This window comes from Schistocerca gregaria, chromosome X, assembly GCF_023897955.1.
Source record: "Schistocerca gregaria isolate iqSchGreg1 chromosome X, iqSchGreg1.2, whole genome shotgun sequence".
Lineage (NCBI taxonomy): Eukaryota > Metazoa > Arthropoda > Insecta > Orthoptera > Acrididae > Schistocerca > Schistocerca gregaria.
Window position 1 is genome coordinate 562,432,403 of NC_064931.1, and position 941,224 is coordinate 563,373,626.

At 43.1% G+C, this 941,224-nt stretch overlaps 2 protein-coding genes, 2 non-coding genes and 2 pseudogenes across 7 annotated transcripts; 5 read left to right on the forward strand and 1 right to left on the reverse strand.

Moving 5' to 3' along the window:
- The first annotated feature begins 49,747 nt into the window (after window positions 1-49,747).
- On the forward strand, window positions 49,748-49,864 carry LOC126299910 (5S ribosomal RNA; annotated as a pseudogene).
- A 112,724-nt stretch (window positions 49,865-162,588) lies between these two features.
- Window positions 162,589-202,886, forward strand: LOC126298979 (ADP-ribosylation factor 2). The gene is made up of 5 exons (XM_049990602.1): window positions 162,589-162,841; window positions 175,806-175,886; window positions 187,145-187,326; window positions 201,939-202,064; window positions 202,452-202,886. Exons 1-5 carry the CDS (start codon window positions 162,775-162,777, stop codon window positions 202,536-202,538), a joined length of 543 nt encoding a protein of 180 aa, XP_049846559.1. The 5' UTR covers window positions 162,589-162,774; the 3' UTR covers window positions 202,539-202,886.
- A 26,608-nt stretch (window positions 202,887-229,494) lies between these two features.
- Window positions 229,495-843,189, reverse strand: LOC126298970 (calcium uptake protein 3, mitochondrial). 4 transcript variants are annotated; one of them, XM_049990588.1, is made up of 12 exons: window positions 842,769-843,067; window positions 373,240-373,384; window positions 344,838-344,948; window positions 293,678-293,725; window positions 292,320-292,402; window positions 276,687-276,749; window positions 263,527-263,628; window positions 257,883-258,085; window positions 255,687-255,815; window positions 255,409-255,566; window positions 229,946-230,103; window positions 229,495-229,721 (listed from the first exon to the last, which is right to left on the reverse strand). In XM_049990588.1, the coding sequence occupies exons 1-12, from the start codon at window positions 842,976-842,978 to the stop codon at window positions 229,650-229,652; spliced, it is 1,482 nt and encodes a 493-aa protein (XP_049846545.1). In that variant the 5' UTR covers window positions 842,979-843,067; the 3' UTR covers window positions 229,495-229,649. The 4 variants fall into 4 exon arrangements, with proteins under 4 accessions (XP_049846545.1, XP_049846548.1, XP_049846546.1 ...); XM_049990591.1 differs by lacking the exon at window positions 842,769-843,067 and adding an exon at window positions 555,353-555,517; XM_049990589.1 differs by lacking the exon at window positions 276,687-276,749 and having other exon boundaries at window positions 842,769-843,065.
- On the forward strand, window positions 351,630-351,704 carry Trnas-cga (transfer RNA serine (anticodon CGA)). The gene has a single exon. It is a non-coding gene; the product is annotated as a tRNA-Ser (tRNA).
- Window positions 535,618-535,690, forward strand: Trnaa-cgc (transfer RNA alanine (anticodon CGC)). Its single transcript has one exon. It is a non-coding gene; the product is annotated as a tRNA-Ala (tRNA).
- On the forward strand, window positions 590,218-590,334 carry LOC126299980 (5S ribosomal RNA; annotated as a pseudogene).
- Window positions 843,190-941,224: the final 98,035 nt, after the last annotated feature.

Here is a 941,224-nt window from a genome sequence, read left to right on the forward strand (position 1 = left end):
CACACACACACACACACACACACACACACACACACACACACACACCTGAGGGGGACTCGAACCTCCAGCGGGAGTGACCACGCTATCCATGACATGGCACTGTATTGAACCAAGCTTGATTTGTGTTATGTAGCTTTGCTCATGTTGGACAGTTTTTGATACATCAAATAAAACTGGAAACATCAGTTGTATACCTCTGATAGTTCATAAATTTTTACCATATCGATATCAGTGACAGATAGCTAACTATCTTTGAATGCTTTATGGAGATCTTATATATATATATATATAATGTTGTTGTGGTCTTCAGTCCTGAGACTGGTTTGATGCAGCTCTCCATGCTACTCTATCCTGTGCAATCTTCTTCATCTCCCAGTGCCTACTGCAGCCTACATCCTTCAGAATCTGCTTAGTGTATTCATCTCTTAGTCTCCCTCTACGATTTTTACCCTCCACGCTGCACTCCAATACTAAATTTGTGATCCCTTGATATCTCAGAACATGTCCTACCAACCGATCCCTTCTTCTGGTCAAGTTGTGCCACAAGCTCCTCTTCTCCCCAATTCTGTTCAATACCTCCTCATTAGTTACGTGATCAACTCATCTAATCTTCAGCATTCTTCTGTAGCACCACATTTCAAAAGCTTCTATTCTCTTCTTGTCTAAGCTATTTATCGTCCACGTTTCACTTCCATACATGGCTACACTCTATACAAATACTTTCAGAAAAGACTTCCCGACACTTAAATCTATACTCGATGTTAACAAATTTCTCTTCTTCAGAAACATTTTCCTTGCCGTTGCCAGTCTACATTTTATATCCTCTCTACTTCGACCATCATCAGTTATTTTGCCCCCCAAAGAGCAAAACTCCTTTACTACTCTAAGTGTCTAATTTCCTAATCTAATTCCCTCAGCATCATCCGACTTAATTCGACTACATTCCATTATCCTCGTTTTGCTTTTGTTAATGTTCATCTTATACTCACCTTTCAAGACACTGTCCATTCCGTTCAAGTACTCTTTCAAGTCCTTTGCTGTCTCTGACAGAATTACAATGTCATCGGCGAACCTCAAAGTTTTTATTTCTTCTCCATGGATTTTAATACCTACTCCAAACTTTTGTTTTGTTTCCTTTATTGCTTGCTCAATATACAGATTGAATAACATCGGGGATAGGCTACAACCCTGTCTCACTCCCTTCCCAACCACTGCTTCCCTTTCATACCCCTCAACTCTTATAACTGCCATCTGCTTTCTTTACAAATTGTAAATAGCCTTTTGCTCTCTGTATTTTACCCCTGCCACCTTCAGAATTTGAAAGAGAGTATTCCAATCAACATTGTCAAATGCAAGAAACATAGGTTTGCCTTTCCTTAATCTTTCTTCTAAGATAAGTCGTAGGGTCAGTATTGCCTCACGTGTTCCAACATTTCTACGGAATCCAAACTGATCTTCCCCGAGGTCGGCTTCTATCAGTTTTTCCATTCGTCTGTAAAGAATCCGCGTTAGTATTTTGCAGCTGTGACTTATTAAACTGATAGTTCGGTAATTTTCACATCTGTCAACACCTGCTTTCTTTGGGATTGGGATTATTATATTCTTCTTGAAGTCTGAGGGCATTTCGCCTGTCTCATACATCTTACTCACCAGATGGTAGAGTTTTGTCAGGACTGGCTCTTCCAAGGTTGTCAGTAGTTCTAATGGAATGTTGTCTACTCCGGGGGCCTTGTTTCGAGTCAGGTCTTTCAGTGCTCTGTCAAACTCTTCACGCAGTATCGTATCTCCCATTTCATCTTCATCTACATCATCTTCCATTTCCATAATATAGCCCTCGAGTACATCACCCCTATAAAGACGCTCTATATACACCTTCCACCTTTCTGCTTTCCCTTCTTTGCTTAGAACTGGGTTTCCATCTGAACTCTTGATGTTCATACAAGTGGTTCTCTTATCTCCAAAGGTATCTTTAATTTTCCTGTAGGCAGTATCTACCTTACCCCAAGTGATATAAGCCTCTACATCCTTACATTTGTCCTCTAGAAATCCCTGCTTAGCCATTTTGCACTTCCTGTCGATCTCATTTTTGAGACATCTGTATTCCTTTTTGCCTGCCTCATTTACTGCATTTTTATATTTTCTCCTTTCATCAATTAAATTCAATATTTCTTCTGTTACCCAAGGATTTCTAGCAGCCCTCGTCTTTTTACCTAATTGATCCTCTGCTGCTTTCTCTATTTCATCCCTCAAAGCTACCCATTCTTCTTCTACTGTATTTCTTTTCCCCATTCCTGTCAATAGTTCCCTTATGCTCTCCCTAAAACTCTGTAGAATCTCTGGTTTAGTCAGTTTATCCAGGTCCAATCTCCTTAAATTCCCACCTTTTTGCAGTTTCTTCAGTTTTAATCTACAGTTCATAACAAATAGATTGTGGTCAGAGTCCACATCTGCCCCTGGAAATGTCTTACAATTTAAAACCTGGTTCCTAAATCTCTGACTTACCATTATATAATCTATCTGATACCTTTTAGTATCTCCAGGGTTCTTACCGAGCGGGGTGGCGCAGTGGTTAGTCACTGGACTCGCATTCGGGAGGACGACAGTTCAAACCCACGTCCGGCCATCCTGATTTAGGTTTTCTGTGATTTCCCTAAATCACTCCAGGAAAATGCCGGGATGGTTCCTCTGAAAGGGCACGGCCGACTTCCTTCCGCATCCTTCCCGAGACCAATGACCACGCTGTCTGGTCTCCTTCCCCAAACCAACCAATCCAGGGTTCTTCCATGTATACAACCTTCTTTCATGATTCTTAAACCAAGTATTAGCTATGATTAAGTAATGCTCTGCTCAAAATTCTACCAGACGGCTTCCTCTTTCATTTCTTAGCCCCAATGCATAATTACCTACTGTGTTTCCTTCTCTCCCTTTTCTCCTGACGAATTCCAGTCACCCATGACTATTAAATTTTCGTCTCCCTTCACTACCTGAATAATTTCTTTTATCTCATCATACATTTCATCAATTTCTTCGTCACCTGCAGAGCTAGTTGGCATATAAACTTGTACTACTGTAGTAGGCGTGGCCTTCGTGTCTATCTTGGCCACAATAATGCATTCACTATGCTGTTTGTAGTAGCTTACCTGTACACCTATTTTTTTTTATTTATTATTAAACCTACTCCTGCATTACCCTTATTTGATTTTGAATTTATAACCCTGTATTCACCTGACCAGAAGTCTTGTTCCTCGTGCCACCGAACTTCACTAATTCCCACTATATCTAACTTTAACCTATCCATTTCTCTTTTTAAATTTTCTAACCTACCTACCCGATTAAGGGATCTGACATTCCACGCTCCGATCCGTAGAACGCCAGTTTTCTTTCTCCTGATAACAACGTTGTCCTGAGTAGTCCCCGCCCGGAGATCCGAATGGGGGACTATTTTACCTCCAGAATATTTTACCCAAGAGGATGCCATCATCATTTAATCGTACAGTAAAGCTGTATGCCCTCGGGAAAAATTACGGCTGTAGTTTCCCCTTGCTTTCAGCCTTTTGCAGTACCAGAACAGCAATGCCATTTTTGTTTGTTTTTCAAGGCCATATCAGTCAATCATCCAGACTGTATATATATGAAAGAATGTAATGTGCCTCTTTTGTGTTGTACAAGAACCCACACAAATTTCAGATAATCTTGATTGTAGTTCTGTTTACTCTATAACTCTCTTTTCTCATGAGAAGTGAACGGTGTGTGCTGGGCTGGTTTCTTCAAATACATGCCACCATCATGATGCTTTTTGCACTTTTGCACACAGAACCACAGCTGGTGGCAAAATCTTGTGAATAGTGTAGTTGGTATGGACTACCAAGCCTATAACTTTAGTGAACAGCAAGAATTTCAATTGTTAGTGAATTTCATAGCCCTAGTCCATTCTCAATTGAATGTTCTGGATGGTAAACTTGTTAGGTTTTAGTCCATTAAATTTTGGGCATGCAGCCACACAAATAGAATTTCCTCCACTGATATTTCAGCCACGTTCCGTTCGGCCATCCTCAGAGTGAGTCACAAGACTAACAACAGGATGCCAAGTGCGACCTTATATGCTCCACCGTGGCGGCACTGCACATGCGGGTCACAGATGCTGGTCACCAGCAAAGAAATACTCTTATATATGCGCCGCCTGTGGCTAAGGCATACAGACATTCAATTCGCTTATTGACGTATATCAGCGGTGGTGGCACCATGACGACTTCTCTACAGTTTAATTACCCCAAGAGCTGGATTCCATGCTTTGTCCAAATTAAAAGCAGTATCTCTGTTTATTAAATTATTAGCTAATCTAATCTCTATAGCTTCTTTGAAGACAGATTCCCAAAAGGAAGAGGTGGATGTTAAAATCTTCACATCACTGTAATTCACGGAATGCCCTGTATCAATACAATGTTCGACCACAGCTGACTTGTCTGGCTGTGATAAGTGAGTGTATCTTCGATGCTCCACACATCTCTCATGAATGGTGCATGTTGTTTGACCAATGTACGACTTCTCACAATTTCCGCAAGGAACCTGATACACACTCACTTTATGAAGCTGTAAATTGTCCTTCACAGAGCTGAGTAAAGCTGCAATCTTCGTGGGGGGTCATAAGATCACCTTAACACCATGTTTCTAAAGAATATGTCCTATCTTTGAGGAAAGAGCACCCACAAAGCGAAAAAACACACTAGATCTGAAGGAATTATTATTTTCTTTGCCGTCACATACCTGAATTCTAGGCTTTGCATTGAATGCTCTACAAGTTTGTTGCAGAGAAAATCCATTTGCTTTAAAAATGGTCTTGAGGTATGTGAGCTCTTCCTGCAAAATAATCTTTATTGGGTATACAGTACACCCTGTGCACTAAGGTCCTGTCATAAATTTGACGGGTAAGGATCTGGACGAAGCTGCGTTATCTGTCTTAAGGAAAGGGCTAAATTTTGCTCCAAAGACTTTGCCGATATCATTTTTCATCAGTGCCATTGAAGAAGCTATACAACCACTATTAGAGGATTCTGCTAAAGAAATCAGATTAGGAACCTGTCAAGCAATTACGAAACATCATCCACAAAGAAGGAATGCTCCAAGGATGAAAGATGTGCGATACGAAAGCTGCGTGAGGATACTGGCACAACCATCCTGCGTGCTGATAAAGGTAATGCTACCGTCCTTTTGCCTCAGAAAGTCTACAAGGAGAGGTGACTCACTCTGAGGATGGCCGGACAACACGTGGCCAAAATATCAGTGAAAGAAGTTTTATTTGCACGGCTACATGCCCGAAATTTAATGGCCTATTCATTACGCCACGAGAAGTTGAAAATGCACATTGCTAGATTTTGTCACATTCTGTAAACAACATAACAATAAGATCTCTGTGCTTGACCTGTGATAAGTTTGTGAATGATTCTCCATCACAATTTGCCTTCCATCCTGTGTCCACTTCTTAAAGCTGGCAATCAGAGCTGTCTTCTGTCACCGTAGTACCACATTCCAGCCTACTTTTAAAGGTGCAGGTCTGAGTTGTTGTTGTTGCGTTATTTTATTTTAGAACCTAATTAGGAAGCCACTGCATATATGACACTGCCAGAACTAACAGGGAGATTATTTGACGAGTAAAACTTTTCTTCATAAATTTGTATATGAAACTCGGATAATAGACAGTGAAAATTAATATGTTCCTGAAATATTGAAATGGCAGTAAAAATGTAAATGCATTGTGAAATACTGATACAAGAACAACACCTTACATGCCAATCACCCTGGGAGGGGAAAGGGGGGGGGGGGTTACATTTTAAATGAGAATGGGAACAGCACGGCTGTAGAAGTGGATACAGTACAGCTGACCATTTGCAACTTGTGAATGAAATTATAATATGGAATACTGAACATGAATTACACCTTTTTCTAACATTATTGGAATTTGAAAAATCCATTGACTAAGTTCTAACAAAATCTGTACTGAATTGCCTTTGAGAAACAGAACATTGATTAAACTTATGTTAATATACTAAAGAAAAATGTGGCTCATTGTCTCAGTAGGTTGCATCAGATTATTGATCCAAAGGCCCAAAGCTCACACCCCATGTGTCACTAGGATGTTTTCTGTCACTTATTATTTCTTTCACCTTTGCTAATGCCAGGTTGCATCGTGATTTGTGTCCACATTAAATTGTAGGTCCCTGATTAACTTGCTGGCTTAAGTCAGTTCGAAGGCTGGAGGAAGGTCCTGATGGAATCCAAATTTGGTTTTGCAAAGAGTATTCTGTGGCATTGACTCCTAACTTAGCTTCTGTTTATCATGAATCTCTTGGCCAAAGCAAAGTCCCAAGTGACTGGAAAAAAGCCCAGGTGACTCCTGTATATAAGATGGGTAAAATAACACACCCACAAAATTACACACCAACATTCCTAACATCGGTTTGCTGCAGAGTTCTTCAACGCATTCTCACAAGGAAAGTATCTGCATTTGAATGAACGTATCTGTATGAGATTTTGGTTACGGTACTGTTACACACCCCTCAATGTGGTGGTGAGTGTCATTTTTCTCCAAGACTCTGCAAACATGTTTTAGATGCCATTGTAGCTATCATTGTAGAAGCCAAATGCAGTGCAGATATCTTCACTATAAATTCTATTGAGAACTTTCAATAAAATGCTCAAAGTAATTTGAATGACTACAAAATTTACAGTGGAAAAAAAGAAGAAAAAAAAAGTTGATCAGTGTCATAACTGCTTATTCCACGATATCAGTGCTGAACACCACTTCAATGACACTTTTGAATTTGTCCAGAGGTTCAGGAATATTGTACCCATGTGTATTGGAGCATTGGTCTATATACTTCCACAGATAAGTGATTTTAAATGACAAAATACTTTGTCATGATAAAGAATCTGTCGTGTAGTTTTAGCTGCATGTACTTGGAACATAGTGTAATGCTTTTGCCACTATAGGCATAAATGTATGATATATGCCTGGCACATAGAACAGCCAGATGGCTATGGGTGTTCATACAACTGTGGCAGGTAGGAACACCTGACGGATAAAGAGCATTCATGTACACCTGGGTGTGGGAGCAGCTAAATGTGCACAGTAGAATGGTGACTTGCTGTTGTTCGCATTTCACCATTCCTATCAATGCTGTAATTATCTGCTCTTCTGAATAATGTTGGAAAATGATACAGCTTTCACATGCACCTGGTTCCTTTCTTCTTAAGAGTCAATCTGTTAGATAAAATTTGATTTCCTAACCTACACAAGAGAAATGACACAAATATATATAAACTGAAGGGCATGAATTATCCTAATGAACTGGCATCAGCTACTACAAAAGGAGAACAGTGCAACAGGTAAGTGCAATTTCTCAGCAACACTCGTATCTGCGCGGAACAGGAAATGCCATGCATGTCCAGGTAAATGTAATCTGATTTACTAGTACAAAGTACACCTACACCTACACCTACATCTACGTGGATACTCTGCAAATCACACTTAAGTGCCTGGCAGAGGGTTCATCGAGCCATCTTCACAGTAATTCTATATTATGCCAATCTAAAGCAGCGCATGGAAAAACCAAACACCTGTACCTTTCCCTGTGAGCTCTGACTTCCCTTATTTTATTATGATGATTATTTCTCCCTATGTAAGTCGATGGCAACAAAATATTTTTGCATTCAGAGGAAAAGTTGGTGATTCAAATTTCATGAGAAGATTCCGCTGCAACGAAAAATACTTTGTTTTAATGATGTCCACACCAAACATCATGTCACTGACACTCTCTCCCCTGTTTTGCGATAATACAAAAAATGCTGCTCTTCTTTGAACTTTCTCAATGTACACCATTAATTCTATCTGGTAAGGATCCCAGACTGCACAGCTGTACTCAAAAAGAGGATGGACAAGCATAGTATAGGCAGTCTCTTTAGTAAATCTGTTACACTTTTTTAGTGTTTTGCCAATAAAATGCTGTCTTTGGTTTGTCTTCCCCACAATATTTTCTGTGTGTTCTTTCCAATTTAAGTTGTTTGTGGTTGTAATTCCTAGGTATTTAGTTGAATTTACAGGCTTTACATTTGATTGATTTAGTGTGTAACCAAAGTTTAACAGATTCCCTTTAGCACTCATGTGGATGACCTCCACTTTTCATTATTTAGAGTGAGCTGTCAATTTTTGCACCATACAGATATCTTTTCTATATCATTTTGCAATTTGTTTTGATCTTCTGATGTCTTTACCAGACGATAAACGACAGCATCAGCTACAAACAACCTAAGTTGGCTGCCCAGATTGTCTTCTAAATTGTTCATGGAGATAACAAACAGTAAATGGCCTATAACACTACCTTATGGAATGCCATAAATCACTTATCTTTTACTCGATGACTTTCCATCAATTACTATGAATTGTGACCCCTGTGACAGAACACATAAGGTCACATAAGGGAGACAATACTCCATAAGCACACAATTGCACTACAAGCCGCTTGAATGCCACAGTATCAAAAGCCTTCTCTAAATCTAGAGATACGGAATCAATTTGAAATCCCTACAAGCCGCTTGAATGCCACAGTATCAAAAGCCTTCTCTAAATCTAGAGATACGGAATCAATTTGAAATCCCTTGTCAATAGCACTCAACACTTTATGTGAGTAAAGAGCTTGTTGTGTTTCACAAGAAGAAACTTTTCTAAATCTATGCCGACTGTGTCAATAGATTGTTTTCTCTGAGGTAATTCACAATGTTCAAACACAATATATGTTCCAAAATCCTGCTGAATATCAATGTTAATGATGTGGGCGTGTAATGTAGTGGATTATTTGTACCACCTTTCTTGAATATTGGTGTGGCCTGTGCAACTTATAGTTTTTGGGTATGGAACTTTTGTTGAATGAGTGGTTATATATGACTGTTAAATATGAAGCTATTGCAGCAGCATACTCTGAAAGGAACCTAACTGATAAACATTCTGGACTGGAAGACTTACTTTTATTAACTGATATAAGTTGCATCACTAATTCAAGGATATCTACTTCTAAGTAACTCATGTTGGCAGCTGTTCTTGATTCAAATTCTGCAATATTTTATTTGTCTTCTTTGGTGAAGGAATTTCAGAAGGCAGTATTTAGTAACTCTGCTTTGGCAGCACTGTCGTCAATAATATTTTCATTGCTATTGCGCAAAGAAGGCATTCACTGTGTTTTACCGCCCACATACTTTACATACGACCAAGATCTTTTTGGATTTTCTGCCAGGATTTGAGAGAGAATTTCACTGTGGAAACTATTATAAGCATCTTGCATTGAAATCCATGCTAAGTTTCGAGCTTCTGTAAAAGATAGCCAGTCTTGTAGATTTTGCATTGTTTAAATTTTGCATGCTTTCTTCATTGTTTCTGGAACACAATTGTGACCCAATATGTGTATCAAGGGGAATCAGCTCTGTCATTTGTTAATTTATTTGGTATAAATCTCTCAATTACTGTTGATACTATTTCTCTGAATTCAAGCCACACCTGGTTCACTCTTACCTTGTTAATTTGGAAGAAGTGGAGATTGCCTCCCAGGAAGGCATCAAGTGAATTTTTATCTGCTTTTTTCGAGTAGGTATACTTTCATTGATTTCTGGAGAATTTGGGGGTTACAATATTCAGTCTTACTATGGAAACCCTGCATTCACTAATCCCTGTATCTGTTTTGATGTATGATATTAGCTCAGGATTGTTGCTTAGGGGTCAAGTGTGTTTTCACAACCATTTATTATTTGCGTGGGTTCATGAACTAACTGCTCGAAATGATGTTCAGAGACTGCATTTAGCACAGTTTTGGATGATGTTTTATGAGTACCTCTGGATTTAAACACTTATTTTTGCCAACATATCGAAGGTAAATTAAAGTCACCATAAACTATAATTGTATGCGTTGGGTATGTGTTTGAAATTAGCCTTTCGGCAATTGCATCATCTGAGTTTGGAGGTCAGTAAAACTATCCAATTATTATTTTATTCTGGTTGCCAAGAATGACCTCTTCCCATATCAACTCACAAGAACTATCTATTTCAATTTTGCTACAGGATAAACTACTTCTAACAGCAGCTAACACATCACCGCCAACTGTGTTTAGCCTATTATTTTTGTAGACCGTTAGCGTATTTGCAAATATTTTTGGCTGAAATTATCTCCAGCTTTAGCCAGCTTTCAGTGCCTATACCAATTTGAGTATCTGTGCTTTCTATTAGCGCTTGGAGCTCTGGTACTATCCCAACACAGCTATGCTAATTTACAACTGGTATACCGATGGATCCTGGATGTATGTTCCTCCTGTGTTCAACCTGCAGCCTTCGAGACTGAAGTCCTTTCTGTGTTTCCCTGAGACCCTATAACCTAAAAAACCACCCAGTCCACACAACACAGTGCCTGATACCAGTGTAGCCATATCCTGCATGTAGTGGACTCCTGACCTATTCAGCGGAACCCGAAACCCAATCATCCTATGGTGCAAGTCAAGGAATCGACAGCCTACATGGTTGCAGAACAGTCTGAGCCTGTGATTCAAACCCTCCACTCAGCTGTGTACCAGAGTTCCGCAATCGGTCCTGTCAACTATGCTGCAAATGGTAAGCTCTACTTTCATCTTCTAAGCAAGATTGGCAGTCTTACCATTTCTGTTAGCTGCTCAAAACCAGACGGAATCTCTTCTGATCCAACATGAGACACACCATTGATGCTGGTGTGAGCCACCACCTGCAGTTGGCTGCACCCTGTGCTCTTAATTTGATTTTTAATATGTTGTAGGCACATATATTGGTAGGGTAAATCTCATGTTACCGAATTTTCCAATTGCAAACAAAAAAGTTCTTTCCTTTTTGTAACTTTAAAAAAATACTCCATTTTGCCAACAAAGGCACAATACTTGACCTTCTTGAAGAAATTGAAATATTTATCTACACAAATACAGCACCTGACTACCTACTCATTGATCAAATTGAACTGAGAAACAATTTTTCCCTTCAGAACTTTGAAGATCTGCTAGTTCAAAACAAGTAATCACACAGCAAACCCTACACCGGCTCCCCCCCCCCCCCCCCCCCCCCCGCCCCCCACAACGACCTCCCCCCTCCCTCTCCTTACATCCTAACTACACTGGTGTCAATGTAATATCCTGTACTATATTTCTAAATGTTAAAGCCCTATACTGCTAACATAAATCAGTACTTTTATACATATTAATTCTAGCTGGAACAAACAGAAGCTACCTTTACCAATATTCCAGATCCCTCTAGTGTAAGAATAAAAATAAGTCAACAGTTAATGAACTTTTGTTCATGATGTTTTAAATATAAAGCATACGGCCATACAAACAGCTTTAGTCGATTACAATCACTATAACTTTAATACATATACCTTTAGCTAAAATATACAGAATCTACTCTTGATAATACCTGTTGTTAACTAACAACAGAAATAAGTCAAGAGTTCATTTGAAGATTTGTTATTAATTTAAATATAAAGGTCCTAGTCATACAGACAGCTGCATCTCACTACAGGTACAATAACTCGGTATTATTGATTCCTGGGTATTCATATTAATGCCAATCAAAATAAAAATAAAAATAGTGCTATAAACTGCCCGTAATATACAAATAGAAATGAGATATCAGATCATCTGAAGTTTGTTCTTGTAGTAATTTATTTATTTATTTTATCTTATGCTCTCACATTATCACTATTGTGATTAAAATACTTGCCTTTATATTGACTTTAATACATGAAAAGAACAACAAATTACATCTCTGTACAAAGTAGGATTATGCCATATCTTTCTGTGAAGAACTTTGTTACAAGCAACAGTTGTAATGCGCAGGATGGATGCTGGAAAAGTCTCACTGTCAGAGTGTAAATTAATTTAGTTTGTGTGGAAGTGTGTGTACTGATATAACTACTGGATATCAAAATGGAGGCAGACAGATGGACACTAATCAAAAAAAAGCCGCCTATATTGTCGCAGTAAGAAAAAAACTAAATTTAGATCCATATCGACAGATAAGCTATAGTCATGGCGATACATTAAAGTGTGAGCCATCTTTTTGTCATAGAGCCAGCACCCAGCATCATGCTAGCAGTAATGATGTAACTTCCTGAAACCATTTGAAGATGAACCTGAAAAGGTTTGGCCACAGTTCAACTTGGCAAGTAGGCACTGTGGGAATGCACCTTGGCAACTTAGTTGAAAGACATTTTAAAAAACCAGTATAAAATATTATTAACTCCAAAATATATACTGACTGATACATAACTGAGTAAAATAGTGAAAAAGATAAATTTGCCAAATTCTAAGGGGGGGGGGGGACAAAAAAATCAACGAAAGAAGAAGAAGACCTGCAGACCCCGTACATTGAGATAAACTCTGGGAAAGACTGGTGAAACCCACTGTGTACTGGAAGCATCTCTTTGTAACACCCTGATGTGAGGGTAGCCCATCTATGAAGTAATTGCATTTTCCTACTTAAGGGATGCATATTCTAGAACACAACACTACAATGAAGTTCACACAAAAACACTCCAAAGTTTCCTTATCATTGTACTTTTGTTACATTTAACTCAAAATTTTCATTATCTTTTTAAAAGAATATACAGAAGTAATATAAAACAATAAAGAGCTGTTTATACAAAAATAAATAATGAAGATGGAACGAAAATTGTGTACAAAAAAGTATTCATACAGATTTTCCTTCGCTTCTAATTTTTTGCATGGTGTCTTTTGGCTCATCTCAGGACCTATAATCTTCCAGGCAAGGGAGCTACAAGATCAGTTGCTGTTACTTCAGGACCTATTTCTTCCTGAGCCGTTTTCAGGTTCTTGATTAAGTAATTTCACGTAATCACTTCTTTTTCCTGACTTTGTATCTGTATGGACCACGTTTTGCTGTTGGGATGATATATGATGGCAGGAAGAGTTTGTAACTCATAAGATGCATTGTGAAGCAATCATTACTGTGTGTAGCAATTTTTATGCCTGGGGGTCATGATGTTGATTAAACAAAAGTTTCCTCTCTGTTCCAGGAGTATACAAACTTTACAATAAATTATTTTGTGATTTTTTCATATAAGAGTTTGCATTTAAATCCTTGCATTAACAGCTTAGTCTCTTACGCTTGCATGACTCACACAGCCTCAAACCACGAGAGTCCTTTCCATGATAGTCGTTTCCACGATAGTCTTTCCCATATATTTCGTTTTGCGTGTGATATTTTTAGGTTCCTGTACATTGTTTGGCTTTTTCCACACCAACCGGTCCACTTTAGAACCCAATTTAATATTTTTGTCATCTGTGAAGAGCACATGTTTCAAAAATTTGATTGATTTGATTTTGTAGATTAAGGCAAATTCCAATTGGAACGTTCCATTGTTTTCATTAGTGAGTGACTTTTTCTCGGTTCTGGACTTATATCCAGCTTCATGTGACATATTCATGGTGTAAGCGAAAACCCAGAAACTGAAACAAGCTCTTCGGGTATAATATGACCACTCGACTGGGCCTTTGTTCAGTTTTGTTCATGATTCAGCCATAGGCGTCTGCAAGGGAGAGGCAAAAGGTGGTACTTACCCAATTTCAATCTGGAGCACAAAGTTTTTGTTCACATATATTAAGTTGATAACTACCTGCTCTGAGATATAATAAGTTTTGTGTGACACTTATTAATATAGAATTAACCTCTTAATAATGTACAATATTGTTAGCATGGGAGAACTTTGTTAACTCCAGGCCATGTGTAGGAGGTGTTGGAGGGAATTCGGTTGTAGTGTGTGTAATATTGTTTAAACACTTTATACAATGTATAGAATATTATTTAATTATTTATGGCAGTGTATGGAACATAGTTTATTTATTTAGTTAAAGAATTTGTCTGGAAATCGAATGCTGTGTATGGAATACGTGGAAATCAGTGGAGAGGAAGGATCTCATAACAGGATTTCTCTTGCTCATCATTCTCTGCTGTTTGGAAACATGTCGGTCTTGTAAGAAGTAATTACATGGGGCAAACATGTTGCATAACCTAATGTTCAGCACTGTACTCTGGGTGTCTTAACCTTATGTTCGGGCCTATGTCGGCAAATAACCTATAGTTCTATTAAGTGGTCTTCCACAACACCCCTATTTCCTTAAACTATTGTACCACATTTGATACCAAATTAAGTAATTAGTTATGTCCTCCCACCATTTTCCACTACTCTTTTCGAATTTCACATGCTTTTGAACGTCATTTCTGGAGTATTCTTCTTTGTCACCCACCCCCTTTAAACTATTGTATTGCGTTTTACATAATGCAAATTAACCTAGTGTTCTGCACTTAACATGCTGTTCTGCTCCATGTCACCCACTCACGCACACCCTCTCCTTAACTGTTGTACCACCAACATCACTTTGATATAAAAAATGTATGCAAATTAATTAATTCAATATTCTTCACATATCAGGGTAGTTTCTTTTTAATTTGCAGTATCCTGTTGGTCGGTGAAATCAATGGTATATAGTTTAAACAGTGAATAAAAAACACATCCTGCCACTCTACACCTGACACAGACACTGCCGACTCCGCACAGGTGTCAGTGCAGGTCCCGCAAGCATGAAGTGATGACATCTCTTTCATGCATGACACCTGAGAAATTCCTGTCGAAATACATGTTCACCTAGGCAACATTGCTGGCATGATGATGCATAGCTGCGATGCGGATCCAGCCCTGAATTTACCCATCAAACTGCTGCTGCTGTGGGAGCACCGTCTGCTGTTGTTTTCTGCAGATGATACTTTCGGTGGCAAAAAACTATTTTGTACACATCACCATATTTCACTGGCAGTCAAACCGTGCAGAAGTTGTCTACAGATCATCAAATACATACAAGACACACAATAATAATGGGAACCACAAACATATTTTCCAATGTAACTACAATTAAATATAACAATTGCTGCTGCACACTGACACCAATCGCTTTAAATGTAATGTCTCCTATGGTTCTGGAACGAATCTCAATATCTATAATACAGATAATTTTCCATGTAAAAATCTCTCTCATACTCTCACAGTTATCATTGCGGTGAATCTATACGTCCCTCACGATAGGACACACGCACATTTTTTATGGTCATGCCACAACATAAGCCAGAGTAACATTACACTGTAATATATACACATTTTACACAAACAGTGCAGTTATTTTTTATATCTGTACAGCGTCTGAAAAAGTTATGGTATACCTACACTCACACCAGCTATATGTCTCGATTCTCCTCAGCCCTAGGAAATTATCTGACAAAGTCTTCGAATCAGCGCTTCTGGAAGGTGCTGCATCCTGCCAAGATTCTCTCAAACAAGTGTTATGAAGGATAACGAATACCGCACTGGCAGATGCAATGCTTGGAAACACATCACCGACGTAGGTTAGTATACTGTTATTCATTTTATTTATTTATTTATCTCTTGTTCCAGTGATCCATGTTGTGACACTATCACAGGATATGGAACGTGTCAATTTTACAAGCTTTTGGCCAGAATTTATGGTAATACATAAAACAAAACAAAAACAGTAAACAATAACTTAGGTCCCACTACAAAAAAATACATTTTAGAAATAGATAGAGATTACGAAGCAAAAACAGTAAACAGTAACTTAGGTCCCACTACAAAAATACATTTTAAAGATAGATAAAGATTGCAAAATAATAAGTGTAACAGAGAAATAAATATTGCAAAATATATGTTTACAATAAAAATATTCGGTATTACAAATACAAATTTGGGCATACATTCACAATTTACAATACAAGAAATGTTAAACACTGTAGTTCAGGAACTCTTCTAATGTATAAAATGATCCTTGCAATAGGAGCTGCCTTAAGGTTTTTTTAAACAGGAGATCATCATCTGCCAAACACTTAATTCTTGAAGGGAGGGCATTAAAAATCTTACAGCCACTGAAATGGACTCCTTTCTGCACCATACTTATAGATTTGGCTGTTAATAGTGGATATCATGTTTCCTTCTAGTATCGAGATTGTGATATGCACTATTCAGCTTAAAGATGAATTTTTCTTTCCTTATGAAGCACACCAACGAGCATATATATTGCGCAGTGGATGTAAGTATTTCAAACTTCTTAAAAAGATTCCTGCATGTGGCTCTAGGATGGAATCCACACATGATCCTTATGGCTCTCTTCTGTACACACAGTACTTTTTTAGCCAGTGGCTGATTTCCCCAAAATATAATTCCAAATGCCATAATTGCATGAAAGTAACCATAATACGCTGACTTCATGGTTTCCATATTTCTATAAGAAGAAACAATGCACAATGCGTATGTTGCTGAACTTAGTCTTTTGCACAGATCCACGATGTAGTTTGACCAATTCAGTTTGATATCAATATGGAAGCCTACGTATTTTGAGGAATCTACCCTGGTTATTGTCTGCTCGCCTATCTTTACAAATATTTCCTCATCTTTGGATGTTTTGTGGAACTGAATGTAGTTTGTTTTACAGATATTTAAAATAAGACCATTAATGTTGAACCAGTTCACCGTTTCATTTAAAACCTTATTTGCCGTTACCTCAAGTTTATCTGCTGAATTATCAATAAGTAGTGTAGTGTCATCCGCGAAAATGGTGAATCTACAATATTCCGTACAGAGAGGAAGATCATTTATAAATATAATAAAAAGAACTGAGCCCTGCGGCACTCCACATGTGATGGTACCCCATTCTGAAGATACCAGGACACCATCTTGACTATCTACTACAACTTTTTGTTTCCTGTTTGACAGATATGAGTTGAGCCATTTCCCTGCTGCACCACTTATACCGAGATGTGCAGCTTTTTGTAAAAGAATTTGGTTATTTACACAGTCAAATGCTTTTGTTAGGTCACAAAATATGCTTATCACTTTCAGTTTTTTGTTGATAGATTCCAAGAGTTTGCCAGTAAATGCAAATATTGCATCTTCCATTGACAAACCTTTCTGAAATCCAAACTGACTATTGCTGAAGCTATTGTGTTCACTGAGATGCTTAACTATCCTGGCATGCATTAGTTTCTCTAAAACCTTTGAAAAGCTTGCCAGTAGTGACATTGGCCGATAATATCCGTCTTATCCCCCTTCTTATACAGCGGTTTTACAGCTGCATACATAAGCCTCTCAGGAACTATTCCTTGCTTAAGTGACGCATCAAAAATGCGGCAAAGGACTTTACTTACATGGTTGGAGCAGTATTTTAATAATTTGTTAGAAATGTTGTCAATTCCAGCAAAGTTTTTACTTTTCAGGGATTTAATAACTCTTTCAATTTCTTGAACAGTGACTGTTTTTACCTTCATGTGTTGTGGTGAACCAGGTACTCTAGCTTTCAAAAGATTGATAGCTTGCTTCATGGACCCTTGTAAACCTATTTTTTCTGTTACTGTTAAAATATTGTTGTTGAATATGTCTGTAACTGCTTTTGGATCGCTAACAACATTACCCTCACTTATTCAGAACTTTATTGTAGATTTTATAGTGTGTAATCCTACTGTTATCGTTTGAACTCCTGGCTGCAGCATAAAGTTCTCTTCTTGGTTTACAAGTGATTTTGATGCCTTTAGTAATCCAAGGCTTTTTTCCAGATTTGAACAGCTTTTCTCTCACAGAATTTTTTGGAAATGCTTCTTCAAAAAGGGTTGTAACTTCATTGACAAATATATTAAATTTTGAATTAACATCAATTGTAGCATATACAGGAGACCAGTCCACAAGCCGTAATTGCTGATTAAAGGTTTCAGTGGTGTGTCTGTTTATAATCGTAAATGTTTTCCAAATGATATTTTCTTTTCTTTGTACATTCATTTGGTTTAGAGCGAGGAATTGCCCTTCATGATCAGAGAGACCATTTATAATATTGTTCATGGTTAAATTATTGCAAATATTCTTAGCTACAAATACATTATCTATTAAAGTGCTAGAGCTAGCAGTTACTCTTGTTGGAGTGTCCACCACTGGTACTAAATTGTAACAGTACATTAAATGTTCAAAATCTGTCTTGTTTCTATTGTCTGTTAAAAGGTCCAGATTGAAGTCACCCATAACAATGATAGATTTAGTTTTCCTACATAGCTGGGCCAGAAGTGATTCAGTTTGTCTTTGAAATACATTTAGATTTCCGGCAGGTGCCCTGTAAACAGCCAGAACAATAACAGTTGCACTGTCTGCTGTTAACTCAATGCCACACACCTCAAAATGTTGTTCATCACAGTATTTGCTTAAATCTAGGGACTTACACACTAATTATTTTTTATAAGTATTGCAACACCACCTTTTTCCATAACAGATCTACAGTAATGAGTAGCTAAACTAAAGTTCTCAATCTGTATCATGTGGATCCCACTCATAACGTGATGTTCTGAGAAACACAGTATATCAGGCTCTTTCACACTCGTCTTTTAAATTTATTAGCAACTGGTCTATTTTATTGTTGAGGCTGCATATATTTTGGTGGAATAAAGACAAAGTTTGATTTTTTCTCACCTCTGCATTTGCGTGATGTTTGCTAGGAGTGGCTTTTTTTCAGTACATTAGTTGATAGTATTGGTTGAGGTGTGGAAAACTCATATTGAACACACGAGAGAGATGCTTCACACAACTTTAAATCCTCATATCTCATGTTACTCACCATAAAAAACGCTGAGTTTGTTTTCTGTTGCATGTAGGACAGGCAATAGTTACCGCTGAATATGTTGGTTTAGCTATTGGTTCCACCACTGACGATTCTGCTGCTTTTGAGGATGCTTCTTTTTCTTTTGCTGAGACTGGTCCCACACCGGCAAATGGAATTTTTCTGTTTGCTCTCTTTCTGTTCGTAATCAACGTCACTATTGATAAAACAACAAGGAAAATGTGAGGGTACGATTAGGGGTCCCGATGAGGGGACTTATTGTTACAGCCCTATTGCCCATCCTGTTTGTACACTATAGCAGGTCCAATCGAACACTTGCTTTGCTATATTGTGCATCTGTTTACAAAATGAATCTATCACCACTTACGTTCAGATATACTTCTCAGTACATTGAAATCACAATTCAACATGTCTAATCTATCCTTCTATTATGACTAGACATATGTAATTGTTTTTTGTTTTTACTTGAATAGTAGTTTGATTACTTCCCACAAACGTATGTCGGAACATAAGCCACAGTACCTTTACGTTCAAGCAGCAGCATGTGCACCGGCAATTAAACCTTGCAAAGTGGCCTACAGATCGTCAAATATGGAAAGACTATTACTCAATTGCACTGCTCTGCCCTGAGGACAGAAGCTTGAATATTAGAGCGTGAAACCGATCTCCGACCCAGCAATATATAACTGCGTGCCATGTCAATATAGTAAACATGTAATTCGTATCCTGCGCCATACAAAAATCGCTCCATTTACATCATTTGTATAGCTATCAACCACCAGACACTCGTACATATACCGTGAATACAGACAGCGTCATACATACTCCTCACAGCACTAGATATTTTCCCACAGCCGACGTTCACAAGTCATCCACTCTCAATGCGTGACCAGGGTGCTGTCAGTGGACCGAAGTCACTCTCAGAACTATTCCACAAATTCGGGCTCATTTCCCCTCAGCACGAACGTGTTACTGTTCCTGGTCCGGACCTGCTTGCTTGCTTTTCTACACACATCTCCAGACCCTGGGATTACAAGAACACATGCATTTTTGCATGGTTTGCCGTAATATATACCATTTTACGGTACTTCTCGATATCAAGCACACAGCAGTATCCTACCGATTGCTCGTACACCAGAATTCTGAAGAGATAGACTGGAAATTATTTCTCTACAAACCCGAAACTTTAGTGAGGTGGAGAGTGCTGTAAACCACTGAGTAACTAGAGACTTATCCTGTCTGCGAAGACCTTTATATCAGAACTCAAAAAAATAGAGGAAACTGATATTTCCACTCGTGAATACCGATGTCAATAATGTAACAAATTTCAAATCATCCCTATAATTTATAAAGTCAACCAAGGTGTTTCTCTTGCCTAGAGAACCAGCAAACGTTCACTGTTCGTGCAGATGGTTGTTGTCTTGCAAACGTCCCCATCTGTTGACTCAGGGATCGAGACGTGGCTGCACGATCTGTTAAAGCCATGCTGATAAGATGCCTGTCATCTCGACTGCTAGTGATACGAGGTCGTTGGGATCCAGCACGGCATTCCACCGATTCCATATTCTGCTAACAGTCGTTGGATCTCGACCAATGCGAGCAGCAATATCGCGATACGACAAACCGCAATCGTGATAGGCTACAATCCAGCCTTTATCAAAGTCGGAAACGTGATGGTAAGCATTTCTCCTCCTTACACGGGGCATCACAACAACGTTTCACCAGGCAACGTCGGTCAAATGCTGTTTGTGTATGAGAAATCGGTTGGAAACTTTCCCCATGTCAGCACGTTGTAGGTGTCGCCACCGTCGCCAGCCTTGTGTGAATGCACTGAAAAGCTAACCATTTGCATATCACAGCATCTTCTTCCTGTCAGTTAAATTTCGCGGCTGTAGCATGTCATCTTCGTGGTGTAGCAATTGGAATGGCCAGTAGTGTATTTCCTTTGCACATGTTAGAACACAAACACATACTTTATAAGCCTGATGCTCAAGGCAAACCTATCACGCACCCCCTGCTACTAAGTATAATACTTCTTAAATAACTGACTTCTGGCGATCCGAAATAATACTGACTGAAAATCAACGATGGGTGGACATGTCTCATAAGTTTTTCTTGCGAGTGCTACCACTGTGTCTTAGAAGGAGAGACGTAATCGTCTTACAAACCGCTATATGTTAACAAAAACACAATCATATTACCATCACATGTGGTCTTGGTTTTACAGGTGCACACAAGTGTCCATGTTAAAAGCTATGCCGGATTTATAAATCCATGTATGGCATTTTACGTATGAATGACGTGTTTTTCCAGACAAATACCATCACACTGAGTATAGACGGTAATCGCTGGAGTGTATATTATCAGACCAGCAGTATGGTTACGCATCAGTGACTGTGCACCCTCATAACAAAATTACCGTGTTGTGAAAGTGATTCGGCTAAGGAGCATGGTATGAAATCAATATTTGTAACTCCCTCACGCCGGCACTACGAGATATTTCTCCAGTATTTGTAATGCATTCTGTCTCGATGCCATGTCAGAGGTTCTGCGCTATATCCACTGAGTTATAGGCGATGACTGAGAAGAATCACAAACAGTTGTAGATGTGCTGACTGAGGTCGTAAGAAATGTACTCTAGCTTTTCATATCTCTAGTGCTACAATTTTGGTAGAAATGATGTCTATGATTTGGAATCAAGTCTTTCAATTCAACCACGTACCTGCGTTGGATCCTATGGAGAAGTCCTTTAATGATTACAGCCACTAGTGAAACATATTTGTTGCACTCTCATATCTCGAAACGAGCCACCTTTCTCGAGCCTATCTGCTACAGTAATACTCCGACATAGTTTTAGGTAGCCCCTATGGACCTTCCAACAACCCCTCGGACTCTACGCTACCATCCCTGTATCTTTTTGCATGTGACTGTTCCAATGTAAGTCGGAACTGAGTAGAAGTCGGAGATATACATATATACAGAAAACAGAGCAGACACTCTCCAAATGTGGAGGCGACTGGATACAATCGAGTACAGTGTTGTAACTACGACTCCTGATCAGTGTATTTGGGTTAGGTGTGGGGAGATGTGCTACATTTACAGGCAATTTTAGAAGACAGAATGAGAGGTTATGTCATGATCCCATGGATAGATCTGACATAAAATCGATAGAATTGCAAAAAAGGCCGGGGGAATAGGTATAAATTCACCGAATATACACCGAAATGTGCGGGAAATGAGGAAGTACCTGCGTATCTCCCTGTTTGCGCAGAACAATTTGTACATGGGAACAAGTATGCGGCAGCAAGAGGAATCTGAGGAAACTTCGGCATGGAAGCGAAGGGAATCAGGGAAGTAGTTAATGTTTCTCCGTCGAGGCAGCATTATACTGTATGTCTATTGAGGTACCACTGATGCATGCGAGTTGGCTTCTGTATTTGGCGCTTTTCAGGAAGACAGTGAACCATCAGCCTCTAAACTTACATGCTTCTGTGTTAGAGGATAACAGAGAGTGGATGAGGTGATCGACTGAAATGGAGCTGTAACGAGATACGATTTAATGGTGGACTGATGATGTATTCTAGAGAGGGAGAAGTTGCTGCAGGTCAATTTTTCCACTGTTCTGTCAGGATGCATCAGTCGCGTTGTACTCATATACAGCCACGTGTTCTGTATGTGGTTTAAAACACTGTCTACTTGCGATCGTTAACGGTAAACCTACCGGTCATCTGTGGATTTCCATATTATGTGTGATGAAACGTGAAACGTTCTTCTAAACGAACTATGATTTATGCGAAGTACTCCATCCCCCTGTCGTATCTTGGGTGCAAAAATCAATACTTCAGCTTCATAACTAAGTTAGCGATAGGTGCTTGTGAGGCACTGCAATCCCCGTGTATGCATTTACCTGACAGATGTGGTGTTTACAGTGTTAGTGGCGGAATGATCTGTAATTTTCACAAGTCGGACGCTGCTGCTATGTGTTTATCTATTTCCTTGTAAGAGGTATTCCCTGTTACTAACGATCATTTTCTATACGGCTTAAGCAGGCATAGTATAATTTCTGAACTGTGATCGGATGTGAACAGTGGACGCTATACATCTCCAGAAAGATATATTGTGCTCGTATCGCAAGGAGCCGATGTTTTAAGGCAGTAGTTTTTTCGTTTTACGGCTCGGTAACATAGTTTATCGTAGAAAAATCAGGAAGAAGGATGTATGTCTTGCGCTTGAAATATATTTCTTACACTGGAATATTAACAGCGCTACATTCCATACGACTGATAGGTCGGAAACCCAAGCAATCTAACATTATAGCCCGTTTTAAGTGCAGAACGTCGTAGCCTTAGGAGTGCATGTGTTTATGTTCTCTCTTACCAATACCTTCCAGGTACTGATCCTAGACTCTGGAATAGTACTTTAAAATGGATAGCTTGGTTGATTTACGTAAAAATGCGTCGTACTCCATCCGCCTGGAGCTTCATCGCGAATAAAAATCATCTGTTTCTTGTTCTACTTAACCGTCAGCTTTTACGTCACGACACTTTCAAATCTGTCACTATACATCGATAAGGAGTACTAACCTCCTCGACATGGGCGAATCTCGAGAAATGTTGTGCACTTGGATGGGTGAGGACTCGGTAAGTTCCATTCATTCACGAGACGTGGAATTTAGTGGACTACTTCTGGTCGGTTGCAGATTAAATTGGTGACGGTGCTGCAGGGCGGTTGGTCAATGACAGTGTGAGGGGAGTCTTTTAGTCTCTAATTTTACCCTAAGACTGTGAGAATGCTCTGTGACTCCCATCAGCATAGAGATAGATCGTAAATTAAGCACTATGGTTGAAGTGTTAGAAACATATAGAGTGTTGCTGATATACTTTGATGATGCATGTGTTCGAGAATTAACAATGAATGAAGGTACTGCATAGTCATCTATCCACATTCGTAATGATACTCGCAAAGTGGAGAAGGGGCGGTTTAGCTATGATACTGAAACTGGGAAACACGATGTCACATCACTGGTCAGTGTTGAAATTAGTGTAAAAGTGCTAAAATTGTTCAGAGTATCAACTGTGATGCTTATTATTTCAGTACATTGGCAGTGTCTTTTCCATCTCATCTCTCCAGTGGCACACTGGCACGCTTGTTTGAGTTGGAGGAGATTTTTGGCGGGATGACACCTTGTGGGGATGGATAGCACTGAAATAGTGATCGCATACATGACTGCAATGTGGGGAATTAGTCGAAATGGAAAGCAGAGCCATCAGCTATTTGGTCAATGTGACAGATGAGTTTAAATGCAGTTTGGAAACGCACGCCAACGCCGTAAAATACGTTCAGTTTCCTTATGTTGTAAATGACTCTTACTTAAAATCATCCAGTGTGTGTGGTGTGTTATAGCAACAGTGGTAACAATATGATTTATACAGTGCGACGTCTAGGGGTAGCCCAATTGACCTATCTTCCCTCCAATAATCAAACTTCCCGCCAGATGGGCTTGGCAGGGGGATGTGCCACTTTCCAGCCACCTTAGGTAACGATACTTGTGTCATCAGCTGACGTCACGGCAGCCATCTTGAATTACGTCAATTGCGTCACAGTGTGACGTCATGGACAACTGTAGTTTGGGGTGATGTTCTTGTCTGCGAGAGGTAGTGGATCAGAATGTCTTAAAGTCAGTTTAGAACCTGACACAGACCTCGAGGTAATGGCATAAATATAAAATGTTTGGCAGTGGACAATGTGTGTTAGAGCATTCCGACTTGCAGTATAGTTCGCAGGATATGATCATCCTCCTGGAGTACAGTGGATGGAACTTTAAACTGGTCAGTGCAGTTGATCAATACCTGTATATTTAATAGGATTGTCACATGTGCTCTATTCCTGCATGATTGCGGCATTTGTTTTCTATATATACGAGGAGGGAGATGAAGTAAAAATATTATCTAGTTCTCTATCAGATGAAGTTAGTTGAGCTTTTATAGTTTGTAATTTTTCTCTGATGGATGGTACAAAATAACGAAGATAGCATTTTCGGGAGATAGATGTGAATGGACGTGGATCTATAGTACTTGTATGTAGTTTGGGGGTTCACCTCAGTGAAGTAGCAGAAACCCTCGTCCTTATCTCAGTTCCCGTTTCTATGGAATGGTCAAAACACAGTCCTGTCGCAGCTTATCCTGTTTCCTGTTTCTACGTGGGTTGCAGAAGGTTGTAGATATAGCTTTCTCCGTCTTCTACTCAGTTCCGACTTACATTGGAACAATCACATGCACAAAGCTATTGGGACGGTAGTGTATTCTGAGGGGTTGTTACAAGATGCATAGGGGCTATCTAAAACCATGTTGGAGTATTACTGGAGCAGACAGGTTCGAGAAAGGTGGCTCGTTTCGAAATTTGAGAGTACCAGAAATATGATTCACTAGTGACTGAATCACTAGAGGACTTCTCCATAGGATCGAACGCAGGTACGTGGTTGAATGGAAAGACTTGATTCCAAATCATATATATCATTTCTAGCAGATAGCGTAACACTAGAGATCTGAAAAGCTAGTGTACATTACTTACGACCTCAATCAGCACAACATCTACAACTGTTTGTGATCCTTCTCAGTTATCGCTTATAACTCAGTGAATACAGCGCAGAACCTCTGAAATAGTATCGATACAGAATACGTTACAAATACTGGCGAAATATCTAGTGGCAGCTGCGTAAGGGGGTTGTGAATAGCGGTTTCATACCACGTTCCTTAGCCGAATCACTTTCAAAATTTCAACGATTTTATGACGAGGTTGCATCGTAGGTTATGTGTAACCAAACTACTGGTCTGATAATATACGCTCCTACGATCACCATCTCGGTATTTGTCTGGAAAAACCACATGATTCGTAGGTAATAACATACATGGATTTATAAAACCTGTATAGCTTTTAACATGGATACTTGTGTGCACATGTCGAACCAAGACCGCTTGTGATAGTAACGTACGGTAGTTGTTGGGATAGGGTTTTTTTAAAATCTGGCAGTTTGTAAGCCGATTAAACCTCTTTTTCTAAGACACGGTGGCAGCACTCACAAGAAAGACTTATGAGACATGCCCACCCATCGCTGATTTTCTGTCAGTGTTAATTAGTATCGCCAGCGATCAGTTATTGACGAAGTATTACACGTAGTAGTAGGGGGTGTGTGATAGTTTCGCCTTGAGCATCAGGCTTATAAAGCATGTGTTTGTGTTCCGACATGTGCAAAGGAAATGACTATGTCCATTTGTAAGGAAGGTATCGATTTGAGGTGGGGTATTGTGACAGCAATGGGAAGAGTAGGGCAAGTCATAAGAATGGCACTGATATTTCTATTTGCAGAGCCACAGCCGTCAACAGGTTGTATTTCTGATACTTCGCTCACTGTCGAATGTCTCTCAACTGAGACCGCCAGCATAACATTTAGTTGTAAGTACAGGGATAAAATATATATGTGACCGATTTCTTAAGATGATGATTTTACCTGTGCATGCTCGGCGTGCAGTGCTGGTGACATGCGCGGGGACGGTTCATGTTTCTCATTAACAGGAAGATCTGTCTGAATGAAGAGACCTGTTGGGTCATAGGAATGTAGACGTCTTAACCGCGTTGCCCTCTAGACGACCGAATAGCGAACTAATACTTAATATGTGTTGGATAGCTTTCGTGATCGCGTGGAGATTTGAGAAGATTCAGTATGGATGTGTGTTTACACTGGGCCATTATTCCCAACCATGTAAATTGTTCGGTTGACTGCTTCTTTAGATATCGCGTCTTTATTTAGATGAGAGAACATCGATTTTGGTGTATGCTTCTAACAGGTGGAAGACACTTTTGCTGGTTCTCTAGACATGAGAAACATGTTATTTGACTTTGTAAATTATAGGGGTGATTTGGAATTTCTTATATCACCGACATTGGTATTATCCGAGCCGAAATATCAGTTTTCCATATATTTTTCGAGTTTCCGAGTTAATGTCTTCGCAGACCTGATAAGTTTCTAGTTAGACAGTGGCTTACAGCACTCCCCACCTAGCTAAAGTTTCGGGTTTTCAGAGAAATAATTCCAGTCTATATCTTCGGAATTATATTGCGCGATCGGTAGGATACTGCTCTGTGCTTGATATCGAGAAGTACCGCGAAAATAGTATGATATACTAGCAAGGAATGCGAAATGAGATTTCTGGAGAGCGATTCATTATATAGATGTGATGACGTAGTATTACGTGATCTTAGCGTGAACCAATGGGTGTTGAACATTCTGCGGGGTGGGGGGTTCGGATCATTAGCGATCCTAGTGAAAGCTGAACTAGCCAGATGCTTCCAGTACCTCGAGTAGAACAGAATCTATGATAATTTATCGATTTACAACGAAAGAATTCATACTATGTAATAATTTCCACTCAATATCTTCAGAATTATGTTGCACGAGCGATGGGTAGGATACTGCTGTGTGCTTGATATCAAGAAGTACCGCAAAAATTGTATAATATTATGGCAAACCACGCGAAAATACATGTGTTTTTGTAATCCCAGAGTCTGGAGATGGGTGTAGAAAAGCAATCAAACAAGCAAGCAGGTCCGGACAAAAAAGAGTAACACGTTTGTGCCGAGGAGAAACGAGCCCGAATTTGCAGAACAGTTCTGAGAGTGACTTCGGTCTGCTGAGGGCGCTCTGGTCACACGTCGAGAGTGGATAACTTGTGACTGTCAGCTGCCGGAAAATATCTAGTGCTGCGAAGAGTATATATGGTGCTGTCAGTCTCCGTGGTATATAGATGAGTGTCTGGTGGTCGATAGCTATACGAATGACGTAAAAGGGGCGTTTTTTTAATGGCACAGGATACGAATTGTATGTTTACTACATTGGCACGGTATGCGGTGATATATTGCTGGGTTGGAGATCGGTTCCATGCTCTAATATTCACTCTCCTGTCCTCAGGGGAGAGCAGTGTCATTGAGTAGGAGTCTTTTCGTATTTGATGATCTGTAGGCCACTTTGCAAGGTTTAATTGTCTGTGCACATGTTGCTACTTGAACGTAAAGGTACTGTGGCTTATGTTCCAACATACTTCCGTGGGAAGGAATCAAACTACTAGTCACATAAAAACAAATAACAATTACGTATGCCTAGTCATAATAGAAGGATATATTGGACATGCTGAATCGTGGTTTCAATGCACTGACAAGTACATCCAAACGTAAGTGGTGATAGATTCATTTCAGAAACAGCTGCACAATATACCAACGCAAGTGTTCAATTGGACCTCTAATAGTGTACAAACGGGATGGGAAATATGGCTGTAACAATACGTCCCCTCATCAGTACCCCTAAGGTTACCTCGAATTTTCCTTATTGTTCTATCAGAATGGTTCAAATGGCTCTGAGCACTATGGGACTTAACGTCTGAGGTCAACAGTCCCCTATAACTTAGTACTTTTTAAACCTAACTAACCTAAAAACATCACAGACATCCATGCCCGAGGCAGGATTCGAACCTGCGACCGTAACGGTAGTTCTATCGATAGTGGTGTTGATTACAGTAAACCAACCAGCATCAATGATGTCTTCCCAAGCATTATGTCCGCGGGTGCGGTATTCATTATCAAATAGTGCCGGATGCCTGTCTTTCATAACACTTGTTTGAGAGAATCTTGGCAGGATGCAGCACCTTCCAAAAGCGCTGATTCGATGACTTTGTCAGATAATTTCCTAGGGCTGAGCAGAATCGAGACATATAGCCAGTGTGAGTGCAGGTATACCATAACTTTTTCAGGCGCTCTACAGGTATAAAAGATAACTGCACTGTTTGTGTAAAATGTGTATATATTGCAGTGTAGTGTTACTCTGGCTTTTGTTGTGGCATGACCAGAGAAAATGAGTGTGTGTCCTATCGCGAGGGACATATAGATTCACCGCAATGATAACTGCGAGGGTATGAGAGAGATTTTTACGTGGAAAGTTATGTGTGCAATAGATATGGAGATTCGTTCCAGAGCTATAGCCGTCCATGGGAGACATAACATGTAAGGCAATTGGTGTCAATCTGCAGCAGCAATCGTTATATTTAATTGTAGTTACACTGGTAAATATGTTTGTGGTTCCAGGTATTATTATGAGTCTTGTATGTATTTGATGATCTGTAGACAACTTCTGCACAGTTTAACTGCCAGTGCAATATGGCGATGTGTACAAAACAGTATATTGCCGCTGAAAGCGTCATCTGCAGAAAACAATGGCGGACGGTGCTCCCACACGGGGAGCAGCAGCAGACTGACAAGTAAATTCACTGATGGATGGGCTGTCCCATTAGGATTGCTAGGAAAGGAAGCATTGGAACATCTCTCTTGGTGCTGGACCTGCACCCCAGCTATGTGTCATCGCGCCAGCTACGGTGCCTAGGTGAACACCTATTTTGGCAGGAATTTCTCGGGCGTATGAAAGAGATGTTACGACTTCATGCTTTCGGGACCCGAACGGACAGACTGTGCAGAGTCGGCGGTGTCGGCATTGGGCATCACTACCCCATACATGTGAAGAATATCGAATTAATTAATTTGTATAAATTTTTCATATCAAATTGGTATTAGCGGTACAACAGTTAAGGAGAGGGTGTGTGTGAGTGGGTGACATGGGGCAGAACAGCATGTTAAGTGCAGAACACTAGGTTAATTTGCATAATTTTTGTGTAAAAGGAAGTACAATAGTTTAAGGGGGGTGGGTGACAAACAAGAATGCGTCAGAAATGGAGTTCAAAAGCATGTGAAATTCGAAAAGAGTACCAGAAAATGGTGGGAGGACATAACTAATTTCTTAATTTGGTATCAAATGCAATACAATTGTTTAAGGAAATAGGGGTGACGTGGAAAACCACACCGCGCAGGATTAGCCGAGAGGTCTGAGGCGCTGCAGTCATGGACAGTGCGGCTGGTCCCGACAGAGGTTTGAGTCCTCCCTTGGGCATGTGTGTGTGTGTTTGTCCTTAGGATAATTTAGGTTAAGTAATGTGTAAGCTTAGGGACTGATGACCTTAGCAGTTAAGTCCCATAAGATTTCACACACATTTGAGATTTTTTTTTATTTGGGAAACCACTTAATAGAACTATAGGTTATTTGCTGACAAAGGCCCAAACATTAGGTTAAGACACCCAGAGTACAGTGCCAACATTAGATTATGCAACATGTTTGCCCCATGTAATTACTTCTTACAAGACCGATATGTTTCCAAACAGCAGAGAATGATGGTCAAGAGAAATCCTGTTATGAGCTCCTTCCTCTCCACTGATTTCCTTATATTCCATACACAGCAATCGATTTCCAGATAAATTCTTTGACTGAATAAATAAACTATATTCCATACACTGCCATAAGTAATTAAATAATATTCTATACATTCATAGGCGTACCCAGCGAGGGGCAGGGTGGTGGGCAGCGCCCCGCCCCCCCCCCCCCCCCGAATATATTTGAATTCGTTCATGCAGATCTGGCAGTAATTTTTTCGTCTTCAGCTCATTACTGTCGGCAAATCCTAGAAGATTATTACTGAATTAAAAAGTTGTATTTTTAAACAAGTGCATTCTTATATTTTAAATGTTTAATTGAATGCAGTTTTTCACTAGTTTACTGTTTTATTTAATAAGAAGTGCTGTATGTTGTCTTGAGTCCTTGTTTCCTTAGTCTATCATGACCTGCTCCCCCCCCCCCCCCCCCAGTTCAGATCCTGGGTACGCCCTTGTATACGTTGTCTAAAGTGTTTAAACAATATTCCACACACTGCAACCGAATTTCCTCCAAATGACTGATCAACTGAGTCTTTTTCCTGCCAAATTCTGGGAGGGAGTGTGGGAGAAGAGGGGGGTTTACCAGAGGGGGAGAGATAATTAATTTATCAATTTAATTAGGTAGTAAATCAAATTGATAAGAGTGAGTGGGGCCATCCAATAATTCAGACCTGAAACTGTAGCTGTATCAGTGAGAGCTGAGGTTTCCTGGTGGGTTGGGGGGGGGGGGGCAATAGGTTAAGTGCCTGTCAATCAAAAGGATGAATCCTTTTAGCAGAACAATAGGTTAGGTACCTGTCAATCAAAGGAGAACAACGGGTTAAGTACCTGTCAATCAAAGGAGAACAATAGATTTTCCCCTGAGTGCATACCTGCTCCTGATCTAGGCAACTTGCACTAACAAAATGGACTGACGTTCTTGTTGCCCCACTACTGGGATCATCTTGGTATGGTTCCACTTCCAATGCCTCTGTAACTATGAACAATCTGAAATAACTCAGTTATTTCATCTTTAATTGTAGAACACAGCTGCTGACAATTAAGACCCACTCTCATGCTCATTTAAACTGCAATTGAACTCAGACATGTGTAGTAGTCCCGCAAAAATGGCCCAGTTTTACGTCAATGGTTCTGATTGCGTACAGACGTTACGCGTGTTTGTAAAAGAATCAACAATACATACTCTATGAATACTTCTTTTGTATCGTATTTTCGTTTCCTCTTCATTTTTAGGGTTACGTACCTTAGTCGGTGAAAACAGAGCCCTCATAGGATCACTTTGTTGTATGTTAAGACTTCTGTCTTTCTGTGTGTGTGTGTGTGTGTGTGTGCGTTTGGAGTTTCTCGGTCTCAACAGCGAGATTATCAGCGCTCTTACACGTATTAAAAGAAACAAATGTGGCTATAATGACGATAATTGTTGTCACAATGTGATGAGTAAACCTACAAAAGGGCACTAATTCATTCACTTTCATCACACTCGGCGTCGGCCCACACAATCACTCTACCTCTCTCGCCTTAAGACAACAGAGAATGGTTGAAAGGTGCTATACTTGGGACTAAAACATAAGTAAAACAATAGAAGAGCTAAAAGAAGGGCACAGGGATATGTGACTGGCTGACCACTTACAAAAAACAGATGTGAGCCACATCAAGAAAGTCTCCCGAAAATCTTCGGAAAAAAAGTCGGACAAATTAAAAAAATCTTATAACGCTAACCTCACTTGTCTGAAAATCACTTAAAATGGAGGGCAGATCTGTCGGCAAATACGCCGCTGCCCTTTGGTCTGGAAAGAAATTACAGTCTAATAAAATGTGGTGTGCAGTGATATGTACGCCACAAGCACCATATATTGGAGGGTCCTCTAGCCGCAGCAAGAAGCCATGTGATATAAGGCTGTGGCTTATGCGAATACGACTAAGGAAGACCTCATCCCATCTGTGGGATACGGCCACCCACGCCACACACTTTCATATCCGAGAACTGACTCATAAAAACCTACAGTGTACTTCCGGCTTGACTTAGACTCTTGAAATTCGGCAAGAAACAAGGTTTCACAGTTTAAGTAAAATAAAAAATTCTAAACTTGTTAATTTGTAATTATATCACACTTTTCTGCCGTTTGTTGGCCCTCTGTCGGTCTGTCTGTTTGTCTGTTAAGATCCCTTTTTCTCAGGAGCATATCAAGCTACTATTGATTTCAAACACTGACGTCTACGGTCACTTTGCGCTGTAAGCAGTCTAAGCTTCTGACTTTTTGCAGTCAAAAGGTACTGCCATTTATGTCATATTTTGATACTCACAAACTCACTCATCAAGACCTATAGCTGAGCTGTCTAATTACATACATAATTAAGTTTGTAGGGAACCAACTCTGGTTTTTTGCTGTTAAGTTCCAATACTGATGTTGTTGTTGTGGTCTTCAGTCCTGAGACTGGTTTGATGCAGCTCTCCATGCTACTCTATCCTGTGTAAGCTTCTTCATCTCCCAGTACCTACTGCAACCTACATCCTTCTGAATCTGTTTAGTGTATTCATCTCTTGGTCTCCCTCTACGATTTTTACCCTCCACGCTGCCCTCTAATACTAAATTGGTGATCCCTTGATGCCTCAGAACATGTCCTACCACCCGATCCCTTCTTCTAGTTAAGTTGTGCCACAAACTTCTCTTCTCCCCAATCTTATTCAATACCTCCTCATTAGTTATATGATCTACCCATCTAATCTTCAGCATTCTTCTGTAGCACCACATTTCGAAAGCTTCTATTCTCTTCTTGCTCAAACTAGTTATCGTCCATGTTTCACTTCGATACATGGCTACGCTCCATACAAATACTTTCAGAAACGACTTCCTGACACTTAAATCAATACTCGATGTTAACAAACTTCTCTTCTTCAGAAACGCTTTCCTTGCCATTGCCAATCTACATTTGATATCCTCTCTACTTCGACCATCATCAGTTATTTTGCTCCCCAAATAGCAAAACTCCTTTACTACTTAAAGTGTCTAATTTCCTAATCTAATTTCCTCAGCATCACCCGACTTAATTCGATTACATTCCATTATCCTCGTTTTACTTTTGTTGATGTTCATCTTATACTCACCTTTCAAGACACTGTCCATTCCGTTCAAGTGCTCTTCCAAGTCCTTTGCTGTCTCTGACAGAATTACAATGTCATCGGCGAACTTCAAAGTTTTTATTACTTCTCCATGGATTTTAATTCCTACTCTTTTTTTTTTTGTTTCCTTCACTGTTTGCTTAATATACAGATTGAATAACATCGGGGATGGGCTACAACCCTGTCTCACTCCCATCCCAACCACTGCTTCCCTTTCGTGCCCCTCGACTTTTATAACTGCCATCTGGTTTCTGTACAAATTGTAAATAGCCTTTCGCTCTCTGTATTTTACCCCTGCCACCTTCAGAATTTGAAAGAGAGTATTCCAGTCAACATTGTCAAAAGCTTTCTCTAAGTCTACAAATGCTAGAAACATAGTTTTGCCTTTCCTTAATCTAGCTTCTAAGATAAGTCGTAGGGTCAGTATTGCCTCACGTCTTCCAATATTTCTACGGAATCCAAACTGATCTTCCCCGAGGTCAGCTTCTACCAGTTTTTCCATTCGTCTGTAGAGAATACGCGTTAGTATTTTGCATACGTGACTTATTAAACTGATTGTTCGGTAATTTTCACATCTGTCAGCACCTGCTTTCTTTGGGATCGGAATGATTATATTCTTCTTGAAGTCTGAGGGTATTTCGCCTGTCTCATACATCTTGCTCACCAGATGGTAGAGTTTTGTCAGGACTGGCTCTCCCAAGGCCGTCAGTAGTTCTAATGGAATGTTGTCTACTCTCGGGGCCCTGTTTCGACTCAGGTCTTTTCAGTGCTCTGTCAAACTCTTCACGCAGTATCGTATCTCCCACTTCATCTTCATCTACATCGTCTTCCATTTCTATAATATTGTCCTCAAGTACATTGCCCTTGTAGAGGCCCTCTATATACTCCCTCCACCTTTGTGCTTTTCCTTCTTTGCTTAGAACAATACTGATGATTAAAATTTCGCGGTAAAAACGAAAAAGAAACAATTTCAAGATTAAGAAACAATTTCGAGATGAAATTCGTATCTCGTTTTAAAGAAATAATTACAATTCCGAGTTAAATGTAACGAAAAATAAAAGAATGGCATGAGTGACTGAGTACTTCTTTTGGCCACTGACGCTGGGCTCGGGGTCAACTTTGCTGTTGGGCAGTACAAGGAGGCTCTTCTGCGCTGCCGGCGGGTCACGGGCGTGTCGGTCAGTGGCGCTCCGTTGCGCTGTGCCAGGGCAGTAATGCGCATCGCCTCTGCTTGCATCAACACCTGGCAACGACGGTGGTGTTTGTCTTGGCACTATTTAAGGACAGACGCCATTTGCTCGTTCATTTGGCAAGTTCGTCTGTCGCAGACTGAAGTAGGCGCTGCTATACTTTTGAGTACACTGCCGTATCAGTTGGTACCCTCCGTCCAGGGTGTACTGTGTGTACAACGGCGGGATAGTACCCACATTCGTGGGAAATTGTGATGGCTAGGCTGTGCTACATTCCTCGTACGTATCACACGAAAGCATAGGGCCAAGAGCTCGTATGCTTTTAATTTACCATATCCCTTATTCAGATCTTGTCTATACGGTGCAATCATCCATAATACTGAATTTATGAGCACCACAGCGTGCTTTAATTGAAATTAAACACATATCATCAGGGGCTATTTTACGCGTACGAAGAGATCGAAAACATAATGGTTTATCTACAGAAACAAATGCAGATCCTTCTCCAGAAAGCTTCGGGCAAAATTAACGTCTTGTATGCCAATATATTTCGGGGAAGCACATGTGCCAAAGTATACAAATTATTTATATTGTCTTTGTCAAGACAAACTAAACCAGTGGGAACCCAGTTCTAAACGCCTACGGCTTCTGCATTGCTGGGAGCGTTTTTTGATGTAGTAAATGCATTTCGTGCTGTAGAACGGAATGCTGGATACTTATGGTGGTACGCTAGCAGTTTGGTTTTCATGTTCATGCTAATGTGTAAAATTCGTAATTGGCCGGCCGGAGTGGCCGTGCGGTTCTAGGCGCTACAGTCTGGAACCGAGCGACCGCTACGTCGCAGGTTCGAATCCTGCCTCGGGCATGGATGTGTGTGATGTCCTTGGGTTAGTTAGGTTTAAGTAGTTCTAAGGTCTAGGCGACTGATGACCTCAGCAGTTAAGCCGCATAGTGCTCAGAGCCAATTCGTAATTGTATATACAGGATGTCTAGAAAAGGACTACCTGATTTCAAAATTAAATATCTCGAAAACAAAGATCGATAGAGGAATGCAGTAAACGGTATGTTTATTGTGAAAGCTGTAAGAAGTTTATACAGCAGTTTGAAATAATAGTTACAAAAGCTGCTAACAGATGGTCCTGTAATCGCCATACGTAATGCCTAGTACAAATAGTGATCCGAAGCCCAGAGCGATCAGTTCTACTACTGAAACGTGAAAGGAGGTTAGCGTACCGAAGGAAGAGATTAAAACCATGTACTCCATTTTCTGGTACTAGAGTACCACAGGTTAAAAGGGAGTCCTACGGCAACAAGGCGAAGTATTCAACCACGATTTAATGTTCCAAAAGGACCCGATGCGAAAACCATTCGTACGCTCTTCGCAAAATTTCAACGAACAGGCAGCGTAAATCATGATCTAGTGGGGCATGTTGGCCGCAAGCAAACCGCAGTTACACCTGAAAATATCGCCACAGTTTCTGGAATTATTCAGCGAAATCCAATGTCATCCGTCCGTAGAATTGCTTCTGAGTCTGGTTTGAAGTGTTCCAGCACGCAGAAAATGCTGAGAAAGAGCCTACACATGTTTCCATTCAAAATTAAAACGTACTAGGCCATACCCGTATGAGCTGTGCAACAAAGGGTTGTCTTTGCTAATCAGATGCTCACAATGATTGATAGTGAAGGATTTGATGTTGGCTGCATCTGGTTTACAGATGAAGCCCACTTCCACCTGAATGGATACGTGAATAAGCAGACCTGTCGATTTTGGGGTTCCGAAAAGCCATATTGGTGTGAAGCGAAACCCCTGTATTCTCCTAAAGTTACTGTGTGGGCTGCAGTATGCAGCAGAGGCATTATTGGCCCTTTTTCATTCGAGAAACGGTCACTGGTGCACGTTACGTTGCAATTTTGGAACAATTTGTCGCCACACAGAAGCGTTAGAGGATCGACCAGGTACTGAATGGTTTATACAAGATGGAGCCCGATCACATCGGACCGAACAAGTGTTTCGCTTTCTTGAGGAATACTTCGGGAATCGAGTCATCGCTTTGGAATATCCCAAATTTTCTGGTGCAGGCATGGATTGACCTCCATATTCGCCGGATTCGACACCTTGTGACTTTTTTTTTGTGGGGCACAGTGAAAGACATGGTCTTCTCGAAGCATCCCGCCACGCTGGACGAGCTTGAATCGGCGATCTCTGTGGCATGTGAATCCATTTCGGTTGAGACACTACGAAATGTGATGGCGAATTTCATTCTTGGTTTGCGCCACCTCTGTAGTGCCAATGGTGAACATTTTGAAAACATTGTGATGTGACTGTTTTCAAAGATTGTTTTCATACGATTATTTCACTGATGTACGCTGACTGCTGTATAAACGTCTTACAGCTTTCACAATACACATACCGTTTACTGCATTCCTCTATCGATCTTTGTTTTCGAGATATTTAATTTTGAAATCAGGGAGCCCTTTTCTGGACACCCTGTAAACTGGACGGCGGAAACCGCAGCCACTTTGATGCCTTGCGTGTAGCTATCCTACCCCAGTATTTATACCGCAGAAAGGGTCGTTCCTGGTGAAACTTCACATAATTGATGAGTTAAGTCTAGGTTAAAGGCAAACTGAAATATTCTGTAGTGCGACCGAGATTACATCCCACGTCCTTTTGATTTCCGGATGCACACTTTACCACTAGATCACCAGGCTCGAATGAGCTGCAACATGACCGATTTTCAGGCAATGCTGATGATACCTAAAAGAGATAATACAAGGTGTTTATAAATGAATATCGGTCTTTTAACTGTTTATAATATTTATTATATTAAACCTACAGTTATAAACGAGATGTCAAATGAAAGAGCAACTCAAACAGTTTTACCAAAAACTTTGTAAATGTTCAATGTGAGCACCATTTGTCACACGGCACACATCAAATCTATAACAGAGTTCTTCCTGAACGTTGATAAGCCTGTCTTCAGTGATTATAGCAACAGCGGCTTCAATCCGGTTTCTTAATTCAGTTTACAGTGGAGGAGGAGGCAGACGGCAAATTACATTTCCTCGATGTGCTTGTTTTTAGAAACGAAAATGGTAGTTTGGGCCACTCAGTATTCCGCAAACCCACGCACACAGACCGTTATTTGCACCGGGATTCGAACCACCACCCACAACAGAAGCGGGGTGTTATCAAGACGTTAGCGGACAGAGCTAAAAATATTTGTGAACCTGAGTTGCTCGACGCTGAGATGGAACATCTCCACAATGCATTAATGAAGAACGGATATTCGTCCGCCGAAATAAAACGTGCGTTGAGGCAGTCACGCAGAAACCATACTGACGTACAGGCTACTGCAAAATCTAAGGTATTCCTGCCGTTTGTTAAAAATGTAACGGAAAGAATAGGGAGGATCTCGACGAAGCGGAATATTACCGTAATTTACAAGCCCACCAGGAAGATACAGGAATATCTTAAGCCTGCCAAGGACGCTCGCAAACCTTTGGAAAAAGCTGGAGTGTATAGGATCGCATGCAGCTGTGGTGATGTTTATGTGGGTACAACTAAAAGAACGGTTTCTAAACGTTTGGAAGAGCACAAGGGAAACTGTAGAAGAGGAGAAACGGAACGATCAGCTGTTGCGGAGCATGCTTTCCAGCCAGGGAACCACAATATTCGTTTCGAGGAGACGCAAGTAGTAGCGGCCACAAGCGGATACTACGAGAGGCTCTACAAGGAGGCAATCGAAATCGCTAAACGCCCAAATAATTTCAACCGAAAGGAGGAGGGCGTGAAATTAAACGGTATATGGATGCCGGTGTTACAGAAGATGTGTACCACCCGTCCACTACTGGGTGATGGCAACGGCGATCGACGGCGACGGACAGCGGCCAATTGCACTGACGTTATCAAAACATGTGACGGAATTTAGCGGCAGTCAGTAGCGAGCCAGTGGGTGTGTTGGACCTTCTATCGACCTACGGACCCCCTTGAAGATGTCTCCCGCAGTCGGAGACGAAACGTTGGTAATTGAGACAAAATTCATCAACCGACCACGGCATAACAGCCCGGATAAGTATAATGGACATGATATTTCCGGCCGTGAAAGTCTACATTTTTGTAAGTTTAACGTAATAAATATTATAAAGCGTTAAAACCCCGATATTCATTTATAAACACCCTGTATTACGCAAAAGTTGTCTGTCAGTATTCTACAGTCATTTGATGAGGATACAATAAGTTTTCCACACATGGCATACACAGTAATTATTTATGAATACAAAGATGATTCAAACTGTTATGACAACTGTTCATGGAGAGAACCGACTGCCGTCTGCTGACGTTGCACGTACGTGACGCTGTAATGAAAGTATACAGGGTAAGCAGGTAAGACCGCCACTCCAAATACATCTAGAATTAATTTTCTGAAGTTGCAAGAAATTTTTATCTCTTTTAGTAGTCAAATTAGGACAGCGATTTTGTTTCTCTGTAATGGAATCATTGACTTCTAAAAGAACTTCAGCTTCATAACGTGTATGAGACTTGATCAAATTGTATCAAGACAACAACGTCGCAAACCATTGTTCAGCCGTCAGGAAAAAGAGGTTCCACAAACGTCTGCCCTATTACACTAAATATAAGCAAACAAAGCTCAGGTTCAAAAATGGCTCTGAGCACTATGCGACTTAACTTCTGAGGTCATCAGTCGCCTAGAACTTACAACTAATTAAACCTAACTAACCTAAGGACATCATACACATCCATGCCCGAGGCAGGATTCGAACCTGCGACCGTAGCGGTCGCTCGGTCCCAGACTGTAGCGCCTAGAACCGCACGGCCACTCCGGCTGGCAAAGCTCAGGTACGGTTCTCGCGTTTATCTGTGCGCTTGAAGCTTATCAGTCAGTGTCCTGCTGTTGTATTACACTAAATATAAGCAAATACAAAGCTCAGGTTCAAAAATGGCTCTGAGCACTATGCGCCTTAACTTCTGAGGTCATCAGTCGCCTAGAACTTACAACTAATTAAACCTAATTAACCTAAGGACATCACACACATCCATGCCCGAGGCAGGATTCGAACCTGCGACCGTAGCGGTCGCTCGGTTCCAGACTGTAGCGCCTAGAACCGCACGGCCACTCCGGATGGCAAATCTCAGGTACGGTTCTCGCGTTTATCTGTGCGCTTGAAGCTTATCAGCCAGTGTCCTGCTGTTGTAGCAATCAGATAACTTGCTCATCAAGCTATTAAGATATGCAAAATGTATACGACAGTCAAAAAAAGTGAATATTGTTTATGGTTGATGTCACCAAACTATTAGAGCAACGGTGCAGTTGTATGCTGAAGAGAAACCAGATCGTGCCAAGCACTCACGTTCTGTCTTTGCAAACATTATAAAAAGTCTAGGAAATGAAAGTGCGGAGGATAACATACGCCAACTGATGAAACAAACTAACTAACATTTGAGCAACACACAATGTAAATGTCACTAAGAGGCATCTTAGAAGTACGAGAGTAATCAACCAAACGAGTGGCCTGTGAACACTACATTCCATCACATTTCAATCCTTCACATTTCGCTACACCTACAGCTTCGTGGCAATGACTTACAAAATTGGTTAGAATTCTCCGAATGTCGTCTAAGAAAAGTGCAAAGTGATGCACATATCCATGCAAAATTTTATTTAAGGAAGAACCATCGTTTACAAACCAAGGGCAAGTCAATTTCCGCAATACGCACTGTCAGCTGAAAATCCACGCTGACTCAAAGAAGTAGATAAAAACGCTCTTGGTCTATCTACGTCTGGTGTTTGTTTTTCAAGGTCCGCATCATTGGTCCCTGTTTTATTGATGGGAATCTAAACACGCTCAACTATATCAGGTTCCTAGGATATGCTGCTGTCGCAATTCGTCTACATCTACATCTACAACTATACGGATACTATGCAAATCACATTTAAGTGCCTGGCAGAGAGTTCATCGAACCACCTTCACAATTCTCTATTATTCCAATCACGTATAGCGCGCGGAAAGAACGAGCGCCTATATCTTTCCGTACGAGCTCTGATTTCCCTTATTTTATCGTGGTGATCGTTTGTCCCTATGTAGGTTGGTGTCAACAAAATATTTTCGCATTCGGAGGAGAAAGTTGGTGATTGGAATTTTGTGAGAAGATTCCGTCGCAACTAAAAACGCCTTTCTTTTAGTGATGTCCAGCCCAAATCCTGTATCATGTCTGTGACACTCTCTCCCATATTTCGCGATAATACAAAATGTGCTGCCATTCTTTGAACTCCGTCAGTCCTGTTCGGTAAGGCTCCCACACCGCGCAGCAGTATTGTAAAAGAGGTGGGACAAGCGTATGTAGGCAGTCTCCTTAGTAGATCTGTTACATTTTCTAAGTGTCCTGCCAATGAAACGCAGTCTTTGGTTAGCCTTCCCCACAACATTTTCTATGCGTTCCTTCCAATTTAAGTTGTTCGTAATTGTAATGCCTAGGTATTTAATTTAATTTACGGCTTTTAGATTAGACTGATTTATCGTGTAACAGAAGTTTAACGAATTCCTTTTAGCACTCATGTGGGTGACCTAACACTTCTCGTTATTTAGGGTTAATTGTCCATTTTCGCATCATTCAGATACCTTTTCTAAATCGTTTTGCAATTTGTTTTGATCTTCTAACTTTCTTCGTCTATAAACGACAGCGTCATATGCAAACAACCTAAGAAGGCTGCTCAGATTGTCTTCCAAATCGTTTATATAGATAAGGAAGAGCAGAGGGTCTATAACACTACCTTGGGGAACGCCAGAAATAACTTCTGTTTTACTCGATGATTTTAGGTCAATTACTACGAACTGTGACTTCTCTGCGCTCTGACAGGCAATCACAAATCCAGTCACGTAACTGAGACGATATTTCATAAGCACGCAATTTCACTACAAGCCGCTTGTGTGGTACAGTGTCAAAAGGCTTCCAGAAATACGGAATCGATCTGAAATCCATTATCAGTAGCACTGAACATTTCATGTTTTCTAAACCCATGTTGACTATGTGTCAATAGACAGTTTTCTTCGAGGTAATTCATAATGTTCGAACACAATATATGTTCCAAAATCTTCCTGCATATCGACGTCAACGATATGGACCTGTAATTTAGTGGATTACTCCTACTACCATTCTTGAATATTGGTGTGACCTGTGCAACTTTCCAGTCTTTGGATACGGATCTTTAGTGGAGCGAACGGTTGTATATGATTGTTAAGTATGGAGCTAATGCATCAGCATACTCCAGAAGGAACCTAACTGGTATACAGTCTGGACCAGAAGACCTGCATTTATTAAGTGATTTAAGTTGCTTCAATACTCCGAGGATATTTACTTCTACGTTACTCATGTTGGCAATTTCCAGTTATGGGAAGATACTTCACTGGACATAAAGCAATCACTGTGCTTCCAACATCGTGCCTCCCATACTGCTCATTTAACGACAGCTCCTCTTAAGAGAACATTCGAAGTACGTTGGAATGGTCTTTCGGGAAACGCAAATTGGTTTGTTCACTCACGACGTTTAACATTGCTACACTTTTATCTACAGCGAAAATTAAAACAAGAGGTGTGTCAGGTAACACCGACAACACCCGAAGACATGAAATGCCGTATAACAGGGTGCTATGCTGTCGTCAACTGCAGGTGAAATTCAGCGTGCAGTTTGGTTTATCCATGACCACTTTATAGAGCATAGCAATGCTCAAGATCAACATTTTGAACGCCTTGTATGAGGCTGTGACAATAAAAACACGAATCATACCTGAGTCATGCACTTGCTTACATCTGGTATAATAGGGCAGACGTTTGTGGAACCTCTTTTCTTGGAGGCGGGACAGGGATACTGTTTGATCTAGTCCCATACATGTTATGTTGTCGAAATTCTCTTAGAAACTTCTTTCAGATGCCACAGGAAAAGTTTATAACTTCATAAAGAAATAAAAACAACGTCGTTGTCGTAATTCGGCGGTTATACACGAAAAAAATTACTTACGTACGTCAGGAGATTCGGCATTGGCGACACCCGCACCTCGATATATTGATTCTTTCTGGATATATATGGGGTGTCCTGTCTTAGCAGCCTCACCCTGCTTAAGTAGACACGAGGCGAATGGGGAATCAGTCGAGTGACGATACCAACCGTAAATAGGGAAATACGATGACATAAAAGATGTTTGAAAGTGGCAGATCGCTATGGCGCGGCATATGGCAATGAGCATCTGGGAAACGGCGAACCCTGCCGGCTGTTAGCAGGCTACTGTCGTGAGCATGTATGGAATGTTGTTGAACGACGGTGAAACTACGAGTAGCCAAAGTGTTGGACGTCCACGCCTCATCACAGGGCGTAGTCTTGGCCACTCTGTAAAGGAGTGGATAGGAGGCCATCTGTGGTAGAGTACAGTGCTGGAGCAGGCACAGCTGTGACAAAGCACCAGCACACTTTGTTGAACACGGAGCTCTGCAGCAAGTGATCCGCACGTGTTCCCATGTTGAACCAGTGACATTATCATTTACGACTGCAGTGGACGTGGGATCATCGACTTTGCACCGTGCATCAAAAGTGTCACCTGGCCCTATTTAGTAGAGAAGAAAGTGCAAAATATGCGACTACAAGTAGGCAAGCTCTGATGTAGATAAAGCCGAAAAAATCATTTATTTACTTCAATATTACTGTTAAATTTTCTGTACTTCATGTAAGTGTGTGTGTCTATATACATGCATTTGTGTACATGCATGTTTCCACAAACAGTCATCCACAATATTTATAAAGGAATTATATATCTAACAGTGTAAAACGTTTTTTGGACGTGTAAAGCAATACTGTAATTGGTTGCCTCATATTTCCTGGCTGTTCACAAAATAGAACAAAATAGAGAGAGAGAGCGCTTTCGCCTGTACTGTTTTGTCGACACAGGCATCCTTTGTGAAACTGAAAGTGCCGAGCGGCAGCACACCGACATGGTGTGCACCTCGTATCCTACAGCGGTAACTAAGGGGCACACCACGAAACGCTGCAGTTACCTTTATCAGCAACAGCATGCTTTCTGACTCGCCTGCTCTATACTGTCATATTTTTTGTACAGTGCTTCGCGATATTTTACGAAGGTATCAATTTAATGGCATTGAATATGGATAAGGCACATGGTGGTACTAATCTGATTACAATACACAATCTTGTCTAAAGTGGAAATAGAATGTTTTAATGCAATAAATAATTTTTCGACGTCGGGCTAAAATCCAACAGTTTGCTGTTGTTTCTAGTTCACAGTTCATTATTATTATAATTGTTAATATTATTTATAGCGGCAAACACAGAAAAAAGTTCAATATGCTGGATTTTGTACCTTTTCACTCGTCGGACACATTCTGAGAGTCTAGAACTGCGTGATGTATCAGGTCCCAGTAAAGTGGCTTTTTATAGTTCAAAGTTAGATATTTTTATCTATCCCAATCGTTTTTAAGTGTTTTTGACACTGTTCGCCAAGCACCACTGGAACCAATTTCACTGGTTTACACCACAGTTGCTGTGGTTCAGTTTTCAAGTCTTTTGTACTAGTAATTTTTTCAAGTTGTTTCTCCTCGAAGCTGCTATCACTGAGAATGGCAATAACGATGATCCATGCTTCATTTTTCTCCAAAATTGTGTTGTAGCATTAGATCTGTCTGAAGTCGGAGGATCCTCAATAATTTGGTACATTCGTTTTCGACAACTTTTTCTGGATTTTTGTCCCACCAGTTCTTACCACCCCAAACTGTAATTTTGACATAAGTTCTTGTAGATCATTGGTGCCACATCACTGTGTCTCTATTTGTAATCAATCTGTGTGATCGTTTAGAAATAGTGCAAGACATGGTCAATTATATTGTCAGCTTCTTTGGAGAGTCTGCACTTTGGGTCCACTGCTGATTTCTCTACTCTGGCTATGATGGCGTTAGTTCTGATGGTTTGTTGCCGTGCAGCCGCAAATCAGTCCTTCAGTTTCCTTCTTTATGGTTCCGTTTGTCAGCTGAAACAAGGTCTTTTATTTCTCTATTTTGCCATCATTTATTTTTATCAATAGCGTAGAAATTGCGACAAGAAGTTTTGTGGAGCACTCTCAAGGTCCATACCTAAGACATCTGCCATGAATAGGCTAACAGCAGAAATTAATATCACTCCATTTCTATGTTGCCGAAGGCAACAGCCTTGCAACAGAAGATACACCAATTCCTGTCAGATCGCCGAAGTAAAGTGCTGTTGTGTGTGGCCGGCACTTTGATGGTGACCATCTGGGCCGGCAAGCGGTGTTGCCATTTTGAGGGGTGCACTCAGCCTCGTGATGCCAATTAAGGAGCTACTCGACTGAACAGTAGCGGCTCCCGTCACAGAAAACCATCATAACGACTGGGAGAGCGATGTGCTGACCACACCCCGCTCCTATCCGCATCCTCAACTGAGGATGACATGGCGGTCGGATGGGACACTTGTGGCCTGAATAAGGAGTGCTTTTTTTATGTTGCCGACAGATTTATCGTATCTGTCATCAGAAATGACTCTCATTTCTTTCCCACCAATATATTGTCCAATCTACTATTGGAAAATTACCATGTATTGTTTTTCTTGAGGGATATTTTTTACATTTTATAGGTCAGTTACAAGCAAGAAAATAGATCGCCAGCTACAGAATCTAAGGATTGTGTCCCTTAGCAAAAAAAAAGAAAAGAAAGAAGTAATATGAGCTGGTGCCACACCTAGCAGCCTTATATTAACTAAAGTTTCCACCGCCCCTTTCCCTCCCCCATTAACTAATTAAGTACGCCACATACACAGATCAATAAAGCAATGATTCTGTGTGACATTGATTCGTCAAGTCCTTGGTAGGTCTCTGGATGTATGTACTGTACCATCAGACATCTACTTAAAAGTACCGTAATTACTGAGAGTTACAGGCTGGTAGTGTGTGAACATGAAGCTGGGACCGCATAGCGTACCAGATTTTTTTGTATTGAGCTCAGCTTAGGTGAATTTGGTAACTAAGATATCAATGTGAGTTCACTATCACGCTCTTCAAACAACTGTAGTACAGGGTGGGGCAAATAAAACTGGTCCAGAGAAGAGAGTTTCTAGGTACAAAGAAACGCACCATAGGTAAGAAAATATAATACTAACGTGACTATAGCAGGTACTGAAAGTGACCATCATTCAACTCTTGGCACTTGTAGACCCCAGTCAGCAGGTTGCTGAAGGCGGATTGAAGCTGGACTGCTGGAAATGCTTCAGTCTCATCTGCAATGTTCTTGAAGACTATGAAGGATGTTGTGATACGCCTTAGACTTGAGGGTTCCCACACAAAGTAATCGCACACTGAAGATCAAGTGAGCTGGATGGCCAGCTAGGGCCACGACCAGACTGAACTCTGCTAACAACTCTGTCAGGCGTGAAGATTGTGTAAATGTGCTCCAAGGTACAGCTGTGTGTCTGGGCAGTTGCTCCATCCTGTTCAAACTAACTGTAGGTTATATGCACCCAGAGATTATATGCACATATTCATGACCAATCGTATGCATTGATTCGGGCCATTTTTATTCGCTCCCCTTGTACAGCCCTGGCCTAGTGAAACGGAAGATGCCAGCGCCGTTTGGGAAGACAACAACCATGAAGGCATGCAGGTAGTCTGCAATAATGTTCACCTAATCCACAGCTTTCATGGTGTCTTCAATTACTACCACATGTCCCATAGAAGTCAAGGTGAATGTCCTTCACAGTGTAATACTGCCCACACAGGCCTTCATCTGTGGTGTGAAACATTTTTCGAGCAGTCGTTAGCCTGAAGATGGCCTATCTGGACACGACCATCGACGTGGTATAACAAGAAACTGTCATCCAACCAGGTGATACTTTTCATCCACTGTCCAATCTTGACGATCCTGTGCCCACTGCATCATTAGCTGAAAATCCCATTGGCTCAACATGGGAACACATACGAATCGTCTACTGCAGCATACTGTGTTAAACAATGTACGTTGGACAGTATGATCTGAACCACTTTTGCCTGTACCTGTATAGTCCTCAGCAGAGGGTCAATGAGAGAACTAGATAATCTTGCATCTGGCCAAATTCATGATATTTTCGCTCGTGGAATTTTGACAACATCGCGTCATTGCCCTGTGAAGCCCCCTCCCCCCAATATCAGTGCTCCCTCCCCTCACCACCAGAGACCTTGTACTCCCATGCCCCCACTCATCACAGAAATAATTTGCATGTAGTGCACTTTTACTGCTACTATATTGTAGAGAAGCTGTGAGCTGTTAAAGCATGCAATTGTGACCCCATGAGAAAAACTAGATATGTTGTGATGTTTTTAAAACGCATAACACTGGCGTGATTCTTTGCTGCCTGTATATAAGTCTACATCTCATGTGCTCAATTGATGGGATGCTTGCACTGAGCAAAGAAAATTTTAAAAAGTCTTGTTGTAAACATCTATAAGAGAAATGCACTCACAGCTTTCTGCATCAAGAATAGGAAGACTTCATAATGTAGGAGTGTATGACTGTAGGTATATGGAATATTGTTCAACATATAATGCCAACACAACAGAATGGCGAGAGGCTGCATTATCTGATTGGGTCCACCAACACAAAATTCTGCATATGCTGAAATTGTGTATCCTTTTTAAAATGTCGATCTAGTCTTCCATCACACAAGACGTGGTAGTAACAAAAGAATAGCAGTGTATTACCTGGGTCGAATCTCCCTCCACTTTCAGTACATATGCATCAATCTATAATTAATTATTGTTATGCTTGTATGTTGTTATACTTTGTGTCTTCCACACATCACAGAAGCAACAACAGTCTGCAAGTGTGTGTAGCAATCAGGAGGAATACCGTAAAATTGTTGCTATGTAAATAATTATACCCTACAATTATGTTCTTTCAAGCGAGTCAATCAATAACAGCACACACACTATCAGTTTGTAAGGACTTTATTTGTAAAGGTCTGTTTTTGTCACACAAATTTTACAACTCACTATAACTGGTTTCAGCTACTGCCTTCTTCAGATCATAAAATATTCTGGTGTTGGTATTAAGGCCAAAATCTATACATGTAGGTACATAGTAACAAACCTGTGAAATAAAGATGGACATTTAAAAATAAAGTGCCACAATAATTATGATAATTGAATTGATAAGTTCATAAAAAGCCGACAGTTGATCTGCCTGGAACGTCTTGCTAATGAACACACTAATATAGGATATGTTCACTGATAGATATGACTAATGTTAGACATACAGTGCCATACCTGTGAAGATGTAATAATAATAATAACAGCAACTTTAGATGTGCAGCACCGAGCAGACAGCGTGCACTGTGCACTGTATGAATGCATTGTCTTTGATTCTGAGGTGCTGGGGCAGCAGCTGCAGCTGCGACTTCAGCATGCCATTTCACAGCACACAAAAGCTGCCTAATATACTTTCCTGTCTTACAAAGTATTGTAACCACTCATACAGAGACATGGTTAATTATCTCCAGAGTATCTATGACTATACTGCATAATAGATCAACGACCGCCATCACTTTGCACTTGGGGATGATAATAAGCTTACTCTTTTTGATGGTGATGATGAAATGGGGGTGGAGACCCGTGCATACATTAAGAAAGGTCGCAAATAGCATATATTCACAGTGATCGATAAATAGTTCACACACTTGTGACAGAACTGTCAAAGGATAAAGATGTCGAGACGCATACCTGCCATGAGCCATGATGGTGATGAACAGGAATGTAGGCGAAAAAAACAAATATACTTAAGTAATAATTCATTTCCTTGGAGCCAAGATTAACTCATTGCCAGCAGTAGCAACCTGATGTGGAAATAATGTTGTTCAGTCAAACCTACAGTTTAAATATCAGTGGTTGTAAGCGTGTCAGTGTCGGTACGATATCGAATCACGAGTTTTATCCAGTGGTAGTATTTGAAAACCATCAGTTTAGTGACATTATTGATGAATGTTGTCGATTATGTGATGTGTCAATGCAGATTTTAGGCTTGTTCCATGGATTATCATACAACCTCTGCAGGGAAATTACCTTGAACAGCTAAAATATTTAACAACAGAGAGTGCATCCATCTACAGGAGTAGACTTTTAAGAATTAATGTATACCAACTATGCAATACAGCATCAGCTAGAGTGTTGAATATTGTGGTGGCCATATGTCCACCGATTCTATGAGACATTGTCGACTAATCTGCTGGAGGCAGCTCACCAAACACTCCACCCATCAGAAGAAACATATCCTAAGTGAGTGAGATAAAAGTGCAATCCGTATCCTAAGTCCATGGTTCATGCTGCACGTTGATGGAGGTGCAAAAGCACTAATCTTCTTTGCTAGATATGGACTCAGAACTACGATATTATTTTATTTTGTTTATACAGGGTGTTACGAAAAGATATGGCCAAACTTTCAGGAAACATTCCTCACAAAGAAAGAAAATATGTTATGTGGACATGTGTCCGGAAAGGATTACTTTCCATGTTAGAGCTCATTTTATTACTTCTCTTCAAATCACATTAATCATGGAATGGAAACACACAGCAACAGAACGTACCAGCGTGACTTCAAACACTTTGTTACAGCAAATGTTCAAAATGTCCTCCGTTAGCGAGGATACATGCATCCACCCTCCGTCGCATGGAATCCCTGATGCGCTGATGCAGCCCTGGAGAATGGCGTATTGTATCACAGCCGTCCACAATACGAGCAAGAAGAGTCTCTACATTTGGTACCGGGGTTGCGTAGACAAGAGCTTTCAAATGCCCCCATAAATGAAAGTCAAGAGGGTTGAGGTCAGGAGAGCGTGGAGGCCATGGAATTGGTCCGCCTCTACCAATCCATCGGTCACCGAATCTGTTGTTGAGAAGCGTACGAACACTTCGACTGAAATGTGCAGGAGCTCCATCGTGCATAAACCACATGTTGTGTCGTACTTGTAAATGCACATGTTCTAGCATCACAGTTAGAGTATCCCGTATGAAATCATCTAATGAGCGGAGGTGGAAGAACATGGAGCCCAATCAAGACATCACCAACAATGCCTGCCCAAACGTACAGTATGTAGTACTGTAGAGCAATGAGTCGCATGTCAACACAAGCACCGAAGTCAACATTACCTTCCTTCAATTGGGCGAACTGGCGGTGAATCGAGGAATTACAGTACATACTGACGAAACTAAAATGAGCTCAACATGGAAATTAGGCGTTTCCGGACACATGCCCACATAACATCTTTTCTTTATTTGTGTGTGAGGAATGTTTCCTGAAAGTTTGGCAATACCTTTTTTGTAACACCCTGTATACTCAGGCAACGGCCTTGCCGCAGTGGATACACCGGTTCCCGTGTGATCACCGAAGTTAAGCGCTGTCGGGCGTGGCCGGCACTTTGATGGGTGACCATCCAGCCACCATGCGCTGTTGCCATTTTTCGGGGTGCACTCAGCCTCGTGATGCCAATTGACAAACTACTCGAGTGAATAGTAGCGGCTCCGGTCAAAGAAAACCATCACAACGACTGGGAGAGCGGTGTGCTGACCACACGACCCTCCAATCCGCATCCTCAACTGAGGATGAGACAGCGGTCGGATGGTCCCGATGGGCCACTTGTGGCCTGAAGACGGAGTGCTGTATACTCAGCTATATGTAAGTGTTCATAAATTGAAGAGAAGCTTTAAGAGCTATTCATGAATTATTTACTTCTCTATAAAATCCTCTGTTTTTCACAGTTACAAAACAGTTGCCAACATGAGAATGCCTGGTCCTGCAGTAATATGGGAAACCAGGAGAAGAGGAGTGGTTAACTACTCCCTTATTATACACATGCTTCGATTGCTGGATTACAGGAGGGCTAATCTTATTATAATTTTTATGTATTCTGAGGGGACTGACTTTGAGGATGTATATTGTATATACTTTCAACAACACTATTTCAACCCAAATGTCAACTATTACAGGAAAGTTTGCAGGGCATTGACGGATTAACCTACCAGAATTACAACAAAAGCAGTAATATTCCACCACCTGAGAAAATAAAACCGAAGAGTGTGTTCATATTTGATGATGTAGTGGAAAACCAGTATCTGATAAGAACATATTTTTGTTTTTCAGTCATTATAAGTAAGCTAATGTCTTTTATTTGAGCTAGACATATTCCAGGATTCCAAAGCAGTTGGTAAGAAACGATGTGAACCTTACTATCACATTCAAATACGACAATATAAATTTAAAACATATTTACCAAGTGCATGTAGGAGCTGAGGAGACATTCAATAAATTTGTTAACATATCTTTAAATGCGAACATTTTTAGGTTAGGCTTTACCGTGACTGTTATTGACATTAAATGAAATAACGAGTTTACTGTTACCAGTCACCGTTTTATTTAGATATTATAGGAAATAAATAACACTGCGACTGGTAACAGTAAACTTGTTGTTTCATTTAATTTATTGTTAACATATGTTGGGTCCCCCCCCCCCCCCCCCCTGAACCATGAACCTTGCCGTTGGTGGGGAGGCTTGCGTGCTCAGCGATACAGATAGCCGTACCATAGGTGCAACCACAACGGAGGGGTATCTGTTGAGAGGCCAGACAAACGTGTGGTTCCTGAAGAGGGGCAGCAGCCTTTTCAGTAGTTGCAGGGGCAACAGTCTGGATGATTGACTGATCTGGCCTTGTAACAATAACCAAAACAGCCTTGCTGTGCTGGTACTGCGAACGGCTGAAAGCAAGGGGAAACTACAGCCGTAATTTTTCCCGAGGGCATGCAGCTTTACTGTATGATTAAATGATGGCATCCTCTTGGGTAAAATATTCCGGAGGTAAAATAGTCCCCCATTCGGATCTCCGGGCGGGGACTACTCAAGAGGATGTCATTATCAGGAGACACAAAACTGGCGTTATACGGGTCGGAGTGTGGAATGTCAGATCCCTTAATCGGGCAGGTAGGTTAGAAAGTTTAAAAAGGGAAATGGATAGGTTAAAGTTAGATATAGTGGGAATTAGTGAAGTTCGGTGGCAGGAGGAACAAGACTTCTGGTCACGTGACTACAGGGTTATAAACACAAAATCAAATAGGGGTAATGCAGGAGTAGGTTTAATAATGAATAGGAAAATAGGAATGCGGGTAAGCTACTACAAACAACATAGTGAACGCATTATTGTGGCCAAGATAGATACGAAGCCCACACCTACTACAGTAGTACAAGTTTATATGCCAACTAGCTCTGCAGATGACGAAGAAATTGAAGAAATGTATGATCAAATAAAATAAATTATTCAGATAGTGAAGGGTGACGAAAATTTAATAGTCATGGGTGACTGGAATTCGGTAGTAGGAAAAGGGAGAGAAGGAAACGTAGTAGGTGAATATGGACTGGAGCAAGGAAATGAAAGAGGAAGCCGCCTGGTAGAATTTTGCACAGAGCACAACTTAATCATAGGTAACACTTGGTTCAAGAATCATAAAAGAAGGCTGTATACATGGAAGAAGCCTGGAGATACTGACATGTTTCAGATAGATTATATAATGGTACGACAGAGATTTGGGAACCAGGTTTTAAATTGTAAGACATTTCCAGCGGCAGATGTGGACTCTGACCACAATCTGTTGGTTATGACCTGTAGACTAAAACTGAAGAAACTGCAAAAAGGTGGGAATTTAAGGAGATGGGACCTGGATAAACTAAAAGAACCAGAGGTCGTACGGAGTTTCAAGGAGAGCATAAGGGAGCAATTGACAGGAATGGGGGAAAGAAATACAATAGAAGAAGAATGGGTAGCTTTGAGGGATGAAGTAGTGAAGGCATCTACATCTACATCTACATCTACATCCATACTCGGCAAGCCACCTGACGGTGTGTGGCGGAGGGTACTCTGAGTACCTCTATCGGTTCTCTCCTTCTATTCCAGTCTCGTATTGTACGTGGAAGCAGAGGATCAAGTAGGTAAAAAGACGAGGGCTAGTAGAAATCCTTGGGTAACAGAAGAAATATTGAATTTAATTGATGAAAGGAGAAAATATAAAAATGCAGTAAATGAAGCAGGCAAAAAGGAATACAAACGTCTCAAAAATGACATCGACAGGAAGTGCAAAATGCTAAGCAGGGATGGCTAGAGGACAAATGTAAGGATTTAGAGGCTTATCTCACTAGGGGTAAGATAGATACTGCCTACAGGAAAATTAAAGAGACCTTTGGAGAAAAGAGGACCACTTGTATGAATATTAAGAGCTCAGATGGAAACCCAGTTCTAACCAAAGAAGGGAAAGCAGTAAGGTGGAAGGAGTATATAGAGGGTCTATACAAGGGCGATGTACTTAAGGACAATATTATGGAAATGGAAGAGGATGTAGATGAGGATGAAATGGGAGATACGATACTGCGTGAAGAGTTTGACAGAGCACTGAAAGACCTGAGTCTAAACAAGACCCCTGGAGTACACAACATTCCATTGGAACTACTGACGGCCTTGGGAGAGCCAGTCCTGACAAAACTCTACCATCTGGTGAGCAAGATGTATGAGACAGGCGAAATACCCTCAGACTTCAAGAAGAATATAATAATTCCAATCCCAAAGAAAGCAGGTGTTGACAGATGTGAAAATTACCGAACTATCAGTTTAATAAGTCACAGCTGCAAAATACTAACGCGAGTTCTTTACAGACGAATGGAAAAACTGGTAGAAGCCGACCTCGGGGAAGATCAGTTTGGATTCCGTAGAAATGTTGGAACACGTGAGGCAATACTGACCCTACGACTTATCTTAGAAGAAAGATTAAGGAAAGGCAAACCTATGTTTCTTTCATTTGACAATGTTGATTGGAATACTCTCTTTCAAATTCTGAAGGTGGCAGAGGTAAAATACAGAGAGCGAAAGGCTATTTAGAATTTGTACAGAAACCAGATGGCAGTTATAAGAGTCGAGGGACATGAAAGGTAAGCAGTGGTTGGGAAGGGAGTGACACAGGGCTGTAGTCTATCCCCGATGTTATTCAATCTGTATATTGAACAAGCAGTGAAGGAAACAAAACGAAATTTCGGGGTAGGTATTAAAGTCCATGGAGAAGAAATAAAAACTTTGAGGTTCGCCGATGACATTGTAATTCTGTCAGAGACAGCAAAGGACTTGGAAGGGCACTTGAATGGAATGGACAGTGTCTTGAGAGGAGTATATAAGATGAACATCAACAAAAGCAAAACGAGGATAATGGAATGTAGTCGAATTATGTCGGGTGATGTTGAGGGAATTAGATTAGGAAGTGAGTTACTTAAAGTAGTAAAGGAGTTTCGCTATTTGGGGAGCAAAATAACCGATGATGGTCGAAGTAGAGAGGATATCAAATGTAGACTGGCAATGGCAAGGAAAGCGTTTCTGAAGAAGAGAAGTTTGTTAACATCGGGTATAGATTGAAGTGTCAGGAAGTCATTTCTGAAAGTATTTGTATGGAGTGTAGCCATGTATGGAAGTGAATCATGGACGATAAATAGTTTGGACAAGAAGAGAATAGAAGCTTTCGAAATGTGGTGCTACAGAAGAATGCTGAAGATTAGATGGGTAGCTCACATAATTAATGAGGAGGTATTGAATAGAATTGGGGAGAAGAGGAGTTTGTGGCACAACTTGACTAGAAGAAGAGATCGCTTGGTAGGACATGTTCTGAGGCATCAGGGGATCACCAATTTAGTATTGGAGGGCAGTGTGGAGGGTAAAAATCGTAGAGGGAGACCAAGAGATGACTACACTAAGGAGATTCAGAAGGATGTAGGTTGCAGTAGGTACTGGGAGATGAAGGAGCTTGCACAGGATAGAGTAGCATGGAGAGCTGCATCAAACCAGTTTCAGGACTGAAGTCCACAACAACATGTTGGTTCCTGAAATTACAAGCAGTATGGCTTTTTGGTTATTGATAAAACAAGGAAACTGATTGATGGTAGATACAAGCGAAACTTCCAGGAGTTCCTGCTTTAAAGGTAGTGTACCAGTGTGCAGATGTATCAGTATACTGCAGACCATGGACAAATTTGCATATGTGTAGCACACTCGTTCTGAGGGTTTTAAGAACGCGCATCTATACATTGACTGGAAAATGAAAATGAAACTGGATGCACTTACCTAGGAAGTAGCTAGAAAAGGCGCGATGTTGAATGACAGAATAGAAGAAGTCAACACAGCACTAAAGGACGTACTTAGTTTTATCCAAACAGTATCCAAGGAAGTTGCACCCCATCATAGTAGTCTCAGAGTAAATATAAGTTGCATACCATCACAAAAGTGGCTTAGTATACAATAGCATATCTATAACAAAGTGTACAGTTACTAAAGCCAAGAAGTCTATTCAACAGATATTGCGACTGCTGAATTAGGGCAATTTCAACGAGATCAATCTCTCTCAGAAACATATAAACCAGTAACTGAGAGTCTGAAAAGACTCTCACGCATTACGGATGAATGTAGAAAAGAAGAAAAGCAACAACAAGAAGAGGGGGGATGTGCTATTACCAGTTTCATTGCCAATCACGGTGTTGTTAAGTTAGACAGAACATTCAGGGACAGCAGGAATAAACGATACACGTTAGGTAATCGCTCTGTAGGTTTAACTGAAATGCAGTACAAGTTGGCAATACGGAATTTGAAAGAACACCTAGTTTATTATAGCTAATATTTTAAAAAATTTTAAACGTCAAAAACAAGGAAAAGTGAAAGGCTCAAACAGCTACAAATACAAGAATGTAATTAAATCCACATTAACAGCTGCACATAGCGCAGTCAAAGGCGTTGAAATTCAGCATAAAATACTGAACAGTCTACAACTCAAGTTACTTAATGGGTACGATTATCTAAACGAAGTCATAGAACGATACAGCTATTCACAGCATCAGCTGTCACAGGGAATACAGGTCACATGAACGAAATCACATCAATCTTTCCAGAGCTTTGAGAAAGACATATTATCAAGTAATTATGAAGATGGTTGTTCATGAGCTCCACAGGGCAGCGCACAAAACATTCCCACACAGACATGTCACGATACAGGGACTGGATGATTTATGGCAGACTGATCACGTAAAACGCACGAATATTCATGTCAAGTAAAGATTTCAAGTACATTTTAATGGTCATACATATATATTCAAAATTTGTGTGTTCTCTGCCTGTGGAGGTAAAGACAGAGAAGGAAGTTAAGGAGGATTCTGAACAACTGCTGCAGCCTGGAACGAATCGGTGTCCTGAGAATCTTCAAACCGGCCTTGAAGGCGAATTTTACAATAGACGTTTCCGAGTCGTAACGGAGCGATATGGAATAAACAACTACTCATTATTCTCCCATTTGAAAGCTAGTATTCTTGAATTCTTGAACAGGATGAACAAAAATCAGATTGGATGCAGTTTGATCTTTGAAGATCATACAAATGGCTAGACACTCTACCACAAATTATTGATGACTATAATCAGACTACTCATCATACAATTAAGATGAGATCTATTGATGCCAATGATAAAGGGCTCCTAAATACAGAATATAAACGTATTAAGATGGTGGATTCACACAAGAATAAGTTCAACGTAAGTGATTTTATATGTATTTCGAAATATAAAAGTGTTTTTTAGAATATTACCTACCAAAATGGTCAACGGAGATATTTACACTTTCGGAAGTGCAGCGCACAAACCCGAGAACTTACATCTTAAATGACACGAATGGTGAAGATATTGCAGTGATTTTTTACGCAGAGGAATTACAGTAAAGCTCCAAACATAAAGTGTTCCTCATGGAGAGGGTCACTAGACGTCGAGGAAGTGTGGCATTTATGAAATGGTTCGGATTCCCATCAAAGCACAGCATTGGGTGAATATTCAGGATTTCGTGTGTAATAGGACATGCAGACCTCAAACCACGCACCAGTGTGACGTATGTGCTAGGTTACACATTAGCAGAGAAGGGGGGGCGGTATTCTGAATAGCTACCAGTTGATCTTCAGATCGATGGATAGAACTTCTGTGGACCTCGAGCGAAGCTGAAGAAGCATCTAGGTTGTGGTGATAAGGGAACTAATAAACTAAACGATGCATGCAAGGAGCACAATATTGCTTATCCCAGAGCACAATATTGCTTATCCCACAAATAAAGATCCTCTCATTGCAGACCGAATATTAGTTGATAAAGCCAAACAGATACGTCGAAGAAAGGACATTACTATAGGAAGACATACTGTTGTATTTGCAGCTGGTAAGTCAATGTGGGGCAAACTTAAATTGGATGCAGGAATACATTTCAGGCAAATTACGAATGCAGCCCTCCGTACACTAAAGAAGAAGAAAAAACTACGGGATGTTTAAAAAACTACATCCAATCCGTGACGGTAGCGGCGAATCGGGCCTTGAGACGAAAAGGAGGAAGAAAAAGACATGTTGAAATGCCTAAGGTTCTGCCAATACCTATGGAAACTCAAGGAATAATTCCGTTTCTAATTTCTGCATTTGCCGGGCTGTTGGCTTCTGCTTCGTTAGCAGGAGGAAATACTGCCATATCTCAAGCAGTAAAAAATGCACAAAACGTAGAGAAGCAACTTCAGAAGACCAGAAGACATAATACAACAATGCAGGCCATTTCTATCGCTAACGGATTATATTCAAAACCGCACAGGAGAGGACTTGTTCTGTTCATTAAAAAGAAAGCTCATAGTGATGCTTGTGGACAAACCACTTACAAACATGGATCTGCTTAAACTCATCAAACAGTGATAATACCAGGATATCACAGCGTTTTTATGCGGGCTACATTTCAAAAGACGATGTGGAAATCCAAAGAATGTAGGAGTGTAAACTTAGATGTTGTGCGAGGATAAGGGACTCACTGGGTTGTGTATGTTAAAAAAAAATCGGAATAGGATCTATTGCTTTCATTCATTCGGTGATTTCAAACCATCGGAAGAATCGTGTTATTACTTTACCTACAAAAATCAGGTGGGGAAGGTTTGTGGGGGTTGAAGGGACCAGACTACAAAGGCCATCGGTCACAAAAATCAGGTATTTTTCAATTTTCGTAGCTACCAAGCCTTCAGTTCATATATCTGCAGTCACCCAATGTGATCAGCCAGAACATTATGACCACTTACGTAATAGCTAGTACGCCCATCTTTGGCACAGATAACAGCAGCGACGTGACACATCATGACATGGAAGCAATGAGGCCTTTGTAGTTCGCTGGCACCACATCTGTACATACAAGTCATCTAATGCTCGTAAATTACAGGGACAGGGGCGATGAGCTCTGGTGCCACATTCAATCACGCCCCAGATGTGTTCGATTGGATTCAGATCAGGTGAGCTGGGGGGCCAGCACATCAATTCGAATTCGCCACTGTGTTCTTCGAATCACTCCATCACACTCCTGGCCTTGTGACATGGCACAATATATTGTTTATAAACAAGATTGTTGTGAAGATGTGTCGTGGTCTGCAAGCAGTGTATGTTATTCCTTGACTAACACGGTGCCTTGCACGAGCTCTACTAGACTCACAGATGCCCGTGTGAATGTTCCCCATAAAATAATGGAGTGGCCGCCAGCTTGTCTTCATCCCGCAGTAAAGGAACTGTTGCCCTGGAAGATAAAGGATTCATGCACTCCCATCAGCATGATGAAGAACGTATTGGGATTCAGCAGCTCATGCAACAGTGTGCCACTGCGCCAACGTTCAGTACCGATTGTGGTGTACCCATTTCAGTCGTAGTTGCCAATGTTCTGGTGTTAACACTGGCACATATATGGGTCATCGGCTCAGGAGGCACATCGTAAGGAGTGTTCGGTGCACTGTGTGTTCAGAAACACTTGTATTCGCCCCAGAATTAAAGTCTGATGTTAGTTCCACCACAGTTAGTTGCCTGTCCTGTTTACCAGTCTGCCCAGCCTAAGACATCTGTAATGAGGGGTGGCTGCCCAACCCCTACGATGATTGGATGTGGTTTCACCTTGGTTTTTCCACGTGCTGAAGACACTCACCACAGCACTCATCGAACACCCAACAAGTTGAGCAGTTTCCGAAACGCTCATGTCAAGCCTCTGGACTATCACAATCTGCCCTCGGTCAAACTCAGATAAATCGCATGCCTTCCCTAGTCTACACATGGACAGCATGCTCTCTGATACTACAGGGTGATTCAAAAAGAATACCACAACTTTAAAAATGTGTATTTAATGAAAGAAACATAATACAACCTTCTGTTATACATCATTACAAAGAGTATTTAAAAAGGATTTTTTTCACTCAAAAACAAGTTCAGAGATGTTCAATATGGCCCCCTCCAGACACTCGAGCAATATCAACCCGATACTCCAACTCGTTCCACACTCTCTGTAGCATATCAGGCGTAACAGTTTGGATAGCTGCTGTTATTTCTCGTTTCAAATCATCAATGGTGGCTGGGAGAGGTGGCCGAAACACCATATCCTTAACATACCCCCATAAGAAAAAATCGCAGGGGGTAAAATCAGGGCTTCTTGGAGGCCAGTGATTAAGTGCTCTGTCACGGGCTGCCTGGCGGCCGATCCATCGCCTCGGGTAGTTGACGTTCAGGTAGTTACGGACAGATAAGTGCCAATGTGGTGGCGCTTCATCCTGCTGAAATATGAATTGTTGTTCTTCTTGTTCGAGCTGAGGGAGCAGCCAATTCTCTAACATCTCCAGATACTGTAGTCCAGTTACAGTAGCACCTTCGAAGAAAAAGGGACCAAAAACTTTATTGGCTGAAATGGCACAGAAAACGTTCACCTTAGGCGAGTCACGTTCATACTGAGTTGTTTCCCGCGGATTCTCAGTGCCCCATATACAGACATTGTGACAGTAACCTTCCCGTTAGTGTGGAAAGTTGCTTCATCACTAAACACAATCTTTGAAATGAAAGATTCATCTGTTTCCATTTGAGCAAGGATAAAATCACAGAAATCGATTGTTTTAATCTTATCAGCTGCAGACAGTGCTTGAACCAATTTCAGACGATAAGGTTTCATAACTAACCTTTTTCGTAGGACTCTCCATACAGTTGATTGTGGAATTTGCAGCTCTCTGCTAGCTCTGCGAGTCGATTTTCCTGGGCTGCGAACAAATGCTTGCTGGATGCGTGCTACATTTTCATCACTCGTTCTCGGCCGTCCAGAACTTTTCGCTTTGCACAAACACCCATTCTCTGTAAACTGTTTATACCAACGTTTAATACACCACCTATCAGGAGGTTTAACACCATACTTCGTTCGAAATGTATGAACAACTGTCGTCGATTCACTTCTGCCGTACTCAATAACACAAAAAGCTTTCTGTTGAGCGGTCGCCATCTTAGCATCAACTGACGCTGACTCCTAGTCAACAACGCCTCAAGCGAACAAATATACAACTAAATGAAACTTTATAGCTCCCTTAATTCACCGACAGATAGTGCTTAGCTCTGCCTTTTGTCGTTGCAGAGTTTTAAATTCCTAAAGTTGTGGTATTCTTTTTGAATCACCCTGTACATGCACCATGTGTGTGTGTCTGACTAGCAGTCATTCCACGTCAGGTAATGCTGCTATCACCTGGACGGGTTTATATCGATAGCGGGTCAGAGGTCATAATGTTCTGGCTGGTCAGTATGTATCTAATGTTTGTTCTAATGACTGCATAAAAACAATCAGTATACGCTTCACTGCATCAGCTGAAGTTTAGAAGCGATGTCATACACTGTAACTTGTGAAGGACATACGTCTACATTAAAACTAAACTACTTTCCCCCAACAGACCTAAGTAAAGGGGGAGTGGAGTACTGCATTGTATATATATATATATATATATATATATATATATATATATATACTCCTGGAAATGGAAAAAAGAACACATTGACACCGGTGTGTCAGACCCACCATACTTGCTCCGGACACTGCGAGAGGGCTGTACAAGCAATGATCACACGCACGGCACAGCGGACACACCAGGAACCGCGGTGTTGGCCGTCGAATGGCGCTAGCTGCGCAGAATTTGTGCACCGCCGCCGTCAGTGTCAGCCAGTTTGCCGTGGCATACGGAGCTCCATCGCAGTCTTTAACACTGGTAGCATGCCGCGACAGCGTGGACGTGAACCGTATGTGCAGTTGACGGACTTTGAGCGAGGGCGTATAGTGGACATGCGGGAGGCCGGGTGGACGTACCGCCGAATTGCTCAACACGTGGAGCGTGAGGTCTCCACAGTACATCGATGTTGTCGCCAGTGGTCGGCGGAAGGTTCACATCCTGCATGAGAAACACATCCCATGGAGGTCCCTTTGTATATCTATTGTGACGTAGATGCAATGCAGCTCTGTACTGTGTTTCAGAACGATTTGTTGTCATTGCACACATACTGTCCCTTTCCAGACGCATATTCATTGGACATTTTTTGCTCTATTTTCAGTCAGGAATCCATCCCTGCAGTTTGTCGGTTTTATTAACGTTCATCCTGTATAGGTGCAAGAAGCACTTGTCATAGTTGTGTGTATGTGTATGAATGTCTGCACACTCTGTGCTTGCTAGTTGTTTGTTATTATGTGTACTATGTAAATGTTTTCTTACACACTATTTGTGTTTATGCTGTAACTACCAATTTAGTATGTGCACCACTTCATTCTTCGTGCATGAAGTTCTTGCGGCTACTAGAGGCCTCCCGGCCTGCTAATATGACAGCATTTGCTTGCGCAGCCTGCCAGCTGTGCCCCCTGTTGGAACTAATGATTATATAGGCCAAAGGACAAGGCTTAACCGGCCACTAATGTGTTTCTAATTGTATTGTATCTTGCCTTCTATGTGTGTTTGTACCGTTTGAGAAATAAATTACAGTGTTCTTTGGTTAGAATACTTTTTGGCAACGACTACAGTATTCGACTCCAGGTGTTCCACTTCAGTCTTTGGTCCTTTGAGTTTAATTTCCATGGAGGAAGTGTTTAAAGCTCTTCTTGAGCAATAGCAGGCGCTGACAGTTGCTATTTTCTGTGTAACGACTACACTGGCACAACCTGTGGCACCGCCAACAACATATCCTCTGCTGTTCCCTGTGTATGGCCAAGCAGCAAAAGACTAGGGCGCCTACAGAAATCGCTTCCGGAAACATTTCCAGGCGTTTAGGGTAACAGATGTACACTTGAGCTGGCCCTTTTTTTGTTGTGGACTTCACCTTGCATGTATTGGTTGTTGTGTCAGCTTCCCCCCCTCCCCCCCCCCCCCCCCCTTATAAGAACCTTCAAGTCTTTCTTCCAATGAGAAATGTAAGTTACTTTCTACCTATCACTGTAACCCTTCTCATATTATTTCAGCTCGAGTGGAGTTTTACCAGTGCCAAAAGCGGCCAAAACAGTCATACAGGGCATGGACAGCAAGGCTACATGGACTTAGCCGTCATTGTAATTTCGTGACAAATATTTATGAGGAATCCTATGCAGATCAGATGATTCATGAGGCATTACTACATTTTGGTCCTGACAGGGAAGTTTAAGACTGAGCTCTACAATGTCAGAAGTACTGAAGTCAGTCATTTGAAGATTCATGGGCTGCAGGTAGTCAGATAGAAGTCTGGTTTGAAGTTTCAGAAATCATTTCCTCTCACTCCTTCCAGCCTTCACTCAGTTCACGAGGATATGTAGATGCTATTGCAGCAGTCTCAGGTGTCTCAACATTGTATAGATAATTGTTGTTCGGGCCAACAACAGTCCACATCACGACAGCGACACCCTCATGCTCTGTTGCCTTCATGCCCATACTGTTTCATTCAACTTGAACAGACCGCATGTTCCAAGTGCTGGACAACATGAAATAGGTGCCATAAGAAAGGACACATTGCTCCTGTATGTAACTCCTTTCCAAACCTGAGTAAGAATGAAATGAACATGGATAGAACAGTATGTCAGCAGTGACAGTGCCTCAAAGAAAGTTATACAATGAAATGATCGTGTTCAACAAATCACTGAGAATGCAAGTGGACACAGGTGCAGCAGCAACGTTGGTGAATTCTCAGATATACACTCCTGGAAATTGAAATAAGAACACCGTGAATTCATTGTCCCAGGAAGGGGAAACTTTAATGACACATTCCTGGGGTCAGATACATCAAATGATCACACTGACAGAACCACAGGCACATAGAGACAGGCAACAGAGCATGCACAATGTCGGCACTAGTACAGTGTATATCCATCTTTCGCAGCATTGCAGGCTGCTATTCTCCCATGGAGACGATCGTAGAGATGCTGGATGTAGTCCTGTGGAACGGCTTGCCATGCCATTTCCACCTGGCGCCTCAGTTGGACCAGCATTCGTGCTGGACGTGCAGACCGCAGTGAGACGACGCTTCATCCAGTCCCAAACATGCTCAATGGGGGACAGATCCGGAGATCTTGCTGGCCATGGTAGTTGACTTACACCTTCTAGAGCACGTTGGGTGGCACGGGATACATGCGGACGTGCATTGTCCTGTTGGAACAGCAAGTTCCATTGCCGGTCTAGGAATGGTAGAACGATGGGTTCGATGACGGTTTGGATGTACCGTGCACTATTCAGTGTCCCCTCGACGATCACCAGAGGTGTACAGCCAGTGTCGGAGATCGCTCCCCACACCATGATGCCGGGTGTTGGCCCTGTGTGCCTCGGTCATATGCAGTCCTGATTGTGGCGCTCACCTGCACGGCGCCAAACACGCATACGACCATCATTGGCACCAAGGCAGAAGCGACTCTCATCGCTGAAGACGACACGTCTCCATTCGTCCCTCCATTCACGCCTGTCGCGACACCACTGGAGGCGGGCTGCACGATGTTGGGGCGTGAGCGGAAGATGGCCTAACGGTGTGCGGGACCGTAGCCCAGCTTCATGGAGACGGTTGCGAATGGTCCTCGCCGATACCCCAGGAACAACAGTGTCCCTAATTTGCTGGGAAGTGGCGGTGTGGTCCCCTACGGCACTGCGTAGGATCCTACGGTCTTGGCGTGCATCCGTGCGTCGCTGCGGTCCGGTCCCAGGTCGAAGGGCACGTGCACCTTCCGCCGACCACTGGCGACAACATCGATGTACTGTGGAGACCTCACGCCCCACGTGTTGAGCAATTCGGCGGTACGTCCACCCGGCCTCCCGCATGCCCACTATACGCCCTCGCTCAAAGTCCGTCAACTGCACATACGGTTCACGTCCACGCTGTCGCTGCATGCTACCAGTGTTAAAGACTGCGATGGAGCTCCGTATGCCACGGCAAACTGGCTGACACTGACGGCGGCGGTGCACAAATGCTGCGCAGCTAGCGCCATTCGACGGCCAACACCGCGGTTCCTGGTGTGTCCGCTGTGCCGTGCGTGTGATCATTGCTTGTACAGCCCTCTCGCAGTGTCCGGAGCAAGTATGGTGGGTCTGACAGACCGGTGTCAATGTGTTCTTTTTTCTATTTCCAGGAGTGTATGTGAATTAGGGTTATCTCTCTCTGACTCTAGTGTCACAGAGCCTAGTGAGTTGTAACAACCTTCACACACACACTGAATTGGTAGTTACAGCAGTTTGTATATTTATATGTGTGACTATGTGTATGTGTGGTTCTTTCTTCGTCACCTGTGTTTGCTAGTCCTCATATCAAATAAGTTGGATGCTGTTGTGTAAATATCGTATATAAAATCATTCTCCTCCTGTCTTAGTGTGATGTAGCTCTGCATATAAACAATCAGATGTTGCTAGCAATGTATAAAAACGTACTGTTAATGATAATAAACCGTAAGTTATTTGCTATATCAGTGTTATTAATTACAAAAGACCCTGATCCTTTCACCATTAAAGCTATTGTAGCCGGAAACAAAGAACTTATTCGAAGAGCATTTTTTATTTACACTTATGTATACACACATTCATCAATTTTACAGTAATTTCCAAATAATAATGTTTTTCTTTGTGCCTTGAATTCAAACTGAATCATATTCAGGCTTAATGGTACAATTACATACATAGGTATTCCTTTAGTAAATTCAGCCTTCTCAGATTTTATAGTTACAGACTCAACACACATTCTTTGACAGATTGGATACAAGCATTTAAACACTGTTCTAATTGCTTTACATTTACACTGTTTGCACAGAAATACTCTACAAAATCACAGTATGCAGCTCCCATAGATGCATGCCAGTGGCTCAGTCTATCTATAGCAATTGATAACACACAGTATAGATCATAAAAATTCACAAAACGTTTTAGGTATATGTTGGTGTCCCATGAGGTTAATTCAAGCATTGCCTCCCCACAAATACCAACAATGCACAACTTACATCTTAACAATTGAACATCAATTGGAGTGTGTGATAGATTACATTCGGTTGTCATCTTCTTCTTCATATACCTTACCACCCTGCACAGATAGTCCTACTCATGCTATGAACACTGTACCTTAGCACTGACACATTACATATTTTCTACCTCGATAACTATTTTAATGTCATTGTCAGGCACTAGGCCTACATTTACACATTTAGAACCACTAACAGTCATATTGTATGTGTTGTTGAATAACAGTACTCATGGGGACATAGTTGAAACTCAAGTTCTGGTAGCTGCTGTGGCTGTGTTACTGCATAGTCATACAATGTCAGGTTGGGAACACATCCTGTGGACAGTGACAGCTGTTGTTGCTGCTGCTGAGACCCTGGTATGCTGCAGAACACATGAGTCTCCTTGTCCAGCAGTTCAGCGAGCACTGAAGCAGGGGCTCATTGGGATACTAAGGATGTGCTGCTGCATAGCTGAACAATGTTAGATCAAGAAGACAACTTATGGACAGTGACTGCTGTGTTGTGTGTAACATCAGAGTATCCTCATTTTTAAGAATAACAACAAGGTCCTCAGTGTAACAAAATACACACCATAATAATAATAATAAGAGAAGGATGGACAAAGTACTTACCAATACGCCTTCATAGGGAAATGACACAATCATCTCAGGATTCCTGGAGCAATGATGTTATGGCCTCGGTGCACGTGGGTGGATGTGATGGTGTCAGAATTCCAGGTTTGTCGATTTCATGGCCTTTTGAATGTAGCCAGATGTGATGATGTCAGGCTTCCAGGAATGACCTTTAAGTTGGGGTCTAGGTTATCCAGTTCTCTCACTGACCCTCTACTATCCTATTGTCAGATTTATATCTTATGTATTGTAAATTTGTACCACACTACTTGTGTTGGTAGTTTTCAAAGTTTGTGCTCACTGACTGGACATGGAACTTTTCTTTTGCCTTCTGTCATGTTCATGGATATTGAAATTTTTATTTATGCATACTAAAGATATAAAAACAGGCTAGCATATGGATAACGAAAGAAACGTGCATTTTTATGAGCCTAATAATTCAACGCGAGTTTATTTTCGTATGCAAAATGTATGATTTGCAAACCATATACCGCGGAGAAATGCCGCTAGAGGGCATTGTGGTCGCAATTCATGAGGAAGAGCACATTCGGTATGACGCAACAGCGTGCACTAACCATGGTGGAATCCATATCTGGCGTCCTTTACCGTGAGAAAGACGTCCTGTTTGATGACGGGTTTATGCCAGCGGTGGTGTGCCATATGGCTGGTACCAGTTACAGTCTACCGCGTTCTAAAGCTACCATTGCGCTCTTTTAATCAGGTGACAAATATTTTGTTCGATAATCTTAGGGCTACAGATAAAGCGATACTAAATGAAACTCGCTTGACAATCTCAAAAGGCAATTTGTGTAGACAGTGAATCAAAGAGATTCTGGTTACTTGCGAAGACAATTAGTGGCACCAAAGATTGTATATAATCGGTTGTGGATGACAAAGGAACTGGAATTGGGGATAACAAAGTAAAACCAGAAATACTAACCTCCGTTTACAAATGTTCTTATGCACAGGAAGACCCAGGAGTAGTGCCACAGTTTAAATCTTGAACCACTGTAAAGATGACTGGTGCAGATATTAGTGTGAGTGGCGCTGAGAAACAATCGCAATCATTAAAACTGAAGGAGACCCCAGGGCATGGTATCCCTGTGAGATTCTATACAGAAGGTGCAGCTTAGTCTCAATCTTAACCTTAATATACTGTAGAGGCTTCAAACTGTAAACTACGACCAGTAATTGAAAGAAAGCAGAGGTCACACTGGCCTAGTAGCAGATTAATCCACAAAACTGCTAACTAACTTTATTGACAGCCATCTTTTGTAGAATGTTATAACATATTATTAGCTCAAACGTAGAGAGACATCTCGAACGCAAGGACCTCTTCCACGCCAATCAGTATGGAGCCCATAAACACTGATCATGCGAATCCACTCTTCTCTCATGACACCACAAAAGCCATGGAGCAAGGCAATCAGGTGGATGTAGACATATGACTCAGGATCACACCAATGATTTTTAAGGAAATTAGGATCATGTATGGTATCAAACGAAATTTGTTACTAGATTGAAGAGTTCCACAGAATGAGACTGTTAGTTTCCTTTCCTTGATGAAAATGTGACTGATGTAGAAGAACCTCAGATGTGCTCCAGTGAAATGTGTTACTGTCATTGCTGCTCATGTTGTATATCAGTGACATGGTAGACAATATTAATAGTAATCTCAGATTTTCACAATTGTCTGTGATGAAATACTACCTTAAAAAGGTGCACCGAAATTCTGTCAGCACAGGATAAGATTTCGAAGTGGTGCAAAGATTGGAAACTTGCTGTAAAAGTTCAAAACTATTAAACTGTTCGCTTTATAAAATTCCAAATTATATTATCCTATGAGTGCAATATCGATTAGGTACTATTAGAATCTTTGAACTCATACAAATGCACTGCACAAAAGACTAAATTATCTGAAACCGGTCATTGCCCCCTTTGTGACGTAGAAGTGTGAAATTCGGCTGAAAGGTGCCTGTAACCATCCTCTGTAATTGTGCAAAAACGTGGCGCCCTGCGACATCACTCTCGTGCTCCACGACGCTTCAAACAGTAACATGTCGGCACATGCGACACACAGGCCAGAGCTCAGAAGTTATTGGAGGTGTGCGGTGGGTTAATGACGTCATAATGGCACCAAATTTCACCACAATTCTGCCCAACGCCACCGTAGACATGTCACATGTTGGGAAGATCGTCTCATTCACCCACTCTTACTCACATTCTCACCCACTCTCTTGGCGCTTCTGTGATAGAGGTCAGAAGCGCACGCCCAATTTTGAAATCGCGCATCTTTCTTATGGCTGGGTGAAGAAAACATTTCAGGCAACCTTCCACTCAGAACCGATACAGAAAGTCCTTAGGAGGTGGCACAGTAGGGGACGGTGAAACCAGCCCTTCCCCTGGGGCGTTCATTTACACACTTTTGGGGTCGAAAAGGACAGTTTACAGCACAGTGTGCAACAGAACGACAGTCTTGACAATCATTAGCACGATGACACCTCCTGAACGATTCGACCCTTCTCTAAGTACATCAGCGGGCTACAGTCCCATTCAGCGTGTTCTGACCCCTGCGGAATTTAGTTCGATCACATTTTTTGCTTTGGCATACAGTGTGGAACCACTAGGGATCATTCGAAAAATTTCGAACGTGATCCGAAGCAGCAAAGAGTGTTTGTACTTTTTCAGCCCTCATGTTTCGCAGCTTATCACGGGGTGGGGTGGGGGGGTAGGAGGGGGGGGGGAGGGTTGCTGCAATGACTCATTCATGAATAAAATGCACACATCAAAAAAAGTTTTGCATCACCTGGGTTCCGAGAGTTCTGGAACCTGTGCAGAAAATTGTAATAGAGATCAATATAAACATCATTTCCACCTTTTTTATTGCTCATGAAAACCACACATTGCATGTTGTTCCACCATACAGTGAGACCTTCAGAGGCGGTGCTCCAGATTGCTGTACACACCGGTACCTCTAATACCCAGCAGCATGTCCCTTTGCATTGATGCATGCCTGTATTCGTCGTGGCATACTATCCACAAGTTCATCAAGGCCCTGTTGGTCCAGATTGTCCCACTCCTCAGCAGTGATTCGGCGTAGCTCCCTCAGAGTGGTTGGTGGGTCACGTCGTCCATAAACAGCCCTTTTCAACTTATCCCAGGCATGTTTGATAGGGTTTATGTATGGAGAACATGCTGGCCACTTTAGTGGAGCTATGTCGTTATCCTGAAGGAAGTCATTCACAAGATGTGCAGGATGGGGGTGCGAATTGTCGTCCATGAAGACGAATGCCTCGCCAATATGCTGCCGATATGTTTGCACTATCGGTCGGAGGATGGCATTCATGTATCATACAGCGTTACGGCGCCTTCCATGACCACCAGCGGCGTATATCGGCCAGACATAACGGCACCCCGAAACATCAGGGAACCCACACTTTGCTGCACTCGTTGAACAGTGTGTCTAAGGCGTTCAGCCTGATCGGATTGCCTCCAAACACGTCTCCGACGATTGTCCAGTTGAAGGCGTATGTGGCACTAATCGGTGAAGAGAACGTGATGCCAAACCTGAGCGGCCCATTCGGCATGTTGTTGGGCCTATCTGTACCGCGCTGCCTGGTGTCGTGATTGCAAAGGCGGACCTCGCCATGGACGTCGGGAGTGAAGTTGTGCATCATGCAACCTATTGCGCACAGTTTGAGTCGTAACACGACGTCCTGTGGCTGTACGAAAAGCATTATTCAACATGGTAGCGTTGCTGTCAGGGTTCCTCCAAGGCATAATCCCTAGGTAGCGGTCATCCACTGGAGTAGTAGCCCTTAGGCGGCATGAGCGACACATGTCGTCGACAGTTCCTGTCTCTCTGTAGTTCCTCTATGTCCGAACAACAAGCTTTGGTTTACTGCGAGACTCCTGGACACTTCCCTTGTTGAGAGCCCTTCCTGGAACAAAGTAACAATGCGATCGAACCGCGGTATTGACCGTCTAGGCATGATTGAACTACAGACAACACGAGCTGTGTACCTCCTTCGGAATGACTGGAATTGATCGGCTGACGGCTACCCTCCGACTAATAGGCGCTGCTCATGCAAGGTTGTTTACATCTTTGGGCAGGTTTACTGACATCTCTGAACAGTCAAAGGGACTGTGTCTGTGATATAATATCCACAGTCAACGTCTGTCTACAGGAGTTCTGGGAACCAGGGTGATGCAAAACTTTTTTTGATGTGTGAAATAAAGTGTCACTCTAACACAGTTCTGTTCAGCAAGACATTCAGTGCCGTCCACCCACTGTTGTGTACCTCCAAAATGTTCCTGTACAGAAATTAGCCTAGACCGTTTCCTAGACACCTGTCGGCAGGCAACGCCTTTGACATCCATCAGCTGAGTGGGGCTACACTACTACTTCAGTGTCTGCTTTCAGTCATGCTGGATATGAGGGGTGCCAAAGGAATTCCTTGCCTGTAGACACCTACGAAAACGTCAAAGGGAGTGTCTGGACAGCTACATTTTTAAAGTTTTCAACAAGGTTTGTGGATGGCGCCAACGGTGTTGCCGAACTGGGGGAAGGGGGGAGGGGAGGGTTCTTAGTGGTATCCTTCGCCATCTTCTTCAAAATGTGTCAATCTCGCACCCCACCCCCTTCCCTCCCATGATCACGCCACCGGAGCGTGAGAAACGACAGGACTGAAAAAGTATAAACACCCTTTGCTGCTTTGAACCACATTCAAATTTTGTCGAATGATTTCGAAAAATCCCTAGCGGTTCCACCTTGTATACGTAAGCAGAAATTGTGGTCGCACTAAATTCTGTTGGGGTCGGAACTCGTTCAATGGGGTTACAGCCGCATGATGTGCTTAGAGAAGGGTCGAATCATCATATACGTTGTCAATAATGTCGTTCTGTTGCACTCGCACTGCAAACTCCGTCTACGACCACAAGAGGTGCGTAAATGAGAACCCCAATGGAACAGCTGGTTTCACTGACGCCCTTTATGCCACCTCCTAAGGCCATGCCATACTGAGCAGCACTGTCTCTGAAATTTTGCGCTGGACCACCGCGTTATTTTAGTGTTGGGCGTCGCGACTCTGACCTCCATTGCAGAGGCCTCGAAAAAAGGGGTGACGTGTAGTTAAGGGTATTTCTCTGGTTCAAAATGGTTCAAATGGCTCTGAGCACTACGGGACTCAACTTCTGAGGTCATCAGTCTCCTAGAACTTAGAACTACTTAAACCTAACTAACCTAAGGACATCACACACAAACATGCCCGAGGCAGGATTCGAACCTGCGTCCGTAGCGGTCGCGTGGTTCCAGACTGTAGCGCCTAGAACCGCTCGGCCACTCCGGCCGGCAGTTATGTGTGTGCGTGACGACTTTCCCGTCGTGTGACACGTCCACGATGGCGTTGGGTGGAACTGTGGTGAAATGTGGTGCTCATGAGACATCCTTAACCCACCTCACACGAACTTCTGACCTCTGGAACCATGTTGTTTCAAGCGTCACCGATCTCGAGAGCGCCTTCATAGGACGCATTTCTTTGCACCATTACAAACGTTGTTACACCGTTGTAGGCAACTTCGAGCCAAATTTCGAACTTATGTGTCGCAATTTATGTGAATGGTGGGTTTTCAAAAAAGCGACCTATTAATTCTTTTGTGCAGTGTAACTAAGAGTAACAAGTTGTGGAGATATCAAATCGTCGGTAAAGAAGTGCCAGAATTCCGCTCACTGATAAGATACTGGGTAAATGCAATTAGTGAAGAAAGGAGATTGCCTACGTAATACCACTCTAGCATGTGAGACATGATCCAAATAGGATTATCGGGAGGTACTTAACGTATACAAAGAAGAGCAGCACAAATACTTACAGATTTGTTTGACTCACAGGAAAACCGTAAAACATGAAATGGCATATCCTTAAAAATAGATACCAACTTTCCCGCTGAAGGCTGCCGCGAAGTTTTAGCGACCAGTGGGAAATAAAGAAGCTAGAAGTATGTTGAAGCCCCCTACGTGTGGCTCAAGTAGTGAGTACGAAGTCGCGAATATGCGAATCGAACGAAAGAAATCATACATTTGGTAGAATGGTAAGTACCCTCTAACATGCTCTTCACAGTAGCTTGCAGAGTATAGATGTTGATATCGATATAGTTGTAGCTGTACATTTTTAAGATGGCTGTTGATCACAACTGAAATCGGGAATTGTGAAAATATAACCAGCGTGTTAGGGTTTTTTTCAGTACTGCAATATTCTGTGTCATCTCAAGGAATACTAAGCCTGACCTCATTGAGCTAGTTGTTTAGAATTCATTAACTCCTCAACAGGTACAATGGAACAGTATTTCGGAGTTAAATGTCAGCGTTACATTTAACAGGCACAAGCAAAATGGTTCAGACGGCTCTAAGCTCTATGGGACTTAACATCTGAGGTCATCAGTCCCTAGACTGAGAACTACTTAAACCTAACTAACCTAAGGACATCACACACATCCATCCCCGAGGCAGGATTCGAACTGCAACCGTAGCAGCAGCGCTGTTCCGGACTGAAGCGCCTTGTACCGACGTACAAGCAGTTTTGGTTTATTTTCACCTACAGACATGGAAAGAAGGGTTATTTTTACAAGCCGAAAGGCAGGCCGTCCATCACAAGCTTAATAAATTTGTCGAGCGCCATTGGAAAGGGGTAGTAGGTCAGCTGCTGTCCTGCGATTCCGCAGTTCCTCTCGCGCAGTCGCTGGTGGTTGCAGGAAAAGTTTGTGACGTTCCTTTCCAGCGCACCGGACAGCGAAGTCTTCATCATAAGTGCAGATGTTTAGAACGTCTCAAACCTCCATATACGCCATCGCCAAGCGAAAGGTTGTACAGGACAGTTAACGAGAGTGCTTGGCAGCGGCACGGTTCACCTCGTAGCCCCACGATTCCGCCCGTGACGGACGTTATGTTCAGCGTCGCTTTGTTCGCGTTCGGGGAACTCATTGAAACTGCCGACTCACTTCGCGGCTAGTCAGCTGCCACGCGGTGGAGTAGCCGAAGTGGTGGGGGACCTTTTGTTACGACTCACAGGCATTCCCTCCTCTACCGGAGAGGCGAGATTGACGGACACCTAGGGCGCCGAAATTTGGCGGTCGTCAAATCTGAGGCGGAAATCCAGAAAAAAATTAAAAAATAGATCATATGTTCATTCATTTCCTCTAAGCGGTTCCATGTGCTGACCGGTAAAAAATAAAAGCAAGGCTCATGCAACTACACGGACACCAGATTCCCGCGGCCCAGATTAACAATGACACACGGCAGTTAAAAATGCCCGAATAGTGCTTTGTTGTCTGAGTTGCTTCGTCGTTATGACAATGGATATACTTCCGTCCCACCGCCCCCCCCCCCCCCCCATCTGCAATAGAAAAAAAAGTGATAAACCGAATACGGGAAGGGATAGTATTTTGACACTTCCGTTTTGTTCCCTTCATAGCACACCTATGAAAAATTGCGTTCTTGTTGCACTGACAAACGTGAAATATATGCATTTTAGCCAGTGGTTTATCTACAGTTTTGTTAATATCTACGAAGATAAGGCCATATGGCGTGAGCCATGCCGCACGCAATGTAGCATACTGGTTACCATTGGTCGATGACGTGCTGCACGTCGCCAGTTTAAACCCAACCACCAGCTATTATTTGTTATTCAGTATTTATCGTTTTTATAATGTTCTTGAAACACATTATGTTTGTAATGTATGTATAGTCTGGAATATCCGATGTTTGTATAAACACCAGCATTCTGGAATAATTAATTTCTGTGTAAATACACTCCTGGAAATTGAAATAAGAACACCATGAATTCATTGTCCCAGGAAGGGACTTTATTGACACATTCCTGGGGTCAGATACATCACATGATCACACTGACAGAACCACAGGCACATAGAGACAGGCAACAGAGCATGCACAATGTCGGCACTAGTACAGTGTATATCCACCTTTCGCAGCAATGCAGGCTGCTATTCTCCCATGGAGACGATCGTAGAGATGCTGGATGTAGTCCTGTGGAACGGCTTGCCATGCCATTTCCACCTGGCGCCTCACTTGGACCAGCGTTCGTGCTGGACGTGCAGACCGCGTGAGACGATGCTTCATCCAGTCCCAAACATGCTCAATGGGGGACAGATCCGGAGATCTTGCTGGCTAGGGTAGTTCACTTACACCTTCTAGAGCACGTTGGGTGGCACGGGATACATGCGGACGTGCATAGTCCTGTTGGAACAGCAAGTTCCCTTGCCGGTCAAGGAATGGTAGAACGATGGGATCGATGACGGTTTGGATGTACTGTGCACTATTCAATGTCCCCTCGACGATCACCAGAGGTGTACAGCTAGTGTAGGAGATCGCTCCCCACACCATGATGCCGGGTGTTGGCCCTGTGTGCCTCGGTCGTATGCAGTCCTGATTGTGGCGCTCACCTGCACGGCGCCAAACACGCATACGACCATCATTGGCACCAAGGCAGAAGCGACTCTCATCGCTGAAGACGACACGTCTCCATTCGTCCCTCCATTCACGTCTGTCGCGACACCACTGGAGGCGGGCTGCACGATGTTGGGGCGTGAGCGGAAGACGGCCTAACGGTGTGCGGGACCGTAGCCCAGCTTCATGGAGACGGTTGTGAATGGTCCTCGCCGATACCCCAGGAGCAACAGTGTCCCTAATTTGTTGGGAAGTGGCGGTGCGGTCCCCTACGGCACTGCGTAGGATCCTACAGTCTTGGCGTGCATCCGTGCGTCGCTGCGGTCCGGTCCCAGGTCGACGGGCACGTGCACCTTCCGCCGACCACTGGCGACAACATCGATGTACTGTGGAGACCTCACGCCCCACGTGTTGAGCAATTCGGCGGTACGTCCACCCGGCCTCCCGCATGCCCACTATACGCCCTCGCTCAAAGTCCGTCAACTGCACATACGGTTCACGTCCACGCTGTCGCGGCATGCTACCAGTGTTAAAGACTGCGATGGAGCTCCGTATGCCACGGCAAACTGGCTGTCACTGACGGCGGCGGTGCACAAATGCTGCGCAGCTAGCCCCATTCGACGGCCAACACCACGGTTCCTGGTGTGTCCGCTGTGCCGTGCGTGTGATCATTGCTTGTACAGCCCTCTCGCAGTGTCCGGAGCAAGTATGGTGGGTCTGACACACCGGTGTCAATGTGTTCTTTTTTCCATTTCCAGGAGTGTAGTTGCACACTCCATCCCCGAGTTGAATTCTGTTTTAGCTGTATATTGCTCTCACTAATAAACGTGATTTTAGTTTTAAGTGTTGTTCTCCGTTGACGACTTTGCGTCGGAATTGGAATTGACTGTGGTTTCGACGTGACAACATGATTTTCAGTTTCTAAGTGGTATAAGTGAAGTTTTGTGGTGAAACGCATGTAATTGCTTATCTCATTTAGTCAGTCATAAGTCTCAGAATTCAATACCGGTACTGCTAGTTTCGTTTGGTCTATTCAGACTTCACAGGATGCCCATTTAAGTAATTGCATAATACTCCCAGTTATTTTCGAATACTGTAAAACACTTTTGAGTCTGCAGAGTGTCTAGGCCACAGTTTAGAATCACGAAGTAACGCCTGTGTGACCTGAAATGCTGACTTTGGTGCAAAAACTACTTACAATGAAAGTGAAAAATTCCTAATATAATGCAGTTTCTTTTCTTTTTTGGTGTGTAAACGCTTTTAAAAGTAGGTAAAACTGAGTATATTTGTAGGTATTCTGATGTGAACGATAAATTACCAGGAAAACAGTGAATAAATATACATCTTGAATTACATTTTATCTCCAAGGCTCAAACATCAGTCACCTTGGTGTTTGTGCCATTTTTTAAAAAGAAAAGACGAATCTCTGATAGGATGTAAACAAATACTAGCGTACGCACGTCCAGGAGTTTAAATCATATTGTGTTCTTTTTTTTTCTCCAGTCTCAAAAATCCTCTTCATATCATGTGATATAAGGACACATCCTCCAAAGAACCTGAAATGTCTTTATCATACTCTTAACAAAACTTAATCCTCAGCTTGGGGTCTAAATTGTTGCTTATAGTTTAGGCGAGGAATTGATATTGCCTGGAACGATTGTTGTATTTTTATAGTACAGACAAAGGCTAATTATTATTAATATTATTGTTTCTTTGCTAGCAGCCTTGTAACAGTTAATACCAGTCCCAAGCCGCGTTAAAGGAGGGGGTCGGGCATTCAGCTACTAACCCAGTCCCGAGAAAAGATCTTTGTTACGAATCACGAACTTGCCCTAAAAGATACAATAGAAGACGAAAGGTGCTAAGGAAAATGGCCTGTTATTTGAAAATTTTAATTTTGGACATTGGAATTTTGAAAGCCTATAAAGACCAGGAGCTATCCATCCTATGGTCTCAGAAATTAAGTGATATAAACTGGACTTGTAGGCAATACAAGAGACAAGATGGCTGGATGAGGGTACTCATAAAGGAGGTGAATACATAGTATTTATTTTATGTGGGATATGTAGATAAACGTGAATTCTGCACTGTTTTTGTAATACATGACAAAATAGGAGATTCAGTTAAAGAATTCAAAGCTGTTAACAAAAAAATGTCCTACATACTACTCGGAAACCAAGAGGCCCACATCACACATATCCAATGTTCACGCCCCGACACAAGACAAAACAGATGAAGAAAAGGAAGAGTTCTATGACGAACTAGAAATATCAAGATAGTTCCTGGGGATTTTAATGGAAAAGTGGTAAAAGAAGAATTCTATATACTAACTATCGGAAGGCACAATTTCCATAATGAGACCGATGAGAATAGTCATAGGATGCTCAGCTTAGTTATCTCAAAGAACCTGACAGTAAGTTCGACTTACGTCGAAGACAAGAGAATACATAAGAAGACCTTGTGCTCACCGGATGGAAAAACTACCAACCAGATAGCTCACATCTTGGTGGACCAGCGCTATAGCCAGGTAAGGTCGTATAGAGATGCTGGCTGTACATGACACCACGTCCTGGTTGTATGTATACTTAAAATGATGTTTACCTACATACATAAGAAGAAGAAGGAAACACTAGAATGTGCTTCGAATGTTGCAAACTGTGATAAAGTACAATTAAAGAGCAGTATGCTGTAGAAATAAAAAACCGTGTTAGGCGTTTGAAAACCCGAAAGCAAGAGAGAACGTGGAGGAAAAATGGAAGCAAGTAAGTTTCGCAGTATTGTGTAATTGGGAAGAAAGCAGAGGATGAAGAAGAGAACATGGATCAAAGAAACTTGCCAGAAGGCTACAAAAAAGAGAAGGAAGACAAGGAAGAAGTGTCTGGCTGTCCGGGAGAATGAGCAGAAAAGGGAATATCTTCTCATCAGCAGAAGGGAGAAGAACTGAATCCTAAGCACAGAGAAGAGAACATATCTAACCAGTTTATTAGAACAAGTTGAGGCAGAGAGCCACAACAAGACTCCAAGACAGTTTTTCCGATGCTTCAAAACTCGGAAACATGGATTTCAGAGCCCAAACTTTTTCATTAGATATAAGAACGGCAACATGATAAATGACAAGGAAAGAATTATAGAAAAATGGGGAGAATATTTCTCCGAAATCTTGAATCACCCTGACTCAGATGAGATGCTACCTGTTGCATCACCTTCATACCTGCAGGTCCAGTGCCGGCCTAATTGCCAAACGAGATGTTTGCCTAGCGACCCAACCTCGCAGGTGCAGCTAAAAGGTTATCAGTGTTATACTGACGTCTCACGTCTATGTAAGTAACAGCCTTGTGTCCTTCTGAAAGCGCTGTAGAAATATTTTGCAATCCTTTCAGAAACGGTTTATGAAAATGTAACACAGGATGCAGTCTTCCTAGCGATCCTAATGAGACAGCCCGTCCATTACATATCAACCCTTCCCGGAAATCGTAATGTGCTGCAAAAATAGTTAACAGACGCTTTTGTTGTAGGAGCTTTCATGGTGTCTCAGCTGCATGGAAATTTTTGTTCTAACAGGACCAGTTTACGAAAATATCCCAGTATAACACCAAATGCATTCTTCCTGATGGTCCTAATGAGGTATCCAAAAATGGTTCAAATGGCTCTGAGCACTATGGGACTTAACATATGAGGTCATCAGTCCCCTAGAACTTAGAACTACTTAAACCTAAGTAATCTAAGGACATCACACACATCCATGCCCGAGGCAGGATTCGAAACTGCGACTTTATCGGTCTCGCGGTTCCAGACTGAAGCGCCTAGAACCGCTCGGCCACACCGGTCGGCTGAGGTATCACATCCATCATGTGTTACCCTTTCTGGAAATCATAACGTCCTGCTTGCAACATACGTCTCAGAAACGGTAAACACTAGAATCAGGCCATCCCAACCTTTTCAGCTGGCGGACCCCTTCTTCAGTCGAAAATCCATGGCCAACGCCTAGTCAGTCAAAAGCACAGTAAATTTAAATTTGAGAACGAAACCCATGGGAAATGAAAGCTTCTTAATTTAAGTGCCATGTTCCCAATGATCATAACAACACGGCTTTATGAGATTTTCTGCAATGGTATGAGCTTTGCCTGTTTTTGCCACTCGATAACTAACCAAGAAAGAAGCTTTTAATGAATTTTCATTATTTGTTTTTACATGAGTTTTCATGCAATGCTGAGAAGCAGCTATTCAGAACTCATCCTTTTGAAAAAATCGATGTATGTAGCCTGGAAATCCGGGGGAGTACCTTCAAAATGACAGTGCAATTTAACTGGAAACATTGAACTGTTCGGAAGGACTCGCGCACAAATTACACACTGAGCTTTAGCCTCCTTTGTCTCCATAAAGCCCATTTCTATATAGCTATCGTTATATTTACGCTTCTTGGTTATTCCACCTCCACAGGATATTGCAACAAATTGACTACTTGCAGCGTTTTCACAAAATAAATCCTGCTGTGGAGCTTCTTGTGATTGTTCTTCCTTTCGTCGTCCTCCCTCATCATTCATTTCAGCTGGAAACTTCCCTTGTTGTGAAGGCGATGGAGAAACTGTACCCTTCTCAATGATCCCGACTTCAGCCACCGATCCATGTTAGAAGTAATAAACTGGTCAAAAAACGACTTATGAAATAGGTAGTGCACTGAAAAAGCAAGTTTAACATTTAATGATGCCTGGGGCCGCATACGTGCCAGCGAGCACGGTGATTGGTCGACAAAGCTCGCTCGGCGCATGCGTAAGGGGTTTCAGCGCATCTAGCGCCTTGATCCGGCGCACAAACGACCTCCGTACTGTTGCGAAACAATCGATCAGAGAAACCGCATGCTCCGGCACTAAACCGCAAAGGCTGCTTGGGAATACGACCTGAAGTAAAAGTACACATGTTTTTCACACGAAAAAGAATGATGATGAATTTGATTTTCACATTTTTATTCAATAAATTTACTCATTACCTTACACGATTTGGTGAAAGATGGCCGCGGACCCCCTAGAAAGAGCCGGCGGACCCTTAAGGAAGCCCTGCATTAGATCATGTTCTCACTGCTAAAAACCTTCAAGATGTCTGTGCATGCTTGTGAGCAGAACGCTAAATCAGAAAAGCATTCTTGTTGTTTTGTCCGCCATGTTTTTCTGCTGACGAGACTTTCAGTGGCAAAACTATTTTGAACAGATCGCTATATTGCACTCACACTGCAAAAGTGGTTTACAGATCGTCAAATAAGCCTTTCTAAAACTAACACGCAACTGACGGCTTATAATGGACAGTCGGAAAATGTACTTTGCCTGCCATGTATCGTTTGCATACGCGAACTGTGACTTTTACGGTGCTACAGTCACGCGATTGTGAGAATATATTTGGCCTTGATTCGTTTGATTTGCTTGGCTTTAAAATTCAGGACAATGTGTTGTCAGTGACTGCGTTCAATCCAAAAGACAGTGTAGCTTGCTTGTTGAAAGAATTCCCTTACCTCTTTTCTGAAGGTTTAGGCAAGACTAAAAATTTTGTCGCACATATTACTATCAAAGACAATGCTCAGCCGAAATTTTGCCGGGCCAGACCTGTTCCCATTGCATTAGAGGACAAAGTCGCTGCCGAACTTAAAGAATTGCAAGATATCGGAGTTATTGTGGCCATATAAGCTAGTCAGTGGGCAAGTCCAGTGGTTTTGCACCCCAAGCTTTCAGTTCGCATTCGCCTGTGTGTTGACTTTAAGTCTACAGTCAACCCACAAACTGTGATTGATACTTACCCACTGCCACGCCCAGAGGACTTCATGGACAGGTTAGGCGCTGGTCGTTACTTTTCACAAATTGATTTGCGCGACGCGCAACTTCAAATATCACTAGATGGAGAATCTCAAAATGTGTGTTGTGAGTACCCATTTGGGCTTGTTTGAATATTTGCGTTCGCCTTTTGGGAGTGGTTCCGCACCCGCTATTTTCCAACGGTATTTGGAACAGCTGCCTGCTCAGGTACCAAACTGTTCAAACTATTTTGACGATATTGTAGCAGGTCGTACACCTGAAGAACATCTTTCAAATTTGCGTACTTTGTTTTGTGTGTTATCTGATGCAGGACTGAAGTGTAGGCTGGACAAGGGTGATTTTTTTACAAATCTGAGTTGCAGTATCTTGGGCGTATCATAAACAATCGAGGTATAAATCCTCCTCAGTCACATTTGCTAGCCATCCCTGACCTGCCAGTTTCTCGCAATGTCACAGACTTGCAGTTAGTTTTGGGGAAAATGAACTATTATATTCGGTTCATACCGAAAGCTGCACAAATCGCAGCTCCATTCCATCTCTTACATCGCAAGAATGTCCCCTTTTAGAACGAAATTTTCACTTTACAGCGGAGTGTGCGCTGATATGAAACTTCCTAGCAGATTAAAACTGTGTGCCGGACCGAGACTCGAACTCGGGATCTTTGCCTTTCACGGGCATGTGCTCTACCAACTTTTTTTTCCTTTTTTTGCTACCCCTTTTTATTTTTTTTATATTTTTTTCCTTTTTTTGTTAACCCTGTAATAAAATGGAACTAAAAAAAAGAACCAAGTGCCACCGCCACTTTTCATCCTATAATAAAAAAAAATCTGGTCCACTTCAGGCGTTGGCTCCCACCCCAGAGAGCTGCCTATATACGAGGGCAAATATAGGAAATCAAGGTTAGGGCTATCCTTACAAACAAAACAAAATCTTCCTTTTTCTGAATTTTATTTTTATTTTTATTGTTGTTATGGTATTATAATTTTTTTGGTTTTTGTTTAGTTTTGTTGTGTAATTGATCAGAGGCCTACTGCGCCCCGCTGGTAATATGTTGAGTCACGTCTTCTCGAAATTGATGTGTTCTGTTCAATTGTTCAGAAATGTTCATTGGTTCAAACAGGAAACGTTCTTCTCTCTTGGCTTAACACATTCCAGCTGCGAGGCGGGTCGTGGAAAGCACTCCCAAGGAAGTTCGAGAAAAATTGTCTGTATTTTGGGTGACGGACAACGACATAATGACGGTCATCGAGGTATGTCCAAAAATCGAGTACAGAGTCTACAGTTTGTCCAAATAGGTAGTGAATGGCATGTCCGCGAATCCAATTCACAGCATTGGTCTTTGTCCGAGGAAAATATTCACGATCCGGGAATAATAATGAAAGGGGAGTAATCCGATTCGGAATGTCCCGCGTTAGAAAAGCGACAATAAGACGAATCAAGTGCCAAACCTCCGCCGCCAGTCCGCAAACAAACCGATGTTCATCATTGTCTGGTACTCCACACGTGGAACAGAGAGGTGATTGGGAGAGGTGGATACGATGAAGGCGAGATTGATTGATTTGCTTACCATTGACAGTTAGGTACCAGACAGATTGAACATTCGTGTCAAGGCAACGGGTGAAAACCGCGTGCTATACATGACGCCAGTCAACCTGGGGGAAATTTTGTTCAATCGGGTTAGGTGGACGACCTAATTGGAGGACATTGTATACTGCCTTTGTCTTGAGTAAAAGCTGTCTTGGTAAGGTGAGGCGTAGATAACTGAGTTCAAGAAAGAAGTATCGTATATAATGGAACTGGGCCGGAACGTCCGAGGTCATCACTGGGGCTGACAGTGAGACCGGCGTATATGCCGACAGGAGGAGACCAGTGAGGCTCGTTGGGCATCGTGTCCATACCGTCATCTGGGAGCTGACAAATAGGGCGCGAGCTCTATCCGGCACGTGAAACAGACCTATCCCACCTCATCACGGGGAAGAGTAAGGGTTGCATAGTTAACTTTGAACAACAGCCCAGAGCTGACGAAAGATGCCATCGCTGCCAACATGCGACGTGCCACAGTAAGCGGGAAAGGTAGAACTTGTGCTACATGGGGAGCTCGGGAGGCGATATATATATATATATTGACATATCGAGCTCGTTGGAGAATATCTAGGGATCGAAGGCGATGGTCCATAAGACCTGCTCTGATCATTAAAAGGAGGCGTCGGCAGTTGATGGCGGCTGAACGCCGGAGATCAGATGAAAAGTCTATTCCCAAACATCGAATGGTATCAACGGTGGTGAGAGGTGTAACACACTCCACAGGGAGCCCCGTGCCAATGAACATAACTTGTGACTTACGTACGTTTAAAGAGCTACCCGACGCCTCACAATAAGTCGCTACCCACGTCAAAACAGCTCGAACCTCGTCGGCATTACGTAAATAGATGACTACATCGTCAGCATAGGCCGTGCAACAGAATCGGTATCGATCTATGGACAACCCTACCAAACGTTGTCTGAGTCCACATAGCAAGGATTCCAAGGAAAAGGCGTACAAAATCGCCGATAGAGGGCTACCTTGACGTACGGATCGACCTATTTTTATCGGAGGAGTGAGTCTGCCATTGTACATAATCCTGGAAGAGGCACCCCGCAGAAGGCGCATCACTACCGTGATAACGGCAACTGGGAAACCCATATGGTGGAGAACGGCCGTAAGGAACGAGTGGTCAACCCTATCAAAAGCTTGACTAAAGTCCAAAGACGCAAGTGCCCCAGAGAGGCGTTGTGCCTGGGTAACGGCGATCATATCCCTGTAGCGGCATAAAGCCGTGCGGATATTATTATCTCCTTCCAAAGATGCTTGGTCTGGCGACACAACATATCGGGCAACGTTTTTGAGTCGTGCCGCCAAAAGGCGAGTGAAGATTTTCATATCACTGTTAAGGAGGGTGAGGGGCCGATAATCACTGATATTGTTGCCACCATGCGGTTTATGTACAGGAATAATAATTCCTTCCATGAAAGGGTCCGGCACAGGTACTTCCGGAGACATCAGTTCCCGACAAATGGAGGTGAAGGTGGACTCTAACAAATCACGGAAGGTGCGATAAAATTCGAGGGGAAGACCGTCGGGTCCTGGGGAGCGATTGATGGTTCCTGCTCGGATCGCATCGCGGACTTCATCATCAGTCACCTCTGACACCAAGTCAATCGCCGCATCTCCTGGGAGACCACCGAAGTTGAGCTGTGAGACTTCCTCGATCAACTCTGGGGAATGTGGAATTGCGACGTAGAGCTGCTGGTAGTGGGCGTGAAGCACATTCCCTATTGCAGATTGGGTTACGTAGCGACGCCCTTCTTTGTCTGTTAGGACGGGAATAAATTTTCGGCGTCGATGTTGGAGTTCTTGGATGATATGGTACATAGATGGATGTTCATGAGACATGCGATCAGCAGTACGAGATCGTACTATCGCTCCTTCCAAATGCCTTCGCATGAGATTGGAGATTTGGGTATTAGCATGGTTCATCCTTGTAGGGCGCTCAGGGGAGGCTGGCGTCGTGGAGCATTCTCGTAGGATCCTGTAGTAAAAGTGCATAGTGCTCTTCCTCCAGGCGACAAATCTTTGCCATACTGGATCAAAGTTTTTCGAAGAGCAGGTTTTGCACACTGGATACCAGGATATGGTAGACGGATACGTGGGACGGCGTCTATTACATGTGATCCAAGTGTCTTCTATTAGAAGTCGACAGTCAGGTGAATTAAGAAGTGCCGTGTTCAGTTTCCATAAACCACGTCAGTGCCATACTGCCTGTCTTGTGAGAACAACGTCACAGAAGTAAGCCTCATGATCTGAGAAAGCAACAGGCCAGATTTCAGCCTGTCGTGTGTGTTGAATTAGGGATCGCGAGATGTAGATGCGATCCAGTCAGCTAGAGGAGTGCGCAGTGTAGTACGTAAAGCCCAAACGATCACCGTGAACATGTCTCCACGTGTCGACAAATTGTAGCCGCGTCACGACTGTTTCCAGAGCTGCGCATGGTGAGTGACGCGGCAATTGATCCTGAGGTCGCTGGGTGCAGTTGCAGTCTCCACCCATGACCCAGTCATCGTGTGGTCCCATAAAAAGGGGTGTAACTTCATCTGCGAAGAAGGCATTGCGTTCACGACGGTAGCTGGATCCCGACGGCGCATAAATGTTGACGATGCGTACACCAAAGAGAGTAAGGGCCATACCTCTGCCGTTAGGGAGGTATAGGACATATTCGGCAGGAAGACCTTCTCGTAAGATGATGGCAACACCACTACCGGTGTCCGAAGAGGGAGAAAGATGTGCCGTGAAGCCATGTGGTGGTGAAAAATCGGCGACATGCACTTCCTGAAAAAGCGCAATATCAATGTCCGCATCATAAATCATATCGCGGAGCAGCGCTAGTTTGTGGGGCGCACGAATGGTCGCGAGGTTAATCGTTGCGACACGATAATGCTGGTGTTGGAGTCCCACAGGCACAGGTGGGGCTGCTTCTTCAGGAGCGAGAGGTCGTCGATCTTGCCGGTCCGCGGAAGAGGTTGCTATTGTGTAGAGTTTGCGGGCGCGGGCGCAACCGATGGGGGCGCCCCCTCATCAGCACCGTCCACCCCAGTCCCTTCGGTCTCCACGTCGTCTGCCCAGGAGACTGATACTGCGGTAGGGTACCGACTGTGTACATCATCCATGTGGAGAGGAGACGTAGTTTTCGGCTCAGCATATAGACTTTCTTCAACTTTGACTTGTGGGGGTGATCGTTGCCAGTGATCGCCTGTGGCGGGTCGTTCGCATCAGACTTTTGGACATCATAGAGCGGTTTGTCGTCCATCTTCGGTTCTGCATCTCTGGCATCCATCCGTAGAATGGATTCATCACGGGGTGTACGGCTACGCTTCTTTCTCTTTCGTGTCGACCCTTGTTTTCGAACAGGTCGTTCCGAGTCTGATTGCGGGTGGCCTTCGTCTGACTCCGGACCAGTCTGAAGGAAAGCAGAAGTAGGTACCACTCCCGGATCAACGTCCATCTCAGCAGCATTTTCAGTCACAGTGCTGCGATGATGTGGAAGGTCAGGATCTGGCGTCTGTGGCACCTCAGAAGGAATCTCAGTAGCGGTTGCATCTGCCTGATCAGACGACGTCAACAGAGCAGGAAGACCCTGTGTAGAGGTGCTACCTTCCTGGGTAACCTTGGCATATGTGACAGGGATCTGAGTGATCACCGCTGGGGACGCTTCCTCGCCGACCGGCGTCTGGATCAGGCGGCGTCGCATGCAGGCGGATCTGACGTGGCCTTCTTGTCCACAACCCGCTCATGTTCGGGGTTGGCCGTCGTACATGACAATGGCTCGCACACCGCCAATTGTCAGGTATGATGGTATATGTTTTTTCAGTTCAATTTTTACCTGACGCACACCATTAAGGACATGGTAGGTCGTGAAGGTTTGCCATTTTTCCTCTACGTAACCGATGACGTTACCGTATGGTTGTAACGCAGAGACAACTACGTCCTTCAGCACTTCAAATGGTAGTTCAAACACCCTAATCGTGCGTTGACCGTACTCTGCGAGTTCAAGTGTTACTGCTCCGACGTGACCATCAGAGTATTTGAACTTAAGTCCATTGGTATGGCGGCGAATAACTTCTTCACACACCTCGGTGTTTGTCATTTTAATATGAACGACACTACTCGTGATCGAAAAATGGATTCCAATAACGTGGTTAGGATCTAAACGAACGTCTTCACGTAGGACATGTTGTTCACGGTGGACGGACACAAGCCCTAAAGCTACGACGCGGAAGTAAAGAAACCTGCAGCGGAGCACGGAGCCGGCGCGCGGGGCCGTCCGCACGCTGCCACGGCTGAGAGCCGACTGAAATTTAGGAGGTGGCGGGGATCGAACCCGGGACCGAAGACGTTTTGATTATAAATCAAAGACGCTACCCCTAGACCACGGGTACGTGGTTTTTTTTAAACGTAACTAACCTAAGGATATCACACAACACCCAGCCATCACGAGGCAGAGAAAATCCCTGACCCCGCCGGGAATCGAATCCGGGAACCCGGGCGCGTGAAGCGAGAATGCTACCGCACGACCACGAGCTGCGGGCATAAAAGCCTAATGCTCTACCGACTGAGCTATCCGTGCTCACCCATCACAGCCCGTCCTCACAGCTTAACTTGTGCCAGTACCTCGTCTCCTACTTTCCAAACTTTACAGAAGCTCTCCTGCGAAACTTGCAGAACTAACACTCCTGAAAGAAAGGATACTGCGGAGACATGGCTTAGCCACAGCCTGGAGGATGTCTCTAGAATGAAATTTTCGGTCTACAGCGGAGTGTGCGCTTAGTTGGTAGAGCACATGCCCGTGAAAGGCAAAGGTCCCGAGTTCGAGTCTCGGTCCGGCACACAGTTTTAATTTGCCAGGAAGTTTCATATCAGTGCACACTCCGCTGTAGAATGAAAATTTCATTCTAGATACACTGTACTTGGCAGGTGTAGACACCCAAATAATACAGATGACTCACAAACAGATGACTCACAGTACCACGCATGTGTGGAAAGTCAGTCCACACAGCCACAAAAACTCTCTGATTGGCCTATGTCGCAACCACAATGGCAACGTGTGCATATAGACTTTGCGAGATCTGTTTGTAACACTCGCTGGTTGATTGTGGTAGGCTCTTATAGCAAGTTCCTTATGCTGTGCCAACGTCACGTAGAACAATTCACGTGTTGGCCTCTGTCTTTTGCCTCGAAGATTTGCCTGAAGTCATAGTGTTGGACAACGGCACTCAGTTCTTGCCAAATGAATTTGAAACATTCTGTGAACGCAATGGCATACAGCATCTAACTAGTGCACCGTTGCATCCACAGTTAAACGGCGAAGCGGGACGTTTTGTCAGAACCTTCAAGCAGCAGATGGCCAAACTTCGCACCGCACACACCATGCATCAAGCACTGCAACTGTTTCTCGTCTCATATCGTTCGCATCATCGAGATTAACCATCGCCGGCGGAATTGCTTCACGGCCGCCATCGGACGCTGTTCCACCCTCCTCAGCATCCGGCACTGAGGGAAAGCCACAAGTATCGCTTCGCACCGCATGATGTCGTGTTTTTTAGGGTTTTTAGCGGCAGCAGACGATGGGCATGAGCCGAGATTCTTCGTCACTTGGTGTATGCATGTGTTTCATTTCAGGCCCAGACGGATGGTAGCGCCGACATCACAATCAAAGTCGCCACTGTCATGTGCACAGTGATCCATCTGTATCTGTTCCCCCATGTTCACGGATCCCAAAGACTTTCTGGCCACAGCAGACGCCAGGGGGTGTCATCACGACACCGCAGGACGACCCCACGGAGACGGAACCTTCACCTCTTCCGCTTCTTCTCGTCCTAATGATGGAGCTAGGCCCGCCCACGCCGCAGCAGCCGACACCTTCTGCTTCTTGCTATGGGTTGGGGTTGGGTTGTTTGGGGAAGGAGACCAGACAGCGAGGTCATCGGTCTCATCGGATTAGGGAAGGAAGTCGGCCGTGCCCTTTCAGAGGAACCATCCCGGCATTTGCCTGGAGCGATGTAGGGAAATCACGGAAAACCTAAATCAGGATGGCCGGACGCGGGTTTGATTGCTATGGGCCTCAGGTGGCCGTGTACCCTTCTGGTCGTTTTCCAGGGAATGTTTCCTCCAGAGCGATGGGCGTATGGTGGGGTACCACTGGAAGCCTGACGTCCCCTTCCAGTCCCTCAGAGCATCCACACTCCTGCCTCACCCGCCGTTGGTTCAAAATGGCTCTGAGCACTATGGGACTTAACTTCTGAGGTCACCAGTCCCCTCGAACTTACAACTACTTAAACCTAACTAACCTAAGGACATCACACACATCCATGCCCGAGGCAGGATTCGAACCTGCGACCGTAGCGGTCACGCGGTTCCAGACTGTAGCGCCTAGAACCGCTCGGCCACCCCGGCCGGCTCACCTGCCGTTGTCAAGTTCCCTGTACGACGACGGTCCGTCACTTTGGGGAGGAGGAATATTACGGCACGCCAGTTGCAAATGAAAGAGCAGAGAGGGCTGTGAAGAAGACATCAGCCAATTGCACGCTGACCAGTCCCTCCCCAGGACAACGTGTCTGTGCGAAGAGAATATAAGCGCCGCACCGACTGGTCGCGGCCGACTTCTACAACAAAATCGAATTAGGCACTTCAAGACCAGCGACCGAGGAATTGGATATATTGAAGAACATTGTTTATTTTGCATGTCGTCCTTTGCTTGCAGAGTATCTGTATCTCTCAAAGTTAAGTATTGTCATTTATTTTCTGCCATAAAAATCGTTAATACGATTTGCTTGAATTGTTGTCTATCGATCCAAGAAAGCAGGTTTCCTAGAAATCCTATAATTGACGAGAAGGCAGGATACAACACTACTGCTGGTGTGGGAGCACTGTCCGCCAATTTCTGCGGATGAAACTTTCAGCGAAAAAACTATTTTGCACAGATTGGCATATTGCACTGACAGTTAAACCTTGCAAAAGTTGTCTATAGACCATGAAATATGGAAAGGCACTTCCTCAATTTCCTCAATTACACTGCTCTGCTTCTGTCGAGGAGATCTTAAATATTTCAGCGTGAAACCTATCTCCAACCCAGCTATATCACCACACACATCATATCGATGCAGTAAACACACAATTCATATCCTGCACCATACAAATACACCACTTCTGCATTCTGCATATAGCTATCGACTACCACACACTCGTACATATACCATGAAGACAGATAGCATAAGCACATGCCAGCCGATCGGTTATAGGCGCTACAGTCTGGAACCGAGTGACAGCTACGATCGCAGGTTCGAATCCTGCCTCAGGCATGGATGTGTGCGATGTCCTTAGGTTAGTTAGGTTTAAGTAGTTCTAAGTTCTAGGGGATTGATGGCCTCAGAAGTTAGGTCCCATAGTGCTCAGAGCCATTTGAACCATAAGCACATGCACCGTATATACTCCTCCCAGCACTAGATATATCCCGTGAGGTCAGGTGGTCATCCACCGCAGCTGATGGTCGCAAGTTATCTGCCCTCGCACACACACTGGCCCGTCGCATGACGAGAGTACCCTCAGCAGACTGAGATCACTCTCCAAACTGTTGTACAAAGACTTAGTCGATTCCCCATGGCGCAAAGGCGTCTTTTGGTTGGCGCAGAATAATTTTTGTACGTGGGAACGAGTATGTGACAGCAAGAGAAAAAAAGGAGAAAACGTTGGCGTGAAAGCACCGGGATCCTGGGAAACAGTTTCTTTTTTTTTTTTTTTTTCGTCGAGGCAGTATTCTACTCTTGTCTATTGAGGTAATGGTGATACACATGAGTTGACTGCTGTCTCTGACGCTTTCCTGGAAAAACAGAGAACCATCTGCCTCCGTTTTTCTGTCAGGGTGCATCAGTTTGTGACATAGCTTGTGTTCGACTCCTACACAACCGCGCGTTCTGTATGCGACTTGGACCACTGTCTACTTGCGATCGTTAACTTCCATTTCATATGTGATGAAACGTGACCATCCTGTTTAGACACGTTCCTCTAAACGAACGAAGATTTATGCGACGTACTCCTTTCCCCTGTGGCATCTTGGGTATAAAATCGAGGCTTCAGTTTTATAAATAAGGTGATTCTAAGTTAGCTGCAGGTGTTTGTGAGGCGCTGTAATCCCATATATACATCTGCTTGACATGTGTCCTGTTTACAGAGTTAGTGGCGGTATGACTTGTAATTTCACATGTGAGAAGCCGCTTCTATGCGTTTATCTGTTTCCTTGTAAGAGGTGTTATCCCTTACCAAGGATCATTTTCTATAAAGCCGATGTGAGCATAGTATAATTTCTGAACCTTGATTGGATAAGAACAGTGGACGCTATACACTTCTGGGAAGCTATATTGTGCATCTATCACACAGAATCAATGCTTTAAGGAAGTAGTTTTCTTCATTTTACTGTTTGTCACCATAATGTATCGTAGAGAAACCTGCAAGAAGGATATATGTCTGGAAACATATTTTACATTGGAGTATTAACAGCGTTACATCCCATATGACTAATAGGTCGGAAACTGCAATGATCTTACATTATAGCCTGTTTTAAGCGCAGAACCGTGTAGCCTCAGTAGTGCCTGTGTTTACATTCTCTCTTACCAATACCTTCTTGGTACTGATCTCAGACACTACAATACTTTAGAATTGATAGCGTAGTTGGTTTACATAAAATGCTTCGAACTCCGTCCATCTGAAGCTCCATTACGCATAAAAACCACCCTTTCTTATTCTTCTTAACCGTTTGCTATTACATCAGAACACTTTCATATCTACTACTATACCTCGATAAGGGATGCTAACCTCCTCAACAGGCGCGCATCTAGAGAAATCTTGTGCACTTGGATGGGTGCGGAACAGCAGTTATGGACTTGGAACGCTCCATTCCTTCATGAGACATCGAATGTAGCGGTGTACTTCTGGCAGATTAAATCGCTGATAGTGCTGCGGGCAGGTTTGTCAAAGAAAATGCGAGGAGATCTTTAAACCTCTAACTTGATGCTAAGAATGCGAGAATGCTTTGTAACTCCCATCCGCATACATAAAAGATCATAAATTACGCACTACGCTCGAAGTGCTAGAAATATGTACATCGCTGTCTGGTATACTTTGATATATATGTTCGAGAATTAACATTGAATGGATGTACTGCACAGTCATCTATCTACATTCGCAATGGTACTCGCAAAGTAGAGGAGGGGCGGTTTAGCGATGACACTGAAGTTGGGAAGCATGCTGTCGCATCGTTGGTTGGTGTTGAAATTATGGTAAAATTGATAAAATTGTCCACACTGTCAACTGCGATGCTTATTATTACAGTACATAGATGGTGTCTTTTCCATCCCATCTGTCCCCTGGTACACTGTTGACTACCACATAATGACTGACTGGCATCGCTTGTTTGAGATGGAGAAAGAGTCTTGGTGGAGGGGCAACCCCAACTGGGGATGGACAGCACTGTAACAGTGATCATGTGTATGACTGCAATATGAGGAATCAGTGGAAACGGAACACTGAGCTACTAGCTATCTCGTCATTGTGACAGGTGAGTTTAAATGTAGAGGCTGTCACTCACCTTTGGACAGCAGTTTGGAATTGCTCCACAACGCCGCAAAAGCTCTTTCAGTTTCATTATGTTGTGACTGTCTTTTATGTCAATCATCCAGTGTGTGTGTGTGTGTGTGTGTGTGTGTGTGTGTGTGTGTGTGTGTGTGTGTTGTGGTAGCAGCAGCACCAACATGATTTAGATCGTGCGACGACCAATGGATCGAAATGTGTTAATGTCAATTTAGAATCTGACACAGACCTCGAAGTCGTGGCAGAAAAAACAAAATGTATGGCAGTGCAAAAAGCTTGTTACAGCATAAAAAAACAATGTTTCAAACGACAACACAGGATGACAGGGAGCTTCTCTTGTGACTGACAGTGTGTGGTATATGGTCCTCCTCCTCCTACAGTACAGGCGTTGACACTTTACACTGGTCTGTACAAGCGACTTCGATCATTGGCCACCTGCTCCAGTGGATCAGTACCTGCATATTTAATAGGATCGTCGCATATTCTCGATGCTGGCACGCATACGGTATTTGTTTCCGATATATTGGAAGAGATAGTTGCGGTAAAAATCTTATAAAGACCTCTATCAGATGAAGTTAGCGGTGCTTTTATAGTTCGTAATTTTTCTCTGTTGGATTGTACAGAATAACGATGATAGAACGTTGCGGTGACAGACGTGAAAAGAACCTGAGGGACGCAGATCTGCAGTACCTGTTGATGCTGAGTCTCCCTAACTGTCCCGATAAGAAGCACCACTGTAACTGTTTGTACTGCCTTTTATACAACCTCATGTTGCTGGAGCAGGCTTCGTTTGGCGCTGACCTAAACATCGTACACGGTTGGCGGAACTATGGCACCAAAGGATCAAAACACAGTCCTGTCACACTAACTCGGCTTAGCCCATTTCTACATGGTTTGTAGGAATGTGGTAGATGTAGCTCTCTGCGACTTCTGCTAAGTTCCGACTCAAATTGGAACGATCACATGCGAAAAGCGGAGGGAAGGCACGGTAGAGTCTGGGGAGCAGTTGAAAGATGCATAGGTACTATCTAAAACCACATTGGAATTTTATTGTAGTAGATAGGTCCGAAAACTGTGACTCGTTTCGAGATATGAAAGTGCCGCGAATATGATTCTCTAATTACTGCAATCGTTAAAATATTTCTCCATAGGGTCCAATGCAGGTATGTGGTTGAATGGAAAGACTTTATTCCAAATTGCAGACAGCATTTTTGCCATAAATCATAACACTAGAGATCTGAAAAACTTATGTACATTTCTTATGACCTCAATCAGCACACCATCTACTGTATGTGATCATTCTCTATCAACCATCGCCTATAACCCAGTGGATATATCGCTAGGAACAATGCAACCTGTGCTATGCTGGGAAGAATTGGAACATCTCTCTCAGTGCTGGACCATACCACAGCTATGCGTCATCGCCTGAGCGCACCTTGTAGTTCTGTGACGGTAATATAACACTCGAAGAATTCTAACTGTATACTCGAAAATAGACCCAGCTTTCATCTGCAGCGGTGTGTGAGAGCGATGGCTCGTACTGGCTTGCCTCAGGCAGGGGCTTGTGGCGGCGGCCGCGGCGGGAAAATTCTGGAGGAGATAACTAACTACTTAATTTCGTATCAAAGACGGTACAATAGTTTAAGTGCAGTGACATGGAAAACCATTGAACAGAACAATAGGTTAAATGCCGACAAAGGGCCAAACATTAGGTTAAGACACCCAGTGTACATGTCCAAACATTAGGTTATGCAACATGTTTGCCCCATGTAATTGCTTCTTGCAATACCTAAATGTATTCAAAAAGCAAAGAATGATGAGCAAGAGAAATCCAACCCCGATAAACTGATTTTTTATGTAAATAAACAATATACCCTTTCCATATATTCCATACATTGTCTAAATTGTTTAAACAATGTTCCATTCAGAGCAATCGAATACCCTCCAAATGATCGATCAACTTAGTCTTTCTCCTGCCATTTCCTAGGAAGAGGATGACTTAGGTTAGTAGAGGTGCTCTTTTTTCCCGCCATTTTTTAGGTTGGTAGAGGTTGCATTGTCCTGACGGAATTTGAACTTCATGCCGGGGGGGAGGGGGAGTGTGACAGGGGGCTGTGGCACTTTCCCACTAGAGAGGTTAATTAATTGATCAATTTAATTAAGTAGTGAATGTGCCTATCTTCCCGCAATTTTCTTAGCTTGGTAGAGGTTGCATTGTCGTGCTGGAATTTGAACTTCCCACCTGGGAGTGGGGCGTGGCACTTTCTTACCAAAATTCAAACTTCCCACCAGGGCTGTGTGACAGGGTGTGAAGCACTTGCGTCATCAGTGACATCACGGATGCCATCTTGGACGATGTCATATGCTGTGCACGTTAGTACACGTTAGTAGACGTTAGTACACATTAGTGCATGCAAGTGCATGTTAATGCACGTTAGAACATGTTAGTCCACATTAGTACACATTAGCCTGCCAACATGGGTTGGTAGGGGGACTGGCGGTCGGTTGAGGATCGTGGTGGAGACTAACTATTTCCTTCCAACTCCAAGTGGGCGTGGCACTCACGAAAATTGATTCCTAGTCCAGGTGGACGTGGCACTCTTGAAAATCTGACAAAATTTGTATTTCCCACCAGGTGGGCATGGCAAGGAGGTGTGGCACTTTCCCACCATAGAGGTTAACTAGTCGATCAGTTTAATTAAGTAGTCAATCAAATAGATAAGAGTGAGAGGTGGGGCCTATTCCAATAACTCAGACCTGAAAGTGTACCTGTAGCAGCAATTGGAGTGAGGGTTGGGGGGGGGGGGGAAGGAGTGGGGGGGGACAATAGGTTAAGTGCAGTGACATGAAAAAGCACTTAGCAGAACAACAGGTTAAGTACTTATCAGTCAAAGGAGAACAATACAATTTCCTCTGAGTGCATACCTGCCCCTGATATAGGCAACCTGTGCTAACAAAGTGCACCAGCATCCTCTTCTTGAGGGTGGAGGGGACAGGGTGGGGGGGGGGGGGAATAGGTAAGTGCAGTGACATGGAAAAGCACTTAGCAGAACAATAGGTTAAGTACCTGTCAATCAAAGGTGAACAATAGGTCTGCCCCTGAGTGTATACCTGCCCCTGATGTAGGCAACCCACACTAACAAAATGTGCCAGCATCCCTGAAGCCCCCCTGCTGAAGTTATCACATTTATTATAATGAGCATGAAGTCGAATGCTGAAAAAATATTAATGAAATGGTGGCTCTATCATTATTGTAGTCAACTGTTGATGGGTGATTAATATTTCAACACAGGATTGATATTTTATGAAAGTTGTGGCATAAGTTTGTTGATTAAAAATAGGATAAACAATACATGTCACACATGATAACAAAGAAAAAATGAACTGCTGACTACACAAATAGACGCAACAAATAGTTAACACTCCACGGGGGGCTCAAAACATGGATAACCCAATCTGAAATTAGTTAACACTGAATAGACTCTTATGGATTTATTCTACCCAGAAGTTATACTACTTTGGTGCAGCTGAGAACAAGTGGCGAGACTGTGATTCTGTTTGCTTAACAAGCCGGAGCAGCAATATTATACCCCTTTCTCGAAGTGTAGCGCTGTCTCAGGTGACGGTCGTGGTTCAAGCATCTCCAGAGCAGCGATATGGGAGCCCCATAATTTGTTCTCGAATTATGCAAAGTCGCGGCTGGTGATCTGTAAGACTGACCCCAATTACTCTAATGGAGCCCTGAAATCTCGGCAGATTCCAGCGTGTGGCACTCCCGTTTGCTGGTGGTACCATAGACCAATTTGAATCAGTTATATGGCAGTGCAGACAAGGAGATCAAACGTTAGAAGACCGAATTTCTCCTCTCTCACTTTCCATCAAAACTCAGTAAAGTCCATCAAAGCACTCTCTCAACCACCCCTATAAAGTTTTCTTGGCAATCACAAGACTCTACCAGCCCCATGTACCCCTCTAACCCATCTGCTCTACCCATTGGCCAGTCCCAATCAAAGTTAACAATATTATTCTCTTTTCTGGAGAAACAGCCATTCCTGACTCGCAAATTCCTGCATAGAGAGGAGAAGACATTGTGCTCCCAACTTGTATTTTCCTCACTGCCGCTTTAGGCAGCGTGTTTGGAGTTTCCATTTAGCTTTAAAGTGAAAAACACATTTATCACAAAGATCATTATCTGAACGGACTGAAAATTATAGTGCGTCCAACCAGGGGTCTCAGTTAAACTAAGAGAAGTACTTTTTTGTCCCAGCATACACAATTTCAGAGCCACCATAAATGTAGCACTCACTCGAAAATTGTTTCATAGACCTGAAGCTCCCTAACCACTCTGCAGGCAGAAGGATGACACCACCTGACGTCTGCCTCGACAGCATCTGGTCCACGGTGAACATGGAAACTGGCGAATTTTTATGGCCGCAATCCCTGTTCACAAAGGACATTTACGACACTGCCGTAACGCTCTGGCCAGGTGACGTAGGTTTCTCTCGCGCCTCTGCCTCTGCCATGGCTAGAGGCGCCTAACAGATAGCTCCAGGTAGGCAGTTTTTCTGCGTCTTCGGCCGAAAACATTGTCTGCACACCAGTGTGAGAAATACTTGGGACCAGCGTTCTATCCTTGGTAAGTGCTTTAAGATGTTCCTTTGCCTAATAGCTGCATGTGGCTTCCAAGGCCCAAACGTCCACTGCAAGATTTACTGTTGAATGACCAAACTGCTTGCTTGTTCTCTACTCCAGAAAAATGCTGTTTAAAGGGGAGGCGCTATAAAGATCCTGCATGCATTAACAATGTACATCCTCCTGTCAATGCCTGCTCATGCTAATAACTTTCTGCTGAGTCACAAAAATGATGTCATTAAAAGTAGCCTTGAACATGTAAAATAGTGAGAGAGTGTCTCGTCCTCTCTCAACTGGTATGAAAGAATAAAGCTTCAGTTACTTGGTCAGGAATTTGCTTAGTAGCTAATGACCAATCTTTGAAAGATAACAGCCCCCACTCTTGGAGCAGCTCTGAATTGTGCATTGAGATGGGAGGTTGTTGCACCATTGTAAATAATGCAATGGACAGTGTATCGGAAGCTCTGTAATACTGTTAGACTCGTTTTATGTAGGTATGTTCCACTTGAAAAATGTGATGTATTTCTCATTATGCACTGTGCTGGCAATAAAAATTCTGACCCTATTATGCCCTTGTATTTCTAATACAGTGATCACAAGAATATGATAAACAAGGCTAGGACATGTGCATAGTCATATCTATAGGCAATTATTGGATATCGATGAAGAGGAGATCTTATGTATCAAATTATCTTGGTGCAGGCCACGTATACTAAAGGCACAGTAGTAAGGCTTCCTTGGCCATTATGGAAGCTATATCTGGCTTAGCGATCATAGAGGAGGTTAGGATATGTACAGAGGTACATAGACAATCATTTTTACTCGATTATTTCGTGCTTGAGTGGAACAGGAACTAAGAAATCGATGATACCGTTATGACATAGCCAGACTGTGCAGAGGCTTGCGGAATATGTGCCTGTATTTAGATATGGATTCCTGTCTTTAGAAACCAGTAGGCTATAGCGATTTCCATAGGATTGACGATTGGTGGGAGTTGTTGTTGAATGTAGATAAATGTAATCACTGAATCTAAAATAGCCGAAGAGACCAGCAGTAGTAGGACACTGCAGGATCTGGCCAAAATGCTGACTCTCAGCTCTTTTCTTATCAGTGATGTCATATTACAACTGAGACAACTGTTTGTTGATGTCAGCAGTTCCTTGCCTCCTAGGACATTCCAGTAATGATGTCATCCTGCCACTGACTGAAGTCAAGGAGGGGATGGCCTCCATAATTCTGCATGAAGCGTCCTGTGACTGCAGTTCACATGTGTGCCATGATGTTCCAGGGGTCATGACATCATCATTAGATCGTATACATGTTGTCTTTCGCATTTCTTTCTTACCATTCCAGGACATAGACACAGCGCGCCTGCCGCCCCCTCCACCCCTCCCTTCTGTCTACTGCCCAGCGCCTCGTCGGCTGTCAACATCATTGATGGCGTAGCTCCCAACTCCTTTCAGGCAATATGTTCAGTGCTCAGTTACATATAGTACCCATAGTAGTCAGTCACTCAGTCTCTAATCATAAATATTAGACATGTGTATGTCGTTCTTTTAGTTATTATCTCGTTTGTTGTTTCTATCCTTGGCACAGGCGCAAAGCAGCAGCCACAGTTCCCAGGGTGCCCAGCGTTGTTAGACTCTGCTGCAGCACCAGCAGAGCGGCTGCAACGAGCACTTGATCAAGTGCTGAAAGGGTACGCCCAGTTGCAGCTCACAGGATATCTTCCCGACCTTTCGGAACTGGTGTTGTCTGACTGTGTCATAGTGCAGCCTGTACCTGAGTTCATCAATACATACAGTTTAACTGGCACTGGGTATGAACATGCAAATATAGGCCAAGCAGCAGACAACGACTTTGAAGTAGTTATAGAGATAGACAATGCACAAAATGTTGGGGCTAGAGTGCAGTATTCATTGGGTGAGTGGCACTATCTATGCACCAAGATGGAATATATAGATAAGAAAATGACAGACAAATATCATCCATCTCATACTCCAACACACCGGCCGCTGTGGACAAGCAGTTCTAGGCTTGAATCCTGCCTCAGGCATGGATGTGTGTGATGTCCTTTAGGTTAGTTAGGTTTAAGTAGTTCTAAGTCTAGGGGACTGATGCTTACAGCCATTTGAACCATACTCCTACAGATGTTGCAATGATGGACTTCTATAGACTTCTATAGACTTTCTAATAGTTGATACACAACGCGAGGCAGTGCTTGAATTAATGTCAAGGGACGCACACATTTACATAAAACATATGCATGTTCTGAATATATATGATCTGTAAAGAGCACTAACGTTTGCGTTAGATGGAATAACAAAGTGGGGTGCATATGTAACAGGGGTGTACTATAAATTCATCGACTTTTCGTCCAACAACAGTGTAAATGTAGGCCAACTGGATTAATGCGTCAGTAACTGTATTTCTCTTGTACCAAAGCGTGTAAATGACGAGCCCCTCAAGTCTGCAGAGGCTGAGGCTACGAACGGTATCCCAATGTATGTGTTAACACCTATTGTACTCGATGTAATACAGACTGAATTTAAGGCTGGTAGAAGACTGTTGTTTGCAAAATACTGTGTTACAACGCAATGATTGTGAATGAACAATTATTGTTATTTCCTTCCGCCCAGGCCGGCCGCGGTGGTCTCGCGGTTCTAGGCGCACAGTCCGGAACCGTGCGACTGCTACAGTCGCAGGTTCGAATCCTGCCTCAGGCATGGATGTGTGTGATGTCCTTAGGTTAGTTAGGTTTAAGTAGTTCTAAGTTCTAGGGGACTAATGACCATAGCAGTTGCGTCCCATAGTGCTCGGAGCCATTTGAACCTTCCGCCCAGCTGTGGAATAATAGAATAAATATTTCGTATTTATGCTGTTTGCCGTTCTCAACACTGGCTCTCTAACTACAATATTGGCAACCAGAAAGTGATTAGCAAAACGTGAAGCCTGTAATTAGAATTCCTAGTGTCCACTTCATCTGAGAAATGCATTTATAGCTACAGCTTATAGCTCTGAGGAATTAGGAGATTGTCTGGGACTCATAATCAAAAACCATTCTCTCTAAAATGTTCACTACATTCTAAAACTCACAGACCAAAAGGAATCCACACAATCCAACTACCAGAGCAGTTCAGAGTCTAATGCGCTGATGCTACTATAACTGTTCAAATTAAATGTTTAACTGAATGCTCGCCATAATTTGATGATAATGTTCATCAAACGCCACGCTAATAATGGTAGAATGTCTGTCCTGCGGCGGCACGTGAAAATACGACATACGCAAACTAAAGATAGATCATTAACATCATCCCAAAATTAACACTTCACTCGAAAACGATTTCATGGTTACGCGTATCCCGAGTAACTTATTACTACATCCGAGGCTGTTTATATCAATGATACCGACGCGACGCGACTCCCGGCACAGGTGGTGCGCTAATCAGCGTCTGGAGAGAACTGGGGCCTTCCTTTCTTTCGCGCAGCGTTCTTACATATAAAGCCGCGGTGCAGACGGCTGAGGGAACGCCCAATCAAATCTGCTCTCCCGACTAGCCGCTGGGCTAGTAATGCACCACTTTAAGTTATCGAATAAATCATTGCTTCCTTTGCTGATGGCCGATGAAGCTTTCAATTTAATTGTGCAATCAGCACACAAGTAAGTAATCATAATAAAAGTCTGACGTAGCTAAGTCGAATATTTTGGGCGAGAGAATTAACTTAATTACACTACACGCAGTAGATGAGCTCTGGACTTGCTCTTTGGAAATACGCTATAGCTATATTTTTTTAGTTATTCAGTTGAAACTTCTCACATTTTTATGATTATAGCGGATCTCCCTTCTTCTTAAATTTAAACATCCTAGTTTTATTTATTCGCCTGCTTAATCTATCTTTCTTCCTTAGTTTCTAAGACAAAAACAAGAAAATCATGAATTTCAACTAAAATTTTAATTTGTGAGATCCAAAATACTGTTTCTACTAAATTATTATGCAAAAGGAATCTAAATATAAATTTTTAAGTTTCTAGCTCTTTTCTGTCGCGCCAATGATTTTTACAGAAAAACGTCCAAATTTCGAAAATGGTTAAAGTTGTTGAACTGATATTCAACACATATTGATTTTATATTACTCCTGACATACTAGAAACGTTTCAGGTTATTTACTTCATTTTAAAGTATTGCTCAATATTTATGACGTCAGAGCTAGTATACAGCGGACTAGAGTGGCACACAATGGAAAGACTGATGTGAATTTTTTAAGGCGGGAGTATGCTGCTTCCCTACATCACCCTCTACTTAATTTTTTTGAATGTAAATGAAAAAAAATTAATTTCAAAAAGGGAAACAAGACTACAGCTTAACTCCCTATGAAAATTAAAATTGAAATGTAAACATATAGAAATATTAAACGAAAACTTATTACCTACTTCAATTATTTAAATTGCTGGCATGTTCACTGCCTCTTAAGCAACATTATCACTCAAAATTTAAGCAAAATCAATGAAACACTTTGGCATACATATTGCCTTATACACAGACAAACAGATAAAAATATGTAAAATTATGAAAATCTTAAATCCATTAAATTGTCTGTAAATATTTTTACATACACAAATTCAAAGAAAATAACACAGTTATTCATGATAAATAAAGAGATAATTATATCTTAGCAGTCTTTTCTAAACCTGAAAGAAAATTTCACAAATCATGGCAATTTCATTTTTGCACACGTGGTTGTAGCCGCTTTGGCTGGCGTTCTACACTGCCGTTCACAAGGGTAGAGGAGAGAAAGTTGCTATGGTGTGCGTCCTTCACGTTCACTCTAAATTACATAAGGAAAGGGGAGGAGTCAGTGTGAGTTGTGTCCAAGTCACTCCACGTTTTCACGCAGCTACCAGGCTGCCATTACCTGGTTTGTCCTGTAGAACAAACAAAAAGAGTGCCTCAGACTCTGTTCACTTAATATCTAAGGGTGGATCACAATGAAATGGGGATATATACATTTTATCTTTCAATATGTTACTGGAACAAATTTAACAGAACTTTTTCAATTTTACTCTCGCAGTTACTTAACTGTCATAAAATCGGTAAATAAATGGCTCAAAACGCCGTTAGTCACGTACTAGAGAAAATTTATGCTCAAGGCATAAATCATAAATCCTATTTAATCTCAATTTATTATTTCTGGCCCGGAACACTGAACCAGTGCTCGGTACATTCCTGACAAATCTGTATTTTATTTACTTAACTGACTCACCTTCGATTACCTTATTCTTAGAGATAGTATGAGTATATTTGATTAGCAGTTGTCTTCTCAGCCTCTTTGTACATGTGAGTAACTTGTGGTAATAGTACAGTTCTGAGTGTTCAAAACACACTACATTTAGTTGACTACTGAATCCACTTATTGGTCCTCTGCTGCTGTGTCAGTTCCACATCTGCAATTATGCACTTACTTCATCGAAGTGTATTTATGCTGAGCTATAAATAATGTTTCACGTCTGCCATTGTGTTACTCAATTATATTGCTAGCGTATCTACTTATTTAACACTTACTCTATTAACCTTTAACACATAGGATAGCACATTTATTTCATATCTATAGTGTATTGCAGCTGATCAGTTTGCTCACGTTGCAATCCATTTCCACTTGATTGGATGCTGAAACCACAGGTAGTCTCTCTCGACCTACCACTAAAGTGCATTAAGTAATTATGGCCAAGCGTAATGCTACGTAACGTTGTTGCATTAATTTGAGGTGTAAGCGGTGCTGCTATTCTTGACCATAAGAGCGGTTTAAAAGCTGTGAGCTCTCTGAGGAAGTTAACCTTGCATTACTGAGCAACTGTTTCACCAGGTACCCAATCTAGCTTAGCAAATTCCCAGCCAGACTAACATTAATTATAATCTTTTAATAGTCATACGAAAACTGGCGATATATATATATATATATATATATATATATATATATATATATATATATATATATAAAAGAGAATTTAAATAAAAAGAAATAAATCAGTTTATATTTGAAAATTTATTTTAACATTGATCATAGAAATTTCAGCATATTAAACTTGAGTCATAACTAAACTGGTGCCTTATTTAGGATTGTGAAAATGTGAGTTTGTAATCTTACGGAACACATCAAATATGGAGCCAAGATTGGGAGACTGCATTCATAAAATAACACACGAAGAACGTTGAAACATATGCAAGAGGAAATTAACCACGACCAACCGATTCAATTTTCACCAAAAGAAGGTACGTTCGTAGCGCAATCCTGTCCGTCATGTAATTACCACATACTGGTATACTAAGTTCATACTTCCCGAAAAGAATAGCTGAGGGCTACTTTGATGATTACACCACATGCTTCACGTGGTCAACTTGGTTTACACAAAGAGTGTAACTCCACAATAATTTTGATAATTAAAATAAATTAGATCGAAAAGCAATTTACAAAAGAAAAACCTCGAACTGGTTACTATCGTCTTACTATTAACCTGATGGGTCAAACAATTGTATAAGCACGTGGTACTGGTCTCCCAAAGTACACCCCACGTGGGCTGAACATAAAGAAAAGTTGCTATATTGAAAAATATTGTTAAGGCGAGACGTTATAATCTCACGCACATTCGCATTTAAGATTGATGATCTTAGTTAGATTTACTGATCAACACGTGGTTCCACTTTACTCACAAAGTAGTGACAAAGCAACTACTGGAAAATATTCTGAAGTTCACACTCGAAATACACTGCGTTGCAATTTAAGTTAACATTAGATATTTTAGAGCTAAACCTGAAATAAAGGTGATTAAATTTTCAGTTAGGCTGAACTTAAGAAATCCATTGTCCTGCGGACTTAGCAGACACGCGCTTAGCCGGAGATCTTACCACTTCAGACGCTCGCCGCGGACAGACTGACCTGCTGGGCTCTTACTAAGGGCGCTTCCGTATACAAAACGGAAGTGACCAGAGAGGCAGCTTCCTATACTAACATGACAAGGGACGGACAGGACAATACTAAGGATAGAAACCTCTTTGCTTTTAGAAAGCGTAGCTACCTGTTCCGACGTTGGTCCTACTGTTCTCTAGCAGACAGGCTTGTCTGCTACCATCCAGCATGCAACTAGAAATACATTTGCTCATTCATCCTCTCACACAGAAGGGAAGGGGGATGACAGTATCTTATCATATACAGTACATAAAAGAAAGCGGATGTAGGTTCCGTATGAGACTGTGTGACATGAATTACATATAAACTGTGTTTTAAAGTGTAGAAGTGTGACAGATCGTTCTTGTTTATGTGTAAAAGTAACACGTTCCACTGCTCAGTCTCCTCCCAGATAGTCAGAAACACCACAGTAAATTTAGAAGAGGAATTTATGCCGTAAATGGCAACAGATTTAAGAAAGTAACATGAAAGGAATCCAACAGAGACCTTTCAGCTAAATTCCTTAAACCTATAGGACACCATGAGCTGCTCTGTCTCATCTAACATAAGGGTACCTATGGTCGCATTCACGCCTCCAACTCATAACCTCAATACGTGTAGGTGTGTCCTGTCACACACTACACCAAATAACGGCCAGCTCCAACCTTATAAATATTTCAAGGACGTGTCCTTCACGTCTCAACCACAAACACTGTTCAATTCTATTACACTGTCATTCCTTGCTACACAAGGTGAATTCATTCTTACAACTTATCTGCATATTTTTCATAACACTAAGCAATCTCTTTTACTATTAATTAATTAGCTCTACAGCATACAACAGGTTTCACTGCCATTTCAGATCCTGCTTGTAGACGAATTTGTATATCTTTTTAAATTACTGTTGGTGGACCATTTCCAATAAAACAACAACTTTGTACTTATAATATTACCAGGGTTCTACACATACTTGTTACTCAAATACCTTTGTATCTTTATTACATCATACTTCTCTGTTGTTCATGTCACTGTTAGGTTTGTCACATTAGGGTTTTTTTTTCACTAATCGGTGGATAGAATGGGTACAGAACTGATGGCTTGATAGCCATGACGGAAAATTTTTGTATTGCAAAGGAGTCGAAACTTTGGAGGATAGGAAATATGAAGAATGAGTGAGACCTGAAAAGGAAAGAAGATCTCACACAGCTGGGACTGCACAGCTGCCACACTGTGTAGAGGTTACAGAACAACCTCCTCCCTACAGAATTCATTCTCTATTTATGAACTTCTTTAGGTCGATCTCGTTCCTGAGACCGAATAGCTTTTGACTCTTAGAGTACTCTAGCCTGTATGCATTGGCATGTCGTTTTCCTATGATCCTGAAAGGTCCTTGGTATACTAACATGAATTTCTTTGTTTTTGCATTTATTTTCTTTAATTTTTCCTTGATTTTGACAAGGACTAACTGACCTATTTCAAAACTAGTGGGTACAGCTTTTGCGTCATGACGCTTCTTTCTTTCTAATGTTCTTTTCCTTATATTTGCCCTAGCCCTTAACTTCTTTTAGTCTGTGGATATTTGCGTTAGAATATGGAATTCTATCATATCTGCAATCACATTGTGTGGTTCTTGGCCAAACATCAATTCGCAAGGCGCAAAACCAGTTGCATCATGCCTTAAGTTGTTAATTACATTCTCAAAATACTTCATGTGCTCTGCCCAACTTGAGTGTTTCCGAGCACAATAGGTCCTGCAAAGCCTATTCAATTCTCTCATAATGCGTTCACTCATATTTCCTTGGGGGAAATACGCAGATATTTTCAGATGTTTCACTCCGGCCTTATCCAGACATTCTTTAAATCTATCAGAAGTAAATTGAGGCCCATTGTCTGACAGCGAATTCTTCGGAACGCCAACGCTCACGAAGAAATCTTTTTCCAACTTTTCTACCAACGTTTCTGCATTTGCGCTCTTAATTGGGTATAGCTTAACATATTTACTAAATCCATCCACAACAACAAAAACATGGGTGCACCCACCTCTCGAAGCAGGAAGAGGGCCAAACAAATCACAAGCCAGTAATTCTAGGGTTTCAGTTGGCTCTACTGAATGCATATCCCCTTGTATTCTGGTGTTAGCAGCACTGACTTTCTGGCACACTACACAAGATGCTAGACGCTTGGCAACACAGCGGTACATGTTGTCAAACACAACCTTCTCTTTTAATTTGGCAATGCACTTCTTTGCACCGTAGTGCCCATACCTCAGGTGTACATAGTCGATTAGTAAGTCTACATGTTGCGAGGGAAAGCACAGCTTCCACTCTGAAACTCCTACATTTTTCCTTCTAAACAGAATACCTTTATGCAGACAATAGTATTGCGAAACCTTAGGATAGTTCGCATTTCCTAAATAGCTCTTCACTAACTTCAGCTGGTTATCTGCATTCTGCTCACGTCTCAAGTTCTTAATCACCCTCTTTAATGCACTTTCTTCCTTTACTTCGTGCAACGCAAACATTCGTACTTCACTTAGGCCAGTTGCCGTAATTCCCGCGTCATCACAGAGCTCCGCACTTCTAGATAACCCATCAGCTACCAAATTATCTTTCCCTTGAATATATCTAACCTCAAGGTCAAACTGCTGGAGATACAATGACCATCTTACCAAACGAGCATTCCTCAACTTACAGGTCTTTAAAAAGGTCGACGCCTTATGTTCACTGTAAACAATTATCTTGTGACCTAATAGATACTGTTCAAATTTCTGTACCCCAAATACAATTGCCAATGCTTCCAGTTCTGAGATGCCATAATTTCTCTCTGATGCCTGCAAAGATCGACTTGCGAAAGCTATAGTCTTGTGCACTTCTTGTTCGTTCTCTATTTCTACTTGGAATATTTCCACAGCTATACCATAGCTACTAGCATCAACAGACATACAGAATAGTTTTTCAAAATAAGGATGATGTAAAATAGGACTATTAATTAAAGATTGTTTAAGCAACTCGAACGCCTGTTGGCATTCTGCTATCCAAACCCAAGGGGTATTCTTTTTCAGCAGGAGGTGAAGACAGGGTGCATTAAAAGCCTGATCACTAACAAAACGCCTATAGAAGTCGAAAAGACCGAACATCGATCTCAACTGCTTCTTGTTTCTGGGAGCCTCAAATTTTTCAATGACTGCTAGCTTGCCTGGGTCAGGCACAATACCTTTTCCACTTATCATATATTCCAAGAAACCTATTTCCTCTTTCACGCACTCTGTCTTTTCAATCTTTAGTTTCAAGCCACCTCTCTCAATAGCCTTTAACACTTCCTCTAATGAAACTATGTGTTCTTCCCAGGTAGGAGTTGCTATTAACACATCATCTACGTAGACTGTTATTTTATTACTTAAGGCTGGTCCTAAAACATGGCACATCACAAATACGAAGGCACAAACAGAGATATTAAGTCCGAAAGGTACCACACGGTATTGGTAACAAACTCCTTCGTACAAGAAAGCTGTGTACTTCCTTGAACATTCCGCCAGTGGCAAATTCCAATATCCACACGTGATGTCCATAGAGGTTAAGAATTTTACACCCCGGAATTTTTGCAATAACTCGTCTATGTTCTGCGGTCTATCACTTTCCCTAACCACTATTTCATTCAACCAACGAGTGTCCAAGACCAATCTGACACTCCCGTCTCTTTTTGGTACAACAACAAGAGGATTATTGTACAGACTGACCGCTTTTTCAATCACACCCCACTCTAGCATTCTCTGTATCTCCTTTCGAACCTCCTCCTTCCTAGCTACATGTATTTGGTATGGCTTCCTGAAAAACACTGGGCCAGGTTTCACCTTTAATTGACATTCATAACCTTTGACCATCGATTTGAAAATACCTTATGATGCCTTTTTAAAACCTGTCTCAGTTCTTCCTTCTGATTAGCTGAAATTTTATCGATTTCCTGCAATTTAGCTTCTGTTGTTGTTGTTGTTGTGGTCTTCAGTCCTGAGACTGGTTTGATGCAGCTCTCCATGCTACTCTATCCTGTGCAAGCTTCTTCATCTCCCAGTACCTACTGCAACTTACATCCTTCTGAATCTGCTTAGTGTATTCATCTCTTGGTCTCCCTCTACGATTTTTACCCTCCACACTGCCCTCCAACACTAAATTGGTGATCCCTTGATGCCTCAGAACATGTCCTACCAACCGATCCCTTCTCCTGGTCAAGTTGTGCCACAAACTTCTCTTCTCCCCAATCATATTCAATACTTCCTCATTAGTTATGTGATCTACCCATCTAATCTTCAACATTCTTCTGTAGCACCACATTTCGAAAGCTTCTATTCTCTTCTTGTCTAAACTATTTATCGTCCATGTTTCACTTCCATACATGGCTACACTCTATACAAATACTTTCAGAAATGACTTCCTGACATTTAAATCTATACTCGATGTTAACAAATTTCTCTTCTTCAGAAACGCTTTCCCTGCCATTGACAGTCTACCATTTATATCCTCTCTACTTCGACCATCATCAGTTATTTTGCTCCCCAAATAGCAACACTCATTTACTACTTTAAGTGTCTCATTTCCTAATTTAATTCCCTCAGCATCACCCGACTTAATTCGACTACATTCCATTATCCTCGTTTTGCTTTTGTTGATGTTCATCTTATATCCTCCTTTCAAGACACTGTCCATTCCATTCAACTGCTCTTCCAAGTCCTTTGCTGTCTCTGACAGAATTACAATTTCATTGACGAACCTCAAAGTTTGTATTTCTTCTCCATGGATTTTAATACCTACTCCGAATTTTTCTTTTGTTTCCTTTACTGCTTGTTCAATATACAGATTGAATAACATTGGGGAGAGGCTACAACCCTGTCTTACTCCCTTCCCAACCACTGCTTCTCTTTCATGTCCCTCGACTCTTATAATTGCCATCTGGTTTCTGTACAAATTGTAAATAGCCTTTCGCTCTCTGTATTTTGCCCCTGCCACCTTTAGAATTTGAAAGAGAGTATTCCAGTCAACATTGTCGAAAACTTTTTCTAGCTCTACAAATGCTAGAAACGTAGGTTTGCCTTTCCTTAGTCATTCTTCTAAGATAAGTCGTAAGGTCAGTATTGCCTCACGTGTTCCAGTATTTCTAGGGAATCCAAAATGATCTTCCCCGAGGTCGGCTTTACTAGTTTTTCCATTCGTCTGTAAAGAATTCGTGTTAGTATTTTGCCGCTGTGGCTTATTAAACTGATAGTTCGGTAATTTTCACATCTGTCAACACCTGCTTTCTTTGCGATTGGAATTATTATATTCTTCTTCAAGTCTGAGGGTATTTCACCTGTCTCATACATCTTGCTCACCAGATGGTAGAGTTTTGTCAGGACTGGCTCTCCCAAGGCCGTCAAAAGTTCTAATGGAATGTTGTCTTCTCCCGGGGCCTTGTTTCGACTCAGGTCTTTCAGTGCTCTGTCAAACTCTTCACGCAGTATCGTATCTCCCATTTCATCCTCATCTACATCCTCTTCCATTTCCATAATATTGTCCTCAAGAACATTGCCCCGGTATAGACCCACTATATACTCCTTCCACCTTTCTGCTTTCCCTTCTTTGGTTATAACTGGGTTTCCATCTGAGCTCTTGATATTCATCTCTCTTTTAAAGCTGCATGCCCTCGGGAAAAATTACGGTCGTAATTTCCCCTTGCTTTCAGCCGTTCGCAGTACCAACACAGCAAGGCCGTTTTGGTATTTAGCTTCTATCTTGTCCAAAATAATTGCTTCTTCTTCTTCTGTGTTTAGCTTACTTTTACTGAGATTAACACCTTCGTCCCAGTATCTCCTATTTTTCAGAACTCGTATAGGCATCTCCCAAGTTTCATCATTACTTACTACATGTTTATCAATAAAAGGTACTGTAATTACTTCGGTTATCGGCAAGACCATTTTTAACTGGCTTCTTTCAAAGTCAACAACACTCTGATATTTTGACATGAAATCTATGCCAATTAAAACCTCAATACTGAGATTATTTACAATTAAGCATGAATGATCAATTAAATTACCATTAATATTAAAGGGCAGCAAAGCTTCTTGTTTTACCGTTTTTGACACCTTGCCAGTAGCACCAATTATTCTTAGTCCTGATACCCTCATTACGGTAAGCTTGTCTTTACTAGGTAATGCATCAAAGAAGGACTGAGATATTGCACTCACCTCACTTCCACTGTCTAAGAGACAACGTACATTGATACCCAACATAATCACTATTATTATAGGGTGGTTTATTCTAGGTTGTACAGGTGGTTCCACAAGCTCATCCAATAGTTCCTTTTGGATTTGTCTCCAACTAAAGTGATCGACATCTGTCTTCATTACATTTAGGTCAAAGTGTGTAGGGGTTTCCTGAACTACATTTTCAGCTGCCTTTTCCAGTCGGCCAATTAATTTCAAATCGAAACACCGCACGACTTCATTACATTTAGTTTGCTGAACATGACCCAAATTACTGCAGTCTGAGCGATTCTTCTCCTCCAGACCTGGTATAACACTAGTTACAGCTAAACCACTTTCACTATTATCGTCGGGTTCCTTCTCACGTGACAACTGGTCACAGCTACTGGGTTCATCGACACCCAACAGGCTATCCTCTACATTCTCAGTTACCTGCTGTCCTAAATCTATTAGTACAGTATCAACATCCTGCACAGGCACTTTAGATAAGAGCACATCATCCTCATCGTAAATATAAGCATGAATTTCTTCTGCTTCTTCACCTGACAATTCAGTATTTTGTGGCTCTTCCCTACCGTTACACTGCTGCGCCTTCTCTTTCTCTTCCCACTTAGAAAACGTCTCTAACATGGTATCTATCAAATACTGTGAGTGGTTTAATATTTCTGCAGTATCATTGGACGCTACCGACCTATCATCCGAATCCTCAGTTTGAGTATTCTGATCTGTCATACTAATTACTGTAATTACTGGCTTAGGAAAAGCAACCGCCTGGTGAGCGCCAGAATCCTCATAGACGGGAACTAGTTTTCCAGCCTCTGCCTACTACTGTTACCTTTATTTGCATTATAGTTAACTGGCACAGCATTGCTTTCAACACTGTTGTTTACTTGCACATTTTTCTTAGGAACAAAATTACTATCATTTGGATGCCATTGTTGGTTCTGGTAATTATTTCTCCAATTCCTACCTTTCTTAGGATGACGAACACCTACTGTTCTGATGTTAACATTGCCATTCTGCTCGTTCTTAAAATTACTACTAGTGTTATTAGCATTTCTGTTATTACGTGCTTGCTCCTCATTGGCAGCCACACGCTCTACACGTTCCAAATATTCAATGAAACGATCCAGATTGTCTCTAGAGGAAAAATTTAATTCTAGTTTGCCAATACCATGGCAGTTTGGCTTCAAGACCTAGTATTATCATTTCAGGTTTTAGCTTTTCGGCCAAATGTGACAAACGTGAGATCCATGGCCTGGCAAACTCTTTAATATATTCCTTGCCTGTAATGAAGCGTTTTCCACTCCAAAATTCCCTCAACACTTCATTTTGCTTATTGCTAGAACAATGCTCATTAATGTAAACTGGTTTAAATTCCGCTAATGTTTTACACTTCAACATAACATCAGCTGACCAACGTATGGCGTCACCCGCTAAATGGCTTCTAATAAGTGAGATTCTCTCTCGTTCAGACCAAGTTGGTGGAATCACATTTTCAAAATCGTTCCAGAAATCTAGCGGGTGGATATTTTTATCTGGATCGAACCGCAAGAACTGCCGACACCCGATAAAAGTGGGGTTTGCAGCTACAACTTGTTGCATACTACCATTACCAGAAGTTACTGAAGCTACTTTACTCTCACTGTTAGCAATGTTAGTACTAATATTTTCTACTCTCATTTCAACATTATCTACTCTTTGCACAATATGAGTAGTATAAGTTTTGATTGCGTCTACTTCTGCTTGACATATGTTTACATTTATTTTAACATCTTTAAACCTATCTGAGCAAAGTTCAGATTCTGCCTCGATCTTTCCTGTTAACTTGTGCTCCAGCTTCGCATCTTCCATTTGGAAGTCTTTGCGAACCTCAGCAACTTCGGATTTTACTGTTTTATACATCTCAGATAACTGTTGAGCAACCTTTTTCTTAATAACCTCATGGTTGTAATCAATTTTATAATTTAAACTGTCCAGATCCTGTTTCAACTTATTGCAACCAGCCTTGAAGGTATTGTCCGTTACCTCCAATCGTTTATTAAAATTAGTTTGGCTGGCCACAATCTCATACTTTAATTCAGCATTACTGCTTTTGACCTCAGTTATTTCAGACTTTAATTCAGCTGTCATTTTAGCATTACTGGTAGCTATTGCTTGTAATATAACATTTAAATCAATAGCCCCAGTATCTTTGGGTTGCTCACTAGCTGGTTTTTTTATCACACTCAGGTGACGAAAAACTAGCTCCAATACCAGAATCATCAAAACGAAATAAAACATCTGATTGATCAGTCATATCTAACTTATCCTTTTTTAAATCTACCACCTCTGATGACTGTTTCGTTTTTAACTCATCAGATAAACTATCATCCAATAAATTAACAATTTCTGATTTCTGCTTTACTACAGGGGTCTCTATTATTGTATCATTGCCCCTTTTCACACTACTGTCAGGAGACAATACTTCATATTTCACTTTAACATTACTATTTTCATGCACATTTACACTTGAACCGTTGTCTGGATTTACAGTTCCCTCAACAGACATAGGTTCTGATTTAAATTTAACCTCAGCTTCTTCTGGCGGTTCCATCGGCGACAGTCCTTTAGTGCAGGTTAGTAAAAATTTTAACAGCTTTTCACTTCACTTAGTTCCTTCTGCACGACGTATGGCGTTGCCGGCGCGGCCTACCAGAATCACTCACTGATAAGACGCGGCGCGTTGAACTGCGGACGGCATTTCGACGGCTGCTGTGTGTTTGCGTGGGCCGCAACTGCAGGCGCGGCTCCGGTTGCTGCGGTGAGGCGAAACTGGCTTCTCGCGATGCCGGCAGCGCCGCTAGACTCAGTGCCAGCTAAGTCAATCCAGATGCGTTGTTAATCCGATTGCGTCGTCCACATGCACACGTAACACTATCAGTGTTCTATTACTCAGTTGCCTGTCGCATTTCACTCCCGTATCCGAATATTTAAAAATCACTTTCACTTTTACTCAGTTTCTTTCCCGGCCGATTGGCGCCAATAATTGTCAAATGCTCCTATTATTTATTTAATGCTGTTGTTTGCCGTCCTCAACACTGACTGTCTAACTACAATATTGGCAACCAGAAAGTGATTAGCAAAACGTGAAGCCTGTAATTAGAATTCCTAGTGCCCACTTCATCTGAGAAATACATTTATAGCTACAGCTTATAGCTCTGAGGAATTAGGAGATTGTCTGGGATTCATAGTTAAAAACCATTCTCTCTAAAATGTTCACTATATTCTGAAAGTCACAGACCAAAAAAAAATCCACACAATCCAACTACCAGAGCAGTTCAGAGTCTAATGCGCTGATGCTACTATAACTGTTCAAATTAAATGTTTAACTGAATGCTCGCCATAATTTGATGATAATGTTCATCAAACGCCACGCTAATAATGGTAGAATGTCTGTCCTGCGGCGGCACGTGAAAATACGACATACGCAAACTAAAGATAGATCATTAACATCATCCCAAAATTAACACTTCACTCGAAAACGATTTCATGGTTACGCGTATCCCGAGTAACTTATTACTGCATCCCAGGCTGTTTATATCAATGATACCGACGCGACGCGACTCCCGGCACAGGTGGTGCGCTAATCAGCGTCTGGAGAGAACTGGGGCCTTCCTTTCTTTCGCGCAGCGTTCTTACATATAAAGCCGCGGTGCAGACGGCTAAGGGAACGCCCAATCAAATCTGCTCTCCCGACTAGCCGCTGGGCTAGTAATGCACCACTTTAAGTTATCGAATAAATCATTGCTTCCTTTGCTGATGGCCGATGAAGCTTTCAATTTAATTGTGCAATCAGCACACAAGTAAGTAATCATAATAAAAGTCTGGCGTAGCTAAGTCAAATATTTGGGCGAGAGAATTAATTTAATTACACTACACGCAGTAGACGAGCTCTGGACTTGCTCTTTGGAGATACGCTATAGCTATAGTTTTATAGTTATTCTGTTGAAACTTCTCACATTTTTATAATTATAGCGGATCTCCCTTCTACTTCAATTTAAACATCTTAGCTTTATTTATTCGCCTGCTTAATCTATCTTGCTTCCTTAGTTTCTAAGACAAAAACTAGAAAATCACGAATTTCAACTAAAATTTTAATTTGTGAGATCCAAAATACTGTTTCTACTAAATTATTATGCAAAAGGAATGTAAATATAAATTTTTAAGTTTCTAGCTCTTTTCTGAGGCGCCAGTGATTTTTACAGAAAAAGTCCAAATTTCGAAAATGGTTAAAGTTATTGAACTGATATTCAACACATATTGATTTTATATTCCTCTTGACATGCTAGAAACGTTTCAGGTTATTTACTTCATTTTAAAGTATTGCTCAATATTTATGACGTCAGAGCTAGTATACAGCGGACTAGACTGGCACACAATAGAAAGACTGAAGTGAATTTTATAAGGCGTGAGTATGCTGCTTCCCTACACTGAATCTACAACATTTGGAAAAGTGACGAGAGAAGTGACTCGGTATTCACTGAGTTTTTCATAGAGGACAGCTAAAACTCAGTTTAAAGAGAAAAATGAAATAAAAACATGAGTGTGAAAAGATATCTGTTACACTGTCATGTAGTAACTCCTTCAAACAGCGCAAAGTTTCTAATACACGCTCTACTACCTGTAGAAACATGACACGCAAGTAAAGTCAGTTATGTGCATAGAAGATAATACTAGACACAAATTTATGCAATGAACTCAGTAAGATCTTCAGTGCAGGTGGCAGGACTCTGGGCCATTACCTGTTTGCTATAGTGTTAGGATATTTGTAAAAGCAACAGTTGACACATATTCAGGGTTTTCGTTTTTGGAACCAATAATTCATGTAACAGTCTGCTGCACACAATGAACAATTTACACTTTGTAATAGGAAAGTCTACCCTCATACAATACATGACAGTATGAAACAAATGACGTTAGACCATAGCCTAAAAAGAAAATGTTAGTTGAGTGGCACCTACATCTGGAAATTGGTAGGAAGTCATTTGGTTATATCACAATTATGTCTGCTTTAGGTACTTCGAACAATATGTCTCCATTCTAGCTCAGAACTCGGATATTCATTAAACAACAATAACTTAATATTATTTTGCCCATAAAAATATACCTGAACGCTCCGAAGACGTTTTACACAAACTGGTGGAACATCACATCAACGTCTATTAGGAATTTAACGCACAAAAATATATGTAGTATTTATCAACCATTCGAGGCCTCCTTGCTACAGTAAGATGGTTTAAATGGCTCTAAGCACTATGGGACTTAACATCTGAGGTCATCAGTCCCTTTGACTTAGAACTACTTAAACCTAACTAACCTAAAGACATCACACTCACCCATGCTCGAGGCAGGATTCGAACCTGAGACCGTAGCAGCAGCACGGTTCCAGACTGAAGCGCCTAGAACCGCTTGGCCACATCGGCTGGGGCTACAGTAAGAAACAGAGGAAGACCCTCTGACAGTATAGAAATAACGACGTCATGTGGGCAAGAAACGAGCTCCAAAACACTGCCTCAGAATCACATAAAAAAGAGCCCTTTCTCATAACCAGTAGTTTAGATGTTTCACTCAGGCAAGAATCGCATGTCTATGACGTATCTGGAACGTGACCTACAGTACTGGCCATTAAAATTGCTACACCAAGATGAAATGCAGATGATAAATTGGGTATTCATTGGACAAATATATTATACTAGAACTGACATGTGATTACATTTTCACACAATTTGGGTGCATAGGTCCTGAGAAGTCAGTACCCAGAACAACCACCTCTGGCCGTAATAACGGCCTTGATAAGCCTGGGCATTGAGTCAAACAGAGCTTGGATGGCATGTACAGGTACAGTTGCCCCTGCAGCTTCAACACGATACCACAGTTCATCAAGAGTAGTGACTGGCGTATTGTGACGAGCCAGTTGCTCGGCCACCATTGATCAGACATTTTCAGTTGGTGAGAAATCTGGAGAATGTGCTGGTCAGGGCAGCAGACGAACATTTTCTGTATCCAGAAAGGCCCGTACAGGACCTGCAACATGCGGTCGTGCCTTATCCTGCTGAAATGTAGGGTTTCGTAGGGATCGAATGAAGGGTAGAGCCACGGGTCGTAACACATCTCAAATGTAGCATCCACTGTTCAAAGTGCCGTCAATGCGAACAAGAGGTGACAGAGATGTGTAACCAATGGCACCCTATACCATCACGCCAGGTGATACGCCAGTATGGCGATGACGAATACACGCTTCCAATGTGCGTTCACCGCGATGTCGCCAAACAGGATGCGACCATCATGATGCTGTAAACAGAACCTGGATTCATCCGAAAAATGACGTCCTACCGTTCGTGCACCCAGGTTCGTCGTTGAGTACATCATCGCAAGCGCTCCTGTCTGTGATGCAGCGTCAAGGGTAACCGCAGCCACGGTCTACGAGCTGATAGTCCATGCTGCTGGAAACGTCGTCGAACTGTTCGTGCAGATGGTTGTCGTCTTGCAAACGTCCCCATCTGTTGACTCAGGGATCGAGACGTGGCTGCACGATCCGTTACATCCATTCGGATAAGATGCCTGTCATCTCGACTGCTAGTGATACGAGGCCGTTGAGATCCACCACGGCGTTCCATATTACCCTCCTGAAAGCACCGATTCCATATTCTGCTGACAGTGATTGGATCCTGACCAACGCGAGCAGCAATGTATCGATACGATAAACCGCAATCGCGATAGGCTACAATCCGACCTGTATCAAAGTCGGGAACGTGATGGTTCGCATATCTCCTCCTTACATGAGGCATCACAACAACGTTTCACCAAGCAACGCCGATCAACTGCTGTTTGTGTAAGAGAAATCGGTTGGAAACTTCCCTCATGTCAGCATGTTGTAGATGTCACCACCGGCGCCAATATTGCGTGAATGCTCTGAAAAGCTAATCTTTTGCATATCACAGCATCTTCTTCGTGTCGGTTAAATTTCGCGTCTGTAGCACGTCATCTTCTTGGTGTAGCAATTTTAATGATGGCCAGTAGTGTATGTTGCAACATGCATGTTCCTATACGAACACGATCAGATCTCCACGTCGAGCCTGCTATACGCCATAGAATCGGCAGTCCATGGAAATTCTAAGCGTGGGGGAGAGAGAGAGAGAGAGAGAGAGAGAGAGAGATCGTCAGCTTCTGGCGGTTAATGCAGAGCAAATTGTAATGTATAATCCGTAACGATAGAGAAACGTTGCAATAAGTTCCAGAAAAAGGCACCTGGTCTAAAGCCGTGTCCTACGTAAGCGTCAGAAGCGACCGACAGCGAGCGACGTCTGGATACGCGGCATTCCAGCAACAAGCAGGAGCATCGGGCGAAAACCTCGGCTGTCGTGCGTGCGTGCGACCTTCTCGCGCTACGAGATGGCAACTTACTTGTCAGAGTCGACCAGCAATGTCTATAAAACGGCGCCCCTAAACTGTAGAATACTGTAGCTGGAGAGTAAGACTACAAAGTTAGCTTTACTTAGGAAAATAAAGCGAAAAGGAACGCTGTGCATGAAATTTACAAAGGGAGGAATATTCATGGAGAATTTCATAATTTATATCATTAACTACGAATATTACCAGACAAATTCTTCGAATACACGTGAACGAGAAGAGGAGCATTCAAGTGCCTCATCAATAAATTAAAAATGAATGTTTTTTGCTTGATCAACAACTTTTAACAGCCGATAAGTGCGGAAGAATGATTGACTACGTTAAATATAAGGAATGTGCACAGCAAACAAGGGCTAGCTGTGGTGTAACTGCGGTGTTCCCTGTTTGTGATTACGGCTACAAAAAGGTCCTGGTTTCGATCTCAGCAACATTCTATATTTTAACAGACTCTTCTAAAATTCTTTACAATAAGTTCTATGTATACTGTTTACACTGCATCGCTAAGTATATTTTTAAGGTCCTGTCAAAGTACTTGATCTTTACATGTACACACACCTATCTCAGTATATCACACGCATTAAATTCCTAATAAATTACAACGAACAACCATGAAATTTTACAAATATTTGATTTTGCGAACGTAATTCATCAGCAGTCAGTGTTAAGTCCAAGCGTTTCAGGTAATCTAAATAATCTGAAAAGTAAAGCATAGAAAATTTTTGAAAAGAAAGTCAAACGTTTTGTGGAATGATTTGTTTAAAACACGATATAAAAAGTATTAGGGAAACGTTTGATGCATCTCATTTTCTGTTCACAGCTTCGAGCATCATTTAAAGGCATGTAGAACGTTTCTCTGATCTATTTGTTTCTGTTATACAAATCATTTCACAAAGTATTTGACTGAGTCCTTTCATTTTTTTATTTCCAAGTTTTATTTAGAAAGCATGATCTTACTGACTTCTCGTTTGCCTTCCTAACGTCTTCTGTTCTCGAAAATCCTAACCTTGGTAGTTGATTCGAAGGAAGCCTTTTTGACGTTTAAATACCGCACCAATGTAAATTTTTATGTGAAGAATATCTAGGCCTTGCACAGATGAACTTTTTGACACTTCATTTGGGTAGTTTGGCAGCAGCTTTTCACGTATTTCAGATTTTTCTCAACTCATTAATTAAGTTTTCCTCAATTACCCTGATTACTTTCAAGCAGTTAAATATTTTCATGCAAAACTTGACCTCACACTGATCACTTTGATGCCCCGTTTGCCCGTGTCTCTCTGTTGGGCTATGGAAATTCGGACTAAACGTCATGGTGTAATTTATAGGGAGTCTTGTTTTCACTCTGCTCATGAGTTTACAAAAGCGTATCGAGTGTTAATCATATGATAAAATAGTCCTTTCTGTGTGCTGTCATTTCCAAAAATACGTCATTTCGATATCTTGAACTGTTTATGAGATACGACTATTTTTACCCCCACTTGATTCCCGAAGCTCAGGAAATGATATAACAACCAACATATCTCAAGAATGAAAATAAATATTATTCCGGTCTCAACTTTAAACAAAATTTAGGTATATTGGTTACATACCCAGTAATGTATGGCATTAAATGAACTACATGGAAAGTCTACGCATTGTGGCTCAAAATGACTCTGAGCACTATGCGATTTAACTTCTCAGGTCATGAGTCGCCTAGAACTTAGAACTAATTAAACCTAATTAGCCTAAGGACATCACACACATCCATGCCCGAGGCATGATTCGAACCTGCGACTTTTACCTCTGCAAATTCTTAACAATTTCGTGCAGCCATGTACTCAGTTTCATGCAGCATAGTAACCTTTATCTAGCAAAGGCATCACGCTGTAAGCGTCAAATTCTTTCACCGAATATTTTTCTTAAAATCGGATGATAAGTACTTTATACAGGGTGTTTCAAAAATGACCGGTATATTTGAAACGGCAATAAAAACTAAACGAGCAGCGATAGAAATACACTGTTTGTTGCAATATGCTTGGGACAACAGTACATATTCAGGCGGACAAACTTTCGAAATTACAGTAGTTACAATTTTCAACAACAGATGGCGCTGCAAGTGATGTGAAAGATATAGAAGACAACGCAGTCTGTGGGTGCGCCATTCTATACGTCGTCTTTCTGCTGTAAGCGAGTGCTATTCACAACGTGCAAGTGTGCTGTGGACAACATAGTTTATTCCTTAGAACAGAGGATTTTTCTGGTGTTGGAATTCCACCGCCTAGAACACAGTATTGTTGCAACAAGACGAAGTTTTCAACGGAGGTTTAATGTAACCAAAGGACCGAAAAGCGATACAATAAAGGATCTGTTTGAAAAATTTCAACGGACTGGGAACGTGACGGATGAACGTGCTGGAAAGGTAGGGCGACCGCGTACGGCAACCACAGAGGGCAACGCGCACCTAGTGCAGCAGGTGATCCAACAGCGGCCTCGGGTTTCCGTTCGCCGTGTTGCAGCTGCGGTCCAAATGACGCCAACGTCCACGTATCGTCTCATGCGCCAGAGTTTACACCTCTATCCATACAAAATTCAAACGCGGCAACCACTCAGCGCCGCTACCATTGCTGCACGAGAGACATTCGCTAACGATATAGTGCACTGGATTGATGACGGCGATATGCATGTGGGCAGCATTCGGTTTACTGACGAAGCTTATTTTTACCTGGACGGCTTCGTCAATAAACAGAACTGGCGCATATCGGGAACCGAAAACCCCCTGTTGCAGTCCCATCGTCCCTGCATCCTCAAAAAGTACTGGTCTGGGCCGCCATTTCTTCGAAAGGAATCATTGGCCCATTTTCCAGATCCGAAACGATTACTGCATCACGCTATCTGAACATTCTTCGTGAATTTGTACAAACTGCCTTAGACGACACTGCGAACACCTCGTGGTTTATGCAAGATGGTGCCCGGCCACATCGCACGGCCGACGTCTTTAATTTCCTGAATGAATATTTCGATAATCGTGTGATTGCTTTGGGCTGTCCTAAACATACAGGAGGCGGCGTGGATTGGCCTCCCTATTCGCCAGACATGAACCCCTGTGACTTCTTTCTGTGGGGACACTTGAAAGACCAGGTGTACCGCCAGAATCCAGAAACAATTGAACAGCTGAAGCAGTACATCTCATCCGCATGTGAAGCCATTCCGCCAGACACGTTGTCAAAGGTTTCGGGTAATTTCATTCAGAGACTACGCCATATTATTGCTACGCATGGTGGATATGTGGAAAATTCGTACTATAGGGTTTCCCAGACCGCAGCGCCATCTGTTGTTGACAATTATAACTACTGTAATTTCGAAAGTATGTCTGCCTGAAAATGTACTGTTGTCCCAAGCATGTTGCAACAAACGGTGTATTTCTATCGCTGCTCGTTTAGTTTGTATTGCCGTTTCAAATATACCGGTCATTTTTGAAACACTCTGTAGCTGCCGTCGTGTCCGCTTCACTGCTTTGCCGAGAAGACGCGTGGCTGTCGCTCTCACTGTCGCGCATGCTGCAGAGCCAAGATCCAAACACGTTCAAACTAGAGATGGGGCGTGCGCGAACTAACGGGTCCAAAGGAACGGTTCATCAAGATAAACGGAACGAGCGATGAACGAACTCTAAGGAACGGTCTTCATAGTTCACTTCTACTCATAGTTCCCGGGGACAGGAAACGGTCGGTCTCGTTCCCGCAACGGCACGTCGGCCGGTCTCGTTCCAGCCTCGGCCCCGTTCCCATCTGCCTCGGTCTCGCTCGTCCGGACTCGTCCTTCTTCGCATGGCCACTCGCAGTTCCACTGCCAACTGGTCATAGTTAGTTCAGTGTAGAGTTGCACGTTTCGTTCGCTGCGCACGCCTATTCTAGATCTGTTTCAAGCCTTTTTTGAACTCTGAACTTCTGGTTCTTTTCGTATCCTATTCAGCGTCCATGACCGGTAATTAAAATGTATTTTACTATTACTTAAATTATATAAAATTACGTGATATGTAATTTTCAGGTAACTTAACGGCATATCAGCTTACCTCACTATTGTGATAAACAGAAGAAAAAATACTTGTAAAAGGGAAAGATTTTTTGTTATTACAAATGCAAAGCAACTCGACACGGCACACACGAGTCTTTTTTTGATCCAAGGTAAAAGAGCATGTTCATTGTTATCTAATTCAGACCGACTTACAACCGAATGAAGTCCGCGTTACATAATCGAGTGTCTGCTGTAACATTTCGTAAACAGAATATGATAACTTCTATAATATTATTTCAGTGGTACAGGGTGGCACACGAAGAATCTGCCCCGAGTACTAGACTGCTTATAGTCGCCTACCAATTGTCATTTATTGTTTCGTAGTTGTTGTTTGCATTAGCTTATTTGTTATTTCTTCACTGCCTAATTATAACATGTTTATCTATTGTGCTCGTGCGTTCAACAAATCCTGCGTAATTGGCGAGCAGTCTGACTCGGGGCGGGTTTTTCGTGCGACACCTCATATTATTTTAACGCGATCAGTCACATAACGCTACAGTTGGCTAAACGAGAGGTTTTGCAGAATCACGAAAATTACAAATGTGTGAGAATTCTGTTATGAATAAAAAGTGCCCCCTCTTGGCGTCTTCCATCTTCCGTCACCTACACTATTAATTTTCAATTTTTCATAAGAACCGTATACCAACCACAAATGATCGGTGAACGAGTAAAACTGAACGGTTCCCAAAAAAAAAAGCGATAACCAGTGAACTAGTTCCCAAGGACGAAAGAGTTTGCCCATCTCTAGTTCAAACGTCCCTAGTAGCCGGGAACAGGCAGCATCGCGGACGTCGCCCACGTAGGACACTTCCGTAACCATACCTGCGGTGGTGTTTCGTCGTCTGAAGCTACCGCGCGCTATCGGTCGCTTATGTAGGACGTGGCCTGATAGTGAGTGCCATACTGAAATCAAGAGGAGACCTCCATCCCGCCACCTCCCTACACAACTTACATTCTGTATATGGCTTATTAAATGCTCCAGAAACACAATGAGGCTCCAGGTAAAATATTATCGCACACTTTGCAAGTACAAGTCACGTCACAGCTAACGCGTGACGCCTGACGTCCATGCAAGACGCAAGACGCATGACACAAGCCGCCGGCCGTCCTGACAGCGCGATTTGCGGTTTCACCACGCCTCATGGTACGGTGTGAGGTGTGTTCGAAAATGGCAGGACGTTATCAGCAGCGTAACGTAGCCGGGGTCGAGGTCTCGAGAACCGACCGACTCAGCACTGTGCTTGCTGAGACGTGCTAGTCTAGGTCTGCTGGCGCAGTGTTCTGCCTATCAACCACAGCTGTGCCGTGTCTGTTGGACCACGCGCAGAAGCAGGTTCAAAAAATGGCTCAGAGCACTATGGGACTTAACATCTGAGGTCATCAGTCCCGTAGAACTTAGAACTACTTAAACCTAACTAACCTAAGGACATCACACATATACATGCCCGAGGCAGTATTCGAACCTGCGACCGTAGCAGCAGCACAGTCTCGGACTGAAGCGCCTAGAACCGCTCGGCCACAGCGGCCGGCGCAGAAGCAGGTATAATGCACACGCTCACACCACGTGCATTTTTTCTCTCGCGGTAAGCACATCGTATAAGGCCGCCGTTATAATCAGTTTTACAACAGACGGAACTGTGTCGAAAAGTATAGGGTGTTTATAAATGAACATCGGGGTTTCAACGCTTTATAATATCTATTACATTAAACTTACAGTTATGAATGATATGTCAAATGAAAGAGCAACTCAAACTCAAGCGAATGGCAAAACGTCATTTTTTCGGATGAATGCAGGTTCTGTTTACAGCATCACGATGGTCGTATCCGTGTGAACGCACACTGGAAGCGTGTATTCGTCATCGCCATAGTGGCGCATCACTCGGCGTGATGGTATGGGGTGCCATTGGTTACACATCTCTGTCACCTCTTGCTCGCATTGACGGCACTTTGAACAGTGGACGTTACATTTCAGATGTGTTACGACCCGTGGCTCTACCCTTCATTCGATCCCTGCGAAACCCTACATTTCAGCAGGATAATGCACGACCGCTTGTTGCAGGTCCTGTACGGACATTTCTGGATACAGAAAATGTTCGTCTGCTGCCCTGACCAGCACATTCTCCAGATCTCTCACCAATTGAAAACGTCTGATCAATAGTGGCCGAGCAACTGGCTCGTCACAATACGCCAGTCACTACTCTTGATGAACTGTGGTATCGTGTTGAAGCTGCATGGGCAGCTGTACCTGTACACGCCATCCAAGCTCCAAGCTCTGTTTGACTCAATGCCCAGGCGTATCAAGGCCGTTATTACGGCCAGAGGTGGTTGTTCTGGGTACTGATTTCTCAGGATCTATGCACCAAAATTGCGTGAAAATGTAATCACGTGTCAGTCCTAGGCACCCTGTATAATTCTCCTGCTGGTTTAACATAACACTGACATAGAGGCACAGGCTTTCGAGTAGACGCTATTGGCCCTGCGTGCTGTGATTGATCGCTGGGGTTAAAAAAAAGAAAGAAGAAAACAAAATGGCTGGTTGGTTTCGGCTGACGACTTAGCACAATGCATGGCAGCTGTTCTCTATTACACTTACACAGTCTTGGACAGGTGAAACACATAGTCTATTCTGTTCCCAGCTATAAAATTCCATCGGATAGACAACGATTTTTTTTGTTCTACACTGTTACTTCTATACGTTGTGATTTTGGGAGAATAGCAGCTTGCTGTTTGTTATTCCCAATACATATGCGAGACATATTCATCTTTTGAATCTGCAGCTCTTGTCCTTCCATTCCACATTTGCAGTTAAATTATAGGATATGGGTTCCGCTTTTTTGCAAACACTCTGTCTTTTTCTTTTTCCCGAAACATGCTTCAGCGCCTCTATGCCATCATCAGTGGGTTTTTTATTGAAATTTGTAAGAAGTGAAAGTATTTTAGGTTATAATTAATTTAACAAAACGAAACCTAAAGAAAGTTTTTGTTCGTTTTGCTTCTTACCGTAATTTTACATTATACGGGTTTCCAGGACCAACTGTCTGGTGTCCTGGACTGATAGCTTGTCATCTGCAAACCAAGCGATGTAAATGTAAATTTCATTGGCGACTTAACATATCTTTAGAATTTTGAAAAAAAAAACCTGACTTTGGTGTGTCAGAACGTTTAGCATGTATAATTGTTACTACTCACGTTTTATTGTGACTGATTCATCTTCTTTTAGGTTCCAAGGACACAGCGCAACCATATTAATATACTCTGAATAGTTTCTTTCTTTATAAACGCCTTTTTACTTCGGTAATTGCGGTGAGCACGATGTTCTTGTTTCCAAACCCCATTGGCATTCATTCGTTCCCAGAGAGTTTGGCACCGAATTTAAATGTTGTATGCTTCTCTCTCTCTCTCTCTCTCTCTCTCTCTCTCTCTCTGTGTGTGTGTGTGTGTGTGTGTGTGTGTGTGTGTGTGTGTGTGTGTGTGTGTGTGTGTGTGTAACCTCCTTTAGCTGTTTGCATTGCCTTTCCTGTGAAGTTCCTTTAGTCTATTAAATAATGCGCCTTTACAGAGTGTAGTGTTTTCATTTAGAACTTGTTTACCTTCTGCTATTGCCTTCTGTATGTGGAAGTTCTCTTCTATTGTCAGTTTGTGGTCTAGGCTGTGGCTGGATTTCAGTATTTTTAAATCTGTTGCTATTGTAGCTGGGTGGTGGTTCTGCGCTATTAAGCAGTCAGAAAATGTGCTATTGCTACTGTTACTTTTTAGTGCTCTGAGGTGTTTTCTTCAGAGCACTAAAAAGTAACAGCACCCATAGCACATTTGCTGACCGCCTAATAGCCCAAAACATAGTGCTCACCGTGTTTAGCGAAGTAAAAAGGCGTTTATAAAGAAAGAAACTACACAGAGTACATTAATATGGGTATGCAGTGTCCTTGGAACCTAAAAGAAGGAGAATCAGTCACAACAAAACGTGAGTAATTACAATTATATATGCTAAACATTTGGACACGCGAAAGTCACGTTTTTAAAAATCAAGAGATTTGTTAACTCGCCGATGAAATTTGCATTGACATCGTTTGATTTGCAGATGACAAGCTATCAGTACAGGACACCACACAGTTGGTCCTGCGAAACCATATAATGTAAAATTACGCTGAGAAACAAAACTTTCTTTAGGCCTCGTTTTGTTACATCAGTTATAACCTAACATACTTTCACTTCTTACAAATTTCAATAAAAAAAACCTCTTAAAATGGCACAGAGGTGCTGGAACATGTTTCAGCCTGAAACCTTCAACGATCGCTGTAGAAGAATATTGTCTAAGGATCTTTCAGAATACCCAAAGAAATTCTGGTCGAATGTAAAGGCTGTTAGTGATACCAACGTTAGTGTCCAGAAACACATGGACGAGACAGGGACTGAAATTGAAGGCAGAAAAGCAGAAGCAGAAACGCTGAACTCGGTTTTCAGATGTTCCTTTTGCAGTTGAAAATCCAGGTGTATTGTTCCAGTTTAATTCTTGCACCACTACCAAGAAAATTGATACAGATATTAGTGCCAGTGGTGTTGATCAACAACTGAAATGGCGAAAAATTAAACAAAGCTCCAGGACTCGATGGACCCTCTCTCTTTGATTCTGTATCAAATTTGCGGTTGAGATAGCTCCTCTTTTAATTTTAATTTAGCGCAGAACTCTTAAACAGAAGAATCCGTGCCCAGTAGTTGGAGCAAAGCACAGTTCACACCCATCTAGATCCACTAAAGCAGCATTTAATAACCTTGACATCCTTTTGTTGTCGTAGAATCTTATAACATATTCTCAGGTCGGGTGTGCCACAGGGAGTGTGTTGCGAACCCCAGCTGTTCATGCTGTGTATTAATAACATTGCAAAATATAAGTGGTAACCAAAGACTTTCCACAGATGATGCAGTTGTCTACAGTGAAGTACCGTCTGAAAGAAGCTGCGCAAATATTCAACCAATCAGCTCTTGCTAAGATTTCAAAGCGGTGCCAATATTGACAGCTTGCTTCAAATGTTTAAAAAAAAGTAAAATTGTGCACTTAACAAAAAGAAAAAAATGTAACATCCTATAACTACAGAGTCAGCAGGTCACAACTGAAATCGGTCAGTTATACAAATACCTAAGTGTAACACCTTGTAGGGACAAGAAATGGAATGATCATGTGGGCCTTGACATAGATACAGCAAGTTTTCATTGGTAGAATACTAGGGAACCGGAATGAGTCTACAAAGAATGCTATGTGCAAACCACTCGTGTGAACCATCCTAGAATATTGCTTTAAATGTTTTTAAAAAAGTAAAATTGTGCTCTTAACAAAAAGAAAAAATGTAGAATCCTATAACTACAGAGTCAACAGGTCACAACTCAAATCGGTCAGTTATACAAATACCTAAGTGTAACAACTTGTAGGGACAAGAAATGGAATGATCATGTGGGCCTTGACATAGATACAGCAAGTTTTCATTGGTAGAGTTCACGCTTCCCACGCCCGGGTTCCCGGGTTCGATTCCCGGCGGGGTCAGGGATTTTCTCTGCCTCGTGATGGCTGGGTGTTGTGTGATGTCCTTAGGTTAGTTAGGTTTAAGTAGTTCTAAGTTCTAGGGGACTGATGACCATAGATGTTAAGTCCCATAGTGCTCAGGGCCGTTTGAACCATTTCATTGGTAGAATACTAGGGAACCAGAATTAGTCTACAAAGGATGCTGTGTGCAAACCACTCGTGTGAGCCATCCTAGAATATTGCTCAAGTGTGTGGGACTCGTACCAAATAGGACTAACAAGGTATGTTGAACGTATGTAGAGAAATGCTGCATGAATGGTAACAGGTAAGTTTGATCTGAGGGAGAGAGTCATAGAGATACTGACGAAACTGAAGTGGCATACACTTGAAGATAGACGCAAACTATCGGGTGATTTTGTTTGTGTAATTTCTTATAGTTGCGAGAGCTATTATTTTATTTGTTGTGTGTTTTATTACGCTGTACAATGTGAAAAACAGTTTCGTCAAATGTTATAAGTAGAGACCTTCAACTTGGTTCAAAAAAATGGTTCTAATCGCTCTGAGCACTATGGGACTTAATATCCATGGTCATCAGTCCCCTAGAACTTAGAACTACTTAAACCTAACTAACCTAAGGACATCACACAACACCCAGTCATCACGAGGCAGAGAAAATCCCAACTTGGTTTAGCTGATCATGGGGATCGTGCGCGGTTAGTGGAGATAAATGATTAATGTGTACATGTCTACTCCGAGAAAAAATATATACTACTTGTCTGGAAACAGCTTTGAATATAAACAAAATCACTATTGTAAAGATTGTCAACTAAATTTACGACGAACAAGATTTTAGAAGATAAAAACACTGTAGGTAAAAAATCGTGCGGAAAAGATAGATTTATTTGCTGAGGGTGCAATACAGCATGTTTATTATTATGTAGTATGAAGAATATGAGCTATTCAGCAAATTATTGCTCGCCGTTAAGGAAGCAAGTCTTTCTCCAGATAGCCCGCACAGCGCTATTTACAGTTCTGTGGGAACTGGACTCTCACTACGGCCATTTCTCTAGACGGGGGCTCTTGATGACGAGAGGAAGTACAACAGTTTGACTGAACGTTATAGCCAGATAATTATGAAACCAGCGGTATGTTTCTAGTAATGGGAGAGCGCTTTCCTCCTTGTGCTTGAAATGGTGGAGCATTATGCATCATATTTAACTCAAAATATCCCGTTTCGACTTAACGAAATTGAGGTGCCGTCGTCAGGAAAATGACTCTTATAATTCGACATTGCCGTGAATATAATTAACAATGAAGCCATAGTGTAACTCTTCTAGGACACATTGGTGCCAGTTCATCTCTGTACTAATAATTGTTCGTGAGCTCGAGGGAGATGAATGAAATGTAAGATAAGCGCGTGTTCAGTGCAGGACGCGGCAACTTTCGCCCGTACCTGCACCTGCGCCTACTGAAGTGTTGATTCTAAAGTAAATCTGAACATTTGTGTGATTCTGGGGCTGATCTTTAGACAGATTACACAAGACCCTGAACTAGATCTTTATAGCTTGTTGAGAAGTATGAGATTCCGTGATTTGAGAATATTACATAATTTGTGAAGAACAATTACTTTAGTTTTTCCTGAAAGAAGGCATTTTTCCTGCATGCAACTGTTTTTAATATAAGATAAACACTTCATTTTATTTTATTCTCAAGTATCTACTTTTGCCCCATTGAACATTATCAAGCAACGCCTCATAAAACAATAACGCTATGTGGAACTTCCTGGCAGATTAAAGCTGTGTGCCAGACCGAGACTCAAACTCGGGACCTCTACCTTCGCGAGCGAGTGCTCTACCAACTGAGCTACCCAGGCACGACTCACGCTCCGTCCTCACAGCTTTACTTGTGCCAGTACCTCGTCTCCTACCTTCCAAACTTTACAGAAGCTCTCCTGCAACCTTCCACATAGCACTCCTGAAAGAAAGGATATTGCGGAGACATGGCTTAGCCACAGCCTGGGGGATGTTTCCAGAATGAGATTTTCGCTCTCCAGCGGAGTGTGCGCTGATATGAAACTTCATGGCAGATTAAAACTGTGTGCCTAACCGAGACTCGAGCTCAGGACCTTTGCCTTTCGCGGGCAAGTGCTCTGCCAACTGAGTTACCCAAGCACGACTCACGCCCCGTCCTCTCAGCTTTACTTCTGCCAGTACCTTGTCTCCTGCCTTCCAAATTTTACAGAAGCTCTCCTGCAACCTTGCAGAACTAGCACTCCAGAAAGAAGGGTACTGCAGAGATATGGCTTAGTCACAGCCTGAGGGATGTTTCCAGAATGAGATTTTCACTGTGCACCGGAGTGTGCGCTGATATGAAACTTCCTGGCAGATTAAAACTTTGTGCCAGACCGAAACTCGAACTCGGGAGTTCGCACACTCGGCTGCAGAGTGAAAATCTCATTCTGGAAACATCCCCCAAGCTGTGGCTCAGCCATGTCTCCGCAATATCGTTTCTTTCAGGAGTGCTAGTTCTGCAAGGTTGCAGGAGAGCTTCTGTAAAGTTTGGAAGGTAGGAGACGAGGTACTGCCAGAAGTAAAGCTGTGAGGACGGGGCGTGAGTCGTGCTTGGGTAACTCAGTTGGCAGAGCACTTGCCCGCGAAAGGCAAAGGTCCCGAGTTCGAGTCTCGGTTCGGCACACAGTTTTAATCTGCCAGGAAGTTTCATATCAGCGCACACTCCGCTGCTGAGTGAAAATCTCATTCTGGAATTACGCTCTGTGCTTATAGTATATCATGACCAGCAGAGCAGTGTGGAACGAACAACACGTAATGACGTCTCCCTGACAATACAAAATTGTGACTCCATTCTGCGGCTTTCTAGCAAAGAACAAACAGTATTCCATAGGTCTGCTTTTTCAGGACCGATAGTGTGTGAGAGTTACCTGCTAGTGCGTGTGTATGCATGTGGTGACTTGACACTATGCCGAGTGTACCGCCAGCTGGCTCGCCTCACGACACTTTTAAAGCAGAGAAACGGTATTGCGTAAATCGTAATGTCACAGGGCTGAGTTACATGTAAGTCTTTTATTATTATTAATAATGGGAACATATTGCAACAATTCTTACAGCCATGGTGTAAGCCGGTTAATCTGTATTGAGCGCATTCAGTTGAGAGTTACAGCTATGGGAAGCGTTTCCGAAGACTCCCGATCCTGCTTGTCTCACGTTAATTGGATGGTCGATATACTAATCTGTTAGGAATATATCGACAATTATCAGCCATTCCTCACCGGTATCACAGTTGTATTCGCATTAATTCATCCGTATTTCACTGCATTATGACGTCGAAATCATCGTCTCTCTCTGTGCAAACCGGTAATGTCATGACACCACACACTCATTGCGAATCTACAACTTTTTTTCCTTTTTGGTTAAGCTTTGCTTCTCACAGAGGAGGCTGTCTCGTATTGTTTGGGTTAATAGTTTAATATTACAGTGCACTCACAGGCGTTTAAACATATCGTTCTTAGTTGAAAGCAGCATCAAATATGAATCATACGACAGATTGCGCCATAATTCAAGTTTCAGTGCTTCAGCGCCATGTTTTCCCGTCGTGAACATTTTCATCACAAGTGGGTGTATAATTCCAACTAGCCATGCAATTCCTTGCTTCTGGAGCTCCCTTCGTGATGTTGATGCTGACAGTTCGAGATTCAGCTCTGCAGTGACTTTTGCAGCTGTCGTCGTCCTGTTCTTCGTCAAAATCCTCTTCAACGATCTTCTGTCACGACTACTAAATACACGTTCGTCCGCGTTGTGTCTTAGAAAATGATGTTTTTTTCTCAGTTTTCCCTGTGTGCGGGATAAATTTTCGACATGGTGGTCCTTGAAGCACTAAACATTTCGGCTACTTTGGTTACGAAGCTCACCGACCGTACGGGCGCCAATAATTTGACCAGGTTCAATTGCACTGTGCTCTGACAAATGCACTGTAAAGACCGCCACTAACACATGGACATTGTACAAGGATTGTTCGTGGTTCGTGGTCAAATACAACAGCACAACCTGTATTTATATTCAAAGATTCGACTTTCTCGTTGGGTTTTCTACGTGTTTTTGTCAAACCTCTGTACATCGGTTTGCCGGGCGTTGTGGCCAAGCGGTTCTAGGAGCTACAGCCTGGAACCGCGCGACCACTACGGTCGCAGGTTCGAATCCTGCCTCGGGCATGGATGTTTGCGATGTCGTCAGGTTAGTTAGGTTTAAGTAGTTCTAAGTTCTAGGGGACTGATGACCTCAGATGTTAAGTCCCATAGTGCTCAGAACCAACTGAACCAATTACATCGGTTGAACAATAAAATTTCAACAGAATATTGAAACCACAGAGTATTGTCACAGAATGTGTTGTACTAATAGCTTCGAGGAGAAGTATCTTACATTAACGTTCTTCAGTTTCTACACTGATCTGCAGTTCGTTGTCTGTGACAAAACGTTGACTTCACAGCCAGCGGTTCATGTCAGCAGAGATGAAAATCAGAGGGAGCAAAGTCCGGGCTGTATGGAGACGCGGTCAAATATTTCCCATCGAAAACGCTGCAAGGGCGTCCTCATTGACCCTGCAGACTGCGGACAGGAACTGTCATGGAGAAGGAAATACATGACAGTTATGTTGTGTGGGCTGGATCAAATAAAGCGAAATCTCTCACGGGCACTCATACTTGGCGGGAGACAGTTTTCTAGGCATCTTTACGTGCTCACTGCGCGCTCAGAACTGAAAAGACAGTCGTGACGCGATCAACGGGCATACTAGAGACACTACGCAAAGCTTTATCCGATTTTCACTGCGGTTTCCATTCCGCTACCGATCGGACCTTACTTCCGGAATAAGCCTCGTATTACGTCCATAAGCTTTCGTTTAGCGTTCAGTATGGGATTTTGTTTGCAGGTGGTAACAGCCTTACTAATCTCCCATATACTTTCTCGACTATCTACGATTCGTTTTTTCACCACGATAAACAAACACAAAATCTTTTTTTGTTGTGTTACAAATAAGCAGGTGGGTCAGAAAAAGTTAGTGCTAGGTTAATTATAATCTAGCTATCCCTTTCTCGTAACGGAATCATACAGGTGGCCCATTAATTCATGACGCGCGTGCGAACTTTTGTGCGTCATATTTAACTGAATTTATCTCGTGTTAAAAAACTCTAACAAAGTTCCAGTTTGCAGAGATGGAAATTTGATGTCTTCCTGAAATTATATTCACCAAACTCCAATAACACAAAAGTTTCCCGCATGTCGAAAATTCGGTAACATCGTCAGAAAAAAAACTGTTCGTATATAATTTGTTGTCACACATAAAACTAAAATAAAACTATAGTGCAGCTCTTCCAGAACACATTGATGCATTTTCTACATAATAAAGTGTATAGTTGACAGTTCCACGTGTTACTACCTAACAGTCAATCCTTAAGTAATTTTGAACAGACTTCAAGCACATTCACACAGCGTGTCGTGCCCGGCGCGCTACATACATGTTTGACAGAGAAGCACTATAGTAAAGCTCTTTGGCAGTGATAGCTGAACCCATTTCCAACTCTGCAGTTTGACAGTTTACATTGTAGTAAGTGCGTTCTAAGGTAACTTCACTCGTAATCAGCTTGCTTTCCTTGGTGGAGTGTTATGTTCACTTGGAGGTTACTAACGTGGATGACTTCCAGTTGTAGTCCACAAACTATATAGGATATTTATACATGTAAGTCACAAGCATAAGAGTGAGCGAAGTTATTGATAGGTACGTATTTACCTCTGTGTTAGAACATATAAGTGTTTTAAACGCTAATAAACGATGTTTTACAGCGTCCTACCATGTGTCGGCTAGCAGATCCCTTACAGAACTGCTGAAGTCTGAAAAAAATGGTTCAAAGGGCTCTGAGCACTATGGGATTTAACTTCTAAGGTAATCGCTCCCCTAGAACTTAGAACTACTTAAACCTAACTAACCTAAGGACATCACACACAACTATGCCCGAGGCAGATTCGAACCTGTGACTGTAGCGGTCACGCGGTTCCAGACTGTAGCGCCTAGAACTGCTCGGCCACTCCGGCCGGCTGCTGAAGTCTGGTGTACCACAACGCTCTGCAATTTGTCTACTCGTGCACAGGTAAACCACCGCTCCAAGCAATGTTATTATGAACTATGCCTTGTCTGTATGCATCTTTCATAAACTACGCTGACTCCGACAAATACGACACAGGAGTGTTACATTAAAACAAGAGAAACATATCAAATGTAGGGTTGGTACCCACAAGCAGTGTTATTCCGGCGGTGCTGCCTTTCCCATTAACATATTTTCATATTTCGCCGTCTCGACAAGTCTTAACAAGTTGAGGATTAGGCAGCTCACAGTCAGCGGCGTGTTCCTCAGGACAGGCTGGGACTAGCAAAAAATTTACCACACATCCAGTCGCATGTGTTTAATGCTTACGAAATTAATAGAAGACAGAAGCTGACTTTGGTGCTGTATAGGGCGGGAGGGGGGGCTCAATGTTACATAATTCGATTACTACAATCACAGTAGAAGCTACGATTCCTAACTATGTCTGCCGACAAAGATATCGAACAATTTGTGGCTTCCTGGTACATAAGGGAGTATCATCTCACCACGAGGAAATTTCTGCATTTCTTTATGATCTTCTAACGACCATATGTCCTGTAAGCACAATCTGACTGAGATGGTGATCCTATCTTGCAAATCGATTATGTAGTCTGTATTGACCCTCTTAACCACAATCTCGACTAATAACGAAAATGTGAGGATAAGAAGTATTTGCGGTGATGTACGTAGGCTCATTTGCTGCTAAACTACTAGTGCTTCAGTTATGTGTCCTTGAGGGAGGGGTGGACACCCAATGTTACTTTCGTTTCTCCTATAAATTACATAAAATTATCACTAGTGCCCGTTTTGATGGCAGCCTTCATCGGAACAAATGAGAAGTAATAATTCTACCAGAAATACTGTACTGCGTTGTGTAGAGCAAAACGAAGATATAGCATATTTACGATCTCGATATCTCCTGCGCAAGGCTGTCCGTGTTCTTGCAGAATTGCCTTGGAGTAGTTTACAGAAGCTAATTTTCCATTCGTTTTAAAACTCTATAAAAATGCTTTTTAATTGTTCTTGTTCAGAAAATAACAGCTCTTTCTGGCCGTGCTTTATCCCAGGAACATTTCAGAGCCGCGCCACTGATTGATAAATGCTACAGGTACTTTCGACCATTATATTGCTCGTGGATGTTATGCTGGTGTGTGACATCGTTCGTTCCTTTGGGGTCAACAATAATTTGCTATTACAAAAACCTGAGCACTTAGAATTATGTATGTAACTCTAACGTGACGAATATATGGCGTCGTCGTTCGGTATTTTAAATTAATTTGTCTTTGTGCCAAACACCCAAGCACTGAACACATTGCTCGAAAGCAGTCTGGGAGCTCCGCAATTGACGGTGTCGACAGCTGGCAATGCGCGAGGGGTGGGGGGCGCTTTGTCTTTGTTCCCGGAATGATACGAAAGCGCTGATGCGGAATACACTTCTGGAAATGGAAAAAAGAACACATTGACACCGGTGTGTCAGACCCACCATACTTGCTCCGGACACTGCGAGAGGGCTGTATAAGCAATGATCACACGCACGGCACAGCGGACACACCAGGAACCGCGGTGTTGGCCGTCGAATGGCGCTAGCTGCGCAGCATTTGTGGCATACGGAGCTCCATCGCAGTCTTTAACACTGGTAGCATGCCGCGACAGCGTGGATGTGAACCGTATGTGCAGTTGACGGACTTTGAGCGAGGGCGTATAGTGGGCATGCGGGAGGCCGGGTGGACGTACCGCCGAATTTCTCAACACGTGGGGCGTGAGGTCTCCACAGTACATCGATGTTGTCGCCAGTGGTCGGCGGAAGGTGCACGTGCCCGTCGACCTGGGACCGGACCGCAGCGACGCACGGATGCACGCCAAGACCGTAGGGTCCTACGCAGTGCCCTAGGGGACCGCACCGCCACTTCCCAGCAAATTAGGGACACTGTTGCTCCTGTTGTACGGGGAGGACCATTCGCAACCGTCTCCATGAAGCTGGACTACGGTTCCGCACACCGTTAGGCCGTCTTCCGCTCACGCCCCAACATCGTGCAGCCCGCCTCCAGTGGTTTCGCGACAGGCGTGAATGGAGGGACGAATGGAGACGTGTCGTCTTCAGCGATGAGAGTCGCTTCTGCCTTGGTGCCAATGATGGTCGTATGCGTGTTTGGCGCCGTGCAGGTGAGCGCCACAATCAGGACTGCATACGACCGAGGCACACAGGGCCAACACCCGCCATCATGGTGTGGGGAGCGATCTCCTACACTGGCCGTACACCTCTGGTGATCGTCGAAGGGACACTGAATAGTGCACGGTACATCCAAACCGTAATCGAACCCATCGTTCTACCATTCCTAGACCGGCAAGGGAACTTGCTGTTCCAACAGGACAATGCACGTCCGCATGTATCCTGTTGCACCCAACGTGCTCTAGAAGGTGTAAGTCAACTACCCTGGCCAGCAAGATCTCCGGATCTGTCCCCCATTGAGCATGTTTGGGACTGGATGAAACGTCGTCTCACGCGGTCTGCACGTCCAGCACGAACGCTGGTCCAACTGAGGCACCAGGTGGAAATGACATCGCAAGCCGTTCCACAGGACTACATCCAGCATCTCTACGATCGTCTCCATGGGCGAATAGCAGCCTGCATTGCTGCGAAAGGTGGATATACACTGTACTAGTGCCGACATTGTGCATGCTCTGTTGCCTGTGTCTCTGTGCCTGTGGTTCTGTCAGTGTGATCATGTGATGTATCTGACCCCAGGAATGTGTCAATAAAGTTTCCCCTTTCTGGGACAATGAATTCACGGTGTTCTTATTTCAATTTCCAGGAGTGTATAACACATGGCGGAGTCTGATACGAAAGCATCCACTAAATATAGCACGAGCGTGCAAGAGGTGTGAGAGTGGCGAGGGAGGGGGAAGAAGTCGTTCAGCATGCAAGTTACTAAAGTGTAGGCAGTGAGGGTTCTGATGTCACAGAAATATGACATGCACGCGATCGATCTATAGTCGAGACTCGCTACAACGAATGCAGACCAGGGAGTGCTACAGATGGAGGAGAGAGTTCTTCATGCAAAATTTGCAGCGGTGCACGGTGGTAGCTAGGCCCTCCCTCCTTGACGTCGGCACTTGCCTGGATGTCATGACTCCTGGAATGATCTTGGAGATTTGGAAGTGCTGATGCTGATATCAGCAAAATATGAGATGTGCAGTTGTCTCGGCTGTAATACGATCGCATCTGCATGGTTGTGAGTTTCTTCCTGTACCTTAGTGTGCAATTTTTTCTAGTTGTGATGGCTATCTGCATCGCCAGTGACGGGTAGAGGTGTAGTCAGCTTTCTAACTAACGGAAAAGTGCTATCGCAACGTGTCACAACGAGAGCATTTGCAGGGCTGACTTGGCTGACGACGCCTAAAGCCAACCTTATTCTTCAAAGTCAGGTAGATGCAAATGCCATTTATAGAAGACTAAAAGATTCGTGACTGGCGAGAATGTGGGGTGTAAGTGATACTTTGACAAAAGGGAGGATGAGGAGTTATCTCTTTACTGCTTTACTAATTGCTGTGAATAAATAAACTGAAGAGCCAAAGAAACCGGTATACCTGTCTAGTACCGTGTAGGGCCTCCGCGAGCACGCAGAAGTGCCGCAACACGACGTGGCTTGGACTCGACTAATGTCTCAAGTAGTGCTGGAGACAGTTGACACCATGAATCCTCCAGGTCTGTCCATAAACCCGTAAGAGTACAAGGAGGTGGAGATCTGTCCTGAACGGCGAGTTACAAGGCATCCCGGATATGCTCAATAATGTTCATGTCTGTGGAGTGTGGTGGCCAGCGGAAGTGTTTACACTCAGAAGAGTGTTCCTGGAGCCACTCTGTAGCAATTATGGACGTGTGAGGTATCTCATTGTTCTGCTGGAATTGCCCAAGTCCGTCGGAATGCATGATGGACATGAATGAATGAAGGGATCAGATAGGATGCTTTCGTACATGTCACCTGTCAAAGTCGTATCTGTACGTATCAGAGGTCCCATATCACTCCAGCTCCACACACTCCACACCATTACAGAGCCTCCACCAGTTTGAACAGTCCCCTGCTGACACGCAGGGTCCATGGATTCGTGAGGTTGTCTCCGTGCGCGTACACGTCCATTCGCTCGATACAACTTGAAACGAGACTCATCCAACCAGGCAATATGTTTCCAGTCATCAACAGTCCAATATCGGTGTTGACGGTACCAGGCGAGGCGTAAAGCTTTTTGTAGTGCAGTCATCAAGGGTTCATGAGTGGGCCTTCGGTTCCGAAAGCCCATATCGATTTTCGTTGAATGGTTCATATCTTGCCATTTGTTGATGGCCAAGCATTGGGATCTGCGGCAATTGGCGGAAGGGTTGCACTTCTGTCACGTTGAACGATTTTCTTTATTTGTCGTTGGTCCCGCACTTGCAGGATCTTTTTCTGGCCGCAGCGATGTCGGAGATCTGATGTTTAAACGAATTCCTCAAATTTATGGTACACTCATGAAATAGTCCTACGGCAAAATTCCCACTTCATCGCTACCTCGGAAATACCGTGTCTCATCGCTCGTGCAGCAACTATGACACTACGTTCAAACTCACTTAAATCGTGATAACCTTCCATTATAGCAGCAGTAACCGATCTAACAACTGCGCCAGTCACTTGTTGACTTATGCAGGCGTTGCCGATCTCAGCGCCGTATCCTGCCTGTTTACATATCTCTGTATTGGAATACGCATGACTATACTAGTTTATTTGGCCCTTCAATGTATATTACTCCGTCCCATATACATCTTGCGAAGTGACTACGCCGGCCGGAGTGGCGGAGCGGTTCTGGGCGCTGCCGTCTGGAACCGCGCGACCGCTACGGTCGCAGGTTCGAATCCTGCCTCGTGCATGGATGTGTGTGATGTCCTTAGGTTAGTTAGGTTTAAGTAGTTCTACGTTCTATGGGACTGATGACCTCAGCAGTTGAGTCCCATAGTGCTCAGAGCCATTTGAAGTGACTACAGTGAGAAACTGATCTACACCGACATCTACATCCATACTCCGCAAGCCACCTGACAGTGTGTGGCGGAGGGTACCTTGAGTACTTCTATCGGTTCTCCCTTCTATTCCAGTCTCGTATTGTTCGTGGAAAGAAGGATTGTCGGTATGCCTCTGTGTGGGCTATAATTTCTCTGATTTTATCTTCATGGTCTCTTCGCGAGATATATGTAGGAGGGAGCAATATACTGCTTGACTCTTCGGTGAAGGTATGTTCACGAAACTTCAACAAAAGCCCGTACCGAGCTACTGAGCGTCTCTCCTGCAGAGTCTTCCACTGGAATTTATCTATCATCTCCGTAACGCTTTCGCGATTAATAAATGATCCTGTAATGAAGCGCACTACTCTCCGTTGGATCTTCTCTATCCTTCTATCAACCCTATCTGGTACGGATCCCACACTGCTGAGCAGTATTCAAGCAGCGGGCGGACAAGCATACTGTAACCTACTTCCTTTGTTTTCGGATTGCATTTCCTTATGTTTCTTCCAATGAATCTCAGTCTGGCATCTGCTTTACCGACGATCAACTTTATATGATCATTCCATTTTAAATCACTCCTAATGCGTACTCCCAGATAATTTATGGCATTAACTGCTTCCAGTTGCTGACCTGCTATATTGTAACTAAATGATAAGGGATCTTTCTTTCTATGTATTCGCAGCACATTACACTTGTCTACATTGAGATTCAATTGCCATTCCCTGCACCATGCGTCAATTCGCTGCAGATTCTCCAGCATTTCAGTACAATTTTCCATTGTTACAACCTTTAGTTATACCACAGCATCATCCTCAAAAAGCCTCAGTGAACTTCCGATGTCATCCACAAAGTCATTAATGTATAATGTGAATAGCAACGGTCCTATGACACTCCCCTGCGACACACCTGAAATCACTCTTACTTCGGAACACTTCTCTCCATTGAGAATGACATGCTGCGTTCTGTTATCTAGGAACTCTTCAATCCAATCACACAATTGGTCTCATAGGCCATATGCTCTTACTTTGTTCATTGAACGACTGTGGGGAGCTGTATCGAACGTCTTTCGGAAGTCAAGAAACACGGCATCTACCTGGGAACCCGTGTCTATGACCCTCTGAGTCTCGTGGACGAATAGCGCGAGCTGGGTTTCACACGACCGTCTCTTTCAAAACCCATGCTGATTCCTACAGAGTAGATTTCTAGTCTCCAGAAAAGTCATCATACTCGAATATAATACGTGTTCCAAAATTCTACAACTGATCGACGTTAGAGATATAGGTCTATAGTTCTGCACATCTGTTCAACGTCCCTTCTTGAAAACGGGGATGACCTGTTCCCTTTTACAATCCTTTGGAACACTACGCTCTTCCAGAGACCTACGGTACACCGCTGCAAGAAGGGGGCAAGTTCCTTCGCGTACTCTGTGTAAAATCGAACTGGTAGCCCATCAGGTCCAGCAGCCTCTCCTCTTTTGAGCGATTTTAAGTGTTTCTCTATCCCTCTGTCGTCTATTTCGATATCTATCATTTTGTCATCTGTGCGACAATCTAGAGAAGGAAGTACAGTGCAGTCTTGCTCTGTGAAACAGCTTTGGAAAAATACATTTAGTATTTCGGCCTTTGGTCTGTCATCCTCTGTTACAATACCATTTTGGTCACAGAGTGTCTGGACATTTTGTTTTGATCCACTTTCTGCTTTGACATCATGATGATGATGAGGTCCCATACTCCGAGGAGCGTAGGGGACGATGCGAGAGACCCACACCGCTGACTAGGCAAGATCCTAGCGTAGGTGGTTTGCCATTGTCTTCCCCCGACCGTAATGGGGATGAATGATGATGGTGAAGACGACCGCTTTGACATAAGACCAAAATTTCTTCGGATTTTCTGCCAAGACAGTACATATAACATTACTTTCGAATTCATTGAACGCCTCTCGCATAGCCCTCCTCACACTAAATTTCGCTTAGCGTAATTTTACATTTACATAACATTACTTTCGAATTCATTGAACGCCTCTCTCATAGTCCTCCTCACACTAAATTTCGCTTCGCGTAATTTTACATTTACATAACATTACTTCTTACAATCTTACTTGGCACATACTCATCTAACGCATATTGTACGATGGTTTTGAACTTTGTCTACTGATCCTCAACACTATCTGTACTTGAGAAAAACTTTTGTGTTGAGCCGTCAGGTACTCGGAAATCTGAATTTTGTCACTTTTACTATACAGAAAAATTTTCCTACCTTTTTTAATATTTCTATTTACGGTTGAAATCATCGATGCAGTAACCTCTTTATGATCGCGGATTCCCGGTTCTGCGTTAGCTGTTTCAAACTGTTCGGGTCTGTTTGTCACCAGAAGGTCTAATATGTTATCGCCACGAGTCGGTTCTCTGTTTAACTGCTCAAGGTAGTTTTCAGATAAAGCACTTAAAAAAATTTCCCTGGATTCTTTGTCCCTGACACCCGTTACGAACGTTTGAGTCTCTCAGTCTATATTCGGCAAATTAAAACCTCCACCCAGAACTATAACATGGTGGGGAAATCTACTCGAAATATTTTCCAAATTATCCTTCAGGTGCTCAGCCACAACAGCTGCTGAGCCAGGGGGCCTTTAGAGACATCCAATTACCATGTCTGAGCGTGCTTTAACCGTGACCTTCACCCAACTGACCGAGGAAGTACAAAAATATTCACGGAAAGATAGGAGTAGGGGTATATAAATACCTCAGGAATGAAATAAATAGCAAGCGCAGGGCAGCCAAGCCGAAATGACTGCAGGAAAAAAAATCTAAAGAAATCTTTAAAAAAGAAATGATCGTCAGAAGGACTGACTCAGCTTACAGAAGAGTCAAAACAACCTTCGATGAAATTAAAAGAAAGGTGGTAACATTAAGACTGCAGTGAGAATCCTACTGTTAAACTCAGAGGAGAGAGCGAATAGGTGGAAAGAGTACATTGAAGGACTGTTGAGGGGGGGAAAACTTGTCTGATGACATGACAAATGAAGATACTGGAGTCGATAAGGAACACATAGGGGCTTAAGTATTAGAGTCAGAATATCAGAGGCCTCTGGAAGACTTGGGATCTGTATAAAGTGGAAGGGATGGATTACAGCCCATCAGAATTTCTAAAATCATTAGGTAGGACCAAACCACTGTTCAGGCTGGTGTCTAAAATCAATGACACTGGCGGCGTACCTTCAGACTTTCGGAAAAATATCATCCACACAATTACGAAAATAGAAAGGGCAAACAGATGTGAAAACTATCGCACAATCAGCTCAACACCTCATGCATCCAAACAGCTGACAAGATTAATATACAGAAGAATAGAAAAGGAAATTAATATCTGCTGCGACATGATTTTGATAACGTAGGACAAATAACGTTTACATTTAAGCACGTGCAGATATATGGCACAGAAATGCGGAATTATTGGGGCTAGGCTGGTTCCACCCCAAAGTACCTTTATCCAAGATGGCAGCGATGACGCCACTCAAGATGGCGGTTTGCGGTTGGAATGTGCCATGCCCCCCTCGCCCAGAAAAAATGGCGCGAAGTTCAAATTCCAACATGATATTGTGTCACACCCCGGCTATCTCTACTACGCAATGAGGATGGCAGGAAAAAAGGACTTATCTTTATTATTTAACCAATTTCAAACAGGTGTGTTCTCCACTGGGTCTGGACTCCTACTGGCTTAATTCATATCGGTGCCACCAGATGGCACTCTCCTGATGTCATGTGATGACGCAAGTACCGTCATTCAAGATCGCTGCACCCGATGTATCCACCATGAGCTCCAGAGCCCAACTGGATTAGTTCTAATCGGTGCCATTAGAGGACGCCATGGCGACGTTGGGTGATGGCGCAATAGCGGAAATACTAGTATTCTAGATGGCCATATACAGTGTGTTCACCACGAGCTCCAGAGCCCAATTGGCTTTGTTCATATTGTGGCCACCAGAGGACGCTACCGTGACGTTAGTTGATGGCACAAGATCATCTGCTCTCTCTCGCATCGCACCACCAGTCCGTGGGCGTCCAACCGCTTACGTCAAAGTGGCCGGAGTGGCCGCGCGGTTCGAGGTGCCATGCCACGGCTTGCGCGGCCCTCCCGCCGGAGGTTCGAGTCCTCCCTCAGGTATGGGTGTGTGTGTTGTTCTTAGCACAAGTTAGTTTAAGGAGTGAGTACGTCTAAGGACCGATGACCTCAGCAGTTTGGTCCCTTAGGAATTCACACACATTTGAACATTAAAAAAAAAAAAAAATGTGCTGTAGTATGATCTCTGTCAGTTCTGGCAACAAACTTAAAGTTTACACTGGAGACTCATTCTTTTGTTTCTACCTTTGTTTTATTTTATAGTCCCCCACTGTCATCAACAACTTACGTCCTAATGTTGATTCTATTTGGCATTCGTATTCATTTCTTTGTCGCAATTCTTATGTCACTACAAGATGCCATTTGATGCTACTTAACTATTGTGTCTTGAATATTTAAAGTTCTACATCTACATCTGCATTTATACTCCGCAAGCCACCCAACGGTGTGTGGCGGAGGGCACTTTACGTGCCACTGTCATTACCTCCCTTTCCTGTTCCAGTCGCGTATGGTTCGTGGGAAGAACGACTGCTCGAAAGCCTCCGTGCGCACTCGAATCTCTCTAATTTTACATTAGTGATCTCCTCGGGAGGTATAAGTAGGGGGAAGTAATATATTCGATATCTCATCCAGAAACACACCATCTCGAAACCTGGACAGCTACACCGCGATGCAGAGCGCCTCTCTTCCAGAGTCTGCCACTTGAGTTTCCTAAACATCTCCGTAACATCTCCGCCGCTCTTCTTTGGATCTTCTCTATCTTCTCTGTCAACCCGACCTGGTATGGATCCCACACTGATGAGCAATACTCAAGTATAGGTCGAACGAGTGTTTTGTAAGCCACCTCCTTTGTTGATGGATTACATTTTCTAAGGACTCTCCCAATGAATCTCAACCTGGCACCCGCCTTACCAACAATTAATTTTATATGATCATTCCGCTTCAAATCGTTCTGTACGCATACTCCCAGATATTTTATAGAAGTAACTGCTACCAATGTTTGTTCCGCTATCATATAATCATACAATAAAGGATCCTTCTTTCTATGTATTCGCAATACATTACATTTATCTGTGTTAAGGGTCAGTTGCCACTCCCTGTACCAAGTGCCTATCCGCTGCAGATTTTCGTGCATTTCGATGCAATTTTCAAATGCTGCAACTTATCTGTATACTACAGCATCATCCGTGAAAAGCCGCATGGAACTTCCGATACTATCTACTAGGTCGTTTATATACACTCCTGGAAATTGAAATAAGAACACCGTGAATTCATTGTCCCAGGAAGGGGAAACTTTATTGACACATTCCTGGGGTCAGATACATCACATGATCACACTGACAGAACCACAGACACATAGACACAGGCAACAGAGCATGCACAATGTCGGCACTAGTACAGTGTATATCCACCTTTCGCAGCAATGCAGGCTGCTATTCTCCCATGGAGACGATCGTAGAGATGCTGGATGTAGTCCTGTGGAACGGCTTGCCATGCCATTTCCACCTGGCGCCTCAGTTGGACCAGCGTTCGTGCTGGACGTGCAGACCGCGTGAGACGACGCTTCATCCAGTCCCAAACATGCTCAATGGGGGACAGATCCGGAGATCTTGCTGGCCAGGGTAGTTGACTTACACCTTCTAGAGCACGTTGGGTGGCACGGGATACGTGCGGACGTGCATTGTCCTGTTGGAACAGCAAGTTCCCTTGCCGGTCTAGGAATGGTAGAACGATGGGTTCGATTACGGTTTGGATGTACCGTGCACTATTCAGTGTCCCCTCGACGATCACCAGAGGTGCACGGCCAGTGTAGAATATCGCTCCCCACACCATGATGCCGGGTGTTGGCCCTGTGTGCCTCGGTCGTATGCAGTCCTGATTGTGGCGCTCACCTGCACGGCGCCAAACACGCATACGACCATCATTGGCACCAAGGCAGAAGCGACTCTCATCGCTGAAGACGACACGTCTCCATTCGTCCCTCCATTCACGCCTGTCGCGACACCACTGGAGGCGGGCTGCACGATGTTGGGGCGTGAGCGGAAGACGGCCTAACGGTGTGCGGGACCGTAGCCCAGCTTCATGGAGACGATTGCGAATGGTCCTCGCCGATACCCCAGGAGCAACAGTGTCCCTAATTTGCTGGGAAGTGGCGGTGCGGTCCCCTACGGCACTGCGTAGGATCCTACGGTCTTGGCGTGCATCCGTACGTCGCTGCGGTCCGTTCCCAGGTCGACGGGCACGTGCACCTTCCGCCGACCACTGGCGACAACATCGATGTACTGTGGAGACCTCACGCCCCACGTGTTGAGCAATTCGGCGGTACGTCCACCCGGCCTCCCGCATGCCCACTATACGCCCTCGCTAAAAGTCCGTCAACTGCACATACGTTTCACGTCCACGCTGTCGCGGCATGCTACCAGTGTTAAAGACTGCGATGGAGCTCCGTATGCCACGGCAAACTGGCTGACACTGACGGCGGCGGTGCACAAATGCTGCGCAGCTAGCGCCATTCGACGGCCAACACCGCGGTTCCTGGTGTGTCCGCTGTGCCGTGCATGTGATCATTGCTTGTACAGCCCTTTCGCAGTGTCCGGAGCAAGTATGGTGGGGTCTGACACACCGGTGTCAATGTGTTCTTTTTTCCATTTCCAGGAGTGTATATATCGTGAAAATCAATGGTCCCACAACACTCCCCTGCGGCACGCTAGAGGTTACTTTAACGTCTGTAGACGTCTCTCCATTGGGAACAACATGCTGTATTCTGTTTGCTAAAAACTCTTCAATCCAGCCACACAGCTGGTCTGATATTCCGTAGGCTCTTACTTTGTTTATCAGGCGACGGTGCGGAACCGTATCCAACGCCTTCTGGAAGTGAAGGAAAATAAATCTACCTGGGAGCCTGTATCTAATATTTTCTGGGTCATCATCATCATCATCATCATCGTCATTTAAGACTGATTATGCCTTTCAGCGTTCAATCTGAAGCATAGTCCCCTTTATAAAATTCCTCCATGATCCCCTATTCCGTGCTAACATTGGTGCCTCTTCTGATGTTGAGCCTATTACTTCAAAATCATTCTTAACCGTATCCAGGTACCTTCTCCTTGGTCTGCCCCGACTCCTCCTACTCTCTACTGCTGAATCCATGAGTCTCTTGGGTAACCTTGCTTCTCCCATGCGTGTAACATGACCCCTCCATCTAAGCCTGTTCGCCCTGACTGCTACATCTATAGAGTTCATTCCCAGTTTTTCTTTGATTTCCTCATTGTGGAACCCTCCTGCCATTGTTCCCATCTACTAATACCTGCAATCATCCTAGCTACTTTCATATCCGTAACCGCAACCTTATTGATAAGGTAGCCTGAATCCACCCAGCTTTCGCTCCCATACAACAAAGTTGGTCGAAAGAGTGAACGGTGCACAGATAACTTAGTCTTGGTACTGACTTCCTTATTGCAGAAGAGAGTAGATCGTAGCTGAGCACTCACTACATTAGCTTTGCTACACCTCGCTTCCAGTTCTTTCACCATGTTGCCATCCTGTGAGAATATGTATCCTAAGCACTTGAAACTGTACACCTGTTCTAACTTTCTTCTTCCTATTTGGAACTCAATCCGTTTATATTTCTTTCCCACTGACATTACTTTCGTTTCGGAGATGATAGTTTTCATACCATAGTCCTTACATTTCTGATCTTGCTCTGAAATATTACTTTGCAAACTTTCAATCGAATCTGCCATCACAACTAAGTCATCCGCATATGCAAGACTGCTTATTTTGTGTTCACACATCTTAATCTCACCCAGCCAGTCTATTGTTTTAAACATATGATCCATACATAATATGAACAACAGTGGAGACAGGTTTCAGCCTTGTCTTACCGCTGAAACTACTCTGAACCATGAACTCAATTTACCGTCAACTCTAACTGCTGCCTGACTATCCATGTAAAGACCTTTAATTGCTTGCAAAAGTTTGCCTCCTATTCCATAATCTCGCAGAGCAGACAATAACTTCCTCCTAGGAACCCGGTCATATGCCTTTTCTAGATCTATAAAGCATAGATACAATTCCCTGTTCCATTCATAACACTTCTCCATTATTTGCCGTAAGCTAAAGATCTGGTCCTGACAACCTCTAAGAGGCCTAAACCCACACTGATTTTCCTCCAATTGGTCCTCAACTAATAATCGCACTTTCCTTTCAATAATACCCGAGACGATTTTACCCACAACGCTGATTAAAGAGATACCTCTTTAGTTGTTACAATCTTTTTCTGTTTCCATGATTAAAGATAGGTGTGATTACTGCTTTTGTCCAGTCTGATGGAACCTGTCCCGACTCCCAGGACATTTCAATTACCCTGTGTAGCCATTTAAGACCTGACATGCCACTGTATTTGATGAGTTCCGACTTAATTTCATCCACCACAGGTGCTTTATTGCACTGCAATCTATTGACCATTTTCTCCACTTCCTCAAATGTTATCCTATTTCCATCATCATTCCTATCCTATTCTACCTCGAAATCTGAAACATTACTGATCGTATTTTCACCTACATTGAGCAACTCTTCAAAATATTCCCTCCATCGGCCCAAGGCATCCACAGGTTTCACCAGCAGTTTTCCTGACCTGTCCAAAATACTTGTCATTTCCTTCTTACCTCCCTTTCGAAGACTGCTAATTACACTCCAGAATGGTTTTCCAGCAGCTTGACCCAAAGTCTCCAACCTGTTTCCAAAGTCTTCCCAAGATTTCTTTTTAGATGCTGCAATTATCTGTTTGGCTTTGTTTCTTTCTTCAACATAACTTTCTCTGTATACCTGAGTTCTAGTATGTAGCCATTTTTGATATGCCTTCTTTTTCCTTTTACAGGCTGCCTTGACTGTGTCATTCCACCAAGCTGTTTGCTTCATCCTACTTTTACACACTACTGTTCCAAGACATTCCTTAGCCACTTCTAGTACTGTGTCCCTGTACCTCGTCCATTCCTTTTCCAATGACTCTAATTGACTACCTTCAACTAACTGGTACCTTTCTGAGATCGCTGTTATGTACTTGTGCCTGATTTCCTTATCCTGAAGTTTCTTCACTCTTATCCTCCTACATATGGACCTGACCTCCTGCACTTTCAGCCTCACAATACCAATTTCGCTGCAGATTAAATAATGATCAGTGTCATCAAAGAATCTCCTGAATACACGTGTGTCCCTCACAGCCTTCCTGAATTCCTGATCTGTTATTATATAGTCAATGACAGATCTGGTTCCCCTGCCTTCCCAAGTATACCGGTGAATGTTCTTATGTTTAAAAACGAAGTTTGTGATTACTAAGCCCATACTGGCACAGAAATCCAAGAGTTGTTTCCCGTTCCTGTTGGCCTCCATATGCTCTCCAAATTTACCCATAACCTTTTCATACCCTTCTGTTCGATTTCCAATCCTGGCATAAAAATCACCCATGAGCAGAACACTGTCCTTGTCTTTTACTCTAACAACTACATCACTGAGTGCATCATAAAAACTATCCATCTTATCTTGATCTGACCCTTCACAATGCGAATATACTGACACAATCCTAATTTTCTTGTTGACACTGTCAAACCTACACACATCAGTCGTTCGTTTACATACCTTATTGCAACTACGCTGGGTTCCATTTCTTTCCTGATGTAAAGCCCTACACCCCATTGTACTATTCCTGCTTTGACTCCTGACAGGTAGACCTTGTATTGTCCCATTTCCTCTTCTTTCTCACCCCTTACCCAAATGTCACTAACAGCTAAAACATCCAGCCCCATCTTACTTGCAGTCTCTGCCAGCTCTTCCTTTTTCTCAGAGTAGCCCCCATTGATATTAATAGCTCCCCATCTCATTACCATTTGTTTGCCAAGTCGTATCTTAGGAGTCCCTTGTTTGTCAGTTAGAGGTGGGACTCCGTCACCTCCAAAGGTCTAAGGCATTTTCCTCTGATTGTTGCCACCATCATATTTAAAGTGTCAGGGAAGTAGGTTGCTAGCCTTACTTGCCCCGAGTCCCGTTGAGTTTTACCCCTAACGGTTGACGGACTAACCGGTGGATTTGGTAGTCTTTGCCGTATGAGCACAAAGGTGACCACAACTTAGAATATGTCAGAGATACCCAGCCTTATTCCAAAGTAACTAGTATCCCGACTGTCGGGACCACTTACTTGGCCACTCATACGTTGCCCGTGGTTCATGAACTAGGACATGACTACAGGAATCCACACTCATGAACAAATAAAGCGAGTTGGATCTCACACGATCGCTGTTTCCGGAATCCATGTTGATTTCTACAGAGTAGATGCTGGGTTACCGGAAACAACATGATACGCGAGCAAATAACATGTTATAAAATTCTACAACAGATCGACGTCGGAGATATAGGTCTATAGTTTTGCGCATCTGCTCGGCGACCCTTCTTGATGACTGGGACTACCTGTGCTCTTTTCCAATCATTTGGAACCTTCTGTTCCTCTAGAGACTTGCGGTACACGGCTGTTAGAAGGGGGGCAAGTTCTTTCGCGTACTCTGTGTAGAATCGAATTGGTATCCTGTCAGGTCCAGAGTACTTTCCTCTGTTGAGTGATTTCAGTTGCTTTTCTATTCCTTGGACACTTATTTCAATGTCAGCCATTTTTTCGTTTGTGCGAGGATCTAGAGAAGGAACTGCAGTGCGGTCTTCCTCTGTGAAACAGCTTTGGAAAAAGGTGTTAAGTATTTCAGCTTTACGCGTGTCATCCTCTGTTTCAATGCCATCGTCATCCTGGAGTGTCTGGATATGCTGTTTCAAGGCAATCACTGATTTAACGTAAGACCAGAACTTCCTAGTATTTTCTGTCAAGTCCTCACATATAATTTTACTTTCGAATTCATTGAACGCTTCACGCATAGCCCTCCTTACACTAACTTTGACATCGTTTAGCTTCTGCTTGTCTGAGAGGTTTTGGCTGCGTTTAAACTTGCAGTGAAGCTCTCTTTCCTTTCGGAGTAGTTTCCTAACTTTGTTGTTGATCCACGGTGGGTTTTTCCCGTCCCTCACAGTTTTACTCGGCACGTATCTGTCGTTATCAGGAGAAAGAAAACTGGCGTTCTACGGATCGGAGCGTGGAATGTCAGATCCCTTAATCAGGCAGGTAGGATAGAAAATTTAAAAAGGGAAATGGATAGGTTAAAGTTAGATATAGTGGGAATTAGTGAAGTTCGGTGGCAGGAGGAACAAGACTTCTGGTCAGGTGACTACAGGGTTATAAACACAAAATCAAATAGGGGTAATGCAGGAGTAGGTTTAATAATGAATAGGAAAATAAGAATGCGGGTAAGCTACTACAAACAACATAGTGAACGCATTATTGTGGCCAAGATAGATACGAAGCCCACACCTACGACAGTAGTACAAGTTTATATGCCAACTAGCTCTGCAGATGACGAAGAAATTGAAGAAATGTATGATCAAATAAAAGAAATTATTCAGATAGTGAAGGATGACGAAAATTTAATAGTCATGGGTGACTGGAATTCGAGTGTAGGAAAAGGGAGAGAAGGGAACGTAGTAGGTAAATATGGATTGGGGCTAAGAAATGAACGAGGAAGCCGCCTGGTAGAATTTTGCACAGAGCATAACTTAATCATAGCTAACACTTGGTTCAAGAATCATAAAAGAAGGTTATATACATGGAAGAACCATGGAGATACTAAAAGGTATCAGATAGATTATATAATGGTAAGTCAGAGATTTAGGAACCAGGTTTTAAATTGTAAGACATTTCCAGGGGCAGGTGTGGACTCTGACCACAGTCTATTGGTTATGACCTGTAGATTAAAACTGAAGAAACTGCAAAAAGTTGGGAATGTAAGGAGATGGGACCTGGACAAACTGAAAGAACCAGAGATTGTACAGAGTTTCAGGGAGAGCATAAGGGAACAATTGACAGGAATGGGGGAGAGAAATATAGTAGAAGAAGAATGGGTAGCTTTGAGGGATGAAGTAGTGAAGGCAGCAGAGGATCAAGTAGATAAAAAGACGAGGGCTAGTAGAAATCCTTGGGTAACAGAAGAAATATTGAATTTAATTGATGAAAGGAGAAAATATAAAAATGCAGTAAATGAAGCAGGGAAAAAGGAATACAAATGTCTAAAAAATGAGATCGACAGGAAGTGCAAAATGGCTAAGCAGGGATGGCTAGAGGACAAATGTAAGGATGTAGAGGCTTAACTCAATAGGGGTAAGATAGATACTGCCTACAGGAAAATTAAAGAGACCTTTGGAGATAAGAGAAACGCTTGTATGAACATCAAGAGTTCAGATGGAAACCCAGTTATAACCAAAGAAGGGAAAGCAGAAAGGTGGAAGGAGTATATAGAGGGTCTATACAAGGGCGATGTACTTGAGGACAATATCATGGAAATGGAAGAGGATGTAGAGGAAGATGAAATGGGAGATACGATACTGCGTGAAGAGTTTGACAGAGCACTGAAAGACCTGAATCGAAACAAAGCCCCCGGTGTAGACAACATTCCATTGGAACTACTGACGGCCTTGGGAGAGCCAGTCCTGACAAAACTCTACCATCTGGTGAGCAAGATGTATGAAACAGGCGAAATAACCTCAGACTTCAAGAAGAATATAATAATTCCAATACCAAAGAAAGCTGGTGTTGACAGATGTGAAAATTGCCGAACAATCAGTTTAATAAGCCACAGCTGCAAAATACTAACACGAATTCTTTACAGATGAATGGAAAAACTAGTAGAAGCCGACCTCGGGGAAGATCAGTTTGGATTCCATAGAAATACTGGAACACGTGAGGCAATACTGACTTTACGACTTATCTTAGAAGAAAGATTAAGGAAAGGCAAGCGTATGTTTCTAGCATTTGTAGAGTTAGAGAAAGCTTTTGACAATGTTGACTGGAATACTCTCTTTCAAATTCTAAAGGTGACAGGGGTAAAATACAGGGAGCGAAAGGCTATTTACAATTTGTACAGAGACCAGATGGCAGTTATAAGAGTCGAGGGACATGAAAGGGAAGCAGTGGTTGGGAAGGGAGTAAGACAGGGTTGTAGCCTCTCCCCAATGTTATTCAATCTGTATATTGAGCAAGCAGTAAAGGAAACAAAAGAAAAATTCGGAGTAGGTATTAAAATCCATGGAGAAGAAATAAAAACTTTGAGGTTCGTCAATGAAATTGTAATTCTGTCAGAGACAGCAAAGGACTTGGAAGAGCAGTTGAATGGAATGGACAGTGTCTTGAAAGGAGGATATAAGATGAACATCAACAAAGGCAAAACGAGGATAATGGAATGTAGTCGAATTAAGTCGGGTGATGCTGAGGGAATTAGATTAGGAAATGAGACACTTAAAGTATTAAAGGAGTTTTGCTATTTGGGGAGCAAAATAACTGATGATGGTCGAAGTAGAGAGGATATAAAATGTAGACTAGTGTAGGAAAGCGTTTCTGAAGAAGAGAAATTTGTTAACATCGAGTAGAGATTTAAATGTCAGGCAGTCGTTTCTGAAAGTATTTGTATGGAGTGTAGCCATGTATGGAAGTGAAATATGGACGGTAAATAGTTTGGACAAGAAGAAAATAGAAGCTTTCGAAATGTGGTGCTACAGAAGAGTGCTGAAGATTAGATGGGTAGCTCACATAACTAATCAGGAAGTATTGAATAGGATTGGGGAGAAGAGAAGTTTGTGGTAGAACTTGACCAGAAGAAGGGATCGGTTGGTAGGACATGTTCTGAGGCATCAAGGGATCACAAATTTAGTATTGGAGGGTAGCGTGGAGGGTAAAAATCGTAGAGGGAGACCAAGAGATGAATACACTAAGCAGATTCAGAAGGATGTAGGTTGCAGTAGGTATTAGGAGATGAAGAAACTAGCACAGGATAGAGTAGCATGGAGAGCTGCATCAAACCAGTCTCAGGATTGAAGACTACAACAACAACAACACCTGTCTAAAACGCATTTTATGATTGCCTTGAACTTTTTCCTTAAACACTCAACATTGTCAGTGTCGGCACAGAAATTTTCGTTTTGATCTGTTAGGTAGTCAGAAATCTGCCTTCTATTACTCTTGCTGAACAGATAAACCTTCCTCCTTTTTTTATATTCCTATTTACTTCCATATTCAGGAATGCTGCAACGGCCTTATGATCACTGATTCCCTGTTCTGTGCTTACAGGGCCGAAAAGTTCGTGTCTGTTTGTTATCAGTAGGTCCAAGATGTTATCTCCACGAGTGGGTTCTCTGTTTAATTGATCGAGGTAATTTTCGGATAGTGCATTCGGTATAGTGTCACTCTTTGCTCTGTCCCTACCACCCGTCCTAAACATCTGAGTGTCCCAGTCTATATCTGGTAAATTGAAATCTCCACCTAAGACTATAACATGCTGAGAAAATTTATGTGAAATGTATTCCAGATTTTCTCTCAGTTGTTCTGCCACTAATGCTGCTGAGTTGGGAGGTCCGTAAAAGGACCCAGTTATTAACCTATTGTCTGTAAGCAAAAAATGGTAGAAGTAGTTGTGTTTCTGAGCTGCATATTACCACTTCTTACAATGTAGAGAACACAGAAAAATGCCCCATGGCATGAAGCCATTGCTGGAATTCCCTTAGTTTTAAGAAAACCTTTTTTAAGTCTATAATAATCAAAATACATAATACTACTCACAATACTTACACCGTTACCACTGAAGATTGTCTGATGAAGTGAATCACATCTGTTGACTGACTTTTTGTGTTAAAAGTGAGTTTGGACATTCTGGATGACTGGTGCAGAAGGAGTGTGAACTGCAAGCAACCAAGAGCTGCCATTATGACTGCATTATGTAGGAAAGTGGAACATCTAAAACCAATAGAGAGAAAGCGGAGGGAAGAAATGCTGTTTGAAGTTGAGGATATATTTTTCCCATTGGGTACCTTGCCAACAACACTCGTGAATCAACACAAAAACCAACAGGGGACAAAGCACTTGTGAATCAGAAACCATATTGCATGCCTATGTATTCGCAGCTGATTATGGAAGATTTTATTAATCAGCAGTTGGCTGATGAAATAATAGAAGAGAACAGTATTCCATACTGTGCAGGAATCATGGTTCTAACAAAAAAAATATAGGCACGGTTCTACTGTAATTACCGTCACCTGCACAGGAAAACCATAATGGGTGCATACCCCATCCCTAACACTACTGCGACCATTGGTAACTTGGGAAACTATTGGCACTTTTTGACAATGGATTTGAGGAGTGGTTACCATCAACTGGAAATTGTTCCAAAAGACTGGCGGAAGACAGCATTTTCGATACCGTGGGGGCACTATCAGTTCAAGAGAGTGCTGTTTGGAGTGAAAAAATCAACCTCAAACATTTCAGAGGTTACTGGATAGCGCGTTGAGAGGTCTCAAACCGTGCCAGTGTACAGTTTACTTAGACAGTATCATTGCATTCTCAATAGGCGTGGAACAGCAGTGACAATGTATGAAGGAAGTGCTTAAGAGATTGAGGGCTGCACCTCGGACATTGAGCACAGAGAAGTGTCTTTTGCATTAGAAAAGGGCTACATAGTTAGTAAAGATGGAGTAAGAAGAGTGCAAGGTGTGTGAGAGTTCCCAGTGCCTATGTCGAGTAAAGACTTGCAATCTTTTTTGGGATCTCAAAGTACTACAGAAAATTCGTGAAAGGATTTCCTAACATAACATAACCACTCAAGCGGTTGCTAAGGATAGGTTTCAGTTCATATGGACAGAAGAGTGTCAGGTGTGTTTGAAGAATTAAACAGAGTTTTGACATCCAGCATAGTTTTAGTATTGCCAGGCTTTCAAAAGGAGTTTATCCTTTCGTGTGACACATCTAATCACACTTTGCGATGTGTTTTAAGCCAGGAGATTAACGGCGAAAAGCATCCTGTAGTTTACACGTCGAGACAGTTGAATGCAGCATAGAACTAGTCAATAACAGAGAGAGAGACGCTGAGCCTCATTTACTGTGCCACGTGTTTTAGGTCTTATCTTTACAGAGAAGTACGAGGGCTATCCACAAAGTACACTACGTTTTCGTTTGTGTCCGTTAGGGACGGGGCTAGCGTGGCCATCTTGGTGTCATGGCATTCCGCTGCTCAGTCGGCATCCTGCTGTGCTAGTGGGAGGTTCGTGCTGTACTCCGTTGAGTTACTGTGACAGTTTGAAATTTTTCAGCGTTAACTGAAAATGCCGTGAAGTGTGAAGGGTGTGCTGTAATAAGGTTTCTGACTGCAAAAACCTGTACACTGTTAGAAATCTATCGGCAGCTTTGTGAAGTGTATGGGGACAACATAATCACTGAAGTTGGAGTGCGTCAATGGGTCATAAGATTTAAAAATGGCCGAACTAACGTTCACGACGAAGAGCGACGTGGAAGACCCAGTAAAGTGACTGCCGAACTTGTCGAAAAAGTCGATGCCGCGGTCCGTGTAAACCGCAATTTCACAATAACGGAACTCTCTATGAGTTTTCCACAAATTTCACGAAGTTTGTTGCACCAAATCATTCCCGGAAAGCTTGGTTACCACAAGTTTTGTGCAAGATGGATACCAAAAATCTTCACATAGATTCACAAAACTCAGCGAATGGCTGCAGAGTTAACGTTTTTGGAAGTTTACGAGAAATATGGCGACTCATTACTTTATCGCATCGTTACTGGTGACGAAACATGGGTTAAGCATGTGAACTGCGAGATATAATTGCAGTCAATGCAGTGGGGGCACACAAATTCCCCCCAAAAACCCAAGAAATGCATGCAGACAATGTCGGCAAGGAAGGTGATGCCGACTGTCTTTTGGGACAGAAAAGGTGTGATTTTTGTGGATTTCCTGGAAAGAGGCACTAAAACAAACTCTCAAAGGTATTGCCAAACTCTGCACAGCCTCAGAAGAGCAATACAAAACAAGCGCACGGGAAAGTTGGGCTCAAAGGTCTTGCTGATTCACGACGTCGCCCGGGCCCACACGGCAAATGCCACTCGTGAAGTTCTGGAATCTTTTATTTTATTATATTTATTTATTTATTTAACCTGGCAAGATTAGGGCCATCAGGCCCTCTCATACATCTAACCAGGCATTCTACTTATTTTACATTCATATGTTTTAGTAGGCATGTTAAACTACATCTAATACAAATAGTGAGATAAACAATTAAAAAGGTACACCTGGAAAAATACATTATTGAAGAGAAAGATTTTAGATAGGAGTGCTGGCAGCAGGGAGTATGAGGGAGACTCATGGTGAAGGGAGGAGAAGAATAGAGAGACATAATAAAACATAATTAAGGAGATATAAAGGAAAAGAAGACTGCGTGGCTAATAGAGATAGATGAAGAGGAAGGCATCTCAGGAGCAAGATAGGAGACGCTAGCTTTGCTATTTGACAGATGAGAAGATTGGCCTTGCACATTAATTTTGTGGAGAATTTTATGAGGATGATAGTAGGAAATGCTTCAACTTCTTCTTAAAAGCAACAGGAGATTGAATTTTCCTGAAGGTAAGGGGCAGTTTGTTCCAGAGGCGGACAGCGGCAACTGAGAAGGAGTTTGCAAAAGTTTTTGTTTTGTGAGTGGGCACAGTTAGGATACCAGATAAGAGTGACCTCGTGTTTCGATTATGATGGCATGACAGGTTTTTAATCTCTGAAGCTAGGTACTGGGGTGCTTGCGCGACGAGGAGTCGCTGAAGTAGACATAGAGTGTGGTAGTCACGCAGTTTGTCCGGCCGCAGCCACCCTAGCTCGGAGTATGAAGCACTAACATGATCATATCAGCGAATGTTGCAGGTGTAATGCACACAGGCATTAATGGTTAGCTCTAGCCGTCTTTTGTTTTCACTACTCATGCCTTGTGGAATCACATCACAATAGTGGAGGTTCGGTTGAACGAATGCTTGCACGAGCTGGCGTTTCAAGTCCTGTGGAAATATGTTCCGAAACTTTTTGAGAGCATAGAGACAAGTAGACGTCGTTCGGCACACTGCGACTGTATTCTCCGCCCAGTTGAGATGCTCGTCCAAAGTTACACCCAAGTTCTTCACTGTTTTCTGATATGATATTGGAGTACCGTCGAGCAGAATAGGAGGTAGCCGTTCGCGGAAATCTGAACTTATTAATTTCTGATGGGCTATTAAGATTACTTGCGTCTTATTTGCATTTAATTTAAGCCCCAGGTGTTTCGCCCATGTCACTACTGAAGACAGATCATCATTCATCAGAGCGATTGCAGTGTTTACATCTTCAGGTCTGACGCTTAGGTAGAGCTGGAGGTCGTCGGCATAGAAATGATGTTTACAGGAGGACAAAACCGACGAAATATCGTTGACATATGATGAAAACAAAAGTGGGTCTAAGACTGATCCTTGTGGCACTCCCGAAGAAACGTGTTTCCAGGAAGATTTTTCATTTGCGCAGACAACACATTGCTGTCTGTCTTTTAAGTAGCTTTCAAACCATCTCATTGCACTATCAGACAAATTAAGCTGTTGCATTTTTCTGAGTAATATGTCAAAGTTTACAGTGTCAAAAGCTTCGCTGATGTCCAGTAGCGTCAATATTGTTGCCTTTCGATTGTCGATGGCATATTTCAGGTCATCAGTTACTTTAATTAGAGCAGTGTTTGTGCTGTGATGTTTACGGAAACCAGATTGAAATTTGTCATATAGACTGAATTCATGCAAGTGTTCAGTGATTTGGTCATGAACAATATATTCAAGTGCTTTGGAAACAGCAGGCAGTATGCTAATTGGTCGGTAATCACCAGGCAGTTGCAGGTTTTCGATCTTAGGGATGGGTCTAATTATGCTTCTTTTCCATGCAGTGGGGTATATTCCGTTCACGAGGGAAAAATTAAATATGTCAGTTAAGACAGGTACTAAGATATCGGCAACATTCTTAATCATGGTTATACCGATACTGTCGTTGCCTATTGCATCAGAAGAGATTCTCATTATTGCTTCTCTTGCCGTATTTGTTGTTACATGTTTTAGATGGAAGGTATCGTTGTTAATTATCCTGTTTGGGGATTCTTGTGGACGGTAATTATCAGCCGTGCTGGTATTCAGAGGTGCAGAGAAGAATTCATTTAATTCGTTAGCTGACACATGAAAAGTAGTTTCCGATTTTGCCTTTCCGACCCCCAAGCTACGGAGATTCTTCCATAGAGTCGTGGGTGTCAGATCGCTGCATACAAGGGAGCGAGTGTGCCTGATTTTGGCATTGCAAATGCATTGTTTCACTCTGTTCCGTAGCTTTCTATATTCTTCGAAACGCTCGGGTTTCGGATCTGCCTTGAAACGCCTGTGGGCAGCATCCCTATTAGTCATCATTTGACGTAATTCAGCTGTCAGCCATGGAGCAGGAGATTTTCTTACACGGACTGTGTGCACAGGTGCATGTTTGTCATAGAGGGCAGTGAGTTTATCACCAAGTTCATTAATTTTGCCGTCGATTGTAGGTTCTCTGATTATTTGATGCCATGAGATTTCTGAGCAATCGGCTGTTAGAGCGTCAAGGTCAATACGTTTCATGTTCCTACAAGTTATGTAACGCGATTTGATCCTTGGGGGCTGCACAGAGTAGGCCAGGAATATTACATCATGTGCTGAGAGGCCAGGGGCCGATGATTGACCAACATCTCTTACTTTGTCAGTCTGTTTCGTTGCGATCACGTCTATAAGAGTATGACTGTGCGCTGTATGGTGTGTAGGTTGTAATGGAAGAATATTCATGCTATTGCAACTAAACAATCTTCTTAGATTTATTGCGGAGGGAGTGTCTCTTAGCAGGTCTATGTTCAAGTCACCCATTACGATGACATGTTCGTATTGACACTGAAGTGAGTGTAATTCCGACTGGAAGGAACTCATTGAGCTTATTTTTGGCGGCTTGTACTCGACGCCAGTCAAGAATTTCTGACTTTGTATATTTATTTCAATGAACATGAATTCAACCTCTTTTTCTTCAGCAGGATTTGACGTACATAAGACTTTCGCTTTGAGATCTGTTCGTATATACGCGCCGACCCCGCCACCTCGATTTTTTGACCTGTCTGCCCTAAGAAATGTGTACCCTGGCAGATGAATAGATGCACAGGATATGTGTGGTTTCAACCACGTTTCGGATAAGAGGATTACGTGGTAGTTTAGTTGGTTGAAGAGGAGGCTAAGTTCTTCGTAATGCGCAGGTAAAGACTGAATGTTGCAGTGAACTGCTAAAAGCTCTGACGCATTCCGCTGAGCAGCCTGGAGTAGGGTGGCAGACTGGTTTGTCCCTTTGTTAGGCACTACCTGCCGCGAGGGGCACTGGCCGGTGTTTCCGCCAAGTGACATAATACAGGGGTGTCCGAGATTTTGCGCGCCCTGTTTGTGACTCTGCGAGTGCCGAAAGAAAGGCGACTGCAAGAGATTTCCTGAGGTTGCGGGAGTATAGAAAATGGATTAGTGGTATTCGGTGCAAGGAGAATATGACCAAAATGGTGACTGCTGTGTGTCACTGAGTATCCTATGTCGTAAGAGGAGAAATGTAATTAGCGTATTTGAAACAGCTTAGGGTGGAAATAAGGGGAAGGGGAGTGATTTAAGAGGCCGATGCTGCCAGCAGAGAGAAGTAAGCTTAATATTTAATAGATTGTTGTAGGAAGCTAGAATTAAATTGAAATTTACTAGAGTGATACTGGTAGTGATTATCGTAGGAAGCTGCAATTAGATTTAAATTTGCTAAAGTGATACTGATAGTGATTTTTGTTATGAACAATTTAAACCGAAGAGATGGTTGACTAATGAACTAAAGGAGAGACTAATAATTGCAATAGAACTATTACAGAATGGAAGAGAATAAACTGAGGAAATGAAAAAAGTATTAGCAGTAACTAAAATTAAGCAATGGCTACAGCTACAGACACAAAGAAATAGTAAAAAGTTAATACAGTTACAAAAACAATTAGTTGAAGGTACAAATAATTAAAAAGTTAATACAATTACAAGACTATATCTGAGTATAGGACTGTTAAAATTTGCAAATGGTGTTAAGTTTGACTTTTGGCTCGAGTAGCTTCACTTAATACTATTTAGTTCTGTCATGTTTGTGACTGTCTTCTTTCCAGCTGCAGTCTTAATGATAACTCTGCCATCCTGAGTCCACACATTCTGAAGACCGAAATGGGATATGGAACTGTTTAAAATCTTTAGCCGCTCGTGTGTCAGATCTTCCCTTATTGTAAGCCCTGTCCTTGCTAACTTCTTCTTCTGGGTAAAGATCTCAGCCCTTGTTCGGTACGACACAAATTTAATTATTATTGGACGAGGTTTGGTAGCACCTGGTAGTTTTCGTCCCACCCGGTGGCTCCTGTCAATGTCTGCCTTGGTCACTTCAGCGCCTAATTTTTCACACACAACCTGTATAAGCAGGTTGTCCGTGTCTTCTTCTTTATTTTCTGCTACTCCAAACAGTCGTAGACTATTTCGCCTTTGGTACTGTTCTAGCTCGTCTGTTGTGGCAGATAGTTTCACTTCCAACTCTCGTGACTTTTTCTCGTATTCAGACACAGACTTTTTTAGTGCTGTAATTTCGGCAGTATTGGCCTCAACAGTTTGACGCATTTTGGCCAATACTGCTGCCGTTACAGCATCTGATACAGTGCCTGCTATCAGATCGAGATTGTTTTTATCGCGAAGCGCAGCGTTTACGTCAGAGCGGACCAGCTCCGCTATACCGGGAGCCGAGGCCAAGCCTTCCGCCAGGAGCAGGCCCGCCGCACCTGGTGCTTCCCCGCTGCTGGAGGCGCTGCTGTTGACTCTTCTGTTTACCATTTTCTCGAAGATATTGGCGGAGCACAGAAAGAAAAATAGCACTACTGCACAGAACACTGTTGTTTACACGATTTCAACTTGTACTAGACAACACCACCTCCGAGAGCACCTTTGAATTCGACTAAATTTCGCGAGCCGAACTTAACACGTGTTACACTGCGGCCGCCATGACACTCACCTATGTTAAGTGGGAGTTGTTTCCTCATCCGCCGTACAGTCCCGACCTGGCACCGAGCGACTTCCACTTATTCCCAGCAATGAAGAAGTGGTTGGCTATGCAGCGTTTTGATGCCAACGCATAGCTTCAAGAAGAGGTAACCATGTGTTTGAAGGCGCAGGCGGCCGAATTTTACGACGAAGAAATTTCCTAGTTCGTCCATCGCTACGATAAATGCCTTAATTTAAATGGCAACTATGTATAAAAGTAATATTTAAGTGTTGCTTTCATCTGTATATAATTAAAAAATTCCAATACTTTATTTATTTTTAATTCCAAAACGTAATGTACTTTGTGGATAGCCCTCGTATTTCGAGTACTGACCGACTACGCTGCTTTGAAGTGATTGTTGCAACTAAAGGATGCGACTAGCAGGCTAACAAGATGGTCCCCGAGACTTAACGAATTCGCCTACAAAGTACCTCACAAGCCAGGGAAGAAGCACAGGAGTGCAGATGCATTAAGCAGGAAGGTAGTAGGATTGAAAGTTCAAGGTCATGGTCTTGCAGAGTGGCAGGCAGCACAGAGTGCTGATACTGACTGTAACCAGTACATGATGCAATAGCAATTTACCGCATTTGACAAATTGTTGTGCAAGGAAACGAGGTTAGGGCTATGCATACTTATACCAGTAAAGTTTAAAGAGTAGATTCTAAAGGAAGCACATGATCTAATGTTATCTGATCATGGAGGGTACAGAACAACAAATAGGAGAATGGCTGAGAGACCCTGGTCTTTTTTGAGTCATCATTCTGCTAACTGGTTTGATGTGACGCATCACGAATTCCTCTCCTGTGGCATCCTCTTCATCTCAGAGTAGCACTTGCAACCTATGTTCTCAATTATTTGCTGGATGTATTCCAAACTCTGCCTTCCTCTGTAGTTTTTTTGCCCTCTGCAACTCCCTCTAAGTACCATGGAAGTCATTCCCTGCTGTCTTAATAGATGTCGTATCATCCTGTCCCTTCTCCTTGTCAATGTTCTCCATATATTTCTTTTCTCTGCTATTCTGCGTAGTATCTCCTCATCTCGTACCTTGTCAGCCCACATAATTTTTAACACTCCTGTGCAGCACAACATCTCAAATGCTTCGATTCTCTTCTGTTCCGGTTTGCCCACAGTCCATGTCCCACTGCCATACAGTGGTGTGCTCCAAACGTAAATTCTCAGAAATTTCTTCCTCAAATTAAGGCCTATGTTTGATACTAGTAGACTTCTCTTGACCAGGAATGCCCTTTTTGCCAATGCTAGTCTGCTTTTGATGTCCTCCTTGCCCCATCCATCATTGGTTATTTTGCTGCCTAGGTAGCAGAATTCCTTAACTTCATCTACTTTGTGACCATCAATCCTGATGTCAATTTCCTCACTGTTCTCATTTCTGTTACTTCTCATTACTGTCGTATTTCTTCGATTAACCCGCAATCCATATTCTCTATTTATTAGATTGTGCATTCCATTCAGCAAGTCAGGTAATTCTTCCTCACTTTCACTGAGGATAGCAATGTCACCAGTGAATCATATCATTGACATCTTGTCCTCTTAAATTTTAATCCCACTGCTGAACCTGTTTTTTATTTCCATCATTGCTTCTCCGATGTACAGATTAAACAGTCGGGGCGAAAGACTACATGCCTGTCTTACACCCTTTCTAATCCGAGCACTTAGTTCTTGGTCGTCCACTCTTATTATTCTCATTTGGCTCTTCTATGTATTGTATATTACCTATCTCTCCCTATAGCTTACCCTATTTTTCTCAGAATTTCGAACATTTTGTACCATTTTACATTGTTAAATGCTTTTTCAAGGTTGACTAAACCTGTGAACGTGTCATGTTTTTCTTTATTCTTGCTTCCATTATCAACAGCAACATCAGAACTGCCTCTCTGGTGCCTTTACCTTCCCTAAATCCAAACTAATCGTCATCTAACACATCCTCAATTTTCTTTTACATTCTTCTGTATATTATTCTTGTTAGCAACTTGGAAGCATGAGCTGTTAAGCTGATTGTGCCATAACTTTCACACTTGTCAACTCCTGCAGCCTTTGGAATTGGGTGGATGATATTTTTTCAAAAGTCAGATGGTATGTCGCCAGACTCATACATTCTATACACCAACATGAATAGTCGTTTTGTTGCCACTTCCCCCAACGATTTTAGAAATTCTGGTGGAATGTTGTCTATCCATTTTGCCTTATTTTATCTTAAGTCCTCCAAAGGTTTCTTAAATTCTGTTTCTAATTCTCGATCCCCAATCTCTTCCAAATCGTCTCCTGTTCCTTCTTCTATCACATCAAACAAATCTTACCCCTGATAGAGGTCTTTAATGTAACTTTTCCACATGTCCGCACTCTCCTCCGCATTTAACAGTGGAATTCCAACTGCACCCTTAACGTAATCACCCATGTTTCTGATTTCATCGAATTTTGTTTTTACTTTCCAATATGCAGAGTCAGTCCTTCTGACTATCATTTATTTTTCAATTTCTTCACATTATTCCTGCAGCCATTTAATATTAGCTTCCCTGCACTTCCTATTTATTTCATTCCTCAGCGACTTATATTTCTGTATTCCTGAATATACCTGAGTATTTTTGTATCTCTTTCTTTCGTCGATTAACAGAACTATTTCTTCTGTTTCCCATGGCTTCTTTGCAGTTACCTTTTTTGTTCCTATGTTTTCATTGATAGCTACTGTGATTCCTCTTTTTTTATACATGTTCATTCCTCTTCAACTGTACTGCTTACTGGGCTATTCCTTATTGCTGTATCTATAGCCTTAGAGATCTTCCAGCAGATCTCATCGTTCCTTAGTACTTCCATATCAGATTTCTTTGTGCAAACCGTTGATTCTTCCTGAATAATCTCTTAAACTTCAGCCTGCTCTTCATCACCACTGAATTGTAGTCTGAGTCTATATCTGCTGCTGGGTACACCTTACAATCCAGAGAAATTATAGTGAAATCCAGACCTTTAGCTGTGGCATAACAAAAGTGGCGTCTCTTTAAGTTGCTGCACTGGAAACTGCGGGGTCACTCATGCAATTGCAGTATGTCACTAGCTGTGCGACACTTTTGTTGAATGTGTGAACCTAGCTTAGGAGGGATGACAAAGCTCATAGTAGTCTGCAAGTTTGTAAACGATTTACAGAAAAAGTTATACTCACGTAAAAGTATGCTTTGTTATTGTCTTGTCATCATTGCTGGAATGGTTTCATAAACATATTGTCTTGCTTTTAAGGATTGTACAGTAATTACAAATTAAACACTTACCCATCTGATATTATTTCTCTTGCGTTACATTAGTTTGGAATACTAACATAAGAAATGGAAAAGCATTCTGAAAGCGTAAGAATTTACAGCGACGCCACTTAATAGCTGCAAAGGCTCGTGGTGTCAGAAAATTTAAACGTTATTAAATTTTAGTGAAATGGCGAGAAGTGGTATCACTCGAGCAATGACAATGGAATCTGGCTCTAAGTAGTTTCTCTGTCGCCACTTAAGAAGCGCCAATTTAGTTGCACATTGGAAATGTTTCAGTTATTGTGCTGTATCTTTTACTTATAGCCTTTGAGACGGCCAGCACCTTGTGGGTTGGGCAACAAATTTTTCTCAAACAGTGTAAGCTCTTTGAAGCCGATGACGTTAACGACAACAGATTTGTAGTTTCAACTTGACGTGGCACGTGTTTGTTAATTCTTGGCTTTAATGCTGCGCAAGTGTTAAAGAATAAGTACTGTGTAACAGTATTTACGGAATACGAGTTCGATTTTAAAATATCATTACAATCATGGGACTGACAATATCAAGTGTTTTGACAAGACTCTTTGGGAAGAAGCAGATGAGAATTTTGATGGGTAAGGCGATAATGTGATCTTAAAAGTATATTCGCACTCATTGTGATACAGTGGATCTTCATATTTTGATATGCTGACACTCTATTGAAGTTTTTGGTCGTTTGCCGTATCTTACGTGTGTAACAGTAAAACCTCTGTATTACTGTCATGAAATGTAATACGTGACTTGCCAGTGCATTTGCTTTGATTCCTGTGTGTATGGTGGTAATGTTTTCAGCAGTACTCAGGTGCTTTCCAGTGTTCGTCGTAGTTTGCATCCACCGAAATCCCGGCGAGTTAATGCTTGGCTGTTTGAATTTGTATCGTTTGGTATTTGTGATTACGTGTTCCATATCATGTGACTCGTGTTATACTGTTTTTTCCTTTGGTATTTTGTAGCTGTACCACATCCTCAGTCGTCTGATGTCAGTTTGCGGTTCGTTATGATTGTGTTTGACAATGGTTATCCAAGAAAACTTTTTTTACATGCTTCGAATACTGATCAAGGAATGAGGTTGTGGTAAATGCCGGTTTAGAAATGAAAGTTCATTTTACTCACTAAACGTTGTTGTGTGTTTGACATTATGAAACTGATTAGGCCTATTTTAAATTTAAGTCGTGCTTCTACAACAAAATTTGATTAATGTAATTTAGCCATGTACAAACTATCTTCTTGGAAATTCAGCTTTGGGATAGTCTAGGAACTTTCTAAGTAGGCTTTCATGGGATAGTTTGTCTATTCAAACGTATGCCTGTCCAGTCAAGCATCTTCGTGACTCTCTCCCTTGGGTCAAAAAATGTGTGGGAATTTGTGCAGCTCATCTTTGTATCTATTTGGCATCGCCTGTTCTAACCCATGTGATACAGGTCTCACACATCAGTATTGTAAGGTGGGTTGCATTGAATGTTTTGCAATCAATCACCTCTGTAGACTGGCTGCATTATGGCACCTGAGACTATATTATTGTTCTGTTTCTTACCTCTACAGATTGTTACAGTTTGGGTTAACGGATTTGTGTTTAAACTGTGCTGCCAGTCACTGCACCACTTCAGAACCGTACGAATATCTGATTGAATATTTTTGCACCTTTTCTTCAGACAGTATTTAAATGTAGAGAAGTAGGATAAAGAACATTCAGTAGATCATGGCCTTTGATCAGTGACATAGGAACATGGTAAATTGCAGACACAACTGTAACATTTTAGTGGTGACTCTTTCCATACAGGCCAAGCTACAGGACAGTCTGTCACCACATCCAGGTTTTCTGCCCGAATAAGCCAATAACATAAAGTCACTGCTTAAACCTGTCCACAAGTTTCGAATATTCCTCTTGGACTCCTAATTCTGTGTCGCATGAGAAAAGTCTGAGGTTGCTATTAATATTATACTCTGTGACCTAGAACATGTGCTCATATATGCTATATTTTTATTAAAAATTGCTGTATATCCTCATTAATGAATTGGTGTGCTGCCCCCCCCCCACCAGTGGGCTGTTAAGTGCGGGACTAAAAGTTTAGTTGTTTGTGATGACACCTCTGTTTATTTGACTTTTATTGTCAGTTAAGGTGTCACCTTATCACTTAAAATAGGCTTAAATTGTTTGTGTGTGGGGGGATGAGAGCAAAAACTTAGCATTGGGATCTGAACATCACGTTAAACTGTAGTCAGCTTATAACTGGAGTGAGCTGTTTCTCAGGTGGGTAGGAAAGAACATAGCATTCTAACCCTGTTCAGAATGTCATTTGTGCAGGAACTGATTTCAACAGTAAAATATTTGACATTTATTTATAAGGTGTAATGGAGGAGAAACCAGTGTCAGGTTGAAGTTGTCATGTGACTTATTTATACATCTGAAATGAAACACTTTATTTGGGGTCACATTTGATTGACTATTTTGTGGTGTAGTGGTTTGCATACTGGACTGTCGTTCTAGTGGATTGGAGATTAAATGTCTGCCATGTCTAGAGTTTCTCTGAGATAACTAGATCCATTAATGTGACTGTTGAGATAGTAGTTTGGAAAAGCTGTGGCTGATTTCAGACTTGCTCTGTGTCCCGTCAGAGATTGGGCACTGTCTCTGCAACCTCATTGACATGGTGCTATACTTTGACCTTCCTTCTTCCAGTTACAATTTTTCATTTTCCATGTGTTAATTCATAAGTATCACATTAAGTCTTAAAGAGTTCGGTGCTCTGCTGTTGGGCAAGGCTGCAGATGCACAGATTTGTTTCTCACAGGTGGCAAAACAAAAGTTTTCGTAGAACTTGCTGTGTTTTGGTTATTTATGGCATATGTTTACTAGCCCACGTAGATCATATGTTACCATGCAGAGGTGATGAACACAGGTCACAGCAATGTATTGGCTGTCAAATACACCATACAGCTTCTTAATGTTTATTTTGCAAGTCCTTTTGAAGTACACATTTGATAATGACTTTCTGGTGATGCAGATCTGGTCCTTAACCATTCATACATTAGGCCCATTAATATGTTGTTTTTATGTTTAGTGATTTATTACAAAATAGATACATGTTTTAAAGTTTTACTGGCCTTCAAAGTAGTCACAAGCATTGTATATAACCAGTTGCCAGCGATGTGGAAGTCATAGGATACTCTTGTCAGTGCCAGTTGTGTAGACAGTTTGAGTGGCGCTATCTATTGCCCGAGGAATTTGTAGCAGTTCAGAAGCAAATGCCGTGAAGTGTTTCCTTCAGTTTAGAAACAGAGTTGCTTAGTCAGGGGAGTGGAGTAGGTGGTATAGCACTTAGCTGCCTCATCAGTCAAACATTGTACATGCATGAGCATTGTCCGGCAAAATGATGGTCAGATCTTGCAGAAAATGTCATCACTTGTGTCTCGAAGCAGGTCATAGGTTGTATTCCAAAATTGAACAGAATAGAGACAGAAGTGATTACACTTTCTGCAGGACCTGACCATCATTTTGTAGTACGATACTCATGCATGTGCAGTGCAAGCTGTTACTGATTTGTTTGACTGATGGGACTGCTTAAGTGCTATACCACCTACTGCACTCCCCTGACGTAAGCCCTCAATTTCTAAACTGAAGGAAACACTTCACGGCATTGCTTCAGAATTGCTACAAATTTGTCGGGCAATAGACTACTGTCAACACAACTGGCACTGCTAAGAGTCTCCTACGACTTCCACATCGCTGGCAAATGGTTATATACAATGCTGGTGACTACTTGAAGGGTGTGGCCGAGCGGTTCTAGGTGCTTCAGTCTGGAACTGCGCGACCCCTACGGTTGCTGGTTTGAGTCCTGCCTCAGGCATGGATGTGTGTGATGTCCTTAGGTCAGTTAGGTTTAAGTAGTTCTAAGTTCTAGGGGACTGATGACCTCAGATGTTATGTCCCATAGTGCTCAGAGCCCTTTGAACTACTTGAAGGTCAGTAAAACTCTCAAACATGTATCTATTTTGTTCAAGCTGTAAATAAATAGTTGCCACTATTAAAGTTCCAACTCTCGTGTTTGCATATGTTTTTCTTTAATATTATGATTAAAACAAATTTTGCTAAATGTCATTTTATTCATATTGTTGATTACACAGTTGGATATTGTCAGAATACAGTTGTTTTTAACTGCCTAGAATCTCGGGTCAGAGGAAACTTAACATCCCATCATGCAATAAATCTCCCTGACCTGGGATCCTGGGAGTCTTCTTCAAACTCTCCACATTTCCTAAACCTAGCCAGTCCTTTGCCTTCACCCCTCTTCCTTCCCCTTCAGCCCTTCTTCCAGAATAAAAGACAACTGCTCAGAAAGTTCCCAGATTTCTGTATGTTTTTCTCCTGCTGCCACTTTTTGAATAGATTTTTTATCTGTCCAGTTACATCAGATCTCCAAAAATTGATTATTTTTGTTTATATAGATTGATTAAAAGTACTTGATATTTGAGACTTAATGCCACATAACCTAATTCCACCAATCAGAAAGTCTGAATGTCACCTGCCAGTGCTTTGTAACAAGGTATCAGTCAAGTTCACAGTGTCAGGATAGTGTTGTGTACATGTATAATTCATTATCGAGCTCTGCTGGCGGCCCATTTAACTACTGCTGGTCACAATGGCCAAAACTTTGTTCTCCCTCTGTTCACCGCATGCTTTGTCTTGAGATCCTTGACATCGAATGTGTTAACACTGTAGCACCATGTGACAAACAGCAAATAACAAATGGTTATAATCAGGGTTAAGCTATTCGTGATTAACATTTAGAAACTGTTACCTTTACAAATATGTGGCATTAACAATTTGTGGAAATGTGAAATGAGAGGGGTTAAATTGCATGTAAAGCAAATGATGGACTCAGATTTGTTGACAGAATCCTGGAGAGCTATAATTTTTATGTGAAAGAGCCCATTTATAAAACACAAATGGGGAATACTGAAGATTATGGTACCTGGTACCTCTTGTTACGTTTTACCCATGACATCATCAAGACGGTGGATACCTCTATTTAAAGCTTGTACAATGTGGTGACCATGTCACACATTACACATGTGAACATACACAAATACAGCAACAAAATTTCATTACAGAAATAACAAGAAACTAATGGGACAAGTGCAGGGTGCTTTGGGTGTGGAGGTACTAAATATATGACTATCTTAATAATGGAGATAAGTCAAAACAAATACTAATGCAAAAATCAACCAAACAATAATGTTGGCAATCAATGAAACCACAATATGAAGTAACCTAAAGAAAGACACAAAAAAAGAAAAATGGGTATTGGAAATTTCACAGTATCTATATCACTCATACCAAGGCATATACAGGGGAATTCTGGACACCAATGTTCGTTGTGGAGCTTCCATTTGTGGCTAGAGATAATGATGCAGTATTAATGTTGTTAGAGAAGAGAACAGTTGCTTTTGGAAATGTTTATTGTTCTGAGGCTAATTTGCATACCTTCTGAGTTGGAAATTGTCTTTGTAAGTTCCAAAATAAAATGTTGATGCATAAGGCAGATTGTTCATTTAGTTTGAGTAATATGGTACACCTTCAGAAATGTTCATACCTGCGCAATGTAAATTCTTGGCAATAAAATCTGATACAGCACTGCCACATCTGCTAGTGAAGCATCTGGATGAACAGTTACATACGTTGTGCATACTACTAGTGTTGTCTTTGTGTAGCGAAAGCTATGTAGGTATTTGAATCATTTACAAACAATGAGTTTTGAGGATATTAAAAAGAATCATGTGTTTAACTTAATCTTTACCCTATCCTGATTGAACAATAAGCATTTCAAACAGAAATTGTGTAATGTATCACATGAAAATCACTAGTAACTCATCAGCTGCAAATTTGTGCCATTTCATATGCTGGCAGGTGAAACAAACTGGCCAGAAAAGCTCAGTAGACAGGCTGTTCCATCCACATCACCCCTTTATACTTGTGGTTAAATGATTGAAAGGCAGGGAAGGGTTACATACTATTTTAAGCAAAACATACAACTTTATGTTCCCCAGATACCTTTGGGGCAAGCAGAATTTCGTTAATGAAAAGGCCTTTTTCCTTTCAGTGTGACACACAATTTACTGTATGAAGCATTACCCAAACAGCACACAAATTGCAACAAGAATCAATGTGGCCACATTCTCTATAGCATACTTTGTCGTAAATTTACCTTTCACTGCTTCAAACCAAATCAATATTTCAAGTGATGGAGGGATAAGGAATAAAAAAAAGTTGACAATACAGAAATTTCCAGTAATGGTGAAAATATTTGTTTCAGTGTGCACTTTTAAGGGAAAATTGTACATTATAACTTTACAAAAGTTCCAAGTAGAGAACGACACTTGTTTGCACCTTTAGGGAATAGCAGTGGAACTGCAATTCGCCGTGTAATACTGTTGACAGCACAAGATGCTGTAACTTATCTGGTCTCTCAGTACTGGAACATTTATTGAAAAATTTCAGTTAATTCAGTATTTTTGATAAATGGTGGGAGTTCATGAGTATGGTGTATTTAATAAAATTGGAAGTAGGTTTTATGAATTCAGTTTTACCCACAATGTTTATTTACAGACAATCCCAAATAACAATGTGGTATCAGGCTTACATCTCCTGGAGGTGACTAATTTAACTGCTGTAATTGTTGCTGTTTGAGATTTGTAATTTTAAGAGTTGGTCAGATAAAAATCCATTAGTTATGGCAAAGTAATATGTTGTCTAACAATGCACAATATTATCCACAGTTCAAAACAACATAGACGACTGGAGATTAGTAGTTACTTGAGCAGCACTCATGCCAGTCTAAAAGCTTACGGAGTTGACGCTTGAATGGGAAATACATTTATCTCTTGAAAATATTTTTACGTCACCATGAATACAGTTCTTTCAGTTGAAGCCCAGAGAAAAGGTAGCTAACCTCTAGGATCAAAGTTTCTTGTGCCAGGAAATTGTTGCAGAAAACACAGGGACAATAAAAGTACCATCAAAAGTAGATGGCTTGACTTTGGCCGGTGTTGCATAATCCTCCAGCAGACATGAGTTTTCCCAACACAACTGTTAGAGAGATTGCAAAAATCATTGGTTCATATATAAGCAGTAACTTTTTGTCTGTTTTAGCCAAAACAAGTCTACTGGAAACACATACTGACATGATAGCAGTCTCCTTTATGTTCCAGCGAGCTGTGTTTCAAATCTGGAAATAGCAGAGTCCCAGTGTACTATATTATGCTGTGATATTACTGCCACATTAATTACAGAAAAACTACATTTATGACCAAAATTGTCACCCACAAGCATAAGGAGCAGATGAAACAAATCAGTTTCTTGAAGGCAACTGCTACCAAAGTTGTTGTAATTTAACCAAAAAAAACATGCGTCTTTTAAAAACCTGTTTGGACACCAAAAACCCAACTATGTTATGTTATACAAATTTAATCAGCATACAAAATGTTAAGCTTTTTTGCAATATAAGAAGCACAGTTAAATAACCTTTACACTTCCAGAAAACACTCTAACTTTATGTAGACTCATAATGACTGTAAAATACAGTTTACTCCTTGTTGGAGGAATGCAAAAATTTAGAGATCTTTGCCTGTTTCGCGGGTCTTTTCTCTCTCAAATTATTTCTTAATTTTGACCGAACAAGCCATACGTGGAGAAGATTTTCTCAAGGGATACAGTGCTGGCAGGACAAGAAATGGGGCACTAATAAAGTATTCATAAGAATGGGTTAGTGTTTTGAATAAATTAATCATAGAAATTTAAATTGAACTGTTAAATCATAATACAAAAATATTACCGACTGTGTGCTTTTTAAAATATCCAGTTTTTTCTCAACCCTGAATACTACAAACAAATTATGTGCAGTTTAAATTATAAAAAATATGAGCTCTTTTGTAGATGGTATTGGTTATCACAGAAAAAGAAATGATCAGGTAAATTAATTTATTCAAATCATTCACTTCATATGATTATGAATATGGTAGATGTAAATACTGTGCAATGCTTACTATCCTGATTACATGTCTTAGTTTTACTGGTGTAAGATGAATATTACTAGTTTCCTGGACTTTTGAAAACAAATGTTCTACACAATCTGCTAACTAGTAGGCTTACTAGTTAACAGGTAGTTAAGCTCTTGGAATATAAACCCTCAAACAATTCCATAGCAGTTCTAGTAGAAATTTGAAGTCCATCATATATTGGTTTCCACAGCTTCTTGCTGCTGCAATTCAGTGTCTCTCTCAAGTGTACTGTCTTGTCTACCTGTTCCTACAGAAAAATTTTACGTTATTTCTACTTACAATTATTTCATACCACTTATTAACATTATTAATAAATGAAATTGTTAGAACCTATTTTGGAATAAGTCCTGCTAATGCATCATTTGTAAAGTTGAAGCCACATTATGCTTTAACAAGTGTCTAGCCTTTTATGGTATATTTATAATTTTTACTTTTGGACCATCTACCAACAACTGAATGAAACAAAATTTTCGTACCATATGTGTTCCGCCTTTATTCTCTGCAAGGCATCTTCAGTGGCCTGGAATATTTACATATTTTTACTATTTAGTTTACATTTTGAGGCAATGTATGTAAAGGTTATAAACAGTTCTGGTTGATGGTTATTTTATGATGTAATAATATTTTAAATTCTACTTACAGTTTCAATGTTAGATGGTCCAAAAGTAAAAATTGTCAATATACCATAATATTAAAAGCAACTGAGGAAGACAGGACTACAAAATTTAGAGGAGTTCCTAACCACTGGAACTCCGGTCATTTCAAATTAATCTCTGTAGCTGACAAACTTGGAACCAGTACAGGTACACCCCAACCCTGAAGTCTGACTAAAGTTTCTACATCTCTCAGTGAAACAGTGCTGTGACTCAGTGGTTTTTTTTTTTTTTTTTTTGCTTTTTTTTCCTTCTTCTTCTTCTTCTGTGGTCTCAGACTATGTTTTATGACAACAGACAATTTGTAATATTCTTTAAAATGTAGGGTACACCAGCAGCAAAATACAAATTCTCTGTAGACAGACATCAGTGTTTAATTTTACAATTCACCTGGTTGGGAGTTGAATTATTAATTCTCCACATGCTGACATTGATAGTACCTGTATCACATTAAAAACACTTGACTATTATACCTTCATTATACAAATATTTGATTGCTTTCCACGGGGTGTTCCAAAGTTTATGTGAGCCTTAGGTTTCCCAGTTAAAAAATTTGCCACAACCTGCTTTCATTGCACTGTTAAACCTTATACCACAAAAACTAAAGCACGGCTGGCAAGCTGCAGCTCTGATAGACTGCGTAACTCTTCAATAACAAATTCCATACATCTTTTTAAACCTTTGTCGTATTGAACAAAAGACCCCATGGACACTTCATTCAATGAATTTACACACAGTTTTCGTTGCACATCTTCAGATTGGAACTTCTCACCTGACCACTCAATAATATGCAGAATACCAGGTGCAAACTTGCAGACTTCAGTCCTCCTCAGTGGTCTTGCTGATGGCAGTGAGTAATTGATGCTCCATAGAAATTCACAACACTTTGTACCAACAGTGCATTTCACGTTTAGAGCAAATCTGTTTCATTTGATCATTTAAAAGGATTTTATTCAGAAAATATTTCCAAGTACTTCATTTGGGCTGGGTGCAAAAATGTCTTAAGCTTGCTCTCCATTTCTGCTATCTTCCCTTTCATTTGCTTCGTCTGTGAAGAAAAAAAGAATATTTTATGTAGGCCTACAATCCAAACACACATGGACAATAATTACTGTAACCCATTTCTCATTAGTGGGTTTAATTAATGATGAAAGTGAAATCAATATAAATCTCGTCTCCGCCTCAGACACTTCAGTGGCTGAAAATATAATTATGAAACTCCATTATTTCACAGCTAAAAATGTTCAGTTAAAGACTTGACGTGAAATAGCCTTTCCAGTAGTCATTTTACCAGCATTACACATATGTTGCCTTCAACAATTTGTGTATCAGTAGATCTCAGCTGTTACTGTTGAAGTTACTTCATTTTACCAGTGAAAATTCAGCAACTGGCATGAACTCAGCTGTGAAACCAAGTTTGCTTTTTACAACATTCATAATTACAAAATTGCACTTGCAGCTACAGTACTTGAATAACACTATTGATTGGTCACGTGTGACAATTGCTATCATTCATTTTCTTCTTTATGTGAAATATTTCACTGATTGCATTACAAAGTAGCAAACTCTACAGATCCATGTTGTCAACAGAATACATGCTCTTACTGTCCCAAGAATCAATGGAAACTACAGCAGGCCTACTGCACAGTTGTAAAATTTAACTCGGAGGCACAATTTGCTCACTACTAATTTCATACCCTCATAAACTAGCATTAGTTCAGGCTACACAAATGATGATAACTTATTGTACATTGATAGCCTGAGTTCAACAATCAAAATAATAATTAACAGCTGCATTCTGTCAGAAACATGAATGCATGAAAACTGGAAAACATTGATGTATATCTCACCTTTTTTGAACATTTGCTTTGGTTACTAGCCTTGATTTTGGCTATTTCTGTTTGGTAGAGACAGATTTCTGTGAATTTGGGAAGGAATTTGATTTCATTTGGACAGTCTTCTTCCATCAGCCCTTATCAGCTCAAATTGTGAATCCTCCAAGTGAAGCATGAAGAACTCATAAAACATACATATACTGTGTAGAAAATACATGATAGCTCAGCTGTAATTCATTTAACTTGTTATTTACTTACATCACATAACTTGGTTTCCATTTCTCTCTCCTACAGGCTGTGACCATTTAGCTCTCTAATCTTTGTCTGTAGGAAATCTGAATAACCTGATAACCTTTAGATGAATTTCTGTTACAATTCACTGCAGCAAAGTAACCCATTCCTAACCACAAACACTTTCTAGCAACAAAAACTTTCCAAGTACAGTCTGTTATAGTCACATTATAGGCACAAAATGGCCACAATTGTAAATGATTATAGTAGCATAACTGGGCCCGTCCTATATAGACTTGTGCTCAAATGAGTTTCATTGTACCACAAACCCACACAGTTCTAAGACCCGGTACCATAAATGTTACTTCACGTATATAGCTCAGAAAAACAATTTAGAAACACAAACCTCACATACCAGAGTACGCCACTACTTACTCCAATGCTCCTCCTCCAAAGATGATCCATTTCAGACATTGCACCATGCTATCACACAATATAGTTTCTTCACAGGTTAAATCTGAAAGGTGGTACCACAAACTTTGGCTAACTGAAAAAATGGCTTGTAGTGGAGAGCTGGTAATATCTATGGCATCCATATCAGATTACCCCAACGACAGATCCCAATCTTATGAAAGAAATGGTAATATGCATTGTTACCTTGTGGAAGAGTCTAACAAATATTTAGGAACCTCAACTACCAAATGCAAATGTCTTGTGGGAATTGGTGTACTAAATTCTGAGAACCATATTTCAGTGTAGAATCTACAAATACTCTTTAGCTCTCCACGTATCATTCCCATAGATGAAATTAAACTAATAACAGTTCACAGAGGGACTTAACACAAATGAAATCATTCTTCCCACTGTCTGTCTGTGAAAAGAACAGGAGTAATTTTTTATGTTCTACTTTGAAGTGTGCTCTAACATAGTGATTTGCAAAGAGTAAATGTACATGTTGATTGAGGTACTTATTGCAGCGACTGAGCCACTTCAATTGTACTTGAGAGGAGTAAGTTTTAGACATCTTCTTGGTCATCATGATGGACATTGTCAGTGCTTTCTCAAAATCATTTAAAGTGAATGCAAGAAACATTGCTACATGGGATTTATTCTTTCATTCTGCAACTGATTTAGTCTATTTATAAAGATCTCTCTCCATTTACTGTGACATTCTATCTGTAAAGATGTCTCTTGATTTAGTGTGGCATTAAACTTCCTTTTTAATTCAAGTGGCAGGCTGGTATGACATATGCTTCCAGCATTTGTTCAGGCCGACATGTTCCTGCATGCTGTGAAACACATGGTTGACAGTGTATGTGCACTCATTGAAACCATAATCTTTTGAATATGTAAAATCATTTGGATACAACCTTCAAGAAAATATTATTTCGTTACATGCACACTCCATATTCTGTCGTGGTCTTTGCTCTTTCCTGAAACAATTATGACGGCTCATTTTGAAAGAATATTGTATGGAAGGCTGTTCAAGTGAGTTGGAAATGGATGATTGTGCTTGTGACTGATGCAGCTAAAGATAGTGTGTGTAGCTTTTTCAAGCAGTTTGTTCAAAAGGATAAAGTAATTTTGCACGTGAAAATATGAAATTTGTTGTCAGTCAGTTTCTATTGCTGTGAATTACTTTGAGTCAGTGATCAATAGAATAATCTTTGCATGCTTAAGAATTCGTCACACTTGGATTTAGATTGCAAAATACTTATTCATATCATCCCAAAGTGACTATTCAGATATGGTTGATAGAAAATGGTTGCCTCTAGACTTTGATTGGCATAGGAATGATAGACGGTAGGGTATCATTCCTGTTACCGGATTGTGCGCAAGTGCCCTGTTTCATATTGTAACCACTTTATATTGCATTGTGTAATGAGCATGTAAGCCTTTGTTAGTGATGTTTGCAGATTGAGAGTAATATTGCATGTACTAGCAGCAGGTTTCACTCCTATTCGCAACACCAATACACACACACAAACTGTACATTTTCTCATTGTAGTATAATCTACATTTACTTATTACATTTGGCTATACAGAAACTTTTTCACATTCACGATTCACAAAGGAAAGCTGGCAATACTTCTCAAGGAAGGAAACTGTTTCGATTAAATGGCTGAGCCTTTCCTCAGCATTTTCTACACATCTTTATTTTTAGATTTCAAGAGTGACCAATGCTTCAGCTAAACATGGCAAATGAAAAATGAAATTGTTTTTATATGAAGACCGAGGTCCCAATAAAATGGCAGCTGTCAGTTGTTAAAGTTACCTTTTACTGGAAAGAGAAATGATTAGAATAATTGTATGATACAATATGTAGAAGTTTGTAGCACTTATGAAGAAAAAAAGTCAAATGTACCCAAAAGTCTACTTAGATACTGTTAGTTGTAAATATTTAGTCTCATCAAGTTTTTAATACAAGTGTTCATGGTGCAAACAAAATCTTGGTTTGACTCATTTAAACAGTAACTGAACCGGAAGATAGATTGCTATTGAATTGCAGACAGGCACAACGAAAATACTTGTACACATTTAGCTTTCGACCAAAGCCTTCTTCAGAAAAGGAAACACTGAACAGAAAAGTAATTAGCAGACTATGATATGTGAAAGGTGATTGTTATACAGACACACAGCCAGTTTATTAATTAAAAATTTTCTTGTAAACAGAAGTGTATCTGCTTGTATTTCACCTGATATATTGTATAGTCACATGTGACTGACGATTTCAGCTCATTGGTTTAATTATTGTGTTACAGTCGGACTTGATGCCGCAGGAAAAACAACGATATTGTACAAGTTAAAGCTTGGTGAAATCGTTACTACCATTCCAACTATTGGTACGTAATACTTGTTCCTTGCAACAATGTATTTTCTTGCAATATATGAAAACATGCCTTAGTTATCAGTAGCATTCAAATAAATTAGTTTTTAAGAGACACCTCTTGTTATCAGGGACATTATTTTCACATGAGTACACTGTTCACTTTTAAACAAAACTTGTAAAAATCCTAGTATTATCAACAACAAAAATTACTGCTATGTGGTGAACTAAGCACTTGACTTCAACATGTTTCTGAGAGCTTAATCATAACCATATTGTGATTCATCAGACCTACTGTCTTGTTATTTTATTTGTATAACAGATTCATTTTGATTTGTATTGGAATGGAAACACTTAACAGGCATTAAATTTAACGATACTTAACACTATTTTAAATTGTGTTGCTACTCAGTGTTGCACTACTGATACGGACACACTTACTGGCAATGTTAGTACATCAGAAATAGTGCTCATGTGGAATTAAGGCCAAGTTACACTACTGGCCACTAAAATTGCTACTCCAAGAAGAAAGGCAGATGATAAATGGGTATTCAATGGACAAATATATTATACTAGAACTGACATGTGATTACATTTTCACGCAATTTGGGTTCATAGATCCTGAGAAAACAGTACCCAGAACAACCACATCTGGCCGTAATAACGGCCTTGATACGCCTGGGCATTGAGTCACACAGCTTGGATGGCGTGTACAGGTAGAGCTGCCCATGCAGCTTCAACACGATTCCACAGTTCATCAAGAGTAGTGACAGGCGCATTGTGACGAGCCAGTTGCTTGGCCACCTTTGACCAGACATTTTCAATTTGTGAGAGATCTGGAGAATGTGCTGGCCAGGGCAGCATTTGAACATTTTCTGTATCCAGAAAGGCCCATACAGGACCTGCAACATGCAGTTGTGCATTATCCTGCTGAAATGTATGGTTTCGCAGGGATCGAATGAAGGGTAAAGCTACGGGTCGTAACACATCTGAAATGTAGCGTCCACTGTTCAAAGTGCTGTCAATGCGAACAAGAGTTGACAGAGACGTGTAACCAATGGCACCCCATACCATCACACCGGGTGATACACCAGCATGGCAATGATGAATACACACTTCCAATGTTCGTTCACCGTGATGTAGCCAAATGTGGATGCGGCCATCATGATGATGCTGTAAATAGAACCTTGATTCATCCGAAAAAATAAAGTTTTACCATTCGTGCACCCAGGTTCGTCGTTGAGTACACCATTGCAGGCACTCCTGCCTGTGACGCAGCATCAAGGGTAACCACAGCCATGGTCTCAAAGCTGATAGTCCATGCTGCTGCAAATGTCGTCGAACTGTTTGTGCAGATGGTTGTTGTCTTGCAAATGTCCCCATCTGTTGACTCAGGGATCTAGACGTGGCTGCATGATCCCTTACAGCCATGCAGATAAGATGCCTGTCATCTGGACTGCTAGTGATATGAGGCTGTTGGGATCCAGCACGGTGTTCCGTATTACCCTCCTGAAACCACCGATTCCATATTCTGCTACCAGTCATTGGATCTCGACCAACGCAAGCAGCAATGTCGTGATATGAAAAACCGCAATCACGATAGGCTACAATCTGACCTTTATCAAAGTCGGAAAAGTGATGGTACGCATTTCTCCCCCTTACACGAGGCATCACGACGATGTTTCACCAGGAAACCCCGGTCAACTGCTGCTTGTGTATGAGAAATCGGTTGGAAACTTTCCTCATGTCAGCATATTGCAGGTGTTGCCATCAGCGCCAACCTTGTGCGAATGCCCTGAAAAGCTAATCATTTGCATATCACAGCATCTTCTTCCTGTTGGTTAAATTTCGTGTCTGTAGCATATCATCTTCGTGGTGTAGCAATTTTAATGGCCAGTAGTGTACATTACTGCATACCTAACCACACAGTACATATTTAACATCCTTACTTTTAATGTGTAAGTAGTGTACTCCTGAAAGGAATGGTTTTAAAATTCCATCAACATTTATTTAGTGACTATGGCTGTCCTTTTCACTTTCGACAAAAATCATCTAAGATCTGCAACCACATTGGCAGTAAATTGTAAAACACCTCAATTGACAAAATAATGTTATTTATAATCACGTGATGCATTTTGGGAGAACACCATCATCAGATCTGTGACGTGAAACATACATGACGGGGGGAAAATAAAGTTGGCCTGCAAAATATTTACAGCTAAAGTGAGTGAGGTGGCACAGTGGTTAGCACACTGGACTCGCATTCAAGAGGACGATGGTTGAAACCTGCAACCGACCATCTTGATTTAGGTTCTCCATGATATCCCTAAATTGCTTCAAACAAATGTCGAGATGGTTCCTTTAAAAGGGCATGACCGCCTTCCTTCCCTATACTTCCCTGGAATGCCAATGCAGCACTGTGCTTTATTTATCCAACTTCAAGACACCTGTAGCAGCCCTGCCTGAGGGATATCAGCAGTAGTTTTTCAGTGTTCTGCTATAGCCCTTCCAGTGTGTGAGGATTATTTGGGTCCATCTGACCTTTGTTTGCCCCAAAGGTAAAAATCACAGGGGGAGATATCAGATAAAAATGGCCAGGAGATTACAGTGTCTGCTGATTGTCCGTTTCCTCCACATGTGGATTAAGCAGTTTGTGGACATACCCGTTAGAATTCAGTTTGGTGAAAGTTATTTTTTTATGTTGACACCAGACATTGTGTACCCAACACCAATCTTGAGATTTTGTTATGGCTCTTGAGAGTACTGATGGGATTTTCTTATGTATACTGGTGCATGTTCTGCAAGTTCACAATACACTGACAGGGTGAACCTGGTCCCATCAGAATAAATGGAAAAACTGAAGGTCCAAAAGTCCCAATTCCACTTCACTCAGAAACCACTGGCAGAATTCAACATGCCAAAGTTCATCTGGGGGCCTTAACTCATGCACGACAGTACATTTTTAAGGATACAAATGCAGGTCCCTTTGAATGATGATTTGACATGATCTATAAATTCCTACTTGCACAGATGAACAATGTTGAAATCTCGATTTAACTTGTTCCAGGCTTTCCTTCACTTTGAATAATGTTTTCTGATGTTAGAAAACTTTTGGATATCTCTGGCTTTTATTAGCTTCAGAAACTTTACTTTTTCCTTTTTGCCACTAAGTTTTGCATTGCAGAACTTGACACAGGTTTTGCCAAAACCAGTGAAACTATTATGCTAACAGTTCCATAAATGTTTTCACAAATTGACTTTGTATAACAGTCAATAATGATGCGTGGTATTTCATCGTGAGCACCATATTGTGTTACATTCAGCTGATCACTAAACATGTGTTCTCCTCTCACTTAAATGCAATTTTTTATTTTGCCCACCCTGTGCAGTATAAGACAATATATTAAAAGGAATACATTGCAAGAACTTGGTGAAGCTGCGAAACATATCTATTAGACTCTGTGCAGAGTATCTTGCCACTTTCTACTCCTTTCTGTAACACCATCAGCGCCCAGTCGACATTGGCAGTTCAATGCAGTACAAAGTAAAAAAAAAATTTCAGTCGGTGACATTGAGGAAAGTAAGGCTTATGACATCAGTCATAACAAAGGAATCAAATTACACTGTCACTATAGCTAAAACATTCCAAACCTGTTAGAATTTTACCCTAGAAAGTGAGAAAAATTGGAATAACTCAGAACAAAAATGTCTTTCAAAGTGTTAAAAGCAGTATAAGAATGGCATAGTGATATTAAAATTGTAAGGAACCACTACCATATATAGCCTAATAGCAGGTGGTGCTTGTAACATTGAGACCACTTATTACAATTACACCACAGAAAATACACTCACTGCAGTTTCAAATTTCTACCAAGAAGGCTTCAGGCTGCTGAATTTGAACATAGGAATGTGGTGTGTATGGGAAAATTCAGCATGCAAATTTAAAACAATAGTCATGTCAGTCATTATTTCAACCAACCTGTTTGAATACAAGCAGTGCAAAATGCAGGATGATATAATGACAATATTATGAAAAGGATAGATTACTACTCACCACATACTGGAGATGCTGTGTCGCACATCAGCACAACAAAGAGACTGCCAGACAAGCTAAATTTTGGCCAAAGAGGTCTTCATTGAAATTATACCCCACTCCCCCCACTCGCGCGCGTGTGCGCGCACACACGAGACTGCAGTCTGTGGCTACTGTGGCCAGACTGACCTCAGCAGCCAGAGACTGTGTGTGTGTGTGTGTGTGTGTGTGTGTGTGTGTGTGCGTGCGTGCGTGCGTGCGTGCGTGCCCCCGTGCGTGCGTGCGTGCGTGCGTGCGTGCGTGCGTGCGCTCGTCTAATTCCTATGGAGGCTTTTTTGGCCAAAAGCTAATTTGTTCTACAGCCTTTTTGTTGCGACTATCTGTGACTCAGTATCTTCGACATGTGGTGAGTAGTAATCAGTCCTTTTCATTGTTTGGAAACAAGAGTACACGAGTCAAAACAATAAAAGTTAAAAAATAAAACTTTAAAGGAAGGGAGTAAGGAAATCTATTATGATTAAAAGGAGTCACCGACAACTATAGCTTAGTAGCAAGTTACCTTTTTAATGTTGTAGTAATCAGCCACACCACCATTGGTATGCTATACCCGACACCAAAGAAAACAAGAGCACCACATTTGTGACAGTTGCAGATCACAGTGCACAGAGACAAGTAACAAAAAAATGTTTAAATAGCTTCTAAGGAAGTTAAATATTATTTTTTACTATTTGAAATGAGATGAGTGAGGTGTAAAACATAATTTGAATCTATAACATCAAATAAAATGTTAAAAATACAGGTATTGATGAAGACTTCTCGGGTCTTCAGCTGGGTGGTAGCGTTGATATCTCGCGACGTTTCGGGAAGTGTCATGCTACCCGTCTTCTGGCCAGAAGATGGGTAGTATGACACTTCTGGCCAGAAGATGGGTAGTATGACACTTCCCAAAACGTCGCGAGATATCAATGCTACTACCCGGCTGGAGACCCGAGAAACCTTCATCAATAGTTTGTCGGGAAACACTACAGTCACAAATAAAGGTATTGCTTATAACTTAGACTTAAAACAATAAGTAAAATGTGACAGTGGCAACAAGTGTTTCCACAAAGAATACTCCAATACAGTGCTGTTCAGTCCACTTACAGATGACCAGAGTTAGGCCAGATAGTCGTCAAACAGGGGGGCAGAAAAAGAAACATTTCTATGGTGTGAAAAGGTCTCTGTTATATGACATAAAGTATGGTGCACTTCAGTGCCAAATGTAAAATTTCTGTACTTCTATCAGTGGACCTTAATAAACGTGGTACCTTAATGCAATCCAGTGGTTCTTTTTCTCCAGACTTCAATGCAGGCATAAACACAATATTTTCCTAGTGCAGAAACATATCGTCACATTAGTATTTCTAAATGCATTTGTAATCTTATTATGAAATAAGTTGTCTTATGTGAATAATACATTTTTTCACCAAAGATGGTTTTTGTGTGCTGAAAGAATAGAATGGAACAATCTACATATATTTCTTGCTTCATATCCATTGTCCCGACAAAATTAGATAATAAAATTGAGTTCGCAAGGTGACCAAGGTGTAATTTTGCTAGCCTACTAGTGTAGTACGAAAATAATTACTTAGACAGTAAAGGGTGGCGGGAATCGTGGCTGATGATAACATCAGTGCAGATTTGTTTGTCATAAAAATCCACAACTGCTAATTTGTTATCTGTCTTCTTAACAGAAAGGTATAGATGATTGAGTAGTCAATTTTTTTCAGTCACAGTGTTGAACTTTTATACATGGGTGCAAAGCATTCAATATGTAAGGCTGTTCCCTATGATGAAGGCGTAAAGTATTTAAAAGAATGGGAAAAGTGGATCAATTTGATGAATTCTGCTACTGCCCCAACTCAGCTTTTTGAAACTTTTCCATTTTATTCTTTTGGCAAGAACAAAACCAAAACCACATGTGGTTCAGAGAGAGAGAGAGAGAGAGAGAGAGAGAGAGAGAGAGAGAGAGAGAGAGAGAGAGATAGAGATACTGCACCCTATTCCATGATTAGGTTACAAATGCATTCAAAAAGGCCAATATGAGGATAGGTTTCCCCATTAGGAAAAGTTGCGTGCTTGTCTCTTTCGCAGTCTGATAAAAATACTAATAAATGTAATAGAGCTGGTATTTGCAAATTGAAATGCAGACCTAGCCAAGACTACTATACACCGAGGTGGCAAAAGTCATGGGATACCTCCTAATATCGTGTTGGACTACCTGTTGCTCATCATAGTGCAGAAATACTGAGCTTTGCTGTCTCTATAGCTATCACATAATTGTGAAAGTGTTATTGGTGCAGGATTTTGTGCACAAACTGAGCTCTCAATTGTGTCCCATAAATGTTCGATGGGATTCGTGCTGGGCAATCTGGGTGGTCAGATCATTTGCTTGAATTTTCCAGAATATTCTTCAGACCAGTTAAGAAAAATTGTGGCTCAGTGGCAGGACATTTTGTTCAGGAACATTAAGTCCATGAATGCCAGCAATTGGTATCCAAGTAGCTGAAAATAACCATTTCCAGTCAATGATCAGTTCAGTTGGACCAGAGGACCCAGTCCATTCCAAGTAAACACAACTCTCACTATTAGGGAGCTGCCACCCAGCTTGGACATTGCCTCATTGACAGCTTGGGTCCAAAGCTTCATGGGGTCTGTGCCACACTGGAACTCTTATCATAAGCTCTTACCAACTGAAATGTAGACGCCTCTGACCAAGCCATGTGTCCCAGTCATGTTGGGTCCAACCAATATGGCCACGAGCTCAGGAGAGGCACTAAAGGTGAAGATGTGCTGTTAGCAAAGACACTCGCTTCAGTCATCTGCTGCCATAATCAATTAATGCCAAATGTTGCTGCACTGTCCTAAGGGATATGTTCATCATACATCTCACATTGATTTCTGTGGTTATTTCATTCAGTGTTGCTTGTCCATTAACACTGACAACTGAATGCGAACTCCACTGCTCTCAGTTGTTAAGTGAAGACTGTCGGTCACAGTACTGTCTGTGGTCAGAGGTAATGCCTGAAATTTGGTGTTCTCAGTACACTCTTGACACTGTGAGTCTGGGGATATTGAATTACCTAATGATTCCTGAAATGGAATGTCCCATGCATGTAGCTCCAACTACCATTCCACATTCGAAGTCTGTTAATTCCCGTCATGCCACCATAATCATGTCAGAAGCCTTTTCACATGAATCAACTGAGTATACACAGGTGAGCGTAAACATTATGATCACATGATTCAAAGTGTGTGGGTTCATCTCTGGAATGCAGTTCAGCAGTTATTCTTTGTGCCATCAGTTCAATAACTACTTGGTAGGTTTCCAGATGTTTGTGCAACCAGGTGCTTATGCTCAGGTCATACTTACCATAGTTTATGAGTGGTGTGTGATAGTGTCCCAGGTGGATTTCATCGGATTCAGATAAGCCAAATTGATGGACAAGACATCAACCTAAGTTAACTATCATGTTCCTCAAACTGTTGCAGCATGATTCTGGCCTTGTTTCATGGACAGTTATCCTGATGAAAGATACCATCGCTATTGGGGAAGACACCAAGCATAAAGGATTACAGGTGGTCCCTAATAGTATTCACATACTCTACAGCTGCCGTGGTGGTGCCTTCGATTACTGTTGCAGGTTTCGTGGTGGAAGCCCAGGTGAATGTCTCCGTAACGTAATAGTGCTTGCACCGTCACGCACCTGTGGCGAACTGCACCCAGGTGACAGTGTATCTGCACACAACCATCGGCATGGTTTAACAATAAATGGGACTCATCTGACCAGGTGATAGGATTCCATTGATCTGTGGTCCAGTCACAATGATCCTTTGCCCACTGAAATCATAATCAACCGTGTTGTTTGGTGAGCATGGGACCTCATAGGGGTCCTCTGCTCCAGAACACAATGTTAAATACTGTACACTGAACAGTGAGCTCGAAAACACTTTTGCCTTCTCCAGCACTGTACTCTTTCATCATACCTGCCACAGATCACCGCCTATCCTGATTTAGAGAGCGGGTAAACCTCAGATCCATGTGTTCTGTGATGAGGTATGGACATCCAATTTCTAGTTGCCTATTTGTGGTTTCAGCCTTCTTCAACCACTTTCCATAGATGCCCAAGACAATAGCACGAGGACAGCTGACCAGCTTAACTATTTCCAAGATGCTCACTCCCAGTCACCGGGCCACAACAATCTCTTTTGTCAAAGTCACTTAAGTCAGCAGATTTGCACATTCGTGTCACTTATCATCGCTGAAATGATTCTCCATTCATCTCTGCTCCATTTGTATACTTCTCTACATGCTCTGAGCCTCCAGGCAGCATACCTTGCAGTGGGCAGTGGTCATAATGTTTTGGCTCATCAGTGTAAATGACAGCTCCGCCAATGTGCTGCTATTTTATACTCTGTGTAAGCCTGCCACCATCTGTTTATGTGCATATCGCTACCCCATGACTTTGTGCTGCATTGTATTGAGCAAACAATATGTGATATCAAAACGTGTTTCAGGGATCACACTCAAATCAGTACTTAGTGTGTTAGGATGTCACCTTAGAAACAATACACACACATCACAGCCTATTGATGGAAGTACGAAAATTTTCCATGTGGCACTAAAGGGCACTACACACGATGTCTCGAAGAAATATAGATGTTTTCACACCACTAAAAAGCAGATGATCAGCTTACAAATGAAAATAAAAAAATAAAATTTCAGCACATATTAGGTTTCTCCGGAAGAGCATTTGGATTAACTATGATCGTTTGTAGGTTAATTAAATTACAACGTACTGGTTATCATCTTGTTTTTACTTGTTGCTAATGACACATTTTACTTACCTTTTCAAGTCTCATTAAGTTATAAACAATATCTGCATTTTAAAAACTTCAATTCATGTTATGTTACGGATACAGTGTGTATTTTGTTCCTTACCTGTCCCATTTAAAATTGTAAAAAATATTTGTAATTTTTTTAGAAGCAGTTTACATATCAATACATTTCATTTCGTGTTTGGCCGTGTGTGCTGTGATCCACAAAAGTGATGGATGTGGCACTTTTGTTTCTATTGGGGTCGGATGTGGCATCCCATTGGTGTCATTAATGAAATTGTAGTGACTGATGGATTTTTGGTGGTGTAATTCAACTTGCAACTAAGCTAAAATCATCAGTTTTCCTTTTAATTATAATAAACATAATGCTCCCATCTTTCCACATCTTCAAGTTTTTATACATTGACAGAAAAAAATTGAAACATCAAATAATAAATAATGTAGTGTAATAAAGTTTCATTAACATTATAAGATCACAAGTTAATATAATTGCGATGTCAGCCATTGCAAATGTGAAATCCTGGTATATTAATAACAGGTGTAACTGCCAGAATGTTGAATGCAAGCATGCTATCGTGCAGGCATTGTGTTGTACATGTCACCAGATGTCAGCTTGTGGGATGGTGTTCCATGTCTGTTGCACTTGGTCCATCAATACAGGGATGTTTGTGGATGTGTTTAGTGGATGACGCTGGAGTTCTCATTTGATGATGTCCAATGTTTGCTCAGTTGGAGACTTCAGGAGGCCGAGGCGACCTGTCTACATTCTGTAGAGCATGTTTGGCTACAACAGCTGTATGTGGGTGAGCATTATCCTTTCGGAACACACCCCATGGAATGCTGTTCGTGAATGGCAGCACAACAGGTTGAATCACCAGTTTGATGTACAAATTTGCAGTGAGGGTGTATGGTATAACCGCAAGAGTGCTCCTGCTCAGGAAACTGCTCTCCAGACTGTAACTCCAGGTGTAGGTTCAATGTGTGTAGCACACTGACAGGTTAGTTGCAGACCCTCAACTGGCCTCCTCCTAACCAACACACGGCCATCACTGACACTCAGGCAGAACCAGCTTCCACCAGAAAACACTACACATCTCCATTCTGCAGTCCAGCGAGCCTCACTTGACACAGCTAAAATCACAAATGACAGTGGTTTGGGGTACGTGGAATGCATGCTACAGGGTGTCTGGCTTGGTGTGCCCTTGAAGTAAGCAATTTGTAACAGTTCGTTGTCACTGTGGTGCAAGCTGCTACTCAAAGTGCTGCTACAGGTGCAGTAAAATGTGCCAGACTCGTGCGCTGAACACGATGGTCTTCCCTTGTAGTAACGTCACGTGGCTGTCTGGAGCCTAGTCATCTTGCGACTGTACATTCTCATGACCATCACTGCCAGTAAACATGTGCAGTGGTTACATTCCTGTCAATCTTTCCACAATATTGCAGAAAGAATATCCAGCTTCTCGTAGTCCTATTACACGACCTCATTCGTACTCAGTGAGGTGCTGATAATGGCATGTTTTTCGCATTAAATGCACTGTTGACTGACATCAACTCTTGGTGTAGAATCTCAAAGGTACCGAACACTCATGACTGTTAAAGTGTGTTGAAAGCAAACCCGATATTCACTCTCATAGTGGCATAATTATTGATGTAGTTGTAATCTTAGAGTTTCTCAGGTAATATTGCTTTAAACGTTTTGGTTGAAATTTATTTCCTTGGCTAGTTCAAATTGTGTCGCTCCCAATGTTCAAATTCCAGCAGCTATTAGAATGGCGCAACTACAGCCTTGTTAGTACAGTTTGATTCCTTTGTTGGCACTTTGCATGCATATAGCTAAATAATACATTTACTTTAAAAAGAAATAGTGACATAACATTCATGACTGACACAATTTACGAATAAAGGAGACCACTCACCGAATAGAAGTGTTGATTCATCGGCAGGTGCGCACGATTGAGAATGAATACTTGCTACTTATTACTGATGTCATAGGCATTACTGTCATTGCTGCTACCTATTTCCAAAATTGTTTACCTTGCACTATGTTTAACTGCCTTAGTCAGTTAGGCATTGATTCTTTTATGGAATGGAGTAGGAAGTGACGAGGTACTTTGTATTGATCCTAATGCATACGTTTCTCAGGTCGAGCATGTTGTTGCAATGTTTAATATATTGTATGTTTCATGCCACTGATCTGGTGATGGGTTTATACCAACACATGTCATGAGTTGATGATAAAATTGTTATTGTTTTCTTAAGACAAATGTTTTGCCGTTTAGAATTATTCTTTTCAAGTTGATAACATAATCTTGTTACCTATGTGTATAAGTCAGGTGATATTAATTTATTATCTTATTTTCCAGGTTTCAATGTAGAAACGGTGGAATACAAGAACATATGCTTCACTGTGTGGGATGTAGGTGGTCAAGATAAGATAAGACCACTGTGGCGCCATTATTTCCAAAATACTCAGGGCTTAATTTTTGTCGTTGACTCCAATGACAGAGAAAGAATTGGTGAAGCAGAAAAGGAACTACAGAATATGGTAAAATAGTACACACACTTAAGATTGTGTAATTGTTACATTTATGTGATACTTTTGAGGTAACTGTCATCTAATGGGAATCATTGAAGTGAGACTTGAATATTTCAAATCCAATAATCATGAGGGTATAAGTTAATACAGTTACATAAAAAAGAATCATGAACTAAAGTATGATGAATAGTCACATTTGTTAAAATAGTGTGTGCCAGGCCACCACCTTTCATGTTATGACTTTTCAGGAGATAGTAGTTCGATAGATAAGTACATACACTCCTAACATAATGTCTCACATTTAAAATTCCGTTCCACCATAATTTGATGATGGTGAGTGATAGTATATCTGTCTTGGACTGTACACTTTAAGATGCACAAACTAAGTGAAAGTAACTTAATGAAATCCTTGGCCGAGGTGCCAGTCAGAAGGATGCACGGATTGCAAAATGTTTCTTAAGAACAGCTGACGGGGTTTGAATATCTCTGCATTTCATATTATCCAGTCATTATTAACTACTTGGAGTTGTAGTGCACTGGCCTACCCAAATTTCAAAAATTCAGTAACTGGAGTATCTGTGTGTATTGGGATAATAGTGCGCAAAGCATTTGGTACCTGTATCTTGGAATCTTGGAAAATGAGATAAACCTAGTAAAATAAGCTATTTGAGAAAAGAAGTCTGTCTGATCAAAACAGGATCATTTACCATTCCATTTTTAGTGCATATCAGTGCTCAGTACTTTCGTATTTAAGCAATGAGGAGCAGAACCTTCAGTCATTAATGGTTTTGAATACTTCGTCAGTAAACAGTTTCATTTGAGCAAACGCGAACATGGCAGTTTGTCATATTTTGTTTGCAGTTCAGAGTACTTCCATCGTAAGTCAGAACCTACTCTTAGCAAATATCTGGATGTGGTTTTAAAGTCTATGAAGATTTTTTTAATGAATCCTGTGTTGCTTCTGTCTGAGATTCTTTCACTCTTCATCCATACTAAGCAAAGAGTTCAAAATGTTTCACTTCTTTCAGTGCTCAAGTTCCATATTTACCTTGCATTTGATTTTCTGTAGTTATTGTGAATCAATTCATGTAAATGTTGAGATGATTATTTCAGGAAGGCTATGGTTGATTTCTTGTCTCCATTTGTATCCAACTGAACTAGTGTCAATGCCATGAGTCGTGGCCTCATTGTCATGTTGTTGTGGTCTTCAATCTGAAGAATGATTTGCTGCAGTTCTCCATCCTACTCCATTCTGTGCAAGCCTCATCACCTCCAAATAACTGCTGCAACCCATATCCTTCCAAACCTGCTTGCAGTAGTCCTCTTAGTCTCCTCCTAAAACTTTTATCCCCTACACTTTCCTCCAAAACTAAATTGTCAATACCTTTCTGTCTCCAACCCCCCCCCCCCCCCCCCCCCCCTCCACGGGCCCGGGGTTAGAGTAGGCCCGTGGTATTCCTGCCTGTTGTAACGGACAACTAAAAGGAGTCTCACACCTTTCAGCCATTATAGGCTTTGACCTCCATTGTTCAACATTTTCACGAGGAGTGATCTGTAGCATACTTTCTCGTTAGTGGCATTGCAGTCCTGCTCATCCTCCATCTCTTGAGTGAGGACACCTTCCTGGGTGCGTTTTCCTCCCCCCACTATGCAGTGTTGTTTTCTGTGCCAACTAGGCCCTTGCAATTCTGTGCACCTCATATCCAGCATGGTAGCCTGTCTGTTGTGGTGGGGCTGCTATGTACCCTGTTGTTTGTAGCCTCCTGACAACACAGGGATTGCGCTGCTGATGCCTGTGCCATTAACTCCCCACATATGCCAAGGAGTAGATGCCCATCACCCTGGGGCATCGGGTTTCCCGGCAATGGCCATTATGACAGGTGGTCTTTGCTGCGGCTGGATGGCGCCCATGGGTAGGGACCCTGGTCGGAGTGGGTAGCATCAGGGCAGATGACACATGATGAAGCGTAGTGCATCATCTCATGCTGGTGATCAAACACCAGCAGTCTCTAAGCCTTACAAGTCTCAGTACAATGCAAGGAAGTATGATCCTAAATCGTGCCCCTCCCTGGCCACACCATGGGAGGAATGCCAGGCGAAGGATGGCAGCAAACCTTATTCACCCTGGTAGGTACGAGGGCTGATGGGGACTTCTTTGTGTCGATGAAGCCTCAGTTTTTTGTAGGGCATTTAGAGAACAAGTTTGGGAGTTTGGGGAGGTGGAGGGCTTGTCGAAAATGTGGTCAGGGTCAGTCATGATAAAAACAGCATCCTCTGCCCAGTCATGGGCATTACTCACTTGTGACAAGCTAGGGGATGTTTCTGTTCCCATCACGCCTCATACGAGCTTAAATATGGTCCAGGGTACTACATTCCACAGGGACCTCCTTTTGCAGTCTGACGACAAGCTGCACGCCAACTTAGTGACGAGAAGTTCATTTCATCCGGCACGTCCATCAGGGTCCGAGGGATAATCAGGTTGCAACCGGTGCAACCGGTGCCTTCATCTTGGCCTTAGAGGGTGACAAATTACCCGAGAAGGTCTAGGTGACTGTCTACCACTGTGGTGTCAAGCCATATATCTCTCCCCCAATGCATTGCTTTAAGTGCTGGAAGTTCGGGCATATGTCTTCCCGCTGTACTTCCAACATCACATGTCGAGATTGTGGACGTCTATCCCATCGCAATACCCCATGTGCTGTGCCTCCCATCTGTGTCAACTGCAGACACCATCATTTCCCTTGCTCATCAGACTGCAAGACTTTACAGTGAGAAAGGAAAGTCATGGAATACAAGACCCTGGACAGACTGAGCTTCACTGTGGTCAAGAGGTAATTTGAGCACCTACATCCTGCAGTTGTGACCTCATCTTACGCCGCTGCTATGAGAACATTTGTAGCCCCATCAGTTCTGCAGTTTCCAGTCAGTTCTGAGAGCTGGAAGACAACTGCTCCCTTGATGGTGGGGGTGCTCTTGCACCACCTACTCAGTGAAGTCCTCCCAGCCAGGGAAACCCAAGGAGCAGCAAGAGAAATCCAAAAAGAAGGTCCCCAAGACCAAGGGAATTGTGGTGGCACCCACACCACTGCTACCTCCTAGCTCTGCGTCTGTCGATGAGGTGGAGATTCTGCTGTCTGCTGAGGACCTAGATTTTGCCGGACCCTCAGACAAAATGGATATAAACTGTTCAGGCAAAAAGTCGGTGGCAGCAGGTGACCCTGAGGTGTAAAATGCCTCATTGAATCTTCCATGCCTTCCCAGCCTCATGATTATGTCATCTTCCAGTGGAATTGTGGCAGTTTTTTCCACCACCTGGCTGAGCTATGGCAACTGTTAAGCTTTACACCTGCTATCTGCATTGCCCTACAGGAAACCTGCCCTGCCCTCCGTGGCTATAAGGGATATTACCGTAACCGTAGTGACTATAATTGAGTGTCAGGTGGCGTTCATGTCCTAAACTCAGTCTGTAGTGAACGTGTGCCCCTTCAAACACCTCTTGAAGCTGTGGTGTCAGAATGACGACGCAGAAGATAACTGTCTGCAATGTATACACTACTGGCCATTAAAATTGCTACACTATGAAGAAATGCAGATGATAAATGGGTATTCATTGGACAAATATATTATACTAGAACAGACATGTGATTGCATTTTCACGCAATTTGGGTGCATAGATCTTGAGAAATCAGTACCCAGAACAACCACCTCTGGCCGTAATAACGGCCTTGATATGACTGGGCATTGAGTCAAACAGAGCTTGGATGACGTGTACAGTTATAGCTGCCCATGCAGCTTCAACATGATACCACAGTTCTTCAAGAGTAGTGACTGGCGTATTGTGATGAGCCAGTTGCTCGGCCACCATTGGCCAGATGTTTTCAATTGGTGAGAGATCTGGAGAATGTGCTGGCCAGGGCAGCATTTGAACATTTTCTGTATCCAGAAAGGCCCATACAGGACCTGCAACATGAGGTTGTGCATTATCCTTCTGAAATGTTGGGTTTCACAGGGATCAAATGAAGGGTAGAGCTATGGGTCATAACACATCTCTAATGTAACGTCCACTGTTCAAAGTGCTGTCAATGCGAACAAGAGATGACCAAGACGTGTAACTAATGGCACCCCATACCATCAAACCGGGTGATACACCAGCATGGCGATGACGAATACGCTCTTCCAATGTGCGTTCACCCTGATGTCGCCAAACACCGATGCAACCATCATGATGCTGTAAACAGAACCTTGATTCATCAGAAAAAATGACATTTTGTGATTCGTGCATCCAGGTTCATCATTGAGTACACCATTGCAGGTGCTCCTGTCTGTGATGCAGTGTCAAGGGGAACTGCACCCATGGTCTCTGAGGTGATAGTCCATGCTGCTGCAAACGTCGTCGAACTGTTTGTGCAGATGGTTGTTGTCTTCCAAAGGTCCCTATCTGTTGATTCAGGGATCGAGACCAACAGGTGTTCACATAAATGGCATTTTATCTACTGACGCAAACGCGATTGTTGAGCATTATACTCAAACCTCTGCATCGGAGAATTACCCCCCAGCCTTACACATTCTCAAACGGTGGCTGGAAGGGAAAGTCCTCTTATTTACTACACACCACAGTGAAACCTATGATCCCCCATTTACAGAGTGGGAGCTCTTCAGTGCTCTGGCTTATTTCCCCGATACAGCTCTTGGACCAGATCGGATCCACAGTCAGATGATTAAACATATCTCATTTGACTACGAGCAACATCTCCTCGTCATCTTCAACCGGATCTGGTGTGATGGCATTTTTCCATCCCAGTGGTGGAAGAGCACCATCACTCCGGTGCTCAAACCCACTAAAAACCCACTTGATGTGGATAGCTATCAGCCCATCAGCCTCACCAATGTTCTTTGTAAGCTGCTGGGACGTATGGTGTGTTGGCGGTTAGGTTGGGTCCTAGAGTCACATGCCATACTGGCTCGATGTCAGGGAGGCTTCCAACCGGGTCTTCTACCACTGATAATCTTGTGTCCCTAGAGTTTGCCATCCAAACAGCCTTTTCCACACACCAACATTTGGTTGCCTTTTTTTTTTGATTTACGAAAAGCGTGTGACACGACCTGGCTACATCATATCCTTCACACATTATATACGAGCGGGGTCTCCAAGGCCTGCTTCCGATTTGTATCCAAAACTTCCTGTCGCTTCGTACCTTCTGCGTCAAAGTTGGTGCCTCTCATAGTTTGCCCCCATGTCCAGGAGAAAGGGGTCCCGCCGGACTCTGTATTGAGTGTGTCTCTCTGTTTAGTGGCCATTAAAGGTCTAGCAGCAGCTGTAGGGCCGCCCGTCTCACCTCTGTGCTCCACCAATACTGGTGTTGCTAAGCGGCGGTTACCGGGAGCAATCCACAAGGCAGAGTCATGGGCTCTATCCCACAGTTTCCAGTTTTCGCCGCAAAGTCTTGTGTTACACACTTCTGTCGGTGTCATACCATTCATCCAGAACCAGATCTTTACCTTAATGACAATCCACTCACTGTAGTGGAGACATATTGATTCTTAGGACTGGTTTTCTATGCTCGATTGACTTGGCTTCCTCACCTTTCTCAGCTTAAGTGGAAGTGCTGGCAGCACCTTAATGCCCTCCGCTGCCTAAGCAACACCAACTGGGGTGCAGATCGCTCTACGCTGCTGTTGCTCTACGGAGACCTTGTTCAGTCGCGCCTTGGCTATGGAAGTGTGGTTTTTGTTTTGGCGGCGCCCTCAGTGTTGTGTTTACTCGACCCAGTGCACCACTGTGGCGTTCACCTAGTGACAGGAGCTTTAAGGACGAGTCCAGTGACCAGCGTCCTGGTAGTGGACGGAGACCCTCCATTGCAGGTTAGGCCTGCACAACTGCTGACTAGTTATGTTGCACACGTTAGGAGTTCTCCTGCGCATCTGAATCACCGTCTCCTTTTCCCACCCACGGCGGTTCATCTCCCGCATCCGCAGCCTAGTTCACGGCTTCAAAATACAGTTCATGTCCGATCCCTTCTTTCTGAACTGGAGTCCTTGCCTTTACCACCTATACTTGAGATCCATTCATGTACACCTCCATGGTATACAAGTTGGCCGCAGCTTAGCCTGGACGTTTCACATGGCCCTAAGGACTCATTTAACCCCGCGACTCTCTGCTGCCACTTCCTCTCGATTATTGTCAAGTGCCGAGGCCACGAAGTGGTTTACACAGATGGCTGATGCTCATGTCGGCTTTGCGTATGTCCATGGAAGACATACTGAACAGCATTCCTTGCCTGATGGCTGCAGTGTTTTCACTGGCGAGCTGGTGGCTGGTGGCTACATCTCGTGCTCTTGAGCACATCTGTTCATGCCCCGAGGAATCGTTTGTTGTGTGTACTGACTCCCTGACCAGCCTACGAGCTATCGACAAGTGCTACCCTCGCCATCCTTTGGTGGCGTCCATCCAGAAGTCCATCTATGTCCTGGACCAGTCCCATTGTTCAGTGGTGTTTGTGTGGACCCCAGGACACGTGGGAATCCCAGACAATGAACTTTCCAACAGGTTACACAGAAACCGGTTCTTGAAATGGGCATCTCCAAAACTGACCTGTGTTCTGTCTTAAACTGCAAGGTTCTATGGCTTTGGGAGGTGGAATGTCATAACAGAACACACAGCCGACTGTGTCATTAAGGAGACTAAGAATGTGTGGAAGTCTTCCATGTGGGCCTCTTGCAGGGAATCAGTTGTCCTCTACTGGCTCCACATTGGCCATGCTTGGGTGACCCATGGTTGCCTCAGTGCCAGTGCGGTGCTCGGTTGACAGTGGCCCATATTCTGGTGCACTGTCCCACTTTGACTGCCCAGCAACAAAATCTTTGGGTACTGCCTCGTTGCTGCTCATTTTATCTGACAACACCTCATTGGCTGATTTAGTTTTACATTTTATTCGTGAGGGTGGGTTTTATCATTTGATCTCAGTTTTAGCTTGTTTCCTTTGTCCCTCTGTGTCCTCCACCATAGTTCTTTTAGGGTGGAGATTTTAATGTGTTGCAGAGTGGCTGGCTTTTCCTTTTGATTCTCGTGGTTGGCCAGCCACTGTAATCTTCTTTCTTGTTTTAATCTCCTCTGTTTCTAGCGTCTCCGTTTTCTTGTCCTCTTTTGTTCCTTTTAGTGTCCCTTGCCTTTTCTTCATTCTTGTGGTTTTTCCTTTCTTTCCGTTTTGTGTTATATGTCTCGTCTGTTTTATTGTAACACTTGTGGCATTGTTTTATTAGGAACAAGGGACTGATGACCTTGTGGTTTGGTCCCACCCCCCCCCCACCCCTCCCTCCTCCTCTTTTAAACCAACCGACCAACCTTGGAGTAAAACTGCAGTGTGATTTCAGCAGAAGTTGTAAATAATCTTAAGCTCTATGTATTTTAACCATGCTACCTCCAGAATTTCAAAATGTATTCCACTCGGCATGGTCAAATACTATAAAAATAGGTTTGCTTCTGCTTAACGCGCCTTGTAAGACAAGACATAGTGTTAATATTGCCTCACGTGCTCCAACGTTTCTCCAGAAGCGAAACTGATCTTCACTAAAGGCAGCTTCTACCAATTTCTCCAGTCTTCTGTAAATAATTTGTGTTAGTATTTTGCAGCCATGACTTACAAACTGTTAGTTCGGAAATATCTTACATGTAAGCACCTGCTTTATTTGGTATTGGAATTATTAGATTATTTTTGAAGTCTCTAGGTATGCTGCGTGTCTCTTACATCTTGCACCATAGGTGTAATAGTTTCGTCATGTCTTGCTCTCCCTAGAATATCAGAAATTCTGACGGAATGTGTACTCCAGGAGATCTTTCAATGCTCTGTCAAATTCTTCTCACAGTATTATATCTTCCATCTCGTCTTCATGTATGTTCTCTTCCCTTTCTATATTATTTCCCTTGTATAGCCGCTGTGTACTCACTCCACCTTTCCCTTCTTTGCTTAGTCCTGGTTTTCCATATGAGTTCAAAAGGCTTCTTCAATTTTCCTTTAGTTGGTATCAGTCTTTTACCTAGTAAAATAACCTTACATTTGTACTGTAGCCATTTTGCACTTTTTGTCTATCTCAGTTTTTAGACATTAGTATTCCCTATGTGACCCTTTGCTGCCTTCACTATTTCTTTCAAAGCAGCTGATTCAGCTTCCACTGTATCCCTTTCCCCAGTTTGTCAATCACTGTGTAATACTCGCTCTTAAACTCTCAACATCATATGGTTCTTTCAACTTATTCACGTCAGTCTCTTTAATTCCTTACCATCTTGTAATTTCTTCAGTTATAATCTACAGTTTATAACCAATATATAGTGGTTATTCCACATGTTATCCTGGACATGTTTTACAGGAACATTAAATCATTTTGATCTATCCTTAATTCCATCCTTTGTCATTTTGTATATTTCAGATGGATTGCTGTTCAAAGTTTTAACTATGCGCTGCTCCTGCTACAAGATAGTTGAAATTGCAACACTTGGAATCTTTTTGGTGCTTCTCCTTGATTCTGTATATTTTTATGCAAATGCATATCGCTGCAGCTCCTTTCACTTTTAAGTGATAAATGCACCTTCTACACATTTAAAGTTTGCTTCAATGTTGATTTTCTGTTTCAGTCTCTACATTGTACACACTCTGAGATACTGTTCAGGAAACTTGATGTTGTCCATTCCTTGGGTTAAATGATGTTAGTCATTTGTATGTGAGGCATTCATATATGTATATGCTTATGGTTGGTTGCTGTATGTGAATGGGTTAACACTTAAGCATGTGTTTTAATTTATATATGAATCATGCTGTTCAAAAACCACCATTATATAATCTCTCTTCCCAGTTAGCTACATCAAGTACTTTGTAGCAGTATTAATTATTAAAATATATTTGAAATATTGTGATCTTAAGTAGTTCAAGAAATTGCTGCATTACTGAATTAATCAAATGATTATATAACAGGTTTTTCGTAAATATCAAAGTAAGAGAGTTCCAATATTTTTTAGTTTTCTGTGAACATCATGGTGGCATCCTGTTTTTGCCATGACTGTCTGCTTTTACATTTTTTAAACACTGTAGCAGCCTTGCAAGCAATTTAAGTTAGCTACTTAGCAGCATGTAACACCCCCCCCCCCCCCCCCCCCCCCCCCCCGCCCCCTCTATTTTCTTTTCACCCTGATGACAGCAATTGTCATGTGACATTGCAAACACCATCTGTCACTTGTTGAGATTGGTTGGAGATGGGAGCATGAGGTCACAGTGTTTGTATGTATCTTGATGATGTCCCCAATGTTCTTAACAGGACTGAGGTCAGGTTACCAGGAGAACCTACCAGCACTCATTCAGACATGAGTTATGTGGTGTTATATAGTCTTTTGAATGGACAGGTCATCTGTGGTGTGCTACAGACAAAGAAATGCACATGGTTGGGTGATGAGAGACATTTCAGGGCCTCACTTCAACCCATGTGAAAATCTCCAAATTGTGAATATCCCTGGGTCATGTGTTCACAGTACCATGTTCATAAACAGAATACAGTGCCTGTGTGATTTTTTATGCCCTTGTACCATGCCATTGCTGTGCACCATACTTCACCAGTCCAAGAAACCTTTTTCCATGCTCGGAGTCCATTGGTGGTTCTGCATCTGTGTTAATCTTGGTGCTCTGTGATGTGCAGTAAGGAGAGTTGCATTTGACAGACAAAAAGTGGTGGTGGAAAGTCAGTCCAGTGCAACACTGACATGTCAGTTTTCTGTTATGTGGAGAACACAAGGGAGAGAAACTGCTACTTTGGAATATTATGCAAATATGATCCTATATGGACTCAAGACTTGTTTAAAGATGACACGAAAGCTTTTATGCTAATAAAATAAATGTTGTTAACTATAGATGCATTACATAACACTTAACAGAGGAAGTTTTGTTGATTGTCACTATAACTGAGTGATCAATTCATCTGATGTTAACCCTCGCAAATATATATGAGATGGCTCTGGCTTCTGAAAATCTTCTACTACTACTACTACTACTACTACTACTACTATTACTATTAAAACAAACACTATCTGACCAGCCACTGCGTCCTCCTCAGCCCTCAGGTGTCACTGGATGTGGATACAGAGGGGCATGTGGTCAGTACACAGCTCTCCCAGTCGTTACCAGTTTTGATGACCTACTACTACTACTACTACTACTACTACTACTACTAGTAGTAGTAGTAGTAGTAGTAGTAGTAGTACTGTATAGTGTAAGGACAAAGATTGTTAAAAGCTGGTTATTCAGTTTCATAACAGCTGCAACTCACACTGAAGTTTTCTTATGAAAGCTAAAACATTGTGATAGTGGAGAATCCAGTAAGTGTGTGAAAACTGGATGTTAGTCTGAAACACCCATCCATGGTAATGAATTATCAAACACATTATGGTAAAATCAAGTTTTAATTGTAGTGTAACTGAAACATCCTGCTGCATTTCTTGGTAGAATGACAGTTTGCACAAATGTCAGGAGGCTGAACAACAGAGCAAATGTGTGACCATAATGTGGAGACTTCATGGTGATCATTACCTCAATCACAAGTGTCCTGTACTTTGATGAGCAATTATGTACATTCTGTAATGTGATGAACTTCTGTGTAAAATGGTGGGCACTTAAAACATTAGCCACTCATGGGTAAGAGATGTGACCAAAAAGTAATGGGTCTGTGTGTTTTCCATAAAGAATCTTTATTTATTCATAATCATCCACTCTATCCCTGTCAAAGTAATTCCCCTAAGATATAATACACTTGTACCAGCACTTTCTCCAATCTTGGAAGTACTTTTGGAACCTCCTTTTCATTATGGTGTTCAGCTGCTTCAGCAATTCTGTTTTTATCTTGTCTATGGTGGCAAAACAACAGCCTTCGTGGTTCTCTTCAGCCCCGAGAATTGAAAGAAGTCCCAGTGGGTCATGTCTGGCAATTATGGTGGCTGACACAACGTAATGGATTAATTTTTAGCCTAAAAATCGTGAACAAGCATTGAAATGTAAGCATGAGCGTTATCGTGATGCAATTTCCGTGAGTGGTTTTGCACAGTTCTAGCTGTTTTTCTTCAGATTTCTTCCCCAAAACAGCACATACCTGGAAGTTGGTATTCATTATTGACCATACAACAATAAAGTAGGAACTCATGATGCACTATCCCATTCAAATGAAAGAGAACGGTGAGAAAAACCTTCACATGTGATCAAAGTTGTAGAATTTTTTCAGACTTCAATGTTCAGGCAGTTTCCATTGGGACAGTTGCGCATTGGTTTCCGCTTCATACCATATACCCATGTTTATCACCTGTTATAACTTTCTTTAGAGGCTCTGAATTGTTGTTTACTTCATTCAGCAATTCCTGGAATGTGTATGCAATGTTGTTTTTTGGTTGAAATTGAACAGTTTTGGAACAAGCTGTGCTGTTACACATTTCCTGCCCAAAACATTAAAAAAAAGTTTGATATGAGCCAGAGGATATGCCAGCATTGTCGGAAATCTCTTTGATGGTGGTTCAGCGATTTTTCCAGAATAATTTTCTTCACTACTTCCGCAGCGCCGTCAGCAATTGATGTGCTAGGGCACCCAGGGCAGTCGTTATCTTAAATGTCTCCTTGGCCCTCTTTGAAACGTTTATACCACTTGTGAAACCTTGTCTTACTCATGGTAGATTCACCAAAAGCCACAGTCCACATTTCGAATGTGTTGCTGCACTTTATTCCATCTTTTACAGAAGTAAAAGTTTGTAACATGTATAACATTTTCGACTGTCAACAATAAACTACATATTTGAAACAGCCGAAAATGCAAACATATGTCATGAACATGTGTACCAACAAGACAAAAAACATTGAAAACCTGATGTGTAAAGTCCGCAAAATTAAATAATTCCCATTACTTTTTGACCACACCTCGTACATGTATGGGACAGACGCTTACTGGTCTGATTGGGATGGTTGCTCTTACTGTTCTGCATCACCCAAAGTTGACAGTAACCTTTGTCATCAGTATATTGCTGTTGCAACTGACCCATGGGACAGTGGTATTCCCTCTGTACATGATACACACCCTTGATGTAATGGCACTTGAAAATTGCAATGCCTTTACAACCTCGAAGATGAAGTGTCCCATGTGTCAGGCATCTACAATCTGACTGCAGCCGAGGTGTTGATACAAACTTCGCGTATATAGTGCTAGATGGTCATGCTAGTAGTAAGTAGAAGGCCCGATGATGTACTGATCACGACATGCCAAACTGTTCCAGTCCTTAGGGTAACAAGAGTGCTCTCACAGCAACACAGCAGATAAATTTAATCACCTACTGACAGCGGGTGGCAGCTCTGGCAGTGGAGGGTATGTAAAGCACGTCAGCAGGACATTGAAAACAGTGCAGTCATTGTCATGATACATAAACAGAGCTATTGATAACTTCAAGTGCATAATCATTGGCTTTTGGGCCAAAGGTGGAAGCATTTCTAAAACTGCTAAATTGGTCAACGGTTTGCATGCCGCATTGGTTAAAGAAAGGCACTATCCACAAATTGGTGCCAAGACAACTTGTGCACCACGGGTCATACAAACGGGTATCTAACTGCAAACATGTGTACAGATGAATAGATCTGAAACTGTTGAGCAACTCACCACCCAGGTGAACCAAGGGGCTATCAACAGTGTGTCCTCAATGACAGTTCAGCAAATGTTGCTTGGGTATGGTCCTACACAGCAAGTGCCTGGTTCACACACCCATGCTGACTGCTGTTCATTGGTGATGAAGACTAGAATTCTCACTCCAGTACAATGACTGGAGTCTGCTGAGTGGCTACAGGTGGCCTTTTCAGATGACTCACATTTTATGCCCGATTGAACAGATGGCCAAAAACAAGGAGGGACTTTTAGGTATGATCTGGGGAATGTTTTTGTGGCATTCTGTGGATGATGTTGGCATTCTGGGAGGCACAATGAATCAACACAAGTATGCTTCTCTTTGTGGACCATATTCATCCCAACATGCAGTTTGTTTTTGCTTGGCACATTGGCATATACAAGGAGAACAACGTAATGTCACACAGCTTGCAGTGTACATGTGTGGCTTGAAGAGCGCTAGGATGAGTTTACCATGCTCCCCTTGCCACCAAACGCCCTGTATTTAAACCCAATTGAGAATCCGTGGGACCACCTCAGCTAGGCTGGTTGCGCCATGGATCCTCAATTGAGAAACAAAGTGCAGCTGGCCGTGATACTGGGGTTGGCATGGTTCCACATTAGTGTCGATGCCTTAGAGTACCTCATTGACACTCTTCCTGCATGTCTTGCAGCGGTCTGTGCTGCGAATGGTGGTTATTCAGTTGTTTGACAGGTAGTCACATTAATGTGAGTGGGCAGTGTTCATTCAACATTGTAAGAGAGTTTGGATATTTTCATAAGCATCTGTTTACTCTGGAAATAATGCTGTGTGATATCCAGGAAAATACTGCAGTCATGGTTTACTTGGAATATTATCTGAGCATACATGCTCCCTCAGGATTTACATTTATTGGAATATCCATTTATAAGCCACAGATAACTTTAAAATTCTGTATTTTGACAATATATTCATTCTTCACAACTTGCGTTAGCCACTATTACAAACAAATACAGTATTAGGTGAAGAGAGTGTACCAGTCCCCATATGAAAACTGATAGTAGAAGAAAATGTCATCCAGGATTTGCACAATAGTTGCATTTTAGAATCAGCTGGAAGTTCTGGCTTAAAAACTGAACTACATACCTGAACTTCAAATTGTGATTCGTGAGTCTCTAAATCACACGGGCATCAACTGTGTTCTTTCAAGTGAACATCCCCCCCCCCCCCCCCCTTACAAAAACTTGTTCCTTCGGAGAAGAAACTATTGCTGTACACAACGTAACTAAATCGAATATTCTCAAGGGTAATTGGTATTATGACTTGCACCCTGAACTATTCAGACATAAATGCAGATGCATGAATGAATGACAGCCTAAGGCTCTTTAATTACTAGCAGATAACAGGACACATACTAAAACATTTTACCTTTTGTGTTGACTTGTTTACTAAGATACTTCAAAAAAGTTCTCACATTGCTTTCATGTGAAATAGTGACCGATGTGTACCATGTAATGAGGTGACTGGAGAAATACTGAAGCTGGTGAGGATAATGGGAAGGGTAGATGAGGAAGAATAATCCACGGACTGGCAATAGAGCATGAGAAAAGAAAGATTGCAAGTAATGTTGGTGAATAAGTTGTGTTGATGCACAATCTCTCACTTTTTTTATATATAGCATGAATCATGATTATTTTTGTCCCAGTTCCTAATTTTGCCCATAGTTAAATTTACATTTCAAATGCTCATCATCATATAGTTTCATTGACAGTTTTTATCCTCTTGCCATTATTTGCTATGTATCCATGGTAAGATTCATACATTTTATGCAGATATTATTTCCTACATGTGACAGCTGTACTCAGTTTCTCTTTTGCATAGTTTTTTTTCCTACTTAGTCATTCTTTTGTTGCCATTTTCTTTCCCAGTTGCAATGAGATTTATAAGTGCATAAATATAAATTATTGTCCTCTAGCTGCAAGAAGATGAATTACGGGATGCTGTCCTCCTTGTTTTCGCAAACAAACAAGATCTGCCAAATGCTATGAGTGCAGCGGAACTCACTGATAAGCTTGGGCTGAATCAACTTCGAAACAGACATGTAAGTAACTACATTTCCAGATTATCATCAATGATCATAAAGGTTTTCTGGTGTTAGATTTGATTCCATATTATGTTCTTAATTTTTCAAAAGAATTCTATGAATTTGTTGGAATATGTAGGAAACACCCCCCCCCCCCCCCCCACAAACTTGTTGGAATATGTAGGAAACACCCCCCCCCCCCCCCCAAACCACACACACACACACACACACACACACACACACACACACACACACACACACACACACACACACACAAGTGGAACAAATGCAGAATTTCCAGTCTGTTGGTTGAAAATCTAATAAAAATACCAACTATGCTTTAATTTTAACATGAAATGAATTTCTGTAGCTGTTCTGTAATTAAAATGCAATTTTTTGTTTCAGTGGTACATACAAGCTACGTGTGCTACGCAAGGGCAAGGCTTATATGAGGGCTTGGACTGGCTTTCAAATGAACTAGCCAAAAAGTGAAGACTGTGCATTCCGTGTGTGGCAGTGTTGTGGAGTTAAGACTGTGACTCTTCTGAACTATAATTCCTGAGCTGTATTACACTTAATTTATATTTGTCTCTTATTGAAACTTGTTGTTCATTATATCTCTTGCTGTTAAGAAGTTGTAAACTTTGAGTGTTTACTTTCATACCAAAAACAATGTGACAGTATTTCTTTCAAAATTAATCAACATTTTTACAGACAAAAATATTTTAATATAGATTTTGGACATACTACAAAATCAACACAAATTTTCTATTGTTTAGGTAGTAGTATATGTTGTTTGAAAAGCTGTGAAATAAATTTGTCAGTACTGTAGTGTTATAAGTGAAAGAAGTTTTAGTATTTTTGTCCATGCACTACAAATGGGTTGCTCAATGCCCATTTTTTTTTAGCAAATGGGATCATTCAATTTTATTAGAACTGAAGCAGTATTGAGCTGAAATGGTAAGTGCACTACCTGTGTAACAGGTTTTTAAGTTTTAATGGGAGTGATGTAACAAGAGGATTTTGTGTCGTATGTCTGGGAAGATTTATATGAACAGCTAATTCACTTAGGTGTTCTGACAAGAAATATAGGTTAAACTCAGTGCAGCACTGTGTAATTAAAGTTCCATATTTTAAAGGGTTAAGAGATTTTGGAAACACAATATATACTAAAGGTGATATTTCATTCTGCATAATTTGCAATGACCCTTTTTGATCTTACCGAGCGAGGTGGCGCAGTGGTTAGCACACTGGACTCTCATTCGGGAGGACGACGGTTCAATCCCGTCTCCGGCCATCCTGATTTAGGTTTTCCGTGATTTCCCTAAATCGTTTCAGGCAAATGCCGGGATGGTTCCTTTGAAAGGGCACGGCCAATTTCCTCCCCTAACCCGAGCTTGCGCCCCATCTCTAATGACCACGTTGTCGACGGGACGTTAAACACTAACCACCACTACCACCACCTTTTTGATCTTGGCTTATAAGAGCTTTTTATTTGATCGCCTTTTTAAAAAGTGGTCCTGAAAGCTTAGCCATTTTAAAACTTTCATTGAGTTCCCATTTGATGCTTACAAACTTCAATCTTCAACTTCTGGAAATAAACATTAATTATATTGACATGTTATGATAATCTTATTAATTTCTTAGTAGGTAGTGTTCAGTACAGCACAGGGTGCTCAGATATGTGCCTGAAATGTTCCAGTACAAATTTTCATGGACTGTTAGAAATGGATTGAACAAGCCTTTTCTAGTTCTGCAGGATAGTAACATCAAAATTATTTTCAGTGAGATCCAGAACATTTCACATTTCAAGCCAGCATTAATTTCTAACCTCCTGCTACACAGTTCAGCACTTCATGTATGGTTCCTATTTGGTTGGCTGAGCATAGAAAAGTTGTTGCATCTTGTGATTGTCAAACTAATTTGAGCAGCATACATCACACAAATGTTTGATAAAGTTAACAGAGTTACATTATGGGAAATTTTAGGAAAGAACTCTGTACCACAGTGTCTACTAAGTGTAATTCAGAGTACAAAAAGGAGTGAGACAATGATGTCATTGTGACCACCGACCCACTATTGATATAAACCCATGCAGGTGATGGCAGTGTCGCCTGGTGGGGAATGACTGTTCTCTCTCTCTCTCTCTCTCTCTCTCTCTCTCTCTCTCTCTCTCTCTCTCTCTCTCACACACACACACACACACACACACACACACACACACACACACACACACACACACACAGTGGATGTAGTATCAGTGGGGGTGCTGTCTGTGTGTAGAAAGGGGAAGATGTGTTGTCTATCTGAGTCTGATCGAAGGCAGATTGATTGTAATGGCCTGGAGGCTTGGCATGACCATTTTAGAAATGGCACAACTTGTCGGGTGTTCAAAGAATGCTGTGGTGAGTGTCTTAAACATGTGGCGAAACCACATCCAGAGACCATGGGGTTGAGCAGCCATCTCTCATTACAATGTCATAGGCTGGGCAGACTGGTAAAACAGGACAGGTGGTGAACTGTGGCGGATCTAACATGAGACTTTAATGCTGGGCAGAATACAAGAACTCAAGCATGTACCAGTGTTAATACCACGGCATTGGTAACTACTATTGAAAGGGGCATGTGACCATCGACACTGGACTTTGGCGCAGTGGCAGAGCATTCAATGGTCTGATGAACCCCGATACTGTCTTCATCATGCTGAAGGGAGGGACCACAGATCTGCCGTCTTCCAAGGAAACGCTCCTTGACATCTGTGCTGCAGGATGGAGACAAGCTAGTGGTGGCTCCTTTATGCTCTGAGAATATAAATGTGGGCATCCATGGGTTCAGAGGAGGTCGTGCAAGATCCCATGACAGCCAAAGAGTATCGCACACTGATTGCAGACCACGTACAATCATATTTCCAAATGCCTGTGACTTTTTCAGTAAGATAATGCACCCTATCACAAGGCCAGGAGTGTGATGGAGTGGTTCGAGGAACACAGTGGCAAGTTCAAATTGATGTGCTAGCCCCCAGCTCAACAGATCTGAACCTAATTGAACACATTTGTGATGTGATTGAACATGGTATCAAAGCTTATTGCTCCCCTCCCCAGAATTTACGGGATTTAGGGGACTTGTGTGAGCAGGTGTGGTGCTAATTTCCTCCAGCAACCTACCAAGGCCTCACCAAGCAAGGTGGCACAGGGATTAGCACACTGGAATCGCATTTGGGAGGACGGCAGTTCAATCCTACGTCCAGCCTTCCTGATGTAAGTTTTCCACGATTTCTCTAAATCGCTCCAAGCTTCCCCATTCTTCCCTAATCTGATGACCTTGCGGTTTGGCCTCCTCCCACAAATAACCCAAATTCCCCTTCCGCCAACAAGGCCTCATCGCTTCCAAGCCACAGCCCGTCACCACTGGTCTCCATGCCAAATGTGAACATACTGGCAGTTAGGTAGGTGGTCATAATATTCTAGCTGATCAATGTACATAGACAATATCATAAAGACATGGCAGAGTAAAGTAGTGCACCGTAATAAGCTTAAAATTAAAGTTGTAAATATGCCCCTGTTTGCAGATGATCAAATAATCTTAGTGGATTCAGAAGATAAATTACTGAGAGCCATTTGGTTCTTGCACAAGGTAGCAAATGATAATAATTGTACATCAAATTAAAACTAATATAATGGCATTCCATGGAAAGAAGCATTTGAGGAAAAATGACAATTGATAAGCTGCGAGAACAAATACTTTCGAACACAACTTGAGATCTCATGCCAGGTACAATGATCAAGAATGCAAACTGCAAAAATTCAGCAGTTGGTAGGTACTATTAATCACACTCTTCAAGAACGTTTGAAAAAGACATTACTAAAATTTTACAATATGATGGCAGTACCAGTTATAATGTATGGGTCAGAGAGTTGGACTCCAACTGCCAATAATGGGGAGGATTGAGGCAGCAGAGATTAGACTCCTAAAGGCCTCTAGCTGGTATAACTCAAGCGGATAAAAAATTGTGAAATAAGGAATGAATTGGGTGTCAAAACTATGTTTCTGAAAATATAGTACAGAAAGAAATTGCATGAACACCTTCCAAGGATACTAGAAGAATGAATATCTGAAGTAATATACACCTCAAGGAAAAAGGAACAGGCATCCACAGGAAAGATGCAAATATCAGTTGCAATCTACTTGAAATTGGAGAAGGTAAGATGCATAAACAAAAACAGGATATTATGATGATATCCCACATAATATAAAGGATTCAGAGAGAGAATTTATAATTTTCTTATCAAAATTTTGGCCACTATTAAAGACGGTAGATGTTGGACTTAATATTGGAGTGAAGTTCAACTGGATTAAAGTCCAGAGAGATTGATGGTCACAGCATTCATGTGACTGTCACATTCTGGAGATTGTCGACTAAATAATAATAATTATTATTATTATTTGTTCCAGAGGGTGCCAGAACAAAATTTTATAGTCTTCATATACTACAAATCCAAAGGTACAGTGATGTTTCTTCATTTACTTGTTAATGTGAAAAAATCCGTGTTTTGGAGTCTACTTTAACGTGTAGTTCCACCTACAACTGGCTGAGTCAGTTAATTCAGAGGCAAGGTTGCACCACCTCTCATAGGACCATGCACAGTAAAACATTTCAGTGTTCAAACCAGTATAAGGGTTGATGGCATCTACTTTTCAGTTGTCCTCACTGATCCAGTGTAAACTGTGCAAATATGTTACACACAGTCAGTCATGATTACTTTTGCATAGTCGGCCGCACACCCAGTGAGTGTGGCTGGTACCAGGGTGACATCGGTTAACATAAGACAAAAAGCCATGCTGGCCAGTATGACAGTGTGTAGTTCACCTGAGTGTGCACTGTGCCCAAGAAACATGTTTAACAGTGGATTGCCCAGCTAGATGAGTTTGAAAGGGGCTACATCCTGAGGCTGTGGGAGTCTGGGAGATGCTGTCATATTTGTGCACCACCCTACTTGTATGGACACCAACACTGCCCGCTGTTGGTAGCAGGGGATACAGAAAAACTTGCATGCACGATATGTAGTATATGGATGTTGGACATGCCCAACTGGGAGGAAGGACTGATAGTCCGCCACACGCAAACAGATCTAATGGCAGCAATAGGGACCGTTCAGTAGGCTGCCCTGCTTTCTGTGCAAACACCCATAGGTGACATACCATTGACAGGTGGTTGCATGGCAAAGGGCTCACTGCATGCCAACTAAGATGACGACCACTCATCCCCGCAGCATTGCACTTGACTCACCTGATGTCAGCAAAAAATGGACAAGTCTGGCATCAGGTCATTCTTAGTAATGAGTTCTACTTCTGCCTTGGAGGTGCAGTAGAGAGTGCCACAAGGAGCAGTTTGTTGTCATACAGCCCACCTGCCTGGTGTGATAGTGTTGAGAACAATATTCCGTGGTGTTCCTCATGAACTCTTCGGACAGCTGCATGGTAGGTGGAGGTGGTCCTGCAAACAGTGGCTGTGCTCTTAGCTTAAAATGATTGTTCATTTCTCACATAACTGTCTGATGTGACAAATAGCACCAAAATTGGAGAAAAAACATGAAACGGGGAAAGACATAAACCGAATTTGGCCGTAAAATAGTTAAATTTCTTTCTTTTACCTACCTTGACAACACACTTCCTCATATTGCTGCCACCTCTGGAGTGTGCCTTGCAGCTGTAGGTGCTCTGCCATGGCTAGCTGCATAATGTGTGGGGGTCATGGATTGGATCGTCAGGACTTCATCTGTACTGGGAACTGAGCACTCAGGTACAACCAGTGTTGGATGAAGTCTCACAGAATTACATCTGAGACCTGTAAATCATTTCATCTGGACGCTTGTATTCATAAGCGTGGGGCCCGACATCATACCAACATGTATTTTGTGACCATGTAGCACAGTAAGTGTTGGTCATTCAAAGTTGAGAGAGTAACCATTTCATATGTGTGGGACCACGTAACTGCATGCCTGCCGATCGTTACCACAGTATGCCTTGTCCTTCTGAGTGCAGCTCTTTTTATGACAGTCAGTAAATGTAAATGTCATGTGACTAGGGTCTCCTGTCCGGTAGACCGTTCGCTGGGTGCAAGTCTTTTGATTTGACACCACTTCGGCGACTTGCGCATAGATGGAGATGAAATGATGATGATTAGGACGACACAACACTCAGTCCCTAAGCGGAGAAAATCTCCGCCCCAGGCGGGAATCGAATCCGGGCCCTTAGAATTGACATTTTGTCGTGCTGACCACTCATGTACTGGGGGCGGACATGACATTCAGTAAATTCCACTCACAAATGTGAAAATTGTTTCATGTTGCACACTCTTCAGGTATAAAGGCAAAATTTATTTGGCTCGAAACTAAAGTGAGATGAGTGGGATAGGGAAGGGGGAAGTGCCAATTTGGCATATTCCGTTCACTTCCCTTCTAACCAGTCTCTTGGGTGTAAGTGTTGTGTTACTAATGACAGACACCAAATGAAGATAATTACAGTTTTGGATTCTGTGCATTTGGGAGCCTCACTGAACTATGTTGTTGTATACACACTCTGAGTAAGAAGTAATGATTGTTCAGGCTGCTGCTGGTTATTGTTTCATTTTCACACATGAAAATTATACTTTGGGGCACTTAATTAATGGTTTTTCAAGCCCTTAGACGAATTGTAGCGTATCATATTGGTGAAACACTGCACTCCTTTCACTCATGTTAAGGTAGTCTTAAACATAGAACTCTTGCAGAACCAATAAGGAAAAAGAAGACCGATATGCTGGCCACATGCTGACGGGCAGGATTCATTTTTCCTCTTCTGGCTCTAAAACTGAGTGATTCTACTCAAAGATGTCATTAAAATAACCATCTCAGAATACTGAGAGCTTGTATTGACCAGTATATGCACTGCAGATGTGTGAAAACTACACTAAAATAAGCATTAATGAATTATTTCAGGGAAATGATTAAAACAAAGTGTTAGATATAATAAAAATATACATTGATAAGCTTGTTACCACCAGTTAATAACCGTAGTAGTAATTGTCTATCATGCACACAACAGATTAAGTTGAAAATGATTGTCAGATGCTAATATGTAGCTAGTTATGCTGTATACAGTGCATAGCAGAGGATTCCTACAGTGATCTACTCAGTTTTAAGGTTGTGATCTTCATTTGTGAATACTTCTACCCAGTGCTTGATTTGTAAACAAAAAAAGTGTGTGTTTTTTTTTTTAGATTTAAACATCTTAAAAATGCTATTTTAACACATACTGGTATGGCGTATTGGTATGTTCTGTCACAAATCAAGCATTGTTTCTATCTATTCAACAAGACATGTTATGCCAAAAGATTCTGTGAGAAGATTACCATTATGTAAGAGTTCAAAAGTTTGTCCCATTGATGGCAAAGTCATTAGCTTGCACAAGTTCTACAAGCTCACTGAGAATGGGTTCTTGATCACATCAGTGAAGTGTGTCTCCTTCAGAAGGTAATGCTCCCAGAGAATGCCATGAGAAAACATTCCTCATATCATAACTCCAGCTCTCTGTCCTATCACAATAATTTTTGCACCCTGTTCTTGCCAGTTCCTTCCAACATCTTAACTTTCGTCAGTCCTACAAGCAAAGGAGGATATCCTTTGCCAGTTAGCAATCAAGTGTCAGTTCTGTAATATCACTGTTGCAGGGTTTATTGGACTTGGGGTAAATATAACCATCTTTTCTTTTTTTTTATGATGAGCTGTTCCATCATATCATGTCAGTTAACTCAACATACAATCTGTCAGCTTTTGTCTGTAACATAAAGTGAGTGTGTGTGTGTGTGTGTGTGTGTGTGTGTGTGTGTGTGTGAGAGAGAGAGAGAGAGAGAGAGAGAGAGAGAGAGAGAGAGAGAGAGAGAGGGAGAGAGAGGGAGGGGGGGGGGGGGGGCTGTGTACGCTGTTTGATGTGGTTGTTCATAATTATGTCTCCAAGCGACAGACAATACAATTGCTCCTCCAAAGACAATCAAACTGTTCATGAACTTCAGTTTTTCTGAATTACCTCCACTTTCCTTTCCTTTAACAAGGGAATATAACTTGTGCACAAGAGTTGAATGTTGTTGAAAACCTATTTGGCTAGTGGTTATAACAATTGCCATAGTTTTTATTTTTATTTATTTATTTTTAAATTAATGCTCTCGAGACAGGGTAAGTATATGAAAAAATATCAACTTGCAGCTTCACATTACCCAAAGGCTGCTGGGAAGAGGATGTGTGTGCAGGCCAACTGAAGTTTGGGTCCTGGGGCAGGGGGTTAGCTAGAGAGAGGCCAGAAGGATTGAGTGAATGACGTGTTGCAGAGACAACTCCCATCCGCTTAGTTCAGAGAAGCCGATGTTGGTGGAAGGGTCCAAATGACACGAACTGTGAAGCAGACATTGAAATGTAGCATGTTGTGCGCATCTCTGTTCTTGGCCACATGTTGGTAGTGACCATTCTGGTGGACATTTGGTTGGTAGTTATGCGAACATAAAATTTTGTGCAGCAATTGCAGCAGAGCTCGTATACAACTTTCAGTGGTGGTTCTATCTGCGATGGCATAGTGTGTCTGCAACAGGACTGGAGCATTATGTGCCGAGTGTGTGTATTTGACAGGTCTTGCACTTGGTTCTTCCACATGGATATGACCCATGTGACAAGGAGCAGGGAGTAGGTCTGGCATCAGGATGGACCAGGATATTGTGTGGGCAGCAAAATATCACCTTAGAAGTGATGGGAAGGATTGTGGTCTGGGATGGAATTAGGTGATGAGGCGGTTGCTCCTTTGCAGCTAGTTCTTGGGGGTGGTAGGAGGCAATAGTGTTGTGTGAGGATACTGTGCAGGAAGTCTATTTGCAGACAAGATAGTGTGAGTTTCAGCATAATGGGCAAGTGATTTTTTCTCAATACAATTGTGCCATACAGGAATGGCCACACCAGGGTTGCCGCCAGTTCCGGATATCAGGGAATTGCAAATGTATTAGGGATATTTGAAACATGGAAAAATCTCATATTTGTCTCAGTAGCATGAAATTGTTTGTTTACTGAGATGTCATGCTGGTTGGGTGCAGCTGAGTACATACACCGCTTCCCTACTCTCTTTCTTACTGCTTCTTCCCTTCCTACCCCTCCCCTCAGCGTGGAGTCAGTGCTGCCACCACTACTTGCTGTTGGCCTAGCAGCTGCCAATGAAAGGCAGAGGGGCTTGAGGAATGGTTTGTTTGAATATGATTCTCAGAGCTTGTTAACCAAGCAGCCGGAGACAATTGTCATGTTTGCATGAGTTGTGTCTGAGTGATTGTGTGAATTTGTGCGCGCGCTCATTTTCTGACAAAGGCTATGGCCAAAAATTTAGCTAAGAGTGTGATTGTCTTTTCTATCTGCCTGACTGTGGCTCAGTGGTCATCTTTACGGTGAGTTGCTACTTATCCTCATTAGTATTGATTCTCAGAGTGTTTGCGCAAGATATCTGTTGCATGGGTGATCACTGTGGTCTCACTGCAACAACATGGTGTCTGTGACACTGGAATAGCTGGTCACACGAGTGGACTTCCGTGATGGGCCAAAACCGCAGGCCATTTCTATGGTATCTGTAATGGATCGGGCCTGCCAATGTGAATCCAATAGTTTCCCACTAACATGCGGACGCTGCCTGTCAGATCTAGTCTCACCGATCCATGAACCCAAGACTGTGGTGCTCCTTGGCAGAACAGAGGCCACAGGCAATGGATTTCAGGAATTGCGACTGTCTCACTGCAAGTACATTGTACAGTGCAGCATTTTATTGGCATTTAATTTACTCTAGTACAGTTTGACAGTTTCAAAGTAGTTTATATATTTTATTGGCATTTAATTTACTCTAGTACAGTTTGACACTTTCAAAGTAGTTTATATATTAGAAAGTATGGATGATAAAAAGAAAATTGTGGCACTCGCTGGCAGTTTGTATGCTATTTACTTGTGTATTTCTTGAAAGAAAAATCACACTATACCCGTAGAATAGTAGACATAACACAGTGTATAATAACTGATAATAATGGAAATAATAAAACCAACATTTTATTGGCAGTCACCTATAGTGATGGTTTACTCAACTTTTCTCCATCTTATAAATTTCTTCCAAGTTGCCTACCTTTTTCTGAGGTTATTTCAGAAAGCAGTGAAGGTATTTTAAATCTGTTGTAAGACTCCAACAAAATACATATTTTTGTCACCAAGTGTGTTTTCCTTTATTGAAGTAAAATAACATCAGTGGTCTTAATGAAACATATATACCATTTGGCTAGCTTTCTCCACCTTAAAACGTTCATTACAAAAGATGTTGATGTTGGTACTTAAGATTTTCGCTCACACATTTATAAATACAGAATTCCTTACATTTTACTTACCCTTAAGATTTCAAAATTTGTTGGGGAAAAATGTTAAAACTTGTTTAGAAATCAGTGACTTTCATTTGGGGAAACTTGTGGCAACCCTGCAGACCAATAGGAGTGACTGATTGGAGTGTAAGGGATGACAGCTGTCAAAATGCGGTTACCATCATCATTTACAAAGTAACTGCAGGTACCTTTATGGCATGTAATTATAATTGTTGGGCTATTTGATACAGTTGTTGCGTGTGCTGATTTTCAGTTAGTGTCTGGTATCACTGTAGCTGTCTACAAGGCACTCTGTATGCCAAAATAGAACTCAACAACATAAGTCAATCACACTTATGATAGAAAAGGCTCTGGTCTTCCATATCCACTGCCTGTATAAATCTTTCTAGTTGATGCTACTTGGGCAGCATGGGTGTCTTAATTGTAACCAACACAAACAATGTGTAAGTATCCATAGGTGTTACAAGTAATGTAACTTGTTGACACTGCCATAAGATTGCACTGATGTATGCAGATGTCAAAACGCAGAATTTGAATAATGTGAGCATGGCCTGGAATAGCTGATAGCTGTCATGTTTGCTCCTAATTGAGAGCCATAGAATGTGTGTGTGTTTGTTTGTTTTATGACAGTAGGACACTCCTGAATGATGAGTATAAACCTGCATATCAAAATTTATGCGTAATTGTCGAGAGTAGTTCCTTAGAACTTAATTGGTCGAGACCATATGCATTATTATATCTGTACTACAGCCTGTACTTTCAAGAGAGAAACCTTCAAGTGAAACATTCATGTCTCGAAAGAAGTAACACTAATATTCCTCACCTGGGCCTAAACTCACGCAACAGAAATTAGGGCTCTTACAGAGGCATATAGACAGTCATTTTTTCCCACACTCTATTTGTGATTGGAATGGGAAAGGAAATGGCTAGTAGTGGTGCAGAGTACCCTCCGCCAAGCACCATGTGGTGGCTCGCAGAGTATCGATGTAAATGTAGATCTGTCTTGACAGTGTCATGTGACAATAAGATTCACTAAGAACCAGCAAATATCGTGTACAGCCCTAATGCACTTCATGTATTACCTGTTTTGTGTAACAGACATTAAAAGCATACATTTTAAGTTATTCTGCTTAATTGATCCTGGCCTGTCAATTTTTTTTTTTTCTTCTTCCAACAACCTCAATACCCCTCTCTTATATTTTCACGTGATATGTAAGTTAGCAGCTTTATGATGATTATCAAATGAACACTGCCAAATACAACCTTATCTAACTTCCTGTCAGAACTCTGTACTAATCCACAACTTGAATGTGGTCCCTTGCTTGCTGTGGGCAATGTTCTATCTTCAAGATGAGAAGGTGCATTGAGTCATGTCTGGAAAGATCAGTCCACAAAATGCAAGGGTCCAGTGTGAAGTTCCCATATGGCAAAAATATTAATCTGTTAAGAAGAGCCACAATAGTGATCACTGCTGCTGCTGCTGCAGCAGCAGCATTCGAGCTTAGTCTACTTTCTGAGTCTTAAGACATACTTCAGTCTTCGTGTAAATAATTGTGAATTATGTATGTTTGTGGTATGTGCATTCTCTCTGCTTGCGTAATTGCAAAATGGCGATTCAAGATAGATTACTGGCTGAATTTTGACTTAAAGGATGGATGAGCCAGTTTGATTCACATTAAAATATCATACTCATTGGTTTCCACAGAAGTCTTGACAGCACACACCCCCTTCAAACCTTTTCAATACTAATTTCATTGTTGCTTCCAATAAAGATCAGGTTGCTATCAAAGCCAGTTGCTGCATTTTGTCACAATATTGAAGTCAATCGACTAAAATATAGTGCACCAAGATTCTTACACTACAAATTGGCCAGAAGAAGAAGAAGAAGAAGAAGAAGAAGAAGAAGAAGCAGCAGCAGCAGCAATGAGTGACAAATCCTACTGGGAGGAGGTAGAATTGTTAATTTGAGAAAATGTTTGTTGACCATTTACACCAACCTGTAAAAAACTGACTAATATGGAGCAATGTAGTTGGAAACTCCTGGCCTGTGCTGTACATCATCCATAGTCTTTACGACATGTATAAATTAGCTCCCTCAGTAGTTCGACTACTACAGAGAGAGATATTTGCAGACTGGAGTGCAATATGTGCTACTGTAAAGAAAGGTTTGACAATGATTACAGTGCAAGATGTCAAACTATGCAACAACTATGCATACAGGTACCAGCAAATGACTACAGCCAACCTGAGAGATGAAACACATTGCTGTACCTGTGGTTCCAGCCAGATGTCAAAACTAAGTGCAATCTATGGAGTTGAGGCCATTTCAGATTGAATTATGTGAGGGAAATTACATCAACATCACCAACAATGATCAACTTCTCCAGGGTCTAGTCAAATCTGAATACTACTTTCTGTGGAATTGTATGCTTCTAATTGTGAGCTGAAAATTATATTCAAATTTTCAAAGGCCATTGTGGTGGAGGCTGCAAATGGAATATACATCTGTCTGAGAGGTATCTATGACACTTTTTGAAATTGTCAGTTTACCAAAATGCAGCAACAATCATTAGATGAGACTCCTTGTGGATATCACTGGCATTCACAGGCAGTGGGATATTGGAGCTTCAGATTGAAGAAGTTGCTCCAACAAGTTCATACAATAAGGATTGCTCTGGATGACTGTCTACCATTAAAAACAGACTTTTTCTGTCGTTATCAACGAGAGAAGTTCTAATCAAATATAGATGCTCAGCTCTAGTAAAGTGTAAACAGTTACTCAACCTCACAAAAGTAATCTATATGCGAGCAATTATCATAATCATGGGCAAGGAGAGCTTTGGATCTCCATTTGCCATGCAGACAGCTACAACTCACCCCTATGGAAGTGTGAAAATGCACAGTGAAACTAGTCATGAATGGAGAATTATGCTACTCTACCATCATTGACTGCACACAGGAAGCGTACAATATCCATCTGCCAGCAACTCTTGGCTTGACCAACTAACAATGTTGGCCATTCTGCATCAGTTTTTGAGTGCATTCAAATCTGTAGTGGAGACAAGGTAGACTAGACAACTCAAGGTGAATCAGTGCTCATATAAGGCATTGCCCATTGAACAACAAATAATTCAGAAGGAAGTGGGGATGATGATGTGAGAAGATATAGTTTTGGTCCTTCCCTCTGGTCTCTGAAAACACCTCATACTGTATGAAGGGAGTGAAGTACACCAATGCCAACTACTGGCAAATTGTTGATGAGGCAGACTGGGAAGACTGCTTTCATAGCACCTGATGACTTCTATGAGTTCAAAGTTACACTGTTTGAAATGTGCAATGCTCCAGTTGCCTTTGAATGCATGATGGACAACCTGTCTTTGCTGCATGGATGACACTGTTGCTCTCAAAGATGTTTGAAGAATATCTAAGCTGTTTTGATAACTGTGTTGAAGTCTGTCCATGATGACTTCGAAGGGGGGGGGGGGGGGTATCTTTGAACACCTAGTTCATGAACACAAGCCTATCCTGATCCAGAAAAAGTAAGCACTTTAGCAGATTTCCCAACTTCTTGGCACATTCATGATGTGAGAGACAGACACACAAGGAATTGCTTCAGGGAGACACCAATTTTCTTGGAGTGAGTAGCAAGGAAGATTTTCTGTTTCCTTAAGGTGGTGGAGATATCATCAGAAATTTTTGACAAAACTGCCAAGATGGGACTACACATCAATGCAACTGTTTAAAGGATATACACAGTTTTTGTGCAAAGCCAGGAAGGTGCAAAAAAATGTGATTGCTTTACCTCCAGAGTGATCTTCAGGTCTGAAATCAGCAAATTCTGACCCTTTTTATATATGGCAGACCATCCGCTATTCTGACTGTACACCATTCTTTATGCAGGCTGACCACTCAGAAGGATTCATCATGATTGGCCAGATAGGCACTGAAGTTTCTGAAATACATGAATGGCAGTATACAAAAATGATCACGAGCACATGGATGCCTTTTGTAGACTCCATTGGGGAGTAAAATCTGAGTGCTGGGGATATCTCAGCCATTGCTGTCCTGGTGAACTTTGAAGCTGAACAAAGGGAAGATCCTGTATTGCTCAAGACTACAGATGTGTTAGATATGGAAGCAGCTATCAATGATAATTCAAATCAAGAGAGGGAACAATGCATAAAAGGAATTACAACTCACCAAGGTGGAAATGGTTGCTTGTCATCCTACCTCATATATGGCAAGCCATATGATGTATTTTCACAATTTTCTGACATCTGTATTTATATTTGTATTTCTTTATTGGTTCTGTAAATCGTGTTTAGGTACATATTTTTCACAAACGATGTAGGACATCAGGTCATTTGGGATTTGAAGAGACCCTTGACAGAATCAGAAATGGATATAAGTTAGGTCTCTACTGTTCTTACTGACATTATGTAAGCCAATACTGTTTTGCCAGTGACAGAACTATGAGAATCATTTACTTCAGGACATCTGGTACTCATTCTTTCTGCCGTCACTATATTTCATCAGTTTGAATTAACATTTTGGGGAGGCTCATCAATTTAACAAATGGAGATTATGCATAGTAGTGTGCAATGACTGCCTCGCCCAGGCAGCCGTCACCAAGGCTGTACATACTACCAAAGCTCTGGTAATTGGCAGGTTTCTTGTAGAAGACCTAATTTTGAAACATGGAACACCATATGTAATGATCTCTGATTGTGTAAAGATGTTTCAGTCAGGACTGGTGCAGAAAGCAATTTAACAATGGATCTTCATCCACAAAATGAGTAACTGCCACCTATAGACAAATGCTCTCTCAGAACATAAAAGACATGGGCAGATGTGCTCTTGAAGTGCAGTGATGTTGAACAGAGGGACTAGGATATAATACTGCTTGTTGTGACACATGTTTAAAACACAGCAAAGCTAGACTCTACAGGTTTCACACTGCTTTTTTTTCTCTAGTCCACTGTGAAGAGGCTGAAACTACAATGGATAATCTGTTTCTTTTTCAGCCTGACAATACTGACTTGCATTGTACCAAAACAGCTCATTGCCAGAACTGCAAAAGCAAGACACGCATAACTTAGATGTTCAACATAAGGACCATGAATGTTGTAAAGCCAAACACTCACCTGAGAGCCACAACCCTGGCGGCCTAGTTTGGCTTTTTATACTGTGTGAAATATTGCACTATCAGGAGAATTATATTCTAACACTACTTTGGAGCATAGTAAATTCTACATCACTTCTCAAACTTCGGCTATGAAGTTAAGGGTGACGATTCTACACTGAAGATCCAAACTTGTAGAGATGTCCTCTGTGTCTTTTTCATGAAGTCCTACCATAGGACCAAGGTGCAAATTGATTATAGGAGGGTTTCTGATATAAGAAACATGAAAACTTGTCAGTGTTGTGCCTCAACAGAAGTAACTGGACGTTGTAGTGACTATAATGTGGTGTCATGATCAGACTGCAAGGATTCACGAGTATTGCCATAATAAGTACAACTGACCAGTCCTAGGTCCAGAAAGCTTCACTCTACTTCGGAACAATGGATCACTGTTATGTGAGGAGGGGGGGCAATGCCACATGCAGTATGTCGTCCCATGTTGTTGTGCTTAAAATCACTGCTTGGCGATGTTCAAGTCACCATTTTGATTCTCACCTCCAGTAATTATCTATCACTTATTTTTCTCTAAACAGTTCTTGGAGTTACTTATGTATTAAATATTGTAACTGAAGGATTTGCTGCAAAAAGGAGATATCTCTAGTTTTCAACATTTTTGGAAAAAACTTTATTTAAAAAAAAAAGTGATGTTCTTTGAGGTTTTTACATACAGGGTGGCAATTATTGAACTATATGAAAAAAAATTTAAATTAGTTACAAACACACTTTCATGTAAATGTCGCTACAGATATTCAGATTTATGCTATGCTTGTCATCATTGGCGATGATGTGGCGCAGACGATTAGCGAAATTTTGCATGACCCGCTGAAGTTTCAGAACACTGATGCTGTGGATGACCTCCTGAATGGCTGTTTTCAGCTCAGCAATGGTTTTGGGGTTATTGCTGTACACCTTGTCTCTAATATAGCCCCACAAAAAGAGTCACATGTCTTCAGATTTAGAGAATACAGCAGCCAATTGAGGCCCATGCCAGTGGCCTGTGGGTACCCCAGAGTCAGAATGTGGTCCACAAAGTGCTCCTCCAGGACATCAAACACTCTCCTACTTTGAGGGAGTCAAGCTCTGTCTTGCATGGACCACATCTTGTCGAAATCAGGGCCACTTTGGATAATGGGGATGAAATCGTCTTCCAAAACTGTCACATATTGTTCGGTAGTCACTGTGCCGTCAATGAATATCACACCAATTATTCTGTGACTGGACATTGCACATCATACAGTCACCCATTGAGGGTTAGGAGACATCTAAATCGTGAAATTCAGATTCTCAGTTTCCCAAATGTGCCAATTTTGCTTATTGACAAACCCATCCAAATGAAAGTGGGCTTCATCGCCAAACCAAGCCATACTGAACATACTAATTCCCATCATGTCCTGTGGCCAACCATGCAGTTTAAGCATCCTAATGCAAACTGTTCAAATGTTATGAGAATTTTATTTCGTATAATTCAATAATTTCCACCCTGTATTAGGGCAATATTTATGCTCCAAATATATCTTACAGACCTCCTGGCATATGCCTCATATCTGCCTCTTTCTTGTGACAACAGACGTTTTATCTATCTTAGGAAACAGATTTGCATGCAAAAAGAATCAGTCTAAAATCATGACATTTTATTTAATGAAAACTTTAAGCAAAACAGATTTATTTTAGTGCATTGGTTGCCTGTAGTCCAACATAGGACTACTTATTTTGTGTGATGGTGCAAGTGCCATTTCATTACATTAAGAAACCATCCATGTGTTCTTATTCTGTTCTCAATAATAATAATAATAATATTTTTTTCTTTATTTTGCCTTGTTTTCTGGATGACATATACTAATGGTAATCAAGTTGTCTATTTACTTATCCAAGCAGGTGATTTTAAATTCTCATTATTCACTATGTAATTTCTTGATTACTAACGATGACAATCTAATCATCTCATTTAGAAACAACTATCTGAATAAAAATTCAAGAATTAACACTTAGAGAAACCACATAGAGGTCAAATTTGAGATGAGATAGTAAGTACCTCTGAATGTACTGATATACCTCTGTTGAAGGCCCTTTGGTTCCTCCTTTCAGCAAGCAAATATTTCAGTAACCAAATGTTACAAAAGTTATTAGTAATTAATGTTTTCAATGTCTAGACTGTTCCATTGTTAACACTGCTTATTTCCAGGATTTAGTTAGTTAATTTTGTTGCTCTAGTTTCACTGATTATGAAAGTGCCCACTTAGCCAAATTTGGCAGGAACTGGGTATCCCTGCAATAGTATACATTGTATTTATAATATAGTCATACAACTTTGTCAGTTTTCCAGTAATCAAAGATAGATAAAGCAGATTACTACTTGGGTCACTGTGATTCCATAACTACTAATTTTGACCTTTTTCTATTATAAATCAAAATGTATTTTCAAAACTCAACAATTATCCATACACTTCTCCATATATAGGAAGAAAGCACAAAGCTTTCAGTCAGCACTCAGTAATCAATATCTATGTGTAAAATCTGTCTTAGTTATTCATGAAGTTAACATCTCTGTGTAGCTTTTGATTGTTCAGTCTTTAAGAGTCATCACCTAAACACAAAGACCCAGACACCTATGTGTAAATGCTTTAATGAATCTGTGGTTAATATCCATTCTGTTAACACCTTTATGCCAACTGTTTTAGTAAAAGTCCAGAGACTTGCTCTGTAAGCAATTAATAATTGCTGATAATCATTTAAACTGTGGGTTCTGGACAATTACTGTGTGTATAGACAAGGGTGGTAAATTCTGTCTTGAGATTGGTGAGTAAGTACACCATCATCATTTAAATTTGTTAATTGGAGCTGCTAGCCTCTGTTTTGTGAACTGTATACAAAGTCAACACAAGAGACTGATCATTGTAATGTGTTTTGAAAATAATAAATGTGGAAAGGGTCGACTCATATCTCAGCAGTGTTGTGTCAGTTGATTAAGAATCTGATTACTAGACTAAACTCTTTTGGGAATAGTGACACTAAGATTTCAAAGCTACTGACAGATTGCCATTATCACAAGTTAGTCAGCTGACGAAAGGAACCAAGTTTTAACAGAGGTTATGACTGAAACAAATTTTCTGCTTTTCCTGAATAGGAATGCGATTGCAGTTTGCACCATATTTGCTAGAAGTGTTCCTTATGCATTAACATGCTTGTAATAGTCATTAGACTACAGCATCTTTTGAAAAAGCACATACAGCTGTGTTTATTAAAATAAAATACATGACAAGACTGAAAATCACTCTGTTGTACATACAAGTAACAATTATGAAATGTTCCTGTAAATGAACTACATCAGTCATTTGATCCAAATCAGAGGTAACTCCTCTTTCTCTCAACAAACTTAACAAGACAAGACAAGTAGCTCTATCTTTTGAACAACAATCAAAAGGAGATAAATCTTTCTCAGATAGAATGAAATACATTCTCCCCCCTCCCCCTCCTGTGGAGCTACCTTCTTTTTACAGCAAACCTTTCAGTCTGCTGGAACATTCTATGAGGGATGGTCAACAAAGGAAGGCATTTATTCCTGTAGCTGCTGTGATAGTTTCCTATCTGTACTGTGAATGTATAAAAAGAGCAGGTTTTTATTTACAGTGTCCATAGGTGGCAGCACTCTCTATCAGTAGGTTGGTGGTAATGCTCTATTTTGTAGGCTCTCTTTGCATTTCGCATACCAAACAATGGAGGTGACACAAGAGGGGCAGTATGGTGCAATAAAATTCAGCATTCATTTAAACCATACAGCCACTCAAATTCACAGAAATGTGTATGGTGAAGATGCAGTACCTCATGCGGCAGTGTTTAAGTGGATCAAGGACTTCAAAGAAAGCAGACTTGTCTGTGTTAAGCAAAATGGGTCTGGTGTTTCGGCTTCTGCTGTGACTGAACTCAACATCAACACAACTGCTGTGATTGTCCGTGAGCATGTGCAGATGACATTATGTAATCTCAGTGAAGTGTTGAGATTACGCATGATTATGATTATGCATGATCATCTCCATATGACCCGTGTCTGTGTCCATTGGATGCCACCTCTGTTGACTTCAAAACAAAAGGTTGTGTGAATGGACACAAGCCAAAGATGCTACATCTCTTTGCTGATGGAGGGGATGTGTTTCTGGAATCAGTTATCGCAAATCATGTAGTTTCTGGCTCAGTTCAAAACTACCTGTGTATTGCATCCACCTTATAGCCGCAATCTTGCACCCTGTGATTTTATTTTTTCATTCCCATGACTAAAGGCAAAGCTTCAGGGCATTTGATTTCATCTGAGAACTATGAGGCAGTGTTCAAGAAAAGTGCGGGAATTCTCAAGGACCTGGCAAAGAATAGCATGCACCATGTGTTGAAGGACTGGCAAAGGTGCTATAAAAAGTACATTCAAGTATGAGGTGAGTACTTTGAAAAAATCATGTAAACATTGAAATGGAATAATAAACATCTGTGAAAAAAATCAGTCTCAGTCTTTGCTGATCAGTCCTCGTATGTAGGTACATATAAGCAGGAGCACACACTGTTGATGCATGTGTGTGCTCAATAAGCATGCTTTCAGTGTAAAATTTTAGTTCTTTTTAATGACCCTGATATCCTGCCTGGTACTTCATTCTGGATTGCATGTGACAATATTCCTGCCCTGCTTTCAGTAAGGTCAGGTAGTTGAAAGTTGAATGGTTTCTCCTGAACTCAAAAAGAAAGTGGCACATTATCCTCCTAGATTCAATAGTCCATACTGATAAGTATTTTATAATGTTTGTTAATGTCTTCCCAATGCAGATGGAGATAGCCACATTGTATCAGATACCTGTATTTGTGCACTCCTCCTCAGACTTGGTAAGAGGAATGACAACTTCCTCTCTCTCTGTTAGTTGGAGTACTCTCCTTCTGCCCAAATTCTGTTGAAAAGGGTGACAAGAATTTGTTTATGTAGTCCTTATACTCTTCAGCATTTCGTACACCACTTCATCTGTCTCTGGTGCTGGTAAAGTTGTGGCAGTATCTTACATTATTTTGTGAAAGTAGCTTGCTATTGTTTGGTAATTGTGTGTGTTGTGGTTGTGAGAATACCAATATACTGTATATCTATCACTGAGGATACTCTACTACCATTATTCTCCTCACTACCTCACATACTTTCACAGATAGTATGAAACAGTTAATAGAGTTTACAAATTCTTGTCATGATCTTTTGTTCTTGCTTAGACAATGTGACAAGCTCTCTCTTTCTACTGGGAAAGGTTCAAGGTATTTTTTTAATTTTTTTATTTTCAATAGGCAGTGTTGGAATCTTGACAGAGCTGACTGTCTATATCTGATCACTGAATGACACTTATCTTATTGCTAGAATAACACAATTCTGGAATGTTTTCCTGGGTATTTCAGGAATCTTATGGATGAAATGAGTGATGTGATCCCTGTCCCAAGTGTTATATTTCTGTTCAGATAAAGAGAGTTGGTTCTGGTAAGCATTCATTTTGGATTCTTCCTTTTGGGTAATGCTATATATGTGTGGCAAGTTGTCCCAAATGGGGAAATGGTTACTGTAACGTAAGTCATCAGCCGCTTCAGATGGCATTATAATGTTTAATGCTGGAGAATAGAGAGATAGATAAGTGGCTAAGAATGATTATGTTGCTAAGATAAGGTGTGTTGCTTTCTTGTAGCCAGAATGTATGCACAGTAATGCAGAAGCAATCCCTGCAGCAAGTATAAGCAGAGCCCCACTGTACATGAAATTAGAGCCCCACTGTACATGATGTTCATTGAAGTCTCCAAGAAGGAGAAATAGGTGGGGAAGGTGATGAACAAGGCCTTCAAGTGCTGTAACACCAGTAATATTGTATAGCATAATGTACAAGGATCACACAGTGATCTTTGAGGGCATGTCCATTTCTGTAGTACTGCATGAAGGTCTGTGGTTAGCCAGATGTTTGCTCTGTCTCCTTGCAAGCCATACTTCCTGTTTTGTAGACATAAGGATAGTCAAATGAAAATGAGACAGATGGAAAAAAGTAAGTAAATTGGTAATTATTTCATAAGTAACAACATAACTGTCAATTCAATTATTCCACTCTGAGGCAAGATGCTCAGTACCTTCATGGCAAATGTTTGCGGTTACCGACAGAACTGTGATCGTTCCCAGGTGTGCACCTCTTCATATGGTGCAAACTGAAGGCCACAAACATCTATCTTCAGGGCTTCAAAACCACGTAAATCACATGGGAACAGATCAGGACAGTATGAAGGATGTGTAAGTGTTTCCTAGCAAAACTACTTGGCAACACGTGGGTTGGCATTATCACACAAGACAATGATGCCATCTGTCAACATTCCTGGATGTTTGGACCTTATGGCATGCTTAAATTTTTGCAAAGTGTTCACATAATATTGTGCATTAATTGTGACACACTGTTCCAGAAAGTCAATGAGAAGAAGGCCCCTGCAGTAAAGAAAAAGGTCATCGTGATTTTCCCAAAGTTAGCATGCCTGTTATTTCAGCTATTTTGCAGAAGTTTTGCTGACAGGCCCTTACACTGTCTCCAGACAGTCTTGATCTCTGCCCATGCAACTTCCTTATCTTTGAGCCCTTAAAAAACACATCGCGGCTGTTGATTTTCTTCAGACAAAGAGGTGTACACCTGAGTACAGTCATGGTTCTGTTGGAAACTGCAAACATTTTTCCATGAAGGAAATCACTGTCTTGTCTCACAATGGTGTAAATACAGTAACAGCAATTACTTTTGAAATAATAAACAGTTCAGTTACTTTCTTCCATGTGTCTCTTTTTCTTTTGACTGCCCCTTATAATTAGCACAGGGACCTGCATCACAAACTTAACTACTTCAACACAGGTCCTAAAATTGTTCATGCTCCAACTGAGAACCGCATGTGTAACAGAATATCCATCCCATGTGTCTCCCCATGGCTGAAACACTTTTTTATGGGGTGGGAGTGGGAGAGATTTAATATTTGACACTTCACCCCCCTACCCCATGAAACATGGATCTTGCCATTGGCAGGGTGGCTTGCGTGCCTCAGTGACACAGATAATCGTACCGTAGGTGCAAACACAAGTGAGGGGTATCTGTTGAGAGGCCAAGCAAATGTGTGATTACTGAAGAGGGGCACCAGCAGCCATTTCAGTAGTTGCTGTGGCAACAATTTTGATAACTGACTGACCTGGCATTGCAGTATCAACCAAAATGGCTTTGCTGTGCTCGTACTGCAAACAGCTAATATTACAGAGGTAAAATAGTCCCCCCATTCAGATCTTCAGAAAAGGACTACTCAGAAAGATGTCATCATCAGGAGAAACAAAACTAGTGTTCTACAGATCAGAGTGCAGAATGTTAGATACCTTAATCAGGTGGATAGGTTGGAAAAATGTAAAAAAGGGAAATGTAAGGGTTAATGTTAGATATAATGGGAATTAGTGAAGTTTGGTGAGAAGAGGAACAGGACTTCTGGTCAAATGGATACAGCGTTATAAATACAAATCAAATATGGGTAATGCAGGAGTGGGTTTAATAATGAAAAGAAAATAGGAATGCAGGTAAGCTACTATGAACAGCACAGTGAACATATTATAGTAGCCAAGAAAGACAAAGCCCACACCCAACACAGTAGAAGTAGATTATATGCCAATTAGCTCCACAGATGATGAAGAGATTGAAGAAATGTATGCTGAGCTAAAACAAATTATTCATATAGTTATGGGAGATAAAATTTAATTGTGATGAGTGACTGGAATAAGAAAGTAGGAAAAGGAACAGGAGGAAAAGAAGTAGGTGCATAGTGACTGGAGAGAAAGGCATGAAAGAGGAAGCCACCTAGTAGAATTTTGCACAGAGCATAATTTTATCATGGCTGCTGCTTGGTTTAAGAAACATGGGAGAAGGTTGTATGTGTGGAAAAGACATTGCAACACTGGAAAGTATCTGACTGACTATATAACGGTGACACAGAGATTTTGGAACCAGATTTCAAACAGTAACACATTTCCAGTGGTAGATGTGGACTCTGACCACAGTTTATTGATTATGAACTGTAGATTAAACTAAAGAAACTGCAAAAAGATAATAAATTAAGGAAATGGGACCTGGATAAGTTGAAAGAAATAAAGGTTGTTGAGAGTTTCAGAAGGAGCATTACACAATGGTTGACTAGAACAGGGGAAAGCTTTACAGTAGAAGACAAATGGGTAGCAGTGAGCGATGAAATAGTGAAGGCAGCAGATGATCAAATAGGGAAAAGACAAGGCCTGGTGGAAATCCTTGGATAACACAGGAGATATCGAATTTAACTGATGAAAGTAGATAATATAAAAATGCACAAATGAAGCAGGCAAAAGGGGCTACAAACATATAAAAAATGAGATTGACAGGAAGTTCAAAATAGCTAAGCAGGAATGGCTAGAGCACAAATGTTAAGGATTTGGAATCATATTTCACTAGAGGAAAGATAGATACCACCTACAGGAAAACTAAGAGAGACTTTTTGAGAAAAGAGTAGCAACTGTATGAATATGAAGAGCTCAGATGAAAACTAGTTCTAATCAGAGAAGAGAAAGGTGAAGGGTGGAGGTGCTATACAAGGGAGATGAACTTTAAATCAGTATTGCAGAAATGGAAAAAGATGTAGCTGAAGTTGAGATGGGAGATATGATAATGCGAATGAATTTGACAAAGTACTGAAAGACCTAAGTCAAAACAAGGCACTGGGAGTAGAAGACATTCCATCAGAACTATTGATAGCTTTGGGAGAGCCAGCCATGACAACTATTCCATCTGGTGTTCAAGATGTATGAGACAGGTGAAATACCCTCAGACTTAAAGACTATAATAAGTTATACTTGCAAAATAGCAATTCAAATTATTTGCAGAAGAATGGAAAAATTGCTAGAAAATGACTTTGGTGAAAATCAGTTGAGATTCTGGAGAAACATAGGAACACACAAAGCAATACTGGCCCTTCGACATATCTTTGAAGATAGATTAAAGAAAGGCAAGCATACATTTATAGCATCTGTAGGCTTAGAGAAAGCTTTTGACAGTGTTGACTGAAATACTCTCTTTGAAATTCTGAAGGTTGCAGATGTAAAATACAGAGAGCAGAAGACTATTTACAATTTGTACAGAACCAGATGGAGTCAAGGGGTTTGAAAGGGAAGTAGTGGTTGACAAGGGAATGAGAATGCTGTAGCCTATCACCAATGTTATTCAACATTGAGCAAGCAGTAAAGGAAATCAATGAGAAATTTGGAGTAGGAATTAAGTCTCAGGGAGGAGAAATAAAAATTTTGAGGTTTGCTGGTGAAATTGTGATTTTGTCAGAGGCAGCAGAGGACTTGGAAGAGCAGTTGAATGGACAGGCCAGCGTCTTAAGAGGAGGATAAAGCAAAACAAAGGTAATAGAATGTCATCAAATTATATAAGGCAATGCTGAAGGAATTAGGTTAGGAAATGAGGCACTAAAAGTAGTAGATTAGTTTTGCTATTTGGGCAGCAAAATAACTGATCACAACTGAAGTAAAGAGGATATAAAATGTAGGTTGGCAATTTCAAGGAAAGTATTTCTGAAGAAGACAAATTTGTTAACATCAAATATAGGTTTAAGTGTTAGGAAGTCTTTCGTAAAGGTATTTGTATGGAATGTAGATATGTATGGAAGTGAAAACAAGGACGATAAACAATTTAGACAAGAGGTGAATAACTTCTTCTTCTTCTTCTTCTTCTTCTTCTTCTTCTTCTTCACACTCATATACAACTAATTCCAAGTGAGTGTTGGTGTGTTATGAGAACATAGTGGCCATTATCTATGTCGTTGTGGGGTTCCCACCTTCCCTAATCCTACAAATTTGTTAACAGTGTATTCTGAATTCTTATGTCATTTTCAAAATGAACTCAGCAAATAAAATTAAAACAAGAATTTTGTAAGGATCTCACCATGGACTAATGTCATAAAGGTTGGAAAAACCATTTTCATCAAAATCTGGAACAAAAACAAAGACATTGTCTGGAAAGAGGATACGAGTGTCAGAATGTGCACAGATTAAGATGATGTCCAGCAGAAAGGTGTGGTAAGTGTGTAAATGCAAAAGATAGAAATGTTTTGATGGAGTTGACTTGGCTCCTGCCATGTACAGAGCATCTCTTAAAAGGAAGAGAGATTTTATTCTGTGCAATATGTTAAAATGTTTATGTAACTTAATTTTAGAAACATGTGTTTTAAAGTCATTGATATTAGCTTTCTGTCTGAACAGAATACAAGTTAACAATTTTAACACTTGTCTTGGTAGTGACAGAATATTGCTCTCTATTCCTGATCAGTATGACCTGGGCAGGTTAGGTCATGCATGTTCTCATTATATGAGGGTGTGCTGAATAGTGATTCCTCTGATTTTTATATGTGAGAACTCTTAAAGCTTTCTAAATACAAAAAAATGTTAATAACAATCTACAATTTTATTTCTCAACCAAGTCACCCTGGTGCCTAACAAATTTCTCCCAAAAGGAGACCAGTTTGTTGATATCATCAGTGCAGAATGTCTAACTTCATTGTCAGAGCAACAACCCTACCTCTGCTTGCACTGATTCATCACTATCAAACTGAAGTCCTGGAAGGTGTTCTTAAAATTTTGGGAACAGATGAAAATTGCATGAGGCCAAGCCGGGACTGAATGGAGGATGAGGCATGACAGTGAATCCTAGGTGTCCAATTGGTACAGTTGTTACAGCACTTCTGTGTGGTCTGGGATCATCACACTGAAGTTGAGGGTGCTCCATGTGTAGTTTCTGCAGTTAGAAACTCCATTACAGCACACTGTTTCTCATGTTTCGACATAGTTACATTACACACTGCCATGTTACATCCTACAATTCAAAGCCGTCTAGTGACAGATAGTTGCAACTTGCACCAGCAAAGTAGAAAAGTTGACAAAATAATATGTATGACACAGAATACCTCAATGAATACTGGGAACAGAATAAAGATTTGGAGGCAATACTTTTCCACACACCCTTGTACTGTGACCGAGATTCAACTAACTGTCAGGAATGCCTCAAGGAAAACCTGACAAGGCTGGACTGACTCGTCTGGAGCAATCAACAACAAATCAACAAGTGGAAACATAAAAGGAAATGACAAGAACAAGGAAATGGACACATGGCGATGGCACTACAGAGAAACAAAATCCAATGAGTAATCGAGAGAGAGAGAGAGAGAGAGAGAGAGAGAGAGAGAGAGAGAGAGAGAGAGAGAGAGAGAGAGACATAGCATAAGCAGAGACCAAGAATCAATCGTGTGTTATGACGATGAAACAGTAGTAAAGCGAACATGGCACTGAGATGTGTAGCTGCACGACTGATCTCACGGGATGGCCAGATGCTCTATCTGGTTTATGAAATGGTGTGTGGTGCTGTGGCAAAGTGATGGAAGTGCTGACGGTTGTAAAAGCTCTGCCTGGTGCCCAAGATCCAATTCCAGACTCCACATGAGGCTTTCAAAGACATCCAGCTGGGATACCAGATAATGTGTTAAAAACTTTCTTTGTCTGAAGTGCCTCATACAGTTTCTGTCAAACAACTTACATGATGAAACTTCATGCCAATTCAGCAATCAATCAGATTACTTTTGTTAGTCTTTAATGTTCTTGATGTTGCAACATAACTTGATAGCAGTAGAAGTTCTTTGCCAACTGGTAATTTCAACTGAGATTTACAGAAAATTTTTAATGTGGTAGCTGACTTTTGAGAAAAATTAAAAGGATAAAAAATTTGTCACAGTCATTTGTGGTGGAACAATAAGGAATCTACGGATTGTGTTTCTCATCATTTATTTGGCAATATAAAATACAGGAAGAAATAAATATATTTACAAAAGGATGCACAGTTCTGCTGTTCACAAGGTATGGAAGTTTCAGAAAGGAGTAGTCATTTTAGCTGCCATTAATGTAGATTTTGTGATGAAATGATTAAACAGGGGCTTTCATTTCATTCTTCACACAGTTTTTGAATGCCTCCCAGCCTTCATTCTTTGCATATGACTGTAACAGAAACAGATGTCATTAATTTAAAAATATGAATGAGGTAAATACTATCTACTAGTAGTTACTTTGCCATTTACATGCCTTTTCAGTCAGCACCTGACAATAGAAAAGGATGGAAATGTGATTGAAACTATAACAAAGCTTATGAAATATTGTTTTAACTATTAAGAAAAATAATAAGATACCAGAAAACCTATCTGATTCCAACTTCTTTTGCATACCTTGAAACCTCTATGAAGACGATCCTTCATTATAGCAATAAATTCACGGTAACTCAGTTGTCCATCACCATCTTCATCAAATATTTGAAATACTATATGAACTAGATGCCGACTCAAATTTGTTCCAGTGCATATTTTCACTGCCCTGTGGAATTCATCTGAAATTTTAAAGTAAATAATCAAATATATAAATGTTTAATTTGAAAAATGATCATACAAATGTCTTCTATAATTCTGCTGTTATTTCCTTCCTTCAGATATGAGGCTGGAATGAATTTTTTTGTTTGTTTTGAAATAACACGATCTTAAAAACCTTACAGATTTTTCACATTGGTCTTTATGAATGATATAAAACATCAGCTTAAAGTATATCTGCTTATCACATTGATTTTAACAGAAGTGGTTCAAGAAATCCCTTCTGGTATTTCTGAAAGGATTATTCCAACATTTACTTTAACTGATCAAGAAGAATGAAAGCAAGTTAAATAAGGATGTGACCTGATGTACAGTAGAACAGAATTAACCCCCCCCCCACCTTCACTCACTTACTGATTGTCAAGTACATCATCAGATGTGTATGTTCGGTCTTAAATGTAACTATAATGACTAATTCCACAGGCAGAATGATTATTCTGTAATAATTGAAACTTTTCATTTTTATTTTTTTGTTCTCTTACATGGTGTGATGTTTACTTTGTTTTTGGCAATTTGGAATTTACTTTGCACTGTAAGTTTTTAATACCACAATTCACATCAGTATGTCTCATTGTGTAACTTCAGTTCTTGGTACATGAAGTGTCATCACATTCTGATTTATACCCACTGTTAACAAAGCTACACAAATTCCTTCCATTTATAAATCTGGAAAAATAATCTCCTAGGTACCATAGTTTTAGTGGAAATGGATTTGGTCATTCATTGGTTTGAAATTTTGAATTTTGAAATTGTACATCTACATGGTATTGTGAATGAGAAGACATTCCAGGAACTTCAATGATTATTTAATAAAAAAATAATTTTGTAGTGTAGAGAAGTATATACACTGATGAACCCAAAGATTGTGGCCACCTTTGTATCACAATTCAGCAGCCATTCTGCATGACGTGGTTTCACCAAGTCCTTGGTAGGTTTTCGGAGGTATGTAGCACCAGACATTGACACACAGATCACACAATTCTTATAAATTGTGAGTCAGTGGTTTACGGGTATGGAGCTAGTACCCGATAGCATCCCAAATGTATTCCATCATGTTTAGATCAGATGAATTTGGTAGCCAAGATATCAACCTGAGTTCACTATCATGCTTCTCAAACCATCAAACCACAACAGCCTTGTGACATGGACAGTTTTCTTACTGGATGATGCAACTGCTGTCATGAAAACTGTCAAGTGTGGAGGAATGTAGGTTGTCCACAATAATGTTAATGTAGTCCACAGCTGTCCCATGGAACCCCAGGTGAATGTCCTCCATAGCAGTATACTGCACCAATTGCCTGCATCCATGGCATACTCCATGTTTCAAGCAACTATCCACATGAATTGTGGCTCTGAACATGAACAGTGACCTTGTGTAACAAGAAACACGATTAATCTGACCAGACAACACATTTCCATTGATACATGGTTCTATCCCAATAATCCCATGCCAACTGTAATCTTTATTGATGACATCATTCAGTCAATGTGGGAATAGCTTTGGGTCACCTGCTGCGCAGCACCATGTTCAACAATGTGTACTGAACAGTGTGCTTTGAAACACTTGTGCCTGCACCAGCACTGTACTCTGCTGTCACATCTGCCACAGATTGCCAGCCACCTATCCTGCTTTACAGAATAGGCAAGCTTCTGACCTTAACATTCTGTGATGAGGTACCTTTGTCCACTACCTTGTTACCTACTTGTGGTACCCCAACCACTTTTCATAGATGTTCGTGAAAGCAGCACATAAACAGCTGACAAACTCCAGCATTTCCAAGATGTTCATTCCCAGCAGGGACTGAGCTATAACAATATGCTCTTTGTCAAAGTTGCTTATGTCAATGGATTTCCCCATTTGTGGCCTGCATCTTCGCTAGAATGATTCCTTGCTCACCTCTGCTCCACATAAGTATTTTCCTTGCCACATCACATACCCACAACACCACCAGGCTGCATCAGATCTCACTGGAGTTGGGGCAGTGGTAATTAACTTGTGGACACTCATTGTACGTAAATAATGGGGAATATTTCTGTTGTGATAGTGCCACGACATTTAACAGTGCCGCCACAACAGTACCCACAAACGGCGATAGAGGCGCTCCGCAAATTGGCTGAGCGCGGGAGCGCCACCTAGCTACGAATGGCGCCGGCCGCATGTCACGGCACGGCAGTCGAATACGAGAGACTGAGTTGTAATCATGTGATCAGCTATTGTTTCTAAGAGAGAGTGTGAATATCCACGCAATTATTGTGATTAAAGGTTATAACACTTTTTGGCGACGAGGTCGGGATATTTTCCCTGTGTTGTGGATTTGCGTGTTCGTGACGGGGCAGACATGGAACAGCTTATGCAAGCGCTCACTGAACAACAAGCACAGCTGAAGGCAGCGATTCAGGCGTTGTCGACGTCGCTTACTCATCGTCTGTCTTCCTCTTCTCTGCCTCCATTCCCGCCTTATGACGAGGCCGCTGAAGACTGGGAGGATTATGAGAAGCTTTTGCGGCAACACTTCTTGGCTTTCGGTGTTGTCGACGCTCCTATGTGTAAGTCGTTATTTCTATCTTGGATTTCCCCTCGAGTCTATCAGCTGCTATCTCAGTTAGCCCCTCTGCGGGAACCAGCCTCCCTGTCCTTCCAAGAAATGTGTGACTTATTGTCTGCCTATTATCGAAAAAACACCCACGTCGTTGCCGCCCTCGTGGCGTTCTACCGGTGTCGTAAACAGCCCCATCAATCTTACCGGGCTTGGGCGGCGGAACTATACGGTCTGAGTAGGAAATGTCAGTTTGTCACGGACACTCATCATGAGTCTTATGCTGATTCAATGGTTAGGGATGCTATTCTACGTCTTGCTCCTGATAAAGAAGTTCGGCAACTTGCCCTACAACTGCCAAACCCGTCGTTGTCGGAAGTTCTAAGCATCGCTCAATCCTTTGAAGTGTCTCACGCTGCTGGCGCGCAAATAGACGCGTGGTGTGATGTAGGCGCGGTACAGTCAACTCTCGACAAGGACAATTTGCCTGTTGCACAGGAGAACGAAGATGTGGCGGCGGTTCACTCGCGTAAACAACGTCCCGTTGGGCCGCAATGCTCGCAGCGAAACCAGCAACCACAGAAGCCGGTTCGTTCCGTGCTTCCTTCTTGCCCCCGTTGTTTCGTACAGCACGACAGGGCAGCGTGTCCAAAACGTTGGGCCACGTGTAATTCATGTAGGAAAAAAGGCCACATTGCTTCTGTGTGTCAGTCCCATAAAGTTCCTGTCGACGAGGACGAGGCGTCGGACATGGATGTTCACTGTGTGCTTTCTCAAACAAATAAGTTGTTTGTTACTGTTCGTGTTCTGCATAAAGACATCCGCATGCAAGTGGACACTGGCTCTGCAGTAACTCTCATTAATTCTCACACGTATTTGGCGTTGGGCTCCCCTCCTTTGTCTCCAGTTACGCGAACTCTGAGGACTTATAATCAACAGAAAATTCCTATCATGGGCCAGTTTGATGCTTCCACTGCCTACAAGTCTGTTGTTCGGCCCCTCACGTTTTATGTGGTGGATCATGCGGGCACTGAAAACCTGTTCGGTTATGATGCTTTCCAGTTGTTCGGGTTCTCCATTGATGATGATGTGCACCTCATATCTGAGGACATTCCGTATCAACAGCTGGATGGATTGTGTTCTGAATTTTCGTCCGTGTTCCCTGCTGGTCTGGGTTGTGCCAAGGATTTTGCAGCCCACATTACTCTTAAACCTACGGCTCACCCTAAGTTTTTCCGGGCACGCCCTATTCCGGTGGTGTTGCGTGCACCCGTCAAGGCTGAGCTAGACAGGTTAACAGCTTCAGGGATTCTCCTTCCGGTTACCTCCAGCGAATGGGCATCGCCGATCGTGGTGGTTTCTAAACCAAACGGGAGTCTGCGATTGTGTGGTGACTTTAAAGCCACTGTCAAAGCTCAGAGCCTCATTGACACTTATCCTTTTCCTCGTCCTGAGGAGTTGTTTACCAAGCTCACTGGGGGGCAGTTCTTTTCCAAACTTGACTTATCGGAGGCGTACCATCAGTTGCCGTTGGACGCTCCTTCCAAGGAATTTCTCGTTATCAACACTCCTTGTGGGTTGTATCAGTACCAGCGATTACCATTTGGCGTCGCTAGTGCACCGGCCATTTTTCAGCGGTTTTTGGAACAGCTCACGGCTTCCGTTCCCGGCTGCATAAACTATCTGGACGACATTGTTGTCACGGGAGCCTCCACTGCAGAGCACCTTCGTAATTTACGTTCACTGTTTCGGGTTTTGCATTCGGCTGGGTTGAGGTGCAATCTGGACAAGTCACAGTTCTTCCAACCTTCCATTGAGTATCTTGGTTTCCACTTGTCCCGTGAGGGTATACGCCCTCTCCGTCAGCACGTTGCGGCCATTAACGCTCTACCCCAGCCGTCTACGGTCAAAGAACTTCAGGCGTTTCTAGGCAAGATTGCTTATTATCACAAATTCATTCCATCCGCAGCGGCGGTAGCTTATCCTCTGCATCAGCTGTTATGCAAAAACGTCCCCTTCTGTTGGTCCGACGGGTGTGAGCAGGCTTTTGTCCGCCTGAAGGCTCATTTGCAGTCGGCACCTTGTCTTGCCACATTCCGTCCGGGTCAGCACTTGGTTCTGGCGACTGACGCGTCACAGTATGGCCTAGGGGCTGTTCTCGCCCATCGGTATGAGGATGGGTCGGAACGACCCATCGCCTATGCTTCCAAGACCCTCAACGAGGCGCAACGGCGTTACTCTCAAATCGAAAAGGAGGCGCTCGCTATCATTTGTTGTTGTTGTCTTCAGTCTTGACACTGGTTTGATGCAGCTCTCCATGCTACTCTATCCTGTGCAAGCTGCTTCATCTCCCAGTACCTACTGCAACCTACATCCTTCTGAATCTGCTTCGTGTATTCATCTCTTGGTCTCCCTCTACGATTTTTACCCTCCACGCTGCCCTCCAATGCTAAATTTGTGATCCCTTGATGCCTCAAAACATGTCCTACCAACCGATCCCTTCTTCTAGTCAAGTTGTGCCACAAACTTCTCTTCTCCCCAATCCTATTCAATACCTCCTCATTAGTTATGTGATCTACCCACCTAATCTTCAACATTCTTCTGTAGCACCACATTTCGAAAGCTTCTATTCTCTTCTTGTCCAAACTAGTTATCGTCCATGTTTCACTTCCATACATGGCTACACTCCAAACAAATACTTTCATAAACGACTTCCTGATACATAAATCTATATTCGATGTTAACAAATTTCTCTTCTTCAGAAACGCTTTCCTTGCCATTGCCAGTCTACATTTTATATCCTCTCTACTTCGAACATCATCAGTTATTTTACTTCCTAAATAGCAAAACTCCTTTACTACTTTAAGTGTCTCATTTCCTAATCTAATTCCCTCAGCATCACCCAATTTAATGTGACTACATTCCATTATCCTCGTTTTGCTTTTGTTGATGTTCATCTTATATCCTCTTTTCAAGACACTGTCCATTCCGTTCAACTGCTCTTCCAAGTCCTTTGCCGTCTCTGACAGAATTACAATGTCATTGGCGAACCTCAAAGTTTTTACTTCTTCTCCATGAATTTTAATACCTACTCCAAATTTTTCTTTTGTTTCCTTTACTGCTTGCTCAATATACAAATTGAATAACATCGGGGACAGGCTACAACCCTGTCTCACTCCTTTCCCAACCACTGCTTCCCTTTCATGCCCCTCGACTCTTATGACTGCCATCTGGTTTCTGTACAAATTGTAAATAGCCTTTCGCTCCCTGTATTTTATCCCTGCCACCTTCAGAATTTGAAAGAGAGTATTCCAGTCAACATTGTCAAAAGCTTTCTCTAAGTCTACAAATGCTAGAAACGTAGGTTTGCCTTTTCTTAATCTTTCTTCTAAGATAAGTCGTAAGGTCAGTATTGCCTCACGTGTTCCAACATTTCGACGGAATCCAAACTGATCCTCCCCGAGGTCCGCATCTACCAGTTTTTCCATTCGTCTGTAAAGAATTCGCGTTAGTATTTTGCAGCTGTGACTTATTAAACTGATAGTTCGGTAATTTTCGCATCTGTCAACACCTGCTCTCTTTGGGATTGGAATTATTATATTCTTCTTGAAGTCTGAGGGTATTTCACCTGTCTCATACATCTTGCTCACCAGCTGGTAGAGTTTTGTCATGACTGGCTCTCCCAAGGCCATCAGTAGTTCTAACGGAATGTTGTCTACTCCGGGGGCCTTGTTTCGACTCAGGTCTTTCAGTGCTCTGTCAAACTCTTCACGCAGTATCTTACCTCCCATTTCGTCTTCATCTACATCCTCTTCCATTTCCATAATATTGTCCTCAAGTACATCGCCCTTGTATAAACCTTCTATATACTCCTTCCACCTTTCTGCCTTCCCTTCTTTGCTTAGAACTGGATTGCCATCTGAGCTCTTGATATTCATACACGTGGTTCTCTTCTCTCCAAAGGTCTCTTTAATTTACCTGTAGGCAGTATCTATCTTACCCCTAGTGAGATAAGCTTCTACATCCTTACATTTGTCCTCTAGCCATCCCTGCTTAGCCATTTTGCACTTCCTGTCGATCTCATTTTTGAGATGTTTGTATTCCTTATTGCCTGCTTCATTTACTGCATTTTTATATTTTCTCCTTTCATCAATTAAATTCAATATTTCTTCTGTTACCCAAGGATTTCTAGCAACCCTCGTCTTTTTACCTACTTTATCCTCTGCTGCCTTCACTACTTCATCCCTCAGAGCTACCCATTCTTCTTCAACTGTGTTTCTTTCCCCCATTGCTGCAAATTGTTCCCTAATACTCTCCTTGAAACTCTGTACAACCTCTGGTTCTTTCAGCTTATCCAGATCCCATGTCCTTAAATTCCCACCTTTTTGCAGTTTCTTCAGTTTTAACCTACAGGTCATAACCAATAGATTGTGGTTAGAGTCCACATCTGCCCCTGGAAATGTCCTACAATTTAAAACCTGATTCCTAAATCTCTGTCTTACCATTATATAATCTATCTGATACCTTTTCGTATCTCCAGGATTCTTCCATGTATACAACCTTCTTTTATGATTCTTGAACCAAGTGTTAGCTATGATTAAGTTATGCTCTGTGCAAAATTCTACCAGACGGCTTCCTCTTTCATTTCTTAGCCCCAATCCATAATCACCTACTATGTTTCCTTCTCTCCCTTGTCCTACTGACGAATTCCAGTCACCCATGACTATTAAATTTTCATCTCCCTTCACTACCTGAATAATTTCTTTTATCTCATCATACATTTCATCAATTTCTTCATCATCTGCAGAGCTAGTTGGCATATAAACTTGTACTACTGTCGTAGGCATGGGCTTTGTGTCTATCTTGGCCACAATAATGCGTTCACTATGCTGTTTGTAGTAGCTTACCTGCATTCCTATTTTCCTATTCATTATTAAACCTACTCCTGCATTACCCCTATTTGATTTTGTATTTATAACCCTGTATTCACCTGACCAAAAGTCTTGTTCCTCCTGCCACCGAACTTCACTAATTCCCACTATATCTAACTTTAACCTATCCATTTCCCTTTTTAAATTTTCTAACCTACCTGCCCGATTAAGGGACCTGACATTCCACGCTCCGATCTGTAGAATGCCAGTTTTCTTTCTCCTGATAACGACGTCCTCCTGAGTAGTCCCCGCCCGGAGATCCGAATGGGGGACTATTTTACCTCCGGAATATTTTAACCAAGAGGACGTCATCATCATTTAATCATACAGTAAAGCTGCATGTCCTCGGGATAAATTACGGCTGTACTTTCCCCTTGCTTTCAGCCATTCGCAGTACCAGCACAGCTAGGCCGTTTTGGTTAATGTTGCAAGGCTAGATCAGTCAATCATCCAGACTGTTGCCCCTACAACTACTGAAAAGGCTGCTGCCCCTCTTCAGGAACCACATGTTTGTCTGGCCTCTCAACAGATACCCCTCCGTTGTGGTTGCACCTATGGTACGGCCATCTGTATCGCTGAGGCACGCAAGCCTCCCCACCAACGGCAAGGTCCATGGTTCATGGGGGGCGCTTTATGCTCTAAAAAAGTTCAGCGTTTTTTTTTATGGTTCTAAGTTTCACCTCATCACCGACCACAAACCGCTGGTCTCTCTGTTCAGCCCCTCGGCGTCACTTCCGGATAAGGCAGCTCACCGCATGCAACGTTGGGCCTTATACTTGTCTCGTTTTCATTATGAGATTCACTATCGCCCCACGGCCCAGCACGCCAACGCTGATGCATTGTCGCGATTGCCGATGGGCCCCGACCCTGTTTTCGATCGTGATGAACTCCTCTGTTTCCACATTGATGAGGAAGAACGTCGTGCGGTCGAGGGCTTTCCACTTACAGGTTCGCAGGTCGCGTTGGCTACTGCGCAGGACCCGGTCCTGCGTCGGGTGATCGGTTTTGTTCAACGAGGTTGGCCAGACAGGACCAAGGGCCGGGCATCGGATCCCCTTCGCAACTACCATGCCTTGCGCCTTCGTCTGTCTGTTCGTGATGGTGTTGTTCTTCTGGCCACGGATGGTGCATCTCCACGGGTCGTGGTGCCATCCTCTCTTCGCAAAGATGTTCTTAAACTGTTGCACGGAGGCCATTGGGGTATTTCTCGGACTAAGTCCCTGGCCTGCAGGCACGTTTATTGGCCCAGTATTGATTCGGACATCGCCCATATGGTTGCTTCGTGTGGCCAGTGTGCTCAACAACTGGTGGCACCTCGTACAATGCCCTCTCCGTGGCCTGATCCAGCTCAGCCATGGGAATGGGTGCACGCCGACTTTGCTGGCCCCTTCCTCGGTACTTATTGGCTACTGTTGATTGACGCCTTCTCGAAGTTTCCGTTTGTTGTTAGATGTCCATCGCCCACCACTGTGGCGACGATGCTGGCCTTGTCCAAAATCTTTGTGCTAGAAGGTCTTCCATCCACGATCGTCACGGACAATGGCCCTCAGTTCTCTTCGCAGGCCTTCCGTGATTTTTGTACTCGACAAGGGATTCATCATGTTACCGCCCCCCCCCCCCCCCCTTCCATCCGCAATCGAATGGGGAGATCGAGCGCCTTGTCCGCACTTTCAAATGCCAGATGAAAAAATTCCTTAGTGATTTTTCCACAGATGACACCCTGCTGCAATTTCTGAGTTCTTGTCGCTTCACGCCTCTGGGTGATCGCAGCCCTGCTGAACTCTTGCATGGCCGCCAACCGCCCACTCTACTGCACCTGCTTCACCCTGTCAGGCCTTGTACTGTGTCCCCTAGTGCGGGAAAATACTCGGTGGGCGCCGACGTGTGGGCACGAGGGTATGGATCTCGCCCTAAATGGATTCCAGGGGTGGTAAAGGCTCTTCGCGGTCGCCGGCTTTGTGAAATCCGTACGGGCGACGGCACGGTTGTTCGCCATTACGACCAGATGCGCCCACGAGTGGTGGCCACGCCGGTGCCATCGCCCAATCCTTCGCCTCCACCAGCCCGAGACGCCAGTCCTGTCGTTGCTGCCGATCTACCGTCCGTGTTGATGCAGCCACCGTCGCTGCCACTTCAGAGTACTCCAGAACTGGCCCCAGTCGCGACGCCGCCTTCTCCGGGACCCATCTCGCTGGAGCACACTCCCAGGTCAATGACACCTATGGGTGCTGCTCCGGAGTTTTCACCCATCATCTCATCCAGGAGGCACGTTCCACGCACGAGCTTCCGTCCTGGACATTTTCGACCATACTCTCGTGTCTCTGCGCTTGATATAAAGCTACAGATAAATGTAATTTATTGTATTTATAATTTGTTTTTAACTTTGTGATGCAGTCACCTGATTTAAAGAGTATTTAAATAATATTGAGAACTAAATACAGATAAAAAGGCCAATGTATACAAAATTACCACCATATTTGCCAATTTTTTATTATTCAATCAATCAATCCGTTTACATCTTGCAGCTGTTTAATTTCGACTTATGGAAGACAGAACACTGGATTTCACATTGATGTTTCTTTCTTTCTTTTTCTTTTTTTGTTTATGGCAATCAATCTCCACTACAATTTTTGCACTGATTTTGTGAACATACATAGTTATTTTGCAAGCGATAATGAGCTACACTCTGCTATTACGTGTGTGTATATGATGGTGTCCTGAAAAGTAATGCCTCCAAATTCTTAAGTGAAAATTCTTAAAGCTTTTTAAATAAAACACATGTTATTAACATTCCACAACTTTATTCTTTATGTCTACACATTTATTTTGTAACATAGTCACTGTGGCGACAAACACATTTCTCCCAATGACAGACCAATTTGTCGATACCATCACTGTAGAATGTTTAACTTTTTTGATGGAACCACAACCTCATTTCTGCTTGCACTACTTCATCAATACCAAAGTTAAGTTCGAAGCTGTTCTTTAGGTTTTAGAAACAGATGAAAATCAAATGGGGCCAAGATGAGGTTAGCACCACTGTTTCTTTTGTTATGAGCATGAACAATCCAGAGTTGAAACTTCCTGGCAGATTAAAACTGTGTGCCCGACCGAGACTCGAACCCGAGTTCGAGTCTCGGTCGGGCACACAGTTTTAATCTGCCAGGAAGTTTCATGTCAGCGCACACTCCGCTGCAGAGTGAAAATCTCATTCTGAATCGAGAGTTGTACATTACTGTTGTCAAGACAATCATCACTGAACACAGCTTTCATTCTTCTATGGCAGGCTGTTCCAACCGAACTCCAGGGAGACGGAGCGCTCCAGAGCACTCACTGTGGTAGCTGGGAGCCCACGTGGAGGGGGCAAAGCGAACTCACTGCCCCCTGGCCGCATGCAGTCGCAACTGATGCAATAATCCGTGTTCGATGACAGCTATGACTAGGGGCGGGAGCCCTGTACCTCTATTGGAGGATGTTACCTTTCTATTCATTGGGAGGGATGGTCGTCCGCAGTGTCTTGTATGTCATAAAGTATTTAATTCTGGGAAGAGCTACAATATACAATGACATTATACACATCTTCATGCACCGCACAGGTAGAAGGCATTGCACACAGAGAACTGGTAGCCACACTTAAGAACGACGTACCAGGAGACATAAATTTAAAAACGGTTTCGTAATATGGAGGGTACCAAAACATGCAACATAGTTCATGTTCTGTAATGCGTTTATAATTTTCAGGTGAATGAGAGTGGAGAAAACACTACTGAATCTGCAATTGGAGCAAGCTACAGGGTCGCTCACATCATTGGGACGAGTGGCAAGCCGTTTTCGGTGGGACAACTCGTAAAATTGTGCATGGTAGCAGTTGGAGAATGTTTGTTTCCAAGGGAGGTGCAGGCAACTGAAGGGGTTTGCCTGTCGAAGCAAACAATGTCTCGTCGAATCCTGGACATGGCAGCGGATTTAGAGACAGCTCAGGAAAAAGGTGGAGAAGCTTGTTACATTTTCACTAGTGCCTGACGAAAGCACCGACATATCGGACTGTGCTCAGCTTGCAGTCTTTGTGCTTTGTGTCGACATGGAGCTGCAAGTAACTGAAAAACTTTTAGTTGTGGTACCACTCGATTACACTGCAACAGGACGTGACATTTTTTAAGCTGTTTGTAAATCAGTGGCCAATATGAATTTGCAGTGGGATAAGCTCCATTCTGTAGCAACAGACGGTGCACCACAAATGATCGGCGTCACCAAGGTTTTGCTTCTCGTTTGAAAAATAAACTCAGGGATGCATTCGGGAAAGACATTTTGACTCTTCATTGTTTTATTCACCAAGAAGCACTGTGTGCTGAAACAGTAGAGCTAGGTGACGTAATGAAAGGTGTCGTGAAGTGTGTGAATTTTTTGCGGCGTCACGGTATGAATCATTGCCAATTCAAAGGATTCCTGAAAGATATGGAAGCGGAGTATGGGGATATACCTTACCACAGTACAGTTCATTGGTTGAGTCTGGAAAAAGTTCTTGATGTTTTCTTTGCCATTCATGAAGAAATATCCCTTTTTCTCGAAATGAAAGACGAAGAAATGTGTTGTCTGAAAGATATAAAATGGATATCAGACCTGGCGTTCCTAGCTGACATAACTATGCATCTGAATAATATAAATCTGTTGTTTGAGGGCAAAGGGCAGCTAATCGCAGACATGCACGACCAGATCAAGCGTTCATGGAAAAGTTACGTTTATTTGAGAGGCAGATGAGTAATGGACATTTAACGTTCTTCAATTGTCTTGCTTCTTTAAAACTACCTGAGGGTACTACTTTTGGCGCTTACCAAGCAAAGTTAAAGCAGCTCATCGCGTCGTTTGATCACAATTCCGAGACCTCACTAGTTTGAAAATGGAACTTAAGGTGTTCAGCGCTCTTTTTTCAGTTTCCCCTGATGACTTGTCATCGTCACTTCCATTTGAGATTATTGATCTGCCAAATTCAACTTTGTTGAAAGAGAGGTACTACAAAACAATGGTATCATTCATTACAACAAAAAACATTTCCCAAGCTTCACAACAATGCCGCTCAGATCATGTGCGTGTTTGGATCTACATGTTGTTGTGAGCAGCTTTTCTCAGCAATGAAAAGAGTAAAAAGTAAGGAACGATCGTTTCTTCGGGATGCAACAATGAAGGCCTCCTCCACATTAACGCTGGAACACTTTGACGCCTGATATGTCCGATCTTGTAATGAAAAGAAAATTTCAAGCTACAGAGGCAATTTCTTCTACAATAGTTGTTTCTTATTTATTTTCTGAACATCATATTTCCTGGTGTAGCATGTCACCACGTCTTAGCAGCTAAGAGTATGAGGTTGTCGATCTTGTAAGACACAGCTGGCACATCAAAACGCTTGCCTTGCTGCCTGCCTCAGCCAGCCGTGCCACGTGCCGGCGTGCCGGCCCACTTGAATGGTCACAGCGAGCGACACGGCTCCCTGGAGCAGGGAGCACTCCGCAGCTCACAACGAAGCAGACGAGCTGGAACAGCCTGTTCTATGGGTTTTAATTGGAGGCAAATTTTCTGTGGTTAGAAACTTGATTACAGTATGCTGTTCCTCACACACCAACATAATTATGTTACACACCACCATGTTACATGTTACATGTTACATGCAACTTGTGTCAGCAAAATAGAGAAGTTGACATAGCAATATGCATGACATACAATACCTCAATCAATATTGAGAAAAGAATAAAAAATTTGGAGGCATTACTTTTCAGCATGCCCTCATATACTAAAGGCTACCCAAAACATTATAAGATTGAAAGGAAAACCCTAACTGTGAAATCAACAAGCAAGATTCTCAGTTGTGGAGTCACATAGTGAAGTATTCTTGTGCCATTTTTGTTTCTTGTATGTATTAATTTCTCCACTCAGTTCAGATAATTATAACTGTAGGTGACTGAAGTATTGGTTTCAGATCTAAAGAAATATCCTACGCAGATGAAACAACTAAAACACTAGTGATCAACTGCTGCAGCATTTGTAACTATGTGCCAGAGATTGAAATAATTTTAAAAAGCAGTGGAGTTTACATTATACTAGGTACAGAAAGCTGGCGGAAAAACTAAATTGACAGCAGTGCGATTTTTTGAATAAATTAAGTATGTATTAATAACTAATGGGGAAATGGAGAGGGTGTACCTGTTGGAGTAGGAAAGAAATTTAAATATACCAAGACAGAAAGTGAGACTGCATGTGAGATTGTTTGGGCAAGACTCAGTATCAAGAGCAAGCATAAATTTATAATTGGGTCTATCGACCACCGGACTTGCTCCTATATGTAACTGAAAAATTGAGAAAACCTTGACTTACTAGTACTCATATTCCCTAATCATACAATTATCACTGGAGTGTCATCCAACTACTGACTGGGATAATTCCAGTTTTGTAAGTAATGGGTGTGACAAGACTTCCTGCAAAAAAATACTGTCCCAGAAAACTACATAGAACAGATAGTTTGAAAGTGCACTCATGTTGGAAATTAGTGACAAGTAGACCTGATCTCTTTGAAGAAGTCTATATTGAAACTGGTATCAGTGACCATGAGGCCATTGTTGTAACAATTATTAACAAAATACGAATAGCAACTAAAACAAGTAGGAAGATTTAAAAGTTCAGTACACTAGATAAAGGGCAGTTGTGCCATATCTCAAAGGTGAACTCAGAACACTTACCTCAGGGCAGGAGTTCAAATGTAATCAGTTATCTCTAATAGAAATACCTCCTCAATGCCAGCTAGAATAGATTCTGAAAACATTAATCAGGCAAAGTCCAACTCTCATTTTTCTCATGTGACACCCTGAAAGTGATGGATCAGGGCAATCCAGTGAATGCATTATTTTATTGACTTCAAGAAATCATATGACTTGAAACCACAAAACTATGATGTCATGTGGGACAGAAAATGTAAGTGGACTGAGGATATATTGGTAGAGAGTAAGCACCATGTTACCCTGGACAGTGTGTCGACAGATGTAGAAAAACATCAGGTGGTGACCCAGGGAAGCATTTTGATGCCCTTGCTGTTCATTTTGCACACTAACTGAAAAAGCTACAACAACATCCACTCAAACATTGTTAAGATTTCAAATTGGTCCAATCACTGGCAACATGCATTAAATATTCATAAATCTAAAACTGTGCACCTCACAAAATGCAGAAACATTGTACCCCTCGACTACAATATCAATTGTTCACTGATGGAATCAGTCATCGTGTACAATTATCTGGATTTAACAATTTGCATCACAGAGGCTCAGTCGTAGTTAGACCAGGTATTGGACTTTTCTTCATTGGAATGATACTACAAAAATTCCGTCCTTCTACAAAGAATATTGCTTACAAATTGCTTTTTTTTTTATCCCATCTTAGAATTAACTGAAGTGTGTGGGACCCATATCAAATAGGACTAACAGTGGATATTGAATGTATTCAAAGAAGGGTAGTGTGTCACAGGTTTGTTTGACACTCGGGAGAACATAATGGAAATGTTGTAAGACCTAAATTGGCAGATGCAAATTATCCTGTGTGGTCCCATTTTCAAAGTTTCAAGTACAGTTATAAAGTGAACAATCTAGAAACATACTTCAGCTCCTGTGTATCATCCCCACAGGGAAAGTGAAGATAACAGCACACAAATTACAGTGTGCACATAGGCATTTAAGCAGTCATTTCCCCCATCCTCCAAATGCAATTGAAATGGGAAACCCTAATAATTCTAAGTATCCTCTGCCATGCACTTCACAGAGGCTTGCAAAGTATGTATGTAGATTTAAGTGTAAATAGCACAGCTACAAAACTTGAAGTTAGAGTACAATGCTGATGATACGTCCACTATTAGCTGGAGCTGTTTGAAAATTTAGGTGTGTGAAATACTGAGGAGAACTTTGGTCAGATCATAAACATACTTATAATGAAATTTTTGTTAAATTGTAAGCAATCTCAACTAGACATTGAAACATCCACTCATAAATTTTCGGACAGTGAGATGGATGAGCATCATACAAGGTGACCCAAAAGTCTATTAGCACTTGAAAATGTAGGTAGGGAGGTAAAAGATCAATACATGCCTGAAATTATATGGGTTTTTGTTGAAACCAAAAGTGAGTGCAAAAATTGGCCAACATATGGCCCTGGACAGCTTCACGTCAGTGACACAAGAATTGTGTATAAAATGAGCTGCAGTGAGAGAGAGAGAGAGAGAGAGAGAGAGAGAGAGAGAGAGAGAGAGAGAGAGAGAGAGAGAGAGTTGGAGAGGGAGTCAGATCATCCCTAGCATGGCTGCTAAACACCTGATGGAAGGTGCAACTTTTATGCAGGACGGTGCTCCACTCCATACTGATACACATTTGAAAGATCTCTTGTGCACATCATTTGGTGAGGATCATCTGCTGAGCTGCCATGTCCATTGTGCTTGGCTTCTCAGGTCCCCAGACTTCAATTCATGTACTCTGAGAAAAATGGTTCAATCTAGGATTTTTGGTTTTAAAGGGTGTCAGAACAAATGAAGCGTCATGCATGGACAAAAGAACATACTTGCAAAAAGAGCGTACTACATTAAATTTTTTATGAAAAAATGAAGTACAACAATTAAAGTGGCCAGTGGTTTATTTAGTTGAATCATGGATTCATATATATTACACTGTGAATAAATATTGGCAAAGTGCCAGTGTGTGATGAGTATTATCAAACAATAGTGCCTGTCAACATTCCATTGTTGTGAATGTAGAGTTTTGTTTTGTGCTCCCTTCTCTTGTAAGAGTCTAACAGGAGAACTTTTGACTATCATATAGAAATGGATTTAAAAACAATTAAATTATGTAGAAGCAAGGGAAGCCAATATTTTGGCATTAAATGGAGCACCAACCTTCCCCTGTTTATTACATTCACAAAATTCCCCCTCCTAGAGCTGTCACGCCATCCAGATCTAGATCCTACAGAACTGGTTTGAAATCCTGCAAAGAATAAGATACATAACCATGATATGTTAAGTACTTTGCACCCTAACCTTTGCTGCTAATAGGTAAATGTCATGTGTCATCCAGCCTTGTGCAAACATTTCAATGCAACACCATTTAGGGGACTTGCACATCAATTTCACTGCTTTTATATTCAAGCAGCTTTTAATTTGTTGTCTTAGCGCTGTGTGGACTTACTCACAGACCTTTGCCACAGAAAAATTTGAAGTAACCACCAGAAATCAAACATGGGACCTTGGCATCTCTGGCCAAAAATACTAACCCCTAAACCAGGCAGTCAATTTGCTTTTGCTTCTGTCACATTAGAACACCAGAAAGGCTGTAAATAATGCCAAAAAAAGTGTGGGTGTTGACTAGTGCTGAGGGATACTTTGATGGGCAAGTACACCAAGAACATAATAAAATCAGTTGGCATGGATTCAAAGATTCAGCATTATCAACCCCTACTGAAACAGTGGATGACATATCAACAGGTACAGCAGAGGAAAATAGCAACATCACTGGTGAAGGTAGTTTAACGGATTCTGTCTGCAAACCATCTTGAGCAGCCTAGCTGAGGGTATACTGTATGTCTTTTTTCTTAGGTACTTCATTCAATAGTGCTTACAGATGTGTGGCACATGACAGCACTCCAATTTTAAGACTACTCGAGTGTATGGTACTGTTACCTCACCCCCCTGGCCAGGAATTCAATTTGCTTTGCTGAGTAATACAATAACCTCACTGGTCAGGTATTCAATTTGCTTTGCTGGGTAATACAGGAATTCCTATTCTCCTGCAACAAATATACTAGAGATTAATCTACTCTCATTTGCAATATGGGATAGAGGCTTGGGGTGGAGCACCTGCAGCCTACTTGGATATGCTATTCAGGATTCAGAAGAGAGCAGCGAGAATAAATGCCAATATCAGTAAATGTCAATCCTGTGGGGATTATTTCATTAATTATAACCGATCAGCTATGTTATTTTGTAAGCTCTTAAGAAAATCATGTTTGTAAAAGTCGATGTAGGAAACAGTATAACGGACATTCACACTCACCATTACAGTATATGAAACAGATATTATTGCCAAATGATGAGTCATGAAAGACCTACAGATTACAGCTAACTTGAAACTGGAAAATATTTCTTGCACAGGTTACATAACAATACAAAGCAACTCCACAGAAATCTTTTTGAATTCCATTGTCTATAGTACTGATTTTTGCACATATTCAGTTACAGTAGTGGTAACGGTAGTAAGTTTTTATTAAAGAATATCAAATATCTACTTTTTCCTCCCCATGAACCATAGCCCTTGCCATTGGAGGGGGGGGGGGGGGGCAAGGAGGGGGAGGGGGGGGCTGCTTGCATGCTTCAGCGATACAGACAGGTGTAACGTTGGTGCAACCGAAATAGAGGGGTCCTTGTTAAGATGCTAAACAAACGTGTTGTTCCTGAAGTGGGGCAGCAGTATTTTTAGTAGTTGCAGGGGCAACAGTCTGAATGATTGACTAATCTGGTCTTTTAACATCAACCAAAATCGCTTTGCTGTACTGGAACTGCAAATAGTTGAGAGCAATGGAAAACTGCAGCTGTAATTTTTCCCAAGGGCATGCAGCTCTATTGTATGGTTAGAGGATGATGGGTAAAATATTCAGGAGGTAAAATAGACTCCCAAAATTTAAAGAGGAAATGGACATGTTGTGTCAGGGGGTATATGACTTTTGGTCAGAAAATACAGGTTATTAAATACAAAATCAAATAGGGGTGATGCAGGGGTGGTTTTAATAATGAATTAGAAAATAGGAATGCAGGTAAGCTACAATGAACAGCATAGTAAATACATTATTGTAGCCAAGACAGACAAGAAGCCCACACCCACCACAGCAGCACATGTTTATATGCCATCTCTGCAGATGATGAAGAGTTTGAAGAACTGTATGACGACATAAAATAAATTATTCCAATATTTAAGGGAGACAAAAATTTAATTGTGATGGGGGACTGGAATTCGATAATAGGTAAAGGAAAGGGGGGGGGGGGGGGGTAAGTGATAGGTGAAAATGGACTGGGGAAAAGGAATGAAAGAGAAAGCCGCCTAGCAGAATTGTAATCATTGCTAATCCTTGATTTAAGAATCATGGAAGAATGTTGTACAAATGGAAAAGACCTTGGGACACTGGAAGGTATCAGACTTATTATACAATGGCGACAGAGAGATTTTGGAACCAGATTTCAAACTGTAAGACCAGTGGCAGCTGCTGTATAGAAGCACAAGATAACAAGAACACCCTAACTCTTGACACCTTGCAGATTTATTGGTTATTTTTCTTTGGATGATGTTAAATGCAACATAGGTGCTGCAATCTGAAAGATATGACACTCTAATCTTATCACACTACTGCTCCTTTAGACTCCATGAAATTTGCCAAGAGGGTTGTGAGCACACCTTCAGTTGTGCATGTTGTAAGGAGTTTCTGCGCAGACGCAACTCACATGATGTAGTTGTCTTATGCGCCAAATTGTATGGATTTGATTAACAATGTACCTGATTTATGATGTGCACAGCTAGCCCTTGCCACTCAACTAGAAGTTTGCATCATTGCCACGTTGTGGCAGACTTGAATCACCATTCTCTCAGCATAAATCCTACTAGATGATACCACACTCCTCAGATATGCTAATTCACTCACTACATACTGTAGTAAAATCAGATTAGACGTAAGTAATGTTAAAGTTGCACTGACAATAAACCTATTTTGTATGTTTCTGAATGAGTTATAGTATATTACGTTTACGAATTGTATCATGCAGTAATGCATTTGAGGCACTGACAAGGGAAACTCCCCATCTCACCGCACTCAGATTTTGTGGTAAGAGGTCCCAGTGGATAGCTCGTCAAAAACTGAACAAGATCAAGCGCAAAAACAGGAAGAAGATGTATTGAACTGAAAGAAAAAAAAAAAAAAAAAAAAAAAAAAAAAAAAAAAAAAAAAAAAAAAAAAAAAAACAACAACAACAACAACAATGAATGGTCCAAGGAAAAGAAGTGTAATATAAAGAAAGCTGAAAGAAGGAGAGCTGATTCTGCACAACTGCTCTGTCAGAAGCTGAAAGTAAGTGGCTTTCAAATGGGAACACATTTGATGAAAAGGTGACAAGTCAACTGAATCCTCCACCAGGAAACACAACTGGTATGCCGTACAGGGTATTACTGACAGTATGTGAGAGATAGGAACCTCTTCCACGCCTAATTTGTACACGTGGTAAATGAGATAGGCCTCCTTGGCCAATTTAGGTGTTCTTATGAATGTGAATGTGATCACTCGCAAGGAAATGATGAAAACATAATAGTTTGTCACATAAGCTGCAAAACTGAATGCAACAGTTTCACAATCACACAGTTTCTCTGCGCTCTGTCAAAACATGTTATTAAAATTTTTGAAGTTGGGTTCCATTTTGGAAGTTCTGACACTTGTATTCCTTTGCTGTAACATGATCCACACCCATTTATTTGCTGTTTTCATTTCTGCGAGGTATCTCATCTGCTCTCACTATTCATCATGTTTACTTGTGATGGTAATATACTTTTACCACAACTTATATTCTATAACCAATGTATAGTAAGACAACTGCCAAAACTGCAGAAAGAAAACAAACATTTCAATGATTGGCTAGACAGTTCATGAGAGAGTTTTGAACATGTCTCATCCGCTTCACAGTACAAATCTGTGACCATTTAACCATGATGTTACGCCTCTTAATGTGTGCTTAATATTGCACTTGTTAAGTTTGGACTGTTCACTGTTTCTATTTTGCTTTATCTTTTTTACAGATCTGTAAACATTCTTCCTGTTTTCATGCTTGATCTGTGTTCAGTTTTTGATGGGCTATCCACTGGGCCATCTAACCTTTAAATCTGATCAGGGGTGCAATGGGGAGTTTCCCTTGTGAGAACCATAAGGGCCTAAAGCACATCACCATTGATTGTGAGATTCACTTCTGAAATATGTTGATCTAATGGTGAGCCCAGTTTATCTGTGCTGCAGGCCCACATTCCATACATGAAAATTCACAAAAAGCTGTATCACTGGTTTCTCTGACATTCACTTAAATGTGGGATCGATGGTGGTGTGCTTTAGGCTCTTATGGTCTCAGTGTCTCATTTGTGTTCCAATTAAGTGACCATGTTGGCAGACATTACTACCTGAGTTTAATCATTTCCACAAAAAGCGCTTTGTGTTTGGAGTTGGTTGTTTACTGGGTGGGAAATGGCTTTTGCGTGCAGCATAAACATGAAGTCTGCTGAATGTATTTTAAATGCTAACAGAAAGGCAAACCATTGAGAACAGGTCGTTAGTCGTGCTTGGGTAGTTCAGTCAGTAGAGCACCTGACTACGATTGGCAAAGGTCCCAAATTCGAGTCTTGGTCCAGCACACAGCTTTAATTTGCCAGGAAGTTTCATATCGATGCACACTTTGCTGCATAGTGAAAATATCATTTTGGGAACAGAAAAGTAAATTATTAGGAAAAGTTAGCAGCAAAGGAACTATGGCTTCCGAGAACAGGCCCTTTGATTGAGAGAGTGATGAAATCAAATAAGTGTGACTACAAGCAAACACCTACCAAGAAAGTGTAGAGTTAGGGCAAGAAGCTGTTGTGTGGGTGCAGCAAAAGACTATCTGATTCTCAGCCTGGAAGTAAATTCGTGAACTAACACATCTCTTAAGGAACTTGTATATTTGTCTGAAAAAAAAAAAATGGAGAAGCACAAAAACTCCCACTTACACAAAAATGCAAAATGGAGAGTTGTGAAAACTTACACATTATTTCTTTATTGCCCTAAACTATACTTAATTACTTAATTATGTACAAAACAACAAAATTCAAAAAAAAAAAAAAAAAACAATTCTTTCTTTTGTCAGATAAGTTATGTATTTCATCATTATTACTATTATTATTAATGTTGTTATTATTACTGGCAGTAGCTATGATTTTATAAATTTGCTGCCAAGCATAACTATTATACAGCTGATGCTAGAAATTTCACACTCCCAAATTGATGTGAATCTAAAAATTTGTGAACACCAAGAATGTATATCTATGATCTGCCACTGTGTAAGACATGGATTATGATTACTGATTATGAACTGTAGCTAAAAACTGAAGAAACTGCAAAAAGGTAAGAAGGAGCTGGGACCTGGATAAGTTGAAAGAAGCAGAGGTTTTTGAGAGTCCTAGAAGGAGCATTACACAATGTTTGACTAGAACAGGGGAAAGCAATACAGTAGACAATGAATGGGTAGCAATGAGAGATGAAACAGTGAAGACAGCACAGGATCTAATAGGTAAAAAGACAAGGTCTAGTAAAAATACTTGGACAACATAGAAGATACTGAATTTAATTGGTGAAAGGAGAAAATATAAAAATGCAGCAAATGAAGCAGGCAAAAGGGAATACAAACAAATAAAAAATGAGATTGACAGAAGTGCAAAATGACTAAGCAGGAATGGATAGAGGGCAAATGCAAGGATTTAGAAGCATATTTCACAAGGGGAGAGAGATACCGCCTACAGGAAAAGTAAAAGAGGCTATTGTAGAAAAGAGAAGCAAATGTATTAATATGAAGAGCTTAGATGGAAAACTAGTTCTTGGCATGGAAGGGAAAGCTGACAGGTGGGAGGTGGAAGGAGTATATAAAGGATTTATACACTGAAGAGCCAAAGAAACTGATAACCTGCTTAACATCGTGTAGGGCCCCAGTGAGCATGCAAAAGTGCTGCCACAAGACATGGCATGGACTTGACTAATGTCTGAAGTAGTGCTGGGGGGGAACTGAAACCATGAGTCCTGCAGGGCTATCCATAAATCCATAAGAGTATGACGGAGTGGAGATCTCTTCTGAACAGCACATTGCAAGACATCCCAGATATGCTTAATAATGTTCATGTCTGGGGAGTTTGGTAGCCAGTGGACATGTTTTAACTCAGAAGAGTGTTCCCGGAGCCACTCTGTAGTAATTCTGGACATGTGGTGTCTCACATTGTCCTGCTGGAATTATCCAAGTCTGGCAGAATGCACAATAGACATGAATGGATGCAGGTGATCACACAGGATGCTTACATATGTGTCACCTGTCATAGTTGTATCTGGACATATCAGGGGTCCCATATCATTCCAACTGCATATGCCCCACAACTTTACAGAGACTCTACCAGCTTCAACAGTCATCTGCTGACATGCAGGGTCCAAGGATTCGTGAGGTTGTCTCCACACCCATATATGTCCATCAATTTGATAAAATTTGAAACGAGACTCATCCAACCATGCAACATGTTTCCAGTCCTCAACTGTCCAATGTCGGTGTTGATGGGCCCAGGTGAGATGTAAAGCTTTGTGCCATGCAGTCATCAAGGGTACATGAGTGGGCCTTCAGCTCTGAAAGCCCATATCAAAGAGGTTTCACTGAATGGTTCACACTAGTTGATGGTCCAGCATTAAAATCTGCAGCAACTTGTGGAAGGGTTGCACTTCTGTGTTGCTGAATGATTTTCTTAAGTCACTGTTGGTGCTGTTCTTGCAGAATCTTTCTCCAGCCACAGTGATGTTGGAAATTTGATGTTTTACCAGATTTTTGACATTCATGGTACACTCGTGAAATGGCATATGGGAAAATCCTCACTTCATCACTATCTCGTAGATGCTGTGGCCCATTGTTAGTATGCAGACTATAACACCACACTCAAACTCACTTAAATCTCAATAACCTGCCACTGCAACAGCAGTAACTAATCTAACACCTGCGCCAGACACTTGTTGCCTTATGTAGGCGTTGCTGACTGCAGTGCTGTATTCTGCCTGTTTACATTTCTCTGTGTTTGAATATGCATACCTATACCAGTTTCTTTGGTGCTTCAGTGTACAATGGAGATGAACTGAAGGCAATATTACAGAAATAGAAGAGAACACAGATGGAAATGAGATGGGAGATATGATACTGCAAGAAGAATTCAACAGAACACTGAAAGACGTTAGTTGAAATAAGGCCCCAAGAGTAAACGACATATCGTCAGAACCACTGATAGCTTTGGGAGAGTCAGCCATGATTAAACGCTTCCATCTGGCGTGCAAGATGTATGAGACAGGTTAAATACCATCATACTTCCAAAAGAATGCAATAATTCTAATTCCAAAGAAAGCAGGTGCTGACAGGTGTGAATGTTACCGAACTAACAGTTTAGTAAGTCATGGTTGCAAAATACTAACACAAATTCTTTACAGAAGAATAGAAAAATTGGTAGAAGCTGACCTTGGGGAAGATCAGTTTGGATTTCATAGAAATGTAGCTACACATGAGGCAATACTGATCATATGACTCATCTTAGACAATAGGTCAAGAAAGGGAAAACCTACATTTTTAGCATTTCAAGAATTAGAGAAAACTCTTGATAAAGTTGACTGGAATACTTTCTTTGAAATTCTAAAGGTAGTAAGAGGTATGACAGTTGTAAGAGTAGAGTGGCATGAAAGGGAAGCAGTGGTTGAGAAGCGTATGAGACAGGTAATGCTGAGAGAATGAGATTAGGAAATGAGACACTTAAAGTAGTAGATGTGTTTTGTTATTTGGGAAGCAAAATAGCTGATGATGGCCACAGTAGAGAGGATACAAAATGTAGACTGGTAATGGCAATAAAAAGTATTTGTATGGAGTGTAGCCGTGCATGGAAGTGAAACATGAATAATGAACAGTTTAAACAAGAAGAGAACAGAAGCTTTGGAAACATGGTACTAAAGAAGAATGTTGAAGATTAGATGGGTAGATCATGTAACTAATGAGGTGGTGCTGATTGGAATTGGTGATAAAATAATTGTGTGGCCAACCTGACTAGAAGGAGAGACTGGTTGACTAGACACATTCTGAGACATCAAGGAATCATCAAGTTAGTAGTGGAGGGAAGAGTGGGAGGTAAAACTCATGGAGGGAGACCAGGAGATGAATACAATAAGCAGATTCAGAAGTATGCAGGTTGCAGCAGCTATTTTGAGATGAAGATACTTGCACACAATAGGGCAGCATGGAGAGCTGCATCAAACCAGTCTTCCAACTGAAGACCACAAAACAAACAACAGCAGCTAATATCTTATTTTTTTGTACATACCAATTTCATTCTTGGTAGTCTGCAAAAAAGCAGTATAAGACAATGTGGCCTATTTGCACTTGAAATTTTGCTTGTCTCAGGTACACTTAAAAAAAAAAAAAAAAAAAAAGAAGTGTGGCTGAGACAAGAGAAGTTTCAAGTTCATATCCATTTTATTTCTGGCATTATTTTAGTAATATAAATGTACAAAGAATGATTGTGTCCTAAACTGTAAAGTTACTACTTGACATATACAGATTTAAGTATATAGGTTGGTTGGAAAGGATTTCTTTGGGAACGCTATTTCAAAACTTTGGTATTAAATCAGGACATGGAACCTAAATCCACATACAGACTAATCCATTAGCACATGTTAATTTTTAATCTTCAGCTATTGTGCCTTTATAATACGCCTATCTGTGTACACAATTTTACCAAGGTAAAGAAGTTGGTAGTGGGTGAAACCCTAAAGCTGAAGTATAGTGCAGTATCACATTAACCTCATATTAGTTTATAACTAAGTAACTGAGTTTCTTTCTTTATGAACGTTTTATGTAGAAATTTATTTTGGATTTAAGTAATTCTCTATTATTACAATAAATGTTTACCACTAATTAATAACATATTTGTCAAAGTTGTCTTACCTTTTGAAATTGGGTGATCAGCCAATGTATACATTCGCATTGCTATCGTGAAATCTTCTAAATTGTTTAGAAACTGACAAAATGCATGGAATTCTTCAAATGTGATACCCTTCTCCTCTTTGATTCTGGTGAGCAGACGATCCAAGTACATGTCATATCTAATGGGAAAATAGGTAAGTGATTGAAGGGTGAGGGCAGAGAAAGATTTCATTAAGTTTCTGACAAACAAGTGTCACACATATAGTTGTTAAGCTGCCATACAAATTGTAGAAACATACTCATCTGTATCCAAATAAGTGTAGCGCAAAAGTATTTTTGCAAAATCTACTTCAGTAATTGTGTCATGTCCTTTTGAAAATTCATGGAACTCAAGCTCCAGAACTTCCTTTTGAAGATTTTCCATGAACCTAAAAAAAAAGTGTGTTTCATTAAGTATCTTAATAAATAAGAGCATAAAAAAAGGCAGTGTGCAAGTTGAAGTTGCAAACAGATGGATATTAGGGGCATTTCTCAGTAAGCTAAGAATGATAAACAGTTGAGCAACATCTTTAAGGAATTCTTTGTCACCATCAAGTTAATCAATAGAATTAATAAATGAGAAAGTAATTCAAATTGGTGACATCGATGTTGGAAAGCTTATCAAACACTATATAGAATACCATAAATAGCATATAGTTTGAAATAACGCACTTCAACAAGTTTCATGGAAAAAGTTTAAGCAGCTCTAGTACTTCTCATGGAGCACCAGATCAATGATCTACTGAGAAAACCTCCACATGCGTGTAAGTCTACACATGGGCAATATGTAGACAAAAGGAACTGTTCGGTTTGTTATTTTGGTTAAACAGGACACATTCTACCATAATAATCACTTTTTCCAAGCTTAATAATGACACCTGCATGAGGGCTAGAATAAACTCCTCATGAGAACAATTTCAACAATAACAAAGTGTTCCGCTAGCTCCTGAAGGACCTTGTAACAGAGCAGCAGTTCATTTACCTTTTCTATAATGCATTGTTTGAAGATAAAAGACTAAGTTATTGTAAAGAAAACATTGTGATCTTCAACTGCTGAACTAGGAGACTGCTATGCCTTTTTCCTTGGCTTTACTTACCTCTGTGAATAGTAATCTGCACACTACAACTAGTCTGCAGCTTAAAGGCAAGATTTTGACTTTTGAAATAATATTTACAGTCGTTAGAGGAGACAGACACATGTTAGGGACAGTGTGATGAGGTTTTTAAACAATACAGCCACATACACAGATCAGCCAGAACATTATGACTACCTACCTTATAGACGGTATGGCCACTTTTTGCACGGATAACAGCAGTGAAATATCGTGGCATGGAAGCAATGAGGTGTTAGTAGGTTGCTGGAGGGAGTTGGCATCACAACTGCACATACAAATCACCTAATTCCTGTAAATTCCAGAGAGGGGGCCACATTCAATCACATCCCTTGTGTGCTCGATTGGGTTCAGATCTGTCAAGCAGGTGACGCTGATATGCAACTTGGCCATTATGGTGCCTTGCATGAGCTCCATTGGACCCATGAATGTGCACATGAATGTTCCCCAGAGCATAATGGGGCCGCCGCCAGTTTGTCTCCATCCCACAGTACAGGTGTCCTCTGGAAGAGGACAGTTTCGCACCATCCCATCAGCATGATGAAGAAGGTATTGAGATTCATCAGACAGTTCAATGCTCTGCCACTGTGCCAATGTCCAGTGTTGATGGTCACATGCCTGTTTTAGTCATAGTTGCCGATGTCATGATGTTAACATCAGTACATGTATGGGTCATCGGCTGCAGAGGTCCATCATGAGGAGTATTCAGTGCACTGTGTGTCCACACACATTTGTACTCTGCCCAGCATTAAAGTCCAATGTTAGTTCCAGCACATTTCACTGTCTGTCCTGTCTTACCAGTCTGCCAAGCCTACTATGTCCAACATCTGTAATGAAGGGTGGCCACCCAACCCCACAATGTCTGAATGTCGTTTCACCTTGGTTTCACAATGTGTTGAAGACACTCACCACAGCATTCCTCAAACACCCAGCAAGTCAGGCAGTTTCCAGAATGCCTGTGCTGAGTCTCTGGGCCATCAATATCTGCCCTCGGCCAAACTCAGATATATTTCACACCTTCCCCATTCTAAACAAGGACAGCACGCTCACTGATACCAAATGCATTGTGCATGTGTTTGAGTAGCAGTCATCTCTTGCCAGGTGATGTTGCTATTGCCTGGATGGGTTAATATCGATAGTAGGTCAGTGGTCATAATGTTCAAGCTGATCAGTGCACTTTGCAGTTATTTGCGAGGTATAGATCTGACAGGGTATTCACAGTGCACTCTTAGAATGAAGGCATCAATAACAGTGGAAGATTAGAAAACATTTACTATTTGTAAACTGCACAGCATGGAAACACTAACGAAGCAACAAAGTAAATTGTATGGAATATTATATTACTTTTTGAAGCCCTCGTATCTCAATTCATCCTTCCCCTTCTTTCCAAAGAAGTGGATAATGAGTGTTGTATCCACTAGATGTCTTCGCTGCAAACCTTGTTCATCATCCACATAATCCTCATGTATAGGGTGAGGCTTTGGGTCTTCCTTAACATCTGCAATTCCCCGTTTGCCCTTCCATGCATGGCTAAATATCTTCTCCATCTGCAATGGAACACTATGTGTAAGCATAAAATCAAACTCTTTATTTCTCACTATTATTAAAATATGACAGTAACTTGCAAACTGGAAAAAAATCCTTAACATTTACAGACAGATACGCATTTCTAATGCAGAATTGTTTGTTAGTGTGTCACATTTTACAAACATATAGCATAATCACATTCACTGCAATAAACTACCTTTTGTAGAAAGCACAGATTTGCTGTTTAACATAGCAGCACAGTTGGATCAAAACTGTTAGGTACAAATAGATGTGCCAGCTGTAGGAGTAATAGAGTACAGATTCGTTAGAGACTGCTGAAGATGGAGTACCCACTTCTGGAAAAATCAGTGTTCCCATGAAAGAACAAAATAAGCAATATTTGTTAGTAAAAGAGAAAATGGCCACTGGAATATTTATTGCAAAAGACTTTATTAGTTTAGACAATGTATTAGATCTACATATTTATTTGCAAAATTACATACATTAGCACACAGCTAAACATTTCTGTGAAGCCAGATGCCAGAAATTTGAGCAAGATTTACATTAAAAAAGAAACAAAAGGAATGTAACTTACAGTTTTTAAAGATCAACTGGGTAGCCAGAATGAATTACTGTGAAGCGAGAAACTTCTTCATTGTAACAGAAGTCTTTGAAGCTACAAGTTTGTGAAATGGGAGAGGAATGTAATTCTTGGTCATTCTGTTCAAGGAAAAAATAATAATAATAATTTTTGGTTGAGCTATAACATTTAGAGAAAAAAACTGCTATGTGGGACTGAGCAACAAAGCTAAAATCAAGTTTAAGACAAGATTATTACTTAGACAATTCACACTGAACAAGAGGGGAGGCGAGAGTGGGAGAAATAGAGGGGGCAAACATTCTTAGACACATTTACACTTTTACAGTCTATTTCTCCATGTATGCTCTCTTCTCCCACTTTCTTCTTATAATATATTTGTTATGCCTTGTGTCCAGAAACCTCTTGCAGCTTCTATGGTAGATTAAACAACCCCCATCTTCACTAGCAACTTATCTAAATTGCTACAGGTTAATTCCCTCCTCTCCATGACAGGAAAAAATGGAGGGGGAGTGTGGTTTAATATCCTAGCACTGGTGATGTAATTAGAGATGGACACAAGCTCAGATTTGAGATAGAAGAGTATGGAGATCAGTTTATGGTTAATGATTTAGAGAAACCATGGAAAACCTAAAACTGGATAGCCAGACGGAAACTAAACCTCAATCCTTACAAGTAAGAGTCCAGAGCCTAGTCACTACGTTGTTTCACTTAGTCTCTGACAGTTACAATCGCAGCGTTTGTACAACTACTGCGACAACAAAAACACAACCTACTATTTCTTTAGATAAATGAGTACTCAAAAATTTAGAACTTTTTACTGCTTACAGTACTATACCAGTTGGAAGATGCAATGCCAGAGTGAACCAACAACAAATGGCATGTTTTGAGACATTCGTCTAAATCATTTGAGGTACTGAGGGCAGTAAATAGCATTCAACAGACTCCTAACATATATTACATTTTGTTGATAATCAAACAACACACACACTAATAGAGACCTGAAAAGAATATGGTCATTACAAGGAAAAACACTAAAAAGTGAACAACTTTACTGTCTCAATATGGATATTACCTGTACAACAATTTTGTTTCATTCATCGAAACAAAAGGTTATGTACTACTAAGAGACAATGTGTGTATTATTTGAATAGAATTTTGGGGGCTCTCATTCCTCTTCTGACAACACATATCCACTGGAATTTCCAGCTAGCTGTGTAGCAGTTCATAAGTTCTTGTAAAAATCATGGTGAATAGGGGGACTGAACCACAATACTGACTCAATGTCTTTCTTCTTTGGACTCTTTTATTCCACACAGTCATTGTGAGTGTAATTAAACGGTATTACATTAGGCTGCTCTTTGGTTATTCTGATGCATCTTATGTTCATTCAAGCTACAGTTAGTCCATAAACTTATTTTCTTGTTTGTTAAAACTGATGTTAAACTGTGAGATTTCCACCACAATGAACTTTTGTTTCTTGCCTCTGCATGTTTTGACTGTATTTCTTGTGCTGCATCTTAATTACGTCATTGGATTCTTCAGAAGATAAAATTTTGCTTTATATAAACCTACAGCATGGGTGTTCTCCACTTGTATCTTCACAAAACCAGCACAGCACATATAAAAGTTAAGTAAAGTTTATCAACAGATGTATACCATGTGATCAAAACTGTTTGGGCACCCCCAAAAACATATGTTTTTCATATTAGGTGCACTGTGCTGCCACCTACTGTCATGTACTCCATATCAGCAACCTCAGTAGTCATTAGAAATCATGAGAGAGCAGGATGGGGCACTCTGCGGAACTCACGGGCTTCAAATGGGTCAGGAGAATGAGTGTCATTTGTGTCATACATCTGTATGTGAGATTTCCACACTCCTAAAAATACTTGGCTCCACTGTTTCCAATGTGATAGTGAAGTGGAAATGTGAAGGGGCATGTACAGCATGAAAGCGTACAGGCTAACCTCGTCTGTTGACTGACAGAGTGCTGACAGTTGAAGAGGGTCATAATGTGTAATAGGCAGACATCTATCCAGACTGTCACACAGGAATTGCAAACTGCATCAGTATCCACTGCAAGTACTATGACAGTTAGGTGGGAGGTGAGAAAACTTGGATATCATTGTCGAGTGGCTGCTCATAAGCCACACATTACACCAGTAAATGCCAAACAACGCCTTGCTTGGTGTAAGGAGTGTAAAGATTGGATGACTGAACAGTAGAAAAACGTTATGTGGAGTGACAAATCATGGTACACAAGTGGTGATCTGATGACAGGGTGTGGGTATGGCAAATGCCCGGTGAACGTCATCTGTCATTGCATGTAGCGCCAACAGTAAAATTCGGAGGTGGTGGTGGTGTTATGGTGGGGTCATGTTTTTCATGGAGGAGGCTTGCACCCCTTGGTGTTTTGCATGGCACTATCACAGCACAGGCCTACATTGATGTTTTAAGCACGTTGTTGCTTCCCACTGTTGAAGAGCAATTCGGGGATGGCAATTGCATCTTTCAACACAATCAAGCACCTATTCATAATACACATCCTATGGCAGAGTGGCTACACAACAATAAAAACCCTGTAATGGACTGGCCTGCACGGAGTCCTGACCTGAATCCTATAGAACACTTTTGGGATGTTTTGGAACACAGACTTTGTACCAGGTCTCACTGTCTGACATCAGTACCTTTCCTCAGTGCAGCACTCCATGAAGAACTGACTGCCATTCCACAAGAAACATTCCATCACCTAACTGAATGTATGCCTGTGAGAGTGGAAGGTGTGAGCAAGGCTAAGGGTGACCAACACCATATTGAATTCCAGCATTACCGATGGAGGGTACCATGAACTTGTAAGTCATTTTCAGCCAGGTGTCTGGATACTTTTGATCACATAGTGTATCATTCAAAACAATGATCTTTAGTACATTTCATATGCTTAAGTGAACCAACTATGTTCTTCAAATTCACAACATTCAACAGCTATAATAATCAATAAAAAAATATGTCTCTATTGATGATTGTGTGTATTCCATGACATAGTTCACACTTTACTTCCTAGATGGCAGCACAGCACATCCTTATTGGATTAGATTAGAATAGATTCAGTTTTCATTCCATACACCCAAAAATGAGATGATTCTTGTGGGTGTGATACAAGTCTGAAGGTATAACACAAAGAAACATAAAACATGTGAATATAATACTCACTACCCCGATCATTTGTCAAGATATTATCAAAATATGTGGTTCACTTTCACATACTACCATAGACTGATGTACTTTTAAATATAAAATGTACCTTCGCTACTTCATTGACCTGAGAATGGTACATATTCTTCACTGGAACTACACTCAATGTCAACATTGTCATTTGAATCATGTGAACTTTCTTCTGCAAGAGGTCTGGAATCTCATCACTGAACTTAGTTCATTTTTGCATTAGAGATAACTGTAAATCAAGATATGTCAGAACTGACAATGTGAAAAATATCCCTCTCACTACCAAACCATAGTCCTCACCTGTTGTGCCACATTAATGTTTGTGATATTCTACAATGCTTGCCACAGCAAATGCAAAATGTTCAAATCTGTAGTCAGTTCACTCTGTCAGTTCAGTCTTCCAGTTCAAGAAAGTTAATGTAAGCACTGCGAAAAGTGTTTCTAATGAAGTCTAAAATGCAACTTGTCTGTTTTCATTGCCCTGGTAAAACGTTCTTAGTAAAATTTGCCTTTAGTTTATCTAGTAAACTCATTTAAACAGATGTTTGTTGAAGTTCATGTACTATTTATAGGCAGTTTCATGACCACTACAAAAAGGTATAGTCATCAACAACTCAAAGCTTGAGTGGAACATGCTTTATTAAGCATGGACCTATTGGAAATGGTATGCCCTTACTCTCCTTCAACCTCTGAACTAACGTACCCAGCCATCTCTACAAGGACTTTTGCATACTACCATAGACTGATGTAGTTTTAAATATAAAATGGCACACATTCTTCACTGGAATTACATTCAACATAATCACTGCCATTTGACTCATGGACTTGAAACCACTGTGCAACTCAGCATTTTTGCATTAACAAACATTTCCAGCTGTGACAGTGGTAATGAGTCAAAGGTGAAATTCATAGAACCAACGCGAACTTCAACACCACACCTTCAGACTATAGTGTCTCGCTGACCCCCTGAGCCACATGACTATAAGAAAATAAAAATGAAATTAAACCTGACACTAAAACTGCTTATCTTACAAGCAAAATCAAATCTTTTCTAAGATAAAACAAAAAAGTTCTGCGTGATACTGAAGTGTAGGTAATACTGACTTATTTGCTATATCTTTGTTACGGATGACTCATATCCTTAAGTGCTGTAGAAGTACTACAGCATAAAAGGCTGTATGGTTACAGAAATATAGGTGACATTTTCTTCCAAATCTGAGATACATTCAGTGTCCAGTGACATCAACACTTTTAACTACCAGGCAAAGAGTATTAGATGCAGAGGAGAAGACTGGAACTGTGAAACAGTTTTTTAACTACCAGTGCAGACACTATCTGTGAGTTTTCCAGATACTCAAGATAATTTACATTAAACTAAGCTGTGATTCGACAACTTTCAGAAACAGAAAGGAATGGCTTAGATCTTTCTTTTCTCATTCACACATATGGTGCATCTATCTTCAGTGAAAATACCCCTCTCTGTCCAATGTGCATACATACAATAATACAGGAATTATATTTTAGATACAATGTCTATAGTGTGATACTACATACAGAACATGTAGAGCAAACAATGATGGCTGTTAGTGATGCAGAGAGAAGCAACAAGCTGTCACACAACTGAACAATCTAACTTACGATTGTCTGATTTTGTGTAGGTGTGTTTTGTGTTTGCACTGTTGACTGTATCTCTTTCTTAATTTCACGAACTGCCGTTGGTCCAGCCACCAGCTTCATTAACTATGAAAGCAATAAGGTAAATGAAATATTATGTAAATAAAATATATGCTTGGTCCAAGCAAAAAATCTTTGAAGAGTAGTATTTAGGACCTTAAGTCACATGTATATTTCTACTTTAGCTTTAATTAGGGGTATGCTAAATCAAACCTATGGCTTTACCACCAAGAAGACATTGTGATCACAGTTAAAACTTTTTTAACTTAAAAATGTGTTAATCAATCTCAAATTTTTTGTTAGAGGTACTAAGCTACATGAAAATAAATTTCCTTATGCCAATTATGCATTCAGCCCCGACAAATGTCTGCTGATTTCTTTCAGGCTGATAAATAGTGATACCAATTATGGTGATCATTTACATGTCTCCAACAATTTGAGGCTGAAAATTTAGTACTTAATTTGCTTCTCTTTCCAGTGATGTTATTACAAAGGCACCCCCCCCCCCCCCCCAAGCAATTCTGTGTCTGACTTCTGTTCAGCTCATTGGCAGAACAGAATTAGCTGATTTCACCCATGTGTATTGGAATATACTGCTAGCCACAAGCATTTATACTGGTTCTCACTTTCATTTCTTCATTTATGATACTAGATTCTTTCATGAGAATTTGCTTATCACAATATCATATTCATCACCAAGTCAATATTTTGGTCTTCAGAGGAGGATATTTAAAAAAAACTTTGCTGCTCCCTTACAGTCTATGTACTGCAAGTTAAACTATTGCCAGTAAATCCCAGATTTTGAGTTGCTTCAGGAATCTCAAGTACATACTTACGTGTAATCACCTACACAAAATTCACAAAAAAGAAGAAAACTGGAAGTGATATTAAACAAGGTAATAGGCTGGATTAATCCAAAAAAAGAAAGGAAAGAAGATTAAATTTAACACCTCATAAATGGTGAGATCATAAAAAATGGATCACAAGTGCAGATGTGGCTGTGTCTTTCCAGTGAAACCATCCTGACATTTTCTTAGACAATTTAAGGAAATTACAGAAAATCTGAATCTTGATTTGCAGAAGGGGATTGCAATCATTGTCCTCCCAAATATGTGTCCGGCATCTTACCACTGGACCACCTCATTCATTGGGTTTAAACAAAGAGAAAAGTGCCATGAAGAGTTCCTGCCTTTTGACAAACAGGTCATTAGCAAATGGACTCATATTGGGTGAATACTTTCAGACAACATAGACTGCAACTGACTCAAACTCAGCCATGTCTGCTCTTTGCACTATTTCAACTGTGCTTCTGCTATCAACTATAGACAGTGCAAAAGTTATGTGATGCATGTCCTTCCTGTTACAGCAGTGTTGCACCCTATTTTATAAAGGGAGTCATGTCGGGCCTCGAAGGAACTGGAGTTAAGATGATTTATGCTAGAAATCTGAAGAACTTTAAAACATGCATTTTTGTCAAGAATGAAATTTCATTAATGCTGATGGCAGACTGTTGTTCCAAGGACTTAGTGACCATTAGGATGAAACAGTGTGAAGAAAGAAGCATGAGGGAAACTGCGTTCATCTCAGTTTACCTTTCTTATGAAGACAGTACTCCTCATTCCCAGGAAATGAGGAGAGTGGTAGACAGCTGCCTGCAGCTGAATAGCAACCATTGGTTGGTTGGTTGGTTGGTTGGTTGGTTGCAGTGGTAATGCCCACAACCTGGCGTGGGAAAGCAGTGGCACCAACAACAGAGTTAAGCATCTACTCAAATACCTATACAAGAGTAACTTGTAAAGCTTGAATAGGAGCAGGGAACCATCCACCCGGTATAAAAAAGGGAAGTAGTAACTGACATAACTTTTGTGTCCATTCCACTGGGTAATTATGTCAAACAATGGCATGTGGCTTTGGAGCCATCCTTATGTAACCAAATGTACACTCTTGGAAATTGAAATAAGAACACCGTGAATTCATTGTCCCAGGAAGGGGAAACTTTATTGACACATTCCTGGGGTCAGATACATCACATGATCACACTGACAGAACCACAGGCACATAGACACAGGCAACAGAACATGCACAATGTCGGCACTAGTACAGTGTATATCCACCTTTCGCAACAATGCAGGCTGCTATTCTCCCATGGAGACGATCGTAGAGATGCTGGATGTAGTCCTGTGGAACGGCTTGCCATGCCATTTCCACCTGGCGCCTCAGTTGGACCAGCGTTCGTGCTGGACGTGCAGACACCTTCTAGAGCACGTTGGGTGGCACGGGATACATGCGGACGTGCATAGTCCTGTTGGAACAGCAAGTCCCCTTGCCGGTCTAGGAATGGTAGAACGATGGGATCGATGACGGTTTGGATGTACCGTGCACTATTCAGTGTCCCCTCGACGATCACCAGAGGTGTACGGCCAGTGGAGGAGATCGCTCCCCACACTATGATGCCGGGTGTTGGCCCTGTGTGCCTCGGTCGTATGCAGTCCTGATTGTGGCGCTCACCTGCACGGCGCCAAACACGCATACGACCATCATTGGCACCAAGGCAGAAGCGACTCTCATCGCTGAAGATGACACGTCTCCATTCGTCCCTCCATTCACGTCTGTCGCGACACCACTGGAGGCGGGCTGCACGATGTTGGGGCGTGTGCGGAAGACGGTCTAACGGTGTGCGGGACCGTAGCCCACCTTCATGGAGACGGTTGCGAATGGTCCTCGCCGATACCCCAGGAGCAACAGTGTCCCTAATTTGCTGCGAAGTGGCGGTGTGGTCCCCTACGGCACTGCGTAGGATCCTATGGTCTTGGCGTGCATCCGTGCGTCGCTGCGGTCCGGTCCCAGGTCGACGGGCACGTGCACCTTCCGCCGACCACTGGCGACAACTTCGATGTACTGTGGAGACCTCACGCCCCACGTGTTGAGCAATTCGGCGGTACGTCCACCCGGCCTCCTGCATGTCCACTATACGCCCTCGCTCAAAGTCCGTCAACTGCACATACGGTTTACGTCCACGCTGTCGTGGCATGCTACCAGTGTTAAAGACTGCGATGGAGCTCCGTATGCCACGGCAAACTGTCTGACACTGGCGGCGGCGGTGCACAAATGCTGCGCAGCTAGCACCATTCGACGGCCAACACCGCGGTTCCTGGTGTGTCCGCTGTGCCGTGCGTGTGATCATTGCTTGTACAGCCCTCTCGCAGTGTCCGGAGCAAGTATGGTGGTTCTGACACACTGGTGTCAATGTGTTCTTTTTTCCATTTCCAGGAGTGTATATTAAGTTTGAGGTTGAAATGAGTGTTAAACAAACCATGGCCTTAGGAATCCTAAGGAAACAGACAGACTTATATAGGAAAGACCTAAACTAACACTTATCAGAAGTCAGAACTTCGATAAGAAATCCAGCAGTTTACAAGGAAATGGCAAAGACAGCAGCATCTGCCATTATGACCTCATTCGTATTCAGAAAACTGCCCAATTACAAATAAGTGCACAAACAAGTGAAACAAGAGTTTGGAATTTCAAAGGAAGCAATTAAGAAGACTGCTGCAAGAAGGAAATGACAATGGGCAAAATATCAGGAGGCCCTTTACAAATACAACCTCGTGATTAAGCAAGTGAAACTATCAACCTGGAATGTACTGTGTGAGGAGGTGGAAAGTGCAGCTATCAGGGCCAGACTTCACAAAATCTTCACAAGAATACAAACTAATCCAGGAGGTACTTAAAGGAAGGAGAATGGTGGGTATACAAGGACAGCAAGTGAGATGCCGTATGGGCTCCTCAAGATTCACTTCCCTCAGTGCACTCCGGCAGATAACACAGAACAAGATTCTTTGAGAGGTACTGGTTTACAGGTTATCAAAGAGAGAACTGGGAATCTGCCAGAGAATGTGTTTGTTTCAAGAAAATCAAGCGAATGATCATAACATTTCAACTGTTGAAGTCATCAGGCCCATATGGAATCTTTCCAGCTCTAGTGCAACACACAGGAGAGGGCTTAATTGGATTCATATGGAGACTGTTTATGGTCAGCCTAGTAGCACGAATCATTCCTGACACTTTGATGACAGTGAGCCTCTTTTCATTCCAAAAACAGGGAGAACTGATCATACCAAGGAAAAGGGTAGAAACTAATAAGCCTGTCCCTCTTTCATCCAAATACAATAGAAAAACTGGTTAATGTGCACATTAGGGAAAGATGATTAATTGAGATTACTCTGCATGAAATCAAAACACATATCAACGACGTAAATCATATGAGACAGCATTTCACGAATCTGTTGGGAAAGTGGGAAAAGCTCTACACTTATATGTGATTACAGGCTTTCTCAGCATATTTCAGCTATGAAATCTTCACGGGTTATCAGCCAACTGGTATCGTCTTCTAGTCGCAGCATTTCAATGGATTGTGTATCCATCATCTTCAAGCGAAGTGTCAGGATGCTGCTGCTGCTCTCATCTCTTACTTTCCCCTCTTTGGGGAAGTATGAGTGGAGAGTTTGTAGCCTTTTGGCTTTTACTCCCCTGTGAATGTATGTGTGTGATTTTTCTATAGTTTTTTGGTGTCTGTTATTTAGGGAGGAACGGGATTAGGGATTGGGTGTTGCGATTTTCGCTTCGACTTAATCATCGAAGATCGTCATAGGGCGCTTGTGCTTATCACGGGACATGTCATACCGACCTAGGGAGTGGATGAGGGCGTTTCCCGATCTGGAAGAACCTTCATAGAAAGCCCTTGCCAGATCTTGGAAGCACTCTCTCAGGAGTGGGATTTCAGCTGCGGCATGTGCAGACCATCTATACGGAATCCAAGGGGCAAATGCAATGCCCTCCTGAGGGTGCGGTTCTGCAGCCTCTGGAGTTTGTCCAGGTGCTGCTTTGCCGCGCATCCCCAGACAGGGCTTGCATACTCCATGACTCGCCAGATCAGGGCCAGGTACACATTTACTGCTACTAGGCATGGAAGGGAGCTGGTTGAGTTCAGGATAGGGTATAGGATGGACATTCTGGTGCAGACCTTCCTGTGGACCTCATCTATGTGGGGTTTCCACGTGAGATGAGGGTCCAAGGTTACGCCAAGATACTTGGCGGTTCTGCACCAGGGGTGTAGTGTTCCATTTAGGTGAAGATGGAGGGGGGGACGTTGAGGAGGTTTGCACCTTCCGAGCCTGCGGGTAATCAGCATTGCCTGTGTCTTCTCAGAGTTGATGGTGATGCGTCAGCGACGAGCCCAAGTTTCTGTGTCATCTAAAACCTTTTGTAGCCTACGGATGACCAGGTCCTTGTTCGCATTTCTCGTGTAGAAGGCTGTATCGTCAGCATACTGTGCAGTGTGCACCAGGGGGGCCGTTGGAGTGTCCACAGTGTGCAAACTGCACAATATGGGCCCCAGGACCGATCCCTGTGGCACCCCCACAGGAATACGCCTTCTGGTGGAGGTTGTAGTTTCTGCTTTGACGGAGAAAGTCCTATTCGTGAGATAGCTCTTGATCAGCTGAACTATTCTCCCGGGGAACCCTTGTGTGTACAACTTGTAGAGTAGCCCTCTATGCCATACTGAATCAAAGGCTTTGGCTACATCTAGTAGCACTATCCCGCAGTAGCCTCTGTGGTTGAAGCCCTCTGTGGCTGTCTGTCGCGTGCCTTTGTAGCTGCTGGACCGCTATCAGATTCTGGCTACCGACCAATCACATGCCAGTGGAATCGCACCGGGCTCTTGGCGCCGGGCGGGGGAGGGGGGGGGGGGACGTGTGTGCGGACATCGATTCCCAGTGTCTGTTCATATCAGCACTGGCCGCGGTCCCCTTTGTACCGGAGCATTCTTGCTAACTTTTCTTAATAGCAGCATTCTAAGCTGTAATGGGATGGTAACCACTGTCTTGATTAATTAAATTTTCGTGCAGATGAATCACTGCCGCTTCTCTTATCACTGAATCTCAAAATCCGCTGGTGCTGTATATCTGCTTTGTTTCTTCAAATTTGAAAGTATGCTTTTCGTTGATGCTGTGTTCCACCACCGCAGACTTGTCAACCTGTCCAAGATGCACATTTCTTATATGTTCCGTATGGTACTGTGTAATGCAATGTTGTATCTGCCCTATGTATTGCATTCCACATTCACATCCAATTCTATAAACACCCAGTGTCATTAGTCCTAGTGGGTGTTTGGTTGATCCAAGAATATCCTTAATTTTCTTTGCTGTGTGAAAGATGGTCTTCACTTGGTGCTTCTTAACGATGCTTGCAATCTTTGTCATTGGTGGTCCCACATATGGCAGGAACGCACAACCTTTCGTGTCGTCCTCTTCTGGTCTCTCTCCTCTTCTCTTCTTATTGTTCCTCAAAGCTCTTCCAATTAGTTTCTACCTGCAACCGTTTCTTCTGAAGGTTTCCTTTGGATGTTGCAATTCCCTCAGTAAGCTCATCTTGTCGCAAATGGACCTCATCCTGCGTACCGAGGTGTTAAGTACAGAGCTGCGTTGCACTGGATGGTGAAAGCTCCTAGCACTGAGATATAGATCCATATGTTTCCCTCCTATGTACCAAATGTCCCAGCGCACCTCCTGCATTTCTAGCAACCAAGATGTCCACAAAGGGTAGGTTTCCATTTTTCTCTATCTCCATGGTAAACTTGATGTTTTCAGTGGAGCCGTGTCCAATGCTACCTCCTTGAAGTATTCCATGTATAAGTGCTTGGTGCTGAGGGGGAACCCATGGCAACTCCATCTATTTGCTTGTAGAATTTCCCACCCCATTTGAAGAAGGTGGTGGTTAGTACATGCCAAAAGAGTTTGATTGCGGTATGTCTTCATCGAAGTGTCCCTTGAGCAGTGCTAGAGAATCTTCCAGTGGCACCCGTGTGTGCTTCAATGTGACATCATTATTCATACAAGGGTACTAGGGCTGGGGTATACAGGATACAGCCCAGACTAAAGAGAGCAATCTCTCTAGGGAACCTGGCCATAATATTTCAGATGGAAATATCTGCTATCAGAGTGTGCGCAGTGGAGAATTTGTATTGGTGATACATGGATCATAGCATCTACATTTATTTGGACAGTCAAGCAGCTCCCAAATCTCTGTGAGCTGCTGCAATGAGAACAAAGATCATAGCAGAATGCCAAGATGCCCTTGTGAGGGTAAACTTGTTGTGGATCCCTGGTCACTCAGGAATTAATGGCAATGAACAAGTTGATAGGCTCATCAGGATGGGTGTAACAACTCCATTTCTTAGACCAGAAACTGTCCTATGATCACCAAGGCAATTGTAAAATCAAAACTACATAGCTGGATCAGGAGGCAGCACATAGAATATTGGCCTATGATCCAAAAACAAAAACATGGCAATCTAATGATACCAAAACCATATTTCATGAGAAGTTATGATAGGACTATCGACTGGCTGTGGTAACTTTAAGAAACACCTGCACACGATGGGCATAGAGAAAGATGCTCTTAAGTGTAGACTATGGTATGTGGCAAGGGGCATGAAATCACACCACATCTCATTGTCCAATGTGAAGAATATTTGGGTCATTAAATCCTGACAGAAACATGTATAATAAGGAACTAGTAAAGAGTCTCCTACCATTCTTTAAGGGTACTGGTTAGTTTTGCTAGAATCACGGGGAGCGAAACTCCACAATAAACTCAGTTTTGGCGTGGGCAATAGTGGGCTAAGACCACTGTTATTTTGTCTCCCTGCACAAGTCAAATCAATGCAACATTAGCAAGTGTGGCTTTCCAATTGATTTTGAGTTAATAATTTAACATAGATGATGTCAGACATGAGTCAGGCAGAACAGTGTATTGTTAATCAGGTCCCACTAGATGTTAGATCCAAAGATCTGCCAGAATGCCTCAATCAATGTTAAGGCATAAAAGGAAGTGTCTTTCCTGTGTCCAGTAAGTTAATCCATTGAATAATTACTGACTATAAACATTTGGCACAATCAATAAATCAACAAATCAGTTGTTCTGAGATGATGGTTGGATCTTGCTTGTCAAAATGGCAATGTGTAACATTTTGTATGGATTCTTGGAGCAGTATCTGACACCACTGTCTTCTTATGCAGGTCTGTTCATTGTAGCAACAATGGAAAATTGTTTTTGACTGATTCATGCTCTTGTATGTAGCTTAAATGTTCTGAAAGTGACAGAATATTATGGCAAAATAATGAATCTGCTCTCATGGGAAGAATTTTGAAGTGAGGTTTCATGAGCATTCTGGTGAATTTCGAACAGTGAACTGGACACCACATTTACCAATGTGAACCCAACACCTATCTCTTGACTATTGTCTTCTCTAAATACAGATTAAGTTAACTAAAAAAATTTTCTCACCAAGTGGTAGCAGGATAACACACATATAAAGGTATTGAAATCTGCAAGCTGTCAGAGCCAGTGACTCCACCTACCGGCAGGAAGATTGAAGAGGAAGGAAGAGCGATGAAAGAAAAGGACTGATGAGGTTTAGGAAATAGGGAGAGTTGGAAAAAGTCGCCAAGAACTCTAGGTCAGGTGAGGCTTACTGGCTAGAATGAGAAGGGAGAACTGCCCATCCAGTAAGTCTCCCCCTGTGCAAGTCTCCCCTGACCCAGGGTTCTGGATGACTTTTCCAAACTTTCCCAATTTCCTAAAGCTGAACAGTATTTTTCCTACCCCCCTCTTCCTTCCCCTTCACCCTTTCCACCAGAAGAAGGAGTCACTCACTCCAAAAGCTTGCAAATTTCTGTACCTTTATAAGTGTGTCGTCCTGCTGCTGCATGGTGAGTACATTTATCATCTATCCAATTACATTATGTTTTCAAAATTGATTATTTTCATTGACAGATTATGTTAACTATATCAAGCAGCAGATTTAAAGCATGTATGGGGCATGTGAAAAGTCACCACAAGGAGACTGTTTCACTAAGGAAAATGCTGTGCCCATATTTGTTGCCAACTAGGTTCAACTAAGTCCATACCCCTTTTCTGTGCTTTCCATGATATTCTCAGGATGTGTGGTGCAATGGTGCCTCCAGTGAATGTACAGCCTTTCCCATCTTCAGCCATTGTACAAATATGTTATAGCTCAGTTTATTACTATTTTTGCAGATGATGTCACATTAATCCTACCTAAAATAAAATGAAACAGACCCAAATAGCCTGCCTACCCTAAGTTAATAAGTCTTAATTATCAATGCGGTCCTATAAATTAAGATAACCAAATGTTGTATTTGCTATAACATACACTACAAACAATTTAAATCTGAAGAATGTAGTGGAGGAGGATGAGTCTCACAACACTTTTATGTAATCTCTTCATTCTTCTTGCTATAGCATGACAACCAAATTGTTTGATTTTCAGAAACTCTTGTTTAATTGTCTACTGAGGTTCTATATGTGGGTTATCTCAATGAAGGGTCACTAGTAAATACTGGCTGAATTTCATTTTACTAACATTTTACTGCTAAGATGAACACCTCAATGCAGTGTAATTCACAAATATTGAGGAACTGTAACTTCTTTATTTTAAAAAACATGTTCCTGTTAATAGGTTAATGATGAAAATAATAGTTAAATGAAATGTAATTCATATTTACACATGTCAAAGTACACTCATGCTCATAAATTAAGGATAATTGCAGAATGTGGTGCCACGCAACATGCCACTACACAAAACTGGCACTAATAGCATAGGCACAAAGGGAACACACACGACAGATCCGTAAGTCCACGGTATTGGTGATAAGTTGAAAAAACCGTCCCAAAACACATGTGCTACAAAATGCCACTGTTTCCTGCGCATGTATCCTGACATAAATACGGGATATGATCACCATGCACATGTACACAGGCCACACAATGGGTTGGCATACTCTGGATCAGGTGGTCAAGCAGCTGCTGGAGTATAGCCTCCCATTCTTGCACCAGTGCCTGTTAGAGCTCCTGAAGTGTCCTATGGGTTTGAAGACGTGCAGCGATACGTCAACTGAGAGCATCCCAGATGTGCTCGATGGGTTTTAGGTCTGGAGAACAGGCAGGCCACTCCATTCGCCTGATATCTTCTGTTTCGAAGTACTCCTCCATGATGGCAGCTCAGTGCGGTCATGCTTTATCACCCATCAGGAGGAAAATGGGATCCACTGCACCCCTGAAAAGGCAGACATACTGGTGCAAAATGACGTCCCGATACACCTAACCTGTTACAGTTCCTCTGTCAATGACATGCAGGAGTGTATGTGCACCAATCATAATCTCACCTCACACCATCAAACCATGACCTCCATACAGGTCCCTTTCAAGGACATTAAGGGGTTGGTATCTAGTTCCTGGTTCACGCCAGATGAAAACCCGGTGAGAATCACTGTTCTGACTATATCTGGACTCGTCTATGAACATAACCTGAGACCACTGTTCCAATGACCATGTACTGTGTTCTTGACACCAGGCTTTGCGGGTTCTCCTGAGGCCAGAGGTCAGTGGAATGCACCTTGCAGGTCTCTGGGCAATTAAACCATGTCTGTTCAGTCATCTGTAGACTGTTTGTCTGGAGACAACTGTTCCAGTGGCTGCGGTAAGGTCCTGAACAAGACTACCTGCAGTACTCCGTGGCCGTCTGCGGGCACTGATGGTCAGATATTGGTCTTCTTGTGGTGTTGTACGCTGTGGACGTCCCATACTGTAGCGCCTGGACACATTTGCTGTCTGCTGGAATCGTTGCCATAATCTTGAGATCACACATTGTGGCACTTGGAGGGCCCATGCTACGGCCTGCTGTATTTGACCAGCTTCCAGTCTGCCTAGTATTCTACCCCTCATAATGTCATCAATATGTGTTCTTTGAGCCATTTTCGACACACAGTCACCATTAGAATGTCTGAAAATGTCTGCACATGTACTCGCTGCACCGTACTCTGACATGCACTAACACATCTCTGCATATGTGCAACAACTGCAGGTAAAAAAAAATGGTTCAAATGGCTCTGAGCACTATGGGACTCAACATCTTGGGTCATAAGTCCCCTAGAACTTAGAACTACTTAAACCTAACTAACCTAAGGACATCACACACACCCATGCCTGAGGCAGGATTCGAACCTGCGACCGCAGCAGTCCTGCGGTTCCGGACTGCAGCGCCAGAACCGCATGGCCACCGTGGCCGGCAACTGCAGGTCAAATGCACCACATGGTCATACCCCGAGGTGATTTAAACCTGGAAACCGCCCACCAGAGCATTGTTTCACCATGTATCAGCATTATCCTTAATTTATAAGCATGAATGTAGTACCAATTATTGGACGTCTTTTGTTGTACTGTTGGATACTGGTTCCTGAGGTAATCCAATTTAAGAACTCCGTACAAAGTTTCACATATATCATTTATTTAGCATTTCAACTTCCTACTGTGTGCATTTTCATTTCTAATCTCATACACCTTTTCATTAATTTTTATTTGTCTTAAGTGTATTCTTACCTTAAGTGATCAAACTTTTGTCACATAAAAACAAGAAGAAAAACAAATGTTAGCTTTCCTAGTCAGTGTAATGAGAAGATATCTTCCCATTGCACTTACTCTTTAATATGTGAAAAACACAGAAATAAAACCACAATCAAGAAAATATGTACATGTTGGAGATACATAAGTGTGCACAATGTTTAAGAATCTTTGAATGCAAGCCACAAATATTGGTTGTTTAACTCTATTCATACTGACGAAGTGCAATAATCTCCCTCTCTTCATCACTGTAATTGAACTTCACAGACTTAGAGGTTGTATTCCTGAAATAATTTCTTGAGTACCACATAATCAATCGATCATTAAGTGGTCAAATACATGAACTATTTAGTGTTTATAATTTATATTCATAAATCTTTCATTTTGAGAGCTTAATTTTCTACCAACAATTTTTTGATAGACATAACTAAACCAGATAAACAGAACTCTGGATTTAAAACAGGCCATAACAATAGAAATGCATGACAGCATCAAAAGCCGTGAATATTGCTATTTATTCATGGGAAATGATACATTATTAATAGTGTAGTTATTTAAAAACTTCTTTTAACTATTCTGTTTTCTGAATATTTGGGATGTAGCAAATTTATACTAACGACATACCTGTCAATCATCAAGGCTGTCAACTAAGCGTGCTTGTATCATTCACGTTTATATCCGCAGTTACCAATGCCCACTAATGTGGTAACCCTTGACCCAGAAGAAATCCAGGTGACTACAGATTAGTGAGCCAGGCTAAATCCACCACATCTCTACTAATGCAAGAAGTGAGGACATGTAACAATGTCGATGGTATTCCTTTGATTGGATGTGGACACTTAAACTAGTGGATCCTGTTAATGTTATTGGAGAGGAGCAGAAGCTATATGGTGAAACCCAGTTTCAGCCTCTCACTGTCAACAACACCAAAAACAGCACACTACACTCTACATGCAGTTGGCACATGGACCTACACAAAACAGTTACACTAACACACGTCACTCACAATCAATAAGGAAAGACTTTCTAACTACTAATTCAGCTGCTGAATAGTTATAGTACTTCCCAAAAGTGAGTAAATGGCCCCATTTTTCTCATCCTAGAAGCTTACATTGTCACAGTTTTATAGTTTTATGAATGTAAATGTGTGTTCAATATGCTAGTTTACAGAATCAGTACAAAACTTTTTTTTTCAGAGTAAGTACACAGAAATGTAATGCTGAAAACATTTAAAAAACCACCACATGAAAAACTATATAATAGCTATATTTCTATATGTATCAGTACAAACTTGCTGGTTCTGTTAGCAATGTTACAAAATCTCATTTAAACAATGAAACACACAAAATTCCATGCAATGAATTTAGCATATTTGCATGGCACCGTAACTACTCATCACCACCAGTCCTTTCCTGAAAAGGAGAGAATTTTAAATAACTACTCTCGTGGAATATCATGTGTCTAATATTTTTTCTCCTTCAGCACATATAATAATTACAAAGAATAACATCTGAAGCTTTTTTGCATATATACACCTCCTCTACACTACACAGCACTGCATCATGTTAAAGCAGTCATGATTTACATCAGCTCTGCAATTCCAACAAGGTATTAAAACAAAAACAAGCAATAAAACTCACAGTCTGTAGACTGGCATCATTTTCATACTGCTGCTTCATGTTCTTTGCCATAATACGCTGGATCTATTTTTGTATACAATGTAGTGAGTTACATTATCTAAGTCATAGCTGTAAATAAAATCTAAACATAAAATGTAGAAACCAAAGTCACAAATTATACCCATAAAAGTAAAAATGTGTATAGAGAAATGAAGAATGGCAACTGCATTGGAGTGAATGGAATTTCTAGTGTGTGTGTGTGGGGGGGGGGGGGGGGGGGAGGGGGGGAGGGGGGGGGAGGGGGATGGGATATTGGTGGTACTGCATTACATTTTCTGTATAGGAAAGCCACAATGACAAATTTGTATTTATTTTTAAAAAGTTTGTGTACTAATGATTCTGGGCTTGCAGTCTCTAATGATTAGTCACATTATTAATAACAGTTATATCAGTTTAAAAGTTGTAGGAAAGTTCTTGTAGACTATAAATAATTTTGGATTATAGGGCACCACTCACCAAATAGCAGAAGCATTGTGTTATCAATTGGCGCACTGAAAAGAAAGAAAACTTGCTAACTTCCAGAGTCATCCTGCGATGATCTGCTTCAACATGGGGCTGGCTGGAATAGGCCCTTCCCAGAACCTCTCACCTGAGTCCATCTTTCTCCTCACCCAAACAACAGCCTGCACACCCACTGTCTACATGCCCCCCAAAATCGCCAAATCCCAACAATCCTGGACACCCAATTGTACCTGGCTATTGTGTTCCCACTGAAAGAATTTCTGCTCTTGTTGACCAACACTTCCAACCAATTGCCCAAAACCTAGCCTCCCACATCAAAGCTTCTAACCACTTCCTTCACCAACTTTCCATCATCCTTGTCCCTCTATCTCCTGGATCCCTACTCATCACTGTTGATGCCACTTTCCTATACACTAACATCCCTCATGTCCCTGGCCTTACCATTATTTAACACAACCTCCCACAACATTCTTCACACTCTATACTCACCACCTCATTCCTTGTACACCTTACAAACCATATCCTGACCCACTACTTTTCCTTTGAAGGGAAGCTTTACAAACAAATCTGTGGCAGAGCCATGAGCACCCAAAACACCCTTCTGTGCCAACCTGTTTATGGGTCATCTAAATGCAACTTTTTTAGCCTCCAGGAACTCCCAATCACTTGTCTGGTTTAGTTTCAATGATGACATCTTCATAACTGCTGCGTTCGGATGCAGGCTGAGTTGGCATCCCTTCGCTCCCAGCTTCAGGCAGTGTTGGCTTCGGTCACACAGCTTGAGGCTGTTGCCAATGGGCATCACTGTGGGGGTCCGGATGGGGGTTTGTCGGGGACGGTCAGCTCGTCCCATGCATCCCCCAATTGGACTACGACTGTGGCTGCCTGGGATACTGCCCACATTGAGGCTGATCCCTCACCTGTGGTAGAGTGGGAGGTTGTCTAGAGGTGTGACAGGGGGTGAAAGACATTCCGGAGGGCTGAATGGAAGGACTCTCCAGTTTGTCTGACGAACCGGTTTCAGGCAAAGAGATAGAGGGGCTGGCCAGTACTTACCTCAGCTCAGTACAGCCGATAGAAACACAAAAAACAACCGAAAATTTAAGCTCCTAGCTTTCGGAATAAATGTTCCTTCATCATGGAGGAGAGAGGGGAAAGAAAGGGAAGAAGGGAAAGTGGATTTAGTTACTCACAACCCAGGTTATGAAGCAACAGGGAAAGGAAAACAGGGAAGGTAGCAAGGATGGAGGCATGGTTGTCAGAGGGACAACCATGCCTCCATCCTTGCTACCTTCCCTGTTTTCCTTTCCCTGTTGCTTCATAACCTGGGTTGTGAGTAACTAAATCCACTTTCCCTTCTTCCCTTTCTTTCCCCTCTCTCCTCCATGATGAAGGAACATTTATTCCGAAAGCTAGGAGCTTAAATTTTTGGTTGTTTTTTGTGTTTCTATCGGCTGTACTGAGCTGAGGTAAGTACTGGCCAGCCCCTCTATCTCTTTGTTAGTAATTGTTTCACATCTTTATATGAGATTTTCCATTAATTAGTTTGAACCGGTTTCAGGCTCTGTCTCAGGCTGATACTGATCTTCGGCCGGACATGGCTGCTTGTGCTGTTCCAGAGGTTGCTCCTCAGTTTGCAAGATCCGTGCGGTTGCAGAGGGTGGGCTTACTGGTAGTTGGGAGCACCAACGTCAGGCGCGTAATGAAGCCACTTAGGGATATGGCAGCAAGAGAGGGGAAGAAAACCAATGTGCACTCCATGTGCATACCGGGGGGAGTCATTCCAGATGTGGAAAGGGTCCTTCCGGATGCCATGAAGGGTACAGGGTGCACCCATCTGCAGGTGGTCGCTCATGTCGGCACCAATGATGTGTGTTGCTATGGATAGGAGGAAATCCTCTCTGGCTTCTGGCAGCTATCTGATTTGGTGAAGACTGACAGTCTCGCTAGTGAGATGAAAGCAGAGCTCACCATCTGCAGCATCGTCGACAGGACTGACTGCGGACCTTTGGTACAGAGCTGAGTGGAGGGTCTGAATCAGAGGCCGAGACGGTTCTACGACCGTGTGGGCTGCAGATTCCTCGACTTGCGCCATAGGGTGGTGGGGTTTCGGGTTCCGCTGGATAGGTCAGGAGTCCACTACATGAAGCAAGCGGCTACACGGGTAGCAGGGGTTGTGTCGCGATGACTTGGTGTTTTTTAGGTTATATGGCCTCGGGCAAGTACAGAAAATGCAACAGCATCAAAGGGTGCGGGGCAAAGTCAGGACATGCGGGGGCCAAGCAGCAATTGGTATTGTAATTGTAAACTGTCGAAGCGGCATTGGTAAAGTACCGGAACTTCAAGCGGTGATAGAAAGCACCGAAGCTGATATCGTTATAGGTACAGAAAGCTGGATGAAGCCAGAGATAAATTCTGCTGAAATTTTTACAAAGGCACAGACAGTGTTTAGAAAGGATAGATTGCATGCAACTGGTGGTGGCGTGTTTGTTGCTGTTAGTAGTAGTTTGTCCTGTAGTGAAGTAGAAGTGGATAGTCCCTGTGAATTATTATGGGTGGGAGTTACACTCAACAACCGAGCTAGGTTAATAGTTGGCTCCTTTTACCGACCTCCCGACTCAGCAGCATTGGTGGCAGAACAACTGAGAGAAAATTTGGAATCCATTTCACATAAATTTTCTCAGCATGTTGTAGTCTTAGGCGGAGATTTCAATTTACCAGATATAGACTGGGACACTCAGATGTTTAGGACGGGTGGTAGGGACAGAGCATCGAGTGACATTATACTAAGTGCACTATCCGAAAATTACCTCGAGCAATTAAACAGAGAACCGACTCGTGGAGATAACATCTTGGACCTACTGATAACAAACAGACCTGAACTTCTCGACTCTGTAACTGCAGAAACGGGAATCAGTGATCATAAGGGAGAAAGGTTTATCTGTTTAGCAAGAGTAATAGAAGGCAGATTTCAGATTACCTAACAGATCAAAATGATAATTTCTGTTCCGACACTGACAATGTTGAGTGTTTAAGGAAAAAGTTCAAGACAATCGTAAAATGCGTTTTAGACAGGTACGTGCCGAGTAAAACTGTGAGAGATGGGAAAAACCCACCGTGGTTCAACAACAAAGTTAGGAAACTACTGCGAAAGCAAAGAGAGCTTCACTCCAAGTGTAAATGCAGCCAAAACCTCACAGACAAACAGAAGCTAAACGATGTCAAAGTTAGCGTAAGGAGGGCTATGTGTGAAGCGTTCAGTGAATTCGAAAGTAAAATTCTATGTACCGACTTGACAGAAAATCCTAGGAAGTTCTGGTCTTACGTTAAATCAGTAAGTGGCTCGAAACAGCATATCCAGACACTCCGGGATGATGATGGCATTGAAACAGAGGATGACACACTGAAATACTGAACACCTTTTTCCAAAGCTGTTTCATAGAGGAAGACCGCACTGCAGTTCCTTCTCTAAATCCTCGCACAAACGAAAAAATGGCCGACATCGAAATAAGTGTCCAAGGAGTAGAAAAGCAACTGGAATCACTCAACAGAGGAAAGTCCACTGGACCTGACGGGATACCAATTCGTTTCTACACACAGTACGCAAAGAACTTGCCCCCCTTCTGACAGCCGTGTATCACAAGTCTCTAAGGAACGGAAGGTCCCAAATGATTGGAAGAGAGCACAGGTAGTCCCAGTCTTCAAGAAGGGTCGTCGAGCAGATGCGCAAAACTATAGACCTATATCTCTGACGTCGATCTGTTGTAGAATTTTAGAACATGTTTTTTGCTTGAGTATCAGGTCATTTTTGGAAACCCAGAATCTACTCTGTAGGAATCAACATGGATTCTGGAAACAGCAATCGTGTGAGACCCAACCCGCTTTATTTGTTCATGAGACCCAGAAAATATTAGATACAGGCTCCCAGGTAGGTGCCATTTTCCTTGACTTCCGGAAGGCGTTCGATATTGTTCCACACTGTCGCCTGATAAACAAAGTAAGAGCCTACGGAATATCAGACCAGCTGTGTGGCTGGATTGAAGAGTTTTTAGCAAACAGAACATAGCATGTTGTTATCAATGGAGAGACGTCTACAGACATGAAATTAACCTTTGGCGTGCCACGGGGGAGTGTTATGGGACCATTGCTTTTCACAATATATATAAATGACCTAGTAGGTAGCGTCGGAAGTTCCATGCGGCTTTTCGTGGATATGCTGTAGTATACAGAGAAGTTGCAGCATTAGAAAATTGTAGCGAAATGCAGGAAGATCTGCAGTGGATAGGCACTTGGCGCAGGGACTGGCAACTGACCCTTAACATAGACAAATGTAATGTATTGCGAATAAATAGAAAGAAGGATCCTTTATTGTATGATTATATGATAGCGGAACAAACACTGGTAGCAGTTACTTCTGTAAAATATCCGGGAGTAAAATTAATCGTTGGTAAGGCGGGGACCAGGTTGAGATTCATTGGGAGAGTCCTTATAAAATGTAGTCCATCAACAAAGGAGGCGGATTACAAAACACTCGTTCGACCTACACTTGAGTATTGCTCATCAGTGTGGGATCCGTACCAGGTCGGGTTGGCGGAGGAGATAGAGAAGATCCAAAGAAGAGCGGCGCGTTTCATCACAGGGTTATTTGGTAACCGTGATAGCGTTACGGAGATGTTTAGCAAACTCAAGTGGCAGACTCTGCAAGAGAGGCGCTCTGCATCACAGTGTAGCTTGCTCACCAGGTTTTGAGAGGGTGCGTTTCTGGATGAGGTATCGAATATATTGCTTCCCCCTACTTATACCTCCTGAGGATATCACGAATGTAAAATTAGAGAGATTCAAATGCACACGGAGGCTTTCAGAGAGTCATTCTTCCCGCGAACCATACGCGACTGGAAGAGAAAAGGGAGGTAATGACAGTGGCACGTAAAGTGCCCTCTGCCACACACCATTGGGTGGCTTGCAGAGTATAAATGTAGATGTAGATGTAGATGTGGACTCAGGGCCAAAAGACACTATCCATATTAACTCACCTAACCTCAACATCTTTTCTCCCCTTACACTGTATCTGGTTCTCCTCCACCCAACAAGACAACTTCGTGGAAGTTGACCTACACCATTCTGATGGCTCCGTTAACACCTCTGCCCACATTAAACCCACTTAGCACCAACAGTACCTGCATTTCCACATCAAAAAATTCGTCCCACACAGCCCAGCCACCCGTGAATGCTGTATCTTCAATGACAAGATCTCCTTAGTCCAATATGCTGAAGGTCTCACAACGGCCTTTACATACATGCAATACCAACGACCCCCCCCCCCCCCCCTTTCCCTCAAACCCAGTTCACAAACAGATTACTCATGCATATCCTCACATCCCCCAATCACCCACCAACCCCAAGAATCAGCTACAAAGCACTCCCTCATTACCCAGTAACATCCTGGGCTGCAACAACTGATCCCTATCCTCTGCCAGGACTTCGATTCTCTCTCACCCTGTCCTGAAATGAGGGACGTCCTACCCAAGGTCCTTCCCACCACTCCTGAAGTGTCCTTCTCCTCCATCAGTCACATTCCAGTCCATCCCTCTGTCACACCCACTCCCACCCACTTGCCATAGGGATCATATCCTTGTGGCAGACCAAGCTGCAATATCTTCCAAATCTGCCTACCCAGCACCTCTTACTCCAGCCCTGTCACAGGCTTTTCCTACCACATCATAAGCCAGGCCTCTTATGAAAGCAGCCACATATATTCAAATTCTGCTGCAAACACTGAGAAGCAGGATGAATGGCCACTGCTGGACGGCTCTCAAGAGCAAAGTTGAGCACCTGGAGGCACACCAAGCTCAATTTTAATGGCTGCTTCACAACCTGTGCCATGTGGATACTTCCCTCCATTACCTGCTTCTCTGAATTATGCAAATGGGAGTTATCTTTACAACACATAATCTGCTCATGTAATCGTTCTAGCCTCAATCTCAGGTAACCCACTGTCCCTGAACCCTCCACCCAATAGTTTCCCCTTCCTCTTTCCTGTCACTACCTACCAATTTGTGCCCTATTGTCGCCTCCAGTGTGTGATGCTTTCCACCAGCTGCTGCAATAATGCCAGCTCATATGCCTGTGCCCCTCCCCCCCCTGCTGCATTCCTAAGTGGCAAACCAGCTGCTTCCCTCTGGGCCACTAGCCGCCCACCCCTAGCCCTTCTCTCTGCATCCTGTCTCCCTTTCAACTGACACTACCCCCAACACAAGCAATCCACCTGCAGAAAAATAGCACTCGCACTATTAGTCCCTCCAGCACCACATAGGCATGTGCTTGTGTGCATGTGTGCATGTCTGTTTTACTCTAGTTCCTCCAAAAACATCATGTTTCAAAAGTTATTCATAACAAAAATTTTTGTCTTTCAGAATCTTCTATTTTTAACTGGTGATTATTTCCAAAATTTAGTTACCTAGTTTTGTAGGCATAATTTTTTATGATTGCAAAAATGCCCTCTTGTATTACAGAAACATGGGAAATTCACTAATTATTCAATATAGAAAATTACATATTTTTGCCACTTTTTGTGGGAATTGTGAATCCCTGTGGCAGTATACATAGTATTTACAATATAGTCCATATAACTTTCTCAATTTTCCAGTTATCTAAGCCATAGTTAATCAGATTACTCCTTGGCTCACTGTTATTCTGTGGAAATTAATTTTGACCTTCTTCCCATTATAAATCAGATTGTAGCTACAAATTTGAGTTATTATCACTGTACTGAACAATGATTCAGTTAATCCCTGGTCAGCATTCATTTGGTCGACAAATCTGTGACAGTCAGAATGAACACTGTGCAGTTAGTACAGAATTGAAATGTAGTCACTCAGTTCAGGATCAGTTATCAACCTTTGAACATTTTTATAAAACTCTTGGAACTCACTCTGGGAGTGATAAGTAACTGACAAACATCATGTAAATTGTGTTCCGTGAACATCTAATATTTACAGTAGCTTTGTACTATGTCTGATGATGAAATTATACAGTAAATATGCCACCATTGTTATGACTTGTTATGTGTAGCTTCTGGCCTGTGTTATATGAAATTACAATTAAATCACTACAATAAAATGAATACTCTTACATGCATACAGGTGTTCATATACAGGGTGTTACAAAAAGGTATGGTCAAACTTTCAGGAAACATTCCTCACACACAAAGAAAAAAAATGTTATGTGGACATGTGTCCAGAAACGCTTACTTTCCATGTTAGAGCTCATTTTATTACTTCTCTTCAAATCACATTAATCATGGAATGGAAACACACAGGAACAGAACGTACCAGCGTGACTTCAAACACTTTGTTACAGGAAATGTTCAAAATGTCCTCCGTTAGCGAGGATACATGCATCCACCCTCCGTCGCATGGAATCCCTGATGCGTTGCAGCCCTGGAGAATGGCATATCATATCACGGTCGTCCACAATACGAATATGAAGAGTCTCTACATTTGGTACCGGGGTTGCGTACACAAGAGCTTTCAAATGCCCCCATAGATGAAAGTCAAGAGGGTGAGGTCAGGAGAGCGTGGAGGTCATGGAATTGTTCCGCCTCTACCAATCCATCGGTCACTAAATCTGTTGTTGAGAAGCGTACGAACACTTCGACTGAAATGTGCAGGAGCTCCATCGTGCATGAACCACATGTTGTGTCGTACTTGTAAAGGCACATGTTCTAGCAGCACAGGTAGAGTATCCCATATGAAATCATGATAACGTGCTCCATTGAGCGTAGGTGGAAGAACATGGGGCCTAATCAAGACATCACCAACAATGCCTGCCCAAACGTTCACAGAAAATCTGTGTTGATGATGTGATTGCACAATTGCGGATTCTCGTCAGCCCACACGTTTATTGTGGAAATTTACAATTTGATCACGTTGGAATGAAGCCTCATCCGTAAAGAGAACATTTGCACTGAAATGAGGATTGACACACTGTTGGATGAACCATTCGCAGAAGTGTACCCGTGGAGGCCAATCAGCTGCAGATAGTGCCTGCACACACTGTACATGGTACAGAAACAACTGGTTCTCCCGTAGCACTCTCTATACAGCAATGTGGTCAACATTACCTTGTACAGCAGTAACTTCTCTGACGCTGACATTAGGGTTATCATCAACTGCATGAAGAATTGCCTCGTCCTTTGCAGGTGTCCTCATTGTTCTACGTCTTCCCCAGTCGCGAGTCATAGGCTGGAATGTTCCGTGCTCTCTAAGACACCGATCAATTGCTTTGAACATCTTCCTGTCGGGACACCTTCGTTCTGGAAATCTGTCTCGATACAAACATACCGTGCCACGACTATTGCCCCGTGCTAATCCATACATCAAATGGGCATTTGCCAACTCCACATTTGTAAACATTGCACTGACTGCAAAACCACGTTAATGACGAACACTAACCTGTTGATGCTACATACTGATGTGCTTGATGCTAGTACTGTAGAGTAATAAGTCGCATGTCAACACAAGCACCGAAGCCAACATTACCTTCCTTCAATTGGGCCAGCTGGTGATGAATCGAGGAAGTACAGTACATACTGACAAAACTAAAATGAGCTCTAACATGGAAATTAAGCATTTCCGGACACATGTTCACATAACGTCTGTTGTGAGGAATGTTTCCTGAAAGTTTGGCTGTACATTTTTTAAGCACCCTGTATATGTCAAAGGGGACAGTTTAAAATGTGTGCCTTGACTGAGATTCAAACCCGGGATCTCCTGCTTACATGGCAGACACTCTATCCATCTGAGCCATTGAGGACACAGACGATAGTGCAACTGCACGCACTTATCTCTGGCATGCCTCCCGTGAGACTCAAATTCCCAACTTATTGTCCCGCACTATATTGGTAGTGCCCCTGCCCATTACACTCATTACTCGTGGCTTTACCAATTCCCATGAGAATTCAGTCACTGTTTGTGCATTCGCACAGGAAATGCTCAAATGGCCGGTGAACCTCGGTATCTGTTCTTTCAGACATGTCCGAAAGAACAGATACCATCGGTGACTGTGCAGCTCATTAGAATGAAATTACAATTAAATCAATACAATGAAATGAATACCCTTAGCTGCATACAGGCACTAATATATATCAATGGGGACAGTTGAAAATGTATGCCCTGACCAGGATTCGAACACGGGATCTCCTGCTTACATGGCAGACGCTATAGCCATCTGAGCCACTGAGGACACAGAGGATAGTGTCACTGCAAGGACTTATCTCTGGCATGCCTCCCGTGAGACCCACAGTCCCAACTTGTTGTCCTGCACTATATTCGTAGTACCCCTGCCCATTACACTCATTATTCACGGCTTTATACATAGGTTACCAACTGCGTTTTTTAAAATAGGAGCCCCCATTTTTTATTACATATTCGTGTAGTACCTAAAGAAATATGAATGTTTTAGTTGGACCAGTTTTTTTGCTTTGTGATAGATGGCGCTGTAATAGTCACAAACATATGGCTCGCAATTTTAGACGAACAGTTTGTAAGAGGTAGGTTTTTTAAATTAAAATACAGAACATAGGTATGTTTGAACATTTTATTTCGGTTGTTCCAATGTGATACATGTACCTTTGTGAACTTATCATTTCTGAGAACACATGAAGTTACAGTGTGATTACCTGTAAATACCACATTAATGCAATAAATACTCAAAATGATGTCCATCAACCTCAATGCATTTGGCAATACGTGTAACGACATTCCTCTCAACAGCGAGTAGTTCGCCTTCCGTAATGTTGCACATGCATTTACAATGCGCTGACGCATGTTGTCAGGCGTTGTTGGTGGATCACGATAGTAAATATCTTTCAACTTTCCCCACAGAAAAAAATCTGGGGACGTCAGATCCGGTGAATGTGTGCCCCATGGTATGGTGGTTCGATGACCAAACCAACTGTCTTGAAATATGCTATTCAATACTGCTTCAACCACATGCGAGCTGTGTGCCGGACATCCATCATGTTGGAAGTACATTGCCATTCTGTCATGCAGTGAAACATCTTGTAGTAACATTGGTAGAACATTACGTAGGAAATCAGCATACATTGCAACCATAAAATGGGGGCCAACTATCCTTCCTCCCATAATGCCGCACCGTACATTAACTCACCAAGGTCACTGATGTTCCACTTGTTGCAGCCATAGTGGATTTTACATTGCCCAATAGAGCATATTATGCTGGTTTACGCTACAGCTAATGGTGAATGACGCTTCGTCGCTAAATAGAATGCGTGCAAAAAATCTGTCATCATCCCGTAATTTCTCTTGTGCCCAGTGGCAGAACTGTACATGATGTTCAAAGTCGTTGCCATGCAATTACTGGTGCACAGAAATATGGTACAGGTGCAATCGATGTTGATGTAGCATTCTCAACACCAACGTTTTTGAGATTCCCGATTCTCGCGCAATAACACCTACTTGGGCATCATCATTTGTTGCAGGTTGTGGTTGATGTTTCACATGTGACTGAACACTTCCTGTTTCCTTAAATAACATAACTATCTGGGAACGGTCTGGACACTTGGATGATGTTGTCCAGGATACCAAGCAGCATACATAGCACATGCCCGTTGGGCATTTTGATCACAATAGCCACACATCAACATGATATCAACCTTTTCTGCAATTGGTAAACGGTCCAATTTAACACGGGTAATGTATCACAAAGCAGATACTGTCCGCACTGGCGGAATGTTACGTGATACCACGTACTTATACATTTGTGACTATTACAGTGCCATTTATCACAAAGCGAAAAAACTGGTCCAACTAAAACATTCATATTTCTTTACATACTACATGAATATTTAATAAAATATTGGGGTTTCTATTTAAAAGAACACAGTTGATAACAGTTTGACCTATGGCAGCACCTTCTAGCAGGCCAACCATGGCGCCATCTGGTTTCCCCCTTCAAGCTAGACGAGTTTATATATATAAAGATGGTATCTGTTCTTTCGGGTTAAACATTTAATCTTTTTTGTTTGCTGGTACATGTCTGCAGTTCTGCCACACACTGAAATCCCCCTCCTGCTCTTCCTCACAGTACTGTAGTGCACCATTAAAGAGATAAAGCAAAATACCTCGGCCCATTGTTAAAGTGGGGACAGGCTGTGCCATTTTGCAGCGTACGGTTATGTGATCTGGGAATTTCAGTGTCTACTACGACTGCAGACATGTATTCACAAACAAGGAAATAATTACATAACTTTATTTTTCTGACATGAGAATTATGACTTTATGGTTATCCTAAATACCTAAATTTATGGTAATGTCTTTGGAAGTGGTAATCTTTCTTACAGTCTCAAGTTAACTACAGAGTCACTGAAAAATATTTTCTCTGTAGCCTTGATGGCATTTGCTGCAACTATTTGACTTCTTTTTATGGCAAAAATATCACAGTCTTTAAATAAAATATGGCATTTCAGTCTTTGATCGCTGTTTTATTTAATGAACGATCACGGAATTCCCATTGAGAGAATCACAGTCTTTGATGTTTATTTCAGTCTCATAGAACTAACATCACTATGTCATCATATACATTAAATACACGAGCTTTGCCTTTCATTGTTCGTTAACTCTCTCATAGTGAAAATTATTCTTGGATACAAACTCTCCTAGTAAAACTGAAACAATTTCTGTCCATATCTTTGATTCCTGCAGTTACCAACATTGTACAACAATAAATTTTCAGTGTAGTTTGCCGCAATCCAGACTTGATAATACATCAGCTGAACTCCTTTGTAACTATGAGACTGTGTCTTTAATCAATATTTTTACCAGTATTAGCCTAGATTTCCTCCTAGCATATCATAAAATAAATTGCACTCTACTTGGAAGAAAATCCTCTAAGAACCTCAACTTCATCAGCTCAATCTTATACATCCCCTGCAACACATCTCTATTCCAGATATGAGGTATACTGTACATACAGGGTGTTTCAAAAATGACCGGTATATTTGAAACAGCAATAAAAACTAAACGAGCAGCAATAGAAATACACTGTTTGTTGCAATATGCTTGGGACAACAGTACATTTTCAGGCGGACAAACTTTTGAAATTACAGTAGTTACAATTTTCAACAACAGATGGCACTGCAAGTGATGTGAAAGATATAGAAGACAACGCAGTCTGTGGGTGCGCCATTCTGTACGTCGTCTTTCTGCTGTAAGCGTGTGCTGTTCACAACGTGCAAGTGTGCTGTGGACAACATGGTTTATTCCTTAGAACAGAGGATTTTTCTGGTGTTGGAATTCCACCGCCTAGAACACAGTGTTGTTGCAACAAGACGAAGTTTTCAACGGAGGTTTAATGTAACCAAAGGACCGAAAAGCGATACAATAAAGGAGCTGTTTGAAAAATTTCAACGGACTGGGAACGTGACGGATGAACGTGCTGGAAAGGTAGGGCGACCGCGTATGGCAACCACAGAGGGCAACGCACAGCTAGTTCAGCAGGTGGTCCAACAGCGGCCTCGGGTTTCTGTTCGCCGTGTTGTAGCTGCGTCCACGTATCGTCTCATGCGCTAGAGTTTACACCTCTATCCATACAAAATTCAAACGCGGCAACCCCTCAGCGCCGCTACCACTGCTGCACAAGAGACATTCACTAACGATATAGTGCACAGGATTGATGACGGCGATATGCATGTGGGCAGCATTTGGTTTACTGACGAAGCTTATTTTTACCTGGACGGCTTCATCAATAAACAGAACTGGCGCATATGGGGAACCGAAAAGCCCCATGTTGCAGTCCCATCGTCCATGCATCCTCAAAAAGTACTGGTCTGGGCCGCCATTTCTTCCAAAGGAATCATTGGTCCATTTTTCAGATCCGAAACGATTACTGCATCATGCTATCTGGACATTCTTAGTGAATTTGTGGCGGTACAAACTGCCTTACACGACACTGCGAACACCTCGTGGTTTATGCAAGATGGTGCCCGGCCACATCGCACGGGCGACGTCTTTAATTTCCTAAATGAATATTTCGATGATCGTGTGATTGCTTTGGGCTATCCGAAACATACAGGAGGCGGCGTGGATTGGCCTCCCTATTCGCCAGACATGAACCCCTGTGACTTCTTTCTGTGGGGACACTTTAAAGACCAGGTGTACCGCCAGAATCCAGAAACAATTGAACAGCTGAAGCAGTACATCTCATCTGCATGTGAAGCCATTCCGCCAGACACGTTGTGAAAGGTTTCGGGTAATTTCATTCAGAGACTACGCCATATTATTGCTACGCATGGTGGATATGTGGAAAATATCGTACTATAGAGTTTCCCAGACCGCAGCGCCATCTGTTGTTGACAATTGTAACTACTGTAATTTCGAAAGTTTGTCTGCCTGAAAATGTACTGTTGTCCCAAGCATATTGCAACAAACGGTGTATTTCTATCGCTGCTCGTTTCGTTTGTATTGCCATTTCAAATATACCGGTCATTTTTGAAACACCCTGTAAAATCTTCTTACAACCCTTTTAAGCTGCCTTGCTTCATCTGAAACAGGTGAAGTATTTTGTCTGGTCATCATCTTATGATTCATATACATGCAATCTTTCCTAATATAAAAATATTCCTCATTGATCCACTTAGTGTTAAACATATTCATATGCAGGGATGCATTTAACAAATAAATAACAGAAGAAAGACATGTATGTGACATTACATGTGTTGTTCCACATATTATTCAGCATCCTGCATTTAATGACAACTGAAAATACTGAATGATGAAATATGGACTACACAGGAAAACACCTTATACTGCACTGCAATATATACTTTGACAGTGCAGATTCTGGAACTTATTTCGTCATGAGGTCATTTTGTTCCCTCACAGGAATTGATCATCACTTCTAGTTTCTTTCTTTCGTCTGGCACTGAATTACAGTAATTTTTCCTTGTGTTATCATTCCATCTAGTTTTCTTCACTATTCTACATTGTCTTCACAGTACTTCCTTTTCTTCTACATCTTGCACTCACTACCACCAATTTGCTCACACACATTCCCTTCCACTCACCCACTCCTCTCACCCATCTGTCAACACGTTATTTCTACTTACTTGTGTTACTTGAAGCAGCTTGTGTATCCCTCTTTCCTTCCATCAATTTATAAGACCGATATTTGAGCATGGGACTTGCTGCTTTGTATAGTATGTTATCTGCTCTGGGAATTACTTACATTGTGTCATTTTCATTCTGCTTCTGTGCCAAAACTTGTGAGTCTTCCCCCCCCCCCCCTTTCCCCCAGTTCCTTCATTTTAATTAACAAATTCTGAAAGCTTGAAACTTATTATGTCAATAATTGTTCTTCCACAATCATAAACTTTCAATCAGTATAGCTACTTTTACAATTTTTGTACAATCCTAATGACTGTAACTTTGGTGAAAACAGTACTCATTCAGTGGGAAGTATATACAATATAGTTGCAGTACTATTATTAAAATCTACAATACAATGTGAGGGAAAATTATGTTGTCAGTTTCAGAATGTAATTATTGTTGTTGACTGTAACATTTCAGAAAAAAAATGGTAATGGTAGAAATTGAAATGAATGTAAAAAAACTTTGAACACATTATAAATGTTGAATTTGTACAACATGCTTTGCGCGGTATGCACATAGCTGGAGAAACTTGCTCAAGTGCTTTGTTTAATGTTTTTGTCAATTGCTGCGATAGCTGAAGAGATCCATATGCATAGGTTGGCTAGCACTGTTTCAAATGGTGGCACAAGCAGTCTTTACAAAATTCCACAAGAAGAAATTACAAGGACTCAAACTGGGTGAATGTGGTCATTATTTTATCTCCAGGAGCTGCATGGCAAATCCACTGTTGTGATAATATGTAATTCACAAGCTCCTGAATTGTGTAACGAAAATTTGGAGGGGGAGGGGAGCACTATTCAACTCAAACATGATGTAAAATTTGTACTCTTCCACCTATGAAAAGAACCATTGTTCCACAATTGAAAGATATTTAGCACAAAATCATGTGGCTAGAAATTTATGCATTACAATGTAAACAAGGAGCAGCTTATAAATGATAGGAGTTTGAAATCAACATACTTACCACAAGAAATTCAGTCTTATCAACACGCTCATTACCATCAGTATCAAACATGTTGAATGCAATACGAAATCCAGTTTGAGGTTCTGAAACAATAATATCTTTCATACTCTTCCTAAAACAATAAACGATGTTTGGAAATTTGTCTTTAACTTTTTAAAGTAAAAATTATAGTAATTAAGAGGTGCACTTCCTTCACATCAAATATATGAAATCTCTAACTGCAAGCATCAATTATGAAATTTCAGATCCTGTAATTTTCCAGTGCATAATTTATGTTACTCTTTAAACGTACACCCTCCTCATCTATTCCCACATTTCACCCCCTTCCCCCCACATATACAGAGTGTAAACATAATTAAAATGAGGGACAAAGAGAAGTATAAAGCTGTGGGGAAGCGATGGAGTACCAGTCATTAGGAAATTGGGAGATAACAGAGACAGACATAATATGAGAACAAGGCTTCATGGAGGATGGGGACAGGAGAATTCTGGGGGTTGGACAGGCAATTCATTACTGTGCAATTCATAGAAGTTGGAGTGGTTGGAACACAGATGGGATTTGTGGTGTAGCATCCATTATAGTACACAATGTTGTGCATAGTAACATGTTCTTCGATGTGATCAGACTTTCATGTGGCCACAACCCAGCAGTGATAATTCATGCAGTAGTTGCAGGAAGTCTTCTGTTTGGTATAGCAGCTTTCACAATGTTTTTATGGTGTTTAAGGACTGACAAAGGATTCCAAATACATAGCACAACCCACCCCAACTGCTTTGCAGTTTCTACATAAAGACTCCCAGATGAAGTATGATGATCTCAACTTTCATGAGTGGACAATATTCTACTTTTTAACGGCAGTTTTTAAGCAAGGATCATTACCTTCTGAATATCTGGAAACAGACACATTACCAACAGCAGGAAAAGGCTGACTTGAATGATTTGTCAGTTAGGAATCAAGAATTGTATTGTATTTATGGATTTCATTTGTGTAATCTCTAATTGTTAGATCAACTCACAGAGCAGGTTTCTAACACACTACAAGATTGTGTTATAAGCACTGTGGAATAGACTACTGTAATACCGTACTCCTCCATATCATCTCAGTCATTTATCACATTTTTACCTATTTACACAAAGATTAATGATTGTAATACAATATGTCTCCAACTTCTAGGACAAAAATAAGACAAATGACAAACAAATTCAATGCGAACACTTTGAGACAGCAAACCAACACCTAGAAACCAGAAATAGAGATAGCTGCTCTTTTCTAATTTATTTACACTACTCAAGAATTAGTAACTACAAACAAGTGGTGCAGAAAAAATTACTGAACTGTAAAGATAGATGTACGTACTTGTAAGTATTGACAGCAGAAACAGATACTCCGTGTAGGATATTATTCCTGAAAAAGAAAGAGAAATTACTATTCCAAGTAATACTCAAGGGTCTCAAATACTTTTAGCAGTAGCGTTGGATTAAACAATCATGTCCAAAGCACTTAAATTAAGCAAGAAAGAATAAATTTTCTCACTGAATGTTTTGGAAACATATGGAAACTGAACACAAATTTAGAAGACCTAAAAACTGTAGTACAATACACCTAAACATTAAGGTAACTTTGTATCACTGATACAGGGAGTGAAAGGCTATTTATAATTTGTACAGAAACCAGACGGGAGTTATAAAGTCGAGGGACATGATAAGGAAGCAGTGGTTGGGAAGGGAGTGAGACAGGCTTGTAGCCTATCCCCGATGTTATTCAATCTGTATATTGAGCAAGCAGTAAAGGAAACAAAAGAAAAATTCGGAGTACGTATTAAAATCCATGGAGAAGAAATAAAACCTTCAAGGTTCACTGATGACATTGCAATGCAAAGGACTTGGAAGAGCAGTTGAATGGAATGGACAGTGTCTTGAAAGAAGGATATAAGACGAACACCGACAAAAGTAAAATGAGGATAATGGAATGTAGACTAGTTAACTCTGGTGATGCTAAGGGAATTACATTAGGAAATGAGACACTTAAAGTAGTAAAGGAGGTTTGCTATTTGGGGAGCAAAATAACTGATGATGGTCGAAGTAGAGAGGATATAAAATGTAGACTGTCAATGGCAAGGAAAGTGTTTCTGAAGAAGATAAATTTGTTAACATCGAGTATAGATTTAAGTGTCAGTAAGTTGTTTCTGAAAGTATTTGTATGGAGTGTAGCCATTTGTGGAAGTGAAACATGGATGATAAATAGTTTGGACAAGAAGAGAATAGTAGCTTTCGAAATGTTGTGCTACAGAAGAATGCTGAAGATTAGATGGGTAGATCACATAACTAATGAGGAGGTATTGAATAGAATTGGGGAGAAGAGGAGTTTGTGGCACAACTTGACTAGAAGAAGGGATCAGTTGATAGGACATGTTCTGAGGCATCAAGGGATCACCAATTTAGTATTGGAGGGCAGTGTGGAGGGTAAAAATCATAGAGGGAGACCAAGAGATAATACACTAAGCAGATTCAGAAGGATGTAAGCTGCAGTACGTACTGGGGGATGAAGAAGCTTGCAAAGGATAGAGTAGCATGGAGAGCAGCATCAGACCAGTCTCAGGACTGAAGAACACAACAACACCAACAACAACAACCACCAGATTATTACTGAAATATTATCAGTTTAGTGAAACCCATTTGACTTTTATTGTGTGCACACAAATCTATTAACTATCAACAACAGAATAATTTCTATACATAAAAGAAAATCAAATTGTTCACATAAATTGTTAATGTTGTTGTTGTTCTTCTTCTTCTTCTTCTTCTTAAGCAAGAAAGAAGGTAGGCAGGTTTCAGTTTAACATTCTGTTGGTGTTATTTAACTTACGAGAAGTAAGCCATGAGATGGACAAGGGTGGGAAAGAAAACTTATCAGGCTCACATTCTGGCATTTTCCCAAAACCATTTGGACACACCAACAAATTAAATTTGTAGCACTTTGAGCATTCATTCACAATGCAAACCATATTACACTTGCATCTATAAGTTGAGGGATCTTTTAGATCCATAAAAAATGTGCACATCAGAAATGATCTCCGGCAATATAGTGACATGTGACACAGTGATACGGATACTGAGTGTACAGGATAACCTGTTACAGGCAGAAACTGACATACAATAACAACCTTCTATCAGTGGCATATAGGAAGGTCTATGCAGAACATAATGCCTTTTCAAGAAATACAGGATGCATAGTATCTCCCTACACAGTGGAACACACCATTCATCATAACTTGGGATAATGCCTCCCTCCGTTACATGTGTGTGGTGCTGGTGTCCAGCCTGTAATTTATCATCCTACATTGTTTCACACATGTTTAATCAGATATAAGTCTGGAGAGTTAGCTAACCACTCTAGATTCATTAGTTCCTCATGATGTAGCTACTGGTCCACCTGATGTTGCACTTACCTAATTATGCAAAAGTGACAATAGTGTGTGGATTATAAGGATATGCCATCCCTATGGGCCAGAGCCATTACATTATCCTTTAAACAGGTGCGATGGTGTACATGCTCCTAATATTGTATCATTCCAGATGAGAAAACTGGCAGTTCCATATTATCTCTTTCTGCAATAATCAGAGTTGGGTCACAGGCTAGGCCTGGGGATGGATGGGGGAAAAATTATTGTCTGACTGCTTTTCAAAGAAACCATATAGCCTTAAATAAAGGAGTTTAGGTAACAATGGAAAACCTAAATCTAGATGGTCAGACAAGGATTCTGAATCACTGTACTCTCAAATGAAAGTCCAGTGTATTACCACCTTAATCAGTATGGTGAGACAGACACCAGATTGGTTAGACCATATTCTGCTCTGTTTCAGTAACACATTTGGAGAGTTGTTGAGCATACATTGTAAACTCTCTAAGACAACTGTACACAGTCTGACAAGAGACATGAGAAACACAGGATACCAGGAAATCTCTAATGAAGGCTATCTGTAATGACTTGGTGTCTTCAGAAACTTGATACAAAATTGGCAAGTGTATCCACTCTCCTGTAACATACTCTACAGGTATTAAACAATGCTTTGGGTGTCATCTAACTCCCAGATCACCTATTATTGAAAGTTTAACTGTCATGATCCAGTCATGTATGATGTCATCCCTATGCACTTTCTAAGCTATCCCAATCCTCTACATGACACACCATATGTGAAATACACATAGCAGTCAATGAGAACTATACCCAAGACCTCTGTCCACATATACTTGTGACAGTACACTAAACTGTTTTACATTGTCGTCTCACACATTTCTGAGTTGCCCTGCTACAATTCACACCATTTCACAATTAAACGGTGTTTTCTAGTGGATGTCTACAATCTCGCAACTTATGGATTCTTAGAAATTGATCCTGGTATTTGATTAGCATTTTGTAGTTTGAAAATTAACAAACAACGAATGCTGTTTGTAATTGTTTCTTTGTAAATGGGGCAACAGGTAACTTATCTGATGATATTTTTAACCCACAGAAATTCAATATCTGTTTTATAGTTTCAATAATTGGGGAGAATGGGTAGTACCTTGTAAATATCAGTAGGTATCATTTGCAAGAACTGTTTTATACACAGTGTACCATCACTTAAGATATACTAAATGCTCCAAATGCTCCTAAAACCTGTGTCACAAAGAGAATCATGTTTAAAGTGATCAGACCATCAAAACGTATGCAATTTTTAGAAAAAAAAGAAGTTGCTCCAGTAATAAGGTAAGTACTATGTGAGCACAGAAAATATTAGACAGAATAAATGAAACAAGAAAATGAGGAAATTGCTTTCGAGTATACAATGTCTTGACCAAATAATTTAGCCCAAAATTACTCTTTTAATACATTTACTGCAAAGCAGAGTAAAAGATAATTTAAATCTGAGCACTAATAGATGGACTAAGTTTTCAAATAAAAACATTCCAAAACAAGAATGAGATTTTCACTCTGCAGCGGAGTGTGTGCTGATATGAAACTTCCTGGCAGATTAAAACTGTGTGCCGGACCGAGACTCGAACTTGTGACCTTAGCCTTTTGCGGGCAAGTGCTCTACTAACTGACCTACCCAAGCACGACTCACGCCCCGTCCTCACAACTTTACTTCTGCCAGTACCTCATCTCCTACCTTCCAAACTTTACAGAAGCTCACCTGCAGAACTAGCACAGCCCCAGGCTGTGGCTAAGCCATGTCTCCGCAATATCCTTTCTTTCAGGAGTGCTAGTTCTGCAGGGTTTGCGGGTGAACTTCTGTAAAGTTTGGAAGGTAGGAGATGAGGTACTGGCGGAAGTAAAGTTGTGAGGACGGGGCGTGAGTCGCGCTTAGGTAGCTCAGTTGGTAGAGCACTTGCCCGCGAAAGGCTAAGGTCCCGAGTTGGAGTCTCCGTTCGGCACACAGTTTTAATCTGCCAGGAGGTTTCATTCCAAAACAAATTTGATAAAGTTTTATATCCTACATCTCCCAAAGATGTCCCCACCATTACCAACTCTTAAAAATACTTGCTCGAGCAATTATGATGAAATCAGTAGGAAAATAATCACATGTTGCTTAACTGAAGTTTATAAGACAACAAGTTAATTATATAAGGAATCTTTTCATATTGGTATTTTTACAGATAGACACGATTTTGACATCCTACTCTATAAAAATGGAGATAAAATGCACAAAAGGCTTTATAAACAGTGAAGAAAACACTCGAAAGCAAAGAGTTTGGTTTTCAAAACGGACTGTCAGCTAAACAAGCTGTAGTATATTGATATTGATACGTGATACACGAGAATCAATCAAAAATCATTATCACTGGGAATATTTTGTGACTTGGCTAAGGCTCTTGATAGTGGGAACCATGTTATCCTTAAGCGAAAGGTAAATTATCTTATTACAAAATATTTGAGACATGTGATTCACAGTTTCTATCTTATCCATTGACTATAAATTGAGTGTACCACCAGTGTGTCTATCAAATAGCAACAGGCACCAAAGACTTGAAGCAATCACACATGGTGCACAACAGGGGTCTGTTTTAGGTCCTCTGTTTCTGATGCACATACATGATCTTTCACTAGCACTGTAAAAAGAAATTGTGTTCTCTTTTGCAGAAAATGCAACTACAGAAATAAAAAGTGGTATCTGTCATATTAGTACCTAATAACAGCAACGTTCTGGCTAGATATCTATATCTGAGTACAGATACAAACACATTATTATTATTATTATTATTATTATTATTATTATTATTATTATTACTATAGTAGACATTTTGTATATTTTTTGTAATTAAATGTTTCATTGTTCTTATTACTGTTGTAATCATATTCATAAGTGACACTTTAAAAGTGGGGATAATGACAATTTATATTTGAGGATTGTCGAGACCCCTGCCCCAGAAGCGAATCTTTGGTCTGTACCAACTCTGTTGGATTCCATGGATGAGATTAATATAATGTAATGATGTAGTGAAAACTGGAGCAAAGTAATGGATACCTAAATTTCCAAACCATTTGAAATGTATGGAAAGACTGCTCCTTGTGATGCAGACTCTTGAACTGTATGGAAATCGCTCAGTGGGATACAGATTTGCTTGGGATGTCCACCAAGCTGCAAAATCCCCTATGAAGGAGATCTACTGTGGATACGGCAAGATGACAATGACACTTACCAGTGTGCCATACGGATACAGTGATCATCGCAATTACACAGACTACCCTAGCATTCCTTCTGTCAGACCCAAATTCTCAACTTGTTCACTCACTACTGACGTAGTACCTCTTGCCCGTTTCCTCATTAGTCGCGGCGTTTCACCGATTTCCATAGGAGTTCGTGTGTGGTGTGCGTCCGCACTAAAGTGATCACGTCCTAAGGAACAGACACCACATATATAATTAAAGCGAGGACGACTAATGGCCACTTCAGTGTGGATGCACACTACGTTCGAACTCTTAGGGGAATTGGCGAAATGCCGCGAGTAATGAGGATAAACAAACTTTTTGCATTAACATTTTTGTCCTCCTTTTCAATTCATTTTTATATTTTCGAAATTCCTTTTCGTTTCCTGAAATTATGTTCCCATAATGTAATTAAGTGAAGTTTAAGTAGTCCTGGAGGGAACAGGGGGTGTTTTTCTGGAGAAAACCTTCAACTTCTATTTAAATTCTGTGATTTGTACTGCAGCCCTACATTATTGATGAATCCTACTGAAAATGTATGTTGAATTGAGCTGCAAAGATTTTTAAAACATGCTTAATAATTTGCTTATAACGTAAAAAGGAATACCATAACCAGTAACCACTTAACGGACGCTGCAGTTCCTTTTAAAAGTAAGTTCGTATTGTCAATCACTAATCTCCTTAGAGAGTTAATGTAGAGAGAGGTTGGTTAGTATAAGATTACTAAGCTTGTTGAAAAGAGATCTACATGAAACACTTGACCACGTATGTCTCTCATCTGAACAGCTGAAAGGGTGTCAGACGACTAATGCAAATGTTCAGGTTCAATCCCACGTTCGATTACAGGACTTTATATGCTGAATGCCGATTCTTTCACCTCTGACGGTGATTTGTAAACGTGAAAAACGTCGTGCTACACCACCGTTAGTAGCTGTAGCAGTCTCCCCCCTCACATAAATGGTTAAGTTACTGCACAAATCGGAAGGGAAGAGCATACCACCTACAGAAACGCTGTAACTTCGCAAGGCTGTTATAGCCCTGACGACTTGGTTTTGCCGGCCGTAGTGGTCGAGCGGTTCTAGGCGCTTCAGTGAGGAACCGCAGGAGCGCTACTGTCGCAGGTTCGAATCCTGCCTCTGGCATGGATGTGTGTGATGTCCTTAGGTTAGTTAGGTTTAAGTGGTTCTAAGTTCTGGGGGATTGATGACCTCAGATATTGAGTCCCATAGTGCTCAGAGCCATTTGAACCATTTTTTTGAATTTGGTTTTGGGCTTAACATTTCCTTGTGCCTTAATTGAGTTGGCCCAAAATACACTAGTGTTTGGAAGAAGTGGAACACCAAAATCCAGAGATGTGATCACACTGAAATTTATTCCACCGACTTTATTTATTTATCATCATCCCAATGATTACATTTGTGATACAGGATTTGTCAGGATACATTTCAACAACTATATAATATCTTTACAAATTTCTTATGAATTTATATGAATATATCTTATATTTAATACAATATACAACTAATAAGTGTTTTTATAACATAATTTCTTATGTGCTTGGGAGACCTATTCCTTGATGTTATGATTCCATTTGTCACATTTATGATATCATATATTCTTATACATGACACTACACAAATGATTAGCATCACGGACCCGTACAATGCACTGTGACTGTACTGAGTAGCGCCACCACACGCTGTAATCAGTGTCGCTAGACATCGAGCCACGGAATCAAAGATCACCTGAATATGCTGCTAGGGAATACTCTGTGCCAGACTGGCCGAGCGGTTCTAGGCGCTGCAGTCTGGAACCGCGCGACCGCTACGGTCGCAGGTTCGAATCCTGCCTCGGGCATGGATGTCTGTGATGTCCTGAAGTTAGTTAGGTTTAAGTAGTTCTAAGTTCTAGGGGACTGATGACCTCAGATGTTAAGTCCCATAGTGCTCAGAGCCATTTGAACCATTTTTTTGAATACTCTGCCACGCAGTTTGTAGGCACGTCTGCAAAACATCAACTGCAGCCGCAGGAGGACCTGAACGAACGAGCTGCCGACCCACTGTATCCCAGATATATTCGATGGGCGACATGTCACGTGAACGAGATGGCCGGGGGATCAGTGATACCCGTCATTCTTCGAAGAAGGCTTGCACATTCCTCCCCACTTGCATGATGGACGGACGCGGGTTTGAACCGTCGTCCTCCCGAATGTGACTTAGTGTGCTAATCACTGCGCCACCTCGCTCGGTGCTAAACAATACAGTCTGGCCGACTGCGTTCACCACGGCGGCGTCGGACAGGTATAAGCCCATCACTGTACGACTAGTTGATGCGAGAATCGTCCGAAAACACTACGTTTTGCCACTCAGCACGCAAGTGTCGACATTCGCATGTCCATTGCAGTCTGCGGCGATGGTGGTTTCTGGTCAATGGAGGCAGACGCAAAGGCATGAGTGGCACCAGTCCAGCTCGCGGAAGACGGTGTCGAACTGTCGACGCAGTTGCAGTGCTCCAACACTGCGCCTGTTCACATCGTGCCTATGTGCGGAGCTGTGTACAGCCCTCTACTCTTCACAGGTTCCACATAGGTCTCACTGTTACGCAGCATGCTCTGTACTGGCCGCAGTGTCACGGACCGACAGACCCGCCTCCCGGAGACCAATCGTTCTGCCCCGTTCAGAGGTTGTTCAGGGAAATTATCTGAATATTTTAGTGTAAGCTACCCATGATTTCTGGTGGCTCGTTATAGAATTATACTCCAATTACCCTTTTTCTGTGAACACAATTTTGCAACGATGAAAATTTCTGTAATATACGATCATCAAAACGTACTACACGAAACACATGATAATGCAACAATCCCTATACGAAACACGTACATGTACCACAGTGTGTCCAATCTGTTCTTCCAGCGTACAGTACAATAATTAACAAATTTAGAACTGTTCCCTAACACATACTGTTCAACATGTGGAACACTATGATTACAGAGTGTACAGAGACGCGCAGTTAATTGTCTCACACGCTCAAGAATCCCAAGAGATTGGTCTAGTACTTCTGCCTCTGCAATAATCCTATCAACCAGATGCATGCCACGACGGGAATCTCCTATATTAGGCTCCTCACATTCCATCATAAGTAGTAATCCACTGGGGTCATGTCTGGTGAAAGAGTTGGCCACGGAACAGGGTCACCGCGACCAATCCCTTGTTGTCCAAACGGTAAATCAATGTGGTTACGAAGAACGAGTGCAAAGGGTGCCCATCATGTTGAAACCACACAAGCTGACAAATTCCAAACAAGATACACAGCATATATCTTCCACGCGGAATGAAGACAACCAGATACCTTGGGTGGTGATGTCCACAACATTTTCACACAAACTATATTAGTTTACACTTTGACAGTGACACTTTATCAGCATCCAGCATGCAGAATGAGATTTTCACTATGCAGCGGAGTGTGCGCTGGTATGAAACTTCCTGGCAGATTAAAACTGTGTGCCCGACCGAGATCGAACTCGGGACCTTTGCCTTTCGCGGGCAATTGCTCTACCATCTGAGCTACCGAAGCACGACTCACGTCCGGTACTCACAGCTTTACTTCTGCGAGTACCTCGTCTCCTACCTTCCAAACTTTACAGAAGCTCTCCTGCGAAACTTGCAGAACTAACACTCCTGAAAGAAAGGATATTGTGGAGACATGGCTTAGCCACAGCCTGGGGGGTGTTTCCAGAATGAGATTTTCACTCTGCAGCGGAGTGTGTGCTGATATGAAACTTCCTGGCAGATTAAAACTGTGTGCCGGACCGAGACTCGAACTTGTGACCTTAGCCTTTTGCGGGCAAGTGCTCTACTAACTGACCTACCCAAGCACGACTCACGCCCCGTCCTCACAACTTTACTTCTGCCAGTACCTCATCTCCTACCTTCCAAACTTTACAGAAGCTCACCTGCAAACCCTGCAGAACTAGCACAGCCCCAGGCTGTGGCTAAGCCATGTCTCCACAATATCCTTTCTTTCAGGAGTGCAAGTTTCGCAGGAGAGCTTCTGTAAAGTTTGGAAGGTAGGAGACGAGGTACTGGCAGAAGTAAAGCTGTGAGTACCGGACGTGAGTCGTGCTTCGGTAGCTCAGATGGTAGAGCAATTGCCCGCGAAAGGCAAAGGTCCCGAGTTCGAGTCTCTGTCGGGCACACAGTTTTAATCTGCCAGGAAGTTTCATCCAGCATGCACTTTACAACTGTTCTGGACATCAAAATGGAGGCAGACAGATACGAAAGATGAACCTGAAAAGGTTCGAAAACCGGTTCATGTAATAAAGCATTATTATTGGAAAAAGTGACTGGTTGCAGCTGTGTATAACTTATTTACATTTCTTAAAATAATTAGCTGCGGTAATTTTTTATAGCCTTGTGTAGAGAAGTTCCTACTCATATTTTTTTCCGTAGTTATTTGCGAGTCTTGTTGTGACGCCACACACTAACAACACAGGGTTTACTTGTTTAAGTATTGTGTTGTTCCAGGTTAATTTTATTTTACTCTTTTTTATTCCGTCTGAGAGCAGTCTGGCCAAGAATGGAGTCGCTCATGCAATTTCTATAGTATCAAAAAGCAAGATGATTGGTGGGGGTTGAGTCTGATTGGTCCAGAGAGGAGTGGGGTGGGGTGGGGTGGGATGAGATGGGAGTTCTTGACACTTAGCTGTAATGCCACACACATACGTATTTCCGCTGGTGTGGCGAGACCTGTTTGTCTTTATTACCGTGGGCAGGATGTTTACCCACGAGCGCATGCTTCGTACCAGTGTCTTCTCTGCCAGCACCCAGGACGGCCGCAGGTGGCGTGAAGAGGATTGCAAAAGAATTCTTTGTTTGGATAAAATTTATTTCTGTACCAATGCCTGTTCGGGTTAGTTCGGTCGCCTCAGTGGCATAATGGGTTGCATACACTACAGGCATCACGTTCCACTAGTAGCAGCTCCTCTGGCAGTACATATCATATTTGTGAGCGTCTTGAAAATCGGTAGACTTCAGAATTTTGCCAAGACCCTATAAATTTATTGAGATTTCTGCGCAATATTCAGTGACATCATTATTTCTAACATTGTACTCGTTTTAACACAGATTTCATAATATTTGATTTGTTAAGATTATTTGATCCATGATATTGGTAGTTGAGCTCCGTGGTTGTGGATAAAATTACTTGAAGAAATACAATAAACACACACATTTTATATTACTTTATTTATGCCAAAGTTCATTTCGGTATTTCACCCATCTACAACTGGCATAACAGAACTACATCTTCGATATCATATTATGTTTATTTCGGCTGCAGCTGCCTTGTACACAATTACAATTTCTTTAGCTATATAGTTTTCCAAGTCATATATTTACGTCTCATTCGCGGTTACATGAGGTCTTTTTTACGATTGTCCGTTAAAATTTTATCACTATGAAGGCGGCATGCAACCATTTGTCAAATTGGTATCAAATGTACAGCATACTTGGATATGTAAATGATTAGCATTTCTGTGAAACTGCACAAGGCCGGCCGGAGTGGCCGAGCGGTTTTAGGCGCTGCAGTCTGGAACCGCGCGACCGCTACGGTCGCAGGTTCGAATCCTACCTCGGGCATGGATGTGTGTGATGTACTCAGGTAGTTAGGTTTAAGTTGTTCTAAGTTCTAGGGGACTGATGACCTTAGATGATAAGTCCCATAGTGCTCAGAGCCAAACTGCACAAATTATGTACAAGTGCGCCAACTACATTCTGAACATAAGGAAACATAACGCAGCGGGTTTGCTGGTCATAAATCGCTTTTTCTCTCCGAAGATCGTGTTACGCCTCGTGTAAGAAGAATAGACATCAACCAGCACATGTCGGAATTCGACAGTGGTACGACTGTGGCTTATAGAGACTGGTTTATCGTTCCACCGTACCGCTGGTCGGCATCATGGGATTGTCTTGCGAATATGGAATCGATGCGTTCAGAAGAGTCATACTCAATGCTATGCAGGGTCTCGACGACCCCATGCGACTAGCGCCAGAGGACAGACGTATTGTTTGCTCGGCCATGTGGCACTACAGGCACACAGCCACGTTATGTATCTTGAATCACGAAAAGGGTATGCCTGTAGCAAGACAGTTACCCACATAAAGAATGCGACGGTGTCTGGGACACCGCGGACTGCAGCTCTGCGACAATCATTGTGGCCTCCCTTGACTTGGCAACAGGGAGCAGCGTGCCGACAGTTGTGCACAAAACAACACTGGACACAGTAGTGACTCACCACATTGTTCTTTCAGACGTGTCCCAGTTATGTGTACAACATCGCTATGGACGTCAACACGCGTGGAAGCTCCGAGGAGAACGAATGTTGCTGCATTGCATTCGTCTTCGTTATGCAAACCAAGCCCATGTCGTGACAGTATGGGGTCCCACTGGGTACGCAACACGATCACTTCTAGTTTGGATGGCTGGTAATTTGGATAGCAGCCATTCGATTTCTGACGTGTGAAGGTTGGTTGATGTGCACTGTCTACAAGGTCTTTGTGACGTCATATTTCAACAGAATAACGGGAGACCACATTTCCATGGTGTCCAGACCTACTAGTTCTCTCATCCATTCTAAACATATCGCCATGTGTTGCCGAGAGACTAATTACCACCCACTAGCCACTACGATTGATTAACTCTATGCTAGAACTGAAGGATCATGAAATGACCTACCCGTATCTGTTATTCAGCCTCTGTTTGACTTGATGCCCACTTGGGTTAGAGACACTTGCTGCCCGAGGTGGCAGCTCTGCGTACTAAGTTTTGGACACTACATACCCTCGAAAATCACCAACCTATAGTAGCTATAGCACTAACATACTGGATAATAACATAAAAATAACTACATTTGGAATTAACATACACTCCTGGAAATGGAAAAAAGAACACATTGACACCGGTGTGTCAGACCCACCATACTTGCTCCGGACACTGCGAGAGGGCTGTACAAGCAATGATCACACGCACGGCACAGCGGACACACCAGGAACCGCGGTGTTGGCCGTCGAATGGCGCTAGCTGCGCAGAATTTGTGCACCGCCGCCGTCAGTGTCAGCCAGTTTGCCGTGGCATACGGAGCTCCATCGCAGTCTTTAACACTGGTAGCATGCCGCGACAGCGTGGACGTGAACCGTACGTGCAGTTGACGGACTTTGAGCGAGGGCGTATAGTGGGCATGCGGGAGGCCGGGTGGACGTACCGCCGAATTGCTCAACACGTGGGGCGTGAGGTCTCCACAGTACATCGATGTTGTCGCCAGTGGTCGGCGGAAGGTGCACGTGCCCGTCGACCTGGGACCGGACCGCAGCGATGCACGGATGCACGCCAAGACCGTAGGATCCTACGCAGTGCCGTAGGGGACCGCACCGCCACTTCCCAGCAAATTAGGGACACTGTTGCTCCTGGGGTATCGGCGAGGACCATTCGCAACCGTCTCCATGAAGCTGGGCTACGGTCCCGCACACCGTTAGGCCGTCTGTCGCTCACGCCCCAACATCGTGCAGCCCGCCTCCAGTGGTGTCGCGACAGGCGTGAATGGAGGGACGAATGGAGACGTGTCGTCTTCAGAAATGAGAGTCGCTTCTGCCTTGGTGCCAATGATGGTCGTATGCGTGTTTGGCGCCGTGCAGGTGAGCGCCACAATCAGGACTGCATACGACCGAGGCACACAGGGCCAACACCCGGCATCATGGTGTGGGGAGCGATCTCCTACACTGGCCGTACACCTCTGGTGATCGTCGAGGAGACACTGAATAGTGCACGGTACATCCAAACCGTCATCGAACCCATCGTTCTACCATTCCTAGACCGGCAAGGGAACTTGCTGTTCCAACCGGACAATGCACGTCCGCATGTATCCCGTGCCACCCAACGTGCTCTAGAAGGTGTAAGTCAACTACCCTGGCCAGCAAGATCTCCTGATCTGTCCCCCATTGAGCATGTTTGGGACTGGATGAAGCGTCGTCTCACGCGGTCTGCACGTCCAGCACGAACGCTGGTCCAACTGAGGCGCCAGGTGGAAATGGCATGGCAAGTCGTTCCACAGGACTACATCCAGCGTCTCTACGATCGTCTCCATGGGAGAATAGCAGCCTGCATTGCTGCGAAAGGTGGATATACACTGTACTAGTGCCGACATTGTGCATGCTCTGTTGCCTGTGTCTATGTGCCTGTGGTTCTGTCAGTGTGATCATGTGATGTATCTGACCCCAGGAATGTGTCAATAAAGTTTCCCCTTCCTGGGACAATGAATTCACGGTGTTCTTATTTTAATTTCCAGGAGTGTATTTTAAGATAGACTTTAAATAGTTATCTAAGTAGTGAAACAGTGGCTATTTGGCTAGCATTAACAGAATTATAAACCGGCACGAGTGTCACGGAAGTAAAATGGGGTATCTTACAAAGTACGATTTGGCCAGGACGTTTGCTTGTGATTGATGATATGAGTAAATTCAGAAAATTCTTTAGAGACATTTTATTGGGTAACTATTTTGATCGTTTAGTTTGTCATATTAGGGATGTGCACTTGTGGAATAACTTTTTATTTCTTGGAACAAATTCAGTCCCTTGCCTTTGCTGACCAGGTGCAATATATGCAGGTTTTGTGCTCTGCATATCACTTGATATCCATCTTCAGCAATATTCAAAGCAAAGGTAGATTTGTTTAGGATTTTTTAAACAAAGCGTATTCATGTGTTCACGGCACTGTATATTGAATCGGCATCCCATTTAGCCGGGCGTGGTGGCCAAGCGGTTGTAGGCGCTTCAGTCCGGAACCGTGCGACTGCTACAGTAGCAGCCTACTCATGCCGTATAAAATTCATATCAGTCTTTCCAGTCCGCTGTAACTAGCTCTGACGTCATAAATGTTGGGCAAAACTTTAAAAATCAAGTAAATAACCTGAAACGTTGCTAGCATGTCAGGAGTAATACTACATCATTACGTGTTGAATATCAGTTCAATAACTTTAACCACTTTCGAAATTTGTACGTTTTTCTGTAAAAATCATTGGAGCAACAGAAAAGAGCTAGAAACTTAAAAATTTATATTTAGATTCCTTTTGCATAATAATTTAGTAGAAACAGTATTCTGGATCTCACAAATTAAAATTTTAGTTGAAATTCATTATTTTCTGGTTTTTGTCTTAAAAATTAAGGAAGCAAGACAGATTAAGTAGGTGAATAAATAAAGCTAGGATGTTTAAATTTAAGTAGAAGGGCGATACGCTACAATCATAAAGATGTGAAAAGTTTCAACTGAATAACTATAAAACTATAGCGATAGCTTGTCTCCAAAGAGCAAGTTCAGAGCTCGTCTACTGCGTGTAGTGTAATTAAATTAATTCTCTCGCCCAAAATATTTGACTTAGCCACGTCAGACTCTTATTATGTTTACTTGCCTGTGTGCTGATTGCACATTTAAATTGAGAGCTTCATTGGCCATCAGTAAAGGAAGCAATGATTTATTTGATAACAAAGTGGTGAATTACTAGCCCAGCGGCTAGTCGGGACAGCGGAATTAATCTGGCGTTCCCTTAGCCGTCGGCACCGCGGCTTTATATACAAGAACGCTGCGGGAGAAAGAAAGGCCCCAGTTCTCTCCAGACGCTGATCAGTGCACCACCTGTGCCGGAAGTCGCGTCGCGTCGGTATCATTGCTATAAACAGCCTCGGATGCCGTTCGCGATACGCGTAGCCAAGAAATCATTTTCGTGTGAAGTGTTAATTCTGGGATGACTTTGATCTATCTTCAGTTCACCTATGTCGTATTTTCACGTGCCGCCGCGGGACAGACATTCTACCATTATTTAGCGTGGCGTTTGATGAACATTATCATCAAATTACGGCGAGCATTCACTTAAGCATTTAATTTGAACAGCTATAGTTGCATCAGCGCATTAGACTCTGAACTGCTCTGGTAGTTGGATTGTGTGGATTCTTTTTGGTCTGTGACTTTCAGAATATAGTGAACATTTTTGAAAGAATCGTTTTTTGATTATGAATCCCAGACAATCTCCTGATTCCTCAGAGCTATAAGCTGTGGCTGTAAGTGTATTTCTCAGTTAAAGTGGGCACTAGGAATTCTAATTACAGGCTTCACGTTTTGTTAATCACTTTCTGGTTGCCAATATTGTAGTTACAGAGCCAGAGTTGAGAACGGCAAACAACAGCATTAAATAAATCATAGGAACATTTTAATAACAACAAAATTCCACCCGCCGCCGCACATATGGTGCATCGTTGGGAAAGACATATATCATCGTTTATTTTTAATAACAAACATTTCCACCCGCCGCCCCACATATGGTGCATCGTTGGGAAAGACATTCCACATTCATTTTAATAACAATAATTTCCTCCCGCCGTCCCACATATGTTGCTACTCGGTCAGGAAAGGCATCTTTTCTACATTACAAAACATTTCGATACAAATATTTCCACCCGCCGCCCCACACTACGGTCGCAGGTTCGAATCCTGTCTCGGGCATGGATGTGTGTGATGTCCTTAGGTTAGTTACGTTTAAGTAGTTCTAAGTTTTAGTGGACTGATGACCTCAGAGGTTAAGTCCCATAGTGCTCAAAACCATTTGAACCATCCCATTTAATCGATGTACTACTTTGGATATTAATCTCAATTAAGCTGTATATTCATGGTCGATTATCTGGTGCTGTGTTTGGTAATTTATCCATGATATTGGCCGCTGAACATACAGCAAACACCCATTCGTTATATTATGGATCTTGTCGACTGATATACGGAATAACTGTGAAATAATAAAACAGTAAATGACATAAAGGCAGTTTCTTCGGAAGGGCACACCTTTGCTTTCACGAAGATGGTCTTCAGTGTCCTCGTCTTGAAAGACGAACTCACCGCCAAAATGTTGGTTGTAGGGCTAGGTAACAGGTGGTAGGATTCTGTTCCGATACTGCACAGCCCTCAAATCACCCAAGATACCGATGTGAGGCGTCTGACATCCGTACATAATACCGGCCCGAAACATGAGTGACTAAACTTCCCTGCTGAACTCCTGTGATTTCACGCCTGAGATTTGCACTGGTAGATAACACACTCTACAGTACTCTACGACGATGGTCATGTGTCAAATTCTGCGCTCGTCGGTGAAGAGTACCCAAGGCCATTGGTCCAGGTATTCTTTGTCTACATTCTTCGTCCGTTGCGGTGCTAGTACGTTTGTACTGTTATCCGTAATGGGTGCCTTGAAGCCAAACTGATCTTTGGGTCGACACTGCTCTCCCAATTGCTTTCTAAAAGGCAGCGCGCACTGTTGTATGGCATTCTACTTGGGTTCTCTCTCTCTCTCTCTCTCTCTCTCTCTCTCTCTCTCTCTCTCTCTCTCTCTCTATTCGTTTAGTCGGTTCCGACCCTTCGTGACTCCATGAACCAAATCACGCCACTTTTTCCTGTCTTGCACTTTCTCCCGTAGACCTTCCAGGTTGGACCACATTGCTTCCGTGATGCCATCGATCCATCTCATCCTCTGACGTCCTCTTCTTCTAGTTGCTTCAATCTTCCCCAGCATTAATGTTTTTTCCAGCGAGGCACGCCTTCGCATTGTGTGTCCAAAGTAGGTCAGCTTTTGTTTTAACATTAGACCTTCCAGGGAGAAATCTGGTTTTATTTGCTCCAATATTGATCTGTTGGTTCTCTTTGCAGTCCATGGAACTCTAAGAAGTTTCCTCCAACACCACAGTTCGAAGGAGTCAATTCTTCGCCGTTCAGCCTTTCTAATGGTCAAGGTCTCACATCCATACATCACAACTGGAAAGACCATAGCCCTCACAATACGGATCTTTCTTGCTAGTGTTATATCTCTGGACCTTATAACCTTGTCAAGGTTTGACATCGCCTGTCTACCGAGCAACAGGCGTCTACGGATTTCATGGCTGCAGTCGCCATCAGCAGAGATCTGGGAACCGAGATAACTGAATGTGGTCACCACCTCCATGGTTTCTCCTGCTATATCCCACGAATTGGCAGGTGTGGTTGCCATAATTTTCGTTTTCTTCATATTCAGCATAAGACCGGTCTTTTCACTTGGGTTACCTAAGAGCAATAATTTGTAGAAAGCGGCCATCGGCTGGTATTGTTGACTGCAGGTGACCATTAGAAGGCAAATCTTACATGCTTTGTGCCTCACGATGGCGGTGGATGTTCGAATGACGTCACTGTTGTGTAAGCAAATTTGGCGGACAGCTCCATATACTGAAAAACCACCTTGCCATAAAGAGACAACACTTCGAGAAATGTTGACAAACTGAACAGTGTACAGAACCCTTACGGCCCTACTGTCCCATTTACAACTGGAGAGACAGCGCCCTACATTGGAACGCGATGAGATTGCAGGTGATTGTTCGTAGCGATTTTCTCTGGTCAAAAGAAAACACACACACACACACACACACACACACACACACACACACACACACACACAGAGAGAGAGAGAGAGAGAGAGAGAGAGAGAGAGAGAGAGAGAGAGAGAGAGAGAGAGGTATTTCCGAAGAAAAAAATACACGAAGACGAAACTCAAAAGGGCCGTGTGCGTTCCTTTTCAGTAGTTTATACACGTGTCGGATGTCACTGTTAACAAATGTCAGGCGCATTTTCTTGGATGTTTCAGCAGATTTTTCCAATTTAGTTTCTGAAATGTGTAGGCGGAGTCAGCACAAACAAATACTGCTCAACTCGTGTATCAATCAAAACGCAGTGTCCACAGAAGACGTCAATTCGTTTCTCGTTGTAAACAACATGTTTATTTTAAATGGAATTTTATGCTCTCATTCGGTACATCGATCCCAAATTAGTCTAGTGCGATATTCGTTTTAACATTGTCTCCTAGCAACTGTCATATTGGTAAACATTCCTTCACCACGCCATCAATGTCGAGTTGTCCCGTTTCAGTTGTTGGCTCTGGAAACTGTCTTGTTCACTCACTACCGCCATGCAGCAGCGGCACTCAATTGCTGCTAGAGTACTGCTTATTCTTCATGTTTTTCTGTCCCTGTTAATACGCATCTTTAAATCAAACATCGCACTAGAATAAAATGGAACCGCTCTATCTAATACGCACATATTAATCTACTTTAAAAACATGTTAACTGTAATAAAAAATAAACCTAAGCCTTCCGTTGACTAATAACTGCTTGGGCTGTCTCCATCCACACATTGCAAAAACGAAATTGCAACCGTCTGCTGAAACACCAGAGAAAACGCGCCTGATGACTTTTGGAAGAGAGACCTGGTCTATGAGCTCTGGTTCCTGGGAATCCAACAGCTTTTTCTGTTGTCATACGGTCTCCATCTTTCAACTGACAACCCTCCACATGTGTTTCACATACCTTTTTATGTTGCCACTAAGTTTTATGGACGTGATGAACGTGTCAGCTTGTGGATATAAATTTAAGTAACTGCCGTTTAGCGGGCGCAGCGAGATAATTGTATCTACCGTAGGAATCTGAATCTCTTTTTCTTAGCGTCTGGGCCGCACAGGTGCAGCGTCCGTTTGTCTGCTAGCTCCCCCTCACAGACTCCGATGTAACACATTCTTAGTGTTCAACTGCTGCGGCGCGTATTTTCCTTCAACCTCGTAATCTTGGTTCCTTTGGTCGGTGGCTTGGTCCCAAGTGGCTGGAAGAAAGCTCAGGTAACTTCTGTATACAAGAAGGGTAAAAGAACGAACCCGAAAATTACACATTCTTAACATCACTTTACTGCAGAATCTCGAACATATACTCAGTTGGAATACAATAAATTTCCTCGAGACCGAAAATTTTTTGTCCTTGAATCAGTATAGATTTAGAAACTCAACTTGCCCTTTTCTCACATGATATACTACCCACTATTGATGAAGGCCAACATGCAGATCCTAAAATTCTAGATTTCTGAAAAGCATTGGGCACGGTGCCTTACTGTAGATTGTTAACGAAGGTACGACGACGAGTGTTCATCAGAGACAAGGCTATCGTCAGGAGTGCCCCAGGGAAGTGTGATAAAACCGCTATTTTTAAAAAATACATTAATGATATGGCAGACAGAGTGAGCAGCAATCTGCGGTTACCTGATGACGATGCTGTGGTGTACGGGTAGGTATCGACGTTGAGTGACTATAGGAGGATACAGGGTCCTTTAGACAAAATTACTAGTTTTTGTGATTTATGGCAACTAGCTCTAAATGTAGAAAAATGTAAGTTAATGCGGATGAGTAGGAAAAACGAACCCGCAACGTTCGGATAGAGCCTTAGTAGTATCCTGCTTGACAGTCACTTCGTTTGAATATCTGGGCGTAACGTTGCAAAGCGACGTGAAATGGAATGAGCATGTGTGGTTTGTGGTAGTGAAGGCGAATGGTAGACTTTGGTTTACTGCGAGAAATTTGGGAATGTGTGGTTCATCTGCATCGGAGACAGCATACAGGACGCTAGTGAGACCTATTCTTGGATACTGCTCGAGTATTCGGGATCCCTACCAGACCGGATTAAACGAATGCATCGAAGAAATTCAGAGGCGGGCTGCTAAATTTGTTACCACTAGGTTCGAACAGCACGCAAGTATTACGGAGATGCTTTGGGAATTCAACTGGGAATCCCTGGAGGGAAGGCGACGTTCTTTTTAAACATTATTGGAAAAATTTGGAGAATTGGCAGCTGAAGCTGACTACAGAACCATTCTACTGCTGCCAACATACGTTTAGCGTCAGGATCACGAACATAAGATACGAAAAATTAGGCTTCATATGGGAGCATACAGACAGTCACTTTTCCCTCGCTCTATTTGCGAGTGGAACAGGAAAGGAAATGACTAGTAGTGGTACAGGGTACCCTCCGCCACGCACTTTACGATGGCTTGCGGAGTATGTATGTAGATGTAAATCTCTTCCTCACTCCGATAAATGTAATATTTGTTACTGCACGATCTTTCAGCACTTTATAATGCCATTACAATTACACTTTGCGCATCTTTACATGGAAAGTTTACCGTTTGTCCTATTTTGTAATAGGAGTTCAAAGACGTTAATGTGCGAAATCAACGAAATTTACGTACTTTCACGGTACACACCGCTCTTTCACAGCTCCAAGTTAGTTGTAAAGCAGATCGATTGTCACATAATGAATCATCCGATTTGTTTTATTCCTACACGGCTGATGCCTCTGGAGCCAAACGGCTTTAACAAACATGACAGTACTTTTAGACACCCGCAAACGATGTACAGTGGAGACTCTACTAACCGAACTTCAAATATTCAAATGGCTCTGAGCACTATGGGACTTAACAGCTGAGGTCATCAGTCCCCTAGAACTTAGAACTACTTAAACCTAACTAACCTAAGGACATCACACACATCCATGCCCGAGGCAGGATTCGAACCTGAGATCGTAGCGGTCGCGCGGTTCCAGACTGTAGCGCCTAGAATCGCTCGGCCACGCCAGCCGGCCTACTAACCGGACTGATTGTTTTCGTAAGTCATTCGAATAATCGAAAATACGGATAATTGAGATTATCGAGTATAGCGACTTTTGTGTTATTGACTCAAGAAAGACAACCTACGTCGTCTACGGACGGTTATCTTTCAGGTGCGTTGTCATATGGTTGTGTTTCTAGGGTTGAAACATAATGTCACATGTTTATGCAGAACAAGAAAACAAATTAAATTAAATTTATTAAAATTAAAAAAATCAATGAGTGTTAAGAGTTTAGAGACACGTTCTCATACATACGTACATATTTTCTTAAAATTACTAAGCTACTACAACCTTAATCATGATATATCTAACAAAAGTCACGTAGGGCTGTGACTGTAGATTAATTTTGTTTGAAATATTTGATAACTATCGTTTGACGTAAACAATTTTTTCTCTTCACTGATGCTACATAACAAATTCGTTTTATTTATAGTAAACTCACGTTATAACACTGTCTGTTTAACGAACCATTTGAAAGGTGTTTCCAGTGCTTGAAATACTTCCACATAAGAGGGTCCTGCACAATTTTCTGCATCTATGTTTCCTTCTGTTTCATCTTCTTACGTCTCCTGCTGTTCGTTCGCCGCGCGGGGTGCGGGCGGGTAGTGCACGGACCAGACAGAACACAGATATTTGCTTGTGGTTGACAATTCGGACGATCGCGAATCCGCATAACTGAGGCCCGGATAAACGAGTCTCTACTTTATACAGTTTCCCATAAAAGGATTTTATATTTCACTACTTTGACAATTATTACACAGCTGACACTACAATAGTGAAATCGCAGGTGCCTGAATGAAGCAACCTCTATTCTCATTACACCGTGATCCCCAACCTGGGGTAATTAGTACCCTCTGAAGGATAAAATGAAATTTTTTGAGTGGTTTGAAATCAAAATAGTTTGATTGTGTCTCAGTCACGAAACTATTTTTAAAGTTCATTATAATTATCATCCTATTTTTTTAAGATTCTAATACTGATTACGTACCATACCAATAATTACTTTTTTTCAAACACTATCGTTAATGTCTGACACGATGTGATGAAAGTCAGATTTTGAAACTAGAGTACGATCATCATGACTTTCACAAAGTCTATCCGCTACACGCCTACCCTCTGTGAAACGCACTAAGTATCTCATGAAAATTTCTTCTCCGATTCATATTTAATTCCTGAAATGGACCAGAAACAGATAATCGAAGTAACTGACTGTACAACAAAACAGTAACTCCGTGATGGCCAGTACAGTGGTGGTTGGCGGGGGGGGGGGGGGGGGGGGGGAGTACAGGGCGAGGGCGAAGCAAGTATCGCTAGGGAGCGGACTCTTTTGCTTTCTGAGGAGGAGTCAGATGAGACACTGCCATGCACCAGGAATTGCTTCATCATTTATTCTAGTACAGAAACAGCATATGTAACAGAAACGATGCATTTAAGATTTAAATATGGCAAAGTAGATTTATGACTACGACAGCAATGAAACAAGAAAAAGAAAAGGATCTGAATGGACTTGGAGGATGACTTACGGTGTGCACTGACTGCTAAGAAAATATATATGAGGGTGATTCAAATGAAAATCTTAAATTTGTAATAACAAATCGAAATTTCAGGCCGTTATCCTGTAAGTTGGTAAGCGTGCTACAAACAGCGTGCAGAATGGCCTGTAGGTGGCAGCATAGTGCAGATGCACACATACTGTCGCAATATCAGTATAAAGATGGTCGTCCCACTTGTGACTTGCACCTGGGAAGAACAGTGTTCTGTTATTCGGTTTTTGCATAGTGAACGTGTGAAACCTATTGAAATTCATCGACGAATGAAGGTTCAGTGCGGTGATGCAGGTTTGTCACAGTAACAAGTCTACGAATGGAGTAGGAAGTTCGCAAGTGGAAGATGCTCCTCGTCAAGGTCAGGCACGAGTTGTGACTCCACAGAGCATTGCAGCAGTAGAAGACATAGTGAAGGAAAACCGCCGAGTGACACTGAATGACATTGCAGCAGGTTTACAGATTAGTCATGGGTCAGCACACTACATTGTGCAAGATGTGCTCCAGTTTCACAAAGTGTCTGCAAGATGGGTGCCAAGGCAGCTGACTCCTGAAATGAGAGAACGACGTGTTGATGCTTGTGAAGAACTACTTCGGCGCTTTGAACGAGAAGGTGATGGCTTCCTTGCAAGAATCGTTACTGGGGACGAAACAAGGGTTCACTTCCACCAACCGGAAGCGAAGAGAGCGAGCAAGGAATGGAGCCATTCCTCATCAACAAAACCAAAGAAGTTTCGAACAGAACCATCGGCAGGGAAGGTTATGCCGACTCTCTTTTAGGACGAAAAAGGCGTCATGTTGGAGCATTACATACGTGGAGGGAGCACTGTCACCAGTGCATCATACACAGATCTCCTAAAAAATCATCTGCGACCTGCAATCAAATCAAAGCGACGTGTGTAGCTCTCAGCAAGTGTCCTTTTGCAACATGACAATGCAAGGCCCCACACTGCCCGTACAACAGTTGCAACAATCACAGACCTGCATTTTGAGTGTCTTCCTCATCCTCCATACTCACCGGACCTTGCTCAAAATGATTTCCATATGTTTGGACCGCTCAAAGACGCAATGGGAGGATAAAAGTTCCGTTCTGACGAAGAAGTACGCCACGCGCTGCATGAGTGGTTGCGCTGACTTCCAAAATAACTTTTTTCTAAAGGAATTTATGCACTTTGTAAGCACTGGAGGACTTGCATTCAGCGTGCTGGAGATTATGTTCAAAAGTGATACAGCTTGTACCACTTATGCACAAGAAATAATATTTTAAAAAATATTTAAGGTTTTCATTTAACTCATCCTTGTACACACATATATATTCAAAACATCAACTTCTGGCCGTAATAACGGCCTTGATACGCCTGGGCATTGAGTCAAACAGAGCTTGGATGGCGTGTACAGGTACAGGTGCTCATGTAGCTTCAACACAATACCACAGCTCATCAAGAGTACTGACTGGCGTATTGTGACGAGCCAGTTGCTAGGCCACCATTGACCAGACGTTTTCAATTGGTGACAGATGTGTTGAATGTGCTGGCCTGGGCAGCAGTCGAACATTTTCTGTATCCAGAAAGGCCCGTACAGGACATGCAACATGCGGTCGTGCATTATCCTGCTGAAATGTATGGTTTCGCAGGGATCGAATGAAGGGTAGAGCCACGGGTCGTAACACATCTGAAATGTAACGTCCACTGTTCAAAGTGCCGTCAATGCGAACAAGAGGTGACCGAGACGTGTATCCAATGACAACCCATACCATCACGCCGGGTGATACGCCAGTATGGTGATGACGCATACATGTTTCCTATGTGCATTCACCGCGATGTCGCCAAACACGAATGCGACCAACATGATGCTGTAAACAGAACCTGGATTCATCCGAAAAAATGATGTTTTGCCATTCGTGCACCCAGGTTCGTCGTTGAGTACATCATCGCAGGCGCTCCTGTCTGTGATGCAGCGTCAAGGGTAACCGCAGCCATGGTCTCCGAGCTGATAGTCCATGCTGCTGCAAATGTCGTCGAACTGTTCGTGCAGATGGTTGCTGTCTTGCAAACGTCCCCATCTGTTGACTCAAGGATCGAGACGTGGCTGCACGATCCGTTACAGCCATACGGATAAAATGCCTGTCATCTTGACTGCTAGTGATACGAGGCCGTTGGGATCCAGCACGGCGTTCCGTATTACCCTCCTGAAGCCACCGATTCCATATTCTGCTAACAGTCATTGGATATCGACCAACGCGAACAGCAATGTCGCGATACGATAAACCGCAATCGCGATAGGCTACAATCCGACCTTTATCAAAGACGCAAACGAGATGGTACGCATTTCTCCTCCTCACACGAGGCATCACAACAACGCCGGTCAACTGCTGTTTGTGTATGAGAAATCGGTTGGAAACTTTCTTCACGTCAGCACGTTGTAGGTGTCGCCACCGGCGCCAACCTTGTGTGAATGCACTGAAAAGCTCATCATTTGCATATCACAGCATCATCTTCCTGTCTATCAAATTTCGTGTCTGTAGCACGTCATCTTCGTGGTGTAGCAATTTTAGCGACCAGTTTGTTACAAGTTTGCGGTATCGATCCTCTCATTTGTTCCTGGTTTAATGAAACACGTACAAACACAGAGGTTGTATGGGGTGGGGCGGAGGCGTTTATTAGCTAATATCTGATTGTACTCAGGCGTCATGAATTCAGGAAGGAAGTGAACCACTGCATTAGACCGTGTTAGAAACACTGTTTGTTCACATTCCATTTCCTATGTTTTGCCTCAAGACATCCTCTTGTATTTGACCCTCTACATAGTGTTTCCTGGTAGTAAAAGGACACAGTAAAAAAATCAGTGTAAAAGACTGAGTTTCCATGAAATGTTTACACTTCCGAAATTCACTCTTATCTGTGCATGACCTTTCTCTTTATCGAAGAATATGTGAACAGATCACGTCATCTACGAATATGGTGTAATCGCGCCGCTTATACGTATCCTACCTTGAAGAATTTCTGGGTAACTCTCGAAGTTTCGCTTTCTGCGCTTACACGAGCCAAATGGGCCCTACAGAGCACCGTGTCTTCCTCCACCAATGGATTCACTGAACGCGGTGTGGAGGGGCACGTGATCAGCACACCGCTCTCCAGGTCATTGTCGGGGTGCTTGACCTTGGAACCACTACTAACCTGTCGATTAGCTCCTCAGTTGGCCCCAGTAGACTGAGTGCAACCCGTACCCGTCCTCCCAACAAAGGGGAACTCCCTGACAGTGCTGGGGATCGACGCGGATGTTGAGTAAATCTTTAAGGATACCAAACAGCCAAGGTCATTAGTCATTAGTCATTAGTCCCCTATTTAGGCCTGCCCCCCCCCCCCCCCCCCCCACCCAGGACTATAGCATTACTCTGTCTGTCTGCGTATATAGTAAATTCTGTGTGCAAATCTGAGAAAAATGTACTAAATGTTTATTTAGCGCGTATCAGAAGCGGAACATGGGAATCGGCCTGATATTTACCTACTGGCATGTGGGAAACCGCCTAAAAACTGCATCCACACCGGTCGGAACACCGACATCTTGTCGTTAATCCGCCGGATGGACTAGATCCGGGGACGGCGTAGCTTCCCATCCCGAAAGCGGTCGCGGGTAACCTGGCGGCTCGGGAATCGAACTGGGATCCCCCGCATGGCAGCCAGCCGTACTGACCACTCAGCTACGGAGGTGGATGGGGAACTGTCATATGATACATTATTACCTGAATGGCTTTGTCGATCAGTGGGTAAGTGCCACAATAAATCGGAAATTTCGCTGTTGGATCACTGGTTCGTCGTGGATATTTTTTCTGGAATAAAACGTGACTTTCAGCTGCGATAATACTGTCTGTACGAGAAAAGTTTCATGTTGGTACAACTGTCTATGACAGCACTATTGGATTTGCAACAGATCGGTCAACTGACGACTTCCTTACTCTTCCCATTACATGACAATCGTTACGCATACGATAGTGATTGATTGATTGATTGCACCACCAGACCGAACATTACCGCTAAATATCTTATAGGGGTCCACTGTCTTTCCGCTTAAAAACGTTCCTCCTCCAATATACTTCCAGACTCCTTTCCAAATACTCTCGGCGGTACTGCAGTGAGAAGTTATAGCAATATGAGTGGAAAGTTGCAGTGAAAATAAGGTGAACAGAGGCAAAAATGGTAAAATGCATCATTAAGAAAATACAGAAATACAAAGTAAGAAGACCCTAAGAATTTTACTACTGAGCCCAGACGAAAAATAAGGCTCCTCAGCTGTCTCGTTGTTATTGTCATGAGAAGATAATACTTGTTATCCCGAAACTTCAAGGCACATTTATAAAACGTCAAATTTTAAGTCAATTCAGAAGACGTCACTATGTTCTAGGTGAATATTACGCCTAGCGGCTGTTGTTAGTGCATTTTGTGAATCTTCGGTGCACGGGAAAACATTATAATTTGGAGTACTGAAATTCGTCGGACACGAAGAATGGAATCGTCTGTTCTTCTGCAGTATAACTGTTATACCTGTTTATGTTGCCGGTCGACTGTATTTGCTACCCTCCTGCACGTATGCTGTCCTATAGTTAATTAACATTGCATGTAACTTTTTCCTTTAATTTTTACATTTCACTCGACCAACGCGAGCACCTTCATACCTCTGGAAACACAGTGTATAACACAACCATAAAATAAGATAAATTCACAGACTCAACTTAAAATGTTATAACTTTACATTACGTAACCGAGGGTCACACATTACAAAATCGGGCTGTGTATATTTCCGCTGTCATACATAAAATGGAGTAAGATGGTTGTGTATGGTTAATGTAAGCTCTCTGGTCAGGGATTCTAAGATTAAACAGCAAGACCTATCAATTCTTGCTGAGCAAGTCAAAGTCCTATCGATATGCAGTTTGGTTTAAACGATGTCGTGAAGCCTAATGTAAAACAATTTAATACAAAGAACACTTATATCTTTAAACTATAGCAAACTATCAGCCACTTTTTTGGGCGTGCACACATACAAATCCAAAAAACGTATCTGATTATTAAAATCATTTTGAATAGACATAGCATAATTACACATCAGAACTAGAATGTTCACTTTTGTGGGCATAAAGTACATACCAGGTTATTAATAACATTCAAACTAAAATATATTTGCGCAGATTACAAGTATCATTTGGAAATGGTGACCTTATTCCTCTACGTCTCCAACTGTCAGAGTTGGGTGGAGAGGAGCCTCTTGTAGCAGTAGGTGTAGGAAACATGCAGCAGTCCTCAACAGTTAGGGAGCCTGAGTCAGTTGCAAATTCTAGCAGAAAAAAGAAGGTTCCGCTGCTAGGTAGTTCGCATGGCAGAGGTGAGGGCCAGTATTCGCTGGAAGTGTTGGGCAGTAAGAACCAAAAAAATGGTTCAAATTACTCTCAGCACTATGGGACTTAACATCTTAGGTCATCATTCCCCTAGAACTTAGAACTACTTAAACGTAACTAACCTAAGGACATCACACACATCCATGCCCGAGGCAGGATTCGAACCTGCGACCGTAGCAGTCGCGCGGTTCCGGACTGCGCGCCTAGAACCGCGAGACCACCGCGGCCGCCAGTAAGTACCAGATCACCAGGATTGTGAAGCCTCGTCCAGGGTTAGCTCAACTGATTGTTAACATAGGAGAGTTACGTAGGAATTTTATGAAAGAGGATCAAGTTGTGATTGTGGGTGGAGGTGGGAATAGTCTTGATAATGGCGCGGACTATGATGTAGGTGGTGATCTAGTAAGGATCACTCAAAATGGTGGCACTAATGTGCACTTCGTGCAACTGTTTCAGCGTCATGATTAGCCTCATCTAAATGCTGCTGTTAGGCGTGGTAACATGGGACTGGAGAAGGCACTGATGGCGGAGGGCATGGCTCACATTGCAGTGGTGCCAGTTGAGTCTATCAATAGAGTGGGTTTCACCAGGCATGGCCTGCACCTCAATAGGTGTGGAAAGGGGAGGCTGGCAAAGCTTATAGGTGACAGTGTAGCGGGTCGTGGTGGGATCACTCATGGAAAAATTCCTGTAGCAGTAGGTGTTAGAGCTGCACCCTTTTCAGTCTGCAGTCACCTGATAGGTATCCCTGCTTAAATGAAGTCCCTCTAACAAAGGAATCACCTTCAGAGGATGTCAGGTGTCCAAATAGTGAAGGAATTAGCATATTTCATCCAAATATAAGAGGTATTAAGAGTTAAAGTTAGTGAACTGCTTATAGATGTTGACTCTAACATTATTGGTTTATCGGAACACAACTTAAATAATTCGACGATTCAGAGGCTACCTTTACCAGCATAAAGATTACTGAGCTAGTTTTTAAAGGAATTCTTTGCGGAGTGGGAGACTGGCCACGTACGTAAATAACAGTATTCCACTAGAGTCCGTAGATGTATCACGACACTGCACTGAACAGATATCTGAATGTTGTGCACAGGCAGTTGAATTTAGTGACAAACTTCTAATTGTTGTTGTTTATAGGTCCTGTAACTCTGACTTCAAGCTAGAGTGGGTTCTTGGTTCACTTTATAGAAAGTACCAAAAATTAATTATATGTGATGACTTCAATATTACTTTTATATGTGATTGGGCAAGAAAGAGGATGTTGGAAGATCTTCTAAATTACGTGATCCGATGCAGACGGTGTTTTTTCCAACCAGGGTGCAGGGGAACAATAGCACGGCCATTGACAATATTTCTATTCATTCTTCATTTCTAGATGGGCATTCTGTTAGTAAAATGCTCCAAGAAGCATTGAGCGGAAAATACTACGCAAAATCTATGGGTCAATAAGGGAGGAAGAAGGCTGGAGAATACGCTACAATGCCGAATTACAAGAGTTAATACAAGGCAGGAACATAGTAAAATTTGTGAAATCACAGCGAATACGATAGGATTACAAATAAAATGATGAAAGGTATGATCCATTCAGTTAGGCGAAAACGGGACCTAGAAGAAGATGGATCGATGATGTAATAATGGATATCAGCAATATGGGAAGTCCGGGGGTGGAAATAGCAGCAAATAACCGAGAAGTGTGGAGGAAGATTGTTGAAGAAGCCAAGGCTCACCAAGGGCTGTAGAGCTACTGAAGAAGAGAAGAAGAAGATTCTGTTAGTAAAAGGGTGAATGGCCTTTCAGACCATGATGCACAAATTTTAATACTAAAATGCTTTTGTACTCAAACAAATTTTATATGTAATTACAAATTATGTACAAAAGCTATTCTAATGGCAATAGAGAGTTTTTTAAACCTCGTTAAGGAACAAGAATGGCAGGATGTTTATAGTGCCGATAACATAGATAAAAAAATTGCTTTCCTTAACACATTTCTCACGCCCTGTGAAAGTTGCTTTCCATTACAACGTTCTAAAAGGCAGCCTGGGTAGCTGACTAGTGGGACAAGGATATCATGTAGGGCAAAGTGGGAATTATATCAAAATATTAGAAGTAGTCACAATCAAGCTACAGTAGCCCATTACAAACAGCATTGTAAGGTGCTTAAAATGTTATTAGAAAGGCAAAGAGTGACGCAAATAGAATAACTAATTCATAGGATAAAATTAAAACCATATTTTCATTCGTGAAGGAAGTGTCTGGTCAGCAGCACATGGTCGACGATACAAAGTCAGTTTGCAGTAAAAACATTTCTGTTACTGATAAATCAGATATATGTACAGTATTTAGCAATCATTTTCTAAGCATTGATGGTGAATTAACTAAGAATTTAGGTTCTACAGGGAACCATATAATTCTCTTGGCAAATGCCTGTTCCATATTTATGTCTGAAATAGTCCTCTGTGATAGTGACAAGGGGGAGATTGAGTCAATAATTAAATCACCGAAGATTAAGGATTCTCATGGATGGAGTGCCTAGCAGAATATTAAAGTACTGTGCTGCACATGTTAGCCCTGTACTTAGCCATATTTGTAATTTGTCCTTTAAGAATGGGCAGTTTCCTGAGCGATTAAGTAAAGCTGCTTTATAAAAAACTGGAGAAAAGGATAATGTAGATAATTTTAGACCTATTTCTACGCCATAAGTGTTTGCAAAAGTTATTGAAAAGGCTGTGTATGTAAGGATAATAGATCATTTTATTTCACATAATTTACAATTAAATCTACACTTCGGTTTTAGAAGTGGGTTAACAACTGAAAATGCTGTATTCTCTTAGCTCTGTGAGGTACTGGATGGTTCAAACAAATTGTTTCGAACCCTATGCATCTTTTTTGATTTAACTAAGGGTTTTGATTGTGTTGGTCACAAAATATTGCTCCAGAAGTTGGACCTTTTTGGAACACAATTGGTTCATCTCTTACTTTAACGACAGCAAAAAGGTCATTATTTAGAGGGTTGAGAATGGCTGTGATGTGGGGTCTGAATGGGGCACCGCCAAATGGGGGGGGGGGGGGGGGGGGGTGCCCCAGATATTGGTGCTGGGGCCACTACTATTCTTTATTTATATCAATGATATGCCCCCTAGTCTTACAGGTAATTCTACAATATTTCTGTTTGCTGATGACACTAGCTTGGTAGTAAAGAATGTTGTGTGCGAAATTGGTACTGTTTCAAATAGTGCAGATCCGGACGTAAGTTCATGGCTTGTAGAAAATAAACTAACGCTAAATCACAGTAAGACTCAATTTTTATAGTTTCTAACACACAATTCAACAAAACCTCATGTTTTAATTTCACGGAATGGGCATATTATTAGTGAAGCTGAACAGTTCAAATTTCGAAGTGTTCAGATAGATAGTAAACTGTCGTGGAAAGCTCATGTTCAGGATCTTGTTCAAAGACTTAATGCTGTCATTTTTACTATTCGAACGGTACTTGAAGTAAGTGATAGTTCGACACGAAATGTAGTCTACAGGTACTTTGCTTATTTTAACTCGCTTGTGGCATATGGTACTATATTTTGGGGTAACTCTTCCCATTCTCAAAGGATATTTTTGGCTCAGAAGCGGGCGGTTCGGGAAATAAGTGGTGTAAATTCAGGAATCTCTTGTCGACCCCTGTTCATTAGTCTTGGTACTCTGTCATTGGCCTCTCAATATATGTATTCTTTACTGTCGTTTCTTGATAACAATATCATCTTATTCCCAAGAATTGGCAGCTTTCACTCATTTATTAAACTATAAACTAAAACTCCGTCCGAACAGGCCTCGGAAGGCCCAACGATACCGACCGGCTGTCGTGTCATCCTCTCAGCCCAGGGGCCGGATGCTTATACGGAGGGGCATGTGGTCAGCACACCGCTCTCCCAGCTGTTGTCAGTTTTCGTGACCAGAGCCGCTACTTCTCAACTTCTCAGTCAAGTAGCTCCTCAGTTTGACTCACAAGGGCTGAGTGCACCCGGCTTGCCATCAGCGCTCGGAAGACCGGTCACCCATCCAAGTTCAAATGGTTCAAATGGCTCTAAGCACTATGGGACTTAACATCTGAGGTCATCAGTCCCCTAGACTTACAACTACTTAAATCTAACTAACCTAAGGACATCACACACATCCATGCCCCAGGAAGGATTCGAACGCTTAGCAGCAGAGCGGTGCCGTGCTGAAGCGCCTAGAACCGCTCGGCCACAGCGGCCGGCGCCCGACCAAGTGCTAGCCCGACCCGTCAGCGCTTAAATTCGGTGCAAGGCCGTTGGCTGACTCATTTAATACCAGGCAGAAATCTAATATGCATTTGTATCGCACTTCCTTGTCTCTTGTGCAGGAAGGTGGGCAGTATACTGCCGCATCCATTTTCAATAAGCTACCACAAGAATTCAAAAATCTTAGCAGTAATCCACATGCTTTCAACTCGAAACTGAAGAGTTTTCTCGTGCGTCTCTAATTGTATTCTGTCGAGGAGTTTCTTGAAAATTAAGCTAATTCCTGTGTTATATTGCTGACTGCGTTTATATAAACTTATAGCTTGCCTTTTTTTGGCTTCGTAAACATTTTATTTTATCTGTTATTACTTTATGTTGTACTATCATGTACTGACACGTTCCATGACTTTGGAGATTTGCTCCTCATTTTGGTCCTACCGAACTAGACGTGTAAAATAAAATAAATAGAAAACTACACTGACGGAAAAAAACCGCACTACCACGAATGATTTTTTTTTTTTTAAGTCGCGCAACTAAGGTCATTAGCACCCAGTCACAAATATTAGTGCACTAATAGCGTAGAAAAAACGCAAGGGGGCAACACCAGAAAGTATTTACAAACACGCAGAGAAACAAATTAAAAGAGTTAGATCTTTTTGGACAAGTCCGTCAGTGTAATAAAACTAAGGACACGAGCAGCTGCTCGAGCGTCATCAGCTAAAAGTTCCTGTAAGGTAGACGACAGACACAGGACAACACGAGAGTGAATAAAACGAGGACAGGACAATAAAACATGGCGCACCGTCAATGGATGAGCACAGGGGCACTGAGGGGCGGGGTCACCGGACAACAGGTAGCGGTGGCTAAATTGGCAATGCCCAATCCACAACCTGGCCAAAATGACCTCCTCTCGCCGGGAAGGGCGTGAGGAGATCGTCCAAGCCGTCGGGATCGGTTTGATGGCCCTAAGCTTATTTTCCTGGAGAGAGGACCAAGCCTCATGCCACAATGATGAAACACGACGACAAAGAACCCCACTAACATCAGTTGATGGGACACAAAAGGAAGCTCCCCGAGGCAGGAGGACAGCAGCCTTGGCCGCAGCATCAGCAGATTCGTTCCCAGACACACCAACGTGGCCAGGAATCCACAAAAGGACACGAGCGCCGGTACCAGCTAGCGACTAAAGGGACAGTTGCATTCATTGCAAGAGAAGGTGGTCCGAATATGGGTCACAGAGACTCTGAATGGCGCTCAAAGAATCAGAGCAGATGCTATAGGGAGAGTGACGATGGCGGCGGATATACTGAACAGCCTGATAGAGAGCAAAAGGCTCAGCTGTAAAGCTTGAACGTTGGTTGGTTGGTTTTGGGGGATTAAAGGGACTAGACTGCGACGGTCATCGGTCCCTTTTTCCAAAACTAGAACACCCACACAGAATAAAAACGACAATGGAAAGGACGACAGACGACACGATACAAGACAAGAAAGATTTACACAGGGACCAGACAAAACGAATTAAAATCACACAGAGTGTGACAGCGGTTGGCCGACCAGAGAGAAAAAAAAAGGAAAAGCCAACCACCGAGAACACATTACAAATTCAGTCTAAAATCGTAGGCCAAAGGCCAGAATCAAAACAAAAAGGACTTAACAAACATTCAGATTAAATGATAAAAAAAACCTGCCTGAATAAAACGCAAAATTAAGCCTGTCATGGCAGTGTCATCATGTAAAAGGGTAGGGAGCGTATCAGGCAGCGCAAACGTCTGCCTGAGCACAGTTAAAAGGGTACACTCCAAAAGAATGTGGACCACCGTCAAGGCTGCCCCACAACGACAAAGAGGCGGGTCCTCACGACACAGTAAATAACTGCGTCAGCCGGGAGTGGCCAATGCGGAGCTAACAAAGGACAACTGAGTCTCTGCGATTGGCTCGCATGGATGACCGCCACACAGCCGTCGTCACCTTGATGGCATGGAGTTTATTGGGTGCGGTCAGATTGCGCCAATCAGCGTCCCATAGTGCAAAAACTTTGCGGCGTAAGAAGGCTTGCAAATCAGTCTCCGGGAGCCCAACGTCCAGGTATGGTTTACTGGTGGCCACTTTCGCCAGGCGGTCAACATTTTCATTGCTGGGTATCCCAACATGGCCGGGGGTCCACACAAAGACCACAGAGCGGCTGCAATGGGCAAGAGTATGCAGGGACTCCTGGATAGCCATCACCAGACTAGAACGAGGGAAACACTGGTCGAGAGCTCGAAAAACCACTCAGGGAATCGCTAACGATCATGAAGGACTCGCCTGAGCAGGAGCGGATATACTCTAGGGCACGAAAGATGGCAGCCAGCTCAGCAGTGTAAACGCTGCACCCAGCCGGCAATGAACGTTGTTCGGAATGGTCCCCTAGAGTTAGCGCATAACCGACACGACCAGTAACCATCGAACCGTCGGTGTAAAACACGCCAGAGCCCTGATACGTGACTAGTATGGAATAAAAGCGGCGGCGAAAGGCCTCTGCAGGGACTGAGTCCTTCGAGCCCTGTACCAATTCGAGGCGAAGGCAAAGGCGAGGCACACACCATGGTTGTGTATGCAGAGGGGCTTGGAAAGGAGGTGGAACAGGGAAAACCCCAAGCTCGGAGAGAAGCTCTCGGACGCGGACCGCGATCGTACAACCCGACCGGGGCCGACGTTCTGGGAGATGGACGACTGACTGCAGGAACAGGAGACGACAATTTGGATGCCCGGGCAAGCTAAAAACATGTGCGCCATAAGCAGTCAGTAAATGTTGGCGCCGTAACCGCAGTGGAGAGACACCTGCCTCCACAAGTATGCTGTCCACAGGGCTGATCCGGAAGGCACCAGTGGCAAGTTGTATCCCGCTGTGGAGTATTGGGTCCAGCACCCGCAATGCAGATGGGGATGCTGAGCCATAAGCCAGACTCCCATAATCCATTAATGCCTGGTAAAGCCGGAAGAGGGTAGATCGGTCGGCGACCAGCTGGTGTGGCTCAAGCATCGCAGAGCATTTAGATGCCGCCAACACATCTGTTTAAGCTGCTGAATATGAGGCAGCCAAGTCAACTGGGCATCAAAATCAACTCCCAAAAAACCTATGTGTCTCCACCACAGCAAGAAGTTCGCCGGCAAGATAAAGCCGCGGCTCAGGGTGGACTGTTCGTCTCCGGCAGAAATGCATAACGCAGGTCTTGGCAGCCAAAAACTGGAAGCCATGCGCTACAGCCCAAGACCGCGCCTTACGGATAGCACCCTGCAGCTGACGTTCAGCAGTGGCAATGCCAATAGACCTATAGTAAAGGCAGAAGTCGTCAGCATACAAGGACGCTGAGACAGACGTTCCCACCGCCGCAGCGAGCCCGTTAATTGCTATTAAAACAGGCAGACACTTAAAATAGATCCCTGTGGCACCCCATTCTCCTGAACTCGGGAGGAACTAAGAGAGGCCGCGACTTGCACACGGAAGGTAGGATGCGACAGAAAATTTCGGATGAAGACCGGCAGTGGACCCCGAAGACCCCAACCATGAAGCGTAGATAGGATGTGATGGCGCCATGTCGTATCGTATGCCTTCCGCATGTCGAAAAACACAGCGACGAGGTGCTGAAGGCGGGCAAAGGATGTACGGATGGCTGACTCCAGGCTCACCAGATTGTCTATGGCATAGCGGCCTTTACGGAACCCACCCTGAGCTGGAGCCAGAAGGTCCCGCGACTCGAGTACCCAACTCAACCGTCGGCTCACCATCCGTTCTAGAAACTTGCAAAGAACGTTGGTGAGGCTAATGGGGCGGTGGCTGTCCACCTCCAAAGGGTCCTTGCGAGGTTTCAGAATGGGGATAACAATGTTTTCCCGCCATTGCGACGGAAACGCCCCCTCGACCCAAATACAGTTGTAAAGGTCGAGGAGGCGCCGCTGGCACTCCACTGAAAGGTGTTTCAGCATCTGACAGTGGATGCAATCTGGCCCAGGAGCGGTATCAGGACAAGAGGCTAGGGCACTGTGAAATTCCCACTCACTGAATGGAACATTGTGGGATTCAGGATGGTGGGTGCGAAATGAAAGTCTCTGACGTTCCGTCCGCTCTTTAATGGAGCGGAAGGCCAGTGAGTAATAGGCAGAAGCGGAACTCAGAGCAAAATGCTCTGCCAAGCGGTTGGCAATTACGTCGGAATCAGTACAAACTGCTCCATTCAGTGAGAGCACAGGGACGCTGACAGGGGTCCGATAGCCATAGAGGCGTCGAATCTTGGCCCAGACCTGCGATGGAGTGACATGGAGGCCAATGGTGGACACGTACCGCTCCCAGCTCTCCTGCTTGCGTTGGCAGATAAGGCGGCGGGCTCGCGCTCGCAGCCGTTTGAAGGCGATAAGGTGTTCTGTGCAGGGATGTCGCTTGTGACGCTGCAGCGCCTGCCGGCGATCTTTAATCGCTTCAGCGATCTCAGGCGACCACCAAGGCACAGTCCGCCGCCGAGGGGACCCAGAAGAACGGGGAATGGCAGATTCTGCGGAACGATGCTGGTGGCGACCGAGTGAATGTCATCATTGGAGAGAGGCTCAATAGCGGCAATGGAGGAGAACAAGTCCCAGTCAGCCTTATTCATAGCCCACCTGCAAGGGAGCCCAGTAGACTGACGCCGTGGCAGTGACAGAAAGATCGGAAAGTGGTCACTACCACACAGGTCGTCACGCACTCTCCATTTTACAGATGGTAAGAGGCTAGAGCTGCAGATCTAAAGGTCAGCACAGTACGTGCCATGCACCACACTGAAGTGTGTGAAGGCACCATAATTCAAAATAGAAAGATCGAGCTGTGCCAATAAATGCTCAATGGTGGCGCCTCGACCTGTCGCCACTGACCCACCCCACAGAGGGTTATGGGCGTTGAAGTCGCCCAGTACCAAGAAAGGCGGCGGCAATAGGGCTATCAGCGCAGCCAGGACATGCTGCGCGACATCACCATCCGGTGGAAGGTAAAGACTGCAGATGGTGACAGCTTGTGGCGTCCACACCTGAACAGCGACAGCATCTAAAGGTGTTTGTAGAGGGACAAACTCGCTGTGAAGAGAGTGAAGGACATAGATGAAGACGCCACCAGACACCCTTTCATAAGCTGCCCGGTTCTTATAATAATCCCGATAGCCACGGAGGGCGGGGGTTCGCATTGCTCGAAACCAAGTTTCCTGAAGAGCAATGCAGAAGAAAGGCTGAAGGTTGATAAGTTGTCGAAGTTCAGCTGGATGGTGGAAGAAACCGCTGCCGCTCCACTGGAGGACGGTATTATCCATGTCTGAGAAAGGCGTGACGGGACTGGGAAGGCAGATTACGCCGCTGGGTCACCTGCTGCCTCCGATTGAGCACCTGTGCTAGTGCTATCCATGGTGTCTGAGGGACCGGCGAGATCGAGGTCCTCAGCGGACGCCAGAATCTCCACCACATCCTCAGATGCAGAGTTGGAAGGTTGCGGTGCGACAGGTGACACCGCAATGTAGGATGCTTGGGAGCCTTTTTCTTCGACTGCTTTGCACGCTGTGCCTTTTGTGGGTCTGGCTGGGAGGGCCCCACTGGGTCAGCCTGAGGGACGGACGACGACCGTGAGGCCCTATGATCAGCGACCGGTGGTTGCTTCAAAAATTTGCGGGTGTCCGCTTTGGCACTGGGCAAAGCCTGGGATGGGAGGGCCCCAAGGGACCCCTTCCTGGCTAGAGTAGCCGAAGAAGTCTCACGCTTCTCCGGCTGGGAAGGGGGAACTAATTTCCCCGATGGTTGGGGTGGTGTTGCTCCTGAAGTAGATGGAGCAGGAGCAACAGAGGGGGAAGTGCCCCCCACAACCAAGGGGGCCGGCGCATTCTGACATAGCTGAGAGGCAACAGTACGTGACGACACGGGAGAGGATCGTATCGGTGTTGCAGAAGCGGCATAAATTGATGGCATTGGCACATGATGTAGCTGCTCATATTCCCGCCTAGCCTCTGGGTAGGTCAGGCGGTCTAGGGTCTTATATTCCATTAGCTTCCTTTCTTTCTGGAATATCCTACAGTCCAGCGAGCAGGGGGAATGATGTTCTCTGCGGTTAACACAGATAGGAGGTGGGGCACATGGAGTATTGGGATGCGATGGACGTCCACAATCTCGACACATGATGCCGGAAGTACAGCGGGATGACATGTGCCCGAACTTCCAGCATTTAAAACCGCATCGGAGGAGGGCTATATGGCTTCACATCACAACGGTAAACCATCACCTTAACCTTCTCGGGTAAGACATCACCTTCGAAGGCCAAGATGAAGGCACCGGTGGCTACCTGATTATCCCTCGTCGTTCTAGGTTGTCGCGTAGTTCATCGTCGGATTGCAGAAGAAGATCCCTGTGGAATATAATACCCTGGACCATGTTGAGACTCTTATGGGGTGTGATGCTAACTGAAATATCCCCCAACTTGTCACAAGAGAGGAACCTCCGTGACTGGGCAGAGGATGCCGGTTTGATGAGTACTGACCCACAGCACATTTTGGACAAGCCCTCCACCTCCCCAAACTTGTCCTCTAAATGCTCCACAAAAAACTGAGGCTTGGTTGGCATAAAAGATTCACCATCAAGCCGCGTAAAGACAAGGTACCGGGGTGAATAATCTCCACTGCTGTCTTTAGCCATGCGTTCCTCCCATGGAGGGAAATGATCTTGAATTGTATTGCTTGCCGTTGAGGTTAGACCTCGATCGCTTAGAGACTGCTGGTGGAGGCCCACCAGCGAGAGATAATGTACCATGCTTCATTGCGGGTCATCCGCCCTGATGCCACCCACTCCGACCAGGGGTTCTCCCCACGGGCGCCACCCAGCCACAGCAAAGACTATCTGGCAGGATGGCCTTTGCCCCCCGATGCCCCAAAGGGATAGGCATCTACTCCTCAGCATACGTGGGGAGGTACCACCTCAGGCATCAGCAGTGCAATCCCTGTGTGTAGTCAGGGGGCTACCACCAAGAGGGTACATGACGACCCCACCACAACGGACTGGCTACCGTGCTGGTTGTCGGGTGTCAAATATCCATTAATAAAGGGAGCAAAGATGGAAATGCACAATGGAGGGAATGTATGCTACCCGGAAAACACTGCAGTGGATGCGGCCAGAAGCTTGATGTAAGTCCAACTCCATGAAAATATCAGGTGTGCCAGATCTTAGGGCAAGATGGATTTAAGATGCACCCCAAATGGTTACGCCTTAACGGAAAATTTGGAAAGGTAGTGGTCAAACCCCGTAGGGGACCATCACATTAAAGGCCGAAACAGTTGAGACTCCTTTTAGTCGCCTCTTACGACAGGCAGGAATATCGCGGGCCTATTCTAACCCCCGAACCCGCAGGGGGCTTCAACACTGGTCAAGGAGCCGGTATTGAAAGGTATCATCCCCAACGACAAAGGCACATCCGACGCTAGCAGTAGTCTTGGAGCCATCTGTGTAAATAAAGACGATATTAGCGAGCCTCGAACGAAGTTCGACAAACCTCGAGCGGTATACCGAATCCGCGGTCCTCTCCTTTGGGAGCGAGCTGAGTTCAAGGTGAACGCGAACCTGAGCCTGGAGCCAAGGTGGCGTCGGGCTCTTACCCACTCGAAAAGTCGTAGGGAGGGTAAAATCAAGTTGCTGAAGCAGGCGACGAAAGCGAACTCCACGAAGTAACGGGGCAGAGACATACAGCCCGTATTGGCGGTCGAGAGAGTCGTCAAAGAAGGGGAAAATGACGGGTGGGCGGGCATTGACATCAGCCGGCAGGCGCACCGACTAAGCAACATATCGCGCGATAATTCGGTAGCTTCGGCATACAGACTCTCAACAGGGTTGGTGTAGAATGCTCCAGTCGCCAGACGTAACCCCCAATAGTGGATAGAGTTTAGACGACGTAACATGGACGGCCAGGCAGAAGAGTAGACAAAGCTCTCATAATCCAGCTTTGATCAGACAATGGACCGATATAAGCGAAGCAGGACAATTCCATCTGCTCCCCATGACGTACCGTTGAGAACACGGAGGACATTTAGGGAACGGGTACAACGAGCAGCCAAGTAAGACACATGTGGAGACAAGCAAAGTTTCCTGTCACATGTAAGACCTAAAAATTTAGTTTTCTCCACGAATGGGAGAGCAACGGGACCGAGATGTAAGGATGGAAGAAACTGTTTGTAGCGCCAGAAGTTCATACATACCGTTTCCTCACCAGAAAAAACGGAAACCATTAGCGACACTCCAGGAATATAGACGGTCTAGACAATTCTGAAGACAGGGCTCCAGGAGACGTGCTCTCTGAGCGCTGCAGTAGATCGTAAAGTCGTCCACGAAAAGGGAGTCTGAAACGTCAGCTGGAAGGCAATCCATTATTGGATTGATACCTATAGCAAAAAGGGCTACGCTCAAAACGGAGCCCTGGGGCACCCCTTTCTCCTGGCGAAAGGCATCTGACAACACAGAATCCACACGTACCCTGAACATTCGATCCATTAAAAATGCATTAATAAAAAGAGGGAGGCGACTGAGAAGGCCCCAAGTGTGCACGGTGTGGAGAATGCCCGCACTCCAACAGGTGTTGTCAGTCTTCTCCAAATCGAAGAACACAGCGACCGTCTGGCGCTTACGCAAAACGTTGTTCATAATGAAGGTCGACAAGGTAACTAGGTAGTCAACAGCAGAGCGGCGCCTACGAAAGCCACATTGGACTTTGGTAAGGAGGCGGCGCTTACGCAAAAAGTTGTTCATACTGAAGGTCGACAAGGTAACTAGGTGGTCAACAGCAGAGCGGCGCCTACGAAAGCCAAATTGGACTTTGGTAAGGAGGCGTCGAGATTCAAGGAGCCAAACTAATAGAGAATTCACCATGCGCTCCATCACCTTGTAGACGCAGCTGGTAAGGGAGATGGGGCGATAACTGGAAGGAAGGTGTTTGTCCTTTCCTGGTTTGGGTATGGGAACAACAATTGCTTCACGCCAGCGTGTGGTAACAAGACCTTCAGTCCAGTTGCGATTATAGGCGCGAAGAAGAAAGCCTTTATCTGCAGGAGAAAGATTCTTCAGCATCTGAATATGGATAGCATCGGGCCACGGAGCAGAGAATCGGGACTGGGAGAGTGCACTTTCCTGCATGGTGAAGGTGGCATTGTAACTATCACGATTCAAGGACTGGAAGGAAGGTGGACGTGCCTCCTCTGCTTGTTTTCGGGGGAGGAAGGCAGGTGGTAATGGGCAGAGGTCGAAACCTCCGCGAAAAAGCGGCCGAAGGCATTTGAGACATCCTTAGGATCCACAAGGACTTCATTCGCTATAGTCAGGCCAGAAATCGGGGAGTGGATCTTGGTGCCAGATAGCCGGCGAAGGCCACCCCAGACAATCGAAGAAGGAGTAAAACTGTTGAATGAGCTGGTGAAAGCCACCCAGCAAGCCTTTTTGTTTTCTTTGATAACACGACGACATTGTGCACGGAGTCGGTTGTAACTGATACAGTTCGCCATCGTAGGGTGGCGTTGGAAGGTGAGGGGACTGGGACTCGACGTGGAGAAGAGGAAGTACGAGGGATGGAATATTCAGCAGCAGTGAGAATAACGTCCGTGATGTATGCGACCTGACTATCGCACCTGGAGAAGTTTTGATCATGGAAGGTCGCCAGGGAGGTGAAAAGCCCCCAGTCGGCTTTGGAGATGTTCCAGCTAGTGGAACGTGGAGAAGGGGTGTGATGCAGGAGATGGATTACGCTGGGGAAATGGTCACTCGAGTATGTGTCAGACAGAGCATACAACTCGAACCGACTTGCAAGTTGGATAGTGGATATTGAGAGGTCCAAGTGGGAATAGGTATTCGTTGCTTCAGAAAGGAAGGTAGATGCACCGGTATTTAAGCAGACTAGATTGAGGTGGTTGAAAAGGTCTGCCAAGAGGGAGCCTCTCGGGCAGGATGCTGGAGAGGCCCAAAGGGGATGGTGGGCATTAAAGTCTCCAATCAACAAAAATGGTGTAGGAAGCTGATCAATGAGTTGTATCATGTCTGCCCTAGTAAAGGCAGACGATGATGGAGTGTAAACAGTACAAATGGAAAATGTGAAAGTGGGGAGAGTAATTCGGACGGCAACTGCCTGCAGATCTCTGTGCAATGCGATTGGATAGTAGTAGACATCATCCCGAACCAGCAACATGACCCCTCCATGAGCCGGACTATCTGCCGCAGGCGGTAGGTCAAAACGCACGGAGGTATAGTGTGCCAGTTCAATACGATCGCAAGGGCGTAACTTCGTTTCTTGGAGACTTACGACAAGCGGGCAGTGCATTAGAAGGAGCAATTTTAGTTCCTCTCGGTTGGAGCGAATGCCGCGAATATTCCATTGAAGAAGTGCCATATGGAAGACGAAACATGAAAGGGTCACCTCGATGGGCGCTGAGGGCCTGGCTTCGACGGAGCACTGCTGCTGCGCTCGATAGGTGGTGAGTCATGGTCCATCAACTCAACAGTTGCGTCTGCCACCTTCCTGAGCTGGTCAGGAGGGGCAGCTTCCTCCGCCGGTGAAAGGCCAGCTGATCGGCTACCGGCGGTGCGGCCTGGCGAAACTGAAGATGGCCGAGGACGGCAACAGCTGGGTGGCGCTGGAGAAGAAACGCGCCTCGGCGGAGATGGAGAACACTTTTTTGCTATGAGCCTTCTTTGAAGAATTACGTTTTGTCGAAAGAACAGTTGATGGCTGTGAAGTTTGTGTACGCAAGAAATCGTCACGTGTCGGTTCTTGTTTGAAGGTCCGAGCATCTGATTTAGAGGTCCTCGTCTTAGCAGTAGCAGATGATCATGTTTGAGCCTTAGGGTTGGTGGAAGGAAGAGGGCGATCTTAGCACTGGCCGATCTGACGACCGAATCGCTAAATGTTAGATCGCATGTCTGTGTAGCTACCTCCCTGATAGGCCGAGGAGAGGCGAGAACGGAAGCACAGTGGGCTTTCTGCTATTGAATAACTTGCGAGCAGCCGAGGTCGACTCCTTCTCTTTCACTCGAATTTCCTGTATACTTTTCTCATCTTTGTAGACGGGGCAGTCGCGAGAGGAGGCAGCATGGTCGCCCATACAGTTAATGCAACGAGGGGACGGAGGTGGACAGTCACCCTCATGGGTGTCCCTGCCACAGATAACGCATTTAGCCGCACTGGAACAAGACTGCCGTGTATAGTTAAACCGCTGACATTGGTTAACACCTTGTAGGGCTGGGTACATACGGCCGAACAGAAATGATCTCATAACCCGCTTTAATTCGTGAAGGCAGTTGCACATTGTCTAATGTCAGGAATATGGTTCGGGTCGGTATGAGGTCCTTGTCGACCCTTTTCACGACCCGATGGACGGCCGTCACTCCCTGATCAGAGAGGAAAGACAGAATCTCCTCATCAGTTAGTCTGTCGAGTGACCTGGTATACAACACGCCACGCGAGGAATTCAAGGTGTAGTGGGTCTCCACCCGTACAGGTAATGTGTGTAAGAGAGGGGCTCGAAGTAATTTTTGGGCCTGGAACGCGCTCTCTGTCTCCAACAGCAATGTACCGTTGCGCAACCGAGTACAAGATTTCACTGGTCCTGCAGTCGCATCTACGTCCTTCTGAATGACGAAAGGGTTGACTGTTGAGAAATCGTGACCATCAGATCTTGTGACAACAAGAAACTTCGGTGCTGGTGGTAGAATTTTCGGAACAGCAGTTTCATCAAGCTTTCTTTTTTGGGCAGAAGACAGGGAAGAAGAAGAAGAAGAAGAAGAAGAGAAATCCATAGCGGATGAATCCCCCATGACTGCTAGCGTCTCCGATGGCGCTCCGCCCTTGTGGGGGCCCTCTGAGGGCACTCCCGCCTTAGATGATTGTTCACACCTCCCATGAAACGGACGGAGGGACCAATCGGCACGTTCGGAAGGTAACAGCTCAAGCAATCACCCCTCCCTGGGCCTGGCCTTTACCAGGGGGTACGTGTCTGCCTTACTTGTCTACCCAGGGTGGGGAATTACGCTTTACCCCGTCATCGGCTACGCGTGCGAACGCGTAGGTCGGCCTCCAGACACGCACAGGGAGGAAAGAGAGAGAGGGAGAGAGAGAGGTATAGAATAAATAATCTCAAACGTCGAAGTGGAAAAGAAGACAAGGAGAATACGGCAAGGAGAATGAGGCAGGCTTGCCGGTGTGGCCGAGCGGTTCTGGAACCGCGCGTCCGCTACGGTCGCAGGTTCGAATCCTGCCTCGGGCATGGATGTATGTGATGTCCTTAGATTAGTTAGGTTTAAGTAGTTCTTAGTTCTAGGGGCTGCTGACCTCAGATGTTAAGTCCCATAGTGCTCAGAGCCATTTGAACCATTTTTTTTTTTTTTTTTTTTTTTGGAATGAGGCAGAGATAGACGTAAGGGCATGAAATCAAGGAGAAGAGTAAACGTAGGGAAAGACCAATAGAGGAAGAAATCGTGAGCATGGAGAAAAACAAAGGTAACAGGATCCTGGAGTTTTCAAACGTCCGTTTCGGGACGAAGGGTCGATACATTACTCCTGAGAAGAGGGAGTACGAAGGGGAGGTGGGGGGGGGGGGGGGAGGATTGGGGAGGAGGAGGGAGGAGAAGGGGGATCGGGCAGCCCGGAAAGGAAGGAGAAATGCACTAGCTCGGGGCCCCGTGCTCGCCACGCACGTATCCAGAAGAGAGTTGTGGACTCCCTGGGGGGCACGAGTGAATTGTGGGACATAAACGAAAGTAGGTAGGTAGGTAGGTAGGCGTGTTTCCACATATGAACGATAATATCTATTCAAATTTCGCGCCAGTCACATATCAGGTTTGCTCTAAATACACACTGTAGCGGTAGTGAGCGCTAGTTACCTTTGAGATTGGACGTGGTGACCTGCTGTTAGTCAAGAATGTCTTTAAAGCGACAAAGACGCCATTATCAGCAACACTTCACTGAGTTTAAACGATGTCGTGTAATAAAGGCTATGAGAAGCTGGATGTTCCTTCAGTGATACTGCAAGAAACTTGGCAGGAATGTAGCCACTGTATGTGAGTGCTGACAGAGGTGGTCACGAGAAAGTACTATCGATAGGAAAGACTATCGTGTTCGGCGTATGGCTATGGCAAATTGTACTGCACCTGCAGCAGCATGTTGAGCAGCAGTTGACATCACAGTGACACAAAGAACTGTTGCAAATAGGTTACTTCAAGGACAGCTCCGAGCCAGACGCCTTGTAGTGTGCATTCCAGTGACCCAAAACCACTGCCATTTGCGGCTTCAGTGGTGTCAAGTGAGATCTCATTGGAGGACAGGATCGATGTCTGTTGTGTTTTCTGGTGAAAGCCGGTTCTGCTTCAGTACCAGTGATGGCGGTGTATTGCTTAGGAGGAGGCCACTTGAGGAACTGCAACCAACCTGTCTGCATGTTAGACACACTGGACCTACAACTGGAGTTATGGTCTGGGATGCAATTTCGTGTGACAGCAATAGCACTCTCGTGGTTATGCCACGCAACCTGACAGCTTATTTGTACGTCAAACCGGTGCGTCGACTTTTTTTGCTGCCATTCATAAACAGCATTCTGTGGGATGTTTTCCAACAGGATAACGATCGACCACATTCCGCTGTCGTAACCCAACATCCTCTACAGAGTGTCGACATGTTGCCTTGGCCTGCTCGTTCATGAGATCTGTTTCCAATCGAGCACATAAGGAACATTATCGGACGATAACTCCAGCGTCATTCACAACCAGCATTAACCGTCCCTGTACTGACCGACCAAGCGCAACAGACGTGGAATTCCATCGCCCATACTGACATGCAGTACCTGCACAACACTATGCATGCACGTTTGCAAGCATGCAATCAACATTGGCGGTTACACCGGTTATTAGTGCCCCAGCATTTTACATTTTCAATGGCTTACATTAGCCTGTTATCACGCAATGTTAATCACTTAAGTTTGTGTGTTCTCATGGAGGTAACAAATTTCAGATTGAATGGAACTTTCGTATTTACACCAATGGAAATTAGTAAGATAATTCATGATGGCTCTGCTGACGTCATAAAGACGGTGAAGAGTCGCTGCTTTTACAGGGATGGACACATTCTAAGATTCATAACTGGTTAGAAACACCTTTTAAATTAACATTAAACGGAATTAAAATTGCCGTTTCTCCAAACGTTGACTTCCATATGTCGTATTTCTAAAAGCTCATTAAAATTATTTTAAAGCACCTGCAACTAAATGTATATGATTACAGAAGTCGCACATAGCGACATTGGTCGTAGGAAGATTACAGTAGGTTAAAATGGAAAAAAACGTAAGAAATTTAAAATTACGATACCTGAAACTTTCGAATTTAAGCAAGACGGCAATTGACCATTCATGTTGGCAGCGATAACGTCACACAAGTGGTAATGAAACGCCGCTTTTACCGGCGTGAGGACACGTACCTAAGATTAACCACTATTTGGCGTTAATGTGGCAAGCACAAAAGAGTCATGGTAGCACCGACAAGGTCGAAACCGTCATTCTCTTGAATTACTTTCGGATGTGATTCATTCAGTTTACAATGTGATGGCGGTTGCACATACTGGCACCGTTAGCTTCCATTATGGCTCAGTGTAGGACAATGATTATGACCGCGAAATACTGTCAGCGTGTAAACATGTATGACATGCAACACATGGAACGCTTTATCTATTTGCTGCCGGCCGGGGTGGCCGTGCGGTTCTAGGCGCTACAGCCTGGAACCGAGCGACCGCTCCGGTCGCATGTTCGAATCCTGCCTCGGGCATGGATGTGTGTGATTTCCTTATGTTAGTTAGGTTTAATTAGGTCTACGTTCTAGGCGACTGATGACCTCAGAAGTTAAGTCGCATAGTGCTCATAGCCAGAGCCATCGATTAGCTACTCGACTGCAAGTGTCAAGAACATACATGGGGCAGGCAGAGTAACAAGCGTCGCATATCCACTGTATACAACCTGAAAGAAATAATACGAAAGTTCTATGCAACTTGAAATTTGTTACCTACATGAGTAAACGCAAATACGTATATTTTCCAAATATCTACGTCAAAAATAAATATGTACCTTTCCTCCATATATTGCACTTTAATAGCTTTAAGTGTCACTATGTCTCAATTGTACGTTTCATCTACGTTACTACAGATTAGCTGCAAAAGCTTTAATAACCTGTTAAGACATGACATATGTGTATTAACGCCCGTAAAATTGCCCATTATAATTCTGATTTGTAATTTTACTACGAATAACCACGTATGTTTTTTAGACTTGTGTGTGAGGACGCTCGAGAAAGCGGTTAATATTTTGGCACAGTTTAATGATACCAGCGTTTTTGTAACACGTTATTTTATATTAGGCTTCGCCTGGTAGAATTTTGCACAGAGCATAACTTAATCATAGCTAACACGTGGCTTAAGAATCATGAAAGAAAGTTGCATACGTGGAAGAGGCCTGGAGACACTGGAAGATTACAAATAAATTATATAATGGCAAGACAGAGATTTAGGAACCAGGTTTTACATTGTAAGACATTTCCAGGAGCAGATGTGGACTCTGACAACAATTTATTGGTTATGAACTGTAGACTAAAACTGAATAAACTGCAAAAAAGTAGGAATTTAAGGAGATGGGACATGGATAAACTGAAGGAACCTGAGGTTTTAGAGAGTTTCAGACATAGCATTAGGGAACGATTGACAAGAACGGGGGGAAGCAAACACAGTAGACGAAGACTGGGTAGCTTTCAGAGATGAAATAGTGAAGGCAGCAGAGGATCACATAGGTAAAACGACGAGGGCTAGTAGAAATCCTTGCGTAACAGAAGAGATACTGAATTTAATTGATGAAAGGAGAACATATCAAATGCAGTAAATGAAGCACGCAAAAAGGAATACAAACGTCTCAAAAATGAGATCGACAGGAAATGCAAAATGGCTAAGCAGGGATGGCTAGAGGATAAATGTAAGGACGTAGAGGCATATATCACTAGGGGTAAGATAGATACTGCCTACAGGAAAATTAAAGAGACCTTTGGAGAAAAGAGAACCACTTGTATGAATACCAAGAGCTTAGATGGAAAACCAGTACTATGCAAAGAAGGGAAAGCAGAAAGGTGGAAGGAGTATATAGAGGGTCTTTATAGGGGCGATGTACCTCGAGAGGGCTATATTATGGAAATGGAAGATGATGTAGATGAAGATGAAATGGGAGATATGATGCTGCGTGAAGAGTTTGACAGAGCACTGAAAGACCTAAGACGAAACAAGACCCCAGGTGTAAACAATATTCCATTAGAACTACTGATAGCATTGGGAGAGCCAGTCATGACAAAACTTTACCATCTGGTGAGCAAGATGTATGAGACAGGCGAAATACCCTCAGACTTCAAGAAGAATACAATAATTCCAATCCCAAAGAAAGCAGGTGTTGACAGATGTGAAAATTACCGAACTATCAGATTAATAAGTCACGGCTCAAAATACTAACACGAATTCTTTACAGATGACTGGAAAAAACTGGTAGAAGCCGACCTCGGAGAAAATCAGTTCGGATTCCGTAGGAATGTTGGAACACGTCAGGCAATACTGACCCAACGACTTATCTTGGAAGATAGATTAGGAAAAGGCAAACCTACATTTCTGGCATTTGTAGACTTAGAGAAAGCTTTTGACAATCTTGACTGGAATACTCTCAAATTCTGAAGGTGGCAAGGGTCAAATACAGGGAGCGAAAGGCTATTTACAATTTTACAGAAACCAGATGGCAGTTATAAGAATCAAGGGGCATGCAAGGGAAACAGAGGTTGGGAATGGAGTGAGACAGGGTTGTAGCCTATACCGACGTTATTCAATCTCTATATTGAAGAAGCAGTAAAGGAAACAAAACAAAAATTTGGAGTAGGAATTAAAATTCATGGAGAAGAAATAATAACTTTGTAATTCTGTCAGAGACAGCAAAGGACCTGGAAGAGCAGTTGAACGGAATGGACAGTTTCTTGAAAGGAGGATATAAGATGAACATCAATAAAAGCAAAACGAGGATAATGGAATGTAGTCGAATTAAATCAGGTTAAAAATGAGACACTTAAAGTAGCAGATGAGTTTTGCTACTTGGGGAGGAAAATAACTGATGATGGTCGAAGTAGACAGGATATAAACTGTAGACTGGAAATGAAAAGAAAACCGTTTCTGAAGAACAGAACTTTGTTCACATCGAGTATAAATTTAAGTGTCAGGAAGTCTTTTCCGAAAGTATTTGTAGGGATTGTAGCCATGTATGGAAGTGAAACATGGACGATAAATAGTTTAGACAAGAACAGAATAGAAGCTTTTGAAATGTGGTGCTACAAAATAATGCTGAAAAAAATGGTTCAAATGGGTCTGAGCACTATGCGACTTAACATCTGTGGTCATCAGTCGCCTAGAACTTAGAACTAATTAAACATAACTAACCTAAGGACATCACACACATCCATGCCCGAGGCAGGATTCGAACCTGCGACCGTAGCAGTCGCGCGGTTCCGGACTGAGCGCCTAGATCCGCGAGACCACCGCGGCTGTCAAGAATGCTGAAGATTAGATGGGTAGATCACGTAACTAATGAGGAGGTACCAAATAGAATTGGGGATGAGAGGAATTTGTGGCACAAGTCGACTAGAAGAAGGGATCGGTTGATAGGACACGTTTTAAGGCATCAAGGGACACCAGTTTAGTATTGGAGGGCAGAGTGGAGGGTAAAAATCGTAGAGGGAGACCAAGAGATAATACACTAAGCAGATTCAGAAGGAAGTAGGTTGCAATACGTACTTGGAGATGAAGAAGATTGCACAGGATAGAGTAGCATGGAGAGCTGCATCAAAGCAGTCTCTGGACTGAAGGCCACAACAACTGCAACATATTAGGCTTCATGAAATAGTTTAAACCAACGCGCATATCGACAGGGCTTTGACTCGCTCACTCACTCCGTCTCTCAGGCCACCAGTGGCCTACGGGGACCATCCGACCGCCGTGTCATCCTCAGTGGAGGATGCGGATAGGAGGGGTGTGGGTTCAGCACACCGCTCTCCCGGTCGTTATGATGGTATTCTTGCCCGAAGCCACTACTATTCGGTCGAGTAGCTCGCTCAAGAAGAGTTAATACGTCTTGCTGTTTAATCTTAGAATGTAGCTGACCAAAGAGTTTAAGATAACCGTACACAATCAACTTACTCCATTATATGTATGACGGTGACGATATACACGGCCTCATATTTTTACCACGTGGCCCGTGACGACATAATGTAAGTTATCACATTGTAAGTTGCACCAGTGAATTTATCTTGTTGCGTTATTTTGTAGCATATTGAATTTCCAAAGGTCTGAGGACCATCGCGTTGGTGGAGTGAAACATGCAAAAACTAAGGAAAAAATTACCCAACAGTCATAATAATTACACACGTCAATTCTAATCATATTTTTATGGCGCACGGAGTTTGCAGCTGGATCCCATTATGCGATTAAAATCACATTCCATTGCAAGCAGTTAGGTTTAATCCATCGCTAGCTAGTCTCCTGTACATTGGATAGTCGGTTCCCTACTACGGATAAACAGGTTAACTCGTATTGATAAGCAGTTTTATTTTAAATGCTGTCTTCAATTTCGACAATGTCGGCTCGTAATACATCACTGAACACATCAGTTAGAAAATACAAAAAAAGACAAAAAACAGTATCTCTGCGATTACTCTACAAAAGGATTTTTATAAAATGGGTTCAAAAACATATTTAAAACAGCAACATATAATGCACTGCTTATATAGATCACATAGAAACTTTGTGTCTGTTTACATATCTAGATAGGTGAACAAATTGGAAGTTTAAAGACACATTCCACGATTGTCTCGACTCGCAAATAAATACACTAGAGAATATTTTAGGCCAGATATTTGCTGAATGCTTTTATTTTACGCAGTTATTTCCAAGAGATTCTGTAATTTCTGCAACCCGTAGTAAGCAGCAAGTGAAAACTTAAATAAAGTGAATAAGCTATAATCAGTGAATTCTTACCTTTGTCACGCAATGTCCGAAACATCTGAGAAGAACCTTGGCGAAGAGCAGGAGTCTTATCTCGAATGTTCTCCAGGTCTTTATCAGTAAGGATTCTTCGTTTAAGTCGTGCTGTAACGCGAATAAGAGGGAAGTCAGAAAACAGCCAACAGTCACAATAAATACAGATGTCAATTCTAAATATATTTTTATCCTTTGGTTTACTGAGTGCAAAACTAACGTGACAAGCTCAGCAGTTAAGTCCCTTCTCCAGAAACTGTGAAATTATAGGAGGTCATCTGCAAACTTAGATACATGCTGGTGACACATGAAGAGTCAACTTTTGTTAAACAACATTTATTTTTGAGCGGTTGTTTATTAGTTATGGGCTTGAGTGAAGCGCTTTGGTCGTGGTAAGTTACGTCGTTTATCCAACTATTGGTTATAGTTCTCATTGTAGGCCTTCGTTGTACCTTACTTGCTGATGTTTTCATCTGACTTTCTGTATGCTTCATTGACTACAACTTGTTCAAGTGACTACATGTTATGGTCAGCAAGAATTAGTGGAACAGGCGCTTGACACGAAACATCCACACCACAATACCTTTGATGGACTTTAATGACGCTTTCGAGAAACTGGGAATCTCCTAACCTGGTTGGCTGTGGAAATAATGATGTGAGAACAGTAAACTTTCTGGATGGTTGTTGAAGAGGTTTGGTTGTGTACTCTCACTCAGTACGCATTGGTACATGTAATGTAACCGTTTGGAAGATATCGCATTAGTACAGCCTGAAAGTGCACAGCTAAGCGCTAGAACCTCCAAACTCACGTGTCCTATGTAAAGTGTGGCTGGCTGCACGTTGGAAACAGTCATTGCAACCTGTCAATCTTAAAATTATTTTATTGGTTGGTTGCTTTGTTCGATGATTAAAGGGACCAAGCCACTAGGTCATAAGTTCCCTTTTTCTGGAACAGACAGGTCTACGTGACTGGATATCATAGATGACGTACCGCACAAAACCCAGGGAAAGAAAACCCAAGATCAACCAAAGGTCAACGAAGGCGAGATATGGGACATAAAAGAAGAAAGGGAGACATAGGGAAAAAGGCAGGCAAAGTACCCTATCTAGTGAACAGCTGGAAGACCATGAAAGCCAAGTCCAATGAAGGGACACGTATCCCCCACCACTTACCACAGTATTCAAGAAGTAGAGGTCAAGTTGTGCCAGTAAGTTTTCTAGGTGTTTTCCATCACCAGTGATCATGGTTCTACCCCAACAAATGTTTTGGGCGTTGAAATCACTCAAGATTAGGAAAGGTGTGGGGAGATGAGAAACCAATGCAAGCAGTATGTTCTAAGGCACTTCACCATCGGAAGGGAGGTACACATTACAGATGGTAATTTGCTGAAATGCCTTTATCCAAGCAGCCATAGCCTCCAAAGGTTCCAAAAGTATGTTAAGAGGTAGAAATTCGTTATATACAGTGGCCAGAATATACATGCAAACTCCATCTGACACCAGTCACGGAGTGGCCGAGCGGTTCTAGGCGTTACAGTGTGGAACCGCGCGACCGCTACGGTCGCAGGTTCGAATCCTGCCTCGGGCATGGATGTGTGTGGTGTCCTTAGGTTAGTTAGGTTTACGTAGTTCTAAGTTCTATGGACTGATGATCTCAGAAGTTAAGTCCCATAGTGCTCAGAGCCATTTGAACCATTTGAACTCTCAGTCATAGGTAGCATGATTCTTGTAATATCCCCAGTATCAAGGAAGGGCCAGGGTCTGTGTTCTTGGAAACAAAGTTTCCTGAAGGGCAATGCAGAAGGCAGAGGGAGTTCTTAAAAGATGTATTAGCTCAGCCAAGTGGTGGAAAAAAATCGCTACAATTCCACAGGAGAATAATGTTGTACTTTGAAATCATAAAGGGACCAAGGAAGGAGGTTGTGCTCTAGGGTTACCTGCTGCCACTGGTTAAGGGGTTTTTGGCATCAATACACATGGTTTGGAGTTCTATTGTGTGGTGTGAACTGGGGTCTCGAGGGCCGCCAGAATCTCTGCCTTGGCTACAGAAGTCAAACAGGTGGGATCTGGTGGCGTGAGAGAAACCGGAATATCCTCCTTTTTGGAGGACTTTTTCTTGTCTTTCCTCTCCTTAGAGGTTTTGGATGACTCTGAGGCCTTATCTGAGTCATTTTGAGGTAACGACGATGATCGCAAAGCCTTGTGACCAGCAGTCTGTGGCTCCTTCAGCCACTGGGTGGTGTCTAGTTGTAGACCAGCAGAAACCTTGGAAGGAAGTGTCCAGAGGGACACCTTTTTGGCGAGATAAGCTGGAAGAAGGTGATTTGTCTCCAGCTAGGAGGCAGCAACGATCCCAAAGTAGGTGTGGCGCAAACAGCAAGAGAAGAGCTCCCAACCATCAGGAGGGCAGGCACGGTCGAGCAGCCTCGAGGTCCCACTGTAGGAGGTGTAATGGGTGGGAGTACCGTCGCCAAAGTGGGCGACGTTGTCGTAGTTGTAGCATATGACATTGTTATACATGCTGGGAGCAGCCGCTCAACTGCTTCTTGGCCTCTTGTAAGTCAGTTTGTGCAGAGTCTTATATTCTTGTCTTTTATTCACTCTCTGGAAAAAATTGCAATCTGGTGAGCAGGGAGAATGGTGATTTCCACAGCTGACACATAGGGGGGGAAGGTACAAGGAGAATTCACAAACAGTTCTCTCCACTCACAATCTCTACAGTTGGTGCTAGCTAGCATTGCTAAGCGAAGACACGTGCCTGAATTTCAACACCTGAAGCACCGTATACTGGGGGGGGGGGGGGGGGGGGGGGGAAGGAACATATGGTTTCATGTCATGGGAAATGACCCTATTGTCATTTGGCTCCCTATACTGACTAAGTGTAAATCCCATCACTTCAAGTTGGTGTGTATGTCATCATCAGACTGTAAGAGCAGGTCTCGATGGAAAATGATGCCCTGAACCATATTTAGACTATTATGGGGAACAACAGTCACCATTACGTCACCCAGTTCGTTACAGGTGAGAAGCCCTCGCACCTGGACAGGGGATGCTGTTTTGATCAAAATTTACCCACTTTTCATTTCAGAGATGGCTGCCACTTCCCCAAACTTTTCTTCTATGTTCTCCACAAAGAATAAGGGTTTTGTCGCCAAGAATGGATCCCCATCAGCCCTTGCGCAAACGAATATTGGGGAGGAGTATTTCTCGGTTTTCTGGTTAGCCCTACCTTCCTCCCACAGTGTAGCCAGGGAAGGGAACATTTTAGGGTTGTACCTTTCTGCATTAAATGAGGACTTTCATTCCATAGAATGCTGGTGCCATATGACCAGAAGCAGGGGATGACTTCACCTGCTTCCTTTGCGGCTCATCCACCTTGGTGCCGTCCACTGTGAATCCGGTGGAGGGGCTCTCTCCATGGGTGCTACCCAACCTCAGCAATGGTCACCTGGCCAGTAATCCATTGTTCGGAGTCCCTATGCCCCAGTCACGAGGGGCACATATTTACTGACATACATGGGGAGTTTTCAGTTGTGTGGTCAAAAATTGGAAATTTGTGGTAAGGTCTTATGGGACCAATCTGCTGCGGTCACCGGTTCCTAAGCTTACACGCTGCTTAATATAACTTAAACTAACTTACGCTAAGGACGACACACGCCCATGCCCAAGGGAGGACTCAAACCTCCGACGGGGGAAGCCGCACGGACCGTGACAAGATGCCTCAGGCCGCGCGGCTACCCCATGCGGCTCTGTGTGATATGGGGGCAATCATCGTGAGGTACTTGACGACCTCCCACTCCACAACGTGATGGCTACAGTGATAGATTTTGTGTGTATTACCTTATTAAAGAGAAGGGTGCAAAGACAGAAAGGCACAAAGGCGGAACATACATTGCATCGGGCGACCTTCTCTGGACGATCCGCACATATGGAGATTTTTGAAAATTGGTGGGAGGTCAAATCCAACAATGGGGACCACGGTTTGATTTAATGGAAAGGTGTAGAAAACCCTGGAAGTGGAAACTCGAGCACCAAATCTTAAACCAGATCCAAGCAGGGTCTACACCAAGAAAACCATCCGAGGGGGTAAGGCACAGTGGAAGTGGAAGCTTGCAGCATGGAAAGGAAGCAACGCTGCAAATGCTGGGGCCGTGTTGTAGACAAGCGCGTACTCAAGTTGTGAGCCTCCTTGGGGGAGGATTATTTTATTGGAGCTATTACACGTGGCTCTGGAGTGATTCGATGTCTGTAGTAAGTTTGCTTGATAAGGACTTCAAACGCAGGAACATATCCCAGATTAGGCCACACTAGCGTCTTTTATAGTTTCCTTTATAAATGCACAGAAATTTCCCAATATCATACAAATATATCTAAATCTTCCACTAATTTAACGCGTTCGATTCATTTCATACTGGTTCATAATATGACCCTTACTTATTTAAACAACGAGGCAGGTTCCAGAGGTTCTTAATCGACCTTGCAATTGGACTTTATCGGGTCCCTTTTCTTTTTTATGCATTACTATGCATTTAACGCGCACTGGAAGAAAGCTACCATTCAGTGCACCATGGAAATACATCTCCAGTTTCCTTATGATTATCTAGATTTACTTTGCTGGACCCAACATCAGCGAACAGAGTGCTGTTGACCCTACCTTACGAATCGTATCTGTGTACTGAGAAAATTAGTTTTCCGATTCTGCTTCTTTGGGGGCACACCTGATGTTACATTCATTTCTACTGAACATTCGCCATCCAGTGTAACACACCGGATTCTATTGATCGTAAGTTGGGAAATAATTCAATTGCCGTTTGTTGGTTATTATTCGACAGTGTCTAACGCCTTTCAGAAATGTTTAAACTCAGACCGTGCTCTACGATCCTGCAACAGACTGACGTTACCACTGTTACTCTACAATTCTGGACAATCGCTATTTCTCCCCTCCATGAGTGCTCTGAAGACTGCGTGGAAGATTGTCTATTTGCTGATAAGTACCAGTCAGCAAAGGAGCAAATTCCACAGAGTACTCAATATAAAATTTAATGCGAATCCCGTCAGCACCTCGTCTTTATTTCTCTTTTAATAGCTGTAACCTTTTTTGTTCCATACGAGAAAGCTTATTTCAGTATCACTCATTTCCGAGTGTGTGCGGTGGTCAAACAGTACCGTAATAGGAGGGCAGTTTGGTAATATTACTCATATTACTCAAATAGGTGAATGTATTTTTAAATGTGTAATTCAGTATAACGACTTTCTGCCTGTCTTTAGGTTAAACACGACTGATCCTTAGGTGACTGGATGGCACGTTTGGATTCATTCACTGAGTTTCAATAGGGCCCGAATTTTATACTGAAAGATATTCCATCAAGATCTGAGAGTGGAAACTGTTGTAAGCCCCATGTATGATAGGCCTTATGGAGGCACGATTTACAAGTACGTTCTGTATCCGTTTCCCTATTTCTCATTGATGAGTGTAACAATTTTGATTTCCGAATAAATTTCCGAACAATACCACTAAGTAAAGGCGGCTTTTCGATGTTTAATATTGCTTGGTAAGTATGTATCTAAAGCGCAAGTTAGGTTGTGTTTGATGTTTGTACACAACTCTCTCTCGTTTCTCAGACTTGAACTAAGCACACTCACTCGATTTTTAGGAAAGATGTTATTGATTGTTTACGAGTTCCGTCAAACACAAATACACCTTTGCCTTTGTTAGTAGCCACTATAGTCGCTGCTCCCTGTCTCTTTGCTGAAACTATAAAAATGATCGGGTCTGTTCTACTTTTTAAGATACATTGTACTTACTGCCAGTAACGTATGCGAAATTTTCCCAGTTGCTAATACAGGAGTTAAATTATCTCCTACCTCTGTGTATTTTCTTGCTATCTAATAAAGACTCTATGACAATGTGTGTGTAGTGGAGGGAGCATATGACAATTATTCTAAGTTCGCTATCGGCTACTCTGATTTCATTTTGGACTTTGCTAGACGAAATGATTTAATTTTTCATTTGTTCCTTTAAACACGTCACCTCATGAGAAATCTATCTTTCCGGAATAAATTCAGGCAGTGTTGAAAATTTCCCAAATCTCTGTATCGGGTTCCATCAAGTCTTAGATCCTAATATAATGTAAGGGCAACTGAGGTGATTTCTGGGACTTCTCTGCGAACAATTCATATTTTTAATATTCTCACTCTCCATATTTGATGCCTGACATTTTCCTCATTCATCTAACAGAAACTAGGCATTGAAAATGTACTGTGTCACTAAAGCAGTCATTTCCCCGTTTGTCCAGGATAACGTAAGTATTACGATATAGCGGCGATCGAGTAGTCTACAGCCGAGTCCGCCAACTTCAGACCTAAGAGGCACGATCAGTTCTCAGCTCTCAGAAAGTTGCTGCATACCGACAGCTATGCTGATACCTCACTTTTAATGCTGTCTTCACTGTTTCTGCCAAATCTGCGAGACGAGCCGAGATTAGTCTCAGATGCCAAGTAACAAAAATTGCTGGTGCCGACGTGAACTACGATCAGCGTCTGACTGCAAACCGTGCTTTAGTATGCACCCAGCAGGGCATCTTCCACGGCAAGACTCGAATTCGGCAACTTTCAATGTCTACTAGAAGCGTACTGTGAAAGGGTCAGGCTGTGGCTAAGCCGTGTCTCCACAATATACTTTCTTTCAGGAGTGCTAGTTCGGCAAGGTTCGCAGGAGAGCTTCTGTAAAGTTTGGAAGGTAGGAGACGAGGTACTGGCAGATGTAAAGCTGTGAGTACCGGGCGTGAGTCGTGCTTCGGTAGCTCAGTTGGTAGAGCACTTGCCCGCGAAAGGCAAAGGTCCCGAGTTCGAGTCTCGGCCGGGCACACAGTTTCAATCTGCCAGGAAGTTTCATATCAGCGCACACTCCGCTGCAGAGTGAAAATCTCATTCTGGAAAGGGTCAGTTAATCGCACAATCGAACTTGGTAACTTTGTACGCAGGTAGCAGAATGGCCCAACCCAAGGTATGAGTCCATGAGTGTGGCCCTAAACCAAACTCTTCAGTACTGTGGACGACAGCAACTCGCTGACATCTGTGCAGATTCACATACTGTTCCGCTGTGTAGATCGAGTAAGTCATCCAAGGGAAAAATATGGCAGAAACTCACTTTTTGCAAATTACTTTTACTGGTCGTGGTGATATACATTTAACCTGCGACGATTATAAATTCAAATTTTACTGAAGATTTGTAGGAACCGAAAAACGTGGATGGCGATGCTGTGGTAAAAATTCATGGCATTATGTTAAAGTATTCACAGTAGGCAGTGAAAACTTATTTTCGGGTTTGGAAGGCACTCATGACCACTCACCAGATCCAGAACACTTGTTAAACTGGAGAATGTTATCCAGTTCTGTTAAAACAGATGGCGAAGCTTTGGATGAAAGACCATCACAGCTTATTAGCAAAGAAGTAGATGACAATCCGACAGCCCATAACACATAAACGAGGAAGGATGTAATGTATATTCGGAACAATATTACTTACGCTCGTTTGAAGAATATGCCGAAACTGCCAAAATCCACGATGGAAATTCAGGTTGCCTTATATCACATGGAGGTGACAACTAAAAAAGGCCAATAATGATATGGAAAACGGTCATGACTTTTCCACCGACTCCAATCTACGATACCTATGTCAGTAGAAACCTATATTGATGGATGGTACTTTTCAATATGCAACGAAACACTTTCTCCAATTATTCGCGGTCCACACTTACTCTGGAGGTCCTTACATATCTTTAGTGGTCATCCTTATAAAAGATAACAACGAGGAGACATATCTGAAAATCATACAGTGTGTTCAAGATGACTGTAGGAAGAGACAAGTGTCTTTTAATCCGACAGCTGTGGTAATTGTCTTCAAACAGTCCATCCCTGGGAGTATCAAAGTTTGATCAGTCAAGATTACTGACTGTATGTTTCACCTGGTTCATGCTTGGTAAATACAATTATAATTGATATTTTCAGAAAACCGTATTAATGGTGAACGAATAACGGTCATAATGAGTGTAGGGTATAATGTGCCTTTTTCAAAAACACAGAACAACACAGTTATTCCTAAAATTACGTTATTCCTGAAATTAGCTTCAATGTGCGAAGACACTGAAAAAGGTCAGTGGCTGCATTACACCTTTGGGCTAAGTTACTTAAATCCTAAGATATTCCTGATGTTTTTACTGACCTGGTCAGAATACAATCACAAGACAAAAAGCCCGCCAAATTACATGAACGAAAATTATATTGATGACGATGAAGGTGCACTATTTCCTCCTCACGTTTGGGTAGGAGCCTGCGCTTTCTTAAGGAGAACGACGAATGTTTGTGAAAGTTTTCATTCACGTGCGAATCCTCACCCAAACATCCTCAATTTTGTGAAAAGTCGGAAGGATGAACAATGTGATACCTAAGTAAGAATTAACTCTGCAAAAAATGACCACATTATCAAAACTGACTCAAAATCCATGAAGACGCAAGCTTTCCTACCACAAAAGATGAAACTGGCGAATTAGAATTTGTAAAGTGAGTTTCATACAAAGCAGGCACGAGAACAACGTAAGATAAATGAAATGCAGTTTCTTCTTGAAATATTTTTGTTTGTCAAATTTGTAATGAAGTCTTTGTATTTATCTATAATTTGTTTTCTTTCATATCTTGTTCAGTGGTGAAGTATTTACAATATTCTTTAAGAACAGTGTAAACAGAGGCGGAGGTTGTGCAATTGCTCCGTTCTTATTTGGAAGAGTTTGTGTAGGTGGTCTTTTTTTTCATGGTGTGGGTTCCTGTAGTCATGTCCTAGTTCATGAACCACGGGCAACGTATGAGTGGCCAAGTAAGTGGTCCCGACAGTCGGGATACCAGTTACTTTGGAATAAGTCTGGGCATCTCGGTCATCTTCTGAGTCGTGGTTACCCTTGTGCTCATACGGCAAAGACTACCAAATCCACCGGTTAGTCCCTCAACCGTTAGGGGTAAAACTCAATGGGACTCCGGGCAAGTAAGGCTAGCAACCTGCTTCCCCGACACTTTAAATATGATGCTGGCAACAATCAGAGCAAAATACCTCGGACCTTTGGAGGTGACGGAGTCCCACCTCTAACTGACAAACCAGGGACTCCTAAGATACGACTTGGCAAACAAATGGTAATGAGATGGGGAGCTATTAATATCAATGGGGGCTACTCTGGGAAGAAGGTAGAGCTGGCAGAGGCTGCAAGTAAGATGGTACTGGACGTTTTAGCTGTTAGTGACATTCGGGTAAGGGGTGAGAAAGAAGAGAAAGTGGGAGAATACAAGGTCTACCTGTCAGGCGTCAAAGCAGGAATAGCACAATGGGGTGTAGGGATTTACATCAGGAAATAAATGGAACCCAGCGTAGTTGCAGTAAGGTATGTAAACGAACGACTGATGTGGATAGATTTGACAGTGTCTAGCAAGAAAATTAGGATTGTGTCAGTATATTCGCATTGTGAAGGGACAGATCAAGATAAGATGGATAGTTTTTATGAGGCACTCAGTGATGTAGTTGTTAGAGTAAAGGGCAAGGACAGTGTTCTGCTCACAGGTGATTTTAATGCCAGGATTGGAAATCGAACAGAAGGGTATGAAAAGGTTATGGGTAAATTTGGAGATCATATGGAGGCCAACAGGAACGGGAAACAACTCTTGGATTTCTGTGCCAGTATGGGCTTAGTAATCACAAACTTCGTTTTTAAACATAAGAACATTCACCGGTATACTTGGGAAGGCAGGGGAACCAGATCTGTCATTGACTATATAATAACAGATCAGGAATTCAGGAAGGCTGTGAGGGACACACGTGTATTCAGGGGATTCTTTGATGACACTGATCATTATTTAATCTGCAGTGAAATTGCGATTGTGAGGCCAAAAGTGCAGGAGGTCAGGTCTATATGTAGGAGGATAAGAGTGGAGAAACTTCAGGATAAGGAAATCAGGCACAAGTACATAACAGGATCTCAGAAAGGTACCAGTTAGTTGAATGTAGTCAATTACAGTCATTGGAAAAGGAATGGACAAGGTACAGGGACACAGTACTAGAAGTGGCTAAAGAATGTCTTGGAACAGTAGTGTGTAAAAGTAGGATGAAGCAAACAGCTTGGTGGAATGACACAGTCAAGGAAGCCTGTAAAAGGAAAAAGAAGGCGTATCAAAAGTGGCTACATACTAGAACTCAGGTAGACAGAGAAAGTTATGTTGAAGAAAGAAACAAAGCCAAACAGATAATTGCAGCATCCAAGAAGAAATCTTGGGAAGACTTTGGAAACAGGTTGGAGACTGTGGGTCAAGCTGCTGGAAAACCATTCTGGAGTGTAATTAGCAATCTTCGAAAGGGAGGTAAGAAGGAAATGACAAGTATTTTGGACAGGTCAGGAAAACTGCTGCTGAATCCTGTGGATGCCTTGGGCAGATGGAGGGAATATTTTGAAGAGTTGCTCAATGTAGATGAAAATACGATCAGCAATGTTTCAGATTTCGAGGTAGAATGGGATAGGAATGATGATGAAATAGGATCACATTTGAGGAAGTGGAGAAAATGGTCAATAGATTTCAGTGCAATAAAGCAGCTGGGGTGGATGAAATTAAGTCGGAACTCATCAAATACAGTGGAACGTCAGGTCTTAAATGGCTACACAGGATAATTGAAATGGCCTGGGAGTCGGGACAGGTTCCATCAGACTGGACAAAAGCAGTAATCACATCAATCTTTAAACATGAAAACAGAAAAGATTGTAACAACTACAGAGGTATCTCTTCAATCAGCGTTGTGGGTAAAATCTTCTCAGGTATTGTTGAAAGGAAAGTGCGAGTATTAGTTGAGGACCAATTGGAGGAAAATCAGTGTGGGTTTAGGCCTCTTAGAGGTTGTCACGACCAGATCTTTAGCTTACGGCAAATAATGGAGAAGTGTTATGAATGGAACAGGGAATTGTATCGATGCTTTATAGATCTAGAAAAGACATATGACCGGGTTCCTAGGAGGAAGTTATTGTCTGTTCTGCGAGATTATGGAATAGGAGGCAAACTTTTGCAAGCAATTAAAGGTCTTTACATGGATAGTCAGGCAGCAGTTAGAGTTGATGGTAAATTGAGTTCATGGTTAAGAGTAGTTTCAGGGGTAAGACAAGGCTGCAACCTGTCTTCACTGTTGTTCATATTATTTATGGATCATATGTTGAAAACAATAGTCTGGCTGGGTGAGATCAAGATATGTGAACACAAAATAAGCAGTCTTGCATATGCGGACGACTTAGTTGTGATGGCAGATTCGATTGAAAGTTTGTAAAGTAATATTTCAGTGCTAGATCAGAAATGTAAGGACTATGGTATGAAGATTAGTATCTCCAAAACGAAAGTAATGTCAGTGGGAAACAAATATAAACGGATTGAGTGCCAAATAGGAGGAACAAAGTTAGAACAGGTGCACGATTTCAAGTACTTAGGATGCATATTCTCACAGGATGGCAACATAGTGAAAGAATTGGAAGCGAGGTGTAGCAAAGCTAATGTAGTGAGCGCGCAGCTACGATCTACTCTCTTCTGCAAGAATGAAGTCAGTACCAAGGCTAAGTTTTCTGTGCACCGTTCAATCTTTCGACCAACTTTGTTGTATGGGAGCGAAAGCTGGGTGGATTCAGGCTACGGATATGAAAGTAGCTAGGATGATTGCAGGTACTAGTACATGGGAACAATGGTAGGAGGGTGTACACAATGAGGAAATCAAAGAAAAACTGGGAATGAACTCTATAGATGTAGCAGTCAGGATGAACAGGCTTAGATTGTGGGGTCATGTTACACGTATGGGAGAAGCAAGGTTACCCAAGAGACTCATGGGTTCAGCAGTAGAGGGTAGTAGGAGTTGGGGCAGACCAAGGAGAAGGTACCTGGATTCGGTTAAGAATGATTTTGAAGTAATAGGTTTAACATCAGAAGAGGCACCAATGTTAGCACTGAATAGGGGATCATGGAGTAATTTTATAAGGGGGCTATGCTCCGGACTGAACGCTGAAAGGCATAATCAGTCTTAAATGATGATGATGATTCAGGGCGCAAAAATAAATGAGTTCATAAGCGGCCAAAACATAACCTTAGAACACCAATAAGTAAAAGAAGTAAAACGCGACTATACGCGGGGCCCAATCGGCGGAAGGAAAGGAAATTAAAACAAGGCTCACAAAATACGCCTTAGAGACAGCGGAGGTCCCGAACCAAAGATGAAATGTCCTTCGCCGTATTGCTACGAGAGATAAAAAAGAAAACGCGATCGACAGCCCGCGCGTCGTTCGCTAAAACGGCCGATAACTCAGACGGCAAATATACACTGTAAAAAAAGAAGAGGGTTAAAAAGGCCACTGGGTCAAGAAATGGCGACTAGAGGGCCAAGAGGAGGTCGGCCAAGCTGTTGGGAGAGGTTTGATACCCTGTAACTTGTCGCCTGAAGAGAAGACCAGTGGTGATGCCAAAGTGACACCACCTGCCGCCAGATGGTAGCACGGAGATCATCTGAAGGAATGAAAGACCTAGCAGGCCGAGGTAGGAGGATTGTAGCCTTAGCATCATCGTCAGCAGCCTCATTTCCCATCAGACCGACGTGACCAGGAACCCCTCAGGAACATCACGGTATATGTTCCTGGGACAAGGTGGCGAGCAAGTGGAAGCTTTCTTGGATCCGTTGCACTAAGAAATGGACAGTGTACAGAACACAGAGGTTCTGAAGATCACTGAGAGAATCGGAACATATGACAATTAAAAAGCCTGTGTCGCCAGATGTACTGGGTGGCCTGGTAGAGGGCGAAGAGCTCTGCTGCACATATTGAGCAGTGTCTGAAAGTCGATACTGAAAATGGACGGTGCCTATGATGAAGACACACCCGTAACCTTGGTCAGTCTTAGAGATGTCAGTGTACAGGAAGGTACTATCGCTAGGTTGCGTGCTAAGATCGAGAAACTTAAAGCGATAGATCAAATCTGGAGTAGTGTCCCTGGGAAGTGAATGAAGTCCAAGATGAACACGGGCTGCTGTAGGAAGCCAATCTGGGGAAGGGTTCACACCCGTCAGGAACATCACAAATAGCGTGAAGTTAAGCTGCCAGAGCAGTAGCCCAAAGCGAACTCTGGGAGATAAGAGAGAAGAAGGGCATGCCCCATATTGGTGGCCAAGGGAGTCATTGAGAAAGGGGGCATAGGATGGTTGGCCAGACATGGAAGACAAAAGGCATGCATATCCAATGAGGAGGACATCACGTCGGTATGACGGAGGTAGTTCGGCAGCTTCTGCATAGGGACGCTCAACCGCACTAATGTAAATGGCACCAGGGGCCAAACGCATTCCTCAGTCGTGGATTATGTTAAGATGGCGTAAGATGTAAGGACATGCAGATGAATAAACGAAACATCCATGGTCTAGTTTCAAACGGACAAGGAATCGTTACAAACGGAGGAGGGTGGTCCGATCCGCTCCCCAGGAAGTATCACTTACGACACACAATACATTGAAGGACTGGGTACAGTGTGCAGATACGTAAGACCTTTGGGTGGACTAAGAAAGTTTCATATCAAGCATGAGCCCCAGGAGTTTCCTAGTTTCAGCGAACAGACGAACAACAGACCGAAGATGTAAAGATGGTGGAAGAATCTCATTGCGTCGCTAGAAATTCATGCAAACGCTTTTTTCGTTAGGAAAGCGAAAGCCATTGTCAATGCTGCACGAGTAAAGACGATCGACATATCGCTGAAGAAGCCGCTCAAGGAGACAAGTCCGTGGAGAACTTCGATAGATCATACAGTCGTCGAGGAAAAGGGAACCATAGATGTCTGGTGGAGGACTGTCCATAATAGGTTTAATGGCTATAGAAAAGGACAGATTCTTGAGGCACCTCGTTCACCTGGATACAGGTATCCGACCAGGCCGAACCCACACGTACCTTGAAATTCAATCTTTTAAAAACTCCTGAAGAAAATTGGGCAGGCTTCTTAGAAGTCCTATGTATATAGAGTAAAGAGGATACCAGTTCTCCAGCAGGTGTTGTATGTTTTCTAGAATCACATTACCACAGTTTCGTATTTTCGCAGGAAACCGTTCATGACATGGGTTGACAAAGTGATGAGATGGTCAACTGTAGAACGGCGCGCACGAAATCCACATTGTGGAGTAGGTTAGTAGATTGCAAGGCTCAAGCCACCCTACCAGCCAGCCATGAATCATACGTTCCATCACACTGGAAATACAGCTACTGAGGGAAATGGAGCGGTAGCTAGAAAAAAGGTGTTTGTCCTTACTGGGCTTAGGTATGGGTAATGATAGTGGCTCCACGCCAGCGTTTGGAAAACGTGCCATCTGGCCAAATGCAACTGTATGTACAAAGGAGAAAGTGCTTGCCTACAAGAGAACGGTGCTGCAACATCTGAAAGTGGACATCACTCAGCCCTGTGGCATATGATTGGGATGTGAGAACATGGTAAAGTTCCCGCATAGTAAAGGCAGCATTGTAGCATTCACAATTCTGACAGGGGAAAGCTATAACCTGGCCGCTTCCACTCGTTTCCGAAGGAGGAAGGCAGTGTGATAGTGTGTGGAGCTTGAAATCTTCGCAAAAATGCGGCCAGAGGTTCCCGAGAGAGCAATAGGGTCCTCAATGACAACACCTGATACGGTCATGCTGGAAATCGGGGATGAACCTTGGTCACAGAAAGCCGACGGAGGTTGCCCCACATGACAGGAAAGGGAGTCAAATTCTTAAAAGAACTTGTAAAAGAAATCCAACTAGCTAGTTTTCAACATTATATTGTGAGAACATGTCTCGTTGGGCAAATCGCGTTGCAGCGTCAGTCCACCAGGGGACTGGGACACGGTGCACTTAGAAAGAAGTGCGAGGTATGACACATTCTGTGGTGGTAAGGTACTCTACCTGGTCATCACAACTGGGCAAATATTGGTCATCGGAGGTCGCGAGGGAGGGGTAAAGCCTCGGGTCGGCCGTGGAACGCTGCCAATTAAGTATACACGTAGGTGGGACAAGAGACAGGAAAATGGATAACGTATGGGAAATGCTCACTTGAGACGACAGGCAAGCTGGGAGCACAGAACAAGAGGTCCAAATGGGAACAGGTGTATGTGGAGCCTGAAAGAAAGGTGGGTGCTTCAGTGTTAAGACAGATGTGTTGGAGTTGACTGAAGGTCAGCGAAGAGGGAACCTCTCAGACAGGTTCTCAAAGAGCCACAAAGGGCACGGTGGGCATTAAAATCACCAAGCAGAAAAAGCGGTGAGGGAACTGACCAATAAGCTGGAGTAAGGCTGCCCTGGTGAAAGCGAATGACAAAGGGATGTAGACGTTACAAAGAGATAAGGTGAAACAAGGAATGGAAATGTGGACTGCAACAGCTTGCAGCTTGGTGTTCAATGAGATAGTCTGGCTATGGACGTCACCCCAAATGAGCAGCATGACTTCTCCATGAGAGGTAATGCCTTCTTCGGGAACGGGAGTGGGGGGATGGGGCGGGGGAGGTCAATGCAAGCTGGAAGGAAACACGAGAGGTCAAAGCAGTTGTGAGGCTGCAATTTCGTTTATTGGAGGCAGAGAACAACTGGATGCTGTGATTCCAAGAGCAGCCATCATTCCTCCTCCTTGGATCTAATGCCACAAATGTTCCACTGGAGAAGAGTCAAATGAGGAATGGGTAGGAGGGAAGAAACGAAGGGCAGTCACATCGGTGGCTGCCCAGTGCCAGCCTTCAAAGACTCACTCTTACAGGGTACAAAGGCTCTATGAAATCTACGAATGTGTTGGCATTCTCCCTGGGTCTCCCTGTGGACTCCAGGGCAGAGAAATGGTAGGCAGTACTCAACGTCGAAATGGAGGTCAGCCAGATAAGGGCATCATGTGGCTACACTGTCGAAGAGGAACAAGTAACACATTTGGCTATAACATTGACACTAATAGCAAGACATCGGGTTTGGAATGTACAGTCGGACTGTGGATAACTTCATAACCTGCCCTAATCTTAGATGGAAGCACAACTTGATCAAATGTGAGATGAAGAGTGCGTGTAGGCGCTAAGTTTGCATCGACCTTTTTCATTACTCGATGGATGGCAGCGAAGCCCTGATCAGAGATAATGCTGGATTTATCCCTTTGTCAGACCATCAAGAAGCTGAGTGTAAATAACATCACATGAAGAATTCAGAGTACGATGCACCTCTATATGAACAGGATATCCACGGCGAAGAGAAGCAATAAGCAGCTGTTCAGCTTGAAAAATCACAACTGGTCTCCAGAAGCAAAGTCCCATTATATAAGTGGGAGCCAGACTGCAATTGCATCAACACTTTCGAATAGTAAACAGATTAACTGTAGTAAAACACTGATGTGCTTTGGTACATGATACCACAAGGAAGCGAGGTGCATCTGGGAGAGTCGTTGACTCTTTAGCCTTATTCCGTTCCGTTTACATTTAGTAGATGAAGACAGATTATGATGACTGGCTCATTGTGAAAAAATCCTCCATGGTTGCCAGCATCTCCCATGGCGCGCTCCTTCCGAATGGGGGCCTCCTCAGATAGGGGTTCACTCGCCTAAGATGACTGTTCACACTTCAGGCTTCAACTCCCAAACTCCAGATTGAGGGACCAATTGGCAACTGGGAAGGTAACATCTCAGGCAATCACTTCTCTCTGGGACTGGTCTGTATCAGGGGGTATGTGCGAACCCTACCTGTCGACCCAGCACTGGGAATTACCCAAAAAAGTCATACGACAAACGCATGGGCCGGTCTTCAGGAGCGCACAGGGAGGAAGAAGGAACGAAGAGAAAGCTCAAACGCCAAACTTAAAGAAGGGGAAGAGATGGAGAACCAATAATGAAGGAAATGAAACAAAGTATTGTTCCGATGCCAGGCTACAGAAACTTCAGGACGTATTCCCGAAAATACGTATGTTCCCCAAGGGAGGGGAATAAGAATAGCAGGAGGATACGCACGCAGCATGGAAAGGGAAGAGGTACGTGCTGCACAGGCTGGGACCCTGTGGTAGCCAAGCACCAACTCACCATAGAGTGGTGAGTCCCCGGGGGGGGGGGGGGGGGGGGGGGGATGAAGTTGGTCTGTCACGAGCTGGTAGAAGTTTCCGAGTTTGTGCGTGTCACTCGGAAGGCGCTTTGGGAAGAGTTGCCAGATTCGAGCGTTTTGTTTTCCATCGGCAGATAGAAGTCGCAGATTTCGGGCAAGCCGTCTTCCACATGGCGAACAACTGTAAAAAAAACCACATGAGTGACGAACGATAGCTACAAACAGCCTGTTAGCAAGGTCAATGCTGCATGGAAACTGTCTGTTAAGTCTAATTCATTCCACAGACGCTACTCAGGGCTAGTAACTATCAGACTTTCCTGAAGGTGCATTATAATTTTAGGAAATGCTTAAGGACAGACTGCACAACTTTTTAATTATTGAGTGGTGCACTAGATAGACGAGGTCGGAAGAAAAGTGTCAGTGGCACACTATGACTAAAAGTTATGATTTCACAGACCACACACGTTACAGTGTATGTATACAAAACAAATTAATTGACAGAATGTCACATATGCATGCGAGATGAAAAAATATACTGGCAGAAAAAGTAAAACAAAAAAATATGAAAGGCACTGAAGCACTGAAACGGCTCCTGAATGGAGAAATGAGCGATGGTATTGATATGAAGAGATTTTTCAACGTGAGGTAAATTGCCAGTAATGGAAAAATGTCAGTTGTGGCTAGATGTATGTGATTCGAGCTGCAAGCTATTTTAACAATTCTATAATGGAACAGCTCTGATTTTCAGCGTGTTGTACTTACTACATTATCCCTGATCCTGTAACACGAACACCAACACGGACCCAAGCCACCTGACACTGAAGGAGTTAGCCAATAATTCATTGGAATGATATGAGGTTAAAGGGACTGAACTACAGAGTCATCAGACATTACATCCTACATGCGTCAAGCCGGGAACAGTCCTCCGAGAGGGAAAAAACAGAAGACAAATCCTGATGAACCTGGTTATAAGTGAAAATAAATAAAACAAGGAAACAGAAGCAATTAGAGACGAGAGAGGGGTAACAAGGTGAAGATCGACGAGTTGTTATGACCAGAAAGCAGGTAGAGGCCCGCGGACATATTATGCGATAAGAGATGCACCCTCTACATCTAACTGGTGTTTCTTCACCCTCCATTACCACAAAAAAATTAGCAACGCAGACAAACTGATAAAATCTCAGGAAAGAGAACGACGACGAGATATTAAACCAACGTCAGATGTACAAGAATAAGAATGACTAATGTGGGAAGGACAGGAGACAAGCCAGACCAACGAGCAAGGGCAGCCATGGGATCCCTTGGGGCTGTGCAGGTGAGAGGGCAACCCTCAGATATCTCAAGCGGCCCAAGAAGCCAATGTGCCCTAACTTACAGAGAGAAGAAGAAACCACCTTCACAGGTAAAATGTGAAACGAGATCAGATGTCTGCTAGCAACAGAGGCAGCGTATTAGCAAGTTTAAGGTTTCTCAATAAGGTGACAAATTGGGGCAGTCCAGTAGGATGTGGGCCACCATCAGATGGGCCCCACACTGATGGTGGGGTGGAGCCTCATATCATAGGATGTGGTCATGGGTCAGCCAAGTGTGACAAATGTGAAGCTGACTGAACAGCAGATTGCCTGCAAGAAGCACGAAGGGAGTGTGCCACATAGTCGTGGAGCCCTTATTGCTTTCAGTTTTTTGAGAGAAAGCAGGGCACACCACTGTGTGTTTCGTGCTTTCAACAACTGACAGCATAGAGTAGACTGAAGGTCTGGTTCTGGTACCCACACCTCCAAAGTTGGCATCCTGGTAGGCAACTTGGTTAACCAGCACATCTTGTTGGTTCTCTGGGATTCCAACTTGACCTGGGGTCCAGACAAAGATGACAGACTATCCAGCTTGATGGAAGTCTGAAAGGGGATCATGGACAGACAAAAACAATGGGTGTCGAGATAGCATTGGTCAATAGCCCAAAGACTACTCAGGGGGCCACTGCTGATTAAAAACGTCTCGCTGGTGCAACGAACAAGCATGAATCGGGGCTTGAGAGATGGCCCCCAATTCTGCAGTGAATACACAGGAGCCATTCGGCAGGGAACATTATTCATTGCACCTACCATGTGTGCAGGTAAAACCAGTTCATATATTGTCAGTGAGCTGTGGTAAAAATTTCTGATTTGAAGAGCGCGCCAAAGCGCGTAATGCGAAGCAGTCGCCCTCTGTTTCTGGCTGTGGTGCCGCTGTGGCAATCGCAGCTTTCGTGTCTCCCTCTGGTGGGAAATGGGGAAAGGTTGCTGTTCACGTGCATTTAATGGGCGCTATGAGCTCGCCAGTCAGTCAGTCTAGGTCTGTCTCTCGTCTGAATTTGGGAGGCAGTTAGTGTCTGTCTGTCGTCCGGAGTGCTAGTATGTCTTTTGTTCGGATCAATCTTTAAAGCTGGACAAATGAGTGTCTTTCCACTCCGCCAGTAAGAGACTCGGCGAGTGGTCGCCCAGTCGAGGCTTAGTTCCTGCATCTGAGTCTGCGCGTTAGACCGCCAGTCTGCTCGAGTTTGCTCAGGCAATGGTCATTGGCGGTTGGATCAATCGGTTGGTCGGTCGCGCACTGAGCCACAAGATGACTTGTCCGTCTCGAGCGTCGGCGCATGTGAGGTCGCCACCTGAGTCCAGTGGGCCGCGCCGTATAGCGAGGGGTAGTGGCTTCGCGGTCGACACGAGAGCAACAGGAGTCAACCCACGACATCGGTCTGGACGGTGCGAGCTGCGACGCCGTGAGACGGGAGATCGGCGAGCCTTTCTGCGTCCGATGAAGCGGCTGGCAACGGACGGGTCGGGAGAGCGATTTGGGGGTGCTGCACCAGGTCTTCTCGAGAAATCGCAGTTTATTAGAAGTTAAGTGATTGGTGATATGTTGTGTGAATTGCTCTTGTTAAATTCTACTTGTTTTCTTGGTCAGTCTCTCGTCCCCAGCTTGCTCGTCTGTATGTCGTCCGCATTTATTAGGCAGTTAGTGTCTGTCTGTCGTTCGGAGCTGCCTCTGTCATGTTTGTCGGATTTGGTGTGTTAACGAATTTATTGCTTGGAGTGTAATGGCCTAATTCCTGAATATGTTTTGATCTTGCCTATGATCTTGAGAGGCGGTATCTGTGCGCTGTAGATCATCTTAACTTGTTTGGCCAACCTTTTAGAATTTTATATCAGATTGAATTTTATGGACTTTTATTTAAATGATCATTTTAGTAAATAAAGTTGCCACCCTTTCACCGTAAGACTTTTGTCAGAAGTTGAAATCAAGTTACACCTTCGGTGGCAAAGTTAATATTTTAATGTTTAGTGTTTTGTACCATTTCCATCCCTCCTACGGGGGTGCATAGCTTGTGTGCTTGTGTAAATTGTTAAAACCTTTAGTTTAAAGTAATCTGGTGTGTTGCAGATTTGCACCAGTGTAGTCTTTCAGAGGTGGTTGTGAGCGGTTGTAACTACGGCCCTGTCAAAAGGTAGCAGCGAGGTTCTCAGCCTGAATGCTCACACAGTCAAAAATTTGTTTCTTTCTGCTTTTCAATAAATTGTAACTTGATATTTAGAGGGTGCTTTCTGATTATGATTTTAAATGTTTCTTTAAAAAATGCTTTAGGCACCATTAAAGTGAATAAGTTACCGTTTGTTAAAAAGGAATTTGCTTATGATTTCATCGGTTACTCCCTGGCAACTACTTCCACGCTCATATAGTGTGATTAAATGTGTTAATGTTCTTGACGAGTGACTAGTAGGTAGAATAAATTTTCAAGAAAATTCTTTGAAAATAAATCACGGTACAGGCAGCAGAGTCGTCAGTGTATATCACTTCTGAACCTGGAAATGTATCAAGGATGGCCAGGAACAGACCACAAAAAACTGTGAGACCAACAGAGTTTTTTTGGTCCAAACGATAGGTCCAGATATACCTCAGGATGTGGTACACACCACAGCGGCATATGCAATTGCTTCCTGACAATGGGCGACAGTGGGGACAGTTGGAGTTCACAGCACAGACACTGTATGCAAACTCCAGTCCTGGGCAGCTGTTGTGGGAGGTGTATCTCCCTGCCAGGTGAAAGGGCACGGCAGTGCAGATGTGCAGGGGAGCAGTGAATGTGTAGAACATAGTTGACCAGGAGTTTTTGGCACCTGATCTGCAGTGGAAGGATCCCAGCCTCCGTTAGAACGCTGTTCACAGGGCTGCAGGTCTGGTCCAAAAACTGCCTGTCGTAAATCAGATCCCACAATTGTGCATTGGGTACAGAATCCACAATGCTGAAAGTGATGTTGAGCCATATGCCAGACTCCTGTAATAAAGAAAGGAGAAGATTATGTCTTCTTGTAGCTGCCCAAGTGTAAAATGGTGTTACTGTGGCAGCGAAGAATGTTATTGTGTGACCAGCATGTTCGCTTAAGTTTATGAAGGTGGGGAGGCCACGTCAACCATGAAACAAAGACCAGCTCCAGGAAGCGATAAGACTCTGCCTCAAGAACCAGTTGCTCAATGTGGTGGAGATCTGGCTGTGGATGGACAGTACAATGGCGACAGAAGTGCACGATGTATGTCTTGGCACTGAAAACCAGAAGTCATGGATGAGAGCCAGGTCTGCAACTTTCAAATGGAACCTTCCAGTCAGCGTGTGGCAACATCCACAGTGGAGGAGAAAGAGTAAATACAAAAATCGTCGGTGTATTGGGAAGGTGAAACTGTAGAACCCACAGCTAAATCTAGACCATTGATAGCCACCAGAAAAAGGAGACACACTCAATACACAGCCCAGCAATACCCCATTCTCTTGTATATGGGGTGTATTGTGGAAAGTGTGGTGTGACAAGAAGTTCTGGACAAAAATTGGAAGTGGGCCCCGGAGACGCCACTCGTGTAGGGTAACAAGGGTGTGATAATGCCACATGGTGTCATAAGCCTTTTGCTGTCTGAGACGACAGCAATGAGGTGCTGCCGCTGGGCAGAAGCTGATGGGATAGCAGACTCAGGCACATCAAATTGTCAGCAGTAGAATGGCCTTGGGAAAAAATTGCAATGGAATGGAGAAAAAGACCTGAGATTCAAGGTACCAACACAGCCACTGGCTTCACCATACACATGCAGTGAACATTAGTTAGACTAATTGGGTGACAGCTATCCATCTCAGACGTATAATGCTTTCTTGCCACCTAGATGGGAACGTATCCAGCTATAGATACAGTTGAAAATGAAAAGGACATGACACTGGCAGTTCACTGACAGGTGTTTGAGCATTTGGCTGTAGATGAGGTCTAACCCTGGAGCCATGTCAGGGGAAAGTGTTAGGGCATTGACGAATTCCCAATCACTAAACAGAGCATTATATGGCTCCTTGTGATGTGTAGTGACAGTTAAGTGAATTCGCACCACCTGGTGTTTGAGGACAAAAAATGTAGGCTGACGATTCTCAGATGCTGACTCTCAAGCATAATGCAGAACAAAATGAAGTTCTCCCTTGTAGCTTACAGTAATGTGATCTCTAATGGCCACAGCGATTTCTGAAGTTCCTGAGATGCTGTCTTCCGACCGGGTGGGGGGGGGGGGGGAATTCCTGAGAAATAGGGGATTGCTATGTGTGCTGTCAACTGCATAGCTGCAGTTATGCTCTGCACATCGATACCTGTAAGTGATGGTGTGCTAAGAGTGATGGCAGACTCAAAGGCAACCCAGTCAGCTTTGTTAAGAGCCCATCTGGGCAGGTGTCCAGGCAGGTGATCGTGAGGGAGGGACAGGACGATTGGAAAATGATCACTGTCAGACAGGTCATCGTGGAGTGCCAAGTAGATGGAGGGGAGAAGACCAGGGATGCAAATGGGAAGCTCTGTGGCTGAATATGGTCTCTGTAACACAGCGAAGTGTGTAGGTGTAGGGGGCACCAGCATTAAAGAGACAAAGATTCAGCTGTGTAAGCCAAGTTTCAATAGCTTTACTGCAGCTGTTGGTTGTACTTCAACCCCACAAAGGGTTGTGGGCATTGAAGTTGCCCAAAATGGGGAAACATGGTGTGAGAGAGGAATCAATGAAGACAATGTGGTCTGTCCCTTCACTATTGGCACAGAGATACACACTATTGATGATAAAATACAGAAATGCCGCCACACGAACAGCCACAACCTCTGAAGTCATATTGAATCCCTTGTGTTCACTCTAGAGTCCAGAATGCATGTGAAAACTCTACCCAAACGCTCTGTCATAGCTTGATTCTTGAAACAGCCCTGATAGCTGAGGAGGGTAGTGGTTAGCAATGCTGAAATCGAGTTTCCTGGAGGGAAATACAGTAAGCAAGGGAAACGCATAGGAGACATTTTAGCTCAGAAGGCTGTGGAAGAAACTTATACATTTCTACTGGAAGATAGTGCTATAGGTATCCTGTGGGGGTGTGCAGGGACCAAGGAGGCAGGTCACACCCCAGAGTCGCTGGCTGCCACAGGTTGTGAGGACGTGGCGCACACACACACACACACACACACACACACACACACACACACACACACTCACACACACACACACACACTATGTAGCAGCTTGTGTATGGGGCTCTGGTGCCACAGGTTCCACCAGGAATTCTACCTCACGTACAGAGTCGAAACAAGTGGGTTCAGTGACATGGGGACCACTGGAACCTCCTTTGTCGTGGAGATCTTCTTTCAGTCTCACTTCTCCTTGGATGCTTTCCATGTCCACGAAAGCTTGTCTGCTCTTGTGAAGAAACATGAACCCCTACAACCAGCAATGCATGCTACTTCAGCCACTGGCTGAATCCTTGGAGGGAAGCATCTCGAGGGACCCTTTACTGGTGAGAGGCACTGAAAAAGGGTGAAGATTCTCAGGCTGGAGGTTGAAGATTTGTCCCCCTAAGGTGAGAAGTGAATGTTCACAAAGTGGGTGTGGAGGAATCAACAGGATAATCCCCAACCACCAGGGGAGTGGGTGTAGTTCAGCAGCCCCCGAGACCACACATGGAAATATCGAAAAGCGAGGGTACTGTCGCTACAGAAGATGACGATGTATCTGTAGTAAACGTCAGTCATATGAACAGTATGAAAAAGATCATATTTCCTCTTGGCCTTGTGATATATGAGTCAATCCAGTCTTGTATTCTTGGATTTTCTTTTCTGTTTGGAAGACAGTGCAGTCTGGTGAACAGAGAGAATGGAGCTCCCCACAGCTGACACAGATGGGGGGAGGGGGGGGCACAAGGAGGGCCCATATTCAACTGATGTTGACAATCCTTACAGGTGGGGTTGACGTTACAATGGGAAGACATGTGGTGGAATGTCATACATTTGAAGCACCGCATGTGGGCGGGGGGGGGGGGGGGGGGGGGGGACGTACAGTTACACATCGAATCAATACACTATAACCTTGACCTTTCAGGGCAAAGAGTCGTCTTCAAAGGCCAAGATGTAGGCCCCAGTATCAACTCTATTGCCCATTACATGCACTGCATTCACAGTTGCGAATAAGGACAACCTACAGCTGTATAATGGAATGAGGACAATGAAAATTTGTGCCAAACTGACTCGAACCGCAGTTGACCAGCCATAGTCCCACACTCCAGACAGAGGATGGAGTTACATTCATTTTACTTGAAAGTCGCCTGCCTGGTGTTGGCGAATAAGTACGATATTGCAGTGCCAGTGTTATTTCGAATTATGATGCAATGTTCCTTTGGACATTGACCCTCGGCCAGACCCAAACTTATCGTATTTATCTGCCGACATCGAGCAAGCGACTTTAAAGTAAAATATTTCCACCAGACACGAATATACATAATGAATGTACGACTACAGGTTGACGACATATGAAAGTTTGGGTTAGGCTATGATTCATGATCTGATACATAATAGTAAGGCGACCATTCCTGATAAGCGGGATATCCTGGTATAGGTTCCGGTCCAACACAAATTTTCGTTGTCATCATTCCAATATACAGCTGTAGTGTGTCCACATTCGCAACTGCGAATAAATTTCATGTATTTCATAATGGCATGTCCAAATGAACATTGCATCGTAATTCAGAATAACACAGGCATTGCAATATCGTACACTACTGTCCTTTGGTCTCCACTGGACATGACGGACAAAATGCACACGCCATCACTCCAGATTGGCACGTAGTTCATCATTGGTCTGTAAAAGGTCGCGGCGGAAGTCGATACTCTGTACCATGTTGAGACTGTCGTGGGGTGGGTGCGGGGGGTGGGGGTGGGATGGGAGGAGGGGGTGATATAGGAATGTCATCCAGCTTGTTACAGGCGAGAAGTGCTTGTGACTGAGCAGGTGCACCATTTCAATCAGAGTAGAACCACCTCCCATCTTCGAAATTGCTGCCACTTCAGCAAACCTGTCAAGGTTTTGAACAAAGAACAATGAAGTTGTGGCCAAAAATATGTCCCTGTCGTTCCTAGAACAAAGTAAATATTCATGGGAGTATTTATTCCCTTGTTTCTTAGCCCCATGTCCCTCCAACGGCAGTGTCGGCACCACCCGTTGGAAGGGAAGAAGTGCTGCAAGGGCCGATGTCTTGTGTTGGCCAAACACGCACTGACAAAAGAAATATGAGCGCTTGGGGGGGGGGGGGGGGGGGAGGCGGCGCAATAACTGGAGACGCAACAAAATTCTTTTATCAGCAATCTATGACAGCACTAGAAGGAATGAACGAACGAAGAAAGCGAAGAAAGGCAGATTAGGGTCCAACATCTCGTATATGACGAGTTCATTAGAGAAAGAACATAAGCTTGGCTTGGGGAAGAATGGGGAAAGAACTCAGCAGTGCCCTTTCAAAGGTGCCATCCTCGGCATTTGTCATAAGCGATTTAGGGAACTCACGGAAACTTTACATCTGGATCACATACCAGGATTTGAACAGCTGTCTCCCTGAATGTAAGTCCAATGTCATTACTGTGCCTCCTGGTTTGATGATCTCTATGAAATCACTAGTTGTATCAGCATTCCTGTAATGGACTCTGCTGTATTATTGTAGTTGCTTATGTCCCTTCACCAGTTTCCACATATGCTTCTTCACTGAACGTTGGTCCACAAAAACGTAAACTTAACACTGCATTACACTGCACTGGCAATAATCACAGTCATCTTTACACATACAGTTACCAAAGTTAACATTAACACGAAGATAATGGAAGCGACTAACTACCTACACTTGAACCGTGCTCAGCCCATCCATGCGCGATGTGGATGTCTCAATGACTGCAAAAGTTTTTAATAAATGGCTCGACTCTAAATTGTTCATTCAGCTAGGGAAACGATGCTAGCAGCTCTTAGGTACTCCTGGTAAAAGAACAGATCTGACGAAAAAAATCCAAAAAACTTAAGCTGTGAGGTCTGATCACAGGTATAAACGCTCAGATGAGCGATGTATAAATTAAATGATTGACAGTTCCCTGGGACATTAACAAGTTAACGGCGACCATTAATGTGTTTGGTCAATTTTCGTTCTCACGTCTAGGAAAAAGGCAACAGTATACACTATGTGATCAAAAGTATCTGGACACCACCAAAAACGTACGCTTTTCATATTACGTGCATTGTACTGCCAGGTACTCCATATTATCGATCTCAGTAATCATTGAACATTGTGAGAGAGCAGAATCGGGCGCTCCGCGGAACTCACGGACTTCGAACGTGGTCAGCTGATTGGATATCACTTGTGCCATACGTCTGTACGCGAGATTTCCACACTCCTAAACATCCCTAGGTCCACTGTTTCCGATGTGATAGTGAAGTGGAAACGTGAAGGGACACGTACAGCACAAAAGCGTACAGGCCGACCTCGTCTGTTGACTGACAGAGACCGCAGACAATTGAAGGGGGGTCGTAATCTGCAATAAGCAGACATCTATCCAGACCGTAACACAGGAATTCCAAACTGCATCAGGATCCACTGCAAGTACTATGACAGTTAGGCAGGAGGTGAGAAAACTTGGATTTCATGATCGAGCCGCTACTCATAAGCCACACATCACGCCGGTAAATGCCAAACGACGCCTCGCTTGGTGTAAGTAGCGTAAACATTGGACGATTGAACAGTAGACAAACGTTGTGTGGAGTGACGAATCACGGTACACAATGTGGCGAACCGATGGCAGGGTGTGTGTATGGCGAATGCCCGGTGAACGTCATCTGCCAGCGTGTGTAGTGCCAACAGTAAAATTCGGAGGCGGTGGCGCTATGGTGTGGTCGTGCTTTTCATGGGGGGCTTGCACCCCTTGTTGTTTTGCGTGGCACTATCACAGCACAGGCCTATATTGGTGTTTTAAGCAAGTTCTTGCTTCCCACTGTTGAAGAGCAATTCGGGGATGGTGATTGCATCTTTCAGCACAGTCGAGCACCTGTTCATAATGCACGACAATAACATACCTGTAATGGACTGGCCTGCACATACTCCTGACGTTAATCCTATAGAACACCTTTGGAATGTTTTGGAACGCTGACTTCGTGCCAGGCCTCACCGACCGACATCGATACCTCTCTTCAGTGCAGCACTCCGTGAAGAATGGGCTGTCATTCCCCAAGAAACATCCCAGCACCTGATTGAACGTATGCCTGCGAGACCGGAAGCTGTCATCAAGGCTAAGGGTGGGCCAACACCATACTGAACTACAGCATTACCGATGGAGGGTGCCACGAGCTTGTAAATCATTTTCAGCCAGGTGTTCGGATACTTTTGATCACATAATGTTGGCACCAGTCATGATGGCTGGTAACGTTCTCCAGGCATTCGCCAAACACAGACCCTTGCATCGGATTCATCACTTCGAAACACCCTTATCAAACATCCACTGCCCAGTGGCGTCGTTCTTTACATATCCCAGGCGGCGCTTGGCGTTAACTTTAGCAACGCTCTCGAGGAGCTCCTTGACCATAGGACATAGTTTTTTTTCAATTCCCTAAGCACAGTCATTGTGATACTTAGACTGCTGGTAGCAGTACTGGAACTGACTCTGCTAATTTGACGAAATGTTTTACATCCGCTCTCTGCAACGCTCGACGGTCCCTGTCTGTCAGTACATAAAAGTCTGGCTTGTATCGGTTTAGCTGTAGTTTCTCCTTCGCGTTTACACTCCACAATCACTATCAGTCGACTTGTGCATCTAGGGACATTTAGTGGTCAATTCCGCATTACTTGGCTGCGTCTGGATACTATTGAACAGATGGCGTATCTCTGTTGGAAATTATCAAGGTTGGAATCCTATATGACAAAACAATTCAGCAAGCAGGCAGACTTACGACGAGGCTCTTGTTCGACGACAGACTCGAGGAAGTCCTGCGGCGTCATGTACAGTTGTCCATTATACTCGACTGAAGCGAACTTGATGAAGCGCCGCTCGCGGGACGTGGGCTTCACGGCGCGCACCAGGGGCTCCTCTTCTCTCTGCAAATAACAGGCTTATAAGTTCTCGCCAGAATAATTGCTTTCTGTTGCCGTGAGATGCGGCACAACGATCAGATCTTAACTGCTCGCATGTGCGTTATGAAAATGTAGGTTTGCGCCAATGAACTCCATAATAATGGCACCAATTTATGTTTAACGCCTAGTAATTTCTAATATGAGCATTAATTTACAGCGTTTAAAAGTTACATGTAGCGATGAAGCGTAAGCAAAAGTTGAATTAATCTGTAAGATGTATGGTCAGCATAAAACTATTTCGTGGGGAAAGCCGAACACTTCAGGACGCGGCTGACCACCCAACAGAAATTTAAAAACTTCAAATGAACATGGATGCAATTTTCAGAGGGTGTGCGGATGAAGATCCTGAAGCTGACACACAACTGTAACGCTCGATGACGATATGACCAACAGTTACGACTAGAGTGGACTGTCAAAAAAGACTGTAATTTTAAGCCGACTACCAGAGACATCAGATATCTTTTCACATTCTCAATACGCCAACATGCAGTTTGTTTAAGGTTTTGTAATAATGAAATTACTCTTACGGCTCGACAGAGATGGCTAGATGAATTCCTAAATGCAGATTACAGGATTTTTTTCAGTGAACGTCATGGGACAAACACTTACGGTACATATGTTTCCTCTGAGCAATATCAGTTGTTAGAACAAGAATAGCATTTCTTATATTATGCTATCGTGAATTCTTCACGGGCTCCACCTGCCTGATTTTTGTGGGTACATGTGCGTCTTGGGAACGTGCTGTAGCACGCTCATGTAGGTGAGAGGAACATGTTCGTCTTGTGTTACATCTACAGTCTAGGTTCAAACGAGCGCATTTTTTTTTCAAAAAAATGAAGCCTCGCGTGGGCTAGGCAGAGAGAGACTGATAGCCATGAGGAGAATCAAATGCTGACGGAACCCTGCGGGAGGCCAGTGGCAGCAGAGCTTCAGGTCACACAAGGAAGGAAGATTCCGTTGACGACGAGGTCATAGGAGACGGAGCATAAACTCTGTTTATACAAGTACAAGGAAGGGATCGACAATTATTGGAAGCCCCCGCTCCTCCAAAAGTGTAGTGTGCTAATTACTGCGTCCGATTGTTCCCGAAGGACCTACGAGTAATGTTGAGAGAAAAGCTGAAAAGCGTATTCAATTCTGTGGTGCAACCCGAGAGATATAGAATTTAAGGGTAAAAATGTCTGGAATCCAATGAGGAAAGGGATACAGCACCTAGGAGCAGACTTCATCGCCAAGAGTCGAACAGTAAATTCTATCACAGACGAGCGCCTTTCAATTTAAAGCTTCAAAGTGAGACCAAAACATATGCTTTATTAAACTGCCATGCCCTAACTTATAAAGACAATAAAAGAAATCCAGGAAAAGTGGAATGCTTCTAGGAAGCTCGAGAGCACGAAATATCAAATTCCAAGAAGTAGTTCAGAGCACTAGTACTATGGGACGACTTCAATGCGCAAATAAGAGAAGAGAAAAATATATAGCAAAGTACCGCACAAAAGAATGAGTAAGAATGGACAAAAGCTCACAGAACCATCCACAGAATTTAACCTCAAGTTAATGCCCACAAATAAAAAAAAATTAAATGAAACAGAAACATGGAAATCACAGAAATCACCAAATTCACATTTAGGAGCATATGAAATTGACCAAGACGCCATCTCGTTTCAACATCAGAAGGGAATGATGAGTCTACAAGCAAAAAATGGCTCTGAGCCCTATGGGACTTAACTTCTGTGATCATCAGTCCCCTAGAACTTAGAACTACTTAAACCTAACTCACCTAGGGACATCACACACATCCATGCCCGAGGCAGCATTCGAACCTGCGACCGAAGCGGTCACCCGGTTCCAGACTGAAGCGCCTAGAACCGCACGGCCATACCGGCCCTCATACAAGCTAAACAATGTGAAAGTATAGAAACAGACGATTATCTAGCCAATATAAAATTGAAATTTATCTCATAGAACAGAAAAAATTATCAAAACCTGAATTCTTAAGAATAGTACAGAAATCCTGAAAGCTATGAAAAATAGTTTTCAGGAAAAACTTGATATGCAAGTTTATGAAGAGGCCACAGTAAAGAGGATAAAGAACACAGATGGAGGTATTCGAAAACGAACTTGGATGAAATGGCGCTCTTCCAAAAACAAAACAAAAAAAACCCTTACGTTCATGCTGAATTTATAAGACTCTTTTGTCCTTTGCCTATCTGAGACACTTTTTGACCTCCTTCGCCTGTTTGTATATAGAATGTACGCCGTGTTTGCGAAGTATATCGCTGATTCTGGCCGTCACCTTGTGGGTATATTGCATAAATTCCAGTATACACATATCACTTATTCCAGAGGATTTCTTGTCTGTACAGAATCTAAATCAGGTCGAATAGGCTGAAGAAATTAGAAATTTTTAAGAGGAGCTACGTGATATATCACTGATTATTTTGTCTGTACAAGACCATTACACAACTAGTTATTAAACTAAAGTGGGATACGTATCAGGAAAAATGTTGACCTGCACGTGAAAGGCCTTTCTACAAAAAATTTAGGACTCTTTTGCCTGTTTTTGGGGATGTGCAGCTGCTTTTCAAAGCATATATTAAGGGTTCGAGTCCTGCGTCGACCTGTCCTCAGTGTATGCGTATCCTCTATAGTTCTCGATTCAAATGAAAGAAAAGTGCATATAGAAGTATCAGAGGAATAATTCTAAAAAGTAATATGATACTGATGCGCATGATTCAGCACAAAACCAAATTATGAGATCTTACTACAAAAAACAACCTCCCTCCGCAACCGAGGTTGCTAACGCACTCTTGCGCGGTGGCACTCGACTCTGAGGTCCACCCGTTCGAATTCTGGTGGTGGATGAAATTTTCACTACCAGTATGTGGACAGCAAGGTAAGGAGAGGTAGTTGCCTAAAGTCCTGATCACTAGCTCCTGCACCAACGTTCTGGATTAAATTCCAAACCTCTCCGCAGCGTCTTGTGAAGTGAGGGCATATAACACTACCGATGATGATGCGTCCGTCGGATGGAGATGTTGACTTCAGCGGCACTCTTGGTGCTATTCGAGAGGAATAGGCTATGTGCCAGCACCGGATTCCACCCTCTCCCTTCCCTTAATCCATAACACACACTCAGCAATACACTGTACGAGCACTCGTCACAATCATCCACATGACACAGACACACACCTGACACTTCATAACATGTCGGAGGAAGGTAATAGCGAAACATCTACACGAAGACCTTGCCTAAAATGGTGTGTGTGTGTGTGTGTGTGTGTGTGTGTGTGTGTGTGTGTGTGTGTGTGTGGTCATAAGAATAAAAAAAAAAATGAAAACCGACATAGATGTTCTGCAAAAGTAGTTATCACAAGAATACTGAACACTAACCAATAGCTCTAAGAAATTAATTTTCTAAACCATTTTCATGCTTAATAAAAATCTTTAAAGGCGTACCAGGGAAGTGGATGCACAGAGTGCATTTCTCTGATTCAAAATGGTTCAAATGGCTCTGAGCGCTATGGGACTTAACATCTGAGGTGATCAGTCCCCTAGACATATAACTACTTAAACTTGACTAACCTAAGGACAACACACACATCCATGACCGAGGCAGGATTCGAACCTGCGACCGTAGCAGCAGCGCGCTTCCGGACTGAAGCGCCTAGAACCACTCGTCCACAACGGCCGGCTTTTTCTCTGGTCTGACACTCCTTGCATGTCCCAGGAAACTAACTGATGTTACGGTTTTAAGCAAATTGTTAATGAGGCCTAGAATGATAACTTTAGGTAGAATCACATCGAGAAAGCTGCGCGTAGACGATACGGAAAACGGAGAGTTGCTGTAGCCTATTTACGTCTCTTGTGCTAATACCAAGACACAATGTTCATATATATATATATATATATATATATATATATATATATATATATATATATATATTAGTTTATTAAAAAATTGACTTAACCATTACGATATAAAACTGAGGCTGCAAGAATGCAAATTAGGTTACAAATATTTTGGTGATTATTATACGTTACTATATAATGTAGTTTGGGAATATCTTCGCGTCAGGGAATCACTGACAAGCAAGGCTCTTAGATGAACTGCTCCGGACATATACAGCTGAGCCTACTGATTCGAGGATGCATTCGAGATAAAAAGTTTAATTAGTAATTATAAATTACATGCACTTTAAATTTAATTACATATGAACAATTTCTTATATTACGAACTAAATCAGTGATACACTACACTACAACTTATGTAACAACAGAAGCACTGTTCTAAAACTACAGTATATCGTTATTTCTACGGTATATGTAAGTAGTCTTTCATAGCCATTAGGCGGCAAGCAGTACAAATGAAGCCAATTAATAGAAGTAAAGTGTGTCAATAGTCATTTTGTCTCATCATACACTGTGATAATACACTAAAAAGCCAAAGAAACTGGTACACCTGCCTAATATCATGTAGGGGCCCCGCGAGCACGCAAAAGTTCCGCAACACGACGTGGCATGGACTCGACTAATGTCCGAAGAAGTGCCGGAGGGAATTGACACCATGAATCCTGCAGTGCTGTCCATAAATCGGTAAAAATACGAGGAGGGGGAGTGAAGATCTCTTCTGAACAGCACGTTACAAGGCATCCTAAATATGCTCAATAATGTTCATGTCTGAGGAGTTTGGTCGCCAGCAGAAGTGTTTAAACTCAGAACAGTGTTACTGGAGACACTCTGTAGCAATTCTGGAAGAGTGAGGTGTCGCATTGTCGTGCTGGAATTGTCCAAGTCTGTCGGAATGCACAATCGACATCAGGATGCTTACATACGTGTCACTTGTCAGTCGTATCTACAAGTATCGGAGTCCCCTATCACTCCAACTGCACAAGCCACACACCGTTACAGAGCCTCCACCAGCTTGAACAGTCCTCTGCTGACATGTAGGTGCACGGATTCATGACGTTGTCTCCACACCCGTACACGACCATCCGCTCGATAGAATTTGAAACGAGACTCGTCCGACCAGGTAACATGTCCAATGTCGGTGTTGACGGGCCCAGGCGAGGCGTAAAACTTTGTGTCGTGCAGTCATCAAGGGTACACGAGTGGGCCTTCGGCTCCGAAAGTCCATATCGATGATGTTTCGTTGACTGGTTCGCAGGCTGACACTTGTTGATGGCCCAGCATTGAAATCTGCAGCATTTTGCGGAAGGGTTGCACTTCTGTCACGTTGAACGGTTCTCTTCAGTCGTCGTTGGTCCCGTCCTTGCAGGATCTTTTTCCGGCCGCAGTCATATCGGAGATTTGATGTTTTACCAGGTTCCTCATACTCATGGTACACACATGAAATGGTCGTACGGGAAATTCCCCACTTCTTCGCTACCTCGGTGATGCTGTGTCCCATAGCTCGTGCGCCGGCTATAGCACCACGTTCAAACTCACTTAAATCTTAATAATCTGCCATTGTAGCAGCAGTAACCGATCTAACAATTGCGCCAGGCCGCAGCGCCGTATTCTGCCTGTTCCGTATTTGAACACGCATGCCTATACCAGTTCCTTTGGCGCTTCAGTGTAGTATGAATGTTGTCCATAATTTGTCGGTTTTAAGTAACGTACTGTTTCTGAGACCATAAATAGTAATACTGACACCGCCCTCCCCTAACCCACCCACCATCCCACCTGCAATTACATCTCATTGTATGAGAAGTCAGTCTGCTCATCCACACCACTGCTACTTCTTCGTGGTAGCTGGCCGTTAAACATTTAAAGCTTATGCGGTTTAGGAGTGTAAGTCTGACCTTGATCCAATACCGAAGCATCGTGATGAAAGTAACGCTGGGATAAATCCTCTATTTTCTACTTTGCGTAGACAAAGCGACGTCGGGACGATGACAAGTGCGCACTCCGGAAGACAACTGCAGCCGGTATTTGGAGCGACTATTTGTGGCCGGTGCGCACGCGCTCCCACCAGTCTGCATCAACAGCACGTGCAAGTCACGGGGCCCGCGGAGCGGACGTGTCACCCATTCACACTGCACGGCTACAGAGGGTAATGTTCTGCGACTCAAAGCACGTAAATTTATAACACGTAACTCGCGTCACAACTGTCTGCAACACATATATAGTAATTCACATTCTGCCGAAAATAAACTGGCGACCATAGGCAACAAACTGAAATGACCCAAGGCCCTGATTACAAAAGATCATATTATCACGTAATTACGCTGCAGTTCAAAATGATTGTAGGTTTCCTCCATATTCTTAAACCATTATGGAAAACGGACTCCAATCCGATCGAATCCAGTTCGGCGGCTTTTCACTACGATTAACCTAGTGCGACAACACAGATGTAACAGTAACTTGATAATGGTGTCAAAATTGGCATGTTTATCAGCAGATTCGGCGGAAGTTAATTACATTGCATGTGTAGGGCGCACCGAGTAGGCGGAATATGATTGCTGTTACTCAGTTACACTGTGTATTTCAACTCAAACAGTGCGAAAGCTACGAAAGAGATTGCTGACAGAATACTGTTCCAGTGTGTGGGACCCACTTCAAGTGCCAGTATGACAAACAGGGGACATAAAGCATACAGAAAGAAGAAGAGTCAGAATGTTCTCCGGCCCGTTTATCGATAGAGAGAGAAAACAGAGATGCTGAGAGACAGAGATGCTAAAATAGTTCAGGACGGAAGCTGTGAATATTACAAGTATCATCCTCTACCACGTAGTTTATGGTCATTCGCATAATATAAGTGCCATGAAAAGGAGCAAAAAAAAAAAAAAAGTACTAAAAAGTACTTAGAAGCAGGATTATGTGATCCTCGCGTATGAGGCATTTCACCTCCTCAGCAGACGCTACAAAATATGTCTTACATTTTGTGAAACACTATTTATAAAATTCCAAGAAACTGTGACGACATCTGACTGTATACACACACGACGAGAGCATGCTAACTAGTAATGACTCCGACTTTTTAATGTGAAAACTCTTAAAGATTTTTAAATAAAACAAAAGTTATTAACATTCTGTATCGTTATTCTTCATGTCTACATATCTGTAGGCCTCTGCCGCTAGCGGGCTCCAAACTGTACCGTATGTCATGGTAGTGTATAAGGTGACTATGTCGGTGCGTCAGAATCAGAGAGTTTCCAATTAGAAAAGTTCGTCCACACATGGAACACCTTTTCCTGGAGCATGACAATGCCAGACTACACACGAGGGCTGCGACATCTCCAACTATCCGACGCCTTGCGTTCACTACACTCGATCATCCTCCATATAGTCCCAACTTGGTCCCATCTGTTTCCAAAACTTAAGGAAAACCTTGGAGGACTTCAGTTTGATAGTGAAGAAGCGCCGGCCAGAGTGGCCGTGCGGTTCTGGGCGCTACAGTCTGGAGCCGAGCGACCGATATGGTCGCAGGTTCGGATCCTGCCTCGGACATGGATGTGTGTGATGTCCTTAGGTTGGTTAGGTTTAATTATTTCTAAGTTCTAGGCGACTGATGACCTCATAAGTTAAGTCGCATAGTGCTCAGAGCCATTTGAACCATTTTGAACCAGTGAAGAAGCGGTGCAAACGGAGGTGAGGTTGTGGATCCGTCAACAAAGTAAAACATTCTACAGTGATGGTATCAACAGACTGGTCTCGTTAGGAGAAATGTGTTCGTCGCAAGGGTGACTATGTTGGGAAATGAACACGTAGACATGAGCACAGATATAGAATTTTTTTATTTAAAAAGCTTTAAGCTTCGGACGCATTACTTTTCAGCATGGCCTCGTACTTACTACCCACTTATTACAGTCTTTAAAAAAAAGAGAGATTATGATACACGCAGAGGTGCAAAGACGATCAATTTTCCCGAGCGACACTTGTCAATTGAATAAAACGGGTTGTCAGGCTGAGGGCATATGGTACATGCAGCAGATATATTCCGCCATATACTGAATATCGGTTATTGTAAGGAAAAACAACGAATCGATGCGGATGTCCAAGTGCTATCTGTGCTCGGCGTATGCGGGGATGCTGGCAGCGTTTCCAGAAACGTGGCGCCGACCGCGTGCACACATCACGTGTTGCTCATGGACTGCCTCGCTGCCAGCCGGCCGCTTCCCGTCACATGACTGACGCCTCCGTCTCAGCTTATTCCGTACCTACTCCATCACCGTTATTTGTGTAGAAATGCTAAGATCCGCCCTCTTACATACAACGTATCAAGAGCCTCTGCGTGATGCACTAGCATAATACGCGTACACAGAAGAAACGTAAACTTTACCGCCAGGTTCATCCACAATTTCCTTTTTGTCATTAGTCTTCTGACAGGTTTGATGCGGCCCGCCACGAATTCCTCTCCTGTGCCAACTTTTCCATCTCAGAGTAGCGCATACAGCCTACGTCTTCAATTATTTGCTGGATGGATTCCACTATCTGTCTTCCTCTACAGTTTTTATACTCTACATCTTTCTTTAGTAAAATGGAAGTTATTCCCTGATGTCTTAAAGGAAGTGCTATTGCCCTGTCCCTTCTTCTTGTCAGTGTTTTCCATATATTCCTTCCCCCACTGATTCTGCGCAGAACCTCTTCACACCTTACTTTATCAGTCCACTTAATTTTCAACATTTGTCTGTAGCACAACATCTCGAACTCTTCCGATTCTCTTCTGTTCCGGTTTTCCCAGAGCCCATGTTTCACTACCGTCCAATACTGTGCTTCAAACGTTTAGTCTCAGAAGGCCTATGTCAGATACTAGACTTCTCTTTGCCAGGTATGTCCTTTTTGCCAGTGCTAGCCTGCTTTTAATGTCCTTTTTCCTCCTTCCATCACGGGTTATTTTGCTGCCTAGGTAGCAGAATTCCTTGTCACCATCCACTTCGTGATCCCCAATACTGATGTTAAGTTTCTCGCAATTCTCATTTCTGTTACTTCTCATTACTTTCGTCTTTCTTCGGTTTACTCTCAATCCATATTCTGCACTCATTAGACTGTTCATTCCAGTCAACAGATCCTGTAATTCTTCTTCCCTTTCACTGAGGGTAGCAATGTCAGTGAATCTTATTACTGATATCCTTTCACTTTGAATTTTAATCCTAGTCTTGAACATTTCTTTTGTTTTCTTCATTGCTTCTTTGATTTATAGATTGAAAAATAGGGGCGAAAAACTACATCCTTTTCTTAGATCCATTACCACAGCAAAATTAAGACACCAAACTTCCGACTCAAATGAGAAAATATAAGAACTGCGGATAATATTGTCCTGTTATCTGTTGAATATATCACCAAATCATTTCCCTGGAATCTTTTTAAGAAAAGTAAACTGAAGGTGGCAGTCTTGAAAGTGCTACAATCATTTATATAGCACTAAGAGTGAAATACTACATAATCTACTTTGTATCATCTATTGAGTGCGACATGTATCGAAGAATTCTGTCCCGTAACCAGTCAATCCTAAACACTAGATGCTCACTAATGTAGTATTTAGTATGCCTGATGACAGTAAGAGTCCAGACGTTACAATTAATAAGACACTGCAAATTCTGAGGAGATACGCTGATTCATAAACGCTCAATTTCCCCCGAAAACTCACAGAGATTGGACAATGGTACGGCCGTCTCTGTCGATGGCGTCTTAACACAGCTCAGTAAGTGAAACCCGTCTCCTATAGACATGTTATTGACTCGTACGCGTATCAATAAGCATTTGCATATCTCAAAGAACATATACCCACTCTTCCGTCTGCTATAGTAGCTTCATTTTTGTTGTAAACTGCAAAAGCGTGTCTTAAGCTCGCGACTTAAACTATGAGACTAGCAAGCAAATATCTTTTAGTTACCTGTGGAGAATGAGTTAGCCACACCCCGTATGGTTGTTGGACAAAGGGTACACTCTTTGCATCTGACTGCTGCCATGAACATGCAGTGGTTTCCTTGCTGGGATGTGTCCAATCATTTGGTATAGACCCTTGTCTTGTGATTTTGAAACGGGCACATTGAAGAGACGTCGTCCAAGAACATAGTGAGCTTGTTGCTTGCTTGCATGACCTTTGCGTAGTTATACGTTACATGGTTTTTATGATTTATATACACGAGACATTCTGCAATTAGTTTCTCTGCTCGATTTAACAACTTGGTTAGAATTGCAAGACGGCAGGCCCTCTGGCCCCTTCATGCACTTATGAAGAGCCATCAAACCAGCCTATCTTGCATTTTTCAAATCTGAATTTGCATACACGCAAGTTAAAGCCATGTCGCTACCATATTTCACTCTCATGGGAAGTAGGTAACTGGATGCTACATAGCGGTATGTGCATGATCGGGAGTAGGATGCATGCGTATCGCAATTCTTTTCATTTCACACTGGAGACGAATGGGCACTTTTGGGCTGGGAGGATGCCAACCGCTCACAATAGCAGTAAATGGTCAGAAGGAGTGGGTAACATACGGTCACTCGGAATTGCGGACGAAGTCCCGACCCACCCATGGCTGGCGGCTCTTTCTTTTGGCGTCAGGTCTCAGAGGTCAGAGCCATTTTTACAATGACTGGGGCAGTTTTCTGACGAAAGCCGAATATTTTGGGCAGGACCGCGCCACCTGACGGCCACGACTGTATTGTTGTTTGGGACTTCTCGGAGAAATAGTCACCGAGCTCCACGGGGTAGCCGACAGAACACCACAACGCGACACGTAGCACCCCAATTATTATATTCTGTTGACGCCCATCGCAAGACAGCTTCTCGCGCAAAGTCCTGGCGGAGGCTGATCTATTATATCAGCACAACTATTACATCAGCACACGTTTGCAGGTACCGACTGGGATTGGCGGGACGGTACGGTATTGACGCCAAGGTTGACGGAGTACGGTAGTGGGACTCTCGACGAATTTATTGTAAGGCCATAATTGGCGAAAGCTTTATTACCGAGATTAGTCGAGTTCTGGCAAAGCGAAGCAGTCGATCCCCGAGCGCGGGGCGGAAGAGAATTTTGAGGGAGTTGGCTCCTGGCCGCCGCAGGAGTCGGTCGCGTACTTTCAGTTAAGGGTCGCACGATAGCAAACACGTGGCTAATTTCCAGAATACGTGGGATTCAGTATCCATTTTCTATTCATTTATTTGAGTCTGTAAGTAGTTTATCCCACTGCTTTTCCACTCATTAAGGGAGCTGATATGAATAGAGGCTTATTTTTCTGCTTTGGTAACTGTATGGTTATGTTAAGTCACGTGGTCCGTTGAAGGACACACTTACGTAAGAGATGAGAACTTTTAGCCTCTTTCTGCATAACATATCCACGCTTATTCAGTATTCACATAATTTGCGACTTTTACATAGTCATTTTCCACTCCTCTGATCTTTGATTAAATCCTTACACTCGCTCACTTTAGAAACACGTTCGCGATGGAAGTACATTCAGTTTCATTGTTCTTCAAGGTGAAACAGAATGATATACTTTCAGCAAAGAAATTATTTTTAAATGCAGTTTTCAGCTAATAAGGTAAATGTCTGTTACAATAGAACATCAAGTCACGTGACTGCAGTGAAGAAGAGATCGAGATTTAACTACCACTGGAGCTCATTTTCAGTTTATTAGGAGTTTTAGCATATCGTGCAATTGTGCAAGTCCATTTGCACTGAAAGGATTGCTCCCACAGGAAGTGATTCAACAACACAGATAGGAAGAAGGTAGATGATATTTGTTGAGAAGTTTAAGGTTTCAAGTTATCTTTCTTTTGCTTATGTTAAATCCCCCTTTCATTATTCTGTTCCGCCATGAGAAAGTTTCTGGTCATTAAAACATATACGCTGTTATTCATTTATGGGTCACATTTTATTTAGAGAGACTGTGTCGGAGTATTAAAAAAGGGACCATAGTATATTATGAACTACAGATTGCAGTTTAAGGTAGTGACTTGCAAGAACAAACAAACTCTTTCATGTCAGCGAAGCGTTGCTCAGATCAGTCAGAGACAGATTGGGAATGATGTGAGTTGTGCATTATCATGTTGAAGTTACAGGGCGCTTGTGAGTTTCCACAGTCGAACCACCGAACGCAACCACCTCAAAATCTGTACCATGCAAACCACTGCAAAGTTAGTGGCAGAGGGTACTTCCCACAATATCACTAGGGCTGCTTTCGATTCCATCTGCGTATGGACCGCGGGAAGGGTGATTGCTTAAACGCCTCTGTGTGCGCTGTAATTAGTCTAATCATCTCATCGCGGTCCCAACAGGAGCGATACTCAGGGGGGTTTTACTACTCCTATATTCCTAGATTTCCAGCTTAACCCCGGAACACTACAGGGGGGTGGGGGGATGTTACATTGTTACTAAATCATCAAAAATCTTACTGCTTCGTATTTCACTCAAAGGAAGTCTTAATTCACAGTTTATTACAATTACAAGGTCTCCAGTGGCATGTCTCACAAAAACGCACAAAATATACTATTTTACACCCTATTCTGACAACACCAGATTGGAGGAAACCGCGAATTGCTACCAACTGCAAAATTTTACAATGGTTTAGTAATCTAGGGTTAATACTGATTCTTGAAACGTTGTAAGCAGGCTTCCGCGGGACGGTTGGCGTCTATCGGTTTAGGTTTTTGTGCATCCCCATGACGCTCACACACGGGTCAAACAAACCTCCGAAACATTCGTGCTGCCGACCGTTGTATTCGTTCAGTATTCCCTAGTCCTATTTGTTTTGGTCGCACACACGCATTAGCAATATTCTAGGTAGGGTCGCACGAGTGTCTTGTAAGCAATCTCTTTTGTAGACTGGTTGCATTTTCCTAGTATCCTACCAATTAATCCAAGGCTGCCATCTGCATTACCTTCTACTGAGTCTATGCAATCATTTCACATCCCTACAAATGTTTAGACAGGTATTTATATGCGTGTGTGAAGCTCTTGTATGTGGTAAAGTAGGTGTTCCGTAAAAGTCGGATCACTCTGTACACAAAAGTTCATGCACAGCCCTGTTGCGTCAATCAGTCCTTAGATCAAAGATGCCATTCCAAGTTCAACGTAGTGTCGTTTAAACTAATCCTCAGGATGTCGAGTATTTATGTACACACCAGCGTAGCTTAACAAAACAAAAGTTTTAGTTAACGGATTTCACTAGAATAAAACTAATAGGAATCAATACAAAAACGAAAGGAGCTAGTACTTTGCCCTGTGAATGGCAGTCAACATTTGACGACGTTGGCTGAAATAGTGAACGTGTAAGGTTTTAATATGGATCCTCAGAATACAGCAAAATGGATGAGACTCCGACCGCGAAAATAAAACACAGCGTGGCACCGAGGGAAAGAAAGCCCACATGGATGATGAATGCTAACTTGCGGACTCGTGCAAAAATTTATAGGGCCAATAAATCTTCGCTCTTCTGTTCCGCATACGAATACAGACACATTCGTGTCATTTTAATGCTATTTTCATATTACTTTATGGCCACTATAAACACTGTTACATTTTTTCCAAAAGACCGTATTTCAAATACACCATTATCTAGAATGCAGTTCGAAGAATGTCAGGGGTGCGCTGAAAGAAAGAGTGTAAAATCCATATCGTGTATCTCAAGCTGCGTTTTCCAATGCGAGCTTACTGCCGTGGAAGACATTATGATGATATACGTTGTAATAATTTTATTTTCGGCATTCGTGTCCGCCAGCAGTAATGGAGGCTGTAACGCAGTTTCAAGTCAACCATTAAGAAATATTCCACTTTCAGAATTTACCGACTGTACGCTAGCAAATATTGCTGCGACAAAATATGTCCATTATGTAGAGAAACACTCGCAGCTGCTATATAAGTTATTTTGACATTTACAGCTCACCTGGCAGCGACTTTTACCGTGACAGAAACTCCATAATTTATAATTTTATAACAATACTGCTAGCAAATACTTCCCCGCACCGCTACTCTCTGTGAATAAATCAAATCTCTTCTTTGACATTTGTTCAGCTAAAGTATGCAAAAGCAAAACATTGAAAACAAACTGTGCTGTTGCAGAAAAATAAAATACTAATGTTTATCAAATGAGCAAACTACTGAAAAATCTTCACTGTGCAACAGCCACTACACGAACTAACAAGGGCTTCAAAAAACATACAGACCCAATTGAAGAAATACCGGCGATTTATTTCTCCATGACGAGATTTGGGATTTCGCTTATTTACAGGTGACTTGAGGCAGTTACGTCTTTAGCATTCTTCCATCAGCTATATTTCGTTTACTGTGTTGACAACAAATGCTACAATCAACAGCTTTTTCTTCCTGTATGAAGCACATCTTATACATTCTGGTACAAACATCGTTAAATCGTGTACATAGCTACAGTGCAACATTCAGCATGTGATCGACTTGCCCATATCTGATACTATCACAAAGACGAATCATAAAGAAAAGTTCATGCAGTTTTAAGAGAAATTATTTTGAACATCAGAGCAGATACAGAAAACATGTGAAAATAAAATGACCTGCTCGCATTTATGACTCATTTACAACTACATTCCATGACAGCGAATGGGAGAGCTTGGATTGCAAAAGATACGTTGCAGCAAATACCATATACTGTCGATTTTCTGGTAAATACTCACATAACAAAATATCATAACGAGTGCAATTACTACTGACGTCGTAGTTTCAGTATGAGAAGGCTTTTCATGTTATACATTCAATAATCAGCTTCTTAGCAGAAGGAGCTACGAAGGTGACACAACAAAGGCAGCAAATACTTTTCATTATGCAAATGGATAGAAAATTTTATTAATTTTGGCCCACACACACACACACACACACACACACACACACACACACACACACACATACACACCTTTCCGATCTACTTCGTGCTCAACGGAAGTCCAGCAGCGCTCACTAAATGCTAGAATGATTGCAGAACAAAGAAATCGACTGAGATTGTGTGCTAATTAATCAGATATAATAGATCCATTGATCCTTTGAATGGCCCACCCATATGGAAATTATTCGTTGCAAGATTTGGTGAGGATGGGGCTCTTAAGAAACTCAAACTTCAAGTTTAATAGGGTGCGTACGTAGTCTTGTTGCAACATAAAGCCCAGAAAAATTCGCACAGTTTTGATCCGTTTTAAAGCTGATGATACTTTTAAGGTGTTTAAAGTACTATGCAGGGACGATAATGGCCCTTAGCGGCGTCAAGCGCTCCACCATACTGCCTTAGCTCTCTACACCTCTGCCATTGGTAGAGGATCAAGACGTAGTCTGCAGTGACAATTTCAGCGTTACCTACTTGCTCAATGCACCGAAACATTTCTTCACACGCATCAATATGTCACTTTTTACAATCTTTCAAATTGTTTGTAAAATAAGAGTATATATCGTGTGTACTCAGGTGTGCTGAAACATGAGTAAAATATACAGCTGCTGTAGTGTCATCCGTTGTTACTTCACGGGATCCATCAAGATTTTTTTAGGGGGGTGATTTTAGGGCGCAAAACATCTAAGGTCATTAGCGCCCAGTATAGAACCATAGAATGCTGGGACCGCGAGGGTAAAAAAACCGTTTCGAGGCCGAATACAGAAAGAAAGAAAAACAAATCTAAAACGTGAAGACGTTACGGAGGAGTATCTAAAAATCTAAAAGACGTCGACAAGACACCGGAGTCACCAGATAGAAACCAAATCTCTTTTGTCAAGTCGACCAGGCTGTTGCGAGAGGTTTGATTTCTCTGAGTTTGTTCCCATGAAGGGAGCACCAATGGTCCTGCCAACGTGCGTGATACAACGTTAGAGAAAATTACGAATATCTTGCGAGGGAACAGAGTAAAAGGCGGGCCGACCAGATGGACTGCGGCCTTGGCTGCAGCATCAGCAGCGTCATTCCCAGGCACACCAACATAGCCAGGAACCCACATGGGCTCCCCCATCCGGGAACAAATGGAGGCAGCCCTGGATCCGTCGAACGATGGGGTGGACTGCATCTGGATCATCCAGACTCTGAAGGGAACTGAGGGAGTCAGAGCAGATCACACAGCGAGTGAGCTGGTGCCTCCGGACGTAGTGAACAGCCTGATAGAGGGCAAAAAGCTCTGCGGTAAAAACTGTGCACTGGTCGAGAAGCCGGTATTGAAACTTATCATCCCCGACGACAAAAGCACAGCCAACACCGTGGGCGGACTTGGAACTATCAATGTACAAGAATATGCTATCGGCAAGTCGTGAGCGAAGTTAGAGAAATTTGCAGCGATAGGTCAGCTCGGGAGTTGAAACCTTCGGGAACGAGCCGAGGTCAAAATGAACACAAACCTGTGCCTGTGTGATGAAGGGCTCTCACCCATTCGGAAAATGGCAGAAAGTGTGAACTGCGGCTTCTGAAGCAGGTGACGAAAGCGGATGCCGGGAGGCCGCATAGAAGAAACGTACATCTCGTATTGGCGGTCAAGAATGTCATAAAAAAAAGGGTCAAATGTTGGGTGGCCTGGCATGGACGAAAGCCGACACGCATACCTACTGAGTAGGATGTCGCGCCGGTATGACAGTGTTAGTTCCATCAAGATGGCTTCAATAACTGCAGTCTTCTCTGGTACCACAATGGAGGGTCAAAGGACGAGAAACACAGTCGTTGGATGCCAAAGCATTCGCGAATTTTCGGTTCCATTCATAGCCTTGTTTCTGTGACAACCATGCACCGCTATTCTGGACCGTTATTTGTGATGAATTTAAATATATTTTACACTTTCAATATGCACGAGTCAAATATTAGATCACTGTTCGCACCTGGTGTAAGTTATTAGTGGGGCAGCCATCTTAACATTGTTCCCATCTGGCATTTAGGCTACCGATCTGACGAAATATTCCGCAGAGCTTCGTCTTATGTAGTCAGTAAATGGGTATATGCCAGCTATTGCAGTCGGTCAGTGATTATACTGGCAATGAAACGAAAGACTATAGAAGGCTGAAATAATCAATTTTGTCTTCAGCAACTGTTTCACTGCGAAAGATCGTACTGCGGTTCCACCTTGTAATAAGCACCAGAGTGCCGAAAGGGCAGTTACTGGCATAAGTGACTGTAGGGTATAAGCCTACAGACATGGTGAGACATCATTCTAAACTGATCATACAAACTTGCTCGCCTTACAGCAGCAGTTACTTTATGTTTCTGGAGCAACTAAGGTTCGAAGCGAATGGAAAAAGCACAGCTGAATCCCGATTTTCAGAAGGGTCATCGGACAAACACACTTAATAATTAACTGCCGGCCGGTGTGGCCGAGCGGTTCTAGGCGCTTCAGTCTAGAACCCCTCGACCGCTACGATCGCAGGTTCGAATCCAGCCTCGGACATGGATGTGTGTGATGTCCTTAGGTTAGTTAGGTTTAGGTAGTTCTAAGTTCTAGGGGACTGATGACCTCAGATGTTGATCCCATAGTGCTCAGAGCCATTTGAACCAATAATTAACTTACATCATGATGACAATCTGTTGTAGAACCATCGAATAAGTTTTATGCTCCAGTTTGGAACACTAAAACCACTTCTGTAGGCACCAACATGGATTCCGCAAACCGAAATCTTGCGAAAGTAACCTCGCCCAGTAGGTTGGTAAGATTAACGGGTTGACACCCTGTACCTTGACTTCCGGAAGGCATTGTTACAGTCCTACACTGTGTTTTAGTGAACGAAATTGGAATTTACGAAATCTCGGGTCAACTTTCTGACTGTATCCAGAAATTCCTAGCAGATAGAACTCGATACGCCATTCTTGAAGGGACGAAATGAAAAGATGTAAATGTAATATTGAGATTACTTCATGGGTACGTTATAGGATCGTTACTGCTAAGAATACATATAAATATTTAAATGATTACGGTCCGAATCTCCGTGAGGATGTTTGTGGACGATGCTGTTGTCTATTAAAAGCTCGCAACGCCCTAGGACAGTGACAATATGGAGTAAGGCATACAGGGAATCGACAACTGGTGCCGTTAACACTGAACGTAAATAAATGTAACGCATTTCGCATAAACAGGCGAAGCGACCCATTACTGTTCAATTACGCTATTGGCGATAACTCAGTCACAACAGTAACTACCACAAAATACAAATGTGTAAACGTGCAGAGCTACTTTTAAAGTGAAACTACTATAGGCAAGTAGTTGTAGGAAAATCTGATGAAAGTATCGTAACTGTAACCCATCCAAGGAAGAAGTGGGTTACAACACACTCGTTCGACCGATTATTGAGTATCGCTCGTCAGTATGGGAACCTTACCAGGTAGGACTACTAGAGGTGATGCTAAAGAACCTAATAAGACCGGTGCGTTTCGTAAGAGTTTTGTAAGATGCTCATCAAACTTTAGTGGCAGATTCCACAGGTGTGCATGTTCCAAGAAGAATCAGACACGATGATATGTCTTCCTATTAACATCACGCGAAATTGTGATAACGGGAATCTTAGATAAATTTGACTCATAATAACGCTTCCCACGCACCATTCGCAAATAGAACAGGGAAACAATGATAGGGTTTTGTGAGCGCACGACAGGAAGGAACAGGGGAGGGATGGGGGGGCGGGAGAGTGGGGGGGGGGGGGGGAGGGCAATAAAAATGGTAGCAGGAATATTCTCCACAATATACGAGGGTGGCTTTTGGGGTATAAAAGAAACGAAAAACGACAGGAGTCCAACGTTCTGTAGGCCACACGAACGTTAGAGATGCAGCACAAGCTACGAATGGGGTTCAAATGGCTCTGAGCACTATGGGACTCAACTGCTGTGGTCATTAGTCTCCTAGAACTTAGAACTACTTAAACCTAACTAACCTACCGACATCACACACATCCATGCCCGAGGCAGGATTCGAACCTGCGACCGTAGCAGTCGCACGGTTCCGGACTGCGCGCCTAGAACCGCGAGACCACCGCGGCCGGCTACGAATGGGGAAATGTATCGGCTGCAACCTTTTCAAACGAACCAGTCCGGCAATTGCCTTAAGAAATTTAGGTAAGCCGAATGTAAATGTAGATGGCTAGACGGGGAATTTAAACAACGTTCATTTAACAGAAGTTGCAACTTTAATTTGATCGCTAGGAAAGTTCACAGGAACATTCGAACGCTGAAGTATGGATTATACAAATAAGCCCGAACGAAAGTAGCTGTTTTTGTTAACTTCCTAGCTGAGACCCTCAGAGACAGTCAGATCTCACTTAGACGGTGGATCTTGAAACAGGGTGATTCAGTTCTTCACGTAGGCCTAGGAGTTGGATAATTAAAGTTTTGCAAACAGATCTACGGATCTCACAATAAAGGTTGCACTTCCGCTTAACTCAGATCTTAAAAGAGAGGCGAGGAACCTGACAGTTGGCAACGTTCGAGGGCAGCAAATAAACACCAGACGAGGTTGCAGCCACGGCGACGTAGGTTCATGCGCACTGCCCGTCGCTGACAGAACACACACACACACACACACACACACACACACACACACACACACACAGGGAGGGGGGGGGGGGAGAGGGGGAGAGAGGGAGAGAGGGAGAGGGAGAGAGAGAGAGAGAGAGAGAGAGAGAGAGAGAGAGAGAGAGAGAGGGGGGGGGGGGGTAGCTAGCTTTGCTCCTTTGCTGTGCAGAGTGCATGCACCGTTACTGGTGCCCCAATTCGCTTTGCGTCCCGTCGGGCGCCGGCGAGGTGAATGTTCTGGCAGCAGCGGCTGGCCGCGCGCAGACAGTGATGTACAGCGTCGCGCCGCACGGCGAGTCGAACCAGGCTCTCCACCTATTTCAAGACAAGCTGCAAACCTGCAAGATGACTCACTCACATCTCAATCTTAGCGGTCCTCGTTACGTTTCGGCTTTAAAAGGAAAAGTCAGATGCAAAGTACTTCCACTTTCAGTGGCAGCTGCGCAATCTCGCTGGAACGTAGGCCAACGTTGGCCCGCAGCGCAAAAATGTTGTCTGGTGAGGCGTGGTCTGTATATTTATTCCACGAGACGTTTATTTTGCCTCCCGGTAATATATTTATGTAATTAAGAGTAATCACAAGTACATGGCGTAATGAAGACCACAATCAAATTCTCCAAGATTCCAGACTGAGCAAAACCTTTCCATTTCTAATTATATTATCCGATCAGGACGATGCTGTGGTTAAGCTACTGGACTACAGTCAGCCAGCCGGAGTGGACGCGCGGTTCTAGGCGCTACAGTCTGGAACCGCGTGACCGCTACGGTCGCAGGTTCGAATCCTGCCTTGGGCATGGATGTGTGTGATGTCTTTAGGTTAGTTAGGTTTAAGTAGTTCTAAGTTATAGGGGACCGATGAACATAGATGTTAAGTCCCATAGTACTTAGAGCCATTTGAACCATTTTTTTTTTGGACTACAGTCAAATCCTGCCTCCGACATCTAGATTTATTTTTTCCCTAGTTTCCCTAAATCACTATGCAAACGCCACGATAGTTCCACCGAAAAGAACAGGATCATTTTCCTGATTCAGTGTTGTCCAATTCTGGAATGTATTCAATCTTTACTAATTTTGTGTCTCTCTTGTCTCGTCTTTGGTGGAACGCCAAATCACAATCTTTCCTTCTAAATACAGTTATACTGACTGGACGTGCAACGTACAAATCGAGCTTATGCAATCCGTTGGTAATTTTGCCTACGAGCAAGTGTAACAGCATGAAGCAACAAAATCGTTAACTCAAGTTGCTTCCTGCTACTCTACTTCAAACTTTAAATTAACAAACACATTAATGAGTTGCTTCTTGGCAAAAAATTGCGGAGGCGTGGTTTAGCCACAGCCTGAGGTTTAATTTCAGAATGAATTTTCACTCTGCACCGCAGTGAGTTCTGATTTGAACCTTCTGGAAACTATCCCCCAGTCTGTGACTAAGCCAAGTCTTCCCAATGTAAGAGACTCTGGGAAATCAAGGGCGAACTATTACGTTAAAGCTTCACCTAGGGAAGAAAGAGAATTAGACAAGAAAGAAACAGTGGCTGTTGCAGCGAAGAGGGGAACCACTGTTGGTGTAATAATACCGGTTTTTAGGAAGTGTGAGTGTACGCTGACGAAGGAGGACGCTGGGCCATAATTAAGGATATGGCAAGCTGATTAAAACACTGGATCAGGAGTAGCTTCAGGATATATAAGAAGGATGCCTGGACAGTTATTAAAAACCATTATTTTTAATGTGTTGGGATAAATAATGAGTAGAAAGTCCCAATGCACAAAATAAAATCGTCTTTCTTTGCGGTAGAGATCAGAGACGGAGGGAGTATGAATCCAATGTTGAGGTTTGCTTACACTAGAACAGTGGTTCCCAACAGGTGGTCCGCGGACCCCCAGGGGTCCGCGAGCTATTCCAGAGGGGTCCGTAAGATACTATTAGAATAAAAAATATATTAAACATATTTCGTATGATAAAAGATTTTGTTTTGGCCGCTTCCTGCATGAGCAGTTTTAAGATCAATATATTTTCAATAGTGAATATGTCAATGTTTTTTTATAAGTACCAAAAATAGAAAACGTATTAAAAGACTCTTAATTTGGCTTTTTTAGTTACTTGATACTGTGATATGACAAGGTACCAATCATGCTCGATGAGGGAGTCCTCGAGAAAATTTTGTTGGGGACCCCAGCACTAGAACAAGGCGCCGCTGTTAAGTCAGTATTGTACCGGCTTGCTTGCTTCATTCCCACTGTAGTTAGCCGGCCGCTGTGGCCGAGCGGTGCTAGGCGCTTCAGTCCGGAACCGCGCTGATGCTACGGTCGCAGGTTCGAATCCTGCCTCGGGCATGGATGTGTATGATATTCTTGGGTTAGTTAGGTTTAAGTAGTTCTAAGTCTAGGGGATTGATGACCTCAGATGTTTAGTCCCATAGTGCTTAGAGCCATTTGAACCACTGTAGTTCCGTGAATATGACAAGTCTGACCAGGGGAGGTCACGAAGTTGGGATCACGGACTTACTTCAAACTTTGTACACATTGAGTACACCATTAGAACAACATAATGTGCAAGTAGTAAGGTGCACTACGCTGGCACTTCCGAAAAAAATCGCAAGAGAAGTTTTACGTGTCTATTATGTAACTGACGTATCTGTGCATCGGTGCCGAACATTTATAGTTCAAGGTGGACAAGTGGTTAGCTTTGGAGCTTCGTAAGACGAACATGTATGTGGCGACGGTTCGACTCCGCCTGAAACCTTCGTTTTTGTACTCCAAGTATAAATTCTGTGATATTCAAAAAAATTTGCACCTACAATATTCCTTAAAGCTACATTAGCAACGCCTTACAGCTACGCAGGTTAACTGACAAACGGGGCCTGCCCCTGTGTCTGCAGCTCGAAGCGTCGAGGTGCAAAGTAGTTCCGGGTGCCTTACCAAACTGCATGTATAAGGGATTTCGCAAAACACGACAGTCATACATTTTCAGGAAAACTTTATGCGTTTCTTCATTTAATTGTCGATAGTTATAAATGTGTTTGTTCTAATAATTAAATTTCATTAAAAATAGTAAGTATTCAAATATGAAATTCACTAAAACGTCATGCAAATACACGTTTTTTTAATTATATTATGTCTCAAATGTCTCACAAATTAAATATAACCAGTGATGAAAAAAATATAGATTAAAACTTAAGTTTAGCAGGACTCGAATGCTATACGTTCGTCTCACGAAGCTTGAACGCTAAGCACTTTTTTTACTCCTGGGGAGTATAAAAGGGATTAAGAAAGGAAAATTGCCACCGCCATTGTTGCCCTAAATAAAAAATTAAAAAAAAACAGCACTTCAGGCGTTGGCCCCTATCTAATACTACTCCCAGAACACTAATCTAGAGCTATGGGGGTAAAGGAAAAATATGAGGATAAAGGAAAGGAAACCACAGGGGAGAAATGAAAATTGCAAAATTAGTTTTTTGTTTCTTCTTTTAATTTTTATTTATTTTTTACTTTTATTTATTTTTTGAGTTTTTCTGTTTTTATGTTTTATGTACACTACTGGCCATTTAAATTGCTACGCCAAGAAGAATTGCAGATGACAAACGGGTATTCATTGGACAAATATATTGTACTAGAACTGACACGTGGTTACATTCACGCAATTTGGGTGCATAGATCCTGAGAATTTAGTACCCAGAACAACCACCTCTGGCCGTAATAACGGCCTTGATACGCCTGGGCATTGGGTCAAACAGAGCTTGGATGGCGTGTACAGGTACAGCTGCCCATGCAGCTTCAACACGATACCACAGTTCATCAAGAGTAGTCGCTGGCGTATTGTGACGAGCCAGTTGCTCGGCCACCACTGACCAGACGTTTTCAGTTGGTGAGAGATCTGGAGAATTTGCTGGCCAGGGCAGCACTCGAACATTTTCTGTATCCAGAAAGGCCCATACAGGACCTGCAACATGCTGAAATGAAGGGTTTCGCAGGGATCGAATGAAGGGTAGAGCCACGGGTCGTAACACATCTGAAATGTAACGTCCACTGTTCAAAGTGCCGCCAATGCGAACAAGAGGTGACCGAGACGTGTAACCAATGGCACCCATACCATCACGCCGGGTGATACGATGACGAATACACGCTTCCAATGTGCGTTCACCGCGATGTCGCCAAACACGCATGCGACCATCATGAAGCTGTAAACAGAATCGGGATTCATCCGACAAAATTACGTTTTGCCGTTCTTGCACCCAGGTTCGTCGTTGAGTACACTGTCCGTGATGCAGCGTGAAGGGTAACCGCAGCCATGGTCTCCGAGCTGATAGTCCATGCTGCTGCAAACGTCGTCGAACTGTTCGTGCAGATGGTTGTCGTCTTGCAAACGTCCCCATCTGTTGACTCAGGGATCGAGACGTGGCTGCACGATCCGTTACAGCCATGCGGATAAGATGCTTGTCATCTCGACTGATAGTGATACGAGGCCGTTGGGATCCAGCACGGCGTTCCGTATTACCCTCCTGAAGCCACCGATTCCATATTCTGCTAACAGTCATTAGATCTCGACCAACGAGAGCAGCTATGTCGCGATACGATAAACCGCAATCGCGATAGGGTACAATCCGACCTTTATCAAAGTTGGAAACGTTATGCTACGCATTTCTTCTCCTTACACGAGGCATCACAACACCGTTTCACCAGGCAACAGCGGTCACCTGCTGTTTGTGTATGAGAAATCGGTTGGAAACTTTCCTCATGTCAGCACGTTGTAGGTGTCGCCACCGGCGCCAACCTTGTGTGAATGCTCTGGAAAACTAATCATTTGCATCTCACAGCATCTTCTTCCAGTCGGTTAAATTTTGCGTATGTAGCACGTCATCTTCGTGGTGTAGCAATTTTAATGGCCAGTAGTGTATGCGGGCAATGATGCCAGAGAGTGAGTTGGGAGATGATGTACAGCACCGTGACTCTGGTCGGCACGTGTATTAGTCCCACCTCACCAGTAACGGGTCCTGCGTCGGCCAGCACGTCCAAGCGCGTCTTCTCGTTGAGTGGGCGTGGATTTCGTTACCGGTTGTGTTCGGTTCGGCTAGGTTCATATCAGTTTTCAGCTTCTCATGGCTTGGACGTTCCAGCTGCGAGGCGGATCATTAAAGGTGCCCCATAAGAAATTGGAGAAGTATTGTTGATAGTGTGGGTTGCATGTTAGGATGCAGTGTGCTTCGCTGAGATAATTCCAATATCCTAGCATTGACGTAAGGCCAGAATTAAAAGGATAACGGATCGCGTGGCCACAGATCCAGTTCATAGAATGAGTTTTGGTCGTGGGGTAAAAAGTCCCCTCCGGGAATGAAAGTGTGTGGATTTCTATCTGAGCGGTTGTCTGGTGTGTAAGAAACGCCAAAATACGCCTGAAAGTGTCCAGATATCGGACGCTGAACCACAGTGGAACTGGTGGTCGTCTGTGTCGACCACTCCACAGAGGGTGCAGAGCGGCGAGTCGGCTAGATGGTTGCGGTGCAGTGGAAGTCGGTTAACTTGTTTGCCATTCACTGTGATACACCACGCTGATTGGACGTCGGATTCGAGAAATCAGGCGTGAACCGCTTTCCATATGTGATGTCACACATACTGGGGATACTTAATTTCGATGGGGTTGGGCGAGTAGCACTGTTGTAACACTTGGTAAACTGTTTTCGTCTGAAACGAATGTGAAAGTGGTAAAGGCCGGTAGACATAACTAAAGTCCAGGAAAAATCGCCGTATATGATAAAAGGGGGATGGGATGGTCGATACCAAAACTGGGGCGGACAAAGAGACCGGCGCGAGGTCTTGGAATAGGAGTCCAGTGAGGCTTTGCGGGCAATGATGCCAGAGAGTGAGTTGGGAGATGATGTACAGTACAGTGACTCTGGTCGGCATGTGTATTAGTCCCACCTCACCACCCTCCTGTGGGAGTGCAAGGGCGTCATACTGCACTTTGAATAACATCCCTGAGCTGACGAAGGAGCCCAATGCCAATTCCGTCAACAGATGTCGGGCCAGGAGAGTTGGGACTGGTAGTACCTGAGCCACATGTGGTATGTGGGAGGCATGATAGATGTTCACATATTGGGCGCGTTGGATAACGCCGAGGGGTCGTAGCCGGTTATCTGCAAGGCTAGCTCTGATGCTCTGATGGTCTGTAGCAAACGCCTACCGTTAATAGCCGCTGAGCGACGGAGATCGGTTATGAATTCAATGCCGGGGGGGGGGGGGGGGGGGGAGGGGGGGCGACGCTTCTCTCCGGTAGGCCCTCACCAATGAGTAAGACCTTGGATTTGGACACGGTGAGGGAGCTGCCCGATGCTTTAAAGGCACCACGGAGACGTGACGAGCAAATGCTATCAAGTCTCGGTAATGGCAAAGGGCCATACGGATATTGTTGTCGTCTCCTAGGGAAGTCTGGTTGCTGGAGGTGACATAACGTGCAACCTTCTTGCGTCGTGATGCCAGCAGCCATATAAACATTTTCATATTGCTGTTGAATAACGTGAGTGATCGATAATCATGGGTACTCGATCGCCTGTGCGGGTTGTGAATGGGTATAATGATGCCTCGAAGACTGTCATCGGAGACATCAGCTCTTGTGCGATGGTAGTCCATGTGGAAGCCAACAGAGTTAAATCTTTTGTAAAATTCGATGGGGATACCATCGGGCCCTGGTGATCTGTTGTCAGATCCTGCCTTGATAGCACTTCTCGAGTACTTCATCTGTCGTCACATCTTCTTGGAGTTCACGAGCTACCTCCATCGAGAGAATGCTCATAGTAAGTCGTGCGACCTCTGTGATCAGATCCACGGGATGCGGTACAGCTGCATACATTCCGGCGTAGTAATTGTGGACAGCATGGCCGATGGTTTGTTGGGTCTCATGCCGGTGGCCTTCCGCATCAGTGAGGACGTGGATCAGAGCCCTGCATCGTCGTCTTTCCTGGTTCAAAATGGTTCAAATGGCTCTGAGCACTATGGGACTCAACTGCTGTGGTCATCAGTCCCCTAGAACTTAGAACTACCTAAACCTAACTAACCTAAGGACATCACACACACCCATGCCCGAGGCAGGATTCGAACCTGCGACCGTAGCAGCAGCGCGGCTCCTGACTGGAGCGTCTAGAACCGCACGGCCACTGCGGCCGGCGTCTTTCCTGGAGGAGGTGGTTTATCGACGGATGTTCTTGAGGTGTACAATTAGAGGTCCGAGGTCAGACTACAGTGCCTTCAAGGTGATGGACCATGATCAAGGAGATCTGTGCCTTTGTTCGGTGTACCACCGTCTGCCTGGCTGGAGAAAAAGGCATCGTCGCATAGTCATGAAAAATGGAATAATAAAAGTGCAAGTTATTAGTACGCCAAGCCTTAACTTTCTTACCATAGCTCATCAATGTTTCACAGAGGGTCGGCTTAGTACAGGAGAGCCACCATGATTAGCTGGAGTCATAGGCGTTACAACGACGCCAGAATCATACCCATGCATCCTCGACCATACGACGACAGTCTGGGGAGGTCAGGTTGGGGGACATTGAAATATGGCCAGACTTCTACATGGCGGGTGCCATCAGCAAGCAGGCAGGTGAGGTAGATGTGGCCTTGATGAGTGAGTGGCGTAAAATGTGTAACTTGGTTGAGTTCCGTGGAGCCATGTGCATGTATCAATGAGTTGCAGGCGATCGATGATCATCGAGAGAGCAGGTGAATTCCGTGGGAGTGGGTCAGTGGATCATTATGTCGAGCTGAAGTCCCCACCGAGCACCAAATCGTCTTGTGGGCCTGTGAAGAGCAGTGTGACCTCAGCGAAGAATGTATGTCGGTCATGACAGCGACTGGAGCCAGATGGTGTGTAGATGTCAATGATATGCACGCCAAATATGGTGAGAGCCATATCCCGTGCAGTGGGGAGGTATGTGACATCCTCTGCAGGGAGCCAACCGCGTAGGAGGATGGCGACTCCACTACCAGTGTTGGAGGCGTGAAAAACATAGGCGGTATACCCTGCGGGCAGCGACAAACACCTCCTCCTGTAGGAGTGCAATATCAACATCTGCAGAGTAGATGGTGTCTCGAAACATGGCCAGTTTGTGAGGGGCTCGGATGGTGGCAAGATTCATCGTGGCGACACGATATTGTTGTGTACAGTACCTTGCAGATGATGTAGAATGCGTGATGGGAGCATCCTGCAGGTGCAGGCCCACCGGGTATGCCGCTGTGGTCATTATTACTGGCAGGGCGCCGGCTCTGGCGCCTCCGTGGGATGCTCTCGCTCGGACACGCTGGTGATCTGATCCGCTCCTCCTTCAACATCATCGACCCAGGATGCTGACGGCCAAGACATATGACAGTCGTTTACTGGCGGAGTGGGGGAAGCAGGCGCTGCGACAATAGCTGTGGGGGATCTGTCGTCCTCATGTGCTGGTAACATTGAGCGCCTGTTCTGGATTGAGAGAGGATTCTTCACAGGAGGGGCGTCAGTAGTGGTCATACCATGCGACTGGACGCAATATGGAAGGTCACCATGAGACATCCGGTCGTCCTCTCGCGAGGCCATCTGAAGGACGGCGTTGTCGGAGGCTGTTCGTCGGCGCACCTTGCGCTTCCTGGGCGACCGCTGTTTCCTAATGTTCCGAACCAGAATGTGGTCGCCCATCATCCGATACTATACCCGTCTGGATAGAGGCAGCAGTTGGCCCGACATCTAATTCGTCGTCCATGGTTCGAGGAGGGTCGTCCGTCTCGGTCCTGAGATTGGATGGTTCCGGTGCGAGCACTGGGGGTGCCGCCATGCTGGCCTCGTCGGCATGTTTTGGTGAGGTGGGTGGTGTTCATCTACATCTACATCCATATTCCGCAAGCCGCCTGACGGTGTGTGTCGGAGGGTATATTGAGTATCTCTATCGGTTCTCCTTTCTATTCCAGTCTCGTATTGTTCGTGGAAAGAAAGATTGTCGGTATGCCTCTGTGTGGGCTCTAATCTCTCTGATTTTATGCTCATGGTCTCTTCGCGCGATATATGTAGGAGGGAGCAATATACTGCTTGACTCCTCAGTGAAGGTATGTTCTCGAAACTTCAACAAAAGCCCGTACCGAGCTACTGAGCGTCTCTCTTGCAGAGTCTTCCACTGGAGTTTATCTATTATCTCCGTAACGCTCTTGCCATTACTAAATGATTCCGTAACGAAGCGCGCCACTCTCCGTTAGATCCTCTCTATCTCTTCTATCAGCCCTATCCGTATACGGATCCCACACTGCTGAGCAGTATTCAAGCAGTGGGCGAACAAGTGTACTGTAACTTACTTACTTTGTTTTCGGACTGCATTTCCTTAGTATTCTTCCAATGATTCTCAGTCTGGCATCTGCCTTACAGACGATTAATTTTATATGGCCATTCCCGGGTTAGATTACCGGCGGGGTCAGGGATTTTCTCTGCCTCGTGATGACTGGGTGTTATGTAATGCCCTTAGGTTAGTTAGGTTTAAGTAGTTCTACGTTCTAGGGGACTGATGACCATAGATGTTAAATCCCATAGTGCTCAGAGCCATTTGAACCTACTCCCAGATAATTTATGGAATAAACTGCTTCCAGTTGCTGACCTGCTATATTGTAGCTAAATGATAAAGGATCTTTCTTCCTACGTATTCGCAGCACATTGACGAGGCTTCGGGCGTATCCTGAAGTAGCGTGGCAGGGTTCTGTCCTACCGTCACGCGGGTGACGGGTAGGGACGTGAACGTCACTTCACACAGCGGTGTCTGTTTCAAACGTCGGCGTAAACATTCGGACCGGACATGACCTTCCTGGCTACATCCGGAGCACGTTCGGTACATGACGATGACCCGCACACCGCTAATCAGCAGGTACGATGGAACGTGTTTCGTCAGCTCACTTTTGATCTGCCGGACGCCATTTAACACTGGGTCGGTAGTAAATGTTTGCCACTTCTCCGCGAGGTGACCTACGACATTTCCACATCGCTGGAAAGCGACAATGACTGCTTCTTGAGGTACTCTGAACTCCCGTTCGAACACCCGCAAAGTTCGGAGACCGAACGACGCATGGTCCACTGGTACTGCACCTACGCGTCCATCAGAGTGTTTAAATTTTAGAACGGCTCTGTGTCGTTGGACCACTTCAGCGCATAGCGCCTCCTTCGACATCTTGATGTATACAACACTTCCTGTGATGGAAAAATGTGTTCCGATCACATCCAGAGGGGGCTAACGCAGATCCTCTCGTATGAACAGTTCTACTTCAAAGGCTCTTGGTCGGGGATGTTCGGCCTGAAACGTTACTTTGATCGTCGTACGGAGATAAGAGTGCGCCATGAGGGACACAAATGCCGCGACGCGGAAGTAAACAACGACGAGAGCGAAGCGCTGGCCGGCGCGCGGGGCAGTTCCGCACGCTACCATAGCTGAGAGGCGGCTGAGCACTTAACCACACTGACATCTCAGGGCCGGCACCTTTGTACAAATACATTACTTACATAACAGACGCGTAAAACTTCTCTTGCGATTTTCTCTGAATTGCCACAGAAGTGCACCTTACTGCTTGCACATTATTTTGCTTTAATGGCCTACTACAGGTATACAAAGTTTGAAGTAAATCCGTGATCCCAACGTGGCTTACTCTTGTGAGGACGGTGGAGCTGCGGTCGCTTCCTACTCGTCTACTTGCGCTCTCTCACTGAAGCGTGCTGGACTACAGAAGTCGAGTGCACGATCATGCTGCTGTAAAGTATCACTGATAGAACGAAATGATGGATTGTCGGATTCAGATGGCCTCTAACGAAGCTGTGTTTTGAGAGACTGTGGATGCTGTAAGAGCTGGCCGGAGTGGCCGAGCGTTTCTAGGCCCTTCAGTTTGGAACCGCGCGACCGCTACGGTCGCAGGTTCGAATCCTGCCTCGGGCATGGATGTGTGTGCTGTCCTTAGGTTAGTTAGGTTTAAGTAGTTCTAAGTTCTAGGGGACTGATGACCTCAGATGTTGAGTCCCATAGTGTTAAGAGCCTTTTTTTTTTTTTTTTTTTTGATGCTGTAAGACCAAAATTTAAGTGATGCAGTGTATAAAATTGTAACTGTGCTACAGTATAGGAAAAAGTTTGATACTCTAGTTCACAATTCAGACGAAAAACATAGAAAGTTCGTCGAATGCAAACAAAGAAGTTGCAGAAAATGGTTCAAATGGCTCTGAGCTCTATGGGACTTAACTTTTGAGGTCATCAGTGCCCTAGAACTTAGAACTACCTAAACCTAACTAACCTAGGGCATCACACACATCCATGCCCGGGGCAGGATTCGAACCTGCGACCGTAGCGGTCGCGCGGTTCCAGACTATAGAGCCTAGAACCGCTCAGCCACCCCGGCCGGCAAGAAGTTGCATTTTTGTTCAGTCCACATCATCCATGAGAAAACATATTGTTCACAGTTAAACGAAATCTGAACACAAAGTACGTCACAGTTATATCTCTGCAATCAAAAAGCGCGCTATTTGTGTACTCTTTTGGTAATGGAAACCTGAATTTAAGGACTAATAGCAAGTTGTATAGCTTATTATTAATTTCTGTAACTTTTCCGATAACTGCTGTAAATTTATTTTAATGATTAATCATCATTTTGAGGCTATAGTTCGCGGCAACGACGCAAGTTCTCGGATTCACTTGAGAACTCGTGTACTAGCTTTCCTTTCTAAGTTGGTACCCAACAACAGACTCAAGTGACGAGTTTTCAGTTAAATGGACGACGGAGACTCGCGGGGCGAGTCTTCGAGCGTACGGAGACACCGAGGGAGATGACGTTAGAGAATCCGCTGCCGAGTTTAAAGTGAGTAAACGGAGCTCATTTATCATCTCGGTACGCCATAACTAGCTTGAAGCAGCTACGCTTATACTCAAATAGCTACACTTGCGTTCCTCGACTGCGTTGGGAACATATGATCTGTGTTCTTTGCCAAATGTCAACACCACACATGGCACTCAGTTCATATTATTTAGCAGTTTCAAAACCGCCAACTAGAACACGAAACCATTACGGTGAGTTTCGACGTGTTTTTGGACCATCGCTAACGAAACTCTTCGAATTCGTGCTCACATAGTAAAAAATAAAAATTAAAAAAAACACATTGGCCTTAATGCATTCACTTTCGAAACAGGTCTAGAGGTGGGTAACTGACATGTATGCTTGTACTGCAGGAATGAGACTACTGTCTATGGCAGACACCAATTGGCAATGATATCATTGGGGTCAAGGACGTTAACTTCCTAATACTTTAACCGTTGTAACAAACAGTTTTCCACAATGGCGGAATAGCTTAGCCACAGCCTAGGGGATTGTTTCCACTCTGCAGTGGAGTGTGCGATGGTCTTAAAATCCTGACAGATTAAACCTGTGTGTGCACTGGTACTCGAAACTGGAACCTTTGCCTTTCGCGGATAAGTTCTCTGCCGACTGAGACATCAAGTTTCGACCCGCCTTCAAAGCTTAACTTCCGCCAGAACCTCTTTACTACTTTCCAAAATAAATAATAATATTCTTGCAGCTCTCGAAAATTACAACTGCTACGGAGAATGTAATTCTGGCCAAAACTGCAACACACTACTTCAGTATGCAATAACGGTGTCTGCTCTGAGCAAATGGTAATCTAAATTATACTGTCTGAATGTGGTATGAAACGCTGGCTCCTGAAAAATAAATATTCCCCGATGAGAAAAAAAAATAACCACAAACTGAAGTGCCGTAAAAGGCGCTTGGTCGTGCACGTAATTACCGCAAAGAGACAAGCGCGGTGGCAGTGGAAATACGAGGACGCCTCTAGATCGTCAGATGCACAGCGGCAAGAGACGAACTGGGAGGCATACTCGACTAAGGCTCATAATACGGCTGCAGTGCACCGTCGAAGTGCCGCTTAGATTGTCGAGATTGCCGCGGTTTCTTGTGAAATAACTTCTTGATTTAAAAAAACTACGTACTTTTGAAAACACACACACAAAAACCGCTCATCCCTTAGTATAACATAAACCTAATGAAAGCGCCATGACGTGAAGTGGCATCAACGAAAGCAAGTCAGAAATGATGAGTTTGCTATGTAATGAACATTTCGTGGAGACTGAACATTTGTGCCAGACGAGGACTGGGACCCTGATTTCTTGCTTTTCGCGAGGAGTCACCTCAACCATTACGCTATTCGAGCACGCCTTCAGGCCTGCGTGGGAACAGCATCATTGTGAAAGGAAATCGTTGCAGAATCGCGATTTATCCTGATAAGCAGGAATATTCCGACTTCTACTTCCGGACAGTAGAAATTTTCAATTCTCACAATGTTTTCACTAAATGAAATTCTTCCAGACGGCATTGAATTAATTTGTATAATAGAATCTTCATGAGCTTTCAGTCCTGTTGCATAACTAAATTTCCATGAGCTTTCTGCCTCCTAATACTCTGTTATTGTCAAGGGGTAACTAACTGACATATGGTTAATGCCAATGTCGCACTACAAGATGTAACGTTAGTGGTATTCCATCTGCTGCCATAAAAAGTGATTTTCTTTCCCGAAGTTTTAAAACCTAGCGATGCCTTAGCATCGAGGTATATTTCGCTGCAAGCCGTCCTATTCATTGCCTGTACATTTAGATACTTTGATCACAATACTTCTTTTATTACGCAATCGAACTCCTGAATCTGTGTGTTGTAAAATACAGTTGTATGTGGATTCCGAAGTATATTCTTCCATGGCTGTAGTGGCGCAAGTGCCAACACTTCTCGTATTTCAGGACGACATTGTTTTATGGTCATCATTGGAAGAATGTGTTACAAAAAAATCTCCTCCTACATCCATCAACATCATTAACTTATTACGATCTGACTAAAATACACTAGGAGATTCACCTTCGGCTCAATGCGACATCAAGTTACCCACTTTAAGTGATATAAAATGATTTAGTCAGTCTTCGTCAAAAAATTGGTCACTGTTAACATCGTCAACGATAATAATAGTTATTTGATAATATAAATTAAGTAATTGCGTCTTGGAAAAGATGATGTTATGGTCAGCTCTGAAGTGGTTTTATAATTCGGACGCGCCGCAATCAAAATATCTGCTCTCTCATTTCTCTGATAACACGGCTGTTGAACTGTATTTTAACTGATGGACGATGTGTAGCCCGCAAGCCACATATATAGTGAACCTGCACTTCAGATATTATTTATTTAAGCAATTATTTCAACTGTCGGGATTAGGGACTTGGGGCCCTGTCTTCCATCTAAGCAGACTTTTCTTGAATGCAGAATGGTCTTTCGGTAACACGCAGGTTACACGACAATTTAGTCCAAAGTCATTTGGTTGAAACTAAGGATATGGGGAAAAGTTTAGCGTTGTGTAAAGATACGGCCAAGATGCTGGAAGTACTATAGTTATGGGATGATGATAGGTATTTGATATGTGGGGGAGATGCGTTAAGGACAAAAATGACTAGAATCCTACGAAGTAAACAAAGCGCGTGAAAACCACGTCACCTATCCTGTCGCATCCACCCTAACGGAGTAGAGGAAGGATTGTTATGATCAAAAGAACTGACTGTTGCACACTTATCTTACGAAATTGTTCATCGTAGCTCGCACAAGTTTTCGCTATTTGTGTAGCGTTGAACTACATCGCTGTAGTAATTATTTGACAGGACTGAAGAATGGACCGTTTTGTGCTTACTATCAAGTATAATTTTTTTCTACATTTTTGAATTCCGTGTAGTTGGGAGATGGATTTCCTCCATAATGTAACAGTTTACTTCTCAATTTAGATTTTCGACAAAGATTATGTCAAGGTCTTATGCGGTTTTTTGAAACGGCAACTCAATACCATTAAGAAGTATTGGAGGAGCTGTTTAACGTAAATGTCCACTGATCAACTTTCCGCGTGATACGAGGAAGACCTGCGACTCCTTCGGATTGCATTTCGAACCCAGGTTTTGCGCTCACCGTGATACAGAACAAAAATCGTCATTCATACCTGATACGGCAGCAGCAGTATTGTTAGGGCTGCCACTTGGTGCGTAGCTGCTAGTTAACAACAGTGAAGTACAGATGAAATGTCACCGACATACAGCGAGGAAAGCAATGGGCCAAGAACGGAACTCTGGTGGACTCCATAGAGCACATATTTCCACAGATGACTCGATGACATTTGTATCTGAGGAAGCTGTCGAACCACAGCACTGCACTATTTGAAAAAATCAGCTGTTTCATTTCAATAAGCAATATATCAAAATCAACAGTATCAAAAGCTTTGCTGAAATCAAGCTGTTTTGAAGTGGTCGCTTCACATCTGTCTCTGGGATGTTTGATGACCATGGATACTGCTTCCAGAAGGAAAAGTATTTATTATAGCGACATTGATGAAACGTTCAATCCACCAGCATTCATGACCACATAAAGCTCACGATGGGTGTAGATCAAGACGCATCATTTTCTTCCTCTACGTCCTCGTTTGCCAAAAACCCAACTAACCTTCCATCCTTATCTGTTCAGCTTCCCAGAGAAGTACATAAATGCTTACATACGCTGGTTAAAATAATGACTGGAGTGGCCCTATGAAAAATTTAGCAACTCCTTTACTTTTTTGTCAAGTATGGCTAATGTTACCGAGATATCAGCAGTGAACATTAAATCTTTCAGAAGGACCCTCACTCACTCCTTTAACCAACTAGTGTAAACAGTCGCATATTCCTCTGTACATCCAGTTAGGAAGGAGAAGATTGGAGTTTAGCGTGCCGTCGTCGATGAAGTCATTACAAAAGAAGTACAAGCTCGAAGAGGACAAGGAGGGAGAACCACTCCGACAATAGCCTTAGGCGATTTACGTGAACCTGAACCTGGATGGCTGTATGTAGATTTCTATCAGCCTTCCAGCGCACGAGCGTGACTACTAGCTGGTGCTGCCCAGCGTAGACTGACGACGCAGCAGGAGAACGGCCAGCCAGTCACGCGGCCGAAATGCGAGGAAGTGTCTGCGAATGTGCCACACAGAAATACCGGCGTCGAATAAAGGCGTACGACATGACGCGCCGCGTCGTAAAACCCTGGAAATAGCGCCGCAACTAACATGAGCGGAGTACCGCGGGTTACTGAACCTTGCACACTCTCTCAACGGCGCCGCATCCGCACGTGTGCCCTACCTGACACACAGTCCCGCCACTGGTGACTGTCGGTCCGCTGTCGCGTGCTGCCAGACTGGAAGGCAGCGCAGTCTTAACCGACGAGTAACATCAAACACAACCGACGACACAGAATCTAAGCTCTCGGACTGTTGGAAAAATGAAATGAAATGATCGTATGGAATTTATTGGCACGAATATCCCTTTTGGGGTTCATCCGCCGTATTGCAAGTCTTTTTAGGTGATGCCACTTTGGCGACTTGCGTGTTGATGATGATGAAAAAGATGATGGACACACAACACCCAGTCCCCTGCTGGGAATCGAACCCGGGGCCCCCTTGCGTGGTAGGCGGTAACGCTATCGCTGCGCTACGGAGGCGGACAACAGACTGGGAAAAGGACCGAAATAAATCGTCTGACAAGTCTCCAAAAGAAACGCACATGGCACCGATATTTCAGAGAGAGAGAGAGAGAGAGAGAGAGAGCGAGCGCTATCTGTCTTGTCGACAAAGGCCGGCTACTGTCTTTCGTGTAACATTACTGTCTTAACGTAACTGAGAAAGAATAAATAAAGAATATTTCCGAAACAACAAAGGGAGAGTTCTCTCTCGAGAAATTACATCCTTCCACTCAACATCCTCAGGTTTTAACTACCCGATTTAGCAATCATATCCGTCGTAAAGCAAAATGTCACAAGAGTCAGAGTTACCCCAATGAGATACGACAACAGCAAGTTTCTTCGTAATAATAGTAATACAAACTAGATGCATTCCCTGCTTCATCCCGATAACCTTATTCCAAAAAGCAGATCATTACATACCGTTTCCACAGTGACTATGGCCAAATTGCTTTTCAGCTTTTTATAACGACTAAGTACCTGGCGCTGCACGGGTATGTATTTATTCCCTTTTCTATTAGTCCTCCTTTCTCTCTCTGCCCATCCCTTCCTTCCTCCCTCTCCCTTTCCACCTCCTCCTCACCCCTCCCTGTTCATCCCCTCCCCGCTCTCCCTGTCCATCTCCTTGTCTACTTCTCCCTGTACATCTCCTCCTCCCCCTCTCCCTGTTCATCTCCTACTCCCTCTCTCTTTTCTGTTTCCATTTCCTCTTCTTTCTCTGTCCACTTCCCCCTTCCTTCCTCTGTGTGTATCTCCATGCCTTCTATCTGCGTCCTCCTCCTGCTCCCCCCCCCCCCCCCCCTCTGTCTGTCTATCCACTCTACCCTTCTCTTTCCACATTATCACCCCCACCCCCAATAGGAGGCTAATGGTTCTTACGCCTACTGTATTTCTTTCCAGATAGTAACTTATCTGTGTACCAATTTTGACTGAAATCGTTCCTGGGGTTTAGGATGAGCATTTTATCTGTAGCTTTACACACATGTAAAATATATTTACACATAATTAATATATTTCACACTTATTTGTACACACATTTCCACTGTATTACTAACGAATTTCGTCCTGCATATTTCATTTTCAATCAGCTCAATGTTTATAACATCGTATCACCTGCATTTTGTGTCATACAATGACATAAATTTGCAGATACATCGAGTTGTATGTTTGGCTATTTTCTGAGAAATGTGTTGTGAACAGAGTTAGTAGCAAAGAAATACTAAATTAAAACTTCATGCTTCATACGGCGGTTTTACTGCATGAACAGCGGAAATATATTACGCGATAAACTTTTTTCCTTCCATCATTTGGTGGGGGCAATCAGCGAGAAAATGTTTCGAAAATGTTTGAAATTTCGTTTAAAGTTTGTTGCGAGTCACTAACTAACTGCTCTCATTCTCAAATACTGGATGAATGAAGTGTGGGTATTCGCACGTCCTGAGCTACACTGCCCACCATCCCTTTGATAGGTAGGGGAGTTCTTCCCCTCTCCCCCATAGCTATTCTTTCGAGACAGTAAGTGATGTGTGTACCAAGTTTGGTTGAAATTGGTCCATTGGTTTCTTCGTTTAGGAGCAGATGTGGATCATACAAAAACACACACACACACACACACACACACACACACACACACACACACACACACACACACACTTGGAATATAAGTATTGCAGTTTGCGATGGTAGAGAACAGTTTTAAAATAACATAGAGACGATTATGTAAAATGATACGAACAGCTGTGCAATTTTCAGAACGTGCTCGAATGCGCGATCACCAGTTTGAGTGAGCAGCGTGAAAAGGCGTAGCATTTGCTGTCGTCAGTATTCGAAGACTCACGCCACGTACTGAGCTACAACAGCAGAGACAACAATTTTTGGGATGAAGGCATCTTCAGCTTCAATGAATATTTCGTACACTATGCGGATACGCCCTCTGACGAAGCAGTCTAAACAAGTGATGTCGGGCGATTTTGACGGCTGGACCACGAAGCCACCTCGGTCGATCAGCCCGAACATAAACATAATATTCTAATGCATTGAAAAATTCCATAAATAAGTTAAAGGACTTTTTCCTCGCGGGAGAACTGGAACAGAGTGAATTCAGCCTCATGATGCTAATTGAGGTCCTCTTCGAGTAAGAAGTAGCGGCTCCAATGTCTGGGTTGTTTGTAGGCCTATATTGACGTCAGGCTGAGAAATAATTTAAAGAAAATAGAAATGTATGAATCTTGCCGTTAAGCAGTTCAGAGCAGACGACGGGTCTCCCAGGACTCATCTGTGTCGATAGAAACGCCACCTGGATCTCAGTTTTCGTTAATCCTTTCGGCCGAGAGATTCATGAAAGTGAGAAGGCTAAAAACAATGGATACTGCTTGAACCGACAATAATAAAATAAAGTTCGAGTGTCCCTTGGTGCTCAGCATGTGAATGGGGTCCTTCCCGGCCGACCTGTTATTGTCAAGAACCATTATTGTCAAAGCGTTAATTAAAGAGGAGGAACGGCGTTAACTGTTCATCAGTGTGTTGCCCTTAAAACGAGAATAGAGTGCGTAAGAAAAGAAAGAACTAACCGCGCCTAAAAGCAATTAAAACATAATTTTAAAAAAAGAGGTACAAAGAGGGGTGACAGGGTCAGATGGCAAAGAAGGTAGAATCGAGGGTCGCCAGCCATCCCACCCCTGCACCGAAAGTAGTTTAAAACCTTACATCTAAGAATAATACGACTCTCACGGAGTAAACAGACAACTAGCTCAACTCTCTGTGAGTCGTCTGCCAATATTAGAGGCGAAGAGTTGGGAGGACTGTGATTAGCATGCAGAACCAGGAGGGGGGGGGGGGGGGCATTTCACCAGGACGTGAGTTACTGTCTGCAAGGCTCCGCAACTACTACGTCGAGGTGGCTCGTTACATAAAGTTAAAATATGGGTTAATCTTCTATGGCTGATGCGGAGGCGACATATGACAGTGGACTCCTTCCGAAGAAATGAAAGTAGTAGCGCAGAGTTTATTAGAGGGGGCAGTACCCCACCACGTGTTTTTCCATCTCCAATTGAGGAGAGGTCTTATTTGCACCCGCAAATCTGCTTTTGGGATCGGCAAAGTGAATATTGAACGAATAAACGCTTCTCTAGCCAAATGGTTGGCCAGTTTATTCATTGCGGTACCCACGACATGGGACCCAGAGGAAGACAAATGAACAAACTGAACAGGTATGCCAATAATGACAGAAAGTAAGTCATGCATATCAGATATAATAGAGTGACAGGAATAACTTCGATCAGTAGCTCCTCACTGAGTCCCTAGAAATCACAACGGGGCAGAGAGAAGTCTGTTCAATAAAGCATACCGCTCTCTTAATTGCAATCAGATCTGTCGTAAAAACACTACAAATCCCTGGCAACATATGTTGTTCCTGACTGGCAGTATATTTGAAAGTATGCCGTGTGCTATTTGTGGTTTTAGATCTGTGAGTGTAAATTACGTTAGTACCCTGAGACTTATGCATATACATGACTACTCTGCAACTCATACTTAAGTGCCTGGCAGAGGGTTCACCGAGCTACCTTGAGATTATTCCTCTAGTTTCCATTCTCGAACAGAGCGTGCAAAAAATGAACACTTAAAGCTCCCTGTATGAGCTTGATTTGTTTTATTACGATCATCATTTCTCCCTACGTAAGGTGGCGACAGTAAATTATTTTCGCATCTAGAGGAGAAAGTTGATGACTTCCCACTGAGGTGAGATGGTGACGAAATGGTACTTCCCGGAAAGGGGCGGTGAACATTGAAATATCTAAGTAGTAGCAAGGGGAGGGGAGGGGAGGGGAGGGGAGGGGAGGGGAGGGGAGGGTTGGGGTGGGGTGGGGTGATGTGGGGTGAGGTGGGGGGGGGGGTGGGGGTTGGATGAAGGTGGTCATTTAAAGGCGCGTTAGTGCCCTGCCTGAGGAGGGTAACTAAAGATTACAAGTGGTGATGACTGCTGGGGTCGTTTACATTCGCAGTGCTATTGCTTCCAACGTGGTATAGAAGGCAGTCCATTCACAGACGACTTGTGTATGAACCAATGTATAGACACCTCCAGGTGCTCCCTCTAACCCAATACGATTCTAAAAAAATGCGCGGTAACCTCGAAGAGTTGGAGAAGGGTCGTCCTGTTCAATATGGAGGTGGAACAGCATCCAAAGACATCGATTCAGAGTCCGACAGCGTGTGAGTCACCAGAGTAGCCTTCGCTCGAGACTTCTTTGTTTCCTCTTTTACAACGTTTGGTGGTTGAGACTCTTGTGAGACGGGTCCCAAAAGGGAGTCCTGTCACTGCTTCCCTGGCTGCATGCGGGGAGTGGTTCCTGAATATCGTGCCACACAAACCGCAAGACGGGATGGCGTATCGCTCCATGTTCAAGTTTATTTGCGCGACTACCAGAGGTCCACGTCGATGGAGGAAATAAGCAAATGACCTGGCCAAAGTCGGTATCACAGACTGCATACAAAGGGTCATATTTCTTACGAGCTTCAAAATCTGAGAGTTTATCTGAGACCTTCAGCTCCTGGATTTTGTGTTCCTTGATAGAGGTAGCACCTTTTGGGAACTAGGGAGGGTGGTCGTACTTCCGCGTGGTGAATTTTGGTGAACGGACTGGCCACAGCCTCCACAGACTGGATCACATGTATACAGAGGCGGCATATGCTCGAAGCAGGCATTTAAGGCACTGCACCAGGATGGGAAATACGGCTTCACATTGCACCAGTAAACCATGATTTTGACCTATGAAAATGAATCCCTGTTAAAGGCGAGGAGGAATGCGCCGGTGTCAACCTTGTTGGCTGGCGGGCGTCGATGCACATGCTGCACCTCACCTCTGTAAATGTTCAGGTATTTCTTCACTACTGAGGTGCACTAAGCTTGTCCTTCCTCTTCTAGAGTACTGCTGCGCAGTATGGGATCCTGACCAGATAGGAGTGAGATGCAGTACATCGGAAAAGTTCAAAGAAAAGAAACTCGTTTCGTGTGATGATGAAATAGGGGAAGTAATCATTGATATGATACGCGAGTTAGGGTGGCAATAATTAAAACAGAGGCGTTTTTCATTGTGGCTGCATCTTTTCACGAAATTCCAATCACAAATTTTGTTCTCCGAATTCGAAAATATTTTGTTGACGCCCCGTCTACGTATACAGAAATGATCATCGTAATCAGCGCACACTCCGCTGCAGAGTGAAAATCTCATTCTGGATCATCGTAATAAATTACGAGAAATCAGAGCTCGCACGGAGAGATCTAAGTGTTCGCTTTTCCCACGCGCTGCACGGGATAGAAACGGTAGAGAACCTGACGGTGGTTTGATGAACCCTTAGCAAAACAAGTGTGAATTGCAGAGTCGTCATGTACACGTAGATGTAGAACAACTAGGTCGCCAAGAGGTATGACTCGCGCGCAAACTGACGACACCGGAATGGAACGCCCGTGCTGTAGACAGATGAAATGCAGCACATAGCTGTGCTTGCATGGCAGCAACTTACAGAACGCTGGACATCAAAGAAGCCAACGTAAACTGACAGGATAGCTGTCATTCTGCAATTCCTCATCACTGCCTACAACATTTGCCACAGGAATTTCAGTTTGTGCCCTGTCACACACGGGTCACGTGTCGCAGTATGTCACATACTTCCACATCCTTCACTTAGGGCAACAGAGCGTCTTTTTTCACATAAAACTACATCGAAATTTTTGTTGTGGTCTTTATTCAGACGGCTGGTTTGCTGGAGCTCTCCCACGCCCGGGTTCCCGGGTTCGATTCCCTGCGGGGTCAGGGATTTTCTCTGCCTCGTGATGGCTGGGTGTTGTGTGATGTCCTTAGGTTAGTTAGGTTTAAGTAGTTCTACGTTCTAGGGGACTGATGACCTAAGATGTTAAGTCCCATAGTGCTCAGAGCCATTTGAACCATTTTTGCTGGAGCTCGGCTTGTTAGAGTATCTTGTGCAAGCCTCTTCATTCTGTGTAACTACCGCAACCTACATTCGTTTGTACCTGCTTACTTACCTTGCACCCCCTCTAGAATTTTTATTCCTTTTACACTTACCTTCATTACCAAAGTGATGTTTCCTTACTGCCTTAAGATGCGACCTACCAACCGATCCCTTTTATTAGTCAAGTTGTGTCAAATTTGTCGTTCCCCAACCCAGCTCAGTACCTCATTTGTTATTCAATCTATCCATCTAATCTTCAGCATTTTTCTACAGTATCACATTTCAAAAGTTTTTATTCTCTTTCTTGTTTGAACTGTTTATCGACCACGTTTCACTTCTGTATGAGGCTACACTCCAATGATCTCCAAAAAAGACTTCCTAATACTTAAATTTATATCAGATGTTAACAAATTCCTCTTTTTGAGAAATGATTTCCTAGCTACAGCCTCTCTACTTTAGCCATCATCAATTATTTTGCTGCCCAAATAACAAAAGTCATCTATCTTCAGTGTCTCGTTTGCTGATCTAATTTCCTCAGCATCGCCTGGTTTAACTGGACTATATCCCACACGCTTGTTTTTCATTTGTTGATGTTCAACTTATATCCTCCTTTCAAGACACTGTCCATTCCGTTCGGCTGCTCTTCCTAGCTCTTTGCTGTTTATTACAAAATTCTGACGTCACTGGAAAACCTCGAAGTTTTTGTTTCTTCACCTTGAACTTCAGTTTCCTTTACAAACCTTGGTTTGATTTCCTCCACAGCTTGCTCAATGTTCAGTCTGATCATCATCTAGGATAGGCAACAACGATGTCCTCACCCCCCTCTCAAGTACGTCTTCCCTTTCACGTCCTTCGACTCTTACAACTGCAGTCTGATTTCTGTCTAAGTTGTAAACAACGTTCCGCACCCAGTATTTTTCCCCTGCTATAGTCAAAATTTTAGTGTGTATTCCAGTCAACATCAGCAATATCTTTCTCTACTCCTACAAGAGCTACAAACATGGGTTTGCCTTTATTTGATCTCTTTCCAAGGACCAGACGTAGAATCAGTATTGCCTTGTGTGTTCCTGCATTTCTCTGGAACCCAAAATGATCTTCCCTGAGGTCTGTTCCTGCCAGTTTCTCCTATCTTCTGCAACTAATTTGTATAATTATTTTACAACCACAACTTATTAAACTGTGAACTCAGTAGTATTCTCCCCTGTCCGCACCTGTCTTTTTTGGTACTGTGATTATTACATTCTTCCTCGGGTCTCATAGTATTCCACCGTCTCGTATATCTTGCACCGAGGTGGAATAGTATTGCCATGGCTAGCTCTCCCACGGATCTCAACAATTCTCAGGAAATGTCGTTTGTTCCACGAACGTTGTTTCCACTTACATCTTTCAGTGCTCTGAAGTCCTTCTCGTGGTGTCATAGCTCCCATTTCACCTTCACCTACTTCCTCTTTATGTAATATTCTCCTCCAATGTATAAAGCCTCTATATGGTCCTTCCATTTTTCAGCTTTGCCTTCTTTGCTTAGTACTATCTTGTTGCCGGCCGCGGTGGTCTAGCGGTTTAGGTGCTCAGTCCGGAACCGCGCGACTGCTACGGTCGCAGGTTCGAATCATGCCTCGGGCATGGATGTGTGTGATGTCCTTAGGTTAGTTAGGTTTAAGTAGTTCTAAGTTCTAGGGGACTGATGACCACAGATGTTGAGTCCCATAGTGCTCAGAGCCATCGAACCATTTACTATCTTGTTATCTGAGCTCTTGATATTCATACAGCTGCTTCTCTTTTTTCCAAGAATCCGTTTAATTTTCCTACAATTGGCACCTTTCCCCAGTTATGCAAGCTTCTACACGTTTGCAGGTATTCTCTAGCCACTACTGCATAGTTATTTTGCACTTCCTGCCAAATTGAGTCTTTGAACATCTACATTCTCTTTCGCCTGCTTCATTTGATGCATTTTTATATTTTATACTTTCGTCAATTAAATGTATTATTTTCTGCGTTAGCCAGGGAATTCTACTAGGCCTTGCCTTTTTATCTATATGGTCATCCGCTGTCTTCCCTATTTCATGGCTTAAAGCTACCAGTTCGTCTTCTATTGCATTCCTTTCCCTTGTCTAGTTCATCGCTGCCTAACACCACCTCTGAAATTCTCTACAACTTCTGGTTCATTGAGTTTAGCCAGATCACATTTGTTTAATTTCCAGCTGTTCTGCAATTTCTTCAGTTTTAGACTGCAGTCCACAACCAATAAATTGTGTATTAATCCACATCTGCCTCTGGAAACGTCTTACAATTTAAAATCTGGTTTCGAAAATTCTGCCTTCCAATGTCTCCAGGTCTCTTCCTCATACACAACTTTCTTTCACGATTCTAAAAACAAGCTTTAGCGATGATTAAAATATGCTTTGTGTAAAATTCTACCAGGTGCCTTTCTTTGTTTTTCCGATTCCACAGTATCTCACTATTTTTCCTTATCTTCCTCCTCCTTGCACAGAATTCCAGCCATCCATCACAATTAAATTTTCGTTTCCCATAACAATCGAAATATTTCATCTGATCATACATTCTTTAAATCTCTTCATCACCTGCGAAGCTAGTCGGCATGTAAACTCTTACTACTGGGGTGGGTGTTGGCTTAGTTTCTACCTTGTCTACAATTATGCGCTCAGTATGCTATTCATACTAGCTTACCCACATTACTATTTTCTTATCCATTATTAGGCCTGCTCCTGCATGACCCCCATTCGACTTTGTGTTGATAATACTGTACTGAAATGACTAGAAGTTATGTTCTTCCTGCCACTGATCTTTATACTAATTTCCACTGTGTCTAATTTCAATCTATCCATTTCCCTTTTTTTTGATTATTTAAGCTAGCTGCCTACACACCCGATTAAGGGATCTAACTTTCCTCGCCCCGACCCGTAGAATGTGAATTTTGTTTTTTTGTGGTGACATCCTCCTGAGTAGCCCCGCCCAGATATTCGATCGGGAAGCTAGTTTACCTCCGCAATCTTTTACCCGATAGAAGGCCATCATCATTAACACAGTAGAGCCTCACGCCCACGGAAAAAAAATAACGGCTGTAATTTCTTTTGCTTTCGGCCATTCGAAATAACAGTACAACAACGGCATGTCGGCTAGTGTTACAAAGTCAAGTAAATCAGTCATCCAGACTGCTGCCCTCTTCAGGAACCACGCGTTTGTCTTGCCTCTCAATGGAGACCTCTCCGTTGTGGCTGTACCTGCGGCACAGCTATCTCTATCAATGAGGCACACAAGCTACATCCGCTGTGGCACACAAGACCTGCCAAAGATCCACGCTTCAGGGGGTTGGTATCGGAACTATTCTTTTTTTCCATTCGAAGACCACGAACGACTTGTAGGATGACGAACAATTTATTTTTTTTTGTCCAAGAAACTTCGAATACTCTCAAAATCTGTCTTTAGACTGGTGCTGCAAATCTAATGGCAAACATGACAAATGCTCCACGCAGAACTGGAAATGAGAGCTGCTAATGTTGATACAACCTAAACCTGAATATTTATTTAATTTATGAGGAATTTTGATAGAGTTCAGTGCGTTTGACGTAAGCCTGCGTCCTTATCTTTTTCGTCGTCATAACCACGTCATACATTGTCAATACTTGTGCTTTGCAAGACATAAAGAACAATAAGAAGCGCGAAACTTTTTGACAACAAGTGCACTTGATAGTTAAGTAACTTGATTTAAGTAGCGGGTGTTATTTGCACATTTTGCAAAGACGAGAAGACGATGACCTAAGTTCGCATGTTATTCTTTGTTGACGACGCAGTAAACTGGCACATCATCACATACGTCCGTGATGCGTTAGTGTCAACGTGGTTTGGAAAGTACATGCGAGAAAAAGGACCTAGAAGCAAATTAAAAATGCAGTAAAATATTTACTATAAACAAGGAGGGAGCACGTTAAGTATCGCCCGACAAGGACTATTTCGTAAAATGTCGTCTCAACGGGTCCAGCTATTTGAGACTAATGAGTAAATACATTGGCATTTATATAGCAAGTGCATTAAAGGCTATAACAGCACGTAACAAACGAGCAAATGATCCAGCAACAGACGCGGAACGTAAAAACGACCAAAACGCTCGAAAGAAAGCAAATGAATAAAAAGAAGGATGTCGCGAAACACAATTTCCTATGTCTCACGGAATAATATCATGTAGATCAGACGCCATAATAAAATCTTTTACGTGTAATATTGTTGACTGGTCTCAATTCTGGCTTTGCGAAACAATTCTCTGTATTTACTTCTTGATGCGAAATACATCAGTTACTGCTATTGCCAAGTGTGTCCTCCACGTAATATTCCATGTTTAGCTCACAAACAACTTAGCACACATTAAAAATAGTAGAGCGAATACCGGGGTGTTGGCATAATCGTCCTTAACTGGTTTTATTAAGTGTTCATTCATGTTTCAGTAATAAATTTGCATTTAATTTTCATTCAGCACTCCAAGCGAATCACCAACGTCACTGCGCTTTGCTTTTTTGTTTTATTATTTTAAAATACTCTTTAAAGACAGTTACAGCCAAGTCCGTTTCTTATCCTCAATGATACGAAGTTCTGCTGTCAACGCAAAGACTGTAATTAATTCCGCATAACCTGTATGTCGAGGTGTAAATATAGTGGGCAAGGCACTGTTTTGCAAGTTATGACATTTATGTGTGTTGGCAGCCATTTTAAAACACTCAAGGTTCCACTTACGTAATTAACTTGTGCATTCTCTCTTCAGTGTTGAGCCAGACATTCTCTGATGGTATCTGATTTAAGTGCAGTTATGCGTAACTAGTACAGTTGCTATTTACAGACACTATTCTCAACAATTGTTGCATGCTGGTATTTCTGTGACATTCTGCATGTACACAGATAATTATACGGTGCATAGCAGCTGTTAATTTTGAGATTTTTGCGTGTAGACAGCACCAATGTTTACAATGCCAAGACGATATGACCTGCCATGCTTGCCAACGAGGTGGGTCACATGCAAAACCGTGGCACCACTAAGAGGTATGCAGAACAACAATATTTACCATTATCACTCAGAACAGTGTTCACTGACCAGCTGCCGAGTTAACGTCAATAAATCAAAATGTCGAGAAATTATCTTACCGTCATGTAATGGATGTGGCCCTTCTCAGGTTTTCTACGGTTTTCACTAATCGCTCAACTCAGGACACTACACTTATAAAGGGTAAACACGCGCGGAAATTCGGAAATTTTAAGCTCTCCAGTCTCTTCAAAAACGAACACCTCCATTTAACTACAAGAAATTTGAAGCCCAGCCATGAACAACGACTGTTAGCGTGAAGATATCTTTTTATTAATCATTTGATGATTACGATATGTTTCATTATACAGAATGTTCAAAATCTTTAGAATCAACATTATACAGATGTTAAAGGATCCTACACTGAGTTTTGTAAGATAAGGAAGAATAGTAGGAAACGAATATTTAGTTTTTAATTGACGTAAACTAGTCACATCTTACAGCAACGATTTTAGCTCGTAACTATTTGAAGAGACGACTGCCAGCCTCAGCACATGCAGATCATATTACACAGTGAGAGAACAGAACTCAGAGTTCAAAACCTGTTTGAACGCACTGTTATTGATAGGGGTGTAACTACTCCACCAGTATTCCCCACACTACATTATCTGAAATGTGCAATTAATGTCAAAGTTGACGGCCGTGTGACCGAGCGGTTCTAGGCGCTTCAGTCTGGAACCGAGCGGTTGCTATGGTCGCACGTTCGAATCCTGCCTCGGACATGGATGTGTGTGATGTCCTTAGGTTAGTTAGGTTTAAGTAGTTCTAAGTTCTAGGGGACTGATGACCTCAGATGTCAAGTCCCATAGTGCTCAGAGCCATTTAAACCATGCCAAAGTTGACGGATGTGTAGTATGCATCTTCTCCGAAACGATTCAACACACTCTCCTTCATCCCTCCAGTGTTAAGGATTCCTCCTCGAGAACCAAGGCCAGCTTTCTTTGGTGAGCTTGAGCAAACTAATATCTGTTACTTTTTTATCTCCAGAGAGAAATTTCATACAGTTATGGTTAGGTCTGTTGGTGAACTTCTGTTTGTACATTCTTTCGCCTTTTCGGTAACTACAACGTGCTACACCATACGCTTCATGTGTCACAAAGTTTGTATGATTCGTAATGCTCTGTCCGACAACCAATCATGAGCTGTAAAAAGTGGTGACATCCACCATAGACATACCACAGCCTACTACACATTGTTTTTCCAGCAGCACCAGCATTGAAGTAGTGTAGCTAGTCTACTTCTGAGTTGTGTGCATTTTTGCCAGGTTTCCCCTCTGCCCCTATGACGTCCCGCACTGTTCCCAGTTTTCTCCCTCCAGCTCCCCTCTCTGGAAAAGGCCAGTTGGTCTATGGTTAAAATGGCAGGAAATAAAAAAATGGAGGGAAATAAAAAATGGCGGGAAATAAAAAATGGCGGGAAATAAAAAATGGCGGGAAATAAAAAATGGCGGGAAATAAAAAATGGCGGGAAATAAAAAATGGCGGGAAATAAAAAATGGCGGGAAATAAAAAATGGCGGGAAATAAAAAATGGCGGGAAATAAAAAATGGCGGGAAATAAAAAATGGCGGGAAATAAAAAATGGCGGGAAATAAAAAATGGCGGGAAATAAAAAATGGCGGGAAATAAAAAATGGCGGGAAATTAACAAAATAGAGAGAAATTAAAAAATAGCTAATTTTTCTGGTAAACGGAAATGCCGTGTGGCTACGGTCTCAATTTTTCTGGTTATAAAATGACAGTCAAAAATGACAGACATAACGAAGTTTCAACTGGCAGGAAACCCGAGATGGAGAGTTACTGGTTGAAAATCCATAATGGCAGAAGTAGGCTATGTATAACATAGAAGATGGCTGACATGGGAATATTAGCACAGGCGGCATGGTTCCCAAGTCGCTTGTGCTACATGTACAATGGCGTAAAATTCAAAATTCACTTACCCGAATATTAAATTGATGTAAAGTTCACTTTTTGTCAGAACTATGGTGCACTTACTCCAAGTTTAAAACTACACTCCTGGAAATTGAAATAAGAACACTGTGAATTCATTGTCCCAGGAAGGGGAAACTTTATTGACACATTCCTGGGGTCAGATACATCACATGATCACACTGACAGAACCATAGGCACATAGACACAGGCAACAGAGCATGCACAATGTCGGCACTAGTACAGTGTATATCCACCTTTCGCAGCAATGCAGGCTGCTATTCTCCCATGGAGACGATCGTAGAGATGCTGGATGTAGTCCTGTGGAACGGCGTGCCATGCCATTTCCACCTGGCGCCTCAGTTGGACCAGCGTTCGTGCTGGACGTGCAGACCGCGTGAGACGACGCTTCATCCAGTCCCAAACATGCTCAATGGGGGGCAGATCCGGAGATCTTGCTGGCCAGGGTAGTTGACTTACACCTTCTAGAGCACGTTGGGTGGCACGGGATACATGCGGACGTGCATTGTCCTGTTGGAACAGCAAGTTCCCTTGCCGGTCTAGGAATGGTAGAACGATGGGTTCGATGACGGTTTGGATGTACCGTGCACTATTCAGTGTCCCCTCGACGATCACCAGAGGTGTACGGCCAGTGTAGGAGATCGCTCCCCACACCATGATGGTGGGTGTTGGCCCTGTGTGCCTCAGTCGTATGCAATCCTGATTGTGGCGCTCACCTGCACGGCGCCAAACACGCATACGACCATCATTGGCACCAAGGCAGAAGCGACTTTCATCGCTGAAGACGACACGTCTCCATTCGTCCCTCCATTCACGCCTGTCGCGACACCACTGGAGGCGGGCTGCACGATGTTGGGGCGTGAGCGGAAGACGGCCTAACGGTGTGTGGGACCGTAGCCCAGCTTCATGGAGACGGTTGCGAATGGTCCTCGCCGATACCCCAGGAGCAACAGTGTCCCTAATTTGCTGGGAAGTGGCGGTGCGGTCCCCTACGGCACTGCGTAGGATCCTACGGTCTTGGCGTGCATCCGTGCGTCGCTGCGGTCCGGTCCCAGGTCGACGGGCACATGCACCTTCCGCCGACCACTGGCGACAACATCGATGTACTGTGGAGACCTCACGCCCCACGTGTTGAGCAATTCGGCGGTACGTCCACCCGGCCTCCCGCAAGCCCACTATACGCCCTCGCTCAAAGTCCGTCAATTGCACATACGGTTCACGTCCACGCTGTCGCGGCATGCTACCAGTGTTAAAGACTGCGATGGAGCTCCGTATGCCACGGCAAACTGGCTGACACTGACGGCGGCGGTGCACAAATGCTGCGTAGCTAGCGCCATTCGACGGCCAACACCGCGGTTCCTGGTGTGTCCGCTGTGCCGTGCGTGTGATCATTGCTTGTACAGCCCTCTCGCAGTGTCCGGAGCAAGTATGATGGGTCTGACACACGGGTGTCAATGTGTTCTTTTTTCCATTTCCAGGAGTGTATATAGATCACTCGTCCTACCTGCATGCTTGTCACCGTCACACGTAGTAGGACACGACAGAGAGGTATGCACCTTCATCGCACTACCATCAGCTGCTGCATCCATCTGATCTGCGAGCTGTGAATCAAGTGGTAGCAACAGCCTTTCAAGATCCACGAGCACCAAGTGATCTGAGACGGTGGTGTACCCAGCTGATAGGCCAGAGCCTGACGTGTCTACAGCTGCAGTTTGGAATACAGGTAAGCTCCTATTGTTCACTATGGTCTGGGTACTACACCACTGCTGGTTACAAGACTGCACACTTAGCTCTACTCTAATTTTCAGAACTGGGTAATAGTTACGTCATATGGTTCGCGCCCACCAACACTTAGCCAAAGCATCTGCCAACCTCTGCAGTGAATGATGTCCCATACAAATCTTACCGACACGAAGCTATTTATAGCCGTCAGGGGTGTGGTAACATAGAAATGCACTAAAGTCATTCCTCTGTAACGTCTGTAGGAGCTATTTTAGGTCTCTTAGTAGCCTAGAATGCGGCACTATTAACATTCCCATGTAAGAAATGTTTTTAGCACTTGACATGCTTTCACCTAAGAATGCTTTTTTCTGGATAGAGTTCCACACACTTTGATGGTAAACTTTGGGGGTGAAACCCAGTGCTGCAGACGAAGAGAACCACCTGTGTCCAAACGAATAATGTGTTAGATTTCCATAACCATACATACAGCTATGCGGAAAATTTGTAAGGAAATGGGAGAGTAAAATCATCTTAGTTCGAACAGCAGGCGTTACTCGGTGGCGCGCTAGTATCAACAGCTGCCAGCTGGAAAGCATACATATTTCGACACTGTTCTTCGGTCAGGAAGACAGAAACCTCGATACTATTCAGCGAGACGCCGAGCGAGCTCAACAGAATTTCGTTAGATAAGTGCAGGCCAAACAGCCTTCGTAACGCCATGAAAGAGAAACAATGTAGTACGCAACATTACCTAGCAGGAGCTTGACTAAGCAGTAAAACACTGAATCAAATTCGTTAAGCAAATGTACGAGGGTCACTCCAAAAGAAATGCACACTATGTTTTTTAAATCCATCTTTTATTCTAAATGTATGAAAGTTTTACAGTGTGTAGATACATCCTTTAGGAACCACACAATTTCCATCCCTCTCAACTGCCTTACGCCATCTTGGAACCAGCGCCTGTATACCCGCACGGTAAAATTCTGGACCAACCTCTTGGAGCCACTGTTTGGCAGCGTGCACAAGGGAGTCATCATCTTCAAACCTTGTTCCACAAAGAGAGTCTTTCAGTTTCCAAAAGAGATTATAGTCACATGGAGCCAGGTCAGGACTGTAAGGCGGGTGTTTCAGTGTTGTCCATCCGAGTTTTGTGATCGCATCCATGGTTTTTTGGCTGAAATGTGGCCGTGCATTGTCGTGCAAAAGCAAAACATCCTGATTTTGCCGATGTGGTCGAATACGACAAAGTCGAGCTTGACGTTTGTTCAGTGTCGTCACATTTGCATCAGAATTTATGGTGGTTCCATTTGGCATGATGTCCACAAGTAAGAGTCGTTCGGAATCGAAAAACACCGTAGCCATAACTTTTCAAGCAGAAGGTGTGGTTTTGAATATTTTTTTCCTTGGGTGAATTTGCATGATACCACTCCATCGGTTGCCTCTTCGTCTCTGGTGAAAAATGATGGAGCCATGTTTCATCACCTGTCACAATTTCTGCAAGAAATTCATCTCCACCATTCTCGTACTGTTCCAAAAGTTCGCTGCATACCGTTTTTCTTGTTTCTTTGTGAGCCACTGTCAACATCCTGGGAACCAAACAGGCACAAACCTTTTTAACGCCAACACTTTCAGTATTCTGCAAACACTTGCTTCCCCTATCCCAACGTAGCGTGACAATTCGTTCACTGTGATGCGTCTGTCAGCAGTCACCAATTGGTTAACACTCTGCACACTGTCTGGAGTGTGTGCAGTACGAGGCCTGCCGCTGCGAGGACAATCCTCAATTTTGTCGTGCCCGCTTTCATCACGTAACCTGCTTGCCCACCGACTAACTGTGCTGCGATCGACAGCAACATCTCAATACACCTTTTTCAACCTCTTATGAATGTTTCCCACTGTCTCGTTTTCACAGCACAGGAATTCTATGACAACACGTAGCTTCTGACGAACGTCAAGTGTAGCAGCCATCTTGAAGGCATGCTGAGACGGCGCCACTCACGGGAACAGGTTGAATTAAGTTTGACAGCAAGCGGGAAGGCTGTATCTACACACTGTAAAACTTTCACATATGCAGAATGAAAACTGTATTTTTACAAAAATAGTGTGCATTTCTTTTAGAGTGACCCTCGTAGTGGAACTGAAGACCACTATCGACTCGAGAAGAGCAGAACCAATTCGGTCATTACGAATGACGTCGTGGAGCAGGGCATCTCCTCGAGATGACCAGCAGTCCGTAGCCATGGATGTTGAAGTCCAGCATCCACTAATGGAGTCAGCACAGCAGCCATGAGTCTTCGGTAGTCCAATGGTCTACTAACACGGCTCCGGTCCAGAGCAGAAGCTGCTTTAAAATCCAGCGTCGGCCGAGTCTGGCGGCGTACCGTAGGGGCGGGCCGTGTTCAGCATGCCATCACGCCAACCGACATCGTGGTTCGAGTACTCCCAGAAACGGTGTATGGAACAACCACGTAACGGTCACCGCCATCTCCAAGCAGAACTACTTATGGGGCGTGCCTACCTCGCCAGCGGGCGGGAAACCGCCGCATCAGGATAGCATCGACTTCCACTCTAAGCTGATGCAGCGTCCCTGACAGCTTTGAGTCCGATGTTGGATTCAGCGGATTCCCATCCGAATTACACAGCCACCAGCCGTCGCAGAAGACACGGCAACGACTTGTATTCTGAGTAATAACTGGAATAACTTGAATGCTGTTTTATTGGGAGTAACGACGCCACACAGATCCTCGGGCTGCAGCCTGACGGAAAAGTAGGGTTTTCCAACACGGCAGTGGGCGACCGCTACAATTTGCTTGGCGACGCACATCATCTGTTGAAGTACACATTGCAAGGCGGCAACAGTACGTGCGATCTCTCCAGCTACACACCGTACTGATATTACTTGTCGATTCTGCGTGACAAGCTCTTGATATGGTTGCGGAGGTATGCAGCGTCAAATGTTTACAAAATTCAAGTACACTGATGACTTGATAATTCTGTTTGCTAACATCGAAAATACTGGTTCTGAGTTAAAGGTAAGGAACCGTCCTCTAGCAGCACTGAAAACATGAAAGAACTCATTACGCAAACAAGACGCTAATTTAACAGAACCTTACACTTATGGATAGATCTTGTAAAGTAAAATCTACCCGATATTACTAGAAAGATCTGTTGGGGATGCAGATACAGGCGCTGTATAAGTACCAGACTCTTCCTCACAACACAGACGAAGCTACTTGACCGAGAACACACAGTGTACGGAGGCACATAGTCGTTCTCCCAACACTTCATTTGCCAGTGGAATAGGAAAGGGAATGACTATCAGTGATACAAGGTACCCTCCACTGAACAATGTATGAAATATTGTAGAGTATGTGTAGAGATTCCATTTTTAATAGAAACTTGTGGTGACACACCTAGGATAACAGGTGAGAGAACATTAAGGAGACACCTAAGTCAGATGTCCAAATATCAAGAGTAAAGCGGAATTGTTTGTACAGAAATCCGAAAACATACACTCAGTCTACCACATTGAGAAAACAGTACCAATAACGTCTTGCACATCATCATCGTGAATAGACATGTGAAATTGAAAAAAAATGTTGTGAACCCACGTGTGAGGAAAGTGTTGAGCAACTAAATACTTACAGGAGTAGCTTGTTATTAGACGATAATTTCACTTTCTAAAAGGTATCTCGTCTCTCAAGTATACTAGGTTTATGTATTTCGTTTGTAATATACCCCTCGAATCTCTGGAAGACCGTACTTAGTCTATGTTGCTGGTACTGAATAGACTTTACGAACAAGAATAGAACAGACCATTAACTCACTTCGATCTCTCTCTGTCTCACAATAACTGTCGAGAAAGTGGCTAGAGAACTGTGCAGAACCTCACCAATTCTTGTTAGTGACTCAATATCTCTACAGCTATGAAATTGAACGACTCGATTTAGGTCCGAGATGCTTACAAGTATACCAGATGTAACACGAAAATGAACTACTTTCCATTCCCCACAAGTATATTCTTCTAAACGGGGGTGCATGAACCAGGTGTCTGCTATGGAGGCGCGTACCAGCAACGTTCACTGAACTGTTGTTGAGGGACACTGTCGGTTGCCCCTTGGTTCATCTGGTCGGTCAGTCGCTCAACTGTTGCACGTCTATTAGCCTGTACACACCTCCGCTGCCGTCGTTCACCCCTATCACCTAAGGCCCTAGTTAACCACAGATGCCACGGCCGATGTGGTGCGTTTGTAGGCGCTTCAGTCAGGAACCGCGCTGCTGCTACGGTCGCAGGTTCGAATCCTGCCTCGGGCATGGCTGTGTGTGATGTCCCTTAGCCCTAGAACTACTTAAACCTAACTAACCTAAGGACATCACACATACATGCCCGAGGCAGGATTCGAACCTGTGACCGTAGCGGTCGCGCGGTTCCGGACTGAAGCGCTAGGCCACACCGGCCGGCTCCAGTTCAAGTGCTTCGCACCTGAGAGTTAGTCACCACTAATCCCCCACATGATCTACTTCCTTTGTATACAAACTCATTCTTCTGTTTTATTTCTAGTCATTTCACATATAAGAAATAATTTTAAAATTCTTAGGACTAGACAAGCAATCGGACTTCTGTGGTATTGAATCAACACGGATTTCGAGATTGGTGAGAGGTAGTCTGCTCTGTCCAACCTGGGTCCTTATACACTCCTGGAAATTGAAATAAGAACACTGTGAATTCATTGTCCCAGGAAGGGGAAACTTTATTGACACATTCCTGGGGTCAGATACATCACATGATCACACTGACAGAACCACAGGCACATAGACACAGGCAACAGAGCATGCACAATGTCGGCACTAGTACAGTGTATATCCACCTTTCGCAGCAATGCAGGCTGCTATTCTCCCATGGAGACGATCGTAGAGATGCTGGATGTAGTCCTGTGGAACGGCTTGCCATGCCATTTCCACCTGGCGCCTCAGTTGGACCAGCGTTCGTGCTGGACGTGCAGACCGCGTGAGACGACGCTTCATCCAGTCCCAAACATGCTCAATGGGGGACAGATCCGGAGATCTTGCTGGCCAGGGTAGTTGACTTACACCTTCTAGAGCACGTTGGGTGGCACGGGATACATGCGGACGTGCATTGTCCTGTTGGAACAGCAAGTTCCCTTGCCGGTCTAGGAATGGTAGAACGATGGGTTCGATGACGGTTTGGATGTACCGTGCACTATTCAGTGTCCCCTCGACGATCACCAGAGGTGTACGGCCAGTGTAGGAGATCGCTCCCCACACCATGATGGTGGGTGTTGGCCCTGTGTGCCTCGGTCGTATGCAATCCTGATTGTGGCGCTCACCTGCACGGTGCCAAACACGCATACGACCATCATTGGCACCAAGGCAGAAGAGACTCTCCTCGCTGAAGACGACACGTCTCCATTCGTCCCTCCATTCACGCCTGTCGCGACACCACTGGAGGCGGGCTGCACGATGTTGGGGCGTGAGCGGAAGACGGCCTAACGGTGTGTGGGACCGTAGCCCAGCTTCATGGAGACGGTTGCGAATGGTCCTCGCCGATACCCCAGGAGCAACAGTGTCCCTAATTTGCTGGGAAGTGGCGGTGCGGTCCCCTACGGCACTGCGTAGGATCCTACGGTCTTGGCGTGCATCCGTGCGTCGCTGCGGTCCGGTCCAAGGTCGACGGGCACGTGCACCTTCCGCCGACCACTGGCGACAACATCGATGTACTGTGGAGACCTCACGCCCCACGTGTTGAGCAATTCGGCGGTACGTCCACCCGGCCTCCCGCATGTACACTATACGCCCTCGCTCAAAGTCCGTCAACTGCACATACGGTTTACGTCCACGCTGTCGCGGCATGCTACCAGTGTTAAAGACTGCGATGGAGCTCCGTATGCCACGGCAAACTGGCTGACACTGACGGCGGCGGTGCGCAAATGCTGCGTAGCTAGCGCCATTCGACGGCCAACACCGCGGTTCCTGGTTTGTCCGCTGTGCCGTGCGTGTGATCATTGCTTGTACAGCCCTCTCGCAGTGTCCGGAGCAAGTATGGTGGGTCTGACACACCGGTGTCAATGTGTTCTTTTTTCCATTTCCAGGAGTGTATTAAGCATGTGGAAGTAAGGGATGGAGGCTATTGTCGTAGGGGCGCGGAACTGACCGCAGACCGATAACGAATTGGAAGACAGTTGCATTCTGTTGGTCTAGTAGTCTCCTGGGAACTGTTAGATTTACTTATTTATTCCAGGAATTTGAGGAGTCCGAGGAAACTTGCGGGGTTAATAAAGATATCGTTTGTAATGGGCCCTAATTTTCTTTCTTGACATAGCTGTTTAATTAAACATGCCCGATTTTCTTTAGCCGAAAACCTGAAATGTCCAGCCAAGGAGAAGCCGACAGATACAGGACGTGTGTAAAAAATTGTAAGTTCCAAATCCTATTTATAATCGTAGATATTAATGCAACGGGAGGTAAGAAATTGTGATGAACACTTATTATGCAGAACTAAATTCAGTCCCATTTAAATATTCAATGCCGGATACAAGCAAAATAGTTAACTGACCCAAGCGCTAATATACGCATCACTGCAAATATCATATTAAGAGTAAATGAATAATAGTATAAACTATTTCATGAAGCTGTTATTTAAAGTATTTGTTATATATTTCCAGTGTCAAGAGCCCGAGGGAAGAAGCAACTCTTTATGGGCGTCTGTCTCATCGCCTACAGTGTCACTAAATATTGGGAATTATTTTAGCACGACGGCGGAAGGAATCGGCAATGACCTCTTGAAAGAGCAAAGTCGCATTTCACCTGAAACGAAGTAAGAAAACTTCGTAGCTTCAATATTGGAGACATCGAAGCTACTCACCATGTTCATCTCAGCAGCAGACTCCCAGGATCCATGTGGGTCCCCTATGTATTTGTGGTCTCGCTTGCTACTGAAGGAGCGACATCACCTGTTGCGGGATTTGCATGTGAAAATGCAGGAATTTGACGGTAAAGGGACTACAAGTCCCCCTCTTCTCTCTCTCTCTCTCCCCCCCCCCCCCCACCACAATGGGTCACAGTTACAAGGAGGGGAGACTTCATCGTTCGACGAAACACTCTCTGTGGCAGTTCCAGTGTGAATTATGTACTCTTTTAGCATTTTACTCTGATAATCCAGTTCATGAGTAATACGGCAGGCAAGAGACGATATTTGCTAAAGTTCATAGAAATGGTTGATGTCAGTAAACTTTTATACACATCTTCGTGGTAGTTCCAAATTTCTGGCTCACTGCCTTCTTTGTCTCGAGATGACATATTCTATATTTTATAATTCATTGTAAAGTCCGCCCCCGGTAGCTGAGTGATCAGAATGTCAATCCTAAAGGCCCGGGCTCGATTCCCGCCTGGGTCGGAGATTTTCTCCGTTCAGGGACTGGGTGTTGTGTTGTCCTAATCATCATTTCATCCCCATCGACGCGCAAGTCGCCCAAGTGGCGTCAAATCGAAAGACTTGCACCCGGCGAACGGTCTACCCGACGGGAGGCCCTAGGCACACGACATTTTTGTTTCTTGTCATAACACCAAAATTTTACCGTAAACACTCTTTTTATATTAAAGAGAGCTTCTCCGTTATTATCACACTGAACAGAGAACGCGTATCAAGACAAAACCATAAGCCCTCAGAAATGTTGCCAACTGCTGAAGCCGGCCGCTTTGGCCGAGCGGTCCTAGGCGCTTCAGTACGGAACCGCGCTGCTGCTACGGTCGCAGGTTCGAATCCTGCCTCGGGCATGGACGTGTGTGATGTCCTTAGGTTAGTAAGGATTAAACAGTTCTAAGTCTAGGTGACTGATGACCTCAGATGTTAAGTTCCTTAGTGCTTAGAGCCTTTTTATGGGAGAGAGTGTCACTGACATGATACACGATTTGGGGTGGTCATCATTAAAACACAGGCGTCTTTCGTTGCGGTGGAAGCTTATCACGAAATTTCAATCACCATCTTTCTCCTCGGAATGCGACGGTATTTTGTTGACGCCGACCTACATAGGAAGAAACGATCATAATAATAAAGTAAGGGAAATCGAAGCTCGCACGGAAAGACACAGGTGTTCGATTTTTCCGCGCGCTGTTCGAGATTGGAATATCAGAGAAGGTGGTTCGATGAACCCCCTGCCAGGCACTTAAGTGTGATTTTTAGAGTATCCATGTAGATGTAGATGTCATTAAGCATGGGGAACACACACGAAAACAACGCACCAGCATACCACATACAACTCTTTGTCATAGCATGTTCAGTATTCCCTTCGTGGGCATCGATACATGCATCAAGCTGCCGTCGTAGTGAATATCGGATGCGCTGATGTATCTCTAGAGCATTGCATATGGTTTCGCAGCCTTCCATAACACGGGCACAGAGACTCTTCTTCTGGGGTTCCATGCATAAGAGCTTTCAAACGCCCCCACAGTAAAAGTATAGTGAGTTTAGGTTCAAAATGGCTCTGAGCACTATGGGACTCAACTGCTGTGGTCATTAGTCCCCTAGAACTAAGAACTACTTAAACCTAACTAACCTAAGGACATCACACACATCCATGCCCGAGGCAGGATTCGAACCTGCGACCGTAGCAGCCGCACGGCTCCGGACTGCGCGCCTAGAACCGCGAGACCACCGCGGCCGGCAGTGAGTTTAGGTCTGGAGAGTGTGGAGGCCAGGCAATTGGTCCATCTCTACTTATCCATCCGCCTCCGAATCTGTTATTTATAAGCTGATGGACATTAACACTAAAATGAGGAGATGCTCCATTGTGAATGAAGTACATGTTTTGTTGCACAAAAAAATGGTTTAAATGGCTCTGAGCACTATGGGACTCAACTGCTGTGGTCATTAGTCCCCTAGAACTTAGAACTACTTAAACCTAACTAACCTAAGGACATCACACACATCCATGCCAGAGGCAGGATTCGAACCTGCGACGGTAGCAGTCGCACGGTTCCGGACTGCGCGCCTAGAACCGCGAGACCACCGCAGCCGGCACCTTTGTTGCACAGCTAAAGGCATATCTGCTAAACAGATCAGGTAGAACGTTCTCTACGAAATTATGATAAATTTGTCCGTTGAGCCTGGGCATAAGAAAGGAAGTGGGGTCCTACTAAACAGTCACCAACAATGGCGGTCCAAACATTGACAGTCGGCCGTGGTGGCAGAGCGGTTCTAGGCGCTACAGTCTGGAACCGCGCGACCGCTACGGTCGCAGGTTCGAATCCTGCCTCGGGCATGGATGTGTGTGATGTCGTTAGGTTAGTTAGGTTTAAGTAGTTCTAAGTTCTAGGGGATTGATGGCCTCAGACGTTAAGTCCCATAGTGCTCAGAGCCATTTGAACCAGCAAAACATTGACAGAAAATCTTTTTGATGGCTTGCATCAGCAGTTGCTTGAGGATTGACGCCTGCCCATACCTGCCGATTGTGAAAATTTACAATCTGATCTAGTTGAAACGACGCCTCATCCGTGAACAGCACCGTAGCATGCTCCTCATACCACGATTGTACCGTCCTGGCTGTATGACTGGGTGCATTATCGTCCTAAAATATGGCACCATTGTTGGGGAACAACATTTGAATCATGGAGTGCACCTGATTACCTAAAATGTTCACATAATCGTTGTTTGTAACAAGGCTTTTGAGAGTAATGATGGGACCAGCGGAATACCATGATATGGCTGCCCATACCATCACGCTTCCACCTCCATGCTTAACCACTGGAATCAAGCTATCAGGATTGTAGGCTTCTTTTGGCGTTCTCCTGATGTAAACCTGGTCCGATGTTGGAAGTAACGAAAATGTTGACGCGTCGGACCATATGACGTGTTTCCAATGGTCAGCCGTCCAGGATTTACACCGTATTTCGTGTTTCTTTGCGTTGGTTGTCGTCACTAATGGTTTCGATATACCTGCTCGTCCATTAATATTCGCTTTATGAGGTTCTTGGCGGACAGTGTCTATAGATACGGGGTCTCGAAGAAGGCTATTGAGCTCTGCAGCCACTTTAGCCGCCGTAGTTTTGTGTTGTTTTGACACAATTTGTGTTAACGTACGACAGTCTGTCATTTAGTGTTGATCTGCGCCCACTATTACGTTTACACGATGACGTCTTTCCATTTTTTTTTGTGCAGGCTGTCATGACTGTTGAAACAGTTGCTCTTGAAACATTCAATAAGTTGGGTTAGTGATGCTCCAGTTAATCGGGTCCCCACAATTTGCCTTCTTTGGAACTCTGTTAGGTCTTTCATTCCACGTCGACCTCGGCCTCTGAATGCAAATACGAAGTGTGTACTGACCGTAAACAACCTGCACTGGTGTCTAGCCCGTAGTGAACACGCACAGTCCAGCGCGACACGTGCCTTACCTGCGCTGTTGACAGTCAAACACAACCATCCCATCACTACCACTCTTCACGTTATTTTGCCTAACCCCTGTACGTCGCATGGCAACAGTGGTCTGTAAAGAAGAAGATATATTAAAAAAACGAAAAACGCATCTGGGAATCAAACGGAGGTTCTCTGCTTCCCAGCCATTTGCCTTGATCGCTATATCTGTAGCGCTATTCGTCGAAAAGCATTTACCTTACAGGTACAAACGCGGCACTCGAAAAAGTTCATTTCCTCGATTTCTAAGAAAATATGCGTTTGCAGACGCCAGATATGATGAAAAATTCTGTCTTCGGTGATCTATCGATCCCGCCAGTTTTAGTCGAATGTGCATCATGAACTTTAGGGATAGTTCTCTCAAAAACGGGTTTTTGGGCGGAGGGAGGGGGGGGGGGGGAGGGATGAAGCCAAAATATATTAGTCTTTCATTTTAGATTTTACAAAAGTGAGCCAGCCGTTGAGGCCCAGCGGTTCTAGACGCTTCAGTCTGGAACCACGCGACTGCTACGGTCGCAGGTTCGAATCCTGCCTAAGGCATGGATGAATGTAATGTCCTTAGGTTAGTTAGGTTTAAGTAGTTCTAAGTTCTAGGGGACTGATGACCTCAGCTGTTAAGTCCCATAGTGCTCAGAGCCATCTGAATCACTTTTTGCAAAACAGAACACTGGCGGCGCACAACGTAACCAGACGTCACGAAAAGTGTATGTTCCCCATGATTCTTACGTTCTGTGCTTGTGTGTTTCCCATGGTTAATGAGTTGGAGGAAATGAGTTGTAATATGTTCATACGAGATAATTTGTTCGCCTACGTCTGATGAATGTGTCCTGCGATTTGTGTCGTACATTTTTGTTACACCGTGTATATTAGAACATGACCTTTAAGTATGTTCTAGAAACGGCAATAATTCAAATTAATAATTATACTGACTTTCCGTTTTTCAGTAGTGAACCGCGTTCTGAAGTTTACAAAAATGTAAAGATAAAATTAGTAACGTAGACTGTTTTAAATAATTATGTAATATAACATTTGAAGTGTTGAAGTATGACACACGTGTAAGACAATGTATATTTAGCTCTTTCTACAGTGTGAATGTATTTACGAAAAGTTAAGTACGTTTTTGAAGCATAACAGTAATTTTCCATTTAATGAACAAATAAAATTTTTGAACAAATACATTTTATGAACAATTACGTAAATAATATTTTGGAAAATATTTTAAATGTGTGGCATTTTTGGTAACTCCTGTAAAGTGGAATCTACAGAGGAACTAATTCCCTTAGATCATCATTAATTCCCAAAAAAATGTGCAAACATTTTATTCCTCTGTGGACAAATGTGGAAAGATAGAAAGTTTACCAAATACACCAACGTATGTGACTGTTTAAGAAACATGAATTTGTAGATGAAAATCAGATTAAGCGTTACTGAAAAAAGGGTGGTACCGGAAGCGCCAGTTATCCCATTTGTTATACGTGGTCCAGTCACATTAATGTGACGACCGCCTGTGTTCGATGTCAGCCTGCAATAACCACCCACAGACGGCAGATGGCACCACGAGCAGTGGAGGATATATAGTATAAAAGCAGACAGATGGGGGAGGGGGGGGGGACGCGAAAAAAACAGTGCAGTCGTTGTCGTAATGCGGTCGCTACGGTCGCAGGTTCGCATCCTGCCTCGGGCATGGATGTGTGTGATGTCCTTAGGTTAGTTAGGTTTATGTAGTTCTAAGTAAGGGGACTGATGACCTCAGATGTTAAGTCCCATAGTGCTCAGAGCCATCTGAACCATTTGAACTTGAACTGGTAATGTAGCGCCTGCAGCACCGAAATTGGAGAAGACAAAACTGACTACACAGACATGCGTCTGGTTTCGTCCGACCTGTTTCACCAGCAAAGAAAAAAATGCTATTTTTTACTACTCCATGGTTCATAAAGCAAACTGCCACGGGATCATCTTCCACAGAAACAATGTTAGAGTCGTGAGTACTTTAAGGATCGTGATAGAACTTCTCATATTTTCAACATTCGCATGTATAGTACGGTATCGGGGTACGCTATAAAAGTTTACTGTCTTCGACAAAATTTCTACTTGTATAGTTAAAGGCAGTTTGTCTGAAATGGGCACAAATGTCGATCGGCTTATCATGAGTTTTTATCGTGATATTTCGGAAGAACACGCTGAACCACTTGATAGTGTATGAAGAACTGTTTTTAAATCATTCACAGTGTGATGCGCTTTCCTTAGTCAGCACCGTACTTGTTTACTTTAACGTCACCGCGTGTTTCTGATAACGGCCAAGGGAGGCCAACTGCAGTAATATTGTGGTCGGGTAGTACAGCATTAGTTGAGTGCCGCTAAGCTAAGAATAACGTTGCAGAGTAAAATGAAGCTTAACGAATACAAAGTCGTTTGAAGATAGTACGCGGAGAATGCTTCGATTTCTTGTAAGATTTTGAGGGAAATATTTAACATCTTTCAAGAGATCCTTAGTGACCTATTGCTGAATACTGCTTTAGTATTTACGGTGTGAACTCAGACGCGTACTGTGATGGTCACATTTTATCATTCAATACACGGATGCTCCAGGACTAACAATTTGCCTCTAAGCCTGAAGTATATTTTTTCAAGACCGAGGACGCGCAAGTTTGATTGGCAAAAAACACTATCGGTTGACACCAGGTGTAATTTTTCAGATGCTTGTGTCCAAATCCCATTGAAGAATATCGGACAGCACACACACACACACACACACACACACACACACACACACACACACACAGAGACAGAGAGAGAGAGAGAGAGAGAGAGAGAGAGAGAGAGAGTTATTTTAGTTTTAGACTACACGAACTTCTCTGACCTAGGCTTCAGTAAGGCGTTACATCCTCACGCCGAAAGTAGGGAACGTAAGTTTATCCTAAAATTTTCCATTTACTATCGAAAATAGTACATAGGACTGAAAACTACTTACCTACAATGCGAGTCCTCCCCCCCTTTCCCCTTAGGGTCTCTCTCTCTCTCTCTCTCTCTCTCTCTCTCTCTCTCTGACGAATTTTATATTGCAGGCTACTGAGGCGTAATTCTCGACGTGAGATAGAGTGACGTAAGTATCGTATGAAAGGAAGAAAAAGTTCTCGGTCCACTGGGAGTGCTAGGGCCCAAGTACGAACCATCGCTGTACAGACGCGGGACGGAGGACGCCAGAGAAAGCATCCTCAGCAAAAACAAAATCAAATATATGTAAATGGACGCTGATGGCCGGTGGCCATGGATCAAGATGGGAAGCTGGTGGCACACTTTCCTAAACAAGGCTCCGCCTTATGGAGCGCCCAGCAGCGGTGTCTACGCGTGTCGTAAACATGGAACCCGGAAGGAAGCGCCGCGCCGTCACAAAGGGACAAGAAAACACCACTCTCACAGAAATATTGCTCAGCTCCTTGTAACGCCACTGCCTGCCTGCTTATCCCTGGGCACCCAGAGGCGCCACCACAGCTCTCTCTCTCTCTCTCTCTCTCTCTCTCTCTCTCTCTCTCTTTCTCTCTCTCTCTCTCTCTTTCTCTCTCTCTCTCTCTCTCTCTTTCTCTCTCTCTCTCTCTCTTTCTCTCTCTCTGAAAAAAAAGCTTACTGCGACGTTTTTACATCCTGACTAAACGAAGGATCTATACGGCAATGGATAACTGTATCAGTATGGCGTAACCGGGAAACAATAAAGGACATAACGCGAGGCGCATAGGCTCATTACATATATTCACGAGTGGATATAAATCGGCAATACTTTGGTTACCCGTAATTCGCCGAAGCAAACGTGTCTAATTACGTATTCTTACTCTTTTCTCCCGGCCAGCTGATTATACGGTAAAAGCCTTCTGAAATTATGAGAGTAATAATAATAATAATAATAATAATAATTAAACATCGACTGACATTCCTTTCTGATCGTCACTTTTGCACATTTTACACTCCTTTTCATCACAGAGTTCGTATTCTAGAAACCAATTAAGGGAAACCAGACTCGCTCTGTTCCTTTACCAGGGCACTGTAGAATTAATTTGCATTTTTTATTTCAAACATTTGGCACCAGTTACTTCTGTTGCTATACACGTTTGTTTAAGACTTCTGCATTTCGATTTCAGGTTTTATAACCTTTCGAGTTTCTCAAATTTCATAGGTTTACAGTTCACTCTTTCGTGATTAAAATTTATTTTATAGATATTTAAAAAATAAGAAGCCGAAAATTGTGTTCCGTTATGATGAATGATACACGTTCACTACCAAAAAACTTTTAAGTTGACCGACGAAAATCGTTGAGGTGGGGCACATGTGTCCTACAACTCTAACTAGGTCCATGTCGGTAGAGTGATTTCATTAGAATAGCAAACATGGGAAGCAGTATAACAAATCAAAGACTGTTGTGACAGTGAAATATATACAATATCGCACACAAATTTTAACATAAAATTTCAGTATACGTTTGAGGTATCACATACAAATATTTGCTATTTTTATGAAGTTTGCTGAACGTACACATCGGACTCAATACAAGTTATGTACGAACAAGCACAATAACGGAACAGTGCAGTAATGTTTCAAAACAGTCTCAGTTGTGTATAACAGAATACTGTTAGTTACTTCAGATATACATGGAGCGGAGAAGATGGTTATTTCACATGATTTTCGTGAAATAGACACCCTGTGCCCGCTATAAACACACGCCGCCCTATTTGATCGCTAGCGGTCTAGAAACAGTCTGAAAATGCCGCAAGACCGTTGCAGGCTAGGTTGAGCTGAGAAGCAAGTGTTATTTACTATCGAAGTTAGCCAATCAGGCCGTTGCGCGCGCAAATTCAAGCGGCTCGGCAGATACAATTAGTGTCACTTTTTCTCAGAGCGTGTGTCATCGTTTCCCAACCTATGGTTCGCGAACACCCAGTGGGTTCGCAAAATATTCCATGAGGTTCGTCAGCAGTCTATTCCAAATGGCGTGTTTCGAGGTTAGGCCTACTGCTGTTTGCGGTATTGTCATAATTATTATTCTTATTATTATTTTCGATTATTCCCATTTAAAGAGAGCGTTTGAACATGAATTCCTTTATGATGATTGTTCATGTTTTTTTCTGAGCACATATTTTCTTCACGTGTTCACTGTGTTGTTTCTTTCGCTCCGCTGTCCATTTGCATCCTGGTCTCTTCTGTGTTGTGGTGTCAAATTTATGTTCCTGAATTCAGTTCTATTTTCTGCATCGTTTACTGTTATGTGTGCTTGTCTGAGGTCCTCTTCAACTTCTTTTATCCATTTTGCTTTTCCCCTGCCCGAGTTAATGAATTTAAGAATTCGGTTTGAAGTTCTGTTTTCATTCATCCTGTGCATATGTCCGTAGAACTGCATTCTTCTTTTCCTTATTGTATCCGTAATCCTGTCTGTGTATTTATATAATTCTGATGTTGGTCTCTTCTTCCAGATTCCTTGCTCTTGTATCAGTCCAAAAATTTCCCTGAGAGTTTTCCTTTCTTGTATCTCTATTTCTTTGATTTTAGTTTGCCCACCTATTTGTGTTGTTTCAGATGCATGCAGTGCCTCCGGAAGTACTACAGTGTTGTAGTGCCTCAATTTTGCATTAATGGATATGAACTTTTTGTTATAATAGTTCCACGTGAGTTTATATGCTTTCTGTAGTTTTTTTATTCTTTCCTCATTGGCCTTTAGGTTGATCCCTGATGGCTGGATGATTTCTCCCAGGTACTTAAAATGTTGTACTTGTACAATTTTCACATGGGTTGTCACAATAGGCAATTAGTCTTGTGGCACTTTCTATGTACTAGGTTTTCATTATTATTGATAAATATATATAGTAAATTATTATTATTATTATTATTATTATTATTATTATTATTATTATTACTGCTACTACTATTATTAAATTAAATTAACATATGTGTAACGTCGGGAATGTTTCACATTATTTCCACAATAAATTAATATTTAATGCGGATTCCTGATTTACTGTTATGTAACAACGTTAGGAATGCATTTGATTTCGCTACAATGGAAATTTAGTCAGTCAGCTTCTTTGTGTTCTAACAATACTAATAACAGTACCGCAACCCCATTAAGGAATGGTTATATGACGGTCAGGCCTTCGATTTCCAACAATAGCTTACTACTTCTTTCGTTGTGGCAAATGCAGTAGGTTTCAGTTGCGTATCAGAATAGTTTCCGTTCACATTAAAATGGATAACTGGTTGAAAAGTGGAAGTCTAAAAGGGAAACAGAGTTTGGCACGAGCGTAAGTAAATGTTGTGTCAACATATATTTAACTTTCTAGTGACGTGTGTGTCAATCCAACAAAAGTGAACCGTGTGCAAAGAAAAGAAAGTACGATGATAATTACATTAGGTTCAGATTTTCATACATAGGTGACAAGGACTGTCCAAGGCCACAGTACGTTATTTGTGGCTACATTCTTGCTAACCTTAGCCTGAAACCTTATCTACTTAAACGCCATTTAGGAGCTTGTAACCCCACCCACGTAAACAAATCTGTTGGTTTCTTTTTCTACACGAAAAGCTGACGAGTTGAAAAATAATTTAAGTACTTTTGCATCAGCTGCAAACACTGACAATGAGAATGTTCTTGAACTGTGCAGAACATCATTCAATAGCTGAAGATTTCGTGCACCCATGCAAAATAACGTAGGATAGTGCATGCTTCGAGAATCTTTCGCAAAAAAAGTCAGTATGGTATCATTGTCCGACAATACGATCAACCGCCGGATTAAAGAAATGCCAAATTATGTCTGAAATAAAATTCTGGAAGAGTTCGCGCCAGTCTTCCTCTTGCGATTCAACTTAACGAATCGACTGATGTTGGCAATCTAGCCACTTTGTTACTTTTCGTCCGTTGTATTAATGGGGAGTCTGAAAAAGGGGTGCTACTATTCTGCAGACCCCTAAAAGAGAGAACTGCAGAAGGAGATATATTTAAGTTAACAGACGAACACCTTCGCAAAAATTCAATAGAATGGACTAGCTGTGCAGGCATTTGTTCAGATGGTGCGGAATCTATGACTGGGTGTTATGCTGTGTTTGTTGCTAAAGTGAAATCGGTTGTGCCGAACGTTTCTTGGACATACTGTTGCAGTCATAGGCAGGCTCATGTTTCTAAACGCATGCCCGATGGATCGAAATCCGTGCTGGACGATGCAGTGAAAATAATTTTCTTTAAGGCTCGCTCTACAAACTCCCGCATCTCTGTAGTGTTTTGTGATGAAATGGAAAGCATTTATATGTGTTTATCGTCTCACACTGAAGTTAGGCGGCTATCTTGAGGTACAACTATTTCCAGACTATATGAGCTTAAAGATGAAGTTTAGGTTTTTCTCGCCGGCCATCCTTTCACAAAACAAAGTGCATTGAAGATGAAATCTGGCTTCAGACTTTACATTATTTGGCAGAAATTTTCTAAAAGAGTAATAGCTTAAACTTATCTCTCAAAGAGTCAAATATAAAAATTTATATTGTGCAAGACCGTATCGAATTATTCACTAAAAATGTTTCAAGAGGAATTAAACGGAGTGCTTTGATAACATTCACGACTTCTTGGTGGAAAGTCATCCTTCTTTGGACGAAAATGTCAAGAACATGGTTAAAAAATATTGGAAGGGACGTGGGAAAACCTTCAGGGAATATTTCCCTGCTATATCAATAATAATAATTAGATTCGCAATTCCTTCGCAGAGTCAAACGTTTTAGAATCCACATTGAGCATAAATGGAAAAGAGCAGCTTCTTGAAATTTCCACTTATTTTCAGTTACAGAGAAGTTCTAAATCTTTTTCATGCATTGGTTTTTGGTTAACTATAAATGAGTTCGCAGTGTTAGCGAATAAATCCATAATGGCTTTATTACCCTTTTCATCCACATATTTGTACGAAAAGTAATTTTCTCCATATGCCTGTTTAAATAATAAATGCAGAAACAGATTTTGTGCTGAAAGTGGTTTCAGATTTCAACTACTGTGGTTCCTGACTTATAAGTTCTGTGCCATGGAAAGCAGGTCCAACCTTCTCACTGAATTCCAAGGAAGAGGTGAATGATTAAAATTGAAACTTGTATTTATTATTGCAACTAGGCCTACGCGTTGTGTAACTTTTAAGCCATAACTAGATTACCCTTAGGTTTTAACCGTTAAGGGTTAAGGTATTTTAAGGTTATAAAATCTTTTCTTTGGAATTAAAATTTACGCATGTCTACTGTATGTATATTTCAAAGTCAGTGGTTTATCCAACTCAGATCGTTGAAGGGGTTCGCGAGTCGAAAAAGGTTGTGAACCGCTGACATAGATGATAACGCACGAGACTGATCAGCCTTTGGCTCGGATTCGATCCTTATTGCCGTTCCATGTCCAATTTTTGTACCGTTCTCTTTTTCGGTTTTAGGAAACCAGACTAAAAACACGTTTGGCGGCACCGTCTTAGGCGGGCCGCTTGAATTTGTGCGCGCAACGTCCTGAGTGGATAACTTCAACGCTAAGTAACTCGGATCTATATTCGCGTGGCAATATCGGCCAAAACACTGGAGTTGAACGAGATGTTTTCTTTTCTGTGTCAAATTACAAACGTGTCTGAAATGAATTAAATATACTGAAATGAGTGGATTGGTGGGTGTGAAATAAATTAAGATGAAATGGCATGAAGTGATAGTGCAAACCGTTCAGAAATGCTGAACCTGGAATAACATTAATCTATAATGACAATTGAAAATTTCTGTCAGAGCAGGAGCCAAACGGATTTCTTGCTTATCGAAACCAGTCGCTTTAAACATTATGACATCTGGACACGTCTCCAGACCTGACACACACTTTTATAAATGAATAGTATTCGCAGTTGCGAATACGAACAACCATCAGCTGTATAAGGGAATGACTACAATGACAATTTGTGCCAAACCGGGGCTCGAACCCAGATTTCCCGCTTTACGCGAGCGGTCACCTTAACCGCTTTGGCTTCCCGTTCACGACCCTCGGCCAGACTCAGAACTTCCCTATGTCGACACCACCTGTACTGGTCCACACATTATGTAATTCCGTTACAGAGGAGGACATTTTAATTGAAAGTCGCTGCCCGGTATGAAACTTTGTCGCTAATGTTTTCACCTATCATTTCCTAACACTACTACCAGAGAATATATGAAGGGTTATGTAGGAACGGGTAAAATAACACTGGCCCAGAAAATATTTATAGAACTGACGCGGAACTGGTCCTTTTTAATGAACAGGAGAACAGCCAGTCACAGAAAATGCTGGAAGCCGTGATTTTGATGCACAAATCGGTTGCTGTCACATGTCTGCGGGTGCGCAACTCCCTCTCTCTCTGCCCCGAGTGCTTTGCTGTGTCATACGTATAAATGAGTGACGGTTCGGTAACCAGCTGAATGCAACAGCAGCATAATTTCTGGAAAACGCGTCCGAAACTGTTAATGCAGGAGTTTAAAGACGAAGTTCTTTGACAAAACATCCATCAAAGTCTGCTATGCAAAACTTAGTGGCAAAAATGGCGCGCAGCGGGCTGTGTAGCGATGTGATGATCATTAACAAAGGTTAATGGTCTGTCTCACGTCACACTTACTGCCAATATTTTCCGGGACAATTTTGGTTTGCCTACCCAGTGTATCATTTCCCCGAAAAGCCTTAGGTTCCCGGTCATTCACAGTCTTTCAATTGTCACTACGTATTCATTACAAATTTGTTGACTAATGTCAAACATGTTACTCGATGGAGTGGCCTTCAGTCAGAAGACTGGTTAGATGCAGGTCTCCGCGCTATTCTGTACAGTGCAACCTCCTTTTTCTCTACATAACTACTGCAACCTACATCCATCAGTTTCCCTTTACAATTTTTACCTCATAAACTTCCCTCTATAACCAATCAGATGATGCCTTCAAGCCCCAGGATTTGTCCTATTAACCGTTAAGTCAAGTTATGCCACAATTTTGCCCCCAATTCGATTCAGTACTTCCCCACGATACTCTATCTACCCATATAATCACCAGAATTTTCCTGTTGTTTCACATTTCAAAAGTTTTCATCTTGTCTGAACAGTTTATCGTCCACGTTTCACTTCCATACAAGGCTACATTCCAGACAAATACTTTCTGAAAAAGCTTCCGAACGCTTAAATTTGTATTATATGTTAACAAATTCCTCTTTTTCAGAAATATGTTTCGTACTATAGCCAGTCTGCATTTTATACCCTCTCTATTTCTTTCCGAAGTAGAAAGCTATGAAATATTTAACGAGTCTTGGAACGTATGTCGAAAGGACAGGTGGACGAAGAGTGTTCATTGCAGTCAACAAAAATATTGTGTCTATCGAGGTCGAAACTGAGTCTTATTGTAATTATCTGGGCGTGAGTAGCAGGCCTAGGTGAACTCAACCATTCGATGGTTGTACCTGCCACCCAATTCCGCCGTGACCGTTTTAGAGTCATTCATAGAGGGTCTATGATCAGTATCCCGGAAATGCACGGAACATACAAAGTCAGTTGGAAGCGACTTAAACATACCGAATGTAGACTGTGACGTCTATGGACTCATTGCAGGTGGTACGGACAGACTCTCCTTTGAGGTAACTCTGAACATATTTTCCGAAAACTATCTACAGCAGCTACTTAGACAGACCACGCAATGGAAAAATTTTAGACCTTGCAGCTAGAAACAGGCCTGACCTTATCGACAGCATCAGTATAGAGCCAGGGATCAGTGATCATGATATCACAGAGACGATAGTTACTACAGTTAATAAATCCATCTAGAAGGGTAGCAGAGTATTTATGCTGGAGACAGCAGATACGGAGTTGTTAGCATCCCACTTAGACAATGAATGGACATAATTTAGTTCCAATATGATGGACATAGAAGAATTATGGACAAAGTTTGAACTCACTGTAAATCGCGCTCTGGAGAAGTGTGTGCGAGGAAGTGGATTAGGACTGGAAATATCCACGGTGGTTTAGTAACAAAATTCGAAAAATGTTGAGGAAACAGAGACTGGGGCATTCTCAAAAATGGTTCAAATGGTTCTGAGCACTATGCGACTTAACTTCTGAGGTCATCAGTCGCCTAGAACTTAGAACTAATTGAACTTAACTAACCTAAGGACATCACACACACCCATGCCCGAGGCAGGATTCGAACCCGCGACCGTAGCTGTCGCTCGGCTCGGGCATTCTCGGTTCAACAACTTACTAGCAAATGTCAACAGGCAAAAGTAAGTAAAAATTCATGTGTCTACAAAAAGATAATGGGCGAAGTAATAACTACGTCCACCACCATACGTTAGCGAAAGATCTTTCCGAGAAACCGAGAAAATTCTGACCCTACATAAAATCCTAAACGGGTGGAAGGCTCTTATTCAGTCACTTGTCGACCTGTCTGGCGTGGCAATAGAACACACCACAAGGGGGTGTTTAAATACGTTTAAAAAACTCGTTCTGCGGGAGGATTAAACATACATACAATTGTATCACCGTCGCTTTGACTCTTATATGGAGGACACAGATATAGACATCCTTGATGTTGAGAAGCAACTGAAAGAGCTGGAAACAAGTAAGTTGCCAGAAATTCCAGATCGGGTTTACGGAGGGTACGCTTCGGCAGTCGCCTCTTACTTAGCTTCCGTTCATCGCGGCTCTCTCGCCCAGCGTAAAGTCCCAAGGGACTGGACAAAAGCGCAGGACATTACTGTATAATTATTAGAAGGGTAAAACAATGGACCTGTAAAATTACAACCTAATACCCTAACTTCAGCTTACTGTAGAATTACTGAGCATATTCGAAGTCTGAATATAATAAAGTTCTTTGCGGCGGAAAAGCTTTTGTTTACAAATCAGTACCAATTTAGAGGGCACAGCTCGTGCAAAAATCAGGTTGCCCTTTTCGCACGAGATCCTACGAACCACGGATGAAGGTCAGCAGGCAAATCCCATATTCCCACTTTTATGGAGATCGTTTGACATGTTGCACCCTGTAGACTTAAGTAAGATCCAAACATACGGAACAGGTTCCCAGATATCTGAATGGCTCGAAGACTTCTTTAGTAACAGAACATAGAATGTTGTCCTCAAAGGCGAGTGTTCATCAGAGACAAAGGTATCGTCAGGAGTGCCCCACAGTTGAGCAATAGAACTGCTTTTATTCTCTAAGCGAGTATACATAAATGATCTGAAGGACTGGGTGAGCAGCAATCTGCGACTGTTTGCTGATGACGCTCCGGTGTACGAGGTGTCTTTGATGACTGACTGTAGGCCTAGGCAAGATGGCAGACAGAATTTCTGGTTGATGTTATGAATGACAGTATATGTATAAAACTGTAAACTAACGCAGAAGATCAGGAAAATCAATCCTGTAATGTTCGAATATACTATCCGTAGTGTGCTGCTTGCAGTCACGTCGATTACATAGCTATGCCAGATGTTGTAAAGCGATATGAAATGGAACTAGAATGAAATGCTGCAGTACGGAAGGTGAATGGACGACTTCGGTTTATTGGAAGAATTCCACAAAAGTGTAGCTCATCTACAAAGGAGACAGGGTACATAACTTATGTTTGACCGATTCTGCTGTAATACTCGAATGTTTGGGATCCCCGCCAGGTCAAATTAAAGCAAGACATCGAAAAATTCAGGGGCGCGCTGCTAGATTTGTTACTGGTAGTTTCGATCAACACATGAGTATTATGCTGATGATTTTTGAGTAGTGGGGCGCTCAACTGCGCGATTATCAGCGCCCGTACAAATTCCCAACCTTTGCTCAGCCCAATCTCGCATCTCTCATGAACGATGATGAAACGATGAGGACAACAGAAACATCCAGTCACATGAGTATTATGGAGATGCTTCATGAACACTCAGGGGAATCCCTGGAGGCAAGACAACGTTCTTTTCGCGAAACATTACTGGGAAAATTTAGACAACCGGTATTTGCGACAGACTGCAGAACGACTCTACCACAGGCAACACACATCTCGTGTAAGGGCCACCAAGACAACATAAGAGAAATCAGGGTTCCTACAGACGTGTATAGACAGTCATTTATTCCTTGTTTCATTTGTGAGTGAACAGGAAAAGAAATGACTTGCAGTGGTACAAGGTACACGCCGCGATGCGCCGTACGGTGGCTTGGTTCAAATGGCTCTAAGCACTGTGGGACTTAACATCTGAGGTCATCAGTCCCCTAGACTTAGAACTACTTAAACCTAACTAAGCTTAGGCCATGGCACACATCCATGCCCGAGGCAGGATTCGAACCTGCAACCGTAGCAGCATCGCGGTTGCGGACTGAAGCGCCTAGAACCGCTCGGCCACAGCAGCCGGCTACAGGGGCTTGCGGAATATGTAAGTAAGTGTAGGAATCATGTCTAAGGGAAGTGTCCGTTGATAGTTTGCCTAGCTTGAACTGTTCAGTCTGAACAGTCTCCTTGAGCTAACAGAATAGTAACTGCGCTCTTTATCACAACTAGTATGCGCGATCATAAGTTCGGTTAAATGCAAACACTTTCGCACAGACATCGTTTACTGTCCACCATTTTGTGGCCGTACATCCACAAAGTTATATTTCCAGCCTAGGGTTGTTTGGCAAATGTTGCCAGATTCGCTATCCCCTACTCTACTCTGACGTAATCATATCTTTTTTTCTTAACCTGTGCAGAAGTGTATCAGAAGCCTATACAATGAATTGTATTTCGTATTTTTCTTCTGCGAGCTACCAGGTGGTTATAATTAAACTCACGGTGTTCCAAGTGCTGCAGTGCGGGCTGTGTACATCGCAGGCAACTGAAACATCGGACGTATGTTCATTAATTTATGCACTCGCGAAGTATGCTGAAAAAATAATAGTTCCACTTTCTGCCACCAAGTTAAAATATGGAGCTGTAAGCAGGCAGAATGTGCAATGTTTCCTATTTGACGTCAATGTATTGTTTGTCACTTGGCGACAAGTGTTTATTTCTTTTGTGAAGTGACTTGGTGTACAAAGTTAAGAAGGTGGAAGTCTCCCGTACAAAACCGAATGTCTACTGAAAAGAAACCCCATGCACTGCTCGTAAAGTTATTTTATCAGAACGGTGGCAAAAGCAGCGCTGCTTTGTGGGAATATCGCCGGCAGGAACAGCTACGAAGAGACCCAATGTTAATGAATAGACTAAAGTACACGATCAGGAAATGTGAAGAAAAAAAACAGGTGAAATAGGTGCTGCAGAAGGGATAAGGAGGCTGCCCAAGCCCATGTGAGTTATTGATGAAGTTGCTGTAGCTATAGCCGATCGTGCAGCACATGCCACAAATTCTGCATCCATTGCTCGAGCCATGTCACAGGAATGTCTCTCCCCTGGCCAACAGTTTAAAAGATTTTGCAGCGCATTTTACACTGATATCCCTACAAGATTCAGAACGAACACTAAATGAAGCCCAAGACAGACTACAAAGCCATGACTTTCCCTTCGTTCTTTGGCACGCATGGAAATGGATGACGTCTGGCCGGGGAATATTCTTTGGACGGACGAGGCACATCTTACTCTGCACGGTCCCGTGCATGCACAGAACTGTCGCATATAGGGTTCCACTGCGGCACAACACTCAGCTGCGACTGTGTGGTGTGGTTCACACGTTCCTTCATTCTCGGTGCGATTTTCTACGAGGAGATGACACCTCGTGGGCCTGTGAGGTGTGCAGTGACATCTGCACGTTATTAGGGCCTCATTGTGCAACCCATGATTCCACCTTTGCGAGAACGCATCTGTTCCCACACCTCTATTTTCATGCAAGATGGGGCAACACCACGTGTCATTTGCCATGTGACAGATTTGCTTCAATAACCCTTCGGTAACGACCACATGATCCCTTGGCAATTTTAAAATGTGTGGTCTTCCAGATCCCCCGACCTAAATCCATGTGACTTTTGGTTGCGGGTATATCTGAAAGACCGTGTCTATTTGGGATACATTCGGACCCTTCCTGAATTGAAGACTGCCTTACAATAACGTAGTGTATTACACCGGATATGCTGTGAGCAACTGTCGACCATGCCGTGTTATGGATGCAGCATGTTGCAGACTCTGGAGATCACATTTAACCCATGTTGTAACTTGTGACCATATCCTAATAAGCGTGCCAGAACCACCGATATCATTTGAACCTTCCTGCACCCACACCACATTCTGACTGCTTACAGCGTCATATTTTCACTTGGGGGCAGAAAGTGGAACTACTATTTTTTTCAGCATACTTCGCGAGTGCATATATTAATGGACATACGTTCGAAGTTTCAGCATCCTGAGATGTGTAGAGCACGCACCACAGCAGTCGGTATACCGTCAGTTTAATAGTAACTACCCGGTAGTTACTTGAATTGTTCTGTTTTCTCATTAAAAAAAAGATGCAAGAAAATGTTTCTATATTTCAGCGGCAGACCCGGAGTGTCAAAACGCACATATCAAAGTTCGACGTCACCGGCAGCCTAGAACTTAACCATGGAAAATAAAGAGCCTTCAGTTTCATCAGACCTACCTCACGTTATTAGGGCGCAGTCTTAGACATAAACCATGTGCTAATGTGAGTTCCGGGAGAAAAATAGTGATTCAGCACAGTACTAAGAATGTGTAACCTTTCATCTCTCGTCGACAGCCAATTTATATCCAGAATGAAATCACGATGGGAGAATAAGTATAAACGGACAACAGAAAAAAAAAAAACACCGAGGAGTTAAAGACATGACAAAGACGATTAAAATAGTTGCATCAATGGTATTCACGTGACATTGTTACCAAGGAAGGAATATTAGCGTTCAATCTCCCATCGATGACGTCTTTCGAGACGGAGCACGAGATTCAATCGGACGGGAATTCCGAGTTGTTGTAGTCGAGTACTTTTCAAAGCACCCACCTTAACATTCGCTTTAATGAAGAGGGGAAGGCATGGAAAACCTTAACCAGGATGTTCAAATGGTTCAAATGGCTCTGAGCACTATGCGACTTAACTTCTGAGGTCATCAGTCACCTAGAACTTAGAACTAATTAAACCTAACTAACCTAAGAACATCACACACATCCATGCCCGACTCAGGATTCGAACCTGTGACTAACCAGGATGTGTCTGTTCGCCCATCACGACCAGGGGACATCGGTTAGTAAGTACTTTTCTATGTCAATAAACTTCACCAACAGCGGTATACTTTAAGATATTTTATTTCATTCTGAAAGCAAACCAGTTTCCGCAATTGCCATCTTCAGGCCCCATGCGATTTTATCCAAATAAAGGAACTTATCGTATTTATGGAATCTTCCGTCGCTTCTTGATAGAACAATTCCATATTGAGGGTTTAGTAACACTTAGGGGGGGGGGGGGGGGGTTGTTCTACTGAGTTTTGTTTGTATGAACTAGGACATCTTCAGCTAACTAGTGGCTATTGTTTACAAGGGGCTTGTGTTCTTACGAACCACACATTCTGGACTAAGATACAACGCACTTACATAGGATCTTTAGTTGTGGTATTGTCTTTGGAATTGTCAAACGGGTCTTTTGACGTTTTGTTCTGTAAAACTGTTCTTTAACTTAATAAATTACATTTTATGGTTTGTCAGTACTATGTATACAACAATTAGAATTATTTAGAATACACATTATTACAAAATTACAATTTTTTTGTTTTTGTTGTGAGCAGTTACACTGGGCACTAATTGTTGATTGTACAATAGCGATGTTTTCTTTGGGGGTTACATTTTGTTATTAGAAAACTGGTGCATTAATATATACCAAATATTACATTGTTACAGTTAGGAATGTAAACAGATAAGGGATACTACATTATATTGTGATTTATTACGTTAAAGAACAGTTTTACAGAACAAACAGTCAAAAGACCCGTTTGACCATTCAAAAGGCAACACACCAACTAAAGATCATATGTAAGTGCGTTGTATCTTGGTCCAGAATGTTTAGTTCGTAAGAAACAAGCTCCTTGTAGACAATAGCCAGTAGTTATCTGAAGATGGCCTAATAAGCCGAAAACTAGTTCATACAAATAAAAAACAGCTGAACAAAAAACCGCCTAAGCGTTATTAAACCCTCAAAAGGAACTTATCGTACAGCGCCATAAAACACTGGCTATCGTGAATTCCAATCTTTATACAAATGCTTTATACGAAGATGTGACAGAAACTCAATGTCACCAGAGGTGACAGCCACTTACTGTCACGTCTTCGTATGAAGAATTTGTATAACGATTGTAATTCACCATATTCAGTGTTTTATGGCGCTATACGATAAGTTGATTTAATTGGATAAAGGCGCATGGGGCCTGAGGATGGCAAACTGAATTGCGGAAACTAGTTGCTTTCAGAATAAAATAAAATATCTTAAATTATATGGCTGTTGGTGAAGTTTATTGACATCGAAAAATCAACCAGGATGGTCGGGCGAGATTTAATCCCAATTGTCGAAAACGAATCTGGGGACTTGACCAATTGCGCTACCTAAATTTTTTGTTTCGTGACCAACAGCTATGGTGCTTAAGCGTCCAAGATGATATAATGTGATCCATACACGAATACATCACAAACAGCTTTTCTTGAAGGAAAAATAAATTTTTATTTTTCGTTAAGTTTTTAACGGTTTTATCTCGAAAGTCGTTAGATGGGAGAGAGAATGAAAACCACTACCGGTTCATTTCTTTGCTCCAGTGTTTTCAAATGTTTTCGAGAAAGCATTGTATAAGAGCGTTTTGGCACATCTCAGCGCACATTCCTTGCTGTCGGAGTCTCAGTTTGACGTCAGGAAAATGTCCACGGAAAACGCGAATTATGTTGTGTCTGACACCCTAGCAACGCTAGCTGAGGACAGTAGGTATTTTCTTTGGTTGGACACAGGCATTTGATTGTGTGGACCATGCAATACTTCTGTATACGTTGGTAGCATTAGGGACGAAGCTCACCAACGTTTCATTTCACTTCACATCTCGAAAGTATAAAATTGGCGCTGAGCACTATGGGACTTAACATCGGAGGTCATCAGTCCCCTAGACTTATAACTACTCAAATCTAACTAACCTAAGGACATCACACACATCCATGCCGCAGGATTCGAACCTGCGACCGTAGCAGCAGCGTGGTTCCGGAATGAAGAGACTAGAACCGCTCGGCCACAGCGGCCGGCTATTGTTAACAATACAGACTTATCCAGAAGAAGCTAAACATTCATTCAGTGATCACTACATAGAAAAACGATATCCACTTGGATAACACAGAGAACTGTATACTATTCAGCAGGTTTCATTGCCAGGGGAACTGAAAAAACAGTGCTAAATCCATGTGTTCAAATCCAAGTTCTAAAGTTTCTTTGTGGCGCACTCCTATTCTGTACAGGAGTTCGTTGCATTGGTCGAGAACTTCTCTCTGGCTTGTGTAATTAACTTGCATAATCTCATTTTTTTCGAGTTTTATCAATTCTTTCATTCTTTTGTTTATAAAATTTCTAATCAGCCTTGCGTAAACTGTTTACTGTGTCGTTCTATGACGAAGTAGCTTCGTCCCGCAGAACACAATAAATAAATAAATAAATAAATAATAAATCCATACACCCATAGTAGTGTAAGAGGTATTTTGATCGTGAATACAAAATAAAATCCTACATACTATATAATGAAGGATGGTGCCCAACGTTCACTTCAGATCGGATCGTAGCTCCCGCTTTCATACAAGGCAAGCGAATGAATGGATTTCTATGGAACGAAAGCGAGCTTTGGATAGCGGCAGAGTGTTGGAAATTTTTTCTCTGGTGAGAGAAGCCGACGTGATGGCTTATGAGGCGTGTCCGGATGATTCCAATCGCCGGGACCACCAACACGCAGCTAGCGCAAGCGCACAAGCGTCCACAAATCAGTTCCTGGGGGCTCTTAGCTCACACACACGGCCGGGAACTTCGCTCACCTGAAACACACGGTGCAGACTATCTCGGAAATGAGACGAAGCGAATTCGCACGCTTTATAATACGACTGCCACAACGATATAGCAGCTGAACACATCAGGCACAAACTAACTTCACTCACTTGAAAAACACTGCGCTCTCAGAACGAACCAATGATTTTCATTTCACAAATGTATCGATTCGCGACTGTTATTCTGAAGGGATTTTCAATGCCTTGCATTGCATGAACAACGTGATGGTGTATATCACGAATCGGCAAACATAATATAGATACACATTAAAAGATTTGTACTGTTTTTTAAAGATACACGGAATGCCCAACGCCTTCAATGTCAAATTGAGCCAAAAGTTAGGAACATTTTCTCATGAGTTATTGGGACTATACTCTCGATTTTTTTTCACATAAAGCACACGCATTATCTGTTTTTTACTGAACTAATCATTTTGTAAAAAGAACGTTTAGTTTCTTGAGATTTTCTTTTTTCAAATGTTACAAAAAGTTACATATTATAGCAAGTATTTTAAAACACAAATCCCCTAAATACGCAATAATTTCACAGATATATTAGCACACCTGCTCCATAGCTAGTATCATTAGAAATGTCGAACAGCTTCCTCTTGATGGCTCTTCTATGCTGTCGAGCCATTTTTGAATAGATTTTTACTGCATTATCTGAAGACCTGATCCGTTCCTTGTCTAAACAAAGTATAGCTGCTTCCGCAGAGCCACAGCTTATGCAAAAGTTTGCACTTTGTTATACTACCGTGATTTAATGATGAAACAGCATCATAAACGCCCAAGTGAAGAGTGCTTATACCCACAAACACAGTTTTAGGTAGTCTGTTCCATATCACATGGTTCACACATTAAATTGGGTTTTGAGTCCGGCCGTGGAGACATTTTTTCAGTAGACTAATATCTGCGAAGTTTCGGAATATTGGCAGGCGGCAAATTATGAGGGACATTGTACTGTCGTTTAGTTATCTAACCTCAATTACACTTGTACCAGTTATCTCCTCCTTTTGGAAATAGCCCATGTTGTTGATTCTCTGTCCTTGAAACTGTGGGAAAAAACAGAGCCCAGTATCGTCTTCTCATTAATCCTGCATCAGTTGCATTCTGTCTAATTGTTAGAACGTAGACTATTGAATATGGTATATAGCAACATCTGTCAATCTGTTTTTCTCATCTGAAGTTTTTCCATCCTTCAATTTTTTCCCTCTCATGCTAGCCTTGAACCGTAGAAGTCTTGATCACATTCGTTTCTGAATGTGGCCAACATACACTAGTTTGCAAATGTTCACATTGTTCCCATAGCGCCTCAGTTTTTTAATTTCTTTGAATGCCTTTGAGTCAGCACCCCCAGAATAATTTACGTATCTAACATTATACCATTTTAATCAACGTTGATAAATACTACTTACTCCAACAACTTCCAAACCACCACTTGAAACATATTAATTTGCAATGCTCTCTTCTTCATGAATGAGATTTTCACTCTGCAGCGGAGTGTGCGCTGATATAAAAACTTCCTGGCAGATTAAAACGGTATGCCGGGCCGAGACTCGAACTCGGGACCTTTGCCTTTCCGGGGCAAGTGCTCCTGCGAGAGAGCTTCTGTAAAGTTTGGAACGTAGGAGACGAGGTACTGGCAGAAGTAAGGCTGTGAGGACGGGGCGTGAGTCGTGCTTGGGTAGCTCAGTTGGTAGAGTACTTGCCCGCGAAAGGCAAAGGTCCCGAGTTCGAGTCTCGGCCCGGCACACAGTTTTAGTCTGCCAGGAAGATTTTTTCCACTCTTCTTCATGTTTATTTTTTATTATATCCTTGCATCTGCAGTGCTTGGAGAGTATTGCCACAGCAACTACCTTGCCACTGTTCGTACTCGTAGCTGTTTCAAGACCTTTGAGAGATGTTTGGCCTCTTTTCTGGCAGCTACCATCAAAAGCTATGGACAAGTTGCTGTTATTATTTTCTTCAGTACTTTCCGGAAGAGCATCCATCTTTCATATTTTCCTGTACTACATCTTCAACAGCAGAGCCTATTGCAATGATGTGTTTGTCAAATTTTGACGGTGGAGCCGGGAGGTCCATCACACCACATAACATGGCACCTACAGCCCTGCCATTACCTATAGCCTGTAACTCATAAACCATAAACGAGTGTAGCTTTTATACCATAGAGTTTACCTGTGTCTGCAGTATCATGTGAGAAATTGAAAAAATAGCACTCTGTCTGCAGTAACTGCACATCACCTATAATTCACAAGCAAGTTCTACATATGTGTTTGTTTTCAGTGAAACACCACATTTTCCACATTGTTTGAAGCCTACATTGTTCTTCCAAACATCTGATAATAAATACACATTAATTACCTCATATTTTGTAGTCACAGCATTTAGTTTTTTTTTGTACTGTTCTGCAGTTCCAGCTAGTTTTCTTTTTGAAGCACCTTGAGGTGTAGTGACAGCAGCATCACTCAATATGTCAATACCAGTGTAGAGGTTGAGAAGCTACTAGGACGTCAAATAATGATGTAGACGATGAATTAGACGAATTCTGAGCATCATTTACTTTCGTGTGCCAATGTGCACACGTCTTAAATACCTCCATACTAGGTCTTCGCCTGGTGAAGAAAACTCAGTGACTTCACCAAATATGACCTTCACAACAAGCACGTGCAATTACTCACAAAGGTAACAATACAAATGGCGCAAAATCGATTGTCAATTTTCTTGCAGTGTAACCAACAGAAACGATAACTCACTTATGCTCAGTTATATCTCTGGTAAGTATAGGGAATGTTTCGTGTCTCAAACAACGCGTGGAACATCACGCGCTGCAATTTTTAAAAAACGATTTAAATACCTGTATGCACGTCATCTCAATATTTTATACATAATTTTAAACCGGAAGCTCTAAATATTTCGAAAACGTATTTTCCCATAAATCAATTTTCTCATCGCAAAATTCATTCCGTATACTCTTTAAATGTAAATGTCCATTTTAGCAAGTGATATGTCAGATTTAAGCGTTAAAGTTAGGTAACAAGAAACAACATCGTAAATATCCGACTTTCCTCTTCCTCACACTTTGCACAGAAGCGGGACTCTAGGGCACTGGGTAAGGAGACGTCAAGTTGCTTAGCGTAGAAATGATAAGAAAAGGAAGTGACAAAATCGTGGAATTGTGACTGATTGAAGCAGTTACAGAGTAAGAAACTTACATTTCAGCAACACACACCACAAAATCGGCTGCAAGTAGGTGCTGTTGCTCTTCCACAACTAGCACTTCATCTTCAAATCCACGTAACTGAGAAGACTACTCACCTGAAAAGAAACAAACATCAACTTCTAATGATAAAGTGAAGTATAGTTTATTTCTATTGCTAAATAGTTTGGTCAAAATTCAGTGTTAAAAATGCAACTTACTCCGAAATTTGTAAGGCTATTTTCTAACCAACTCATTATTTACTCAAGAAACAGAAATTAAATTTGTACTGGCAATTTAAATTTAGGAATCAGAGTTGTAAAACACTTATAATAAGGATACAGTTATAGCCTCTAACAAGCTATCAGGATTGGGTGTTTGGTACTTGACACTTTCTTCGAAATGTTTATGAGGAATTAGGTATCTGCTGGTCGCTGTGGCCGAGCGGTTCTAGGCGTTTCAGTCCGGAACCGCGCTGCTGCTACGGTCGCAGGTTCGAATCCTGCCTCGGGCATGGATGTGTGCGATGTCCTTAGGTTAGTTAGGTTTAAGTAGTTCTGTCTAGGTGACTGATGACCTCAGATGTTAAGTCCCATAGTGCTTAGAGCCATTTGAACCATTTTGAATTACGCATCTACATTGATACTTCGAAAATCATTGTAACCTCCAGCCAAGTGTATTTTTATTGTATAGCCATAAGGTCCTGTCTTATATCTAAACAGGAATGGAATAACCATGTAAATAATAACTATTTAAACGACCCAGTGCGAACGGCGAACAGCGTGTCATCATTAGGATCCCATGTGCTGGAAGCTTCAAAATATTTTTAAAGTCGTTCGTGGCAACAGTTTTCTGAAATTTTAAATTCAGATTTTCCAGAAATAATTTTTTAAAATATCATATCAGTCAAGATTTTGAGGCATTTTATATTCATTGACATCCATGGTGAAATGTACATGTCCTGACAGCTGCTATGAGTATATAACTTCTTTGGTGCGTAGGTATCGCAGCAAAATTGTTATAGGGAAACGTGCAAGAAACAGTTCGATAAGGAAGCGAATTTTCACGAACCACTTTCGAATAGTGAGTCGAGTTAGCTGGATGAAAGTCTTTGAGTTTTTCGTTCGCGCAGCTGCTTAAGTAACAAGGTAATATCAGTCAATGTTTCATTTACATTATTATATATATGCCGAGACCTAGCCTATAACACTGAAATATCTTTCAGCGCCTTAAGGATGTTAATTTTCAACCTTTCACTTTCGCTAATGATCTTTTTGTCATATTCCCTAATCTAACAGCGTTTTTACCTAGACTATCATACAAAGGGGTCTATTGAAATAAGAACGATACTGTTTCATTTACTTTACTGTTTCCTTTAATCCAGAATAGTGGTTTCCAGAGAAGACATATCTAGTGATATTTATTTTGTATATCCAGCATCCCCCTCATGAACCATGGACCTTGTCGTGGTGATGTGGCATGCTGGCGTCAACGATACAAACAGTCATACCGTAGGTGCAACTCCAATGGAGGGGCATCTATTGACAGGCCAGATACGCGTGTGGTTCCTGAAGAGTGGCAACAGCCTGTTGCAGGAGCAACAGTCTGGACGATTGACTGACCTGACCTTGTTACATCAACCAAAACGGCCTTGCTGTGCTTGTTCTGCGAACTGCTGAAAAATCAGGAGAAACTATAGCCTTAATTCTTACCAAGGGCATGCAGCTCTACTGTATGGTTGGATGATACCGTCATCTTGGGTAAAATATTCCGGAAGTAAACAGTCCCCTATTCGGATCTCTGGGCGTGGGCTATTCAGGATTACGTCATCATCAGGAGAAATAAAACTGGCCTTCTCCGCATCCGATCTTTTAATCGAGCAGTTAGGTTAGAAAATTTAAGAAGGGAAATGGATAGGTTAAAATTAGATATAGTGGGAATTAGTGAAGTTCGATGGCAGAAGGAACAGAACTTCTGTTCACGTGATTACAGGGTTATAAATGCAAAATCAAATAGGGGCAATGCAGGAGGAGAACTAATAAATAATAAGAAAATCGAAATGCGGGTAATCTATTATGAGCACTACCGTGAATGCATTATCGTAGCCCAGATAGGCACGAAACCAACACCCACCACAGTAGCTCAATTTTATATGCCTACTAGCTCCGCAGATGATGAAGAGATCGCAAAAATGTATGAAGCGACAGAAGAAATCATTCAGGTGGTCAGAGGTGACTAGAATTCGACAGTAGGAAGAGGGGGGGTGGGGAAGTAGTAGGTGGACATGGACTGGGGGAGGGGGGGGGGGGAGGAATGAAAGAGGAAGCCGGCTGGTAGAATGTTTAGTCATCACTAACACTTGGTTTAAGAATTATAAAAGGAGGCTGTATACGTGGAAGAGACCCGGAGACACGGAGGTTTCAGACTGATTATATATCGGAAGACAGAGATTTAGGAGCAAGAATTTAAATTGTAAGGCGTTTCCAGGGGCAGATACGGACTCTGATCACAATTTATTGGTTATGAGCTGTAGATTAAAACTGAAAAATTTGCTAAGAGGGAGCGTTAGGCAACACTTGACTGAAGCGGGGGAAGGAATGCAGTAGACGACGACTGGGTAGTTTTGAAAGATGAAATAGTGATCGCAGCAGAGGGTTAAGTAGGTAAAGAAAATCAGGCCTAACGGTATTGCTTGGACATCACATGAAATATTGAACTTAATTGATAATAGAAGAAAATTACAAAAATTTAGCAAATGAAACACGTGAAACGGAATACAAACATCTAAAAAATGGTATTGACAGGGACTGCAAAATGGTTTAGCGGGAATGGCTAGAGGACAAATGTAAGGATACGGAAGCATATGCAACTAGGGGAAAGATAGATAATACATTCAAGAAAAAAATGGTTCAAATGACTCTGAGCACTATGGGACTTAACATATTTGGTCATCAGTCCCCTAGAACTTAGAACTACTTAAACCTAACTAACCTAAGGACAGCACACAACACCCAGCCATCACGAGGCAGAGAAAATCCCTGACCCTGCCGGGAATCGAACCTACAAGAAAATTAAGACATTTAGAGAAAAGAAAAGCAGTTGTATGAATATCAAAACTTCAAGCTGAAAACCAGTACTAAGCAAAGAAGGGAAAGCTGAATGGTGGAAGGAATAAACAGGGTAGAGCAGCTAAGACAGGCCACCCCAGATACATCCAGAATGAATAAATGTACCGAGCTGCGGCAAGTTATAGCGGAAATGATGGCGAATTTCCTGACTTTCCCAACTTATTCTTACAGTTTATAGTAGCCAAACTGCGATACCAACTTATTTTTCCTAATGGATATGTATAGTTTTTCCTGTGGCATTTGAAAAACTTTTATGCGAATTTCAACAACATAACGTGTGTGTGGTTTAATCAAACAGTAACAGTATAACAGCGCCGCAGACCACTGTCCCGCCGTCAGCAGAAGATGTTCCACAAACGTCTGTCCTATTATATCAAATGTAAGCAAACACACAACACAAGTATGGTTCTTGTGGTTACCTGTACGCTTGACGCCCGTCAGTCTGTGTTCTGCTGTTGTAGCAAACGGATAACTTGCTCGTTAAGCTATTGAGACATTCACAATGTATACGACGGTTGAGAACGTGAATATGGTTTATGACGAATGTCGCAGATATTAAAGTAGCGGTGCGGTTGTATGCTGAAGAGAATCGAGATCGTGGCAGCACTCACGCTCTGTCCTTGCAAAAATCATAAAAAAGTTCTAGAAATTAGAATTGTGGAGAGTAAAATACGCCAACGGAAAAGAAGAGAAACTCATGAAAGAAATGAAACTAAAATTTTAGCAGCAGTAACACAATGCAAATGTCATTAGGAGGTATGTCTGAAGTACGAGAGGGGTGAACCAAACGAGTGTGCTTTCACCATCTTCATATTTCCCTGGATCTACAGTGTCATGGCAATGACTTCAAAAATTGATTACACTCCTCCGAAGCCCATGATAATGAAGGAAGCTTTCCATAAGAATTTCGAAAGGGTCGAATTTGAAGGTGAGAAAAATCACACACCTCGCATTTTCCGAAGACATGGCCCTGTTGTTCACACCTAAGGAAGACGTAATGCGGATGAGCGACAGCAAGCAAAATCGGTCTCATTGTGAATGAATGGAAGCCCGAGTACCTGATGATTAGCAGGATTCATGCATGTTCAAGCGACCCACTCCAGCCTCTGCTAGTCGGAACCCGATCGTAAATAAGAGTTCATAATTTTAAATATCTGGCGGTGGTCTTTAGATAGGACGCATTATATGAGGCGCACATCAAAGCGAGGCTATAAGCCACAAGCCGATCGTACTTCAGTCTCGGTCAAGTTTTTAAGTAGCCCAGTCTCTCAAGCTGTTTCAAAACCTAGCTGTACAAAACACTGATCAAATCCGTTGGGTTATATGGTTGCGAAACTTGGAGTGTCCGTAAAGAAGACTTAAATACTCTTCTCGTTTTCGAGTTGAAACTCTTTAGAAAGGTCTCTGGTCCAGTACAATATGAGAACACTAGGGAGTGCAGGATTTGGCATAATTGGGAGCTGGATGAGATCTACAACTTACAAAAATTTGAGAACGAAATGGTTTGTATGGATAAGGCATGTCGCTCGAATGTATAAACAGCGATGACCTATGAAACCTATGGACTTTACTCCCAGCTGAAGAAGACCTCTATGCAGTCCGAAGAAAAGGTGAAAAGATGGAATCTATGAGGACTTGCTACAGGTCAGCATAGAGGGTGAATGGCAACAGAATGCAGCAATACAATCCAGTGAGAGTGGAGCCTTGGAGGTGCGTGCGGTCCTCTGGGTCTGATCTCGTAACGTAGGAGTCGTTATACCATGCTATGTCAGTCAAATCCGTTTACTATTTGCAAAAATCTGTTCGCATCTAAAAATAATACATGAACCAAACACGATTAGAAAAGAACTTACTGTCACTGGAACATACACTTTTATAAAAGTACGGGGGAGAATATTAGCCAAAAGGCTGCGATATTCGCGCCCGGTTTTAAGATTAGTGTATCCTGTACGCTAATTTGTCGGAGCAGAAATACCGGGAAAAGGAAACTCACAGTCGAAATACCGATAGCAATGAAACGATCAAGGTGATTAGTGAGTGATTTCCATGTCTCATCCACTTTTTCTTTCTCTTTCATAAATTAACACTGTAATAGCCAATGGTGTCACATCAGAAAAGCGCGCACACGTTAACACTTTTGCGACCATGATTGAAGCATGATCGGAGTAGAAAGACCACGACATGCTACTTTAGCACCCTTCATCACGACCAAACACCACCACAAGCTGCAAAGCGATACAGTACAACAACACGTTATTCCTTTTCGAGAAGCTGTCTTTTACTGAGGCACGTCTATCTCCGTATTTCCGTCTGTTACAGTCTTGGATGCAAACATCGGAGAGAGTTCTTAAGCTGAGTCCAGGAGCAACATGTTATCGTCTGTTAAGGGAAGCTTCATGAAACATTAAACGGAATACGTATTTCCACAAACACAATTCCTGCTCACGAAAAAAAAAAAAAAAACAACGACGGAGTATTAAAATACAAACTGGAACAGTACAGACAACAGCTTATATGAGAGATTTTTCAGTTTCTGCTATCTAAGTTCACTACGAATTATTTGCCAAAGTTCTATATACAGCTTCCAGGAACCTGTGACAGTGATGAACTCGCGTATGAAGCCTATTTCCCAATATGTTGTTCTTAACTGAAAACGGGATTAAAATAAAGGAAAGATGAGAATGAAATCTAATGTCGGCGCGTAGCCTACTGCGAAGAGTACCGGCGGACCTGTGAGCTATAAGACCTCGCCAGAAAAACTCATCACCACTGCTCTGTCCCTCCACTCCGTAAGTCATGACGTAGAAACTTGAAATTTAGATAAAAACACAGCAGAACTACACGACTATCAGGAACTGTAAACCGTCACTTGCCTATCCTTTCCAACAAATTTAACAATTAAAAGACAAGATACTATGAAAGTTCCCAAAATTTTAATTTTGTGTGAGAATAGTTATGAGTGGTTATTTGCATCTTAGATAAATTTATTTTCCAGTGTTGCGTCTATGAGTACGAGGTTTTTCGAACATTGTCTAGTAATAATAATAATGCGTCTGTATAAAGCTTAATTCCTAACTTGGAAGAATTTGCTTAATAAATACAAAAAAATTGTACTGAAGTACTCTTTAGATCAGAAACAAGGATATGAATGGTACAAACTTTTCAAAAACTGCCGACAAACATCGAATGAAGACGATCACCCCAGGCGGCTGTCACCTAGCATTATAGCTAATTGTATCGTCAAAGTGAGGAATCAGAATCCGCGAGCTCTTAGAAAATGAGACATCACTGTAACACTTTTGAACTAAGTTCCCGTACATGCCAGCAAATGTCACAACTACTGAACCTTAGGATGATGCTATGAAGTTCGAAGCAGACCCCGTAACATCAAATCATGCAGGGAACTACCACAACGGCTTCAATAAGACCCTAATTATCTTTCGAAAATTGCAAGGAGTGACAATTTTTGGACTTAATATGTCCAAATTAAGCACCAGCAGCTCAGTAAGTGAGACATCACGAAACCAGTATAGCAAAAAAGAAGATCAAACTGAAATTAGTGAGTTTATCCGTGCCAATCACACAAATAACACTTACTTGAGGACGAGAAGATTAGTGTTTTAACGTCCCGTCGACAATAAGGTCATTACAGACGGAGCACAAGCTCTGATTAGGGAATGATGGGGAAAGAAATCGGCCGTGCCCTACCAAAAGAACTATCCCGACACTTGACTGAAGCGATTTAGGGAAATCACGGAAAACACAAATCAGGATGGGCGGACGCGGGTTCGAACCGTCGTCCTCTCGAATGCAATTCCAGTGTGCTAACCACACTGAGTGATACGATAAAGCACTTCGCAGAAACGGAGCGGGGGGAGTGAGGGAGGGAGAGATCCGTACTCATCATGTCCAGTTTCATGAGACCTTCTCCTTTTTCCTACCTGTAAATCTATGCTCGCACAAACCACGTTAGGCTATGTGGCGGAGGATATTTCGCACGCCACCATCATTCTCACCCCTCCGGTCCTTCCATACCTGGTCTTTTCGTGATTAATACACTGTAGTTTGTAGAAAGTGCAGTACCGAGAAGGAATTACCCGAATAGCACCACACTTGGAAGTGGCGACGGGTGTACAAGCAATACGTGATACGTTTTGCAGCGATATGGGTACACGTAGGCCGAGCAGAGCCCTCTCGCGTTGGTCCGACAGTGTCGGTGTTGCGCCTAGTGTAGTCGGTGCAAAGATGGAAAAAATATAGTGAGTGCCAGTATGCCTCGTCGACGTCAAAGGGAGCCATATCGAGACGAGAGCGAATTCGAACGGGGCAGAATGATCGGTCTCCGTGAAACGGGGTTGTCATACCGTGACATTTCGGCTCGCACAGGGCATGCTGCTACGACAGTGATGCGTGTGTGGAAGCAGTGGATAGAGGAAGGTCGTACGCAGCGACGGAACATGACCATAGCACAGGATGACCGTCATCTTGTCCGCATGGCAATTACGGACCTTACAGCGTCATCCACAGTGTTGGCTCTTCGTTGGAGCACTACAACAGGTGTGAACTTGTCTGCATCGACGGTTCGTCGCCGTCTGCTGCAAGTTGGATTGCTTGCACGCATGCCATTACGTCGACTTCCATTGTCCAGCTGCTGCGACTGCAATGGGCACGTGAACACCGTCACTGGGGTACTGAGTGGCAAAATATAATCTTTTCGGATGAGTCCCGCTTCAACGTGTCTTACAGTGATGGTCGCCTACGTGTCCGGCGGTACCGTGGTGAGCGCAACCTGGAGGGCTGCATTGTGATGCGGCATAGCGGACAAGCACCAAGTGTGATGGTTTGGGGCGCCATTGGTTACAACAACCGATCTCGCTTCGTACGTATTGCAGGGACTTTGAACAGCAACCGGTACGTAACGGAGGGTGTGGAGCCTGATGTATTCTCCCTGCTTCAGGCATCGCCACAGGCCACATACATGACAATGCCCGGCCGTATATTGCGAGGAATGTACAGGCCTTCTTCGACGAAGAACGGGTACCACTGCTTCCCTGGCCCACGTTCGCCAGACATGTCGCCCATCGAACATGTCTGGGATATGGTTGGTCGGCACCTGGTGCGTCACGGTCCTCCAGTAACAGGTGTCATGGATTTGTGGGCTCGGATACAAATTGCTTGGAGGGAAATGCCTCGGGAACGTATTCAGAACCTTATTGATTCAATGCCACGGCGTATAGCAGCTCTAATTGAAACGCATGGTGGCCACACGACATACTGAATAGTAGGGCTCAAAGGACATGTACAGATTTGTTACCTATCATGTACCTAACCTGAGGTATTAAATAAATTGAATTCGTGTGTTTCCTTCTTGGTGTTGCAATTTCCACAAACGGTAGTGTATGTGTGGAGAACTACACGATCTTCTTGAACCATTAATCCTTGAAGGAAGACGAAAGGTACACTACAGGCACCATTTCACCACACTTATATACACTATCTAATCACCAGTATCCGGACACTCCTCTGTAATACAGAATTCACTACTAAATGCCACGAGAGGAGGACCCGTCAGTATAAAAGGAAACCTGGAATAGTGTGTTGTCAGCAAACTAGCAGTAACACCAGAATGGGCGGTCATGCTCTGTGACTTCGAACTTGGACTAGTTATTGGAATTAAAAGTCACCTGAGACAGGAACCACCAGACCTATCAATCACGGATTTTGATGAGTCTTAGGTATGTTGTAGAGGGACCTGTCCTAGGTACCTGGTTAGCGGCTCTTCATGCGACGGACGCTAGTTTCTGAGGAAATCGATGTTGAAGTTTTATGCGTATCTCCTGCAACCGTAATATTAGGCAGGTTTTTCCCATCGAGATTAGCGAAGCGACTAAGGTTCATAACTACACGATGGTGCTCTAAGTTCAAATTCTGCCGCCCTACTTTTTCCCCAATTTTAAGGTACAGAATATCGTTAAATAGTATACGTAACGCAACATTATTCACAACTAATCATTTTCACCATATTACTTTCGTTAATAAATCAATCATTACAGCCATCTTTCTTCAAATGTGTACTCCGATTGTTACAGAATAGATTACGTATACTAAATCATCTACAATGATGTTTCGGCTTCCGGCCAACAGATCTTATCATCCGCTGGATATTGCGTCTCAATCTAAGAAGGTGCATATCGGGAGGCATATTTCAGTGAATCTGAGGACGTTAGTGAGCTCGCTCTCGGATAGCTCATCGCACTCCTCTGCTTCTGATGTATCTTCTCTTGGCTCTTCTTCTGTAGAAACGCTTGCTTCTTCCATTTTCTCCATTTCCTGTACTCTTTTGACACAATCTGCACTGAAGACACGTTGCTTACAACTGATACTGCCGGTTTACAGGGCCTGTGAATTTCGTTACGTTCCATTACGGAAAGGGGACAACAAGAAACGAGATCACGCCTAGTAAACAGAGGGAGCGAACGCTGTCCAAATATTTGGAATTTAACTACGAACTACAAACGGAACACACATCTGAAAAAAGGTGGTTGTAATGATTGATTTATTAAGGACATTAATACCGCGAAAGTGACTCATTTTGAGTAATTTTGCGTGGCATATACTATTAAATGATATTCCGTACGATGAAGTTTAAAAAAATAAATGGCTAGGACTTAAACGCGGACCATCAGCATGGTAGCCACAAAACTTGGCCACTACGCTAACTAGCCAGTACATATCTGACGTTACGGATAGAGAAGTTGCGCATAAAACTTCAACATCGATTTTCTCGGAAACAAAGGGCAGTCGAATGACAAGCCGCTAGCTAGGTACTCAATAGAGGTCGCTCTACAACCTACCTATGTCTCATGAAACTCCATCATTAACATGTCTGATGGTCCCCTTGTGATTATAAATCTATCACGAACATTTCATCCCTCGTAAAACTGCTCACGTCGACGGCTGAAGGTATGACTGAGAAGTGGGAACGTGAAGGAACAACCACAGCTAAACTACGACCAGGCAGACCGCATGGATTGACAGACAGGGACCGTCGAGCACTGCGGAGGCTGCAAAACATTGCATGAAATTAGCCGAAGGAATCACGCCTAAGTTTTGAAATGCTACCAGCAGTACAGCTAGAACAATGACTGTGCCTAGGGAGTTAAAAACGATGGGGCACAATGGTCGAGCAGCTCCTCACAAGCCGTATATTTCTGTAGCAAACGCTAAGAAAACGAGTGATATGGAACGGTGAATCACACTATAACTTGTGGCAACTCGATGGAAGGATTTGGGTTTGGTGAATGCCAGGACGACTTTACCTACCATCATGTGTAGTGCCAAAAGTGAAGTGCAGGGGATGTGGTGTCAAGGTATGGGGATGTTTTTCGTGGTTAGTATGTGGTCCCCTTAAGCGCTTAAGGAAACGGCAAATGTGGATGGATATCAATACATTTTACAGCATGTTGCATTGCGTTCACTTGAGGAACATTTCGGAGGCGATGATTCTACCAGTATGAGAATGCATCCTGCCATAAAGCAACATCTGAGAGGCAATGCTTTGTGAACAACAGCATCCCTGAAATGGACTGCCTTGTCCAGATTCCCGACCCGAACCCAGTGGAACATCTCACCTATGAGTTAGAACGTCGACTTCTCTCTAGACCCCAGCGTCCAGCACCAATCCCTTCTATGGTTTCGGCTCTTGAGGACAAATGGGCTACGATTCCTTTACTCAGACGCCTCATTAAAAGTTTCCTCAGCAGAGTTAAGCCTTCAAAAAGGCGAAGGATTGGCACACCCCATATTAATATCCACTAATAGGTGTCCGGCCACTTTCTCTCAGATAGTATAGAGAAAGTAATTTGTTGCTCGACTTTTCTTCGAAGGTTCGCTCTTAAGATTTTAACAGTAAACCATACAATAAAGCACAATCCCTCAGTTCTGGCGTCTGTCTTTTGAACTCGGCGAACATCTCCGCAACGCCCTAGCGTTTACTACGCAAAACCGTGACGAAATGTACTGCTGTTCTTTGAATATCGTCTATTAATACTACCTGCTTAGGATCACAGACTTTCGAGCAATACTCAAAAACCTTTGTACATGGGTTTTGTAAGGTAACTCCTCCGCTGGTGAAGTACATTGCCTTAGGATTTTTCCAATTAATGTCAGTCTGGAATTTGTGTTTTTGTGTAGTCGTCCACTTCAAATCGCGCATTTGTTCGATGACCCTTGTTGAAAATGGAAACGTCTGTGCCTTCATGCAATAGCAACTCTTACTGGATCGAAAGTCAAGCGCAGGGCATATTAAACCAGGAACAAACTAACAGATAAGGATCTGCGACAGGCATTTTGAAAATGGCTGCAGTACAGCGACGGGTGTGTACGATCGCAAGGAGTTAACTACTTACGATAGTGGAGCTTAATAGCATCCGGCCAAGACGTGGACTTTACTACCGCGTTCCGGGAACTTTTTGATCGCACCTCGTACTTTCCACAGCCAGAATGAAACCCAGACACTTTTAACTAAGCACCACCAAGACACTGTTATTTAGTGATCATGCGAAAAAACGAAGAAAATAAGATTAGAGTTTAACGTCTCACAGACAGTGTGGTCGTTAGCCATTTCAGAGGACGTGGCTGCTTTCGAAACAACCTACGATTTTTTTTTCATTTCGTGGCATGTCTGCAGTGGCTACATTAAAAGGGCAGACGAAGGAGCCATTTTTCTTTGCGTTGTAGGATTGTCTTTCTTTTCAAATTGGAGGTATGTTTTGCGCATGGATTAGATGCAGAATACTGCTCTGTTAAAATGTATACTATTTTATTGAGGTACTAATTAAATCTACGTACGTATTTTAATAATTATTGTGCTGGTTCTGTTTGAAACCACTGTGGCTATAAAGACAACATGAGTAGCTGTTACCGACCTTCTATTTCCAGCTTCACATGACGCACTCAAGCAGAAAAAGGACAAAGACATTCTGGCGTGCCTTTGGAAGAGATTCCTTCTGATGCCGACTCAGACTGACAGTAATAGTGAAAGCGAAGATGATGTTGGCTGAAGGCAGTGCCCTCGATTTCCAAGAACAGGGTGGCACAGCTACAACTGTATCTAGCCTGAAAATAGTAAAATCATACAGTTCCAACATGGCATGTGTAGATGAGGTAACATGACGAACAGATTTTATGGAATCTAGAAGGTGGTGGAGAAGACTGATGTGATATTTCTGTTAGAAATGTATTTATTCCCTTTCGACTAACTAATCACACGAAACAAGAGCCAAAAGATTTTCGATGACTTACTGCAACGGGCCTGTTACGGAGCATTAGTTTCCTTGAAAATCCTAATACATGGAAATCCAAATACATCGTCAGAATCATTACGAAAAGAAACAGAACTGTTGTCAAGTTGAAAAACGCACAACAGAAGCAAATTAACTGCAAATACACAACACCAGAAGGCTATGTGTACACTAGAGTACAAAGAAGGAAGCTAACAGAAGAAGATGAATATGTACTCTCTGCTAAGTATCCCAGTGCCTATCGGCCGAAAGGGACTGCTCTTAAACTTACCACCAAAATTAATGACATTCTGTGCGCAGTGGCTCCATTTGAAATCGTACTGTATTTGTTCAGTTAATGTATGTAACTCTTATGTTTCACATTTTTCCCTCTTAATGTATTAAAAGTAAAATACAAACAAAAAATTAAGAAATATAATTTTCCACATTCAGAGTCTGATAGGGTTAGAGACGGAGCACAAGCTAGGATTAGGGAAAGATAGGGAAGGAAATCGTCGGTACCATTTTCAAAGTAGCAGTCCTGGTATTTACTGAAGCGATTTAAGTAAATCACGGAAAACCTAACAATAGGACTGCCGGACGGGAGTTTGGACCGTCGTTCACACGAATGCGAGTCCAATGTGCTAACCACTGTTCTCATATAACATGGGAAGAAGTGTTGTTGTTGTTGTTGTTGGTGGTGGTGGTGGTGGTTGCACTACAATGAATCATGGGTATTCAAAACGAGATTTGCGATTGAAGATCCTGTCAAATTTGAAATCTGTTTTGTAATATGGTTTTTAGTGGCATACGGCCTAAGCCTTTGACATTCATCGTGAGATCTGTGGTGACGAGTGAAGGTAGTCTTGCATCAATGGAGACATTTGTTAGCCGGCTGCTGTGGCCGAGCGGTTCTAGGCGCTTCAGTCCGAAACTGTGCTGCTGCTACGGTCTCAGGTACGAACCCTGCCTCGGGCATGGATGTGTGTGATGTCCTTATTTTAGTTACGTTTAAATGGTTATAAGTCTAGGGGACTGATGACCTCAGATGTTAAGTCCCATAGTGCTCAGAGCCATTTGAGACATTTGTTGAAGAATGACAAGAGGAATGTTCATGATGATGACGGCAACGAACTGGCACATAAAATTGACGTCACTTCAAATGGGACGTTCTTGAACATCCACTCTCCAGTTCATACTCGTCACCATGAGATTTACACTTGTTAATGCAAGAGAACTGTTCGACTCCGACGAAGACTTCAAATGTTGTCTGGGCCGATTGCTGTCTCAGGAGACAGAATTTAATGCATAGGGAATTTGTTAACTCGTTAAAAGATATGATAAATGTTGATATTCATATGGTGATTATGTAGAGCAGTAATACAAAGGTTTAGTTTCACGACTTATGTGTTGAATTTGCTGTAACTATTGCAGCACTTTACCACGTGGAGAGCCCTCATACTACCAGAACGTGTGCAAAATATTTGTTATATGGAACGAGAACAACAAAAGCACGAATCTATTTTTCATACAATCAAGTAAAATCTATTGATATTTACATCAAATGCTTCAAATGGCTCTAAGCATTATGGGACTTAACATCTGAGGTCATCAGTCCCCTAGAGTTAGAACTACTTAAACTGAACTAACCTAAGGACATCACACATATCCGTTCCCGAGGCAGTATTCGAACCTGCGACCGTAGCAGCAGTGCTGTTCCGGACTGAAGCGCCTAGAACCGCTCGGCCACAGCGGCCGGCTACATCTACATCCTTCAGACCATTATGAAGTTCGTGGCACACGGTATTCCCCAATGTACCATTTAATTAGGTCTTGTTCCCCTTCCATTCGCGTATAGAGCGCGGGAAAAATGCTTACACGAATCCCTGCACCCTGTAGTAAGTATAATCTTGCCTTGCCCCTATAGGAGCGATACTTAGGGATTGCAGTGTATTCCTAGATTTTTCGCTTACTGCTGTTTCACGAAACATTTAAGACGAATGTCAGGTGATAGTCGGCATTTATCTTCAAGTAGCTCCCAGTTACGAACTTTTAGCATTTCTCTGACACTCTTCCGCGAGTCAGACATGTGCTCATGCTGTTCCTCTTCTTTGTTTACGTTCAGTTTCACCCGATAGTTATATTTTGTATTGCTCCCATACACTTGAGAAGTATACCGGAATGGACTGCGATTGATTCAACTTCTGACTCACTGATGATGGTGTCACTGATGATCTGCGAAGCGCAGGATTTCACTTTTTTGCACGTTTATATCAAGTAGCCATTCTTTACATCACTTTCGAATATTATCAATTGCTAACTGAATATCTGTGGAGTTTTTTTTTCAGGTAGTACTTCACTGTATATAACTGAATAATACGTAAACACCCTAAGCTACTATTAATACTAGTACTGACTGCCATTAATACTGTGATTAACACCCAACATGAGCAACAAGGGTACCAACACAGTTCCTTCGGTCAAGCCTGAAGTTACTTCTACACCTGTCCATGACATCCTATCCAAGGTAAAATGCTGCAGCCTCTCTACCAATCATTCCTCTATTCAGATGAATTTTTTTTATGATACCCCATACGATCACACTTCTATTAATAATCATTTCCGTGGTACCACGAAAATGCATTTCTGGAGTAAAAAAAAAATAACCGCTGTATTTACCTGATAGCCTTGATCCATGGCTTTCGAAACATATGAGAAGAGCTCTAAATGGCTTTCATACGACCGATGTTTTCGAAATTTATGACGATAAGGATCGACATGGTCATATTGTGCGAGATACATCATTACGTTCGGATAGGAATATGTTCTAAGATTCTGCAACAGACAGATGTCAAACATATTGGACGGTAGTTTTTTGTGTTGCTTATGCTATCCTTCTTGTAGACGTCTGTGGCCTGTGCTTACTTCCAGCCATTGGGAACAGGTTTTTTGTTAAAGGAGTCTACGGCATACTGTTGTTAAAGGACGGGTAACAAGTCAACCGCTAATTTATTTCCTCCTCCTCCTCCTCCTCCTCCTCCTCCTCCTATATACAGAGTGACGGAAAAGACCATTAACATTTGAAAATTCACTACTTCACATAATAATATACGTAGAGAATTAAAAAGTGGCGCATGCTTAAAATGACATGGGTTTTTATTGAAACCAGAAAGGGAGCACAAAATGACCAACAGATGCTGCTTCATGTGATAAAAAGCAATAATTACCATAATAATAGATTTTTGCAAAGTCCATGTTCTTTATAACAAATGCTCATCATGTCGGCTGTCATTCATCAACAATACCTGTAGTCAAGGGGAGCTGTTGTGAACAGCACTGTTCAGCCGATGAGTAGGTATGGTGAGGAACTGCCATTGGATGTTGTGTTTCACCATCCCTAATGAGGTCGGACGATCGCGGCTGACTTACGACTTCAGGTAACCCCACAATCAATGATCACACGGATTGAGGTCTGGGGACTTTGAAGATAAAGCACGACGGAAGTGGCGGCCCAGCACGCGATGTACCCAAGAGACTTTCGCACGTGTAGCAATACGGAATGGAGCGCCATTCTGCACAGAAGTCGTATCTTCCAGCAGGTGTTTATCAGCCAGTAAGGATGACGCGATTCCGTAACATACCGCCGTACTTCAAACCCGTCACACTGACACGTTTTTCGTGCGGCGCCACTGTGCAGCGCCATCTGTTGGCCAGTTTTGCATTATTGTTTGGTTTCGATAAAACCTCATCTCATTGCAGACATGTGTGTCAAACTTGACCTCTCTACTCACATTATTCAGTGAATAATGACAGGGTATCATGGAGAATGGTCAGTATTTAGGGATATGACAGGAGCTATCATTAGAATCAAAAAGTCTAGTAAACATGTGCTCTAAGATGCATGCCTTAAGAATTATCAGCACTTGTTCAGTACAAAAAGTGTTTGACAGTAGAAAAGATGAACAAGTGTTCATATCTCTTAAGGTGTGTCCTTTGGAGCATATGTTTACTTGACATTTTTGCTTCGTATGATCGTCCTTGTCATATCCCCGAGAATTAACAATTCCTTCTAGGATACCCTGTATATAATTTGAAGTCCTCCGTCGCTGTTGCTATATGTATGTTCGGGCTGATTTCAGGCAATACTGTCGGGATTTTGATACGAGTTTCGATAATACATAGACTTGATTCAGGAGGACGGTTTACGGAGATAGGATATGGACACAAGGCCACCGAACTGCAGGGCCAGGCCGGCGCTATCTACAGCTCCTGGGACAAAGCGAGGTGGAACATGGTTAGCACACTGATCGCTCCGGGCAGTTGCCAGGATGGTTCCTTTGAAGGGGCACGGCCGATTTACTTCCCCATCCTTCCCTAATCTGAGCTTGAGCTCCGTCTCGAACGACCTCGTTGTCGACGGGACACTGAACACTAATGTCCTGCTCCTCCTGCTCCTGCTACTGGGAGGTCAGCTTCTGCTACCGCCATCTTCCTAAACGATCTATGATGCAGGATGCATTAGCTCTGGACTGGTACGGGAGTCGGCTGGCCGTTAAGTAGCAGCAGCTCGCGTCCAACTCAGTTGCGGTCGGCCACACTGGTAGCACGCAGCACCCACCATTGCCACAACTTATTGCTCGAAACGTCAACCCAATATGCTACGGTACACACATGGCTCCTGAGATCTTTCTTGGCCTGAGCTGCTTAAATCGTTTGAGTTATATGAAAGTGGTGATATTCAGTTACCGAAAGTTGTTCGCAGATTTACATTCATAGCTGTCTGCAAAGGTATACAAACAAAATTATCGCTACGCGAAATAGTTCAATATTTCGACAAGCTGCGAATCGATCAGTCGTCCAAAAAGTGTAGAACAAATTCTTTATTTCCGTCTATGATCACAAAAATGTTAGGTACTTAGACTACCGGTTTCTGTCAGCAATGGCCATCTCCATATCTGCAGCAAAACATGGGGAAAAACGTGAACACAACTTAGTCGCGTTTTTAATTTATTGCAGTTTATTACTGTAATAGCTTAGACATCTGGTAAGTCCACTGTAGATTTTCCCTATTGTATTCCTTTTATTCTATATCGTATACTTATATAAGTTACTAATATGTATACGCCTACTGTAGCGACATCTGACGAGCTTAGGATCGCCGGCCGGGGTGGCCGAGCGGTTCTAGGCGCTACAGGCTTGAACCGGGCGGTTCGAATCCTGCCTCGGACATGGATGTGTGTGATGTCCTTAGGTTGGTTAGGTTTAAGTAGTTCTAAGTTCTAGGGGACTGATGACCTTAGAAGTTAAGTCCCAGAGTGCTCAGAACCACTTTTGAGCTTAGGATTGCCATTTGTGGCAAATGTACAACAGTTTGTTATAAACAGTAGCGCTGTTAACAAAATGACTCCGTCGACACTGTGGCCTAGTATATACCATATTTTAAATGTGTGTGACCATGATAAGCTGGTTTGTTTTTATAGTTTGACGGTGCCACTATGGCTTCATTATGTTAGGACACGTTTTAAAAAGTATGGCTCGTCCTATTTAAAGCTCATGCTTTCCACATGTACGTTAGTAATACTTTTCATTATGGGCTGTTTCGTTGTTTTAAGATGTAGACAATTCATAAGTTGTATTTACGTTTTTTCCCATGTTTTGCTGCAGCTCAAACTGGTAGTCTCAGGACCTAACATTTTTGATATCACAGACGGAAATAAAGAAATTCGATACTTAATGCTACCCGTGCAAAGCCAGTTAAGGTCTCTAGTTGTATACAAAGTGTCCCAGAAATGTTACGACAAATTTCGAGGGGTAGTGGAGACTGTCTTGAGAAACACATCAAGGATAGGAACCCGTGTCCGGCAACATCATCCAACGACGCTACGTAGCGTCGAAGTTGTAGGGGCCAGCGTACGCTGGCGGACCGAATGTGAAACGTCTCGCAACGGTGTTTGTTATACAGTGATCGCGACTGATTGCCACGATCGCCAGTGGAGAATATGGGGCTAGATGGTGCGTAGACAGACGTTGTGTCCTCTGAATGCGATGCTCTGTTGGCTCGGTGGATGACGGTTCCGGACACAGGTTTCCATCTGCAATTTATTTTTCTCGTATACACCGAAAAATAGTTGAGAATTTAGAGGGTTCCAGGAGAAATATAAACAGTGGACAGAAATCCGTGTCCGAAACCGTCATCCACCGAGGCAACAGAGCATCGTCGCACACACGGGAGACAAGGCTTTTCTACCCAGCACCTAGCTGGGCAATGAGTAGCGATCACTGAATGACAGACAACACTGCGAGACGTTCCGCTTAGATCCTCCAGCGTATGAAGTCAGGTTTGCTGCCCAAGTGGCAGGAGCCGGTGCCTGTAACTTCGCCGCTCTGTAGCCTCGTTGGATGACACGGGTTGCTATCCTCGATTTGTTTCTCAAGACACCCTGCAAAACTCCTCGAAGTTTGTCGTGACATTTCTTGAGCTCCCTGCAAACAGTTTGATAGGGATTCCACAGTGCTCTGGAACTGCGTTTCATTTTAGCGTTTTCAGATAGTAATATACGGTGTTTATGAAGTCCCTTACCATTTCCGTCTAAACGTTAAAGATTCTGAATTTCCTGACCGCAATATAAAGAATGTTCACAACAGAATAAGGTACGGCTGTAGCTGCTGATCGACTGCGTCCGGGACTACCTGAATGCCACATTTCCTGGGAGATGGATTGGCAGTGCATGACCAAGACTTTAGGTTGCCTGCAGTTTTGCAGCTGCAGAACAAGTAACGCCAGCTATGTTAGCAAGATTGTTTCGGGCTACACAGGAACGATAGAAGTTGGGCTTATATTTGCAGGGTAATCACATTGAAATGAACTAAATTTGTACCGAGAAACGTCTCAATGTATGTCAATGTTGTTTATATTCCATAATAAAGAGTTTGAGGGGAAAATGGGAAGTGCCTTTATAAACACCCTGTATGCGTAACACCGATCTTTCCAATGCTGCGACAATTAAAATTGGGCAGCACTCCTGGAATTTTGTTTGTAAAAGGAGAAAGATAGCAGGAAAGACAGCAGCTAGTGTGTAAGTGGACGAGCGCGGGCGGCAGTGGAATGCGCGGGGAGGCGTCGCCGGCGACAGACGCGGCCGTGGCCGGTGTCACCAGATTGATGAAAGTGGCCAACGGGAGATGGGCGCCCGATAGCGCGTGGCCGGCGTGACCCGGCCACACACAAAGGCCCTGCCCGCTGACGATAATTGAAGCTGAGAGACAAGGGCCGCGCGCCCGATGGGAACAATTTCTTAAATATCGAGCCCGCCGTGACAGAGAGTAATGATAAGATGCGTATCGCGCGCGCGTGTAATGGAATGCCGCGTGACCCCCGGAACAGCTGCTTCATGCTGCCTAATGTGGCCGCAGCCTACCGCAATACCGGCCGTCCCCCAAACAAATGGAAAGCAAAGAGACGGTGTTCCCGTGTCTTATTTGGTGGCGTCTACTACACAGCCACCGCGAGCTCGTTAAGGCGTAAATTGTGACTCTTAAAGTTGCGCGAAAGCCGCGCTCCGTCAGCAGCCGTGTCCTTTGCCTCTGGGCGCTGACCCTGCCGCTGATGGTGCCGCTTTTTCTAAGAGGCTATAAATTCTGATTTATGAGACGATGCAGATCTTATTCGCCTCTATCTGCAGAGCCACGGTGTCCTTTTGAACGCGTCATTAGCGTCGGATTTGCATCTGTAGTTTCGATCGTATCTGAAAAGCAGTAAGGTCATAAATGAATGTGTACACCGTTGTTACGCAATTCAGTCTTAGCGGTTTCTTGTCCCAGTTTCACTCCCAAACTATGACAAAGGTCGGGGCGCGAAGTGCCGTAATAAAAGTGTTAATTTAGACGTCATAAATAAGAAAGAGAAGACGCTGAACAAAGGTACACGTAATTATGTTTTCCACTTACGACAGCAGTCAGTGCAGCAAGTTGTCCCAAAAGGAGCAATACGCAACAACCACATACTGTGTCCCTTAAATGGTGGCGCTGGTGGTATCAACAGTAGCAATCGAAGCGAGAGCTGCTTGCTTATTATAACATACCTCCACGTTTATGACTGGTAAAATTAATAAACTATACTGTTGCTAACCTGCCACATTAGCTTTTCTTTATAACTGTGTAAAATTTTATTAGCTTCTCTCGACGAAATCTGAATCCCTCTCTTCTATATTTAGGCATGATAATATACCCGAGTACTACTTCTGGTTCTCAACAAAAAGCTGAAGGGGCCAGGATGCAAACTGGTTTCCACAAGGATCACCAACACTAACGTCACAAAGATATTGGTATCGCACGTCTGTGCATCCACCAACATGACTATTTTTGCTGCCGAATGAAATGCTAAGGACGTTCCTGGTTAACTATCAAAATTTTTTCACTCTGGTTATGTCACGTTCCATCAACGAGACAGCGATCCAATGTTTTAAATTTGTAGAATTTGGAACAGTCTTCGATCTTTACAATCACCATCAGCTACTTCTATAAACACTGAAGTGGTTGAAATAATGATATGTGAAATGAAGAAATTGTTTGCAGTGAAAACGTGTCTGAAATTCTAAAAATCTCAAAAACTCTCCTGAAATATAATAGACCCTCGATAAAACTGCAACATATAGTTTAACTCTCAACCGAAAGAGAGGCAATTTAACACAGCATTTAAAAATCGTTGTCCTTTCTTGACTATGTCAACAGTGTTTTTATTCTCCGTAGCATTGCACTGCGTGAAAGAAACATTTCTATCGTGAATGTAGTGATTTCGTCATAGCCTGCTTGTGACGTCGGAAAAAATAAATAAATAATCTGTGTGATGCGGAACACAGGCTCTAATGGATAGATATGGCCTTCGTTCTCAAATCAGCCGTCTTAGTATTGACCTGAGCTGATTTAGAGAAACCGGGAAAAACTTGAATTCCTCGTATAGGAATCTGAAACCCACTCCTTCACATTGAGATTCCAGCCTTATAACTACACGCTACGTCGCTCCGTGGTAGTTTCAACATGGAGGCTGAGTGTAAAGGGACCAAAAGTGAGCCCGTTGTCATAATGCTTGGCGTCTATCATATGCCGGTAAGGCATCTTTGTTGAAAAGTACACCTACGTAAAAAAAAAAAAAGGTTCAAATGGCTCTGAGCACTATGGGACTTAACATCTATGGTCATCAGTCCCCTAGAACTTAGAACTACTTAAACCTAACTAACCTAAGGATATTACACACATCCATGCCCGAGGCAGGATTCGAGCTTGCGACCGTAGCGTCAGCACCGACAGTGGGCTGTTGATGATTGTTGCCTGGTCGGACGAGTCTCGTTTCAAATTGTATCGAACGGATGGTCGTGATATGGGTACAGAGAAAACCTCATAAATCCATGGAACCTACACGTCAGCAGGGAGTGTTTAAGCTGGTGAAAGCTCTGTAATGGCCTGGGGCGTGTGCAATTGGGGTGATATGGGAGCCCTGATACGTCTAGTTACGACTCTGACATGTGACACGCACCTAAGCATCCTGTCTGATCACCTGCATCCATTCACGTCCATTGTGCATTCTGACGGACTTGTGCAATTCCAGCAGGACAGCGAGACACCCCACACGTCAATAACTTCAACAGTGTGGCTCTAGGAACACTCTTGTGAGTTTAAACACTTCCGCTGGCCACAAAACTCCTCAGGGATGCCTTGCAACGTGCCGTTCAGAAGAAATCTCCACCCCGTCGTACTCTTACGGATTTATGAAAAGCCCTGCAGGGTTCGTGGTGTCAGCTCCTCTAAATGTCCTGAAGAGTGGACTTGACAATACAAAAGAAAGTGGAGAGTATTGTGTTATCAGTAAAGAAGCACTAACAGCAGAATGAGTCGGTATGGCGAGATCAGCGACTTCGAATGTGATTTGCAGTGATGAATTGCGCTATACACTGTGGCAAGAGTTTCGGTTTGGCGAATGCCTGGAAAACATCATATTTAGTGCCAACAGTGATGTACAGAGGAGATTGCATTACTGTATGAGGATGTTTTTGGTGGTTAGCGTGTGGTCGACCCACTGCTCTGAAAGTGTGCCGGTTGGCAATTCTTTGCCTATTAATAGTGTCAACTCCTAAAGCATCAACTGCACACCGACAAGCGTAGCGCCGCGAAACGGAATCAAGAAGGCGCTGACCCGTGACCAATGGAAAGAGCTGGCAGCGCCACACCTCCAGGAAGACAGATTTCAGCGCCCCCATCAACGCTCATTTAACCAGCCGCCCGTCGTTGGTCTGGCCCCTCCCCTGCCCATATGGGGCAGGGGAATGAAATCACAATAAAGGAAAAAAAAGCTGGTCTGGTCAGTTCGATCGCAGAGTTTGAGAGGATCAGTACTGAGTTTTAGGAAGACGATATTTGGCTTGCGTTCTGCGATTAGTAACAGTAGCTACAGTAATTGCTTGAAGGAGGCATAAGGCATAAGTAGCACCTCAACTTATATATATTTTCTTTTTAGAAATAAAGAGTTACGGTATTAATCTTAAAGTGCTTTTCACAGATGATTTGGAATACTGCTACCGGTCATCGCAACTTCTCTCCTTCCTTGTTTGTGTAGGTGCTGACTCCTACAGTAGCCGACAACAGATACGTTTGTGGCGGTCGATGGGCTGCGTGTCGTGCATTTCTGTGAGGACTGGGCGGCAGGAAGGACGGTTGTTACATGGGGGACAGCGGGGCGGCAAGACCGAGCGAGGTAGCGCAGTGGTTAGACACTGGACTCGCATTCGGGAGGACGAGGGTTCAATCCCACGTCCGGCCATCCTGATTTAGGTTTTCCGTGATTTCCCTAAATCGCTCCAGGCAAATGCCGGGATGGTTCCATTCAAAGGCCACGGCCGAATTCTTTCCCCGTTCTTTCCTAATCCGATGAGACCGATGACCTCGCTGTCTGGTCTCCTTCCCCAAGAAACAACAAAAACTACAACAGAGCGGCAAGAAACAAGTGCAGGCTGTATATGGGGCAGTACGTAATGGAGCGTGTGTGTAACAAGTGGGTCTAGGCAGTCGGTGCTTTTTGACTGATGGTTAAATGGATCAAACTGCTAGGTTATCAGTCCCTCCTACCTGTAACAGACAAGTCAACAAAACTACACACTGAAGAAGTGCCTAGTACACGCAGCCCAAGGAAAAAAAACGAGGTTTATATCAGTTCAACAAAGCCTAGAACAAGGAAAAAGAAGAAGGGAAAGAAAACAAGATGCCCTAGGTTCCCATACAGGAAGCAGCCGGAGGCCCTGAAATTCGATGGAGAGCCCCCTGCCACTTACCAGAGTCATCCTACCCAACAACTCACAGCAAAGACTAACAACACGGACAGGGCGAGAGAAGCGCAGGAAAACAGAGGAAAAACACCAAATTAGACAGAACATGCGAGGATGGGAAGAAGAGCAAACAAACCGGTAGGGTGAGAGCTGGGACAGACCACCAAAGCCCAGGCAACCATTGCCGTGTCAGGGCAGAGGAGGCAAAACGGTATCCTGTCAAATAAATGGGCTAACAAGGCTAAGACGCCCTTCCTTAGAGTGATGAAAACATCATTTATGAACAAACACTAAGACCACGTCATCTGCTGAGGCGTAGTCTACTAACAACAGGGGGATCCGTATCGACAGTGGAATGGGTCCTCACGACTGAGGAGATAACCATGAGTCAGCCAAGTATGGCCAATGTAGAATCAGCAAAAGATAATGGAGTCCTTTCGAGAAGCCCACATGGAGAACCTCGACAAATTCGTGAACTCCTTTATCGCCCATAGTTAGTTTGGCTAAGTCAATATTCTAAACTTGTAGAGTTTAACAGCTTAATACCGATCGAAAGTTTGCACTGGAATACCAGTCTTAAGAAGCAGCTTGCCAGAAGACAGTTTGTCCAACCTGTCAGAGTGTTCATTCCCCAGGATCCCATTATGACATGGGGTCTAGACGAAGACAACCAAGCACCCACACTGTTTGAGGGCACAAAGAGAATATTGGATAGTTAGGACCAACGTATGGCGGAGGTAACAATGATCAGAAGTTTGTAAACAGCAAGGAGTCGATATGGATGAGGAAGGAATCACCAATGAAGTAATGGATATGCTCAAGAGCATGAGTGATGGCTATTAACTCCATAGTGAAAATACTGCAGCCATCTGGCAAGAAGTAGAGTTCACTGTATCCAACAAAAATGCAAGCAAAGGCAGTGTGACCGGCAACCATCAAGCCATCAGTGTAGACTACTTCTGAACCCCAAAATGGGCTAAGAATGGAGACGATTTGGCGGTAGAGGACTTCAGGCAGAGCAGAGTCTTTTGGACCTTGTTGTAGCTCAAGACAGAGCTGTGGATGGAGGATGCACCACACACGTGTACATGAGCAGTCCCAGAGAAGAGGTGGTAGAGGGGAGAGCTGGAGTTCTGCAAAAAGGTGCCAGATGCAGAAAGCGATTATAGCCACAGACTTGGGCCGTCACTGCAGGAAGCAAATCTCTGTATCTGGAAAGAGGAGACAATAGTTTGGGTGCTCGGAGGAGCAGTTCAAAATGGTTCAAATGGCTCTGAGCACTATGGGATTCAACTGCTGTGATCATCAGTCCCCTAGAACTTAGAATTACTTAAACCTAACTAACCTAAGGACATCACACACATCCATGCCCGAGGCAGGATACGAACCTGCAACCGTAGCAGTCACACGGTTCCTGACTGCGCGCCTAGAACCGCGAGACCACCGCGGCCGGCTCTGAGGAGCAGTGGGTGCATACAGCATAAGTGATCACTTGTCGTAGTTGCAGAACCCGTAATGGTGGAACCCTTGGTTCTGCGACAAGGCTGATGACCGTGCTAGTCAGAAAGATGCCAGCTGCCAGTCATACCCCACAATGCTGTATCCGGTCTAGCATCTGTAACGTCGAAGAAGACATTGAGCCATATGCGAGACTCCCATAATCTACATGGAACTGGACCAGTTCTCTGTAGAATTGTAGCGCCGTAGAGTGGTCCGCACCCTAAATGGTACTGCTGAGGCACTGAAGAGCGTTAAGGTGCGACCAACATATCTGCTTTAGTTATGGAAGATGGGGAAGTCCTGTTAAACAGGCATCAAAGACCAGTCCCACAAAAACGATGAGAGTCCACACATTGAGAGGCTGGTCATCACAGTGCAGATCATAATGGGGATACACTGTACAACAATGACATAAATGCATAACGCAGGTCTCGGCAGCCGAAAATTGGAAGCCATGAGTAAGAGACCAAGACTACACTCGCAGTCTGTTTTGAGCAATGTTCATTGCAGAGGATCAAAAATAAATGCAACAGTCTGCATACAAAGAGGGGGACAGCATAGGTCCCACAACCTTCCAAGGTAATTGACAGCCACTAAAAAGAGAGGGACACAGAACCTTGCGGTACCCCCTCTTCTGCACGTGGAAGGTGCCACATGAGGCGCCAACCAGTATGTGAAAAGAAAGATAATTGGAGTCGCTCCAAACGGTGATTCAGACGATGGAACACAGGTGGATAGTGGACTGACGTTGAGGCCTGGGCAAAGTGCTGAGCAAAATGGTCAGCAATAGTGTTCAGGTTGGTGAGGATAACAACATTCTAATATTCTCTCAGGTCACCTGTAGGAGTATGATGGCAAAAGTGCGTCTGATCTTTGCCCATAGCTGTGAAAAGGGAGTATGCAATGCAGCCCTGTGGTAACGACATATTATCCCCAACAAATCCATTTTTGGCGTTTAATCAGTTAACATTCCCAGACATGAAGCTGTTTAAAGGCCAGGGGGTAATCAACAGATAGATGACATTTGTTGTGGTGGAGGGCACGAAGGCAGTATTTAATATCTGCAGCTATTTCAGGGTCCACCAAGAGACACTCTTCCATCTGGGAGATCCCAAGGAAGAGGGAATCGCTGAAGCAGCTGCTGAAAGGATGGATTCTGTCAAACTGTTTGTCCTCATCAATCTCGTTGTGTGGAGGAGTGTCTGAGATCACAGCCAAGGTAAAGGCATCCCCATCCACATTAATAAAGGCCCATCCAGAAGGGCATCCATGTGAGTGATGCTGAAGAAAAGACAATCGACAACTGTCGCACAAATCGTCATGAACTCCTCATTGAAGGGAAGGGAGGAAATGAAAAGATCAATGGCCAAGAAAGTGCTGTGTGCCACACTACAGTGTGTGGGAGCTCCAGAGTTGAGGAAGCAGAGATAAAGTCCTGCCCATCAAGAAGAAGGAAGGTAGGAGGGAGCTGACTAAGGAGGGCAAGAAGAGCAGAAAATGTCTAAATGGACCCGAATGGCCAGCATTTCCAATGAGTTTTGAAGAGGAGCCCAGGAACTAACAATGCCTGTGTGGATCAATGTACAGACACCACCGGAGGCTCGAAAAGGGCCGACCTGGCTCCAATAGAAGACTTGGAAACCCAGAAAAGTGAGGAACTGAGGATCCACGAAATGAGATTCTTGCAATACAACACAAGCTACAGAGTAGAGAGAAAGAAGAGACTGCACTTCCGGAAGGTGACGATAGTAACCATTACAATTTCATTGCAGGAGGCTAGTACAAGAGTCCAGGTGGACGTTGAATGGCTACAATCGATCACTGTGCCGAGTCAGCGTCCATCATCAATAAGGTAGGTAGGTTGGTTGGTTGGCTGGCTGGTTGGTTGGTTGGTTGGTTGGTTGATTGATTGATTTGACGGAGGGGACCAAACAGTGAGGTCATTGGTTCCTTGCATTAGGGAAGGAGGGGGAAGTAAGTCGGCAGTGCCGTTTCAAATGAGCCATCCCAGCACTAGCCTGAAGCGATTTAGAGAAATCATGGAAAACCCAGATCATGATGGTCAGCCACAGGTTTGAACCATCGTCCTCCCAAATGCGAGTCCAGTGTGCTAACCACTGCCCCACCGAGCTCCGTCACCAATAAGGTGGAGTGACGTCTATGAATTTAAGATCAAACCCTGACAGAGAGAAGGGGCGACCCACCCTGGGATATCGGGAAGGCCTTGCCCTGAACCTTACACATCTTCTTCTTCTTTTCCTCCTATAGATGGTGAGTGGAGGTGTAGTCAGGAAGAGAGTAAGCTGCAGCAATATTAGTATCCAAAACATAATGATAGGCCTTGAGGCTCTCAGAGTGTGAGGAGAGGGATGGGAAGGGAGACAGGATGAAAGTAAGGAGGAGGAGGAGTAGGAGGAGGAGGAGGAGGAGGAGGAAAGGAGGCAACAGAAGCGAAGGTAAATATTAAGGATAGTGGGTGTATACATTCGAATTTCTGTGGGGCCTCAGTGTAGGATAGACAGTGGAGGCTATTAAATTCCTGGATATTCCTTCCCTTATTATAGATTGGGCAATCTAGTGAGCAAGGAGAATGTGGGCCAGAACAATTCATGCATTTGGGCAGCGGTGACCAATGACTCCACACATGTAGAAGCTAACCACATTCACTGCAAATAGGACCCAACTCATATCGCAAAGACGTGACCAAAACGGAGACACTGAAACAGTGCATGGGAGGTGAGACACAGGGCTTCATATCGCAATGGTAAATCATAACTTCGGCTACTTCTGGAAGGGTATCCCCCTCAAAAGCCAGAACGAACGTGCCAGTCTCCACAATATTGTCCTTAGGTCCTATCTGGACTCGCTAAACGAAATGAATGCCACACCATGCCACATAAGTCCTGTCCCTGAGCATCTGATCAGACTGAAGGAGGTCCCTGTGGGAAACAATGTCCTGGGTCATATTTAAGGACTGGTGAGGAGTAATGAGCACCAGGATGTCTCCTAACTGTTCACAAGCACAAAGGGAAGTCAACTGCCTGGCAGAATAGGTTTTAGTCAGTAGAACTTCACCGGACTTATGTTCAATGTGTTCTACAAAAAACTGCGATTTGGTAATGGTGTATGTCTTGGAACAAAACCAAGTAAAGCGGGAAAGGGTTTCACGCGAAGCCAGCAGGTACCTCCCTCCTCCGAAGGAGTGGACAGGGAAGGGAAGGCTGAGGAAGCAAAAGTAGAAGCAGAGAGAGAACCGTTCCTATCTGAAGAGACGGCCGCAAAAAAGCAGGCTGAAACATGGAGCTTAGCAGGCTTCACATGCAGTGCATTTGCTGTGGTACCGCCTGCTCCGATCAGGGGCTCACGTTGTGGGAACTATCCAGGCCAGCTGGTGTGGCCGAGAGGTTCTAGGCACTTCAGTCTGGAACCGCGCGACCGCTACGGTGGCAGGTTCGAATCCTGTCTCAGGCATGGACGTGTGTGATGTCCTTAAAGTTCCAGGAGACTGATGACCTCAGATGTTAAGTCCCATAGTGCTCAGATCCATTTGACTATTTTTTTAACTACCCAGTTGCTGCAAGGGTTGCCTGTCACAGCAGTCGTTGCCAGCAGTTCTGATGTCCAAAGAAGATGCGCAACCACACCTATCCATACATGAGGCAATGGCAGCTAAGGTATCGGAAGTATGATCCCTGTGTTGCCAGGGGCTCTGCCAGATGGCAACCCAACAGCTTCACCACACAGGCTGGCAACAATGCTGATGACCAGGTGGGGTGGGAGGGGGGTAGAGGCTACGGTGAGGAAGAAAGGGTGGTAGTAGGGGGCAGAGGAACCCATGCCAGAGATGGTTCACACAATGGAAACAGTTTAGAAATGGAAGTCAAACCCCACGGGGGAACCGAAAAATCCGTCAAAGATGGAGAGTGGAAATGCGAGACAAGACCATAAAGGAATAGCAGAATCAAGGGTATAGCTAGGAAGGGAGGGAGGGAACAGGCAGGCGAGCTAGGGAGGGGGGAAGGGCGAGCTAGGGAGGGGAAGAGCAAGCAGGGCGAAGGGCCAGGGAGGGGGGAAGGGCAAGCAGGGCGAAGGGCAAGCAGGGCGAAGGGCTAGGCGAGTGGGGGTAGGGTAAGGGCGAACGGGGGAGGGTAAGGGCGAGCAGGGGAGGGTAAGGGCGAGTGGGGGAGGGTAAGGGCGAGAGGGGGAGGGTAAGGGCGAGCGGGGGAGGGTAAGGGCGAGTGGGGGAGGGTAAGGGCGAGTGGGGGAGGGTAAGGGCGAGCGGGGAGTCGATGGAGGGAGGGGAAGCAGAAAGCAGTGAGTAGGATGGATGGTGGTGGAACACTGAGTGTAAGAGCGGTGTGAGAGGTAGGGGTGGGGATGTGAGATTGAAGGGTGAGATGAGGTATCGGTGCATATGAGTGAGGTGATAGCAGAGAAAGGTGTCTTGTAATTGGGGTGAAAGAGAAGGGAGGGAGACATACAAATGTGGTGTGAGAGACGAAGACAAGAAGTTTGTTAGTGGAGTGAGAGATGAAAGAATGGGGGATGAGTTAGGTGTGAGGAGTAGGGTGAATGGTTAATGATGGTGGTGGAGGAGGGAGAGAATTGTGTGGAAGGATGTGGAGACAGAGACTGATGTATCTGAGCAAACGAAACAACTGAACAACTGAGGTATAGCAGATGCCCCTTTCCACTAACGACTGTTTTTCCTAAATATCTTTGCATCTCATTTTTCACAGGCTACCCTATATTTAGTCTGTCCTCCTCATATGTTAGACATGGGAGTATCTTTGTGTTTTGTTTCGACATGATTAATGGTCTGCAAAAAAGCATTCTATCCTTTAAAAACCAAGAACTAACTATTAATGCCCGCATCTCGTGGTCGTGTGGTAGCGCTCTCGCTTCCCGCGCCAGGGTTCCCGGGTTCGATTCCCGGCGGGGTCAGGGATTTTTTCTGCCTCGTGATGGTTGGGTATTGTGTGTTGTCCTTAGGTTAGTTAGGTTTAAGTAGTTCTAAGTTCTAGGGGACTGTTAAGTCCCATAGTGCTCAGAGCCATTTGAACCATTTTGAACTATTAATGGCGCACAATTAACGCCAGGAGGAGTATATTCGGAATGCCTACCAACAAAAATTTTCTAAATGAAGTAAGTCAAACAACACGCTCTTACAACTTGAGCCAACGAGGCTCTCTCGAAACCAAACGTTTTCAAGCATACATAGGGCGACAGTTGAATTCTTGGTCCAGCAATGTAGTACTCGATTTGCGAACAAATTTTCTGTTATTACTGCCCCGTAAATTTTTAAATTCAAAACGATATTGCTCTACAGAAGCAGCGAATTCCGTAGAATTAACATTTCGGTTACCGCGGCTGCATAAATACACAGTGAGCGCCAGCCTTTTAAAATTAACTAACACAGATCGCTTCCCGCGCTCAACAGCTTATACGAGAATCCACTTGCGACACTCGCACAGTCTGTTACCATTCGAATAGTGACAAAGGTATTTCACACATGTGGTCTCCCATTTCTTTATGTACAATACTGTGAGAAAGCACATGTGCTCCAGAATGAATGTTTCACTTCAGCAGAATATCCAACGTTTTGAAATTACCTTTGAGATTAAAACTGTATGCCAGACAGGGTCTAGAACTTGCAGTCTGCTTTTACCAACTAAGGTACGAGTTTGAAATGTAGGAGAGAGGTAATGGCTCAATTGAAGTTGCGGGAAGCCGAGCTTGGATGCTCATCTGCTAAGAGCATTATCCGCGAAAAGGAAGGTTCCTGGTTCAAAGTTCTGGTCTAACACACAGCTTCATTCTGCCAGCAAGTCCAGGTACATCAGTTTTCAGTAACATACAGAACAGAGAGAAAGTACTCTCAAAGAATGTAGATACTTTTTTAAACTATATAATCTACAATGATACACTGGGAAATGCTTTGGCTATTTTATTAATTGCTTAACTTTGAGCGAAATTTCACTTTTTTATCTTCGATAGAGAGCGTTTTTAATACTTGCAAAAAGTTAAGTATACTGTAAATCATTATTACCTGATATGGAATTTTAGAGCCTATTGGATGCAAAATCAATTTTCTAATTTTTATTTCAAGATAGCACTATATTTTTATGTATTGTTCGGTCTGCTGGGTCCGCCTCGCAACGGAGAAAGGAAAGCAATGGCCAAAATGGTAACAAAACTGGTTCAAATGGCTCTGAGCACTATAGGACTTAACATCTGCGGTCATCAGTCCCCTAGACCTTAGAACTACTTAAACCTAACTAACCTAAGGACATCACACTCATCCATGCCCGAGGCAGGATTCGAACCTGCGACCATAGCGGTCGCGCGATTCCAGACTGAAGCTCCTAAAGCGCTCGGTCACTCTGGCCGGCTAAAATGGTAATACACATCGTGCTTCGTCTCCCTGTACCACCGAAGGAATCGATATAAATAAAGAATTACTTTCTTGAGTGTCCACGTGTTCACAGCGACGTCACGCATACGGCACTCTGTCAGTTCGAGATCCTGAGAGAAGTAATACTGAGGCCAACTGAAAAATATGTCGCGTCTGGCTGCAATAATTATGTGCCTCTGTCGGAAAGATGAAACGATGTATTGTTTTCATTGGCCATAACCGCAGTATCATCTCGCTACGTAACATTATGTCAGATGTGCTTTATACAGGGCGGTCAGGAGCAGGCTGAAAAGCTTGTAAGGGTGTTGCACGGTAGGTTGGGCAGAGACGTAATTGTTAAGGAAAAAAATCGATATGTTGCGCCGTTTCCAGGTTACTTAGCATTAATGTTAGACAGTCAGCTGTTGCGCGCACAAATTTAAGCTGCCTGCCAGAGGCAGTATCGCCAAAAGTGTTTTTCGTTAGTTTTCCTAAAACCCAATAACACGGTGATGCCAAAATTGGACATGGGGCGGCAATAAGGACTGAAGCCGAGCCAAGGACTGAGCAGTCCCGTGCGCTATCATCTTCGCTAATAGAACGACTGCCACTAACTGTATCTGGCAGGCCGCTTGAATTTGTGCACACAACGGCCTGATTGGCAAATCAATGCTAATTAACTCGAAAACGGCGCAGCTTATCGTATTTTTTTCCTTAACAATTTTTTCTCAGCACAACCTACCCTGCAACACACTTACAAACTCATCAGACTGCTCTGACCACTCTGTATATGAGCTGCAAATAATGTTTGATAAGCCGGCCGGAGTGGCCGTGCGGTTCTAGGCGCTACAGTCTGGAGCCGAGCGACCGCTACGGTCGCAGGTTCGAATGCTGCCTCGGGCATGGATATGTGTGATGTCCTTAGGTTAGTTAGGTTTAAGTTGTTCTAAGTTCTAGGCGACCGATGAGCTCAGAAGTTAAGTCGCATAGTGCTCAGAGCCATTTGAACCAATGTTTGATAACTCATTCTGTTCCGCTGGCGAATTTGTACTTAGAAGACTGGTAGCCAGTTAAAAAGAAAGGCAAAAATATTTTTAGGTGTTGTTGCATGATTAGGACTAAAACAATAATATGTTCATTGATGTTAACAAAGATCATGCATACATATCCTTTAAACAGACTCGTTCCACATAATTTCGAAGAATACTCTATGGATCACGTACGTACGTACCTGCCTACCTAGGTAACAGCCGAAGCAAGGGCTACGGCACACGATTTCGTGAGTAACATTCTAGCAGCAATACGAAACAACCCATATATTAAGGACACATGGTCAAACCGCATCGTGAAGTTGCGAAGGGTACTGATGACTTAACAGATGCGCTTGAAAATTAAATATCTATTACAAGGAAAGTAAGTTCTTTACAATCAAGACTTTGCAGCTGCGAGCCCAGCGCGTCATCTTGAACGGGATTAAATATACCTAAAACATAAGTGTGTCAGTAGCTGGTCGGATCTGACAGCACAAGCCTCAAGGTTTCTACTTGAGAAGCTACTGCAGGAGTTTATCAGGGACTCGCCATAAGCGACGGCGGTGCGCTGGCCGAGAAGTAAACTGAGGACCGGAAGACGAGCGGAAGAGCGGCGTCGCTGAGTAGGCGAGAGTCCATCCGCCAAGACAAACATACGTGCCGGCCGGAACCGGCGAGTCCATTCACCGCGCACAAATAATAGCGCGCTAGGCCTGGGGCTTTTTCTAGCCGCGGCCGCCGGGTGTCACTGGTTCGAAGACCGACATTTTTCCGTTTCAAAAATAAACGCCGCCCGTACAGTCTGGTGCGGCCGCACGCCGGCTGAGGCGCGCAGGTGCGGCGCCTGTGTCGTCTGCACGAGTGCAACCGGTATCGACAGTCAACGGCTCGATTAAAGTAACCGGCGCCACAGAGTCCGTAGGGAAAAAGAGAAACCTCGTAAACTGGATGACATGTGAGTCTGCAGACATGACGACAGACATGACAAAATATATGCATTGTTATCGGCCCCAATATTTATTGGTTAAGAATGACAATGAAACGCTTAGTAGGTACACCGTGTGACGAGGAATATTTGAAATTATTTCGTTCCAAACTAGGATGACCCGTAACTGCAGAGAAACTGTTTTGCTGTGTTTCCTCAGCTGTATTTCAAGTTGGTTCTCAAAATGAGTAAGATGGTGCAAGTGCTCAGTCTTCTGTACAGAACATCTCGTCATCAGACTAAATTTTTGCAAGAGGGGGACGTGGGAGCAACAATTAAGAACAGCCCACTTGAAACACGACAAAAGTTATCAGTAAACCACAAATACCCGCGCTTGGCGAGCAGCGGCAAGAATCTAGGTCCCTCACGATAATGGCAACGTAGCTGAGGCCGCGAGCTCCATCTCCATTATGGAGTACACCCACAAAACGTTAGACTCGAACTCAAGACCTTTCGCGAGAAAGTGCTCGGCCAACTGAGCTACCCAAGCACGACTCACGATCCGTCCTCACACAATGAGTTCCGCCAGTACCTCGTCTCCTACCATACAAAGCTGTGAGGAAGGGTAGGAAGTCGTACTTGGTTAGCTCAGCTGGTAGAGCACTCTCCAATGAAAGGCAAAGATCCCCTTCCCACGCCCGGGTTCCCGGGTTCGTTTCTCTGCGGGGTCAGGGATTTTCTCTGCCTCGTGATGGCTGGGTGTTGTGTGATGTCCTTAGGTTAGTTAGGTTTAAGTAGTTCTAAGTTCTAGGGGACTGATGACCTAAGATGTTAAGTCCCATAGTTCTCAGAGCCAAAGATCCCGAGTTCGAGTCGCGGTGCCGCACACAGTTTTAATGCGCCGGGAAGTTTCATCTCAGCCCATACTCCGCTGCAGAATGAAAATTTGATTCGGTAAACTGAATTGCCATATAAACTGACATGTTCACCGAAGGTAGGAATCTACAAACGGCTTACACTGCACCACAGTACGATTGCATTGGTTCGCAGAAACCATGGAAAAGTTCTACACGCTCCAAGTTTTCAGATTTTACCCAAATAAAGAATAGGTAGTCGAGAACTGAATGAGTGCAGAGTGTGTACTCCATCATGTGATCACGTAATTTCGTGACATAGTTACAATCCAGCTGTGCAAAGAGACACGGCACTTGGTTCCATCGTGGAGATCGCCCGTACTGGCGCTTGATCCATTAACTTCGATATTTGCTGGTAGAAATTTAGTCGGCAGTATTTAACTGAAAAAAAAGGTAGCGTCTCTTACAGTTCCTGAATACCGGATTGTGCATCCCCATCTTAGGTTAAATATCATATGTTTCGGCACTGTCTCTCCTAATAACGATCTTTCCGTCAGCAGAGAACGTTTAGCTCAGCGTGCCCCTCGGAACTGTTCCATAACTCTACCACAACAACCACCACCCAAAAACGACGCTACATTACATGTACTCAATCTTAGTCACCTCAGGCAAAACGCTGCAGTTAAGCACCAAAGCACCATTACGCAGTACCACAAAGCCTTGGCAATGAGACAGTGTCAGTGTATGCGAATAAATAAAATATTTCAAATAAGTCTCTTGGGGATACACCAATCAACAATTCCACACAGTACTTTAATTTAATGTGACAGTGTTAGTGATTGGTGACTGCTCCAGCGATATGAGAAAGTGAGCGATTTATCTGTGTAGTAGAGGATGAAGAATAGGGGTTACAAGGCAAGGAGCCTTGAGTAGCTGACATCATGGCGAACTGAACCTATGGTGCGATTATGACGAACAGAGACAGGTTGATAGCCTGATTCGGAATCGTGCCAACAGATGATGAACTATTTAGCCTAGTCGAACAACAGCGAGCAACACTAAAACACATGTTTCATCATCATTATCACCACATTAGATAAGTGGGCTATTCCAGACGATATTAATTACATCATATGCAGGTCCATCAACGAACTTAGTGCAAACCAGAGTGTAAACTGCTACGAAGCCTTAAAAAAGACTAGGTTATGTATAGACGTCGTCTATGCATCCTCTTTATTTATTTAATCGTACGGCTAGGGGCCCCCGTCGGGCTGACCGTTCGCCAGCTGCCGGTCTTTCAATTTGACGCCACTTCGGCGACCTGCAGTAGATGAGGATGAAAGGATGATGATGAGGACAGCACAACACCCAGTCCCTGGGCGGAGAAAATTACCCGATCCATCCGGGAATCGAGCCCGGGCCCAGAGGATTGACAATCCGTGACGCTGACCATTCAGCTACCGGGCCGGACGTATGAATCCTCTAATGTTTTCGTTTTCGTGCTTATGGCGCTGGCATCTTCCAACGCATCTGGTCACACACATCACTCAATAGGTCCTCCACCTCCACCAGCCCTTTTCACGTCGATTACACTCAGCGTGGTTGGCCAGAGAAGATGGTTAGTTCTGAAACCTCATTACAACACACTTCGTATAAGTGCTCCACGAAAGACGAAAAGGGGACCTGGATAGTTTATTTGTGTAAGCGATCATAATTCAGTAAGGCGAAGTACAGGGGCAGAACCAAAGAAGAAGAAAATAAGAGGAAGAAGAAGAAGGCACCAGATACCGCCTTGATTTGCACTGTATTGCAAGCTTCCATATCTGAGATTAATAAAGGTTTTCTGCAGACGACGGAGCCTATTCTATCATTATCTAGGTTTCACCGAACACAGCTATAATCGAATATGCTGCTCGTCGCAACATGGTTGGCACTCAATAGGTTGAGGACTCTTTGTGAGACGATGCAAGAAGATCCTGAAGCGTTGGGACAAATCACAAAACACAGAAGCGAGAATGTGGGAGCTGCAAGACGCATAGTAAATATGTAGGAAGATGAAGGAACCCTGTAATCTGGCCGATCATTCCGAAACTCAAGTAAAAGCTATTTAAGCTGCAGACTTTTGGAGTCGATGGAGAATTTGATCCCTTTTGTTTGTACAGTTTATTTATTTCCCCTTCTTTCAATGTGTACCTCCGTGAGGCAAGCAAAGAAGGAAGATTACCACTAGCAGCAACAGTTTCGTGACCTATTGCCCTGGGCGCCAAGTAATAGCAGTAGTAGTAAACTGAAGAGCCAAAGAAACTGATACACCTGCCTAATACCGCATAGGACCCCCGCGAGCACGCTGAAGTGCCGCAACACGACGTGACATGGACGCGACTAATGTCTGAAGTAATTTTAGAGGGAAACGACATCATGAATCCTGCAGGGCTGACATAAATCCGGTAAGAGTACGAGGGGGTGAAGATATCTTCTGAACAGCACGTTGCAAGGCATCCCAGATATGTTCAATGTGTTCATGTCTGGGGCGTTTCGTGGCCAGCGGAAGTATTTAAACTCAGAATAGTGTTCCTGGAGCCACTCTGTACCAATTCTGGACGTGTGGGATAATGCATTGTCCTGCTTGAATTGCCAAAGTCCGTCGGAAAGGACAATAGACATGCACGGATGCAGGTGATCAGACAGGATGCTTTCGTACATGTCACCTATCAGAGTCGTGTCTAGACCTATCAGGGGTCCCATATCATTCCAACTGCAGACACCCCACACCATTACAGAGCCTCACCAAGTTTGAACAGTCACCTGCTGACATATAGGGTCCATGGATTCATGAGGTTGTCCCCATACCCGTACACGTCCATCCAATCGATTCAATTTGAAACGAGACTCGTCCGACCAGGCAACATGTTTCCAGTCATCAACAGTCCAATGTCGGTTATGACGGGCTCAGGCGAGGCGTAAAGCTTTGTGTCGTGCAGTCATCAAGTGTAAACGAGGGGGCTTTCGGCTCCGAAAGCCCATATCGATGATGTTTCGTTGAATGGCTTCGCACGCTGCCTAGCATTGAAATCTGCAGTAATTTGCGGAAGGGTTACGCTACTGTCATGTTTAATCGATTCTCTTCAGTCGTCGTTGTTCCCGTTCTTGCAGGATCTTTTTCCGGCAGCAGCGATGTCGGAGATTTGATGTTTTGCCGGGGTTCTGATATTCACGGTACACTGGTGAAATGGTCGTACAGGAAATCCCACACTTCATCGCTACCTCGGAGATGCTGTGTCCCAACGCTCGCGCGCCGACAGCAACACCACGTTCAAGCCCACTTAGATCTTGATACCTGCCATTGTAGCTGCACTAACCTATCTAACAGCTGGGCCAGACACTTGTCATCTTATATAGTCGTTGCCGAACGCAGCGTTTACATATCTCTGTTTTTGAATACGTATGCCTAAACCGGTTTCTTTGGCACTTCAGTGCAATAACAATGATGTTAATCATTCTTTCTTTTCATTAATCAAGATACATGAACTAATTTATCAAAAAAATGGCTTTGAGCACTATGGGACTCAACAGCTATGGTCATCAGTCCCCTAGAACTTAGAACTACTTAAACCTAACTAACCTAAGGACATCACATGACACCCAGTCATCATGAGGCAGAGAAAATCCCTGACCCCGCCGGGAATCGAACCCGGGAACCCGGGCGTGGGAAGCGAGAACGCTACCGCACGACCACGAGCTGCGGACAACTAAGTTATCGAAGACATCTCTAACACAGTACTGTGCTTTATGATTGGCAAACATCAGAGGTCACACACCCTATTTTAAAATGGCAGCAGAACTGATCGATAGAACCAACGTTCTACATCACTCACCTCCCTTTATACACGAAGTCTTGGCAATGTAATTTTTCTTCTGCCCTCAATGGCATCTTTCCTCGAGAAATGTGAGGGTTGTGTGATGAGTGTAACTTTTGAGCGCGCCGACTGCCTCGGGCATAGATGTGTGTGATGGCCTTAGGTTAGTTAAGTTTAAGTAGTTCTAAGTTCTACGGGACTGATGACCTCAGAAGTTAAGTCTCATAGTGCTCAGAGCCAATTGAACCATTTGAAAGAGCGAATTGTTATTGGAGCCAACTGAGGTACAACGACACTGTATGAACAGCAATAATTTCAGGGCGAAGCAGATAATTGTTTAGCCCTCTACACATTGATGCCACAGAACATATTACGATAAAATTATTGTGATACACACCGGAATACAAGCAGTTTTCCTCTCACACACCAACATTAACTGATTTTGAAGGAATCCCAACGTATGGTGTAATAAAAGATACGCACTGCTACAAATTTTATAATTATTCGCACCACACAAATACAGCCGTAGATGAAGAACTCGTGTTGCGTAACACGATAAAGCGCAAGGGAGAATTTGTATCGAAGGAAAAAACAAGGTGCAATTTTATCAACGATACTTGTATGTTCCATTATGTGAAACATTGGTTGCTAAGACGAGATCAAGTGTTCAGGAGGTAAGAATTGCAACAACGTGATAACTGAATCAAAAGCTGCTCATATGTTGTATTATTGCTGTTTTTAAAAACTTTCCATAAGCATCTGTTAGAACTGGTGCATGCTTGGAAATTAAAGTGACATTGTATGTTAGATGAGTCCTTAAACGAAATAAAAGATTTATGATACTGTCTGCGGCTTCATTTAGAATTTATGTAATATCCAAGTGCAGCAGAGATATCACGTAGATTGGTTGAGAACTCCTAAAATCGCATACTAAATGGCAGGACGCCAAACTCTGGATGCAAAGGATGTACGCTGTGCAGCCAAGCGCGTAAAATCTGGGCGTTATTAACGCGAAAATACAAGTCACACTCGCAGTTGGACGACGAAACGACCTACACATTGCGTTAACTCCAGCACGAAGTCGCTTCTAATAGTACTAATACTACATGAAACACTGCCAAGACGTCACGAATCACTTTCCGTCCCCCCTCCCCCTCCCTCCGTCTCTCTCTCTCTCTCTCTCTCTCTCTTTCTCTCTCTCTCTCTCTCTCTCTCTCTCTCTCTCTCTCTCTCTCTCTCCCCTCCTCCTCTTTCTTTCTTTCTTTTCTTTTTGTAATTTAATATTTCATTTCAATACCACCACCAAGAAGTACTTCTGAGTAACTAACAACACTGGTTAATTGTGTCTCAATAAAATAACTCATTTTTGACGTAACGTTCATTTTGGACACAAATTTGTGATACGAGAATTAAGTAAGTTCTATTCTGAAGCCACTGAGATAGGGTTTCTGGCATTAGGAAGCTTCTACATTAACGAACTCGGCCTTGTCATTTTTTCGGTACATGAGATACAATCCGCCACTCAAAAGAACCAGCATCTAGCCATATAGCGTAGATTGGTTGTGAACTTCTGAAATCGCGTGGCCAACGGCCATTCACAAAGACACCAATTATAATCACTTCATTTTACGGAGCTAGGTGATGCAGTGAATAAGTGACTGCACTCGTTTTTAAGATAAATGGTACTTTGAATTACGCCCAGTAATCTTGTGTTTTTTCGTGATTTCCCTAAGGCATTTAGGGTGATTACTTCCTGGCAAATTAAAACATGTTCCTCACTGAGGCTCGAACTCGGGACCATTGCCTTTCACGGGCAAGTGCTCTACCAACTGAGCTACCCAAGCACGACTCACGCCCCGTCCTCACAGCTTTCCTTCTGCCAGTACCTCGCCTCTCATTCTGAAGATTATTTATAATTTTCTCCGACATCTAATGAATCAGTAATTGTGTTGCTTCGATATTTGTAAATACAGCACAGGAAGAGCAAAAGCCATTACGACAAACTGCTTAATAGCGCACCTTTATAACGCAAAACAGCAGCAGCTATTTTGCATGACACAGATCTGACAAGGCAGGATTTGCGATGTGCGCAGCACCAGAGTCTACGCACAGGTAACGCAATTCCGGCAAATTACTGGGCAGTTGCTTGTGGGCGCGGTGCTGGCGTCTGAGCGTCCCAGGAGTGTTACACTGGGTTAAAATCAGGCGAATTTGGTGGTCAAGATATGAACCTGAGTTCTCTATTGTGCTCCTTAAACGTATGTAGCACGATTCTGGCTTGTGACACGGATAGTTACCCTGCTGGGAGATGCCATCGCTGTCGGAGAAGACAATCATGAAAGGGTCCAGGTGGTCGGCAATTATATTCGCGTAGTCCACAGCTGTCATGGTACCTTCGATTACTACCACACGTTCCACAGAAGCCCTGGTGAATGTCACTCACAGCGCAATACTGCCCCCCCCCCCCCCCTTACCCCACAGCGCTGCGCACGCGGCGCGGTGCGTTGTTTCGACCAGCCGTTCGCCTGGATTACGGCCTATACGGACACCATCTTCGATTTGGTATAACAAGAAACGTGATTTATGCAACCAGTTGAGACATTCCCACTGAGACACAGTATAATGTAGATGAACCTGTGTCCATTGTAACTGACGATGTAATTGAGTCAGTATTCAGTATTCAGCAATGGCCGTTAACAGTGTACCCAGGAAGACTGTTCCTGCATCAGATCTCCCTCAGATCCCTGCCTATCCTGTGGCCAAGCCTCCGACCTCTTCGTTCTGTGATACGGCCTGGACGTCCAACCTGTTGTCCACTCGTAGTTTCACCGTCTTCAACACGTTCCAAAGATGCTCACAACAGCCCGCGAACAGCCGACCAACCTGGCGGATTCTCAGATGCTCGTTCCGAGGCGCTGGACTAATCTGCCTTTTGTCAAAGTCACTCATGTCAGTGGATTTCCCCATTTGTCGCCCTTATCGTCGCTAGAATGATTCCTCATTCTTTTCGATTCTGCTTATATACTCTCCCAATCGAGTCAAGTGCCCATATCGCCACCAGGCGGCATTCAGTCTCGCGTTGGGCAATACTCATAATGTCTCTGCTCATCAGTATGCATCACTGTATTAACCTTTTAACTTACATCTTTCTCACTTTCTCTAAAACAGTTAACTTTACTTTCAGCGTTAGCTTTATTGCCGTAGCAGGGTGCTTCTACGGTCATCAATGCTGACACAGTAGGCCGAGTGCCGATCTGTCTTTCCTTGAGCAAATCAAGTACGAACAGCCAAACGTCCAGATTTATAAACAATATTTTCGTTACATTTCTGTATGGAATTAACTGTTCTCTATGGGTGTTCCTCACATCTTTTCATATGAGCGATAGTAGTCTCTTAGTATCAAGTAATTTTTTTAACTTCATATACGGCTTTTCACTTTGATTTCCGGTTAGATAGCTGCAACAACAGGATTCCGGAACAACACCTGTCAGTTCTTTCAGGCCATCACTTTTGAACTCGGAAATCTCTAAAATATTGTTCTGCAGGTAATCACCGGTATACGTTTGCAGTTTACGTGAGAATGGTTAGGAAACCTTTCGTGTCCTAACGCTTAGGGATTCCCGAAGTAATATTCCAATACACGAAGGGAACCACTGCAGTAAGACTGACGGCCACGTAATTACGAATTCTCTTCATTTTAAATCTTTACGTTTTCAAGTGGAATGTCTGTAGGAAAAAAAGCTAACATTTTAATAACATATATGTTCAACTTACAGATGTTTTGACCTTGGCTCCTTCAAAGTACACACAGCAGTATTTCCATTTCGATGTGGTGTTGTGGAAAGCATTCTTTTAATTCTCCTTGGCGTCTGTGGTGAATTCTCGTTAATCTCATCAGTTGTATCGAAACGGGTTCATTTCAGCGCTGATTGTAATTTCGAAAACAATAAAAGTAGCATAGTGCTAGTTACAGGGAATAGGGTGTCTTGGGAGGACGTTCGTCAGAATTTATGTACAGAATTTTTCTGCTCACTATGCTGAATGATCACGCAGTTTGTTATCTTTACGAAACCATGAGCTGCTTTGCCACAACTTCGATGTCTTCTGATCATTTTTCTTTTGCCACCTTTTCAAATTGCTTTCATAGTAATTATGAAGGGATGTTCGACCTTAAGGCAAAATCTAGAAATTCTCAATTTCATTGCCATCCGAAAAAACGAGTAGTGTGCATCACTTTAACTCTCGATCGAGAGTTGGTAACGCACTGCGATCTTTTCACTTTTGTTCATGTCAATTCCGATAATGTAGCCGGGCGACGACGTCGGCAACTGCCGATATTTCGACATGTGACCACCCTATCACTTTCAAGGCACCCGAAGTTACCGATAATGAAAATTACTAAACAACAGGCGAAGTGTCGTCAACTCTGTCTCTCTGTTTCTTTGACAAGGGAGACAGGAGGATTCCATGTAGAATTTAAAAAAAAAACTTCTATTCCTATTTACAAGGTTACCTGCTAATTTAATCTCAACTGCTTCTTGATAATAGTATCCCAACAGATGGAAGTGCATACTAGAATCTCTGTGCTGCTATATTCCATAGGATGACAGTTGCCAAGACAATATCCTCATAGTCTGACCAACACACACTCTAAGGGAAAAAACAGAAATCGACAGACGTGATGTACATCTACAGACAAACAAATAATTACAATCTCAGAGAAAAACTAGCTGATTTATTCAAGAGGAAGTGCTTCACAAATGGCTCAAGCCAATAACGTTTTGCTCCAAAAAGTGTTCAAATGGCTCTGAGCACTATGGGACTTAACTTCTGAGGTCATCAGTCCCCTAGACCTTAGAAATACTTAAACCTAACTAACCTAAGGGCATCACTCACATCCATGCCCGAGGCAGGATTCGAACCTGCGACCGAAACGGTGGCGCCTGGACTGTAGACTGTAGCGCCTAGAACCGCTCGGACACACTGGCCGGCTGCTTTGGTCCATCTCTGGCCCTTATGCAAGCAGTTATTTGGCTTGGCATTGACTGACAGAATTGCCTGATGTCCTCTTGAGGGATTTTGTGGAACGATCCATCCGACTGGTGCGTTATATCGTCAAAATCACGAGCTGGTTGGAGGGCCTTGCCCACAATGCCCGAAACGTTCTCAATAGGGGAGAAATCCGGCGATCTTGCTGGCCAAGTTAGGGTTTGGAAAACACGAAGATAAGCAGTAAAAACTCTCACCATGTGTGGCTCGCATTATCTTGCTTAAATGCAAGTTTTCTGAAATTTTAATCATTTGTTTGTCTGTACGTGCGCATCACATATACAGATTTCCGTCCCGTATCGATAATTCGTTCTTGGTGTGCTTTTTTTTCCATAGAGTGCATGACACAACCGCAAGGAATACGATAAGACATTCGCCTTACGCAAACGTAAAAGGACCCTTGTTTTAGATGGTTGTCTGGAAACGTTTCTCATCATTCTATCGCTTGAGCTTTGTCCTACAGTTACGCAGGGTCAGCCATCGTTAAATCGGATTTGGCATGATAATGGTTAAGGGGTGGCCGGATGCCCTTCCTGCTGCCACTCCATACCACCCCCCCCCTGACCCCCCCCCCCCCGGGACGAAATTAGTATACCCCAACTGTCTGCGTCGAATGTAATCCATGGAATAGTTCGAATGTGTTTAGATGTCTACGAGCCGTGTAACTGAGGCGAAACATGGGGACCAGCTCGGTATTCACCTAGCAGGACGTGGAAAACCGCCTAAAAACCACATCCAGGCTGGCCGGCACATCGGCCCTCTTAGTTAATCCGCCGGGCGGATTCGATCTGGGGTCGGCGCGCCTATCCGAGTCCAGGAAGCAGCGCGTTAGCGCTCTCGGCTACCCTGGCGGATGGAAACGTTTCTCATCATATTTCCGCAAAATAAGGTCAATCTTGTTGCTCCCCGCCTAAGCAGAAAGGTCATAGATCTTAGTGCCAACTCTGTGTTATCATCACTCACCCGATGCAAGTTTGGTCGATCGCGTAACGCACGTCTGATCTGTCAATCACTATATCCATTCCGACGGAAGGTGACCTGAAGATGGGTTAACCAGCTAACTAAATCTCAGGGTCTGGAATGACGTGGGCCCTGTGAACCAAGTTACGAAGTGTCCCCTTTTTCACTGAGCCGGATGGTGACAACTACCAGCCTGTAGATAAAAGTCATGTGAGTAGGCTTCCTATAAACAGCATGACCCAATATACCATCAAACTTGCTCCTGACCAACGCAAGGAAGGGAAGGCAGCCATTCTTTTTCACCTTCACCGTGAAACAAATATTCGTGTGGACTGAATTCAGGTGTTCCAAACAGTTGTTCAAATTCTCACTGCCGTAGGATGAAAAAAACAAAAGTATCGTCTACGTACCTGAAAAAAAAAAAAACTCACGCAAGTTTCAAATTTGCCGACCCCAAAGCACGTTCCTCGAAGTTTTCCATAGACAAATTTGCAATAACAGGTGACACCGAGCTTTGCATCGCAGCATCTGTCTGCTCACAGTACTGGTCAATGAATAGAAAGTAACTGGAACTCAACACATGTCGAAATATGTCCGTTCACTCATCACTAAACCTAACCTCGAAAGTCACACACGCTTACAACAGTCGAGCAAATCAGCTACTGCAGAACATGGTCTTGGCATCGGTCGCCCTAGGGGATACAACACGGAAATTCTAGCTTGCACTTCTAGCTACTGGGATGGTGTTATTAAGGAAGAGGTTGAGATTAAAATAGCAAGTAACCTTGTAAATAGAAACGGAAATTTTTGCTTAAGTTCTGAAGGGAATCCTCTCCTCTCCCACGTAATGGATCAAATGGCTCTGAGCACTATGGGACTTAACTTCTGAGGTCATCAGTCCCCTTGATCTTAGAACTACTTAAACCTAACTAACCTAATGACATCACACACATCCATGACCGAGACAGGATTCGAACCTGCGACCGTAGCGGTCGCGCGGTTCCAGACTGTAGCGCCTAGAACCGCTCGGCCACCCCGGCCGGCTCTCCCATGGAAAAAAAGGGAACAGAGTTAATGCTACTTCACACGTTGTATAGTAAATTTCACTATCGCTAACTTCTGGCATCTGTCATCTTCGGTTGTGTAGTTGCGCTAGTGTGTGTGTGTGTGTGTGTGTGTGTGTGTGTGTGTGTGTGTGTGTGTGTGACCTTTCCGGAATTACTGTACAAACCGAGGTTTAAAATTAACTTCCACAGCGCTTACCTGCTGCAGTTTTGCCTTGAAAATGAAAGAATGGTCACCTATCGAAATGTCGGCGATTGGCGTCGTCACCCGGCTGCATCCTCGTAAGTTATTTGAACGTTGTATCCACCGGGAGCAACTCAGGTCTCGTTTCACTTTAGTTTCCATGTCGTAGTCGTAAATCGAGACTCTGTGCTGTTATCGCCTTGTGCATGAATGTTTCATCGCCACCAGCTTATACAAGAACCAACAGTGTTCACACAGTGCTATCTATAATCTTCGGTAATCAAACGAAAAAACTGTGCTGCAGCTCGATGTACGTTAAAATTTTCGGTTAGAATTTACTGACCTGAAGAAACTGACATTCCAATCTCTTTCTCAAGTCCTCCGGCAGACGACGCTTAACTTGCACCAAATCGTTGATTTCCTCAATGTGGGTTCTATCAGAGGAGGTCACAGGCTGTCCCGATGGAGGGTCATATTCAGTTGATTGAAAACCACTTCTGAATTGGGAGAATGGTTTGCAACACTGTGACCTAGAACATCCTCTCCGCAAATGTGCTTCGAAGAGTTCAAATATTTACGTAATGTGGTATTTCACGTGGCATAACTGCTCCCTTAAATCAGACATTGCAGGCATCTGCCTTGAGCCTGTATAACATTTCATTCGAATAAAATTAGCAGAAAAAGTAAACGAGATATCAACAACGCGAAACAATAGTGTTACTTGGTAGACTGTGGTGGAGACAGTGCTGTCGATGGCACGTCACGAGAACGCTTCGTTGCCATATGGCTGATCAGTTAATTTCGTTTAACATAGCCCAACAGATAATGTATGCCATAAATATTTAACTTCTGCATGAATTTTCATAGTATCATCTGATTACATTCACCTGCTAGCATTGACATCCAGATCCTGTTTGAGGTGGGAGACTTTAGACTGATAGCGGATTGGAAAGCACTGTCGAGAAAAATATTATTTGTTTAGTTATTTATATGGAGTTAGATATGTTAATAGCAATACTTCAAGAAGTTATGTTATACAGACAAGGAAAGAAAACCTTTCTCAGTTATAACGTTTCTGAAAATATTGCATCTCTATACTCCACTAAGGGTTCAAGACTTTATTTGACAGTCTAACACAATACCTACAAATAATACATTCCGGACAACAAAACTATAAAGCTAAATGAATTTGACGTATACTGCTTATAAGCCGAATGTTCTCCAAGCGCCTGCAAGTTGGCAACACGTCATTGTTGGCTGCTTGCTACAGGCCTAACTTGTGGCGCTGATCGCGGAGAACAGCCAATAGCCAATCTCTCTCTCTCTCTCTCTCTCTCTCTCTCTCTCTCTCTCTCTCTCTGTGTGTGTGTGTGTGTGTGTGTGTGTGTGTGTGTGTGTGTGCGCGCGCGCGCGCGCGGACACAGGACTACAAGCTCTGCTGATATGTTCAGAGCTGCCGAAACTCTTTCACAGGATGACTGCCCGGAAGAGAGTGAACTTTTTAACACAATTCTAATTACGTAAATTAAACAATGATAAAAACAAATGTAAAAGTAATCAGTAATTTTTACATTAGTATTTGGAACTATAAGAGGACCTAAACCGTGAAAATATATGGGAATGATTAAGAATACACTACTAGATTACACCGACGGCCGGAATGCTTGTCAGTGAAAAAGAACTGTAGATGAAATATTCCTTCATCTCGTTCGTAGAGATTTCGTGGCATCGCACAAAGTCGCAGTCGCTGCTGCGGATGGAATACACACGCTCGTACCGCGCGAGATAAATTTTGCGTCGTACTCTGAGGATTAACTAGGAAACTTTTATTGGAGAACCCGGATCAATTCTCTACACAACAACACTTAACTAACTAGTCTTAATAAGGGTCGGCAGCATCGGCTTGACCAGCGAGACAAGTTTAAAACTCGTTGGTGCTACAAAACCAATAATGAGTACCCTGCAGCTGTTTAACTATATTCGGCAATATTTCGAGATACGGACTGGAAAATGTAACAGCTAACAATTAACACAGCGCCTCTATCGGGTCCTGAGCTCCTTCCAGCGACAATATCCATGAAGAAAAAACATGATAATAGCCGAAATTCAATAGGTTAAAACTTACGCAGAAACATCAGCATTTGCACGGAAACAAAAGTTATATACGAGGGCGTGTTGAAAAGTAATGCCACCGAATTTGTGTGTGACAACTGCTAAAGCTTTTTAAATAAAACAAACTTTACTAGCATTCTATACCTTTATTCTTCATGTCTACATATTTGGAACCTTCTGCCGCTAGAAGGTAACACGACGGTGCGTGAGAAACAGTGTGCTGTAATCGAGTTCTAACCGCATAAGAGTTCGTCCATACATGGAACAATCTCTCCTTCAGCGTGATAATACCAAACCATACACGAGTGCTGCGACATGTGCAACAATCCGACGCCTTGGATTCACTGCCATCTTCCATACTGTCCGTACTTGGTCCCACCCGGTTTTCACATGTTTCCAAACCTTAAGGAACACCTCTGAGGACTTCACTTTGAGAGTGTTGAAGCAGTGCAAGCTGAGTGAGGTTGTGGTTCAATCAGTAAAATCGAACATTCTACATACCGACAGCCGGCCGCTGTGGCCGTGCGGTTCTAGGTGCTTCAGTCTGGAACCGCGTGACCGCTACGGTCGCAGGTTCGAATCCTGCCTCGGGCATGGATGTGTGTTATGTCCTTAGGTTAGTTAGGTTTAAGTTGTTCCAAGTTCTAGGGGACTGATGACCACAGATGTTAAGTCCCACAGTGCTCAGAGCCATTTGAACCATTTTTGAACATACCGACATCAACAAACTAGTTTCTCGTTAGGAGAAATGCATTCGTTGCCAGGGTGGCTATGTTAAGAAATAAATAGGATACATCGGAGGTATTCCGCTTATTTTAACTGTAAGACCTATGTAATATGGAATGAAACTTTTTAAGAAATCTGACCTTGTGATACAATTATGGTATGTTATTTGTGTATACATTCCAGTACACATGGTCGAAACTTCTTTAAACGAACAAAGTATTAAATAAACACCTGAAGAAGGCAGATATCACAATATATAAAAATGGTGGGGCTATTCCAGCCAGTCAAGACGCTACTCCTTCCTGTCCATTTCAGTGTTAGAATCACAGGCATTTACTATAAGTATAACTTCTTGGTCTATTTACGCTCACAAATTCTTCCTGAAACCATGTAGCACATTGCTGGCACTTTATCCAGAGGAGCTGCCTATAACACTTGTTACTGCTTGTTTCATATCCTCCTCAGACTGAGAAGCACTTGGCTTTTTCGTTTTGTATGTGGCGACCAACTGAAAAGAAACCAAGAAAACATGTTCACTAGGATTTCGCAGTAAAGCACCAGTTAAACTAATAATTTATCTGGGCTGAAAGACGTGGCAAAATCAGACCTTTGTAGAAAAAACCAGCAATACTTTTTGATTCACACTGGATAACCTATGTTCCTATACGATTATGCATGGTACACGTTAATTTGTTAGGTTGTATTCTTTCACTATGGCAATAATCCACCACAATTCGCTTACCTCTAGAGCTTGTTCTTCTCTCCTGTCAACTGGCACACACTGAAGGCATTACGACATTGACTCTGAGAGGAACTACCGCGTTGTTGCAGCATTTCTCATTTCAGGTCGATTAGCCCCGTGAGTGAAATAGCCCCATTGTACACTATGTAAACGTGAAGAATAAAAATGTAGAATGGTAATAAAGCTCGTTTTATTTAAAAACTTTAACAGGTCTCACATACAAAATTTGGACGCATTAATTTTCAGCACGCCCTTGTATTAGTTTAAAGGAGATCCTACGAACCCACCTCTTTCAATAAACACCGCCTCCAGTTTGCAAATGGATCCACAACCCGATATGAGGATTCTGCCTACGGAACACGTGTACACTCAAACCGTAAAACATGCAAAGACAAGTGTAAACGATTCATCAAAATTACAAACATGCGCACGAGAATGCACTTTCTAATTCTTGTATGCTTACCGTATTTTAAAAATAACTTCGTTGGTCACCAAGGATCATTAAGTACCAACTTCAGAGATGGAAAACTCATTTGAACACCACTTGTGACCCAGAGCGTAAAGGTTTGCCTCCGGCGCCCGGGAGGGCAGCCACATGACTCCTCTTTCCCGCGGGCTGCCATCAACTCCTGAAAACTGTGAACAGTCGTCTCTTCCATTCAAACAGCGACACAGTCCAAGCAGTCCCAGTGGCCATTTCCTTCTCCTGCTGACAACACTATGCTGGAAAGTTCAGGTTCCTAGCAGGTGTCTTCAGTACATTTCAAACAAGTGCTGGAAAACACATACTGTCATGGGAATGTCACCGGCCCTTAAGCCTGCCTAATGTGTTACGACCACAATTCATTTCGGATGGATCTGGGAAAGACTAACCCGTCGGCTGGAGGCTAGAAAAAGCGCAAATCAACCGGATATCGGACCTCGCGTCGCTAACAGCCAAGAGGACGAACCCACCACCTTACAGGAAATGATATATTACAGAATGTGTAAACTACATAAGCTTCCTCGTATGCTACTGAATTTCTGCGAACAGCTATCCGCGTCAAACACAACCAAGAAAAAACATCATCATTAAGAGATCTTCCAGCTTAACCCGATATCTGAAACGATATACTTCATAAAAGTAAATTCAGTATTAACAGAATACATGAAACCACCATTATGAAGAATTAATCAAATTAAATCTAATTAGGGACAAATAATATAAATAACATATAGTATGGCATTTTTCAGTAGAGTTACGTCCTCTGAATTGTGGGCAGCAAGATAAACAGTTCTCTCAATAATTCACATAATCGGCGTGCCTTGCCAAAAACGAAAATTTAAATATTGAGTGGTGGTGATGTCAGTTTAAACGTATGGTTTCTTTTTAAATATTATTACACACTAAATCATTAATACGAGTGAGTTCAGACTCATGCCTTGAATGAAGGTATCAGAGTAGACTGAATTGTTGTGTGTGTTTCATCCATAATGTATAAAATATTCTATCAAGAACCGACGGAACAGTTAATCAAAGCAATCAAATGTGGCAACACAGCACAAATATCCGTCATTTACGAGATGTTAGTAAAACAAAAAGCAAACGCTGGTCAACAAATTTGGTTCAACAGTCAGCGTATTCAGAAGAATATTGTTCCGAAATATACGCGTGTAAGACTAAATGGTCATTCCACGTGAAGTGTCCTAGAGCTCCCAGCTCGACCATCTTCAATTTTAATGAAATTTGTACAGGATGTACCTGAGGGCCCTACATGAACTTATACAAAGTTTCAGGCTCACCTGTAACTTGGTTGAGGTGCTAGAGCCATTTTCCTGAAGACCACTTTTACAGAGACGGAAAAGTAGCAAAGAAATCGTCAGGTTTGGCATTCCACTATTCCTAATGTAAAAGAGCTAGACTCTTGCTTCTGGTTATAGTGGTTGAACTTTGTGTGCTCTACACACAAATGTTGCAAGAAGAGTTCAGAAAGCAATGCATTTGGCATAATCTCAGTTCAAAGTGGGCAACAAATCATGCCTCGAGAAATTTGCCCCATAGATTAACGAGGCATAAGTAGTGGAGAAAGTGCTCTATGGACCTAGTCTTTTGCCAAAATACTGTATGTCCGGGTGTTTAGTATATCACAAATTTTGGCCTGGCTTTTGTGTTTAATTACTGTGCTACCATCCAGAAAATTTGCTAAAAAACATGAATGTATTCAAATTCATGTATCTCAAAATGGACGCCTACCACATTACATTCATTAACACAATTCAACAGAGCATATTTCATTCACTTAGAAAAACTCATTTTCATTTTGGTGTCTTTGGGTAAGGTGCAAAAATGTCGCCAAAAATTTGGAATTTTGTTGATTATGTCTTCATTGTTTAATTATTAATTTTGCTGTTTGTTCTGTGATTTTAAACCTGTTTGTGACAGGTTCATTGCTACATTTAACCTTTTAACTGTGCTAGAGACTGCTACATAATTTTTGGGAAGCTGAATGCTTTTTTTTATTTAGGACTCGACAATTTGATTTTAGTGTCTGAAGCATATCAAGTTGTTGCTAAAAATGGAAGAACAAGATCAAGTTAATGTATGCAGTTTTGGAAATACTGATTCCCCATGCCATTTAGCGACATACAGTGGCTTAAAAGGACTTAAAGCCGTAAAGCAACTTTCCTTAGAAGAACAAGAATTACTTACTAGATGGAGTGGTTTACACTGTAATGAAAATACTCAACTATGCTTCCATCATGAAGCTTTACTCGTAAAAAGATTTGAATTTTTACAAAGATCATGCTGCAACCCATTTGGCAAGAAAAAACCACACTGCACGATAAAGCTTGCGCTCAATCAACATAGGGACAACTGACCTTCTATAAAGGATAACCATGTCTGATTTTAAACCAGACCAAAAAAATGTGTTCTTCCTGTAGAAAAGAATTTGATACACTGAAATATTCACAAATGGACATTACATATCAGTCACATGAAGATGATGATACTAATGTTGGTCACAATTTGAATACAAGCTTAACATCTGTTGGAATATCACCATTAAAATTTCAACGAATTGGTGCTAGGGATACAAAAGCAAGCAATGCTTGACTTGTTCAGATTACATTGAGCTCATCCAAGAATCGAAAGAAAAATTACATATATCAAATAATGACGGGAAAATTCAAATTTTGACCTTAGTTCCCTAAAGCTGGTCTATCAAAAAGGCTACGGAAGAATTTTGTGTTTCAGAAAGAATGGTAAGGAAGGCTAGAAAGTTAAAAGCTGAAAAGGGAATATTGGCACAGACCAAAGGTAAATGTGGGAAATAGCTTTCTGAGGATGTGAAGGCAAGAGTCATAGAACATTTTTATGATGAAGCGTTTAGTCGGATTTGTCCAGGAGAAAAGGACTGTATTTTTTGTTCGGATAGATCGAGAAAAGGTTAAAAGACAGAAATACTTATTATTGAGCAACTTAAAAGAAATGTTTCTTGCGTACCGCAATAAAAATGGACCGGAAATTGGATTTTCCAAATTTTGTGAATTAAGGCCAAGGTGGTGTGTGACTGTAGGCACAGCTGGTTCAGATTCAGTTTGTGTCTGGACAATACATCAAAATGTGAAACTACTGTTGGCACATAGCCCAATAAAAGAAGATTACAAAATTTTACTGAGCAAAATTGACTGTAACTTGGAAACAAAGGATTGCATGCTTCATCGCTGTGAAGTATGTCCAGCAACAGAAGCTCTAAATGAATATTTGGAAAGCGCTTTTGCAGATTTAGATCCTGAGGATACAATTCAGTTCAAACAATGGACTCGCACTGATAGAGATGCACCTGAAACCAGAGAAATGACAGTTGAAGAATTCATTGAAGTATTAGTTACAAAACTGTTGCCCCTTTTTGCTCACCACTACATTGCAAAGTATCAGAGCAAGCATTTGCAGTTCACTAAAGAAGGTCTCAAAACCAGGAGAACTGATTATATTAATGGATTTCGCAGAAAATTACTCCTTTCTTGTCCAAGACGCAGTGCAGGGATTCCATTGGGAAAATAGTCAAGGTACAATACATCCATTTCTCATTTACTACAAAGGTAATGAAGACCTAAAGAGTGTCAGCTACTGCATAATCACTGACTGCCTGCGACATGAGACAGTTGCAGTCCATGTATTTTTAACGTACTTGATTGAATCCCTTAAGTGCATTTATAAAGAAATTAAGCATATTCGTTATTTTAGCGACAGTTCTGCAGCACAGTACAAACATTTTGAGAGCTTCCTAAATATTTGCCACCATCAAAAAGATTTTGGCATTACTGCAGAATGGAATTGTTTCGGAACAAGCCATCGGAAATCACCATGTGACGGAATTGGGACCACAGTTAAGCGTTTAGCAGCAAGAGGTAGCCTTCAACGCCCAATTGACAACCAAATCTTAGCACCATCTGATCTGTTTGAATTGAACTTACTTATATTAAAAAGATTATTGAAGATGCAAAAATTGATCAAGAGAAACTTTTTGAGGATGGATTTACAGTGTCTAGTACAAGAGACCATCACTATTTTGTGCCACTTGATAAAAAGCGACTTAAGATTCACAGAGTATCAAATGATACATTGTCGTTTATAGCAAATGTTAAACGACATGCTACAGTTGCTACTAAACATGTTGCCATTAATGAACTACAGCCTATCGGTATGTTGCTTGCGTTTATGATGGAAAATGGTGGATAGGAAATATCTGTAAAGTTTCATGTGAAGAAAAAGATGCCTTGATTAATTTCATGCATCCTCAAGGAGCTGCTCAGTCATTTCATTGGGTTACTAGAAGAGACATATGCTGGATCCCAGAATAACAGATATTTGCAGTCATACCAGTCCCAGTTGCTTCAATGATGGGGCGGCAATACAGTTTGCCGGAGGCAAAAGTTTTGGACATCAGCAAAAAATTTAAAACATTTAACAATTGAAGAATTCTGGATTATGGCTTGAGAACCATAGAGAAACTATAAAAAAAACCTTGGGAACCTGATAGATACCCACATTCAGACTTGGGAATCTGCTAGATATTCGCATTCCGGCTTGGGAAGCTGCTAGACACCCACTTTCAGGCTTGGGAAACTGCAGTAAAGAAACCCAGCCGTGGCTGACCTTGCATGGCTATCGGGCGTGGCCCATTGGCGTTACTAGTATTGAGATTGGTAGTGGCATAGCCACCATGGACCAATGCAAGGACTTTCCATATTACCAAAAAAGTCAATAGTTTAGGCGAATTTTTTGCACCTTACCCAAAGAGACACCAAAATGAAAATAAGTTTTTCTAACAGAATGAAATGTGCACTGTTGAATGGTGTAAATGAATGTAATTTGGTAGGTGTCCATTTTGAGATACATGACTTTGAACACGGGTATATTTTGATACATTCATGTTTCTTAGCAAATTTACAGGATGGTAGCACAGTAATTCAGCACACAAGTCAGGCCAAAACTTGTGATATACTAAACACCCAGACAGACAGTAGTTTGGCAAATGACCAGGACCATAGCCCACTTTCTCCACTACTTATGCCTCGTTAAACTATGACGCAAATTTATCGCGACATGACTTTTTGCCCGCTTTGAACTGAGATTATGCCAAACGCACTGCTCTCTGAAATCTTCTTGCAACATTTGTGTGTAGAGCACACAAAGTTCTACCACTATACCCAGAAGCAAGAGTCTAGCTCTTTTACATTAGGAACAGTGGGATACCAAACCTGACGATTTCTTCGCTCTAGCACCTCAATCAAGTTACAGGTGAGCCTGAAACTTTGCGTAAGTTCATTTAGGGTCCTCAGGTATAACCTGTACAAATTTCATCAAAATTGAAGATAGTCGAGTTGGGATCATCTTCTAAAGTGGGACACTTGACATGGAATGACCCTAAAGTCGACGACTGCAGCTTCTACAAAGGCAGTAGACGTTGTATAAAAAACAAGGGTTACAGGAGAAACGAAATGGTACTGCATTCGTGATCAAGTGAGTACACACAGAATTAACGCACATATAAATTTCGGCCCTTTTACACTCAGTGGAGTTCGATATATTGTACAGTGAAGTGAGACAGGAAGTTAATGACTCGCGCATACCATGCAAGAAAAACAGAATGTTAAAATAAATAAACTATTCAGTGGTGAACAACTTTCAAAACCAATTCAGAACTAAAAGTCTGCAGATCGTGTAAAAACTGATCTTTTTTCGGACTTAAAAACGACCAACGAAGAACTCACTATACTGGGGAAAGGCTTTAGATGTGCTCCACCACAAAAAAAGTCTCCGAAAAACGACTTGAAATAATAAAAATGGACCTTGAATACCTATTAGGTGAGGACATCTCCACTAAACATCTTGTAGCCCACGAACTGATAAAACCAACTTCGGGTCTAGTGACCCATCAGCTAAAGAACAACCAGTATTCAACAATTTCGAGAATAAAATTAATGACAATAATGTTGTAGCAGTCCGATCATACAAAGGAAATGCTGTTGTATTAATGAACAAATGTGACTATGTTAAGAAAGTGAAAGATTTCCTAAATGCCATCAGCTTACAACAGATACAGAAATACCCCACACAATCCCATAATGATAAAATTAAAAGTGTTATTAAACTGTATAAAAGTATAATATTAGACTCTGATACCGACGTCCTCACCAATATGAATCCTATAGCTCCCACACTTTGTGACCTTCCTTAACTCCATAAAGATAATATCCCAAACCGTCCTGTGGTGTCTTCATTCTCAGCTCCATGTTACAAATTAGCCAGGGTGTTAAATTGCCTAATCATGATCAAAACCAAGTTGAAACCTAGTCGTGGTATCCTTAATTCAGTTGACTTAGTGAACAAGCTAAAAGATATGCAAATCTCCCTAGTGTCAAGTTAGCTCTTTTTGGTGTTAGCAACTTATTCACTAATATACCCGTTCAGGAGTGCCTAAACATTCTGACAGACTTACTAGATAAACCAAGAGTTAACCTGGTTGTCACATATGTCATAGGGTCAGCTACACAAACTTGTATAACACAACATCGTTTCAGTGCCAAGATACACAACCAGTTGGATGGTCTACCTATGGAAACACCCCACCTCCAAAGCCTAGCCCATACTGGAATCTTATGAACAATTTTGAAACACAGTTTTTGGAACATAATCCACTCTCTTCCAAGGTTGGATACTGGTTTAGGTATGTTGATGATGTGTTGTGGTTATAGATAAGTATTACAAGACAACTTAAAAAAAATTTCAAGCAACTAAATTCTAAACACAACAGTACAAAATTCAAAATAGAGTTTGGGGGTAACTACATAAATTATCTAAATCTCACGCATAGGCATCAGTGACCATATACATACTTCCAAGATTTATAGGAAATCTACCACCACAGATAATACCGGTAATACCGGCCAATTCTCAAAACGCAGTGGCCCGTAAACATGCTGCCTTTCACTCAATGATACATCGCCTAATATCCATTCCTATGAGTGAAGACAACATCCAAATTGAATTAAATGCAGTCAAACAAACAGCATCAAACAATGGCTATCCTCCTACCTTAGTGGATTCCATAATGCACATAAAGTAGAAACACAAGACGTACTCTGTTCTTTATTCTTTTTCTTGACCCACCACCCCAAGAACGCAATAAATGGTGCACAACTCCATATTTAGGAAAAGTCTCACAGGATGTAGCCAGAAAGCTTAAATCCAGGAATGTAAAAACATCATTTTTATGTGCACAACACTATTGGACACTTCTTGCCCAATGGTAAAGAAAGCACCCCCAGCTTCGGAAAATAGTGGAATGTGTAAAATTACTTTTAATAGTGGCAAATTCTATATAGGGCAGCCTGACAGGGCAACATGCACTCCCTTGATGGAACAACACAGAAGCAGGAAAAGAAAAGGAGACTACTTTTGTCGACCACTTGCTTAAAGAAGGCCATAGTTACAAGGTGAAACATGAAGTACTACATCACATCCTTAAACCAAGATGAACTACCTTGAAATAATGGAAATTAATAAACGAATGTCCAACAGTGCAAGCTTAGTACTGACTGACCAGACACAGTTCCCTTACTCGCCATTCAGGCCATGTTGTAAATTGCCCCTCTTGCTCAGATGCCCCATTTTTCTTTACTTCCATTACTATAATTTCTCTCGTTGTGTTAAAGAATTTTACTTTATATAATCACAGCTCTTCACTCACCTGCGAATATCACTGCCATGTCTTATCTGTTTGTAATTTAAGATTTGTTAAAGACAAGAGTATTTTGTTCAGTCACAAATTGGGAGTATTCACCAAAGTTTATTGTTCAATTATTTTCTTCTGTGAACAACTGTTGTTATCTGTCTGTAGTTGATCAGTTAATGTGTCACATATTTTACTTTAGTTAAACAATCTTACACCTTATTTACCCTTAAATAGTCCCTCGTGTTTTATTCCTAATTCTAACATTAACAATTTTCATCTGTGGAAACTGAGATACTCCGTAGATACCCCAGTTAAAAAATCTTTGATCCAACAAAACTTCACTGCACCACACGTGTCTTTGTGCATGATGATGGCGTAATAGCCGAAAACCGGTTCGTGTAACAAATAATAAGTATTGTGAAGTATTACACCAGTGTAGTATGTGTTTCATTCATGATGTAAATAGCGAGCTACTTTCCCACGGGGGAAATTTGCATCTTTTCACACCTCGGTATCTTCAAAATCCATAAGCACCTAGAGTTTGCTGTAACTATTAGTGAGCTGCTGTGCATAATTGGTGCGATGGGGACTTGGCGCACTTCAGGTGTATTCTGGCGGGTTACGACCGGAAATGGCAAGCCTTCAGCAGTCACAACTTCTCCCACGCTGTATGGGGCTTTGTCTAATCTTATTCTGGCAAGTGTCATATCCTTTTTATCATTGTAAACAGAAGTGTAGAGATCAAATGGCAGCTGAAATCTATATATGTAACTAAACAGAAATCCCCAAACAGGTTCTTCTGTCTGTATGTGAAGGGTAATCTTAGTATCTACTGTAGATATATTTCACTAATAGACTAATTCACAAGGAAGGTTTGTGTATGTAATTTATTACTGTTTGCTATTCCAGGCAAGTCGTCCGGCCGTAGATACTTATTGCTACTCGTGCGAAGACGGGACCGGTCGTCAGCCCATTTTAAAACAAGCAGATCTCCTGTTGATCTGTGAACGGTCAAGTAGATAAATGTCAACCCACAGGCTTTACTGCTGCGAGTAGTCGAGAAAATTCCAATTTTCTATTAGAACTATAGCGGGTAAAGCGCTAGTCTTCGAGAACGGGAAGGGAGTCAAATACAGATCGAATCATTTACGTAAGGTTAACGACGGATAGCCTGAGTCATTAGCCAGACTAGGGGAGGGCGACGTTTCAAGCGGTTTACACCCCCACAGCTTTTTAAGGCAGTAGTGGGCTATCTAGGTGTCGTCGATTTTGTTGTTGCCTTTTGGGCCTCCTAACGTGGAGACTGACTGTGCCTCTACTTAGTTTCCGTACAAGGCTGATTAAGCTACTTACAATATGTATTTTGCAAACAGTAAAATCAACTCCTGAAGCGCATCCTAGAGAAAACAAAGACACAGACACATTCGTTCTGTCACCTCCCAGAACACTCCTCTGTGTTAACCAAGGGCCAAGTTTTCTATCGGTGCATAAAATGTATTTTACTCTAAGCAGTGCATTACGAGCATAACACACTGACAGTACTCCCACCGGAGTAGGGAACTGTCTGTAAATGGCGCGTGTGACCAATACGAAGACGTCTACAATCGACTTATATGTTGTTCGCAGCAGGTTGTAGGCAGCCTATGGTCTTAATTTAGGTTTCACTACCGCGCGACCGCTACGGTCGCAGGTTCGAATCCTGCCTCGGCCATGGATGTGTGTGATGTCCTTAGGTTAGTTAGGTTTAAGTAGTTCTAAGTTCTAGGCGACTGATGACCTCAGATGTTAAGTCCCATAGTGCTCAGAGCCATTTGAACCAATTTAGGTTTCACTCGAAACCCATTGTCACCAAGCCCTGGTCACAGGTTTTCTCATCGAAATATTACTAAGGTTCAACATCATAGTAACCACACAAACATTTAGAGTTTGGAGGGTCTTTGCTTGGCAGTAAACATGTATGCTGTAGTAACACCGGTGCTACACAAGAAAATGGGGTAAGAACATGGAACTTACGTGATGTGCAACAAAACTTGTGAAATATAGGTAAAAATGTATCACCTTTCCCAATTCTTGCAATTTTTAATTTTCACTTTTACTGCCACTATAGGATCGCCTAGTAAATAGACCTACAGAAATGGTTTTAACTGGTGAGGAATAAAACATCGACAATCGGCGCCTCCTTATTGCGAAGCGGAAAAACAGGAAAAAAGAATATTTTCGGTACACATACAGGATACTCAGCCAGTAGATATGACCGTAACATGAATGCTCCTATAATGACGTAGAGTGGATAAGTACGTGTTTCACACACCACATGCTTATAAGCATAGCCTTGTGACTAGGACAAACTCTTGGAACACGTGTTGTCACAAAATTTCAAGTTTGCAAAATTCGTTGATTAAATTCTAAATTTCTTTTCATGGAAATTCAACAAAAGAGTCCCCTATGTGAAGAAGACATTCCACAGTCATAATCCATGAGTTTCTAAAATACTGATAGGAAATAAGTGGTGGCGCCTACACAAATACTTAACACTGTGTGATGTGACAAAACTAATTCACCAGGTTAGAGACCTTATTTCGGAACTGACAAATTTCGCAGGGTAATCAAAACAGTATTGCTCCTGTGACTGTTTTCATCGCATGGAAATTGTCTTTCCGATCTCCATTCTTCTTACAGCTGAGATAACAAACTGTTTTAAGGCTCACGTTTGTTCATATGAACTTCTACCTCTACATCTACACGGCTGCTGTGCAAATCACACTTAACTGGCTGGCAGATGATTCGCCGAAATCTCTTCACAATAATTCTCTATTATTGCACTCTCGAACAGCGCGCGGAGAAAACAAGTGGCTCTATCTTTCCGTGCCATCTCTGATTTCCCTTATTTTATTACAATGATAGCTTTTACCCATGTACGTCGGTGTCAACAAAATATTTGTTCATCAGGAGGAGAAATTTGGTGATGGAAATTTTGTAAGAAGATACCGCCGCAAAGAGAGAAACGCCTTTCTTTTCATTGTGTCCATCTAAATCCTCTATCGTGTGCATGACATTCTCTCCCCTATTTTCAGTAACACAAAACGCGCTGCTCTTCTTTGAACTTTCTCAAAGTGCTTCGTTAATCCTATCTGGTCAGGATCCCACGCCGCGCAGGAGTACTCCAAAAGACGACGGACAAGCTTAGTGTAAGCAGTTTGTTTAGTCGACCTGTTGCATCTGCTAAGCGTTCTGCATATAAATCGCAGTCTTTGGTCCAACTTCCCCGAAACATTTTCTATGTGATCTTTCCAATTTAAGCTGTTCGTAATTGTAATTCTAGGTAATTACTGGAATTTACGGACTTAAGATTTGATTGATTTATCACGTAACCGAAGTTTTACGGATTCCTTTTAGCACTCCTGTGGATGACGTCACACTTTTCATTATTTTTCAACCCATACAGTTATCTAAATCGTTTGGCAATTAGTTTTGATCTTCTGATGACTTTATTCGTCGATAAACGACAGCATCATCAGCAAACAACCTAAGAAGGCTGTTCAGATTGTCTCCTAAATACTGTGTAGAGATAAGGAACAACAGAGGGATTATAACAATACCTTGGGGGACGTCAGAAATCACTTCCATTTCACTCGATGACTTTCCGTCAACTACTAAGAACTATTACCCCTTTGATAGGAAATCACAAATCCAGTCGCATCAATGAGACGATATTCCGCAAGCACGCAATTTGATTACAAGTCACTAGTGAGATACAGTGTTAAAGCCTTCTGGAAATCTAGAAATACGGAAAGAGTTTGAAATCGTTTGTCGATAGCAAGCAACACTTCGTATGGGAAAAGAGCGAGTTCTGTTTCACAAAAACGATGCTTTCTAAATCCGTGCTGACTCTGTGTTAATAGACCGTTCTATTCGAGATAATTCGCAATGTTCGAACACAATATATATTCCAAAATCCTGCTGCATATCAACGTTGTCTGTCGCTGAAGTTCCTAGGTTCAAATGGCTGTGAGCACTATGGGACTTAACATCTATGGTCATCAGTCCCCTACAACTTAGAACTACTTAAACTTAACTAACCTAAGGACAACACACAACACCCAGCCATCACGAGGCAGAGAAAATCCCTGACCCCGCCGGGAATCGAACCCGGGAACCCGGGCGCGGGAAGCGAGAACGCTACCGCACGACCACGAGATGCGGGCGAGTTCCGAGGGAGGGAGGGAGGGAGGGGAGGGAGGGAGGGGAGGGAGGGGAGGGGAGGGGAGGGAGGGGAGGGAGGGGAGGGAGGGGAGGGAGGGGCGGGGAGGGGAGGGAGGGGAGGGAGGGGAGGGAGGGGAGGGAGGTTCGGCATTAACATCAAGCTGATATCTTTAGGAATAGAGATAGAGCAGTAGCTCAGCTGTGCAAAGATCGGAAAAGTAATCGGCCGTGACCTGTTTAAAAGGTACCATCCCACCATCAGGCTAAAGTGATTTAAGGACACGACTAAAAACCTTCATCTGAGCGTCTTGACGGAGATTTGAGCCCCACGAAGCTTCTAGTGATCTGCAATTTGATCAACATTTAAATATTAAAACCGACACTATAATTTTACAATTGTGGTGCATTTGGTTATGGCGTATGGTTAAACGCAATGAGAAAAGTTATAGGACAGCGATATGCACACATACAGATGGCAGCAACATTGCGTACACAAGGTATAAAACGGCACTACATTGACGGAGTTGTCATTTGTACTCAGATGATTTATATTAAAATGTTTCCGGCGTGGTTATGGCCGCCTTACGGGAATTAATAGACTTTGGACGTAAGATGGCAGTTGGAGCTAGACGCATCGGACGTTCCATTTACGAAATCGTTAGAGAATGCAATATTTTGAGATCCACAGCGTGAATTGTGTGCGAAGAATGCCAAATTTTAGGCATTACCTCTCACTACGGACAGCGCAGTGGCCGACGGCATTCACATAACGACTGAGAGCCGAGGCATTAGCGTAGGCGAGCAACATTGCGCGAAATAACAGCAGAAATCAATCTGGGACGTACGCCGAATATATCCGTTAGGACAGTGCGGTGAAGTTTGGCGTTAATGAGCTATGGCAGCTGACAACCGACGCGAGTGCCTTTAGTAACAGCACGACATTGCAAGCAGCGCCCCTCCTGTGCTCGTGGCCATATCGGTTTGTGGCCCGGTCAGATAAATCCCGTTTTCAGTGCGTAAGAGCTGATGGCAGGGTTCGAATGTGGCGCAGGCCCCACGAAGCCATGGACTCAAGTTGTCAACAACGAACTGTGCAAGCTAATGGTGGCTCCAAAATGGTGTGACCTATGTTTATGTGGAATGTACTCTGGTCCAATGAACCGGTATTTGATAGTGAATGGTTATGTTCGGCTACTTGGAGACCATTTGTAGTCATTCATCGACTTCATGTTCTCAAAAAACGATGTAATTCTTATGTATGTCAATGCGCCATGTCATCGAGGCACACTTGTTCGAGACTCGTCTGAAGAACATTCTGGATAATTCAAGCGAATGATCCGGCCACCCAAATCGCCCGACATGAATCCCATCGATCATTTATGGGACATAATCGAGAGGGCAGTTCGTGCACAAAATCCTGCACCGGTAATAGTTTCGCAATTATGGACGGTTACAGAGGCAGTGTTGCTCAAGATTTCTGCAAGAGACTTCCAACGACTTGGTGAGTTCAAGCCACGGCGAGTTGCTAGACTAGCTGGGCTAAAGGAGGCCCAACACGATATTAATAGGTATCCCACTACTTTCGTTTGCTCGGTGTATTAGCTTTCACAACAACACGATGGTCGAAGAAATACCTCTTTATGGCCCAGAAAATTCCTCAATAATAAGTGAGTTTGAAGATCTAATTGATTCAGTATGGATGTTGTAATCTGATTGACTGAGAAATGAATTCTTGCTAACGAATAAAAATATTTTACCGGAAATATATAGTAACACAGGATTTTTTATGGTTCTTAATGTTAGGTAAGACAGACTCGTCCATCAAAACTGATGTTTCAACATGATTATAATCTGGATCAATATGAACGCCTGACTATACCTTGTTCACAACTAACTGAAAAATCCTCATTTTTTTCACCCCGGTGTAAGAATTACTCAATGAACTTGAAAAATAGTCGAGCAGCTAAAAAAAATTACAGAAACCATACTAACAACAACAACATCGGATCCTTCCAAGTAGCACACAAAAGTGTAAGTTCTAAGCCAGTTTTTACTTTAAATTTTAAAAAGGAAGCGACTGTGCTCATATCGCCAGTAAACCAAGCACCTGTGTGAACATAGCCAATGAACCCCCAAAATGATTGTCTGTGTATTTTCACATGACGCCTGAAATCGGAGCTAGGAATTTCTGACCCCGTGCTACCCGTTGCTGCAGGATGGTCGCACACTATAGCCACAAATCAGAATGGGCGAAAGGGAGTGGAAAACGAAATTTCGTCTCCACATGACTTACCAAGGATAAGTGCTTGACTATCACAGTTTCTTCACATTATAGTTACATTGTTTCTTTGCATTATTGGACAGAACGACAAATTTTAAATTGTTTTGTCAGTTGTTCTTTCGGCACACAATTCACGGATGAAACGGGAACGGTAAGGGTGGGATTCGGGAAAAAAGGGAAGGGAAAGGGAAGTGGGGTTGGCATACTATGTAACTCCCCTACCTTTTTCCGCTTCTACACCAGAGCATACGGTAATTTGCGATGCGTTCGCACGTGACCGATACGCGTTGTGTTGAGATCGCAATGAAGATCTTTAGGTAATAACTGAAACGCTGATAATAAAGCTGTGATTTTTTCCCCCATTTATTTCACTTTCCCCGTTTTGTCAAGAATAGCCAGTTGTCTGTCATGAAAACTAGTTACGTTTGTTGATGTGTGTAATTCAGGATATAATAGGTTGTTTTGGTGTAACTTTGAGGCACCTGCGGGCACAGGGGTCCGGATACTTCCCTCGGAGCTGGAGTTTGGCGGTTCTAGGTCACGGGGATTGGTATTAGGGCAGGGAGGGGCGTGGCGCGCGTGCTAATGAGCGGCGCTGTTTATGACTTTATTAGAGAGCGGCCGCTGGCCGGCGCCGTGATATATCGCTCGCTACCCTATCTGCCGCCATCTCGCCTCCCCCGCTGGCCGACACGGCCTTCCTCCCCTGCTATCCTAATTATTGCAGCGCCGCCTTTGTTAAGCTAATGCTCGCTCTGATGAGGACAAATCTGCATGTGACAAAGGCACGCACTTTAATATATAACGCGCATTATAGCCGCAGGTAGAGGCGCGCCGCGGGCTGCGGGCACATACCGCACAGTCAGACTCAATTTAACATCGCCCTTAACCCCCGCAGGGCTTCAGCTGATAACCGCCGCTCTCTCCCGGCCTCGCGTGAATCCGTCTCGAAAAAACAATCTGTGTGAATTCTTGAAAAGAGTTTCTAACGCTCCCACTTTTTCGTACTGTGTGACCGCGAGTCAGAAAATTTATTTCCGTACTGCGCGTCGAAATGTAAGTTCTCTTTAGAAGTAAAATATAACAAACGAGGCCAAACAACCAAAAAAGCATCGTCAATAAGTGGTCTTTGCTTGCCTGTTTTCATGTATGTTTCCACTGTTATAAAAGGAATCGTCAGCCTTGCCGAAATGGAAGAGCTGCGTAGATATTTACACCGTGACTAGGAATATACAACCCTCTACTCATCGTTCATATAGGGATCGTGAGGATAAGGTTACAATTATTACAGCATGTACAGAGGCATTAAAACAATAATTCCTCTCGAACTCCGTACGTGAATAGAATGGGAAGAAGCTCTAATAACTGGTATAATGGGATGCACCTTCCGTCATGCACTTCACGTTGGTTTGCTGAGTTTACATGTAGATGGAGACCTGTTATCCGAACATCTGACTCCTGAAAGAGAAAATCATCTAATTTTATCAGAAAATAACATATATAATTATCTTTTGGGTTCAGGCACATGTATTAAATATCAGCAAATAACGATACGAAGTGACAGTGTTCGATATATTCGGGGAACACTGATTAAACATAAAGACACCTCCTGAGGAGCTTGTAATACTTACGAGGAGCGTTACTAAGAAATGCAACACTTTTTTCCCGGGCAGTTTCGGTGAAAAAATGCGTTAGTTTGTTGTGTGACTCCTTGGGATATTCCCGCTTCAGTCCCTATAGTTTCTGAAGTTCTGACAGGTGGTAGGCTTCAAAGCTGCGTATGTAACGGAGGTGCGTTCTAAGCAGAGAGCTATCATTGAATTTCTTTTTCCAGAAAACCAGAGCGTTGCAGATATTCATACACGCTTGCAGAACGTCTACGAAGACCTGGTAGAGAAAAAAAAGCACGGCCAATCGTTGGGCGAAACGTCTGTCATCATCGCAACAAGGTCGCGCATACCTTTCCGATCTCTCGCGTGCCGGCCAACCGCACACAGCTGTGATTCCTGCAATATTGGAACGTGCGGACTCATTTATTCGAGGTGACCGAGAGATCATAATCAAACACCACGCTGCAAAACTGGACATCTCTGTTGACAGTGCTGACACATTAGTCACCAGTTTGGGTATTCAAAGGTGTGTGCCTGCTGGTTTCCTCGGCACCTAACAGAAGACCATTGCACGAAGGACCATCTGTGCAATGAAGGATGCACTCCGCGGGAAGCAGTACTTGGACGATGGGGAGGTTATTGGTACAGCAAGACGTTGGCTCCGACGTCGGCCAGTAGAGAGTGGTACTATCCGGGCTCACAGACCCTCCCAGTAAGGTTGCGTTAGGGCGTCGCATTGAACGAATATTACGTTGAAAAAAAGATTTTTTAGCGAAAAGAGTGAGGAATAATATGGTGTATTGGAATGCTGAATAAAACCAATCTGCTTTCAGAAAAAAATGTTGCATTACTTATTGAACGCGCCACATATTAATGAATGCTGCGCGAAAGTTTGGGAACGTCATCAGCTTAGACTGAAAGAAGAGGTCGAATAAATTGAAAGTTGTCACACAGAGGCTGAAATAAATCTGCTTGCCGCCACGTTTAGTCAAGGATTCGTTTCGTAAGCCAGAGGGTGTCACGGAGATGCTTGTCGGACAAAAGTGGCAAACTCCACAAGAAAATCGCTACGCATCCCGGAGAGGTTCACTGCTAAAATGCCTACTCAAAGAAGAGTGAATATCATACATGGTTTTTCGGAAAATTTACCTGATTCCACAAGGCCACATATATAAAAATACAAGCTTGGAGTGAATTTTAACTTGTGCATCGAGCGTATGGAACGAGTTTCACTGTCGTCTGGATGTTTGTCGTTCATCCGGCGGAGGACGCACTGATCATTTCCGAAAAGACAATGAAAACTGTGTTCCTGAACGTAATTTTAAAAGGTAATTCAAAGTTGTATTTGCATACATGTAAATGCTGACTCCTTGTAAAGGCTGGCGGCTCTTTTGAATATAGGAACTTGGAGTAAATTTTAATTTATGAATACAACTACAAAGTTTTTATGTTAACTCATGTGGAAATATAGTCTTGTGTAAACGTATGGACGTTTTACACCCTATATTATTACTTTCCGCAAACCTTACGCTAACTGAGCACGTTGGTAAAATTAATAAATTCTTCTCATATGAATTTTTTCTTCCCGTGCAACATTCGCGAATCGAAGAGGAAAGGGGAGATGTGACAGTGGTACCTACTTTATCACCCACCGAAGGGCGTAAGATAAAAGTGAAACAACTGTACTTATCCCACCGCGTATTTCGCTACAAGAGTGGCAAGTGCTAAATAACAGACTTTTGAATGGTTACATTGATAGATGAACAATTTTATTTCCTTTGCTGAAGAGTCGAATGAAATATGAGGAGCAGCAGCGACAGGTAATGGTAGGAATTACCGTTCGCCACAATTCTACAGTGACGAAATACAAACTGCTTCAGTCTTTGATAACTTTCCCTTCTGACAAATAGATTCTAAATAGGTTACTTGTAACTTGCGTGCCAAAGAAATCAACACCCTAGAAAAATTTTTACTTTTATTTGTCTGAAAACAACGCGAATTTCTCAGAGGCCTATTGTCGGATACTTGGCAAGTACATCTGCACCTGCGGCTAGGTTTCTTCTCTCTGTAAGTATAGACAAACCGCAGGTATCACCCACCGAACTTCGTAATGTTACCTTTATTTGGAAATGCTTGGATAAATTCGTAAAAAGTTACCCAAAGTGATGTATTCTTCTACAAATATATGATATTTTACATCACATGATACAAAATGTTTCTTCGTTGATTGGTTTGTTAATAGTCACACGCTCCATAGATGAAGTTCACGATAAAGGTTTTGATGCGGAATTCTTCAACGGGATGAACAAAGCACACCTATATACAGCTAAATAAAACAATAGTATTTTTATAGGCGCATATGCACAGGTTTTATTTTATAATGGCTAATTATTTCTACCGAAAAATTCCGCTGTAGCACAGAAGAAGTTGTTAAGGAGAAAACTCTGTCTGCACTCGAAAATATTTCTACTATGGGGCAGACACTTATTTCTACGGGTAGAATGGAATTCAGTCGCCGGCCGAGGTGGTCCCGCGGTTCTAGGCGCCCAGCCCGGAACCGCGCGACTGCTACGGTCGCAGGTTCGAATCCTGCCTCGGGCATGGATGTGTGTGATGTCCTTAGGTTAGTTAGGTTTAATTAGTTCTAAGTTCTAGGCAACTGATGACCACAGATGTTAAGTCGCATAGTGCTCAGAGCCATTTGAACCATTTGGAATTCAGTGGAGGTCATCGAGTGAATTTAGCATACTAGCGACTCAACCACTATTATTTCTTTTCATTAAAATTTCTTGACCTACCCATGTCGTTCACGCCTACGGGTAAGTAGTGATTTTTATGCGCTCTGGATACTATGTATATAAACAGGTAGCAATTTTACAGGTTATTAAAGTTCAGGTGTATAGGAACAGAAAGAAGCATCATTACAATATTCAATATTTTAAAGGTATTTTGATATTTTTGCAGGTACAATGAGAAGAAATATAACAATGAGATTAGCACAAAACCGTATAGATTATATACACGTAATATTTTGCATATTTGTGAGCCACACAAAAGTGTCATGGGCGTTACGCCGCGCAAAAGAAGTTCAAGCAACACTCACTAACTTCCGCGAAACTGTGTGACTTCTCTGCTGTTAAGGATGTCCTATTTACATATTCTACAGCTGCTGAAAATACAGTGGTTTCAAGCTGGACCAAATGAACAACGAGAGGGCAATCAACGTCTGTCAGCTTTTAGTTGACAAATGGATATTTTTCGCGCGCTCGCCGTAATTAAAGTGCTCAGCTGCTACAATGTTTCGCACTTCCCTGCTGTGACTAAACTTGGCGCATGTTCCGAAAACAGAAAATGTTTACAACAGGGATATTTTAGATTTACGTGATTTGGGAATTTATGGTAATGAACTTCCTGTAATTTGAACGTGGTTTCCTAATGTCAAAATTCGGATTTTACGAGTCTGATAGTTTTTCCATTATTCTTGTACGATTAGAATTTCTGAACGACGGTAAAATTTGATTATTAAAATTTTTGCAAACGGAAATCAGTAAAACCTTTTTAACCCGAAAAGATTAACATCGTAACAATACCGCGAGTGGTTGGTTGGTTGGTTTAAAGGAGGGGGGTGGGGGGAAGGGACCACACTGCGAGGTCATCGGTCCCTTGTTCCCGGTAAAATAAGAACACACGGGAAAGAAGAAAAGAAAGGAGACGTACAGCACAATAACAGGACAATGGAAGAACCAGAAGAACGACAGAAGGGCAACCAACACTACTGTGGACAAAACAGGAAAAGAAAACCACACAGAGAAGCAAGAAACAGGTAGAAGGGATAAAAACAAGAAAGCAGATGACCGTGGTTTGCCGACCACGAGAATAAAAAGGAAAAGCCAGCCACTCTGAGACTCACTAAACATCCAGCCTAAAAGCATTAGAGTGGAGAACACAAAGGGACAAAGGAGATGTACGAAAACGTATATAGAATGATAAAACCCACTGTCACGTATGAAACGTAAAACTAAATTAACCGATGAGGCATTGTCAGCTAAAATTAGTGGCTACGAGTCCGGTAACTAAAGAGTCCATCGCAGGGCAGCCAAAGAGGGACAACTCACCAAGATATGGGCCACTGTCCGCCGGGCGCCGCACCGACACTGAAGTTGGTCAGCACGGCGCAGGAGGTAGCCGTGTGTCACCCAAACATGGCCAATGCTGAGCCGACAAAGAACCACAGAGTCCATGTGAGAGGTCTTCCACACATTCTTAGTCTCCTTAATGGCATGCAGTTTGTTGTATGTAGTACTGGGGTTATACCGTTCCGTCTCCCAAAGTACTGAATGCAGGTCAGTTTCACAGAAGCCGATCTCCATAAGCGGTTTCTGCGTAGCCTATTTGGCCAGCTTGTCGGCAAGTTGGTTGCCTGGGATTCCGACGTGACCAGGAGTACAGACAAACACCACTGAACGACTGGACCGTTTCAGGGCATAGATGGACTCCTGGATGGTCGCTACTAAAGGATGACGGGGCTAGCACTGGTCGATAGCTTGTAGGCCGCTGAAATGATCAGTACACAGAAGAAAAGACTTCCCAGGGCATGAACGGATGTGCTCTAGAGCACGAGATATAGCCACCAGTTGGGCAGTGAAAACACTGCAGTCATCGGGCAAGGAATGCTGTTCAATGTGTCCTACATGGACATACGCGAAACCGACATGAGCATCAGCCATCGAGCCGTCGGCGTAAACCACTTCCTGGCCTCGGTACTTGTCACGAATCGAGAGGAAGTGGCAGCAGAGAGCTAAGGGGTGAACTGAGTCCTTAGGGCCAAGTGTAAGGTCGAGGCGAAGCCGCGGCCTAGCTGTACACAATGGAGGTGTACGTCAATGGACCTCAAGTATAAGTGGTAAAGGCAAGGACTCCAGTTCAGAAAGAAGGGACCGGACACGCACTGCAATTGGAAGCCCTGACCTGGGCCGCCGATACGGGAGATGAACCGCCGTGGGTGGGAAAAGGAGACGGTAATTCGGATGTGAAAGAGAACTACGAACATGTGCAATGTAACTGGCTAGCAGTTGTGCACGATTAACATGCAATGGAGGGACTCCGGCCTCCACCAGGACGCTGGTCACCGGACTCATCCTAAAAGCTCCTGTAGCTAGGCGAACGCCACAATGATGCACTGGGTCGTGTAAACACAACGCTGAGGACTCCGCCGAACCATGAACCAGACTCCCTTAGTGAAGGCGGGATTGAACAAGGGCTCTGTAGAGCTGCATCAGCATAGAGCGATCTGCACCCTAGCTGGTGTTGTTCAGGCAGCGGAGGGCACAGAGGTGCTGCCAGCACTTCCCCTTAAGCCGACGAAGGTGAGGAAGCCGAGTCAATCGGGCGTCGACAACCAGTCCTAAGAATCTGTGTGTCTCCACTGCAGTGAGTGGATCGTCATTAAAGTAAAGTTCTGGTTCCGGATGAATGGTACGACGCCGACAAAAGTGCAAAACACACGACATTGCGACCGAAAACTGGAAACCGTGGGCTAGAGTCCATGATTGCGCCTTCTGGATGGCTCCCTGTAGGCGCCGCTCAGCAACACCTGAACTGGTGGAGAAGTACGAAATGCAGAAGTCGTCTGCATACAGAGAAGGTGAGACGGACGGCCCTACAGCTGCTGCTGGGTCATTAATGGCCACTAAAAATAGAGATACACTCAATACAGAGCCCTTTGAACCCCACTCTCCTGGATGTGGGGGGAACTACGCGAGGCACCAACTTGTACACGGAAAGAACGATGCGACAGGAAATTTTGGATAAAGATCGGGAGCGGGCCTTGGAGACCCCACTCGTATAATGTGGCAACGATATGATATCATCAGGTCGTGTCATACGCTTTTTGTAAATCAAAAAAGACAGCAACCAAGTGCTGGCGTCTGGAAAAGGCTTTCGGATGGCAGACTCGAGGGACACAAGATTATCAGTTGTAGAGTAACCCTGGCGGAAGCCACTCTGACATGGAGCTGGTAGGCCATGTATCTCAAGAACCCAACCCAACTGCCGACACACCATACGTTCCAGCGGCTTACAAAGAACGTTGGTAAGGCTGATGGGCCAATAGCTATCCACATCAAGCGGGTTTTTACCGGGTTTGAGCACCGGAATGATGGTGTTCTCCCGCCATTGCGATGGAAAGACGCCACCGCATCAGATCCGGTTGAAGATGACGAGGAGATGTCGGTTGTAGTCAGATGAGAGATGTTTAATCACATGACTGTAGATCCGATCTGGACCAGGAGTAGTGTTGGGGCAATGTGCAAGGGCATGAGCACCTCCCACTCTGTAAATGGGGCGTTATAGGATTTACTGTGGTGAGTAGTGAACGAGAAGACTTTCCCTTCCAGCCGACGTTTGAGAGTGTGAAAGGCTGGGGAGTAGTTCTCCGACGCAGAGGCTCGAGCATAGTGCTCACCAAAGTGCTCAGCAATCGCGATTGAGTCAGTAGATAACACGCCATTTATGTTAACACCAGGAACACCTGTTAGGGTCTGGTACGCGAAAACACGTTTGATCCTTGCCCAGACTTAGGAAGGTGACGTATGACACCCAATGGTCGACACGTAACTATCCTGACACTCCTGTTTCCGTCGTTTTATAAGCTAGCGAAGGCGGGTGAGGAGCTGTTAGAACGCTATGAGGCGCTCCAGGGAAGGGTGCCGCTTATACCGCTGTAGAGCTCGCCGACGCTCCTTAATTGCTTCAGCGACTTCCAGCGACCACCAAGGGACTGCCTTTCGCAAGGAGTGTCCTAAAGAGTGAGGGAGCGCGTTTTCTGCCACAAAAAAGAATTGTTGTAGTCAGCTGCTCAACCATTAAGTCGATGTTCCCGTATGGGGGAGATTCGACGGTGACAGCAGAGGTGAAAGTTTCCCCATCCACCTTGTTTAACGCCCATCTGGGCAGGCGTCTGTGGGCCTGACGCCGGGGCAGTGACAGGAAGATGGGGAAGTTGTCACTGCCACACAGGTCGTCAGGTGCTCTCCAGTGGATAGATGGGAGACGTCCTGTGCTGTAAATGGATAAATCAATGGCTGAGTGACTACCACAAGTCACACTGAAATGTCTGGCGGCCCCAGCATTTAAGAGGCAGAGGTCGAACTGAGACAGTAAAGTTTCGAAATCTCTGCCTCGCCCAGTAAGCATGGTGCCACCTCAAAAGGGGTTATGGGCATTAAAATGTCCCAAAAGTAGGTTTAGGGAGTTGATCAATCAGCGCAGCTAATACAATCTGGGATACTACACCATCTGGAGGAAGATATACATTGCAGACAGTTATTTCTTGCGTCGTCTTTATTCTGACAGCCACAGCTTCAAGAGGGGTTTCGAGGGGCACAGTTACACTACAGACTGAGTTAGGACATAGATGCACACTCCACCTTTCACTCGATTATAGTCGCTACGGTTCCTGTAATTTCCCTTATAGCCGCGGAGGTCAGGGGTCCGCATTGCTGGCAAACAGATCTCCTGGAGAGCAATGCAGAAAGCAGGTGTAAAGCTTAACAGTAGCCGTAGCTCAGCCAGGTGATGGAAAAAACTGCCGCAATTCAACTGGAGGGTGACGTCATCTTGAGACGGGGAAGGCATGGAACATTCAATGAGGCAGTTTACGCCTGAGGGTCACCTGCTCCACCGACTTATTGCCGGAGCAGTCTACATCCATTGTGTCTGAGGGTCCGGCGAGATCTAGGTCCTCAACGGACCCCAGAATCTCCACCTCATCTGCAGACACAGAACTTGTAGGCAGCGGTGGTGTAGGTGCCACCGCAATTCCTTTGGTCTTGGGGATAATTTTTTCGGATTTTTCTCGCTGCTCCCAGGGTTTCCGTGGCTGGGAGAACTTCACTGATTCAGTCTCTGGGACTGAGGATGAGCGTGAAGCCCTACAACCAGCTGCTTCTGGGCTCTTCAGTTAGAGGTGGGTGTCATCTTTGCAACTAGCACGAACCTGGGAAGGGAGTGACCCACGGGACCACTTCCTAGCGAGAAGAGCCAAAGAAGACTTACGCTTCTCCATCTGAGAAGTAGGGACTGACGCCCCGATGGAGGGAAGGACTCCCCATCATCAAGGGGGCAAGTGTAGTCTTCTGGCTCTGAGAGGTGACTGGAATGGCGGAGCCGATGGGGCTAGAACTGTTGTAGCGGCAGTGTAAGACGATGTCACACGTACAGGATGTAGGTGTTCAAATTTCCTCTTAGCCTCAGTGTAGCTGATTTGGTCCAGGGTCTTGTACTCCATGATTTTCCTTTCTTTCTGGGGAATCCTGCAATCAGGCGAGCAAGGCGAATGGTGGTCTTTGCAGTTGACACAGACAGCAGGCAGGGCACATGTATTGGAGTGTAATGGGCGTCCACAATCTCAACATGTGACGCTGGAAGTACAGCGGGAAGACATATGGCCAAACTTCCAGCATTTAAAGCACCGCATTGAGGAGGGAATATAGGGCTTTACACCACAGCGGTAGGCCATCACCTTTACCTTTTTGGGTAATGTATCACCCTCGAAGGCCTAGATGAAGTCACCGGTGGCAACCTCATTATCCCTCAGACCCTGTGGACACGACGAACGGAATGTACACCTCGCTGCTGTAAGTTGGCAAGCAGCTCATCGTCAGACAGCAAAAGAAGGTCCCTGCGCAATATGTTACCCTGGACCATATTTAAGCTCTTATGGGGCGTGATGGTTACAGAAACATCACCCAGCTTGTCACAAGTGAGTAACACCCGTAACTGGGCAGAGGATGCTGCCTATGACACATACCTGAGGAACCCCCCGTATCACCTGTGATTTAGTAGATGATTTCGTATCAATTATTACGAACTGCGACCTTTCTGACAAGAAATCACGAATCTACTCGCACATAAGAGACAACACGCCATAAGCGCGCGATTTGATTAGAAGCTGCTTGTGAGGAACTGGGTCAAAAGCCTTCCCGAAACGTATCAATATGGAATCAACTTTGGATCACAGCTGTCATTTATTTTTGCCGGCCGCGGTGGTCTCGCGGTTCTAGGCGCGCAGTCCGGAACCGCGCGACTGCTACGGTCGCAGGTTCGAATCCTGCCTCGGGCATGGATGTGTGTGATGTCCTTAGGTTAGTTAGGTTTAACTAGTTCTAAGTTCTAGGGGACTGATGACCTAAGATGTTAAGTCCCATAGTGCTCAGAGCTATTTTTTTGTCATTTATTTGTTTTAAAAGGCCACGAGCTGTCGGCCACAGCTCTGTCAGGCTTGGTGACACGCCAAGAGAGTGGCAAGTTACCTACTCAGTTTTCTTTGCGCGCTTAATTCTTAAGTTAGTGGTACCAGGATGGATGCGAGTAACAGGGCAAGTGAACTCAACTATCGGATTTTTACCGGCCACCCGCTACCGCCGTGACAGCTAAAATCATAAAATGTTACGTTGGTGTGCAAAACTTACAAACGAAAGAAACTTTCACAGGAAGTGTACTTATAAACTAACGTAGCTCTATGTAAGTTTGTCCACACATAAAATAAGAACTACTACAGTAGAGCACAGAAGGCAAATGAAAGAAAAACGCAATAAGGCGAACATAAATGACAAGTTTTTTCGAAGACAGTAATCACATTGAAATCACCGCAATTTACAATGGACCCCTGGACATTAAAATGGCAAGACATGGTTCTTAATACGGTGTATGAGCACCACGAACAGCCGCTATGCAACGTGATCCCATAGTAGTCACAAGGCTGATAAGCAGTTCCTGTGGTAGGTCGTTCCACACTTAGGTGACAAAAGTCATGGGATATCTACTAATTTCGTGTCGTACATCCTTTTTCCCAGCGTAGTGCAGTAATGGTATGGACTGAAGCGGTCGTTGGAAGTCCCCTGCAGAAATACTGAGCCATGCTGCCCCTAGAGCAGTCCACAATTGCGAGAGAGTTGCCGGTACAGCAGCTTGTGCGCGAACTGACCTCTCGAATATGTCCCATGAAGGTTCGACGGGATTCAAGTCGGGCGATCTGGGAGGCCAAATCATTCGGTCGAACTGTCCAGAATGTTCTCGTAACCAATCCTGAACCGTTGTTGCCCGGTGACATGACTTCGTTGTTTCGAAAACATGTCCATGAATGGCTGCAAATGGTGACATGTAGTCGAACATAACTATTTCCAGTCCACAGGACCCAGTCCATGCCATGTAAACACAGTCCACAACATTATGGAGCCACCACCAGCTGCACAGTGCCTCGTAGACAACCTCGGCCAATGACTTCGTGGGGTATGCGCCACACTCGAACTGTACCACCAGCTCTTACCAACTCCAACCGGGACTCGTCTGACAAGGTCACGGTTTTCCAGTCGTCTGGGGTCCAACCGATATGGTCACGAGCCCAGGAGGGGCGCTGAAGGCGACATCGTTAGACGGATAACAAAGGCATTCGCGTCGGTCGTCTGCTGCCATAGCCCATTAACGCCAAACTTCGCCGCACTGCCTTAACGGATACGTTCAGCGTACGTCCCACATCGAATTCTGCGGTTATTTCACACATTGTTGCTTGTCTGCTAACACTGACAACTCTACGCAAACGTCTCTGCTCTCTGTCGTTAAGTGAATGCCATCGGCCACTGCGTAATCTGTGGTGAGGGGTATAGCCTGAAACTTCGTATTCTCTTCACATTGTGGATGTCGAAATACTGAATTCCCCAATGATTTCCGAAATGAAACGTCCCAGGCGTCTAGCTCCAACTACCATTTCGCGTTTAAAGTCTTAATTCCCGTCGTGCGGCCATAATCACGTTCGAAACCTTTTCACGTGAGTACTAATGGAAGCTTGCCAATGCTCTGACCTTTTATACTTTGTTTACGCGATACTACGGCCATTTGTGAATGTGGATCTCGCTATCCCATGCCTTTTGTCACCGCAGTGTATTCCGATACCAGCGCGGTCGAAAATTGCTGGATGGTCGTCAGTGCACGTTCCAAGAGCTCCTACACCTGCGTTGTTCGACGCAGTCGAGCAGTGTCGTCCATAAAAATGACGTCAGCGCCGAATACACACCTCAAAAGACGCAAATGGGGGAAGAAGTACAGTGCGGTAATAATGTTGACCGGTGAGTGTACCGTGTTCAAATATCTGGAGGTCAGTACGCCTGACCGGCCGATGTGGCCGAGCGGTTCTAGGCGCTTCAGTCCGGAACCGCGCTGCTGCACAGTCGCAGGTTCGAATCCTGCCTCGGGCATGGATGTGTGTGATGTCGTTAGGATTAAGTAGTTCTAAGTCTAGGGGACTGAGGGCCTCAGATGTTAATCCCCATAGTGCTTAGAGCCATTTGAACCATTTTGTCAGAACGCCCATGCAACATTATGTGTCCCCACACCTGGATCTACCATGCTCCTGAGTGCATTACGTGTTGCCCACTCACGCCATGTGAGAGTACGTCCAAAATCACAACTCATACTGAATCTGCTCTCATCCGAGGTCATGCGACCCCATTCCTCCTTGTCTCAGTCCCTATTCACTTGGCACCATCGCAAACGGTGCCGCCAACCTGTGTCAGCGGAACGCAGTGTACTCGTCATCGGGCAGAGAGACCACCGCCACGCAGTCGACGTTCCGCCGTGGAGCGTGAGATTAAAGTCAATATGCAGTAGGACTTTGGGGCATATATTGTGTTCAAACATTATGAATTACATCGAAAAAAACGGTCTAATGACACACAGTCAACACGTTTAGAAAACATCGTTCTTGCGAAACACAACTAGTTCTTTACACACACGAAGTGTTTAGTGCTACTGACATGACATTTCAAACTGATTCCGTACAAATTAATTCCGTATTTCTAGATTTCCAGAAGGCTTTTGACACTGTATCACACAAGCAGCTTGTAGTGAAACTGCGTGCTTATGGAATATCGTCTCAGTTATGTGATTGGATTCGTGATTTCATACGAGAGAGGTACAGTTAGTAGTAATTGACTGGAAGACATCGAGTAAAACAGAAGTGACTTCTGGCGTTCCCCAAGGTAGTGTTCCGGACTCCCTGCTGTTCCTTGTCTTATAAATGATGTAGGAGAATCTGAGCAGCCGTCTTAGGCTGTTTGCAGATGATGCTGTGGTCTATTGTCTAGTAAAGTCATCAGAAGATCAAAACCAATAGCAAAACAATTTAGATACGATATTCGTATTCTGCAAAAATTGGCAATTGGCCCTAAATAATAAAAAGTTTGAAGTCATCCACATGAGTACTAAAAGGTTACACGATAAATCTAAAGGCCGTAAATTCAACTAAATACCTAGGAATTACAAATATGAACTATGTAAATGGGAAAGAACACATACAAAATGCTGTGGGGAGGGCAAAACAAAAACTGTGTATTATTTGCAGAACACTTAGACAATGTAAAAGACCTACTAAAGAGACTGCTTACACTACGGTTGTTCCACCTCTTTGGGAGAACTGCTGCGCGATCTGGGATCCTTACCAGATAGGATTAACGGAGTACATCGAGAAAGTTCAAAGAAGGGCAGCACGTTCTGTATTATCGCTAAATAGGGGACAGTGTGTCACTGACATGATACAGAATTTTGGGTGGACATCACTAAAACAAAGGAGTTATTCGCTGTGGTGGAACCTTCTCACGAAATTTCAATCACCAACTTGCTCCTCTGAATGCGAAAATATTTTGTTGGCGCTGACATACATAGGAAGAAACGATCATCATAATAAAACAAGGCAAATCAGAGCCAACACGGAAAGATATAGGTGTTCGTTTTTTCTGTGCGCTGTTAGAGTTTGGTACAACAGGAAATTATTGTGAAGGTCGTTCGATGAACCCTCCGCCAGCATATAAGTGCGATTTGCGGAGTATCCATGTAGAAGTAGATGTAGGTTGCGTGCCTTGCAGTCCTTTTGAATATAATCGCAATTTCACCAGCTGTTTGTGGCGGGTCCCTTCTTGCCTGTTGTACAATGTAGCTGTCATCCGCTGCTGTAGTTGACCGTGGTAGATCACATCTCCTTCAGCCAGCAGTACACGTGGTTCGGGACTGCCCCATGCGCGCGAAACAATGCTGTGAGCAGTATTGAACTTCTCAGCTACACTCGTCATACTTCGTCCTCCTTCCCGTTTCCCGATCACTTTTCCTCGTGTGTGAACTCAACCTAAAGTCTCCGACCCATGTTGTAATGAGGAATCCAACGACAGTGCATCGTAACTTTTCGCTAAATGACACACATTGTCTTTTTCCCGCTTGTTGAACTGCCTCGTGATTAGGGGCCAGCCCCATTTGGAAACGTAGTCAGGCTGATCTCACGTCATGTGACGTCCAACTTTCTGTGCACGACTAGGGGACCTCTGGAAACATACTCGCGCACATTCTACCTACTAGTTAATATATTATGTTACTTTATCTACCACGTCCTTAAACCGAGCCAGGTGGCGCAGTGGTTAGCACACTGGACTCGCATTCGGGAGGACGACGGTTCAATCCCGTCTCCGGCCATCCTGATTTAGGTTTTCCGTGATTTCCCTAAATCGTTTCAGGCAAATGCCGGGATGGTTCCTTTGAAAGGGCACGGCCGATTTCCTTCCCAATCCTTCCCTAACCCGAGCTTGCGCTCCGTCTCTAATGACCTCGTTGTCGACGGGACGTTAAACACTAACCACCACCACCACGTCCTTAAGTTTTGCAGAGCAGCGTAGTTGGGGGCGATTTTAACCTACCGAGTATAACGGTGACGTCTATGGATTCGTTGCAGATTGTACGGACAGACATTCTTGTGAAGGTTCAAATGGCTCTGAGCACTATGGGACTCAACATCTGAGGTCATCAGTCCCCTAGAACTTAGTACTACTTAAACCTAAGTAGACAACAGGAAAGCTGACGTTTTAAATTTCAGCGTTTACGAAATCATTCACGCTGGAGGATCGTAAAAACATACCGTCGTTTGACTCAACATCTGAGGTCATCAGTCCCCTAGAACTTAGAACTACTTAAACCTAACTAACCTAAGGACATCCCACACATCCATGCCCGAGGCAGGATTCGAACCTGCGACCGTAGCAGCAACGCGGTTCCAAACTGAAGCGTCTAGAACTGCTCGGCCACAACGGCCGGCGACAGTGACAGAAGGGAAACAGGAATTAGTGATCATGATTTTATCATAGCGACACTGTTTAACGAAGATAATAAATCCATCAAGAAGACTAGGACAGTATTCTTGCTAGAAAGAGCAGAAAAGTAGTTTTTAGCATTCCACGTAGACAAGGACACCATTCAGTTCCAATATGACGGACGTAGAGGAATTACAGGAAAAGTTTAAACTTATTGTACATCGTGCTATTGAGGAGTATTTGCCGAATAAGTAGAAGAGGGATGGAGAAGCATACAAAAATTTCTACCGCCATACCGTAGCGGAAAATTTTGCCGAGAACCCGAGGAAATGCTCGTCCTACGCAACATTGCTATCCGGGTCGAAGGCTTCTATCCAGTCACTCGTTGACCAGTCTGGTGTGGCAATAGAAGTAGACAACAGGAAAGCTGACGTTTTAAATTTCAGCGTTTACAAAATCATTCACGCTGGAGGATCGTAAAAACATACCGTCGTTTGACCGTTGCACGGAGTCCCGTATGGCGGACATAGTGGTAGGCATCACTGGCGCGGAGAAGCATTGAAAGAGTTGAAAATGAATAAGTCACCATGTCCGGATGCAGTCCCACTTCGGTTTTACAGAGAGTACTCTTCGGCACTGTCCCCTTACTTAGCTTGCCTTTAGGCTACAGCTAATGTCTTACACAGCGCAAAGTGCCAAGCGACTGGATTGAAGCGTAGGTGGCTCCTGTGTGTAAGAAGGTTAAAGGAACGGATCCGCAAAATTACAGACCGACGTCCTGAACATCAGTCTGCTGCAGAATTCTTGAACGTATTCTGAGTCAGAACAGAATATATTTCCTTGAGCCGGAATAGCTTCATATATAGCACGGATTTATAAATCACTGCTCGTGCAAAATCCAGCTTGACATTTTGTCGCACGATATCCTGCAAACCATGGATGAAGGGCGACAGGCAGATTCCATACGCTTTTCGGAAAGCGTTTGATACGCTGCCCCACCGCATACTGTTGGGAGGAGGAGGGAGTATATTATTGTTTAACGTCCCGTCAACAACGATAAGGCGAACCACAAGCTCTGATTTGGGAAGGATGGAGAAGGAAATCGGCCTTGCCCTTTGAGAGGAACCATCCCGGCATTTTCCTTTGGTGATTTCGAGAAATTACGGAAAACCTAAATCAGAATGGCCGGACGCGGGTTTGGACCGTCGTTCTACTGAATGCGAGTCCACTGTGCTGATCATTGCGTCGGCTCGTTCGCTCGCAGACTTAACGAAGGTCCGAGCTTACGGATTAGGTTCTTAGAAATGTGAGTTGTGTTGTGTGATGTCCTTAGGTTTGTTAGGTTTAAGTAATTCTAAGTTCTAGGGGACTGATGACCATAGATGTTAAGTCCCATAGTACTCAGAGCCATTTGAACTTTTTTTTTTTTTTTTTTTTTTTTAATGTGAGTTGCTCTCAGGCTTCTTAAATAAGAGAACCCAGTACGTTTCCTTGACGGCTGGTGTACGGAGACAAGGGAGTGCCTGGCCGCTCTGATTCTCTGTGTACACGTATGATGCGAAGGAGTCTACGAGTCTACGACTGTTTGCTGATGACGTTGTAGTGTACGGGAAGGTATCGTCTTTGGGTGACTGTAGGAGGATACGGAATGACTCAGACAGGGCTTGGTGTGATGAAAGGCAGCTTGGTCTGAATGCATAAAAATATAAGTTAATGCAGATGGGTAGGAATAAAATCCTCTATGTTCGAGCATAGTATTAATGATGTGCTGCTTGGCATAGTCACGTCGATTATATATCTAGACGTAACGTTGCAAAGCGATAAGGAACGGAACCGGCACCCAAGCACAGTAAGGAAGGAGAATGGTTGACTCATCTGTAAAGGAAAATGCGTATAGGACGTTGGTGCGACCCTTTCTCGAGTAGTGCTAGAGTGTTTGAGATCTCCACCAGGTCGGATTAAAGGAAGACATCGCAGCAATTCAAGAGGCATGCAGCTAGATTTGTTAAAGGTAAGTTCGACCAACGTTCATGTATTACGCAAATGCTTCGTGAACTAAAATGGGAGTCCTTGGAGGGAAGCCGACGTTATTTTCGTGGAACACTATTGAGAAAAGAACAACATTGCTCTGTGCTGTCTATGGGTCCATATATCGTTTAACTGGAGGTGTTTCATAATGTTCGAACATAGTCTATGTTCAAAATCCTACTGAAGCTGTGTGTATCTGCAATTCAAAGGATTACTTACATTTTTTGTGTATCGGTGTCACCTGTGAAACTTCCCAGTCTTTAGGTAAGGATCTTTCACCGAGCGAGCAGTTGTACGCGATTGCTAAAAATGAAGCTATTTCTTCAGAATACAATCTGGACCGTAAGATTTGCCTTTGTTATGTGACTTAGCTGCTTCGCTACTTCCAAATTACTTACGTTGGTAGCTGTTCTTGATTCGAATTCTGGAATATTTACTGTATCATCTTCGGAGAAAGATTTTTGGAAAACCGTGTCTAGTAACTCTGCTTCATCGGCGCTACCGTCGGTAACAGTACTACTATTCCGAATGGTAGGCACTGATTTTGCCTTACCACTGGTAGACTGTACATAGACCAGAGCCTCTTTGGATTTTCTATTAGATTTCGAGGCAGAGTTTCGTTGTCGAAGCTGTCGAAAGCATCTCACATTGAATTCTACACTAAATTTCGAGCACTGTGCGTCTTTTTACATCTGGAATGTCTTTTTCGTCGTTTCTGCGACAGTGGACTGACCAGCTTTAGGTGCCATACGCAACGTCTTACATCTTTATTAATTTACTTGGTACGAAACTGTTACTTGCCGTCAACATTATTCGTTTGTAATTAATCATGGCTCAAATGGCTCTGAGCACTGTGGGACTTGACATCTGAGGTCATCAGTCCCCTAGACTCAGAACTACTTAAATCTAACTAACCTACGGACATCACACACATCCATGCCCGGGGCAGGATTCGAACCTGCGACCGTAGCCTCAGCGCGGTTCCGGACTGACGCGCCTAGAACCGCTCGGCCACAACGGCCGACCTAATTAATCATCATCTAGTCGACGCATACATAATTAGGAGCCTAATATGCAAGGAATGGAGAGTCTCTTAGGAAAACGCCAAGTGATTTTTTCCCCAAATGTTAACGGTATTCCATGAACTAACGCATACAAGGTTACTGTTCGTGGCAACTTGTTCTGTATCGTACCGGCTCCCGTCTTCATTACTCAGCCGACAGGAAAACTTCCACACCATTTCGTGACGGTGACAGGCATGATGCCCCTTTGTAATCATCTGTACAATGTTCGGAAGAGAAAGTGACTGAGACAGAAATCCTGTATTTAAATACAGACAATTCTTTCAATGCAGAACATAACCACAAGGGATAGAATCTGTGCCCATACTGCAAAGACAGCTGCTGCTATCACAGGCAACTGCAAGACGTGTAATTAAAGATCAAACATGACATTCAATTCAAAGAAGATAACTGCACTAATTACGCTCGTAGAATTAGAAATATGTATAGAATAATTTTAAGGAACAATGGGATGCAATGAGACTCTTAACTTTATATTTCTATAAGGTTTACTGGTATCTTTTGCATGAAGTGGCAGAAGAACGCTCAAGAAAGTAGAGCGCGGTACACGAGTGTCCGAATGGAAGTACCTAGATGAAGAGGTCTCATTGTCAGCGTCATAACCCATATAGCAACATCTTCACCATATTACTAATGCTGGAAATAGCAACGAAGAGCGGCGCGTTTCGTTATCTTATCGCTTAGTCGGTGCAAGAGCATTACAGAGATGTTCAACCAACTCCAGGTCAGACGCTACGAGAGAGGAATTGGGCGTCACGGAGAGGTTTACTGTTGAATTTTCGAGAGCATACTTTCCAGGAAGAGTCGGGAAACAAAAAAATGGCTCTGAGCACTATGGGACTTAACATCTGAGGTCGTCGGTCCCCTAGAACTTAGAACTACTTAAACCTAACTAACCTAAGGACAGCACACACATCCATGCCCACGGCAGGATTCGAACCTGCGACCGTAGCGGTCGCGCGGTTCCAGAGTCGGGATACATATTACGTCCTCCTACACTCGTGTCGCGAAATGCCACAACGAGAAAATCAGAGTAAATTAAAAGTCAAACGGAGCTTCACCAACAATCGTTCTTGCTAACCGCAACAGAAAATAGGGAGAAGACAGTTGTACTACAAATATTCTCCGCCACACACCGTGTGCATGTAGATGATGACACTAATAACCCACTGTGAATGTCTTCTGTTGTCAGAGACAACTTGGCCAGAACGATAAGCGGTATGATTTCACGAAAATTTTAGGAACATCGGTGTCCCTACTCAGGATATCACGAGCAGTCAGAATAAACCGCATGTGCATGTTGAGTTCAGGAATATGGGAACAGATTAGTATATTACCCGTCACAGATCTTGGGGCTAAGATGTTACAGCAAGACACACTAAATTTTGACTATACATTGTAGAATGACAAAGGTGTTTATTATTAATTTGTGTTAATTATTTACCAACCCCTACTGTGTGTCCTCTAAATAATCTTTGACTATCCAGTAAGTGTTATTTATTTGAGAGGTTCTTACAAAGGTACTTTTTAAGTATTAACATTTTAGTTTCTTCTTGGGATATTTAATCCACAGTTTTATTTCCTGGTAGAAAAAAGTGTGTTTTATTTTTTGTTCATTCTTTCTCTCGGTAGATGCAGGTAGTATCTGCCTCTCACTCCATGAGTACGAATTCTGTAGTAGTGTAATTGTTACTTATGTTCTGCTCCATGTGGATACCACATTGGTGGTAGCACTGACATGGGGCAGTTAGAATCCCCAGCTGTTGCAACAGGTACGAGGGGGTGCTGAAAAGTAATGTCTCCGAATTCTTTCTGTGTACATACTTATTTCCCGACATTGTGGTGGTGGTTAGTGTTTAACGTCCCGTCGACAACGAGGTCATTAGAGACGGAGCGCAAGCTCGGGTTAGGGAAGGATTGGGAAGGAAATCGGCCGCGCCCTTCCGAAGGAACCATCCCGGCATTTGCCTGAGACGATTTAGGGAAATCACGGAAAACCTAAATTAGGATGGCCGGAGACGGGATTGAACCGTCGTCCTCCCGAATGCGGGTCCAGTGTGCTAACCACTGCGCCACCTAGCTCGGTTTTCCCGACATAATCACCCTGGCCACAAACACATTTCTCCCAACGACAGAGCAGTTGATACAGTCATTGTAAAATGTTTGACTTTCTTGACGGTCCGACAACCTCACCTCTGCCTGCACCGCTTCAGCACTATCGAAATGAAGTCCTCGAAGGTGTTCCTTGTTTTTAAAACAGATGACAATCGGATGGGGGCCAAGTCGGAACTGTATGGAGGATGACTGATGTCAGTGAACCCAAGGCGTCGGTTTGTTGCAAATGTTGCACCGCGCATGTGTGGTCTGACATTGCCATGCCGAAGGAGAGGGTGCTCCATGTGTGGACGAACTCTTCGAGTTCTGAACTCTATTACAGCACGCTGTTTCTCGCGCACGGACATAGTTACGTCACACACCGCTGTATTGCGCGCTACAGTTCAGAGCCCTCTAGCGGAAGGGAGGCGGCTTGCGTCAGCGAAGCAAAAAGTTGACCGAGTGATATGCACGGCATGTAAAACCACAAACGATATTGACAACAGAATAAAAAATTACTTTTCAAGCAACCCCTCGTATTTACAGCGAGCCCAGTTACTATTTTTGGTTATTCTTAAGGGCATCTTCTGTAGTTTTGAAACGATATCCATTTTCTGTGTATAGCATCCCTAAAAATAGTTCCACAGCTAAGGAATGAGTGCATGCAGGTGTTAATTGTCAAAAATGCGTTTCTGTACTGTAGAAGTTGAGCGAAGCGATAAAAGATTTTGAGTGAGTGCCACTTTCCTTTGTATTAAGCAGCTCTAAATGCAATTCTATTGTTTTCTTAATTTAGAATTATTGAGTCGCTGACGGCCGTTTCAAATATAGGGCAGAAACAAGCCATCTTAAGTAACGACAGGTAAAATGTAGCAGTGCTGTTAGTATTTTGTGTGATGAAGCGTTTGCAGCAACGGCTGAAAGTAGGTTCTCAAGTTTCCTGGAGGTAACACGCACGCGCACTGCCCCGTCTCGGCCGTTACGGGCGTCGGCATGGAAGTCGGCTGACACTCCTTGCTCGGCGCCGTCGAGTGAAACCTTGAGACCGTACGAACGCATCGTGACCAACGCAGCGTAATGGGATGGTGCTGTGTAAGACGCTTTCGAAAGTTCACCTCTAGCAGGCGCATGGCGGCTTTTGTTTATGTTAACTACACGTCGATCTGACAAGCGTGATAATCTTTCAATTGTCCTTGGGATGTCGTCTAACCTGTCGATGAATCGGTGGCGTCAGTTCGATTATTCCCGCATGTATGTAACGGTGTGGTGATTCGAGGAGAGCTGACTGACTTCCAAAACTCATCCAGACACACACGTAAGAGAAAACTGAACTTCGCGTCATATGTGCACCTGCAGACATGCTACGTCAACGACGACAGAGTCAGAAAATTTATACTGTCCAAGCTTGACGGATAGCAAAATTAATTATCCCTGAGCTATAAATCAGCTATTTACTATTCTGAATGAAGAGAAAAAATGCCATTAAGACTCTGATGCTGCAGCACAGAGATGTGGTGCAGATTTTAAGCAACATTACCGTGTATAAATCATGAAAACGATTTTACGTGGTCTCCGTAAGTTATTTTATAGTATTTTAGGGATTGTTTACCAACGGTTTACGGCCATTCGTGGGCTTATCTCTAGTCCACCTCCCTTTTTACCTCGTAACGTTGCATAAAATTTCTCATCATTTGCGCAGAAAACGATCGCTGTGGATATATATATATATATATATATATATATATATATATATATATATATATATATATGTGTGTGTGTGTGTGTGTGTGTGTGTGTGTACGACTTTTCGCGTCGGTCTGTATGTGCAGGAACTGCTGTATGGATTTTGATCCGGTTTTCTCTATATGTACACTGATTCACGAGGAGGTTTTTGCATATGATTTATAAATATTTCATACGAATTATCTCCATAACTCGAGAGAGCAGCAGTGACTCGAATACAGCAAGCATAACAAGCTCTGCATCTGGTTTGGTGATGCAGCGATAGAGCGTATGGCTAGAAACCTAGAGCGTGTCGGATCGAATCCCAGCTGGATCACTTTATTTCACTCTGTCTTCAAGCCTTGCGCTCATCTCCCCATGATGTGGAGATTCGCGAGAAACGAAACATGGCTCGGATTCCACGTTAATCTGTAGCTCCTCTTTCTCTGGTTGGGTAACTGGATAGCGGCATGCAAGTCGCGTAATTGACATCCGTTTGATTGAAAATGTTTCAGAACAACTGTAAAGCGAACATGGGAATTCAACACCTGTTGTTTTCAATTCTTTATGAATGAAGTAAAATGTTTTCCGAAAATGAATTCACAAGATTCCGAAATACTTCTACAAATGATTGAGGGACGTGTTTCGAAATATGACGACAGTTTCAAACTGCGAATTTCTGCTTCCCTCCGGTTAACAATCATAATTCGCACGCTTAACCAAACAACAGGCAGTGAAATATTCAACTTCGAAGTATCGTTATAAATATAACCAACAACGAAAAGATAACCACCTCATCATTAGGCTAGATGTTAGACAATTTGAAATAATCAAATTTTTTTAAACAAATCGTTGCCCTGCAACTGTTCTAGAACAACTGCACAGCGGAAAGACATCCGAACTCAAAATATGTGGTGTTTCATTTTTTATGCAACAAGTAAGATGTTTCCCGAAAAGCTACTTCAGCAACTTTGCTTGGTTTACATATAGTAAGTTTTTTCGACATTGTAGCACATGGCTCAGTTTTCAACTTTCTGCTTTCCTTCAATCAAACCTACAAGTGGACACGATTTTGTGCGTGGCACAACGAAGAAATCTGCCATAAAGAGTCCACGACAAAGAATAGCAACAACAAGCCTTAATATTGCAACACAGTGCGTACCACGCTTCACTAGAGGAGTGATGTACCACGAGCTGACCATGTACATCACGTACGTTTTTATTCTGATTTTTTCTTTTATTTGCGCCTCCTCGGGCAGCCTCCGATATATACACTATTGAACCAATCAATCAAATGGTTCAAATGGCTCTGAGCACTATGCGACTTAATAGCTGTGGTCATCAGTCAACTAGAACTTAGAACTACTTAAACCTAACTAAACTAAGGACATCAAACACATCCATGCCCGAGGCAGGATTCGAACCTGCGACCGTAGCAGCCGCGCGGTTCCGGACTGAGCGCCTAGAACCGCAAGGCCGGCATCAATCAATCAGTCTCTCTCTCTCTCTCTCTCTCTCTCTCTCTCTCTCTCTCTCTCTCACACACACACACTCACTCACACACACACAGACGCGTGCGCGATTCGCATGCAGTATTTAAACTGGTTTGAAATAGATTACTTACATCACTATGTGCTCCCATCATCGCCATGAGATGTCACTCCAAACGCTAATTCATCACGGAACACAACAGCCATGCCTCCGGACAACTTTTCCTGGCGAGCACTGCTTGCATCGCTTATATGAAAGTCATAATATTCGTTGACTTAACTTTTTCTTTGAGTTTTATTCATAACTCTACGCAGCGGTCCATAAACAAGACGTCTGGCCGCAGATACTTTATGCTATCCGTGCGAAGCAGGGCCGGGTCGCTAGTTCAACATAAAGGGTTGCGTGCTAATAAAAGATCGTGCTGTGAATGACGTCAGCTGGCACCACACACCGCATCTCGTGTTTCCAAATCTTGACCTCGGACAACACTTGAACCATACACAAACCAATGAGGCGGTTTCCTCTCGCATCCTTTTTATCTTGGCGGCAGGATTTTATTAACACTCAGCCGGCTGGGGGGACACCGCGACGTTGTGACAGCAGACATAAAAGTTCAAGTGTTACACGACAGAGAAAGAGATGAAACGAGGGTCCTAGGTGGAGAGGCCGCGTGTGAGTGTCGCGTGAATGTTTCATGTTGACAGTGAAGATGCGCTCAGCCAGCGCACTATCTCGACGTCCTTATCACCCACAAATCTAGCGCCACTCAGCCGACGAAAACTTTGGTCACACGTGAGATGTTTTATAGCCGCCGTCGGCATCTTTCATCACAGAGCGTTTCGGCCTGAGGCTTCATTTAAGCGAAAGCAGACCCACGCCATGCACCCAGTCATCGACGAGGAAGTTAAAGAGGTTATTAACGTGCTTAGAAGACGAAGAAGGCAACACTTCTCTGTCGCAATGGTGGGAATATTAGCATCATAATTTATATTCAAATATTAGACACACTGTTCAACAAAACACGTTCATAAAAAGCTACCGTACAAAAAATTGCTATTGTCAAAAAACGTCACAATGGGTTGTCTACTATTCGAATGTTATGCGATTTTTCCTGAATATTATTCAGATATACAAACAGCCAAAAAAGTTTTGCATCACCCCGGTTCCCAGAACTCCTGAAAATAGACGCTGAATGCGGATATTTTATCACAAACACAGTCACTTTCGCTGTTCAGAGAAGTCACTAAACCCGCCCAAAGATGTAAACAACCATGAATGAGCAGCGCCTATTAGACGGAGGGCGTCCGACAGCCGATTAGTTCCAGTCATTCCATTAGGAAGGATGTACACGACTAGCGTTGTCTGTAGTTCAACCGTGCCTAGACGGTCAATGCCGCGGTTCGATCGCGTCCGCACTGTTACTTTGTGCCAGGAAGGGCTCTCAACAAGGAAAGTGTCCAGGTGTCTCTGAGTGAACCGAAGCGATGTTGTTCTGACATGGAATGATACAGAGAGACAGGAACTATCGATGACGGGCCTCGCTCAGGCCGCCCAAGCGCTACGACGGCAGTGGATGACCGCTACCTACGGATTATGGCTCGGAGGAACCCTGAAAGCAACGCCACCATGTTGAATAATGCTTTTCGTGCAGCCACAGGACGTCGTGTTACGACTCAAACTGTGCGCACTAGGCTGCATAATGCGCAACTTCATTTGTGACGTCCATGGCGAGGTCAATCTTTGCAACCACGACACGATGCAGTGCGGCACAGATGGGCCCTACAACATGCCGAATGGACCGCTCAGGATTGGCATCACATTCTCTTCACCAATGAGTGTCGCACATGCCTTCAACCAGACAATCGTCGGAGACGTGTTTGGAGGCACCCGGTCAGGCTGAACGCCTTAGACACACTGTCCAGCGAGTGCAGCAAGGTGGAGGTTCCCTGCTGTTCTGGGGTGGCATTATGTGGGGCCGACGTACGCCGCTGGTGGTCATGGAAGGCGCTGTAACGGCTGTACGATACGTGAATGCCATCCTCCGACCCATAGTACAACCATATCGGCAGCATATTGGCGAGGCATTCGTCTTCATTGACGACAATTCGCGCCCCCATCGGGCACATTTTGTGATTGACTTCCTTCAGGATAACGACATCGCTCGACTAGAGTGGCCAGCATGTTCTCCAGACATGAACCCCGTCGCATAAGCCTGGGATAGATTGAAAAGGGCTGTTTATGGACGACGTGACCAACCAACCACTCTGAAGGATCTACGCCGAATCGCCGTTGAGGAGTGGAACAATCTGGACCAATAGTGCCTTGATGAACTTGTGGATAGTATGCCATGACGAATACAGGTATGCGTCAATGCAAGAGGACGTGCTGCTGGAGGTACCGGTGTGTGCAGTAATCTGGACCACCACCTCCGAAGGTCTCGCTGTATGGTGGTACAACACGCAATGTGTGGTTTTCATGAGCAATAAAAAGGGTGGAAATGATGTTTAAGTTGATTTCTATTCCAATTTTCTGTAAAGGGTCCGGACCTCTCGGAGCCGTGGTGATGCTAAATTTTGTTTGATGTGTGTATATAAAGACTTGCCCCTAAAAGTTTCGCATAAGACCAATTCAATTCGTAATAGGTACTCCTGCTCTAAAGAAATTTTCTATTGACGACATGGCACGATCTCATAAGAAATGCGAAACTTTTAAAAACAATCTCTGGTGGTCTCGGCAGTGGTGTTTTTGTTAGTGTAAGGATCTAACTCTGAATCCATAATGAATTATTTAGTGAAATCGGAACAAACGCGACATACTCCAAACAGGTTTCGCAAAACCAATTTCTTTGAAACTATGAATATAAGCTATGTCAGACATAAATGTGAAAACCTATGATTGGCTGTTAACGAGTGAACGCAAGATTAAGTGTGAAAATAAACACATTTTGAGAAGGCGTGCACAGACGTTATTAAGTCAGCCAAAACAACAGTTTTTGCGCGTTTCTCACAGTGTAAAGAAGATATATACATATGCAGTTGCCTTTACCTATGAGACTTAGCACGAACGTTGTGCGCTGATTTCGAATGTACTGTCCTGTCCTTAGTAGATAACAATTGTGGACAATTAATCGTAAATCATTCTGTATTATGTAAGCAGCTGCTTCCCGAGCGGGTAGGCGTGCCGGACCCCAGCACGAATCCGCCCGACGGATTAGTGTCGAGGTCTGGTGTGCCGGCCAGACTGTGGATGGTTTTTAAGGCTGCGTAGGTGAAAGTGGGCTGGTTCCCCATTATTCCACCTCGGTTACACTATGTTGGCGATTACTGCGCGAACACTGTCTCCACATACGTGTACGCCATAATTACTCTACCAACCAAATATTTGGCCGAATCGCACAGTAACCCTGGGTTCGGCGAGGTGGGGCGGTGAGCTGGGTGGACTGCTGTGGCTTGTTGTGAACCACTGAGGGCTATGGTGGGACGAAGCCTCTCCGTCGTTTTTAGGTCCCCGGTTCAATATACACACAATACACACAATGTAAGCAGTAGCCACTAGAGGCGGCCCACTTTTCTTACTAAAATGAACAAAAATCATCATCTTCATTGACTTGGTATTATGACACACTACCAGAAGATTAGGTAACGTGAGGAGCGTCATGTGTCATACATCTAAGACGAACACGATCACGCACCACGAAGGAAGACATTAGTCACAAACTGATAGTCATACAAGTATCCACGAAAAACGCAAAACTGTAAATTTTGGCCGCCGATGGAAGATTGTGTGACGCTGCGGCGCAGCTTCAACGCGCTAATGGCAAGGACAGTAAACAGGGGACATGTCAACACTAGAGCATAAAAAAGTTTCTGCGAATTTAATTCCGTGTACGCATTTGGGCAGCACCTATGCCTTGCAGACGGGCGCGTGAACAATATACGCAGATGTCACCATTTGAGAGAGGAAATGTACTTAGGTTCAAAGAAGCCAGTTGGAGTAATCGCAGGTTCGAATCCTGCCTCGGGCATGGACATGTGTGATGTCCTTAGGTTAGTTAGGTTTAAGTAGTTCTAATCCTAATGGCAAGGACAGTAAACAGGGGACATGTCAACACTAGAGCATAAAAAAGTTTCTGCGAATTTAATTCCGTGTACGCATTTGGGCAGCACCTATGCCTTGCAGACGGGCGCGTGAACAATATACGCAGATGTCACCATTTGAGAGAGGAAATGTACTTAGGTTCAAAGAAGCCAGTTGGAGTAATCGCAGGTTCGAATCCTGCCTCGGGCATGGACATGTGTGATGTCCTTAGGTTAGTTAGGTTTAAGTAGTTCTAAGTCTAGGGGACTGATGACCTCAGATGTTAAGTCCCATAGTGCTCACAGCCATTTGAACCATTTTTTTGGAGTAATCGCCGAATCGCTCTCGACATCAGAATAGTAGCCATAGTTCTATTCAACTATGTTGGCAGGAATGGGTGAACCGTGGCCAAACAAATTGTCAAGGAGGAAGCGACTGACCTGGAGAGACGACAGAACCTGAGGACCGAGCAATCGTCAGAGGGGCACTCAGAGCCCCGTATTCATCTATCATCATCGAACCGACGTGCAGCTGGCGCTTTGGCGAAAGCAAGGAGAATAGGCGGCTCACAGAAACGGGGCTGAGCTCGCGGCGCCCCTTGCGCAGACTAACATTGACCTCCGTACACGAACAAAACCGTTTGCACAGGATATTAGGATTTCCTTCCCAATAATATTTGCATGTGTGTTTTAAGTGTAAATTAAGTGCAGACGGAATATAGAGTACACACGCAAGCACGCAGACACTTTTCGGCAAAGGAAGTCACTGGAAGTCACGTTCTAGGTGGAAAAAATATCTAGAGGACAGAAGGGAACAACTCGAAGGGAGGCCTCAAGTTAGCGACCCTGTACATTTGTCATCTTGTAGGACGAACTTTTCAGAAAGGCCATTTTTAAACCTGCAACTTCCTATAACCTCAAAGGAAATATACAAACTACTCAGTCTTCGATCTCGAGTTTCAAGTCAGTTTAAAATAAGAAAATACACACACCAAAAAAGTTTTGCATCACCCCCGTCCCAAGAACTCCTGAAGATAGACGTTGACTGTGGATATTGTATCACAGACACAGTCCCTTTGACTGTTCAGAGATGTCACTAAATCCGTTCAAAGATGTAAAAAACCATGCATGAGCAGTGCCTATTAGATGGAAGGGGTCCGACAGCTGATAAGTTCCAGTCATTTCACCAGGAAGGAGGTACACAGCTAGTGTTATCTAAAGTTCAACCATGCCTAGACGGTCAATACCGCGGTTCGATCGCGTCCGCATTGCTACTTCGTGCCAGGAAGGTCTCTCAACAAGGGAAATGTCCAGGTGTCTCGTAGTGAACAGACAAGGAGAGAGCTTTAACGAATTTTGTAGTAATAATGAACTTTAAACTGTGCGATATTTTAAAGGTTATAGAAATAACAATGGATCATCATTAGGGAAGGCTAAGACCAGAGAGAAAAATCATTACACGATTAACAACCGAATCTCTTTATAACACACAACAAAACTCGTTTCTATGAATTTCTCAGACATTCTTCCATTCTACAGGTAAGGTATATACACGACACCAACCGTACACTTAAAAACAGTTCCGGTAAATGTACGAACTTTGATATTAGCTGCATAGTAACTGAACAAAAGTTTCCAGAGGTCTACTAGTGGTCATCAACATGGAATTTATCCACCCTCCGTCTTTAACTCTGTTGGAAACAATTACAATGTGGTGTCTGAATGTCTGTGGAGGAATGACAGCCCATTCTTCCTCAGGAAGCGCAACGAGAGAAGATAGTGGTATGGGTCGCTGGGGTCTGGACCAAAGTCGACATTCTAGCTCATCCTAAAGGTGACCCACTGGGTTCACGTCGGGACAGGACAGTCCATTTCAGGAACGTTATTGTCCACAACCATTGCCTCACAGATGCTGCTTTACGACATGGAGCACTGTCATGCTGATACAGTCACGTCTCCGAACTGATCTGCTGTACACAGTACACAATGCTGTTAATTGTGTTCATAGCCTTCCGCATTTAGCGGTTTCTTAAGCGCAATAAGGGGACCACAATCTAACAGCGAAATACGCCACCATACCGCAATTACACCTCGTCTGTACTCCGCTTTTGGCACTACACATGATGGCAGGAAATGTTCTCCAGGCATTCGCGAAACATAATCCTTTCCATTGGATTACCACAGGGTATAGCAGGACTCCGAATCACTCGTTTCCAGTCATTCACTGTTCTGTGGCGTTGCTCTTTACAACACCTCAGGCGTCGCTTAGCATCGACTATTCAGATGTGTGGCTGACGGGGGCTAGCTAGACTGATGGTAGCGCTTCAGAACCCACGAATCTAGTCATTTCTCTCGTTGATTTCATGACATTTTTCACAACCATCCTCTGTCCGTCAGCACATGCGGCCCACCTGCTCTAGGTTTATCTGTTATTGTTACTTTCCTCTCCACTAGTACATCAACTATCTACTTGTGCAGTTTCAGAAAGAACGAAACATGCCTTATAAATTCGTCACTCAGGTGATATTCGATCAGTAGTCTATGTTCGAAGTTACTGAGCTTTCCTCACCCCGTCATGGACTGTGCGGCTGGTCCCGGTGGAGGTTAGAGTCCTCCCTCGGGCATGGGTGTGTGTGTTTGTCCTTAAGTAGTGTGTAAGCTTACGGACTGATGACCTAAGCAGCTAAGTCCCATAAGATTTCACACACATTTGAACATTTGATCTTTCCTGACCGACCCAGTCTGCTGTTACTGGTTCTCGGCTCGCGACAAAATACTCGTCGCCTCCTTTTTATACTGGCGGTTCCACGGCTCGTGACATTTAGTGGTCAATTCCGTATTACATTGGGTGTCCGAATACTTCTCATCAGACAGGGTACATGTTAAATATCTGGAATAACTGGATCAGATTTCGTTAGAAAAAGGTCATTAAACATGAAACTTTAATGCATTCTCCACCTTGCATGGCTGTAAGTCTGGATTCATCTGAAAAGCTTGGGATAAGGAAAACGTAAACAATGACGGCCGAACAGTAATTGGGAACAAGAGGCTGCCGTTAGGACCAGTTTCTTAAGCGCAATAAGGAGACCACTTCCACCGACTATTTCTGTCTGATCTACACTAAAGTATCGTATCACTTATATGAAACGTGGAATTCCTTATTGTACGATAAAAACTAATTGAATTTACAACGAAGGATCAACCATTATATCACTGAAGACTTAAGGGCTTTCTTGGATATGATGGAGTGCCTAGCAGAATATTAAAGTACTGTGTTGGACATGTTAGCCCTGTACTTAGCCATATTTGCAATTTTTCCTTTCAAAATGGTCAGTTTCCTGAATGATTGAAGTACTCAGCAGTAAAGCCACTTCATAAAAAGGGAGGAAGGGATAATGTAGACAATTTTAGACCTATTTCTATGCCATCAGTGTTTGTGCAGTTATTGAAAAGGCTAGGTATGTAAGGATAATCGATCATTTTATTTTACATAATTTGGTATCAAATGTACATTTCGGATTTAGAAGTGGTTTAACAGCTGAAAATGCTATATTCTCGTTTCTGCATGAGGCCCTGGATGGATTAAACGAAAGCTTTCGAACGCTAGGCATCTTTTTTTGTATTTAACTAAGGTGTTTGATTGTGTTGATCACAAAATATTGCTCCAGAAGTTGTACCATTATGGAATACAGGGAGTATCTGACAACTGGTTCACCTCTTCCTTTAGCAACAGACAGCAAAAAGTCATTCTCTACAGTGTTGAGAATGGTTATGATGTGGGATCTGAGTGGGGCACGGTCAAAGAGGGAGGGGTGCCGCAGAGATCAGTGCTGGGGCCACTATTTTTCTTCATTTATGTAAATGATATGCCCTCTAGTATTACAGGTGATTCCAAAATATTTCTGTTTCGTGATGACACTAGCTTGGAAGTAAAGGTTGCACTGTTTGAAATATTGAAGTTCATGACGAAAGTTCATGGCTTGTAGAAAATAAACACTAAATCACAAAAGACACAGTTTTTACAGTTTCTGACACACAATTCAACAAAACCCTATGTTTTAACTTCGCAGAAAGGGCTTATGATTAGTGAAACTCAACAGTTCAAAATTCTAGGTGTCCATGTATATGGTAAACTGTCGTGGAAATCCCACGTTCAGGATCTTGTTCAAAGAGTTTATTCTGTCATTTTTACTATTCGAACGGTGTCTGAAGTAAGAGAGAGATGAAAAGTAGTCTACTTTGCTTATTTTCATTCGCTTATGACGTATGGTATTATATTTTGGGGTAACTCTTTCCATTCTCAAAGGATATTTTTGACTCAGAACCGAGCGGTTCGGACAATAAGCAGTGTAAATTCGCGAACCTCTTGTCGACCCCTGTTTATTAGTCTAGGTATTCTGACATTGGCCTCTCAATATATATATTCCTTACTCTCGTTTCGTATTAGCAGTATCAGCTTATTCCCAAGATTTAGCACTTTTCACTCAGTTAATACTAGGCAGAAATCCAATCTGCATTTGGATCTCACTTCCTTGACTCTTGTGCAGAAAGTTGTGCTGTATTACTACTACATTAATTTTTAATAAGCTACTACAAGAATTCAAATATCTTAGCAATAATCCAAGCGCTTTCAAATCGAAACTGAAGAGTTTCCTAAAGGGTCACTCCTTCTATTCTGTCGAGGATGTCCTTGAAAAATTAAGCTGATTCCTGTGTTAAATTGTTAATTACGTTTGCATAAACTTATGGCTTGTCTTTTTTGGGTTCATAAACATTTTATTTTATCTGTTATTATTTTTATCTCGTAATTTAATGTAGTGACACGTTCCATAACCTTAGAGATTTGCTCCTCAATTTTGTCCTTTGGAACTACACGTATTAAATAAAATAATCAGTTTTTCGAAGTCATATTTATAAAGATACTAATGGTTGTGATTATGGCAGGTGAAATACTTACTGCGATATGCTTCTTGAATGTTAATCACGCGTATTTATGGCCGACAGATACGTACCTGAAACACATAACAAAGACAAAAGCTGTTAGACATGTTACCTAAAATTGTGTCATTGACTAATTAAGTAGTGGGAAGACGGACGCATTTGAAGGCACTGTTGTAATAATCAGATAAGTTACATTTACGTATCTTCGAGTAAAACACAAAAAACTATCCACCAATTGTGAGAATTTTTGTATCGGCTTTGTCTTTTCCCAACATTTATTTAGTCCATCACCACAACGTAATTACATAACTATACTAAGATTTGTTACGATATTTATTGAATTTTAAAGAAAATAAATTCTCTCTTGCATCAAGGAAAATATTTTAATGAATATGATGTCAAATAAATAAACAAGTAACTAAAGAAACAACATTATTAGCACTTTACAGGTTACTGAATAATGTGGGTAGTGTGGTAATTACAAATACTCGGATACCCTAAAGAGTTCTGTCACACATCACCGTCTTATAAATTTCAATGTCTGAAGCTGGCGCACACTTCTTGAAAAGCTCCAAGACATCTGTACATTTCTCAGCTTTAACGGGTGGAGGCACTTTATAAAATTTTTCCTCAGGAGAAGTAAGTGTAGTTGAGGCTTTCTGAATGACGAAATCATAATGGAACTGGTGTTGAACGGTGCAACGAGCTGATGGCCAAGTGGGACTACGTGGACGATCCTGAATGTCACTGCGGCGAAATACAGACGATGCAGCACATAATCGAGTGTCATATTCATGGTTTTCGGGACAGTTCACTAGAGCATCTGCATAGACTCACGAACTGTGGAATTTTTTGTATTTGTGTTTTAAGTGTTTCTGTTTTATTGTTAATTTTTTTGACAGATCACAACATGTATGTACTGTAGGTTTATAAGTACTGTAATATGTATAACTAAATTTATGATGAATAATGTTTTGTTACGTTTGCATGTTCATTAAGTTTCCCATGCTGAATCTGTATAGTACTGTAAGGCATCTGGTATATCGAACGCAAAATAAATAAATTACAGAGAATTACATGCTTAACATGCTCAACATTTTTGTCAAGTACGTTAGTAACGAAATCGTGTATATCATTTAATACTTCACTTTGCCTTTTTCTCTAAGTCTCATTGTACTTGTAGAAGTAACTGTTACCATGCCAGAAAACTTTGGAAGATTCTACACTGCTTACATAAATTCAATAAAATATAAAAAAAAGCCAATGGTGGCTGCTTAGATACAGTGTAGCAAAGTTTAAAACCTATGATTTGGCCATCTATTTTTCCACAACCACATCAACTGAGTTATGTTAATTGCCAGTAAACCAGCATACTACACAAATGTTCTCGAGTTTATTTCGACAAAATTGGTGTATATAACCAAAGATAAATGTTCTGACGATTTCGGTTCTACGCAAGTATAATGATTTATAATGCTTATAGCAATTGACACTGGCCTAAGGCCGAAATCTAGATTGTGAAACAAAACCTGTTGTGCAGTAAAATGGCGGTTATGTCTTTCAGAAAATTTTCAAAGTATACAATGGTAGCAAAATCTCATTTTCGGCCAAAAGTACCTGGTTATTGCACCAATGCCGTCATTTCTCGATACAGACGAATAATAGCCGCATTTCATTCAGGACTGTCTTTCATACTAGTCCACTGTGTGTAGCCACGCTGCCGGAATGAAGAGACGAAAGTAATGCTGTTGCGGTGTAAGCAGCGCTGACTGTGGTGTCGCCAGAGGGCGAGGCGAGGAATGGCTCGCAGACTGCGGTGTTCATTGAAAGGTGTGCACGCCGGGGCTATCGCGCGGCGGATCTGGCGCATCACTCATACGCGGGCACGCGTCATCTTGATAAAATTGGGAGTTTACGGTGGGCTGCTGCAGTATCTCTGGCAGGCAGCGTTTCTCGTTCTGCTAGCGCGCGCCGCCGCCGCCGCCGCCGTTGCCTTCCTCGTGGGGGAGGCGGGACGCCCTCCAGCCCTACAGTGGCACGTAGCTTCCACTAAGCCTCACTATCGATTCAGCAACATTAAACTACAATAAAAATCTTTATTGCATAATTTAATGGTACTGCCTAATGTGTCGTAGTAATGAGGTCATTCCTGAATGCGCTGTAACTTACGATCGTTGGGAGTGAAGGAAGGAATCAACGATTACGTTAGTTTAGAAGTCTCTGTTGCAAGTGTTTATTATTAATGACGCATTTCGCGCGGTTAGTGCGTTTTCAAATTATCTGTAATTAGTAACCACAATACTGTTATGTAACAGTTTATTCGCGAATCTAAGCACTGGCCAATGGAAAGCTAAGCTAATGGTGAGAAATGAAGTGATTCGCTTGCCTTGAACAGCGGAGGCCACATTAATCATATTTAAAAGCCAATGATATGATGCCATTAAAGCGAAGGCCGCAGTCGTCAAATATAAATATTGGAAAGCCTGAAATGGAAGATGGATAACTCTAAGTTAACAGCGCAAAATTAAAACATTAATAAGACATTAAATCTGTTCGAGCGCAGGACTGAAACCAAAAAAAGAAACTCATCAAAACATCGCAATATGCGTTGCGAAGATAGGTTAAGGATCACAGCCATGAAACACAGTTGTAAACAAATATTGCCTTTAACTTACAGGTTTTCACTGGCCATTTCATTTCAGGCTTTCCTATGTTTACATTTGACGATTGCGGCCTTCGCTTTAAAGCCACTATATCAATAGCTTGTAAACACGACTAATGCTGTCTTCGCTGTTCAAAGTATGTGAATCACTTTACTTCTCGCCTACAGTTTAGCTGTCTCATTGATCGGATCTAGTTAGGTTCGCGAATGAACTGTTATCTAAAAGATTGTTAGTACGAATTACAGATAACCTGAAGATGCGCTAACCACGAGAACGCGTCATTATTAATGAAATAAATTTAGAAAGTGGTGATCATAATTTCGAATTAATTCATCATCTGGTCATTCTAACATATGTGCTACATTTGTGGAATCGTGTGGGGGGGAGAGGGGGGGGGAATACACACATGAGAGGAAAAGGGTGGGGGAGGGTGACAGCTTGAGAGCGGTTGGTAGAAGGACTGGATCAAAACGCGGTATTACACACAAACACAGGAAAATGGGAGTGGCCGTGCGGTTCTAGGCGCTACAGTCAGGGACCGCGCGACCGCTACGGTCGCAGGTTCGAATCCTGCCTCGGGCATGGATGTGTGTGATGTCCTTAGGTTAGTTAGGTTTAAGTAGTTCTAGGTTCTAGGGGACTGATGACCTCAGAAGTTAAGTCCCATAGTGCTCAGAGCCATTTGAACCACAGGAAAATGGCAGGTGCATGTGGCAACTAGAGGGTATAGCGCTTCAAACAGGTTTTCATATCCCTTCCGACGTTTCTTCTAATCCTTGCATATTGGCACATTACCTTCTCGTGATGGGTAACGTTATGTCTGACACTGGACGAATAAGTTGTGCCGAGAACTTGTTATTCCAACTCGTTGGCCATTGAAATGTGAGAACGAGTATGTAACGTTATTTGCACCTTACCGCATGGAAACATCTACGTGAATATCAGGATCGATATCATCTTTCCGATGATATCACTAGAGCCTCATGTACGGCCTACTCATTGCGCAAACCACTGTATAGACATACGTGTACAAAATTCGTGAGTAGTATGTGTGTCCTACGACCGCATACCATCCGCAATCCACTCATATAGCGATGACGAGTCTCCTCCTCCATCGTCGGTAGCCGCGGTGACTAACCATTGGATGAGATTGCGTGCGGCGATGTGGATTAGCTACCACGATAGCGAAGGTAAGCGCAGTGGTCTAGTCACTGTAATGCGGTAAAACTTCGAAGGACAAAAATGTGACGGGAATCAATGTTTACAGAAGAATCTAAAATGCATTTGAAAACCCATTTCATCGGCTATAACCAGACACCTCATGATTAAAATAAACATTATTCTCACTGTCGACTACAAAGACAGAAAAAGATTTTCCACGAGAAGGGACGTTCACACACGGGAAACACAAATGTGGAACTTTCTAGGCAAATCTTAAATTACCTTCAGAAGGACCCACTTTCCTCATATAGCATAACGTCATTATTGAGAATAGATAATACGATCCTAAATGCCTTCAGTTGCATACCAACGAATCTATTGTTAAGAAGCCGTTGTTTAAAATTTGGCGGGTTTTTATGTCATTTCAGTCCTCAATGACTGTACACTGGAAGTAAAGGTTTCCACAACTGATCCTCTAACACGGAACGAACGGGACAATAATTGAAACCAGAATTATCACATTTCCAACAGGCTTTCCATCACAGTAGTAAAACATGGAAAGATATACAAAAGAACAAATATCGAAGACGGCCTAATCCACTTCCTGCCTTAACTTAAACACACTAATTTGTGTTCTTACCTAACAAGGGGAGGGTCTTACATCTGGACTACCGATTTTATTCAAGTTTTGCTAGGACGTTCTATACGGAAAATAAAGAGTTCCTGTGGTGTCACCGCGGCCCGTTAATATACGTCGGACCCGCTTGTCGCCACTATCTGTGATTGCAGACCGATCGCCGCCACACGGCAGGTCTAGTCTAGAGAGACTCCCTAGCACTCGCCTCAGTTGTACAGCCGACTTTGCTAGCGATGGTTCACTGTCTACATGCGCTCTCATTTGCAGAGACGACAGTTCAGCATAGCCTTCAGCTACGGCATTTGCTACGACCTAGCAAGGCGCCATATTCAGTTACTATAATAACTATCTTCAAGAATACATTCTGAGCAGATAATATTGTGAATCACGTACCGTCAAGAGCGACGTTCGTCATTAATGGATTAAAGTTAAGTATCAAACTAATTACGTCCGCTTTCTGAATTCTGACTCCTTGTCATGTTCCAGACCTCACGTCAGTATAGTTCTTCCCTCCTCACCCCAGCCTGTGTGAGCTAAAACGCGTGTATTTCGGCCTCCACTCGTAACACGGTGTTGGCTCTTCAGCTAACACAAAAGTTACATGTTTAAGATTTTTGCTAAACACTCCCTACTTGATGACGGAAATTCATATTTTAGATGCTATGCAGTGCATGATCGTCTAAAACAACATTTTAAAAAATATAATAGGGGTTCCATAGATAATAATGTTCGAGTTATTAACGTTTTTATGTTTTTTATGCTGTAGCTTGTGTACCCAGCATTGTACGTGTTCAGCAGAACGGGGTCGGCGGACGAGTGGTAAGGCATTAGCCTAGGATACTGATGATCCGTGTTCGATTCTTGGTAGAGTTTTTTTTTATTCGATATTTCTTCAATATAACTGATAATATTCTGATACTTGGATTACTTTTTTTTTTGCTTTCTTGAAGAAAAACGTCAGTAGGAGTGATTCATTAATCAAATAAATATATATAATCTACTGACAGATATTCTCATCTTGATACACAACAAAAATAACTCCTAAAGCAAACCACTGCATAATCCTAACTGATCGCCTATCCGTCAGCGTTCTTACAATCAGTGGGGCTGAAACATATCATAGAAATAGCCAAAACAAAAATGTTTCTCGCACCGTGTGCAACACAGAAACAAAATCTTGCCACATTGACATGTTTTCTGGTACACTGTTCGCGGAAAACGTATCTGATTTTCGTTGTTAAAATGCGATCTAACAAATATCAATCTGGATCCGTACCAAGCGTATAAAAACATACCTTGAAAGACACGCGTGGACAAATGGTTATGGATCTATGCATAAATTTTTATTGTATCCATTATATCTTGTAATTCTCTCCTCTGCAGCGATGTTGCTGATTTTGAAGTCGAGCGATAAAATTGTCAGAAAATATAAACGTCACACTGTTGACAAAGAGAGGTACGTTTCGTTCGTATCACTTTCACTGTGCAGGTCTCGTGATCATCATCGCCGGCCTCGGTGGTCTCGCGGTTCTAGGCGTGCAGTCAGGAACCGTGCGACTGCTACGGTCGCAGGTTCGAATCCTGCCTCGGGCATGGATGTGTGTGATGTCCTTAGGTTAGTTAGGTTTAAGTAGTTCTAAGTTCTAGGGGACTAATGACCACAGCAGTTGAGTCCCATAGTGCTCAGAGCCATTTGAACCATTTTGATCATCATCGTCATCATCTTCGTAAGTTCTATCGTAGTGCGTCATGTATTACGAAGAAAATAACTATAAATACATTACATAACCTTATTTGAATATTAGTGAAACCTTCAGAGATTTACTTCAAGAAAAGGAAAGAAGGGTATTCCCAAAACCAGAATACTATCAGATAAACGGAAAAAATTACCCAATGAAAAAAAAGGCCACGATCGAGAATCTAACATGGACCAGTAGATTGGTAGTCAAATATCTTGACCACAAGACCGTCGATCTCGTCCTATTAGATACCGTGAATGTCGTGTACCCAAACTACAACATGAAAACACAAAACTTTAACAACTCTAACATTATGAACTTTCGACCGAAAAATATATTTATAAAAAATGTTTGTTTCCAGACGATCTTCTGTCCTCAGGTTTGATCACGGTTTTTCAGAACCTACGTATAGTTTTTAGCAAATAACCAAAACACTTGTCCATTTTCAATACAAAACGCCTTGCAAAAACTAATGAAAACTGGTGACCCACATCTTAGTCCCTCCCCTTCGAAGTGTATAGCGAGTGTTAACATAGCTAACAAGAATTCAAAACTAAATAGTTCTAACGGAAGTGCCAAGTTTAGTACAATATTAGTTGCATTTGAACATTAATGAAGTTTTAGTACCTCCGCAAGGCAGCATATAGCAGGTTTCTCACATAAATAAATGACGTATGGCCTATGTAGTATACATTCCATTTCTACAGGATGTATAGTTATCCACTGTTTGTACGTCAAAATTAACAGAACCATTAATTAAATAGCTGTAAAACAATACAACTACAATACTGTCGTAATTTCAACAAAAGCAGTGAAGAAAGAAAGGTGACGCTTATATTTCGGAAGTAAAGTAAGCAAGTTACAAAAGTAAACAGTGATATAAACGAAAACACTGAAAGTGTTGAACACACTTAACGCAAGTAAAATGATATAAGAGGCCTTGGGTATTACTGCGCAAATGTGAAACATTAGTAGAAAGCAATAGTAATGAACCTTGATAATTTAATTGATAGATATTAATAAACAGCAAACTGTCCCTTAAGGAAATTTACTTTCGACTGAGTAATGGAAACAAAAAAATTAAAAAATATTCTACAGCTTTTAACATGTTAGTATAAGATGATAATCATCGAAGACTAGAGCTTCTTCAAAGATACCTACATTTTTCTAACAGAGTATTTTGCGGCTTGTTTATTTCTTGCTCCTTTTTAATACAGCTACGTCATTCTTTCATATATTCGCAAATAATGCCTGACCTCCTCAGTATCAAACGTGAATTACGTCTCGTTAATTTTGAATACAAGGTAAACAGAAGGGTACGGCTGGAGAGACATTGGAAGCCGCCCGTAAATACTTCGCTTGCCATTCGAATTAGTTCATTTGTGGCACTTTCACGAACAAAAATATTTAAACGATGAGCACTTTGATGGCTCATTCCTTTGATCTGATAAAAGGCTCGGCAATGTAGTTGCTATACGACGAAAAATGGTAAAGAGAGAGTTGAAACCTACTCAGATTTCACTTCAGTAATATAGGAATCACGGTCGGGATAGCTGGATCTGGATTCAAATAAATTCATTTGGAGAGAATGGTTCAAATGTCTCTGAGCACTATGGGACTTAACATCTATGGTCATCAGTCCCCTAGAACTTAGAACTACTTAAACCTAATTAACCTAAGGACATCACACAACACCCAGCCATCACGAGGCAGAGAAAATCCCTGACCCCGCCGGGAATCGAACCCGGGAACCCGGGCGTGGGAAGCGAGAACGCTAGCGCACGACCACGAGATGCGGGCATTTGGAGAGAGATCTGATGTTTTCCGAAAACTTCAACAGACTGGTAGCAGTGTGGTTAAACATCCATAGCTTCAATAACAATGAAGTTTCACTGCAGACGAGATTAATGCCGCCCGGATATCCGAGGGGTTAGCACACAGCTCCCGGGATTCGGGGAAGCGAGACTGCCCCGGGTCAAATCCGCGAGGCGGATTAACGACGAGGGATGGGCGATTTTCCATATCGAGTTAGCTAGGTTCCGCCTCAGATACACTCTACGCAAAACATTTCGAAGACGTTCTCATACTTATACATGAGATTTATTCTAGACGCAGGCAGATGGTGCACACAGATTTCGTCCCCAGGGGAATGGTGGCGTCTAGAAACCCATTAAGTGACCATCTGTGACTAGCATTGCCTCAACCCATATAACAACGCCAACACCGCAGAAAAAAAGAAGTGGGCGAAAAGATGACGGAAAGGTTAAGTTTGAAGATTATTTCTTATATGTGAAATAGACGATGAGGAAGGAAAGGGATAGGGAGTGTGGGGAACTTGTGACTTTCTGCCGCACAGGGCATTGTGATAATCCAATGCCGAAAGCTGAAAATTTGTTCCGGACCGGGACTCGAACCTATATGCTCCGCTTCTCTATAACAGTTGCCGTAGCCGCTTTCCGGACGCGCTTTCCGTTGTTGACTTATCGCACGCTGCCATGAAGCGTCTCCCGTCCACTAACCCACTACTCGCAAATGATTGATTCTCTTAGGAATTCGAGCAATGCTAACGCATCTACACAGAAACAGACGTCAAGGAACAGTCGCGCTCGTACACGCAATCAATAAAATTTAAAAGTAAAGAACAAGACAACTATAATTTAAAAAAATGCCTTACACGCGCTTCTCACACAACATGATACTTTAGATTTAAGAAAAAACGAAACGGCTTTTGGCTTTTTTTCCCTACTGCTTCCTAGTAAGCAACAGTACCGCTCCGAAGTGGATAAGACCCGTGGTCTTCTGTTGTCCATTAAACATTAATTGTATTTCGCTTATTACCCCCATTTGTCTGCATTCTACTGAACACATCTGTACAACTGCGCAGATGTCTACAGAATACGTTGTGTATTCTGTTTGGAAACAAATTTATTCGATTCACTCGCAGAACCTGATCTTTACTTTTCGCTTCAAACTTTCGTTCAGTACGTCAACGTTTTCTCTCGGGTTTGTTTTTGCGATTGTGTTGGTTGTACGTTAAGAGTGACACACATCTGAATGGATACGTTCACTGATGTAGCGTTGGAAGATACGCATCTCATGTATGGGTTCAAATGGCTCTGAGCACTATGGGACTTAATATCTGTGGTCATCAGTCACCTAGAACTTAGAAATACTTAAACTTAACTAACCTAAGGGCATCACACACATCCATGCCCGAGGCAGGATTCGAACCTGCGACCGTTGCGGTGGCGCGGTTCCAGACTGTAGCGCCTAGAACCGCTTGACCACTGCGGCAGGCTCGATATCTGTGCTCCACAAACCACGTCACCGTTTCTAGGGAGGATACTTTGCGATCCTCTGTAGCTCCTCGCCACCCCCCCCCCCCCTTTGTCGTTCGTCTCGAATGGTTCACGGAAGGGAAGATTGTTGGTAACTGCCTGTCTTCTGTTGAGATATACAAGAGGCGTTCAGTAAGTAACGCAACACTTTTTTTTTTTAGCAGATTGTTTTTGTTTTTCAAGATTCTAAAACACCACATTATTCCCCACTCTTCTGGCTAGAAAACTCTATTTTTCCAACATAATGCCCGTTCAATGTGACAATCTTACCCCACCTTTCTGGGGGGTCTGTATTCCCGCACGGTAGGTACCCCTGTACTGGCTCACGTCGGAGCCAATGTCTTGCTGCATAACTTCCCCATCATCAACGTACTGCTTTCCGCGGAGTGTATCCTTCATTGGGCAAAACAGATGGAAGTAGGAAGGTGCGAGATCCGAGCTGTAGACTGGATGAGGAAGACCAGACCAGTGAAGTTTCGTGAGCTCTTCTCGGGCGCGCAGACTTGTGTGAGCCCTTGCGTTGTAATGGGGAAGTTCGTTTGCATTCTTGTGGCGACGAACATGCTGATGTCGTTTCTTCAGAGTTGATCACTGCACTATGATGGAATTCAAACAGAAAAAAACCCTCCAGAGTCCCAGAAGACCGTCACCCTGACTTTACCGTCTGATGGTGAGGCTTTGAACTTTTTCTTCAGAGGAGCGCTGGTATGGTGCCACTCCATGGATTGCCGTTGTGTTTCCGGTTCGAAGTGATTAACTCATGTTCCATTGCCAGTGACGATGTTCGAGAAAAATTTTCACTCTCAGCCTAGTAACGCACAAGCAGTTCCGCACAGATCGTTGCTCTTTATGGTCTTCTGTAAGGCTGCGAGGAACCCGGTGAGCACACATCTTTGAGTACCCGAACTGGTGGACGAGTGTGTCAGCACTACTAACAGAGACGTCCAGCTCACCAGCGAGGTGTGTGAGATATATATTTGCGTGCGTGAGAGAGAGAGAGAGAGAGAGAGAGAGAGAGAGAGAGAGAGAGAGAGAGATCCGTCGATCACCTTGAGTGAGAGTGTCCGCACGTTCCAACATTGCAGGAGTCACAGCTGCGCGCTGTCGACAGGCACGTGGGAGATGGGACATGTTCGAGCGACCTCGTTACGATAATGACAGACGCCTCGCTCAACGACTCACCGTACTTTTCTTCAATGACATATCTCCGTAGACGTTCTCCAAGTGCCCATGAATATCTGCCATGATTTGATTTTCCGCCGAAAAGAAACTAAGTGAGAGCTCTCTGAAACGCTCCTCTGTTACAGACGACATTCTAAAGGCTACATATAGCGCCGCTACCTACCGAAACTTCATGCAACGTTAGTGGCTGAGGCGGTAATATTCTGCAATGTCTCACAACGAATTCCGCACTTCTTCAATAGAAACTACACTCCTGGAAATGGAAAAAGAACACACTGACACCGGTGTGTCAGACCCACCATACTTGCTCCGGACACTGCGAGAGGGCTGTACAAGCAATGATCACACGCACGGCACAGCGGACACACCAGGAACCGCGGTGTTGGCGCGTCGAATGGCGCTAGCTGCGCAGCATTTGTGCACCGCCGCCGTCAGTGTCAGCCAGTTTGCCGTGGCATACGGAGCTCCATCGCAGTCTTTAACACTGGCAGCATGGCGCGACAGCGTGGACGTGAACCGTATGTGCAGTTGACGGACTTTGAGCAAGGGCGAATAGTGCGCATGCGGGAGGCCGGGTGGACGTACCGCCGAATTGCTCAACACGTGGGGCGTGAGGTCTCCACAATACATCGATGTTGTCGCCAGTGGTCGTCGGAAGGTGCACGTGCACGTCGACCTGGGACCGGACCGCAGCGACGCACGGATGCACGCCAAGACCGTAGGATCCTACGCAGTGCCGTAGGGGACCGCACCGCCACTTCCCAGCAAATTAGGGACACTGTTGCTCCTGGGGTATCGGCGAGGACCATTCGCAACCGTCTCCATGAAGCTGGGCTACGGTCCCGCACACCGTTAGGCCGTCTTCCGCTCACGCCCCAACATCGTGCAGCCCGCCTCCAGTGGTGTCGCGACAGGCGTGAATGGAGGGACGAATGGAGACGTGTCGTCTTCAGCGATGAGAGTCGCTTCTGCCTTGGTGCCAATGATGGTCGTATGCGTGTTTGGCGCCGTGCAGGTGAGCGCCACAATCAGGACTGCATACGACCGAGGCACACAGGGCCAACACCCGGCATCATGGTGTGGGGAGCGATCTCCTACACTGGCCGTACACCTCTGGTGATCGTCGAGGGGACACTGAATAGTGCACGGTACATCCAAACCGTCATCGATCCCATCGTTCTACCATTCCTAGACCGGCAAGGGAACTTGCTGTTCCAACAGGACAATGCACGTCCGCATGTATCCCGTGCCACCCAACGTGCTCTAGAAGGTGTAAGTCAACTACCCTGGCCAGCAAGATCTCCGGATCTGTCCCCCATTGAGCATGTTTGGGACTGGATGAAGCGTCGTCTCACGCGGTCTGCACGTCCAGCACGAACGCTGGTCCAACTGAGGCGCCAGGTGGAAATGGCATGGCAAGCCGTTCCACAGGACTACATCCAGCATCTCTACGATCGTCTCCATGGGAGAATAGCAGCGTGCATTGCTGCGAAAGGTGGATATACACTGTACTAGTGCCGACATTGTGCATGCTCTGTTGCCTGTGTCTATGTGCCTGTGGTTCTGTCAGTGTGATCATGTGATTTATCTGACCCCAGAATGTGTCAATAAAGTTTTCCCTTCCTGGGACAATGAATTCACGGTGTTCTTACTTCAATTTCCAGGAGTGTAGCTGATAAAAAAAAGTGTAGCATTACTTACTGAACGCCCTCCGTACGCAGGAGGAAGTAATATGTTGTTTGACTCTTCTAGGAACGCATGTTTTCGGAATTTTAACATTAATCACACTGTGATGCAGTACGCCTCTCTTGTGGCGTCCGCCACAGGAGTTAGCTCATGATTTCCGTGACGCTTCCGCGCTTACTAAGTGAACCTGTAATGGAACGTCCTGCTCTTCTTTAGATATTCTCAATTTCCTTTATTAGTCATGTCTGGTACTGATTCCAGACTGAAGACCAATATTCATGTATTTGCGGAACGAGTGTTCGTAAGCTACTTCCTCCGTTGATGGACTGCATTTCCTAAGAATTCTTCCAATGAATATGTGTCTGGCATCTGCTTTACCTACAATTACTTCTATGTTATCATCCCACTTTCTATCGCTCCATACGCAAACTCCTGGATATTTTATGAATATGGCTGCCTCCAATGACTGCTCGGAAATCGTGTAATCATACAGTAATAAGTCTTTCCGCCTATTTATGTGCAATACATTACATTTAATTATGTCGATGGTCAACTGCCAATATGTGCACTAAGCGTTAATCCTCTGCAAATTTTCTATTTGCCTGAAGTATATGCCTAAAAAACATGAAAGGAAATACTAAACCTTCAGGTAATCGAGAGCTACCTTCTCTATTATGATGAAAAATCAAAGGCAGTGTCAATGGTCGTGTTGTTTATATGAAGGCGTGCTGAAAAGCAATGTCTCGGAATTTTTTATTCTATTGTAAATACTACATATCACTTCACTGACGCAAGTTGCTACCCTCTGCCACTAGACGGCTCCGGATTGAAGCGTGTAACATGTCAGTGTGTAACGTAACTATGTCGGCGGGTGAGAAACAGCGTGCTGAATTGAGTTTAGAATTCGAAGACTTCATCCAAACAGGGAGCATCCTCTCCTTCAGCAAGACAATGCCAGAAAACAAACGCGCACAGGATCTCCATCAATCCGACGCCTTGGGTTCAATGCCATCGATCGTGCTCCATCCAGTCTCGATTTAGCCGCATCCGATTTTCACATGTTTCCAAAACTAAAGAACACCTTCGAGAACTTCACTTTGAAAGTGATGAAACGGTGCTCCGCCAACAAAATAAAAACAGTCTACAGTGATGGTATCAACCGACTGGTCTCTCATTAGGAGAAATATGTTAAGTCGCCAGAAATAAATATGTAGACATAAAGAATAATGATGTATAATGTTGATCATGTTCGTTTCATTTTTAAAAAACTGAAGAGTGTTCACATAAAAAATTCGGGAGGCATTTTTCAGAACGCCCTTCTATATTTGAGTGAAGTATCTTCCGTACCACAGTAACCTGATGGACCGATCTGTCATTTCAGAAATGCAAACAACCCTTTGTAGCGTGTAATGGTTCAAATGGCTCTGAGCACTATGGGACTCAACTGCTGTGGTCATTAGTCCCCTAGAACTTAGAACTATTTAAACCTAACTAACCTAAGGACATCACACACATCCATGCCCGAGGCAGGATTCGAACCTGCGACCGTAGCAGTCGCACGGTTCCGGACTGCGCGCCTAGAACCGCGAGACCACCGCGGCCGGCATAGCGTGTAATGAATCACTGCACAGTACACTGGAGAATTAAATGGAAAATATTAGCCAATGTACATTTGCACATCCAAATGAAATGCGAAACTGAAACATTGATAGTATTTTTAGTCTGGTAATTGTAGTGAACTAGCAACTGGTAGAATATTACAGAGCAGAGGAGGAGGAGGAGAATGAGGGGAGAGAGAAGAGAGTGGAGGGGAAGACCAGAGAAGACTGGGGAAAAGAGTAGCGGAAAGACCAGAAGGGAGTGGGGAAGTGGAGAGAGGAAAAACCATGGGAGAGGGGAGAGGAAAACCAGCAAAGAGAGAGGATAGGGGAAAGCAGCGAAGAGTGGGCAAGAGGGGAGGGGAAAGACCAGGAAAAGGAAAGATAAGAGAGGTGGGAGAAGAAAAGTGAAGGAGAAAAAACTAAATGACAGAGTGACGGTGAGTACGTTATCCACATCGTCGACATAAATCCCTTTACGCAGTTACGATCTCTTTTGGGACAGGAACGAGAGGCGAAGCCTGGGAACAACGTTCTGTTACACAAGTGTCAGCGGCAGTCGGGAGCAGTGGTACAAGACAGATAAGGGGAATGGAAATGATAGTATGACGAGCACAAATCCGCCGGCAAGGCACAGGAGTCGCAGTCGGTGGCGGTGGCGGGCGTCGAACCCGGCTTAATGAGGCGTGCTTGTGTGGCGGGGCGCAGAACAATACGGCAGATGAAAAGCCGCGCGCCGCCTCTTCATCGGTCTTCGCCCCCGAGGCAGCGGCCGGGAAACGGCGCGCGGGGCCCGTCGCATCCCCGGGCGTGGCGCCTGCACTGCGGGAAGTGTCTGCTGCTTCCTTTGTTCCTTTAGTCGCAGCCTGTTTGCTATACGTGAGCGCCCGCCGACCGATGCTAAAAGTTACGACAGCTACCTACTCGTCACTGAAAGGAAAATAACCGGGACGAAAGACTTCCATGATTCAAAATGGTTTAAACAATAATTCTGGACACGTTTATACGCGTCACCATTGGGAAACTTATGCTCATCCATTAATTAGTTTACCTGTCTAGGTACACCGTAATGAAAGTATGTAATTTACAGTAGATGGTCGGAAACGAATTTTAGGTTTTTATTGACTTTAGAAAGTTGTATCTTAAGCGACAACTTAAAATTTTATAAGGTTTCATAAATTTATTAGCTATACATTATTTTTCTTCATTATATGCGGCAAAATTGTTATGTTTTTGTTTTAAAATGGTTCAAATGGCTCTGAGCCCTATGGGACTTAACTTCCGAGGTCATCAGTCCCCTAGAACTTAGAACTACTTAAACCTAACTAACCTAAGGACATCACACACATGAATGCTCGAGGCAGGATTCGAACCTGCGACCGCAGCGGTCGCGCGGTTCCAGACTACAGCGCCTAGGACTGCTCGGCCACTCCGGTTGGTTTTTTGTATTACTTGGAACTTAAGTGGTAAGGTTGTGGCAAGATCTTTACTGTGAGATACAACTTTTATTATTTTACGTAGCATATAGTCATAAAAGTAACATATTTATTAATTGTGGAGCGAATATGCATTACAATTTCTAGCACATAGTGCTAAACAAAAATAGTAACATCGACAGAGCTATGCTTATACTGAAGTTGAAGATTATTGTACTTATAAATATTGAAGTTTTACAGACATATTTAAATAACGTTGAGACAACTTTTAGTACGGAATGGACGTTTTCTTACGTAAATCACGAGAAAATATTACAAATGTTAAAAGAAGTTTGATTTTTTAAGAAAAATCTCAAGAAACACACAGGTGTTTATGTTATTACTGAAACAAGCATTCTAATGTCGAGATTTTGTTGTTTTGCGAACTACATTAATCATTATTCCTTGTTTTCAGCAAATTATTTCCATATTTTGCGCCAGTCACGAAGATTAGAAGTTCCTCCTATAAATACATTTGATAACAATGGCCCACTCAATGTAATTTTGATCATTTTATATATCTTTGAGCGGTTGTTTAGTGTCATTACAGTTGATTGTCATTGCTTATTTGGAGTAATTGCTTGTGGTATGCACTGATGTGTTTAAGATAGTGTTTATGAAAATATCTCCCAGTTTGGCCTATATACCTATTTTCATGTGGACCACTGAGAATTTTAAATATGCATGAGTGCGTGTATTTATGAATTGATCACTCGATGTCTGTATGTTATGTCTGAATGTGTGGTGTTTATTACGTGGTCTGCAAGCAATATTGATATCGCGTGGTCTGGAGGTACGGGCTCTTTTCTTTAAAAATTTGTCAATGACCAATATGCATGCAGTGGGTTTCTTTTTGCAATTCTCTCCATTGGCTTTTTACTGTTTTTACTTTGTATGTTAGTGTCAACAAGAGCGTCATTGTTGGTTCTATAAATGAGTGAGTTATAAGCAGTTTGCCTGTGTGTTATTGTGTACCAAGATGAACTGTGGAATCAGTTGCTGAACAGTGTAGTTTCAAATTAAATGCTCCAACAACAACGTTACTGACTGACAGTAAAGTGTCTTGTTTATTAAATTCGCAATTTGGAAATTTGTGGTAAGTTCTTATGGGACCAAACTACTAATGTCATCGGTCTCTAGGCTTACACACTACTTAATCTAACTTTAACGCCCGAGGGAAGACTCGAACCTCCGACGGGGGAAGCCGCACGAGCCGTGGCAAGGCGCCCAGACCACACGGCTACCCCGCGCGGCTAAATTAGCAAGACAGAGATCAATATAATATAGATAAATGTAAGTTACACTTAAAGCAATTGTTCAAAGTAACAAACCTTAACTTCGTAAAACTTTCCCCATCTTCTCTCGGATATAAATATCCTCTATTGAATAATGTGACATGCAACTAGGATTTTCTGAGGACTTACTGTTAAGTTCTTATTGGGATTTGATACAATTACTTCGTGCACCTCTGCAGCAAACGAAGAAGAAAAAAATAAATCCCTAGGAGTGAGACTCGTAGAACGCGCTGGCCCTGTGACACGAACGTCCCATCCGATTCATGTTCTAGTGGGCGTTAATATCGCAATCGGATGGCGCTCCGTCGTACTAGAGCCACAACTTCTCGCAGACTACAAGAGGAGGCACGTCTCAAATAAAAGCTAAGCAACAAGCATCCAAAACTGAATGTCAGCAAACACACAGCAGATTCACCCCAAAAACTGATAAGGAATTGTTGCAGCTGACCTAAGACGAGTGAGGGTTATGGATTTTCATCAACTCACATATTGCTATTGCCTAAGTTGGAAACTTCACGCTTGAGAGGCCTTATTAGATAACAATACAAACGTAGGGCGTCCGGCAATCTAGTACTGCACTGGATAGTCCACTGGCATAGGTAGATTTTAGACTCAACATTATTTGGTCCAATTTCTTGCACAATTTGCTGATAGGAGTGTAATTGCTGCTCTACCATTACTCCACACAACATTCTTCGCAGTGTACAATTCTGCATGTTCCTGTACCAAGCAATGTTCCATCGCCGGCATCCATCCATGAATTGCAAGAAACTGTTTCAAATGGCTCTGAGCACTATGGGACTTAACTTCTGAGGTCATCAGTCACCTAGAACTTAGAACTACTTAAACCTAACTAACCTAAGGACATCACACACATCCATGCCCCAGGCAGGATTTGAACCTGCGACCTTAGCGGTCGCGTGGTTTCAGACCGTAGCGCCTAGAACCGCTCGGCCACCCTGGTCGGCCATGAATTGCAAACAGTGGCAAACATCATGTACATATCGCATACCGTTTTTTTCTTTCTTTTGAAGATAGTACCACAAACATAAGCAGTTTATGAATTTGTGCCACACACGCAATGCACTTTCAAGCCCTCGTACCGCCAGAAATATTCATTTTCCTCGACTCAAATCATTAGTTTAGGATCCTCAAGCCCTGTAATGTGACTCTAATGCTTTAAGGCACTCTAACCACGACCATCTGTAAATAATGTCGTTCATATTACGTGGGCAAAAAAATGAAGATTAGCCTGTGCTAGACTAAGGAAACGCGCGTAAGTTGACAACCACAGAAAATTGTACCCACAAAATCATCTAGAATGCAGCGAAATGCATTATAAAAAGATTGAAATACTGATATAAGAATAGAAAGGACAGGGTGTAGACATTCTGCACATCGTATATAAACAGCGCTTCATTCTTTGACACGATCTTGTTGAGCAGCATTTCACCTGTACGTATTAGCCCGCATCCCTTTCAGCGATCTGTTCCGTTTTCGAAACGCTTCGTCGTATATCTCCTGGTAAGTCAAATGTGATAAGTGTGAACTTTTTGTGGAATTCGCAAAGCGCTTTGTTGATTGACATCACTTCCACTGAAGACTCGTTCTGGCATACAGATTTTGTGCTAAAGACGCAAAAATAACAAAAATAAAAAAAATCTGTTCCATGGTTACAGCTTTGTGACGTTTACATTTTGTAATGTTCAAATATCCTGTCGCTAGAAATGTTTGTATTGTGTGTTCAAGCAAGGAGCGGTCAGGCGAGGAACGATCAGAAGATCCTTCACTACACACTTGCATGACTGCACGCGTAATGTGATGATTATCACGCCCCGTTTCTCGTTTTTCAAGTAGTGCATTGTGTGAATCTGATAACGTAGAGAAGAAGACCTACACTGGTTACCATGGTCCTTTTACAGACAAATAGTCTTCATGCAATGAGTCAGACAAAGGAAACTGTTTGTGGTATGTTTGTTTGTTAGTGCTACGTACGGTGTAACAAGATAACCACGCCCTTCATTTACACCTTAAAGTAAAACGGCATTTAAGTTTTTGTGCACTTTTTTTTTACTTCACTTTTCGATCACTAAGCCTTGCATGCACCACATCAGTACTACAATTTTGTCATTTATAAATACACTCATCGTACATTATATCTGCTTTTTTATTACCATTGACTTCCCTCTTCTAAACTTGTACCCCGTATCTACACTGGTGTCCAACATTAAAGCAACAAACCGAAATTTTGCAATGTTGCGTTTATTTTGCCACAAAATAGTATAATCAGCTGATAGTAAAGTAGCAAAAACATAAAGAATACAGAACGTAAACAACTGCAACATGCGTAACGGTAGACAAAAATGTTCTTCCTTTTTCCAACTTAACGGATTTACACACACACATTACGAAAACTGGTCAATGCGCTCAGTATGGGGTGTGACCACCCCTGGCAGCAATACAGGTCTGACGACAGGGCATCTGTCAATGATGTCATCAATGTCATGCTCAGGCAATAAAGTCCATTCTTTCTGCTACGCTGCTCGCAAGTCTTGGAGAGTTGTTGGTAGATGCTGACGTGATGCAACCCGTGTCCCTAGAGCATCCCTGACGTGCTCTACCGGCCGCTGTGACCGAGCGGTTCTAGGTGGTTCAATCCGGAACCGCACTGCTGCTATGTTGCAGGTTCGAATCGTGCCTCGGGCATGGACGTGTGTGATGTCCTTAGGTTAGTTAGATTTAAGTAGTTCTAAGTCTAGGGGACTGATGACCTCAGATGTTAAGTCCGAAAGAGCTTAGAGCCATTTGATTTTTTCACGTGCTCTATATGATTCATATCGAGAGAGCAATCAGGTTACGTCGTGTGTGCAATATCTTCCATTTCCAGGAAAACATCAACCACGCGTGCTCTACGAGGTCGAGCACTATCATCCAGCAATGCGAAGTCTGGGTCCACAGCGAAGTCTGGGTCTACAGCACCTCGTAAGAACTGCACATTAGCTCACAATATCTCATCACGATACCTGACAGAAGTTAAAGCATGTCGATTTAACCGTGCACTTTCGTGAAGAGGTGTCAAAGTGGTCAACATAAAGCCTGCCCACACCATCAGGGACCTATCCTCGATACCAGTCTTTTTCCACAATGGTTGGGTCCCGAAATCGTGTTCCATGGGTCGATAATCACCGTCCAGACCAAGACCAAATCGGAACTCATCTGTGAGAAGAACATTGGCCCACTTTTCGACCCTGCGAGGTCAGATGCCAGTTGCCGTGCAGTACTAAGACGGTACCATCGTGCCCTTGCAGCCAAGTAACAGTTCTCTCTTTCTGATGTTACGTGTGATCGAACCCGCCCTGGTCTTCGGGATACAGTTAAGATCTCTGACTTGTCGCCACATCCGATAAACAGAAAGATTCACACTAAGACATCGGGCCACATCGCTTTGCAACTGTCCTGCTTCCATTCTTCTCATGGCCCTCCATTGCAGAGAGCCTGATAGGCGTCTTGTCTGTGCCATACTGCATAGTCTGTGACTGTGTAGACAGCGATTGCGAATGCGGGACTAACCGGCAAACACTATCCCGTTCGACAGGTTCCCTGAGGTAATCGTTGGTGTGGTTGTCCGTTGACCATAATGCCATCTTCCGGGCAGGACACGATCGTACGGACATCTCTCGACAGTCTGTATGATTATATAATGAATTAATCACAGGACCGGGAAATAGTGGTTTGTTGCTTTAATTTTGGACACCAATATGTAGGACGCAAATGATAAATAATAACATTTAAAACCTACTCCCATTCCAATGCTACAGAAGCGACACAAATCAGCAAAGAATGTTCGACGACCGTAATCAATCACAGCTGTACCCAATGTAAGAAATTTGAAAGCTCCAGAATAAATCCTGCACGATCACTTCGAATAATGAACTTCCTTGTCTTATCTCCAACATTCGCCTGACGACACTCCGACTATTACGTGCCCTGTTATTCCGTTAATGTGCTGCTACGTCGAGTTTTACACGTGCATGAAAAACCACCGGAAATGAGACAATTTAGCAAAACCGTATTCCATACATGTGTGGAATGCAATTTTTTCGTGGGCCACAGGAGTACACCTGGAAGAATCTAGATATTTCCGATTGTGTCTTTAGGGCTTGATAATGAGAAAAGAACCAACCATCGCGCTGAAGTTTGTTACTGTGTCTCGAATCTGTCGTAATTAACTATGCCTTTATATATTGTTGAGCACACTTCAAAGAGTCTTGCGCGAGGAAACACTTCCCTCCTACGAAAATACAGTCCCAAATCATATTCATCAGGAAGGCAGAAAAGCTAAAGAGCGTAGAGGAGCGAACAGAAATATTCACTCTTCGTTCTTAGTTAACTCGTAAAAGACAACACATATTGAAAATTAATGAGTAATTTGTGTTACCGACCAAACATATGTAACGTTTACGTCTTTTTACAAGGGTTAGCCACAATAACATCGGTAACCAATAAATAGTACGTAGGTTTACTTTCGGTATTGAGTTATAATTTAAGTTATCGATTATCTATTATGGGACAAAAGTCGATTGCAACATCTTGCAGCAGACTACTTTAAACTGATTTGATATTTCGTAAATTCTAAATCTGTTATACACAAGACATGTTTCTAACATCCACACAACATTGCTGAATGCTGACTCCGCAGATACGTAATAAACCTTCTGAAAATGTATTTTCAGATATCTGTCGATTTCCTACCTACCAGACAAACCTTCTGAAATTGTATTTTGAGATCTGTGTAAGTCCTCGGTATTTCGAAATGTTGTAAGCAGATAAACCCATTACCCCATATGTTGTTATCATAAATTGAGTATCTTTAACAACTGAAGATCATCATAGGATAACAGGATTCATGGGGAGACATACTCTTCAGGCGAACTGCAAAACTGTATCACTTATGGACAAAGTAATCCACTGTGCAATATCAAAATCCAATTAAAAGATGTTTACAAATATATAGGTCAGCCAGTCTCAGGACTGAAGACAACAACAACAACAACAACAACAACAACAACAGGTCATCCAGCTAATGTTAGAGGACAAAAGATACAGTTTTACATCTACCGGATGATTATCATCAAAGTGCAGCTACTCACGGAGGTCTAGTGTGGGTTATAATTATAGTATGGCAATGAAACATGGTCGATATGCTCGTGCATTAATGGGGCACCGATTTACGCTGGAAAACAAATTACCTCCAAAAAATTCAAATGGCTCTGAGCACTATGGGACTCAACTGCTGTGGTCATCAGTCCCCTAGAACTTAGAACTACTTAAACCTAACTAACCTAAGGACATCACACACATCCATACCCGAGGCAGGATTCGAACCTGCGACCGTAGCAGTCTCACGGTTCCGGACTGCGCGCCTAGAACCGTGAGACCACCGCGGCCATTACCTACAATTTTGGCCACCTGGCACAACTCTGATGCTGTACACTGTATGATGGTATGAGATTCAGGCTTTCATCTGACAAGCCGTAACGTGAGAGAACAGTACGGCTATCGAGAACAGAGACCGTGTGCTGTTTGTGGACCTGCTTTACATGAACAGCAGCAATTACAGCCCTGCATTGAGAGTATCGTCGACTGAAAGGTCTGAGGAGAGGGCCTATGTCATTAATAGTTTAAAGATGATAATGAAATTCGAAAGTACGGGTGAGCATGGTGTGGCACCTGGAACAGTATGCCGTCCTGTCCAAGTGTAATTTGCTGACGAGGTTGCTGTTGCTGTAAATGAGCATGCAGCACTTGCCTTGGGTAATGCTAGTGCAGAGGCACGAGAACAGTCCATCCCATGGTCAACAGTACTGGAAGTTTTGCGGTCTGTTTTACACAGGTACCTGTACAAGACCCAGATGGTGAAGCATCTGAAACTTCACGATCCACACCAACGTTCTGAATTTACTCTTCGGTTTCTGGTAATACCGAAGCTGATGACATGTGGCCAAGTAATAGTCTAGGGAGTGACGAGACACATTTTATACTATAGGGTGCAGTGAATACACAGAACTGCCGAATTTTGGGTGATGTTAAAACGCATGTTATGAACAAAGAGCCATTGTAATCACCGTATGTGACCGGTGTGGTGTGGATTCACAAGCATCTATATTCTCGGTCCAGTCTTCCTTGAAAAGAACACACGCAGAGGACATGTCAGGTGTACCGTGACGTCTGCATGTTATCGAGGCCTCTTTATACCGTATGTGATTCCTGCTATGAAAGAGTGCGCTGTGTGGAAAATACTGTTTTCATGCAAGATGGGGCACCAGCTCATGTCACTAGCCCAGTCAAACATCTGCTTAATCCAACCTTCAAAATGGCTCTGTGCACTATGCGACTTAACTGCTAAGATCATCAGTCCCCTAGAACTTAGAACTACTTAAACCTAACTAACCTAAGGACATCACACAACACCCAGCCATCACGAGGCAGAGAAAATCCCTGACCCGCCGGGAATCGAACCCGGGAACCCGGGCGTGGGAAGCGAGAACGCTACCGCACGACCACGAGATGCGGGCTGGTTACGCATTAATGCATCAGAATATCTACTAAGTATCGCTACACCATACGATAATTACAGCCCACAATAGACCTCTCTGAGTAGCTGCACTTTAATTATAACCACTCAGTACAGCTAGCTCACAAACACGTAAGGTAAATTAATATTAATGACATAAATAACCATATTAAACTCAATATTTTGTTATCCATAACTTTGGAAATATGGCTGTAACGCGAAACGTAAGACAAGTTGTGGAATCAGTACAATTTTTTTTAAGATAAGACACTTTACACAACATTTTACAGTTGTTTTAAATTTCCTTAAAATTACATTTATTTCATTTTGCGAAGACGGCAGAACGATTTGTGGACAGTATGGTTGGTTGGTTTGGGGAAGGAGACCAGACAGCGAGGTCATCGGTCTCATCGGATTAGGGAAGGACGGGGAAGGAAGTCGGCCGTGCCCTTTCAAAGGAACCATTCCGGCATTTGCCTGGAGCGATTTAGGGAAATCACGGAAAACCTAAATCAGGATGGCAGGACGCGGGATTGAACCGTCGTCCTCCCGAATGCGAGTCCAGTGTCTAACCACTGCGCCACCTCGCTCGGTGTGAACAGTATGGATGACTCATATATTGTTGCTATGACATTTGTGTACATTCCAACTGCTTTAATTTGCAAGTGACACACTCTCTTGTGTTAGAAGTACAGGGTGATTATAATTAAAGTTAAACTTTCAAAACGCTATAGAAATAACACCACTGGTAAGAATGACGTCAAATTGCAACGGAATATTATCGAAGAAAGGGGAAAACATGTGGCAGAACAAAAAAATTGTGTGAAAATTGGTCAACAGATGGCGCTGTGTGTGTCAGACTACGTAAATGAAAAACCTGCCATGCGCACGGTCCATTGATGCTGGTATAAACACGCTGGGTACGCAGCTTTTCCTTCTTTCTCGTCTGCTAAGTTCGCCATGACTGTCTCAATACACGATCGCGCTCTGATTGGAAAGCTGTATTACAAGAATGATAACTGTGCACACGTCACTATGCGTAAGTTCCGGACATTGAAGGGTTTGGAAAAAAGCGTTGGTCCGATGACTGTCAGGCGTCTGGAGAAAATTATTCGAAAAGACTGGTTCTTTTGGCGCGCAATCTGGTAGAGCGAGGAAACGAATTGATTCGACATCAGGAAAGATGAAAAAGAAAAGGCAAGGGAAACAGAAACCGAAAGGAATATAAGAAACTGGGTGGATAGCCAGGTCGACATAGTAAGAATATCCAGAGGGGGGGGGGGGGGGAGGGAAGAGGGGTAGAGGGGCACAGGGGCTTAAGGGAAGAAGTGAGGGCAGGGAAGGACGGACACGGGGAAGGAAATGCAGCCCGGGAAAAGGCCGCAATAGCTCCAGGCCCCGTGCGCGCCACACAGTAACTCATGAAACAGCCGTGAGCCCCCTAGGGGCAACTCAGCAACAACATGGCCGATACTTCGTTATTGTTTGAACTGTGATTTCTGTGAACGGTGTTTACAAATTAACTACCAACTGTGAATTAATGTTTTTATTCATTTCATTAATACTTGGAACACAAATTAATCCAGGGACCAACCTCCTGAAATGGTCTGCAGTCAATATCATTCATCGTTGTTAATTGGTGAAATCCATTACCATATGTGGATTTGTGGCTTAATTTAATTTATGGGCGCTCAGAGTTTAATTGATTTTTGACATCCAGTGATAGAAAACGCCACAGTATCCCGAACTGTTTTGGGAATTGATGTATCTTAACTCTGAATCTGAGGCAGCTGGATTTAAAATCATCCATCACAAAGAAACTGATCCACTCCCTCGAGGGATGTTTGAAGACGATAACAAGCCTTTACTTGCTTTTCTCTTTTCAATACAGACCACAGTGCCTCAATATCCAAATCTGACTACTGTAGAGGCCGGCGAAGACCTATCGGTTCCCTAGAAATCGTGACGCTAACAAGTAAAGCACATAGCGACCGGCTCACCGATTTCGTTAAGCTTTCGCACGATTGTAATGCATGCTTATACGTAGCAAATGCTACTCAAGTATGGTGCGCTTTTGAAGCATTCTCGAGGAATTTGCATTCAAAGTTAAACGAGTCCGTCGAATACTGTAAGAGCGCAAGGCGTCGAGCAGCAGCGTTATTGCAAACGGCTGAGGCTGTAGAAAATCCGCCCGTGTGGCGTTCGAATCTAGTTTTCTCTTTTCCTAATCTTACATACGCTTATCGCTACGATGAACAGTCGTGCTTCTTTGGAAACAATTTTAGACAGCAGAAGTCAGTCTAGACTGTACGCTTCTCCTGGTGTTCTTCGTACGTAAACACGTCCCATATTAGATAACCGATTAAAAACAGATGTGTCGGACGAGTTTACATTTTTTGGAATGGTTTTTGAATAAATTTTGTGCCGCTTATGGAACTGAAACCTCTTGTATGCAATCATCTGGTTTTCAGGAAGCTGTAGGAGACGAGTGTAATCATTAGTTTTTCTTTTATCTTCATCACAGGAATATTTCTCACGGATTATTTTTGTTGTCATGGTGCTAGACAAATCAGCTCCTGGTATGTCACAGATGCACAGAAAAACACAGCAACAACAATGTTCCCTCGTTTGAAGTCATGAAGTACAAACATTAATGTTGGATTAATACCTCATCAAAACTATCCGAGAAGTACTGCAGCACAGGAAACATCTAAATACGTTATAGTACAAACATAAATGTATCGGAAGATCTAATTTTCAACGGAACATTTGTTTCAGTTTCAGTCTGATAGTTGCTAAAACAAATCAGTAGTTATTTGTAAGAGAATAGGGTGTAAAACGGAATTTCATGTGAAAATAATTGTAAGCGCGAATTAAATTACTTAGTCACTAAATATCAGCCTGAAGCAATGAATAATCGTTTCATTCGAACTTAAGTTTTTGATGACACTACCTTTTCTTTGAGTACTGCAAGATTAATGACTATTCGCTACGTGGTATTTATATTTACAACACGGTGCGATAAAGCGTTAAGCTCCGTTGCAGCCAAAGGTTGTTCAATAAAATTAGGGCAGTGCTGTTGCTCGATAGTTTGTGTAGGGGTCGGTATATAGTGCCCTGGTACCATGATAAATACACTCCTGGAAATGGAAAAAAGAACACATTGACACCGGTGTGTCACACCCACCATACTTGCTCCGGACACTGCGAGAGGGCTGTACAAGCAATGATCACACGCACGGCACAGCGGACACACCAGGAACCGCGGTGTTGGCCGTCGAATGGCGCTAGCTGCGCAGCATTTGTGCACCGACGCCGTCGGTGTCGGCCAATTTGCCGTGGCATACGGAGCTCCATCGCAGTCTTTAACACTGGTAGCATGCCGCGACAGCGTGGACGCGAACCGTATGTGCAGTTGACGGAGTTTGAGCGAGGGCGTATAGTGGGCATGCGGGACGCCGGGTGGACGTACCGCCGAATTGCTCAACACGTGGGGCGTGAGGTCTCCACAGTACATAGATGCTGTCGCCAGTGGTCGGCGGAAGGTGCACGTGCCCGTCGACCTGGGACCGGACCGCACAGATGCACGCCAAGACCGTAGGATCCTACGCAGTGCCGTAGGGGACCGCACCGCCACTTCCCAGCAAATTAGGGGCACTGTTGCTCCTGGGGTATCGGCGAGGACCATTCGCAACCGTCTCCATGAAGCTGGGCTACGGTGCCGCACACCGTTAGGCCGTCTTCCGCTCACGCCCCAACATCGTGCAGCCCGCCTCCAGTGGTGTCGCGACAGGCGTGAATGGAGAGACGAATGGAGACGTGTCGTCTTCAGCGATGAGAGTCGCTTCTGCCTTGGTGCCAATGATGATCGTATGCGTGTTTGGCGCCGTGCAGGTGAGCGCCACAATCAGGACTGCATACGACCGAGGCACACAGGGCCAACACCCGGCATCATGGTGTGGGGAGCGATCTCTTACACTGGCCGTACACCTCTGGTGATCGTCGAGGGGACACTGAATAGTGCACGGTACATCCAAACCGTCATCGATCCCATCGTTCTACCATTCCTAGACCGGCAAGGGAACTTGCTGTTCCAACAGGACAATGCACGTCCGCATGTATCCCGTGCCACCCAACGTGCTCTAGAAGGTGTAAGTCAACTACCCTGGCCAGCAAGATCTCCGGATCTGTCCCCCATTGAGCATGTTTGGGACTGGATGAAGCGTCGTCTCACGCGGTCTGCACGTCCAGCACGAACGCTGGTCCAACTGAGGCGCCAGGTGGAAATGGCATGGCAAGCCGTTCCACAGGACTACATCCAGCATCTCTACGATCGTCTCCATGGGAGAATAGCAGCGTGCATTGCTGCGAAAGGTGGATATACACTGTACTAGTGCCGACATTGTGCATGCTCTGTTGCCTGTGTCTATGTGCCTGTGGTTCTGTCAGTGTGATCATGTGATTTATCTGACCCCAGAATGTGTCAATAAAGTTTCCCCTTCCTGGGACAATGAATTCACGGTGTTCTTATTTCAATTTCCAGGAGTGTATTTTCCATATGCCGAATGAAAAGACTACGAATATTTTAACAACTTATAGGTATTCCTTGTCACGAACACTTCCTTGCATCTCCCCACCCCCACCCACACTCGTGAAGAGAATTGTACTTGTCAGAGGAAATGAAAAGACTACGAATATTGTAACAACTTATAGGTATTCCTTGTCGCGAACACTTCCTTGCACTCCCCACCCCCACCCACACTCGTGAAGAGAATTGTACTTGTCAGAGGAAATTAAAAGCGCCGTTATTTCTAATAATAATGTGTCTAATATTCGCTTTTCCACGTTTGCGTCACCTGCAGCGCTTGAGGGTTACCACCGTACATCCGAGACACTAGACCATTTAACGTTCTCTACAGTGGATATAGAAAAGCTAAACAGACATTAACGACGGAGCTACTTTTAAAACGGAGATTTCACGCTGTTTCCGCTTTACAGCAGCATCCGTTCGACAACAGCTGCCGAGAGGCGAAAGTCACAAACCATCAAGAGAGCCATTAGTTTCCCGGAAAGAGGCAGGGACGACCCGCAGACTAGTTCATCACTGGTTACAGTTTTATGGGTCATGACGCACACGTCTCGCCGCTAGCCGGCTGCTATAAATGCGTCGTTTGGGGAAAGAGCACAGGCGGCCGGAGGAATCCTCCAGAAATACTGAAGAACCATATGAAGTTCAAGGGCGGACAAAATCCGCAGGCCCACCACACAAGCGACAGCTGAGTGGAATTCCCTCGGCGGCGTTCTAGGCGGCGCCACAAAAAATACAGCGTTTCTGTCTCAAACACAAATAGCAGTCTCGGACGGAGACAAGAAAACGCAACACTGTCGTGTTTTAACACCACGCTCATTTGTTAACCAAAGACTTCTCAGAATTAAGGAATCTGCCACTTTCCACCTACGGAGTCACTTAGTTCAAATTAGTTCACACACAAACCATATAAACATTGTGGAAAGGATAGAACTGGATGTGCTTGTCTTTGTGTAAACGGAAATATCCGTGTATGAACAATCTTAATGAGCGAAATGATCCAGCGTTAATTCCTTAGGAGTATAGAGAAAAATTTGATTGTTTAATTATTTGCATATTTCCATTTTTACGTTACGCTTCCGATTAACTTTCAGACTTGGTGTCAATAGCTAAATGAAAAAGGTCTATTTTTCTTGTACTTAGTTGTTAAAGAGAATATTGTCTACCAAACTGTGATGGCTTGAGCTTTTATATCTGTATGTAGGTATTAATGTATTCACTTACTACAATTAAGTATAGACCGTAACCATGTGTTTTAAATAGCTAACTAGAGTACGAACTCTGGAGTCCAAATAAAAAAAATCCTGCGTTAAGAAGCTTGTTTCCTTTATTATGGGGAAGGCAGTCCCCAATCTTGACTCAGAATACACTAAATTCCTAAACATATGCTACGAACAATAATTTAACCACGGGCAATGGATGCTGCATGGAGGGTGATTTTTGAGCGCAGATCACCATTATCTACTTCGTAATGTGGGAATGGAAATCATATCAAACCTTGCACCAATGCCAGTATTTTTAACAACTTCTTTTATTCCATTACCATCACTGTTTTGGAATCAAGTATCTCCGCATTGATGGGGGGCGAGTTTATATTTTACAGAGCTCTTGGGATAGACGCTATGTTTACATTGAACTCTGCTACTTTTCTATGCTTAGCATTTAAACACTTTTTTCCTCTGTCGATCTCCCAATTCATGCGATTCGTCACTGATTAGATTTCGATCAGTAAACTGGACACGACAGTGTTTCAAATTGATGGGAGAATTCTGACTGCCACATCCGCCAGCAAATCATCTAACCTCTCGTCTGTGGATTTCCGAATTTCACCTATTCGCTGTGTTTGTGATGCGCAGATAGAAGAAACAACCTAGTACTACCTTACAGGGCTGAGAATCCGGCCAAGAACCTGATCAACGAACAGAGTTTCTTTTGGGTCAGTGCTCGCATCCTTGTATCGCAAGTAAGTGTTCTATGCAGTACCCAGGTTCAGGAGTACTATTAACGTTTCATATTTATGTATTTTAAATGCCTATTTCACATGAACCATCATCACTAATCTTTTCAGCTGTTTCATGTAAGAAAAAAATACTATTCACTTGTCCGTCATTATTAAGCGAACTATGCATTACATTTATCGTAATACGGGCTTCCATTAACATAGACTCTCAAACTATAGGTAACAAGCATCTAACTTAAATGTTTCAATGTTTTTCAAACACCAATTATGCATTAATGAAATAAGTTTTTATTCCATTGCTAGATGGCTTTCGATTTATTAGAACGTCATTAGTTAACACCCGATACTTACCACAAACAGTTGAAAACTGCCCCGTACTTAAATGGCAAACGTTCCCACGTATCATTACTGCAACAATTAGTTCCGAACCTAAGATTAATATGAAGAAAAAACTTTTCATAACAGGAACATTTCAGAATTTCTTAAAAGGGGATTTCCTTTAATTTAGTAGTTGTATGCACTGCATAAACTCAGTCAGATCCATTTACTGGCTACTTCTGTCTGCTTAATAAATGCTATGTAGAGAATTAAACTGTATACGTGCAGTGCAGTTTCACCGAATAAATTCTAGACAGGCATAGACACAAAATAGTAACTAGTACAAGAGTACCTTTCTTGTAATGCTAAAATATCTTTAAAAAAATCAGTCCTAGTAAGTAACGCATTTTCAGAAACTAAGTGTCGTTGTCCTAACGAATATCAACAACAACGCTAAGACATCAATTCCACGTTTCCATTAAAACAAACCACATATGGAAGAGGATTTAACAATCGGAAGAAGGAAGATTAGACTATAACCGGAATATTAAAGACGATTTCCGAATATTGTAGCACAAGGATGAGGCAGAAAATCGACCGCGACAAAATAACGATTCCAACATTAGTTTGGCGTGCGTTTGGGAAAAGCAGGGACGTTAACTTAGGATAGCCTTAGGAGATTTCAAACCTGCTTCCCACGATTAAAAGTGTAACACTGTCATGGTCATCAACAGCGAATCTATACGGTTCAAATTTTTTCTGTTGATCTGATGAGCTGTTGTAATTTAACTTTCACATCGACTTTTGAGTGACCGGATGAAGTAACACAATTCAGAATCAAACAATTTACTAAATCCAACAAAATTTTTACAGGGCACTACGTTAACTATCTTTCATAAATAATTTCTCATTCAGTTCAGTGTTTCCGAGGCAATTAAAAGAAGATTTAACGATCCTGCTCAAGCTGTTTCCCGCTATCTGTTCAGAGAACCATATGGGACCGCAGATAAGCATGCTTACTGCTACTCGGGCAAGGGCACGTTGGACAGCATCCTCCTATTTTACATTGAGTGGGCAATATTTTTCCAGGACGACAGCTTTCCTATAAAAATTCGACTTCGCACTGAGAATGGTCTGACGCAGACCAACTCGAATTTTTACCTTCTGGGTGGTCCATCCGATGGTTCTTTTTCTTTCTGCGAGCGAGGGCACGCGCGCGAACCGACTTCGTTAACGGAGATTCGCTGTGAAAAAACTTTGTAGGCCCACTGTAGATAGCGCGGCGGCAACGGCGGAAAAACAGGTCCTCTGATAAGATTCGCCAGTGCAAAGTCAAGGTCAGTGGCGCGGACGAGAACGACCTACTGGCCGCAAGAGGGCGCATAATCGCGCGGCATATTTCAGAGAACAGCACGAGGGCGGATGAGTTCTCGTAACCATAAAAACCAACGCTCAGTCCTGAGAAAGTAAGCCTCGGCTTTGCGACGCAACTTACTAATGAAGCATTTCACTTTGTGCTCAGTACAGAAGAATTGTAGGTTACGTATAGGTAATGAGAAACTGATGGCATGTGGATTTATTATTGACCCATTAATACGAGAGAAATGGCTTAGAAAAAAATCCCAAAAACTTTGTTACTTTCAGTTAATTAAGGAAAATTTGTTCATAGAACTCTACTATGATACACTATCTATGTGTTGCTAGCCTCTACTGCACACAAAATGTTCTTATTGATTAACCTTCAAAAAAATGTTTCTACCCGATCGCACCCAATTTATTTCAGCGAAACAAAAGGAACGACTACTTAGTACAGAAACATTCAGCTTGCCTCTATTTATTTTCGATAACAATGCAACCGCGACGGAGCAGACAGCAAGGTAAAAACAGTTGTTTCATAGTATCTACGGGCTCTTCATGTTTTAACTGATGACGATTCAGAACTTGAGAGTAGCGGACAACCTGTGTTCTGGTATTTTCCCAGAATGCATTGCCTCACAGTAGGAATAACTTGTTTTGAATAAAATAAACCACCTGAATTTGAACTAATTCTTTATTTCTGCTGTTGAAAACTTAACTTTAACGTCTTCTAGCGTAACCACCGCGTGTAAGTTTTCCGTAACTCCCACTGCCATAATAGTCTTTTTTTTAATGCACAGTTTTCAATAATTTTCTGAATGAATGATATGCGATGGCGAGTTGGCGTTTTAAGTCGTATCCGCGCTAGGCTCTCTCGCGTTAAGCGTTGGTTCTGAAGACGCATAGGGCTTGGTGGCCCAGAAGTAAAGTGCAAGCCTGAATCCTAGTCAGATAACAGAATTTTTCAGTCTACTTTTGCGCCAGCCTTCAGCTTTCAATAATGAGAAGATGTGCCAGCAACGACAAGTGGTTCGGATTCCACGTTAAACTGTCATGTCCTCCCTCCCGAGAACTGCTCTGATAGGTTAAGGGCGCGTCAGTCAAAGTGGCGTTCAGTTGCGAACAGAAGACTGAGCATACCTCTCGAACGATTCTCCGAATGTACTCTCGACGGCGTATGGCGTACTAAGCTATTTTATGGCCCTTGAAAACGTCTAATACTGTTAACCCTTAATAGTTATTTAACTGAAGTTCAGTGACATTACAGGAGAAGAATTTTCCTTGTGTTTACTGTCAACCAAACGTACTGAACAAACATCAGTTGCTAACTTATGTTAAGACTTTATAATTTTAGACACTAGTAACCTGGCCGCCCTAAGGATAGTTATTAATCGCTAGTGTCCTTTTTTCCCCTTAACCTTTTGCACTTCTGCACTATTTATGAAGGTAAAGGGGTTGTTAGTGAGAATTGCAAACTGTGAAAAAAAAAACACGAAACAGTCAAAGCGCGGCCTAGGGTAAGCTGTGTTGCTAGCAAGGTGTCTAGCTGGGGTTATAGCATGCAGATGGGTAGGGCAGGAGGGTGCTAGAAATTTGAAAAGGGAAGGAGTACTGCGATGGCTCAGGGCCCTCTACTTGCCCACTCTGTGTAGAAGTGCACTAAATATAACAATCTCACAGATGTTGGTAGCGCCCTGTGTTAGAAGAACATATCTACTACAAAGAGAGAGAGAGAGAGAGAGAGAGAGAGAGAGAGAGAGAAAGCTAACTCATTTAAAGAAATTCCTTAGAAATAACGTCAATATCCTTTATTGTATGATTATATGATAGCGGAGCAAACACTGGTAGCAGTTACTTCTGTAAAATATCTGGGAGTGTGCGTGTGGATCGATTTGAAGTGGAATGATCATGTACAATTAATTGTTGGTAAGGCGGGTACCAGGTTGAGATTCATTGGGAGAGTCCTTAGAAAATGTAGTCCATCAACAAAGGAGGTGGCTTACAAAACACTCGTTCGACCTATACTTGAGTATTGCTCATCAGTGTGGGATCCGTACCAGGTCGGGTTGACGGAGGAGATAGAGAAGATCCAAAGAAGAGCGGCGCGTTTCGTCACAGGGGATATTTGGTAAGCGAGATAGCGTTACGGAGATGTTTAGCAAACTCAAGTGGCAGACTCTGCAAGAAAGGCGCTGTGCATCGCGGTGTAGCTTGCTGTCCAGGTTTCGAGAGGGTGCGTTTCTGGATGAGGTATCGAATATATTGCTTCCCCCTACTTATACCTCCCGAGGAGATCACGAATGTAAAATTAGAGAGATTCGAGCGCGCACGGAGGCTTTCCGGCAGTCGTTCTTCCCGCGAACCATACGCGACTGGAACAGGAAAGGGAGGTAATGACAGTGGCACGTGAAGTGCCCTCCGCCACACACCGTTGGGTGGCTTGCGGAGTATAAACTTAAATGTAGATTAGGTTTGTAAACATAGCTTTTTTAAAAAAAGAATTCCCATGCAGCTAACAAGAAAAAACGTATAATAAATACGACGCAATGTTCCTTTTGGCGTGCACGCATGTCCGAAGGAAGGTTGCATCGTACTTCTTAATAACACAGGCATTGCTTTTTGTATTTATTCGCAAATAGCAGGCCCTCGACTCTCAACAAATATGTCCATCCTAGACGGGAATATACGTAATGTACGAGTGCAGGTTGTGACACAAGAAGTTTAGGTCTGACCACGAGTAGTGCACGGATAGCCGAGGCTGCTTAGGCGACCGCTCACGCAAAGCGGGAAATCCCGGTCCGGCTCAAGTTATATCGTCATTCTAATATAAAGCCGAAGGTGGTTCACACTCGCAACTGCGAAAACATTTCCTGTATACTAGTACAGTTCTGTGTATGTCTGACACTGCTTATTCTTTGTACTGAACTTATACAAATTACATATTATTTTGCGGCTCACCTAGTCGCTCCTTCAAGAAAAAAAATTTGTGAACGTGAATTAAGAAATAGATCTAGTGACATCAACGACGTCACGGAACCGTGGACTTCAAACACTGTCTGACATAAAAAGTGAAGCACTATGAAGACTTGGTTGGATGCCAATGAAACTTCGATCACACACACATCATCAGTGGATATGCAAATTATTAGAGCTGAAACTCTCTGTGACAGGTAGAACGGTTACAAGAGTTCATTAGTGTTATTCGTGTATAGTGTTGTCACCAGGCCTGATTGGGTATATAAGAGGGCGTCAGATGTTGAGTGAACACTGTAAAGGGCACTGAGATGTCGCGTACCGAAAGAGACAGCGTTATCGGAACCTGACAGAGTTTGGAAGGGGCCTCACTATGGGTCTCCATTTGGCTGACCGGTCGAATCGTACAATATCTAGATTTGTGGGGCATTAGGATGTAACAGTGGCCCGATGTTGGACTGAACGGTTACGCGAAGGGCAGGCATACTATTCGTTCCTGTAGAGGTTTGGCCTCCCCAAGGAAAGATCGTCGTATTCCGCATCAAGCACATTGTACCACCTTTCACATTTGCGAATGTAATACGGCAACAAGTAATTGACTCCCTGCAACCGTCTGTGTCATCCCGGATCACTGGTCGAAGACTAGCAGTAGCGGGACTAGGGAATTACCGTCCCGCGCGTAGGCTGCCGTTAACACCACAACACAAATGACTGCGTTTGGAGTGGCCCTGTGACCGGGAAGAATGGACTAAACAGGATCACCATAGTCGGCGAGTATGTCGGCAACCTGCAGAGAAGTCCCATTCTTCGAATGTTTTGGAGAGACAGCATGGTGTGGGGACCCACGGGAATGACTTCATGTCACGGCTGTTAGTGACGGAGGAAGATCTGACGGCACAACGGTACGTTACTGGCATCCTACTGCCTCATGTGTTACCGATCACAAGAGAATATCGCGATGCAATTTTTGAACAGGAAAATACTCGTCCACACGTAGGAAGCGTCGCTATGAACTGCCTGCGTCATTTGAGATAGTCCCGTGGCTAGCAAGATTCCCAGGACTGACCGCCACAGAACATGGGTCGGACCAGCTCGGACGTCAACTCCGTCCCAGTGGCAGTAACCATGATCTCAAGGACCAGTTACAAAAGTTGTGGGCAAGGTTGCGTCAGGACAGGATGAAATGCCTTAATAGCACCTTATCCAGGCCAGTAGGTGTGTAACGTCATACTGGTAAGTGGGCTCATACTCGTTCTTTGTAAACTTAATTCGATTCTGTAATACTGGAATAACTTTCTTGTCAGGCAGTATACAGAGTGATCACAAATAGTATGAAAAGCTTAAAAGGGTATTGAAAGGTAGGTTCTGCTCAGGAATAATTGTTAAGAAAAAAATTCGATACGTTGCGCCGTTCCCAAGTTAATTAGGACTGAAGTTAGCCAATCAGGCCGTTGCGCATGCAAATTCAAGCGGCCCGCCAGAGACAGTGACGCCAAACGTGTTCTTTGTTTGGTTTCCTAAAACCGAACAACAGAGCGATACAAAAATCTGACATGAGGATCGAACCCGCGCCAAAAGCTGATCAGTCGCCTGCGCTATCATTTATGCTATGAGAACAACTGACACTAATTGTACCTGGGGGACCTCTTGAATTCGTGCGCGCAACGGCCTGATTGGCTAACTTCAATGCTAATTAACTCGGAAACGGTGCAACGGAACGAGTTTTCAGACTGTTTCTCATCACCCTGTATACAGAACAACATTGAAAAGCCACATAATGTGGCACTATGTGAAAATTGCGATACCCCGAATGAAATGCAAATGAGCAAGAAGTGCAAGGCGTATAGACAGGGGTTGACAGTCTTAAGCGACTACTTTGAGTATATTTTGGACGATGGCGTTAAGTTGAAAATTTGTGTTTACCAACTCTAAACGTTTTGGAAACGGTCTTGCCGCAGTGGATACACCGGTTCCCGTGAGATCACCGAAGTTAAGCGCTGTTGGGCATGGCCGGCACTCGGATGGGTGACCATCCAGCAGCCATGCGTTGTTGCCATTTTTTCGGGGTGCACTCAGCCTCGTGATGCCAATTGAGGAGCTACTCGACCGAATAGTAGTGGCTTCGGTCAAGAATACCATCATAACGACCGAGAGAGCGGTGTGCTGACCCCATGCCCCTCCTATCCGCATTCTCCTTGAGGATGGCACGGCGGTCGGATGGTCCCGGTAGGCCACCCGGGGCCTGAAGACGGAGTGCCCGTTTTTTTAAAAAAAAACTCTAAACACCTATACATCATCGACATCAGAGAGCACTGTATAAAGACTTTAGAGTCAGAATAAGAACGGACAACTGGTGTTTATGAATCGATTTGTAGAACCGCGAAACAGACTGCAAAGAATAAGAAACGTAATGAAACTTCCTGGCAGATTAAAACTGTGTGCCCGACCGAGACTCGAACTCGGGACCTTTGCCTTACGCTGGCAAGTGCTCTACCAACTGAGCTACCGAAGCACGACTCACGCCCGGTACTCACAGCTTTATGTCTGCCAGTACCTCGTCTCCTACCTTCCAAACTTTACAGAAGCTCTCCTGCGAGACATGCAGAACTAGCACTCCTGAAAGAAAGGATATTGCGGAGACATGGTTTTAGCCACAGCCTGGGGGATGTTTCCAGAATGAGATTTTCACTCTGCAGCGGAGTGTGCGCTGATATGAAACTTTCTGGCAGATTAAAACTGTGTGCCCGACCGAGACTCGAACTCGGGACCTTTGCCTTTCGCTGGCAAGTGCTCTACCAACTGAGCTACCGAAGCACGACTCACGCCCGGTACTCACAGCTTTATGTCTGCCAGTACCTCGTCTCCTACCTTCCAAACTTTACAGAAGCTCTCCTGCGAGACATGCAGAACTAGCACTCCTGAAAGAAAGGATATTGCGGAGACATGGCTTAGCCACAGCCTGGGGGATGTTTCCAGAATGAGATTTTCACTCTGCAGCGGAGTGTGCGCTGATATGAAACTTCCTGGCAGATTAAAACTGTGTGCCCGACCGAGACTCGAACTCGTTGGTAGAGCACTTGCCAGCGAAAGGCAAAGGTCCCGAGTTCGAGTCTCGGTCGGGCACACAGTTTTAATCTGCCAGGAAGTTTCATATCAGCGCACACTCCGCTGCAGAGTGAAAATCTCATTCTGGAAGAAACGTAATGTTAACACAATGATTCTACAATATAAGACTTTACTAGAAGAGAACTTTGTAGTTCATATGCCTGGCAGTCTTCCACAAAGTCTGATGACATCCCGCGACGATGGGCACCACATCCACCACGCAACAATGGACCATACAGCTTTCTGGTTGAAATGGCTCTAAGCACTATGGGACTTAACATCTGAGGTCATGAGCCCCCTTGACTTAGAACTACTTAAACCTAACTAACCTAAGGACATTACACACATCCATGGCCGGGGCAGGATTCGAACCTGCGTCCGTAGCAGCAGCGCGGTTCCGGACTGAAACGCCTAGAACCGGTCGGTCATAGCGGCCGGCATAGCTTTCTGATACTGTCACAATATCCCTATAATCTGTGTAATTTTTGCTATCGCGGTTTCATTGTATCCGCTGACCTACGTACTGAGTGCATAAATTCCTTTGTGCACCACCCGCTAGACACGAAACCAAAGATGTAGAGCAATCTCCGAGTTATTCTGCGTCATAACAAACGGACAGCGATTGATAGGGGCGCCAAAGGGTATTGTGGGCGATCTCAACTACAGTCATATTAGGCAACATGATGAACATGGGCTGATAACCTCCTCCCTGCATATTGTACCACGCAGACCACCGTCAAGGGTATAGCGGCGCAGGCATTCTGTAACGGAACTATCCTCCTCCTCCCCCCCCCCCCCCCCCTCAACCGTCTTTACTCCACCATTTCCACTCTTCCCGACACCCCTCCAGCCTTATTTTACTAAGTTTGCGGAAGAGACGCAGGTGAAAAGACTATCTCTATCACTCTGTATACACCAGAATTTCTTTAATTTTGTCGTTGTGTTCATTATGCGAGATGTAATTTGTTGTGAGTAATATATTTCTAGACTAGTATTGCAATGAGTGTTCCCAGCATTTTGAGAGCACGGTTAACCTTTGTACAGTATTTTTCCTGTATCGTTTCCCATTTTAGATCTTTGAAAGTTCCTATGAGCTTCTTACGCTGACTATAATTACCTGTGACGAAGTGCGCAGCCCTTGTTTCTTTTGTCTATAATACTTGGTAAGGTTCACAGACAAACGAATACTTCTCAATAATTTTTCGAACGAGTGTTTTACAAATGACGACCTCCATGGCTGAAATACTCTTTTTTAATAAACTCCACCCTTACATCTGTCTTTCCTATGAGTATATTTCTGTGGTCTTTCCACACAGGATCTGCCGATGGTACAGTATAAGCGTACACCGAACGGATGCAGAAAAACCACCAAATATCTGCATCAGAACGACCCGTGTTGATAGAAATGAGTCACCCATAACATGTGTTCATTCCTCAGCTGTAACTTTAGCGTCAGTATAAATTTTACACAGCAGCAAGAATGATATTCTGAAGACTGTTAGATAGCTGCGAACAAAATAGGCATCGAGCTGTTGTCGACTATAATGTCAAAGCAGAACTTGTCTTATTACACGGGACGATACTCTTTCTACAGACTTATGTGGTGTGAAGTAATTCAAGAGGCGAAATCAGTATCTAAGGTAACAGACAAATGCAAAAGCACATAAGCAGAACAAACTTGTATCAGTTTAGGTATAATATCAATTTCTAGGGCTGATGGATGTAAATGCACTTCACTCAATGTTTATGTTAGAAAATTACGCAGATATTGCTGTTCTTTCAAGAGGTCTGTTGGGACCTCGTTCCTCCCAGTTGTTTCAACCTTTCACTTAGCGATCGCATTAATGAATGAAGAACGGTTAGTGCTTAACGTCCCGCCGACAATGGGCCATTAGAGACGGAAACCCCATTAGGTTAACTACAGTGAGAAATTTTTCCCCTCCGTAAAATATGAAATTTTATTCAATTAGGCTTTTTCAGAGCTGTGTTCTATAGATTCTGGGAACTATTACCCACAGAATCACTTCACTGTTCTATGGAATAGCTCTTGAACAGAAAACGAATACTTGGCGAAACAGATGATACACTGGTTTCATTTGTATTAATACGATCCGGAGAAATACAGCCACTAAAGTTCATTCTCTTGCTAGTGCAGCATTATGGACAGGGCTCCCACCACACTAATTGGAGAGATTTCCATTTGAAAAAACGGAAACTTGCATTCTTTACTGTTAGTGTATACGGATTACTTCCCCTAACAAATCAACCAATTATTCACAGGCATTTCAGATTGGGTACGCGACTGCTATCAGAGTGCGGCGCCAGGGAGCTCCCTCCGGATTCTTGGCGTTATTGCTGCTTCGTGCAGCGGCTTCGGCCGTTCCCGTAAGCTTCCGAAATCACTATCTAGACGCACGAGTCGCTTCCTATCTAGAACGTCTCATCTTTCCGTCCGCCCGCATCTCAATCAGAAGCCGTGGGCGCTGTTTCGGCGTCCCTGACGCGTGTCTTATGGACCCACTTACCTGGAACACTGCAAGAGGCTTTAAAATTCATGCAGGCTCGTGGTTTCGTCGTATTGCGTTTTGTGATAACCTCGTTCTATGTTTCTTTAACTTTACGCACTCCTTGTCATGCATTACACGAATCTCAGCGTTCACCATTAAGTGTAAAACACTCTCACTGCTTTGTTTTCTAGCGACGGCTATCATGTCGATCCTTAACAGGCAACGAGAAGAGAGTTGAAATACTCGTGTGTTTTGTTGTACAGGAACCTGCTCACGTAAGATATGCCTAGCCTCCATAACTGGAGAGTAGTTGAAAACAGCTCAAGTGACTAAACATTCTTCCTTCATCTGCGTTAAAATATAAGCGCTCCATAGTCTAGAAAATATCAACGGTAAATTTAAAGCTTAAATTACAAAAAAATTTGCTACGCCAAGTCTTTCGCAGGTGTGTGAAGTGTACTAGCTTGAAGCATTCCTAGGCTTTATGGACGCAGTAACACATTCCGAAGTTATTCGACATCTGATCGATTTGTCGATTTTCTTAAGTTCGTTGTGCATTATTAGCAAACTGAGAATTAATAGCAAAGAGGCCAAGCAAACGTGGGATGTTTGACGTGAAACATATGAATCACAGCTGCAAAAGTATTACCGATCTCCCCCGAATGTATATTCACTATATACTGTCAGTTGTTGCAATATTTTTGAACTCTATTTCAGCGATTACTGTAGGAACCTGCGGTAAAATATAAGCGCTCCATTTTTTTCTTAAAACAGTTTAATTAACCACATAAATAATACAAAAAAGAACGTTCCGTGGCTCAAGGCAAGTTTTGGAGGCAAGGGCAACTGTTCTGCAGTTGTCTAAGCAGAACAGAAAAAGGCTATAGGTTCGTTGGAATAAATTGCACACACACAACATGGCAAACGAAGTACACGAGATTAGGCTAAAACGTAGACCAGAGGCTTTGCACACATCATTTATTACCGGACAGACAAAATAAGCACGAGATGCTGATGCCACTACACGCGACCACGAACAAGGCCGTCTTCGGGCTGACCTTGCCCTTTCAAAATCTTCATCTGGTTACGAGGGCGATGACGCTGGGCACCCACATACTACCCGATAGGCAAACAGAAGTAATAGAAGTTACCAAAACTTTCTTTGTGAAAAAGATGGACCAGTGCCTGTTGCCAGAAAACTACATCTACACATTCGACCAACAAATAAATCAATCGAAAAAGAAACATTAACATCACCTAAAAACCCAAAGAAGCAAACGAAACAACAAAACCCGGCCAAAAACCAGGTACTCCATTACAAAATGAAACCCACATCGCAGCCATATCTCTAGAAAATCCAAACACACACGAAGCCATAACCAAGACACGTCACAGACAGCGCATGCCACCAGTGAAATGTCGATACATGACCAGGGCGTTCCAAGTCTGTAAAGGAAACTTACGGAACGAGAATCAATAAACAACCATGGGTGAAAACCCAAGGAAGATGTAACCAATGAGCCGGCCGGTGTGGCCGTGCGGTTCTAGGCGCTTCAGTCTGAAACCGCGAAACTGGTACGGTCGCAGGTTCGAATCCTGCCTCGGGCATGGATGTTTGTGATGTCCTTAGGCTTAAGTAGTTCTAAGTTCAAGGGGACTGACGACCACAGATGTTAAGTCCCATAGTGCTCAGAGCCATTTGTAACCACTGGCTTCGTCAATACCAATGGTCTCACAATGTAATGACCGATTCTGTAACAACTAGGGCTCTTCGAAACCAGTGGAAACAGTCTCCAAATGATCTCCCAGGACATTATCCAAAGAACAGACAAAACACTAATAAATTGTGACGCTCCTAAAGGAGCAGCAGCCGTTTTCCACAATCAAATAATAAGATCCATAATAAGATACCTATGAAACCAATTCTCTTACTTTGAAGCTACACACGTGAAGGAGCAAACCTGCGACAGGAAATCCTTGCACTTTGTAAAAATACAGTGTTGTCAAAAACAATCTGAAGGACTGTAAGAGTGTTGCAGGCTAGGTTACGCTGAGAAATAATTGTAAAAAAAAGTCGATACATTGCGCTGTTCCTGAGTTAATTAGCACTGAAGTTAGTCGGCCGTTGCGTGAGCAAATTCAAGCGACCAGCGAGATACAAATAGTGTGAGTTGTTCTCATAGCGTAGATATGACAGCGCACGAGACTGCTCAGCCTTTGGCTCGGGTTCGATATTTATACTACCGTCCCCTGTCCAAGTTTCGCATCGCCATGTAGTTCGGTTTTAGGAAACCAAACACGGAACACGATAAGCGACACCGTCTCTGGAGGCCGCTCCAATTTGCGCGTGCAACAGCCTGTTTGGCTAATTTCAATGCAAATCAACTCGGAAACGGTGCAACATACCGAATTTTTCCTTATCATTTATTTCTAATCACAACCTGCCCTGGAACAAACTTGCAAGCTTTTTAGGCTGTTTCTGACCACCTGTACATACAGTACGTCCCCCCCCCCCCCCGCCCCCTTTTGCCAAAACCATGGCTCGGTTGTTTTGGCACAGTACATATGTTGTTGTTGTTGTTGTTGTCTTCAGTCCTGAGACTGGTTTGATGCAGCTCTCCATGCTACTCTATCCTGTGCAAGCTGCTTCATCTCCCAGTACCTACTGCAACCTACATCCTTCTGAATCTGCTTAGTGTACTCATCTCTCTGTCTCCCTCTACGATTTTTACCCTCCACGCTGCCCTCCAATGCTAAATTTGTGATCACTTGATGCCTCAAAACATGTCCTACCAACCGATCCCTTCTTCTAGTCAAGTTGTGCCACAAACTTCTCTTCTCCCCAATCCTATTCAATACCTCCTCATTAGTTACGTGATCTATCCACCTTATCTTCAGTATTCTTCTGTAGCACCACATTTCGAAAGCTTCTATTCTCTTCTTGTCCAAACTAGTTATCGTCCATGTTTCACTTCCATACATGGCTACACTCCAAACAAATACTTTCAGAAACGACTTCCTGATACATAAATCTATATTCGATGTTAACAAATTTCTCTTCTTCAGAAACGCTTTCCTTGCCATTGCCAGTCTACATTTTATATCCTCCCTACTTCGACCATCATCAGTTATTTTACTTCCTAAATAGCAAAACTCCTTTACTACTTTAAGTGTCTCATTTCCTAATCTAATTCCCTCAGCATCACCCGATTTAATTTGACTACATTCCATTATCCTCGTTTTGCTTTTGTTAATGTTCATCTTATATCCTGCTTTCAAGACACTGTCCATTCCGTTCAACTGCTCTTCCAAGTCCTTTGCCGTTTCTGACAGAATTACAATGTCATCGGCGAACCTCAAAGTTTTTACTTCGTCTCCATGAATTTTAATACCTACTCCAAATTTTTCTTTTGTTTCCTTTACTGCTTGCTCAATATACAGATTGAATAACATCGGGGAGAGGCTAAAACCCTGTCTCACTCCTTTCCCAACCACTGCTTCCCTTTCATGCCCCTCGACTCTTATGACTGCCATCTGGTTTCTGTACAAATTGTAAATAGCCTTTCGCTCCCTGTATTTTACCCCTGCTACCTTTAGAATTTGAAAAAGAGTATTCCAGTCAACATTGTCAAAAGCTTTCTCTAAGTCTACAAATGCTAGAAACGTAGGTTTCTTCTAAGATAAGTCGTAAGGTCAGTATTGCCTCACGTGTTCCCACATTTCGACGGAATCCAAACTGATCCTCCTCGAGGTCCGCATCTACCAGTTTTTCCATTCGTCTGTAAAGAATTCGCGTTAGTATTTTGCAGCCGTGGCTTATTAAACTGATAGTTCGGTAATTTTCACATCTGTCAGCACCTGCTTTCTTTGGGATTGGAATTATTATATTCTTCTTGAAGTCTGAGGGTATTTCGCCTGTCTCATACATCTTGCTCACCAGCTGGTAGAGTTTTGTCATGACTGGCTCTCCCAAGGCCGTCAGTAGTTCTAATGGAATGTTGTCTACTCCGGGGGCCTTGTTTCGACTCAGGTCTTTCAGTGCTCTGTCAAACTCTTCATGCAGTATCGTATCTCCCATTTCGTCTTCATCTACATCCTCTTCCATTTCCATAATATCGTCCTCAAGTACCTCGCCCTTGTATAAACCTTCTATATACTCCTACCACCTTTCTGCCTTCCCTTCTTTGCTTAGAACTGGGCTGCCATGTGAGCTCTTGATATTCATACATGTGGTTCTCTTCTCTCCAAAGGTCTCTTTAATTTTCCTGTAGGCAGTATCTATCTTACCCCTAGTGAGATAAGCTTCTACATCCTTACATTTGTCCTCTAGCCATCCCTGCTTAGCCGTTTTGCACTTTCTGTCGATCTCGTTTTTGAGACGTTTGTATTCCTTTTTGCCTGCTTCATTTACTGCGTTTTTATATTTTCTCCTTTCATCAATTAAATTCAATATTTCTTCTGTTACCCAAGGAGTTCTAGCAGCCCTCGTCTTTGTACCTACTTTATCCTCTGCTGCCTTCACTACTACATCCCTCAGAGCTACCCATTCTTCTTCTACTGTATTTCTTTCCCGTATTCCTGTCAATTGTTCCCTTATGCTCTCCCTGAAACTCTGTACAACCTCTGGTTCTTTCAGTTTATCCAGGTCCCATCTCCTTAATTTCCCACATTTTTGCAGTTTCTTCAGTTTTAATCTACAGGTCATAACCAATAGATTGTGGTCAGAGTCCACATCTGCCCCTGGAAATGTCTTACAACTTAAAACCTGGTTCCTAAATCTCTGTCTTACCATTATATAATCTATCTGATACCTTTTAGTATCTCCAGGGTTCTTCCACGTATACAACCTTCTTTCATGATTCTTAAACCAAGTGTTAGCTATGATTAAGTTGTGCTCCGTGCAAAATTCTACTAGGCGGCTTCCTCTTTCATTTCTTAGCCCCAATCCATATTCACCTACTATGTTTCCTTCTCTCCCTTTTCCTACACTCGAATTCCAGTCACCCATTACTATTAAATTTTCGTCTCCCTTCACTATCTGAATAATTTCTTTTATTTCATCGTACATTTCTTCAATTTCTTCATCATCTGCAGAGCTAGTTGGCATATAAACTTGTACTACTGTAGTAGGTGTGGGCTTCGTATCTATCTTGGCCACAATAATGCGTTCACTATGCTGTTTGTAGTAGCTTACCCGCATTCCTATTTTCCTATTCATTATTAAACCTACTCCTGCATTACCCCTATTTGATTTTGTGTTTATAACCCTGTGTTCACCTGACCAGAAGTCTTGTTCCTCCTGCCACCGAACTTCACTAATTCCCACTATATCTAACTTTAACCTATCCATTTCCCTTTTTAAATTTTCTAACCTACCTGCCCGATTAAGGGATCTGACATTCCACGCTCCGATCCGTAGAACGCCAGTTTTCTTTCTCCTGATAACGACATATACGACGTAGTAAATGGTGGGATTACCGCTATTTTTTGTAGCATTGGTAGTGAAAGAAGCATAAAAATGTGGAACAAAAACGGGGAGCCGACGACTTCTCTTTTTGTTTGTTTTGCACGTAATTAGAACCGTGCATCGTTTTGTATATTTCAGAGTTTTACAAGACATTAATTGCATTTTATAAGTAATAGAAATTTGTCGACCGCCTAAATTCTGCGTTTTTATGTAATCAAAGCAATTACTTTCGTTGCAAGTACAATTTACAAGCACAAATATAAAATATCTACATGATTATTGATGTCATACTACTCTTGAGCGAACTGTGACAGAAACCCGAACAACAGGGAACTGACGTACTAAGAAATGCATCGATACCACAAAATAGTGCATTGATAATGGCTAAATACGTAGCAGAGTGTTGTTCTGACAGGTAGGTTCTGTAAATGCATGCCAGACGTTTCCACAAAATCAGTGCACATAAAGGTGCTAGGTACATGACACACTCTTCCGCAGCACTCTGCATGGCTGGGCTAGCACATCTCAAGTTGAACAGTTCACTTACTTGTTCTGAATTATAACGTAATTGATACTAGCTACAGTCTGATAGCACTACTTTCATGTCACCAAATAGTCGATTTTCAATAATTACCAATATTTTAAACACCCGATCTGATGACACGCCTCTAATAATACATTTATTGTCACTCGCATTCGTCTTCTGCCTAGTGACATTTGGTGCAAATGTTCGAAGTCTGGAAACAATTCTGTGACCTGTTCTAATGTACAGTATCAAGGGACTGCATCATGGAGTAAGTCTGCATGCTGTCGTCCTGATGGAAAGACAAATGAAAACAATGAAAAAAACACATACATTCATATAATCACTGATACTTGATAACTAATGCTTGATAACATGATGATGATAATGATGATGATGATGACGATGATGATCTTAAAACAGTGAGAGAGAGAAACAGGTTAAGACAACTGATGGTGCGAGTGAGTTTTTTTTTCTTTTTTCTGTCTGGGTTTACCAAATCAATCTTTCACGGTGGTGTATTGAGCACAGGTGGCACGTCCACTTAATGACTAGTAAACCTGCACACCGGGAATGAGTGGAGAACAGATGAACTGCAGTTCTAAGGAAACTGGAAGAACTAACTTGGACGGACAACAATGTAGGCTGTACCCATATACCCTTAAGTTGACCATCTTGGACTGCCATCTCATATACTGACATCATCAGTAACTTATTACATTGTGTGGGACATTTTATGAAAATTTTTGCTGAAACATGTAGATGTATAGTGGAGTGTTACGTAGTCCCCACTGTGCAGTCCACAAATTGTTCAATTTCTCACTATATTCCCACTTCTTAAGGCATACTCACAGTTCCAACTTTGAAGTTGTTCAAACTAGCCTTCACAAAATCAAACTCTTCACGACCTTGAATAAGTCTAAGTCTGACAATTGTCGGAACTACAATATTTCACCACAACTGAACATATTTCAATGCCCTACAATTTTCTCAAAACCACACTCATGGCTGTGTCACATCGCATCTCTTGATACCCGCTATCAAGACCAGCAGAAATACCTCCAGCACAAGCGCCCGAATTGGAGCAACCATACAGACATTTGTTGGAAAATGATTTATGAATCCTATGGAAGCGTGTTAACTTGCTATTTGAAGTCCTACTACCCCCATAAATAGATTACAAACATGTTTCACATATAGCTCACCTCTTCAGATTCCTCAACTGTCACCAATTAGAAATCCAATCGAAATGTTACATGCCTTATACATAATGTTAAACACAGTTTGTGTGAGGGATCACCTAAAATCATTTACCAAAGCAATGCTGGCCTGGATATTACATAACTTTCTATTTATAGCACTGATTATCTGAGTTTAACGTTTTGTCTATATCAATATCAAATTTCTGTCACATCAGGGGATGCTTAGAGGAAAAATCAGTGCATTGTAAAGCATCAGTTAGCAAAAAATCATCGTTTATTAAGAAATAATACCATCATCTATCAAAAACTAAGCAAAGACATGGCAGATCTCATGTTACTGACGAACAGAGGCCATCGAGCGTTGCGGTGATTGGTTGTAAGAGAACGCAGGAAATCAGCGGAAGAAATCACGCGTGAGTTCTGAAGTACTAACAGCAGTCCAGCAAGCACAGTGATTCTGCGCAGGGACTTAAAAAGAATTGTGTAAAATTCCCGAGCAGCTGCTCGTAAGCCACACATTTATGCAGTCAATGCTAATCTACGCTTGAGATGGTGTAAAGAGCGATGCCATCGGACTGTGGATGACTGGAAATGAGTGAGGAATCACGCTGTACCCTTTAGCAATCCCATTAAAGGATTTGTGTCTGGCGAATGCCGGAGAACGTTACTTGCCATAATGTTTCGTGTCAACTGCGAGGTATGGAGGAGGCGACATGACAGTATTAGGGTGCTTCTCGTCGTTAGAGTGCGCCCTCCTTACTGCTCTTACGGAAATGTTAAACGCGGAAGGATACGAAACCATCTTAAAATATTGCATACAGTTGAGGAACAGTTCGCAGACGACGATCCTTTGTATCAGCATGGCAATGCTCCCTTTCATGAAACGGCATCTGTGAGATAATAATAGTGGACAATAACATTCCGTAAATGGACCTGAACCGAATGAAACATACGCGGAATGAGTTAGGACATTGACATCACTCCAGACCCCAGCGTCTAACATTAATATCTTCTCTAGTTCCGGCTCCTGGAGTAGAATGGACTGCCATTCTTAAAACTAGCTCGAAATGGCGATCTTCTATTGTTAGCCTCATCGAAGGAAACATCACTGTACCGAAATGTATTGCTGTTCGTCGCGGCGAGTGTGGTTCAGCAGAAACTGCTGATTAGGAAAACGAGTGGTGGACTCCATATACTGGCGTTATTGGTGCCTGTAATGATATTCGAAAGTGAAGAGATGTAATGTAACTTGCGGGAGCAGAACTCGTCTAAGACAAAGACAGATTGTATAAAATGGTTGTACTAGACTCGTATAAGACCAAAATAATTTACGGGGCAGGGGGGGGGGGGGGGAGATGAAGAGAATGGCCGTACCTCACCTCACCTAAAAGGTGGAATAACAACAGAAACAAAGCACACAAACATAAGAAAAAACGCTACCCGAGCTTCAGGATGCAGCATTCGTGCAGGAGAAAGGAACATAAGCAACACTAAGATAGAGTGATGGAAAGGAAGGGTGATATTTCTCCCATACATAATTGGTTTTTTATATGGAGCATCTGTACGAAGCAACAATCATTAAATGTTTTTCATTTATGACACAATTAAGAATCTATACCAACTTCGTTCTTGGAAAGTACTGATAATCTGGATAAGTCATAAGTTGTCATTCCCCACAAGGCCAAACAACAACAGAGTGGTACAATACAGACATTAAGGCTTGCGTTATCGCTAGATGCTTACATGGCAACCGTCTCCGTCCCTGACTTTTATATGCCAACAGACACACAAATGCTACTTGTCCTGTCGCTACAACAATGTTTCTTCACAGGACTGTATGACTCAAATCTCCCAAACAGCGCACATTCCAGTCGCAAGAGTCGACCAATCTAAATAGCCTATCTCAGGGGAGCGCCTTCACGCAGAACTTTTACGAAACTGTAGCATAATGCCCCCATCAGATATCGAGATTACGTTCGGGATTTGTTACTGCGCAGTCGTAAATACGAACGATCGGCAAGAAGCAAGATAGCGGTCAAGGGACTTCCATCTCCGCATCTGCGGCTAGCGCAATAGAAGCGCTCTGCCACAAGCCACAAACAATTACGTCGCAATAGCTCCTGGTTCATCAGAGCTAGTAATGGATGTGATACGCTGGATGGACTGGTAAACCGATGGATGTCAAACTGTGTAATATTTATGCTTCATTATTATGTTCAGTAATTTTGCAAAATACGCATAGTAAGCTGCTACCCTAACATTATTCTGTGCTCTCATAAAAATCCTGGTAGTTTGTGATGACCACTAATTGATTTTAGATACAATTCAGGAAACTGGAGAATGGCTTAAACTAAAGGAACATCAAGCAGTACTAATTAAATGGTTTCTAACCAAATAACACGACACGACAATCTCTAATATGAGAAACCCAAAAAAAAGAAGAAAAGGGTGAAGGTTAAACTTTAAACATTCCGATGATACCGAGGTCATTAGAGACAGAGCTCTCGATTGGACAAGGATGTAGAGAAAAGTGGTTAGGGTCTTGTTCAGGAAGTAAGATTGCGTATTAACGTCCAGTCGACGATGAGTTCATCAGTGACTAAGCACAACCTCATGTCGACAAGGACAGTTAAGGACATCGGCCCCGTCCTTTTCAAAACATAAATCCCAGCATTCACCTCCAACGATTTTAAGGAAATCGCAGAAAATCTACATCTGGATGGCCAGACGGGGATTTATGGCGACACACGAATGAGACCAGTGTCTCAACCACAGCTTCGCCTACCACGACTCAACTCTACTACTTCGTTCCAGTCTCGCTCAGGACAAGAAATCACTATATTACATTACACGAAATAACGTCGTAAGTTCAAACTATATTGGCTTCTCTAAAAGAACCGCCAGACAGTTGCCGAACGACCAAAGGCCCTCCTATGCCCTGGAATTTCACTGGAGGACAAGTCACATTGACGAAAGCAGATTATACGCCTCCATGCAGGATGTCAGTTTGTTATATAACACTGTCTGGAGTCGACGAAGTATAGTGATCTCTCATGCAGTGTTTAGCACTTGCAGGTAAAAAAAATACAAGGCGTCCATAAAATCCCTGTACAGCTTCAAAATTTTATTACAACGGCAGTTGTTGAAATATTTTAACGACATTTCTTTTATTGTAATCAGTGTTTATAAAAGTTTTTTGACAGTGTTTAATAGACCTCTATATGGGCGCTTTTCGTTGTACGAAGCACATCAAGACGGTACTCGATTTCTTGCCATTTTCGCTGTAGCATAGCGTCACTAGTGGTGACAATGGCATTACGAATCCTTTGCTTCAAGTCGTACAAAAAGTCTAAGGGAGTGATATCTGGCGAACGCGGTGGCCAAGGTATTGGCCCATCCCTCCCAATCCATCTGCCTGGAAATGTTTCATTGAGGAACCGACGAACATGCAGTCCCCGATGTGGTGGTACAACCAACTATCATTTTCCCGCAAGATGGTGCAAGTCAATCAGTTGTGGGGCTACATATTCGGTTAGAAGGTCGAGGTAAACATCTGGAGTAATTGTTGACTGATTGAAGAAAAAATGGACCAATTATTCAGTTGCACCTAATTCCACACCACACATTCACTTTTGGACTATCCCCGTGAAGTTCCCTAGTCACATGAGGGTGTTCAGATCCCCAAATTCACACATTGTGTCTGTTTAATGTCCCATAAACATGAAAAGTTGCCTCGTCACTGAAACAAACTCGCTTGAGGAATGGTTCATCCTCCGAAAGGCGTTCCAGGATGTTGAGTGCAAACTCTGTCCGTTGTGGCTTGTCATTTGGCTCAAGTGTCTATAACAGTTGCACTTTGCAAGCGTACAACCGTAAGTTCTTGTGAAGGACGTTATGAGCCGGCCGGGGTGGCCGAGCGGTTCTAGACGCTACAGTCTGGAACCGCGCGACCGCTACGGTCACAGGTTCGAATCCTGCCTCGAGCATGGGTGTGTGTAATGTCCTTAGGTTAGTTAGGTTTAAGTAGTTCTACGTTCTAGGGGACTGATGACCTCAGAGGTTAAGTCTCATAGTGCTCAGAGCCAAGGACCTCATGCATAGTTGAAGGTGGTAGTTGCAACTGTCAACTGTTTGGCAGCTGTGCAGATGGACTTCGTAGGTGAACAAGTGAAAACGTTTAAAACACGATCAATGTTTTCCTCGGATTTTCTTGGTTGCACGCTCCTCCCTTTATCCAATACTGTCCCTGTCTCCATAAATTTTTTGTGCCATGCACGGATTGAAGGGCACGATGGTGGATCTCTTCCCTACTTCGTTTCGAAATTTTGTTGAGTCTGAACATCCGATTTTGTCTCAATAAAACAGGACACACATTGCGCCTTCTCTTGAGAAGTTGCCATTTTATAGAGGTTCAGTTCCTGCCATCAACAGAGTATCTGAAACACAAAATTTTAGTATATATCAAAACTGTAATAAACAGTGATTACAATAAAAGAAATTCTGTTAAAATATTTCAACAACTGCCATTGTAATAAAATTTTGAAGTTCTAAAGGAATTGTATGGACACCCTGTATCACTCCTACGCTTCTGTTACACAATAGCAATGCATAAATCACCGCATTATAATCAGATTACAGCTAAAACACAAGATTAATGCCTTACTTCATCAATTTGTAACATCGGTATCTAGTGGTGGTAGAGCTGTGAAGCGTTTGTGTCTATTAGTGCTACCACGAACTGCCAGAATGGATGGTAAGTTGATTAATTTTGCAGCTCCGGCGGCATCGCTGTCTTTACACGTAGACCATGAACTGTAATTACACAAGAAGTGGAGGAGAATTTGTAATGGTTTTCATTGCCACTACGTAGCATCTGAGATACTTATCATACGTTAGATTGCATCGCGCTAATTCAGTTCAGTAGCGAGTTAACTTCTCTAAATATCTTAATAAAACATGAAATGTTTCTCATGCAAGTTTTTGTTTCAATCGTTTTGTTGTATGTCCTATAGGGACATAACCATGTTACGTCTCTTCCATTTATCATCTATAAATAAATGGTCCATCGAATTCTTTTTTTTTCATTCTTCGTTATTTGAAATTTGCAACGGGTACTTTTGTGACATGTGGTGGTCAGTTTGGCCTTTCCCACCAGTGTTGCACGGATCCTCTAAGCTCATTAGTTTGCTTCTCCAACAGGACAGTTTGTATCTTGACGCGATAAATAGGGCACCATTATCAAAAATGGCTCTGAGCACTATGGGACTTAACTTCTGAGGTCATCAGTCCCCTAGAACTTAGAACTACTCAAACCTAACTAGCCTAAGGACATCACACACATCCATGTCCGAGGCAGGATTCGAACCTGCGACCGCAGCGGTCGCGCGGTTCCAGACTGAAGCGCCTTAGAACCGCTCGGCTACCCTGGCCGGCGGCACCATTATCATCCACTAGTCTTGTCGAAATCATAAATTTGCTGTTTAGCAATATTCATTACCTAATGTAAGAAGCCAGTTAAATAAAACCATTGTAGACCACTTACCAAAATACGTCCGGATATTCCAGTGAATTTGAGGCAGGGATGTAGGTTGATCGCAGTATTTCTCGAGCAACTTGCTATCACTGCAATCAGTCACGAATTACGTCTAGACAGAGCCACATTTTTAGTATCAAAACCTGAATAAATACAAAAATCCTTCTCACCACAACGGTAATCGATTTCTCCTGACGTTGTAGTAACACGGAATACACATTGACAAAGAAGTCAAGACAGAAAGTAATGTGAATTTGTGGTAAGGTTTCAGAAAACTGGCGAACATTGGTTGTGTTCTATTCATATACTCCCGCAATAGGTGTAATAAAATATAGTTGCACAAAATATTACTGGGGCCTTGAGATAGTTACAAAACATATACTGACAAGGGGTATTACTACAGTTATATACAACAGAAGGACGACTCGTGCTTCGTAATTAATACCGAAATATTATAAAACTTGGAAATTTTTAGTAATAAGTTCTTTTTATATTCACAAAACGTTCCGAGCAGTACTGCAGAACCCGATATAATGTCTGTCAGATTACACACAAAACAGAAAAAACTGTTCCCTACGATGAAAAAAGGTCACACAACATTTATAAGAAAGCAGCAATTCTGATGCACGAAACTACAGTCTCACAGCACTCACTTTTCTTTTTGTCAGGATTATGTGACATATTATGAGTTGAATGATAATAAACTACCTGGAAGAAACTCATGTCCATGGAAAACAGCATGGAACCAGAAAACATCGAACAAGCAAAGCACAACTGTTCACGTCAGAAGCAACATATACACAAAAAGCTATGGGATATCTTTATTCTCTTTTAGATTGGACTAAAAATATCTTGACAGGAAATACGCAGCAAGTTATCCCGCTTTTACAGTAGTCTAAACAAACGGAAGAAATATCTGGTTTGCCCCATGAAGCTAAACAGGACTATCACGATTTACGTTACAGATTAGAGAACAAGTAGATAGTGGAACTTGTAGTCTCCGATTTTTCGAAGATGAGGTTTCTATGAGGAAATTACATCCCACGTAAATTCTTGTAATATTCCATCGGTTCTGAATAACATATTAATCGGGCGCTAAAACTGGGAACTAGCTCTCAACTTTGTGCAATTTACTAGATACAAAAAATTGTAACAGCCTTCAACTACCCAATTACTGAACCCCAGCTAGTGTGTCATGCCATAAAACCCGTGTAATCAATGTGTAGACACATGATATCGGATATTTACATAAGCTCTGCTGCACGTAAAAATGGTTCAAATGGTTCTGAGCACTATGGGACTCAACTGCTGTGGTCATTAGTCCCCTAGAACATTGAAGTACTTAAACCTAACTAACCTAAGGACATCACACACATCCATGCCCGAGGCAGGATTCTAACCTGCGACCGTAGCAGTCACACGGTTCCGGACTGCGCACGTAAAAATAATTAAGATTTAGATTTGTTGGCAGGATACTAGGAAACAATAGTTCCCTTACGAAAGCGATTGCTAAAAGTAATGGTGTGGAGATGTATATCAAGTTGGACTTTTAGCACATTGAGTGTATACAGAGGAGAGCAGCGTGAATGGTCACAGACTTGATAGATGGGCGAGAGACTGTATCATGACTGCCGCAGGATGTTCATTAAGAGCGACTCTGAGGAGTAGTCTATACCTCGTGAAAATTAGCTTTTAATATTCCGACAATCGACTGTCGGGGCGGGAATTTCTCTAATTGCTTTCGTAATCATTAAAAACAACATCTAGTACAATACAATCTACCGTCCCACACTCACTGTGTAATGTTTCGCAGAGTATGGATACAAATGTACTTAATATACAAACCCTAGATGAATACGAAGCTCGATGTGCTTTCCCATCCCACAGAAAATTCGGACAATGACAAGTGGCACAAACGTTCTGTAAGCCGTAGCGGAGAATCGGTACGAAATTAAGGGCTTTAAGAGCCAATAAGAGCATTTCGATTAGTGAGGTTTTCTTTTGTTCGTCCTTCCTTTCATGCGTTGTTACATATTTTATTTGGATGATATGTTTTTATTGATTGGCCGGTTCTTACTCCATGTAAGGGCCGCATCGAGCAGTCAGAAGTCTGAATAAGATGTAATGAGACCCGCCGGTCCTTTCCTAATTAGGAAAGATGGCCCTGAACGGCTACAAGGGTACGTCTCATTGTGTCCAGTGGGACCGTGTCTAAGCTGACGAACTTCCAAGACGAATAAATGACAGTACAAAGGTAGGTCCTTTCAGAGAGAAGAACGGCGGTCTTACATATTGCGCAGCGGGATAACAGCACCAAAGTTGGTGTCCACTTGAGGCACTCGCAATTAACTTCTATGCAAGCGCACTGCTGCATATAGGATTTCGCCCTTTGTTACCATTACGTAATTCACTTTGCATTTAGTGCCGCCGTCATCTATAGCTGGGTGGTAATTCTGTCCGATACAGATGTACACGCAATATTTAGATTTGAGCGGTGTGATGTGGCGCTAGACTTCCATTGTTCTATCTTTCATCTAGTGAGACGCCAGAGAGAGAGAGAGAGAGAGAGAGAGAGAGAGAGAGAGAGAGAGAGAGAGAGAGAGAGAGGTATTGATTGGTGGGTTGAGGGACAAAACAACGGGATCATCAGTACCTCGTCCACAGAATCATGGGCATGGCACAGTTCATCTGTAGTTTAGAAATGTAATCGAATTGTTATGCTACGTAGGTGCCTATGGGGTATCGTCTCAGCTGTGTGACTGGATTAGGATTTCCTTTCGGAAAGATCACAGTTCTTATTAATTAACAGAAAGTCGTCGAGTACAACAGAAGTGATAGCTGACGTTCCTCGATGAAGTTTTACAAATCCTCTGCTGTTCCTAATTCATATAAACGATGTAGCAGGCATTCCTAGCAATCCTCTTAGATTTTTTGCAGATGATGCTGTCATTTATCGTCTAAGTACAGCAATCAGAAGACCAAAACAAAATGCAAAAAGATTTAGACAAGATATCTTTACGCTGCGAAATGTAGCAATTGACTAAGTAATGGAAAGTGTGAGGTTATCCACAAGAGTACTAAAAGTAATCCGTTAGTTTCGCTTACGCGATAAATAACACAAATCTAAAGGATGTCAGTTCAACAAAATACCTTGCAATTACAGTCGCGAACAACTTAAATTGGAATAATCACACATATAATGTTGTGGGGAAGGCAAACCGAAAACAGCGTTTTATCGGCAGAACACTTAGCAGATACAACAGATCTACTAAAGAGACTGCCTACACTACGCTAGTCCGTCCTATTCTGGACTATTGCTGTACAGTATGGGATGTATACAAGATTATATTGACGGAGGACATCGAAAAATTTCAATGAAGGGCAGCTCGTTTTATATTATCGCGAAATAGCGGACTCTGTGTCAAGGATATGATATACGAGTTGGGGCGGTAATCATTAAAAAAAATACATTTTTCGTTGCAGAGAGACATTTTCACCAAATTTCAATCGCCAACGTTCTCCTCTGAAGGTGAAAATACTTTGTTGCCACCCACTTACAAAGGGAGGAGAGATCACTTTAGTAATATAAGAGAAATCAGAGCTCGCACAGAAAAATCTGAGTCCGCTTTCCCTGTGCGCTTTTAGAGAGTGGAACGGCAGAGAAATGGTGTGGAAGTGATTCGATGACCCGTCTGCCAGGTACTTCAGTGTGACTTGCAGAGTAGTCCAGTAGATGTAGGCATAAAATGGTAAAATCTAGGAACTGAACGCATATTTACACCAGAGATGAGAAATGATTGAGTGAGAGGCAGAACTACATTGGTCGGACCGATCTACAGGTCGTAGAGCAGACGAGGGTTCCCTCCGCGGCGAGAGGCATGTCTGACCCGATTTAGGGGTGAGACAGTAACGGAATAAATACTGTACTTTCTTCAAGCCGCGTGGGGAGGTGGTCAGAGTACTGAAGACGGGAATACAACCCACTCTCACGGAGAAAGCATAAAAATCTATTCAACTGTTCCTTCGTACTAAGTACTATCAACCGTAAGGAATCCTTTAGGTCTTGCTTTCGACGAAGTGCTACACGAACGGGCACTCCCCCCAAAAAATAAAATATGGGATGGGGACGGCAGGAAAAAGTACTAAACACATCTAAAAATAATTAAAGACAGGGTAAAAGGGGGAAACGGGAGGGGGAGGCGAGGGGGGGGGGGGGGCAGGGTGGACCCCAACCGCTATCACCACGGCCCCGCCTCGACAGCCGTTTGAAATGTTATATCTGAGAATGTCCGCCGCCCCCCCCCCCCCCCCCCTCCCGGTAGCTGAGTGCTCAGCAGTAGCATATCAGCGTGACAAAGTGTAAGTGTTTAATTCTCAGAAATTTCTCGTGGCGGTTCTGTTGCGTATCTCAAAACACAGTGAACCCGCTTGCGAGAGTGGTGTGTTCAGGTCGCCTAGCCTGTCTAGGGGACATCGCGAATTTTTATCGTTGTTTTTAATTTTTTTCTCGCTTAAATTAATTTTCTTCTGTACTGTTCGAGAAAATCCGTTGCGGCCTAAGTGCCGAGTAGGATCGCCGCGTCAGCAGAGGTTGCTCGCCAACAAGCCACTGTCACCGCTTCTGAACTGTCAAGGAGCAGCGTGAGAGAGAAATTACGTGTTGGCTGCCGGTCGTCGCAAAGAGCGTTGGATCCAGACGAGACTGACACTCTGGTTCCGGCTTTCAGCTATAGCAGTGACATAAACCATATTTTGTCTAGCCTTTTTTTTTTGTAGCATTTTGTTCCAACACCAAAACTCCATCTTTCCACGACCACCGAGACTGATAATGGCCTCGGGCGCGGCAATGTATTCCGAAATAGAGAATATTGTTTAATATGTTTTCAAGTAAACTTCCCTTCAGATGCCCACATCCTTCTCTATCCTTGTCAGGGCCCCTCTGCACCAGAACAGGTGGATCGACCTGCTCTGGCTCGTATCTACGACGAATTAATGAGTATCGGTGTAGTGAACTGACCAGCTTCAGTATGATTTTTACGCACTGTCCTCACCTTATTCTGCTTCCTCATCTTGTGCTTTAGTAATGCATCAGTATAGGTCCGACATATGTTGATTAACGTATACGGGATGCTTACTTTAAAGGGGTTGCGGGATGGCCTTCTCGCCGCCAACTCGTTACCAATCCCAACACCCCCCCCCCCCCCCCAACCCAAAAAAAAATCCCTCCAGGGAAGGAATGTGTGTATCCCAACATGTCTAGCGCTGCCAGGTCGCCCATATTTCACGCGGTCTCACGAATTTTACCCACATTTTCTCCTGTCTCCCGTATTTTCAAATGGTCTCCCGTCTTTTGCGGTTTTCCCGTATTTTACCCAACTCACATATTTGACGTATTTGATAATGTTTTCTCTCTTGTTTCATAAGCTTTTATTATTTCTTTATGTTAACAGTTTCGAATCATTCAAAAATTATCGTCCCCCAATCAACAATCGACATTTCCATTTTATCATCTTGGACTTCTCTCTTTTTCATGTTGGCAGCATGAAGCTTCCGTGACGAAGCTTTCGTCTTGGGCTTCGGCAGAGAGTAGACGTGTTATTCGAACTCAGTTCAGGGAGCAGTTTGTATCGTATTTTGTTTTGTAAAAGAAGTTTCCGTACGTATATACGTTTTGGGACACACCTGTTATTTGTGCATACGTTTGTTCAAATGACTCTGAACACTATGGGACTTAAAGTCTGCTACGGTCGCAGGTTCGAATCCTGCCTCGGGCATGGATGTGTGTGATGTCCTTGGGTTAGTTAAGTTTAAGTAGTTCTAAGTTTTAGGGGACTGATGACCTCAGATGTTAAGTCCCATAGTGCTCAGAGCCTTTAGAGCCATTTGAACCATTTGACCTACTTAAACCTGACTAACCTAAGGACATCACACACATCCATAACCGAGGCAGGATTCGAACCTGCGACCGTAGCGGTCGCGCGGTTCTGGACTAAATCACCTAGAACCGCTCGTCCACAATGGCCGGCTGTGTATAAGTTTGTCTACAGTTGTATATAACGGCCTCCTAGAGGCAAAACATGACGTTAATGGCACGATGGACTATTTTCGCAATCATTTCCAAAATCTCTCGTATTTTTAGTTTAAAACCCTGGCAAACCTAAGCATGTCTGCGTTCATTGTTATTCATGTGGGAGAAAACTTCTTAATGTTTGCGAATCGTGTAATTAAGATGAAACTTGGGTTCCAGCCCGGAACACTATGTGGGATGTGGGCAGCAATCTAGAAACGACATCCAGGCTGGCAGGCACAGCGACCAACGTCGTTAATCCTCCGGGTGGATTCGATCCAAGCCCTGCGCTCCTCCCAGCCTTGGAAGCCGCGCTTTAAAACGCATGGCCCTCCGGGCGGTTTAGGCATTGTCTCATTTTTGTCAATGCAAATCACGACTTCATATGCCACCTCCGCCTCAGTAACACAACGGACAACCAGTTGAATAAGAAAACTTGCAGAATAAGACATCGCAGTAAATGAGGCGAAGATGTATCTAAATGTTTTATCCATACTCATGGTTATGAATTATATATGTAAACTTTAAATTTTGTATGCCGCTTTAAGCATTTAACAGACCTCTGCATGTTTATAATGGCAAGTATACAAAGAACGGTATTCTAAAGGACGGCTCGTGAAGTATATGATACCTTAGCACCTGCCCGGATGACATGTTAAAGAGCCGGCGTAAACCGCAACAACAAAGAGGCCCATTTTCTGGACACATTTACATCTTAACAGGAACCTGCTGCCGTTAAATACTGCGGGATAATGACATAATGAGGAATATGTGCAGTGCTGGCAGGCTGGCCGTGTGTGGTCAGCGGTCTCCCAACATACAGATTTATCGCCGCCGATTACAGTGCGCCGAGTCCCACTTACGCACGATTTCACCAGCGTCCCGGCGTCGCTTACAACATTACATACATGTACAAGACATGTAGCTCGAATATTGTCTGCTAAGATACTAATATGTGTATCAATGACGAGACAGATCGACACTAATATCGAAAGGACGTTATCTGTCTATTCTTCAATCACTTACTCTTCGTATATTTGCTCAACAGTAATTACTAAAAGTAGTTCTTTCACAGTATGGGGAAGTTTCTGAATGCATATTTTCATGGTGTACTTCCAGTCCTCGCACAAGACTGGCACCCTTTAAAGGCCACAATCCTGTCGTGACCATGCTTCATTCTGTATTTCTGCTGTAACACTAACAAATGACGGACAACTTTATGTAGGTAGTATTTGATATTTCAACAAGGGAAATTAAATAATCATAGACACCGTGCCTAAACTGATAAGATTAAATACCAAAGCAGGAAATGATCGGAACCTTAGGAATTACTCGGATTCATCTGGTAATACGTATACACTGATGTGCAAAACACAAGGACGGAAGAAATTTTCGCATGACGTTTATCACTGTCAAGTAATATAGATTGATGAAACTAGGACAATACACAGAAAGAGCTGCTGCAGTATAGCGCTGAAAGTAACTGAAAGAAATACTCATTGAGATGAACAGAAACGACACTTTTATTGAAAGACAATAATTAGACTGAAGTAACCGCTATTTATGATGGGCCTGAGCGTTACAAAAGGCGGGACATGGTTCTTAATAGGGTATGTGATCACCATGGACGGCATCTACCGGGTGATCAAAAAGTCAGTATAAATTTGAAAACTTAATAAACCACGGAATAATGTAGATAGAGGGGCAAAAATTGACACATGCTTGGAACGACATGGGGTTTTATTAGAACCACCCCATATTGCTAGACGCGTGAAAGATCTCTTGCGAGCGTCGTTTGGTGATTATCGTGTGCTCAGACGCCACTTTCGTCATGCTTGGCCTCCCAGGTCCCCAGACCTTTGGGGTTACCTGAAGTCGCAAGTGTATCGTGATCGACCGATCCGTTACAGCCATGCGGATAAGATACCTGTAATCTCGACTGCTAGTCATTCGAGGCCGTTGGGATCCAGCACGGAGTTCCGTATTACCCTCCTGAAACCACCGATTCCATATTCTGCTAACAGTCATTGGATCTCGACCAACGTGAGCAGCAATGTCGCGATACGATAAAGCGCAATCGCGATAGGCTACAATCCGACCTTTATCAAAGTCGAAAACGTGACGGTACGCATTTCTCCTCCTTACACGAGGCATCACAACAACATTTCACCAGGCAACGCCGGTCAACTGCTGTTTGTGTATGAGAAATCGGTTGGAAACTTCCCTCATGTCAGCACGTTGTAGGTGTCGCCACCGGCGCCAACCTTGTGTGAACGCTCTGAAAAGCTAATCTTTTGCATATCACAGCATCTTCTTCCTGTAGGTTGAATTTCGCGTCTGTAGCACGTCATCTTCGTGGTGTAGAAATTTTAATGGCCAATAGTGTACATAAGAAACTATTGCTTTTTCGGCTGAGAGATGCATGCCAGTATCTTCAAGGAGGCGTGCGTGTGTAAGAAGAAATTCACCACCAGGTGAGTGAAACTTAGAAAATCACGCTGCGTCGCAGCAGCGTTTCTATGCGGATGTCTGAAGGTGAGATCTGCCACGTGACGCTGTAGGAACTAGTTCGGGACTGTGGTTTTTGTCTTTTCGCGCTGTGGTGCGCTCCTCCGTTGGCACGTTCTGCGTGAGTGGAGAGGCCGTCGCACTCCTACTGGTGGAGCGCATATCGGTTACGCGAGTCGGCACGCCGCACAGCGTGAGGCGACGTCTGGCCGCGCTGCACATCGACGTCAGCACAGCGGCTACCAGCTGTTCTCCCCGCTACAGGTCCTGGAGTGACGACATCACACCCTTGGCTGCCAGCCCAAGAACGAGACTGCAAGGTAGGACAAGGACAATTCTAGACCCCAACATTGATAGTACTCATGGAACCATCACTGGAGACGCAGCACATGTACCTATGTCTCAAAAGAAAGTGTATCAGTTCTGGACAAAGTTCTGCTACCGAACTGAAGACCAAGCATGTCTCCACAAGCTTTGTTACTCTCATTAAGCACAAACTATACACTGTTGCCTCTGGACTTGGCAAGGTACAGGACAATGTAATGTTCTTAAAAGAAGAGAACGAAACACTCACAAAAAATGGCTCTGAGCACTATGGGACTTAATAGCTGTGGTCATCAGTCCCCTAGAACTTAGAACTACTTTAACCTAACTAACCTAAGGACAACACACACATCCATGCCCGAGGCAGTATTCGACCCTGCGACCGTACCGGTCGCGCTATGGGTTAAATGGGAAACAGTTTCGACATTGTTAATTCTGAGGTGTGCACAATGGTCAAAATTAGCCTTGACTGCTGAAAGACACGGCATTCTTCACCTAAGATTAGAAATTTAGTTCCCTCTTGATGCATCAAGATATCCTGTATTATTACTATAACTACATCAAAATACTGACATGAAAATTTTTAGAAGCACTCTAAAGCGAAAAAAATAACAAGTAAAAGAGCACTAGATTGTGCTTCCACAGACTTTCATTCCCCACAGTTTCGGTAAACGAGGTGTGTTAATCCAGAAGTTATAGCTACCAGAAAAACAGTTTAGTTAACCAGGGCGGGGAGGGGAAGGAACGGGAGGGGAGGGGAGGGGGTGGGTGTGATAGGAAGGGCATTCGGTCACCCTCTCTCACACTAACATTGCAAAATCCGAAAAAAAATTAACAAGCCAACACCGTGATGTTACGCGATAAAGGCCACAAAAACAAGCAGTCAACCTACACCCATTTAAATGTGATTACGGTCTTCAAGCTTTGATCTTCCCCTACAAGTTTTACCTCCGAACTTACGTCCATTACCAAACTGACAATACCTCGATTGCCTCAGAAGGTGTCCTGTCAACCGCCACCTGCTTTAGTAAGGTTGTGCCACAAAATTCTTTCATCTCCAATTGGAGCCAATATCTCCAGCTCAACTACAGTATTTGTTTATAGCATCGCATTTCAAATACTCTAATTCTTTCTTTGGGTGAACTGCCTATCGCCCAACTTTCACTCCCATACAAGGTTACACTCTAGACAAATGCCTCCAGATAAGAATTCCTAACACTTAAATTTATATGTCAGATATAAAGAAATTGTTCTTTCTTAGAAATTTTTTTTACTATTGGCAGTCTGCAGTTTATATCTTCTCTACGTCACCCAAAATCAGTTATTTTGCTGCCCAAATAACAAAAGTCACTACTACTTTTAGCGCCCGATTTCCTGATTAATTCCCTCGACATCGGCTGATATATTTCGACTACTTTCTATTACTCTTGTTCTCCTTTTATTGGTGATCAACTTTTGATCTGTTTTCACGACATTATCCAATCCGTTCACCTGCTCTTCCAAGGCCTTAGTCACCTCTGACAGACTATAATGTCATTGGTATATCTGAAGTTTTATTTCTTCTGCCTGAACTACAATTTCGTTTCCGTATCTCCCCTGGTTTCCTTTACTGATAGTTTAATTTACATATTGAATAACATCGGGGGTAGGCTACAAAGTTGTCTCGCTCCCTTCTCAACTACTACTTCCCTTTCATGTCCTTCGACTCTTAAAACTTAAAACTGCAGTCTGGTTTCTGTACAAGTTGTAAATAACCTTTTACTCCTTGTATTTTATTACTGATTCCTTCATAAATTCAACGTGTGTAGTCCAGCCACCACTGTGAAAAGCTTGCTCTAAATCTATAAATGCTATCTTCTAGGACCAGTCGTAGGATCAGCATAGCCTTGTGTGTTCCTACATTTCTCCAGAATCTGAACTGATTTTAGGGGAGGCCAGGCCCTACCAGTTTTTTAATTCTTCTGTGAATAATTCGTGTCTAAACACTACTGGCCATTAAAATTGCTACACCAAGAACAAATGCAGATGAGAAACGGGTATTTGGACAAATATATTATACTAGAACTGACATGTGATTACATTTTCACGCAATTTGGGTGCATAGATACTGAGAAATCAGTACCCACAACAACCACTTCTGGCCGTAATAACGGCATTGATACACCTTGGCATTGAGTCGAACAGAGCTTGGATGGCGTGTACAGGTACAGCTGCCCATGCAGCTTCAACACAATACCACAGTTCATCAAGAGTAGTGACTGGCGTAGCGTGACGAGCCAGCTCGGCCACCATTGGCCAGACGTTTTCAGTTGGTGAGAGATCTGGAGAATGTACTGGCCAGGGCAGCAGTCGACCATTTTCTGTATCCAGAAAGGCCCGTGCAGGACCTGCAACATGCGGTCGTGCATTATCCTGCTGAAATGTAGGATTTCGCAGGGATCGAATGAAGGGTAGAGCCACGGGTCGTAACACATCTTAAATGTAACGTCCACTGTTCAAAGTGCCGTCAATGCGAACAAGGGGTGACCGAGACGTGTAACCAATGGCACCCATACCATCACGCCGGGTGACACGCCAGTATGGCGATGAAGAAGACACGCTCCCAACGTACGTTCACCGCGATGTAGCCAAACACGGATGCGACCAAAATGATGCTGTAAGCAGAACCTGGATTCATCCGAAAAAAATTACGTTTTGCCATTCGTGCACCCTCCTGAAACCACCGATTCCATATTCTGCTAACAGTCATTGGATCTCGACCAACGTGAGCAGCAATGTCGCGATACGCTAAACCGCAATCGCGATAGGCTACAATCCGACCTTTAGCAAAGTCGCAAACTTGATGGTACGCATTTCTCCTCTTTACACGAGGTATCACAACAATGTTTCACCAGGCAACGCTGGTCAACTGCTGTTTGTGTGTGAGAAATCGGTTGGAAACTTTCCTCATGTCAGCACGTTGTAGGTGTCGCCACCGGCGCCAACTTTGTGTGAATGCTCTGAAAAGCTAATCATTTGAATATCACAGCATCTTCTTCCTGTCGGTTAAATTTCGCGTCTGTAGCACGTCATCTTCGTGGTGTAGCAATTTTAATGGCAAGTAGTGTATTTTGCAGGCATGAGTTATTGAAGTAATGGATCGGTAGTATTCACAACAGTCGTCATCTGCCTTCTTTGGAATTGGAATTTTAGATGCTTCCTGAAGTCTAAAGGAATTTCGTCTGTCTCATATCTGGCACACCAGAGGGAATAGTTTTGTCGTGGCTGACTCTCTCAAGGATCTCAATAATTCTGTGGGAATGACGTCTACTTCAGGGACCTTCTTTCCACTTATGTCTTTTGCTGCTCTGTCTAATTATTCGCTCAATATCATATCCCCCACCTCATCTTCACCTATTACTTACTCTTGTTCTATAATACTGTCTTTCTTCCTCTTATATAGACCCTCTATGTAGAGGCACATATCACTAGGGGTAGGACAGATACTGTCTACAGGAAAGTTAGAGAGACCTTTAGAGAAAAGAGAACCACTTGTATGAATATCAAGAGCTCAGCTGGAAAACCAGTACTAGGCAAAGAAGGGAAAGCAGAAAGGTGAAAAGAGTATGTAGAGGGTCTATACACAGGGCGATGTACTTAAGGGCAATATTATGGAGATGGAAGAGGACGCAGATGAAGGTGAAATGGGAGATGTGATACTGAAGTGTTTGATAGAGCACTGAAAGACCTAAGTAGAAACAAGGTCCCGGGGATAGACAACATTCCATTAGAACTACTGATAGCCTTGGGAAAGCCAGCCATGACAAAACCTTACCATCTTGTGAGCAAGATGTATGAGACAGGCGAAATACCCTCAGACTTCAAGAAGAACATAATAAATCCAATTCCAAAGAAAGCAGGTGTTGACAGGTGTGAAAATTATGGAACTATCAGTTTAATAAGTCACGACTGCAAAATACTAACACGAATTCTTTACAGACGAATGGAAAAACTAGTAGAAGCCGACCTCGAGGATGATCAGTTTGGATTCCGTAGAAATGTTGGAACACGTGAGGCAATACTGACCCTACGACTTATCTTAGAAGCTAGATTAAGGACGGGCAAACCTACGTTTGTAGCATTTGTAGACTTAGAGAAAGCTTTTGACAATGTTGACTGGAATACTTTCTTTCAAATTCTGAAGGTGGCAGGTGTCAAATACAGGGAGCGAAAGGCTGTTTACAGTTTGTACAGAAACCAGATGGCAGTTATAAGAGTCGAAGGGCATGAAAGGGAAGCAGTGGGTGGGAAGGGAGTGAGACAGGGTTGTAGCCTATCCCCAATGTCATTCTATCTGTACATTGAGCAAGCAGTAAAGGAAAGAAAAATTTGGAGTAGGAATTAAAATACATGGAGAAGAAATAAAGACTTTGAGGTTCGCCGATGTCATTGTAATTCTGTCAGAGGCAGTAAAGGACTTGGAAGAGCAGTTGAACGGACTGGACCGTGTCTTGAAAGGAGGATATAAGATGAACATCAACAAAAGCAAAACGAGTATAATGGAATGTAGTCTAACTAAATCAGGTGATGCTGAGGGAATTAGATTTGGAAATGAGGCACTTAAAGTAGTAGATGATTTTTGCTATTTGGGGAGCAAAGTAACTGCTGATGGTCGGAGTAGAGAGGATATAAAGTGTAGACTGCCAATGAAAAGAAAAGCGTTTCTGAGGAAGAGAAAGTTGTTAACATCGAGTACAGATTTAAGTGTCAGGAAGTATTTTCTGGAAGTATTTGTATGGAATGTAGTAATGTGAAACATGGAGATACAGAGTTTAGACAAGAAGAGAATAATAGCTTTCGAAACGTGGTGTTACAGAAGAATGGTGAAGATTAGATGGGTAGATCATGTAACTAATGAGGAAGTACTGAATAGAATTGGGGAGAAGAGGAACAACTTGCCTAGAAGAAGGGATCGGTTGGTAGGACACGCTTTGAGGCATCAAGGGATCACCAGTTTAGTATTGGAGGGCAGTGTGGAGGGTAAAAATTGTAGAGGTGACGAAGAGGTTAATATGTTAGGCAGATTCAGAAGGACGTATGGTGCAGTAGTTACTTGGACACGAAGAAGCTTGCACAGGATAGAGTAACATGGAGAGCTGCATCAAACCACGTCTCTGGACTGAAGACCACAACCACAACAACAATAACATGTATTTTTTCCATCTTTCAGCTTTCCGTTCTTTGCTTGGTACTGGTCTGCCATCTGAGCTCCTATTCATACAGTTGCTTCTCTTTTCTCCGAAAGTCACTGATTTTCTTGGAGGCTGCATTTATCTTTCCCTTGTTATGTATGCTTCCATAATCTTGCATTTATTCTCTGGCCATTCCTGCTGGACCATTTTGCACTTTCAGAAAGTTATTTTTTTAGACGTTTGTATTCCCTTTGTCCTGATTCATATGAAGCACTTTTGTACTTTCTCTTTTCCTCAGTTAAATTTAGTATCTACTGTATTATCCCAAGGATTTCTAGTACGCCTTTTTACCTTCTGATCGTCCGCTACCTCGTATTTCGTATCTCGAAGCTACCCACTAGTCTTCTATGTATTCCTTTTCTGTGTGTCAGTTAAACGCTGATTAATGTTCCCTCTGCAACTCTCTCAGCAAGCTCCGGTTCTTTCAATTTAACCAGTACCACTTCTTTAATTTCCTACCGTTTTGCAATTTCTTCAGTGTTAGTCTGCAATTCATAACCAATAAATTATGGTCAGAGTCCACTTCTGTTGCGGCAAACGTCTTACAGTTAAAAATCTAGTTTTGAAACTCTTACAGTTATGTAATCAATCTGAAACCTTGCAGTGTCCTCAGGTCTCTTACACATATAAAGCCTTCTTTCGTAATTCTTAAACCAAGTGTTATCGATGATTAAACTATGCTCTGTGCAAAATTCTACCAGGCAGGTTCCTCCTCCATTCTTGTCCCCCCCCCCTCCCTCCCGTGTCCATTTCTACTGTATTTCCCTCTCTTCCGCGCTTCAGTCTGGAACCGCGCAACCGCTACGGTTGCAGGTTCGAATCCTGCCTCGGGCATGGATGTGTGTGATGTCCTTAGGTTAGTTAGGTTTAAGTAGTTCTAAGTTTGAGGGGACTGATGACCTCAGATGTTAAGTCCCATAGTGCTCAGAGCCATTTGAACAACTGTAAGCACCTGTCCTCTTTGTGATTGGAATTATATTGTTCTTGATTTTTTTTCCTTTCTCATATATCCCACATAGCAGCTAGAACAATTTTTTCTTCGTCGATTTAACCAAAGATCTTATTTATTCTGAACGAATGTCGTCTGTTCCAGTTGCGTTCTTACGACTTAAGATTTTTAGCATTTTGTCCATTTTTCTCACATTATCACTTCCCTTTCTACAACACTGTCTTGGAGATATATAGGAGAAGAGGAGTTTGTGGCAACTCTTGACTAGAAGAAGGGATCGGTTGGTAGGACATGTTCTGAGGCATCAAGGGATCACCAATTTAGTACTGGATGGCAGCGTGGAGGGTAAAAATCGTAGAGGGAGACCAAGAGATGAGTACACTAAGCAGATTCAGAAGGATGTAGGCTGCAGTAGGTACTGGGAGATGAAGAAGCTTGCACAGGATAGAGTAGCATGGAGAGCTGCATCAAACCAGTCTCAGGACTGAAGACCACAACAACAACAACAACATATACTTTTCAGCACACACACACACACACACACACACACACACACACACACACACACACATATATATATATATATATATATATATATATATATATATATTGCTTAGCGATGCTTCCCTTTGCGCCAAAGGTAGAACTGTATGTCCATCGGAAATGTAGCAGCTTTTCCCGCTAGCTGTCAGTCTTCCACAGTGCCAAAACATCAGAGCCATGTTGGCTAACGTTGCAAGACCGGATCAGTCACTCAGTCGCCCCTGTAGCCACTCAAGTGATTGCTACCCTTCTTCAGGAAAAATGTGTGGGGCATCTCCAAAGATACTCCTCTGATGTGGTTGGACCTATGATGCATCTTTCTGTATCGCTGATGTGCGCAACGAAGGCCCACGGTTAATGGCAGATCCAGCGGGTTATCCGGTTACCTGGATCTTTCTGACAGGAACACAAAGTCTCTCAGCCCTAAATCTGCAAACAGGGCCGAGATTTTCGAAATGGTTGGTGGTTATGTTATGACCTCCATTTTGCGGTTTATCTCACTGACAAATGGTGTTACTGAAAGGCATCACGATCTCGGCTGGTTTTGGCCTTGAAGGCAGCAGCCCGATTGGTGGTGCTTTGGTCCAATGGTCTGTACCCCAGAAGACCGATGTGTTTAGTGTCAGAAGAATAATCATACGATGAGAAGCCGCAAGCTTTACGCACACAAGAAGGATGCTGTATAGACTACTGCGATTTGAGCGCCTTATCAGGCTTTACGATGGACAGTAGACGTTGTGCTTCGGTGGGCGTAGAGGTAGCCCCGCTGGATGCTGAATCGATGCCGGATCATGCGGATATCTCACTCGGCAGGCGGTAACAGCGAGGGTCGACCTCAGTTGCAGTTGTCGAACCTGATGATAGGTACCTGAACGTCGCAGTGCAGACGAGCGCCGGGGGGATAGCGTTCGAGTGACTAGGGCAGTTAGGAAGATTAGGTTTAACAATTCTTCGACAATAAGCTCATTAAAGACGTAGCATAGTTTGGAATAAGGAACTACGGTGAAGGAAATCGACCATATTCTTTCAAAGAAACCATTCCGGCATTTACTTTAAACCGATTTAGAAAATTTGCCGAAAACCTAAATCTGGTTGGCTGAATGGGGATTTGACATTCAGTCCTACTGAACAGGAGTCTAGTGTCTTTAAGACTGCGGCGTCTCATGCGGCACACACTAGTTCGGGTTGCTATGGGTGGAATTGTTACCATTATAACCACTAGTGATGATCCTACTTTGCATTACGTCCGGTTCCTGACATGCCAGGGAAAATGCTCAAAAGTGTCAGTGCTTCATCTGTGGATGCCTGGCACGCTGTCGTCAACATTTGCTTCTTCAATGTTCTGACGCGTCATTTGGTTGTGAATGTGATGCCAGAAATACCCCCCGCCAAACTCTGTAAAGTGGCGTGCATTGTATAGATATAGAATGGCGCGTTGAACAAGTGCTGTATCAAATTGTCTGCACAGACATAAAAAAACTGGGATGTTGTAAATTGTAGTTTGATGTTGGGTTCAAAATGGTTCAAATGGCTCTGAGCACTATGGAACTTAACTGCTGAGGTCATCAGTCCACTAGAACTAAGAACTACTTAAACCTAACTAACCTAAGGACATCACACACATCCATGCCCGAGGCAGGATTCGAACCTGCGACCGTAGCGGTTGCGCAGTTCCAGATTGTAGTGCCTAGAACAGCTCGGCCACACCGGCCGGCTTGATATTGAGGCCAATGGCTTGGGGGAGACCATCGATTGTCGTATTTTGCTAAGGGTTTCAAAATGTTGCATAGGATCTGGTAAATACCATGGCTATGACACACGAATTTTAATATAAAGCACCGATTACGATCCACCATACCGTACTTAGAAATGGGCCTGAGAAGACAAGATAGATTTCGTCTAATGGAAAAAAATGGTTCAAATGGCTCTGAGCACTATGGGACTCAACTGCTGTGGTCATTAGTCCCCTAGAACTTAGAACTACTTAAACCTAACTAACCTAAGGACATCACACACATCCATGCCCGAGGCAGGATTCGAACCTGCGACCGTAGCAGTCGCACGGTTCCGGACTGCGCGCCTAGAACCGCGAGACCACCGCGGCCGGCCGTCTAATGGAGTTCAGGCAATGTGTCGTGGAGGGAATGGCACTGGTCAGGCTGCTACTTGCTGTGTGCAGCTGGTAGACTTCTTCAATAATTTTTCTACTTGAGTATCAATGCGTTGTCAGTATGTTAATGCTGGTGATTCACAGTTACCAATTTGAGAGGTTGGGGTAGGAAGGAGATGAATTTTTCCTCCCCATTCTTCGCTGTACCAACTAAATGACGTATGTGGCGGAGAATTCCATAAAATTCAACTACAAGCTGTAATAATAGTTAATATGGAGCCTCATTATCAAAATATATGTATAATGTTGAACGGTTTCCATTATGCTAGTCCTCACTCTAACTGTGACTGCCTTACACTGCTGTTCCATTTGTAGGGGCTTAGTGAAAGCTTTCGTGCCCGGAACGGCCTCACATGAAACGGGCTGAGTTACCACGAGTATCACGGTGAAGCAACGTAATGTAATTAACGTGTACTGCGGCGTTGACGGGCTGCCCATTACACACGGTTTAGCGGCGTGTCTCATGCAAATGACGGGCTGCTCCCGTAATTACGACTCATCGCGCTGCCTTTTTGATCCTGTCTCTTCTGCTGGCTGACCACAACAGCAGGGCGAGAGTTCTTCTCCGCCTTCCTTTCCGGACACGCGCCGGAAATGGTCACTACCTGAGCCATTGCAGGCAGAGTACTATTTACCGTACGGGTACCCAACTTTATAGGAATGACATCCAGACTGTGCGCTGCAGGATTTGCATCATCAGTAGTATTAGTGTCATGACTTGCCGTTAGGCGCCGGTACTGGTACGACGACGTAGGGTTGAAACACGAGCATCAGTATGCATTACAGATGCATTACATGAGTCTGGACAAGGTGAGCAGGGCATAACTCGTAAAGCTGTTTTATCAAACCATCAGCAATAGTGTCGACGCGTTAAAGGAAAACAGATAGATTCTCTTTCCATGTCGTGACTGAAGAACATGGTTCGGAAGTAAGAATTAATTGGCGGTTTCGAAATTGCTCCTCGGAGGTGCCGACGGCCAACTGCGCCACATATTGTTGAAGTTACCGTTGCCATGGCTGAGAATGTTGGACGCAATGTACGATCTTGAAGCTGTGTCACGACAGCAGATCATTCCATGGTCCATCCCAACTTAGATGTTTTGGGCAGCAGTATAGAAATCTCTAATGATTTTCAGGCTATCGTGGATGAAGATGGCGGCCACACCCAGCAACGTTTGTAACCTGGAACGTAAACATGGTACGCAATTAACAAATATTCCTCCCTCATGTGAAAATTAAAATGATTTTCTTTCAATGGTTTATTCGTCATTTCTCTTCCACATGTACTTACAAAGTTTACACGAAGTTTCATTGTCCTACGATCACCCATTATTCATGAGGGTCCTCTGAAGTGATGAAAGTTTAATTATAATCACCGTGTAATCTAATTGAGCTCCACAAAACCAGAAAAATTACGATAAATTAAAGGTTTGAATGAAACGCAATCAAATGTAGTCAGAGCAATAACACACGTCACAGGAACAATGGAAGCAACTCCAGACAAAGCAGTTATATTTGAAATCAGAAAATGTCTGAAATGCGCAACCAAGGTTATTCAACTCCGTACTGAATAAGTACGTGGTGTGACTACCTCGAACATTAACCTCACACAACGATGTGTGATAATAGTTAGATTGTTTGCAGAGGATGCTGTCGTTTACCGTCTTGTAAAGTCATCAGATGATCAAAACGACTTGCAAAATGATTCAGATAAGATATCTCTATGGTGGGAAAAGTGGCAATTGATCCTGAATAAGGAAAAGTGTGAAGTTATTCACATAAATACTGAAAGAAATCAGCTAAATTTTTATTACACGATAAGTCACACAAATCTGAAGGCTGTACATTCAACTACATACTTAGCGATTACAATTATAAATAGCCTACATTGGAACAATCGCATAGATAATGTTGTAGGTAGAGCAATTCATTGCTATTCATTGGCAGAACACTTATGAGGTGCAACAGGTCTACTAAAGAGACTGCTTACACCACGCTTGTCGGCCCTATTCTGGAGTATTGCTGTGCGGTGTGCGATCTACATCAGGTGAGACTGACGGATGACACCGAAAAAGTACAAAGAAGGGCATCTCGTTTTGTATTATCGCGAAATAGGGAAGATAGCGTCTCAGACATGATACGTGGATTAGAGTGGCAATCATTAAAACAAAGGCGTTTTTCGTTGCGACGGGATCTTCTCACGAAATTTCAATCACCAGTTTTCTCCTCCGATTGCGAAAACATTCTGTTTGCAGCCACCTACATAGGGAGAAATGATCAACATAATAAAATAAGAGAAATCATAGCTCGCACAGAAAAATTTAAGCGCTCGTTTTCTCCCGCGTATCGTTCGAGAGTGGAACGGTAGAGGGACAGCTTGAAGGTGGTTCTATGAACCCTCTGCCAGGCACTTTATTGTGAATAGCAGAGTAATCACGTAGATGTAGATGTACAGAACTACTCTCAGCGCAGTGCACGTCCGACGGGATACACCAGCAGCGCGTATTCAGAGAGGATCACAAACTGGCTCTATGGAATTCAGATTAAGAGATACAGCTGTCCAGACCATATGTTGAATCGTATGCTGTTTAAGATGTTCGTCCGCTAAACGAGCCCTGTGTGGTCGAGCGTTGTTCTTTGGGATGACATATTCATTTATTGTACCATCTTAAGATTGTGCATAAGCGTCAACCGTATCATCAGACAGAGGCTAGTCTCTCCATCCGCCACTCCAAAACCATAAACTTCCTTGTCTGAAGGCTTTTCTTTCAGTCTGGTCATAACGGAGTCAGGCGTCACGCCATCAAAACACGTCTGCTTTCATTTTTGCAGTTAAGTAGAAGCCATATGTGAAGGGAACCGACCACAACTGATGTGCTGACCAGTGCGCACAGTGCCTTGCCTGTTACTAACTTACCCTGTTCTGACAAGCTGTAAGCGGAACACACTCCGTTTGTTCGCTGCACCTACATTCGCATCACACTCAGCTGGAAGGATGGAGGCTCCAATACCCAAACGGCTATCTTTATTTATGTTTCCCACGTTCTCTCTAAATTACTTTTGCCAAATTCGAGGATGGTACCTACTATGGGGTCATGGATGACTACATACTTTACTTTGACAAGCGAGACTTGTAAAGTAAGTAAATGTTTTTAAATGTGAATTATGTTTTTGGCCTTAAGCCATCTTCCCATGATATGTCCCATAGTTTTGTAAAAGTGATCCACGGGTGATTAAAACAACAACAACACTATTTAAGCCGGGTTCCCGCTTTCGATTCCCGGCGGGGTCAGGGATTTTCTCTGCCTCGTGATGGCTGGGTGTTGTGTGATGTCCTTAGGTTAGTTAGGTTTAAGTAGTTCTAAGTTCTAGGGGACTGATGACCATAGATGTTAAGTCCCATAGTGCTCAGAGCCCTTTGAACCATTTTTGAACCACTATTTAAGAAAGAAGCCGAATACAATTTTACTGGGGGTCATACAACACTCAGTTAGGTTACTTGCCAGTCTTTCGTCCAAATTACTGACTGACAGATGTAGTACTATAGCCTGTAACATAAGAAAGTCTGACAGCCGCACGCTAATGTAACAAAATCCTCTATGATGACCGACAATACTACAGAGAAGTAAATGACAGTTTCTCCAAACATCGAGAATCGTAAGAAATACGTTGAGGAGACAAAAGTCACGGGATAGCGGTACGCACATATACAGATGGCGATAGTATCTCCTACACACGGATTACTGGATTGCTTGGGGGAAGAGACCAAATAGCGAGGTCATCGGTCTCGTCAGATTGGGAAAGGACGGGGAAGGAAGTCGGCCGTGCCCTTTCAAAGGAGCCATCCTGGCATTTGTCTGGAGCGATTTTGGGAAATCACGGAAAACTTAAATCAGGATGGCCGGACGCGAGACTCAACCGTCGTCGTCCTACTCACGGTATAAAATGGCAGTGCATTGGCGGTGCTGTCATTTGTGCTCAGGTGATTCATGTGAAGAGGTTTCCGACGTGATTATGGTCGCAATCGTAGTTGGAGCTAGACGCAAGGCACATTCCACTTCGGAAATCATTAGGGAAGTCCAGTGTTCCGAGATCCACAGTGTCAAGTGTGTGCCGAAAATACCAAATTTCAGGCGTTACCTCTCACCACGGACATCGCAGTGGCCGACGGACTTCACTTGACGATCGAGGGCAACGGTGTTCACGTAGAGTTATCATTGCTAACAGACAAACAATACGGCGCGAAATAACCGCTGAAATCAATGTGGGACGTACGACGAATGTATCCGTTAGTACAGTGTAGTGAAATGTGGTGTTAATGGGCTATGGCAGCAGACGACGACGCTAGTGCCTTTGATAACAGCACGACATCACCTGCAGCGCCTCTACTAGGTTCGTGACCGCGGCGGTTGGACCCCAGACGACTGGAAAACCGTGGCCTGGTCAGATGAAGGCCGATTTCAGTTGGTAAGGGCTGATGGTAGGGTTCGAATGTGGCCCGGACCCCACGAAACCATGGAGCCAAGTTGTCACTGTGTAAATTGGTGGTTCTCTATGTGGGCCGTGTTTACGTGGAATAGTCTAGGTCCTTTGGTCCAACTAAACCGATCATTGACTACAAATAATTATGGTCGACTACTTGGAGACTATTTGTAGCCATTGATGGACGTTATGTTCCGAAACAACGATGGAATTTTTATAGATGATAATGCATCATGTCACCGTGCCACAATTGTTCGCAATTGGTGTGAAGAACATTCTGGACAATTCGAGCGAATTATTTTGCCGCGCAGATCGCCCGACATGAATCCCGTCGAACATTTATGGGACATAACCGAGAGATTAGTTCGTGCACATAACATGCATCGGCAGTACTTTCGTAGTCACGGACGGCTATAGAGGCAGCATAGCTCTGTATTTCTGCAGGGGACTTCCAATGACTTTTTGGGTCCACGTCGAGTTTCTACGCTACGCTGGGCAAATGGAGGTTCTACACGATATTAGGAGGTAGCCCATGACATGTCACATCCGTGTACTGCATCAGGACAGGTGAAAGCTCTTTCAGTTATTTTAAACCGGTACGATCAGCTAATCAAATGTGGCCGAAAAGCAACAAGTGACTACAGTTAGGAAGTTACCGTGGATACGATGGGGAAGAAGAAAATGTCCTGATGCGATATTACACTCAAATCCAAAAGTAAGGAGAAAGTGTTTCAATTTTGTGGCACGTGGCTGAAAAAAAAAACACGTCTTTAATGTCCTAACAGTGACTATATGTCAGTAGCAACGTTCGCTCCTGAAATTAGCCGTTCCGACAAACAAATGTAGGAACTTTCACGAGAAAGGGAACACTGAGCAACAGTAAAGGGCGAGGTGGCGCGGCAAGGCACTAAACGGCGCCTAAGTGTGAACCGGCGGCAGTAACTCCAGGTATAAGCGGCTCGTTACCGCTGATTTATAGCGGCGCGGCCGGCGATTATAGTGGTTTGCGAGGACGGGGACGGGCACTTCTAATAAGGCTGCCCGGGCCAGCACCAAATCGGACACCAGCACCGGCGCCTACGCTGCGTTGCTTTCAATTACAACACGAGGCCGTCCGCCTATTAAGTCATAATAGAAAACAAAACTACGCCAGTCGTCGGAAATAGGAATCGACAGAGTTCCAACGGCACGCGGTTTCAAATTTTGACGATTACGTCGTCAGATCCCAGACACAGTGTCCCGTAGCAAAGATGAACAGGCAGTGCGTCTAGTGCTTGGCAAAGGACGCTACGATAGTCGTTAGTTATAGGAATCCCTATCTGCATTTGGATTTTCACTTCAAAACCCCCTCACGCTTGCGTATGGCTTTACCGCCATCAACCATTCCCTCCATTCAAGTAACGACATCCGGTAAACCTCTGTGTTAAATCAACATTTTCCGATTTTTTACCTCTACGCTTATTTCCCGAGATGGATGTATGTATGCAAGTATGTACACTGAGGTGACAAAAGTCATGGGATAACTCCTAACACCGTGTCTTACCTTCTTTCGCCTCGCTCAGTGCAGCAACACTACGTCGCATGGACTACAGAAGTCGTTGAAGTCCCCTGCAGAAATAATGGGCCATACTGGTTCTATAGCCGTCCGTAATTGCGACCTCTCGATTATGTCCCACAATGTTCGATCGAATTCAGGTCGGGCGATCTGCGATACCAAATCATTCGCTCGAATTGTCTACAATGTACTTCAAATCAATCGCGAACAATTGTGGCCCAGTGACATGGCGCATTGTCATCTACAAAAATCAAGTCCATGAATGGCTACAAATCGTCTCTAAGTTTCCGAACATAACCATTTCGAATAATGATCGGTTCATTTGGACCAGAGGACCCAGTCCACTCCATGTAAACATTGCTAAACAATCGAACCCTACTTCCAGCTCTTAACAACTGAAATCGGGATTCATCTGACCTGCCCACGGTTTTCCAGTCGTCTAAGGTCTAACGGATATGGTCACGAGTCAAGGAGAGACGCTGTCGCGCTGATAGCAAAGACACTCGTGTCGGTAATCTACTGCCATAGCCCATTAACAACAAACTTTTCCGCACTGTTGTAATGGACGCGTTAGTTGTATGTCCCACACTGATTTCTTCGGCTGTCACGCAGTGTTACCTGTCTGTTAGCAATGACAATTCTACGCAAACACCACTGTTGACCGTCGTTAAGTGAAGGCTGTCGGCCACTGTGTTGTCCATGGTGAGAAGTAATGCCTGAAATTTAGTATTCTAAGCACTCTCTTCACACTGTGAATCTCGGAATATTGAATTCCCTAACGATTTCCCATGCGTCTAGTTCTCACTACTATTCCGCGTTCGAAGTCCGTTAATTCCCGTTGTGCCACCACAATCACGTCGGAAACCTTTTCACACGAATCCTGAGTAAAAATGACAGCTCCGACAATGCACTGCCCTCTTACACCTTGTGTACGCGATACTATCCCCATCTGTGTATGCGCGTAGTGCCATCAAAAATGGCTCTGAGCACTATGGGACTCAACATCTGAGGTCATCAGTGCCCTAGAACTTAGAACTACTTACACCTAACTAACCTAAGGAGATAACACACATCCATGCTCGAGGCAGAATTCGAACCTGCGACCGTAGCAGTCACGCGGTTCCAGACTGTAGCGCCTAGAACCGCTCGGCCACTGGGGCCGGCCGCAGTGCCATCCCATGACTTTTGTCACCTCATTGTATGTATGTAATTGGATGGATATCTCCGTGATGCTTTCAAATTTGATTAAGCGATTTTCTGTATTTGCTGTATTACTACCACCTGCTGAAAGTCTTAGACTGCAAAGTAGAATTCAGTCGAACGATTAAGCTGCCTTCTTAGTGGACGAACCATAGCTGTTTACAATTGTTCCACTGGACCTCTGTGCCGGCCTCGGTGGCCGTGCGGTTCTGGCGCTGCAGTCCGGAACCGCAGGGCTGCTACGGTCGCAGGTTCGAATCCTGCCTCGGGCATGGGTGTGTGTGATGTCCTTAGGTTAGTTAGGTTTAAGTAGTTCTAAGTTCTAGGGGACTTATGACCTAAGATGTAGAGTCCCATAGTGCTCAGAGCCATTTGAACCATTTTGGACCTCTGTATGGCACCAGTCTTACCAACAGTTCGTTTTATGTGATTTTCTCCTTTTTCAATAGTTCCTGATGAATTATATTAGCTAAATCAACGAACATTTTCATCCGTATGGCAACAGCGAAGAGCGATACGAAATTGAGTAAGCTGATTTCTGCTATTAAGTGGCGCCAAACCGAACCAAAGTCGCGAGATCCTGATGGCCAACATCGCCATCAGTATAATATCGATGACGATTTAGGGATCAATATCGACTGTAGGCAAAGTTACGCTTTTTTTCACACATTGATGTAGAGTCAGTAAAATTTCTGAAATACAGTAGGAAGGCATGGACGATTGTTCCATGGGTGGTACGCATATCGTTATGTCAGTGGAATGATTGGGGCAGTTGTACGGTCTTCCAGCTACTAAAGATGATGTACTGTTCCATTGATCATTAAAACTTTGTGAGCCGTTGTAAACTTCTAGTAACTGCCGTGCTTCACCTATATACAGCTTGAATTCCAACTCTCTCGAGACACAATAGCAGGTTGATGAATGTCGCTTACCGGATGATTTGATATACGTAGGCCTTGGTCTCAAATGATTCGTTCAAAATTGTTCGTGCAATTTATTACACAAAAATCTTACGCCACTTACGTTTGAACAACTCGTGAAATATGTTACCCTGTACTGTTATGGACTGCACTTTGCATAAATGAACAGCATGAATTGTTTAGAATCTAGCTACTGCACACTACAGCTTCTTTGTATCAGTACTGTCAACGTCTGGACCTTAGTGGGTAAAGCAGGGTCTCATACTGTATTGAAGACGACATATTGCTCATAGTAATTGATCTCCAACCATTCAGATGATTATATTGAATGTCGTCAAATGACTAAGGATCACTATCCGAATTAGTGTGACCTTCTGAGAAACCTTAGTCCGCTAACCCTGCGATGAAAAACTGATCCCATACAGACGTCTTCGAAGAAAGAGTCTGGCGAGAAAATTGGCCAAGTACTCCTCGCGCCAATGATCCACAGTATCGACACAGTCCATTTTTCGAATGTATTAAACTGAACTACGAGGCCTCGAGAGGTTACTGACTTAGTAATTTCTTAGCTACGTTACCTCATTTTGTGCACTGTGACATTCCTCTTATCATTCAATGAACTTATATTATAATTGGCAGTCAAATGGAAACTATACACATGGTAAAGAGTACGTAAACTGTTTATTGTTTCAAAAGTAATCGCGATCTCTGTTACTACATTTATACCTGTGTGAAACAAGAAGGTAAATGCCTTTAAGGAAAATTGTTTGCTGTTGCCTATAGAATCATTATTCTATAGACGCGTGCACCTCTTTGTGTGAAGCAACTCGGCCACGAATAACTTTCTTCAGGGCTCCAAAAATTTGGAAAACGCTTGGGGAGAGATCGGGACTGTATGTAGGATGTGTAAGGGCTTCCCGGAGAAACCTCTGCAGCGTAGTCGATACCACCTGCCGGCCGCTGTGGCCGAGCGGTTCTAGGCGCGTCAGTCCGGAACCGCGCTGCTGCTACGGTCGCAGGTTCGAATCCTGCCTCGGACATGGATGTGTATGATGTCCTTAGGTTAGTTAGGCTTATTGCTCTTGGGCTCAATACACTGAGTTAATTTTTAACTATTTCGTTGTTCTGCGATCGCTTGACACATATTAATATCGAGAATCGACGTCAGCGTATTCGGTAGCACTTAAATTGAGTGCACGCGCAAAGCGAGCTGTAAATATGTATCGACATGTTGATATATGAGACAGATTTTCTACATTATACATTCCTTCTTTTACATGGCCGGTGATGATGGGCCTTAGCGGGTAATAAAATAAATTCTGTAACTGCTCTCGGGTAGCGTCGTCCAGATGGTGCAATACTTCGGCAAATTGCCTCGCTGCCATCCTACGGCGGTACTGATGGCTGAATATCTTCCTATGAGTGCCGTCTTGATCCGCGTTCTCCTCCTATCGATCGTGGACACTCACACATCAGCACCGCCGCAGGATGGCAACAACTCACATTTCCCAAATATCGCAGCGTCGGCACGAGGCTGATTAACAGAATGCCGTTTAAGGTAATCATACCACAAGAAAGTATAAAATTACACAATAAAATAAACTGTTATACAGTACAGCTTTGGTCGTTGTTTTATAGAAAACTAGCAGAGAAACCAGGCATTGCCCTGGTATTTATTTTGCCATTTTCTATTTAAAAATGGAAACAAAAAATGAACTGTGTTTGTAGTATAATACGGAAAAAATTCATTTGCACGTATTCGTGAGAACACCTTTAAAACTGTCGTACAAAGAAATATGCATAATGTTCAAATGTATATGCAGCAGCTTCGCGTGTCTACAAACCGATTTTGTAAACGCCTCTGTGGCGACGTCTCTTAAAAGCTCTATGGACGGCTACTGTTTTCGCCTACAGCCGTTTGCGATTCGCAGCAGAAAGCTGTCAAAAGCACTGCCTGGTGTTACGGATTTCCTGACGTTGACTCGACTGAAAGAGTGTCTTGTTAGTAGTGGAGTCTAAATGTATTAAAACTTAATACACTATGCGGCATTCTTTCACTCATCTCATTGTTGATGGCGTCGTAACTCCTGAACTATGATAGGTAGGTGGTTCTTACCCCGTCAGCGGTTGTATCCCTATAGGGATGTGTTCCAAGTTTGGTTGAAATCGGTCCAGTGGTTTAGGAGGAGATGTAGGAGACGTGGAGAACGTCCCTTTAAAAACAGGAAGTCTATCACAAATTTTCAGGTCGCATATATCCAAACGGAAAATTGTGTAGAGTTCATAACTTGTTTGCAAACAAAGTGAACTGGAATCAGTAACATTCTTCAATAATGCAAGTAGACAAGTAGTGGGGTACATACAGGGAATCGTGGAATTAACCGCTACAGTAAGAAGTACGCTGCACAGACCGAAATAAAATAAGAATTGTTCCAAAATTTTGTAGAAGGCATGCCAGCCGTGGTGGCCGAGCGGTTCTAGGCGCTACAGTCTGGAACCGCACGACCGCTACGGTCGCAGGTTCGAATCCTGCCTCGGGCATGGGTGTGTGTGCTGTGCTTACGTTAGTTAGGTTTAAGTAGTCGTAAGTTCTAGGGGACTGATAGCCTCAGAAGTTAAGTCCCATAGTGCTCAGAGCCACCTGAACCATGGAAGAAGGCATAAATAGGTAAGGGTCGCTGAAGGTGAGAGAGCAAACGGTTGCAGCTGCATGGGCTCCTGCTTCTGTCTAAGTGTAAGCCAATGTTTTAAGGCCGTGAACTGTTCCAGAGAAACAAGTTTAGTCATCAACGATCAGTTCATCTAACTCCGCTTCCTTTGGAAGAAGCTCAAAGTAATACGGTAACTACATTTCTATGGCAAAAAAAACCTATTACTTGTACCATCAATATTTTTTCCTAGTTACATGTCCATATACACTGTTCAGAAATGCACATTTTAGAAGGGATTTTTGATTATTTGCCTCCTGCAGCAGAGAGTTTGAATTCAACAAGACTGTTACAGGGTCTTTCAAAAATGACCGGTATATTTGAAACGGCAATAAAAACTAAACGAGCAGCGACAGAAATACACCGTTTGTTGCAATATGCTTGGGACAACAGTACATTTTCAGGCGGACAAACTTTCGAAATTACAGTAGTTACAATTTTCAACAACAGATGGCGCTGCAAGTGATGTGAAAGATATAGAAGACAACGCAGTCTGTGGGTGCGCCATTCTGTACGTCGTTTTTCTGCTGTAAGCGTGTGCTGTTCACAACGTGCAAGTGTGCTGTGGACAACATGGTTTATTCCTTAGAACAGAGGATTTTTCTGGTGTTGGAATTCCACCGCCTAGAACACAGTGTTGTTGCAACAAGACGAAGTTTTCAACGGAGGTTTAATGTAACCAAAGGACCGAAAAGCGATACAATAAAGGATCTGTTTGAAAAATTTCAACGGACTGGGAACGTGACGGATGAACGTGCTGGAAAGGTGGGGCGACCGCGTACGGCAACCACAGAGGGCAACGCGCAGCTGATTAACAGCGTATTCGTCCACTTTTGGAACGCTGTGAAGTAGCGATTATGTGTGGCATGGATTCAGCAAGTCCTTGGTAGGCTTCTGGAGGTATGTGACATATCTACGCACGGGACACGCAATTCCCGTAAATTACAGGTCGATGGTTTGTGGCACGAAGCTTGAGCTCCATACAATCCCACTCCTGTTCCATCATGTTCAGATCAGGCTAATTTGGTGGCCAACGGATCAACATGAGTTCATTAGCTGCTGTTCAAACCACTGTAACCTACCACCATCGGGCTAAGCTATTGGCCCGGTCCATGTTTCGAGTAGCCGTTCGCCTGGACGACGGCGTATACGGACAAGACCATCGACCTGCAGTAGCAATAAACATTATTCATTCGATCAGGCAAGCAGTTCCACTGATCCACGGTCCAATCTAGATAACCCCGTGCCCACTGTAATCTTAATCGACGACGTCAACATGGGAAGACGCCGGGGTCGTCTACTGCGGAGCCTCATGTTCAAAAATGTGCGCTGAACGGTGTGCTCCGAAACACCTTTTCACGGACCAGCATTGAACTTGGACGTCCGCACCTCATCACAGAACTCTGAACTTGGAGGCGTGCCCGCCCTTTAAATCGGGAAAGGCGGCGAGCTGTGGCATGTATAACGACTAAACACCTCGTCGCCTACTCGTGGTTCCAGCGTCCTTTTATACTCATGACAGCACACAAACAGCTCATCACCCTCGCCATTTCCCGAGATGCGCATTCCCAGTCGCTTATGTCAGTGGATTTCACCATTAGCGACCCTTATCGTCGCTAGTTGGTTTCCCTTTTGTCTCTGCTGCGCTTATATACATACCCTACGGTGTCAAGGGCCCGCAATGCCATCAGGCTGCATTCAGTCTCGCGGTGGGCAATGATCATAATGTTTTGGTTCATCAGTACATGTACTGGCAACAGTACCTTCGTCTTGAATAATGTCACTGACATTTCATTCTACAGCCTCTGTACTGTCTAAGTAGCATCGCTGCTTCGAAGGAGACCAGATGTGGCTTGAATTCATAGCAATTAGTATCGACAGGACTTGAGAAAACAGGCCAGAACACTATTTAGGAAACAACGAAAAATGCATGCCAACGAACGCTAAATCTCCAAGTTTGGCGATCTTTTATTGAAGCTCGAAATTTAGCGCAGACTTCAATGCGAGATGCTTATACGAAACTATGTCTCGAAACCTGGCAGAAAATCCAAAGCCGGCCGCGGTGGCCGAGCGGTTCTAGGCGCTCGAGTCCGGAACCGCGCGACTGATACGGTCGCAGATTCGAATCCTGCCTCGGGGATGGATGTGTGTGATGTCCTTAGGTTAGTTAGGTTTAAGCAGTTCTAAGTTCTATGGGACTGATGACCTCCGATGTTAAGTCCCATAGTGCTCAGAGCCATTTGAACCGTTTGAAAATCCAAAGAGAGTCTAGTCGTATGTAAAATATGCAAGCCGCAAGACACAATCAATGCCTTCCCTGCGCGATAGCAATGGAAATACTATCGATTACAGTTCGACTAAAGCAATTAAACACAGCCGTCCGAAATTCCTTCACCAAAGAAGAGAAAGTAACTATTCCAGAATTCGAATCAAGAACAGCTGCCAACATAACTAACTTAGAAGTAGATAATCGCGGAGTAGTGCAGCAACTTAAAATCGCTTAATAAAAGCAAGTCTTCCGGTCCAGATTATATACCAGTTAGGTTCCTTTCAAAGGATGCTGAAGCAATAGCTCCTTACTTCACAATCATATACAAGCGCTCGCTCGACGAAAAATCTGTACCTAACGACTGGTGAATGGCACAAGTCACACCAATATTCAAGAAAGGTAGCAGGAATAATCCACTAAATTACTGCTCCATATGATTAACGTCTATATGGAGCAGGATTTTGGAACATATACTGTGTTCGAACATTATGAATTATCACGCGGAGAACGGTCTACTGTCACACAGTCAACATGAAAACATCGTTCTTGTGAAACAAAACTAGCTCTTTACTCATACTAAGTGTTGAATGCTATTGACACAGTATTTCAACACAACACTTGTCCGCCCTCTTCTGCAGTACTGTTAGGTGGTGTGGGCTCCTTACCAGATAGAATTAACAGAGTACATCGAGAAAGTTTAAAGAAGGGCAGCACTTTTAATATTTTAGTATTACCGAGAAACAGGGGAGAGGGTGAGACGGACATGATACTGGATTTCGAATGGACGTCCTTAAAAGAAAGGTGTTTCTCTTTGATGAGGGACCTTTTCACGAAATTTCAATCACCAACTCTCCTCTCCGGATGTGAAAATATTTTGTTGACGCTGACCAACGCAGGGAGGAACGATCATCATAAAAAAATAAAGGAAATCAGAGCTCGCACAGAAAGATAAAAGTTGTTCGTTTTTTCTGCGCTGTGCTCGAGAGTGGAATAATAGAGAATTATTGTGAAGGTGGTTCGATGAACCCTCTGGCAGGCACTTAAGTGTGATCTGCAGAGTAGCCATGTAGATGTGGATGCAGGAGGAGGTTGCGGATACGAGTACCTCGAGCATCGTTGTAAATTTTAAATGTACCACTACAGAATGAGACCGATCTAGAGATGGCATTTCGTAAGCTGGGTGGGTGAGTGGACGTGAGGGCAGGCGGTAGGGTGGGGCTGCGGGTGGGTGAGTACGACAGTGTGAGAATATTACACAACAACGATGGTAACAGAACTGAAAGTGGTACCTAAAATCGCTGCGCTGACGACTAGGCGCACGTATCAAATGCTACTCCTAAGAAGTAGAACAAAAAAGAATGACATGACATTTTTCTGCAATTACTAATAAAATGCATAATCGCACCACTTTGGTGGTATAATCCATCTGCATCACTATGCTGTTGGTGCTACTGAACTATTTTATGAAATGAGATCACTTACATGTTTGGAGGGCACCGGTGACCTTGACATCTCAATGAACTAAGGAATTCACTATTTTAGTCACAGTTCCACTTATTTAAACATGTCAGCAGTTTCTGCTTTACAGGCATCAAAGGATCTATAAAAGCAAAATAAAAGCAAGGGCCATTCAGAATTTGTGAAACAATAATCTATTAAACAGAGGTGGGAAACTAGAAAGCTAGTTATCTCAAAAACATTAGCTACACAGTGGACGTGCAGCAATAAATGGAACAGATTAAGAAGAAAAGTAATGGTTGAATAACGAGCTTAAGTCCTAAACATTGACACCCGTGGCGCTTGTGGGAAGGCCAATGACAGACTTTATAAGGACAGATTTTTGTTACATCATTTTAATAAAATGATGTCCGCCTCATTATCTGAGTGATAAGCGCGTCTCCCTGTCATTCAGCCGGCCCCAGTTCGATTCCCGGCCGAGTCGGGGATTTTCTCCGCTCGGGGACTGGGTGCTGATTTGTTCTCCCATCATTTCATCATCATCGACACGCAAATCGCCCAATGTAGGTCAACTGAAAAGATTTGCATCTCGGCAGCCGAACTTCCCCAGGTAGGACCACCCGGCCATCAATATCATAAGATCATTTCATTTTTCTAAAATGTTTATTATGTGTAACTGATAAACATATGACTTTTATTTTTGCCGGTACATTCTAATGTATAGTTACTCTTAATTTTTTTTCTTGTTATTCCACAGTTCTTTCCAGCTGCGCTACTGACGCCAAAATTTGCTACTTTTACCGATCATTTTAAGTATTAAGCACACAAACTTCTAACAGATTAAAATTGAGTGCCGGGCCGAGACTCGAACGCGGAACATTTATCTTTCGCGGGCAAATCTACGCAATATTCGCGACCTATTTCCACAATTCTACTTCCGCCAGTACCCTTCTTCTACCTTCAAAACTCCACCGAAGTTCTCAGGCGTACCTGCTGGGTTGGGGTTGAGTTGTTTGGGGGAGGAGACCAAACAGCGAGGTCATCGGTCTCATCGGATTTAGGGAAGGATGGGAAAGGAAGACGGCCGTGTCCTTTCAAACCCTGAAGCCATGAAGGGAATTCACTTAAAATCTAAATCAGGATGGCCGGACGCGGGACTGAACCGACGTCCTCCCGAATGCGAATCCAGTGTGCTAACCACTGCGTTACCTCGCTCGATCGTACCTGCTGGGTCTAGGGCTCCCGTAAGAAAGGACAATGGGGACAAATGACTTAGCCACAGTCTAGGGGATTGTTAACAAAATGAATTTTCACTGTAAAAATTACACACATGATTAATTAGCTAAATTTATGACTTTGCGTTATGTCTCCATTGTTTTTAGAGTGTTTATTTTACTTGTTTTCAATGAATGTGCAATAGCTTCATGCTTCAGCAATTCTGGAATATTTCCGTCTAATACATATCATTAGGACTTGAAAGCGGAAACTGGTTATCTGATTAAATAATCAGAATGTAACAAAGACTGAATTATTACGTTGCAACTATTATGCTATTCACTCCACCATCAAACAGCGCAATCTTCAGATCAGTAAAGCAGAATCTGTAAATATTGAAATATTGTTTCAGTAAAAACTCCAACACTGACGTAAATCTACAACCACATAAAAACTCCTAACGTTACAGATCGTATGCGCAGTCTCATGATCACCACGGGAAAGTGAAGATTTCAAACATTTCTCTCGTACACAAATGATTTACGTTCAACGTTGTGTTTCATTCAACTTGCTGGATTTCAAAAATTCTGTTATGATCCAATATTCCACTGAATTAAAATCTTCGAAGCCGTATTTCTGAATGTCATTTTGCTTTTTGTGCATGTCAGAATGAAATTATTCATTGTCCTCCAATCCATTCCCATACGGCAGGTCGTCATGCTCGAGGAATTCTGAACGCCATTAAGCTCCATTGTCGATAATTTTCACCGAAATTAGCGACCTGCTAGATGAGGAAGTTGCAAATCTGTTTTCGGCATACAGCAGCCACATCAGCGAAATGACTCGCGGTTCGATTTAGTTGCAGACGCGCGCAAAGGTTACGGGTTTGAGAACTCGCCAAGTCGTCGCACAGACGGGAGTCATTGACACGGAAGACTAAAGCCTTTTCTCATAATCAGACAATTCTACGCATTAGAAACCGTAGCAACGCCTTACCGACAGAAAACTATAGCACCACAGGTGGGCGAAAGGTTACAGTTTTGACTGTCGTCCAAACTCGAGTCTGCCTCGCAGTTAGGAGTCAATGACACCGCGCCGGCGCCGGCGCAGGCGCAAGACGCGGTAAGCTGGTCTCCTGTTGACTCTCTCGATTTCAAATCACAAAAATGGCACAAGAAAGCCAGAATATAAAGATAAAACTAAACGAACACACACGATGCGTAGGGAAGACGTTTCAGGTCGTTGATATTATTTGATAAACAAAACGTGCGTGTGAAAAAACATGTTGTTTCATATTATACGTTACCAACTATTTAGTGAATGTTCTACGAAACCTAAAAGACTAACAATTAATATGAATTAAAAAAAACTCAATCGACAACGAATAATCGTTGAATATTTTGTGTTTCCAGATATGCTACAAAGTAAGATGCACTGAAAAATCTTAAGACGAGAAACCTAAGAACGCAAAATACTTTAGAATAATGTTTTTCGCCAATAGGCAGAACCTGCACAGTTCAGTTGGTATTAATGTGACCACTGCCTACGTTTGACGTCAACGTGAAATAACCGAGCGAGGTGGCGCAGTGGACTCTCATTCGGGAGGACGACTGTTCAATCCCGCGTCCGGCCATCTTGATTTAGGTTTTCTGTGATTTCCCTAAATCGCTCCAGGCAAATGTCGGGATGATTCCTTTGAAAGGGCACGGCCGACTTCCTTCCCCGTCCTTCCCTAATCCGATGAGGCAGATGACCTCACTGTCTGGTCTCCTTCCCCAAACAACCCTAAACGTGAAATAATCATTCACACACGGCGGGTGGCAGCACTGCGTGTGGGGGATATATAAACCGTGTCGCGGGAACGTGGCAAACAGTGCCGTTGTTATCGTAATGCGGAAACAGGGCCATTTATCTGACGTCCAAAAAGTCATAATCAACGGTTTCCGGGGCAAGGGTGGAAGTATTCCATCGTTCGCGTCCACAGACGACAGTGGTGAAGGACGGCTGTGTACGGGCGAATACACGTGCAATTGTTGATCAGCTGAGCGCCAATATGAACCAAGGAGCTACCGGCAGCGTCTCCTCAGCGAACGTTGCTGCGTATGGGCCTCTACAGCTGGCGCCTGCTTCATGTACCCATGCTGACTGCTGAGCATCGGCGACAAGAAAGAAATTTGCATGCCAATACTGCAACTGGTCGTGTACTGAGTGGCGAAGGATGGCCTTCACAGATGAATCACGATTTACGCTCCATCGAATAGATGACCGTTTGTGTGTACGACTTGAAACGTATGAAAGCAAACACCCTGTTTGCGTTATGGCCTTGGGGATGCTTTCGTGGCATTCTTGGATGATTTAGTCAGTCTGGAAAGCATACTAGATCAACGCAATTATGCATCTATCCTTGAGGACCATGCTCACTCCTACATGCAGTTCGTTTTTCCTCAGCACGATGGCATCTACCAGCAGGACAATGCAACGTGTCACACAGCTCGCAGTGCACGTGCGTGGTTTGAACAGCAGCAAGATGAGTTTACCGTAATTCCTCTGGCCATTAAACTCCCTGGTTTAAACCAGTAAAGAACCTGTGGGACCACCTTGATCACGCCGTAAATTGAACGTGATGGGGGTTAACTGGCGCTCCTTGCACAAAGCGCCCTTCCTTTTTTTTCTTTTTTTCGTGAGTTCTATTGGACAGAAAAAAATTCAGTTCCGCAAGGAGGCTTTGCACATAGGCTATAAGCTCCTGTTTTGTTCAAATGGCTCTAAGCAGTATGGGACTTAATATCTGAGGCCATCAGTCCCCTACACTTAGAACTACTTAAACCTAACTAACTTAAGGACATCACACAAATCCATGCCCGAGGCAGGATTCGAATCTGCGACCGTAGCAGCAGCGCGGTTCAGGACTGCTGCGCCTAGAATCGCTCGGCCTCAGCGGCCGGCCCTCGTGGTTTGTGCAATAGGCAACAGTGTGGATCATCAATGAATGCATTCAAGAAGTCAATTAAGACTATCAAACTGAGTGTGTCTGTCTACTGCCTTTGTGGTAAACACAGGAAGACGACAAACTGAATTTCACAAAACTGCATTCTGTGACATCTAAGTTGATTCGGGACTGAACTATGTATTTAAAAAATTTACAAAATGTAAGTATAAAACTTGTTTATTAGCTCACAGCAGACTGAGGCAACTGATACAGGCTTTTAAGTATGTGCATGTGTGTGACGACTCTTCTTGTAAGCAAGAATGACTCTCGCTTTTCCCAATGGTTTTGAATGTTCGTTGCTCCAGCAACCTATGACAAACTTCTGCTGCAAGGGGGAACTTGAGACCACGAAACAGAAGGTGTTTTAGAGCAGACCACTAAATAGGAACAGATCGAGATAAATTTCATTTGATGTATTTAGTGTTAAAAATTCTTATTACAATTCGGTGGTATATCTACAGTACCAAGAAATCGCTTCAGGAACACTGCGTAAGTTCACAGTGAAACAGAAGAAGAGAAATTTAATATGCTAGATGATATTCGCCACTAACCAGATGGAACAGAACTCACAACTGTACTACGCTGAGAATTCAGTAAGGTGTTGCTAGTTATTTCAGGACGTTTGCCTTCGCAGTCGAACGTTCAGCATTTCTGCATGCTTCACGGATGACCTGGCTTCCAAGTACGGAACTGTCACGGGTACTTCGAGTGGGAGAGTTTCGCTCGGGACAGCTTCTGAGAATTCGTTTCAAGCTATAATGGTTTCTTAAGTCAGCGGTAGGTGCACTGACCTCATTCCACTACAATAACGCTGCCACAGATGCTTAATGAGTAGGATTAAACTGCGTTCAGTCGGCAGCATAAGGAGATCAGTTTTCATTTCTTTTAACTGATATCATGGCATGGAATCAGAGTTCGAAGGAATCTCACGATAATGTCCAAAATGTCGATAACTAACAACCGCTTGAAAATTTACATTTACTGACAGCTGGACAACGCGATAAGACATCTTATGGCACATCATAAGTATCAAGAGCACTGTTATTTCTCGTTAGCTCTTATTTATAAAGCTTCCTTCTTTTAATTTCTCTATAAGAGTGATTTTTCGAAATAGATTCCACATTTCAATGTAACTGTGACAGCATTTACTTTCCAAAAGAGAGATTAAAATGGTATTTTATTTATTCAATTTGCCACCTAACTGTTGACGAGTGCAACTGTGGTTTTGAATACAGAGGAGCGCTCAAAACACATTGTCTTTACTCGAAGAATGCCGTCTAATGTTGGTACTGCTGAAGTTTCAAGTAAAGGTTACATATTTCTATACCAATGGTCGTTACATTTAGCTTAAAGTTGAAGTAACTCTGAAGCGCCTTACCGCGCTCAGACGATTCCCTGTATCATTTATTGCACAAATAAACTGCGAGTTGGGTTACCCGCCTCCAGATTTAAATATCTGAAATTTGCATCTGACCTGGTAAAAAGTGATTGATGTTTCGTTTCATATCCGCTGATCTGATGTTTTAGTACAACCTCCTCCTATAGTTAATTTCCAGCACTATACTCTTTGGAAGTCAATGAACCGGTAAAAGATTCTTCTTCTTCTTCCTCTTACTTCATCCATTGACCGGCTCCCTGACAGGCTCGCTGCTCACCACTCGCGCAAGGGTCGTCGGTTCGATTTGCAGTGACCATCACTGATTCCCCTGTGGTGTACACGACAGGTACTGGGTCCATTCAGCGGAAAATCTCTTTAATATACAAACTGCCAAATAAAAGACAAAACAAGATATTCTGGTTGAATAGAAATAAAGAAATGCATGCAGATAAACGAAAATATCACAATTGATAGAGAACGTTCATTGTGTTTTGAAATTTTTATGTTCGTATAAGATAGCAAATCTGTCATCTTATGATCAAAGGAGAAAGAGCAGCTCTAGGAAACTTCTGGGTTGGCATAAATCTTTTTGTCTAGTATTCTCACAGGACGAATATGTCGTTACTAAGGGATTTTTTGAATCAAATCGGGACTCGAGCTTAAATCACCTGTTTTTCCGAAGCTGTCTTCTTAACCATTAAGCTCCTGATCAGTCTTTCACGCCTGATTCAAACTTCAACTGTTAATTATGTTTAAACCTACGAATTACGAGCACTACGTCCATAGGGGTATGTGGGAATAAATTTCATGTTACTGCATTCTAATTGATTTCATCCCCATCGCTCTATTAATTTCATTTCGGTAAATTTAAATAAATTAATATAGATCGCATGTGGCATGGCAAGGTCCTTCAATAACCTCTCCCCACACCGCCCCTCGTGACGCATGACGGAGACCCCTTATGTCTGGCCCGGAGCCGTGGTTAGACACTCTGATGGTTAAGTCGACTGCTCGCGATAAACTTGAAATCAGGGTTACAGTCCCAGTGTCACAAATTTTTAGTTGTCGCGACATACTAATTACATTGTAGGTTCTGTATTTTTGTCCAGTTTTCACTGCTATTATTTTATATCACCGCATATTCAATTATTTGGTCGTCATCAGTTCATTTCACTTCAGGTCCGCCCCCGGCAGCTGAGTGGTCAGCGCGACAGAATGTCAATCCAAAGGGCCCAGGTTCGCTTCCCGGCTGGGTAGGAGGTTTTCTCCGCTCAGGGACTGGGTGTTGTGTTGTCCTACTCATCATCATTTCATCCCCATCGACGCGCAAGTCGCCGAAGTGGCGTCAAATCCAAAGACTTGCACCAGGCGAACGGTCTACCCGACGGGAGGCCCTCGTCACACGACATTATTATTATTTCACTTCAGTGCATCTAGTTTAAGTGTTTCTCATGAGAGACAATGGGAGTCACGAACTGTAGAAGAGTATCATAGCAACATTTTCATGCGTATACAGGGTGCTGCAGGAGGAAAGGAAATATATATTAGGAGGTAGAAGAATTGCCATAAAAACGCCATAATATGTGTTCAGTTTTTATTGAGTACAGAGATACAGCTGAGTTCAATGCATTTTCGTTTGCTATGGGCGTATTTACATGTTGTAAAGTTGTGCTTCAGTTCACATGGAACTTTTCATTGTGATTTGTTGGCCAAGTCTACTGTACTGTAGCGAGTAAACATTCTGTACGTATTTACACACGCTGAGTGTCGATATGGTATTTGTGTATGGGTTCTGAAATGGAAACGCTGCTGCTTGTAGAGAATACGGCCTGCGATTTCCTAACGTGACGGCATTAAAAACACTCGTAATTCACATCAGTGATCTGAAGAAAATTCACATACCAGTGCGGAGACACATTTTCAAGAACGGTTGTCTGTAAATGTGTGGTGTGGTTTGATAGACAGTCAGTTGATCGGACCTGTTGTGTCACCGCATCGTCTTACAGGACTCCGTTATCTACACTTTTCTCAAAATGAGCTTCCAGCATTACTGGAAGAGATTACTTTGAGTACAAGAATGCGTTAAGCTCATCCTGGATGACGGGGCTACTGCACATTGTAGTCGTCATGTGACATCATCCAAACTTATCATTCCCCGGAGATGGATCGGTAGAAAGGAGCATGTTTCTTGGCCACCACCGTCCCCAGACCTTATCCCTTTTGATTTTCGCCTGTGGGGATGGGTGAACAAGAGCCGATTTGACCGTTCGGATTACGAGTAGTGCAGCCCTCATTAAAGTACGCAAAGACGACCTCGGAAGAGCTAGACGTGGTGTAATCAAGAGAAATCGTAAGTGCATTGAAGTTGGCGGTGGAATTTCTGAAAACCAACTGTGTACGTCATTATTTCCCTCTGCTTTAAGTTTGTTTGTTCATACTAACAGTTGTATCTCTGTACTAAGTAATAATTGGACACATGTTATAGCGTATTTTTTATTGCAGTTCGTCTATACTACCAGCTCCTAAAATATTTACTATTCATCCTGAACACATTGTATAAGCTCACCGGGAAAAACATAAGTCACGTCCCTGAAAGAGAACACTGGTCGCTTTGCAGCACAGTAGCTGGTGAAAACTGGTACCAGGCGTTCATGCGTTGGAATCAGCGTGGTAAATAGGATCGACGTTGAGACGTGACAGAATATAAAAAAGCAGCGACAATGTTTGGACGTGTCCATGACCACGCCGTAAATGTAACTGTCCTATTTGTTAGTGTATCAACTCGGGCTGTCCAAAGTGTCTAAAATGAACGGCGTTCAACCCACAGCCATGTAACACTGCGCAATAACAGTGGTCGTAACCAACAGGAACGAGACGCGTGTCACGCCTTTTGAACGACAGTCTGTCTCAAACTCGACAGCAGTTTCTGTAATTAATTAATGTAGGTCCGTCTCAGCCAGTTTCCGAGAGAATATTAAAAAGGGAATTGCATGCAATAAAGATTTGGAGTCGGGTACCTCGCAAAAGACAATTGCTCAAAGCGTCACAAAGTTGCACGTCTTGAGTGAGCCAAACGAAAAAGAAACTGCAAAGTAGCTGACACGAGGCGTGTAGAATGGTCCAGAGAGAAACGATTTGGCTTCTCTTCAATTATGCAAGCCGCCGAGTGCACTGATGATCCAATGAGGCGTTTAACCCGCGGTGTGCTGAGGGAGTAGTTCAAGGCAGAGGTGCTGCTTCGATGTGAAATTTAAGTTTCTCCTGGCGTACAGAAAGTTCGAACAACTTAACGTCTTCAAAAACCGCCCCTCATTTTTAAAGCACAAATACAACTAGAGAACGCTCTACAAGGAAATTTGCAGGAACACACACACACACACACACACACACACACAAAGTAAACATTACAGTCACCATACAACGAAGATGACACACACACACACACACACACACACACACACACACACACACACACACACACAAAGTAAACATAACAGTCACCATATAACGAAGATGACCAATGTCCGACGTTTTCGATAGTGAATGTTAATTAACAACTAATGAGCAATTAGCATAAACTCTGTTCCCTCTGTTCTCAGACCAGGGAGAAGGGAGGATTCTAAGCAGAATTTAAGCAAAAACCTCCTCCTCTCTTTACAAGGTTACTTAGTAGTTTAATCTGAACTACTACTTCCTTAATAACACTACGCCAACAGCTGGAAGAGCACACCCGAATCTCTGTGTTATATTCCATAGGATGACCAGTGCCATGGTCATGGCCACGGCTATGGTCATGTTCTACAATAACAGATTTTCTCGACCGTTGTAATCATGTATGAAGCTTATGCCCAGTACATCGGTCCTCCGTGGTCCTGACTGACCAATGTATGACATGGCACAACTGCACGGAATACAGTACACACCTGCCTTGCGCAAACAAAGATAATCTTTTACAGAGCCCAAAAGTTTCCTAATCTCTCTTGGTTGTCGAAAAACAGACTTCACAGTATCTCCGCAGAAAGCGACCTGTCCCTCTGGGAATGCTACCCGCGTAAAAACACACACACACACACACACACACACACACACACACACACACACACAAACACGCTTGTTTAGGTACGACATCGTTGTTTTCATCATTCACCCGAGTACTGCGGTTGATGGGGCAACTCGTGTCACTACAACCATTCAGGAGGTAGGTGACTTCGAGGTGAGCTGACACAGCTCACAAACGTTCACAGTCTGAGATGACGTGGGCCTTACGAACCAAGGTATAAAGCACTCCTTCCCGCTGAACCGGATGGTGACAACTATCAGCCTGAAGATACAAATCAATGTGAGTTGGCTCCCTACAATCTGCATGTCCCAACGTCTGTCAACCTTCCTCCTGAAAAAATGGTTCAAATGGCTCTGAGCACTATAGGACTTAACATCTGAGGTCATCAGTCCACTAGACTTAGAACTACTTTAACCTAAGGACATCACACACATCCATGCCCGAGGCAGGATTCGAACCTGCGACCGCAGCAGCCGCGTGGTTCCGGACTGAGGCGCCTAGAACCGTTCGACCAAAGCGACCGGCCCTTCCTCCTGACCGACACACGAATGAAGGGAAGGCACGCGTATCTTTCCATCGTGGAGAAAATATTCGGGTGGATTGAATTTAGCTGTTAGTATAGTGTGATTAAGCAAGCAGTTGAGACTAAATTAGCAATTGACCTTATAAAATAAAGACGGAGGTATTTTCAATTTCCGCTTAGAATCCTTCTATCTCCCTGCTCAACAACAGAGAGACAGAGTTAATGCTCCTTAATCAACGGCTGAAAATTAATATTCGCTGTCGGAAACTTCTGACATTGGTCATCTTTTACACATTACGAAATTTGATTCACAAACTGCGAATCGAAATTTACTTCAGCTGTACTATTTATAGCTGAGGGTCTCAAATCCAAATTTCACTCTTAATGTGAGCGGTCGTCTTAGTTATCCCAGCACGCCTGAAGGAACTATCTCTCTCTCTCTCTCTCTCTCTCTCTCTCTCTCTCTCTCTCTCTCTCTCTCACACACACACACACACACTCACACACACACACACACACACACACACACACACACACACACACACACACACACACACACACACCATTATCGCGAGAGAGGGACATTCGATCTGATCGTCGTTTTCAAGCGCCGAGGCATGTAATACTTATTACGTTACTGTACACTATGTCGACACTGTACAGTAACATAGCAAGTCGATCATCTTTGGTTTTGTGGTGTTGTAATCCTGCATATGTCTCACGTGCCGAGCTTTTAAATTTCCATACACAGCACTTTCTCGCTGCATTTCTGTTTTGAAAATGACCGTGTGTATACTTTCGAAGTATCGGCGGTTGTCGAAGACGTCACCCGCCCGGCTACATTCCCGTCAGCTGTTCCGTTCTTTGATATTTGGGAGGTATTAATGTACTAAAACTTGGGCCCGCTCCTTCAGGCTTCCGTGTAAATGGAGCAGGATGTTTATATCAGTGCTTTCGGTAACCGAGGACAGCTCTTTCTTCCATATCACCATCATAAGCATGCTACGGACACATTTCCCGACAAGACGACGACCTAGTTCACAGGGCTGCACGCAAAGGTCCTGGTTCCAGCAACGGTCACTCACGCAACCTATCGCATCTCGATTGACACCCTGAATCACCCGAAATTTTTTTTAAGTAGGTGAGGGTGAAACTTAGCAATCAACATCCCTCCAATTTGGTACCTCTTCGGTATGTTAGGTTTGCGTCATTAATCGCAATCAGTACAGCTGGGCCTTCGCGCTGTGAAAACAGAGTGCTTACTGTGCACGGTCTGCGGTAGTGAAAGAAAGGTACGTTATCGTGACAGAGACTCCAGTGACAGAGACTCCAGACGAAACAATGAGAGACCGGAAGAGTAAATAGCCGAGAGCAGTGGCCGGCTGCACACTGTTGCATCACCCTGGGGGGACCCAAATAGCCGCAGCCCGCCGCGCAGCGCCGCACCGGGAACAATGACGTGGCGAGCTTTCAAGTCTCACAGGTATAGAAATCCTCTGGTATAGATGTCCTTCCCGCTTTATTCTATTTAATTTTACTTTCAGTGTCTTTTCTTGTGATATAAGTAGAAGGAAGTAATCTACTGTTTGACTCTTCTAGGACTTACGTGCACGGAACTTTACCTGTGAACCACAACGTGATTCGGAACGCCTCTCTTGCAACGTCTGCCATAGGAGCTGGCTGAACATCTACGTATCGCTTTCGCGCTTACTAAATGATTCGAATCACGCTGCTCTTCTTTGGATTTTCTCTATTTCCTCAATCAATCTTATCTGAAACGGTCATCAGACTGACGAGAAACATTCTAGTACTTGCCGAACGAGTTTTGTAAGCTACCTCCTTTCCTGTTTGGATTACGCTTCCGGGGGATTCTTCCAATGAATCAGTGTCTGGCTCCTACCTTACCTACTATTAGTTTTATGCGGTCGTTCCACTTTTAATTCGCTCCATACGCAGATCCTAGATATTTTATGGATGTGACTGCTTCCAATGACCGTTCTGCAGTCGTATAATGATAAATACTGGGTCTTTCTGCCTATTTATGCCCAATACTTTTGTGATGCAACGGAAAATTCGGACAAGATCAAAGCCCACATCTATTTTTTTCCGGAACTATGCGAGTTTGCACCAGTCTGGCCATTATGTATAACAGTGAAAATTAACAGCACCCTTCAAAACAATCAGGTAGCGTAGGTCAGAAGAGTCCTGATTTCACAACATAACTTCATAACGTGAATGCCAGGCGACTCATGTGCCATCATTCGCCCCCCCTCAGCTACTCCAACTAGAATGGTTTACACATAGACGGGATAAACTATAACGTCGCTGTCAAAGCTTTTAACATTTTTCCAAAGTCAACAGCACTACTTCCGGAGAGCAGCGCAAATTTCGGAGCCTCTGTTATCCAGTCACTTATGAAATTCTTCTTCTTCTTCAGTTGTTACTTTGGCCTGGAAGACCGTGTGTTTCTCCACGTTCCTCCACCAATTATTTCTGTTCCTGGCTTTCTACTGTTTTCAGGACCATCCCCTCCGCATCCCTGTTCATATCATCCTTCCATCTTCTCCATGGCTTTCCTCGCCCTCTCTTGCCTTCCACGGATCATCAGAATGCCATTCTTTCATCTTCCATTCATATTAAGTGTCCAGCCAACAGTAAGCTTTTTCTCCATCTTTCGGACAATGTCAGCTTGCGCGTATGTGTCTGCCAGTTCCTGTTTCTTTTATTTTTAATTTTTTTAAATATCCTCCATTCCTGCGACTGTGTGTCCCCCTTGGGGCTAAATATTTTCCTTAATATCTTTCTCTCTAAGACTGGCAAATTTTGTTCATTTGTTTTCCTTAACGTAAATGTTTCAGAGCCATACAGAGGTAACGGGAGAATTATACACTACTATAGTCTGATTTTAAAACTCCTCGTAACTGTTGTACTTCACAGCAGTCCCGTAAGCCAAAATATGATCTGTTTGCCGCTGCCATCCTTGCCTTAATCTCAGTTTCCGTTCTATTTTAATCGCTAAAAATACTTCCCAAATATTTAAATATGTCCTCTCTCTGAAGAGTGAATTCATCAACTATTAATGGAATGATCAATGGGTGCCTTGCTATCGACTATGTATTCAGTTTTCTCCTCGTTAATTTTTAACCCTTCTTTCCTTCCAATATTATTGTAAGAACTTGTCACGAACTGCAATTCATCTTTGCTACCACGTACTAGAACAATATCGTCCGCATACGCAGGCCGATTTATTGTGACATTACCCAAATTCAGTTCAGTTTGGTTTAATGTTTGGTATTCTGTATACATCTCCTCTAAAATTAAATTATAAAGTATTGGAGATAATACGCTGAAGAGCTAAAGAAACTCGTATACCTGCCTAATATCGTGTAGGGCCGTCGCGAGCACGCAGAAGTGCCGCAACACGACATAGCATGTTTTCGGCTAATGTCTGACGTAGTGCTGGAGGTAACTGACACCATGAATCCTGCAAGGCTGTCCATAAACCCGTAAGAGTACGAAGGGATGGAGATCTCTTCTGAACAGCACTTTGCAAGGCGTCCTAGATGTGCTCAATAATGTTCATGTCTGGGGAGTTTGGTGGGCAGCGGAAGTGCTTAAACTAAGAAGAGTGTTCCTGGCGTCACTCTGTAGCAATTCTGAGAGTGTGTGGTGTCCCATTGTCCGCCGGAATGCACAACAGATATGAATGGATGCAGTTGATCAGACAGGATGCTTACGTACGTGTCACTTATCAGAGTCGTATCTAGACGTATCAGGGGTCCCATATCACTCCAACTGCACATGCTCCACACCATTACAGAGCCTCCACCAGCATTAACAGGACGCTGTTGACATGCAGGGCCGATGGATTCATGAGGTTGTCTCCATACCCGTACACGTCCGTCCGCTCGATACAATTTGAAACTAGACTCGTCCGACCAGGCAACATGTTTCCAGTCAACAACAGCCCAATGTCGGTGTTGATGGCCCCAGGCGAGGCGTAATGCTTTGTGTTGTAAAGTCATCAAGCGTTCACGAGTGAACTTCCGGCTACGAAAGCCGATATCGGTGAAGTTTCGTTGAATGTTTCGCACGCTGACACTTGTTGATGGCCCAGCATTTAAATCTGGAGCAATTGCGGCAGGGCCCGCATCTCGTGGTCGTGCGGTAGCGTTCTCGCTTCCCACGCCCGGGTTCCCGGATTCGATTCCCGGCGGGGTCAGGGATTTTCTCTGCCTCGTGATGGCGGGGTGTTGTGTGATGTCCTTAGGTTAGTTAGGTTTAAGCAGTTCTAAGTTCTAGGGGACTGATGACCATCGATGTTAAGTCCCATAGTGCTCAGAGCCATTTGAACCATTTGTTAAGAGGAAAGCCGGACTCATTCATATTGTAAATACACTATGGTTTATCAAACAATTCACATTTATTAAAGATTTCTTCCATTGAACCATTTTTGAATTGCGGCAGGGTTGCACTTCTGTCACATTGAACGATTCTCTTCAGTCATCATTGGTCCTGTTCTTGCTGGATATTTTTCCGGCAGCAGCGACGTCGAAGATCTGATGTTTTACCAGATTACTGATTTTCACGGTACTCGCGTGAAATGGTCGTACGAAAAGATCCCCACTTCATCGCTACCTCGGAGATGATGTGTCCCATCGCTCGTGCGCCGACTATAACATCACGTTCAAACTCACTTAAATCTTGATAACCTGCCATTGTGGCAGCAGTAACCGATATAATAACTACGCCAAACACTTGTTGTCTTACATAGGCGTTGCCGATCGCACGCCGTATTCTGCTTGTTTACATATCTCTGTATTTGAATACACATGCCTACACCAGTTTCTTCGGCTTTAGTGTATATCTCCTTTTCTAAGACCAGGTCTGGCCTCAAAATGTTCTGAGATTCCTGTAGTGATTTTCACGCTGTAATAGGTATGCATAAACACAACTGTACTATCTTTATTAAGTTTTGTGGAAACAAACTCTTTCAAGGACTGCTGATTGTAGGGTGTCATAAGCTTTTAAGCTTTTTTGAAATCTACAAAATCCATGTGAAGCTCAACGTTATGTTCCCAACCTTCCCTGGTCACCTGTCTAAGCGTAAAAATGTGGTCAGTTGTTGATCTATTCGCCGGCCGGTGTGCCCGAGCGGTTATAGGCGCTTCAGTCTGGAACCGTGCTACCGCTACGGTCGCAGGTTCGAATCCTGCCTCGGGCATGGATGTGTGTGATGTTACAACTACTTAAACCTAACTTAAACCTAAGTTCTAGGGGACTGATGACCTCAGATGTTAAGTCTCATAGAGCTCGGAGCCATTTGAACCATTTTGTTGATCTCTTCGTTCTGAAACCACTTTGATAGTCCGACAATTTTCCAGTCTTCAGGCAGTCTCTCACATTCCTAACCAGTCTTTAAGAGTTCTGTAATTACTTTAACTAGAACTAGTTCTCCATTCTTTATTCTCTCTCTTGTAATTTGATCTTCGCCGAAAGCCTTATTGTTTGTTAGGTTTTTGATCATTTGTCGTATTTCTTCTTCACCGGGAGTCTCCACTTTGCCGTCTATGGTGTCTGGTGCCTCACATGGGAAAGACTCTGTGGCGTCATCACAGTTTAATAATTTTGCGAAGTACTCTGCCCATCGCCGTTCTACTTCTGTCTCATTCGCACGGATTTTCCCCAATATGTATTTACCAAAAGTTTTTTTTTCTCATATTTCTAATTATAGCAGATGTAAAGATACGATTGCATGTAGTTTCCTACATACTAAAGGAGCAGTGTACTTTTTATTTGAGCTGCTTCATTACTTGACGATAGTTGGACGTACATTTGAAGGTAAATCATACCTTAAGCCGACCGAAAGCTTCAATCGGTTGGTGGTTAGCAAAATCGAAACACTGGATAGTAACACTAACATGAAAGAAATCTGACTGGGCCTTTCGCAGAGGAACTTAAAAGAAACAATTATCTTGCACGTCAGTATTACGAAGGTAGAATGAGACTCTTCGGCATTGCATTATACATAATTTTACTCGAAGAGGGGAATCAAAACCTTTTCAGCTTATCAGTTGAATGAATATTTTCCAGCAAACCTAAGCGAATAATGAATTTTTATTTTAGAAATATTATATTACAGATCTGCCTTAGCTTTAAGCAATACTCCAATGGATGACCTCGTTAATCAATGTTTTGAACATAAGCAGGTGGAAGTGTTTTGTAAAAAATTGTTCTACGAAATTCACTAGCACATAATATGTTAATTAAAAAACTTACAGGAAAACTTTAAAATGTGATTTCCGTTTTGTAGTAAGCATCGTCATGTGATCATTAACATTAGTCACAATTACTTGAATGCTGATGACGAAAGTTACTGTGCACAGCACTTATGCCATTAAAGACAATCCGCCTTGCAACTGTCGCTGAAAGCTAATGAATTCAATTAGCAGTACTCTTTGAATCCGATGCATTCCAGAAGTTTTGTTGCACTAATCCGGTTCGCAGATATCACTCAAACTAATTAGCAATATTATCAGCACCTACGGCTCATCTCCTAACAACTGCCATCGCGATGAAATAACCAAGACCAGAGCATTACTAGCCAGCACGGCATTCTTGGAGCTGGTGATTTATTCAGAAGGCTGAGCGCTGAGGCACGCCCACCGCTGGGACGCCGGTGCCTCGATGCAGCCGACACTGCTCAATCAAGCCTCATCCGAAGAGCACACACGGCTTAGTCTGCTTCACAAAGCTGTAAGTGCCATCGCGACAAGCAAACAAGCACTTAGAGTACGTAACTTACTTTCGTCGTTTGATCAGTCTTGCAGCGATAACCAGAGGGCAAACCAATACCTCATTACTAACAAAGGAAACAGCATGCTACGAAGGAATCACATTTAAGAACTATGGTTTGTCCCTCTACCAAAGAAGATTCAGTTTCGACGAAAACTTAATGTGTCAGTTCAGTTTTAAATTCCTGCTCGCTGTCTTATTTGATGGCGTCTATGACACAGACGGGGACTACGACGGAAGTTCTTATGAGCTCTTGCAATTTTTCGAATTTTTTGGAGACGAATATAGCTCCCAGAACAGCGTTAACCATACATTAAAAGGAAAGGATCAATTACCATCACGAGGGCAATCACTCACTTCCAGTGTCACCCATATTCACTGTGAACTGCTTAAAGTGAGACATCAAAAACTGTGTGGGATAAGTCAGTCAGAGAATAGGGATACGCTAAAAATCTTGGTGGTAGATCAGATATTACCAAGTACTTTTAAGTTCTGAAATTTTCTCATGCTCATCTAAAGGAAGGGTCTGATCATTCGAAAAACGTTCCTGACTCGCTACAATAAAAATATTTTCCGTTGAAACGTGAAAAAAAAGGTTGCAAGGCAGAGCACTGCACACAGGTGGGTAAGCTCGACACGTATCAACCTCTGTGCTCTTGACTAGTATTTAACTTACGAAAGGATTAAAATTAGCTGCTCTCCTCTGTGCGGCCGCAAAGTCCGTTTCATTTCACCGACTGTATAACCCTGTTACACCTTGACGAATCATACTGCGGCCCAGCACAAAAGTTACAGAATGCAAGGCGACGACACAGAGTGCCGAATGCTTGTTTCCTTACACTGATGCCAACTGCACCTAGCTTTGTAGGCGGAAAAGCGATTGTTATATATTATGACTTATTTCCTTGCAGTTACATTTATTTCGTTTGGCGCTGGAGGAAACTACAGCTTAATTTCACTGCACAACTTCGTTTCATCTTGAAGACAGATCTCATGGGCGTATGGAAGTGGCCACCAAAAACAGTGAATACGTTTGGTAAGCGAATCAAGAGGAAAGATTCGTGGAATGTCACACAGCATACGCTCATGCTCATCAGCGCACAGTATCGTTTGTTTCCGTGAGCAACTAAGATATTTTGAAACACGATTTGGTCTGCATGAAGATCCATTTAGTCCTGCTTTGGAGCGAAAATCAGTACACCGATGGGTGCATGGCGATAGGGTTGGTGGTGATTATGGGACATCATTACATTCCGCTTTGTGACGTACCACACGCAGCAAGCTGGGTATAAAGCAGGAATCAAAAGCGTAACGTTGGTTATTTTGATTTATGTTGTCTCAGTGAACGACAAGTCATACATCGGCAAACAACTCGGAGTCGTAGAGAAGCCGAGTAGAACTGGAAAGTACTTTCTCTTTCTAACCACAATGACCTGCAGCTGCGATACTGTAGGATCTTCTGTGTTTTGAGTACCACTGCAGTACTGCATTTTATTCCTCTACGAATAAACGTTCCGAGAATAAAAGTTTAGTTAGATAGTTGGTTGGTTGTATTGTTGAAGTTTGCGTTATCACTCCGAGGTTATCAGTGCCCGCTCCAAAAGCAAAAGCTATCTTCACCCGTTTTAAGAAGTTATTTTCTACAGGAATCATTGCCAGTAAACAGACATCAAGATAGCTACCTTACGCAGTGCAGAGGAGGTGAGGTGGTCTACAGATGATCATTTTCTGACGGACGTCAAAAACATCGTCGTACAGATACTTGAAACTAACAACACAAGTAGTAGTACTACGATAGTGGTAAGACTACTTAACATTCTACATCTTTATTCCTTGTACCTACATACTGGCAGCACTGTGCTGCTAGAGCGCTCCGAAATGTAGTATGTTAACATGGCGGAGTTTAACTACGGCGGCGCGTCAGAAACAGCGTGCTATAATCGAGTTTCGAATCCAAAGAGTCCGTCCACACATGTCGCACCCTCTCTTCCAGCATGACAATGCCAGGCCACACACGAGCGCTCAGATATCTGCAACAACCGACGCTGTCATCCATCGTCCTCTCCGACTTGGCCCCATTCAATTTTCATCTGTTTCCAAAACATAAATAGCGCCTTCGACAACCTCATTTTGATAGTTACGAAGCGGTGCAAGCAGAGGTAAGGTTGTGGCTCCGCCAACAGATTCAAACTTTCTACTGTGACGGTTTCAACAAACTGGTCTCTCTTTGGGAGAAATGTGTTCGTCGCCTGAGTGATTACGTTGGAAAATAAATATGTAGAGATGAAGAATAAAGATGTATTATGTCAATAACGTTTGCTTTATTTAAAAAATGGTTCAAATGGCTCTGAGCACTATGGGACTTAACTTCTAAGGTCATTAGTCCCCTAAAACTTAGAACTACTTAAACCTAACTAACCTACAGACATCACACACATCCATGCCCGAGTCAGGATTAGAACCTGCGACCGTAGCGGTCGCGCGGTTCTAGACTGTAGCGCCTAGAACCGCTCGGCCACCCTGGCTGGCTTTTATTAAAAAAAACTTAGCTTTTTCATATAAAAATTCGGAGGTATTGCTTTTCAGCACACCCTCGTAGTAGTCCGTGTGGGGTTGACCATGAACAGTAAATGAAAGCCTTTATGTAGAAAATATTAGTGCTGTGAGCTCTAAAAGCGCACATCCTATCTGCATTTCAGTACGAAAATCAGCTTTAGCAACACACAAGCTGAACGCAAAAATAAAATTTGTAGACTAGAGCAGAAGATAACTTTCACATGGGACAAAGGCTTCTGAGTCAACTGTGCTATCCCAGTCATGAATGTATCTGATCTTTTACTACTGAGCGATCAATACAACAGTCATGCGTTTGGAAATTCTGCCAACAAATACACAAAATCCCCGTATGCTTTTTGTGATGGGTTGCACGTAGCGGTCGTCAATGTTAGCCTGATCAAAACAATAAATATTTAGCAAAAGTTTATCATAGCATTTTTCATTTCGACCCGTCCCACTCACCCTTCTCAAGTGTGTGTCACACACCTGCGATCCCGCTGTCCTAGGATTATATTTCCAAAGTTTAACGCTCTGTTGAGCTCGTGAGGGTTACAGAAGAAATGAGACAGGGCGCAGCATGTCTGCCAGAGCCGTATTCCAGATATGGTCGCTTGGTGCGTATTCCGGCCGACGGTAGATTCAACACGACTCACGATTGTCTGTCTGGGTGACTGACTGGCGGTAAGGGACTAAAGAGTGAGGTCATCAGGAAAGTACGTAGGAATGGCAAAGTGAGACAATAAAAGCAATACTGCAGGGCTCAGTCATGCCCAGAGAAATCCTGCCCACATCCGAATCCCACCAATCTGATTGACGGAGGAGGAGATTAGTGTTTAACGTCCCGTCGACAACGACGTCATTAGAGACGGAGCGCAAGCTCGGGTGAGGGAAGGATGGGGAAGGAAATCGGCCGTGCCCTTTCAAAGGAACCATCCCGGCATTTGCCTGATGCGATTTTTAGGGAAATCACGGAAAACCTAAATCAGGATGGCCGGAGACGGGATTGAACCGTCGTCCTCCCGAATGCGAGTCCAGTTTGCTAACCACTGCGCCACCTCGCTCGGTTCTGATTAACGGCAAAGAATGCTACAGAGTAAAGAATTCCTTCTAGTCAAGAGATCGACAACAGTAAAAGGAAAGTGCTAAAAATGTAACTGACGTCAGCTGAACCGTCAATAATAAAACAAGATGAGAGAAATAATTAAGACCGCACATGAGCGTACCCGGGGCACTGCATGAGAACGGGGAAGGCCGTCTCACTCCCGATCCACCACAGCCAAAGTGCTGAAGAGGGGGACAGCACCCACTAACAACATAGAGCTACTCCTAAAACGGGAAACATATTGCGGTGGAAAAATAGGCAAATCACTTAAAAGCAATTAAAGCAGATAAAAGAAGGGATGGCAGAGGCAACAGGTAAAGGAGGCAGGGTCGAGGTCTCCCAGGCTAAGCATGTGGTAGGTTACACCTCTAACCACAAACACATCACTCCCACACTGAAGGTAGTTTAAAACGCTATATCTAAGAATAAAAACCACTGTCACGGGGAAAATGGATAACCAGTTTACTTATCAGCGAGTGTCTGCCAACATGGGAGGCAAAGAATTCGGAAGACCACAATTAGCATAGGGAGCCAGGACGAGCGGCACTTACCACCAGGATATGAGCAAATGTCCGTAAGGCTCTACCACCATTATGCGAGGGTGGTTTGTTGCGCAAAATACGAGTAAAACTATGGGTCAGTTGGGCATGACCAATGCAGAGGACACGTACAATGGCGGATTCTGTCCAGGAGGAATGGAAAGAAGAGTACAATGCAGCGGTACAATAGTACGGAGTTTCAGAAGGGGCAGTAGTCCACCAGATGCTCATCTTGGATTAACTAAACCTACGTAAGTGGTCTACCTGGAGGTAAGTGAGCGTTGCAAATTGTGATCGCTGATATTGAATGCGTCCACACGACTATTGCTCCCAAAGTGGTATGAAGGGGAATCCACTCAACTGACATCTGCGTCAGCCAGTGCCCTCTCAGGGTCGACACAGTTCCGACAGAATGCTCGATAACTACGGAATGTTGAGGGAATGGTCATCAGGCATTTCCTGTAGAGCAAAGCAAATTGCAGGAGAGGAGGAAATAACCACATAATCACTGTAACTGATGGGGATGGAACCACTTCAATGAGAATTGGTTCACAATCAGACGGCGTGACGGGGTCTAGCACCTCCGGGATCACTAGAGTAGCCACGTCCCAATTCTCCTCCTCCTCCTCCAAAACCTTTGGTAGCCGAGATACCTACGAGGGGGTATCAGCAATGAGTGTGCAGATGGGTGAAGAATGGACAGTCCTGGGATCCATAGGTAGCAGTTCCTTCAGTCACTGGCTGGCGGCAGGCTTCTGATCTGCGGATTTCCGGGTGGAGGGGTCCCGAGAGGAGGGACCTGTCACCAGTAAATACTCGAGGAAGAAACTGTACCTCAGCCGGATGTGGGAAGTGGTTCCTGCAAATGGTGCTGTGGGAGCCAACAAGTAAGTTACCTTCAATATCTTCCACCAAAAATAACGGCTTTGTCGATGTAAAAGTATGACTGTCAGTTCGAGTACACAATAAGTACTGGATGAATTGTCTCGCTCTCAGAAGTCTGGCTTGTCCATCTTCCTATGGGGTAACCAGAGTAGGGAAAGCAGTTGTGTTTTAACTATGCACATTGAAATTTCTATACGTGTCTGATGAGACACTACAACTACCTCGAGTACGTCGCATAGTGTCCAGTTGGAGAAATAGATACAGCCGCAGCGATCACCTACGTTGGAGGCTCCAGCCTAGTCACGCGCTTGAGCCAGTAGAGATGTGAATTGCCTCTATCCTTGTTGCAATCTGGCGCACTGAGATTTCTCTATTTCTGTCGATACAACGCACCAACCGTCAAAAATTTGCCGTCACACGATACATAGCAGCCAACAGGAAATAGCCGTCAGAGTTACATCAATTACGAGACATAGCCCACGTCGGCGAATGATGGCCCAGCCTTGATAAGCCGCAGCTCGCCATAATGCATGTTGCATTAACCACTGTAATATTATTTTTGCGTTTCCACAGACGAGTTATTTTGTGGTACCATACTGTTTGGTGTATGGGTGTACCGAAAATAGCACAGTGCTGGCAGTATGGATGACTTGTCAGTTTTATTTCACGACGACGCGATGCTGTGGAGGTTAAACTATTTATAATGATATAGGCTACTGAGCTTGTATGGTGTTGGATTCACTTACATCATCTTCCAGTTTAAGCCGTTGTGTTTAATTTGTCATGGAGTTTTCTTCTGAGTTTTTTTATTGTTTTGGTAGTATAATACCTTTTATTATGAGTCTTTACTAATACATACATTGTTGGTTGTAAGGCTCCGAGATATAATGGATGGCACCTGTCTATAACCTACGTTTGACTGACTTGCAGGCAGTTTCAGTGTATTTATTAAATTATTCATGACAGGGGCTAAACATTTTGTCTCAGAATCCGTTAAACCTAAGCCGCCTTCTGTGGGGTGATTTCGTAAGCTGATCCCTGGCTGCACGAAACAACATATCTTTCTAAATGAATAAACCTATGTAGTTTTTGTGTTACGTATTTTCTATCAGTAAGTATGACTTGCGCAATAAACCACGTTTCGGGTGGGGCCAGTGTCCTAATGTGTTCAATTCCTTTGACTTATACTTAACTTCCTTGAACTATTCGTTATCAGAGCATCTCTTACTTTTTCTATCATTTCTTTGGAATTCACGTCAATCAGGTCGTGTATGTCGTCCCTCAGTTTGACACCCAGCACTTACATTTCAACACATTCGGTGCAGGGATGCAGTGTGGGATGCGCAATTTCATTTTGCTACAGCATCTGTGTTTTACAATTACTCATAGTTTCCCCTGCTGCTTCGTTGTAAACATCCATTATGTCCGAGGTGTTCAGGGTGTTGCGGTTCCGTAAGTATTATGTATCTCATCAGTGTAGGCATTGGCAGTGAACGGTCGCACGACAACCTGTAATCCTGGCATGAGGTGTTTACCGTGTGGATTAATGGTCCTAAAGAGAGGAACAGTATCATCTATAAAAGGCAACACTATCTGATACAAAGTTGGACTGGGAATGTTTCCGTAAGATGTGCACTTTGGAAACCATTTGGTACTAATTCGGTACTAGTAAATCTGTTGTTGTTTTTGAAAATTTGAAACGATGTAACACAAACCTTAGGTACTGCTGACTGATTGTATCGAAGATTTTCTCTAAAAAACGATGTTCGGTAGCCCTAGCGCTTGTGTCTGCTATTGCTGTGAGAAGGAGGCCATGTCTCTAAGGAGGAAATTCCATCTATGTTGCTTTTCTTGGGAACACGACACATCTATTCCGCCCCCAGGATGTCTCGAAGGGTATTTTTTAATCTTCCAAACAGTAACGAGGTATGATTTTCGAGCCTATGTATGACAACGAAATGCATTATTTCTTCTGGCATATTTTTCTTGGGAATAAGTAGGATTAGTATGGGTTCCTTCCCGCCCCCCCCCCCCCTCCACAGAGTGTAGACAAAGTGTTTACAGCGTTGTTCCTTCCTCGCCACTTCTGTGCACTCTTTCTTTATGATTGGCCAGAAAGTTTTACAAAATTCATAGGAGATATACTCTACTCATGGGATCCTGTATTTTGGCGGTGATTTTTGTAAATGACTTCTATTTCTTCTTGGGCTACTGATAATGGGAAAGTAGTAATATTTTTGAGTGATGGGTATTGAGCCGTGTGCGGCTCGCGTTCTTGCTGTTCATAACTTGGCATCTTGTAATAGCGGTAGTAGCGTCTCATTTCCTTCTTGTGTTAATGGCGCCACTGAGTTTCCTAGTATTACTTGTCCATGAGTGACAGCAGCAGCGGTTATCGATAGCCAGCACTGTGGTACTATCTTTGGTGCCACGGCCAGTATTTCAGGCAGTTCGGCTTCGGACGGAGCAGCGAGGAGGTCCGCAGCGTGAGGGCAGGCCGGGACCACTGGCGGAGTGCAGGCACTGTCGGATCGAGGGTCTGTAGCTGACGACCGAACCCAGGACGTCTGAAGTTGAGTGAACCTTACCCAGTAGTGAAACCTCCACTGTTTGACATCTCGCTGTTGTTTGCGTGTTGCTGCTCCCAGGGTCGGTGAGACCAACCACAACGAGTGGAGTCTGTCAGGTTGGCGGAAGCTATTAGCTGCCTTCGACTGCTTGATGTTAGTTTGGATTTAGTGTTATTATTGCTGAAGTGCAACCAGCGGCATCTTACTGCCTAATGGCCGCTAACGCCCCAGTTATCTGCCCTGGAGGTTAGCGTATTCTGCGACAGTGCACTTTTCATCGTATTGCCGATGCTGTCCGGCATGGCGTGTAATTTGACAGCTTCCTTGATTGGGGTATGGATAAATGTTTCCCCTATCTACCTGGGCTATAATGGTCCCTTCTGCCTTTTGATGTTTTAAACACCGGATTCTGGAGACGCAGTGCTGTCCGTCACTTCGCTCTCACCTGAATTATTCCATTGTTACACTGGTTATCTGGCGTTAGATGGACTTGCTAAGAAGGTTGATCGGCGTTTAAACTGTCTATAGTTTGAGTTGCCCTTCTTAGGTGAACATTACTCTTGGCTGCCTGTCTCACCGCTTACACAGCTGTAGTCACCTTCCTCAGGTCGATCCAGGGAGCACTGCCTGTGGATCACGCCGTCTTACTTGGTCACGTTGTCATAATTGTTTAAAATTTACCCTAATGTTTTAACATATAATTGCCTTCCTCACTTTTAATTCAGGCCTTCAGCCATTAATTGTTTGTAATACTGTTTGTGGCCTTCAGCTGACAAAATAATTTGCAATTCTTTCTTAATAAGGCCTTCAGCCATTACTATAGCTTGTTACAGTTTTGGTTGTTTAAGAAGAAAATATCTTAGTATTTGTTAATGGGTAACTGCCTTCCTCACTTGTAATTCGGGCCTTCAGCTGATGAGTACACTGAAGTTGCTTGTGGCCATCAGCCGACAAAAAATTTGAATTCCTTCTTAGTAAGGCCTTCAGCTGTCAGTGTAGTAAAATCTTTAAAATGATTGTTGAAAGTTACTTCTTCAAATAAAGTGTATGTGTTTACTGTAGCCTACGGTAGCTGATTACGGCCCCATCCACAGTCGTTGCCTTATCCTGCCTTTCCCTGACTACCAGATTACAGATATACGTAAAATATTTTAACATCTGTGCTGTTTTTGTAGCACCAGCTCATTGCGCTCCATACAGTCTTTGTAAGTGATCTTTTAACCCCTCCTGGCAAACATATTCATTCCAGTCTGCAGACAAGATATTACCTATGTATTTCTGTTTACATATTTTTCGTTCTCTTGAAAGGTGGTAAATGCTCCACTTCTCATCTGGTACGTTTATGTAATCCTTGCATGTGATGATTTTCTCTTCTAGTTAGCTTTCCTGGAGCTGTGATTTTTTTTTTTATCGTTTGCTCAATCTTCACGGTTACTTGCTTTCACTTGCAGTTGCTAATGCTGAAACATACATGTAGTGAGTACACACAATACCAAATCACTTAATATCTACTTTCATGTTCAGACCTCCAATTGTGCTATGCAGTAGACCACAGAGATGTTGCGCTTTTTGTATCTGTCACCCTTAAAGTGCAATGTACGTATTTTCCGTCTTGATATCGAATTTCAATGCATGGTGTATCACTTTAACAAAGATGTAGCTAGAGAAACATGTTTCCCATAGCTTTAATATAACCTTATGTTTAATACCTATGTCCCCTGTGTTGGAGATTGCCAACAAAGATCGTCTAAAATATGCTGTCAGCCCTCTTTTTTTCTTTTTTTTAGTGTGGTATCCAACAATTTGTGTTATGTACAAATGTTAGTCCCCCCTTTTTAGTAAAGTATTGTAATGTATCGTAGTGTCTCTCAACATCACCAAATTTCCGTTAAAGCTACAGCACATAACACCCCCCCCCCCCACTCCTGATTTTGAAATGCAAGTTAATAATGAAGAATAGCCAGTACTCCAGCATAGCAATGGAATCAGATGCTTAACATAGATTTCCACATAGTTTACATTCAAGTAAGTAAAAGTATAGGTAGAAAGAACATACATTATAGCCTTTCTTTGGTCACGATTTTCTGGAAGGTGTACTTCCACCACAGACAACTTGTGTGTGTTCTTATTATAGCAATGGAGAAATTGCAGAATGGCGGTAATGTTTCATATGTGTTTTTATACTCGAAAGCAGTCAATCTTAATCCCGTAACAGCCTTTTTTTAACTAAATTGTGGAGAACAGTGTCCTGGATTGAGAAAATGCGTTTCTCTAGCTTTAATAATATAACACTTAATACTTGCCTCATTTAATGTGATAGTTGTCTACACGAATTTGTTACAGTAGTCCAAAACGTCAGTACATTAGAAAAAACATTTTTTAATGTCAGGCAGTTCCACTTTGTAGTGCAGCAGTGTATTTATTTGTTTTAAATAATGCAATGCGGTAACTGTTAAAAGCATGGGATGATGACGCTGGCTCGCTGTAAAATCACATTGTTGCTCTGATGAGTGGGCGAAGGCAGCTTGACCGCACATCGATGTGATATAGGCGAAATTCATGTAGACTGCATCTTGGCTGACTCCGAGGAACGGACTTCAGAATCTGCGGATGTGTATCTCTAATGTAATGTAAACTATGCAGAATATCAAAAATACCAACTTTCCTTCTATGTCCCTCACGCCTGAAGTAAACTGTAAATTAATGTGCATGTAGTAAAAACCGGAAACATTTGCTAACATTATGATGATTGATTTAAAATTACGTAAATGTTAAACAATAGCAATAGTTGCTGATCTAAGTCGTGGAGATGAATGCAGACAAAATGTGAGCAATCATTACAATCCAGTCCGTTAGAGGGGCTGGTAACCTACTTCTTGGATGAATTCATGTGGTTCTACTGCCTTCAGTTGCAGTATTGTCATGAAGATAACCGATTTTTTTCTTTATAATCTAGCACTTTACGAGCAGAGCTATAATTTACGCACATACTTGTAGCCCTTATGGATGTGTTTTCTCTCTCCACCGGTGGGTAGGGACCTAACGGAAAGGCGACTACGATGGCGCCATCACCTTCAAGTTTCGTTGTTCCATAATCAACTACATATTCCATGCTTTAACATATTTATCATACTTGTCCATATTCTATGTGCAAATATTCAAGAATATTTATGGTCTTACTGCATACCCTACCAGGTTTCTTTAAAATCAAACAGTGATTCGGATTCTCCACCAAACCCGAGACTCTACGAAGTGTATACAAGATCACTTCTTCCCCTTCTTCCAAACATCCACCCAGAAAAACAAGGTCAATACACAATGTTAACTACCAAGGCCAACTCTTATATACACTAAAACACATGCATGGATTGTGAATGACTTTATTACCTTCCTTGTAATCTTCATCTCGCACACCGAATTCGTGATTTTACGTTAGGTAGTCACACATCTCCACTGTTTTACAAATCCCAGGAGAGGTTTGGGTTGTTTGGGATAGGAGACCAAACAGCGAGGTCATGGGTCCCACCAGATTAGAGAAGGATGTGGAAGGAAGTCGGCCGTGACCTTTCAAAGAAACCATCCCGGCATTTGCCTGAAACGATTTAGGGAAATCATGGAAAACCTAAATCGGGATGCCCGGACGCGGGATTCTACCGTCGTCCTCCCGAATGCGAGTCCCGTGTGCTAATCACAAAGCCACCTCGCTCGGTCAATCCCAGGAGAGTCTTGCATTATATCCACATCCATTACGTGATAATAGTCTACAAAAAGCTCATACAACAGTCCAGGCAATTGAGACATTAAAACATGCATTTTAATGTCGGCCACCTTCACTTTGTATGACATAACCATAGGTTTTTTCATATATTCTGGAAATTCAAGTGCATCCCTGTTAAATTTTTTCCGATATACCTACTGCTGGTACATTACGGCCCACGTGTATGGGAATACAACAGTTACGTCTTGACGCCATGTGTCTAGAGTGTCCCATCTTTCCACTATTAAAGCACATACATCTGGTATTAATCCTCTTCCATACCTAGTGGAAGTTTTTCTTCGGAGAAGAGGTGGTGCGGCGACACTCAGTGTATTGCCGGTTTGTTTCCGGTTCGAAATGCTGAACCCATGTTTCATCGCCTGTAACGGTGTTCTACATCTACATTATTACTCTGCAGCTCACAATTAAGTGCCTGGCAGAGGGTTCATCGAACCAACTTTAAGCCACTTCTCTACCATTCTACTCTCGATCAGCGTGCGATCGCTTATTTTATTATGATGGTCATTTCTCCCTATATATGTGGGCGCCAACAAGACATTTTCACACTCTGAGGAGAAACTGGTGAGTGAAACTTTATGAGAAGGTCCTGCCGCAGCGAAAAACGCCTTAGTTTTAATTACTGCCACCCCAATTCGTGTATCATATCCGTGGCATATTCTCCCCTATTTAATGATAGTACCAAACGAACTGCCCTTCTTAGAACTTTTTCGATGTTCTCCGTCATTCCTATTTGAAGCGGATCCCCCCCCCCCCGCACAGCAGTATTCCAGAAGAGGCCGCACAAGCGTAGTGTAGGCATTCTCTTTAATAGACCTGTTGCACCCTCTACATGTTCTGCCAATAAATCGCAGTCTTTGGTTTGCTTTTCCTGCAACGTTTTCTGTGTGATCGTTCCAGGTCAAGTTATTCGTAATTGTAATCTCTAAGCATTTAGTTGAATTCACCGCCTTTAGACTTTTATGATTTACAGTGCAATTGAAATGTTCGTCAAAAAATTGTCACAATCAGCGTCGTAATGCGCAAGCAATTCCGTACACATTGTCCTCTGTTGCTCTTTATAGTCTTCTGTTAAGCGGCAAGGAACCCAGCGGACTAAAAACCTTCGAGAACCCCAACTGGTGGACGAATGTGTCAGCAATACCAACAGAGACGTTCAATTGAGCAGCGTGGTGTTTGTAATCCGTAGATCGCCTCGAGTAAGAGTGTCCCAACGTTCCAACATTGCAGGGCAGACAGCTGTGTACGGCCGGCCAGCACGTGGGACATCGGACTGGTTTGCGCGACCACGATGTCGTGATGACAGACGCCTCACCGAATGTCTCAGTGCTTTTGTTCACTGCTAGGTCTTCGCAGGCGTTCTGCAAGCGCCTATGAATATCTGCGATGCTCTGGTTTTTCGCACCTCCGTTAGAAATGACTGAAATGTTCGACAATAAAAAAAAATCATAATCAGCCTCGTAACGCCCAAGCCATTCCGTACACATGGTCCTTGAAGGCTATGTACAGCGTCGCCACCTATGGGAACTTCATGAAACTATGAGGGCCGATGCGGGAATATTCCACGATGTCCCACAACAAATTCCACATTCTTCAACCGAAACCGGTCGAGAAGAAATATGTTGCATTACTTATAGAAAGCCCCTCGTGGAAAAGAACACTACTCAAAGTCTTTGTCACTTAAATTATGTTGACCACTGTAAGCAGATCAGACGGTTTTCGGTTCACAGAGGAGCGGGCTGAGAAAATGTGGTAGAGTTGCATACTTATTTTACTGTGACAAGATTATTGTATCTCACACAGATACATGGGAAGAAAGCTCAAATCTGAACTGAACCCAACAACTGCCAACTACTATAGTGGTTGAATAGTCGTATCATCCATAATTTGCAACAACAGACTCAATAACTGTAGACCAAAAACAACTCCATACTTTAGAAGCATGCATCACGTTATGCAGCCGTGGTCCCTTCACAAGTACGATACACCGCCATGGATACGCTGATGGGACATATTCTGAAGTTTCATGTAATTGTATGTGTCCTTCATAATGTTTCAGATCTCAACAATAACACGCTCGACTATAATAAACATCTGATATACAGGGTGTTACAAAAAGGTACGGCCAAACTTTCAGGAAACATTCCTCACACACAAATAAAGAAAAGATGTTACGTGGACATGTGTCCGCAAACACTTACTTTTCATGTTAGAGCTCATTTTGTTACTTCTCTTCAATCACATTAATCGTGGAATGAAAACACACAGAAACAGAACGTACCAGCGCGACTTCAAACACTTGGTTACAGGAAATGTTCAAAATGTCCTCCGTTAGCGCGGATACATGCATCCACCCTCCGTCGCATGGAATCCCTGATGCGCTGATGCAGCCCTGATGAATGGCGTATCGTATCACAGCCATCCACAATACGAGCTCGAAGAGTCTCTACATTTGGTACCGGGGTTGCGTAGACAAGAGCTTTCAAATTCCCCCATAAATGAAAGTCAAGAGGGTTGAGGTCAGGAGAGCGTGGAGGCCATGGAATTGCTCCGTCTCTACCAATCCGTCGGTCACCGAATCTGTTGTTGAGAAGCGTACGAACACTTCGACTGAAATGTGCAGGAGCTCCATCGTGCATAAACCACATGTTGTCTCGTACTTGTAAAGGCACATGTTGTAGCAGCACAGGTATGAAATCATGATAACGTGCTACATTGAGCGTAGGTGGAAGAACATGGGGCCCAATCAAGACATCACCTACAATGCCTGCCAAAACGTTCACAGAAAATATGTGTTGATGACGTGATTGCACAATTGCGTGCGTATTCTCGTCAGCCCACAGATGCTGATTTTGAAAATTTACAATTTTATAACGTTGGAATGAAGCCTCATCCGTAAAGAGAACATTTGCACTGAAATGAGGATTGACACATTGTTGGATGAACCATTCGCAGAAGTGTACCCGTGGAGGCCAATCAGCTGCTGATAGTGCCTGCACTCGCTGTACATGGTACGGAAACAACTGGTTCTCCCGTAGCACTTTCCATACAGTGGAGTGGTCAACGTTACCTTGTACAGCAGCAACTTCTCTGACGCTGCATTAGGGTTATCGTCAACTGCACGAAGAATTGCCTCGTCCATTGCAGGTGTCCTCGTCGTTCTAGGTCTTTCCCAGTCGCGAGTCGTAGGCTGGAATGTTCCGTGCTCCCTAAGACGCCGATCAATTGCTTCGAACGTCTTCCTGTCGGGACACCTTAGTTCTGGAAATCTGTCTCGATACAAACGTACCGCACCACGGCTATTGCCCCGTGCTAATCCATACACCAAATGGGCATCTGCCAACACCGCATTTGTAAACTGCAAAACCACGTTCGTGATGAACACTAACCTGTTGATGCTACGTACTGATGTGCTTGATGCTAGTACTGTAGAGCAATGAGTCGCATGTCAACACAAGCACCGAAGTCAACATTACCTTCCTTCAATTGAGCCAACTGGCGGTGAATCGAGTAAGAACAGTACATACTGACGAAACTAAAATGAGCTCTAATATGGAAATTAAGCGTTTCCGGACACATTTACACATAAAATATTTTCTTTATTTGTGTGTGAGGAATGTTTCCTGAAAGTTTGGCCGTACCTTTTTGTAACACCCTGTATTACGCAGGAGGCGTAGGGGGCGGGAGCGATATTAAGGAGCCTAGATTTGAACCAAGCGGAACACTTACTCGTCGTTTTCAAACCGCGGACATTAAGTAAATCAAACAGCCCTTTTTTATCACGAGCCAAACTGCCACTTAATAATTGACTTCCAATACGAATAGGTCAGCCACAAATTGTTATGCAGTAGCAGAGCTGATAAACATGGAACTGAAAGCACTTTTTGTACCAGATATGAGTGAACAGATTGGTTAGCTTGAAATTCACTGCACACATCTCAGTAATGGCAGACGCAGATGATACAACGTGTCGGAAGTGTGCACCTCAACGACTCGCCTTGAAGTTGTGCCAAGACAGCATTCCACTGGGAGGCCGCAATTTTCTACCCAAACAAACTGGAGTGCCGCTCAAAACAAAACGCGTAATTGAGGCTCAGGAGCGGTTCCATCGTCTTCGCAGCTCATCGCTTATTTGCGCCGTTGGCGAGTGTTTATAGAGTAGCGAGCTGCAATCACGCCACCAGGCGAAAAACACTTAATGGAGAAAAATGTTCGGCCTTATGACTGGTTTTATTAAACAATCTTCAGTATCTCTCGCCTTCGGCAATTTTCATTCCTCCGTAAGAGACGCCGTTACACAGAACCTTGTCTGGAAAGGGGAAATACTGAAATTTATGAAGCTCTTGCACGGCTCCATTTATTCTGTTTGACAATGATTTATTCGAACATATAAAATGTTCACACAATTATTCATCTTTTTTCGCTTCCCTAATTATTCAAGGTTTTAAATGATAGTCCACGGCATATGGTCAGCAGGAAAAAATTTCACAAAGGAGGATTTATTCATACTATATCACTATTTGTACGCTAATAACAAGTCGGACTACCTGTCTAAAAGCAGGTCTCTACTCCACAACGAAAATCAGAACGAATATATGTCGAGAAAGATCGTCGGAACGCTCTCGATGGGAGAGAGTACCACAAACACTAACACACTGCGCTCGACACGCAATCAGTCACCTACGCTAGACCATTACACTTGATGGACTTCACACGCAATAATGGCGTCAAGTAGAAAGCCTTACACCACGCCATGATTCACACGAATTTATATATTAATAAACGAATTTCGGAATACACGTCGTGAACGAAAAAATGAAGCATATATCTGAACTCTTCGTAAAAAATATTTCCCACTCTTTCATTGAGAAATGATACAATTCAGACACCTATTGCCGCGAATTCGGAATCCTCGAATGCGATCGGACGAAAAGCAAAATGGTCTACACCAAGAGAATTGGCGTCTTTCCTTATGACGCAAATCGCAAGCGTTAACAACAAAAAATATTGTGGAAATATTATCTAAGCCTTGTTCGGGATGCAGTTCGGTCACCAGAGCATAGTTTTCGTTTTCGAAACAGGTGACGTCATAAATATTTCACAGTGAAGACTTCGACTTCATTACTAAAAGCTTCATCAAATCAGTTAGGATGGTTGTCTGCGGCACAGCTTTTTAACTCCCAATATTTATATCAGAACTACTGTCATATTGGCCAAATTTTGTAAAATAGTTTTGGAGCACTACGTTTTATCGTACGGTTAAGTTCAATTTGGAACTACATTTTCACTTTCCTACATACTGGGGATGCTTTTAGGTAGCTGTTATTTTTTTTATTAAAATACTAACAACGCTTCAAATTTAATTCTTTTACCGATAATGGGTCTCACTTGGAAATTTCTGTATAATTTAACATCGAAATGAACACGATCGAGTCATGGGTCTGCAATCTACGTCCGATAGCCAAGTTTTTCGATTTTGATATTTGATGCCCTACGTTAGAAATTTGTATCAATGCTCCGTCAAGTGATGCGAGAACGACTCGGATCGAAACGAAACATCAGTCAACATCCATATTGCTTAACTTTGGGGGCTCGCTTTCAAGAAGAGGAGGATTCAAATCTGTCCACGTGCCAGGTTTCATATTTTCTTGTGGCTTCCCCACATCGGTTATGCCAAACACCGGGATAATTGTTTTGAAATAGAGACGTCCACCTTCCTTCCTAATCCTTGTCCTATCAGAGTATGTGATCCGTCTCTAATGACTTCGTCATCGACGGGGCTTTAAACGGTAACTTTTTTCGCGGAAATTTTGGCGATATAATCACGGTTTAATGTTGAGTCGGTAGGTTTCCTCAAACATTTGAGGGCAGTCTGAACTGAACTTTCAGACCCTACCCGCTTCGGGAGATCAGACTTGGGCTATACTGCGTCCCTCGGACAGGGAACAGGGCACAGAACCTACTACGGAGCCGGTGTGTCTGTGACCAACAACTCTTTGTCACGCATTAAAAAGAGACTGTGGAGATGGATGCGGATGTAATGGGGTTACGTCGTAGCTAGGTGGGCGATAAGAGCAGTAAGTGATGGATACGCTTTGTGGGACTGCGAACATGCCTCATCCCACGGCAGCCCGCCGCAGGCAGCTGCTGGAGCGACAAATGACTGCAGGCAGCTGCGCCCCGTGACCTGCCCCAACCTCCCTCTGCCCACGCAACCAGTCCAGCACGTCCTCGCTATCGCAGCCTGCAGAGACGCTGTTCCTGGCTCCAGCTGCTGGTTTACCATGTCTCTGTCTATGTCACTGCCACTTATGTATGTGGTACTATGTTGGAGGGGAGGGGGGGGGGGATGGATGGGTCACCAGTAATGAGACAGGGAAAGACTTCGTTCTTAATTTACTTGGCAAACATCTCTCTCTATGTAGCCCGCGACGTCTTTAGGGATATCATTCTTATATGAAATATTAAGAGGATCGAAGATGAAATAGAAGTTTATGTTCCATGAGTTCCATGCAGTCTCTTTGTCTGATAGTACACTAAGGATGACAACTCTGAATGATCAAGATTATGTCATGATTCAGAGTGTATGTACACCTATAGTTACTTTAGAACATGTAAAGCACATGACCACTTCTTTCAGCGTGGTATCGAACTTCTGCCTTTTTGTTCATAAGGATCTTAACAGTGTGATGACAGCTCCATATTTCTTCTCACGGCACGTTTTTGTCAGTTCAGTTTGCACTGGTGTAATCGAAAATAATAATAATAAATTCTCTGCTGCTGCTTGTTTCTTTCTTTCTTTCTTTCTTTTTTCCTCCCTTCCTTCTTTCCCATATGTCCCTGAAAGCTGTCTTGTATTAGCGTTAATTTTGCTGAAAGATCAACACGTAGAGATAAAAGACTGCCACCGAAAAATATCGGTGAGATTGCACTGTCGAACAGAGGAGCAACTGGACATGGCGACACTACACATTTAATGTATGCAACATTAACAAATAACAGTCAAGTAGCAAGAAACCAGCAGCAGTTTGCAAGATTGCCATTGAAAGTGAAAAACGCGAATCTCAAACATGGAAAATAAGCACGCCTCAGAAAACACATACAGGAATGATTAACGATCTGATTAACGAGAGAAAGTGGTGAAGGTATACTTAGTAAGACACATCCCTTGAAAAAGAAGTCTGTAAGCCTAAGCACCTACGCCGAAAGGAGAATAGGCAACAGCCTGTCGCGAGTGTTAACTTCAATGAGAACAATAAACGTTTCATTCAGAGGGGTTACTGAAATTCACGAATATGTCATCGTATTTTCAGCTCAAGGAGATTATTTTGCGACCGAATAACTTCCCGGTACGAATCGAAACGGATTCCCCTAAGCAGCTATCGAGAGAAAGGTATTAAAGCAGCGCTCATTCACTATGTGATCAAACGTATCCGGACACCCCCAAAAACAAACATTTTTCATATTAGGTACATTGTGCTGCCACCAACTGACAGGTATTCCATATCAGCGAAAACACCTTTTAATGTCGGAAAAGATCTGATGAGAAAACCAATGGCAAGTTCCGCAAACTGCAACGGACAGGCAGCTTGCCTGACGATCTAGCGCCAGAATGTTAGCTCCAGGCGCACTGTAGTCACTCCTGAAAATTTCTCCACGAGTCTGGAACTATTTAGCAAAATCGAAGGAAATCCGATCAAAGAACTGCAGCAAATGCTGGTTTGAAGCGTTCCAGCATGCAGAAAATATTGAGAGACAGCCTACGCATGTTTCCATTGAAAATCAAAGTCACTAGACTGTACTGGTACGAGTCTTGCGACAGAGGGTTGGTTTGCTAACCAGATTCTCACTACGAATAGTAACGGAGGATTCGATGTTGGCTGCATCTGGTTCGCAGGTGATGCGGCAGAGGCATTATTGGCCCTTTCTGATGCGAAAAACAATCATTAGTGACGATTACACTGCAATTTTGGAACAGTTTGCGGCTACACAGCTATTTCGGGAATAGTCATTGCGTTGGGTTATTGCAAATTTACTGGCGCAGGGATGGACTGGCCTCCATATTCGCCCGATCTGACTCCTGGTGCCTACTTTTTGTGGGGCATATTAAAAAGACACTTTACTGGAACCATCTAATCACGCTGGAGCAACATGAGCCGGTGATTTGGGTAGCATCTGAATCAATTTCCGGTGAGACAATGCGCGATGTACTAGCAAATTTCATTGTTCATTTGTCACCTCTATAGTGCAAGTGGTGGACATATCGAAAAGATTGTGATGTGATTGCTAAGACTGCTTGCAGAGGACGATTTAATTATGCACGATGGTATTGTACGAGCTACACAGCGTACAGCGTCATCTGTTAGTTCTTTTCGAACTATTTCCAAACTTCTGTATAAAATTCTTATATATTTCGCAACATACACTCCTGGAAATGGAAAAAAGAACACATTGACACCGGTGTGTCACACCCACCATACTTGCTCCGGACACTGCGAGAGGGCTGTACAAGCAATGATCACACGCACGGCACAGCGGACACACCAGGAACCGCGGTGTTGGCCGTCGAATGGCGCTAGCTGCGCAGCGTTTGTGCACCGCCGCCGTCAGTGTCAGCCAATTTGCCGTGGCATACGGAGCTCCATCGCAGTCTTTAACACTGGTAGCATGCCGCGACAGCGTGGACGTGAACCGTATGTGCAGTTGACGGACTTTGAGCGAGGGCGTATAGTGGGCATGCGGGAGGCCGGGTGGACGTACCGCCAAATTGCTCAACACGTGGGGCGTGAGGTCTCCACAGTACATCGATGTTGTCGCCAGTGGTCGGCGGAAGGTGCACGTGCCCGTCGACCTGGGACCGGACCGCAGCGACGCACGGATGCACGCCAAGACCGTAGGATCCTACGCAGTGCCGTAGGGGACCGCACCGCCACATCCCAGCAAATTAGGGACACTGTTGCTCCTGGGGTATCGGCGAGGACCATTCGCAACCGTCTCCATGAAGCTGGGCTACGGTCCCGCACACCGTTAGGCCGTCTTCCGCTCACGCACCAACATCGTGCAGCCCGCCTCCAGTGGTGTCGCGACAGGCGTGAATGGAGGGACCAATGGAGACGTGTCGTCTTCAGCGATGAGAGTCGCTTCTGCCTTGGTGCCAATGATGGTCGTATGCGCGTTTGGCGCCGTGCAGGTGAGCGCCACAATCAGGACTGCATACGACCGACGCACACAGGGCCAACACCCGGCATCGTGGTGTGGGGAGCGATCTCCTACACTGGCCGTACACCTCTGGTGATCGTCGAGGGGACACTGAATAGTGCACGGTACATCCAAACCGTCATCGAACCCATCGTTCTACCATTCCTAGACCGGCAAGGGAACTTGCTGTTCCAACAGGACAATGCACGTCCGCATGTATCCCGTGCCACCCAACGTGCTCTAGAATGTGTAAGTCAACTACCCTGGCCAGCGAGATCTCCGGATCTGTCCCCCATTGAGCATGTTTGGGACTGGATGAAGCGTCGTCTCACGCGGTCTGCACGTCCAGCACGAACGCTGGTCCAACTGAGGCGCCAGGTGGAAATGGCATGGCAAGCCGTTCCACAGGACTACATCCAGCATCTCTACGATCGTCTCCATGGGAGAATAGCAGCCTGCATTGCTGCGAAAGGTGGATATACACTGTACTAGTGCCGACATTGTGCATGCTCTGTTGCCTGTGTCTATGTGCCTGTGGTTCTGTCAGTGTGATCATGTGATGTATCTGACCCCAGGAATGTGTCAATAAAGTTTCCCCTTCCTGGGACAATGAATTCACGGTGTTCTTATTTCAATTTCCAGGAGTGTAGATAACTGCATTATGTTCGAACAGTCAAATGTTACTCTTAATCCTCAAGGCCCTTAAAATACACAATATGAAAAGCAACGGACCCAGCACACTTACCTAGGTTACTTCTACGTCTGTCGATGACTCTCCATCCAACATAGCATGCTGCTGCGTCCTCCCTGCCAAAAAATTCTTTAAAAGACGAGGTTCGTAGAGATGTAGCACAAACTCGGGTTCAGGAAAGAAATGACCTAAATCTCAATACTCGGACGGAGGTATGAATCGTCGTCAAACCGAATGCGAGGTCAGTTTCTTATTACTGCACCACTTCGCTTGGATAAGCTGGTTATTCGCAGACGGCCCAATAATTTCAACAGCAAAACTGCTGCGAAATGCAGAAAGACTTTAATACGATATGCACTCTCTGCAAATACTGGCAGCTGACGTAAGCGTATATATGTGTATGTATTACGCACAAACGTATGGCACGAAAATATCTCGTTAGATCACATTATTAGCATTCAGTGATCTTTGTTACTGTGGTATTCACTCTGATAGCTGGTTCGACGCAGCTGCCTATGCTAGTCTGCCCTGTTCAAGTCTGTTCATATCTGCACGGTTACTGCCTACTTGCTATTGCGGAGCCCTCTCGTCTCTCTGCAATGTTTATCCCCGACACTTTCCTCCAGTTGCAAGTTAATTATTCTCTGACGTCTTTGGATGTGTCTTATCAACCTACACCTTCTTTTAGTGAACTTGTGCTATAAAGATCCTGCGTGCCCTTGGCAAATGCAACGGCCGTAGTTTCCTCTTACTTTCAGCCGTTCGCAATATCAACTTACCAAGGTCATTTTGGTTAATGCTATAAGGCCAGGTCAGCCAGTCACCCACACTGTTGCCCATGCAACTACTGCAAATGTTGCTGCCCCTTTTCAGGAACCATATATTACCTTAGACTCTCCACATGTACCCCCCAATGTCATTACACCGACGGTACGGTTGTCTGTATCGTTGAGGCACCCAACTCACTCTACCGCAACAAGGCCATGGTTCGTGGTGAGCAGTGATTCTTACAAGAGAACAATTCACATACGAAGGAGGCCGCTTACAAAAGCCTAGCACGTTCAGTTTCTAAGTACGGTTTGTCGGTCGGGGTCTTTACCAACTGGGATTAACGGAAGAGAGACAAAATTCGAAGAAGAGCGGAGCTCTACGTCAACGTGTTGACTATTCAGTGTAAGACCACAGTAGAAATTCTCTAAAATCTACAATGGGAGACGCTACAAGAATTGGTATGCAAATTATGAGCAGCCTTACTCTCAGAATTCAGAGGGCCCATGTTCCAATTTAAGTCAAGAAAGATATGAATTTCTCCAACATTTCTCGTGCAATGACGAAAGAGGGGTGGCAAAAGAATCGTTCAATATATTGACTGTGCGAAAGGAAGAAACCCCAGGAAAGAAATATTATTCATTTTGCCTGTATTCATATATCATCTCGGGTAATTCTGACGTCATTGCTACGCAACTACATGAGCCGTGGCAATAATACAGTGCGAGTCAAAAAGGACTTTACAACTTTGGAACGATATAGGAATTGAGACCGCTTACAGAATCGGAAGATGTAATTTTGTAGCGAAGAACCTCAAGTCTGATTGACGTTGTGCTTTAGTACCCCATTCCGCCACCAGGAGCGCCAGCGTAGTACACAAAGTGAATACTTTCGTGGCACAGAATACGCTAAGGAACCCCCAAGCAGGCCAACAATTTACTCTTGGCACACGAACTTTGTTGAGTCGGGTTGTTCACTGAGTCATGATAAACCATCAGGTCGCCAGCATGTTGTTGATTATGTCGAACAGGTTAGGGAGAGCTTTGCCCACAGTCCACAAAAATCAACGCGACGTGCGTCTCGCGAGACTGGCATTCCACTAAATACAGTTTGGTGAGTTCTGCAAAGACGTTTACACTTGAAACCCAACAGATTCACAATGGAGCAACACATTAGTAATGAAGCTAAGGTTACTCGTGGGTAATTCTGTACAGAAACGTTATACCGGATAGAGGACGACGAGACATTCTGGAACACAATAATACTCAGCGATAAGTCAGAATTTCATATCTGTGGCATACAGAAAACGGGAAAGCGATGCAATCCTGAGCACGTTCGTGACAGCCCCAAAGTTAATGTGTTTTGTGCCTTCAGCAAACTGGAAGTGTAGGGCTCTTTCTTCTTCCATGGATAGAAGTGTCAATGATATTGTGTATCTGGATATGCTTGAAAACTTTTTAATTCCACATATCAATGACGATGACCAAGATGGGGTGGTTTACTACCGACAAGACGGTGCACAACCTCATTTCCTTTCGGAATTTCGAGGTTTCCTCGATAGTTGCTTCCCAGGTCGGTGGACTGACCGCGAAAAGCCAGTCGCATGGGCACCTCGCTCCCCACATTTGACGCCACTGGATTTCTTGCTCTGGGGTTTCATTAAGGACCGCGTGCATGTTCCTTCCCTACCAAACAATTTAGCCGACTTTAAAAATCGAGTTTATGCTGACGCTGCACAAGTTTCGCCCGAATTGCTGCAACGAGTGTCGGAAGAAATTTACGAGGGTCACTCCACAAGAAATGCACACTATTTTTTTTAATCCATCTTTTATTCTACACGTTTGAAGGTTTTACAGTGTGTAGATACCTCTTTTAGGAACAATATTTTCATTTCTCCACATAATTTCCATCCCTCTCAACGTTCTGCCTTACGCCATCTTGGATCCAGCGCCTGTATACCCTCACGGTAAAATTCTGGACCAACCTGTTGGAGCCATTGTTTGGCAGCGTGCACAAGGGAGGCATCGTCTTCGAACCTTGTTCCACGAAGAGAGTCTTTCAGTTTCCCAAAGAGATGATAATCACATGGAGCCAGGTCAGGACGGTAAGGCGGGTGTTTCAGTGTTGCCCATCAAAGTTTTGTGATCGCTTCCATGGGTTTTTGACAGACATGTGGCCATGTATTGTCGTGCAACAACAAAACATCCTGCTTTTGCCGATGTGGTCGAACACGACTCAGTCGAGCTAGAAGTTTCTTCAATGTCGTCACATATGCATCAGATTTTATGGTGGTTCCACTTGGCATGATGTCCACGAGCAAGAGTTATTAGGAACTTTTCTAGCAGAGGGTGTGGTTTTGAATTTTTTTTTTGGGTGAATTTGCATGGTGCCACTCGATTGATTGCCTCTTCGTCTCTGGTGAAAAATGATGGAGCCATATTTCATCACTTGTCACAATTCTTCCAAGAAATTCATCTCCACCATTCTCGTACTGTTCCAAAAGTTCGCTGCATACCATTTTTCTTGTTTCTTTGTGAGCCACTGTCAATATCCTACCTGTAACCTGCTTGCCCACCGACTAACTGTACTGCGATCGACAGCAGCATCTCCATACACCTTTTTCAACCACTTGTGGATGTTTCCCACTGTCTCTTTTTCACATCACAGGAATTCTATGACAGCACGTTGCTTCTGACGAACGTCAAGTCTAGCAGCCATCTTGAAGACATGCTGTGACGGGGCCACTCACGGGAACAGGTTGAATTAAGATTGAAAACAAGCGGGAAGGATGTATCTACCTACACTCTAAGACTTTCACACATGCAGAATGAAAACTGTATTTTTACAAAAATTGTGTGCATTTCTTTTGGAGTGACCCTCGTATTACCAGTAGGAGTTTGCCGCATCACCAATGGTAGTCGAATCGAACCAAAATGACGCTTGACACTTATGTGAAATTTAAGGTGGTTTACTAAAAAATGACACATCCACCGAGTCTGCAACTTAGCTCAATGAATTTCTATAGCATTCCAAAGTTGTGAAATCGGTTTTGATTCACCCTGCATTCGTAATCATACGGAGAGTACAATGTCACTTGGCTAAGCTCTGAATTATATGCTGGTAATGCACGTCTTAACAAGTATTACAATTTTCACAGTCAGTACAATACGACTTTGTGCCCTGTGCACATATTTCGTGAGTTTTCGAAACTCTCGACAGAACAATAACAAGCGCACTGTCACTGCAACAGAGCACGATGCAGCTGGAACTCGAGGCGGCAGCCACGTGATGGATCAGTAGGCGTGGAAAAGCGATATGCCGAGAAATGGCTTCCGCGGGCAGCACATGGGCGCGCTCTTTGAGTGCTCCAGACGCCATCTGTCTCCAGAATATCGCAATTAGCGCCGTCGTCTCCGCAGTTCTGATTCATCGACGCTCATTTAACTAAATTACTCCCATCTGGGGAAACCAAATAGGGCCTAAAAGATACCGCCTGAAACAAACGGCACGGTTGGGAAAGAAAAAGTGCCCTTTTAGCCCAGTTTAAGCGTGAAATAAGTGCATAGAACACATCTGAAGCTATATTTCGGTAATTCAGAACGGTTTTTGGTATTAAGAAAGCTAAGACTTAGAGCATGATGCCTGAGGTAATTTAAGAGCATTGCCTTCCACTTTTAACGTAAATGATCGAACGCGACTGCATATGAGTAAAAACCAGAACAGAAGTAAATTACCAGTGATTCGCGATAACGTCCATAGCTACGCATATTTAACGACCTACCATTTACTTTACCGAAGCGTAATAGTGACGCGACAGAGTGGTACCAGTACTAAAACGATACCCACAGGGGTATCGGAACGTTAAGAGCTAAACGCACAGTGAAAGTCGAAATGAAGGATCGTGCTGACATAAGCTGTTCCTCACCACAAATATGTTGCCTGTAGCTGTTCACGGACGGGTAATCGAGTTGAACGCAGGGGCGTATACCACAGTATTGTAAATCTTAACGTAGAGGCAGAAATGCAACGACCGTCGGCGGTGTCACTTCAACGGCCATTCGTCAGGGTACAAGCGACTTAAAGAGGTGTATTTTATTCTGATACTTCGGGGTTATTGGATGAAGGCGATTGCTACTTCGACTGAAGAAATGGTTTCAAAGACAAATGCAATGATTTAGACAATCGTAAGTTTTCCCTCAGGAAGTAAAGAAAGAGTCAAAACGAATGTTTCAAAGGCTGTGGATACAAGTGTCTTCCTGAAACAGACATGAAATAAATAATCATCTAAAAAGACAAAAAAAGGCGAGACAAGAGCCGAATTGAGATGAAAACGAAGCTGAAGAAATAACGTTTCAGTAATTTCTAAAATTCGCTGTGAAGACATTCGTTCCCTCTATTTCAAAAAAGATGGTTTTTTTCTGAGTTTATTCATGAGGTTGTAAATCCATAATTAGTTTGGATACAGTCGGCAGGTGGATTGCACATTCGTAACAAAATATCTAATTATGTTAACTGATTTTTGTATGTTATTTTTAATCAGATACTCATAATACAGAGACAACACATTTTTAAAATATACTATTTACCAATCGATTAATTGTTCAAAGAATTAGCTATTATTACGATATGCTGATAACCGGCATGGAGCTGCGATTAGTCTAAGAGGTTGCAATATGCTACGACATAATATTACTGATACAGTCGCTCGTGGAGAGCTGAAATAAACTTAAAAATGTATGGCCTATATGAAGATTCAAACCGGCAATCTACTACTTGGCTTTAGATAGATCAATGGAAAGCTAGATAAAGGCAGGATAGGGTAATGTACAATTTCGATCATTTAGGACGAATGCTTTTGTAACTGGAAACACACTGAGGAAAGAAATAATTTAAATTATGCCTCTTGTTCTTTGAAGTTTAATGAATATCTAACTCAAATATTACGCCATTACAAGTGTTGTTTTAAACACAAGACAATATTACAGAATTGAGTAAAATTGTTAGAAAATGTACCACACTAGCTACAATTGTCCTCACAACTTGGTAAAACTCTAATCAATGACATCTTACATATAAAAAGCACTTTTCCTCTATGGCACCGACGCAAACTTCATGGTACCAAAGATCACTTATTTGGCAGTGAAGCAAGTTACCCTTTACCAGTAATGCCACACTATAATAATTCAAGAAACGAAATCCACAATTATTCTCATTGTTTGCTGGCGATTTGAAGCTTTTAATACTTCTTTTATCATTATTCATAGACCTACTTCATGTTTATTGTTCTCCTTGCATTTGTTTCTTTCTTTTTTTTTTGTACCCTGCTGAAAAAGATTTCTCTTGCTGCGGAGGTATTCCTGGTTTCCATCTGATGTGAGCCGAATTGGTGTCTGTGTTTTCCCTTCCCGAGACGATACTTTTTTCTCTAGAGTTGGCAAAATATCCTTGAGAGCATCGTGCTGAGAAATGGTACTTGATACTGGTATTACGCATTTGCCATGCACTTCAGTTACATCTTCTGAACATGTACGCTCTTCTCCCAGTACGCTGGCAGTAGCTTCATTCATCTACACATCTACGTGATACTCTGCTATTCTTGACAGAGGGTTCAATGAACAACCTTCAAGCTGTCTCTCTAACGTTCCACTCTCGAACGGCGCGCGGGAAAAACGAGTTCTTAAAGTTTTCTGCGCGAGCCCTGATTTCTCTAACTTTACCGTGATGATCGTTTCTCCCGATGTGGGTGGGTACCAACATAATGTTTTCGCAATCGGAGGAGAAAACTGGTGATTGAGATTTCATGACAAGATCCCGTCGCAACGACAAACGCCTTTGTTTATATGATTGCCACTCCAATTCACGTATCATGTCTGTGGCACTCTCTTCCCTATTTAGCGACATTACAAAAGGAGCCGCCCTTCATTGAACTTTTGCCGCGTGGGATCAGCCGAGCGGTCTTAGGCGCTGCAGTCATGGACTGTGCGGCTGGTCCCGGCGGAGGTTCGAATTCTCCCTCGGGAATGGGTATGTGTATGTGTCCTTAGGATAATTTAGGTTAAGTAGTGTGCAAGCTTAGGGACTGATGACCTTAGCAGTTAAGTCCCATAAGATTTCACACACATTTGAATTGTTGAACTTTTTCGATGTCATCCGTCAGTCCCACCTGATGCAGATCCCACAACGCACAACAATACTCCAGAATAGGGCGGACAAGTGTGGTGTAAGCAGTCTCTTTAGTAGACCTGTTGCACCTTCTACGCGTTCTGCCAATGAATCGCAGTCGTTGGTTTGCTCTACTCATAACATTATCTATACGATCGTTCCAATTTAGGCTATTTTTAATAGTAATCCCTAAGTATTTAGTTGAATTTACAGCCTTCAAATTTCTGTGACTATTGCGTAATCGAAATTTATCGGATTTCTTTTAGTACTCATGTGCATACCTTTACACTTTTCTTTATTCAGGGTCAATTGCCACTTTTCGCACAATGCAAATATCTTATCCAAATAATTTTGCAATTCGGTTTGGTCATCTGATGACTTTACAAGACGGTAAATGGCAGCATCAAATGGCTCCAATGGCTCTGAGCACTATGGGACTTAAAATCTGAGGTCATCAGTCCGCTAGACCCAGAACTACGTAAACCTAACCAACCTAAGGACATCACACACATCCATGCCCGAGGCAGGGTTCGAACCTGCGACCGTAGCTTCAGTGGAGTAGGACTGATGCGCCTAGAACCACTCGGCCACAACGGACGGCTAAATGGCAGCATCATCTGCAAATTGGAACCGCGCGACCGCTACGGCGCAGGCTCGAATCCTGCCTCGGGCATGGATGTGTGTGATGTCCTTAGGTTAGATTAGGTTTAAGTAGTTCTAAGTACTAGGGGACTGATGACCTCAGAAGTCAAGTCCCATAGTGCTCAGAGCCATTTGAACCATCTGCAAATAATCTAAGAGGGCTACTCGGGTTGTCTCCTATGTCCCTAATATAGATCAGGAACAATAGAGGGTCTGTAACACTTCCTTGGCGAGCACCGGATATTACTCCTGTTTTACTCGATGAATTTCCGTCTATTACTACGAACTGTGACCTTTCTGAGAGGAAATCACGAATCCAGTCGCACAACTGAGGCGCTATTCCATAGGCACGCAGTTTTGTTAGAAGACACTTATGAGGAACGGTGTCGAAAGCCCTATGGAAATCTAAAAATATGGAATCAATTTGACATCCCCTGTCGATAGCACTAATTACGCCACGACTGTAAAGAGCTAGCTGTGTTTCATAATAACGATGTTTCCCGAATCCGTGCTAAGTATATGTTAATGGATCGTTTTCTTCGCGGTAATTCATAATGTTCGAACACAGTATATGTTCCAAAACTCTACCGCAAATTGACGTTAGTGATATGGGCCTGTAATTCAGCAGATTACTCTTATTTTCCTTTTTGGGTATTGGTGTGTCTTGAGCAATTTTCTAGTTTTTAGGTACGGATATTTCTGTAAGAGGGTGGTTGCACATAACTGCCAGATATGGAGATATGGTATACAATTTGGACCGGAGGCGTTGCCTGTATTAAGTGATTTAAGTTGCTTTGCTACATCGAGTATATCTACTTCTAAGTTTCTCATCTTGGCAGCTGTTCTTGATTGGAATTCAGTAATATTTACTTTCTTTTTTGGTGAAGGAGTTTCGGAAAATCATATTTAATAACTCTACTTTAGTGGCACTATCATCAGTGACTTCGCCGTTATTATTGCGCAATGAAGGTATTGATTGCCTCTTGCCCTAGTGTGCTTTATGTATGATCAGAATCTCTTTGGGTTTTCTGCCAGATCCCGAGACGGAGTTTTGTTGTGGAAATTGTTAAAAGCATCTGGCATTGAAGTACGCGCTATATTTCGAACTTCTGCAAATCTTTGCCAATCTTGGGGATCTTAGTTCTTTTAAATTTGGGATGCTTCTTTCGCTGCTTCTGCAACAGCGATCTGACCCGTTTTTTATATCATGGAGGATCAGTACAATCACTTATTAATTTATGTGGTATATATCTCTCAATTGCCGTCGATTCTGTCTCTTTGAAATCATCCATCTTTTCTACGCTTACATGATCAGATCGGAAGGAGTGAAGACTGTCTCTTAAAAAGGCGTTAATAGCATTTTATCAGCTTTTCTTTTTGATGGTTGTAGGTATTACGGTATTCAGCCTAGCAGCAAATGCCTTGTGATCACTAATCCCTGTCTTCGTCACGATAGTCCTTCCTTGTCCAGAATCATTTAATGCTACGAGGTCAAGTATGCTTTCGCAACCATTTATACTTCGAGGGGTCTCATGAACTAATTGTTCAAAATAATTTTCTTAGAAAGCATTGAGTACAATTTCGGATGACGTTTTATGCCAGCCGCCGGTTAACGTATAATTTTTCCAGCGTACCGAGGGTAGATTCAAGTCACCACTGAGTATAATCGTATGAGTGGAGTACCGACTTGGAATGAAACTCAAGTTTTCTTTGAACTGTTCAGCAACTATAACATTGATGGGGACTGAAGACGCAGGAGCCTCGAATAACGTTGAAGGTGCAAATTTCTTCTAAGGAACCATGTCTTTGCAGAAGGGTATTATTCCTGTGCAGTGGAACCTCTTGTTTGCACACCCAACAGATGAAGTTTTGCTGCAGGCGTCACAGAAAATAGTACAGAATCTTTGTTTTGTAACGCTTTCACTGAGGTTACGATGACTCCACTCAGTTGCATTTCTGTGATATTGAGCCTTTAGAGACTTGAGAAAGCTCTGTCTAACGGCTGTAGTACATGTGTACTGTGTGAAGGCAATCCCAGAAATTCTACAGGATGTATACGTGGACACGGAAGAAAAATTCCTGGATTTTTCCCGGATTTCCCGGTTAAAAATACACTTTCTCCCGGGTGACAGTATATTTTCCCGTATCAATCCTTTGGATGGTTATGGTTTTATACACGGGCGTGCAATTTTCCGGCACTTTAGAAAACGAAACTTAGGGAAAAGACACCTTTTGGAAATATCTTTGATGTGCAGAAACATGTACGCTTCATATTTTCGTATTACGAAAGCATACATTGGAGTTCCACCAAACACCGCATGTTACTTTCCGAATCATTGAAATGGAGATTTCGATGCGCTTTTGTAAGCCGTTCGTAGCTCATGTCACGTGATCTCGCCAGCCGACGACAGCGGATATTCACAGCATAGGACACGTGATGTAGTCAGCCAACAGCAACATCACTGTTAAGCAAGCATGAACACACAAACAGGAAAGTTAATGGTTTAAATTAATATACACAGTGTTGCTACAAAAAAAGCAAAGCTTTCACATATAATATTGGTCCTAAGCTGCAAGAGAAGCTAAGTTTCGCATATACTGCTGATCTTTTTTTGCGTGTGTTACACTTTAAGATATATCACACAAATGTGCCAGTAAAATTTTTGATGTCATAAATGTCTGATCTTCAGGGATCGAAATTCTTCTAAATGGCTCGTCATCAAAGAGTTGATTTTTAAATGAGAGTCAAACGCTCTGTGATTTAATAAATTCATGGTACATTCTTGCACATAGCTCTACTTACGTAAAAGGATATTTACTCTGAAAGTACAGCTTTTCAAACAACCATTCGCAATATTTTCCCGCGACCTGTTAGAAATAGGTTAGTTTCAGCAGTTGCCAGAGAGCGCAGATAACAGGCGACACCGCACTTGGGTAGCTACCATCACGTAGGAAGCCTGCATGTACGTACGTGTGAAACATTGAAAGATCATAAACTACGTCATAAAAGAAACAAGATATCAGAGGATACTGCAAGAGCATCGGAATTTCGTGAACCGTATTAAAATGTGCACATTTAAAGTGCATACTTACAGAGCACATTCGTATATCCAGATTCCCAATGAAGTAGACCTCGACCTGATATTAAGCATTTCAGTGTGGTTTTCTGGATGAAAATTTTCTTGGAGCACCAGTACTGTATTGTATCATGTTTGGTTCTTTATTATGGCATAATGCCACACGTGGTAGAAAATGAAAACGTGCACTTGAAAAGAAGTGAACAGTTGAAACTAGCCAGTACTGTGGAATTAAACATTTCATTTCAAATACATTGACTGCCTCTGCGGAAAAGGTTAACAAAAGTCAAATTTCTTAAGCAGACAAAAATAACTTCATTGTTCCGCAAGACGATTAATGCTTGACTGTCAGAAAGGTAGAAATAAAATAAAATCTGAAACTAATGACGTATTTCAGCCTTCCGTAATTATTTGATTTGTTTTAATTCACTTGATATCTTCCGGCCACAGATATCCGTTTTGTTTTCATTTGACGTGAGAGTAAACGAAGGGGAAACAGCAAAATCACTAAATGTAAACATGGGTCGCGTGGAGACTACCCACTATAACTCAGACTGCTCTGCGTATCAGTCCCGAATCTAAGATTGCGAACCGGGTCAATACTAAAAATAAAATCGAATTTTCAAAATACGCTCATCTTGTAGCGCACATCTTTCTGAAAAGTCTGAAACATAAAACATATGTATTCAAGGAAATGTAAGACATATTTGGTCTTAATTATGCCAAAGTGCAGTGCCACGCCTCTTCATAAACCATTTTTCTACCGCACGTGCAAACTATATTCAAGAGAGTGCAAATTGAGATGTCCTGTGGTGCCTCTCCTGCTCCCAGTCGGCCGGTTTGACAGCCTGCCCCTCTTTAAAAAAAATATCGCAATTAATAGCGGATGGGATTATTTGTAATCGAGAAAACAAGAACTCTTCAGAAAATCTGAACTCTTTATTGCCTGTTAGTTAATAACTTGCTGTTTTGTGTCACATAAAATTAAATATAGGATATATAAAACCAATACTGACAAGAGATAAGCAAGAAATTACATATTTCTTCAAGCCTTGGCACCTAGCATTTTTTTTTTGTCTCTAATCTTGCTACAGCTTTACATGGCGTGCTTTCCTTTCTGCGAAAGGATCTATTACCTCATCAAAGTTCGTCAAACGTTTTGCTACATGAAAAATCGAAATGTCGTTATCTAATACTGAAAAAGCTGTTAATACAAATAATACCCAAGACTGGTGTGGTTTCTCGATCTGATTACGTCTATTTTGTCACTGTCTGCTAGATAAAACAAAATAGGCCTTTCTAATATGGCAGCAATTTTGTAACACGCCAAATAAACAAGACTGTTTTGGCACAAATGGCCATTTTTATAACACGACAGAATATAATCCAATAAGTACCAATATCAAATGCCTATTAGGCCTACTACAAGCAAAAAGCTTTATATTAAGAAATAGTTTCACATTTCATTCATACGCACCAGCTTCTCAAGCATGAGATCGAAAAGTAGTATTACGAAATTGTTATATAAATTTGGGATCGTCTTATTCTTCCATAATTTGTGTGGTGTCCCCGTTCCTTCTTCTTCCTCGTTCAAACAATCAATCCTGTCATCACCAATTCTGTAGCTACTGTTGCCACTGTCAAAATTAGTTCGCCGATTAACTTCACTAAGCCTGCCAGAATCACAGGTTTATTCGTCCCGCGATTATTTTCCGGTTAAGCATTATTACGTGTTCGAACAACACGTTTTCCGCGTTACTTCCAGAACAGAACTTTCGCGGCTGCTAGCCGCGGACTGTACTACTGGTCCTTACTAGTGTAGCACTCTGGCCAAAAATTTTCTGTCAAAATTTCGTTTTCTTGGATACACCGAGAAGATAATACGCAATATTTCTCACCTGTTATTCCTGTCAGTTGATTATTTCCATTCTGGTGGTCTGAAGCTATGGATTTGGCTAGTAATCATAACAATGCTGATCATTCGAAAACCCAATAAACCACATAATCAGGAAGCGATTCGACTTTACTCCCTCAGCTCCTATAGCCCCGTCCCCTTTTATCTGCGGAAAGTTTATTTCTAGATGCGACGAGGATTCTCCTGACAGAGACATCACGTACACTATGCATGCATTCAAAAGTCAACTTATGATTTATTCACAAATCAATTTAAAATGTGTTCAAAAATGTTCAAAAACCAACAAGGAAGCGTTTCAAAATCATATGAATAATCGATAGGCAAACGTGCGCTGGATGCTAGGTGCTTCGTGAAACAAGTTTTTCCCCCTCAAGAATATGAATTTGGCGCCCCATTTTCCCGTTAGCATCTAGCTGCTTGCTGCTAGTGATTGCACAGCCAACAGCCACATTCCTGTTGCCAGAAGCGGGAGAATCTACTACTCAAACGTGACTCAACTGCGCATGCGCCCGCGCATAACTGCTGAAACAAATCAACTGAGTCGGCCGGAGTGGCCGAGGGGTTCTAGGCGCTTCAGTCTGGAACCGCGCGACCACTACGGTCGCAGGTTCGAATCCTGCCTCGGGCATGGATGTGTGTGATGTCCTTAGGTTAGTTAGGTTTAAGTAGTTCTAAGTTCTAGGGGACTGATGACCTCAGCAGTTAAGTCCCATAGAGCTCAGAGCCATTTGAACCATTTGTTAAGAGGAAAGCCGGACTCATTCATATTGTAAATACACTATGGATTATCAAACAATTCACATTTATTAAAGATTTCTTCCAAATTCTGGAACTATGTACTTAGTTCTGTTTTATTTAAGCCTTCAGCGCTGGCTCGTGAAAGATCATCGCGATTTCACAGCGTGTCTCTTAATAAATGCTCTAAACCAATCGATTCCAGCAACTTTGCTTTCCAAGTTCCATGGACGTATCAAATTATTTTTCTCAGCAAATCGAATTGGAGCTCTTCTTAACTGGTGTGGTGACAGACCCAGTCCTCGCTGTTCTAGAAATAGAGCTCTCTGAACCAAGTGAGCTAATGAGGATTGCGCTCTCATTTAAATACTCCTGGAAATGGAAAAAAGAACACATTGACACCGACAGTACATCGATGTTGTCGCCAGTGGTCGGCGGAAGGTGCACGTGCCCGTCGACCTGGGACCGGACCGCAGCGACGCACGGATGCACGCCAAGACCGTAGGATCCTACGCAGTGCCGTAGGGGACCGCACCGCCACTTCCCAGCAAATTAAGGACACTGTTGCTCCTGGGGTATCGGCGAGAACCATTCGCAACCGTCTCCATGAAGCTGGGCTACGGTCCCGCACACCGTTAGGCCGTCTTCCGCTCACGCCCCAACATCGTGCAGCCCGCCTCCAGTGGTGTCGCGACAGGCGTGAATGGAGGGACGAATGGAGACGTGTCGTCTTCAGCGATGAAAGTCGCTTCTGCCTTGGTGCCAATAATGGTCGTATGCGTGTTTGGCGCCGTGCAGGTGAGCGCCACAATCAGGACTGCATACGACCGAGGCACACAGGGCCAACACCCGGCATCATGGTGTGGGGAGCGATCTCCTACACTGGCCGTACACCTCTGGTGACCGTCGAGGGGACACTGAATAGTGCACGGTACATCCAAACCGTCATCGAACCCATCGTTCTACCATTCCTAGACCGGCAAGGGAACTTGCTGTTCCAACAGGACAATGCACGTCCGCATGTATCCCGTGCCACCCAACGTGCTCTAGAAGGTGTAAGTCAACTACCCTGGCCAGCAAGATCTCCGGATCTGTCCCCCATTGAGCATGTTTGGAACTGGATGAAGCGTCGTATCACGCGGTCTGCACGTCCAGCACGAACGCTGGTCCAACTGAGGCACCAGGTGGAAATGGCATGGCAAGCCGTTCCACAGGATTACATCCAGCATCTCTACGATCGTCTCCATGGGCGAATAGCAGCCTGCATTGCTGCGAAAGGTGGATATACACTGTACTAGTGCCGACATTGTGCATGCTCTGTTGCCTGTGTGTATGTGCCTGTGGTTCTGTCAGTGTGATCATGTGATGTATCTGACCCCAGGAATGTGTCAATAAAGTTTCCCCTTCCTGGAACAATGAATTCACGGTGTTCTTATTTCAATTTCCAGGAGTGTATATGGCCAAAAGATTCAGCCTACAGGAATTGTGAAACGAACCCTGTCGTCGAAAACCGTGTGCCGCAGAGGACGCAGATTCACCACGACATGGGGAAATTCACAGGCGTCTATTGTTTATTGAGGCCTAAGCGCTGTAATGTGTGAGTGAGACAGACGAGAACCTACGTCATAGGGAAACCCAGTAGCATCTATTTGTGGCCGAGTAGACGTAACAGTGTTAAATATGGCGGCCATAAAGGGAAACATTTATGAAAAGTATTTAATTCTGTAGCAGTGCAGGGAATCAAGCCACAGTAATTTTAATCTGCCATAAATTTTCATGGTGATCGCAATAAAACTTGAATATTGATCATATCTATAATAGTTTAGGATTTATTGTTAAAGTGAAACTAACAAGTTTTGTAACAAAGACCTGAATGCTAAAATCTGAACGGTTTGGTCGATCTTAACGATCGACATTTCATATAGACGCGCATCGTTAAAGTGACAACCGTTGTAAATATCAGCTCTGATACTTTATTTATTTAAAAGATATAGTAAATTTAACTTATCAGTATTTTCAGTTAAGCATCAGATCATCATTTCCTCCACACAAAATGCATTGAACGATGACAGCATGACACCTTATTGGATCATTAGGTAATAGATTATTTGTTTTAAAGTTTAGTGCATAATAGTTACTTTTGTTCTTTATTTGCATATTGGTGCAGGGCTACTGGCCGTGGCATTCAAAGCTAAGAAGGAAATTGAATTGGTTTTATGTAAAAGAATTTAACGTTTATTTTGTAATGGATATGTTCAAATGTGTGCGAATTCCTAAGGAACCAAACTGCTGAGGTAATCAGTCCCTAGTCTTACACACTACTTTAACTTATGCTAACAACAACACACACATCCATGCCCGAGGGAGGACTCGAACCTCCGGCGGGAGGGGCCGCGCGGTCCTTGATGTAATGGATATTATTGTTACTTTATTTAGAGCGTGAAAGTGGTCAGCTTTGATTATTTAAATACATTCCTGGAAATTGAAATAAGAACACCGTGAATTCATTGTCCCAGGAAGGGGAAACTTTATTGACACATTCCTGGGGTCAGATACATCACATGATCACACTGACAGAACCACATGCACATAGACACAGCCAACAGAGTATGCACAATGTTGGCACTAGTACAGTGTATATCCACCTTTCGCAGCAATGCAGGCTGCTATTCTCCCATGGAGACGATCGTAGAGATGCTGGATGTAGTCCTGTGGAACGGCTTGCCATGCCATTTCCACCTGGCGCCTCAGTTGGACCAGCGTTCGTGCTGGACGTGCAGACCGCGTGAGACGACGCTTCATCCAGTCCCAAACATGCTCAATGGGGGACAGATCCGGAGATCTCGCTGGCCAGGGTAGTTGACTTACATCTTCTAGAGCACGTTGGGTGGCACGGGATACATGCGGACGTGCATTGTCCTGCTGGAACAGCAAGTTCCCTTGCCGGTCTAGGAATGGTAGAACGATGGGTTCGATGACGGTTTGGATGTACCGTGCACTATTCAGTGTCCCCTCGACGGTCACCAGAGGTGTACGGCCAGTGTAAGAGATCGCTCCCCACACCATGATGCCGGGTGTTGGCCCTGTGTGCCTCGGTCGTATGCAGTCCTGATTGTGGCGCTCACCTGCACGGCGCCAAACACGCATACGACCATCATTGGCACCAAGGCAGAAGCGACTCTCATCGCTGAAGACGACACGTCTCCATTCGTCCCTCCATTCACGCCTGTCGCGACACCACTGGAGGCGGGCTGCACGATGTTGGGGCGTGAGCGGAAGACGGGACCGTAGCCCAGCTTCATGGAGACGGTTGCGAATGGTCCTCGCCGGTACCCCAGGAGCAACAGTGTCCCTAATTTGCTGGGATGTGGCGGTGCGGTCCCCTACGGCACTGCGTAGGATCCTACGGTCTTGGCGTGCATCCGTGCGTCGCTGCGGTCCGGTCCCAGGTCGACGGGCACGTGCACCTTCCGCCGACCACTGGCGACAACATCGATGTACTGTGGAGACCTCACGCCCCACGTGTTGAGCAATTCGGCGGTACGTCCACCCGGCCTCCCTCATGCCCACTATACGCCCTCGCTCGATGTCCGTCAACTGCACATACGGTTCACGTCCACGCTGTCGCGGCATGCTACCAGTGTTAAAGACTGCGATGGAGCTCCGTATGCCACGGCAAACTGGCTGACACTGACGGCGGCGGTGCACAAATGCTGCGCAGCTAGCGCCATTCGACGGCCAACACCGCGGTTCCTGGTGTGTCCGCTGTGCCGTGCGTGTGATCATTGCTTGTACAGCCCTCTCGCTGTGTCCGGAGCAAGTATGGTGGGTCTGACACACCGGTGTCAATGTGTTCTTTTTTCCATTTCCAGGAGTGTGTTAAAATGTAAAATAATGTAGAATAAGCTGTAATCTATCAGATGGACGGCTTCAGGAAAGGGAAGTGCGCTAGTCAGTTGAGCGAAGATGTTCGAGGCGTGGGAAACGCGGTCGGTGTCGGGCCGAGGGCAATTCTGGTCGAGACACCAAAGGGGACAGTTCGGATGGAGAGGCGAAAGCGGACGGTCGGTCTTTAGGCAATTAGGAAGTGAAACGACTTAGAAAATTTTGCGTTGTGTGGTATCGCGGGACTTAATCTCTGAGCGGTAAGCAGCCGCGCGCCTGGTGTGAACTCTTAACTATTCGCATGGTTAACGAGGTGGGGTATAGAACTTTTAATTCGCGATGAGATTGTGAATGATCGAACTGTATCAAATGGATATGCGCTCGAGTGTAATAGTAATTTTAAACACGACCACTTTCGCTATTAGTTTGCTTTCTGAATACACATTCTAACCAAATCGCAATTGTGTGGCCTACATCATTTATGTGTCGTAAATTTAGTTCCCGATACTATTATTACTGTTTTTATATGTTATGTTAACTTTGTAATTCGGAAACTTGCCATCAGTCAGACAATTTAACCAAAGCGTCACAAGCGTCTAATTTAGGGCGTGTAATGCGACACGTGCGCTACAACCCCTAGACGCGTTTGAGCCAAGACATTTCGACGAAGAGGAACCGCATGTGGGCCCGAACATCTTTGGGATGTTCGCTCGCAACCAAAGCATCTTCCGTTGCAGAATTGAGTATCGTTGGATGACCATTTCTGTTTTCCACAGTTGGGGACAATTCAGTTTTTTTTTTCCGAACAGGCCATGAAGGCCCAAAGGTACCGACCGGCCACCGTGTCATCCTCAGCCCACAGGCGTCACTGGATGCGGATATGGAGGGGCATGTGGTCAGCACACCACTCTCCCGACCGTATGTCAGTTCCCGAGACCGGAGCCGCTACTTCTCAATCAAGTAGCTCCTCAGTTTACTCAGTTTGCCTCACAACGGCTGAGTGCACCCCGCTCGCCAACAACGCTCGGCAGATCGGATGGTCACCCATCCAAGTGCTAGCACAGCCCGACAGCGCTTAACTTAAGTGATCTGACGGGAACCGGTGTTACCACTGCGGCAAGGCCGTTGGCTATAATTCAGTTTGCATTTTTTAAAATTTGTACTTTACGAAGCACAGTGCTGAAAGAAATGTCGTATAAAATTCTACTAGGATATCGAAGTTGTACCTTTTTCTGACTGAAAATGTACTATTGGTGAGAGTGAAATCACAAGGAGGGGCACTAAAATTCATGGGAGTACCTCTTTTTTACGGTAAGATCAGTGTCCAATGATTCATCATTGAATGAAATTCAGCTTCATGAGAAGCTCAGAGAAGCAGGTATTAGTTATGTTAAAACATCACAAGATTCTCATAAAAGTACAATGAAAAATAATGTTAGTATATTGCACCAGAATATATGGAATAAAGAAACAACATAGATGAGCTTCTTGTCTGTTTGGATTTAGAAACTGAGGGTGGAACAAATGTACTATGCCTGTCAGAATATCACAGAGTCACATATGTGGAAAAGGTAAATGTAGGTGGATATAAGCTTTCAGCATACGTAAGTAGAAACACTATGGAGAGGGGAGGAGTTGCCAAGTGTGTTAAAATTTATAATAGTGTGGAAAATTTAGAACTAAAAAGAAGTTGTGTAGAGCAACATATAGAAGCATGTGCGTGTGAGCTTAAAGTAAATAATTGTAGCTGTGTATAAGTCTCCATTGGGAAATTTACAGCTATTTTTGAGAAACTTGGATTCTTTGTTGTGCTGTATGTCAGACAGGGGGAAGAAAATTATTGTTTTTGGGGATTTAAATGTCGATTTTCTGAAAGAGTCTGATAGAAAGCTTGACTTTGAGCTATTACTTGGTTCTTTCAATTTGACATCAGTTACAGATTTTCCTATTTGGGTGACAAAGGAAAGCAGCACACTGTTAGATAATGTTTTTATAGATCAAGATACATTTAATCAAATAAAAACTTTTCTTGTTAAGAATGGTGTGCGATCATGATGCACAGCTAGTTACAGTACGACACAGCTCCATAGGGTAGTGCAAACAGTCCTCCTAAATAGCGCAGCCAATTAACAAATTAACAATTACAAATTTTAGAGACAGCTTGCAACATTTAGACGGGGATGAGGTGTACAAGGAACCTGATGCTAATTTAAAATTTAACTTATTTCGTGATACCTTCGTGGGTATATTTGAAAACAGTTTCCCTAACAAAACAGTTAAACATAATTGTAAGAAACCATCTCAAAAGCCATTGCTTACTAAAGGGATAAAAACATCTTGTAAACACAAAAGGGAAATGTACCTTATAGCTAGGAGGAGTAATGATCCAGAAACAGTCAACCATTATTAAAACTATTCCACTGTATTGAGAAAAGTAATTAAAAAGTACAGAAGTATGCGCATTACGTCTGGGATTAGCATCTCTGATAATAAAATTAAAGCAATTTAGAATATTGTTAACAGGGAAAAAGGGTAACAGAGAGCACAGGAAGGCTATTTCTATTGCACTCAATGAAAGTCATAAGTACAAAATACACTCCTGGAAATTGAAATAAGAACACCGTGAATTCATTGTCCCAGGAAGGGGAAACTTTATTGACACATTCCTGGGGTCAGATACATCACATGATCACACTGACAGAACCACAGGCACATAGACACAGGCAACAGAGCATGTACAATGTCGGCACTAGTACAGTGGATATCCACCTTTTGCAGCAATGCAGGCTGCTATTCTCCTATGGAGACGATCGTAGAGACGCTAGATGTAGTCCTGTGGAACGGCTTGCCATGCCATTTCCACCTGGCGCCTCAGTTGGACCAGCGTTCGTGCTGGACGTGCAGACCGCGTGAGACGACACTTCATCCAGTCCCAAACATGCTATATGGGGGACAGATCCGGAGATCTTGCTGGCCAGGCTAGTTGACTTACACCTTCTAGAGCACGTTGGGTGGCACGGGATACATGCGGACGTGCATTGTCCTGTTGGAACAGCAAGTTCCCTTGCCGGTCTAGGAATGGTAGAACGATGGGTTCGAAGACGGTTTGGATGTACCGTGCACTATTCAGTGTCCCCTTGACGATCACCGGAGGTGTACAGCCAGTATAGGAGATCGCTCCCCACACCATGATGCCGGGTGTTGGCCCTGTGTGCCTCGGTCGTATGCAGTCCTGATTGTGGCGCTCACCTGCACGGCGCCAAACACGCATACGACCATCATTGGCACCAAGGCAGAAGCGACTCTCATCGCTGAAGACGACACGTCTCCATTCGTCCCTCCATTCACGCCTGTCACGACACCACTGGAGGCGGGCTGCACGATGTTGGGGCGTGAGCGGAAGACGGCCTAACGGTGTGCGGGATCGTAGCCCAGCTTCATGGAGACGGTTGCGAATGGTCCTCGCCGATACCCCAGGAGCAACAGTGTCCCTAATTTGCTGGGAAGTGGCGGTGCGGTCCCCTACGGCACTGCATAGAATCCTGCGTAGGATCCTACGGTCTTGGCGTGCATCCGTGCGTCGCTGCGGTCCGGTCCCAGGTCGACGGGCACGTGCACCTTCCGCCGACCACTGGCGACAACATCGATGTACTGTGGAGACCTCACGCCCCACGTGTTGAGCAATTCGGCGGTACGTCCACCCGGCCTCCCGCATGCCCACTATACGCCCTCGCTCAAAGTCCGTCAACTGCACATACGGTTCACGCCCACGCTGTCGCGGCATGCTACCAGTGTTAAAGACTGCGATGGAGCTCCGTATGCCACGGCAAACTGGCTGACACTGACGGCGGCGGTGCACAAATGCTGCGCAGCTAGCGCCATTCGACGACCAACACCGCGGTTCCTGGTGTGTCCGCTGTGCCGTGCGTGTGATCATTGCTTGTACAGCCATCTCGCAGTGTCCGGAACAAGTATGATGGGTCTGACACACCGGTGTCAGTGTGTTCTTTTTTCCATTTCCAGGAGTGTACTTTTAATAATCATTCTTTAAGTGTTGTAAAGAAAATAGGATCGAGCTATTCATTAGAAAATGCAAGGCTGTACATGGAAGAGGCAATACCTATGCAATGTGATAAAACTGAAATTAAACCCACCACTCCTACTGAAATTAAGAAAATAATAATTTCGCTCAAAAGTAAAAGCTCACATCGAATTGATGGCATTTCCAACATAGTACTAAAAACTTGTTACCATCAGGTGAACAGGATTGTCAGCCACATATGTTGTAGCTCACGCTACGGGGCGTTTTTACAGATAGACTGGAATATGCTATAGTTAAACCATTGCATTAAACAGGGGATAGGTCTGATGTTAACTACCGCCCAATCACACTGCTGACAGATTTATCATACTTTCTTGAAAAAGTAATGTATTCAAGAGCAGCTTCACATGTTTGTAAAAATGAAGTACTAACAAAATGTCAATTTGGTTCCAGAAAGGCTTTTCAACAGAAAATGTTTTATGTGCCTTCACTGATGAAATATTGCTATGAATCACCGAACATCACCCATTGGAATATTTTGTGATCTCTCGAAACCGTCTGAGTGTGTGAAACATGAAATTCCTCTAGGTAAGAAGTACTGTGATATGAATGAGATAGTGCACAAGTGGTTTCATTCACCTTTCACTGGAAGAATACAGAAGTTTGAAATTAACAGTACAGATAGTTTGCAAAAAATCAGCAGAATCCTGTAACCGGAGACGTATCAAGAATGGTGTCCCAGAGGGTTCAGTCTTGCGTCCCTTATTGTCCTTAATATATAGTAATGACTTGCCACTCTATATTCACAAAAATGCAAACTAGTTCTTTTTCCTGATGAAACAATTCTAGTACTCACACCCAACAAACAAGAATTTTCCGAGGAAATTGTAAACAATGCCTTTTAGAAAATGAAGTTGTTCTCTGCAAAAGGACTCTCATTAAATTTTGAGAAAACATATTACACACAATTCTGTACAGTAAATGACATAACACCATTGATAAGTATAGACTATGAACATAAATATGTTGCTAAGGCAGAATATTCAAAATTTCTGAGTGTGTGCATTGATGAGAAATTGAATTGGAAGAAACACGTTAATGATCTGCTAAAACAGTTAGGTTCAGCTACTTATGCTATTAGGGTTATTGGATATTTTAGTGATAAACATATCAGTAAATTAGCGTAGTATGCCTGTTTTCATTCACTGCTTTCCTATAGCACCATCAAGAGAAAAAGTATTCAAAAGCATGTAACCAGAATAATAGCTGGAGTCCACCCAAGACCACCTTGCAGACATTTATTTAAGGAACTTGGGATATTCACAGTACCTTTGCAATACATATATTCACTTATGAAATTCGTTATTGGTAACCCATCCGAATTCAAAAATAGTTGCGAACTGCATAGCTACAACATTAGAAGAAAAGATGATCTTCACTATTCTGGGTTAAATCTGACTTTGGCACAGAAAGGGTTGGCTTACGCTGTCACAAAAATCTTTGGCCATTTACCAAATAACATTAAAATCTGATAGATTGCCTACCAACATTTTTAAACAAATTAAAAGAATTTCTGAATGACAACTCCTTGTACTCAACAGATGAATTTTTAGATATGACGTAGTACGGTAACTGAAGAAGAAAAAAAAAAGAAAAAAAAAGAAAGAAGTGCAATGACAACATATGTTAAATTGACACGGTGGTGGTAAGTTCCTATGGGACCAAACTGCTAAAGTCATCAGTCCCTAGGCTTACACACTACTTAATCTAACGTGAACTAACTTAGGCTAAGGACAACACACACACCCATGCCCGAGGGAGGACTCGAACTTCCGACGGATGTAGCCGCGCGAACTGTGGCAAGGCGCCCTAGATCGAACGGCTACCCCGCGCGGCAAACTGTCACGCTTCACAGCATTACGAAATGTCGTATTCATGATCTATGGAACAATTATTAATGTAATGTTAACGTATGTAATGAGTAAATAGTACTGAACTGTGCCAAGAAATGGCGGCATATGGCACACAGTCTTTCTGCATAGATGCGTTAGAACACGTGAGAACGGAAAACAAGTTCAAATGGCTCTGAGCACTATCGGACTCAACATCTTAGGTCATAAGTCCCCTAGAACTTAGAACTACTTAAACCTAACTAACCTAAGGACACCACACACACACCCATGCCCGAGGCAGGATTCGAACCTGCGACCGTAGCAGCCCCGCGGTTCCGGACTGCAGCGCCAGAACCGCACTGCCACCGCGGCCGGCGGAAAACAAGTCTCTAATCTCACTAATATAGAATCTAAAAGCACATGGAAACTATTCAACTTATAACAGCGCATAAAACTTAGAAATTTCACTTACCTCTCAAGAAGAAAAGATTTATATCTCTGTAGCATAAACTGGTCTATTCAAGGAAAAGACAGGAGCTGCAGAAACCTTCCGCATTGCAACGCCACAGAAAGGCAGTGTTACCAACACTAAATTGAAAAATGGCGTGAAATATTATGTAGATCGGAATAGTACCTATATCGAAATTTGTTCACCTTACCCTATACTTTTCATTCAATACATCCATACTGAGGAGAACCTCAAGGAGGTTGAACATGTCACAGAAACAAAAATAATTAACGCACATATACAAAAGAACAGATATGCTTATGTTTCTTCCACATATACTAAACCAAATATTCCTCGATTAAGTGGAATAAGCATTATATCTGAAACATTTTTATTTAAGGATTAATACGAAACTCGTCACAAACGTTTAATCTATATACACTGATGTGCGTAAGATAATTTAACAACAGACCGCATTACGGCACTGAAGATGAGCAGAAGTCCGTTTATATGTAACACTTTGACATTATTAATAACATCTACATTAATTTGTTTTGGAAATGAAATCCCATGCTTCTTGACAGAGCGTATGGGACGACGCGAGAGACGCGTACCGCCGTACTAGGCAAGGTCCGTTGCCTTCCTCCGACCGTAATGGGGATGAATGATGATGAAGACGATACAGCAACACCCAGTCATCTCGAGGCAGGTCAAAATCCTTGACCCCGCAGGGAATTTTTTTTACTAATGAGCAGTTCGTCAATGGAGTAGGAGTCATTGGAAAATTATTGAAAACGGGCTTTCCTGGGTAATCAACACCTTTCTGGACCAATTAATAAACTTTAAATCTTTGTGTGTGTGTGTGTGTGTGTGTGTGTGTGTGTGTGTGTGTGTGTGCGCGCGCGTGGCCTCGGTCTGTGAGAGACTGTATATTTTATCTGAAAAATGCCTCTTTTTATAAAGTAGTTTTCCTTTCGGTAAATGCACACTGTCCACGTTTTATCCACTGGCAACGATTCCGGAAGGTCTGCAAAATATTCTCTACGACTGCTATAACTTTTTCATTGCACTCAAGATTTCCAGACACGAGTTTCGTTAGACGTGAGAATAATTCGAAGGCAGAGGTGAATACGATGGATGTTCCATCACTTCGTACTTCCAATCTCTCAATTTTCCCATTTCCAATATAGATAGGAGCTTTTTTCCTTTCTATTAAGGGTCTGTTCTCTCGTAGTTTCATCCTGTTTGCCGGTTGTTCACTTAACCCTGGCCAGGTAACTGATAATAAAAAAAAATCCCAGAAGATACTCGCCGTAACCTTTCCAGGAGATGAAGTAGGCTTCGTCATTTTAAGTGCTGGCTTCCGCCCACTGCTTTGATTTCTGAAGTTAATGTGGGGCACACGTAATAACTGTGATAACGCTTTATTTGTTAAACCAAACAAATATTTATAAGGAATTCGTTCTTGCGTCCACTTTTGGTCATTACTTATTCAGAAACTGCGACACGTGTCTTGCACAAAGATTTCCAATATTTAATTTTCTGCGTAGGACGTATCGTAGGTTGCTGGTAATATGACTATGGCGTTAGCTATTTCATACACCTTTAATCCAAAGTATCGTAATGAACACTTTCTGATTGCATTATTGATATGTTCTTCACGTAGATCATTTTAAGGCAAGTAGAGCCAAGTTAAAATTTAGCTATCAGTTTGTGTAAAATTAAGGTTTTGACTCATTATAGCGCGATTACTGCAGTCTAGCTAACATCGTAAGCTGTAATAAAAACATTCTTTTAGTAACTGTTGCTAAATAAACAACTGATCCTTCGTCAGACATAATTTTCCTAATTCAGTAGCAAATGTGTTCATTCCCGCCCACACAGAACTGTTTTCTGTACTATGTTTGTACCTTCCGCTGCTTACCTGCTTACCGTTAACCATTTCTAGCTGAATCTTGTTACCTCCAAAATCTTGTGGTTGTATCACACAGTTTCACCGTTCACTCTCTTTTACGTGCACACACTCCAGGTTTCTCATATTCAGTGTGACTTTCTCTCAATACTGGAGAATGTTACTTGCTTAATGTCGGTGTTACTGGAAACTGCAGTTCAGCCACGCGTATATAGATGTAAATGTAAAACTCGTAATGTTGATATATCGCGTGGAAACGATACCTTCTCATTACGCAAGCACTCACAATTAGCATATCAATCGGCCCAATTAGGTCACCATCAAATGGTATCACCAGCTCGAGCAAAACAGCCGCACCTGCTGATAAAAAGGGTCAGCTGAGTCAGGCTGTTCGTTTTTTCCCGGCGCAGGCTGGGAAAGGGGTGGCTCTGGGCGGGGTATGTCGGCTGCAGCGGCCGAGACGTTACCATTCACGGCTTTAAGTACAGGAATGTAAAGTAGAGTATAAAGCGATTAGGGCGATCGGGTGTGAACGGTTAACAAGATGTAAATCAAGAGGCGCGCGGGATAATGGGCGCGACACAGACCGCCGGCCCTAACGTATCATTACCCGCACATAAACTCACCACTCTATATACATGGAAATCCCACAAACGTTCATATTTTGCCACCAAAACGGAGGAGGCTACCTAACTTCAGCAGCTGACTTACACGAAAGTGTCGAAATTCTCTAAGTTTCTCAAGACAAAAGTCACAAAAAACGTACGCTACTAGTATGGCAAAAACCGAAACACTGAAGTCGACTGTGCACTAAACGTAGCGCGAGGGGTGTCCGTTTGCAGCAACCCTTGTCACAGTTTTAAAGCTGGAACAACAATAACCTTACGTTTTTCTGTGAGGTCTGTCATAGCTGTGCTTCGTGATGACTGGGTGTTGTGTGATGTCCTCAGGTTAGTTAGGTTTAAGTAGTTCTAAGTTCTAGGGGACTTATGGCCATAGCTGTTAAGTCCCATAGTGCTCAGAGCCATTTGAACCATTTTTTGGTGGTCATAATACTTTGGCTCATCAGTGTATTGGATATTTTCTACAAGAACACTTTAATCATTTCGGTATTTTTTCTTACTCTGTTACTTTTCTGTAACTTTTCGGTACGTCTCCTGCAAAACGTGATACGAAAGAAATAACTTGGTGTCGTGCGAGTCACTCACATATAGCTAATGCGTCAGCTACATGTTTCCTGGTACGAAAAGAAGAAGGAAAAAAAGTATGGACGGTAGATTAGGGTTTAACGTTCCATCAACGACTAAGCCATTCGAGGTGGATCAGACGGTTGGAAATTGGTCGTGCTTTTTCAAAGAAATCATTCCGGCATTCACTTTCCGCGATTTAAGGGCATAACGATACATCTAAATCTGGATGACCGAACAGGGATTTGAACCGTCGTTTTGTCGAATATGGGTCCGCAAAATTGAAAGCGTTCGAAGGCTTTAATTGGACTAATAGAGGCAATGCTGTAATGTGAAATCGTTATAACGTGAAAATTGTTACAGAGATTAATCCAAACCAAAATTGTAGCGTTGATTGTTTATTCACGATTTGCCTTAGATACCAGAGAGGAGGGTTCTAGAGTTGGAACTGGGACGCAAATGCTCTTCGTAGCACACAGTGTGAGAAAAAGAAATGACAGTGACAAACGACTATCTCTTCGAGAAAGCATCAAGATGACTTCCTGCAACCGTGCGGGGTGAGGCGTGGAGTTTAAGAGAATATATTGTTTGGTACGTGCGAGCTGGCGCACGGCGGAGTCAGACTTGCGGTTTGCGACGCTGAGTCAGGGCGCTTCCTGTTGTTGAATGGCCCTCTGGCGGCACCAGACGCGTGACACGCAGCCTCAAACACACGCTCGCCTCGCCTGGAGCGGGTGGCGCCGCTCCATTCGCAATCGAACCATAAATCACTACAGGCAAGCAGCTGCCAACTGATTCCACCGGCTGAGGTCGTGTGTTGGTGCGAGTTCGTAGTAGAGAGGTGACGAAGCAGTAAAACCTGGACATTAGCTAACAGCACAAATTGGAGCAGGAAGACGAAAAGTGCCAAAAGTCGATCTGTATTCAATACAACGAAATCTCAACTTCAGTAAATACTTTTTCTTCCTTCGAAATTAGTGATTTTCGTATTTATTACCGATACCAATCATCAGCCATTTACAATCAACTGAAGAATAGAGGTATCCTTCAGACTTCTCCGGACTGTGTAATATTTTAAATTAATGATTAAAACTTTAAGATGTTTATCGAGGGCAGAAGATGTAGAGACAAGAAAAGAGTGGCACTACATAGGAAGAGATGGTGGATAACATCAAAACAGTCTAAATAACTCGCCTTAACTCGTCCAGAGGTTAGCGACGCTGCCTCTAGATAGTGAGTTCGATTCTCGGCCGTGTTGGAGATTTTCTTCGCTCGGGAACTGGGTGTTTGTGTTGTCCTAATCATTCCACCTCAACTTCATAGACGACCAAGTGACCGAAGTGGCGTTAGATAGAAGGACTTGCGCCAGGCGGCCGCAATTGCATTGTTTTGGCATAAAATGACACCAAAACCGTGTCTGAACGCTGAATGAATAAATCAACGTGAGTTTTCAAAGTTGTGAAGTTCTTTTTAATGCAACCTATATATGCACCATATTTGTACGGATAATTCTAGAAATACGTTCCTTACTACATGTGCAACCTTGATAGGCAGCCGAGGTGGCCGAGCGTTTCTAGGCGCTTCAGTCTGGAACTGCGTAACAGCTACGGTCGCAGGTTCGAATCCTGCCTCGGACATATGTGTGTGTGTGTGTGTGTGTGTGTGTGTGTGTGTGTGTGTGTGTGTGTGTGTGTGTGATGTCCTTAGGTTAGTTAGGTTTAAGTAGTTCTAAGTTCTAGGGGGCTGGTGACCTTAGAAGTTAAGTTCCATAGTGCTCAGAGCCATTTGAACCATTTTTTGCAACCTTGATATCTTCACAGGAAATTTGTTAGAATTGATACTACAATACAAAGTGATTGTCATATTCTTCGAAGCTAAATCTGGTTTATCTACGAAAGTGGCACAGTTGTTAAGACACAGGTATTCCAAAGCTGGCCCGTTCCTCACTATTTAATTTTACTGCCATTTTTCCACGTCACGTGAGATAAATACTGGGGCAAATCATTAAAACGTGTTGTAGTTGATTTCACAGTCCGCTCACAATCATCTTATTTTTGTAAATTTTGAGCTTATGCTGAACTACTTTGTCTGTCTCGCCCATTCATTCTGAGTGGACAGGTGGCCGCTCTTTCAGCAGGGTCCGAGCAGGCACATGGGGCGAGTGATTTATTAGTTGTCAGGAGATTCTGTGTTAGGAGCGTTACGGAGCCCCTTAGGGAAATAGCGTCCAGGACCGGAAGGAATTCCAATGTGCACTGTGCGTCTGTCGGGAGGCCTCATGTGAAATGTGGAGGAGATCCTGTCTGCGGTTATCGATAGTGCAGGGTCCAAAGATCTGCTAGTTGCTCATGTCGGGAACAATGACGCCTGTCGCTTCGGTTCTGAAAACATCTTCAGTTCCTACGGGCGAATGGCGATGGCCTCGCTCACGGGGTACAAGGAGAGCTCACAGTTTGCAGCATCGTACCAGAGTCGCTCGGGGTCTTTTGGTGTGGAGCCGAACAGAGGACTCAACCAGAGGCTCCACTGATTCTGTGACGGTCGTAGTAGCCGGCCGGAGTGGCTGAGCGGTTATAGGCGCTACAGTCTGGAGCCGCGCGCCCGCCACGGTCGCAGGTTCAAATCCTGCCTCGGGCATGGATGAGTGTGATGTCCTTAGGTTAGTTAGGTTTAAGTAGTTCTAAGTTCTAGGGGACTGATGACCTCAGATGTTAAGTCCGATAGTGCTCAGAGCCATTTGAACCATTTGAACGGTCATAGCAGCAGGATTTCTGGACCTGAGTTATTGGGTGGAGTGTCGTAGGACTCCCCTGATACGTCAGAGACGCAATGCACGAAGGAAGCACCTAATCGGGCAGTGATGTAATTCGGGCGTGCGCATATTATTATTATTTTTTTTTCATTATGCGTAATTTGAGGTCCTCTGAGGAACGTTCGCCAGTCTATACGCAGAGAGCGATTTCGAATCACGTACAACGTAGACACACTTTGACTATCAAAATTATAACAGTTAATTGTCTAAATATTCGTAACGAAGTTCCTGAACTCACTGCTCTCCAGAAAATATGTCGCGCTCAAATTATTCACGGAACTGAGAGCTGGCTGAAACCCGAAGTAGCAAGCTCCGAAATATATAGCTAGGCATGGATAGTATATCGAAAGGACAAATGTGATGCCATAGGATGGGAAATGTTAACTGTCTTCGACAAAAATACTGCGTCTATAGAGGTCGAAATTGAGTCTACGAATTTATCTGGACACGAGTAGAAGGCCAAGGTGAACTAAATTATCCGTTATTTTTAGCGCCAACCTGATACCGCAGTAAAAGTCGTAGAACCATTCATGGAAATTCTATGCTCAGTAACGTGGTAATACCCAGACATGCAGTGTTAGAGGTGACTTAAATTGCCGACAAACTTCTCTGGATTCACTCCAGGTGGCACGGATAGTCTTGTGAAGTGCTTTTGAACAGGTTTTCCAGAAACTGTCTTGAACAGTTAGTTCGACAGTCCACACGCAATAGGAATATTTTAGAACCTGCAGGTACAGACATGCCTACGCTTATTGACAGTGTCCGTAGAGAGACATTAATTAGTGATCATGATAACAAAGCGACGGTGGTTGCTGAAGTTAATAAATCCGTCAAGAAGGTTACGAGAGTATTTATGCTAGAAAAAGCAGATAAGCCAGTTGTTAGTATCCCACTTGGACAAGAAATGGACATCATTTAGCTCCAATATGACGGACCAGCTGGAATCATGGGCAAAGCTTAAACCGATTGTAAAAGATTTGTCGAAAACCCGAGAAAATTCTGATCATACATAAAATCTTTATGCGAGCGAAGGCGTCTATCCAGTAACTCGTCGACCAGTCTGGGGGGTGGCATAGAAATTGGCAAAAGTAGAGCTGCAGTTTTAAGTTTCACTCTAAGAAATCAGTCACGCTGGAGGATCGCACAAACATACCGTCATTTGACTGTCGTCAATACTCCGGTATAGATGATATAGAAATAGGCATCCTTGGCGTACAAAGACACCTTAAAAAAGTTGAAAACAAGTTCAAATGTGTATGAATTCCTAAGGAACCAAACCGCTGCGGTCATCGGTCCCTAGACTTACACACTACTTAAACTAAATTATGCTAAGAACAACACACACACACACACACACACACACACACACACACACACACACGCCCGAGGGAGAACTCGAACCTCCGGTGGGAGGGGCCGCGCAATATGGGGCCTCAAACCGCGCGGCCACTCCACGCCACTAGAAAACAAGTGAGTCGCCAGGTACATACGTAATCCAAATTGGGTTTACAGAGAGTACGCTGCGGCATTAGCCCATACTTAGGTTGCATTTACCGCGAATCTGTCGCCCAGCGCAAAGTCCCAAGCGAGTGGGAAAAAGCGTAAGTGACTCCTGTCTCTAAGTTCTCTAAGAAAGATAGAAGAATGGACCCTCTTAATTACAGACAAGCATCCTTAACATCGGTTTACTGCAGAATTCTTGACGCGCATTCTGAGTTCTAACGTAACAAATTTCCTTGAGACAGAAAAGTTTCTGTCTATTAATCACCACGTTTTCCGAAAGCATCGCTTGTACGAAAATCAGTTTGCTCTCTTCTCTCACATGATATCTTAGAAATGATGGATAGAGGGCAACAGGCAGATTCCATATCCCTAAATTTCCGTAAAGCGTTTAACACCGTATCCCACATCAGACTTCACAGTCTAAGTTTCCGGATGGATCGAAGATTTTTTAAGTAATAGAACCCAGTACGCTGTCCGGGAGGAGCCGGCCGTGGTGACCGAGTGGTTCTAGGCGCTTCAGTCGGAACCGCGTTGCTGCTACGGTCGCAGGTTCGAATCCTGCCTCTGGCATGGATGTGTGAAATGTCCTTAGGTTAGTTAGGTTTAAGTAGTTCTAAGTTCTAGGGGACTGATGACCTCAGATGTCAAGTCCCATCGTGCTCAGCGCCATTTGTCCGCGACGGCGAGTGCTAGTCAGAGACAATGGTATCGTGAGGAGTGCCATAGCGAAGTGTGACAGGGCCGCTCTAATTCTCTATACACATAAATGATCTGACGGACAGATTGAGCAGCGAGTTACGGCTGTCATGTACGGGTAGGTATCGTCGAGTGACCGTAGGAGTATACAAGATGACTTAGACAAAATTTCTAGTTGGTATGATGAATGGCCGCTTGCTCTGCTTTCAGAAAAAAATGTAAGTTAATGCGGATGAGTAAGAAAAATAATCCTGTACGTTCGCGTTCAGCATTAGTAGGGCGCTGCTTGATACAGTGGCGTAAAGATGCAAATCGATATGAAATGGAACGAGCACGTGAAGTTGGTATTAGAGAAGGTGATGGCTCTAACTTCGTTTTCTTGTTAGAATTCTCGTCAAGTGTACCTTATCCATAAAGGAAATAGTATATACAACGATAGTGCGATATATTCTTGGGTAATAATCGAGTGTTTGAGATTCCCACCAGGTCGGATTAAAGGAAGACATCTTAGCAATTCAGATGCGTGCAATTAGATTTGATACCGGTAGGTACGATCAGCACGCAAGTATTGCAGAGGAGCTTTCTGAACTCAAATTGGAATTCCTGGAAGGAACATGATGCTGTTTTCGCGAGGCGCTATTGCGGTAATTTAGAGAACCGGCATTTGCGGCCGACTGTAGAACGATTCTACTGCTGCCGAATGACATTTCGCATAAGTACCACGAAGTTAAGACGGGAAAAATTAGCGCTCGTACGAAGGCTTTAATCAGCTTTTTCCTCTCGCTCTATTTTCAAGTGGAAGAGGAAAGGAAGAGACTAGCAGTAGTATGTGGTATCCTCCGCCGTGCACCGTACGGTGGCTTGCAGAGTATCTATGGAGATGTAGAAAATATATGTCCCTAGTATCGTGTCCTATATTATTTTAATACTGGTGGATACTCGTTGTCACGATATTGGAAATACTGCTGCTGACTGAGCGCTAAATCAATGCGAATACATAAACGTGCACTCGCTGGAACGACAACGGAAAGAAGCATTATATCTACTCAGTAATTTCTGGAATTCCCAACAGGGCTTCCCAACAGCATACACTCATCGCACCGCACGAATAACAGACCAAGAGAAGGGGTGTAGTGATGGTGACAATGAACACTTGGTTCGGAAGGGAGGGAGTTAATATCTTTCAGTCAAAGGTTTCCCTCTGCTTCCCTTAATCACTTCACGCGACAGCGTAGACAATCCCGTCACTAAAACTATAGTCAATTTATTTTCCTGTGTTTAAAAAACTTAATTTGTTCTCAGTCACTTATTATACCGATCTCGGAGGGCAGTTGAGCTAAACAGTTTCTAATCACACTATAATCTGAGAGGAGCCAAGCTGGGACCTGATTTGGTAATCATGATATTTTCCGAAATCGGCAGTTAGTGCTTCGTCGACAGTGAAATCAAGCTAGGTAGGGCAGTATCTTGCTTATTTAAATCATTACCTACTATGTGTCAAATGTCAGCTCACCAACTACATTTTGATTTCCCGTGGTTTGCCTTTAGTCACTCAGGCCAGTACAAGGATGTCTTACTTGGTATACTCTCGGCCACTTGCTTCCCTACGCTAGTCAGTTATGCTGTTGCTCATCCCTAATGATCGGCGTGCGTTAGATCGAGGTTGTGTGTTACAATCCACACTTGTCTCCTGCCTGATCCACTGTAACTGCAAAGATTCAACGATATTCCTTCAATTTGTGTTTCGTTTTCCACTCTGCTCTTCTCCATAGTTAATATATTCGTACTGCCATCCCCCGCCCCCTCCCTGCTCAAGTTTAGTAATAATTGGAAAATTTTTTTTCCTAATCTCTTCCTCGCTTGGATCTTTCTTCCATTCATAGAGATATCCGGATTATTACTGCATGTAAAGGCAAAGATGAAGCGTAGAACTGATAACATTAAGATTATCCTGGAGTTAAAGTGAACTAATCACGAAGCTTTTCCTTTATCTTTCCTTTCTCAACAGCAAAGACTCGATGTGATGAACTTAACGTTAGTCTCCTTATATGCAGAACATCTCCGGAATACTACTTCAATCGACTGCAAGGAAGATTCAAATGTGCACTAGGCCGCATCACTTTCTTTACAAGAACTAGGTTTTTCTATAACTAAATAACAACAGTGCCCCCTAAAGTATTAAGCTATGTACTATGTTTGAAATATTACTATACAAATAAAACAGGTTCCTTCGAATTTAGAGCGACGCGAAACTTAAGGTACGCCTCTGATGATTAGAGTTTGAACTCGTCATGCATGTTAAATTTGCCGCAAGAAAAGAAAAAAATCTATACATTAAAAACAGTAACAGGATATCAGGCAGTCAATAAATAAAAATTCTTTGGCAAGAGTGACCTGGAACGCTGATTTTATATATTTACTTACAATTTCTCAGCCAATAACTATCTGAGACAAGAAAAATAGCGTTCTTTCGTGAAAGTAGGCAAGTATTAATGATTAGCACATAAGATCTTCGCTACCAAAAAGAAAAGCGATTTTCGGACCAGACTGAAGGAGAAACTAAACGAGAAGACGTTCACAAGAAATTCATAAATGAGTGAGCAGCCGCAAATCAGTAACTAGAAACAGACTGTATTATGTATCTCATTTACATTACGGAATTTTGCTGTGTCGAAGAGCAAAATGATAAAACAAACACCGAAATAAAGAGGAGGCTACTGTTTACCCCCCTCCCCCGCACACGCACGCACGCGCACACACACACACACACACACACACACACACACACACACACACACACACACACACAAGCAAACCGTCTTCACATGTTTATACCAGTCATAAGAGAACACTACACTCAGCTGGCGGCTACACGGGTAGTGGAGGCTGTGTGGCGTGGACTGGGCGGTTTTTTAGGTTAGAAGGCCTCGGGAAAGTACGGGGTGGGCTGCAATGTCAAAGGGTGCATGGCAAATACAGGACGTGCTTGGAGCAAGGAACAGTCGGAATTATAGTTGTAAATTGTTGTAGTTGCACTGGAAAAGTCCCTGACCTTCAAGCGCTAATAGAAAGCACAGAAGCTGATATCGTTATAGGTACAGAAAGCTGGCTAAAGCCTGAAATAAGTTCTGCAGAAATTTTTACGAAGTCTCAGACGGTGTTCAGGAAAGATAGATTAGGCAGAATTGGTGGTGGAGTGTTTGTGTCTGTCAGTAGTGGTTTATCTTGTAGTGAAGTCGAAGTAGATACTCCGTGCGAATTGGTATGGGTGGAGGTTATACTTAACAGCCGAATTAAGTTAATAATTGGCTCCTTCTACCGACCCCCAGACTCCGATGATACAGTTGCCGAACAGTTCAGACAGAGTTTGAGTCTCGTAACAAATAAATACCCCACTCATACGATTATAGTTGGTGGGGACTTCAACCTACCCTCGGTATGTTGGCAAAAATACTTGATCAAAACCGGTGGTAAGCAGAAAACATCTTCCCAGATTGTCCTAAATGCTTTCTCCGAAAATTATTTCGAGCAGTTAGTCCACGAACCCACGCGAATTGTAAATGGTTGCGAAAACACACTTGACCTCTTAGCTACAAACAATCCAGAGCTGATAGAGAGCATCATGACTGGTACAGGGATTAGTGATCACAAGGTCGTTGTAGCTAGGTTCAATACAGTTTCTTCCAAATCCATCAGAAACAAACGCAAAATAATTTTATTTTAAAAAGCGGATAAAGTGTCACTAGAAGCCTTCCTAAAAGACAATTTCCATTCCTTCCGAACTGGCTCTGCAAATGTAGACGAGATGTGGCTCAAATTCAGAGATATAGTAGCAACAGCAATTGAGAGATTCATACCTCATAAATTGGTAAGTGATAGAACGGATCCCCCGTGGTACACAAAAAAGGTCCGAACGCTGTTGCAGAGGCAACGGAAAAAGCATGCGAAGTTGAGAAGAACGCGAAATCCCGAAGATGGGCTAAAATTTACAGACGCGCGAAATTTGGCACGGACTTCGATGCGCGATGCCTTTAATAGGTTCCACAACGAAACATTGTCTCGAAATTTGGTAGAAAATCCGAAGAAATTCTGGTCGTATGTAAAGTACACAAGCGGCAAGACGCAGTCAATACCTTCGCTGCGCAGTGCCGATGGTACTGCTATCGACGACTGTGCCGCTAAAGCGGAGGTATTGAACGCAGTTTTCCGAAATTCCTTCACCAGGGAAGACGAATGGAATATTCCAGAATTTGAAACACGAACATCTGCTAGCATGAGTTTCTTAGAAGTAGATACCTTAGGGGTTGCGAAGCAACTCAAATCGCTTGATACGGGCAAGTCTTCAGGTCCAGATTGTATACCGATTAGGTTCCTTTCAGATTACGCTGATACTATAGCTCCCTACTTAGCACTCATATACAACCGCTCGCTCACCGATAGATCTGTACCTACAGATTGGAAAATTGCGCAGGTCGCATCAGTGTTTAAGAAGGGTAGTAGGAGTAATCTATTTAACTACAGACCTATATCATTGACGTCGGTCTGCAGTAGGGTTTTGGAGCATATACTGTATTCAAACATCATGAATCACCTCGAAGGGAACGATCTATTGACACGTAATCAGCATGGCTTCAGAAAACATCGCTCTTGTGCAACACAGCTAGCTCTTTATTCGCACGAAGTAATGGCCGCTATCGACAGGGGATCTCAAGTTGATTCCGTATTTCTAGATTTCCGGAAAGCTTTTGACACCGTTCCTCACAAGCGACTTCTAATCAAGCTGCGGAGCTATGGGGTATCGTCTCAGTTGTGCGACTGGATTCGTGATTTCCTGTCAGGAAGGTCGCAGTTCGTAGTAATAGACGGCAAATCATCGAGTGAAACTGAAGTGATATCAGGTGTTCCCCAGGGAAGCGTCCTGGGACCTCTGCTGTTCCTGATCTATATAAATGACCTGGGTGACAATCTGAGCAGTTCTCTTAGACTGTTCGCAGATGATGCTGTAATTTACCGTCTAGTAAGGTCATCCGAAGACCAGTATCAGTTGCAAAGCGATTTAGAAAAGATTTCTGTATGGTGTGTCAGGTGGCAGTTGACGCTAAATAACGAAAAGTGTGAGATGATCCACATGAATTCCAAAAGAAATCCGTTGGAATTCGATTACTCGATAAATAGTACAATTCTCAAGGCTGTCAACTCAACTAAGTACCTGGGTGTTAAAATTACGAACAACTTCAGTTGGAAGGACCACATAGATAATATTGTGGGGAAGGCGAGCCAAAGGCTGCGTTTCATTGGCAGGACACTTAGAAGATGCAACAAGTCCACTAAAGAGACAGCTTACACTACACTCGTTCGTCCTCTGTTAGAATATTGCTGCGCGGTGTGGGATCCTTACCAGGTGGGATTGACGGAGGACATCGAAAGGGTGCAAAAAAGGGCTGCTCGTTTTGTATTATCACGTTATAGGGGAGAGAGTGTGGCAGATATGATACACGAGTTGGGATGGAAGTCATTACAGCATAGACGTTTTTCGTCGCGGCGAGACCTTTTTACGAAATTTCAGTCACCAACTTTCTCTTCCGAATGCAAAAATATTTTGTTGAGCCCAACCTACATAGGTAGGAATGATCATCAAAATAAAATAAGAGAAATCAGAGCTCGAACAGAAAGGTTTAGGTGTTCGTTTTTCCCGCGCGCTGTTCGGGAGTGGAATAGTAGAGAGATAGTATGATTATGGTTCGATGAACCCTCTGCCAAGCACTTAAATGTGAATTGCAGAGTAGTCATGTAGATGTAGATGTAGAACTATTCAACACTGGCACAGAAGTACGCTCTCACGTTACGAACTCTTGTCTTTTTAGTGATGAAGGAAGGTGTACGAACGGAATCTCATTGCAGTGTTCCTAGACATTATAGAACAGAAAACCCAAACATCAGTTTCAGCAACAGCGTTTTACTAGCCTTCATCCTATTGACTGAGAACCAGATGATCCCATACTTCAGGTTCTACAGATTAGTGTGAGAGAGTACCAAAGCGCAACCTTTTCTTTCCACAGACACACGAAATATTTCCAGTAGTGAAAATTGTGCGAAGCGCCAGAAAAAAATCCTAGGATCAGAGACTGTAGCATCGCATTTAGATTTTGCAGTCAGACAATGGCGCAACCAAACGTTACATCACCACTTCGACATGCGTGAGGACCAGGATCGAGCACCACTTCGACAAAGATATCAACTAGGTACTCTATTGGAATAATTTTGGAAAGGTAGGTCGAAAACAAGTGATTCAATCGTGGTTTTTTCCGACCGTGAACATCGAGCTGCCACTTCCCTCGGGGCTTTTCTTGCAGCACAGTTAATTCTGAACGACGGAGAAGTAGAGTTCAGTGGAACAGAATGAACCGTGTGAGAGAAAATGGTGGGGAGAGAGCGTGGCGAGGGGCAGGCGGCGGTGGCAGGACTTGTGCGCCAGCGTGTGACGCCGTGCCGCGTCGGCCGCTCTGAATACCAAACACGCTTACACCTCGCTCGCCAGCTTCATCATTTAAACGTTTCGTCAACAATACCTCCTCGGGCAAGACCCGTACACGGACGGACCTCACCCTTTAAGCGCCAGGTCGTCCAAAGTATTTTCTTGTTCGTGGGACGCTGCTTATCGGCGTTACCACGGTGAATACATATAAGAGTGCGTGGAAACCCCTATTTCGGAAGCAGTCTTTCCATTACTCTAAATGGTGCGGGAATAATATTTTCTGACAGTAGTCTCAACTTTTTTTCTGGGCAAAAAAATAAACATTGCAACATAGATACATTAATTGATGCAGATTTAATGATCATTAAGCAGAAATAGCACTAATTTGCAAGGAAAAAACCCTCGTTACCTGCAATTTAATGTGAATCGGGTTCAACACATCGCCAAGGTCACAAATGCTTGGTCATGTGACTTGCACACACGGACGCCTATAGATTTCATGGGACCGTAGAAAAACTTCTGTGAGAGCCCTCAAGTCTTCTCAGTCACTTATGGATTGCTATGGGGGTCGAGTGCTGACTTTAGCGGTCTTTTAAATACAGCTTTGTACCCACTGATTCTTACCAAATATCACTCTATGACCATATAACAACAATGACATCCATTTATACTTTCTTGAATATTAATAACACACAATATAGTGCAACTAAGGCTGTCAAAGCTTAGTATATGCTCCAGAGATACAAGATGGAGATATGGAAATAATGTTTTGACTACTGATTGACTACAGCTATCAAAGGTTAGACCTAGGATGTATGTAACATATGGATTTAAAGGATGGTTCCACCATGTTAAGTTTGAGGTAATGTCCAAAGGTGGCTGCACTAGCATTACACCCGGGACAATACCCAAAGATGGATCCATATAACATTACACGCACGATGATGTTTAGGGTGGATCCATCAATGTTACATCCAGAGTAGCATCCAAAGATGGATCCAACCATGTTAAATCTGGGGTAGCATCCAACTGTGGATCGATCTTGTAACAGGGACAAGGTAGCGTTTGAAGGTGGATCCACCAGCATTAGGTCCGGGGTAATGTCCACAAGTTGATACACCCAAAACAGGTTTGAGTGGTAGAGTGTGGGAGGTCATGTGAGAAACCAACACACGAAATAAAGTAAGTTAACTCCCCTCCCCCTCCCCCCTCTCCCCCCCTCCCCCCTCTCTCCCTCCCCCCCTCTCTCCCTCTCTCCCTCTCTCTCTCCCTCTCTCCCTCTCTCTCTCCCCCTCTCTCCCCCTCTCTCCCTCGCCATCTACGCGTTTCACCGTATATAAGCTTCGGTTTTAGTTTTAGTATTGTGCGGGTTGAAATTTGGAAGATTTACAGTTTGTAGATACTTTGGCTGAGTGGAGGGATCTAAGTCACTATTGGATAAAAAGAAACTTGGGTGAGTATGTCATAGGGCATATATATATTCTCGTACATTTACATACAGAATATGGAAAAATGTAGAAAAATATGGGAAAATGCAGAAAATGGAAAAATTGTCAAAAAGCATGGAAAGAACACTGAAGAATGGAAAATGTGGAAAAACAAAAAAAAATTGAAAATGCCACATACAGACTTGCAATACAGGGCATCTGTATTTATACTGAGGGAGTACTCAGAATTTGTGGTGTAAGCATTAGATATACACTCCTGGAAATGGAAAAAAGAACACATTGACACCGGTGTGTCAGACCCACCATACTTGCTCCGGACACTGCAAGAGGGCTGTACAAGCAATGATCACACGCACGGCACAGCGGACACACCAGGAACCGCGGTGTTGGCCGTCGAATGGCGCTAGATGCGCAGCATTTGTGCACCGCTGCCGTCAGTGTCAGCCAGTTTGACGTGGCATACGGAGCTCCATCGCAGTCTTTATCACTGGTAGCATGCCGCGACAGCGTGGACGTGAACCGTATGTGCAGTTGACGAACTTTCAGCGAGGGCGTATAGTGGGCATGCGGGAGGCCGGGTGGACGTACCGCCGAATTGCTCAACACGCGGGGCGTGAGGTCTCCACAGTACATCGATGTTGTCGCCAGTGGTCGGCGGAAGGTGCACGTGCCCGTCGACCTGGGACCGGACCGCAGCGACGCACGGATGCACGCCAAGACCGTAGGATCCTACGCAGTGCCATAGGGGACCGCACCGCCACTTCCCAGTAAATTAGGGACACTGTTGCTCCTGGGGTATCGGCGAGGACCATTTGCAACCGTCTCCATGAAGCTAGGCTACGGTCCCGCACACCGTTAGGCCGTCTTCCGCTCACGCCCCAACATCGTGCAGCCCGCCTCCAGTGGTGTCGCGACAGGCGTGAATGGAGGGACGAATGGAGACGTGTCGTCTTCAGCGATGAGAGTCGCTTCTGCCTTGGTACCAATGATGGTCGTATGCGTCTTTGGAGCCGTGCAGGTGAGCGCCACAATCAGGACTGCATACGACCGAGGCACACAGGGCCAACACCCGGCATCATGGTGTGGGGAGCGATCTCCTACACTGGCCGTACACCTCTGGTGATCGTCGAGGGGACACTGAATAGTGCACGGTACATCCAAACCGTCATCGAACCCATGGTTCTTCCATTCCTAGACTGGCAAGGGAACTTGCTGTTCCAACAGGACAATGCACGTCCGCATGTATCACGTGCCACCCAACGTGCTCTAGAAGGTGTAAGTCAACTACCCTGGCCAGCAAGATCTCCGGATCTGTCCCCCATTGAGCATGTTTGGGACTGGATGAAGCGTCGTCTCACGCGGTCTGCACGTCCAGCACGAACGCTGGTCCAACTGAGGCGCCAGGTGGAAATGGCATGGCAAGCCGTTCCACAGGACTACATCCAGCATCTCTACGATCGTCTCCATGGGAGAATAGCAGCCTGCATTGCTGCGAAAGTTGGATATACACTGTACTAGTGACGACATTGTGCATGCTCTGTTGCCTGTGTCTATGTGCCTGTGGTTCTGTCAGTGTGATCATGTGATGTATCTGACCCCAGGAATGTGTCAATAAAGTTTCCCCTTCCTGGGATAATGAATTCACAGTGTTCTTATTTCAATTTCCAGGAGTGTATATAGGAGATAAATGGTGCCACACAAACCTAAAAAAAAGGATTCTATAGAGGGAATAATTAGAATATTCAGTAGAGAGGGGGTTTAGGTCATTACATTAAAGATTAAATATATGAGAGTAGACGACACCATGCATAGTGGAAAGACCGTGCATTCTAGAGACACGATGTCAAGACGAAGCTACTATACTCCACTACAAGTGGATCACACTGCAGCAGCAAAAGGTACATGGGAAAAATTTTAGCACGAAGTGCTCGAAACAGTTTTGAGGAAACTGCAAAAGAAACCTAATGCTACATCATAGGGCAACGTTAAACACATTCTAATGGGCCTAGTGCCTGGAGACAATTATCACCCTAGGGGTGTGTACTTTATGTCTTTGCTGGGATGTTGTTTTAAAAAATCCAATAGCGAAATGGGAATACAGTGTAGTTTATATAATGTATTAGACATCCCACAGCGGAGTTAGTAAGTAATACTGTGTATATAAAGTAAATTATATCTGTATGTATGTTATAACAAATACCCATACCCTGCTCTTATCCTCACACTACAGAGCACATACTTTGAATGGAGACCAGTAGCATACGAGTGATAAATAATTCAGGTTGTACGGATACTTTTGAGTACAGACTGCACTGTGATAGGCTGAGAATTTCACGTTATCGACATAACGCAACGCTGAAAAGACACGGCATGTCACGTCGATAACACGACTTTCTCCACCAGTCACAATGCAGCCTGTGCTCAAAATCTGAATTATTTATCACACATATGTGATATAATTTACTTTATATACACAGTATTACTTGCTAACTTCACAATATGATATTTAATGCACTGTAAAAGCTATACAGTATATCTATTTCACTGTCGGATTTTTTAAAACAAAATCTCAGGAAAGTCATTATGTACACACCTGTAGGATGACAACTGTCTCTATGCACTTGATCCGTTAGAACATGCGTTTAATGTTGGCCTATGAAGTAGCAATAGTTTTCTTTTACATGATGCGATTTGTTGTTGATGCGACACCGAGAACAGGGGGACGATACTCACATAATTGGAATAATATAAAATTAATTTATTATTATCATTATTATTATTATTTACAACAAATATCCACACCATTATCCCAAACAAACCGGATCCTCTCCATGTGGCGCACAGAAACAGACTGACATCACCTATGCTGTTGCTCTAGTTATAAAGAAAAAGGGGGGGAGGAGCAGGAGGAAGGGGAGGAGGAGGAGGAGGAGGAGGAGGAGCAGCAGCTTTAATCTTGTTGGTCCAGGGTGGAAGGGAAAGGGTAGAGATGCGTGGGCAGAATGTGTAACCCAATAGTCAATTTCATGGCTATCTTGTACCGACAGTGCCTCAGATGTGTGGCCTGACTTTTAGGAGGGAGGGGAGGTGGGTGACCTTGAATATACCTCATATAGTTGCCTTAGACCTCTCAAGGTGAAGTGTAACCTGAACCGTATCTTATTATCCCCTCATCTTATCAATGACCCTGAGAATGGGGTCAAGGTCGTCTAGAACCAGCTGTTCCCTACTATTTAACGTCACACTCAATCTCTATAACGAAACTGCAGCCTTTAAGCAGTAAACTCACGGGGAACAGGGCAAGTGGAAGTCTTAACGGTGGTAATTGTGTTATTAATGGTAGTGATATCAGTATTAACTAGAACATATAACAGCCGGCCGGAGTGGTCGTGCGGTTCTGGCCGCTACAGTCTGGAACCGAGCGACCACTATGGTCGCAGGTTCGAATCCTGCCTCGGGCATGGATGTGTGTGATGTCCTTAGGGTTAGTTAGGTTTAATTAGTTCTAAGTACTAGGCGACTGATGACCTCAGAAGTTAAGTCGCATAGTGCTCAGAGCCATTTTTTTAGAACATATTACAAGATGAATTGTGGGAGAAAGGGGTTGGAGAGTACTTCCAGTAGTTTTAATTAAATAAGTTTCAACAGTTGTATGTTGCAAATAATATCATTATGGATAAAAGAGAAACGCACCATTGTTATGTGCGTGCTTAAATATAACAATGAAGAAAAGGGTAACAGCACCGACACACTGTACTAAACGCAATGTAGTAATTACTTGTTAGCAAATGATTATTATTGCAAATTATCATTTATGAGTATGAAGGACATTGCAGCGATGTACAACATAACTGCCTGTTTTAGTTTCCTAGGAACCAGTGAACAGAATGTTTCCATTTTTGTGACTGTTTATTCCTGACTATCGTGGTCGTAAGAGACCCCCAATAGCTCAGACGGCACAAGGAACTAAATGAGACTGGTAGAACAAAGCATGGACGCAGATTTCTTAAGTCTCTTGGGAAATTACGGAGAAACTAAATCAGAGACGACAGCATTGTCAGGTTCCTTTCAGAGTATGCTGATGCAATAGCTCCAGATTTAGCATTTATATACAACTTCTTTCTCACAGAAAGATCCGTACCTGAAGACTGGAAAACTGATCAAGTCACACCAATACCCAAAAAGGGAAGCCGGCTGCGGTGGTCTCGCGGTTCTAGGCGCGCAGTCCGGAACCGTGCGACTGCTACGGTCGCAGGTTCGAATCCTGCCTCGGGCATGGATGTGTGTGATGTCCTTCGGTTAGTCAGGTTTAAGTAGTTCTAAGTTCTAGGGGACTAATGACCACAGCAGTTGAGTCCCATAGTGCTCAGAGCCATTTGAACCAAAAAGGGAAATAGGAGCAATTCGCTAAATTACAGGCCCATGGAATTACCGCGAAGAAAACGATCTATTGACACATAGTCAGCACGGATTCAGGAAACATCGTTCTTACGTTGCTCTTTACACTCATGACGAAATGAGTGCTATCGACAGGGGATTTCAAATTGATTCCATATTTTTAGATTCCCAGAAGGCTTTCGACTCCGTTCCTCACAAGTGTCTTCTAACAAAACTGCGTGCCTATGTCTGGAACCGCGCGACAGTTACGGTCGCAGGTTCGAATCCTGCCGCGGGAATGGATGTGTGTGATGTCCTTAGGTTAGTTAGGTTTAAGTAGTTCTAAGTTCTAGGGGACTAATTACCTCAGAAGTTAAGTCGCATAGTGCTCAGAACCATTTGAACCAACTAAAAGAAATCCGCTAAATTTCGATTATGCGATAAGTCACGCAAATCTGAAGGCTGTAAATTCAACTAAATACTTAGGGATTACAATTACAAATAACTTAAATTGGAACGATCACATAGATAATGCTGTGGGTAGAGCAGACCAAAGACTGCGACTCATTGGCAGAACCCTTAGAAGGTGCAACAGGTCTCTTTAGTAGACTGCTTACACCACACTTGTCCGCACTTTTCTGGAGTATTGCTGTGCTGTGTGGGATCCGCATCAGGTGGGACTGACGGATGACATAGAAAAAGTTCAAAGAAGGGCGGCACGTTTTGTATTATCGCGAAATAGGGGAGATAGTGCCACAGACATAATACGTGAATTGGAGTGGCAATCATTAAAACAAAGCGTGTTTCGTTGCGACGAGATCTTCTCGTGCAATTTCAGTCACCAGTTTTCCTCTCCGATTGTGAAAACATTCTGTTGGCATCCACCTACATAGGGAGAAACTATCATCACGATAAAATAAGAGAAATCAGGGCTCGTACAGAAAAATTTAAGTGCTCGTTCTTCCCGAGCGCCGTTCGAGAGTGGAACGTTAGAGAGACAGCTTGAAAGTGGTTCATTGAACCATCTGCCAGGCACTTTATTGTGAATAGTAGAGTAATCACGTAGATGTAGATGGAGAGATGATCTGTCGAATACGAGTGCAGTATCTTGACCACTGTGCTGTATCGCCTGATGCATAAGTTTTTTTGTCAGCGCCATTCGATATAGGTATCAACTCCCCGCTGTCTGAAGTGGTCTCTTTAACTAACTATGACGAGTTAGACAAATATATCAAGTTTTGCTACACAGTGTATGGTGTCGATAATTCATTTCATTATATGATGCGCAACAGATACTCTCAGGTCGTAGGCGGGGTTTCCACTACTAGCGAGGGGAAAACACTGACAACTTTTCATTCAAGCGAGCCTCGCTAGCAAACAGACCAGTTGAGGATCAGAGTTACCAGAGTTACATGTGAATCAGAGATACAAGCCTGCATATATTTAACAACACCCTTAAAATGTCTAGTGGTAAGTTACAACAATCTTGATCAGCTTGTTCAGTTAGAGAGAGGGGGAGGGGAGGGGAGGTGGAGAGAGGGAGGGGGAGGAAGGAAGGAAGGAGAGAGGGAGGGAGGGGAGAGCAGGGAGGGAAGGACGGAGGGAAGGACAGAGGGAGGGAGAGAGGGAAGGAGAGGGGGAGGGAGATGTGCACTTGGGGTTCAGAGGAGCAGCCAAACCATGTGCATTACTTCATGTTCACAGTAGTTTCATCTACATTGCTGATTAGATTTTTTAACGGCATACACCATGTGATCAAAAGTATCCGGACACCTGGCTGAAAATGTCTTACAAGTTCGTGGCGCCCTCCATCGGTAATACTGGAATTCAATATGGTGTTAGCTCACCCTTAGGCCTGATGACAGCTTCCACTCTCGCAGGCATACGTTCAGATGCTCGAAGGTTTCTTGCAGAATGGCAGCCCATTCTTCACGGAGTGCTGCACTGAGGAGAGGTATCGGTCGATGAGGCCTGGCACGAAGTCGGCGTTCCCAAACACCCCAAAGGTGTTCTATAGGATTCAGGTCAGGACTCTGTGCAGGCCAGTCCATTAAGGTATTTCATTGTCGTGTAACCACAATGTCTAGCAACAAAGACTTTAGCTTTCGAGGGAGAGCGTAGTGCGCGTGGTTATAAACCAAGCAAGAATGTGTTGTCTTATTGTAATGGTACAAGACGTACTTTAATAGCGGATTAGCCGCGGGATTCGGTTTCACGCGCTTTGAAGACCTTAATTACAGTGGATAATCTAGAGCTTAATGTATTCTGCTATCAGTTCTGAAACATACGATTAAAAAATAAAAGGAATTTTACTTTGATCAGTCAATTTATGTTACTACAGGAATTCCATCCTGGGTCGATATATCTAAAAATTATATATATATATATATATATATATATATATATATATATATATATATATATATATATATATTGATAACTAGGATCAATCAGTTTTTGATCCACAAAGAAGACACTTCCGTCTGTACAGTAAGCGCAGAAAACGCATTAATAGCTTGACTGTAGACCGAGCATGAGTGACGTAACAGGCTGACGACGTATCGAGAACCAGTGTGCTTGCCTCCGTCATTTTTCAGAGACGTGACACAAGCCACGCACCTAAGCATGCCCCACTGCGTGAATCACCTTTCATTTACATCATTAAGTTCACGCAACTGAGATAACGAAATGATAGTCTTTAAAGCTTGCTAAACCCGACGGACCATTAATATGTCCAAGTGCTGCAACCACAGGACACAAACGAGATCGTAAGTACGTGCGTAAACATGGCTGTTGCGAGCAAAATCGGTTAAAATGTTAATGGACCAAAGCTCGACTATAATTTTCACCCAGTAAAGTCAAGAAGCATATTAGCCGTGACATGTTTACAACATTAGCTGTAGCACTGTGAGTTGCATGACCTTTCGTCGTGTACTTTACCGATTAAAAATGGCGGCAGAACGTTTCGTAATGTTTAGGCAGCAGCAACTGATATGTGTAGCTCACTCCCTTCTTGGAATGTAATATAAAGTTTGTCTCTGTTACCATACGTATAATTTATCGTATTCTGTGGGTTGTATTCCAGAGAATACTGACAACATGGAACAAAATCTATCACCGAGAACAGCGTCGTTTGGCAAATACCGTTTAAGTAGCCTAATAGATTTAACTAAGGGTATAGACTATTTCGGACATATGTGTTTTACAGCATGCAGCCCGGTATGTCAAGAGTATGTGAACACTAGTAATCTAAGGGTTTGGTTCGATTCCTTGTTAATCTACGTGTTTGTTTTCGGAAACTCTGAATGAGATTTTCACTTTCGGTTGCTGCCCAGCGCCCTACATACGATTGTTGGCTGATTAGGTGGTTGAGCGACTGAACAGCGAAGTCCTTAGTCCATCGTCCATACGATTATGGTATAATTTGTCTGGAATTAGTGACATCACCCAGAAATCTTATCGAAGCAGGAGTTGTCGAGGCAACGAAAGCAATATTGATGCCACAGATGAGAAGTAAGTGCATAACAGATGAAAGTTTATCTGTGAGGCTGTCTGCAGACCAGAGAGCAGACGAGGGCTTCCAGGAGAGAGAGACCTCGTGCACGTCTGGGTCTTGCCAACCCACCCCTCCCTACCGCCACCCCACATACGAAACACCGCCACGTTAAGCATTGTTTTGCGTGCTTGAAAAATAAGTTGCTTGGTGGTTTTTACTATACACGCTTCAAACTGCGGATTTTTATCCCTTTCTTTTCGGTGACTGCCACTGATCCTAGTCGTACAATGTTTAAGATATTGAATTGGTTAAATGGAAAGAGATGGGGTTAAAATCCCTGCACGGCCTTCCTGATTCAAGTTATCAGAGGTTTCCCTAAATACGTTTAGATGCATATCAAACTAGTGCCTGGCCAATGTCAATGGTCAATTATTGGCTAGACGCAATTATTCTGTTACTAACAATCACAACACGAATTAGTGTTGAGGTCCATTCTTCTCAGTAACGAGCCGACAGTGTTGCTTTCCCAGTTGGGGAAGTCAGGGCATATCACAACCACTGAGCCAATCCTAACCAAGCACACAGGGTGTTCGAATTTTCCGTAACAAACTTCTAGAAATTGTAAAGGGGATTGAGTAGACAATATTTGGAAGAAGAGCCCATGTCCGGTAACTTCATCCAACGACGCTACAGAGCGTCAAAGTTGTAGCCCCACCGGCGCCTATAAACGTATGTATAGAGTGAGTCTGTTATTTATGTTTTAAGCTTTCAAGGACGATGGAGACGGATAAATATATCAATTTGAGGTAAGGGTCCTTGGTTCGAGAACGAACAAGTCGAAAGTTACAAGCAATTCTGATTCTTCTGACAGTGGAATCCAAGTATCGGTGCTGTTGTTGCTAACAATGTAGGGTATGCAATTCTCAGAAGCGGTAGTATGGACCAGAACAAGAAAACAAGTGAACATGGAAGCATTGCAGAGCCCATGTTTACTAGACATTTTTTCTTGTGTTGGTCCATACCACCACCTCTGAAAGTTGCCATATAACTTCACACTCGTTCGTGACCGGTACAGGGACCCTTACACCAAATTGCTACATCTATCAATCGTCCTTGAAAGTTTCTAACATCAATAGAGGAATCACGCTGTATATATACAGGCTCACGTGAGGCAATACTGACCCTACGACTTATCTTAGGAAATAGATTACGGAAAGGCAAACCTACGTTTCTAGCATTTGTAGACTTAGAGAAAGCTTTTGACAATGTTGACCGGAATACTCTCTTTCAAATTCTGAAGGTGAAAGGGGTAAAATACAAGGAGCGAAAGGCTATTTACAATTTGCCCAGAAACCAAAAGGCAGTTATAAGAGTCGAGGGGCATGAAAGGGAAGCAGTGGTTGCGAAGGGAGTGAGACAGGGTTGTACCCTATCCCCGACGTTATTCAATCTGTATATTGAGCAAGCAGTAAAGGAAACAAAAGAAAAGTTTGGAGTAGGAATTAAAATCCATGGAGTAGAAATAAAAACTTTGAGGTTTGCCGATGACATTGTAATTCTGTCAGAGACAGCAAAAGGACCTGGAAGAGCAGTTGAACGCAATGGACAGTGTCTTGAAGGGGGGATGTAAGATGAACATCAACAAAAGCAAAACGAGGATAATGGAATGTAGTCGAATTAAATCGGGTGCTGCTGAGGGTATTAGAATATGAAATGAGACGCTTAAAGTAGTAAATTAGTTTTGCTATTTGGGGAGCAAAATAACTCATGATGGTCGAAGTAGAGAGGATATAAAATGTAGACCGGCAATGGTAAGGCAAGCGTTTCTGAAGAAGAGAATTTGTTAACATCGAGTATAGATTTAAGTGTCAGGAAGTCTTTTCTGAAAGTATTTGTATCGAGTGTAGCCATGTATGGAAGTGAATCATGGACGATAAATAGTTTGGACAAGAAGAGAATAGAAGCTTTCGAAATGTTGTGCTACAGAAGAATGCTGAAGATTAGATGAGTAGATCACATAATTAATGAGGAGGTATTGAATAGAATTGGGGAGAAGAGGAGTTTGTGGCACAGCTTGACTAGAAGAAGAGATCAGTTGATAGAACTTGTTCTGAGGCATCAAGAGATCACCAATTTAGTATTGGAGGGCAGCGCGGAGGGTAAAAATCGTAGAGGGAGACCACGAGATAAATAAAATGTCATGTGACTAGGGCCTCCCGTCAGGTAGACCGTTCGCCTGGTGCAAGTCTTTCGATTTGACGCCACTTCGGCTTTTTCCCCATTCCAGTCTCGAATAAAACTCTGAAATAACTACTGTTAACACGTCGTCGTAATTCATTAAGTTATCTTAGTGAGAGTACTGTGTTGTGTCTGTGACAAGTAGGTGCCGGCCGGAGTGGCCGTGCGGTTAAAGGCGCTACAGTCTGGAACCGCGTGACCACTACAGTCGCATGTTCGAATCCTACCTCGGGCATGGATGTGTGTGATGTCCTTAGGTTACTTAGGTTTAAGTATTTCTAAGTTCTAGGGGACTGATGACCACAGCAGTTAAGTCCCATAGTGCTCAGAGCCATTTGAACCATTTGACAAGTAGGTTACGGGTACACAGTGCGATCGACTTCTCACCAAGATGATCTTACGCAGCAGTGAGGATCAGAACTAATAACGCCTTTCTTTTCATTGAGAACTCGTAGAACACTTGCTTTGCTTGTAAATCTCTACGAAATGTACGGTTCTTCACTTGTCGCCGTATAACACACATTATGAATTATCGTCATCCAGTTGACTACCCTCATGTAACCATCTACACCACATTTTCTTAAAGCTTGTGTCATGTCTGCGGTTACCCCAAAGCTCTAACTTACATACGGTCCTAATGATTTACTCTGATGTTGAAGCTGAAAGATATGTTAGTATTTCTACCATTTATAAACATTATGCTAAATTTGCTTGTACTTATTGCTAGATGTTGTTAGATACGTAATTTATTCGTTTTCGTAGAACTTTCACGACTTCGCAACAGTTTCTACTACATTATATTTCCTTATGTAGCCTTTGAAGTAATAAATTAGTACAAACTGTGTGTGAAGTAATTCACTTTCATAAAAATTGTAACCACCTTGGCGAGAAAACAATCAAAACTACTCCTTTATCTAACGCTTTCCCTCCAATTATAGCGACATACTTGCTAAACAGGAAATATTTAATATTGTCGCATACGTTTCGTGCTGATATACTGCGTACTTTGAAAATTATGTACCAATGTGTGCTGGCAGTTATGATTGGTTGATTTGGGGGAGGGAACCAAACTGCAAGGTCATCGGTCCCATCGGATTAGGGAAGGATTAGGAAGGAAGTCGGCCGTGCTCTCTCAAAGGAACCATCCCGGCATTAGCCTGAAGCGTTGTAGGGAAATCACAGAAAACCTGTCAGGATGGCCGGACGCTGGTCTGAACGGTCGTCCTCCCTAATGCGAGTCCAGTGTGCTAACCACTGCGCCACCTCGCTCAGTGGCAGTAATGATCTGTAGCGTTCAGCAGAGCGAGGTAGCACAGTGGTTAGCACGCTGGATTCTCATTCGGGAGGACGACGGTTCAAAGACCATTCGGGCATCCAGTTTTAGGTTTCCGCATTTTCCCTAAATCGCTCCAGGCAAACGATGGCCGATTTCTTTCCCTACCCTTTCGTAATCGTGCTGTGCTCCGTCTCTAATGAACGCGCTGTCGACTTGACGTTAAATTGGTCTTTCTTCCTTACTTTTCTAACGTTTTCCACTTCCACTGACATACGTTAAATATAATCCGAAGGTGTTATTACCAATACTATTACATTTATTTCTCCTAAGACGATCTTTTTAGAGTCTACGCGTGGAGTGGAGAGAGAAACAATACACCGCTTAAAAAACTTTTAAACACGGTATGTTATTTTCGCCGAAAATGTATTGTACGTGGAAGAAGTGAATTTTATTCGTTACAACAGTACGAAAAAACTCAAAAAAGTTGCTAAAATCAGCTCAGCGCACTTTTCCGGCTGGTCAGACTTTTGAAAATACAATATAAAGGAATGCGCTACAAACGTTACACTATTTTGGTTGCTTGGTTGGTTTAAAAGAGGGGGGGGGGGGGGAGGGACCAAACTGCTAGGTGACCGGTCCCTTGTTCCGATTAAAATAATTTCACAAGGGTAGCAACAAAATAATCGAGACATACAAAATACAGCTGGAAGAAAGGAGAAAACCACAAGGGCAAAAAACACTAAAATGGACAAAATCGGACACGAAAACACGCAGACACACGCAAGAAATAGGTATAAAACAGTTCAAATGGCTTTAAGCACTATGGGACTTAACATCTGAGGTCATCAATCCCCTAGACTTAGAACTACTTAAACCTAAGGACATCGCAACATCCATGCCCGAGGCAGGATTCGAACCTACGATCGTATCAGCAGGGCGGTTCTGGACTGAAGCGGCTAGAAGCGCTCCGCCACAGCGGCCGTCCAAGAAACATGTAGAAGAGATCAAAACAAGAGAGCAAATTACGATGGCTGGCTCACCATGAGTATAAAAAGGAGAAGCCAGCCACTTTGCAACACATTAAAACCTCCACCCTTAAAGCACTAGGGTGGAGGACACAGAGGGACGAAGGACATGCGCTAAAACTTAGATCAAATGATAAAGCCCACCCTCACGAATAAAACGTAAAACTAAAGCTGCTGTTGAGACATTGTCGCCAAACACCTAAGGTAGGGTGCTGCGAAAGTTAAAAGTCCGCCACAGAGCGGCTAAAAGTGGGCAGTCCAGCAAGAGGTGGACGACCGTCATTTGTGAGCCACAGCGACACCGAGGTGCGTCCTCACGAAGGAGGAGGTAACCATGCGTTAACCACGTATGGCCAATGCGGAGCCGGCAGGGGACATCTGATTCCCTGCGAGAGGACCGCATGGAAGACTTCCACATATTTGTAGTCTCCTTAATGACATGCAGTTTGTTGAGCGTACTGTTATGCCATTCCTTCTCCCAAAGCCGAAAAACCCTGCGGCGTAAGACAGAACGCAGGTCAGTTTCTGAGATGCCCATCTCCAGAAGCGGTTTCCTTTGGCAAGCCTATCAGCAAGTTCGTTGCCTGGGATTCCGACGTGTCCTGGGATCCACACAAATACCACTGAATGAAGAGATCGCTCCAGGGCATAGATGGACTCATGAATGGACGCAACCAAAGGATGGCGAGGGTAATACTGGTCGATAGCTTGTAGGCTGTTCAAGGAGTCAGTACACAGGAGAAATGACTCGCCAGGCCACTAGGGGATGTGTTCAAGAACACGAGATATGGCCGCCGGCTCTGCAGTGAAAACACTGCAGCCATCTGGCAAGGAGTGCTGTACAATATGTCCTCCATGAACATACGCAAAGGCTGCGTGACCATCAGCCATCGAGTAATTGGTGTAAACCACTTCATGGCCCCGGTACACGTGGAGAATCGAGAGGAAGTGATAGCGGAAAGCCACAGGGTTAACGGATTCCTTAGGGCCATATGAAATGTCGAGAAGAATCTGCAGCCTTGATATACACCATGGAGGTGTACGTGAATGGACCTCGAGGAGAGGAGGTAAAGGGAAGGAATCCGGTTCAGACAGAAGGGACCGGACGGAAACCGCAATTGTAAGCCCTGACCTGTGCCACCGATGCGGAAGATGAACAGCCGTGGTTGGGAAAAGGAGACGGTACTTCGGATTCGCAGGAGAACTACGAACGTGTGCAACGTAACTGGCGAGCAGTTTTGCACGCCTTACCTTCAATGGAGCCTCCACCAGGGCACTGGTCATTGGACTCGTGCTAAAAGCTCCCATCGCGAGGGTCGAGTAAACCTAACGCTGAGGGCGCCGCCGAACCGTAAACCAGACTCCCATAGTCAAGGCGGGATTGAATAAAGGCTCTGTAGAGCCGCAGCAGCGTAGGCGATCTGCACCCCTGTTGGAGTTGCTCAGGCAGCAGAGGGCACTGAGGTGCTGCCAGCACTTCCGCTTAAGCTGACGAAGTCAGTGGGGCGTCGAAAACCAGTTCTAAGAATCGGTATGTCTCCACTACAGAGAGTGGATCGTCAGTAAGGTGAAGTTCTTGTTCTGGATGAACGGTGCGACGCCTACAGAAATACACGACACACGACTTAGCGGCTGAAAACTGGAAGCCTTGGGCTAGAGCCCATGAATGCGCCTTGTGAATGGCTCTCTGTAGGCGCCGTTCTGCAACACCAGTACTGGGGGAACAGTACGAAATGCAGAAGTCGTCCGCATACAGACAAGGTGAGACCGAAGGCCCTACAGCTGCTGCTAGACCGTTAATAAAACTAAAAATAGAGAGACCCTCAATACGGAGCCCTGCAGAACGCCATTACTCCATTCTCCTGAATACGGGACGAACAATGGGAGGCACCGACTTGGACATGCAAAGTACAGAGCGATAAGATGTTTTGGACAAAAATGTGGAGCGGGCACAGGAGATCCCACTCATACAACGTGACAAGGATATGATGTCGCCAGGTCGTGTCGTACGCATTATGTAAGTAAGAAAAAGATGGCAACGAGATGTTGGCGTCTGGAAAAGGCTGTTCGGGTGGCAGACTCGAGGGACACTAGGTTATCAGTGGTGGAGAGACCCTGGCGGAAGCCTCCCTGACATGGAGCCAGTAGGCCACGTGACTCCAGGACCCAATCCAACCATCGACACACCATACGTTACAGCAATTTCCAAAGAAAGTTGGTGAGGCTGATGGGCCAGTAGCTATCCAAATAAGCGGGTTTTGACCGGGTTTGAGCACCAGAATGATGGTGCTCTCCCGCCACTGCGATGGAAAGATGCCATCGCACCAGATCTGGTTGAAGATGACGAGGAGATGTCGCTTGTAGTCAGATGAGAGACGTTTAATCATCTGATTGTGGATCCGATGTGGCCCAGGAGCTGTGTAGGGGCAATGTGCAGGGGCGCAGTGGAGCTCCTACTCTGTAAATGGCGCACTATAGGGTTCATTGTGGCATGTAGTGAACGAGAGGACTTTCCTTTCCATCCGCCGTTTGAGTGTGCGAAAGGCTGGGTGGTAGTTCTCCGACGCAGAGGCTCGAGCATAGTGCTCAGCAAAGTTCTCGGCAATCGCATTTGCGTCGGTAGATAACACGCTACTGATGTTAGTGCGAGGGAGACCTGTTGGGGTCTGGTACCCCAAAGGACGTCTGATCTTCGTCCAAACTAGGAAAGGTGACGAATGGCACCCAATGGTCGACACTTACCTCTCCCGACACTCCTCTTTCCCTCGTTTTATAAGCTAGCGAACGCAGGCAAGGGGCCGCTTAAAGTTTATTAGGTGCTCTAGGGAAGCGTGCCGCATATGTCGCTGTAGAGCTCTTTAATTGCCTCAGCGACTTCCGGCGACCAACAAGGCACTGTCTTTCGCTGGGGGCACCCTAAAGAACGAGGGATCGCGTTTTCCGCCGTAGAAACGATCGTTGTAGTGACTACCTCAACGACAACATCAATGACACCATGTGGAGGACATTCAGCGGTGACAGCAGATGTGAAAACTTCCAAGTCTGCTTTGACGCCAGGGGAGTGACATGAAGATGGGGAAGTGGTCACTACCACACAGGTCATGTGCTCTCCAGTGAATAGATGGGAGAAGGCTATTAATGCAAACCGAGAGATCAATGGCCGATTATGTGCCATTTGCTACACTGAAATGTGTGGGGGCACCTGTATTTAAGAGGCAGAGGTCGAACTAAGACAGTATTATTTCGACGTCTCTGCCACGGCCAGTAAGCACGGTGCCACCACACAAGGGGTTATGGCCGTTAAAATCTTCCGAAAGTAGGAAAGGTTTAGGGAGTTGATCAATCAGTGCAGCCAGTACGGTCAGGGGTACTGCACTATCTGGAGGAAGATATATATTTTAGATAGTTATTTCCTGCGTCATCCTTAATCTGACAGCCACAGCTTCAAAAGGGGTCTGAAGGGGCACAGGTTCACTACATACTGAGTTCAGGACATAGACGCAAACTCCACCCGACACTATTATAGTCGCTACGGTTCCTGTAATATCACTTATAACTGAGGAGGGCAGGGGTCCGCATTGCCGGGAACCAGGTTTCATGGCTTATTAGAGACTGCTGGTGTTTGACCACCAGCAAGAGATGACGTACTACGCTTCATGGCATGTCATCCGCTTTGATGCCCCCAACTCTGACCAGGGGGCCCTCCCCACGTGCACCACCCACCGACAGCAAAGGCCACCTGGCAGGAGGCCATTGCCGGGGGTCCCGATGCCCCAGGGTGACAGGCATCTACTTCTCAGCATATGTGGGGAGTTAACGGCGCAGGCATCAGCAGAGCGATCCCTGTGTGGTCAGGGGGCTACATCCAACTGGGTACATGGCGGCTCCACCACAACGGACTCTCTACCATGCTCGATATCAGGCGCAAACGAGCTGAGAAGTCCATTCTCGTCGACAGCCAAAAGCGATATTGCACAGAGGACGGAGGGAAACGCACCCAGGAGGACGACCTCGCTCAACACCTGGAGAATGAGCGGAAGTGCAGATCCACGTCGATGAAGGATGCAAAAGGCCTCAGCGCATGATGGACACTATGCTCCATGTAACGCGCGCTTCCCTAATTGGCTCGCTCTTCGGGGAAAATTTTGAAAAATGAAGGTCAAACCCTCTCTTACGACAGGAAGGAATACCTCGGGGCTGTTTTAAGCCCCGAACCCACAGGAGGAGACACTATTTTCTAATGGTTCCTAGTTCTCCAGCAATAAAAATGTGATTTAACCATGGAGTTAGAAAATTAAAGATTTTTTTGGTAGCAGCTCCACAGAAACGCCAAAAAACTGGTACAGGGGTGCATATTCAACACATGTAAACATGCAGAATACGGCGCTGCTGGCGGCAACGCCTAATATGACAACTGGTGTCTGGAGCAGTTGTTAGATCGGTTACTGCTGCTACGGTGGCAGGTTATCAAGTTTTTAAGTGAGTTTGAACGTCGGGGCGCAGGGCGATAAGACACGGCCTCTCCGAGGTAGCGATGAAGTGGGGATTTTCCAGTACGACCGTTCCACGAGCGTACCGTGAATATCAGGGATCCGGCAAAACATCAGATCTCCGACATAGCTGCAATCACAAAAAAGATCCTGCAAGAACGGGACCAACGACGACTGAAGGGAACTGTTAAACGTGACAGAAGTGCAAATCTTCCGCAGATTGCTGTAGATTTCCCTGATGGGTCATCAACATGTGCCAGCGTGCGAAACATTCAACGAAGCATCATCGCTATGGGCTTTCGGGGCCGAAGGGCCACTGGTGTATCCTTTAGGAGTGCACGACACAAAGCTTTACGCCTCGTCTGGGCCTGTCAACACAGAGATCGGGCTGTTGATGACTGGAGACATGTTGTCTGGTCGGACGCGTCTCGTTTCAAATTGTATTGAGCGAATGGACGTGCACAGATATGGAGACAACCTCATGCATCCGTGGACTCTGCATGTCATCAGGGGACTGTTCAAGCTGGTGGAGGCTGTGTAACGGTGTGGGGCGCGTGCAGTTAGAGTGATATGGGACAGCTGATACGTCTAGATACGACTTTGACAGGCGACACGTACGTAAGCATCCTTTCTTATCGCCTGCATTGATTCATGTCCATTATGCATTCTGACGGACAATGAGACACACCACACGTCCAGAATTGCTTCAGAGTAGCTCCAGGAACACTCTTAGGAGTTTAAACACTTCCGCTGCCCACCAAACTCCCTAGCCATGAACATTATTGAGCCTATCTGCAATGTGCTGTTCAGAAGAGATCTCCATCTCCTCGTACTCTTACGGATTTATGGACGGCCCTACTGGATTCATGGTGTCAGTTCCCTCCATCACTACTTCAGACATTAGTCGAGTCCATGCCACGTCGTGTTGCGGCAGTTCAGCATGTTCGTGGGGGCCCTATACGATATTAGGCAGGTGTACCAGTTTCTTTGGCTCTTCAGTGCGTGTGTCACTACAGACCATTAGAAGTATATTCCTTTCATCTTCAGCGGAATAGCATAAAAATTATTTCGGCACTTTCTAAAGGGGGAGGGGGGAAGAGAGATAGAAAAACAGCCGACGAGAGTGAATAACATAAGTCACTTGTAAAAAATTATATATTGCTGTGTGGAGAAGCTATTATTCCATCGAATGAATAGCACGCAATCACCGCCATGAATACTAGTTTTTCTTGGAATTTTACCCATGCCACTGCGGTCTGGCTTTCATTACGCGGTCGATCCTGTGACAAACAATTTCGCCGCCTTCTCTGCCGCTAGTCAGAGGACTATGTCGTTAACAAAACATGACCAAACGAGCTAGGCTGTACATTCCAGACGTGCACACACCACTGACATTTTATGGGTCCTTCGTATGCAAACATGTGTCAGCATCTATTAGCTTCACCTGGAACGTCGACACCTTCCATGAATATTTATACGGGGATTTTCTCTCGATGTGTAAGAACGAAAATCAATTTGCCCGAAAATGGGCAATTGTAACGGTTATTTTAAGTAAGAGCTTGGTTAAGCCCCACGTTTACCTTATTAACAGTACATGGCGAATGGAAGTATCCAAATATGGATGTTCTGAAAGAAAACTAATGCTACTTCGGTCTGCGCGCTTCGAAGTAGTAGTACTCAGTAATGCCACATATTTCAGACTGACCTGCATGTAGTGGCACACGTAACATGTATAGAATCGAAATATCATTCCACAATGAGATTCGATGAACCAAGCGCAAATGAAAAGTTTTCTCGAGAACATTAATTTTGCGCGGAAGGCCCTGTCTGTTTGTTAAAGTAGCGACTTGAATTGTATATGCATGAAAGGGCGCGCAAAGACATGGAATTCAGTTTTTGGATGCCGAGGTGACGGAGAATCGAAGCTGCAGTCATTCGTTTCGCAGGTAACACTCTAAGGCCCACGTCCATCCGAGCAAGATTCAGTGTGTGTGTGTGTGTGTCATCGTTCTACATGTCTAGAGCTCTCGGAGTCACTGCTACAGGAAGAGGGTGGAGCGTTATATTTTAACAGGCTGCGAATTGAATTAAATACAAAGAGATTACCGTTACAAATATCTTAAACTGGAACGATCACACAGATAATGTTGTGGGGAAAGCAAACCAAACACTGCAGTTTATTGGCAGAAAATTTCGAAGATGCAACAGGTCTACTAAAGACAATGTCTACTCAACGCTTGTGAGTCCTCTTCTGAAGCACTGCTACGCAGTGTGGGATCCGCATCAAATAGGATTGACGGAGAACATCGAAAAAGTTCAAAGGAGGACACCTCGATTTATATTATGGCAAAAAGGGGGGGGGGGAGTGCCACGGATATTATACGCGAATTGGGGTGGCAATCATTAAAACAAAGGCTTTTTTACGCTAGGGGAAGAGGTACTGCAAAAGTAAAGCTGTAGCGACTGGTCACGAGTCCTCCTTGGGTAGCACAGTCGGTAGAACACTAGCCTGCAAAGCTCCCGAGTTCGAGTCTCGGTCCAGCACGTAGTTTTAATCTGTCAGGAAGTTTCGTAACAACGCACACGCCAATGCAGAGTGGAAATTTCATTCTGAAAGGAGTTTTTCTTGCGGCAGGAACTACTTATGAAATTTCAGTGACCAATTTTCCCCTCAGAGTGCGAAACCATTTTGCTGTTGATAAGTTGCCGACTGTTTAATTATTGACACGCAATATCGAACTCCGAGCTAAATTATTTCTGTGTTCTGATTACAAAACCAGAGTACCAGCATTCAATCCACAATTGACCGTACAATTTTTTTCAGTCGATTAACATTTTTTACACCATAAGATTTTCACGTATAAAAACAGTGTTGGACAATATTTCGTACTCCACGTCTGCCCGTAGGACCCGGTGCAAATTGTTTGGTGAGCTGGATGCCAGGACAAAGAAAGCAAGAGCAAACTATTTCAGATGCAATGATGCGTAATCATATATACTATCATTGTCATGTCTAATAATTTTATCATTTTTGCTAGAGTCTTTTAACTGGGAAACCAAGCTCTTATGATACACTGTAATTTTTATCATCCGGGATTACACATAGCATTTGATGTCTTTTTGTGAATTATGCTGAGATATCTTTGATTCAAATAAAATCGAAAAAAATTAACATAATGCGTATGTGGTGTTTGTTCCAATAGCGCTGCTGTTACCGTCTGAGACTTCCTGTTATTCTCGTGCGGCGACAGTTGCCTCGAGCGTGTATTTCTTACAAGTACTGGATTAGCTTTAATATAAATTCCTGATGCTATGACTGAATCTTGCCACAGTAAGTTCCGAAACACTCACTCAAAAGCACTTCATCGCAGAACAGAAAAATAAATTAACTACCAATCTGGAGAACAACAAATTACTTTTCGCAAAGACTACTCATGAGTTGAGAAAATATCCAGATGTCGGTTGTAATTAGAGATACGCTCTACCAGTACTACGGTTCGGTAGTTTTGATGCAGTACATATATGAAGTAGTAAATGGTAGGATCACCGGCAGCAGTGGCAGCGAAATATAAATAAATGTGTACGAGAGAAACTGGAAGCCGGCGACTTCTCCTTGTTTATTTGTTTTGCATATAATTAGAAGCGCACATCATTCTATGTTAGTCCATTGTGTATTTTACATCGTTACACAATATAAACTGCGATTTATAAGTAATAAAAATTAGTTGATCGCGTTGCTTTTGATGCAAGAACAGTTTATATATATATATATATATATATATATATATATATATATATATATATATATATATATATATATATATATATATATATATGTGGATAGCAGAAACATGTTTTATATAAGCTCTAGGAGTATTGAAGCGATGCTTGATATATTTTTGCTTTGCGTTTGCTGGCGCTTTATGATAAATTTGTATTTTTTTTTATTTTTACTACCCCAGACCTCTGTTTCACGTTACAGATCAACAATTTTCGAATAAATCCTGAATAAAACATTGACAATTTCAATTTTGCTATAAATACTGTTTATTTTTAAGTAACAGACAGGAGAAATGCTATGACATTCTCTCTGGCTTCAAGTCGCACCAATCCACGAGCTCTCGGCCGAGTGCTCCTTGGCCATTCTCGAGTGGTGACTGTCGAATGATTGTTACTGCCGTCCTTATATAGGTGCACTGCCTTCAATGACGTCACCGGTGCTCGCTCCAGCGGTACATATGGTTATGTTTTCGTTGCGCGCTTGCCTCCCCCGCTTCAACCTTCCGATGGTCGGTTTCCAAGCTGTGCCTAGCTGCACATCGCCATCTTTATTGAGGGTGTTATCAGAAATGTTTTATCTCGATCTCTTCTTTTACGACGCTATCCCAGAAACTACTAGCCCGTTTAGTAACAGATGTCTCGGCGAAAGCCATACTGCTTCAGTTTTCCAGAACATGTTCTGCTACCGCTGATTTCTCACGATACCGTAAGCGGAGAAATCTCTAATGTTCTAAACGGCGCTATTGAATAGTACGCACAGTCTGTGCAACATAAAACTTCCCACACCCACACGGTATTTTATGTACTCCTGGCGCTCTGGGACCTATATCGTCTTTCACAGGCCTCATTTGTTATCGAAATTTTGCTGGAGCTCTGAAAACCGAATCGACTTTATGCCTCTTTAAGAGTCAGCTTATCTTTCCTGTTACTGGTCCACAGAACGTCAGAAGCCCAAGCTTCTTCGTGTCCTCCTCAGGGACCTTCAGCTAACGTTTCTTCGACAAGATGTCTTCCGAAATATGGCGGATGACGTAAGAGAATCAGTTCCTTCGGAGGGTTTTCTGCGTATGAAATAGCTTCCGTTCAATGCACCAAGGTCCTCGGAACAGAATTTATCTGCAACGGTTGGTAGCATACAGACATCGGTTCGTGTGGGTAGGTTTCCGGTAAACATTGTGGCTGATACAGGCATTTTCTTTACGGTGGACGAGGACGTCAAGGAACAGCAAGGCACCTTCCGTCTCTACCTTCAAAGTGAACTTGATGTTGTCATAGGTATTGTTGTTGTGTTCCAATAATTCTTCCAGCTTTTCACGTCCATGAGACGAACGTGTCATTGACGTAGCGATAAAAGCAACGAGGTTTGCAGGAGCCGTGTCCAGGGCAATGTCGTCTACGTACTCCATGAACAGATTGGCTGTAGCTGGAGCTAACGAGCTTCCCATTGCGACGACATCTGCCTGGTTAAAATATTCATCACACAAAGAGCTTACATAAATTAACAACACTGTTGTCAAGTAACTGAAAGGGCAGATTTATAGAATCTTTGATGGATAGAGCGTGAATAATGACACCACATCACTGACCATCATATCCCCTTCTCCAAGACGCAGGCAGGTAATTCGACTGATGAAGTCGGTCGTATTCTTGATGTGGAGCACACAATGACCACCGTGCAGATTAAGAAGGCTGCCCAGATGATACTGGCCGCTGTGGCCGGGCGGATCTAGGCGCTGGTACGGTCGCAGGTTCGAATCCTGCCTCGGGCATGACTGTGTGTGATGTCCTTAGATTAGTTAGGTTTAAGTAGTTCTAAGTCAAGGGGACTGATGACCTCACATGTTAAGTCCCATAGCGCCATTTTTTTTAGCTGCCCAGATGTTTTGCAAGTCCATAAGTTGGCGAACCAATGGTACTCACTATGGGACGGAAGGGTGTGCTCTTGTTATGAACCTTCGGACGGCCATACATTGTACGAGGTCGAGGAGCTTGAGGGAGGAGCTTTCTAGTGACATTCTCTTTTAGTGAAGACCGCTCGAGAATCTCCGACATCACTAACTGCTTGTTCCGCACCACTTATGTCGTCTTCGATAGAGATACTTCGGTGGTGACTGTGCAAAGTTAAGTCCCTTCGTTTAGTTCGGGACAAGTGCACATAGAGGAACTATGGCTCAAGTTAAAAAGAGTAACTGACCACGCAAACGGTATACAGTCACTGTAAAGGAAATTCTAAGAAACACACACTACTGCATAATAGGCGTAAAACAAAGCGTAGGAGCACAAGTAGTGGGATACTGAATGGAATGCGTTTGGCTGTCATGAGAGCAATAAGTGAAGCCTCCAATTATTACCGCAGCAGAATACTGTCGAATGATTTTTCACAATACCCAAAGAAATCCCGGTCCTATCTAAAGGCTGTTACTGGTATCAAAATTAGCACCCATGGACGAGACAGGAAGTGAAATTGAGAGTAGCAAAGCAAAAGCAGAAGCAGAAATCTTAATAACGTTTTTAAATGTCCCTTTATAAAGGAAAACCTAGGAGAGCTATCCCAATTTAATCCTCGTATCGCTGAAAAGATGAGTAAACTATGTATTACTGTATTTAGTGTCCAAAGGAATCCGTATTAGATTCTACGCCGAATTTGCGGCCCAGTTAGCCCTTCTTTTAACTACACTCTATCGTGAATCCCCTGAACAGAAAACCGTACCCAGTAGGTGGAAGAAAGCACGTCACACTCGTCTAAAAGAAGGGTAGGAAAAGTGATCCACAAAACTACCGCCCAATATCCTTGACATTCATTTGTTGTAAATTCTCAGAGCATAAAAAAATGGCTCTGAGCACTATGGGACTTAACATCTGAGGTCATCAGTCCCCTAGACTTAAACCTAACCAACCCAAGGACATCACACACATCCATGCCCGAGGCAGGATTCGAACCTGCGACCGTAGCAGTCAGGCGGTTACGGACTGAAGCGCCTCGAACCACTCGGCCAACGCAGCTGGCCTTAGAGCATATTCTAAGCTCAAACGTAATTAGGTAACTCCTCTATGACAGCCAGCATGGATTTCAAAACCACCGATCATGTCAAACCCAACTTGCATTTTTCTCACATGACATACGGAAAACCCTACATCATGGCAGTCAGGCAGATGCGGTATTTCTCGATTTCCGAAAGCATTAGGACTCAGTGCTACATCTACACTCATTATCATAATTTCGTTCCAATGGGGTATCAAGCGACAGATGTAAAAATAGCGTCGGATGTGCTTCACGGAAGTGTGTTGTGACCTTGCGGAAAATATTAATAGTAACCCGAGACTTTTCACAGATGGAGTGATCTGTAATGAAATACTAACTGGGAAAAGCTGCACATATATTGAGCTTGATAGTATTTTATCATGAGGCAACATTGACAACTTGCTTCAAATGTACAGAAATGTGAAACGGTGCACTTCAGTAAACTAAACAAACTTAGACTTCTATGGTTATGATGATGGTAAGCTGCAGTTGGAAGCGGTGAACTCTCTGGATGTAACACTTGGTAGGTACACGAAACGGTATAGTCACATAAGTTCAGTGATAAGTAAGGCAGTTGACAGAATTCGGTTCATTGTTAGAATATTGCGAAAGTGCGATCAGTCTTCAAATGAGACTGCTTAAAAATCACTCGCTCGACCCATCCTAGAATATTTGTCATGTGTGTGGGACTAGTGCCAAATAGGACAAACGAGGGATATAGAAAGTAAACAGTGAACAACAGCACGAATTGTTACAGGTTTGTTTGACTAATGGGAGAGTGTCACAGAGGCGCTGAACTGGCAGGCGCTTGACAGACGCAAACTGTTCCGCGAAGAAAGCCTACTTACAAAGTTTCAAGGACCGACGTTAAATGATGAATCTAGGAAAACACTACGCAACTCCTTACGTATCCGCTCGAGTAGGGATCGTGAGGATAAGATCAAATTAATTACAGTACGCACATAGGCATTTAAACAGTCATTCTTCCTGCGCTCCGTAGGTGAATGGAAACGAAGAAGCACTGGTACAGGTGAGAGGTACCCCTCTGTCATGCCCTTCACGGTGGTATGCAGAGCACAGATGTGCATCAACAGACAAATGAAGAAAAAACCCGCAGAAAACAGATTTGCGATGGTATATACATATGAACGATCTATTGAATTAACAGGGTCTGACACACAGAGGCGAACTCCTGGAAAGAACAAACAGTCTGCAGCAAAATATAGTTAGCGGAGCGGGAGCGACTGAAGTTCTGAAAGCTGGTGGTCCAGAGCACAACATGCCACTGAAATCGGTATCATTAAAGACTGGGCACCAGGTTAGCCGGAGAAACAGCAGGGCAGAAACCATTCGTGACCTTTTGGAGGAAATATGCCGGCATTTTTGGAAATTTGTGGTAAGTTCCTATGGGACCAAACTGCTGGGGTCATCGGTACCTAGGGTTATACTAAGTTACGCTAAGGACAACATACACACCCATGCCCGAGGGAGGACTCGAATCTTCGACGAGGCGAAGTCGCGCGAACCGTGGCAAGGCGCCAAGACAGCGCGGCTACCAAGCGTGGTATCCCGGCATTCATCTCAATCTCATTAGGAGAAACTACATAAAACGCAGATGAAGTTTTCTATAGGATACTTCCATGAGGTTGCTTAAACTGCAAACAAGCAAGATGGAACCCAGTCACTAAACTTTAATTCTTCAATTACGACGCTTTTTGGAGGGTTTTCTCCATCATAAGGTAACAGTTTTGGTTTTCAGCCCAACAGCATTGTTCCTAGAAGTGCAAAGATTCAAAAATTTCCCTATTTCTGCCCATCTATGTTGCATAATTTCCTCAACAGCTCCGTATTTGAGCTATACACACACACACACACACACACACACACACACACACACACACACACACAGCTTACACACCGTACCACAAAATGTTGTAACAGTGAATTTCTAAATCTCAAATACATAGTTCCTCAGGAAAATCCGCAACACACATGAAAATCAATCCAAAAGTTTCAACATCGTTGATATTTTGGGATCAACGATGTTGACATGGAAACCAAAATTGGCACCTGATGATGGAGCAAAGCATCTGAAACACGTTATAGTTGAATAAATGATGTTTCCGGACTGGCCCATTCTTGTTTATTTTTCTATAACTTAAATGAGGATGGTCTGTAAGGTGTTTAATCCTGCTCTTCAGAATACAAGCCCAAGTTTCGTGACCATCCAGTCGCTATCTAGTGCTGAGAATGCTAGTTACAGTAATTTGCTCACCATAAAATTGGGTGCGCTGCTCCTCCTTGTCGAGCTGTGACGGAATGGAGTCCTGGCCGATTCCATCCCTCTTTGAGTCTGTCGTGAAGACTGGGAACACTACCGGCTCCCAAGTTAACACATTACATTAAAAAAATAATTTCCTTACAATACTGCTCCAACGTACAAATGTGACGTCAGATGACAAAGGCTACAGAGCATATGAGAGGCTCTTCTTGGCCATTGGGGGCCCTTATGATAAACGCACCTCCTAGGTACAATGCGTCAACTCTGAAATTTGTAAATATGGAAAGTTTTTGAAGCAATGAAGTTCACGAACTGCTAGCTACAGGCAGTTGCGTGGCCGTTCCCGGAAGCTTGCAGCATGCATTAAATTTTGGTTAAAGCCCCGAGCGGGCACGAAGATGATAGGCCTTGGCGCTGCGGTTAGCGTGAATCAAGTTGTTATCTGCCGCCGTCCACCTTTCACGCCGTAATTAAACCGTTAAACGCCGATTTTATTTTCGATAGCGCAGGACTACTAATAAGCTGACAGCCGCCTATTTGCATACAATGTAGAAAGTAACTGTATTTGACGGAGACACAAAAAACTATATTACTCATCATCAGTTAAAAGACATCATTATAATACTATCACTGATGCCACGATGTTAAAGAAAGCTCTCTCCCTCAAATAATAATTTGGTTTTATGTAGCTTTTAGCAACTTATTTCTCCACAGAATTTCGATAGCATATAAATTCTTCCTAAACTGTTCTACTTCTCAGTTTCAATACTTCTCAGTTTCAGTTGGCGATTATGAAGCTGGTGGCTCAATGGTCATCTCCATGTGGTCTGACTTTTATACGCTTTTACTCCACAAAAAGCAAACACGGAGCTGATCATAGAAGTTATGTATACATTTTCAGCAAATGCTTCAATACCAAACATACAGGGTTACTTTTCTCACACTCTTCGCTCGTTTACTACCTTATTTGGTTGTCTAACATGTTAAGCACATAACAGCCACTTTTGTAAATTCCTGGTGAACATTGTGTGTTGTCTATTTATCTTTTGAGAATTTTCATAGCCACTTATGTGCATTTTTATTTCTCTTCAGATGACTTGAGGTGGCACATGTTTATGGGACTATTTTTCTTTTGTGTATATATATCATTCCATCTTACAAACAATATAGTCGTTTCATATTTAGACTCGCAGACCAAAACCACATTCGTATGTATCACAGCCACAGCTGAATACAGAAGGTGTTTAAAAAAAACTGTCACATATTCCTGTAGGACGTGCTACTGGTCAAAACTAGAGGTTCATATAATGGTATGTCCAGAAGTCAATACTCGGTGAGAGATGGGCTAATCTGTCCTCTAATTCCCATCTGTGTTACACAGAAGTTGAAACTACATGCAGTTTTGCGTGTAGTTACTTCGTATTCTTCAGTCCTCCGCAGTGAATGACGCACTCTTTCAAATATACCTGGCGCCATTCGGCGCGTCACATGCATTGGTCACTTTCCCTTAACGTCTCCACATTTTCGATGGGTTGGGCGATCACAAACGCCTTCAAAAATCCTCACAGTTAGAAGTCCAACGTATTCAGGTCCTGTTAAGAGAAAGGCTATGCTACCGGATCTCCTCGACCAATCCATCGCCCTTGACACATTGCATTACATTCCCTGTGAAGTCTAATGTTAAACAAGTTGGCACCAAAAAATGGTTCAAATGGCTCTGAGCACTATGTGACTTAACATCTGAGGTCATCAGTCCCCTAGAACTTAGAAATACTTAAACCTAACTGACCTAAGGACATCACACACATCCACACCCGAGGCAGGATTCGAACCTGCGACCGTAGCGGTCGCGCGGTTCCAGACTGAAGCTCCAAGAACCGCTCGGCCACTCAGGCCGGCAAGGTGGCACCAATTAGTGGATGACTTCCTGAAAAGCCTGGCACCTAACCCAGCTGAACTACGCATGGATGAGGAAGACGACGCAGGTCTACACCACCGAATACTACAAATTACTCGTCGCAAGTAAAATGCCCATCTCTCAACAGAAACTGGTTTCTGGACGTATAATTACAGCAATTTCACTTCTAGTTTTGACCAGTACCACCTCCTCTTGGAATATGTGTACGAGGGTGGTTCAGAAAGTCTTTGCGCTTATTTTTCGTTAGCCGAAATAAGGTACATACAGGTCATTACAAACAAACATACTATTCTACATACCTTACATTATTTTTCTACGTGGTCCCCACACTGGTTCAGACAATTATCCTATCGCAGCACTAAATGTGATTAGCTCCTGTGGTAGAAATCGTCTGACTGACTGTGGAACCACCATCGGACTGCTGCCTTGGCTTCACTGTTGTACGTGAATCAGTGCCCTGCCAGGAACTTAAGCGGACGAAAAACATGGATATCACTGGGGGGCATGATCCGGACTGTAAGGTGGGTGGTAGCGATTCTCCCAGGGAAATGACAGGAGCTTGTCGGCTGTTGTGATTGCCACATGTGGCCTCACATTGTCTTGGAGAATAACCACGTTCTTCACACCGAGAATCCCTTGGCGTTTCTCCCCGATGGGAGCCCGCAGACGTGACAGTGCGGAACAGTAACTGTGGGCATTGATGGTTGCACCTAGTGGCATGAAACGTTGTCGTCACTCAGCGACGAACATGGCCTCGAACGCTCACTAACATGCAAGTCTTCATAGCCTTTGGGAAGTCACACCACCACCACCACCACCACCACCACCACCACCACCACCACCACCATCACACCTCCTCATACTTCTCAAAAAAAGAGACTTTTTCTCGATACGTGGTCTGTATTTTCCTGTGGATTTCGATGACGTTCGTCCCTTGCTCCACAGAAAAAGAAACACTTAGTTGCTCGTACGCTGTGGACATGTGAAGCACAACCACTATATTCATCTCCAACAACTGAAAGCAGCACGGTGCCGCTGAGCTGCCGGCAGATAAGGCCCGCCGGTCCAAGACAGCTGCATCGCTGGGAATGGATATGTTGACTTTGCATTTACAGCCGTAATCTGGCTAAAAAGAATACGGACAAACAGTTTCTGATTCGCCCTCGTATAACGCCACAAGAAAACAATTGTTACTGCTACTGTATCCCATTGTAGCCGAAAGTCTATTCCAGTGACTGGGTCCTAATGAGAAAGTCACTTTAGCCGTGAAAAATATACTGTAAATTGGTAACTTACATACATGGAAAACACTTCTGATGGTTTTCTGCTGACCGCTGGTAATCTGATACTCCCGCATACTTTCGCTGCTCAAAAGAGTTCCGCTCTCGTGCTACTCGACCATGCCTCTTCAACAGGCTTTCTATTCAACGTCATAAGCAGTCAGTGGCTGCTTCCCCCTAAGTACCTGGATTGCTCTCTACAACGTCTGCCTTCAGCATAGGAGCAATCGAGGAGTCTATCGGACCTCGTATGTCTCGAGGTGGTCTCTCATTAGTGCTCACTCGGAAAAGAAAGTTTAGGTCAGTAAAATGATGTCATGAAGTCAACAGGTCTTTCACAATAAACTATGATCTTATGAAGACTCCAAACACAGCTTTTAATATGAGTACACTACAGTTCTTCAAATCGGTAAAATAAGAGCTTCTTTCTACATGATTGACTGTGTGTAAACATTTCTGAATTTTCAATACCGCTGGAAAACACTGTGGCGTGTAACATGTTGGTTACTTACATATCTCCTACCGCGTACAGAAAATTTTCCTGCAGCAATACGAACTGGCAGCAAGGCACGGAACAAGATCCACATTTGCGACTTACCTGAAAGGAAAGGATTTATAAATTTTAGAGTATTGCTAATAACATTCACAGGTGAATAAAAATAGAAATAATTTCGCACCCTGCCTCAGTTATTTTAATGAGAACGACAATCAAATACAGTTTTGGTTTGAATCATTTAATTTGCTGAAGACAGGGTAGTGATAAGACATGGCTATGATATTACTTGATTGCTTTTTCATCTACATCTACATCTACATCCATACTCCGCAAGCCACCTGACGGTGTGTGGCTGAGAGTACCCTGAGTACCTCTATCGGTTCTCCCTTCTATTCCAGTCTCGTATTGTTCGTGGATAGAAGGATTGTCGCTATGCTTCTGTGTGGGCTCTAATCTCCCTGATTTTATCCTCAAGGTCTCTTCGCGAGATATACGTAGGAGGGAGCAATATACTGCTTGACTCTTCGGTGAAGGTATGTTCTCGAAACTTTAACAAAAGCCCGTACCACTGGAGTTTATCTATCATCTCCATAACGCTTTCGCGATTACTAAGTGATAGTGTAACGAAGCGCGCTACTCTCCGTTGGATCTTCTGTATCTCTTCTAACAACCATATCTGGTACGGATCCCACACTGCAGAGCAGTATTCAAGCAGTGGGCGAACAAGCGTACTGTAACCTACTTCCTTTGTTTTCGGATTGCATTTCCTTAGGATTCTTCCAATGAATCTCAGTCTGGCATCTGCTTTACCGACGATCAACTTTATATGATCATTCCATTTTAAATCACTCCTAATGCGTGCTCCCAGATAAATTATGGAATTAACTGCTTCCAGTTGCTGACCTGCTATTTTGTAGCTAAATGATAAGGAATCTACCTTTCTATGTATTAGCAGCACATTACACTTCTCTACATTGAGATTCAATTGCCATTCCCTGCACCATGCGTCAATTAGATGCAGATCCTCCTGCATTTCAGCACAATTTTCCATTGTTACAACCTCTCGATACACCACAGCATCATCTGCAAAAAGCCTCAGTGAACTTCCGATGTCATCCACCAGGTCATTTATGTACATTATGAATAGCAACGGTCCTATCACACTCCCCTGCGGCACACCTGAAATCACTCTTACTTCGGAAGACTTCTCTCCATTGAGAATGACATGCTGCGTTCTGTTATCTAGGAACTCCTCAATCCAATCACACAATTGATCTGATAGTCCATATGCTCTTACTTTGTTCATTAAACGACTGTGGGGAACTGTATCGAACGTCTTGTGGAAGTTTAAGAAACACGCCATCTACCTGTGAACCCGTGTCTATGGCCCTCTGAGTTTCGTGGACGAATAGCGCGAGCTAGGTTTCACACGACCGTCTTTTTCGAAACCCATGCTGATTCCTACTGAGTATATTTCTAGTCGCCAGAAAAGTCATTATACTCGAACATAATACGTGTTCCAAAATTCTACAACTGATCGACGTTAGAGTTATAGGTCTATAGTTATGCACATCTGTTCGACGTCCCTTCTTGAAAACGGGGATGACCTGTGCCCTTTTCCAATCCTTTGGAACGCTACGCTCTTCTAGAGACCTACGGTACACCGCTGCAAGAAGGGACTGTGTAAAATCGAACTGGTATCCCACCAGGTCCAGCGGCCTTTCCTCTTTTGAGTGATTTTAATTGTTTCTCTATCCCTCTGTCGTCTATTTCGATATCTACCATTTTGTCATCTGTGCGACAATCTAGAGAAGGAACTACAGTGCAGTCTTCCTCTGTGAAACAGCTTTGGAAAAAGACATTTAGTATTTCGGCCTTTATTGTGTCATCCCCTGTTTCATTACCATTTTGGTCACAGAGTGTCTGGACATTTTGTTTTGATCCACCTACCGCTTTGAAATAAGACCAAAATTTCTTAGGATTTTCTGCCAAGTCAGTACATAGGACTTTACTTTCGAATTCATTGAACGCCCCTCGCATAGCCCTCCTCACACTACATTTCGCTTCGCGTAATTTTTGTTTGTCTGCAAGGCTTTGGCTATGTTTATGTTTGCTGTGAAGTTCCCTTTGCTTCCGCAGCAGTTTTCTAACTCTGTTGTTGTACCACGGTGGCTCTTTTCCATCTCTTACGATCTTGCTTGGCACATACTCATCTAACGCATATTGTACGTAGGTTTTGAACTTTGTCCACTGATCCTCAACACTATCTGTACTTGAGACAAAACCTTTGTATTGAGCCGTCAGGTACTCTGTAATCTGCTTTTTGTCACTTCCTACCTTTTTTAGTATTAATTTTTTGAAAATGTCCGGTCTATAAAAGTTTTCCCTTACGTTATTTGTCCAAACAGTTCACTAATTGAGTTTGAAGAACGCCATACGACACTACTGTTACCGAGACAGCTTACGTTGTCTATATTCACGGCAGTACTGGGCATTGGATTTGGGTCAAAGTCCGACGTTTTCAGTATAATTCTCATTGGAATGTTGAGTCCTGAGCATCAGTGTCCGATTTTTTTATAAATCTTAGTATACCTTGCCCTTCTACGTCACTCCATTATGAAAAAAGAGTTCATTTTCAAATTCACAGCCTGTTATCTTTTTTAAATTTTTAGACGGATACCTGGAATACAGTAGGAGTTGAAATGTATACACTCCTCAAAAACAAACTTTGTTTGGATCGACAGATCGGATAATTAGTCACCGGAATGTTACCCCGCAAGTGTTGAATATGTAAAGCTGAAAATAAAATCGTGGATCAACTGCGCGCTTGTGCAGTTCACAATTCACAACAGTCACGTATGTCGGAGTCATATTAACACAAACTTTCAACCTCTACTTTAAAACGAAAGCAAAATAGCGGTACTATGTCTGTTTTCAGCAAAGTTATGGAAGTGTGAAGTCACTTCGGCACAAAATGTGGCCTGTTTGCAACCGGTTGCCCCCTGACATCCAATACAGACATCCAGCTTAAAACGATGCCGACTACCTGCTGGGATTAAAGCGTAAAATGAAACTGAAGCATATTACTCGAACGGGTATGTATGCGCCATCACTGTAAAACCCTTGTCGTCGCCACTTGTGAAACGTTTCTAGTGAAGTTTAACTACACAATCAGGACAAATGTTCAAATTGTTAAAAATCGAGATGTACGCCTAGGAGGCAACTAAATTTAGGTTGCTGTTTGTTGGAAATCGCCCTTAGTTTACAGTGTCACAGCTGATACCACAGCACTAACAGGCGACAATCCACCTCAGTAGCTGAACGTCAGCTATTCTGAGGCCTTTGTTCAATGCCTGGTACTATCAAGTACACTGGTGTGTGAAACTAATGGACGAAGTTAACTTTCGCATGCTGTGACACTGCCGAGTAATATAGCTAGATGAAACATGAAACATACATAGAAGGAACTGTTACACTATAGCACATTGTTTTGCATTGTTTTAGGACGTGAAAACAACTTATCATACGCGTCCACGTTACAACCTTAGAACACTAATATGAAAAAGGCGTTAAAACCGGTCACACGTTAAGCCCAATCGATGGAAGGAAAGAGAACTAAGAACAATGACTTCCTCTTGGAGAAAGGTCCACAAAATACGCCGTACACACAACGGAGGTCCTGAACTAAAGATTAAATGTCCTTCACCATATTGCTTCGACGGATAAAAAGTAAAATCCCGTCGACAGTCGCCAGCCCGCGCGTCGTTCGCTAAAGCGCCCGGTAACTCATACGATATATTCGGTCAGGAAATGGCGAACCATCACAGGTTGATGACAATGAACACAAAGTGGAGTGGCATCTCCAGTTAAAAAATGACGATGGTTAAAACGACAGTGCCAAATACGCAACCTAGCTAAAATGATCTCCTCCCGGCGAGAGGGCCGAGAGAGGAGGTTGTCCAAGCCGCTGAGAGAGGTTTAATTCCCCAGAGCTTGTTCCCATGAAGCGAAGACCACTTGTGATATCAAAGTGACACCACCTGCTGACAGACGGCAACACGGAAGTCATTGGAAGGAATTGAAGAACTAGCGGCCCGAGGTAGGAGGACTGCAGCCTTGGCAGCAGGGTCAGCAGCCTCGTTTCTCGCCAGACCAACGTGACCATATAAACATCATAGTGGCTCCCTCAGGAATGAGCAAGTGAAACCTTTCTTGGACCAGTTTCACTACGGGATGGACGGTATACAGCACACAGAGACTCTGAAGGGCACTGAGATAATCGGAGCAGATGACACAATTGAAAAGCCTGTGTTTCCGAATGGACTGCGTGGCCTGATACAGACGAAGAGCTCTGTTGTTCACATTGAGCAGTGTTCTGGAACCCGATTCCGAAAATTGTCACCACCAATGACAAAGGCACACCTGACACCAGTTACTCGGAAACCCATCAGTGTACACAAAGGTACTATCGCTAGGTTTTGTGTAAAGTTCGAGAAACTTATAGCGATAGATCGAATCTGGAGTAGTTTCCTTCGGAAACGAATGACGTTCAAGGTGAAAACAAGCCGCCGCACGAAGCCAAGTGGTGAAGGCCTCACACCCATCGATAGTGGCAGGTAGCATGAAGTTAAGCTGCCAGAGCAATAGCCGAATGCGAACTCCAGGACGTAACAGAGGAGAGGGACGCGCCTCATGGTGACAGTCAAATGAATCATCAAAGAAGGATGCATTAGATGGGTGGCCGTGTATGGTAGACAAACGTCATGCATATCCACTGAGTAGAACACCACACTGGTATGACAGCTGTAGTTCGGCGGCTTCTGCATAGAGACTCAACTGGGCTAGTGTAAAAAGGCGCCAGTGGCCAAACGGATTCCACAATGGTGGATTGTATTTAGACGGAGTAAGGTGGAGGGACGTACAGATGCATAAACGAAACACCCACAGCCTAGTTCCGAACGGACAAGGGATCGGTACAAACGGAGGAAGGTGATCCGATACGCTTCCCAGAAAGTACCGTTTAGTACACTTAAGACACTGAGGGGCCGAGTACAGTGGGCGGGCAGGTAAGACATGTGAGTAGACCAAGAAAGTATTCTATCAAGCATGAGCCCCAAGGATTTTGTAGTTTCAGCGATAGAAAACCAACAGGCCCAAGATGAAAAGGCTGTAGAAGAAACTCATTACACCACCAGAAATTCATACAAACTTGTTTGTCAATGGAAGAGCAAAAGCCATTGTCGATGCACCACGAGTAAAGACGATCAACACATCGCTGAAGACGTCGCTCACGGAGACAGGTCCACGGAGAACTGCAATAGACAGCAAGATCATCAACGAAAATGGAGCCGGAGGTACCCGGCGGGAGACAGGCCATAATAAAGTTAATGGCTATAGCAAAGAGGATGAAACTCAGGATGGAGACCTGAGACAACCCGTTTTCCTGGAAAAAGGTGTCAGACAAGGCAGAACACAAACGTACTTGGAAAACTGTCTTTTAAAAAATTCCGGTAGGAACAAGAGCAGGTGGCCTCGGAAGCCCAACGTGTATAGAGTACAGAAGCTACCAGTCCTCCAGCAGGTGTTGTAGGCATTCTTAAAGTTAAAAAAAAAAAAAAAACGGCCACAGTCTGGTATTTCCGCAGAAAACCGTTCATGACATAAGTGGACAAAGTGACGAGATGGTCGACTGCAGAACGGCGCGCTTGAAATCCACATTATGCAATGGTTAAGAAATTGCGAGACTCGAGCCACCATACCAGCTGGGCTTTAATCATAAATTTCATCACCTTGGAACCACAGCTCGTGGGAGAAATGGGGCGGTAGCTAGAAGGAAGGTGTTTGTCCTTACTGAGCTTAGGTATGGGTATGTTAGTGGCTTCACGCGAGAATCTGCGAAATGTGCCCTCTGCCCAGATGCCGTTGTATATATGAAGAAGAAAGTGCTTGCCCGCAAGAAGAGGAGCTGCAACATCTGAATGTGAACGTTGTCTGGCCATGGGATGGAAGACCGGGATAAAGTGAGAGAATGATCTAGCTCCCTCATAGTAAGATTGCAGAGTTCATTATTATGAGAGGAGGAGGATATCACCCTAGGGGGAATGGGCTATGGTTGGACCACGCAACGGAAGAGCAAGAGAGACCGTAAAAGAAACTAGTAAATGAAATCCACCTAGCTTTTCTGCAATCCCGAAGATGCGTCAGTAGTGCGCACGCAACTGTCTATAACGAATTGTAAGCTGGCGGATAAAAACGAGGAGAGCACGTCTCCACGACCGACTGAGGTCGTAGCAAACTTCATTCCACCAAGGGACTGGGGCACGGCGCAGTAAAGATGAAGTGTGAGGGATGGAACGTTCGGCAGCGATAAAGATAACGTTTGTAAGGTGTTCTACCTGGTCATCACAACTGTGGAAATGTTCGTCGAAGGACGTCAAGGAGGAATAAACCTTCCAGTCATCCTTACAAAGATGCCAGTTGGGTTTACGCATAAGTGAGGTAGGAGTCAGCAAACGGATAGCACACGGGAAATGGTCGTTCGAGTATGTGTCAGAGAGAACGGACTACTCGAGACGATGCGCAAGCTAGAGAGTGCAGAACGAACGGTCCGAATTGGAATAGGTGTGCATGGAGTCTGAAAGGAACGTTGGTGCTCCAGTGTTAAGGTGGTGGTGGTGGTGGTGGTGGTGGTGGTGGTGGTGGTTAGTGTTTAACGTCCCGTCGACAACGAGGTCATTAGAGACGGCAGTGTTAAGGCAGATGAGGTTGAGTTGACTGAAGGTCAGCCAAGAGGGCACCTCTGACAGATTCTGGAAGATCCCAAAGGGAATGGTATGCATTAACGTCACTGAGCAGCAGAAAGAGGTAAGGGAGTTGATGAATGTGTTGGAAGAAATCTGCCCTGGTGACACCAAATGACAGAGGGATGTAGATGTTACAAAGACAAAGGGGGATGTATGGAAGAAAATGTAAATGAAAAAAAAATCTATGTGTTCAGTGAGATTGTTTGACTATAAATTTCATCGCAGACGAGCAGCATGACTATCTCGTGACATGTAATTCCGTCCTTTGGGGGTGGGGAGTAGGTCAAAGCAGACTGGAAAGAAATGCAAGAGATCAAAGCGGTCGTGAGGCTGCAGTTTCGTTCCCTGGAGGCAGAGAACAAGTGGATACTGCATGTCCAAGAGCAGCCATAATTCCACTTCGTTGGATCTAAGGCCGAGAACGTTCCTTTGGAGGAGAGTCATGAATGGGACAGCGGAGGAGGGAAAAAATGAAGAGCTGTCACCTCAGCAGCTACTGAGGGCCAGCCTTCCAAGTTTCGCGTCTACAGGGCGCAGAGACTAGAAGATCCCGTTCCAAGAAGGCATTTTCTCTGGGTCAGCCAGTAGAGCCGCGCGGAGTGTCCGCGCTGTTTGAGGCGCCATCTCACGGATTGCGCGGCCACTCCCTCCGGAGGTTTGAGTCCTCTCTCCGGCGTGTGTGTGTGTGTGTGTGTGTGTGTGTGTGTGTGTGTGTGTGTTGTTCTTAGCATGTTAGTTTAAGCAGTGTGTAAGTCTAGGGACCGATGACCTCAGCAGGTTGGTCCCTTAGGAATTCACACACATCTGAACATTCAGCCTGCAAATTCCAGGGCAGAAAAATGGATGGCAGTGCACACTGGTGAAACAGAAGTTGGCTGAGTGAGGGTATCACCCAGCAATACTATTAAACAGGCTCTCCGTGTCGGCGAAGGAGAAGCCTTTGCGACTGGCAGATGAAGACTCAGATGTTTGTTGGCTGGAGGGATGTAAGAAGTCTTCACGGGAATGCTCCTTTCGTCCTTTCTGGCCTGCCAGTTCTGAAGCACAGGATTTCGCCACTAGGGACGGGCTTGGTGGACGAGAAGAAGACGAGGATGCTACCATCATATTTGATAACTGCAGTGCTGCATTTGAGGTCGCAAGTCGCCATGGCCATGTTGTCCATGGAGCGAGGTGTTGCAAGAACGGTACTGTAAATGCCAGATGGTAAAATGCAGGGCTTTCGATTAGTGAACAACTTGCGAGCGACAGGCTGAGGTACTTTTCCTTCACTGAGACCTCCTGGACGGCCTCAGGGGATGAGGCCGCATGGTCTCCATTACAATTGATACAATGGGCAGGAGGAGGCATGCAATCGCCGTCGTGAGCAGCCCTGCTACAAGTAACACATTTGGCATTTTTTTAATATAGGACATTCGAGTGTGGTTGTAAAGTTGCTCCCACTGTTTGACGTAGGTCGCTTATTGCCTGTTGCACATTGTAGTGGCTATCTGCTGCAGTAGTTTACCATATTCGACGACTTCCTCTCCTTCAGGCAGCAGTGCCCACTGTTAGCAAAACCATACTCTTGGGTTACAATCGACAACCTTCATCCTCGTACAAGTTTCCCTATGATCCTTCCCCATGTGAAGTCTTCCAGATGTTGTCTACAAGCCATGTTGTAATGAAAACGACGACCACTACCACAGTACAACATAACTACTCGCTGACTGACTGATACACACACACTTTTCCTGTTCCTTCAACAGCTCGAATTGTAGGTCAGCTCCATTTGGCCACACTGGACTCGCATTCGGGAGGACGACGGTTCAAACCCTCGTCCGGCCATCCTAATTTAGGTTTTCCGTGATTTCCCTAAATCGCTTCAGGCAAATGCCAGGATGGTTCCTTTAAAAGGGCACGGCCAACTTCCTCGTCCTTCTCTAATTCGATGGAACGGATGACCTCGCTGTAGTCACGCTATCCCCACGCCATGTGACGAGCCGCTTTCTGTGCACGACTGGAAGACGTTTGGCAACATGCCCGCCCGCCCGCCCGCCCGCCCCTCCCCCCCCCCCCCCCCCCCACACACACACACTTTCTCTCATTTCTATAGAGTATCGAGTTAATATGTTACGTTACTTCATCTACTCGTCCGTAAGTTTTGTAGAGCAGTGTACTTTCCTTGGGGGAGTACTGAAAAGCGATTTCCCTAACCTGGTTATGGCATTTGAGGAGCTATCTCATCACGAACCAACGGCTTCACGGTCTGGACAGCACACAACGGCTGAGAGCACGGTGTGTTGACCATGTTCTTCTCCGTGCTACATCAACATTTACGACAGTTGCCACCCTAGCTACTGTGACACGCTGTATCACGACAGTGCAGGTCATCCATAAAAATTATTGATTTAAGTTGCGCACTTCTGATAAAATACTGAGGCGAGAGATGACAAAGTATCAGACATATACGTTGATTAAAAAAAAAGCACAACCAAAAAAACTCGATGCCACGAGGCCATATAAGTGTATATTTTATGTGAATCTTCTCTTAACATGGAGAACCGTCGAACAACGCGGAGCGATGTCGCCAACTTAGGACGCTGGGGTCGAGCTGACTCTGGGAGTTGATGCCACATTGTCCGGCATCGCGGAAGTCTTCCACTCCTCAAGGCTGATGTACGTGTCGTGCTAGAAGCCCAAGACGTAAGTGGGCTTGTCAGAACCATCATTGACGCCGTTACTACAGCAGTTTCCAAGGCCTTTGAATATACAGTTTACGACCAGCCAGCAATCTACCTAACTATAAACAACTTACCAATAAAGTTTTCGTAAACATAGCAGCACATCTGCCTTCATAAAGGTAACAGATGACCCGAAGTTTCCCATGGATGCTGAAGAAGCGACTGTCGACTGTCATGTGCTTCTTAGACTTGATCAAAACCTTTGACACTGTCAACTTTTGCCGACCGGAGTGGCCGAGAGGTTCTAGGCGCTACAGTCTGGAACCGCGCGACCGCTACAGTCGCAGGTTCGAATCCTGTCTCGGGCATGGATGTATGTGATGTCCTTAGGTTAGTTAGATTTTAGTAGTTCTAAGTTCTAGGGGACTGATGACCTCAGAAGTTAAGTCCCGTAGAGCTTAGGGCCATTTGAACTGTCAACTCTTCACTTTCCAAGCTTAGCACGCTAAATTTATCTCCAAGTGCAGTGTAATAGTTTCGCTCATAGTGACGTCTCGCCAGCAATACGTCATGTCCAGTACCATAAAATCACAATGGTGGCAGATACACTCCTGGAAATGGAAAAAAGAACACATTGACATCGGTGTGTCAGAGCCACCATACTTGCTCCGGACACTGCGAGAGGGCTGTACAAGCAATGATCACACGCACGGCACAGCGGACACACCAGGAACCGCGGTGTTGGCCGTCGAATGGCGCTAGCTGCGCAGCATTTGTGCACCGCCGCCGTCAGTGTCAGCCAGTTTGCCGTGGCATACTGAGCTCCATCGCAGTCTTTAACACTGGTAGAATGCCGCGACAGCGTGGACGTGAACCGTATGTGCAGTTGACGGACTTTGAGCGAGGGCGTATAGTGGGCATGAGGAGGCCGGGTGGACGTACCGCCGAATTGCTCAACACGTGGGGCGTGAGGTCTCCACAGTACATAGATGCTGTCGCCAGTGGTCGGCGGAAGGTGCACGTGCCCGTCGACCTGGGACCGGACCGCAGCGACGCACGGATGCACACCAATACCGTAGGATCCTACGCAGTGCCGTAGGGAACCGCACCGCCACTTCCCAGCAAATTAGGGACACTGTTGCTCCTGGTGTATCGACGAGGACCATTCGCAACCGTCTCCATGAAGCTGGGCTACGGTCCCGCACACCGTTAGGCCGTCTTCCGCTCATGCCCCAACATCGTGCAGCCCGCCTCCAGTGGTGTCGCGACAGGCGTGAATGGAGGGACGAATGGAGACGTGTCGTCTTCAGCGATAAGAGTCGCTTCTGCCTTGGTGCCAATGATGGTCGTATGCGTGTTTGGCGCCGTGCAGGTGAGCGCCACAATCAGGACTGCATACAACCGAGGCACACAGGGCCAACACCCGGCATCATGGTGTGGGGAGCGATCTCCTACACTGGCCGTACACCTCTGGTGATCGTCGAGGGGACACTGAATAGTGCACGGTACATCCAAACCGTCATCGAACCCATCGTTCTACCATTCCTAGACCGGCAAGGGAGCTTGCTGTTCCAACAGGACAATGCACGTCCGCATGTATCCCGTGCCACCCAACGTGCTCTAGAAGGTGTAAGTCAACTACCCTGGCCAGCAAGATCTCCGGATCTGTCCCCCATTGATCATGTTTGGGACTGGATGAAGCGTCGTCTCACGCGGTCTGCACGTCCAGCACGAACGCTGGTCCAACTGAGGCGCCAGGTGGAAATGGCATGGCACGCCGTTCCACAGGACTACATCCAGCATCTCTACGATCGTCTCCATGGGAGAATAGCAGCCTGCATTGCTGCGAAAGGTGGATATACACTGTACTAGTGCCGACATTGTGCATGCTCTGTTGCCTGTGTCTATGTGCCTGTGGTTCTGTCAGTGTGATCATGTGATGTATCTGACCCCAGGAATGTGTCAATAAAGTTTCACCTTCCTGGGACAATGAATTCACGGTGTTCTTATTTCAATTTCCAGGAGTGTAGTATCAAGCGTAGCACAGCGTTCGGTATTAGGTTCTATACCCTTCTCATTGTGTCATCCAATGATGTGCCACCAGTTTCGTCCAGCTGAAAATACCAGGAGTATGCTGATAACCTCGAGTTGTGTCTAAGTGCAAAACCAATAAACCTGAAGACAGCTATCGAAAATCTCAATACCGAGCTGTGTGCAGCACTATCAAAACGGGGGCAGAATTCGATGTTAAAGTTCAAAATATCCCAAACCCAAGCAGTACTCGTTGGTCATTCTAGGTTCATTAGCGTGAATCGGGAATCCCTACCGTCTTTAACCCTACATGGTCCAAATACCAACTTCTCTCCTTCAGCAAAGAGTCTGTTAGTAACAATAGATGAAAATCCAAATTGGACCGAGCACATAACTGCAACGTGCAAGGGGGCATCAGCATCTCTCCATGACCTAAAACAATACAAAAAGCTCTTGCCTCTTGAACGGAAAGTAATTGTATAAACACTTCCAGTTATTGATTACAGTGATGTAATCCCGCATGGTGTTTCTCAGGAACGCTCATGGCGCCTGTAACTGGTTATGAATGTCTATGTTCTTTATATCTGTGATGTTCGAATTTGATCATATTTCACCATTATGCGCATAGCTGTTCTGGCTGTATGGAGACAAGTGCAGAGATTTCCATATCCTCTGTCTTCTCTACTGTCGTATGTACGTACACTGTTCCTCATATCTCTCCTCGACCTTAGCGCTCTTCGTCCGAGCAACATGGCGGAAATACCCCTTCCCAGCACAGCAAAAGCCTTTCTGTCCTACCCCATCGTTCAGCTACTTTCTGGAAGACTTTCTCAGTAACAGAAATCCGACTTAGGAATTACCTCCCGCATTATATTAGAGAACACCAGAAGACAGTTAAGGACATATCTACTAAAGAAACAATAATGATTACCTTTGTCCCTGTACATCCTCCTTTCCAACGACATCTTCCTCATTTCCCAATATTGTTAGCTGGCACTGTTTCCATGAATTTCCTTTCCTCAGAACTCGCAATATTAGAAAACATCTATTTTGTATACCTATTAATTCTTTTTATATCTGATACTATCATTATTGTCATCATCATTATCATTAGTGGCTGCAGCTGCAGTAGTATAAGTACTGCCAGTATTAACTTTATTAATTCATAGACACTGTTATTTACTCAAATTGCCACTTCAGACGCATAAATCATTTTAATACTATTTGTCATATTAAAATTACTATTTCTGGAGTAACTATGATGTACGAAAAGTACTGTCTGTGTGAAACCCTGATCCGATGTATGTGAAGGCCTGAGGCTCCTAATCAGATCAGGTTAAATAAGTAAACAAATAATAAACTGGAGCGCCCGAGTGTAGTGGCAGAGGTATATGACGCTTGAACTATATTCTGGACAGACAGACTGCACGACTCTGCCATACGATGTTCATCAGTGTAATCGCTTCGAATGGAGGACTGGTCAGCTCCGCAGTACTAGCGCGCATGATGCTTCCCTTCGACACAGCATGAGAAGGAGTGGATTAATAAGGAAGACTACGACAGCTGACGGCGCAAACTTACAAAGAGAAGAACCCTCGGTTCTGATCTACACTGCTTAGCATTATTAAATTTATTCGCAGATTTCCAGAAAATATTGGACACAATGCCCCACTGCAGACTGTCAACGAAGCGCCGCGCATACGGAACAGGTTCAGATATGTCAGTGCCTCGAAGACTATATAAGTAATAGAACGCACTACGTCGCCCTCGGCGACAAGTGTTCATCGCGGAGACAAGGGCACTGTCAGGAGCGCACGAGAGACATGTGAAAGGACCGCTGTTGTTCTCTTTATACATGAAACACCCGATGGTGAGGGTGAGTCAAAATCTGCGACTGTTTGCTGATGACGCTGCAGCGCACGGGAAAGTGTCGTCGTTGACTGACTGTAGGACACAAGATGACAGACAAAATTTCTGTTTGATGTGATGAATGACAGCTTGCTCTAAATGTTGAATAATCTAAGTTAACGCAAATAGGAACGAAAAACAATCCTGTAATGTTCAAATCAGTGTTAGCCACGCGCTGTCTGATATAGTCACGTCCATTAAATATCTGGGAGAAACGTTGCAAAACCATATGAAATGGAAAGAGCATTTAAGGTTGGTGTCAGTGTAGGCGAATAGCTGACTTGTTTTTGGGAGAATTCCAGGAAACTGAAGTTCATCTATGAAGCAGATCGCTACAGAGCACTTGTACAACCCATTCTCGAGAACTGATAGAGTGTTCGGGACCCCGACCAGGAACACATTTCCAAGTCAGGCATACTGCTAGGTTTGCTACCGGTGGCTTCGAGCAACACGCGATAACTACAGAAATGCTACATGTAATTAAATGGGAATGCCTGGAGGGAACGATACGTTATTTTCGCGAAATACTGTTGAGAAAGTTTACAGAATTGCCATTTTCGATAGACTGCAGAACAATTTTACTACCGCCAACACAGATCTCGCGTAAGGACTGCGAAGGTAAGAAAACAGAAATTAGGGCTCCTAGGAAACATTTGCAAGTGGAATAGGAAGGGAATGACTAGCTATGGTACAAGGTGCCCTCCGCCACAAAACGTATTGTGGCTTGCAAAGTTTTTATTTTGTTTATTTATTTCACTCCATCGGATTAGGGCCATCAGACCCTCTCTTACACTGGACCGGGGTTTCACAAATACACTACCTTTTTTACATCATAGTTACGTAACACATAAGAGTTCTAATATGCGAAATAGTATTAAAATAATATGACTGTCTGAAGTGGCAATGTGACTAAACAATAGTGATTATGAACAAATAAAGTTAATATTGGCAGTACTTTTACTACGGCAACTGCTGCCACTAATGATGATGATGATGATAATAATTACAATAATAATAATAATAATAATAATAATAATAATAATAATAATAATAGACATAAAAAGGAGTTATAGGTGTATAAAATAGATGTTTTCTAATATAGTGAGTTCTGAGGAAAGGAAAATTAAGGAGACAATACCAACTAAAAATACTGGGAAATGAGGGAGACGTAGTTGTAAAGGATGAAGGGTGTACAAGGGTAACCAGTACGTACCTAGGCAATGGAATCATTGTTGTTTCTTTAGTAGATATGTCGTTAACTGTCTTCTCAAGCTGGATACGCTATTCAGTTGTCTAACACAATGCGGGAGGTTATTCCTAATTCGGGTACCTGCTACTCAGAAGGACTTCCAGAAAGTTGCTGAAGGATGGAGTGGGACAGAAAGGATTTTGCTCTGCTGGGAAGGAGGTTTTCTGCCAGGTTGTTCGGAAAAAGGCGTTAAGGTCGAGGAAAGATATGACGGACAGTGTAGTTGATACGACAGTAGAGAAGAGAACATCACACATATATCTAACACTGACATTCATAACCATTTCCAGGCGTCGTGACCTTTCCAGAGAACCACGATGCGAGATAATAATCAAGAATTGGAAGTGTTTATACAATTTTTTTCAGATCAAAAAAAGAAGAATTTTTTTGTACTTTAGTAGGGCATGGTTAAATGCTGATGCCTCCTTGCACTTTGAAGTTATGTACTCAGTCCAATATGGGTTTTCATCTATTGTTACTACCAGACTCTCTGCTGAAGGAGAGAAGTTGATATTTGGCCCATTTAGGGTTAAATATGGTAGGAATTCCCGATTCATGCTAATGAACCTAAAATTAGTAACCAATACTGCTTGGGTTTCTGATGGGTTGAGCTTTAACCCTAAATCCTGCGCCCATTTTGATAGTGCACACAGATCGGTATCGAGATTCTTGACAGCAGTCTTCAGGTTTATTGGTTTTTTACTTAAATACAACTCGAGGTCATCAGTGTACGTGTCGTATTTTCACTAGGACGAAACTAATGACACATCAGTGACATACAATTAGAAGAGTATAGGACCTAATACCGAACACTGGGGGACGCCTGATACTATCTGCCTCCATTGAGGTATTATAGTGCTGGACATGACGCATTGCTGGCGACGCGTCACGTATGAACGAAACTATTGCACTGAACTTGGAGATAAATTTGGCATGCTAAGTTAGGACAGTGAAACGTCAAAGTCGACCTTGCCATGGCTAGCTTCGAGTCATCTGTTGCCTTTATTAAGGTAGATGTTCTGCGGTGTTTACAAAAACCTGATTGATATTTGTCTAGTAGGTTGGTTGTAGTTAGGTACATTGCAAATTGGTCGTGGACTACATATTCTAAGGCCTTGGACAGTGCAAGAAGGATGCAAACAGGTCAGTAACCAGAAGGTGCTGTGGCCACGTTCTTTTTTTGGTAGTGGCTTAACTAGTCCCTGCTTCCTGGCTTCGGGAAACGCTTGTGGTTAAGGAGTAGTTGAAAGATATGTTACAGTGGGGGGAAAAGCGGATCCATAATAAACATGCTTTAGACAGAATTTGGCTACAGCCGTTTAACCACTTGAACTACTCAGTGAGTCTCTGTTTCGTTTGTGGTTCAGTTGTGACTGAAGGAAATGTGAAGCACTGCTTCAGCTCTGCGGCTGGGACAATAGAATCAGGGCAGCTTTTGCTTATGCCAAGATCACGCAAGTTTTTCCATAGCACAACTGGTTTGTTTCTGTTGTCGCTTAATGTACACGCATGTCCTAGTTCTGCATTTCTCACAGCTGACTGTTCCACTTCTGCTTGCAGGCAATACGATTTTCAGTCATGATGTATATATAAATTACAATTATGGGGGAGGGGGAGGGTTCCGCACGTCGTACTGACAGTAACACAACTTTATCCACAGTTGGGAATATGTGGTGTTCTTTGGCGGAAAGATCGGGTGCAGTTCGTTGTGTCATTTAAGAGAACGGCCGCCCCAATTGCGACAGCTCGGGCGACGAAGTGGCGAGTTAAAAGAGTTGGTCAACAGTGGACGTAACGGCCTGTTATAGGCCAGCTTACGTGCTCGGCCGTGAACTTGAATCGCGACACAATGAGACAATAAGCTGCACAGGCGGCGCAGCACGTACGCCGCTACAGCGCCTGCCATTGTGCGGCCCGCACGCAACAATGGCTGTGCGACGAAGCTCAATGGCGTGTCGCGCCGATGACACGCCGGCCCCTCCCTCTGTTCCGGGGAACACCAAAACTCAACGCTTTGCGAAAGCGGACACCCTTTAGCCACGCGACCGTTCAAACAAAAGTGGCACCAAGTCTTTTACGTCGTTTACGTCTTCTGATTCTGGTTGAGAAAAGTAAGTTAGAGACCGAGTATAATTCAGATGTAACGGGGCTGAATCGGTTTGTATTATTCGTATGAAGCACGCCATCGGTCACCAGAAGTGATGTACTGAAGCCAAAAACAGTCACTATTAAGGTTTTTTGTCCCGCCGGTCACAAAGTTGTCTCTTACATTTAAGTCAACTCCCACTTACGGTCATGTCTCCGTGTATGTGAAAGTTGTGGCTTGCACTTGAGTTCGTGGTTTACCCTTAGCTTTGGGTCCCATCTTGACTGGCTTGATTAGTCCCTTCAAGTGGCGGATGGAGTCAAAGTCACATAATGTTCATCAGACAGTCCGCCGCCCCAACTGATGGTCAGGGCGTCTGACTACCATGTAGCGGGCCCAGGTTCGTTTCTCGGCCAGGTCGAGGATTTTCTCCGCTCGGGGACTGGGTGAAATAATCGACACAACAGCCGCCAAATGAGGCATCGTGAAAAGACTTGCAACTCGCCGACTGAACTTCCCTAGATGAGGACTCCCGGCCATCAATGCCATACCATCACTTCATTTCAGTGTTCATCAGAACCATATCCAGTACAGAACTATCATGTTGAGTCATCTTCGGGTTAAAGACAGAATAAATCGTAACGGGATTTGGAGAGAGAACGGTCATGCCGTACTGAGCGGAGAGGAGAGGAGCAGTTGTCAGACATTGGACTCGAATTCGAGAGGGTGGCGGTTCGTATCTCAATCTAACCATAGAGATTTAGATTCCTTGTGATTTTTCCTAAATCTAATATAATCTAATTAGATCAATAACAGTATGATGAATGAAAATGGCAAACATCCCAAGTGCCATATTTTTCACAAAACATGTTTTCAGTGCTATTACTTGCGGTACTCTGTTGCATTCCCTCGACCTGATCCAGACATGGAACCATAGAGAAAGGCTTTCAATCATGCGTCAGTATATGGGTTTAACGCCCCCTCGACTTGGTGGTCATGTTAGTAGGTGGCACAATGTCTTTGTGCCAAGCTGTGCTTCTCCCTGGAGCTCCAAAATTTGGAAAGATATGGGAACTGTGTTTTGTTGACTACAGTTCTACTAATTAAGGAAACTAATGCTGTACCTCTGTACTTGTATGATCACAAATAAAGCATTGTGCCTCAGTACTAATAGCACGTGGAAAAAAGATTCTTTCCGTTCTTTTATGGAAAACTGGCAGTTTTGAGACCTTGGCTGTGTACGAAATACAAGTTGATTCTCAGAAGGGAAAAGCAACCAGCCACTGTTAACAATGTTATTCTTCTGTGTACACAAATAGCAACGTTACCGATTTCGAACCAACATCTTCGGACGGCTGGTAACGTTTATGTTACATTTGTTGTTTACATTAATTGTTACAAATGTAATGTAAACGTCAACAGCCGTCTGAAAGTTAACCAGCGGGTTTGAAACCGGTGACGGCGCTACTTGTGTACGTAACAGCCTTATGTACATAAACTGGCTGCTATACTGTTGCCGGCCGCGGTGGTCTCGGACCTCTCCGTCTAATAGGTGATGCTCATGCATGGTTGGCCGGCCGCGGTGGTCTAGCGGTTCTAGGCGCGCAGTCCGGAACCGTGCAACTGCTACGGTCGCAGGTTCGAATCCTGCCTCGGGCATGGATGTGTGTGATGTTCTTAGTTTAGTTAGGTTTAAGTAGTTCTAAGTTCTAGGGGACTAATGACCACAGCAGTTGAGTCCCATAGTGCTCAGAGCCATTTTTTTGCTATACTGTTCTCTCGAAAAATCAACTTGCAAAAACTTTCTAGTGCGCACTTACAACCAGTAAGTTTCCTGGTATGGCACTTAGAACGTTCTTAATAAATCATTTATTTTCTACTTTGTCCCAATTTTTGCTGTGATGCAGTGGTAGTAGTGGTGGTGGTGGTGGTGGTGGTGGTGGTGGTGGTGGTGGTGATGATGATGATGATGATGATGATAGAATGCCTTCTCAGTTTTTGAATACAAACCATATATATACAAACAGAGATCCTTACAGTTTTAAACATGGCTGTTTCTCAGCAACCGTATATAATTTTCGAACATAGGAATTACACAGCCAACCGGTTGCAAATAAGTATTTGGTACATTGACCAACGTTTCGAAACCTACTAGGGTGTCTCCAGCAGAATGAAATTCTGAGCAACCGTAAAATTACATTCTGATGAAGACACCCTTAGTAGGTGTCGAAACCTAGGTCAATGTATCAAACAGTTATTTGCAACCGGCTGGCTGTATAATTACTGTGTTTGGAAACAGAGATACATTCTTTTTTCATTATTCTGGGAAATGTCAAATTGGGGACTTAGAACGTTTTACAATTTCACCCTTCATACGACTGACAGCAGTTCATATAAATAAATATAACTAAAAGTTTTAAACTAAAGGTAACGCAACGGCAGCAGCACGTTTTCACTGAATGAAACCTTTTGACTTAGGAAAGGGCTCTAATATCTGTTCTTGGCTAAAGTCAGTAGGACATGCCCCCATACTGCGGTAAACTGTTGGGTCTAACGATCTTCCACTCCCAGAGGAAAAAAAATGTTCAAATGTGTGTGAAATCTTATAGGACTTACCTGTTAAGGTCATCAGTCCCTAAGCTTACACACTACTTAACCTAAATTATCCTAAGGACAAACACACACACCCATGCCCGAGGGAGGACTCGAACCTCCGCCCGGACCAGCCGCACAGTCCATGACTGCAGCGCCCCAGACCGCTCGGCTAATCCCGCCCGGAACTCCCAGAGATGTGTGTTACAAATTATCCTTCTTTACGGATGATACAAGTATAGCAATAAATAGCACCACTAGAGCATATTTGAACAGTATCAAATACTTCAGGGAGGAAGTATTTTCGATAAATTTTGTAGGACTCTACATCACGTTCAACACTTCTAATGGAACAGACAAAACCTGTACCTACAACTTATTCAGACAATGGCATAAAATAAGCAGACAGTGTCAGACTTGAGAATTATGAATAGACCACAACCAGCGCTGGAGAACTCCAAGTCCCTAGGCTTCAGTGACTGACAGGGGGGCCGGAACCGTACGCACTACTACTCACCGATTTGATTCATACAGACAGGTAGTACAGAGTACGAGGAGCGCTTCAACATACGTAAACATCAATGACTCCGACCTCAACTGTTTCCGAGAAAATCGAGTTTGAATACTTTACCCGTGCTTAAATACTTCGTATGGTCGCTAGTAACCAAGGCTTCCGCAGGAAGCGCGAGGTCTGTGAATCGACTCTCGCTCCCGGTACTCTTCTTTTTTTACTTCATTCCTACGTAATTCTAACATCAGATACGCGTGGTACACCGTGAAATTTTTTAATGAACGAGAATCGCTTACGTATGTAACCCACGTTTTTTTTTGTTTTTTTTTTGTTTTTTTTTTTTTGCAACAGACACATTGAAAAAACCATACACTTCCAAAGATTCGGCGTTCTTACAAGTGCTGAAATTTGCAGGATTATTTCCCATGAAATGACAATTTCAGAGACTTTACTGGTCTCATATAGATATGATTTTACGTAAATAGACTAAAGTGGCGAGTGAAAATTTGCACCAAGGCCGGGAATCGAACCCAGATCCCCTGCTTACTAGGCATGTGCACTAGTCACCTTTTCCTTTGCATTTTGTTCAGTATTGTTCGTTGCGTTTGGTCTGGGCGGATGTCACAAGACATGGCGTTCTAGTTGATCGTTGATTCCTTACTGAGTATTTTATTACAGAGGCCGGCTCCACTAAGGCACCTTGGTACAGCGGTTTACACAACTGCATGGATTACTCTGGCACGCCTCCCTCCTCGACCCCAGTCTACTTTAAATTTCCCCTTATATAGGAACAGAATTGCCGAAGCTCTGTATGTTCTGGAATAGAACCTCAGCATCGACCGTAAATGGGTGATACAGCCTGAAACCCACGAGCAGTCACCTACACAAATGAAATGACAAGTGTGTTGTGTGAACCACTGTGGCAACGTGGCTTAGGGGCTAAAGCATCTGCCTAATACACAGCAGACCTGGGTTTGATTCCCGGCCTTGGAACAAATTTTCCATTCGCAAGTTCAGTCTATATAGACAAAATACTGTTTCCCATGTTTCTACGATCACGATCGTCGTCGTCGTCGTCGTCGTTATTGGTACAGTGCACCATAGATTACACATTTTACTTGCCACACATGGAGAGACAATAATATAAATAAAATGACTATAATGATTTGATTTAAAGTAGCTGTGTAACCATTTAGTCAATCTCATTACGAAAATTTAGGATAAAGATTATGAATTACGCCCGTTTAACAGTTATAAATTATTTAAAAATGGAATCAGTTCACATTTATTTTCACGAATATGTTATACAGCATCTTTTTAGGGAAAATTCAACTTATAGTGACACCATTTTCAGAAAACAGAGACGTGTTATATGAATCGTATCTGATGACATTCCTAGAATACGCTGCAGCGGCCTTTTTGAAGACTTCTGGCAACTGTCAGTACATATACTCAATGTCTTGTAATTTCAGGTATCTCTCTTCTTCTAAAAAGCAATGAACAGGTCATGACTGAAAACTTGGCAGTCAAAAGTCGTGCGAAGGGTTGCCCCATTTGAAGTGTTCCGCATATGACGCCCAAATGTTGCGGCTAGATGTGGCGTATGGCGCGAATGTAGACACAATATTGGAGCAGCTTGATAAACACAGATGTGTAATTAACAATGCAGCACTTCGCGAATCAGTCGACTTTGAAAGCGGGACGCTAATCGGTGCAAGAAGCATGGGTCGTGGTACACCGGAGATTACTCAAGAATTCGGGTTTCCGAGGTCAACAGCGTCGATGGTGGATGTTCAGTATCGTAACGAAGATGTTTCCGCACGCATAAACCGACGAACCGGACTACCGCAGAGCCATCAGAGGCGATCTGCAGTCTAGTGTGAGTCAAATCGCCGCCCATTTGTATTCAGGTTATCGCAATCCATTTCTTCTATGACTGTACGGAGATAAAGACACCGCATGTGTTCCGGCAGACGACTGACTCGTGTGCCTTTTGCATTCAATGACGTTCATCACTCAGTGTAACACTAGCACAAAAAAGATCTCTATAAGGATTTTAAGGATTTAACGTTATAATAGAAAGGAGTCACATAGGAACGCCTTTACACAGCAACCTGCCATAGAATAAGGATAAGATCGTCCAGTTTGTGAATGAATCAAGGGATTTTTTACTGTTCAAATCCTCCTCCTCGACGGAAGAGAAACTCAACAGAAATTCTTGAAACTAACCTAACAGATTCTAGTATAATTTGTGTTGCGCCCTGCTATGAAATTTATTTAACTAGGAAACCCGGCAATGCTTCGCAACTGCTAAGTATGGAAATCGAATATACTGGGTGGTTATAATTAAACTTCCCCTATTTCACACGTTATAACACGGAAAATAATTTCCGTACGAGTACCAAACTTCGTAGCATTGATGTCAACAGTATGGGGTGCATGATTTCCATCACAGCGCCACCGACCAGTTCCAACTATGGCCAACAGGTGCCGTGATCAGTCGTCATGATTCTCGCACACCTAACCAGTCGCAGTGTACTTGTTGAAGCGTCAAAATGATCTTGGACAAAAGGGGCACAGCATTATGGGTGAAGCTCTTATCAAAACGACAGTAATGCTGCAGCTGCACTTCGAGAATATCACCGGCTGAAAATATTACGGAAGGGTCTTCTTTCTACAACTGCTGTGCTGAGCATGATTAAGTTCGAATCAAATGGAGAACTATGCGACGCTCCGGGAAGAGGCCGACAACAGGTTGCACCACAGGTGGTTGATGAAATCGCTGTTGTTATGACAGACAACGCTGCGCGCAATTCCCGATTCCGTGCTGTGTCACGACAGTTGAACATCCCGTGGTCCACTCAACGGAAGGTTCTTCGAAGCATTCTCAAATGGTATCCGTAGAAGATCCATATCGTACAGCACCTTGCACCATAGGACGCACAACAACGTGTTGACTTCGCTCTCCACATTCTCTGAAGGATTGAAGTTGATGAGGGCTGACCCTGGACCATCCTATGGACAGACGAAGCCCATTTTTCTCTGATGGGTTTGGTGAACACACAGTATTTCCGAGTATTGGGATCTTCACCGCCAGTCACTGTGTATGACGTTACTCTGTAAAGTGAACGTTTCACCATATGGTGCGGCTTCATGGCTACGCTCATCATTGGCCTATTCTTTTTTGAACAGGCTGGCGCTCAAGGACCAAAGACGTGCAGTGTGACTGGCCAGTGTTACTGCGATATGCTTCGCCAGCATGTCATACCCGCCCTACAGGCGAGAGACGCATTGAACTCAACAGTTTTCATCCAAGATGGGGCCCCATCGCACATCGCTCGTGAAGTTCACCTGCTTCTCCGAAACACATATGGAAACGGTCGAATTATCAGCCGATCGTTTCCAAATGCTTGGCCGGCACCATCACCTGACCTTACCCCTTTGATTTCTGGTTGTGGAGCTACTTGAAGGACAGGGTTTACCTGGGAAACGTTCACATATTTGCTGATCTGAAGCGTAGCATATCAAGAGAGGTAGCCAGCATACCTACCGACATGATTCATTCTGCTGTGTACAATGCATTCCAGCGCTTTCAGACTCTTGTGATGGGCGCCATATTGAGTCCCTTTTGTACCTATAATGGTACCAGTATGTAATGGTCTCACGTACCGTAGCAGCACATTAAAAGTGTTTCAATTGAATTGATTCTGCATTATTTCGCTTCCCCATGTCCTTGAAATTAATGCTACCAAGTTTTGTACTCGTGCGGCAGTTAGTTTCCATGTCAGAACGTGTTAGATGGGGAAAGTTTAATTATAACCACACTTCACATCCCGATCTCCCTTTCCTCTCCTCTCTTTGTCCATCTTCTCTTTATACCTATCTCTCTGTCCATCTCCTCCTTTCCCCTCTCTATATCCATTTCCTCCTCCCCCCTTTTCTACCATCTACTCTTCCTATCTCTCCAATATTGAGCCTTGCTTGTTGTCATTCCCAACAAATCCTTGATTAGGAACTTAAGTGGCTTAAAATGAAAAGTTAAGTCGGGTAGGATCATTGGTATACAGGGTACGAGAGATCTCTACTGCTGCTGGATCTTTGAAGATAATAGCTTGGTTGACAGTACTTCGCATAGCTTTAATCTGCAAACATGTAGGATTACAACGTTTTGGTTAAGCCATAAATATAACTTTCCAGTTTTCTGTGAAAACAGAATGCAAGGAAGAAAAGAAAACAGCACATTCTTGTGTATACAATATTTAAGATAATGCTCATTTATTGTTCCGGCTCGGTTGCACATTTTAATTTAATTACATGTTTAGATAACTGTGGATTATCTTCAGCTGTAAGTAGTACTGCCAGAAACTCGTCTTTCCTACTCACACGGGAAACTCCCCATCGCACTACCCTCAGATTAATGGTAAGAGGGCCCAGTGGACAGCCCGTCAAAAATCAAGCATGAAAACAGAAAGAAGGTGTAATGAACCATGAAAAAAAAAAAGCAAAATAGAAACAGTGAACAGTCCAAGGACGAGAAGTGCAATGTCGAGAAGCCTGCAAGAGCGACGGAGTCGTAGTTAAGCGGTCACGATGTTGAACTAGCAGGCGGGCAAGTAATTTTCAAACCTTCCTCGTGCCTTTCCTTTTTTTTCCTTTTTTGTTCGCAGTATTCAAATTCGTGTCTGTGTCCTTGTTCATTGGCGAGGTGTAATTAAGGGACCTATAATGACAGCTGATTCTGCACAAATATTCTTTTAGCAGCTGAAAGGAAGTGACTTTCAAATGGGAACCGCAAATGTTTGATGATAAGACGACAAGTCAACCGTATCCTCCACAAAAGTACACGTCTTGTGTGTCATACACGGCATTAGTGTCATACGATAGGAATCTCTTATCGACGCACCTAACTTGTACGACTGCTGAGTGAGTGAGATATGCCTCCTTGCTCTATATAGCTGTTCGTATGAGTGTGGATGTGATCCATCCCAAGGAAACGATGAAAACGTAATAGTTTGTCATATAAGCTGCAACAGGTGAACGCAACAGTTTTTGAAGTTTCGTTCCTTTTTGGAAGTTTTGACTGTTGAATTCCTTTGTTGTAACATAGTTCACACCCGCTTATATGTTGTTTTCATTTCTGTGTCTACGTGGTATCTCGCCTGCTCTCACTATTCATCATGTTTACCTGCGACGGTAACGTATTCTTACCACGACTCATATTCTATAACTAATATATGGTCGGCCATCCTGATTTAGGTTTTCCGTGATTTCCCTAAATCACTCCAGGCAAGTGCCGGGATGGTTCCTCTGAATGGGCACGGCTGACTTCCTTCCCTAATCCGATGAGACCGATGACCAAGCTGTCTGGTCTCCTTCCCCCAAACCAACCAACCAACCAACCAACCAACCAATATATAGTACGACAACTGCCAAAACTACAGAAAGAGAACGAACATTTCAATGACCGGATAGTTTATAATGTTGGCGGGGAAAAAAATAACGGCATGAGAGAGTTTTGAACACGGTTCATCCGCTTCACAGTTCAGCTCTGTGACCACTTAACGACGACATCGCGCCTCTTAATGTGCGCTTAATATTGCACTTGTTAAGATTTGAGCGTTCACTGTTTCCATTTTGCATTCTCTTTTTTACATTTCGGAACACCTTCTTGTTTTGATGCTTGATCTGTGTTCAGTTCTGACTGGTTATCCACTGGGCCATCTTACCACTAACTCTGAAAGATATGCGATGGGGAGGATCGTTGTCAGAACCACATCTGAGAGTAGTAGTTGTTTAAAATTACTTATATGGAAAAATAATGTATGTGGAAGAAACAATTTGTCTATTGCTTTAAATGCCCTGCTATTGTAGTTAAAAATGACTGCAAAAAAGGAAATGATACCACACATTTGCACAGCTCAGAGCATTTACTTTCTCGCAGTTTGTTTTAACAGATAATCTGTACATTATTGTTTACAAAAAAAAAAAATATTTAGCCCATTTCCGAAAGTAAAAATTTGAAGAAAATAGGTCAAAAACTTTTCGAGATTTTTACTAATAACTTGGAACACAGATATACCATATATATTTAAAAAATACGCAGCCTTTGTTCGATAGAACGTTTATAAGAGTATTGTGTGAAGATCGGAAGTAAGTTGGTCAAGAACTTCGCGAGATTTTTGTTAACAACGTTAAACGACTTGTCTTTATATAGTAGTATAGATTAAAGCCATTCTACTGCATCTCACTTAACTATACATCGTTGACTCGTTGCACATCCCAGCGACTTCCACGGAATATGACGCACGTAATACAGTTTAAGTGGAATGTCCGGAGCCCGCCAGCACGTGGTTGTGGACAGGCGGCTGGTGGAGTACGTGCGAGGACGGGGGGAGACGCTTCACGGAACGCCTGACGCACACAGCCGGCTACCGAAACGGTCGGGAATACCTGCCCCAAGTGGCGCGCACTTTCTGCTTACCTCATCACGGCGACACCGTCAGACCAGCTTCATACTAAGCAAAAGAGAGGCAAGGACCTATTTCAATAGCTTCCAATAGATGGAAGTACAGGAAAGAATTGATGCGCTGATTACAGATCTTAGGTGATAAGATCATCGGACAAAGTATTACTATCCCAGTTAAATAGTGGTCATCAAACAATTTTTGCTCGAGAGCCAATACTGACATTGAAGGGCGACACCTCGGGCCGCATAGGAAGGTAGGGGGCGAGTATTACATCGTATCAAACCATACGTATTTTCGAAGGCTTACATAGTGACCAGTTTTCCTTATCTAAGCGTGCACTGTAGTCCGTGCCATCGCAGTAGCAGCCCCTGTTTGTTTTTCTATACCTACATCACATTCAGAAAATACTCTAAAGCGCGTGTGAAAAACGAACACAAATCTTCCTGTACGATCTCGGATTTCTCTTTTTATATTACGACGATCATTTCTCTCTATGTAGGCTAGCAACAATACAATATTTTCAGATTCAGAGGAGAAAGTTGTTGATCGAAATTTCGTGAAAAGATCTCGTTACAACGATAATCACCAATGTTTTAATGACTTCCATACCAATTCGCCTATTATATCCGTAACACACGCTCCCCTATTTCGTGATAATACAAAACGACCCCCCCCCCCTCCCTCTCCCTCTCTTCGGACTTTTCAATATCTTCCGTTAATCTAGTCTCGTACGGATCCTACACCGCACAACAATACCCTAGTAGGGGACGGAAGAACATGGTATAGACAGTCTCTTCAGTAGATTTGTTGCATATTCTAAGCCTTCTGCCGATAAAATGCAGTGTTGGGTTTGACTTTCCCCCCCAAAAATTATCTACGTGATTGTTTCAATTTAAATTGTTCGTTTTTCTGATTTCCGGGCGCATTTTGTAGGCATCTTCAGGTCCTAGTATCTGAAAGAATACTAATCGCTTCAGCAGATCGTTTCCAATTGGATCTTTTATTAGGTCAAATACAACAGAACAGAGACGATTTTAAATAATGTAACTCAATTAATTCAAAATTTTCACAAAGAAATAGAATGGCGGATGATAGCTTTGTATAGAAGTTGGAAATACTTGTTACTGGGGTGAACACCTTGGTCACTTTTGCCGATCGAACGCTATATCAGCACACGTAATTCACAGAAGAAACTATCAAACTGAAATAAATAACAAGCAACTGTATTTGTACGCCAAAGGAGTTGTTTAAACACTAATATTTTTAAAAAATAATTACTCTCGATACGAGTGAGGTAGCAAGAATTATATTAATGACTTATCGCACATCAGACCACACAAAAACAAAGTTTTTACCAAAAATAACGGAACAAGCTTCCTGTGCCAATCTCTCTGACAACAATGGCGATGTACACTGAAGAGCCACAGAAACGGGTACACCTGCCTAATATCGTGTAGGGCTCCAACGAGCGCGCAGAACTGCTGCAGCACGATGTGGCATAGACTCTACTAATGTCTAAAGTATGAATCCTGCAGAGCTATCAATAAATCCGTAAGAGTACGAGGAAGTGGATATCTCTTCTGAACAGCATGTTGCAAGGCATTCCACATGTCCTCAATGATGTTCGTGTCTGGGGAGTTTCGTGGTCGGCGGAAGTGCTTAAACTCAGAAGAGTGTTCCTGGAGCAACAATGTAGCAATTCTGGACGTGTGGGGGTCTTTAATTGTCCTGCTGGAATTGCCCAAGTCCGTAGGAATGCAAAACGGACATGAATGGATGCAGGTGATCAGACAGGACGCTTTCGTACGTGTGACCTGCCAGAGCCATATCTAGACGTATCAGGGGTCCCATGTAACTCCAACTGCAGACGCCCCACACCATTACAGAGCCTCAAACAGCTTAAACAGTCCCCTGCTGATATGCAGGGTTCACGGATTCATGAGGTTGTCTCCATACTCGTACACGTCCAACCACTCGATACAATCTGAAACGAGATTCGCCCGACCAGGCAACATGTTTCCAGTCATCAACAGTCCAATGTTGGAGGGTCGGAGTTGTCGGGCCCCAGGCGAGGCGTAAAGCTTTGTGTCGTGCAGTCACCAGGATGCACGAGTGGACCTTCGGCTCCGAAAGCCTATATCGATGATGGTTCGCACACTGAGATTTGTTGATGGCCCAGCAATGAAATCTGCAGCACTCTGCGGAAGTCTTGCACTTCTGTCACGTTTAACGATTCTCTCCAGACGTCGTTGGTCCCATTCTTTCAGGATCTTTTCCCGGCCGCAGAGATGTCGGAGATTTGATGTTTTACTGGATTCCTGATATTCACGGTACACTCGTGAAATTGTCGTATGGGAAAATCCCCATTTCATCGCTACCTTGGAGATGCTGTGTTCCATTGCTCGTGCGCCAACTATAACACCACGTTCAAACTTACTTAAATCTTGATAACCTGCCATTGTAGCAGCAGTAGCCGATCTAATAACTGCGCCGGTGGCTTGTTGTCTTATATAGTTGTTGCCAACCGTAGTGCCGTATTATGCCTGTTTACCTATCTCTGTATTTGAATACGCGTGCCTACATCAGTTTCTTTGGCCCTTCAGTGTGTATTAGAACTAGTCTGACCACTTCTCAGGAAGCAGCAGTGTTGTTCAGGGCAAAACGTATGCGATGATAATTTTTCCGTCCTCGCCACCTTACCACACCTTCCACTACCACTAACACAATCAATTGGGAACCTACATGAATTAGAACATAATATTAATTAAGAACAGTAACTGCAATATTAGACACGATCACAACTGTTTGCTAAATTAAGGCACAAGGAAATTACTGACATTTCCTGCGAGCAGCATTGATTGAAATCAAAGAGGAAAGTTGGAAATTTGTGCTGCATCAGGATTCGAACCCAGGTCTCTTGCTTACTAGACAGATGCTTTGAACACGAAGCCATCCGGACACTGTGGTTATTGCAACTGCACAGACAACGCTAGCACGTCTCCCTCAAGAGGCAAATTCCCAACTCATACAGACACTACTAACGTAGTGCACCTTGCACCCGCGGCATTTCGCCGATTCCCGTTAGAGTTGGATCCTGGTGCACATAAGCACTGAAGAGGTCGTTGGCCGTCTCACCTTAACGGACATGTCTGAAAGAACAGACACCATACACATATGTTTACTAAATATTTTTAAAGTCGTTTTTTTTACTCATTGCACGGTATTACAATAGACTGAATTTGATTTCGTATTTCTTCTACAAACATGTCTGCTTCCATAACTGAGTTGTCAGCGTGGCAGATTGCCACGCGAGGGGTCGGGGTTAGGTTCCCGACTGAGTCGGGGATTTTCTCTGTAGGGGGACTGGGTGTGGTGCTTTCATTAACATTTCATCCTCATCGACACTCGAGTCGCCGAAGTGGCGTCACCTAAAAACACTTGTACCAGGCGACCAGTCGACCCGACGAGAGGCCCTAGCCCCATGCACACGTACATACATATACGTACCACATTTGAAGACGGCTGTCTCTATAAAGCGCATTCAACTTTCTTTCTTTTCCTACTGCCTTTATCCCACAGTGTGCGCAGAGTCGGCAGAGTTGACGGATTTGGCATGGTGAATTTTAAGGGGTGACCGGATGCCCTTCATGCCGTCACCCCATACCATCCCCCCCCCCCCCCCCCCCACCCCAGGACGGAATTAGTGTATCCCAGCTGTCGGCGTCTAGTGGAAATCGGGGAAAAAGTGTGAATGAGTCGCAAATGTCTGCGAGTCATGTAACTGAGGCGGGACGTGGGGACAAGCCCGGTATTCGCCTAAAAACCACATCCAGACTGGCCGGCACACTGGCCGTCGTCGTTAATCCGCCGGGCGGATTCGATCCGGGGCCGGTGCGCCTACCCGAGTCCAGGAAGCAGCGCTTAGCGCTCTCGGCTATCCTGGCGGGTTATAATGCGCATTCAGCAATCCATGTTATTTCCGTTTGGCATCCATACCATAGCAGCTGATCTGTGCCAGTTGCACACTCTGGTGACTTATAAGCATGAAAGACAAATGATAAAATATTTCCCCCTCACTTCTATTAAGGCCGCAGTGGCCGCACTAGATACCACACTGCCCCTGCCGGAAGAGGCAAACTTTACTTAGCTCACGGTCCAATTCACCATCGTCAGTTACAATTAAGCAAATCTTAAAATATTATTATCTAAGTATTTTTGGTTGTTCTGAGCAATAAAAATGCACTCCTAAGAAGCTCTTAACATTAGTTGACGTTTTGGGATTACGCTGTTAATAGCTAGCAGCATATTATTACAAAATACGGATGGGTACTGTGAGCCTCACAAACACCGAGATAACCGATCACGGAGTAGAAAAGCAACTACAATCGCTTACTAGCTGAAAGGCATGAGGACCGGATGAGAGACCTTCGACATTCTACAAAGATTATGCGGAACAACTTGCTCCCCTTCTAGCAGCATTTTATCGTAGTTTGCTGGAGCAAGGCATGGTACCAAGTGAAAAAAAAAAAAGAGCTTGTTATTCCTGTTTTCAAATTTTCAAGAGCTGTCGTAGGATAGATGCACATAGATATAGTCATAGGCCTATATCGTTGACGTCAATCTGTCGCAGAATTATAAAACATGTTTTATTCTCTACAATTATGTTCTTTTTTTTTTGAGAATGGGAACTTCCTATTTAAAATACACTCCTGGAAATGGAAAAAAGAACACATTGACACCGGTGTGTCAGACCCACCATACTTGCTCCGGACACTGCGAGAGGGCTGTACAAGCCATGATCACAAGCACGGCACAGCGGGCACACCAGGAACCGCGGTGTTGGCCGTCGAATGGCGCTAGCTGCGCAGCATTTGTGCACCGCCGCCGTCAGTGTCAGCCAGTTTGCCGTGGCATACGGAGCTCCATCGCAGTCTTTAACACTGGTAGCATGCTGCGACAGCGTGGACGTGAACCGTATGTGCAGTTGACGGACTTTGAGCGAGGGCGTATAGTGGGAGGCCGGGTGGACGTACCGCCGAATTGCTCAACACGTGGGGCGTGAGGTCTCCACAGTACATCGATGTTGTCGCCAGTGGTCGGCAGAAGGTGCACGTGCCCGTCGACCTGGGACCGGACCGCAGCGACGCACGGATGCACGCCAAGACCGTAGGATCCCACGCAGTGCCGTAGGGGACCGCACCGTCACTTCCCAGCAAATTAGGGACACTGTAGCTCCTGGGTTATCGGCGAGGACCATTCGCAACCGTCTCCATGAAGCTGGGCTATGGTCCCGCACACCGTTAGGCCGTCTTCCGCTCACGCCCCAACATCGTGCAGCCCGCCTCCAGTGGTGTCGCAACAGGCGTGAATGGAGGGACGAATGGAGACGTGTCGTCTTCAGCGATGAGAGTCGCTTCTGCCTTGGTGCCAATGATGGTCGTATGCGTGTTTGGCACCGTGCAGGTGAGCGCCACAATCAGGACTGCATACGACCGAGGCACACAGGGCCAACACCCGGCATCATGGTGTGGGGAGCGATCTCCTACACTGGCCGTACACCTCTGGCGATCGTCGAGGGGACACTGAATAGTGCACGGTACATCCAAACCGTCATCGAACCCATCGTTCTACCATTCCTAGACCGGCAAGGGAGCTTGCTGTTCCAACAGGACAATGCACGTCCGCATGTATCCCGTGCCACCCAACGTGCTCTAGAAGGTGTAAGTCAACTACCCTGGCCAGCAAGATCTCCGGATCTGTCCGCCATTGAGCATGTTTGGGACTGGATGAAGCGTCGTCTCACGCGGTCTGCACGTCCAGCACGAACGCTGGTCCAACTGAGGCGCCAGGTGGAAATGGCATGGCAAGCCGTTCCACAGGACTACATCCAGCATCTCTACCATCGTCTCCATGGGAGAATAGCAGCCTGCATTGCTGCGAAAGGTGGATATACACTGTACTAGTGCCGACATTGTGCATGCTCTGTTGCCTGTATCTATGTGCCTGTGGTTCTGTCAGTGTGATCATGTGATGTATCTGACCCCAGGAATGTGTCAATAAAGTTTCCCCTTCCTGGGACAATGAATTCACGGTGTTCTTATTTCAATTTCCAGGAGTGTAGATTCCCCAAACAGAGATCCTGCGAAATTCAGTTCGGTCTGTTCCTCCATGAAATCCACAATGCTGTGGATAACAGCACTCAGGTTGATGCCGTACTCGTTGACTACAGAAAGGCATTTGACACCGTCCCGCACTGGCGTTTAGTGAAAATATGTAGTATCGGACCAGATTTGTGACAAGACTTCCTTGCATATAAAACTCAACATGTGGCTCTTAACGGAACAAAACAGCCAGATGTAAAGGTAATTTCCGGAGTACCCCAAAGGAAGTGTGTTAACTTTGGCTGGTTGGTTGGTTGGTTGGGTGGGTGGGTGGGTGGGTGGGTGGGTGGGTGGGTGGACGGGACCAAACAGCGAGGTCATCGGTCCCATCGGATTAAAGAAAGATGGGGAAGGAATTCGGCCGTGCCTTTTGAAAGGAATCATTCCGGCGTTTGCTAACAGTTTCCCAAGTGTGCTTGTTTACTATGTGATTAATTCTGTCTTGGCGCCAAGTGACCACACGCTACATGCTATCACTCGCATAAAAATGAGAAAGCGTTTTAATAAACTGAGCAAGATTTTTGTAAGGATGACGTATTTGTGTACTTAAAGTGACTTGACATTTTAACTAAAGCGTGCTATAAGTGAAGGACATTATTAAGCTATACTTTTTGACGTAATATTTGTTAATGTGGCGGGGTGAAGGGTGGAAGGTGGGTTAGGAATTAACGTATCTTCGAAATCGATATAATTAGAGACTGAGTAGGCAACCTGGACAAGAACTGTACAGAAAAGATGCCATGCACTTACTTTGAAGGGATTAAGTAATTGTATTAAAAGGCTAATCAAGTTAGCTAGACTAACCTACTGGGATTTGAAGCTATCTCATCACATACATTAGTCCATTGCCTTAACGAACACACACCTGGCGTCAGAAACTGCTTAGTTTTGTTTCGGGGACGCTACTGTAACACAACCATACAAAAACTTCAGACTCCTAATACAATATTGCAAGAGTTTTTCCTCTTCCGTCAGTATCGAGACATATGAAAAGCATTTTATTATTCATCCCACTGAAATTCATGCAAGTCTCTCACATGCAGGTGAAAGTAATAACTAAAGACTGAAACGGTTAGCTGATTTGAGTGTACACGTCACTTTAGAAATTAATGTATAAAATAAAACTTATCCACGGTCTATTGTGGTGGCAACAGACATCTTAAAAAGTCAAAACTACCTCATTATATTTGCATTATCTGAAAACTTTTCCTCTCAGCTATATTCCGTTGTAAACAGTAATTTAACTCGAATGGGTCGCGCGACTGAACGTTTCAGGACATGGTCTCTTCGGCCGCTATTACGTTCTAAACACATTTCCTACGCTGATAGGAGCTTCTATGACATTCATTCTTCAAAGAATCGGGCTATGTGCCGCCAATCAAAAATGGTCATCCTTCATCTGTTGCAAATATGACAGTCCTGAAGCTATGCGTTTCTACTCCTGCTGCATCAGTATTCCAACACCTCTTTGAAGTGTGTGCCATATACAAATTTATTAAATCTCCATTCATCGGTGAAATATATATATCTCTGTTACGGTATATTGATAATTTTTACTTTATGGACCGTCTGACTACAACTGAATGAAACACAATTTTCGTACCCTACGCGTTTCGCATTTATTTCCTGCAAGGCATCTTCAATGGCCTGAAATATGTAAATATTTTTGCTGTTTAGTTTACATTTTGGTCAATGTACCTAGAGTTCTAGTGGTTGGTTTTTGCTATTATGTAGTAATATTTTTAAACTGTACTTACAGGTTGCGTGGACAATTTACTACATATTACGCTCCTGTTCTATTTTTGGTGTTGTTCCTCTTCTTATAAATGACAATTTGCTGTTTTTTCCCCACTTTTCACAGCACTTTGAACTGAACACTTGTTTTGATGCAATGTTTTGGTTTATGTTGCCGACTGTCAGATGTTAATGCGAAAGATCGAATGTTAGTGCCAACTTTCGAGTGTAACTATTGAAGTATCTGTGATCGTGTGTGTGTGCGTGCGTCATACAAACTGCCGGCAGATGTCCGTACGACCGTGTCCTGCACGGAAGATGGCATTCTAGCGTACGGACAACCACGCCAACTATGACGTCAGGGCACCTATCAAACGGGAGAGTGTTTGCTGGATAGTCCCAATCCACAATCGCTGTGTAAACAGTTACAGACCATGCAGTATGGCACAGAGAAGACGCCTACCAAGCTCTATGCGAGGGCCATGGGGAGAATGGAAGCAGGATAGTCGCCAAGTGATGTTGGCCTATGACTTAAGGTGAATCATTCTGTTGTTTCTCGGATGTGGCGAGAGTTTATGGTGATCGAAACTGTAGTTGATATTTTCTTGGAAACGGAATATATTTGCACGCATGGCGTGGCCTGCTCGCTCTCCCGATTTGAATCCCATAGGGCACGTCTGTGATGCACAAGAGATATGGGTTGCATCACGTCAGCATCCACCAACCACTGTCTAAGACTTGCGAGCAGCGATGCAGGAAGAATGGGCGTTATCGCTTTAACATTAGATTGATGGCATCATTCACAGCATGCCCCGTCGTTTGTCAGGCCTGTATAGTTGCCAGAGTTGGCCACAGCGCATACTAAGAGCATTAACCAGATGTCGGAATGTGTGTGTGTGTGTGTGTGTGTGTGTGTGTGTGTGTGTGTGTGTGTGTGTGCGCGTGCGTGTTTTCAAATCCGTTAGGTTGGAAAAAATTAAGAACATTTTTGTCTGCCGTAATGCATGTTGCAGTTGTTTACGTTCTGCATTCTTTATATTGTTTCTGCTTTACTATCATATTATTATACTGTTTTATAGCAAAAGAAACGCAACCTTGCAAAATTTTGGTTTGTTACTTAAATTTTGGACACCAGTATATGTTATATACAGGGCGATTCACGAAATATGCAAATATTTTAATATGTTATTCTACAGATAAAACTACAGAAAAAAGTTCATATAAACATATGTCCGCAAGTGTTTAGTTACGGCTAATAAATGATTTTTCTTGAAATTTAACAACATCGCTGATATGAAGCTATCGCAAACCTGTACGTGGTAAAAGTAAAGCACGATTTCCATTATTCTGTTGTTATTGGTCTGCTCAATCTAATATAATCTGCTTCACATTAGCGAAGTTGCTAAATTTCAGGCAAAATCTTTTATTAGCCGTATCTCCGCAACTAAACATTTCCGGACCTATGTTTATATGAACTATTTTCTTTAGTTTTACTTGTAGAAGAACATACGAAAAAATTTGCATATCTTCGCGAATCACCATATATATAGGGTGAGGCAGCTAAGTCATAATACCCCTTGTATCTCGCCAACCGTAACAGATACAAAGATGCCGTTTGGGCAGTGAATTGCAGGGACAGGGCTGCTTAAATACATCATATTTCATGTTTGTGCTATTTTTATTACAGAGATATGAGGCCATCTTTGTCTTTTTTAAATGGAACCCTATGTTAAATTTTAGCGTAACATGATGGGCTTAAAAAGACGTTTTCAAATATGTGTATATCATAATATTTAGGCGAATAGTTTTCGAGACACAGATATGGTCTCGTATCGTGTTCGTCCTTCGAAGTGGCGTTCTCCAATGCGATCTTTCCTGTCGTGTAGAGTACATGGTAAACATCGCGAGTCCGTCCTTACACAAACACACCCATTTACCCGACTATAGTAATACATACTGCAATATTTTGCGCAAAAATGAACTGATGATGTCGCACAAATATTATTCAGTTATTCGTCAACTGCGATACCAAAATAGTAGACAACATACAGTATTAAAATACTAAAAGATGTTAATACATTTTAAGTAACAGAAATATAAATGTAAATGAGGACGCCCTTATTGGTCACAATAATTCGTACGTATTTATTTTTTTACGAAGCAAATACACACAAAGATGCAAAATACATACTGTACATGATACAAAACTTTACTGAAGCTTGTGCTCAAAATGCTTCCCCTCTGCTGCAGTGCACATTTGTAGTCGCCGTTCGAATGATTTGTGAACGGCTGTGAGTGTGTCACGTGAGATATCAGTGCGCGCTTCGATGATACGTTGCTCCATATCGTCTGGCGTAGTTAGTATTTGAGCATACACTTCATGGTTTATTACACCCCCCCCACACCCACACACCCACACACACACACACACACACACACACACAGAGAGAGAGAGAGAGAGAGAGAGAGAGAGAGAGAGAGAGAGAGAGAGAGAAATCAAGATGGGTCAAATCAGGAGACCGGGCTGGCCACTTCACTCCAGCACGTCGTCCTATCCAACAATGCGGGAACTTTTCATTTAACAGCTCTGTAACCACACGGGAAGAGTGAGCAGGACAGCCGTCATGTTGGAACCACATGCACTGACACGTGGTTAGTGGTACCTCTTCCATCAAAATGGGCAGAACGTTTCGCAGAAACTGTGCATAATTATTGCCATTTAGTATACCCGGAATGACGTACGCTCCACAAAGACATTTCCAAGGATACCGCACCACACGTTAACGCTCCACGGTTGCTGATGCTGAACCTGTCGAAGCCAATGAGGGTTCTCTATTGACTGGTAATGCATATTATGCAAATTCACATTGCCTTGGTTGGTGAAAGTCGCTTCATCAGTAAAAAGCACCAGTCGAAAAAATAAAAAAATAAAAAAATAAAAAAACCGTTGGATTATCTTGTAGACGCTGCAGAGCAAACCGGCAAAACTCCTGGCGACGCTCGAAATCCACACCGGAGAGTGCTTGATGTAATGAGAGGTGAAACGGGTGAAATCTATGCCGGTGCAATATGGATTGAACACTGCTCTGACTTATACCACATTCCGAGGCGATACGTCGCGACGAAATAGTAGGGTCGTTATGCGCCAACGCTACAACGCCCTCTTCATGTACCTCGCCAGTTGCAGTTTTCTGCCTTGTCCTCTGTATGGCGTTCCATGATCCCGATTCGTTTCTTGTACATATGTGCAAGAAGCTGGCGCGTAGTGCGCTCACGATCAGGATACAGCTCTCCATATCGCTTTCTTGCCGCAACAGCGTTTCCTCTGCTTTCACCATACACTAGAAGCATATCTAACTTCTTCCTCGGTGTACATGTCTGCTCCAAGAAACTGTGACGGAAATGCGATGTCTCATTACCCCAGCAGCACATTTATACCCTTCTCTCCAGCTGCCTCGTGAGTCACCTTGCGCCGTTATCGAGAAGCAGAAAACAACGCCTTCCCTGTTAAGTTCCTCAGTGGTCAACAGGAAAGGTCGCATTGGACAACGCCGCTTCGAAGGACGAATACGATACGAGAACATATCTGTGTCTCAAAACTATTCGCCTAAATATGATGATATACGCACGTTTGAAACACTATTTAAATCCATCATGTTACGCTAAAATTTAACATAGGGTTCCACTAAAAAAACCAAAAATGGCCTCATATCTCTGTAATAAAAAATAGCACAAACATGAAATGTGATGTATTCAAGTATCCCCTGTCCCCGGAACTCACTGTCCAAACGGCATCTTTGTATCTATTACGGTTGACGAGATACAAGGGATGTTATGACTTAGCTGCCTCACCCTGTATATATACAGCTGTTCTATTTTTCTTCACCACTCTAAACAACTGTTTGTCCAGATGCAAAGTACAAAATGCTCTTGAGCCGTCAGGGTGACATCAATCAGCATGATTGCTTTAGTTGTAGCTTTGTTTTTTACAAAGATATGAACAGCGGTATAACTTTTTTAAATGGCACCCTGTATTTTTATTCGGTTATTTATTTCCTCTCTTAAAGACCTATACCAAAATTTATCACAGTGTACCATTCACTGAAACACAACATTATTAATTACATAACACAACACTGACTTTGAACCCGGGATCACAAACTCGTCCACTAGTTGGAGTTGTCAGAAAACAAAGTAAAAACATAACACAAAATTGACTTTGAGTCTCCTGTACCATTGCCCAGGAGTAGAACATTCAAAGGTGCCAAAAGTGGTGACCCTGGACACAGATCCACTGGTACCCTCGTTGAATGAAAGAATTATTTACTGCTTTCAGTGTTGCCTGCCGAAGAGAATTACTAGCAAGCACGATACGTTCCAGGATGTCCCCTACAGTTGTTGGAATATCGCGGTAGGCAAAGTCTTTAATGCATCCCCAAAGAAAAGAGTCCAGAGGATTTAAATCAGGAGACCTAGCAGGCCAAGTAACTGTTCTTCCTCGACCAATCCATCTGGTAGGATACCTTCGTTTCAGTACACGAAGTGCACGCAAGGAATTATGTGCTGGACATCCATCGTGCTGATACCACATAAGCAGTCTGGTTCTTAGCGACACTTCATCAAGAAGAGGAAGAAGAATTCGTCTGAAGAAGTTGGCATAAGCTGTGCCTTTTAGACTACCATTGATGAAATAAGGGCCAATAATTGTAGACCAAGCATCCCACACCAGACGTTAACTCTCCATTGATGCTGATGTTCCACCTGTCTAAGCCATCGTGCGTTGTTGCTGGACCAATAATGCATGTTCCTTGTATTTACCTGTCCTTTGTTTGAGAAGGAACATTCATCGGTACATAGAACATTGGAGAAGTAGTTTGGGTTGGCGAGGATTTGCTGCTGTGCCCACTGACAGAACTGTACACGATTCTGGAAATCGTTCCCATGCAATTCTTGATTTAGGTGTACATGGTAAGGATGGAACCAGTAACGTGTAAGAATACGATGTACACTGGTTTTATGAATGCCAATCTCGTGTTCAAGCTGTCGTGTGCTCACATGTGGATTCATAGCAACGGAAGCGAGAACATTAACTTCGGCAGCTTCGTCTGCGCGAGTGCTACGACGATTGTGCTGTCGCGGGTTGAAACTTCCCGTTTCCTGAAGCGTCGCAACAAGACGAGAAAACATCCGTCCGGAAGGTAGATTCTTGTCAGGATATCGTTCTCTGTACAGTTCCGCTGCCTGCGTAGCATTTCGCCTACCTTCAACAACAATAAAATAAACGCTTCGTAGGAAGGACAGCCTTCACTGTATGCCTACTCTACACAACAGTATTTAAAAGGACAGAACTACTGTACTAAATGTACACGTACATAAGAAAACAGTATTGCAGTTACTGTTCTGCTAACTTACATTCCCCATAGATGAGTGGCATTTCTACCTTCTCTTGTTGGTGTACATTCTACTCACACAACTCTTCAACTGACGGTGGTTGACGGAATGACGGGTGTGCATTCTACTTATGTTTACATTTGTCCTCTGTCAACGTCACCACGTGGATGTGTTCCATTACCCCGAGTACCTGCATTAAGCACTGTGAACGTCCATGTTCTGTTATGTAATTAATAACGTTGTGTTTCAATGAATGGTACACTGTGATACATTTTTGAATAGGTCTTTACGAGAGGAAATGAAGTGTGTGATTTAAGTCATACTGCTGTTCATATCTTTTAAAAAAACAAAGATACAACGAAGGAAACCATGCTGATTGATGTCCCCCTGATGGATAAAGAACATTTGCTTCAAAAATTTTGTAATTTGCATCTGGACAAACAGTTACTTAGAGTTGTCAAGATTGTACGCATTGGTCTTAGTCTAACGTAATTGTTAGAACCCCTACGAAAGAAGCCTGTAGGGGTTTATAATACTATTTTATAGTCTGAGGTGAAAAGGTGTTGGTGGGAATATACAGTGTTTTCGTGAGATATCACAATCTTTTTTTTTTTTTTTTTTTCGAGGGTTTACATCTTCATGTCAAAGAATTCAGTTGACACTTTTCCATATTAAGTAAATCCGCGACTATTCGCTGTTACTTTTTTAGTAGACGGCTTGATAGTCCATCCTTATACAAATAAAATTCAATTTAAACTTTACAACTCCAGTAGCAGCACCTGAAAATGCCTGCAGATATTAACAATTTCAAATCCTATATATCCACGAAAGAAAAGGTTAACAAAAAACAACTGTCGATCTACGAAAGCCTCTAATTGCTCGCGAGAACTAGTGACGTTATCAGACCAAGCTCGAGCCGTATACTGGCGTTGGCAGAATCCTAACTGTAAAGCGCCGTGCCCTACACGAACAGGCCGAGTACTGGCACACACAACCAGCACTCAGATTGTAGTAGGCTTGGCGATTTCGGCAACGAATATAAATAGATCTTACTCAGTGTACAGAGAAGTCCACTTGTTGCATAACTAAGCTGCCTGTCGGAATGTCCGTGTGTGTAGCTCCACATCATTAACCTATGCACGCATATCAACTTCGCACACAGTTTTCTAATTCCACTGGTAATCCATCTATGCATTCTGCATCACTTACGAGGAATTTTTTCCACGCCCGATATATGTGTAGTGTTCCTACAGCTCCCACTTGTATATCTTATGGAGGGAGAGTGTGCCAATAGAATATTCTGAACGTCTGATCATTGGCATGTTCTTTAGTAAAGAGGAGGGAAGGAGAGGGATACCAACTCTTCCAAATGCAGATGGTTTTCAGGAAGACGGACAACAGAGTACTGGAATCAGTTCTGACGGAGACATCCCATAACACGTTCTTGTCAAGACGTGAGTAATAGGAGCGCTGTCCTCCTCCCATTAACCAATTCCAACAGCACTGAAAATCTTTAGCTGCTGGAATGAGCGTGACTGGATTATTAGGTTTTATTTTTTAATTATTTTATTTAGCCTCACCAGATGAGGGGATTCTGACTCTCTTTTACTTCGGACATAAAAACTATTTTAAAACATTTTTTGCCAAGCTACTCAATTTCTATTGTACTTGTGGCTCAGTTATACATACATCTGATATGTATGAAGCTGATTATTTATAACACAAATATCAGTAATAATAATAATAATAATAATAATAATAATAATAATAATAAAGAATAAAAATAACATTAGTTTAGCAGTTTTAAAATTGTGTTTAACATCTCTTTCTTTGAATTTTACTTGTCTTGGTGTTTGTCTTTTCCATATGTGTGTACACCTCGCCTTGTCTTTTAGACTGGAGATTTTTGTGTGTTACACAGTGGCTGGTTCATTCTTTTTTATTCTTGGGATCAGCCTGGCCAGGCCATCTGCTATATGATTTTAATACCTTTGTCTACTTTCCCCTTTTGGTTTGCTTCTTTCGTTTTCCCTTTCGGTGTGGTTCCCCGTTAGTTTTGCGACGTTTTACTTTCCCTAACTCCTTTTGGGAATTTTTTTACCTTTAGACTTGTTTACTTGAGGAAAAAGGGACCAACAACTCTGTAGTTTGGTCCATTTCCAACCCAAACCAACCAACCGACTACGGGGATGAGACAGCAGACGATGGAATCCATTTCCAACCCAAACCAACCAACCGACTAGGTGGGTTAATGAGACAGCAGACGATGGAAAGGACAGTAACTTAAGAAGGTGCAAACTGTTCCAGTGGAAGCCCTGCAGACAAAGGAGAGGAGGAAGAGGACCTAGAATGAGCTACAGACAAATATGTGGAAAAGATAGATATTTTGAAGAAGATCATTCTAAAGTCCAGATTCTGGTACAGAAAATGATTTATGAGGAGATAGTTGCGTTATATACCAGTATAGAGAGCACGCCACTTTGTAGCGCCCGAGTTTTTCTGCAATAGTGCTCAGCTTGTAGTGTTACAGTCGCAGACAGGTAACAGATGTGCAATGATTGAGCCGGCGGTAGAGCAAACAGAGGGTTATATGCACGTAGCGGTGATAAGTATTCGAAGGTAGAAAAGATATAGTTGAAAAACGAATGTCACGAACGTAAGTAAGCCATTGAGGAATGACATCAGAATAATCAAGAATTGGGGTACTAGTGATCTGTAAAATTATTTTTAAGCTCAAGAGGAAATACTTGTTTTATATTGCTGCAGTGTATTACGGACACTGATGCTTTCTTATAGTCTGCTGCTGTGTGTTCCACGCAGTATAAATGTTGGCTCAGTATTATCCCGAAGTACTTTACAGAGGAGGGATGTCATTTCTATAACGCAGAAATGATTATCTGAACTGATAGGATAATACTTCTCTTGTGAGCCATTAAACCTGGCTGCGATCCAAATGGGCTAAGTTTCGAAACTATATTCTGTGTCCACTTTGAAACATCGATGTTTACATGCTGCATGGCTGGTATATGGGTTTGTTGGACTTTCAGTAGGTATAACTGGAGGTCCTCAGCGTGTAAGTGATATCTGCACTGTGATAGTAATGACAAAACACTAACGTATAATGAGTAAATTAACTGAACGCGTATTTTATTCTTGTGGAGCCCCTGACACGACTTCCCTCCAGTATAAACTTCAGCCTAACAACAGTTAAGAAAAATTTTGGCTTCTGGGTTTCACAACTACCATGTCAAAGTTGTTAGTGTTGAAAGCTTTGCTGAATTAAAACAGTGGAAGAGTGTAACCTCTTGTTTGCCGATAGCTAGTTAAATTTAAAAACCCTTGTACCAACTACATTTTCTTTCAGGGAAATGTTGTTTTGCGTCTTTGCGCGTTGGTCAAGTAAAAACTTTGGTGTGCGGTGTACTCATTTAGGTCATCATAAATGACTGGAGTTTTAGCTGTAGAATCTTATTTGTCTACTTCTATACCACCTGCAGGACCGCGGGAGTCTGAACGTTCTCTGTTAGCGAATGATCCTACCCGAGTTTCACATTTCTCACACACTAACGATGTTGCGTAGTTGCCTGTAAGCGAGATGATTTTCAGAGGTTTCGTGTCGTTCAGATGTTGCGTATGATCCATCTCTGATACTCTTGGCGTATATAAGGTGATCCGTAAGCCGTGATGCAGGTTTTCGCTTTACTCTTACGGTTTTTAGACAAGCGTATTCATGGTATAAAATATTGAGTCTCTCAGGTAAATTAGATACTTCGATATTAGATATCCACTGGTATCTGTGAATTATGGAAATTATCAGAAACCTTGTCTACCCCAAAAAATTACTTTTACTAATGAAGGAATGGCATGTTGAAGTTTGAAAAGCACAAACTGCAAACAACAATAGGAATAAACCACCCGATTGAAATCCTAGCAGCGACTGTACCTAGCAACAGCACTCTCACCTGGATTTATCATCGAAATATTCACAATAATCGTCACTCTAGCTGGAAACCCGAATATGGAGCTGTTTTTATATGAGACAATGTCCCTAATGAATGACTTAATCACTGACTCATCAGCCCCCAGCTGAAACCGATAATGACAACAACTTTAAATTTGCAGACGGTGCTGATAGTATACTGAAGAAGTCTGTAAGAATGGATTTTTCGGAATTCCACGCCTAAGGGGGTGAAATAGAGGAGGAAAAGTTTTTGAAAGAATGTCTCCATTAAGGCAATTTTGAAGCTTGACCTAAAAATCGGCATTTGCTTTCTCGGTCACAAATAAAGAAATACATGCTTCAGCATTTTTTGAACTTTAAACCTATTCGGGTATAATAGGTGAAAGATTTTTTTTGAAAATAAATCATTGTTAAGGAACTACTAAAGTATTTTTAAAGCTGTAACTATGAAAATTGGTTTTTGATTTCTCCGTTAGAAAAAAAGAGAATGTGTTGATTTGAAAATTCAGCTCCTACGGGAGTGTTATATATTTCATAATATTTCGCTTCATTATGACTGCTTTTTTAAAGCTAAATCTACGAAAATCTGAATTCGGCTTCTCAGTTAGAAATAGAAAGCAAGTGCTTAACTGTCTTTGGAAAGTCAACCTCTAACGGGGTTATACCAATGATCCCACGCGATTTAAGCGACTTCAATTCCCAATCATAGTTTCGTTTGCAAGAACAACAAACAAGGCGGAATTAGGAAAAGGAAAGGGAGGGGAGGGGAAGGGGGGGTTAAGAAATGGACATATAGGTGGGCCGGGTGAGGAAACGGACAGAGGTTGGGGAGGGCACGATGGAGAGGGTGAGGGAGAGGGCGGGGGGTGAGAGGGGGAGGGCGGGGGGTGAGAGGGGGGGAGGGAGGGAGGGAGGGAGAGGGAGGGAGGGAGGGAGGGAGGGAGGGGAGAGAGAGAGAGAGAGAGAAGCGAGGAGTAAATGGACAGAAATAGAGGGGAGGAGGTGGTTAGGATGTAAACCCAACACCCATACATGTTTAGCAACTGCGAAGCATCGAAGCAGTGCCAGGTTCGCTAGTACAGTTATAAAGTGCATCCCATAAGTTGTTATACGTAAATGCAGTGCCCTGCAATAACTTCGTGGTCATGACACTGACCAATACGATAAAGACATTTACCGGTAACCAGTTAACTAACACCTTGACCGAACTCTGCTACATTTTCATCCTTGGTTGGTCGACGTATACCATCTTACGATTTACACATTACTGAATTCTGTTTGTTTTCTTATGGTTGCCCATCCACAGTCAGCTCGTCGTGATGATTATCTCTTACCACGAGCGATCTAACAAAAAATTGCAGTTTATCTACTTATATGCCTTGCCTACCTCCATCTCGATTTGATAGGTTACTAATGACATCCTAAAAGCCTGTTTTCTTTACCTGACGTCAACGATTAAGAGTACGTTAATACAGGGTTGGCAGTATTCACATAAAAATCGCCAAGACAAATGTAGAAAATGAAGTCTTCAGAAGTGTGATCTCGAGGAGAATATATCATTAAAATGAGATTAAGTTTAATTTTCGATGTAAACTGTACAGTAGACGTAAATACACGACTTTAGAAACATGGCAGGAATTGTTTTCCATACAGCAGATAGTGCGTTCAAAATGCAGCCGACATTTTTACAATGCTGTTGAATATGTAAGTGCATTACGATAATTGAAAAGGGGTGAACATCCGAAATGCGTCTAGGCATATATGAAGTTACACCAAATGTAGCTGGTTGTTGTATTTCTTCAAGCAATTTAATCCATTAGCACAACCAACTGTAACATGGATAAATTATCGATACAGGTCGTTCCAGGATGAGTGGGGACGAACTATATTGACTAGTGATGGCCTGAAACATCCGTGAACGTTTCCGGCGACTTGGCAGGCACACTGTGACACCTTAGCTCGCACACCGCTGACAGTTTTCTCAGCCACGGATTCCGAGATTTATTTCTCGACGAGCGCTTTCATTAGGCGCTAACTCAAAACCGTTTTACATAGCCTCTCGTAAACTGAGAGGTATCAAATTTCTCACCCACGAACTGAGGTATCCGCCATAAATTTCTAACAGCACGCATTAATCTACTGGGAAACCTGGAACATATTTACGATGCCATCGGCACGTTGTCCATCATGATCCTTGACTTAACCACTGACAGCACTTTTGGCCGCATTACATTACGAGACGAATAGCAACCTAGTTTCAGTGTGACTACCCAGAAACTATATCCATACATAACTGTGTCTGACCGGTCGCATGGAGTAACTAGTGCCGCTCATAACAGACGTATTTTCCATGGTACAGAACAGGGGTCCAGGTAAGCAATGAAACGAGAACATACATTGCGTCTCCTTTGTAAACAACACACACACACATACAAGAAGCAACGCTTCTACAGTGCAGAAGACATACTTTGGCCAGTACCAGTCTTACGGGATAAGCGATGATAATGATACATAGAAAGGGACTCAACTACATGGTTATTAGTCCCTCGATCCTCTCGTAGCATCCGAATATGTAGGTAAGAGCTTTCTGTTTAACAGTAATAAAACTGTCATATGTTTTGTTTAACAGCAATAAAACAGTCATACGTTTTGTGCTAGGTATATGAACAGGTAACTAGCCTACTAGTAATGGAAATTGAGATAATTTGTCGTCAATGGCGGGTTCAGGTGCGAGTAACTATTTAGGTGGCGCCTCGTGGCTAAATAAGTATCAAATGGTGGTGTAGGAAGACCTCTCTGATCACAAATTTCAGTTGTATAAGAAGATCATAGCAGTTCGAGATCTTCGGAATCCACACTGTAATCGGGAAGGGAAATTTATGTATTCCAAACACCAACCAAGTTAGACATTAATTCTCTGAATCACAACAACATAAAAAAAATCAAACATTTCAAGAAATTCACCTGCATCGCCATAGTCAGCTACGAATACAATAAGGAATTGGCAAAAAGGAACCAGTAAATTGATTTAATGTTTTGGTTGCACTTTGGAATCACTGTGACATACAGTTTTCAACCAATCATCATTGCATGACAAATATTTAAAAGCAATTTCGCATTTTTCTAGACACAGTTCCAATCTCGAAACCTCCATGAACTCGTATTGCCTGAAACAAGTTATAGTCCTAAATAACAAACAAAAATGGGACTCAAATTTAATAAATTTATATCTAAAGTACATACTGCTCCGGTGGTTTCATTTCGCAGTCACTCGTATCAGCAGTAGTAGTACAAACTCAAATTTACGTTACAGTTATTTTAGATACACTTACTTTCACTCAGTATGATCACTATATAAAAAAAACGCATGTCAGTCTCCTACAATCACGTAGCACAATCTCCATGTCCACTGTCACTTTGAATGCTGTGACACTGTTACATACAGAGCGACAGCTCTCATCCCTTACATCCGTGCCTGGCGGCCTAACAAGTGCTATGTCGCTTTGTAATAATAATTATTTACAAGCAAATGCTCAGTAAGCTATACTATAAGCTTTATATTTTTTCACTTTCACGGAAGTGTTGGAGTTTTTAGAAACAGTATTGTAGACTATGGGTTATTAAATGATTTTAATTATATTGCAACTCGAAAAAATAAAGTTTGGCAGTTAATTTGTTTGTTTGCAGGTACATGTATGCAGGTCTTAATACACTTCTACGCGAGCCATAACAAAATGACGCAGCTTGTTCATACGTGGAGATGGTCTGCTCAGCTTCTGTTATGGTTCCTCCAGCGGCATGCTAGAGTACTATCCAACAACGATATTATTGTACTTGCCCTCCCGTGGCCATTATCGTAAATACGAAGTAACATTACAGTACACAAAAATCACATCAGTATTTCATGCTGTCGTATACGCTGTGAATGTCCGAATAGTTTCACGGCGCAAGTTGTTTGGCCGTTAAAACAGCAGAGCACATTCTGCTCAGGTTCAAGTGCACAGGTAAGCACACGACCCGACACAAGCGCCCCCACTCCCAGGTGCAATAATACTGTGATCGATTAATATGGTATTAGCCGACCACAGTATTACTGCAACTGGGAGTGAGGGGCTTTGGTCGGCTCATATGCCTACCAGTGCGCTTGGAGCCCATCGGAATCTGCTCTGCTGTTCTAACGACGAGACAACTTGCTGGTGAATCAATTCGAACTTCCACAGTGTATACGGCAGTCGAGGAAATGGATATGGTTTGTTTATCGTAACGTCACCGCGTGTTTGCGATAATGGCCACGGGAGCCGAAGTGCAATAATATCGTGGCTGGGTAGTATTATGGCTATTGGATTTCAGTGTGTACTACAACTGCGCACATGTAGCTGCTAAAGAAACAAAAGATAATTGTGTACTTTTTTTCGATATGATAAAATTTAATGACTGCCCCCGACACACGACTAAGCAAAGACGCAGTTGTGATGCTGGCAGGTAAACACAAATACAGGGGTCCTGTGAGCGTATTTTCTTGACTCTCATGGTCTTGTGTAGGAGTAGTATGCACAGAATACTCTTAAGTGGTGAAATATCAACCCTTAAAAAAAATAGGGCGCAAAATTTTTATTTATTCTCTCAGGAGAAGTAAACAATCGATTCGATGTGACTCTGTACGTCGGCGAGGTGGTCTGCGAATGTTGTCAATAGCTTGCCGCTCTTAGAACCAGGGCGGAAGATTAAAAGTCGCCGCCCACTCATTTATCTTCGTGGCACATCACTTGAGAGGAGCAAGATAAGTGCAGAAGCTTACAATTGAAGTCACGGTGTCGGTCATTAGCATTACCTCGCGGGTCGTGTTAGTAATTGAAGCCAATGGATGACTGTGTTGCGGCAACACAGGAAACGGTGCGCTTTGCTTGCTCAATTGCAGCACGGCCACGTCATGTAAGATCATACGGAATACAATAAACTCTCAATTATTTAGAGAGGATAAAAAATAGGCCATTTTTACACATCTTAACCAGTAAAACACGTGATACTGTTTTATAATACAGGCGCTACTTTCTTTCAACACGACGTCTGATCTTTGGTACTCCATTTACAAGATAGATTTATTAATCTGATTAAAAAAAATAAAGAATAAATAGTTAACTTTTAACCATTTCGTAACACTCTCCAACGCTGACTGCGCAACTAACCCACTGAGATCTGTGGTTTTTTTTTTAAAGATTGCATGCAGAAATAATTCTTTTGCGACTAAATCATGAACAGTTTAGAATCCCAACTCATTCATTCTTGGCATCATTACAGCTTCTGTATTGGCTGGAGCGTTGATATACCAAAGAGAAGGACTTTGGGCTCTGGCTTTAACGGCCTCATGATGGATCCAAATTTTATCCATGGAGCGATCATGAAGACTGTCTAATTTTGCACTGAAATAGTGTCTGTGCCCATTTTTGGCCACGAGTCTGCAATCACGACCCATCTTAGACAAGGCATTTTCACGCTGAATTTTTCGAGAAGAATACAGTATTCGCATACTGTTAAGTAGTCTGTAGTAACAATCACCGGGCGGAAATTTAATTTCTTTGTTAGTCCAGTACCGGATCACGATTCACCTCTTATGACGATGCTGAAATCCAGGAATTCTGAAACGGCAGTATTGAGTCCAAATGAGCTCAGCCCACTTTGATTACGAATTTCGCAGCTCTCATACTCTTCACATGAAGATATTTTACAGCAGCATTCATTTTGTTTGTGACTATCTTCTTAGACAAACAAACCATACTTATCACCCTATGCGGTTGTCCTAACTGCACGTGATACACTTTAGAAATTTAACAAATGCTGTAGAATATTTTTTCCAACACTGACTCTGTTTATTGTTCATGTAATAAATAATTTAAAAATGCAGTGACTATGAGTGCTGCTAAAAAATACTGTATGGAATGGATTACAATTCTCCTCAATCACCTTTTTTTACCAAATATCTGTATTTTATTGACATACGAAGTATTTTCTATTGAACTTAAATTATCAATATTTACTTCTTCACAGAGCGGCGTCATTTCAGTTGTATGACCACTTTTGGACTGCTCTTGCCACTACGAGAGGCGGATACGAACTTACTACCATAATTACGTGATTTAAACAAACGTGACCGAAAGTGTCGTATTCAGTATTGAAGCAAAGTCTTCCTCAATGCTGTTACCGCGTTCAGTGGCACAATACGTAAATATACATGGGCGACGAGCTGCTTGACTAAATCAAGAGAGAGGCCGGCAGAGGCCGTCGACTTGGAAATACTGCGGTTCAACGTTCCCGTTCCGGTGTTTGTGAGGCCTCGACGGCGACAGACAACAGGCGCTTCTTGTGCAGTACTAACACAGATAAGGATACCACTGGCGGAATGTCGTCACGCATGAAGTCCGTACACAACCAACTGCGTACACCATTTCGTCGTAGACAGCGATAAATTGTCCGAACGTCCTGAGTGAAATTATTACGTCTGAAATCAAAATACGCCGGTTTCTTGTCAAGCTATTTCGAATAATTTAATGTCAGTTCAGAAAAAGAAAGGGAGGCGGGAACAATTATTTGCAGTTTAATTTGTTTCACATATAGAGGGTACACGCATGGAGAGCGTGATGCGAGCCAGTGCTTTGAGTTTGAACTCTTGTTCTATAATTATTCTACGGAGGTGAGTTGTTTATGACGGTCGTTCTGTGGTGTGCACCCGAGTGTCACCTGGGCTGTTTTCGATTAACATTTTGGACGTTTACTACATTTAATTCACAATCTATTCCTTACAGTTAGCCTGTTTCGGACGAAAGTATTTCGTGTGACATTCCTGACTGCCTCATTCTCTGTGTAATGGGAAATTCAACGGCGAAATCGCAGATACTAGATACATTTATGTTCTCCGTCAAATCGTTTATTGAAGCAATGGCCTGTTCTACTGCATCAAATAATTTCTTCGTAAAATTTAGTTCTCTTTCGTGGTACTGTTACTGTGTTCTAACATAGCAATGGCCCAAAAAATAATTTATTTTCTGTTATTAGTGTATAGCTTTTTTCAGATCAGTTATCACTAGCGGACATTATGATAGGGTTTCTGAAGGTAATAACGCCATGCATTCAGTTAACTGTCTCTAACATTGTATAGAGGTATGCAGAATGTCTCAATTTTTAATGAGTTATGCCCCAACACTTCCCTTATGGATTTCTTTAAAACTAATTGGCCTACATTTAGTATTTTTTTGGATATAATTTTATGTAGGAAAGGGAGAACTATTTAAGCATACAACGAACTTCAATCACTTCCACGTGTACACAGCCTTCTTGTTGTTTTCTTTTTTCTTTTTTTTAACACATCCATTATCACATGTTTCATGATACAATGTTTTACACTGACTGCACTGAATTTAATTCTCCTTGCTCCTTTTATCGTAGAAGTAGCCATCACAGTGAGCGCAGTACAGATCCTTTCACAGGACTTGGAGTGTCCTTTGATTGAGGTTTCCTTGCCACCATTTGCAAGAGCCGATCTTGATACAGCTGATGAATCAGTATTAAACAATTCTCTGTTGAGAACTGTTGCTTTGGCATTAAGAAACCTTCTGTTGATAACTTTCCTTCTCAGGAGTCTTCTCCCTTTGAGATGGTAAGTTAACTTCTGTAATCCGTCTCTCAGACACAGAACTCGGTGCAAATGACGTTTTCTCAAAACATTTGGGGTGTATGTACGAATTCCAGTCGCCCTATACCCATAGCTAGCATTATCAGGAGTTGCAGCTCGGTACTATGCTTCCGAAAATAGTTATGGAAATTGTAGCTTCCCAAGTGACCGTCCTAGGTTCCGATGATTGTGTCTATCAACAGCCTCATTCCAGTAGACTTTAAGAGATTTGAAAAAAACTTTTGTCCCAGGGCTGGAGCTCATGACTGCAAAGGGCAGGAAGGCATAGTATCTTGATAACTAGTTGTTCTGCTACATCCAGTACACTGACATTCTTGTGACTTCTATGGCCGTGCAACGTGAGCAAGCAGTTTCCAGAAGATCGGTACTGGTTGAAATGACTCCGAAATGAGCAGAAAACGTCTATACTCAAGTAGGCTTTTGGTGCATAGCAAATGTGCTGCTAGATGGCAAGTCATCTCCGAAACCCTTTTTTGCATAGATGTCTTTGTAAAGGACCATGGGCGGAATCCACATACCAACAGCATTACAACATGCAACAACTAATTGTTTCTCCTTGTTCTCCATGTGTTGCCACATGCGCTCTTGTAATGCCTTTTTGTAGAAATCGTTTAAACAAATATCTTACTGCTTGATCACTAGAGAAAGGCGTTTTTATGTCTAAGGCTACACTGATTTCAGGTGCCTTCTTGCACAGCAGATTTGGTGACAGAAAAACCAACTTGCTGCAGCCTAACAGCTGTAGTTCTTTTTCAGTGTTGGACTTTAAGACAGCATTACGGTCGAGTTTCATATCTGGCGTCTTCCCTTCATCCCTGTTCAGCCAGTCTCGAAGAGTTCTTCGCGGGGTGTTGAATCCTTTTGAAGCCTCCGAAACAGTAATTTCGGATCCAACTCTTTCAGTGGCATTCTGTAGAGTCTCAGTACTCTACTTTCCACGAAGATTTTGACAGGGTTTACCCATATCGTCACCTAGATGAGAAAAATACAGAAATGGCGTTACTACTTGCCTGTGTCTTATTAAAAATTTTACCAAACATATTGAAACTATTTAAATATTTTAAAATCTATTTATATGCTTTAATACACGAAAGAATGCACAGTATTTTAATCAAACAGTAATCGAAACATTAAACGAGACTGACGTTAGAAATCTATATGTACATTCTTTAACTCGCGGAAAATATTCAGCGTCAATACACAAACTTTTGGCACGCGACATTACTCTGACGGCTGCCCAATCCACACTCAAGGTCCCTCACACTGAAGTTGCTACTGCAGCAAGGACGCTACAAGCATACGGTGGACGCTTCTCCCCGCCCCTCTTTTTTTGTTATTTACTCGGTGCTGCAACCATCGATCATCGGAATATTTTCAAACTAGCCATTAAACTGCACATGGCGTCAAACACTGCATGGCGTTATTACAGTCAATTAACCTATACAATTTTAGGATTAAAAATACTTACGAAAGATGATGCAGTCGGTACCGTCCAGTACAAAGATGCAAAGTCGCCAGAGAGGTGAAACATACGTTGCAACTTTCTCCACAAGGTTATAAAAAAAATATTACAGTCAAATCACACAGGTTCTGCCGTGGAATAGATAATTCGTAGGATACTGGAAAAATGCAATCAATCTACATAGTAGATTGCTAACAAAACAATAGGACCACCCATCTCACAATATTGTTTAAGTGTATGGGCCTAATACCGAACAGGGCTAACACGGGTTATTGAACGTACGCAAAGAAGGGCGACATGATTGTCACTTGTTTGTTTGACCCATACGAGAGCGTCACAGTAACACTGAAATGCCAGAACTGGTAGACGCTTTAAGGCAGACGCCAACAATTCCGTCTAGCCTACTTACAAAGTTTGAAAAACTACCATTAAGTAATGAATATAGACTTACACCAACGGCACCCTAAGTATCGCTCTCGTAGGTAGAAGACTAATTAAAGCGCGCGTGTAGAAGGACTTCAGCAGACATTTTCACCGCGTCCATACGCAAGTGGAATGGGAAGAAGTCCTCATAAGTAGTACAGTGAGAAGAACCTTCTTCCTTGTACTTTGCAGTCATTTTCTGTGTGTAGATTTACAAATAATCCGTTGAAATAATCCCCATTTAATCCGTCATGTTCGAATACGAAAGACAGGTCTTAAACGAAAAGAGTCAGACAATCAGAGTGCCTTTTAAGACAAATTCTAATAATGGAATAAGAAATGAATACCCCACCCCGTCGCTTTTTCTCTCTTCCTGTTTTTTGACAATCAATTATTCTTGCAGTGTGTCACTCCATTACTTCAGTTTGTGAAATGGCTGAACGTCTGTCTCATCTTACTTTGACAAGAATTTCATTTAATTTCCGGCGACGGCCCGTGAAGTATAAACAACATATCGCTGTCTCCATTGTCAGATTCTTAGCTATGCTGTCGCATGCTTCTCGACCAGAGCGGTAAAATCTAAAGATTTCATCTGGAACAAAGAGCCTAAACACCTTTTGAAAGTGTGGTGGGTTTGACGCCGAAGACACACACCTGAGTTTAACTAATCGCCGGGAAAAACGGTGCTGCTTAAACGGCCATAAAATACAAGCAACAAGAGAACCCGAGACCTGCTATCCTACTGAGACATCGAAGACACAATAGAAGAATACTTTTACCAGCTCGTATATTTCACGGCTTGACGTTTCCCAAAACACGAGTTCAGATGCGAAAGAATGCGCCAGAAATCTATCTTGCGCCGGCCGCGGGACACTGGTCGCATTAAAGAGGCGGCACTCGGTGGCCCGCAAGTCGCGTGCCCCTCAGCTGCGCCTCCACGCCGCGCCCACCGCTTTTAGCTTCTAATAACGCCCACCCTACTTAGTGCTGTTTATTCTTCTAAACAATTTTATCTCCTTTTTATTTCTACTCCTTTTCTTTTGGAATGGTGGCTGGCCCCCGCCGCTGCAGCTACTTTCAGGAAGGAGGATATTAGTGATCTCGAAGTGTACGCTGCCTCCTACCTCTCTGTTTTGTCTCCCAACTTATCGGAATGTTATATATTTATTTATTTGCCTACACATAAAAACCAATGAAATTACATCCGAAAACGATGATTATTTCGCAATGGCAAAAGTATGTAGGGTTAAACAGGATCGTAATCGAAAAGGGGCATAGGCTAGCAGTAGTATCAAAACAAGAAAAGAAGCAGTGCTCTCTATGGAACTAGAAATGCGAACAGTGATTCTTTCTGTTTCAAGATGTCCACATGACTGACTATAAGATTATGACAACGCCATTAACATGGAACTTGACACTCATCCGTCTAGTGCAACATAACATGTATACAAGTTTCAGCAATACACAGACTGATCGATCGGACGCCCAAAGAATGAACACAGCTGCTCCTGTAGGCGAGTTTGCGAAGGGCAGAATGTTATGGTCCGACAGCAAGAAGCGAGTATCACGGAAGCCGTGAGCCTTTTCAGATGTCGTGCAGCTGTTACTCCCGTACATCGGAAGTGTTCGAATGACAACAGCTACAAGACAGAAAGAGAAGGAAGATCACGATTCAACGACCCATCGACGATGGAGTCTTTAGAAGTGGAGCTCAGAGACCGATTGGCGAAGAATTTAAAAGGACGCGGGAGGAAATTAACCTTTTCTTTTTCACAGGAACAATACCAGAATTTGCCGTAAGCGATTTAGTGGAAGCACTGAAAATCTGAATCACGGTGACCCGGTGACCAAACGAGTATTTGAAGCGCCGCACTTTCAGATGAGAGTCCAGAGTCTTATCAGAGCCACGTGTCACAATGAGGTGTGTATGATTGACTCCAGAAGTTCAAAATGTGTGGACAAAATATAAGTCACTAGAAAAAAGAACAACCTTAAACCTCCGCCGACGGGTAGACTCCATAGTTGTTTGGGAACCGACGAGATCACGCATCCAAGACGTACCGCGTCCTCTGCAGGAAACGATTCTGCCAAAAATTTTATTCACAGTAAGCTGTTTTTCCGCGCATATATATATCTGTAAATACTTGCTCGACTGTTTCGACAAAGAGAACCAAGGATTTTTAATCAGAACAGTCACAAAGAGAGAAAAACACGCCGATTTATCACTATGAGACGCGAACAAAATCCCAGAGTATGCATTCGAAACATACTAGGGGTGTCATGGTAACCGAAAAAGGTGAAGCAATGATTTGCACACTGGTATCGCATTATGAGGACACCGGCCACATTCGAATCTGGCCATCCAGGTTTAAGTTCTCCGTGTTTTATCGAAATCAGTCAATGGATGCGCCCGGGATGGAAACGGGACAATTCCTTCCCCAAATAAGAGATTCTACTCTGTCTTTTATGACCACCTCACTGATGGCAGGTTAACAACTGATTTGACCTCCTTTCCTTTTCAATGCAAAACTCAAGTCTTGGACATAAGCGGCAATAGCGACGCTGCTGGGACTGGAAAACTACTTCCCTACAAGCGTAACACTTTGCCGTCCGCACGTCTAGTACAAACTGATTCGCTTGGCGCTGGTAACGCTAATTCGGATTACTTGGCTTGAAGCCGGCCTTTCTTGACATTCTCGGGAGACTATAAATTGTTACGTTTTACTAATCTCATCGTTAGTTCTCATACTTCTCACCCCTGTTCCCCTACTTTCATGAAATTTCGAAGATACACATACGTAAATAAATACAAAATTTGTTTCATACTTTTTTATTTGCATTGTCTTTGGTAATTACACTACTGGCCATTAAAATTGCTACACCACGAAGATGACGTGCTATAGACGCGAAATTTAACCGACAGGAAGAAGATGCTGTGATATGCAAATGATTAGCTTTTCAGAGCATTCACACAAGGTTGGCGCCGGTGGCGACACCTACACCGTGCTGATATGAGGAAAGTTTCCATCCGGTTTCTCATCCTCAAACAGCAGTTGATCAGCATTGCCTTGTGAAACGTTGTTGTGATGCCTCGTGTAAGGAGGAGAAATGCATACCATCACGTTTCCGACTTTGATAAAGGTCGGATTGTAGCCTATCGCGATTGCGGTTTATCGTATCGCGACATTGCTGCACACGTTGGTCGAGATCCAATGACTGTTAGCGTAATATGGAATCGGTGGGTTCAGGAGGGTAATACGGAACCCCGTGCTGAATCCCAACGGCCTCGTATCACTAGCAGTCGAGATGACAGGCATCTTCTCCGTATTGCTGGAACGGATCGTGCAGCCACGTCTCGAACCCTGGGTCAACAGATGGGGACGTTTGCAAGACAACAACCATCTGCACGAACAGTTCGACGACGTTAGAAGCAGCATGGACTATCATCTCTGAGACCATGGCTGCGGTTATCATTGACACTGCATCACAAACACGAGCGCCTGCGATGGTGTACCCAATGACGAACCTGGGTGCACGAATGGCGAAACGTCATTTTTTCGGATGAATCCAGGTTCTGTTTACAGAATCATGATGGTCGCATCCTCGTTTGGCGACATCGCCGTGAACGCACATAGGAAGCGTGTATTCGTCATCGCCATACTGGCCTACCACCCGGCGTGATGATATAGGGTGCCATTGGTTACAAGTCTCGGTCACCTCTTGTTCGCATTGACGGCACTTTGAACATTGGACTTTACATTTCAGATGTGTTACAACCCGTGGCTCTGCTCTTCATTCGGTCCCTGCAAAACCCTACATTTCAGCAGGATAATGCACGATCGCATGTTGCAGGTCCTGTACGACCCTTTCTGGATACAGAAAATGTTCGACTGCTGCCCAGGCGAGCACAATCTCCAGATCTCCCACAAATTGAATAAGTCTGGTCAATGATGGCCGAGCAACTGGCTCGTCACAATACGCCATTCACTACTCTTCATCAAGACTATGGTATCGTGTAGAAGCTGCATGGGCAGCTGTACCTGTAAACGCCATCCAAGCTCTGTTTGACTCAATGCCTTCTTCCAAAGCTGTTTCACAGAGGAAGACTGCACTGTAGTTCCTTCTCTAGATTGTCGCACAGATGACAAAATGGTAGATATCGAAATACACGACAGAGGGATAGAGAAACAATTAAAATCGCCCAAAAGAGGAAAGGCCGCTGGACCTGATGGGATACCAGTTAGATTTTACACAGAGTACGCGAAGGAACTTGCCCCCCTTCTTGCAGCGGTGTACCGTAGGTCTCTAGAAGAACGTAGCGTTCCAAAGGATTGGAAAAGGGCACAGGTCATCCCCGTTTTCAAGAAGCGATGTCGAACAGATGTGCAGAACTATAGGCCTATATCTCTAACGTCGATCACTTGTAGAATTTTGGAACACGTATTATGTTCGAGTATAATGACTTTTCTGAAGACTAGAAATCTACTCTGTAGGAATCAGCAAGGGTTTCGAAAAAGACGGTCGTGTGAAACCCAGCTCGCGCTATTCGTCCATGAGACTCAGAGGGCCATAGACACGGGTTCACAGGTAGATGCCGGGTTTCTCGACTTCCGCAAGGCGTTCGATACAGTTCCCCACAGTCGCTTAATGAACAAAGTAAGAGGAGATGTACTATCAGACCAATTGTGTGATTGGATTGAGGAGTTCCTAGATAACAGAACGCAGCATGTCATTCTCAATGGAGAGAAGTCTTCCGAAGTAAGAGTGATTTCAGGTGTGCCGCAGGGGAGTGTGATAGGACCGTTGCTATTCACAATGTACATAAATGACCTGGTGGATGACATCGGAAGTTCATTGAGGCTTTTTGCAGATGATGCTGTGGTGTATCGAGAGGTTGTAACAATGGAAAATTGTACTGAAATGCAGGAGGATCTGCAGCGAATTGACGCATGGTGCAGGAATCTCAATGTAGACAAGTGTAATGTGCTGCGAATACATAGAAAGATAGATCCCTTATCATTTAGCTACAAAATAGCTGGTCAGCAACTGGAAGCAGTTAATTCCATAAATTATCTGGGAGTACGCATTAGGAGTGATTTAAAATGGAATGATCATATAAAGTTGATCGTCGGTAAAGCAGATGCCACACAGATTCATTGGAAGAATTCTAAGGAAATGCAATCCGGAAACAAAGAAAGTAGGTTACAGTACGCTTGTTCGCCCACTGCTTGAATACTGCTCAGCAGTGTGGGATCCGTACCAGATAGGTTTGATAGAAGAGATAGAGAAGATCCAACGGAGAGCAGCGCGCTTCGTTACACGATCATTTAGTAATCGCGAAAGCGTTACGGAGATGATAGATAAACTCCAGTGGAAGACTCTGCAGGAGAGACGCTCAGTAGCTCGGTACGGGCTTTTGTTAAAGTTTCGAGAACATACTTTCACCGTAGAGTCAAGCAGTAAATTGCTCCCTCCTACGTATATCTCGCGAAGTGACCATGAGGACAAAATCAGAGAGATTAGAGCCCACACAGAAGCACAGCGACAATCCTCCTTTCCACGAACAATACGAGACTGGAATAGAAGGGAGAACCGATAGAGGTACTCAGGGTACCCCACACACCGTCAGGTAGCTTGCGGAGTATTGATGTAGATGTATCAAGGCCGTTTTACGGCCAGAGGTGGTTGTTCTGGGTACTGATTTCTCAGGATCTATGCACCCAAACTGCGTGAAAATGTAATCATATGTCAGTTCTAGTGTAATATATTTGTCCAATGAATACCCGTTTATCATCTGCATTACTTCTTGGTGTAGCAGTTTTAATGGCCAGTACTGTAGTATTTCTCTTTCATATCATATGCAGCAAACAGTCTCCAAGATGTAAAGCAACTCTACAGGACTTGTACATTAAGTTGTTTTTTTTTATTTTTTTGGAACATACAAGGCAGTTTTTTCGTTTTTGTTTATTCGTTTCGGAAATAAGTATTAGTTGGTGTTGCTTTATGTGACCGGAAAGTCTGTCAACCGGATCATGATGAGACCTACGCGATGTAGTTTTGCTCAGAAGCAGGTACACGGTCTTTTACCCACGAATCAGACACTTTCAATAAAAAAAATCGTGAAACGGAGACTCTTGTGTTCTGTATTGAAATGTTGACATGTACGGAATACATAGAATAATGCGTGAATTAAGAGGTACATGCAAACGTTTTTTGACCATTTTATGGTTCTTCTGTACATAGGGTAATAACTCAAATATTGGTCTGCCCGATCCACTCATTTTATGTATTTGCTGTAGTCTAATACATTTTCACGTCCTTTTTTTTTTACTGTGATTGGTTTTTCTAAATTTTCTTTGGGTGTCAGTCACAGTGACGTTATGTATTGTGGAGATCACTCACATCGTTTTATTTTTCGAAGCTCTCCATACCTGTGTGAGTACTTCACCTTTCCGTTGCGAGCTTTAATTTTTCCGGAAATCGTCTATTTTGCCGTATCGTTCCACAAACTCGAATTTTCTTCTCAAGTAACTTCTCTGCAAGTTCTACACTGTTATAATAACTATCCATGTAAAGGTGATGCCACTTTCCATAAGAAGGCGTCAAAAGTTCCATGACTCTTTTTGCTGAAGGCTGTCCAGCACCGGAATATATCTTGAATGAGGAATGTATCCCGTACTCTAATCACACAGCATCCGAATGAGTATGCGATGTTTCGTAATCTTTTGCGTATTAAAATTTAACCGTCCACGCCACATTATCAGTCCATCAACTGAGATGTTTTGACGTCGACTTAAAGTTTCTGTAAACTTTTTGGAAAAATAATCAATTACGAATTGCACTTTGAAAAACCGGTCGGCATTATCCAGTTTATTGTTGTTGTAGGAAAAATGCAAAAATGATAATATATCTCTGAATAGGTTGCGAGACATCTTTTGCGACATATCGGTGTACCTGTCAACGGATTCGTTGACCAATAATCATCGACCCCTGCTTTTTTTACGATTCCCATGAGGATAGCAAGCCCAAACCATTCCAAGTTCAGGTCCCGTAACGTCGACAAATTTGGCATTATTTTTATCCAGTTTCCTTCCACTGCAATTTTTACTGTAGTACTTGTTGGTTTCGTTGTTAATATATTCAAATAGATCGTTCCCAATATACAATTCTACGATATCCTCGACGCTCTGTGTATCTTTGGGAAATATATTTGGACCCAGAGATCCTTCAAATTTATTATTGGTCCTCGTTAAATGAAAGTCTGACCACTGTGCACCGTCTTCTTCATCTGATTCATCCGGATCAGTTGGCAACCGTAGCGTTCGCTAAATTCTTCTTGGACGTATTTCACTATCTTCCGACAATTCTGCTTCACTTTAATTTTTTTAATATCCAGTGTCTTCTTCCCAATCGGCCAAGTCGTCCGGAACGTCAGACAAGACGTCCGCGCATTCGTCGTAAATAATCGTATCGCCTCTTTAGTCTGCCATGATGGAAGGCCACAAGTATTTATAGAAACAAGAAGCTTGTTGATGTGTGTAACTTATTGTTACCTAGGCAAAACACCAACAGAATGCAAAAGATACTAAAGTGCTGTCGCTGGCCACTGCCCGACACTCTGCTCACAACACTACTGTGGTGTCGCCGGACGGCATAGTGTTAACAGACGAAAGTCCGTACATAAGTACAATGTACAATCAACTGTGCAAGATACTGATACGCAAGCCATTTATCTGAAACCAACACTTCTTCTCCTCCCCTTCCTCCCCCCCCCCCCTCTCTCTCTCTCTCTCTCTCTGTGTGTGTGTGTGTGTGTGTGTGTGTGTGTGTGTGTGTGTGTGTGTGTGTGTGTGTGTGTGTGTGTGTGTGTGTGTGCGCTCTTGTTTCTTCTCGGCAACAGTTACTGCACATTGTCTTACTCTGCCACGTCTGGTGTTTATTTGCAGCCTTCAAACGTTAATTTCACTGTCTGGTTCCAGTCTTCCATGATGATGTGTGGTTTCCATGTTTGGATCACAGCTTCACACTTGCTTGCCTGAAAAATTTACTTAGCACCACTCTATATCGAGAGACGTTGCGCATTGAAAGAGGATAAGATGTTAGAATTATCTATTCCAGAGCGTTGGTGTAGGGTTTTCCAAGGGAGAAAGAACTGGAATTATTATTATTATTATTATTATTATTAGCTCGTATTGCTTTATTTTTACCAGACCGCAGCTATATCTAAATAATCCGTTGTATAAAACAGTGGTCGTCCAATTGCGACCTCTGTTCTCAGCCGTATTTTTTAATATGCAATAGCGACTAACACCTGAACCCAAAAACGTCAACTAACGTTAAGAGCTTCTAAAAAGTGGTTTTCTTTCTCAGTAACAAAAATACTTACCGAGAAAGTAGTATTTTAAGATGTGCTTAATTTTAGTTGACGTTGGTGAATCTGACGCTGAGCTAAGTAAAGTTGGCCGCTTACCTCAGAGGCAGAGGGGTACGTAGCGTTGTCATTGCGGATTTAGAAGGTATGAGAGGGAGAATGTTTTATTGTTTGTCTTCCAGTACTGATAACTCGTGGGCGAGCGTTACTAGTACCGATCAGCTGCTATGGCACAAATTTCATACGGAATTAACAGGCTTTCGTGAATGCGCATTAGACAGGGTCATCTTCAAATGCTGTACATATTTGTAGCAATGAATATGAACTTATCCGAAAGAACTGACACCACATATATAAAAAATACGCGCTCCGACGGAAAGTAATGACAACTTCGTTCTACATCTTGCGGCAGTCAGGTGAGACTGCGAGAAATTGGGATAATGGACACGAACACTAATATGTAGTGTACGACATACGGGAATTTGGGTTGGACGGGAAGCATGCTCGGATAGCCGACGTAGTCAACGCGACCATTTGCGATAAGCGGGAAATCCTTGTTCGAGTCTCGGTACGCCACAGAATTTTCACTTGGCGCCATTGAATTTATTTCAACCCCCGATTGTAGCTGATGTCGGAGCATCTCTTTCGTCATAAATTAAGACTGTTGCACTACAACACGAGTAGGAGAAAAACGACTGCAAAACATTTAGTAAACATGAAACTTCCTGGCAGATTAAAACTGTCTGCCAGACCGAGGCTCGAACTTGGTACCTTTGCCTTTAAACATATTTCTGATCGCCCCCATATCGCGTAATTTATTTAAATGTTAATACAATTACAATGATTAATATTACAGGGTCATAACTTCGGGATCGCTAAAGATGGCAACAATCACACAGAATAGTCAACACGAGGTTTCTCGAATGGTGCCGATTTAAATATCAGTACTTGGTAACGAGCGGCTAATTTATCGCACCTTTACTATAGCTTATCTATTAGCGGCTCACAGCATACTAATTTATATGAGTTACCAGTTAATAAGAAGACAGGTACGTATGCAGCCAGAGATGCCACTACACAATGTCAGTGCTTTTTCTTGCGCAAAAGAGTTTGACTGCCCTTGGTATAGTACGTAAAGCTTGAAAAGTAACAATTAACTGTCTTTTTAACAGGTTTTGTTTCCGTAATCTCTATAATCTCCTTAAATAATTTACTGTACAATTTTATTGTTAGGCATACAGCACTGTTTTGAGTTAGATTTATTCTTCCTTGAAAGCGGAAGTTCAGTCCATCTCTTGTTCCAAGGTCATGATCAGAGTATCTGTGGAGCAATGATCAACGTTATTTCTTATGTGCATAACAGATTGGCAGATGTACTCTCTTCGTTTACATAAAATGCCGGAGATAATATATTTGCGTGAGAGGTTACTATTTTTGGTTCTTTTTCTTCTGGAAGCCTTGTGTAGTTTGAAAAATTTTATCTTTGTGTCCCAAAAGAGTTTCATAGCTAAGAACTGAGTATACATATGAATAATATGAAAGTAAAATACACTGGCTGTAATGCCACTGATGGCAATACTAGGGGTATAGCATGCTGATAACACACTGACTTCACGCAACTGCAAATCTTCATTAATTTCTAGAAATATTTTGTTAGGCAGTATACAACACTCACATTTAAGTTTTTTTTCCTTCTTCAAACTGAAATTCATGGCATTTGTTTTCTTTATGTTCAATAAAACTTTATTGCATACTGCCAGCTACATCTACACCTACATGACTACTCTGCAATTCACATTTAAGTGCTTGGCAGAGGGTTCATCGAACCACAATCATACTATCTCTCTACTATTCCACTCCCGAACAGCGAGCGGGAAAAACGAACACCTAAACCTTTCTGTTCGAGCTCTGATTTCTCTTATTTTATTTTGATGATCATTCCTACCTATGTAGGTTGGGCTCAACAAAATATTTTTGCATTCGGAAGAGAAAGTTGGTGACTGAAATTTCGTAAAAAGGTCTCGCCGCGACGAAAAACGTCTATGCTCTAATGACTTCCATCCCAACTCGTGTATCATACCTGCCACACTCTCTCCCCTATAACGTGATAATACAGAACGAGCTGCCCTTTTTTGCACCCTTTCGATGTCCTCCGTCAATCCCACCTGGTAAGGATCCCACACCGACCAGCAATATTCTAACAGAGGACGAACGAGTGTAGTGTAAGCTGTCTCTTTAGTGGACTTGTTGCATCTTCTAAGTGTCCTGCCAATGAAACGCAACCTTTGGCTCGCCTTCCCCACAATATTATCTATGTGGTCCTTCCAACTGAAGTTGTTCGTAATTTTAACACCCAGGTACTTAGTTGAATTGACAGCCTTGAGAATTGTACTATTTATCGAGTAATCGAATTCCAACGGATTTCTTTTGGAACTCATGTGGATCATCTCACACTTTTCGTTATTTAGCGTCAACTGCCACCTGACACACCATACAGCAATCTTTTCTAAATCGCTTTGCAACTAATACTGGTCTTCGGATGACCTTACTAGACGGTAAATTACAGCATCATCTGCGAACAGTCTAAGAGAACTGCTCAGATTGTCACCCAGGTCATTTATATAGATCAGGAACAGTAGAGGTCCCAGGACGCTTCCCTGGGGAACACCTGATATCACTTCAGTTTTACTCGATGATTTGCCGTCTATTACTACGAACTGCGACCTTCCTGACAGGAAATCACGAATCCAGTCGCACAACTGAGACGATACCCCATAGCTCCGCAGCTTGATTAGAAGTCGCTTATGAGGAACGGTGTCTAAAGCTTTCCGGAAATCTAGAAATACGGAATCAACTTGAGATCCCCTGTCGATAGCGGCCATTACTTCGTGCGAATAAAGAGCTAGCTGCGTTGCACAAGAGCGATGTTTTCTGAAGCCATGCTGATTACGTGTCAATAGATCGTTCCCTTCGAGGTGATTCATAATGTTTGAATACAGTATATGCTATAAAACCCTACTGCAAACTGACGTCAATGATATAGGTCTGTAGTTAAATGGATTACTCCTACTACCCTTCTTGAACACTGGTGCGACCTGCGCAATTTTCCAATCTGTAGGTACAGATCTATCGGTGAGCGAGCGGTTGTATGTGAGTGCTAAGTAGGGAGCTATAGTATCAGCGTAATCTGAAAGGAACCTAATCGGTATACAATCTGGACCTGAAGACTTACCCGTATCAAGCTATTTGAGTTGCTTCGCAACCCCTAAGGTATCTACTTCTAAGAAACTCATGCTAGCAGATGTTCGTGTTTCAAACTCTGGAATATTCCATTCGTCTTCCCTGGTGAAGGAATTTCGGAAAACTGCGTTCAATAACTCCGCTTTAGCGGCACAGTCGTCGATAACAGTACCATCGGCACTGCGCAGCGAAGGTATTGACTGCGTCTTGCCGCTTGTGTACTTTACATACGACCAGAATTTCTTCGGATTGTCTACCAAATTTCGAGACAATGTTTCGTTGTGGAACCTATTATAGGCATCTCGCATCGAAGTACGTGCCAAATTTCGCGCGTCTGTAAATTTTAGCCCATCTTCGGGATTTCGCGTTCTTCTGAACATAGCATGCTTTTTCCGTTGCCTCTGCAACAGCGTTCGGACCTTTTTGTGTACCACGGGGGATCCGTTCCATCTCTTACCAATTTAACAGCTTGTTAACTTCTTTCAATGTTTATTGCTTTCTATGTAAGAAATTCTCCGTGATTATAACGTTTCTGTCATCAGCAAACACTTTTTCCAGTGACGAACGATAATGAGAAAGTTCTAGATCCGTATCAGGGAACAGTACTGGCCCTAACAAGCTAAGTTGACGAACACCTATATAACGTAGTTTAATTCTGTTAAATGTTTCACTCAAAGTTTAGCAGTCGAAGTTTGTGTTATCTCTACTCTTTGAATCCTACCTGCTAAGTATAATCAGAATCGGTCATTAGCTACATCATCTGATGTGTACAATCGACGATACAAAACTCTTCGCACGGAAAATGGCAAGTTCCACATCGGGCATTCTCGGCGCCTACAGACACGTCGGAATTTGTGACAACACTTTCGCCCTGTTAATGCCCATGTAGCGTTAGAGCGGCAATACATTATCAAACTCAAGGCATCCTTTATATAGGCGTGATGATATTTTATTATGCTGAGCTGTAAGTGATTTTACACGAATCCGCTCCTAGCAAAATTTTACCATTTAATAAGCTGGTATTTCAAATATAAGAGAAAGTAACTAATCGAATAATTATTCGATTCTTTAGCACGAACTTTACTGTTAATGATCTTCATATCTAATTACGCACTCAAATGTTAGCGCCAAATTCAACAGCAATCCTTTCGCCATTTTATTCGGGAAAACTAAAATTCACTATTACTCTCAACTTAAAGTCACGTCTGAATAATGTTGCAAAGGGAAAGTTTTGTAGGTGTGCGTGAAACTATTCACAGAAGGAGCAGACAGATTAGGGAATGCCGATGCAGCAGAAAATAATCATTAAGATGAAATTGAGTGAGAGAGAATAAATCTTTAATGGTGAGCTCATAAATTTTGGTCCTAAGTACAATTACTAATATGATGTGAAAAATAAGTTCAGCTAGTCAACGTAATGAGTTTGAATAAGACGCTTAATTCTGCCACACAGTGCCAATTAAAATCTGGTAACCAGATACGAAACTGCAAGACCTTCCAACTGACAAGTGTAGAATATGGTTTTACAAAGGAGAAGTATGGTTTTACAAAGGAGAAGTATGGTTTGTTCCTCCGTAATTCTCAAGGAAAATGGAAAATAAAACTCAACGTCGGCGGTCTGCGAGCATGAAATTACATAACCAGATGACGGAAAGCACTACCCTTTTCCTTATTGCAATTAGAATTACATTTAAAATATTTTCTGTTAAGTTCTAATTTGACATACTTTTAATTTACCTGAAAGACATTACTGAAAATAAATCTGAATATAGACGAAAGGTGCCTATTACTGGTGAGATCGCTAATGTGAGAAAGCTAGATTCTTACTATAACAAGTGCTTTAGTCTGTTGGGAAGTATCAGAACTTTGTTCTCACAGTGTTTGTGGCGCAGAGCAGCGACAGTAAGACAATTACGGAGACGCAAATTGTAGAGGACCCTTGATTTTAAAACTGCTGAATATCAAGGGTTTTTTTTTTTTAGTTTATGTGCTTCTAGGACTTGAAACCTGTGGTGCATTTGTCCATTGCACTAGCCAGCTGTTAATGTAGCTTGTTTTTGCGTTTTGAATCAAGGCACGCAAGCCACAGCAGCAGTAGGAGTATCCACTGGAGTTTAAGTTGAGTAGCTGTTGCAACAATATTCATATGAATGTATCGTTCTCACAGTACCCTTTCATTCGCTATAATGAGTTGTCCCTCAAAGCGAGCAGCGTAGTTATGAGGCTAGGTTTCTAGCGTAAGATGGCTTATTCCTCATATGCGATACCACAGGTATCCCAATACACGACAATGCCTAATAACAGGACGCGCCATCTCATGTAAGACTAACTTCATATTGCCAACTAGTAGCTAGCTTCAACTATTATTTTTACTAAGTGGTTTGACAATTCTGTGAAGCCAGCTGGTGATGATCCTGTTGTGCTAATACTTGATGGGCATCATATTACAGCTATGTGGCAGATACAGCAAAAGAAAACCGTTTCCACATCGTTTTATCACCCACATTGCATATAATACAGTGTCTTGTGTGGAATTCAACACATTATTCCCAAAAAATATACACCTTGTATGAAAGTAGCCCATGTAAGTAGTAACACTTGATTACGAGGTTATTTTTAGTAGCCCACTTGAGAGCAGTAACACTGGTAAATGCTCTAAACTCTCTCTGGAAAACGGGACTTCCCGTGTAATAGGTATATACATAGTGACAATGACTTCGCAATACATCAGGAATTTAACATACAAGAGGCAAACAACGGAGTAAATTTGAGTTCAGTTGGTATCTCGTCAGCTCCCAAAACCAGTAAGCCACATCACAAGGCACCTGATCTAGTAAAGTCAGTGCGTTCTGAATGTCTTAAGTAGCTTCATCGTCTTCATACAGAGAAAGTTTGAAACGAGTCGAAGAGATGAAAGCTGCACCGAAATCAAAAGGAGACTGAAGGGAAAGTTTTGTCCTTGAAAATGAAAAATCACACAAGAAACAATCTTCCAGCTGTAGCTTGATATAAAGTTAAATGAGGACAATGTTTCAGATGTGAACCTGAAGAAGACACAAAGCATATTTCGCAGTGGTCATTTCCCTGAAGACTAACAGAGAAATGGATGCAACGCATGTAATGCTATCTTTGGGCTCCCGAAGAATGGTAACCTGAAAAAGAGGCCTGACTCCACTCCCGTTGCAAAATCAAGCCATAAAATGTTGGAGAGGTAGTTAGGAAGAGAATATTATTTTAGGGTTTGGCTTTTCTTGTGTTGGTCGACTAAGAATTTTTTTTTATTGTCTCGTATTAGCACACCTTTTCAATTCAAATTTACTTGTTTGAGCGTATTTTTAATTTACATATATTAAGTATTAAGTAATACGAATTCAATACAAAAGTCGCGAAGTGCAGCGATTTCACGTTAATTTACAAGTAACAAAACGCCAACTGTATCATATGTTGTAATATATAAAGTGCAGTAACGTGAGACGAGGAAAGTTTCACATCGGGGATGAAGCTAATATGGGGTCCACTCGCCACTGGCAGCGATTACCTGACTCATTCAACGAGCATGGAGGCTGTCAACCTCTGGAAATTGTCTCCTCGTCCGCGAGATTCTCCCACGTATTTAACACTAGATCCCGTGCCTATGTCGACCAGCGTAAATATTCATGTGACGCTTCATTTTGGCCCACTAATTTTGAATGGGATTGAAGTCTAGAACTCGAACGGCCCAGTCCATCAAGATTGCAAAAACCATTGCTGAACGATTCTACTCGGGTCAACCGGTGAGTAGTTCTGCTAGAACATCGTTTCCTTGCGACAGCGCACTCAATGCCAGGACACTATCTCTCGTGGTCTGCATATGCTGATACACCCTGGCAGTAAATGACTGTCACATACACATCTGTAGTACAGTGTTATAGTGTTCGGCATACCTCGGCTATATTCGCATTACGCTTTCAGCCCATCAAGTAAAAAAAAACATAGTAAGAAAATATGGCATTGAGGTAATACGGGTCTTAAATAATTCCTTGAAAATAATTATACGCAATCTCACAAAATTAAAAGAGGCGTATCTTAAAAATCTTTACAATAAGAAGGGATCAATGCACTGCTGAAAGTGTGTTTCAAGAGGGACAGCCGCCGTTGCCAGTGTGTATTGCGTTCCCACCGGTGCGGGCTGTGCACAACCGGCGATCATCAAGACATGCGAAAAGTTTTGTTTTTTCGGCTGTACTTAATAACAATCAACAGTATTACAAGTATTGAACACATCTAGCACTACCTCTGGCACACAATCAGTAGCATCAAGTAGCACTTTTTTAAATTCTCCAATGGCAGCTTTTGTCCTTTTGTAACTTCATAATCCAAACTATGATCCACTTACAAGGTTGCATTTATTCAATAAATACGTTACTCTGCCTTTCATCACTATTATTTTTGAGAACATCGATGTAAGGGAAACGGGCATGTAGTTTGCCATGTCTTCTGCATTACGTTTCTTTAGTAGAGTCACAACTCTTATGTTTCACATACTTTGGTTTGGTTTTCTTTTGTTTTAGGGCGCAAAAAACAACTGGGATCATACTCGCCCAAGTCAAAACTATAGAACACGAAGGCAGAGACAAATACTTTAGGGAAATACCATCATTTGAGTGAATTACTATGATGATTAAGGGAGCTTGTGAGCTCCGTATGCATTGTTTCGGCAGACAGGTACTTCATGTAAGAATGTACTGTACGCCAACGAACGCCCATAACCCGCTGCCCATACAGTTAAACCATTATCCAGTCTTCAGCCCACATGTCGCGGCTTCGGACTATGATCACTTTTAATTTCTCAAAAATGCTTCTCGATGACGTCAGTTTTCTTCGAGCGTTGAAACACAAAATTCAGGGTTAATGGTTGCCCGAGAAGCCTAAAAACTCTTCCTTTTCAGGAGTACACAAGCCTGCGCGCCGCTGAGCCAAACACGATTCGAAATGAGGGACTCTATGAAATTCTGCTTTTGGTCACAATCTTAAATACTTGGACTTGGGTGTTTCACTTGACTCGCACCTCCCTCGTTTGAATAGGGAAATTCTAATTTTCGCTTATACATTACTTTCAATCATCACATTTCAACACTGTACACACTTGAGGAAATTTATATATAGTACTTATTCCTATAACCACTCTCACCCCTCTGCTACAATTGGCTCACAGAAGGGGTCGCCATTCAGAACACCAATGGGCTAGCTGTATGGCCTCGTAGCCAAACGGCTTTGTTTGTAATTAACATAAATGGAACACTAACTGTCTACTGTATCCCAGCGTCAAAGCACTATGTTAGCTCGTTAGTGTGGGGTACTGAACTACTTTGTGTACTGAAGGTTATTTTGCTTAGCATCGGATGACTAATCAGAAAAAAACACTTTAAGAAAGTGACTTTGTACTTATCACTTTCTATAAAAGTAACATAACGTAGACGGTTAGACTTTTTTACCGTTTGTGTATTAGAAGATGCTGTGTAAGATAGTAGTGACGTATCTCTATGTACAATTTACTGCTTAACTCATCGTTTGACAGAGCACTGTCTGCATAGAAAGGACTTTCGTGAGAGAGGCCCTTACCTACTGTTCTGATGTGCAGTGAGGCGCTAGCAAGGTAGGTAGAAGGTTAAAAGGTAAGCCACTTCCGCCTAGTACGCTGCCGTTTACCAGTGCCCCTGGCGTCACTGGAGAGGGGAGGGGAGTGCCGCAGACATCTGATCTCCGTTGTGCTAAGGAGTAACCGTGATAATGATTCTGGGTAATTTCTCGAACCGATAATGCAGAATTCTGTCTTTCTGCTGTTACATTTCAAAATATCCACTATTTAATCAGTCAAAGTGCTACATCGCTAAAAACGGAATGAGACTTCAAATCAGCAGAACACTGCACAGCCATCTTTACCGTCACACTTGTTGCGTAGGATTACCGATTAATGATTATCAAATCAACAAATACCATTCTCATCATACCACTGTTTCATATAATATATACTACGCAAAAATAGCATTGGTTTAATTTGTTGAAAGAGACGCTGTGCAGAGTTGCTTTTTTCTTCAGAGCCACCCATTTAGTCTTACTATTTACGGGGATGGTCCGAATTACAGTCCTTGCCAACACGTGCACGAATTGATTTTTTCGTTAATTTTGACAGTCAATATATGAGTACTTCCCTCAATTTCTTGCACTTCAAAATCACTTCTCGGCTGAAAGTTTCGAAAATTTGCAACATCTCTAGCAATACAGCCAGCGAGTCTAATGACGGATATGAGAGACCACCTTTAAAATTCATAGTAAGTCAGCCTTGATCCACAATTTCTTTTGCAGAAGGGCTTGCAAATTAATGTTACGCCTCCGAGTGAACCCACAATGTTATCGCGTTTGGAGCCAAGCCCAGGTACTGTGTGCGCCATATCTTAAGTAAGACATGCTGAAATGTTGAAGTCAATATTTAGAAACTACGACGTTTCTGTGTCTGCAATTATTACCTAGAAAATTGGAGCCTTGTCTGACGCAATACTGGCTGCAAAGAAAATTTTCGTAATCTGTGTTGGATTCCCTTTTAAGATATTGAAGTACTTGAAGTAACAGCTGTTTCTCCCAAAGCAGTAGACTGAAATACCCTCTGCCCAGCACTTCAACGCTACAACGAAGAGTGAAGTAACTAGAGTGTAGTATACGAGGCAACAATCTTAATCGAAACTAGAGCATACGTTTTATTTCTACCTTAAATAAAATTAATACTATAGTCCGATTAGTTTTAACTGCTGGCGTAATACTTGAGGTGGTAATTGCCCTCAGCTTACTTGCGACAGGGAAGCAGCCAGTATATTACGTATATGTCGCAGTGATTAGTGAGTGCTCAGGAAAAACAACAAAAAGAACCGAAAGGAACTGAGCTACACTTTTAGCTTTCGCTTGCATCATGGGAGAAAAAAATTTGAAAATATAGCAGCAGCTTCGGCTATCCACAAATAAAACATTTCGCAAACCCTGCGTATTGACAGAGTTTGCGTATACTGTACTGTACCTCTTCTCGAAATTAAGCAACGACAGTGACTCATGACTTGCTTTTCCAGATTTCATGCACGCGTCAAGTCATACACCTGAGGCATCATCGAAGGAACGATCTTTCATCTGCGTATCATATTTCAGAGACCTATCTGAATATTACTGGAAGTGTAACGCCAAAGCGTGAGAACAGCTGCAGTTACTTTTACGTCGCACTGTGCAATCTGTGAATTGCGTGCTCAAGGAAACAGTTACTTTTAATGAACTACTACTACTCGAATTAAGATTTTCCAAAGATGAGAATATCTCCCCAGAAAACTGCGTACGATATATTAAAAAACCTGAAGAGACTTTAAAATATGTGTTGGAAGATTGTATGGCTATGACTGAAGGAAGAACAACAAGTATAGCAGAATTTTAGAAAGGTAACTTCATGTTCGATTTCAATTTCGAGAACATACCATTTGTGGTTATGATTTTTGCTTGACAATGAGGAATTCTCGAAGTCGCAATCAAATATTTTAGGCAGTCTTAAAGAGGGAACTACGTTTAAGGAATATGAAGTCTTAAGAATTTTTCGCATAGATATCAGATCCACATGACTGGCTCTTTCCCCGCGAAGCTGTCAGTTAAAGCTACCTTTACTTGTAAGTAAAGGTAATTCGCAACGACATACATATGTATTCTCTGTAATATATAACATCTGTAAAAACGACATATTTAATATCCATGGTGTACCCACACGTAATGACAAAACTTAGGAAAACGTCTGTTAATGTCATTTTAAAGTACGATAATTCATTATCTTATATCATGTATTGTTACAATGAACAATCTCTTGTCGCATTCTGAATGTATCCTAACATTACAAACATTTACTTTGTCGCCTGGTTTGTGCAGTCACATCCATGTTCAGTGTACACTGAGGTTTTTCGGGAAACAATTTTAAGAACATCGCAACTTCTGAAGGCAATGTTGTTGCTATCAGCAACAGCACAATTAGGTCTGCTCTTATTTCACCGGCAGTTCAACACTGAGTAGAAATATGGTAATCACAATACAAGTAACAGCACTACCCGCACACGAAACCAAAACTACTATGAGAATGCGGCTTGGCACCACAGCAGGTCGCTTTAACTGATAGCTTAGCGGGGAAATCCGCAATACTACCCTCCCCTCCATCCCCCCCCCCCCAAAAAAAAGGCGTTTTAATATAATGCCTGCCAAGCGTTGAAGAGCATGACAGACTACTTACATCTTTTTATAAGATTTATTTAACACTTCAATTATAAAAAGTTTATATTATGTAAATTTTAAGTACAATGATGTTTCTGTAAAAATGTGTATTTTAACTCCGGAATTTACTGTATGAGTGTAGATTCTAGCGGCCAGAGTACATTACAATAAAGGTAGTCACATACATTACCACAAGATTTGCAAGTATTTCGTGCATGAATACTTGAGCGTTTGTGATTTGCGAGGAATGTTGCGCATGAATTCTGACCACTTAAGCTGCTTCAGGGATGAATGATTTTTCGCGTAATTACCAAAGCTTTGGTAAACGTCTATAAGTGAGCGCGCGTGTCATATTTGTGCATGTTTTACAAACATCAGTTCCGAATTCTCTTTGCATAGCAGCAGGCTGATCAGTCGTGTCCTGTTCAAGAATTCTATTCGATTATTTGCGATCCAGCTACAATTTGTGGAGAATAAAGTCGAAGAAGTGTCATAAGATACAGCGTGCGCAATAGCTATACAGGGTACAGTCAGTAACTTAAAGGCGCCATAAACATCCGAAACAGAAACAATTTTGTTCTTAAGGCATTAAATTTAAAACTTATACAAAAAAAATATTTTATAATTTTCTTCCGTACATCCAGGACCTGAATATGCATTAGAATGTACTGTTTAAGTGGAAAATACACCATAGAAATATACATTTACGCTCTTGGAATTATAACATTGCTGCCTACTCACAATGTTGTGCCCACTTTCCAAAATTCAGTTCTGCCCAACTGGTCTGGGATGTCTTTAGCCAGTTACACGTTGCTCCTGTAAGGACAGCCGTAGATGTTCACAACTTTTGCCATATTTGCTTCATTAATGATCGATACTGAGCTTCGCAGTTCATTTATTCTCCGAGCAAAATTGGTTCCTAATAACCCACTTTAGCTTGAAAGTACAAAACGCTAGCAAGAAATGTACAATAACCTTCGAAGAATAAAGCGAAAGGTTACAGGGGAAATGAACTATTAAACCTGAAAAATCTATCCTCTGAATTCGAGAACTATCGTGTGCAAGCAGTCATGAAGTCAATTTTTATTATGCAAAATGACGCGAGAAAATACCTATGCGCTATTTGAACTTAGAGTCAGCTTAAGGCTGTAGCTTCTGTGGTTCAGAATGAGCCGCACGTGTATTGCTAAAAATACAGAATACGAAATTTGCTGGCAGATTAAAACTGTGTGCCAGACCGAGACTCTAACTCGGGACCTTTGCCAACTGAGTTACCCGAGCACGACTCACGACCGGTTCTCACAGCTTTACTTCCTCCAGTACCTCGTCTCCTACCTTCAAAACTTCACAGTCCTCCTGCGAAACTTGCAAGAAAATATAGGATGGCTACAGTTTCTCTTAGATCTATTCTACCCTAGAGGAAGCATTTACTGCAAGTCACGCTGAAGCAAATGACACTGAGATCTCACGTCGACGATGACGCTGGAAATTAGTGTGTGTAAGGCGTCAGAACAAATTATCACACAGGCCGATAAAGGTGTTCAAAACCTACCCATATTTAAGTCCAGTCAGTCGTGTTCACGGTTACTTGTAATGCCTGTGTTCAGCGCAACATACATAAGTCTGATACATCAATGATAGCGTGCCATACACTGAATGGAGCATATGAGCTTTAATTTTTTTCCGTACGAATAACAGCTGACAAATTACTTAGCAAATTATTTTACACACTGCACACTAGCCTATGCTTATACAGTAATTTTCTTCTCTGATTTCTAGCTTATTTCTCAGGGTGCTCAAATATAACCGGAATGACTGTACGGAAACTTCATTCAACAGTCTTACGCCTGTTATTTCAAGGAAAGAAAAGTTTCTTTGGTTTATTTCACGTCTGTGATCTCTCTGGAACCCGATAACATAATTTGCACTTCACAATATTTTACTTCCAGAAAGTTTTACCTTCTTTTTTCTGTGAATTTTACATCGCGGCCAAGCTCTCTGTAGTGTATTTCCTGTCCTTTGGAAATCTGGGCAAGTTCTGAGGCATGTGACATTTCTATGTACCAGTTGGTAGACTGCTTCCTTTTTTATTGCTATGGTCCCTATATAGTGACGTTTCAGCGTGTACACATTTCTTGCTGCGATCTTCTGTGTATTTTACCAGTAGAAATGAAGAACCATTTTGTATAGGAAGGTTAGGTCTTTAATTTCAATGCACAGCAGCATATTAGAATCAAGAATTGTATGCAAAAACGTTGTACTGACAGTGGCAGCTTGTCATTCACGGCAGTTATGGCAAGCACTTTACCTTATCTTCTGGACAGGCTAGGCGGTCCCCTCCATAGTCTTGCAGAACTAGAATGCAAGACATCACAAAAGTGAAGTGATGTGGTACACCATCTCAGGCTTTATTTGCTGATCTGCTGTCTTATACCCCATGTAGACAGTAATAACACCGATTCAGATATCGACACGCTGGAGCTACCAGTTCCCAGGATCACCAGCCAACATTGTTATTACCGCCTGCAATGTTATCAGCAGCTGCGGCAGAGGTATCTATGTACTGCAGCATGAAGTTCGCGCGATCACCAATAGATGCCTCCTGACGCTTATCACATGGGCTGATAGTTTGATCAGCAAACACGAGGTACAGGTGCTGGAAAAGGGAGCATTTACAATAAGCATTCGATCGTGTCCAACGGATTACTTTATAACTCCATCAACATGACCCTCACTTCATCTTATCAAGTTCCTAGTCTCCTTTGTTCGGAGCAGGAACTTTATGTGCGATTACACAGATCTAGGAGTAGGCTTAAAGCAACAGAGGCAGGAGTCCGCCATTCTGCCCTGGGCCCTGTACTTTATAGACTATATACAACAGACATGCCAATTACAGCTAGCAATCATATGGCCTCCTTTGCAGACACCAATGCTCTCTCAGGAACCTCGATTAGATATCTACGAATCTACAAAAGCACCTCGACCAGTTACTCAGCTATGCAACCTTTTAAAAATAATTATTCCGGGAAAAATGTCAGGCAATCACTTTCGCTATCAGGAAGCCACCAAGTGCCTAGTTCGTCTTGACGCAATGGACCTTCCCGGATGTGAATCCGTAGAATACATCGGCCTTAAAGTTAGTAACAAACTAACCTGGAATATACATATTACTGAAGCATGTAACCAAGGTTCAGCTAGGTTATTTCAATTGTGCCTCCCTTCATGAAAGTTAACTGACTGACCCCAGAAGTAAAACTTATTGTGAAAAACGGTCCTTCCATCTATACAGTGTGGTTGTAATGTCTGGGTCATGGAAGTAGACTACCGTTATTAAGGATCAAATATTACAGAAGAAGACTCCCTGATTAAAGTAAAACAGTATGTAATTATCCTAGAATTGAATATTGCTCCATCGTATCATTAATCCAAAAACTGCCTACAAATTTCTACAATTCAGATACTTTGCCCCGTTAACTTCTCTTCAGTCGCTCATGATGCACTCAACATAAATTACAAAACATCCCAAGCTCACTATTAACGGCCATTTTAGGTTTTTGTTAATATTTACAAATATATGAACATTAACCGTAGCTCTAAGCATTTCCCTATCCCTTTATTTGTCAAACACTCCTAGCCGACCCAGTAGGCGGGAAGGAAGCCTTTCGGACATTCAGATCTATATTGGCAGTATCCCAACAGTAAGTCTTCTGGAGCAGGGGGACGCAGCCAGGAAGTAAGGGGTCACCATCCGATCGCTACTTAGGACTTCAGACTGCTGCCTACAGTTAATGAAAATAGGATTGCGATTGACTTCATTGTACTGATTCTGCCGATAAAGCGTAGCTAGTAGTATTGCCTTGAGAGAAAACATATCGGATAGAACACAGTGCTATCTCACGATGAGCCAGTCAGTTCAGTTCTCATTCTACTTTCGGCATTACTTGTAAAGGGCATTTTTTCAGTGAAACAAACGCTGCTTGACGTTTTGTATAGATAGTCTATGGATTTATCATGACGTGACAGGCTTCTATGGTTGACTGTATGTAACGAAAAGGTGCACTACAGAGGTGCCGAAACTTGGGGTACTTCTAGATTTGTTTTTGAAGAGGGTTTACCTTGAGCACAACATAATTTTTATCTTTCCTTTTGCTGAAGGTTGACCCTCTGCAAAAACAAAGGTTTGGAAGCAAACACGGACAGAAGAGCTTCAGTCACAAGATGACTGAATACTTGGGTTTTTTGGACAACGTCCAAACAGTTTCCCTACTCGACGACTCCACATGGATCGACCAAAAGCTCCAATCTGCTACATTCATTCTTTTCCCATTCTCACTTAGCTAATACCTCTAGTATAATGGGATGCCAGTTCAATCTGTAGAGTTTTCTTCACTAGTTTTTCTTCTGCCCTTTATTATCTTCTCCGGTTTTCTACCAAGAAGGGATTCTAGAGGACAAAATACTTGGGAAACCAGACTTCCACATGACGATGGACAGGATGGCACTGTGTGAACGAAGGAAAGACATTTTACAAGTTCACGTTTTGTTGAGTTTTACAAAGAGAGCATTGGCTCAACTGGATAAATATGTGGAGAGATTAGATCATTGAATGTTCTAGAAATTTTCACGGCATTTGTCAAATGATTCAGGAGAAAAACAGAAAAAAATCTGGATGGCTCCACAGGAATTTTAACCCAAGTCCCCAAAACACATGTCCATCATCTTAACTACTGTATGATCTTGCTTAGCCAGATAAAAGTTTGTCAACTATTGTGACACTGATAACGAACTTTGGAAGGAGGGCAAGTAGGTGACATGCTGTGCCCCAACAACGGAAGTAGAAATTGAAATACAAATGTAATGCCGAAAGAATGCATCCTATGGGGGTTTGAGTTAGACTGTACATTTCGGATCTGGGGAAGATTCTATACAGAGTTGGGTGGTATGAGAAGGGGGGGGGGGGGCAAGTTTTAATTATACTGACTGAAAATTTTCACAGATTTTTAAATTAAACTATGAAATGAAATAGATTTTAACAGCGGCCGCAACTGGGCATTGACATGAATTCAATGACGACAAATGAAAATCTGTACCGGACCAGGAGTCTAACCTCTATTTCCCACTATACACGAGCGGTCACCTTAACTGCTTCGACTATCCGACAATGCTTTCTATACGACCCAAATTCCCAACTTGTCGCACACTGCTTACGAAACATCACCTGTCCACCCCACTCACTGTTCGCCACATGAAGTTGGATTCCCATAGGACATGTCCCGAAGAACCACACACACATAAATGTAACGTAATTGTTGTCTACAGGGTCCACAAAGCAGTCAATTTGGCAACAGAAGGAAGCATAATAGATAAAAATTCTAGACCGAGACCAAGACTTGAGTACAATGAACAGGCTCGAAAGGTTGTAGGGTGTGGCTTGCACAGAACAGACTAGAGGGCAGAGCTGCCTCAAACGAATCTTGGGACTGAAGATCACAACACATCAAAAGGCTCAGCACACGATTACTACTGTTACTGCTGCAGCGACAGTTAGCGTTACTTTAGGACTAATAGTGTGAGCCAATGCAAGGGGCTTGTTGTAATCATACTACTTACCTTAATTCACTGGCGGAGCATTACGTCACACAGCCAACCCACGAGCCACAGTACAACTGTCCAGTCAATAATCAAAGTTAACGTAACCATCGGACAGTGAGCCAATTAGCAGCAACTGCTGTACCTGACTTGGCAACTACTCAGCAAGCCCACTGATTGAGATGCATAGAAATGCTGTCTACCAGGCCAATGTGGGCAGTGAATCATCCAGTCTTTATCCGCTGTAGTGTGGGCTTCCACTGTAAGGGCACCACTGCACAACCGTCATTCTGACACGACAGCCTGCCTGGGGCTTCAGCCACAGCAGCACTGATAGGCCCAACTGAGGCCCTCCCAGCCGAGCCACTGATGGTTGGTTGGTCGTAGGGGACTAAACATCGAGGTCACCACTCCCTTGGTCGAGGACTCGTTCATCCAGAGGTAGTGACATCTACCAGGAATGTTCTCAAAATTCAAATGGCTCTCAGCATTATAGGACTCATCTGAGGTCATCAGTCCCCTAGAACTTAGAACTACTTAAACCTAACTAACCTGAGGACATCACACACATCCATGCCCGAGGCATGATTCGAACCTGCGACCATAGCAGTCGCGTGGTTCCGGACTGAAGCGCCTAGAACTGCTCGGCCACAGCAGCCGGCAGGAATGTTCTCAGGTGAACTGAAGACATGATGATTTTGGCTGTGCGGCACTCAACAGCATGATCATCAGTGCCCTTACGAAGAGTCAGCATGCCAGTGCCATTCTTAAGGGGAAAGAGGACAAAGGCTGTCCCAACACATGGAGTTGTTTATAAGGCATTAAAATCCACCTCCCTTCCCGAGCACTTTAGGATGGGGCCTGATATTTAACAAAATTTTAGAACCCATGGGACAGTGTTGACAAGGATGGTAGGCAGATCTCCAGCCATACCAAGGGCTGCCCTGGTGTCAGTTTATAAAATACATGTCAATGACATTGTGGAAAGCAGGCAAGACTCATACCAATCCTAACAGTTACCTGAGTGTAATCCTTACTGGCTGTATAGGTAATACTGTCAAGCGTGTGATCAACTCCTGCCTCACCTAGTTCCACAGATCCCGAGGTCACTTGTGCTGTGCCTAGTGCAGTTTCCGGTGCTAGTGTTCCACTCTTGACAACTCACTACTACTGGCGAAAATGATACAGGAGACCTTCTTACACTGAGTTATTTTGAGCTTCAAAAAGTGTAGGACATGACTTGGAGCTACAATGTTCTTCACTAACACAAATGGGGACAACGTGGATGTCTGCTGCTTCTTATTGAGTCCAGGCCAGGAGCTTTCACTGTCAAGTTCATTCCTTGTCTGGCTACTTTGTTCAGTAGAATGAGGTCTCCCCAGGCAGTGAGCTGTGTTACACTGCTGCTATCAATGGCATCTCCTCTGCATTCAGAAGCCCATTTCAGTTCTTCATGTGTGGATGACTTCAGGATCTTCTTCTTGCCCTCCAAACTCACGATGATGAGGTAACTCCAGCTGACCATAAGGAGGCTGCACACTTTGGTCAATAAAACTAGTTGACATGTGGAATAATCGGGTCTACTGCCGGATGTTTGTGTCACTCTGGCACAATATTTCGGCCACGTAACTCGTTGCCTTCTTCAGGTGCTACCTGAGACTGCCGTGTTGGAGGATCTTGTCCAGTATTTATGCCCAGAGGGTTCTGGGTGCTCTCTTTGTCGTCCGCGCCCGCCTGGCGCTGCTTGTAACTAAACTAGTTTTTAGGTTTGCACTTGAAAAGACCACTTGTCAGCCTTACCCATGCTCATTACAGTTTCCACCCACTGGCACTCACAGTGGGGCACACTACTTTAAATTTAAAGGACAATTTGAGCTTTCTGGACCTGCTATTTGGCTCTAAACTAACTGGGCTCCTGCACCTGAAATACATGGGAACAATTGAATATCTTGAAATGCCTCAGCAGGAAGGTGTGGGGAGCTGGCAAATACTGTCTTCTGCAGTATTATTCCGCATTTTACATAACACAGATTACAGCAGCACAGTTTGTGGATCAGCCCATATTTGCAGCATAAAGATTTTACACAGTCCACCATGAGGGCATTTGGATATCGGCTGGAGCCATTCAGACCAGACCAGTTCAGTCTGGATTCAGAGGCTGGTGAACCAGCACTCCTAATTCAGTTGTGCCTCCTCCTCACTTGACAAGTCCTGAAAATTTCAGCATTGCCTCAGTCATTGGCATTTAGTGTGGTTGTCCACCTCAACTCTGACATGTTACGGAATCACCTCCATATGATGAAGTCATTAGAGATATGTGCTGCAGGAAGTCTCATGGAGCTGCAATGTCAGATGTCCAAACACAGCCAGGGATAGAAAAAAAAACTGCCGTCTTGCCGTGTTCATAAGCCTAAAGTGATTTTAAGCTTGATACAGTACAAGAAAATTTATATTCCAGATTATTTCCACAACTGTTTTCTTCAATTTTAAGTACATACCACAATTTTATTATTGTTTATACAGATGCATCCAAGCAAGAGAATACTGTCAGTTCAGCTGTTTCCTGTGGTTCGTTTTAAGCGTGCCCTCCAGAACAATTTACGAATTATGATGTGGAGTTAAATTGTATTATGATGCCACTGGAGTGGATGTAAAAGCACCACAGGGTTTGTCTGTTTTGTCTTACTCAGTGTGCTAAAAGATGCCCATCGAATATACACAGTAGGGCGGTTGATTCAACTCATCCGTGACAGCTTACAGTGCCTCCAACACTGAGGCAAGGAGGTGGCCTTTTGCTAAGTACACGGACACAAGAAGAGACAGGGAAATCACATAGACAACAAAGCATTCAAAGAAGCTCTGTAGATGATGTATGTAGTCATCCCCCTGCATCATTACCTGACAGAAGCATCATTCATCAGAGGGACACTGAATCGTTGGAAGTGACAGACAACAAACTACAGTCACTCAAATCGACCACATGTGTGCATGGTGGACTTCATGCCAATATTACCTGTGGAAGGTAGTGCTGCTCACTAGACAGCACATGGTAGGATAATTCACCTCTGTGAAGTTTGTGGTTTGCTACTTTCGGTTCAGCATCTTTGGCAACATGGCAACCCATCAAATCAGATCTGACAAACACACTGATCCGTTTATGGAGCACTGTCTGGTTGCTTACAGAATCAATTCCAATTCCTACATGCGGAATGGATGACTAGACCTTCAGATTACGCGAGAAGCAGAGGTGCATCATCTACTCAATCCTATTGAACATCTGAAACTCAGAAGTTTGTCCAGATGAACTGACAGTACAGGTTTCTAGCTAAAACTTGAGAAATGTCTTTAGGAATGACCACCGAGAGTCCATTTCTCAACAACGCCATAGGGGGAGGTATACTGTCCTTGCCTGAAATCCGCCTTACTGAGTCCCAAACTCACAATGTTGAGGTAGACCGATTAATGGAAGTCGCGAAGTCCGAACGGAAGTTATTCACTCTACTTGTGCCCTATCAAATCTGAGGGCATGAAGGTTTTCTGCAGTTGGTCTTTGAATTGCTGCAGTGTTCCGTGTCTGGTCTTAATTGGCCAGCAATATTCTTCATCTCAGCAAAGGACAGGTCGTCATCTGGGTTTGTCACGAGACAGAGGAATGAAATCGGCAGCACCACATTAGATCACACAATGAAATGCGCCAATATCTCTTGGGCACATTCTTGTTGTACAAAGACAGCCTGCTGACTGTGCCAATCAATTTGCCCTTTGAAGCATTCAGCTTTGCAGTCCCCTGCCACCTGTCTTCCGAGTCAGCAGGTGATCCACACCGGAAAGTGATCACTAGAATGAAAATCTGTGGCTACTTTCCACTGTACTGAGTCTGCAACAACTGGGAAAAAAAGGTAAATGGCTGGAGATAACCCTCTAGCTGTAGGAAAGAGTCATCTGACCGCAGTTCGAAAGGTAGGTATTTTCTAAATGGACGAGGTGCTGGATAATTCAACCCCAAAGCATGTGGTAGTCGAGCCCCACAGCAGTGCTGTCAGTGCATCTCCATCCAACAGATCATGCAGTAGAAGATATGAAGAACACAAGGTGACCTTAACTGGTTTGATAACTTCCACTACAACTGCTTATGTGGCCACGGTAAGAAGAACAGGAGAGGAGAGGCAGCTGACATCAATGACGACAGTCACCCCACCATTAGCCCTGTCTCCAGTAAGATCATTCTTCCTGTAGGAGTGGTAGCCTCTTAACACAATAGTGTCAGTGATTTTAAAATGGCTTTCTTGTAAGCAGATGCAACATGGTCTCTCCTGAGCCAGGAGCCGCAATTCTACCAAATTCGATTAATATCCATTTAAGTTTCATTGCAATATATTAGCCCTATTAGCACCTGTTGGACCTTTTGATTGGTGAGGACTGTCCTTGTCCTTCACCCTCAGCAGTGATGATTTAGCTGAAAGGACATGGGTAACAATGGACTGTGGTCACCTCTCCAGTTCCTTCATGTGAATATCAGTATCCTCAAGCATAGAACCACCATTGTAATGGAGGAGTGCACACTAATTCAGTGGGTTGTTGGCACCTTCCTTTGTTTTGAATCACTTTTTATGTGACTTCCTTATTCATAGGAAGAATTGGTAGCATAGGTAGAAAGCACAGCTTAGTTGGCCTCCAATGGTTTGGAATATTCCAATATTAATTGTTTTATGACTCATAGTAAACACTAATTATTTAACACTTATAATTTGCCATAAATTGCAGAGTTGTGATTTAAGTTGTATAAAATAGGAGCACTGTAACAGACAACATTTTTATAAATACTTTTCAATGACACTAGAATTTGCCTGTATTTATTCATAACCATTTGATCAGAACAGCATAGCAATAACTTATAACTGTTCTGAGTAGTAATGTTCAACACTGAGGAAGATTATTGAACAAGAAAGTTTGTAATTTAAGTCCAAAGGCAATATTTCTAATAACAATGTTAAAATAATACATAGGGTGTTTAAAACTTTATTAAGGAATATGAGCACACAGATAGAACAACCTACATACAGAGCATACTTTCAATAATCACTTCCAAAACAATGATGCAAATGGTGTGAAAACAGCTCAAAAGGAAAAGGAATCAGTATATGCAAGGAACAGTATCACATATAATCCAATAGTTTTATATTTGTCCACTATTTCCTGGGAAAATTAAGAAAATAACTAACCTTAAAAGCTACATGCCTCACAAGATTGATAAGGTATCCAACAATATGTTAAAAACTGTTCTGGCACAGCTGATGTACTCAGTAACTTGCGTAACACTTAACTTTCAGAATTATTGAAAAAATTCTCTACAGGTTTGGAAATGATAATTTACTTTGGAACAGTTCAGTATACAACCAGAGTATCAGTCAAAATCTGGATTCCATCATGGGTCATTCTCTGAAAGTATCAATTTAATAACTCACCAACCATATAATGAAATAGTTAAATTACGAAATATCTACAAACTAAATTTCCTGTGATGCGTCTATGACAATGGACTCTATCCAAGGAAGTTGTATTTTGTGCAAACATTTTATAGCATTAAAAGTAAAATTAATTACTAGTTTAGTTTAATTTAATGAGGAACAAAGTCGCAGTAAAGTACTCAATCAGTCTGGATAAGAAACCATCTTCCAAATGGGCACAAACCATTATTCATAAAACACTGGTTGAGATACTGAATTCAGTCATATTCCTCCTTCAATCCTTCAGATATACATCAATGAAGCAATAATGAATGGAATGCTCAATAAATTATCCAACATTTTTCTGTAAGTAGATGACTTATGAAACCCTATTAAGCACATGGTGTAACAGCAAAAGGTGAAAAGGCGGGGGGGGGGGGGGGGGGGGGGGGTGCAGATTTAAGTACAAAACTTTAGCAGTTAAAATTTTTGGTTGAAGATATTGTTAAGGACACTGATTGCATACAACACATTATGTATTGTGTTACAAACTTTATCTCAATAACTTAAACTCGGCTTTTTATCACTGATTTTGGAGATTGAAGTACTGAAGTCAGCTGGAGACTTCTATTCATTAATGCTGTGTTGACTAATATTCTGTGACAATTCTACACTTGGATGCTATGTATTACTAACCGCAAAAAATATTTAATAAGATTACTCATAGTGTAAATCCTCCTCAAGCTGTTGTCAGCTGCTTCAACTACATGTACTAGGAACTGAAATGACATCGCTTGTAAACTGAGAAGCTGTTATGGAAGCAAACACTTATTCCATCAAGAAGGTTTACTATCTGACCAAACTTCAGAGACAATAGTCTTTAAAGTAAGACGCTAGGAACAAAACTGATTTGTACTATTCACAATCTGATTGTATTGATAAAAGGCTCACTGTATATTTGTTTACTATTTGACAATCTCCCAGGAATTGGTGGTAATAATGGAAGAAAAGACCCCAATGAAATGTTTGCTTCTCATCCATACAGTAACCCTTTAATATATACTTTGTATTTTGTGTGCATATAACAATATACAGTACATAGAACTGTGGATAGTTGGTGAGTTTCACCATCTGCTAACAACACTAGTTGTGATCTTGACAGTAAATGACATTTCACAGTGAATAAAAACTGTTTTAACAGCATAATTTTCTGAATTTTTGTTGGTCTGACATTGCCAGGTATCAATAAGATGACTCTAAATGGTGTTAGAATGAAAAGCTTATTTGGCATTACAGAAAGAGACTTTCTATTATGATCCAACTTGGGAAACATTTTGCATTGCACTGAATCTTTCAAACGTTCAAGCATCAATTAACATGGATTTATGAGTATAAGGCATTGGCAGTAAAAATCAAATACATTCATCAGCAACTTACAAGCAGTTGATGTGGAGGGAGGGAGGAAGCTACTGTGACTGCACCAAATGGAATGGATTTGACTGTTAAACGACCTGATGTGTATGCGATCAGACTTCGTACTGGCTGCCAGCTTGACAGACGAGCAAGATATTGTATCAATGCACTTGCTTGTAGCTTGGTTATGACCACACTGCACATTGGACATGCCATCTCTCAGAGTTTGCATGCATTGTGGTTTTTATGTGTCATCAAGGGTGTATCCTGATTACCTCAATTTGGAGAAGAAGTTTCCCATTGTAGTCAACAGCCACAGGCAACAATTCTAAAACTGGAGTAATGACAGATAATTGTAGGTTACAACAGTGATTAGAAGGATACAGCGCCACTCATAAATAAGGGGAACACTATATTCTGTCATGGGCTGTAACGATGGATGGATGGAACACGCTGCAGTGAATTATCTGGCAATTCACTACTAGACAACTTGCGAATAGTCATATAATTTAGAACTACCACCGCACTAGAGGATCCATAGCCCTATCTGTGAACCTAGTCGTCATATGCAAATCCACAGAAATGAGATGGACACAGAAATACTCCTACTGGATGCTTGAAACAAGGAGAAAGGTGCCTGGACTTAGAAGTCGTGAAAGACATCAATACCCATCAATTTAATACTATGAGAATGTCTAGAAGTATATGAGGTGATTCATCTGCTTCCCAACAGGGCACCATTCAGGTAACTAGAGTAAGTGTTTTCATATGGAGGATGTTTACAAGATATCAAGCAAATCTGCTATGGTCTCTTAGCAGCAAACGTATTACTTGATTGTGCACTTGTTTACTTGCTTTCAGGCAACTAGTACCACTATGAAATCAAAGGGTCACACCATAACTCTGGAATATTTCTAAGAACACTTCATGAAGACAAAAGAGCTAGTGTTAACTTCCATGTCGCATGACCTCAGTGCCATTGAGAACATGCAGGATACCCCTGGAAAACATGTCAGTAATTGGACCAATCTCAAACAAAGCTGTCTGGAGGTGTAAGCTGTGCTTTTGTAACTGTAAAATGTAGACTCAGGCAGCCAGCAGCACCCAATGGTCTCTGCTGCCGAGGCACATTTCAGTTTACATTGCCCTCTCCTTATGATGAGTGGCACGTGGAGCCAAATTTGCGGCACTCCAGATGGAGTGCCACTGTGGAGGCTGTGTCTGACCTTGCCCATTTTTTCACCCTGTAAGTGGACTGGTGCCTGCTCCTTCAGCAGGGTACATGGGGGAGGGGAAGTGTTATCAAGTTATCAGGAGCTCCAATTTTAGGAGTTTTATGGAGCCTCTTAGGAAGATAGTATTTAGGGCTATGAAGACACCCAATGTGCACTTAGTATGTCTGCCGAGGTATCTCATCCGAGAAGTGGAGGAGACCTTGTGGCTACTGAGCACGCAGTGTACAGCTGTCTCTAAGTTGTGGCTCATGTTGGCCCCAATGCTGCCTGTAACTTGGATTCCGAGGCCATCCTCGGTTCACACCAGCAGCTAATGGACGTGATGACAGCTGCTGGTGTCTCACGTGTGGTGCAACCAGAAATCACAATTTGCAACATCGTTCCCAAAGCTCATCAGGGACCTTTGGTTTGGAGCTGAGTGCAGGGTCTTAACCAAAGGCTTTGTCAAATCTACGACAGTCTTGGCTGCATATTTCTGGACCCGTGTTATTGGTGGAGACTTGTACAAGCCCCTTTGATAACTCAGAGGTGCTGTACACAAATGAAGCAACTACTCGCATAGCAGACTATTTTTGGTGTGCTCAGCGCTGTTTCTTATGTTGAGCAACAGTCTGACATACTCTGATGAACACTCGCCAGTGGATATGCAGTAGCAAAATCAGACTGCATTCAGAGTAATGACACTGACTGTCAAAATGTTATTAGTAAACTGTCCAAATATCTGTAGCAAAGTTCTAGATTTACTGCCCTCTAGAAAATTTCTTGAGCTCAAATTATACTCGAGAACAAATGATAGCTGAAACCCAAAGTAGAAAGCTCAGATATTTAGCAAGTAATGGAACATATATGAAAAATATGGGGGAGGGGAGTGTTTTTGTGCTTGACTAAAATACTTTGCCTACTGATGTTACTGAAGTTATATGGACCTGTATAACAGGTATAGATGAAATCAAGTTAATTGTTGGATGTTTTTACAGTCTACCCAATTCCACTGAGACAGTTTTGGAGTCATTCAAAGAAAGCCTAAGGTCATTGGCATGTACACACCCAGATCATGCAACATTAGTTGGAGGCGACTTTAACCTACCGAGTATAGACTGGCATGTCTATGGATACATTGCAGTGAGTAGGGACAGATAGTGATTCAAACACATCTATCCAATGTGGCAACAGGATATAGTGAAATCAAAGCCAAAGTTTTCTATCTTGCCTTTAAGAAATCACTCAAAAAGGAGAATCATATGAATGTAATTTAGTTTGACCATTGCATAGGCTCCAATAAGCATCCCCGGGCACAGAGGAACAAGTGAAAGAATTGAGGAACAACTAAGTCACCAGGAACGCATGGAAGTCCAATTCAAATTCATAGTGAATACTCTATAGCACTGACACCTTACTTAGTTTCCTTCCTTAGTTTGTATTTATCACACAGCTATCCCCCAGTGCAGAGGCCCAAGTGACTGAAAAGACGTGAAGATGACTCCCTTATGTAGGAAAGGTAAAAGAATGGACAGCACAATTACAGACCAATATTTTTAACACTGGTTTACTGCATAATTCTTGACAATATTCCAAGTTCAAATATAATAAATTTCCTAGAGATGGAAAATATTCTGTCCATAAATCAGCATAGTTTTAGAAAACATCAGTGGTACTTAACTCAGCTAGCCCTTTTCTCACACACAATCCTGCACACCATGAATGAAGGGCAGCAGGCAGATTCCATACTCCAAGATTTCTGAAAAGCATTTGACACGTTCCCACTGTTTACTGTTACAGAAAGAATGAGCATACATAATAGGTTCCAAAATATACGAGTGGCTCACAGACTTCTTAAGTAATAGAACCCAGCATGCTGTCTTCGATGGTCAGTGTAGTTCAGATGCAAGATTACCGGAAGGAGTGACACTGTTATTCTCTGTGTAAGAAAATAATCTGATGGACATGGTGAGCAGCAATCTGTGGCTGTTGTGGTGTACAGGAAATGCCATCACTGAGTGACTGTAGAAGGGCACAAGATGACAGACAAAATTCCTAGTTGTTTTGATGAATGGCAGCTTACTTTGAATGTAGAAAAATTTAAATTAATGCACATGACTAGGAAAAATAATCTTGTAATATTCAAATACAGTGCTAGTAGTGTGCAGCTAGACACAGTCACAGTGTGTAAATATCTAGGTGTAACATTGCAAAGCGATATGAAATGAATGAGGATGTAAGAATTGTAGTAGGAAAGGTGAATAGTTAACTTCCATTTATTTGGAGAATTTCAGCCGAGTGTGGTTCATATGCAAAGGTGACTGCATATAGAATGCCGCTAAGACCCACTCTTGAGTACTGCTCGTGTGTTTAGGATCCCCACCAGGTCAGATTAAAGGAAGACATCAAAACAATCCAGGGGTGGGATACAAGATTTATTACTTGTAGGTTTGACTAACATGCAAGTATTACAGAGATCCTTCCAGAACTAACTCCTGGAGGGAAGGGGAAATTCTTTTCGAGTAACACTAATGAGAAAATTTAGAGAACCAGCACCTGAAGCAGACTGCACAATGATTCTGCAGTCATCAACATACATTTCACATAGAGAACACGAATATATAGATAAAAGTTCTCAGTTGTGGGTGATGTAAAGCAGTCACTGATCTGGCCAGGTTCCCCGAATTTTTTGGGAAATAATGGAGTCCACATCAATATGCTTCACTGCCATTATCAATGCAATGAGGTGTGCTACATGCAACAAGATAGGTGTGGCTAATGCATTTTCTCAGTAGTGAACATAGAAGACGCCCCCCCCCTCCCCCCCGAGTCAGTACACTTCTTTTCGGAGACTACAAAACACAATACAGCTTAGATAAAAGGAATACAGTAATTCAATTAATTAATTTGTTTCAGTTGTGCAATTTATTTCTGTTTTCCTTTATAATCATTGTGAACTTTTCATATGCGAGATTATTAGAAATGGCGAAATAGCTCAGTTTTGATGAGGAGATGACAATCAGCTGAGGTCTTTTATACATAACCACTCTACCACTTAACTGGAATGAATTTATGAAATAAACATCTGAACAATGATAACCAGACAAATGCAAAATGCTAGCTCTTGTTTTGAGCCTGGGCTCATGTTACATTATGTTCCCAGTTTTAACATATTTCTCAAGTTGTGTGTTGGGAAGTTACATTAGATGATTCACAACCTGTATTTCCATAACTGCAGTTATAGATAACTATGCGCCTACTTTGGGGAATCAACAGATTAAGGAACATTTAAATTAAGCCCATATGAACAGTTAATAACAAATTCACAGAAAAGTGGAAAGTATTAGAAGTTTTCGAAGAGAAATCCCAACAAGTAACAAAAGGAAATCCAACAGCTTTTTTCCACAATTTATGTCTCTTACAAGGATCACCACACAGGATCACCATTGTACAAAACTTCAGAAGGATATCTAGAACTCTATGATTCATGGCAGGCTCCAAACTGTACAGTTAGAATATTTGAGTCCATGACCAGAAACTCCTTCAGAGACAACAGAGACTGGAAATGTAAGAATAAATCCTTTCAATATGTAACATAAGGCTGTAGGAATTCTTTCTCTGGGTTGTTTAAAGTGACTGACTTCAGATATGCTAATGCAAGTTTAGGGTTAACATTGTCAATGATTAAGTCACTAAATACTGAGTGTGAAATGGAGAAGGAAATCAGCAATGTAATTTCGAAAACAAACTATTCCATCATGTGCCTTACACAATTTAGTGAAACCACACAAAACCTGACTTGTTGGACATAGTGGGATTGGAACCAGCACTAGCCTAAATACAAGGCCAATATCTTACCAGAGCAGTAAGTTGCACAGTAGTTGGACAAAGACTTGGTTAGCAAGGTACACTTGACTAGTGATTATGTTTACACTATGCCATACTCCTCTGAGTGAGAATGACAATGGTATGGGAAATGTTGCACCTGCTGATACTGCCAATCTGCTCTGACCCACAACACGAAACAGCTGACAATCATACACTGAAATTCAATATGTATAAAAAAAAGCCCTATCAAGGATTATAGTTACTTTCACTACATCACATCTGTGGCTTTAGCAATTCACAACCAAAATGTCCACTTCCAATGAAACCTACACCTCTGGTTATGCAACAGATTATTCTCTTAAACACTATCTACATTCCAAAGTATAACACTGAAACAAAGTACATACATTTTCAGCATTCTTCTCTACATCAATTTACACATCATGTATGATTTCACACACAATATCATCATTAGTGCATTAGTGTGTTGCAGTGCAAAGATGGGTGGTTCAGTCCCCCAATATTTGAGCTAGGCACTTTGAATTCTTCCTGTAATTGTTTGTTTTCTTTTAGTATTAGCTTAAAAGATAATTCCCACTCCTTCAAACTCATTTTGCCTCAGAGAAGTAATTTACTCATACTTTGGGTGAGTGTATATGTTTTGTTTAATTTATATCAAGGAAAATTCTCAACCTCTTCAAATTAGTATTGCAGTTTGTAATACTGAGTGATTACCACACTGGCCAGCAGCAAAGATGATGAGATGTCCAAGTGTACAAATTATCTCCAATATTTGGTGCTTTGTAGTTTTTATGGCTAAAACTTCTAATTACAGGTCCCTATCTTCAGTATGTTCACATGCACACACTTCTACTGATGCATGAATGGACTGTAATCATCACCAATGACGCCTAAGGGAAAGGACTATCTGTACTGATCAATTACTTCAGTATGGGTGTTTATAATGGATATGAAAAATACATCAAATGTAATGCATTTTTTTTTTCATAAAATATACTGAGAGATATAGATATGGTGGGGAGTAGAATTTAAAATTGCATATGATGTGAAGCAAAAACTGAAATGAAAAGCCAAAAACTCAAATGCATTACTGTAAGGAATACACACATTTGTACACTGAAATTTCAACATCATATGAGTTTTCCTGGAAGAAAAAATACCAAATTTTATTAATTATTTCTCCACGAGTCAAATAGAAAAGATAGCTTTCCCCAGAATTTCCATCCAACATAAAAATACAAAGCACAAGAAGTTCTAACTCAGTGAGTCACATCACTAGAAATAACATAATACCATTAATGTGGTAAGGAAAAAGGCAAATCAACACTATAATAAGCAAATCCTGACTTTCTCAGAACCACAGACATTTTGTAATGTTGAGAACTGTGAACATCATTAAATGAATAACCACTCTAGTTGCCACAATTATTTATCACAACAGCAAATTTTATAATGCACAATTTTAGATTTTCCCATTGTGCAATGATTTTCAACTGTTCTAGGGTATTCTTCCAGGTGGTATGACCCAAATTGTGATATATTTCAGCAAGGTGATTTGTTGCCACCCTCAAGCAGTCCTGCTTACGACCAGACATGCTTCAGAACAACACCAAGTCAACAACTTGCCACAATACTGCAAGAGCTGGAAGACACTGCCTGGACGAATACCCAGTGAGAATTGAAAAATATTGTAGTTATAAACATCGTTGTTAACACAAAGTATTCATGTTCAAATTATCTGCACAATGTTCGCCAAAAGCTAATTTGGTTACAGAATCCAACAAAAAACCAACTGGATAACCATCTCTAGCATTTCACAGAGGATGAGAATGGACAAAATTTCAGTGCACCACTACAATATATTTTAAAATTTATATTTGACATTTAACTGCTGCCAGTCACTACCAAAAACATTTTTGCTAGTAAAAACTAAGTAATGACTTCAAATAAAAAGGAGGGGCAATTCTAGGTTGTTCATTATGTAGTTTCCTATACAGCATAATCAGCTGAAGGGCAATGATCCTTATAAAGTGACACACAGTACTCAAATGACAAATATTATTCTCATATTAGTGGTGGAATACTCCAGTTACTGTCATTCAAAGCACTCAGGGTTTATATTCTATCATAACATATTGCAGCTATGTCCAAGAGTTGACTACTTTAGATCCATGCCTGGTAAACACTATGACAAGTATTATACATGGGACAGACACTACTGGTTAAAACACGAGTTCTTACTTGGGAGCAGCAGTATTAAAGTTATCTTTGAGCCATTTATATTTAAATTTTCAATTGTTCCCCCACATCACAGTGGTGAATACTTGTGTGGCTCATTTTTTTTTTCCAGTCATATGCAACGGAGCTATATTGTACTTAATTTCTAACAACGATGTTAAACACAACTCTACATCCATTATATACACTGATGATCTCTTACTTCACTGTCAATTATAATAAATACTAAAGTAGCATAAACTTCATGAAAGTCATAATAAAAAATTTGGAATACGAGTAGCAACTACACGGTACATCCCTTATTGTAAAGTGAATGCCAAACAATTGCCACTGACAATCCTGTATTGGTGGCAATATGACAGCACACCGTACAACTCAGAAAGGAAATTTTTGGAGTAGGATTAATTAACCAGTGTAATTCTTTTCCAGCAAAAATGGTATTATCTCCCACATACTGAATCACTCCACAGTTCATGTGAAAGCCAGACTACATCTCAGGTATGTAATTTGTGTGCTCATAGCACAATTTTTTTCCCTGGTTCAGTAAATACTGTTGTGGTGACTGTCTATTGTGACAAAGCCTGACTGATGCCTTAAGACTTACTTCATTGTGACACCTCTCTGGCACTATCAAACTTGTCATTTAAATTTTGAATTGTTTCACATTGCTGTCAATGTCAAATTCTATGCTTCAACACATCTGCGAGTCCGGTTACTCCACCTAATTTTTATGACTAAAATTTTAGAGCATTTGTTCTTAACTGCTACATAAACAATGAAACAGCGGAGTGAACATGTTCCTGCACATGCTTCAAGCTGTTTTTAGTTCTCATGCAAACAAAACCACTTCATAAACATCTCTACAATTAACTGCATTAACATTCAAAGAATAGTGGGAAAGAATCCGAAGGAAGGAAGGAAGGAAGGGTTTAACACAACAACAAGGTCATTAGAGCAAGCACACACTCAGACTGTTTCCTTAGGATGGGAAAGGAAATTGGCCATACCCTATCAAAGGAATCATCCCAGCACTCGCCTGGGGCAATTTAGGAAAATCGTGGAAATCCTAAATCTGGATGGCTGGACATGTATTTGAATCCATATGAGCAATAGTGTTGTCTTCATTGGCAGTAAACCTACATTATTATCTAATCACCTATTTCCCTGTAAATATAACAATCCAGTTACCAAAAAGTTTCCAATTCAATAATTTCATTTTTACAGACTACTATTTCTGAGTATGATCCAATTCACAATCCCCTTTTAAACATCTTCCATGGGAAACTCATGTGCACTAAAGTAGTGCACAGTACTTTGATGGTATGTCTACTTTCAAGTCCCTTTCTCTGCATTACAAAGAATTCTTTGACTCACTCAGATCATACAGTGTAACTGTACAGAGGTATACTCTATTTTTAACACATTTCCTCCCAATGCAAATATTTTATTTCATTGATTTATATCTATGTAATCTACAGTGTTCATAATAAGCAGTTTCAGTATCAATGTGTGTATATCACATATCCATTTTAAAGTTATCACCATATACCAGTAAATTTTACTTTATAGGAAGTAAAGCCACGTGTATTAGGGAAGGTAACAGAAGGCATGCATTTTGCACTGTAATTAATGTAACCAATAAACTTTATACAAACAGTATTTGCAGTTATGTTTTGTGCAACTCTTGTTGAAAGTATAACAAAATGTGCATATTTTATAATTTTTTTCACAGGCAATACTAATGGATGTTGAAAATTATAGAACTGCTATTTTAAGCTTATTTCTCTCTAAAGTTTCATTAGTTATGTGTTATATTCAAATAATCAATTTGTAAATTTCTTGCACAATCTGATAGTTTCCCAAAATACAGTATTTTATAACAGCTGCACCTTTTTTTCAGACAATCTCAAACTTTTCCTTCTTTTGATGCAAATGATTAAAAAGCCACCACACAGCAGATATCTGTGTTGTACCATTCTTTTTCCACCAGATTTTCAAAGCTGAATGACTTTTCTTCATATTTTTGACCATAAATAACTGGATCATACACAGTTAGCATTTGCTTGTCATTTCAAAAGGGATCTTGGGAATGGTCTTTAGGATTTCCAAATCTATTCAGTTGAATGGTTGACCACTCACACAATACCAGTGGTGCAAGTACCTATACATTCATCTTATTCGGTTAAAATTCTATGCATGTACGATGTCTGGACACTGAATATGCTAGTTGCTACAATTTAGCAGTGATCTGATAAAGGAGTAAAAGTAAACAAAACTGAAGTATACATTTACATTATTTACAGCTATTTTGATAAGGATGCATCTGGAAATGACATATTGGTTGGTATACTACAGGTGCCTGAATGGCAAATATCTGAACAAGCAAGCATGATAGCAGCCATTCAAGATGTCATGTACAATACTTAAACCACAATTAGTAATTTTTCCCATAAAAAAAATAACGAACAAATAGGAGTCTCTCTCCAAATTAAATACTACCTGCCTACCACATAGTTCCACCGTCAATAAATTTAATGACAGTATGATCCGATACCTGAGAGGAGTTTTGTGATACACATCACTTTTAATTATATTAATTCTTACGCTTCTTGAAAGAAAATATTAAGCAGCATATGACCTAAAACCACAGGGCTATGTAAACACACTCTTTGACGCCCACTTTGTGCTGACTACAGGGATAAGTCAAAACTCCCAGTTTAAGAACACCATTTAGGCGTTTCTACATCATATCTCTCAGAACAATAAGAATTGTTGAGCCATAAGTTCCACACCCCACACTACGAAAAATTCTGCGTAACAGCTGATCACTAAAGATTAGCTAGTAAAATATCGTTTCCAACAGTTCATACTATCTCTTACACTAAGAAGCAAACAAGTACTTTATTATGCAACGAAAGTTATACAATGTTTACGTCAAGCTACCGGTAATTAGTTCTGAGGTTATTTTTCAACTACAATGTACGACCACATATACAGTCTAGAAATACCAATACAAATTACGTTCTTTAGCTTTAGATTCATACAATTATTCTTATATATCACACAATTTAACTTGCTATAGCGTCTTTGTTACAGCCAGCAAAAACATCTATCACAGTACTAACGGCTTTGTAGAACTGCAGTAGAAGTTATTTGCTTACAAATCAGCAATAATTACGTCAAGATTGGTGTTATTACGTTCAGTACGTTAGTTCTGCATTTGCTGGGGCTATAGCACGGGCAAGGTTACCATTTTAAAGTATGTAATGGAAAATGGGCGTAACTATCAATCAAAATATTTTTGTCAGCGCCAATAATCTCCCCCGTATCAACGTCTCACAAACCGTGCACAAACTGCGAGTGAGATATATGCAAGAAATATATCTTATGCAAAAGAAAACCAACTCGCACGTTAGTGAAAGTATCAGGGATTTATAAATAACTCACTTCTAATGCCTACCTTTTTGGGTTTAAACGCATGTACGGCACTGATCTTTCCAAGTCTGTGGGCCACGTAAAGCACTAATCCGCCTCCTACTGCACATGCTATCGTTCCCGCAACTATATTAAATGTTCCCGGCCGGTTGATAGTACTATACGATTTAGTAACACCTGAAAATTTTATAGAAATTTGTTGAAATCGTCTACTCAATCGTCCGAGAGTAGCCATGTTGATACGGCTTAGATGTCAGCATGCGAACAGCTGAGGATCTAAGGGGATCACGTTTGCCAACTGCGCACGCACAATATCAACTGCAGCACCCGGTTTACGGGAAGAAAACTGTTATTCCATCTGTTGGCGATGCAACGCGCGTAAGGACTACTGTATTTAATTCGTGGAGTGCCCACGATATGTCCGAAATGACACAGTTATACGTATTATCAGATCTGCTGGTGATGCGACGCGCGTGTGGACAACTGCATTTGATTTGTGGTGTGTACAGGAACTATCTGTATTAACACCGGTGTACGGTACTTCATAAACACAAGACAAGAGCTCATCAAACATCTATGCAAGTACTGTCTTGATCCTTTCAACTGTTTTCTTCGGCGATAGTGCAAACATCTCTCCTCTTTCTTTTGACAAGACTAAAATACATACCGCTTTTGGAGATTTATGTCGTTAATATTTAATGAAATATTTTGACGCGCTTTAGGGACCAACTTTGTTTACGAGAGCAATTTGAGCGAGCCATGAACATAACGTCAATTACATGGCAGAGAAAACATTGCACTGAATGCTGCCACTCTTTTTTGTAGTATGGGTGTAATGATATTTTACGTTCTATCTTAAGTGCCTTAAATCACGTGTATCATCTTAATTATTTCAATGTGGGCCATAAGTTGGGGGATACAACAAATTTTGCCGGCCGCTGTGCTCTCGCGGTTCTAGGCGCGCAGTCCGGAACCGTGCGACTGCTACGGTCGCAGGTTCGAATCCTGCCTCGGGCAAGGATGTGTGTGATGTCCTTAGGTTAGTTAGGTTTAAGTAGTTCTAAGTTCTAGGGGACTAAAGACCATAGCAGTTGAGTCCCATAGTGCTCAGAGCCATTTGAACCACTTTTTTGATGCAACAAATTTTAGAATTTTAGTTAAAAATTGCATCTTTGGCGCAGCTGTCCATCATTCTTTCCGTTAGAATGAACGACCTGTTATAATAATCTGTTTAATAATTATACAGTAATTTTTCTCTAAATGCTTAAATATAATCGCACACAGTTGTTCTACACAATGACTTTAATTTCACGTTCTTGCTGGGACGTACCAGTAACTTCTGGCGAAGTTCTTCAAAGCAGTCTGTTGATTGCGGCAGTGTGGTAGGCTGCTTCATGGTGCTGCAATATGCCACCCCTTTCAGAGTAGGGGATGAATATGTACGAGAGATAAAACGAACTATCAGGAATGGAACGATACATAAATCTGTCACTCTGTCATCTGCTATGATCAGGAGACAAATTTAGCGCCAGATAAGCATTCACGGAGTGAGGTGGCACAGTGGCTAAAGTTCTCATTCGGAAGGAGTTTGGTGCAAGTTGCCACGTGGTGCTCTTGACCTTTTTTCTACCGTGTTTACCGTAATTCAAATGATATGAATGTCAAGACCCTTCATGAAATAGGCCACCGTAGCATTCTTCCCTATTTCGTCCAAATGAGATAGAGGTTCATCAAAATGAACTTAACCCCTTGTCTCTCTTGCTCCACCACGAAAATATAACCAAGACCAAGACGCTGCCAGCACTATCAGGTCTTAAACCAATCTGTATAACATGTTGCTCATATAACAATATCGCATTCACCACAGTCCACCTGCTTTCTGCGGCACAAACAGGAATCGTTCGAAAGAACAGTATTTTACCAGATTTTTTTTACCATGTAATTGGGAAAACGAAGAGGATTACGTCTTAATATAAAATATGTATGATACTTTAGTTTAGGTTATGTCTTTGTGCTGTTTGCCTCTAGTGCAGATAAACTGCAATAACACTTTATATGACAAATTTAAAAATGAACTGAGCAGCAGCAACTATAATAAAACTAGAATAGTAGGTAGGCGACACAGCGAAAAGAAAGTGATATAAATGAACAATAATGAATTTTTGTATTTAAGGCAGGTGAAGACAAAAACTGGAACGACAAAAAAAAGGAAGAAGATTCCAAATGCCTTGAGTGCCTTTGGTGAACGAAACTAGGTTCTCAAGATTAAGTTTTCAACTTGTCCCTAAAGGAAAATTTATAATCAGTGTATGTTACCAACTTTAACTTATGACCCTAAAATGTCCAATTTTAATGCGAAAAACGAACAAAAACTGAAAAAAGGCTCAGCGTCTAAAGTTAAATGTAGTAGGAGAGACAAAGAAACCAACAAACTGATCAAGGAACAAACTGGAGTGTAATGTGCAGTAATGACTGAGATGAAAGTAAGGTTGAGGTAGGGGAGGCATGTAACTGGGCAAAATGACAGCAGATGCTGTTTGACCAAGTCAGTTCTTTGCTAAATTCCTAAATATAGGAAAGTAAACGCCAATAGGAGATGGGTAGATCACATTAGAAAACACACACTGCATACAGATGACATGGAGAAAGTGAAGCACCCAGAAGGGGAGGAGGAAACGAAATTAGACTTGACAGGTTGAGATGGTGTGTGATGCTGCTACAATGAATATAAAATCGAGCCAAAGTAAGAAAGAACTTGGCAGTATGAGCCCACTTACCACTAACGACGTTGCACCCTCTCAGGCCTGGAAGCATACACTGATTCGGTTGGGAATGGTGCCATGTTTTTGTTGTGGTCTTCAGTCCAGAGACTGTTTTGATGCAGCTCTCCATGCTACTCTGTCCTGTGCAAGCTTCTTCATCTCCCAGTACCTACTGCAGCCTACATCCTTCTGAACCTGCTTAGTGTATTCGTCTCTTGGTCTCCCTCTACGATTTTTAACCACCACGCTGCCCTCCAGTAGTAAATTGGTGATCCCTTGATGCCTCAGAACATGTCCTACCAACCGATCCCTTCTTCTAGTCAAGTTGTGCCACAAACTCCTCTTCTCCCCAATTCTATTCAATACCTCCTCATTAGTTGTGTGATCTACCCATCTAATCTTCAACATTGTTCTGTAGCACCACATTTCGAAAGCTTCTGTTCTCTACTAGTCTAAACTATTTATCGTCCAAAGGGTGTCATAAAGCCGTTTTATCCCCTCTTGAGGCAAGCTGGCCCACAACTGTTGTAACTGGCCCTTGATATCCTGCACACTGGCACCAGGACACATGCTGGTCCAACACACAATCTATCAGGGGCAGATTTGGGAACCATGTTTGCCACGGCAGTACCTCAAAATCACGCAGAAATTTCATAGATACGAGTGCCTTCAGTGGACGAGCATTCTTCTGTTGAAAAGTGGCACCGCAATACTGTGGCTTGAGAGCTAACACACGGGGATGCAGAATGTCTGCGACGTACTGTTGTGCCGCCAGAGTTTCCTTAATCACTACAAGCCGCGATCTGAAGTCATATCTGACGGCTCCCCACACCGTGAGGTCAGGAGCAACACATCTGTGCCTCTCCTGAACACTGGAAGAATGGGACCTCTCCTGAGGTCGCCGCCGTACTCGCCGACGATGTTCATCCAGGATAATGCCGAACTGGGATTCATTACTGAGCACAATGCGACTCCGAGCAAGTCCATGCTTCCCAGTCAAGGCACCACTCCAGACGCAGCCGTTTGTGTTGTGGTGTCAACGGCAGTCTACACACTGGACAGCAATTCCCCTGTTCGGCCGCTGCTAGTATCCAACCAATAGTGCAGGATGTCACAGAAAGTTGCAGAGGGTCGATTACTTGTTCAAGGATGGCAGGTAGTGATGAAAAGGAGCTACTATTTGCGTGGTGCGCAATACGGTGATCCTCCTTTGGGGTAGTCAGACAAGATCGACCAGAACCTTGAATGCGAGTATGCCTGCCCTCAGATTCCAATGCTGTCCAACCTGGGGCCACTGTCATATCTGAATGTCCCACAAATCTGGCTGTTGCTCACCCACTGGAGATCCACAATGAGGCCCCTTTCAAATTCTGTCAGATTCTGGTAACGCCATCTCACACAAGTATGCGGCATCTTCGTGTCCTTCACAGTGATCACTCAAGATTTGATGCTTTTCTCACCCTTTATGTACCCTACCAGACCTGGTAACAAAACTTAACGCGTTCAACACTAATGCGCCCTGGTGACCGTTTTACGAGCCACAGAGAATTGCGACTCTCAATCAGCTACAAACCCCACCCTGGTGTATATGTTTACGATGTTACACTGACCATGTCTTCCGGGTGCTTAACTTTTTTTGTCAGGGTGTGTTTCAGAGGATGTCGAATGGCTCATGATAATGATAATCCAACGTCAAAATTGCTTTGGAATTGTACCCGCTATCGCCAATGAAGCATTAGAGCACATACGTTGCTGGAACACGTCCCATGCACCAGACTCATAAACGACATAGTTCTGCTATCTGTTGGTTAGGTACAGGCCTCTCATCTCCCTGAGTCATTTGCTTCGAGAGACGATCTACAGTTGGTCGCTCACCTGTAACGACGAACTTCCGCAGGGACCGCTCCCCTCATACCACGAGTGAGATACATACCGTAGCCTACAACACATAACTTACAGTTTAAACACCAAAATACTCTCGTGAAAAATTTAAAAAATCACAATTAATAGTTGCAAACATTTTCTGTATTCTAACAAAATACGGTACATTATTTATTTTTAACTGCTGTCTGTGTATTACATATTTCCTCTCAACGAGGCTCAGAAGAGAATGGTCTGCAGCTGTGGAACCACCCTTATAAAACAAAAACAGGTAAACAAAAAAAAATTGAAATTAAGTAGTGTGAGATGGGAGAGAAGGAAAATCTGGGAAGCTATGTTACCAACAAAGCGGCCCTTTTTGGAGCCGCCATATTAGATATAACTCGTAATTTTACAGACAGGTAAGGGATCATGTGCAATATGAAGCAGATGGAGAATCGCACGAGAAAAACAACAGTGTCTTTCATTTAATCATAACTTTATTCATTCTCGAGATATGACTGATGTTCCTACTTTACAGGTGACTTGAAAGTTGATGACGTTAACACAAATCGAACACCATGAGACCGTCCGATCAGGAGAGAGGAGAATCCGTGTTGTCGCAGAGGATCTCAACTAGCACTATCCAGACGGACCGTTCGTTACTCAGACTCCGATGGTTAGTTAGTTAGTTACATGTTCGACAGATCATTTGAACGGTCCTTTTATCAAAATGATTTATGAACACTGTCATTTTATTACTACTCACGCATCTACACTTAAAACGGTTTTCTTTCTTTTTTTAACTGTCTATTTGTTTTGAAGTAGCAATTCGCGAATAGAATAGCAGCTATCTAAGAGAAACGATTTTAAATTAGATTTAAAACTTGCTTCAGTCCCTGTCGGGTATTTTATGTTATTGGGCAGTTGATCAAAAATTTTTATTGCTGCATATTGAACTCCGCTCTGAGCCACAGACAGCTTTAACAATGGGTAATAAAGGTGACTTTCCCTCTAGTGTTGTTAGGTATGTACATCACTGTTCTTTTCAATGTATTGGATTATTTATAACGAATTTCTTTAGCGAAAATTTGTATTGTGAATGCTCAGTTAAAATTCCTAGTTCCTTGAAGAGGCGCCTACATGACGCCCGTGGCTGAACACCACATCTTATTCTCACTGCTCACTTTTGTGCAGTCAATCATTTCTAAGCCGTGCGACATTATTACAGGGTCGAAATATGTAAAATATGTGAGGAAGTTTATACGTTTGTTTCCAAGATTGGCAATTAAACGAAAAGCGAAAGTTACTGAACATAATTGTTTGACAAGCTCAGTAATATGCTTCTTTCAGTCCAAGTTCTTATCAATATATACGCCCAGCAATTTGTAGCGATCCATCCTGCTTACTGACTCCTGGTCATTTGATACATCATTTGTTGGTATAACTGTTTGTTGCACAGAACTGAATGTAGGGAGAGTCCATTTTCAGAGAATCGCTTAATAATACTTTGGAAAATATCATTTACTTAGTCTTCTGTTGCTTTTTCTCTAATGGGATTTATTATAACGCTAGCATCGTCTGCAAAAAGTTCCAGTTTTGGTTGTTGAATGTTAAGTGGAAGGTCAGTCACATCTATAATGCGTATGAGTGGACCCAAACTTGAACCCTGTGAGACTCCCTTTGCAATTTTTACCAAAGTCACTGAAATTTTCTAATTTTTCAACATTGTCTGAATTACTCAGCACAATCTTTTACATTCCGTTTGTCAAGTATAATTCAGACCACATGTGTGTAAAGCCATCATTCCATAAAACTTGAGTTTTTCTAATAGAGTGTAATGATCTACACAATCAAAAGCCTGGGAGAGATCACAAAAGATACCAGCAGGCGACACATTATTATTTAAGGTTTTTACTATTTGATGAACGAATGTAGATGCTGATGAAACTTCTCGAGAAATTCCTGAAACTGGCTAAGTCCCCCCCCCCCCCCCCAAAAAAAAAGTAAACCGAAAGCTGGACGATGGAAAATGGCTTTGGATGACGCAACTTCTACAACTGTTCTGGCATCGTTCAGTAAGGACACCTTTTTCACCGCATCCCATAGGAAACTTGCTTCAGCCGTACATAAATAATGAAAAATTTTGCCACACATAAATGGCACTCTTACTAAATGCAAATGTCACAACATCTCACCTAAGACGATCTTGATCGTTGAGTTCAATTTGCAGAATGGGTGACACGCAGGCTGGACGAAAAGAGCGTTTCCCTTATGATGGACTGTTTATCTATTCAGCCAATTCCTATGTGAACGAGAGGTAAATAAACAGGATCACATACTTCTCATATGTCAACCCTCTCTAGATTTGTCCGCCGAAGGTAGTTGGTGCATCTAAAGTGATGGTTTCGTATCGAATATAGGGATCTTGTATTGTTAGGCCCCTCTTAATTCATAGTATGCTAACAACAACTCGTTCTGTGCAGCTGTCAGACGATGTGCTTGTGAGACAATGTCTGCAGCGTACATCTGCTATAATAGGGCAGCCACCTTGGCAACCATTGATTACGCACTTCCCCATAGACAGGGTAATCCTGTATCGTATTGTGTACAGATCCGTGACTCAAGTTAAATTCATAAAAAAATAATGCACCTAGTGTCGTAATCTTCCGTGTCGTTCTTTCAGTTCGCATATACATTGCTCTTCCACCATGTTCGTTGCTGACATCACGTCTTTTCACGAATTCACAGATTTTCCTTTAACATAAACATTTTTATTCATTCGGAATCTTCAGGACCTCTGATCACAAATAACGATGAGTCTTCGCTGTTCTCGAACAGTGCGTATCGACAGTGTTACTGCCATGTTGTAGGAGTACACAATTATGTACAGTCGCATATCACTCAGTCGCCAAGATTTCTTCGTGGCATTTTGTTAAGGAACTATTTTTGTTTCTGTAACTCAAACTGTATTGTCTGTACGCCGGCATGAAAGCTGTAATGACATTCCTGTTATCTGGCCCTATCCCTTCGTACTTTCCTCTTCTAGCAAAGGTCATTGCTGCCTTAATAAGTTGTCATTTCACGCGATGAACCTTTCTGGTGCAGGTGTTTTAGTAGTAGCTCCATATGTACGTTCCAAAATGTGAGGTTGCAAAGTGAACGCTACTGGTATCCTTTCGTATCAGTGGCCATAGGCAGTTATAACAAAAATGGATACCAAAATACAAAGGGTAGCTACAACAAACAGGAAAATTTATATATTCAGCTAACGAGACAGAGAAGCAGTAGTGTCTTATATCAATAAAGAACTTGAAACTTTTAGCTCAGGACAGGAGCACGTAGAGGAACTATTGCTTAAGTTTAAAAGAATAGCTGATAATGCACTGGATAGATATGTACCCAGTAGAGCAGTTCGTAATGGGAGAGAGCCTCCATCGTATACAGTCGTTGTAAAGAAACTTTTAAAGAAACAGAGATTTCTGAATGACAGGTGTAAAACAAAGCATAGGACTATAGATAGAGAGATGCTGAATGAAATGCGTTTGGCAATCTATTAAGCCTTCAGCGCCTGCTGTAGCAGAATATCGTCGAAAGATCTTTGATAGAACCTAAAGAAATTCTGTTCGTATGTAAATGCTGTTATTGGCACCAAAGTTAGCGTCCAGTCACACATGGACAAGGCAGGAACTTAAACTGAGAGTAGCAAAGCAAAGGTAGAGATGCTTAACTCTGTTTTCAAATGTTCCTTTAAAAAAGGAAAACCCAGGAGTACTGCCCCAGCTTAATCCTCTTATGACTGAAAAGATCAGTAAAATAGATGTGAATGTTAGTGGCGTTGAGAAACAGCTGAAATAGCAAACTCGAACAAAGCTCCAGGGCCAGACGGAATTCCTATTAGATTTTATACCCAGTTCACGGCAGAGTTAGTCCTTCTCTTAGCTATAATCCATCGTAGATCCCTCGAACAAAAAACCGTGCCCAGTATCTGGAAGGAAACACAGGTCACGCCCTTGTACAACAAGGACAGTAGAAGTGATCCACAAAACTACCGTGCAATATTCTTGACATCTATTTGTTGTTGAATCTTAGAACATATTATGAGATCAAACATAATGAGGTATCACGAACAGAACGACCACTTCCATGCCACCCAGCATGAATTTCGAAAAAAATATGTCATGTGAAACCCAAATCGAACTTTCCTGAGATGACATCCTGTCAGACAGATGCAGTAGTTCTCGATTTCTGAAAAGCATTTGACTCAGTACCAAGTCATATCTATGGGGGTTCAAAAGAAATATGTGTCTGGATTGAACATTTCTAGTTATGGAGGTCTCAGCATGATATCTCGGATGGAAAGTAATCGACAGATTTAGAAGTGACTTCAGGAAGTGTATTGGATCCATTTCTGTTCATGTTGTATATTAATGACCCTGCAGACATTATTAATAGTATCCTCAGACATTTTGCAGGTGATACACTTATCTAAAACTAAGTACAGTGCGAAAGAAGCTGTACAAATATTCAATCAGACCTTGATGAGATTTCAAAGTTGTGCAATGACTCTCAACTTGCTTTCAATGTTGAAGAACGTAAATTTGTTCACTTCAAAAACCGAAAGCACATTGTATCCTATGAATATAACATGAGTGAGTGACAGTTAAATATGTAGTCTCATACAAATACTTGTCTGTAACGCTTAGTTGGTGCATGAAGCGGAATGATCACTTACGTTCTGTCGTGTGTAAAGCAGGTAGAGGACTTCGGTTTATTGGTAGAATACTACGAAAGTACAATCAGTCTACAAAGGAGATTGCTTACAAATTACTCGTGGGCTCAATCCTAGAATATTGCACAAGTGTATGGGACCTGTACCAAATAGGACTAACAGCGGATATTGACCATGCACGGAGAAGATCAGCACGAATGGCCACAGATTTGTCTGACTGGTGGGTGAGTGTCACTGATATGTTGAAAGAACTGAACTAGCAGACTCTTGAAGACAGACGGAAAGTGTTTCCAAGAAGTCTGCTAACAAAGTTTCAAGAACAGCTGTAAATCATGACTCTAGGAATATTCTCCAACCCCCCCCCCTCTCCCTAATATGTCTTTCCCATAGACAAGCGAGGAAAAGATTAGGTTAATTACAACATTGGCTTATTTATGGACATACACTATGTGATGAAAAGTATCTGGACACCTGGCTGAAAATGACTTACAAGTCCATCGGTAATGCTGGAATCCAATATGGTGTTGGCCCACACTTAGCCTTGATGACAGCTTCCACTCTCGCAGACATACATACATTCAGGTGCTGTGGGGGAATGGCAGCCCATTCTTCACGGAGATGAGGAGAAGTATCGATGTCCGTCTGTGAGGCCTGTCACGAAGTCGGCGTTCCAAAACATCCCAAAAGTGTTCTATAGGATTCAGTTCAGGACTCTGTGCAGACCAGTCCATTACAGTGATGTTATTGTCGTGTAACCACTACGCCACAGGCCGTGCATTATGAGCAGATGCTCGATCGTATTGAAAGATGCAATCGCCATCCCAGAATTGCTGTGAGAAGCAAGAAGGTGCTTAAAACATCAATGTAGGCCTGTGCTGTTGTAGTGCTACGCAAAACAAAACCCTCCATGAAAAACACAACCACATCTAATACTATCGCCTACTAATTTTACTGTTGGCACTACACACGCTGGCAGATGTCGTTTACCGGGCATTCGCCGTACCCACAGCCAGCCATCGGATCACCACATTGTGTAGCGTGATTCGTCACTCCACACAACGTTTTTCCACGGTTCAATCGTCCAACGCTTACGCTCCTTACACCAAGCGAGGCGTCGTTTGGCATTTACTGGCTTGATGTGTGGCTTATGAGCAGCCGCTCGACCATGAAATCCGAGTTTTCTCACCTCCCACCTAACAGTCATAGTACTTGCAGTGGATGTTGATGCAGTTTGGAATTCCTGTGTTATGGTCTGGATAGATGTCTGCTTACTACACATTATATCCCCTTCAACTGTCGGCGGTCTCTGTCAGTCAACAGACGAGGTCGGCCTGTATGCTTTTGTGCTCTACGTGTCCTTTCATGTTTACACTTCACTATCACATCGGAAACAGTGTACCTAGGGATGTTTAGGAGTGTGGAAATCTCGCGCACAGGCGTATGTCACAAGTGACACGCAATCACCTGACCACATTCGAAGTCCTTGTATTCCGCGGAACGCCCCATTCTGCTCTCTCACGGTGGCTAATGACTACTGAGGTCGCTGATATGGAGTACCTGGCAGTAAGTGGCAGCACAATGCACCTAATATGAAAAACGTATGTCTTAGGGAGTTTCCGGATACTTTTGATCACATAGTGTACCTTTATTTATAATTATTGTAAATTATCTAAGTGTGTCAGAATGTTTATAACATTTCTTTGTTTAAATATTGTCATATTATATTAGTTCACTGCAGTAAAGTGGTCAACTTGAATCAGATCATGTCTGCATAGCTTAAGGACGATGTATTTTGGTGGGGATGGCCTTCAGCCAATGAAGAAGCAGACAGTAGCGGAACACTACGAGAGTCAAGTGGAGACTGGGACTTTTCGAGTGAAGAGCTCAAGGGAGTGTTTCTGTCCACATTTACGCGAGTTGTGGAAGGAGGCAGACTTACCCGTGGTAATGAGTGGTATTCGATCGTGGAGATGTTTGATTCTGGGCAGTGAACGGCTGCTACTATACTCAACTTCTGAAGGGACTATATGTTTCGAGAGGTTTGAAAGTGCTCCAGAATACGACTCTTAATTTTTTCCAGTATTAAGGAACTGAAGATAGACAGAGTATGAGTTACTATTCCTGGTATCAAGTGTGTTAATTTGTGAATCATCGTGTTGAACTCTGAACTGTTCAGAGCTGGTGAATATTTCGTGTACTGTTATTACAAAATGGACTTAGTTTGGCGAGTCATTGATCACTACTCACTTTGGTGATTTCGCTACTATTCTTGTAAAGCTCGCTGCGTAACGTTATTGTATTTGATAAGGGTATCTTACATCGATGTTGTCGCCAGTGGTCGGCGGAAGGTGCACGTGCCCGTCGACCTGGGACCGGACCGCAGCGATGCACGGATGCACGCCAAGACCGTAGGATCCTACGCAGTGCCGTAGGGGACCGCACCGCCACTTCCCAGCAAATTAGGGACGCTGTTGCTCCTGGGGCATCGGCGAGGACCATTCGCAACCGTCACCATGAAGCTGGGCTGCCGCACACCGTTAGGCCGTCTTCCGCTCACGCCCCAACATCGTGCAGCCCGCCTCCAGTGGTGTCGCGACAGGCGTGAATGGAGGGACCAATGGAGACGTGTCGTCTTCAGCGATGAGAGTCGCTTCTGCCTTGGTGCCAATGATGGTCGTATGCGTGTTTGGCGCCGTGCAGGTGAGCGCCACAATCAGGACTGCATACGACCGAGGCACACAGGGCCAACACCCGCATCATGGTGTGGGGAGCGATCTCCTACACTGGCCGTACACCTCTGGTGATCGTCGAGGGGACACTGAATAGTGCACGGTACATCCAAACCGTCATCGAACCCATCGTTCTACCATTACTAGACCGGCAAGGGAACTTGCTGTTCCAACAGGACAATGCAAGTCCGCATGTATCCCGTGCCACCCAACGTGCTCTAGAAGGTGTAAGTCAATTACCCTGGCCAGCAAGATCTCCGGATCTGTCCCCCATTGAGCATGTTTGGGACTGGATGAAGCGTCGTCTCACGCGGTCTGCACGTCCTGCACGAACGCTGGTCCAACTGAGGCGCCAGGTGGAAATGGCATGGCAAGCCGTTCCACAGGACTACATCCAGCATCTCTACGATCGTCTCCATGGGAGAACAGCAGCCTGCATTGCTGCGAAAGGTGGATATACACTGTACTAGTGCCGACATTGTGCATGCCTGTGTCTATGTGCCTGTGGTCCTGTCAGTGTGATCATGTGATGTATCTGACCCCAGGAATGTGTCAATAAAGTTTCCCCTTCCTGGGACAATGAATTCACGGTGTTCTTATTTCAATTTCCAGGAGTGTAGTTCACAGCGTCAGCCTTTAAAAGCTTTCACTATTTGTCAGCACGGTGTGGCTATTGTCATTTTCTTCAGGTAAACTGGATTCCAATAAATACACACCGTGTCCTATTGCGTGACAAAGTACATTGTCTCAGCCTATCCTGAAATGGACTTTCCTAAGTTGGTAAACAAATAAATATGATGCAAAGCAAAGTGCAGCTTATCCAGTCATTTCTCCAACAGGGGTCCTTCCTTAATATTTGGGGGGACAGTGGTGGTGACTGCTTGTCAGGATTCTACCTTCTTTGGATACGGTTAGGAAAACAAATGACATAGACTGATTGATTACTTGGAAGATATGCCACTAGCATGACGCCTCTGCTGAGTGCGTGACGGTAGTCTAGCACATTTTCAACTATCTCGGTTGATAGTATCCTGGTCGGTAGGTAGGTGGAAGTGGATTCACGGCTCGGCCACCACGCTAACCTGAACGGATCCCTCGTGACTTTTTCCTGAGACGATACAGAAAGTTTGACACGTATTCGACTAAGTTTGCTGGTGTACTAACTATTCTTTGTGACAGATTGCGAAGCAAGCGGTACTCTGGACATTTCTGGCCATTTTATGGAGTAGTAAGAAGGCGCGGAGATGTGTTTGTTGATTGTGGAAAAGGTCATTTTTGAAAATGTTCTATGGTCCCCGATCAGAGATCGTTGGCTCGTCAACAGTCTTGAGGGTATGTGCGTGTATTCCGAAATATACATGTTCTACATCTACATCTACATCCATACTTCGCAAGCCACCTGACGGTGTATGGCGGAGGGTACCTTGAGTACCTCTATCGGTTCTCCCTTCTGTTCCAGTCTCGTATTGTTCGTGGAAAGAAAGGTTGTTAGTATGCCTCTGTGTGGGCTCTAATCTCTCTGATTTTCTCCTCATGGTCTCTTCCCGAGATATACTTAGAAGGGAGCAATATACTGCTTGACTCCTTGTTGAAGCTATGTTCTCGTAACTTCTACAAAAGCCCGTACCGAGCTACGGAGCGTCTCTCTTGCAAAGTCTTCCACTGGAGTTTATCTATCATCTCCGTAACGCTTTCGCGATTACTATATGATCCTGTAACGAAGCGCGCTGCTCTCCGTTGGATCTTCTCTATCTCTTCTGTCAACCCTTGCTTGTACGGATCCCACACTGGTGAGCAGTATTCAAGCAGTGGGCGAACAAGTGTACTGTAACCTACTTCCTTTGTTTTCGGACTGCATTTCTTAGGATTATTCCAATTAATCTCAATCTGGCATCGGCTTTACCGACGATTAATTTTATATGGTCATTCAATTTTAAATCACTCCTAATGCGTACTCCCAGATAATTTATGGAATTAACTGCTTCCAGTTGCTGACCTGCTATATTGTAGGTAAATGATAAAGGATCTTTCTTTCTATGTATTCGCATCACATTACACTTGTCTATATTGAGATTCAAGTGCCATTCCCTGCACTATGCGTCAAATCGTTGCAGACCCTCCTGTATTTCAGTACAATTTTCCATTGTTACAACATCTCGATATACTACAGCATCATCCGCAAAAAGCCTCTGTAAACTTCTGATATTATCCACAAGGTCATTTATATTATATTGTGAATAACAACGGTCCTACGACATTCCCCTGCGGCACATCTGAAATCACTTTTACTTCGGAAGACTTATCTCCATGTTCGGAGAACTCTCTAATAACTCGTTTCTGGATCCATGTTGTAACAGCCCTTTCTGTTTTCCTCTTTCTGAGCAATGAATTCCGGAATTGTACCATTCAATTTCTAAACAGTCAGCATATTACAACAAAAAGCACTTGCCACGCTATATACAGTGATTTTCGATGTACAGATGGTGGATCACTTATTATTTACAACGGTTTTTGCAAAAGGTTGTTTGCAGAGCGTATTCTGGCCTTTAAATGTAATGTAATTTTGTTCTCGTTAACAACAACGCAGGCTAAAATTATTGTGGTACAAAAGCAGCATTGTGTTTTAGAGGGTTCTTTCATTAGCGCGAAGAGTCCGTGACCCTATATGTAAAGCAGCAGTCGAGCGTTGAAACAAATGTTCTGTAGTTATGTACAGCACAACAATGGGCTAAAACATAAAGATTGTAGCCGTCACGAAATCCCAGAAAAAGTAATTTTTAATGCGATGGAAGGCCCTGTGTATTTTCCTAGGATTGTATTTCATACGATGCCACGAAGTGATCTTGTTCTTGCTCGACGTTCCTTACCATATTACAGGAAGAAAGTCTCTTAGTTATATCATCTTTTGTTTGCCTTATAGTAGTTCGTGTCTCACCTACTTGACGAGAATTTCGTCCATGCCTTCCAACCTCCTACACGTACTAGTGTAAAATGACCTGCCTTTATTCTATAACGTATAACCAGAGGGACACGTGTATACCATTTCTAAGAAACATGTTCGCTGTACAAAACTATTAATCTATTCTTCTCGTTTGTACGATGTCATTCTAGTCATTGTATTATAGATGCAATGAAAAAACCAGTGCTACTGTCGCAGACAATGTCCTAGTACGAAGCGCCAACTTATTATCTGGATAGCACATATTCTTATAGTGTAGACGTGTCGCTACAGACAAATATGGCCTGAAAGAAAGGAAGGTGACATATGGTGCCAGTACGCAGCTTACTAACTTTACATATTGGACCCGACTTGCTACATGTCGCCATCGTACGGAGTGATCATTACAAGTAGAGTCATATTCGTCCTTGCAATGGGAGGCTGCGGTAAGTAAGCTGGCACATAGTCGCGTTATCAGAAATTTTACACCGCCTTTCTCATCCCCGTGTGGCCATGTAGTGTTGAAGAATATTTCTTCCACCAAACTAACTCGGTTTCCAGTTCCACGACGTTGGCATAAGCTAGTGACCTCAACTTTTATTGCAAATCTTTCACAGGTATAATCGCATTTTAACGTGTATTGTATTAAGCACTGACAACGCTGAGTATGTAACTTTCCGTATTGTTTTGCTGTTTCGATATAATGACGTAATGATGCTTTGGAGAATCAAACATATAACTACATGTTACCGAAGACAATAGTGCACATGCAAAATTCTTACAAATGTCAGAAACAGTTACAAGATGGACGGGAGAGAGTACGATTACACTTAAATGTGCCGTCGACGAGGAGTTTATCACAGGTGGAGGACAGACCCAGATTAGACAAGGACAGAGAAGATATTTGGCCAAGCCAGTTTCAAAGGAAACATCCCAGAATTTACTTAAAGTGATTTGGCGAAAGCAAGGGTAATCTTAATATCTTCAATTGGTTGAGGATTTGAGCCCCACTAATTGCAGATGCAAGTCCGTGTCTTAGTCTCTAGCTAAAAAGTGGCACAAATCATACAAGCTGGGGAAAAGTCTGTCAGCAATGCCTGTGAAAGTTAAAAAACGATATTGTTTCACTTAAACGCCCCCAACGCATCATTGGAGCGAGACACAGTGGTGAAATACGCTAGGTTGTGATTTACTTCGGGGCGATCACACAAATGGAAACAGCATGTACCTCACTGAAATTAAGTTGAAGACTGTGGGAACATACAATCCATTTACGAAGTAAGTCCAATGCTATTTTTATGACTGTTTCTCTTCCTGAGACCCTTACTAAATAGGATTAACAGGCGACAGAAGTAACAGAGAAGATTCACAAAAGAGCTACTCGAGTCTTCTCAAGTTCGTTTAGATTGATCCAGAACATCACACAAACTCTCAGTGATCCCTCCTGGAGGGTGTTCAAACAGAGGCGATGTGTATAATGTATAGACGGAAAGGGAGCTTCTAACAATTCTGCAGTGTAACTTTCGAAAGGAATGGAAAATTGGAAAATCACTGTCATCACGTTGCCCCTCCCCCCCCTCCAATCCCCCCCCCTCTCTCTCTCTCTCTCTCTCTCTCACACACACACACACACACACAGACATCGCGTTATAGCCACTACTAAACAAAAGTTCGACAAATGTAAGATCACACAGTGACCTATAGCCAATCTTTCCCACCGTGAAACCTTCGTGATTAGTTGCTGAAATATTTTCTCATCCATAACGTGTGTTTATACTTAAATACAACAAGGCAGGCGTCCATCACCATCTCTGCTGTTTGGCACCTATTGCTGAATAAAGGCTTCCTCTAGATGTTTCCAGGATAATGCATCCAAGACACGCCTTCTTGTTTTCTAATTTAATCCACTCACCTTCGATTACGTCGTCTTTTCGGTATTTTATCACCTCCTGGACTCCAGAAAAGAAGTTCCTTGGTTCATCTGCCATCCATTTGCCTTGCTACATGTTCCACACACCTTCCTATCATTTTCATTATGCTCCTAATTACGTGTTCAATCCCAATCTGTTTCCTGTATATTTTTGTTTGTTTTTCCGGTTTTCAGTCCCCAATATGCATTCCTTCACTGCTCATTGAGGAAACCTCAATTTTTCAATGCTTTTCGTATTTAAAGTCTATCTCTCAATGCCTAGTCAAATCTGGCAGCGTTCACTAATTGTTAACTTTCCTTTTCAGTCTCATTGTAAAGTTATTATCGGGAAAGCTCTTTAGTTTATCAAAAATACTTTACTTTTCTCTTAATTTCTTTTCTTGCCCCTCCTATTGTTGTCTTCAGTTGCCGTAAACGTAAAAGTGCTTTCATCAGATCAATAACTGTGTTGCTAACTCGTTCTGTTTTCTATGCAAGTTAATTATGCGTTACTTTAGTCTCTACAATTGCTTTGCATTCCTGTTTTTTTCTGGTTTTCGGGGTGTGCTATACAGCCATCTCAGTAGTGGATTGTCAGTTATGACGATACGAATGTTAGGACAACAGAACACCAGTCCGAGCTGAGAAAATTTCCGACCCGGCCGCGGAAACAAATCCCGACTAGGGGAACTAGGCCGACGTCGCCCCAAAGTAGCATTATCAAAGATGTCGGCGATGACGTCATCCAAGATGGCGGCCGTGACGTCATCTGATAACGTCATCCAATATGGCGGCTTTTGGTGGGAAGTTTGAATTTTGGTGGGAAGATAGGTCAATTGGGCTACCTCCACTAACCTAACCTCCTTCCATCGCCTCCCCAAGAAAATGCCGGGAAGTTCAAATGCCATCAGGACATTGCAACACACCTACTAACCTAAGAAAATGGCGGGAGGATAGGTCACTTGGGCTATCTCCACTAACCTAAATCATGCGACCGCCACCTCCTCATAGGGATTGGTGGAAAAAAGACTCGGCCTGTGCTGGACATAAGTCTTTAGTTTGCATGCACTGTTTGTTTAAAAAATTAGAGGCAGTACCACCATCTAGTGTGTTCGCCACAAGGTCCGAGTCCCACTGACCTAGTACACAGTACTGCCACCAGAGCGCACTCTCGTCGATTCCATGATGTAACCAAATATGGCTGTCGGGAGGGGAAATGACTCAGCCTGTGCTGGGCTGCTGGAGAGAAGAAGGAGTGTACTTTATTTATTTTGGAACAATTTATTTAGGGATGGATTTGAGATAGTATAGTTATCACACTGATACAAAACACATGCTCTGACATGCTTGGGGTCACGCCACATGGCCTACAGACCTGGAAACTACTCACAGATCACTGAAATTATGTATAATGCTCTGTATATGCGCTTGATAATTGTAAACTGCCAAAATAATCCATTACACAGCCTACAGTCGTGCAAACCAGTAGTAAACCACTGAAATAATAAATTGTCAAAATTATAACCCATCTAAAAGACTCTGCAAACATGCTTGCTAATCCTCAACTGTTGAAATCATGCAACAGTCTTTATTTAAACAATTTGAGGTACTACCGCCATCCAGTGTGTCCGCCACGAGTTCCAGAAACACAGTACCACCACTAGAGGGCACTGTCGTCCATTCCATGACATAATCCGAGATGGCAGGGGAAAATGAAGGGAAACAGTCTGTTCACCACAAGGTCTGGGCCTAGTACACAGAGACCACTGTCATCCCTCCCATCTCTTCGATCGCTTTCTCTCTAGCGATCCTAATGGGACATGCATGACGCGTCTAGCTCACATGCGCATACTGACGTCATGGATCGTGCTCTACAAATCTGTTCCATCGCTCGTGATCCTAACGGGACATAAGTGACATGTCTAGTCCGTGCGTGCACATACTGACGTCACAGCATCTGCCCGCATGTGCATACTGACGTCACATATCATGCAATAGAAATCTGTTCGACTTCTCGCAATTCCAACAGGACATACATGACATGTAGCTGACGCATTGCCGTGAAAAGCACGCATCTAACAAGGTTCTCAATGTTATACTAAAGCCACATCGCTATGTAAAAATAAGAACAAGTCGAACTCTCGGAAATTGTATAGTGTCCCAGAAATACTTAACGTCTGATTTCTTGATGTCTCAGCTTGTCTGCATAGAAAAATTCTTGGCCTTACATGAGCTGTTTACCAAAATAGCCCAGAATTTCATCTTTTCCACTGCACACCATTCCTAAATACTAAAAAAATTGTCCATTTTATCATCTCAAGACTTTCTAAATGATTTGCTTCAGCGTTTACCAAGCTAAGCTAAATGTAAGAAACACTAGTCTTAATACCAGCAACTTAGAATTACTGCACCTGTATATAGCAATCACCTTCGAAAATCGCTAAGCTCGCAGACTTTGAGCGAGATGCAATAAAAATACATCCCTTCCTTAATCAGGAATATATCTAATTGCATTCTCGTCAGATGAGCTTGTAATATACACATAATAACTTCAGATCCAGAGGCTGAATTCAATATCATGCAGCAAGTATTCCAAATACCATCTTCACTCATAGTATGAATTCTCTCGCTGTAAATCATTAAATTATAGTAGATTCAGGTCTCCAACAATCTTTCTCAATCGTCCTTAGTTCGTCTCAGCGTTCGTTCGTGAGAGTGTGTGTGTTTGTGTGTGTGTGTGTGTGTGTGTGTGTGTGTGTGTTCACTAATTCTTTTATCGCCACAAGGTGAAGAGAGGTAACTCAAGCAACACCTCAGAGTGTAGTGGGAAGAGACGTAGAGTTCAGGATAAATGATTACCAAGTGAGTACATAACTTCTATTTTGAGTGTGAATTTTCGTGTATATGTTAAATTCCCTACCCCCATGAACCATGGACCTTGCCGTTGGTGGGGAGGCTTCCGTGCCTCAGCGCTACAGATGGCCGTACCATAGGTGCAACCACAACGGAGGGGTATCTGTTGAGAGACCAGACAAGCGTGTGGTTCCTGAAGAGGGGCAGCAGCCTTTCCAGTAGTTGCAGGGGCAACAGTCTGGATGATTGACCAACCAAAACCGCCTTGCTGTGCAGGTACTGCGAACGGCTGAAAGCAAGGGGAAACTACAGCCGTAATTTTTCCCGAGGGCATGCAGCTTTACTGTATGGTTAAATGATGATGGCGTCCTCTTGGGTAAAATATTCCGGAGGTAAAATAGTCCCTCATTCTGATCTTCGGGGGGGGGGGGGGGACTACTCAAGAGGACGTCGTTATCAGGAGAAAGAAAACTGGCATTCTACGGATCGGAGCGTGGAATGTCAGATACCTTAATCGGGCAGGTAGGTTAGAAAATTTAAAAAGGGAAATGGATAGATTAAAGTTAGATATAGTGGGAATTAGTGAAGTTAGGTGACAGGAGGAACAAGACTTCTGGTCAGGTGAATACAGGGTTATAAATACAAAATCAAATATGGGCAGTGCAGGAGTAGGTTTAATAATGAATAAAAAAAAATAGAAGTGCGGGTAAGATACTACAAACAGCATAGTGAACGTATTATAGTGGTCAAGATAGACACGAAGCCCATGCCTACTACAGTAGTACAAGCTTATATGCCAACTTGCTCTGAGGATGACGAAGAAATTGAAGAAATGTATGATGAGATAAAAGAAAGTATTCAGGTAGTGAAGGGAGACGAAAATTTAATAGTCATGGGTGACTGGAATTTGAGAGTAGAAAAAGGGAGAGAAGGAAAAATAGTGGGTGAGTATGGATTGGGGGAGAGAAATGAAAGAGGAAGCCGTCTGGTAGAATTTTGCACAGAACATAACTTAATCATAACTAGCACTTGGTTCAAGAATCACAAAAGAAGGTTGTATACATGGAAGAATCCTGGAGATACTAGAAGGTATCAGATAGATTATATAATGGTAAGACAGAGATTTAGGAACCAGGTTTTAAATTGTAAGACATTTCCAGGAGCAGATGTGGACTCTGATCACAAACTATTGGTTATGAACTGTAGATTAAAACTGAAGAAACTGCATAAATGTGGGAAATTAAGGAGATGGGACCTGGATAAACTGAAAGAACCAGAGGTTGTACAGAGTTTCAGGGAGAGCATAAGGGAACAATTGACAGGAATGGGGAAAGAAATGCAGTGGAAGAAGAATGGGTAGCTCTGAGGGATGAAGTAGTGAAGGCAGCAGAGGATCAAATAGGTAAAAAGACGAGGGCTAGTAGAAATCCTTGGGTAACAGAAGAAATATTGAATTTAATTGATGAAAGGAGAAAATATAAAAACGCAGTAAATGAAGCAGGCAAAAGGGAATACAAACATCTCAAGAATGAGATCGACAGGAAGTGCAAAATGGCTAAGCAGGGATGGCTAGAGGACAAATGTAAGGATGTAGAGGCTTATCGCACTAGGGGTAAGATAGATACTGCCTACAGGAAAATTAAAGAGACCTTTGGAGAAAAGAGAGCCACTTGTATGAATATCAAGAGCTCAGATGGAAACCCAGTTCTAAGCAAAGAAGGGAAAGCAGAAAGGTGGAAGGAGTATATAGAGGGTCTATACAAAGGCGATGTACTTGAGGACAATATTATGGAAATGGAAGAGGATGTAGATGAAGATGAAACGGGAAATACGATACTGCGTGTAGAGTTTGACAGAGCACTGAAAGACCTGAGTCGAAACAAAGCCCCGGGAGTAGACAGCATTCCATTGGAACTACTGACGGCCTTGGAAGAGCCAGTCCTGACAAAACTCTACCATCTGGTGAGCAAGATGTACGAGACAGGTGAAATACCCTCAGACTTCAAGAAGAATATAATAATTCCAATCTCAAAGAAAGCAGGTGTTGACAGATGTGAAAATTACCGAACTATCAGCTTAATAAGTCACAGCTGCAAAATACCAACGCGAGTTCTTAAAAGACGAATGGAAAAACTGGTAGAAGCCGACCTCGGCGAAGATCAGTTTGGATTCCGCAGAAATGTTGGAACACGTGAGGCAATATTGACCCTACGACTTATCTTAGAAAATAGATTAAGGAAAGGCAAACCTACATTTCTAGCATTTGTGGACTTAGAGAAAACTTTTGACAATGTTGACTGGAATACTCTCTTTCAAATTCTGAAGGTGGCAGGGGTAAAATACAGGGAGCGAAAGGCTATTTACAATTTGTACAGAAACCAGATGGCAGTTATAAGAGTCGAGGGGCATGAAAGGGAAGCAGTAGTTGGGAAGGGAGTGAGACAGGGTTGTAGCCTCTCCCCGATGTCATTCAATCTGTATATTGAGCAAGCAGTAAAGGAAACAAAAGAAAAATTCAGAGTAGGGATTAAAATTCATGGAGAAGAAATAAAAACTTTGAGGTTCGTAATTCTGTTAGAGACAGCAAAGGACTTAGAAGAGCAGTTGAACGGAATGGACAGTGTCTTGAAAGGAGGATATAAGATGAACATCATCAAAAGCAAAACGAGGATAATGGAATGTAGTCAAATTAAATCGGTGGATGCTGAGGGAATTAGATTAGGAAATGAGACACTTAAAGTAGTATAGAAGATTTGCTATTTGGGGAGTAAAATAGCTGATGATGGTCGAAGTGGAGAGGATATAAAATGTAGACTGGCAATGGCAAGGAAAGCGTTTCTGAAGAAGAGAAATTTGTTAACATCGAGTATAGATTTAAGTGTCAGGACGTCATTTCTGAAAGTATTTGTATGGAGTGTAGCCATGTATGGAAGTGAAACATGGATGATAAATAGTTTGGACAAGAAGAAAATAGAAGCTTTCGAAATGTGGTGCTACAGAAGAATGCTGAAGATTAGATGGGTAGATCAAATAACTAATGAGGAGGTATTGAATAGAATTGGGGAGAAGAGGAGTTTGTGGCACAACTTGACAAAAAGAAGGAACTGGTTGGTAGGACATGTTCTGAGGCATCAGGGGATCACAAATTTAGCATTGGAGGGCAGCGTGGAGGGTAAAAATCGTAGAGGGAGACCAAGAGATGAATACACTAAGCAGATTCAGAAGAATGTAGGCTGCAGTAAGTATTGGGAGATGAAGAAGCTTGCACAGGGTAGAGTAGCATGGAGAGCTGCGTCAAATCAGTCTCAGGACTGAAGACAACAACAACAACAACAACAACATGTTAAATTCTCCTTAGCAATTTTGTCTCCCTGTTCTAGTACAACTCGCGGATTTTGTCGGCGAGTGTGAGGAGAGAGAGGAGGGGGCTGGACCGCATCAGACCTTGGAAGTCCAGCCTCCTGTGTTGGGTGCACAGTCAGAACTGCCTTGTGAATATAATTTCCATTGTAGTTTGTTCTACTTCTGTAGTAGGCATTCAAAATTTTCTTATTTCATACTTCTCTTTTCTTTTTCTAGATCACCTAAAACAAATGCAAATTCAGCTGGAGGCAGAGGTGGGGGCTGTTCCACCTTGCGTTGCTGCTGCTGTAGTAGATAACTGTTTTCAGCCCCAGTTGTGGATAACCGACAACAGCACCCACGTATGTATAGCTAAAAATATCCATGTTTGACCTTTCAGAGTAACTCGATATTCAAAATAAATAAAATTGTGTCTCATCCTCTTACAAGAACAGCTCTACTGGACTTGGATTTGCTGGACAGGCGGATGGAGGGTGTTCATCAGCAGATGCAGGAACAGCCTCCAGCAAATAATGAGATGTCTATGCACCACACTTCTAAGTTTAAATAAAAAGACTACCTGTCACTAGTAATACTGGTATAGAAGTTTTTTTTCTCTAAGAAATCGATTTATATATCTTGTTTCTTGTTGCTCTGGGCGACGACCTACAAAGGCACTCATATTTCGCTCTGCTGCGCGATAATTACGATGATTTTTTTTGAGGATGCGGTGGAGTCACCTGATCAGTTGTTTATGCCCTTGGGGCCAGAGCGAAAAAGCTAACTACTCACCCTGCTTGTAACCATGTGCTCGTCAGAATTCTTTCTTTCACCGCGCCAGCAGCGGCAAACGATGTATTTAACTATTATTTATTTTATCTCTATTTGTTCTTCTACAGCGGTCACGTCTCAACACGGTGTGGCGGGCATACCGGTGACGGCTCCTCATCAAAGCGGCGTCCGGAAAGGCACGCCTCGCCCATAAGTGCGCCGCTAGTCGACGCGCGGGAAGCGCCCGCCGCTGCCCCGACCCCGACCCTGCTCCGGCTGCCGCAGCATCGCTCTGGCGTTCATCTACATCTACATTTATACTCCGCAAGCCACCCAACGGTGTGTGGCGGAGGGCGCTTTACGTGCCCCTGTCATTACCTTCCTTTTCCGTTCCAGTCGCGTATGGTTCGCGGGAAGAATGACTGTCTGAAAGCCTCCGTGCGCGCTCGAATCTCTCTAATTTTACATTCGTGATCTCCTCGGGAGGTATAAGTAGGGGGAAGCAATATATTCGATACCCCGTCCAGAAACACACCCTCTCGAAACCTGGACAGCAAGCTACACCGCGATGCAGAGCGCCTCTCTTGCAGAGTCTGCCACTTGAGTTTGCTAAACATCTCCGTAACGCTATCACGGTTACCAAATAACCCTGTGACGAAACGCGCCGCTCTTCTTTGGATCTTCTCTATCTCCTCCGTCAACCCGACCTGGTACGGATCCCACACTGATGAGCAAATTTCAAGTATAGGTCGAACGAGTGTTTTGCAAGCCACCTCCTTTGCTGATGGACTACTTTTTCTAAGGACTCTCCCAATGAATCTCAACCTGGTACCCGCCTTACCAACAATTAATTTCATATGATCATTCCACTTCAAATCGTTCCACACGCATATTCCCAGATATTTTACAGAAGTAACTGCTACCAGTGTTTGTTCCGCTATCATATAATCATACAATAAAGGATCCTTCTTTCTATGTATTCGCAATACATTGCATTTATCTGTGTTAAGGGTCAGTTGCCACTCCCTGCACCAAATGCCTATCCGCTGCAGATCTTCCTGCATTTCGCTTCAATTTTCTAATGCTGCAGCTTCTCTGTATACTACAGCATCATCCGCGAAAAGCCGCGTTCATGGGCCTCCCTCTCGCAGTCAGGTCAGTGTCCTGCCTAAGAGTATCGAGAAGTATATTTCATTCTCCAAACGAATGACGCCAAGAATTACGTTCCGCTTCCTTGATACGTTACGTTTCCAGCAGGCGCCACTCCAGAAACTCGTTGAAACTCTACCTCGGTGGATATGGATATCACTTGAGCTGCATTTCCTGACGAGGAAAAGTTTCAATTTGTTACTAGAAAGGGGGTTTTTCCCATACGAATATGTGGATAGTATGGCGAATCTCAACGAAACCAGGCTACGTGTCATAACTGAATTCTCCAGCAACCTTACAGGCGATGTCATAACAGATGCAGAGTATGAGCATGCCGTGAATGTCTGGCGGGAATTTAATATTTCCAGTGTAGGAGAGTACGCATGGCTTTACATGGACACAGACTTGCGTTTACTTGCGGACTTTTCGAGAAATTCCAGAGGCTATGTATGACCACGCATTCTCTGAATCTCGCCTTTTATTACAGGGCACTCAGGTTGTCTTGGGACACAATGCTCAATAAAACGAACTGCAGTGTTGAATTATTGACTGATGCTGACATGCTTCTTTTCTTTGAACGTGGGATCCATGGGGGACTCTGCCAATTTGTCCATAGGCACACGAAGGCAAATAACCCACAGATGGGCGAAGGTTTAACGCATCGCTTGATTCGAGTTATGTGATATATTTGGATATAAATAACTTATACGGGCATGCCATGCAGCAATCACTGCCAATTGGGGCGTTTTGATGGGTGCCCGAAGACAAATTCAAGGGATTAGGTGGAAAAATAATGAGCGGTATGGCAGCTGCTTCTGATGTAGGGTATGTGATAAAGGCAAAACTCACATACCCTATTAGTTTGCATGTTGCTCATTCCGATTTGCCGCTGTGTCCAGAACAACTAGTTCTGTGAGGGGGCTCCACCCCAAAACTGATGACAACGCTGGGGGATAAGTGGAGATACATCATTCATCATCGTAACCTCCAACAATGTCTCAGCTTGGGTATGGAGCTGGTTAGAATAACCTGGGCTATCTCCTTCAAGCAGTCCCCCTGGTTGAAGGAGTGTATTGATTTGAATACGAGACAGAGAGCTTCCGTGATGTGTGATTTTTATAAATTGATGAATAATTCAATATTCGCTAAAACAATGGAGAATTTGAGGGAACGACGAGAAATTTTGATTAGAACCGAATGGGATGGGCGCTATGGCGTAAGAAAATGCATTTCCATACCCAATTTTAAGCGGGTCACCATATTCAATAAGAACTTTGTTGCCGTGGAGATGGGGAAGACTGCAGTAGAGTTCACGAAACCTATTTATGTGGGGACGTGCATACTAGACCTATCCAAACTCCACATGTACTACTTTCATTATGAGTTTGCGAAAACTCATTTCGCAGATCCTAAATTACTTTATATGGATACAAATACCTTCATCTATTGGGTGAAGAACTGCGATTCATACGAAGTAATCAGGTGCCATGGTAATGAATTCGACACATCCTCATACACGGCCGATAATAAAAGTTCCACAGAACAAGAAGGTTATCGGTCTTATGAAGGATGAGTCGAATGGATTGCCAATTGTGGAGTTTGTAGGTCTTCGCTCTAAAATGTATGCGTATCGCACATTGGAAGGTGCCACCCAGAGGCGGGCTAAGGATGTACGTCGCATGGCATCGAGAGTCCTCTCCATCGAAGACTATTTGTGGTGCCTGTACAGTGGTGTTCGTGGTTCTGCACCGCAACCACCGCATATCGTACGGCAGACCTGTATTCGATCGAGAGGACATGAGGTGTACAGTGTACTACACTCTAAAATCGGTCTGTCGCGTTATGACTGTAAAAGGGTCATTTGTGATGACGGAACTGAAACTCGCCCGTACTCAGACCACTCACATGTAGCGAGAGAAAGGGTGGGGGACTCTGAGTGATAGTGAAGAGAGAGAGAAGAGAGAGAGAGAGAGAGAGAGAGAGAGAGAGAGAGAGAGAGAGAGAGAGAGAGTGCAGAGTAGTAGAATGACCGTTTCATCATAGTGTAAGTAACTTTGTGTGTGTGTCATGTAAATATTTTTTTGTACAGAGAGAGAGAGAGAGAGAGAGAGAGAGAGAGAATGTGAGGAAAAGAAAGGATAAAAAGGAAAATAGAACAAAATTCATGTTTGTATATACACACCATGTGTGTGAAAGAAATAATAAAACATAAGAAAACACGAAATATAAAAAAATTATATATTTATTTATTTGTTGAATATACGCACCATGTGCGTGTTGTAAATAGAATAGTTTTTAAGTTTTTCACCTTTTGTTAGCCATTCAAGTCAGAATAGTTTGTAAGTTCATATAGCTCACAGTCCATCAGAATTGTTATTTTAGACACCTTTGTTATTGTGGAATGTTGAAATTAGATTCTAAACGTGCGCAGTCCATCAAAATTATTGTAAAAGCCCTGCTACTGGGGGCTGTGGAATTTAATTATAGTAGTAAAGAAAGTATCTCCGCATTTTTCCTTAGCATATATTTATATATATAAAAAATTCGTACCATTGTTACAGTTGTAGTGTGTAAGTTAAAAGTATTTCTGCATTTGAATAGCAGAGTCAATTTGTACCTCAAGAATACTATGTTGTACCTCAAGAATTATATTGTACCTCAATAACTATACTGTATTTGTGTGAACTGAATAAACCCAGAAAAAAATTAGACACCATTCATCTTTGTTGTTATTTACAAAAAACCATATCCTCTATAGCATTATATATGTTTATATATATAAAAACCTTTGCATGTCTCAAATGACATTACTTTTGCTGAAGATGAGTGCTATTAAGGAGGTGAAATTTAAGATGGGAGGTAACAAATTCTATAGAATGGTTACATGGAATTACGCCTATGGTGCAGCAGGAATTGGGTTATGGGAGCAGGAGGCATGTGACAGTGTTCGCTTCCAAAGATTTATAGCAGGCATGTCTAAAATTATATCTCCTGTGCTTGAAGAAAACCACAGACATAGCACGTGGTTAAAAAACTGTCATAGTGGGACAGGGTTGAGAAAGAAGAACACAGAGGTTGTGAGGCAAAAATTCATTTATTTTTCCTCCAATTTAAAAGTAATTTTATATTTCATATGAAGGCACAGCAACACTTTTTTCATACATGTTCTTGAGTCGATGGAGAGAAGGACACACGTATAATTCCAGGTCTTGAATAGCAGCAAACTTAAATATTTGGCGCATCCATGAGATCTCCTTCTCCTTTACGTAGATGATAGTACCCGTGTGATCGAATAATTTAAGCGTCATCATCATATCTTTATAGGATACGCCAGGATCATCCCAGTGAATTCCATGGTAGGAATGTGTTAACCACTTTGCACTCTTCCATGTCTTAGCACATACTTGAAAGACCTAGGTGACGCAATGTTTGCTGAGAATGTCCCAGCATCTTGTGTGTACTCTACAAATGCAACATCTTTGAAAGTGAACTGTCTACGCTCACCATCACAGAAACCCTGAGCATCCGCAATGGTGTTCACACCTTGAGACGTCATTGTGAAATGCTCTAGGTGTGGTGCAGCACCTATTAATTTACACAGCTCGTTGCACAACACCGGTGAGTGGGCAGTTGTTGATCAAACAGTCATGTAGCACTAGAGCATACACGGCAGTGTGTTCTGGTACTTTTGTCGAAGATTCAAATTCAATTGGCGCATCTGTAGGTCCAGACTTAATTATCTAGTTCTGTTTCGAGCAGTCTATTACGATGACCAGTGAAAGCTCCTTGAACTTACGTGGACTGAGTAGACACCCTCCTCCCGCTCCTATGGCAATTTTATAGTAAGACACACGAAACCTTGCATACATATCATAATATACATTTTGATTCCACTGCAGATGTAAACTGTCATATGGGTAGAATTCTGAATTGAGGTAGACTTTGGCATTATTTGACTCGCAGTTGTCGAACACGGTGGAATCATTTGCTATATTAACTCTTCTATCAGTCTGAAACGCAATTATGATTAATCTAGGTGTCTCTAGCTCCGAAGAGGTTTTAATAGCCTGTGTTTGTCTGCTCACAGTCGGTAACACTGGGTATTCGAAAACCTCCCACGAGCGAAATGTCAGTGACAGAAATGTACCGGAATTTAGGACTTTTAAAAGTTTCAAACGCTCCTCTTCGGATACACTGATGTGAGGCATTTTCCATATTATCTTGCTGATTGTGATCATATTCTCCTCTTGAGCTCCTTGAATGTATGAGGTATTGTCCATCGCACTCTGCACCCGAATGAGTTCCTATGTAGCGTTCATAATAATCTGTCTCATGTCCTCAAAGTACCCCATAAGCATTTTTAGAAGTATGTATGCAGTAAATCGCTTGTACTCTGCAACTGTTCTATCCTCTGGATCTTTTATGAACCATCCCGCATTTTCTTAACTATGCAAATCTGCGGATGATGCAGAGACTATGTTATAAGGGTTGACGTTATGCCGACATTGTGTGTACGGTCGGTCTCAGACCCATTGAGTTCACAGCGTATCTCTTAGAACAGGAATGTTAAAGCGTTACGTGTAAGCTTGGATCCCACTGTATCGCTGCCGTCGGTTTTCTTGAATGACCCCTCTAGATACATGAAACTCTTACATGGAAGCGTGAGTGCGTTTTGATGCTGGATGACAATTCTTATTTCATCGTTCTTGTTAAATGTGGTTGAAGCGTAAGGTTTATGAGGGAAGTATTCCTAACGTATAATACTCTCATCATACTCTATCGGACTGGTTATATTGAGTGACGACGTCATTGCGCGGTTTCAAGCCAACTGATTTAAGAAACTCGTAGTTCACACGTCTTATCACTTTGATATTCGGTAGCGAAGTGACATAGTGTGGATTGCGTGCACTTGTTTTATACTGTACTCCCATCCTGCCTTAGATGTAATTGTACAATGATTTCCTCGCCACGAAAGTCAACAAGTTGGTTATTCTAGTCCACAATACGCAGTTCCAAATAATCCAATGTGTGAGCTGTCACTGGAAGGTAAACTGCATTGGCAGGGGTCTCAACAATCTTATGCCCCGTTGCAACTGAGGGGAAGAAGCCGTAATTAGTATGAATCAGACTATTGTTGAGATAGAAGATCGTTGCAATGTTACACTCGACTCGGATTGTGCTGACGGGAAGCATGTCCACAGTCTGATATGACTTGTAAAATTTACTTGGATCCTTCTTCAAAGGCAGAACGGTATTTCGATTCTCTGTGCTCAAACAGTTTCTGAATACTGAATTCAGTTCTTCGACTTTCTCTTTGTCATCTTCCGTTTCGGTGCCATTATGGAGATTGAGCGACTGGATACATGATTCCGATCCACTTACTGACTTTATGTCACACCAAAATTTCCTAGGAGTTTTAGTCAGATCGGCTACTAAATTTTACTTTCGAATTCATCGTACGCTGCTCACATTTCTCTCCATACGCTCACTTTGATTTCGTCCAGCTTTTGTTTTCTAACTAAGCTTTGACTTGGCTTAAACCTGTGATAAATGTCTCTTCGTTTTCGTAGGAACTTCCTCGCACGGCTGCCGTACTTGTACCACAGTGGGTCTTTACACATCTCAAAACCTTGATTAACACAAGGTGTATTGTGCAGTTCTTCTGACTTTTGTCCCTTTTCACCTACATATTCGTCCTCACAACTTAATATTTAATGTTGACTACTCAGGTACCTAGCAGTTTGTTCCCTACCACACTTGCTAAGCCAAAATATTTTCATACCCGTGTTAACATTTCTTGTAACACCTTTGGTCAATGATGGTAAAGCAGTCCTGTGATTACTAGTATCCTCCTCTGCATCAACTATATCGAAAAGCTCGGCTCTTTTAGTTGCTGGACTGTGTAAAACATTCCCCTCACGACTCTGTTTTCTATCTGCTCGAAGTAACTTTTAGATAAGGTATTCAAAACAACATCATACGAATCAAACCAAGACACCGCGATCGATGAAGTGTACGATGCTGAAAACAGAGAGCTGTGATTCCATCCAGCGGGCGAGTCTAGCTGTGTTAAAAAAATCAGCCAACTGTGTAAACTCTAAAGGAACTGAGGATTGCCTCAGAACCTATGCAGCAAGCGTCATTCGTACGGGCATGACCTACTATTTGCAGCCGGTTACAGCCACTGCATTCAATAACCGTTGGCAGAGCTTCCGTCACATCTTGAACGAGACCTCCCGACAAGCGTAACGAAAACACATTGCCCTTCTTTCCCGACGTGTCTGCTTCTTCACTGAGGGCCTCCATTACCTGCCTAACGATGAAACTTCTAATGACCAACAAACCCAACCTCTGAGATTGTCCAGATGTATCACGGCTATCGGTCACTGGCCCAAAAATGAGGCATCCCCTTCTAGCTCAGCTAAGTTATAAACAAAGGGCAGCATCTAATACCTATTTGTAAAGCGTAAATGGACAGCTGTTCGGCCAGATCTCACATTCGCTATCCGGCCTAAGATAAGCGAACCCCCACCGTTTGCTACTGACCCTCCAGTGAGCGCAAACCAATCAGATGTTACGCATCTGAAGACTCAGTGCAATCGGTGTTGCCAGGGACTTCCAACGGCAACAAGGAGTCCAGGTTTCGCCACTGGGGCCCCAACGTCGCTGCGTCTTAGACCAGCCATCTGAAGCCTGTCGACCGTGACCAGTGCAGCTCCTAGCTATTTCGGGCCAACTCACCTTGTGCACAAGAAACAACAGTCTCTATCCATTTCTAACAGCTACAAAATAAAAATAAAAACTACCAGTTGTGTCTTTTAGACGGCACTGAAGGCCATACTACTAACAATATCACAAAATAAAAAGCGCAAGCCGTTACATAAACACTCCTCACTGAACACGAGTGCGCATCACACAAGCAGACCGAGTGAGGTGGCGCAGTGGTTAGCACACTGGATTCGCATTCGGGAGGACGACGGTTCAAACCCCCGTCCGGCGATCCAGATTTAGGTTATCCGTGATTTCCCTAAATCTCTCCAGGAAAATGCTCGAATGATTCCTTTTAAAGATCAAGGCCGATTTCTTTCGCCATCCTTGACTTAATCCGAGCTTGTACTCCGTCTCTAATAACCTCAGTGTCGGCGGGACGTTAAACGCAATCTTCCTTTTCCTTCTTCAACAAAATCGAACACTGAATGGCTGTTCTACAAGTTCAAACTACCCGAATGTGCCCGGCAGTCGGCGTAATTTTTTCTCACCAGTCTTCTGCCTTGTTTGATGCACCGAGTCATGAATTCTTCTCCTGTCCCAACCTCTTCATCTCAGAGTAGCCCTTGCACCTGACATCCTGGATTATTTGTTAGCTCAAATCACTGTCTTCTCCTGCAATGTTTGCCTTTCACAGGTCTCTCAAGTTCCATGGAAGGTATATTTGGTATCTTAATACATGTGATATCACATTGCCTTTTTTCTTGTCAATGTTTTCCACATTTTGCTCTCCTCGAGAACTGTGCGGAGAACCTCCCCGTTTCTTATCTTATCAGTCCACTTAATATCCAACATCCTTCTAAGGGAGCACATCTCGAACTCTTCGATTCTCTTCTTTTCCGGTTTTCCCACAGTCCATCATTCATTGCCATACAACGCTCCAAACGTACATCCTGAGTAATTTCTTCCTCAAATTAATGCCGATCTTTGATACTAATAGCCTAATTTTAACCAGGAATGCTTTCTTTGCCTTGTTAGTATGTTTTTTAAGTCGTCTTTGCTTGGTCAGTCACGCGTTATTTTTCTTCGAAGGTAGTAGAATTCCTTTAGTTCGTCTACTCCGTGGTCACTAATTTTGATGTTAAGTTTATCAATAATCTCATTTCTGCTACACCACATTACTGTCGTTTTCTTTCAGTTTACTCTCATTCTGTAGCGTGTGCGCGTTGCACGGCTTATTCCATTTAACAGGACCTGCAATTCTTTCTCCCTTTCACTATCATCCGTGAATCCTTTCACAGGAATCATTTCAACCTGAACTTCAGTTCCACTCCTGAATCTTTCTTTTATTTCCGTCATTTCTTCTTCGATGTATAAATTGAATAATAGGGGCGAAAGATTATATACCTGACTTAAACCCTTTCTTATCTGAGCACTTCCTTCTTGATTTCCATTCTTAAATACACACTACTAAAACTACGATACTCATAAAATATAAACAAGAAAAATAAGAACTAATTGTGTTGTCTTTCAGAAGGCGCTGAAGGCGATACTACAGACAAACGTCACAAATTGAAAAGCCGAAGCTGCCGTATGAGCACTACCTAACGGAACACAACAGCACGTCACAGTGGCGGACAACGAAAAGCGAAATATATGTATCATTCATCTTCCTAGTTTAAGAATCCGAAAACTGCCTCTATGACTACTGAGAACAGTTTTAGTGTTACGGAATGTTCCTGCCTGACTAACCTTTCAACTCTAAATTTCTCACTGTCCCGTTGAAATCTAATCAAAGCTGTAACTTTGACGTATATATTTTTCAGTACACTAATATGAGTTGAATCAACGCTTTGTTTCTCAAATGCTGTTGGCAAACATTGCTGAAACTGAGTCAAAATATATTTCAGATCAATGAATCTATGTGACAATTTTCATTCACTGATCATAAAGCTTGCGTTATCGTTTTTCTAATTCAAACATAATGTTTTTATATGTTTTGAAACGATTTCGGTGAATATCTTATAAATTACGGACCGTTGTGTCTATAGGTTTTTAGGACTTGTCTGTCTCTTATGAATGAAAATTATTATGACGTTGGTCCAGTCCAGGTTTGAAGAAATTGTCTCGTTTCGCAAACATACTGTAAATAATTTTGCAAGTTCATTTGTAAAAACATTTCGTGTACCTTTAATCATTCCAAGCGAAACACTGGCATCTGTTGTAGCCCGTTTCTTCATATCCGGAATGACTTGATAGAACCCATTTGAATTTTTAATATAATCTATTTGTTTTCATGATAAATCTCTTAAGCTACACAAGTATTTAAAAAACCTTGAAATTGTTGTAAAGCTTTCTCTGTGGCTTTTGACTGCGCTTGCTGCCATCCTGGCCGGTGAAATATGGCACCCACCCAGCAAATCTTTTGTTTTGCGTCTTCACACTAAGTTGGTTTCAGTCACTTCCTTCACCATATTTTCTTTATATGTTCTCACATTCTTTCGAGGAAATTTACAACTAGTTCTGTTTATTATTCCACGTTCTGTCACGCATCTGTTATTGAATGCTTGGACCTTGCGTCTTTTGCTTAACAGCTGCTTCGTACCATTTGATATTTTCTTCTTTCTTTTTCTTTCTTTGCACCTGATACACCTGCTACTGTTTGCGTATGCCTTTGTTAATGTGTTCAAATGTGTGTGATTTTCTAAGGGACCAAACTGCTAAGGTCTTCGGTCCCTAGACTTACACACTACTGGAACTAACTTAAACTAACTTACGCTAAAGACGGCGCACACACCCATGCCCAAGGAAGGACTCGAACCTCCGGCGGGAGGTGCCTTTGTTAAATAACCATCCTTCCATCCATGTGCATATAAACTATCGATTGTAAGATGCTTGATAAATAATCACCCCTTCCGTCTACAACCATATAATATATATATTGTAAGATGCTCAACTTCTTGCTTAATTTAATCTGGTATACCATAACAATCTTAAACAATTTCTAATAATCTGTATTTTGTATTTTTTAAATCTCTTTTTACTTCGCATGTTAAGAGTCTGTGAACACTTGCAATTCTGAAGTGCTTTAAGATTTTAGTGAAGTAGTCGGACACAAACCAAGAAATCATTACTCAAACGAAAACCTCAGATACGATACCAGGAATATCAGGGGTCTTACGTTAGAAGAATCTGCCAATAAGAACAACTTGTTACTCTCTCCTACATTCTTCCAGACGTGAGTAAAAAGAAAATGTACTTGGGAAGAACCAGTTGGAATTAAAAATGAAGTTTTATTAAGGCAGGCATTATAACATTTTCATTGGATAAACATCGAACGCCACATCATAAGTATTACCAACGTGTTAGTCTCTCGTTCGTGGAACTAAAATCCGACGCCGAAAGTGTGCTACGCGTGACTGATTTTAAGTTATACTGGTTTTCTTTCGGTCTCCTAGGTGTTGGCGAGCCATTGCGGAGATGACGGACACTGAGCCCTGTGCCGTTATATCAGATCGAGAGCCCAGCGAACAGAACGTGATGGCGCTGAGTGAGATCCCGCGATACTGACGTTATTTTCTCGACGATATTTTGCGACGTAACGCTTGCGTCGTGCATTGCAACGCCAGGCCGTCACCCCCACATCCCTCTTCCTAAACTTCTGCAATCTGCTTTAAAGTACAAGCAAACTGGTTATATGAAACTCGATAAATAACCTGTTGTAGCCAACTCATAATATTTTTACCCTGTGGACTGTTTCAGGAGAAATACGGCGTACTTTAAGAGGAGATAGTGCGAGAGATAGTCATGAAGTTTTCATTATAATATCGAAAAAGTACGTTAAATAAAGAATTTTTTGTTTATTTACAGGTACATCTCAGTAGGCCTGCTACACACTGGAATTCTCGTGCCACAGTACCACATGCCGCCGCTGGAGGACCCAAAACAAAATGGCGAGCTCTTTGGTAAACTAAAGTAAAAGTATCATAAACTTCGCCCACAGGTCCTGGAACGGCCGACCGCCGTGTCGTCCTTTACCAACAACAACACTGGATGCGATATGGAGAGGCGTGGGGTAAGCACCGCGTTCTCCCGGCCGTTATCAGTTTTCGTGACTAGGAGCCGCTACTGCTCGGTCAAGCAGCTCCTCAGCTGGCATCACGAGACTGGGTGCACCCTGTTCTGGTCCTACCACCAAGTAAAAATCCTTGGTACGGTAGTAACGGGAATAAGAGACGTGTCCCTCACGTGGTAGCCAGCCGCGCTGACCACTCAGCTACGGAGAGAGACGATAAGGTTAAGTATCATGCAATAATTTGTTTTCTGCATTTGAAGGAGATCAACGCTGCACAATCCATGTTAAGATGATGCAAGTACGCAGCAACAATGTACCAACGACACAGTGGTCAGGTGGTAAAGCCGCTTCTAGAGCGGAAAAAAAGAAAAAAAAACGAACGGCGAAGAATTTTAGGAAAGTGTGAGTCATCTGTGTGCCTGTGTGCTCCTGCGATCTGATTGTCCCGGTGTAGTGAGTTCGATCTCTTGCAATTCGCTTTGCGGTGCGTGGGTTGGTGCGCCCTCTGGGATTCCGTGCGGGAAGCCGAAAGGGAGTCTCGGGCAGAGAGAGACGAGCAGGCCTGGAAGATCGCGGAAGTTGCGTCTGCAAGTGTGGCAGTTGCATTGGGGCCGGCCGAGCAGCGGAACTGGGGGTGCTGCAGTGACTCGCTGTCATTCGTTCTGTTTACGAGTTCAACCTTCCTCACGCTGTGGCTACGGGATGGTGTTATTCTGGCCATTACCTTATTAGCGGCATTTGGTTAATATTGTTAAAGGTGAGTTGTTAGTTTGGTGCATCTTCATCTGGTGGAGTTACAGCGAGACTTCTTTCTGTCGTATTCTGGCTTGCGCTGCTGAGCAGTGAGTGTTCCCACGTCGCGTGTCGAAATACTGACTTGTGCCCTGGTTGATTTACGTATGGACTGGAGTGCCTATGTGGACGTGTTTGCTTAAATTGTTGATGAAGTGTTTCACAATACCCTTACTTGAGTGTCTTTAAATTGCATATCAGTTCGTTACTGAACTTACGTCAGTTAAGGGACGCCCAAATTGTCACGCTAGTCAAGTAAAGTTTAAGTCTACTGTGTCACCACTGTTTACCTGTTGAATTAAAATTAAATCAATCTTAACCACAGCTAGGAATAGTTCAAGGCTAATTGTAAGTGTCATGTGTGTTTGTTTTTTTGTCCTTTTCTCTTACTCACTACTGTTGAGTGTTAAACTGTTTTGGAAACCCCTTTGACGTCATTTCACGGTATGGTTTTAGAAAGAGTTCTGTGGGTACTGTTGTTAACGGCTCCTGTTGCAACGGCGTTTCTGGCCCACACATCTATCGCACGCCAGGGGTTTAGTGTCAACCGCCAACAGTGCGGTAACTTGTTATCAATCCTTTTCGAATCACCGTCTGGCCTACGACTATTGATGGATTTCTGTGGTAAAATTCAAATGGAGGCACTGTCTTGTTAACTTGTCTGAACTGAATGTGCTTGCCTTGTAAAACAGTTCATTACTGATTCCGAGTAGTTTAAGCAGTGGTAGGGCACTCGTTATTCTGGACCAGACTGTACTTGGCATTAATTGCATTGTCTTGATAAATCAGAGTGCTACGTAATATTATGGGTAATATTTACCATTTAACTATATGAGTTGGTTCTGTGAATCATTGTGGCACACAAGGTTACGTAAGACATTGCTGTAGTGGGCAGATATTGCTACACATCTGTGATATTATTTCCTGTAAGCCATTGTGCCCATTAGGTTATGTAAGGGTTAAATACAGTGACCAGTTTGGTAATTTTCTTTGTTTCGTAATAACATTTTACAAGCATTAAAATTTTGGAAAAGGTTTAAACCTCATATTTGCAGATTGTTTGATGTTAGATAACATGTTGATTATTCATGTTAAATCAGATGATGTACATTTAAATTGAACAAGTTATATGTCAATATGTTATTACCAGTACCTTGCATGAATTTTATTGCGTAATAAATTAAATTTTATATTCTGTCCTCAGTTTGTTGCTCAGCCTTCCACTCCAGCAGCCCCTGTTTCCTGCTCCCAACCACATCAATCTGTAAAGGAGACCACATGTAGGACGCTGTTACGACCCACCATAAGTACCGCTAAACAGTTTGGGATTCACAGCACCTCGGGTTCAAGGAAGACATTGAAGGAATTCAGAAGTGGGCAACTAGATTTTTTACTGGTGGATTCGAATAACACTCAAATATTACGGAGATGCTTCGAGAACTAGAATGGGAATCCCAGGAGGGAAGGCGAAGTGCTTCTCGAGTAACACTACTGAGAAAATTTAGAGACTCGACATTTGAAGCTGACTGCGCAACGATTCTACAGCCGATAACATACTTTTAGTGTAAGGACCTTGCAGATAATAGAAATAAGGGCTCATATGGAGGCATGTAGACAGTAGTTTCTCAGTCGCTCTATTTGCAAGTGGAACCGGGAAGTAAAAGACTGGTAGTGGTACTGGGTATCCTCGGCAACAACCCATATGATGGCTTGCGAAGTATGTATGTAGATGTGAATGTAGACACACCATCTCCCTGTGAAGAACCGGTAATCGCAAGAGAAGTGAGTGTCCTGATGCTCTAAGACAAGCGCACCACGATAGAGCCGATAGTCTAAAAAACGAAAATCAGACATGGATCACATATCAGCATCTTGCAAGACATATTCAACACATGGGTTCAACGACCGCTCATACCGTTCCAAAAACTCCGTCAAGCCGAGGCAGCAGCGGAAATGTTGTAGTTAGGCCATCCTACTTGTCACGACGGGCGAGTCCTAGGTGTATCGCTATGATCCCGAGACAAAGGAGGAAAGCAATCAGTGGAAACAAGTGGATCACCACCACCGAAAAAGGCGGAGACCCAACAATTGTTGGGCAAACTGGCAAGGTAGGTAGGTGAAGACGAAGTGTCGATATAAACTGTTCAGTGAGATGTTTTTGCTCCGCAACGATACCACAGTTCATTCTGCTCAGGACACGGTGGCACATGTAGCTTCTTTGGGCTATAAAATATTGACTCAGCCTCCGCTACCCATTTCCCCTTCTCGTATTCTTCTACATCTACATCCATACTCCGCAAGCCACCTGACAGTGTCTGACGGAGGGTACCCTGAGTACCTCTATCGGTTCTCCCTTCTATTCCAGTCTCGTATTGTTCGTGGGAAGAAGGATTGTCGGTATGCTTCTGTGTGGGCTCTAATCTCTCTGATTTTCTCCTCATGGTCTCTCCGCGAGATATACGTAGGAGGGAGCAATATACTGCTTGACTCTTGGCTGAAGGTATGTTCTCGAAACTTTAACGAAAGCCCGTACCGAGCTACTGAGCGTCTCTTCTGCAGGGTCTTCCACTGGCGTTTATCTTTCATCTCCGTAACACTTTCGCGATTACTAAATGATCCTGTAACGAAGCGCGCTACTCTCCGTTGGATCTTATCTATCTCTTCTATCAAACCTATCTGGTACGGATCCCACACTGCTGTGCAGTATTCAAGCAGTGGGCGAACAAGAGTACTGTAACCTACTTCCTTTGTTTTCGAATTGCATTTTCTTAGGATTCTTCCAATGAATCTCAGTCTGGCATCTGCTTTACCGACGATCAACTTTATATGATCATTCCATTTTAAATTACTCCTAATGCGTACTCCCAGATAATTTATGGAATTAGCTGCTTCCAGTTGCTGACCTGCTATTTTGTAGCTAAATGATTTGCTATCTATCTTTCTATATATTCGCAGCACTTTACACTTGTCTACACTGAGATTTAATTGCCATTCCCTGCACCATGCGTCAATTCGCTGCAGATCCTCCAGCATTTCAGTACAATTTTCCATTGTTACAACCTCTCGATACACCACAGCGTCATCTGCAAAAAGCCTCAGTGAACTTCCGATGTCATCCACAAGGTCATTTATGTATATTGTGAAAAGCAACGGTCCTATGACACTCCCCTGCGGCACACCTGAAATCACTCCTACTTCGGAAGACTTCTCTCCATTGAGAATGACATGCTGCGTTCTGTTATCTAGGAACTCCTCAATCCAATCACACAATTGGTCTGATAGTCCATCTCCTCTTACTTTGTTCATTAAGCGACTGTGGGGAACTGTATGGAACGCCTTGCGGAAGTCGAGAAACCCGGCATCTACCTGTGAACCCGTGTCTATGGCCCTCTGAGTCTCGTGGACGAATAGCGCGAGCTGGGTTTCACACGACCGTCTTTTTCGAAACCCATGCTGATTCCTACAGAGTAGATTTCTAGTCTCCAGAAAAGTCATTATACTCGAACATAATACGTGTTCCAAAATTCTACAACTGATCGACGTTAGAGATATAGGTCTATAGTTCTGCACATCTGTTCGACGTCCCTTCTTGAAAACGGGGATGACCTGTGCCCTTTTCCAATCCTTTGGAACGCTACGCACTTCTAGAGACCTACGGTACACCGCTGCAAGAAGGGGGGCAAGTTCCTTCGCGTACTCTGTGTAAAATCTAACTGGTATCCCATCAGGTCCAGCGGCCTTTCCTCTTTTGAGCGATTTTAAGTGTTTCTCTATCCCTCTGTCGTGTATTTCGATATCTACCATTTTGTCATGTGTGCGACAATCTAGAGAAGGAACTACAGTGCAGTCTTCCTCTGTGAAACAGCTTTGGAAAAAGACATTTAGTATTTCGGCCTTTAGTCTGTCATCCTCTCTTTCAGTACCAAATGACATCTAGTAATTTTCTTCTCTTTCCTCGGTACTAGAAACTACTCAGTAGCGCGCGTATCCAGAGTGATGATGACCTGATTTTACGTCTACATCTACGCCTACATACTCTCTCCGCAAGTCATCGTATGGTGCGTAGCGTAGAGTACCCTGTACCGCTACTCGTCATTTCCTTTCCTGTTCGACTCGCAAACAGAGAGAGGGAAAAGCGACTCTCGATGGGCCTCCGCACGAGCCCCAATGTCTCTTATCTTATCTTCGTGGTCCTTACGCGAAATGTACGTTGACGGCAGCAGAACCGTTCTACAGTCAACTACGGTTCTCTAAATTTCTTCAGGAGCGATCCTCTAAAAGGACCTCGTCTTCCCTCCAGGGGTCCCCATTTGAGTTCCCGAAGCATCTCCGTAATAGCTGTTAGTTGTTCGAGCCTACCGGTAACCAATTTAGCAGCCCAATTCTGAATTTCTTCGATGTCTTCCTTTAATCCGACCTGGTGGGGATCCCAAATATTCGAGTACACAAGGAAGGGTACACTAACGCCCTATATGTGGTATCCTGTATAGATGAACCACACTTTCCTAAAAGCCTCCTAATAAACCGAAGTCTACCATTCACCTTCCCTACTACAATTCTTACATACTCATTCCATTTCATGCCGGTTTGTAACGTTAAGCCGAGGTATTTAATCGACGTAACTGTGTCAACTGGGCACTACTAGTGGTGTATTCGAACATTACGAGTTTTTTTCCCTATTCATCTGCATTATCTTACATTTTACTATATTTAGAGCAAGTTGCCATTCATCACACCAACTAGAAATTTTGTTTAATTCATTCTGTGTTCCCCTACAACCACGCAACGACAACACCTTCTCGTACACTACAGGATCATCAGCAAACAGCCGCATACTGCTGCTTACCCAGTCAGTCAGATCATTTGAGTATGTAGGGAATGATAGCGGTCTTGTCACAATTCCGTGGGGCACTCCTGACGAGACCCTTGCCTCTAATGAACAGTCGCCGTCAAGGAACAAGGTACTGGATTTTGTTACTTAAGAAAGCTTCGAGCCACTCGTATATCTGGGAACCTGTTCTGTATGCTCGTATCTTCGTCAGGAGTCTGCAATGGGGCTACGTGTCAAATGCTTTTCGGAAATCTATGAAAACGGAATATGTCTATTACCCTTCATCCATAGCTTGCAGGATATCATGTGAGAAAAGGGCAAGCTGAGTTTCGAACGGCCGATATTTCCTAAAACAGTGCTGATTCGTGGGCAGAAGCTTCTCCGTCTCAAGGACATTTATTATATTCGAAATGTGAATATGTTCAAGAATTCGACGTGGAATGTTTCCTGACCAGCTGAAATGTAGACTTTCACAACCAAGTTATCTATCACCGCCAAAAATGTGTTACTTTGGACTACGAGTCTGTAGAGAATTCTTAACACTCTGACCATGTTTCATGGTCGCAAGTTAAATTTTTCAAGGTAATAATTAACACGTCAGGATAGTGCCTCGTATGGACCATTCTGCAGCGAGAATGTGAGAGAAACACTTGCTCTGTTCTGAATGGTTACCGACGTACACCTATTTGAAACTATCGGGAATGGTTTCGTAGCAGATACTAGTAAATAAACAGGGCGTTGCTTGTGTTTTATTGTCCCCTGACGACTCGTATTAAAAGATATCTTCGCCGACTTCGATGTAGAAGGGGCGCTCAAAAAGTTTCCGTTTTAGAGTGTTGCTGCATAGTATATGCAAAGCAGCTCGACTCCGATGTGGCTATAAAAGCACGACATGTAGACCAGGGATTAGTGTGGCATTCGTGTCTTCCCGGCGTGCGCGTGGTAAATGCGGAAACGTTAACTATGTCGACGTTATTGCCAAATGCGTCCAAACAGAGCCAACGTACTGTAATTCTTTTCTTGGCTGCCGAAGCACCAACACCGGTAGGCATCCATCGCGGAATGAAGAATGTGTATGGGGCAGAATGTCTCTCGAAAACCACGGTTGTTGAATGGTGCACCAAGGGATGCTGCTGCTTCATGATAACACACCTCATGTCGCAAATAAAGTCACGCAGAAGTTACGCCAACTAAAGCGACAGAACTTGAGCACGCGCCCTATAGTCCTGATCTCTCCCCATGCAATCATCACGCCTCCGGTCCCTTAAAAATGGCCTTCAGGGGTCGACGATGGCTGTCAGACAAGAATGTGCAGCAGGCAGTTACTGACTTCTTCAGGTAACAGAGCACGGTGTTCTACCAAACGCCTGATGGTAGCCTCAGTGCTCACGGCGATTTTGCCTGATTGACATACCGATTCATGTACGCCCTTCGAACAGAAACTTTTTGATGACCCCGTATATATATGTCGTGTTCTTTGACTTCCGTAAGGCCTTCGATACAATTCTACACAGCCACCTAATGAAGAAAGTTCGAGCGTATGGAACATCAGATCAACTGTGCGATTAGACTGAACGGTTTCTAGAAAACAGAACACAGCATGTCATTCCCAACGGAGAGAAGTCTTCAGACGTAAAAGTAACTTTGGCGTACACCAAGGGAGTGCTATAAGTCTGTTACTTGCACAGTATATAGAAATTATCTAGCCGATAACTTCGTGAAGTTCCATGAGGCTTCTCTGCAGAAGATGGTGTTATATACAGGGACGTCGCAACGCTAGAAAACTGCAGCTAAATTCGGGGGGGGGGGGGGGGGGGCTGCAGACGATCAACGCTTGTTGCAGGGAATGCCAATTGACCCTAAACAAGAATAAATATAACGTACCACGTATACATAGACAGGAAAATACTATAGTTATGATTACACGACTGTAGAACAATAAATATCTAAGAATATGCTTATGGAGCGATTTAAAGTGGAAAAACCACATAAGACTGATCGCAGAAGTGGCAGATGCCGGATTAAGACCCATTAACGATCCTCAGGAAATGTACTCCGCCAGCAACGGAGGTAGCTTACAAATGGTTCAAATGGCTCTGAGCACTATGGGACTTAACTTCTAAGGCCACCAGTCCCCTAGAACTTAGAACTACTTAAACCTAACTAACCTAAGGACATCACACACATCCATGCCCGAGGCAGGATTCGAACCTGCGACGGTAGCGCTCTCGCGGTTCTAGACTGTAGCTCTGCCGCTTGAATGTTCTTTGTCAGCATGGGACCGTACCAGATAGAACTGATAGATGAAATAGAGAGGATCAAAAGAAGAGCAGAACATTTCGTTACGGGCTTATTTAGTAAGTGCACAATCCTTTAGGGGGAACGTCCGTAACTGAGCACTGTAATAGACATGAAAATCACCGCTTCAGATCTAAGGCTTTTAATTTTTAAATGCCATGGCCGGTTTAGGGCTAACAAATGCCCATCATCAGGTGCAATTAGTCGTGTGCTGCGAACACGCGTGCCGCGAGAATGGTAGAGTGGAGGCGACCACCACAAGCGAGCGCAGAGGACTCCGCGGCAAGCTGGCTCGCAGCACGCGACTAATTGCACCTGATGATGGGCATTTGTTAGCCCAAAACCGGTCGTGATATTTAAAAGTAAAAGCATTACAACTGAAGAGGTGATTTTCCTGCTTCATTTAGTAAGCACGAAAACTTCACGGAAGCGATCAACTGACACCAATGACAGACGCTGAAAGAGAGGTGTTCTGTATCAGGGTATAGCTTACTGTTACCGTGAGTGTACTTTCCTAGAAGAATCAGCGAATATATTGCTTTCACCTGTGTATGTGAGAGATTAGAGCCTAAATGGAGGATTACCGGCAATCGTTCTCCCCGAACCATTCGCGACTGGAACAAGAAAGGGGGAAGGTGGCACCTGTGGACAAAGTACCCCCTGCCACAAATCTCAAGGTGGCTTGAGGAATGTAGGTGCAGCTGTAGATGTGACGGCCATTGTTCCCAACATTCATTGCAGAAAATGTTTTTAAAGTCCTGCCAGAAGGCAGCACCTTACAGAAGCGCTGTAAGCATCCTGTGTTTCTCGGCGAGTGGTGCGGATCAGTGAGCGTCGACTCGTTTGGTAAAAAGAGGTCTCAGAGCAGAGCGAGCAACCATTAGCTAGCTGAAGGTGGTGTCACATAGAAGTGACAGCTTTTAAAAAATTGATTCTCATTTTGCGAATCTGGAGTGACATTGACAGTTTATGGCACATGAAAATCTGTGCCGGACCGGGATTCGAACCAGACCTTCTCGCTTATTGCGAGCGGTCGCCTTAACCACTTCGGCTATCCGTGCGCGCTTCCAGAACCGACCCAAACTTCCATATGTCACGGAGTCCACGACCATTACACTCTCTGAACCGACTGAAGGAACTTGGCCGGACTCAACTGAAACTCTAAGGTATGCGATCAAATGAAGAAAGCTCGACATCTGGACGGTGGGCTCTTACGACAGTTGAACGATACCTACGTGGCACAAAATATAAATAAATAAAGTGAAATGAGTGATGAGCGCTGATTTATTACTGACTGAACGTGAAAGAATACAGATACATTTGGATTATTTTGGCCGTTTGTGGTGTGCGTACTGTAAGACCTTCGGTACACACACCATCAGATTATTTGACTTGTCGCTGTAACAAAGTAGGCGAGTGTCAGCAATATGTCTCGTGGTCTTATTGTGATAAGTTTATCTTCTCCCGTTAGGTCAGAAGATAGAAATGCCACTTGCATGCTTAGAGTAGCAGATTGACGGTGACCAACTTTAAACAGAACTTGATTAATTTTCACACGCATTTATTAAAATAATAACAAGCATAAAAATAACTTAACTTGGTTCTGAATGCTATTTACAATTGACAATCTGAAGTTCCTTTGGTCTTGGTACGTTAATCTTATTCTCACATATCTTTGATAGTTGACAAAGTGTCTATTCATTTAACTTCATGGCTATGTACAGGAATATGATAATGTTATTAGGCGCAGACTGAAACTTGACTATAGACTGGTACAGACTAATGTAGACTGGTACAGACAGGTGCAGATAAATGCAGACTAATGCAGACTGACTAATCGGAGGTATGTATACTCGTTATAATACCTCACGCGTTCAGGTATCACTGCGCGAGTGTGGTCCGCAAGGAGACAAGGTTCTACATTAGCAGCAATTTCATTGGCTGCGTTACATATTAATACGCGAATCGGTGGGAGCAGAATTTGGTCCGTCTCTAAGGCAGCGCCATCTCGTAGTGCAGAGACGGGTGAGCGCTGCGCCTGCACTGTTGTGCTTAGCGGGGCGCTCTCTAGTGGGAAAGTCGTGTACGCGCAGACTACGCAGAACTATGTACGCAACACTTTCGTCTTTGGGATAAGCGGCACAGTGAAGGGCTCCAGACTCGTATCCCACAAGAGCAGGTTTCAAATCCCATACTCACCATCTTGATTGCTGTTTTCCATGGCTCAGCTAAATGATGTCAGACAAATGGCGGAATTGCTCATTTACTATTGCGACAAGCAATACGTATTTTCTTATCTGCCCTTCTACATATAAATCCACATACACTGTTCGGTCATGTTAATGTGATGGCATGTCAGAAGCCTGAACAGCCACCTTTTGCAGTGCGGACTACTGTGAGACGAGCAGGAAGAGAGTCAATGAGGTTCTGGAAGGTACCGACAGGGACATAGCACCATACCGATCCAGTGCCGTGGCCAGCTGCGCCAGGCTTCTCGGTGGAGGATTCATGTCGTGAACAGCCCGATAGAGTTGATCCCACAGATCCTCGATTGGGTTTAAATCCTGGGAGTTTGGTGGCCTGGGGAGTACTATACACTCATTCTGGTGCTCTTCGAACCGCGTACGTCCACTGCGAGCTGCGTGAGTCGTTGCGTTATCCTAGTGGCAGGTGCCATTGTGCCGAGGGAAAACAAACTGCATGTAGGGGTGGAACGATGGACGCATACTTGTCTCGATACACTGTGCCACAAATGTCACCAGACCATAACGCTCTCTCCTCGACCTTTCCAATGAATGTTGCAGGGTGTCTGATTTCAGACTTTTCGCGCCGTACACGTCAACGTCCATCTGTCCGGTGTACCACAAATCGTAATTTATCTGAAAAGGTCTCCTGCCGTAACTCAGCTGACGTCCAGTTGCGGTGTTCGCGTGCAATGTCCAGCCTCCGTCGCCGATGAACAGCAGTTAGCATGAGCGCATGAACCAGGCGCCTTCTGCGGAGACCCATATACAGCAACGTTTGCTGAACGATCGTTGAGAAGATACTGTTGATAGACCTTTGGAACACCTGAGCTATCACTTGATCAACAGTTGCACGACTATTCACCCGTGCACATCTCCGCAGCCGTCGTTCGCGCTGTGATCTATTGCCAGTGGTGCACCACAGTTAGCCGGCCGCTGTGGCCGAGTGGTTCTAGGCGCTTCTGTCCGGAACCGCGCTGCTGCTACGGTCCCAGGTTTGAATCCTGCCTCCGCCATGGATGTGCATGATGTCCTTAAGTTCGTTAGGTTTAAGTAGTTCTAAGTCTAGGGGACTGATGACCTCAGATGTTAAGTCCCATAGTGCGTAAAGCCATTTGAACCATTTTTGCACCACAGCTGCTCGGCGCCGGTTTTGGATAGCGCCATTTTACAATGCACACCATACTTTAACTACGGCAACACGCGAACAGTTTACAAACTTACCCGTTTCCGAAATGCTTCCACCCTTGGTCCATTCCGCATTACAACAACAACTGCACTGTTTTTCCGAGTCCCCCGATACTGCTAGTGTTACCACCAGCCGTTTGTGAGTGGTTTCGCACGTTGACGTCGAAGATAGGCGGTGGTCATATTAGTGTCACTGGACCGGGTACACACTCAGCAAGCCACCGTACGATACATGGTAGGTACCTTGTACCACTATTAGTTATTTTGTTTCCTGTTCCACTCGCAAGTAGAGCGAGGTAAAAACGATTGTCTATGTGCCTCCGTACGACCCATAATTTCTCGTATCCTATCCTCATTGTGGTCTCGTAAACTGACATACGGCCGGGAGAGCGGTGTGCTGACCACATGCTCTACATATCCGTATCCAGTGACGCCTGTTGGCTGAGGATGACACGGCAGCCGGTCGCTACCGTTGGGTCCTCATGGCCTGTTCGGGCGGAGATTTTTTATCGTTATTGTCCTTAAGAAATGTGTCTTGGTGACAGCAGAGTCATTGTGCAGTCAGCTTCAAATGCCGGTTCTCTAAATTTTCTCAATAGTGTTTCGAGAAAAGAACGTCGTCTTCCCTCCAGCCACTCCCATTTCAGTTCACGAAGCGTGTCCATAATATTCGCATAGTATCGAACTTACCAGCAACAAATCCTTTAATCCGGTCTGGTGGGCATCGCAAACACTCGAGCGGTACTCAAGAATGGATCGCACTAGCCTTCTACATGCAGTCTCCTTTATACATGAGTTACACTTCCCCGGAATTCTCCCAGTTTGCGAAGTCGACCATTTGTCTTCCCTGTAATGTTGGTGGCATTTCATGTAGCTTTGAAGCAGTGTGCCTAGATATTTAATCGACGTGGCTATGTCAAGCAGCACATTATCAACACTATATTCGAAAATTACCGGATTGTTCTTTTTATTCATCTGTACCAACATACATTTTTCTACATTTAGAGTAGGCTGTCATTCAGCAACTAGAAAATTTATCTAAGTCATTTTGTATCCTCCTATAGTCATCTAATGACGATAACCTCCTGTGTACGACAGTGTCATCAGCAAACAGCCACAGGTTGCTGCTCATCCTGTCCGTCAAAAGGTTCAAATGGCTCTAAGCACTATGGGACTTAACATCTGAGGTCATCAGTCCCCTAGATGTAGAACTACTTAAACCTAACTAACCTAAGGACATCGCACACATCCATGCCCGAGACAGGATTCGAACCTGCGACCGTAGCAGCATCCTGTCCGTCAGATCATTTATGTACGTAGAGAATAAGAGTAGTCCTATCACACTTCAATCCTGACGATACCATTGTCTCTGATGAACACTCGCCATCGAGGACAATTTCAGTCTGATCTTTTTCACAGTATCTAATGACTGCTATATATAAGAGACGTGAATCTCTTACTTTCCTTACTTTCTGCTAGGTGTACAGCAAAGGACTCCCGGGTTTTCAAATTTATTTATACGAAAACAAAGATCGATAGAAGGAAGTTTAATTGTACAAGCTGTAGCAGTTTTATAAGCACTCGATCTTTCGATGGCTGTCGTCAGGAGTTAAAATCACTGACTGCGGGGGCTGGCACGGTGTTCTGCTTACGTAGTTGTAATGTCAGCGACTGGAATCTTACAGTGCGTCCGGAGTGACACAAACGCGAAAGGCACGTTGGGCAGCTCCTAGCAGCTCCGTCCCTCCGCGGGATCGAGTGATGTCAGATGGCGGGGAAGGGAGGAGGGGCGGCGCCACCTTTGAAATTGCTGCTCCCGCGTCCCTGCAAGCATCAAGCCCCCGTCTTAGCTTTCGCTCAATGTCCAAAGCCAGCCCCCATGCCATACTAAGCGTGTACTCCCGGTCTCTGTTGAAACTGTTGCTGTTAATTCTAATTTCGGCCGTTAATTTTATAACAGAATCCCAATATGACGGTGTTCGAGTCAAAACACGCCTCTTTTCAAGGTGTATTTTATGCCCCTTTTATAGGCAATACTTAGCCACGGGCGACTTTCAAGTTTCCTTTGTTGGACATGTCGCGAATGCTCTGCACAACCATCAGCAAGATGGCGAATAGTTTGATCTCCATAAATGTAATCACGTTCACAGGGGACAGCATATGGGCGAAGAACTCGAAGAACTATGTTGTCACCGGCCGCGGTGGCCTAGCGGTTCTAGGCACTACAGTCTGGAACCGCGCGACCGCTACGGTCGCAGGTTCGAATCCTCCCTCGGGCATGGATGTGTGTGATGTCCTTAGGTTAGTTAGGTTTAAGTAGTTCTATGTCCAGGTGACTGATGACCTCAGATGTTAAGTCCCATAGTGCTCACAAGGGAACCTCCCCATCGCACCCCCCTCAGATTTAGTTATAAATTGGCACAGTGGATAGGCCTTGAAGAACTGAACACAGATCAATCGAGAAAACAGGAAGAAGTTGTGTGGAACTATGAAAAAATAAACAAAATATACAAACTGAGTAGTCCATGTGAACATGAAGGACAAACGTAATTCCGTAGCGCCGTGGTCCCGTGGTCAGCGTGAGCAGCTGCCGAACGAGAGGTCCTTGGTTCAAGTCTCCCCTCAAGTGAAAAGTTTTTCTTTATTTTCGCAAAGTTTACCATCTGGTGAGCAAGATGTATGAGACAGGCGAAATACCCTCAGACTTCAAGAAGAATATAATAATTCCAATCCCAAAGAAAGCAGGTATTGACAGATGTGAAAATTACCGAACTATCAGTTTCATAAGTCACAGCTGCAAAATACTAACTCGAATTCTTTACAGACGAATGGAAAAACTAGTAGAAGCCGACCTCGGGAAGATCAGTTTGGATTACGTAGAAGTGTTGGAACACGTGAGACAATACTGACCCTACGACTTATTTTAGAAGCTAGATTAAGGAAGGGCAAACCTACGTTTCTAGCATTTTTAGACTTAGAGAAAGCTTTCGATAATGTTGACTGGAATACTCTCTTTCAAATTGTGTAGGTGGCAGGGATAAAATACAGGGAGCGAAAGGCTATTTACAATTTGTTCAGAAACCAGATGGCAGTTATAGGAGTCGAGGGACATGAAAGGGAAGCAGTGGTTGGGAAGGGAGTGAGACAGGGCTGTAGTCTCTCCCCGATGTTATTCAATCTGTATATTGAGCAAGCAGTGAAGGAAACAAAAGAAAAATTCGGAGTAGGTATTAAAATCCATGGAGAAGAAATAAAAACTTTGAGGTTCGCCGATGACATCGTAATTTTGTCAGAGACAGCAAAGGACTTGGAGGAGCAGTTGAACGGAATGGATAGTGTCTAGAAAGGAGGATATAAGATGATCATCAACAAAAGCAAAACGAGGATAATGGAATGTAGTCGAATTAAGTCGGGTGATGCTGAGGGAATTAGATTAGGAAGTGAGACACTTAAAGTAGTAAAGGAGTTTTGCTATTTGGGGAGCAAAATAACTGATGATGGTCGAAGTAGAGAGGATATAAAATGTAGACTGGCAATGGCAAGGAAAGCGTTTCTGAAGAAGAGAAATTTGTTAACATCGAGTATAGATTTAAGTGTCAGGAAGTCATTTCTGAAAGTATTTGTATGGAGTGTAGCCATGTATGGAAGTGAATCATGGACGATAACTAGTTTGGACAAGAAGAGAATAGAAGCTTTCGAAATGTGGTGCTACAGAAGAATGCTGAAGATTAGATGGGTAGATCACATAATTAATGAGGAAGTATTGAATCGGATTGGGGAGAAGAGAAGTTTGTGGTACAACTTGACCAGAAGAAGGGATCGGTTGGTAGGACATGTTCTGAGGCATCAAGGGATCACCAAATTCGTATTGGAGGGCAGCGTGGAGGGTAAAAATCGTAGAGGGAGACCAAGATATGACTACACTAAGCAGATTCAGAAGGATGTAGGTAGCAGCAGGTACTGGGAGATGAAGAAGCTTGCACAGGATAGAGTAGCATGGAGAGCTGCATCAAACCAGTCTCAGGACTGAAGACCACAACAACAACATGATTTGTCCATTCGTTCATTGACGTCTCTGTTCACTGTAATAAGTTTAGTGTCTGTGTTTTGCGACCGAACCGCAAAACCGTGCGATTAGTAGACGATAGGACGTGGCTCTCCAATGGGAACCGCAAACATTTGATCGCAAGGTCATATGTCAACCGATTCCTCCACAGGAAAACACGTCTGATATATTCTATACGACACTGGTGAGGGCATGTTCGTCATATGACAGGAATATGTTGTCGACCCACCTAACTTGTACACTTGGCGCATGGGTAAAAAGATTCTTCTACATTGCCCGATTTAGGTATTCTTGTGGATGTGAGAGTTACTCCCAAAAAAGTGATGAAAACATAAGAGTTTGCCACATAAACTGCAACAAATGAATCCAACAGTTTCACAGTCGCACACTTTTCCCTGTGCTCTATCAAAACACGTTTTTAACGTTTTCAAATTTTTCCGTGTGTAGACCGTCAAATACTGAACATGTCCTGGAATTTTGGAGAGCGAAATTGATTATGTGTGAGTGCCTGAACTCTGATAATTGTCTGAAAATAAAAAATAAAATTTTACGCTCGAAGGAAGATTTGAACCAAGGACCTCTCATTCCGGAGCTTCTCACGCTAACCAGACGACCACTGCACTTCTAAGCTCAGAACATCTTTGATGTTGGTTGAACTACTCAGTTCGTATATTTTGCTTTTTTTTTCATAGTTCCACACAACTTCTTCCTGTTTTCTCGATTGATCTGTGTTCAGTTTTTCAAGGCCTATCCACTGTGCCAACTTATAACTAAATCTGAGGGGGGTGCGATGGGGAGGTTCCCTTGTCAGAGCCATTTGAACCATTTTTTGAACTATGTTGTCTTTAACTGGCTGTAACGTATCTCTTATCTTGGAGGCGGAGTCAGAACACTGGTTTCAGTCTATGCCTCTACTGCACGCGTCCTATCTTGCTAGTAGTTGCTCCACAGCATGTAAGGAATTCAGCTGGATTGGCCTCTACTGCCGATTTACGAGGAGTCTTTCACCGGTGGCATTTGATAGTTTTTGAAATTTCTGCCATACTGTAACTATTTTCTCTGAACACGCGCTTCATAAGCCGAAATTCAAACTCTAGATGGTCGTCATCAGAAATGATCTTCGCCGTGTGTACTAATGCGTTCAGGACCGTTTCCATGTTTACAGTGTGGTGAAAACTGCTGGCGCTCAAGTACCGGTCATTGTGCGTGGATTTCCTGTACACCGAATGACCAAGCCGGCCTCGCGCCTCCCGCTCAACTTAAACATCCAAAATTGGAAGTTTGCCATCCCTCTCCAACTCGAAAGTAAATTTACTGTTGAGGTGGATACCTTTCAGGTGGACGACGAGCTCCTGCAGTGAATTTTTACCATGAGGCCATATCAACAACGTGTCCTCAATGTACCGTAGGAAGCAAGATGAACGCAGCAACCTCGCATAGTTCAGAGCTTGCTCCTCAAAGTGCTGCATGAAAACGTCCGGTGATAGTGGGGATCTCACGGTAGTGCCACCCGTCATCTCATAATATTCATTGCGGAACAGGAAGTACAGTGTCGTTAAGGCACGGTAGAACAACTTGACGATCTGAGGTCAAAAGATACAGCGTATCTCGAACCGGTACCCTCGTAAAACGGGACACAGCATCCAGACTATCTGCCTTGCCTTTCTGACGATGGTCTGTTTTGGACTGCGGCTACGCTACCGATATGTATCATCTTCTAATAAATGCAGCCCCTTTATGTGGTAGTCTTCGGTGTTCAGAACCGCAGTGGCATTTCCTTTATCAGCTGGCGAGACAAAAAAGTCCTCATTGATACACATCAGGAGATAAGTCGCCATCCAACACAGACCGTCGTCAGAAAGAAAAGGAAGTAGGTAAACGACTCTGGTATGCCAGAAGAAGTGACGAAGAAATTAATGCCACGTAACACTAGACCTCCCAGGCTTTATGGACTGCCGATGATACATAAGGAAAATGTTCCTCTGATACCTATAGTAAGTACAATCAGTTCACCAACGTACAGACAGACAAAACGTCTGGCATGGTTGTTAGAACACAACTGGGGCACTGCGAACATCACGTTGTTTGTTCGCAGTCATTCGATGAGACCCCCACGAAAATAAAAATAGACCAAAATGACATAATAGTTAATCTGGATGTTGTGTCACTCTTTACGATGGTACTGGTACAAGACAAGCTGGATCTTTTGGCCCGACAGTTTCCACCTGAGATCGTCAAACTGTTCTGCCATGCCTTAACAACTACATACTCCCTGTACCGCACTGAATATTATGAGATGACAGATGGCACAGCCATGGTAGCCCCATCGTCTCCAAACTTTCTCACGGAGCGCTTTAAGGAGCAATCTCTGAACTCTACGAAGTTGCGTCAATCTTGCTTCTTACGGTATGTTGGCGATACTTTTCTGACATAGTGAAAATGCACTGCACCAGTTCGTTGACCACATGAACGGTGTCTACTACAACATTAAATTTAATGTCTTGCTGGAGAGGGATGGCAAGCATCCGTTCTTGGACGTTTTAGTTGAGCGGGAGCTACACATGTCGTCCCAAGCTAGTATCCCTGCACATTGCCGGAAGAGAGTACATGTCACAGGTTTCCTGTAGACAGATTTCCTGTAGTACGGATAATACATGAATCACAGTGTGCAAATGAAATGGCGCAGCAGCTGGAAAGGCAATCTAAAGTTGAAGTATACGGGGTAGTACGTTTCTCTAAACTGCACACAGTTTCACCGTGAAAATTTGGCTGAATATGGACTAAATGCAATGTCGCGTCCATCTGCAATGAAACAGTGCCAGCAGTTTGAGCAAAGCCGCACGGACATGGGAGATGCTGATCGGGAAGGTCAAGTCTTGCACCATGCCATTTCCATTTCTCCGGCAAGACCAACTAACATCTGGGTAGAAAAGATTCCAATGATGAGGACTTCCTCACAGTAACTCTCTAATGACTTCGTGACCAAGGAGCGCATTTCTATCGTCGAGGAAGTGAACAACTGTAGAACGTTCCGACTGCTGCTTACAGAGACTAGGTGACTATGTTGAAGAATAGTGTCTTCTGTCTGTATCACTTCGAACTGTAGTACAGCATTCAATAATATTTACTTGACCTGCCGTAATAAGATTGGCGATCTCCTCCTGAAGCGCGGACTTCAATGCGAGATGCTTATAATAGTTTCCACAAAGAAACTTCGTATCGAAACCTGGCAGAAAATCCAAAGAGTTTCTGGTCGTACGTAAAGTTTGCTAGTGGCAAGACACAATCAATGCCTTCTCTGCGTCATAGCAATGGAAATACTATCGATGACTGTGCTGATAAAACAAAGTTATTAAATACAGCCTTTCGAAATTCCTTCGGGAAACAAAAAGAAGTAAATATTCCAGAATTCGAATCAAGAACAGCTGCCAACTTGAGTAACTTGGAGGCAGATATCCTCGGAGTAGTGAAGCAACGTAAATCACTTAACAACTACCAATTACGTTCCTCTCAGAGTAAGCTGATGCAATAGCTCCATAACTAACAATCATATACAACCGCTATCTCGACGAAAGATCCGTACCCAAAGACTGGAAAGTTGCACAGGTCACACCAATGTTCAAGAAACGTTAATAGGAGTAAACTGCTAAATTACAGGCCCATATTGTTAAAGTCGATTGTAGCAGGATTTTGCAACATGTATTGTGTTCGAACATTATAAATTACTTTGTTGTTGTTGTTGTTGTCTTCAGTCCTGAGACTGGTTTGATGCAGCTCTCCATGCTACTCTATCCTGTGCAAGCTGCTTCATCTCCCAGTATCTACTGCAACCTACATCCTTCTTAATCTGCTTAGTGTACTCATCTCTCGGTCTCCCTCTACGATTTTTACCCTCCACGCTGCCCTCCAACGCTAAATTTGTGATCCCTTGATGCCTTAAAACATGTCCTACCAACCGATCCCTTCTTCTAGTCAAGTTGTGCCACAAACTTCTCTTCTCCCCAATCCTATTCAATACCTCCTCATTAGTTACGTGATCTATCCACCTTATCTTCAGTATTCTTCTGTAGCACCACATTTCGAAAGCTTCTATTCTCTTCTTGTCCAAACTAGTTATCATCCATGTTTCACTTCCATACATGGCTACACTCCAAACAAATACTTTCAGAAATGACTTCCTGACACTTAAATCTATATTCGATGTTAACAAATTTCTCTTCTTCAGAAACGCTTTCCTTCCCATTGCCAGTCTGCATTTTATATCCTCTCTACTTCGACCATCATCAGTTATTTTACTTCCTAAATAGCAAAACTCCTTTACTACTTTAAGTGTCTCATTTCCTAATCTAATTCCCTCAGCATCACCCGATTTAATTTGACTACATTCCATTATCCTCGTTTTGCTTTTGTTGATGTTCATCTTATATCCTCCTTTCAAGACACTGTCCATTCCATTCAACTGCTCTTCCAAGTCCTTTGCCGTCTCTGACAGAATTACAATGTCATCGGCGAACCTCAAAGTTTTTACTTCGTCTCCATGAATTTTAATACCTACTCCGAATTTTTCTTTTGTTTCCTTTACTGCTTGCTCAATATACAGATTGAATAACATCGGGGAGAGGCTACAACCCTGTCTCACTCCTTTCCCAACCACTGCTTCCCTTTCATGCCCCTCGACTCTTATGACTGCCATCTGGTTTCTGTACAAATTGTAAATAGCCTTTCGCTCCCTGTATTTTACCCCTGCCACCTTTAGAATTTGAAAAAGAGTATTCCAGTCAACATTGTCAAAAGCTTTCTCTAAGTCTACAAATGCTAGAAACGTAGGTTTGCCTTTTCTTAATCTTTCTTTTAAGATAAGTCGTAAGGTCAGTATTGCCTCACGTGTTCCAACATTTCTACGGAATCCAAACTGATCCTCCCCGAGGTCCGCATCTACCAGTTTTTCCATTCGTCTGTAAAGAATTCGCGTTAGTATTTTGCATCTGTGACTTATTAAACTGATAGTTCGGTAATTTTCACATCTGTCAGCACCTGCCTTCTTTGGGATTGGAATTATTATATTCTTCTTGAAGTCTGAGGGTATTTCACCTGTCTCGTACATCTTGCTCACCAGATGGTAGAGTTTTGTCAGGACTGGCTCTTCCAAGGCCGTCAGTAGTTCCAATGGAATGCTGTCTACTCCCGGGGCTTTGTTTCAACTCAGGTCTTTCAGTGCTCTGTCAAACTCTTCACGCAGTATCGTATTTCCCGTTTCATCTTCATCTACATCCTCTTCCATTTCCATAATATTGTCCTCAAGTACATCACCCTTGTATAAACCTTCTATATACTCCTTCCACCTTTCTGCCTTCCCTTCTTTGCTTAGAACTGGGTTGCCATCTGAGCTCTTGATATTCATACACGTGGTTCTCTTCTCTCCAAAGGTCTCTTTAATTTTCCTGTAGGCAGTATCTATCTTACCCCTAGTGAGATAAGCTTCTACATCCTTACATTTGTCCTCTAGCCATCCCTGTTTAGCCATTTTGCACTTCCTGTTGATCTCATTTTTTAGACGTTTGTATTCCTTTTTGCCTGATTCATTTATTGCATTTTTATATTTTCTCCTTTCATCAATTAAATTCAATATTTCTTCTGTTACCCAAGGATTTCTAGCAGCCCTCATCTTATTACCTACTTTATCCTCTGCTGCCTTCACTACTTCATCCCTCAGAGCTACCCATTCTTCTTCTACTGTATTTCTTTCCCCTATTCCTGTCAATTGTTCCCTTATGCTCTCCCTGAAACTCTGTACAACCTCTGGTTCTTTCAGTTTATCCAGGTCCCATCTCCTTAATTTCCCACATTTATGCAGTTTCTTCAGTTTTAATCTACAGGTCATAACCAATAGATTGTGGTCCGAGTCCACATCTGCCCCTGGAAATGTCTTACAATTTAAAACCTGGTTCCTAAATCTCTGTCTTACCATTATATAATCTATTTGATACCTTTTAGTATCTCCAGGGTTCTTCCACGTATACAACCTTCTTTCATGATTCTTAAACCAAGTGTTAGCTATGATTAAGTTGTGCTCTGTGCAAAATTCTACTAGGCGGCTTCCTCTTTCATTTCTTAGCCCCAATCCATATTCACCTACTATGTTTCCTTCTCTCCCTTTTCCTACACTCGAATTCCAGTCACCCATTACTATTAAATTTTCGTCTCCCTTCACTATCTGAATAATTTCTTTTATTTCATCATACATTTCTTCAATTTCTTCATCATCTGCAGAGCTAGTTGGCATATAAACTTGTACTACTGTAGTAGGTGTGGGCTTCGTATCTATCTTGGCCACAATAATGCGTTCACTATGCTGTTTGTAGTAGCTTACCCGCACTCCTATTTTGCTATTCATTATTAAACCTACTCCTGCATTACCCCTATTTGATTTTGTGTTTATAACCCTGTAGTCACCTGACCAGAAGTCTTGTTCCTCCTGCCACCGAACTTCACTAATTCCCACTATATCTAACTTTAACCTATCCATTTCCCTTTTTAAATTTTCTAACCTACCTGCCCGATTAAGGGATCTGACATTCCACGCTCCGATCCGTAGGACGCCAGTTTTCTTCCTCCTGATAACGACATCCTCCTGAGTAGTCCCCGCCCGGAGATCCGAATGGGGGACTATTTTACCTCCGGAATATTTTACCCAAGAGGATGCCATCATCATTTAATCATACAGTAAAGCTGCATGTCCTCGGGAAAAATTACGGCTGTAGTTTCCCCTTGCTTTCAGCCGTTCGCAGTACCAGCACAGCAAGGCCGTTTTGGTTAATGTTGCAAGGCCAGATCAGTCAATCATCCAGACTGTTGCCCCTGCAACTACTGAAAAGGCTGCTGCCCCTCTTCAGGAACCACACGTTTGTCTGGCCTCTCAACAGATACCGCTCCGTTGTGGTTGCACCTACGGTACGGCTATCTGTATCGCTGAGGCACGCAAGCCTCCCCACCAACGGCAAGGTCCATGGTTCATGGGTATTTTGACACACAATCAACATGGACTTGTGAAACACAACTAGCTCTTTAAGCATAAGAAGTGTTGAATGCTACTGAGAAAGTATTTCAAATTCATTCCGTATTTATAGATTTCCAGAAGACTTTTGACACCGTACCTCACAAGCTGCTTGTAATCAAACCACGTGCTTATGGAATATCGTCTCAGTTATGCGACTTAATTCGTGATTTCCAGTCAGAAAGCTCACAGTTCGTAGTAACTGACGGAAAGTCATCGAATAAAACAGAAGTGATTTCTGGCGTTCCCCAAGGTAGTTTGTGAGGCATCTGTTGTTCCTTATCTATAAAAACGATTTAGGAGACAATATGAGCAAGCCGTCTTATGTTGTTTGCAGTAAGGTCACCAGAGGATCAAAACCAATAGCAGAACGATTTAGATAAGATATCTGTATGTTGTGAAAACTGCAATTGACCCTAATGGAAGTGTGAGGTCATTCACATGAGTACTAAAAGGAATCCGTAAAACTTCGGCTACAAGATAAATCAATCAAATATTAAGGCCGTAAATTCAACTAAATGTCTAGGAATTACAATAACGAACAACTTAAATTGGAAAGAACACATAGAAAATGTTGTGGGGAAGGCGAACCAAAGACTGCGTTTTATTGGCAGAACACTTAGAAGGTGCAACAGATCTAATAAAGAGTCTGCCTACACTAGGCTTGTCCGTCCTCCTTTGTAATACTGCTGCGCGGTGTGGGATCCTTACCAGATAGGATTAGCGGAGTACATCGAGAAAGTTCAAAGAAGGGCAGCGCGTTCTATATTATCGAGAAATAGAGGAGAGATGTCGCGGATGTGATACAGGAGTCGGGGTGGACAGCATTAAAATAAAGGCGTTTCTCGTTGCGACGTCATCTTCTCACGAAATTTCAACCACCAACTTCCTTCTCCGAATGAGTAAATATTTTGTTGACACCGACCTACATAGGTAGAAACGATCATCATAATAAAAAACGGGGGGTCAGAGCTCGTGTTCGTTTCTCCCCCGTGCTGTTTGAGAGGGGAAATACAGAAAATCATTGTGAAGGTGGTTCGATGAACCCTCTGCCAGGCACTTAAGTATGATTTGCAGAGTGGACATGAGGATGTAGATGTGTAACTTACCTTTTGAAGTCTTCTCGTATTTCAAACGCTCTGTATAAATTTCTCACAGCTTTCGCAGTTACATTCTTCTACTGCTCTTTGTTTTCGTCATATATAATTTTAAATTCAGCGAGTTCTGTATTGGACACACCCTATGTAATCGATTTGAAAAGAATGATTGCCTCTTTACATCAGTCGTTGGGGCAAAGCATCGACTCTACTCCCCAACTGTGTCTTCACTTTCGTGTATATATGGGGGATGGACAAAAATACGGAAACACCAAAATCCTAACACTTTACCATGCTTCTAGACGTCTCGGAATGAATAAATACAGGTCCTGTACTGTTTTCCAGGGAATATGATACCATTATTCCTGCGCCGGCAGCTGGTGGCCGAGCGGTTCTAGGCGCTTCAGTCTGGAACCGCGCGACCGTTACGGTCGCAGGTTCGAATCCTGCCTCGGGCATGGATGTTTGTGATGTTCTTAGGTTAGTTAGGTTTAAGTAGTTCTAAGTTCTAGGGGACTGATGACGTGAGATGTTAAGTCCCATAGTGCTCAGAGTCATTTTTTGAACCATTATTCGTGCAAAATAGCAGCAAGTTCAGGTAACGATGATGGAAGTGGACAGCGAACACACATCCTTCTCTCCAAAGCAGACCATAAAGGCCCAATAATATTGAGATCTCATAACTGTGGTAGCCAGGAGAAATGTGAATATCCATTCTGGTGCAGACAAGAATGGTCCTGGACAATGCGGCCTGTGTGAACAGGGTCCCTGCCGTCTTGCAACACAGAATAACCACCGGGAACAAATATTTTACCATGGGATGGACCTGATCAACCAAAATGGTCACATACTTATAGTCCTGGTTTTATGACTTCGGTGCCATGATTTCGTGTTATGGACATCTGAACACTAATGTGTGGTTTTGGAATTCCAGTCGCCCTGCCATTACCAGCTTACGGAACTCCCTTTGTGTTGTTTGGTTGCTGATAGGGTTCGCGAGCACGACATTCAGTTCTGTAGTGACTTTGCAACTGTCATCCTTTTATAAGAGGCAGTCATATGAAAACCGAACACCAGCCACAAGGGGACCACGGAATGGTCCCATTCAAAAGTGATCACCATACTCGTTAATACATTTATCCCGTTGGGAGATGAGACGATTAATTCTTGTGTCGTAGAACGCGGTCGGACGCTTACGGAGCCACACTTCCTGGTCCGACTGAAGCCGCCGTCCACGCATGTCTTCCTTCGGGTGGACAAAGTTGTGAAAATAACATGATGAAAGATTCGGGCTTTACGGATGATATTGAAGTGTTTCCCAACCAAATCGGTGATCTATAGGCTTCGTCCGGCTGGCAGTGTGGGGGCGGGCGTTATCGGCAACAGGATGTTTCCGTCCGGCAGCATTCCCAGGTGTTTTGACTTTCTGGCGAGTCGCAATATCTGCAAAGTGACTTCATAGCTCTGCGCACTGATTGTGGTTCCATGCTCGAGGATCCCGAGGAGCAGAACGCCTCCGCAGTCGAAGAAGAAGATCATCATGAATGTACCGGAACTAGTGTGAACACTTTGGGATTTCTTTGGAGGGAGAGATGTGCGCTGTTTCCACTGTTGGCTTTGCCGTTTGCTCTCGTGCTGTCGGATGGAATCATCGTGTTGAACGATAACGTCCACCCCTATACTGCCAATCGGATAAAGCCTCAGCGATTTGGTTGGGGAACACTGCAGCATCCTCCGTACAGCCCGGATCTTTCACTGAGGGATTTTCACATCTTTGGCTACCTGAAGAAAGACGTACGTGGACATTGGATCAGGTTGTTTGTCAGTCATCGCCAGACAGCGCTCTACGAAACAGGAATTGATCGTCTTGTGTCTCGCAGTGGGATAAAGATCTTAATGAGTGTGATGATTACGTGTGAATGACACCATTCCATAGCCCATTGTGGTGAGTGTTCGATTTTAATTTAATTGCCCCTCAAGTATTTCGTCATAATCCTCTTCAATGGCCTTTAATTTAACTGCCCCTTAAGTATTTCGTCACAATCCTCTTCAATGGCCGGCCGCTGTGACCGAGCGGTTCTTGGCGCTTCAGTCCGGAACCGCGCTGCTGCTACGGTCGCAGGTTCGAATCCTGCCTCCGGCATGGATGTGTGTGATGTCCTTAGGTTAGTTAGGTTTAAGTAGTTCTAAGTCTAGGTGACTGATGACCTCAGATGTTAAGTCCCATAGTGCTTAGAGTCATTTTGAACCTTTTCAATGACAGTCTGCCACGATCACTCAACACATTTTCCTCCGCGTTGTTGCATAGCAGATCATGTTTTTCCGCTTCCTGTGTACTCGGTATAAGTCTTCGATACGGTGAAACACCAAACACTTCGGCTATCTTCTTTACGGCACCATCAACCACACGAGCACCAACAGTTTGCCAAAGTTCGATTTCACTTAGCTCCGACATAACGCACCCACAGCTACACAGAATATTGTACTGACCACGACTGACACATGCAATCTATAGAGAGAATTGCACATGGGCCGTTGGTGGCCAGATACAACAGCGCCACATGCAGGTTTGGCTAGCACCTGCGTTTGTGTTCAAGTATGCATTTCTCCAGGGGTTTCATATTTTCGTCCAACCAGCACCGATCTACCCTGTACGATCTCTGTCTTTCTCGATCTTGTGAGCCAAATACGGTCCTCAAACAGTCCCGAAGAAAATCCGATTGCCCATCAGCGGCTACCAGCACTAGCTCCGAAGCGACTTCCTGCAGCGATTCGTACTGTGCCACGCTGACGTCAGTACTCTGTCAAGAACTCCATCGTATGGCGCACACCGGAGATAAATTCAGTTGTCTTCCGCACTCGCTGGTTCCGCAGCGTACGCGCAACGTAACAACTCTCGCCGCCGAATCACGGAATCGACGCACGCTAATCCGGCAGCGGGAGCCGCGGGCTGTTTTCGCACGCGCGCGCCGTCGCCCGTGGCTGCGGCTTCGGCGGCGCCCGCGTCGTTTTTGTGGCCCCATTGTTCGGCCGGGCGCCTCATTTGTAACTCCTCCGCACCGCCCACCGAAAGAAATCGAAGCCCTTCACGTGTACACCACTTGCCGAGCCCCTCCGCCCCGGCCGTTTACCGATTTGCATACAATGGCGCAATGCGTGATGCATTGTGCTAGGACCGTCCACCGGCGATCTATCCCTTAGACAAAATCATTTTAAATATAGATATAGATTTACTTTCGCCTTTTGTCCGTAATTGGTTCTAATAGGTAAGTGGTGAACGCGCAGGCCACGGGGTATTAGCCTCTTAGACAATACTCGTAATCAATTTGTCGTAAGGGGTAACAGAGGAGCTGTTATCTGAGGCCCAAATGTGATTTATGCCAACAATTTACACTAGCGACCGTAGCTGGCTCGCTCATTAGTCTCGCACCGCGGGTGTCCCAGTTCGGAAAGCGGTAACGCATTCGAAGGGTCACCGGTCGAGAAGTGCTCTGCTCAACGCTTCGTAATACAGCGTTACACTCCTTGTTGGCAGGCAGATAGCTTTAAATCTACATTCACATCTACATCTGTACTTTGCAAATCACGGTGAAGTACATGCCAGACGTACGTCCCATTGTTCCTTTAGCGTTTGGAGAGTCGGAAGGATGACTGTTTACATTCTTCGTGCTCGCTGTAATTAATCTACTCTCATCCTCACAATCCCTGAAGGAGCGATAAGTAGGGAATTTCATTTTATTCCTATACTCTTCATTTAAGGGGAGATTGTACTTTATATAGTTACACTGATAAATTTATGAATTTTAGGTACACTTAGCTCGTGAACAGTTCAAGATAAAGATATAAAATTTTGACGGATGGAGGTGGAAGAGTCTCTCTCCATAGACCTATTTTTGTAGATAAGTCGCTTGCATAATTTATTTGTTAGAGAATTTTTTGCAAGTTGTAAAATTTTTCCACATATTTAAGCTTTCTTAATTCATAATTTCTACAATATTTAACTGAACTTTTTTTAAAAATGCATCATTGATGTTCAGTGCAGTTTCTGTAAGTTGTGTAAGTTTCACTGTTCTATGATGGTAAGTTCCTGAAAAAAATATACCTAATCATTAAAAAAATAAAATCTCAGGAATCTGCCTTTAAAGATGAACATAGTTTGTTACTGACCTTAGAACATCCCTGCACCATATCCTGAGTCATCCGCGTTTTCTTCATCCTCCCTGGCTCTCTTAGCATTCCTTGAGTGCGTTCTTGGCTTCCTAGCTATCATGGTCACTTCATAATCCGCTTTCTTCACACGGACAGCATTCAATTCGGAACGTGCCATCACCATATTTTCCCCAGGTTGTATGCCTAACTTCTGAAGCAGCCTAACTCCCCCCATATTTCCTTCATTAAATGAAAGAACTGCATCATAAACACCCAAATTCAATGTATTTTTAGCTACAAATACTATTTTAGGAATTCTAGACCATTTGACACTGTTAAATGATTCATTTGTGTTCTGGAAGGACAAGGAACAAGTGAATGTAGCGCACGAACAGAGCAGCCAATTGTGAGCACAAAATATTTTCACAAATCAGCAAATTTGGTTTTTGAAGTTCAAGAAGATGACAAAAGGCAAAAGCGGGGCGCGGCAACATGTGCTGCCCTTAAAGTAAATGAATATTTAAAGCCTTTAATGGCTAAAATGCCCTTAGAAAACATATTTCTCTAGTAAAATACACATCTAAGAAAGTTTATGAGCAATTTTTATTTTATTTTACCCCCTACGAAGGTACAATCTGTCCTTAAAGCTGGTTCTTGAAATTTTGTAAGAAGGCTGTCTCGGGATAATTTACTTCTGACTTCAAGAATCTGTCACTTCAGTTTCTTCAGCATCTCTGTGACACACTCCCATGAGTCAAACACACCTGTGACCATTCGTACAGCCCTTCTCTGCATATGTTCAATATCCACAGTCAGTCCTATCTGGTAAGGTCCCATACACTTAGGGAATATTCTAGGATGCGTAGCACAAGTGATTTGTAAGTAGTATCCTATGTAGACTAATTGTATGTCCCTAGTATTCCACCAACGAAATGAAATCTCCCACCTACTTTACTTACGAGTGTGAGCGATCAATCTGAAAACCCTACTAAATGCTACAGCCAGATATTTGTATGAGCCGATTATTTGGAATTGGAATTATTCCAGCTTTAGATCACTGATGTTATTGTCATAGAATACGACGTTTTTCGTTTTGTGAAGAGCATAATTTAACGCTTCTAAACATTTAAAGCAAGTTCCATCTTCCTACTATTTTGTAATCTTATCAAGATGTGACTGAATATTTGTATTGCTTCTTTCAGAGAGAACTTAATTGTAGATAAATGTTTCCTCTGCGAAACCTCTGAGGCTACTATTAATATTGTCCGCAAGGTCGTTAATATACTGTACAACATGAGCAGGAGTGGTACAAACGCACTTCTAGGAGGCGCACTCGAAGTTACTACTCCATATGTCGGTGACTTTCCATCCAAGGTAGCTTTCTGGGTGCTTACTACCGAAAAATTCTTAGTCAAGTCACAAATCGTATTCGGGATAACGGGAAAGTGAGACAGACAACAGATCTTAAGCCAGTTTATCGGCGTAAGTAAGTGAGCAGCAATCTGCGATTGTGTTCTGATGACGCTATGGAGTACGGGAAGGTGTTTCCTTGAGTGATTATAGGAAAATACAAGAAGACTTGAACAGAACTTTTATTTGGAGTAATTAGTGGCAGATTGCTCTAAATGCGGAAAAAATTCAGATGAGCAGGGAAATCAACCCTGTAATGTTTGAATACGACATTAGCGGTGTGCTGCTCGACACTGCCACGTCGACTGAATATCTAAACGTAGCTCTGCAAAGCGAAGTGAAATGGAACGATCACGTAACGTGTTTTTTTCTTTCTTCAGTATAGTTCGTTGCATTTGGTCTGTGCGGACGTCACATGGCGTCCGTTCAAGTTGATCGTTGATTCCTTTACTCAGTTTTTCTTTTTATTACAGAGGACAATCGGCCCTATGACCGAACATGCTGAGCTTCCGTGCCGGCTATGGGGATGAAGGACACACAGCATTCAGTCTCCTGCCGGGAATCGAACCTGGGCCCGTGCGTGATAAGTGGAAACGCCACCCCTAGGCTACGGAGGCGGACTTGGTTTGTAGGGAAGGCGAATGGCTGACTTCGGTTTGTTGGGAGAACTGTAGGAAAATGTAGCTCATCTATAAAAAATACTGCAAACAGAATCCTTGTTTGTGACCAGTTCTTGAGTGCTGCTCGAGTGTTTGGGATCCCTACCAGGTTTAGGAAGAAATCGAAGCAATTCAGTGGCATGCTGCTAGATTTGTTACTGGTACGTTCAGATCAACACACGAGTTTTACGGAGATGATTCTTGAACTCATATGGGAGGGAGGGAAGTTAACGTTCTTTTCGAGGAAAGTTGAGAAAATGTAGAGAACGGGCATTTGCAGATGACTGCAGAGCTATTATACTTAAACCAACGTAAATCGCGCCTAAGGACGCAAAGGCAAGATAAGAGAAATCAGGGCTTGTACGGAAGCATATACGGCCGTTTTGCCTTTGCTATAGTTGCGAGCGGAATCGGAGAGGGTGATGCAAGGTTCCCTCCGCCACTGCACCGTGTGATAGCTCACGGAGCATGTATGTAACTGTAAATGTACAACGCAGTAGCTTCCCGCGTCTGACTTGCATCCTCTGTTACACTAAATGGCACTCGGCAAATTCAACCACCTCCCTAAGGTCGGGACGTTGGCAACGGCCGGGGGTGCGCTAAGCTAGCTCCATGCCCCTCCATATCGCCTCCGACAACGCAAGACTGAGAACGACGCCGAGATGGAACGACTGTCACGTGATCTTCAGGGCCTGGTGGCAGTTATTCCCGATGGCACTTAACGCGCCCAATACGGTGCGAGTTGATGAATGCAAGCATATGCACTATCTGATCAAAAGTATATGTGCAGATATTAGTGGACGTTAGTATGTGTCATCTTTATCTTTCGCCTCCATGACGGCATGAATTCCGCTGGGGATAATTTCAGTGAGCTGTCTGCGTGGCTATGGAACAATAGCAGCCCATTCGTCTCCAAAAGCCGAAGCCAGAGACTGTGGTGATGTTGGACGTTGAGGTCTGGAGCGAAGTTGATGTTCTAACTCATCGCAAAGATGCTCCATTTGATTCAGGTCTTGACTGTGGGCAGCCCAGTCCATTTCATGAATGCCATTGTCCACAAACCATTGCTTTAGAGATGCAGTTTTATGAAACGGTGCAATCTCATGCAGACAGAAACAATCATCGTCTCCTAGCTGTTCTATTGTACACAGCAAACAATTTTGTAAAATGTGTTCATATCCTCCCATGTTCAGCGTCTTCTTAAGTGTAAAGAGGGGACCACTCCCTAACCACAAAAGATACACTACAGGCCATTAAAACTGCTACACCACGAAGATGAGGTGCTACAGACGCGAAATTTAACCGACAGGAAGAAGATGCTGTGATATGCAAATGATCAGCTTTTCACAGCATTCACACAAGGTTGGCGCCGGTGGCGACACCTACAACGTGCTGACATGAGGAAAGTTATCAACCGATTTCTCATACACAAACAGCAGTTGACCGGCGTTGCCTGGTGAAACGTTGTTGCGATGCCTTTTGTGAGAAGGAGAAATACGCACCATCACGTTTCCGACTTTGATAAAGGTCGGATTGTAGCCTATGGCGATTGCGTTTTATCGTATCGCGACATTGTTGTTCGCGTTGGTCGAGATCCAATGACTGTTAGCAGAATATGGAATCGGTGGGTTCAGGAGTATAATACGGAACGCCTAGCTGGATCCCAACGGCCTCGTGTCACTAGCAGTCGAGATGACAGGCATCTTATCCGCTTGGCTGTAACGGATCGTGCAGCCACGTCTCGATACCTAAGACAACAGATGGGGACGTTTGCAAGACAACAACCATCTGCACGAAAAGTTCGACGACGTTTCCAGCAGCATGGACTATCATCTCGGAGACCATGGCTGCGGTTACCCTTGACGCTGCATCACAGACAGGAGAGCCTGCGATGGTGTACTCAACGACGAACCTGGGTGCACGAATGGCAAAACGTCATTTTTTCGGATGAATGCAGGTTCTCTTTATAGCATCATGGTGGTCGCATCGGTGTTCGGCGATATCGTAGTGAACGCTCATTGGAAGCGTGTATTCGTCATCGCCATACTGGCGTATCACCCGGCGTGATGGTATGGGGTGCCATTGGTTACACGTCTCGGTCACCTTTGTTCGCATTGACGGCACTTTGAACAATGGACGTTACATTTCAGATGTGCTATCACCCGTGGCTCTACCCTGCGAAACCCTACATTGCAGCAGGATAATGCACGACCTCATGTTGTAGGTCTTGTACGGGCCTTTCTGGATACAGAAAATGTTCGACTGCTGCCCTGGCCAGTACATTCTCCAGATCTCTCACCAATTGAAAACGTCTTGTGAATGGTGGCCGAGCAACTGGCTCGTCACAATACGCGTCACTACTCCTGATGAACTGTGGTATCGTGTTAAAGCAGCATGGGCAGCTGTACCTGTACACGCCATCCAAGTTCTGTTTGACTCAGTGCCCAGGCGTATCAAGGCCGTTATTACGGCCAGAGGTGGTTGTTCTGAGTACTGATTTCTCAGGATCTATGCACCCAAATTGCGTGAAAATGTAATCACATGTCAGTTCTAGTATAATATATTTGTCCAATGAATACCCGTTTATCATCTGCATTTCTTCTTGGTGTTGCAATTTTAATTGCCAGTAGTGTATCATGACAGCACTTCCTCTGTATTTCGTTGCTGGCACTACTCACATACACACAAACACACACACACACACACACACACACACACACACACACACACACACACACACACTCTTGCTAACGCTATCGCCGCAAGTACTTAACTTTTCGGTCATGCTGACTGCTTCTGCTGTACTGTTGCTGCCGAGTATGATGCCATTGCTGACGCTGGTGAAATCGCTACCGGTGGTCCGCATTGCTATGGCCGCTGCTGCTGCTCGTATGCAGTAGAAGTCTCCGCTGTTGCTGCTCGATGCGGACTCAAAATCAGCACGCCTCTGCATTTCTCCTTTCTTGAAGTTCCATTTATCACCTCCGCAGAACTATCTTTTGCTACCGATCCTCATGCACGCAACGGTTGCAAATCCTATGCTCTGAGCCCCCACGCAAACTGCCTATAATGCAGTGTATTTGGACCTAGATCACAGATTATTGTAAAGCGTTAGAATTGCAATTGCATATCTAACGGGATGAACTCCCAACTTCGACAGTACTTAACGGTTACTGCTGAGTAGTTAGTTACTCTTCTAAAAAGCATCCCATACGAGCAAACCAGTGGTTACTTGTACTTTAGGTACCTGGGCTATGCACAGGTCTGTCTAAAAAGAATAGCTCGATATAGCCACAGGGTTAAGCTGCGAACGCCTGCTTTCATGCCCTACAGATAATATGCTGCAAGTAATCTCACCTGTAGCTGTGATCCTGCAGTCAGATAATCTGTGCACTGGACAGAATTGCGAGTTAAAAAAATACACAGAAATACAAAACAATTCAGAGATCATCATGATGCTTTACAAATGTCACAAAGAATGGCAACCCCTACTCCGTCTAGACTGATGACCTTAGAAGTTAAGTCCTATTGTGCTCAGAGCCATTTGAGCCTACTCCGTCTATCATCAGTTCCGTAATGCAAGCAAAAAATGTGTGTGGAATCTTGTGGGACTTAACTGCTAAGGTCATCAGTCCCTAAGCTTACACACTACTTAACCTAAATTATCCTAAGGACAAACACACACACCCATGCCCGAGGGAGGAGTCGAACCTCCTCCGGGACCATCCGCACAGTCCATGACTGCAGCGCCTTAGACCGCTCGGCTAATAATGCAAGCAGAAAAAGTTACGAGTCCTGTTCTAGAGCCCATTGAGACATCTCGAAATATAAAATTTCTTGAGAAATTACAGTATGGTAGCGGCTGTTCACTCGCCGGAATCCATCACCCACTCTATCAAAAACCACTCGATACTGCAGGCAGGTCTCCCTTCTTCCAGAACGAACATCCAAGTGTCAGAGATCGCTCCCTTGAGCTCTTCGCTCAAAAAGTCCCAGTCTCCACTTGATTCCCATGGTGTTCCACTACTGTCTGCTTTTACATTGGCTGAAGACGTCCCCACTAAAAATACATCGTTCTTAAGCTCTACAGACATGATTTGACTCAACATGACCACTTCCTGGACTAAACTAATATATTACAACAATACTGAAATAAAGAAATGTTATAAACGTTCAGTCACACTCAAACCATTCACAATGAATATAAAGAAATGTTTGTCCATAAATAAATAAGCCAGTATTCTTGTGCAAATATGATCATGATAAATGACAACAGATTGTCTTTAATATTGTTTAAACAATTATTTAAGCCTGCTTGTCAGGAGCGTCTTTTGGCACTCTTTTACAACGGTGGTGTCAGCTAACACATGTGACTGACTGCCTCTTAAATTACCATGATTTTGTATTATCAATAGTAGTTAATATTTAAATAAAGTCACTGGCAAAAAAATAATCTGTTCATCAAATAAATACACAAGTATGACAAAATATGATGTATTCAGGCAGTATTTATTTGCTGTGTAACTGTGGACGATATGATGGTGTGACAAACATTTGCATAATGAGAAGATACAAAAAATGCAATAAATAGAGAAATAAAATAGATACAGAAACATAGCTTTCAGCGATGATAGCTGCAGAGCAATGCTGTCATCTGGTATTTCGTATGTTGAAATCGCATGAAGTGTTTAAATGTTATCAATTCAGAGATACATTATGAAAATATTTAGTCATTTTAAATTATTAACTTTTGTTGTTTTAAATATACGGGAATTATTGCTGTGCCATTGAATGCGAGTCATTTTTTGTGGCACACCGATATATTCAGAGTTGCATTTATATCAGATTGCAAATTATTACAGACACTCAAAGAGCTGTCAGAAGCCATCTTTCAGTTTGTCTGACACTTCGTCATATTTGGAGCGTTGTCTCCTGCAGAAAAGCCATACGAGCAACAGCTGTCCATCCCAGCTTTGGGATTTTCTCATTTCTAGCGACGCTGCTTGTGTTTGTACCTGGCTGGCCTGTACCATTTGCTGCGGCTCGCCCAGCCAAAGCGCTACGACTGGGGCTGTGACACCGCGACCTGAGCCCCAGCCTCCTGGCAGTACTGGGCGGCCAATTAGCTCGCCTAAATACGCGTAGCATTACAACTTTGAAGACAGCATAATGAAAGCTGGAAATGAAGTCTGGACTCATATAGAAATCCAAGCATGCAAACTTCATTTAACTCAGTGCTAGTGACGAAAAGTACACTGGGACTTTCACATGACTACTATTAAAGAAGTGGAATTTGAAGGTTTCTGTGAGATATATTTGGTTTCACTATGCTGGATCCTGATACGGTTGGCGACTGGTTTTTTGAGTATTTCGTATCAGCGATGCCTGCATTGGAAAAATTGCAAACGTTTTGCGATTACTTAATGGAAACTTATATAGAAGAAAATGCACTCTTTCCTCCGTGTATGTGGGCAGAACTTAGCTGTAATAGACAGAGCGCCACCATTGCTCGTGAAAATTTCCACAGCAAATGTATTGGCCAGTTCTACTCCTGCAGTACAGATATTTACAGATTTCTTAAGGTCATGAAGAAAATTCTGCTGGACTCAAAAAACGCATTAAATTCGTCAAAAACCAAGGAAAAGGGAAGAAACTGTTCAGACTTTCAATTCATGATACAGAAAGTGACAAATTTGACAGCTCGAAAATTTCTAGATTTTGATCGTTTTCCTATAAATCAAACTAAGTTCAAATGGCCCTGAGCACTATGGGACTTAACATCTGAGGTCATCAGTCCTCTAGACGTAGAACTACTTAAACCTAACTAACCTAAGGACATCACACACATCCATGCCCGAGGCAGGATTCGAACCTGCGACCGTAGCAGTCGCGCGTTTCCGGACTGAAGCACCTAGGACCGCTCGGCCACCGCGGCCGGCTATCAAACTAGGAATTACACACTAAAATAAAAAAAATAATCAAATGTACATAAATGCATCACGATGTAGATGAAGAACTTTTGTAAATATATTGAAAAATACAAAAAAATATATATATTAATATTTTTGGAGTGTGAAACAGTTCGCCTCCTCATGGTGCACTCTAGGTAAAGCTAAGCTAACTGGTACTCTCAAGATGCATTTTCTTTGATGATTTAAAAGCATGATTTAAAAGCATGAGCTTATTCCAACGAATCAGCAGCTTTCATTCAATTAATACTAGATAGAAATTCAGTCTTCATTTGGATCACATCTCACTGACTCTTGTGCAGAAAGGTTTATAGTATTCTCCTGCATCCCCTTTCTATAAGCAACTACAAGGTGTCAAAGCTCTTAGCGGCAATCCTCGTACCTTACAATGTAAACTGAAGAATATCCTCAAACCACACTCGTTTTCTTATGTCTTGTAGTTCCTAGGGAAAATTCCAGCCAACTTCTGTGTCTCATTGTTATTGTGCTAGTTTATATCCAGCCGTTTTATGGACATTTTACGGTCTAACAGAACTTTACGAGTAAGAAATAAAATCTCCATGTCACATTTAACAATATTTATGATAATCGCGATAACGCTTTACAGCTTCTGCTACTAGTACATACGCTAGAAAGCTTTGCTTGCCTGGAGTATTCACAAAGTTTAGACTGACGAGTGGTCCGGGGTGAGCGCCGTTTTCTGCCCAGAAAAATCCCGCTCGAGAACGCTAACGGTTCCGTAGGCTGGCCACATACTCCAGCGTCAGCGCCCGATGCGCTGAAGGGCGGTCATCAGCTGTGAAAGATACGTGTACACCCTTTAAACGGGAGGAATGGGTCCCATCCTCTTGCGGGCTTTGGAGGAACGGGTCCCATTTTTCTGACCGCGGGAGGAATGAGTCCTGCGCCATACAGATCTGGAACTGTCATGGGATGTACTGATCTTTCTGCTATTCGTATTCAAGATATCTTCAGGTAAATTAAAGGTGCTCATAAGAAATTAATGGAATGAATTGGAGTTATTCATTCTTACACGAGATCTGAGCTGTAAATCGGTTTCAACAACGTTTTGTTCTAGGTTATCGATCATTTAATGTATTAAAGTCTTTGGCTAATTGTGTGAACGCATGCTTGCTAGCCTATACCTTGGTGGCCGTGTGGAATGCCAAATCATAGGCCTGCGATGTTCGTTGAACAGCGTACAAAGCATTCTGATTCTTATTTTGGCTCGTCCCAACGCCTCAACGTTTTGGTTGGTGTGGCAGCTTGCTTGTGGATGTTGAGTATTTTCGATGAGGTTACTTTCTGATTGCCATTCTCATGCAACGAGGGATAAGAGTGACGGCGAGGTGACAGCTTAAGCCTACAGCTGGGCGTAATATTTTGTTTGCAGTATTTTCAAGTCTTCAAATGTCCCTTCACTTGTGTTCAAACTTAACTTCCTTTGTTCGAGGAGGTAGATCGTGGTCCATGAACACGGTACCGTATCTAGTTACCACTTGTTCATTCATACGGTAGACGTACTGAATACATCACATTCCGGTTAATTTAAACATGTTCAGGGTTTGCTGATGTGACTAGAATTTTTCTTCGTTCAATTTTTTATAGGCCTGTATACTTTGTGGTTCACCACAGGACAAGTGTAATCTCTTATTTGTTACTGCTTTTGGATTGAGTCTCAGGAATCAGGAATTTAACTAAAATATCTACGGCTTGTTTTCCTTCTGCAGTCACTTAATGAAACTCATACTAAAAATTCGATTTTACACGTGCTTCTATATTGACCCTCGAATCTGCATTTAATTTGACCACTAACTTTATTGTGAAAGCTACATTCAGCATCAAACTGCCACAACCAGAGTTCTTTTTCAATTCATTACATGCTTTTACAGTCGAGAAGGTAAATAGTTCTGCTGAGACTCCGCCATTGCTTTCTGTTCACAATTTTATGTTCGAGATGATTATATGTTTCTCGTTCTTGTTTGGACGGATGTTAGACTAACAGACTGAGGCTTGCGTCATCGTAGTACTTGGTCCACCTATAATTTATGAAATCGGCAGTTGTAGGTTATTTCTTGGGTCAAAACTTTGTATAAAATGGGCGTATGTACGGCACGTTTTACTGAAGACACATGTACTTAACTCATCTACAAAAAAGTACAGAGCTTACAAATGATAGCACTGAAAGCCGTATTAAAATGTTCGACCTGCAGTTTTCGTCAGACCCAGCTTCGAATCTGGATTTCATTCGTTTCATGTCAGTGAATTTAAATCAATTGATGTATAGTTCCACAGCGGTAAAAATTACTGTCTTTCGACATGTCTGTGCCTCTGGCGATGTTGTACCTTAGGTGATAACCTACGCTAGTATGACAAAAAATAAGAGCATAACGTAACTGAAAATGAATATTTGGGTCTGACATGGATGCGTGTTCGGACAGCCTCATTAGTTAAGGCAACTACTTGCAGTATGCAGGGGATCTATTTTAGACTTCCAGTTCGGATGTTTCGTGTCCGTACTCCAGATAGTAAACGTAAGTCAGAAACGATTCTACAGTTGATATTCAGCGAAAGATAAATTATCGGACGCCAAAAATAGTTTCCCGAACGTTACCCAGAATACGCTCGCAGAATGTAAGTTTATCATCGGATTAGTTATTATTAAATCAGATCCATTTACTCGTTAAACTAAGCTTTGATACTTTTTCAAATAATACGATAACACCATCTATGTAACCCTCAGTTCTATTGAAGTTCAGAATACTGCAATAAGAATACATTGTCAGATGTTAGAAGTAGACATTTAAAAAAGGATTGCCTCACTAGGCTTCTAAACGAGAACTCGCACTCTCCATCATCAGTTACGCTGTCCACGACGGCTATAAAACACGGGGGCCAGCATCAACCAGCAAGCATTTGAGAACTTTTCTCATACAACACAGATATTTTGTTAGTCTATGCTAAAAGTAATTATCTACATTACGACAAAAAATAAAAAAAGTATATATCCCCGTCTGTAATTATGGAGTATATCACATTGCAGTATCGAAATTGTGCCGAAAGAATTTACACCAGTAACTGTCATTTGAGTTAATAAATATAAGTATTACTAGTACAGACCACAAGATGTCCGCCCTCGGTAGCTGAGTGGTCAGCGTGACAGAATGTCAATCCTAAGGGTCCGGGTTCGATTCCCTGCTGGGTCGGAGATTTTCTCCGCTTAGTGACTGGGTGTCGTGTTGTCCTAATCATCATCATTTCATCCCCATGCACGCGCAAGTCGCCGAAATGGCGTCAAATCGAAAGACTTGCACCCGATGAACGGTCTACCCGACGGGAGGCCCTAGTCACCCGGAGGCACAAGAGGAAACGAAATGAACCTTCATGGGTTGAGAGGGCATTTGTTGTTATTCTAGTGATTATAAAATCCAGTCAAATTAAGAAAGAACTTGGCTGTATGAGCCCACTTACGAGCAAAGACGTTGCACCTCCTCTGGCCTGGAAACATTCACTGATTCGTTTTGGAAGGGTGTCATCAAGGCGTTCTATCCTCTCTTGAGGCAAGCTGACACACAGCTGTTGTAAGTGGATACTTGCACCATGACGGAGTTTACGTCTGTGCTGATCCGATACATGTTCCATCGGGGACAGATCTGAAGACATGTTTGCCACAGAAATACCTCAAAATCATGCGAACAGGTCCTAGATACAGGTTCCATGTTTGGACGCGCATTGTCCTGTTGAAGACTGGCACCGCAATACTGTCGCATGAGATGTAGCACATGTGGACGCATATTATCCGCGACGGACTGTAGCGCCATCAGAGTTTCCTTAATCACTACCAGCCATAATCTGAAGTCATATCCGATGGTTCGACACATCAGGATCCCAGGAGCAACACCGCTGTGTCTCTACAAAGCATTGGAAGGATGGGGCCTAACGTGAAGTCGCTGCCGTCAATACTGATCACAATACGCCTCCATGCATCAGCACTCCATGCCTCGTAGTCATTGCACCACTTCCAAATCGGCCGTTTATGTTGTGGCGTTAATGACAGCGTGGGACTGTATTTTCTTAGTCTAGTGCTGCTAGTCTCCGATCAATGATGCGCAATGACACAAAGTATTGCGCGGTGCCCGTTACTTTTTCTCGGGTGGCATGCACAGTCACGACGGGGCTACGATGTGCTTGGTGCAGAATACGGCGGTACTCCCTTGTGGCGGTCAGAAATGGTCGACCGGAACGTTGACGACGGGTATGCTTGCACTGACGTTCCCATGCAAAGGACCCACTGTCAGATACGAATGTCCCACAAGTCTGCGTATTGCACAATTCGACCAGCCGGCTAAATGGAGATTCACAATGAGGTCATTTTCATATTCTGTTATACACACATAAAATAAGGTATTGCATCATTTCGGTTCCGAGAGTTCCGGAAACTGCACTGAAAATTAGAATAGAGATCAACGAAACATCATTTCCGCCCTTTTTATTGCTCATCATAACCACACATTGCATGTTGTACCACAATACAGCGAGACCTTCAGAGGTGGTGGTCCAGACTGCTGTACACACTGGTACGTCTAATACCCAGTAGCACATCCTTCTGCATTGATGCATGACTACATTCGTCGTGGAATACTATCCACAAGTTCATCAAGGCACTGTTGGTCCAGACTGTCCCACACCTCAAAGGCCATTCGGCGTAGATCCCTCAGAGTGCTTGGTAGGTCACGTCGTCCATAACCAGCCCTTTTCAATCTATCCCAGGCTTGTTCAATACGGTTCATGTTTGGAGAACATGCTGACCACTCTAGTAGAGCGATTTCGCTATCTTGATGGAAGTCATTCACAAGATGTGAACGATGGGGGCGTGAATTGTCGTTCATGAAGACGAATGCCTCACCAATATGCTGCCGATATGGTTGCACTATCAGTCGGAGGATGGCATTCACGTATCGTACAGCCGTTACGGCTCCTTCCATGACCACCAGCAGCGTACATCGGCCATACATAATGCCACCTCAAAACAGCAGGGAACCTCCACCTTGCTGCATTCGCTGGACAGTGTATCTAAGGCGTTCAGCCTGACCGGCTTGCATCCAAACAATTTTCCGACGATTGTCTGGTTGAAGGTATATGTGACACTCATCGGAGAAGAGAACGTGATGCCAATCCTGAGCGGACCATTCGGGATGTTGTTGGCCCATCTGTACCTCTTGGTGTCGTGGTTGCAAAGATGGACCGAGCCATTGACGGAGTGAACTTCCGTATCATGCAGCCTATTGCACACAGGTTGAGTCGTAACACGACGTCCTGTGGCTACACGAAAAGTATTATTCAACATGGTGACTTTGTTGTCAGGGTTTCTTCGAGTCATAATCCGTAGGTAGCGGTCATCCACTGCAGTAGTAGCCCTTGAACGGCCTGAGTGAGGCATGTCATCGACAGTTCCCGCCTCTCTGTATCTCCTCCTTCTCCGAACAACATCGCTTTGGTTCAGTCCGAGACGCCCGGACACTTTCCCTGTTGAGAACCCTTCCTGGCACAAAGTAAAAATGGGGACGCGATTGAACCGCGGTATTGATCGTCTAGGCATTGTTGAACTACAGACAATACGAGCTGTGTATCTCCTTCCTGGTGAAATGACTGGAACTGATCGGCTGTCGTACCCCCTCCGTCTAATAGGTGCCGCTCATGCATGGTTATGTACATGTTTGGATGGGTTTGTGACATCTCTCAAGTGCCAAAGGTACTGTGTCGGTGATACAATATCCACAGTCAATGTCTATCTTCAGGAGTTGTGGGAACCGGCGTGATGCAAGACATTTTTTGATGTGTGTATATAGTATATTGTGCCTATCGTAAGAATTGTCAGCCGCATGTTCAGTGGTGTTCTGGCAGATTTTTGTAGTTTCGATTTTGCAATGTGTTGGCGTATGCGGCGCGGCGAGTCACGCTCTCACTATCCTCAAAATGTCCACCTACCTGGATAGGCTTCAGGTTGTCTGCTCCTATATTATGCGATGATAGACACTGGTTTAGACGAAAAGAGCAGCGTTCACAAAAATTCGACTAAATGCCTACCGCGCAAAGGCGACATAACTCCAGTCTATGGGCAGTATCTAAAAATTAGTTAAACTATCGGGATTCTTGCATGACTCTTTTGAAAAACGCCTAAAATTCCCTGTAAGCTAGTTTATTGTCTTTAAAACACAAAAAATGGCTGTCAAGTCCTTATTTAATATCCAGACTCTAATTATGCAATGTTAGTGTCTCAGTAACAAGTTCACGCCCAAAAGCAGGCTGATAATGTTTAGTCCCACCCGATATTTTAAACGTCCTGAATAGTCACTGATCCACGACTAATTGCGAGTTAACACATTCAGTCATTTAGTAGGCTTCTTGTACAGAAGTGTTCGCCACAATGTCTCGTAATTTGCACGAAACACGCCAAGCGGAGTTAATGTACGACTTGAAATGTCCATACGCGAAATCTCCTAAAATGAATCATTCACAAAGCCCAAACTTTCCCAAAATACTCGATACTTTAGTCGTTTTTCATCAGCTACACGAAAACCGATCAAACACGCGGGTTTCTTCAATTTGGTGCAAATTTGATCAACGCTATTTAACATAGGTGACAACTAGAAGACGGTTCCCGAGCGAGTATCTCGACTCATAGATCTGAGGCACAAAGCCCTACTCAAACGCGCGAGAAATGCTGAATTCTTATTGCCTACCATGTCAAGCAGGTGATCAGATCAAGTCGAGCACTTCTATACTCGCGGTATAACTAATGTCAGACAATCAGATTACCACACGGAATTTAGACTAGAAATCTCGTAGTTCCTAGACTAGGTAACGTTAAATGAAAACAAAATACGATTCCTTTCCGCAAAATAAAATTACTAATAAATTTAATACTCCACGCCCCTTGTGGCTGCCTTTTACGAAACCAAGCTCTCTCGAACATACGTCACAAGTTCCCCTATTACACAACAACTTTCTCACGCTTACATTTACTTAGTTTTAATAAAATATCACATTATCACTTTACACATGTTCCCCATTCACTCTCTGAGTCTCTCAAAATACTCACACAACCAAAACACAATGAAATAATAATTTTCCAATGTACTGTTAATCCCCTTAGGAATCTGTGGCAAGGAAACTAAAGAAAATTCCAAAAAAATATATTATATGAACCTATCCTCTTGGTTGTAGTTTCTATTGATACTATAGATGAATACGTTACAGTCCCTACTCGGTTTCACAATGCCAGCACGGTTCTTATGTGTTTTAGGTAAAAATTTATATCTCCAAAAAATATTGACACTAGAGGTTTGAAATTTTATCAGTATGGTTCTGTTATCCATAGAATTTTGTACACTGAGTGTGAAAAGGATCGATCAATATTTAATAATACTTCTTTAGATGCACAGGGACTACATGTAACGCATTGCACGCAGCGTAAGTACACGGCTCGCCCGGTCTAGTAGCCGGGCCGGCCACTGTGACCGAGAGGTTCTATGCGCTTCTGTCTGGAACCGCGTGACCGCTACGGTCGCGGGTTCGAATCCAGCCTCGGGCATGGATGTGTATGATGTCCTTAGGTTAGTTAGGTTTAGGTAGTTCTAAGTTCTAGGGGACTGATGACCTTAGATGTTAAGTCCCATAGTGCTCAGAGCCATTTGAACCAGTAGCCGGCATAGCGGCACGAGCGTGAGAACCAAAATCCGCTCTCCTCGCGGCTCCACGGCAAGCGACGCTTTCAATGCAAGATGAAAGCTCATAATAATTTGCTACGTTACAAGTCGTCCCAAACAAATACTGCTCATCACGTGTTTCATGCAATGCGCAGTGCCAACGGAATGTGTCGATTTGTCTTTAAAGCGAAATTTTACGTGCTTATTCGACAGAGTGTTCCCAAATCAGTCTAGAGGGATATTTGTTTTATCGATACGTATTAACAGGGACAGTAAAACAGGAAAAATAACCAGTAATCCAGAAGCGACCGTATAGTGCTGCTGCATCGTGGTAGCAGATAGCGCGGGTCAGGGCGGCACTTGAGTTGCTGCTCTACATCTTGATATTACACTCGTGGAAATTGAAATAAGAACACCGTGAATTCATTGTCCCAGGAAGGGGAAACTTTATTGACACATTCCTGGGGTCAGATACATCACATGATCACACTGACAGAACCACAGGCACATAGACACAGGCAACAGAGCATGCACAATGTAGGCACTAGTACAGTGTATATCCACCTTTCGCAGCAATGCAGGCTGCTATTCTCCCATGGAGACGATCGTAGAGATGCTGGATGTAGTCCTGTGGAACGGCTTGCCATGCCATTTCCACCTGGCGCCTCAGTTGAACCAGCGTTCGTGCTGGACGTGCAGACCGCGTGAGACGACGCTTCATCCAGTCCCAAACATGCTCAATGGGGGACAGATCCGGAGATCTTGCTGGCCAGGGTAGTTGACTTACACCTTCTAGAGCACGTTGGGTGGCACGGGATACATGCGGACGTGCATTGTCCTGTTGGAACAGCAAGTTCCCTTGCCGGTCTAGGAATGGTAGAACGATGGGTTCGATGACGGTTTGGATGTACCGTGCACCATTCAGTGTCCCCTCGACGATCACCAGAGGTGTACGGCCAGTGTAGGAGATCGCTCCCCACGCCATGATGCCGGGTGTTGGCCCTGTGTGCCTTGGTCGTATGCAGTCCTGATTGTGGCGCTCACCTGCACGGCGCCAAACACGCATACGACCATCATTGGCACCAAGGCAGAAGCGACTCTCATCGCTGAAGACGACACGACTCCATTCGTCCCTCCATTCACGCCTGTCGCGACACCACTGGAGGCGGGCTGCACGATGTTGGGGCGTGAGCGGAAGACGGCCTAACGGTGTGCGGGACCGTAGCCCAGCTTCATGGAGACGGTTGCGAATGGTCCTCGCCGATTCCCCCGGAGCAACAGTGTCCCTAATTTGCTGGGAAGTGGCGGTGCGGTCCCCTACGGCACTGCGTAGGATCCTACGGTCTTGGCGTGCATCCGTGCGTCGCTGCGGTCCGGTCCCAGGTCGACGGGCACGTGCACCTTCCGCCGACCACTGGCGACAACATCGATGTACTGTGGAGACCTCACGCCCCACGTGTTGAGCAATTCGGCGGTACGTCCACCCGGCCTCCCGCATGCCCACTATACGCCCTCGCTCAAAGTCCGTCAACTGCACATACGGTTCACGTCCACGCTGTCGCGGCATGCTACCAGTGTTAAAGACTGCGATGGAGCTCCGTATGCCACGGCAAACTGGCTGATACTGACGGCGGCGGTGCACAAATGCTGCGCAGCTAGCGCCATTCGACGGCCAACACCGCGGTTCCTGGTGTGTCCGCTGTGCCGTGCGTGTGATCATTGCTTGTACAGCCCTCTCGCAGTGTCCGGAGCAAGTATGGTGGGTCTGGCACACCGGTGTCAATGTGTTCTTTTTTCCATTTCCAGGAGTGTATTTCTGTTCAGCTGTCGCACTTGATACATGTCGATGAAACGAATATCGAACGTGACGTACTAGGGACCACTCTACTGTAAAATTCTTCTTTAAAATCATCGTATCGACGTATGGCTGCACGTGTTGGGCACAATATATCGGTGGTGTGTCGCTGCTTTCAGTAATGGTATGTGGAACATTCCCGCAGCTGCAGACCAGGTTCTGGATATCCGCGTACTGCAGAAGCACATCAAGATCGATGCATTATGAGAACGGCGGTGGCCGACTAAACGCTGTCCATGGACGAAATCTGAGCTCAAATAGCTCCTGCTGTGTCATTGGACCATCGGGAACCTTTTAATTGAAGTAGCGCTAGAACGACGTGTGCCACTGTCCGCGCTGCCATTGACACCACGACACTACCAAGCACGGTAACTCTGGTTTGATGCCGCGCGGTCTGGAGCGCCTTGTCACGGTCCGTGCGGCGCCCCCCGTCGGAGCATCTAGTCCCCCCTCGGTCACTGGTGTGTGTGTTGTCCATAGGGTAAGTTAGTTTAAGTTAGATTAAATAGTGTGTAGGATTAGGGACCGATGACTTCAGCAGTTTGGTCCCATAAGACCTTACCACATATTTCCAATTACTCTGGTGTCGTGAAAGAGTCGACTGGACTGTGGAAATGCTCTATATAGTGTTCAGTGATGAGAGTAAGTTTTGGCTGTATGCGGGTGATGGACGTTCACGTGTACGGCTTAGACCTGGTGAACGGGCTATATTGGAGTGCATTCGCCCACGACACACAGGTTCCACCGCAGATCTCAAGGTGTGGGGTGCCATTGGTTAAAACACGCGGTCACATTTGGTGTTTCTGCAGAGTAAAGTAACCAGGGCCCGCTACATTGCTTAGGTCGTTATCCCCGTTCTACTGTTATTTCTTCGACAGTAAGGTGATGTTCTTTATCAGCAGGGCAATGCACGTTCACATACGGCTGATGAGGCGCAACGTGCTCTTCGTGGTGTACAACTACTGCCCTGGTTCGCAAGACTATCTGAACACTCGCCAACTGAACAGGTATGGGACAGAATGAAGCGAGAAATTAATGGTTCTCCAGGCTCTCCAAGAACCATTGCCGAATTGCAACAAAACGGGCAATAGGTTTGGGACAATCTGTCGCAGGATGACATTCAGCACCTTTATAATCATTTACACGCGAGAATACATGTCTGCGTTGCTACTAGAAAGGGGTGGGGGGTCACTGTGTATTGATGCGGCTGTTTGGGTACCATTTCCTGTGACATGTATGTTTCATTTTATCTGAATTTGTTGTTCTGTACTTGATTCGATGACGAAATACCTGTCACCCCACTTGTCAATCAAATGAACTTGTCCTTGGTTTTGCATTTTTTCCCCGGCAGTGTATACACGGTGAAGAAAAAATGCCGCACATGGAGGTCGGCATGAGACCACTCACCTAGATTGAAGACTGAAGTTTATCCGGCAAAATGAGATCGGGTGCATTTTGAAAACAAATCTATGCAAATGAGGAGCTGGCAACACTGTCACACTGTCCTGTGCATCGAAATGTACAGGGGAACGTGTATCACCCTACGCTACCGAACCGGCCCTCGTAGCACACTGAATTGACTGCTGAGTCATCACATCTATCACGGAGCCATGGTTCGAAACCTCGTAAGGTTCCTTTATTATATTTTTTTAGGCATCTGTTCCAATTGGTGTTTTGCGATAGTTATGGTTTCAACGTGATGCATCTTTGGAATGAATGTGGATACCTATTTAAACGAAGCGTTTGGAGGGAAATGGACTGGTCGTGGCAGTCCAGTGTTATGGCGTCCACATTCCGCAGGCCTTAATCCACTAGATTTTTATTTCTGGGGACATTTAAAGGGTCAGGTTTATAGCAGTCCACTCATGGATGTACACCACGTAATAGACCGTGATAGTGCTGCTTCGACAATGGTGGCCGCCGGTGTGTTGTGTATGGTCCAGCGAAGTATGATCCATCAAGTGGTGAAGTGTTTACAAGTGCAAGGTGGTTGCTTTGGTCGTTTTCTCTAAAGTGAACGTTGCTCGTACATGTACTTACCGACTCTGTGAAGATAAGCCTGGACGTCACAAGTACAGAATGGAATTGTTGTGCGGAGCATAATGTGCAATCTATTCCAGCCTACCTATTGTGTTTTTTGTATCCCATTGGATACAGATGATGTTATTGTAACTACTGTTATTTTCTATTGGGTTTATCTGTGTCATATACGAAGAAAAGTGTTCGTTTATGTCTCTAAGTATTTCATATTATGTCTTAGGTTAACAGTAATAAAAAGAAATACACAAGATACCGCATTTTGGAGGTTGAAATTGCATATAGTTTGACCCTTTAAATCAAGAAAAACAAAAATGGTTGGGGTGAACGCAACTCAAACATCGGCGAGTCTTCATATTCATTCCCCACGGCATTGCCTCCTCCCACATAGCTAATGGGACAGCTGTGGCAGGGCGTAGAGTTTATGCTGCCTGTTCTTAGCCACGCTGCACGCAGTTACAGCACTGCCAGAGCTTCGTTTTTTGAATCGCATTTCTCTTAAAGCTATACGCGGAACTAGGTTTTCCTACATATACTTTTGTCTTGAACTGGGATGAAGGGTCGCATGCCGATCTCCAAGCGTGATGTTTTTTTCTTCTCCCGCTATACAGGATGTCCCATCTAATTTTGCCACCTCATATATTTCCGAAATGAAACAAAATGTCAAAAATACAATTGATGTGGATGTGCCTATGTCAGTGGTTCACACAACGGACAGGAATATACAATCCATAAATGGAAACAAACATCACTTTCAACACAAAATTACGTTTTACTTTTTTTCATTTTTGAAATATATGAGGCAGCTGAGTATATAGTGTATCGGAAGCTACGCATGGCTCCACAGTGGTGCAATGGTTCAAATGGCTCTGAGCACTATGGGACTTGACATCTGAGCTCATCATTCCCCTAGAAATTAGAACTACTTAAACCTAAGTAACCTAAGGACATCACACAATCCATGCCCGAGGCAGGATTCGAACCTGCGACCGTAGCAGTCGCGCGATTCCCGACTGAAGCGCCACCGCGGCCGGCCCACAGTGGTGCAATTTCGAACTATCGTTACATGGAATATTTTGCTCCAGTCAACGATCCCAACCCTTCTCTGACTTAATTAACAGCAAGTTTTTCTCCACACTTAAGATGTACGCGAGGTGTTCAGTAAGTAATGTAAAATATTTTTTTATGAAAGTGGGTTGGATTTATTCAGGATTCCAATCCACCAAACTGTTCCCACTCTCCTGAATACAAGACACTATTTTTCCACATACTTTGCGTTCAGTGCGACGCTCTCACGCCAGCTTACTGGGAAGACCTGTATGCCCGCATGGTACCACTATACTAGTCAAGGTCGGAGCCAACGTCTTGCTGCAACACTGACCTCCGTAACATCCACGTACTGCTTCCCACGGAGTGCGACCTTCACTGTGCCAAACAGATGGAAGTCGGAAGGTGCGAGATCCGGGCTGTAGGGCGAATGGGCAAGAACAGTCAGATTAAGATTTATGAGCTCGTCCAGAGTGTGCAAACTTGTTTGAGGCTATGCGTTGTCATGGAGAAAGAGAAGTTCGTTTGCATTTTTGTGGTGACGAACACATTGAAGTCATTTCTTCAATTTTTTGACGATTGCACAATATACTTCAGAGTTGATCGTTACTCCTTGAGGGAGAACATCAAATAGAGTAACCACCACTTCTTGTGACTATAATTGATAAAAAATTGTCACAGTCAGTATCGTAATGCGCAAACAATTCCGCACGCAAGCTCCTTCGTTACTCTTTATGGTCTTTTGGTAGGGGGCAAGGAACCCAACGGTCACACACCTTTGAATGCCCCAATCGGTGGAAGAGTGTAGCAGCACTACCAAAGGAGACGATCAATTGTGCAGCGAGGTGTCTGTGATCCGTCGATCACCTCGAACAAGAGTGTCCGCGTGCTCCAACATTGCAAGAGTCTTATCTGTTTGCGGCCGGCCGGCACACAGGAGATCGGACAGGTTTGCGCGACCTTGTTGCGATGATGACAGAACACTTGTCCAACGAGTCACTTTTTTTTTCCACTGCCAGGTCTCCGTAGACACTTTGCAAGCGCCTATGAGTGCGATGCTCTGGTTTTCTACCTAAAGAAAACCAATGACAGCTCTTTGCTTGAAACTCGCTTCTGTTACAGATGGCCGGCCGGAGTGACTGAGCGGTTCTAGGCGCTACAGTCTGGAGCCGCGAGACCGCTACGGTCGCAGGTTCGAATCCTGACTCGGGCATGGATGTTTGTGATGTCCTTAGGTTAGTTAGGTTTAAGTAGTTCTAAGTTATAGGGGACTGATGACCTCAGAAGTTAAGTCCCATAGTTCTCAGAACCATTTGAACCATTTTTTTGTTACAGATGCCATTTCGAAGGATACGTATAGCGCCGCCACCTACCGAAACCTCTTGAAACTATAGGGGCCGAAGCACGAATTTTCCACGATGAGCCGGCCGCGGTGGTCTCGCGGTTCTAGGCGCGCAGTCCGGAACCGTGGGACTGCTACGGTCGCAGGTTCGAATCCTGACTCGGGCATGGATGTGTGTGATGTCCTTAGGTTACTTAGGTTTAAGTAGTTCTAAGTTCTAGGGGACTAATGACCACAGCAGTTGAGTCCCATAGTGCTCAGAGCCATTTGAACCATTTTTTTTTCCACGATGACCCGCAACAAGTTTCGCATTTTTATGTATTGCGACGTTTATTGAACGCCCCTCTTATATAAAGGGCTTTGCACGTTGATGTCTGAGAGGAAAGAACGAGAAGAAGCCCGAATCAGCTTGCTCCTTAAGCTGGCTTTACTCTAAATATTTGTCGCGCTACGAGTGCTGATGCCGGTATTTTGTGTAAAGCACATTGTGACATACATAAGAAGCGATGAAACGACAGATACGCGCTGCGTGAAGGAGCGGCGTGCTAACAGCGCCGAGACCGTGGCCCGGCGCGGCGCGGCGCGGCGCGGCGCGGCCGGCACTATTACCGACACGTGATTTCGGGCTGGGGCGACCCTCCCCGCGGGCGCTGGCGCTGCCGCAGCAGATGTACTGCCGAGATGCGCCGATAGCCGCGCCCGGGAGATTGGTATGCGTCCGCTTGGCGCCCGGCGCACCGTCAGCGCTGCCGCGATGCTTTATCTGCGCCGCCGCCACTGCCGCAGCCGCCTGCCACGCACAATTAACGCCAAACTACCCTCGGAAATCTAAAGCACATACACCCGTGCGTTACATGACAGACACACGTTGTGAATTCCCAATTCCTCGCGGAAAAATGGAACTTGTGCCCAAAAACACAGCAGCGCGTGTCCTAAAAATAGTGCTGGAAAGTATATACCTACGAGGCGTGTTCAACAAGTCGTGCAACACATTTTTTCTGGTCCATTTTCGCTTGAAAAAAAAAATACGGAATTTGTTGAGAGACATCGTGGAATATTCCTGCTTCAGTCCCTATAGTTTTCATCGTTCCGATAGGTGGCGGCACTAAACGTAGCTTTCAAAATGGCGTCTATAATGGAAGAGCGTTCCAAGCAGAGAGCTGTCATTGAGATTTTCTTGACGGAAAACCAGAGCATCTCAGATATCCATAGGCGCTTGCAGAATGTCTACGGAGTACTGGCAGTGAACAAAAGCACGGTGAGTCGTTGGGTGAGGCGTCTGTCATCATCGTAGTAAGGTCGGGCAGATCTGTTCGATCCCCCACACAGGTGGCACTCCTACAGTGTTGGAACGTGCGGACACTCACATTTGAGGTGATCGATGGATCACAATCAAACACGTCGCCGCAGAGCTGGACGTCTCAGTTGGTAGTGCTGACGCACTCGACCACCAGTTGGGGTACTCAAAGATGTGTGCCCCTGCATTCCTTGCCACCGAACAGATGACCACAAAGAGAAACGAAAGAGCACATATGCGCAACTGCTTGCTCCTTGCGAGTCTGATTATAACAATTTTTGTCGAAAATCGTCACAGGCGATGAAACGTGGGATCATCACTTCGAACCTGAAACAAAACGGCGACCCATGGAGTGGCGCCAAACAATCTCTCCTCATAAGAAAAAGTTCACAGCCGGTGAAGTCAAGTCGATGGTCTTCTGGGACTCTGAAGGGATTATTCTGTTCGATTTCCTCCATCATGGAGCAGCGATCAACACTGGAATGTGTTGTGCTACCCTCAGGTAATTGAAGAAACGTCAGGGTGTTCGTCGCCACAAAGATGCAAACAAACTTCTCCATCATTATGATAACGGAAGTCCTTACACAAGTTTGTGCACTGCAAAGGAGCTCACAAACTTTATTGGACTGGTCTTCCTCATCCGCCCAACAACCAGCTCTCACACCTTACAAGTTCCATCTGTTTGGCACAATGAAGGATGCACTTTGCGGAAAGCAGTGCGTGGATGTTGGGGAGGTTATCGATGGAGCAAGACGTTGGCTCTGACGGCGACCAATAGAGTGGTACCATGCGGGTATACAGTTCCTTCCACTAATGTGGGTAAGACCGTCACATTGAACTCAGATTATGCCGAAAAATAGGGTTTCGTAGCCAGAGAGTGGGGAATAATATGGTGTACTGGAATGTAGAATAAAACCAATCTGATTTAAAAAAAGAAGTGTTGCGTTACTTATCAAAGGCCCCTTGTATTTACTAATTTACTTAATCGCGTCAGAAAACATTCATCCTATAATCAAAATAATACCTAGATAATTTCAGTCTTCAGTCTGACACTACAAACATTACCAGGACCCGCCAGGGTAGCCGAGAGCGCTAACGCACTGCTTCCTGGACTCGGGTAGGCGCGCCGGCCCCGGATCGAATCCACCCGCCGGATTAACGACGACGGCCGGTGTGCCGGTCAGCCTGGATGTGGTTTTAGGCGGTTTTCCTTATCCTACTAGGTAAATACGTCCCACGTCAGTTACACGACTCGCAGACATTTGAAACACATTCAGACTATTTCACGATTTACACTAGACGCAGACATCTGGGGTACACTAATTCCGTTCCGGGGGGGGGGGGGGGGGAGGGGGGGTTATGGGGCGGCTGCAGGAAGTTCATCCTGCCACCCCTTAACATTAACATGCCAAATCCTTTTAACCATGGCCGACCCTGCGTCACTGCCGGACAAGGCGCAAGCGATAGGTATACTATAACCATTACCAGCTTTCTACAAACATATGGTACATAGTAACACACATGTCTAATGGTGTGTGACCAATACTTAGCGACCTCACGGGGCTAAGGGGTAGTCCCATGTGTTCATGTAGCCAGACACAGCTCGCAGATGAGGACATGGTCTATGATTTGCTCTTCTCCGCATTCGCACAGTGTCGAGTCTCAAGAAAATCCCCATTTCTTCAAGTTGGTCTTGCACCTGCCGACTCCAGATCTTAGCTTGTTGAGCGTTTTCTAGGTCGACAGGCTTTCTTCATGGCCAGAAGGTACTTTCTCACACGGGACCATCCATTCTGTGATGTTGTAGTCTCAGTTACGCGAGGAATGTAGCACGAATGCTGAAGGTAGTTCAGTGAGAGTTTCTGTAGTATAGAGGAAACTTCTCCTTGACTTGAATCGGGCAGTTGCTGGTGATAACCAATACAGAGTGGATCTCTAAATTTATTGTTTCATTGCTTTGTAGTCGGGCAGTAGATTCATGGTGAATATCTGGGTGTAGGATAACTGCTAGATAGTAGACTTTTCGGAGTTGATGTCATGGGCCTGTGATGACTCTGAAGGTCTTGTTTAGGGCAACGTCAACCTCTCTGGAATGCATGGAGCTGTACCAGGTAGGATAGGCAAATTCTACTGCAGATTAACAGAAGTCTAAGGCTGATGTTCTCAGAACACGAGGCTGTGTATCCCAAGTTGTACCAGCTAGTTTCCGGACTATGTTATTTCTTGCTGATACCTTTCTTTCGGTGTTCAGGCAGTGGGTTCCGTAAGTTAATGTTGTGTGACACGTTCCATTGTCCTGCTGATGAATGTAATATTGCCGAGAAAAAACAAACTGCATGCTGATGTGGGCATGGTCCTCAAGGAAAGATGCAGGTGCATACTTGTCTTGAACCATTGTGGCTTCCATAATGACGAGATCACCCAGGAAGAGCCACGATAACATTCCCCAGACCATAACGCTCTCTCCTCCAGCCTAGACCCTTCGGACGATTGTTGGAGGGTGTTTCCTTTCAGACGTTTCATGCCATACATGCGAAATGTCCGATGGATCATGAAACGCGATTCATCTGAAAAAAGATCACCCTTCGCCACTCACTGGACATCCAATTGTGGTACTGGGTACCTGGGTCACTGATGAACAGTAGTCAGCATGAGTACATAAACCAGGCGACTGCTGCAGTGGCCCGTGCACAGCAACGTACGGGTCGTTGAGGAGACTGTAGGCCCTTGGTTGATCTGGGCGGTCAGCTGCTTAACAGTTGCGTGTCTATTCGCCCGTACACGCCCGGCGCAGCCACTGTCACCTCTACCATCTATGGCCTATAGTACCCAACAGTTGCCTCGGCACCGGTTTTGGATAGCGCCATTTGGCCATGCTCACTGTACAAGGGAAGTGTCCATGGGTCACGGAGTGAACCAAAGCAATGTTGTTCGGACATGGAGGAGATACAGAGACAGAAACTGTCGATGACATGCCTCGCTCAGGCCGCTCAAGGGCTACTGCTGCAGTGGATGACCGCTACCTACGGATTATGGCTCGGAGGAACCCTGACATCAACGACACCATGTTGAATAATGCTTCTCGTGCAGCCATACGACGTCATGTTACGACTCAAACTGTGCGCAATAGGCTGCATCATGCGCAGCACTACTCCCAACGTCGATGGCGAGGTACATCTTAGCAACCACGACACCTTGCAGCACGGTACAAATGGTCCGCACAACATGCCGAATAGACCGCTCAGGATTGACATCACGTTCTCTCCACCGATGAGTGTCGCATAGCCTTCAACCAGACAATCGTCGGAGACGTGTTTGGAGGCAACCCGGTCGGGCAGAATGCCCTAGACACACTATCCAGCGAGTGGAGCAAGGTGGAGGTTCCCTGCTGTTTTGGGGTTGCATTATGTGGGGGGCCAACGTACACTGCTGGTGGTCACGGAAGGCGCCGTAACGGCTGTACGATATGTGAATTCCATCCTCCGAGCGATATTGCAGCCATATCGGCAGCATATTGGCGAGGCATTCGTCTTCATGAACGACAGTTCGCGCCCCCATCGTACACATCTTGTGAACGACTTCCTTCAGGATAACGACATCGCTCGACTAGAGTGTTCTACAGACATGAACACTATCGAACATGCCTGGAATAGTTTGAAAAGGGCTGTTTATGGCCGACGTGACCCACCAACCACTCTGAGGGATCTACGCCGAATCGATGTTGAGGAGTGGGACAATCTGGACCAACAGTGCCTTGATGAACTTGTGGACGAATACAGGTATGCATCAATGCAAGAGGATGTGCTACTGAGTATTAGAGGTACCGGTATGTACAGCAATCTGAACCACCACCTCTGAAGGTCTCGCTGTATGGCGGTACAACATGCAATGTGTGGTTTTGATGAGCAATAAAATGGGCGGAAATGATGTTTATGTTGATCTCTATTCCAATTTTCTGCACAGGTTCCGGAACTCTCGGAACCAAAGTGATAGAAAACTTTTTTTGATGTGTGTATCCTCTCCACTGCTAGTGCTGCCACCTGCTGTCAGTTTGTGGTTATTGCCCGCTGACGGCGAACATAGACGGTGGTTACACTAGTGTGACTGGGCGGTGTATTACTTGTTATGCAAGCATTTTTAATTTATTAATATCAGAAAGGATGACAGTGTGACACGAATCTGTTGACGGATAAAAGAGACAATACCAAATTATATGTACACAAACGTATTTATTTCATTCTGAGATTTTGAAAGTTTACAATCACATGACAATAATTTATTTTATTTCTTATTGTATACCGCGTAATATTATTTAAGATGTCGTAATGTATGTCTCATGTCGCAGTGCTAAGTAGCAGACTTGATCTTCAGGGGAGCGATAATCTGATAATATAAGGATGACATCTTTCTGTTTGTGTCGGCTAATAGACGCAACGACGTACAACAGCATATTGTTTTTGTGCAACATACGCTCAGAAGTAAGATGTACTCCTGCCGACATGTACTAGCTATGTATTATAGCGTAAGATGGAGTTGGAAGCTTCAGATACATGTTTGAAAATGACCAAAGACTGAAACTGACCATCGTATAGATAGTAAAAAAATAATACCGCCAAGCTGAATCGTGTTTTCACTCACAAAACACGTTGAAGCTGTGCACCCCACAAAAATAAAAAATAAAACAATTAAAATAATATTGAAGTCTTTAATTATCTTAAATCTTTCTCGCTGCTGAATATTGTCAAAACACGTCGATTTGCAGCTACAAGGCTTGCTTGTCCACTCAGCCTCTTGTCTGCATCTTTCAGCTTTCCATGTCTGTTACGTAACTAAGCACGATTTGTAGATGTATGTGTGTCAACATTTTCCTCTATTCTAGATCAACAGTCTCCCTTCAACATTTTGCAGGAAAAGAGAAACAAAATAAAAATCTACTGCTAGCCATCAGACACACTAATAACAGCACTGCACTAACAAAATCGTGGCTCCCAAAACAATAACAAGTACAGTGTGACTGAGTGTTTGGTCTGAGGGTAGGGCACAACTGGAAGTTAAGTATTAAACCACACTGCGTTTATGTTCGTTTCAATATACATTAATTTGAAATTGTTGTTACTGACTTCACACACGCACTTCATAATACCCCAATCTTAGGACTAGCTATTCCTACGATCACGATTTCGCCTTTTCATAGTAGAGTCTGACGCGTACCACTGCACACACCTGATTCATCAATATTCTTTTTTTCTGCATGGGAGGTATTCTTTCACTTCAATGGTTGGTTGGTTGATTTGCGGATAGGGACCGAACAGCGACGTCATCGGTCCCATCGCATGAGGGAAGGATGGGAAAGGAAATCGGGTGTTCCCTTTCAAAGGAAACATCCCGGAATTTTCCTGAAGCGATTTAGGGAAATCATGGAAAATCTAAATCAGGATAGCCGGAGGCGTGTTAGAATCGTCGTCCTCCCGAATGGGAGTCCAGTGTGCTAACCACTGCGCCACCTAGCTCTGTCATTGCAATAGTCTGTGAGATATGGGCAGGTGCACAGAGAGATTCTGTTCACAAATTAACTGTCGACTCATTTTAGGATTTCAGGGCTACGTTTTAACGCTATAGTAAGAATAGCCTTCCTCTATACTAATAATAAAACGGTAAAATCGTCCTGTCTGTTTGTTCAGGTTAAAATCAACAGTCGAGATCGCAATAATACTTGCTTATTTACCGGTTTCTGATTATGTTAAAGCCAGCCTAAGAAATTTTGGCCCCTTGTGGCCGGAGCTGGCGGCTCCTTGATTTTCTCGCGGTACCACGATCGTACACTGTTATTGTTGATTTTAACCTAAATATAGCTCCAGATCGCTGCACTCCATAGACAATGCTGTCTAAAGTTGTGATGTCTGTTTGTTTGAACGCGCTAGTCTGTTTACTAGCCTACTTTTCATGGTGTTTTCACAGGTAGCTTGAGCGTATCTTGGGTCAACGTATAGGCTTTATTTCATAAAAGTCGGTTGACAAAATAAGATACTGTGATTTAAAGTTGTACCTAAAATCGTGTGCTCAGCTTAGTAGTTCGCATGTTTAATTATCACAGCGTAGTACGCCAAAGAACCAATAGATGACGCTGTTAGTTTTGAAGTACACCAAAAAACCAATTGATAGTGCTGTTAGTTTCTTTTTAACTCAGCGACAGATGTATTTTCGGAAGTTTACGTCAGCGACAGAATGAAGTGCCACATTCTCTTCTTTATAAATATATAGATACGTTCATCGGTATATGAGGATATTATCTGCGAAATACGTTGCGAATGCAGTCAGTAGTAAAGAAGTAAATAATTAAAATGCCATGCATAATGCAGCAGTTTCTCGCACATCTCAGTACTCTTATTTAACATCATATCTCCCGGACTATGTCTCATACAATGATACATAGTTCTAGGCACATTCAGCAATATATGTGGGTACCGTCTGCTAAATATGTTGCTAATAGAGTTGTTAGCAAATATGTAATAAATTTAAACATCCACGATGCTGCAGTTTTTCGCGCATCTAATTGTTTATGACGTCATATCTCCTGAACTATGTACCGCACAATGGTATAATTTTGCTGGCACATTCAGCAAAATGTGTCGCGAATACAGTTAGCAGTAAAGAAGAAATGAATTAAAACGGCTTGCCTGATGTGGCAGTTTTACAGCACGAACAGCGAAAATGAAGTAAGCGATAAACTTTTTCCTTTCATCACTTTCTTAGGGTTGTCATGGGGAAAAAGTTTCGTAATGGTTTGAAAATATGTGAAAAGTTTGTTCCAAGTCACTAAGTGCTATCATTCTAAAATACTGGTTGAATATAGTCTCGCTATTTGCGCGTCGTGAACATCACATTTTGCCCCCAACCCATCCCTTTAATAGGCACGTGTTCTTATCCTCACAGCGATTGTTTCCAGACAGTAAATAATATGTGTACCAAGTTTGGTTGGAGCCCCTTTCCACCAGGTATAAAAATGGAAAAACTAAAAAAAACTTTGTCGTCGTAGTCTATAATACAGTTTAAGTAACATGTACATTTCTCTGAAGACGGAATTGCTGATATCCCTTTGTATACTGTGTTTAAGTTCTTCGTTGGTGCTTGTTTGATTATTTCTTCTTTTAATATGACATCCGTTTCTTCAATGTCACTATATAGATTAATAATCCACTGAGGGAAACCATCCCCAGACATAGTTGCAGATATGTGTGAGGGACGTTTAAATGTTAACCATACATTGAAACGTCATTATCCTGGCAATACGCCTGTGTCAAATTGGAAAACTAGCAAAATTCGTTCCGCCCATTATTTTGATTCAATAATTTAATTGTGGCAAGAAAATCTGTAATGATTTACTTCATTTTTATCAGATTAACACTGTCGCTTTACAACAGCAAGGCAATTTCGTCAAATTTAATAAACAAATCTGTTAAATAAGGAATGTGTGGTTTCCACTTGATTACATTTTATTTTAAAATTTTTATCTTACTCATGCAAAATATCGAAAACAGTCTCAAAAAACGAAAACAGTATTGTCCAACAAAGATAGCCATCGTGCTTCAGAGTGAAGGAGTAATCCATCAAAGTTCGCATAATTTTCTTCACATAACATGCGCATATGCCCTAGAATTTAACGCATTGAATCGAATTTTGTTTATTGCTTTAATGATAAATTGGAGACGTTTGTAGAACAAAAGCAAACTGGTGCTTTTCATTTATTATAAATTGGAGAGGTTGATGCAGTCTACCTCTCAGATTTTTAATAACTAAATGTTGTCGATGGATGACACAGTATACTCCAAACACAGCGGGTATATTTTGTTTTAAATGGCTTATACTGCAGGTCCATGATAGCTGCTGATGTTATATTCGATTGAGGGGTAACTTTTTCCATTGAATAATCTTTCAGAACATTAAATAATGGTTCACCTCAAGTGTCTGCTGTCACGGTTCTCTCTAACAGCTGTTCTGCATGGATGTCTTGGTCCCTAAAAAATGAACATATGTCAGTAATAATGCTTCATTAACAGGAAAAACTAACTCGTCCAGTAAGGAGGAATGAATGGTTTTCTGATAATTTTGCAAGATGCTTTCAATATCATACCTCATTTTCCGGGCGGGAAGGCGTGCCGGTCCCCGCCATAAATCCGCCCGTCGGATTAGTGTCGAGGTTCGGTGTGCCGGCCAGTCTGTGGATGGTTTTTAAGGCGGTTTTCCGTCTGCCTCAGTTACATTACGTCGGCGATTGCTCCGCAAACACTTCCTTCACGTACGCGTACACCATAATTACTCTACCACGCAAACATTGGGGTTACAATGGTCTGGTGTGAGACGTTCCCGGTCGCAGGTCCGGTCCACAGGGCGCGGGGGGGGGGGGGGGGGGGGGGGGAGGCGAACCGTACAATAACATGAGCTCGGTGTGGGGCGGCGGTGAGGTGAGTGGACTGCTGTAGCCTGTTGTGGGGTTGTGTACTACTGAGGCTACGGCGGGGACGAAGCCTCTCCGTCGTTTCTAGGACCTCAGTCCAATACAGTACAATACAATACCTCATTTCGTCAATACGTCTTTGAACTGTGTTGTTCCTCAACGGAATAGGTTTTCAGTGTTATCATAAGTTTGTAAAATGTCTTCAAAGGCTTGCAGAATTAACTGTTCCCGTTAGTAGTATGCGGTTTTTCAGATTCTCTTTAAGAAGTGAGGTATTTTCAAATCCTCACAAACCATTAGCATTCCTTGGTGACCTCGAAGTGAGCAAACTGCCTACCGAGGGTGTCCTTTACAGTTTTTCTGTAAATATTTGAAAACATTTTAAACCTTTGTCTGCTTTAGCAGGATGACACCTTCTCAGATAATTCTCCAGCTTAGATGGTTTCATAGCGTCATCGCTGAACACTCTTTTGCATAGAAGTCACATAGGTAATGGTTTGTCTCACAATGATGGAATGAAGCTCACCCTCAAATGATCAACACTGTACTTCCTACATTTATTTATACACAAGTCAAAAAACGATTTGCTTCATCTCGGTTCCGAGAGTTCCGCAACCTGTACAGAAAATTGGAACAGAGATCAACATAAACATCATTTCCGCCCTTTTTATTACTCATCAAAACCACACACTGCATGTTGTACCACCATATAGCAAGAACTTCAGAGATGGTGGTCCAGATTGCTGTACACACCGCTACCTCCAATACTCAGTAGCACGTCCACTTGCACTGATGCATGCCTGTATTCGTCGTGGCATACTATCCACAAGTTCATCAAGCCACTGTTGGTCCAGATTGTCCCACTCCTTAACAGGGATTCAGCGTAGATCTATCAGAGTGGTTGGTGGTCACATCGTCCATAAACAGCCATTTTCAATCTATCCCAGGCATGTTCAATACGGTTCACGCTTGGAGAACATGCTTGACACTCTAGTCCAGCGATGTCGTTATCCTGAAGGAAGTCATTCACAAGATGTGAACGATGGGGGCGCGAACTGTCGTTCATGAAGACGAATGCCTCGCCAATATGCTGCCGATATGGCTGCAATATCGCTCGGAGGATGGCATTCACGTATCGTACAGCCGTTACGGCGTCTTCCATGACCACCGGCAGTGTACGTTGGCCCTACATAATGCCACCGCAAAACAGCAGGGAACCTCCACCTTGCTCCACTCGTTGGACAGTGTGTCTATGGCTTTTAGCCTGACCGAGTTGCCTCGAAACACGCCTCCGATGATTGTCTGGTTGAAGACATATGTGACACTCATCGGTGAAGAGAACGTGTTGCCAATCCTGAGCGGTCCATTCGGCATGTTGTAGAGCCCATCCGTACCACGCTGCAAGGTGTCGTGGTTGGAAAGCTGGACCTCGCCAATGACGTCGGTAGTGAAGCTGCGCATCATGCAGCCTACTGCGCACAGTTTTAGTCGTAACATAACGTCCTATGGCTGCACGAGAAGCATTATTAAACATGGTGTCGTTGATGTCAGGGTTCCTCCGAGCCATAATCCGTAGGTAGCGGTCATCCACTGCAGTAGTAGCCCTTGGGCGGCCTGAGCGAGGCATGTTATCGACAGTTCCTGTCTCTCTGTATCCCATTCATGTCCGAACAACATCGCTTTGGTTCACTCCGAGCCCTTCCTGGCGCAAACAATGCGGACGCGATCGAACCGCCGTAATGACCGTCTAGGCATGGTTGAACTACAGACAACACGAGCCGTGTACCTCCTTCCTGGTGGGACAACTGGAACTGAGCGACTATCGGACCTCTCCGTCTAATAGGTGATGCTCATGCATGGTTGGCCGGCCGCGGTGGTCTAGCGGTTCTAGGCGCTCAGTTCGGAACCGCACGACTGCTGCGGTCGCAGGTTCGAATCCTGCCTCGAGCATGGATGGTTGTGATGTCCTTAGGTTAGTTAGGTTTAAGTAGTTCTGAGTTGTAGGGGACTGATGACCACAGGTGTTAAGTCCCATAGTGCTCGGAGCCATTTTTTTTCATGCATGGTTGTTTACATCTCTGGGCGAGTTTAGTGACATCTCTGAACAGTCAAAGGGACTGTGTCTGTGATACAATATCACAGTCAACGTCTATTTACAGGAGTTCTGGAAACAGCGTGATGCTAAACTTGTTTTGATGTATGTAGATTTAGCCATATTTAGTATCAGTTATCTGTGGTTAGAAGTTAAGCTGTTTAGTGAGATAAGGTAAGACATAGCAAGCATAATCAACTTTCTCTGTCTGAAGTCATAAAACTATGCAATCGAAGGAACTACAAAAGAAAGTTTGATAAAAAATAATGATTTACTTAATTTTCTGTGGCACTCCCAGACAACTTTAACTCATATAGTACCTGATCGTTCACAAAGAGGTGAGCGAGGGCTTCTAGTTTTGGATCGGTAGAAGTCAACCGACTTTCGACCGCTCATGTTTTGTTTGCTGCATATATCACTGATGTAACAACCCGAACATTGCGATTCAGCCATTTTGAAGTGATCGTTCTGGCGTGTTGTGTTGTGTTGCATACTAACCTCCTTCCGCGGTTGTCGTGCGGTTCTAGGCGCTCCAGTCCGGAGCCGCGCTGATGCTACGGTCGCAGGTTCGAATCCTGCCTCGGGCACGGATGTGTGTGATGTCCTTAGGTTAGTTAGGTTTAATTAGGTCTAAGTTCTAGGGGACTGATGATCACAGCAGTTGAGTCCCATAGTGCTCAGAGCCACTTTTGCATATTAACCATCTCTCGATGAGTGACAAAGCCGTTCCTGGCCCTTCACGGGCACCGCCAGACATTTTTTCCATTCTTCGGGGAAGGACAAGGGATAATAATTTATGGAGTGGAGGTAAATAAATAATAATTTAGCTGTATGTTGTGAGCAGGAGAGCGAGTTGCTCCGTCCTCACTCTCACCCAAATAGACGAATAGGGTAAAGTTTCAGCTGTGTGAGTAGAATTCGGAATTGGTGTTGCGACTTGACAAAATGGTATCCACTCTCGTGGATCGCCACATAAATAATGAAATATCTACAAGAAACATTCATTAGTCCAAAGAAGGCAAACTGAAGCTGAGCCTGTGCAGGACAAAATTATTTAAACCCA

Coding starts and splice junctions, on each gene's coding strand:
- LOC126298979 (XM_049990602.1), top strand. CDS start 162,775: ATGGGACTGACAATATCAAGTGTTTTGACAAGACTCTTTGGGAAGAAG. Junction 162,842..175,805: donor GCAGATGAGAATTTTGATGG/GTAAGGCGATAA, acceptor ATTGTGTTACAG/TCGGACTTGATGCCGCAGGA. Junction 187,327..201,938: donor AAAAGGAACTACAGAATATG/GTAAAATAGTAC, acceptor ATTGTCCTCTAG/CTGCAAGAAGATGAATTACG.
- LOC126298970 (XM_049990588.1), bottom strand. CDS start 842,978: ATGGCTACTCTCGGACGATTGAGTAGACGATTTCAACAAATTTCTATA. Junction 263,629..276,686: donor ATGATGCCAGTCTACAGACT/GTGAGTTTTATT, acceptor TTGCTTTCATAG/TTAATGAAGCTGGTGGCTGG. Junction 255,816..257,882: donor AGATACGAGGGCTTCAAAAA/GTAATATAATAT, acceptor CTTTTTTTTTAG/GTTCATGGAAAATCTTCAAA.